Source organism: Rhinoraja longicauda, chromosome 7 (genome assembly GCF_053455715.1).
Source record: "Rhinoraja longicauda isolate Sanriku21f chromosome 7, sRhiLon1.1, whole genome shotgun sequence".
Classification (NCBI taxonomy): domain Eukaryota; kingdom Metazoa; phylum Chordata; class Chondrichthyes; order Rajiformes; family Arhynchobatidae; genus Rhinoraja; species Rhinoraja longicauda.
In genome coordinates this window covers 37998798-39152230 of record NC_135959.1, presented here as the reverse complement: position 1 = coordinate 39152230, position 1153433 = coordinate 37998798, and the positions used below count along the sequence as shown (strand labels likewise).

At 41.7% G+C, this 1153433-nt stretch overlaps 3 protein-coding genes and 2 long non-coding RNA genes across 7 annotated transcripts in view; 2 read left to right on the top strand and 3 right to left on the bottom strand.

Moving 5' to 3' along the window:
- gpc6a (glypican 6a) overlaps positions 1-379842 on the bottom strand; it is a 545671-nt gene extending 165829 nt beyond the window's left edge. The window contains exons 1-3 of the mRNA XM_078402332.1: positions 379345-379842; positions 207454-207612; positions 13477-13868 (exon numbers count right to left, since the gene is read on the bottom strand). Coding sequence (XP_078258458.1) covers positions 13477-13868; positions 207454-207612; positions 379345-379504 — 711 coding nt within the window. The 5' untranslated portion in view covers positions 379505-379842. The remainder of the gene's footprint in view (positions 1-13476; positions 13869-207453; positions 207613-379344) is intronic.
- A 74348-nt stretch (positions 379843-454190) lies between these two features.
- Positions 454191-941214, bottom strand: gpc5a (glypican 5a). 3 transcript variants are annotated; one of them, XM_078402329.1, is made up of 8 exons: positions 940874-941214; positions 937547-937708; positions 920448-921142; positions 907798-907931; positions 900857-900982; positions 776717-776837; positions 700308-700476; positions 454193-455376 (listed from the first exon to the last, which is right to left on the bottom strand). In XM_078402329.1, the coding sequence occupies exons 1-8, from the start codon at positions 941037-941039 to the stop codon at positions 455228-455230; spliced, it is 1722 nt and encodes a 573-aa protein (XP_078258455.1). In that variant the 5' UTR covers positions 941040-941214; the 3' UTR covers positions 454193-455227. The 3 variants fall into 3 exon arrangements, with proteins under 3 accessions (XP_078258457.1, XP_078258455.1, XP_078258456.1); XM_078402330.1 differs by lacking the exon at positions 454193-455376 and adding an exon at positions 532913-532970; XM_078402331.1 differs by lacking the exon at positions 937547-937708 and having other exon boundaries at positions 454191-455376.
- A 248-nt stretch (positions 941215-941462) lies between these two features.
- On the top strand, positions 941463-967687 carry LOC144595173 (uncharacterized). Its single transcript, XR_013547464.1, has 3 exons — positions 941463-941684; positions 948992-949126; positions 965919-967687. It is a non-coding gene; the product is annotated as an uncharacterized LOC144595173 (long non-coding RNA).
- A 5039-nt stretch (positions 967688-972726) lies between these two features.
- Positions 972727-974797, top strand: LOC144595618 (uncharacterized). Its single transcript, XM_078403200.1, has 7 exons — positions 972727-972821; positions 973242-973381; positions 973467-973646; positions 973727-973920; positions 974016-974201; positions 974324-974392; positions 974491-974797. The coding sequence occupies exons 1-6, from the start codon at positions 972727-972729 to the stop codon at positions 974345-974347; spliced, it is 819 nt and encodes a 272-aa protein (XP_078259326.1). The 3' UTR covers positions 974348-974392; positions 974491-974797.
- A 13866-nt stretch (positions 974798-988663) lies between these two features.
- Positions 988664-1005900, bottom strand: LOC144595511 (uncharacterized). The gene is made up of 3 exons (XR_013547507.1): positions 1005349-1005900; positions 1003614-1003737; positions 988664-988787 (listed from the first exon to the last, which is right to left on the bottom strand). It is a non-coding gene; the product is annotated as an uncharacterized LOC144595511 (long non-coding RNA).
- Positions 1005901-1153433: the final 147533 nt, after the last annotated feature.

Here is a 1153433-nt window from a genome sequence, read left to right as displayed (position 1 = left end):
TACTGATTGGGGATGATCAGCCATGATCACATTAAATGGCGGTGCTGGCTCGAAGGGCTGAATGGCCTAGTCCTGCATCTATTGTCTATTGTCTATTCATTAACACTGGAACTTTGACTGGCAATGAGCCTAGAGGCAGGTGTTCACAAGCTGTTAAAGCCATTCTGTGAGTGCAGCAAACTGCCTTTGCTAAGGCAGCCCTTGTGCTACCTCAGCATTGGCAACAGCAGTCTGTTTGGGTACCTCCTTAGCCTCTCACCTGCAGTCATATTCAGCCAGAACAATACCAAGCAGCACGTGGACCTCTAATTGAGGTGTGGAAGAGAAAACGGTGAAAATATAGACCCCTTATTCCTTGTCCACTTTAAGCAAATCCCCTGACCTACCTGTCTCCTTCCAGCAACAAGCCATTCATAGACAAAGGTATCATCCCCAAAAAGCTGCAATATCATGCCATTCACGTTTGTGACTGACACTTCTGATCCCGCGAGATGTGTGCAGTGAAACTGGAATGCCTGGCATCCTCAGCTATCTACACTCCCCCAGTAACTCATACTTAGTCCTGTTACATCTTAAAATTTTAACCCCTTTTAAAATTAAAAAAGAATCAAACCAGCTGGATTTGGCTTTACCTGGAAACATGTAATTCTTTTGATATGCAACCTGACCAGAACTCAAAGGAAATAATTGGAACCCTTTGGCCTGTTTGGGTAGCCAGGCTTTTCTTAAACAACCTTGGCAGCTGTTCACCCTCTGCCCCGGTGCTTGCCGGTTGTAAGATAAACTGGTCAGTGGGTGTGTGGATGACTTTGAGAATATCTGTTTTATCCCCCTCTCTTCTGCCCCTGCCCTGGGTAATACTTTCTTCACACACAACCCCCAGGAAACCAGAAGCACAAATCCGTGCTGGCACTGAACTTGTTTGCTGGTAATCTATGCCACTCTACCTGCTTTATCAAAAGGGCAGCACAGTGGCACAGCTGGAAGAGCCACTGCCTCACAGCATGAGAGACCTGGATTCGATCGTGATCTTGGATGCTGTCTTTGTGGAGCTTCCACATTCTCCATGTGACTGAGTGGGTGTCCTCCAGGTGCTCCGGTTTCCTTCCAAATCCCAAAGACGTGTAGGTTTGTAGATTAATGGGCCTATATAAATTGCCCCTAGTAATGTAGGGAATGGATGAGAAAGTGTGATAATATAGAATGGTCGGTGCAGACCCGGGGGGCCAAAGGGCCTGTTGCCGTGCTGCAGCTCTAAACTAAATGAAATTAAAAGCCTTCAACTGCAATCTTCTTGCAATACAAATTGCTGGTAAACCATTACATTTTTGTCCCAGAGTGGGGGTTTTTCTGAGAATGTTACAACCAGAGATTGTTGAGGAGAAATCAGTGAAGCTAGTATATCTCTTGACTGACTTACACTGTATATAGGAAGATGCAACCTAATTGTGATGGCTTCCTACCTCATAAGAGTGACAGACTGCTGAAAATGGGTTACTTAGTTCCAGGCTGGACACTGCCTTTGCTAAATGATGGGAAGTGGTGCTTTGAACAGTTGTGATATTCACATTGTTTATTTTTGAACAACATATCGATTGTTAAGCCACAGCAAAGATGACCAATCAATCACATTGATGTCAGAACCACAACTCAATCTGCCTGAAGCACTTTTCTCAGCTGGCTGACTTAATGTTTCAGCAGCTTTTGAGTTTGAACAGATGGCACTTCACTTCTCATTAACCAACCCTGTACTTGTGCCATTCTTTGGTTTTAGTAATAACATGCTACAGCTGAGTGACATTCTGTACGTGAAGTAAATTGTAACCAGTATAACCCATGTTATCAGAATGTATAAAATGGAGAAAAAAAATCAAGCTTGTGTCACTTGAACAAAGTTGAATTATGGAAGATACGTGCTTGCAACAAATACTCTTGTCTTTTTTCTTTTTATAATCTCTCATTCTGAACACTATCAGCTGCTCTGTAACTATATGTATCTCTCAAACCACTTTGTGTACAGCTGTGAAGATGTACTTAAAGCCTATTACAAAATCACAAACTCACAACTTGGACATGGTCTGATTCATCATACTGGCTCCTAGTTTGATAATGCTTCAGATTTAAACTTCGTCCCTTATTTTCGAATCTTCCAATGCCTTATTCTTCCCATAAAATCTCAGAGATTTCTACACACAAATTTTATTTTGTCCTAAGTGGGTGGCTGAATCTTCAGCTATCTTGGATCTGATCTTTGACATTCCCACACAACCTCCCTGCATCATACCATTTCTCAGTTTATCTTAGAGCTACAGCGCAGACACATAGGCCCCATGTCCCACTGAGTTCACACCGACCAGCGATCCCCAAACATTAACACTATCCTCCACACACTAGGGACAATTTTACATTTATACCAAGCCAATTAACCTACAAACCTGTACGTCTTTGGAGTGTGGGAGGAAACCGAAGATCACGGACAACACCCACGCGGTCATGAGGAGAACGCACAAACTCACGACAGACAAGCACCTGTGGTCACGATCGAACCCGGGTCCCTGGCGTTGTAAGGCAGTAGCTCTTCCGCTACGGCACTGTGACTGACGCCTGTTTCTCTCTAACTTACATTAAAATGTACCTCTGCAACAATACTTTTTTCCTATTTGCTCCTCGTGAGGGTCAGTTTCAGGTTTGTTTTTTATTGTTTCTGTGATGCACTCCTTGAAACATTTTACTATGTTATGGTCACTAAATAAAGCCAAGTTGTCATTGACTAATGACTTACTGTTTGGTTTGTAAACAGTAGAAAATATAATTAATTTTTGATATATAAATGAAAGGCCAGACCTCAAAGACATACTTCATGCCCCTTGCAAAATGATTACTGGACATTAATTTCTCATTAAAACTCGTAGTTTTAAACATTTTTAACAAGCATAAATTACGATAGTGACAGTACAGGCTAATAATAAACCAAAATTTAATTGTAATTAAAACTGAAAAGACATTAAACAAAAATATTATGACTAAATATTCTCTGATCCACCTTTGAACCCCGAGCTGAATGATAGCCACCAAGTTAAAGCTGCCTCTCTCAGCATCTCATTAAAAAATGAAGTACTGCAACTGGGCCAGTAGCTCAATTCTGTTCTTTCTCCACTCATCAAGTACATCTCTTCTTTCTTAGTTCAAGGTTTCAAAGTCAGTTTATTGTCACATGTACCAATTAAGGTACAGTGAAACTCGATTACCATGCAGTTGTACTAAAATAAGCAACAAGACACACAACTACATAAAAGTTAACATAAACATCCACCACAGCGGATTCCCCACTTTCCTCACTATGATGGAAGGTAATAAAGTCTAATCTTCCCTCTTTATTCTCCCGCGGTCGGGAGAGTCGAACCATCCGCAGTCGAAGCTCCCGCAGCCGGCGATCGAAGCTCCCATGTCGGGGCGGTCGAAGCTCCCGCAGCCGGCGATCGAAGCTCCCGCAGCCAGCGATCGAAGCTCCCACGTCGGGGCAATCGAAGCTCCCGCGTCGGGGCAATCGAAGCTCCCGCGTCGGGGTGGTCGAAGCTCCTGTGGCTTGGAGCTCCCGCAATCGGTACCTAACCAGGGACCACGAGCTCCGCGATGATAAGTCCACAGGCTCCCATAGTTGGAGCCCCCAAAGCCGGTCTCCAGCAGACGCTGCCAGCTCCACAAATTTAGGCCACAGTGTGGACGGAAATACGATACGCATCTCCATCAAGGTAAGGGATTAAAAACAGTTTCCCCCAACCCCCCCACTCCTCACAGAAATCTTCAACCTGTCCCTTTTAAAATCCACCATCCCTCCCTGCCTGAAGTCCGCCACAATCATTCCACTGCCGAAAAAGTCTGTCATCAGCGGCCTTAACGACTACCGTCCGGTAGCACTCACACCGGTCATCACAAAGTGCTTCGAGAGACTGGTCCTGCAGCACATCAAAGCCAGCCTCCCACCCACCTTCGACCCATACCAGTTTGCCTACAGAGCAAATAGGTCTACAGGGGATGCCATCGACACTGCTCTTCACACTGCACTGACCCACCTTGAACACCAGGGGAGCTATGTGAGGATGCTCTTCCTCGACTTCAGCTCTGCCTTTAACACGGTCATCCCGAGCAGACTGGTCACCAAACTTTCTGACCTTGGATTTTCCCAAACCATCTGCCAATGGATCAAGGACTTCCTGACCAACCGCCCCCAGACCGTCAAAATAGGCCCTCACCTCTCCTCCACCATTACACTGAGCACCGGCTCACCACAGGGCTGTGTGTTGAGCCCCATCCTTTACTCCCTCTACACTCACGACTGCGCCCCCACCCATCCCACCAACACCATCATCAAGTTCGCGGATGACACGACTGTGGTTGGACTCATCTCAGGAGGAGATGAGACAGCCTATAGGGATGAAATCCAAAGGCTGGCAGCATGGTGTTCAGTGAACAATCTTGTCCTGAACTCCTCCAAAACAAAGGAACTTATAATTGACTTCAGAAAAACCAGTGTAGAATACGACCCACTCTACATCAATGGGGTCTGTGTGGAAAGGGTACCCGCTTTCAGGTTCCTGGGTACGCACATAGCAGAGGATCTTACCTGGTCTACCAACACCATCACCACAGTAAAGAAGGCACAGCAGAGACTCCACTTCCTGAGGATCCTCAGGAAAACCAACCTGCAGGAGAAGCTCATGATGTCCTTCTATCGCTGCTCCATCGAGAGTGTGCTGACATACTGTATAACCACATGGTATGCCAGCTGCTCAGAAAAGGACAGGAAGGCCCTTCAGAGGGTCATCACAACGGCCCAGAAGATCATCGGCTGCTCACTGCCCTCCCTGGAGCACCTGTTCAGCCTACGCTGCCTCAGTAGAGCAGGCAAAATAATAAAAGATCCATCCCACCCCGGCCACCGTCAGTTTGTTCATCTGCCCTCTGGTCGACGTTTCAGGACGATCAAATCCCGAACAAACAGACTTAAGAACAGTTTTTACCCCAGGGCCATACGAGAACTGAACACTACCTTTGCACTAGGCAACACCGTTAAAAAATCTTGTACTTAATATAATTGTATTTATTTGTTTTTGCATTTATTGCATATATGTTTGTACACACCGTCAGGATTGGCTATTTTTTAATTTCGTTGTACTCGTTGCAATGACAATAAATGAATATTATTATTATTATTAAAACAAGCTAGAGAACACTAAAACATATTAAAAACAACAAAGAAGGAAAAGGACAAAACAGACTGTTAGCGAGGCAGCCATTGCTGGCGCCACCCGATGGAAGTGTTATTAATAGTTTTCGGTTTAGTAATTCCACTTATTGGCTTATTCAGATATGGACAACCATCAAATATAGTACAGGCTGTGCAGTGTATCTTACCTGGATCTGGAAACATTGACACAATTAGTCTTTGAGTTCTGTGCTTAAACGGCTAATGTTTTCACTAAATATAGTGTACTTGAGTGAAAATATGATGGGGGAAATTCTCCCATGATTACCATGACTAGTGTGAGATCAATGCCTGCCTAACTCCCAACATTTGGCTTTGTTGAGCACAACTATTGAGCCTTCCATATATATCCTTTCCAAAGGAAAAAAACTGTAAATCATAATATCTGAGCTTGAGGGATAAATCCAGAGACATAAATAAATCAAGAATTTGAAGATACTCTCTGCTGCTGGAAATTTTAAACTGAGCGTTTCATTTGCTTGTCTGTCAGAAACATTTGTGAGCTGCCAACTGAAAAATCTTTCAGCGGTATTAGGTGTAATAATCACGAAGAGCAGAAATTGGGGTGTTTTGTACTTTGAAAGCTATGAGAAGAGCATGCCACCAAGTCTACTGGGCAGCAATGAAAACGTTTCTCCACTCGATGTCCCAGCATCAAGGAGACTGAGTCTCTGCCTTCACTCATCACATTTGCAGGCTAAGGTCTCCCTACCTTCTGTGCATGCATCCCTCATAATGGTGATGAGTCGGCCAGGAACAGCTTGTCACTGATTGAGGCTTCTGAGGTGGTGCAGTCTGCTTCTCATCTGAGTTGCCCAATTTCTTTTCTCTCTTTAGATAATCCCTCAGGCTGAGGATAACTTGTTTCCACTCCAGTTCTATGAGTTCTCAGGTGTTCACTTAGTCTGACAATAGATGTGGATGATATTTCAAAAATTGTGCTGTTGGTACTTCTGCAGATCCTTTTAGGTACCTGCTGCAAGTAAACAAATATTGAAAGCATGCAGGAGCATTCACTGCATTCACTGCAGCTCTGGCTTTATATTTCACTCTTCCTTTCTTCTTACTTGACACCCTTTTGGCTCCTTTTAATCTCTACCCTTTATCCTCACATCTGATGAAAAACACCACCCCGTCACATGTATCCACCTATCACTTGCCAAGCTTTGACCTGCCTTAACCTCTTTCCCAGCTTGCTCCTTGAACTGAAATTGAGTCTGTGGTGGATCAGTTGATTAGAAACATTATGCAGACAAAGATTGGAAACAAATTTCTGCAAGCATCCAAATTTGAGAAGAATGCTCCACCATCCTTCTTCAACAGTTTCAAATGCAAATGGTGTTCCCTGCATATTTCATGGAGTTGTTGTGTAGTAATAATCACATCCATTATGCCTTACAATGGAGGGAAACCACATTGCAAATAGGAGATCAGCTCCTGGGCCACTGGGAGGAGGTAGTTGAGGAGGTGGTAAGGAGGTAGAAACAGGCAGAGAGAACCTGCTTGCATTGGTGGAAAGTGAAAAGAGAATGAAAATGATTATCAAAAAATCCAAAAGTGATATGAGGATGTTTTCTTTCCCTACACTGCAAGTGGTTAGGATCTGGAATGTGGTGACAAGAGTAGCAGTAGAGATACATTCGACTGTAGTATTAAAACGTGAACTGGCTATGTACATCCACGGAAAGAAGTTACAGCCTATGTAGAGAATGGGGTTACTTGGTTTGCTTTTACATAAAGCTTATAAGACTCGACAGGCTAAATGGCCTTTTTTTCTGTGGTGCATGCACATTGATATTTTTAATCATAGGCATGCTTTCAAAGTACATTAATTTTAACTTTCAGGTCTGATAGCGTATAATTACCACAGATTTGAATAACATGAGGCTTTATGCAAATGCAAAAACATTTAATATTCCAGATCATTAACATTCTTTGCTTAGATGAGCATACTTTTAATTACAACATATATTTTTTTTAAAGTTTGTCATTAGCTCAACTCATCACTACTCAATTAAGTCTACAATGGTACAATGAACGTCACTCTCTGCAAAAGATTGATTGAGTGAAGGCATCATAAAATATAATGTGCGATATATTATGACTGGCTATGAAGTCATGATTTAAAATGACTCACTTTAACATATGAGCAGCATTTTTCACTTTTTAGAATCTGACTGCTCATGCTGTGATAACAATGCATTAATTACTGGATACAAACAATAAGGTTCACTTTCTCAATGATTCCTTTGAATATAATATCTTGAATGCATTTGCCAGGCTTTGGAAACAGGCCAGGCAACAAATTCCTGGTGAAATTAATGGCTGTCAAAAGGCTATGTTATACTAGTTTGGTCCTCAATTATTTCCCATCTAAAAGTCTTCAATATGAGTTATAGTAATAGAAAGGAATAGCTGGTACTTTTAAATTGTCCAAGTTGCATTTGAACACCGCTTTGCCAAGTGAATCCACAAAGCAGATGAAAAAAACCTGCACATTTCTGCTTGTTATGGAGCTTCTTAATTGATATTTGCTTTGGAGTCCTTCTTGCATTAACAGCAATACCACTCTTTCCCCTCTCTCTTACGAATTACGGACTATCTATCCTGAAGTATTTCTTGCAACCTGTGCTCACATTGGTCTATATAGATTTCTTAATTATTGCAAATAACTAGCACACCTAATGAAAATTAGGAAGACTCGATGTTGACAAATAAATAGCTGAGGAACACAAGTACATAATATTCCAACTATACATATTGAAACACAATGGGCAGATTTTCAACTTGGTAGTCTGGAAGTTCTATTCGAATAGATAATCTGAGTTTCCAAACATTTCAAAACATACCAGACATTTTATGATAGCTTTGAAATTCATTGATGTGGGTGAACTAATGACCAGTCATTGAGCCATAGAGAGATATAGCATGCAAATAGGCTCTTCTGCCCTGCAAATTGGTGCTGATCATCAATCTCCCACTTGCACCAATCCTACCTTAATCCCATTTTTATTCTCTCCATATTCTCATCAATTTTTCCACGTTTCTACCTCTCACCTGCTTACTGTCAGACATCTTAAAGTGGCCAATTAACTTACCAACCCATATATCTTTTGGATGTAGGAGGAAACCATAGCACAGGGTATGAATCTGTGGAATTATTTGCCACAGAAGGCTGTGGAGGCCAAGTCAATGAATATTTTTAAGGCAGTGATAGATAGATTCTTGATCAGTATGGGTGTCAGGGGTTATGGAGAGAAGGCAGGAGAATGGGTTTAGGAGGGAGAGATAGATCAGCCCTAATTGAATGACGGAGTAGACATGATGGGCCGAAAGGCCTAATTCTACTCCTATCACTAATGACCTTATGACCACCCAAAGGACATGCACATGGTTACAGAGAAATTGTGCAAAACTCCAAACAGACAACACTCACTGTCAATATCAATGTCACTCAATGTCAATATCATGCTTCAGTCTCAGGAACTATGTAGCGGCAGCAGTGCTAATAGCTGCACCATAGTGGTGCACAAAACTACTGCAGTAAAATTCAGCATCATGCAAGGAGCAAGGAATTGGATATAAATGAATGACCTCGGTCACATATTTTGGCATTGCAGAAGATGCAAAGGAAATCTATGATGAGGCCCGTGTCCAGGTTTGAAGTGTCTTGAGGGCCAGTGGGCCAGCAATTGTGCTGGGGACTTGATCTCACCACTCTGTATCAGGGTTTTGACTTCGGCATTGCAGCACATGCTTGAGGGATAGATTGAGCATTTGAGAAGCTGGGAAGCCAAAAGTGGCGGCTATGGACAGGGATTGATGAGAGATTAGGTGAAGAAATCAAAGTCTAGCGTGAGGGCCAAAATTGATGGTGATCATGAGGTCAAGGGATGGCATTTTTGGATTTAGTGGAGGGCGTGTCCTTTTCCAAAAGGAAGAGTGTAAATGAGGGAACTTACTTGCATGGGGTTCCTAACTTTGGACTGAAACCTATTCAACAACCAGTGCTGTTGAAAAATAATGGTTCTGCGCAAGTAACAAGCACATCTCTTCATAGCATGAATGATGTCCTTCTATGCTGTTCTGATGTACAAATTATGCTTTTGGTGCAACAACAGCTATTTGCAATCATTAATGTCTGATCAAATTTCCAGAGCTGTGTGATTTAATCTTTCCATCATCATAATCATGTTGCACTCTATAATCAAGTAACTTTTTTTATACCTAAAAAAGTACAGGTATACAGATTACTTACAACATAGTGCAATTCCTACTGCCGGTGTGCACATCTTTTTGCCACTACCCCCATCACCCTGTTTCCTTCTCCTTTTGCTCATCTCCCAAGCCCGAGTACCCTACTTTCCTGTTATTCCCCCTCTTCCCCCTTCCTCCTATCCACTTCCACCGATATCAGACAACTGAACCGTCTTCTCACCATCCAGAGTGTGGTTCTGACCTCTCATCTACCTCATTAGAGACCTTTGAATTATCTTCAATCAGACTTTATCTTGCACTAAATGTTGTACCCTTTATCCCTTTTTTTGTGCACTATAGATGGCTTGATTGCAATCATGTATAGTATTTTCTTTGATTGGAAAGCATACACCAAAAGCTTTTCATTGTACCTCAGTACACATGACAGTAAATTAAACTAAACTATCTGTCCATCCGGCTTTATATTTCACTCCTCCTCTTCCTTCCACATTTGTCATTCTTTTGTCTCCATTTCATCTCTAGCCTTTGGCACTATCTCCACCCATCTGGCAATCACCCCTCCTCACCTGAATCCACCTATCACTTGGCAGGCTTTGCCCCATCCCTACCTCTCTTCACCAGCCTTCCATGGACCCCCATTCCATGAATCTGAAGAAGTGTCCCAACCCAAAAGTCTGTTAATTTCCCACCATGGATGCTGCTTAACCCGCTGGGTTTATTCAGCACAATATTTGTTGCTCCAGATTCCAGCATCTGCAGTCTCTTGTGTCCCCAGTGTAGGAATTGTGCCTGTCTGTGCCACTGATCCCATCAAAGGTGTACTGTGTGAGTCTAACCACTGTACACACCAGTAGACTTTACCCTATGGCAGAAACCAAAATATGCCACATTAAGCTTTAGGATTTCTTTCTTAGCAGAAATGTTGGAATCTGCCACATATATTTGTAAGGCTACTAATATAAAAGAATTTCAGTGCTCTATGCTACAGGTGGAATGTCAGGTTGGAAACTGAGAAACATAGTAAAATAGAAACAGAATGAGACAATTCAGCCCAGATAGTGCAAAACAAAGATGTAGATATAACCAGAGAGAATGTTGGAAACACATGGAAAGATGCATGAAACCAAAATAGTTTGTGAAGAAAGTTGCAAAACCATAGCTGAAGCAAAGATCAGTGTGTGATACTGAAGTCGAAAGGGGAGTATAGCATTAATCCAGCAACAGGGGAATGGAAAACATGGTCAGATTGTAGTTCTCTACATATTCTGTTTTTACGTAGCTACTACTTGCAATGATTACTACATCAATTGTATGAAAACACTTCAATGAAAACACAACTGTAGAATGAAAAGCACATTGTCAACCAGACTGTTTACATGGATGGTTATGTTCTACATTCAGAAGTGGAATTTTATGTCAACAATCTGTTTTTTAGTATCAAGTGAACAAGTTCCATATTGCTACATTCAAACTAATATTCAAGTTTATTTAACTAAACTTTAGCTACCAGTCCAAGGCTGACATCCAAAATTTAGGAATTGGCCTGATATAAATTAAAGCTACAAGTACTGTACAATGTTCCCTATGCTTTTATAAGAAACATATTGACAAACTGCCAGATGTTTATCATAGAATGAAATTATGTTAATTTAGTGAGAAGGTTATTATAAACTACAGAATGTGTTTAACAGTTGTTTTAATCATTCAAGAACTTTTCAGAAGACTAGATATTTCTCCAAAATGGTTCAACTCTGAGGTAGCTGGGCAGATGTAAATGTAACTTTCAAGTGACAAACTACAAAATTTCTCCTTGTGCACCAAGCAAGAGTTTCAACATTTAATGGTCCTTTATTCTGGCTATGACTGCCACATTTAGTGGAGGTTCATTCATTCTCCTTTAATGGGAAAGCCTAGGTGAGTTAATGTTTTTTTAACAAAAATATGAAGGTAATCTTTAATTGATTAACAGCAGTTTCGTGCGGATAGCCAATTTGGCGAGAATAATTTGGGGTGCATTGGGAAATAAAGATTGAATGGGATTGACGGGATTGCCCTACTATGAACATTCAAGGGGATGAATGGCCATAACATTTCCAGTTATATGGTTCCATGAAGCTTTTCATATCAGGTCTCTCGCCCTAGATTTTAAGTTTATTTGCTCTGAATCTGTTTAATCTACGGTAAGGTTACAGAAGAGAATTACCAACTGTGTCATCCAGTTGAGGCCACTAAGCAAATATTTAGCAGCAAAATTGACTTATTGCAAATTTCAATGCAATAACTGTGAATTAAAAAATAATAATGACTTTACATTAATGACTTGGACGAAGGGATTAAAAGTAATATTAGCAAATTTGCAGATGACACAAAGCTGGGTGGCATTGTGAACTGTGAGGAAGATGCTATGAGGTTGCAGGGTAACTTGGACAGGTTGTGTGAGTGGGCGGATGCATGGCAGATGCAGTTTAATGTGGATAAGTGTGAGGTTATCCACTTTGGTGGTAAGAATAGGAAGGCAGATTATTATCTGAATGGTGTCAAGTTAGGAAAAGGGAACGTACAACGAGATCTGGGTGTCCTAGTGCATCAGTCACTGAAAGGAAGCATGCAGGTACAGCAGACAGTGAAGAAAGCCAATGGAATGTTGGCCTTCATAACAAGAGGAGTTGAGTATAGGAGCAAAGAGGTCCTTCTGCAGTTGTACAGGGCCCTAGTGAGACCGCACCTGGAGTACTGTGTGCAGTTTTGGTCTCCAAATTTGAGGAAGGATATTCTTGTTATTGAGGGCGTGCAGCGTAGGTTCACTAGGTTAATTCCCAGAATGGCGGGACTGTCATATGTTGAAAGACTGGAGCGACTGGGCTTGTATACACTGGAATTTAGAAGGATGAGAGGGGATCTTATAAGATTATTAAAGGGTTGGACACGTTAGAGGCAGGAAACATGTTCCCAATGCTGATGGAGTCCAGAACCAGGGGCCACAGTTTAAGAATACGGGGTAGGCCATTTAGAACAGAGATGAGGAAAAGCTTTTTCAGTCAGAGTTGTAAATCTGTGGAATTCTCTGCCTCAGAAGGCAGTGGAGGCCAATTCTCTGAATGCTTTCAAGAGAGAGCTAGATAGAGCTCTTAAGAATAGCAGAGTCAGGGGGTATGGGGAGAAGGTAGGAATGGGCTAAACATAAAATGTTTCTGCAGTATTTTTACTTAAATCTCTCACTGTAAGCAATTCACATCATTCTTGACAAGGCAATCGAGTTAAAATTAATCTTTATATATATTATGCTGTTAATGATGATTCAATACTATCAGCCTCAACAAAAAAATGTAATATTGATCATTTAAAATTAAATACATAAAGTGAACATTGAGAAATATATATTGCTATATTATATTAAGCAGCACCTTCATTTAACTTTCAATAGATACTAGACCAAGTGGACCCGTTGGGCCCAAACCTCTCCTACATTGGTGCAGCACCCTCTCCTCTCCACCTCCCCTCCCCCCCTCACTCCTCCCCTCCCCTCCCTCCTCCCCCTCCTCTCCCCCCTCCCTCCCCCTCCCTCCCCTCCATCCTCCCTCCACCTCCCCCTCCCTAGGAGATAGATTTAAACTTTAAAACGTGAATAACTTGAAAAATATAACCGATTTCAATGAAACTTCTTCCATTAGCACCAAATGGATGACAGTGAGTAAGGTGGGCCTTAAATTGTCACGCTATCATGTACCGTTTAGGCTGTAGTTCAGGAACAAACAAACAAACAAGAGTTTTAGTATATAGATATCAGAACAGGATGAATAAATGTGATATCAGAAATCTGCTTATGAAGGATAATCAATGGATTATTTGGGCTCAATTCGTTGAACCACGATGCAACATTTCCAAATTTGGTGCTGAAAACAGTCATTTTAACTTTTCTTTCATCTGTACCAAAATGTGTACTCGAACCAAATAGCGTGTTCAATTTTAATTGAGTGGAATACATTTCTTACCTTTGATACTCCGTTGGCAACTTCTCTGCCAACAGTTAACCCCTGCACAAAGGTCCGAGCTGCAATGAAGGCCCTTGTCACCTGTATTTTTAGCTTTCGAGGCACGTCTCCAAATGGCTTGAGCTCTTCAGTGTATTTGCTGATGCATTCGAGGTAGTCCTCTGTGAAATGGTATTGGGGGTTTACCAGCTTGAACATTCGTTCCAGCAAATGGGCCCAAAAATCATTGAGCATTTCTTCCAGGTTTACATTGCCACCAGTGTAATACCGTTTTAGTTCTGTAAAGAGATCTTGGAACACCTCGGAATTCTTCATGTAGAGCTGGCCATAAGTCCGTATAAACATGTCATTCAAAGACTTCTCTGAATTTTCCAAGAGTTCTCTGAAAAACTCTGTAAAAATAAGAAAATAAGGAATTAGTTTTTAATATAAAGATCTATTACATACTAATAGTTGAAATTTTAAAATATCAATCATTTGAAAAACCGTCTTGTTGAATTGATGCAATATTCAAAACTGAAGGGTATCACTTAAAAAAAACTCTCTTCAACAGTGTCATGATGAGTATTTGTTTACCTATGGACATTGCAGACACAGGGAACTGCAGATGCTGGTTTACAACAACAAAAAAGACACAAAGTGCTGGAGTAACTCAGTGAGTCAACTAAATGCTGGATTAACTCAGCTTTGTTTGTAGAATAATATTCATGGTGTGAATCACCCATAAGATGTTGTAGTCATGTAATGTGAAGGATATTGTGGTGGCATACGAGAATGTAGTGAAACCTAAGATAGCTCACATTGATTCATATGTTTCTGGCAGTATCATTTTCTAATTAATAATAAGCGTGGTCATTGGTGAACTGCACATAGTCTAAATGGGCAAGTTTATCTGGATCATTTTATTGACTGTGGAGACACAAGAGAATACAGCTGCTGGAATTGGGAGCAAAAAGTATATTGTTGAAGGAACTGACCAGGTCATCGTCATCTGTGGAGGCAAGAGGATAGTTGACGTTTCAGGTCAAGATCCTGCATCAGGACTGAGAGTGTAAAGTGAAGAAAATCAGTATAAAGAAGTGAGAGGGAGGGGTGAGGTAGGAACTAGCAAACAACACAGGAATCCAGGTGAGGAGGGGTTGATGGGCAGATGGAAGCGGTAATGGGAGGTGGAGATAGTAATAAGTTGTTGGCAGTGCTTTGTACATTTGCATTAAATAGCACAATGTATCTCGCAGCTCTCATAGAGATCCAGGGGTAGACAAGACAATAGACAATAGGTGCAGGAGTAGGCCATTCGGCCCTTTGGGCCAGCACCACCATTCAATGTGATCAGGGTTGATATTGATTGCATGAATTTGCACATTCTCTCTGTGTCTACATGGTTTTCTAGATATACTTCAAATTCTTTCCATATCTCAAAGGCATTCTGGTAGTTTTATTGGTTACTACAACTTACTTTTTTGAATACATAAATGACAATTAAAATTAAAGGAGAGTTGTTGGGTATATGCGTGAGTAAGTAAATTAAAGGGAAACAAAGATAAGGGGAATAGGACAAATGGGATTGTTCACCCGGGATCTGGCTTTCTTTCATGTGCTTATATGTTTAATGTAAGGTTGTAGTTTTCCCTTCTTCCTGAGACATTCCTATGAGATTGAAGACGATGATTTGCTTTGAGTTCACTTCTGTCGGTACTGAGGTGACTATTGAGAACAAAGTGAGAACTGCAAACATTTTCACTGTTGGGGCAAGAGGTGGATACAAGATGGGTAGGAGATGAACGCTGGCTTTGGTTTATGTATGCTACTATGAGGTTTCAGGATTTTGCAGAGACAGCATATTGATGCCTTCACACGCCTGCGCACACAGTCTTGGTCTCAAAAGCAAACTGAGACCAAGGATCCCTGCTGTGAGGTACATCATGAATTTTGTGACAGCCTCCAATCAAATCACTATGGGTGTTTACAGACATCGTCCAGATTACAGAATTAACAATTCTATTATTCTGAACGTAAAGCAAGCAGTAAAATGTTGAACAGATCATTTGACAATACCTCACTAAGTGTTTTCTTAAGTACCATCAATAGACGACTGAGTGTGGTTTACATGGTCTAGCATGGTTCTTTCCTATGCATAGACACAACCTTTCCCTCATTCCATTTGGATCAAACAATGCAGGCCAAAAGTTACAAATAAAACATATGATTTGGAAGCAGTTGGTTTCTCAGAAAATGCTGAACAACAAATACTAGCAGATTTTCCAGGATAAAGTTTAACTTTCCATACTGCATTTTTACCATGTTGATTGATCTCTGAACCTAGATGGCTTGCATCATCTAAGTCCATTTGAAGTCCTGACTTTCTGATGAATGGGAATGTTATTGTAATCCAAAATACTGTTCTAAAAATCTTTTCTCTAATTATCCCTGTCACATGACCACATTTGATATAGCAATTACTCGCATAAAATCACATTAGAAAGATAAGCTACTTTGATCTTCACATTCCCCATTAACTTACTGAGAGCAGACAAGTTTGGATGGAATTCGATTCTCTACCTAAAGCACGAAGAATGATTCAGGTGCAGCTTGTTAGCACTTCCAGAAAGTGTTAATATCAATAATAAATAACAGGCTTGGTTCTAAGTTGTTAGAATAGATCAAATTGCCTCAATCAAAGCAGGCAAACAACTGCCAGCATTGCTATTCGAAGCAAGTCTCTTTTTCTGAAAATATTTTGCAGAAAATATTTGAAACACACAGGAATACTGCTATCCAATTCTATTTTGAATTTGATGTCATTTGTTTATTTTTTAGTTTCCTGTTCTCAGAATTTGTAACAGAATAGAAACTAATACATTTGACATATTCCAATACTTGTGATTAGAGCAGATTGAAAGGAATTTACAGTTCAATTATTTATATAACCATTGTAACATTTGTCAAGAGAGCATGGTTTCTCTAAAAGCTTAACTACCATGAGTCTATAATTGAACACTGCACAAACACTATCGACCAAGGTACAAAATGACTCTCAGCAATTTTCAACAAAATCTGTTCCATTACATGGGACTCAAAGGGAAACTGTTATACTTTGTTGTTGGGAGGTAATCTGGCAAGGCAGCTTGAGCCCTCCAATGCTCCCAATTATAGAACTCCACTAGATGTCAATGTATGGAATAAAATTCAGGTAGGTTCCACAAAGCTTGCGTGACCTGCTTTCTCATGTTGTTAGCTACACTGCAAAAAGCAAAACTGTCCTTATCCCCCCGAGTAATTTTGTCTTTATTCATCCTTTGGAATAGGGGCATTACTGGCAAGAAGAGCATTCATAGCTCATCTCTAATTCCACTTGAGAAGGAGCATGGTGAGCTGCTCTTTAATGATCTGGGTGGTGTAGTTGGAGTAGTTTTGGGGAGTAACTGGAATCCAGGTGCTCATCACCCTCTGTAGAAAATCTTGCCCCACACATTTTCTTTAAACTTTGCCCATCTCACCTTAAAGCTATGCCCTCTATTTATTGCCTTTTTTCCATCCTGGGAGAAAGGCACTGATTGTTTACCCTATATATGCCTCTCATACTTGTATAAACTATCAGATCTCCCTACAACCTCTGGCGTTTGAGAGAAAACAATCCAAGTCTATCCAACTTTGCCCTGAAGCTAATACCCTTTACTTCAGCCAATATCCTGGTAAACCTCCTCTGTACCCTTTCCAAAGCCTGCATATCCTTCCTGTAATGGGCTACCAGAACTGCACTCCAAATGCAATACTCCAAATGCAGCCTAACCAAAGTCTTACAAAAAGCTGCATCAATACCTCCTGGCTCTTATACTCAATGCCCTGACCTACAAAACCAAGCATACCATAAGTCTTCTTAGCCACTCTATCTACCCGTGGTGCCACTTTTAGCGAGTTATATGTACTTGAACCTCCAAGATCCCTCTATACGTGAATGCTCCTAAGGGTCACACCACTAATTGTATATTTTTCCTATAAAGTTGATCCTACAATCTTCATTCTCAGAGCACCAGTAATACCAGTTAAGTGACAGCTGAAGAAGGTACATCTGAATCCCTTATATACCTCAGGTCCCTCAGATTGACATATCTTGCTGACTTAACGTCTCAGAGTAGCATCTGTGGGCATTGGTTCTTACAACTTTGGAAACTGCGCCCAGTGATTTACCAAGATATATCAAGGGGCAGCATGGTGGCGCAGCGGTAGAGTGCTGCCTTACAGCGCCGGAGACCCGGCTTCGATCCTGACTATGATGCTGTCTGTACGGAGTTTGTACGTTCTCCCCTTGACAGCATGGTTTTCTCCGAGATCTTTGGTTTCCTCCCACACTCCAAAGATGTACAGGTTTGTAGGTTAATTGGCTTGGTATAACTGTAAATTGTCCCTTGTGTGTGTAGGATAGTGTTAATGCACGGGGGTTGCTCATCGGTGCGGACTCGGTGGGCCGAAGGGCCTGTTTTCATGCTGTATCTCTAAATTAACCTAAACTAAACTAAACTAAACTAAACTACCTCTCAGTGTTGTGAACACGTTCCTTTGGGATCCACTGGATTAAAAGGTTTCAAAGGTCTTTAATTGTCACATGTACCAATTAAGGTACAGTGATATACGAATTACCATACAGCCATATGAAAAAAAAAAGCAACAAGGCACACAAATACATAAAAGTTAACATAAACATCCACCACAGTGGATTCCCCACAGTCCTCACTGTGATGGAAGGCAAACAAGTCCAATCTTCCTTCTTTTTATTTCTCCCGTTGTCGGGGCAGTCGAACCATCCGTTGGGGCAATCAAAGCTCCCGCAGCCAGTGGTCGAAGCTCCCACGTCGGGGCGATCGAAACTCCCGTGTCGTTTTGAGAGAATGGGAAGTCCTGTTCCTCTATTTATCTGCTTTTAATAATGTTGGAAAATAGGGAAAATATATCCCCAAGATCCACAGCTTTTGTGTATCTAACATCCCTGAAAACCTTACAGATTTACCAATGCCTGACACCTTCTGAAATTGACTGTTATTTTTCTGTTTCTGTTTTGTATTCCACAAGCTCCTGTTTCCCATGTAATTGTTCTGTAGAGGCGTACTTTATCAAAGTATCTGAGCAATTTAGTTATTTCCATACTTGCTGTTCTTGCATGTGTATACACTCAGGAAAAGTGCCAAAAGAAAAGGACAATTTATTGAGAAAGATCAGCATTGTTCTTAAATAGCTTTGATCCTTTTCACAAATGGAAATTTATCTTCCCACAGACCCATAATATTGAAATTGTTCAAAAAAGGAATCTACATAATATATCTTTTGTTCAAGTTAATATGTTAATTCTCTGTGTTATAGATCAAGGCCCAAACCACCATAATTTACATTTAAATTGGCGACTGCCTCGCCAACAGTCTGTCTGTCCTTTACTCTGTTTTTGTTATTTTAAGTATGTGATAAAAGTATGTTTGTGTTTCTTGGTTTGTTTTATGTGGGGTTGGGGGTGGGGGGAATTGGGTGAATTTTTTTTTCAATCTCTTACCTCGACGGAGATGCGATTTTTCTCTATATCGGATCTTCGTCCCCTCTGCGGCCTAACATCGAGGAGTTGGCGGCCTTTCCTAGAGACCGGCCCAGCGCTTCATGCTGCGGGCGCGGCGCGGATTTTGACATTGGGAGCTGCGATCCTTTGCCGAGGATCAACTGTGGAGAGCTCCAACCACGGGGCCTGTGGACTTTAACATCGGGAAGCCCGTGGTCTCTGGTAAGAAGAGGCCGACTCGGGAGCTCCATGCTGCGGAGAGTTTGTCAACTGTCCCAACAAGGGGATTTGCTCATCCCGACGCGCAGGGGCCTTGGACAGCCGGCAGCGGCGACTTCGGATGGTTCAACAACCCGTGGGTGAACATAGAGAAAGATGATTGAACTTTATTACCTTCCATCACAGTGAGGAATGTGGAGTCCGCTGTGGTGGATGTTTATGTTAAATTTTATTTTATGCGGCTGTGTGTCTTGTTGCTTTTTACTTACTGTGGCTGTATGGTAACTCAAATTTCACTGTACCTTAATTGGTACATGTGACAATAAATTGAATCTTTAATCTTGCATTTAAAGATAAGTTACAATGTGATTGATCGGTGATTGATAACGTTTTGCAGCTTCACAATAGACCTGTTTATTTTGATTCTTTTCGGTAATCACAGAACCAAGTATTACAGATTTCATTCCTGAAGCTGAAGACATCACCCGAATACACACCACTGGTAATTCCATTTTCAATATGCCTTTGGACTTTTGGGGTGCAGCATTCCTTTCATTTTCCGCAGATATTCCTTGCATGATGGGATTTATTTAAATCATATGATGAAACATTAAGATTTTTTTTTATTTTGTTCAGTGCTTTCCTAGATTTTAACATTTATTTTCCACATTGTGGATGAGGTAAACAGGCTGTGCGAGTGCAGACATGACCAACAAAGAGAGTATCTAACTACTTCCAGGTGAACATGGCACCACCTTCAAGAGTTCCCAGCTGTTAACATCCAAGAGTTCATTATTAACTAGAAACTTAATAGGATTGCCTTCAATAGATAATTTGATTCAAAGAACAAGTTAGAGTTCAGCAAGATGACCCCTGAATTCCCAAAAATGTTTCATCATAAACAAGGCAGAAGTCATTATTGTGACGTATGTCTCCACTTGCTTGCAGGTTGCCATTCCAGCAAAGCTAAAAAAAGTCTTAAACCTTTCTGCAGCTCAGTTCTCTAACATGAAGTTCTCCAAACTAAACATTTACTCTCTAACATTGGCACATTATTGGTATAGTACCCACCATTTACAATAAAATCTCTTTCAGCAGACAAATTGATCCTTCTTTGAGAGCAATGCAAGTCAAATCAATCATGTTATATTCTGTGAAGTATGTTGTCACTTACTGGATTCTTTTTCCTCAGTATCCTTCATTAGCTCTATCATAACTAATGGTAGGCACAAGAATTTAGAAACTGTAGCAGCAAATTAACACAATCTATTCCATTTAGAGAAAATACAGAAACTTGATCCAAGGAATACCAGACATATTCAGAATGAGGCAGTTCATCAGAGATATGTTATTTAATTCAATATGTAACTTTGGAATGGGGTTATCTTGAGGTTACTTTTACAGCAGTTGAAACAATGATAATCTTGAAGGTGAACAATGCACCAATCTCTTCACCACTTCCAGTTTTTTGACAGGGATTTTAGGGATTAAAATTTAAGAAATTGGTTTAATCTTTAATTCAATAACTATTTGCAAACATGGATAATACTGTCATGTAGATGGGATGGCTCAAAGGGATCTATCATACAAGAAAAGCATGGTGACCTGCTTCAATGAACATGGTCCGGTAGTAATTGCATTACCGGACGGAACAAAGGGGCTTGTTATGGCACGCATCAACTCCTGCTTCCGAAATGACCTAGAGTCACTTCACTTTGCCTATCACCACAGCAGATTAACAGCAGATGCTATGTCACTGACTCAACACACTGTTCTGGACCATCTGGATAAAAGGAACACATATGCTTCGCTGATAGACACAAAAGGCTGGAGTAACTCAGCAGGACAGGCATCGTCTGAAGAAGGGTCTTGACCCGAAACATCACCCATACCTTCTATCCAGAGATGCTGCCTGTTACTCCAGCTTTTGGTATCTATCTTCGGTTTAAACCAGCATCAGCAGTTCCTTCTTGCACACACAAAACATTATGACCATTGACAGGTGAAGTGAATAAGATTGGTTATCTTGTTACAATGGCACCTGTCAAGGGGTGGGATGTTTTGGATGCAGTAGAAATGGGCAGGAATAAAGACCTGAGCGACTTTGACAAGATTGTTATGGCCAGATTGTTATGGCCAGACGACTGGGTCAGAGCATCTCTGAAACAGCAAGGGTTGTGGGGTGCTCCCAGTCAGCAGTGGTGAGTACCTACAGACAGTGATCCGAGGAGGAACAAACCACAAACAGGGTGTTGGGCGCCCAAGGCTCATCGATGCGCGAGGGCAACGAAGGCTATCCCGTCTGGTCTGAACCGACAGAAGGTCTACTGTGGCACAAGTCACAGAAAATCTTAATGGTAGTCACAGGAGGAATGTGTCACAATACACAGTGCATCGCACCCATCGTCCCCACAGAGGACCAACAGCATATTAGGCAGGTGGTCATAATGTTTTTGCTCATCAGGTCATAATGTTTTGGCTGATCAGTGTAGTCACACAGCACAGAAACAAACCTTTTATCTCACTCTGTCTATACTGTCTATCAATTACATGACTAATTCAATTTATCAGCATTTGGTTTGTTGCCTCCGTGTCTTGATGATTCAAATGCTGATCTGGATACTTCTCTGAATTCCAGACTCCAACCACCCTCTTCTTTCTTAGGTCCCTTCTAAACATTTCATTCCTTGCCCACAATCTTTGTTCTCAGGCAGCTGGCTGGACATTCAGATTTCACTTTGAGAACTGATGAGACTCCATTCCCAGACTCAAAGCTGTTGGTGTGCTATTTATAAATAAATATTCAACAAAGCTCAGCACAAGTAAAATAAATCTAGAAGAATTTAGAAATTATATTTTACATTTAAAAAGCTAAGGGCCACACCCATACACTAAAAATCAATTGAGATCATTAAAACTAAATGTAAAAAACCCCCAAACTGCTGTAATAACTCAGCAGTCCAGGCAGTATCTCTGGAGGGAATGGATAAGTGACATTTTGCATCAGGACCCTTCTTCAGAATGATTATAGTAGGGGTGGGAAAGGCCTGACAAGCATCTTTCTCGATATCCCGTCTCTCTTGAATGGAGTCATGGAGTTACACAGCATTGCCATGATTGTACAAGACTTAACCAATGGCAGATTTTCCAGCCTGAGAGCTGACCAAATTGTGAAAGATTACATGGATGATTTGACTGTTTTCTGCTCGGACTCATGGTCAGTCCACAGAGTGATCAGCATCAGCAATGGGCTTGAACTAGCTTCAGGAGTCATTATCAAATGCAACAAGTGTGAAGGAAGGAACTGCAACTGCTGGTTCATACCGAAGGTAGACACAAAATGCTGGAGTAAGTCACCGGGTGAGGCAGGATCTCTGGAGAAAAGAAATAGGCTATGTTTCGGGTCGGAACCGACCGTAGCAAGGATGGAGTCCATAATGGCCCATTGTTGGCTGGGGAAGATGTGCTGACGATGGGAACACAAGGTTGCAAACAGTCGAACTAGTGGAACGTCTAGGGTGGGGGAGGAGGGAAGAAGAAATGAAGAAGTATCCAGTTTGCAATAACCGGAACATATGTCAAGTGTTGGTTGGAGCAGATGGGCAAGCTGAAACAGAAATTGGGATCTAGGGGCAACGATTACTCAATGATAGGCACGAACCTATTCATCTCGGTGATGCTGTACATGGCACAAATGGTCCATGGGCTGCACTTGTACTATCGCAGTTATCCTGGTCATCTTCCGTTTCATCAGGAGATCCAGAGTAGATCTCGTCCATTGGATCCTTATGTACAGATCTCCAGAAAAATGTAACCAAAGTAGCCCTGTTCCTAATGGCCTCCATTGCATATGGCATCACCAAGCTGAGCGTAGACCGAGTATACAAATGCCAAACATTATTACACAACCCTTGCCACACTACCTGTATTTTATTAAAATTTCCTGCACTTTAGATGTTAGCAGAGTGTTGAGGCAGTTAAGGAAGAAAGCAACAGTACAATAATACATTATTCCTCTGATCATCCAACTGAGGTGGAATCCTTGGGGAAATAGCAGATTGTGGCTGACTTGCTATTTATTAAAAAAAATAAAAAATTCAATATGACAGATATTAACGTCAAAAAGAATATAAATCCTTGACTAAGAAGTCAATTTTTTAAAGTATTTGTTACCTGAGATCCTGTTATTTTATAAATATTTGTGCCGACTAAATTTCAGAACATTGATTTGAGCTTTAATGTTTCAAAATAAGCCATAAGCAGTGCAGAATGTTTGCTGGGATTTATAGATCTAGCTACATTCTTTCACAGATGTCACCATTTTCAACTTTTCTCAATTTTATTTAAGTGCGAATTTAACAAAGCATGGTCCCCGAAGTGAAACTAAAGTGAAAAAGTACACAGACATTCTGCAAATTAACTGAATTAGCTCCTTGGAAAATAATAAATATTGAAAATAAATTGTGTTTCTCACTTCAAGCACAGTGCAGTTTATAAGCACCAATGAATGAAGGATCGGTGAACAATTTTTCATGAAAGAAATTTGTTTCATTAAAGAAAGTCTGTATCAATAGTGTTACAGTGGAGATGCGAATGTTTGAAAGCACATACCACCAGATTCAAAAACAGCTTCCTCCCTCTGCGAGCAGGCTTTTCAAACGAACCTTTCATACATTTAGGATAAATTCACTAAGTTCCCATCTACTTTGTTGCCTGCCTTGCCCTTTTTGCTTAATCTACACTTTCTCCGTAGCTCGAACACTATATTCTGCACATTTGCACTACCCAATGCACTCATGTGTGATATGATTTGCCTGGAAAGCACACAAAACAAAAGTTTTCCGCTGTGTCTCGGTACATGTGAAAATAATCCACCAAACCAATGCAGTCAACTTACTGAATCGATTGCAAAATCATTAATTTTCCTTCAATGTCTCCATGTTCCGATGGTTAGAAGTGCCTGACATGTACAGTGGAGACAACAGCATGCAAAGCATGCCTTATGCTATCTACATGACCTATATTTACGCATGCAAGGAGCACATGAGCATGAGCCACTTACAAACACACTCAGCCCTTTGTCATACACGTGAGACCTAGTGATAATCCTGTGCCTTACACTGGTATCTCACTGCAGATGAAAACTCACTGACCTCACATTAACACTAACCGCCACCTTCTCACTTGTGACCCCACTTTTGCTTCAACCCAACTCTTGAAGCCCTTCTGGCCAGCCAGTCCCAATTCCTATTTGTTTCCTCCACCCCAATAGTGAAGAGTACAAAGGAATGGCCTCTGTCGAGAGGAATGAGTTTATCCATGCTTATCAAATTTGTAAGTATACTGTGTCAACTGTAATGAATAAACACCAAAAGTGAGTATTACACATTGTAAAACTGATCACTATGGTAAACAAAAGCTCCATCAGTAGTAATCTAGTATTCTCATGAAATATAGGAATTAACATGTTCAATTTTATTATGATCAAAAATTATACTTAAACAAATGCAGTTGAAGGTCATCAGTACCACTAACATTTGGGAGTAATTATTTAAAAAAGGATATACAATCAATTAACGTGTATCACAGCCGTGGAATATGCATTGTATTTGATCTCAGAGTCCTCCCCTTTCTTATATTTTAAATCATTTGGTTCAATTGGCCTGATACGGCAATTTCAATAGAATTTTTGCTGTTCCCCAAATGAATAAATCAATTATTATGCATACATCTGTCTTGCTACAAGCATGTCTTAGTTTTACTTTGCATCTGTGCTGAATCAATTGAGCTTGTTTTTGGCAAGGAAATTAATGTGACAAGATTCTTTCATCATGCAGTGATCGATGCTGGCAAACATCTGTGTGTGTATGCTTGAGTTGAAGAGAGGATCTGAGAATTGTGATGCTCTTATGATTAGACAACCTGTCAGCATTTACATCCAGGCTACGCAGAAGGATCTGCCAGGTAACATAGGTCAGCACCAACTTACAGAATTATACCCAACAAGAGAAAGCCTCTCAAAACTGAAGGGGTTGTTTGGGAATTTGACTCATTCGCCACAAAATGTTCTGAGCCTGGTCAGTCTAAATTGGAAGGGCTAACTCCATTCTATTACTGTAACCAATGCAGAGTTATATAGTGAACCATCTTAATACATGTAATGCTGATTGCAAAGATAGATCACGTTGTTAAGGTAAAATAAAGGGGAAGCTTGATTGATGCCACACACCGTACAATCTCTCTTCTTTCACTATACTGCTACTGAAAACATTTCCATTAGACCACCAGAAACGTAATTTTATCAAAGCAAGAAAATATTTTGTCAGAATGTCAATGTATCATGCAGACCGAAGATATTGATTTCTCTGGATATGAAACTAGATGGTGCAACTATCACTGTCAAGTATTAAGGACGGTTTACTTGTTTTTGTTCTTTCACGAACAGCAAGCTTCTAAAGCAAAAGTGGGCCAGGCACTCTCTCCGGCATTATCTGTTTTAATCTCTTTTTTCTTTTTTTTGACCTCCAAAAGAACTGAAATATGTTACTGCTTTTAAGTTGCATGTAATATTCTGCAGATTTTGGTTACTGCATTTGTTTTTAAAAAGCCATGGTTTTATTTTTTAAATAGAGAGAGGAAGAAAGGAAATTGCTCATAAATCTAGAAACTAGAGAGAAAAAGCATCAATTTGGATGGTGGTCAAATAACGTTGATTGCTAATATGGATTGCACAAAAGCTCTCTCAGATGGGTTTCACATATAGATTCAGATGGACTGATATGAAAAACTAAATTGAAAAACGATGCCTTCATTAATAATTTAATATGACTCAAGTTAATTAATATTGATTTGGATGATTATATGTTGTGTGGATTAGAAATGTATTGAATTATAGATGCCCATTGTGTAATCAGGCCACATGCCTTAAATTATATGTATCCAGTGTTTAATTAAAATATTGTTAATGAAGTAAATTGGTGATGGACCAATACATCTTTTAAACTGTACGTTTATTGAATTTTATTTTTGGACGATGAAAATCAATTAGCTATAAATTAGATGCCATTAGTCAAATAAAAATATTATGCAAATATAGGCTGCATTCTTCAACTTCAGTATTTTTCACTGGCATTACAGAATAAACCATGAAAGAGCCTGTCCCACTTCGGCGATTTTAAGGCGACTGCCGGCGACTAAGCTGTCGCCGACAGTTTTCCGGGGTGTCGCGGGCATGATCGTGAGGAGTCTTCCAAGGATCGTAGTGGATCTCAGCGCGTTGCTGAGAAATTAACCGGAGTGAAATTTCTCGGCGACAGCTGGCTTGTCGCCAGGTATCGTTGCTTATTGCGGGCGCTGTCGCAAGCTGTCCCCAGGTTTGCTAGGTTCTGTTAGATGCATTTAGAAGCACATAGTATTAAAATAAGTAAAGCCATTTGAAGACACCATAAAATACTTGTGTTTAACCAATTTATTTGCCGCCAGGACATTTGACAGGTAGATTGGAGGCGACAGTTTGACGGTCAGGTAAGTGTGGGAATTTTCATGATGTTTATGGCCATCAGCGATTACATTTAAAGTAGGATCCCAACCCAGATATGCAACCCAGAAACCAGATATGCATCTCCCGTACATTTTCAAAGAATCCCAACCCTCGGCACAAAAATCCATTTAACCACTTTTAAAATTAAATTTCTTAATACTGCTATTAGTAAACTGGAAGTAAATCCAGTTTATGCCTTGTTACCGTGAAGCTTGGTTTTCAAGTAACCCAGGCAAGATGTTATATTTCAAAACTCTCAAGTACTTATCGACTTGTTATTTCAGCGAAAATTAGGACGCCGGAGAAGCATTGACGGTGTGGGAATTTTCGCGATGTTTCCGAAGACGGTGTAATCTCGACCTGACTCAGCATTGTCGTGGTCATTGTCGTAGGGTAAAATAAAATTTTGGCGATCTGCTACGACTTTGATAGTCGCCGGCAGTCGCCTAAAAATGGACAAAGATATACATAGGACTGACATATGAAGATGCAGTGCAGAGGTGGTGCAAAACAGCAGAGTGAATATCAATTCAAATATTTTATTCTGCTGATCTATGTAACATTTTTGGACTTGATGTATGTACAAGTGACATAGCTGCAGAAATGCACAGAATGCATGTGGTCAGGTGAAGAGATAAGAAAAGCACATTTTGGATGTCTAAAATAAACCAACTTTCTCTTCCTTCCGATCTGACTGAAGATAAAGGATGACTTAATTTGCATAGTGGGAACTGGTTTCAGATTAGACAATTTTGGCAATATCGTAGTCCTGAGGTCATACAACATGGAAAAAGGCCCTTTGACCCAATTTGTCAATGTCCACCAGGTATTCAAGTTCCTTGGTGTGAATATCACCAACAATTTTTCTTGGTCCAATCACATTAATGCAAGGGCCAATAAAGCACAACAATGCCCCTACTTCCTTAGAAAGTTTACTAAATGCAACATGCCACCAATGACAGTTTAGTGTGGCAATTACTCTACTCAAGACTGCAAGAGATTGCAGAATTGCAAACACAACACAGCCCATTCCTTCATTTGTACTTTACACTGCCTTGAGAAAGCAGCTAACATAATTAAATATAACTCACATCCCAATCATTCCCAGTTCTCCCCTCTACCACTGGGCAGAAGGTGCAAATGACGGTAAATCTTGACCCTCAGAATCTTCTCCAGTAACTTACCTACCACTAATATCAGGCTCACCAGCCTATAGCTCCCTGACTTGTCCTTGCAACCCGTTTAAAATAAACATTAGCCACCCTCCAGTCTTTCCCCTGTGGCTAAAGATGATGCAAATGTCTCTGCCCAATAACTTCTTTCCTACCTTCCCATAATGTCAGAGAATAAGCTTGGTCAACCACTGGGGATTTATCCACATTCATATTGTTTAAGATTGCAAGCATCTATTTTGTAATCTGGATATAGTCCAACACGTCCCTTCTCAATTCTCTTAATTCCTTTGGTTCTATGGCCATTGCCCCAGTAAATACAGATGCGAGATATTCATTTATCTCTTATCTCTTAAGAGTACATGTCTTATCTCTTGACAGATATACAACCATGTTGATCCTTCAGGGGGCCCATTCTACCCTTGTTACGCCTTTGCCCTTAACATACCACTGGAATATTTTCGAATTTTCCGTTTTCTTTGTTTGCCAGAGCTATCTCATGGCCTCTTTTTGTTCATTAGATTTCTCCCTTGCGTATACTCCTACAATTCTTACATTCCTTAAGGAATTCATTGACATAAGGCTCCTCCTTCTTTCTGACTAGAGTTTTAGAACCCATCATCAACCAGGGATTCCCTAAAACTGCCAGCCTTACTCTTTACTCCAGAAAGAACTCCCTAAACTCTCCCAAACTCACCTTTGAGTATTGTGTACAGTTTTTGAGGAAGGACATCCTTGTAATTGAGGCAGTGCAGCATAGGTTCACGAGATTGATCCCTGGGATGGCGGGACTGTCATATGAGTAAAGATTGAAAAGCCTAGGCTTGTATTCACTGGAGTTTAGAAGGATGAGAGGGGATCTTATAGAGACATATAAAATTATTAAAGGACTGGACAAGCTAGATGCAGGAAAAATGTTCCCAATGTTGGGCGAATCCAGAACCAGGGGCCATAGTCTTATAATAAAGGGGAGGCCATTTAAAACTGAGGTGAGAAGGAATTTTTTCACCCAGAGAGTTGTGAATTTGTGGAATTCTCTGCCACAGAGGGCAGTGGAGGCCAAATCACTGGATGGATTTAAGAGAGAGTTAGATAGAGCTCTAGGGGCTAGTGGAATCAAGGGATATGGGGAGAAGGCAGGCACGGGTTATTGATTGTGGATGATCAGCCATGATCACAATGAATGGCGGTGCTGGCTCGAAGGGCCGAACGGCATCCTCCTGCACTTATTTTCTATGTTTCTATGTTTCTTTGAAAACAGGTCTGAAATCAGGCAGGTGGGACTGTTGTAGATGGTGCATGTTGGCCGGCGCAGACAAGTTGGGCCAAAGAGCCTGTTTCCACGCTGTATGACACTAATATTGCAAAGAATAGTGGAAAGCTAGAGAATTGTGAAGCTTCTATAAAACAAAAGAAGAAACTTGCTAATCATGTCATGTACGTTCTTACCCAAATCATCAGCAATGGGCCCAGCATCAAACCCTGAGGCACACCATGTCAGAGGCTTCTAGTCTGAAAAACAACCTTCCATCATCACCCTCGACTTCCTTCCATGAAGCCTATCCAAACCTCTCCTTTTATCCCATGCGATCTTCCAGAGCAGCCGACCATGAGCTTCCAGAAGAAGTGGTAGAACCAGGTACTATTACAATATTTTAAAGACATTCGGATTGATACATGGAAAGAGTGCTGAGAGGATTTAGGATGCTGCAGGACTGAAGTGGTTGAGCTATAGGGAAAGGATGGGTAGACTAGGCCTGTATCCCTTGGAGTATGGGAGGCTGAGGCGTGATTTTATTGAGCTATATAAAATAATGAGGTGAATAGATAGGGTGAACACACAGAGTCTTTGACTCACGGTAGGGGAAACAAGTAACAGGAAGGTAGACACAAAATGCTGGAGTAACTCAGCGGGTCAGCCAGCATCTCTGGTGAGAAGGAATGGGTGGCGATTCGGGTCGAGAGGGGCAAATTTAATAAGAAACTGAGGAGCAACTTTTTCACTCAGAGGGTGGTGGATATATGGAACGAGCTTCAAGAGGAGGTAATTGAGGAAGGTATTATAATGGTGTTTTAAAGACACTTGGACAGACACATGGCTAGGATAGTTTTGGAGGGATATGGGCCAAAGGCTGGCACATGGGACAAACTTCGATGGGATATCTCCGTCAGCATGGACAAGTTGGGCTGAAGGGCCTGTTTGCGTGCTGTATAACTTTGACTCTATGACTTCCCAATGTTAGTTGCCTTATTTCATCAAATATAGTTCTCTTTCACTGCCTTGCATAAACCATGTCACTCCCTGGCATTCCTCTTGCAGGGAAACATGGACCAGATTGCCTTGGAAGTCCTGAACATTGAGCACTCCTGCTTCAAAGTTGGCTGCCAGCAAGACGAGTGAATCCTTGCCCTCATCTGTGAGCCATTGCTATCTCACCTCCCTGCCACAGTGATCCCATCAACTCCCACAAAGTCTGATCTAGGTCACTCCTTCTCTGATCCTATGATCGCTGAAGCATAAATCCTACCTCTGAGTGCCCCAATGGTCAATTCCTTCCCATGCGACACTCCTGAATCCCAATCCCTGATGAATAATGAAGGGAATCGCCCCATCCCGATTATTACCAATCATTTATCCCATTTCTAATCCCTATGGAAAATACAACCCAATCCCTCCCCTTCCACAATGCTAACTCCAACCAATACTCCCACTCACAGGGCCAACTGGTCCAATTTGACCTGCAAAGATCCACACAAAAATGTCAAAAGGTGAGAAAGAGAGCAATAACTGAAGGCCTTCTGCAACTGTGTTATTCTTGTGCGCGTTAGCAGTTCTCAGCAAATGAATTTTGAACACACTGTTCTGAAAATACCAAGGGTTTCTCAATGGGTGTCTCCTATTGGGAACGTGTTCAACTTATTTTCCTTTTTTTCAACCTGACTTTAGAACCTCACCACAGAGAAGTTTGTTACAGTAGTTAAGAACAACCCTGCTCTAAAGCACAGATCCTTGGACTTCCAGGGCATTGTACAGGTCTTTCTGTGATATTCATGAATGCTGGAAGTTCAAAGAGAGAAAAGTACATCAGAGAAACCATGCAAAAATTCTGGAATTAAAATCCGCAGGATTCTTTCATACATTTGGTCTGCATACATAAGTGTTGTTCTCGGTGTGAAAAAGTGCTAGAGGATCAAACGAATGGTGGTGCAGTATTAAGCTGACTTGTTGCCAATGCATAAATCATCTACCACCAGTATCAGGTAACAATGATAGGAAATCTATTGAATAAGTCCTTTACTATAGTGTTTACTCTACTGATAACCAACCCATAGTACTGAGGAAAAAATATGGATTGGAGGGAGAAACAAATGGAGCCCTACTGCAAAGAAAGCTTAAAATTGATTGTATTTTGACTGGCTCAGAGTTTGCGGTTGCTTTAATGATGAAACCGTTATTGTTTACTGTTATTACTCTGTAAAAATGACAGTTACTCGCTGGAAACTCGCTGTGCAATTAATCACAGAAATTCAGAACTTACAGGTTCTGTGAACACTTGCTCCTTCACAGGATTTGCAAGTCCAGTCTTCATGTGTGCAATCACACTTGGTCAGTACCATTACAGAAACCACCTCCAATCAATTCAATAATCTCCCAGGATAGGGGAAAACAAGAACAAGGGGGCATAGCCTTAAGGTGATGAGGGAAAGATTTAATAGGAATCTGAGGAGCGACTTTTTCACACGGACGGTTATGCATTTATGGAACAAGCAGCCAGAAAAAGCAGCTGAAGCAAGGAAAGTACAACATTTAAAAAAACAATTGGACAGAAGCATGGTTATGAAAGGTTTAGAGCAATATGGTTCAAATGCAGGCAAGGGGGACATGTTGGTTCTCACAGATAAGTGGGGCCGAAGAGCCACTCTGTGTTGAATGAGTCAATGACTTCATATCAATGAATTGACATGAACTTGAACTTCCATGTAATAATCTCAATGTAAATTTTAACCCTCTGTTGACCAAGCAACATGAATCTCAATGGCATTCTCCATCAAAATCACTGCAAAACAACCTTTCTTGGTTGAGAATCTACTTTTAAGTATAAATATCTGTTCCTGACAATTAAAACACACCGACAAGTGAGATCAGGGCAGCATAGACGATAAAAAGGAATCTGGCCTTAAATTGGAAAACAGTATTATGCACAAATGCCTTTAAGTCGGTCCCATTTTCAGTCATTGTTTGTGTGTGAATCATATATTACATGTGTTTAGTGCTTGTTTGAACCATTTGTGCCATTTCCTTGGTTATTAGCAAATTAGATTCCTTATATATTTCATTCCCCACACATTGTATTCAGCGCACATTATGTGATTTGTTTTAACCACTTAGCAACAGAAATCAGGTCAAAAGTCATGACAAGACATTCTTTATTAAATCACCATGAAAAAAAGAGTGTAACACACTGAAAATTCTGACAGTGCTAATTAATTTGGGCACCAGGACATTCTATAAACATCCTCTGCAATTTTATATTCAAATAAAATGCATTGCCTGAAGCCCTTTGTAAAGAGGTCTAATTGCAGCTCATCAGCCACCACTGATCAGAAGGGCTTGGAACCACTCATGGATAACACCTCGCCATGAAAACCTGTGAACTTCTATTCCTCTCTCCTCCATTTTCCAGTTCTCCGTAAAAGTACCGACTCACTTCCCCTGCAATGAATGAAGTGGCAGCTCCAAATCTAGAAATCAGTGAAGAGTGCAGGTCAAGTATTAACACTCTTAAAGGATAGCAGCCCATTTGGAGAATTTTTTACAGGTGTGATATCCACATTTTTTTGTGATTTCATATTTGATATTGGTGTCACATATAACATTCACTTAGCGCACCAAAAATACCAAACCTCTGATTCAGAGGCAGATATGTGAATATTTCAAGTGCACAAGTTAGTCAATTCTTAATTTTAATTCTAAGTTTACTAGTTTTTTGTTAACCAAACGTAACAAACATTATAGCACAAACAAAAGTAAAAATAGAATTAATTAGCCATACCAGCAATGAACAAAGAGTCTAAATCGGTTACTCCTGTTTCTTTCCTAAAACTTGTTTGAAAAGAATAGAGCATGTTATTTTTTATGTTTTAAACTCTACTTATGATATTTCATATTCTGCCTTATCATATGTCTATAAACATTAGCACAATAAACCCTTGTTGTCCATTATTAGCCATTGTCCATTATGACCGGGCACAGTATAATCATTGCAAATAGAGTCAGAGGATCATACAGCATGGAAACTTGCCCAGGCCAACCAACATGCCCCATCTACACTGGTCCCACCTGCCTGCATTTGGTGCATATTCCTCTAAACCTGTCCTATCCATGTACCTGTCCAAATGTTTCATAAACGTTGCGATTGTACCTGCTTTAAGTACCTCCATCAGGAATTCGTTCCATGTATATGTTTCAACCATCAGCGTGTTCCTGGCACTCACCACCCTCTTACAAAACTTACCCCACACATTTCCTTTCAACTTTGCCCAACTCAGCTTAAAGCTATGCCCTCTAGTATTTGATTTTTCCATCCTTGGAAAAAGACTCTGACTGCCAACACTATCTATGCCTCATAATTTTTTATGCTTCTATCTGGCCTCCCTGCAACCTTCGGCATTACAGATAAAAGAATCCAAGTCTATTCAACTTCTCCCTCTCGCTAATACCCCCTAATTCAGGCATCATGTTGACAAAAAAAGAGCTTAAATGATGCAGCTTCTTCATTATGGACTGTTAAGCTACAACAAAATTTCTGCGGGAAACATTAGAAATTATTTTTAAAAATTGATTTCACATTCTATTTTGCAAAAATCTCCTCTAGACCTTTCTACAGGCTTCACATCCTTCTTGTAGTGGGACGACCAGAACTGCACACAATTCTTCAAATGCAGCCTAGCAAAAGTCCTATAAAGCTGCATCGTGACTTCGACTCTTATGAAAGTCCTATATCTTATGACTCCATAACTCCTGACCTATGAAAGCATGCATATTATATGCCTTCTTCACCACCCTATCTACTTGTGTTGTCACTTTCAGGGAGTTGTGAACTTTGACGCCAAGATCCTTCTCACATTTTCCTCATCATCGTACGTGTGTTTTTCACCACTGATGCTTACAGGAATATATGGCATTACAGGGGGGCTCACAATATGTATAGAGCCACAAGCCAGCATGCAGTCAAAGAGATTACAGAGAAGGAAAAGAAAGAAAGCTGGTATTAACAAGAACATGGTAGAAGATGATCCTATTAATAAGCTTCAGGAACATTTAGTTATTTAGAAGGCGCACATTAAAAAATGTGTTGGAAATTCTGGTTGGAAATTCCCTTTGGAAAGTCCAGCGTTTAGCTAACCCCATACACATTAGTTCCATGAGCCCACTATAAATGCAAAACTTAAAAATAACATAAAAGCAGATTACATGTGGCATTGGCGGGGTGAATCCAGGTCAGACCTGGTGCAGAATCATAGGTCCTATTCATTTCAATGGGAATTCTTGGCTTGAAATATGCAGAAGGCAAGTGCATTTGTTATATTTACTCAGCTTTATTTTGATTGCTCCAAATAGCTTTTTCCATATTATAATTTTGTTGAGATTCTGGATTATTTCTGGGGAAAATCTAATCAAATGTCTTGTTTCTACAGTTTTCCAAGTCAACTCAGCTGAAACCAAGGTTTGAATTTGTGATTTCTTTTGTCAAGAAATTTGGAACATTCCATTCTGAACAGCTGTCAGTGTTAGTTAAGTCATGAAGTGATCAACAATGTCTGCAAAACCCGCCAAATTCAAAAGCAGAGCATCGTACTGAGGCAGATTGTAACAACAGCCCTTTTTTCATGTTTAAATGATGCATCTTCAATATAGACTGCTGAGCTATAATGAAAGCTCTTGCAGGAAATATTTGAAACTATTTAAAAACATTGATGTCACATTCTTATCTGAAGCATTACTATCATCTATTTCTTTTCACAATCTATCCAATAAAATAGAGTATAATATATCCAATATCATCGCCTGAGAGTGAGATCAAGCTTTGCAGATTCCTGTCTTGTTTTTCAGATAGCTTTTGTCGAATGGGCTCAACATTCTGCTCTTTGTAATTTAGTTACAGACCTACATAAAGAATTCAAGGACACGCACATCAGGAACAGTCTTGGTTGAGAAGTTCTTCAATGCCTTTTACAGCAGACACTGATTGCCTTGAAATGATGGTATGAGACAATCAATTATTCCAAAAGTGATCTTAGTGAGATGCTAGGTTAGAATTTTTGATGGCAAAATGCACCCAATGAAGGTGGCATGTCTCTTTCAGTATGTCATTCCAAAAGGTATACCCATTACCTCATCCTCTGAACTAGCCATCACCTGCCCTTTGTATCTCACAGGGAATCGACATCAATGTAAATGTGTCTGATTGTTAAACAATGACAGCTAAGCAATATGCTTATAACATAAGAAAATTAATTCACTTTAATAGTGATGAAATAAGCTTGAAAAGCTTATTTGCAAGCTTGAAATAAAATTGACAAGAAACATAATGACCATTGGGTCTTCTATTTTTCAAATAATTAATTACCTGACATGAATTCCATTCCAGATGTTATTAACAAAGTCACAAAAACATCCATTTTACATTGGAATCCCTGATGAATGTCCCAACATAAATAACTAACGTATGCTTCCCGGAATGTGGATTTATCTTATGCTCACACCCATGAGGTTTCCATGGCCTTTCCAGGGTCATTCGCAAGCCAGGCCAAAAACCTCAGCTGAGCCAGAGTAGGCATGCATTGTTGCTTTGAGTAAATAAAAGTGCATATAGTAGTCCACAGCTGGAAATTTGTTTGAAGCTTTTCTTTTTTTTTTACTGTCGGGATGAAGGATCTGTGCTCTGAGAATGCTTGTACTGATATTTATTCTACTGGGACCCTCATGAGGTCACTGGACTCAAGGGCTCCACATGTGGTTCCTGCCTCCAATTTTCAGTTGAGCAAATTATAGGAAACATTCTTAACTCAAAAAAGATGCAATCCTCTCTCTCAGATACTGACATGCTTACTTTAAGCTACAAAACCCACTGGAGGGGAGGTGTCTGGTAAAGCACCAAATTGGGTTTGGTAATTTGAGGCTATTATATAAAAATGATCTATTGGAATTATTTTGGAGGAAATGGCCAGAAGACCACCTGTGTGAAGTGTGAAATAATGCACTGTCAAGATTTCCATGAAAAAAATTGCAGAATCATGGTAAACGTCAGTGTAAATAGACAGTTGGCATGTTCTTTGTGAGCTATTTAAGTGCTATTTGATTCTATGGCTGTGATCAATGACAAAAATATACAACTCAGGAGGAGGGCATTTAGCTCATTGTGCCTGTCCCAGACGAAAAAGACCTATCCAATCACCTTACAGCATGAGGTCCTTACAGAAGGCAGATCTTCAAGTACGCATCTATGTTCTGGTTGAATTCTGCTTTGTGCCATTTAGTTTAGAGCACGAAATGTTAATAATGCTTACTCGGCTGTAATATGCAGAATACAATAGAATGTGGATGCAGAATATCATGAGCTGTTCAAAGATCTAATGAAGTGAATGACACAACATAATAAGCCAGCAGAAAAGATAAGGAAGGGTCATTACCAATACGTGTTTTGAATATGGAACAGTCAACCACAGACAGAATTCAACCCAACTGAGAACAGAATAACCCATCTGCTTGAATCAAATAATGAGTTTGGATGCCATGGTGTCATGGGACTCTTACCAGAGAAAAAGGTTCAAGTCAATTGTACCTCAACCTCCATCGAATTACACAAAGCACTAACATTTAGATGCAAATAGCTTGCACTGGGAATAAAATTAACCTGCAGATAGAACACTTATTCTGTAAAAAAAACCTTGCACTCAAAGAAGCCACAGGTTAATTTACATCACAAGCAGATATACAATTTATTCCAAACATATTAACCAGAAAATATGTTTTGGAATTTATTTCTAACTGGGCTACAGGAGCAGTTTAACAACCAATCATCAACTATTAAGATTAACAAAGAAAACTTTGCTTTATTTTGACAGTAAAATTTATTTAACAAGAAAATGAAATCCTCTTTGAAATCAAGAAAATGAAAAGATCTGTCAATTTTTACGATTAACTCACACTGCACGGCTCATTGCTGAAGCAAGGATTTTAAGAATGGGAATTAAGCTGGCATGTCTTTATCCAGCAATATTTTCTTTGCAAAAATGCAGGTTTGAAATATATCAATTATATCACATCAGAAAAAAAGGAAATTTAATGATTATATAACCAACCAATTTTACTTACTAATTAATATGGTGTTGGTGGAAATTTTTAAATATAGTTTAGAGACACAGTGCGGAAACAGGCCCTTCGGCCCACTGGGTCCGTGCCGACCAGCAATCCCCGCACATTAACACTATCCTACACACATTAGGGACAATTTTTACCTTTACCAAGCCAATTAACATACATACCTGTCTGTCTTTGGAGTGTGGGAGGAAACCGAAGATTTCGGGGAAAACCCACGCAGGTCACGGGGAGAACGTACAAACTCCGTAGACAGCACCCGTAGTCGGGATCGAACCCGGGTCTCCGGCGCTGCATTCGCTGTAAGACAGCAACTCTACCGCTGCGCCATTGTGCCGCACGATAATAGATGTTAATTCTCTGTGTTATAGATCAAGCCCCAAACCACCATAATTTACATTTAAATTGGCGACTGCCTCGCCAACAGTCTGTCTGTCCTTCATTCTGTTTTTGGTATTTTAAGTATGTGATAAAAGTATGTTTTTGTGTTTTTTGGTTTGTTTCATTGGTGCATTGTTCACCTTCAAGATTATCATTGTTTCAACTGCTGTGAAAGAAACCTCAAGATAACGCCATTCCAAAGTTACATATTGAATTAAATAACATATCTCTGATGAACTGCCTCATTCTGAATATGTCTGGTATTCCTTGGAACAAGTTTCTGTATTTTCTCTAAATGGAATGGATTGTGTTAATTTGCTGCTACAGTTTCTAAATTCTTGTGCCTATCATTGGTTATGATAGAGCTAATGAAGGATACTGGGGAAAAAGAATCCAGTAAGTGACAATATACTTCACAGAATATAACATGATTGATTTGACTTGCATTGCTCTCAAAGAAGGATCAATCCCGAGTCAGCCTCGGGTGGGTGTGGGGGGAGTTGGGGGAATTATTTTTTCAATCTCTTACCTCGATGGGGATGCGATTTTTCTCTATATCGGATCGTCGTCCCTCTGCGGCCTAACATCGAGGAGTTGGCAGCCTTTCCTGGAGACCAGCCCAGCGCTTCATGCTGCGGGCGCGGTTCGGATTTTGACATCGGGAGCTGCGATCCTTGGCCGAGAATCGACTGTGGAGAGCTCCAACCGCGGGGCCTGTGGACTTTAACATCGGGAAGCCCGCGGTCTCTGGTAAGAAGAGGCTGACTCGGGATTGATCCTTCTTTGAGGGCAATGCAACTTTGGAATGGGGTTATCTTGAGGTTTCTTTCACAGCAGTTGAAACAATGATAATCTTGAAGGTGAACAATGCACCAATCTCTTCACCACTTCCAGTTTTTTGACAGGGATTTTAGGGATTAAAATTTAAGGATTGGTTTAATCCTTAGTTCAATAACTATTTGCAAACATGGATAATACTGTCATGTGGATGGGATGGCTCAAAGGGATCTATCATACAAGAAAAGCATGTTGACCTGCTTCAATGAACATGGTCCAGTAGTAATTACATTACCGTAACAAAGGGGCTTGTTATGGCACGCATCAACTCCTGCTTCAGAAATGACCTGGAGCCACTTCAATTTGCTTATCACCACAGATAAGCAAATTAACAGCAGATTAACAGCAGATAAGCAGATTAACAGCAGATAAGAAGATCAACAGCAGATGCTATGCCACTGACTCAACACACTGTTCTGAACCATCTGGATAAAAGGAACACATATGCTTCACTGATAGACACAAAAGGCTGGAGTAACTCAGCAGGACAGGCATCGTCTGAAGAAGGGCCTTGACCCGAAACGTCACCCATACCTTCTATCCAGAGATGCTGCCTGTTGCTCCAGCTTTTGGTATCTATCTTCGGTTTAAACCAGCATCTGCAGTTCCTTCTTGCACACACAAAACATTACGACCACTGACAGGTGAAATGAATAAGATTGGTTATCTTGTTACAATGGCACCTGTCAAGGGGTGGGATCTATTAGGCAGCAAATGAACAGTCAGTTCTTGAAGTTGATGTTTTGGATGCAGTAGAAATAGGCAGGAGTAAAGACCTGAGCGACTTTGACAAGACCCAAATTGTTATGGCCAGACGACTGGGTCAGAGCATCTCTGAAACGGCAAGGGTTGTGGGGTGCTCCCAGTGTGCAGTCAGCAGTGGTGAGTACCTACCGACAGTGGTCCGAGGAGGGACAAACCACAAACTGGCGACAGGCTATTGGGCGCCCAAGGCTCATCGATGCACGAGTGCAACGAAGGCTATCCAGTCTGGTCCAAACTGACTGTGGGAAGATGCCAAGCCAGTGAAGGGAGCGTGATGCTCTGGGCAATGTTCTGCTACGATACCCTGGGTCCGGCCATTCATGTGGATGTCAATTTGACATGTGTCACCTACCTTTAGGAACAAATTATAGAACAAAGTGCAAAAGTGCAAATTTCAAAATCAAGGTGTTTCTAGAACAATTTCTTCTCCATTAGGTGTCTGTTCATGCTAAAGATAGTTCCATGCAAAAAGATCTTGGGGTTCAAGTTCATAGCTCCCTGAAGATAGAAACACAAGTAGACCGATTGGTAAAGAAGGCAGATATTTTGCTTGCTTTCACCGGTAGGGGCAGCGAGTACAAGAGTCAGAAAATCGTGACAGTTTTATTAAACTTTGGTCAGGCAGTATTTGGAGTATTGTGTACAGTTCTGGTCTCCTGGTTACAAGGATGTGGAGATTTTGGCGAGCTTGCAGAAGAGGTTCATCGGGATGTTGCTTCAATCACGGCATATTAGCAAAAAGGTGAGGTTGGACAAACTTGCGTTGTTTTCTCTGGAGCGTCGGGAGATGAGGGAAGACGTGATTAAAGTTTCTAAAATTATCAAAGGGTAGACAGTCAGGACCATTTTCCCAGGGTGGAAATGTCAAATACTAGTGGCCATAGTTTTAAGATCAGAGGAGGAAAGTTAAAAAGAGATGTGCGGGGTAATTTTTTTTTTAACACAGAGAGTAGTAGGTGCCTGGAAGGCATTTTCAGGGGAGTAAGGGGTATTGGTGGAAGCAGATTCGATAGTGGCATTTAAAAAACATAGATAGGCATATCCATATGCAGGGTATGGAGCGATATGGACCACATGCAGGCGGAAGAGATCAATTTAATTTGGCATTACAAACATCGTTCCAATGCTGTACTATTCCATGTCAGATTTACAATATGAAACCTATGATTACATTTTAACCATTGATGGAATATATAAGATAAAGGTTTCTTATAAAAGAAATGCATTTGTAAAAGCATTCAGCCACATGTGAATATTTAATTTACCGTGAAATCAGTGCAGGATTTAAGAGGAAGATACCATTCTGCTCGTTGTTACAACAATCTAAATGTCAAAGACCTACATGAGGAAACAGGAGTTCAAGAGGTATATGCATTCATTCAATTATTCCCAATGGACATTTCTCCTAGCACATTACACCAAGCACTGGTTAGTATTCTATATTATATTTCAAAGTTGCCCTTTCTCTCTCTCTCTCTCTACAGCATTACTGAGGTGACTTTACTTCAGGAGATGTGATGCCTCTACCTCTCGTTTAGCACTGAAGAATTTGCAGAATAGATATCCCAAGCTATTTCAGATATCCAGCATCTTCAGGTTTTCGTTTTGAAATCAATTTCCTTCCAAATGAACCACCAACAAAATGTTCATTTTAATGCATATTCTTAATTATCACCGATTTGATGAAGTGCAGTGGACAGTGGTGAAAGCAAGGAGGAGTACAGCATATTTCTCAGCAGTATAAGAAAATAACTGCAGATGCTGGTACAAATCGATTTATTCACAAAATGCTGGAGTAACTCAGCAGGTCAGGCAGCATCTCGGGAGAGAAGGAAAGGAGAAAATATTTCTCAGCAGAATGTCTTTCAACTGACAAATGACGTGGTACCTGTGGCTACCACACACAATTTCAGCAGCCACAGCTTCTCCTCATGCCCACCACTCTCTGACAACCCAACAGGAAAACATAAACTGGTCCATAATACAGCAAAGGGAAGAGGTGCATGTATGAGAGCAATGAAAATACTTCCAAATTTCTAAGTCTCAGGCAAAATAATTTCAAAGGTAGAACAACCTCTGTTCCAGTTCATAGAAAAGTAGGTTGAGAACTTAGTCACCCATCAGTTCTATAATCATATGAGTGGGCAAGTATTCTCTATTGAGGATCCTTCTTATTTATTTGACGTTTTAAATGGAACCTATCCCAATGCTTTTCAATTTGTTATTTTTCTCCCTTTATCCGTAACTTGTGCATTCATTACCAACTTAGTGACTCTCTCTTTCATGTCTGAGGACCTCTTTCCAGACAACTGTGGGAATGGCCCATAGACACAGATATACCAAACGTTCGATCATTATTAACAGATTTTCTGAAATATTTCTGCCTTTTGGCCTCGTTATTAATCTCTGGAGGGTGGGGACTTATTTCATGTGGCACTTCATTCCATCAAACATCATTATTAATGACATACAGCTGAAAAATGTGGAATAGTTCAAGCTTCTCAGCAGCACCAATTCTAATGATGTCTCCAGGGACAGGAAAATTGGCTCAAGAAACAGTAAAGCTAGCCAGGACCTTGAATGTTTCTGAATAAAAAAAATTCAATCAACAAATTGTCAGTTTATTGTATGAGTTTTGTATATCATTTCTTGAGACTTAGGAAAATTGTGTATGCTGCACACGTGTATTTAAGGAATGTTGTCAATATATTGGAAACAATTCAGAGACGTTGAAAGGGATACCTGGAAAGGGCTTGTTATCTTCTGAGGAAAGAATGGACAGTAGGCTCATTTCTCCAGGAGTATAGATAAATAGGAGAAGACTTGATTAATACAAACCTACAAGGGAGGATGTAGCGAGTTTTCCTTTTATGAGACAATATAGAACTCGAGGTCACGGTTTTCTTGACAATAAGATGTTTTGCCATTTCATATAGAGATGAGACAATTGTCTCATGAGACTAATGTAGCCCTTTTCCTCATTGGTTGGTGGAGGTTAACGTCAGAGATTGAGAGATTCTTGATGATAAGGAGATGGGAATGGAAAGCTGTGGTTCTAATCAGATTAACCACAATGTTACCAATAAATTGAGTGTTCTGATTTGTTTGATGTGTCCCACATTAAAAGAGATTATGCTCAGGTAAATTTCGCTCAATTCATAATCTGGGACCTAGAAAGTCAGGGCTCTCTTGGAAAGTCCAAAATGTGACAGTTGCTGTCCTATCAGTGTGCATCACAGAGTTTCCACTGCACGCTCACTAAAGCATCCCCTCTCCCAAGCCTTAGGTCTGAGATGATTGCCATGGCAAACCTTAGCTAGCACAGGTGTTGCTTCTCAGAGGGTTTAGATGTGTAAAGCCTTGTTGATTCCTTTAGTAGCGAACCTTTCCACACCTGCTCCCTTGGAGTCAATGTTCATATCAGCTACCCCACTGACTGACACCTTTGTTCCAACTCCGAGCCTTCCAAGGGAAATGAGTGGCAGCACCACACAAGCGTCCATTGTAAGCAGTGTACAAACTCTGAAGTAAGAGTTGAGCAAACCCTTGTCTCAGTCGTGATTAGGAGCAGGTATCAGTTTGAGAGGCAGCCTTCAGATGAATGTACAGTAGACTGAAGAAGTCCTGGATTAAAGTGCGAGTGTCCCTTTAAATAACACAGCGGCATCTTGTTCCTGAGGGACTACCAAAAATGAACCTGAAAATGTAGTCACAGGGTGAGCACTAATATGAAGAACTGGGTAACTGGTTGCTGAGTAATTAATACATTCAGAACTCTGAAGGGGCTTGACAGCACAAATATGGGCTAGAACAGGGGTGTCAAACTACCAGCCCGCAGGCCGGATGCAGCCCGTGAAGGGGTCCAATAAAGCCCGCGGGATAATTTGGGGATAAAAGTATATTCACGACCATTTATTATGTATCTGTACGGCAGCCGCTCTCTCTCGCGGCTCTCTCTCCCACCGCTGTCTGTGCCGCCTGCTGCATGTATAGTGTGCTGCGTGTACGAGTGAGTGCGCGTGACCATATGAATGCGGGCGTGCATGTGTACGTGTCTGCGGGTAATATGAGTGTGCATATGCGTATGAGTGTATGAGTATATTTGTGTGCATGTGTGAGTGTGAATTTGTGTCTAAGAGTGTGTGCCTGTAAATGTATACATGTGAGTGTACGTGTATGCGTATGTGTCTATCCTGGAAATATATATACTGCACGGAAACAGGCTGTTCAACCCAACGCAGCCATGCCAACCAAGGTGGGTGCCTTGCTGAGTTAATCCCATTTGCCCAGATCCCTCGATACCGTTTTCTAGAGGAATATTCCGTCGGGAATATCTAAACCAACTGCATGAACATTGAATTCTCATTTCAGGTGATTGGCTCCCTTTCTGTCCTGTTTTCTCTCATGTTCTACCCAGCTCCTCTCTCACACACCCATTTCTCCTCAGCCCCCTCAGCACTCTACCACCTAGTTTCCTCCCATCGACCCGCTCCCACCCACACCATCTGCCCATCGCCCTCCTCCCCATGGATCACGCCCCAAGCGTTTCCAGCTGCCCTTGTTTGCTTCTGCTTTTCACCTGTTTTACCAGACTGCACAACATGCAACCCTTTGGTGAGTCCTTGTTCCCTTCCAACCGATTTAGCTATCTCTATCCTTCCCCTCCCCCACCTGATTGCTATCTGTCAATGTGTAGGAAGGAACTGCAGATGCTGGTTTAAACCGAAGATAGACACAAAAAGCTGGAGTAACTCAGCGGGACTCCATAAGAAACGAAATTAATAAAGTGAAACACTTTGTAGTTATGGCAGAGACTGAGACATGAGAGCAGGTTGAAAAAACGAAGGGAACAAAAGTTGTGGGAGCACGCACGCGTGCGTTCGTGCGTGCACAACTGACCATGAAGTAGCATTTTGCCCATTCCGGCCCGTGACCTAAAATGAGTTTGACACCCCTAGGCTAGAGGAATGTTTCCTATTGTGGAAGAATTTTGAATTTGGAATCATGGCTAAACAAAAAGAGTTGTCCACTTAAGGGAGATGGGGTAAATGTACACTGACAGTACACTGATTTTTGAAGGTAAGAAAATCAAAGGCCTTCTTCACCACCCTGTCGACCTGTGTTGCCACTTTCATGGAAGTATGTACCTGCACCCCTCGGAATCTCTGTTCTACAGCATTCCATGGGGCACCAACATTTACTGTGCAAGTTCTGCCTCGGTTAGTCTTACTAAAATGCAACGTATCACATTTATCTGAATTAAAATCCATCTGCTATACCTCTACCATTTAACAGTTAATAAATATTCTGTTTTCTTCTTAGATAACATTCTTCATTTCCAACCATCTAATCTAATTTAGTGTCATCGGTCCTGAAGTAAACCGATTTTAATTATTGTGACAATATCCATGTAATTTATGCACATGAGCTGTACTCAGTCTCGCACATGCTCAGACTTGCGCATATAATTATGTAAATCAGGCAGTGGCCTGGGGCTTGAAAAATAAAGATGGCACTGGTTTTGTTCCCAACACGAATGGACTCGAGCCATACCTCTCCAACTAAACCTCTCCAATAAACAAACTCCTCAGCCCCCTGGATACCATCTCCCAATCATTCACAGTTGACAAATGCACCACTTTCCTTTCATTCTTCCAAAGCAAAATAGACAACATCTACAGCACCTTAACCACCAACGCACCTGCTTCCCCTCAAACCACCTGCCCCCCCTTATCCTGTCAGCCCCTGCCTCAGTTCTCCCCAATCTCCACCACCGACCTCTCTGACCTCTTCACAGGAATAAAAACTGCCACCTGCTCTCTGGACCCCATCCCCTCCAGCTTTGTCAAGGCCTGCCTTCCTGCTCTCTCTCCACTTATCACTGCAACAATAAACTCCTCCCTGTCCACTGGCATCGTCCCGCCATCCCTCAAAATCGCTGCTGTCACCCCCATTCTGAAAAAACCTGGTCTAAACCCTGACACCCCAAACAACTTCAGACCAATCTCCAACCTACCCTTTCTGTCCAAAGTTTTGGAACGTGCTGTAGCTTCCCAACTCAAATACCACCTCTCTACCAATAACCTGTATGAAACTTTCCAATCCGGATTCCGCTCAAACCACTGTACTGAAACTGCACTCCTCAAAATCACAAACGACATTCTCCTCTCCTCCGACGCTGGCAACCTCAACATCCTCATCCTACTTGACCTCAGCGCCGCCTTTGACACCATAAATCACTCCATTCTCCTCACCCGACTTGAAACCTCCCTTAACATCACCGGCACAGCCCTATCCTGGTTCAAATCTTACCTCTCTGACAGACACCAGTTCATCTCCATTAACAACTGTAAATCCCCCACCGCTCCCCTCCCCCAAGGTGTCCCCCAAGGCTCAGTCCTTGGCCTCCTCCTCTTCATCCTCTACCTGTTGCCCCTTGGTCAATTAATCCGCCGTCATGGTCTCAACTTCCACTGCTTCGCCGATGATATCCAGCTCCTCATCTCCACCAAGTCAATCTCCCCCACCACACACTCTACACTGACAAACTGCATCACTGAAATAAAATCTTGGCTTCAATCAAACTTCCTCAAACTCAATTGCAACAAATCTGAAATCATCATCATTGGTCCAAAAACGCTCACCAAATCCACCCAAAACTTCATCCTCAACATTGATGGTCTCCCAGTATCCACCTCACCTCACATCCGGAATCTTGGAATCATCCTTGATCAAACCCTCTCCTTCGACAAACACATCAAACACATCACAAAGACAGCCTTCTTCCACCTCAAAAACATTGCCCGTCTCCGTCCATCCCTCTCCTCCACAGCTGCAGAAACCCTCATCCACACCTTCATCACCTCCCGTCTGGACTACTGCAACAGCCTCCTCTATGGCGCACCCTCAAAAATCATCAATAAACTTCAATACATTCAAAACTCCGCTGCCCGTCTACTCACACACACCTCGATCCGTGACCATATCACCCCCGTCCTTTATAAACTCCACTGGCTCCCCATCCCCCAGAGAATCCAGTACAAAATCCTCCTCATAACCTACAAAGCCCTCCATAACCTGGCCCCATCCTACCTGACCGACCTCCTCCACAGGCACACTCCCACCTGCACCCTCCGCTCTGCCGCTGCCAATCTCCTATCCCCCCACATCCGGACCAAACTCAGATCCTGGGGGGACAGGGCTTTCTCCATCGCTGCTCCCACCCTATGGAACTCACTACCCCAAACCGTTAGAGACTCCTCCACACTCACCACATTCAAAACATCGCTGAAGTCTCACCTGTTCAGTACTTCCTTCAACCACTGAAGGTCACCTCACCTTCTGTCTCCTTCCTCTGTTCATTTATTTATTTACTTATTTATCTATTTATTCATTTCCCTATGTTCTCAAAATCTCTGTAAAGCATCTTTGAGTATATGAAAAGCGCTATATAAATAAAATGCATTATTATTATTATTATTAATATGTGCTAAGTTTACCTTTATCGTAAGAGGGCACAAAACAAAACAATTATAAAGCAGTTTTGCATACGTATACAATAGTTCAAAAGTTTCAAAGGTCTTTTCTTGTCACGTGTACCAATTAGGGTACATTGATATTCAAATTACCATACAGCCATACTAAAAAAAGCAACAAGACACACAACTACATAAAAGTTAACATAAACATCCACCACAGTAAGCCCTTCTTGCTTAAGTCCATACTCCGCCACCTCCAGTTTAAATTCCATTTGGAATATTTTGGAGGACCAAGAACCAAGAACCAGTGAAATCCCCACATTCCTCACTGTGATGGAAGGCAATAAAGTCCAATCTACTTCCTCTTTATTCTCCCGCGGTTGGGGCAGACAAACCATCCATCGAGGCGATCGAAGCTCCCGCAGCCGGCGGTCGAAGCTCCCGCGTCGGGGCGATCGAAGCCCATCGCTTCGGTGCGATCAAAGCTCCCGCTTCGGGCCGGTTGATGCTCCTGCGGTTTGGAGCTCCCGAAGTCAGTCTCCAGCAAAGGCCGCCAACTCTTCGATGTTAGGCCGCAGTGTGAGTCGAGCATTGACGCCAACCGAGCAGAGATATGCTCAGATTGAGAAGGAGGCACTAGCAATAGTGATTGCCCTCGAGCACTTTCATCAGTACACCTACGGACAGAGAGTGATCGTGGAGAGTGACCACAAACCATTGGAAGTCATCGTCAAAAAGCCTCTGTGAGGCGAAATCGGAATGGCGGAAATGAAATAAGAAAGCGGAAACTTTCCGCCAAATTCGGAAGGGTTAGGAGGTCTGCATCCCGGACACCATAGGATCGACCAGATTCACTGATGTCGACGTAGTTCAGTCCTTGAGCATGGGGAGGACAAGGTCAAACACATCCAAACCCATACCAGGGAAGACGAAATACTACAGACCATTAAGACAGTAATCCAAAATGGATGGCCAGATCACAAATCAGAAACCCCAGAGGCAACACAACCGTACTTCAACATCAGAGATGAGTTGAGTGTGTATAAGACGGCCTAGTGTTCAGAGGAGAGAGAGTTGTAATCCCTATCACTCTTTGCAAAGAGATGAAGGAGACACTCCACACCTTTCACCTAGGAGTGGAAGGAACCCTCAGATGAGATAGTGTGCATTTTCTGGCTCGGAATGAACTCCGATGTGAAACAGTCCATTTCAACCTGTGAAGTTTGCAGGACATACGAACAACAGAATCAGAAAGAAACTCTGATGTCACATGACCTCCCAGATCGACCATGGGAGAAAGTGGGAACCAATCTGTTCGAACTTGAGGAAAAGAATTACTTAATCACAGTTGACTATTTATCAAACTTCTGGGAAATAGACAGACTATATGACCTGACCAGCAGGACAGTCATTGTCAAACTCAAGAACCACTTCGCAAGATATGGAATTCCCAGCACTATGGTAAGCGACAACAGGAAACAGTTCTCATCATAGTAGTTCGCCAAATTTGCCAGGAAATGGGAATTTGACCACTACACAATTTCTCCAAGACATAGCCAAGCTAACGGAAAGGTGGAATCGGCAGTCAAGGCAGCTAAGCGAGTACTGAAGAAAACCACTCACTCCAAGACAGATGTCTACTTGGCGATACTGGAACTGCACAACACCCCGGCGCAAGGAGTGAACAGTAGTCCATCACAAAGACTACATGGAGAAGAAGAACGACACTGCCGACCACATCAAACCTCCTCAAACCATGCGGTGCGATACTCACAGAAGGGAGAAAAAAGATGAAGGATTTGCAAGGAAAACAGTCAAAGATCTACAACCAGCATGCCAAGGATCTGCTAATCCTGGAAGAAGGTGATGTCGTAAGACTCAAACCCTAACGTACATTTAACACATACTATTGAAACAACAAAGAAGGAAGGGACAGACAGACTGACTGTTGGCGAGGCAGCCATTGCTCGTGCCACCAAATAGTTAATAAGAAACTGTAAATAATTTTATCTCTCACTGCAACTCTACAGCAACCAGCAGCTGATCTTAAAACATTTCTGCTTCAAGTTCAAATGCAGCTAATAATGAAAGAAAAAAAATGTGATTGATTCATTCTGACACCTTCTAGATTGGTTCTGACAGCTTCCCGCCTGTCTCTGATTTATCTCATTCTTTGAGACAAAGCACATCTAATACAGATGAACAAAATACGCATTTTGCTTTAATGAAATAGTTGAAAAGCTGATATTTGGCATACACATCTCCAAGTCTCTCTGGCATATTAGACAGTACTTAACACATCTTGATTATGTCATAGCTAAGCAAATTGATCAATTGTATTTTGTGAAAAAATCACAATTGCTCTAGAGTTGAAAATTATTGACAAATCCAAAACATATATTCCAAAGGTAGCAGATGAGGTGATGAGATAGTTATAGGAATATGATTTCAGGCAACTCAATTGATATTGATAAATCAGCTGCTTGAAGCAGTTTGCTTTAGCATTTTAACATTTTGAAAAGATCCTTGCCGCAGATCTACAAATAATAAATTTTAAAATGAAAGATTTGGTGCTACAATATTTATATTTTAAAGGAGAACATTGCAATATATAATCACTTAGATCAGCTTTAAAAAAAAATCTCATTACAGATTTTCTGTCATGTTATTTTCTAAAACACATATCCAACAGCACCAATTAGTTTATTTATGGGCAAGCATAAAATATATTTTGACTACACTATGGTATAAATCAACTAATTTTTGTTCACTTTTCACAGTCCCTTCAAATAGGTTAAATTGACTGTCATGGATCCAGAGCACCATCCTACTTTAAAATCCAATAATGGATTACATAGGTCTACGTTTTCAGCACTATGCAACTGAAAATCAATTTAATATGTGCAACCATTTTCAGATCAAATTACACCCATATGAGATCCAACTTCTTGTGGTGAAAATTAAAATGATGGAAATCTGAAATAAAAATAAAGCATCAGAAGCACTCTGCAGAGAGTAGTAAACAGAGTCCAGTCCATCGCAGGCTTGTGATTTCCTTACATCTAGTCTACCTTCATGGTGCTTTGAGCAGGAAGGCAAAAGGCTTGAAAACCCACATGTCCAGAACAGTTTCTTCCCCACTGCTATCTGACTCCTGAACCAGTCACTTCTTTCACATCCCTTTCCTGGTGATGTTGCCATGGACCCTTACTCTTAACTTTGGTTATTCATTTTTTATATGCAAGGATTTTTTTGGACTACTTCTGATTGCATTACAATCAATAAAACAATAAAGCAATCTAAATCTAAACTAATCTGAAACTGCAATTCTTTTATTCATGGGACATGGTTCGCATGGCAAAGTAACTATTTCAAAGAAACAATTTCAAGGCCAAGATTGGAGAAGAAGTCGTGATCTGCAGGGGATATAAGAGTTATGGAGAATCAAGAAAGTGGAGCTGTGGCCAAAATAAGATTAACCATGATCTCATTCAATGATAAAACAAGCTGTCGGGGTCAAATGCACTTGTCCTGCTCCACGTCTTATTTTTTAATGTTCTTATGGTCCTTCCTTAATCATCTTGAGAAGGAGGTATTGGACTGAATACTTGAATCAATACTCTTCTAGTGAGGATACCACTGCAGTGTTTATACAAACTAGGAATATTCAGGATTAGCCGCATTGCAATATAATTCCATATCAAAACAGTGCATGCTCAGCACCTTTGACTATTTTTTACATTTCCAAAGTACAGATTGTCTGAGACTAATTGTTGTAATTAATTCCATATGGCAAGCATCACAAATAGAAGCAGAGGAGGCTAAAGATGAGCGGCACACGTGTAGCATCCAAATCCTAAAACACTGAATGTATGGAGCCAATATACAGGGAAGGCAATTGGACGTGGTGACTGACATTTATACCTTTGAAAACATTTCTTTAAACGTGGGGAAATGTTGTGCACTAGATGTGCACCAATCCTAATGATGGTTATTCACTGCTAATTTGACAGAACCCATCTGCCAGCATAGGAGTTAAACAAACTCATATGTTAACTGTGGTTTTAAATAGATTTATTGTTTTTAATAATTTTAAAAGATGTTTTATTTTTTCTTCAACTGTTTCTAAATGTCTTGTCATTAGTTGCATTTAATCAAAGGCTTTAATCATAGGCTTTCTGAGTTGTCAGATGCTTGTCAGGCTGGACCCTCAGTTATCACCACTTTCCACTGAGTTACTTACTATTCACGGGCCACTCCGCCCTTCACAAGGCTACAGTCACCCTTTCACCAGCTGGAGAACTTTATGAATGACAGCAGCGTTGACTTATGCTTGGCCATATTTTCTCAGGTTCAACAGCATGAAACCCCTGGAAACTCACATGCCGCCTTCATTCTTAGGAAGCGCACATCATCTTTTGGGGTCAATCCTGTCTCTGAGAGATGGATCCTGGGAGATAAGGGTGGTTTCCCTTATCCCTCATTTCTGACTCCAATCCGTGTTTTATCAATTTTAGCATAGGTTCAATACAAACAAAAACTATGGTGTCACCAAAGCTGGTAGCAGACTGAAAGGGAAAATCAAATGCACAGGATTTCAAGAGGTTGCAGAGAGTGGTAGATTCAGCCCTCAAAAAACATGATCAAGTTACTAAGACATGACCTGCCGCATACAAAGCCATGCTGACTGTCCCTGAAAGGAACAAAATTAACAACTTTCCAAACCTCTGGGACATTGCCTGTGGCTAGAGAAGATGCAAAGTTCTTCTTCAAGGTTCCATTGCTCCATTGTATCTCAAGGCATCACAATGCTGTCTTCTCACTGCCATAATCAGGCAGGAGGTACAAATACCAGTTGTGCCATACCACCAGGTTCAACTACAGCTAGTTTCCTACAACCACTCGGTTACTAAACTAACCCGTGGAATCCTAATCCTACCTTGATAACGGAACACTACAGATAATTTCTTGCACTTTTATGGACTTTATTTTTCTCTAATTTTGTTTTACACTAATATTTCTTTTTTGCAGCCGTCTTTCTTTCAGAAATCAAAATGTATTTCCTCCACTTTAATCTACTCTCCCATGCAGTCAACCCTATCTATACCCCTCATAAATTTATATATCTAAATCATGTCTCCTCTTAACCTCCTCTGCTCCAGGGGGAACAATGCTAGCTTCTCCAGTGAACTTCATTTGACTGATCAGCTCTTTCCTAATACTTGTCATGACAAATGACTGGAATTTAGCAATCACAGAATTCCCCAAGGCCATGCTTGAGATTCATATAAAGTAATAGCTTTAGATAATGCTGACATAATATGCATCAGCAGACCCAGTTATTGTCCATCTCTGCATTTTATACATATATTAAACCAATTACGTGGAACTAAGAGTTGTAAAAAATGGCTCTCCACTCACTACTGGCCCCAGTTCTCAACATCATTCTAAGTCAATGAACAATTCAGGAGTAAGAAGAACTCACAGTGGCACAGCGGTAGAGTTACTGCCTTACAGTGCCAGAGACCTGGGTTTGATCCCGACTACGGGTGCTCTCTGTACAGAATTTGTACGTTCTCCCTGTGACCGCGTGGGTTTTCTCCCAGATCTTCGGTTTTCTCCGAGATCTTCGGTATCCTCACACACTCCAAAGATGTACAGGTATGTAGGTTAATTGGCTTGCTGTATGTGTACATTGTTCCTAGAGTGTGTAGGATATTGTTAATGTGCAGGGATCGCTGGTTGGTGCAGACTCAGTGGGCTGAAGGGCCTGTTTCTGCGCTGTCTCTAAAACTAAAACTAAAAAACCTATGCTCAACATACCCTTTACCATGTAAAATGTTTCCAGGTGCAATACTCGTAAAACATGGACGTCATCAGGATTTGACAATGACATCTGATATAAAATCATAATTGCCATTGCTGAAATATAAACCAGAGGGATTTCTAATTGTTTCTTGCATCTCTTAGCATCAGAAGTTACAGGAAATTCAAACTGGAAGGAGAACCTGCAAAATCTCTACAGCTCCCTTTTTTGGAAATCAACGTAAAGGTCAGAAACTGAATGGGAGTGCGTGAACATTGTTCAATATTTTAATGCTAGACTAATGGATTCAATGCACTTTGTTCCATGAATATATTTTGCAGTTTTAATAGAACAATTCATTTTAAAAGAGAGAGGCTTGATTGAGAAACTGAGAAATAACTATCTTCACTTTATTTATATTCAGTACACAATTAGCAGTTAAAATGTGAAAAGATAAAATAAACTAGCTATACTGGGATCACCAAATCAAGAGAATGTTGTTGAATAGTCTTTTAAAACCCTTCACCAACAGCATTTTGCTAAATTTGGCCTCGGGACACTGCTCACTGATGTACTGCAAAGAAAATTCTTTGAGATGGCTTTAAAGTTACTGTTTTCAAAAGCTATCAAGATGATATATGGTATCACTATTTTTGATCACTGCTTCCATATCGCTAATCAAATGGCTCAAATTAAAGAGATAAATTAATGCTAACTTTTGTAAAGCTACTCACTACAACACAACAGTAGGGTTCATGAGAAAAAAATAAACAGTGATCTTCTTTCCAAACATATATGTAGAAGAAAATAACTGCAGATGCTGGTACAAATCGAAAGTATTTATTCACAAAATGCTGGAGTAACTCAACAGTTTGTTCTTTCCAAACATAAATTTCCACAGAATTGCCGTGAAAAGGTTTATCATCAGCAGTAAACTCAACTACTACAAATTCTCTTTTTAATGCAAGTAAAATTCAATCAAGATTAAATATTTCAAATAAGTGGCAAAGATGAAATTTATCTCTAGTAATTAATTTTCTCTTTGCATACCTATCAACTGGAAGAAAGCTAGTCAGTTCTATTCCTCTATTCAAATCTAGTCCTGTGTTTGTTTCCCTTCAATGAATACTCAATTTCCTTTGGAAATTATTACCCCTCACTTCCAGTGGGTATAGCCAGGGATCCCCACATCTGTAGAAATGTCCTTTCTCACATTCCCCCTGCACCTTTAGCCAAAATTCTCAAATCTATATTTTTTGGATAAACTATACTTGTTTACTTTTGCCAAACCTATCATAATCTTGTCCTGAGATGTCAAATTTCCTATCAATCTTCTTTAGTCTAAAGTGGACTGACATAGGTTGGACAATCCAACCTAAGATTGCAGCTAAAATCTGTCAACAGTCAAAACATTCTTGTAAACCTCTCACAGATCTTCACATCTTTCCATGACAAGAACTGACTTCACTAGTTGTGAGGTAACCAGAGCACTTCTTGCTCTTGAGGGAGTGCAGCGTAGGTTCACCAGATTAATTCCCGGGATGGCGGGACTGACATATGATGAAAGAATGGATCGAATGGGCTGATATTCACTGAAATTTAGAAGGATGAGAGGGGATCTTACAGAAACATATAACATTCTTAAGGGATTGGACAGGCTAGATGCTGGAAAAATGTTCCCGATGTTAGGGGAGTCCAGAACCAGGGGTCACAATTTAAGAATAAGGGGTAGGCCATTTAAGATTGAGATGAGGAAAAGCTTTTTCACCCAGACAGTTGTGAATCTGTGGAATTCTCTGCCACAAAAGGCAGTGGAGGCCAATTCACTGGATGTATTCAAGAGAGAGTTAGAAATAGCTTAGGGCTAACGGAATCAAGGGATATGGGGAGAAAGCAGGAATGGGGTACTGATTCTAGATGATCAGCCATGATCGTATGAAATGGCGGTGCTGCCCTCACCAACGTCTTGTCCAATTGGAACTTAACATCCCAATCTCTACTTAATACAGTGATTGAAGAAGGCCAATGTGCCAAAAGCCTTCTTGACCACCCTATCTACCTGTGATGCCACTTTCAAGGAACTATGTACCTGGGCTCCTGGAGCCCTCTGATCTATAGCACTCCCCAGAGCCCTGCCAGTCACTGTGAGGGTCCTGACCTCGTTCAATTTCCCAAAATGCAACACCTTGCATTCATCTGCATTAAACTCCAGTAACCGTTCCTCAGCCTACTTGCCCAACTGATCAAGATCCAGCTCTAATCCTTGATAGCAACCTTTGCTATATACACCACCTTCGTTAACAACCCACTTTAGTGCCATCTGCAACCTTACTAATCCTGTTTTGTACATTCTCACTCAAATCATAGATATAAATCACAAGTAGGAATGGGCCCAGCACAGATTCCTGAGGCACATTTATTGTAAAATAAGCTAAAGCTAAAGCTTATTTTCACTCTTACCCTGGTATCCTTGCACAGCCACTTTACCCACTTGGCACAAACACAGGACTGCGGAAGCTTGAATCTTGAGCAAAAAACACAGTGTGTCAGCTGCTGCTCTGGAGAACATTAGTAGGCCGCTTTCAGGTCGGGTTCCTTCTTCTGAGGTCATTTCATGCTACTTCTGGTTGGAATTTATTGAGATGATGACACAGGCAGGTTCTGATGAAACCGACTTCTAGCATTTTTTCCTGCTTCCACAGATGCTGCCTGATCTGCCGAGTGTTATAAGTATCATTTAATTTCTAGCTTCTGCAGTATTTTGGATCTCATAGGATTCTCTCACCATTTTCATGGTTCTCCCTCAGAACGATCAGTTATGATGAACATTCCTTCATCATCCTTTTTCAACTGGCAACACCGCCATTTGTGCCATTCCATGTCTTAGATTTCAGAAAAACACAGACCTCGCAACTACACCATCACACCTTCTCTGCAAGATGTTTTCAACCTTTCAAAGTTCAGATGAAAGGTCTTGGATCTGAAATGTATCACGTGTTTTTCTTTTTACAGATTCACACCTTCTGTGTTTCCAGCACTTTCTGTATCTATTATTAATATTTAATTCGTTTGCAATTAATTGCAAGGAAGACACTATCTTAGAGTCATATCAAAATAGGAATTGCAGTGAAAATTCATCTTAGACATCAAATTTAACGTTCAGGAAACTAATACAGAAATACTCATAACTTACTTAGGTTGAGTGCAGGATAAGAGTTTGCAATTATTGGTATTGGAAGGCCTGCATTTCCCAAGACAATAATACCCATCCGCATTACTATTTCATCCAACTGAGGAAGCCTTTTTTCGATGATAATGCTTCCTTTCAACATTAGATATTATGGTTGTTTACATAAGACAGGATATTGCATATGCATTATAACTTTCTATTCTCTGCCAGATCAGTAAAGAAAGGAAGTAAGGACTTTAAATAGGACTTTAGATTGCATTATGCGGTTAAGAAGTTGGCTGGAAGTTGTTCTGCTTTTTGCCATTGCAACTCAATAGTCCGTGATGTGATTGGCATTTTTTAATGGAGCGGATCTTGTTGGCCTTGGCCTGCTGACCACAATTCCTGTCCACAGTTACTCATCCCAATCTATGATCTCTAATGAAGGGTCTTCCAACTGGAACATTAACTCTGTTTCTCTTTCCACAGATGCTGACTGTTTTCAGCATTCCTGTTATCACCTCATATTCTCAGCATCTGTTGGTTTTGGATTTTGATTTTGTTTCCCATACCTACTTGGTCTGGATATGGAGGACGTACCTTGGACTGATGCAAAACAAGCAGCAGTGGTGTGACTTAAGCAATCACCGGGCCTTAAGGAGTACAATGGAGGAACCCCTTCCACCAATTCGCCTCTGTCTAATACCCCCCACCAAAGTTCACTGACATCTTTAATTAGTGGTGAAGAACCCCCAACCCCAGCTTCATCAACCGTCCATGACAGTTTTAAATGAATTGAATAGCTCGTGTTTATTAACGCTTAAAAACTACTGATAGTAATTGCATCTCTTTTAACATTAAAAATTATTAAACTTTCAGAAAATATACTTAAAGAATGAGGAACATTAAAGAAAGCTGAAATTAAAAAGAATCTACCCTTCAGTCTTACATATCAATGGGCATCAATGGAGTTGCAGACCCTGCAGCAGGTCTAATCTGACGGAAGATTGAGCTCTGCTGCTGGGCTTCATGGGAAGTCCAGTGACAGACAGTGGTGAGACAGATGGTATCATCCACTGTTCAGAGAGTTCAGGATTTCTGCATTTGGTTATGCATATGTAGAATTTACAGATGCAATACATTTACCGACAACATCCAGGCCAATATTCTTACTTGCAACTATATAGAGCGAAAATGAAATAACAACTCAAAATTCAAAGTTTTATTTTCTTATCTTTACATGCGAGATCTTAAAATTGATTAATGATTTGTCAGAAAAAAGACATAGTTAACATTTTGAGGACTTTTAAATGGTTTATAATAATAATGAAGCAAATTAGTTCATAAGTTGTAGGCACAGAATTATGCCATTCTGCCCATCAAGTCTACTGCGCCACTCAATCATGGCTGATCTGTCTCTCCACCTCGACCCCATTCTCCTACCTTCTCCCCTTAGCCTCAAACATGTATACTAATCAAGAATCTATCAATCTCCACCTTAAAAATATCCATTGACTTGGCCTCCACGGTGTTCTGTGGCAATGAATTCCACAGATTCACCATCCTCTGACTAAAGAAATTCCTCCTCATCTCCTTTATAAAGATATGTCCTTTTATTCTGAGGCTATGGCCTCTAGTCCTAGACTCTCCCACTAGTGGAAACATCCTCCCCACTTCCATTTTATCCAATATTCAAATGTGCTTCTCCAACACTGAAAAGTGTTTCATCAGCATAAAGAGATATTGGTACTGTTCTGAAATAAGCACTTACTTTATCCATAGTATAGTACTAATATTTTGAACAGATATAGGGCTGAAGGGGACAGAGATAGTGTGCACGAAGGCCACAGAATATTTTGAAAATGGGGGTAAGAATTTCAAAATCAAAGTCTTCCTGGCCTGAGTGGCAACATACTTCAGCAAGTAATGAGTTGGTGGTGAAGCTTAAACATGAGTTTATCTGAAATAATAGTGCTTGTCTAATATTTGAATTCCAGATGAACTCATGTTTAAGGAAGATAGAATTCTAGCCATGAGCATTGGCACAGATTGACATAGATGTCTCTCTTATCCCGGTGTTCCAGGGCTGAGTGTAGGGCCAGGGAGATGGCCTCATCCATGGACCTGTTGAGGTGATAGGCGAACTGAAGTGGGTCAAAGCTGCTTGGTAGACTGTACTTAATGTGTTCCATAACTGCCTCTCAAAGCTCTCAACATTAGGGATAGTCAGTATGGTTTTGTACGTGGCAGGTCGCATCTCGCTAATTTAATTGAGTTTTATGAGGAGGTGACGAAGGAGATTGATGAAGGTAGGGCAGTGGATATTGTATACATGTATTTTAGTAAGGCTTTTGATAAGGTCCCTGGTAGGTTGATCGGAATATTTAGATGTACGTGATTCACGATACTTGGGTGTATGGATTCATAATTGGCTTATTCATCGAAGACAGAGGGTTGTGGTAGTAGGTAGATATTCTGGCTGGAGGTTTGTGACCAGTGGAGCTCCGCAGAGATCTGAGCTAGGACCTGTGCTGTTTGTGATATATATATAAATGACCTACACACAGTGAGGAATGCTGTCATCAGATACAGTGGGGCAGACCAGCTGCAAATCGTGAGGGGGATTGATAGGTTGAATGCACAAAGTCTTATCCAGGATAGGGGAATTAAGAGGCAGAGGATATAGGTTTAAGGTGAGAGGGGAAAGATTTACAAGGAACTGGAAGGGCAGCTTTTTTCACTTAGAGAGGTGGTGGGTATATGAAATGAGCTGCAAAATGAGGTAGTTGAGGCAGGTACAATAACCACATTTAAAAGACACTTGGAAAAGTACATGGGTAGGAAAGGTTTTGGGGTATATGGACCAAATCTGGGAAAAAAGGACTAGCGTAGATGGGGTATCTTGGTCAGCATGGACGACTCTATGACTTTATTCTTACCAAACTTCAGAGGTAACAGTGCAGAACCAGAAGATAAACCTTTGCAGGTTGTATTCTGAATAGAAGGACCAGGCGGCATGATGTGATAGTATCAGCCACAAGAAAGTAGAAGGGCAGATAAATAGATTTGGTTAAGATGGCATGTGCAGATTTGCAGTTCATTTTCAGTCACTGATGTGTGGACTATAGCATGAGCTGAGCTCAGACTAATTTCCTGTCATAAACCTAGATGACGCTGATTTAATGTAATTGCATGAGCAAATGGAAGTGTAATAGAGAAGGAATACCAATTTTTAAAAATAAATTAAGATATTTTGAGGAAAGGTGTAATAGAGGCAATTTGGAGGGAGAGGAAACAAGGTTACAGCAAAAGGTAGTCCCTGACTACCTGGTAGTGACCCCTGGGATGAGGAATCATAGTTGAGCAATCTTGAGGAGGGTCTCTGCTTGTTGAGAGAGAGATTTGTTTGAGTCAGAAACGTATCCTTATTTGAAGATATGTTGCCTGTAAACTTATTTTGGAAAATCCTCCCCTTTTGCAGCCTTGATTTTAATATCTGGAACCGCATTGCTTCTCTTTATCACATTTCCTTCAATAGAAACAGATTTATCAATTCATTATGGCTTAGTATTTTAAAGTTAGGTTTAATTATGCTATGGAGTTTAAACTATTCTGAGTTGCGCAGCAACAACAACAGTATATTTATATTACATCAATATTATAAAAGTCTGTTTTTTAAAAAAAAATTACAAAAATCTGATTCAAAGAAACTTGTTTTCCAAAGCAAAAACTCTACACCTGAAATTTGTGATCATTTTATTGTACCCATTCTGATCGGAGTATTTCAGTGAGTGGTACATCCTCGCTTGCTTTCTCAAATTGCCTCATAGCAGTTAAAGATTATTTAACCTAAATTACAGAAAAAAAAAAAAATCATTAGCCGATGCCCATTGCATTTTTACCATGATTTATATTTTGTATCTGAATTGAAGCCTGGACAGGTACTTTGCAATTCTGTGGTTTCCGCTAAGTAACAGCATGGGTCAATTGCCTATCGGGGCGGTTTTACCGGGGCACATCTCAGCTACTCATCTGCCGGATAGTGTCAACCAGTGCCTTTTTCTTATCCCAACTGACAGCTATGACAGATACAGGCAGAGGCTATATGATCCTGTACAGAACCAATTACGCCAATAACACTGAAGAATAATTCAGAATATGGCTTACTGTCACTCAGACGGCAGTGGCCTGTCAAAATAATAATCAGATGATTAGATAGGTACCACAATGTCAATGATCAGTGTGACAACGAGAAATTGGCCTGTCCACAGCTTGATATATTCAGTAATTACTAGGTTTTTTTTAAAGCTAATTTCTACATTGCCTCAATTCATCTCTATTATTTGCAGTAAGACACACAATGCTGCCACATTCATATTTAGCAATACTGTTGTGATTAGAATCACTGAGGGACCACACATTCCTAGTCACAAAATGCTGGAGTAACACAATGGGTCAGGCAGCATCTCGGGAGAAAATGGACAGATGACATTTCGGGTCAGGACCCTTCTTTAGACTGATTGTAGTGGGGGGAGAGGGGGCAGGTGAACTCGAAGCGAGAAAGAAACAGGACAAACCGTGGCCGACAACAGATGACCAAGGAGGTTCCCTGATAGGCGGTATGAATATTGACTTCTCTAACTTCAACTAAATGTTGCTTTCCCTCTTTCCATCCCTCCCCCTTGTTCTCTGACCAGTCTGACTGTCCCCCCGATTAAATTTTTATATCCATATGCTTCATTGTCATCTTCTCCTAGCTAACAATGACTATTCTACATTTTCCTTGATTTTAAGGATTACAAGGATTTTAGTAAGGCATTTGGTAAAGTCCTTCATGGTAACGTGATCCAGAAGATTAAAATGAACGGGATTAATAACGAAGAAACAAGGAACTGCAGATGCTGGTTTACCAAGGAAAGACACAAAATGCTGCAGTAACAGCGGGTCAGGCAGCACCCCGGGAGAACATGAATATCTATCTCTGGCTAGATGTCATGATACCTCTCCATGTTCAACAGGGATGCTGCCTGACTCACTGAGTTACTCTAGCATTTTGTGCCATTCCAAGATTATTAATGACTCTGTCGTATGGATTTGGAACCGGTTTACTGATAGAAGACAGAAAGGTTGTGGTGGAATGGCAATATACAGGCTGGAGGTCTGTAACCAGTGGAGTTCCACAGGAATCCGTACTGGAACTGCTCTTAGGGCTAAGGGAATCAAGGGATATGGGGGAAAAGCTGGAACGGGCTACTGATTTTGGATGATCAGCCATGATCCTATTGAACGGCAGCGCTGGCTCGAAGGGCCAAATGGCCTACTCCTGCACCCATTTTCTATGTTTCTATGCTGCTTGTGATATATATAAATGACTTGGACGGAAAGATAGACGGGTGATTACAAACTTTGCAGATGACACCAAGATTGTTGTGGTTGCGAGTATATAGTGGGATATAGATCAGCTACAGAAATGGGCAGAGAGATGGCAGATGGTGTTTAATCCAGGCAGCATTGAGGTGTTGCACTTTGGGAGGTCAAATGTAAGGAAAAAATAAACAATTAATGGCATGGTCCTTAACAGCATTGATGTACAGAGTCCACAACTCCCGAAAAGTGGAAAAACGAGTAGAGTGGTAAAGCAGGCTTATGATATGCTTGCTTTCATCGGTTGAACCATTGACTATAACGAATGAATACTTTATTGTCACATGTGACAAGTCACAGTGAAAAATTTTGCTTGCATACCCAAGGTATGCAAATAGTCACCACATAAAGGTGCTGACAAAGTTACAAAGTATTCACAGTATCCGCACCAGGTTCCCCTTTGTTCTCCCTCTCCCCCAGCCCCCCTCACTCACGGCAGCCCCCCCACTCTGCGTCCTCCTTTGTTCCTTCCCTCAGAAGCAGCATCCTCACTTCCATGTGGTCCGTCTTCGTTCGTCAGTCGGCACCATCATTGACCGCCGCACCGACCTTCCACTATCGATGCCGGGTCCTCTCCGGATGCCACCGTGGCGCCAACCCAGGCCCCAGCCGTGGGCTTCATCGACTCGCAGCGCGCAGGCTCTAACCTTGTCACAGGCTCTGCCAACCAAGGCTCCGTCACCCACGAGCTCCGATCTCGGCCAAGGACACAGCCGACTCTGTTGGCCGCTGGCTTCGACCCGTGGGGGCTCCGGCCTCAGCTACTCCGACGGCCGCAGGCTTCAACCCGTGGGGGCTCCAGCCTCAGCTACTCCGCCGGCCGCAGGCTTCGACCTCGCCGACTGTACCGGCCGCCGTCTTCGACCCACGGGGGTTCCGGCCTCGCCGACTCCAATGGCCGCAGGCTTCGACCAACGAGGGCTCCAGCCTCGCCGACTCCGCCTGCCGCGGGCTTCGACCCGCGGGGGCTCCGGCCTCGCCGACTCCGCCTGCCGTGGGCTTCGACCCGCGGGGGCTCCGGCCTCGCCGACTCCGCCTGCCGTGGGCTTTGACCCGCGGGGGCTCCGGCCTCGCCGACTCCGCCTGCCGCGGGCTTCGACCCGCGGGGGCTCCGGCCTCAGCTACTCCGCAGCTCGCCGGTAAGCATCTGCTGCAGCAGCTCGCCGGGTCAGGAGGTCACGATGCGGTTTTATTGGACTGTTGTTAGGTCGCATTTGGAGTATTGTGTGTGATTCTGGTCGCATTACAGGGAGTATTTGGAGGCTTTGAAAAGGGTGCAGAGGAGGTTCAGCAGAATGATACCTGGATTAGGGGGTATTAACTACAGGGAGAAGTTGGACAGTTGGATTGTTATCTCTGGAACGCCTGAGGTTGCGGGGAGATTTGATAAACGTAAATAAAATTATGAGAGACATATATCGGGTAGACAGTCACAATCTTTCTCCAGGATGGAGACATCAAACACTAGAGGTCATAGCATTAAGGTGAGAGGGACAAAGTTTAATGGAGATGTGCAGGGCATTTTTTATACAGATTGTGGTGAGGGCCTGGTTGAAGCAAATACGTTAGTGGCACTTAAGAAACCTTTGGATAAACATATGGATATGCAAGGAATAGAGGGATATGGGTATGTTTAGGTAGATAAATTATGGTCTTGGCATCATGATTGACACAGACATATTGGGCCAAAGGGCCTGTTCTTGTGCTGTACTGTTTGATGTTCCATGTATCTGTAAATGGGTGGTTTATGTGTTAGTACAGTCTCACTGCACTGAAGGAACTATTTCCATGGTGTATCTCTTTCCAATGCTCTGCAGCATCTTAATTAATTCTTTATTATTTCTTATTTGTTAAGTCTTTATTATTTATTATTTGCCATTGCTTTCTAAGAGGTAGAAGTAGTATTGACAACATAAATGCTGTCATATGAGAATGGAACCAGTGGTGTTCACATCCTACTCTTAAAAATCTTCATTCTTGACTTGAACCATAATATCTTAGAAGACTGGGAGAAAATAAAAATATTGCAGGCTTTCAGAAAGGGGGAAGTCCCCTGCCATCCCACCCTGTTCTGCCCCACCACCCAGGAAGCAGCGAACTACAGATTCCATTAATTGATTAATATAATCCAATGCTCTTTAGTGCACACTCTCCATTTTATTTCAGATTTCCAAAATCTGTGGTATTTCACTTTTGGATAAGAAAGAAGACTTTTTACACCAAGGTCCACCTGACAGACAAGAAAAGAAAAGACAAGAGAACTCCAAAAATAGTTGTGCAGTAATGTTAAATGCATACAATGCAAGCAAACCAGAACTTGGCAAGGAATGCAAATTTTCCGTTTTCTATACTTATGATAACATCATTGGACTTGAGCCACAACAGAGATTTGTTAGTGCCTGACTTACAAACAAAATGAAGAAACTGAGTTTCCTTGCAGGCTCTTCTTATTCATTGCAGTAAATTAAGCATAAGCATAGGTTTGGCAGACATTTCACAAAAAAACATCTTCTAAAGTTCAACAAAATAAAAAATGAAAGATTCCACAAGGAATGTTCTATTGACTATATTCATAAAATTAAAAAAATCTGTGGTGGAGGATGCTCGCCAAGAATTAGGCATGAAAATCCTGATAAAGATGTGGTGACAGAATGGGAATAACTGAAAAATCCCCAAGCCATTGAGAATGAGGGAGGAGGTCTTTGGTCACTGCATTTCATCTGCATTCAGTTTAGAAAATTAAAAAGTTATGCATTAGTGGTTTATTGGACTAAATGACCTCCTTTCCTGCTATAAGGTCTTTGATTTTATGAAAAAAATCCATGTAATCCTGCAAAATTTTATTGTGAAGTTAGAACAAAGAATGAGAGTTTTGTGTGAAAATGGTTTTCAGTTCCTGCAGAGAATTACGATTTACCTTTGAAATCTGGAATCTGTTTTGACTGATTATTTCCTCACAATTTCCCACAAGGGGGAAGGGTAAGAAAATTAAATCCAGAGCTCCATTGATGAAGAAAAAATAAAACACAGCATTTTAAAAAGCACATGATAAATGAGAACTAGGCTGATTACATAAACTTCCAAAAACAATGAAAAACGAAATAAAAGGGGCAAAGAGAGATCATGAGAAAATACAAGGAATGTAAGAATATTCTTCAGGCATGCAAACAGGAAAATAATTGTTACAGGATATATGGGGCCTCTATGAGAAAAAGGAAATATACTCATGGAGGGACAGAGCACCACTGAGGTATTAAATGAAATATATTAGTATTCAACAAGGAAGAAGACATAGCTGGACCTTAATTGAGATTGTAGCTAAGCTAAATATTTTATAAGGAGGTACTAAAAAGGGTTGCTGAAATTAAAGTGGGCTACACATGAAGCTCAGATCGAATACATCCTCAGGAACTATGGGAAGTAAGTAAGAAATAGTAGAGGCACCGGCCATGATCTTCCAATTATCTTTCGACTCAGAGGTGTTGACTGTGGGCTGGAAAATTGCAAACATTACAGCCTTGTTTGAAAATGAGGGTCAGTGTTACCTATTAATTACAAACCAGTTGGTTTGACCTTGGTTAAGGAGCATGTTCTAAAAGCATTCATCAGGGACAAAATTAGCACTCACATAGGGAATGATTGGAGAAAGTCAGCATGGATGTGTCAAAGACAAGCCATGCTTAAAGAAGTTTTTTGAAGAAATGGCAGATAATCTCCATGAGGGAGATGTAGATGATTTAATATATATTGCATTTTAAAAGGTGTGTTGCTAAGATTGAAGCCCTACAACAGGAACCAAACAATAGCAGTGGACAGTTACAGTGCCCTCCATAATGTTTGGAACAAAGACATTTATTTATTTATTTGTTTGCCTCTGTCCTCCACAATATGAGATTTGTAATAGAAAAAAATCACATGTGGTTAAAGTGCACATTGTCAGATTTTAATAAAGGCCATTTTTATACATTTTGGTTTCACCATGTAGAAATTACAGCAGTCGCTCCATTTCAGGGCACCATAATGTTTGGGACACAGCAATGTCATGTAAATAAAAGTAGTCATGTTTAGTATTTTGTTGCATATCCTTTGCATGCAATGACTGCTTGAAGTCCGGGATTCATGGACATCACCAGTTGCTGGGTGTCTTCTCTGGTGATGCTCTACCAGGCCAGTATTGCAGCCATCTTTGGCTTATGCTTGTTTTGAGGGCTAGTCCCCTTTAGTTTTCTCTTCAGCATATAAAAACCATGCTCAATTGGGTTTAGATCAGGTGATTGACTTGGCCACTCAAGAATTGACCATTTTTTAGCTTTGAAAAACTCCTTTGTTGCTTTAGCAGTATGTTTGGGATCATGGTCTTGCTGGAGAAAAGTCCTTCACACATGCACTCTATCTAGGCCTTTCATTATTTGGTGTTTAAATGAAATTCCCCCACATCTAAACTCAAGCGAGAACAGGCTTGTCATTGAAAGGATCTCGTTCAAATCATCTGAGAGCCTCAAGTTTCAATGCTATGTACAAATGAGACCTGTGACTGCTGTTCCATCACTGATTGCACCCTTTCTATACAGAGCATATCAGTTACGTATCATCATTCATCCCCTTGAACCTGATAATACAAGGAGGTAGTTATGACAAATGACTGAACCAGGCAATCTACCATTTGTGGAGGGAAAGCCACTCATCAAATTGTATGGCAGCTTTTTATGCAAGATTGGCACAGTGGCGCAGTGGTAGAATTGCTGCCTTACAACGCTAGAGACCCAGGTTCGATCCCGACTACGTCGGCTGTCTGTAAAATGTTTGTACGTTCTCCCTGTGACCGCATGGGCATTCTCCTGGTGCTCCAGTTTCCACCCACATTCCAAAGACATGCAGATTTGTAGGATAATTGGCTTCTGTAAATTGTCCCGAGTGTGCAGGATATGGTCGGCGCAGACTCGGTGGGCCAAGGGGCCTGTTTCCATGCTGTATCTCTAAACTAAACTAGTTGTCCTTCCCAGTGATCAAAGTCAGTGCAGTTGCAAGATTTTCAAGAAGTTCTGGCTACGGTCATGTTTAATACACGATTCTGGGCACAAACCACAACGGCACTATTTTAAAATATTTTTGGCCAATTTTATGATTTTTTGCAAATAGTTGGAGAGGACATTAGCATTCTAAGTAATCCAGATTTCACACATACAAAATAATTTCTTGGAAATAGGTACATTCAGTAAATGTTCAAAGTAACCTTTCGCTCTAATATTCATTTATAAAAACATATTGCTATAAGTTCATGTTGCAATTATATTTGGGTTTACAACAATAAGATTTTGTTAATTCAAGCCTAAATCTGGCCCTCGGATGCCATACAATTTCTGAAACACTGGAAGGATGAAATTCTCCGGGGGAACTTCACGGAACTATAAAACTGTAATTATTTTCAAAATGCAGTCACTTGGATAGGCAAACATGACAGTAAAACTATACAATGGGATGGCCCAGTCGTATAGCTGCCTCACAGCACAAGAGATTCAGGTTAAATCCTAACTTCAGGTGCTGTCTGTGTGATGTTTGTATATTCTATCTGTGACACGTGGGTTTCCTCCGGGTGCTCTGGTTTCCTCCCACTTTCCAAAGACATGGGGGTCTCAAGGTTAATTGGCCTCTGTAAAATTGCTCTTAATGTGTAGGGAGTGGATGAGAACAGAACTAGTATGAACAGGTGATCGATGGTCGGCGTGGACCTCATGGGCCAGTTTCTATGCTTTATCACTGCACTAAACAAACCGAAACTATGGACCTATGGACATCATTATTCAAACACATAAAATGTGTTTCAATAAGAATGCCAGCATTTATTGTCATTGGAGAAGGCAATGGTAAAGAGCATTTTGAAACTGTTAAACAGCGGTAAAGTGCCTTCCAAAACTGAAATACAGTGGTAATGGGCCTTCTGAAACTGCCGCTCCAGCTGCCTCGTATGGACTGATCTTTTGGGTCCTATTGCTCCACCCTTCCAACAGGGGAGCTCAATACTGATGTCACTGGGTCCTGCTTCCCTTATCCCTATGCCAACCTTAACTCTACTAACATTCCCCTCCGCTTGGCAGAACGTCCTCTCCTCAACAACTTCTCTTTTGATTCCTCACACTTTCTTCAATTTAAAGATGCAACCCTGGGAACTTGCCTGGGCCCCAACAATACCTGCTTTTTGTTGGTTGTGTTGAACAATCCTTGTTCCAAACATACACTGGCACCATCCCCTACCTCTTTCTCCACTGCATCAACACGTGCATCGGGACTGCCTCCTGCACCCGTGCAGAACTCATTAATTTCATTAACTTTACCACTAACTTCTATAATGCCCTCAAATTCACTTGGACTAGCTCTGTCGCATCTCACCCTTTTCTTCAACTCTCTGACTCCATCACAGGGAATCAATTATCGACTGATGTCTACTACAAACCCACCAATCCACAGCTATCTGGACTGCACATCCACCCACCGTGATTTTCGCGAAGACACAATCTCTTATTTTCAATTTCCCCGTCTCTGCCACATCTGCTCCCAAGATGAGACTTTCCATTCTTGGTTATCCGAGGTGTCCTCTTTCTTTAGCAAAGGTTGCTGTTATGGGTCCAGCACCTGCATCTCCTCTGTGTCCCTTAGTTCTGCTCTTGCTTCCCCCAAGATGCAACAAGGATAGAGTTCCCCTGGTCCTCACATTTCATCCCACCAGCCTCAGCATCCAACACAGTATTATCCAGCATTGCCGCCACCATCAACGCAACCCCACCAGTCACATTTTCCCATCCCCATAGCATTCTGCAAAGACCGCTCTCTCTACAACTTCTTATTTCACTCATCCCTTCCCAGTCATACCACCCCCTCCCCAGGTACTATCCCCTGCAACAGCAGGAAATGTAACACCTATCCCTATACATCCTCCTCACATCCATCTAGACTCCAGCAGTCCTTCCAGGTGAGGTAGAGGTTCAAATGCACCAAAATGGCGGCACTGCCCTAGCAGCTGCCGCTCACCTGCGGTCCATTTGTCTTTGTGTTTTTGTTGGTTTTTTTGGTCTTAATTGTAGTTGTGATGTGGTGTTTTTGTGTTTGTGTACTATGTGTGTATGTGGGGGGGAGGGGGAAACTGTAACACTGTAAATATGTGTCCCTTCAGAACGGAGACCCGACCTTTGTTTTCTGGGCCGTGTCTCCGTTCCTGCTGCGGCCTACCATCGGCCCAACTCCTGGAGCTGTCGGCCTCCATCGGACTTACCATCCAAGTCCGTGGATCGGACTTACCATCACCGGAGCCGGCCGTCTTCGGAGGCTGCGGGAGCGGCTGCGACTCGCCTTAGGTTCGGGCCGCGTGGATTCCGACATCGGGAGCTCCGGCAGCGGCAGCGTGTTCGCCCGCCCCGGATCGCGGGGCTTGGGGCACGGACATTTCACCGTCCGGCGCGGCCTAAGATGGCCGCGGGATATTTCTCTGCTGGGCGGGGGCTTCAATGTCGGGAGCCACGACCGCCCCGACGTGCAACAACAGCGGCAGCGACAGCGTGTTCGCCCGCCCCGGATCGGACTTATCATCAGCGGAGCCGGCCGTCTTCGGAGGCTGCGGGAGCGGCTGCGACGCGACGCGCCTTGGGCTTGGCCCGCTGTGGACCGTCCGGTGCGGCCTGCAACCACAACAACCTGACTGCGGGCGAGGACAGCGGGAGAAGGGAAAGACATTGTGGCCTTCCATCACAGTGAGGAGAGAGAGGACTGGAGGAGACTCACTGTGATGGATGTTTCTTTGATGGATGTTTCTTTTTTGTGTGTTTTTGGGGTTGGGTGGTTTGAGTGCCTGTTTGATGCTTTTATTGTTGGACTGTGTTTTTGGGGGTTTTGGGGTGTGTGATTTGAATGCCTATTTAATGCTTCTATTGTTGGACTGTGTTTTGGGGGGTTTTTGGGGTTGGGTAATTTGGGTGCCTGTTTAGTGCTTTTATTGTTGGACTGTGGGTGATTGAATTAACATTTTGTTCAAGATGGCCGCGCCGCTGTGTTTGGCTGCCTGCCACTGTATGTTTCTTTTTTTCCTAGTCAGATGTGCAGCACTTTGGTCAACGTGGGTTGTTTTTAAATGTGCTATACAAATAAATTGACTTGACTTGACTCCTCTTACCTCATCTATTGTATTTGGTGCTCCCGACATGTCCTCCTTTACAGCAGTGAGGCCAAGTGTAGACTTGGCAACCATTAAACGAACATGTGCTCGGACCGCCAATGCCTACTGGATCTCCCAGTTGCTAATCATTTAAACTCTTCTTCCCATTCCCATACTGACTTTTCTGTCCTGGGCCTCTTCCATTGCCAGAGAAAGGCCACACACTAATTGGACGAACATCACCTCATATTCTATTTGGGTAGCTTACAATCTAACTGTATGAACATTGATAGACACAAAGTGCTGGAGTAACTCAGCGGGATATTTCTGGATAGAAAGAATGGGTGACGTTTTGGGTCGAGACTCTTCTTCAGACTAAGATAGACACAAAATGCTGGAGTAATTCAGTGGGACAGGGAGCATCTCTGATGAAGGGTATCGACCCAAAACATCACCCACTCCTATTCAGAGATGCTGCCTGTCCCACCTAAGTAACTTCAGCATTTTGTATCGACTTAATCTCTGATCTGCCTTTGGTGTTCATTATTTTTTTTGTAGCTGGTCCCGCTGTTTTTCTGGTAAGCCCCAGTATGTTGATTGGTAAGAGATCCAGTGATTATGTTGGAGACAGTTGTAGTCTTGTTACTGTGAGGTACGAATGTTAAGTGCCACTAATCCTTATTAAAACATTGCAGGGGCCCCAGTGAATGCATACACAGGCTGTTTTATTTTGAATTCTTGTGAATAGCATTAAATATATTGATGAATATCATCACTCATAATCTTATGACAGAGAGAAAATGATTGAAGTTGTTTAGAGCTTGGACACTTGCCCTGAGGGACTCCTGCAGTTATGAACTGAGACTGAGATGAATCAACTACAGGAACAGCCATCTTCCTGTATGTGAAGTATGTCTTTTGCCTGTGGAGTTTCATTTCAATTAGATCTGACTTCAGTTTTAGTGAAGCTCTATGATGCTACACTTGCTAAAATACTGTCCTTGATGTCTAAAGCAGATATACTTGGATCAAAGATGAAAATTAATCCGGAATCAAGTAAAACTGGATGAACCTGAACTAAACACCTGTGAGTAGGTTTTAGGAGGAATAGATTAAATGAAAATATTTGTTGATAACATTTGTGGATCACTTTGTTGATTTTTAAAAGCAGACTGATTGGGAGGAACTTGCTGGATAGGATTTGTCCTGCTTCTAGTGGACTGGACATACTGGATATCATTGTGGCAGCTGTACATGAATATTTGGTCGGAGGCATGGCTACATTTGGAACATGGATCTTTAGTGCTACAAGAAAATAGACCCATTGGCCCACCTTGTCCATGTTGACCAAGATATCTATACAAGCTGGTGCCATTTGCTGGTGTTTGTCCCAGATCCCTCTAAACATTTCCTCTACATTTACCTATCAACACAGTGGCGCAGGGGTAGAGTTGCTGCCTTTACAGCGTCAATGACCCTGGATCAACCCTGACTATGGGTGCTAGATGCATGAAATATGTTCCCGATGTGCTAGATGTAGGAAATATACTCCCGATGTTGGGGGAGTCCAGAACCAGGGGTCACTGTTAAAGAATAAGGAGTAGGCCATTTAGGACTGAGAAGAGGAAAAACGTTTTCACCCAAAGTTGTGAATCTGTGGAATTCTCTGCCGCAGAAGGCAGTGGAGGTCAATTCACTGGATGTTTTCAAGAGAGAGTTACATAATAGCTCTTTGGGCTAAAAGAATCAAGGGATATGGGGAAAAAGTAGCAACAGGGTACTGATTTTAGATGATCAGCCATGATCATAGACAATAGACAATAGACAATAGGTGCAGGAGGAGGCCATTTGGCCCTTCGAGCCAGCACCGCCAATCAATGTGATCATGGCTGATCATTCTTAATCAGTACCCCGTTCCTGCCTTCTCCCCCATACCCCCTGACTCCGCTATCCTTAAGAGCTCTATCTAGCTCTCTTTTGAATGCATTCAGAGAATTGGCCTCCACTGCCTTCTGAGGCAGAGAATTCCACAGATTCACAACTCTCTGACTGAAAATGTTTTTCCTCATCTCCGTTCTAAATGGCCTACCCCTTATTCTTAAACTGTGGCCCCTTGTTCTGGACTCCCCCAACATTGGGAACATGTTTCCTGCCTCTAACGTGTCCAACCCCTTAATAATCTTATACGTTTTGATAAGATCTCCTCTCATCCTTCTAAATTCCAGTGTATACAAGCCTAGTCGCTCCAGTCTTTCAACATATGACAGTCCCGCCATTCCGGGAATTAACCTAGTAAACCTACGCTGCACGTCCTCAATAGCAAGAATATCCTCAAATTTGGAGACCAAAACTGCACACAGTACTCCAGGTGAGGTCTCACCAGGGCCCTGTACAACTGCAGAAGGACCTCTTTGCTCCTATACTCAACTCCTCTTGTTATGAAGGCCAACATTCCATTGGCTTTCTTCACTGCCTGCTGTACCTGCATGCTTCCTTTCAGTGACTGATGCACTAGGACACCCAGATCTCGTTGTACGTCCCCTGTTCCTAACTTGACACCATTCAGATAATACTCTGCCTTCCTATTCTTACCACCAAAGTGGATAACCTCACACTTATCCACATTAAACTGCATCTGCCATGCAACCGCCCACTCACACATCCTGTCCAAGTCACCCTGCAACCTCATAGCATCTTCCTCACAGTTCACACTACCACCCAGCTTTGTATCATCTTCAAATTTGCTAATGGTACTTTTAATCCCTTCATCCAAGTCATTAATGTATATTGTAAATAGCTGCGGTCCCAGCACCGAGCCTTGCTGTACCCAACTAGTTACTGCCTGCCATTCTGAAAGAGACCCATTTATCCCCACTCTTTGCTTTCTGTCTGTCAACCAATTTTCTATCCATGTCAGTACCCTACCTCCAATACCATGTGCTCTAATTTTGCCCACTAATCTCCTATGTGGAACCTTGTCAAAGGCTTTCTGAAAGTCAAGGTACACCACATCCACTGGCTCTCCCCTGTCCATTTTCCTAGTTACATCCTCAAAGAATTCCAGAAGATTAGTCAAGCATGATTTCCCCTTCGTAAATCCATGCTGACTCGGAACAATCCTGTTACTACTATCCAAATGCTCCGCAATTTCGTCTTTTATAATTGACTCCAGCATCTTCCCCACCATGGATGTCAAACTAACTGGTCTATAATTTCCCGTTTTGTCTCTCCCTCCTTTCTTAAAAAGTGGGACAACATTAGCTACCCTCCAATCCACAGGAACTGATCCTGAATCTATAGAACATTGGAAAATGATCACCAATGCGTCCACAATTTCTAGCGCCACCTCCTTAAGACCATCAGGCCCTGGGGATTTATCAGCCTTCAGTCCCATCAGTCTACCCAACACCATTTCGTGCCTAATGTGGATTTCCCTCAGTTCCTCCGTCACCCTAGGATCTCTGGCCACTAGAACATCTGGGAGATTGCTTGTATCTTCCTTAGTGAAGACAGATCCAAAGTACCGGTTCAACTCATCTGCCATTTCCTTGTTCCCCATAATAAATTCCCCCGCTTCTGTCTTCAAGGAACCCACATTTGCCTTGACTATTTTTTTCCTCTTTATATACCTAAAAAAGCTTTTACTATCCTCCTTTATATTATTGGCTAGTTTACCCTTGTACCTCATCTTTTCTCCCCGATCCCAATCCTCTGGCTTCCCACTCTTCTTTGCTTTGTTGTACTTCTTCTTATATTGAACGGTGCTGGCTCGAAGGGCCAAATGGACTACTCCTGCACCTATTTTCTATGTTTCTATGTTTGCATGGAGTTTGTATGCTCTTCCTGTGCGCATGGGTTTTCTCCGGGTGCTCGTGTTGTCTCCCAGGTCCTAAAGACGTGCAGGTTTGTATGTTAATTGACTTCTGTAAATTGGTTCTAGTGTGTAGGATTTGAAACTGGGATAACATAGAACATATGAATGGGTGATCATTGGTCAGCATGGACTCAGTGGGCTGAAGGGCCTGTTTCATGCTGTATCTCTAAATTAAACTAAACTCTCCAAATGTTTTTCAAAGATTGTAATTGTAGCCGTCTCTACAGCATCTTCTGGCAGGTCGTTCCTTATACCCCTGATAATCTGTGTGAAAATGTTGTCCTTTATATCGCTCTCTGATGCCATACACTCAACAATCTATTGATGTCATCTAAACAGCTGAACAGCATTGAAAACAGGCCCTTCAGCTCTTCAATTCCACATCAACCATTAAGCACCCACTTACACTAATTTCATTTTTTTTCTTACAATATTCCCATCAACTCTACCCAGATGTTATCTCTCTCCTACATAATAGGGGAATTTAGTAGTGGTCAATTAACTTACCAACCCATCTTTGAGTTGTGGGACGAAAACAGAGCAACTGGCGAAAACCAAGATGGTTACAAGGAGAACTCAACATTGACAGCACTGGAGGTAAGGATTGAATGCAGGTCACCAGAGCTATCACAGAGCAGCTCGACAAGTTGCATCACTTGAGTAAAGTAAGGAATGTTTCACAAATTTACATGTCGGCCTTGCGGAGTTGCGAAGATAACGTCTCCATTGTTTAAGAAAATAACTGCAGAAAATCGAAGGTATTTATTCACAAAATGCTGGAGTAACTCAGCAGGTCAGGCAGCATCTCGGGAGAGAAGGAATGGGCGACGTTTCGGGTCGAGACCCTTCTTCCATTGTTTAAGTCATATGTCACTTGATGAGAACTGAATTGTTGAAATTAGTTGCTTTGTGACAGTCTGTCTGTCCCTTCCTTCTTTGTTGTTTGATAATAATATGCAAAAATAACTAATAAATGCAAAATGGCTCCTACAGTATGTGTTAAATGTAAGTTTTAGTGTCCTTTAGTTTGTTTTTATGTGGGGGGGTGGGGGGAAACCTTTTAAAATCTCTTACCTCGACGGAGATGTGATTTTTTTCCTGTATCGTATCTCTGTCCGCACAGCGGCCTAACATTGCGTTGGAGGCCTTTGCTGGAGACCGACTTCGGGAGCTCCAAGCCGCAGGAGCTTCGACTGCCTCGACGCGGCAGCTTCGATTGCCCCGACGTGGGTGCTTTGATCACCAGCTGCGGGAGCTGCCAGAGCTTCTATTGCCCCGACTGCGGATGGTTCGACTGCCCCGACCACGGGAGAATAAAGAGGAAGAAGCTTGGACTTTATTGCCTTCCATCACAGTGAGGAATGTGGGGAATCCACTGTGGTGGATGTTTATGTCACCTTTTATGTAGTTGTGTGTCTTGTTGCTTTTTTTTTAGTATGGCTCTATAGTAAATCAAATTTCACTGTACCTTAATTGGTACAAGTGACAATAAACTGACCTTGACCTTGAAACAGCATCCCTTAGTTCTGTCTATCACATATTGACTGCACAGTTGTGTGCCACTTCATCAGGGTGGCACTTCGTTTTTAGGTGCATTCAATGCTGCTGCTGAAATAATTGTCTCTACCCCTCATTGAAACACGTTCCTTGGATTGATGGTAATGGTGGTGTGAAGTATATGTTCGTCCATGCGGTTACGAACATTGATGTAACTAAGGTCAACTGCTCTCAGAGGTCGACAGTACCAATGAAAATATATTTGTTTTGAATTTATTTCATATACTACTCAGCATGAAAATTGTCCTTATTGGGACCTTCCTAGCTATATGTGACATATTGGGCAACCAATAAAAAATGGGTTAACGAATGATGAGCATTTGACGGCACTGGGCCTGTACTCACTGCTGTTTAGAAGGATGAAACGGTACCTCAATGAAACTTTCCAAATAAATTAAATACTAACCATGGATAGAATGGATGTTGAGAGGATATTTCCACACGTGTGGCAGCAGGCAGTGGATAGGAATGTTTGATCAACTTTGCCGGTGCCAAAACATGACGATACTTGTGTACTGCCAAGGTGAGGTCTGCTGTATGATTTTACTGGGTTGTATGCAAAACAAAGCATTTCACTGTATCTAGCTACATGTGACAATAAAATGTCATTGGATTGGATCATTGGAGCACCACTAGACGAGGTGTGAGGGTTTGCAGGTTAACTGGGCCTCTGTAAATTGCCCCGAGTGTATAGGGTGTGGATGAGAAAATGGGATAACATAGAACCACTGTGAATGGGTGATCGATGGTCGACGTGGACCTGTTAGGCTGAATGGTCTGTTTCCCTGCTGTATCTCTGAATTAATTTGCAAAACCACTAATTCAATGAAATGTGTCACAATTTCAGAGGGGTCTGAAAAGTTCTTAAGGTTGTTTTACTTTACAAAAATATTGTATTTCAAATAATTGCCAATGAGTGTCCTGGAGTTTCTTCTGATTTCCAACCAAATGACAGCAACATGTGCTTTTACATCAAGGTATTGCCAAAGTTGCAGCGGGAGATCAAGGAACCACTTCTCTAAGTATTAGTGGTGATGATGGGCTTTTCAACTACACAGTCACCACTGCAGATAACTTTATTATTTTATATACCAGAGAATTCAACTGAATTTAAAGTTCTCATTTACAATTTTGGGATTTTAGATCAAGTATCTGGACCATTAATCCAGGCTTTTGGATTACAAGACCAATTACGTGACTGCCATGCTACTGTACTGCTTCTTTATTTCAATTTTTGGTTGTAATATTGGCAGTGAGTTGTTGGCCAAAACAGCAGGGGAATTCAGTACTTCTGCCAATAGTGAAGTGTGATCTTCTACACCTACCACAAAAGAGGTTTAATGTTAAGGGGTAAAATTTCCAAAGGGATTCTACAACTTTGCAAATGGTACAAGAGTGGAAGGTGCTGATGTTGATCTGGGCATCAGGAGAATTTCAATGAACGTCATCAGCATTCATCTGAAAAGCAGTTGCTTTGATAACATAGAACTCCTTTAAGAATTATTTTGTTAGCTTATGTGACAGGAAACAGACAAAATCTGATCAGATGGCTATTTCCACCCCAACTAATTATACTTTGAAATGAATTCAGTTGAAATATACTCACTGGAAGATTAAAAAACTCCCATGAAAAATTCAAAAGAGACACAAAAACTGATGCTGTCAGATTTTTGCAGGAAAAATAAGGTTTAAATAAATAAAACTGGCAGGAATGGCAAGGGAGAGGATACTGGGGCCCCAATAGTTATTTTTAAATAGTTATTTTTCCTAGTTATTTTTAAACCTTTGCTGGTAGCAGATGACTGGAGAAAAGCAAATGTGGGACCTTCATTTAAGAAAGCCGGCAGGAATAAGCCAGGTAATTACAAACTTGCGAGTCTAATGTCAGTGGTAGGGAAGTTATTGGGAAATATTTTAAGGAACCAAATTAATCTACACCTGGAAAGGCACAGATTATTCAAAATATTAGGGGGAACGTCTGACCAATTTGATTATATTTTTTGAAGAGGCAGTATATGTATTCATGAGGGCACTGCTGCTGATGTAGCCCAAATAGATTTTAGTAAAACTTTTAACGTTCCAATATGATAAAATGGTATGAGATGATGCACTTAGGAAAGACTACTAAGAGTAGAGTAGACACAGTGAATAGCAGGTGCATACAGTATTGAGAAACAAAGGGATTGTGGTAGACAAGTGTGAAGAGCCCTGAAGGTGCAGCACAGGTGGTGAAGAAGACATTGTTGATACTTGCCTTCCTAAGGCACGAAGTACAAGAAGAGGGTATAACTTTATAAAACATTGGTTTGGCCACAGCTACCATACTGCCTGCAGTTCTCGTTGGCAAACTATAGGAAGGACATGATAGCATTGGAGAAGGAGCAGTGGAGATTCGCCAGGATGTTGCTTGGGGATGGAGCATTTCAGTTAAGAGGAAGCAATGGATAGACTGGGTTTGCTTCGCATTGACAATAGACAATAGACAATAGGTGCAGGAGGAGGCCATTCGGCCCTTCGAGCCTGCACCGCCATTCAATGTGATCATGGCTGATCATTCTCAATCAGTACCCCGTTCCTGCCTTCTCCCCATACCCCCAGACTCCGCTATCCTTAAGAGCTCTATCTAGCTCTCTCTTGAATGCATTCAGAGAATTGGCCTCCACTGCCTTCTGAGGCAGAGAATTCCACAGATTCACAACTCTCTGACTAAAAATGTTTTTCCTCGTCTCAGTTCTAAATTGCCTCCCCTTTATTCTTAAACTGTGGCCCCTGGATCTGGAGTCCCCCAACATTGGGAACATTTTTCCTGCATCTAGCTTGTCCAGTCCTTTTATAATTTTATACGTTTCTATAAGATGCCCTCTCATCCTTCTAAATTCTAGTGAATACAAGCCCAGTCTTTCCAATCTTTCCTCATATGACAGTCCCACCATCCCAGGGATTAACCTCGTGAACCTGTGCTGCACTGTCTCAATAGCAAGGATGTCTTTCCTCAAATTAGGAATATATAGCAATATAATATATAGCAATATAAAATTGGTCCCTTGAAGTCATAGAGTTATGCAACACAGAAATGGGTCCTTCAGCCAACCACATCTATGCTTACATTTTTGCCCATCTCTACTATTCCGATTTGCCTCCGAAAACAGGTCCACATGCTTCCAATGCCTTGCCTATTTAAGTATTTGTCTAAATGGCTCTTAAATATAGTAATTATATCTGGTTCCACCATTCCACCATTCTTCGGATATGCGCTCCAAAAATCCTCTCTTGGTCTACATTCCTACTCCTCTACCATTTCTCTGAATTTCTGTAAAGCAACCTGTAGCCATGATACACGTGGATCACTGTTCCCACCAGAACTTGCAGACTTTGCATTCTGAATAGCATACTTACAGGTCAAAGCACCTGGATTCAACCGCAGCCATGCACAGTGCAATTCATATTCTTGTAACAGGAGGAGGTGACTCTCCAGCAATTCCAGGAGAGATTGGGTGTTGAAATACAAGTACTGTACTGTTATTTCCCTCTACAGACCTAAATGTGGGTAAATATTGAACAATGTTTCCTTTGAATCATGCCAGTTCCTTCAAATAATAGATGTTGCCAATGGAAGCATATGTGAGAAGTTGGCTTCGTGCCTCATCAGGAACACAGAACACAGAATAGTGCTGCTCAGGAACAGGGCCTTTGACCGAAGCCTCTTAAACATTACAATCATGTCTACTTCCTCCACCACCCCTGGCATCATGTTCCTGGCATCTAATGATAATAATAATGAATGAATGAATAATATACCATTCTGATTTTTTTTTAATTGCCCCGCCCATATCCTTTAAACTTTCCCTCCCTCACCTTAAAGTTATGGCCTCTAGTACATGATATTTCCTGGGGAATAGGTTCCAACTATCTACTTCATCTAAGCATCTCATACGTTAAAGACTTCTATCAGGTTTCTCTGTAATGGGGCAACCAGAACTGCACACAATATTCTAAATGCAGCTGAAACAAAGTTTTATAAAGCTGCAACATGATTTCCTGATTCATATACTCAATGCCCCCTCTGATGAAGACAGGTATACCATAGTCCTCCGGGTATGGCACATTGACACAGCGGCAGAGTTGCTGCCTTACAGCGCCAGAGACCCGGGACAATCCTGACTACAGGTGCTGTCTGTATAGAGTTTTTGTACTTTCTCCCTGTGACCCCGTGGGTTTTCTCCGGGTGCTCCAGTTTCCTCCCACACTCCAAAAACGTACAGATGTGTAGGTTAATTGGCTTAGGTAAGTTGTAAAATTGTCCCTAGTGCGTAGGATAGTGTTAATGTACTGGATGATCGCTGGTCAGTGCAGACTCTGTGGGCCGAAGGGCCTGGTTCCATGCTGTATCTTTAAAACCACTCTATCTATTTGGGATGCTACTTTCAGGGAGCTATGGACTTGGATTGCAGATCCTTCTCTGCATCACAGGTATTAAGGGTTTTGCCATATACAACATACTTTCTGCTAACATCCGACCTCCCAAAGTTTAACCTTTCCCTCTTGCCCACCTGCTATTTCTCCACCTATATTTATAACCAATCTATATTCTGCTGTACACTTTGACAGTGTTCTTCACCATGTGCAACTCCGGCAAATTTTGGGAAGTCTGTAAACTTACTAACCAAACCATCTATATTTCCGTTCAAGTCATTTATTAATATAAAAAATGAGAAAACATTGTTTGTTTCAATCATACTCAAGTCCTTTCTTTCATCCTTTTTAAACTGTACACTAATAACTACATCGAGCTCTGTTCCGTGTTGGAAAGCATCGTTCAATTTCAATTACCATTCTCTATTTACCTTTACATGGTCCACCTCTGACCACTCCCCTGCCTCATCATCTCCATCTCGAATTCTGAGGTTCAGCTATTGTCCAGTATCTACTGTAACCTTGCTACCTGGCACAGCTATCATGACTACAATTCTTCTCACTTCTCTTTGCGTTGCGAGCATGATCCTCAAAAACTGAATTGGATGTAATAAGACATTGGACATGCTACACCAATTCAGGTCAGTTCAGATCCTCCCCAAACATTCACTAAATTCATTAAAAGTACATCATCTCACCCCCTCCTTTCACAGAAGCACTACTGCACAAACATAAGATGCAGAAGTAGGTCATGCGACCTTTCAATAAAAGCCTGGTTGACCTGACTAACTTCAACTCCACATTGCTGTCTATCCCAGGAATCCTTCTCTCCCTTGATCATTAAGAATCTATCTACCTCTGCCTTAAAAACATCCAAAAGCCTCCCACTGGCCTTCACCAGGCTGCCAAGAAACGTCACTATAATCTTATTTGCCTTGGCCATTAAGTCCATTTACCAGATCACTAAAACATTCATTAAAACTATTTATACCCCACTGTATGGCCTCCTTATCACAACTTAGATTTCTATTTATCACTGTGCCATTAGCAAATATTTAGTTATTTTGATTCATCATAGTCATTCATAGAAACTGTAAAAAGTCACAGCAATGATCCCTATGGAACACTATTCATTGCATCTTGCCCAATAAAAAAGGCACATTTAGGCATTTTCCTAAAGCCAGCCAATTTCTATTCATGCCAATACCTTTTACACCATGACCCTTTACTTTCAATAATAACTTTTGATGAGACACCTTATCAAATACATTTTTGGAAATCTAAAGGTGGTACATAATTACGGAGGAATTGGGAATAGGGGATAGAGTTTTCCAGGAAACAGGGTGGGAAGAAGTGTAGTCAAGATAGCTATGGGAGCCAGTAGGTTTGTAGTAGATGTCGGTAGTTTATTAAAAGTGGTTTAATAAGGTTCACTGCGACTTTATTCTGACCTGCTTTACTTAAAAAGATCAGAAGTCCTTCTGATTTTCAAAAATAGTTTTCAATGATTTTCTGGACACCTCCATTCAGTCATGAACGAGCTTCTAGTTCTTTACTATTTTAATTCTGTGTCCCGCTTTCAAACAGCATTCTGATGTAAGGCCATCAACCCGGATTGTCAACATTTACTCTTCTCACAAATGCTGCTTGTCTCCAACATATTAATTCCAGCATTTTCTGTTTTCATTTCACTTTTTCAGCAGTAATATGTTTGTGCACCTGTAGGTACAGAGGCTTTCACATTGATGCAGACATTCTTCCATTTCTACCTCCATTCCCCTGGTGACCTTGCGGACCTGTACGCCCACACTTCAATTGGTGTCCTCTGTTGGAATAAGGGGGCCTAATTGACAGGCCCCCTTATTCTATCAGAAGACACCAATTTAATCCTGTTTACTGCATCCCATCTCTCTTCATTGGGACCATGAATGGAGTCACAATAACTGCTGTAAAATTCAGTGATGAGGGAAAAATTGTTACATTTTACTTCTGTAATCCACAAGAATTAATATGAAGAATTATACTACTAATTAAAAAGTGATAAACCATAGATTCTGGAAATCTGACCCCCAAAACAATCGGTAATATGAGCACTCAGAAGAGAAGACAGCATTTCGAGAGAGCGAAACTGTGTTAATATTTCCATAGAAAGCATTTTATCAGGATGCATTACAGCTTGTTTTGGGAACAGTTCCTTCCAAGGCAGCAAGAAATTGCAGTGAATTGTGGACGCAGGCCAGACCATCACGCAAACCAACCTCCCTTCTATTGACTACATTTATGCCTCACGCTGCCTCGGCAAGGCCAGCAGCATAATTAAGGACGAGTCTCTCCCTGACCACTCCCTCTTCTCCCCTCTCCCATCAGGCAAAGGTTATAGAAGTATGAAATCGCACACTACCAGATTCAGGGACAGTTTCTTCCCAGCTGTTATCAGGCAACTGAATCATCTTACCACAACCAGAAAACATTGCTAAACTACTATCTACCTCTGAAGACCCTCGGTCTATCCTTGATCGGACTTTGCTGGCGTTACCTTGCACTAAATGTTATTCCCTTATCATGTATCTATACACTGTAAATAGATTGATTATAATCACGCAACAAAAGCTTTTCAGAGGGAACATATGGAATACTGTGTTCAGTTTTGCTCACCTGCTAGAGGGAGGATGTTGTTAAACTAGAAATAGTGCAGAGACGATTTATAGAGTCACAGAGTCATAGAGTGATACAGTGTGGAAACAGGCCCTTCGCCCAACTCGCCCACACTGGCCAACAATGTCCCAGCTACACTAGTCCCACTTGCCTGCACTTGGTCCATATCCCTCCAAACCTGTCCTATCCATGTACCTGTCTGTTTCTTAAACGATGGGATAGTCCCAGCCTCAACTACCTCCTCTGGCAGCTTGTTCCATACACCCACCATCCTTTGTATGAAAAAGTCACAAAAGCCTCAGATTCCTATTAAATCTTTTCCCCTTCACCTTGAACGCATGTCCTCTCGTCCTCAATTCCCCAACTATGGAGAAAAGACTCTGTGCATCTACCCGATCTATTCCTCTCATGATTTTGTACACCTCTATAAGATCTTCCCTCATTCTCCTGCGCTTTATGGAATAGAGACCAAGAGTACTCAACCTCTCTCTATAGCTCACACCCTCTAGTCCTGGCAACATCCTCATAAATCTTTTCTGAACCCTTTCAAGCTTGACAATATCTTTCCTATAACATGGTGCCAGAACTGAACACAATATTCTAAATGCAGCCCACCAACATCTTATACAACTACAACATGACCTCCCAACTTCTATATTCAATACTGTTGAAGGCCAAAGTGCCAATAGCCTTTTTGACCACCTTAGTGCGACTCGACTTTCAAGGAACCATGCACTTGTATTCCTAGATCCCTCTGCTCTACTGCTCTACAACACTACCCAGAGGCCTACCATTTACTGTGTAGGTCATGCCCTTGTTCAATGTCCCAAAATCCAACACCTCACACTTCTCTGCATTAAATTCCACCAACCATTCCTCAGCCCACCTGGCCAATCGATCCAGATCCTGCTGCAATCGTTCACAACCATCTTCACTATCTGCAAAACCACTAAATTTGATATCAAGAGCAAACTTGTTAATCTTGCCCTGTATGTTCTTATCCAAATCATTGATGTAGATGACAAACTGTAACGTACCTGGCACTGAACCCTGAGGTGCACCACTAGTCACAGGCTGAGAAGCAATCTTCCACATTTACCCTCTGCTTCCTTCCATGGAGCTAATTTGCTATCCATTCAGCTATCTCTCCTTGGATCACATGCGATCTAAACTTCCAGAGCAGCCTACCATGCGGAACCTTGTCGAACACCTTACTGAAGTCCATGTACACATCTATAGCTCTTATCAACTACAGATGTTAAGTTTGCAGCCTATAGTCCCCAGCATTTTCCCTGCAGCCCTTTTTGAAAAGTGGTACAACATAACATAACATAACATAACAAAACTTTATTGTCATTCAGCACAACACCGAACGAAATTTCAGCAGTCACAGAAAAGAACACAGGACACACGACCCCAACACAAACATCCATCACAGTGACTCCAAACACCCCCTCACTGTGATGGAGGCAACAAAACTTCCCCTCTCCTCCCCCTGCACCCACGGACAGACAGCTCGACCCCTACCAGTCTTCCGGCACCTCTCCTGAATTTAAGGAAGACTCATAAATTTCAACCAGGGCTCCCGGAATTTCCTCTCTAGTTTCTAACTATTTAGGAGGATATTGCCAAGACTAGAGGGTTTGGGGAGGTTTCCACACCATTATGCCTTAGAATACAGGAGGCTGAGGTGGGATCATATAGAGGGGTATGAGATCATGAGGGGAATAGACAGGTGACAGGATTTTACCCTAGGTTGGGGAATCAAGAATGTTAGGAGGTTTATGGTGAGAGGGGAAAGATTTAATAGGAACCTGAGGTGCAACTTTTTATATAGAGGTTGGTGGGTAGATGGAACGAGCTGCCAAGGGAGTAGTTGAATCATGGTTGTAGGGGTGGGGGGAAAAGGTTGATGGAAATGTGGGAGAATAAAATGGATTTTGTAAAATGGTTTCTGGTTGATCGATGCAGATTTGGTGGGATGAGGAGCATGTTTGCTTGTTGTTTTATGCATTATTGATGAAATGTCATTGAATAAACCATTTTATCTGACTCTCTCTCCACAAAGGCTCAGTGACCTGTTAAGTGTTTCCACCATTTTTCACTTTCATCAGTTCTTCTGGTTTTTCATTTTGGAGAAACCAGTTTCAATTCAAACTAGATATTTTTGAATATTTTTAAAGTTTTTGAAATTTCTTGTTTGTTTGGGATAAAACATTGGTTAAAGCACATTTAGAGTATTCAGAACCCTAAGAACCGTGGGTTTACTGCAGCTAGACAACAATAAAACCCACTCAGCCAGGAAGGATGTGGTAATAATAGAGAGAGTAAAGAAGAGATTCATCAGGATGGTGTCAGGAATGGAGGATGCAGTCATAAAAATAGATTAGTAGGCTGGATTCTATTCTCATTGCAACACAGGCGGCAGATGGTATCACCATGGAATGGTTTATAAAATAATGAGGAGCGCAGACAGGGTAGATAGTCAGTTTTCTTTTCCAGGGAAAGGGAGTCTAGAACTAAAGGAAAAGGGGATAAATTTAAAGGAGATGTGAGAGTTAGGGTTTTCACACGGAACGTGGTGAATATTTGGAATGACCTGCCAGAGAAGGCAGCAGGAGCAGATGCAATTGCATTTGAAAGGCAGAACAGGTAATTGGATGAGGATGAATACGAGGATGTGGGCCACATTCAGGCAAATGGGATTACCATTGGTAGCCATTATGGTCGACATGGACAAGGTCTGCTGAAAAAGCATATTTCTGTGCTCTAATTTTCTATGTTCTATGAACTATTGACCTGTAATAAATGCACCAAATGAAAACAAAAAGAATAGCCTTGACTATATTCCACTGTATCAATATACAATTGTGGAAAAGCACAGACTAGTGAGAATTTGACGTATTGTTAAACATTAATTTTGATGTAAGGTTATACAAAAAACATCAGCCTATCACATTATTTTCTTCCTTTGCATGTGGTTTGAATTAAGATATGGTTCATTGATTATATCTGGTCACTTTACTACAAATAAATATTCTATTTCATCATTTTGTTTTAAATAGTTTATTCTCTGGTAGAAACTTAATAGAGCTCTTTGCAGTCCAATGAGCTCACCAAATATGCTGAAATCAGAACGTTCTGTGCCACCCTTTGATTCCAGTTATCAAAGAGAATCTCTGAGAGCAGCACAGTGGCACAGCGGTACAGTTGCTGCCTCACAGCCCCAGAGATCTGGCCTCGACCCGAAACGTCCCCCATTCCTTCTCTCCAGAGATGCTGCCTGTCCCACTGAGTTACTCCAGCTTTATGGGTCTATCTGGGTTCAATCCTGACTAAGGGTGCTGTCTTAACAAAGTTTGCACAATCTCCCTGTGACTGTGTGGGTTTTCTCCGGGTGCTGCGGTTTCCTCCCACATTCCACAGATGTACACGTTTGTAGGTTAAATGCCCCCAGTGTATAGGATATATAATTAAGATAACATAGAACTACGGTATGGGTCGGCATGGACTTGGTGGGTTGAAGGGTCTGTTTCCGCACAGTATCTCTAAACCAGTGGTGTCCAAACTTTTTTCAAAGAGGGCCAGATCTGACAATCCGTAGGTCGGGCAGCGCTGACCGCCGGGAGGTGTAGTCGCCATCGCCTCTCCCGCTGGGGGGATGCGGCACTCGCCCGACTGACGGGAGCGCCTGCCAATGAGCGTGCGGGGTGACGAGAGCTGTGCTGCTGCTCTCCCGTCCCCCCCCGCACGCCCTCAACCCCGCCGCCGGGAAGTGTAGTCGCCGTCGCCTCTCCCGCTCGGGGCGGTCGGGGGGGGAGGTCGGGCAGCGCTGACCGCCGGGAGGTGTAGTCCCCCTCTCCCCTCTCCCCCTACCTTCATTCTGTTAGACAGTGCTGGCGGGCCATAAATAATGATTTTTAAGACGGAAGCTGCGGGCCGTATAAAATCTGACCTCGGGCCGCGATTGGCCCCCGGGCCTGACTTTGGACATGTCTGCTCTAAACTATACTAATCTCTTCTGTAAGCCTGCAACTATTTTGCTTTAGGGAAATGCCCATTTTTGCAGCTGCACGGACACAATATGTCAATATGTCACATCTGCTTTATGACAAAAAGAGAGCTCATGAATGACAGACAAAAATAAATTGGCACATCACGGTGAAATATGAAAGCAGCGCGCTGCGGTGATATATTCTCACAGTACCAATTCATAATGGAGCACAGCGGTACTTCATCATCATAGGTCTCACACAATCAAAATAGCAACATCCTATGGTCAGCTAAAACTGCAGACACTGTAAATTTAAACCAACACCAGAAATTGCAGGAAGGCATCGGCAGGACAAGTAGCATCTGTGGAGACTGAAACAAAATTAATGTATCAGATTTTGATGATAAAATCTCAGGCCCTCTCACCACATGAGCTATCTGCCTTAAGAATGTACCACTTTCCTGTGCTCTTTGACAGTGGAAAGTGTAAGACAATCATTATAGGAGTTGGAATCTAAAGCGATGACAATGCCTCTATTTATCCAAAAATAAATGAACCATATCTTCCATTTAATTCCCTATCAAGAAGTTATCTCATATAGAACTTAGAACAGTCCAGCACACCCTGTGGCACACAATGTCTATGCTGAACATGATGCCAGGCCCAACTCTTATCTGCCTGCTCATAATCCATATTCCTCCATTCCCTGCATATCCATAAGCCTATCCACAAGTCCCTTAAATGCCACTATTGTATCTGCCTCAACCACCACCTCTGGCACATTTTCATTGCACTTACTACCACCCTCTGTGTAAAAGTCTTGCCCTGTGTATCTTCTTTAAACTTTGCCCCACTCACCTTGAAGCTATGACCTCTAGTTATTGATTTTTACATCCGGGAAAAGGGTTCTGATGGTCTACCCTATCTATGCTTCTCATAAATGTATGTAATTCTATCAGGTCTCCACGCAACCTCCGGCATTCCAGAAAAAATAATCCAAGTCTGTCCAATTTCTCTCTGTAGCTAATATCCCATAATCCAGGTATCACCCAAACCCTAACCCATGACGTAGGTGGTTTAAGTGTATTGTGCAACACACACACACCCCTTTTTGTACAATGTCAGATTTAAAAAAAATTAACACTTTTATTTTCAAGCAAGGAAAAGAAAAGCAAAAAATGCATATTAATCCTATCAAGAAATACTGCAGCAGTTGAGTGGATTGCTGGAGTATAATCAACTGAAGGGTCTGCAAACCATTAACCATCATACAACCTATTGTATTACAGGGAATGTCTGTTGCTGTGCAGATGGGAGAGAGCCACAACACACAAAAATAATAAATGATTGGAATCAGCTCCATGCAGGCATTTCTCTCACGGTAGAGCACCTGATCTCAATATTTTAGTTTTGGGACAATACAAATCAAACACAATGTAGAAATATAAACAAAGATGTGCATATCACACAGCCACAAGACCTGCTCCATCAATTATTAAGATCATGGCAAAACTGTCCAAGTCCCACTGCCTCTTGCCCTCTTGTTTTGTGAATATTTGCTTTGTTTCTAGACCCCTAAGAAAAAAATCTTACAAGAAATCACTCTGGTAAATCAGGGCTGTAACTAATACATAAGTTAATTAATTGTCTTTCAGGAAACTAAATTTCTCACTTCTGACCTTCAAACAACATCACCACTGCTGCTTGCCCGCTTGCCACAACACTGCTGATTGATAGGAGAAGCATGGCTTCTCCTAATCTAACTGATACCTCTTTGGACTGAGATAAATATTCCACTGCAATTCATCCCTAATGTATTAGTGGGAGTGGAGGATGTGAGAACTTGAGACTGAGACAAAATGTTGAAAATTATCATGGAGGATGTCACCTCTTATCACCGACTGTGGCCATTGGGTCAAGAAGTTGAACACCCAGTTGTAGAGAGGGCCAGGAGTTTGGAGATGAGTTTGGTTTAGATTATGGTGTAGAAGCTGGAAGTCAATAAATATGAGTCGCACGTCTGTGTTTTTATTATCCAGATGTTCCAGGGATGAGTGTAGGGCCACTCTACATGGGAGAGTGATGGCTGTCTTGGACCTGATGTGGTGGTAGGTGATTTGGAGGCTATCTGGGAGGCTGGAATTGGTGCCCCATGACCAACCTCTTGAAGGACTTCATGATAATGGATGTTTACAGCACACTACCTTGCTTTTCTTTGGCACCTTGATGATGGTGGTGTTCTTAAAGCAGATGGTGACCTCAGAATGGATTATCTGCATATCCTTGGGAAGATGGAAGAAAATGGAGCACCCGAAGGAAACCCATGCTTTTACAGGGAGAATAGCAAACTCTACATATAATACCCAAGGTTAGCACTGATACTGGGTTTCTAGCTTTCTTGGGCCATTTTGTTAAGTACGTTGACTTGTAAATTACTGGGTGCTGGGGATATATTGGTCTTTAATTCCTTGAATTTCCAAAACATCACTTCTTTATAATGAATAATTTTAGTGAGTTCCTTTCATTCAATCTTATATTTCCCGACATTTCTCAGAATTTATTTGTATCCTCCTTTGTTAAAACATAATCAATGTATGAATATAATTGGTCTGCAATGTCTTTGTTCTACATTATAAATTCTTCTCTTTCTGACTATAAGGAACATACATTGTCATTTTTTACTCTTCTTACAACTACAGATGTTCTCAGCAAACTCTCTTGTTCTCATGTTCTCTTACTCTTATACTCTTCTTCTTCCTGATCAATTCTTTCTTTTCCTTTACTCATTTATCAACTGCACCAAATCCTCGTTTGCAATTTTATCTATCGTTTTTATACTTTTCTAGCTTTGATCCAGTACTACTAATTCTTTTTGAAATACATGTTTCATTATGCATGCTATAATTCATTCATGCACTCTTTAAATGTTTGTCATTGCCTTTACACTGCCTATCCTTGAAGACCGCAACATCGGGAGCTCGCAGGTCCCTGGCTGGCGACCGGCTTTTGGGAGCTCCAGCCGTAGCAGCTTCAACCGCCCCGAAGTGCGAGGTATGATCGACCCGCTCGCAGGCCCTTCATCGCCCTGCGTGGCTCGGCCCTGGGACTTTCCATCGCCCGGTGGGGGCTCAGGACCTTCATCGGCCTGCTTGGCTCGGCCCTGGGACTTTCCATTGCCCGGTGGGGGTTCAGGACTTTCATCGGCCTGCTCGGCTCGGCCCTGGGACTTTCCATCGCCCGGTGGGGGCTTCAAAAAGTGGCACCACGGGAGAAGAAATCAGGAGGAGATAAGACTTTGCCTTCCATCACAGTGAGGGTGTGCTTAGAGCAATCACTGTGATGGCTGTTTGTGTAAAAATTGTGTAAAAATTGTGTAAAAATTGTATCTGTGTGTCCTGTGCTTTTTGTTGTCTACTGCCGGACCCTGACGTGAGAGGACGCTGGCGTTGTTTATTCGCCGCTTCTCCGTTAGGATAGTTTGTCTGTTTGTTTTTATGTTTGATTGTTTATGTAAAGCGCTTTGAGCACCTGATAAGGCGCTATATAAAATAAATGCTTATTATTATTATTATTATTATCCTTGAAGTAACATTCCACAACCTATCACAGTCAAACAATACCATTTCCCCACAGTGTCCTTGATTTAGATTTAGAATTAGAATCTCAGAATCAACTCTCTCCCTCTCCAACCTGATGAAGGTTTCTATCCACGTGATTGCTCTTCCCCATGAAACTCTGCACAACATGAATGTATTATTATTTTCTCATTATACTGCACTCAATTTGGGATGGTTCACTCGCTAAAAAGATGGCTTTGGAGATTGGCGACATTTCACATGAAGCTCCTCTAAAAAGTTAAAAGAGCATATCACGATCAATTGTCATATTCTTGCAGTCCAAAACTGAGAAAGGCATTGATCTCAGTGCTGAAAGTCTCTTATCAATCATAGCTATTCAAAGGAACTCGCATAGTCAAAGAGTCACAGTGAGGAAACAGGCCCTTCAGACCAACTTGCGCAGGCCGATCAACATGCCTCATCCACGCTGGCCTGCGTTTAGTTTAGTTTAGGGATACAGCACGGAATCAGGCCCTTCGGCCCATCGAGTCCGCACTGACCAGCAATCCCCGCACATTAACACTATCCTACACACACGTTCATACCAAGCCAATTAACCTACAAAACTGTACATCTTTGGAGTGTGGGAGAAAACCAAAGATCTCAGAAAAAACCCATGCGGTCACGGAGAGAACGTGCAAACGCCGTACAGACAATACCCGTAGTCAGATTCGAACCCACGTCTCTGGCACTGAAAGTGCTGTAAGGCAGCATCTCTACCGATCAGCCCGATCCTTCTGAACCTATTCTACCCATGTATCTGTCCAAATGTTTTTAAATGTTGTGATAGTACCTGCCCCAACTACCTCTTCCGCCAGGTTGTTCCATATACCTCGCACCCGTTGAGTAAAAAAAATTGCATCGCAGGTTCCGATTAAATCTTTCCCCCCCCCCCCCCCTCACTTTAAACCTCTGTCCTCTGGTTATTGATTCCCGAACACTGGATAAAAGATTGTGCATTTACCCTATCTATTCCTCTCATGATCTTATCTGAAGAAGGGTCTCGACCCAAAACGTCACCTATCACTTCTCTCCAGAGATGCTGCCTAACCCGCTGAGTTACTCCAGCATTTTGTGTCTATCTCTAAAAGATCACCCCTCATCCTCCTGTGCTTCACTTTAAGGAATAAAGTGTTAACCTGCTCAACCTTTCCCTATAGGTCAGGCCATTGAGTCCTGGCCACATCCTCGTAAATCTTCTCTGTACCCTTTCCAGCTTAACAACATCTTTCCTATTATCCTTCCTATAACAGGCTGATCATAACTGAAAACAATACTCCAAATATGGCCTCCCTAATGTCTTGTACAGCTGTAACATAACCTCCCAAATTCTCTACTCAATACTCTGACTAATGAAGGCTAATGTGCTGAAAGCCTTCTTGATCACCCTATCTAACTTTGACACCACTTTCAACTAACTGTGTACCTTCACTCCTAGATCCTTCTGCTCCACAACACTCCCCAGAGTCCTGCCATTCATAGTGCAGGTCCTGCCCTGGTTAGACTTCCCAAAATGGAACACCTCGCACATACCTGTATTAAACTAGGTAATACCACCATTCCACAGCCCACCTGCCCAAATGATCAAGATCCTGTTGCAGTTTTTGACAAATATTTTCCCTATTTACACTTTAGTGTCATCTGCAAATTTACTAATCATACCTTGTACATTCTCATCCAAATCATTGATATAGACGACAAACACTAATGTGCCCGGTATAGAACCATTTTGAGCACCACTAGTCCCAGGCCTCCAATCTGAAAAACAACCTTCCACCATCAGCCTCTGCTTACTTCCATGAAGTCCAATGTTCTATTCCAGTCAGCTAGCTCTCCATGTATCCTATGTGATCTAACCTTCTAGAGCAGCCTACCATGCAGAACCTTGTCAAATGCCTTGCTGAAATCTATATATACAATGCCTATAGCTCTGACCTCGTCAATGTTTTTGGCTACATCTTCAAAACATTTTATCAGATCAGTGAGACATGATCTCGCACACACAAAACCACATAAAATCACTAATCAGCCCTTGCTATCTAAATGCAAGTATATCCTATCCCTAAGAATGCTCTCTAATAACTTTCTAACCACAGATGTTAGACTCACTGGCCTATAGTTCCCAGACTTTTATGGAAACATTAGAAACAAGAAACTGCAGATGCTGGTAGACACAAATACTGGAATAACTCAGTGGGTCATGTAGCATCTCTAGAGAAAAATGGATATGTGACTTTTTGGGTTGGACCCTTCTTCAGATTGTTTGTCAGACTGTCTGAAGAAGGGTTCCGGTCCAAAAAGTCACCTACCTATGTTCTCCAATGTGTCTTTGTTTGTATGGAAACATTGGCATATTCACCATCCTAACCAAGTGATAAATTCCCATTCCTTCATCTTATCTTTAGTGAACTACATTCTGAGGTTGCGTGATGTGCTCTATACTTATTAAAGGTAATAAAGTACAATAATTGAGGAGTTTAAAAAAAATCAATCACACAAAGATGTCCTCAACTGTGGAAATTCAAAGGAGTTTGATCTAAATACTTGCAGGGGCTTGTTTCTGGTATATTAAAATTTCAACAGATGTTAATAACAGTAAAGGATCTCTTCATGCAATCATGAAGCTTCTGCCAACTCAAATGTCAATTGTAAATGGTTTAATATAGCAGTCAATGTCAATCAAGGGGGAATGGTGAAGCAAGACGTTCATCAACTATGCTAACAGTGCTGGTATCCCATTTCTACTGGTGCAGGGAGTTGAAGTTTATCCTACGAACAGAGACAAAATGAAGCAATGAGAGGCCCAAATCCTGATTGTCCCTCGCCTCAGGCCTTTCATGAAACCTAGCAAATGGCAAATGCCTTTCTTGACAGTAAGTTTAAAAAAAGTCTACTTAATTCATTGCTCCACAAATTTTCTGGCAAAACTTCATGAGGGAAATCTTAGCTCTCACTCTCCTTAATATAAACAGTGTGGAGTCTGTAAATGTTGAATGATCCTATTTGTTTTCATTATAACTATCTCATGCTGCTTGCCTTAATAAACACATATGAACAGCAACACCTTTCTGCTGCAGTTTCTTTCAACTTGTTTTTTCAATGTCATGTCCGATGAAAACTTTAACAATTTTACAGTTGTTGGAAATCATACTGTTACAGGTACTGGGCTTGAGGATTTATTTAAGCAGAGCATAAATGAATTCATGCAGCACACATGCCTTGATCCTTTCAGACATTTCACTGAACGCTCCTCTGCCCTTCCAACAAACCACATTTCAAGTGACAGAGATCACTTATGTATTTTCTGCAATTAAGTTTGCTCGTGAGCATTGTTCAAATTATGAGCAGATTTTCAGATGCATGAAGTATGTAAGTAATCTTTTTCAGATGTTTAATTGCAATTTGAGCCATTTAAAAAAAAATCACTGAGACCTGCACAGTATTTTCTTTGAATGGATTTTGATGGTATTAGTGTAAGTCAAATTAGAAAACTGGGTGGCTTATTTGTGGAACAGTTTCATTCAGACTGCAAGCAAGAGACAGAACTTCTAACCACTTGTTATTTGAATTCTCCCTCTGGATTGCATCGTGCTACTCCAAAGATTTGACTGGGTACTTGCAATGACCATATGCCCTTGCATGGCTATGCATTTTCTGTTGTGGAATATACATAGAGTGATGTTCATTGCTGCTTAAAATGCTGGCAGTAAAAATCAGATATCTGAACAACTGTAATTTGGCAAACTAAGCAGTATCAATAATGTTCTTCCTCTCCAGCACTCACAGAAAGATCAATTTTTTGTTGTCAGCTGCAGAACTCTCTACAGCCAGATTCCTCAAGCTGAAACTACTGCTGACAACAGACATTTCTACTAACCTCCACTGCCACTTCAAATGCTTCCATGTTGATCTCCCTGGCTGTATATTTGGGTCGGAGTGTCAGGTCAGGCATCTCAGGCATTACAGGTAAACTTGGGACCCCAAGAGAGGAAGCCAACAATTCAAAGACTCTTTCTTCAAAGTGTTTAGAAGGAACATTCCCTGACAGTGCATTCAGAAAGGATTCAGACCCCTTCACTTTTTCCACATTTTGCTACTTTACAGCCTTATTTTTAAATGGATTAAATTCTTTTTTTTAACCATCAATCTACACACATAATAAAAAAGTGAAAACAGGTGTTTAGAAATTTTTGCAAAGTAATTAAAAATAAATAACTGAAATATCACATTTCCACAAGTATTCAGACCCTTTACTCAGTACTTTGTTGAGGCACCTTTGGCAGTGCTTACAGCCTCAAATCTTCTTGGGTATGACGCTACAAGCTTGCCACACCTGTATTTGGGTAATTTCTACCATTTTTCTCTGCAGATCCTCTCAAGCTCTGTTAGGTTGGATGGGGAGCGTCGATGCACAGCTATTTTCAGGTCCCTCCCTCCAGAGATGTTCGATCGGGTTCAAGTCCAGGCTCTGGCTGGGCCTCTCAAGGACATTCACAGACTTGTCACAAAGCCACTCCTGCTTTGTCTTGGCTCTGTGCTTAGGGTCTTTGTCTTGTTGGAAGATAAACCTCCGCCCCAGTCTTAGGTCCAGAATGCTCTGGAGCAGGTTTTCATCAAAGATCTCTCTGTACTTTGCTCCATTTATCTTTCCCTCGATCCTGACTAGTTTCCCAGTTCCTGCCGCTGAAAAACATCCCCACAGCATGATGCTGCCACCACCATGCTTCACCGTAGGTACGGTATTGGCCAGGTGATGAGCGGTGCCGCTTGGAAGTCATGCCAAAGAGTTCAATCTTAGTTTCAACAGAGCAGAGAATCTTGTTTCTCATGGTCTGAGTTCTCTAGGTGCTTTTTGGCAAACTCCAAGCGAGCTGTCATGTGCCTTTTACTGAGGAGTGGCTTCCGTCTGGCCACTCTGCCATAAAGGCCTGGTTGGTAGAGTGCTGCAGATATAGTTGTCCTTCGGGAAGGTTCTCCCATCTTCACAGAGGAACTCTGGAGCTCTGTCAGAGTGACCATTGGTTTCTTGGTCACCTCCCTGACCAATTTCACAGTTTGGCCGGTCAACCAGCTCTATGAAGAGTCCTGGTGGTTCCAAAGTTCTTCCATTTATGAATGACAGAGGTCACTGTGCTCTTCGGGACCTGTAATGCTGCAGAAAGTGTGAAGAAAAAGTGAAGGGGTCTGAATACTTTCTGAATGCACTGTATATGGACACGTAGGGAGCAATATCTCCACAGGCTCAGATTTCCCATGCCTGTCTACACTGAAGCACATGACAACTTGTGGGAAAACGCCCAACTACAGGTAAGTAGTTGGAATGCTCTTCTGAAGAGGTCAAGGTCATTGTCACACTCAATTTCTTAATCTGAGGAACATTCTAGGTTGTCTTTTCTCTGCCATATATGACAGTTTGCCACTCACAGATAATTAAAGAGGTCCTTATTCACTACGAAACAGGATTCTCCAACTTTTCCTTTAGTGGGGAGGAAGAAGTTGTACAGGTGTTTGGATGTCCATAGTGTTGGCTTGCCCACGTTTCAGGGAATGATAGACGACACTCATGTACCACTTCAGAGCCCAGAGCTCTTCTTGAAAAGTATGTGCTTTACTTGCTTAATGTTTAAATCATTGTTGATTATGGGAGGAAATATGTTAAAGAGTGAATCCTCAATATCATAGAGCATCTATGTACAGCACTTTGCACAACACCTTTCAGGGTCGGCACTTTCTAAAGGTTGGATCGATGTCAGAGTCCATTCTAACTAACCTGCAAACTCCAAATAAATTATGAAATACAAATTGCCTTGGCTGCATTAAGGACTTTGGGTTTGTTTTGCAATCCAGGTTGAACACTGATTTTCCGGCACCCTCGATTCCAGAGTCTTTCTGGATTATCCATTTTTCTGGACCAACAGAGGTCAATGTCCAAAGACGTACAGGTATGTAGGTTAATTGGCTGGGTAAAAATGTTTTTAAAAAAATTGTCCCTAGTGGGTGTAGGATAGTGTTAATGTACGGGGATCGCTGGGCGGCACGGACTTGGTGGGCCGAAAAGGCCTGTTTCCGGCTGTATATATATGATATGATATGATATGATAGGTCACATGATAATGAAACGACAATCCTAAAGCACCACGAAGTGCCAGAAAATGAAATAAAACAAATATAAATTGTAAACTGAATGTGAATTGATTGACCTGCCGACCCATCCCTGGCTTGCATCTTGACACAGTGGTTCCTCCCACATTGCAAACCACATTATGAGAGTGTGTATTTCCCCTGGGCGCTCCCCGCGCTCCCCACCCTCCCTCCCTCCCTCCCTCCCTCCCAGCACAAAGACGTGAAGACCTGCAGCCAACTGGCCTCTGTGAGCTGCTACCCTACAGTGCCAAAAACCTGGGCCCGACCCCGAGCATTTTAATGGGCAGGGTTTGATTAGTGAAAGTCAACACAGTTTTGTATGTGGGAGACTGTGTCTCATGAATCTGAGAGTTTTGAAACTATCAAAAAATAGGATGATGAGGGCAGAGCAGTCGACATTGTATATATGGATTTGATCAAGGCATTTGACAAAGTTCCGCATGGTATAATGCTCTGGAATGTCAGATTGTATGGATTCCAAGGAGAGCTGGATAGAACATTGCCTTCGTGGAAGGAAATAGAGGGAAATGGTGAAAGGTTGTTTTTCTGACTGGAGACTTGTGACTAGTGGTGTATCTCAAGTTTTGGTGCTGCGCCCACTGCTGTTTGAGTGCCGCGCCCACTGCTGTTTTCAATGATTGAGAACATGCAAGGCACATTGACTAAGTTTGCAGATGACACTAAAGTGGGTGGTATTGTGGGTAGTGACGATAGTTGTCAAGAATTGCAGCAGGATCTTGATCAGTTGGGCAGATGGGCTGAGGAATGGTTAATTGAGTTTAATACAAAGAGTGAAGTGTTGCATTTTAGGAAATCAAACCAAGGCAGGACCGAGACAGTGAATGGCTGGGCTCTGGGGAGTGTATCAGAGCAGAGGGATCTAGGAGGGCAGGTACGTAGTTCCTTGAAAGTGGTGTCGCAGGTAGGTATGGTGGTCAAGAAGGCTTTCATCAGTCAGAAGTCATGTTACAGTTGTTGAAGACATTGATGAGGCCACATTTAGAGTATTGTGTTCAGTTTTGGTCATCCTGTTATAGGAAAGATATTGCTAAGCTGAAAAGAGTGCAATGAAGATTTACAAGGATGTTGCCAGGATTCGAGGACCTGGGCCATAAGGAGAAGTTGAGCAGTCTAGAAGTTTATTCCTTGGAATATAGGAGGATGAGGGGGATCCTACATGATAGATTGGGTAAATATGTAGTCTTTTACCCAGGGTCAGAGAATCAAGGACCAGATGATCTAGGTTAAAGGTGAGGGTGGGGGGGGGGGGGGGGGGGGGGGGTGGGAGAGATTTAACAGGAACCTGAGGGGCAACTTTTTTTTTACATGAAGGGTAGTGGGTATATGGAACAAGCTGCCAGAGGCGGTAGTTGAGATAGGTACTATCACAATGTTTTAAAAACACGGACAGGTACATGGATGATTAAGGTAAAGAAGATACAGGCCAAACTTAGGCAGATGGGACTAGTGCAGATGGTGCATGTTTGTCAGTGAGGGCAAGTTGAGCCGAAGGGCCTTTTTCCACGATGTATGACTCTATCACTTAATCCCCCTGCTTTCCATCATATCGCTCGTTCTTTCCTTCTGATCTTTTGTCATCAAAAACCTTTTTCAATATCTGTTGAAAAGTCATTTCAGGTACATAGTTCCTTGAAATTCAGCACTTTGGGCTTCATCAGTCAGGGTATTGGGTAGAGAAGTTGGATGTTTATGTGACAGTTGTACAGGATATTGGTGAGGTCACATTTGGAGTATTGGTTTCAGTTTGCTACCCTGCTATAGAAAAGATGTTAAGCTGGAAAGAGTGCAGGGAAGATTTACAAGGAAGTTGCCAGTACTTCAGGGTTGGAGCTATAGGGGGAGGTCGGGGAGGCTCGTACTTTATTGAGCACAGCAGGATGAGAGGTGATCTTATCAAGGTGTATAATATCATGAGGGGAATAGGTAGGGTAGATGCACAGAGTCTTTTAGGCAGAGTAGGAGATTCAAGAACCAGAGATCATAGGTTTAAGGTGAGAGGTGAAAGATTTAATAAGAAATTAAGGGGCAACTTTTTTAAAATAGATGATGGTCGGTAAATGGAACAAGTGGCCTGAGGAGGTTGTTGAGACGTGTACTTTAACGTCATTTAAAAGACATTAGGACCAGTACATGGATAGGAAAGGTTTAGAGGGTTATGGGCCAAACGCGGGCAGGTGTATCCAGGGTAGATGGGATATCTTGGTCGACATGGGCAAATTGGGCGCAAGGGTTTGTTTCCATGCTGCACGACTATGACATGAAGCATTAACTGTTTCTCTCTCCATGGATGCTGGCTGCCCTGCTGAGTATTTTCAATATTCTCCTTCTCATTATATTAAATACATGATTTCACATTGTTAAACTTGTAAAGTTAAACTTGATTCATGTCCTTAAGTTGACTACTTGTGCTGTTACTTTTTCTTTTGGAGTTAAGGAAGTAGATTTCAGAGGTCTAGTACATCACTTAGGACTGCTTGGCATGTTCTCATGAGACAGGAACATTTTAGTGCTTTGAACAAAGGAAGATTCGGCTGCTGTTGTGTCTGACATTTGGGTTATGCAATGTCAAATTTCCAGGGAGTAGAAATTATCCTCAGTCATCTGCAGTCAAGGCACTGCTCTGCTTCTGGAATTCATTTCATTAAATATGACCAAGGATACATTTTTACTCTTAAGCAATTAAATCTGCTGCTGCATAAAGGTCTTGGTGACTAAGAGGGCAGCAGTAAAAATGAGGGTTAGTCATTGAAGGATCTGAGTTCTCCGACACATAGATAAAACCCTTATTATTTAATTTGCCGAATATCCAAAAAGGGTGCTTTAAAATCTGGCAGTTTATTTCTTTTGAATCATGATAAGAATCATAGATAAAATTAGGAGAAAATGCCAATTTTAAAGAGCTAACATATGTTTGTATGTGAAATTTTTATGCAAACATTCCAACTAGTTTTTTAAAAAAAACATAGAAAACAGAAAATAGGTGCAGGAGGAGGCTATTTGGCCCTTCGAGCCAGCACCGCCATTCATTGTGATCATGGCTAAGCATCCACAATCAGTAACCTGTACCTGCCTTCTCCCCATATCCCTTGATTCTACTAGCCCCTATTTTAAAAGAATCAGAAAAGGTTTTTTTTCCATGTCGGTAATAGCATTGAAAATAATTTTGTTTCCTATTAGTTAGATTTGAAAATATTCGAGGTTGGATATGTGGAAAATTTTAATAGCATTTGAAAATCCCATCATTTCTATAGCAAGACATTTGCTGTTTGTTCGCCGCTTCTCCGTCAGGACAAATCTTTTGTTTGTTTGTTTGTTTTTATGTCTTGTTTGCTCCATAAAGCGTATTTGAGTATCTTGAAAAGTGCTATATAAAATAAATGTATTATTATTATCATTATTATTATCAATTCTATAGGTTTATGCATGATGTTCACCTATCCTTATTTATAAGTATAGAGAGAGAGAGACAGACAGTCAGAAAGGGAGAATAAACTTGCCTTTCTGTAAGTCACAGGCTTCCACACAAGTGCTTTGAACATTGCCCAGAACCTATTAGCTTTTGGATTTCTCTCTGAAATAAGCGAGGAGAACAAATGACTTAAAGATAAGCTGTCTACTTCACTGCTCTTGTCTCACATCTCGCTTTTGTTTCATAAAAAGATTTTCAGTTTTCAGGATCTGAGCATCAATAGCAAGATCAGCATCTATTGCCTATCCCTCATTGCTCCTGAACCTTGCTAGACCATTTTCAGTCAAATTTAAGACTTAGCATATTAACTAAATAAGTTTGACGAAGCATGGAATATTGAATTGCATGTTTTTTTTTGCAATGTCATCGGTATTTTAAATATCAGTGCTTTTGTTAAGACAGTTGTGAGTTAAATATTTGAAAAACCTGGCACAGTTGTAAAAATCCAAATCCAAATGTCATATTAATCAGGGGACCAGCCCAACATACAGAATTCCAGACTTGTATTTATTTCAGCACTAATTCACATCATTCCCTCTTTCCAAAAACAAATCAGCTGAATAAATAGTTTTTCAGTACCAGTTGGTGTGTGGGGAAAAGCTTCATTCAGATAAGTGACTGTTCTGTCAGAAAATTGGATGCAGTTCTGGGATCTGAACTGGGCGTTTCTCATCCTAAAAATTAAACAAAAATTCACATAGTTCTGCTGTCCAAATATATACATCAGGAGTTTTCCTAATTTCCTCCATATCCAGTGGATCAAATTAAAGAACAAATGTGCATTTCTACAGCACATTTCAACATTTCCCAAAAGCTTCTGTTAATTATTGTTGCTTTGTGGGGGGAAAAATGCTAGTCAAGCTCTGCACAATAAAATGCCACAAGAAAATTACTCCTTTTTTGTGTAGATCGGAGACATTGAGCGACCTGATTGCTGAGGTAACTTGCTTAAGTGAGACAACTTGCTTGATCCAAGGGAAAAGAGTGGTCCTCAAGTTAGCATGTCAGAAAAGATAAGAACCTAGAAACTGGTCCACACTTCCTGAATGATGCGTGCAGGGAGGAGACATGTCATTTGTGTAGAGTGCATTTCAGAAAGTATTCAGACCCCTTCACTTTTTCCACGTTTTGCTACGTTACAGCCTTATTTTAAAATGGATTAAATTCATTTTGTGTACCATCAATCTACACACAATACCCCATAATAAAAAAGTGAAAACAGGTGTTTAGTATTTTTGCAAAGTAATTAAAAAGAAATAACTGAAATATCACATTAACACAATTATTCAGACATTTTGCTATGACACTCAAAATTGAGCTTAGGTTCATCCTGTTTCCATTGATTATCCTTGAGATGTTTCTACAACTTGATTGGAGTCCACCAGCGGTAAATTAAATTGATTGGACATGATTTGGAAAGGCACACACCTGTCTATATAAGGTCCCACAGTTGACAGTGCATGTCAGAGCAAAAACCAAGCCATAAAGACAAAGGAATTATCCATAGACCTCCGAGACAGGATTGTGTCGAGACACAGATCTGGGGAAGGGTATAAAACAATTTCTGCAGCATTGCAGGGCCTGAAGAGCACAATGGCCTCCGTCATTCTTAAATGGAAGAACTTTGGAACCACCAGGACTCTTCATAGAACTGGCTGCCCGGCCAAACTGAGGAGAGAGAAGGGCCTTGGTCAGGGAGGTGACCAAGAACCCAATGGTCACACTGACAGAGCTCCAGAGTTCCTCTGTGAAGATGGGAGAACCTTCCAGAAGGACAACTATATCTGCGGGACTCCACCAATCAGGCCTTTATGGTAGAGTGGCCAGAGGGAAGCCAGTCCTCAGTAAAAGTCACATGACAGCCCGCTTGAATTTTCCCTAAAGGCACCTAAAGGACTCTCAGACCATAAGAAACAAGATTTTCTGCTCTGTTGAAACCAAGATTGAACTCTTTGGCCTGAATACCAAGTGGCACCGCTCATCACCTGGCAAAAACTATACCTACGGTGAAGCATGGTGGTGGCAGCATGCTGCCGATGTTTTTCAGCGGCAGGAACTGGGAGACTAGTCAGGATCGAGGGAAAGATGAACGGAACAAAGTACAGAGAGATCCTTGATGAAAACCTGATCCAGAGCGTTCTGGACCTTAGACTGGGGCGGAGGTTCACCTTCCAAGAGGACAACGACCCTAAGCACAGAGCCAAGACAACGCAGGAGTGGCTTTATGACAAGTCTGTGAATGTCCTTGAGTGGCCCAGCTGGAGCCCGGACTTGAACCCGATCGAACATTTCTGGAGGGACCTGAAAATAGCTGTGCATCGACGCTCCCCATCCAACCTGACAGAGCTTGAGAGGATCTGCAGAGAAGAATGGGAGAAAATACCCAAATACAGGTGTGCCACGCTTGTAGCATCATACCCAAGAAGACTTGAGGTTGTAATTGCTGCCAAAGGTGCCGCAACAAAGTACTGAGTAAAGAGTCTGAATACTTTTGTAAATGTGACATTTCAGTTATTTCTCTTTAATTACTTTGCAAAATTTTCTAAACACCTGTTTTCGATTTTTTTATTATGGGGTATTGCGTGTAGATTGATGATAAAAAAAAAGAATTTAATCCATTTTAAAATAAGGCTGTAACGTAACAAAATGTGGAAAAAGTGAAGTGGTCTGAATACTTTCTGAGTGCACTGCATATGAGGCCCCCGCAGCAGCATTCAGTTGTACATAAGGTCCAAAGTCGATTGAAATGTTGAGGAACAGACAAGGCTTCCAGTGGTTACAATCAAGGCTTGCAGGAGCTGAGGGCATTGTAAAAATGGTTTGAGTGGGGTATTGGGAGATAGGATCATAATCAGATGACAATTTAATTTATTAACAGGTGAATGTTGGGCATAAGGAGCAAGTGCAAATTAGAGAATGGCAGAGTTGCTGCCTTACAACACTTGCAGCGCCAGAGACCCGTGTTCGATCCCAATTATGGGTGTTGGTTGTACGTTCTCCCTGTGACCGTGTGTGTTTTCTCCAAGATCTTTGGTTTCCACTCACATTCCAAAAACGTACAGGTTTGTAGGTTAATTGGCTTGGTATAAGTGTAAATTGTCCTGAGTGTGTGTAGGATAATGTTACTATGCGGGGATCATTGGTTGGTGCGGACCCAATGGGCTGAAGGGCCTGTTTCCCCATTGTATCTCTAAACTACATCAAACTTCCATGGATCAGAAATCAGCCAAGCCAGACTGGGCCCTGAAGATTGCACAGATCCACTTCTATTATCAGTGGCCATGGATGTGCAAATGAATCTCATGTCATTTCATGTCACAGATGAATATAGAGCCACGGAGATATACATTGCAATTTCCTTTTGAGGAAATGCAAAACCATCAAATATAATACACACCAAATTTAAAAAAAGATACATCATGCATTTAGTTAAAATAAAATGAGAAATCTTATTGAAAACTGTTCACGGACACTAAACAAAGTTGTACATACATTAATGAAGGAAAGGTGTACATGAGTAATGTAATTTAGGTTTTATATTTCTTGAACTTCCCACTAACAATTTATCAATCATTTGCTATTATTGGCTAGGCGCTATGTGAGATGTTCACAGATGCATCTAACTTTGTGATTTGATTAATTAACATTTGGAAAAAGTGGAAAAAATATATAATCTGTTTATTTTCAAGAAAATCTAAAATATATCACTGTATCTGAGCAGAACACCTGAATACATCTTTCTTGTTCTCATCTTTGGACTTATGAAATGAGAAATTATTCCGCGTTATATGGATTAATTAACTCTTAGATCACCCAATCTCCATGGGATCCACAATGACTTGGTAGTTTGCATCAGTTAGTAACTTTGCACACAGCACAAATTGATGGAGTTGCAGATGGTGAGGAAGGCTGCCAAAGGATACAGCTGGATATAGATCAGTTACAGAGAAGGGCAGAGAAATGGCAGATGGTGTTTAATCCAAGCAAGTGTGTGCTGTTGCATGTGGGAGGTCAAATACATGGGGAAAGTATACAGTTAATGGCAGGTCAGACAATGGGATGGATGGCTTCCTTCTGTGTCCTAGATTTTCTGTGATTCTATTTTGTGGTTTCTGCCATATTTTACAACCTTCACATGTTGTATAATTTTTAACAACGAAGAATGTGCCTTGAAATTCACATTTGCTTGAAAATATGCACTGAAATGCCATCGTGGTGGATCTGTGTTGATTTATTCATTGATTTGCATTCACTTTAATCACACAATTTTGGAAGCTGATGATGAACCCTCACACTTGTATGCTTATGGGTGAAGCTCTCAACGCTCCAAATCTCAGCTGCAACAATGTGGAAAGCTGGGGAAATATCTGCGGTGAACATGTAGTGCTGGACATATGTAGAGAGAGCTTGAGTGTTCAGTGTCCTCCACGATATGAAGCCCTCATCTGAACATAGAGCAGAAATGAGGTGCATCAACAATTTCATCATGTCTACTATAAGATTTCCTAACATATTGCAGGTAAGATAAGATGCACTTGGAGAGACCGTCTGCTACCAATATGGGCATTCTTTCTGTGCATGACCTCCACTGCTTATTTTGCTGTGTGTGCACATGTCTGCTTGCATGTGGTCTGAAATTTCAATTTGAATTATGTATGGTCCAAGGTCCTAATGGGGTTAGTGATCAATTTCATATGACAGGGTTTTACTCTAAGGCATTTTTTTAGGCCACATGGAAAAAATGTAGTTAGCTTAAAAAATGAAGAGTAGTAATAATATATATGTACATTCAGTATTTCAATAAAGAAATGTGCAGAGATAAATTGAATTGTCAGTGTGGTCTTATTCGGGTACATTAAAGAACTCTGCTGACTAATCAACTGAGCAGTAAGGAAATGGTTTCTTGTAGGATTGTGATTACTCAATTAAGGAGCAGGTACGTAAAAAAAATCTAAAGACCTGTACTTGTTGACTTTATTGCACAGAATGAAACAATTTATTTCCATGTGTGTATCATTTTTCACTGCCATCTTATCAAGGTGTTCCAGCCTTTCCAGACTCTCACTGGTAATTGTTTTATTTGCTCTTGGCAAAGTTACTTCAATGTCAGTCTAAAAAGCAAATGACTACACGGATGCTTTGCATTGCAAATAGCAGGAAATTTGCACCAATTCTGCCTCTATTGTGTGTTCCATTCACCTGGGATCAATCGTTCAGTCCCAGCACACCAGGCTCCTGCTCCTGTCAAGGAGGACATTCAGTACTTTTTAAATGTGCAGGAGTACGAGCACTGAAGCTTTGTGTAGCCAACGCCAAGGCTCCGTGAGGGTGGGCGACAATCTAAGGTCCTTCCACTGCTGGACATGGGGGGCAGGGTGTGGTGGAGACGCACCTCAAAATGAGGAAAGGGATTTCACGCCAGTGGGCCACATGCGTGGCAAGGGTGTGGGGTAAAATTGTGATTTGGGTAAACAGTATTGAATGTATGTATAGCCTCCGAGAATGTTGGATGATTTTTTTGCATGGTTCTTGTATTGTATATATTCATTTTCTTGAATAAAGTCTATTTTGAAAAAAAAACTTTCTGAATGTGGGAAGTACACTCCTGGTCCTGTGGAGTTTCTCCTGCCTCTCCAATGTCCCCAGTTAAGAAAAGGGAAGAGCAGTAGTGAAAATTATTAATTGTAGTTTTCCTCAATTATATTCTCATGTGCGTCCAAATTCTGAATATGAAGTCAGCAGTTCACTGCTTCTCATCTCTTTTTAATTTTTTGTTGTTGATTTTCTGGGTTTTTTCCACTTCCCAAATAACTATTGCACTGCAACTTCAATCATTATTTATCATCTAGAAATTCCCCAGGTTACAACAGGGTTTTGTTCCGGAGTAGTATATGTAACCCAAACTTTTCCGAAGTAGGAAATGAACATCACCTAGTTGTGGGAGAGGATCACACAAACACCTGTGCTGGGCGAGCTAGCAGGTGCGCGGAGAGTGGGTGGCAGCAGCCTCACTGACTCAGTGAGTGAGTGAATTATTCTGCTGAGTATTCCCAGCTCTGCTCGGCTCGGGGGATGGGGGCTAGGAGAAGGCATGTTGAAATGTGCCATTGCCACATGGTTCCAGAAGGTACCCGTAGCCCTGCAACAGCTGGCAAATCCATCCCAGCCATCTCACCTGTCTCCAAAATGCTCATTCATATGACGTAAAGCTTGCCGGCCTATAATTTTCTGGAAAAGGATCAACATGGCATACTCTCCAATCCTTCAGGACATTGATTTAGATACAAAGATCTTCATCAAGGGTCAAGAAATCTCCTCTTTTGCCTCTGTCTATAACCTGGGATAGTTCCCATCATGCCCTGGGATTAATGATTTTATCTACATTTATCAACATTAATGTCTTTATCTACATTAAAAGACCCAACACCAGCTCCTTCATCTCAAAAGGGATCAGAACAACAAACTAGTCATTAATGTCAGCTCCATTGATAAAGACAGAATTGCTCACCTAAGAAAGCGCAGGAGGTGGGAGGTGGGATGTGAACACACAAGCCTGGCTTTGTGGCCAAGTATACAGATGATATGTAGATAGGTGATGGGGTAGGTAGTGTTTTGGAAGTAGGGAGGCTGCAGAAGGACTTGAACAGTTTGGGAAGAAGTGGCAGATGGAATACAGCATAGTAAACTGAGGAGTCATGCATTTTGGTAGGAGGAATAAAGATGTAGGCTGTTTTCTCAATGGGGAGAGAAGTTAGAAATCAGAGGTGTAGAGGGACTTGGGAGTGCTGGTGCAGGATTCCCAAAAGGTTAATTTGCATGTTGAATCAGTAATCAGGAAGGTAAATGCAGTGTTCGCATTTATTTTGAAAGGACTAGAGTATAACAACACGGATGTAATGCTGAGGCTTTATAAAGCATTGGTCATACTGCATTTGGAGTATTTTGTGCAGTTTTGGGCCCCATATCTGAGGAAGGATGTGCTGGCACTGGTGGGAATCCAGAGGAGGTTTATGAGAATGATCCTGGGGATGATTGGGTCAACGTATGATGAGCGTTTGACAGCACTCCGCCTGTACTCACTGGAGTTTAGAATTAGGAGGGGGACCTCATTGAAACTTACCTAGTAGTGAAAGGCCTTGATTGAGTGGATGTGGAAAGGATGTTTCCACGAGTGGGAGTCTAGGGCCAGAGTGCATAGCCTCAGAATAAAGAGCGTAGCTTTTGAAAGAAGATAATGAAGAGGGATTTCTTTATAACAGAGGATGGTCGCTCAATGCAACGAATGGCCTAATTCTGCTCCTATGATTTATAACTTATGACGTTATGAACCCTGTCCTCATCAACAGAGCTGATGTGGAGATAGTCTACAGCTTCAGCTTCCTTGGTATCCATATCACCAGCAACTTAATGTATTCCCTTCACACTGATGCAAGGGTTCAGAAAGCATCCGAGAAGATTAGGCTTCTGTTAAACCTCTAACATGATTTGGACGTAAATGTAGACGGGTTTGTGAATATTTTTGTTGACAACACTAACATTGAAGGAGTTGCAGACTGTACGGAAGGCTGTCAGAAGATCCTCTGAAATATAGAGCAGCTGGAGAAATAGGCGGTGAAGTAGCAGAGAGAGTTTAATCCGAGCAAGTTCAGGTGTTGCACTTTGGGATGTTGAATGTAAGGGGAGAACATACAGTTAATGGCGAAACCCTTAACAGCATTGATGTTGGACTTGAAGTCCAAGTTCACAACTCACTGAGGGCGGCAGCACGTAGATAGGGTGGTAAAGAAGGCATATGGTATACTTTAAAGATTTCATAGGAACCTGAGGGCTAACTTTCACTAAAAAGGGTGGTGGGTGTGTGGAACGAGCTGCCAGAGGTAGTTGAGGCAAGAAACATTTAGACAGGTACATGGATAGGACATGTTTAGAGGGATATGAGCCAAATACAGGCAGATGGGACTAGTGTAGATGGGAGATGTTGGTCAGTGTGGGCAAGTTGGGCTGAAGAACCTGTTTCCACACTGTATGACTCTTTGACTCCAACACAGATCCAGCACACTAATGTTACCAATCCTGGAAACTGTAGGTAAGGTTAAGAAGGATTTCAATTCTAAACTTGTCAAAAAACCCTGGCTAGCTCTTGTCTTAGAAAGAGACAAACTGATCCATCAGGGCAATTTCAGTGCCAGCATTAAAAAGGGTGCTGAACGGCCAAATGAAATTAGGGGCAGCCAGCTCCAACAGAGTTCTCCAACAAAAAAAAGTGCATGGAAAACTGTCCTGTGATATCTAACACCCATTTGATCAGAGAGAGACGCACACCACTTCATGGCAATATCCTATATTCTGGTACTGGCACCTATTAGATTCTGTCAACTGAAGGTCTGCAAGGTACATTTGAAAGTCTCCATGAATCAACAGTCTTAGTGTTATTCTTATGCATGTATAAAACATTCAACAGAGAATGTGTGTAATGACCAGCATATCAAAAGTAATCAATTTCAAGCATGCCATACAGCTGTTATCAGGTTACACATCAAAATGATTAGGCAGTTCAAATCTACAGTTAATCTTGTTCCTTTAACAATATGTCAACAGGTCACTGATTTGGTTTTGACACCAGTAACATTAGCATATTGAATCATGAAGCCACAGATAATGGGGAAATCAGATAATAATGCTCCTTACTAAGGATTTATTTAATACACCTCATTCAATGATTGGTGTTGCATTTGTCCCCCCACGCAGCATAAGTGCCAAAGAGCAAATATCTGTCAGGAAATTAGTTTCCAGTGAGTAGCAAAGACCCACAGTTAATAAATGCAAAATAAGTTGCTCAGAGGAAGAAAGCAGGTTCAATTCTCCTGTGCTGAAAATAAATCAAATGATATGGACATCTCTGGTAATTTGTACTATTCATTCCTAATTAGCCCTGAATTGAGGAGAGAATTTAAGAGCCAAATACATTGTGAGGTCTGGAGTCACATACAGGCAAGGCCAATTAGGATTTATTCCCCAGAGGATGTGAGTGAACTGGATAAATGTTACCATAATTCAGTAGTATCATGGTTACCACCAGTGAGACTTGCATTTTATTTGTAATTACAGATTTTCATTAAATGTTTGACTTTCAACTGTTCAACTGCATGATGGGGTTCAAATATGTCGCTGAATTGACAGTTCAGAGTTGTGGCTACTTGTACAATAACTTAATTATATGGCACCAATTTGAAGCAAAGTGATTTAGAAACCTGGCAAGACAAAAGCCAGGTGGCACGGTGAATCAGCACTAGAGTTGCTGCCTTACCGTGCCAGCGAGCCGGGTTCGATCCTGACAAAGGGTGCTGTCTGTATGGAGTTTGTATGTTCTCCCCGTGACCTGCGTGGGTTTTCGCCAGGATCTCCTGTTTCCTCCCACACTCCAAGGACGTACAGGTTGGTAGGTTAATTGGCTTGGTATAATTATAAATCGTCCCTAGTGTGTGTAGGGGATTGCTGGTCGGCTCAGTATCGGTGGACCGAAGGGCCTGTTTCTGTTCTGCATCTCTAAACTAAACTAAAACTAAAAGAACCATGGAGTGAAAGGAATGGGGTTTGGAAACAGGCTCCCACACTTCATAAAAGTTAGTTTCAGCATTTTATGAGATGAACAAACTGACCCGTCTCCAACCTTACACGAATACTCCTAGTCTTAAGCTCCGATCTAAGATATCCCCCCACTAAATGAATAAACTCAACCTAGTAGCCAAAGAAGCAAGAATAGGATTTAAAGGTGAAAGTAGGCATATTTCTTTTTGAAAAATACATATAAAATTACCCACAGTTGTATTTATAGTTCAAGAAAATTGGAGCTATCATCATTATCAAATAATGGGACTTATGATTTCCAGTAGAAATATTAATACAGCACTGTGTAAGAGAATTTGAATCAATAAAGTCCCTTTCCTTATTTTTGCTTCTCATTGGACATACTTTGAAGTATAAAATGCCTTTGCTGTGTGCAGGCAATGAAAGCACAATCTCAAGTTTAGTTTGGCCTTCCAATCTTCTGCACCAAGGTTCTGAACAAAACAGCAGGAGTAAGAATGAACACTGAGGCATTTGACTGCTGAATACCACCCTTGTGAGGTTTAAAAGTGGAAATATTTTTAGTGGAAGAAAACATATTCCATCATTTAACTGCACATTTGAATCCACTGCCAAGGTAATATCAAATAGAATTCCATTTGCTGAGTTTCAGGATGATTAAAGATGTGTCATTAACGCGTTGGCAAATTTTAGATGGGCTCATTTCCTGGAACAACGCAGATGAAAACCTTTGCTGCAATGCCACGTTTATATTGCAGCTGTACAAATGTTTTATTTGTTGAATGCCTGAAACCTCAGCACAGTGGAGCTACCAAAATCTGGGACTGAGAGTGCAATTTTCAATGTGCGGAGTTGTGAATTCAGCTGTATTTCTTTGAAAAAATGCACTAGTGGGGAAAAAAAAGAGCATCTGACAGTCCCTCCGAGGCTATGCCAATCCAATTCCAGATCAATTCCAATTTTTACCTCCATCAATTCTAATACACATTATGCTGTATGAAATACAGCAGTTTTCTCTTTAAAATAATTGAATAACTAAACTATTTTCCAAGAACAGGAACATTGCTATTCAATATGCTAATGAAATACAACCAGAAACCTGATTTATAAATGCGACTAAGTATTTTGTGTTAACTTATTTAACTCACTTATTTCTCAAAAGTATTTTGTGTTAACTTATTTAACTCACTTATTTCTCAGTGTCCCAACCCAAAACATTTTCTGTTTATTTCCCATCACAGATGCTACCTGACTTGCTGAGTTCCTCCAGCAGTTTTGGGGATAACATGTGCTTGCATGGAGACCCAAATCCTTTCCATAATTTTTTCCTCAGCTATTCCCTCTAATCACCTCCATTAGCCAACTCACCACCCGTCTTCTCCCACCAAAGTCCCCCTCCTTCGGAGCACGTGATTTTTAAGAAAGACATCATAAATCTCTCTTCATCTGACTCCAATTTCCCCTCTCTCCGCACCTCATCATTGATCTCCTCACCTTTGTCCCTCTCCCCTAAGCTCCATCCATTGATCTCACCTCACCTCTATGCCTTCCTCCAGAATCCATCATCAATCTCTCTTCACTCCACCCCCTTCCCCAATCCCACCCATTGATGTCTCCTCCCCACTATCCTCTCTTTTCCCAAACCTCACACATTAATCTCACCTTTATCCCTTCCTCCAAGCTCACCCACTGATCTCCTCCTACCTCTGTTCCTCTTCCAAACCCATCCATTGTTCTTTCACCATTATCCCTTCTTTACCAAGCCTCATCCATTGATCTCTCCCCACCCCGTGCCCTTTCCTAATTGCTACCTGTCAATCCCTCATCACCCCACTGCCCTCTGCTTTAGCACATCCATTCATTTCTGTTACCAAAACTGTATCCCACAAACAATAATTTTTACTCAAATCACATAATTTCCTACTATCTCCCTCCCTTGTCTTTCTTGGTCTCAGCCCCCTTCACCAGACTTATAACTCCAGCTTCTTGGGCTTACATCATGGCGGCGCGGTGGCACAGCGGTAGAGTCGCTGCTTTCCAGCGCTTTCAGCCCCAGAGGCCCGAGATCAATCCCGACCTCGGGTGCTGTCTGTATGGAGTTTGTACCATGTGGGTGTTCTCTGAGATATTCGGTTTCCTCCCACACTCCAAAGACGTACAGGTTTGTAGGTTAATTGGCCTGGTATAAATGTAAAAATCGTCCCTAGTGTGTGTAGGGTAGTGTTAATGTGCGGGGATCACTGGTCGGCACGGACTCGGTGGGCCGAAGGGCCCGTTTCCGTGCTGTATCTCTAAACTAAACTTTTAAAAAATCACCCCAGTACCTCAGAATTTGCAAAAGCCCACACCAATATTGTCTCTCGCTCCCCCTGACAACATTCCAAATCCTGCAACAACCTCTGACTGAGCACACATCCAAAATGTAATCTCCTGCAATCCTCTCCCCTGAATATCTCCCCTTAATCATTTCCAACCCCCAATCTCCCCAGCACCTGACCAATGTATCCTGTTTCCAATCTTTTATACCATCCGACATTTGACCAACATCCTCTCTGGCCTTCACTAATCTTCCACCAACCTCCTTCCTGTGCCTCTGTCATTTTTGCCTCAAATCATCTTCCTCTGGTAAATTGAAAGATTAGAAATAATTTAGTGGAAATAATGCTTTACTCACAGGGCTGTATTTTATTTAAGACACATTGAACTAATTACCACTGACGCTTCCTATTAGTTTATTTCGTCAACCATCATGGAAAAAGTAACAAAAGCATAGCATCTCATGCTCTGGGCTGGGGTTAAGGGACAATCTGTAACTTATTTTAAGTTGGCTTCTGAAGATATTATTACAGGAGATGAAGAAAGTTCTGAGTGCCGTGTGGATATGGTTTGTTATGGCCCGACTGGAGCTTTAACTTTTTATGGAGAGAAAGAAGTTTGCGGGATCTGCCCGGGTAATTGACCTATTAAGATTGAAAAATAGTCACTTAAAATAGAGGAATAAAGAAACAACCATTCTGAATAGAAAATGGTTAAAGTTGTTCTAAGCTTACTACTTTCCAGGAGAATACGAATAGTTTTCCGTCTCTTATTTCTGTAAAGCAGTCTGACATTACCCAGCGAAGCCTTTTAAAGCTATAATTAGTTACAGAGGTTGTTGCAATAATATGTATGTCACTTGACAAGCAGCAGGAGATAATTAGGTTGGGATATGCAGAGGTAATATATATCTATTTTAAAGATGAAATATTTTCATTTTGAGATAAAGCACGGATACAGGTACTTCGGCCCACCAAGTCCATGGGGACCATCGATCACTAGTTCTGTTATCCCACATTTGCACCCACTCCTTTCACACTAGGGACGATTTGCAGAGGCCAAAAACTTAGAAACCCACAAGTTTTTGGGATGTGGGAGGAAACCGGAGCACCCAGAGGAAACCCATGTGGTCACAGGAAGAATGTGCAAACTCCACGCAGTGAGCACCCAAGATCAGGTTTGAACCAGGGTCTCTGGCACTGTGAGACAGCTGTGCCACTGAGTCAATTTAAAATCTAATACCTACCATAATTGCTCACATATATTGTAAAATAGTCAGCAATCCAGGAAACTGAGAATTAGTCAGCAAAAGTATAGAAGTTTATTGCAAGTTCAGACAGAGGACAGAACCACAACAAACTAGTCCTTGACAACAACCCCAGTGGAAGGAGGCTATAATTACAATGCAGTGATTCTGCTGACAATTGTCTAAATTGGCACCTGCAGCAAACTTGTCTGACATTCAATGGGAACCATGGCTCAAACTTCCTCTGGTAGACAGCTCCCAGCTGATTAGCAGAACACCAATCTGCACAGGGGTTTCTGATGGAAAATAACAAGTTCCCACCGTAAATACACTTCAAGAACTGTTCAGAGCTAACCCCTGGTTTACCAGCTGTCAAACATTCATCACCTATTCATACTTTCACAGTCCCTTAATTTTTTTTAGACCAACTGAAACAGCTGAAAATAAAGCAAAATGTAATTCATTATGCTGAAAATTATACATGCTTTTCAATCTTGCACCATTCTTCCCCAATGAATGCATTCACCAGATTCCACAGGCTCGGTAGATACATTTCCTAGTGTTTTTGCTGGGAAATCTGTGGAATTTCATGGATTCCAAGAGTCAAATGTTGAAACATAATCAGGAATCACTGCCAACATGTTGTGCATAGGTTTGGTCATTTATAAGTTAAATTAGTCCAGATACGCCACATCCACTGGCTCTCCCTTATCCATACTACTTGTTATATCCTCAAAAGATTCCAAAAGATTAGTCAAACATGATTTCCCCTTCATAAATCCACGCTGACTGACCGATCCCAGCACTGTTTTCCAAATGTGCTGCTTGCTATAGCATCTTTAATAATCGACTCCAGCATCTTCCCTACTACCAATGTAAGGCTAACTGGTCTATAATTCCCTGTTTTCTCTCTCCCCCTTTCTTAAAAAGTGGCGTTACATTGGCTACCCTCCAGTCCACAGGAACTGATCCAGTCGAGAGAACATTGGAAAATGATCACCAATGCATCCACAATTTCTAGGGCCACCTCCTTGAGTACTCTGGGATGCAGACCATCAGGCCCTGGGGATTTATCTACCTTCAGTCCCAACAGTTTACCTAATATCATTTTCTGACTAATGTGGATTCCCTTCAGTTCCTCCCTCCCACGAGATCCTCGGTTCCCTAGTATTTCTGGGACATTTTTTGTGTCTTCCTCAACAAAGACAGAACCAAAGTACTTGTTTAACTGTTCTGCCATTTCTTTGTTTTCCATTATAAATTCACCTGTCTGACTATAAGCGACCTACATTCGTCTTCACTAATCTTTTCTATTTAACATAACCAAATAAACTTTTACAATCAGTTTTTATATTCCCCACAAGCTTTCTCTCATGCTCTTTTCCCCCCCTCTTAATTAACCCCTTTGTCCTCCTCTTTTGAGTTCTAAATTGTCATTTGTGTACAATTGTCAGTCTATCCAAGCCAATTCCCGTCTCATACCTTCAAAATCTCCTTCCTTCAAGTTCAGGACCCTAGTCTATGAATTAACAGTGCCACTCTCCATCTTAATGCAATTCCACCATATTATGGTCACTGTTGCCCAAGGGGCCTTGCACAACAAGATCGCTAACTAATCCTTCCTCATTACACAATACCTAGTCTAGGAAGGCCTGCCTTCTAGTCGGTTCCTCTATATATTGGTTTAAAAACCCATCCCTTATACATTCCAGGAAATCCTCCTCCTCAGCACTGTTATTAATTTGGTTGGCCCAATCTATATGTAGATTAAAGTCACCTATGATAACTGCTGTACCTTTGCTACACGCATTCCCAATTTCCTGTGTGATGCTATTCCCAAGCTCCCTACTGCTGTTTGGTGGTCTGTATACCACACCAACAAGCGTTTTCTGCCCTTGGCTATTTCGCAGTTCTACCCATAACGATTCTACAGCATCCAAGCTAATGTTTCTCAGTACTATTGCATTACTCTCCTCTTTAACCAGCAATGCCACTCCACCTCCTCTTCCTTTCTGTCTATTCTTCCTGAATATCGGATACCCCTGCATGTTTAGCTCCCAGCCTTGGTCACCCTGGAGCCATGTCTCGGTAATTCAAACTATTTCATATCCCTTAACTACTAACTGCGCATTCTATTCATCCACCTTATTCGAATGCTCCTCGCATTAAGACACAAAACTTTCAGATTGTTTTTTCTTATCTCCCTTCTACCTTTTGCTTCTGTCCTTTTATGGCTCTCTGTCTCCTTGCATTGGGTCCCACCCCCCTGTCCCGTTAGTTTAAACGTGACCTTTCCTACCCTGTCTTTCCTGTTAGATGCACGCATACGCTTCCTCATTGTTGATTCCACCCCACCCCCCCAGACACACTTTTTAGTTTAAACCCACCCGTGTACCACTAGCAAACCTGCCTGCCAGAATGTTGGTCCTAATTAATGTGTAACCTGTCCTTTTTGTACAGGTTGCCCCTGCCCCAGAAGAGATTCCATTGATCTAGAAATCTAAATCCTTGCCCCCTGCACCAACAGGGAGAAGGAAGGAGAATGGGGTTGAGAGTGAAAGATAGATCAGCGATGATTGAATGGCGGAGTAGCCTCAATGGGCTGAATCACCTAATTCCGCTCCTATTACTTGTAAACATGTATCTGCCCAAATGACTTTGAAAACTCTTGGATCTCATTCAAATATCCATCACCATCTGTGTGAAAAAGCTGCCCCCCCCCCCCCAGGTCCCTTTAAATCATTCCTCTCTCACCTTAAACCTGTGCCTTCTAATTTTAGACTGCTCGATCCTGGACAAAAGTCTATGGTCATTAACCTCGGCTTCCCATGGTCTTGGGAAAAAAACCTCAGTCTATCCAGTTTTTCCTTGTAATTTGAACCCTCCAAGTCCTGGTAACATGCTTGTGAATTTTTTTCTGCACCCTTCCCAGCTTAATAACACTCTTCCTTTTGCTAGGCAACCAAAACTGCACACAATTCGTATTTTCTGATTGCAGCCCATAAGCTAGCACTCAATCCATGCACCTTTCTTATCCAAGGCATGTCCAAATTATTTTCAAATGTTGTCATTGCTCAGTAACATGAATCAACCAGTGTCTAAGTGAGAAACTCATATTGAACAATTGCAATTGTATTTGTGTCTACCACGGCAGTGTCGCAATATTTCTACGCTGCACAATTCTCTACCTACATGACCTCATTTGGCAGCTTGTTTCAGATAAGGCAGCAACCTCACAAATCTATTTTACAATCTATATATCACATCTCCCTGTAGTACACAATGCTCCAAGTATGGCTAACCAATAGTTTGTACATCTGTAAAGATTTAAGACAAAGATTTTCTATCAGCCTCCAATGAATGAAGATATTATCATGTTGACAATGAGAGTATTCTTGGGTTGACGGAATTCACAGCGTTAGAGTTAAGAAAATGCTACATGAAGCAAAAGAGACAGAAGAGAAAAATCTGTGGGAAATAAGAGAAGGAGATATGTAGAGAATCCAAAGCACAGGGCTTCTTGGAAAACAAATGAGTTAGAGAATCCAACTAAGGATGGATGAAAGATACATATCCTTTTATTCGGTGAATAATTCAAGTGAGAAGCAGGCTGAATACATCATACTGAGAGGGGAGTTGTAAAAGAAAAATGAGACAAACAGTGAACATGAAAATAGCATGGCAGTTAAATTAAAATGGAACCCAAAACCAGGCTATATGCACGTGAAAAGCAAACATGGAGAAAGTGGCATAATGAAACTGATTCAGGAGTAGGAAAGTGATCTTCGCATAATGATGGAAGGATTGGCTGAGGGACATAATAAGACTTTATCAAGGAGGAGGATAATGCCAATATTTCAGTCGGCAGGTAGGTAGCAAGGATTTGGGGAGGATATGGTAAAATAAGTCAATTTATCCAAATTAATCTCAACTACTGATGAAATTGGGGGAATGTAGAAAGACAGAATCAAAACAGGCTCTTGAGAAATGTGGGAGACTAAAACACATGCCATGCCTAACATTTTCAAACGTGCAAGTACATGCCTTACAAATGCAGATTCGTTAGTTTAAACATTGCGGGGAAGCTTTTAGAAACATTTATCAAATAAATTAATAATAGACTTCCAAAGTTAATAAAGTTGAACCTGCGCAGTCAAATGATGGATAGCCAACCTGACTGAATTTGTTGATAAACTAGCAGGCAAAGTTAATGCAAGGAATGCAGCAGAAGTATGGGTTGGTATGGGTTTTCATTAAGTTTTCAATAAGTTCCATATAAAAGTCTGGGTAACAAAATTCAGCCACAAAAAATAAAACGTGTTGGTGGCAGCATCACGAGCAATTTGCCTGACAGAAGGGGAGAACTGAGCAAAATAGTTATTGTTCAGGTAGAGGATTATACATAGTGGTGTTGCTCAAGGATTAGTGCTACAAGTATCCCAGTTTTTTATATTTATTTATGATTTAGGAATGTAGAGCATTTTTTTAATTGCTCAAAACCTGGAGGCATGATTGACAGTGGGGAGCAGGCAGGCCGCACTGAGCAAGTAATGCATATGGTTCCCTGCCATTCTTTATTAAAGGCATTGAGCACAAAAGCAAGGAAATATTAATTGGCCTTCGATAAATAGTGGATAGACTACAAATGACAAATTGTATCCAATTCTGGTCAACTATTTTCAGTAAGGGTACGTAAATTATCTTGAAAATAAAAGATTTACTGGTCTGGGTCCCTGACAGGAATTTCAGGTAAGAGTGGAGATGTTGTGCTATTTCGCCTTCAGAGCAAAAAGTTTGAAGCAAGCTTATGCAGAGGTGTACAAAATCATGACGTATTTAAATAAGGTAAAGAGACTTGACTTGGTTCCACAATTTGGTAAATGATAAGGAGGAATGTGACAAAAAATTGTGATCATGATCTTGAAGTCACTGCCTCAAAAGGTGGTATAAATAGATTCGGAGTTTTCAAAAGTAATTGACGGAATATAATCTGCACACCACATGGTAAGAGTAGGGGCAATATAATAATTACATTGCGTAGGCAGGAACTGCCGATGCTGGTTTATGCCGAAGATAGACACAATAAGCTGGAGTAACTCAGCGGATCAGGCATAAAAGGAATAGGTGACATTTTGGGTCGAGATCCTTCTTCAGACTAATAATTGAATTATTCCATAAAGAAATAGCAGATACTCAATATGCTAAATGTCTTCCTATTTTGTAACAATTCTATGTAAGCGAGGGATACAAGCTAGTGATACAATTTAGGTAGCCCGTGACTCTTGAGGCAATATTCCAAGTTGAGCTTGATTAAATGCCTATTTCAACTGAAGTTCGTTCTCACAGTTTTTTTAATTGCACATGGCATTACACAGGAAATGAAAGACAATTTTAAATACATCACTATCCATTGTGCTCCATATATTGGAGTTCTTTATTGCTAAATCATTTTGTTTCATGATTTTGCTTGTTATATTTTAATGATTCTGGCAACTATCCCTTTCAGCATGAAAACCATGTGTTCATCTATCACCATACTGTTTACTGACCTATATTGTTTCTCTTCTGCCAAAACCACAACTATAAAATTCTCATCCTTGTTTCCAAATTCCTTCACAATCTCACCCCTCCCTGTTTCTGAGAGCTCCATTTGTCCCATGCCTCTCTGAGATCTGTGTACTCTCCAATTCCAGTCTCTTATGCATCCTCAATTTTAATCATTTCAACATTGGCAATTCTGCTGAGATCCCAGACTCTGAAACTCTCTTCCGGAAAGAACTTCCACACTTGCAGAAGAGAGTATCAAACAAGAAGTATGGATCCCACAGAAATAACAACAGGACAAAGTGTTGTTGTAAATATCATCATATCATCATATCATATATATACAGCCGGAAACAGGCCTTTTCGGCCCACCAAGTCCGTGCCGCCCAGCGATCCCCATACATTAACACTATCCTACACCCACTAGGGACAATTTTTACATTTACCCAGCCAATTAACCTACATACCTGTACGTCTTTGGAGTGTGGGAGGAAACCGAAGATCTCTTAGAAAACCCACGCAGGTCACGGGGAGAACGTACAAACTCCTTACAGTGCAGCACCCGTAGTCAGGATCGAACCTGAGTCTTCGGCGCTGCATTCGCTGTAAAGCAGCAACTCTACCGCTGCGCTACCGTGCAATCAATTTAAAAAAACTAGTTCAAATCTGTTTTCACAAATTACTTTCAGTTACTGCATTTGTTATATGCAAAATAAATGTAGTAACTGAAAGTAATGTGTGTCTCTAAAAGAAAACAGCAGAAATTAAGATTGTCAAAAGCACACTGCTCCTTGAACCATTCAGTCAGACATCAAACAAGACCCTTGAGGAATCTAAAAAAAACAGGAGAGAACTAACTAGAAATTAGGGCTAAAAGGGGCAAAAAAAGACTTTTGCAAATCAAATTAAGGATAATCTCAAAGGCTATTTCTCTGTATATTAGTGTAGCTATGGAAGGGGTAAATTTTTTTAAAAAGGAGGGTTTTATGGATGGAGTGAGAGGAAATGGGTGTGATGCTTAAATGAGTAGTTTGAATCAGTATTCACCATGGAGAAGGACATGGATGATGCTGTGATTCAGGTGAGGTACACTTTTATTTGAGGACATGCCAATATAAAGAAGAAACCATGGATGTCTTGAAAAACATTAAAGTAGATAAATCCCAAGTGTCCAATGGGATCTCTTCGATCATAGTCAAGATATCAAGGGAGGGAATTGGTGGGGACTTATCACAGATCTTTGTATCCACTTTAGCCACATGGGAGGTCCCAGAAGACTGGCGAAAAGCCGACATTATTCAATGAATTTCTAGGGTGGTGAGCCTTACATCAGTGGTAGGGAAATTATTGGTGAAAATTCTGAAGGCAGAACTTTCTTGCATTTGGGAAAACTTGTATTTGGGATAGTCTGCATGGCTTTGTGTGCAGGAGGTCCTGTCTAATAAGTTTGACAGAATTTTTTGAGGAAGCTATGGGGGTGATTGATGAAGTTAGAGGTGTAAATGTCTGTTCACATGGACTTTAGTAAAGCATTTGACAAGATCTCTCATGGTAGGCTGGTCCATAAGATTAAATCAAATGGGATCGAAAGAGAGTTGGTTCTAAAATTGGCTTTGTCATAGAAGATGGAGGGACGTGGTAGAGGTGTATTTTTTTGACTGAAGATCTGTGACACGTGGTGTTCCGTAAGGATCAGCGTTAAAACTCTGTATTTTGTAATCTATATAAATGATAAGAGTTAGACAGTCTGGAAACAGGCCCTTCGGCCCAACTTGCCCACACCGACCAACATGTCCCATTTACACTAGTTCCACCTGCCTACATTTGGCCCATTTCCCTCTAAACCAGTCCTATCCATGTACCTGTCCAAATGTTTCTTAAACATTATGATATTACCTGCCTCAACTACCTCCTCCGGCAGCTCATTCTATACACCCACCAACCTTTGTGTTAAAAAGTTACTCCTCAGGTTTCTATTAAATCACTCCCACCTCACCTTAAACTTTTGCCCTCTGGTTCTCGATTCCCCTACTCTGAGTAAGAGACTCTGTGTGTCTATCCAATCTATTCCTCTCACGGTTTTGTACACAACATTTTGATCGAGATGCAAATGTGCTAATCTGATCAGTAAGTTTGCAGTCGGTACAAAAACTGGTGGAGTTGTGGACAGCGAAGAAGGTTATCAAAGGAGATGGCTAGATATGGATCCATTGGAAATTTGGGCAGAGAAAAAAAAACCAGATGGAGCTTAATCTGACATGATGCATTTTTGGAAGTCAAATGCAAGACAAATGTATATAGCAAATGGCTGGAAAATTAGGAGAAGTGATGTACAGAGAGGTATAAGTGTCCAAATCTATAACTCTCTGAAAGTGGCAACACATATAGATAGAATGGTGACGGCAATCCTGCCATCACGAATCGGGGCATTGAGTATAAAAATTGAGAAATCATGTTGCAGCTGAATATGCATTTTGCTAGGCCTCATTTGGAACACCGTATGCAGATCGTCACCACACTATAGGAAGAATGTGGGGAATTTGCGGAAGGTGCAGAAGAGGTTGACCAGGATGTTGCCTGGAATGAAGTGTATTGGCTATAAAGAGAAGTCGGACAAATATGGATATTTTCTCTAATGTGTGGGGGTCAGAGGGGTGACCAGCTAGAAATATGTAAAATTATGAGAGGCATATTTGGAGGAGATAATCAATCCCTTTTTTAAAGCTTATTTGCAAGGCATAATTTTATAAACAGAGAGTGCTTAGTGCATGGAAAGCACTGCCAGGGGAGGTGATGGAAGCAGAAATAATACTAAAAATTAAGAAGCATTTAGACAGGCACATAAACAGGCAGGAATATGCAGGCATATGCAGGCAGATGAGTCTAGTTTAGACTCTAGTCTGGCATCATGTTCAACACAGACATGGCGGGCTGAGGGACCTGTTCCTGTGCAACACTGTTCAATGCTTTATGAAATCCAGGTTTCTAAAAGACTGTGATGAGGTGCAGGATTACTGTGATCTTTATGACTGCAGAAGTGGGGGTAATGGGCATTTCTGCTTTTGATTCATATCATCTTATTCAAGTTGTTATGGCTCATGACTAATGGAATGCATGTTTAATTTAATTTTAAACGTTAGTTTATTTTTTTAATTTGACAGTATCAGAACTATTCCATATTGACCAATACACAGAAGTGAGAATAGCAAGGGTACAGTGCACACTTTAGGTAGAGGGGTTGAATGTCCATCCGATAACATTGTTTCCTTGCACTAACACTGACAATGTCTGAGGGACCCAGTTACCAGACGGTGTCAGAGCCAACTGGTGAACAAAACACATGTTGACAATATATTTTCACATCACAGATGGTGCTCCACCTGCTGGATCCCACCACCAGCAGATTGATTGTTGCTCCAGCATCTGCATCTCTTGTGGCAATACGGGGAGAATAGATGAGGTACGTAGGTAAGCTGGCCAATAATATAAAGGATAGTAAAAGCTTCTTTAGGTATGTAAAGAGGAAAAAGATAGTTAAGGCAAATGTGGGTCCTTGAAGGCAGAAGCAGGGGAATTTATTACAGGGAACAAGGAAATGGTAGACGCGTTGAACCGGTACTTTGGATCTGTCTTCACTAAGGAAGGTACAAACAATCTCCCAGATGTTCTAGTGGCCAGAGATCCTAGGGTGATGGAGGAACGGAAGGAAATTCACATTAGGCAAGAAATGTTGTTGGGTAGACTGATGGGACTGAAGGCTGATAAATCCCCAGGGCATGCTGGTCTGCATCCCTGGGTACTTAAGGAGGTGGCTCTAGAAATCATGGATGCATTGGTGATCATTTTCCAATGTTCTATAGATTCAGGATCAGTTCCTGTGGATTGAAGGGTAGCTAATGTTATCCCACTTTTTACGAAAGGAGGGAGAGAGAAAACAGGAAATTATAGACCAGTTAGTCTGACATCCGTGGTGGGAAAGATGCTGGAGTCAATTATAAAATACGAAATTGCGGAGCATTTGGATAGCAGTAACAGGATCGTACCGAGTCAGCATGGATTTACGAAGGGGAAATCAGGCTTAACTAATCTTCTGGAATTTTTTGAGGATGTAACAAGGAAAATGGACAGGGGAGAACCGGTGGATGTAGTGTACCTTGACTTTCAGAAAGCCTTCAACAAGGTCCCACATAGGAGATTAGTGTGCAAAATTAGAGCACATGGTATTGGGGGGTAGGGTACTGACATGGATAGAAAATTGGTTGGCAGACAGAAAGCAAAGAGTGGAGATAAATGGGTCCCTTTCAGAGAGGCAGGCAGTGAATAGTGGGGTACTGCAAGGCTCGGTGCTGGGACCGCAGCTATTTACAATATACATTAATGACTTGGATGAAGGGATTAAAAGTAACATTAGCAAATTTGCAGATGACAAAAAGCTGGGTGGCAGTGTGAACTGTGGTGAAGATGCTATGAGGTTGCAGGGTGACTTGGACAGTCTGTGTGAGTGGGCGGATGCATGGCAGATGCAGTTTAATGTGGATAAGTGTGAGGTTATCCACTTTGGTGGTAAGAATAGGAAGGCAGATTATTATCTGAATGGCGGCAAGTTAGGAAAAGGGGACCTAGTGCACCAGTCACTGAAAGGAAGCATGCAGGTACAGCAGACAGTGAAGAAAGCCAATGGAATGTTGGCCTTCATAACAAGAGGAGTTGAGTATAGGAGCAAAGAGGTCCTTCTACAGTTGTACAGGGCCCTAGTGAGACGCACCTGGAGTACTGTGTGCAGTTTTGGTCTCCAAATTTGAGGAAGGATATTCTTGCTAATGAGGGCTTGCAGCGTAGGTTTACTAGGTTAATTCCCGGAATGGCAGGACTGTCGTATGTTGAAAGACTGGAGCGACTAGGCTTGTATACACTGGAATTTAGAAGGATGAGAGGGGATCTTATCGAAACATATAAGATTATTAAGGGGTTGGACATGTTAGAGGCAGGAAACATGTTCCCAATGTTGGGGGAGTCCAGAACCAGGGGCCACAGTTTAAGAATAAGGGGTAGGCCATTTAGAACAGAGATGAGGAAAAACCTTTTCAGTCAGAGAGTTGTAAATCTGTTGAATTCTCTGCCTCCAAAGGCAGTGGAGGCCAGTTCTTTGAATGCATTCAAGAGAGAGCTAGATAGAGCTCTTAAGGATAGTGGAGTCAGGGGGTATGGGGAGAAGGCCGGAACGGGGTACAGATTGAGAATGATCAGCCATGATCACATTGAATGGTGGTGTTGGCTCGAAGGGCCAAATGACCTACTCCTGCACCTATTGTCTATTGTCTACAAGGGAATAACATACCTGACAACCTGTCAGGTTCGATCCTGACTAGGGGCGCCGTCTGTACAGAGTTTGTACGTTCTCCCCGTGACCTGCGTGGGTTTTCTCCGAGATCTTCGGTTTCCTCCCACACTCCAAAAACGTACAGGTATGTAGGTTAATTGTCTATAAAAATTGTCCCTAGTGTGTGTAGGATAGTGTTAATGTGCGGGGATCGCTGGGCGGCACGGACCCGGTGGGCCGAAGGGCCTGTTTCTGCGCTGTATCTCTAAATCTAAATCTAAATCTAAAAAATCTAAATCTAAATCATCCTCACTCCTGCTCTAATCTTTCTATGCACATCTGCAGTATTTCATTTTTGACTATCCTCACCAAATAAATGTATCTGTCCATGGTAGTTATGGCATCACACAGTTGTGTAAAAAGTCCTGACGACATTTAAAAGACACTTGGACAGGTACATGGACGTGAACAGTTTAGAGGGATATGGGCCAAATGAGGGCAGGTGGGATGGGGCATCTTGGTCAGCATGGGCAAGTTGGGCAAAAGGCCTGTTTCCTTGCTGTATGACTCTATGACTCTTTACGTGTGCCATTGTGTGGTGTTGTATGGAACAAATGCCGCAGATACAGAACTGATCTGGCAGTCAAACCTTGCATTCATGAAGTGCTGTGTGCCAGTTGAAGCAGCAAAATAGAATTTCAAAGCTATAATCTGTGAAGTTGAATGATGGGCCAAATAATCCCTCACTCTACTAATATCAAGTAAGAGGACGAACACTAGGTTAATAATAAACGGCTAACAGTGGCTCCAGTGGCATTCTCTTTCTTGCAGGCAGAGCCCAGCATGGATGTGCGCAAATTATTTGTAACCAACATCAGCCAGAAGAGACGTGCCATTTCCGCCTCCTTCCAAGACTCCCTGCATTACAGAAAACAGTTTTCATCCGAGTTCATCCATGCTGAGAGCACAGAATGCAGTAAGAATAATACCTAGACCACATGCTGACAGTCATCATGGAATAGAAAACTAACTGCGTTTCTAGTTCTTCTAGCAGAGCTACATCATTTGATGAAATGGGAAATTGTCCTGATACATTGCCGCTAAAAAAGTAAGATAAATTCAGTCCAATTAATTAGAGCCCATTCTATTCTCAATCATCAGCAAAGGGATGGCAAGTGTCATTGATAATACTATCAACGGATGTTGCTTTTTATAATTTCTTCATTGATATTCAGTCTGAAGTTTGTCTGCACTTCATAACAACCTTGGCCAAACATGGACCAATGAGTTGAACTCTAAAGGCGAGGTTCCAGCAATTGGCCTTTATTGGCTCAGTGTGTTATTGTTGTGCGCAGTGTATAAAACTCAGTGTGCAGTGTATAAAACTGTTATTGGCTCAGTGTGGTATAAATGAATCCAAGTAAAAAACTCGATAGAAAAACAAGGGGGCAGCATTTCACTTGTAGGAGTCATACCTTGCACAAAGGATGATATTTTTTGGTTGTTACAGATCAAATATCCCAGCCTTGGGGTTTTTCTGCAGTTCCTTATGGTCATATCTTAAGCCTAATCTTCTTCAACAGCATACCTTTCATCATCAAGTCAGAAATTGTATTTTCATTAACCATTCCATTATATTCAATTTAATTTGCAATTCCTCAAATACTACAGTAATCCATGCCTGCATGCAACAAACCTGACACAACATTCAGCAATGGCCTAAAACATAGTATGAGTGTCAGAGGTTATGGGGAGAAGGCAGGAGAATGGGGTTAGGAGGGTGAGATAGATCTGCCATGATTGAATGGCGGAGTAGTCTTGATGGGCCGGATGGCCTAATTCTATGATGGGCCGGATGGCCTAATTCTACTCCTATTTCCTATGACCTTATGAACTTATGATATGGTAAGTCGCATTTGTGTCTCAGAAATATCTGGTAATTTCTCCATAGATGGGATCGATAGATTTTGCTTAACAATTATGTTCAATGTTTTAGTGAATACTGAGTGAATTGGATTAGCTGAAAATGGCAGAGAACTTAATGAGGGGCCAAGATGGATTATACTATTAATACTTCTTGCCGAAGATGGTTCCAGATGCTTTAGTGCCCATGCGCTGGGATTCAGCACAATTGAGATGACAATGGTTTCACAGGTACCTACTCTATAAGCTGGTTAATCAGCTATAACCTGATCTATTGATGAGAGATTGTCTTTTGTTCTTTAGGATACATTAGGATCGCATTACATTTTTAAGGAAGTTTGGTGCACCTTAATGATGATGAGCAGGAGATATTCTGTGCCATGAGGTTGCAGATTATGGAGGAATTCTACTGCTCTGCTACATGGATAGTATTTTTTAAGCAACTAGATCTATTTTGAATCTATCTCATTCAGTATGGTAATAATATCACAAAACACATTAATGAATGTCGTCATGGAAGAGATAGAACTTTACGGTTTTCATCTCCACCATACCTCCATTTAAAAGTTATATTGATGAGGATGATAATAACGAAGTTATTCCCTCGTGTGTGCGTGCTCTCACCGTCAGCCAAGTGCCCAGTCCTGCAATCTTTGTCCTTCAAATCTCCGGCAATGGAGGGCCTATTGAACCATTTATGATGAAGGTAATTAAAGTTCTCATTAAAAACTAGATTGATTAGGCTGAGATAAATTGAATTTTCCTTATGTTAAACATAGAACATTGAACAGTACAGCACAGGAATGGGCCCTTCGACCCACAATGTTGTCAAGTTAAACTGACCTCATCTGCCCGTATATGATCCAAATCCCTCTATTCCATGCACTTCCATGTGCCTATCTAAAAGCTTCTTAAACACCACTATCGTATCTGCCTCCGCAGTGCGTTTCAGACCCCCACTACACTGTGTAAAAAAACTTGCCCCACACATCTCCATTTATCTTTCCTTATTGCTCTGCCCTCTAGTGTTGGACAAATCCATTCTGGGAGAAAGGTTCTGACTGTCTACCTTATCTATGCCTCTCATAACTTTATATACTTTGATCAAGTCTCCCCTCAACCTCCGATGTTCCAGAGATAACAATCCAAGTCTTTCCAACCTCTCCTAAAAGCTGAAACCCTCTAATCCAGGCAGCATTCTGGTAAACCACCTTTGCACTCTCTCCATAGCCCCTACATCTTTTCTGTAATGGGGATGATCAGAACTGCATGCAATACTCCCAAATACATTCTCTTGATTCCAGCAGAGCCAGATTGGCAGCAACACCAGGATTTGGCCATCAGCTAGGCATGGTGCACTGAACCACTTTTAAAGATGTATAATGAAGTGGCCCATCCAGATTATATTCTATATTCTTGCTACCTTCTGTATTTTGTCCGATTTGAGTGTAAAATGACTGCCTCGCCAACAATCCGTCTGTCCCTTCCTTCTTTGTTGGACGTTTGTATGTGTTAAATGTATGTTTTTAGTGTTCTTTAGCTTGTTTTATGTGGGGGGTGGGGATTTCTAATCTCTTACCTCGACGGAGATGCGATTTTTCCCCGTAGCGTACCTCTGTTCGCTCTGTGGCCTAACAAGAAGGAGTTGGCGGCCTTTGCTGAAGACTGACCAAGAGCTCCACCGCAGGAGCCTGTGGACTTAACATCACGGAGCTCACGATCCCTATCGAGATCGATTTAGGGGCTCCACCGCAGGTGCCTGCGAACATTAATATCATGGAGCTCGCGGTCTCTGGTTAGAGACCGACTTGGGAACTCCAAGCCGCAGGAGCTTCGATCGCCTCGACACAGGAGCTTCAATCGTCCCGACGCGGGGTTTCAACCACCGGCTGCGGGAGCTTCGATCGCCCCGACTGCTGATGGTTTGACTGCCCCGACTCCGGGAGAATAAAAGAGGAAGTACATTAGACTTTATTGCCTTCCATCACAGTGAGGAACGTGGGGAATCCGTCGCGGTGGATGTTTATGTTAACTTTTATGCAGTTGTGCGTCTTGTTGACTTTTTTTAGTATGGCTGTATGGTAATTCGAATTTCACTGTACCTTAATTGGTACAAGTGACAATAAACTGACCTTGAAACCTTGAAATGGAAGTGGATTGATTCATCATTTGGAGGTGGACAATCGGTGATAATCAACATGAGATTTCCGGGTGTCTGTGTTTGACAGCATCGAGGACTTCCAGGACTATCATTTCAATGGGCTTTCCATTTTACACTAAATGATTGCAACATCAACACTGGTAGACAGACCTGCCTTGCCTGTGGGACAAGAAGTGGCCTGAGATAAAGATCAGGATTTTGGAATGTCTGTAAGTCCAATATCCAATTAACTAGTCAAACTGGTTTGACTTGATTATGGGTCAGCTCCCAATTTTGGCACCTTCCCTGGAAATTACTCAGGAGGACTTAATAGGTGTGGTATGCTTTGTAAAGTTTAGTTTACAGTTCGTGCTGGGTGGTCCATCTGAATTCATTATTATTGTTTTCCATAATAATTTACTGTAATATGGCAGTTTTCCCTCCCAATTATGTCAACTTCATTATTCTGGCTATGGAGTTAAAAAACAGACTAGATGAGGCGAAGACAGCAGATTTCCTTTCCACAAGGACATTTGTGAACTGATGGCACAGAAACACGCAATGAGCGGTAGTATTGTACAGACGATAGCCAAAACATCTTTAAGCTTTGGATGAGGATGTGTTAGCAATATTACAACCCCTCTGCTTTCGCTGATCTGCTGTTATGAACAATGAACAGCACCAACTCTGCACCTTGCAGCTAATCATGTCACTCAATCATACTCTGTCAAGGAATAACAGAGGTACAGATGCTGTGGGAGAATAAGAAAATAAATACAAGAAGAGTGCACTGGGTGAAATAGTGCACAGCTGAGCAAGAGCAGCTGGAGCTAGCATGAGAGAAGCAGGAAGCAGATGGCTGGAAAGTGAAATTGTATCCATCACCAGCTGATGAGGGCCAAGACCCAGGTCTCTGGTGCAGATTTTAAAGGCAACATACCTTCTGAACATGAAAGATTATTGGAATCAATGTGGAGTGTGCCTAAGAGCTTCTATTACATGGCAGTTAATGTGGAGGTGTTCATAACTTCCTTGCTTGTTTACTGATGTATGGAAGAGAAGTTCTAAGTCCAACATGGAAATGAGATTTCTAGGAATAGTTGATCTACTGAAATTAACTTCATGCTGGTACTGTTCACTTGTGCTTACACTACTCTATCGCAGTCCACTATTTGACATCAGATAAAGTATGAGCAAGAAAAGGTGTTGCCAATTACTGCTAATCCTCAAATTAATAAATTAGCAATTAGCCTTGCTGAACTCTAGTTGGAAGAAACACTGGGATTATAATTAGAATGTATTCTTATTGGAGAACTTCAATGCCTCCTACCGCAAATATCTCAGTAGCTATAAAAATGAATAAATCATAAGAGTCAAAGCTGAGACACTGGGTCCTGGGTCCACAGCAGAAGTGGTGAACCAACCCAAGGGGAAAATCTAATATCTATCCAACTCTGTCACCATGTTTTGAAGTCAACTATTTTCTGAAGTATAATTATTGCTTCCATATCAAAGATCTCACAAATAATTTATTAATAGCAACCCCTTTAACTTCATAACAATCAGTTTAGTAATATTGAGTGGAGGATGAATAGGAGTCACTATAGCAAAAGAAACATGGAGAACAAAACAGTGCAGGGTATTTGACATTTAGAAATTATAACATATTAGAACAAGGGGATATTGTATGAAGGGAGGATCAAAATTCAACCCAGATAATAAAAGATGATATAACGGCAGCAGTGAAGAGTGATTTTTTTTCTGAAGAACGCAAGTCATAGAATCAGTGAAACAAAAATAAAAAGACTAGTGGATATAGTTTATCCCCAAACAGCAACAGAATATCAGGGCAGCACAGTGGCGCAGCGGTAGAGTTGTTGCCTTACGGCACCACAGACCCAGGTTCGATCCTGACTACGAGTGATGTCTGTATGGAGATTGCTCATTCTCCCTGTGACCGCGTTGGTTTTCTCCGGGTGCTCCGGTTTCCTCCCACTTTCCAAAGACATGCAGGTTTGCAGGTTAATTAGCTTCTGTAAATTGTCCCTAGTGTGTAAGATAGAACTAGTGTACGCGTTGGTCGGCGTGGACTCAGTGGGCCAAAGTGCCTGTTTCCACGATGTATCTCTAAACTATACTTAAACCAAACTAAAATCAATCAAGAAGCAAGAACAATTTGTAGTAAAGGTAATTGTGGGGAATTTTATATTTATGCAATGAATCCAGGACAGATGTCTGTGGCAATACATCACAGAACTAAATAGAAACAGGTTATTTTAAAAAGTAAGTAAAGCTAAAGATGCTGGATCTCTGAAGTAAAAACAGAAAAAGCTAAGAATACCTTGGAATACTTAAGGTGAAGGCAGAAAGTAGATGGGTGACCACCAGGAAGGGTAAATTTAGTAGGCAGAGAGTACATGAATGTCCAATCTGTTGGGTGGAGTGACCGTGCAGCAGAAAGCAGTAGCACCTAAGACTAGTGCCAGAGCACCAGCTCTGACTCTGAGGCAGAGTGGGCTGGAGTGATGTCAATCAGGGCAATAGTGATAGGAGACTTACTGGGAGTAGAGTGCTTGAGTTATGAGAGGCTGGGTTGGCTGGGACATTTATCTTGAGTGACATTATAGAGATATATAAAATAATTAGGGGCATGGATAACGACGTGAATGGTCACTGCTTTTTACCAGAGTAGGAAAGTCTAAAACTAAGCGATTTAAAAGGGTGCTGACTTGCAACTTTTTCACATAGAGAAACAAGCTGCCAGAGGAAGTGGTGGTGGAGGGAACAATTACAAGGTGTAAAAGATATTTAAATGGGTACATGGATGGGAATGGTTTAGAGGGATATGGGCCAAAAGCACACAAATGGAAAGAGCTTAGGTAAACAACTTGGCCCGCATGCATGAGTACTGAAGGGCTTGTTTCTGTGTTGTGTAACTCAGATTCTCTGATAGAAAACTGTATGGCAGAAAGTTGTGAATCTGTGGAATTGTCTGCCTCAGGAGGCAGTGGTGGCCGATTCTCTGGATGCTTTCAAGAGAGAATTAGATAGAGCTCTTTAGATAGCAGAGTCAAGGGATATGGGGAGAAGGCAGGAACGGGGTACTAATTGTGGATGATCAGCCATGATCACAGTGAATAGCGGTGCTAGCTCAAAGGGCCGAATGGCCTAACCCTGCACCTATTGTCTACAAAGGGCTAGATATTCTAATTAGTTAGGTCCCATATTTCTATAATTGTCACATAATCATGATCGAGTTTGACTTTTAACTTCTAGTGAGCATAACCTTCACCATCATGTCATTTATTATTATTATTATCATTGTTATGGAGGAATTCAGCAGCTCTGGTGATATGCTGTGAAAACTTGAATGTTCATGGAATGTACAAGCATTACCATTACAGGATTGCACAGAATTTGTTTCCCTCTTGTAAGGTTTGTTCATTATGGAGAAATGTTGGTTTTATGCCAAAATAACATTACATCATGTGAATTTCCTCAATCACTTACATCATTCTTGCATGAAATTTACCAAAGCTCATATGCCTCGTTAACATACTTTTGTATTACATGAGAAAGAAAGTAGGTTTTCTTACAAAAGCAGAATACTGTGGAAGGTGGAAAATTGAAATTTAGCAAACAAAAAATTGTGGAAATACCAAGCAGTCAGGCTATGCAAACTCGTGAAGAGAGAAACAGTTAATATCTCAAAAGGATAGGGCAATTGATATTGTCTATATGGATTTTGGTAGGGGATTTAAGAGTTCCTCATGGCTGGTTGATCCAAAAGATTGAGATACATGGGATCTACAGTGACTTAGAATGCAGAGAGATCTTTGGGTTCAAGGCCATAACTCCTGAAAGTAGCATCACATAAATAGGATGGTAAAATAAGGTTATGGAGGAAACTTTAAAGGAGATGTTTGGGGCAGGGTTTTTTTACACAGAGTAAGTAATGGGTGCCTGGAACATACTGCCATGGTGATGGTTGAGGCAGATGTGATAGTGGTCTTTAAACAGCTTTTAGATTAGCACATGGATGTGCAGGGAATGAAAAAATATGTATCACATGCAGGCAAAAGTGATTAGTTTAACCTGGCATCATGTCGGCACAGACATTGTGGGCCAAAGGACCTGTTCTTCTGCTGTGCTGTTCTTAATCTTTTGTTCTATATTCCCTGGATTGAATTCTACTTCCTTTCCTCCCAACCTGCTTATTGGTACATTGATATCATTCTGCAACCTGCAGATTTCCTTCCAATGAACAACCACATGGCAGTCTGTGTATCATTTGCCAACTTCTTGCACGTGACCATTACATTTATCTATAATTCATGATGTATATCATGAAAAGCAAGCGACTGACTAGTAACTCGCTCCAGAAACCTCTCTACAGACATGCTAAATCTTAATCAACTCTGTGTTCCCACCTCGAAAAATTCATTGTTAGACATATATATTTCCCTTAACAAATGTACGCTGAGTGTCTTTGATTAACCTGCACCACTCCAACTACTAACAATTAGAAATTTTCTGACTACTTGGTCTATAATTATTCTGTCCATTCTCTCTTCTTTTGAAGCAACAGGACCAGTTCAGAATTCTTCCTGGCCTCCAGCACCATGTATACAGCCAGGGAGCATTAGAAACATAGAAAATGGGTGCAGGTGTAGGCCATTCGGCCCTTTGAGCCAGCACCGCCATTCAATGTGATCATGGCTGATCATCCACAATTAGTACCCTGTTCCTGCCTTCTCCCCATATTCCTTGATTCCGCTAGCCCTAAGAGCTCTATCTAACTCTTTTTTGAATGCATCCAGTGAATCGGCCTCCTCTGCCTGTTGAGGCAGAGAATTCCACAAATTCACAACTCTCTGGGTGGAAAGGTTTTTCCACAGCTCAGTTCTAAATGGCCTACCCCTTATTCTTAAACTGTGGCCCCTGGTTCTGGACTCCCCCAACATCGGGAACATGTTTCCTGCATCTAGCTTGTCCAAACCCTTAATAATTTTATATGTTTCTAACATAAATAATAACGACCAGAGCCTATATAAATGCCAGATTAAATGTGGACCCTGAAAAGTACAACAGAAAATTCAAGCATGGACTCCATAATAAAATTGATGCAAAAAGGGCAGGTACAGAGACAACCATGATAGTTTATTTTTCAAATCTGATTACAAACCAAAATTGGATGCACATTTCGAATTGAATATTTTCTTCAGAAAAATTGTAGTGCTGGCATAATAAGGGAAAGGGGACATTGTCTGAAAAAACACATAAATTGCTGGAGTATCTCAGCAGGTCGGGCAGGATCTCTGGATAAGGAGAAATCGGGAAGTTTGAAAGCACATAACACCAAACTCAAGAACAGCTTCTTCTCCTCTGCTACCAGGCTTCCGAACAGTTCTTCCATAAGCTAGGGCACTGTCTGATTCATCTCTAGCCCATTACAGGCATTGGACTGTCTATGGAACTGGTATGCTACAACGCTGAGAACTATAATCTGCACTTTGTATCTTTTTCTTTACTCTAGTTGAGTTTAACTTGATTGTATTAATGTACACATGAGGAACCACAGATCTTTTACAAAAAAGGATGCAAATTGCTGGAGTAACTCAGCGATGACATGGCATCTCTGGAGAACATGGATAAGATACATTTTGGATCGGGACCTTTCATCAAACTGATTGTAATGGGGAGGGGAAAGCTGGAAGAGAAATGGGGACAAAGATTGGCAAGTGAGAGATGGATTCAGATGAAGGAGGAGTTTGATTGGTAGATGGTTAGAAAAAGGACAGAGATGAAAAGACAAAAGGTGTAAGATAAGTATAGAAGAGGTATAAATTGTGAATCCAGAGAAAGGAGTGTAGGTGGAAGAGATGGGAAGAAATGGGTGATAATCCAAGTAGGCCACGGTGAAGCGAGGTACCCCAAAATAAACAATAAATGGAGGAGGAATCCTCCTAAATGTGCCTGTTCATTAAGGTGGTACATAGCACGTCAACAAATTTGAATCAATAAAACTATGGGACATCTTGATTGGCATGGGCAAGTTTTGGCCAAAGGGCTTGTTTCTGTGCTATCTGACTATAAAATAACTCCAGTCAAAAAAGGGAAGTGTATGATCCATCAATACACCCACCTGAAGATGCTGCAACACTGGAGTTGGCCTTCAGTCAATTTGATTCACTCCACACAATATCAAGAAATATCTCTCTGAGGGTACTGGGCACAACAAAAGCTTTAGGTTCTGACAACTTTGTAGATACTGTGCTGATTGGCTGTGCTGAATAACAGTAGTCCCTCTTACCAAGCATTTCTAGGACAGGTACACCATTTCCTATCCAGATTGCTGCCTGATCAGCGCTCTCTGGCCAAAGCAAGACAAATCCAAGTGGGCATCTATAATCCTACCGAATTGCTTTCAATACTCAACAAAATCTATGAAAGGTGCCGGCAGCACTACCAAGCAGTACTTACTCACCAATAACTTGCTCCATGTCACTTAAATTGGATCCTGCCAGGCCAAGGTGGTTTCAGATCAAAGGTGAAAGCAAGTAGATGCTGGCAGGTACAGTGTGGCAGAAAGAAAGTGGCTGATACAATCAGTACAACTGGCAATATTAAAAATATCACTATATCAGCAAAATATTTAAGTTACTTTAACCCCTTCTCTAGACTTCATTATGAATGTAGACAAAGACTGGATTTTGAAGATAAGATGAGCGCAGTAATGCCTGATACTGAAGTTATTTAATAATATATTTCTTTATTTGTCCCACACCGGGGAAATTTACATTTTTGACTGAATGGGACAAATATAATTTAAGTGAAATTTGATGGAAATCAGGGGCTAAACATATGATGCAGTTATACACAACACAAAGAAAGCGTGCTGTTGGATGTCAATCACCGCTGAACTTATAACTTAACACTGCAAGAATGTCCAAGGACAAACTATTTGGAGTCCTGCAACTCCTGGTGGAAGGATCTTGCATTCAGCATAAAGCACTGATGATGATGTTCATTTTAATTTGAAATTCTTCAGATTATGAAGCAACCCATATCTCATAAAACAGCACAGTAACAAAGATAGTAGAGCTGCTATCTCACAGCACCAATCACCTGATCCACAAAGCTGTCTGTGTCGACTTTTCACATTCTCCCTGTGACCATGTAGCTTTCTCCTCAGTGCTCTGCTTTACTCCCACGGATAAATTAGCACCTATAATTGCCCCTCGAATGTAGGTGAGTGGTAGAATCGGGAAGGAGTTGACACCAATGTGGAGAATAGGTTCAGGGCAAATTAGTAGACGAATAAAATTATTGTGATTGGCATGGACTTGATGGGCCGAATGACATTCTTCTATGTCATAGGGAAAATATAGAATTGCCTACCTGAACAAAAGCTATTCTAAGTCAATAGGTGAACAATTTTAAGAATCAATACACACCTGGGTATTGACTATGCCCAACAGAATGTCTAACCAGCATACTTTAACATTTTATGACAATCTTGTTGAAAGTTGCTGCTTACCAGAAAATTAACTTGTATACCATCCACACCATTTTGTGCAGAAACTCAATGTTTCAACAACCTTTCTAATTTTGTGACCACTCCCTCTTAGAAATATATAACTATTCTTTCATTGTCATCCTATCAAAATCTTGGAACTATATGTTTGATAGAAATTGGAGGGAATGTTTCAGAAAGGGGGTTCACCATTACTTTCTGAGGGCAATTTAAGAATACGCGATGAGCGCAGACCTTGCCAGTGACACCCAAGTCCTGTGAGTGAACGAAAAACAATGTGCATGATCACAGGCGAGTGGAATATCAGCAATTCATATCAATATTTTCTGTTATTGGCAAACCAATTTAAACCTGTTGAGTATGTGCCTGGAATATATTCAAACATTGATAAAAAGACAATTAAATATCAATAAAGTGGCATGTAGAGTTTAGTGTTTCTGTTGTGAGGTCAATATTTATTTGTGGCTTCAACATTATCATCAAAGATCTCATCAATTTTGGGAACAGGCATTCTTCAATATAATTACACATCTTTACTTCGCTTTACCATTTAAAAAAAAAACACACTCTGTTAATTTAATGCTAGGAATTAGCAGAGAATGCTACTTGATTGCCGGAAATAACACAGATTTTTTTTTAACTAGAAAGATCATTGCCAGCAAAGTAAATGGGGAATTCTATATGTTAATTTTCCAGTTTTTGATGAACTTAACAATGTTTGTACATTTTTAAAATATTTGGCAAATTATTCTCATTCTATCTTTTATCTCTCAATGGGTTTTTTTTGTTGCTTTCTTAATCCATTAGCTTTTTGACATTATAAACGACTGTGTTTAACTCGTAAAGAGCTGCAGGAGATGGGCAGTGACCAAAAAGACTATTTCTCCTCTGTTTTTACCGTGGAGAAAAACAGGAATGCTAGGGACAGATAATGGAAATGTCGTGAAGACATTCCATATTATAGTCAAAGAGATACTAGCCAGTCTAGGGCATATGAAGATTGATAACTTTCCCGGACCTAATCGGATATATTGAATTACGTTGTGGGAAGCTAAAGAAGAAATTACAGGAGCTCTGGGTGAGATATATGAATCATCGTTAGACATGGGTGAGGTGCCAGATGACTGTAGGATGGCTAATGTTGTGCCTCTATTTAAGAAGGGCTGTAAGGAAAAGCCTGAGAACGGTAGATTAGTGAAACTAACATCTGTGGAGACACGTTACTGCAGAAGATTAGGAGTGATAAGATATATATGCATTTGAAACAATAGGGGTTGATTAAAGATAGCCAGCATGGTTTAGTATTTGTGAGATTGTGTTTTACGATTGAGTTTTTTTGAAGAGGTAACCAAAAAGGTTGAAACGGGCAAGGCCATAGCCGTTGTTTATATGCACTTCGGCAGGGCCGTAGATGTTATCTATGTGAATTTCAACAAGGCCTTTGTTTAGGTTGGCGTCTTTGGAAGGTTAAATCACATGGGATGCAGGGAGAGCTAGCAGATTGAATGCAGAATTGGCTTCATGGAAGGAAGAAGTTTGTAGTGGATGGGTGTTTTTCGGATTGGAGGCCTGTGACAAGTGGAGTACCTCAGGCTGGGCTCATTGCTGTTTGTGGTTTGTATTACAACTTAAGATGGGAATGTTCAAGGCATTATTAGTAAATTTGTAGATGGCACTAAAGTGGGTGGTATCATAGATAATAAAGATGTTTATCAAAATTTATAGCAGGCTCTTAATCAGCTGGGAAAGTAGGCTGAAGAATGACTAGTAGAGTGTGAGATGTTGCATTCTGGAAAGTCAAACCAAGGCAGGGCCTTCACAATGAATGGTAGGGCCTTGGGAAGTGTTGTAGAGCAGAGTGATCCACGAGTGCAGGTACATAAATCCCAGAAAGTAGCATTCAGAGGTATAACAGGTGGTTACAAAGGCTTTTGTATATATAGACCTTCATCAGTTAGTGTATTGGGTATAGAAGTTGGGACATTATGTTGTAGTTGTACAAGATGTTGGTGTGGCCACACTTGGGAGTACTGTGTTCAGTGTTAGTCACCCTTCTATAGATATAATGTTATTAAGCCGGAAAGAGTGGAGGAGATTTATGAGGATATTACCAGGACTTAAGGTGCTGAGTTACAGGGAGTGGTCGGGTAGGCGACCTTGAAGCGCACGAGGCTGAGGGATGATCTTATAGAGTGTATAAAATCATGCGGGAAATAGATAAGGTGAATTTACGATCTTTTTCCCAGAGTTGGGGAATAAAAAACAAGAGGACCGATGTTTAAGATGAGGGGAAAAGATTTAATACAAACCTGAGGGACACCTTTTTCACTCAGAGGGTGGTGGGTATATTGAATAAGCTGCCCAAGGGCGTAGTTGAGGCAAGTACTATAACAGCTTTTAAAAGACATATGGACAGGTACATGGATAGGACATAAAAAAGGGATATGTGCCAAATACAGGCTTAGCTTAGATGGGGCATCTTGATTGATGTGGACATGTTGGCTGAAAGGCCAGTTTCCATGTTGTATGACTCGATGACTCATACTATTGAAGGTATCACAAAATGCTGGAGTAACTCAGCAGGTCAGGCAGCATCTAGGAGAGAGGGAATGGGTGATGTTTCGGGTCGAGATCCTTCTTCAGAAGAAAGAAGAAGGGTCTCGACCCGAAATGTCACCCATTCCCTCTCTCCTCGATGCTGCCTGACCTGCTGAGTTACTCCAGCATTTTGTGATACCTTCGATTTGTACCAGCATCTGCAGTTATTTTCCTACTCATTCTATTGATGCTTAGCCATGGTTTTATGGCTTCTTCTGTGATTTATTTTATTTTTATGGAATGAATATGTATGAATCTATGCCTTGTGAGTTTTCTCCAGCTGCTATGATATCCTCCCACATTCCATGACATTCCATGATGTGCCAGTTTGTAGGTTATTTTGCTTCTGTAAATTGTCCGTAATGTCTAGGATAGAACCAGTGTGCGGATGATCGGCGTGGACCCAGTGGGCCGAAAGGTCAGTTTCCACGCTATATCACTAAAACGAAACTAAAACTACAAGTTTGATTTTCTTGCATAAAAATGGGCACTTCCTGTAACGCAGCATAGATTCACTGAATTGGTGCCAGGAGTAAAGGGCTTGCAGTACGAGGAGAGATTGAGTAGACTGGAACTGTGTTCTTCAAAATTAAAAGAATGTGAGATCTCATTGAAACTTAACAAAATTATTAAACTGTTTGGAAAGCTCGATTCAGAGTTTTTTCCCCACTGAATGAGGGGTCTGGCATCTGAAAACACAATTGGGAAAAAAGGGTAGGCCATTTTGGGTCCAGATGAGAAGAACATTTTCACTCAGTGGGTGTGAGCCTTTTAAATTCTATATTCTTGGACAATTGTGGAGGCTCAATCACAAAGGGCGTGATAGTCAACTCTCGAACCTACTTCTTATATGTTCTTATAAAAGGTATTGTAAAGTACTTTACAATTGCATAAAAATCATGTTTTGTATATTTCTCTTGTATCAACATTGTTATTCTTCAACAAGTGGCTATTTTACACAGGAACGGTTTGTATTTTACTTTTAATATGATAAGAGTTTTTCTGGTAATGATGAATTGGGACTTATTATTTATCTTACATGATATAGTTTTGATTGTCATTCAAAAAAGTGGGAAGAAAGTAGGGAGCATTCTGATACGAGTACCATTGGTATTATATCCTTAAAATTTTCACATAGGTGATTCACCCAAGGAATAGCTCCAATTAGGCCAGCGCTTGTTCAGCATCCCTAAATTTGTTCAGTAAGTCACGATGGAAATTGAGCGCAATCAGAGGAGAACAGTAAAGTTTCTAAATCTCTCTGTGGGATTATCCCACACCACAGAAACACATTTTCTACTCTTTCTTTCCACACCCTTTTCAAAGGAGTCCTCTCTCTTTTCATTTGTTTTTGGCAACTGAGGTAAATTCATTCAATTGAACAAGTGAGGATTGCTTACCTACTAATAGTGAAATGAAATGTATTTCTTTCAAGCACAGCTGCCAAAAAATATAAAGAAATGATTGCTTCACTCTACTAAAATATAATACACTTTGACTTATTGTTGAATTCGCCAACTAAAACAGGGACGGGAATGTTTCTTCCACTTAAACATAAACAAGGTTATATATCACCGTATCTGCCAATCCAAATAAAGTAGGGAATGTTCTTCCTATTCAAATATTAGTCTTTATTTATATATGTTTAGGATAGGGGTCAAGGGAAAGTTTTCAGATGAAACAAAATTTTGTATGAGAAATGCCTCACCTTTGGTAAGTAATCCATCTCTCTTGATTTGTTCTTGCCAGATTATAACCTGAGGCAATACATTGTGGAGCAAAAGATCTAACCAGTTATGAATGTCAAAGCCACTCTGGCTCCTTCCATTTGTATTATACCAGTTGCTTGTATTTAATCAAACCTTTAACCATTGCTCCACTGGATTATTATTAAACCTGAAGAAGGGTCTCGACCCAAAACGTGACCCACTCTTTCTCTCCAGAGATGCTGCCTGTCCCGCTGAGTTACTCCAGCATTTTGTGTCTATCTTTGGTTTAAACCAGCATCTGCAGTTCCTTCCTACACAATATTATTAAGTTGTTGATGTTAGTAAAAGGCTGTGAAGTTGAGAAAAACTCAAAGGGTGTTGAATATACTGTATAGAACAAGCTGCCAGAGGAGGTAGTTGAGGCAGATACTATAAAAGCTTTTAAAAGACAATTGAACAGATATACAAATAGGAAGGTTTAAAGAGAGATGGGCCAAATGCAGGCAAATGGGACTAGCTTAGATGGCGCATCTTGGTCAGCATGGATGAGATTGGCTGTAGGACCTGTTTCCGTGTTGTATGACTCTATGACTATGAAACGCATGCCAAGCACAGGTGGAACCATTCGATAATTCTGAAAAAAGATCAATAGAGTCTCAAGCTTCCATTTTCCATAGCACCTGTTTATTCAATGTTCCAGAAAGACAAATAAATTGGCGTGGGAATCGGCCACCAGGCCCTCAATATTGCCATTCAATAATGTCATAGTTGATTTGATTTGGCCCTCAGATCCACTTCCCTGCCTGCAACCTGGACCATTCCTGCCAGCCCATCACCTGAAGAGACCTAGAATTCCTGCATCTCAGCCTTGAATAACTCAACCTCCTCAGCTCTGTAGAGTACGTATAAGATGCACAACTTCTAGAGAAAGTTGCATTTCTGTGCATTGGATTTGCATTGGAGGTCAGGGTTGAACCTGGGTATCTGGCACTGTGAGGTGACAACCCTATGAGCTGTGGATCTGGATTTGAATAGTTAATCTCTCAGTGTCCATCCTGCAGGACCCCAGCAATCAGACTCTAACATTTACTTTGAAGACATTATTTATTTAACGATTTTGTATCAGGTATATTAAAAACGAAATGTAGAATCTACAAATACATTATGTGGGATAGTTTGAATACCATCTTAAACTTTATGAGCAACTCGACTTTTACCTACTCAACAACATAATTGTTCGGACTCAACAGTATGTTATGTGTGATTACTTGTCAACACCCTATTTTAATTTATGTTCACCTGCATGTTAACTTTCAATTACTTGTTTTAATGAAAACCCTACAGTGACCTCCATAGATAAAACATTTCAACTGTTTTCAATTAGGAGTTTGTAATAAGAAGCAAGAGATAATGTCATCCGGTGGGAGTGCTCATATCACCCTGGTAACATGTTGTAATTAATATATTAATGAGCTGAATCATGCTCAACCTGGCTCACAACTCATTCTTTTCCCATGAGATGTTTACGGTTGCATTTGCTTTGAAAGCACACTTCTTCCAAAGTTTCGAAGGCCATACTACTGAGTGGCAACTCGCCCTCAGACCACGGTGCCACACGGCAGACTAAGGTGCCGGCCATATCCTCCTGCAAGAGTCCTGGCTCACCCGCCACCCCCAAGCGGCAAACTACTGAGCCTTGCCCTGCTCATCCCCCAGGCCCGGAGAAGTGGGTGAAAATATCCAAGATGGCAGTGGCAGTGGCAGTGGAGACAAGGAACAAGTAAGTGGACCGGCTGCTGGAGACAGTGCAGAGCACTTCGATGGTGGAGTGGGCCGCTGGAGGCCCTGTAGCAGCCTGGGGCTCAGCTGGATCAGACGCTGCCCCGAGGCTGAGCGTGCCGACCAAACACAACCTGCAGCGACACAGAGTGGAGCAGCAGCGGTTGACATCCACGACTACGCTTGGTCAGGCTGACCCCGCAATTCCGCCAGGAAAATTAGCCTACACGGCCAGGTTAAGAACTCTGCACTTGTAAAAACTTGGTCTTGAAAATGGCGCCATACCTGCCGACTCTTGAATACGGTCTCAGTGTATTATTCCCATACACTTGTACTGAATCTAAGATGTGCTAACGTATGGAAACTTTACTAAACTGTACGCAAAAAGGAATTTCACTGGGCCTCGGAAGATGTGACAATTAAGTAACATTGAACCATTGAGAGAGTATAAACAGAGGTTCTTCCCATGTACCTTCCACTGTTAGCAGCAGTACAAGTTAGCATGTTTGGGCTTTCATAGAACTCACTGCAGGTCAAATCTGACCTTTCTGATACAAAATCTGTTAAATAAATAATGTCTGCAAAGTAAATGTTATGATGTGACTGCTAGAATCTTGCAGGATAGACACTGAGAGAGCAATTACTCAAAACCAGATCAACAATTTGTCTACATCCGTGGACTCATCACTACTTTCATGGTTGACCCTGGATGTGGAGCTGAATAGCTGGATACAGACTATAACTAATTCACCTACTGTCACAACAGATCCACAACTGAAGTCAACTCCTTGGCTCTGCACTTATCCCTGCATTTACTGGACAATAAAGACACCCATGTCAGACTCCTGGGTTGACAGTATTCATGTATGGACGTTTTATTTCCATAGCATGCAAAACAATATTTTTTACTGTCTCTTGGTAAAGGTGACAATAATAAACCAATACCAAAGTCTTGCAGGTTATGGCTGCTCCAAGTAGTAATCCCGGTATTTTTTTTAATTGGATGAGGATTTCAGACCAGCAATTCCCAACCCACACTCTTATTGAGTGAAATGGTTCTTCTTGAACTGCATCTAATCATAATTTCAGCCTATGTATTTTATGGTAACTGAGCTGTTACCTGCATAAGTAATTTTAAAAGGCAAGTGGAATACTTATTTTTATTAGCCTTACTATAGAATGCATGAGCATGATCATCATGCTTGAACAATAAGAGCATGATGACACATGATGTAACATGGTCGCCACGGTACAGGGTGGATATTGTAGTACTAGGTTTAGGAGTCATCACAAGGTCCGAAGTAAAGTGAAAGGCTTTTTTGCCTGCTGTCCAAACAGATCAGATACACCATACATCGACACAATCTGTTCAAACTCAAGTAAAATAGAAAGAGCAAAAGGAAGGCACAGAGTGCAGAATATAGTTCACAGTGATGTAGCACATCAGTTCCATAAACAATGTCCAATGTCCTCAATGGGGTAAAGGTGAATTGAACAGCACTTAGTTTATAAAAGGACAACTCAGAAGTCTGATAATGGAGAAGAAGAAGCTATTCCAAAATCTAGTGGTGCGCAGGGCCAGAGGCCCGTAGTATCTATATACTAAAACTCTTGTTTGTTTGTTTGTTTGTTTGTTCCTGAACTACAGCCAAAACGGTACACGATAGCACAACAATTTTATGCCCACCTTACTCACCATCGTCCCTTTGGTGCTAATGGAAGGAGTTTCATTGAAATTGGTGTTATATTTTTTAAGTTATTCACATTTTAATGTTTAAGTCTATCTCCTAGGGAGGGAGGGAGGATGGAGGTGGGGAGGAGGGGGGAGGATAAGGGGGGTTGAGGTGGATGGAGTGGGTGGGAAGGTGAAAGGAGGGGGGAGGAAGGATAAGGGGGGTTGAGGGGGATGGAGTGGGGGGGAGAGGGGAGAGGGAACAGGGGGAAGGGGAGAGGGGAGGGGGAGGGGGGAGGGGGGAGAGGGGGAGGGGGATGGGAGGGGGATGGGAGGGGAGAGATGGGGAGGGGAGAGATGGGGAGGGGAGAGATGGGGAGGGGAGAGATGGGGAGGGGAGAGATGGGGAAGGGAGAGATGGGGAGGGGAGAGATGGGGAGGGGAGAGATGGGGAGGGGAGAGATGGGGAGGGGAGAGATGGGGAGGGGAGAGGTGGGGAGGGGAGAGGTGGGGAGGGGAGAGATGGGGAGGGGAGAGATGGGGAGGGGAGAGATGGGGAGGGGAGAGATGGGGAGGGGAGAGATGGGGAGGGGAGAGATGGGGAGGGGAGAGATGGGGAGGGGAGAGATGGGGAGGGGAGAGATGGGGAGGGGAGAGATGGGGAGGGGAGAGATGGGGAGGGGAGAGATGGGGAGGGGAGAGATGGGGAGGGGAGAGATGGGGAGGGGAGAGATGGGGAGGGGAGAGATGGGGAGGGGAGAGATGGGGAGGGGAGAGATGGGGAGGGGAGAGATGGGGAGGGGAGAGATGGGGAGGGGAGAGATGGGGAGGGGAGAGATGGGGAGGGGAGAGATGGGGAGGGGAGAGATGGGGAGGGGAGAGGGGGTGTGGAGGGAGGCAAGGGGAGGGGGAGTGGAGGGAGGAGAGAGAGGGGGGGAGTGGAGGGAGGAGAGAGAAGGGGGAGGGGTGAGGGTCTGTGTGTTGGGGTTGGCGGTTGGGCGGTGACGTGCCGGCTGCCCATTGGTCTGCGTAACCCCGCCGCCAACACATTCTAATTGCGGCGTTGGGGAGCGGCTCGCGCAACGTAGCGCAGGGCCCCCCGAAAGCACGGGGCCCATGGCAAATGCTACTTTTGCGTGGCAAAATTGCTTCATAGCCAGTCTATCCTCATAATTTGCTAGCCTTGGCATCATCGGAGTGAATCTCTTGTATCTCCTCTCTAACATACTGTCGGGCTGCATCACCGTGGCAAATGCTACTTTTGCTACTTTGTTAATGCGGCCCTGGCGGTGCGTGCTTTCAAGCTCCTGTACCTTCTGCCAGACAGGAGCAGGGAGAAGAAGTTTAGCTGAAGTCAACGGTGAGAAGTCTAGTCTTTGTGGTGGAATGGGCTATATCTACAACTCTCTGCAATTTCTTGGTCTTGAGCAGAGCTGTTTTCAAACCGAGATGTGATGCAGCCCGACAGTATGTTAGAGAGGAGATACAAGAGATTCACTCCGATGATGCCAAGGCTAGCAAATTATGAGGATAGACTGGCTATGAAGCAATTATTTCTTTAAGACTGAAGAGATGCAGAAGGGATTTAATTCAGATTACAAAATGAAAGACCGAGAAAGAATAAATAGGTGGGACCTATTTTCTTTGGGAGATCGAACAAATACCAGAAAGCACAGACTTAAGATAATTACTACAAAGATTTGAGGGACAATGCTGTTTGTATCAAGAAATGTTGAGGAACAATGATGTTTGCATCAAGAAAGTCTGTCTGAAAGAATGGGAGAAACGTAAACAGAATTAAAAAGAATCCCAATGTGCAAGATTGTGCACCAGAACTGGTGAGTGGGGATAAATGAAATTGCCTTTCTTTGAGCCTACTGTGTTGCAAATTCCTATGATTATATAAAGTATCACCACAAAAATGTGACAAATGTTTTGAAAGTATTAAGTATATCTAGAACTCATATACTAGACTGCATATATGCAAAGTAAATAAGAGTGGGAATAGCTAAGGTCGTTATACCAACATGGAAAGTCGACTCAGTGTCTGGAATTTGCCACTGTCATCACATCACTGAGGAATGAACTGAGGTAACCTAAATGGGAAATTCAAATGTAATCACACAATGTTCGAATTTATGGTTGGGTCAGGAAGGGCATGGGAATATGGGATACAATAATTAAGAAACATAGAACATAGCACAGGAACAGGGTCTTCAGCCCACAAAATCCATGCCGAACATGATGCCATGTTGGGGATAAAGCAAAGAGTGGGGATAAATGGGTCCCTTTCGGAATGGCAGGCAGTGACCAGTGGGGTACCGCAAGGTTCGGTGCTGGGACCCCAGCTATTTACGATATACATTAATGACTTAGACGAAGGGATTAAAAGTACCATTAGCAAATTTGCAGATGATACTAAGTTGGGGGGTAGTGTGAATTGTGAGGAAGATGCAATAAGGCTGCAGGGTGACCTGGACAGGTTGTGTGAGTGGGCGGATACATGGCAGATGCAGTTTAATGTAGATAAGTGTGAGGTTATTCACTTTGGAAGTAAGAATAGAAAGGCAGATTATTATCTGAATGGTGTCAAGTTAGGAGGAGGGGGAGTTCAACGAGATCTGGGTGTCCTAGTGCATCAGTCAATGAAAGGAAGCATGCAGGTTCAGCAGGCAGTGAAGAAAGCCAATGGAATGTTGGCCTTCGTAACAAGAGGAGTTGAGTATAGGAGCAAAGAGGTCCTTCTACAGTTGTACCGGGCCCTGGTGAGACCGCACCTGGAGTACTGTGTGCAGTTTTGGTCTCCAAATTTGAGGAAGGATATTCTTGCTATGGAGGGCGTGCAGCGTAGGTTCACTAGATTAATTCCCGGAATGGCGGGACTGTCGTATGTTGAAAGGCTGGAGCGATTGGGCTTGTATACACTGGAATTTAGAAGGATGAGGGGGGATCTTATTGAAACATATAAGATAATTAGTGGATTGGACACATTAGAGGCAGATAACATGTTCCCAATGTTGGGGGAGTCCAGAACAAGGGGCCACAGTTTGAGAATAAGGGGTAGGCCATTTAGAACGGAGATGAGGAAGAACTTTTTCAGTCAGAGGGTGGTGAAGGTGTGGAATTCTCTGCCTCAGAAGGCAGTGGAGGCCAGTTCGTTGGATGCTTTCAAGAGAGAGCTGGATAGAGCTCTTAAGGATAGCGGAGTGAGGGGGTATGGGGAGAAGGCAGGAACGGGGTACTGATTGATAGTGATCAGCCATGATCGCATTGAATGGCGGTGCTGGCTCGAAGGGCTGAATGGCCTACTCCTGCACCTATTGTCTATTGTCTATTGTCTATCTGTACGTGATCTATATCCCTCCATTTCCTGCATATCGATGTACCTATCTAAAAGCCTCTTTAATGTCCCTAATGCATCTGCCTCCACTGCCACTATCTGTGTAAAAGACTTGCATCACACATCACCTTTAAACTCTGTCCCTCTCAACTTAAATGTTTGACCATGTCCTTTCCACCCTGGGAAAAAGGTTAGACTGCTTATACTTTTTATCAACTTCTATCAGGTCTCACCTCAACCTCTGACATTCCAGAGAAAACAATCCAAGTCTGTCCAATCTCACCTTATAGGCTTTACTGGCCTTTTTTGGAATTGGATGAGTAGGTTCTGGAACAGGAAGCCCAGGAAGTTTTGGTCTTGGAAAAGAAAATGCATTCCTTACTCCAACCATTCATAAAAATGAACATTTTTGTTTTTGTTTTGCGGTTGTGAAGATTGAACTGTTGCAAGTACGTTGAACAAGCGGGGCAGGATTAGATCATTTTTACCACATACTTCAAACCAAGATAGTTTGACAGGGAGTTATTCCAACAAATTCCAGTAGGATTGACATTTATAGTGTTAAAGATACTATTTTAGGATTATGGTGCCAGCAAAGCCTGTTTTGTAATTTGAAACTTTTTTTGAGAAGATGAAAAGCTTTTATTCCCAGTGCTGAATGTTTTATTCATCTCCTGTATGAAATCACTTGCATTTGACACTAATCTTTTGTTTGGTGGAATAGCCCAAGCTGGAGGGCCTCTTTTACTCCAGAGACCAATTCCGCTCACACGAATTTGTTGAGATTTTGGAACTCAACCTTTTGAAGAGCCAAGATAGTCGGTGAAAAATCGTTATTTCCATCACTCTATGCAAGATTGCTATGTCTGGGGATTGGATCGTGCAATGCCACATCTGCGTATGACAACATTTAATATTTAATAATTATAAAGATGAATAAAAATGATACGACTCACTGAGTGGATTGTTGGGCCTTTGATTTCCATTCCAGGATCCTCCGTGCATCTGCAGTGCGTCAGACTGAAGAAGTCTGAAGGTTCTCGACCCAAAACGTCACCCATTCCTTCTCTCCAGAGATGCTGGCTGTCCCCGCTGAGTTACTACAGCTTTTTTGTCTATCTTCATGTGTCAGGCTTGTTCTGTTATATCCCAGGAGAGGCACAACAGGTCTGGATGCTGCTTCAATGAATTTCATTTGAATGATAGATACTGTCTACCATAAAGAGGTAGGATTTTAATGTGTTGGTAATTAAAACTAGATATCCCTAAACGGATTGCGAGAAACCAAGACACTCAATCCAATCCAACACGATTGACTACCAACAACCACCAAGACTGAAAATCACAGCTGAGGATTTAAGCACTTTATCCGTAATTCAACACGTTCAAGTTAGCTAATACCTGAACCCATTTGCTCATTGGCCAGATTTATGAACCTATCTCCCAAACTGGATCCAGCCTCAAACGCATTTAACTTACTTTAGTTTCATCTGGGCATTGTCACCTCATTCAGAATTGTTCAGTGGTGTACAAGAATTTGTTTACCATCGCAACAGGTCCATAGCAGATGCCATCACCCATTCCTGGTTGTAATATCACTAACAATTGGCCCTGGTCTAACCACATTGATGCTGCGGCTGAGAAAGCATACCAACACTTTAATTTCCTCAAAAGACTGAGGAAAATTGGCATGTCTTCAATTAATCTTATCAAGCTTGGGCAACTGTCCATATGCTCCCCCCCTCCACCCCACCACACCCCACCATGAAATCCACACTTACACCACACTGGCTCAGTAACGCAGCCAACATAATCAAGAACCATTCACACCCTGATCATTCAACCTCCTACCCTCTCCCATTGGACAGAAGGTACAGACGCTTGAAAGCACATATCACCAGATTCAGGAACAACTTCTTACCCCACTGTTATTAGACTACTGAAAGTATCCCTCATAAGCCTTTAATGTACTCACAATCTCCCAGCCAACTACATTGTGGCCTTTGATCTTTTTTCATCCTCCATTTCATTGTATCTGTAACAGTATATTCTTTACTTTGCTTATTTTTTTCTCTTTGTACTACCCGTTGTATGGTGGATGGCTTGATTGTACTGATCTATTGCATAATTCGACTGGACAGAAATCAAATCAAACATTTTCACTATATCTTGGTACGTGTGACAATAAGGTATTAGTACGAAACCAAAACTTTGGACATCGTGTGTCTTAAATATGTGAGCAGTAGGTTCATGAACCACTCATTCAGACACGTTGTGACTCCCAAATGAGTCTTTGCAGAAATTAATGAAATTCTGAGACCTAGATTATTATTTGGATTTTAGAAAAAGATTAAGCCCAAGCGATGTCTATTCCAATTCAAGTCGTATGAAAACTCACCTTTTGATTGTTTATATAGGTGGCATCCATCTACATAGAGGCTACAGGACATGTAGACTAAACCCAAGTAACATGCAATACTTTTTGGCATCAACTGTGCAAAATTATAGCCAGCTCCCTGAAAGTTATAGCTTCACAATCTGAGAGCTGAAGTCTGCTTTGGCATCGTTTAAAATGGGCTTGAACTTAATGGGGCTGCTGCCAGGAAACTCATCGCATTTCTTTTCAGGTTAAAGTGTTTCCTTCAGTAATCATAACTGCCATAAACCCTTTTATCAGTATATATGTTCCTTGATTTCTCCCTTTCACCAAACCACCCCCTGCAAACCCACTCTTCTCTCCCATGACCTCCAGCCAGTCTCTCCACACCCTCAATCAGCTGCCTTACCAATTTATTTCATCTCATTCAATTGACGTCCATGATAATTTGACATCAGTTTAACATGGAATCACGTTCAACACAACTTTTGTAGGCCGAAGGGCCCGTCCTGTGCTGTGCTGTTCTATGTTCTGGATCAACTGGGCTTATATTCACTGGAATTTAGAAGGATGAGAGGCTATCTTATAGAAACATATAAAATTCTTAAGGGATTGGACAGGCTAGATGCAGGTAAAATTTTCCCAAAGTTGGGGGAGTCCAGAACCAGGAATCAAATTTTAAGAATAAAGGGGTAGGCCATTTAGGACTGAGTTGAGGAAAAACTTTTACACCCAGAGAGTTGTGAATCTGTGGAATTCTCTGCCACAGAAGGCAGTGGAGGCTAATTCATTGGAAGTTTTCAAGAGAGAGTTAGATATAGCTCTTAGGACTAAAGGAATCAAGGGATGTGGGGAGAAAGCAGGAACGGGGTACCGATTTAGGATGATCAGCCATGATCACCGGGTGGCGCCAGCAATGGCTTCCTCGCCAACAGTCTGTCTGTCCCTTCCTTCTTTTGTTGTTTGTATGTGTTAAATGTATGTTTTTAATGTTCTTTAACTTGCTTTATGTTGGGAGTGTGGGGAGCAGGGAGTTGGGGGAAACTTTTTCTAATCTCCTACCTCGACGGAGATGCGATTATTTTTCGTATCGTATCTCCGTCCGCACTGTGACCTAACATCGAGGAGTTGGCGACCTTTGCTGGAGACTGACTTTGAAAGTTCCACCGCAGGTGCCTGCGGACTTCCCACCGTGGAGCCCGCGATCCCTTTGCCAGGGATTGGCTTCTGAGCTCCACCGTGGGAGTCTGCAGGATTTTAACATCATGGAGCTCGGAGTGTCTTGTCAGAGGCCGACTTCAGGAACTCCACCAGAAGCTTCGACCGCCCTGACACGGGAGCTTCGATCGCCCGACTGTGGATGGTCCAACTGCCCCAACCGCGGGAGAATAAAAGAGGAAGTGGAATTGGACTTTATTGCCTTCCATCACAGTGAGGAACGTGGGGAAACCGCTGTGGGGGATGTTTATGTCAACTTTTATGTAGTTGTTGCTTTTTTTTAGTATGGCTGTATGGTAATTCGAAATTCACTGTACCTTAATTGGTACATGTGACAATAAACTAACCTTGAAACCTTGGCTTGAAGGGGCGAACGGCCTACTCCTGCATCTATTTTCTATGTTTCTGTTTCTATGTTTCTCATCCTATGTTTTATTATTGCTGTCCCCAGCAATGCCCTTTCTCAGAACCGAAGTCGCTTTCCACCACAGTAACAAACTCACGAGCTTCCTTACACCATTTTTGCTGCCCTTAGCATAGACTTCCTGCGGACTTTCAATCTCTGCAATGGCAGGAGCTCAAGAACAAATGAGCCACAATGCACGTTTTGGCATGAGGTATATTCTATGTGCAAGACACCTTGGAGCTGTTGCAGGGAGTTTTCATTCGCAAAATATCTCTGCCAGGGGATCTGCCAGGAAATTTGCATGGCTCCTCCCAACCTCTCAAATTCCCATCTGCATCTTTCCTATGCACATTAACATTGCCTCTGCTTTGCAACTACATTTGAAATTATAAGGAGCCAGAATAATTTAAAAGACCACAAATTCCTTTTACTGTTCAAGAAACAAATACATGCATCGGAACCAATAGGTTATGAAGAAATAATCCGTTTAATTGTGCTCATTTTAATCTGTAGCTCAGAGTTACACCAAGTCTCAGGGGTTCCATCAAGACCCTGGAACATGCAGACTGGAGGCAAGGCTGGGAACAGAGCATCATTGCCTGTCCAAACCACAAGTTTTAAAAGTGTTTGTTATACAAAGATAATTATGCAGTCAAAGGTATTTATTCAACAAAATGCTGGAGTAACTCAGCAGGTCAGGCAGCATCTCGGGAGAGATGGAATGGGTGACGTTTCGGGTCTAGACCCTTCTTCAGACTGCAAATAAAATAGTTATAAATAAATTTAAAGAGTAAATTCATTTTTAATAAATTATCAAAAAATCGAATCTAACAAAACAGGTTTATAACAAGACTAGTAGCTTTTCTAACGTTCAAAAGAAGAACCTTTGTTCAATTGAATAGGGATTCCAATCCTGTGCTGGCTGGTGTAGAAATGCAGATTTCCAATACACATGGAAGCAGCAATGACAAAGATTGGCTGACACGTAATTACTCTTGCCCCACCACTGCCCCTCACCTCATTCTCCAAATTATCTCTGCTCTACTCCATCAATCTGAAGAAGTGTCCTGACACAAAATGTCAACCACACTTGCAGTAGTCTGCAATTCCGGTCGCCCAGCTACAAGGTATTACCTGGGCTTGAGTTACAGAGAGAGGTTGAATTGGCTGGAACTTTTTTCTGTGGAGCTCAGAAAGCTGACTTGCGGTGCGCAAGGTCATGAGGTAAAAGAATAAAGTGAATGCTCACAGTCGTTTTCCTAGCGTAGAAGATTCTAAAACTAGAGGCGATGGGGCATAGTTGAGAGAAGAGGTGATTTAAGAGTGCCACTTTTTTCACTCAGAGGATGGTCCATAGCTGTGAGAAAAAGCTATAGGTTGATATAATTATTACTTTTAAAAGACATTTGGGTTTAGAGGGCATGGGCAAGTAGGGCTGCTGTACAGCTCTATGACTAATACTATTCCCCCTTGGTCAATTAATCCGCCGTCATGGTCTCAACTTCCACTGCTTCGCCGATGATATCCAGCTCCTCATCTCCACCAAGTCAATCTCCACCACCACACACTCTACACTGACAAACTGCATCTCTGAAATAAAATCTTGGCTTCAATCAAATTTCCTCAAACTCAACTGCAACAAATTTGAAATCATCATCATTGGTCCAAAAACGCTCACCAAATCCACCCAAAACTTCATCCTCAATATTGATGGTCTCCCAGTATCCACCTCCCCTCACATCCGGAATCTTGGAATCATCTTTGATCAAACCCTCTCTTTCGACAAACACATCAAACACATCACAAAGACAGCCTTCTCCCACCTCAAAAACATTGCCCGTCTCCGTCCATCCCTCTCCTTCACAGCTGCAGAAACCCTCATCCACGCCTTCATCACCTCCCGTCTGGACTACTGCAACAGCCTCCCCTATGGCTCACCATCAAAAATCATCAGTAAACTTCAATACATTCAAAACTCCGCTGCCCGTCTACTCACCCACTCCCCGATCCGTGACCATATCACCCCCGTCCTTTACAAACTCCACTGGCTCCCCATCCCCCAGAGAATCCAATACAAAATCCTCCTCATGACCTACAAAGCCCTCCATAACCTGGCCCCATCCTACCTGACTGACCTCCTCCACAGGCACACTCCCACCTGCACCCTCCGCTCTGCTGCTGCCAATCTCCTGTCCCCCCCCATCCGGACCAAACTCAGATCCTGGGGGGACAGGGCTTTCTCCATCGCTGCTCCCACCCTATGGAACTCACTACCCCAAATCGTCAGAGACTCCTCCTCACTCACCACATTCAAAACATCACTGAAGTCTCACCTCTTCAGCACTGCCTTCAACCACTGAAGGTCACCTCACCTTCTGTCTCCTTTCTCTGTTCGTTTACTTATTTATCTATTTATTCACTTCTCTATGTTCTAGAAATCCCTGTAAAGCGTCTTTGAGTGTTTGAAAAGCGCTATATAAATGTAATGGATTATTATTATTATTATTATTTCCCCCACCCCAATCCTAACCCCCCCCCCCCCTTCTGCTACTCTTCCCAAACAGGCAACCACTGCAAAGTTATGTATTCAAATCACTCAAAGCATTTTACCATCTTGTTTACGATTGACCTTTTACCCACCTCTCTTGTACCCATTATCCCTCCCTCTGGTTCACCATTTCACTCCCCACTTCCTTTCTCTTCAGATTCCACAATTTGCACCACTTGCCTTCTCCTTTTATTACCTCCAGCATTGGTTACTATCTTCCTCCTTCTTTCTGCTGCCTGACACATCAGCCAATAAACCTCCTTACCTGGAACTATCTATCACTTGCCAGTTCTTGGCCCACTTAAATCCCTCACCTCTTTCAACCAGCTCTCTCTCCTCTACTCCATCAATCTGAAGAAGGAACCCAACCTGAAATGTCGTCTGTAGAAATTCTCCTTCGCAGATGCTGCCTGACTGCAGAGTTCCTCCACCACATTTTTTGAGTTTTTGGTTTCAGAGATGCAGCGTGGAAACAGGTCCCTGATGCTCACTGAGTCCATACTGACCATCAATCACCCGTACACCAGTTCCATGTTATCCCACTTTTCTCATCCTACGCAATAGGGACAATTTACAGAAGCCAATTAACTTACAAACCTGCACTCTTTGGAATGTGGAAGGAAACCAGAGCTCTCAGAGAAATCCCACGTGGTCACAGGAAGAAAGTTTAAATTCTGCACAGATAGCACCTGTGGTCAGGATTGAACCTGGGTCCCTGGTGCTGTCAGGCAGCAGCGCCACTGTGCCACTTTGTTTTTAAAGTTTTTACTAAAAAGGCTTATAATTTTATAATCTCCATTGCCACTTTCTAGCACCATCAAATAATCTTCAGCTATATTCTTCTGCTTGAGAAGCTCTTTCCTCAAAGTTCCATTGATGGCATGTTCATAATTCGAATCCTGCCAAAATTATTGAAACTCCTTTTCCAGCTCATAACAATTATAAGGATTTCAATTTATGCCTGGAAAGGAAGTGATATAGCCTGTCACTGACAGCTGAATGTTTGCTTAAACCTCTACTTTCAGAATAAGGAAATAATTGCTTATAAACATATGAATTAGGATCTGGTTTAAGCTCCTCAACTCGACTCTACAATGTAATTTCATAACATCATGGCTGATCTAACTTCTCAGCTCTTCTTTGTCGTCTACCAACTACGACATTTCACCTTCTTGTTTATGAAGATTTATTCAATTATAAAATTACTCAAAATACTGTTGGTATTACTATTGAGTAAAGGCAATTACAGAGGGAGGATCTGGCCAAAGTTGATTGGAAAGGGACCCTAGCAGGAATGGAGGTGGAACAGCAATGGCAGGAGTTTCTGGGAGTAATTCAGAAGACATGGGATCTTTTCATCCCAAAGACAAAGAAAGATTCTAAGGAAGAGGTCACCATGGCGAACAAAGGAAGTCAAAGAGAGCATAATTTTAAAAGGGAACACATATAATATTACAAAGATTAGTAGGACGTTAGAGGATTGTGAGGCTTTAAAAACCAACAAGGCAACTAAAAAGGCAATAAGGGGAGAAATATGAGGGTAAGCTAGCCAGCATTAAAAAAGATAGCAACATTTCTTCAGATATATAAAGAGTAAAAGAGAGGCAAGAGTTGACATTGAACATTTGGAAAAAGACCCTGGGGAATAAAGAAATGGCGAATGAATTGAATGTTTTTTCAAGAGTCTTTACAATGGAAGACACCAACAATATGCCAGAAATTCAAGAGAGGTGGGGGCAGAGTTGCTATTACTAAAGAGTGTGTGCTTGTGAATCATAAAGATCGGATGGTAGATAAGTCACCTGGACCAGTTGGACTACACCCCAGGGTTCTGAAAGAAGTAGCTTTAGAGTTTGTGGAGGCATTAGCAGTGATTGTTCAAGAATTAATAGAGTCAGGAGTGGTTCCTGACCACTGCAAAATTGCAAAAGTTTTACCGTTGTTCAAAAAGGGAGCAAGGCAAAAGTGCGGAAGCTATAGGTTAATTCCCGGAATGGCGGGGCTGTCGTATGTTGACAGGCTGGAGCAATTAGGCTTGTATACACTGGAATTTAGAAGGATGAGGGGGGATCTTATTGAAACATATAATTAGGGGATTGGACACATTAGAGGCAGGAAACATGTTCCCAATGTTGGGGGAGTCCAGAACAAGGGGCCACAGTTTAAGAAAAAGGGGTAGGCCATTTAGAACGGAGATGAGGAAGAACTTTTTCAGTCAGAGAGTGGTGAAGGGGTGGAATTCTCTGCCTCAGAAGGCAGTGGAGGCCAGTTCGTTGGATGCTTTCAAGAGAGAGCTGGATAGAGCTCTTAAGGATAGCGGAGTGAGGGGGTATGGGGAGAAGGCAGGAACGGGGTACTGATTGAGAGTGATCAGCCATGATCGCATTGAATGGCGGTGCTGGCTCGAAGGGCTGAATGGCCTACTCCTGCACCTATTGTCTATTGTCTATTGTCTATAGCTGACTTCAGTGGATGATGCGATTTTAGAGGTCATTGTTAAGAATCAGGTTTCCAAGTACTTGGATTTGACATGATAAAATAGGCTGACGTCAGCATGGTTTTATGAAGGGGAGATCTTGTCTGACAAACCTGTTGGAGTTCTTTGAGGAAGTACATGGCAGGATAGGCAAAGAGTCAGTGGATGCTGTTTACCTGAATTTTCAGAAGCCTTTTGATAAGGTGCTGCACATGAGGCTGCTGAAGGAAATGAGACCCCGTGGTATTAAAGGGGAGAAACAAGCATAGATAGCAGGTTGGCTGGATGGCAGAAGGCAAAGAGTGGGAATAAAGGGGGCTTTTTTTGGTTGGCTGCCAGTGACTAGTAGTGTGTCGCAGGGGTCGGTGTTGTGTCCGCTATTCTTCACGTTGTATATCAATGATTTGGATGATGGAATTGTTTCGCTTTGTGGCCAGATTTTCAGATGATATGAAGGTAGGTGAAGGGGCAGGTGCTGTCAAGGAAGCAGGGAGTCTGCAGAAGGATTTTGACAGGTTGGGAGAGTGGGCAAAGAGGTAACATGCGGAATATAGCGTGTGCAGTCAAGCACTTTGATAGTAGAAATAAAGGTGCAGACTATTTTCTAAATGGAGAGAGGATTCAGAAATTGGAGGTGCTGGTATAGGATTCCCAAAAGGTTCATTTCCAAGTTGAATCAGTAGTAAGGAATGCAAATACAAAGTTAGCATTCATTTTGAGAGGACCGGAATATATAAGCAGGGATGTAATGATGTAATGTTGAATATCAAATTATCAAATAGTGAAAGGCATTGATAAAATGTATGTGGAAAGGATGTTTTCAAGAGGGCACAGCCTCAGAGGAAAAGGATGTATGTCTAGAAAGGAGATGGAGGTATTTCTTTAGTCAGAAGGTGGTGAATCTGTGGAATTCATCACCACAGACGACTGTGGAGGCCAAGTTGCTGGGTATTTTTAAAGTGGAGATTGACAGGTTTTTAATTGGTAAGGGTGTCAAAGGTTACGAGGAGAAGGCAGGAAAATGGGGTTGAGAGGGAAAGATAGATCAGCCGTGATTGAATGGCAAAGCAGACTTGATGGGCCAAATGGCCTAATTCTGCTCCTATGATAGAGGTTTTTAAAATTTTAAGAGGGATGGACAGAGTTGACGTGGGTAGGCTTTTCCCTTTGAGAGTGGGGAAGATTCCAACAAGGGGACATAACTTCAGAATTAAGGGACAAAAGTTTAGGGGTAACATGAGGGGTAACTTCTTTACTCAGAGGGTGGTGGCTGTGTGGAATGAGCTTCCGGTGGAAGTGGTGGACGCAGGCTCGATTTTATTATTTAAGAGTAAATTGGATAGGTATATGGATGGGAGGGGATTGGAGGGTTATGGTCTGAGAGCAGGTAGATGAGACTAGGTCAGAGAAAGTGGTCAGCGTGGGCTGGTAGGGCTGAACGGGCCTGTTTCCGTGCTGTAATTGTTATATGACTTATGAACTTAGAAACACTGTTTCACTGTCCCTTTGAGGAAATGAGTTTCAAAAAATCACAACCTTTGACAGAAATGTTTTTGTCTCATCTAGGATTTAAATGGGCAGTCCCTTATTTTTAAGACAATTACTTGTAGTTCCATATTTTCCCACGGGCAAAACATGTTCTCAACATCCACCTTGCCAAGACCCCTCAGGATCTTATGCGTTCCAATCAAGCCAACACTCATCTAAACGTCAACAGGCACAACACTAACCTGTCCAACATTTCCTCATAAAACAACCTATCCTTTCTAAGTATTAGCATAGTGAACATTCTTGGGAATACTTCCAATAAATAAATAAAAAATAAAAAAAATAACGAAACCAATATTGTTCACTGTATTCAGCACATTTTCTCACAGATCTCCATTTAAATGAAGCATGACAGTGCCAAGAGAGGAGATGGCTGGGACCGTGATGAATATCTTTGTATCCTCGCTAGTCACGGGCAAGGTTCTGTAGGACTGGAGAGTAGCAAATCTTGTTCCTTTGTTTAAGAAGAGATACAAGGATAATCCAAGAAATTGTAGCTTGGTGGGCCCCCTCATCATGATAGGGAAGCTATTGGAAAGGGTTCTTAGGGATAGGATTTATTAGCATTTGGAAGAGAATAGGCTGAACAGCCTGGCAGCCTTTGCAGATACAAGGAGCTGCAGATACTGGCTTACGAAAAAAGACACAAAGTGCTGGAGTAACTTTGCGGTCAGGCAGCATTCCTGGAAAATTGTCCTAACCCAAAATGTCACTTGTCAATGTTCTCCAGGGTTGCTGCTTGACCAGCTGAGATACTCCAGCACTTTGTGCCAGGAAGGCTTTGTGTGGGGCAGGTCACGCCTTATCCACTAGATTTAGATTTTTGAGAAGGTGAAAAAGGTCACTGATGAGAATAGGCCAGTGGATGTTATCTACATGGACTTTAGTGAGGCATTTATGAAAGTCCCTCACGGTGGGCTGATCCAGTGATTAAGATGCATGGGGTCCACAGTGAGTTGGCAGTTTGGATGCAGAACTGCCTCACCCATTGAGAACAGAACAAACATGTGAAAGGTGGCTAGAGGTCAATGACCAGTGGTGTATTTCAGTGCTTGGACCTCTTTGTTTGTGATGTATTTAAATGACTTGGACAAATGTAGATAGGTCCTTTAGTAAGTTTGCATACAAAGGATGTTGGGTTTGTGGAGCGAGTTGCCATAAGAGGTGATTGAATCAGGTACTATGGGAACATTGGGGAGACATTTGGATAGGTACATGGATGGGAAAAGTTTAGAGGGATACAAGTCAAACGCAGGCAGGTGGGATAGCGTAGATGGGGCATCTTGGTCGGTATGGGCAAGTTGGACTAAAGGGCCTGTTTCTATGCTGCATGACTCTGCGGCTCTATGACACAAGAATTGGTGGTGCTATTGACAGGCTGTCAAAGGATAAAGCAGGAGATGATTTACAGATATGGGCTGAAAAATGGCAGATGGAGTTAAATCTATGCAATCTTGAGGTGTTGCATTTTGGGAGGTCAAATGTAAGTGAAAAATATACAGTTAACACCATGACCCTTGACAGCATTGATGTACCAAGGGATCTTGAGATTAAACTCCTTGAAAGTCATTTATTTCATGCCCCCATTTGCCCTCCTGATTTATTTCTTGTATACTTAAGTATCATACACAGGAGGAACGGATTAGTTTAATTTGGCACCGACATGTGCAGAGATTGTGGGGCAAAGGGCCTGGTCTTGTGCTGTATTCCATGTTCGATATTTATAACCTCCCTACATTATTATTCGACATTGAGCCACCAATTGACAATGTTTCTCAAATTAAATGATTTGGGTAGAGGTTACAATCATAGGCTATTAATTAAGTTCAAAGCTGGGCTGCTTCAGGGATTCTCCTAAGAAAAAAAGAGTCATTCGAGAGATTTATTTATTGAAGGAAGGAACAGCATATCATACCTCAGGGTCACTTTGATTGTTATGTTTAGGGTTTAAAAACACAATTGCAAAATGATAAAATTTGCAGGTGATACCAAACTAGTAAAATGGAATATGATATGGCAGCACAGAAATTCAGGAACAATCTAGATAAAATGTGTATCCAGTGAAAAACAATGATAAATTAGGTGTTAATCAAACCTTGTAAAATGCAAAAGAGGCACACAGAGAATAATGGGTAGTAATGTAATTGAGGATGAAGGTGAGGGAATAAAGGCAACTTAGGAAATTTGATGGACTAAATCCATTCTCATGGTTGACTATATACTTGCTCAAATACTGATCACCAAAAAACAACCGATATTTTTGTACTTGAAGCAATGAAGACAAGAGCCAGCGTGCTGCTCCTCAAATATCCAGTTAAACCAAATGGTCTGCTCCAAATACAATTCCGGTCAATCACTCAACCAAGGTGTTGTTTTTGGAGCATTCAACAAAGGTAATTATATCCAATGTAAAGGAGAGGTGATTAACCATTCTCCTTGAAGGTAACAAATCCTTCTCAAAAAATTGCTCATCACTGCAGGGGTTATTCATGATTCCAGCACTCATATTCCAGACCGGTTTCCATATTTTTCCATGTGACACAATTAACCGATTAGACCCCAAAACACGGCCTAAACAGCTTCAAATAAAAATCAATACTCAAGGGGAGGCGACTAAATTCTCTTCTGAAAGATGGCATATCCCTCCCAGGAATATTACTTGTCACTGAGTAGTTAATTGTGATTCTCGCATTCATTTTCCAGAACTATCCTATTTAATCCATGTTACATTATTAACATTAACATTATTAACAGTAGCCTCAAAAATATGGCCTGATAAATGTTTCCACTTTTGGGAATAGGACCTGAATGCTGTCAACCTTCTGAAAACTTCACATAAAATCTGTAAATGAGAATTAGTATGAAAGAACAACGAAAGGGATGGGTCGTCAAAGTATGAATCTTACCATTAAATCTTTGTGACTTTTCCTTGGGTTCAGTCCAGACATATGCAAGCAATTTAGCTGATGGCTGTGAAGGGTTTTAGGTGAAATAACTTTGACCAGCAACAACTAACTCCCACTGGACAAGAGAACACAGCTCAGAAGTGAACATAATTCAGCAACTTTTGGCATTGATTCAGAAAACTCCATTAGGGAGCATATCTTGATGAATGGTGGGAAAAATTAAATGGTGTATTGGAATGGGGTGGGGGTGTATGGTATGGCTGGTCTTCAACTGAGCTGAGTGTTGAAACTTATTCTTGGAACAATTTGAAAAGAGCTCTGAACTGTGCACCACACTGGATTTCTGACCTGTAAGTGCTAGCTGTTGGCAGCACATTCAAAGAGCCTAGAGCTATCACCTCCACATGTTTCTTGTTTACAATGAGACATGTTACTGGATATTTTGCAACATTTAGATATATTGGGCAAATTTCTTAAAGGAACTCCTATACTGAGAACAACTCTTTCGTTCCCAGTAAAGTAGAAAATAGTTTCCAGTCACAGGTTTATCCTGATATTTTGTCACTAAAAACAAGATTTTTCCATATTCTCTTTAAAGTAATTTCAGACTGATTGATTAACTAGTTTCAGATTTATTGTTGTTCAACTGGAAATTATTTTTGCAAGCCAAGTGTTGTAACTCATATCTGTACAAACATTGATATTGGTACATTCCACAGTAAATGCAAATGTGCCACTGAACCAATCTGGAATGCCAGCCGCACATTAAGCTAAGTATTTTGCCGCATTGCCATCCATTTTTCAGAAAGATTATTAAAAGGAAACTGTTGTACACTTTCCATCCAAAGCCTGAATTTGGTTCGCCTGCAGTTTCTCTTCTGTTTCACTTTACATTTCTCCACAATCTCATTGTATCTATGAAACATAAATTTTACGCATTACTCCTCTCAATGTGTGATCTGATCACCTAAACTCTCTTCTGAGCTTGCATTCAAAATGGTATTGCCTTTTCTGACACTTTCTCGCTTCTCCCAGAAGCCACATTCATCAGACATAACTTCAAAACAAGTCTTTGACTAATTTGTCATTCCATATCTGAGTTTACTTCCAACTCCTTACCTATGAACATTAATTCCCAGCTTCACGTGTATGCTTCCCACTATCACCTATTTGAATCCCGCTGGTCAGGTTTTTGTCCCCTCTGCAGCAACAAAACCAAACTTTAAAAAAAAAGAGATTCTTTATGTTGATGGTGCTTTGTTCCTCTGTTTTGAATGTGTGAAACAACTACCCTCTTCTAAGAAAAAGCTACAGCCATGTGTCCTATCTCAATATGTGTGTTGTCTCTTGTGTCACCTGCTTCTGAAATCTCTGTCATTGTTCATCACATCCCTATTGTGCTTTGTTTTAGTGTTGGCCACGGTCAAAATATCTCCAGTAACGGTCATGTCTACATCATCACCTCCCGGGATCCCAGGCATCCATCTGCATCCCAATTCTTCCTTAACTGCATGCAACACCTTGGCAACAACAGATCATCTTCCATATGTTTACAAAACAATACTTGATAACTTCACTACCTGTTGCCTGTTTGTTTGATATCTATTCTTAGATAACTCTCAACTTCATCTAATTAACATGGAAAAACTGTTTATATTGTCTTCATCCCTCTATGCTCTTTCTTCACAGATTCCACCCCTTTTCATGATCATTCCTCAGGTTGATCGCGACTTTGCAATCTCAAATTCCTGTTGAATCTGGAGTTAGTATTCTTGCATTCTCTTCATTTGTGTTTATTTCTATTTCCATAATGTACTTCCTTCACCTCTGTCTAATTGTTCTGTCAATAAAACACATACTTGGTACACAGGTATTTACATGACATACTTACATGACATCCTGACACAATGGGTTCTGTCCATGAACCTTCAGATACTCTCATCAAATTGAAGACTAATTCTGGCACAAACATTCAGTATACAGGTACAGTGGACACCATTCAGAGACAGACCAAGCATAATACACGCTTATACACTAGATGTACATTGTCACAAATTTAGGATTTCTCACCTTGTCTCTAATTTCCTCAGTGCATCTGATCTCTGGAACTTGACTCCCTTTCTTCATGGTGAAACCAATGATTACTCTCTTAACCATTCCTGCAGCAAGGTACCCATTTATCCCCACTCCTTTGAGCCACAGCAAATATAAATGTAAACTGCGGATATAGTGCACACCCTAGGAATACTTAGTTAATTGACTTATAGATTGTGTACACAAATCTTACGTGACTAATAATAATCTTATAAATTCCTTCTCTATCTTATTAATATTTAGTGGAGGAACATTGTCAAATATCCAAAGGTATCCTGGAAAATTATGACTAATGCATGAGCAGTTTCCTCTCTACTTCAATTAACTAAGCAGAATCTATAATGTCTAATGTCATTAAAATCAATGAAGAATAAATGAAACAAGTGATAAGGAATTCACAATTATTAAAATATAGAACATAAAAATATTAAACCATTTAAAGACAATTAAAACATTTAGCTATCCCAATTGATTAAAGGAATGCTTACCATAGGTGTTTCTCTATTTAAATAAATAGAGATGCACTGTTTACGATGTAGGTTCATGGGAGGTTCTGCCACTAAAGTGCCAAGGAAATGCAACGTTTATGCTTCTTCCCAATGTTGAAGCACAATTGAGAAATCATCATAAGGCATGGCCAACAAAGTTGGGAATGCATATTCTTTGGGAATCGCAAAGTGGGTAGCATTTGTGCAGAAACATGGTAGCAATTACAGAACTCCTGCCATTTCCCAGTATTGTATGGCCTCATCTTTTCAACTTTCATTTAATTACTTCCTACCATTGACTTATTTTTAGTTTTCTTTCTATGTCTAATACTTTATCTTCTCCTCTATAAGTAGATCTGCCGAGTCCCATTTTCTTAATACCAACAAATGTTTATTGACATCATCCCTGAACTGCATCATTCTAATTTTAAGATTATGTCTGAATATTCCAGATTCCTCAACGAAAAATATCAATCATTTCAATTGTTATAATTATATTAAATTATGTATATAAAGCACCTCAATTAGATCACTGTTTAATCTTTGTTCAGAACAGCATAACCCTTTTAGTATCTTCCAAGAGAATTTGTGCTGAGCCTTCATCAAGGTCATCTTATCATTCCCAGGACTGAACATAGTAAATTACTTGGAGATTAAATGGAGATTTATCTAACTGCAAGAGTCTTTGTGGAAACACATTCAATACCTAAAATACTGGCACTTGAGCACCTTTCATCTTGATTCTCAATAATTCTGGAAACAAAGAGATGGATGAAGAAATAAAACAAATGGTGTAGATTCAATCTTGGGTCCAGTTGTACTATTTTCAAAATTCAGTTTAGTTTAGAGATACAGCGCAGAAACAGACCGTTCGGCGCACTGGCTCCACGCTGACCATCGATCCTTATACACTAGCATTATCCTACACACCAGCGATAATTTACAATCATTACCAAGGCCAATTAACCTACAAACCCGTATGTCATTGGAGTGTGAGTGGAAACTGGAGCACCTGGTGAAACCCATGTGGTCACGGGAAGAACATACAAACTCCATACAGACGATACCCATAGTCAGGATCGAACCCGGGTCTTTGACGCGGTAAGGCAGCAACTCTGGGCTGTCGGGGCGGCACGGTGCCGCAGCCGTAGGGCAGCTGCCTTATGGCGCCAGGGACCCGGGTTCGATCCTGACTATGGGTGCTGTCTGTGCAGAATTTGTATGTTCTCCCCGTGGCCTGCATGGGTTTTCCCCGGGAGCTTGGGTTTCCTCCCACACTCCAAATACGTACAGGTTTGTTGGCAAATTGGCTTGGTAAAATAGAAAATTGTCCCTGGTGTAGGATAGTGTTAGTATGCAGGGATTGATGGTTGGCGCGGACTCGGTGGGCCAAAGGGCCTGTTTCTGCGCTGTATCTTTAAACTAAACTAAAATGTAAAAGATGGATTACTTTTTCAAAATATGGAATTCATTAGTACCCTCAGTTGATTATAATTGCAGCAGATAAACATTTTCACTGTCACCTTCTAAGCGCATATCAGCTGGGTTTTACCTGCAGTGTGGTTTAGTGCCACTGCAAAACATTTGACCTCCCTGTCATTGTTGGAGGAACTAATTGACTTGTTAATTACCCAAAGAGATCACATTAATCACCCGGTTCTGATAGTTGACACCAGACTCTAAAACTTTCACAATCTGTATGTGTGCAAATGACACATCCATTGGGATGCAATATGTGAAAGACTGTGGAACTATTTTTAGTTCTGATGACTACATGAATGATAGTGTTACAGACACTGTCCTAACTGTCAGTCTATTTACTTACAGAGCTCATTCGTGCAGTGTCAATGTACTTAATGCTGCAAATGCTATTTCAAAACATCACAACATTATTTTAAACTGGTAATATCCTAGATATTGTAACAAAATGGTCAAAAAGTCCGCCTTTCCATTATATCAAAGATATCAATGTTGACAAGTCAAATGAATTGCCAAGAAAACCTCTCGCATGTGGGTGAAGGGAACAAATAATTTTCTTCGAGGGGAGTTTCGCTGTTCACGCACCACAATCACTCTACAGCAATGTAATACTGAAATTTCGTTTCAAAAGCATGTGTGGTTAATGAGTTCTTAACCTTCAATGATGTAATTGAGTCATACACCATGGAGACAGGCGGTTTCACCCAACTGGTCAATGCTGACCAAGATGCTCCATCTAAGTTAATCCCACTTGCCTGCGTTTCGCCTACCCTGGCAGCTTGTTTCATATACCCACCACCCTCAGTTGCCCCTCTCACTTTAAACTTATGTCTTCACATTCTTGATTCCCCTACCCTGGGTAAAGGACTCTGTGCATTCACACTGTGTAAAGTCCTAGCCTACCCAACCTTTCCCAATAGTTCAGGCTTTCGAGTCCTGCCAACATTCTCTGTACACTTTCCGGCTTAATAACATCCTTCCTTTTGCCGGGTGACCAAAACTGACCACTGTACTCCATATGTGGCCTAAATTTCTAATGTCCTAAATTCTATATTCAATACTCTGACTGATGAAGGCCAATGTTTCCAAAGTATTCTTTACCATCCTCTCTGCCTGTAACACTACTTTCGAGGAACTATGAAACAGCATTCCTAGATCCCTCTGCTCTACCACACTCCCCAGGGCCCTACCATTCATCGTGAAGATCTTGCCCTGATTTGATTTCCCAAAATGCAACACCTCAAATTTATTTACATTAAACTCCATTAGCCATTACATGGCCCACTTGCCCAGCTGATGAAGACTCTGCTGTAATTTTTGATAATTACCCTTCACTTTCTACGATATATCTACTTTAGTGTCAACTGCAAACTTACTAATCATGCCATGTACATGCTCCTTCAGAATTTTTGATATATACCACAAAGAGCAATGGCGCCTATATTGATCCCTGAGGCATACCGCCAGTCACAGGCCTCCAGTCTGAAAACCAACCTTCGACAACCACCACCCTTTGCTTCTTTCCATGAAGCGAACTCTGTATCTGAAGAAGGGTCTCGACCCGAAACATTACCCATTCCTTCTCTCCAGAGATGCTGCCTGTCCCGCTGTGTTACTCCAGCATTTTGTGTCTATCTTCTGTATCCAGTTCACAGGCTTTCCTTGGACTCCCTTGCAATCTAACCTTCGCTAGCAGCCTACCATGTGGAAACTGATCAGCCTTGCTAAATTCTATTTAAACAACGTCTCCTGCCTTGCCCTCGTTAATGCTTTCAGTTACTGCAAAGTGCAGAGACCATTAGACATTGGGCATCACAAGGTTAAATATAGGTGTATACATTTAAGGACTGGTACATAGACAGGAAAGGATGAGAGGGATATGGGACAAATGCAGACTGGTGGGACTGTTGTAGATGGGATAGCTCGGTCGGCATGGGCAAGTTGGGCTGAAGGGCATGTTTCTGTTCTGTGACTATGACCAGCCACACATTGTTCCTGAACTTGCTATAAATGTTTTTGCCACACAGAGAGCAGTTAATCGCATAAAGTTATCCTTAAAAAGTTTGCGGTCTTAAAATAAATAATTATTATTCGGGGTCAATATTACGAACATTTGAACATTCCAATTGAAGACATATGTTGAGTGATTCTATGATTCAGTGTAATGTAAAATCATTGTAACATAAAAGAAGAGAACTAAAATGCTATGTGGTTACCTCTAAAAATACATTCATACAAGTTCTCATTAACATTTTCCCACTGTGCAAAAAGAATAGATACTTGAAATTCAAGAAACAGTTTAAACTGAATGGGGAATAAAGACCTTGAAGATTATAGAATAAGATCTCTTCAAAGAAAAGTAATCAGAGTTGTCAGATACATGAATGGAATGTGCTGCAAGAATCTAAAATGTACAGCTGCATTTCTTTGAGTCTGAGACTCACACCATCTACCAGCCTCAGAGACTCACACCATCTACCAGCCTCAGAGACTCACACCATCTACCAGCCTCAGAGACTCACACCATCTACCAGCCTCAGAGACTCATACCATCTTCCAGCATTAGAAGCAAATTATGTTAAACACAATACTTTCATACAAGATCAAACATTGGAACTTTATAATTTTTCATCTATTTTAGCACTACTGTGGACCAACACAACATACACCTCTGTTTCAAATATTTGGCAGTTCAGTTTTTATTTTAACTAAAGGTAAAAAATTTAAAACGAGCAAACCAAATATGCTATCTTAAATATGAATTACATTTTTGCACTTTGTGGCACATTTATTCCATTATACCAGAACTTCTGTCTATTTAAGGGAAATATTTCACAGGTACAATTTAAAGAGTATTAAAAGAAGATATTTTAAAAGCTAGTCAACTTGATCCTTTTAATCATTTTATTTGAAACATCTTGCACAGTGAAGTGGCTGGTAGAGCTACTGTGACAGTCCAGAGACCCAGATTCAATTCTGGGCTTGGGTGCTGTTTGTTTGGAGTTTGCATATTCTCCCTGTAACCACATGGATTTTCTCTGGGTGCTCTGGTTTTCCCCCACATCCCAAAAACATGTTAGTTTGCAGGTTAATTTACCTCTGTAAAGTGCACCTAGTATGTAGGGAGTGGAAAGGGAAGTGGGATAATAGAGAAACATAGAAAAGTAGGCCATTCGACCCTTCGAGCCAGCACCGCCATTCAATATGATCATGGCTGATCATCCAAAATCAGTACCCCTTTCCTGATTTTTCCCCATATCCCTTGATTCCTTTAGCCCTAAGAGCTAAATCTAACTCGTGTGAAAGGATGATCTTTGGTCAGTTTAGAATTGGTGGGTTGAATGGGACTGTTTTCAAGCTCCATCTTTCAATCAGATAATCAATCTCCCGGATGGAAAGAAATAAGGCTGGGATTGCAGAGGATATTTTCAATGATCAGATTGACCATTGATGAGGTTAGTTAGAAGGAGTGGAAACAAAGGTATATGGAGATCTGTGTAGTGCATGTCAGAGCTGTTATCTGCCAATGACACCACTTTCAAGGAAAACAAAGGAAATGCAGATTATTTAGTTACAAAAAAAGTAACATTACAAGCAAGACACAAGAGACTACAGATGCTGGACGTTTAAGACAAAGACAAACTACAGGTGGAACTCAGCAGGCCAGACAGGATTCCTTCAAAATGGCGGCAGTGGTGAATAGAGGAGAGCAATGGTGCCAGTGAGTGGGCTGGGGCTCACCTTCCACTCCTTGGAGGCGCTCTGGCTGTTCTGATGCCGGCTGTGGGAGATGCTGCAGTGCAGAGTGGTGGTCATGTGAGGCGAGGGACAGCATGTTCGCGGGTTGACAAGTTCGGATCAATGTATTGGGGAGTGGACTGCTAAAGGCCATGCAGTAGCCGCAGATCAAAATAATTAGGCGCTGCTGGAGGCGCCATTGAGTCCCAGTGCAGAGATTGGACACGGCCTGCAGTGGCATGAAGTGATGGAGCAGCGATAGAGGATACTGATAGCATTGCCAGGCCAGGCCAATGCGTGCAACACCGACCCAGTGCCACCGGACAATGGTCATTTAAGGACAAGTTCACACTACATTTTGAAGCTTGAAGGAAACATGGTGCCAGAAACATGGTGACTCTTGTGTACTGCCTCAGTGTAATCTATTATTCTTACACCCATGTACTCGGGTATAATTGTGCTTATGTCTAGTAAGAATTTTATTGAATTGTATGCGAAAAAGGAATTTCACTGCACTCAGCTACATGTGGCAATAGAGTACCATTGAACCTTTGAGCTTCAGTGCAGGAAAATGGATGGACAATGTTTTAGGTCAGGGCTTCTTCAGATTGGTAGAATCATACAACAGAATTATTAGTTCTGATACAAACAAAAAATAACCGAGACACTTAAAATGATCAATTATGATATTGAACCCAAAATCTGCAATATGCCCAGACAGAATTACTACACGTAATCTACAAGATGGTCGCCCAATCTATGATTGGTATCTCCATTACAAAGGAGACCACATTGAGAGCACCCAATGCATACCACCATCAACCTTCCTCAGTAAATATTTTTAGGGCAGAGATAGACAAATTTTTGAATAGGGGTGCCAAGGGTTATGGGGAGAGGGCAGGAAAATGGGATTAGGAGGCAGAGATCAGCCATGATTGAATGGCGGAGTAGACTCGATGGGCCGAATGGTTTAATTCAACTCCTATAACTTGTAATTTGTAAGTTGTAACTCTTTCAAAGCCAACAATCAGTTCCTTGGTTCTACTGAGTGCTGCACTGTAAGGAGTTTGTACGTTCTCCCCGTGACCTGCGTGGGTTTTCTCCGAGATCTTCGGTTTCCTCCCACACTCCAAAGACGTACAGGTATGTAGGTTAATTGGCTGGGTAAATGTAAAAATTGTCCCTAGTGGGTGTAGGATAGTGTTAATGTACGGGGATCGCTGGGCGGCACGGACTTGGAGGGCCGAAAAGGCCTGTTTCCGGCTGTATATATATGATATGATGAGAGCAAGGTTGTTATTCTGGCACCATTTGGTCATCAATCGAGTCATTGTCATCTGCAATTCCTCCAACAATGGCGTCGTCAGTGAACATTTTTTAGTTTAATTTAGTATAGTTTATTGTCATGTGTACTGATGTACAGTGAAAGATTTTTGTTGCATGCTAAACAGTATAAATATGCATGATTGCAATCAAGCCATCCATGGTGTCCAGATGATAAAGAGAATAATGTTTCCTGCAAGATAAAGTCCAGTAAAGACTAATTAAAGATAGTCCGCGTGTCTCCAATGAGGTAGATAGTAGCTCGGGCCCGCTCTCTAGTTGTTGATAGAATGGTTCAGTTGCCTAATAACAGCTGTGTAGAATACATTTCATGTTTCCATCTCCTTTTGTTGGTTTTCTCCCTTTCTATCAAACCTCATTAATCTATAAACCATATGGTACCGGAAGCATTGAAATCACCTCAGCAACCCTGCCCTCACCCAATCAGAGATATTTCTGTTATCCTATCCTTCCCTCCACCAGGCTTTCTGCAGCATAAAATAACTATTTTTCTCCCTCATTTGACAAGTTCATCCTGAAACATTCAGTTTCTCTTTCCACAGACCAGCTGAGTGTTTCCAATATTTTGTATTTTTATTCCATATTTTGTCTTTTTTATTTTCAAAGATAGCTAATCACTCTGATACAACACATTGATGTCCACCTGCGCTGTATATATTGTGAAATATAATATTTCAGTACAACAGTATAGAAAAGTATCAACTCCCAATTCTATTTTTCTCATTGAGACAAAGTGATATAACACTAAATATATCGGGACACAAGGGAATCATGAAATCATTTTGCTCATGGAATCATGAGCAGAAAAACAAACTGCTCGAGTAACTCAGTGGCTCAGACAGCACTGTGGAGGGAAATAGATAGGTACCATTTTGGTTGGGACTTTTCTTCAGACTGATATCCATCTGAAAAAGAGTCCCAACCAAAAATGGCTTCTCTCAATTTCCCTCCTCAGATGCTGCCTGACCCAAGTAGTTCCTCAAGCAGTTTGTTTTTTGCTCTCAATATAATCAAGATTTCTTTAGAATAATTGCACAAACAGGCAAGTTAAATGATTGACCTGGGCAGTGGAACTGTAGAATCCCATCTATACAAGTCCCACCTGTGTTTGGCCCATACCCCTCTAAACCTATCCAATCCATGTACTTGTCTAATTGCTTCATAAATGTTGTGATAATCCCAGCCTCAACTACCTCCTCCGGCAGCTCTTTCCATACACACACACACCACCCTTTATATGAAAAAGTTAAACCTCAAATTCCTATAAAGACTTTCCCCCTTCACCTTAAACCTACGCCCTCTGGTTCTCGATTCTTCCTCTCTGGGCAAGAGACTCTGAGTGTCCACCCGATCTATTCCTGTCATGATTTTATAAATAAGACCTCACGTGGAACTGGGAAATCATCAGTAATCAGCTGAACCTCTCCTCAATTAATCACTTAGAATTTCCCAGCTGTGCTCTGACATTTGAAGCCACGTGAGGTCCAATGGAGGAGCATAACCTTCTACAGATTAGTCAAGGGCCTGTCCCACTTAGGCGATTTTTCCGGAAACTGGAACCCCCCCCCCACGACAAAGTCTACGACAAGCTACAACAACCTACCACCTGGTCGACGTCAAGCTATAGCAAGTTACCGACAACCGGTGACCCAATCGTCGCGACGTAGGACGTCCACCTATGACCGCACCTACGACTACCTACGACCACGCAGGGGACAACCTACGACAACTGAAGTCAACCTACATCTACCCGTGACAAGCTACAACAAGCTACGACCCCGTCGGCGACAACTGAAGACAATTCACTTCAGTTTGGCCTCCGGTTTTGACGCTGGTACCTGTCGCTGGTTGATTAGGTTGGCCTAGGTAGTCGCCAATGGAATTCACCGAAGTCAGCACTGGCGACAACCTACGTCACCTGGCGACCACCTACGACAGCACCTACGTCAGGAGACGTCAAGCTACATTCATTGGCGTCAAACCTACAGTCGCCAAAACATTTTAGACATTTCAAAATCCAGCTGTGACCAGAAAAACGCTACGACTCTTTGGAGACTACTCACGACCATACAGGCAACACCCCAGCGACCGTGTGGCGACAGCCTAGTCGCCTAAAAAAATCGCCTAAATGGGACAGGGGCTTCACTCTCCACACTGAAAACTCTGTCTGTGCAAAGGAAGGACCTGATGCAGGAACAGCAGGCCCATTCTTTTTAACTGAAAGAGAATACAATTAAATGTATTTTTAAGATATAATTTACACTTACATTTAATATTAAGTTAATTTAAGATATTTGGTGCGTTTTAATTATTTATAATGTTTTAAAATGTTTCTTTTTTAATTAAAAAAATTAATAGTTTTGGAATTTCTTTAATGGTGGGGATTGATCAGAAACCCCTTTTGTTCTACTGTGTACTTCACTGATCAGTTAGGAGTCAGTTTAGTCGTGGACTTGCAACAGGCAATCAATAACTCCACAGGCTTGCTCTCGGGCAAAAATCAAGAAGAGTGATTATGAAAGAGTACTCCGACAGTAACCGCCCAACCAAGAGGTACAGTTTTTTTTCAAGGGTCAGAGGTCATCAATCATACATTTAAGCTTGCATCATTCTGCTGCACAAATTATGCTTTTTATTGTCGCATTTGAGTGAGCCACTTCAAGATTACACAGCAATTTGAGGATAGCTCATGCAGTAGATTCTCCATTTTGCAGTACAAAAAAGGGTCTGCTTTCAAATCTAAACAAGATTGTTGGAATTGTGCATTCTCTGTGCATTTCTGTGGTTTAAACCTATTGCGCACTGATGGGCAAAACAGAAGAGGAATGTTGAAAATCAAATAGCCAAATTATTACCACATTTCAGCACATTTTCAATTCACAAAATTGTCCTGAAGCCACTGTTTGATTCAATTCCTCAAATATTTTATTTTATTGAATTGATATATATATATAAACAAACATAAACGTATTAACAAAACACTACCATGAGCACAATGGGCCAATTGGTTTCCTCTATAAAGAAATAATGACAAGAAAATACCTAACAATCATGAATGGTCAAAATGTGAGAAGTAGGATTACTGTTATTGTCATGTTCGAACAATTTCAAAGATCAGCTGAACATAATAGTTATAAATTTAAATTGAAGAAATTAGAGCATGAAATAAGCCAAGTCAACAGCATAATGTTCTAAGTGCAGGGGACCAAACCAGGATTAAAACCAGTTAACAAGGGGCCACAGTTTAAGAATAAGGGGTAGGCCATTTAGAACGGAGATGAGGAAGAACTTTTTCAGTCAGAGAGTGGTGAAGGTGTGGAATTCTCTGCCTCAGAAGGCAGTGGAGGCCAGTTCGTTGGATGCTTTCAAGAGAGAGCTGGATAGAGCTCTTAAGGATAGCGGAGTGAGGGGGTATGGGGAGAAGGCAGGAACGGGGTACTGATTGAGAGTGATCAGCCATGATCGCATTGAATGGCAGTGCTGGCTCGAAGGGCTGAATGGCCTACTCCTGCACCTATTGTCCATTGTCTATTATCTATTATCTCCTAAGCAACATTTAGGAGATGCCAGGGATATTGAGTCAGCTGCAACTGCCCACTCCTCAATTTGAGAACTAAGGGTATTCTGGCGACCTGTTCTGGGGAATTACGGAAACAAAAACGATTGAAATTGGAATGAAACAAATGAAAAGAATGCTGCTAGTTCAAACAACACAGCAATGGAAAACAGAGCATAGCAACCAAAGTATCTCCCAAATGCACACAGAAAGAGTTGGAGGGAGAGTGCAAAAGAAGAATATGATAAAATTATAACTTGACATTCCAAGAATCTCACTGAAGAATTCAAAACTAGTGAAATAAGATATCACATTCGTGATCGGTCATTTTCTGTGCCAGAGAGACTGATCAAAAGGAATTGAGCTGCAGAATCTAACAGATAGTCCAATATTTATTAGGCTAAATCGTGAAATTTAATCTGGGACCCAGTCAATTAATGCAATCAGGAACTTTTGTTTGCACAGAGTGCAGTTCCCTACAAATGTTCCAGGTCCACCAAGCACATGTCTTGCATTTACACAAGGACAGCTGTGCAAATGCAATGAAATGACATCTCCTTTGTACAATAATCAATACTGTCACTTGTTTGGATCCTGGCATTTATATTACGTCTAATAAAGGTGTGGACTTCGTGCCATGAAACAGGTTCTTAACTGGAAAGCTGCGCCAGCAATATTTACAGGGGGCAACTCTAGCCTATCTTCCAAATCATTCTTTTCATCATCAGCATTCTCTTTCTTCTTACAACCACTTTCTCTATCAGGTTGTGGACCCTTTCACAATGATGATTTCCACACTCCTCCTATCTGTTACTTACTCCCATTTCCATTCTCAATGATGTTGGAACACAGTGAGTAAAATACCTTGATGCTCCTTTGAGTTTGTTCTAACGTGCACAAGATGTGGCCTTATGTGAAGATGGGTATCAATGCTTTCACTCAAACCGAATGTGCACCCTTACCCAACAACAACAGAATAAAGCCAAGCTGTATCTTTGAAATTAGGTTTTGACATGTTCAAGTAGAACAGCTCCTCTTATATCCTTGAAGAGAGCCCAGAATCACATATTATGAACATTCTCTGAACTGAGCCACTTGCACAATTTTGTTGATCCTTTAATATTCTCCTCAGGACACTTTTACACTCCAATGGTAAATCTTGGTATTAAATGTTGTTGCAGCTTAATATTAAAACCTTTCATATCAAAATTTTGCACAGAGTTTTTTAACTCTCTTGTGTGTTAATGCCATTTGTAGAATTCCCCTTTGAGGTGTCAGAAGTGCAAAGTTTGAAATGACGTGTAAATGCTTTAAAAATAAAAATGAAACAGTATCTCTAGGGCTGTACTTTAGCAAACTCTGTGGGGCAGCAATCAGTACAATGTTAAGCCATTCAATATTCGTAATAGATTATTCCTAACTTTGGCCAACTGATACTGGATATAACTGAATTATTTTTCTAAAACAACACCGTCTACTTTTTCATGCAGCCAGACTCTAAAATTCAACATTTGCATTCATTCGCAACAATGATCCTTATCTTAGTTAGACACAACTGCAAGACAAAAAGATTCTTTACACAGAATACATAATGAAATACAACCATAACTTGAAATATGTCAACTCATTTCCGATTGGAGTCCTTATAACATACAATACATTCCATTCCTACAGTAAGATGGCTTCTCTTGACCATCTGTGTATGATCCCAGGAGAAGATTCTCAAAAGAAAACATGTGAACTAACCATGGTCTCATTACAGTCAAAAGATGCTTTCAATTAACTTTAAAGCTATTATTCGTCCCCAGTTAGCAACTGGAGCATTCCAGATATAACTAGAATATATAAGTAATAGGATACTGGAAAATATGTAAACTTTTGAATGTAATGTGGTTGCATATCAAGCCAGCAATTTCCCCAAAGAGCAGAAAAATCCTGCAATATTTTTCACTTTGCAGCAAACAGTTTTGGCTTAATGTTTAACAATCTCTATGTGGCAATCTCTGTCTAAGTTGTGATTTAAACAAAATCAGTCTAAGTAAAATAGACATGAAGTTTGCTCTCAAGGTTTCAATGGTAGCCTCCCTCGCCAAAGTACCATTGTTCCAAAAACTTGTTGGTAACATATGCTGTTTGATCATTGCAGTCAAGGGTAAAATCTATCTCTTTACTTAATTTATTCTTGATAATTTTCAAGAGAGCTGCATTCTGAATCCTCCTGGAGAAGGGATTTCCTTTGTTTGGCAGGTAATTCCAAAATTTAGACCCAGAATGAAGGTAAAGTACATATTCAAATTGAAAAAGGCTGTAAACAGTTTTTCAAATATAGAATCATACAGCATGGAAACAGTCCCTTCAGCCCAACTTGCCCAGGTTGACCAAAATGCCCAATCTACCCTTGTCCCACCTGCCTGCCTTTGGTCCATATCCCTCCAAATCTTTCCTGTCCATGTACCTGCCCGAATATTTTTTAAATGTTGTTATTGTACCTACCTATACTATGTTGTAGTAACTATCTCCTCTGTTAGCTCCTTCCATTTAAGTTGCCCATCGAGTTCCTATTATTTTTTTATAGGTCTTAAACCTGTATCCTCTGGTTATTGATTCCCCTACTCTGGGTAAAAGATTCTATGCATCTACCCTATATATTCCTCTCATGATCTTATACAAATCTATAATATCACCCCTCATGATCCTTTGCTCTGAGGAATATAGTCCTCGCCGAACCAACCTCTCCCTGTAGTTCAGACCATCAGGACCTGGCAACATTCTTATAAATCTTCTTTGTACTCTTTTTAGCCTAACAAACGTCTTTCCTAGCACAGGGTGATCAAAACTGAACACAATACTCCAAATACAGCCTCATCAACATCTTGTACAACTGTAACATAACATCCCAATGTCTGTACTCTATACTTTGACTGATGAAGGCTAATGTACAGTAAGCCTTCTTAACCACCTGTGATGCCACTTTCAAGGCACCATGTACCTGCACTCCTAGACCCCTCTGCTCTCCAATACTCAGTGTCAGAGACCTTTATGTCTCTCTCCAAATGAGAAATATTTATTGAGGACCTTGCCCTTCTCCTGTGACTCCACACAGAGATGACCACTTTGGTTTCTGAGGGACCCTATTCTCTCTCTAGTTAGCCCCTTTCCAATAGACAATAGGCAATAGACAATAGGTGCAGGAGTAGGCCATTCGGCCCTTCGAGCCAGCACCGCCATTCAATGTGATCATGGCTGATCATTCTCAATCAGTACCCCGTTCCTGCCTTCTCCCCATACCCCCAGACTCCGCTCCCCTTAAGAGCTCTATCTAGCTCTCTCTCGAATGCATTCAGAGAATTGGCCTCCACTGCCTTCTGAGCAAAGAATTCCGATAGTGTACATAAAATATCTTTGGATTTTCCTTACAATTATCTGCCACAGCTATCTCATCCCATTTCTGCTCTCCTGATTTCCTTAAGTATGCTCCTCAGTTCTCGAAACGATTCCAGGGAAACATTTGATCCCAGTTGCCTGTACCTGACACATGCCCCCTTCTTTTTCCTGACCAGAGCCTCCATTTCTCTCATCATCCAAGCTTCCTTACTCCCAACTGCCTTACCCTTCGCTCTAACAGCATGCCCTGAACTCTTTTCATCACACTTTTGAAAGCATCCCACTCTCCAGATGTTCCTTTACCTACAAACACTCTACTCTAATCAGCTTTAGCAAGTTTGTGCCGAATACCATCAAAGTTGGCCTTGCCCCAATGCAGAATTTCAACTTGTGGTCCTGCTCTGCTCCGTCTAATGGAAAGTGTTCATGGCTCTTAAAAGTCACAACCACGGACACTGCTGCCTGACCCGCTGAGTTGCTCCAGCATTTTGTGTCTACCTTCGATTTAAACCAGCATCTGCAATTTTCTTTCCTACACCACGGACACTTCAGTCACTTGTCCTTCCCAGAGGTTGGGTAGGCTTGACATATGTTTCTTGGAGTGCAGGATGATGAGGGGTGATCTTATAGGGACTAGAGTCACAAGAGATACCAGATGCTTGAATCTGGAGCAAAAAAAAGAGCTGCTGTAGGAACGCAGCGATTCAGGCAGCATTCGTGGAGGGAAATGAATAGTCAATATTTCACATCAAGACCTTTCATCTGGTCTGAAATAGCAGATGGGAGATAGTCAGTATAAAGAGGTGAGGGAGACGGGTGGGGCAAGAGCTTGAATTCTTTCATCTTTTGCATGTTAGTTCTATTAACAGGGAGTATGGAAACTAGGGCCTCCATGAATGGAAAGGGAAAATGGCAAACGTCACCCGGTCAGCTGATGCAATACCATCACGATTTCCAATAGCAGGATAGTAAATTATTGCCATTTTACTGTACCCGCCTTGTTTCAACTCCCTCTTTGGGCTCGCACTACAAATTTTACTGTCTTCAAATCTCTGCATTCCTCCAATTCCTTCAGTTTATAAATTCATTTGTTTCTCTCCACTATCAGTGATTAATTACGTGGCCCATTTTAAAATGTTACACAGTACAGAGCTCACACAATAACAAGAGCTTCTTTGAATCAGATACTGTAAAAGTAAAGGAGCACAGGAGCATGGAGGCAGTAGAGATGAACAAAAAGCTTTATGACCAGCTGGGTCTGATAGTTGAGGGCAGGCACAGTGTGGGGAGAAAAGAGAGAGTGAAAGAGAAAGAGATAAAAGGGAGGGGGGGGTTAGAACATAAAGTAAAGGTGAAAAAAGAGGGAAGAGAACAAGTAAGGTGGGAGTAAGTGAGGGGTGGAGGAGTGAAAGGAAATGAGAGAAAGTGAAGGTAGAGGGATTTGAAGGATAAGATTAAAGAAGTTCACACCAAGAAGTTCATAAATATAATCGGGAAGAGTGGCCACGAGGAAACAAAGGTTAATGTGTGTGTGAGCCAGAGGATGCAGGTAAGGTCTTAAATGAGTACTTGTCTGTATTCACCACAACGAAGGATACTAAAGTTGTAGATTTTTTGGAGGGAGCAGTGAAATTCTGGAATATGTAATCATTAAAAGCACGGAAATATTCAATATCTTAGGTTAGAAAATGAGATGGTTCTGCAGTTGTCTACGGGAGGCAGGGAAGGAGATTGCTCGTGCCCAGTCAGAGATTTTTAAATAGCCACCGGAATCAATCTTCAAAACAGACAAACAAATTAGACATTATAACAGGGAAACTCGGGAACGAACCAAGTCGATACTTTGAAAAGCACAAATATCGTATTCGGCTGCTGTCTGAGGATTTGGGGAGAAGTGAGGTTTCAATTGGAATATGTAGGATGCTCTATGCCATAATTCAAAGAACAAAAGAGTCAGCAAAGACATAAAAAGAAAAAAGGGTACAGAAGAGATTCACCAAAATGTCACCTGGATTCAAAGACTTTAGTTGTGGAGTGAGATTGCATAGGCTAGACTTGTTTTCCCTGGAGTGAAGGAGACTATGGTATATAAACATACGAGAGGCTTAGATAGAGATAATCAGAATCTTTTTCCAATGTAGGGGTATCAAAGACAAAATGGCACAGTTTAGTATGTGAAAAATGTTTCAAAGAGGATTTGAGGGGCGAGTACACTGAGAATGGTTAATATCTGGAATTTGTGCCAGATGGAATTGTGGAATCAATTACCAATGAGGTTGTGATCAGAAATCAATGTTTAGGAGACATTTAAGGGGGCACTTGAAGAGGAAAGATGTAGATGGATATGGCAGGTGGGTAAAAAGATCAACATGAATGTGATGGGCAGAAGGACCTATTCCCGTGCTACAAAGGGAAAGATAAATCAGTGATGATTGAGAGGCAGAGTAGACTTGATGGGCTGAATGGCCTAATTCTGCTCCTATAACTTATGAACTTATAGCTAGTAGCGTTCCTGCCTCACAGCTCCAGCGACGTAGGTTTAATTTTGACCCCCAATGCTATGTTAAATTTGCATTTATTTCTGTGACTGTGTTGGTTTCCTTCAGGCTCTCTGGTTTCCTCCTACATCCTAAAGAAAATTGACCACTATAAGATGTTTTTCACAAGTAGGCTGAGTGTCAGAAACTGGGCAGGAATGGACAGCAACATAGGGAGAATAAAAAGTGAGACTAGTGTAACTGTTTGATATTTGGTATGGACACAGTATCTCTGGCAATACAAAACCATTATATGTGATGACCTAATATGAAGATCAACATAAGACTAGATGCTAGTAGGCTGTGGCAAATCAAAATTTAACATAGAATGGGGAAAGAGATAGGTGAATGAGAGAAGGGGAATACAATGAACAAGAGAAAAAGGAGGTTAAAAGAATAGCAGAGAGACGAGAACATGAAATAGGGGAGAGGGAGAAGATGAGTTGAGAGAACTAAGCAAAAGGGGGTGTGGTAACGATGTGGAAAGGAGTGAACGAGAGAAAAAGGAAGAAAATGGGCATAGAAAATGAACAGAGAAGAAAGCAAAGTGACACATGGAGAAACATGAAAGAAATGAAGTGGAAATAAATGAATGTCTGGAAAACAGGAGAAGGTATAGAGAGAAACGTGAGGCTAAAATGCAAGATTTTTTTTGTTGTTGAAATATCTTGTATGTAGTTAAGAATATTATTAAGTTAAATCAAACTACAAAATCATCTGGGTTACTTTGGGACTTTGAAAAAAAAATTAACATTGAATATTTAAAAACTCCCAGAAATCTGTGTAGAACCAGAGCCCACCACAAGGATGGGAAACAGAGTGGTCTGACATTTGGTCCCTGGATAGTGGATGCAGATGTAAATGGTATGTGCTGTTTGGAAGAGAAACAGTCAACTTGAAGCATTGATGGAAACATGCAGATACATATTTTAAAATATTAAACTTGAGCATATTTAAAGGAGACAGGCAATCTTTATACATGTATTTCAGATGCTTTGGAAAAAGTAAATTCTTACCAGCAGTCAAATTGACTGCATGTGACAGAAGACGGATGGTGTAATAAACTTTGAAAGAGAAAACTCAACACCCTTAAAACTGAAATAATCTGTTTGCAAATATGGGTAAAAGACTTTCGATAGGAACCAGCTTCACAGGGAAAACATTCATTTAAAAAATGTGCCTCATGCAGTCAATGTGATATATAATAAATTCAATTAATTTTGGTTACATTCAGCAGTCTTAACATTTTGCATATGCTTTCCTTCAAGCTTTCGTCAAAAACTTTAATTTTAAAATGACTATGAGAAAGTGGCATTTATACTTAAAATGTTAATTTAAATCCTGACAAATCTGCAATCAAACTCATTCAGGATCACAGTTCATGAAATGCTGGAAGTTAATTAGATGTGAAATTGTCATACAGTGCACTGATACAGAATATACTTTTCAAAATAAATAAAATTGTTTATTAATGTGCCTATTCATTCCCAAATAGAAGGGATGAAAATAGTAAGTAATTTTGTACCTTTTACAAGTTTGCAACAAAATTCATTGAATTTTACATTTTTAACTTTGGTTCAGTTAAACATAAGCTGCATGACATCATACCCATACCCAGAGTCACCATTGCATCATTATCATTGTTGCATTCCTAGTGTAGCAATAGTTATATAGTAATTAATTATATTATTGTCACAATTGTAAAGATTTAGATTTGTTTCTGAATAGCAATAATTAAAAATCTATAATGAATGAGGTTTAATCAGATCGGAAGGCATTCCCCCAAATAATAATACATATCAGGTGCAGATAGCACACTGCATTGTATGGTCTGAATATATTTTACAGAATAGTGTTACCAAATTTCCCAGAAATTAGCACCCTCAATAGTATTTCATTTGAAAAGATGAGTCCGCAGTGCAATACAGATGATCTGTAGACGGTGTTCTGGTGAATAGCATACTAAACCATAATCTTAGTTCAAGCATAGCCCAGCAGTCTACACCTCTGCCGAAAGATTTCGATGGAATATCATGTTTGTATACATTATCAACAATTATACAAGAATTGATTGTGACACTTCTACCTACATTAGATCACTGCATTGGTATATTTATGTTTGTTCCTAATTGGATTAAAACTAGATGTATTCAAAATAATTACCCATCTATTCACAAAAGCCACATAGCTGATGTCAGCTAATATTTCCTCCTGCCCACTGTTGATTTAATGATGTTCACCCAGTTGATACTGAACAAATGGGAGCCCACCTATTTAACAAAAACTCAATGTATTCTTGACATTGCATTGTTTACACCTTGAGTGGAAGATGGATGTCCAAAGTGTTAGGCATATGTATTCCAACACAGTAAAGAATTATACCTGGCACACCAGTCCTATGGTCACATCATGAAGATGGAATCAATCATCTTTGTTCTGCCTAATTTCAGGCACAAAATTGGCTGGACAGCCTTATTTAACAGTCATCACTGATTGGAAATATTTCACTGAAAATGAAGATAGACACAGAAAGCTGGAGTAACTCAGCGGGACAGGCAGCATCTCTGGAGAGAAGGAATGGGTGACATTTTTGGTCGGGATCCTTCTTCAGAACCTGAAACCTCACCCATTCCCTCTCTCCAGAGATGCTGCCTGTCCCGCGGAGTTACTCCAGCTTTTAATGTCTATCTTCAGTTTAAACCAGCACCTGCAGTTCCTTCCTACACATTTCATTGAAAATGAAAACAGCTAATGAATATGTCAACCCAAAGAAGGATGTGACTTTCAAATTGAATGATAATAGGACACTGTAGTTTGTTTACCTATAATTGTCTGAAAGGAATGTTGGACTCGGGTGATGGCAAGCTGTTACTGGTGGCTAGTATTACATGAATCTGGCGGGGATCAACTTTTACCATGCTAGTTTTTATATCATTGTTAAAATTTACGCTTTCCTGGTGAAGGGCTCACCACTTTGCTATTGCCAGCATTCCAGACCTGTGCATCAGAAGGATGTCTTTGTTGTCATATAGGAACTGTGCCAATTAAGATGATGTCACAAATCTGCTGGAGATTGTGGTGCAAAGACCTGACATGCTGATTTGATTTTACCCAAAGAAATTGGCAATATTAATGTCTCAGAGGTAACTGGAGGAAGAGGCAAGGCATCAAATCAGAAAAATCTTGTGAATTTTATTGAATACACATTTGATAAGAAGCTCCATGAGTGTGAGATTATATTTAAGTATAATTTGTCCTAATCAAATATAATTAGCAAAACACAATACAATGTCAAGAATGGCGTTTTATTGGCTTATAAATAAATTTACTGCGACATTGAGCAGGTAAAGTGGTTGTTTTGGTTGTAAAATGCTGAGATTAATGATATCTAACTGAGACAGTGGATGTGATAAAGAATAACAGGAGTAAAATTGGCAAAATACAAATGACTTTTTTTATCCATACGTCTTGGATAAGTGGTAGTTCATCTCGCTGATTTAGTTTGGATTTTTAGAGAACTGGTATCTATTTGTAAGCGGTTTCATATTTTCAATATTTAATAGACTGCTAAAAGTTTGGCAGCATCAAAGGCCCAATAAAATTTGGAACTTATCTGTTGCTCGGATAAGTGAGCCAAACTCTACTAAAAACAATAAAAGGGCACAGCCTTGAAATTCCTCCACTCTAAAGAAATAACTGTGTGGGAGAACCACGCCTATTTATTCAAGTCCTGAAAATCAACAAATTACAAATGCTGGCAATCTGAAATAAAAACTGAAAAATGCTGAAAACATTCAGCAGGTCTGACTGCATCTGTGTAATGAAGAAACACGAGTTAACATTTCAGGTTGAGATCACAGATGCTGCCTGCCTCATGCAATAACCTTTGGTCCTTTAAACTGTGTAGCCCACTGACTTTACAGTCAGCACTCGTCTCTGTGCCAATCCCATATACCTGTGAAACTAAATGGCTGTTGTGATGTCTAGACTTCAGCTCAAAGCATTATGTCATTGCCTCCTCATTACAAAAGCGATTTGTACGCTGATACTTTGGGGAATCTGGTGGGCACAACAGAGGCAACGATTTTCACTAATTATGAACCCAGCAATAGTGGACAGCAAACAGGCCATATCCTCATGTCCAGGAGGGTGAGATCACACACCAATTCTCCACCCGAGGACAAAGGTGGATAAGTTTAGGGAGTGCACAGAAATGCAAACTGGGAAATTTGACACAGATCAGAGATTGGATGCTAAGAGGTTCACTGTGACCTACAGGAGAGTAGACCAAGCACAAGAGCACAGCTGGACCTCAACCTGCAGGAGGAATCAGCTCTGCCTTTGGCTGCATTGTCCACAAATAGGTGGAGGTTAGAGTGCACCTCCCTGAAATTCTTGGAAGGCATTAGGATATCAGAACAAGAGTACATCTCCCCTTTCCCCAGGTTCCTCTGGCAAGTCTGCAATGCTTTTGGGCCTTTTACTTTTTTTATTGGTTAACTGGCATGTCCCACAGGATTACTACTGACACACACAATGTGGCTATTAAAATCTGCTTTTCTGAAAACATGATACAATTTCAAGATGTAGAGGAGGGGCAGGGGGGAGTTTTGGGAGGGCTCGAAAAGAATGCTACAAGGAGAGACATACTCCATGCACATTGTAAGTACATTATGTACGTAAGCCATACCTGCAGGTGTCCAGAGAAATTCCTCACATTCCTCCAAACCTCCCCTGTCCTTGGACATGTCCAGGCATCTTCTAAATGTCATAATTGTACTTTCCTCCACATGTTCCTCTGGCAGTTCATTCCAAACATACCACTCATTGCATAAATAAACAGCCTCTCTTTCCCCTTTCACCTTAGAACTATGTCTCCAGTTCATCTTATCTATCAATGTACCTCATGATTTTGTGTACATTTATAAGGTCACCTTTCAACCCCCTGTGCTCTGGGGAAAAAGGACCTAGCCTTTCCAACTAACTCAAACCCTCCTGACCTGCTAACATTTTGCAAGTCTTTTTGGCAGGTTGACCAGAACTTTACACAATACTCCCAAATGTGGCTTTACCAATGTCTGTGCAACTGTAACATGATGTCCAATCTCCTGTACTAAATACCCACCTGATGAAGTTAATCAGGCCAAATGCTTTCTTCACCACCCTGTCTACCAGCGTCACCATATCTGGTCTTTTTTTAACCTCATTTTTAAAAAATTCAGAGGGAGATAATTTACTGTTACAATGGTCAAGGCAAAACTTGAACACTCCATGCAAACCGAGGAAGTAAACAAATGTCCCTGTAAGTAACACCGTTATTAATGCTTGAATATGCAATAAAAAAATATACAATGCATTAAATGTTTCCTGGTTGACATGCTCTGAGAAAGCATGAAAGCTTATAAATGTTCTGTACAAACGCTGAGGTTATTACAGTCATCATGCGCAGATGTTAAACATTAAAATCATACGAGAAAATCCAAGTTCTTTATTCACTAACTAACTCTATAAAGAACGAAGGATTTCCATAATGAAGTCAATATGAAGTTCATACACAACCATAATTGCGAAGATAATGGTTAGTATTGTGCAGTATTTAAGAGGCTGAAAGTTGCTGTGAGGAAGCTGTATTTGAACCTGGAGGTCATTGTTTTCAGGCTCTTCTAGCTAATGGTATTGTGGGAGAGTGTGGGTCTCTGACATTATTGGCTGCCTTTAAGAGGTGGTGCCTCACATTTGACTGTGGGAGTTTTAGCACCCATGATGGACCAGGCAATGCATACCACTCTCAGGGGCCTCCTTTGATCCTTATCGAACCAGGCCATGATACAACAGTCAGTATGTTCTTTATCATACAGTGCCCTCCATAATGTTTGGGACAGACCCATCATTTATTTATTTGCCTCTGTACCCCACAATTTGAGATTTGTTATAGAAAAAATCTCATGTGGTTAAAGTGCACATTGTCAGATTTTATTAAAGGGTATTTTTATACATTTTGGTTTCACCATGCAGAAACTACAGCTGTGTTTATACATAGTCCCCCCATTTCAGGGCACCATAATGTTTGGGACACATGGCTTTACAGATGTTTGTAATTGCTCAGGTGTATTTAATTGCCTCCTTCAAGCAGGTATAAGAGAGCTCTCAGCAACTAGTCTTTCCTCCAGTCTTTCCATCACCTTTGGAAACGTTTATAGCTGGTTATCAACATGAGGACCAAAGTTGTGTCAATGAAAGTCAAAGAAGCAATTATGAGACTGAGAAACAAGAATAAAACTGTTAGAGACATCAGCCAAACCATAGGCTTACCAAAATCAACTGTTTGGAATATCATTAAGAAGAAAGAGAACACTGGTGAGCTTACTAATCGCAAAGGGACTGGCAGGCCAAGGAAGACCTCCATAGCTCATGACAGAAGAATTCTCTCTCATAAAGAAAAATCCCCAAACACCTGTCCGACAGATCAGACACACTCTTCTGGAGTCAGGTGTGGATTTGTCAATGATCACTGTCCGCAGAAGACTTCATGAACATAAATACAGAGGCTACAGTGCAAGATGCAAACCACTGGTTAGCTGCAAAAATAGGATGGCCGGGTTACAGTTTGCCAAGAAGTACTTAAAAGAGCACCACAGTAGTGGAAAAAGGTCTTGTGGACAAATGAGATGAAGATTAACTTTTATCAGAGTGATGGCAAGAGCAAAGTATGGGGGAGAGAAGAAACTGCCCAAGATCCAAAGCATACCACCTCATCTGTGAAACACAGTGGTGGGGGTGTTGAGGTCTGGACATGTATGGCTGAAGGTACTGGTTCACTTGTCTTCATTGATGATACAAATGCTGATGGTAGTAACATAATTAATTCTGAAGTGTATAGACACATCCTAGCTGCTCAAGTTAAAAAAAATGCTTCAAAACTCATTGGCCGGCGGTTCATTCTACAGCAAGACAATTATCCCAAACACACTGCTAAAGCAACAAAAGAGTTTTTCAAAGCTAAAAAATGGTCAATTCTTGAGTGGCCAAGTCAATCACCCGATCTGAACCCAATTGAACATGCCTTTTATATGCTGAAGATAAAACTGAAGGGGATTAGCCCCCAAAACAAGCATAAGCTAAAGATGGCTGCAATACAGGCCTGGCAGAGCATCATCAGAGAAGACACACAGCAACTGGTGATGTCCATGAATCGCAAACTTCAATAGTCATTGTATGCAAAGGATATGCAACAAAATACTAAACATGACTACTCATTTACATGACTTTGCTGTGTCCCAAACATTATGGTGCCCTGAAATGGGGGAACTATGTATAAACCCTGCTGTAATTTCTACATGGTGAAACCAAAATGTATAAAAATGACTTTTATTAAAATCTGACAATGTGCACTTAAACCACGTGATTTTTTTTTCTATTACAAATCTCAAATTGTGAAGTACAGAGGCAAATAAATAAATGATGGGTCTTTGTCCCAAACATTATGGAGGGCACTGTATACAAGAACTGTTACAATTTTGTTAACAGCATCAAATTACAGTGAACACTGAACATTTGTTTTCAATTTTAAATGAAAAACAACACATGATACAGAATTAAAATATGGTGAAAACAGGGATACACAGATTTTTGGTTATCTTACAGGCAGCCAACGCCCAATTGTTGTGAAATATGCATATCTTTTGCTTAGCCAAACATAATAATCACAAACTCAGTGGAAATTTGTCATGTGCTATGTTAGAATCTGCTTTGTTTTATTTCTCAAAGTATCCAGAGATTTAAGTCAAGTCTCCCATTCACATTTTGAGACAAAACCGTTTGATTAAGCATGAATATCAGTTTGGCTGGTACTGTACTGAGAGGGGTGTTGAGGAGGACAATGGTGCCAATAATCTGAACATTTGCTTTAATCATTGTCATTATCTATCTTTGAAATTAACAAAACCTGCTGTACAATGTTAATATTCTAATGCACTGATGTTCATTGCAGTGTGTAAACAAGATAACTGTATGTAAAATGACCAAATGCTTCTTGGTCCTTTGTAAAACACATCAAGATAGCCAATACACCAAAGACTCGAGGTTTGGTTAGGAGGAATTTCACTCCATTAAACAATCTGACATTAAAGGGGAAAGTTTGAGATCTCTGTGGGAGGGCTCAGTAGGGATTGGTTGGAACAATTTGTATCTTTCCAAAAAAGGAGCTAATGGGACACTTTGGGTCGACAGGAATCCACACTGTATGATTGTTTTGTATTAATATAATTGTAAAAGTACTATTGATCACTTGATAATTAACGTATGATTAAGACATGGGGGAAGAGTGATTACGCTCTGGTGTGCAGCGAGATGAGTTGAAGGGATCAGGACCTGTAATCAATAGTAGGAAGCAGGGCAGTGGTTCAAAAGTTTGGTAGGATTTGACAGTGTTGGGAAATTAGGGATACACGACTAGAACCCATTGCAAGGGGAGTGTGCCTGGAATGATCAGAACATTGTCATTGAGTGGACGGGGAGATTACCTGGAAACGTTAGAACTAAAGGTGAGGGAAAATGCAGGGGGAGTGAATTGCTTGAAATGATGGCGACCTGTGTTGTAGCAGGGAATCACCTAGAAAGATCAGGGCCTCTGATGAAAGGTTTGGGCGGGGATTGTCCAGAAGGACTGTGACGTGATCATGGCAGACAGAAGGTTCTGGATGGAATGAGGCTAGTGGTCATGGACATGGGCAGCATTTGGAAGTTTGGGATGAATAACGATTTAAGCTGTTGGAATGGGAATGAAAATCAGGCAGAGGGGCGGCCTCAGGTTCACACGGAAAATTGGAGGGCCCTTGGGAGATCAGAACATTCACTGACTTGGAGAATGAATCTGACTGAGTGTCATGAGCAAATTGATAGTACTTGGAATGAGTGAGCGAGGATAAGAAGTGGTGGTGGAAGAGGTTGGAGAATAAGTTGCAGCAATGTAGAAAGAGGGGAAACGAAAGGAACACGATATTACCTACACATGGTTGATATGGGAGTGACTAACAACATTTCCTCATGGGATAATTTAGTTCACATTCCCCTGATATGCACCAAAAATGGGGTTGCACAGAAATGATTCATGCAATGTGTAATAGATGAAGGAATTGTGTTGGAGCTTGGGGTCAACTAATGCCTGGAAGTGTCCGGATAAATATCTGGAGTAATATGAACCAAGCCAGGAATGACCTTTAGTTTTTGCATTTTGTTCCAGGAAAACATGACTTCCAATTACTTATAACTGAAATAAAGAATGTCATGCGATTGAAATTCTAACCAAGTGCGTCACTGCTGCTTCCGCTGTTCCGAATGTTTGAATTCATAGCCCAGATGTGATAGTTTGAGCAACACAAATCATAACAGACATCTTTTTCTTTTAATCTTTAGCTTAAAATGACTCAGAAAGAGGCCAGTCAACCCATTGGGTCATTGCCAGTTCCCAGCAGAGCAATTCCATTATTGCCACTCCTTATTTCCTCAAATCCCTGCAACTCTCACATAGCACCATAAATTCCCCGCTGATTTTTTTTTACACCATTAATTCACACTAAAGGGTAAGGTACTGTAGCTAATTATCCTGCAAGCATGACCGTAAGATTTGGGGTGGTGTGTGGGAATCAGAAAGTCCTGAAGAAAGTCCTGAAGAAAGTCATACACAATTGCAGAGAACATGCAAACGCCACGACACGCAGGAAACACCTGTGGTACTGATTTGGAGACTCATTTGGGAACTCAGGGGCTTACAGCCCTGGCACTGTGACATAACACCACTAACTGCTGCAGAGCCATGCCAACTTTCTGTTTAGGCAATTCCAGATGACAATTTGAGGCAAATAATCACCACATAGGTTCTCCAACTCTCTCTTCAATCTCTTCTTAAGACTTACCCATCCAAATACCCCTGTTTTTGGATCAGTTTCCATTTTCTCATCTTATTTCCCTGTGAGGCACACCAGGATTTTTTTCAACAATTAATTCATCGCCTAACATTAGAATGATTGGTTCATGCAGCGCAGAAGCAGGCCTTTGGTTCATTCAGTTAATGCGGACCATTAAGAATCCATCTGCACTAATCCCAATTACCAGCATTCTGTGCCTAATGATTCAAGTGCTCTTTGAGTTTTATTGTAGTCTCTGCCTCCACCATCTCCTCAGGCAGTGCATTCCAAATTACAACCATTATCTGCATGAAACAAAATGCTTGCGAATATCCCCTCTAAGCCTCTTGCTCTCCACTTTAATGTCTTCAGCATATATACACCTATGCAATGGGGAAATGAGTACAACTGTACTATCTATGCCTTTGATAAATTTGTATAACTCTATCGTCCCCCTGAGGCTTTTCTGCTCCAAGGAAAACAAACCCAGCTTATCCAGTCTCTTCTCATTACAAAGACATTCCATCTCAAGCAACTTCCTGGTGAATCTTCTCTGTATTCTCTCCAGTATACTCATATCCTTTATATACTGTGGTGACCAAAACTGTATGCAATATTCCAGATATGGCCTCACTAAACCATTTTCCCAGGGTGGACATATCCAACTCGAGGGCATAGCGATAAGGTGAGGGGGAAAGTTTAATGGAGATGTGCGGGGCTAGTTTTTCTTTCACAGAGTAGTGAGGGCCTGGAACACTTTGCCGGGGATGGTGGAGGCAAATATGATAGTGGCGTTCAAGAGGCTTTTAGATAGGCACATGGAAGTGCAGGGAATAGAGGGACATGGATTATGTACAGGCAGATGTGATTGGGGAATGCACAGTGGCGCAGCAGTGGAGTTGCTACCTTTCATCGCCAGAGACCCTGGTTCGATCCTGACTACGGGTGCTGCCTGTTCGGCGTTTCTATGTTCTTTCTGTGACCACGTGGGTTTTTCCCGGGTACTCCGGTTTCCTCCCACATATTAAAGATGTACAGGTTTGTGGGTTAATTGGCTTCAGTTAAATTGTAAATAATCCCTAGTGCGTACGATAGTGTTAGTGTATTGGGTGATCTCTGGTTGGCGTGGACTTGGTGGGTCAAAGGGCCCATTCCTGTGCTATACTGTTCTATATTCCAAAGCTTTATAAACCTACTCGACCTAGTGGACCCGTTAGGCCCAAACCTCTCCAGCATTGGTGCAGCATCCTCCCCTCCCCCACTTCCACCACCCCTCCCTCCACTCATCCACTCCACCCCCCTTTTCCCCCTCCTCCCCTCATCCACTCCATCCCCCCTTCAACCCCCTCTCTCCTCCCCCACTCTTAAGGGCTCTCCAGTACTCCCCTCCTCCCCTCTCCCCCCTCCCTCCCTCGCCTTCCCCCCTCCTCCTGAATCCCCCTTATCCTCCCTCCTTCACCCCCTCCCTCCCCCCCTAGGAGATGGATTTAAACTTTAAAATATGAATAACTAAAAATATAACACCGATTTCAGTGAAACTTCTTCCATTAGCACCAAAGGGATGACGGTGAGTAAGGTGGGTTTATAATTGTCACGCTATCGTGTACCGTTTTGGCTGTAGTTCAGGAACAAACAAACAAACAAGAGTTTTAGTATATAGATACCATAACTTCCCTTTTCGTATACTCATGCCTCAGCTAATAAACTCAAGCACTCCTTATGCCCTCTTTACCACCCTATCTCCCTGCACTGTGAAATTCAAGGATCTTTGAATTTGCACAGTAGTTATAGCAAAGTGACTATAAACAGTGCAATTTCTGTGAAGTTTGTGGGGGTCAATTAAAACATTGGTCACATGCAATAATGAAGAGTTGGTAATAAGGTGTCATCAATTTAAACCAGTACCTATTATTGTTTCATATTATAAGGTGCAATTAATTTCAGTCAGGATCTGAGAAAGCTTGTCTGTGAAGCGTACCTCCTGTAAAAGTCTGAAATACTGATTCTAGTTATCCCACTGGTATAAAAGCACTTCCTTAATGCTTACACAAGTCAGCAGACTGGAAAATAACGATTGGTGTGCAATACACGCACCATAGCCTTCTGTGATGACAATAGTTTTACCATGAAGGTTCAGTTGAATGCTAAAGACATGCATGTAGCTAGATTTGCTGGGATTCACATGCATCAAGGCCTTCTATTCATTACACACTATGCAAAATGGGAATGTAATAATTTTTCAGGATTTTTGCAGAAATTAAGTTTGATGGGTGATCTGACACAAATTATACATCTTTCTCAAATATGAAAACCTGCAATAAGTGATTTTCTTGCAATATTTGTCTAGCAGCTTTCACTTAAATAAAATGAATCACCAGCGATTAGCAAGCTAATAGATAAGGATTTAAAGGAAACGTGAAATCCAGTAATTTATAGTTACAGGAATATAATTGGAATAGAGAGTATTTTTTAATCGTATAACTGAATTACTGGATTAAACTCAAGTTAATATACCTTTCTGATATCCACAATAGAAAGAAATGCATGTTGGACAATTTTTAATTATAACTTTCATTGATTTTACCTAACATTGTAAAAAAAATCCACACATAATATAACCAGAAAAAAAATACTGCCGTTCTTGTGCCAGCAACTTAGCTATTGTGCCGACTGTCACATCAGCCTTATCAGTCTGAAGGGACCTGACCAAAAACCTAATTTGTACATTTTCTCCACAGATGCTGCCGAACCAGCTGAGTTCCTCCAGCATTTTGTGTTTTTAAGATTCCAGCATCTGTTGTTTTTGTGCCTCAAACCTATCAATTGTATTCCCTCATTTATTTCCCAATAATCTATTATTTTTCTCAAGAAAATATCAACTCCACCCTAATTCCCATACCATTCCTAGTCCAAATGCAAGCAAGAAATGTTGAACGAAAAAGAGAGCAATATCACATCAACTGACCTAGATGGCCCAAAGCTAAAACAAACTTAAAGTACAAATTTAAAATTCTGTATTAAATATAAAATGAAAAAAAGTGTATTGATTTAAAAAAAGCCAGTGTAAAATTTAAATGTTCCATCTTTGTCAAAAATTCCAAGGAGCACATCACAATAAATCCCAATATGATTAGGTTATTTGTGTTACAGTTAAGGCACTCCCAACAAGCCATAAACATACATAACACCACTTAATTTTAAATTTTAACATCCAACATTTTAACACTCAAAATGTTGGATGGCACAGAACTTCCTTCAGTTAAACGAGAGCAAGTCTGAGGTCATCCTATTCGAATCCCCCGACTCCATCAAAATGATAACAGGCAGCCTTGGAAGCCTATCCACCCTAGTGTCAAAAACCTTGGCTTGATAATTGACTCCGTTTTAAGTTTGACAAGCAAGTCAACTCTGTGGTAAAAGCCAATTTCTTCCTGCTTCGTACCATAGTGAAAATCAAACCATTTTTCCAATTTGACGATCTAGAAAAAAATCATCCACACATTTATTTCCTCCCACTGGACTGCTGCACCTCCCTATACACTGGGATCAGCCAATCATCCCCGTCCCGCCTACAATTGGTCCAAAACGCCGCAGCAAGACTCCTGATGGGTACCCTTAAAAGGGACCACATACCCCGATTCTGGCCTCTCTCCACTGGCTCCCAGTACTGTACAGAATTGATTTCAAGCTCCTCCTATTTGCATACAAACTCCAGGTCCCTCAGATCGGCCGATTTGGGGCTACTGACTGTACCGACTAGGCTTAAGCTCAGGGGTGACCACGCTTTTGCAGTTGCAGCTCTAGACTATGGAACAGCATCCCACTGCCCATCAGAACTGCCCCCTCCATCGACTCCTTTAAGTCCAAGCTCAAAACCTACTTCTATTCCCTAGCGTTTGAGGCCCTCTGAGGGGGCGCCGCTGTAAACTGTTTATGTCTGTCTTGTTAGGTTTGTGTGCTATTGTATGTTCTTTTTTAGTACCTGAACTAATGTACAGCACTTTGGTCAACATGGGTTGTGTTTAAATGTGCTATACAAATAAACTTGACTTGACTTGACTTAGTTTAGTATCTAACTGGTTGAATCATTACGAAACCTGTCCACTACCTGGACTCATTAGGTCTGCCCCCTGTTCACCCACTGCTTGTGTACTGAGCTAGAGAAACTCTCCTCCTGCAGGCATCGGAGAAGACAAACAGTATCCAAGAGGCAAGCAGGCACAAACAGCTTGTTTCAGTGTACCTGTTGGTCATGTTGAAAACTATTCAAATAGATTTAAAACAAATAAAAAATATCATTATAAAATGAAAACATTAATGAAAACATATTGCAACACAAAAAAATAATTGTCATGAAAATAAAGTAGAATAAATAAAGTGATCCTCTCAACTTCATGCTTGCTTACCCAACTTCACTTAACATCATGTTATAGTTTTACCTTATGTGCTTCTGGTAGAAGAAACACATAAGGCAAAGCCATAACGTGATGTGCTCATAATATATCCTTTTGTCAGTAAAGAAATGTTCACAGGCACTAAAACTTGGTATGTTTTAACTTTCTAGTGCAAATTTACAAATGGAAAATTGAATGGTTTAATATTAATAATCACCTGAGTTCACAAGTTTCACTCTTGTTCGAACATAATTAAACACTTCAGTAATGGTCTTTCCATATTATCTAATTTATAAGAATAGTTGTAGAGATCAGCATTGAAATAATTGTAATGCTTGCAATGGAGGATGATTACCAATGTCGACATAAAATAGATTGCTTCACAGCAATATAATTTCACCAAAGAATATTTAATTATTACAATTCTGAGAGATCTTGTGGCATGCCTTTATTTAATTAATCCGCAAGAGCCTTTGGCAGCAAATGTTTGTTATTATCAATCCGAATCCAGGAAATTTGAAATGTTATACATACTTTATATTCATTGGAGACTCAGACCGTAAGTGATAACCTGATAATCTTTCAACATGAGAAAAATGAAACTACATTACTTTAATTCCAATCTTTAAATTGCAATTTGAGCTTCAAAAGAATCAAACACATATTTAATGAATATCGATTATCACTCAATATTAATTGAAAGAAGCTCAATGCAATTATGGCATACCAATTCAGTTTGTTATAACTAATGGAGACTTCCAAATCAAACAGTTCTTTGTCGAGTATTGCATGTTAATCACCATTGTCTGCTATATGGTAAAGGCACACACAGTGTCCTCTATTATTAATGGATCTATTATGACTTATCAGCGAAGCTACAGAACATTAAAGTTTGCATTACCATCTATTTTCAGTATTACATGCAAAATAGGGACATTATATTCCAGTTATTGATACGGTTCATAACCCTTCTGTGCTACTTCAGTCTGGAAACAGTCTGGTAACGGTGCCACGCATTTAATTTCAAAGAATCACAAAATCAAAAGATGGTTATGGCATAGAACGAGGCAACTCAGCCCTTCGTGTCCCAATAAGCAATTTAACTAGTCCCATTCTACCACCTCAAGGCAGCGCTGCGAGTTCTTTCCTTTCAGATACTTACCTAGCTCCCTTTGGAATTTTGCAATTGAGACTGTTTCCTCTGCAGCCAGGGCAATCCGTACATTCAACATTCTAATCATTCACTTGGTAAAAATAATTTTCCTTGTGACACTTTTGATTCTTTTGACAATCATCTTCATTCGATTTTCCTCACCCTTATAGCAATCAACCCAACCTCAATGTGTCTGCATCACTCATGATTTAAATGCCTTGTTCAGATATTACACACTCTGCCCAAGGCCAGCTCACAAAGGGAGCCTGTGCACAATGTTCCATGGGCAATTCGTGAGAGTGCCAACAAAGGGCAAATTCCGTTTGTGATTTTCCTTCTCCAATATTAGGTAACCTCAAACTAACCCCTATTGTGCCCCACCTGGACTCCTACCTGTAACCCCCCCCCCCCCCCCACCCACTTTCCTCCCTCTGGCTTCACTATCTGCAATTCTTCAAACCTGTCTCACACTTACTGTTCTTACCTCTGACATTTGTTGCAACCATCTGCCTGTCAAGAAACCACCTCGCTTGTTTCAACCTATTTCCTGTAACGCTTTGTCCTGCCTCTCCCCTTTTCCAGCTTTCTTCTCTCAAGAATTTCCTACAAAAATTAGTCTGAAGAAGGATCTTGACCTGAAACGTCACCTTTCCATGTTCTCCAGAGATGCTGAGTTACTCCAGCTCTTTGTGTCCTTTTGTGTACTAATCAGCATCTGCAGTTTGCATATCGGGTCAAGGGGTTACCTAAAATTGGAGAATTCAACATGCATACCGTTGGGTTGTAAGCTAACCAGAAGGAATATCACAAAGAGAATTCCATATCTTGTGCCCCATCTGGACTCCCACCTATCTCTATTTTCCACCGCCCCCACCCCCTCCTGCTACTTTCCTGCTTCTGGCTTCACAATCTGCAACTCAGTCTCGTACTTAATGTTCTTATCTCTGGCCTTAGTTCTATCTACCTGTGATTAAAAAACCCTTGCCTGTGTCGACCTATTACGACACTGTGTCCTGTCACCCCTTTTCAAGCTTACTTCTCCTCCCCCTACATTCAGTCTGAACAAGAGTTTTGACCTGAAACGTCACATATCTATGTTCTTCAGAGGTGCTTCAGACCTGCTGAGTTACTCCACTTTGTGTCCTTTTTAGTCTGTTTGGTACTGCTTGAAGGATATAAAACCTGCCTTAAGAGCTTCACTGCTGTTCATCAAATTTGTGACATGGAGATGTTTTCATCTACCTGAAAGAAGTGGAGAGGCTGCACTTCAGCATCTTCTCACAAACAAGACAATTCTCCTCCTTACTGTTGTGTTTAGTTTAGTTTAGGGATACAGATTGGAAACAGGTCCTTTGGCCCATTGAGTCCGTGCCAACAAGCGATCCCCATACACGAACACTATCCTACACCCTAGGGACAATTTACAATTTTACCAAAGCCCATTAACCTACAAACCAGTGCGTCTTTGGAATGTGTACGGCACCCAGAGAAAACCGACACAGGTCACGGGGAGTGGGTGCTGCACCAATGCAGGAGGGGTTTGGGCCCAATGGGTCCACTTGGTCTAGTTGTAACTAAAGGAAACATAGCCAAAGGAATTCATTTGAAATATCTGAACAGAAATGTACACAAAAAATTGACAATATTTTGCATACACTCATTAAACTACATTTGAAGTTTATGCAACATTCACGGAGAGCGGATAACCTTTGGAGAGTGGCACCGGTAGTGGGAGAATAAAAGGAAAGAACAGTTGCTTTAATCAGAAACTCCTACTCACTGTTATTCCAGCAAACAACTATTTTCTCCAAACCTACCTTATTTCAATAGATCAATGGTTATGTGGATGTAGTGAAAAAAGTAACTTGACGCATGCCCATTGCTATGGTTTTGTAGGCAGGATTAAATTTGGTTACACCTAATCACTTATTTTCAAGTCTTCAGATTTCTTTTCTCTTCTCTTGCCACAGAGTCTGTTGTTAATTTGGCTGACATACTCGTGGGGAACTGAAAGATCGAAGTACAAGTTTTATTCAGCAGAATCCTAGATCAGGCTCCTGGGATTCTCTCCCCATCTGCAGATTTCCAAGAGTCAAGAGTATTTCATTGTCATATGCACTTGGACTGAAACAATGAAATTGTTACCTGCTGAAGTTTTACGTGCACATTAAAAGTACAAACACAACAAATAAACACACAACAGGACTTATTGTCCTTATTTTAGAAAGGCTCACAATATCGCTTGATCAAAATCTTGCAAGAACTCAGCAGATCAAACAGCAAATTTGAGGAAAACTAGTTAATATATTAAGAAATAAATTGAAAATTTTGAAATTACTCAGATCAGGCAGCGTCTATGGCAATAAACAAAATTATCATCGTCAATAAAGAATCATTAACCTGAAACTTTATCTAAATTTCTCTCTCCCCACATGTTGTCTGACCAGCTGAATACCTTTGACATTTTCTGCTTATATTTCAGGATACCAGCATCCGCAAAATGGTTTTTGAATTACAAATTAATATGTTAGGCATAGATCCTTCATCGGAAGTGTATTGAGCCACGGGTAAGTTTATTTAGGTTATATTTCTGGTAACACTTTTCTCAGACACTAGTTAATTACCACATTACCATATTTGGCGCCGGATAACGTCAAATCTCAACAGAAGATGTGCATGCAAATTAGTAAGCAGAATGAAGCGTTACAAGGAACAAACAAATGACAGATGCCATATTTCAGAATTAGACTGCCTTTTCAATCCTTACAAAGATAGACAGCTGGCCCACACACTCCCCATTATGGCCTGTCAATAGATCTAATCTTCTGCCACAGAAGCCCAAGAGACCTGAAATATAGATCAAAGCAAAACCTCTCCAGCAGACAAATCAGCAAATGGATGAAGACTGGCTGTTACTGTAATTGATAGTGCAGATGTGTCTCCTGTGACCTGGAAAGGACATTGTTTACATAAAAAGTTATTCTGACCCTTCCAACTTCCTGCAGATAGTTCACACCATGCTCACTCAAAATGCAATAAGATGTTACTTCAATCTAAACATCTAAACAAAGCAACACTGTCAGAAAAAATAGTTTGCATGCACCACACGATGCCAAGTACTCAGGAGCAAGCAAACTTGCTCAGGCAACATTAGAGTACAAGGACTGCCAGCTGCACAGGAACCTCTGAAGCTTTCCATCCCTTGGCCCAGTGCCAGCTCAGTTGCAATATTTCTAAACTAATGCAATGTGATTACAGTGTATCACTATCCTCTGCAAAAGATCACGCCAAGGTTCCAAAGCCACTTTCGGAAGATTTAAACAATTGCCTTGCAAATCAACTCGCTTTGACATTAGTCTCCAGCTGCTCTCCTAAACTGCTGTGAAAAACGCAAAGGAGGTTAAACTGATGACGCAAATACCAGCTGCAAAGAACTGCTGCTGAATGAAAGCATGAGGATTGCTGACTGGATACCAAACATTGACCTGCGAGATTCGCTGCACCATCTGGGTATTGAGGGAGTACAAAATGCCAGAGCTGCCACGTAGTGTCCACAAGTCCTGCAGTCAAAATATAGGTAAAGCCTGCAATTCTGGCAAAGGTACGCGTTTTTAAAATATGTTCATTATTGGTAAGAGGGAATTAAACCCAATTGGTTATCTTTAAACACCTAAGATGCCGGCCTTAAATGGATGGGTGACCTCCAGGTATGGAAAAGTCAGAGTGCAGGAATCCCCTGGGGCCATTCCCTTCAACAACAGGCATGCCCCTTTGGATCCCTTCCTACCCAAACCACCCTATCCTCAGGTACTTTCCCCTGCAACTGCAGGAGATGTAACACATCTCCCCCCTCCCCTTCCAGGAACCCCAACTGTCCTTCCAGGTGACACAGAGGTTCACACACACCTCCTCCAACCTCATCTACTGCATCCAGCATTCCTGATGAGGCCTCCTGTACATCGGTGAGACCAAGCGCAAACTCGGCGACCTGGTCGCCAAACATCTACTCAGTCTGCCGAGGCCTATTACATCTTCTGGGTTACTAATCATTTAACTCCTCTTCCCATTCCAATATTGACCTTTCAGTCCTGGACCTCCATCCATTGGCAGACTGAGCCCACAAGCAAACTGGAGGAACAGCACTTCATATTCCGCTTGGTACAACCCAATGGTATGAACATAGAATTCTCCAATTTTTGGTAACTACCATCCTCCCCCCCCCCCCCCCCCCAGATAAACAATGAGGTCCACTCCCAAAGCAAAGTGAAATCCAAGTCTGTAGCATTTGAATGAAATGATACCGAGCGGTACAAAAATCCATCTAGCCATTAAGGATGCCAGAAGGGAATTCCAGACCATGCTGGAGGCCGGAGGCATTGACACAGATACCTGTGGATTGAGGCAAGGCTTGCACACCATAACGAGCTGCAAAGAGAAGGTGGGCAGTATCACTAGCAACTGTGGGTCCGTCCCCAACGAACTCAATACATTCTCCACCTTCTTTGAACAGAAGGATTCTGGAGGAATACCACTTGCCCCACCAGTCTTGGGAGTGTCTGTACCAACAGTTACTGTGATAGGCATAGTAACGGGCTTCCTGAGAGTGAATCAGCGGAAAGCAACTGGTCCAATGGAGTTCCTGGCCGTGTCCACGGTTCAGCTGGCAGAGGTATTCACAGATATCTTCAATCTCTCACTACTTCATTCTGAGGCCCCCATTTGCTTCAAAAAGAGTACTATCATTCTGCTGCTAAAAAATTGTGTGCCTTAATGACGAGCATCCAGTTCTGACATCCACCATCATGAAGTGCTTTGAGAGGCTGGTGATCACCCACATTAACCCCAGGTTCCCAGCATCCTTGATCCACTGCAGTTTGCTTACCATCACAAAAGGTCCACATCAGATGCCATCTCCCTGACCCTAAACTCATCTCGAAAACCGAGACAAGGACTCCTATTTATTTTCTATAACTTTGCCTTCAACACCATAATCCCATCCAAACACATCTCCAAACTCCTAGATCTATGAATCAGCACTGGAATCACCCCTCTGCCACTGGATCTTTGACTTACTGGCCCACAGATGCCATCAGTGAGGATAGGTGACAACACCTCCTCCTTAATATTTATCCACACCAGTGCTCCACAAAGATGCGTTCTCAGTCCCCTACAATGCTCTCTAAACATTCACAAATGTTTATGGCATTTGTGGTGGTGGGTGTATGGAACAAGCTGCCAGAGGAGGCAGTTGAGGCTGGGACTAAGAAAAAGTTAGACAGGTAGATGGATAGGACAGGTTTGGAGGGATATGGACCAAACGCATGCAGGTGGGACTAGTGTAGATGGGACATGTTGGCCGGTGTGGGCAAATTGGACCAAAGGGCCTGTTTCCACTCTATGACTGTAAATGTATCACTCTATGACTTTAAATGTGTGGCCAAATTTGGCTCTAACTCCATCTACAAGTTTGCAGTTGACACCACTGTGGTGTCAGATCACAAACAATGATGATACGGAGTACAATAAGGAGATAGCGAATGTAATAACATGGTGTTAGGACAATAATCTCTTCTTCAATGTCAGCAAGGACAATGAGGTCCATGTTGCGAAAACAAGACTTCATCTTCACAAGGACTACATTGTGATCACTTCTCCCAATGCTATCTTGGACAATTGCATCTGCAACAACAGTTCAACATGGAGAAGCACTGATTCATCAGCTGTGGGAGGATGGTAGATGTTAATGAGAAAGAGGTTTCTTTCCCCATGTTTGACCTAATGCAATGAGATTTCATGGTGTCTAGACAACGTTGGAAAGGCCAAACGCTATTCTATCCTTCCTGTATACCCCTGTATGACCACATTGAGTCTATGGAGCAAGACATACCAAGCGATCGTGTAAAAGGAGTCTAGCATATTATTTATTAGATATGATTCTATGTCAGGCTGTTGTTGGACATGTCTGTGGGGCTGCTGGCTTTACCTGGAAGGTTGATCCAAAAAAATGACAGCACAATTAGACCAAATGTGGGTGAATGAAATTTGTGTAGATAATTCAGTGAGCCAAAAAGCCTGATTCTGTTCTGCACAACACCATGAGCAAACTGTAAAAAAACAGATCTTAGATGATCGTATGAAAAGCATCACACCATGGCATAGGTGTGACTAGGCGATGAGAGTTCAAGTAAGGTGGCAAAGTCTATACTTTCTTACATAGTCCTTGCACCAACATGCATTGCCCAGAGACAAATTGAAATGTCTCTTAATGGTGAAGGATTTTATCTGTATTTTTAAATAGAATTTGTAGTAGATAGCAATCCACAGTATACAAAAGTTGATGGGTTTCGCGTAAAATAATTATTAACTGTTCTAAAAATCTCAAGAGTATAGAAAAGGGTAAAGTTATTTTGGTATGGCAGAGAACATCATACTGCCATGAAACAGAAAAATCTGAAAAAACCTAGCATGTCAAGTAGCATGTCTGCAGAGCGAGAAACAAACTACATGCCGATTTATTCACAAAATGCTGGAGTAACTCAGCAGGTCAGGCAGCATCTTGGGAGAGAAGGAATGGGTGACGTTGTGGAGACAGGAAGATAGAGGGAGATCTGGGAAGGAGGAGGGGAAGGGAGGGACAGAGGAACTATCTAAAGTTGGAGAAGTCGATGTTCATACCACTGGGCTGCAAACTGCCCAGGCGAAATACGAGGTGCTGTTCCTCCAATTTCCGGTGGGCCTCACTATGGCACTGGAGGAGGCCCATGACAGAAAGGTCAGACTGGGAATGGGAGGGGGAGTTGAAGTGCTCGGCCACCGGGAGATCAGTTTGGTTAATGCGGACCGAGCGCAGGTGTTCAGCGAAGCGATCGTCGAGCCTGCGCCGATGTAAATAAGTTGACATCTAGAGCAGCGGATGCATTGTCCCACCAGAGTTAGGGAACTCTGTACTATACATCTGACGCTATGGCTTTGTATTATTACTGATTCCATTCCATTTCCTTTTGTCATCCTGGAATCAAAAGCAATTTACACATAACTTTAAAAAACAGACTCAACAAAGTCTGGTACTAGTTAGTGAAAGAATTTACAAATTGCAGTGTTTTCAAACACTGCAGTCACGTCAAATGATTTAAAAGTATCAGTAAGTAGATATTCTAATGGCATGGGAAATCTCAATACTGACAACAAATATCATACCCATTTTGGATGCTTTTATTGGATCAATCTCTAGCTCAGTTGGCTCCCCTTGCTCTGCTATCAATGGCACAAAAACTATGCTGATGAAATGCCTCAGAAGTGACTAAGATCTGGATCACACCTACAGATTTTCCTGTCACTCTCTGGTGTAATGGAGATCCTTCATCTGAGTTTTGAACTTAAGTTTTCGGGATTGATTGTGGAGAAGACAACTACAAGAGGTTTGCTTGGGCCAGGGTTGCTCTCCACAATTTTCCACCATCTTCTGGTCAGACACCAATTTTTTCTCTATAACTTAGGACTGTGTTTACATGTCATATTTTAATGCATTCTAAAAGTTTTTTTTAAAACTTTAAACAGAAAAGTATCTGAATGTTTATAGACTTAAGTTAATAAATTTTAGAGACAAGTGGCTATATATCTTTTTCCCTCTATACAAAATTCTGCTCTGAAGAAATCTTTAGATTTATTCACTGTAAGAATTATTCTCTTTGAGGCTACTATGAGTGATCACCATCAAGTATTACCTGGATCTACATATCACTTGCCATATCTTGCCTCATCCCTTTCCCTTGTCTCTTTTTATCAGCTAGTTCATAATTCCTTCAGTTTGAAAGGTCCCAAGCCAGAACTTGGCTATCCATTTATCCATTTCCTTCCACAGAAACAACCTGATCCACTGACTTCGTCCACTGTTTTTTTTTGCTCAACATTAAATAGTGCACTGATATTCCAAGGAAGTATTTTAGATTCTTTATGTTAAAACTTTCTTTGTCATCCTTGGTAATGGAAGTTATTGAAATTTAAAACAGTATCAAAGATTCAAACCACCATTAAAAGTATCATTGGCAACACATCAACATTTGAAGCCTGAGAACTTTCATTTCATTTTCTAGTAGCTTTTTACCCCAACCACAAAACCCTCTTTATTTGATTTAGAAAGCTGAACTTTACCACAACCATGCGAAGATCATTTGAAGACAAACGACTATGCTAGGGATTTTGTACTGGCTCAGTGACATTTACTAGGAAATGCTAACAAAGAGCAGCATTAATGTTAAAAGCAAAATACTGCAGAGGCTGAAAATCAAAAATAAAAACGATAATCAGCAGGTCAGGCAAATTTGCACAGAGAGGAACAAAATTAATGTTTCAAGTTAATGATATTCGTTACTTGTGCTACATACAACATAGTGCATGATATTTATGCTAAACATGATGCCAAGTGCAACTGATCTCATCTGCCTGTACATGATCCGTATCCCTCTATTCCTTACACTTCCATATGCCTATCTAAAAGTCCCTCAAATGGCAACTTCGTATCTGCCTCCACCACAACCCCTGGCAATGCGTTCCAGGCCCCCACCACTCTCTAGGTTAAAACCCTGCCTTGCACATCTATATTAAACTTTTTCCATCTCACCTTATAGCTATGCCCGCTAGTGTTGGACATTTCCACCCTGGGGAAAAAAGGTTCCGACTGTCTACCCTATCTACACCTCTCATAATTTTATATACCTCTATCAAGTCTCCCCCAACCACCGACGTTTCCAAGAAAACAATTCAAATCTATTCAACCTCTCCCTCTAATCCAGGTTGCATTCTAGTAAACCTCTCCAAAGCCTCCACATCTTTCCTACAATGGGGAGACCAGAACTGCATGCAATACTCTAAATGCTGCCTCACCAAAGTCCGACAGAGTTACATCAGTAGACACGCATAAAAAAAAAGAAAAATACACAAATTGATTGACCATGAATTAGCATTGTTGCATATATGATTCTTGAAATGTGTAATTTGTTGGGTGTACAGACCTAATTCCTGTTAAATTGTAACAGTAACTTCCAGAATGATGAATTGAATGTTCAGTGTAATTCACTGCAAAGGTGCATCAGTCAAAAGAAGACACAAAGTGTTGGAGTAACAGTGTCTCAGGCAGCATCTCTGGAGAACTTGGATAGGTGACATTTTGAGTCAGGATCCTTCTTCAGGCCCCCTTCTTTGTGCATCAGTCAAAGTTGTTTGAATGTCCGACAAGCATCAGCCACTTTATTCATGTCTTCATTAGCACCAAAAATTAGATAACTCACAAGTGACAAACATGAGTGGGAAATAAGCCCACATAAACATATTCCATAGTAGTCTGGTCGGATGCACACTATTTCCAGCACGTCATGGGTTTCAACATATTTGAAATATTTTCCTTTCTCTTTTCTCGTTTAAATAAAACTGTTGAATCACCATTTTGATTTGAATTTATCATTGTTCTACATATATTGAAAATATTAGTTTCATCTGTATTTCCTTATATTAATATTACAGGTTCAATGGTTACAGAATACCGATCAATAAGACGCAAAGCGTCCACTAGCCATCAATCCTGGAACTTTTCACACAGCACCATCTCCCTTTCAAAATACCCGCATGATTTCAAACTGTTTTATGGGACATGACTTTAGAAAGTTGTTGTTATTTTAAAGAGCATTCCTTTTATTTTTAAGAACCAAGTCGAAGAATCAATTTGGTGGTATTGCTATCTCTCAAGTCAGAAAACTGTAGGTTCAAAACATGCACTAGACAAATTAATTTAATTTAGGTTAATATTTGTACTGAGCACAATTGCACTGATGAACATGTTACCCAAGAAATTCAAATAAGTGTTTCATGTTTTATTTATCATATGCTATTTTACCAAAGGAACCACTGTATTATGCACTTCTCACAGGTCCTTTGTAGGCAGGGTGCATTTGTGCATGGCACCACTTGGACAAATGCCAAGGTACCTAGTATAGGTCATCGCATATTTAGATTCAACTCACTTAAACATTCTTTTGCAAGTACAGAACTCCCTAACTTACACTAAAAGGCTACTTAAGTACACTCACACTCATGTAAACAATTCTGTGCTTAGTCATTAGTGCAATCAAGGCTGTTTATAATTTCCACAACACTGCACAATCACTCAAGTTTACATCATAAACAAGCCAGCAATGGCACCGGTGTTTACCCAGAAGGTCATAGAAACATAGAAACATAGAAACTAGGTGCAGGAGTAGGCCATTCGGCCCTTCGAGCCTGCACCGCCATTCAATATGATCATGGCTGATCATCCAGCTCAGTAACCTGTACCTGCCTTCTCTCCATACCCCCGATCCCTTTAGCCACAAGGGCCACATCTAACTCCCTCTTAAATATAGCCAATGAACTGGCCTCAACTACCTTCTGTGGCAGAGAATTCCACAGACTCACCACTCTGTGTGAAGAAATGTTTTCTCATCTCGGTCCTAAAAGACTTCCCCCTTATCCTTAAGCTGTGACCCCTGGTTCTGGACTTCCCCAACATCGGGAACAATCTTCCCGCATCTAGCCTCTCCAAGCCCTTAAGAATTTTATATGTTTCAATAAGATCCCCCCTCAGTCTTCTAAATTCCAGCGAGTATAAGCCTAGTCTATCCAGTCTTTCTTCATATGAAAGTCCTGCCATCCCAGGGATCAATCTGGTGAACCTTCTCTGTACTCCCTCTAAGGCTAGGATGTCTTTCCTCAGATTAGGAGACCAAAACTGTACACAATACTCCAGGTGCGGTCTCACCAAGGCCCTGTACAACTGCAGCAGAACCTCCCTGCTCCTATACTCAAATCCTCTTGCTATGAATGCTAACATACCATTCGTTTTCTTCACTGCCTGCTGCACCTGCACGCTTGCTTTCAATGACTGGTGCACCATGACACCCAGGTCACGTTGCATCTCCCCTTTTCCTAATTGGCCACCATTCAGGTAATACTCTGCTTTCCTGTTCTTGCCGCCAAAGTGGATAACCTCACATTTATCCATATTATATTGCATCTGCCATGCATTTGTCCACTCTCCTAATCTATCCAAGTCACTCTGTAGCCTCCTAGCATCCTCCTCGCAGCTAACACTGCCACCCAGCTTCGTGTCATCCGCAAACTTAGAGATATTGCATTCAATTCCCTCGTCCAAATCATTAATATATATTGTAAATAACTGGGGTCCCAGCACTGAGCCTTGCGGTACCCCACTAGTCACTGCCTGCCATTCCGAAAAGGACCCGTTTATTCCTACTCTTTGCTTCCTGTCCGCCAACCAATTCTCTATCCACCTCAACACTGAACCCCCAATACCGTGTGCTTTAAGTTTGTACCCCAATCTCCTATGTGGGACCTTGTTGAAGGCCTTCTGAAAGTCCAGATATAACACATCGACTGGTTCTCCCTTATACACTCTACTAGTTACATGTGCCACAGAAAGTGCTTCGGACACGGCCGGACACCGCGAAGACAAGAAATACTGTCAGTGAGTTATTTGGACAGAGGATGGAAACAGACACAGAGTTAGTGATTCTGACTTAGCTAAGATTTGACTTACACAAAGGTTCACAGAACGTAAGCCTTATGAAAATCAGGGAGTGCTTGCTTGTACTTGGCCATGAGTTACAAAAACCACTCATGCAAATATTTTTTCACAAAGATAAGGCATATCACTTAAAGTGGAATTGTCAAATGTGTTTGACACTGTAGATATAAAGCATGTATCCTACTTCAGGTACATTATCTTTCAAAAAATTAACTTACCTTACATATATCAACACAGCCCTCCTTAATGCCCCACCACTGAGCCTCAACTCACGCTCATCTCCCCCTCCACCCAGCATCTGACTGCAATCACTTCCAGTCCCAACTAATAAATGCCAACACTGTGACCTGGCCCTACAAGTCCTAATCTCTCCCTCAGGTCCAAATGTCTTTACACACTGGTCCTCTTTTCACCTAGCCCCCTTTATCCATCATGTCCAACATAATTTGCAAGCTGACAATTAAAGTTACTTTGCAAGTTAGGTAATGACAGAGAAAAAGCCTTATTATCATGCTCACAGTTCTATCCTGCACGTAGTTTATACCTTATGTGCATAAAATACTGCAGGAGGAGCCTGATAAGGCATTACATGAAGGTACAGGAGGAGTATTACAGTTGAATGCACCCTTTGAGTCATGGGAATATTTCTAGCCATTTGTCCTTTGGATAAGGCATTACATGAAGGTACCTTGAACCTTTCAAACCTTTGAAATCAGATCTGGTAAGCCAACATCAAATATTATTGGTCCTTTCTCTTCTCTGTCCAAGCCAGTTCCATTTTATATATGAGGGCTTTGAGTTTATGTTACCATATCATTTTAATATCAGGTCAGATCCAGGATTCTTTCATTTTAATGGACAACATATAATGTCTTGAACAAAGGAAACAATGAAACCATTTGAAATAAGTTTTTGCTAATTCTTTGATTGCTGGAGTGAGATGGGGATCAGAGTATTGGCTGCCAATTGTAGGTGTCTTATGACATTTGATTTTGTTGACAGACATATTATCATTTCTCATGTTCTGCTGCAGTAAGTGGATATTTTGCTTCGCATGAATACCAGAATGAAAGACATATTGGCTGGTTATTGTGGTTACTAGCATGCTGAGCCTGATAGGACATCTAAAGCAATATTCCAGTTATCATTCCCTTAATTCCTCCTTTAATATTTTAATCCTTTAGTAAATCAATGCATGAGGAAGATTATAAAACACCCAGAAACTCATAAGAGATTAAAAAAACATACAATTCTGAATAAATGTTAGAAGGATTTTCTAACTTCAGAAAATAAGCAGTGTTGTCAATTAGTAACAAGTGAGCTAATTATAATTATCAGCTATTTAGCAATCTAAGTGGTCCCTGTTAATTAACTGTTCTCCACATAAACATTGCTCATGAATGAAACTTGATATACAGATGGCAATGTTTGTGGAAATGTTGTGGATTTTCCAGATCAGAGCTTTGAACAACCATGTATTTGCACTCTCCAAACTGAAGGGAATGAAATAAGGTTTCTCAGAAAATAATAAAATTGTTTTAGCTGTCATACCAGCAAGAAAGCTCTTTTGCTTGGACATCTGTTTCAGAACATTAAGCAGGCTCTCCATATTCAGATGGACCCACAAAAGTGGTTGTACATCTTAAAGCATTATCAAAACCCTATAGTATTTGTATATCAGTTAAACATTACAGGTCCAATTTTGTATTCTTGAAAATTATATTTAATACCTCTAGTTGGAGCAATTTGAGTGCACTGCTACCAAGATAAAATTTATTGGGATGCGTTAAGACTCGTTTCAGTATTTTTTGGGGGGCTTTGCTCCAAATGATGGCTAAGCAACCTTAGAAATCCAGGTTTGCTTGCACAAATAATTACAAGCTTCTGTTTGTGTTATAATTCTTATAGGTTCTATACATATGTATCATACGTATTTAGAAGCATACTTGCTTACTACTCTATATGCAGCTGGAGGATGATTTTAAGCACTTAATCCATAACTTGATTTCAGTGGGAATACAAATCACAAGACATTTAATATACAATGGGCTCTATCTTTCACACATTTTATAGTTTCACATAATGTCAAGATCTTAGTCGGTGTATTTTAGATGCAAATTGAGTTCATCAGAGACAGTATTTCTTTGCAGGTTAAAATATTGCCTTACCTCCTCAATTGCATTAACATTTGGCAATTCACAAGCAAACATTAATGTCTTTTGTAATGTGCAGAGTCTGCACCAAAGGTATATTTATACCACAATAGAAAATAACGACTTTGTGAAGAGCAAGGTTCCAGCAACAATGTCTACTCTCATCATAACAGTGAGTTAAATAGTTTGAAATAATCTTATGCCTGATAAAAGGTTATTGTTGACAGTTATGTCATGTTATGGGATAACACAGAAACATAGATTGAAAAACATTTCCAAATTCCATCTGATTCTTACACCAAAATAATATCTAAAATGTGCACGTATTCAATGATAAACATATGTGTGTCAAAAGAGGGTATCAAAATAAATCAATGCACTCACCATCAAACTTCTTATGTCTGGAAACAAATGTTGTGCGGAGAAAATGACTTGTTTCTTCCACCATATTTTCAAACTCCAGTTTGCTCTGCTGGCTCAACTTGTCCTCCATTTCCGAAGTGCAGCATGTATAACCTTGTGCACATATCTGCAGGTGCTCCCCTGAAGACATTGAAGAAAAAAATAGTTACTTCATGGCAAGAAAATTAGCCATCCAATGAGAATTTTAATGGGAATATGAAAAGTGCCTTGAAATAATATAATTGCTTGAAGGGTCTCGGCCTGAAACGTCACCCATTCCTTCTCTCCTGAGATGCTGCCTGACCCGCTGAGTTACTCCAGCATTTTGTGATACCTTCGTTTTGTTACAGCATCTGCAGTTATTTTCCAATACTAATTGCTTCTATGATCATTTGGATGTTACAACAATTCATTGTACTATATCCTCCAGTCTTGTTGAATGTTTTTTTTAAACTTAGTTAACAGTTCTTTTTCACTGGAATTTAGACATTCCCTCAAAAGAGACCATTTTTCCAGAGAAATTTTAAAGAGCAATGAGTATAACATGCCCTATTTATGCTCCCAAATGAAAAAAAGTGTGCAATGTTTGAAAGGATAGAATGCGTGTCAGGTCCATTTTGTTATTATGGTTCTTCTCAGTTTGTTGACAGTGTTAAACTTCTACAGATCAGCCCTCCCAGAGGGTCACTCTGATTTTTCGGTTTGAAACCTACGCCATTTCTATTCAAATACATGGTTTAAATTATTAAGTGAAATGACTGAGTTAGAAGCTACAAAAATAGTTGGAATTTTAACTGATCCAATTGCAGATTTGTCTTCGGAAGGCTGGAAAAGAGAGGCATGGCTGTGATAAGCGTTTTGTCAGTGATAGGTGGATACAGATGAGGGGCGTTTGGGTGGAGTAAGTGACAAACGTAAGAGGTGAAAAGGAGACAAAAGAGTGTCAAATAAGGAGAGGTGGTGAAATATAAGCCATGGGGTAAGGAAATTGAGCAGGTGGGAGTGGAAAGGGAGCAGGATAACTGGAGGATTGTGTCAAAATGTATGCACATCAGGCTGGGGAGGCGCATGGGAAAGAGAGGCAGGGTACTGCTTAAAATTGTAGAATCCAATGGTCTGAACAATAAATTTTAAGTAATCCCCCCATATTTTTGCTGTGCTCTCCATTCCCCCACCCCAGTGTGCAAACATTTCTCCCATCAGTTCCCACTCTCTCCTTAGAGTCACAGAGTCACACAGCATAGAAACAGGTACTTAGACTCAATTTGTCCATGCCGACCAAGATGCTCCATCAAAGCTAGTCCTATTTACCCATGTCAGACCCATATCCCATATAGATATTGTGACAGGAGAAGCTAGACCTGAAATTTGGTAATATAATTTGTCTCATCCACTCTGCCTACATTTTTAATTTCTACGACAAAAATGGTTACTGAAAAATTCACCTTTAAAACTTTAACTTCTTGCCTTCTTGACCCAATATATTATTTGTACCTGAGAAGGTCAACAGACACCTTGCTTAGATTTCTTAAGTCTCAGGTTGTCTGTTAATTTCTTGATTAAAGGGATACACTTTGTGCCTGGCATTTTCCTACAATGTGGCTTGCACCAGGAAATACAGCCACGTCTTGTCATTAAAGATACAAAAATTGCTGCATAGGCATCACAACCATGTTAAATTTATTCTCAAGTAAAATAATACATTGAATCATGACATTTTCACTGAATGCCAGGGATAAAGAAGCGGCCGCTAGCATTCCATTTTAGTCAACACTTATCACTTGTAAGGCATCAATAGAATCATTTAATCTTGAAGCTATCAATGCAATTGAACAGTAAAATTAATATAAGATAGTTTTCAAGGTTTTGTAGAGGGTTTGAATGCAGATAGGGGTGCAGTTAGCAGTTAGTACCGCCAAGAGTGCAGGGAAATTGTTGCATCTCTAAGGATCTGAAATATTCCAGATTCTTAATGGTAAACCAATAAGTAAGCTGCTCCAATAAACTTTAAACATATGTCAGAGAAAAAAACCCAAACATATAGTAGGGAACTGCAGATGCTAGTTTAAACCGAAGATAGACACAAAAAGCTGGAGTAACTCAGCAGGACAGGCAGCATCTCTGGAGAGAAGGAATCTGAAACGTCACCCATTGCTTCACTCCAGAGATGCTGCTTGTCCCGTTGAGTTACTCCAGCTTTTTGTGTCTATCTCTGAAAAAAACAAATGTGTTTTCCACATTTACTGAATAAAATAAATAGCTTTCTTGCAAAAGATGACAGAGAAAGCAAATACATCATGCTCAAGGGCACTTGAAACATTTGCAAGCTTCAGAGATTGAAATGAAAGTTTGTAAAATGCACCACATTTCATAAGCATAGTCATACATCCTCTGTAAATGCTCAACAGAACAAATTATGGCCTGCCATCCTCACTTTGCCATCCACAATAATTCATGGCAAAGACATACAATCAGCAGTTAATACCATAATTAAGTGTGTTAAATGCTGATGTGAGAGTTCCTGTTGTGAAATATTCCATTTTCCATTGAGTTATTACTAGCAGGAAAAGAGATACTCAATAATTTAGTGAGGCAAACAAGGACAGTCGTGCACATTTAATTCATTATTACTTCTCTTTCAATAAATCATTAATGTGCACATGCAAGCTTTTCCTTGCTAGTTGTGACTGAGTGGGGAGGAGAGTCCTTAGTGTGTCCTCAAAAATTCACTAAACTGGGTGAGAATATGAGCAAAGAACTGATTTATCTCTAATATGGTCTGTAGTTAAAACAACTTCACTAATGACTGAAAACCCACAAATCTCCCTTCCATACTGAAAACGCAATACAAATCTGGACATTTTCTTATTTGCTAATCCCCCCTCTTTGCCTTGGCTACAAGTGTTGCATCATTGCGAGATAATTATTTTGTAGATACCAATCATCCTCATGGCAACAGAAAGTGGCCCAGCATTGACAATATTGAAGGGTAAAGCTGGTCTGCCCCCATCTGACGTCCACATACACATCCAAGGGGAAAGGAATAGTGATTAGAAACAGAAGACCAGCCAATGCTTTGTTGCCAAATTCAGGGAGAAGAACCCCGGAGGACAGCACAGTGGTGTAGCTGGTTATCATCATACATCACTAAATGGGAGAGCTCAGCACAGCGTTAATCTGATCTGTTAGTTGGAGGATGGCTTAATTCTGCCAGAGCATGCTGTTTGAGTTGTATACCATACATGTTATTTTGTGTGTAGACACAAAATGCTAGAGTAACTCAGCAGGCCAGGCAGCATCTCTGGAGAGAAGGAATGAGTGACGTTTCGGGTTGAGACCCTTCTTCAGACATAGTCTGAAAAATGGTCTCGACCCGAACGTCACTCATTCCTTCTCTCCAGAGATGCTGCCTGTCCCAATAGACAACAGACAATAAGTGCAGGAGTAGGCCATTCGGCCCTTCGAGCCAGCACCGCCATTCAATGTGATCATGGCTGATCATTCACAATCAGTACCCCATTCATGCCTTCTCCCCATACCCCCTGACTCTGCTATCTTTAAGAGCTCTATCCAGCTCTCTCTTGAAAGCATCCAGAGAATTGGCCTCCACTGCCTTCTGAGGCAAAGAATTCCACAGATTTACAACTCTCTGACTGAAAAAGTTTTTCCTCATTTCCATTCTAAATGGCCTACCCCTTATTCTTAAACTGTGGCCTCTGGTTCTGGACTCCCCAAACATTAGGAACATGTTTCCTGCCTCCAATGTGTCCAATCCCTTAATAATCTTATATGTTTCAATAAGATCCCCTCTCATCCTTCTAAATTCCAGCGTAGCCAAACCTTGTTGCTCCAGTCTTTCAACATATGACATATGAATTCCCGCTCTAATGGGAATTAACCTAGTAAACCTACGCTGCAAGCCCTCAATAGCAAGAATGTCCTTCCTCAAATTTGGAGACCAAAACTGCACACAGTACTCCAGGTGCAGTCTCACTAGGGCCCTGTACAACTGCAGAAGGACCTCTTTGCTCCTATATTCAACTCCTCTTCTCGTAAAGGCCAACATGCCATTAGCTTTCTTCACTGCCTGCTGCACCTGCATGCTAACTTTAAGTGACTGATGAACAAGGACACCCAGATCTCTTTGTACTTCCCCATTTCCTAATTTGACACCATTCAGATAATAATCTGCCTTCCTGTTCTAACCACCAGGAAGGCAGATTATTATCTGAATGGTGTCAAATTAGGAAATGGGGAAGTACAAAGAGATCTTGGTGTCCTTGTTCATCAGTCCCGTTGAGTTACTCCAGCATTTTGTGTCTACCTTCGATTTAAATCAGCATTTGCAGTTCTTTCCTCCACATGTTATTTGGTGTTGTGGTTTTGCCAGAACTTCATTTTTTGGCACTGCTCTGGTCATTCCCTGACTAGTCTTTGAGACAGTTGCCCATTAACCAAAAGGCCCATTAGTCTACACCAGCTCTCAGAGCAATGCTAACATCTTTTTTTTGCTTGTGAACTATTACTCAATGTACACATGCTCAATAACACCTCCCAACTACGATTCCCCCACTGGCCATTAATGTTCAAGATGGCATAGTGATGTAGCTTGCAGAGCTCCTCTCTCACAGCTCCATTGATGTAATTCCCACCATTAGAGAGCCAATTTTCAGCCAATTCAATTCACTCCATATGACATCAAGAAACAGCTGAAGTCACAAGATTGAACAAAGCCTATGAAACCAGCCAAGAACGCAATAGCAGCGAAGGCTTGCAGCTGTTCCAGCATAGTTACAATGCTGCTATCTACACACAATATGGATAATTGCCCAGGTATGTCCTTTCCATTAAAAAAAACAAGATAATTTAAGTTTGGCTAATTTCCACTCAGTTAATATGCTCTCACTTATCAAAGTGATGAATATGCTATCATGACGCTATCAAGCAGCATATACTAACAATCTGCTCCCCAATGCCTATAACTCGCCAGTCATTAGCCTCGGGTGCAATAACAATGGGTGTGCCTGTGGCAGATGAAAGGTCGGCCTTCCTGAGTGAATCCGCAGAAAGCAAATGGAATCCCTGGTCGTGTCTTCCGGACCTGCACAGACCAGCTGTCAGAGTATTCGCAGACCACTTTAACTTCTCACTGCACCATTCTGAAGTCCCCACCTGCTTCAAAGAGATCAGTATCATCCCAGTGCCAAAGAAAGGCAAGGTAGTGTGCCTTAATGATCACTGTCCAGTGCCTTTGATTTCTACCAACACGAAGTGCTTTGAGAGACTGGTGATGTTGCATATTGATGTCTGCCTCCCAGACAGCCATGGTCCACTGCAGTTTGCCTACCATTGCAATAGATCCTCAGCATTTGCATTCGCCCCCACCCTACACTCATTTCTGGAACACATTGATAACAAGGAAACCTACATCAGACTCCTATTCATTGACTATAGTTCTACCTCAAACACCATAATCCCATCCAAACACATCTCCAGTATCCTGGAACTAAGAATCAGCACTCCCCTCTGTCATTGAGTCCACGACTTTCTGACCCATAGACCACAATCAGTGAGGATAGGTGACAATACATCCTCCACACTCATTCTCAAAACCAGTGCCCTACAAGGATGTGTTTTCAGCCCCCTATTTATACTCCCTCTACACTCAAGACTGAGATCAAATCCCGCTTAAACCGCAACTACATTTGCAGATGGCATCACAGTGGTGGGCCTGATCTCAAATAATAACAAAATGGGGTACAGGAAGGAGATAAATACCTTACAAACACGGTGTCAAGACAATAACCTGACACCATGTTAGTAAGCAGGGCAGCACAGTGGAGCTGGTAGTGCTGCTGGCCACGAGGGTTTCCTCTGGGTGCTCCAGTTTCCACTCACATCCCAAAGATGGCTGGGTTTGTAGGTTAATTGGCCTCTGTATATTGCCCCTGGTGTTAGGGAGTGGGTGCGAAAGTGGGATAACATAGAACTAGAGTTAATGGTTGGTGTGGACTTGGCAGCGGGGCTGCATGGACCAATGGGCAGCCGGCGCATCACCGCCCAATTGCCTTGTCTCCGGCCTCACCCACACACCTCAATCCTCCAGACCTCGCTGCTCAAATATTGGCCTTGACTCCCCACACATCCCGGCCCTCTCACTCCTCGCTCATCGGCTCTCTCCCCACTCCTCTGGCACTTGCTCCCCCGAATCCTCTGCTGCCCACTCTTCCGCATACCTCCCGCCTGTTCTTTCTCTACCCCTCGCCCCTCCCTGCTAGGGCCTTCTCTCTCTCTTCACTACTGCGGTTTTCTCTCTCTCCCCACTACTCCGGCTCTCTCCTTCTCCCCACTCCACTGGGCGTCTCTCTGCCCAATCCCCCTTCCCTCTCGCCTCCCAGACTTTCGTCCCTCCAAACAGCTACTGTTCCAGTCCTCCTTTCCGCCAATCTACCTCCCCCCTTTATTCCCAGTCTTCTGTCCCACTCTCCCTCCTCTTCTCTATCCCACTCTCCATTACCCTCTCCCCGTTTCCTCCGAACCTCTTTCCCCCACACCTCCCTCCATGCCCCACCCACTTCCAGCCTTTACTTTCCATTTCTAGAGGCGCTTTCCCTCACACTTTCGGCCTTTTCTCAGCCCCTACCTGTCCGTACCTCTCTCTCTCTCTCTACTCTTCTGGCCCATACTCCCAAAATTCTGCGACTCCCTCTCACCCATCCCAAAAGCTCGGCCCATCTTTCTCACCAATCCCCCGGCCTTCTCTCCTCACTTCCTGGGTCGTGTCTCTTCCTCCACTCTTCGACCACCTCCTCTACCCACACCTTGCAAGCCGCTCAGCCTCCACTGCTCCAGCACTCCCTACACCTACTCCATCCCTCTCCCCCCTGTACCTCCAGTCCCGCCTCTATTCACTCCTCTGGCCCTACCTTTTCCACATTCCTCCGGCCCTCCCTGTCTCTACATCTCTGGCACCCTTGGCTCCCACTCCTCTCGCCCTCTTCTCGCAATCCTCTGTCATTCTCCCCACGGTGGCGCAGCGGTAGAGTTGCTGCCTTACAGCGCTTGCAGCACCGGAGACCCGGGTTTCATCCCCACCACGGGTGCTGTCTGTACGTTCTCCCCGTGACTGCATAGGTTTTCTCTGAGATCTTCGGTTTCCTCCCACACTCCAAAGGCGTACAGGTTTGTAGGTTAATTGGCTTGGTGTATGTGTAAAATTGTCCTTAGTGTATGCCGGGATCGCTGGTCTGTACGGACGTTGGGCCGAAGGGCCTGTTTTCGCGCTGTATCTCTAAACTAAACCCCTCCATCACACACTCTCTGAGAGTCCCATATTAGGACCGCAGGCTGCTGTAGGCCCCGACATTGTAGGCCCGGACAATGTAAGCTAACAGAGCTTGTTAACGTTAACAGTTTGTTGTGCGGGGCCGTGTGTGTTCGGGGAGCGTGGCCGAGTGTGTTTGGGGAGCGGAGGTTGCAACCCGCCTCCCGGCAAGGGCGGCCGTCATTGGTGTAGCGGGAGCATGTGGCCGCTGGCTGGGTGAGGTCAAGTGGTACGCGGGTGGTGACGTCACCTTGTCCCGTATTTAAGGCCCCTTTATGACATATGCTACGGGCCCCGCACTAGCTTAATCCGGCCCTGATTAGGATGAATATTTATAAACCAATTCTGGTCATAGATCTGGAGGTCACAGCTAAGATTTACTAAAATAGTTACTGTGACGAGAATAGTTACCGTGATGAGATCCTGGATGAGGAACATTATGGGGATGAGGAACATTATGGGGAGTACTGTGTGCAGTTTTGGTCTCCAAATTTGAGGAAGGATATTCTTGCTATTGAGGACGTGCAGCGTAGGTTCACTAGGTTAATTCCCGGAATGGCGGGACTGTCGTATGTTGAAAGGCTGGAGCAATTAGGCTTGTATACACTGGAATTTAGAAGGATGAGGGGGGATCTTATTGAAACATATAAGATAATTAGGGGATTGGACACATTAGAGGCAGGAAACATGTTCCCAATGTTGGGGGAGTCCAGAACAAGGGGCCACAGTTTAAGAATAAGGGGTAGGCCATTTAGAACGGAGATGAGGAAGAACTTTTTCAGTCAGAGAGTGGTGAAGGTGTGGAATTCTCTGCCTCATAAGGCAGTGGAGGCCAGTTCGTTGGATGCTTTCAAGAGAGAGCTGATTAGAGCTCTTAAGGATAGCGGAGTGAGGGGGTATGGGGAGAAGGCAGGAACGGGGTACTGATTGAGAGTGATGAGCCATGATCGCATTGAATGGCGGTGCTGGCTCGAAGGGCTGAATGGCCTACTCCTGCACCTATTGTCTATTGTCTATTGAATCTGCAAAAGTCTTACGGATATTCCAAGAAAAAGGCTGGTGGGGACTAAACAGAACAGCTGGAAAGAAAACGTCTGTGATTTAAGATCCCATTTGGCTTTTTTTGCCTATCATAAATGATCAGCATCTGGGCTGCATTGCCTCACAGAATGATGGAGGCAGATTTAATTATAGTTTTCAAAAAGGAATTGACAAAAAAAAAATGCAGGTCTCATGAGAAAGAGAGGGAAATAAGTCTAGATGCATTGTTCTTGCAGAGAGCCAGCAAAGACTCAAAGGGACCAAATCACTTCCTCCTGTGCTATTACCATTCACGATTTAACTGAAACCATTAATAATACTAATCAACTGCTGATTTGTATCTTTATTGCATTTAATTCAAAGTCAAAATAGTTCATTTTAACTTTAAGTCGGTTACTTGTGAGGTCAATTTTGTAGTAGTACTACTACAAAATTGACCTCACAAGTAACCGAATTAAAGTTTTGGTCACTTTTACATTTCAAAATGACAACTGCCCATCAGGGAAGGTATTACAAGTGATAGGATTTAAATGAGAAAATTTCAGGTCCAATTAACTGAGAGATTCAGAACTAAACTGGTTTTAATTGAGGAAAATCAAAAAATGCAATGAGTTCAGATCTAAATGTCTAAAATGAACGGAAGGAATAGATACTGTAAATAAACCTTGAAAATAAATCAAAGTTGAAGATGCCGAGGAACACTGATGCATTTAATCAACAAACCTGAGGCGATACTTAAGATTAGCAAAAATTTAAGAAGCTGTGTGAAATATAATCTCTTGTGAAGTTGTAAGTATCATTTTGTTCACAAGATGTCCAAGCATCTACTTAAGACGGAATTGAGAGCTGGGCAGCAATAAAGATTTTGAAATGTTGACTTTATTTGATGCTTTTTAAGCTACCTACATCCTGGCAAAATCATTCTAAAGGGGTTCTGCTGAAGCTCACCCAGGTGGCATGAAAGTCCTAGGCAATGATGTGGGAGGTAAACCAAGAGTATCCTTATTCAATTATTTTCTCTAGTAATTAAATGCATTGACTAAAATCCATGATGGACTAAAGGACACAAAGTGCTCGAGTAGCTCAGTAATAAGAAGAACTTCGACCCGAAACGTCACCTATCCATGTTCTCCAGAGATGCTGCCTGACCTACTCAGTTACTCCAGCACTTTGTGTCCTTTTATGTATTAGCCAGCATCTCCAGTTCTTTGCATCAACATCCATGATGACTGTTTATCAAATCTATCCAGTGCCTGAGAACCTATTCTTTTTCCTTTTTAATTTGTCTTCTTACTAAAAAAAACCCAATGTTGGTGCATATGTATAAAGACACCTTTGGAACTGCAAGCATTCATCAACAGCGTCACAATCAAATCATCCTGCAATTTTAACTGGCATCTTCTGAAGTCTCCCAGGACTATATTTCAAACAAATATATACAATATTTATACATATTCTTGAAATCTGTCTGACTGAAAACACAATAAGCCATTTCAGCGAATTGTATGACTAAGATTGTGTCCAGGTACCAGTTTCACACCAGCAGATGCTTAAGATGCAGCAGTTACACTGACACGTCAGTAGTTGTTCATTTAATTAATGGTTCACCACTAGCTTCTGCATCTCAGCAAAATGTTAACATTTTGCAAACAGCTTCACTCAGCCTACTAATTAATGTCAATGACACACGAGTACTATTAAACCAATAAAATTTAAGAACATTAGTTTCAGACTATGATACTCCAGTCAATGAAAAGTTTTGTAAGTGTTAATGTGTATTTAACGTGGAAACATGAACATGAGTCGTTAAATAATTCTGTATTTGCTGTTTTCCTAAAGTGTTTTCAATTAATGTGAAGTGTGCAATACATTTTGCACAATCAAAATTAACAAGCTGTTTTAGGTTGGGTGTTGTGGAATGAGTAAACATGAATTAATAATCTTGTTGTTAAGGGGCCTTTTGATGATCACAGTATTATGGAATTCTACATTAAGATCAAGATTGATTTAGTTTAATCCAAAAACAGGGCCTTAAATCTAAACTAAATAAACTAAAGGTTTCAGACATGACTTGGATATAGTAAATTTGGAAACTATATTAAAAAGGCTTGACAGAAGATAAGCAATGGATGATATTTAAATACATAGTTTACACGAAAAATACTGCATGAAAAACCCAATGTGAACTGTAGTCCACCCACAAATAAAAAACAAGGATGGAATTCGATCAAAGAGGAGTATAAACTGATGCCTTCCAGAAATGAGTACGTAAATGGAATCAGCCTTAAAAGTAGCCATTATATACATGGAGGAATGCATGACTTAGAGTGCAGCTGTGCAAAAAACCTAGTGCAAACCACTGTCTTGCTGCAATGCTGGAAAATCCTTGCTGCAATGCTGGAAATCTGGTATGAATCCAGCAATCAAACTCCCCATGGATCTGTGCAGAGAGACTACCTGTGATAATATTATTTGGTGGGCCACGGCAAGCGATAGGGATGCCCCATATTGGAAGTACGGTGAGTGTGGACCATTGTTACGGATTAGGAACATGTGTTGGCAGAGTCCCAGGTTGCTGTGGTCTCCCTCACTATTTCCTGATGGATGTGATGGAAGCTTCTGTCTTGCCCTTTCTTGTTTGGCTGCGCTGCTCTTCCCAGCTTGGAGATATCTCTGCAGCATAAACTCACCAAGCTGAGGGGGGGAGATGCAGGTTTAGGACAGAAAATGTTAAGTTGTGGCAACTGGGCACATGGAAAATAAAGTATGATTGGGCAGTGTGAAGATGGACTCATGAAAGAGAAAGCACCTTTACCAAAACTATTAGTCTTGTGTGATTGTAACCAGAAAATAGATATGGGCAATGTGTCAGAACTCAGAAAAATCATTGGTACACAAGTCTGAAAGTTAACTTGCAGGCAATGCACACAACTAGGAATGAGAAATGTAATGTTGGTCTTTACTGCAAGAGGATTGGCATACAATAGTAAGGATACCTTACTGAAATTAGATGGGACTCTGAAATTACCACATCTGTAATATTGTTATCAGGTCTTAACCCTCTATTCTCGGGAGAATATAATTATTATAGAAGAAACATATGGATGAGCAAGAGAAAGTACAATGAAGGATTCCATTTATTCCAAGGAATGTTGAAACTACTTTGAGGAGAAACTAAGAAGATTGAGCCTAAATTCTCTAGCATGTGGAAAAATTATATATAATTTCATTGAAGCAAACAGAATTGACAGGGGAGATCCAGGGACAGCTTCCTTGGTTGGAATGTGAAAAACAAAAGATCATAGGGTTGGCTATTCAAAAATGGGTTGCACCCAGAATCTTTGGATAACTAGGGAGTCAAGACAGCTTTCCAGGTGAGACAGAGGTTCACCTGCACCTCCTCCAACCTCATCTAGTGCATCCGCTGCTCCAAATGTCAGCTTATTTACATCGGCGAGACCAAACGCAGGCTCGGCGATCGCTTCGCTCAACACCTGCGCTCGGTCCGCGTTGGCTAATCTGATCTCCCGGTGGCCGAGCACTTCAACTCCCCCTCCCATTCCCAGTCTGACCTTTCTGTCATGGGCCTCCTCCAGTGCCATAGTGAGGCCCACCAGAAATTGGAGGAGCAACACCTCATATTTCGCCTGGGCAGCTTGCAGGCCAGTGGTATGAACATTGACTTCTCCAACTTTAGATAGTTCCTCTGTCCCTCTCTTCCCCTCCCCCTTCCCAGTTCTCCCTCTATCTTCCTGTCTCCACCTATATCCTTCCTTTGTCCCGCCCCTCTGACATCAGTCTGAAGAAGGGTCTCGACCCGAAACGTTGTCCATTCCTTCTCTCCCGAGATGCTGCCTGACCTGCTGAGTTACTCCAGCATTTTGTGAATAAATACCTTTTCAATGGAAATCATTTGTGAGCTTGTATTCTGGGGCCTGTCATCAACTCCAGCCTTAGACCTTGCCATGGGTGCAGGTTTCTTCTGACCAGCAGTTGGAGATTCCACCTCCAAGATAACATTTACAATATCTACAGGATAGCTGGAATATGATGAGGGAGATGGAAGAAATAAATCTTGATATTTGAGAAAAAATTAAAATAGCAGGGTGAAGTGTAATACAAAACAGGATTTTGTGAGTAGATTCCATCGTGTCTATTGTTTCAGCTTAACCAATGGACTTGTCTGAGCAATGCCAACTTCCCTCTTTCACATTTCCCTTACCATGTTCAGATAAAAGGAACATACCATAATTCAAATCAAACTAAAAAATCAGACTCTGTCTTCAAATAGCTACAAAAATTAGATGGAGTTTTTAAAAAGGCAAATAAAACACAACAATATATATTAACATTTCTTACATTAATGGTACTCAGACTATTTCTCCACAATTTGTTGCACAGAACAAGCCAAAGGCAATAACCAGAGCAGTAAGTCATTCTGCTTTTCTCTCAGTAAATCAACATCCCAAGTCTTTTGCTCCCAATGTTTCAGGTCAATTAAAGAATGAATGTAATCCAAACACACAGATAATTAATTAAGTCTCTCCATTAAATGCACCTTCGGGAAAATCCATTTACTTCAAGTCATGACCTTGCAATCTTTGGGAGAACTAACATAGTAAGATACAGAAAAATTAGCAACTGAGAGCTCACTGTGTCTACTAAACTACTAAACGGGAAAGTCTCTAGAGATGTTCTTAATGAGATATGTGAAAGTCTCTACATTACTGCCAAGCCTCAGTCTATTTTTGCAGCTCCGTAACATTGAGTTCTACTTCTGACACCATAATGTGTGGGTAAAAAAAAAAAGTTTTCTTCTTCTCCAATAACATTTAACAGCACAGATCTGTTCAGCTCCAGCAACCAGCAGTATAGTTAAAACTTGAAGCTGGTAGGAAAGCAATATTCAAAACATCCTTCCCATTCATATGTTTTTATTTTTGTCAAAAGGTGTTGTGCTAAGATATACCTGCTGTGCCAAGATATACCTGTTACAAAGTCTGGATTCCAACAGTTGATTGCCGTAATTTGAATTTGTCAGGAATTGCAAATGAGATACCTGCAGGTTTTGCACTCAAGTGGTGATTAAATGCAATATTCATTAAGCAGAACATATGTGCTCCTTAATTCCACTGAATACATTGATTTTGCTGCCTGAAGCTAGCCACATAAGCATCAGCCACAAAAGGAACGTCTTGGTGTATTTTCTGAAGCAGCAGCAAAAGTCCAGGTGGAGGGCTGGCAGAACAGAAAGAATTTCCTGGACTTTGTAAGGAAGATAACTTGCTCAGCCTCCTGCTCTCACTCCTCCAGCAGCTTGTTTTGCTCCACCTGGCCTCACCCTCCTCTCGATCCTTATCCAGACGAAGATAACCATAGAAAAGCACCCATAACAAAGATCTACGAATCCGAAGAAGGATATTGCCCGAAACATCACCTAGGTTTCTCCAGAGATGCTGGAGAACCCGCAATGTTACTCCAGTGTTTCGTGTCTATTTTTGGTGTTAACCAGCATCTGCAACTCCTTCCTACACATTTTGTCTCCGTTTTTTCTTGTTGATTTCAGATAGACAGAGTTCATACAATAAATGCTACTAAACCAAAGTATCATGGTTTATGGTGTTGGTGATGGACTTTTGGATGATCTCATATTTTCGATAAGACCAAGGGAGAACATCTCGGGACATTTTGCTATCGTCATTTCTGCAAGTGATAAAAATCACAGGTGGAGCTTTAGTAACAAATAAACCGAGACAAGGGCAAATTTGAGGATTACAATGAAATAAGTATTCTTAAGAGATGTCGTGCACATGTGATCTAAATGCCAACTGGGAGTCAAACACAACACCAAACTTGAAAACCATAGGATTTATTTTCAGTGAATTTTCAGGAAGAGGGTTGAAGTCAGTGATTCAGAGGCAGCTTGTAGTTGTGGTGGAAGGTGATTCAATATTCATGGGTTCATAGGACATACGAGCAGAATTAGACCATTTGGGCCATCCAGTCTGCTCCGCCAAGGCTGATCTATTTTTTCCTCTCAACCCCATTCTCCTGCCTTCTCCCCATAACCTTTGACACCCATAATAATCAAGAATCTATCAACCTCTGCTTTAAAAACACCCAATGACTTGGCCTTCACTGCCATCTGTGGCAATGAATTTCACAGATTCAGATTCAGGAAATTTCTCATCATCTCCATTCAAAAGGTACATTATTTTATTCTGATGCTTTGCCCGCTGGTCCTAGATTCTCCCACTTCTGGAAACATCCTCTCCACATCCACTCTATCTAAGCCTTTCATTATTCGAATGGTTTTGATGAGATGTCACCTAATCCTTCCAAATCCCAGTGAGAACAGGCCTAGAGCCGTCAAACACTGCTCATACTTTAACCCAATCATAAGTTCATAAGTGATAGGAGCAGAATTAGGCCATTCGGCACCACCAAGTCTACTCCGCCATTCAATCATGGCTGACCTACCTCCAAACCCCATTCTCCTGCCTTCCCCCCAGTCACTGACACTTGTACTAATCAAGAATTTATCTACAGTGCCCTCCACAATGTTTAGGACAAAAACCCATCATTTATTTATTTGCCTCTGTACTCCACAATTTGAGATTTGTAATAGAGAAAAAAAAATCACATGTGGTTAAAGTGCACATTGTCAGATTTTAATAAAGGCCGTTTCTATATGTTTTGGTTTCACCATGTAGAAATTACAGCAATATTTATCAATAGTCCCCCCATTTCAGGGCACCATAATGTTTGGGACACAACAATGTCATATAAATGAAAGTAGTCATGTTTAGTATTTTGTTGCATATCCTTTGCATGCAATGACTGCTTGAAGTCTGTGATTCATGGACATCACCAGTTACTGGGTGTCTTCTCTGGTGATGCTCTACCAGGCCTGTGTTGCAGCCATCTTCAGCTTATGCTTGTTTTGGGGGCTAGTCCCCTTCAGTTTTCTCTTCAGCATATAAAAGGCATGCTCAATTGGGTTCAGATCAGATTATTGACTTGGCCACTCAAGAATTGATCATTTTTTAACTTTGAAAAACTCTTTTGTCGCTTTAGCAGTATGTTTGGGATCTTTGTCTTGCTGTAGAATGAACCGCCAGCCTACGAGTTTTGAGGCATTCGTTTGAACTTGAGCAGATAGGATGTGTCTATACACCAGAATTCATTATACTACTACCATCAGCAGTTGATTCATCAATGAAGATAAGTGCAGCCAGTGCCTTCAGCAGCCATACATGCCCAGGCCATAACACCCCCACCACTGTGCTTCACAGATGAGGTGGTATGCTTTGGATCTTGGGCAGTTCCTTCTCTCCCCCATACTTTGCTCTTGCTATCACTGATATAAGTTAATCTTCGTCTCATCTGTCCACAAGACCTTTTTCCAGAACTGTGGTTGCTCTCTTAAGTACTTCTTGGCAAACTGTAACCTGGCCATCCTATTTTTGCGGCTAACCAGTGGTTTGCATCTTGCAGTGTAGCCTCTGTATTTCTGTTCATGAAGTCTTCTGTGGACAGTGGTCATTGACAAATCCACACCTGACTCCTGAAGAGTGTTTCTGATTTGTCAGACAGGTGTTTGGGGATTTTTCTTTATTATAGAAAGAATTCTTCTGTCATCAGCTGTGGAGGTCTTCCTTGGTCTGCCAGTCGCTTTGCAATTAGTCAGCTCACCAGTGCTCTCTTTCTTCTTAATGATGTTCCAAACAGTTGATTTTGGTCAGCCTAAGGTTTGGCTGATGTCTCTAACAATTTTATTCTTGTTTCTCAGTCTCATAATGGCTTATTTGACTTTCATTTGCACAACTTTGGTCCTCATGTTGATAAACACCAATATAAGTTTCCAAAGGTGATGGAAAGACTGGAGGAATGACTAAGATGCTGAGAGCTCTCTTATACCTGCATTAAGGAGGCAATTAAACACACCTGAGTAATTAAAAACTCCTGTGAAGCCATGTGTCCTAAACATTATGGTGCCCTGAAATGGGGGGGGGGGGAACTATGTATAAACATAGTTGTAATGTCTACATGATGAAACCAAAATGTATGAAAATGGCCTTTATTAAAATCTGGCAATGTGCACTTTAACCACATGTGATTTTTTTTTTTCTATTACAGATCTCAAATTGTGGAGAACAGAGGCAAATAAATAAATGATGAGTCTTTGTCCCAAATATTATGGAGGGCACTGCATCTCTGCCTTCAGAATATCTCTTGACTTGGCCTGCACAACCTTCTGTGGCAACGAATTCCACAGATTCACCACCCTCTGACTAAATCATCTCCGGGATCATTCTCCTAAACTTCCTCTGGACCCTTTCCAACGCCATCACATCCTTCCTCAGATATGTTGCTCAAAACTGTTCACAATATATGGTCTGACCAGCACCTTATAATCCTCAGCATTTCATCCTTGCTTTTATATTCTAGTCCTCTCAAAATGAATGCTGCCATTGTATTTGCCTTTCACTAATCTGCAAGTTAAGTTCATAAGTTCATAAGTGATAGGAGCAGAAATATTAAATGGAGGAGATGTGCGTGCATCTAGCATGACATGTTGGACAATTGCCAGAAACAGCAGAGGGTCAACAAAGGTAATGGTAAGACAGAGCTAAGTGCTGCTAGTTTATATATGGAAATCAAATCCTATGTTTGTTGGATGATGTTACCAAGAGGCAGCACTGAGGTGCGAAATCAATGCTGTGTTTATTCCCAAACAGCTAATCAATGTTAGAAAAGGGCATTAGGTCAAATGCTAAACCAGTAAAATCCTGTGCAGCTTCTTGGAAGAGCAAGCGGGTATTTTATGTGGCAATCAGCGCATTATTAGGCCCGCAGGTGGGCAAAGCTCATGCTGACAAATTCATTTGTCATGGTATTGGCTTATATTAAAGCTATGTATGCTTCAGCTGAAGACCCCAGCTTGCCAATCTTAAAATAATATTTGTGTCCCAATACGATGTCAAAATTCATCTACAAATATTACTTTATTTCAACAAAACAGTTTTCTTCTTTTACTTACAATTTAAAGCAAATTGTTCCTTCGAAATTTTTGTGGAAAATGTGTATGTAATTAGAAAAAAGATTCTCACAAACATATGTCAAGTGACATCTCCAATCGTTTGGAAACACATATTTTATTTGTCAACAAACTAGCATAAAACAAACTATATGAACCATTTAAATTATTTTAGTGAAATTTAGATAAATATCCTAACCTCCTAGCTGCAACGTCCACATATGCAACACCACCAACATATACCTCAAAACGCCTTAATTAGACAACACAATAGCAGTCTGAAGAAGGATCTCGACCCGAAACATCACCTATTCCTTTTCTCCACAGATGCTGTCTGACCCGCTGAGTTACTCCAGCCTTTTATGTCTGTCTTTGGTTTAAACCAGCAGTTCCTCCCTGCACAATGCAATTTTAATCCACATTAAATGTTAATAAACTTGTGTGACTGAATACTTCACTCAGGACAGATATTATGGTAGGAAAAACTCAATTATTCTCAAATCCCATTGAGTTTGAGACACTAATAAGCTGACTGAAGGTGACCTACACTTGCAGATGTTTTCCTTCATCTAATTCTGATGTAAGAAAAGTAATGACTAATTAAATTTCAACCCCTCTAAAGGTTCAAAACAACTGAATTGAGATTTTGGCAGCAGATTCATCAAAAGAAAAATGTGCCAAAAGAAAGTAACATTGAATTAATTTTCAGCAGAGAAATTGTGTTCCCATATGCCTGTGTCACTCCAATAAATGTTGATGTGGTGAGCAGCTTGTAGCAGTGTTATCCCAAATATCTGGAAACCCAGTCATAGAGTCATACAGCACGGAGCCAGGCCCTTCAGCCAAGCTAGTCCCATTTCCACACGTTTGGCCCATATCCCAAATGGCATCAGGGATGACGCGGGATTCAGCAGTGAGCACACTGACACTCACAGTAGGGTGAACTCACGTGATATGTTATATTTGCAGTGACAAGGAAGTCCAGGACCACATCGGGGCACCATCCCTCGTCGTTAGGGCGCATGTATGGTGGAGCTGGCAGCTCAGTCCTCGTCTCGGCCACCCAACCCCTCCAAATAGCTCAGCCCTTGAAGTGCTGGCAAAACTCTCGTAAATCTTCTCTGCATTTTTTTCCAGCTTAATAACATCCTTCCTATCGCAGGGTGACCAAAAACTGAACATAGTACTCCAAGTATGACCTCGCCAATGTCTTGTACAGCTGTAACATTACCTCCCAACCTGTACACTCAAATATCCTGACTGATGAAGGCTAATGTTCCAAAAGCATCTAAGCATCTTGACCACACTACCGGTGATGACACTTTCATGGAACTATGTACCTGTACCTAGATCATTCTGCTCTACAACACTCCCCAGGGCTATACCTTTCACTGTGAAGGTCCTGCCTGATTTGACTTCCCAAAATGCAATACCTTGCACTTATCTGCATTAAACTCCATTAGCTATTCCTCAGCCCACTTGTCGAGCTGAACAAGAGCTTGGTATAATTTTTGAAAACCATCTTCACTATCTACGATACCACCCACTTTAGTGTCAACTGCCACCCACTTTAATGTCAACTGCAAAGTTACTAATCATGCCATGTACATTCTCATCCAAATCGTTGATATAAATCACAAGCAGCAATGGGCTCAGCACCAATCCATGAGGCACACCAATCATTAAAGGTCTCCTTTCAAATAACACGCTTCCACCAGCACCCTCTGCTTCCTTCCATGAAGTCAATTCTGTATCCACTTTGCTAGCTTTCCCTGGAGCCATGTTAGGGCAATGTGGAGATGCAAGAGACTGCAGATGCTGGAATCTTGAGCAAAATAAAAAATGCTGCAGGAATTCAGCGAATCAGGCAGCATCTGTGGAGGGAATGGACAAATGACATCTCAGGTCGAGCTCCTTCTTCAGACTGAAAAAGGAGCCCAACCCATCTGTCATCTCACCATTCTCTCCACAGTTGCTGCCTGACCCTCTGGGTTCCTCCAGCACTTTGTGTCTTGTGTGACAGATATAATGGTCTGAATGCCTTATCTTTTTCTGTAAGATTCTATGATGTGATAAAGCACTTGGAGCTCGGAATTCTAATTTCTGATCTCCAAGTAATCTAAAGATGAAACAAGCTGGTAAAGTAATGGACACATTCAAATTAAAACAACCTAGAATGTTTGATAAGAAAATAACTGCAGATGCTGGTACAAATCGAAGGTATTTATTCACAAAATGCTGGAGTAACTCAGCAGGTCAGGCAGCATCTCGGGAGAGAAGGAATGGGCGATGTTTCGGGTCGAGACCCTTCTGTTACAGGTCGGAGGGTAATCATACTGACAAGAACATTTGTCTTGTGTGCTTTGACATTTTAAAATGTCAATAAAATTAATTGAGCCAGACTTTGCTGAATATACCTTAATATTTGATCATAGACAGTGTATAATGTCGGTTTACTCGGCCATGGAGGCATTGAAATTGAATCAAACGTAGCACGTAACTGCAGGTTGCACATTTTTTCCAAAAGGTACTACTCCAGTGATAATATTTATTATTGCCGCTTATTATAATCAACTTTGCAGTGGATTATTCCTCAATCATTCTGATAATTCAGTTACAACTTGGCTGTTTCAAATAAATCATCAAACATTCTAAATTAGGTTGTTTTAATTTGAATGTGTCCATTACTTTACCAGTTTGGAATTGAAAGTTGATTACCCACCGACCTGTAACGTCTCAATCATATATTTACAAGACAGGCATTTACGATACGATATGATGCCATCAGTTTAAAATTCAAAAATCCACTGATTAATATGCTCAAATTTAATCCACAATAAATGTCACTAAATTGGCATATTTGAACACTTGGTTACACACAGTGATATCATGGTGGGAGAAACTCAGCATTGATTTCCGTGAGGTTGCAGACACCAACCAGTAAGTTAAAGGAGACTGACGGTTACCTACTTTCTCTAAATGCTTGCAGATGCTTCCCGCTTCACCAAATTCTTTACTGAATTTCAAGCATGTCATGATCACACAGGTTAAAGAATTAAAATGGAATTTGATGCCATTAAGAGAGTTGGGGAAAATAAAGAATGATGATGAAAATACTTGGAATAAGAATGAAGTGCAGATTACCATTTAATGACAAGTCGTGATTACAATCATTCATTCTTGTTTTCTTACTTTCTGTTGCCAATTATGTTTTTGTCATCTATCAACTGTAGAGAATACACTGGACATCTTTAATTAAGGCCAGCAGATGAAACAGAATCAATATAAAATAACAACTGCAAAAAAACATTGCACAGCAAGAATTGGTATTGTTATTGCCAAGTGTATGGCATTGTCAAATCATGCTACACATGAGTACAATCAAGTCGTACACAAGTACAACAGGGAGAGAAAAATACCAAAGTACAAAATACAGTGTTGCAGCATTACAGTTACAGTGAAAAACTCCAAAGTCCACAATGAGGTATGTTGGAAGATCAGGACTACGTGCTAGCTTATGCAAGGTCCATTTAGCAGTTTGATAACAGCATGCAATAAGCTGTTCCTGAATCTAGTGGTATGTGCGTTTAAGCTTTTGTATATTTTGTCTGACGGATCTTTTGCCTGTAGCCCCTTTGGCCTGCAATATCCATGCCAAAATATGATGCCAAGTTAAATGAATCACCTGCACGTGATCTATATCCCTTCATTCCCTACATATGCACATGCCTGTAAAAGTCTCTTAAATACCACTATTGTATATGCCTCCATCACCACCTGTTGCAACGCATTCCAGGCACCCACCAGTCTCTGTAAAACATTTGCCAAACACATCACTTTTTAATTTTGCCCTCTCACCTTAAAGGTATGCCCTTTCGATGGATTCAATGGCACGGAGGTCGGTCTGTGCAATGGACTGGGTTACATTCACAACTCTACAATTTCTTGTGGTCTTGTGCAGAGCTGTTGCCAAACCAAGCTACCTTGCATCCTGTGCATCTGTAGAAGCTGGTAAGAGTCATTGGCGACCTGCCAAACTTCCTTCATCTTCTGAGGAAATGGACGCTCTGGTGTGCATTCTTACCCATTGCTTCAGTGTGGGTCCAGGCAAATTGTTGGTTAATTTTGCCATGGGGATTGAAACTCCCGACCATCTGCACTTCAGCACCATTGATGCTGATTAGGGCAAGCTTCCTGAAATTAATCATTAGTGCTTGCTGACATTGAGGGAGAGGTTGTTTTGTTTGATTGAATGATTGATTGCAGCCCTTCTTAGGTAGAAGCACATTAACCACCCTCCAGTCTTCCAGCACTTCACCTGTTCCAACAATGATACCTATATCTCACTATAAACTCAACCAGGACTCCTGCAACTTCTTCCCACAACATCCATGGATACATCTGATCAGGTCATGGATTTTCATCTATTTTCATATATTTCAGGACATTCAGCACCTTCTTGACTGTTGTATGGACTGTCCTCAAGATAATCGTTGTTATATTTTCCAACTTCCCTTGTCTTCATTTCTTTCTCCATGGAATTATCTCATGTCCCTATTTTGCTTTCCTGATTTCCTTCTGAAGTATATTCAGCTATCCCCCTTTCTCCTTCAGGGATATGCCTGATCCCATTATACCTGGCCCATGCCTCCTTCTTTTTCCTTACCCAAGCCTCAATTTGTCTTATTCTCCAGTTTCTTACTCTGACCTGCTTTGCCCTTCACTCTAACAGGACATGCATACTTTGAACTGTCACTATCAAATTTTTAAAAGCATCCCAATTTCCATCCATCCTTCTGCCCACAAATAAATTATTCCAGTCAAATTTTGCAAGTTCCTTCCCAATACCTTCAAAGTTGGCCTTGCTCCAATTTAGAACTTTAACATTTGGACCAGCCCTGTCCTTAACCATAACCATTTAAAAACGAATAGAAACTGTAGTCCTTGTCCTGAAGTGTTCACCCACTGACACTTCCCCTGCCTAATTCTCTAAGAGTAGGTGTGAAAGAAGGAACTGCAGATGCTGATTTACACCAAAGATAGATATAAAATACTGGAGAACAATACAATACAATACAATATATCTTTATTGTCATTGTCCAGGGATACAACGGGATTGGGAATGCGCCTCCCATAAGATGCAATAAATTAATTAGCTAGTCAGTATTAATTTAAACAACCCAATTAAACAAATTAGAACAGTTTTAAAACAGAATAAAGTGCAAGTAGATCTGTGCTAGTTCATTGTGCGATGTGACCATCCGGCTCAGCAGGACTGGTTCATAGCAATAGACAATAGGTGCAGGAGTAGGCCATTCAGCCCTTTGAGCCAGCACCGCCATTCAATGCGATCATGGCTGATCACTCTCAATCAGTACCCCGTTCCTGCCTAGCAGCTATGACCCTGGGGATGAAGCTGTCCTGAGTCTGGAAGTGCGGGCGTAGAAGGCCTTGTATCGTCTGCCTGGTGGTAGAAGTTCAAACAGACTGTAGCTGGGGTGTGAAGAGTTTTTGTGGATGCCGGTGACTTTTCTGAGGCATCGTGTGTTGTAGATGCCCTCCAAGGCTGGTAGCTGTGTTCCGATGGTCCTCTGAGCTCTATGGACCAGTTTCCCTCTCCCCTGACTCTCAGTATGAAGAAGGGTCTCTACCCAAAACATCAACCATTCCTTCTCTCCAGAGATGCTGCCTGTCCTGCTGAATTTCACCAGAATTTTGTGTCTATCTTCAGTATAAACTAGCATCTGGAGTTCCTTCCTACAAAAAAAATACAAAGAACACAGCTGCTGTACATACTGAGCAGTCAAATAGCTTCTGTAAAGACAGAAACGATGTCAATGTTTCAAGTGATTGCTTTTCATCATAACTTGGAAATCAAACATGTTTTGAGTTTTCGAGAAAGGGGGAAATTGGAAAACAGAGGGACCAACAAAAGAACAAAGGGAGTTCAAGAATGGGAGAGAAGCTAATGCTGGCTGTAAAGTTGCTTAAGCTTTGTTAATTGGAAAGATTTGGTTGGAGGGTGAGTAAAAATAAATCAAAGGAAAGTAGAGACAGAGAGAGAAATCAAAAGGGAAAAATATAAATAAAAATGCTGGAATGATAAATGCACATTGGAGAAACAAAACATTGGAGAAGCAAAACATGTTGTTACTTGCGAGCAAAGCACCAAAAGGCAAGTTCCTTGTATGTATACATACTTGGCTATTAAAATTTATTCAATTCAATTCAATAATTCAATTCAGTTGCTGGAAATGCAAACAAAACAGATTTATGGAAATACTCAGCAACTCAACTACACTGCAGAAACTGACAGCAGATTGGATGACCACTGGTAAAGATAGAAATAGATACTGTTCCAGGTTGATGAAGATGATCTCTTGTTAGAACAATCTGATACAGACTGAAAGAGCTGATTCACTTAAATTGTTGTTTTCAATAATGAGCTCCTAAGCTGTAAAATGTACGGAATTGGAAATACTGTTACTTAAGCTTACATTAGGCTTCTTTGGTCAAAAATAGGTCAAACAAGGAATATAGTAAATAATTAAAGTGACAGGCTAATGGAAGGCCAAGGTTACCCTTTCTAACTGAATGGATATTCTCTTGCATTTGCATTTGGTTTCCCAAACATACCACATCACGAGGACCAAAAGCAGTATACAAAATTAAAAGATGATAAATGAATTGCTGCTTCACAAGGAAGACATGCTTGTGGTTTTGGAATGATGGGAAGGGGTTAAAGGGCAAGCATTGTCATCTCCGATTGACACCATTTTTGTTCAATATGTTTTAAGACTCATGCAGAGATAACATGGTTTTGCATCAAGGAAAATTGCAACACAGCCCATTCATTTTCTGGGAACACAGGTAATATTGGGATCCCTGTATGCTCAACTGTGCCCCACATTCATCCATTCAAACTGTTCCTTCAATTGATGTAATGCAGCAGGCTAAAGCCAGTCCATTAAGGGAAACAGTTCCTTATGCATCATCACAGGCATCTACGTTGTGTCAAAGGGAAAGAGAGTGGAATCCCTACAACCAAACTACAGCCACTGAAGGAACAAGGCAACATTCTGCTAAAAGCCCATGTACGTTAATAAAATGAAAAAGTATTCGGGCATTCAGATTCTGCCTCTAACATGATGATTTTTGATTATTGCATTCTTTGACTTTTTTGGTATAAACAATTTTGAATGCATTAGCATTGTTTAAAGGTGTATTCATTTAGATTAAATTACATCCTCAGCGATAAGTGACACCTATGTGACAGTTTCTGGCACCACTGCAGACCCTGCCATGCCTCAGACTGAATGGTTACTAATAGGTTGCTACCGGCAGTGTAAGCACTGAGACATCTATTGAATATCTTAACAACTGTTGAAATGGTTCAGCACACTCTGGGGATTTTGGAAGATGTTTGAGCAGCAGAGCTCTGAAGCTACTGGCTGTCTCCCATTTAGCAAAGCATCCCTTTCAAAGCAACCATAAAAAGCAGCACAGTTCCCCCCCCCCCTCCCCCCATTTTATTAAGACTGGTCCACCACAGGGATGTGTTGCACTTTTGAGCTCCAATTTAAACCGGTATGGGAGAAAGTTAACATTATGTGCATCATTAGAAAATGATGCCAAGAATATATCAAATGTAGCAATGTGAATAATACACGGATGTGGTTGGACCATTTTTGTAATGGGTGTAATTTCACCACAGTGATTTGTGCCTGACCACAGATGCAAATTGGTAGGTTATGTCATTTTTTGCACAATTTGTCTGTAAAACAGACACAAAACAATCCAATTTCTTCAATATAATGTTCATTTAGACAAACTTTCCTCTGGGTTTCCAATCAAATGTACTCACACACAGTTTAAAAAAAACAGAGTATGAATAAGTAAATAAAGTCGCATTGAAACATAAAGTTCTAATGGAGCATAGCAGGGTAGATGCAGGGTCGATTTTTTTTCTTAAACAGAGTGCTTAGTTCTTTTTTTGTCGAAAAAGATATAAACAATTTTAACCTCGGGTAGAATGACATTGAGACAATCTATAACCTCACAGCCTGGTAAGCAGTTTCCCCACTGAATTTGGTTATCTGCCCCCCCTTGCAACCTAAGGGCATTCTCATCTCAGAAACATTCCCACTCCACTCAGTTTCATGTCATGAGAAAAAGTTTAAATGTTGTACTTCGTTCCCTATGTAAAATTGTTTATATACAGTGATGAGCCAAAACATTATGACCACCTGCCTAATATGCTGTTGATCCTCCGTGTGCTGCCAAAACAGCGCTGACCCGCCGAGACATGGACTCTACAAGACCCCTGAAGGTGTCCTGTGGTACCTGGCACCAAAACATTAGCAGCAGATCCTTCAAGTCCTGTAAGTTGCGAGGTGGAGCTGCCATCGATCAGACTTGTCAATCCAGCACATCCCACAGATGCTCAATCGGATAGAGATCTGGAGAATTTGGAGGCCAGGGCAACACCGTGAACACTTCATCATGTTCCTCAAACCATCTCAAACAATGTGTGCTGTGTGGCAAGGCGCTTTATCTTGCTGAAAGAGGCCACTGCCATCAGGGAATACCATTGCCATGAAGGGGTGTACCAGGTCTGAAACAATGTTTAGGTAGGTGACACGTGTCAAATTGAAGTCCACATGAATGGCTGAGCCCAGGGTTCCCCAGCAGAACATGTTCCCAGCAGAACATTGCCCAGAGCATCGCACTCCCTCCACCGGCTTGTCGTCTTCCCACAGTGCATCCTGGTGCCATCACTTCCCCAGATAAACGGCACACACGTACACGGCCATCCACGTAATCTAAAAGAAAATGGGACTCATCGGACCAGGCGACCTTCTTCCACTGCTCCAAGGTCCAGTTCCGACACTCGCGTGCCCAATGTAGGCATTTTCGATGGTGGACAGGCGTCATCATGGCCTACTCAGCCCCATATGCAGCAGGGTGCGATGCACTGTGTATTGTAACACATTCCTCCAGTGACCACCATTAAAATTTTCTGTAACTTGTGCCACAGTAGACCTTCTGTCGGCTCGGACCAGATGGGATAGCCTTCGTTGCCCTCGCGTATCGATGAGCCTTGGGCGCCCAACTACCCTGTCGTTGGTTTGTGGTTTGTTCCTCCTCGGACCACTGTCGGTAGGTACTCACCACTGCTGACTGTGAGCACCCAACAAGCCATGCCGTTTCAGATATGGTCTGACCCAGTCGTCTGGCCATAACAATTTGGCCCTTGTCAAAGTCGCTCAGGTCTTTACTCCTGCCCATTTCTGCAGATGCTGGTTTAAAATCGAAGGTAGACACAAAATGCTGGAGTAACTCAGCGGGACAGACAGCGTCTCTGAAGAGAAGGAATGGGTGACTTTACGGGTCTCAAGAAGGGTCTTGACCCGAAATGCCACCGATTCCTTCTCTCCAGAGATGCTGCCTGTCCCGCTGAGTTACTCCAGCATTTTGTGTCTACCCGGGTTTGTAGGTTAATTAGCTTCTGCAAATTGTCCCTAGTGTGTAGGATAGAACTAGTGTGAGGGTGATCGGCGTGGTCTCAGTCCTGTTTTCAAGCTATATCTCTAAATTAAACTAAACTAAACTAATGCTTTATATAATCCTGTTCAGAAGTGGAAATGGATCCAAATATCTATTTGCAGCTGTAATATATAGACTCCTCCCAATTGGAAAATGCATTTAAACAAAAGTAATTTGTTGAAGAAGGACTTTGTCAGTTGTGATAAATTCTCTAACTGTACCTTTTGAAATGAACATGCATAATTCCTGAGGAACCAATCAAAAATAACTTCCACAAAGCACACAAGAAGGCCAGTTGTTGCTGTGATTTTTGATTATGTTGGCTGCATGATCACACCCTCATATCAATGTTGTGTAAGCATATCAAAAGCCCTTAAACATAGTTAAGTATAATAGGTGTATAATAGGTAGGCACAAGGAACTGCAGACGCTGGAATCTTGAGCAAAATAACACAAAGTGCAGGAGGAACTCAGGTTTGGGGTCAAGCAGCTGGAGAGGCATGGATAGGTGATGTTTCGGGTCGAGACCCCTCTTCAGAATGATTGTAGTTGGGAGGGAGAGAAAGCTGAAAGAGAGATGGGGGCAGATAAAGCCAGGCAAGTAATAGGTAGATCGAGGTGATGGGGAAGTGATCAGCAGATTGGGGGTGGGGGGGGAGGGGGCGTGATTGGCAGATGGGTGGACAAAGAATGGAGATGAAAAGGAGACAAAAGGCTGCAGGATAAGGAGAGAAGCGGTGTGAATTCTGAGGCATATGCGTACACATCTCTTACTGTAGAAAAGGTAATCATAAATTGTTAGAAACATATGGCCTATATAACCTTCCTCAAGCGAAAGGATTACTTTTAATATATTTTTGAATTGAACAGTTATGGCCGTTACTATTAAATGGTCTGAATATTTCACATTCATGATGCGATTCAGGCTGGCATTCCAGTTTGAACAATTGGCTCTTGAATTCTGTCCTGGATCAACTTCAGTAGAGACCAGAATATTATCTCACATTCCTAGACTTGGAGACAGTCTTGAAGAGCTGCCTGCCTTTGTCTGGACTTTCTATTATCTGCTCCTACAATAGTTTATGCCAATGTGTTTTGTAAAACATGACATGCCTTTCACATACCTGCCACGAAAATCTGCCGATACTGAATTCACCAATCCTCCATCACTCACTCACTCACCATCAATCATCAGACCGAGCAGGCACTTGAAATTTATATTCCACCATATTCTTAATACGTTTAGACAATTCTAATTTTCATAGGTTGTATTGAACACCAGTAATTCCAATGTGATATGAACACTGCAAAACACCACTTGGAACTCTTGCTCTAGATCTTGCAAATCAAAGTGGAGGTATATTAAGAATCATCAAGGGGCAGGCACAGCTGGAAGAGAGTGTGCTCACTGTAACTAGACTGGCCATTATAAATGCACGATTGTTCCTTCACAGCTATGCTGTCTTCTGATTTATTCATTTTTTAAATATTCCAATTTTTTTTACAGAAGGCCAAAAAGACCATCGTTTACGTTGGCTCTCAGAACATCCCCTCTTCGATGTACTTCCCTGTAACCAGTTCGATGTCACACACCACCTCCACTCCGACCAAATTACAGTGGTCAATTAACGTGTAAGATTTAACAAATAACAACAAGCGTGTCTTTGGGATGTAGAAGGAACGAGTGCACCAGAGGAAACATGAAGATAGGACTGGAGATCAGGATCAACCCAGTTTGTTGGGGTTGTAAGGCCTACTTGCATGTCCCTCTGCTATTATTTCTTCTGCTGATTGTGATAGTTAGCACCTCTTCTTTTACCCTTTCCCTGCATCACAAACCTACTGCTGTAACCTTTGTCTTTCAGACAGCCAAAATCTGATGGCTGGCCAGATGGTGGCAGCAGAGCAAGGAGAGATGATGATACATTGTCACTTAATTTAACATTCCTATTCAAGAAGTATTGATACTTAGCATATTTCAGATGTTAGTTTGGGGACCCATGAGCAACAGGCATGACAAGCCTTTGATGAAAGGAAATGAAGCTAAGATGCCATGATGCAAATATATTCCTGCAGAGAACTTTGAGGGGAAGTCAAATGGAGAAGCCTGAATGGGAAAAGCTTTCCTGCAATTTTAGCAATTATGCTGGTCTACCACCAACTTTGAAGAGCAAGGGACACATCTGCCCACCATAAGAATGGTGAACAACTCCATCAGCACACGTGCATATCTAAATATTAGCATCTGGCTGATAGCTAATCTTACAATGCAGCAGAAATGGCCACTCCATATTTTAAACTGGCAATAAAAGAGCCAGAATGGGTATGGTTACCAGGGTTTAACAGATTTGCAGGATGACACACTGGTACTACAATCTGTCCAAGATACATTCTAGCAACAGCAAGGATCAGCTTTTTTTCTCTCAGGATATTGCCATTCATGATCCCACCACACCTACTCCACCAGTGTCCAACTCCAACCAAAAGGTTGTCTCTCACACACACGCATATACACACACAGTTGCAACAATCCACTATTATAATATAGATCTAGTGTCTAAATGAAAAATTGGTGCCCTACACTAAATCGGTATAATATTACTTTTATCCCCTTAAACAATATTCTCAAATGTTATCATTATGCATTACTAATTTCATTTATATATTTTTATCCCATAATTATGTTGTTAAAATTAGATAACGAAGGAAGGCAAAGCCAGACCCATAATTTATTAAATCAATGTACCTATTTAGAACTATTACCTGGAGCCAAAATTGGCAACAGCACACTTACACGTGGAAAGTAAAATGTTCAATACAATTATGAGGGTGGCCACAGGAACCCCATCAATTCCTCCCTTCCACTTCTCCACCAGTAACAAGCTCCGGGTTTCCTCCAACATTCTAAAGACGTGCAAGTTTGTGGGTTAATTGGCTTTTGTAAATTCTCCTTCATATGCAGGATAGAGCTAGGGTACAGAGACCACTGGTTGGTGTGCACTCAATGGGCCGAAAGGCCTGTTTCCATGCTGTGTCTCTAACTTAAACTAAATCGCAGAGTTTTAGTTTTAGTTTTTAGTTTTAGAGATACAGCACGGAAACAGGCCCCTTGACTCACTGTGTCCGGCCCAACCAGCGATCCCCGCACGCTAACAGTATCCTACACACACTAGGGACAATTTACAAGTTACAATTTTTACCAAGCCAATTAGCCTATGGAAGTGTTGCTCTGTGTGCAGATTTATTGAAATTCTCAAATTGTAGCTGCAACATTTCCTGGGAGAGGCTCAGAAGTTTGCATTCAAGGGGTCAGCCTTGCTATTCTATGAGAACGAATTAACCATATTTTGTGGATTTAAAGACTTCAAGCTGCATTTCTCAAGCTACATTTTTCTGCATTCTTCTGTCTGTTCCTAGATCCTTTTTGACTGCATGAGAGGAGGGGCATGGTGAAATGGTGTGTGAGATTTACATGATGCCATGACAAGAAGTTTATTCAATGGATCAGCTGTTTTTTTAAACCTGCCTTTATAACTCAAATACCCCTTTGAACCATGCATCTTCACAGATTGCAGCTCATGGCCACTTTATTTGGACAAATGCAAATCTATTTTTACCTTAAAGCATAAGAAATACTAAATCTCAGCAGCAAAGAAAGAAAAATCAAACCTCTGAAAGATAACTGATGTAAATAAAATAATCTAATATTAATAAACATGAAGTTGCCACTCATTCACCAATTAATTCACTTTACTGTAAGTAACACCTGCAGTTACAAGTCTCTTTCATGGCTGAAAGAAAGCCATCTCCCCAGCTGCAAGCTTCTGGTCATTTTAATTGTGCTAGGTTAAAAATTAGTGGTAAGTGCAGAAACAAATAATATGTACACGTACATTTAAAAAATCTTGTATGGTGATCACTTGCCTTTAACAATTTACTTCAGCATTTTACATGTGAAATTACAACAATATCATTTGCATTATTTGTTCATTATTCATTCTTTCCTTTGTGTGTTGGTGGCAGTATTTAGCTGTGACCAGCAATGAGGTTTAGTTAAACTTGTGATATCTCCAGTGGAACCTGAAAGCTACATGTATTTTCATCATGGACAATCAACATATCCTGCTTGGAACACTTCTTCCTTCAATATTTCCTGACAGGTTGATTGGAGAAAAAAACCTACTCCTGTCCTCTACCAATTAAGCTGCTATTTCTGATGCAGGGACAACAGACAGGGCGGAATGGCTGTTTTTCTCCTGGATATAGTTTCAATGGTTTTCTGAACCATAAATCTTAAGATGTGATATTGCACAATCCACTCTCACATTCTAATACCAACAAGATTTTCAATTTTAAATACAGTTTCCAATAAAAAGGAACAAAGTTAAGAACATTGGTAAAATGTTAACCAAAAAATAATTGTAGTATGTTGCAAGGATGAGGTGTGACAAGGTTGCCACACTGAAAGAGTTTCAATGTCACAACTTTAGACATTCATATCATAGAATTACTGATTCATTTCCATTCTTTTGTTCTATGTTGATTCATGAAAATGATTCATAGAACATTTGTTGCTCTAGTGAAAGAATGATGAATAATTGTTGGTGGCACAGTGGTGCAGTGGTGGTGTTACTGCCATACAGTGCCAGAGACCCGAGTTCAATCCAGACTACGGGTGTTAACTGTATGGATTTTGTACGTTCTCCCTGTGACCACATAAGTTTTCTCTTGGTGCTCTGGTTTTCTCCCACATTCCAAAGACATACAGGTTTGTGGGTTAAGTGGCTTCTGAAAATTGTCCCTAGTTTGTAAAATAGAACTAGTGTACGAGTGATTGTTGGTCAGCATGGACTCGATGGGCCGAAGGGCCTGTTTTCCACGCTGTAGCAATAAAAATAAAACTAATATTGTGCAGGCTGTCAAGTAACATAAAAAACACATGTTCACTTTTGCAGGCAAGGGGAATTCCTTGGATAGAAATTAGGCCTTGAGAACTTGTGCTATATGTAATATCACAGAATCATTAAAAATTATGACGCAAAAAACAACCATTTGGTCATGTCTCCATGCTACATTAAAAAAGTTATTGACTAATTCCACTATCCAACACTCACTTCAAATTTTTGTAGATTATGACACATCAAGATGGAGCTTTTAATACCACTCTTTTAGACAGTAAGTTACAGGCGGCTACATTCATCACATGAAAACATATTTCCTTAATGTCGCTCTAAGTTTCCCACCATTACCTTGAATCTAGCTGCAAAGTAAATTATCTCTATAAAAGGGAAACTGGTCTTTCTTATTCATAGTTTTATTTTTATCTCATTTAAACCTCCCTTCACTCCCCTTTGTTACAGAGAATATAACTCTAGCCAAATCAATATTTGCTCATGACAAATGGCAAGATATATATTCAGTGCTAACGGTTTGCTCTCCTGGCAGAGAAAATGGTACAGGTAGAACGGCATCCATTTCTCCCCACCATTGGGATCATTGGGCCCAGGGAAGAAAGAGAATGGCTAGACTGGTCATAATCTTGTATTTTAGAAGCTGACTGAAAGTATCATAGGTTGGAGACTGACTTTATTCTTGGAAGAAGAGAAACGTAATCTTGATAGTCCAACCAAAGCAAAACCAAAGACCAATGAGAAAATATCTTTTAGTACAAAGTACAAATAAATTCCAGTTATAACTGAGCATTTACTCTGTAAATTTATTAAAATGATAAATTCTCAGAAAGTACATTAACATACTGAAGGTATTTGTTCATATGTGAGAATTTAGTAACAAATAATTATTCTAAATCATTAATACCTAATACGAAAAAGCTCTACCACATGGAATGAATTTGAAGGCATCTCCAAATCTTACTAATAGAATGTATTCCTTTTTTCTTTGAGACAGCACCTCTAAATAATGTTTCACCAGCTTTTGTAAGCCAAACAGGAAAACAAGGTAAAGTTGATCCAGATAATCAGAGGCCAAGAAATTGGATCTCTCATTCCAACTGACATTCTCACAGGAATGTGGTTGGTTGAGGTGACCTTAAAGAAGTTAACAAAAGTTCACAAATGTCAGAATCTTTTTCCTAAGGCAGTGGAGTCCAGAACTGGAGGGGCACAGGTTTCAAGGTGAAAGGGGAGAAATTTTAAGGAGATCTAAGGACAAGGTTTTTCCACACAGAGGGAGGTAGATACTTGGAATGAGCTGCCAGAGAACGAAGTGGAAGCAGGCGCTATTAAAATGTTGAAAAGGTGATCGGACAAGTTCTTGGAAGGGAAAAGTGGAGGAATATGTGCCTAATGCGGACAAATAGGATTAGTTTTGATAGGCATCATGGTAACTGTGGATGAGGTATGGGCCCGACCTCTCACCAGTGTCCATCTATTACTTGGCAGGATCTGTCCTGCCCCCACCTCTCTTTTCTAGCTTTCTTTCCGCTAATCCAATCAGTGTCAAGAAGGGTCATGATCCAAAACATCATCTGTTCATTCTCTCTGGAGAAACTGCATGGTCTGCTGAGTTACTCCAGCACTTTTTTTAATTCACTGTAGTATGTTGACAGTTCTATGGCAAAGGTGGTTTTGAAATAATTGAGTGATTTGTAAAACCATTCTAATTCTTATTAGAAGACATATTACTTGCTCTGAACAGCAAACATATGCCTGTATCACACTGCATCAATGTGACAAAATTATTTACACCAACAGCCATTTATTTTTATCAAAGGTTAATTTTATTAATTTACATTTACATGATGCTGACATTTAATAATATAAGAACCACAGGAAGTTTACTGAATTATATGGTGGCAAAGGGGATGGCATGCTGACATGATTTATTTATTAATAAAGAAGGAGCCATTTAATCATTTCACTGGCAAGATCGTAGGTACAATTTATCTTTTTAACACAACAGCATAGTATTATTTACCTTGTATTAAAGTGAGCATAGTAGATATAAGTAAGCAAAAATTTTGATTGGACCCCAATCACATTAATTGACATTTTTTAGATACATATTTAAAAGAGAATGACATAAGGAACTGCAGATGTTGGTGTACAACGCAAAATCACACACAAGATGCGAGAGTAAGCCAGCGGGTCAGGCAGTATCTCTGGAGATCATGGATAGGGGACATTTCGGCTCGGGAGCCTTCTTCAAACTAATTACAATTGGGAAGAAAATGTTGGAAAAGAGACGAGGATGGGACAAAACCTGGCAAGTGATAGGTTGATATAGGGGTTTTGATTGGCAGATGATTGGACAAAGGCAGAGATTAATAGAAGACAAAAGGCTGTAAGACAAGGAGTAAAATGTGAAGTCAGAGAAAAGGCTATAGGTGGAAGGAGACTGGGGGTGGGATAATGGGAGAAATGGTTGTGCATCCAGGTGGGATACAGGTAGGGTTGCCAACTGTCCCGTATTAGCCGAGACATCCCGTATTTTGGGCTAAATTGGTTTGTCCCATACGGGACCACGCTTGTCCCATATTAGGCCCGCAGGCCGCTGTAGGCCGGGACAGTGTCGGCTAACGGAGTGTGTTCGGGAAGCGGGGCCGAATGTGTTCGCCTAACTGAGGTTGCGTCACAACCCGCCTCCCGGCCCTGGCGGCCGCCATTGTTTGAGCGGGAGCATGTGGCCGCTGGCTGGGTGAGGTCACGTGGGGCGCGGGGCAGTGACGTCACCTTGTCCCGTATTTGGCATGAGATAGTTGGCACCCATAGATACAGGGAAAATACAGGGAGGTAAAGGAGGGGTTGGCTGTTACCTAAAATTGAAGAATTCAATGTTCATACCATTAGGTTGTAAGCTACCCAAGCTACCCCATATGAGGTGCTATTCCTCCAGTTTGTGAGTGGCCTCATTCCAGTAATAAAGGAGGCCCAGGATAGAAAGTTTAATACAGAATGGGAAGGGGATTTAAAATGGTTAGCAACAGGAAGATCCAGCAGGCCTAGACAGACTGAACATGTATTTGGCAAAACAGTACCTAGTTTACACTTGGTCTTGTTGATGTAAAGGAGGCCACATTAATACGCCAAATGCAGTAGATGAGGTTAGAGGTGGTACACGTCAACCTCTGTCTCACCTGGAAGTCCTTTTTGGAGATGAGGTAGGAGGTGTAGGGAAGAGTTGTAGGGGAGAGATGGAGAGAAGGAGGTTACATCTCTTGCTGTTGCAAGGGGAGGGGATGGTTTTGGCGGGAAGGCATGAGTAAACCAAGGAACTGCAGAGGGAGCGGTCTCCCTGGAAAGCAGAAAGGGGTGGAGATGGGAATTTGTGACTGATGATTCAATTACGTTGAAGATGGCAGAGACTGGTGGGGTGATGGATGAGGACCAGGGAACTATTGTGTCATACAGTGTGAAAACAGGCCATTCGGTCCAACGTGCCCACTCTGATGAACATGTCCCATCTACATTAGTCCCACCTGCCTACATTTGGCTCATATCCCTCTAAACCTGTCCTATTCACGTATCTGTCCAAATGTTTCTTAAACATTGTAATAATACCTGCCTCAACTACCTCCTCCAGCAACTCTTCCACACACCCACCACCCTCTGTGTGAATAAGTTACGCACTCAGGTTCCTATGAAATCCTTCCCCCTTCACCTTAAACCTATGTACTCTGGCCAAGATACTCTGTGCATCGATCTAATCTATTCCTCTCATGATTTTGTACACCTCCATAAGATCACCCATCATGCTCCTGCGCTCCAAAGAAGAGTCCTAGCCTGCTGAACCTCTCCCTCTAGCTCAGGCCCTTGAGTCCTGGCAACATCCTCATAAATTTTCTCTGCATCCTTTCCAGCTTGACAAAATGTTTCCGATAACATGGTGCCCACAAATGAACACAATACTAAATGCGGCTATACCAATGTCTTATATAACATGACCTCCCAACTTCTATACTCAATGCTCTGATGAAGGATAATGTGCCAAAAGCCTTTTTGACAAACCTATCTACCGGTGGTGCTACGGTCAATGAACTATGTACCTTCACCCCTGGATCCCTCTGTTCTACAACACTCCCCACAGCCCTATCATTCACTGTGTAGGTCTGAAGAAGGGTCTCGACCTGAAACGTCACCCATTCCTTCTCTTCCGAGATGCTGCCTGACCTGCTGAGTTACTCCAGCATTTTGTGAATAAATACGTTCACTGTGTAGGTCATGCCCAAGTTAGTCTTCCCAAAATGCAATATCTCACATTGCTCTGTACCTTGTGTAGGAAAATGACTGCAGAAGCTAGTACAAATTGAAGGTATCACAAAATGCTGGAGTAACTCAGCAGGTCAGGCAGCATCTAGGATTGACCTTGCTCTGTATCTTTGTTAGTCTGTAGCAGGGGCTTCCAAACATTTCAGCATGAGGGCCACATTACATATTTGGCACATTTTTGCGGGCCGTCGGAAAAAAAAAAAGTGTGAGTTTTATAATTGTAATTAACTCACAAAAGTTTAGACTAGGTTACGTTTAATTAGATTAGGAAAGGTTAAACTGGGTTAGGTTAGATTAGCTTAGTTTACATTAGATTTATATGGCAACAAATAAATAATAGTCAATTTTTAAAAAGAGCTTGAAATATTGGAACATATATACACCGTAGGTATACAATTATTTATAAAACAGAAAAAAAACAGTGACCACCACTGGGGGAGAGAGAGGGGAGAGGGGGGGGAAGCGAGGGGGGGGGGGGGGAGAGAGAGGGGGGAGAGAGGGGGGAGAGAGTGGGTGGGTGGGGGGAGAGTGGGGGGGGAGAGAGAGTCGGGGTAGAGGGAGCAGTGGGAGCAGCGGGTGAGAGCGGGAGGTGGAGGGTGTCAGAGCACCTGCGCTATGAATGAGCGCCACCACTTGCAGAGGCTGCTCCCTCCCTCTCTCTCTCCCCTCTCCCTCTCTCCCAGAGCCAACGAGATCTACGCCGCTGCTCCACTCTTGTCCCCGGCCCCGTCTCCATCTAACGCAACAGAATAAAGAACAAACACAAGTGTAGTTGTTGTTCAGAAGCCCTGCATCCCCGGGGTCAGCGGCAGTGGCGAGGAGGGAAGTTTCACTTGTGTATGCTCTTATTTCGCTGTGTTCGAGGTTCCACGGAGAGAGAGTGGAGGAGCGGCGCAGACCTCGCTGGCCCTGGGAGAGAGGGAGAGAGGGAGCAGCCTCCGCTGACACCCTCCCCCTCCCTGCTCTCCCGCTCTCACCCGCTGCTCCCTCTACCCCGACTTCCCCCCCCCCCCCTCGCTCTCTCTCTCTCCCCAGGTTGAGTGGCGGCGAGGAGGGAAGTTTTGAGGGGGCGCTGTGATCTCTTGCCTTGTCCCGGCTCTGGGTTCGGTGGCGATCCGCTGGCAGCTTCTGCCTCCAGTCCCCGCTCTCTAAGAACTTGCTGGGGGCCGGATAAAATCTCATGGCGGGCCGGATGTGGCCCGCGGGCCATAGTTTGGAGACCGCTGGTCTGGAGGGAGTGGAAGCCTTTCTTCCATGCCCCGCCCAGATGTGTGCCCATTTTGCCCACTATCCTGCCCCCCTTTCCCTTCCACCTATATCCCTTCCCCTGACCTCAGCTTTCATTCCACTTCTCTCCTTATGTTACAGCCTTTGTCTTCTTTTCAGCTCTGCCCTTTGTCTATCCATGTGCCAATCAACCCCCCCCCCCCCCCACCCCCACCCCCCTAACCTGCATCCACCTATCAATTGCTTGGCTTTGTCCCACCCCCATCTCTTTTCCAGCTTTCTCCCCCCCCCTCCCCCCTAGCACAATTAGCTGAAGAAGGGTCATGACCTGAAACGTCACCTTTCGTCCTCCAGAGATGCTGCCTGACTCGCTGAGTTGCTCCAGTATTTTGTGTGTTCATTTTATATGAGTCACAATAATCTGTTTGCAACCTCAAATGTGCATCCCAATTCATCCCAATTACCATTTTCCCCTTGTTTATCAAATATCTATCTACCTCTTATAAATTTTCAAAGACTGATTCCACAGACTTTTGATCAGTGGTGCAGCTGACAGAGTCATTATCTCACACCCAGCTTTATTCCTGCGCTCTAGAGTTTTGACTGTGTGGATCTTGCATGTTCCCTCTGTGACTGTGTGCAGGCTGCTCTTGTTTCCTTATGTATGGATTGGTAGGTTAATTGCTATCTCTTAATTTCTGCCAGTGTGTAGATCACAGGAGGTTTCAATAGGAACATGGCAAAAATAAAATGGGTTTGCGTTAGATCGTCCCCCATCCTCATGTATTTCTCCACAGTAAAAACAGATGACAAATGCTCATTGAGGACTTTGGCCATTTCCCCATAGAATTGACTGCTTTGATTTCTGAGGGACCCCATTTTTACTCTAGTTACCCGTTTAACCTTTATGTGCTTATAAAAGCTCGGGGTTATCCTTAATATTATCTGCCAGAGCTATCTCCTGCCCCCTTTTTGCCCCCCTCATTCCCTTTTTTAGCTAACTCCTCAGTTCGCGAAACTCCTCCAAAGATGCACTTGACACCAGCTGCCTATATCTGCCTGAAGCCTCCTTCTTCCTCTTGACCAGAGCAATTTCTCTCATCATCCAAGCTTCCTTACACCTCCCTGCCGTATCCTTCACTCTTATTTCGATCTACTTGGCTTAGGCCAAATATTTTAACTGCCATAACAGAGGATTTAGTTACTTAAAATTTGATCATTTGGTCGCTACATTTTGCAGAGAAAATAGTTCATTCAGGCTGTACTTAAGAAAAAGCTAGGTTTTTAAATTTCCACAGCAAATGACTCATTTGTATTCTGGCAACTGCAGCACTTCAATGTTATTAGCAGATTTTGCATGATCACCACAAGGATGGTTTACTTCTCAAGGACAGAGCATCATCACTGTGTATTTCCGAAAACCACAGCATTGAGTTCAGAGATGTTAAACATATGACCCATGAACAATTCCATTCTGCCTGAACTGCTGTTTTGAGTCTCCCAGGTAGTAAGCAGCAGCAACTGGGAGAACCGTGTCATTAAGCTTTGCATTGTTCAGTTCCTGACTGAACATTTCATTAACTCCAGGTTACACACTGCAAATTTTTGCTCGTTTCTTTTATTATTCCTGCTCTTGAACAAAAAAGCTTTTGGGAAGTTCTTTACATAGAAACATAGAAACATAGAAAGTAGGTGCAGGAGTAGGCCATTCGGCCCTTCGAGCCTGCACCGCCATTCAATATGATCATGGCTGATCATCCAACTTACATAAATGCAAGTGTATTAATATTAAATATTTCACAATGCTTTTACTTGCAGCACATCAAATTCAAATCCTAAAGTCTGATGTAGGAAAAATAAATATTTTTGTTTAGGCAATTGAATATTATTTTAAGTACCTCCACATAGCTTTAAATTTGACGTGCAAATTTAGTAGATGTTACATGATCATCATAGGGATAATATACCATATTTGAAATGCCACTTCACCCTGCTGTCGAAAGTGAGTTTCATAATTTTTGACATTATGATGGAAATTTTTATAAATTTCCATATATAAAATCTACATTTAAAATTTATACCATCTTCAAGAAATTAATATTCCCTTGTCTAATTTAGCTGAATGTATTATAGCTGTAAATTATAAAATGACAACAAATTGTGAAGGTGAAAGTCAAAGCACAAGATAATATGTTTACAGTTGATTCAAGTAAGTATAATGCCATTGGAATTGACTTACCATTGAGATATTGAATACATAAAACTAACATACAAGATCCAGGTAGAGAAATTGAATAGTTTCCATTTTGATCTTGTATGATATTTCACATCTGTGTATGCCAAATAGAAAACAACTGTTTTTGTCATAATGATGTCGATTCATTTGAACCACCATTTCATTTTAATCCTTCTGATGGGAGACAAGATAGGCAGGAATACTTGTTTGTTTGTTCCAACTTGCTTGAACTGCAACAGCCTGGAATACTGGAGGATGGATAAGAGGGGTTCAGCTACAGGGAGAGGTTGAATGGACGGATTACTTTCTCTGGGGTGCTGGTGGTTGAGTGGAGATTTGATAGAAGATGTGATAGATTTAGGCATAGATTTAGGTTAGACAGAACCATTTCCCAGGGTGGAATTGTCCAACACAAGAGGGCATAGCTATAAGGTGAGAAGGGGAAAGTTAAATGGAGATGTGCGAGGCAAGTCTTTTACACAGAAAGTACTGGGGGCCTGGAACGCATAGCCAGGATTGGTGCTGGAGGGAGATACGATAGTGGCGTTTAAGAGACTTTTGGACAGGCACATGGAAATGCAGGGAATAGAGGGATATGAATCATGTGCAGGCAGATGAGATCAGTTCAGCTGGGCATTATGTTCGGCACCAACTTTGTGGGACCAAGGCCCTGTTCCTGTGCTGTACTATGTTCAATGATGTTAATAATAAGAATAGTTCAATCCAAGGTTTGGAGCAGAGACCTTAGACATAATATCAAATGGTTGAGGATTCAACATGAAAATCAGCTTTTAAAAGAACATGGATCGTGGATGGGCGGCAGTAATCTGAAGCATCCCAAAGTTTATCTGCGACATTACACAAAATCCAACCAAATGGTGATTTCATGGAAATCATGCCAGTTTCACTCATCGGATACGTCTAGGGTGAGCCATGTGAAACAAAGAAAACAGCATTCCTTGAATTCCTTTTGAAACAGCAACCTTGTTCTAAACTTCTCAAGCTTGTTCTCAGGTTTATTTATAATTTTGTGTCATCACACAACTGTTTGCCAATAGCGAGCAAATTTTAGTGCCACGTCGTTGGCCTCTGCAAGATCCTTTATAGTGCAAGCGTCATGCAGCATGTCAATGTTCAGATGTTCCATAGTCTGGAGGCCCCGTCCGCACTCGCAGTCTGCCGCATCTTCAGTATATCCCCACTTCAGCATGATCGATTTGCTCCTCCCCATGTCTGTCCGCAGTCTGTTGAGACTGCGCCAGGTTATCCAGGGTTGGTCAGAACCTGGTGGGAGTTTCTCAGAGGGATCGATTGCCATGTGAATGTCTTCCGAAGATTTCTCTAGTCTCTCTTCCCAGATTTTGAGCCTTCTGGACGATGCACTGCAGTCCAGGGGATGGACAGAAGAGAGGAAACCTCTGCGTGATTTCAAACACTGAGGTAGCAAAGGGTGGTCATGTAGGGGATATCTTTCATGCTCTGATTGCCTGAAGCGTTCTTTTTGACTGGCTACAGCTCTTCTGACTCCAGGTGGTGCAATGCCAGAGAATAGGTAGATGTTGTCAGTCTTGGTAGGTTTCATGCATCCACTGATGCAGCGACAGCTTGTGTTTAGCACAGGATCAATCTTCCTTGCATGAGCTGAGCGCTCCCATACTGCTCAGGCATACTCGGCAGTGAAGAAGCAGAGAGCCAGAGCTGTTGATCAAACGGTTTTAGAATTTGCTCCCCATTTTGAGGTACTCAGCTTGCCAAGAAAAGCATTTCTGGAACTGACTTTTCCTTTAAGCTTGATGATATGTGCTTTGTAAGTCAGAGATCGATCAAGAGTCACACCGAGATAGACTGGATTGTCACAGTGCTTCAATCTGACTCCTTTCTCAGATGATTTAACATTAGCTTAAAGTGTGAATGTTGTCGATTCAGTGCAGCTGAACAACCTGTATTTTGCTTTATCAAAGAATTCTATCAACCTGATGAAACACATGCCAGTGTTGAACCGTGTGTATTAATGTAATTTCCTCCAGGTGATTTTTGTTCCTGTCCTAGAACAATGACAACGGTTACTCCTGAGACAGTGCTCCAGGTTTTCTTCCAAAGCTCCAAAAGCAATAATGCATGAGAAAACACAGCATTGCATTGAGCCCTGACACTGCTGCACAGAACTAAAGTTCAATGAACTACTCAGGGAAGAAAATTGTATGTTATATGTACTTAAAATTAAAAATAGTGTTATCCAACAGAATTTCTAAGCTTGTTATTTTGAAAGCTGTTCTTCCAGAGGAACCTACTGAGTTTTCTTAAATGCTTGTTTGCCAAAACGACTTGAGGGATTTTGGGTTTATGTTCAGCTGCAACTGGTGAGCTTCATTCAGCAGGAGACTCCTTTTCAGCTGTTAACACATTTATCTCTGTCACTGCTTTACCTGAGGGAACACACAGTCTTAAACCTCTGAATGGACGAGTGAATGTTGGTGGAAATACTGTGTGTGTACGAGGCTAAGTGCAGTTCAGGAAGAGAGTTTGTCACCTAATCCCTCAGTCCAGGCATTGAAAATGTCCTTTCCCCGTGCAAGGTATGTGCTGGCCAAACTCATGACACTATTGGCAATATCACACTAATGCACTATCTGTCCTGTCCATAAAAATTAAACCAAAACTGCAATATAGGACAAGACACGATAGCAATTACATAGTTTAGCAGAGTTCTCATCAATACTTTATTAAACAGATTAAGATGTAAAAATCCCAGAATGCTGCCCACACCAACATAAGGATTATCTTCTGAGAATATTGTTGCATTGTTTAATTACAGACAGCTCACATAAAACCAGCACTAAATACAAAGTTAATGTAATTGGTTTATGAACACATAGCAATTAGATATGTGCACACAAGCTAAGTGTAACCAGAGAAGACAACAAAAAAACATTTATGACTTATATAAAACAATGACTCAGCAAAGGTAAGCATTTCCAAATGTTGAATTAAGTGACAAGTAGTAATTGAGATGTGCTTTAAATGGTGATTGATAAATTCCTGATTGGTGAAAATAATAACAAAAGGATTATAGAGTTGATTCTAACCTAATTCGCCTGGTGGAAATCACTTAACTTACACAATAGTCTCCAACTTGGATTCCACTAACTTGCTGACTTTGCAATTTGTTTCTTATATAAGCTGATATTGTTAATGCTTCAAACTCTTCAGGGACTGCCCCGCTCATTCCAATCTGCGGTTCCTCTCACATGGCTTGCCATCAAACATTGGCTTAATTTTAAAATGTTCTTTCCTGTTTTCTAATTCATCCATAATCTTGCTGCTGCTTATTTCTCTACTTTCTTCCAAGCAATTGGCAACATGTCAAGATCTGGAATATCCTCCCATAATCTCTCCTCCCCTCTTTCCTTGAAGCCTGCATCTATAACCTAACAATCTAAAAACATTCCTTTTCATTGTTCTGTTTCAAACACTCTGATAATGCAGATATATTCTGCTGCATTAAAGGCATTAACATATCCACCATGTGCACTAAACTTTAACCTTTCCTAAAATTCAACTGTTTTTAAGTTACTTTGATTATGAGAGACATGTGGAGAAAGGTGCAAATATTTTTGACAGTGCAATCTGTCCAAAATCCAGAAGGATGTGTGACTGGAGGCCTGGCCACCAATCACAAACAGCTCCATTTGATGCAACAGTCACTGCTGTGTGCCCCCCCCCCCCCCCCCCCCACTCAACAGGACCCATGTGGCTGCGAAAGATTACTATGGGCTTGGGAATTTCAGGGGGGCATGTACGAGGTGCAAGCTGAATCAAGCACAACCTGTCCCATTGTCCACATGTTTCTCATCATTAAAGTCCTTGAAAAACTGTCAATGATTACAGTTTACTGCACATCGTGGATTGGTCAATGCCTTTAACACAACAGAATATTACTGCGTTATCAGAGTGTTTGAAACTGAAGAATGAAAAAGAATGTTTTTGGACCGTTACATTATTTTATTTAAATAAGCTTTCTGGTGCCTAGAATTAAAATTGGGCATTGTAACTTTAAAGTGGACTCATGGGGGACCTGCTACAACCTGCCTACCAGGTAAATTCATAAGAAAATATTGTAGAAACAATAGAGATCATTCAGTGTAAATTTCTTAGTATTGTCTTCACCCTCCCAAATCTACATTTAGCCAGCTGTTATCCAAGTTTCTGCAAGCTATTTATTGCAGGAGCAAACCTGTACACTCATTAAGTTACGTGTCCTTTTGCAAAGATCTACTAATAAAATAACTAACCTGATAAGTTTCATGCCAGCGATATGGTGGCAGTTATAGAACACCCTCTCGCTATGCTCTCAAATGGCTAACTGGGAATTTTTCACAAAGCAGTTAATTAATTGAGACACTTATGAAATATCACACCAGAGATAAACGCGCAAGTCATTTTTTGCAACTACTCTCCATTACAATACAAGTGATACATACAGCAAATTCATATAATGTTCAATCCCCAGCCATTCAAAGGTGCTTGTGAATTACTTCTTAAGTATGGTCACAGATGTTCTGTAAAATATGTGGCAGCCAATTTATGCCTGGCAAGCTCCCACAAACACAATATGAAAATGACCAGGTAATTTGCTTTTGTGGCTAAGGGATAAATATTGTCCAATACACCAGAGACAATACCTCTCAGACAATAACAAGGAACATTTTAGTTTCATCTGCCTCAGTTTAAAATTTCACTCCAAAGAATAATCCATCTGCATGGTGGCGCAGCGGTAGAGTTGCTGTCTTACAACGCTTGCAGCGCCGGAGACCCGGGTTCAATCCCAGCTACGGGTGCTGTCTGTACAGGGTTTGTACGTTTTGTACGTTCTCCCCGTGATCATGTGGGTTTTCTCCAAGATCTTCGGTTTCCTCCGACACTCCAAAGACGTACAGGTTTGTAGGTTAATTGCCTTGGTATAAGTGTAAATTGTCCCTAGTGTGGGTCGGGTAATGTTAATGTGCGGGGATCGCTGGTCGTTGCGGACTCAGTGGGCCGAAGGGTCTGTTTCCACGCTGTATCTCCAAACTAAACTAAATAGTAAAGCATCAATAAAAACATTAACTAAATTGTGTGTCTTTCCATTATTTTCTATTAAAATCTGACAGAGCAACTTTCTATGTTGCACCTTCATAAATGCCCTTTGCAAATCCAAACTCTCTAATTCCACTGGATCTCTTTATCCACCCTATTGTAATCCAATAAATTTATCAAACAAGATTATCCTTATATGCTCACTCTTCCAAACTGTATTATGGTTTTCAAAATGTTCTGTTAGTACTTTCATTAATTATGAATTTTAGCAGTATCCCAACAATAGGTCTTGGGTCACCTTACTTTATGAATAGCAACACTTGAGGTTTTCCTGTCCACAGGGATCATTCTAGAATCTACCATATATTGAATGCAAAAAATCAATCCATCCTCACTGTCTGTAGCCATTTCTTTTACAATCATTGGATGCATGCCATCAAGCTTACTAGTACTTTTTCTTTCACTTGTTTTAACTTTACCCTAGCCTTTGTCACGTTGTGGGAAATGACCCTTCATCTCACCAAGTCTGTATCGACCATCGCCTGTTTTTAGAATACCTTGGCTAACAAATTTTATTTTCCCAACATTCCCATCAGCTCCTTCAATGTTCTACCTCTAACCTGCAACCTCGGGTTAATTTACAGCGACGTACTAACCGAACAATCTGCAATTTACTTGGAAACCAGAGAAACCAAAGAAAACCTATGAATTCACGGGGAAAACATTTCCACAAAGACTGCACTGCAGGTCAGAATTGAGCCAGGTCATTAGAGCAATGAGGAATCAGCTGGGCCATTGTGCCACTCAATGTCATAATTGGATGCATCTTCATTGAGAATTATGACGTTTTTAAAAAAATTCCTTGAAGAAATATTTATTTAACTATTATTTGTCTAACTTACAATTTGCAGTCCTCTTTTCCCAATTCTTCCTTCATACAAATGTAATTAACTTTAAGGATAACATCGTACAAGATGAATACAATGATAAAAGAGCTGAACATGATCAGTCAAGTCCACTGAAATATCATGGATGTACTCACTGACCAGCTATCACTATCATGTGTAGGAAAGAACTGCAGATGCTGGTTTCAATCGAAGGTAGATCACAAAAGGCTGGAGTAACTCAGCGGGACAGGCAGCATCTCTGGAGAGAACGAATGGGTGACGTTTTGGGTTGAGACCCTTCTTCAGACTGATGTCAGGGGAGTGGGCGGGACAGAGATAGAATGGAGTCGGAGACACTCATCACTATCATCCTCATTTGTTTCAGGCATAATTTCAGGTTTTCCCTTTGCCTCCCAGCTGGCCAGACAGTGCCTGGATATCAAGCGGGGAGGGCGATGGGGTGCTCTATTTGCTTTCCAAGGCATTTACATTCTGCATATTTGTTGTTATCAAAGCCTTGATGAGCTTGGGCAACAAACATTTCTGCAGAGGTCTGATCAGACTATTTATTAACAGGGCATTGAGAGATGCTTGATATTCATGACATCTGTTATTTTGCTGAAGATTGGGAGTAGATAAGAAAGCAATTGAGTGTAATAGACATATCGATTTTTTTTCAAAGGTCACATCTAGGTATTCTTCCACATTATAGACACAAAAAGCTGGAGTAACTCAGGCAGCATCTCTGGAGAGAAGGAATGGGTGACTTTTGGGTCGAGATCCTTCCTCAGGCTGGTTAGGGATAAGGGAAACGAGAGATATAGACGGTGATGTGGAGAGATAAAGAACAATGAATGAAAGATATGCAAAAAAGTAACGATGATAAAGGAAACAGACCATTGCAAGCTGTTTGTAGGGTGAAAATGAGAAGCTAGTGCGACCTGGTTGGAGGAGAAATAGAAAGAGAGGGAATGCCGGGGCTGCCTGAAGTGAGAGAAATCAATATTCATACCACTGGGCTGTAAGCTGCCCAAGCAAAATATGAGATGCTGTTCCTCCAATTTTCGTTTAGCCTCACTCTGACAATGGAGGAGACCGAGGACAGAAAGGTCTGTGTAGGAATGGGAAGGCGAATTAAAGGGTCCAGCAACCAGGAGATCAGGTTGGCTCACGCGGGCTGAGCGAAGGTGTTCCGCGAACCGATCGCCCAGTCTGCGTTTGGTCTCGCCGATGTATAAGAGGCCACATCTTGAACAACGGATACATTAGATGAGGTTGGAGGAGGTGCAAGTGAACCTCTGCCAAACCTGAAAGGACAGTCGGGGTCCCTGGACAGAGTCAAGGGAGGTATAGCGACAGGTGTTGCATCTTCTGCGGTTGCAGGGGACGGTACCTGGGGAGGGGGTGGTTTGGGTGGGAAGGGATTAGTTAACCAGGGAGTTGTGGAGGGAACGGTCTCTGCGGAAGGCAGAAAGGGGTGGAGATGGGAAAATGTGGCTAATGGTGGGATCCCGTTGGAGGAGGTGAAAATTTTTGGAGGATTATGTGTTGTATGTGACGGCTGATGGGGTGGAAGGTAAGGACTTGGGGGACTCTGTCTCTGTTGCAACTAGGGGAAGAGGAAGCAAGGGCGGAGCTGTGGGGTACCGAGGAGACACGAGTGAGGACCTCATCTATGATGGGAGAGGGGAACCCCCGTTCCTTAAAGAATGAGGACATCTCGGATGTTCTAGTATGGAACACCTCATCTTGGCCGCAGATGTGGCGTAGACAGAGGAATTGGAAGTAGGAGATAGAGTCGCTGCAGGAAGCAGGGTGGGAAGAAGTGTAGTTGAGATAGTTGTGGGACTCAGTGGGTTTGTAATAGACGTCAGTCAATAGTCTATTTCTTATGATAGAGACTGTGAGATCAAGAAAAGGGAGGGAAGTGTTGGAGATGATCCAAGTAAATTTGAGTGCAGGATGAAAATTGGCAGTGAAGTTGATGAAGTCCATGAGTTCTGCATGGGTGCTGGAGGTAGCACTGATATAGTCATTAATGTAACAGAGATAGCATTCGGGGATAGGGCCATTGTACACCTGGAACAGGGATTGTTCAATGTACCCTACAAAGAGGCAGGCATAGCTGGGGCCCAAGCGGGCACCCAGAGCTATGCCCTGGAATTGGTGGAAGTGGGAGGAGTCAAAGGATAAGTTGTTGAGGGTGAGGACCAGCTCCGCTAGGCAGAGTAGCATGTTAAAAAAAAGAAATTGGATGGTTCTGCAGTCGAGGAAAAAAAAGAGGGTTTTAAGGCCCTGAAGGGGGATGGAGAGTGACTGAACGTCCATAGTAAAGATGAGGGAGTGGGGGCTCAGAAAGCGGAAGTCATTAAAGAGACGAAGGGCATGTGAGATATCTTGGACACAGGTCGGGGGAGATTGGACCAGGGGGGATAGGGTAGAGTTGAGGTACGTGGAAATCATTTCCGTGGGACAGGAGTAGGCAGAAACAATGGGTCTGCCGGGCAGTTTGTGGATTTTGGGGAGAAGGTAAAAATGGGCTGTACGGGGATGGGAAACAATAAGGTTCGAGGCTGTGGATGGCAGACAGCCAGAAGTGATGAAATCAGTAATGGTGTTTGAGATTAAGGCCTGGTGCTCACCTGTGGGATTATGGTCCAAGGATAAGTAGGAGGAGGTGTCTGAAAGTTGTCGCCTGGCCTCAGCCCAGTAGAGGTCAGTGTGCCAGACAACCACAGCACCTCCCTTGTCAACGGGTTTGATTATAATATCAGGGTTGCTGCAGGGTGAGCTGTATGTTCAGAGGGGGTGAGGTTGGAGTAGGTAAGGGAAGTGGAAAAGTTGAGACGGTTGATGTTACGCCTGCAGTTAGAAATAAAGAGGTCTAGAGAGGATAGAAGGCCGATCTGGGGAGTCCAAGAGGAGGGGGAATGGTGGAGACGGGAGAAGAGGTCTTCACTAGGTGGTGAGGACTTCTTCCCAAAGAAAAAGGCACGGAGGTGGAGGCGATGGAAGAAAAGTTCTACATCGTGGCAGACCCGAAACTTGTTGAGGTGGGGGCGGAGGGGAACGAAGGTGAGGCTTCTGTTGAGGACAAACCATTCCATATCAGAAAGGGGGAGGTCTGGGGGGATGGTGAAGACATGATAAGGGTGGGGGTTGGGGTCAGAGGAGGGCCGGGGAGTAGACAAAGGCTGAGGCGAGATCTGTTTGGGGGATGGTGGGTGTTCAGAGAGGAGGGGGGGCGTGGGGACTATTGTATGGGTGGGGTGTGGACGGGGTAACCTGGTTAAAAGAGGGGGAAGGAGAAGACCCATCACTACTGAGGTTCCCTGGAGGATGGAGGGAAGCAGTAGGATCCAGCAGAGTCAGGCCACGTGCTGTCGGAGTCTGCATCGTGGAGGTTGTGGGTCTGGTGCTGAGCCTGGAACTCAGGTGAGGCGTAGACTCCGGCCCGCTGGTGGGCGTTGGAGAGGTGAAAGTTGGCGGAGTGGCATTGTCTGGCAGATACCAACACCATAATGTGCATCGTGATCAAAAAACACAACCTTTTCAATGCATGTCTGTTTGCAGGAGTGTATGATATTTTTTAAAAACTGAAATAAAAACATTATTCCCTCACCGACATTTTATGTTTAACGGTGACAGTTAGCCTCCTTGGGAGATTTGGAATTTATCATGAAACAAATTAAATCACATGCGGAGTACAAGTAATAGCACAGTCAAACCATATTGGAGAATAAATAAGCTGAAGCCATATTTAGCTGCAGTCAAACCAGTTTATTTATGGCTTCTTTATATTCCTGTTCAATCACACATTCCTACATTAATTAGAGTAATAGATTCAGATCTGTATTTGTTGCAGAAGCTCATTCAGATTTAGCTTGTGCCCAATATCCCTTTACATTCTTAAAATAGAAGATTAATGCTTTACTTAACTAGGTATAAGGAAAATTTAGCATTGATATTTTTAGTAAAAAAAAGTGTTGTTAAAACAAAATTACAAATATCTCTTCATGCTTAGCATAAGATTAGTGCTAAAATTATCATCATGAATAATGTCAATACCATAGTTCTCTGTTGAGTGGTTTACATATTTACCTGAAAGTTTTTGTTCAAAATTGGATGACACTTAGTAAATTTGCAGATGACACCCAAGTGGACAAGGAGGAGGGACATCTAAATTAGGTGTTTTACATTGGTATGTCATACTCTGGCAGGACTTACACAGTAAATGGAAGAGCCCTGGTCATATTGTCAATTCTATAAATGGTCATTGGGCTCGTTTTAATTCCTTACATCACTATTTTTAAAATTATCATTCTATTTATGATAAGTGATCAAACATTCAAGTAATGTAAGAAAATAACTGTAGATGCTGGTACAAATCAAAGGTATTTATTCACAAAATGCTGGAGTAACTCAGCAGGTCAGGCAGCATCTCAGGACAGAAGGAATGGGTGACGTTTCGGGTCGAGACCCTTCTTCAGACTGATGTCAGGGAGGCGGGACAAAGGAAGGATATAGGTGGAGACAGGAAGACAGAGGGAGAACTGGGAAGGGGGAGGGGAAGAGAGGGACAGAGGAACTATCTAAAGTTGGAGAAGTCAATGTTCATACCGCTGGGCTGCAACGTGCACCTCCTCCAACCTCATCTTTGCATCCGCTGCTCTAGATGTCAAATTCTTTACATCGGCGAAACCAAACGCAGGCTCGACGATCGTTTCGCTCAACCCCTTTGCTCAGTCCGCCTTAACCAACCTGATCTCCCGGTGGCTGGGCACTTCAACTCCCCCTCCCACTCCCAGTCTGACCTTTCTGTCATGGGACTCCTCCAGTGCCATAGTGCGGCCACCATTATGGCCACCATTTTTCCACAACACATGACCTTAAAATTACTGGCTGTATTATTGACTAATTTTCTCCAAAGTACTAAGGAGTTTTCAATCCCATTGCAGCCTAAAATGCTTCCTCCCCTTTAGTGACACATAACTAGCTAAAATGCTTTTACGTCCAACCACTAAAGTGGGCCTCAAATGACCAAATGATCCATATACTCACCAGGTTTGGAGAATACAAATTACCACATTTCCCTGCCTTTAAAATAACTTCAATTTCAATTCCAAGCACTGTAGATGAAAGTGCTCATGTAGCTACTGCAAACATTGGTGAATAAAGATAGACAGATGAATAAAGAAGCTGAGTTAAAAGAAAGGAGACCATTTCCATTACCCAACCATCAAAAACTGGGATAGCTGGCTGAGTCACTATGTCAAATTAACCTCTAAGTGTCATATTGAACTAGACTCGCTGACGAATGAAACTGATGTTCAAATATTGCTGTTACTTTCCTTTTCATACAAAAGCAGTTGACTCTGCTGTAAAATCAAGAGGTTACTGTGAAATTGGATCCGAAAAAAAATGTTCGGACAATATTTTGGTTAGCGGACAGCTTTTCTCATGTAAGAATACAAAGTGTTAGAGTAACTCAGCAGGAGGGGAAGCATCTCTGGATAGCATGGATAGGTGACATTTTGGGAAGAGACCCTTCCTCAAAGCGTTTCTCATGTGTTCTGCATCAGGTTTTCTGAGTTTAACAGCTGGAGTGTGCTTTTTTTTCCCCAATCCTCTTTTCCACAGGCTTAAGTTAGGTGCACACCTGTTTCAGAATTTCTGCACCAACAGATTTTTTTCATTTCATCCTGCTTCATTAGGATACTTGCATGCATCACCTCACCTTCTGTCTCCTCTCTCTGTTCATTTATTTATTTACTTATTTATCTATTTATTCATTTCCCTATGTTCTCAAAATCTCTGTAAAGCGTCTTTGAGTATATGAAAAGCTCTATATAAATAAAATGCATTATTATTATTATTATTATTGCCAAGCACAGGTGCCAACAACAGCCACACACTGAAATTCTCTGGATCTCAGATAGGACTTCTGACCAAGTCCGCAATAAGGCAGAAATTCAACTGGTTACAAAACAAAATCTTAAATTTCTATCCCATAAAGGTGGGGAACTTTCTAGCTTTTGATGGCAAACTTTACTTTTTTTTGTTGTTGGTAATATCCTGTTAGTAGAGTAATATCACTTTTAAAAACATACAGGGGTTGCTCATTTAAGGCAGAGACATTTTACTTTTAAAAGTTTGAAAGTCTTTCGAATTCTTCCTCAAAGAGCAGTGCCCTCTAACGCTGAAGTAGTTAGATCCTAGTAGTTAGATACTGTGGGTTAGCCGGAATACACCATTGAGGTTATGTGTGGGAAGGAACTGCACATGCTAGTTTACACCGAAGACAGACACAAAATGCTGGAGTAATTCAGCGGAACAGGCAGCTTCTTCAGACTGAGAGTCAGGGGAGAGGGAGAGGGAGACACAGAGATAAGGACGTGTTACAATCAGGTTAGCCATTACCTGGTTAAGTAGCAGAGCAGAGTCGTGGAGCCAAGTGGCCTACTGCCGCTCCCAGTGTCTATGTTCATGGGTCGTACGTACATTTAATAAAATAAAGGAAAATACTCTAATTGAAGAATAGATTTGGAAACTTGCAGAAAGTTTGAAGGAGGTTTTCAGAAATGATCTAAATTAAAATTGAAGAGGCTTTCTGTCCAATGAAATAGATGAAGGATAATGTTTTAAAGGAAGAAGAAACATAATTGTACGTGGAAAGACCCTGTCCCTGTGAAAAATAAGAAAAGACCAGGATTTGAGAGGAAAAAGCTAATATTGAAATAAGGTCTAGAAAACAGCCACACCACTTCAAAATGCATCCTGGGTCTACAGGAATCAGACTGTTGTGATCCTAAACTGTTAAATCCAGCACACACTGACGGTGAACAAGTTAGCATTGCCTAAATTCCAGCTATCCCACTGAATAAAGTCGCAGAGATAAATACATAGGACAGAGGGCAGACGAGCTTATACCATTAGGCCTTCAAAGCAAACATAATAATAAAATAGTTTTGCTACTGCAATTTCCCAAATGAGTCACTATCCCAAACTGGACAGCTCATTGAACTATCTCTAATACACCTGATAATCCAATCTGCCCGGCACAGTGACACTTTCCCAGGAGAGCTGAAAAAATGTAACCTTCACCAGAGGAGGTCACAGGCAGGATTATCGTTGCAGGCTGGCTGCTTCCTTAATGATTTCAGCTCAGCTGGAAATGCTGAAAGATTATTCTACTATCCTTCTAATATGTTGAAAGAAAGAAAGACTTGCATTCATATAGCACCCTTCATCACCTTGCAGCCAATGTAACAATCGTGAAGTGTTCTTGATGTTGCACTGCAGAAACATGGCAGGCAATTTGTTCACAACAGTGGCACAGACAACAAATTGATAGTGACCTGTTTTCAGTGTTGGTGACTGAGGGGTAAACATTATCCTATTGGCTACGGCACTAGGATAATTAATGCCTTGGGATCTTATGTATTGATCGGAGAAGGCATCTTATCCAAAAGATGGTACTTCGATAAGACACTGTTTAGGTCGATAAGACATTTTACATTCAAATTTCTTGTGGAATTTAGACTAACAACATATCTGACTCAGGGACAAAATTGTTACCTAATGAATTTGTTGATCCACTAAATGCTCAACAAAACTTTGGCACATGAATAATTGTTACTTTCTGCAGAATTAAGGCTTATACTTGCTTGTTATTTAGTTAATGATAGAGACACATATCTACACTGTAAACATTTTCACAAAATGTTACTAGCCAACAAAAAATTAATTTACTTATTTTCCTGCACATTCATTCTGAGATGGCCTTTTGAGAAAATTGATAAGAGAACACCCTTCTTATGCCCACAGTGCATTCAGAAAGTATTCAGACCCCTTCACTTTTTCCACATTTTGTTACGTTACAGCCTTATATTAAAATGGATTAAATTCATTTTTTTATCATCAATCTACACACAGTACCCCATAATAAAAAAGCGAAAACAGGTGTTTGAAGTCTGAAGAGGTCTGAATACTTTCCGAATGCACTGCAGAAATGCAATAATATCCATAGGTCTATTTGCAGCTATTGGAAAGGAATGGTTTGGAATGATTTTATAAACAAGCAACAAAAGTATGAAGAGGTGACGGGTCAGGGAGGAAATGTCTCTTTGCCATAAATGTTTTTTGCATCTGTAGCCAAAACCTTTACATTTTCCTCCATCATTGTATATTTTCAACTCAAGGCTTTACCTCGGTTCCTGTAATGACCCCATTGTTTGATTCAAACTATCCTCCTTTAATGTTCTGGGCCAAATTTGAGCCTTGGCTATTTTCAATAATGTTCATAACAATAGATTTAAAAATATGTGAATTTAAAAATGTCAACGGTTAGAAATATCCATGTCTTACAAACGCCAGTCTCAAGAGGCAGATAATCAATTTTAATCACCTTCCACGTGTCTGTCAGTTTTATAATATAGTTTCACATAACATTTGCAAAATCAGATTTTCCTATAAATATCTAATCTGACCAGAATTTGGTTTCCTGCACATCAAAATCTGGACAAAGCTTTTGAAAAGCTTTAAATGATCTTCTTAGTCCCTAATCTGGGGCAAATCCTGCTAGATCCATTTTTACAGATGTTTGGCTTATCAGAAAAGCTTGGACAATTAAAATGTTGCAATTTCTGCACCCTATTATGAAGAAATGTTTTGTGAGTACATAGCAGGACAAAAATTACAAGAACATAAAATCATTCAAAATAAAGATAGGGTAAGAGACATAGAGAGAGGGACTCAGAAACCATCATGCTTTTATCACTCCCCTTACCCACTCCAATCTCGCTCTTTCTACATGCACAGTCTTCCACTCACTCAACAACAATCCCAACATTGCTATGAAACTCGATGACAAGGGAGGTATTGTTGTAATCTGGCAGGCTGACCTCTACCGTGCTGCAACCAGGCACCATCTCTCGGACATCTCCTCATACCAACCCTTTGATCGTGACCCCACAGACAAACACCAGACCATCATCTTAAAGACTGTTTCCGATCTCAACACCACCGGCCATCTCCCCCTCCACAGCTTCCAATCTTGTTCTCCAGCACCACACTGCCCGCTTCTATCTCCTTCTCAAAACCCACAAATAGGACTGCCTTGGCAGACCCATTGTTTCCCACTGAACCCATCTCCAAATACCTTAGTTCCATCCTATCCCCCCTTGTCCAGTCCCTTCCAACCTACACCCAAGACACCTTAGACACCTTTCAAATCTTCATTAATTTCCAGTTTCCAGGTCCCCATTGCCTCATCTTTACCATGAACATCCAGTCCATTTACACCTTTATCCCCACCAGAAAGCTCTCAAGGCCCTCCACTTTTTCCTTGAACACTCTATTCCGCCTGGCATCACTTGTCTTCACTCTTAACAACCTCCTTGGACTTCCCTCACTTTCTCCAAGTTAAAGGTATAGCTATGGGCACTTGAATGGGCCCCATCTATGCCTGCCTTTTTATTGGTTACATTGAACAATCCTTGTTCCAAATGGACACTGGCACCATCCCCCACATACACCTCCTCTACCACATCTACTGCATCCAGTGTTCTCGACATAGCCTCTGGTACATTGGCAAGACCAAGTGTAGACTAGGCGACCGTTTCAACAGACACTTACACTCGGACTGCCAGGGGCTACCAAATCTCTCGGTTGCTAATCATTTTAACTCCTAACTTTTCTGTCCAGGGTGTCCTCCATTGCCAGAGTGATGCCATATGCAAACTGGAGGAACAACATCTCATATTCCGCTTGCATTATTTACATCTAAACAGTATGAACATTGCACTCTCCGTTTTAAGGTAACCACAAAACGCTCCCCTCCTCTTTCTTCCCCCCTAATGCCTCCCCCCTTCTCCCCCACCCTGTGCCCCAACTGGAAGGTATTTCCACCTTCATTCTTTCCTCTAGCTTCGCAATTTGCAATGAATCCTTTTGCCTCACACCTTCTGACTTTTCATCTCTGGCCTTTGTCCATCATTTACCTGTCAAAAGTCCCTCCTGTGTCCACTGAATACCTGCCAGGCTTTATCCTTCTCCCCTCCACCCCATATTCAGTCTGAAGAAGGTCCTGACCCAAAGGACCTGACCTGAGGTCCATGTCCTCCAAAGATATTGCCTGAACTGCTGAGTTACTCCAGCACTTTGTATCTTTTTTGTAAACCAGCATCTGCAGTTCCTTACAACCAACCTTTGGATGTGCATGCTTCCACTAGTGGGAGAGTCTTGGACTAGAGGTCATAGCCTCGGAATCAAAGGACGTTATTTTTAGGAAGGAGATAAGGAGAAATTTCTTTAGTCAGAGAGTGGTGAATCTGTGGAATTCTTTGCTACAGAAGGATGTAGTGGCCAAGTCAATGGATACTTTTTACAGCATAGATAGATTCTTGATTAGTACAGGTGTCAGAGGTTATGGGGAGAAGGCAGGAGAATGGGGTTAGGAGGGAGAGATAGATCAGCCATGAATGGCGAAGTAGATTTGATGGGCAGAATGGCCTAATTCTATTCCTATTCCTAATGACCCTAAGATATTTTCCTCCTATTTTCCTGCATCATCATTCAGTTAGATTAAGTCGGATCTCTTACTAAGATGCTACATTCCTATATCAATTCCACATCCTTTAATTGCCATAATGTCTATAATATCTATTGCCATTTGTCTTTGTTGTACTTAATGAGTGAGCCCCCACACAGCCCTCGCTGGTGAAGAATTCCAAAAATTCATTATCTTATAGGTAAAGACATTTCTCATTTCCGTCCTGAATGGCCAAGGTTATTTTAAGACAGTTGCATCTGGTTTTAATGCCTGGGAAGGGAAAACATCCCCGCGTCTACAATGTCCCATAAGAATATTGTATATTTCAATGAGATCACTCCTCATCCGTCTAAACTTGGGAATGTATGCACAGTCTGTTTAATCTCTCTACATGTGGCAATCTCACCCCTATTCCAATAATTAATCTACTGAACTCCCATAAGTAACAACAGTCCCTATCAGTCATGACACACAACATTTGTATTGCACATCGTACCTCATATACTACTCTGCAGACATCTCACAGCTTTCTCACATTATTCCAGCCATTCATCATGTATATCATAGTCTAATTAGTCTTTCCAAAATGCACCACCATGCAGTTTTCTGAATTAAATTTCATCTGCCATGGCTTTGTCCTCTTTGCCAATTAGGCAATGTCATGGTGTTAAAAAGGACACGCAGTGGTTCATTTTGTAAATGAAGGTCATTGACTCGCTAAGTTTGTGTCTTTTCTTGTAAACCAGCATCTGCAGTTCTTTATGTCTTCACTATCGTCTTCATGATTAACACCACCTCTAATGTCATCTGAAAATGTACTAATTAGTCTACATTCGCATCCAGTTCATATCCCAGTGACAATTCCTTCAAATCACTGCTAATCACAGGTTTTCAATTACAGAAACAACTCACGACTATCAAATCCCAACCTCAGGCATGACCTTGTACTCTCACATTAAAGTTAGATTTTACCAGGTGCCAATAATACCCAAATCCCTTGCTGATATCAAGTAGAAAGCATAAGTACGAATTAAGCATCAAAAGCATGAACACCATTCAATCCATTCAATCATCCTAGGACATGAGGTGATGCAACAACAATCTGAGTACCCAGTGACTTTTGAGATATCAGCAAATGTAGGACAGATAGTTGAAAATAGGCTTTGCAAATTTTTAGCTTTTGAAACAAAAAATGTGATCAGTTTTATCAATCCTGAGGTTGGGACTTGATAGTCATGAGTTATTTTGGTATCAATCAATGTCCTTATTTTTATATTTTTTTATTACTGTGTTCCAAGCAGTAAAGCAGACCATTTTGTAACATCAGAAAACGATGATGAAATGTGAACGAACAGATCTTGCTATTCTATGTTTATTACACCACCTAGCTGTATCATTGAAACTCAACCTATATTTCCTTAATGAATTCTGCATCACAGGAATTCACAGAGTTGGAACAAATACAAAAATTTACAAATTCGCAGATGACACCACAATTGACAAATAATAATGAGATGGAGTACAGGAAGGAGACTGAGAACCTTGTGACCTGGTATCAAGACAATAACCTTTCCCTTAGTGACAGCAAAACAAAGGAGATAGTGATCGACGTCAGGAAGCAAAGTTTCCCCGGTATGCACTGATGGTGCCAAAGTAGAGATGGTTGAAACCTTCAAAGTCACAGGAGTAAATATTGCCAGCATCTTGTCCTGGACCACCCACACCGAAACAATGGTAAAAAAAGTACACCAATGCCTCTACTTCCTTAGAAGGCTAAGAAAGTTCAGCATGTCCCCAACAACTCTCACCAAATTCTACAGAACTTCTACTAGAAAGCATTTTATCAGGATGCATCACAGCATGGTTTAGGAACGGCTCCATTGAAGACAGTAAGAAATTGTAGAGAATTGTGGACGCAGACCAGACCATCACACAAACCAACATCCCCTTGATAGACACCATTTATACCTCATGCTGCCTCGGCAAGGCCACCAACATAATCAAAGATGAGTCTCACCTTGGTCACTCTCTCTTCTACCCTCTCCCATCAGGTAAGAGTTATAGAAGTGTGAATAGGCACACCACTTTCAGGGACAGTTTATTCCCAGCTGTTATCATGCAACTGAACCATCCTTACCAACAATAAACTAAACTAAACTATTTTCTATAGTATATGTTCACAATCTGACAGCATTAAATTAAGAACTTATGACAAAGTTTATGCCTCAAAACTCCTCAAAAAGTACAATCCTAATAAATAAAACATCCAAATTAGAGATTTTAGAAAAAGAGTTAAGATGTAAATATTCATCCAATGAGAATAATTCATCTCAGCAAAATTTTTAAAGGCTAACATAGACTTGCACACTATGCAAGATCTCACACATTATGGATTATATTACTATATATATGAAAATAAACAGTTCACATACAACAGCAAAAATATTTATTACACACTCAGCAGGAGGATAAATGGGTAACTAGAATCAATGACATCAACAAATCATCTTGCAAGTCTGCTGAACCCCATTTCCTGTCAAAATGGTCTATTGCTAAGACTACAAAAGGAAGAAAAGAAGTCTGCAAGTGATGTATTTTATTTTACCACAAGTTGGAAATCAAGTCAGTATGTTGTAACATTCTCATATATTGCCACTGGAAAAGTAATGACCTTGTCTAAGTGGCCAGAGTGCAATCAAAAGAGAACGTGCGGTTACAAAGGTAACACACAGCTTTTAATGATTTGTCAAAAGGTACCCTAGAGACAAGATCTTTTCCTTCCGTCTGTTTCCCACAGCACCTAAGCTGATCTCAAACAGACCATTTGGTTCTGCATCACTAACTCAAGAATAAGAGAGGAAGAATTTCATTTGTGGAATTCCTGCAGGGTAGTAAAGAAAAACGTACAGGATTTATTTTCTTCACAATACATTTGGAGGAAGCAGAATCCTTCGAATAAACCCAAGTGAAGTATCTTGTTTGTTTTTGCTTTTAGTCAACAAAATTTGTAAATAATTTATATCCTGAAGCAAGTACTTTTCCAAGTAGAGTATTTCCATAACCCAGTCCCTCTGGGTCCAGAAAAATGTATTCTCATCTCTATGAGCAATATTCCAGTTCAAATGTGCAAATTGATGAACAAAAAGAAAAAAGTAAGAGCCGTACATATATAAGAAAAATGTGCAAATTGAGAAAAGCTACATAGAACGTTGGTGGCAATGAGTACCTGCAAATGAGAAAAATCTGTAACTTATTCGAGTTTTAGTGTGTGATAGTCTTTTAAACACAGGGAATCTACATCTGTCAATGAAATATTGGTTAAATATCAGGAGTAAGATGTGTCAGTTTTGCAATAACTTAAAATCTATTTTGACTTTTGAGGTATAATTATAAATGACCCTAGGTGAGATTTTCTAATTACAATTTAACAGATCAGTGTCCCCAGGTGGATGTTAACCTCTGAAACTTGAAACTGTGTGAGAAATGCAAATGCCCAAAGGAGATAATTTGCAATGTTCTTGCTTAAACTCAATCTAATGTTATAAATCATTAACAAAAATGTTGCTGCGGGATATGAATTTTCATGCAGCTGAATTAGATATGTGTGCCTGCAAAGACAACAGAGCCAGCAATATGTGTACAACGCATAAGCAATCACTTGGTGTTTGCCAGGGTCACTAGAACCCAGAATTCATGAGCTAGAATTCATGACAGCCTTAATCCAAACATAAACTAACCAAAGAGCTGAACTCCAAAGCTGAAGTAAGAGTGATTGTTCTTGATATCATAATAGTGCTATTTGACCCAAGCCATGACCCAGGCCTTCTTGGTGAGCTTATCTACCTACCTGTGTTGTCACTTTCAGGGAGCTATGTACCTGCACTCCTAGATCCCTTTGCTCTCCAATACTAATCAGGGCCCTGCCCTTCACTGTGAAAGACCTATCCCTGGATTGACTTGCCAAAATGCAATACTTGGCACCTATCTGCATTAAACTCCATTAAACATTCCTCAGCCTATTTACCCAGCTGACCAAGATCCTGCAGTAATGTTTGATAACCATCTTCCCCATCTACGATACCATCCATCTTGTAGAAAAATGCAGAAGAAAGATTCTTGCCATGAGGAATTTTAATGATGAGGAGAGATTCAAAAATCTGCAATTTTTCTCTGAGGGTTAAGAACAACAGCTGCTGAAATGGCAGAGAAGTGGCAAATGGAATCTAATCCGAATAGGTGTTGCACTTTCAGAGGTCGATAATGCAGCTTTATCGTACATTAGATAGGCCACATTTGGAGTACTGCATGCATTATTGGATTAGAGGGTATTAACTAAAGGGACAGGCTGGACAGATTTGGATCTTTTTCACTGGAACGCCAGAGGTTGTGGGGAGACCTAATAGAAGTATATATTATGAGAGGCCTAGATAAAATTGACAGTAAGAATTTTTTTACCAGGGTGTAAATGTCAAAGACTAGATGGCAGAGCTTTAAGGTGAAAAATGCAAAGTTTAAAGGAGATGTGCAGGGCAATTCTTTCTTTGCACCTGGTGAGAGCCTGGAATGCACTGCCAAAGGTGGCGATGGAGGGAGTTACGACAGTTGCATTTAAGAGGCTTTTAGATAGGCAAATAGGATTAAGGAAATGCAGGGATTTTTTTTTTAGATTTTTAGATTTAGAGATACAGCGCGGAAACAGGCCCTTCGGCCCACCGAGCCCGCGGCGCCCAGCGATCCCCGCACATTAACACTATCCTACACACACTAGGGACAATTTTTTTACATTTACCCAGTCAATTAACCTACATACCTGTACGTCTTTGAAGTGTGGGAGGAAACCGAAGATCTCGGAGAAAACCCACGCATGTCACAGGAGAACGTACAAACCGTACAGACGGCGCCCGTAGTCAGGATCGGACCTGAGTCTCCGGCGCTGCATTCGCTGTAAGGCAGCAACTCTACCGCTGCGCAGCTAATAGGATTAGTTTATCGTGGCAACATGTTCGGCATAGGTATTTTGGGGCAACGGGTCAGTTCCTGTGCTATACTTTTCGACGTTCGATGTTTTATCGTTAATCATTCCAAATCATCAAGAATCTGGGCAAACTGAATAAGAAAGAAACATCTTCTATCAGTGGAATGGTCAAGATTCAAAAGGCAGAGATTTAGGGTGAATTTAGGTGAAATGAGGAAAAAACGTCTCCATGCACCAAGTAGTCTGATCAGAAATTCACACCCTGGAAGAAAGGTAAAAATAGGTTCAATCTTACCAAACATTTGAGATTAAAACACTTGACAAACACTTGACCAAAACCATTTCTCAAACACTTGAGATTAAAAATAATACAGGATTATACGGAAAGGGCCACTGAATGGGATTGACTGCATTGCTGCCTCATAGTCATTATCCACTTGACAGGCGACTTCACTGGCTTCTTTAAGTGCTGCAGAGATTCAATGATTCTGTCTTTTGTTATGTTCCCAAATCTTAGGATTGATACTAACAACATCAACGACAATACTTCACCTTCCTCCTGCATTAACTAAGGAGTTGCAGTACAATGGCTGCTTTATACTTGTAACAGCACAGGTTCTGCACTGTCTCTATTATTTCCACCGGTGATGCAACATTTGGTGAAAGGCACTGCAATCTTGGTTTGCATAATCCATAATATGCCTATATCATTAAGCTCTACCACTTTGCCTCCACCTTTAAAGCAAGCTTGTTAATGTACTCTCTAACCCGACGACCTGACTGGAAGATTGCTAATTTTGTGCCTCTGTTTAAAAAGGTCTGCAAAGAAAAAATTGGGAACTATAGACCAGAAAAGGAGTAGGCCATTTAGAACTGAGATGAGGGGAAACTTTTTCACCCAGAGAGTTGTAAATTTGTGGAATTCTCTGCCTCAGAAGGCAGTGGAGGCTGATTCACTGGATGCATTCAAAAGAGAGTTAGATGGAGCTCTTAGGGGTAGCGGAATCAAGGGATATGGGGAGAAGGCAGGAACGGGATACTGATTGTGGACAATCAGCCATGATCACATTGAATGGCGGTGCTGGCTCAAAGAGCCAAATGGCCTACTCCTGCATCAATTGTCTATGTATCAATAAAATCTGTGATTGGAAAGTTACTGGAGAGGATTCTGAAGGATAAGATTTACATGCATTTGGAAAGACCATGGTTGATAGGATGGTTTTGTGCATGGGATATCGTGACCCAGGAGTCGTGACCCCTGATTGAGTTTTTTAAAGGAGTAATCAAGAAGGTCAACAAGGGCAAGGCTTAAGCCATAGTCTCTATGGACTTCAGCCTTTAATATGATTCCGCATGGTAGGCGCTTTGGAAGATTAGATCATATGGGATCCAGAGAGAGTGAGCCACCTGGGTACAGAATTGGCTTCATGATAGGAGAGAGAGAATGGATGTGAAAGGTTGTTTTCAGACAGGAGACCTGTGACTATTGGCATGCCTCAGGAAACAGTGCTGGGCTTGTAGCAGCGGGCACCTGCTTGTAGGCAGGTAAAATAACAGCATTTATAAGATATTCGGACAGATACATGGATAGAATGGTTAGAAGAACATGGGCCAAATGCTGGTAAATGGGACTAGCTTTGATGGGCCATGTTAGTTGGCATGGATGAGTAGGGCCAAAGGACCCATGTATGACTATGCACCTGAGTCATTCTGACCCCCTTGACCTTGTGGCACTAAGGAAGACTGAGCAGGTGATCCAGAAGATATTAGCTGACAAGAACCTTATATTAGATGCTGAGGACAAAAATGATCAAAAAAATGTAAACATCTTCAACCAAAGCTGTTCCCTCCATGTACATATTACTAACAGAAGTCTACTGGGGACTGAAGCTGAATCTGAGCCTGCAGCAAGGTTGATAGACTCTGATTACATCAAGTTTAATCCATTGTTAAACACACGGCTGATACAATGTGGAAATGCTGCACTTCTGTTTGGGAAGATTTAAGATAGAGGTAAAAAAATTGAGCAATTGCAGTATGCAATGTACATCCTGACATTCCAGAAGTTGACACTGGGGAGAGTGAGATAATTTAATCCTAAATGTGTGTATAAATGCTGCAACAGCCTCCAATATCAGTCAAATGACGACTGAATTGAAATCTACACCAGATTTCAATAGCTACTTAGAAGGCAGAAACCCTGAACTCCTGCACTCCTCAGCACAATGTCCAGGATACAGCTCTCCTCTCTGGTAACTTTCCATAGATTCCCCGCTCTCAGGCCAGGAAAGCTGCTGCTGAACTCACTCCTCATTGCTGTGGTGAAGGTCCAGTAAGTGCATTCCTCCTAATGGGAAGAAATAGCTTTCAACCACAGCATTAGTGCAAGCCAATGACTTCCTCTTCAATTTAATTGGGTTGATTTAAATACATTTAATTATTGGGCCCCTCAGCCCAACATGCCTATGCTGACCAACATGTCCGAACTACACTAGTCCCACCCACCTGTGTTTGACCCATATCTTTCTAAGCCTTTCCTATCCATGTACCTGTCCAAATGGCTTTTAAACGTTGTGATAGTACCTGCCTCAACTACCTCCTCTGGCATCTTGTTCCGTACACCCACTACCATTTGTGTAAAAAAGTCATCCCTCAGGTTCCTATTTAATCTTTCCTGCCTCATCTCAAACCTATGTCTAGTTCTTGATTCCCCTACTCTAGGTAAAAGATTCTGTGCACTTACCCTATCTAATCCCTTCATAATCTTATACACCTCTTTCAGATCACGCCTCATCCTCCTTCACTCCAACGAATAAAGTCTTAGCCTGCTTAATTTCTTCCTTGCATCTAAGTGTTTCGGAATGCTTTTAAAAATATATCTTCATTTTCATTCAAAGGATATGGGCTGTGCAAGATGAGTCAACATTTAATTGCATATACCTATTTACCCTTGAGAAGGTGGTGGTGAGTTGCCTTCTTGAACTGCAGCAGTCCCTGATGCAAGTGTACACCCACAAATCTTGTTCCAAGATTCTGAACAAACGACAATATGTTTCCCTTGCCCTTTTAACTGGTAGAGGTCATGAGTTTGGAAGGTGCTGTCTAAGGAGTCTTGGTGAGTTGCTTAAGTGCATTCTGTAGATGCGATAAACTGCTGCTAATGTGTGTAGAGTGGAGAGAGTGAATTATAGCGGATGAGGTGTCTATCAAGTGTGTTTTTAATAATTTTAAAACTTTTTTTTCAAATTTTAATGTGTTTGTTTTAGAACGTTTGCAAATGTTTGTGAAAAACTCGGACCTTCTCCAGATGGATTTTGTCCATTGATCTGGTCTACGCCAAAGCTGACATTAAGAACAGGAACTCGGTGAGCTCACCAGTCACTAGAAGATAGGGGTCATTGTCTTTTCTCCCCATGAACATGAATTGTAATCATTGAACAATGGTCGAATGTTAGAAATGCTCTGCCTCATGATGTATCACATCTTGACTTAATTCCATCATGGGTTTCCAATTCTTTTCCATTTTCAATGAATGACTTTGTTCAATACTTAGAACTGAACAACCATAGTTAAGGCAGGTCATCTGATCCAGAAGGGAATAGTAACAAATTAATTCAGCACAGCTCATCTTTTTCTTGGGTATATAATGTTATTTGTTTTCAAGTGTCCTTATTTCTGCTTTCATCCAAAGATCATCAATGAAAAACATCTTGATTTGTTTTTATCCTGAGGTCAACAATTGCAAAAGAGCATTTGATCAATTTAATATCAAAAGCTTTTCACATCAGCATTATCCACTGTCTGATTCATTCTGAGAGGGAATTTGCTCATCTACCCAAGGTCAGAAGACCTTTTTAAAACCACACTGAGATAGATAACATCATAAATCTCTCTCCCATGTGAACCATGTGCTTATTGCTAGTTTGTTTTTAACTGGGGACTCATGATATCACGAAAAATAACTTCGGTCAAATAAGTTAAAAGTTGTATTACAATTGATGGAATGCTTTGCAGAAATAAACGAAATAATCAAAATCAAAACTTTCACTAGATTGCCAAGGCATCAGGCTGAGGTCTTAATGTCAGCTGTAATGATCGTGTGTTAAAATTACACCATCACTGCATTATTTTGCATTATTTGGCTCATCACTGCCAACTCTACTGTGCTTGGTGACATGGTGCTTGACTCTGTCCAAGGATTGAACGCCAAATCATGGAATGCTCTGGACTGGAAACAAGATAGGATGACACCAGAAACATCATCTTTCATGGTCCTTATTATGAAGTTTAAATGACTATGCTGAACCATAATGGTTGTGAAATTAGTTTGGAGAGCTTAGTTTTGAGTTGGAGCTTGGAAACAGGCCCTTCGGCCCAGCAAGTCCACACTGACCAGCAGTCACCCATACACTAGTTCTCTCCAACACATAACGAACAATTTAACAAGGCCAATTATCCTACAAATCTGCAATGTCTTTCAACCATAAGGTTGAATTCTCCAATTTGAAGTAATACTGCACTGCTCTTTCCTGTGACCTCTCCTCGCAGGAAAGGTGCACAATCATTCCTCCCACTGTCTGCAACCCCCCCCCCCCCCCACACACACACACACACACACACACAATCAGTCTGAAGAAGGGCCCTGACTGGAAACGTCACCTATCCATTTTCTCCAAAGATGCTGATTGACCTACTGAATTATTCCAGCATTTTGTGTCTACTTTTAAGAATCTATTAATTTCTGCTTCAGAAATACCCAACGACATGGCCTCCACAACCTTCTGTGACAATGAATTCCACAGATCATCACACTCTGACGATAGAACTTCCTCCTCATTTGAAGGTACAGTATGTCCTTTTATTCTGAGGCTGTGCGCTCAGGTTGTCGACTCTCCTATTACTGGAAAAAAAATCAAGATCCATGTTATCTGGGCTTTTCATTATTGGGTAGGTTTCAATGAGATCCCCACTCAAAATTTTGAGTGCTTGATACAGTCACAGCATCACATCCATTTGTTAAACCTTGTCCGTCCGTCCCCCCCCCCCCCCCCCCCCGCCTCTTTCTCCCCCCCCCCCCACTCTTTTTCATCTTTCTCCCCCCCTCCCCACTCTTTTTCATCTTTCTCCCCCCCCATCCCCTCCCCAACCCCCCCTCACCCAATACAATCAGTCTGCAGAAGGCTCACAAAGCCTGTTCAAGCTGTACAAAGCGCTGCTGAGGCCACAGTTGGTGTATTGTGTATTTGGTCACCCAGCTATAGGAAAGACGTTAAACTGGAAAGAGTGCAGAGAAGATTTAAGTGGATGCTGCCAGGACTTGAGGGCCTGAGCCATAGGGAGAGGTTGGGCAGGCTAGGACGGTATTCCTAGGAGCGTGGGAGAAGAGGTGAACCTATGGAGGTGTATAAAATCATGAGGGAAATAGGAGAGTAGATGCACAGAATCTTTTATCCAGTGTAGGGGAATCAAGAACCAAGTGAGAGGGGAAATAATTAATAGGAATCTGAGACCTTTTTACACAGAGGGAGTGGGTATTTGTAATGAGATGCCAGAGGAGGTAGTTGAGGCAGAAACTACAAAAGCAGTTAAAACACATTTGGACAGATACATTGATGCAATGGGCAAGCTGACCCAAAGGTCCTTTTTCCGTGCTGCATGACTCTACGGCATTTGGTGCTCTCAATGTGGCCTCCTCTATATTGGTGAGACCAAGTATACACTAGGCGACCGTTTTACACAGCGCTTGTACTCTGTCTGCAATGGCCATCTTGACTGCATGCCCATCTGTGTTCAGCCTTCTTCATGCTTCGGAAAAGGCCTAATGCAAACTTGAAGAACACCATCTTATATTCTGCCTTGGCAGTCTACAACGCAACAGTGTGAACATATATATCTGGGTTCAATCAGAACTTGAGAGCTGACACTTAATGTTCCTCTCTGGACAATTGTACTGTAGAACACATTCATGACATTGACAAACAATCTGATGTTGATAGTGTGCTTAAATAGAGATAGGATTTAACTAAAAATAACGTAAATTTGCCCACGCCTTTCACAAATTCAGGATCAAAGTACCTTCCAGGCAATGGCACTTGCTTTTAAAATTCACTCATGCTGTGCTGCGGGAAACTAGAAATTGAGATCTACATCTCTATTTTTGGTTAAACCAAATGGAAAATGGTAAAGATCCCGAGTCAGCACTTGACCAGCTTGTTGCTTTCTGGTTGTCAGCCTACATTTTTCCTTCAACAAATGCCACAAAAAGCACTACTCATTTATTTATCTTATTACCATTTACCAAAAATATGTAGCCTCATTTCCCTTGTTGGCTAGCTTTTGGATTGAGTCATCGAGTCACAGAGTAATACAGCGTGGAAACAGGCCCTTCAGCCCAACTTGTCCACACTGGCCATCATGTCCCAGCTACACTAGTCCCACCTGCCTCAACTACCTCCTCTGGCAGCTTGCTCCAAACACCCACCATCCTTTGTGTGAAAAAGTTTCCCCTCAGATTCCTATTAAATCTTTTCCCCTTCACCTTAAACCTATATCCTCTGATCCTCGATTCACCTACTCTGGGCAAGAGACTGATTCTGTCTCTACCTGATCTATTCCCCTCATTATTTTATGCACCTCTTTAAGATGCATGGCAAAACCTAACTTTCTTTAAGTTTAAAGAAAATCTGAAAGCACACTGCCATAAGAAACACCATGTCCTTCCATAGTTATCCAGAGTAAGGCAGAGTGGGAATCAATGGTATTCAATACAATTAATGTTGAAATACTTTGTCTAATTTACTGTATCATGTAGGAGATTTTTTTCTATATCTGAACCAACAATTAATTTTAGTTGTGCAATTGTGGGCAAACCATGCTCAAATTTCAGAAAGATGTATTTGAAGATCTCTCTCCAGTTATACAGACTTAGCTCTTAATTATTTTCAATTCAATGCTAGTTTGAGAACTGCCTGGTGAATATTACTACTCTGATATAATGTAGCTTGGTTACAAAAGTGATTATATAATTATTTCATGTGGGGTGGAAATTGCTGACAGAACTCAGTCTATCCCTTAATTACCCTGAACTGAGAAGGCAGTTAAAAGTCAACTACATTTGTGAATAAATATGGGCCAGAATGGCAGATATCCTTCCCTGAGAACATTAATGAATCAGATGGGCTTTTATAACAATATAGTAGCTTCATGGTTCTCATTACTAATGTTTTTTTAAATTCAGGTTTAGTTAATCACATACATTTAAATTACCCAGAAAAAGGCACAGAGTAACTCAGCGGGTTAGGCAGCTTCTCTGGAGAACATGGATCAGTGACATTTTCGGCCAGGGCCCTTCTTCAGTTTTCAAAACCTCTGCAGTTTTGATACTATCTTGTGTTTTGGAATAGTAGTTCAGCAAATCATAACATTATAAGTGATAGGAGTAGAATTAGGCCAATCGGCTCATCAAGTCTACTCCATCATTCAATCATGGCTGATCTATCTCTCCCTCCATTCTCCTGCCTTCTCCCCAGAAACCACTGACACCCAAACATATGGAAGCATCCTACTTAATTAATCACTAATTAATCACTAACTGCAATATTTTTGTTTAATGTCCTGTTGAAAAATAGGTGCATTATCAAAAGACTAGTTTAGTCCAATGGCTTGTCGCAACTCTCACACTAAACTGTTAAATAAAATCTCCAGAAGAAATTTGAATTGATTTTTTAAATCTTTTCAAACAAATGTCACATTTATGTTAATAATAACACTGAAAATTGAAGTTTCAAGCTGATATTTTTAGCATATTCTCATCCCAGCAAACAAGAGAAATCTGACGTCAAGACTGAGACATCTAAACTTTAGAATTCACTTAGAATGAACTTTAAATTGTTTGTGCTCATTTTAGGCTGTCTGACAAACATTTGGTTTTATTTAGTTTTAGTGGCTGCTTAAATATTTACAGTCATAAAACCATGCAGCTCCAAAAGAGACATCTTATTGGTCCCAATTCCCAATTCCTTCAGTATAGCCCTCCTTTCTTTCCTTTTAAAGTCTACTCCTAATTGAAAGTTACAAGTGAATGTGTTCCACAATTCTTTCAAGCACTGAATCATGGATCAGATCAGCTTAGTAGTTAAAAATAAATCTCCTCGTTTCCCCACCAGTTCTTTCTTTTGTTTATTGTCTTAGATTTGCCTCCTCTGCTTAATGATCCCCCTGACAGGAAGAACAATTTCTCCTTATTTGCTCAATCCAATCTTGAGAAATCTTCTTAAAGGCTGCAAACTGAGAATAAATAAATCTGGAGCACAGCTTGGAGGATTAGTTTGTCACACCCATTTGGGAACCATCTGAGGGTGTCACGGGTCAGAGACGGAGACGGAGACATTCCAGTCTTAAGTGGTATTGAAGTAAAGAAATTGGAAGCTGGCAATAACTTCAACTGAACATTTATAGTTTCAATAAAACCCTTTAATAAATAATGAAAACCTTAAACCAGTGCTACGCCTAGTTTGTACAAAAATATCGTCAAGCTTCCCCAAACTTCTGTGTTAAAAAAACATAAAAAATGAAATGAGACAGTTGTCATATATTAAAACATTGCAGATTCCCACACAGCCCACAATCCTCATTCTCAGCTCTGAGAACTATAGGTTCATTATCCCATTTCATAATCTGAAAACAAATATTTTGCCTGACAGTCCAGTGAAATACAAAGAGGGGAGTGCTGCACTGTTATTGATACAGCCTTCGGAATAAAATATCAAACTGAATCTATGCCTATTCTCTCAGTTACAAAGAATCCTACAGCGTTATTTTTTTAAAACAGAGAATTCGTCTCTGGTTTCCTAGCCAAAATTCATTCTCTCAGTTATCATTACTGAAACAAATATCTGATCATCAACACCTTACTGTTTCTGAAATTGTACATTTACAAACTGGCTGTTGCATTTTGTACATTGCAACAACAAGTTGTCAAAAATTGCAGCAGAATCTTGATCGGTTGGCCAGGTGGGCTGAGGAATGGTTGATGGAATTTAATACAGAGAAATGCGAGATTTTACATTTTGGGAAGTCTAACATGGGCAGGCCCAACACAGTGAATGGGAAGGCTCTGTGGAGTGTTGGAGAGCAGAGGGATCTAGGAATGCAGGTACATAGTTCCCTGAAAATGGCGTCACAGGTAGATAGGGTAGTCAAAAAGGCTTTCCTTTATGAGTCAGAGTATTGGGTACAAATGTTGGGAGGTTAAAAACTGAAACACACAGCAGGTCAGGCAATATCTGTGGAAGGATAAGTTGAGTCATATTCACTGTGGTACTTCTGAATTTGATGCCTCCAATGCACATCAGTAACTACGGGGCACACCTACACTTACTCGTAATTCAATCATTTATAGGACCAAAACAAAATGGGATTTGGAGACAGCAGACTTCTGAAGAGATAGCAAATATATAGCATAGGCTCAGAATGATTTAAGACTGCACATTGCATAAATATCGCTTTGCCTACCATACTGGTGGGTGTAGAGTAGGTTGATAATAACCTATGTAGCAAAAAACATGCCCATCACTAAAAAAAGATATAGTTAAAGGTAACAGAGGAATCAGCAACAACATCGAGTTTTGTATCCCAAACCAGTGCCTTTGATCTAACCAACTGAGGAAAGGAAAAACAATCGCACAAAACTGGCAGCTGGAAAATCATAGGAGTGGGTCATGTGGATCAATAGAATTTCTAATTCTGTGAGAACTGTAGACAGACTCGAATTTTGCAGCTGACTGAGGACAAAAATAAATATCTCCCATATCTCTTAAAAGCCTCAGATTTGATTTCACCATCCAGTGATGTATGAACAACTTCATTATACAAAGCATAGCCGAGAAATTTGAGTATTCTCCAGTTTTCCTTTGATTAATGACCAGCCACCAATTTTAGGCACCGCCCTCCTGCTTCATCTTTCCTAGACCACAATCAGGCATCATCGCCAGCCATTACCACATCCAGCCCTTTGATCAATCTGGCAAATGTTCTTAATAGGATTCTATTAGTCATAAATGTTTACCTGAAAATTACCCATTTATTCCTCCCCTCTGATATCTGAAATCAAAATTAAAACAGGCCAAGCTGAGAACTGAGTGCCCATATAACAGAAGATTCCTGCAGCCCACCAGACTCCCAAATGCTCATATGTATGGACTGTTCATAAGTTAGACTACAGTTCATAACCTTGGAGGAGCTAAAATGATATCCAGCGTTTCTTTGATAACTGAAACCACGTAAATAGGACTGTCAGTTCCGCAACTTATTTTCCTATCTTCACGAATGACTGCATTACATTTTGACTTTTCCATTCTATTTGGGAATAAAGGAAATATTGACAGCTAGTGCAGCCATCTCTTTTAGAGATTTTAGACATGGCAGTCAATTCAAAGGAGATATTTTTGCCTTTTAGTCCTGTTATTTTAAACCAAGTGTTTTCATCATATTAAAGACAAAGTTTAGTTTAGTTTAGAGATACAGCATGGAAACAGGCCCTTCAGTCCATCGAGTCCACGCCAACCATCAATCATCCATTCACACTAGTTCTATGTTATTTCATTTTTCCGTCCACTCCTTACATATTAGTGGTCATTTTTACAAATGACACTTAACCTACAAACCCACACTTCTTTGGGATGTGGGAGGAATCCAGAGCACCCAGAGTAAATCCAGGCTGTCACAGGGAGAACATGCAAACTCCACACAGATGGCACACAAGGTTAGGATCGAACTTTGAAGTGGAGACCACATCGAGAGCCCAGAACGCTGCAGACGAGGGTGGATGAGGTGCACATGAATCTCCACCACATATGGAATAGCTGCCTGTCTCTCTGGCTCTGTGAAGCAGCAGCGTTACTGGTTGCACTACTGCACAGCTCCAACACGGTAGGGTGGGGAGATGTGAATAGTAGGGGGGGGGAGGAGGGAGGAGTGGACCTTGTGAGGGAATAAATGGATAATGGCTAATTGGATAGGAAAAAAACCTGAGTGATAGATGGTAGGGGGGAAATTGTTGGGATGAAAGTGTGTGTGAAGGGACCAGGATAGGTCAGAATGAAAGGGAAAGGGTCAGAGGGGGAGTATATTCATGCCTCAGGTTTTAGACGCAATATGAGACACTTGTTCCTCTACTTTGCATTTGGTCTCACCTTGGCAGTGGGTGAGTCCAAGAACTGACATGTTCTGTATATAAATAGGAAGAGGAACTAACATAATTTGCAACCAGGAGTTCTATATGGCCATGGCAGACAGAGCACAGGGTGCTCGGCCAAGCAGTCACATAGTCTGCGCTTGGCATCCATGATGTAGAGGAAACCACATCAAGAGCATAGAATGTTGCAGACAAGGATGGAGGAGGTGCACATGAATCTCCACCACACTTGGAATGGCTGTTTAAGTCTCTGAATTGTGATGAGGGAGGAGGTGTAGCAAAAAGTATTGTTCCTCCTATGGTTGCAGAGGAAATTGCTTCGAGATGGAGAGGAATGAGCAAACTAGGGACTCACCAGAGAGTGGTCCCTGCTGAAAGCTGAAAGGACGAGGAGAGGAAGAGGTGATGGGATCACATTGCAGCTGACAGAATTGACTAGGACCAAGGGAACACTACTTCTGTCTGGGGGAGGCGGGGGATGAGAGCAGAAGAATGGGAAATGGAGGAGATGCAGGTGAGGATTTTATCAACCACAGTAGAGTGGAAGCCATGTTTCCTGAAAAAAGAGAACTTTTCAGATGTCCTGAGCAGAAAAACTCATTTCAAAAAGATACAGTGGAGATGGGGCAACAGGAGGAGTATGCTGTTACAGTAACATTAGCAACACTGGTGAATAATCGGTTAGAAGGAGGGATGTTCTGTTACTTGAGGTCTGTGGAAAATAGAGTAGAAGAGAAAGCCACAATGAAGGAAAATGTATTTAATAAAACAAATGAAAGAGCATTGAGTGGAAAATAAATCCTTAAGGCAACCAGTCTTTACTTTAGAAATACAACGTGGGAACAGACCTTTTAGTGCACCAAGCCCAACGTGGCCAGCAATAACCCCGTACACTATCCTACACACTAGGGACAATTTATAATTTACAGAAGCCAATTAACCTACAATTAACCTGTACGTCTTTGGAGAGTGGGAGGAAACTAGGACACTTGGAGAAAACCCACGCAGTCACAGGGAGAACCTACAAACTCAGTACAGACAACACCAGGTAGAATCAAACACGGGTCTCTGGCGCTGTAAGGTAGCCACTCTACCATGACCACTGTGTTGCCCTCAGTTTTAGGAAGACAAACTAATTAAAAGGACCAGGAAAAAAAAATTTGATCATGACATTATAGATGAAAATTGGCACATAAAAATTGCTGTAGTGCAACTGAAACTTCCTTTAATCTGCATATAAACAGAGTTTGGTTTAATTTGTATAATTTTAATCATTGAAGGAACATGTAATGTACCAGAATACATAATTAACATGGCATCAAGTGTACGATTCAACACAAAAGTAGAGTTTCTTTACATGGACGGAGAACACAACTACATTTGCTGTGCAAAGAGTGAAAGACTTGTATATTCCAATAAAGCACTTATCATTTAAACCATAGTAAGTTGAGCATGATGAAAATTTGTCCTCTTGAGCTTTATACCTAAGCACATAAATAACTATAAACTTCCATTCATTGAATTCTTTTCTGTATTTATTTAAGATTGAAAGATATATTTAGGTAAACACATGGAGAATAAAACAGATCGACTATGTGAGCCACAAGCACACAGCAATTACTGTGACATACAACTTTTCAAGAACTGAATGAATCAATCTTACTGTAACATTTATTCCAAACATTCACTGCATCACATATTTCTGAAAGTGAGAATTTTAAAGTTCAGCAGGCCCTTCAATGCCTTCTCAGTGCTTTTCTTTTTTTTTTTACAGAATCTCAAACTTTCAACCCTCTTGGTAAATGTAGAAATTATAAATGATTTTCTATAAAAAATCTTTCTGAAAAGTCAGCAAAGGGAACTAAGTAAAACCTGATTGCCAGGAATGTAAACCACACTCCGACAGGCTCACCATATTAAATCCAAAGTTACATTAGTTTTTTTTCCAAAAACAAATTATCTGATTTATTTACTGTTGTTGGAACTGTTAGTGCGCACCAAATAAGCGGTATCACCTCAGAAAATTCCAATCCCTTTATTTTTGGCATGTTAAAATAGGATTTGTACATAATTTAATTTACTTTACATTTCAATTCTGCTCAGCGACATGGCTGCTAATTACATTCTCCTGGGCTACAGCCTCAGTCCTAAAGTAGGGTTTCAACCCAAATTAACAATTCCTCTCTCCCTCCCCCACCCCCACAGACACTGCTCAACACACTAAATTCCTCCAACAGATTATTTGTTGGTCCAGATTCCAGCATCTGCAGTCTCTTGGATTGCATATCTCAATCACTAAACCTTTAGGGCAGTGGAACTGCTATTTTTCCATCATTCTGCTTTAAACGTGACACTGTAGTTGCAGCACTGAAGTTGATTTTAACTGCCCTCTGAAATTGTCATTAGGCTTTATCACAACTGTTATGTCCAACAGGAAAAGGATAAAACCAGTGGGACTAATTGTCACTGGCCAAGGCATTGAATTCTGACAAAACAAAATCCCCCAAATACTCCTCATAAACATCGGGGGACTGAGGTATAAATTGAGAAAAAGGTTCCATAGGTCAATGAAGCAACAGCCTGAAATAGCCACAATCACAGAATTAAACCTTACAATGTGACAAACTCCTTCACAACAATCCTTGGGTAAATCTAATCTCACTAATAGGACAGACCTACCAGAAGTGATGGTACAAGAGCATATATGTTGGACAGCACAGCCCGGGTAGTTCCCAACATCATCTCAAGACCCATGAAATATCATGGTATCAGGATCAACCAGAGCCAAGGGAAATCTCCTCTTCATCTCTTACCATTCTTCTTTGTTAAACCAATTTTTGGGAGAAGCCTCTGAAATTATCAAGAACACAGAATGTCCAACAACTTCCAGGTTACCTTTTAAATTGTACATATCTCTATTAGAGATATATTACCTTTTCCCCTTCACCACTGGATCTAAAAGCTAAAAATCCATGACCAATTGCTTTAGTTTAATTTTAGTTTAGGAACTAGACCAAGTGGACCCGTTGGGCCCAAACCATTCCTGCATTGATGCAGCACAACTCATCTCCCCCACTCCCCTCACCCCCCCCCCATGCCGCCTTCACCCCTCCCCCCCCCTCCCCCTCCCCTCCCCCTCCTTAAATGCCACTCATATCTGCCTCCACCACCACTCCAGACACCCATCTCTGTAAAAAAATTGTCCCACGCAATATATGTTCTGCTCACCATCAGAGTTCCTTTACAAGATAAAAGGTTTGTAGATTAGACTTGAAGCAGAACCTTGTACGATTAACTAACATTAAAAATTACAAATTAAATGTATTTTGCTTTTAACTAGTATACTTTTGGAATCCAAATTAACTGGTACAAGGGTAATACAATGAAAGTTTGTGCATTTTTCTGTTATAAGTAGTGTGCTTGACTTTATTATTTCTACGGTGAACATTTATCCAAATATTTTTGTAGTCACTGTGGTGGAGGGAATGAAGGGTAGTTGATTGGGTGCCAATCAGACATGATGCAATGTTCTAGATGTCAAGCCTCTTAACTGAGTTGATGTTTTTGCATTCAGCCAAGAAAGTGGAGAGTTGGTGTTGGCAAGACCATGGATATCAGGTGATGAATCACTTGTTGCAGGATACAGTCTCAATATTATTATTTACAGTATGTGTCTGTTAAATCTGTGTCTGGTTAATAATCACTCCCACAAAATTGATGGTGAGAGGTTCTACAATGAATGTCAAAGATAGGTGATGGTCATTGCCTGGCACTTCTACATTGTGAATCTCATCACGTATCAGCCCATGCCTGAATATGCTATGGAGATTAGCATTGAGAATTCATCATCAGATATCTCCACATCTGATTTTGTGAGAGAAGGAAGGCAATTGATAAAATAACTAAAGCATTTTATCAGTATAATGTAAAATTGCCAACTATGTTATCAGATAATGTTGCCAACAGCAACAATTACATGAAAAAGCATGATGTTTGAGGATGCACAAGGCTTGGTCCAATGCTGATGCTCTTTAATGATTCCCAAGTGAATATTTTGGAGTTTCCGAGCTAAAATTATTGTTGGAGCATGGATATTGAAAGGCTAAGGCTGTGCCATCTTAATGGGCGGCACAGAGTTACAGTAGTAGAGTTGCTGCCTTACAGCGCCAGAGACTCGGGTTCGATCCTGACTATGGATGCTGTCTGTACGATGTTTGCATGTTCTTCCTGTGACTGCGTGGGTTTTCTCCAGATGCTCCAGTTTCCTTCCACAATCCAAAGACATACAGGTTTGTAGATAAATTGACTTCGGTAAAAATTGTAAATTGTCCCTCGTGTGTAGAATCCTGCTAGTGTACAGGGGTGATGGCTGGTCGGCAGGGACTCGGTGGGTTGAAGGGCCTGTTTCCACGGTGTATCTCTCAACTCCAAACACATTCTTTACAGTGTAATTTGGAAATTATTTTAATGTGCAGCCATTACTGTTGTGGGGTATCCACCCCACCTTCCACTGGCTCTGGAGAAGACTAATAATAATAATAATAATGCATTACATTTATATAGCGCTTTTCAAACACTCAAAGACGCTTTACAGGGATTTCTAGAACATAGAGAAGTGAATAAATAGATAAATAAGTAAACGAACAGAGAAAGGAGACAGAAGGTGAGGTGACCTTCAGTGGTTGAAGGCAGTGCTGAAGAGGTGAGACCAGTGATGTTTTGAATGTGGTGAGTGTGGAGGAGTCTCTGACGGTTTGGGGTAGTGAGTTCCATAGGGTGGGAGCAGCGATGGAGAAAGCCCTGTCCCCCCAGGATCTGAGTTTGGTCCGGATGGGGGGACTAGCATTAAGATTAGGCACAGAAAGATCAAATGTGCTGGATTTTAAGTCAAGTCAATTTTATTTGTATAGCACATTTAAAAACAACCCACGTTGACCAAAGTGCTGTACATCTGATTAGGTTCCAATGGAAAAAAAATGAAACATACAGTAGCACGCAAACAGTTCACAGCGCCTCCTCAATGAGCCTCAAACGCTAGGGAGTAGAAATAGGTTTTGAGCCTGGACTTAAAGGAGTCGATGGAGGGGGCAGTTCTGATGGGGAGAGGGATGCTGTTCCACAGTCTAGGAGCTGCAACCGCAAAAGCGCGGTCACCCCTGAGCTTAAGCCTAGACCGCGGGATAGTGAGTAGCCCCAGGTCGGCCGACCTGAGGGACCTGGAGGTAGAGAGGGGGGTTAGAAGATTTTTGATGTAGGGGGGGAGAGTGTCCATTTAGGGCTTTATACGTGAATAGGAGGAGCTTGAAGTTGATTCTGTACCATACAGGGAGCCAGTGGAGAGAGGCCAGAATTGGGGTGATGTGGTCCCTTTTACGGGTACCCGTCAGGAGTCTCGCTGCAGCGTTTTGGACCAGTTGCAGGCGGGACAGGGAAGATTGGCTGATCCCAGTGTATAGGGAGTTGCAGTAGTCTAGGCGGGAGGAAATGAAAGCGTGAATGATTTTTTCTGTGTCGTCGAATTGGAGGAAAGGTTTGATTTTAGCTATGGTTCGAAGTTGGAAGCTGGCTTTTACCACAGCGTTGACTTGCTTATCAAATTTTAATGCAGAGTCAAATATCATGCCGAGGTTTTTGACATGCGGTTTGACTAGGCAGGATAGACTTCCAAGACTGCCTGTTATCAATTTGATGGAGTCGGGGGGGGGGGGGGGGGGGGGGGGGGGGCCGAATAGGATGACCTCAGACTTGCTCTCATTTAATTGGAGGAAGTTCTGTGCCATCCAACATTTTATGTCCTCAAGGCAGTGTGAGAGGCTGTTTAAATTTGACTGGTTGTTGGGTTTCAGGGGGAGGTAAAGCTGAGTGTCATCGGCATAGCAGTGGAAAGAAATGCCGTGCTTTTGAATGATTTGGCCAAGGGGGAGCATGTATAGAGAGAAGAGAATGGGGCCTAGGATGGAGCCTTGTGGAACTCCGCAGGAGAGGCTAGCTGGAGCAGAGGAATAACTGCCTATGTTGATGGCGAAACTCCTATCTTTGAGGTACGAAGCGAACCAGCTCAGGGCAGTGCCATCAATGCCAACCGCGTACCGGAGACGGTCAATAAGGATGGTGTGGTCCACTGTATCGAACGCTGCGCTGAGGTCGAGAAGGAGCAGGATTGCACAGTCGCCGGTGTCGATGGCGAGAAGCAGGTCGTTGTGTACCTTCAACAAGGCAGACTCTGTGCTGTGGTGGGCTCTGAAACCTGACTGGAAACTTTCCAGGATGGTGTTTTGGTGCAGGTAGGGCACTAATTGGTTTAGAATTGCCTTTTCAAGGACTTTTGACAGGAATGGCAGTTTGGAAATGGGTCTGTAGTTGCTAGGCAAGGTGGGGTCTAGGTTAGGTTTTTTCAGTAGGGGCTGGTAAGGAAATTATTACAAGTATTATTACAAGGAAAGTAAGGAAATTATTACAAAGGCATCATAACCATGGGCATGGCTGGGAGAAGAAAACAGAATTTTAATACGGGGGTGAGACCAGTGATTCAAAAATGGGATTATAAAACAGAGGATAAAAGTAGTTGAGAGAAGAGACAGTTTCCTTTTTTAGAAATGGAAAAATGAACCCTATCCTATTGAACAAACATACAGCAGTTTAAATGAGGCTGACTGAATAATTGGGCAAGTGGTTGCAAGAGGATAGTCACAAATCATAATATTTAAATTAAATTGAATGTCTTACATTTGTGGAGTTAGTTAAGTCATGTGGAATCAAGTGTTGGTAAACTCAGAATAAAGACATTCAGCAGGTCAGGTAGCATCAAATAACATTTTGGATCTGGGATCCTTCACTGGAAGAAAAATGGATATGCAGTGATGCTGCAAGCAGAGCTACTCCCTCACAGTTCTAGCAACCTGGGATCAATCATGATCTCCAGTACTTTGTTTGTGAAGTTTGCATATTCTCCCTGGGATGGAGTGTGTATTAGAAAAACTGTATTTGATTCCATATTGTGTTCAGTTTTTGGCACCATGTTTGTAGGAAAGATATTGTCAAGCTGGAAAGGGTGCAGAGAAGATTTACAAGGATGTTGCCCGGATTCGATGGCCGGAGCTATAGAGAGTGGTTGAGCAAGCTAGGACTCTATTCCTTGGAGCACAGGAGGATGAGGGGTGATCTTACAGTGTACAAAATCATGAGTGGAATAGATCAGATAGACGCACAGTATCTTGCCCAGAATAGGGGAATCAAAAACCAGAGGACATAGGTTTAAAGTGAGGGGGAAAGATTTAATAGGAATCTGAGCATTATCTTTTTCACACAAAGGGTGGTGGGTGTTTGGAATGAGCTGCCGGAGGAAGTCATTGAGGCAGGTACAGGTACTATCATAACATTTAAGAAACATTTAGATAAGTACATGAATAGGACAGGTGTAGTGGGATATGGGCGAAAAACAGGCAGGTGGGACTAATGAAGATGGTACCTGTTGGCCGGTGTAAGAAAGTTGGGCCGAAGGGCCTGTTTCCATGCTGTAAGATTCTATGATGCACTGATTATGTGCAAGACAGGTGAGGTGGGAAACTGGGAACGTCATAGTGCAATAATATGCCTGCATCAAATATGTAGGCTTGAAATTTTCAGGGTGTAGTTTGATTTATTTTGGGGCTTTTGATTTCATTCATCTAGTCAATAAGACATATATTTTCCATTTGTCACTCTTTCCATGACTACATTGAAAAGAAAGCAAACTATGCTACTGTGATAAAGTGCTAATTATCCAAGCCATGTTTTGAATCTATTTCACAATTTCAAATCCCCATTCCGACTTCACAGGAATCACCATGTGGGGTCACTGCCAATAATTATATGGTGATAAAAGCTGGCTTTAATTCTGCTTCATTTAAAAGGGTGTAATGGATTCCATGAAGGTCGGAGAGAAGAGGCAGCGAGAGTGAGTATTGGCTGGAAGCAGGTGAGTCAGAGGGAAAGAAGATTTTAAAAAGAACCAAAGGCCCAGGTTACAAATTAACCCTAAAATAGTTGATTAGGGAACAGATAAAGAAGTGCAGCTGTAGCGGAACGACCTTGTTGAGGTGAGGTGCCTTGGGAGGTAATTGGTAAGTTAGCTAATTAGTCAATTTAGCAACTAATATAAACAAGGCTTGCTCTAGGGGAGTGGCCTGTCAGGGTGCGGCCTTGTTGGGGGAAGTACTTGTGAGAAAAGTGTGAGTGTTTGGGACGAGATTATGCCCGGTATGGGACGGTGTGGGACGTAAGCTGAGTCAGTGTGATGTTTGCAGGGTGTGAGGGGTCAGGGACACTTGGTGCCTCTGGCTACTACAAATGTGGAAAGTTTGCCCAGGTTCAGCTCCTGAAGGACCATGTTGGGGAACAGGAGAGGCAACTGGATGACCACAGGATCATCCGAGAAAATGAGACATTCCTGGACAAGACCTACAGCGAGATCGTTACACCGAAGATACCGGAAGAGAGAAGGTGGGTGATGGTGAGGAAGGGAAGGAAGCTTGGAGTACAAGAGACCCCGGGGATTGTACCTCTTGAAAACAGGTTCACACTCTTAGAAGCTGTTGGGACAGAAGACACTGCCAGACTGAGCGGCGGACAAGTTTGCGAGGCAAAACGAAATAGACCGACGTCAGGCAGAGCCATGGTTAGGGGACTCCATAGGGAGAGGTACAGACAGGGGTTTCTGCGGCAACAGGCAGGATTCAAGGATGGTGTGTTGCCTCCCTGGTGCCAGGATCCAGGACGTCACAGATTGAGTGCAGAGCATCCTCAAGGATGAAGTCGGAAGTGGTAGTGCGTGTCGGCACAAATGACGTCGGGAAGAAGGGGAAAGATATTATGCAATGTGATTTTAGAGAGCTTGGAAGAAGGCTGAAAAGCAGGACATCCAGGGTGGTTATCTCCGGTTTGCTTCCAGTTCTGCGTGCTGGTGAGGGCAGGAACAGGGAGAGAGGGGATTTGAATGTGTGGCTCAGGAGCTGGTGCAGGGGGCAGGGATTTAAATTCATAGACCACTGGGATCAGGTTTGGGATAAGGGTGAATTGTACAAAAGGGACAGGTTGCACTTCAACAGGCAGGGACCAGCATTCTGGCAGGCAGGTTTGCCACTGCTACACGGGTGGTTTTAAACTAGTAGTGCAAATGGGATAGACAAGGATAGAGTTAAAGGGAAAGAGAGTATAGGAAAAGTTAAGAAAGACCCTAGAATTAACAGGGCAGAAAGCTCATGAAGGGATAGGAGAGTATGGCCAAGTGTAATAGGAATCGATGTGAAAGGTGAGATGAGTAATGGATTAATAGTATTATATATGAATGCACGAAGTATAAGAAGTAAAGTGGATGAGCTTGAGGCTCAGTTAGAGATTGGTAGATATGACATTGTGGGGATTACAGAGACAAGGCTGCAGGAGGATCAGGATTGGCAACTGAATATTCAGGGTTATACGTCCTATAGAAAGGACAGGCAGGTGGGCAGAGGAGGTGGGGGATGAAATTCAGTCCCTTGTGAGGGGTGACATAGGGACTGATGATGTAGAGTCACTGCAGATCGAGTTCAGGAATTGTAAAGGTAAGAAGACACTAATGGGAGTTATCTACAGGCTGCAAAACAGTAGCTTGGATAGAGGGTGTAAGTTGAGGCAGGAGTTAAAACAGGCATGTTACAAAGGTAATGCCACTGTGATTATGGGGGATTTAATATACAGGCAGACTGGGAAAATCAGGTTGGTTCTGGACCCCAAGAAAGAGAGTTTGTGGAGTGCCTCCGAGATATATTCTTAGGGCAGTTTGTACTGGAGCCTACCAGAGAGAAGGCAATTCTGGATTTAGTATTGTCCAATGAACCAGATTTTATAAGGGAACTCGAGGTAAAGGAACCGCTTGGAGGTAGTGACCATAATGATTCATTTTAATTTGCAATTTGAGAGGGAGACTGTTAAATCAGACGTGTCAGTGTTGTAGTTGAACAAAGGGGATTATGAAGGCATGAGAGAGGAGCTGGCCAAGATCGACTGGAAAAGGATCCTAGCAGGAATGATAGTGGAACAGCAATGGCAAGAATTTCTGGGCATAATCCAGAAGATGCAGGATCATTTCATTCCAAAGAGGAAGAAAGATTCTAAGGGGAGTAAGAGGCAACAATGACTGACAAGGGAGGTTAGGGATGGAATAGAACTAAAAGAGTATACCATAGTAAAAAGTAGCAGGACGCCAGAGGATTGGGCAACTTTTAAAGGACAACAGAAGGTAACAAAAAGGCCAATACGAGCTGAAAAGATAAAGTACGAGGGGAAGCTGGCCAAGAATATGAAGAAGGACAGTAAAAGCTTCTTTAAGTATGTTAAGAGAAAAAGATTAGTAAAGCCAAATGTGGGTCCCTCGAAGGCAGAAACGGATGAAATTATTATGGGTAACAAGGAAATGACAGAAGAGTTAACCAGGTACTTCGGATCTGTCTTCACTAAGGAAGACACAAACAATCTCCCAGATGTTTGGAATTATAGACCAGTTAGCCTGGCATCGGTGGTGGGGAAGATGCTGGAGCCGATTATTAAAGAGGTAATAACGGCGCATTTGGATAGCGGTAACAGGATTGGTCCAAGTCAGCATGGATTTATGAAGGGGAAATCCTGCTTGACTAATCTTCTGGAATTTTTTGAGGATGTGACAAGTAAAATGGATGAAGGAGATCCAGTGGATGTAGTGTATCTAGACTTTCACAAAGCCTTTGATAAGGTCCAACACGGGAGGTTGGTGAGCAAAATTAGAGCACATGGTATTGGGGGTAGGGTATTGACATGGATAGAGAATTGATTGGCAGACAGGAAACAAAGAGTAGGAATAAACGGGTCCTTTTCAGAATGGCAGGCAGTGGGGAGTGGAGCGCAGCAAGGCTTGGTGCTGGGGCCGCAACTATTTACCATATATATTAATAATTTGGATGATGGAATTAGAAGAAACACTAGCAAGTTTGCAGATGACATGAAGCTGGGTGGCAGTGTGAACTGCGAAGAGGATGTTTGGAGGTTTAGGGCTTTGTATGCGAATAGGAGGAACTTGAAGTTGATTCTGTACCGTACTGGGAGCCAGTGGAGAGAGGCCAGAATCAGGGTGATGTGGTCCCTTTTACGGGTACCCGTCAGGAGTCTTGCTACAGCGTTTTGGACCAATTGCAGGCGGGACAGAGATGATTGGCTGAATCAGGGGAACACGGGTTACTGATTGTAGATGATCAGCCATGATCACAATAAATGGCAGTGCTGGCTCGTAGGGCCAAATAGCCTCCTCCTGCACCTATTTTTATGTTTCCTATGTTTTCTATGATTTTATCATTCATGCTAATATTGTTTTCAGACGTGCATGGGATTTAAAGCAAGCCCACTAGAATCCTGGAACTTTAAGGGGAGCAGCAGGGAAGGGTTCCTCCCATTCCTCTTGTAAATGGGCTTTTAGATACTACATTATACTTTGGGGAAGTCTCTCCCTTGACTTCTTTCTCTAAAATGGGATATTGATATCCCCACTCGCAGCGTGTTTCTGATGGGTCATCCTTGTTCGGCTCCTGCCCAAAATCACTGGTTTACAAACAGGATGCATGCCAGTCGATCCTGTATCACTGCAATAGTCCCTGTTTTATAAACATAGCACAAAAAGTAAGGACATTTGTGTCTGGTAGATTATTTCTTTGTTGTAACAATGCTTCTTGGCAATAAATCTTATACCGTTGGAAAGCCTGTTTATTTCCCTTTTAAATGGTGCCACATTTGTAAGGAACATGCATTTGTGGGATGAGCAGCAAAGCTGAGTATATGGGTTGCGCCCATGAAAAATTTGCCAAATCTCTGCCAATGCCAAACAGCTTATTCTGCTGTTGCTATTGACTCTTGTTTTGAGCTTCTGGTACCCCCAGGTGCTGACAATCAGGTGCCTGATTGGCACCTGATTGGCAGCATCTGTGAGCATGGGCCCTGCTACAGTGGTCAGTAGGTGTCTGCTCCAAGAATCGGCATGCCACGTTTGACTGATCTGGATAGGGCCCGTGCGATAGGGCAACTTCAAGCTGGTGTTCCGCAAAACCAAGTTGCGGCATTATTTGGAGTGAGCCCTAGTACCATCTCCAAAGTGAAGGCCAAGTTCCATATAACGGGGGATGTCAGAGACAGGCCGCGAAGTAGGCGTCCCAAGAAGACGACACCCGAAGAAGACCGTTTCCTCACCCTGTCAGCACTTAGGAACCGTAGGCTGTCTTCTACAGATTTGCAGTCAAGGTTTGCAGGACGATATGGCCGACGGCTCTCTGCCCAGACAATTCGGAACAGACTGCACGCGGCCGATCTCCGGTCTCATAGGGCTGCCAGGAGGCCTGCCATGACTGCCCTTCACCGTCAGGCCCATTTGCGCTGGTGTCGGCAACACGTGCACTGGAACCTGAACATGTGGAGGAACGTTATGTTCAGCGATGAGTCCAGATTCTGCCTACGGCAGTTGGATCATAGGGTCAAAGTGTGGAGAAGACGTGGAGAATGCTATGCTGATTGCTGCACCGATAGAGTAACATCTTTTGGTGGAGGCAGTATGATGGTGTGGGGCGGCATCTCCCTCACTGGAAAAACGAGGCTTGTCATCATTGGAGGCAATCTCAATGCAGAGAGATATCGAGATGAGATTCTGCAACCAGTGGCAATCCCATATCTCCACAGTCTGGGACCGAAATCTATCCTCCAAGATGACAATGCTCGCCCCCACAGAGCAGGGTTTCTCAGAGACTACCTCCAGAATTTGGGAGTGGAGATGATGGAATGGCCTGCCAGCAGTCCTGACCTCAACCCCATTGAACACTTGTGGGATCAGCTTGGGCGTGCTGTTTGTGCCAGAGTGACGAACACAACCACGTTGGCTGACTTGCGACAAATGCTGGTTGAAGAATGGGATGCCATCCCACAAGTGTGTGACCATGCTGGTGACCAGCATGAGGAGGAGGTGCCAGGCTGTTGTGGCTGTGTATGGTTCTTCCACACGCTACTGAGGCTCCTGTTTATTAAATGAATAAATTGTTAAATTGCCAATATGTCTTGTTTCTTCAGACTTCAATCATCCAATCCACCAAACAACACCGAACAAGAGTCAATGGCAGAATAAGCTGTTTGGCATTGGCAGAGAAGATTTGGCAGATTTTTCATGGGCGCAACCCACATACTCAGTTCTGCTGCTCATCCCACAAATGCGGCACCATTTAAAAGGGAAATGAACAGGCTTTCCAACGGTATAAGATTTATTGCCAAGAAGCATTGTTACAACAAAGAAATAATCTACCAAACACAAATTTCCTTACTTTTTGTGCTATGTTTACATATGTACACCCCCATTGTGTAGCCAAATACATTGAGGTTGAAGTACCATCACTTAAAAATCTACCCAAATCAAGCAGTAGGCTTGGAAGATAAGTTACAGGAACCATCACTGGATGCCATCAACAAAGCTTAAATGAATAATAGCTGAATTGTGTAGAAAATTTATAGACTATGGGTTTCGTGAGTACTAGTGGATAAACATCAGCCAACAAATTCCTGTAGAGGGGTTCTGTTATTTGGTGAGGGCAGTGAGTATTTCTCACAAAGGTCCACTGCATTGCCAAATGTCCCTATGGAATCTGCAAAGTAAATACATTTAAGTTGTTGAAAGAATAGAAATGAAATTTATTTTCTTTATCCAATGCAGATAAATAAGTCGAATGAATGGACACTGTAGTTATATAAATAACATACATAAAAGAATAATAGGTACTTTCATATTTTAAATGTTATAGAAATGCAGATACTATTTTAAATGATTTACAAAGTATAATTTTTTATCTGGTGCTGCAAAGAAAAAAATTATTTGGATAAATTGAAGAACATTTTCCATCAAATCCTGCTCTTTACACCTTTTTAATAAATTTACTGGTTACTTATAAATTCCAGATGTATTTTGAAAATGTAAAATGTATTTTGAAATGTAAAAGTCTTTGTTCTTTTTGCAACGTTCATCATTCAAGAAGTGGTTGTGATTGACTTGCTAAATAGCACATTCCTTTGCGGTCTGTGGAAGTCCTATATCAATCTCTTGTAACAATTGTTTTCTCTCCCCGCCCCTAAAAATATGCCAAAGCTTTATTATATGCTTCATGCTTTTAATACAAAAAAAACCCATTTCACATACTTCTGAGAATTTTCATTTTATTAGAAAAATCCATAAACAAAAACTGGCAGAACACTCGGAGAACGTTGCTCAGGTTTAGAGGAAGGCACAACTGTTCCTTTGATGCCATTAATCATCAACCAATTAATATTTAAGATTGTCAGGAAAAACAATATGATAACAAAACCCAATTTAATCATTCCAGTTTAAAACAATACCAGGAGTAAAAATCATTCAAATATTGAACATGTACCAATTATTTCTTTCACCTCTAAATCACCAATCGAGGTGATTTATCACTTTAGTGTATTGGATTTCCTGGTTTTGATTGTCCATTTTTAGTCAGTTTTTTGATCCCCAGGCTACTTCGATGTGATAACGATGCCAGCTTGTCATTGAATTATTTCTGTTTGCCAACACAACTTCGATTGAATTGTTTGCAATAAATGTGAGGTAATGTGATCAATAAAGAATTGCACGTTAAGCTTTGTCGAGGTCATGAAACAAAACATGCTCAGATAAACAGACTCTTAAATAATACTATAGCAGATTTGCACATCAGAACACATCAGTACGTTTTGCAATGATGGAGGAAAGTATCAAATGCAAACTATTTTTGTAGGCAAGTGGAAATATCAATGTCATTGCTCAAGGAAGTTACAGATATGTTGAATTCTTTGCGATCGGGTCCCATTTCAAGATTCATCACATGGCACGTTATTCTTGGATTGCAAGGAAGAGTGAAGACTTTGGATCAAGGATCCACAGAATGGCCTAGACAACCGATAACTGAAGGATAATCATTTAGGAATTTGATCAGGCATGTTAAAGTTATAACAACAGCACAAAAAGGTGGGCACAGTTGAGGAAAAAATGATTGGCTACTAAACAAATTGATTTACTAATCCCATCAATTTTGGAATAGGAGTACAAAGTCCTTTTTAGTATCACTGTCCATGGATGAATTTCTCAGCATGTATGTTGTATGATAGAAGAACATCCTCTCTGGCATCTGAGAAGGTGTAATTTGACGAAGCGAGGGAATATCGTTTTTTTTCCAGGAAATTACAGCAGGTACAAACCAGGCCAATGAGTCTAGCATTAGTAGTATGGCAATTATTGGGGAGGAAAAATACAAGGAATGGGATTATTCTGCATTTGCAGAGTCAACGATTGGTCAGAGAAAGTCAACATAGCTTTGTTATGGGAAGATCATGTCTGACAAGTTTGACCAATTTGTATTGGTATTAATGTGAGTAGTGTGGTGGATGGAGTTTATTGACTTCAATAAGGTCTGTGACAAGATCCCACAAGAGAAACTGGTCTAAAAGATCTGGGGCAATTTGGCAAACTAGTCCCAAAATTGACTCCAAAAACAATCAAATCTGATGCATTGTTGTTACACTGCAGAGGACATTCGCCAGGATTTCGCCTGGGATGGGGCGTTTCAACTGTGAGGAAAGACACTAAAGGCTATTTCTGCTTTCTTTGGAATAGAGATATGGAGGGTCCTAAAAGAAATATAAAGCATTGAGGGGCATATATAGGATAGACGATGAATGTTTTCCATTAACTAAGTGAATCTAATCAGATGGCATTGGTTTTAAGATAAGGGTTGGAGAAATAGAGGGAATTTGAGGGAGGACTTCATCGCGAGTGATTAAACTTGGAATGCAGTGCCCAAAAGGGTGATGGAAACGTACTCTCACCTGAGAAAAAAATTGTTTCAAACCTGGTGCCACAATGGCTATTATTCTTAATGGTGCCGAAATTCTCACAAATGGGGCTAAAAGAACAGTGATCAGAAAAGACTGAAAAAAGAGCAGGAAGGCACAGCTGTTGTCTCACAGCTCCAGTGACACAAGTTCATTCCTGACACCCAGTGCTATCTCTGTAGTGTTTGCATATTCTCCCCATGACAAACTGTGTTTCACTGGGTGCTCTGGTTTCCTTCATCCCAAAGACATGCTAATTAGTAGATACGGGTGCTGTCTGTACGGAGTTTGTATGTTCTCCCTGTGTTTTCTCCGAGATCTTCGGTTTCCTCCCACGCTCCAAAGATGTACAGGTTTGCAGGTTAATTGGCTTAGTGTGAATGTAAAATTTGGATTAGTGTGTGTAGGGTAGTGTTAATGTGCGGGGATCACTGGTCGGTGTGGACAGTGGGCCGAAGGGCCTGTTTCCATGCTGTATCTCTAAACTAGACTAAATTAATTGGTTACTGTAAATGGTTCTACTATAAATTAAGGTGGGTGGTAAAACCTGAGTGAATAGAACAAAATAGTGGGAGAATGAGTTTCAGGGGAAAAATGGTCAGGGAATTGGAAGACTGTGAGCAAGCATAGGCTCAATGGGCTGAATGACTGCCTTCCACGCCATACAGCCATGATGCCAAAGGATCGAGTGCAAGAGAATTCACAGTAAGTAATGCAAAGGAGATACAAAACACAAAACTACAAAATGGAACGTCATCTCTTGATTTTTTTCACCAAACAAGAACATTTGAATATAAATTGTTCCTACAAACCGTACATCATTGGTACAGTTATGAACTGATGCTTGTATTGTATCCAGGTAAAATAAGAAAAGCAAGCATCAATTAGCCACACAAAAGATGAGGTACTGAATAAAAAGCACCAATGCACTGGGAAATGGAATGTATTGGTGATTTTTTTCAGATCAGCACTGGAAGTTAAAGTAAAAATTCTCCACTTCTCCTCAGTCTTTGGAAATATGACCAAAATAAAGTGCTGCACTTTCATTAAGGAAGTGAGGAGACCCTAAGATTAATAACCAATTCGAAAACCTGTGTGAAAATCTTCTGTGCCAGAATAATAGGCGGCTAATGCAACCCAGTAATCCGAGTCAATTCCTGGCATTAGGAGCCATCTGTGTGGAGTTTGTACACACTCCACAATCCAGGTTTCCCCCTTTCATTGCGCAGGCCTCCCAAGTGCTCTGGATTCCGCCCAAATCCGAAGGTGTGCTGGTAGTTTAATTGGTTACTGTAAATAGTCAATCGTCCAAGGGCATGGCAGGAGAATCAGTTTATTGACAAAAGAGAGAATGAGTACCAGGAAAATAAGATGGGTGAAAGTCCTTTGGGCATAGGCTAAATGAATAAAATGGCCTTCTGTGCATTTAGAAAACAGTAGAAATCTAGCGTGAGAAATGCAAGAATCCCAATAAAGGCAAATAAAATATTTTACTTATCAACTCTCCAATTGTAAATTTCCCCGGTGTGGGACGAATAAAGGAATATATTCATATTCATTATTCATGTTGAGCACAATACAGTGAAATATGGTAGACACAAAATGCTGGAGTAACTCAGCGGGTCAGGCAGCATCTCTGGAGAAAAGGAATGGGTGATGTTTCGAGGCGAGACAATATGGGTTAGACATTTGACAAGTAAAATATACACAGTGCCACTGATGGTTAAATCAGTTAAATCATTTCATTGGTTCAACCAAGAAACGCTTAGCACTGAAGAACAAGTTTAAGTTTACGGTCATTGATTATGCTATTGTAAATTAAGCTGCATCAACAAAACAAGGACTGATTATTTGATCCTAAATTCTAGAAATCTTTTAGAGGGATGATAATTTCAGAACCTTTTGCAATGCCATTCTAACATTTATTTGTGTGTTTCTGTGGAGTTTCTAGAGAATTGCTTGGTATTTCTACGAGCAGCTATTCATGCAACAGTTAGTATTTAGGTAACAATTGAGCTCAGGTACAGTGGGCTTGCATAGGCTTAATAAAGCAATCTTCAATGGTTAAGGAAAGCAGGTACTAATGATACAGGCTGTACCCAGGTTATGAATGACCCCAAGTTATGATCTGTTATTTATTTGTGCAACCAACCAGCAACTGTAAAATCTCCAGAAAAAGTGTCCTCATTTTTGCTGTGAAAGATTGACTGGCTGCTGCTGCCTGGTGTTGCCGCATGTGTATTGGTGAATTATTTGGAACTCCATGTTGTGCAAATTCACCAGCAATTGCTTATCTCTTAATAGTTTTGAACTGGGGATCAACCTTCTTGGAATAGTCACTTCAGTGAAGCTATTCCCAGAATGATACTGGGTTGGGAGTTCCACGTTGTAGACCAAATAATAAGGACTGCCATCATATTTCACATTCAGGATGGTATGAGACTTTGCAAGGCATATGTTGATAGTCTTGTGATGGATGGAAAGGGTCTAGGCATTAGCTTGTGTCACTTGCTTGAAGATACCCAACCACTGTCCTGCATTTGAGACCATATGCGACATTCGGTTCTAGCCAGCGGAAATCCTCAGCTTAATGGTGAGTGACTCAGCCTGGTCAATGTTGCGTGGTTATTCTCTATCTTGTTGGAGATGATCTCCAAAGTGGCACAAATAGCACTTGGCACATCAGCCTACCCTGAATGTTGTCCAGGTCTTGCTGCAGGCAGGAATAGATTGGCTCCGTTTCCCAAGCACTTGCAAGACTATTGAATACTGTGTAATTATTAGCAAAAATCTCCACTCCGGCATCATTTCAGAAAAAACCCATCTTCAATTAAGCACCAAAGGCAGTTAGGGTGGTTAACTCCCCTTAAGAATATTTTTTTATCTGGTCACATTTTCACGAGCCAAATTGTATTAACCCAGTTCCTAAGCTCTGCCCTCACTCACAGTTATCAAGGCCTGATGAGGGTGGCTCATTTTGTAGGTCTTCAAAATACTGATGTCCATCTGTAAAATGTGGATGGTGACCGGCCCTCAGCTGGTACAGCGGGGAACCAATTCCCCAGGACAGACTTTGACAACTGGCAAAGTTGGGAGGGAGGATTTACGGCTGTGAAAGTTGGCACTGATTTATTAACTGTTTAAATGGCACTGACATTGAGGGAAATGTATAAACAAAATAAAGAAACTATTTAAGAAAATTTAATTAAATACATTAAAACACTTATAAAGATAGAGAAAAATCATTTTAAATAACTTATCTTTTCTTATGTCTCCTAAATCTTTACCCTGTAATTCTCTGACAATGGAGTCAGCAACAGGACCAGGGAGCAGGAAGCACATCCCAAGGATAAAGCTGGGGCATCCCAGCAAGACTGCACCCACCGCTGGATTCTCTGGGGAGTTCAGCAGCAGAGTGAAGTGACAAATTCAGTCCTCCAAATCTGTCAGTAAATCGTGGACGTACTTTTAACAGCATGAGCATGAAGTCAAAGGTTTATTTCACCCTCAACAACTGAATATCCCATTGGAACTATCAGCAAAACTCAGCATGATCCTGCCTGTGCAATAACTTAAGGAAAGGTCAAATAACAGAATATACTGCCGGTGAAATGCTGCACTACATCAGTCACAAACCTTCTTCACACTGTTATGGAGGCTCTTTCCAATGCCAGTATTGACTCAAATGATTAGTTAGTGACCATGCATCAATTAAGAATTTTAGCAGTTATCTGCCTGATAATTAACTTGTGATCTGAATATCCAACCTGAAAATAGAGTTCTTCTACCTGTCAGAAGAATGTCCACTTTATTTACCAGTTTATCTAGCTCACAATCAGTCCAACAGCTCAACATGAAATTGACAGTGATGTTTATAAGTGGCTGTTCATTTGCAAGATGGCTGAAGGTGGTTTTGTCTTATGTAATTGTGCTGTTCCTTCCCGAAGGATGCATAAATCTATGCAGTATTTTCCAAATGTAGTACAATCTAATCCATAAGTTGGACAATGTTTACGAGAATAGCCTCAAAATTGGATGCTAAACTAATTCCCAAGGTATGATATTTGCAAATTATTCCTGAACAAGCCAAAGTCAGAAATAGAAAAATCATAATGTCTTCTCAGTTTGATCTATTTTGGCAAGATCTGACTGACTTAACTTGATTTAGGGTTTGAATACTGGACTTCTATGTTCATTTAATGAAATACACAACGTTAGCATATACTGAATTATGGAAAGTTATGTGGTTAAAAAGCAAACCGAATGGCTGATCACAATACAGAACTCAATCCTCACTTAACTAATGTAACAGATGACATTTGTCCATCCAGTTACATTGATCCATATTGTTACTGAGCAGTACAAGCCATAAGAAAGCAACAGTTAAGAGGATAGAACATTATAAATATATCATATTTACACCTTATGCAAGGAATCAACACTGCTGAAGTTAAAAAAAAAAGTTTTTTTCTTTGTGATCATTACACAAAAGATGCCATCTATGAAGCAAAAGCCTGCCATCAGCAGCAAGCCACCAGTCCTGAAGCAAGTATGACTTTTTGGATCTACCAGAGCAAACATGCTGACAGTGAATCTACCTCAACCCTAAATGGAAAGACCCTGCAGAGTGCCATCTTAGTAGTGTCATCACCAGAGAACACACCCAGCAACTGGTGATGTCATAAATCGCAGACTTCAAGCTGTCATTGCATGCAAAGGATATGCAACAAAATACCAAACATGACTACTTTCATTTACATGACATTGCTGTGTCCCAAACATTTTGTTACCCTGAAATGGGGGGGACCATGTATAAACCATGCTGTAATTTCTACATGGTGAAACTAAAATGTATAAAAATGGCCTTTATTAAAATCTGATAATGTGCACTTTAACCACATGTGATTTTTTTCTATTACAAATCTCAAATTGTGGAGTACAGAGGCAAATAAATAAATGATGGGTCTTTGTCCCAAACATTATGGAGGGCACTGTATAATTAATATCTGATTGGCAATTGCTTTCTTTATTTTTAATTTCAGGAGGAAAGGTGAAAGTGTGTTGAGGACAATGTTGAATCAGTTATGGACAGTAAACGGGTAGGGTAAGCATTTGGGGCTGATTGTCCTGTTCCTGCTCCTTATATACATAGATTCTATCACACATCCCACACATGCAATGTGCTGAATTACAAGATTTTCAGCTGCTGCTAAACCCATTGTTCACAAAATTCTCTTGTGCTCCTTTCTCCCCTCATGCCAATATCAGCTTGAACATTCAGCATACTAAACTGGAAATTATATTCATGCTGAAAGATGAAGCTCAACTCAGAGAGAGTGGTGCAACGCACCCTGTTCTAGCAAGATTTGACTCATAGATTTTATACCATGATGAATTAAGCATAGTCATACAATCAGAATTGCGCATGACTGAAATAGATTTATGCATCGATCTTCTGTTTTGATGGGTATGCACACTGTGAAACACTGGTGTTCAATGGATTAATATTTCCTCAAAATAACATGGGCATATAGATATGAAGAACATTTAAAGACTGATAAGATGATGAAATGCATTTTTATTTCATTATGAACCTATATGTCTCAAATCTCACAAGATTCCTTCAGCATACCCCAAGATTCTACCAATCCAGTATTTGTTTTACATTACTTTGGGAAAAGCAAAAATAAAACTGTTGCAATTGTATGAGGCCACATTTAGAGTATTGTGTTCAGTTTTGAGCACCATGTTATAGGAAAGATGTTGTCAAGCTGGAGAGGGTGCAGAAAAGATTTGTGAGGTTGTTACCAGGACGAGGGCCTGAGCTATAGGGAGAGGTTGAGCCGGCTGGGACGATATTCCTTGGAGCACAAGAGGATGAGGGGTGATCATGTAGAGGTGTTCTAAATCATGAGAGGAATAGATTGGATAGATGCACAGAGTTTCTTGCCCAGAGTAGGGGAAGCAAGAACCAGAGGACAAAGGTTTAAAGTGAGGAGGGGAAAGAGCCCAAGAGTTTACTTTTTACACAAAGGGTGGTGGGTGTATGGAATGAGCTGCCTTAGGAGGTAGTTGGGGCAGGTACTAATACAACATTTAAGAAACATTTAGACGGATACATGGATAGGACAGGTTTAGAGGAATCTGGGCCAAATGCAGGCAGGTGGGACAAGTGTGGAAGGGACATGTTGGTCGGTGTGGGCACGTTGGGCCGACAGGACTGTTTCCATGCCGTATGACTCTCACTATTATATAGCATCATGGAATTACTATGGCACAGATCGTGATGTGGTTGAAAGGATACCTCTAACTTCTAAAAGAGAAATCCTATCTCCCAACAAAATGCCATTTGAGAGCATCGTGTCTACTCTGTTACAGACAATAAATTCCAGATCATTAAAACTCCTAATGTACTTATATATACAGAGATACACCATGCAAAAAGGCCTTTCAGCCCAACGAGTCCATGTCAACCACTGATCACACGTTCACACTAGTTCTACGTTATCTAATTTCCGCGTCTCTCGGGGCAATTTACAGCAGCCAACAGATCTACAAACCCTTATGTCTTTGGAATGCAAGAACAAATCAGAGCATCCGGAAGAAACCCACACAGTCATAGGGAGAACGCACAAACTCCACGCAGACAGCATCTGAGGTAAGAATTGAACCCAGGTCTCTGGCACAGTGAGGCAACAACTCTACCAGCTGCGATTCTGTGCAAACGACTTTTCTCAACCCCTCTTGTATCTTTTGTCCAAAATTGCAATTTTTTATCTCTACAAGCCCTTGAACAATTTGCGAGCAAAAATAGTGCCCCTCTAATCTACCATTTATGATCTTATACATCTCTACAAAGTCTCCCTTCAATCTTCTTTGCTCCAATGAGCAAACAACTCCAGTTCTTCCATTTTAATCTTCTTGTCGAACGCTCTGATTTATGGAATCATTCTGGCAAATTTTTCTGTTCTTTATCTTCACATCTTTCCCAAAGTTGGGTGACCATAATTGGACACAATACTCTCGTTGTAGACCAACCAATGTTTTATAGAGATGCTACAGATATAATTTCCCTGATTTTGAATTTTAATTAAAAGTGGGGTTTTTTCTGTATTTCCTCTGGTTACCTTATCTTTTGTCATTAATGTAGCATACGTTCTCAGCCATTAGCATTTGGGGAGATTGAGGAATACCATTGGCGTGAGAATTGGCGTAACATTTTACGTATAAACCTTTCAATAAATTACCAACAATTTATCATCTCCTTATACTTTTAAATAACATAGATTTTTGGCGTGAAACTGTGTTAAGTCTAAACTGTAATGTAAAATGTAGCAAAAATATATGAAATGAATGACTGTACACAGCATCAAAAGAAGTCCCAAATATTTAAGAGGATGGTGTTGCTGATTAGCCTAAAACTGCACTGCCCTTATGTATAAACATAAATAAATGAAAAATGTGTTGCCATGCTTATTTTACACTATTCAGCTTATTTTCTGCTGGTTCCATGAGAATTTCAGATGCATAAATATCAGTTAAATGAGAGTTTACCATGCTTGGTATAAACACCCTACCATAAGTACAAGTTTCCATTTATATCTTTAGATACACATGGCACTAACCACTATTTATTTTTAAAATTATTGTTTTACAGTGGAATATATTTTCCTGAACTCTATTAATCAGTTTAGCCTCTATTAACCCATTACTTTTCAACTCACTGTCTGCAAGTATGTTGTTTATTTGATTTACCGGGTTCCATTCTGGTGTCCTCAAAAATAGTCTTACTTCAATGCATAACCCTGTTTATTTTCATACTAAGTTCTTCTGAATCATTATCCTTATGCCACCAGATTTTGCTTCGGATGCCTACCCACTTTTATTTCTCATTTCTACTCTGGTTCATTCCCACTAACAAACCCAGAAGTACATTTTCCCTTGCAGAGTTAGAAAGCTGTTCTGTGTATAATATAGTAACTTCATTACCTTTTATCCACATCTGCAGGCGAGTTAATTTTGGTGGAGATGAAATATCTATGATTGATGTGCTTTGTTTGCCAGGTATTTCCCTAATTCCTTTCTATCTTTTCCCTCCATCTTTCTTCCATTATAGCACCCATAGTTTTAGCATTGTATGAAGCAACTAGTAACATTCTCAAAACAGAAAGAGTAAACAAACATAGTTATATTAGCGTAAACTGAATCCCTGCTCAGGAATGCTCTGTGCTGACAGCTCATTTGCTGCCTAGTCTAGACCATTAAATTGCATGAAAGGCTGAAACTGCTCATCCATATTAATGGCAGAATCTATTGGTCTAAACAACTCCCTACAGCCAGGCCACAATTTATTTTTAGCTTACCAAGAGCAAACAACATTTTGTCTATTTCTTGATTAAAGGTGCGATAAAGAGGGATTTACATCCGCAAATTTGGTCTGTTTTTCAATGAGAAATGACAAAAGTCATAGCTGAAGCATCAGAAAGGTTCAAATGTTAGGAAAAGCTCATGATTGATGAAGAGAAGTACTGTTACATGACCGAGCAGAACATACAGACCAATGTTAAAACTGGATTTATGGCAAATTAACGACAGGCAAACCTATGGCCGGGAAAAGGCATATGAAGGTATAATCAATGGAAAAATTGTCATGTTCACTTACAAATCATTTTAACTCCTCTAGCCTTAGGTTTATTATTGCATGTGTACTGAGATTGTATGAAAAGCTTTGTTCTACATGCTATCCAAACAAATCAGACAATACTATCCATAAATACAATCTAGCAAAACTCAAGAACCATTAACAAATGTAATCCCATAGTTACCAGGATCATTCTACTGAAACCACATTAGTACCTCCGGTAGAACGACACAGTGGTGCAGGGGTAAAGTTGCTGCCTTACAGTACCAGAGATCTTGGTTCGATCCTGACCACGGGTGCTATCTGTAGGAGTCACCCTGTGACCACGTGGGTTTTCTCCGGGTGCTCCAGTTTCCTCCCACATTCCAAAGACGTGCAGGCTTGTAGTTAAATTGGCTTTGGTAAATTGTCTCTAGTGTTAGATAGAACTAATGTATGGGGAACACTGGTAAGTGTGGAGTCTATGGGACAAATGACCTGTTTCCACACTATATCTCTAAACATGATCTTATATTGAATAACAAGTATTACTGGTAAAAACTACTCCTTAAGGTGTTGAAAATTCATATGAGCGACAACTAACACCTGCCATTTAATCTTGACACCACAACACACCAAAACTAGAAAATCTGACCACCAGAATCCTTGGATCATTCAAAATATTCTCTATTTTTAAGCAGATGAAATTGTGCATATTTCAAAATGGTTTAAAATATGATAAGCATAGATTTCGCAATAATTTAATATTATTTCAATGAGTCATCCATTGTATTCACCAACATTATTAACGGAAGCCCTCGAGCCCTCCAAAAACGTTGGATTTGAGTAGAGGTGCAAAGTATTAGGAGGACAATGTGTGATATCAGAGGACTTCAAAGATTTCAAAATGTGAAGAAGAACAGGAACCTAGTTCAGGAGGGGAAGAGAAATAGAGCGCGAGAAAAGAAGAAGGAAGAGTGATAAGCATTAAAGTCAAAGTCTTTCTGCCTGCCAGAAACTGCTGCAAGAGAGCTGAAATAAAGTGAAGATAGACACAAAATGCTGGAGTAACTCAGCAGGACAGGCTGCATCTCTGGAGAGAAGGAATAGGTGATATTTCGGGTCGAGACCCTTCATCAGACTGCCTGAAGAAACTCTGAAGAAGGGTCTTGACCAGAAACGTCACCCATTCCTTCTCTCCAGAGATGCTGCCTGTCCAACTGAGTTACTCCAGCATTTTGTATCTATCTTCAGTTTAAACTAGCATCTGCAGTTCCTTCCTGCACAGCTGAAATAAAGTGGTATATTTACAGCTCAGTTCCCATCTGCTACAGTTTTAACATTGATATTTATTCCACTCATTGACGTTCCAATGTGCCTTAGCCTGGAACCTTATAAATATATGGAAATCATAATTTAATTTTAACTGTACTGCACATCAAAATTTGGCAGGTAACCCATGGAGATCTTAAAAGATAAAAGTAAAACATATTGTTACGTGCAGACAAAGAAAGTTCTAGACATATCTGTGTCAGATTTTCCTCTTCATCCCTGAAAATCCTTCCAAAACACTCCCTCTTCAATCAATGTGACTAGCAGGCTGGTAGTTTTCTGATCAGCTGATTTTCCAAGTTCCAAAGTCAATCAACTCATTCTGATGTGCTGCCTGCCAATTGAACATCAATATGACTGTTCCAGCAGCAAATTGCTCAAAGCAGCTCAAGACTTTGTCGTTCAAAGTCCAATCAATTTCTTCTCAAGAATTCCTTCTAGACACAGGGAGGGAGGAAGAAGACATACTGGGAAAGAATAAAAAGCACCTTTTTCCCCCACTCTTTTTTTCCTCCTTTTTTTCAAATCACCTTTAAGGGAAAGAGATAGGAAGATAAAGGAGTAAACTCATTGATCATGAAAGGACTTTAGCCAGTCAACATTAAGGAGGGCCAATGTTGAGTGGATGGAGGTTGGAGTATGAACTACCTATCGAGCAAGTGAGTGGAAAAGCCAAAGTGATTGAGTGAATCATTCAAAGGAGAAAAAAAATCACAACTGATACGTAGTGGGAAGGCCAACATAAGGGGGAAATGAGGGGATAGTGAGATAAAGGGAATTCTTACCTCAGATGTAGCTTGTGTGACATGGTAATGACCAAAACACTTGTTTATGGCAATGTTGGGATAAAATAAAATATTAACATTTGAGACTGACTTGTGATTGGCTACTAATTCCTGGTAAATAGAACTGGAATAAAGAGGAAAACGTCCGATTTTTAAGGGAATCAGAAATAATTAAGGATGTACATTTAAATAATGTATATATATTTGAATAATGAATCAAAATTTTTCTTTGGGAAAGAAAGAAATTCACAAGAAGCTTTATTTATTTAACTGGAGCACCTACGTATTTGTATATCGAGTAAATGATTTAGTAGAATTAAGTTTCTAACTGGAGCAGGAGGTATATTTCCCAGGCCTACTCTAGTCCACAATCTGCAGGAACATTTAGTATTAACTAAGTATTATGATCACATCTGGAAAAGAACTGGCTTGATTACGATGGAAAGGTTTAATTTCAAAGATAATCCCTTTGGTTGATCCCACCATTTCAAAATAAAAAGTCAAAATAGTTTATCTGTTGCACTAAAAAGGTAGATTAGGCTACATTGGCACCTGAGAAGATCTGCAATGCAGCAACCGTAATCACCTACTAAGAGTTCTGCCCACCATGAACTCCACATTTGATACAAAAATACTTTAACATGCTGCCTACTATTAACTGTTACTTATGGCTGAAAATCCTTTGAACTAATATGACCCAAGCAAAATGGAGCACTTGGATATTGCCCGATGCTTTAATCAATCCCCTGGCTCCAACCCAAATATATTATTAATCCATTAAACAGAAATGCAGAAAGAAATCAAACTCATTTGCAATGTCACAAGTAGTAGAGTGCAGTGTCAAATACAATATCCTGCTTTCTCAATATTATTCAAACAGAGACTCGATGGACTGGATGACGTGCCCAGCTCTCAAACATTTCAAAATGGACGTTATGGGATATTGAGGGTTGGGTTAAAAAAATAAAGCAGACAACAGGTATAGGGAACTATTGATGGGGGAAGCCAGACAAGAGTGCTATTAGTGTGATGAGGCATGTAGGAAGGATAAATGGAGTCACAAAATAAATGAAATTAGGAAGGATAAATGGAGTCACAAAATAAATTACTGACAGGCAGGGTCAAGTGAAATCCGTAGGCAATTTGTAAGTAGATTATGAGCAAGAGGAAAAACTAGAGAGAATGTAGGGCACTAGAACAACTGGACCAATATAGTCAGTCCTAAGGTGAGGTCTGAAAATAATACTTTTCATATAATTCACAAAGGAAATAGAATTTGCAGTTGGAGTGTTCAGAGAAGGAAGAGGTGAAAGGACAATATAGGTCACCATAAAGAACATCTTACTCAATGCCTTGGCAGTCTTCAATGTGGATGAATACTCAGGATCAGATGGGATTTATCCTTGGCTGCTTTGGGAGGCAAGTAAAAACATTGCTGACATTCCGGTAAGATTTTCAGATCTTTGCTGGACACAAACAAGGCACCAGATGAATGGAGGTAATAAATGTAATTCCCCTTTTCAAAAAAGGCAGTAGGGAATTATCTGCTAACTGCAGACTTGTGAGCCTAACATCAATGGTAGGCAAGATATGGTAGGAAGACGGAGATGATTAATGATTACTTGGAAGGGCAGAGACAAATCAGCAACATGACTTTGTCAAGGGCATATCCTCTCAGACCAATTTGATTGAATCCTTTGAGGAGGATAAAAATCAGTATCAATGAGAACAGTGCAGTAGATATGATTTACATGGATTTTAATAAACCCTTTGATAAGGTCCCGCATGTTTTCGGCCCACTGGGTGGCAAAATGGATAGCATGCATACAAAAAAAGCTTTTCATTGTATCTCGGTACATGTGACAATAATAAAATTAGCTTGACAACTGAAGACTGTGGGTGATGGTTGAGAGTTGTTCTTGTGTTTGAATGCCTGTAACTAGTAGTATTTCACAAGGAACAATGTTGGAACCAATGTTGTTTGAAATGTACATGAATGACTTGGCAGTGAAAGCAAGATCAGGTAGTTCATATATGGCATGAAGATTGGTGGAGCTATTCATAGTGTGGAAGATAGTCTTAGTTTGCAAAGAGATATTGAAGTTTTGATTAAATGGGATGAAAAGTGACAGATGGAGTTTAATCCTTCCTACATGTGATATTGGCCTTCTTTAGACGGGGCACTGGGCACAAAATAAGGGAGGTTATGCTCCAACTTGATAAAAACTGGTTCAGAACAGAGTATTGTCATAAGGTCATAAATAATAGGACCAGAATTAGGCATTTGGCTCATCATGTCTACTCCACCATTCTATCATGGCTAACCCCATTCTACTGCCTACTCCCCATAATCCCTGACACCGTACTAATCAAGAATCTATCTATCTCTGCCTTAAAAATAACAATTGACGGCCCCCACAGCCTTCGATGGCAAAGAATTCCACAGATTTACCATCATCTGACTAAAGAAATTCCACCTCACCTCTTTCTTAAATGAACATTCCTTAATTCTGAGGCTATGACCTCTGGTCCTGGACTCTTCCACTAGTGGAAACATCCTCTCAACATCTACTCTCTCCAAGCCTTTCACTATTCGGTAAGTTTCAATGAGGTCCCCCCTCATCCTTCTAAACTCCAGCAAGTACAAACCTAGTGCCGTCAAATGCTCGTCATATGTTAACCCACTCATTCCTGGGATCATTCTTGTAAACCTCCTCTGGACTCTCTTCAGAGTTAGCACATCCTTCCTCAGATATGGTGTCCAAAATTACTCACAATACTGTGTGCAGATCTGGTCACCAAGGTATATGAAGGATGTGATATTACTTGAGTGGGTGCAGATGAGATTCACCAGGATGCTGCCTGGGATGGAACAGTTCAGTTATGAGGAAATACTGGAGACGTAAAGATCTGTTCTCCCTGGAGTGGAGAGGTTAAGAGCTAACATGATGGAGGTATATACAATTATGTGGGGCACAGAAAGGATAGATTGCAGGAAACTTTCCCCCATATCAGCTAGGTAAATCTATACAGATTTTTAGGGTAAATTGAGGTGAGGGTAGTGATTTAGAAGGGATATGAAGGAGGATCCGTTCACCCTGACAGTATTAAGTACCTGGAATCCACTCCTGAATGGATGAAGTTGGGTTGCTGACAGCATTTAAGAAGTGTTCAGATGAGCACTCAAATCACTTAGGCATAAAGGACTATGGATCAAGGGCTGGTGATGGGATTAATACATCAGGGCCCCCAATGGCCAGCATGGATGATTGGACCACATAGCCTGTTTCCATATTGTATGATTCTGTGATATGGAGACAGTACAGATAAACTAGAAATTTTTCCAGGATGAGGGACAAGGATAAATATGTAGGAATGAGATTGTTTTCTTTACAGAAAAGCTTGAACACAGATTTGATTAACAAGATGAAGGCCCAGGACTGTGTGAATAGTGGAAGGATCTCCCCTTTAATAGAGGCACATAAGGACTTGAGGTCACGGGTATAATCGAAAGGGGAAGAAATTTAATAGCGACATGGGGAAAAAAGTACTGTTTAGATGAGTTCATAGTTGCATAAAGGCAATAGTGAGGTCTGCATTGCCCTCATGAACCCCAAATTGAGAATGAAAATAAAAAATATTTTAAAATTCCAGCAAATCCTATAGGTGCACAAATTACTGTAAAATCTCAGCATGGTAGCCAGCACCAGTGGAAAGAGAAACTGGCTTAATGGTTCGAGTCCAAAACCAGCCTTGCCTTTGGTCAACTGAAGGAAAGGACATTTGAAGATCACAACTTCATATTCTACCAGGAAGCAAATTCCCTTCCCTCCTATATACTTTTAAAATGTGAACTACCTGCAACAGACACTTCAAGACATTGAAGAAATAACACCAACACTCCAAAAAATCCTCCAAATTTATACAAATGGAAAGTGAACCAATATCATTATCAGCTCAGAGGTCACACCCTTATTAACATGTAGGAGGTGACTGCAGATGCTGGTTTAATCCGGATAGACACAAAAAGCTGGAGTAACTCAGCAGGTCAGGCAGCATCTCAGGAAAAAAGAATAGGTGATGTTTCGGGTCCTCATTAATGTACCACTGATTACATTTGGCTGGCTATATTGGGCAGGCTATATCTTTTGCAAGCTCACATCAGATTCCCGAAACAGATTCTCTTTTCTGAGCTGTCATGGGAAGAGGTTACCAAGTGAATCGCCGAAAGTTTCATGAATGTGCTTGAAATTTCCTTGAAAAATTGCAATATCCCCACTGACTCTTGGGAATTCTTGGACTATTACTGCTCAACCTGAAGAAAAAAGCATTTGGTCTGGTACACAGAACCTCAAGCCCATCTCCTGGTTACTGGACAGGACGTGTGCATCACTTCACAACCGACTCACTCGACCTGACAGCTGCCTCCAGGAGAGTCTGCAGTTCTCAATTTGTCATCCTGTGTCACCTCAGATCTCACATAATCAGAATGGAAGCAAGTATCCGTGGCTGTGTTCTGCAGCTGCAGCTCACCGGCAGTCTCTCCGTTTTTTCTCTCGTTTTTTTTGTCATTGTCGTTGTTAAATGTACGTTTTGTTTTATTTTTAATTCTGTGTATGTAGGGGGGTGGTGGGGGGGTTGGGGGAAACCTTTTTTTTCAAATCTCCTCCTCAACGGAGATGCGACCTTTACCGTGTCGTATCTCCGTTCGCGCTACGGCCTAACATCGTGGAGTCGGCGGCCTCCAGCTGGGATCGACCTCAAAGACTCCGGTCGCAGGGCCTGGACTTACCATCTCGGAGGCTTCGGCCGTGGGCCCTGCAGACCGCAACATCGGGAGCTCGCAGGTCCCTGGCTGGCGACCGGCTTTTGGGAGCTCCAGCCGTAGCAGCTTCGACCGCCCCGAAGCGCGAGGTACGATCAACCCGCCCGCAGGCCCTTCATCGCCCTGCGTGGCTCGGCCGCAGCACTTTACATCGCCCGGTGGGGGCTCAGGACTTTCATCGCCCTGCGTGGCTCGGCCGCAGCACTTTCCATCGCCCGGTGGGGGCTCAGGACTTTCATCGGCCTGCTCGGCTCGGCCCTGGGACTTTCCATCGCCCGGTGGGGGCTTCAAAAAGTTGGGAGCCTCGATCACCTCGTGGCACCACGGGAGAAGAATGAGGAGGAGATAAGACTTTGCCTTCCATCACAGTGAGGGTATGCCTAGAGCAATCACTGTGATGGCTGTTTTGTGTAAAAAATTATATCTGTGTGTCTTGTGCTTTTTAATGTCTACTGCCGGACCCTGACGTGAGAGGACGCTGGCGTTGAGTATTCGCCGCTTTTCCGTCAGGATAGTTTGTCTGTTTGTTTCTATGTTAATTGTTTTTGTAAAGCGCTTTGAGCATGTGATAAGGCGCTATATAAAATAAATGGATTATTATTATTATTATTATCTCAAGAGATCACCCAAGATGACGCATTCCTTTCCCAGTGACTACAAACATGCTGGTGGGTGTTTGGCTGCTTACCTGGAGATGTAGGAAACTATAAAGAATAATTTTCAGCAGATCTGAGTCGATATGGCCCACCTTTTTGGGTTGGCATTGAATACTATTATTTTGGGAGATGACAATCAATTTGTACACAAAAGCATTGCTGCTTCTCCCCTGGCAAAAGTGAAGAGTATCTGTAATTCAAAGGCCTGCTATAATTGAGATGCTATCAGTATGTGTACGTTGTAAAAAACATATATGAATTCTGAAGATCATGTGCAGGTTTAGTGGAGCACATGAGCGTTAATTTGGAAATGTGGTTAATGGAGTTCCTTCTTAAGTGAATTATGGAGGTATACAGCATGGAGTAATTTGTAAACTTCATGGCCAGTTGATGGGAGATTGGATTTGCTGATCATTTATTTGACCTTGGCACATGCAAGATCACTAACCTTTAGACTACTGCATTCATATCTTTGGTGCCTCACTGATCATTGCCCAATTAAGTTGTCTGGGCCTGAACAATCAGCAGTCGTTTGCTTCAGATGGTGCCACTGACTCAAAATTACATCTGTGAATGTATACTAATGCACTAAACATCTCTGTTGTCACTGTCAGAATGTCACATTTGTATAAAGGATGAGGCAAAAAAATTGCAGTTGCAAACAGCACTGTGTTAAACTGATATATATTTCTCTCTGATGTGCATCATGTTTCTTGCACATAATTTTCCAGCACAAAGTTCCAGAGCAACCTGCTTCAAGTTTTAAAAGGAGAGTGTAAGACCATTCCCAGCATGTAACTTTCACATTTTTTTGGTGGCTTACTAATGAGCAGGAGTGTTAGCTTGCGAGCCTTTTAAGTGCCATTACCATGCTTCTTCCTTACTCTTGCAACTCCGGAGAAAGATAATAAGTCTAATTCATCATTCTCAGAGATTTTGCACATCTAAGCAAAATGTTAATGAAGATACACCGAATTCCATTCATGGGCAAGTTTTATGTCATTTTATTTCCAACTATGTTATAAATCTTATATTCTACATTTTGTAGTGACCCAGATGCTTTTTTGTTAATACCCAATTGAAATAAGAGAAACTATTTTGTATCATGTGATTGCTTTAATTTTGGGAGGAATAGTCCTTACAGTTCTTCATGACAAATTTGTTACTAACTGTTGTTTTATGGTGTATTTATTTCAGGACAATGCCATCATACATGTCTATTGTTTACCATGGTCATTTTATGCATGTAGTAATAGTAATTTCCTGATATTAATATTGATAAAGATAATTAAATGAAACTAGAGTCTTATTCAGCAATTAAAATTAAAAATCTCACTTGTGTCCCTTAGAAACATCTGGGTTTCTCTTGTCTGATTTATGCTTCAAATTAATCACCATTTCTCACTTAAACAGTCATAAGTGTACTATGCACACTTTCACATGGTCAGTCATCCTGCATATCTACAGTCCTTTCAAACATCATGAAATAAATTCTCACATTGACAACCTGACAAGGAATAGAGAAGAGCAGGAAATAGTAGTGGGGTTGATGTACAAATGCAGCCAAGATTTTATTGAATACAATAGCAGACTCAGGGGCCACAATGCCAAATCATGCTCTGATTTCCTAGGCACTCATGTTCTTACCACAATGCCTGTAAATGATATAGAGGATCAGCTTACAAATGGAAGTGCACATTAATCCATTGTATAAAACAAATATGTATGCAAGTTTCAGAAATTGATTTAAGAATTTGGCTCTTCATATTTTGTCGTATATTTTTTTGAGCTGCAAAATTGTGTTTGTTACAGCACCTGAGTATATTTGGGATTGTAGCCAAATATCAGGCTCAGCAAGAATGGATAGATGTATGGTGACAGTACATTTAAGGAAAGATAAACAATAACATTGCCTTTTACACTGCACAACTTTCCAAACTGGCACCTTTATACTATACGTGTGGCAAGAAGGCAACGAGGATTATCAACAAGGTGATTCGTTTTATATGTAGGAAGGATCTGCAGATGCTGGTTTAAACCGAAGATAGAGACAAAAAGCTGGAGTAACTCAGCGGGTCAGATAGAATCTCTGGAGAAAAGGAATAGGTGACATTTTGGGTCGAGACCCTTCCTCAGACCTAAAGAAGGGCTGAAGAAGGGTCTCGTCCCAAAACATTGCCTATTCCTTTTTTCCAGAGATGCTCTCTGACCCACTGAGTTACTCCACCTTTTTTTTTTGTTTACTTTTGATTCATTTTACTTATTCCTAACAGTTTTTGTCACCTTAATGCCATACCAGGTGGAAACTAAATATTTATCCATAAAAGACTGGGAGGTAAGAAACTTCAAGTAAGCTGAACTGGATGAAATAATCAGAGAAAAGATTTACTAGGGTCAGGATATTATGCATGTAGTTGAAAAAGTAGTGCACAAATTGACAGTTACTGAAGCTCTTGATAAAGAGAGGTCTAAACATTTGCAAGTTGTGAATCCAGATGGGTTTTCAAGGAACAAATGTAGAAACAACTGTGGCTGGAAGTGTGAGGTTATTTATGGAACTGATCAGAGATGGGCATATCTCTGATTGGAACAAGATGTTAAAGAGAACATATTCGTGCTTTGAATTTAAACACGAATGCCATAAAGGTAGAAACATTCTTACTTCGGAAACACAGATTTGAGTTAGGCTAATTAAATCAGATTTCATTTATGAAAGAGTGGTCAGTCTAGAATAAAGTGCAATACCTAACTTATATGATTTGCAGCTATCATGAGCATTCCTTGATATTTTGTAATGGAGTACATGGGGCATCACTAGAGCTCTTTCAGAGCTGCATCTGCAATGTTGAAACCCCCCCCCCCCATTGTGAAACTTTCAGTGACCTCAGTGGAGCAGCTGCCTTACAGCTTTAGTGACTCATGTTCAATCCTGACTTCCTTTGATGTCCTTGCAGAGTTTCCATATTCTCCATGACCACAGCCATTTCCTCTGAGATCTGCTTTCTTCCCATTTCCCAAAGACATGTGGGTTAGTAGGTTAATTGGTACCTGTAAATTGCCTCTAATGTAGATAGGTGGCAAACTCTGAGAGGGTCACATGAAACTTGGGAGAGGAGGTTAAAGAGAAAATTAGTGGGGGAATGGGGACTGCTCTGTGACCCAGTGTGCACGTGATAGGTTAAATGATCTCCTTCTGTACCGAAGGAAAGGATAGAAAAATGAAAAATTGCAGTGTTCATCTGAAAGAAGAACACATTGATTCCCAGATTAATCTGATATTAAACACGAAATAAGTTCACATATTTTGTCTAATCTTTTCTATTTTTGTTTCAGATTTCCAGTACCTGCAGACTTTTTGCTACAAGTAACTTAAATTTTAGACAGCAATTTTTGAATATACAGTTACGTTCCAATAAACCCATTGTAAACCGAAAATATCGTAAGTCGAAAATGCATTTAATACACCTGATCACGTGACCGGAAGCGAACAGCGGCTCGCTGCCATTGCCCAGCATTTGCAAAATTGTAAAGTCGAAAAATCATAAGTCGAAGTATCGTAAGTTGAGGAGCATCTATACTTAAAATTAATACATCTTAAGATTTCAGAGTTATATAGTTTTGTTCCATTCCAGTTTTCCCATGAATCCAACAAACTCAAAGTCCCAATTTGTTAATGACTTCTAAGTTTCAACATGTCACTTCCTTCCATCCAGTCTGCCATCTTCATGGTGCTTTGCATCATGAAGATTGGATGTATCATCAAGAATTTCTGCCATCCTGGCTATTCCTTTTTCTCTCTCCTACCTTCTGGAAGAAGTTACCAGAACGTAAAAGTCCAGATGCAAGAACAGCATCTTCCTCATTTCTTTCTGACTCTTGATCCAATCACCTCTTTCACCCCTATTTCGTGAGATGCTGCCACTTACTGTTAACAAAATAACTAAGTGAGATAAAGTTATTGTATTTTAATATTCTTTTGTTCTATTCAGATTTTGTACAATCTTTGCACTATTCTGGAGTGTTGCACTTGTCATTGTATTTATTGTTGTAACTATTATTACTGTAGGCATACTGTTTACTATGTGAGCTTCGTGTGAACAAGGTATTTTATTGCACTTTGGTGTATATGACAAACTAAGCTGAATCTAAATTACATTACAGCACATTTAAAATTGTGCAGCATTGATAGGCTCTTGGCTGATAGCGCTGTATGCAAGTATTTACTCAGACAGCATGTTCAAAGTGCTTTTGTTGCAAATAATAGCTATTTATTTAAGGTGGCACTGCAAAGTAAACTCCCTACAAAATGTAGCTAATGATGAAATACATTTTTCAGAAAAAAATGCAGAAAAGTACAGCTTGAAACTTTACTAGACCTTGAAGTGTGTGGGTCTGTTTTGTCATAAGCAGCTCCCAACGTGAAGGCTGGGATAAACTGAAGCCACATTAATTCAGCAGACAAGAAAAATATCCACAGGAACAATCAACTCTGGCCCATGTGAGGTGATAACAATGGTGCAATGGTAGAGTTGCTGCCTTAGAGCACCAGAAACCCTGATTCAATCCCAACTACTAGTGCTGTGTGTATGGAGTTTGTATGTTCTCCCTGTGACCGTGTGGGTTTTCTCCGGGTCGTCCGGTTTCCTCCCACATTTGAGACGTGCAGGTTTGTAGGATATTTGATTTATGCAAATTGTCCCTGGTGTACGGGATGATCCTCAGTCAGCCAGGTCTCAGTGGGCTGAAGTGCCTGGTTCCAGGCTTTACCTCTAAATTAATCTAAGCTTACTAACTAAACTAACTTAAAATGCCAGACGAGTGGGGCCTTGATTGCTTAGGGAGTCAGCTTTGTGCAGCACAGATCTTGTGTTATAGACTTGATTTAATTTTTTGAGGTGTTGTTAAAGGTTATTGGTGCAAATAGGCCAGCGGATGTTGTCTGCATGAGCTTCAGTAAAGCATTTGACAAGGTCCCTTATGGTAGGTTGATACAGAAGATTAAAATGCATGGGATCCATGATGACTTGGTAGTTTGGATTCAGAACTGTCTGATCCATGTAATTTTGATACCTGTGTGGACTAATTAGCTAGTTTTAGTGCACATTTTCAATCTTTCATTAATGAGGTCTGAGCCCCCCCCCCCCAGCTTTAAAAGGGCATTAATAATATTGGTGCCCAAGAAGAGCAAGAAAATAAGAGAAACATTTGTCTGTGGGAAAGAAGTATTTTGAGAGGTTAGTTATGGTACATATCAACTCCCACCTCAGCAAGAAACTGTACCCATAACAATTTGCCTGCTGCTATGATAGATCGACAGGAGATGCAATCTTGCCAGCTCCCCACTTTGCACTGGACCACTTGAACAATAAAAACACATATAGACTACAGTTCAGCATTCAACACCATCAACCACTCCAAACTGGCTGCCTAACTCAGAGACCTGGGTCTCTGTGCATCCCTTTGCAACTGGATCCTCGACTTCCTCATCAATAGAACAAAATCAGTGCAAATTAGCAATAACATCTCCTCCTCAAAAAACTATCAGCACAGGGGCACTTCAAACCTGTGCGCTCAGCCCCAGCTCTACTTACTCTATACCCATGACTTTGCAGCCAAACACAGGTCCAACTCCAACTTTAAATTTGGTAATGACATGACTGTCGTTGGACAATTTGCAGATAATGAAGAGTCAGGGTATAGGAGGGAGATCGATTGTATAATCGAACGATGCCAGAACAGCAACCTTGCTCTCAACATCAGTAAAACCAAGGAACTGAAGGCAAGCTAAAGATCCATAAACCAGTCTTCATCGATGGGTAGGTGTGGAGAAAGTCAACAACTTCAAGTTACTGAGCGTGCATATCTCTGAGGATCTGTCCTGGACCCAGAAAATTGATGCAATCATAAAAATAGCCCATCAGTGCCTCTAATACCTTGGAAGATTGAGGAGAATCAGTATGTCGATGAATAAACTTTTGAACTTCTACAGGTGTACAATAGAGAGATATTGACTTGTTGCATCACAGTCTGCTTCTGCAACTTGAACACCTAGGAATGAATGGGATTGCAGAGAGTGGTAGACACTACCAGGCGTGACATCGGCCGCCTCAAATTTTCCACTCCCCTGACTAACTCTAACCTCTCCCCTCCTGAACGTGCAGCCCTCAACTCACTCCGCAACAACCCGGACTTAATAATCAAACCCGCTGACAAGGGAGGGGCTGTGGTAGTCTGGCGTGCTGACCTCTACTGCACCGAGGCCAAACGACAACTATCAGACACCTCTTCCTACCTATCCCTGGACCATGACCCCACCGATAAACACCAGACCTTCATCAGCAGCACCATCACCGACCTCACCAACTCCGGCGAACTACCCCTCAGTGCCTCCAATCTCATAGTTTCCCAGCCCCGCACAGCCCGATTCTACCTCCTACCCAAAATCCACAAACACAATTGTCCCGGCAGACCCATTGTCTCTGCCTGCTCATGCCCCACCGAACTTATCTCTACCTACCTCGACTCCATCCTATCCCCCCTGGTCAAATCCCTCCCCACCTACGTCCAAGACACCTCACACGCTCTCCATCACCTGGATAACTTCCGGTTCCCAGGCCCCCACTCCCTCATTTTCACCATGGATGTCCAGTCACTCTACACTTCCATCCCCCACAAGGATGGTCTCGAAGCCCTCCGTTTCTTCCTCGACCGTAGAACCAGCCAATCCCCATCGACCAACACTCTCCTCCGCCTAGCAGAGCTGGTTCTTACCCTCAACAACTTCTCCTTTGACTCCTCCCACTTCCTCCAAACCAGAGGCGTAGCTATGGGCACTCGCATGGGCCCTAGCTACGCCTGCCTCTTTGTCGGGTACGTCGAACAATCCCTGTTCCAGACGTACACTGGCCCCATCCCCGAACTCTACCTCCGCTACATCGACGACTGCATTGGTGCTACCTCTTGCACCCATGCAGAACTCACTGACTTTATACACTTCACCTCCAATTTCCATCCTGCCCTTAAATATACCTGGACTATCTCTGACATCTCCCTCCCGTTTCTGGACCTCACCATCTCCATCACAGGAGAAAAACTAGTGACTGACATTTATTACAAGCCCACCGACTCGCACAGCTATCTGGACTACACTTCTTCCCACCCGGTCCCCTGCAAAAAGTCTATCCCCTACTCCCAATTCCTCCGTCTACGCCGCATCTGCGCCCGGGATGAAGTGTTTCAGACTAGGGCTTCCGAGATGTCCTCGTTTTTCAGAAAACGGGGCTTCCCCTCCTCCATTATAGATGAGGCTCTCACTAGGGTCTCTTCTACATCCCGCAGCTCCGCTCTTGCTCCCCATCCCCCCACTCGCAACAAGGACAGGATCCCCCTCGTTCTCACCTTCCACCCCACCAGCCAGCGGATCCAACATATCATCCACCAACATTTCCGTCACCTACAACAGGACCCCACCACTGGCCATATCTTCCCATCCCCTCCCCTCTCTGCATTCCGCAGAGACCGTTCCCTCCGCAACTCCCTGGTCCACTCGTCCCTTCCTACCCAAACCACCCTAACCCCGGGCACTTTCCCTTGCAACCGCACGAGATAATAATAATAATAATAATACATTTTATTTATATAGCGCTTTTCATATACTCAAAGACGCCTTACAGAGATTTTGAGAACATAGGGAAATTAATAAATAGATAAATAAGTAAATAAATAAATGAACAGTAGGTGAGGTGACCTTCAGTGGTTGAAGGCAGTACTGAACAGGTGAGACTTCAGCGATGTTTTGAATGTGGTGAGTGTGGGGGAGTCTCTAACGGTTTGGGGTAGTGAGTTCCATAGGGTGGGAGCAGCGATGGAGAAAGCCCTGTCCCCCCAGGATCTGAGTTTAGTCCGGATGTGGGGGGATAGGAGATTGGCAGCGGCAGAGCGGAGGGTGCAGGTGGGAGTGTGCCTGTGGAGGAGGTCGGTCAGGTAGGATGGGGCCAGGTTATGGAGGGCTTTGTAGGTTATGAGGAGGATTTTGTACTGGATTCTCTGGGGGATGGGGAGCCAGTGGAGTTTATAAAGGACGGGGGTGATATGGTCACGGATCGAGGTGTGTGTGAGTAGACGGGCAGCGGAGTTTTGAATGTATTGAAGTTTATTGATGATTTTTGAGGGTGCGCCATAGAGGAGGCTGTTGCAGTAGTCCAGACGGGAGGTGATGAAGGCGTGGATGAGGGTTTCTGCAGCTGTGGAGGAGAGGGATGGACGGAGACGGGCAATGTTTTTGAGGTGGAAGAAGGCTGTCTTTGTGATGTGTTTGATGTGTTTGTCGAAGGAGAGGGTTTGATCAAGGATGATTCCAAGATTCCGGATGTGAGGTGAGGTGGATACTGGGAGACCATCAATGTTGAGGATGAAGTTTTGGGTGGATTTGGTGAGCATTTTTGGACCAATGATGATGATTTCAGATTTGTTGCAATTGAGTTTGAGGAAGTTTGATTGAAGCCAAGATTTTATTTCAGTAATGCAGTTTGTCAGTGTAGAGTGTGTGGTGGAGGAGATTGACTTGGTGGAGATGAGGAGCTGGATATCATCGGCGAAGCAGTGGAAGTTGAGACCATGACGGCGGATTAATTGACCAAGGGGGAACAGGTAGAGGATGAAGAGGAGGGGGCCAAGGACTGAGCCTTGGGGGACACCTTGGGGGAGGGGAGCGGTGGGGGATTTACAGTTGTTAATGGAGATGAACTGGTGTCTGTCAGAGAGGTAAGATTTAAACCAGGATAGGGCTGTGCCGGTGATGTTAAGGGAGGTTTCAAGTCGGGTGAGGAGAATGGAGTGATTTATGGTGTCAAAGGCGGCGCTGAGGTCAAGTAGGATGAGGATGTTGAGGTTGCCAGCGTCGGAGGAGAGGAGATGCAACACCTGTCCCTTTACCTCCCCCCTCAACTCCATCAAAGGACCCAAACATTCTTTCCAGGTGAGACAGAGGTTCACCTGCACCTCCTCCAACCTCATCTATTGCATCCGCTGCTCTAGATGTCAACTCATCTATATCGGCGAAACCAAGCGCAGGCTCGGCGATCGCTTCGCTGAACACCTGCGCTCGGTCCGCATTAACGCAACTGATCTCCCGGTGGCCCAGCACTTTAACTCCCCCTCCCATTCCCTGTCTGACCTCTCTGTCATGGGCCTCCTCCAGTGCCATAGTGAGGCCCGCCGGAAATTGGAGGAGCAGCACCTCATATTTCGCCTGGGCAGTTTGCGGCCCGGTGGTATGAACGTCGACTTCTCCAACTTCAGATAGCTCCTCTGTCCCTCCCTTCTCCTCCTCCTTCCCAGATCTCCCTCTATCTTCCTGTCTCCACCTATATCCTTCCTTTGTCCCACCCCCGACATCAGTCTGAAGAAGGGTCTCGACCCGAAACGTCACCCATTCCTTCTCTCCCGAGATGCTGCCTGACCTGCTGAGTTACTCCAGCATTTTGTGAATAAATCGATTTGTACCAGCATCTGCAGTTATTTTCTTATACTACCAGGTCCATCACAGGTACTGACATCCCCCACTTTGAAGGGATCTATAGGAGGTACTGCATCAAAAAGTCAGCCAACATCATATACCCAGATCTCCCTGGCTACGTCATCAAGAATATATGAGTCTAAAAATAGTGACCACCTGGTTCAAGAGTAGCCTCTTCCCAATATCCATCAGGCTCCATCAAATGCCTACCGCTCCATTCCCTGGCCACATTCCGGGAAGTCTGATCATCCAGCTGTGCTTTTACTTACTGCCTATAAATAAAAACTGAAGCGGAAAGATCCAGTAGCGGCCATCCGTGCTGATCTGCAGAAACAGATGACATCCTATGTGACTGCTTTGAGTCAGTGGACTGGTCAATATTCAGGGAATCTGCAGTTTGCCTACCACAACAGGTCCACGGCTGATGTCAACTTGCTGGCCTTACATTCAGCCCTGAACTACCTGGATTAGGAGACCTATATCAGACATCTAAACATGGACTCCAGCTCTGCTTTCATTATCCCAACCAAGCTCATCTCCAAACTCGTAGAACTTGGAGTCAGCACTCATCCCTGCAACTGGATCCTCGACTTCCTGACTAACAGACCACAATAAAAGTGAAGATAGGTTATAAATCATTCTCTACAATAATCCACAACATTGGTTCCCCACAAGGATAAATTCTCAGCCGCCGATTATTCTCCTTATATACTCATGACTGTACAGGCAAATACCAAACCACCTCAATTTATAAGTTCACAGATGATACCACCGTAGTGGGCTGGATATCAAATAATGATGTCGGAGTACAGAAAGAAGATTGAGAATCTCATAACATTTCCCTTAATGTCAGCAGGACATAGGAGATTGTAATTGACTTCAGGAATAGAAGCAGTACACACACATACATTGATGGCATCAAAGTAGAGATGATCGAACACTTCAAGTACCTAGGAATAAGTATCACCAGCAATTTGTTCTGGACCAGCCACATAGAAGCTATGGCCAAGAAGGCACACCAACACTTCTATTTCCTCAGTACCTAAGGAAGTTCGGCATGTCCCCAACAACCTTCACCAAATTCTGCGGATGTGTTGTAGAAAGCATTTTATTGGGATGCATCACAGCATGGTTTGGGAACAGCTCCATCCAAGACCACAAGAAATTGCAGAGTTGTGGACGTAGGCCAGACCATCATACAAACCATCCTCCCTTCTATTGACTCCATCTACATTTCATGTTGCCTCGGCAAGGCCACCAGCATAATTAAGGACCAGTCTCACCCTAATCACTCCCTGTTCTCCCCTCCCCATCAAGAAAGAGCTACAAAGCTTTGAAAAAGCATACCCAATGATTCAATTATACTTTATTGTCATGTGTACCTACGTACAGTGAAATTCTTTGCTTTTGCATACAATCCAGTAAAATCCTACAGCAGACTTCACCTACACAGTACACATTTCTGGCGCCGCCGATGTTTTAAATGTTGTTGTACAGTCTGATCTTCTCGCAGCGGTGAACTAGGATTGCAGTTGCATGTGGCTCTTGGAGGCCCTCCGCTGGGTCCCTCAACTCTCAGCCCGCGAGTCGTTCGGCTCTGCAGTGCATCGCGGGAGTAAAGGGTACCTCTAGGTTCAGGGACTGTTTCTTCCCAGCTGTTAACAGGCAACTGTACGGTCCTCTCACCAGTTATAGAGTGCAATCCTGACCTCTCATCTCCCTCAGTAGGGACCTCTGAACCATCTTTAATCAGACACTATCAGACTTTATCTTGCACTGCATGTTGTACCCTTTGTCTGTACACTGTGGACAGCTTGATTGTAATCATGTGTGGTCTTTTCTTTGTCTGGATACCATGCATAGAGCTTTTCACTATACCTCGGTACACATGACAATAATAATAAACTAAACTAAACTCTTGAACATTACATGTTAAGTTATGAACTATCTTTGGTTGAACAAAGGACTTTGGGGTATTATTTTGCACTACTAGTGCTGTTATCAATTTATTGAATTTCTGCTTATTATATATTATCTATGTGCATCTTTTTTACAGGTCTGTTATGCTGCTGTAGGAAGAATTTCATTGCTCTGTTTTCAGTAAATATGACTATTGACTACGATGGCTAACCTCTTACTTTGGGACTATGTCCCTAGTATCTAAGCACCCCAGCTAGGGTAAACATTAACTCTACCTCTTGCCTGTCAAACCCTGCATGTATTTTGGCTTTTTCACACAGATCATATTTCATTCTTGTGAACTCAAGAAAATACAGGCTAAGTCTGTTTAATCTCATCTTACAGGAAAAACACTGTCCGCAAAAATGAAATAGTGAACCTTTGACGCATTCCATCTATCACGTATATCCTTCCTTCGGTAGGAAGACCAGATCTGTGCACAATATTCCAGATGTGATCTTACCAGCACCCAATATAATTGCAAAAGGATGCGTTTGTTAATAAGAGTGAAATATTTAATCACTGCAGAGATCAGGGTGACTCACGGGTTCAGGTTTTCTCGAGGATTTTCACCCTTAGAAGTGTTGGTTTTCACCCTTATGCCTGCTTTCACCCCACTCATCTTGCTAAGTTTATTCAGCTCAAACAAATAATAAGCAGCAATCTGAAAGGCAGCACTTCTACTGAACTATTCTTAGCTGCTGGCTAGTGTGCCCACTTTACATTCTTGTGCGAACCTTTCAAACAAAGTCATTAATCACTTATTTTAAGTCAGACAGTGAATGAATGACACCGTTGAACTGCCGTACACAAGTATTTGAAACACATGTCCTAATCAATTAAATTATTTTTAAAGGCATCACAAATAAAATGTTTTTAGTACTTTGTTCTCTTTACAGGGTGATAGATTGCATTGCGATGAAAATCTGTTTTTTAAAATATGTACTACATCAATTCAAGCCCAAAAATATCCATTGTTCAAAACTATTTGTATATTGTTGCAGTGTTTATTTATCAATCATTCTTTAAAGATTGTGATATTATCTGGAGCTAGATAGCCAACCAACAACAGGGACTCGTCAAATAAATATTGGGGGCGCTGAGGTAGTGATGGGTATTGAGAATGTCAGATGGTCATGTGGGGATGGAAGGGGGAATGAAATAAAATTAGGATTGGGTTAGGATTCAGGTCCATTGGAATAAATGCAGAAAAATGGGTCTTGAATGATGTGTGACAGCACCAGATGGGCATCACAGGGGTGGGGGTGGAAAACATCAGTGTTGGGACTGCTACTGTGTGGGATTGTAATGAAGAATGAAGCCACATAATTAGCTTACTGATGGGTGTCCTTGTCCGGCACTGCAGTAAAATCTGGTGTGATTAACGATGGGTGATGCCAGAAGAGCATGGTCCAATTTACCCTGCAATGATCTGCATACCAATGCAAAGGGAATAATATCATCCCACATGCCATGACACAAACTATTTTGGGGTATAAGGACCAGTTTTAACCTGGAAAAAATCAAATTCTCTGAGTGTAATAAATCGAGGTAGTTGAAAAAAAATCATGTTTCATTAGGAAGGAGAAAAAGCTGTTCAATTGCATAATGATGTCAAAGAGTAAGCTATAGAATTTCCAGACAAACTCTCAAAATGATTTCTCCACTTATTAGAAATACAATTATTTTAGTTAAGTAAATTTTGCAACTGATACCTCGGAAGTAATTCTTTCAGAAATTATATATAGCAAAATCAGAGAAGTAAAGCAGCAGAAAAAAATGTTTAAATGTTTGTTCAACATAATGCAATAAACATTCTTTGTATGTATACATCTCACGGAGCTCTTCAGTTGACAGAAATGTATATAATCAGTTCAATCTGCAAGAGACATTATTCTATTAACCTCTGATATCATAAAGTGTATGTATATAGACATGACATTGCTGCAATGTTTCTTTCTCGTGACCTTTCTACCTATCAGATCTCTACAATATTTGCTGTATTGCACAAGTTGAATTTGCAGTGTAGATAGTATAAAATAATTACTAATGTTTATATGGCTCTTTTATGTAAAAAGATATAGAATTATAAACACATTTAAAATGGTGTGAGGGGCATTGTTGCACAATATTTGTAAAAAAAAATAGATGCAGATAGATCCAATTTCTAGGCATGAGATTCATCTAGGCTGAGGCTGAAACATTCAAAGCATCTCACATTTTAACATTTCCTTTTGAGTAAAGGATGTCACTGAATCTGCACTTCTTTGCTGCAAATGGACTGCAAAGATCAACAGATAGAGAGGCAGAGAACATAGCTAAGTTAAGATTGGTGTAAATATATTACATATCCACTGCACAGCAAGAAAGAAAAATAAGCAAGGTGTACATTTTTTCCCAGTTCTCCACGTTTGTTAGAGATTCATTATTTTCCCAGCAATACGTATTATTAGATTACCATGAATACTGCATAAGGAGCTTGCTGGAGTAAAAAGGAAAGAATTGTTTCCCTTAGTTGAAGTGTCAAAATCCAAGGGACAAATAAAGTAACATAGGTGACCCTAAAGGGGATAACAATTAATTTTCATTCAGGAGGAACTGCTTCCCAAAAGGGAAGGAGAGCTAACCATCACTCTACTACTGCCACACCAATCAAAGTCTCACCTGACCCACATTTCCACCCTTCTCCCCTCCTGACCCAGAACATAAAAACAGGCTGTAAGTACAACACAGGAACAGGCCTCTGACAGACAGACTCTGACCATCTACCCTCTCTGTGCCTCTAATCCAAATACTGAAACTCTTGTTTGTTTGTTTGTTTGTTTGTTAGTTCCCAAACTACAGCCAAAACGGTACGTGATAGCGTGACAATTTTAGGCCCACCTTACTCACCGTCGTCCCTTTGGTGCTAATGGAAGAAGTTTAATTGAAATCAGTGTTACATTTTTCACGTTATTCACATTTTTAAGTTTAAATCTATCTCCTAAGGAGGGAGGGTGGAAGGAGGATAAAGGGGGGTTGAGGGGGATGGAGTGGGGGGAGGGGGAGGGGGTGTGGAGGGAGGGGGTGGAGGGAGGGGGGAGGAGGAGCGTGGAGGGGAAGGGAGGGGAAGGGAGGGGAGGGGAGGAGGGGGATGGGAGTGGGGGGAGGGAGGGAGGGGGGAGGAGAGGGTGCTGCACCAATGCAGGGGAGGTTTGGGCCCAACTTGGTCTAGTGATTTTATATATATCTATCAGGTTGCTCCTCCGCATCCTACACTCTAGTCTAGGCAACATTCAGGTATACCCCTTCATTACCCAACCAAAACCTTCACATCCTTTCTGCAATGTGGCCACTAGAACTGCATGCAACCCTCTAAACTCTAAAGTTTTAGACAGCTGCAGTATGATCTCTGACCTTTATACTCAAAACCCAGACCAATGAAGTATACTTGTTCAACAGACTCCTCCGCTAACTGCCTTCACCTCCTGCCATTCACTAATCTATCTGACTGAAGCGCATACATGAGGATCCCATCATTAACATTTTTGCCTCCTGCACACTACTCAACCAAGTCCAACTGCAGTTCCAACTGATCCATATGGTCTGGACACACCTTCTCACACCACCAGTGCCAACTCTGGCCAAATGCCAGTCCTTTCCTCCTGAATCCAGTCAATATTCCACCCCTTTCCCACGCTGATCCACCCCCAACAAGCTGCAAACTCCAAATGCCAGCTCTTCTCCATCAATTCCCTGAAGTCCAAATATGTCCTTTCCATCAACCACGCCCGACCCTTTCCCAATTCCAACCCTACCACAGGCTCCGAAGTACCCCCGTTCCATACTGGTCACAGCACAAGCTGACCAGTGGCCATTCAGCTTCCGAACCTAGCAGGATCAGGAAAGAAGGAACAGGTAGCACATATACACCAACATAAATGAAACTGATAATAAAAATCAAAACAGCTCAGAAATATTTTGCATTTGAAGTTTACTGTAGAGGAAAGTAAACTAAACCATCTATGGCAGTGCAGCATGCTCAGCAGACATGCTGTGGCTTTTTCTTCAACACAATCATATAAATATTGGAAATATTCATTTCTCCAAAGAGAGTTTCCATTTACTTCATTCCTGCAATGTAATTAAAACAGCATTTGTAAGATTCAGGGCAACAAATTCACTTGAATTATGTTCTGATTTTGTTTTGTTCATATATCAAAAGTAGCTGAATTGGTGGAACTCTCACTTGAAAAAGATTATAGATTCTAGTCCCACTATAGCGACGTTAACACAACAACCTAAGCTGACACTCCTAAGTCAAGGATAGAGGGAGAGAGGGCAGCTGTGTTCGAGTTGTCATCTTTCGGCTGACATATCAAAATTAACGCCCTGCAGAATGACTTTGGATGTAAAGCATTTTAGGATGTTCTGCACAGTAGGAGAAAAAGTACAATATAAATCAAATTCCCTTCTGCATTCCCACTTCTTAAATTTCCACAAATATCAATTCACTACATTCCATTTAGTTTCCTTTGAATTGATTTTCTTTTGTTTTGCAGGCTATCAGTAATGTGAAATAATGCACCAAGATATGACATAAATTTAGCTCACTGAACTGTAAACACCCACTCTTCCACCCGCCAGTCCATGTGACGTGATCATGACTGTTGTTTTAGCTCTGTAAATAATATTGCATTGGAAGAAAAGGCACTTTTTCATGCCTTCAGTTACAGGATGGTGCACTTCGAAGATAAAATGAAACAATCCTGGAAACACGGGTCAAACTATTTAAGAATGTAAAGTTATAAACAACATAGAACAGTACAGCACAAAAACAGGCTCTTCATCTCTACAAAACATAGTACAGAAACAGTCTATTCATCCTCAGCAGTCCATGTTCGCATTTGTGCTCCAATCAACCCCCCTTTCATCTTTCCTCAATCAACTAACAATCAGCCTTAAGCTTAGTTTCTTTGTATGCTAAGGAGATGCAAGGAACTACAGATGCTGATTAACAAAAAAGAACACAAAGTGCTGGAGTAACACAGTGAGTCAGCCAGCACCTTTGGAGAACATGGATAGATGACATTCCGATCAGGATCCTTTTGAAAAAAGGTCCCAACTTGAAGCGTCACCTATCCGTGTTCTCCAGAGATGCAGCCTGACCTACTAAGTTACTCCAGCAATTTGGTCTCCCTCTATATGCTATTCTGGCTTCCCATTAATTAGATCTCTATTATTTACCTCAATTGCTTCTGTGGTTCTTAGCCACATGTTTGGCTTTGTTTGCACTTGGGAGAATAGGATTCTGGAATACACCACAGTAACCAGAGGTGGGGCAGAAAGAACTCTGTTTGCAGGGAGTTGTAAAACCTGACAGAAAATACTTCTGTTTTTCTGGGCTACAAGGAGTGCTGCAAAGACACACAATCATTCCTCTAAATTGTCCTCATCTATTCATAGCTATTGGGTTTCCTGAGACCCAAAGAACTCAGTTGCCCACGTTAAAACAAGAATCTGTCAGCTGAATTTCTTACACCTCCAACTATCACTTGCCAGGCCTTGCCCCAGCCCTCACCGCTCTTTTCAAGCCTTCGTCCCTATACTTCATCAGTCTGAAGAAGGGTCTCAGCCTGAAACATCTTCTGCCCCTTCCCTCGACAGATGCTGCATGATCCATTGAGTTTCTCAAGCACTTTGTTTTTTGCTCAAAACTCCAGCATCTCTAGTTTTTTGTGTCTCCATTAAAACAAGAAAAACAAAATTAGAAATACCTTAGAAACATAGAAAGATAGAAAATAGGTGCAGGAAGAGGCCATTTGGCCCTTCGAGCCAGCACCGCTATTCATTGTGATCATGGCTGATCATCCACAATCAGTAACCTGTGCCTGCCTTCTCCCCATATCCTTTGATTCCAGTAGCCCCTAGAGTTCTATTTAACTCTCTTTTAAATTCATCCAGTGAATTGGCCTCCACTGCCTTCTGTGGCAGAGAATTACACAAATTCACAACTCTCTGGGTGAAAAAGTTTCTTCTCACCTCAGTTTTAAATGGTGTCCCCTTTATTCTTAGACTGTGTCTCCTGGTTCTGGACTTCTCCCAACATTGGGAACATTTTTCCAGCATCTAGCTTGTTTAGTCCTTTTATAATTTTATACGTCTCTATAAGATCCCCTCTCATCCTAAACTCCAGTGAATACAAGCCCAGTCTTTCCAACCTTTCCTCATATGACAGTCCCTCCTTCCCAGGGAATAACCTTGGGAACCTACACTGCACTGCCTCAAGCACTTCCTTAAATTAGGAGACCAAAATTGCACACAATACTCCAGATGTGTTCTCACCAGGGCCCTACACAACTGCAGAAGGACCTCTGCTCCTGTACTAAAATCCTCTCGTTATAAAGGCCAACATGCTATTAGCTTCCTTCACTGCCTGCAGTACCTGCACGCTAACTTTCAGTGACTGATGTACAAGGACACCAAGGTCTCGTTGCATTTCCCCTTTACATAATCTGACACCATTGAGATAATAATCTGCCTCCTTGTTTTTTGCCGCCAAAGTGGATCACCTCACATTTATCCACATTATACTGCATCTGCCATACATCTGCCCACTCACTCAACCTGTCCAAGTCACCCTGCAACCTCCTAACATCCTCTTCGCAGTTCACACTGCCGCCCAGCTATGCGTCATCAGCAAACTTGCTAGTATTTCTTCCAATTCCATCATCCAAATCATTAATATATATGGTAAATAGTTGCGGCCCCAGCACCAAGCCTTGCTGCGCTCCACTCCCCACTGCCTGCCATTCTGAAAAGGACCCGTTTATTCCTACTCTTTGCTTCCTGTCTGCCAACCAATTCTCTATCCATGTCAATACCCTACCCCCAATACCATGTGCTCTAATTTTGCTCACCAACCTCCCGTGTGGGACCTTATCAAAGGCTTTCTGAAAGTCTAGATACACTACATCCACTGGCTCTCCTTCGTCCATTTTACTTGTCACATCCTCAAACAATTCCAAAAGATTAGTCAAACAGGATTTCCCCTTCATAAATCCATGCTGACTTGGACCAATCCTTTTACCGCGATCCAAATGTGCCGTTATTACCTCTTTAATAATTGACTCCAGCATCTTCCCTCAAGTTAAAGGAACCGCTTAGAGGTAGTGACTATAATATGATCAGTGTTAATCTGCAATTTGAGAGGGAGAAGGTTAAACCAGGAATGTCAGGATTGGACTTTATCTAATGAGAGGATGGTTCAGTTGTCTGAAATAAGTTTGAAAGAAACTGTCCTTGAACCTGGAGGTGTGCATTTTCAAGCTTCTGTACCTCTTGCCTGATGGGAGAGGGGAGAACAGGGAGTGACCGGGGTGAGACTGGTCCTTAATAATGCTGGTGGCTTTGCCGAGGCAACGTGAAGTGCAGATGCAGTCAATGGAAGGGAGGTTGCTTTGCGTGATGGTCTGGGCCATGTCCACAACTCTCTGCAATTTCTTGCGGTCATTGATGGAGCTGTTCCCAATTAAATGCTTTCTAACACGCATCTGTAGAAGTTGGTGAGGGGTGTTGGGGACATGCCAAGCTTCCATTGTTGTGTTTGCTTGCCCATTACTTTGGTGTTTTTGTGCCCCAGGACAAATTGGAGTTGGATTGGTATTTGGCTGCACAATAATAAGTGCATAAGAAATATAGCAGTGGTCTCTGAATGCATCCTTGCACCAGTGTTGATGGTTATTGGAGAAGATGATTTATCATCTATCTTTGCCGGTTGGTCAGGAATTCAAAGGTTCAGTTGCAGAGGGGAATGCTGACTCCAAGTTCCAGGAGTTTGGAGATGAGCTTGGTTGGGATAATGATATTGAAACCAGAGCTGCAGCCTATGAATAGGAGTCTGAGGTAGGTTTCCTTTTTATTCATTAGTGAAACAGCTTCACCAATATTCTGTTTTAATTATTAAAGCATAAGTTGGATTGTAAAGTAAATGTTAACTTTTTATCATATTTTCAGTGAGGTAATACTATTTGCAGGCTGAAGCTTGGCTCATGAAATCAGCACAGCCTTCTGCATGATTTATGTTACTTCAAGAATTTACTTACTTCCGCTTTGACAGTCAGAAGGAAACTTCAGTTCAGTTTAGTTTTAAATATTTAGCAAAAGTAAATTACTTCATTGCTTAAATTAAAAGTAAATGGAACCCAGTTAGTTTTCCCTGCAAGGCAAAATTAGGAAGGCAAAGGGGAATTATAAAATTAAAATTAACAAGGAACATAAAATGGAAGACTAAATTTGTGTACAGGTTCTTTGAAGTCAGGAAGGGAATACAGACACCAAGCAGCACTGAAGGTTAAATCACAGGCAGTTAGAAATGAAATGGCAGATATTACATCATAATTTAGTTTCAATATTTTCCAATTAGATGGATCAAATAGAAAGGACCTTGAAGAAAGATTGGAAATTATAAAACTCTATTTCTAATAAAATTAGAAATATTGTATAAAATAAACTAATCAAACATTAAGTAAACTAATAAAATTGAAAAAAGATGTAACCTTGAGACCTGATGGATTGAATTACCCATTTTAAAAATCATGGGAATATTTAATAATTGACTAAAATAAGATGTGGTGTCAAAGGACTAGTGGATGACTAATGCAAAAAATTGTATTTATAAAGTGAGGTGGCACATATTTGGGAACGCCAGGCACTGTAAGAAAATCATTGAAACCAGACTCAAAGCCAAAGTGAAGACACATCAAGAAAACAGAAGTGGTTTTTGAAAGGGTTGTGCTTGACTGCTTGAATTGATTTCTTTGGAAAGACAACCGATTAAGTACAAAACCAGTGTAATATGTCAGTACTAGCTTCAAAATGGTAGCCTTTAATGGAATAATTATTAAAGTCTTGAGTATCTGGAAAAATTGGTAATCTGGATGGTAATCTGGCTAGTTGGAAATAATGTTGAAATAAATGTTAGGTACTGAAAGTGGCATAAGATCGAAAGTTGGGTTCCCTGAGAATCAACATTATGAACTCATACTTTACAACGTTTAATAATCCTAATTTTCTAAAACATTTTCTGAATTAAAGGAATAACCAATACAGAGGAGGACAGAAACAAACTCTTAAGAACATATTAGTGATCTTACAGAATGAGCACATCTTGGACAAATGGACGTCCATATATACACATTCGAGGTATTACAAGTGTGTAAGCATAGGTGGTCACATATTAAGAAAATAAGAAACTGAATTTATTGAGCAAGAGGATATGAGATCAGAAGTATAAAACTCACTTGGAATATGGATCAATACAGCTATAAAAACCTCTGGAGGGACAACACTGATAAGACATTAGGCTAAACCTTTATTGAACCTTGATCAGAAAGCATCTTATTTGTCACTTATAAATAAAATATCAAGACTGATTAAGTCATAAAAAAGATTTGTAGGGATGATATAACAACTAAACCAAAGCATAAAACTGAAGATTTGATCTCTTGAGCATGGAAGGTTGAGAGATGACATGATAATAATCCATAAATTAAGGGGATTGCCTCTGTTTTGCCCTCCCACTTGACCCCATGAGGAATCCACTGCTAGAATTCTATTTGTGATAAATACCAGGAAATGTTGACTACAACTTATAGGGCTCATTTTTTCCCCCATAAAAATCATGGTTGTCCATAATGATGTCTGTTTTGCAGTTAACTGCTGTTGGTTGTCCACAAATTCCAGGCCATCGTAACAAGGTATTTCTAATTGAGTTTTTCTTGGTTTAATGGAGACACAAGAAACTACAGATGCTGTAGCTTTGAGCAAAAAAACAAAGTGCTTGAGAAACCCAATAGGTCATGCAGCATCTGTTTAGGGAATGGGCAGAAGATGTTTCAGGCTGAGACCCTTCTTCAGACTGATGAAGTAGAGGGACGCAAGTTTGAAAAGAGCGGTGAGGGCTGGGGCAAAGCCTAGCAAGTGATAGTTGGAGGTGTAAAAAATTCAGCTGACAGATTCTTGTTTTAATGTGTGCAGCTGAGTTCTTTGGGTCTCAGGAAACCCAATAGCTATGAATAGATGAGGACAATTTAGAAGAATGATTGTGTGTCTTTGCAGCACTCCTTGTAGCCCAGAAAAACAGGAGTATTTCCTGTCGGGTTTTTCAACTCCCTGCAAACAGATTTCTTTCTGCCCCACCTCTGGTTACTGTGGTGTATTCCAGAATCCTATCCTCCCAAGTGCAAACAAAGCCAAACATCTGGTTAAGAACCACGGAAGCAATTGAGATAAATAATAGAGATTTAATTAATGGGAAGCCAGAATAGCATATAGAGGAAGACTATATTTGCTGGAGTAATTGCAAATTACTGGAGTAACTTTGCAGGTCAGGCTGCATCTCTGGAGAACATAGATAGGTGACGCTTCAATTTGGGACCGTTTTTCAAAAGGATCCTGATTGGAACGTCACCTATCCATGTTTTCCAAAGATGCTGTCTGATTTAGAGTTACTCCAGCACTTCGTGACCTTTTTGTTTAACCAGCATCTGCAGTTCCGTGTGTCTCCTTAGCATATAAAGAAACAAAGAGTAAGGCTGATTGTTAGTTGTTTGAGGAAAGATGAAAGGGTGGTTGAGTGGAGCACAAATGCGAACATGGACTGCTGAGGAGGAATAGACTGTTTCTGCACTATGTTTTGTAGAGACGAAGAGCCTGTTTCTGTGCTGTACTGTTCTATGTTGTTTATAACTTTATATTCTTAAATAGTTTGCGCAGTATTTCCAGGGTTGTCACATCATGATTCATTTTATCTTGGAAGTGCACCATCCTGTAACTAAAGGCATGAAAAAGAGCCTTTTATTCCAATGCAATATTATTTACAGAGCTAAAATAACAGTCATGATCACGTGACATGGACTGGCGGGTGGAAGAGTGGGTGTTTACAGTTCAGAGAGCTAAATTTATGTCATATCATGGTGCATTATTTCACATTACTGATAGCCTGCAAAACAAAACAAAAAATCAATTCAAAAGAAACAAAATGGAATGTAGTGAATTGATATTTGTGGAGTACATTATAACATGCTGTCATAAAATTTAAGACAGTGCAAGGCACAGTACACGTGACAAGGTAAACTGAACTAAACTTATTTGTCAGTTACTGACTGTAACATTTCAGTATTTTTAAAATCAATTTCTCTACAACTGATTCATCAAAATCAATTATATTTATGTGAGTAAAGATACACAAAAGTGTTATTTTTATGAATATATATTCACATTTGTCATTATAAAAGCAACAAAATCACAGACAGTTAAATGGACAATATTTTTCAGCATAAATCTTTCAACATCATAGAATAAGTAATTGATCATCCTGAAGAAGTGTTTCGACACAAAACGTCATCCATTCCTTCTCTCCTGAGGTGCTGCCTGAGCCGCTGAGTTACTCCAGCATTTTGTGTCTACCTTCGATTTAAACCAACATCTGCAGTTTCTTTCCTACACATAAGTAATTGAATAGCCTGTTTGTGTGGATTAATTGGCAGGAAATCCAGAGGTTAGGATCACTTTACATGTTTGAATGCATACATTCTCAATTGAATCACCATGCACTTTTTCTCTCAGTATGTGATCATGGGAAATTTTAATTAGAAGGGATCCCTCCCTGCATTCAGTATTCTGATACAAGCATGGTATTCAATTTCCTTAAATTTAGCAAATCCCTCCCCGATACCATGACTCAGCATCTCCATTATTCACTTGATGATACATGAAATAGTTGAAACCACTTGGTACTCAATATTGATTTTAATATTTTGGAATATCGAACATCGAACAGTACATCACAGGAACAGACTCTACACAATGTCCATGCTGAACATGGTATCTGTTAAAATAATCTCCTCTGCTTGTATGTGATCCATAATCCTTCCATATTTGCATATCCATGTGCCTATCTAAAAATAACTTAAATGCCACCTTTGTATCTGCCTCCACCTCACGCGCACCATAGTCCGTGTAAAAAAAAGGCACACTTCTTCTTTATACTTTGCCCCTTTTATTATTCTATTAAAACTATATTAAGGCTCTATTAAAGCTATGCCCTCTGGTCTTTGATATGTCCTCCCTGGGAAATAGGTTTTGACTGTCAACCCTATTTATGCCTCTCATAATCATCTCTACTTCCATCGGGTCTCCCCTCAGCTTCCATCGCAGCAGAGAAAACAATCCAAGTTTGTCCAACCTCTCCTTATAGCTAACACCCTCCAATTAGGCAGCATTCTGGTAAACCTCTTCTGCACCTACTCCAAAGCCTTCCTGTAATGGGGTGACCAGGACTGCACATCATACTCCAAATGTTGCCAAGCTAAAGTATACATTTGATGTAACCACTCATTTTTTTCCACAATCTCTATAGATGTGATTATAGTTATCTGCCACATATGACCTTTTTATTTGGATTGACCAGGTGAATGTTAACAGGATTTTCTAATTTTATTTCATCCTTTCTAATTACTGGAATATCATTCAACCCTATAATTCTCCAAAAAGTACCTGTTGTGTTCCAATCACTTTATTCAGTTGTCAACATAAAAAGCAAGCAGACTTCCTTCAGTTATTTTCTTGCCAATAGCCTCCACCTCAAAATTATTTCTTCAACACACTTGCAGCACTAGAAATGGTTTGTCGCATACAATAACTCCTGAATTGGTAACATCATTGAAGGAACAATTGATGGACCAATATTACATATGATGGATTGTCAAATAAAATCTAATAATGAGCCACTTAAAGAGATATATGAGCAGATGGCCCAAAGCTTGATCAAATAATGTTTTTAAAAGTGAATTATATGATGAAAAAGGGATAGAGAAGTGAAGAAAATACAGCACTAGTGAAGAAATAGGCACATCTGCAAAACATGGGATCAATTAAATACAAACATGATTAAAAGGCGAGAATTGGAAAGAGAAGTGGGTACAATTATGACTTTTAAAAGACATTTGGATAGATTTATGGTTAGGAATGGTTTCGAGGGATATAGGCCAAATGCAGAACAAAGGGATGAGCCTAATATACCAACTTGGTTGGCATGGAAAAGGTGGCCGAGGGACCTGTTTCTGTGCCATATAGTTTTGTGATTCTATGACTCTATGAGACATCTTAGAAAATTATAGGGTTGAATGATTTTCTAGTGATAAGAATGAGACCTGGGAAAGATTTAGAAACAAATGTGAGAATTTTATAAACCGAAGCACTGCTTATCAGGTAGATATGAAAGAATAGGTTACAAGAATAATCAAGACCTTAAATAAACTTAAAACAGCATAACAGGTATTTAGATTGAAGGATGTATACAAGAGAATAAAACTGACTTTAGACCAAAACAAGGATTGTTTCCAAATATTGACATCAGGATCTTCATCAAAGGAATTGTTCATGCAATGCAATCAATTTACCAACATATACACCGATCAGCCAAAACATTATGACCACTGCAGGCAAGGTGAATAACATTGATTATCTGGTTACAATGGCACCTTTCAAAGGGTGGGATATATTAGGCAGCCAGTGAACAGTCAGTTCTTGAAGTTGATGTGTTGGATGCAGGAGAAATGGGCAGGAGGAAAGACCTGAGCCATTTTGACAAGGGCCAAATTGTTATGGCCAGATGACTGGGTGAGAGCATCTCTGAAACAGCAAGGCTTGTGGGGTGCTCCCAGTCAGCAGTGGTGAGTACCAACCGACAGTGGTGTGAGGAGGGACAAACCACAAACCGGCGACAGGGTGTTGGGCGCCCAAGGCTCATCAATGCGCGAGGGCAACGAAGGCTATCCCGTCTGGTCCGAACCGACAGAAGGTCTACTGTGGCACAAGTCACAGAAAATTTTAATGGTGGTCATGGGAGGAATGTGTCACAATACACAGTGCATCGCACCCTGCTGCATATGAGGCTGCACACGGAGGACCGACAGCATATTGGGCAGGTGGTCATAATGTTTTGGCTCATCAGGTCATAATGTTTTGGCTGATCGGCGTATGTATAATGCAGAATTGTCAATCACACGATGCCATCTATTGCTCTGCCAAGCTTCATGGGCGATCATATCAGAACGGTAATAATCACAGTTCACTAGCTTTATAAAATAGAAGTGAAGCTTTTTATCTGTTGGAAAGGCAGAGTTGAAATTCCGTTCATATGATCTGCTTAGAAAATTCTGAGTTACTCTCTAAAAATTGTCATGGAAAGATATTAACACAGAGATAATATCGTACATACATTGTATTGAAGCAATAACCATATTTCACCTGCATTGAAAACAAGCTCAAGTAGGCATCACCATTCAATTCAAAGCAACAACAATCATACACAAGACTCTGGTCGGAGATCTCAAAGCCCTCAGTTATCTGAGTTTTGGGGTGAGGTAGCTGGGGGATGAAGAACACAGCGGAATGAAAAATTTACCGGTGACAAAAATAAAGTTTCAAGGGTAAACGTGGTGAAGATGTTGCAACACATAACTAAACTGATCCAAAACAGTGGTTTAGTGTACATCTTTTGAATGTAACTTACTCCTCCAGTGGTTGAACTCCAATCAAACCGTTTTGGTGAAAAGAAAACTTGCCAGTGTGGGCGTGATGAGGAGGAGAGTGCTGAATTCACAGAGTCAAAGTGATAAAGCACAGAAGCTAAGATGCAACATGCTGGAGAAGTTCAATGGGAAAAAGGGTTAAAGGACCCAAAACGTCACCTATCCAGACTGAAGAATAGTCCAGACCCAAAATGTTACCTATCCCTGTCACCACGCCAGATGCTGCCTGACCAGCTGAGTTATACCAACACACCTTGGTCTACACAAGATTCCAGCAAGGACCAATGTGCAACTAATAAAATAATGTGCCGGATATAATGGCTTGAAGGTGAAGTACATAAAGTTCACAATAGGTTCAGACAGCAATCACATAAAGCAAACTCTGAAGTCATTTAATTCATCTTCACCTTGGGCTTTCTTGTCTGATGGATTTTTTACCCAGTGAATTATTGTTAAAACTGGAAAAACAGAAGCAAATGGTTTCTTATAATGGACATTTAGCGGTCATAACCAAGCAAATATTACATGTCAATGTGTAATTTTCTGATTTCATGGTAGAGTCGGAACTTGTTTAATGACCACATTGTCAAGATCAGTGACTACATCGGAGTGTCACATCTTACCAACTGATCCACAAGCACAAATCATACCCATTAATACCTCCCAACCTTGTCTCCGTCAAACATTTGTATTCAATTCATTTGTATTTAACATTCATTTGCTTCATCTTATCCTCGCACATTCAGCATGGTTGCAAAGATCTTTACCATTTCACAGTCCATACCTTGCACACACCACCTGCTATTCAACCAGGACAGCCGAATCACCAACACTGTAAATCGCACAGTGGGAAGCCAGCCAAAACACTTCAATTTGATATCAGTGTTCACGGAGAAATCAGACACAATTCAGTGTTCCAAACTTAATTATAGAACATCTATTAGCAACACAGTTTCTGGGTGCCACCTAGAAGTCTCAATTGCTGCCATCTTGTCAGAGGTTTATTGCCAGGATTTCAATCGTAATATGGATTTACTCCCAGAATTAAGATTATTGATATTGGTCTTAATTTACTGTTCATAGATTTCATCTTGCAGACAGACCAGAGGAACAGAATTAGGCCATTCGGCCCAACAAGTCTACTCTGCCACTCATTCATGGCTGATCAAAATTTTCCCTCTCAACCCCATTCTCCTGCCTTTTCTGCTTAACCTTTGATGTCCTTACTAATCAAGAACCTATCAAACTCTGCTTTAAACATACCCAATGTCGGCCTCCAGGGCCATCGGTGGCAATGAATTCCACAGATTTACAATCTTCTGGTTAAAGAAATTCCTCCTCATCTCCATTAAAAAAAGTATGTCCTTTTACTCTGTGGCTGCGCCCCCTGATTCTAGACTCTCCCATTACTGGAAACATCTTTTCCATGTCCACTGTATTTAGGCCATTCATGAGCTAGGTTTCAATGAGATCCCGCCACATCCTTGTAAACTCCAGTGAGAACAGGCACAGGCCCATCAAATGCTCCTCGTCTGTTTACCCAATCATCCCCCGTATCATTCTCATAAACCACCTTTGGACCCCTGCCAACGCCAGCAGATCCTTCCTCAGATATGGGGCCCAAAACTGCTCACAATATTCCAAATAAAGAAAGGGCTCTCTCGTCGTGTCTCTCGCAAAAGGGAATAAAATTAAGTTATCTCCCTTTGCAGAGAAAGCTTCACATGCCTCGCATATGCAGCAGTATGTTGCTAATATCTCCAGCAGAAACTTACAAGAAAAGCCTGATGCTTATAAATCCACAACCACAATCACCTTGACAGCCACTGACAATGCAGGCTTTGTACAGTTCTGTGGTTGAGATTTTGATCGCAGCAGTTGACAGATTTCAATGACAGCCTCCTTAGTCATGTGCAAATATCTCAAATACTGGTCAAGTCAAGTCAAGAGTCAAGAGTGTTTTATTGTCATATGTCCCAGAGAGAACAATGAAATTCTTACTTGCTGCAGCACAACAGAATATATAAACATAGTACACTGTAAACAAGATGATAAATGAGAGAGAACAAAAAGTTCAGTGTGTGTGTATATATATACACATACTCACAAGTACACACACACACACTCACACACATATAATATATATATATATATATATACACACATACGCACATACTCAAAAAACAAACAACAAACAATAGTAGTGCTGAAACATTGTTGTAGCTCAGGAAAAAGGACTCTGGAGAGCGAATTGAGATCTTCACACTATTACAGTTTGAAAGAGTGCAAGAGCCTGCATTTGTGGATTAATTAAATGAAAACAAACACCCCACCAGCGTGTCGAAAGGATGAAATATGCTCCCAACTATTTACTCTGCTGCAAACAGAGGCCTAGTGTATGCAGGATGGACAAAAAGCACAGTGTTTAGTGTTACCAACAATGAATGAATTTCAAAGCATTCATAATTCTATACGCAGATAAATTGTTGATGTCAGTGCACTAAAACCAAGAAATGTACAACAGTGTAACTCTTGTTCCCCAAATTAGATCTGTTAAGATCAGTTGCTGTGTTTTGCTAAAACTCAAATTGAAAATCAATCATTTAAAAAAATTGTAACTCACATCATTAATTTAATTTCATTGCTCTAATGCCCTACTTGAAATTTCACCTTTAGCCCTATTAAAGGGCACAGTGATATAAATTATACCAAAGTTCAATCAGTGAGATACCTCACAGTAATTAAAAACTACTGACCCTCAAGTACTGAGTCTTAGATATTAACAAGCACAATAGGAAATGGGCAAGAAGATAGATGAATGACACTTCAATGATCACTTCAGTCAGATGCATGCAACAACACAAAAAAAAAAGTAAATTCTCAGCCAACAATGTTGACTGCTCATGTGTGGCACAGATCATGGGAGCAAGGCCTCAGTGAGTATGGGTGTATATGTGTACCGTCCTCCTACATTTATAATAAGCCAATGATTACATTTGCTGGCTGTGCAAAAGTGCTAATCAAGACCAGAATTGTTTACTCTGTGGTGAAATTCCTTTACTTAAGGTAGACAGATTATCCAAGCCTGACACAAAGATACACATTCTTTCCTCTCTTTCCCTCTATGCCAGACACTGAATCTTGCATGTACACACAACTGGCCAATCTGCTGTCAATTCACTGAAGTTTGACTTGTGGTGCTGCACCTGACCACCTTTGCATGACTGCAGCGCCTGTCTCAGTATCCATCTGCTGATTGAACAGGTAATCTTCATTGACTGCATTATATTTGGTGACTGAGAGGATTTAGTTTTAAGATAAAACCCCGCTGCATTAACAATGGTAATTTCTGCTTTTTCTTCTAACTCGAATCATGCTTCACGCTGTCCATTCCCAGGTGGCCTGTGTGTGCATAATGCTGAGCTCTCTTCCCATCTCCTGTCTGTAGTTGTATACAATGTTACAAAGTAATACATTCAAAAGTGCATTCCAGGTGACCAAACGCATACCTTGCATGGTTTAACCACAAGTGGAGAAAGCAGCTTCAATGGAATGACACATTCAAAACGAGCCACATTTCACACGGAGATAAAAAAAAATCTTCCCAGCACCTGTTCTTTTTGTTCAAGGCATTTCATTTTATCAGCTCCTAGTTCAACTGTGTTGATTATTTGGAGCACATCTTATGACTGGATTGTGATCATTGTCGCTCGCTAAACCTTTTAACTGTCTCAACTAAAGGGTGTCAGACAGCTTTTCTCTATCTCTCTGTTTTTACAGCCTGTAGATTTACAGAGTGTCCTCTCAAGGCACGATGGAATACGAGATGTTGATTGGTAGGAGAAGGGCGTCAAGGGGCGGGAGGGGAAACTATGGCACTATTAAAGCTTGCTTTGATACTCACCGATGACAACAACGGAAATATAAGATGTTCAATCAACAGTCTTGATTGTCCATTTAGAAACATTTTAAATCCAATAAAATTATATGAAACCATTTAAACAAATATTAATCAAAACAAAAAATATTACAAAGCACTTTTACACAATGAAAACAGTAAACGAGCATTGTTACTTCCAACAATGTAAATTACCCTTACTTATCTCTGATTTTCCTCCCTCCAGGGTCTTCTATCCATCAAGTGAATGAGCTTGTTTCTCCTGTTCCAACTCCAACTTGGCACATGCTGAGCAATAGATTTTCCAGCGTAACCACCAGAGTCCAATGTTGGAGCACAGCTGGAAATTACCTCTGGAGCTCAGCCAGCAAGCCTGGGATCTCTGAATTCACACAATGACCCCAAACCTCCTGAGAGTTTTGGGAGTAAAACCTGTATATTTGACATTTTACTGCGTGCATTTCCTACAATTTGTTGCCCAGTGCGGTACAAATTATAACTGTTCATTTAACATCCCTTTTCATGCTATTCAATGCTAAATATTATTCCTTTCCAAACAATGAGATAAATTTATACCTGGACACCTATATTAAACATGTACAATAATAGATGAATATTAACCTTGTTTCCAACATTCAGTTCCACTAACTTAAAAGTGGCTGGACTTGGAAGCTTAGTTTGCTACAATTTCAGAATTTAGTGCTGGAAATCATAAATTAATTTCTGGCATTTAGGTAATGACCTCTATCCAGGGAACCACCCAGTAGCAGACTAACACCATGGTTCAACTAGCAGATCTGCTGCCTTAGAGCTCTAGAGAGTGAAGTTCAACCTTGACCTCAGGTGCTTTCTGTGTGCAGTTTGCATTCTCTGTGATCACACAGGTTTCCTTTAGGTGCTCTGGTTTCCTCCCACATCCCTAATATGTGCAGTTTGGTAGGTTAAATGGCCACTGTAAATTGACTCTAGTGTGCAGATGACTAGTAGAATCTGGGTAGGGTGAAGGAAAATGGAATTGTTGTGAACGCAGGGAGAATAAAAGAAAATGAGTTCATATAAGTTTTGTGTAAATTGGTGTTTGGTGGTCAGCACACAGAAACATAGAAAATAGGTGTAGGCCATTCGGCCCTTCGAGCCTGCACCGCCATTCAATATGATCATGGCTGATCATCCAACTCAGTATCCCGTACCTGCCTTCTCTCCATATCCCCTGATCCCTTTAGCCACAAGGGCCACATCTAACTCACTATTAAATATAGCCAATGAACTGGCCTCAACTATCTTCTGTGGCAGAGAATTCCACAGATTCATCACTCTCTGTGTGAAATAAAAATTCTCATCTCGGTCCTAAAAGACTTCCCCCTTATCCTTAAACTGTGACCCCTTGTTCTCGACTTCCCCAACATCGGGAACAATCTTCCTGCATCTAGCCTGTCCAACCCCTTAAGAATTTTGTAAATTTCTATAAGATCCCCCCTCAATCTTCTAAATTCCAGCAAGTGCAAGCCGAGTCTATCCAGTCTTTCTTCATATGAAAGTCCTGCCATCCCAGGAATCAATCTGGTGAACCTTCTCTGTACTCCCTCTATGGCAAGAATGTCTTTCCTCAGATTAGGAGACCAAAACTGTACGCAATACTCCAGGTGTGGTCTCACCAATGCCCTGTACAACTGCAGCAGAACCTCCCTGCTCCTATACTCAAATCCCCTTGCTATGAATGCCAACATACCATTCGCTTTCTTCACTGCCTGCTGCACCTGCATGCCTACTTTCAATGACTGGTGTACCACGACACCCAGGTCTCGTTGCATCTCCCCTTCTCCTAATCGGCCACCATTCAGATAATAGTCTGCTTTCCTGTTCTTGCCACCAAAGTGGATAACCTCACATTTATCCACATTATACTGCATCTGCCATGCATTTGCCCACTCACCTAACCTATCCAAGTCACGTTGCAGCCTCCTAGCATCCTCCTCACAGCTAACACTCCCCCCCACTTTCATGTCATCCACAAACTTGGAGATGTTGCATTCAATTCCCTCGTCCAAATCATTAATATATATTGTAAATAGCTGGGGTCCCAGCACTGAGTCTTGCAGTACCCCACTAGTCACTGCCTGTCATTCTGAAAAGGACCCGTTTATTCCTACTCTTTGCTTCCTGTCTGCCAGCCAGTTCTCTATCCACATCAATACTGAACCCACAATACCGTGTGCTTTAAGTTTGCATACTAATCTTTTATGTGGGACCTTGTCGAAAGCCTTCTGGAAGTCCAGATATAACACATCCACTGGTTCTCCCTTATCCACTCTACTAGTTACATCCTCGAAAAATTCTATAAGATTTGTCAGACATGATTTACCTTTCATAAATCCATGCTGACTTTGTCCAATGATTTCACCACTTTCCAAATGTGCTGCTATCCCATCTTTAATAACTGACTCTAGCATTTTCCCCACTACCGATGTTAGGCTAACTGGTCTGTAATTCCCCGTTTTCTCTCTCCCTCCCTTTTTGAAAAGTGGGGTTACATTAGCTACCCTCCAATCCTCAGGAACTACTCCAGAATCTAAAGAGTTTTGAAAAATTATCACTATGCATCCACTATTTCTGGGGCTACCTCCTTAAGCACTCTGGGGTGCAGTCTATCTGGTCCTGGGGATTTATCGGCCTTTAATCCATTCAATCGGCCTTTAATCCGCACACACTCGTTGGGCCGAAGGATCCATATCTATGCTGTATATTTCTATGACTCTAAATATTTAAACAACCAATATAATAATTACAGATGTCAACAGTTAAACCATCCAGAGGTTAGGTTAACAAAACAAACTTGATGAAGCAATTTAAACCCATAATATATTAGCTACTTCATAGAAAAGCTTGAGGAAATAGGGAAGTGTCACCAAAACTAATCTATTTAAATCAGCCATAAACTACATGAAATAATCCCAATATTAACACTGCAACCCATTCAATACATTTGGGAGAATGGCTCTGAAATGGTATTTTATTTGTACATGTACTTAATAAGGGTCAGTTAGATTCAGTTACCAACCCAAAGAATCACTTTATTCAGGTTATAAAATAAATATCTCCTTCTTAGTGCAGTCTGATACGCTATTGCTTCTCTGTCATGACACAAAAATCGATCAATACCATTGTGCACTGACGTTTCTCATGTCAGAGCTCACTACCGAACATAAATCATCTGAATTGTATACAACTCTGATTTTGCACCCATTTCTTCTGCCACAATAGTCTCCAACATCCTTTCTTGTGAGTTTGGGAACATGCAATAAACTGAAAACCCCTCATTGAGGGGCAGCATCGGAATTGGAGACCCAGTAAATTTGGGAGGCACAGGCAAGGGTGGAGGACGGATGTAGGAGACAGAGTGCCAGGGGTTTAGTGACAAGCCGCATTTTCAACTCCTCTCATTGTCCAGATCCCTCGACATTCTTCCCAAATTCTGCACTTCAGCTCAATGACTTCAAATAATCAGTATTATCAGCATTCCTCCAAACTCATTTAGTAGCTTCAGTTAACTGGTGTACATTTTCACTTCTAGGATTTTATTACCTTACTTACTCATCACTACCTGGCACTAATCAGTCCTGTTGTCATTTAATCTCTCTACCACTCTACCACAGGCATTTCCTTTTGTTCACTGTAGATACTTTAACAATCTGCATATTCTATTTTGTAACCCAAGGTAGGAACATTTATTAATGTAAAGATGATGTTCATTAACTACCCAAGCTTTGCATTTCTGGTTTAGAGCATAAATTTCAATCCCTTTGCTTTGAAATGATCTGAAGATTTTTTATTATTCTGGCTGTTACAGTAGAATTTCAAATGTTTGCACTGTAACTATGTATTCAGAGCAAAATGTCCAGAGTCATTTAATCAAACAATCACACAACACAGATCAGTACTACTAGCTAACCCTCACAACCCAAAGAAGAAACTCAATAATTATAGGTCACAAGATCATCAGTGTAAGATATATCAAGTTACAACTCAGAAAATGATTTCCACTTACTGTGCTTTTGTGGGTTAGCTTTTTAAAATCTTCATCTCAGGTGCTGAGACAAACACATTTCCCTTTCCTGTTGATGTGTCTGAAGAAATGTGAAATAACCTCAGAGAAATGCATAATTGCCATATAGATGGAATTCTGACTTATTTAATCTACCTTGACTTCATCTATGCCTCGGAAAAGCAACCAACATAATCAAGGACCACTCACACCCCAGTCATTCTCTCTGCTTCCCTCTCCTGTTGGGCAAAAGTTTGAAACCAGGTACCACCAGATTCAAGAACAGCTTTTTCCCCATTGTTATGACTGAGACTATGGAGGTAATATTACCAATGATTTGTCATGGATCAACCACACCGATGTGACAGCCAAGAAGGTATATCAACGCCTCTACTCCTTGAGGAGACTGAGGAAATTTAGCATATCTCCAATGATTCTTACAAACACCCTGAGAGGTGCTGAACCAAAATGTTGACAAATCATTTTACCCACAGATTTTGCTCGAGCCATTGAGTTTCCCCAGCGGTTTGTTAGTTCCTAGAAAATTTCAAATATTTGTAATACTCAGAAGAAAAATATCTCCACCCATAAAGGTGGAAATTCTTTATTCTGAAACAATGCCAGAGTTCAAGATACCTTCACAAGGGGAAACATTCACTCAGCATCCACCCTGACAATTCCTCACAAAATGTTTAATATGATCATCTGTCATTCTTCCATATTCAGAGTATTGTGCACCCTACTCAAACTTCCTTTGTACGTTAATGTCTTCATCCTGAAGAACTTTCTCTGTTCTGTCTCCATTGCAAAGACATCCTTCCTATAAAAGAGATCATAACTGTGCGCACTACTCCAGGTTCGGTCTCATTGATGATATGCATTAAAATGTTGCTACTGGGATATACCAAAACCCTTAAAATAAAGGCCAATATTTCAGTAGATTTCAGGGTGGTGCACGGTGGCACAGCAGGAGAGATGCCACCTTACAGTGCCAGAGATCCACATGAGATCCTGACTATGGGTGCTGTTTGTACAGAGTTTGTACGTTCTCCCAGTGACCGCATGAGATTTCCCCGGGTGCTCGGGTTTCCTCGCACACTCCAAAGATGTACAGGTTTGTAGGTGAATTGGTTGCGATATTGTAAATTGTTCCTAGTGTGTAGGATAGTGTTAGTGTACGGGGATCGCTGGTCGCCGCGGACTTGGTGGGCCAAAGGGCCTGTTTCCATGCTGTATCTCTACACTAAACTAAATTACGCTAAATTGCTAATTACTTGCTGTATTTGATTCTAACATTGTGTTTCAAGTACTAGAATGCCTTTGAACCACAATATTCCATCATCTCACTCCATTATTACAAAATTAATAACCACAAATGTGTCCACATTATAGTCAATTTGCTGACTTCATGCTCACTCAATTAACCTACCTATATTCCTTTGCATGCTTTGTATATTCCTCACAACTTGCCAATGCGTCTATTTTTGTCTCGTCAGCAAATGCGGCTACTATACTCTGTCCCTACATTCAAATATTCAATATAGATTATAAATAATTGAGTTATAAAACCTGATCTCCCGGTTGCTGGACACTTCCTCCCATTCTTACACAGACCTTTCTGTCCTTTAAGTCTCCTCCATTGTCAGAGTGAGGCTAAATGCAAATTGGAGGAACATCATCTCATATTTCGCTTGGGCAGCTTAAATGAATACTGATTTCCCTCACTTCAGGTAGCCCTGGCATTCCCACTCTCTCGATCTCTCCCTCAACCAACTCGCACTGGCTTCAGATTTTCACCGTACAAACAGCTAACAATGGCCCGTTTCCTTTATCATTGTCACTTTTTTGCATATCTTTCATTCATTGTTCTTTACCTCTCCACATCACCTGTCTCTCTCTCTTGCTTCCCTTTTCCCTAACCAGTCTGAAGAAGGGTCTCAACCGAAAACATCACCCATTCCTTCTCTCCAGAGATGCCGCCTGTCCGGCTGAGTTACTCCAGCTTTTTGTGTCTATCTTTGGTTTAAACTAGCATTTGCAGTTCCTTCTTACATAAATAGTTGAGTCCCCAGACATGATCTTTGTCCATCTGAAAATAAGCCATTTCTCCCAACTTTCTATTTTCTATTTATCAGCCATTCCTTATCCATGCCGATATATTAGTCCCAACCCCACAGAATCCTTGTGCAGTGAACGCTAATTGTCAAATGCCTTCTGAAAATCTCAATCCACCATGTTTTTTAGTATGTCTTCAAAGAATTCACACAAATCTTTCAGACATGATTTCCCTATCATAGTCCACACTGACTCTACTTGATTGTCTCAACCTTGAAATGTTTGGTTATTATCACCGTAATACAGATTCCTGCATTTTCCCAATGAATCATGTGCTGGCTTTATTGAGCAAATAGGTGGATTACAGTCGTGATCACATTGAATGGTGGTGCTGGCTCGAAGGGCCAAATGGCCTACTCCTTGAATTAGGTATATTTACTTGCAAGATTTACCAAAATCCAGGGATTTGCAGTGCTGACAATTCGAGAGACTGCTTACAAGAGTTTATTTCACTACAGAGAGCGAGTGGCACAAAAGCAATGACAGTGATAGATGATGTCCCTTGTGGAAACGACTGCAGAGGCCACCAAAAAAGGAATGGAAAGGGGATGGTAAGGGTAACAGCCTCAAGGTGACAAGGATTGCAGAGTAGTTTATGTTTGGAGCACTGAACAATCCTGCTTTTTTTTTTATTTACGGGAGTTTTCAAATTCTTCAGAAACAACCAGCTTGGATGTGGGCTTAGTATTTCATTTTGATGATATGAGATAATAATGTACAGGAGTGTTAGAGCCACCTTTGCTGGAATTTATTAGAATAACGAAGGGGAGAAGGGCAAAAGGGTACCATGAGCAGACATGAGTATCAAACCCAGGGCACTAGACAGAAGACAGCTGTATAATCAGCAGCACCAATGTGCCATCCTTGTGGTGCATTGGTCTATGAAAAGGCTCAGAAGTCAAGATGGTCAAGGGGGTTATATTGTCATATGTCCTGAAACAGAAAAATGAAATTCTTACTTGCTGCAGCACAACAAACAACAAATAAAGTTCAGCAAAGAACATAAACAAACAATAATAGTGAAAAGACAAAAACAATGCACACAAATCTATTCAGTTTGGAGTTTATTTGAAAGTTGCAGTGTTTCATAGCCTGAAGATTGTTGGGAAGAAGCTGCTTCTAAACCTGTACATTACAGTTTTCAGGCCTTCTTTCCGATGGCAGGAATGAAATGAGAGTGTGGTCAGGGTGGTGTGGTCTCTGATGATGCTGGCTGCCTTTTGATGCAGTGATTCCTGTCGATCCCATTGATGATGGGATTACAACTTACCCTTACAAGTCACAACTTCAAAGTTACAAATTATTTTGAGAAAAGTGTGTGACATTTTATTCACAGCCATGAATGGTTAGATTTAAAGCTGTTTGTTGGATTGGTTATACAGTACATTCAGAAAGTATTCAGACCCCTTCACTTTTTCCACATTTTGCTACATTACAGCCTTATTTTAAAATTGATTAAATTCATTTTTTTAAATCGTCAATCTACACACAATACCCCATTTAAAAAAAAGCGAAAAAAGGTGTTTAGAAATTTTTGCAAAGTAATTAAAAAGAAATAACTGAAATATCACATTTATAATATAAGTTTTCAGACCCTTTGCTATGACACTCAAAATTGAGCTTGTGTTCATCCTGTTTCCATTGATTATCCTTGAGATGTTTCTACAACTTGACTGGAGTCCACCAGTGGTAAATTAAATTGATTGGACATGATTTGGAAAGGCATAAACCTGTCTATATAAGGTCCCACAGTTGACAGTGCATGTCTGAGCAAAAACTAAGCCATGAAGATGAAGGAATTGTCCGTAGACCTCCGAGACAGGATTGTGTCGGGACATAGATCTGGGGAAGGTTAGAAAACAAGTTCTGCAGTATTGCAGGTCCCGAACACAGTGGCCTCCGTCATTCTTAAAAGGAAGAACTTTGGAACCACCAGAACTCTTCATAGAGCTGGCCGCCCGGCCAAACTGAGCAATCGGGGGAGAAGGGAGGTGACCAAGAACCCAATGGTCACTCTGACAGAGCTCCAGAGTGCCTCTGTGGAGATGGGAGAATTTTCCAGAAGGACAACTATATCTGCAGCACTCCACCAATCAGGCCTTTAAGGTAGAGTGGCCAGATGGAGCCACTCCTCAGTAAAAGGCACATGACAGCCCACTTGAAGTTTGCCAAAAGGCACCTAAAGAACTCTCAGACCATGAGAAACAAGATTCTCTGGTCTGATGAAACCAAGATTGAAATCTTTGGCCTGAATGCCAAGCGGCACCGCTCATCACCTGGCCAATACCATACCTTGGGTGAAGCATGGTGGTGGCAGCATCATGCTGTGGGGATGTTTTTCAGCAGCAGGAACTGGGAGACTAGTCAGGATCGAGGGAAAGATGAACGGAGCAAAGTACAGAGATCCTTGATGAAAACCTGCTCCAGAGCATTCTGGACCTCAGACTGGGGCGGAGGTTCACCTTCCAACAGGACAACGACCCTAAGCACAGAGCCAAGACAATGCAGGAGTGGCTTCGTGACAAGTCCGTGAATGTCCTTGAGTGGCCCAGCCAGAGCCCGGACTTGAACCCGATCGAACACCTCTGGAGGATCTGAAAATAGCTGTGCATCGACGTTCCCCATCCAACCTGACAGAGCTTGAGTGGATCTGCAAAGAAGAATGGGAGAAAATACCCAAATACAGGTGTGCCAAGCTTGTAGCGTCATACCCAAGAAGACTTGAGGCTGTAATCGCTGCCAAAGGTGCCTCAACAAAGTACTGAGTAAAGGGTCTGAATACATGTAAATGTGATATTTTAGTTATTTCTTTTAAATTACTTTGCAAAAATTTCAAAACACCTGTTTTCGCTTTTTTATTATGGGGTATTGTGTGTAGATTGATGATAAAAATAAAAATAATTGAATCCATTTAAAAATAAGACTGTAATGTAGCAAAATGGGGAAAAGTGAAGGGGTCTGAATACTTTCTGAATGCACTGTATATAAAAGGTATTGTAGGTCATTTATTGGGTTGACCTGTGCCAGGGACACTGTTACATTTATGGTTTTGGTTTATACTGCAACATTATAGTTGCGAGGATTTGAAAAAGTAGATCCATGTTTAGCTAAATTTATAATCATTGACTATATATATATATATATATATATGGTTTGGTAAATAATGAATGACATTTTTTTAATTCATTCAACGTTAGGGCTATGCTAGCTGAGCCAGCATTTAATTACCCATGCTTGACTACCCTTGAGAAGGTGGTGGAGAGCTGACTTTGTGAATTGCTTCAGTCCTTGAGGTGTGTGTATATCCAAAATGCTGTTGGTGATAAAACTGTATAGCTTTATATTACATGTAAATAGCAAATTGATAGCAATAATTCAAAACACCTTGCTCATTATTATTTGGATCTTAGTTTTTAAACAAGGAATGCAAAGTACACAGTGTACAAAGTGTAAAGTGTGTATATATATCTTTAGAAATTATGCACATTTTGTGGTACGACTTTGAATATGTTGCATCATGGGTGGGTGTTGCTTATCAAATATTGAAGAGGGTTTGGCACAAATATCTTCCTTGATCTCTTGCCTGACTAAAACTTGCAGGAAGAATTAGTGGATTGCACAAATTACATCCAAGTGTATTGCAATGCTAAAATCACTTTTTGCCCTTGGTAGATTTAAACACCGTGGCTACACCTATCAAGCACAAGAAACATTGTGATTGTGAAAAAAATTGTTTGACTGGTGATATATTTTCATAGCAGTAATGTAGGTTATTGTGTGACTGTTATCCTGAAATACTGGATATCAAAAATGATCCGGGAACTGCAGCTCTTCCTAGATTGCTAACAAAAAGCTGTTAATTGTGTTTAATTAGTATTGCATTTGGACACAAACCAGGTATTTTATTGTTTTTTTTAAGGCTAAGATTAAATCACGAATATGAATATTTATACTGAACACTAAACATGGAGCACTGATTTTCATCTCCGCAGTTTAAGGTACTTAAGATTAATTCGGCAGAAATAATTAATTTACGCTTTGATATCCATAAATTAATCCTCACTGGTAATTACAGCAAACTGTTGAAATTGCAGAAACCTTTCAGCAGACGCTGAGAAATATTCAGGTTTTTAACGTCTTCTTAGGTTTTCCCTCAGGATCACGGATGACTTACTTCCACTCCAGTTTTGAGAAGTGGAATATGCCTGTGTGCAAATCTTTCTCATGTGGCTGCAGCTGCACATCAGCTGTCACATGGTTTTGACAGAGCAAGGTCCTGATCCAACAGTAAGGTAGTCCGAAATGGAAGAGATCAGCATAGAATTAACGTGCTCACATGCGTGTCCTCCAAACACCCCCACCGCCAAAGTATGCACACATCTCAGGTTCCACCCTGATTCTCTCTCTCCTTCAATCCTCCCAACCCTTAAAGGATCAGGCAGCATCTTTGGAGGCAAGTGGCTGGTCAACATTAGAGTTGAGACCATGCATCAGGCCAGAGTATAGAGGAAAGACACCCAGTAAAAATAAAGCAACAAGAGCAGGATAGGGATTGGTGGGTTATGGATGGCTCACTGGCCTATGATTTCCTGGATTATCCTCATTTCCATTATTCAAGGAAAGGACAACATTGGCTATTCTCCAGGACCTTGCCCATGGCTAGAAAACATACAAAGTTCTTCGTCAATGCCCCTGCAATCTCTCAATAACCTGGGATAGATCCCATCAGGCCCTGGGATCCTATCCAATTTAATGCTTTTCAAGAGACCCAGCAAGGGACATTGGAGGCAGAATATCAGTGGCTTTCGATGCAACTTCAGAGACATTTGTTCCATGGGTATAGAGGTTATGTCCATGTACCGGTCGAAATGTCTTTTAAACATCACATTTAAAAGATATTTGGACAGGTACAAGGATAGGAAAAGTTTAGAAGGATATGGGCCAGACGCAGGCAGGTGGGACTAGTGTAAACTTGGCATCTTCGTCCCATGGGCAAGTTGGACTAAAGTGCTCGTTTCCATACTGTATGACTCTATGACTCCATAAAAGCTGCTGTAATAACCATCTCAAATACCTTCTTTGGAAGTTCATACCATATACCCACCACCTGCTGTATGAATTGGTTGCCCCTCAGGTTTCCTATTAAATCCTTCCCCTCTCAGCTTAAAGCTATGACCTTTGGTTCTTGATTCCCATAATGTGTGACCAAGGTGTGTTATACATCCCTGCATGCATCTGTGTGAACATTGTCAGTGCAGCATATCCTGGTCTCGGATGGCGTTGGACCTCGTCATTAGGCCAAGACCTTGCTCTTGTCCCTGTTCAATGGCTGCCTCACATTAAAAGTATTCATATTCAGACTCCTGCCACTCTTCAAATCAGTGCAGGGACAATTCATCCTCAATGATGAAGACTGCATATAAAGAAGATGACAACTACAAAGAATTTGTCATATTCCAACCAAATTTTGCTTGGTACCTCCAGGCCCCACTTCTTCCCTGCCACCTGAATAAACAATTCATTATAAACATGTAAATATTCATGGTGATCAAAGTTAGTAGAAAGCTTTTTTTATCTTTACGTACAGTATATGACACGATGAAGTTCACTGATTGTGCAAGGTCATAGGAAATGTCAGTATTTCTCGCTGGGAAAGCTGAGCGTATTTCTCATTTGTGTCTCTAAGATTAAATACAAATATTTGAGAGTTAATAGCTTCAAGTTTCTGGGCATGCTTACCTATGATGATAACATCAATGACCCACACCACCTTGGCCATGCTCTCATTTCGCTCCTACCATCAGGAAAAAAAGGTACAGGAGCCCGAAAACTGTAACCACCAGGTTTAACAATATTTACAGTCACATCTCATAGTCACATCTTCATAGTCACATCTGTGGAGTCATTTAAGTTCCTTGGAACCATCATCTCCAGGGACCTTAAATGGGGGGCCACCATCGACTCCACAGTTAAAAAGGCCCAACAGAGGATGTACTTCCTGCGGCAACTGAGGAAACACAATCTGCCACAGTCAATGATGGTCCAATTCTATACTGCTATAATTGAGTCCGTCCTCACCTTCTTCATCATGGTCTGGTTTGGCTCAGCCACCAAGCACGACATCCAGAGGCTGCAACGGATCGTTCGCACAGCTGAGAAGGTTGTTGGCTGCAACCTTCCCCCCATTGACGAACTGTACACTGCAAGGGCCAGGAAGCAAGCGGGCAAGATCATCTCTGACCCCTCTCACCCTGGCCACAAACTCTTTGAAGCACTTCCCTCTGGAAGGTGACTCCGGACTGTCAAAGCAGCCACAGCCAGACATAAAAACAGCTTTTTTCCACAAGTGCTAGTTTACTCAATAACCAAAGTCTGTAGTCTCTTTTTCGCTCTGGTTTATTTTCACCCACATGTTGAGACCATAATGGTCTATCCTTATTATTTTGATGTGTTTATGCTTTATTTTTAATTGTTAACTGTATGTTTGTGTTGTCATTTGTGAGCGGAGCACCAAGGCACATTCCTTATATATGCACACTTGGCCAATAAACTCATTCATTCATTCATTCATTCATTCATTCATTCATTCATTCATTCATCAGGCTCTCAGAACACTGCATAACACGAACTTCAACAACTATTAATTTCTATGGACTGTGTCTTTGGTTGCACTAAGGACTTTTCTTTGCAATATTATGGCTACCCAGTATTACAGTGTTTAATTTTATTAAACGTTGATGATTGTTATATTTTATCTGTGCATTTGCATTAATGAGCTTGTTCAGCTGTTTATTAAACACCCGGCTCTTGACCTGTCAAAATACCAGAGAAGCAGTGAAGGAGATGGGTTTTTAGAACAATGATCAGGTCGCCTATTTTTCAAAGCAGCCTTTTCATTAAAATTCCAGCTTATTATTTAATTAACTGAAATAAATCACAGAGCTGCCATTGTGAGAAGTGAACTCATTGGTTTGTCATTCCAAGCCTCTGAATTAACAGTTCAATAATTTAAGCACACTGCCACTCTGCATCATCCTCTTCATTCTCAATTGCTGATGTCATATCTCTCGACAGGAAACTAAAGATTCATTTCTTCTGCTATAGTTGTGAATGTCATAAAATACAATTTATCATCACAATTTCAACTTCTGTCAAAATTATGTTAGTCGATCAATTCTATCCAAGCCTCAGCTGACTGCTGCATACCTGTGCAATTCATACTCCAAATGAAAGCATCTGAATTTCTCCACGTGCAGTGGCAGGCAGTGTGAGTAATTTTATTCCACAAAGACAGCAAAATACTTTGATTTTATAAAGTAGATATGAATAAGTTTCTCATTTATTATGTTTCCCTAATATTGCTCTCTCATACTTCCAGAGCAGATCCATTTGCAGCACACGGTTATTCTGCTTATTATGCAAGGTTCAAAATCTAGAATTTTTTACTGTTCTACAAAGTGCAGCAGTATGTCCCAGCTCAGTTGATTCCCCTTGAAAAGACAATCTAATCTTTAGTCCTGGACTATGGAAGATGTCTAATGCCCTCCAGATACACATGCAGTGAACAGATTCTGATCATAATTCATAAGTGACTGTTATCCCTCTGCATAATTTGGTGCATGAAGCATGATTCACAATTGTTGCCACTAGTATCTAAAACCAGACCTCTCAACATTTGATTTTACAAATTCATAATTTTGACATCCAAAATTCATAATTTTCATCAAAATTCATAATATGGCGTGTAATGCAACTTTTCAGCAAAGAAAACGTATGCACGCCAAATGCGCATACGCGATGCGCTACATTCATGTGTGACAAACGGCTATTATTTCCAACAGTCGGTAGTTCTTGGACTACATGTACAATGTCAGACCTATCATGAGTATATTCTGCTATTTATAGAAAGGTTATTGAACAGAGATACACAAAGAAAAAATTGTTTTGTTTTGTATTTTCTATTTTGCTTTTTCCTTACACATCCCAATTCTTTTGGTATTGAATAAAAGAACAATGGTCATAAAATGTATGCCTGTTATGAAGAAAGAGTTGATAAATACGACTCAACTAAGCGTACGGAAATACTTGTTGAAGTAAATTTGCACATTAATTGATAATCAGCCCATAAAGGTGGTAATTGGCTTTTCTGCTGTGTTTTATATTTTAACCCCATCTTAATTAATTTAGTTATATAATCTTGCACTTAAATTTAATATTTACTCATTACAGTTCCACCACAGATTTTCTGGCACTCTTGGTTCCAGAGCTTGGCTGGTTTATCCAGCCGACCAAGGCAGTCGGCTATGGGGATAGATGTGCTGGCTCCAGCTGAGCTGGAGTTCCAGAGCCCCAGCCGCAGGTTGCAAATTCAACCCACCGATCGGCCATGGAAGTCCCAATGAGGTCAAGATTGGCTGCTTTGCCCAGCCTAGGTGCCGCATTTTCGGGGAGACTTCCAGGGCAGAGGGATTTCTCATGGAACCCCTAGCAACCTCTAGCGGCCGAATTGACAAATTGCAATTACCAACTGATTTGCGGAAAAATGTGGGGCAAAATCAGAATGGTGGAAATGAAATAGAGAAAGCGGAAACTTTCCACCAAATTCAGAAGGGTTGTGAGGGGTGTAAAACTATAATCCATGATTCAGCCTTTAAACTGCCATGTCTGCCTCCTTCACTAGTATTATTCATTGAATACTTGGCTAATAAATTAATTACAATTACAATCACAATTACAATATAGGCACCTCTCGTTTTACGCGCGCTTGATTTACATCTTTTTTTAAAAATAATGCGCTTGTCTAATTACTACCAAAATATAATTTACACACTCCTATTTTCGGAATACCTAAATTTATGCCTAGCACAGTATGGAAGCATAGTTGTGAGCGGTGCCTGATGTGTTTGATCTACAAGCTTTTTGATTTAAGGGCTGCTTTTCAAGCGTGTAACCCCTGCTTAAAATGCCTGTAGATTGTTTCCATTGACACTAACTGAAAACATCACAGCCAAAACTACCGCCGAAGAATGGAGGTGTAATTTGGACTAGAATGTTGCTGCTATAAGAGATATTTTAGTTGGTGAGGCATTTAATCAGATGTTAATTGTCAAATACACCAGAGTCCAACAAAATTCCTTGTTTGCATGAAGCCCACAGAGTAAATAGTATACATAGTAATGATAGATACATCAATAAATCCAAAGACAAATGCAAAATAGCAGATCTGTGCAAAGATTATAGTGCAATCTGCAGTCGCGCATATTAAAACCTAAGCGTAGTAACAGAATGAAATAGAGTTAAGATTAACAGTATGTGGCAGTACCTCCAGGAAGGAGGTGTAAAGTACATAACTATTTTAGGAGTCTGATTGCAGTGGGGAAGAAACTGATCTTAAGCCTGGACATCGAACTTTCAAGCTCCTTCATCTTCTCCCAGAAAATAGAACAAAGGAAATGGCCAGGGTGGCAGAGATCACCACCAGAGGGTGGAGGCCCAGAACAGAAAGATCAGCGTGAGAATGGGAAGGAGAGTTAAAATGGTTAGCAAACAAGAGATCCAACAGGCCTTGGCAGAACAAGCGCAAGTTGCCGAGTCTACACTTGGTTTTGCCAATGTGAATGAGGCCACATTGGGAACACCAAATGCAGTAGATCAGGTTTGAGGTACCTCTGTCCACCTGAAAGGACTACTGGGGTCCCTGGATGGAGGGAGGAGGTAGAGGGACAGGTGTTACATTTGCTGCAGTTGCACAGTAATGTACCTGGGGGGGCGGGGTGGTCTGTATGGATGAGAAAACCAAGGAATTGCGGAAGGAGCAGTCTTTGCAGAAGGCGGAGAAAGGTGGGGATGGGGAAAATACGACTGGGAAAACTTTGGAGGTGGCAGTAATGTAGGAAAATAATGTGTTGGAGGCAGAGGCCGGTGGGGTGAAAGGTGAGAATTCGGAGAACTCTATCCTTGTTCTGTTTGGGGGGGGGGGGGAGGGGGAGTGAGAGCAGAATTACAGGACACAGAGATGTGGCTGATGGATCCATCCATGGCAGCAGGGAGGGGGAACCATGTTTACTGAAAAAATATAACATTTCAAATCCAAGACATATTGCACAAGGTACATAGATACATAGAAAATAGGGGCAGGAGTAGGCCATTTGGCCCTTTCAGCCAGCATCGCCATTCAATGTGATCATGGCTGATCATCCACAATCAGTACCCAGTTCCTGCTTTCTCCCCATATCCCTTGATTCCGCTAGTCCTAAGAGCTCGATCTAACTCTCTTTTGAATGCATCCAGTGAATCGGCCTCCACTGCCTTCTGAGGCAGAGAATTCCACAATTTCACAACTCTCTGGGTGAAAAAGGTTTTCCTCATCTCAGTCCTAAATGGCCTACCCCTTATTCTTAAATTGTGGCCCCTGGTTCTGGACTCCCCCAACTTCGGGAACATGTTTCCTGCATCTAGCGTGTCCAATCCTTGAATAATTTTATGTGTGGCCATCCGATGTGCTCCAACATAAAAGCGGTATCAGTCCTACAAGGCTGACCAGAAGTGGTCAGTTAAACTTCCAGAGTGATGCAAAATGAACCAGAGATTGTGTAATTACATTGCACTCTGGAAAGAATAAAATTTTTGAATTGCATTAATGAAAAAAAAACAATATTGTGAAATTGAATTTCCATCCACATGCATGAACACTTCATTCCAATTTACCTTTTAAAAAAAAACTCCACTTCATTAAAGATAACATTTTGTTTACTGCATGCATGTAATACCTCATCTGAGTGACTTATTTGTGTATCGTTGTGTTGAAATAAGACCAAAGAGACCATGTAAAAAATTATGGATCTTTGCCTCACTCAAGAACTTTAATCCTCTTCTGCACCCTCCCTGATACTCCGATCCTCTCCACCACCCTCAGAATTATTCCTTCAGGTTTAGTTGGACATCTACATATATATGCAGATATATATATACACATCCATAAAAAGTGAAACGTTACTGTTGCTTATATGTTTATATATGGTGGTGAAACAGCTGTGTTTAATTTATATTGGGCATGGATCCGTAATAAAGCACATAAGTGAAATATTGAATAAAACTAATTTAAGAGCTGTAAGATCAGCAAATTCTGCCACTAAATGTTGGACTGAATATAGTTACTGCGTTTAAGCAAAATAAAATCTTCTGGTTACATAAAGTATTTTGCAGACATATTCAAGAAAGACGAAAGATGCAAAAAGTTTCATAATTCCTAAAACAGTATCAAAAGAGATTAAACTATCTTCCCATTTCACATTAAAGTCAACGACAAAGTATGACAAGCCTCTGGATGAGAATATTTGAATGGAAAATATATATTTTTGATATTCAAGGTTTTGATATCACAAACCATGAAGGAAACATGATAGGCAAAATATTATTGTTTGAAGTTTTATTTGAATGTGACAATAATATAGATGGCCCAAGCATGACATTTTAATAAAGTGTTCTTTCCATAGTTTTGTATTGCAGATGAGATTGCATAGAACTTTTAGCTTATCCATGACTTGTTGTTTCCTGAGAAAAAGGTTATTCTCCGAAAATGACAATCTATTCATCTAGTATTCTAATTGGCAGTCAAGGTTTGGCCTTGATAAACATGAATAATGCAAGTCTCATAATCATGCCCAGCGGCCATCTTCTGAAATTATTACATACAAACACAAATAAAATATCCAACAGTTTTCAGCCACTGCCTACTGCAATTGTACAGAAGGTGTTCTCACAAACTTTAAAAAAAAATCCAATTCAAATTCAAAACAGTTCAAATGCAATTGTGCTAATGAAACACTGGAGGTCATGATAAACACTTATAAAATGATGGAGGTACATTTTTAATGAGGGAGGCCAGGTCCAGAGTACACAGGAACCAACACAACAAAATCTCCTCCAGTGCCATAGTGAGAATGACCTTTCTGTCATGGGCCTCCTCTAGTGCCATAGTGAAGCCCACCGGAAATTGGAGGAACAGCACCTCATATTTCGCATGGGCAGCTTGTAGCCCAGCGGTATGAACATTGACTTCTCCAACTTTAGATAGTTCCTCTGTCCCTCTCTTCCCCTCCCCTTCCCAGTTCTCCCTCTATCTTCCTGTCTCCACCTATATCCTTCCTTTGTCCCGCCCCCCAGACATCAGTCTGAAGAAGGGTCTCGACCCGAAATGACACCCATTCCTTCTCTCCTGAGATGCTGCCTGACCTGCTGAGTTATTCCAGCATTTGGTGATACCTTCGATTTGTACCAGCATCTGCAGTTATTTTCCAACACAACAAGGCATTACTTCAAGAGTATGTAGGCCTTGAGGACTGTGTCAAACCTCCAGGGAACTGTACTGCTAAAGTAAGTTATTCCTATGTTACAGCAGAGTTCCGTTCCTATGAATTGTTCACAACTCGAACAGTTCGTAAGTCATAAATCTGGTCACAAACTGAGTTTCCAAAAGGCAGCAGATGCCTGCAGTCTCATTACATCTAGCAAATCAATCCTGCTGGTCTCCCAAACACTCATTTGTTTGTATGGAGTGTACGTAAAATTGAACACTCATAAGCTGGAAAGGACACGCATATGCAAAAAATCCTCAGTATTCATTTAATGATTTTGCACAGTGCACCTTATATGCCATGACAGGAGAGTTTACATACTGCAGCAATGAACGTCAGTGAATCAAACAAATGTATCTCAATTCCCATAGATTGAATACTCAAAGTCATAATTGCATGTATTAAAAAGACAAAGCATGTTAAAATGGCCAAGCCTGAAAATATTAACACATGTGAAATCATTTCTAAGCACCACAAAACTGTCAGCAGATCTTCTGTGATTTTTAGTCATGTTCCATGTTTACTTATTGTGAACATATGCCTAATATGCAGACAATGCAAGACCCAAATATGTAAGTACCTTAATACACCATCTGCTTTTTTCATAGAATAAGTAAACTAAACTAAAATCTGAGATAAAACAGCAATACCAAAAAGTAAAACAACTTTAAATTCAACCATCATTGGGCTACTAAAAGTAGTTGGAGACAATGGTACTTTATTGTCACATATATCTACGGACAATGAAATTCTTTCTTTGTATGCAATTCAACAAAATCTTACTATACATATGCTTAATTATACCCAAGGACAAAAGTATAAGAATAGTAGATACATTGAGAGATTACGCAAGAGTCACCATGTTTCCGGCACCATGTGCATCCTTCAGATTCAACGGTCTTAAAAATGTAGAGCCTTAACTTGGCTATAAAGGCCCATTGCCCTGAGGGCGTTACAGGGGTGGACTGGCCTGGCGATGATGTTGGTGTCCTCCACCGCCAAATATGTTGAGTGGGCTCTCACAAAATGACGACCATGTAGACACTGATACTTCTGTACATTACCATATCATGGACTTCCTATAACAGATACATCCAAGCACACTGGCGAGGAAGCACAAATGGTGTCTTCACAAAACCCCACCACTCTACTGGCAGGACATGCAAATCGATGTCAGCATCATCCACCAGGTCAATATCTCCATCACCAACACCTAGCCGGTGGGTGGGTAACTTAATTTGAACTGCCGGAACCTAGATTCCCAAAACAGACTCCAAACTCCAGTCATCCTTTCTATTTTTCACACATCACGCTTAGTACAGAAAATAAAATAACAGATCAATGCTGAAGGCATTCAAATGTCATTGAACCAAACAAATGCATTTCAATTCCCATAGATTCCCGAGACAAATATTAGTGAGCAAACAGAAGAATAAGAAACACTATGCAATATTACTAACTAAAAAGGTCCCAACTTGTACATGACTGTCAGCGTGCTGCATGCCAGTTTGATTGTACAATATGAGAACGTAAATCTCTGAGAATATTAATGAAAGTAGCAGTATATTGTTAACCAGTTGCTTTCTTTGCATTTAACTTCAAAAAATAATTTGATGATTCAAAACAGTCTGACATCGAAGTATGTTTCACCATTTCCCATGGGAACAGGATGTGCAGCATAGATTTTGTACACGTTGGCAACTATCACACATACAATGTAGATGTCCAACAGCTGCAATGAAAGCTCTATTCATGTCTTGCTTCAATTGGTCTAAGCAGGGATTCAGAAACACATCAAGATATGCAGAGTCCTTAAACTGCTTTCTTAGGAAGTTCAGTGTCATTTAAATGCATTAAAATTTAATTTGTAAACATTATATCCATTATATTATTGTTCAACATTCTGCCATTATTTAGATTGTCTCCTCCTGTCCTCGTGTTCTTCCCAATTTTGTAGCATTTTCAAATTTGATTAATGTACTGAATTTCTGACGACAAGAAACTCGATTCCAAGGACATGCAGGTTTGTAGGTTAATTGGCCACTGTAAATTGTTCCTCGTGTTTAACGATTAGATGAGAAAGTGGGATAACATAGAACTGGTGTGAATGTGTGATCAATGGTTGATGTGGACTCGGGCTAAAGGGCCTGTTTCCATGCTGTACCTCAAAAACTAATCAGCAAGCAGCCATGATCTGGTAATCAGGATTGTTTCAACCAATATCTAACTGAGACTAGAATCAGAAGCTTCAGAGGATTTAGATTTATTGGTGAAGACTGGAAGCAAGTAGAAGTGGAAGAGAGGAAAATGACATTGGAAACAAACAAAAGTTTTATTAAAAATTTAAAGGAATGGAAAAAAGAACAAACAAATTACTTGCATAATTACTATCATAGAAATACCCTGGGGAAGAATGAAAAGAGAGACTTATACTGAATCTGACTGCATTTTAGTCTGAAGAAGGGTCTCGACCCAAAACATCACCTATTCCTATTCTCCAGAGATGCTGCCTGACCCACTGAGTTACTCCAGCATTTTATGTCTATCTTCGGTATAAGCCAGGTCGGCAGTTCCTTCCTTTTCATCCAATGCATTTTGTGGTGCACCGACCGATGTGACAGTCTTGGCTCATTTCAGATCTACCTGACCTGAAATGCCTGATCATAAAAAGCTGTCAATTTTATCTACGGAGGGAATTCACCTCTACCATATTGTTGGCAATCCACATACGACTACAAGTCAATGCCAAGCTGACATGAACAAATTACATTTGATCCTCAACTCTCCTGGGTCAGCCAGTTACTTCAATCAAGCCAACTTCTGGAACGTACTTGTCAAACACCTTTAGCATATCTCCTCTGCCCCTTGCAGGATGTTAACACTGCTCCACCACCTTTAAGTATACCTATAGCTCCATCCCTTACCCTCATTTTGACCTGTCTGATTATCTGGTGGTGCCGCTCTTGCCAGTTTAGAGACACAGGCTAAAACGCAATGACCAACTAAAAGAGTAAATCAGCAGTGGTCTGAGATAGTTGATGGTCTACCTCAGGACCGTCGGAGTCGGAGGATAGGAATACGTTCAAGCCCATTTCATCCAGCCTGAGTGAGTATACCTCAGTCATCAGTGGTTTAATTGAGAAATGTGATGGTGACTTTGTTCCAACAAAGACAATTAGGGGCTATCCTAACTAGACATTGGATGAACTGAGAGACTCACTCTGTGCTAAAGTCCATAATAAAGGTTTTCAAGAAGGATGATTCCACACTGCATAAGGCAGCCAAATATGAAATCAACAAGACCATCAGGGATACCAAGGGAATTTTCCGAAACATGCTGGAGGTTCCATTTAATAAGGAAACCATCATTGTAGTCCTTAAGAAAAATAAAGTGACCTGTCTCAATGACGACTGCCAAATAGCACTAGCAGAGACCATAATTAAGTATTTCTTAAAAGACTGGTAATGCACCAGTCTTCCAGACAATCTCATCCCCTGCAATTCACATGTAGGAACACCTGTGTCAGATGCTGTTCACTGACTACAGCTCAGCCTTCAACACCAAGTAAACTTATCTCTAAACTTTTGATTCTTGGATTTGTGGCCTTCATCTGCAACCAGCTTCTGGACATCTTGACTTTCTGACCTCAGTCGATTAGAATTGATCATAGCATTTCTTCATCCCTGACCCTTGCCCCTCAGGATTGTGTGCTCAATCCCTTGCTCTACTCCCTGTACATCTCTGACTTTGTGGCCAAGTACCATGCGATCTTAATATTTCAGTTAATCAATACCATTGCAGTTGGCGATATCTACAACAACAATGAGACGAAGTACAGGAAAGAAAGAGTGATGGAGAACTTGATGTTTCGGTGTCATGACAATAACCTAGCCCTTGATATCAGCATGGCACAAATGTTGGTTGAATCATTGCATTTACTTTCTAAGACAGCTGAAAAGATTTAGCAGAAGCATTTAGAAAGTATTTTGACAGGGTGTATCTCAGCCTGGTACAGCAACTTCCCTGCTCATGACCGTTTGAACTAGAGAGTGTGGGAATACAACCCAGTCCATTACAGGCTCATCACTGCTTTCCATCCTATCTTCCCGGTGCGTTCCATCATGGAAGTATCGTCAAGGATGATGATTCTCTCTAATACCTTCTGAGACAAGAAATAGGAACTTAAAATCTTAGACATCTATACCTAAGAATAACTTCTTTCTCACTGCTAGCTGACTCCTAAACTAATCACCTCTTTCACACCTCATTCCACTAGTTATTGCAATGTACTCTTAACTATTTATTTCAGTAATATTCCTTTATAATATTTTAATGGTTCTTTTGCACCACTCAGCTTTTGCACTTTTGCATATGTCACTGTAATTATTGTTGCATTTATCATTAATGTATACTGTTTACTCTGTGAGTTTCATGTGAACAAAAAATTCCATTGCACCCTGGTGCACATGACAAAAAACATCTAATCTGAACTCATCTAATCCAATAGCTACGCTTCAGTGATAGATCATGATTCATGCAAGATACCTGTGAGACTCAGTGGTACTGGGATAAATTTTAATTAAATAGTTGATAGTTTAATCAATTAGAAATCAACTTTTTAAATCTTGATTTGCTAACTTAGTTTGCAGTTTCAGTTTGTTAAATGTGCCAACAAAGATTTCTTCAGCTGACAATCTAAGAATTTCTAGAAACAAGGAATTATGGATGCTGATCTACAAGGGAAGACATAAAGTGGTGGAATAACTCAGCTGGTCAGACGTCATCTCTAGAGAACTTGGATAGGTGACGTTTCAGATTGGGACCCTTCATCAGACTGACTGTGTGGGATTTCGGAGGGGGGGTGTGACGAAAGCTGGAAGAGAGGATGGCCAGGGCAAAGCCTGGCAAGTGATAGGTTGACACAAGCGAGGAAAAGACAGAAGGCACGAGACAAAAGGATTGAAACGTTGCAAATTGTGAAGCTATAGGAAAGAAGGAATGTAGGTGGGAGGAGAGGGGTAGGGGAGAAATAGGTGCAAGTCCAGTTGGGGCACAGGGAGGGGGAGAGTGGGGGGGGGGAGAAGCAGGGGTTTGTATGGGGAAGAAGGGAGAGGGAGGATTATATAGTTAACTAAAATTGGCAAATTCACAGTAACGCAGCGGTAGAGTTGCTGCTTTACAGCGAATGCAGCGCCGGAGACTCAGGTTCGATCTTGACTACGGGTGCTGCACTGTAAGGAGTTTGTACGTTCTCCCCGTGACCTGCGTGGGTTTTCTCCGAGATCTTCGGTTTCCTCCCACACTCCAAAGACGTACAGGTATGTAGGTTAATTGACTGGGTAGATGTAAAAATTGTCCCTAGTGGGTGTAGGATAGTGTTAATGTGCGGGGATCGCTGGGCGGCGCGGACTTGGTGGGCCGAAAAGGCCTGTTTCCGCGCTGTATATATATGATATGATATGATACTGTTCGGTTGTAAGCTGCCCAAGCAGAATGAGGTTTTGTTGCTCCAGTTTGCTGGGACTGCTGGGGTTCCTGGGCAGAGGTAGGGGAGGAGACATAAGGATGGGTGCTACATCTCTGCAGTTGCAGGGCAAAGTCCTGGCGAGGGGGTTTAGTTTAGTTTAGTTTATTGTCACGTGTACCGTGGTACAGTGAAAAGCTTTAGTTGCTTGCATATCCAGTCAGTACATGATTACGATCGAGAATATAAGATTACAACCGAGAGGTGATTTGGGTGGGAAGAGGAGACTAAACCAAGGAGTTGCGGAGGGAGTGATCTCTGCAGAAGGCTGAAAGGGGCGAGGATGGGAATATGTGACTAATGATGAGATCACTTTGCAGGTGACAGGAATGGTGGAGAATGATGTGTTACATGCCGAGGCTGATGGGGTGAAAGGTGAGGACAAGGGGAACTCTATCCTTGTTCCATCTAGTGGGGGGGGGGGGGGGAGGGTGAGAACAAAAGTAGAACAATGAGATGCAAAGGAGACATGGGCGAGGGATCCATCTATAACAGCAGGGTAGAAACCATGTGTACTAAAGAATGAGGACATCTCGGATGACCTAGAAGGAAAAGCTTTTTCTTGGGAGCAGATGCAGTGGAGAAGGAGAAAATAAGTGTCAGGGATAACATCTTTGCAAGCAGGGTTGCAGGAGATATAGTCCAGATAACTGTGGGAATCGGCAGGTTTGTAGTGGACACAGGCGATTTCTGTCCCCTGTGATAGACAGAACAAGAAAGGGTCAGAGAGAGTCAGTGAATTTGAGAGCAGGGTGTTAGTGGTAAAGTTAATGAAATCAACAAGTTCCGCACATGTGCAAAGAGGCAGCCCAGATCAAGTCGCCAATGAAGCGGAGAAAGAGTTGAAGTACGGTGCCCATGTACATTTGGAACAAGGACTATTTGATGTAACCGACAAAAAGGCAGGGGTAGCTGGGGCCCATGCAAGTGCCCATGGCTACACCTTTAACCTGAGAAATTGCTACGGGTGAGGACATGTTCTTCCAGGTTGAAGAGGACGTTAATAGAGGGAAATTGATTGGATTTCTGTTCAAGGAAGAAACAGATGGCATTGAGACCTTCCAGGTGGGGGATGGAGGTGTAAACAGACTTACCCTTGATTGGGTAAAGGATTTCTTTTTTGATTATTACAATTTCGGAAATTAAAGTAAGGCTTGAATTGAGGAGACTTTTAGATATAAAGGTTGATGTGTCAATTAACATTTTTACTAAAGCTGAATGAAAATCTTTGTACAACAGAATTGTTGTAATTTATAGATAGCTGTATTTCAATACTGTGTAACACCATTATTTGTCTTCACAAAGAAGGAAACTGATGAAGAATACGTAATAGATGTATATTGTGCAGTCTGATGACTTATTTCTAAATAAAGAAATGGTTCCGTTTAAAAACAGTCTCCTCAAAAGGTTAAATGTATTGAGGGACAGAAAGATTGGAAATGCGTCAACCTAATAATCAGAAAATGGACACAGAGGAAAAAAAGTCTCTCCAAAATAAAGTGTGATTTCACAACCTCCACTTTACTTATTCAGCACAGCCAATTTACACCAGGCAGATAATAACAATGGGAAATGGATTATTTACAAAAAAACCTGCCAATGAAATTTGAGTTGTTTTCTGTACTGCTGTCCCTTTTCTTCCAGTAAATAAATAACTTTGCCATACTAGCTACCTCAACTACATCCTATCCCCCCTGATCCGATCCCTCCCTACCTATGTCCAAGACACCTCACATGCTCTCCGTCTCCTCAATAACTTCCGTTTTCCAGGCCCCCATTCCCTCATCTTTACTATGGATATCCAGTCACTCTGCACCTCCATCCCCCACCCAGAGGGGTTTAAAGCCCTCTGTTTCTTCCTCGACCGCAGAACCAACCAATTTCCATCTACCAATATTCTCCTCCGCCTATCAGAGCTGGTCCTTACCCTCAACAACTTCTCCTTTGACTCCTCCCACTTCCTCCAAAACGAAGGCGAAGCTATGGGCACTCGCATGGGCCCCAGCTATGCCTGCCACTTTGTAGGGTACATCGAACAATCTCTGTTCCAGGCGTACACTGCCACTATCCCCGAACTCTACCTCCGCTACATTGACGACTGCATTGGTGCTACCTCTTGTACCCATGCAGAACTCACTGACTTCATCAATTTCACCACTAATTTCCATTCTGCTCTTAAATATACTTGGACCATCTCCGACATCTCCCTACCATTTCTGGATCTCACCATCTCCATCACAGGAGACTAGTGACCGACATCTACTTCAAACCCACTGACTCCCATAGCTATCTTGACTACACTTCTTCCCACCCTGTGTCCTCTAAAAACTCTATCCCCTCCTCCCAATTCCTCCGTCTACGCCACATCTGTGCCCAGGATGTAGTCTTCCATACTGGGGCATCGGAGATGTCCTCATTCTTTAGGAAACGGGGGTTCCCCACTTCCATTATAGATGAGGCTCTCACTGAGGTCTCCTCAATATCCTGCAGCTCTGCTCTTGCTCCCTCTCCCCCTATTCGTAACAAGGATAGAGTCCCCCTTGTCCTCACCTTCCACCCCATCGGCCGTCGCATACAACAAATTATCCTCCAACATTTCCGTTACCTCCAACGAATCCCACCACTGGCCACATCTTCCCATCTCCACCCCTTTCTGCTTTCTGCAGAGACCATTCCCTCCGAAACTCCCGGGTCCACTCGGCCCTTCCCACCCAAACTGCCCCCTCCCCAGGTACTTTCCCCTGCAACCCCAGGAGATGCAACACCTGTCCTTTTACCTCCCCCCTCGATTCCGTCCAAGGACCCAAACAGTCTTTCCAGGTTAGGCAGAGGTTCACCTGCACATCCTCCAACCTCATCTATTGTTTCCTCTGGTCCAGATGTCAACTTCTCTACATCGGCGAGACCAAGCACAGGCTCATCGAACGTGTCGTTGAACACCTTTGCACAGTCCGTCTCAACCAACCTGATCTCCCGGTGGCTCAGCACTTCAACTCCCCCTCCAATTCCCAATCTGTCCTTTCTGTCCTGGGCCTCCTGCATTGTCATAGTGAGGCCCAGCGCAAATTGGAGGAACAGCACCTCATATTTCCCTTGCACAGTTTACACCCCAGCGGTTTGAACAATGACTTCTTCCACTTCAGGTAGTCCTTGCTTCCCCTCTCTATCCCCTCCCCCTTCCCCGTTCTCCTACTAGTCTTCCTGTCTCCGACTACATCCTATCTTTGTCCCGCCCCCTCCCCTGTCATCAGTTTGAAGAAGGGTCTCGACCCGAAACGTCACCCATTCCTTCTCTCCTGAGATGCTGCCTGACCCGCTGAGTTACTCCAACATTTTGTGTCTACCTTCGATTTAAACCAACATCTGCAGTTTTTTTTTCTAAATAACTGTGCCAATTTAATTTATAAGCAAATCCCACTTCCTGTAAAAAAACATCCTGGTCCTCCCTGCGTGAACCTTTCCGCATTTGAAAATGTTCAATTCTTTTGACAACTGGGACATAGAAGCTGCAATGCATCAAATTGTTACTGAGGTGCTATATATTAACAATTGCATGCTTGTAGATTGTGAGAAGCATGCACAACTAAAAGCCCAATCTTTCATTCATGAAATATGAACACATTTAAGTTTTTCGCAGTACTAAACTTAAACAAAACTTTTTGTATGTATTATATTTATACTAAACCACAGGCCACTAATCATCAACAGTTCAGATAACAAAACATCTTGGATATGCCCCATTTAACGATTAGTATTTAATTTCCAGTTTGACCTGCTGAATGAATGGAAGGCAAGGAAATGATTGCATAGCATGATAGCAGTGAATAAGGAAGAAACAAGGAACTACAGATGCTGGTTTACAAAAAAAAGATACATCATGCTGAAGTAACTTGTGGATCAGGCAGCATCTCTAGAGAACATTGCAGGTGACATTTTGGATCATGACCCTTCTTCAGTCTCGGAAGAAGGGTCCTGACCTGAAATGTCACCCATCCAGGTTCTCCAGAGATGCTGTCTGACCCGTTGATACTCCAGCACTGTGCGTCTTTCTCAGCAGTGAACATTGAAGGTTTCAATGAAAATGACCATGTTTTAAGCAAGCACATTGAAGGAGAAGCAGTCCACGGGGCTTGCTTGTGAATTTCAGTACATTTAATACAGAAGAATCAATCGATGAGACAAAAAAAATGATTAGGGATCTTACTTTTACTATGGAATTTACGTCATTATAGGACTTTGTTAAAACAAGGAAGGCAGCAACATGAATGGAAGGTTCACCGCCACATATTTTATTCAGACAGGGTGGGAAATAATTCTTATTGGCAATGCTTGCATCCCAAGAACAAATATCCACAAATATGTTTGGCCATTTGGAACATACAACTCTGCAGCATGTAAACAGGCCCTTTGATCCTACTTGTCCCCGCCAACTAAGTTGGCCTTCTACACTAGTCCCATTTGCCTGAATTTGGCCCGTGTTCCCTTAGAACCCTTCTGTAGATCCCTTCTGAGGTCACTCAAAGGCTAAAGGGGCGTAACTACAAAAGCATGATGCATAACATGAGTGACACCTTCCTACCCAAATCTTTGTCCAAGTATCCTTTGAAATTGCATTCACTTCTGTAGTTTCCACTGACAGCTCATTCCAGGTGCGTACTACCCTCTGAGAGAAAAAGTTGCAACTAAGGTTCCTCTTAACATTCTCCCTTCTCACCTTAACCCTATGCCCTCTAGTTTTAGAATGTTCTGTTGTGATATTGCTAGGACTACTTTGTTGGTCCTTCCAGAGTCACAACAAAGGTACAACAGGTACCGGACCACGAAGTACAACATGTTCTACCCTGGGAAAAAGACTGTGTTCATTTTATCCATGCCACTCATTATTTTGTATCCTTCACTAAGATCACTCTTCAGCCTTCTACATCCCAAGAAAAAAGTCTCAGCCTATCCAATCCCTCTCTATAACTCAAGCTGGCAAGGCCATGTAACATCCTGATGAATCTCTTCTACACCCTTTGCAACTTAATGACATACTTCCTATACCTGGGTGACAAGAATTGCACACAGTCCTCCAAGTGTAATCTCACCAATGACTTGATGTCCCAACTTTATTCAATAGCCTTTCCAATGAAGGCAAGTACTTGCATGGTAAATGATAGAGCCCTGTTGTGAAACAGAGTGTTGTGAAACAGAGAGATCTAGGAGTACCGGCACATATTCCCAGAAAGTAGCAAATACCCTCTTCAACTGAATTGCCATTTTCTGGGAATATGTCCTGGTATTCCTAGATCTCCCTGTTTCACAGCATCCTGTTTCACGAAAGGGCTCGACCATTTACCATGCAAGTACTGGCCTGGTTTGACATGCCAAAGTGTAACACCTCACACTTGTCAGAATTAAAATTCCATTTGACATTGCTTGGCCAAACTTCCCATCTGATCTAGATACTGTTGTAAATTTAGATGTCCTTCCACACTGTTTAACCTATCACCAATGTTGGTGTAATCTGCAAATTTACTGTGTGAAGGAAAGCACTGCAGATGTTGGTTTAAATCAAAGATAGACGCAAAATGCTGGAGTAACTCAGCGAGACAGGCAGCATTTGTGTCCATCTGCAAATTTACTAACAAGGTTAACATTAAATGTCACCCAAATCATTAATTTAAATAACAAACAGCAGTGGACCCAGCACAGATTCTGTGGCACACCACTAGTCATGGGTCCCCAAACAGAAAACCAAACTTCCACAATTACACTTTGGACCCTTTCCACCAACCCAATTTTGAATCCAAATAACTACCTCCCTTTGGATATCACCTAATATCCTTCCAGACTAGCCAACCATGTGGGACCCCATCATAGGCCTTACTGCCTGGCTCTCATCAATTCACTTAGCTCTGGGTGGTACCAAGCTTCTTGAAAATTGCTCGAGCTACACTTGCCAGGCAAGTGAAGAGTATTTCTTCACACTCCTGACATTTCTGATAGAAAAGCTTTGAAGAATCAATACAAAGTACTTATGCAACTGGTCCAAATTAATTTCAGATCAATGGTAATCCCCAGGATAGTGGAGAATTGAGCGATAGAAATATTACTGAATGTCAAGAGTAGGTGGTTAGACTATGCTCGCAGTGTTTTAGTCTAGCACTTGCATGGGAAATTTTACTTGCAACTTAAGAGTCAATGGCTCCATGCAACAAGGCCGAGACATTCCATAAGAAAGTGTGAATGGGATTGAACACTGAGCAATCATTACCAAACATTCTGACCCATTCAACAGGCCACGTACCACACTTATATTAGTGAAACTAAAATGTTTAACCTATTACAACCAAGAAAAGAGATTTTCTCATGCTGATCTTCACACTTCTCAGTTTTTCAAGTATTCTACAAATTAAGCCAGGTATTGCCATTTCACAGGAAAATCTTCAAGAAGTTTGCACAGAATCTCCATTTACAGTTTGTTTAAAGTCTATATAAAGTGGAAAATATATAGGTATGCTTATTAGTGTATTTGAATTTACTTTTATCAACCTCCTGTTGTTTGTGAAATTAGATGCCACAATCTCTATACTCATTGATACCAGGAGAAATAACAATTCTCACCTTGCAGAAATATAAAGTGGCACAGTGGCAAAGCAGTAGAGTTGCTCCAGTACTTTGTGTCTTTCTTCAATTATCGTCTTGTTTGACTAAATTGTCAGAAGCCCTAAATGACAATTTTAAACTGGGCATCCTCTGTTCAATTTACAACTACATTCCAAGTATTTATAGTTTCATTAACATAAGCAAAGGATTATTTGGATTTTAAAGTTTCCTCCCAGTCCTTCTCATCTTGTTTTTGCAATCAATACTATTAAACTAACATTCAAAAGATTGAACATAATTTCTGTAACCTTGCATCTATTACTTAAAATAACTTTAAGAAATATTACCTATCTTATTATAAATGGCAAAATTATCAACTGAATATCTCCATAAAACAGACATTCACGTTAACATTCACTACTCTGTATTATGGCCACCATTATATGTAGGTATGTAGGTTAATTGGCTGGGTAAATGTAAAAATTGTCCCTAGTGGGTGTAGGATAGTGTTAATGTGCGGGGATCGCTGGGCGGCACGGACTTGGTGGGCCGAAAAGGCCTGTTTCCAGCTGTATATATATGATATGATATGATATGATATTATGTACAAAAATATTTAATGCTAATAGTGAAAGTAATCTTTGTATAATAAAAATGTGATTCCTAATGTTTCGATCAACAATAATCATCAAAATATCAAGACTTCTGATATTTGGAACAACAACATTCTCAGCATATTCACTATAAATTTGTTCTGGTTTGAAATTATTTCCCATAGACTGACACAGTAGCTCAGTTGCCAGCTACACAACAGGGCCTCCTTCTGGCCCAGCAGCAGATTAGCCAATGACTTTTTAACCACATTCTCAAGATATTAAAAAATAAATGCCCCCTAAAACTGGAAAATTGTGAACTTCATTATTTTATATAGGTATTCTATACAATGCTGTTATTTAGTGGTTCATTTCTACAAATCCTTTTAAATTCTCTCTATCTTCCCAATTTTACATTGCAAAATCTAGATTGCCACTGGATTTACATTGATAATTTTACAGAATTCTTAAATTATTGCTTTTTTACAAGACAACCTTCATTGTACATTCTGTTTTATTTCAATACATGAAATAGATTCACTATCAAACTTAATAGATTTTAATAGGTGGAATTTGAATTAATGTAACTTTAGAGAAACCAACTGTTGGAAAAATAATGTACTCAAGACTCCAGGTAAACAAAAGGGTGACCCAAATTAAGACTGAATATTAGTAAAAATATTCTCATTTTTTATTGTTCTGCACATATACAATTTTTTGCCTTATTATACAAAGATAGATACTGTTAGCAAACTTCTCGCATTTCACCATATTTTAAGAATGAATATTACATCTACTGGAATTTGGGCATGTTCTAATATTTGGCCACAATTCTGGAATTAATAATTAATTAGTCCAGAAATCTGCTAATTAGTATTTGTAATTTGATTTATTTTTGCCAAGTTTACCAAGATATATTGAAAAAAATTGTTTTGCATGATATCCAGACAAATCATTCAATGTACAAGTACAGTCATCTCATGCACAAGTACAACAGGTATTGCGACAAGAGAAAAATAAACAGTGCGTGTACAGTCCATGTACAATGCAGAAGACAGGTCTATTGTTACAACTGCAGAGAAAGTTCAGACAATGGGCTGCAACAGAGTAGATTGGGAGAGCAAGAATACATTCTTTGTTTACAAGAAGTCTGCTGAAGAGTCTGATAAACAGCAGATAAGAAGCTGTTCCTGAATCTGGTGGTATGTAGTTTCAGGTTTTTGTATCTTCTGCCCGTTTGGAGAGGAGAGAAGAGAGGCTGACTGGAATGTGAGTGCTTTTGATTATGTCAGTATCTGTAGATTTTAGCAATTCTATCTCAGTCTATGCTGACCCCAAGATGATTCGCTTTAAAAAAAAAATCATTTACATTCAAATAGTTCTCAATAAAACTCAAAACAGGGTCACGAGAGACTGCAAGTGCTGGAATCCAGAACAAAGAAAAAACTGCTGGAGGAATTAGGCAGAACCTATGGAGGGAAATGAACAGATCAACAATAGAATCAACCATTCCTCAGCTGGATCCACCCATCACTTCCCAGCTCTTGCCCTGCAACTTCCCCTCACCTCTTTCAATCTATCTTCCAGTTTTGAAGATTGCACCCAAGTTGTCGATGCATTTCTCTCCACTGATGCTGCCTGACCTGCTAAGTTACTCCAGTACTACTGTACAGGAAGGTTGTGAATGAGTCAGTTTGATTTGAAGTAAACTGACTCTACGTATTCTTTACATGCTAATTGTTTCTCATAGGCATAGTTTGTGAATACAAATGAAACCAATGTTTAATATGTTTGATTTTTAATACCGGTTCTATGTTTTTATAATATCCACTGACCAATGAAGACCAGCATGTACTTTAAGGGAATACCTGTGTTCTTTCATGAGTAAATTATAATACCTTTCTAGAAAATCCAAATTCAATAAAATTGTTGGAAGTCATTTTAACATAAAAAGGAAATTCTGGGTCTTAAAAGTTTTTTTTAAAAGGAAAATCTCTCTAAATGTTTTATTCAGCTAAAAAGGCAAAGATCCCATTGATGCTCCTTACTGATTTGCTACCACAAGCAATATTACAATAGATGATTATAAATCAAAAACCTTAATGGACTCAAACTGTGCTGTTGCTTTTTTAAAAATGTTTTAGACTGCACTGACATATCATTGACAGAAACATTGTGTGGATTGATTATTCGCCTGAGGGGGTGGGAGAGGGGCTATGGAAATAATGACAGTGGGTTTTAGCACACAGTTCATGGGAGGTGCAAAAAAAAAACCAGACGACAAAATATGCCATTTGTTGCTAATCTCTACAATTTGCTGATTGATTTTAAGTGTCTCATCTACTTGCCTTCATGCAAAAGGCATCTATCTCATCCTCAGTCTCTCCATTAATTTCAGAAACTTGTTCTGTTTACATTTTAATTGACCATTAAACTCACCACATAAAACCAAGGCTCATAATTAATAGTGTAAGCATCCTTTTAATGATGTGATCATTGTTAATACAATGCCAATCAATCTCTGTGGCTAATTCAAAATATAATAAATTGGTTGAAGTGTATGAAATATTAATTTTTACAGAGTTTTCCTTGTTTCAGTTCTATTTCCTGTTTCTTTCCATGCTTACTCTTTGGGTACCTGAGTTTAATACACCACCATTCAGTTGAAACTTTATTTCTTTTCCAATCCTTGTACATCATTGGTTAAAAGGAGAGTTTGTTTGCCAAGGACCCAGTTGCCCTGCTGTCCTTTCTGTGGTATTATTAGCTCACAATACAAGGCGGCTTTGAGGATAGAGGGTGCAAGTAAATGTTTTACCAATCATCTAAGGAAAGAGAATGGAAGAAGACATATTAATCCATTCTGGCCCCATAGCAGAAGTGTCCATGTCGTGGGGTTGGAAACTTTGAAGAGTCCTGAGCTAATTCTGTTACCAATTCTGCAGTTCTGATTATGATAACTGCTCAGTTCTCTATTTACCACCAGGAAACAGCTGCTTAATGGAAATAATTACACAGCCTGGATTAGCATGGGGAATTGTGATGTTTAAGGCATTCCAGTGATACTTATGGCCTATATTTTATCTGCCACTTTCATCACACAGATTGAAGGTCAAATTGTGTTCTCGTAAAAAATCTCATGTACAGGTTTATGAATGTTACCTGTAATGAACAAGAAAATGAATCTATTAAAGTCCTAAGAAGTGTGGATATTTTTTCATCAAATGGATGTTTATGAGGTAAGATGGATTTCTTTAGGATTATTCCAAAGATACAGTAGATGATTGTCTGTTAACTGGAAGCATGTGTCTATCCTTTTGATGCATAAGTTGTCCCATAGTGCAGCTAACGTTGTCATATGTGCATGCACTATTTCTGCAATTACCAAATAAAACTGGTGTATAAAAGGTACAATATGACCTTTGTTTATTGAGCACTGTGAAAAAAGAAACAAACTACGGCAGATCAAACGAAAAGATGCAAATTAAACGATATCTGATGTGACCTTGATCTTTCACTTTTGGCCTCCCCAAGCCTCCTTTTTCCATGTTCAATCCACATGCTCAAGCATTGTTGAATGTTATCTCGATGATCGCAGCATATAGCTGTGGAGAAACTCCAGACACAGAACTCAGTGGATTGGAGATGGCCATGCACATTGGCTGCTTCTCCTTTCATGTTTTCCCTCACCTTCATGCAGGATTTTCTGCAGCTGGTTTGTGGCTGCTATGGAAAGGAGTTCTTTAAAATTCTTGCACTTACTTGTTGTTCAGCAAGAGCTTTGCAAAATGTTCCTGACAGGAAATGCACAGATCCAGCTTTCATGCATGAATCAGTGTGAAAAATGCCTTTGTACTACTGTTAGTATGTTTCTGGTCAATTTTTATATCAAAGTGGTTATCAGCACATTCAGCACACAAAAAGATGATGAACTCCAATATCTACACACAAGCCCCAACCAAAATTAGGAACATTTGACATTACTCAAGATTTCATAAACATCCACCACAGCAGATTCCACATTCCTCACTGTAATACTCACTACAACTATAAAAATCAAGAGCAGATCAGACAGAGTGAATGCACAGATTCTTTTTCCAAGGGTATGGGAAACAAAAACTAAAGAACATAGGTTTAAGTTGAGAGGGGAAAGATTTAATAGGAACCGGAGGGCAACATTTTCACATGAGGGTGGTGAGTATATGGAGCAAGCTGTCATAGGAACTAGTTTAGGCAGGTGCAATAACAACTTTTAAAAGACATTTGGACATGTATATGGATATGAATTGTTTAAAGGGATATGGGCCAATCGCAGGCAAATGGGACCATTTGGATAGGGCATCTAAGTCAGCATGGATGAATTGGGCTGTGAGGTATGTTTCCTTGTTGTATGTCTATGGTTAAGTTTTCTGTATTTCCATTATTTTTTTAAATATTATAAAATGAACTCATATTGTCTGTCTTCCATCCAAATAGGTATATAAAACAAGCATTGCTTAGATTTTCACAAATACTGTCCAAAATGTCCAAGCAGCAAAAAGTAAATGTAACAGCAAAAAGAGAAGGTGCTGTGGATCCTCAAGCCTCCTCTACCTTTCAGTAAGATCATAGCTCATCTGATCTTTGACAGAAACACTTTCCTGCCTGATCCCCATAAACCTCAATCACCCTTGACTATAAATAATAATTATTCCACCTACAACAGTTGGATATAATTTGTTTTCTGAGCTCATATTTGGGAAGCTATCAACATGATGAATAAACATCTTCAGTGACAACATTTTAATAGTCTGAATACATGATGAATGAAACCGATGGAAAGGGAAAGCAGCTTCACAACCATGAAGAACATTCTGCCTCTGGAAATATGAATGGCACAGAACCACAGACATTCTAAGAAAATTTAACAACGTTGCATTTTCACAAGATTCTAATAAAACTATTACAAAGAAATTCTGATCAAAACCAAAAAATAAGCTTGGGAAGTAAAAATAAACAAACCTTAAGAGTACAACTTCATTTATGCAATATATTAAGAAGGCAATTGAGAACTTTATTGTGTGATACTTGTATCATACTAGATAATTGGGTTTGTAGTACAATGACTAAAGTTAAAAACACAAATTGTTTTCGATATAAAAAAGTTATTGATCAAAATGTAAGGCATTCGGGTTTGATTTATAATATTTAACTTCTATAGCAATGCTCATTAAATTAGATAATTTACTTCCCTTCCAAATCCAGCTCTAATCGTAGAAGCATCGCTTCTAATTTAAGACAGACTTGTGTTAAACCTTTGAACTGTAATCAGGTTTAAATACAAGAGGAAATTCAATTCTCAGCAAGTGTAAATACAAATTTCCTGCTTTGCATTTGTGCATTAAGCATGTTGGATGCAAGTTCAGACTCCTCAGAGACAACCAACCAACATCATATCTACATATGCGCTTATGAATTTCACTGTGACAATTATGTATTTATTTGCTAAGCCTCTGACCATTGGACAAAGTTGCACATTTAGTACTTTGTGTAACTCTACTACTCTTTTTTGCTGAACAATAAAGAACGGGGAGGGGGGATATTTGTTCTCGGAGAATGAGTTACCTTTGGTACTTTCTGATCAGCTCATAATGACTAAACTCTATGACGGCACATTATACATCCCAAACTACAACATAAAAATATGTGCAGTGGTCAATTTTTTTGTGTAATAATATCCTGCGGACCTTTTCAATAAAACTAATTCCAGTTAATCACTAAGTAGCAAGGTTGTATGCGTTTTGAAGTATTAGATTACAGCAACGATGCCCTCCAGTCATGGCAAAAAATGCTCTTTATTACATATGCTCTGCTTTGGTTTTGAGATCTAATTTTGAGATTAAAGGATGATTCTTTCCTTGATCTAATAAATTGAAAAATAAAAGTTGTCGACTGGGAAATGTTTTTTTTGTAACCACGCCGTGATCTGGAAAAGCATTCCTAGCGCTGTAAAAAATGTATGTTTTTTTTTTCCATTTTGTAATTCAGATTTTTAAACGAGTCTTTTCAGTTAACATGGGTCATTCGAACCTTCGTGGGACCCCAGGTAGTGAAAGCGGATGCCTTACACCTCCTGCATTATTCAACAATGATTAACCTCGGCTAAACACTGAACAAAGCTCCAACTTGCAATGCACCTTAAGAAGGGAGCAGCCTGGACCATTCATTCCGAGTGCGCTCTCGTGGAGCTGCTACTGTTGAGGTTTAAAGTATCCTTACCCGAGATCTCTTGGTAGGGGATGTTACCGAGGCTGAATCCCTTCGCACCGTACGCTTGTCTCACCTCAGAACAGGTCTGACCCTTCGCATCAGCCACAACCGAATCATAAAGCACAGTCAAGCTGAAAAGCCCCGCCACAACAGCAATAATCCAGGACATGGTGTGTGCAGATAAATCTCTTTTTTTTTTGCCCAGCCCAAACCCTGAAGAACTAACTCCCTGGCAAAGTCCAAACAGTTCGGAGAGGCGAAGGCGAAGGCGAAGGCGAAGGCGATGTCTCCAGGCAGCGCTCGCTGGTCCCACTATGTTCCCCCCGGCCGCTGGTTACGGTGCATGTACATATTATAATGTCTGAGAACGGTTTGTTTAGGGAAAAAAAGGCACGAAGTCCTCTATATTTCCTCCACCGATAGAGTCTGGATCTTGCAGAACTGCGACCAGAGGCCACCCCTCATGGATCCTGTGTGTGCATGAAATCCCAATGTGCGCTCGGTCTGTGAAGTTCACTCGGACAGGCTGAGACTCAGAGCTCAGAGTAATAGAGAGATCCCGGAATGAAAACCCCCTCCGTCTCAGACCAAAGGAGCACGGTGCAAGGCAAAGCCCGGACTGGATCGCCGTGTGTGATTCGCCGGGGAAGGAAATCAGAAGCACGTCAAATCCCTAATCATATCTTGTACACACCATGTATTCCTGTCAGGTAAATCTGGCCCGCACCAATGTTTCCCTGCAAACAGTTTCGCTCGCTATCTAGATTTAAAGTGACATTTACGAACTACATATTTAAGGGGTCGGCAGAGGAACTGGCAGCAAGTGAGTAAACGCAGTTCATGGAACTGCTAAAGACCTGCTGCGCTATTTAATGCATGACTGCCCAGCAGCAGTGGCCTGTGAATACAGAGCTAGTTCTCTCCACCCCACCCCCACTCCAGAACTACTGTGGAAGATAATTACAATGTTTATTTTAAAATGTCACCCATTTCTCAAAAGTAAACTGGCAGTGGTTTAGTGCCTTTCCACATCTCATTTCACATGTAATGAATTTGTTTGAAGTGCAAAATCTACTGCTGTGCAGACACAGTCAGCAGTCACTTTGCCTATTGCAGGATCCCACTAAAAGCATTTGAATGAATGATTGGTGTTAGCTTAGAAAAGTTACCACATCAGAGGGATGTGTCCTTTTACATCTGCTATGGAATCTTTTTAAAAATCTTTTGGACTATCAGCAAGAATGAATGGCTATTCCAAAACTGCGACTCTAAAATTACTGCGTGGACATTATTCAATTATAACATTTGACTTTTTGTCTCAGAATTGAGACTGTGACCAAAGGAGTCTTGTTGACACGAGGGAGGATTAGGCAAACTGGAGGGTATAGAAAACTAGGGAGAGAAGGGGGGAGGAGAGGATAAGACGATGTGGGAAAATGTGAGGCAAAGGAATGTGGATGTTAAAAGGGTTAGGTGTGACAATGTGTTGAAGTGAAGAAAAAGCAGAAGTTGATGCAAAGACAGAGGAAGGGGAAGTGAATGTTACCAGGGAGAGTGAATGGAAGGTTAGGGTGAAAAATGTGCTGTGGGGAAAATTAAGAGATGGGGAGGATGAAATAGAGATGGTGGTGGGTGAGAAAGGGATAAGGATGAAGTAAGGGAGGTAGAGTGTTGAAAAGGATAGGTCATAAGAAGGAAACAGGGAAATAGGTTGGAGAATGAGGAGAAGAGGGAAGCAAGAGATGAAAGGAGATCATAAGGGTAGGAGAAAAACTTTTGCTGTCTGTTACATGGCCCTGGATGAGGGCAGCAATTCCCTGGAGGGGAATTGCTGCCCTCATCCAGGGCCATGTAACAGAGAGCAAAACCAGCCTCAGTCCAGGTTTTCAAGCAAAGGGGCTCATTGCCATGGAGATTTTAAATTTTCCATGCATTTGCCTCTCTCAGTTTATCTCTCATCTGTATCCTGCATTCTCCTTCTGTTTTCCCTTTCTCTTTTTCAGTTCCCTTTTCCCCTTTCTCTCTTCCTTTTCTCATTTCATCGCTCTTGTCTGCCTCTGCTTATTCCTGCTTCCTCTTCCTTAGTGGTCAACCGTGGAAATTGTTGAAAGAGTTGATCTTTGGGGAGCTAAGACAGAATGGTTCCAACAGGGAGTCCCATGGAGGCCAACATCCGAGACAATGCAATAAAAAATAACTTTTTAATATTTTCTTTATAACAATTCAGCCACAAAACGCTGGAGTAACTCAACGAGTCAGGCAGCATCTCTGGAGAAAATGGATATGTGATGTTTTGGGTAGGGACCCTTCTTCAGACTTTCATTTTCTCCAGAGATGCTGCCTGACCTGCATTTTGTGTCTATCTGAGACAATATCTCAGATTCCATACGGTACTGACTGACATTGTTTCTGAAAACTCCAATACTTCCATTAACTTGCTGCCCTTCTCACACCACACACACACACAGCAACATATCACTCCATGTTGCTCTACATTGGACACATTGTTGTCCAGCACCAGTCTGCATATCTGCTCCACTACATGAATGCTCTCCCTGGCTTGCACTGCCTCTGCACATGTGGCACCATCCAGAAATGTACCCCGCACTGCCACAGTTTCTTTGGAGTTTTTCATCTGACAGCCACAAGATTCCAAAAATAACCTGCAAATTAAAATATATCCAGCTTGTAATTTTTGATACGTAATGCAATATTATCTCAAGTGTTCTCCTTAGATCTACCATTGGCTACTTTCTATTTCTTGTTTACATGCTCTTCTTCGGCAACACCATCCATAAGTTGTATAAGTTCACTGGTAATGCCAGGTCATCCTTGGCAGTGTCTCACATAAATATGTCCAGCTTTAATTGTGATACACATGATAACATTAGAGAAAGTGTTTTTCTACTTTTGCCACTGCCTCCCATAAACCTCCACATACCCTGATATGTCAAACTGCTTGTAGTACTGGATGAGTAGAAATTTTCTCCAACTGAATAATGGGAAGACTGAAGCAATTGCTTAAAATCTATATTCTGCATTTCCTGTCTTCGAGCTGTTCTTTGGCAACTGTCTGAAACTGAACCAGACTGCTCAGAACTGATGTAATACATGAACCCGAGCGGAGATTCAAAGCACATAGCTGTGCCATCTCTAGGAACCCCTAGGTTCGACCTATGTAACCTCACCAACTCAGTCCTTACTTCAGCTACTCAACCATCATCCAAGTCTTGTTGCCACCAGACTTGACTGTTTCATCATAAGGGATTAGCTCCCTTACTCTATGTAAAGTGATATTATCACAACATTCTGATGCCTCTTTCCTAACGTGGACAGAGCCTACGCAAACACATCCCATGCTTCCTGACCAACACAGAATTTCTCCAAAATTCATTTGTCTCTCTTCCTCACTTTCCTCGTTTGAAGACATTCCTCAAAAACTGTCTTTGATGAAACATCTGCTCCCTTCCCATAATATTTCCTTATGTGGTTAGGTGATCATTCATCTTGAACTATACTCTTAGTGGATTAGTGGATTTTGATAGATTAAATCTGGTCTGCAAATGGAAAACAAATCGTTTCATACAATGATCAATCCTATCAGTCCCATTCTCCTCTTTTCTTCTGTATCACTGCAACTTATTGTCTCTCAAATGTGAATCAACTGCTCTTTAATCCTCTTGCCCTTTTACCAGTACGAGGGGTAGGTCATTGTAGTTAATTAACCTACCAGCATATCTTTGAGATGTGGAAGGAAAACCTGGAGCATCTGGTGGAAAATCATGCACTCACAGGGAAATATGCATATTCCACACAGACAAGATCAGGATTAAACCTTTGCCTTTGGAGCTGAGAACATGTTTTTAATTTTATTTTTAATTATATTTTTAATTATTTCAACGATAAAAGACTAGAAAATCTGTGAATATCAGAGAAATTAAAAACTATAAAATGAGTGATATTTTCAACAGACGGCAAAGCTCCCTCTCCAGCTGTCCGCTGTTACACCCAGAAAGGGATATTCGTGAAGCAATCTTCTACTATACTGTGCACAGCCCAGTCAGCATTCAGAACTTTCTGCTTGGCTCGAATGTAGTGACACTGATTAGCTCTTTGCATTCAGCTCGGATGTGCTGCTGTGTGGGGACGACATATGCTGAATCTGGACATTGGGCTGGGACTAACAATATCTGGTCCATTACTCGAAAATGTATAACTTGAAGAAACAAGGAACTACAAATGCTGATTTACAAAAAAAAGATGGAAAGTGCTGCAGTAACTCAGCAGGTCAGGCAGCATCCCGAGAAAACATCAATAGGTGACATTTCGGGTTGGGATCCTTCTTCAGACCCATATAACTTGATGTTAAATCTGAATGCCGTGGCTGAAAAGGAGTTGCCTTTCCTGATGCTTACAAGAATATAGGAGGTGAAGCACAGAGATATAGAGTTGGAGTGGGACAGAAAAATAATGTGATGCTGTAATGTCCCCTGCTATTAGGAATGTACAAATTATCTAGAATGGTGTGGTTTTAAAATGGTACCGACATGGCTTGGCCTTGCAAAAATAATAGCTCTCTCAATCATACAGTAATCTTCAATTGTCATTGCAATGCACATTAATTGTCATTAAACATTCCACAGAAAGTTAAAGCTGAAACTTAACCTAGTACGTTTTAATGCAAAATCAATGTTTCCGAAAATAAACTCGATCTCTTTGGCCCAGAACGTGAACAATTGAAGCAATTGTCTTATTCTTATAGCTAGCAATTTGTTGTTAGAGATTTTAAAAAAATAAAACATGAATTTGGTCACTTTCTTTTTCTTTCTCCTTTTTATTCTACTCCTTTTTCCAATTTTGCAAACCAATGGAATTGTTCTTGATTCATCAGGAATTGAGCCAGTGCTATGACCAACCCAGGAGAAAAATCAAGGTGATTTTAAAAAGTATATGTTTTTCACTTCTGATTAATTGTGGTCTACTTAACAAAGTATGGTAGCTGGAAGTAGTAGATCATATGAGGTTTAAGTATACCTGGACATAGCGCCCCACAGATATTGGGATGACTAGAAATGGAAGAATGATTGAGGCTTATGAGCACAATTTTGACCTTAAGAGATTAGTGGTAAAGCAGATATAAAACAGGCTTCCCCATGTTATGAAAAAGACCTATGCTTTGCAGCTAAAAGATTTATCACTATTCTAAACATAGCATGTCACAAAGAATTGTCAACAACCAGTCACTTTTGAGAAATCAACATTGCCATTTTTTTAAAGGAAGAATTTGCAGTGTTTCTTTCACATTCCCCAATTTTCCAAAATAATTCACAGCTGGGCATTTTTTTAAATATGCAGTGCCTGTCAATTCGTAGGTAAACATCATATGAAAGTTACACAGATAGCAATGAAAAATATATTTTCTTTTGGGGGGAAGGGAATGTATTCTTACATGGCACTAAATAGTGGGTGCATAGAAAGGGTTAAATTGTTTGATAAGGGGATATGAGAGTATTCATATTCACTTTACAAAGACGGTTCAGTTAAAATTTTCATCCAAAAGATCGCACCTCACACCAAAATGGTCCATAAGTTTCAGCCTAAATAATCTGTCCATTTCTTGGAGTGTGGCTTGAACCAGCAAACCTTCGACTGTGTCTGCACATGCTTACAAACTGTTCATAAGCAACATCTTCCCATTTTGAATGAAAAAGTATCGACCCAAAATAAGTATATCTGTTAATGTTGCCTGATATACTGAGTGATTCAAACATTTTTGATCGGATTAGGCTAATTATGCTCTTGTTTGACACAACACAAGCTTTTTCTCGTAGGGATCACTAAATAGCATTGAGGAACTTTGCTTTTTTGTCCCATAAATCAATGAAAGGAACTGTTAAACTATAGATAGACACAGAAAGCTGGAGTAACTCAGTGGGACAGGCAGCATCTCTGGAGAGAAGGAATGGGTGAGGTTTCGGGTCGAGACCCTTTTAAACTATATATTTCACACATGTACAATTTTTAATGTTAGGAAGGAACTGCAGATGCTGGTTTAAACCAAAGATAGACACAAAAAGCTGGAGTAACTTAGAGGGACAGGCAGCATCTCTGGAGGGAAGGAATGGGTGACGTTTTGGGTCAAGACATAAAACGTCACCCATTCCTTCTCTCCAGAGATGCTGCCGGTCCCGCTGAGTTACTCCAGCTATTTGTGCCTATTTACACTTTAATGTGATTGATTCGCAGCTCTTTAAACACCATAAATTGTGTGTCTTCTCTAAAATATATTAGAACTCTTTTGTATGGAGTGTGCCATCACCCACTTCCTGCAATACCTTTATATCATTTGTGGCGATGTGCAATTTTATTCTAACCTGGGTAAATTTATTCTAACAGTTGAAGTAAAGTTCTTGCTAATAATAATAATATAATAATAATAATAATAATAATAATAATAATAATAATAATAATAATAATAATATTCATTTATTGTCATTGCAACGAGTACAACGAAATTAAAAAATAGCCAATCCTGACGGTGCGTACAAACATATATGCAATAAATGCAAAAACAAATAAATACATAAATACAATTAAATACAATTATATTAAGTACAAGATTTTTTAACGGTGTTGCCTAGTGCAAAGGTAGTGTTCAGTTCTCGTATGGCCCTGGGGTAAAAACTGTTCTTAAGTCTGTTTGTTCGGGATTTGATCGACCTGAAACGTCGACCAGAGGGCAGATGAACAAACAGACGGTGGCCGGGGTGGGATGGATCTTTTATTATTTTGCCTGCTCTACTGAGGCAGCGTAGGCTGAACAGGTGCTCCAGGGAGGGCAGTGAGCAGCCGATGATCTTCTGGGCCGTCGTGATGACCCTCTGAAGGGCCTTCCTGTCCTTTTCTGAGCAGCTGGCATACCATGTGGTTATACAGTATGCCAGCACACTCTCGATGGAGCAGCGATAGAAGGACAACATGAGCTTCTCCTGCAGGTTGGTTTTCCGGAGTAAAGGATGGGGCTCAACACACAGCCCTGTGGTGAGCCGGTGCTCAGTGTAATGGTGGAGGAGAGGTGAGGGCCTATTTTGACGGTCTGGGGGCGGTTGGTCAGGAAGTCCTTGATCCATTGGCAGATGGTTTGGGAAAATCCAAGGTCGGAAAGTTTGGTGACCAGTCTGCTCGGGATGACCGTGTTAAAGGCAGAGCTGAAGTCGAGGAAGAGCATCCTCACATAGCTCCCCTGGTGTTCAAGGTGGGTCAGTGCAGTGTGAAATTAGACTCTCAACCTTGGCATCTACTTACTCTAGAGGTCACAATTAAGAAGGTTAAAACAAATTACAGTAAATGTTTAGTTATCTCACAAACCAGAACATTTCAATAATTGACATTTAAGAGGGAGTGGAAGGCCAGCAATAGAACCTTGTCAAGGAAGTACCAGGGCTGACTCTTGATTAACTGGTACAGTATATTGATTTAGCAGCATCTGTCGTTGCTGGCACCTACCAAGCTTTAATTATAAATGCTGGTTGAGTTCAAGCTATTTCAAAAGATTTTTTTCCTTGGAAATATTGGATCTAAATGGGCAGAACAATATTGATTTGGATTATATTAAAAGCAAAGGACAAAAGTGGAAGGATTTCTGAAATGTGTTCGGGGAGCTTCATTGACATGTATGCTTTTCGTCCATTAAGCAGAAGTCCATTCTTAGATCTGGCTCTGAGGAGTGAGATCGGCCAAGTAGACCTAATAAATCAAGTGACAGTGGATGAACAATTGGTGCATAAAACTGTTATGGCTCAAGGGATGATTTTTAAAGAGGAAATTCTTGAGGTCCAAGCTAGGTAGGTACTCACCAGTGGGAAAGGGATTGAATGCCAGAGCTCCATGGATGTCCAAGGAGATTTGGGAATATGATGAACAAAACCACAGCAATATTTAGGCAATTATTGCAATGGCACTAAGATATTACATAAATAAAAACAAGTAACACTGGAGATACTCAGCAGATTCAGCAGCAATTGTGGAGAGATGAGTAGAGAGACCACTTCAGTTTGGTGAACTGGGAGAAAGCAAGTGAATTGAATAATTCAAGTGAAATCCAGGATGACTCTGGTAAACTGAGGGAAGAGGGCAATGAGAGAATATGATAATAGAATACCAGCTAATGTAACAGAGAGCAAGGTCTTCTATAGAGATGTGAATTGTAAGAAAATTACAGCGGGCTAGTAAGGACCAAGAAGTAATCTAGGTATAAATGTGGAAATTAACTCTGGAATTATTGATGAATACTTTGTATTGTATTGATTCCTTGTAAGGAAGACAATTTGTCAAATTTTGAATGGAAGCCAAGATAGCAAAGATAATGGTAAGTGAAAATTGATAAGGAGGAGCTACTGAAGAGGCTGGTTATGCTTTAAGTAAATAACTCACATTAGACAACAGGAAAGGATCCTACGTTGTTGATGGAAGTGGGATTGGAAATTTCTATTCTCCCTTCCCAAAAACAGGGGATGTGCCAAAGGTTTAGAAAATGTTAAATGAGAAAACCTCATTCAAAAATGTGCATAAGGACACCAGGTAATGACTAGGCAGTTAGGTTCCATAAATAATAGGGGGGTGGGGAGATAGCTTACAGGTTTGAATTAGCAAAGGTTAACAATTATATATTTGTTAAAAAAACAAATTATGTTTGACACACATGGTTAAATCTTTGAGTTAATAGAAAAAGTCAATAAATGCAGTAGATATAACATACATGATTTTTCAGAAGACATTTAACAAATCCTACAAAAGAAAAGTGAATGGCAGAATTATCCCCCGTGTAAAAAATGAGATCACGGGCAGCTTGGAAATAAAATTGGAATAAAGATATCATTTGGACTGAAGGATGGTTAACTGGCAGTCGTGCTAGGATCATGATTTCTTTTAATTGTATAATAAAGACATGGAAATGGGCAGGTGTAAAATTCTAGAATTTATAGATGATACTAAATTTGATGAATTGGTGAAAAATGATTCTACTAATGGATTGCAAGAGAACATAGATAGACTAGAAGAATGGGAAAACAAGTAGCAGGTGAAATCTCTGTTCCTGAAAGGCCAATTTCTTATTTTGAGACAGTGTCCACTGCTCTAAACATCCCAGCCAGGGAAAATATTATTTTTGCATTTATCCTGTCCAGCTGCATACAAATTTTTGTATGTTTCAATGAGATCTAATATTTAGAGAATACATACTCGGTCTGCTTAATCTCTCTTTATAGGATTATCCCTTTATCCCAGGAATTAGTGTGGTGAATCTTTTTTTACTGCTTTATTGCAAATATATCCTTTCTTAAGTAGGAAGACCAGACCTATACAGTATAGGACATCCAGATGTAGTCTCACCAGTGCCCTATATAATTTCATAAAATATCTTTATTCTTTACACAAATCTGTTTGTAAAAAATATACAAAACAAAAGCATAATGCTGGAAGGATAAGCAGGCTATTCAGCATCAGCAGAGAGAGAGAAATAGGGCGAACATTTAACACCAAGTACCCCACAATGGAACTGGAAAAGTAGGAAGACTTTTCTTTGTGGATTGTAGAATCTACTACTCAAACCCTTCCCCCCTATGTGGTCTATGTTGCAGCTCCAGCTTGCCCGCTTTGTTGCACGTGCAGCTAGTGCTGCTGACTCTTTTGCTTATACCTCCCCCTTTTCCTGCAGTGAGCTCCATTCTGCCACTCCTCATTCCTCCTCTCAAAAAGGAAAGAATTCCAGCAATACCTAACTCAAAACAGAACAGCTCTACATTTAAGTATGTGGTCAATGAGAAATGAAGGAGTGAACTCAGGAGTTGCAGAGGGAACAATTCACTCAGAATGGGATTATGTTCCACAAACGGGATTATACCCTTATTGTTTTGATCTGTTTATGCTTTATTCTTAATTGTTAACTGTATGCTTGTGTTCTCATTTGTGAGCAGAGCACCAAGGTACATTCCTTGTATATGCACATACTTGGCTAATAAACTTATTCATTCATTCATTCATTCATTCATTCATTCATTCATTCATTCATTCAAAGGGCAGTCAAAACTCCAACAGATGCACTCACCATATCCCTCTGCTTGACCCAATAATTGCTGATCCTAGCTTTTGCTGCTCAGTAGAGACAGTGCCATCTCACTTCTCACACAACGTCTATATGCCTGCAAGAAATCCAATAGATTGTTTTTAGCAATGATTTTCCTGTTGTTGTATGTGACTTTTTAATTCTCCTTGTAGAAAGGAATTTTTTTAATTTACTTCTCTCCCCTTTCCCCAGTGGTGCAGATTAATTCTGTTCTTTATATTGTGACCAAAAATCATGCACTTGTGATTGCCTGGGATGCTCACTGAGTAAGCGTCATCCTGCTGAAAGCATTGGTGATAGAATTGCACCTTTAAGCTGCAATGATTAGCTTGTGTATCATTGCTTGTCATGTAGGCTATCAAATCTACATGGCAACATGACCTCATTAGTTTGCATTGATTGCTTACAGAAGTTACCATTAAGGTATTTCTATACCTCTCCTATAGGCCTGCAAGGTAATTTAATGTATCATTTCTATCAAAGGAGCATTGCTTTACTCTTAATGTAACTTACATATGATGTTAATGAGATTTTAAGCAGGGGAGTGCAAAATGCTAATTGTATTACTACATCAACTGTTAATATCCAGCATCAGAAATTTTAGCAAAAAAAGCAGCAATCAAACCTTCCAGCTATTTTAGGTCTTTGCACTCCTCAGAAGCTTCTTATTTTTGCTCAACTGAGCTGTACTTCTCTCTTATTCTAATTTTCAATCCCCACCTGAAAGCTTGTTAGAGATAATTTATATGAATGATTATGAAAATGTTAAAAATGCTTTGCAATATTTCACATTGGGCATATATTTGCAATCTCATGCCTCACATGGTCCAAAATGAAATCTAGATTTAAATTTATAGTGTATGGAGTTTCTGGGATTGGAAGAGTTGCCCTGCAGTTCAGAGAAATAGGAAATATCCATGATGAATGAGCACAAGGAACATTTGCCTGAGTAAATTTAGCATTTGTGGACTCCACAGTCCAATGGCAATTGCCCTAGGCCAAAGTATGACCCAGATGGCACAACTGCTGTTAAAGCCACTGAACCTCTATGCTAACTCCTGGCCTGCTCACTAGGGTCAACAATGTTCTTCTTGTTACTTTCAGTATACTTAGGGGGGAAATCTACTCCCAAGTCCCAACTGTCTATTCCTGGGGGATATTCACCTTATTCCCAAAGAGGAGCGACTACCCTAGTGAGTAGTCCCTATTCTCTCACAATAGCAAAGTACAGAGATCCATGAAAACAGCAGCACAGTTAGACAGGGTGGCGAAGAAGGCAAATAGCACACTTGCCTTTATCAATCAGGGTACTGAATGTAAGACTGTCATTGTACAGCTGTAAAATATGTTGGTGAGACCACATTTAAGTATTGTGTACAGTTCTGGCCACCATAGTGTAGGAAGGATATGATTCAGTCAAAGAGGGTGCAGAAAAGATTCACAAGGACTGGAGGGCTTGACAGAAACTGGATAGGCTGGAACAGTTTTCCCCGGAGTGAAAGAGGATGAGGGATGACCTGAAATTGTGATGGGCATTGATAAGATGGATGGCCACAGTCTTTTTTCCAAGAGAAGTGAGTTAAAACTATAGGGAATAGGTTTAAGATGAAAGGGGACAACAAAGTCCTTTTTCACTCTCACACAAAGTGGTGGTATATGGACCCTGCTCCGGAGAAAATGGTAGAGGCGGGTACAATTACGATGCTTAAAAGACATTTGGACAGGTGTATTCGGATAGTGAAAGGGGTATAAAGCAAATGGGCTATTAAAGGACTATGAAACAGAAACAAACAAATGGGACTAGTCTAGTGGGTACATTGGTTGGCATTGACATGTTCGCCAAATAGCTCGTTTTCATGCTGTGTAACTCTATGACTGTGACAATTTGCTCAGGTTACAGGAAACAGAATTCTTATTCAATTAATGAAAACATGATGGAGGCATGAAAATGTTGAATAACTTGTTTATGAACCACATGGAAACAGAAACCAGCTCAATCTATGAATGCATGAACTCTGGCTGGCAGAGGTATGAATAGCATTTCCAGAGTGGAAATAAAGATCTGCATGATTGCCTGTTGGAGATGAAGTATTCTGTGCTCCTTCAAATCTCTTGCAATCTGTCAGCATGCCAGATGTTATGCCCAGCATTACCTTCATGAAATATAAAGTAACTGCTGAAGGAAATCGGGCCACAATGAGCTGCAGATAGTGGAATCTTGAGTGAAACACAGTGCCTTCCCGAGGTGCTGCACAGTATCATATCATATCATATCATATCATATCATATCATATCATATATATACAGCCGGAAACAGGCCTTTTCGGCCCTCCAAGTCCGTGCCGCCCAGCGATCCCCGTACATTAACACTATCCTACACCCACTAGGGACATTTTTTACATTTACCCAGCCAATTAACCTACATACCTAAGAAGCCTTCCAAGATGCCTTTGCTGTGGAAATGGGAACTCAGGTCGGAGGACCCGAACGCTTCATCTACTGGAGCGCCGTTGAGGGAAGCAGCCAGGTCCGGACCTTGCTCATCCCTCAAAGATCGGACAATCGATGAGGAGGGAGCCCCTTTTGATGTCGGGCGTGAGGAGCAAGGGCCGGTAGAAGGGTGAACTGGGATAATGCCTCCAGCGCCTTCAAGGCTGGCTGCAGGAGGCACTCATTGGACACAAAGGTGGCCAGGTGAGGAGAGGGATGTTGGTTTGTGGGCTGATCTGTTCGAAGGCAACGGAGAAAGGGCCTGCATGAGCCTGGGGCTTACCTGGATTGGGAGCCGCTCCAGTAGATGAAGCCCGTGAGCAGCCTGGACTTTGGACTTTGGAAATGAGACCCAAACATGGTGGCATCTGCATGTGTAAATATGCAGTTGCACATGTGACAGGTAAAGCACCATTGAACAGTTGAAGAACTGGATTCAGCAGGTTAGGCAACATCTACGGAGGTGATGGATTGAACCATTTTGAGTCGGGATCCTTCTTCAGACTGAGATAAATGGACAGATGACATTGCAAGTTGGGACGCTGAAGGGCCTGTCCATTTCCCTCCATAGGTGCTACTTGACCCACTAATTTCCTTCAACAGTTTGTTTGTTTCTGGCGATTCCAGCATCTCCATTCTCTTGTTTCTCTAATATTTCAATGAATCTTCCTCAGCCCTCAATATATGATCCCTTTTCATATTCCCCATATGAAACCTCTGTGATAGTGCTGATGCACTTCCTCTCCCATTGTAACGCCAGCACAGCAGCTTCACATTACTCTGGTTTGAAGACAGCTTCTTGTGCCAGATGTCTCTCCACATGTAATATGCCCCTATAAGGCAGCTGCTTCATAATGACCGTGTTTGTTTTGGTGCTTATTGGAGTCAGGTGCAACAAAGTGGTCGAACCTCATTCCTCTTCCAGCAGATTGTCCTGTTCTCCATCTCTTCTGCTGAAGTGCATTGGTCAGAAAATGTCTGTCATGCATGAAATCTGGGAACAAATAGATTGTGTTAAAAGCATAAATGTTCTCCAAACTTTGCCGCACTGATTATTTACACTTCAATAAGATCTCCTTTCTTCTAAACTCCAGTGCAAATTGGCCTAACCTGTTGAGCCTCACTATACTCTATACAAAAACATGTGGGAAAGTAAGTTGTGAGGTGTCATGACACATCTGCAAATGGATGTGAATAGGTTAATAGACAACTGGCAAACAAATTGGCAGACGCAGTCTATTATAGAGGAACTCCAATGTAGTGGAAAGAACAGTTTGACTGGGAAAGGACTATAGAACAAAACACAAAGTATTGGAGAAACTCAACGGGTCCGGTTACTTCTGAGGAAGGAATGAACAGGCAGCATTGCGCGGTGAGATCCTTCTTCAGAATGATTTTTAAAATGGCACAAGATTCCAGAATCTGCAGTTTCTTTTGTCGCTAAAGAATTATAGAAAATATTTCATTGAGGGATCTGAGAGTCCTTATAGATGAAACGCTGAAAGTCAGCATGTAGTTATACATAGTAAATAAGGAGGAAGTGGAGTTTTGGCTTTTATTAAAAGGGAATGAAGTATAAAATCCAGGCAAATCTTACTTCAAGTGCTCAGAGCATTGGTAAGACCACATCTTGAATAATGCATACAGCTTTAGTCTTCCTGTTTTGGGACTAATATAGCTGCATGGGAGGCTGTTCAAAGAAGATTCACTAGATTAGTTCACCGAACGATGAGGTTGTCTTTTAATTGGTTTGGGAAATAAAGTTCAAAGGGACATGTATAAGTTTCTGAAAACTATCATGCAAGTACAGGAGGCAATTAGGAAGACATGGTATATTGGTCTTTATAGCAATATAATTTGAATACAATAGTAAAGATAGATTTGTGTAAGAAGGAACTGCAGATGAGGGTTTAAACCGAAGATAGACACAAAAAGCTGGAGTAACTTAGCGGGACAGGTAGCATCTCTGGAGTGTACAGAACTTTGATGATACTGCATCTGGAATGTTCTGCACAATTTTACTCTCCTTTCCTAAAGAAGATAAACAAGCGATAGGGATTATAAGAAATGTTTACCAGACTGATTATTTATATGGTAGATTGTCACATGAGACGAGATTGAAAAGATTCTATTTCTAGACTTTATGAGATGCAAAGGTAAATGGAATATGGGAGATGTAGTAAGAATGTTACCCTTTATTAAGAAGTTGAAACTTTATATCACATTCTCAAAATAAATCGTACATTTAACATTTAACATTTAAATGAGGATATTTTTTTCACACAGCACATGGTGTATCTTTGGAACTTTATCCGATATTGCTGTGGAGACTTAGTCATTGATTGCATTCTGAACTAAGATCAGTAGATTAATAGATATTTGAGGAATCAATAAATGTGGGACTAAGGCAGGAAGATAGTCTTGAGGTAGAAAATCAGCTGTGATATTGTTAATTGGGAAAGTATGCTTGAGTGGCTAAAAGGGTTATTCTGCTCCTATTCTTTAAGCTTTATGTTATGAATAGTGAATGACTTCAGGAAACGGTACACATACCACAGTTTGCATTGATGGCACCGAAGTAGAGATGGTTGAAAACAATGAGCAATGATCAAGAAAGCACACCAACACCTCTACTTCCTTAGAAGTCTGAGGAAGTTTGTCATGACACCAACAACGCTCACCACCTGCTACAGATGTGCTGCAGAAAGCATTTTATCAGGATGCATCACAGCTTGGTTTGGGAACAGCTCCATCCATGACCGCAAGAAATTGCAGCGAATTGTGGATGCAGCCCAGACCATCATCCATACCAACCTCCCTTCCATTGATTCCATTTATACCTTGTGCTGTCTCGGCAAGGCCAGCAGCAGGATCAAGGATGAATCACACCCTTGCCACTCCCTCTTCTCCCCTCTGGCAAAAGATATAGAAGTATGGAAGCGCAAACCTCCAGATTATGGGACAGTTTTTCCCAGCTGTTATCAGACAACTGAACCATCCAACTGCAAGTAGAGAGCAGTCCTGAACTATTATCTACCTCAATGGTGACCCTTGGACTATCTTTGATCAGACTTTACTGGCTTTATCTTGTACTAAACGTTATTCCTTTATCATGTACCTGTACATTTGGGAATGGCTCGATTGTAATCATTTATTGTCTTTCCGCTGACTGGGTAGCATGCAACAAAAGCTTTTCACTGTACCTCAGTGCACGTGACAATAAATTAAAACTGAACTGATGAGTAAAAGTTGAAAAATTGGCCCAAAACTCATAGGAGGTAAAAGGTAATCTTATTTAAAAAATTAAGATTTTGATCATCTTGATGCAGAGTGAATATTTACTAATGTGGAGAAAGCTATAATGAAGGTGGATGTCATAATAAAATGGAGACAAGAAGGAACTTCTCTCAGAATGTCATGAATGTTTTGAATTCTGTAGTTCGAAGAAATTAAGAGGATATACTCCAGGTTGTGGATCTGGTGTGAGTGGGAATGGGGGATGATTCAAGTTTCAAGAATCCAAAGCATCCAATGTGAACAACATACATCAGTCTGAAGAAGGGTCCGGACCCGAAACGTCACCCATTCCTTTTCTCCCGAGATGCTGCCTGACCCGCTGAGTTACTCCAGCATTTTGTGTCTACCTTCGATTTAAACCAGCATCTGCAGTTTTTTCCCCACACATACACCCTTTGGCTTAAGGGTAAATTCCCTCTTACTACTCTGAGGAGGTACATTCTGAACCTCATTCATCCTGACCTCTACCCATTGTTATGGATAATTATTATATGGACACCCATAGAAAGCCAAGCTCAGTGCTAACTTAATTCATTACTTCAGCAGGTAATTCAAACTTTTGCTTGGTTTATAAATTGTTGAAATCCTTTAATGTAAAGCCCTATCATTGAAATTCTTTGTTCATCAAGACATCCTAATGATTAAGCACAGAGGGTCATAATCAAGTTCAAAGTGAGATAATCCGTGTAATAGTTGTTCTTCCTTTTCTACCTCCTCTTAAGTCTTTGTCATGTGATGATCTGGAGAGCATCCCAAATCTGTATGTGGTCTGCATTAATGAGGTCTTTTGTAAAGATGGATGAGTGTTTCCAGGGATCTTGATGTGCATAATTTCTGAAATGTTGCCTGACATAATCCCTGGCTGAAACGTAGTGCCAGTATTGCAAATGCCACCATAAATATCAAAAGATTCAGACAGAAAAAATGCAACATCACCTCCCATTCTTGAAAATATTAATTTTCAGAATAGTAGCACAGAGAAAGATAGCGGTATGCAAAAGATTTTTGAGACAAATGTGTATGCTCTTATGTGCGTATAGATTGTTATATAATTTTCAATATAACATACAGTACTTTTGTGTTCTGGTGGGTTTGTTTTCTTTGGAGTGAAGGAGGCTGAGAGGTAAACTGATGGGAGTAAATAAGATTGTGAGAGGCATAACTAGAGTAGATAGTCAAAACCTTTTCTCCCATGTGAGGAGTATCAAATAAATAAGAGGGCAGTGGTGTAAATTAAGGGAAATAAGTTTTAAAGGGAATCTGAGGGATAAGATTTAACACAGAGTGCTTGATATCAGAAATGTGCTGTCAAAGGAGATGGTGAAATCAGATATAATGACAATGTTTAAGAGGGCATGTAACATTCCAAAGATGTACAGGTTTGGAGGTTAATTGACTTGGTGTCAATGTAAAATCGTCCCTAATGTGTGTAGGAGAGTGTTAATGTGCGGGGATCGCTGGTCAGTGCGGACCTGGTGGGCCGAATGGCCTGTTTCCGCGCAGTATCTCTAAACTAAACTACTAAGATGCTTAAATAGGCAAAGCTACACAGTACTCATGCGGACAAATAGGGTTATCATGGGTTGACCAAAGGTTCGGCATGGTTTTAGTGAATGAAAGGGTCAGTTTCTGTGCCATTTCTTCATGTCTGGCATTAGTTTATGATTGTCACATGTACCAAGATACAGGAAAATCTTTCTTTTGTGTGCTATCCAGGTAAATGATAATGAAGGAATAATAATGAATTTCTAAGTCTGTGACTTGGCAGAAAGTTGAGGTTATGGTACAAATACATCTGCTGTTCTAGTGCTTCTATTGGGTAAAGATTATAGACCTGGGGGAGGCGCGATCCAGGAAACTTGAGTGATCTGCTGTGATCGATCATATTGATGGTATACACTGCAAATGGTATTCGTGGTGGGAGTGGATATTTATTGTAAGTGGATATTTATTGTATTGTGATAATTTGATGGGTTGCTTGGTCCTTGATGTGAAGTAGCTTGGGTGTTATTAGAGCCTAAGTGCCTTCAGACTTATGGGAAGGTTTTGGTCTAGAGGTGAATCACATATTACAGGGTAGTTAGTCACTTACCTGCTTACATAGCCGTGGTATTATTCGGCAGTTACAGTTATTTTCGGATCAATTGAGACTTGAGGGGTGTGCTTTTTATGGGATTCAACAGTGATATCATCATTGAATGTGAGAGGGAAGTCATTAGAATCTCTTGTTGAAAATTATTAATGTCTATAGTGCAAATGTTAATTGCCACTTATTATTTATGCCTGAACATTGTCTAGATTATTCTGCTTGAGGGAAGAGGTTGTTTATTATCTCTAGAGTGGAACTGAACATGGTGTCATCATCAGCAAAAATTGAGTTCTTTCTTTAGGAACATTGGCCACCAATAAAAGAGTTGAAGATCACTGGGCTTCCAAATTTGTTGTAAGAAACTCCTGCATTGGTTTACTTGGGTTGAATTGATTGCCCCCATTGTTGAAATGTTGAAGATCGGTGTGGATACAATGGGCTCAAAGACTTGTTTCTGTATTGTAGCTCTAAAAGTCAGGATGCTTAGGGATAAGGTTCACCCTGATTTCCATTGACTTTAATTTTACTAGGTCTCCCTGAAGCCACAGTTATGCTGATTTTTTTCCTCTTTTATGGCTCTAGAATTCAGTTCTTCTGTGTATAATTTGGCATGGTCTATGCCAGGCCTGATGCTTGGTGGCCCTGACAAAACCCTTCAGCTGTTGGTCTGAAGAAGGATCCCGACCCGAAACGTCACCTATCTATTCCCAGCACAGATGCTGCCTGACCAGCTGACTTACTCCAATACTTAGTGTTTTGCTCAAGAACTGTTCAGCTTTTAGGGATGAAATCTTTCTCATTGGAACCATTCTAAATATATCTTGGCTACACCATCCCTAGCCTCCATATCCTTCCAAAAGTGTGCTGACCCAATTTGAATGCAAGACTTTAGATGTGGCTAACCAGTCTTTATAAAGTTTCAGGATTCCTTCTGTTGTACTTTATCATTAACGATGATTATATTCATAGAGCCTTCCCATGCCATTTATTGATTAATTATTTATAACTATTCATGACTAGGATTACAGTTTTGATCTGATTGGTTATTGTGTTAACGGTACACGGCCTTTGTTATTTGGAATCCAACTAACCATATTTATTAGCTTTGTTAGTTAACCCCTCATATTCAGGTATCCTCAGTGCTGTATGCTCTTTTACACTCTTCGCTGAAGCTGAATTCATCCCAAACATCGATGTTGATAATAAAGTGAAGACTATGCCAGGCCATTAAATTAATGGCATTTTTGTAGTGTTTTTGCTGATAAATTGGAGGAAATGCCATTTTATAACAAGGGTTTAAACGATGTTAATTATGATAATTAGAGCCATTAATTTATGGTAACGATGATTCCAATTATTTTCTTATTGCAGCTGTATACTGTTGTGCCCCTGTAACTTTTGAACTTTACAAAATGTGCACAAGCTCTAAGAAAAATGTAAATAAATGACTTATAAATAAATAAATACTTTGTACTTCTATCTGTTAACCTCTTTAAAGATAGAATAAAAAGTACGCACAAGCTCCATGAAAAATGTAAATAAATGACTTATTGTTATACTTTGTACATTGTTTCTATCTTTTAACCTCTTTAAATATAGCATAAACAGCAAGTAGTTGTGCGTTATCTGATTTTTAGCAGTGGTATGGAATGATGGGGAGACACAGTCTATAGTAATGTAGGTAAAGAGTTTTAAACTCTGATAGTACTGATAGATTAACTAAGGATAATTGAAAATTTGAATTTAGCTCCCAGAATGTCAGTTATTTTGAGGAACATAGGATATTTTCTTGGGAATTGCTACTAATGATGATGGAGACCTTAATGGTATATAAAATCTTGAGATAAGGTGATTGGTCATAGTCTTTCCCCCAGGATAATAGAGTCTAAGACAGGAGGGCAGCGGTTTAAGTGATAGGAGAAAGATTTAAAGAGGACTTGAGGAGCAACTTCTTCACACAGACAGTGGTGGGTATATGGAATGAGCTGTCAGGGGAAGCTGTGGAGGTGGGTATAATTATAATGTTTAAAATAAATTTATGCAGGTATATGGATAAGAAAGATTTAGAGGGATATTGGCCAAACACAGGTGTATGGGATTAGTTCAAGTAGAACATTTGATCAATGTGGATGTTGGGCCAAAGAGCCTGTTTCTGTACTATATAACTACATGACTATGACTCTCAGATCCCAGTTTTGGCAATTATTGATTAAAGTGTTTGTTTCCCACTATTTCCAGATAACCCACTTGCAAATCTCCTATAGGATATTCCATGGAAAAATAATTAATCATCGCTTAGAAACATTCTACTGAGGTAGGATGGCCAATGTTATTGAGTTAAATTCTAACAGTAACCTTTTTCACACTCATAGAGAGCTAGGATTTTCCTCTATCCACATGGATATGTGTTCTCTGAATTTATGATTGAAGAATGCTCCTATAATTAGAGAGTTAACAAGAGTTTCCCATGAGAAAAGGAAGTGCTACCATTCTAGATTTCTCAGTAGTTTGGTCTCTAAATTCAAAGATACAAAATTAAGTTTCCAATGTGCCATCTACACAACTGCTTAAAAAACCCATTTAAAGCATATATGTAACCAGCTTAAGTTGATAACATTAAGCCCTTCAAATACCTGCATTATTTGATGCAGAGTTTCCCTCAGGACTTGTGTAAGAAGGAACTGCAGATGCTGGTTTGAACCAAAGATAAACACAAAAAGCTGGAGTAACTCAGCATCTCTGATGAGAAGGAATGGGTGACATTTTGGGTCAAGACTCTTCTTCAGACTCCTCCCTCGACTCTGTCCAAGGATCCTGACAATCCTTTCAGGCCAGGCAGAGGTTCACTTGCACCTCCTCCAACCTCAACTACTGTATCCATTGTTCAAGATGTGGACTCATATACATTGGCGAGATCAAACGCAGACTGGGCGATCGTTTTGCGGAACACCTTCGCTCAGCCCACTTGAACCTACTTGATCTCACCGATGTACAAGAGTCCACATCTTGAACAACGGATACAGTAGATGAGGTTGGAGGAGATGCAAGCGAACCTCTGCCTGGCCTGAAAGGACTTTCGGGGTCCCTGGACAGAGTGGAGGGTGGAGTCTGAAGAAGGGTCTCGACCCGAAATGTCACCCATTCCTTCTCTTCAGTGTTGTACCCAGAACTTTATTTTTATTGCTGTTGTGGAGATGGGGTGTGAAATAGTTCCAAGGAGAAACATGAATGAAGAATATCTGGATATGGTGGGTAAACAAACCTTCATAAAGTCCGGTTACTTCAGTGTGAGAGAATGGAAGACTTTAATTTCACTCCCATTTGTTACTGACAGAGATGGTCTTGGATAGTTTTCAGCTGTTCATAGACACACCACCAGATGGAGCACACTTTGACTGGTAAATTGATCGAGAAATTAAATTTCTTTGAAATCAGAATCTTACAATTATGTTAAGCAAAGTGCTGGCCTTAAAATTTGCTGAGGAGTTGTAATCTATTAAGATTCTTATGCAATGGCAGAGAAACATTTAGTTTTAAAATAACGCCTTATTTGGTTACAGATATGCCTGAAAAACATCCTATCTATGTTTGTGCAGCTCCTAACATTTAGGTGAACAGCTGCAACCTCAGGGTTCAACACTCTTTTGTGTTGCGCACAAAACAGGTAGAATTTGTTTAATTATTCAGTGGCTTTTGTTGGAAAAGGCATGTTTGAAAGAGAAGTTGGAAAGGAAGATGTGTGGTAATATGTATTATGCACCCAAATTTACAGATTAGGATCTTAAAACTCACTGATGAGAGCCACAAGAAGCGAGGAGCCCTGCGCACTTTCGGAGCTCTGACAGAATTCAGGGCATGTCTGACAGCATGTGGTATCAAAGTTGATAACAAGAAGCAACATTGCAAAGACTATGCAACATCACAGGAAGAACTAGAGAACCCGCCCCCCCGACATCGGTCTGAAGAAGGGTCTTGACCCGAAACGTCACCCATTCCTTCTTTCCAGAGATGCTGTCTAACCTGCTGAGTTACTCCAGCATTTTGTGATACCTTCGATTTGTACCAGCATCTGCAGTTATTTTCCTACACATATTAAAGACAGAATGGATCCATTTTTGAAACATCGTGGAAATAAGAGTTATTATAATTTTGGTTCCATCCACCCATTAGGTCTCACTTACTGACAGACACACTGCTAACCACTTCTTTCTTCCCTTGCACACAAGCTCACAGCCACAGAATTACAGTTATTGGCTTTCTATCCCAAGCTCTACCACCTCAGTCCCTGACAACACACGGTGATATACATATTAATCAATAAAAACAACCGTAATATGTAGATTTAACCCATTTTTTAGTTGCAGAGAATAGGCATTCTTTCCAGGAATTGGAATGGTGCCCCCTTGGGATGGTAGCCCGACTAGCCAGGAGGAGAGAACAGTGAGGGTTGGTACGTGTGAAATATACATTAGTTCAACATAATGAGATGGGTCAAATAAGTACAGCTGCTTTGATGGAAAGTAATTCCTGAGAAATTAACTAATTAAGCCATATGGACTCCACTGGGGAAAGAAGAAGGCAAGTAGACTCCTCAAGCATTCACAGCGAGAGAACTTGCAAGGGATTTCTTAAAGATCAAAACAAAACTCAAGGCAATAATAGTATGCAATTTCAATACACACACATTAAGCAGAAACAAGTTTATCACAGATCAAGATATCTTGAAACGCATTATTACATGGCAAGCCCAACAAGACCAAGGGGCAACTATAAAAGGGGAGCTGATAACAAACATCATGGCCCTATCATGGTAGAAACCCATAAGAAGGGTACAGTAAGGTTGGATAACTGAAATTAGAAGGTAAAGACAATGCACAACAAAACATTGGCAGGTAAGACAAATGAGCATTAAAGATTTTTATCAGCATATATATTGTACGAGAGAGGTGTTGATTGACCGACGATCAAAATGATGTGCAGATGCTGGTTTAAACCGAAGATAGGCACAAAATGCTAGAGTAACTCAGCAGGACAGACAGCATCTCTGGAGAGAAGGAATGGGTTACGTTTCGGGTCGAGACCCTTCTTCAGATGAAATCTGTGTATGGAGATGGAATCAATGTGCAGAGTTAGAAATGAACACTTGATGTCACAGTGTAAGGGGGAGGCTGGCTTTGGGCTCCTGTTGATGAGGTGTGGAATGAATATTCCCCATCCTTATCTTCTTTCTCCTCCTCCGCCAGTCAAAAGTGACCACCTCTGCACTGCAGCCATTCTGCAACCAGAAAATAATCTCAAAAATATTAAATGGATACAGACATTCCATCTGATAAATAGGATGATGAAGTTTCAATTCATTTCCCAATCAATATTAGTTAAACAAGACATCAAGGGTTTACCTGGAACAGAATAGTTAATTCTATGAGTGAAGCTGGTGAGAAAAAGTGAAAATTGCTCTGAGATGTGGAGCAATCCATGTTTCCGAAGAACCTGATTCACAAAAGGTTAATATGCAGGACTGAAAGTAATTGGGATAGCTAATAGAATGTTATCATTAATTGCTAGGTTAATTGAATACAAAGTAAGTAGGCTATGCTATGGTTACATAGGACATTTGCAGGATCACATTGTTGTTTGTGCAGTATCAATCCCCTTATTTAAAGAAGGATGTTGTTTAGAAAGTGGGCGAAGGTGAAGCTGCCTTGCTCCGTCTCTGTCTCATACTGTCTTTCTCAGAGTTGTGGAAGCAAAGCTTTAACGCTGAGGCAAACAGATACTTGAATGCCGTTACAATCAGAGTAGCAATTATCTTATTAATAAGTAGAACAGAATTGAGAGACCTGATATGAATGTTTGCAAGTTCATCATTGTGAAGCTTGTCATTCCTCATTGTCCATACTCTGCTATTAGTTTTAATGTCCAACACGTGCTGTATATTGAATAATCTCATCAATTGAATGCTGCTTTAACCAACAGCCCCTTCCCATTTACCGAGCCTGTTGGTACTCCTTCAATGGCCCAAATAAGGACAAATAGAGTCAAGTACATCCATAGATATCAGAACAATACAACCAGGAAGGCTATTCAGTGACGACACAATGGTGATTAACAGTCTACTTGCGTTGCATTGAATACTTATCCTGCTATTGCGAATTGTCTTTGTTTTATTTGATCAAGAAAAAGATTCCATAATGTCATGGTCTCATTAGAAATTGTAGCCAAACTGGTAACATGGCAGCCCATTTGGCATAACAATCTTTAGAGTAATAGATCTAAGATCATGCTTTGACAGCCACATTCACCTCCAAGTGTTTCCTTTAAGTCTCTGCAAAGAGAAAATATTGGAGCAGTGATACAACATGCTTCAAATAGGCCTCTCCCCATTGTGTTCTTCAAGATTGTTCTTCCAACACTGACTTAAATGATAGATATTCCTTGAACAGCCAAACCAAAAGCATGGATGATGCTTCTGATGTTTGCATGATCTTTGCAACAGTGTGACCAATCACAATTTATTGGCTACTGGCTCTGGATTGGAGTTATCTTGTCACCATTCTATACTATTGGATTTCTGAGGAAAACTCAACTTCTACATAAAGTCATCATTATAAACCTTTGAGCTGTTTGCAAAAGTCCACTATTTTTTTTCATGTTAAATCATTGTGCTACAAGAGAGGTTAGCTATAAAACTATAAGTAGGTAGCAGATGGGTCTTGACCCGAAATGTTGTCTGCCCATTTTTCTCTGCAGATGCTGCCTGGTTGTTGAGTTCCTCCAGCAGTTTGGTTACTGTTCATTGATTGCTTTTTGAAGTCAGACCCCAGATAGTGTAGCTAACTCTATTTGGCCACATCACATCGAAACTCTCTCATATGGTGTGGTTCATTTTCCTCTGTTTTGAATAACCCTGTTGGCTTAATTGAGGATTGATAAATTATCAGACAAGAACAAGACTTTATTATCTTGAAGAAATTACTACAAGCTGCACCCTGCATCCGTCTGTTCATCTTGTGCTTTGAAACGACAGCTGTACAACCTCCAATCCGTAAATGGAAATCAATGACTCGGCAGGTGCTGGAAGTCTGAGACAAATGTTCCGCAGATGCTGTCTGACTTATTGAGTTTTCCCAGCTTTAAGCTCTCCTGTCTTGGTGATATCTTGGTGAATCTTTTCTGCACTTTCTCTAGCTTAATCAGATCCTTTCCATAGTATGGCAAAACAAACTGCTCACAATACTCCAGTTGTTGTCTTGTACAGCTGTAACACATTGCCCCAACTCTTGTATTTAATGCACTGATTGATAAAGGCAAGCATGCTCCACACCATCTTCATCACCTTGTCACCACTTTCGGAGGAATGTTAACTTGTATCTCTCAATCTCCCTCCAAAGCTCTGCCATTCACTGCATGTTCTGCTCTTGCTTAACTTCCCAAAATGCAAGACTTTGTACTTGCCTGAGTTAAAGTCTATCCATCATTCATTGGCTCACTTTCCCAGTTGATCTTGACCCTATTCTAATCTTAAAGGCTTTCATCACTGTCCATGAACCATGATTTTTGGTTTCATTTGCAAACTGACTAAATGTGCCACTTACATTCTTATCCAAATACATTATTAACCAAATCATTGATATATATGATGAACAGCAGGACACCCAGCACAGGCCCTAGCAACACACCACTGGTCACAGGCCACCAATCTGAAAAACAATTCTCTATTATCACCCTGTGACTTCTACCACTTAGCCAATTTATATCCAATTGTCCACCTCACCCAGGATACCATGTGATTTAATGTTTTAGACCAGCTTACTATAAGGGACAAAGTCTGCCCGGCCTTCCTCAATCCTCTTGGTCACCTCTTCAAAAACTCAATCAAATTAGTGAAACTATCTGCAATCATTCCTTCTTTTCCCAGTATTCCTCTCTGTTAATTTTCCCACCATGGAGCATCAATGAAACAAAACTCATAATTTTACTGAAACACAGAATCCAAATCTGTTCCTGTGACTTTGTTTCCATGTAAATTGCCGACTGCACTATTGTGTTCAGGTGGTCACCCATGATTGTTGCCTAGCTGCTGAAAGGCTGAGTGTCTTCTTGGTTCTGAGACACATATGTACTTTCAGGGTGCCCTTGGTTTGACAACTCCAGACCACAAAGTACCAACTGGTGTGGGAAGCAGATTTGGTGTACTGGTGATGACAATGTGAGGCAAAGACTGCTGGAGAGATCCAGATATCCTGAGAGCATGGAAACTCAGTTCCCAGACTGGAAACTGTACTTTCTCAATACTGGATGAATTGCAAGGAATCCATCACAGCCTCCAGAATCCACAAAGCCTGGTAAACTGTTCTTGGAACAATTGTTTGCTCCCCGTTAGCAGCACTCCTGTGGAGCAGCAATCATTTTTTTCCTCATGGAATCAGCCTGCTGTTGTTTCAGGATTAACTAAGCTCTGCAAGACTATGACTGTGCCTCAAAGGAGACAAATACCTCTGCCTTCAACTGCTATGTTTCCGCGGCTTTGCCTGAGTTTAGCACAGAATCACTTCTAAAATGCAAGTGAGATTCTTCTTGGTTTGCACCAGTTAGCTGGAGAACGTAGGCCTGGAAACCTGCACACTTGTACTCAATTTTCAGACCGACTGACAGACTGGACAGTCTATCTATGACAGCCTGGACATTGCTGCAAGTGCTTTAGAATCCCTACCCAAAAGCTTTCACCTTAATGTCTCGCTTTTGATGTGATGTAGTGTTTGCGGTTGTGTGTTATGTGGTGGGGGGGGGGGGGGGGTGGGAGGGGGGTGGGGGGGGGGAGGGGGGGGTTGGAGGGGGTGGGGGGGTGGGAGGGGTATGCACATACCTGTCCAAGTGTTTTTTAAACATTTTGATAGTACCTCAACTACCTAGTCTGGCAGCTTATTCCATATACCTACCACCCTTTGTGTAAAAAAAAAAGTTGCCTGTCAGGTTCCTATTAAATCTTCCCCCTCACCTTAAACAGTGCATCTGCCTGTTTTCAGTGATCCTCGTCTGCAATACATAACAAGTGCAGGAGATGGCTGACAGTGCATCATTTGTGGGTGGTTGTGTGAAATGGTCATGAGGTGAATTAGAGTCATAGAGAGAGTCATGGAGTGATACAGTGTGGAAACAGGCCCTTCAGCCTAACTCGCCCACACCGGCCAACAATGTCCCAGCTACATAGTTGCTCTTGGTCCATATCCCTCCAAATCTGTCCTATCCATGTACCTGTCTATGTAGTCCATGTAGTCCCAGCCTCAACTACCTCCTCTGGCAGCTTGTCCCATGCACCCACCACCCTTTGTGTGAAAAAGCTACCCCTCAGATTCCTATTAAATCTTTTCCCCTTCACCTTGAACCTATGTTCTCTGGTCCTTGATTCCCCTACTCTGGGCAAAAGACTGTGCATCTACCCGTCTATTCCTCTCATGATCTTATACACCTCGATAAGATCATCCCTTATCTTGCACTCCATGTAATAGAGACCCAGCCTACTCAACCTCTCCCTATAGGTCACACCCTCTAGTCCTGACAACATCCTCATAAATCTTTTCTGAACCCTTTCAAGCTTGACAATATTTTTCCTGTAACATGGTGCCCAGAACTGAACACAATATCCTAAATGCGGTCTCACCAACGTCTTATACAACTGCAACATGACCTCCCAACTTCTATACTCATTAGTCTGACTGATCACCTTATCAACCTGTGACTCAACCTTCAAGGAACCATGCACCTGTTCTCCTAGATCCCTCTACTCTACAACATTACCCAGAGGCCTACCATTTACTATATAAGTCTTGCCATTGTTCGACATCAAAAATGCAACACCTCACACTTCTCTGTGTGATTCCATCAACCATTCCTCAGCCCACCTGGCCAATCGATCCAGATCCTGCTGCAATCGTTAACAACCATCTTCACTATCTGCAAAACCACTTGCTTTTGTAACATCAGCAAACTTGCTAATCTTGCCCTGCGTGTTCTCATCTGAATCATTGATGTAGATGATAAACAGTAACGGACCCAGCACCGAACCCTGAGGCACACCACTAGTCACAGGCATCCAGTCTGAGAAGCAACCTTCCACTATTACCCTCTGCTTCCTTCCATGGAGCCAATTTGCTATCCATTCAGCTATCTCTCCTTGGATCCCTTGTGATCTAACCTTCCAGATCAGCCTACCATGTGGAACCTTGTCGAATGCCTTACTGAAGTCCATGCACACAACATCTACAGCTCTGCCTTCATCAACCTTTTTGGTCACGTCTTCAAAAAAATCAATCAGATCTGTGAGACACGACCTCCCACTACAAAACCATGCTGACTATCCCGAATCAGCCCTTGCCTATTCAAATGCCTGTATATCCTATCCCCCAGAATACTCTCCAGTAACTTACCAACTACAGATGTTAAGCTCACTGGCCTGTAGTTCCCAGCATTTTCCCTGCAGCCCTCCTTGAAAAGAGGTACAACATTTGGCACCTTCCAGTCTTCCTCTCCTGTATTTAAGGACGACTCGTAAATTTCAACCGGGCTCCCGCAATTTCCTCTCTAGTTTCCCACAATGTCCTTGGATATATCAGACCAGGCCCTGGAGATTTGTCCACCTTCAAACACTACAGTACCTTCAGTACTTCTTCGACAATAACCCTGACTGCTGTCAAGACACTTCCAGTGACTGCTCCAATTTCCTTCATCCTACTGCTTTTCCCCTCGGTAAATACAGAAGAGAAATACTCATTTAGGACCTTGCCCATTTCCTGTGCTCCACACAGAGGTGACCGCTTTGAGGTCCTGCTCTCTCTCTAGTGACCCTTTTCCCCCTTTTGTATTTGTAAAATCGTTTGGGATTGTCCTTAATGCTACCTGCCAGAGCTATCTCCTGGTCCCTTTTTGCCCTTCTGATTTCCTTTATTAATGTACTCCTTAGCTCCCGAAACTCCTCCAGGGATGCACTTGACCCCACCTGCCTACACCTGCCCCATGCATCCTTCTTGTTATTGACTAATGTCTCAATTTCCCTTGTCAGCCAAGCTTCCTTACATTTGCCTGCTTTGCCCTTCACTCTAACGAGGACGTACACATCCTGAGATTTCTTCAGTACACTTTTAAAAGCATCCCACTTGGCCGATGTTCCTTTCCCATCTAATAACCTACTCTAGTCAACGAGCGAAACCTTCTCTCATACCCTCAAAGTTGGCCTTACCCCAGTTGAGCATTTTAACACATGGTCCCTCTCCGTCCCTATAAATAACTATCTTAAACCTAATCGAACTGTGGTCACTGGTCCCAAAAGGCTTCTCCACACACACTTCATTAACTTTCCCTTCCCAATTTCCCAATACTAGATCCAGCATTGCCCTCACACGTGCGGAGGCCTCCACATACTGCTTAAGAAAACTCTCCTGAACACTTTTGAGGAATTGCACCCCATCTGAACTCTTCACGCTATGATTTTCCCAGTCTATATTGGGAAAGTTAAAACCCCCTACCATAACAACCTTATTTGACCTGCAGCTGTCTGCAATCTCCCGGCACATTTGTTCTTCTAATTCCCGTTGACTATTCGGGGGTCTGTAGTACCACAAAGTACAGCTACAGGTCTGTAGTCCAACAAAGTGATCATCCCTTTCTTGTTCCTCAGCTCCACCCATATAGCCTAATTAGGCGAACCATCCATAATGTCACCTCTGAACACACCTGTGACATCCTCCTTAACCAATAATGCTATGGAACCACAAACTATGGAGCACCTATTGAGAGGTCTTCTATTGGAGCATGAATGAGTTCACTTATGTCACGTGTGGCTGCGCCTAACGGCTGCGGCTCACTGGCAGTCTGTTTGTCTTTTTTCCTTTTTTTTTTGTTTGTGCGTCGGTGTTGGGATGGTTTTTTTTTTTTTTTGGCTGTGTATGTGTGGGGGGTGGGGTGGGGCGGGGGGTGGTGGGGTGGGGTGGGGTGGGGGAAACCTTTCTTTTTTTAGGTCCCTTCCCCGGGGCGCGGCTCGGCCGCAGGGCCTTCCATCGCCCGGCGCGGCTCGGCCACTGGACTTAACATCGCTGGCGCGGCTCGGCCGCGGGGCCTTCCATCGCCGGTACGGCCGCGGGATGTTTCAGCGCTCGGTGCGGCTCGGCCGCGGGGCCTTCCATCGCCCGGCGCGGCTTGGTCGCGGAACGGTATAGCGCCCGGCGCAGCCACGGGGCCTTCCATCGCTCGGTACGGCTGCGGGATGTTTCAGCGCTCGGTGCGGCTCGGCCGCGGGGCCTTCCATCGCCCGGTGCGGCTCGGTCGCGGAACGGTTTAGCGCCTGGCCCGGCGCGGCCGCGGGGCCTTCCATCGCTCGGTGCGGCTCGGCCGCGGGACGGTTCAGCGCTCGGTGCAGCTCAGCCGAGGGGCCTTCCATCGCCCGCGGGGCCTTTCATCGCCCGGCGCGGCTCGGTACGGCTGCGGGATGTTTCATCGCCCGGCACGGCTCGGCCGCTGGACTTAACATTGCCGACGCGGCTCGGCCGCGGGACTTAGCAGTGCCCGGTGCGGCTCGGCCGCGGGGCCTTCCATCGCCCAGCGCGGCTCGGCCGCTGGACTTAACATCGCCGGCGCGGCTCAGCCGCGGGACGCTTCAGTGCCCGGTGCGGCTCGGCCGCGGGGCCTTCCATCGCTCGGTGTGGCTCGGCCGCGGGACGGTTCAGCGCTCGGTGCAGCTCGGCCGCGGGGCCTTCCATCGCCCGTGGGGCCTTTCATCGCCCGGCGTGGCTCGGCCGCTGGACTTAACATCGCCGACGCGGCTCTGCCGCGGGACGCTTCAGTGTCCGGTGCGGCTCGACCGCGGGGCCTTCCATCCCCTTGCGGGGGCTGTGCCTGTCGGTCGCCTCGGTAGGGGTCGAGCTGCCTGTCCGTGGGCGGGGGGGGGGGAAGAGAGTGGAAATTTTGTTGCCTTCCATCACAGTGAGGGGGTGTTTGGAGTCACTGTGATGGATGTTTGTGTTGAGGTCGTGTGTCCTGTGTTCTTTTCTTTTTTGTTGTGTTCTGTGACTGCTGGAAATGTAATTTCGTTCGGTACCTCGGTACCGAATGACAATAAAGTTCTGTATGCAAAGCTGAGGACGTCACAGTGAACAATGATATTGCGGAGAGTTGTATTCAGTTTTGGCTGAAACACAACATCTAGCATGTGTGGACACGATAAGAAGAAGACCAACAATCCCCCTCCTCTTTTTCCCTCCCCCCTGTCTCTCCTGAAGCTCCTGTACCCCGGAACATTGAGCTGCCAGTTCTGTTGCTCCCTTAACTAGGTTTCAGTCATGGCTAAAAACGTCCCAGTCGCTCGTACCCATCCATGGCCTAAGCTCATCTGCCTTACCCATCAGGCCCTTGCATTAAAATACATGCAGTTTAAACCAACCCTCCTTCCTCGCTCACCACCTTTCACCTACCTATTTTGTCCACCAACCTTTCCCACACCATCCTCCACACCAACTTCTAGCCTCTCACATGGCTCTGTCCTGCATGAGATCCCACTCCCCTGCCAATCTAGTTTAAACCCTCCCGTGTAGCATTAGCAAACCTTCTCACTAGGTCGTTGGTCTCCCTTCAGTTAATGTGCAACCCATCCCTTTTATACAGGTCACCCCTGCCCCGGATGATATCCCAAGTATCCAGAAATCTGAATCCCTGCCCCCTAACCAACTCCTCAGCCACACATTCATTTCCCCTATCTTCCTATTCTTACCTTTACTAGCACGAGGTACTGGAAGCAATTCTGTGATCGCTACCCTGTAGGTCCTGCTTTTCAGTCTTCTACCCAATTCCATAAATTCTTGTTGCAGAACCTCCTTCCCCTTCCAACCTATATCATTTGTGCCAACATGCACAATAACCTCCGGCTGCTCCCCCTCACTCTTGAGGATGCCGTGCAGCCGCTCCGAGACGTCCTGGACCCTGGCATCAGGGAGGCAACACACCATCCTGGAGTCTCGCCTTGAAGAACATTCATCTGGATAGACCGACAAAAGGGTTGTTAACCTGGAATATTGACCTTCTTCTCTTTTAACAGATGCTGCCTGACTTTCTGAGTGTTTCCAGCATTCTCTCCTTTTATTTCTTTTTCCAGTTTTTTTTCATTTACAATGTCCATCCAGATTCATTCAAAATCTGTTTCTTTCAATCTTCATCGCACATTATCTTTCATCAACAGTGATTGGTGTAGCATTTCCCAAGAGCAAATTAGATTAACTTACTCACTTATAATGCCTTCGAAGAAGCAAAACCACATGTAGAGTTGATATAAAATCATATCACTTTCTGACACCACATTGTACAATGCTGTCACCAGTAACTGGTTTTTATTTTTACGAAAGCATTCCTTGTCAAATTCTGTAGGTTTTTGGTGAGTCATTACATGATTTCTTTGAGCTACTTACAAACCTGTGATGTTGATTTCAGTGCAGTATTCTCATTTGGTGTCTTATCAAGTTCTTGCAGTTGTGGCATTTGGATGTGATCTTTCATATATATCTCTGCTGCCATTGTTTAAGGAGGCATATGGCAAAACAAATACAGGTATCCCTCATCCATTTCAAGGGAATGTTACTGTTCAATGGCTCAATGCATGGGTTGGGCGGCACAGTGGCGCAGCGGTATTGTTGCTGCCTCACAGCGCCCGAGACCTGGGTTCGATCCTGACTACAGGTGCGGTCTGTGTGGTGTTTGTACGTTCTCTCTGTGACCGTGTATGTTTCCTCTGGCTGCTCTGGTTTTCTCCCACACTCCAAAGATGTACAGGTTTATAGGTTAATTAGCTTCTGTAGATTGTAAATTGTGCCTAGTATGTGGGATAGTGTTAGTGTATGGGGTGATAGCTGGTCGACATTGACTCGGTGGACCGAAGGGCCTGTTTCCGCGCTGTATCTCTAAAGTCTAAAGTATAGTCAAATTAATGTTTTGTACAACTGCAACATACAACACTATACTCAATGCCTCAAGCTATGAAGGCAAGCATGCTAAATGTATTTTTCACTCACCTCACACCTTTTGTAGTGTAAGAAAATAACTGCAGATGCTGGTACAAATCGAAGGTATTTATTTCACAAAATGCTGGAGTAACTCAGCAGGTCAGGCAGCATCTCAGGAGAATCACACCTTTTGTATCTTCATCTCTGGCCTTTGTCCAACCAACTACCTATCAAAGTCCCCCTTCAGTTGTATCCACATGTAACTTGCCAAACTTTGGCCTGCCCTTCCTTTTCAATTTTCTCTCCCCATGTCCCCCGCACCGCAATCGGTCTGAAGAAGATACGTCACCTATCAACGTTCTCCAGAGATGCTACCTGACATGCTGAGTCACTTTAGTACTGTGTGCACTGTTCACTACCTTGTCCTTCTGCATTGCCACTTTCAGGATGCTATAGATTTCAACTTCACGATCTCTCTGTGCTCCTAAGGCTCTAGCCATTTACTCGGTATGTTCTAACAGTATATCATATCCCAAATTGCATTATCTGATGCCTGTCTGGATCAAATTCTATCTGCCACAGCTCAATCCATCTTTCCAGTTGATCTTTGTCCCATTGTATCTTTAAACAATTTTCCGTGTCATCAACCATAATTTTTTTTGCCACACTGGAGGGGGGGGGGGGGGTCTAACGGGCAGATGAATGGACAAAGGCAAGAGATGAAATGACAAAACAATAGGCAATAGACAATAGGTGCAGGAAGAGGCCATTCGGCCCTTCGAGCCAGCACCACCATTCAATGTGATCATGGCTGATCATTCACAATCAGTACCCTGTTCCTGCCTTCTCCCCATACCCCCTGACTCCGCTATCTTTAGGAGCTCTATCTAGCTCTTTCTTGAAAGCATCTAGAGAATTGGCCTCCACTGCCTTCTGAGGCAGAGAATTCCACAGATTTACAGCTCTCTGACTGAAAAAGTTTTTCCTCATCTCCGTTCTAAATGGCCTACCCCTTATTCTTAAACTGTGGCCCCTGGTTCTGGAATTCTTAAACTGTGGCCCCTGGTTCTGGAAACGTGTGAGGTAAGAACAGAAGAGCTGTGAATTGTGAAGCCACAGGAAGGAAAATAGGTGGAAGAGGAGAAATGGGTACGACACATTAGTTCAGGTATCTATAGTCCTCTTTCCCAATGTTAATGGTAATCAACCAGAGAGTTAAGTGAGATCTATTTTAATAATTTTACATAAAAAACTTTACAACATACTGCATAAAAATGTAATTTAAAATTCACACAAAGAAATTATGATTCTAAACTATGAAACTAAATTTACGAGTTGTCCTTAAAAAAATTTACGAGTCATCCATAAATTTTTTTACGAGTCATCCTTAAAAACAGGAGAGGTGCCAGAAGACTGGAGGGTGGCAAATGTGCCTCTATTCAAGAAGGGCTGCAGGGAAAATATTGGGAATTATAGGCCAGTGAGCTTAACATCTGCAGTTGGAAAGTTATTAGAGAGTATTCTGAGGGATAAGATACACAGGCATTTGCATGGGCAAGGGCTGATTTGGGATAGTCAGCATCGTTTTGTACCTGGGAGATCATGTCACACAAATCTGATTGTTTTTTGAAGACCTGACCAAAAAGGTCGATGAGGGCAGAGCTGTAGATATCGTATACATGTCTTTCAGTAAGGCATTCGACAAGGTTCCGCATGGTAGGTTGCTCTGGAAGGTTAGATCGCATGGGATCCAAGGAGAGATTGCTGAATGGATAGCAAATTGGCCTCAAGGAAGGAAGTAGAGGATGATGGTGGAAGGTTGCTTCTCGGACTGGACTAATGGTGTGCCTCAGGGTTCGGTGCTGGGCCCATTAATAATTTGGATAAGAACATACAGGGCAAGATTAGCAAGTTTGCTGATGATACAAAAGTTAGTAGTTTTGCAGATAGTGAAGATGGTTGTGAAAGACTGCAGCAGGATCTGGATCGATCAGCCAGGTAGGCTGAGGAATGGTTGATGGAATTTAATACAGAGAAGTGTGAAGTGTTGCATTTTGGGATGTTTAACAAAGGCAGGACCTGCACGGTGAATGGTAGGCCTCTGGGTAGTGTTGTAGAGCTATAGAAGTTGGGAGGTCATGTTGCAGTTGGATAAGACGCTCATGAGACAGCATTTAGAGTATTATGTTCAGTTCTGGGCACCATGTTATAGGAAAGATATTGTCAAGCTTGAAAGAGTCATAGAAGATTTATGAGGATGTTGCCAGGACTAGCGGGTCTGAGTTGTAGGGAGAAGTTGAGTAGGCTGGGTCTCTATTCTTTGGCGTGCAGGAGGATGAGGGGTGATCTAACATGTGTGCATGAGAGGAATAGATCTGGTAAATGCACAGAATCTGTTGCCGAGAGTAGGGTAATCGAGGACCAGATGACATAGATTCAATGTGAAGGGGGAAAGATTTAATAGGAATCTGAGGGGTAACTTTTTCACACAAGGGGTGATGTGTGTATGGAACAAGCTGCCAGAGGAGGTAGCTGATGCTGGGACTATCCCAACGTTTAAGAAACAGTTAGACAGGTACAGGGATAGGACAACTTTGGAATGATATGGACCATGCGCAGGCAGGTGGGACTAATGTAGCTGGGATGTTGGCCAGTGTGGGCAAGTTGGGCCGAAGGGCATGTTTCCACACTGTATCACTCTATGACTCTATTTCAACAACATTTTGTTGAAGTAAATGCAGTATTAATAACCAATGTTACATTGAATTAGCAGATCTAATGAAAAAAATACTGCTTTTGACCTTGATGCACTGAACTGTTTCTGAGTTATAAAATCTAGATCAGTGAATTATATGGAATAAAAATGCGAGTTATTTGGAAATAAAACGGTTGTAATATTTTTGCATGGTGGATTCAGCATTGTGAGTAACAAGAGATTCAAAGGCTTTTAAACTTGAGTGATTATGGTGTTAAAATTGCTTGTGTTTTCTATTGTTATTTATAATGAAGAAAGTAATTATTGTTCCAATAATTTTGTGCAGATTCAGTGCAGCAATGATGAAAATAAAATTGTAGAATGAATGGCCTGAACATCATTTGAATTGAATTGGCTGAAGACTGACTTCTGTAACAGTGGAGATTTCAGGAGGAATCTGAGATGGATTTCAACACTTGTAACTTAAAGTGTTGCAGGTGCTTGAGCAATCATGCACTTGAGCAATCATGCGCTTGATTTACACAGTCTTGGAGCCTCTCCTTACGTTAGCTGTTTCATTGTGCCCCATTATTATTAAGTAGATAGAGCAGAGCTCTGATCTGATTGGTTGGATGTGTGCTTATTTATTCTATCACGCTGTGATATTGGCTGTTTTGCTGAGTTTACCCCAATATTACTATAAAACAGCACAATGACATCTGTCCTCAGCATGCAGATAGAACTTTATCAACACAAACTTGTGCAGTGGTCACTCCTACCAATGTGCAATGGACAGTTGCAATGTTAAAATATGGATTAGTGAGGATGAAGTCAAGCGAGCTGCCACAGGTCCAATCCAGCAATTATGTTCTTCAGGGCACAGCCATCTTGGCCATTTCCAGTACCCCGGAACCATACTTTGAAGTGCCCTACCTAGAATTTGTTCTATCTTTGTTACATGAAGTAGGGACTTCATTTAACATGAAGTGGGGACTCGCATGTTGAGAACGGATGCCTATGTTTGACCCATACCATGAGACTGCAGTAAACGTGGATATGAAACATGCTCAAAATCATTTTCTTTCATTTGTATATCATTGTGCCACTGTCTCTGGTTGTTCTACCTTCATGCGGAGATGTTACCTGTCTAGGTTTTATGTTCAAACTATTTACAACATTAGGCACAAGGTTTATCAGCCTAATTCTTGATTGTTTAGGTTAAAATTCTGTGTCAGGATTAATATGGAGGGTTGAGACCATGAAAGGATTTAAACATAAGCATGAGCATTTTTAACAGGATCGGGTGGGAACCATGAAACCAAACTAGGATGGTAGTGAATGGAATCAGGTTTCAAGTACGATATTGGACATTGTGGTGTTGGAAAAGAAAAGATCCATGCTCAGATAACATTCATTAAATCAAACAACCCTTTTTGTCTAAGCCCTGGCCTTTTTTAAATAGATGTCACTGTTCAAAAAAAGGACACATCAGTATAGTAAAAAGTATTTGCAAGCTGTGTTGCTTAACGCTGTTCCTAACAGTCCTGCTACATTGACAGATGTGGCTAATCATGCTGTAAAGATAAACTGTTCACTTTCAACAGTCAAAGTTGAATACACATGATCTTCACCCCGCACCTTTTACAAAATAAACAGAAATATTTTCATTTAATTGTTGTTAAGTGTCTATTCCTGGGAATTCTCCCAGGGACTAAAGTATGTCAGCATTAAATAGGCATTCATCAGCAATAAATTATCAATACAATAAATTAATATTCAAAGGAAAATGTAGAAAAAGAAAAAGTAAATTAATTTAGCTAAATTCATAATATAATACTCATTTATTCCTGGGAGAACTATCAAAATTTGGAACCTACCAGGTGGTAATATTCATTGTATTTCTCTTGGCAATATTCCATTTACACCATGCATGATACATTATAGCAGATGAACTGCTCCCAAGTGGAAATCTAGACATGAATTTCAGTTTGCATGTCAGTAATTCCCAATGAGAATGTCACTTACAATACACTCAGTGCTGGTCATATTTATTATCATAATTTAATTTTTAATATGATGCGTCAGTCAGAATTTTCAGCAAGGTGTCAACCAGGCAATATCATATTCATTGCCTATTATAAATACCATTTGATTATGAACATGAAAAATGAGAGGGGTGTAAGATATTTAGGCTTATTAGAACTGAAAAATCCCTGGGTGCAGATGGTCAATGATGGGGCAGATAAACAACTTCCATCACATCCTGCAGGGTTAGTTTCAGTTTAGAGATACAGCACGGAAACAGAACATTCGGCCCACCAAGTCTGCGCCGACCAGCAATCCCCGCACATTAACACTATCCTACACACATTAGGGACAATTTACAATTATATCAAGCCAATTAACCTACAAACCTGTACGTCTTTGCAGTGTGGGAGGAAACCGGAGATCCCAGAGAAAACCAACGCAGGTCACAGGAAGAGCATATAAACTCCGTGCAGACAAGCAACCGGAGTCAGGATTGAACCTGGGTCCCTGAAGCTATAAGGCAGCAACTCTACCTCTGCGCCACCGTGCTGCCCTAAAGGTGATGATGAGAGACTGCAGTAGCCCAGTGTTTGTTTTGTCTATACATGGAGCAACTGTTGCCAGTTTCCAGCAATGACTTGCACTTCTCATGGTGGCTATGTGCAGCCACAAGTGCCACAGTAATGGTTCTCCTGGGCCTCAAGCACAATTAAGAGCACTGAGTCCACACCGACCAGCGATCCCCGCACAGTAACATTATCTTACACACACTAGAGACAAGCCAATGAGTCTTGTCAAAATAAGCTATGATGCAACCCAATAGTATGCTTTCTACAGTGGATCTGTAGATTTTGGTGAAAGTCTTTGGAAACATGCTGAACTTCCTTTGTCTCCCGAGGAACTAGAGGTGTTGGTGTGCTTTTTTGGACATAGCTGCAGTTATCCAAATAGAAAATGGTTGTACCAAGTGGAGTTAATCCAATAGTGAAGTAGTTAAATTATTTGGCAGAGTCGTTTTTCGACAGTGTTTCTGAAACTCAGCTGTTTCAAGTGACTCTCATGTACAAAGAAAGCACTCATGAACCATGAATGACTGAGCCTCTTTTTGTAACATACACATTGAACAAAGTGACCTACTCGATAGCCAAAGTGATAATTTCTATCTGTTTACATTATGACCAGAAATCTAAGTGGCTTTTTCAAAAAGGTCATTAGGGATAAGGCTGAAACCTACTTGCAGGTGAATCTTGACTGGAAATCTGTAACAAGTTGTAAGAAAGTTGATGAAGGTTCTCAGAGACAGGATACATGACCACTTGGCAAGGCAGGAACTTACTCGGAAGACTTAGCTTGGATAAGTTTTTTGAGGAGGTAACTAAGAAAATTGATGAAGACAGGGCAGTGGATATGGACATGGACCAGTAGACCAAGTACAAGTACATGTTCCCCCTATCACCACATGGGTTTCCTCTGGGAACTCCAGTTTCTTCCCACATCCCAAAGACGTGCAGGTTTGTAGGTTAATTGGCTGCTGTAAAATTGCCCCTGGTGTGTGGGGAGTGGATGAGAAGGTAGGATAGCATAGAACTCGAGTGAATGCTTGAAATCACTTTGGTTGGCCCCAATCGATTTCACGAGTTACAAGCTGAGAAAAACTGATTTGTCAAATGTTTTCAATTCACACATTCATGTTGATTCTGACCAATCCTATTATCGCCAAGTGGCCTGTTGCAACTACCTGAATAATTGATTCCAGTGTTTTTACTATACAACTGTCAGATTCACTGATGTACAGTTTCCTATTTTCTTTCTCCCTCTTTTAAATGTGGAATTAAGTATGCTACCCTAAATCCATGGAAATATTCTAGAATGTATGGATTTTTTGAAGATGGCAATTTCTTTCAAAACCCAAGTATGTAGGTCATTAGGGGGGTTATTGCCTTTCAGTCCCATTAATTTCTCTAATACTAATTTTTCACTAATATGAATTTCCTTCATGTCCTTTTTTATTCTAGACATTTATCTGCACTATTGCCACAGGATTTTCTATGGATTCATACATATATAAAGATAGATACAAAATATGTGCTTAATTTCTCTGCGATTTCCTTATCCTTCTCTGTAAATTGTCCTCTCAATCAGGGTTCATGTTAACTTTAGCTAATCTTTTAATTTCTACAAATCTATCAACGCTTGTACAGTTTGTTCTTATGTTTCTCCCAGCCCAGACTATTCTAATTTCCCTATCCTCATCAATGCCTTCATCATCTTTTTGCTGAATTCTGATATTTTCCCTATCGTTGGGCTTCCAGTTCTTATCAGTAGCAGTTAAAGTATTTTCCTTGAATCTAATGGCGCTTTTAACTTCTCTTGGTAATCACGCTTCCTGTTGGGTTTTTGTTAAATATTAAAAAGGAATATACATAACATGTAAACTTTGTTTTATTTCTTTAGATGTTAATCATTGCTTGTTTAGAGCACGGAAATAGGCCCTTTAGACCTTGCTAATGCCAACCAGGATGCCCCATCTACACGCGTCCCACCTACCCGTATTTGACCCATAACCCTCTAAACATTTCCTACCATATTTCTGTCCAAATGCATTTAAAATATTCTTATAGTACCTGCCGCAACTATCTCCTCTGGCAGCCCCTTCCATATACCCACCACCCTCTGTGTGGAAAAGGTTTCCCATCAAGTTCTTATTTAATCTTTCCCGCCTCAACTTAAACCTTTGTCCTGTGGTTCTTGATTCCCCTACGCTGGGTGAAAGACTCTGTGCATTCACCCTATCTATTCCCCTCATGATCTTTTACACCTCTGTAAGATCACTTCTATGCACTGCAAAGAATAAAGTTAAAGCCTACCCAACATCTCCCCTGTAGCTCAGAAGTTGAGAGATGACAGGTGGTGCATGATAGATAGAGACAAAAGGAGAGAGAGAAGAAATGATTGGGAAGGGTAAGATGAAGTCAGGCCACCATGGATGCTGCTGGAGCTGATGAGTTCCTCCAGCAGTTTATCTTTTGTCTAGATTAGAGCATCGCGTTCTTGTCTCCTGATGAAAGATTGTTGACATGAAACCTTAATTCTGTTTCTCTCTCCATAGCTGTTCCTTGACCCAAGCATTTGCAGCATTTTTCTTTATCTCTTGTAGCTTTCCATGGCATCTAAAAAAAATAATTGCATTATGCTACCCATTAGCTATTCACTGTGTGGTTGTCGTGGCATGTTGCAATCTTGCTTGCTTCACCGCCGTCCGTGCATCACTAACAATAGACTTTCCTTCTAACCTAATTTTATTAGTTTCAGTATACCCTAAAGTTATATTCTGAGCATCATTTATTTCTTGATTTACATTATACTGCTTGGCAATATTATCTATAAATATACCAATGGTTTCTCCAGAAATCTTGCTGGCAGTCTGTTCTAAACCTCTGCCCTGATTTCACAAACATCACTCTTCATATAAAACCTACATTGATTATTAATATTGACCCAATTCTGAACAAATGTAATCATCACATCCCTATTTACTACCACATTATCCACTCAGGCATATCATTTATATTATAGCCAAAGTTTAATTTCAAACGTTTCACATGGTTCCTATATTTTGTCCTCCATAAACACCGATCTAGTTGAAATTCTGGAACTCACACAAAGGTCCCCTCATCCTTCACTTCAATTCTTGCAAACTTGCTTTGTCTCCCAGTCTCCAGCACGTTAACGTTGAAATCTTTGTCCTAACACTACATTCCTCCAGTGCCCGACTCTATCTGCTGTAAATCATTTGTATATCATTCACATCCCAAACTTTTTACACAAGTAAATTTATTCTTCATGAACCAGATTCTCTTTTTCAAAAATAAACCAATATTTGCACAAATCAAAATTGCAAACAAAACATTCACAGTGGCATACTTTGGTTCATTGATTTTATCATATGGCCATAATTGACATTTCTCAGCTTACTTAATGTTAGAAAACATATTCATCAATATATGTATCATGTATTGTAAAATTATAAACATATTCATTGAACCGCAGATTTGAATAATTGTAATGATAGTCTGCAGATTTCCAATAGTTACAAGCTGAATTCCTCAATCATAAGAAGCGATTGAGTCTGCTCTTGTAAATTTCAATATGAGGTTCCTGACAATGATAATGAATCGCTCTGATCTATTTAATCTTTGATGCTCCAGGCTGATTGGCTAAGTAGAAGAAACCTGCCTGAGATTGTTATACAAAATTGCACCGAGGCAAAAGCAATTTAATATGGACCCTTTAACTTCAAATTGCACCAAAGTTCAAACATCCTATTTGCCCATCTTAAAATGCCTTCCCAAACTCTATGAATCTAGTCATCGATTCATTTTAAATGTGTGTCAATTTTCATTCCTTTGTGAAGCACCTTAGGGTATTTTTTCTCATTTGAATGCACCGTATAAATGGCAAGTGCTTATTGCCACAGAACATTCAATCTTTGACCAAAACAAGAATGCATTAAAAAAAATGTTATTAAGTCCAAAAGCAAGGTATGCTGAACATTTATGAAGCTCGGGTCAGGCCACTAATATTATGTACAGTTCTGTTCTCCAGTCTTGAGAAAGGATGTCAAGATCCTTGATAAGATGCTGCAGAGAGTTACAGAATGTCAGACTGGAGAAGTTGTTTTCTTTGGAGCAAAAGAGTTGAAGCAGAGAACACAGAACAATACACCACAGACCTAAACCCTTCAGTACTGAACATGATGCCATATGAAACAGATTCCATCTGCCTGCATGTGCTCCGTACTCCCTCCAATCTCTGCATAGTCATGTGCTAATGCAAAACTATCATATTTGCCTCTATCACTACCCCTGACAACCTGATTCAGGCACTTACAACTCTTTAGTTTAGTATGGTTTAGAGATACATTGTGGAAACAGGCCCTTTGGCCCACCGAGGCCGTGGCGATCAGTGATTACCCATATACTAATTCTTTCCTACACATGAGAGACAATTTACGGAAGCCAGTTAACTTACATATCTGTACGTCTTTGGAGTGTGGGAGGAAACCAGAGCACCTGGAAAAACCCCAAGAAAACCAAAGAAAACAATCCAGGTTTGTCCATCCTCTTTTTCTAGGTAATACCCTCCAATCCAGGCAACATCTTGGTAAAGCACCCTGTCCAAAGCCTACACATTTTCCGTAGTAGGCTACGGAATCAGAACTGCATACAACACTCCAAATGTGAACTAACCAAAGTCTTATAAAGCTGCAACATGACTTCCTACCTCTTATGCTCAATGTCCCGATGATGAAGGCAAGTACACCATATGTTTTCTTTGCCACTAACTGTGTTGCTTCTTTCATGCAGCAATGGACTTGGCATCCAGATTCTTTTGTACATCGACCTGAATGGTGCAGAAGGTACAGTAAACCCTCAATTTTATAGACCTCTTTATTACAGATTTCACTGCCATGCTGGGCTGCCAACGCCTCCCCAGCTGCTCCCGCCACCACCGCTGCCACCATTACCACCACAGTTGATGCCACATGGCTGCCCCCACCATTACCATCACAGTCACTGCCACTACTGCTGCCACCTCCATTATCACCGCAGTCACTGCCACTACTGCTGCCACCACCATTACCACCACAGTCACTGCCATGGCGGCTGCCGCTATCATCACCACTGCCGCCACCACCACCACCGCAGGTGCTGCCACCATTACCTCCACAGTCACTGCCACCACTGCTGCCGCCACCATTACCACCACAGGTGCTGCCACCACTGCTGCCGCCACCATTGCCACCACAGTCACTGCCACCACTGCTGCCGCCACCATTACCATCACAGTCACTGCCACCACTGCTGCCGCCACCATTACCACCAGTCACTGCCACCACTGCTGCTGCTACCATTACCACCACAGTTGATGCCACCACTGCTGCTGCTACCATTACCACCACAGTTGATGCCACCTTGGCTGTCGCCAACATTACCTCTGCGGCTGCTGCATTTTAAGGCATTGAAGGCATTTTCTAATTATTGATTGGAAGATGGGGTAAGGTTAGGTGTGCTAAAACCAAACACTGCACCATTACCCAGCCTAACCTTTCTACTTGCCCTCCCAATCAAGAATCTCCACTCTTTACCAACCCAGAACCACACCCACCTCCAAAGCTCAATCCATGAGCTGAAATTACTGTGAAATTAATTGTAGTTAGTTTAACCAGTTAATATTTTTATTGTTTTGCCTGAAATTGCCCCTCAGGCCCTTTTATATTGGTCCCTTCTTACGTTAAACCCTCTAATTTTTGATTCCCCTTCCTTGGGGGAAAAACAACCGCGGGCATTTACTTTGTCTCTGCGCCTCATGATTTTCGTAAGTTGTAGGGGCAGAATTAGGCCATTCGGCCCTCAAGTCTACTTGCCATTCAATCTTGGCTGATCTATCTTTCTCCCTCAACCCCATTCTCCTGCCTTCTCCCCATAACCCCTAACCTAACACCCATACTAATCAAAATTCTATCAATCTCCAACTTAAAAATAAACGCCTCCACAGCCTTCTGTGTCAATGAATTCCACAGATTCACCTATGACTAAAGAGATTCCTACTCATCTCCTTTCTAAGGGTACATCCTTTTATTCTGAGGCTATGACTGGTCCTAGACTCTCCCACTAGTGGAAACATCCTCTCCACATCCACAATATCCAGGCCTTTCACAATTTGGTAGGTTTTAATGAAGTCCTCCTCATCCTTCTAAACTCCAGCAAGTACAGGCTCAGTGCCGTCAAACACTGATTATATGTTAACCCAATCATCCCTGGGATCATTCTTGTGAACCTCCTCTGGACCCTCTCCAATGCCAACACATTCTTCATTGGATACGGGGCTCAAAACAGCTCACAATTTTTGTACGTATCTATAAGGTCAGTCTCCTGAGCTCCAAGGAATAAAGAAATAAAGTAGTTTATATTTTATTACCTGACTGCTAAAATGTAATGGTAAACATTTGTTCAGCGAGCACACTGATTTCAGAACAAGGAGAGAATTTCTTGGCCTCACCTCATCTCACCTCACCTACATTCTGCATTTAAACCTCCAATCCCCAGAAACTGATGTTACTGCTCACCTCACACTTCTGAGGCCTTTAAATTGATATTGATTTCCTTCCACCATCCAACTGCTACCATGAACCCCACAATCTCCCCTACTACACAAGTGCCTGGATGTTGACCCCCCCCCACCACCCCCCACCACCCACCCCCAACCTGCCCAGCACACAAGTTCTGTAACACCTTTTCCCCACCCTTCACAAAGATGAACATTTTTCTCATAAGTATATCCAATCCCAGTGGGCAACCTTCCTTGAGGGGAAGGAACAGGAAACACCTTTTTGAATATGAACATTTGCAATCCTGAAAGTTTTGGACAGCTCAGTGATGCAGCTCGTATATTTTGCTGTTTGGCAGTGCCAGAGACCCCTGTTTGAGCCTGACCACACGGGTGCTGTCTGTGCAGTTTGCACGTTGTCCCTGTGACCACATAGGTTTCCTCCAGGCACTCCCAAAGGGGTTGTAGGATAATTGGTATCTGTAAAATTCTCCCTAGTGTGTCAGGAGAAGGTGGGATATTATAGAAACAATGCAAATGGATGACCAGTGGTTGGTGTGGACTCAATGGACCAAGGGGCCTGTTTCCATGCCACATCGCTATACTAAAATCCCACTAACTTGTATCTGAGGCATTAGGCCACACATGTAAATACATTTTCATTCTGTGGTACATGATGAATAATGACAAAAATAATCTACACCACTCCAGTGCCCATCAGAGATACAGCTATTTGAAAGTGGTCCAGATGAAGTGCTTTCTGGATAGAACAAAATTAATTTTAACAGTGTATCAGCAAATGCTTAGCTGTTGAATGACAATTGCGGTAGAATGTGGTAAATTGTGAATTCATGAAATTGGCAAAGAATAATAAATGTAAGATATGCATGTTAGAAGATGCACATGCACATGAGTATTTTGCTCCTCACAAGGTGAAGAACTAAAGTGGGAATGCCTTCATCATAGCATGTGGTAGCAATTCAATTGTAGATGGTGTAAAAGTGATCCAGTTTGATATTGCTGTGCACAGCATGGATTTCAATAATAAGAAAGGCACTGGAGATGGGACTGCTCAGGACGATTAAATCAATAAGTGGGATTAAGCATATAAATTATGAGAAGAGGCTGCAGAAACTGAACCTATTAAATTTGAAGGAATTGCTTGGGAGAGTTTTAACTGCGGTTCCCACATTCTTAATGGAATAAACAAGAGGAACATAAATGTATAAAATAATCATGTTATACAACAGGAGGGAACAGCTGGAAATGGGGAGGACACAAGATATTTTGTATTTAACTACTTTATGAAGAAAATGAATAAAGGGATTGTTGAGAGACATGATGTGAGCTGATTCCTAAATCCTCTGAAGAAGAGAACTGGATATGTGCCTATTGCTAAGAAAGACAGCTTGTACAGTTTTGAGTGACACAGTGTGGAAACAGACCCTTCAGCCCAACTTGCCTACACCAACCAACATGTCCCATCCAAACTAATCCCACTTGCCTACTTTTGGCTCATATCCCTCTAAACCTATCCTATCCATGTACTTGTCTAAGTGCTTCTTAAACATTGCAATAATCCCTGCCTCAACTACCTCCTCCGGCAGCTCATTCCTCACACCCACCACCCTTTGCATGAAAAGGCTACCCCTCAGAGTCCTATACAATCTTTCCCCCTTCACCTAAAACCAATGCCCTCTGGTTTACCCCACTCTGGGCAAGAGGCTCTGTGTATCCACCCAATCTATTCCTATCATGATTTTACACACATCTTTCAGATCACCCCTCATCTTCCTGCACGCCAGGGAATACAGTCTCAGCCTGCTCAACCTCTCCCTACAGTTCAGACCCACGAATCCTGGCAACATCCTTGTAAATCTTCTCTGCACCCTTTCCAACTTAGCAACATCTTTCCTATAATATGGTGCCCAGCACTGAACACAATACTCTTAATGTGGCCTCATCAACGTTTTATATGACTGCAACATGACCTCCCAACTTCTATATTCAATGCTCTGACTGATGAACGCCAATGTGTCAAAAGCCTTTTGGCCCATCCTATCTACCTTTTTAAGTGTAAGAAAATAACTGCAGATGCTGGTACAAATCAAAGGTATTTATTTCATAAAATGCTGGAGTAACTCAGCGGGTCAAGCAGCATCTCAGGAGAGAAGGAATGAGTGACGTTTCGGGTCGAGATCCTTCTTCAGACTGATGTCAGGTGGGCGGGACAAAGGAAGGATATAGGTGGAGACAGGAAGATAGAGGGAGAACTGGGAAGGGGGAGGGGAAGAGAGGGAAAGAGGAACTATCTAAAGTTGGAGAAGTCAATGTTCATACCGCTGGGCTGTAAGCTGCCCAAGCAAAATATGAGGTGCTGTTCCTCCAATTTCCGGTGGGCCTCACTATGGCACTGGCGGGGGCCCATGACAGAAAGGTCAGACTGGGAGTGGGAGGGGGAGCTGAAGTGCTCAGCCACCGGGAGATCAGGTTGGTTGAGGCGGACTGAGCGAAGGTGTTGAGCGAAACGATCGCCAAGCTTGCGTTTGGTTTCGCTGATGTAAATAAGTTGACATCTAGAGCAACGGATACAATAGATGAGGTTGACATCTAGAGCAGCAGATACAATAGATAAGGTTGACATCTAGAGCAGCGGATATAATAGATGAGGTTGACATCTACCTTTAATGCCACCTTCAAGGAACTATGTACCTGCACTCCTTGATCCCTCTGCTCTACAACACTTTGCAGAGCTCTACCATTCACTGTGTAGGTCATGGCCATGTTAGACTTTCCAAAATGCAACACCTCACATTTCTCTGTATTAAATTCCATCAACCATTCCTCAGCCCGCCTGGCAAACCAATCAAGATGCTGCTTCAATTTTTGACATCCAACTTCACTACCACCACTTTTGTATCATCTGCAAACTTACTAATCTTACCATGTGCATTCTCATCCAAATCATTTCGATGACAAACAGTAATGGGCCTAGCACCGAACCCTGAGGTACACCACTAGTCACAATCCTCCAGTCCGAGAGATAACCTTCCACAATCGCCCTCTGCTTCCTACCATGAAGCTAGTTTTCTATCCATTCAGCTATCTCTCCTTGGATCCCCATGCAATCTAACCGTCCATAGCAGCGAACCGTGTTGAATGCTTTGCTGAAATCCGCATATATAACATCTACAGCTCCGCCTTCCTCAACCTTTTTGGTCACATCTGAAGAAGGGTGCCAACCTGAAACATTACCCATTCATGTTCTGCAGGGATGCTGCCTGACCCGCTGAGTTGGTCCAACAATTTGAGTGTTTTTTTCAATCTATTTTATGTGTTTGTTGTTTATCACAAGCAATTCTACATTCGAATTGGCGCATCATTCATAGCATGTCCTTCTGCACTCCTCACTGAACCAGGTCTGACCCCCTACTTGATAGTAATGGTGGAGTGAGGGGTAGCTTGATAGTAAGGGTGGAGTGCCGGTATATTGTGGTGCTGAATGTTTTTGCTGCTGTTAATTGAAACCAGTGTCTCCACACTGCCCAATTTTGTGTTTTTCGGATCTCCTCTGGCTCCATCCGAGAAGGATACCACACATTTTTAGGAAAATCCACAGCCATTCTATTTCAGGAGCCAACGTTTTTTAATTGATTACATCTTCATGACTATGTTTGGAGTCTATCCTTTGTGTTAATTGTGTAAAACATTGCCTGGATTTATGAACCATCCATTTTAGGTCCTCAATAAAGACAGTAAAGAAGTTCAGACACACAGCATACAGTTAACTCTTTCTGCAAGTCTCTGTTATTGTTTTATTTCCAAGGCATGTAATTATTTGTGTTAATAATTGCACAGATAAGAATATATGTTAGATGATGTGTTGCAAGATTAAGTCAAACACCAAGAAACGCAAATGCAGAAGTAGTAATGCTGTTCCATTGCTATGTATAACAAAATATGGCTAATAGCTTGCAAGCCAGACTTTTCTAGATGCAAACTTAATGACTACGTAAGAGTTGTCACATGGTTAACGTCTCTGAGCTTCTGAACACTTATTAATTTTATCAAATGTTGCTAGCTATAAAGCTAGCTAAGATAGATCGAGCTGATGGTATCCATATGGAACCTATGAATTGCTACAGTATGTGCATCAGCAAATTCTGTTGCATCACATCCATCACTATGTTGGACGTCAGATGTGGGCGCATCTGATCTCGTGTCCTACCTCTGGACCTGCCATTGATATAGGGTCATTTCAGTGTCCTGTGCTGATGTGCCAGATATGAAGTCTATGCCAGCCATAGCTAACATATCTAATGAGATCCATTTATTTGAATGGGGTTGTTGACTTTCACTAAAAGCTAAGTAAATGTAAGTGGATTGTTTTTATATGTTTAGTGTGGTTTTGTGGATGCGCTATTATTTCAGTCTTTCTTAATAATTGTAATTCTTTAATCTCTGATCATCTGAGGCATATGATGATATAAGCTTTGGTGAGGATGCAGAAGAAATTTATCAGAATGATTCCTGGATTAGAGGTTACTAGAGGAGAGATTGGACAAACTTGGATCTTGTTTTTAGAGCTTTGGAAGTTGAGGGGAGACCTGATAGAACTATATACAATTATGAGAGGCACAGATAAGGTACACAGTAAGACCATTTTCACAGTGTGAAAATGTCAAGGACTAGAGGGCACAGCTTTAAGGTCAGAGGGAGAACATTTAAAGGAGATGTGTGGGATTATTTATTTGCACAACTTAGTATCAATATTATTCAATAGAATACATTTTTTCTGTGTCATAATATCCAGAGCACTCAAAATAGCGATAATTCATTTAAAATTAGACAAAAGGAAATAAAAAATACACGGAAAGGGGTCAAAAGAGCAGGACGACAACTCCCGATGCAGCTTGTAAATAAAATATAATTAACAGCAAATAAAAAGAAAAATAGTGTAATTATGCTTTCAAATTAACATGCATGATTTATGAACTTTAACATGGCATATTTTATATGTTCTGAGTGGCTTATTTGTTTAGTTATTCTGGGGAACAACGCAGAAACATGTAATCTTTCCAGCAATATTTCTCCTGCAAATGAAAATAATAAAAGCTGGAAATAAAACCAGAAAATGCTAGAGACACTCAGCAGGTGAAGCAACATTTGTGGAAAAAGAGATGGAGATAACACTTCAGGTCAAAGACTCCTTCTGAGAACTGGAAAGTGAGATTAAAAAGATGGCTTTAAGTTGCAGACAAGGTTGTGGGAAGAGAAGGATGGACAATGAAAATATTTGTGAAAGGTGAGGTTAGGACAAATGGGTTAAATCAATGAGACAAATAAGTTAGAGGGTAATTATATTTATTTGTCTGTGTGTTTCTAATAGCAGGATAGAGTGACATGTCCAATAGAGAGAGGAAAACTGAGTCACAAGATCACAGATGATTGACTTGCAGCAGAAATGTTTCATTAATTGCTGGATAATAGCCTTCCATGACCCAAATGGGGAAGATATAGTAGAGTGGTAGGCATGCAGTGGCAGGAGGTAGTCAAACAGTAAGATAATGTCTAAAGTAGATAGTTGATGCTTCCATCATTGATGTCAAAGAATCATATATCACCGAAACAGGCCATCAGCCCAACTCATCCACCATGCCAACAAGCAAGTACCATATGCCAGCATTTGGCCCATATCCTCTATACCTTTCCTGGAATGTTTGCAAATGACTTTCGAATGGTTTCAAATTACTTTAATTACACTTAAACCTTATTCAACTGTGGCTCCCAAGCAGGGTGTACAAACCCCAGATCTACAAAATGGTATAGAAATCATAAAATAAACTTACCAACAATGGTTGTTTGTGAGGATTAAAGACTTTCTCTATCTACCAGCTTCAGCCAGCAAGTGACTCAGTTCACGTCACAACAGACTGATTCTATTTAATAATGTTCTAAATCAGGATAATTCCTTACCAGCACTCATATCATTCTTTATTTTTAGGTTACTCTTACCTTTTCTATTTTATCTGGGCTTTCTAAACATCCTGAAGTATTTATTTCCCAGCCCTGGTCACCATGCAACCATGTCTTTGTAATGATTATTAAACCAAATCCATTTGTCTCTGTTTGTGTCATTGATTTATGCAACTTTTTATGAATGTTTCATGCCTCGCACATTCAGACAAGGGATCTCTAAATTTAACTTGTCATCATTTTTCACTGTAACTTTATTATCAATAAAAACACTATTGGTGGAATTTGGCTTTGGTGCCAAAGGAGTGTGAGAACCTTAGATGTTGGTTATGTTCATCTCCAATCATTCTGATTTCCTTGATGTTAGTGGAATCGAATTTGCAGAGGTGAGCGCAATTGGCAACAGCCACATTCTCATGCATTTTTTGGTGGTGAATGAAGACTTATTTCTGGTTGGAAGGAGTTCACTTATTTCCAGCAAATCAGTTGATTTTCATTGTGTTGCTCAATCGATTTCAATATTCTCTACATACTTTCCCCTCAGTTGAGCATTAATCCAAGCTTTGTTCGTTGAAAGCCCTTGGCAGGAAACTGAGCCTGGCTTGGTTTAAGTGGCCCTCATACAAAAATAATGAGTTCCTCTTGCTTTAGTAATGGTGATAGTGTCATTAATCAACTGCACCCCCCCCCCCCCTCCCCTCCATGTTCTAGACCAGTTTTAGAGTCATCTCTAATATCCCCACAGTATTGTATGGTAATTTGAACTCTGAATCCACAAACCCTCAGCAGATTTTTTGCCTGTTTGCATCAATGGAGTCAGTTCACATGTGGGCATGACAATTGGTTCCACCCTCTTAGTTCTTTTCCAGCAGCCTCATGATCTGAACTCTAACAAAGTTTTCAGGACTCCTGGTCATGCCTGCAGTGAATATTATTTATCTCATGATGAATATAATATTAACAGTAGAAAACCAACAAACGTAGATTTCCAAGCAGGAAATTCTAAAGCTTTAGCTCAAGGAACACACAATACACAAATACTGCAAGTAACAGATGTAGACTGGTCCATTAGGGAATTGCACTCTCTGTTTGGACTGACAGGGAAAACAGATGTACAGCAGACTAGTAATGAAAGGATACACCCATACTGGACTGCTAAAAAATAACAATTGGACAGTAGGCCACCGATGAATTTGCACTGCCAAGAAAAAGAGTTGTACATTGCGCAAAAGGGAATGGACCCACCCTCAGTAGTCTCCAAGGAAATCTTAATGGACATGTCTAAGAAGGCTTTTCCACTGGAAAATAGCACATGCTGGAAATCTGCAATTTTAAAAGAAACGGTAAAATTGAAATAACAGCACATTTTGAAAATATCAGAGATAAGACAACATGGATTTCGGAGAAAGAAATGGTGTTTGAAAAAAACTACTTGAGTTTTGTGTTTGAAGCCAGTGAAACAGAAAACAAAAGGACATATATTCCACTCATGTATTGTACAATTTCACAGGACATCAGGCAAACATTGCTCCCCCTCTGTGATTCCTTTCACTGTATCTTGGAACGCATTACAATAATAAACAAATTACAATACCCAATGAAGTACTTATATTTTTAGAGAGACTTTAGTGATGTTCTACATGCAAATTCAATGTGTAGCTTTGCAGAGCATGGTATTGGGGGACAGGTAATTAGCATATACTGAAAACTGGCTGACAGATAGGAAACAGTCAGAATAAACAGCAAAAATCAAAGCACTGGAGAAAATTAATGAATCAGGCAGCATCTGTGGATGGAATAGAGTGAAGACATTTTGGGTCAGGACCCTTCTTCAGTCCTAACCGTAAAGGCACCTATCCTTTCCCTCCACAGATGCTGTTTGGACTGCTGAGTTCGTCCAGCGATTTGTTTTTTGCTCAATCTTCCAGCATCTACTTTCTTGTGTCTCCGGGAGGAATGAAGAGATCTTTGTCTTTGGATGGTAGATAATAACTCATGGAGTACTGCAGGGATCAGTGCTTGCACTTCAGTTATTTTACATTATGTATTAGTAATTTGGATAAGCAAATAAAATATAACATATTGAAGTTTGTCAATGCCATTAAACTAGATGGGAGTGTGAATTGTGACGAGAATCCAAAGAGGCTTCAAGGTGACATGGATAGATTGAGCGAGAGGCAGAACTCTGGAAGATCCAGTATTAGATGGATAAATGTGAAATTAATCAACTTTGGTAGGAAAAATACAAGATAATGCTTTATGTAAGCATTGTTAAACTGGGAAGTGATGATGTACAAAACAGATTTGCATAATTTTGTACACCAATCACGAAGGGCAAATATGCAGATGTGGCAGGCAAACACAGAAGAAGGCAGATGGTACGTTGATCATCATCGCAAGACAATTTGAGCTCAGGAGCAAAGATCTCTCCTCATGTGGGAGTCCTGTTATCCCAATAATCAGTCATTGCACTCCCTCTTTGGCAAATATATCCTTTTCTAAATAAGGAAACCAAATCAAAACATAGTGCTCCATCTATTGTGAACCGAATACAATTTCAAATGTTTCAAAGGTCTGTTTATTGTCATATGTATCAATTAAGGTACAGTGAAATTCGATTACCATACAGCCATACTAAAAAAAAGCAACAAGACACACAACTACATAAAAGTTAACAGAAACATCACCACAGCAGATTCCCCACATTCTTCACTGTGATGGAAGGCAATAAAGTTAAATCTTCTTCCCTCTTTATTCTCCTGCGGTCGGGGCAGTTGAACCATCCGCAGTCGGGGCGATCGAAGCTCCTGCAGCCGGTGATCGAAACTCCCACGTCGGGGGGTTCGAAGCTCCTGCACTCGGGGCGGTCGAACCTCCTGCGGTTGGAGCTCCCGAAGTTGGTCCCTAACCAGAAACCGTGAGCTCCACGATGTTAAAGTCCACAGGCTCCCACGGTTGGAACTTCCGAGATCGAACTCCGACACGGACTGCCAGCTCCACGATGTTAAGTCTGCTGGCTCCCATGGTTAAAGATTCTAAAGTCGGTCCCCAGCAGAGGCCGCCAGCTCCACGATATTAGGCCGCAGTGAGGACGGAGTAACGGTATGGAAACAAATCGCATTTCCGTCGAGGTAAGAGATTAAGAAAGGTTTCCCCCACCCCCCACATAAAACAAGCTAAAGAACACTAAAACAAACAGTTAACACATACTAAAAAACAACAAAGAAGGAAAAGGACGTGACAGACTGTTGGCGAGGCAGCCGAGGTAGTCAATTTGCTACAAAATCCATTTTATTGCACATTTCTCAATTGCAAGGGAGAGTTGTTGGGGTATAGTGTGTGGGATATGTTTACGTGGATGTTGGCAGGACTTAATCGAGGAAGTTGCCAGGACTCAAGGGCCCTGAGCTATAGGAAGAGGTTAAGCAGGCTAGGACTCCATTCCTTCGAGCGCAGGAGGATGAAGGGTGATCTTATAGAGGTGTACAGAATCATGAAAGGAATAGATCAGGTAGATGCACAGAGTCTCTTGCCCAGTGTAGGGGAATCGAGAATCAGTGGACATGGGTTTAAGGTGAGCGGGCAAATATTTAATAGGAACATGAGGGGTAATTTTTTCACACAGAGAGTAGTGGGTGTATGGAACAAGCAGCCAGAGGAAGTACTTGAGGTAGGTTGTATCATAATGTTTAAGAAACATTTGAACAGATACATGGATAGAACGGGTTTAGAGGGATACGGGCAAAACACTGGCAGGTGTGACTAGTGTAGATGGGACATGTTTGTCGGTGTGAGCAAGTTGAGCCGAAGTGCCTGTTTCCACACTGTATGACTCTATGACTCTATATGGAGGATGGGGCGTCAGGAGGTTGTCTGGGCCGAGTAGGTAGAAAGTTGAAGGCCCAACATTAGGTTAGTGAAGGGGTTAGGGAAGTTAGCAGATTCGTTGGGATGATAGTTGGCAGTAAGATCAAGATGAGGTCAGTGAATAACAGGGGGGTGTTAATTGGGAGAGAAGATCAACCAGTAGATGGGAGTATTGATCATTAATATTCTGGGTGATCAATGGCCAGATGACAACATTCTAATCAGGGGTGTATTTGCAGCAAGGGCTGATTTGAGTTGGGTCAGTCGATTAGTTGTTGGTGAGAGGTGGCCAGTGGTGCATTAGTACATTAAGTGCCTGGAACACACTGCCAGGAGTGGTGGTGGACGCAGATACGTGAGTATCATTTAAAAGACGTTTGGATAGGCATATATGGATATGCAGGAAATGTAGGGATATGTGTTATTTGAAGGTAGATAAGTGATAGACAGCATCATGGTCAACACAGACATTGTGGGCTGAAGGGCCTATTCTTGTGTTGTATTGTTCTATGTTCTATGTCTCAGGATTGATATGGTCTTTGTGTCATGGCCTGCTTCCAGGCAAATTTGGACAGAAATGTTCAGTATATCTTCCAGCAGAAACACCAGTTTCACTTTAGATATCCTTAAACGCATAAAATGTGCAAAATATGCAATGTCTGGTTAAATTGTCCACCCATTACGGATTATGGAAAAAAATAGTAAGAGAAATTACAAAGAGAACAGATTAAGATGATGATCCCGACCCTAACTCTGAATTCAAAATGCATTGTGATGAAAATACCTGCAATAAATTTCCCCTTTCACAGATGTAGCAAACCGACATAACATTAAAAAATGTTCCCGATATTGGGAGAGTCCAGAACCAGGGGTCACAGTTTATGAATAAGGGGTAGGCTATTTAGGAAAAACTTTTTCACCCAGAGAGTTGTGAATCTGTGGAATTCTCTGCCACAGAAGGCAGTGGAGGCCAATTCACTGGATGTTTTCAAGAGAGAGTTAGATGTAGCTCTTGGGGCTAACGGACTCAAGGAATATGAGGAAAAAGGTAGGAACGAGGTACTGATTTTGGATGATCAGCCATGATCATATTGAATGGCGGTGCTGGCTCGAAGGGCCGAATGGCCTCCTCCTGCACCTACTTTCTATGTGTCTATGCTTCTATGAATGTCCTCCATTTTTTATTTTACTTTTTTCTTAGATCTGATCCAAAATTAGCTGCACTATCTCAGTCAATTGCTGCACAAGACAGATTGCTCAGGTGCCCACAGGCAGAGTTGCTTTGCAGGTGTCTGCTCCAGACGGTCAGTGGAATGTCTGTGTCCGTGGGGAGGATATTACAGAAATATTCGAGGTAATAAAATAATTAAATGCATTTGGGTTTGAATTCCTGAAATGAAGGATGGGATATTAAAAGAATGCATAGTTATAAAAATAAAATGGGAAGGAAAAAGTCAGTTAGACCACACACATGAAGTCTTGAAGAAAATACTGAGCAACAAAGCCATGGAATCTCCATGAATAAGCATGAGAGAAATTAAGTCACTGAGGGGGAAAATAAAAGTAATATTCAATAAAATATGTCACCATTAGACTTCTGGTAATTTTCTAAGGAAGTATGTGAAATATGACACTGAATTTGGTTCTCCTGACCTTACTTCAGGCTTTACATTATGGTAGCTGGAATTTATTTAATCCTTTATACCTTCCTCACATTTAATTGCAGGTCATTTATGTGCTTTTATTTTTAATTCTGTAAATACATTTGCTTAATGGGTGTATTTCTATATGAATTACTGGTCTTCTCACCCCAAAAAAACCTCTGCCATAAATCTTGGTTCTGACACAGCCCAGAAGAATCAATATTCTGTCCAATTTGATTACTAAAAATTTAATAAGCACCACAGTGTTTGAGGTATCCACATTTACTGAAAGCTAGACTACTTGATTGGAAGGCTATCATCCAACAATTTTGTTGCAGAATATCCCTTTTTGGGAAAAAAAAAAAAGCAGAAAGAGAAGATGTTGTTTCACAAGCAATATCTGCTCAGCTGGTCACTGCAGCTAGGAAGCAAAGTACTTTAAACAAAGAAAATTTCAAACACTTGCCCTCTTCATCCCCTCTGAAATTGATAGGACCTTGGATCCTGTGCCAGGTCTGATGAAGCAGGATCAATGAGGTCAATCCACAGATACCACAGCATGATGCTAAGAATCCTGGCCAAACTGGGCTCTGCTGTTGGAATTGGTGTTAATAATCTGACAGTTTCACCTTCCAAATTAGTCCTTAAGTCTTCATTTTTTAATTTTCAACAGAATATTTTTTTAACTGCAGTTTAAATATCTGGTTTTGTCACCACCACCAATAGCCAACAACATATGGCCTACGATAATGAAGTCCCAACACAAATTTAGCATGTCACCTAGGACCATGCCAGTACAATGAGTCCTTAGATATTTATTAATGATAATAAATTGGAAAAAATGCTTCAGTAACAACTTTCGTCATCAAGTTGGAACCTAATTTTTCTGATTATTATGACTACACCAAAATTGATGCAAAGGCATGCTGTTATGTTACATTAAAGGCGGTGAAATGTACGGAAAGATGAGACTAAATGTCATTTCCATTAATCTTCGAATGCACCCTACATCTTACAAGTTAAAATAAATAACATTTATTTTATGAGTCATCATTACTTGAAAGACTCTCTTTTCACTTCTTCCTCATCTGTTCTTTCACACTTTTGGAAAAAATGTCAAGTCTGCCTTGACTTTGACCTGGTATCGAAAGGTGTTGACACATTGCACAGTGTTCTTCACACTGCACACGTTTAAAGATGCCAGTTTTACCTTTTGAAGTTCACAGTCCTTTGCCCTGACCCCTCATGCCCACTTGGTGAATTGCAGCACTGTTTCTAGGCTCAGAAAATGGATGCAGTCTCTCTCAGGGGGAGGGATCTCCTCTGGCAAAGCTGGTGGTGTTGCTGGGGGGAGATCCCCCCTTGTTCCTCTCTCCTTTGGCAGCTCGGGAGCTATGGTGGCCTGGGAAGGCACATCAGCAATCTCCCTCTTGAAGCCGGCGTAAAATGCATTGAGGTTATCTGCGAGTGATACTTCACTGTTGCTTGAGCTGCCCCCTGATTTCTCCTTGTAGGAAGTGATGACATGCAAGCCCTGCCTCAGCTATCGAACATCCGCCTCATCCTCCAGATTAGAACGAAAGTCCCTTTTATCCTTTTTGATGGCCTTATTGTACCTGGACTTCATGTATGACTTTGCATCGCCAGACTAGAATGCCCAAGATCTGGTTCTCAGAAGAATGCAGACCTCCTGGGTCATCCAAGGCTTCTGGTTGGGGAACACTCAGATGGTTTTGCAGGAACACACTCCTCCACATATTTTCTTATGAAGTCACCATGTTATAGTTCTATATGACGATTTGTGCCTTTAATGTAACATTACAGCATGTCTTTGCATCAATTTTGGTGTAGTCATAATAATCAGAAAAATTCAGTTCCAACTTGATGAAGAAAGTTGTTACTGAAGCATTTTTTTCCAATTTATTATCATTAATAAATATCTAAGGACTCTTTGTACTGGCATGGTCCTAGGTGACATGCTAAATTTGTGTTGGGACCTAATTATCGTAGGCCATATGTTGTTGGCTATTGGTGGTGGTGACAAAACCAGATATTTAAACTGCAGTTAAAAAAATATACTGTCAAAAACAAAAGTCAAAGACTTAAGGACTAATTTGGAAGCCTAAAACTGGCAGATTATTATAGCTCACAAACATTTCGCAAGACATTTAGTGCATTTATACACATGCAATCTAAACTATCTTTGTCTTCCTTGCTGTCTTCTTCAGTCTGTTTCCACCTAATGTTTTTTTGCTTATATCTAAGAAGTATCCAATGTTCTCACACCTTTTCAATGCCTTTTCAACTACTCATGTGAATTTCCTCAAAAAGACATTGATTCCAGTTCTATTATTGTTCAACATCCATCCTGCACAGGTCCCTCCAATCCAGCCAGAGAATTTTGGTAACTGTCTTGAACACGTCATGATTTTACAAAGCTCTCCTTTTCTAGACGCGTCTGCCTGGGATCTAATCGCAAGCTCCTGCATTTCTCTGATGACATGTTTAACTGTGAGAAAATAGAATGAAAATATTCTTTATGCAATAAATTGTCAACTGTCTACTCTCCACAATAAAGAAGAATGGGAACATTCCACCACACAACTGCAAGAAGTATTAAAATGAATGATCTCTTAAATATGTGTTCATTTTGCCTCATCCCTTCCTGGGTTGAAACTCAGCTTAGATTTTACTTATAACAGCTGCTACACTGGGTTAAAAACAGCAGAAATTCTGAATTGCAATTTGTCAAAAATCATATTAAATTTCACCCACTTTCCATTTTGAACAAAACTATTTTTGTTAGTGCTCCTATACATCTGTTTCTTTCATAACAAGTTCCCCACATATTTGTGTTATTAGAGAAGCCAGGAGAAGAGAAAGTTAGTGAGCAGGTCAACTCTGATTAGAGTCATGGAGTCATAGAGTGATACAGTGTTGAAACAGGCCCTTCAGCCCAACTTACCAACATGTCCCAGCTACACGAGTCCCACCTGCCTGCACTTGGTCCATATCCCTACAAACCTGTCCTATTGCTGCAATATATATCGGAAAGTTAACTCAGAAGTAACACTGGAAAAAGTTTGGTCATTAACTCCCTTTAGATCACTTTTAGTTCAATGATCCCAGTTTCTTTGGTTGTTTCTTCAACTCTCACTCTAACACCCAGTGTTACATGTTTTGTTACCTGCTTTCTGAGTCGGAGATTACAGACCACTTGTCTACTGGAAGACAATACTACTGGCAAGAAAACTTGTAAATAAGTTTTGTTAAATTTATCAAAGGGATTTTAGTAGGACTGCATATTGCTTCCCTATTTCAGAAGTGCAGGGGTAGTTGGATCTTAGTCTTATTTATGAATCTGATGTATAAGTAATATTATGCTAGTTTGAAAGGGAGTTGAATGATTGATAGGTGGAACCTTTGTTCTGACCCATCCATCATCAACCAACCATTGCTCAATTTGGTTAGACAGTGCTCATCCATGTGTCCATTAGTGGGTAAATAATTTACAAATGTGAAGCCATTTCAATGCCTTCATCATTCAAAAGAGGAGGAAAACAAAACCAGTTTTCAATCCAGTGAAGTATTATCTGCCTTGCATCAGAGTACATGCTCAATAAATTGTGTTTGGGAGCAATTTGACAGTAATAAAAAGCACACAAAATAATCTGATTACTTGTTACGTCCTGCTGTAGAGAGCGAGGTGCTGCAGGGAATTAAGGTCTATTAAAACTGTGGCAGAATTGTCAGCTTTACTGTTCATTCAATATATTTTGTGAGAAATGTGAAAAATCTTATTATATAGATATGGATGATTGATTTTATCACCATTCACTCGATTAACTGTCTTTTCTTTCACAATGTGGTAGATTCAGTCTTTATTAATTGATTTCTTTTTTGGATATGCACATTTCAAGTGCCGGACTGCACTAAATTCTATACATTATGGCAAAGTGTAAAAGAGGTCCATTCTTGTGGGAAATATTAAATAATTCCTCCCAGAGACAAAATGAAAGATGTCAGCTGTCTTTGTTTAAAGTGTTGTACAAGGCTATAAAGAGGTCACATCACTTGGAAGAAATCACGTATTATGATTCTCTTGACTTTTCATTTGATTGATTTTTAATTCTCTGATGCTTTTACTAGGTGTACAAAAGAAAAATATTTATACTTCTGGGGCCCAAATAACCCATTTGTTAGTTAAGGCTCAATCGCAGCTTTTACACCATAAGCGTGTAAATTCTACAGTTCCATAATATAATAATAAAAATAATGTTTTTTTTACCTGAAACAGGAATAAATCCTTTACCCTTTGCAAATAGCGACTCTAGCATTTATTTGAGTTCATCTAGTTCATTTATTTTGTATGATTGTAATTTTTATTCAGAGGACTTTGTCCACTTCAGTCCACTTTGTGGACTCCTGTTCTACCCTGTGTTCACAACTGGATCGGACAAGTATTCTGGACATTTTTTCTCCATATTTGCATTCAGGTATTTCCACATGAGCATTATATACTTTGATCATCAGGGATTGTCCTGTGAAGTAGTGGCAACCCATTATTTCACTGGATGGAGAAGTCTTGGAGTTTTGCAGCTGAGATTTGGTGGAGAGTAGGGGAAGATACAAATTAGTTACAGAATGATTCCAGGCCAATGTCTCTTTGATTACTTGGTTGGGTTACCATAGAATATCAGCAGTTTGTGAGTCACTTCCCCAATAAGTGGTGAGCACTGGATAAGGTTTTTGTTTAGCACACACGAATACAGGGATTGAAGTCCATATTTAAGATTCAGCACTCGTTTGTTGTGTTCCGAAGAATTGGCCAAAAAGCCACCTATAGTTATAGGAAAGTATAATTATACATAACTTAAATGTACCCGTCAGAGGGATACTGGAAAAGATACTGAGGTTGGAGCAGAGGTCATTACTGTCCTCCATTAGGCCTCTTCATTTGTCTTGAACACATTCTCCGCCCCTCCCAATTAATTCTCATCTTCCAACTGTAACCCCCACTCACCCCATCACATTTCCAACCCTTCCTCTCCCAGGATATCTACCTGCTCCCCAGTTTAAATCCTTAAACTACAGACTCTTTTGCCATATTCAGCAGGTATCTGCAACTTATTGGTCAGTTATAAACAAAACATGAAGACAAATATCAGAAGTGCCTCTGTCACGATCATTCTGAGATTCCTTCCTGTATCCTTGCTGCACCTGCTGTCAGGTCTAGGTTTCCGATTCTCAACACTAATGAAAGGCTTTAAGAAAACTATCTGTATTTTTGTGAGGATGTGGTTGATTTACAAGTATGAAACTTTTGACAGAAAGTTGTATATTTGTTTTGGTTAGAGCATTACTGAACTTGTCTCATGGGAAATCCAAATGCTAAAGATTTCAGCACTTCACTAAAACCATTTAATACATGCATCATTATGTATCAATTTTCTGTATCAATTTTCCTTTTATTGGAAAAAACTGTTCTGTCTTAGATAGCAGTATGGTTTTAGCACATTGCTTATCCCATGAGAATTCTGTTTATGATTGAGTGCAATCTAGTTATACTTTTTGTTTATGTGATTCTTCTTCTTGTATATATGGAACCATAAAATAAAGATTTAATGCTGTAAATCAAAGCTGAGATCAACTCCATGTGCATCTGTTCCTGCTCAGGGAATGCCATATGAACAGAAAATGAATGCACTCTCGAGATAATAATCTTACACATATGCTCGCTAAATTCTAAAGATGGAAAATAACTTCCTTTTTCCTTGCTTTGAGCAGAAATGTATTTTTTAAGGGATTTATAACCACTGTTTCGTCTCAATGCATAAAAGTTATATGGGCTACGATTTTCACAGTTACTCATCTAGAAGTTAACACAAGAGTAGAACCCTGTGCCCCTGAAGGATTTGGATACTTGGCAAGTTTACAGGCATTACATAACTATTCATTAAAATTTTACACCCCAGCAGTATGAACATTGACCTCTAACTTCAGATAGTTCCTCTGTCCCTCTCTTTCCCCTCCCTATTCCCAGCTCTCCCACTGTCTTCCTGTCTCCAACTACATCCTATCTTTGTTCCGCCCCCCTCCCCTGACATCAGTCTGAAGAAGGGTCTCGACCCGAAGCGTCATCCATTCCTTCTCTCCTGAGATGCTGCCTGACCTGCTGAGTTACTCCAACATTTTGTGTCTACCTTCGATTTGAACCAGCATCTGCTGTTGTATTCCGACACATTAAAATTAAGCGGTCTGGCAGCATTGTTATTGACGAAGAGAAGACAGGGTAGGAGTACATGATCCAGTTCCAAAAAATTCTGGTTGGATCAAAAATGTAGGTGGAATCAGATCTTTTAATTCTATTGTTCACAAAGGACCAAAGAGTGTGTTATAATGAGCAAATTCACATGCTTTAAGTAATGTTGATTATCGGAAAATTATTTTCTGAGAAACTTTGGAAATTATTTCCACAAAAAACAATTGTTAATATGTCAATCGCTTTACTCAGCACGTTCCTGGTGAATATTTCAGTAGGACTGGATTTACAATTTGTCAGAATAGGTAAAGTCAGAGATACTTCTCTGTGGAACATGACGATTGCTTGGCATGCTGACCAAGAAACTGAGAAAAATATCCTGGAATGTTGCTGTTTCACAGGTCACCAATCTAAGAGAAATTAAATGGGGAATCCAAAAGAAAATTTGTCATCCAGATATAGTGAAAATGTGGAAAGTGAATAAAATTGTTAATCGGGAATAGGTTGGACAAGCCTCTGTGAGACCGAACGGGACAGAGGACTTGCTGATGTTAAGATTGCGGAATAAATATGACACTTACCATTTCTTATTGGCCTGAAATGTAAATTTGGTTTCTCATTCCATTCTTGGCATTTGTTACGTTGCATGTGATCAATATGTTTTAACCATTTTATTCATTTTAACCAGTTTGAAAAGAAGAATATGGAGAATGTAGGAGCAAGAATGGTCTTCAGTCTGCTTTGGCATTCATTAATATCATGGTTGATCCTGACCTTGTCCTTTGTTTTACTTTCTTGCTTGTTCCATTGCAATCTTTCAGATCCCTCTAAATACCAAAGTCCTGTGCTTCAATTGTATTCATTAACATAATTAAGAGATTTTGTAAAATCCACCATACTTCAAGATTGCACATCTAGTTGTGCAAATTCTCCATAAGTGTTAAATACTCTATTAGGCCAGTTAGGTCACAGATGAATTCGAGCTATAACTCAGAGATAATTTTAGTCAGATAAATATGTTTTATATTATCAACAATTCATATTTTTAATACCGGCCTTTGTCCTTAGCTTTGTCCTTGGTTCATTCAGAAAATAGCTTTAAAAATGTTCCGAAGACCCATAATTTAATTATGATAAACATGACATTCTTATGATATATCAGACATCAAGATATGTTTTCATAATTAACTAGAACTAATTTCACAGCAGAATCAGCCCTTTTTGCGCTCTGCACATCTCTTTGTACAAAAGCAAATTGTATCAACGCTCTTAAGCATCCTGAGCAATCCTTAATGTTTGTTTCTTGGATATTGTTATCACTCAATGGTAGAAAACTGCATCACATCAAAAACACAGTTTCCATTCTCCACACTAGAAGTTATTTGCTGGAACATTATGATTAAAGGAGTTAACGGCACATATGGCATAGTTATGGCCAGGTAACTGTAGCTTCCAAACGTTATGGTATATTCTGTCAATCTGGTTCAATATATGACTACACTATTGACTTTTTATTCAGAATAAACAATTTTTTTTTGTTGGATTGTTACAGCTGTCAAATCAATTAATCACACAACAAGAAAGTGTTATTTAACATATTATGGTAACTGTGTCATTGCACATTTAATAATGGTTAATTGTAAAACAGGAAATTTCAGCTTCAGTGTTGCAGAAAATAGTTTGTTTAGCAGGTGAAATAATATTTTATATTTACAGGGTGTCATTTAATTACTTAATGTTATTAGCAGTTTAGAATTGTTAATTCTATAAGTATATAAATGTGCACGTTTCCTGCATCATGATCACAAACAATAATATAATTCAACGCTCCATTTATAGTGGTAATGAAAGTATATTAGCATAGAAAAAACAACATATTGTATATGAATTAAGTCCCCAAATATTTAATCTTGATTACAATTTAGTCAAATATGAAAGTGAGAAAATCACATCAATAATATTTAATTGCACATCATTAGTAACTATATTTTACTTCTTGTATAAATGATATTAAAATAATGCTTTTCTGTCACAACATCTATAATTCATTTAAAAAAACATAATTTCAATCCTCCTATAATAATACTACTTCAAACATTATTGATTCTATGCAAGGACATCATTATTTCTGGCCAAAGTGGGGAAGATTGCATATTCCTTTATCAAATCAGGCCAAGCGATGACATTGCTATCAGTAACTCATTGATTTTATGCACATCATTTGGAGATAATATATCTATATATTATAGGAGAAAAAATATCTGCATTATGTAACTATTCATCTCTCACTGCATTTTTCTGAACGTATCACTCTGCTTTGACTGACAGTCTTTAGACTTTAGAGATACAGCACGGAAACAGGCCTTTCAGCCCACCGAGTCTGCACCAACCAGTGATCACCCTGTACACTAACACTATCCTACACAGTACAGACAACTTAACAATTTTACTGAAGCCAATTAACCTACAAACTTGTACGTCTTTGGAATGTGGGTGGAAACCGAGCACCCATGCAGTCACAGGCAGAACGTATAAACTCTGTACAGCTAAGCACCCGTAGTCAGGATTGAGCTTGGGTCCTTGGCACTGTAAGGCAGGAACTCTATTCCAGTGGCACTATGCCACCCCTTAATGAAATGTTAATATACTTTCAGTTATGCATGCTGTTAATTGCAGATGGAGAGGACTATTCTGAAATAAAATCCATTTGCAGAGTGAATGGTATGCTTGCTGTGTTGATTATTTTTTAGGAGTCCTGTTCCTGCAACCAATTTATTTGTTGATCAGTTGGGTGTGAATAAATCTCATACATCTGCAGGAAGAACCTCAATCCAGTAAATTAAAGGAAAATTGTAAATATTTCATAGGGTGAAAACCCATGCATTAAAAATTCAGATAAAACGTTTTATTTTAGAATCCAACAAATGTTGGTCTTTCATGAGGGTGGCACAGTGGCGCAGTGGTAGAGTTGCGGCCTTACAGCGCCTGGGTTCGGTTCTGACTATGAATCTTGTCTGTACGAACTTTGTGGGTTTTCTCTAGGTGTTCCAGCTTCCTTCCACATTCCAAAGACATGCAGATTTGTAGGTTAATTGGTTTGTGTAAAAATTGTCCCTAGTGTGTAGGATAGAATTGATGTGCTGGTAATCACTGGTCGGCGCAGCCTCATTAGGCCGAAAGGCCAGTTTCCAGGGTGTAACTCTAAACTAAGCTAAACTAAAGTAATTTTTATGGATAATTATGGTAATCTTTGTGTTAAATTACAATATTTATTTTAAAGGTAGGATAGATGAATGAAAGTATTTATTCACAAAATGCTGGAGTAACAGCAGGTCAGGCAGCATCTCAGGAGAGAAGGAATGGGTGATGTTTCGGGTCGAGACCCTTCTTCAGACTGATGTCAGGGGGGCGGGACAAAGGAAGGATATAGGTGGAGACAGGAAGATAGAGGACGAACAGGGAAAGGGGAGGGGAAGAGAGGGACAGAGGAACTATCTAAAGTTGGAGAAGTCAATGTTCATACCGCTGTGCTGCAGGCTGCCCAAGCAAAATATGAGGTGCTGTTCCTCCATTTTCCGGTGCGCCTCACTATGGCACTGGCGGAGGCCCATGACAGAAAGGTCAGACTGGGAGTGGGAGGGGGAGTTGAAGTGCTCAGCCGCCGGGAGATCAGGTTGGTTAAGGCGGACTGAGCGAAGGTGTTGAGCGAAACGATCGCCGAGCCTGCGTTTGGTTTCGCCGATGTAAAGAAGTTGACATCTAGAGCAGCGGATGCAATAGATGAGGTTGGAGGAGGTGCAGGTGAACCTCTGTCTCACCTGGAAAGACTGTTTGGGTCCTTGGATGGAGTTGAGGGGGGAGGTAAAAGGACAGGTGTTGCATCTCCTGCGGTTGCAGGGGAAAGTTCCCGGGGATGGGGTGGTTTGGGTAGGAAGGGACGAGTGGAACAGGGAGTTGCGGAGGCAGCGGTCTCTGCGGAACGCAAAAAGGGGAGGGGATGGGAAGATGTGGCCCGTGGTGGGGGTCCCGTTGTAGGTGACGGAAATGTTGGCGGATGATTTGTTGGATACGCTAGCTGGTGGGGTGGAAGGTGAGAACGAGAGGGATTCTGTGGAAGGTGAGAACAAGGGGGATTCTGTGGAAGGTGAGAACGAGGGTGAGAACGTAACTCCCTGTTCCACTCGTCCCTTCCTACCCAAACCACCCCATCCCCGGGAACTTTCCCCTGCAACCGCAGGAGATGCAACACCTGTCCCTTTACCTCCCCTCTCAATTCCATCCAAGGACCCAAACAGTCTTTCCAGGTTCACCTGCACCTCCTCCAACCTCATCTATTGCATCCGCTGCTCTAGATGTCAACTTCTTTACATCGGCGAAACCAAACGCAGGCTCGGCGATCGTTTCGCTCAACACCTTCGCTCAGGTCTGCCTTAACCAACCTGATCTCCCGGTTGCTGAGCACTTCAACTCCCCCTCCCACTCCCAGTCTGACCTTTCTGTCATAGGCCTCCTCCAGTGCCATAGTGAGGCCCACCGGCCCAAGGAGCAGCACCTCATATTTTGCTTGGGCAGCCTGCAGCACAGCGGTATGAACATTGACTTCTTCAACTTTAGATAGTTCCTCTGTCCCTCTCTTCCCCTCCCCCTTCCCAGTTCTCCCTCTATCTTCCTGTCTCCACCTATATCCTTACTTTGTCTCGCCCCCTGACATCAATCTGAAGAAGGGTCTCGACCCGAAACGTCACCCATTCCTTCTCTCCAATTTGAAAAGTCCGGGAGCAGAGCAAGGACGCCCGTTGGCTGAGCAGAAAAGTAAGTGCTAATTACAGTTGAACAGGCAGTTTAAAAAGAGCGCCAAAAGGAAGCTAGTAGTCAATTTGAAAAGTCCGGGAGCAGAGCAAGGACGCCCGTTGGCTGAGCAGAAAAGTAAGTGCTAATTACAGTTGAACAGGCAGTTTAAAAAGAGCGCCAAAAGGAAGCTAGTAGTCAATTTGAAAAGTCCGGGAGCAGAGCAAGGACGCCCGTTGGCTGAGCAGAAGAGGATACAATTGTTTTAAGCCAGAGCTGGTTATAGGCACAAGGTGATGGCGGAAAAGTTGGTGCAGTGTGTTTCCTGCAGGATGTGGGAAGACAGGGACATCGCTGGAGCTTCTGGGAGCTACACCTGCAAGAACTGTGTCCAGGTGCAGCTCCTGAAGGGACGTGTGGTGGTGTTGGAGAGGCAGTTGGATGACCTCAGGGCCATCCGGGAATGCGAGAGTTTCCTCGACAGGACCTATTGTGAGGCTGTCACGCCCAGGGTCCAGGTCGAGCAAAGGTGGGAGACTGTTTCAGGGGGGAGTGGACATGGACGTGGACTACAGGAGACCCCAGTGGCTGTGCCTATTGCAAATAGGTATACCCTCTTGGGAACTGTCGGGGCAGAAGACGTTTCCAGTCCGAGTGGCGGACCTGTTGGCAAGGATACTCGACAGGGGAGACCGAAGTCTGGAAGAGCCGTAGTGGTCGGTGACTCCATAGTCCGAGGGACGGACAGAAGATTCTGTGGCAGCAGGAGGGACTTGAGGATGGTCTGTTGCCTCCCTGGTGCCAGGGTTCAACACATCACAGACCGGCTTCAGAAAATAGTAGTGAAGGAAGGCGATCAACCTGAAGTCGTTGTGCACGTGGGCACGAATAACGTCGGGCGGAAGAGGAAGGAGGTGCTACAGCGGGAGTTTAGAGAGTTGGGAAAAACACTGAGAAGTAGGACGTCGAAGGTGGTTATCTCTGGACTGCTACCGGTACCTCGTGCTGGTGAGGCCAGGAACAGAGAGATAGAGGGTATGAATTTATGGCTGAGGGACTGGTGCAGAGAGCAGGGATTTAAATTTCTGGACCACTGGGATCTCTTCTGGGCTCGGGGTGACTTGTACAAAAGGGACGGGTTGCATCTAAACAGCAGGGGGACAAACATTCTGGCAGGCAGGTTTGCTAGTGCGACACCTGTGGCTTTAAACTAAGTAGTGGGGGGGAGGGGTTAACAAATTGTGAATATGAAGATGAGGTAAAAGGGAATACAGGAGATATTGCAAAAGACTCTCGGAAAAATGGGAACAGAAGTTCTAGAGGGGAAAAGAAATTAAGGGCAGGGCCAATTGTGAACGATGTGAGAGGGGAGGTAAATACAGAAGTTAAAGTGTTGTACTTAAATGCGCGTAGTATAAAAAATAAAGTGGATGAGCTTGAGGCTCAGTTAGTCATGGGCAAGTATGATGTTGTAGGGATCACTGAGACATGGCTACAAGAGGACCAGGGCTGGGAACTGAATATTCAGGGGTACACAACGTATAGAAAAGACAGACAGGTGGGCAGAGGGGGTGGGGTTGCTCTGATGGTAAGGAATGATATTCATTCCCTTGCAAGGGGTGACATAGAATCAGGAGATGTTGAATCAGTATGGATAGAAATGAGAAATTGTAAGGGTAAAAATACCCTAATGGGAGTTATCTATAGGCCCCCAAACAGTAGCCTCGACATAGGGTGCAAGTTGAATCAGGAGATAAAATTGGCGTGTCAAAAATGTAATGCTACGGTGATTATGGGAGATTTCAACATGCAGGTAGACTGGGAAAATCAGGTTGGAAATGGACCCCAGGAAAGAGAGTTTGTAGAGTGCCTTCGGAATGGATTCTTAGAACAGCTTGTACTGGAGCCTACCAGGGAGAAGGCAATTCTGGATTTAGTGTTGTGTAATGATCCTGATCTGATAAGGGGACTAGAGGTAAAAGAGCCATTAGGAGGCAGTGATCACAACATGATAAGTTTTACTCTGCAAATGGAAAGGCAGAAGGGAAAATCGGAAGTGTCGGTATTACAGTATAGCAAAGGGGATTACAGAGGCATGAGGCGGGAGCTGGCCAAAATTGATTGGAAGGAGGCCCTAGCAGGGAAGACGGTAGAACAGCAATGGCAGGTATTCCTGGGAATAATGCAGAGGTTGCAGGATCAATTTATTCCAAAGAGGTGGAAAGACTCTAAGGGGAGTAAGAGACACCTGTGGCTGACAAGGGAAGTCAGGGACAGCATAAAAATTAAGGAGAGGAAGTATAACATAGCAAAGAAGAGTGGGAAGACAGAGGATTGGGACTCTTTTAAAGAGCAACAAAAGTTAACTAAAGAGGCAATACGGGGAGAAAAGATGAGGTACGAGGGTAAACTAGCCAATAATATAAAGGAGGATAGAAAAAGTTTTTTTAGGTACGTGAAGAGGAAAAAAATAGTCAAGGCAAATGTGGGTCCCTTGAAGACAGAAGCAGGGGAATTTATTATGGGGAACAAAGAAATGGCAGACGAGTTAAACCGTTACTTTGGATCTGTCTTCACTGAGGAAGATACACACAATCTCCCAAATGTTCTAGGGGCTGGAGAACCTAGGGTGATGGAGGAACTGAAGGAAATCCACATTAGGCAGGAAATGGTTTTGGGTAGACTGATGGGACTGAAGGCTGATAAATCCCCAGGGCCTGATGGTCTGCATCCCAGAGTACTTAAGGAGGTGGCTCTAGAAATAGTGGAAGCATTGGAGATCATTTTTCAATGTTCTATAGATTCAGGATCAGTTCCTGTGGATTGGAGGATAGCAAATGTTATCCCACTTTTTAAGAAAGGAGGGAGAGAGAAAACGGGTAATTATAGACCAGTTAGTCTGACATCAGTGGTGGGGAAGATGCTGGAGTCAATTATAAAAGACGAAATTGCTGAGCATTTGGATAGCAGTAACGGGATCATTCCGAGTCAGCATGGATTTACGAAGGGGAAATCATGCTTGACAAATCTACTGGAATTTTTTGAGGATGTAACTAGGAAAATTGACAAGGGAGAGTCAGTGGATGTGGTGTACCTCGACTTTCAGAAAGCCTTCGACAAGGTCCCACATAGGAGATTAGTGGGCAAAATTAGGGCACATGGTATTGGGGGTAGGGTACTGACATGGATAGAAAATTGGTTGACAGACAGAAAACAAAGAGTGGGGATAAATGGGTCCCTTTCGGAATGGCAGGCAGTGACCAGTGGGGTACTGCAAGGTTCGGTGCTGGGACCCCAGCTATTTACCATATACATTAATGACTTAGACGAAGGGATTAAAAGTACCATTAGCAAATTTGCAGATGATACTAAGTTGGGGGGTAGTGTGAATTGTGAGGAAGATGCAATAAGGCTGCAGGGTGACTTGGACAGGTTGTGTGAGTGGGCGGATACATGGCAGATGCAGTTTAATGTAGATAAGTGTGAGGTTATTCACTTTGGAAGTAAGAATAGAAAGGCAGATTATTATCTGAATGGTGTCAAGTTTGGAGGAGGGGGAGTTCAACGAGATCTGGGTGTCCTAGTGCATCAGTCAATGAAAGGAAGCATGCAGGTACAGCAGGCAGTGAAGAAAGCCAATTGAATGTTGGCCTTCGTAACAAGAGGAGTTGAGTATAGGAGCAAAGAGGTCCTTCTACAGTTGTACCGGGCCCTGGTGAGACCGCACCTGGAGTACTGTGTGCAGTTTTGGTCTCCAAATTTGAGGAAGGATATTCTTGCTATGGAGGGCGTGCAGCGTAGGTTCACTAGGTTAATTCCCGGAATGGCGGGACTGTCGTATGTTGAAAGGCTGGAGCGATTGGGCTTGTATACACTGGAATTTAGAAGGATGAGGGGGGATCTTATTGAAACATATAAGATAATTAGGGGATTGGACACATTAGAGGCAGATAACATGTTCCCAATGTTGGGGGAGTCCAGAACAAGGGGCCACAGTTTAAGAATAAGGGGTAGGCCATTTAGAACGGAGATGAGGAAGAACTTTTTCAGTCAGAGGGTGGTGAAGGTGTGGAATTCTCTGCCTCAGAAGGCAGTGGAGGCCAGTTCGCTGGATGCTTTCAAGAGAGAGCTGGATAGAGCTCTTAAGGATAGCGGAGTGAGGGGGTATGGGGAGAAGGCAGGAACGGGGTACTGATTGAGAGTGATCAGCCATGATCGCATTGAATGGCGGTGCTGGCTCGAAGGGCTGAATGGCCTACTCCTGCACCTATTGTCTATTGTCTATTGTCCTGAGATGCTGCCTGACCTGCTGAGTTACTCCAGCATTTTGTGAATAAATACCTTCGATTTGTACCAGCATCTGCAATTATTTTCTTACAATAAATGAATGAAAAATATGCTTCCGAAAGATAAATCTTATATTGGGGTTTATGGTGAACGAAAAGGGATTTTGCTCCATTTAATGTTATTTCACAGATTTTAAGAAATGTGTTAATTATGCGCATACTTCAAATTGTTTCATTCATAGACAGCACTAAAATCAGGATTGGCTAAGAATGTCTCGAAGATTGAAGTGTTTTCATGCTCTGCACAACAAATATATGTATTGTCATATTAGTTTCTAGGGCTTTGTTAGGTGTTATTTGGCTGCTATGTTGAATGCTAATTGTGCTTCAAAAAATACTGATCTAAGGTCACCTGAATAATTAACTGTCTCTATCTTCACAGATGCTGCCTGGCCTGCTGAGCATTTGCAGCATCTTCATTTTGCTTCTAATCTCTAGTATCTTTCAAAATATGTTTTTTAATTCAGTCCTTTGGGGGGGTCATATGATATTTTTGAATCATGTGTATTCCATTCTCTCTACATCCTTTAAGTAATGGTTTCTTGCAAGTCATAGAATCATAGAATTGTGCAGCATGGTCGACCACATCTATACTGACCATTATGTCCATACTAATCCCACTCATCAGCAATAATTTCATATCCCTCTATGCCATGCTCATTCAAGTACCTATCGATATGTCTCATAAATATGTCCATGGAATGTCAATAAGAGCAAACAGAGGTAATGCTGTAGACGAATTCAACTAATTAAAGTAGGCCTAGCCTACCCCCTCTTAATTGTTCTTGTGTATCGCCCACCAAAAATGCATAAGGACTTCATCACCCAATTTGCTGATCTGATTTCTAGCATTTTGCCCAAATTTGACCGGATCATGATTCTTGGTGACTTTAATATTCATGTTTGCTGTCCCACTAAGCCTCTTGTGAGTGAATTTATGCACCTGGTTGAGTCCTTCAATCTGACTCTTCACACCACGGGACCCACTCACAAGTTAGGCCATACTCTCGACCTAGTGTTATCGTCCGGATTCCCAATCAACAACATTGAAACTACTGAAGCCTGTCTATCGGACCACAGCGCTATCATTTTTGACGCATCTCTGCCTTTATCTCCCGCAAAATCTCATCTCCCTGTTCGCTACTCCCGCGACATAAATTCATTGACTGCCAGTAAATTCTCCGAGGCTCTCACAGCTGCCCCCAACATCTGCACTATTGAGGCCTCTCCCCCCCATCTCAGCACTGAGGATCTCGCCTCTTTATTTAATATCACTTGCTCTTCCATCCTGGATTCTATCGCTCCCCTTAAAATGAAAAAGCCTAAGCCCAAAGGTCGGCCGTGGCTCAATGACACCACCAAAGCCCTAAGAAGGGAGTGCAGAAAATCAGAAAGGAGATGGAAATGTGACAAGCTTCAAATTTCCTTCGAAATTCTGAGAAACAATCTTCTCAAATACCAGGAAGCAGTAAAGTCTGCTAGAGCACAATACTTCTCCGACCTTATTTCCAAAAACTCTCATAACTCCAAGGTCCTATTTAGAACAATTACCTCTGTCATATGTCCCGCCCCCAGTACCAGCTTAGTTGGGTCCCCTGCTAAGTGCGAAGAATTCGCTAAATTTTTCACCAACAAAGTTGAGAATATTAGAATGAACATTTCCCCTCCCACCCGTGACCTAGCTGTCTCACTAGTCTGTTCATCTAAATTGGACTGCTTCCAACCCGTCACTCTATCCTCCCTTGCAAAGCTTATCTCCGCTATGAAACCTGCAACCTGCCCCCTTGATCCTGCCCCCACTGCCCTTCTGAAGGATGTCATTGCAATAGCTGGTCCCAGCATCCTCTCTATTATCAACAGTTCTCTGGCCACTGGCACTGTTCCAACCAGTTTCAAGCACGCGGTGGTCCAGCCCCTACTGAAAAAACCTAACCTAGACCCCACCTTGCCTAGCAACTACAGACCCATTTCCAAACTGCCATTCCTGTCAAAAGTCCTTGAAAAGGCAATCCTTAACCAATTAGTGCCCTACCTGCACCAAAACACCATCCTGGAAAGTTTCCAGTCAGGTTTCAGAGCCCACCACAGCACAGAGTCTGCCTTGTTGAAGGTACACAACGACCTGCTTCTCGCCATCGACACCGGCGACTGTGCAATCCTGCTCCTTCTCGACCTCAGCGCAGCATTCGATACAGTGGACCACACCATCCTTATTGACCGTCTCCGGTACGCGGTTGGCATTGATGGCACTGCCCTGAGCTGGTTCGCTTCGTACCTCAAAGATAGGAGTTTCGCCATCAACATAGGCAGTTATTCCTCTGCTCCAGCTAGCCTCTCCTGCGGAGTTCCACAAGGCTCAATCCTAGGCCCCATTCTCTTTTCTCTATACATGCTCCCCCTTGGCCAAATCATTCAAAGGCACGGCATTTCTTTCCACTGCTATGCCGATGACACTCAGCTTTACCTCCCCCTGAAACCCAACAACCAGTCAAATTTAAACAGCCTCTCACACTGCCTTGAGGACATAAAATGTTGGATGGCACAGAACTTCCTCCAATTAAATGAGAGCAAGTCTGAGGTCATCCTATTCGGCCCCCCCGACTCCATCAAATTGATAACAGGCAGTCTTGGAAGCCTATCCTGCCTAGTCAAACCGCATGTCAAAAACCTCGGCATGATATTTGACTCTGCATTAAAATTTGATAAGCAAGTCAACGCTGTGGTAAAAGCCAGCTTCTTCCAACTTCGAACCATAGCTAAAATCAAACCTTTCCTCAAATTCGACGACACAGAAAAAATCATTCACGCTTTCATTTCCTCCCGCCTAGACTACTGCAACTCCCTATACACTGGGATCAGCCAATCTTCCCTGTCCCGCCTGCAACTGGTCCAAAACGCCGCAGCGAGACTCCTGACGGGTACCCGTAAAAGGGACCACATCACCCCGATTCTGGCCTCTCTCCACTGGCTCCCTGTACGGTACAGAATCAACTTCAAGCTCCTCCTATTCACGTATAAAGCCATAAATGGACACTCCCCCCCTACATCAAAAATCTTCTAACCCCCCTCTCTAACTCCAGGTCCCTCAGATCGGCCGACTTGGGGCTATTCACTATCCCACGGTCTAGGCTTAAACTCAGGGGTGACCGCGCTTTTGCGGTTGCAGCTCCTAGACTGTGGAACAGCATCCCTCTCCCGATCAGAACTGCCCCCTCCATCGACTCCTTTAAGTCCAGGCTCAAAACATATTTCTACTCCCTAGCGTTTGAGGCTCATTGAGGAGGCGCTGTGAACTGTTTGCGTGCTACTGTATGTTTTCATTTTTTTTTCTATTGGAACCTAATCAAATGTACAGCACTTTGGTCAACGTGGGTTGTTTTTAAATGTGCTATACAAATAAAATTGACTTGACTTGACTTGACTTGACTAAAAAGAGTTTTGGAATTAAAGCTAGATTAACCACACTCACAACCAATAATGTGCTACATTCCAATTTAATTGATCCTGGCAGTTGCACTCTGGTGAAGAAGACAGTGATGTGAAATCTTACGCATTAAGTTTAATTTGTTTTTTAAGCAGGAATGGGTCCTTCATTTTTCATCCACTCCAGCAAAAATTATGAAAAGAAGCTTTGTAAAGATCAATATTTTAAAACACTGTAATAAAATTACATAGTGCTAACATATCTGTAGGGAGAGGTTGAGTAGGCTGGGACTCTATTCCTAGGAGCGCAGGAGGATGAGGGGTGATCATATAGTGGTGTAAAAAATGATGAGAAGAAAGATCAGGTAGATGCCAGAGTTGGGGAATCGAGGACCAGAGGACATAGGTTTAAGGTGAAGGGGAAAATAATTAATAAGAATCTGAGGGGTAACTTTTTGCACAAAGGGTGGTGGAAGAACAGAATGGAATGAGCTGCCAGTGGAGGTAGTTGAGGCAGGGACTATCCTAACATTTAAGAAACAGTTGGACAGATACATGAATCGGACAGGTTTGGAGGGTTATGGGACAAACGCAGGCAGGTGGGACTAGTGTAGCTGGGACATGTTGGCCGGTGTGGGCAAGTTGGACCAAAGGGCCTGTTTTCACACTGTATGACTATGAGGCTATGACTGTATAAACTGTTAAACTATTTTGTGTTACTATGGTTCCAGAATTGAGCTACAAGGTATACAGCAGAAATGGAGTGCAATTAAGTTACCATAAAAGGATCAAAATGGCTACAATCAGAGTAACTTGTATATTTCCACATGACAGCATGGCTCCTGCACCAGGTTTCTTTGTCCAAGAGGTTGTATTGGCATTATCCAGAGTGAAGCCATGCCTATTTTTCTTGTCAGGCAACCCTGTGAAGCAAATAAAAAAAGAAAGTGATGTATGATCAGTTAAACCAAATAAAGAGAAGCTAAATCAGCTAAAATTCGGTCTAAATAAAGAGAAAAAATCAAACTGTTGGAGGAACTCAGCAAGTCAAGCAGCATCTGTGGAGGGAAATGAACAAATGACTTTTTCAGGTTCTTCAAACTTATGTCTGTCTGAATATACAGATTTCAGTGAATGCCACACCTTGTCCCTCATTGATTATTTAGATTAGTTTCTAAATTCTAATCAATATTACATAAATTAAAATCTCATCTTGCAAACTGGAACGTAGTCATGGCCAAATAAGGAGCTTTATAATAGAATAGAAAACAATAATCCAGGCAACGGCATTAAGTGAGAAATATCATTAACTAATATAAAACTTATTTCCTGCCAAAATAACCAGTGTACAGTATGAAATTATCATTCATAATAAATAACTACACAAAGTGAATACACTGATTAAATTACATGAATATTGACATAACAATTATATCATGCCAGCTCAAAAAAAGTTTCCTATAAGTCAATACAAGAATAATTAAATCAGCCAGCTATACAGATAACAAAAGAGCAAGGCCATAATTAATGCCACTCACTGTCTCTTTCCTTCTGCAGGAAATTAAGATCATTGCAATGATGCAGAAAGGTCTGATAAAGGGCACATGGAATTTCCATGTTTAAGTTTTGTTGTTGGAATTATAATGTCCTGTGCACGCACATCTCCGAAACATACTTAAAAATCAAAAAACTACAGATGCCGGAGATCTGAAATAATAAACAAAAAAAGCTGGAAATACTCAGCAGGTTAGGCTGCATCTGTGGAAAGAAAATATTCACTTGTTTTCTCACTTTCACAGTTCTGAAGAAAGGTCTTCAACCGGAAATGTTAACACTGTTTCTCTTGTTACAAAAAATTGCCTTCCCTGTTGAATGTTTCCAGCATTTTCGGCTTTCATTACTAAATACTCTTTATTCTGTCATCCTTAGGAGTCATGCTTAGGAGTTCTCAGTTTTTCTATGTTTCTGTTAACGTATAACTGTATTAACTTGAAAACCAAGATAAAATATGGAAAAATTAAGAAAAATTACATCCGAGGAAATAAATTCCTTCAAAAAGTACAGGTTGTCACAGTTATCTGTTTGTTTGGTTACTATAATTACAAGAAATTGTAGGGAGTGTGGTTTGTCAATTTGCTTCGGAGGGATAAATGCATATTCTTATGATTTACAAATAATGAACTCTTTGCGCGCATTACATCTGAATCAAAAGCTGACTTTATTTTACTTTGAGCGATCAAAAGTGCCCTGCAGATTTTCCTTATTAGCTTCAGCTCCTTTTAAGGTTCAGAATAATTATTGAACTTCAGAGTGGGCAAAGCATGGAGGCACAATTGAAACCACAATTTAAGGCTCATTAGCATTTTTCTGGTAACGGTGTGATGATCAAATGTTTAAAAGCATTGCACAAGCTCCAGGAGCCCAATTTGCACAGGCTACCTCACTGAAAGTGGTGTCAAATGAACTGAGAACAGGTCTGACACTTATTTTGCTCAGTGCTGGCAAACCTCCAAAGACAATACTTAAATATGCACTACACTCCTTATTAACATGCAAAAATTGTCTGTTTTAACCATTAGGGATGTCTGAATAACATCAATAATGCTCTGCATTTATTTCAGCCGGGCCTAGCCATGGGAGTCAGTATCAGGATTTTAATGTAAGATCCTGTTGTGCTTGTAATAGAACAAACATTTTATTAACCAATCTTTCTCTGTGAAGCAAATAATAAACACGCCACTGGTATTTGAAAATATATTTGTTTCACTAAAAGTTAATTCTTATAACATGCTTAAGATGCTTTTAAGATGCATTCTAAGATAATGAACTGTGATTGTGTTTGTTTCTTCCTAATGTCACAATTGTATTTTCATGTTGGATATTTGTTTGAATTCAATGTCATTGACGACAAGTGGAAATAGACGCTGCAGATTACATGGCCTAAAGTGTTGATATTTCTGACCACTACCCAATTAAACCTATCTTTAGAATCTTAATAGAAATACTTGCTCTACATTTCATCTATTGAAATAGAATTTTGATGAATGAAATTTCAAATGCCCTAATGGCTTATTAATATAAGTAAGAGGAATAAAGGATGCCAGTTTTGCAGTGCAAATAAGTGATTTTCTACACTGCCTTGTTTATAAAAAATGGGAAGCATGTAAGTTATGGACTTTATTAACAGAGGGTTATGTTTGCAACTTAACCTGCCAAAGTTAGGCTGGTTCAGAGATCTATGCAAAATCAGATGACCTTGTACCTTAGTAACTAAGAAGGCATGTATTGCTTTAAGTCTGTTGAACAGATCTGAAAATGTTGCTTGGCTCTCTAACATATCAAGCCTATAGTTATACTGTAAAGGGCCTGCCCCAGTTAGGCGATTTTAAGGTGACTGCCGGCAACTAGGCTGTCGCCGCATGTTTGTCGGGGTGTCGCGGGCATGATCGTGAGTAGTCTTCACTGAGTCGTAGCGGATCTTAGTTCGTCGTGGAAAAAGATACCTTTTCAAAAAATTTCGGTGACAGCTGGCTTGTCGCCAATGATCGTAGCTTGTCGTGGGCGCTGTCGCAGGTTGGCTTGTCGTGGGCGCTGTCGCAGGTTGTCGCCAGGTGTGGTAGGTTATCGCCTACTGTCAAAACTGACAGAACTGTCAAAACCCATCCACAGAAGTTCAGCTGCAACAGCCAGCTGTGGAATGGGGGCAGAGAACGCGATGCTGTCAAAGGGGGGGGGCGGACACCTGACCTGGAGATAAACTCAAGAAATGTACCCGAGGAAAACGGCCTTTGATGTTAGGGAAGAACAGAAGATCATTTGAAGATAGACACGAAATGCTGGAGTAACTCAGCAGGGCAGGCAATATCCCTGGAGAGCAGGAATGGGTGATGTTTCGGGTCTGAAGAAGGGTCTCAACCAGGTCGTTCTTGTTTGAGGGCGATTTTACACTCCTGTTTGCGAATTTCTCCCTTGTTTTAAGTTGCAAGGGTGAAGGCAAAGCACTATTGAGTGCAGCAGATGGCCCTTGACGTCAGCAGCTTTTAGGGAATCCCAAAATTGTGAACATAAGCCGAGCACAGCATGGCACGGCCACCGCTGAACCACGCTCGTTCACATGGGAGACTGGAGAGCTATGGCTAATTGATGGACTTCAGTTACAGTCCACCGAGAGGAATATGTGTGCTTCTAAAGAGAGATTACAAGAAGATGTTCCCACTGCCCGCCACCCACCTAAAGTCACAGTATCGCGCTTGCTCCATGTATAAAGCCTGGTGCTTGCAGAGTATCATATCATATCATATCATATCATATCATATACATACAGCCGGAAACAGGCCTTTTCGGCCCTCCAAGTCCGTGCCGCCCAGCGATCCCCGTACATTAACACTATCCTACACCCACTAGGGACAATTTTTACATTTTTACATTTTTACATTTAGCCAGCCAATTAACCTACAAACCTGTACGTCTTTGGAGTATTGTGCATGGTACTCACAACGTTTAGAAGCATGCAATACTAAAACTTAAAAAAGGGCATTTGAAGATACCAGAAGATAGTTTTGTTTAACCAATTTATTTACCGTCAGGACATTTAACAGGTAGATTGGAGGCGACAGTTTGACAGTCAGGTAAGCGTGCTTTAATTTTGTGATGTTTCCGAAGACAGTGTAAACTCTCAGCCAGGTGCTAGTTTCACAAAAAAAGCAACTTGTATCGACCTGACTCTGCTCGCTTGAGTGTTTGATATAAATTCGATTGCTGAGTTATTTCCTGGAAAAAGTTGTTCAGTACGATTTGTTTGAACACCAGAACGAGGTAAGAACATTTGGTTTCTTCATTTGCATGGAGAAAATGCACCTTGTTTCTTTCATTCAACAAATGTAAACATCCCAAAATGACTTGGCGATTTTATGTCTAAATTCGGCGTTGCTTCTGCATTGCGTTCTAACTCCGCAAAACTCCCCAGCCTGCTAAGTGAAGGCAGTGAGTGATGTGTGCAAAGTGGATCTGAACTAAAGCCTGGCTTGTAATACCTTTCCTAATCCATGTCTATAATATGACCTAACGAGATATTACGTCTAGAAAGAAATATGCATTAAGGGAAGGGTTATAACATGGTCAAATTATGTAAAACGGGTTAAAACTCAGGAATGTGGAGACTGAGTCGTGCTTGTGACACCTCCACATAAGTGCAGGTTGTCTTCGGTTGTCATAGCTTGTCGTGGTCCCTGTCGTAGTGGACGTCATAGGTCGCGAAGACTGGGTCGCCGGTTGTCGGCAGCTTGCCGTTGCCTAGGTGGTAGTTTGTCGTAGCTTGTCGCGTGCATTGTCGTGGTTATTGTCGTAGGGTAAAAAAAAATTAAGTTTTTTAGCGATCTGCTACGACTTTGACAGTTGCCGGCAGTCGCCTTAAAAATCGCATAACTGGGACAGGCCCTTTAGTAATCAGCTTTATGAAACTACATGGATAAATATGCAACAGTGAAATTATTAACAGATAAGCACAAATGCTACATTTCAGCTAAAAATTCAGCTAACTTGCTGAGTGGCTTCCCAGCAGCTTTAACTGTTCTCTGTGGCAGTAGTACATCAACCTGGTTACATTGATATCTTGGCACCTGTAGCAAGATTTGTCTTGGATCTTAAGTATCAACTCACTCAGTTCTAATGTACGTATCTCGTCCTCCTCCTGAGCTAAATGGCAATTGGAATTGGTTTTGGCCAACAATAAAAGGGATGTACCAGGACAGATTTATGGATTCACGCTCTCCCCACAATACGCCCCACACTCACTCTCTGCTATTTCCATCTGCCACCACCCCATGTTCAGTTCCATTCTTCACCTTCCTTTTCAATCAGACTCCATTACTTGCAACTTTTTGTTCTCCGCTTATCACATAAACCTCTGTTGTCATCTCCTCTTCCTCTCCCCACCCGATTGATGCCTGCCAATTAACCCCATCTCACCTGTACCAACATATCACTTGGTAACTCTTTCCCTGCCTCTTTAGACTGGCTACTCCCCTTAATAAAGGGCAAGAATTTGCAACTAAACAGCGGATAAAACAATGGTACAATGTCATACTTTGTGATCAAGGTCCCTTAGAATTATAAATGTTGCACAAGTAATTCCTACTTCTCAATGTGAGAGCAGGATTATCTTCCACTCCACCTCACCCATTGGCTTTGAGGGGTCGGTTTATCAAGCCCTCAGCCCACATCCAGAACAGAGGATTACGGATAGTTGTATCACAAAAATTATATCTGGTAATATAGAAATTCATCACAGGTAATCCAGCCGAGACATTTATAACACTGTGAATGGAATGAAACCTCGTATCCCATGACTGAAAGCAAAGTAGGGAAGAGCATTTAATCTGGTATTCTGGTTAAAATTCCTCCCACAACAAACATACCAAAAGCTGACTACCTGGTTATTTGCCTCACAGAATCATAGCAATGTAAAGCAGAGAAATGGTCCATCTGGCCCATCTTGTTCATGCCGCCAGTGATGCCAAGCTACACTAATCCCATTTGCCCACATTAGGCGCATATCCCACTACTTTCCTCGACATCTTTGTCAATTTGTCAATTTGTCAAATTTGTCAAATATCATTGTAATTGTTTGTGTGCTTCAAAGAAAAGAAAAAATTCTTATGGTATTTACACATTCCCATTTTTCTTTTTTATAAATAATAAGGAATCGCAAGGGAAAAAAAGGACAAACATTCACTCCCACCTTCACAGGAGAGGCTTGGATGACGGGATAAGAACTTTCAATTCGTGTAATGTGACCTCATTCTGTCATGTACATGTTTGCCATCATTTTCTGGGGGTAGTTTATGTAACACATCTCTGCTTTTGAGTGGAGTGATACCTCATTAAAGTATTTAAATTATGGTCCAAAACTGCATTCGAGTCCCTGATTTATTCTTAATACTGGCTATCTTGGTTTTCAGAGTTCAGAATAGCTGCAGCTAAACGAGGAAGCGAACAAATGTATTAGGCTGAACTTCGACTGAGTTTCTGTAATGCTGTTTCTGAGTTAGTAATAGGAAGACTGTTTCCCCATCATACAAACCTTCTGCTACTATCAGCTGACAATTTCTCCTCCCCAACTCCAACCACATCCCAAACCTTTTGCTGTATATTCTCTCTGATCCAATTTCCTCTTTTTAATATTTTTGCTCCTTAATCATTTATAATCATACATTGGCTGGGTAAATGTAAAAATTGTCCCTAGTGGGTGTAGGATAGTGTTAATGTACGGGGATCGCTGGGCGGCACGGACTTGGAGGGCCGAAAAGGCCTGTTTCCGGCTGTATATATATGATATGATATGATATGATAACTCCTAACTGCTGGCCCATTCTCTATTTAAGCCCCATGGTCTCTCTCATCTATTCTTAAAGGGTCTAACAACCCCCTTCTAGCTTTGATCTTTCAATTGGCACCCTAACTGAAGTTGACAGCAATGTTTCGGTTTTTTTTCTTTGTAGCCTCTCTTCATCATTTAAACTCTCTCTTGATAGCTGGTCTAAACAATTACATCTTTCAGTCCTGCATTCTGTCCTTCCCATTCTCCATTGATTGGTAATCTGTACCCTGCTATGGTCCTTTGATCTCCTTATCATATTTTCATTTAAGATTAGAAACATAGAAACATGGAAAGTAGGTGCAGGAGTAGGCCATTTGACCCTTCGAGCCAGCACCACCATTCAATATGTCATGGCTGATCATCCAGAATCAGTACCCTGTTCCTGCTTTTTCCCCATATCCCTTGATTCCATTAGCCCTAAGAGCTATATCAAACTCTCTCTTGAATACATCCAGTGAATTGGCCTCCACTGCCTTCTGTGGCAGAGAATTCCACAGGTTCACAACTCTCTGGGTGAAAAAAACATTGTCCCCCTACCTACAATACCATACCACCTTCTGTTGCTTTACCTCTCCACACCACCCACCACTCCCATACCTGCCGTGTTTGCAAATCTTTCCTGCATGCTTGGTGGGAGGTGGGGGAGGGGGAGAGGTGGCATCTCAATACTGCCATCTGCTGCTGGCTGCAAAGATTAATGATACTTGGAATTTCTTGACCGACAGGCTCAAAACCTATTTCTACTCCCTAGCGTTTGAGGCCCATTGAGGAGGCGCTGTGAACTGTTTTGTATGTGCTGTTATGTTTGTGTGCTACTGTATGTTTCATTTTTTCCTTAGTACCTAAACAGATGTACAGCACTTTGGTCAACGTGGGTTGTTTTTAAATGTGCTATACAAATAAAATTGACTTGACTTGACTTGACAGTACACGGAGTTGCTTGAATCAAATGATTAAATGAAGCATGGATTTCACATTTACCATGAGACTGCAGTCTCATTCAATATTCCTTAATTTGTTTTTATTAACTATGCCAACATTTCATTGTGTTGTCCTGCCTTTCCAAATAATTTTGCTCATGTAGGCAAATTCATTATTGGGAAAATGACAGACATTGATGTGTTATTGATTGTATTACCATGTATCAAGCTTTAGTCTGTGATGGATAAACCAATAACAATTGGAAAGAAGCAGGGGGGGGTTTCGTTCAGTGGCAGCTTTGCTGTGACAGAAAAAAAATCAGGAGAACATTAAAAACTCACAGAAATTATGATGTTGGCTTGAATAGAATTGACAACCTACAATACCAGGGGGTATGGGGAGAAGGCAGGAACGGGGTGCTGATTGAGAATGATCAGCCATGATCACATTGAATGGTGGTGCTGGCTCGAAGGGCCGAATGGCCTACTCCTGCACCTATTGTCTATTGTCTAATTTACGTGGAATATTGGTCAATGGGAAACATTAGAAGATTTGTATGAAACTGAATTTTCTTCACTTTAAAGTCACAATCAACAAAACTTCAAATAACATTAATAAGAACAGTAAGTGCTGGAATAGTTCAATGGTTCAATGGTTCAAGGCAACATTTTGTGGAGAGAAAAATGTCAGGCCGAATCAAAGATCCTTTTTCAGAATCCCATAAGTTGATTGATCTTCACAATTGTGATTGATTTTCACAATTAGTGTTAAGGATTATTCAGGGGTTATAAAACTATGTGGAAGTAGCAGCCATTATTTCAAAACAAGAAAAGTCTTCAGAATATCTGCTCTAATATACATTGAAAGCAGTGATCAGTTTGAATTTAAAAGAACAGCTTTGCAAACAGATTCTGCATTTTTTTGTGCAGATAGGCTGTCTACTCACATGACTATGACTCATTTTCATATGCAAGACAATGAAGTATGTTAAAGATAGACTCAAAATGCAGGAGTAATTCAGCGGGTCAGCACCATCTCTGGAGAGAAAGGATAGGTGACTTTCGAATTTAGACTCTAGATATTAGAGATAGAGTGGAAACGGGCCCTTTGGCCCACAGTGTCTGTGCCGACCAGCAATCACCCCACACGCTAGCACTATTCTACACACTGGGGACAATTTCCAAATTTACACCCCTGCCTCCACGGCCGGCTTCTCCTTATCCTCCTCCCCCCACCAGAGTCACCGGCATACTCCACCTTGGAAGCAGCGGCAGGCGAGAGGGGAGGGAGCCCCATGATGACCGAGCACGTACTGTCATTGGCAGTAGCTGAAGAAAGAGCTGACTGCCAGGGACTATAATGTGAGCCGCACCAACAGCCAGTGTCAACTGATGAAGAAGAGCTTGCTGGTGCAGACCAGCGGTATAATGCCTAGTTGTAAGATGAAATGACACAAAGTGCTGAAGTAACTCAGCAGACTGAATCAATCTGAAGATGGGTCCTGATGTCATCTATCCATGTTCGCCAGTTATGCTGCCTGACCCGCTGAATTACTCCATCACTTTGTGTCCTTTTATGCATTAACCATCATCTGCTATTCTGTTTCAACTACATACAATGACAATACCTTGCTTGGTTATAATGTATAATTGGCAATGACAGACACCATTCACCCCCACCCCCCACACCCGAATGGTCCATTACAATGAGGGTTTACTGTATTTATTTTAAAACATGTTTTTTTTCTAGACTCACAGTGGCTAAATAACAATAGCCATATGACAAATCTGGGTTTGCTCATTCAACTCATTTTACTTCGGATTATCATCAGTCTGAACTCATAACTAAACAAATCTTGGCAGCAACAACAGCTGTTGTTGGAAAGTCAGAATCACTTAAAAATGCAGGTCAAATGGAAGGAATAAGGAAGAACCAAAAATGCTTGTCATAACGAAAAATTCAAATGAAAATTAAGTAAATGGTTTGAAATAAGCCTCTCAGTAGACCACAAATATATTTGTGATTCTTCATGAAATAAGTTGAGCTAATTGGTGATTTGTTAAGTGTTCATGCAGAGTTTGGATTAGCCATATGAACCAAGAGATTTGCAGATCAAATCTGGTCTCTCTGGGCAGCTGCAGCAGTTCAACAATTGGTCTCAGTGTCTTCTTCATGACTGGGGAATTCACATAGATTCCTGCTTTTGATGGCTTCCAAGTAACACCACTGAATGTCTGGTTTTCAAATATAAATGAACTTGGGCCCTGTCAAATGTTGTCAAAGTATTAATATCTTTGAATGATGAACTAGAAGGAATGGGGCAGTTTTGTGATATACTGTATCAAAATGTCAAAATGTGAGGCGGGATAGGGAGGATAAAATAGTAGATTTTGACAACGTGTGCAATCAGATGGGACTATTCACTTTAATTGCCTAAGCTTAACACAAAGAAATAGAATGTAAATATACGAACTGTCGATTGTTGAATTGTTACAACTGTTTGACACCTAACACCTGGTGGGTGATTAAACTATCTGGGATGCCCATGTAGTCCTGTCATGTGCCCAATTAGCAGGAATCATTTAAGAGTGAGATATTGCAATCGATGAAAGCCTGGTGAGGTTCCTCCAATGGAGGATGTTCCACCAGAAAGAGTTGTGTCATTTGAAAACTGAGTATATCACATGACATTAATGCCTGATGTTTTATGACATTTTAATACCATGTGCAATGCTAAATTGTTAAGGATTACTTTAGTCAATTGGGACATGGAATTAGAAGAGTGTGACTTTCTTTGGCAGCTGCTGCTTGGGGCCATGAATCACTGGATTATCTGAATTCCTACATTCTTTCCTATTAATGCATTTCAGATGTTTGGCATTTAGGTCAAGATGAAGCCAAATTCTTGACAATTTGTGTACTGTTACCTTTCAACCAGATAATGGTCATGTGCTCTTTTATTCAATTAATAACTTTGGGATATAATCAAACCTTCAATAACCCATGTTGCAGCTTCAAAGGATTGTAATTGGGGGGCAAAGTTCATGCTCAAAGCTGTGGAAATTGTTGATTGATCGATTCAGGAATAAGTAGCCTCTAATCATAATCATACTTTATTAACCAAGTATGTTTTGCCACATATGAGGAATTTGATTTGCCATACAGTCATACCAATAAAAAGCAACAAAACACACAAAATATCATAACATAATATTTTAACATAAACATCCACCACAGTGACTCCTCCACATTCCTCACTGTGATGGAAGGCAAAACAAAAGTTCAATCTTTTTAATTCTTTGTTCTCCCGGGGTCGGGGTCCTCGAATCTTCCATTGTCGGGGCAATCTTGGTTCCCGCAGCTGGCAGTTGGGCCCTCCGCATCGGGGCGATTAAGCTTTCGCATCAGGGGGATCTCAGCTCCCCCACGCCGAATGATCAGACCCCGGGTCGGGGCTGGTCGAACCTCCTGCGACTTTGGAGCTTCCCGACATCAGCCTCTACCCGAGACTGTGAGCTCCTCGATGGTGAAATCAATAGACAATAGACAATAGGTGCAGGAAGAGGTCATTCGGCCCTTCGAGCCAGCACCGCCATTCAATGTGATCATGGCTGATCATTCTCAATCAGTACCCCATTCCTGCCTTCTCCCCATACCCCCTGACTCCGCTATCCTTAAGAGCTCTATCTAGCTCTCTCTTGAATGCATTCAGGGAATTGGCCTCCACTGCCTTCTGAGGCAGAGAATTCCACAGATTCACAACTCTCTGATTGAAAAAGTTTTTCCTCATCTCAGTTCTAAATGGCCTACCCCTTATTCTTAAACTGTGGCCCCTTGTTCTGGACTCCCCCAACATTGGGAACATGTTTCCTGCCTCTAACGTGTCCAACCCCTTAATAATCTTATACTTTTCGATAAGATCTCCTCTCATCCTTCTAAATTCCAGTGTATACAAATCCACAGGCCGCGGTTGGAGCATCGATCCCAGGCAAGGGATCGCAGGCTCCGACAGTAAGTCCATGGCCCCGTGGTGGGGCTCAGTCAGTCTCAAGCAAAGGCCGCCAGCTCCATGATGTTAGGCCGCAGAGTGACCGGAGATATGATCCAGAAAACAATTGTATCTCTGGCAAGGTAAGAGATTGAAAAATCATTTCCTCCGACCCCCTCCCCCACCCCGCACATAAATCAAACCAGAGAACATTAACACAGTTTTTAAAACACACTAAAAATAACAAAAAAGACGAAAAGACAGACAGACCGTTGGCGAGGCTGCCATCGCTGACGGCGCCACCTGGTGGAATCTATGTGGCCTATCCAATGTTAAACACGTACACTATCCGGAAAAGCATTGTTTTTAATTTAAGAAACCAAGCTACCACAGTCTTCAACTTATTCCATGATGAGAAATGGGTAATTGAATAGTTTGTTGAATCCAATGGGTCCTTAATAATGGCGTTCACTAAGATGTGTTGCTTGATCTCTGGATCATTAGCAGAGATTTCAGTTTCCAGGTTAAACTTTGGCCATTCTCGGTCTGGTTTACAGAGAATCTCTGGCCCATTGATCCATCCCTTACTGCTTAAGAAGTGGTCTGCTGTTAATCCTCTAGAGGGTTCATCTGCAGGATTTTCCTTGGCATTAATATACTTCCACTGTGATACATTAGTAGCATCCCTTACAAAAGAGATCCTGTTTGCGACAAATGTTAGGAAGCGTTTATTTTCATTGTTGAAGTACCTAAGCACTGTCATGCTATCAGTCTAGAAGGTAGATTAAGCTGCAGTTCTTTTTGCAGCAATATTTTGCAGCAATATGTCAATTCTGACAGCTAAGACTGCGGCTGTAAGCTCCATTCTGGGAATCATCATTTGCTTCAATGGTGCCACTCTGGCATTTCCCATTAAGAAATGCAGCATGTACATCATTGTTATTATTTTCCAGTCTCAGATATGAAACAGTACCGTAACCACTTTCACTTGCGTCAGAAAAGTGATGCAGCTGTGCAAATTTGATTCAACCAAAGTTTGCAGGCTTCATACACCGGCCCACTCTGAACTCCGAGATCTTGTCGAGATCTTCTAACCACTCTGTCCATCGCTGAGAGAAGATTTGCGTTATACTCTCATCCCATCCAAGTTTCTTCTTACAGAAATCCTGCAAAATTAACTTGGCTGGTAGTGTAAATGGTGCAAGAAATCCCAAAGGGTCGTAAACAGAACCAATCACGACAGTCTTGTACATGGTCGCTCCTGAATCAAGATTCTGAACTTGAACACATCCGTTTCAATGCACCAGTGCAATCCCAGTGCTCTCTCCATGGGCAGATTGTCTTTGTCCAAATCCAACTCCCAGGTCTCCTTGGCTCTGTTATCTAGTGGGATGGTTTCCAATACAGCACGGCTGTTGCTAATCCATTTCGATAGCATGAATCCTCCCTTGTTGCAGAGGGAAGTCAAATGTTTTACCATTTGAATTGCTTCTTGTTCCGTAAACATGGATTTTAAACAATCGTCCACATAGAAATTGCTCTTTACCGAGTTTGTCACTTCTTCTGGAAAGTGAGCTTTATTGTCCTCAGCGGTTTTCCTCAATGCAAAGTTTGCACAACTTGGTGATGACACTGCTAAAGAGAGAAGTACCTTCATCCGATATTCAACGAGATCTTGTTGTGCATCACCATCCGGCCACCATAGGAATCGCAAGTAGTCGACATGTTTTTCCGATACCTTGACCTGATGAAACATTGCCTTGATATCCGTCATCAAAGCTACCGGCTCTTTGTCTGAATCTGATGAGAACTCCGATGAGTGAGTTCGTTAGGTCTTGACCCTGCAGCAGTTGACAGTTAAGTGATTTATCCTTAAAAACTGCAGCAAAGTCGAAGACCACTCTTAATGTTCCTTTCTTTGAGTGATACACCCCATGGTGTGGGATGTACCAAAGCTCTCCATCACTTCGATTCAGCTGGTCTTCTGGCACCCTTTCGGCATAACCATTATCAATCATCTCTGTGAGGAAAGATGTATATTCATCATGAAATTTCGTATTCTTGCCAAACTTGCGTTTCAGATTCTGAATGCGTTGTTCTGCAATGCAACGGTTATTCGACAGACTAACACGTTTTTGCTTAAAAGGTAAGTCTAGGCAATAGTGTCCTTCTATCATCTTTACTGAGTGATTCATAATTTCCAAAAATTTTACTTCTTCCCTGGACATTTCTTCTGATTCCTTGCTGGTTCTTTCATTGAAGTTGTGATTATATCGCTTGGTCAACAACTCCTCTAGATTTACAACAGATATTCGATTGATAGCAGCAGCAGTATAGTTATTCCTTTTCCTGCCTTTGTTGTTCCTTCTCAAGGAGCCATAGATAACCCATCCGAGTATGGTTGTCACAGCAAACGGTCCATCTCCTTGACTGGTAATAACCTTTCTAGGTTCTAATGCCTGTAAAGCATTCTTTCCGATAAGTAGGTCGATATCAGAATTTATTTTAGGGTATCTTGACATCCTTCAAGTAAGGCCATTTTTCCAAGTCTTCTTGCTTAGGTATATTTGGATGAGAGACGGGCATAGTCTCTTGTGTAAACACATTGGATATTTGTATAAAATTGTCTTCCTCCAGACTAGATATTTCCATACTTGTGATATGATAACTATCGTAGCATTTCTGACCATTCATGGTGTTCCAGAGAAGCTTAACCTTTTCTCCTGTAATGTCCAGCCCTCTCATCAAGCTTTCTGTGCATAAGGTAGCTGAACTTCCACTGTCCAAAAATGCATATGCTTGTAACACTGTACTGGTAAGATGGAGAAAGTACAGGTTTCTACCCCGGCCCCAATATGTGCATTTAACTGAGGTGAGGCAACAACATCACTCGTAGCTGGATTCTCCTTTTATTCCATTTGCTCCGGCTTCTCGTCCGTATTCCTCTGTTCAATGTGAAGCAATTCAGGATGATCTTGTTTACATATATTACAAGTTATCCGATTCCTGCAGTCTTTAACCATGTGTCCTTTCTTCAGACATCCATAATAGATTCCTTTCTCCTTCAAGAAGTTAATCTTATCTTTATATTCCTTTTTCTTGAATTTTCGACACCATCTTATAGTGTGACCAACTTCATTACATGAAAAACAAAACCCTTGTGACTTAATGGTAGATACATCCTTTTTCATTCCGTCCTTCGTCTCTACGGGTATTACGGCAGCAGCAAAACTGCTTTCCTTAGGTCCTGATCTTCCCTTGGTTTTAGTAAAGGTAGAGCCTTTGACAGTTGCTGATTTAAGATCTTGAATATTCCCATAGCATAGGTTTGACATTAACCGTACTTCTCTTTCCATGAAATTCACCAGGTCAGGAAGCGTGGCCTCTATCGTCAACCTCCTGTATCAGGCCTGCTTTATCTCTCCACTTTTCTCTAAGCCTATAGGGCAGTTTTAGAACGATAGCCTTCATATTACTAACGACATTCATTTCTTCCATGTGGATGCTATTTCTCATTGAATTACAACAACCCCTAAGAAATATCGCAAACTCATGTGACAATGCCACTGTGAAGGAAACATTGAGATAGTTTCTTAAGGAACCAGACTGGAAGGATCATGGAGACAAAGAGACTGCAGATCCTGGAAACTTGAGCAATAAACAAACGGCTGCAGGTCAGGTAGCATCTATGGACAAGATGATGCTTCAGATCACCTCTGAGTTTCTCCAGCTATTTGATTTTTACTGGAAGAATCATGTTCTGATTGCTCCATTACCGCAGACTAAACCAATACTTCTCTAAAGCCATTTTACCAGCACATATTTTTAAAGTAGTCATGTGGAGTTCATCCAGTAACTTTTGTGTTTTTTACTTCGGTATCATATTATAAGTTTAATATATGGTCACATAATGCATTTAAATATTATTGTTTGCATCAGTTTTTAAATTGCTTTTTACTTATCAAGTTCTAAAGCAATTTATTTCTGTTTATTTTCATTTGTTATACTTAAAATCAAAAAAAGAAAAATAGTTCAGCAGTCGGATTCACCCAAAGCTCATCCCCAACTGGGTTAATCAAAATGCTCCTGCTGAGAAATATTAAACCAGTTCTGGCTTCTAAGTGTAATCATCTGTGAACTTAGATCAGCTTTATATCACTTTAACTTCCAAACTGCCATTGGTTTCACACCCTGACACTTGCATAGTGTTTGTTCTCCGAGAGAGTAATTTTGTTTAAAGACATTTGTATTGATTAAAGATGATTTAGAGATTAAATGGATATCAAGGTTTCTTTTGTACTGAAGCTTTCATTCCTGCTTTGATTTCCCTAGGCATATACTAAACACTAGTTTGTGTATGTTAAAAAGCAGCAAACCAAGCTTATTACTGATCAATTCTTTGTTAACTAAATCAAAATGCAAAAGAAAAAAAACATGTCATGAAATTTATGCATTGTAAGTTAGAACCATAAATTCTTCATTTTCTGCTGGAAAATTGAAGAAGAAATCTTGCCTTTCTATTGCTCCAACCCTTTGGTAGTCCTTGGAAAATCTATATATTTTTTAATGCAGTAAAAGTTGTCCACCTGTCTAACTGTTTCTTAAACGTTGGGATAGTCCCAGCCTCAACTACCTGCTCAGGCAGTATATTCCATACTCCCCCCCCCCCCCCCCCCCACCCTTTGTGTGAAAAAGCTACCCCTCAGATTCCTATTAAATCTTTTCCCCTTCTCCTTGAACCTATGCCCTCTAGTCCTCACACTCTCTCCTCTTTGGCCTCTCTTCCCTCCATGGCAACCATAATAGATATCACAATTTCCTGATTGATTTCTGAAAGAGATGAGAAAAGAAAAATTAAGAGAAAGAATATCTATAATACTAAAACTCGTTTGTTTGTTAGTTTGTTCCTGAACTACAGCCTAAAGTACACAATAGCGTGACAATTTTAGGCCCACCTTACTCACTGTCGTCCCTTTGGTGCTAATGGAAGAAGTTTCATTGAAATTGGTGTTATATTTTTAAAGTTATTCACATTTTAAAGTTTAAATCTTTCTCCTAGGGAGGGAGGGGTGGGATGGGGGAAGGGAGGGGGAAGAGGAAAGGGGGAGGAGGGAGGGGGATAAGAGGAGTTCAGGGGGATGCACTGGGGGGAGGGGAAGGGAAAGGGGAGGGAAGGGTGGGGAGGGGGAGGGAGGAGTGGAGGCGGGGGTTAAGGGGGGTTGAGGGGGATGGAGGAGGAAGGGAAGAGGGGGAGGGTGAGGGGGGTGAGGGGAGGAGGGGGGTGAGGGGAGAGGGGTGAGGGATTAGGGGTGAGGGGAGAGGAGAGAGGGGAGAGGGGAAGGGGAGAGAGGGGAGGGGAGAGGGAGAGAGGGGAGGGGAAAGGGGAGGGGGAGGGGGCAGGGAGGGGGCAGGGGGAGGGGGCATGGGGACGGAGGGGGGTGTGGACGGAGGGGGGAGGGAGGGAGGGAGGGGAAGAGAGGGGAGGGGGAGTGAGGGAGGAAGAGGGGAGGGGGGAGTGGGGGAGGAGAACCAATGTGGGAGAGGTTTGGGCCTGACGGGTCAATTTGGTCTAATATGTTTTAGAACTAGAATTGGGTCAAGGCTCTCGCGCATGGTCCTCCATTTAATCAGATTGTTGCTGATCTTTCACCTCAGCATGACTTTCCTGCACTAACCCAACATCCACTTGATTCACTTAAGATCTAAAAATCTTCTGATAACAAAGCTTTCCCATCCAGAGTAGAATGCAGTCTCCATTTTACTCCATGTGTGCTCAGAAGTTTGGCACTGCAGACGTTGACAGACTCTGAAAATGAAAAAAGAATGAAAAGAATGGACCCATGCAGATTTAAAAGAATGAGAAATGATTTATTTGAAATACAAAACTCTCAGATTTGAGAGTCTGTTTACCTTGGATGCAGCCTCTAGAACTATGTCATGCTGTCTAGATTAGTGGTTGGCTCTTTCATGCAGAATGAGAATTTCTTCACACAGTGGGGGCATGAGTATTTGGAATTCTTTACCCCTAAGGCTATGGATGTTCAATCATTCAGCATGTTCAAGACAGACATCAATAGATTTTGAGCAGCAAGTATATAAGGGATACGGGGTTAAGGACACTAAGTGGAATTAAAATTAAATCATTGCTTTATTGATAGATTGAGCAGGCAATGGGACTGATAGCCTTCTCTCGACCTTTCTTCGTGAGGGTGGGAGGTCAATAAACCTCAAGGTTGCAAATGATGTAAAGATAGATGCAGGAGAGTGTTCCTACTAGTAGTTTATTTTGAATATGCTGGAGAATCAATCTATTTACATTGAAAAATGTACTGTGATATGAAAATTAAATGCTCAAATCACTGTGCAGTGAAATAACTAAATGATGTGGTGAAAGAAAGAAATATGTTTCTTACAAAATAATGACTAATAATGAAAACAAATATCATAAACTTTTTTTTTAGTGCAAATATTTTTGTCACTGTACAAGATTATGGGTAGCCCATGGTTAGTATGTTGCCTCAACTTTGCACTCCATACATGTGCCTAAAAGGCCAAGAAAGCACACCAATGCCTCTACTTCTTCTAACAACCCTCACCAACTTCTATGGATGTGCTGTGGAGAGCATCTTATTGGGATGCATCACAGCCTAGTTTTGGAACAGCTCCATCCAAGACTGCATGAAATTGTAGAGTTGTGGACGTAGCCCAGACCATCACTCAAACCAGCCTTTCTTCCATCGACTCCATCTACACTTCATGCTGACTCAGCAAGGCCGCCAGCATAATCAAGGACCAGTCTCACCCAAGACACTCCCTCATCTCCCCTCTCCCATCAGGCAGGGGATGCAGAAGTTTGAAAACACATATCTCCAGAGTCTGGAACAGTTTCTTCTCAGCTGTTATCAGGCAACTGAGCGGTTCTCGCATTAGCTTGAGTGTGGTATTGACCTCCCATTGGAGACCTGTAAACCTTTTTTAATCAGACTTCAATGTTACATCTTTGCACTAAATGTTGTATCCTTTATCTGTGTATTGTGGACGGCTTGATTGTATTCATGTGTGGCCTTTTCATTGACTGGATAGCATGCAAACAAAAACTTGATATGACAAGCAAAAAGAAGAATAAGAACCAGTTAACAAAACTACTTAACACTACCTGTGAAGAAATTGGTTTTCTTGATGTCTGGAGGAATTTTCACCCTCCAGAAAGAGACTATACGAATTACTCAAATACCGCACTCAGTTTACTCCAGAATAGACTATTTTTTAATGCAGAGAGAAGACTGCTATAAGGTAACGGATTGCAGAATTGGCGTGGCAGATGTATCAGACCATAATGCCATATACCTAACAATTCAAATGGACAGTAGAAGGAAAACACAGAGTGGCGATTAAATGTTGGAATACTGAATGATAAAACAACTGTTAATGACATTAAATTGGAAATCAAAAGATATCTAGAGGAGAATGACAATGGGGAGGTGAACCCATCCATACTATGGGACTCATTGAAGGCTGTAATACGAGGTAGGTTAATAGCTAGGGCATCACATATTAAAAAGACCTAACATGGTCCAATAACACTGCTGCGCTGGTCAAGAAGGCACAACAAGGACTGTTCTACTTAAGAACACTGAAAAAGTCTGGTCTACCCCAACAGCTGCTGACGACCTTCTACCACTGCACCATAGAGAGCATCCTAATGCATGGCATCCCTGTGTGGTACCTCAGCTGCACGGAGGCAGAAAGGAAAGCTCTACAGCGGGTAGTCCATAGAGCTCAGAGGGCCATCGGAACACAGCTACCAGACTTGGAGGGCATCTACAACACACGATGCCTCAGAAAAGCCACCAGCATCCACAAAGACTCTTCACACCCCTGCAACAGTCTGTTCGAACTCCTTCCATCGGGCAGACGATACAAGGCCTTCTATGCCCGCACCTCCAGACTCAGGAACAGCTTCATCCCCAGGGCCATAGCTGCTATGAACCAGTCCTGCTGAGCCGGATGGCCACAACGCATAGATCAACTTGCACTTTACCCTGTCCAAAACTGTTACAACTGTTTCGTTTCGTTGGGTTGCTGCTGTCTAAATTACCTAAATTATTGCATCGTATGGGAGGCGCATTCCCAATCTCGTTGTACCCTTGGGTACAATGACAATAAAGATATATTGTATTGTATTGTATTGTATGAAAACATATAATAAGTTGATATTAGACCTGAAGGATTTAGAACAGAAGTACAAAAATAATAAGGACCAGAGAACTTATAAACAAATAGAAGATTTGAGGGGACAAATGGTAGGATGAAAACAAACAAGGCCCCAGGCAGCGACGGTTTCCCTATAGAATGGTATAAAATATTTCGGAATGAGCTGAACCCACATCTTCTGAGAACCTTTAACTGGATCATCAAAGGCAAGACACCCCCGTCATGGAAAGAGGCAATTATAACATTAATCCCCAAAGAGAACAAAGACAAGGAAAATTGTACCAACTACAGACCAATATCAATATATATTGATAGTGGACTATAAAATATATTCTTCAATTATCTTCAAACGATTTGAAAAGTTCATGCCAGATTTAATTGATGAAGACCAGACTAGTTTTACAATAGGCAAACAAACCCAGGACAGTATTAGAAGAACCCTACATATAATACACAAGATTCAAAAGGAAAGTACACGCGCTGTCCTGATAAGCCTAGATGCGGAAAAGGCTTTCGATAGGGTTAATTGGGAATTCTTATATCAAACACTAGAAAGATTTGGCTTTACTGAAGATTTAATTCAAGTTATTAAAGCAATTTACCAGCAACCTACTGCGAGATTAAAGGTGAATGGGTCCTTAACTGAAAGATTTGTGTTAGGAAGAAGAACGAGACAGGAATGTTGTCTTAGCCCTACCCTGTTTGCTATATATATTGAACCATTGGCTCAAGTAATCCGTCAAGATAGGGAACTGAGGGGAGTAACTATAAGAGACAGAGAACATAAAATTGGCCTTTTTGCAGATGACGTAATAATATATCTCACGGATGTAAACACCTCCTTTCCAAGGATGATGGGGATCATAGAGAAATTTAATTTCTGTGCAGGATATAAATTGAATATTTCAAAAACTTAAATCCTCCTATTTAATTGTGCTCCTCCAGAAGAAATCAAGCAAAAGTATAATATTAAATGGGATTCAAAATCAATCAAATACCTTGGGGTATATATAAAGAAAAATATATCAATGTTGTATGGGACCAATTATAATCACATCAACCAAAACATAAGAAAGTATATAGAAAGATGGTCCACCTACCCAATGGATTTTAGTAGTAAGATAAATTTGGTGAAAATGAATATTTTGCCACGGCTATTGTACTTGTTTCAATCTCTGCCAATAGAGGTACCACTAAAACAATTCACAGAATGGGATAAATTAATATCTAGATTTATTTGGGGAGGAAAGAAGGCCAGAGTTCGATACACTACACTCCAGTTGCCAAAGGACAAAGGTGCAATGGCACTTCCAAATTTTAGGATATATTTCTATGGATATATTTCAACTTTGACCACTAATTAATTGATGTGAGTTTAGCTACATAGCTAGGTGGAAAGAGATTGAGACATATATCCCTGACTTCCACATCCAAACACTCTTGGGAAAAAAAGCGCTTCCTGGATATATCAGGAGTATAATCGATCCAATAACGATATTTACTTTAGAAACCTGGTTCACTCTTACCAGACAACTTAAATTGAATAAAGGACAAAAAGTGTTAAGATGGATAGCTTTAGATAGTGAATTTAAACCAGGGATGTATGACTCAACATTTAAAGAGTGGATGAAAAGAGGAATGACTGCATTTTGTACTGTTACTGAAAATGGAGACCTAAGAAGTTTTCAAGATTTGAAGGACAGATTTGCATTTCGGAACCAAGACTTGTTTAGATACCTCCAACTGAGAGAATATTACAACAAAAAAGTAAAAAGGGAGGCATCAGAAATTAATCCAGTGGCAGAAGTGATAGTCAATGCGTATCATCAAAAAACATCAAGGATTATTTCTAAACTTTATCATAGTTTAATGGAATGTCAAGCTAAAACTACATTTATGTAAAATTTAAGTGGGAAAAGGAATTGAACATCACAATCTCAGAAGAAGAATGGCATCATATGTGTGTAACACTATAGACATCCACTAATTCACAAAAATTGAGAGAATTTAATTGGAAAATTTTGATTAGTTTCTTTATCAGAATCAGAATCAGAATAACCTTTATTGTCATCCAAAAAACCCCAAGTCTTTTGGACGAGATTTCGTCACCCACAGTCCAACAATAAGAGCAATAAAAATAAGCAATTACACACACAATCACAAACCAACATAAAAAAAACATAAAAAGCAAGCAAATTCTAAGGCAACAAACATGCTGGAGGCAATGTGGCCATACAGACGCAAATCATGCACATATCTTCTGGAGTTGCCCAAAAATAGAACCATTTTGGGACAGTGAATTCAGTATTAAAGGAGGTATTAGGATATATAGTCTCCAAGAAGTGTTCCATTTTATACGTGAGTAATAAATACAGTGGTGCTGAAGGAAGATCATTACTTGGTTAAAATCCTACTTACAGCTGGCAGAAAGGCCATGACAAGAAACTGGCTTGTAGCGGAAACACCCAAACTTAGACAATGGTTAGACATAGTACGGAAATATTTGTAATGGAGAAAATGACATATTCTCTAAGAGTGAAAGAAGACGAGTTTAACAGAAAATGGGAAAAATGGCTTAGGTATAGAAATAAAGACATAAACACTGTATAATTTTATTGACAATAATGTAAGTTATTGGAAAATGTTTAAATAAAAAAATAGTTCTGTATACTGCATCATTAATTGTAAACTGACCCCCCCCCCCCCCCCCCCCGCTGCACTGTTGTAAGTTTCGTTGTTATGTGTGTGTTTTAATTGTGTATGTATAAAAGCAATAAAGATTAAAGTGTAAAAAAAGACTTTATCAGACTTCAATGTTACATCTTTGCACTAAATGTTGTATCCTTTATCTGTGTATTGTGGACGGCTTGATTGTATTCATGTGTGGTCTTTTCATTGACTGGATAGCATGCAAACGAAAACTTCTCACTGTATCTTGGTATACGTTACAACTATAAACTAAATTAAACTAAAGAAGGATCCCGACCCAAAACATTGCCTCTCCATGTCAGAGATGCTCCATGACCCACTGAGTTACTCGTGCACTTTGTGAGGTTTTCTTTGGGTTTTTTTCATAGCACATTAGTATTTGAAGAAGATTACAGTTATTGAGTGTTTGATTCATTTTAGTTTTGGTATTGTGATATTGAAACTGAAGCGATATTTACATTGCAGCTTTGTGAAAATGCTTAATGTTCATGATTTGTTTGACCTACCCATGTTGACTTAAGAGTACATTGAAGGGATTAATATTACATACCATGTAATAATTGTGTGAATGTTAACATATTTATGAAGCAGAGTTTGATGATCATATACTACTTCTTCCAGCTCATAAAAAACTCATCCATCAGATTTGAAATTTGTCTCACAGCATCTAAAACTATGTATCAAAACACTTCTTGGAGAACCGATATAGGGCTTCATGTGCATTGATATTGTCATGTCATGTGGACAAGATGTTGCACTGTTGCTTTTTATGGTGTTTTGAATTGAATTCATTGAACTTAACGTCGTAGCCCTGAGGAAATCTGTTAGCAGGGACCTATACTCAGTTTAGCTGCCTGTCGTGTGACCATCATGCATTTTTAATGAGTAATTTGGCCAGGCCATTTTATCAGTGACACTCCTTGGCAATTCTAAATTATGGCCTTAAAATTCATAACAAAAACTCGAAAGGGCTTGTAAATAAAACAAATTTGCACTTGAACTTTAAACGGGCATTATTGCATAACCACAAGCTCACTAAAACAAAATATTCATCAGGAAAATTAAAGGATGGGATGTCAGCAATGTTACAAACACTGCAGTGTGCGGCAAACTGTCAGAGGTGGCAAAGGACAGCTGTGGATGCCAGGAATAATTCTACATCTAAGAAGATGAGCAAGATGGAACCATAAAAGACTGTAATCTTGAGTAAATTATAAACTGCTGAAGAAACACAGCAAGTCAGGCAGCATCAATGGAGAGAAGTGGACAACATTTGGGGTTGGGACCAGCAGTCTAAAGGAGGGTCGCAACCGAAAACATCACTCCACAGATATTGCCTGCCCCAACAACCTCCACCAGCTGTTAATATTTTCCTCAGGATAAACAAATTCCACGAGTAGATCATCAAGTCAATGGGCTGGAAGTCTCTCCATTGAATGACACATACTTCATCAAGACAGCATTGGTCAATCTGATTGTGTGTATATATTGCTCTCAGAGGGGTTAAAAGATAAGTATTGGTGATGGTAACCAGAGCACCCAGGGGAAACTCACAGTCACAGGAGCGGCACGGTGGCACAGCGGTAGTGTTACTGCCTTACAGTCAGAGACCTGAGTTTGATACTGACTTTGGATGCTGTCTGTATGGAGTTTATACGTTCTCCCTGTGACTTGCGTGGGTTTTCTCCAAGATCTTTGGTTCCCTTCCACATTCCAAAGCCGTACAGGTTTGGAGGTTAGCTGACTTGGTATATTGTCCCTAGAGCTAACCTCTTTTTAAATGGTAGCTATCCTGTTGCATAAACCTGAGCCCCTATATGTGACCTCCAAGATGAACATCAATTACTGTACATAAATGACTGGAGAACATCTAATTTCTACAATTGGCTTGAGGTTTTGTTTTTTTCATTTCCACAGGGGATGACATAGTCACATAAAATAGGGAAGATCTGTCACTGGCAAAGTTCAGGCATTGTTTATGCTCTTACTTATGTCACGTGTCCAAACTCCAGCTACTTGAGTATGAAATTTAAAATGAGAATCAAGAGACAAAGAGGTTAGAGCACTGCCTGCATTGCTCTGAATAACATAAAAGTTAGGCACAAGGAATATAGGAGCAGGAGAAATCTATTTGGATCTAGGGCCTGATCTGCCATTCAATATGATAATAGTTAACACTCTCTCAATATAACAGTCCTGCTCTTTTGCCATTCTGTTCAATGCCTTATTTGTCTAGAATTTTATCTACCTTCCACAGTTTCATAATTCTCTGGGACAACCAATTTTCCTTCCTTTCCATTTTAAATGTTAAGTATGTTTTCTCTCTTCATTCTGTTTTTAATTTTCCATAATGTTATCTGCAGGAACTGTTTTATAATCTGTAGAATTAAAGAAAATGACAATGCATCCAAAACCACTTATTTTAGTACTATTTGTTTAATTCATTTCCCTTACTTGTTCCATATGATATTTTTTCCCCCATTTTTGACTATAAGGGATTTTAATTTGTCTTCACTAATCATATTCTTTTCGCAAAACTGTGAAAGATTTTAAAGTGTAGTTTTATTATCTTGTAAATTTAACTCTCAGATTCTAATTTGTCTTGGCTGAAGGACACAGAAAGACGTCAACAACATAAAGAGTTCCCTTACAGTAATGAATGAGTGTGGGGAGAATATTCCCAGATTTGTCTCTCATTTCTTGGATGAACTGCCACCAGTGCCATTTACCAACATGGATGTCTCGAGCCTACTTGGGAGAATGGAGCAGCTGTACAGTGAGGTCTGTTCTATGAAGCACGCCATGCAGGTACAGGCTGATGTAAGCGAAGATTTTCCTGCCATCACAGTGGAAATTAATCGCCGAGTGTTTACATTGGAGAGCCCCACTGACCTGACTCAGGGCAGTGGTCAGGGTGCATCGGCGGCGATGGATGGAGCCCCTGGCATAGACGGCACGGCGCTGGGGGCTGCACCGGCGGGAACCTCGGACTTGGTCGCCGGAGTGAGGGCTGCGGAGGTGGCCTTCGCTCTAAATCTGGAGAGGGCTACATCAACGGGTAGTCCCAGTGGATTAACGTCTTTGCCAGGGTCTCCAAAGTGGAGTCATGTTGTGAAAAAGGGCCGACGTCATGTTCCAGGGAACACTGCAGGTAAGCCAAGATTGCGCACTATTACCCCCGGACAGAAAAATAAATCCGGTAATGTTATGCCTATTGTTGGCATGGAGCTGCGGGTAACATCAAAATGGTCAAGACTAAGCTGGTGAGTGTTTTTGCCTCCAAGTTTTCACCAGACCTAGACGCCAAAACTTTATCTGTGTATCTTAAAGAAAAACCTGGCCCTGAGGTTACCTGTGAAAAGATTGACACGGTACACGGTAGATACTGTTCATTTAAAGTATCTGCTGAATGCAATGAGGTTGGCGAAATGTACAATCCGGAGCTCTGGCCAGAAGGGGCATTTGTGCGACGTTATTATGAGCCGCGCAGGGTTGGAGTCATCGGATCAAACACTGCGTCTGCTGCGGGGGGAATGAGTGTGCCTGCCTGTGCTATGGGCACCCATTAGTCTCGCTAAATGACCATTCGGGTTTTGTCGTACAACAGTCGTGGTCTGCGATTGGGCCAGAACGCAGGGGATAAAGCTCGCCGCATAGTTGTTGACAACCTTCTGGAGAACTGTGACATACTATTTATGCAAGAAACATTCTTAGGAAAGCAAGATTTGGGCAAACTAAACTCTCTCAATGATAACTTTCATGGGGCTGGGGAGTCTACAACTGACATTGGCATGGGAATAGTCGGAGGTGGGAGATCAGAGGGAGTGGCTATTCTATGGAACAAGAAGTTTGACTCATCAATAAATGTGGTTAGGCTTGATGCTTACTGGTGTATTGCAATACACTTTGCTCACAACGAAAAGGGATTTGTTATCCTAAACGTGTACACACCCTATGAATGCCATCAGAATGAGGATGAATATTTAAATAGGCTTGCCTTCATCAATTCCTTTATTCAAAACAATAATTATTCTAGTGTTTACGTCATTGGGGATATGAATGCAGATATCTCAGGCGGGAACTCATTATTTGCCAATCATATGGCTCAGTTCTGTCAAAATAATAATTTTATATTGTCAAGCAAAGTGCTTTTACCTACAGATACTTATACATATTAGTGAGGCCTGACATCCTACATCATGGCTGGATCATTGTATTAGTACAGCTGATGCACATGCCTCATTGGGGTGTATGAGCATTCTGTATGGGGCAGCAATGACTGATCATATACCTGTGGCTATTCAATAAATGTTGAACACCTACCTGTGGTATCCAGAGATGCAAATAGTGTTAACACAGAAAAACTGGATTGGTCGACCTTCACAAAGGAAGACATCTTAGACTATTATGCTCATACAGATAAATACTTAAGCAATATTCATCTACCTACAAATGCAATTATGTGTAGTAATGTTAATTGTAAGGGCGTGAAGCATAGGAGAGATACAGTATCTGCTCCATGTATAATGATATAGTAAGCGCTTTATATGTAGGCAGTAAGCCCTACTACAAACATAAAAATAAGACACATAACATCAGGCCTGGCTGGAATAAGTATGTTGCAGAGTACCTTGCTGAAGCCCGTGTAGCCACTAAATCATGAGCTATGGCAGGTAGACCCAGACAAGGGTCTGTGCTTGAGCACAAGAAGCTCACTAATGCATGATATAAGTATGCTGTTCACTTCATCTGTAAAAATGAGCAAGCCATGAGGGCTGAGTCCATGGCTAAGAAGCTGCTGAGTAACAATGCTACTGATTTTTGGAAAGAAGTGAGAGTTCTTAACAACTGCAAAACATCTCTACCATGCACTGTAGATGGGATCTCCGGAACAGACCATATTGCGGAGTTATGGCGACAGCATTATAGTACTTTATTCAACTGTGTCCAAAGTGATTTGTATAGGGTGGACAATATTGAGAGTAATGATTCAATGGTGATTATGTCACATGAGATGTTACCCAAGCTGTTAACAAGCTGTTGGACAACAAAGCAAGTGGTTTAGATCATATTTCTGTCGAACATCTTAAATACGCCAGTATGAGGATAGCTCCTCTCCTTGCTATGTGTTTTACTGGCTTTATGATTCAAGGCTTGTTACCAGACTCAGTGTTGTCTGTTCTGTTAGTGCTGGTCATTAAGGACAAAGCTGGTAAGGTAGACAGACTAGATAACTACAGGCCCATAGCTTTTGTCAGCATACTGTCAAAAGTCCTAAAAAGAATTCTGCTGGATAGATTAAATGAGTTTGTTAACTCCACAGACAACCAGTTGGTTTTAAAGGGAAACATGGCACTGATGTGTATAAATGCCTTAAAGGGAATTGTAAAAAAATATAGAGGTAAAAAATCATAAGTTCTTATGTGCTTTATTGATGTACATGTATAGAAGGTCGAGACTTCAATCGCTAAAAGTATCAGTTAAGATTGGAACTACAGCCAGAAAGATAAACCCCAGAAATGTATTCAATGATTGAAATGTGCAAACTAAAAGGAACTTGTAAATAACCGAGTATTTGACTGGAATTTAAAGTTCTTAGCCTGCTGATTCATGTAATAGCCAGCTGAAAGTTGATAATGCTAGCACTGCACTTTTCACTTAGTCTAATTTAGGACAGCGTCCAGTTGTCTCTGGTTATTGGCCTATCCAACTGATGTTTAATATATATATATATATATAATATACAGATGCACACAAACACATCAACACATCTGCAAAGGCCTTACGATTACTTTTAGAAAATATTCATTCCATTCATTCAGATGCATAATATTTTCTTTATTTTTCTACTGTCGCTGATCATATTAGATGACAGATTGAAAAATATCAGTTTTATTGCTCCACCAATGGTTGCTTTGGTGCTGGCGCAGGAATTAATGAGGGCGTGAGTTTTACAATTAGGATTGTTATATCACTTTTATACAAAATGCGTTAATAGATTTGTTTACGTTATTCTTGAAAAATGACCATCTATTAATATGTTTATAATTGATTTACGAAGTGTTATTTTACCTGGAAATAATTTGTTATGAGAGAAAGAAGCATGAGTATTTTTGAATCAAAGCAAAAATTTTCTTTGAAGTAGTTTAATGCAATTTTAATTTGTAATTTCATTATAATTTATTCATTAAATTAAGTTAATTGGTTAAAAAAAATTGTTTGCAATCATTGAAACAGAAAAAATAAGAGCAGAATAAAGACATGTGCTCCTTCACTTCCCCTCTGTCATTTCCGATCCTTTACCTCAGTACCATATCCTGCTCTCTTTGATGCCTTGTGTTTAGAAGTCTATATATCTAACCCTTCTCAAATGTATTCAGTGCCCTGGCCTCCTTCTGTGATAACATATTTCCATATTCCACAAGTTCACAATCCTCTGATTGGAGATGTTTTCCCTCGTCTCAGTACCAATCGACTTACCCATTACCCTGATACTGTGACCCACGAGTTCTGAATTTCCAAGCCAGGGCAAATATCCACCCTTCATCTGGCCTACCAACAATGACAGGTTTTTGTATATTCCTAAATATCAGGGACATTCAGAAACCTTCATGGCCCTTTGACAGCTTAGACATCTAGCAAAATATTGGTATATATCACCAGTTTCTTCGTGGAATGGATTTATCATTCCTGCATTCTCTTCTCTCCAGAATGTGCTTTTGTTTCCTGGTACCAAAACCCCCATTCCCAAGCCATTGAGTCGATCCTTTACTGAAAACGAAATAGGCTGTTTTCACCCCGTGTGATGCTTGATATCAAAATGGTTGCCTATTTCTAACTCAGTAACAGAATTTTTCACTGTTCTTTGATCAGTTAATTTGTTACTGAAGTCTTTGAGCTCTAAAGCTAACCATTCCAATACATTCCTAGTAGAACCTCTCATCTTTCTTCATCCCACCCTCCCATTAAACCAAATGAAGTCTGGTGCCATACTTTGTCCAGTACAACCAAATCCCCAAATCCTTTTTTCATTATTATTCATTAATGATAGGAGCAGAATTAGGCCATTCGGCCCATCAAGTCTACTCCGCCATTCAATCATGGCTGATTAATCTCTCCCTCCTAACCCCATTCTCCTGCCTTCTCGCCATAACCTCCCTCCTAACATCCATTTGTCCCCTTTTCATCTCTGGTTTTCGCCCACCCCTCTGGCAATCAACACCCCCCCCCCTCACCTGCATCCACCTATCACTTGTCAAGGATTGCGCAGAAACAGACCCTTCAGCCCACCGAGTCTGCGCCAACCAGTGATCACCCCATACACTAGCACTATTCTGCATACTAGGGACAGTTTTACAACTCACCAAAGCCAATTAATCTCCAAACCTAGGATGGACACAAAAAGCTGGAGTAACTCAACAGAACATCCTGCATTGGGCACTGCTACTATAATCTGTGTTCAGAAACTTTCTATTGACTTGTTTTTATATTCTCTGTAACCTCCTTCAGCTCAACAATGCCCGAAGACAACTGCCCTCTTTAATTCTGGCCTCTGGTGCATCTTTGATATTAATTGCCTTCAGACACAAGAAACAAATTTGTTTTAGTTTCCTTTCCTAAACTTTACACTTCTCAATTCTCTTTCTTTTCTTAATGACCTAGAATTTGTACTGACTGGCTTCATTCCTACTCCGACTTCTTTCACCTGCAGTAGGTGACAGATAAACCTCCATGGTGAAGTTGACACTGAGCTGATCACCTGGCATGACAGAGGGAGCCAACAAACAAAGAGATTGGCTGTTTCTGACATTCAAAAACAATTGATCCATTCAGTGCCATTATTAAAAATAGTAAATTATAAAAAACCAACACTTCTAACTACTTGAATATATATTTTTAAACTTTCCCTGGCAGCATGTTCCATACACCCACCACCCTTTGTGTGAAAAAGTTACCCCTCAGATTCCTATTAAATCTTTTCCCCTTCACCTTAAACCTATGTTCTCCAGTCCTCGATTCCTCTATTCTGGGCAAGAAACTCTGCGTCTACCCGATCTATTCCACTTATGATTTTATACATCTCTATAAGATCACCGCTCATACGCCTGCATTTCAAGGAATAGAGTCCCAGCCTACTCAACCTCTTCCTATAGTTCAGACCCTCAAGTCCAGGCAACATCCTTGTAAATCATCTCTGTACCCTTTCCAGCTTGACAACATATTTCCCGTAACATGGTGTCCAGAACTAAACACCATACTATAAATGCGGCCTCACCAATGTCTTTTGTACCTGCAACATGACCTCCCAACTTCTCTACAATACTCTGACTGATGAAGGCCAATGTGTCAAAAGCCTTTTTGACCACCCTATCTACCTGCGACTTCACCTTCAAGGAACTTTGTACATGCAATCCTAGATCCCTCTGCTCTACAACACTCCCCAGAACACTACCGTTCACTGTGTAAGTCGTGCCCATGTTAGACCTCCCAAAATGCAACACCTCACATTTCTCTGTATTAAATTCCATCAACCATTCCTCAGCCCATCTTCACTATCTGCAATACCACCCACTTTTGTTTCATCTGTTCACTTGCTAATCTTGCCATGTACGTTATATAATTCTGTTCATAACCTTAACCAGTTTAAACCAAATGTGAGGTTGACCCTTCTTCCTCAGATTTACTGACCTCGAGGCTGACAATGAATCCGTCCGCCTGATTTGATTAACTGATAATACAAGGCACCCCCAACTACAGGCCTCTCTCCCAACCCTTCAAGACAGTTGCTTCCACGTTATTTGCCCCCTCCATCCTCACTATCCCATTCCTGATGGGTCTCAACCTGAAATGTCGACTATCCATTTCTCTCCACAAATGCTGCCTGAACCGCTGAGTTCCTCCTTTATTTGCTTTGACCAACATCTGCTGTTTTACACACTTTATGAAATTGTGTCCCAAGCAGAGGAAAGGATTTTGTGCATATCTCTAGTGCAAGTGTGATTGCACTGGTGGGCTAGTGACAAAAACATTCATTATTCTTATGAGCACACCTGTTTAATGGTCTTTTTCAGATATTATAAAAATTGTAATTTATAAATTTATAAAGGTTGTCTTTTCCTTGTCAAAATGATCTTTCATTAAAATCTTGTTTTCATGCTTTGTGATAACGTACAAAAATTATGGTTGCAGGAATTTAACATTTTCCTAGTGTTTGCAATATATTTCATAGAAACATAGAAACTTGAAAATACGTGCAGGAGTAGGCCATTCGGCCCTTCGAGCCAGTATATTCAATATGATCATGGTTGATCATCCAAAATCAGTACCCCATTCCTGCTTTCTTCCCATATCCTTAATTCCGTTAGCCCTAAGAGCTATATCTAACTCTCTCTTGAAACCATCCAGTGAATTGGCCTCCACTGCCTTCTGTGACAGAAAATTCCACAGATTCTCAACTCTCTAGCTGAAAAAGTGTTTCCTCATCTCAGTCCTAAATGGCCTACACCTTATTCTTAAACTGTGACCCCTGGTTCTGGACTCCCCCCACCTCAGGACCATTTTTCCTGGATCTAGCCTGTCCAATCCCTTAAGAATTTGATATGATAAGAATTAAGATCCCCTCTCATCTTTCTAAATTCCAGTGAATATAAGCCCAGTCGATCCGTTCTCTCATCATATGTCAATCCCACCATCCTGGGAATCGCCTATGTAGCAAGAATGTCCTTCCTCCAATTAGGAGACTAAAACTGCACACAATATTCCAGGTGTGGTCTCACCAGGGCCCTGTATAACAACTGCATTAGTACCTCCTTGCCCCTATACTCAAATCCTCTCGCTATGAAGGCCAACATGCTATTTGCTTTCTTCACTGCCTGCTGTACCTGCATGCTTACTTTCAGTGACTGATGTACAAGGACACCCAGGTCTCATTGCACCTCCCCTTTTCCTAATCTGACACTATTCAGATAATAATCTGCCTTCTTGTTCTTGCCACCAAAGTGGATAATCTCACATTTATCCACATTATACTGCATCTGCCATGCATCTGCCCACTCACCCAACCTATCCAAGTCACCCTGCAGCCTCATAGCATCCTCCTCGCAGTTCACACTACCACCCCTTTGTGTCATTCGCAAACTTTGAGATGCTACATTTAATTCCTTTGTCTAAATTGTTAATATATATTGTAAATAAACGGGGTCCCATCACTGAGCCTTGTGGCACCCCACTAGTCACTGCATTTCAGGCTTTGTTGTCAATAATTTCCAATTTCTAGCTAAGTTGAGTGTACATAAGTTATAATCAGCACGTCTTGGCACATTTTGCCGTGAGTACGACTGTTAAAAAAGCGGGCCTGTTATACGATGTTCCAACCTCATACCATTTCCCAAATATTAATTTATTTTGTACTGAATTGGAGGAAGCTTTACTATATTCTTCTTACTTATATCGATAATTCTCAGTTAGTAGTCTGAGTTTGTGGTCTTACTTTTCTACATTGATGGAATCTAATTTAGCCATCCAATGAGTCAAATTTTCATCATTTTATATTAGTTTGAACTACTTCAATTTGAAACATATTTCTGTTTAGGTTCATTCCTATTATTGTAGTTCAGTTATGTACTTCAGAGTTTTACAAACTAATTCTCTGATAGGTGTCTGTCTAAAACTGAATAAATGAGATATTTATTAATCGATGTACAACTTAATTGCTGCCTTTGTAGACCTTATTTATTTGTTTATACTAAATATATGGCACAACCTAGTTAGCCATATATTCCCCACCAGGGAGAGGAAGGAATTGAATCTTGGAGGCAGAGTACAACACACCCACACAACCAATATTGTGCTACTAGCCATGGATACATTTCCAAGCGTTTCATTAGTGATATCATATGTTTATACAGCATCAATGCTGACAACGTTTAATGAATTACAAATAGAGTTATGCAAACACAATTTTAACATGTTCCAAAGAAAAATAATTGAAACTTGACTGCTGAAAATATGCTTGGATTATTATCCACTGGGAACTTTAATCCTACAACAAAACTCCACTTGGTTTTAATTAAAGTTATGCTCTATTTCAATCCGTTATTTAATTACAAAAATAATGGCACAATTTTTTGATCTCATATCTTCATCAACAGTGTTACTTATTTCCTCATGAATTTACACATTGTAAACGTGTGAACTGGGATCTGTAGCAGAATGTTGACTTCTCTGATATTACACCATTACTGTGACCCTGAAAATCTGGTGTCAAATTAATTAAACATTTAATTTCAAACGATTGTTTCAGCAAATAACTGTCAGCAGTCACAATTTGTGAAGTGAGGAGCAACTTCATAATTAATATTTAGGGAGAACAAAGATGAACAAGATGCTAAATTAAAGATAAAAAAATAATTCTCATTCTAAATTGCTCCTTTTTCTTTGTTGGCTCCTTTGTTGGCTGCTTTGCCAACAGTCTGACTGTCCTTTCTTCTGTTTTGTTATTTTAAGTATGTGTTAAAAGTATGTTTTAGTGTTCTTGGTTTGTTTTATGGGGGGTGGGGGGGGGGAGGATGGGAGTTGGGGGAAACTTTTTTCAATCTCTTACCTTGATGGAGATGTGGTTTTTCTCCGTATCTTATCTCCGTCCCCACTGTGGCCTAACATCGAGGAGTTGGTGGCGTTTCCTGGAGACCGGCCCGGCGCTTCATGCCATGGGCATGGAGTGGACGTTAAGATCGCAGAGCTTGTGATCCTTTGCCGATCCACAGCTCCAACCGCTGTCCTGTGGACTTTAACATCGTGAAGCCCACGGTCTCTGGTAAGAAGAGGCCGACTCGGGAACTCCATGCCGCAGAGAGTGTTTCAACCGTCCCGACGCGGGAGTTTCGATCATCCCAATGCAAGGGCTTCGGACTCGGCAGCAGCAACTGCGGATGGTTCAACAGCCCCGACCGCGGGTGAACAAAGAAGAAGGTGATTGAACCTTATTACCTTCCATCACTGTGGTGGATGTTTATGTTAAATTTTATTTTATGTGGCTGTGTGTCATGTTGCTTTTCACTTAGTATGGCTGTATGGTAACTCAAATTTCACTGTACCTTAATTGGTACATGTGACAATAAATTGATCTTGAATCTTGAATCTTTTTCAGGATAATGGGACTAAACCGAAAGGAAGGTTGAAGATCTTCGGGCACAAATACTAATTAAAAGACTGACTGAAGAACAGCATAACAAGTACACTCTTCTGCAGTTCACTTGATGGATTTTAATGACTGCACATATTAAAATAAACAATGTGCACTAATGGTGATAACACCAATTTTTATTGGATCTCCATAGGCTATTTAATTTGTATAAGAAGGAACTGCAGATGCTGGTTCCCTATCCTTCCCCCACCCAAGTCACACTAGCTTCTCATTTTCACCCTAGAAACAGCTAACAATGGGCTGTGTCCTTTATCATCATTACTTTTTTGCATATCTTTCATTCATTGTTCTTTATCTCTCCACATCATCATCTATATCTTTCGTTTCCCTTACCCCTAACCAGTCTGAAGAATGGTCTCGACCCAAAACGACACCTATTCCTTCCCTCCAGAGATGCTGCCTGTCCTGCTGAGTTACTCCAGCTTTTTGTGTCTATCTTAGGCTATTTAATTTGTTGTCTGTGACTGACTGACCAACTACAAAACACAACGAGGAGAAAAGAGATTGTCAAGAATGAATACTTTCTCTTTAAAGTTACATAACCTGAAAGGGATATTGTGTAAGAAAGAACTGCAGATGCTGGTTTAAACCAAGGATAGACACAAAAAGCGGGACAGGCAGCATCTCCGGAGAGAAGGAATGGGTGATGTTTCACGTCGAGACCCTTCTTCAGACTGGTTAGGGATAAGGGAAACGAGCATTCGAATGTTCCTGCATTCGACACCAACACCATTGTCAAGTTTGCAGACGACACAACGGTGATCGGGCTGATCACCAACGGTGATGAAACAAAATACAGAGCGGAGGTGCAGAACCTGGGGGACTGGTGCTCTGATAACAACCTGTCCCTAAATACCTCCAAGACCAAGGAGCTGATCATCAACTTCCGTAGGTCACACAAAGGGGAATACGCCCCAATCTTTATCAACAGGTCAGTGTGGAGAGAGTGTCCAGCTTCAGGTTTCTGGGCACTCACATTTCAGAGGACCTAACATGGTCCAATGTATTGTATATAGATGATGATGTGGAGAGATAAAGAACAATGAATGAAAGATATGCAAAAGTAACAATAATAAAGGAAACAGGCCATTGTGAGCTGTTTGTAGGGTGAAAATGAGAAGCTAGTATGACTTGGGTGGGGGAGAGAAAGAGAGGGAATACCGGGGCTACCTGAAGTGAGAGAAATCAATATTCATACCGCTGGGCTGTAAGCTGCCCAAGCAAAATATGAGATGCTGTTCCTCCAATTTGCATTTAGCCTCACTCTGACAATGGTGGAGACCGAGGACAGAAAGGGATATTGATCCTAAACATGGATAGAAACTATTTCTCGTAAGTTCCTAGTGGGAGCAGACAGTTAAGTGTCTTTTTAATCCTATCTGTATATATCATTGAAGAATAATGGATGCAGGCTGATTATTTAACTAGCAGGACATCTACTAATATTTGTATTGAGAATCAGTATGTTCCATGCAGCCTCTCCAAAGAAGAATATTAGCATTAACTGACCCTGCAGCATACATTTAGGGAAATGTTCAGACTCTACCAAGCCGTAGGCACTTATTTACTTAGCTTAGAAGGTCAACCAGTTGTATTAATAATAACCTGTGAGATTTCAGAGACAGGAAGAGCACACTGAATAATCATCCGAAGAACTACAGAAAATGCTCTTGCCAACAAATACTGTAAGTGGAGCTTATTGACTGGAATTGTTGGTTTTGATTGGAACTGGCACATCTACAACACCATGGTGCTCCATTCCACAAACTGTCACAGCTATCTGGGATTCTCCCACATTTAGAAAGCCAAGGATATCTGAGTTGACATTCTTAATTCTCTGGTATCACAAAATGCTGAAGTAACTCAGCGGGTCAGGCAGCATCTCTGGAGAGAAGGAATGGGTGATGTTTCGGGTCGAGACCCTTTTTCAGACTTAATTCTCTGTATGAGTTGAGAGACTTAGTAAAATCTGAATATGTTCATAATTATCAGTTGGAAACAAAATACACTGGAGATACCCAGCAGTTGAGGCAGCTTCTGTGGTGAGAGAAGAAGAGTTCAGATCATATCATTGACCTTTCATCACTTCTCTAACTAAATTTATCAACCTAAAATACTGATTCTGTTTCTCTATCCACAGGCTGTTGCCACGAGCACCATTTTCTGCTTTTTGTTTTTTGTCAGCTTTACCTTGGGTATTACCCTCCCTCATTCTACATCAATCAGACCTGGCTTCCGACTAAAGCTCTCATTGAACAGAGACATATTGAAACCTTCAACTTTAACAGTGAGTTCCATTTTAAAAAGAGACAACGACAGGTAAGGCAGAAGGAAATGTGGGAGTATGGTGTGCGTGTGCTTGCGCGTGTGCGCATGTGTGCATGTGTGCGTGCGTGTGCATTTGTAGGGGTGTTGGGGTGGAACGTCTGCAGTATGCACCTCGAGGTCGTGTGGCCAAAGGCTTGCTATACTGTGCCACCCTGATATATAGGTCATTGACATCAGCCCTCCACATCCAGACTGAGCAAATGTGGCCAGATACCCACTTTGAGTGATAGGCTTGGTGAAGTGAGATAGAACATAGAACATTACAGCACATATATAGGTCCTTTGGCCCACGATGTCCTTGGCGGACATGATGCCAAGTTAAATTAATTTCCTCTACAGGCACGTGATCCATATTCTTCCGTTCTCTGCATATCTATGTGCCTGTCCAAAGCCTTTTAAACGCTACTATCGTAACTGCCTACACCACCACCACCCTGTCAGCTCATTCCAGGCACCCACCACTCTCTGTGTACAGAAATCTCCTTCAAACTTTAACCCTCTCACCCTAAATCAATGCCCCTTAGTTTTTGGCATTTCCACCCTGGGAAAAAGGTTCTGACTTTCCACCCTGTCTGTGCTTCTCATAATCGTATACTTTTATCTTGTCTCCACTCAGCCTCTGACATTCCAGAGAAAACAATCCAAGTTTGGCCAATCTTTCCTTATAGTTAATCCATGCAGCATTCTGCTAAACCTACACTCTCTCCAAAGCCTCCACATCCGCCCTGTAACAGAACTGCGCACAATACTCCAAATGCTGCCAAACCAAAGTTTTATAAAGCTGCAACATGACTTTCTGACATCTATACACAATGCCCTGACTGATGAAGTCATGCATATCATACAGCTGCTTTAACACTCTATCTACTTTTGTTGTTACTTTCAGAGCTTATGAACCTGAATATCTAGGGGTCCACATAACAAGGATCAACTTTCAGGACTTGAGAACTGAGTTATAGGGAGTGTTTGAGCAGGCTAGAACTTTATTCTTTGTGCCTATCCATGTACCTATCTAAAAAGTTCTTAAATATCATTGTTGTATTTGTCTTCACCACCACCCTTGGCAGCATGTTCCAGGCACCCACAACTCTCTGTGTAAACAAATTGTCCCTGAACATTTCCTTCACATTTTGCTTAAACTTTGAGCTACTTGAAGTCATGGATAAAGCTGCATGGATAAAGTGTGTATCAAGGGACAGGGGGCAACGGATTGGGGAAAGAGATCTAAAAAAATCATCTAAACAAGAATTTTATTTCTTGGACGATGGGAGACACGGGTGACCTTATAGAGGTGTGTAAAATCAAGTCAAGTCAAGTTTATTTGTCACATACACATACACGATGTGCAGTGATATGAAAGTGGCAATGCCTGCGGATTGTGCACAAAAAAGAATTACAGTTACAGCATATAAATAAAGTTAATAAAGTTAATATAGAGAAGACAAAATTTAGTCCCTGGAGTTATAAAAGTTGACAGTCCTGATGGCCCGTGGGAAGAAACTCCGTCTCATCCTCTCCGTTTTCACAGCGTGACAGCGGAGGCACTTGCCTGACCGTAGCATCTGGAACAGTCCGTTGCTGGGGTGGCAGGGGTCCCTCATAATCTTGCTTGCTCTGGATCTTATAGAGGCACGGGTGACCTTATAGAGGTGTGTAAAATCATGAAGACATAGATAGGTTGAATGTACACAATCTTTCTCCCAGGGTTGGAAAATCAAGAACTGGACAGCAGGAGTTTAAGGTGAGAGGGGAAAGATTGAATAGGAACCTGAGGGTTAACTTTTTCACACAGAAGGTGGTGGGTTTATGGAATGAGCTGCCAGAGGAAATGGTTGAGGCAGGCACAATAACAACATTTAAAAGTTATTTGGACAATTACATGAATAGGAAATATTTGGAGGGTTATGACTCAAATGAGGGCAATTGACAGTAAAGAAAATATGTATGTTTTGCAAAACAACAGAAATAAGCTATCCAAAGTCACAGGTAAAGTGCGCCTCAAGGCAAATGGGTCAAGGAACAGGGGAAAAGAGCCTAAAAATGCCTTATACCCATTAACTAGGTGCACTAAAGGAGGATCAGACATCTAATCTGGGCTTGGACAGTTGAAATGTCATATTTAATTGCAATTTTAGTCAAAATGTCTGTGTATTTTGAGTGTACAATGTGTTGTTTTATTTATTGTGCAAGGTTAATGCTGATTATTGTTCAGGCATGGCATGCCTCTTCATCCATTCAAGTGCTAGTAAACATCAGTTCTCCAGACCTTAAAGGTGACCCGTCCACTGATGCACAACATTGCTCAAAGTATCTGTGGTACACACAAATCACGTGGTTGTGAAGAGAAAATATAGAGCATGCCCTATATTTAACTGACTTGGACCTTCAAGTTATTGTGAGTGAAACTGATAGGGTTAAGATATTCTATAATCTCAGCTATTTTGCAAAGTTGATAGCTCTGACCTGAATTTTCGCTTCTGGGTATAGTCTCATGGAACACTCTGCACAAAGCAATGCATACAGATGCACTCACACATTTATACGTGCTCTAATGACATTCAATAATTCCTCCGTCTACGCTGCATCTGCGCCTAGGATGGGATGTTTCACACTAGGGCATCAGAGATGTCCTCATTCTTCAGGAAATGGAACTTCTCCTCTTCCATTATAGACGAGGTTCTCACTAGGGTCTCCTCTGTATCCCACAGCTCCGCTCTTGCTCCCCCTCCCCCCATTCGTAACAAGGACAGAATCCCCCTCGTTCTCACCTTCCACCCCACCAGCCAGCGTATCCAACAAATCATCCTCCAACATTTCTGTCACCGCCAACGGGACCCCACTACTGGCCACATCTTCCCATCTCCTCCCCTTTCTGTGTTCCGCAGAGACCGTTCCCTCCGTAACTCCCTGATCCACTTGGTCCTTCTTACCCAAACCACCACTCCCCAGGCACTTCCCCCTGCAACCGCAGGAGATGCAACACCTGACCGCTTTACCTCCTTCCTCGACTCCATCCAAGGACCCAAACAGTCTTTCCAGGTGAGACAGAGGTTCACCTCCACCTCCTCCAACCTCATCTATTGTATCTGCTGCTCCAGATGTCAACTTCTCTACATCGGTGAGACCAAACGCAGGCTCGGCGATCGTTTCGATTCCCTTGTGCATTTAAGCCATCTATTCCCCTCTTGATTTCATATACTTCTATTAGATCACCCCTCAGCCTCCTGTGCTTGATGGAATAAAGTCCTAGCTTGCCCCGCCTTTCCCTATAGTTAAGGTGCTTGAGTCCAGGCAGTATCCTCATTAATCATCTTTGCATTCTTTCCAGCTGAATGGCATCCTTCCAATGGCAGGGTGAACAAAACTGCACACAATACTGCAAATACGACCTCACCAACATATTCTACAATTGTAACATAACATCCTAATCTTTATACTGAATACCCTCACTGTTGAAGACCAGTGCATCACCCTATCTGCTTGTGATGCTAATTTCAGGGAACAATGTATCTATACTCCTGGATCCCTCTGCTCTGTAACATTCCCCAACCATTCACTGTGAAGGTCTTGCCCTGGTTTGACTTTCCAAAATACAACACCTCATACTTATCTGCACTAAACCTCATTAACCATTCCTCACTCCACTTGCCATAAGTCAATAGTCAATAGTCAAGTTTATTTGTCACATACACATAAATGAACGATTACCCACAGTCCAACAATAAGACCAATAAAAATAAGCAATAACACACACAATCACAAACCAACACAAAACAAAAAGAAACATCCATCAAAGTGAGTCTCCTCCAGTCACCTCACTGTGATGGAAGGCCAGAATGTCTTTTCTCTTCCCCTGCCGTCTTCTCCCGCGGTCAGGCTGTTGAATTTGTCACGTTCCAGGCCGCGCCGGATGGTGAAAAGTCCGCAGCGGGCTGATCCAAGCCCCGCGATCCGGGGCGGGCAATGATGCCGCCGCTGCACGTCGGGGCGGTCGGGGCGGTCGTGGCTCCCAACATTGAAGCCCCCGCTGGGCAGAGAAAATCCTGCGGCCTATTCCAGGCCGCGCCGGATGGTGAAATATCCGCGGCGGGCCGACCCAAGCCCTGCGATTCGGGGCGGGCGAACATGCTGCCGCTGCCCGAGCTCCCGATGTCGTACCCCACCCAGGGGGCTGCGAGCTTCCGATGTCCACGCGGTCGGAGCCTCCACAGGCGAGTCCCAGGCCGACCCGAAACATCACCCATTCCTTCTCTCCAGAGATGCTGCCTGTCCTGCTGAGTTAATCCAGCTTTTTTTGTTTAAACCCACAACTGCAGATAGGATATTCCTTCCTATCTATATGGATCTGTTAGTAGGATCTTGGTTAATCAGTTTGCTATCACCAGGATTGCTGGGGTCATGGACTGTGAGGTAGGCTATCAAAGTATACAATAGGTTATAAATCAACTAAAGAAATGGGTGGAGAAATGACAGATGGAGTTTAATCCAAGCAAGTGTGACTTGTTGCACTTTGGGAGGTCAAACGGAAGGGGAAAATGTATAATAAATGGCATGACCCTTAACACCATTGATGTACAGAGGGATCTTGGGGTCCAAGTCTATAACTCACTGAAAGTGAAAACACAAATTGATAGAGTGGGAAAGAAGGCATTCGCTTTGCTTGCTTTCAAAGGTCGGGACATGGAGCACAAGAGTCGTGATGCAGCTTGATAACTTTTGTTAGGCCACATTTGGAGTATTGCATGCAGCTCTAGATGCTTCATTACAGGATGCGGAGGCTCTGGAAAGGGTGCAGACGTGGTTTATGCCTGGATTAGTTATTAGCTACAGGAGAGGTTGGACAGTCTAAGATTCTTTTCTCTGGAATGCCGGAGGTTGCAGGGAGACCTGATAGAAGAATATAAAATGATGAGAGGCATAGATATGGTAGGTAGTTTGGATCTTTTTCCCAATATGGAAAAATCAAATACTACGGGTCATAGTTTTAGGTGAGAGGGGCAAAGTTTAAAGGAGGTGTGCGTGGCAACTCTTTTTACACAGTGCATGGTGAGTGCCTGGAACACTCAGCTGGAGGTGGTGGTTGAGGCAGATATAATAGTGGCATTTAAGAAACATTTCGACAGGCTCCCAATTAGTAAAACAACCTCCATAACTATCCTTTCACTCCTTCCTCCAAGCCAATTTTGAATCTAATTAGCTAATTCCCAGTGTGATCTAATCTTCCATATAAATGCGTTGCCAGATTCTACAAAGAAAATATCCGCTGCCCTGCCATCATCAATCCTCTTGCTGACCTCTTAAAAAAACAATATGACTCCATGAAAGGTCTTAAGTATTGCAATAAGTGAATAAGTGCCAAGTAACTGCAAGAGTAGGGAGAAAGGCATGGGTGGGATACAAAGTGAGCACTTCATGTCACCAAGTAGGACACTGCTGCTGCTGCTGAGATCTTCTGTCTCAGAAGATGTTATTGAGATTCTGTAAGGGCTAAAAATTGATACTGAGGTACAACAAATACAGGCTGCACTTAAAGTGGATAAATCATTTGGCGGCGCTGCCTTAGCAGCTGCGGCTTATCTGCGGTCCGTTTGTCTTTTGTGTTTTTTGTTGTTTTTGTCTTAATTGTGGTGTTTAGATGTGATGTAGTGTTTTTTGTGGTTGTGTACTATGTGTGGGGGGGACTGTAAAATTGTAAAATTGTCTCTTCCGAACAGAGACCCGACCTTTGTTTTCTGGGTCATGTCTCCGTTCCCGCTGCGACCTACCATCGGCCAAACACCTGGAGCTGGCGGCCTCCAGCTGGGACCACCTGGGCTCTGGTTCGCAAAGCCCGCGGACCGGACTTACCATCTGCGGAGCTGGCTGCCTTCGGAGGCTGCGGGAGCGGCTGCAACTCGCCTTCGGAGGCTTCTCTGGCCGCGGGACGCGTGGATGTCGGAAGCTCGCAGGCCCTGCCCTGGGTGGGGGCCGACATCGGGAGCTCCGGCAGCGGCAGCGTCTTCGCCTGCCCAGGATCGTGGGGCTTGGGTCGGTCCGCCGCGGACCTTTCACCGTCCAGTGCGGCCTGAAATAGGCCGCGGGATTTTTCTCCGCTCTGTGGGGGCTTCAATGTCAGGAGCCCCGACCGCCCCAACGTGCAGCGGCGGCGGCAGCGTCTTCGTCCGCCCCGGATATCGCGGGGCTTGGTTCGGCCCGCTGCGGACCTTTCACCGGACGGCGCGGCCTGGAACGTGGCAATTTCAACAGCCTGACCGCGGGCGAAGACGGCAGGGGAAGAGCAAAGACATTCTGGCCTTCCATCACAGTGAGGAGGTGACTGGAGGAGACTCACTGTGATGGATGTTTATTTTTTTTTGGTTTTGTGTTGGTTTGTGGTTGTGTGTGTAATTGCTTAATTTATTGGTTTTACTGTTGGACTGTGGGTGACGAAATCTCGTCCAAAAGACTTGTTTTTTTTGGATGACAATAAAGGTAATTCTGATTCCGATTCTGATTTAGTTCAAATAGGACACACACGAGAATGCTGAGGAGGATGGTGATAATTGCAAAGGTCCTGACCACAGTTTTCTAAGCAGCTATCAATTCAGGGGAACAGGAGGAGTGTGCCTAAAGGTTGAACATTTACAAATGTTACATATTGTTCAAAGGGGATTGAAACAGCTGAAAAATGACGTTGACTTTTATGCTCAATGCTCCAACTGATGAGGGCAAGCATGCTTTATACCTTCTCTACCACCTTATCTATGGGCTTGCATCCCAAGATTCCTCATTGCTCCTCAGGACTATGCCATTGAACAGTAGATTTTCCTCTTATATTTGACTTTCCAAAAAGCATCATCACATATACAGTCAGCCAAACATTCTGACCTGATGAGTCAAAACATTATGACCACCTGCCTAATATGCTATGGTCCTCTGTGTGCAGCCCCATATGCAGCAGGGTGCGATGCACTGTGTATTGTGACACATTCCTCTTGTGACCACCTTTAAAATTTTCTGTGGCTTGTGGCACAGTAGACCTTCTGTTGGTTCGGACCAGACGGGATAGCCTTCGTTGCCCTCGCGCATCGATGAACCTTGGGCGCCCGGTTTGTGGTTTGTCCCGCCTCGGACCACTGTCGGTAGGTACTCACCACTGCTGACCAGGAGCACCCCACAAGCCTTGTCATTTCACAGATGCTCTGACCCAGTCGTCTGGCCATCACAATTTGGCCCTTGTCAAAGTCGCTCAGGTCTTTACTCCTGCCCATTTCTCCTGCATCCAACACATCAACTTCAAGAACTGACTGTTCACTTGCTGCCTAATATATCCCACTCCTTGACAGGTGCCATTGTAACAAGATAATCAATGTTATTCACCGCCTCTCAGTGGTCCTAATGTTTTGGCTGATCGGTGTATGTACAGATTAAACTCCATCTGCCATGTCTCCTGACTGCATCCTGACTGTATTTCCAACTGATCCATACCCTGCTACATTCTGGGACAATCTTCCTTTCTATCCACAACTCTACAATTTCTGTGCTGTCTGCAAACTTGCTGATCAGTCCACTCATATTTTGATCCAAACAATTCATATATTTCTCAAACAACAAATGTCTCAGTAATGGTTAGAAACCTCTGGTGAAAACAACCCTCCTCCTCCTCCACTCCCCTCCATGTTTGCAACATTCATTGCCTGATCTATCATCTTCGTCATCTCCTCTAAAAGCTCAATTATGTTGAAAGACACAACTTCCTCTGCACAAAGTAATACTGACCATCCCTAACAAGTTTATGCTTTTCCAGATTAGAGTTAATCCTCTCCCTTCAACTGATGAAAAACTCATTGATTTATAATTTAGTGGATTATCTCTTATCACACTTCTTAAACAAAGGAACCATGGTTATGTCTATGTATTAAAGCATTGTACTCAGAAATGTTTTATGGCTTCTTGAACTTCATCGACTTGCCTTCGAATTACTGAATGTGGAGTGATGCCCGGAAGGTATAGTCGTGTATAGAGGGCATGCATTTTCCAAAAAGCTTCTCACAACTTTGCATTCCACATAATTGATTTTAAATATATTCTGTGAAGAGCCTGGATATATAATTAGATTAATTATGATCCATTATGTTTATAGCTGTCATTTAATCAAACAATTATATAAAAGTATCCTATGACCACCTTATTAGCAATAACCTGCAACTGCTCAGAGAACTATTAGGGAGGTGCTTTCAAGAGCTGATTATTTAACACAATTGATGGGAATGGTAAAGTATTCTTGATGACAACCTTGTTATTTTATGACGCAATGCTCACCTTTGTTGAATGGTGCCTATAATTAGAAAGGTGTTTCTCAACAATGATGTTTGATGAGCATAAATGCCTCTTGCCCTTGTATTAATTGATCTTGAGTGGTGCCCTGAGAAATCTTTTAAAGGAACATCCTCAGCTAAAGTAATTGCAATCTAAAACATACCTGAGATTAAAACTCACTTCCTTTTTTATCATCTATTCGTCAGAAATTATTTATAAACAAAAGCTCAATAATTCTAACTCTGCAGCAGAATCCCTGTTGGTACATTTATTCTCTTACAATAATGCAGAATTTCATTTGGCTCAGAATATGATGTCCACTGTTGACGAGAACAGTGCCCATGTTCTGGTAACGTTTTGATCCTTTGTCCATTCGGACAATGGAGTCTCAACTGGAAATTGTTTCTACGTTGTGGAATGGCAGCTAAATTCAGTGGCAGGGTCTGTGGTGAATAGGATCAGTTTACAAAACGAAGAAAGAGCTTCTTGAAGTTTCAGCAGCATACTGCAGAAATAGGAGAATTCAGTACGAGTAAACCTTTCAAATAAGCAGAATAATGAATTATAGGAGAAGCAAGATTGTGACTGGCCCTCAGCAGTTACACTTTGAACCAATGTGATCTAATTTCTATCTTTAAACTCTATTACAGTGCCCTCCAAAATATTTGGGACAAAGACTCATCATTTATTTATTTGCCTCTGTACTCCACAATTTGAGATTTGTAGAAGAAAAAAATTACATGTGGTTAAAGTGCACATTGTCAAATTTTAATAAAAGTCATATTTTCCATTTTGGTTTCACCATGTAGAAATTACAGCAGTGTTTATACGTAGTCCATAAGAGAGCTCTCCGCAACTAGTCTTTCCTCCAGTCTTTCCGTCACCTTTGGAAACTTATTTTCCTGTTTATCAACATGAGGACCAAAGTTGTGCAAATGAAAGTCAAGGAAGCCATTATGAGACTGAGAAACAAGAATAAACCTGTTAAGAGACATCAGCCAAACCTTAGGCTCACCAAAATCAGCTGTTTGGAACATCATTAGGAAGAAAGAGAGCACTGGTGAGCTTAGTAATAGCAAAGGGACTGGCAGGCCAAGGAAGACCTCCACAGCTGATGACAGAAGAATTCTCTCAAAAATAAAGAAAAATCCCCAAACACCTGACCGATAGATAAGAAACACTCTTCAGGAGCCAGGTGTGGATTTGTCAATGACCACTATCCGCAGAAGACTTCATGAACAGAAATATAAAGGCTACACTGCAAGATGCAAACCACTGGTTAGCCACAAAAATAGGATGGCCAGGTTACAATTTGCCAAGAAGTACTTAAAAGAGCAACCACAGTTCTGGAAAAAGGTCTTGTGGACAGATGATACAATGATTAACATATCAGAGTGATGGCAAGAGCAAAGTATGGAGGAGAGAAGGAACTGCCCAAGTTCCAAAGCATACCACCTCATCTCCATGAAGTTTTCCCTCATCTCCGTTCTAAATGGACTACCCCTTATTCTTAAACTGTGGCCCCTGGTTCTGGACTCCCCAACATTGGGAACATGTTTCCTGCCTCTAACGTGTCCAACCCCTTAATAATCTTATAAGTAAATCTGTGGAATTCTCTGCCTCAGAAGGCAGTGGAGGCCAATTCTCTGAATGCATTCAAGAGAGAGCTAGAGAGAGCTCTTAAGGATAACGGAGGCAGGGGGTATGGGGAGAAGGCAGGAATGGGGTACTGATTGAGAATGATCAGCCATGATCACATTGAATGACGGTGCTGCCTCGAAGGGCCGAATGGCCTACTCCTGCACCTATTGACTATTATCTATTGTCTATCTGTGAAACATGGTGGTGGGGTGTTATGGCCTGGGCATGTATGGCTGCTGAAGGTACTGGCTCACTTATCTTCATTGATGATACAACTGCTGATGGTAGTAGCATAATGAATTCTGAAGTGTATCGTCACATCCTATCTGCTCAAGTTCAAGCAAATGCCTCAAAACACATTGGCCGACAGCAAAGCAATGATCCCAAACATACTGCTAAAGCAACAAAGGAGTTTTTCAAAGCTAAAAAATAGTAAATTCTTGAGTGGCCAAGTCAATCTCCTGATCTGAACAAATTGAGCATGCCTTTTATATGCTGAAGAGAAAACTGAAGGGTACTAGCCCCCAAAACAAGCATAAGCTAAAAATGGCAGAGCAACACTAGAGAAGACACCCAGCAACTGGTGATGTCCATCAATCGCAGACTTCAAGCAGTCACTGCATGCATAGGATATGCAACAAATTACTAAACATGACTACTTTCATTTACATGACATTGTCCCAAACATTATGGTGCCCTGAAATGGGGGGACTATGTATCAACACTGCTGGAATTTCTACATGGTGAAACCAAAATGTATAAAAATGGCCTTTATTAAAATCTGACAATGTTGTAATTTTTTTTATTACAAATCTCAAATTGTGGAGTACAGTGGCAAATAAATAAATGATGGGTCTTTGTCCCAAACATTGTGGAGGGCACTCTAGGCCAAGGACAGAAAGGTCAGTATGGGAATAGGAAGAGAAGTTAAAATGGTTAGCAACCCAGAGATCCAATAGGCCTTGGCGGAACATTAGCAAATTTGCAGATGACACTGCCTGGCAGTGTGAACACTGCTGTAATTTTTACATGGTGAAACCAAAATGTATAAAAATACCCTTTAATAAAATCTGATAATGTGCACTATAACCACATGTGATTTTTTTCTATTACAAATCTCCAATTGTGGAGTACAGAAACAAATAAATAAATGATGGGTCTTTGTCCCAAACATTATGGAGGGCATTGTATATGAAGATCGATGTAACTGAAGGGAAAATACAACATCACTGCAGAGCAAATTCCTGAAGTGATTTCTAGAATGGTGGAATTCAACTAAGAATCCACATTCTATTTGAAAAATAGATGAGTTTTGCTTACATATTATTGAAAAAACAATTCACAAAATGCTGGAGTAACTCAGCAGGTCAGGCAGCATCTCAGGAGAGAAGGAATGGGTGACGTTTCGGGTCGAGACCCTTCTTCAGACTGAAGAAGAGTCTCGACCCGAAACGTCACCCATTCCTTCTCTCCTGAGATGCTGCCTGACCTGCTGAGTTACTCCAGCATTTTGTGAATAAATACCTTTGATTTGTACCAGCATCTGCAGTTATTTTCTTACACTGAAAAAACAATGGTACCCAATTGAATTCCAAGGCAGGATTTCTCTCTCAACATCATCAATGAAAACAGTTGATTGCCTGAAATGATTCCACTGGGTATGCTTAGAAATTCTTCAGGTGCACAGCTACTAAAGATAAAACTACTTCCATTACGATTTCTGTGAATTGGAAACCATTGTGCTTGTTTGATTGGTTAATGAAGACAATCCTTTTCAAATTAGTTTATCTGTCGTTTTATCACTGTTACATAGCAGCCCAGGAGTGATCTGTCCTGTTTGCTTGCCATGGTTGATGTAATGCAGGTTAGTTGCTGCTTTTACTGGAAATTTTGATTATGGCTTCTGGCTCTGATTATGCAGAGTTCAAGTCGACCGGAATATTTTACCACGGAAATGTAGCTATTGTATACCAGTCAGGTGTGGAAGCAAACCCTTCATTTTGACAGTTATTGCTGAAGAAAATGCATTACTTCTCACCTAAAGCCATTGAGACAGGCTTTCCTGACATCCTGATTCCCTTGGTTGCCTCCAAAAACACAATGCACTTGGTAGATGCAAATGTCAAATGGTTGAGTAGCCTTTAAAATTCTATAGCTGCAATAAATTATGCACAGTTGACCTGGGTCCAATCCTCATCTTTGGTGCTATCTATGTGGAATATGTACATTCTCTCTATGACCTTATGAGTTTCCCTCAGGTGCTCAGGTCTCTTCCCATATTCCAAGAAATGCTGGGAGACTAATTTGCTACTGTAGGTTGTCTCAGTTTAGGTCTATGGCAGGTGTTAATGGGTATGGAAAGGAAATTGCTGAGGCTGGCAATGATGGGATTGGTCTGCAAAATGGTGTTGACTTGATGGACCAAATGGCTTCCTTCTAGATTGTGTGAAAATTTGAAAATTATGAATGTTAGTGAGCACCAAGGTCTAATAATGGTCAAGATATGTGTTGCAGGACAAATAGCAATATGCTTTGAGCATCCTGGGCATCGATGTCCACTCATATGCCTGGAATTGTCAGATTGCATTTACTGAAATGTATAATTCATGCAGAATGAAAGCAACTATCAAAACAGCGCTACATGATTCAGTTTCTTGACCAGGGTGTTACCAAATAAAGTATTCACAAACATGTTACAAAGAATTAAAATAGATTTTATGATATTATTATAAAATTGGCCTTGGACATTTGTAGAAACAGATTTTGAAATGGCAATGATCTTTTGAACTATTGACAAACAATTGTCTAGCTTTGATGGTCAATTTATGGATTTTAGCAGGGTACTTTGTAAGAGAAACTCATCCACAAAATAAGACAGCCTTGCTTTACAAATTCTATATTGTGTTTCTTTCCACTGTTAATAGCATTATACCTGACTGAGATGCTTCATCCAGCAGCTACTTGCCATATACACAACTGCCACATTGTTCACATGCCGACTCATGAAAAAAGTGTCAACATCCTGGCAGCTTTGGTACATGGGCCTTTCTGGGGAAATCCACTAAGCACAGGGTGACAGGGGTATTGGGTCCACAAATTGAGGTGTTTATGATCTCCACTTCTTCGGCAGTCTCTCAGGATTGAGAGACGACTTCACTTCAGCTCCCTCTCTACTATGAGCAGCCCTGTGACAGGAATTTGTAGGATTCAGTGGGATTTGGACTTTTTTTTAGAGGTTTTCAAAACAGCACCAGATAGACCCTTTGGCTTGCAAAGTCTGTACTGATCATGATGCCAAATTAAACTAATCCATCTACCTGCACATGGTCCAAAGAACTCCATTTCCTTTACCTATCTAAAGGGCTTTTAAACATTTCTATCATACCTGCTTCCATCATTTCCCCTGCAACGTGTTCTGTGGACCTATCATTCTATGTACAAAAACATGCTGGCACATCTCCTTCAAACTTTTCCCCTCTCACATTAAAACTATGCAATTTGACATTTTGACATTTTGACCCTGGGAATAAAAGATTCTGGCTATCTACTTTACCCGTGTCTCTCATAAATTGAAATACATCTATCAGGTCTCCCCTCAGCTTCTGACGCTTCAGAAGAAAGTAATCTGTATGTCCACCTTCTTCTTATAGCAAATGCTCTCTAATCCAGGCAACAGCCTCGTGAGACTCTTCTACACTCTCTCTTAAACCTCCACATCCTCCTTGATGTGGCCAAATATGCACACAATACTCCAGATGTGGCCTAACAGAAGTTGTGTCAACATTCTTGAGACTTTTCCTCTCTATATCTTGAATTCCTTTTTCATGACAAAATGTGGAATAGAGTGCTTCAGACGTCTGAAGGTGGGCAGGAGAATGACATGGCTTACCCATTGGAGCTGGTTCAGAGTAATTGTGGCATCAATGCTGAAATGTTGGCATGGGAGAGTACAATGTAGTTGATTCACATCATGTCAGTGGATTGGGAGGAACTTGTGAAGACTGTGATTTGAGATGCCTAACCAATTTACAGAAGCTTTGATCTTTAGGGAAGATCTGATATTTTTTTTTAATAGAAAATGACAAGGGTTGCATTTTTATGCATAAAACCATTTTCTAAATTTGCATTTTGGTATTGATATTGGTTTATTATTGTCATGTGTACCAACAAGGACTGAAACATTTTGTTTTGTGTTCTGTCCACAAAAATCATCCATGCATGATTATAATCAAACCATACATGAGTAGCTCACTGTTTTCAGAGTGATTTATTCTTCATTTTATTGTGACTTGATCACAAAGGTTGTAAGTTGCAACCTTTTTATTTGTTTTCATTGACAACCTCATCATGTAAGTAAAATATGACAGAAAATCGAAAGCTGCAAATACCAACATGGAGCACTTGGCCCAGTTTCCCACTGAGTGACGTTTCAACAGTAAATATGTGCCAACATTTCAAAGTAAACAAAGAATATATTTTATAGGTGACAAATGCAACAAAAAAAATCAGGTCTAAAAGATCCTATTTTGTGGCACATCTTTTAATTTCTACATCTTGCTATCTGGAGAATGGGTATTGTGGAAATGGGTTAGTGAACTGTGCTATGGGGAATGTGGGGAGAATAAAATGGTAATAGTGGTAAAATGAGTGTAAATGGGTGCTTCGTGTTCAGCACAGACCCGTGGGCTGATGAGTCTGTTTCTGTCCCATCTAACTCTATTACTTCATTGTCACTGTAACTTATCCTTCAGATGGATAATAAGGATTTAGCTTCAGTTTTAGGTGGTTCCGGCAAATGTCTGCGTTTATATTAGACTGCTCAGTTTAATATTACACTCCATACCAGTAAAATGTAGCACGAGGTTGGAAGACAGTTGGAAAAAGCAGATCAAACATTCTTCACTACTGACTATTACACAAAAAAACTCTCAGAATTCTAAAAAAATACTCTTAAAAAGAATCATGTTTATAAAAACATATTTAACAATCCAATTTTGCAAATTTGAGAATCTCACAAAAGGAGACAGAAGTCCCCTTTTATAATCATCTGACATAGCTAGGAAAGATTGTTGAAATTATATGGAATTTTTCATATGAGGGGAAATTCTTGGGGAACTCTATAAAATGCAGACATACTGTTTAACTCCGTACAGATGCTATTTTGTACTCCAATTAGCTGGGAAAGTATTATTAAGTGTTTCACAAAAAATGTTATTTTTTCAATTGAGACTTCTGTTATGGTGTCAAACTATTTTGATCTTGACAATTGACAACATTTATATTACTTGTTAGAGGCTTAAGTGTGAAGAATTAAAATGCTGTTAAATATTTCAGCAACTGTAATAGGGATTTTAAACCCAATAGATAAATGCTTTCTATGATTCTGAATTACTGGTTAGGGAGTGATTTGCTAATCAGTAATGGCAGGTAACTATGCAGGGAGATTTGAAGTAAAATAGAGATAATTTTTTATGCACTAAATAGTCCCTCAATTTCAGAACCAATTGCAGGTTCTAAAGATCAATATCCCCTCAGAATATCAGTGTATCCTTGCATCTCGCATACTTGCTACTTTATCTGGGAAAAGACAAATTTTCTCAGGTTTAATGCTGTTTTACCTACCTCGTCAGTCAATAAATGTTCTACTCACTTGTTGTTACATTTCATTTCACTTGATGACGTGTGAGATGTGTGCATTGCTATTAATTTAATCAGACCAGAGATCAGTGGATGACTGAGAGGTTACAGCTTTGAAGGAAACCATTGGGCTCCATCAAATCTATGCCAGCTCTTTGTAAGCAAAGTCCAGCTGGTCTCATTCCTGCCTCTTCCCAGACCCCTGCAACCTCCTTTCATAATCATACAACTCTAATGTCATAAACAAAGCTTTTACATCAGATTGCCTCCCAGACCCTGATCACTTGCGGTGTTAAAATAGTTTCTTGTTCTTTAGCCAATCATTTTAATTCTATATCCATTAGTTCTTGACCCTCTGTTAATGGGAACAGTATTTCTCCATCAACCCTGTCCACACCCTTTACGATTGTATATACTTCTATCAAGTATTTTCAGAACCTCTTCAATTCCAAGGAAAAGTATTCCAGTATGTCCAAGGTAACCAAAATTCACAGTCCTGCATGATTCTGGGAAATCACTTCTGCTCCCTCTTTTAAGATTTTACGTCTTTTCTAAAATGTAACAGAACTGAGCATGGTATTCCGGCTATAGTTTTATAAAAGATCATTGTGACATTTTTGTTCTTGCACACAATTAGTCCACCTCATACAGTCGAATTATAAATACAGTGCCCTCCATAATGTTTGGGACAAAGACCCATCATTTATTTATTTGCCTCTGTACTTCACAATTTGAGATTTGTAATAGAAAAAATCACATGTGGTTAAAGTGCACATTGTCAGATTTTATTAAAGGATATTTTTTATTCATTTTGGTTTCACCATGTAGAAATTACAGCTGTGTGTATATATAGTCCCCCCCCCCCCCCCATTTCAAGGCACCATAATGTTTGGGATACATGGCTTCATAGGTGTTTATAATTGCTCAGGTGTGTTTAATTGCCTCCTTAATGCATGTATAAGAGAGCTCTCAGCACCTAGTCTTTCCTCCAGTCTTTCCATCACCTTTGGAAACTTTTTTTTGCTGTTTAACAACATGAGGACCAAAGTTGTGCAAATGAAAGTCGAAGAAGCCATTATGAGACTGAGAAACAAGAATAAAACTGTTGGAGACATCAGCCAAACCTTAGGTTCACCAAAATCAACTGTTTGGAACATCATGAAGAAGAAAGAGAGCACTGGTGAGCCTACTCATGGCAAAGGGACTGGCAGGCCAAGGAAGACCTCCACAGCTGATGACAGAAGAATTCTCTCTATAATAAAGAAAAATCCCCAAATGCCTGTCCGATAGATCAGAAACACTCTTCAGAAGTCAGGTGTGGATTTGTCAATGACCACTATCTGCAGAAGACCTCATGAACAGAAATATAGAGGCTACACTGCAAGATGCAAACCACTGGTTAGCCGCAGAAATAGGATGGCCAGGTCACAATTTGCCAAGAAATACTTAAAGGAGCAACCACAGTTCTGGAAAAAGGTCTTGTGGACAGATGAGATGAAGATGAACTTATATCAGAGTGATGGTAAGAGCAAAGTATGGAGGAGAGAAGGAACTGCCCAAGATCCAAACCGTACCACCTCGACTATGAAACACAGTGGTGGGGGTGTTATGGCCTAGGCATGTATGGTTGCTGAAGGTACTGGCTCACATATCTTCATTGATGATACAACTGCTGATGGTAGTACCATATTGAATTCTGAAGTGTATCGACACATCCTATCTGCTCAAGTTCAAACAAATGCCTCAAAACTCATTGGCCGGCAGTTCATTTTAAAGCAAGACAATGATCCCAAACATACTGCTAAAACAACAAAGGAGTTTTTCAAAGCTAAAAAATTGTCGATTCTTCAGTGGCCAAGTCAATCACCCGATCTGAACCCAATTGAGCATGCCTTTTATATGCTGAAGAGAAAACTGAAGGGAACGATCCCCCAAAAGAAGCATAAGCTGAAGATGGCTGAAATACAGGCCTAGCAGAACATCACCAGAGAATACAACCAGCAACTGGTGATGTCCATGAATCGCAGACTTCAAGCAGACATTGCATGCAAAGGATATGCAACAAAATACTAAACATGACTATTTTCATTTTCATGCCATTGGTGTGTCCCAAACATTATGGTGCCCTGAAATGGGGGGAATATGTATGAACACTGCTGTAATTTCTAAATGGTGAAACCAAAATGTATAAAAATGGCCTTTATTAAAATCTGACAATATGCACTTCAACCACATGTGATTTTTTTCTATTACAAATCTCAAATTGTGGAGTACAGAGGCAAATAAATAAATGATTGGTCTTTATCCCAAACATTATGGAGGGCACTGTAAAGGCCAAGAAGCAGGTCTTTAACCATTTTCTTAAATTGCACTGCCACATTCAATGTACCATACTGATATACCCCTGAGATTGAGAAATTGAAAGTAGGGGATAACGTCTTTGCATCTTGCATTGCTAATTTTTAGGCAGTTTATAAAGTGCCAGGTTATAAGTCATTTCCCACGCCACATTCATGATCAGGAGTGTGATAGGTCTCTTAAAATCAGCTGAGATCAGACTCATCCTGACGTGGATAGTTCTCCTTCTTTGATTTGACACTCTTATAGTTATCAACTATGAGATTTATAGATGTTTTATATTTCAAAGTGTCCGGTGCAGCCTACTGGGAATCTTTTGTAAATTATTATGTAATTATTTTTTTAATCTCATGTCATATAATTGAAATGATACAAATGCTGAGATATGGAAATTCCTTCATAAACTTCTGTATTTACTTAATTCTGTCTCCAAGAAACATCCAGAAGTACTTCACATACAAGTTACTGTAGTTGCTGCTGTTTTAATTAATAAACACAGAAGCACTTTTGCAAGCAGCAGGTTTCCAAAAATAGAATTGGAATGAATGAGCAACTAATTCTATTTGGTTTTGATGTTGATTCATGTAAGAATATTAGGCAGGTCATAATCAAATGATTATAATCATTATTTCAGATAATGCCTTGGAATCTTTATCAGTCTCACAAACTACTAAAGCAGACATGCCAACAAATTGAAAAATCTTGACTCGAAAATGCCCTGCACAGCATAGGCACTTTTTTTTTTTAACAAACACTGCTATATTTGGCAACTGGCACATTTGAAAAGATGTTTCAAAGTAATTTTGCACAACTGACTACAGATTATCTATATTGTCGTGGCCTTGTGACTCTAGCCTTTAAAGGGACCTGCGTAGCTATGAATTGCACTAAACGGTGCTGTGTGTTCGTGATAACACGATAGGCAAGACAGGCGAAAGAGCATGCTCTCGGATTCAGAAAGTCTACATGAGATTGAGGGGAGGTGATCCTGAAGGAGAGAAGGGTTGCGTTGATCAATGTTCCAATTAACTTGGCAGAAGGTAACACTAGTTTCACTTCAAAATGCTATACACTTCGAAATACGATGCAATGGAGAAAGGAGTGCCACACCATCATTAGCTATGTGACAGTGAGAACCAAATTCCCAAATTATTGCTTTAATTTTATGGCCACAAATACACCAGCACTCCTTTCTGACATTCAGTAACAGCCATTGCTCATTCCTCTCCCTCCTATTTAAAGAGACCCTTGCAGCCAAAGAGTAACACAAACATTCATCAGGTAGGACAGTAGTATCATGGGCACACCTCATTAATCTGACTCCTTTGCCTGCCAAGTACAAAAGTCACTTGGCCCATCAGACAGAATGGCTGATCTCGCTTCCTCAGTGGCTGTCAGGTTCAGATTTACAGAGCGTGAAATTATTTTCTGTTTATCCATTATTGTTCCTTAGCAAAGTGGCATCTTTATCTGAAATGTGGGATCTACACTTTCTTGTTGTTTTGTCATTGCTGGTTGTTTAGCCACAACATCATTGTGACTCTGTGGATTCTGAGACTGATCCCATCAGAGTTCTGTCAATTGTGAGTCTGTAGCCAGTTGATTTCAACAGAAGACAATTGGTTATCTGCAGGAGCAGAGAGGTGCTTCACTAAACTCTACAGGAACCGTAAAGGAGTGAACTGTTTTTTTTCAGGGGCTGATGGGGGGGGGGGGGGGGGCGCTGGTATTTATACAAGGCAATATCATCTATGTCCAACAGATCTCAACATCTTTATCTGTCAGGTACCGTGCGAATCCCAATAGGCTTTACAGTGATTGGAAGTCCCATCCTCTCTCAGGATGTCAGGATTTCTCCTCTCACCATTAATTCACAGGCAGAACTTTCATCCACTACCACAGTCTGCTTTTCCAGACTGTAGCTATTCTTTTTGGAGATCAGTATTTTAAATCTGCACTTTCTTGGGTGTGAGCTCTTTGTGGACTTACGGCTCAAGCATCTGCCTCCCCCATTGCTGTGATCAGCACAAAGGGAGCACCTTTGTGCTTTGTGTACAGCATGTTAAAATAATATGGAAAGCTAGCACATTGAGAAAACACTAATGTTCAATATTTTGTTTGTATTTAAGATTTTGGAAAGTATAGATGAAATTGGTCATTTATAATCAGTAATTTTATGTTTTATGTTGAGAAAAGTACTTTCCTTTAATCTTTAAATTCAGTATGAAGAGAAGATATTTATAAAGCACTGAGTGGAAATACTCAAAAGAGATGGACTAATGCTTTTATCCAGAAAATTTTAGAAATACTTAGCATGTCAGGCTGCAAAGAAAGCAGGAGAGATAATATTCCAGGTTAGGTCCACATTATAATTCAAAGCACAGTGGTGCAGCTTGTAGAGCAGCTGCCTGACAGTATTGTCTGGGGAATTTACACGATCTCCTCATAACTGCCTAAATTTCCCCTGGGTGCTTCGGGTTTCTCCGACAGCCCCAAAAAAAGGAGGATTGGGAGGTAATTCAGATTGTAAATTTTCCCCAACTGTGTCGGTGAGTGGGAATCAGAAGGAAGTTTACAGGATGTAGGTGGAGTAAAATAGGATTAGTGCAGTGCTTGATGGATGACACTGACTTGATGGGCCAAAGCTCCTCTTTTCTTGCTGTCTCTTTATGACTCTGTTAAACCCTTGCTACATGAAAGCTGATGACAACTCATTGAATATTTGCCATTACTAGAATTTTAATAAAGATGGTTTTTCAACATTGAAGGTACTCCAGTGGCTGCTTGTCTGCATTGTGGAATCAAAGAGCAAAGGCACTATTTTATCTAATTGTTTCAGGGTTTAAACTATTAACCTCATTTGGAGGAGACGCAAGCTTTTGAAAAATGAATATGACCTTGACCTCTCTTCATTCATGAGGCTCCCATAATTGGAACAATTGGAACTCAATATTTGCATGAAATGGGAAATGTATGTACCCGTTCCCATTAAATCCATTCTAAACCTCCTGCCTCTCACCTGAAACCTGTGCTCTCCAGTTTTAGACACCCCACCATAAGAAACAAATAATGGTTATCCTATTTATTTCAAATTTTTTATGTGCCATATCATTGCATAGCCTCCTTCTCTCAGGGGAAACAGATCTAGCCTATCCAGGCTCTCATAGCTCATGCCCTCCAAACCAAATAACATTCCTGTGAATTTTTCAGGACCTTCTTTTTATCCTAAGCACATCTTCCCTGTAGTATGGTGACCAGAACAGCACGCAGTATTCCAAGTGCAGTGTATCTAACATTTTGTGCAACTGTAACATTACATCTCAACACTTGTACACAATACCTTGACAATTCAGGCAAATGTGCCACATGATTTATTCACAACCATACCCATCTGTGTTGCCACTTTCAAGGAACAATATTACTCGAATCGCAGGAACTCTTTGTTGAACAACACATGGAAAATTCATTGCCATTCATTGTATATGTCCTGCCTTGGTTTAACTTTGCAAAGCGCAAAACTTCCCACTTGTCCAAGTTAAAGAGTCAGGTCTAAGTTTATTTACAGGTTTGCAGATGATACCACCATAGTGGACAAGAGCTCAAACAACGACAAGACAAATACAGGAAGGAGGTAGATCTCAATGTCGGCAAAATGTAGGTGCTGGTCATCGACTTCAGGAGGTGGGGTGGAATACATGCTCCATCTGCATCAATAATGCTGCAGTGGAGATGATTGAGCTGCAAGTTCCTGGGTGCAATTATCATCAACAATGTGTCCTGTGCCCCACAAGGATGCATTTTCACTTCCTTATGACATTCGCTATACACTCATAACTGTGTGGCCATATTCTGCTCTGACTCTATTTACATGGTTGCAGAAGACACCACTGTGGCAAGCCAAACCATGAATAATGATGAGACAAAGTACAGGAAGGAAATGGAGAGCTTATTGGCATGGTGTCAAAACAATAACCTCTCCCACAATGTCAGCAAAATGAACAAGCTGAGTAAATGCCTCATTCTACAACATAAAATCCATTTAAAAGCACCCAAATGTTTAGAGATAAACTAAAATTACGATACTTAATCCCTCGCAGCTGTGTTCCCATTTGAATTCAGAGGAGGGGAACTCCATTTTTATTCAAGAAGAATCCCCCCCTCCCAGTTTCAGCGTTGATGAATTGCTGCATTTTCACAACCAGCTGTCAGGATGTTTGGGAATACAGCATTCCATCCATGTGTGTAGGGAGAGCCCAAACTTCCTGGTACTTATACAGGGAATTAATGATAGTTGCACACGGTGTTCTTTATAGGAAAGGTGCTTGAAGAATTATTTGTAGGCGGAAATTTTTATAAATCTTCACCATGATAGCCAAAACTATAGTTCTTCAATATTCTTAGATGGAAGGTGTTTCTGAAGATAGGGCAGTATAGTCGTAACTTAAAGAGGTAGCATGAAGCATCTTAAATAAACAAGCTTACGTAGACATATTTCTGATAAATGATAGTCTGAAGAAGAGTCTTGACCCGAAACGTCACCCATTCCTCTCCAGAGATTCTGCCTGTCCCACTGAATTACTCCAGCATTTTGTGTCTACCTTTGATTTAAACCAGCATCTGCTGTTCTTTCCTACATATTTCTGATATATATCAGTTTAAATTTTTAATGACATAACATTTCAAAAGAGTGTTAAAGCATATGTAAAGTGTATTGACATGGTGTAGGGTAAAGGAGCAAGAATGATTGTCAACAAAATCAAAAGTATGTTAACTACAAAGAATGTGCTGAAGCAGAAATATGGTCAAAATAGGCAGACGGGAAAGATCAGAGTGCAGAATATGGAATGCTGGAACAGTATTAATTAAATCTGCAAGGAATATACCGTAAGAAATGGTTCTTGATGTTAGAGAAAAAAATTGGAGAATTAAATTTCTTATTATGAATTCAAAGTTACTTATGGCAAAGTACAAAACCCAGATCAGTTTAAAATGTAAAGATGAACAATTGATTGAAGGGATACAACAGCTCAATTGTCAGAAAAACAGAATGCAGCAGGGGGAGAAAGACCACTCCACAGTCATTCAAAGGGCAAGTCTCTGAGGTATCGAGGAACAGAGTTTGACTCATCTTTATTATGTTTTCCTTCTTTGTCCAGTATCTAGGTTATTAAAAAAATCGGTTGCACTTATAACTTATGTATCTTCAGCCATAAAAGTGTATTATTGTTACCAATAAGTCCTCTCACTTACATTAAAATATTATTTTGGAAAAAAAATAGAACTACAAATGGAAAAGTGGTGACCCAGGTGGGGGCTGAGTAACAAGTGGAGCCATGTTGTCGTGTTTGTAGAACAACAAAGAACAGAGTTGTCACTGTTGAGGGGGGTTGAAGGGGATGGAGTGGGTGAGGGGGTGAGTGTTTGAGTGGGTGAGGGGGGATAAGGGGGATTGAGGTTTGGGCACAACGGGTCCGTTGTGCCCAAACCTCTCCTGCATTGGTCCAGCACATTCTCCTGCCCCTACTCCCCCCTTCACCCCCCACTTAACCCATTCACCCATTCCATTCCCCCTCAACCCCCCTTATTCCCCCCTCCTCCCTTCCCCCTCACCCACTCCAACCCCCCTCAACCCCCCTTAAAACCCCCAAACCTCTCCTGCATTGGTCTAGCACCCTCCCCCTCACCCCTTCCTCTCCCTCCCACTCACCGACTCCATCCCCCTTCAATCCCCCTTATCCCCCTCACCCACTCACCCCCTGACCACCTCACCCACTCCATCCCCCTCAACCCCCCTTAAAACCCCCAAACCTCTCCTGCATTGGTCTAGCACCCTCCCCTCCCCCACTTCTCCCCCCTGCCCCCTCCCCTTCCTTTTCCCCCTCCCCCCTCCCCCCCCCCCCATCTCCCCCTCCCCCTTCTCCCTTCCCCTCCCTTTAAGGGACAATAATCTTTCAGAGCACAGGGGCATTCACTGGATAACAGGTTAAGGCGAAGAAGTAACAGCCAGATATGACAATGTTTGGAGATGCATGCTGCTGTGTTTTACACAGAGCAGGTTTATGAGGCCATTCTGTCTTGAGATGGTAATTCCACTATCAGGCTAGGTTTCTGTTATGCCAAGTGGCCCAAAATGCATGGAGATTTCAGTGAAGAAATGAATTAATCTGGTAGAAGTTTACATCTTTTACATAGAAAATAGGTGCAGGAGGAGGTCATTTGGCCCTTTGAGCCAGCACCGCCATTCATTGCGATCATGGCTGATCATCCACAATCAGTAACCTGTGCCTGCCTTCTCCCCATATCCCCTGATTCCACTAGCCCCTAGAGCTCTATCTAACTCTCTTTTAAATTCATCCAGTGAATTGGCCTCCACTGCCTTCTGTGGCAGAGAATTCCACAAATTCACAACTCTGGATGAAAAAGTTTCTTCTCACCTCAGTTTTAAATGGCCTCCCCTTTATTCTTAGACTGGGGCCCCTAGTTCTGGACTCCCCCAACATTCCTTCACCTTTCTTTGCATTAAATTCTCCTAGTTTTTCTACATGTCAAAAAAGGGAAATTCTCAAAGGCAAGAAAAACCCATGTCTATAAATAAACTAATACTTTGGGATTGGGAGGAGGAAATGCAGACCACGTGCAGCGGCAGGATTCACGCTGCATGGAGATGCCATTGCAATCGGAGCACACGGAGGAGGCCCACACAGTCACAGGAAAAATGTGCAATCTCCGCAGACCATGCCTGGGGTCAGGATCGAACCCAGGTGTCTTGGCGCTGTGAGTAGATTGGATATTGAACTTTGAAGGCAGCAGGAATGTATGTAAACTTCCAGCACCCTTAGCGGCACGGTGGCGCAGTGGTAGAGTTGCTGCCTTACAGCGAATGCAGCGCCGGAGACTCAGGTTCGATCCTGACTATGGGCACCGTCTGTACGGAGTTTGTACGTTCTCCCCGTGACCTGCGTGGGTTTTCTCCGAGATCTTCGGTTTCTTCCCACATTCCAAAGACGTACAGGTATGTAGATTAATTGACTGGGTAAATGTAAAAATTGTCCCTAGTGTGTGTAGGATAGTGTTAATGTGCGGGGATCGCTGGGCGGCGCGGACTCGGTGGGCCGAAGGGCCTGTTTCCACGCTGTATCTCTAAATCTAAAAAAAAATCTAAATCTTTGAAGCCTTTAAATTTAAAGGTTTCCTTAAACTATTGAGAGGGAAAGCCAAGGGTCCATAAACCTGTCCAGATTGACAGAAGGGCAGTGGAGGGAGGTTACTGGGCCCAGCTCATTGAAGCCATCACAAAGAAAGCTCATCAAAGCCTCTATTTTCTCAGAAGTTTGAGGAAATTTGGCGTGTTGCCGAATACGCTATAAAACACAGTGGATAGCATATTGACTTGTTATATCACAGCCGGGTTCAGTAATCCAAAAGCCCAAGAATGAAAGAGACTGCAGAAAGTGGTGGACAATGCCTGGTCCATCATTGGTATTGACCTCCCCACCATTAAAGGCATCTACAGGAAGTCAGCTAATATCAAAGACATCTCACTGCTATCATCATCGAGAGAAGGAATGGGTGACGTTTCAGTCTGAAGAAGGGTCTCCACCCGAAACGTCACCCATTCCTTCTCTCCCCAGATGCTGCCTGATCCGCTGAGTTGCTCCAGCATTTTGTGTCCAACTTTGTTTATTATTGAATATCGGGCACTGTTAACCCTTTCAGGCTTGACTTTGTTGATAGAAATGTTCATTTTTGAATGAGTATGTTTTACCCTTTTTGAGAGCTTTGTGTCATGTTTTTGGTTTTAAACTGATTTGAACAATATGAATATTTAATAGCCTTGCTACCTCAGATATTCCTCAAAAGCCTACTAATTTTTAGTCTCTTAATCTATTATATGTGTCAATATTTCTAAATTGCACGTGAAGTTTTTTCCCCATTGTTTTTTATCAGTACATCCAGCTTTAGGAGGAATTTGAAACTAAAGATGAAAAATTAATGTTTTAATTGCAAACACATACATGTTTTCTTGTAATGTATGGATTTCTTGATGGCCAAGGGAAATTAAAGACAAAACGTGGCCTTGAAGTCAAAATTCAAAGTTACAGTGTCTGGTTTTAAATCAATCGAGCATTAACAGAAGGAGTTTTAATTCTGCAACAGTTAAGAATTTTTTTCTCGATCACACAACATGAATTAAACTGAGTGGTATTGTTTAGTGGTAATTCAAAATTCATTAAAGTACAGTTTAATTCAAATGCTACAGGTCTGAAAGTTATTTTATTTTAATTATATTAATTCCTCTCATAATTCCTCTCAAAGATTTTTTTCAAAAAAAGGAATCATAAACCATTAGAGGACAAAAAAAAAAGAAATCACTAATAATCCAGAAGTTAAGAAAAAAACATCCTTTTCCCAACTTCAAGTTACTAAAAGGAGTCAAATAATTCAATTTATAATTTAGGGAGAAGTCTTTCTAAAATGTTTTCAGTTTTTCCAAAGAGACTACAAGCTGTGTGAAATTCCACCTATTTTTTAATTTCTTGTGCAAGAATGCTGAAAGTTTTGTGAATGTGTTTATTAATTTTCCACAAAAAGAAACAAGACTAAAGGTAGATTTCCTACCGGTAGAGAAAGGGGAATTTATAATAGAGAATAATGAAATTGCAGTGAAATTTAACAACTACTTTGTATCTCCACAAAGCGTCTCCAAAATATACCAGAAAACTATGTATTTTGTGAAAGTCAGGAACTAAAAAGTATATATTTGTTAAACAAAATAATAAAGGAGTTGGTGAAACCAGAAACTGATGAAAGTTTCCTTCTGTTTAATTACAAGGCCCCATTGAAGCACAGCGATTTTTGAAAAAGGTGGTAATAGAGATAATGAATAAGTTAACAACTTCCAAAAAATCCATTGAACTGGAGTTGTTCCTCTGTACTGGAGTGACCATGCTGTTTAAGAAAGAGCTACAAATGGCAGATGTAGGGAAATTGCTAGAATCTATAATGAGACTTAATAACAGAAGACATTGAAAAGAATAATGAAAGAATGTTTTACCTGGTTGAGGACTCCAGAAACATAATCCTGGGTCTCCAAATTATTTGAAGATCACCTCAAAGCTCAAGCTCAAAGCTCAAATGGCGAGCATTAAATAACCCATTCAGCATAAGACTAGGATAGTGCAGTGAGTGTAAATGTAAATGTAAGTGAGGCAACAAGCAAATGGAAATGCATAGCAAATTTGTGCTGAGGTTTCAGACATATAGTTAAGTGACAACAGCTTACCATGAAATTATAAATGAGACTGTGGAGAAAGTGAACTATTTAAATTATTAAGGCATTGACACATTGTCCATTGAGAAAAATGATTTTTAAGCAAACATGCAGAAGCCAAAAGATCATGGGTACATTTGTGGCAAATCAATGACAAATTAGTGCATGAATTTTAGATGGGTATAATTGAAGGTAAGGTAATAATTTTGAATTTATTCACAAAATGCTGGAGTAACTCAGCAGGTCAGGCAGCATCTCAGGAGAGAAGGAATGGATGACGTTTAGGGTCGAGACCCTTCTTCAGACTGATGTCAGGGGGGAGGGACAAAGGAAGGATATAGGTGGAGACAGGACGATAGAGGGAGAACTGGGAAGGGGGAGGGGAAGATTTGGAATGATCACCTACAACCAGTGACAATAGGTGACAAATCACCCTCCATGATAATCTTCAACACTGGTGCCCCCAAAATGTATTTTGAATATTGCTCTAGTACTCCTAACTTCTATACTCTGACTGATGAAGGCCAATGTGCTGAAACCCTTCTTGACCACACAGTCTACTTGTGACACCACTTTCAAGGAACTATGTATCTGCACTCCTTGGTCCCTCTGCTCCACAACACTCCCCAGAGCCCTGCCATTAGAAACATTAAAACATAGAAAATAGGTACAGGAGCAGGCCATTCAGCCCTTCGAGCCAGCACCGCCATTCACTATGATCAAGGCTGATCATCCAAAATCAGTACCTCGTTCCTGTTTTTTCCCCATATCCCTTAATTCCTTTAGCCCTGAGAGCTAAATCAAACCCTCACTGTGAAAGTCCTGTCGTGGTTTGACTCCCAAAAAACAGCACTTTGCGCTTATCCGTAAGCTTTAACAATAGTTAACCAGGCAGACCAGACCTGTCAAAGATCTCAAGGAGAATACATTATCGGAATAGTGATTGCACACTTTATAATATATAACAACTACAGCATGGAAACAGGCCTGTCCGGCCCTACCAGTCCACGCCGACCATTCTCCCTGACCTAGTCTCATCTACCTGCACTCAGACCATAACCCTCCAATCCCCTCCTATCCATATACCTATCCAATTTACTCTTAAATAATAAAATCGAGCCAGCCTCCACCACTTCCACCGGAAGCCCATTCCATACAGCCACAACCCTCTGAGTAAAGAAGTTCCCCCTCATGTTACCCCTAAACCTTTGTCCCTCAATTCTGAAGCTATGTCCCCTTGTTGGAATCTTCCCCACTCTCAAAGGGAAAAGCCTACCCACGTCAACTCTGTCCGTCCCTCTCAAAATTTTAAAAACCTCTATCAAGTCCCCCCTCAACCTTCTACGCTCCAAAGAATAAAGACCCAACCTGTTCAACCTCTCTCTGTAGCCTAAGTGCTGAAACCCAGGCAACATTCTAGTAAATCTCCTCTGTACCCTCTCCATTTTGTCGACATCCTTCCTATAATTTGGCGACCAGAACTGCACACCATACTCCAGATTCGGCCTCACCAATGCCCTGTACAATTTCAACATTACATCCCAACTTCTATACTCGATGCTCTGATTTATAAAGGCAAGCATACCAAACGCCTTCTTCACCACCCTATCCACATGAGATTCCACCTTCAGGGAACAATGCACAGTTATTCCCAGATCCCTCTGTTCCACTGCATTCCTCAATTCCCTACCATTTACCCTGTACGTCCTATTTTGATTTGTCCTACCAAAATGCAGCACCTCACACTTATCAGCATTAAACTCCATCTGCCATCTTTCAGCCCACCCTTCCAAAAGGCCCAAGTCTCTCTGTAGACTTTGAAAATCTACCTCACTATCAACTACTCCACCTATCTTAGTATCATCTGCATATTTACTAATCCAATTTGCCACACCATCATCCAGATCATTAATGTAAATGACAAACAACAGTGGACCCAACACAGATCCTTGGGGCACTCCACTAGACACTGGCCTCCAACCTGACATACAATTGTCAACCGTTACCCTCTGGTATCTCCCATTCAGCCATTGTTGAATCCATCTTGCAACCTCATTATTAATACCCAACGATTTAACCTTCTTAATCAACCTTCCATGTGGAACCTTGTCAAATGCCTTACTGAAGTCCATATAGACAACATCCACAGCCTTGCCCTTATCAATTTCCCTGGTAACCTCTTCAAAAAATTCAAGAAGATTAGTCAAACATGACCTTCCAGGCACAAATCCATGTTGACTGTTTCTAATCAGGCCTTGATTATCCAAATAATTATATATATTGTCCCTAAGTATCTTTTCCATTAATTTTCCCACCACAGACGTCAAACTAATAGGTCTATAATTGCTAGGTTTACTTTTAGAACATTTTTTTAAACAAAGGCACAACATGCGCAATGCGCCAATCTTCCGGCACCATCCCTGTTTCTAATGACGTTTGAAATATTTCCGTCATAGCCCCTGCTATTTCTGCACTAACTTCCCTCAATGTCCTAGGGAATATCCTATCAGGACCTGGAGACTTATCCACTTTTATATTCTTCAAAAGTGTCCGTACCTCCTCTTCTTTAATCCTCCTAATTTCCATCACTACTCTACTTGTTTCGCTTACCTCACATAATTCAATATCCTTCTCCTCGGTAAATACCGAAGAAAAGAAATTGTTTAATATCTCCCCCATTTCTTCCGGCTCAGCACATAGCTGTCCACTCTGACTCTCTAATGGACCAATTTTATCCCTCACTATCCTTTTGCTATTGACATATCTGTAGAACCCCTTGGGGTTTACTTTTACATTACTTGCCAAAGCAGCCTCATATCTTTTTTTCGCTTTTCTAATTTCCTTTTTAAGATTCCTTTAACATTCTTTATATTCCTCAAGAACCTCATTTACTCCCTGCCGCTTATATTTATTGTATATCTCCCTCTTTTTCCGAACCGTGTCCAATTTCCCTGGAAAACCACGGCTCTTTCAAATTATTATTCTTTCCTTTCCACCGAACAGGGACATAAAGACTCTATACTCTCAAAATTTCACCTTTAAATATCCTCCATTTCTCTATTATATCCTTTTCATAAAACAACAATTTCCATTTCACTCCTTTTAAATCCTTTCTCATCTCCTCAAAATTAGCCTTTCTCCAATCCAAAATCTCAACCCTTGGTCCAGATTTGACCTTCTCCATAATGATATTGAAACTAATGGCATTGTGATCACTAGACCCAAAGTGCTCCTCAACACATACCTCCGTCACCTGACCCATCTCATTTCCTAACAGGAGGTCCAACACTGCCCCTTCTCTGGTAGGCACCTCTACGTATTGCTGCAAAAAACTATCCTGCACACATTTTACAAACTCCAAACCATCCAGCCCTTTAACAGAATGTGATTCCCAGTCTATATACGGAAAATTGAAATCACCCACAATCACCACTCTGTGCTTACTACTAATATCTGCTATCTCCTTACATATTTGCTCTTCCAATTCTCGTTCCCTATTTGGCGGTCTATAATACACCCCTATAAGAGTTGCTAAACCTTTCTCATTTCTGAGTTCCACCCAAACAGCCTCCTTAATCGAGCCTTCTAGTCTGTCCTGCCAAAGCACTGCTGTGATATCCTCCCTGACAAGCAATGCAACACCCCCACCTCTTGCCCCTCCGATTCTATCACATCTGAAACAATGAAATCCTGGAATATTTAATTGCCAATCGCAACCCTCCTGCAACCATGTTTCACTGATCGCCACAACATCATACTTCCAGATGTCAATCCAGGCTCTAAGCTCATCCACCTTTCTTACAATGCTCCTAGCATTAAAATATACACATTTAAGGGACCCATCATTTCTTATTCTCAGTTTATTTCTTTTCCCTTCTTTCTCTCCTACATATTGGGTCTGAGTGTTTCCCTTTTCTGCCTCCTGCCTCACACACTGCCTATTAGCTATCTGTGTTTGAGTCCCTCCCCCCAACCGTACTAGTTTAAAGTCTCCGCAGTTATTTTAGCAAATCTCCCCGCCAGGATATTGGTTCCCCTCGGGTTCAGACTGTTGATTTATGGTGGATATGAAAACTAATGCCTCTTTCACCAGCATTGCATTATCATAAGGCAAATATTATGTGGCAACATCAGCCCAGTGATGTTGTACCCTGAACTGAATTGTACCTGGCCAGGAATTGTACCCTGCCGGGACACAATTTGAACAGTCCATTGAGATTGGCCATGTGAGAAGGGCGCACATGGCCAATCTCAATCGAAAGACAGACACCAACCATTCCAAGGGAAGAAATGACTGGAAAGATCGACCTAACAATCAGGAAGAGTGACAGCGACGATGTTTTAATGCAGTATTGGGGTTACAGAACTACTTATTATTCCACCACTGCATACTGGTTGAAGGGCAATAATAAAAGAAGGCTAAGACATAATCCATGAATGGTCAGTGGAAGAGGTATTACATTAAAAGACTCTATTAGAAAAAGCCTGGAACTGGGCATTAAATGTTAACATCCATCCATGGGTTAGAATTATATCCCATATTTTAGTAGTAGTTCAGTTAAGGGTATTAATAACTCTCGTGGTTATATTTTGTTGCCATGGGTATAGGCACTGTAGGTTAGAATCATTGGTATTGATAAGAAAATAAATGAAGATTAAAAGCAAGTGTTGACTCAGCAACCTTTTCGCCGAACATTTGCACACGGTCCGCCAAGGTTGCTGGATCTCCTGGTTGCTAACCATTTTAACTCCCCTTCCCATTCCCATACTGACTTCTCAGTCCTAGGCCTCATCCATTGCCAGAGACCACAGGTCAACAGTATGAACATGGTAACCCCCACATTTCCCTCCTTCCCCTTTGTCCCTCACCCCCTCCCTGCCTTTATTCCCCTCCCCATGCCCACCTGGACTCACACCTATTTCTCTGCTCAGTCTCAAACTTCTCCTACTTTCCTTCCTCTGGCCTTCCACAATTCACAACTCTTTAAACTGTCTTTCTCACACTGTCTCTCTCTATTGATCTAATCTCTGGCCTTTGTTCCAATCATCATCCTATCAAAAACCTCATTGTTTGCGTCCACCTATTACCTGCTATGCTTTGTCTTGCCTCTTCTCTCTTCCAGGTTTCCTTCCCCTCCCTCCGCAATTAGTTAGAAGAAGGGTCTCAAACCGAAACATCATCAACCTATGTTCACCAGAGATGCTGCCTGACCCATTGAGTTACTCCAACACTTTATGTACTTTTCTACCTGTGTAAAAGTCTGTGGCTCCTGTATTGGCCTCATCTACTATCTCATGACCTAAGTGGAAGTGGAAGTAACTCACCCTTGTTAATAATATACTCCCAAGGAAAGGAAGGAATTTTCTCTGATACCTCCAAAGTCTCCATAGAAGCCATCAAAACTCAAAACTCAGAGCTCAAAACTCCCTCCACCTTTGACCCAGAACAGATGGGGACCATAGCTGGCAGAGGGACAGATCCAGCTCGATTTGGCCCAGTAACATGTCATTTCCAGTGTGATTTGGTCTGTGATTAAGGAGATAAAAAGCGGTTTATGTGTAAAGCCAGGAAGAATAAATGACAGCTCAATGGTGAATATGATCATACAATGGTCTGCCCTATTCTATTTTAATGCAAAATTAAAACATGGATTTTCAACCATAGATTGAAACCTTCTAAGCAACCACAATAGTAAATTGGGAAGTAAAAGCCTGACTTGGTATGACTAATTGTTGCCACTGTTTATTGTCCGTGGTTTGTTTAGAAATATTTATCTGAGCACTTTAATTTAATTTTCTCAAGGTTCTGCATTGATTTTTACAGTACAGTTAAGAATGTATATTGAGCAATTTGGGCAAGATACATTACTTATGTAATTCATCAGCAAGTTAATTACTTTACTGGACTGCTTAAAAGTGATTGCTTGTATGTTGGTACATGCTCTGTAATGGGTTGTTCCACTTTATCGTTATTCATTAACTTTCACATGTTATTTCTAAAGTAGACCAGCATGAGGTACTCCTCTTCCTACATCGTTAATTTCATTCAAGTTGTGTGTCTTAATAAATGGATTCTTCCAAATGACTTCTCTAAAAACATGCCAATAATTGCGATGCATGCAACATGGTAACCGAAAGTGATAAAATAATCAAAAATGAACAAAGTGGGAATCGAAAAATTCATCTCCAAAAATAAATTTTAAACATAAAGAAAACAAGTTTTCTACCCCAACATTGACAAATGTATTATTGCTGTATATGTTCGCACAAGTGAATTCTATTTGTTGCAGTAATTTAAAGTGCTGAAACCAAATTCCAAAAATTCTCTAATTTGATATACATATGAACAGTGCAGCACAGGAACTTCAGCTCCAAATGTTTGTGCAACTCATAATCATATGTATTTCTATTAAGTCTCCCCTCAACCTCCAATATTTTAGAGAAAACAATTCAAGTCTATCCAACCTCTTCCTGTAGCTGAAACCCTCTGATCCAGTAAGCGTTTTGGCAAACCTCTGCGCCCTATCTAAAGCTTCCACATCTCTCCTATAATGGGGCAATCGGACATGCATGCAATATTCCACATGCAGCCTAACCAAAGTTCTATAGAGCTGTGAAGAAATTCTTCATTCACTTCCTTATATTGACTGGGAAAGTTCTAGTCCATTGAACAGCATCTTGATTTCATGTATTACACAAAAAAATGGATATGAACCTCAATCAGTAAATGTGTTTGGGTATCTGTGTGTGCACAGCTTGCTCCTGCCTGTTCTATTCTCATTCTCCATGTGCTTGAGGCAACTGCACATGTAGCAACATCAAACAGCAGGCAATGCAGGACTCAGGACACCTGTGGAGACACTGGAGACTGCTGATGCTGGAATCTCGAGCAAAATAAGTAAAGTGCTAGACAAACTCAGCAGGCCAGGCAGCATCTGTGGAAGATAAAGCACAGATGAAGTTTTGGGTCAGGACCCTTCTTAGTTTGAAAAGAATATTGGCTATTCTCCAGTCTTTTGGCACCTCATCCATGGTAAAGAAAACACAAACATCTCCCCCCTTTCCTCCCTCTGTATTGTGTGATTCTGTTAGGCCATGGAGATTTAACCACCTTATTGGTTTTAAGTGACACAACACCTCCTCCTTCTTCATATCAACATGCTCTAGAATGTTACCATACCTCTCCCGAATCTCACTATTATCCATGTCCTTCTCCTTGGTGAAAGCCAATGTGAAGCACTTTTTCAGGATTTTGCCCTCTGGCTCCACACATAAATCCCCAACTTCGTCTTTGAATGAACCTATCCTTTTTCTCGCTACCCTCTTGCTCCTCATAAACATATAAAATGCCTTGGGATTCTCCTTAATCTCATTTGCCAAGAACATTTTATGGCCTCTTTTAGATCTTGATATTCTTCATTTAAGGTCTTTCCTGCTTACTTTATATTCTTCAAGGGGTTTGCCCAATTTCAGCTTCCCAAATATTAATATTCTTCCTTTTCCTTTAAGAATACATTTTGCAATATCTTCTTTCATCCAATGTTCCTGATCTTTGCTATCCTTTCTTTCATCCTTATTGGAACATGCTGGCCCTGAACTCTAACCAGCTGGCCTGTAAATTCTCTCCCCTAAGAGCTGTTCCCAATCTACTTTCTGCATTTCTATTTAATGCTGTTGTACTGATCCGTCCTCTAATTTAGCACTTACACTCGAGGACCAATCCTATCATCATCCACAACTATCTTCATCAGAAATTCAAAATATCTTCCTCTATAAAAAATAGATAAAGTAAAACATAATTTTTTTCCTGCATTTTGTTTTTGCTGAAGCACGTTATCATGACCATATTCTCACATCAAGCAATTCCTTGTTGACATAGCCGTTCCACAATTGGATCCAGAACTACACTTAATATTTAATGTATATAGTATTCTGATTCAAGACAGGCAAAAAATGCACTGGTGAGAAAAAAAAAGATTTTAACAATGTGTAATGTATTGCAGTGCTTTCAATGCAGTAAGACGGTTTAGAAATGTCAAACAAAATTTGACAAAAGCCAGATTCGGAGTGAACCAAGAACTTGGCCAAAGATGTAGGATTTCAGAAATGGTACAATGCCAGCTCAAGTATAGAAGTTGGGAAGTTATGTTTCAGTTGTGCAAGACATTGGTGAAGCCACATTTGTAATATTGTGTTTAGTTTTGGTCACCCTGTTTGAGGAAAGATGGTGTTAAGCTGGAAAAGGTGCAGAGAAGATTTACAAGGATATTGCCAGGACTCGAAGGTCTGAGCAATAGGGAGAGGTTGACAGGCCAGGTCTTTATTCCTTAAGTGCAGGAGGTTGCGGGGTGGTTTTATAGAGGTATATAAGATCATGATGAGAATAGATGGAGTAAATGCACAGAATCTTTTACCCAGAGTAAGAGAATCAAGAACCAGAGGACATACGTATAAGGTGAAGGGGGAGAGATTTAACAACAACCTCAGGGGCAACTTTTTTTTTACACAAAGAGTGGTGGGTATATGTTACGAACTGCCAGAGGAGGTAGTTGTGGCAGGTGCAATCACAATGTTTAGTTTACTTCAGTTTATTATTGTCAAGTGTACCTAGGTACATTAAAAACTTTTGGTTTGGTATTATCCTGTCAATGAAAAGACTATACCTGATTACAATCAAGCCGTCCACAATGTACTGAAACAGGATAAAGGTATATGGTTTAGTGCAAGGTAAAGTCTCATAAAATCCAATTAAAGATAGTTTAAAGGTCTTCAAGATGGGAGGCCAGGACCACACTCTAACTGGTGAGAGGATGGTGTAGTTGCCAGATAACAACTGGGAAGAAACTGTCCCTGAATCTGGAGGTATGAGTTTTTAAACTTCTGCACCTCTTGCCTGATGAGGGGAGAAGAGGGAGTGACCAGGGGTAGACTGATTCTTGATTATGCTAGTGGCCTTGCCAAGGCAGTGTGAAGTGCAGACAGAGACATTTGGACAGGTACATGGGTTTAGAAGGATATGGGCCAAATGCTGGTAGGTGGGACTAGTGAGATAGGGCAAGTTGGTTGTGTGGGCAAGTGGGCTGAAGGGTCTGTTTCCATGCTGTTTGACTGACTCTCTAAATAGTTTTGAAATACATTTTAATTATATTTTATTTTCAAGGGGACAGAGCATTCTCCATGCAACCTATAAATGTTACCTTTTTTGCACCAGTGTTATTCTGATAAATTTGCACCATATTCACTCTAAGGCTAATATTTTATCAGGCTTTCTGAGGTGGTTGCCGAATCATTGCTTCCTTTCACAAATGTCGAGGAAACGACATGGTGAACACCGAATGCGGTCAACCAGGTTTGAAGTGGTGTCGGTGACCTCTGCCTCACTTGAAAGGCCAGGTGACTGTTTTGTAGAGAAACTCCGATTACTCTCATTTCCATTTCCACAAAAATCTGCCCCGTTGTTATGGACAGGCCAAACGCAAATTAGAAGAATAACAGGTCATATTCTGCTTTAGAATTAGAATTCTTCAATTTCAGGTATTCCCCACTTCTAATTCTCTCCTCCCATATACATTAATCCATCTACATAGTGCTCTTCTCCCTTTGTTCATCCCTCCCATTACAGGCATCCTTCCCCACTTCTCACCAACACCCCCTCCCCCCAAGCACATGCACACCTGGTTCCATATGCCTGTCATTCCTATCCGCTGGGCCTTTGAGCAGGAGCTGGCTCGGCGGCTTTCCCCTTCCAGGCTGTGGTCCGCTGGGCCCTATGAACAGGGGCTAGCTCGGCAGCATTCCCTATAACCTTCTAAACTATCAGTGCTTCAACAACTCCATCCTCCTAAACGTGCAAATTTAATTGTTCCATCACTGGCAAGATCCTAATCTCTTCTGTTAATCTTTCTGCCACAACTCCTCTTTTTACTTTTTTAAGACTCTCCTTAAAAATACACACTTGAATGAGCTTTTCCTAATTTGATTTCAAACCATTTAAATGACATTCATTTTTGTTTGGTAATGCTCGTGTAAAGCATGCGAGGATTATAGTATTTACCACTTTAACAACATTAAATAAATGGAAGTGTAGCTGCTCCAACTATACTAATTGTTGTCCATCATCATATACATGGTAAAAAGCCTTCCAAAAATAAAATGTTGACAAATAAATTTGAAGAAGAATGCACATCAACTTGACGTGTTTATATATTTTGCAAAAGCACAGATATCCCCATGTTTCTGGATTACTGCAGCATTAATGCATTTGTTCTGTGGCCCATGAAATGCAGAAAAACAACTAAAACAAAAGTTGGACAGGCCACTTGGGCAAATGCAATACATTATACTACTACTCCATCATATGTTTGTCAGAGAAAGCTGCGTATAATACAAGACATGTTAAAACAAATAGAGATTGGAGAGTGAAAAAGAATGGATTGTGGAAATTCTGATCTTGAGGCAAAAGGCAAGAAGTCAGAAGTTTTCTTCTGGTGCAGAATGGTCTGCATCAGCAGGTTATAACATTTCAAGAGTCAAGAGTCAAGAGTGTTTTATTGTCATATGTCCCAGATAGAACAATGAAATCCTTACTTGCTGCAGCACAACAGAATATGTGAACATAGTACACTGTAAACAATATAATAAACGAGAGAAAAAAAAGTTCAGTGTTTCTACACACACACACAAACACACACACACACATAATATATATATATATATATACACACACACATATATATATATACACACACACACACACACACACACACACATATATATATATATATATATATATATATATACACATACACATGCGCACACACAAAAAACAAATAATAGTAGTGCAATAACAATAGTTTATTGTAGTTCAGAACTTATTTGAGGTTGTAGTGTTTTATTCTGATGATTATAGGAAGCATTTTTCATTGATAGTGGAATGTGAAATGGTGGTTCATTTTGGATGAAAACACGATGATAGGATTGAGCGAAACTTCATGTTTTGATCTAAACCTGTATGTGGGTTGAGTTGATTGCTTTTATTACGAAGGTTTTAGATCATGTGCTGATCGGTGTTGTGCATTGTTTTTTAGGCATTTTAAGTTCATGTTTTAGCCTTCTAATGAATTAATAATTGGCTGCATAGACAACTAACTGGGTGTGGTTGGCAGCATTCTCTGCTTCTTACTCTTCTCATCATTTTCTGTGCCCTTTTGTGTGTCTTGGCAGCTGGGTACTTTAATCAAGGATACACAAAAATAATAATTTTAATTACCAAAAAATGAACACAAAGTAATTCAGCGGGTCAGCCAGAATCTCTATAGGATATGGATAGCTGATGTTTTGGGTCAGTTCCCTTCTTCATCTAGAATACCTTGCCTAATTTGTACTGCAAAAAGTGACTGATCGGTAAATTAAACTAAAACTTTGTTTTGTCATGCTGGCATTCTGTTGGTGGCAAGCATCTTGCACTATTTTAATTTTGAATTTAGAGGTCATGTTAGGGAGCTCACATTTCCCAGTTAAGCAGTTTCCCAGTTATTTTTTCAATGGCATGTAAAATAATATAAACAAAACAACTATAGAAGCACCAGCAGTAATGTGTGGAATCCTATATCTATATTTACTGTGCAGCTGCAGTTTCATGGAATTAAATTGCTTTCTTTTGTTGAAGGAAGTGGCATTAGGAGCAGGAATATGTATGTGTCGGCAGCAACCCACTTTGGGGATTTCAAACAGATTACAACATTCTCTCACAATGCTGTCGTTTATAATGGAAAAGATAGATCATTGCTTATGAGAGTTAACAGATGTGTCTGTAGTTGTTTAGATGTACATGATGGAATAGAAATTCAAGATATAGTCACTTTGATGGCCACTAACATAGAAGGGAATTCATTCTTAAGTTGATCTGTTGAAATGAACACTGTTATGTCGTGGCTGTGTGGAGCTGTCATCTCCATGTGTAGATATCCTCAGAGATAGTTAGATGTAATGCCCTGCCTTTTATACATAAGTAATCTGATATGCACTGCTCCCCTTTCAAGATTAGCCTGCAATCATACCTGTCTACTATATTGTGTCTGATCTCTTCTTTATTCTCCCGAATCTGTATAAAAAAGAAACATTTTGATCGAAGCCGAAAGAGCTTTTTTAGACAGAACATAATGATAAACCCTTGAGAAATAGCCCCTATTGAGAAATGCTTACAGCCTTGATGTCTGAATAACTTCCAATCTGTCATCAAGCAAATTTATATATATTTATTAGGAAAGGGCCCATCATGCAGTGTTTGTTTTTCATAAGCATTTGTGTTAAATTTGACGGGCTGACATTGTAAATGCATTATGAAGTTGGTAGATATTTTGCTGTGAAAATTGTTTATTTATCTGAAATTTTATAAGTAGTCAATGCTGGATGAAATGCATTACATGCAAGTCAGTAAAGTATATTCTACAACAGAGAGTGGCACTGAGAGTAAAAAATAGCTCTGTGAATTAAAGATATGCTTCAAAGAATGAATGGCATGGCAGTGAAGATTTGTATACTGAACATTGATAAATTTACTGCATAATATTCAATACACTCAGTATCACTTGGCTCTGTAGTGCATTATGACACACGATACTCTGTTAACATACAACATACATACAAAGATCTTGCTAAAATGTGGAATAGCTTACAGGCAACTGATATAAACCAATGACAATTTAAATAGTGGTTTGACGTAGCAAAAGACATAACACCAACCATAAGCCACTATAGTATATATATGTGCATAGACTAAATGACTTCTACGTAAATGCAGTATAGTTTTAAAATTATCATATTTTTCAAATTCCTCCATAGTATCACCTTTCCATTTCTTTGCAACCTCCACAATCTCAACAATGCTCTGAAATTTTGACACTGTTCAAGTTGGGTTTTTTTCTCAATGGTGCTTTTTATTGTTCCATGTACAAAGTGCAAATGCATAGTGAAATTCTTTACTTACAAACAATCCAGTAGAGTATTGTCATCCCCAATTAGCAAAATGTACAGAAATGGTCTACTGATTCCACGTGCAAGAGGCACCATGTTTTGGTGCCATTTTCAAGTCCAGTCCACACTTTAGGTATTATATGAGCGGTGTCTATTCCAGGCGAACCCGAGGCTGAAGCAGGTCTCCAACCATCACCTTCCTTGGATGTGCGGTCGACCTGCGAACTGATGCCCCTCTCCTCACCCCAGGGTGAGGAGTCTTTGTACCCCAGGGGCTCCTTCCCAAGCCGACCTCAAGGGCACAGTAGTCCTCTACGTAACAGGACCCCTGTTCCCTTCCTCTGCTCCTCGCCTGGTTGCGCCTGTCATCGATGCTGGCTCCATCCTCCCTGTTGTGACCACGGATCGCTCGGCAGGCTCCACCCTTCCAGGCCACGGTCTACCAGGTTTGGCGTTTGGCCCACGGGTGTCCATCCCGGTGGACACACCGAGGGCCGCAGTGTTCTGTGAGCTTCTGCCGCTGTTAGGCGCTCTGGTCTCTTGTCCATTACTGATGGTCATTTATTCAGCTCCATGGCTCCAAGATCCTGGGTTCTTCAACAAATCCACTCATATTTTACTAAAACTATTCTTTAAAACTACAGAGACACAAAAATCTACAGATGCTGAAATCTTGAGCCAAAAAAACCCAAACTGCAATCAGCTCAAGCAGCATCTATGGAGGGAAATGAACAGACACTATTTGGGGTCAGGACCTTGTCTGAAAATCAGTCTGAAGAAAGATCCTGACCTGAAACAATGTCTGCCCATTTCCCTCTGCAAATGCTGCCTCACCCACTGAGCTCCTGCAGAGGATTGTTTTATCCCTGTAAAAAACAGAAAATAACTATAATGCACTGTTCCCTTGTGTGGATCAGTATCAAATTTTGCGTGATGACATATATCTGAAGCACCTTGGGATATTTTACCATGTAAAATATTTACCATGTAAAATATACTGTATAAATGAAGTTATCTTTTTATGACACGGATTGAAATACATTCAAGCAAACACACATATGATCGCACAAATACATAGATCTGACATACAGCAATTCAAACTTGCAGTTCCACCTAATTGGGCACTATGGATTTGTGTGCTGGGCCTGGATTAAGGCACTGGGCTCTGCATGAAGGCAGTTAGATGATACTGCTCAAGCGTAGGCTTCACAGAAAGAAAAACTAATATTGAATTACTTCTGCCAGTGACTTAAATTTCTATGCTAAAAGAAAAACTGTATAAAAAAATACTATTTAAGAACAGAAATTCCTTCTTCGTCTATTTTTATTAAATATTGATTATTTGATATTATGAAGAGCAAGCTCATCTTTAAATAATGTGCAGGGAATGAGGGAATTGCTTGTTAAATAGCATTGGAAATTTAATGTGGCAGAATTACATCGAGAACAAATGAATGCCAAATAACTTTGGTTACTTTATATCACATCACAACTACATTCATCTGGGATTCAACCACCTAATTCAGAATGAAGATACAATATACTCTGGTTTTCAGTTGCAACAGCTGTGACGGCTGCAGATTAAAATTTACAGGATACTTGTGAGATTTATGGTCACTTGCTGATGAAGATGCTGCCACACTGAAGTCATGCAACAGCAGTAATGCTGGCGACATATAGACATAGTGCACTCTCTGAAGTTTTTTATTTCAGCGTGTTTTCCCAAAAATATTGGCCTGGAAAAATCATTTGTACAATGCACAGTGGCACAACTGGTAGAGCTGCTGCCTCACGGAGCCGGAGATCCGGGTTTGATTCTGACCTCGGGTGCTATCTGCTATCTGAGTTTGCATGTTCTCCTTGTGCTGCATGGGTTTCTCCCAGATGCTCCAGTTTCCTCCCACATTCCAGAGACATGTGTGTCTGTAAGTTAATTAGCCTTTGTCAAATTGCCCCTAGTGTGTAGGGAGTGGATGAGAAAGGGAAATTGTAACATAGAATTAGTGGGAATGGGTAATCAATGATCAGCGTGGACTTGGTGGGCTGAAGGGCCTGTTTCCATGCTGTATCTCTAAAAATAAAAAATAAAAATAAAACACAAAAGATAAATCATCAGTTACCCACTGTCTTAGTCTAACATGACAAACAGCTATAGCATTGTCATTTAGAAAAAAACTAGTTGGTGAAATGACTCTCCCAACACTTGAGTAAAATATGTGAGTTGAATGCATTCATTTAGAAATTTTCGTGATACCTGATTTAACTCTTAGTCTGAAGAAACGTCCCAACATGCCACCCATTCATGTTCTCCAGAAATTCATGTTCATAAGTTCATAAGTTCTAGCAGCAGAATAAGGCCATTCAGCCCATCAAGTTTACTCCACCATTCAATCATAGCTGATTATCTTTCCCTCAACCCCATTCTCCTTCCTTCTCCCCATAACTGCTGACACGTGTACTAATCAAGAATCTATCAATCTCCGCCTTAAAAATATTCATTGACTTGTCCTCTACAGCCACCTGTGGCAATGAATTCCACACCCTCTGACTAAAGAAATTCCTTCACATCTCCTTTCTAAAGGTATGTCCTTTTATTCTGAGGCCAGGGCCTCTAGTCCTGGACTCTCCCACTAGTGGAAAGATCCTCTCCACATTCACTCTATCATATCATATCATATCATATATATCATATCATATATATACAGCGCGGAAACAGGCCTTTTCGGCCCACCAAGTCCGCGCCGCCCAGCGATCCCCATACATTAACATTATCCTACACCCACTAGGGACAATTTTTACATTTACCCAGCCAATTAACCTACATACCTAGGTTATACCTATCTAGGCTTTTCACTATTTGGTAAGTTTCAATAAGGTGCCTCCTTCATCCTTCTGAACTGCAGCGAGTACAGGCCCATTACCTTTAAACACTCAACATATGTTAACCCTATCATTGCTGAGATCATTCTCATAAACCTCCTCTGGACCCTCTCCGATGCCAGCACATCCTTCCTCAGATATGGGGCCCAAAACTGCTCACAAAACTCCAAATGTAGTCTGACCAGTGCCTTATAGAGCCTCAGCATTACATCCCTGTTTTGGTATTGCATCCCTATCAAAATAAATGCCAGCAATACATTTGCCTACAATTCACTACAGCTATCCTGTTGCTTTTACATTTTTCCATGCTCTGCCTACGTATCTGTTCCTCTATCTGAAGGCTAATGGAAGGCCTTTTGTATAATCCCATAATAATGATTACATGTCTCTTATTCATGAGCTCTAGCTATATTGCTTCAGTGGATTACCTCTCGAAAATGTCTCTCTAAGGTCGACTATGGCATTCTCCTTGATCAGTAGTGCAGCTCCTCCATTTCCTTTACATCCCTTTCCATCACATTGGAACGTTGAGCTTCGAGCCCTGAACCTCTCACAAGCAAGTCTCTCCAATGGTTATATTATACTTCCATGCACGAATCAAAGCTCTAAATTCATCTGCCTAACCGTTAATATTCCTTGCATTGAAATAAACACACTTCAGCCTATCAGTCTTGCTGGTTAATTCCCGGAATGGCGGGACTGTCATATGTTGAAAGACTGGAGCGACTAGGCGTGTATACACTGGAATTTAGAAGGATGAGAGGGGATCTTATCGAAACGTATAAGATTATTAAGGGGTTGGACACATTTAGAGGCAGGAAACATGTTCCCAATGTTGGGGGAGTCCAGAACCAGGGGCCACAGTTTAAGAATAACGGGTAGGCCATTTAGAACAGAGATGAGGAAAAACTTTTTCAGTCAGAGAGTTGTGAATCTGTGGAATTCTCTGCCTCAGAGGGCAGTGGAGGCCAATTCTCTGAATACATTCAAGAGAGCGCTAGATAGAGCTCAGGATAGCGGAGTCAGGGGGTATGGGGAGAAAGCAGGAACGGGGTACTGAGTGAGAATGATCAGCCATGATCACATTGAATGGTGGTGCTGGCTCGAAGGGCCGAATGGCCTACTCCTGCACCTATTGTCTATTGTCTATTGTATTCATGAACCAGGGATAGGAAGGGAGTTTCAGAGCTCGGGGTCCAGGCAACTGAAGGTGGAGAGAGAGAGGCCAGGAAGGGTAGAGAAGGAGTTCCAGAGCTCAGAGCCCAGGCAAATTAAAGTCAATGCTGCCTAGCCCGCTGAGGCACCACTGCACTTTGTGACTTTTATCAAAACTCTAGCCCCATTGTTTTACATAATATTTTCTGTTTATTGAAAGGGGAATGTTTGGCATAAAATATATTGTCACCTGCAAGTTTACATCACAGTCACACACAGGGATATATGTGTCACATACTCCTGACATTCTGCAAAGCTTACTGGCTAGAAATTGCCCAGAATAATCCTGACTTCAGCAGGTAGAGTTAAATAACTAAGCAACTAATCTTAAAACCACTTGAAACTTTCTTCTTAACATATCACTTAAACCCCAAAACTACTATCAGAATGATACTCAGTGTTCACATTCACTAACAGTGCGATCTTAAAACTAGTGGTAGTCGATAGGCAAATCATTGTACTTTGCGCCTAATTTTCCCATCTTCTCAGGTCACAAATAAAGAAATTCAGGTGGATATATAATGAGATTGTTGGTCCATGTCCTTCCACCAAACAGAACGTCAATATATTGTTGAAAGTTTAAAGTAATCAGATCAAATATTTCATTACAATTTTTCTGCTTTCTGTCTGTGCTCATAAACAAACAAAAAATTATATATCACCACTATGATTTGTATCAAAATATATTATTATATATCATCACCATCTGCCAAAACTGTAGAAATGGACAGAGAAATGGCAGATGGAGTTTAATCCAATCAAGTGTGAGGTGCTAGGAGGCTGCAGAGTGACTTGGATAGATTAGGCGAGTGGGCAAATGCATGGCAGATGCAATATAATGTAGATAAATGTGTGGTTATCCACTTTGGCGGCAAGAACAGGAAAGCAGAGTATTACCTGAATGGTGACCGATTAGGAGAAGGGGAGATGCAACGTGACCTGGGTGTCATGGTGCACCAGTCATTGAAAGCAAGCGTGCAGGTGCAGCAGGCAGTGAAGAAAGCGAATGGTATGTTGGCATTCATAGCAAGAGGATTTGAGTTTAGGAGCAGGGAGGTTCTACTGCAGTTGTACAGGGCATTGGTGAGACCGCACCTGGAGTATTGTGTGCAGTTTTGGTCTCCTAATCTGAGGAAAGACGTTCTTGCCTTAGAGGGAGTACAGAGAAGGTTCACCAGATTGATCCCTGGGATGGCGGGACTTTCATATGAAGAAAGACTGGATAGACTAGGCTTGTACTCGCTGGAATTTAGAAGACTGAGGGAGGATCTTATAGAAACATATAAAATTCTTAAGGGGTTGGATAGGCTAGATGCAGGAAGATTGTTCCCGATGTTGGGGGAGTCCAGAACCAGGGGTCACAGCTTAAGGATAAGGGGGAAGTCTTTTAGGACCGAGATGAGAAAACATTTCTTCACACAGAGAGTGGTGAGTCTGTGGAATTCTCTGCCACAGAAGGTAGTTGAGGCCAGTTCATTGGCTATATTTAAGAGGGAGTTAGATGTGGCCCATGTGGCTAAAGGGATCAGGGGGTATGGAGAGAAGGCAGGTACAGGTTACTGAGCTGGATGATCAGCCATGATCATATTGAATGGCGGTGCAGGCTCGAAGGGCCGAATGGCCTACTCCTGCACCTATTTTCTATGTTTCTATGTTTCTATGTGTTACACATTGCTACATTTGAATGTAATAATGGGATGTTACATTCCCCTTCGAATGTAAGGGGGAAGTATACCGTTAATGGTAAGACTCTTAACAGCATTGACATACAAAGCGATCTTGGGGTCCGTCCATCGTATCTTGAAAATGGCAGTAAAACACAAATTAAAGTGGTAAAGAAGGCTTATGGTCTGCTTGCCTTCAACAGTCAAGGCACGGAGTGTAACAGTCAGGATGTCATGTTGCAGTTTTATAAAACTTTGGTTTTGTCTATTGTCTATTGTTATGTAGAATTTAGAGTATTGTATGCTGTTTTGATTGCCCCATTGCAGCAAGAAATAAAAAGAGATCACAAATGGCTTTAGAGAGGGTGCAGAAGAAACTTACCAGAAACAGCCCAGATTAGAGGGTATTAGCGATAAAAAGAGGTTGGACAAACTTGGATTATTTTCTCTAGAGCATCAGAAGTTGAGTTGTGAGCTGATAGAAGAATAGAAAATTATAAGAGGAATAGATATGGTACATCGTCAGAACCTTTTTTTCAGGGTGGAGATGTCAAAGAATAGAGGGCGAGACTTTGAGGTCAGAGGGAAAAAGTTTAATGAAGATGTGACAGGCAAGACTTTTACACAGAGAATGCTGGTTGCCAGGAGCTTCAGGGGTAACGGTGGAAGCAGATACAACAATGCCATTTAATAGGGTGTTAGATAAGTGGATGGAACTGTTGGGAATGGTGTGATACGGATCATGTGCGGGCATAGGAGATTAATTATCATCTTGTCTCACGTAGCCATTTTCTGCCAAAGGGCCTGCGCCAATGTTGTATTTTTCTATGTATATGTTCTATAGGTCAATTAATGAAATAAAAGAAGCATCTAAAATATTGATTTAGCCAAATTGCTTTTGAATTGGTCTTCACAGGAAGATGAAATTCATTGTTATCATATAGCACCACAGGCTGTGGTAAAGAAAAGAGATATAAGAAATAAATACCCTATCCAGAGATTAGTGCATCAGATATGGAAAGAAAGGAACTGTAAGCTATACATCCTCTTGTGAGTTTTTGAGTGAAGCGTTAAGTATACAGAGTAATACCTGGAAATGCAGGGAGTTCTAACAGGTAAATCGGTTTATTCATAATTCCAAGTATGTGCACGTGCATGTAAATACATACATGATTAAATATCTCACACAGTAAAGTCACTGTTATTTTCCCCTAAAAGAAAAAAATGAATTAAAATACTGTACTTGAACAATATTTAGAAATTTAACTAACGAACTGGGTTTCAAATTCGCTTCTGGCTTTTTAACTGCAGCACGGTTGTTTATGTTAATCTTGGAGACTAAACAGATGTTGTTGATGTGGTATCTATCTCTGGAGATTGAAGGGTATCACTTGGCTCTCTTCCAGTCGTGATCTCGATCAAAACTTCTTCAACTGAGGTTAGAGGGATCAGAGTCATTTCACAAGTATAATCAAATCACAGAATTCTTCACTACTTTCTTGTTATCTGATGCTGAGAACAAATGGTCTATGGTAATGTCTTGATTCTCACCAAGTGTGAGATTATTACAAGATCATTGCTAGAATTAAATATTTCCAGAGTCTCTGGGAAAGTGCTTCTTCTTATCTCAATCTACCAGAAAGATCCAGGACATGCACTGACACTTGCTTTTTCAGCTGTCTTTTTTCTACTTTCTTTCCACATTCAGCACAACTAGAGTGGGATGTGTGCCAAGTCTTCTATAATTATTTCCACAAGAGTACTTCCTGTAGTGGAATATGACATCAGTCTATGTCTCTGAAGAAACTGTCAATTGATGCTTTACAGTGATACCTGACCTCCTTCTTCTTCAGAGCCTCTTTCACTAGCTGTATCGATTGCTCAGTTTCTCTATTTAAAACTGAATAGCAGGAATATGTGAAATGTGATCCATTTTTATTTCAAAAACAATTCAAATTGGTCAAAAGAAATGACCAATGTCTGGTACAATCGTGTCACGAACATCATGGGTCACAAAACTAGATGTGACCTCTTCAACCTCACATTTTGTGGAGATACGAGTTCTTCAATACCACATTTTATGATGATGTTGAGTTGTAAGCTAAAAAAATGGAATACGAGGTGCTGTCCCTGTAGTTTGCATATGGACTCACTTTGGCAATGGAAGAGATATGGGCAGCACTGCTGTTTTAGGTTCTTATACTGCATACAAATGCACAATGATAGACACAACACAAATAATTGAAAATGCCACACATTGACATTTTTATTATATTTACAATGGGGGGCAAAATTCATGGAATAATGAATGTTTGAAATTTTGTGACACAAAAGGAGGCTATTTAATCCACCATGTTTCTGCTTGTTGAAAAAGTGCTGCCCAAACTAATTCCACCTTCCAGCTCTAGGTTCATGGATCTGCAGACCACACCCTTCAAATATACTTCTAAGTGCTATCTAAATGTGCCAAAGGTTGCATATCTACCAGCTTTCAGAGGAGTTCCAGACTCCACCATGCTCATGATGATTAATCTCCTTTAGAAGAGACAGGGTACATGATTAATCCATAACTTTTGACAGTGATGCCACAAGAACACCAACTTTCTGCCAACTGCTTCTTTCAATAACATCAGTATCTAGACTGTCCTAACTACTAATTTTATTTTTTAAGAGAATCAGCGATGGATTAGTGGAACAAGGATATGGAAATAATTTGGGAAGGTACTTCTTGTTCAAGGTAGACAAGATGTAAAGCAGTCAGCACCCCTTAAACACAAAATACATTCTACCTGCAACTGTCACTTGGCAGTTATGAAGCTCAGAGAAACAAAAGACTGCAGATAGTGGAATATGAAACAACAACTATCTCCAGTATATTCTAAGCTGTTATAAAAGAAACTCACCTGAGAGGCATTGTAGAATGTCACAGTTTATGACGGAGCAGGTTCAAAGCTTTCAGAGACTGAGAGCTCACCTCCTTATCACCCCAATGCCAGTCTACCATCATTATCAATGATTTGTACTTTTACACAGAGGATTGTTGAAACGTGGAATTTTTTGTTACAAGGAGGAGCAGAAGAGGGAAAAGTGAACAAAAACATTAAGCAGAGGTAAAGTAAATGTGAGAAGAGAGCAAGGAGTAGATTTGTACAGGGCCCTAGTGAGACACCTGGAGTACTGTGTGCAGTTTTGGTCTCCAAATTTGAGGAAGGATATTATTGTTATTGAGGGCGTGCAGCGAAGGTTCACTAGGTTAATTCCCGGAATGGCGGGACTGTCATATGTTGAAAGACTGGAGCGACTAGGCTTGTATACACTGGAATTTAAAAGGATGAGAGGAGATCTTATCGAAACGTATAAGATTATTAAGGGGTTGGACACGTTAGAGGCAGGAAACATGTTCCCAATGTTGGGGGAGTCCAGAACAAGGGGCCACAGTTTAAGAATAAGGGGTAGGCCATTTAGAACTGAGATGAGTAAAAACTTTTTCAGTCAGAGAGTTGTGAATCTGTGGAATTCTCTGCCTCAGAAGGCAGTGGAGGCCAATTCTCTGAATGCATTCAAGAGAGAGCTAGATAGAGCTCTTAAGGATAGCGGAGGCAGGGGGTATGGGGAAAAGGCAGGAATGGGGTACTGATTGAGAATGATCAGCCATGATCACATTGAATGTCGGTGCTGGCTCGAAGGGCCGAATGGCCTCCTCCTGCACCTATTGTCTATTGCCTTTGGTTTGCTCCAACGTAAATCTGGTACATTGATAATGGCCAAAAAACAGAAACATACAAAATAGCAGGTAGTTCTTTTCAGGTTGGGACCCCTTTTCAGACTGATTCAGTCTGAAGAACGTCCTGACCCAAAATGTCACCTGTTCACGGTTCTCCAGAAATACTGCCTGCCCCATTGACTTACTTCAGCACTTTGTGTCTTTTTTTGTAAACCAGCAGTTCCTTGTATCCGAATTCAGTGCCCTGTTTCTCCTTTCTCCCAATATTCCTCAATCTAATTAGCCTTAAAAATGATAAATTTGAGTATATTTGGCTTCAACTACTTTCTGTGGTAGAAAAAAAACGATCTTCACCACTCTCTAGGAGATCTTTTCCTCAGCTTAGATTTTGACCCAAGGTTCTAATCTCCTTGGACATCAGAAGCATTCTTCCTGCATTCCTTCTGATGCAGGGTATCGACCCAATTCATTGACTATCCCTCTGTCTCCACAGATGCCGCCTGACCTGCTGAGTTCCTACAACAGTTTGTTTTTTGCTCCAGATTACAACTGCAGTCCCTTATCTAGATCCTTCCTGATCTAGTTCTGTAAAATTATAGATATATCTTTTTCTTGTAAATTCTTTTTCTTGTAATCTCTTGACAATCTCTTCATACAATAATATTCCATCCCTGGAATTAGTCAAATGACCCTTCATAACAAGAATCTCTGCACCCAGATAATGAAACCAAAAGAGACCAAAACTGCACACATTACTCAAGATTGATCTTACCAAGGGCTGCAGTGCAGCAAGTTGTCCCTACTTCTGCACTCAAGTCGCCTTGCTATGAAGCCTTGTTAATTGCCTGCTACAACTGCATGTTTATTGATATTGGCATCGGTTTATTATTATCATGTGTACCAAGATAAAATGAAAAACTTTGCTTTGCGTGTTATCGAGGCAAATCATACAAAACATGAGAACATCAGATCATGCAAAAGAGATAATAAACAAATTAATGTCCACTCAGCTCATGATCTACCTTCCTGTTATTGGTACCAAAGAGCATAACTTCGCATTTATCCACATTATACTGCATGTGTTCTGACTTGCCCACTCACTCCCTCAATGCTCACACATCTGCCTACCTTTATGCTTTCTGCAAACTTGAAGATATTATATTTAATTCCCTTATCCAAATCATTAGTATACATCATGAATGGTTTGTGTCACAGCCTCCTTTATCGCTCTATTGATGTGATGGCACTTTCAGTGAGCTATGGACTTGATCCATAGTCTGGTCTGAAGAAGGGTCTCGACCCGAAGCGTCATCCATTCCTTCTCTCCTAGATGCTGCCTGACCTACTGAGTTACTCCAGCATTTTGTGATACCTTCGATTTGTACCAGCGTCTGCAGTTATTTTCCTATGGACTTGATCTATGTCAGTATCTTTTCCTCAATCAAATGTGCTTTCATTTTATATGCTAATATCTAACATGAGACCTTATCAAAAGAAATTTGAAAGTCTATCTCTCTCTCCCACCACCTTCTCAATTGGGATGAGGTCTCATTGTAAATATGTTATTCTGAAAAGTTAGCTGTCGATATATTGAATATGTTAAAGTTAAGTAGGTAATTATATCCATTGAAACTGTACTTGTTTATTGATATCTTTGTATTTTAAAAGTATAAAACCTCACTCTACTGCAGTGTCAAGGAAGGGAAAAGAGAGGAAAAATAGATTCTCCAGAAGACCTTCTTGAGCTGAATAAAATATGAGCTTCAGTTTTCAGTGGCCTATTCACAGCCACAACACAATTCATTACAAAATTGTGGAGGTATGGTTTGAGTGATTTTGTGTGTTTTCTAACTTATGGACAAAATTGACTTGTGAACATCTGTAAAAATGGGACCTGTTCATAACCCAGGGAGTGCCTCTAAATCCATCAGGTCACCCCACCCAGCCTCCTTCCAGAGAAAAAAAATACATCTCCTTTCTGTCCTCATGACTTTATTCATCCAATCCAAACAACATCCTGGTGAATTTCCTCTGCCCTCTGTCTGGTGCAATCATATCTTCCGACAGTGTGACAATCAGAGCTGCACATAACCCTCCCAGTGCAATCTAACCAGTGTTTTGTCAAATCGCAACAGAACGTCCCAACTCTTTATCCTATGCCCCAAGCTATGAATGCAAACATACTCTATGTCTTCTGCACCACCCTATCAAACAAATGTTGTCACCTTCTGGGAACGACGGACGTAAAACCCTAGGTCTCTCTGTTCATGAACTTACCAAACTGCCATTTGCACTGTATGTCCTATCCCTATTTGGCTTCTCAAAATGCATCAGTTTGCATTTGTCAGGATCAAATTCCATCTCCCATTGCTCCACTCAACTTTCCATCTGAGTTATATCCTGCTGTAGCCTTCATTCTTTCCTATCAACAGCATCATTAATTTTTGTGTCATATTTACTGATTCTCATCCAAATAATTAATATGTCATGTGATATGAGCAGAATTAGGCCATTCGGCCCATCAACTCTACTCCACCATTCCATCATGGCTGATCTAATATATATCTAATATATATATAACAACAATAAAAGTCCCAGCAATGATCCTTGCGGTACCACACTGGTCACAGACTTCCAATCAGAAAAGCATCCTTCCATTCCTACTCTGCTATTACCAAGGCTACACTCTTATTTATTTTCCTTGGGCAATATGTAACACAATATGATTTCCCATTTAGTCACTATATCAAGCCCTTGTTCGAAACTTTAAAATCACAATTTTAGAGGAAGGATTAATGTTTAATAACCAAAAATACAACATTATAAATTCTGAATAAATAATTCAGTATCAGAAGACAGAGAGCTATACATAAACAGAGATGGGCAAGAGTACATGCAAGGATGTAAATAATGCTTTTTCTAATCAGAATTAGTAATGGGCATGCTAAGTCTGAAAATATATTCTGCTAAATTTGAAGGAGTCTGGATCAATAAAATTGCATGCTTCAGGGACTGGTCCCATGGTAACCATAGAACTCTTTTGAGATGATATTACAGTAGTATATGCTATTGATTGACATATTTATTGAATTGAGATGCAAAATCAGTGACCTGATGGTTTCATTGTTTCCATTGTTTCATATTTATTTTTATTTTTCAAGAATTATTAAATATTAATTGAGAATCCTATAAAATAGCAAGCACAGCAGCAAATGTAACATAACCTTTTTGCTACTTCTAACCTAGTCTGGTGTAAATTGAATCTTTCTAAGTTTTCTGCTGTTTTGATATCAAAGTTTCTGAGAGATACTGAAATAATGACCTGGGCTGCTTGATGTTGCGAAGATCAATGATTTCTTAAGTGTGAATTTGCCTCAACTATAAATTCATTTTATATTGGTAATTGGACTTGATGTTAAATACTTTACTTGAGAATGATGTGTTCATCTCATCAAAATATTAATCCAATGGGCATTCTCCACAATGTAAGCCTTTGATTTTGGATGTATATATTTAATTTTCCACCCACAAAGAAATAAAATGATTAAGAGTTCTGCATACCGTAAACATACCAGAGGTTTTAACTTTCTTTTTCACGTGTTATCATATGTATAAATGCTAATATAGTCATAAAATCATAATAAAACCAAATATCCTGATAAATACATGAGATTTGCAGGACACTTTGTAATGACACGAGACGAGAGTTGGGGAGTGCAAGTTTCTAATTGTGAAATTCTCAATGACTTCATCATGCAGGCAACAGATCAATTCTACATCTTAAACTACAGTAAACAAATAATTCAAGTTTATAATTTACTTGACAATGATTTACAATTACTCACAGCAACCTCTCACAAACAGCAACATGATAATAGAGAAATAGCTACTCTTTTCATATACTAAATGGAGCACACCAGAAATAAACCCACTGCTCTTCATTAAGATAGTGTAATGAAATCCTTTACATAAACCTGCAAGGGCAAATCGGGCAACATTTCTTTGGTACTGCATTGAAGCAGTGACCTGGTCAGCTTAAAACTCTTAAATCTGATCTTTAAACTTGTTGCATTACAGTTCTCAAGACTCAAAACTGAATTCCACAACTTCATTCTATCACAGATATTCCCTTTATTCTCTCCAACCCTCCCTTATGTCCAACCTGAAACAAGGTTGATTTCAAACTTTACTTAGTTCTGATAAATATCACAAACCAGTTTGTCTCATCATGAATGCCATCAATAGATACCAATTAACCAAGATGGAAAAGAGAAGAAATAACAATATACAGAGAGTAACTACGAAGTGGAACTTGTCACCACTGAAAGGATTGGGAGAAAAAAGTGAAGATGAGTTTGCATTGCAAAAGGGACCAGAAATTTTCTTTTGACCTTCTTCAACATGGCGGCTGGACAAATGCTCCAACTATTCTACTAGTTATTCCACTGTGGTCAGCTGTCAGTTTTGGTTAATTAAATTCCACTTGCATGGTGTACATATTTGTTTGTTTCTTACTGCTCTGTTAACTAATATGTAAACTGCACTTAGCAGTAACAAAAACTGAAAACCCTGGAAATGCTCAGTTGGTCAGGTGACATTTGTGAAGAAATAATCAGATTCGATGTTTGAGATCGATTCGGTTCTCTATGAACCTGAAATATTAACTCTGTTTCGCTCTCACACACACATATTGCTTTACTCTATAAGGAGAGAGAGATATAGAGGATAGGGGTTTAGCCCTTTGTGCTACACTGACCATCAACCACCCATTTATTTAATCTTACATTAATCCTATTTTTTTATTCTCCCCATATTCTCACCATTTCCACCCAAATTCTTCAATACTTTTACACTATGGGTAATATACAGTGGCCAATTAATCTCAAGACGTGTAGATCTTTGAGATGTGGGAGGAAATTAGAGCTGTTGGAGAATGCACATAGTCAAATTCACAGAGAATATGTAAACTACATGCTCATAGAACACAAGCTCAAGACTGAACCCAGGTCCCTAACACTGTGAGGCAGCAGCACCATGGCGCAGCGGCACCGTGGCTCAGCAGTAGAGACCCGGGTTCGATCCTAACTATGGGTGCTGTCTGAACAGAGTTTGTACGTTCTCCATAGGTTTTCCTGGAGTGCTCCAGTTTCCTCCCACACTCCAAAGACGTACAGGTTTGCAGGTTAATTGGCTTCGGTAAAAATTGTAAATTGTCCCTAGTGTTTAGAATAGTGCTTGTGTACGGGGATCACTGGTCGGTGCGGACTAGGTGGGCCAAAGGGCGGGTTTCCCTGCTGCATCTCTAAATTAAACTAAACTATTAACTGTGCTGCTGCACTACTCTGTTGTATCTTTTCAGCATTCTCTGTTTTTAATTCAGATTTCCAGGATCCACAGTATTTTGCTTTTGTATTTTTGCCAAGGAGTTGAATTTCCCCTAATTTAATGTCAAATCAGGTTTATGGAAAATAAAAGACTTTGATACATGCTCATTTTAAAAGAGTGCTTTTGTTGATGTTTTACCTATTAAATGTGGTAGAACAGAACCTGTGCATTCACAGTTGGCAGCTATTTGGCAAGTGAACAACTGTTACATCATGTGCTCACTGTTTGCTGGAGAGCAGATTCATATTGTTTAAGTTCTTCTGCCATGGCAACCACACAGGTTGCTATGAAGATGAAGGAAACCTGAAGCAGGGTTGAAGTGGGGCAGGAAAACAAATGGTCAGTGGGGAATTGTGCTCTGGTGTCCCGAGAGGCAACAAATACCATGGAAGTAGGAAGCAGGTTGGTTGTAGTGCATGCACCTGCAATCAAAATGAGCACAGGTCACACAATCTTGCATTGATATGATCCATGTATAATTGATTTGATCATTGGCAATAACATACGCACTCAATTACAGGAGAACATTTGTTTCCAAAAAAAATCTCTGATTCATGACACACTGCATATTGAGATTGCAAGGTCCTTGATGAAGATCTTTGTATCCTATGCCATCCTAGCCATGGGTGAGGTCTTGGAGAACTGGAGAATAGCCAAAGTTGTTGCATTGTTTAAAAGGGAAGTGGAGATAATACAGGAAATTAAATAGATGAGTGAATGAAGCTATTGAAGAGGATTCTTCAGGATAGGCTTTACTGGCATTTGGAAGAGAATGGATAATTAGGAACAGACAGACAGCATGGCTTTATCTTGACAGGGCATGTCTTATGAACCTATCAGCCTTATGAATCTCACTCTCCCTCTCACTTCAATATATTGGCTATCCTCCTGGTCCCGATGCAGGCACTTCACCAGAAATGCTGCCAAACCTTTGTCTCCACAGATCTGCCTCCACAGATCATGTTTGACTGGCAATTCTTTTTTAATCCTGATTGCAGCACCTGCAATTGCTGTGTCTTGCTATATTATTTTTAATAGTCTGTCAACTTTTTTTCCACTGCAGTCTCATGTTGCATACTAGAGTTGGACTATCAAACTGTACATCTCCACCAAATACTGTCACAATGAAAGTACAATGTACATTATCAGTGTGGATTTCAGCCTCCTCGTGACCAGTTCAAGTGCACAGAAAATTTGGCTTAAATGATTAAAAAAATGCACTGAGAATTTTTCAGCTAATACCTGAAGCTGCATTTCTATAATTTATTTTATGATTTACTGCGAACAACTGTTTCATCTTTCAGACTTTAAACAAGGCATTGGCGATTTAAACCTTAATTTGAACCCTACTGCCACAACACCTTGATGTTCTCAATACTGTGCAAATCCACATTAAAAAAATTTTAAAAAAATCTTGAACTAAGCAGAACTAATTAGTTTAAACACTCCTGACTTGGGAATAGACACAAAAAGCTGGAGTAACTCAGTGGGTCAGACAGCAACTCTTGAGAAAAAGAATACGTGACGTGTTGGGTCCAGACCCTTCTTCAGGCTTAAACCAGCATCTGCAGTTTCTTCCTACACACTCCTGAATTGGGCTTCAGAAGGAGCACATTGTTGAAAAGTCCCACAAAATGCTGACAGCAATTTCAGGAAATTTGTGGTATCTGCCAATTTTTCCTTGGAATATTTCATCTTCATCCATCATCCTACCTCAAGTATTTAACTATGGGTGTTATTTTTAATTGTAGCGTTGATAGCACAATCAGGTGAAGGTGTTTCAATTGGCTGTGAGCAAGGATCCCAATCCATATTCTGGCTAATCTACCATAAATTGATTGATATTTTGCTGCAATGGAACAATAGAAATTGAAACATGATAAATAAAGCAAACACATTTAATATGAAATTCTCTTGTGAAGGATTTTGAGAATCTGTGATGGATAATTAGCATGCAATTTTGTGTAATAGCCAACTGAGATTTGTTGAAATAATGATCTACTTGAACAAAATGTTCTCAGAAATAAATTATGCAGGAAAATATTGACAGTTACTGCTGAGGCTTGAAGTTGCTGACAGCACTTTATGGTACTTTTCAAGAGTGTTTCTTTGGAGCAAAATGTAGGAGCACATAGCTTTAGGAATTCCTTACCATTGATCGTGTGGAGTAAGTTTCAATTTGCTGCAAGAATAGAATCTTCATATATTTCAGGAAATAAAGTAAGTTTCATTTATCTTAAAATCAAAAAATACTGCAGACTCTTGAAATCTAAAATAAAAAGAGAAACTGCTGGAAACACTTAGCAGGCAGCATCTGTGGAAAGAGGAGCAGAATTAATGTTTCAGTTTATTCAGACAGACAGATGAATGGATAGGGATAGGGATACAGATTATGCGCAGATAGGATTAGATTAAATTGGCGTCATGGTCAGCAGAGCGGAGGTGCAGAACCTGGCGGACTGGTGCTCGGAGAACAACCTGTCCCTAAATACCACCAAGACCAAGGAGCTGATCATCAACTTCCGTAGGTCACACAACGGGGAATATGCCCCGATCTCTATCAACGGGGACACTGTGGAGAGAGTGTCCAGCTTCAAGTCTCTGGGCACTCACATTTCGGAGGACCTAACATGGTCCAATAACACTGCTGCGCTGGTCAAGAAGGCACAGCAAAGACTGTTCTACCTAAGAACACTGAAAAAGTCTGGTCTACCCCAACAGCTGCTGACGACCTTCTACCGCTGCACCATAGAGAGCATCCTAAAGCATGGCATCCCTGTGTGGTATCTCAGCTGCACAGAGGCAGAAAGGAAAGCTCTACAGCGGGTAGTCCATAGAGCTCAGAGGGCCATCGGAACACAGCTACCAGACTTGGAGGGCATCTACAACACACGATGCCTCAGAAAAGCCACCAGCATCCACAAAGACTCTTCACACCCCTGCAACAGTCTGTTCGAACTCCTTCCATCGGGCCGACGATACAAGGCCTTCTACGCCCGCACCTCCAGACTCAGGAACAGCTTCATCCCCAGGGCCATAGCTGCTATGAACCGGTCCTGCTGAGCCGGATGGTCACAACGCATAGATCAACTTGCACTTTACCCTGTCTAAAACTGTTACAATTGTTTCATTGGGTTGCTGTTGTCTAAATTACTTAAATTATTACATCGTATGGGAGGCGCATTCCCAATCTCGTTGTACCCCTGGGTACAATGACAATAAAGATATATTGTATTGTATAGACATGATGGGTTGAAGGGCCTGTTCCTGAGCAGTACTTTTCTATGTTCTTTGTTCATTGAAGCAAAGGAGTAATTGGGACTATATGTAGAATAAAATGGGATTTTCACCTCGGCATACGTGACAATAAACTAAACCAAAGGAAAAGGATTAGTGTACGACTAGTGTAAACGCATGCTTGATGGTTGTTGTGGACATGATAGGCCAAATGGCCTGTTTCTGTGCAACATTATGACCTTGATTCCTATTAGGAAAATAACTATAACAACCATAAAAAATTACATATCTATTCAGAATTCAGTACAGATTCCTACAAATCTAAACACTGTTTGTACATTCACAGGCCTTTCAGAAAAAAAGCATCAGAATTTCAATTTCTATTTACATTGATATGATATTTCTCAGATTCTGCTAAAGACTGAAAATACAGTTGGTTCGTCAGATATTGCCCTGACAATTTGAGTAACTATGAGCCAATATATAAACATGAAAGTAATGATTTTAATAATGGGTTCAATGTTATTTGCTGATCTAAAATGTTTCAAAAATCAAAAGTGCATATGCTTGGATATTTAATCTTCCATTTTATTGGTTGAAGTAGTAGCCAGAAATATGATACAAACCTAGTTTGTGATATTTATTGTTGTTGATGATGATAAACCTATGACTCATCTTAAATTTAACACAAGTTGTGGGTTCTCTATAAAGTATTTAAGGATAAATTAAGTATAAATTATTAAGTGAGCAATATAGACAAAGCTGAGACATTTGCAATCATGTGCAGCCAGAAATGCCAAATGGATGATTTCCTCCTGGGATTCTGACATAACAGAAACTGACTTCAGCCAATTTGATTCAATATCAATGAACAGTTGGGAACACTAGATAGAGCAAGGCTATAACACGAGCCAATAGCCCGCTTTAACTCTGTTCCAGGACAGTCAAAACACTACCACTGACCCTGCGATGTGGAAAATTGCCCAGGTGTTCCCTGCCTCATATGGTGGGGCAAATCCAATCCAACTGACTAGCAGCCGGACAATATGCTCTCAGTCAGACATTGTTTCGAACTAGGTTCAAACACAACGACAGGTACATGGATAGAACTGGTTTGGAGGGATATGGACCAAATGCGGGTAGGTGGGACTAGCGTAGCTGGGACATGTTGGCCGGTGTGGGCAGGTTGGGCCAAAGGGCCTGTTTCCACACTGTATCACTCTATGATCTATGACAACGAGCTAAATTTGTTGATTTATGATGGCAGTAATTGCCTATTATATCATTTGATGGAGAATTACCTGAAGGAGTCCTGATAAAACTGCAATAAATGGGGATCGAGGAGAAAGTGCATTGTTGAGTTGCAATAAAAACATAAACAAGGTAGTTGGGATTGATGGACTGATGAACATCAATGATTCAGGCCTAGAAAATTGTTGTTCATTGGGTTAATTACCCAGGCTTAATTGTTTTATCAATACTTTTTTCTTCCATAGAAAAGATAGAATTTTGGATATTCCCAGATGATTGTGCAAATCACCAAAAAATCAAGCAAAGAGGAGGTTGCAGATGCTGGAATGATGAGCAAAAATCAAAGTGCTGGAGGAACTCATTGGGTCAGACAGCATCTGTGGAGGGAAAGTGCAGACAACATTTTGAGTTAGAATGCTTCTTCAGAGTGGGGGGTCCTAACCCGAAACATTGCCTGTGCATTTCCTTCCACAGATACTGCCTGGCCTACCAAGTTCCTCCAGCACTTTTTCTTTTGTTCAAGATACCAGCATTTGAAATCTCCTGTGTCTCCATTTTAGGAGTCAGTCTGGTGAATCTTTGCTGAACTTGATTCATAGCAAGACCATTCATCCTCAGATCAGAAACCAGTTAAATACTCAAGCTGCTAAAATTCTGTACAATTGTAGCAAAACATCCCTGCCGCTCGACTCTAATGATTTTGCTAAGAAGACCAACATATAATTTGCGTTCAGAATCCCCTGCTGCATCTGCATTCTTAATTTCTATGACTGGTGTACAGGGACACTCAACTCTTATTGCACCTTCCACGTGTTTTAAATAACCATTCAATTCACCATCAGCCTTCCGTTTATTGCCACCAAAGTGGATAACCTAACATAACCTTATTATACTGCATCTGCCATGTATTTCCCATTCCCTTAAATAGTTCAAATCAACCTGGAGCTTCTCTGTATTCCCCTCCACTCTCACTCAGTTTTGCGTCATCTCAAATTTGCAGATATATTATATTTAATTCCCACATCCAAATCATTTATATACAGAATAGCTGGAATCCCAGGACTGATTTCTTGTCACTGCCTGCCACTCAGAACAATAACCTTTTATTCCTATTCCTGTTTCCTTTCCACCATACATTTCTCTCTCCATATCATCATCCTATTCATAATCCCATGTGTTTTCATTTAGCACACTACATGCATGTAGCAGAGGCAAAAGGCATACATCATATGAGGGCTTCACTGGTAGTTCTGTCTTCTGCTGTTTAAGCACAGCAGTATTTTTGTTATTGCCATCATGACTGTGGATTTCAACAGGGTCTTTGAGAGTATTAAAACAATACAACAATCTGCCCTCTAGCAGATTGCATGTTCCATGGAAATACTGACAGCTGAGTGTATACTGGCGTTCCCTTGATCTATGAATCAGATGTCCTTTCTCAGGTTGAAAGCAGTTGTGCTCTCTTCACTGCTACCTTGGCATTCCTCTTGCAGCCAGGGTTCAAAAGTGTCAACAAAGGGATGCAGAAGATAGATATTACAACATCATGGTGATGCATGGCTTTGGTCTTGATTAGATATATAACTACATTTGGAACATTTGAGTGTTTGGTAATAGCCTTCATGATTTGTGCTGAAGGGGACACTGAGGTGATCAGTAATGGAGACATAGCAACATTGAAACTACTGTTTGTGCCAATGAGGATGTTAGTTTATCTCTATTTGATATCATTGGTGGGCCTTGGGCACAACAGGGGGCCCTGTAATTCTTCCGCATCCAAACTCTCTTTGAAGGTTGTGAGGTGCTGGTGTAAGTGGTGATGGGAACTTTGACAATGCTGTTAGAGGAACAGTCCCAACATCATCAATGAGCCAACACACAAAATGGAAAATGCACCTCCAAGTTGGGATAATACATGACTCAGAATCCAGCTTGAAGTGTTACTGTGCTAAAAGGTAGGTGGTTCAGCTTAAGACTATGTATTATGATAATGAGAAAGCTGTGATAAATTGTCATCATTCAATTTGGATGAAGTGCACACAACAGGCATTGTGTCCGTTCTGAGCTACCTCATGTCTTCGTTCTGATTTTAAGATTAAATGATTAAGATAAAAGGTTAACTTTCAATACACACGCACACACAACTGCCTGCTGTTATATACATGACTTTCCAAGCCACCTAGTCTAGTGTAAAATTTCCATTTCCCACACCTATTATCCTTTATAATGGGCATAAGACTGCTGGTTGATGCTGAAGTGCAGGCTGTGTTAACTTTCATGAAAAGTAAATTATAAAATTAATTTGATTCACATTCCATGTTGAAATTCTGTACTGTAAAAGCAAATAAATGAAATATGCAAACTCACATTTTCAAGAAAAAAATTGAAATATTCTTCATTTGGAATGTTTATTACAGAAATAATATCTGCATATCTTTCTGAATCCAGAGATTGGACATGGAAGGTGTCATTTGAAAAGGAGAATTAAAATCTCTTCTGGTGGATATGCTGAAGGCACAATATTGTAATATGTGCACATTGACATCTGCTTTAAAAAAATAGATTCCTTTGAAGTGAATGAAGCAAATATCAGAAAAAAATATTAAAAGCAAGTTCAAAGTATGAAGCTGACTATCGTGAGTATTAAGTACTTAAAAGAAAGGATGAATTTCTCCATGTAAAATATCTTTGTGCATTATTTGATAGTGCAGCCTTGGCCTTAGAGTGTAAAGTGAAATCCATAAATTACTTACTATTTAGTTCTTAAGTTTTCTCAATGTTTTGTACACACGTGGAAGATTTCATGATAATATATAACTATAAAAGGACATAAAATGCTGCAGTTTTAACACTTTTCCATATTTTACACTTAATTCATTTGCAGAAGAGCATTGGCCCCTGTTAAACTTTACTAGACATTCATGAACTAAAATGGTGCTAATCTGTGCTAGAATAAAGACAGTTTGTGTTGCTCACTTGGAATTTGCCTGAGACTGCTCAAATGTATATTATTTTTGGACTCATGTGACTGCTGCAGATGGGGGGGATTATATTTTCTCAATCTGCATCATATTTAAACCTGATTGCAAATGAAATGAAACAAGACCTCAAAAACACATGTTTACTAATCTCAAAGCCAATCTGCCCTTGCTAAGATGAACTGGAAAATAAAATTTAAAATGGTATTTTGGGCCCCCGGAGTGGTACAAGTATATATTTAAATTAAATGGGTTTAGTTAGGTAGAACAGACAACTTAAACTGATATACATGTTTTTCCCCAACAATTTTGCTGTTCAGATTTTTGTTTACACATTCCAGTTTTCCAATGGATTCTGTGTACTGTGTATGAATAGGTCCAGTCAATGTAATATTTCACAGAATCCTTCAAGCCTGGAAAAGATTTGAAAACATTCATGTTTTTGTGGAATAATTTCTGTTTTGTTGGAGTATCTCTGCTGGTTCAAAATCGGTTAAATTAGTACCCAAGGCTGTGTTAAATTTGGAACAGTAAAATATAAATAAAATATATTGCAAGAATCATTTTCCTGTATCATCAAGAAATGCAAAACAATCCTTGAAATTGTTTATGGATAACTGTACCAATTTCAGAGTTAATTTGCTTTAACCTATGGCTCATGTCAGTTGGTTACATAGCCTTTATATGCCTTCATTCAATTGCTCTCAAGAAACAGATTTTCAAGGACTTAGTGATTATGCATTATAAAAAGTGCAGGAAGGAACTGCAGATGCTGGTTTAAACCAAAGATAGACACAAAAAGCTGGAGTAACTCAGCAGGACAAGCAGGATCTCTGCAGTGAAGAAATGGGTAATGTTTCCGGTCGAAACCCAGTCTGAAAAAGGGTCCCGACCCGGAACGTCACCCATTCCTTCTCTCCAGAGATCTTGCCTGTCCCACTGAGTTATTCCAGCTTTTGGTGTCTATCTATGCATTATAAAAAGACTTATTTAGGACCATGTCTGTTTAAATCATAATCACTGAATGCTGTATTTTTTTTTTTTAAAGGATATTGATAAAATTAATATTGAAGAATTATTCCAACATTATATTAATATTAATAGAATTACAGTAAGATTGTCTAGTATATGAGCAAAACTTTAGACAAAATATTACGTACAACTGATGTTCCCTTAGGCCTTTTTGAGATATTATTGCATAAAAGATAGGTTTTAGCATCAGATTATTTCCAGATTCAGATTTCCTACTCACTTGTTCAAGGAACAGGACAAGGCAAGATTACCTGGTACACCCTGTCTCAAAAGGCATGGTCTCCAAGGAAGTTATGATTGTTGGAGCCATGTTGAAAACTTTATTAAAATGCAAACCTGCTTGCAAAGCAGCCTGGAACAAATACATACTCGAGGATAAGGGCTGTGCTTACAGTTAAACAAGTTCAGTGCATTCAGATATTGCACTATTTGCAAACCTTAATAACATCGCTAAATCCAGGTTAAAATTAAACTTTCAAACTTTGGAAGCAATTTGAGCTTGAAGAAAATATTGAACAGAGAAAGAAAACCTATTTCTTTGAAATTTGATAAATGAAAAATGAATATTATTATATGATTAAAAAATATTTGAATACAGCCAAAGGATAATAACTTAGATTGTTGTAATATGTGCCAATATTTGAACAAATATTTATGCACAGTTAAATCCCAGAACCAGTGATCATTTCATTCTGTTAGTTTCAAGATAAATGGGAGCTCACCATGAGCTTCTCCAGAGAAATTATAGATGCACCCTCAATGCTGGTCTTTCTAGAAACACTCATATGCTATGAATAATTTAAGAAGTCAGACCACACTATGAAAATTCTGTGCTGTTCTATGAGTAATGTTGGTCCTTTAACAAATTACTAGAAATGGCAGTCAGTTGACTTCTCAAGGATAGTACTAATGACAATACAAGTTGGTCACTGAGTGGTGTAAGACAGAGAACATATGGATAACATAAATGATATCCAGAGGTAGGATAAAACAAACATATAGTGGGAAAAAGGATAGGTCATGAAATTTAAGGAAGGATGGGAATAGAGATTAAAGCAAAACCAATATTGACATTACACTCCAAAATCTCAACACTTCAAACACTAGAAATCAGAAGAACACAGGAAATACTAGAAATAATAGGTCAATCTGCATCTGTGGAAGTAATATATCAACTCAATAAAGATCACTGATCTGAAACTTAATCTGCTTCTCTCTTTATTGATACTGCTTGACCTATGGGTACTTGCAACATTTTCTGTTTGAATGTTATTAATGTTATGTGATAAACATTTAACACACCCAAATTACTTGTGTTGAGTTGTTACTCATTCAATACGGCGGTGCAGCTATATGAGTCGCTGCCTTACAGCACCAGAGACATTGCCTTTCAGCGCCAGAAACCCAGGTTTCATCCGGACTATGGGTGCTGTCTGTACGGAGTTTGTACATTTGTACATTGTGACCGCATGAGTTTTCCCCAGGTGCTCCAGTTTCCTCCCACACTCCATCAACGTACAGGTTTGTAGGTTAATTGACTTCATTGAAAATTGTAAATTGTCTCTAGTGTGCAGTGTGTGTGAATGTAACGGGGATCACTGGTTGGCTCAGAAACGGTGGGCCGAACGGCTTGTCTCCACGCTGTATCTCTAAACTAAACTAAAAACTAAACTTTGTTTCATAATTTAACCTGTTGGAATAACCTGATTATGGCTGATGTCTACACGTATCAAGTTGACCATAACAAGCCTGATCTTCTTTGAGCTTATTATGTCAGAAAGTCAACCTCACAATTATAGCAATAAGGACAAGTAAGGTGTCATGACAGAGAAATAGCAACAGAGTAGAAGTGAAACCCAATGGTTTGAATATTTGAATTGAATATTGTATGTCTGCCTCTACAAAAAAAATCTTGAAAATTTTGGATAAATTTAAGGACCAGTGCAAAACAGAAAGTTAAAGAAACCATTATGAGTAACAAAGTGTTATTAGAGAAATTACTGAACCTGAAAACTGATAAATCCCAAAGATTTGATGATCTACATCCCAGACTTGTGAAAGAGGTGGCTATGTTTTAGTTATCAACTTCCAAAATTCTGTTAATTCTGCAATGATTTCTGCAGTCTGGTAATGAATTAAGTCACCATTTAAGAAAGAGAGATAACAGGGAGAGAGAAAATATGGAGCTACAGACCTGTTAACGTACATTAGTAGTAAAGAAAATGTTGTAAATCATAACAAAGGGTGTGATATCAAGACACTTTGTACTCAATAAGGCAATTGAGTACACACAACAAAACCTTATGAAAAGGACATTGCATTTGAATAATCTACTATGCATTTGAATAATTCTGCCTAATCTTCAGAAGGTGTGGTCTATTTGAATTTTCAAGTTTTCGATCTAGTCCTATGCAGGAGGCTGGCAAACAAGCTCAGAGCATGTGGGGTTGAGAGCAATATGTTAGCATCTTGGTTTATATATAGAAAACAAAGAATAGGAATAAATTAGATCTTCTTGGAATGGCAAACTGTGACTGGTGAGGTATGGCCGGAATGAGTGCTTGGGTCCAAACTAATCAAAACTTACCTCAACGATTTTGCCTAGGACATCAAATGTAACATTTCCAAGTTTGCGTGACAAAAAACTAAGTGGAAATCTGAGTAATGATGAGGATTCAGAGGCTAGAATGAGATCTGAACAAGCTGAATAATTAGATAACAACGTGGCAAATGGAGTATAATGAGGTAGGAAAAAACAGAAATTAAGAATAATTTTTAAACAATGGGAGATTAAATATGTTCATATTAAAAAAGACCAATGTATCTTTTTACACAAGTCAATGAAAACTAACATAGAGGTACATATGATGATGAGAAAACAAATTATATATTGGATTTCTTGCAAAAGGAATGGGGTACAAAAATAAGGATGACATACGAGTTCAGAGGGACTTGATGAGACCACACCAGAGTATCATGTACAATTTTGGTTTCCTTAAAAAGCGCAGTGAAGATTCACCAGACTAGTTCCTGTGATGGTGCGTCTGCCACATGCGAAAAGCAGGCTAGGTCTCTATTCACTAGAGGTTGGAAGAATGAGAAGTAACCTCAATGAATACATTAATGAATTGGATGAAGGGATTAAAAGTACCATTAGCAAATTTGCAGATGATACAAAGCTGGGTGGTAGTGTGAGCTGTGAGGAAGATGCTATGAGGTTGCAGGGTGACTTGGACAGGTTGTGTGAGTGGGCGGATGCATTGCAGATGCAGTTTAATGTGGATAAGTGTGAGGTTATCCACTTTGGTGGTAAGAATAAGAAGGCAGATTATTATCTGAATAGTGTCAAATTGGGAAAAGGGGAGGTACAACGAGATCTGGGTGTCCTAGTGCATCTGTCACTGAAAGGAAGCATGCAGGTACAGCAGGCAGTGAAGAAAGCCAATGGAATGTTGGCCTTCATTTCAAGAGGAGTTGAGTATAGGAGCAAAGAGGTCCTTTTGCAGTTGTATAGGGCCCTAGTGAGACTGGACTGGAGTACTGGAGTACTGTGTGCAGTTTTGGTCTCCAAATTTGAGCAAGGATATTCTTGCTATTGAGGGTTTACTAGGTTAATTCCCGGAATGGCGGGACTGTCATATGTTGAAAGACTGGAGCGGCTAGGCTTGTATACACTGGAATTTAGAAGGATGAGAGGGGATCTTATCGAAGCATAAGATTATTAAGGGGTTGGATAAGTTAGAGGCAGGAAACATGTTCCCAATGTTGGGGGAGTCCAGAACCAGGGGCCACAGTTTAAGAATAAGGGGTAGGCCATTTAGAACTGAGATGAGGAAAAACTTTTTCAGTCAGAGAGTTGTGAATCTGTGGAATTCACTGCCTCAGAAGGCAGTGGAGGCCAATTCTCTGAATGCATTCAAGAGAGAGCTAGATAGAGCTCTTAAGGATAGCGGAGTCAGGGGGTATGGGGAGAAGGCAGGAACGGGGTACTGAGAATGATCAGCCATAATCGCATTGAATGGTGGTGCTGGCTCGAAGGGCTGAATGGCCTACTCCTGCACCCATTGTCTATTGTCTATTGAAGCAAAGAGCAATTTTTGAAGGGTTCAATAGGATATATGTCAGGATGAGGTTTTCTCATGACTAAGGAGTCTAGAAAAGGGGACGCAGTATCAAATTATAAAGTAAGTTGGTTAGGACTGGAATGAGGAGATTCTTTGGAATTATTTACCCTGGAGGACTGTACATGTTCAGACATTGATTGCATTAAAATCAGAGATCCATAGATTTCCGTATGGTATAGGAATCAAGGTATATTGGAATAGAAATGAAAATAGTGTTTGATGTTGAAATGGCCACGATGGCCAACTGCTTACACAATGGACGATATCTGCTTTTAACCAAATGTTTATTCATGAGTTGAATGTCAGAACATAGTCTTGTATATCGATGTTTCAGATCATACTAAAAGACAATTTTTTTTAGATATGGATGAAGATAGATTACCTGACTTTGGTAGATGGAAATCAAAGTAGCAAATCATGAAAACCATCCTCTTTAAACCGAAGAAAATCAAATCGGCATATTTCATAATGGTGAGAGACAAGGAGACCAAAAGCCAGGAAGGACAAGAGAATTTGATATGCATTTGCATGAAGAATTATAGTTAGTACATAATAGTGTAATGGAGTGTTGAGCTCTATTTGTACAGGGCTAGAACACAAATAAGTTACACTTCAGCAAAGTGAAGCTCTGTTCATACCTGATCCTACCTCAAAAATAGGAGTTTCCCCATAAACATAGGCAATTATTCCTCTTCCCCAGCTAGCCTCTCCTGCGGGGTTCCACAAGGCTCCATCCTAGGCCCCATTCTCTTCTCTCTATACATGCTCCCCTTCGGCCAAATCATTCAAAGGCACGACATTTCTTTCCACTGCTATGCGGATGACACACAACTTTATCTCCCCCTGAAACCCAACAACCGGTCAAATCTGCCTCATGCACTGCCTTGAGGACATAAAATGTTGGATGGCACAGAACTTCCTTCAACTAAACAAGAGCAAGTCTGAGGTCATCCTATTCGCCCCCCCCCCCCCCCCCCCCCGACTCCATCAAAACGATAACAGGCAGCCTTGGAAGCCTATCCCCCCTGGTCAAACCGCACGTCAAAAACCTGGGCGTGATATTTGACTCGGCATTAAAATTTGACAGGCAAGTCAACGCTGTGGTAAAGGCCAGCTTCTTCCAGCTTCATATCATAGCGAAAATCAAACCATTCCTCAAATCTGACGACACTGAAAAAATCATTCATGCATTCATTTCCTCCCGCTTAGACTACTGCAACTCCCTATACACTGGGATCAGTCAATCATCCCTGTCCCACCTACAATTGGTCCAAAACGCCGCAGCGAGACTCCTGACGCGTACTCTTAAAAGGGAGCACATCACCCCGATCCTGGCCTCTCTCCACTGGCTCCCAGTAAGGTACAGAATCAATTTCAAGCTCCTCCTAATCACATATAAAGCCCTAAACGGGCTTGCCCCCCCCTTATATCAAAAATCATCTATCCCACCACTCTATCTCCAGGTTCCTCAGGTCGGCCGATATGGGGCTACTCACTATCCCGCGGTCTAGGCTTAAGCTCAGGGGTGACCGCGCTTTTGCGGTTGCAGCTCCTAGACTGTGGAACAGCATCCCTCTCCCCATCAGAACTGCCCCCTCCATCGACTCCTTTAAGTCCAGGCTCAAAACCTATTTCTACTCGCTAGCGTTTGAGGCCCTCTGAGGGGGCGCTGTGAACTGTTTATGTATGTGCTGTTATGTTTATGTGCCATTTAATTGTTCGTTTATTAGTACCTGAACTGATGTACAGCACTTTGGTCAACGTGGGTTGTGTTTAAATGTGCTATACAAATAAAATTGACTTGACTTGGCTTGACTTGACTAAAGTATGGTGTTCAGTACTGTACAGCAGATCTTTGTATAGCCTGCTCAACAAAACCCGGCTTGCAAGAGAACATATGCTGAACTTTGCAGTGCGAGACTGAATGTAAAGTTGCTGTCTGCTCAAATGTTTCACTCCTTTTCTCATCCAGTTTTACTTATTATCTCTAGGTTTATGATGACAGAGAAAATATTACTTATTGAAAAAGAAAATATGATGAAAATCATATATTTTAGCTGCTCTCTGTTGAATGTGTAAACAGGCAAAATAAGAATCTGTTCCACAAATTTTAAGCAGCAGGAAATGTTGCATTTTGACTTGCCTGCTGTTGTTGTTGTCACTTGTTCTTGATTAAGACAATGACATCAAGACTATGGTGATGTTATGTGCACAGAGGTAGCTGATGAGACCAATCTGAACTCAAAAGTTCCTTCCACAATGGTGGTAGAGGTGAAGGGCTGCTTTAGAATTTGTGGTTCTTAATCTTTGAGATTCTCATTTCCTCTTTGGTTCCTCCATTTTAGCTCCCTCATATGTGCAAGCACTACTTTTTGTGCGGGTATGCTAAACAGGATGATCCAATGCTTGCTGTTCACAGTGGTGTGTGTCAAGATTGAAACTGTTCACGGATGTTCTAAGAGAGTCTTTTGAATCACTTTTCATCTACCACATGATCAACTGCCCTCAGTTAGCTGTCCATAAAGTTGATATTTTGGTATTCAGTCATCAGACATTCTTCTGATACGTCCTGCCTACCCGATCTGTGATTCTTTCACCAAAATGTAAATGCTGTTGTCATGCCCACCTACCTCAATGCTTGCGAGACATGGACAGTGTACAGCAGACATTCCACACAGCTTAACCACTTCCTCATGACCTGTCTGCACAGGATACTTCACATCAAGTGGCAATACACGATTCCAGACACACAGTTTCTGTCCCAAATAAACAAATAAACCTCCTCAGCATTTGCCTTGCATACTGAAGCGTAAATGTGACCTGGAGTTTGAATTCTCCCTACCAAAATGTTGCCTTTACATTTACATTTTGAGAAGAAACACCATTTCTTTCCTTGCAGAATGTACTATTCTGACCATGGGCTTCTGATTCCCAATAGTCAAATGTGTTCATGATAAAAAAGATTCACAAGAGGTTAACAAACACTTGAGGGTGGCCTGACATTGGCGCTTCATCTGATTATCATTTCTCTCAAGAAAGAAAACTAACTCCAAAGTTCTTCCTTCTGTCCTGAAGCAAATTAAAAGTATTAGCACAAGATACTCTGTAGAAAATTGGCCATCATCATCTTTTATTCCCACCCCACCCAACTTTAATTTTCCATTTCTTAATCCTAAAAAGATTATGAATGGCCCAAGGCAATCTTGCCCACTACAGTAAATCCTTGGTATTACAGACCTCTTTATAACGGATTTCAGTTATAGCAGACAGAGCATCCCGACTGTTATCAGATACCACTGTGGACAACCGAAGCTGCCACTGATCCATGCCCCGACCCCAACCACTACCAGAACAGTCCTACCGACCTAACTGCACTGTCAGGCCGGTCTGCCAATGCCAACCCTGGCCTGCCTTATCAGCTGCATCCAGGCTGGACCTACTGACCTTCATGCCATTAAGTCATAAGTAATCAGAGCAGATTAAGCCATTCGGAGCATCAAATCGATTCAGCCATTCAATCATGGCTGATCTATCTCTGCCTCCCAACCCCATTCTCCTGCCTTCTCCCCATAACCCCTGACACTTGTACTAATCAAGAATCTATCTATCTGCCTTAAAAATATCCATTGACTTGGTCTCCACAGCCTCCTGTGGCAGAATTCTACAGATTCACCACCCTCTGACTAAAGAAATTCCTTCTCTTCTCCTTCCTAAAGGAACATCCTTTAATTCTGAGTCTATGACCTCTAGTCCTAGATTCTCCCACTACTGGAAACATCCTCTCCACATCCACTCTACCCAAGCCTTTCACTATTTGGTATCTTTTAATGCGGTCCCCCTCATTCTTCAAAACTCCAGTGAGTACACGGCCAGTGCTGTCAAAAGCTCATTGGAAGTTAACCCACTCATTCCTGGGATCATTCTTGTAAACCTCCTCTGGACCCTCTCCAATGGCAGCACATCCTTCCTCAGATATGATGCCTAAAATTGCTCACAATACTCCAAAATGCGGCCTGACCAGTGCCCCCCTTATAAAGCCTCGGCATTACTTTCCTGTTTTTGTATTCCAGCCCTTTTGAAATAAATGCTAGAATTGCATTTGCCTTCTTTACTACCAGATTACTTCTCAACTTGCAGATTAACTTTTGGGGAATCCTGCACCAGCACTCCCAAGTCCCTTTGCACCTCTGATTTCTGGATTCTCTCCCCATTTAGAAAATAGTCTACGCATTTATTTCGACTACCAAAATGCATGACTCCACACTTTGCTACACTATATTCCATCTGCCACTTTTCTGCCCACTCTCCCAACCAGTCCAAATCCTTCTGCAGAGTCCCTGCTTTCTCTGCACTGCTTGCCCTTCCATCTATTTTCATATCATCCGCAAAGTTGGGTACAAACCCTTCAATCCCCTCATTCAAATCATGAACTTCGAAGTACTCCGTAACCTCATCCTTTATAATGGACTCTAAAATCTTACCAACCACTAAAGTCAGACAAAGCCTGCAGTCCCCACTATTCTGCTTTGCTCCCTTCTTGTACAGCGGAGTAATATTGGCAATTTTCCAATCATCTGGAACCACTCCTGACTCTGGTGATTCTTGAAACATCACTATTCATGCCTCCACAATCTCTAAAGCCACCTCTTTCAGAACCTTGGGTGCAGTCCATCCGATCCAGGTGACATCCACATTCTCAGCTTCCCAAGCACCTTCTTCTTCGTAATAGCCACGCCACTAACTTCCACCCCTTGACTCTCTTGGAGGTCATTGCTGGTGTCTTCCACTGTGAAGACTGATGCAAAAGAGTTATTCAACTCCTCTGCCATTTGTTTATTCGCCATTATCACTTCTCCTGCATCATTTTCCAGCGGTCCAACATCCATTCTTGCATGGTGATGCATGCAGATATAATAGTGGCATTTAAGGGGGTTTTCAATCGGTGCATGGTTATTCAGGGAATGATATGGATCATTTGCAGGCAGATGAGATTAGTTTATCTTGGCATCATGTTCAGCACAGACATTGTGGGCCAGAGGGTCTGTTTCTGTGTTGTACTGTTCTTTGATCGGTTCCTTATCTGCTCGGGTGATTCTGAGATTCCAGTTGCGTGTAATCTCACACAATCCCATTCTGATGGTCTTTGGCTTCTTAACTTATTCCAACAAAACCAAATTATGCATGTGGAGCTGCATCTCATCCTTCAACTTGACACATTGCAGGCCTCAGGACTTTACACACCAATTTTAACAACTTTCAGATAACTAACCTTTCCAGTTTTATCAGAAGTGTCAATTAAGATTAAAGGTTATCAATCAGAAATACGAACTCTGTTTCTCAATTCAATTGACCTGTTCTCGATTCAATTGAAGTTAGGAAGAGGGGATGTTCAACGAAATCTGGGTGTCCTAGTGCATCAGTCACTGAAAGGAAGCATGCAGGTACAGCAGGCAGTGAAGAAAGCCAATGGAATGTTGGCCTTCATAACAAGAGGAGTTGAGTATAGGAGCAAAGAGGTCCTTCTACGGTTGTACCGGGCCCTGGTGAGACCGCACCTGGAGTACTGTGTGCAGTTTTGGTCTCCAAATTTGAGGAAGGATATTCTTGCTATTGAGGGCATGCAGCGTAGGTTCACTAGGTTAATTCCCGGAATGGCGGGACTGTCGTATGTTGAAAGGCTGGAGCAATTAGGCTTGTATGCACTGGAATTTAGAAGGATGAGGGGGGATCTTATTGAAACATATAAGATAATTAGGGGATTGGACACATTAGAGGCAGGAAACATGTTCCCAATGTTGGGGGAGTCCAGAACAAGGGGCCACCGTTTAAGAATAAGGGGTAGGCCATTTAGAACGGAGATGAGGAAGAACTTTTTCAGTCAGAGAGTGGTGAAGGTGTGGAATTCTCTGCCTCAGAAGGCAGTGGAGGCCAGTTCGTTGGATGCTTTCAAGAGAGAGCTGGATAGAGCTCTTAAGGATAGCGGAGTGAGGGGGTATGGGGAGAAGGCAGGAACGGGGTACTGATTGAGAGTGATCAGCCATGATCTCATTGAATGGCGGTGCTGGCTCGAAGGGCTGAATGGCCTACTCCTGCACCTATTGTCTATTGTCTATTGTCTATTGACATGTTGAGATTTTTCAGCATTTTCTGTATTAATTCAGATTTACACCATTAGGAATTTTGTATTATTTTATGGACAGTTGAGGAAATATCTGGTGAAATGTTATGCAAGCTAAGGTGGCCTTCTTAAGTTGCGTCCGGATAGAAAGTTGGTAAATTTATTGTTAACTTCATGAACGTAATTTAGTTAAAGGACATCAAAGTGTGTCAGGGGTTATGGGGAGGACAGGAGAATGGGGTTAGGAAGGAGAGATAGATTAGCCACGATTGAATTGTGGAGTAGACATCAAGTCAAGTCAAGTCAAGTCAATTTTATTTGTCACATACACATACACGATGTGCAGTAAAATGAAAGTGGCAATGCCTGCGGATTGTGCACAGATGCACATAATGGGCCAAATGGCCTAATTCTGCTCCTATCACTTATGACATGATCTTATGACATAGATTGATAACTGTGAAGAAAAATTCAGGTATCACTGCAATGTACAGTAAGAGGCAAATAAATATAGCTGACTTTCACGAGTACATCATGTATGCTCTGTCCCCACCCCCTAATAATTTCTGAGTGGTTCAAATATTCCACACTGGACTTGGGCATTGAAATGTTCACCTGTATGGCTGGCCTGAGAAGGAACAATAAAAACTCTCTTGCTGCTTGCACATTTATCCCAGATTTTATTACCTCTGAATAATTCTACGTATATACCTTCCAGAGAGCTAGCACTAATGTGCATCATTTTGTGATATTGACTAAAAGTCCTTCCTTTTTTTGATTTCCTATAGAGGAGATAGAAATGACTATAATTTTAAATTCACTTACATCCTTCATGAACATTACTAATGCCTTTACTTTCTCTACCCTGGCATGTACTGAATTGAATAGAATGGGGCATCAAGGCTTCAATTCCTCATCTCTTGAATAGTTCACAGGAACATAACTGACTTGAGTATGGTGGATTCTTGAAAGGTTCCTAATAAATAAAAGTTGATTGAACTGGTGAACTTCATGGATATGATTCTGAACAAGATATATTTTGGATGCCACTGTGTACCAGGGTAGGTCACTTTGGCTAAAATCTACCCAGGTAACTGGAGCCTCTATGTGTCTAGATAGATGCCTCTGAGCGATGCATCCTCCACCCTCCTAAATCAACCTTCTTTGATGCATGATGAGATTCAGTATTATTGTGATAAATATAAGCAGCTCCACGTTAAACCTGTTCGGGTTACAGAAATTCACCCTTACAGAATTCACAAATCACTGACCAAAAATTTGATATATGGAATAAAATTAATTTTCACGGAATTTATGTGTAAAAAAGACAATAAATCAACATAAATCAACATGAAATTTATTAATGCATGCACAGAAGATGTTGACTTGCAGGAAAGATGTCAATTCTGACCTGTTACCTGGAATCCAACCTCGCTCCTCTGCTACCCCCCCATAATGCAAGAGTTGCCTGTTTATTCTCCTTTCTCTTTGTTCATTTTATCCATTCTGAGTTTAAGCATATGGAATTTGTATGATATTTTATCTATGGTGTAATTCTGTGCGGATTTATCAAGTTTTAACAGTCATAGGATGTTCATTTCTCATTTCAGAATTGGCGATGGGAACAGGAGTCGAGATATTTGCTATGAATGTAAGAAATTACTATTTTTTTCTGGCAGTGCTCTGTTCAGGCATAACTGCTTCGCCATGAACATAAAACAAAGAAACTATGAGCTTTTGAGTTTATTTTCTCCTCTTCCTCTGGTTCATTCCATTCATGTCATGAAGTATTCAGTAGAAAAAATCTCAAGGTTAGATCGTTTCCAAACCTATATTGGTTCCGTTCAGAAATAGAAATATACTGACAAAACGTGGCAGACCTGAGAGAGACCTATGAGTAAATTTTCTCTTTTGCAACTTCAAAAAAATAACAGGGGTGCTTAATTGAGTTTCATTCCTCCTTTTTGACAGTTTTGATTATGAACAATTTAAACACTATTTTGGAGGCATCTTGAATGACTTGCAGATTAGTTGCAAGATCTCATTAATTTTATCACCTTAATTATGAACGTCCGCCCTGACCACAAATTCATGTGGACCATTTCTCACAACTCAATCTATTTTCTGGATCTCTCTGCCTCCATCTCAGGAAACAAACTATCTACTGACATCTATATACTAAAACTCATTTGCTTGTTTGTTCCTGAACTCCAGCCAAAACGGTACACGATAGCGCGACAATTTTAGGCTCACCTTACTCACCGTCGTCCTATGGAATAAGTTTCATTGAAATTGGTGTTATATTTTTTAAGATATTCGCATTTTTAAGTTTAAAAAAACGTGCATGCGCATTTGGGGCCTGTTGATCTGATACATGAGATGGGCGAGACACAAGAGTCTCACGCACAGAGATTGTGGGTGGATGGGTTTGTTATTTGTAGCTTTGGTTGTCAATCATGTAAACGTTTAAAGGGAATCGGGAAGTGAGTGAGCACTGCTGTGAGTTAAACTGCTGGCCGTATCAATTAACGCATGCTGCCCAGAAGTGGAATGGACGGGGGAGGGAGGAGAGGGGTGTTGTCAAGTTTGCTGATGACACTGTGGTGGTGGGCCGGATCTCCAACAACGATGAGAAGGCCTACCGGGAGGAGGTGGCTGATCTGGCACTCTGGTGTCAGGACAATAGCCTCCTCTTGAATGTCACTAAAACAAAGGAGCTGATTGTGGACTTCAGAAGGGCTAAACATCCAAGGACGTACACGCCACTGGAGATAAATGGGTCTATTGTGGATAGGGTGAGCAGTTTCAAATACTTGGGAGTCCGCATCGCAGAGGATCTGACGTGGGCAACGCACATTGCCGCACTGGTGGGTAAGGCTAAGCAGCGCCTTTACCACCTTAGACAACTGAGGAAATTCAGAGTGTCGCTGAGGATCCTTCATTGCTTCTACTCTGGGGCTGTAGAGAGCATCTGGTTTGGGAACAGCTCTGCCCAGGACAGGATGGCCCTGCAGAGAGTAGTGCGTTCGGCAGAACGCACCATGGGAACTACACTTGTCCCCCTGCAGGACCTATACATCAGGAGGTGCAGATCCAGAGCAAGCAAGATCATGAGGGACCCCTGCCACCCCAGTAACGGACTGTTCCAGATGCTACGGTCAGGCAAACGCCTCCGCTGTCACGCTGTGAAAACGGAGAGGATGAGACGGAGCTTCTTCCCACAGGCCATCAGGACTGTCAACTTTGATAACCCCAGAGACTAAATTTTTGTCGACACTTTTTGTGCTATGTTTAGTAACTTATTAACTTTATTTATATGCTGTAACTGTAATTATTTTTGTGCACAACCCGCAGGCATTGCCACTTTCATTTCACTGCACATCGAGTATGTGTATGTGACAAATAAATTTGACTTGACTTGACTTGACTTGCTGTGTTGGTGAGATATGACTTGAGAGCATGGGTGAGCCAGGATGCTGTGTGCGCAGAGCGTGGAATGCCACCAGGTTGTTGCTCCGTGACAGCGCTCAGTCAGTCACATGGGCACTGTCTGTGGGTGTGGGGACGGTGAAGTGCGGGTGGGCGGCGCCGCGAGCTGAGCCATGGGGAACCATGCCCACCCGTGGTGTGTTTCCGTCGGCTGCTCTTTCACTCTGTGGTGTGGGGTGGGGGGGTGACCTCCCACTGAAACTGGGACAGAAGCAGACCCGGGGAGGGAGGGGGGGGAGAGGAGAGGAGAGGAGGAGGGGAGGGTGGAGTGTGGAGGGGAGTGGGAGGGGGGGAGTGGTGGGGGGGGGGGGGGGGGAGAGGGGAGGGGGGAGTGGGGGAGGAGAGGGTGCTGCACCATTACAGGAGAGGTTTGGGTCCATGGTCTAGTTTACTATAAAAAAACACTGTTTCTCACAACTATCTTGAATACACCTCCTCCCATGCAGTCTCTTGGAAGGACACCATCACTTTATTTTATTTTCCCAATTTCAGTCACATCTGTTCTCAAGATGAGGTTTTCTGTACAAGGACATCTGAAATGTCATTGTTTTTCAGGAAATGTGGCTTCCCTTCTACTGTGGAGGATTCACATTTCCTAAATTTTCCAGTGCTCTTACCCCGCCCTCTCCCCCCCATCCAAAAGCCAAAGATAGAGTTCCCTGGGTTTTCATCTTTCACCACCATGCTTCACAACCAGCACATCATCCTTTGTCATTTCCGCCAGCTACATCATGATCCCATCACAGTGCTCATTTTCCAGTCACCACCCCTTTCTGCCTTCCATAGGAACCCCTCTCTCCATGGGTCCTGGTTCACTCCAACCTATCCCTCCTCATCGCCGGCACTTTTTACTGCAACAGGAGGAGGTACAGCACTCATCCTTACACGTCCTCACTCACCAGCATCCAACAGCATAAACAGCCCATCCAGATCAGTCAAAGTTTCACATGCACCTCCTCCAACCTCATCTATGGTATTTGGTGGTCTCACCGTGGTCTCACTGTGGCCTCTTCATCTGTGTGACTGGGCATCCTTTTTGTGTAACACCTGTACTCAGTCTGCAATGGCCGAGAACTCCCAGTTGTATGCCATTTCAACTCCTCTTTCCATTCGGACACTGACCTGTCTAAGCTTAGCATTCATCACCGGCGATATGAGCCAAGTGCAAACTGGAAGAGCCACAGCTCTTATTCAACCTGGGTAGATAACTATTTAATGGTATGAAATTGAATTTCCAAGTTCAGGTAATCTGCACTCGTGTTTCATCCTCTCTCTTTCAGATCCAGACAGGTTCTCCCAATGGCCTCACCCCTTGTCATGCAGTTTTTTTCACCTCCCCTATCTGGTTCCATCTGCCTTCACTCACACATTTTACCAGCTGGGTCTCCTTCACTTCTCCCAACTGGTTTAATCAGCCAATCATCCTTTCCTTATCTAATTCCACTTATCACCTTCCTTACTTATCAAATTGCACCTGAAGTCTCTTGCATCACTATTTACCACCTTCCAGCCTCTACCCTTAACCACCCTTTATCTGTCTCCACCTAATATCCACCTAATATCCACCATTTGCTGCCTTGCAAATCCCCCCCTTCTCTTCCCCCACTTGGCTTTATCAACCCGTCATCTTCCTTATCACCTTATTCCGCCTATCGCCAAATAGTCCCTGTCTGTCCACTCCTTCTTACCCCTTTCTGCTCTCGGCTATCCACTATCCATTCTCAGTTCTGATACTGGGTCTCAACCTGAAAAGTCGATTATTCTTTGCCTTCACTGAGTTTCTCCAATAGTTTATTTTTTTGCTCCAGATTACAGCATCTTCAGTATCTTGTGTCTTCACAGCTTTAACTGAAGCTAGGACATGGAGAATATGCACATATACAATGAACACAATGGTTAACTTCAGACATGATGATGAGGAAAAAGAGCATAAATGTAATGCACTAGGTCAAACGGTTACATGGTAACTAGATGTTGCATTCCACCACACGGTTTTCTGGAATTATCTACTTTAGTTGCCTTGGATTGAGATGTGCACTTTTCCATAGTGCCACAAAAAAAATCAATGTGACAAATGGAGGACAAATAACTTCTGAACTGCATCATGGTCTTGTCAGTTCAGAGTGATTCTTGCCAGTTTGAATTTGAATTTGACAGTTATGTGCAGTAGACTCACTTTTTATATTTATGGTATTATCCCGACCTGTCTATATAAGGCACTGAAGATATATGATGCAACCCATTTTAATCCAATTGACTATTAAAGAAGATCTGGTCATTAATGAAAAATTATGTAGAAATATGAGCACTTCTACACATTCAGATTTCTTGATCAATAAATCATCTTCTGCCGACTTCCAAATCACAATGTAAAAAAACACCTGCTCTAATGTGACAGAATAAGCTAAACATCACAGTGGCAACATTTAGGTTGGAGATATCATTTGTTTTATGCTTAATGGATTGTGCTCTTTTCCCTTGGTTAGGGTTGAGAATAATTTGTTTTCACTCTGATATTTGGGGTTTTAATAGTAATATTCATTTATTGTCATTGCAACGAGTACAACGAAATTAAAAAATAGCCAATCCTGACGGTGCGTACAAACATGTATGCAATAAATGCAAAAACAAATAAATACATAAATACAATTATATTAAGTACAAGATTTTTTAACGGTGTTGCCTAGTGCAAAGGTAGTGTTCAGTTCTCGTATGGCCCTGGGGTAAAAACTGTTCTTAAGTCTGTTTGTTCGGGATTTGATTGACCTGAAACGTCGACCAGAGGGCAGATGAACAAACAGACGGTGGCCGGGGTGGGATGGATCTTTTATTATTTTGCCTGCTCTACTGAGGCAGCGTAGGCTGAACAGGTGCTCCAGGGAGGGCAGTGAGCAGCCGATGATCTTCTGGGCCGTCGTGATGACCCTCTGAAGGGCCTTCCTGTCCTTTTCTGAGCAGCTGGCATACCATGTGGTTATACAGTATGCCAGCACACTCTCGATGGAGCAGCGATAGAAGGACAACATGAGCTTCTCCTGCAGGTTGGTTTTCCTGAGGATCCTCAGGAAGTGGAGTCTCTGCTGTGCCTTCTTTACTGTGGTGATGGTGTTGGTAGACCAGGTAAGATCCTCTGCGATGTGCGTACCCAGGAACCTGAAAGCGGGTACCCTTTCCACACAGACCCCATTGATGTAGAGTGGGTCGTATTCTACACTGGTTTTTCTAAAGTCAATTATAAGTTCCTTTGTTTTGGAGGAGTTCAGGACCAGATTGTTCACTGAACATCATGCTGCCAGCCTTTGGATTTCATCCCTATAGGCTGTCTCATCTCCTCCTGAGATGAGTCCAACCACAGTCGTGTCATCCGCGAACTTGATGATGGTGTTGGTGGGATGGGTGGGGGCGCAGTCGTGAGTGTAGAGGGAGTAAAGGATGGGGCTCAACACACAGCCCTGTGGTGAGCCGGTGCTCAGTGTAATGGTGGAGGAGAGGTGAGGGCCTATTTTGACGGTCTGGGGGCGGTTGGTCAGGAAGTCCTTGATCCATTGGCAGATGGTTTGGGAAAATCCAAGGTCGGAAAGTTTGGTGACCAGTCTGCTCGGGATGACCGTGTTAAAGGCAGAGCTGAAGTCGAGGAAGAGCATCCTCACATAGCTCCCCTGGTGTTCAAGGTGGGTCAGTGCAGTGTGAAGAGCAGTGTCGATGGCATCCCCTGTAGACCTATTTGCTCTGTAGGCAAACTGGTGTGGGTCGAAGGTGGGTGGGAGGCTGGCTTTGATGTGCTGCAGGACCAGTCTCTCGAAGCACTTTGTGATGACCGGTGTGAGTGCTACCGGACGGTAGTCGTTAAGGCCGCTGATGACAGACTTTTTCGGCAGTGGGATGATTGTGGCGGACTTCAGGCAGGGAGGGATGGTGGATTTTAAAAGGGACAGGTTGAAGATTTTTGTGAAGACCTCAGATAATTGGTCTGCACATTCCCTCAGCACTCTGCCCGTCACACCATCGGGGCCTGCAGCTTTCCTGGGATTCACTGCTCTGAGCACGCGCTTAACATCATACTCCTGCACAGTGAAGGTGTTGCTGTCAGGTGCTGGAGAGGGTGTTATGTCTGCCACTGTAGCTTTCACCTCGAAACGAGCAAAGAAACAGTTAAGTTCCTCTGCCAGCGAGGCGTCGCCGTCGGCAGTCGTGCGGTTGCTGGTCTTGTAGTTGGTGATGTGCTGGATGCCTTGCCATACCCGCCGTGGGTCATTGTTGGTAAAGTGGTCCTCAATCTTCCTCTTGTAGGACGCTTTGGCATCCTTGATGCCTCTCTTCAGGTTGGTTCTAGCAGCACTGTATAGAGCTCTATCACTAGACCTGAAGGCGGTGTTACGGTCCTTGAGGAGAGACCTGACATCCTTTGTCATCCAGGGTTTCTGATTGGGATACAACCGGATGCGTTTGTCGACGGTGACATTGTCAACACAGTTTTGGATGTAGCAAAGTACAGTTGATGTGTACTCCTCCAAGTCCTGATCCTCAAAAATATCCCAGTTGGTCCTTTCGAAGCAATCCTGCAGCTGCGAGGAAGCTCCTTCAGGCCATGTCTTAACAGTCTTTATGGTGACTGGAGCTTTCCTCCTGAGTGGGGTGTATGCTGGAGTTAGGAATATGGACAGGTGATCTGACTGCCCCAGGTGTGGTAGTGGTGCTGACCTGAAACCCTTCTTAATATTTGAATAAACCTTGTCTAGTGTGTTTTTCCCCCTGGTAGCACATCTTATGTGTTGTTCAAGTTTCGGGAGAACTGACTTTAGGTCTGCATGATTGAAGTCCCCGGCTATGATGTGGGCTGCTTCTGGATATGTGCTCTGTTGTGAGTTTATTGCACCGAGCAGGTAGCCTAAAGCTGTGTTAGCGTTAGCATTCGGTGGGATGTAGACTGCTGTTACTATAACCCCTGTAAATTCGCGAGGAAGGTAAAAAGGCCTGCATTTAACTGTTAGGGACTCCAGATCAGGAGAACAGTGGCTATCTATGATTTGGATGTTAGTGCACCAGTTGTTGTGCACGTAAATGCATAACCCCCCCCCCCCTTGCTCTTACCGGAGTCGATGTTTCTGTCCTAACGAAACGCTGTACGCCCGGCTAGCTCAATGGCTCCGTCTGGGATAAGTGGATGAAGCCATGTCTCTGTTACTAAGAGAATGCAACAGTCCTCCACGAGTTTGTTTGCTGATATCTGTAGTTTTAGTTCGTCCATTTTGTTGATGATGGATCTGGCGTTGGTGAGAAACATGCTGGGTAGCGGTGGTTTGTGTGGCTGTCTCTTTAGCTTGGCAAGTATACCGGACCGGCATCCTCGCTTTTGCTTCCTGTTTCTCCTCCGCCTGCGACGCCTGTTCGCGCCGACAACTATCCACGGAGAGTCTGGTGTCCTGGCTATCTCTTCCGGTATATTTTGCGGGTGTGGAAATTCGCGCATAAGGTCCCGATTGCACTGGAATCCTATGATCAGAAGATCCTTGCGGTTGAAGAGTTGTTTCCAGTGCGTGCTATAGATGGGAGGGACAGTGTTTCTTTTACCATTTTTGCTCCATCTCCTGATGGAGAAATTTAAGATTACGGCCTGCAGAATATTGTACAACAGAGAGACATAGGTACATTGTTCCTGCGTACCCACGACTGTTACACTGCTGACCCACGATTGTGCCGCCATACACCAGGCCAACCACATCATCAAATACGCGGATGGCACCACAGTCGTGGGGCTCATCACCAACGGCGATGAATCCACCTACAGGGACGAGGTGAGGCAGCTTGAGCTGCAGAGACAACAACCTCTCTCTGAATGTCGACAAGACGAAGGAGATGATTGTCGACTTCAGAAGGGCTGGAGCAACTCGCTCCCCCCTGCAGGTCGACGGCAGGACTGTGGAGACAGTGCACAGTTTCAAGTTCCTGGGAGTGCACATCACAGACAATCTCTCCTGGAGTCAGAACACCTCCTTAGTGAAGAAGGCTCAACAACGCCTGTACTTCCTAAGGAGGCTAAAGAGAGTTGGTCTGGGTACATCCATTCTCTCCAGGTTCTACAGATGCACCATCGAGTCCATTCTAACCTGCTGCATCACTGTCTGGCATGGGACCTGTTCAGCTGCAGACAGGAAGGCCCTGCAGCGTGTTGTGAAGACAGCCCAGCACATCACTGGGACCAAATTCCCTGCCATCTGTGACATTTACCGAGAAAGGTGCAAAAGTAAAGCCTGCAGGGGGGAGCGAGTTGCTCCAGCCCTTCTGAAGTCAACAATCATCTCCTTCATCTTGTCAACATCATGAGGGACTCCTCTCACCCCTTCCAAGGTTTATTTGATCCGCTGCCTTCCAGAAGAAGGCTGAGGAGCATTAGCTGCAGAACCACCAGGTTCAGGTACAGCTTTTTCTGGCTGTTCGTCCACTGAACTGCCCCACCTAACACGGGGGGGGGAGGGGGATCTTTTGCCACAACTATTTTGAAACCAGTAGAATTATACTCTCCATTGACACACCAACCACTTGCCCAGCTCATTTCCTAAGAGGATGTCATGTGTCTCCTCTTCTCAATTAGGGCCATCTATATATTGCTTCAAGAAACTTTCTTGGACACACTTTAATCCTGCCCCATTTAAATCTCTTAACACTTAGGCAGTCCCAGTCAATATGAGGGAAATCGCAATCACAATAAAACTTTATTAGACAAGTATGTTTTGCAACATACGAGGAACTTCATTTGCCATACAGTCATAACAATAAAAAGCAACAGGACACACAAAATACATTATAACATGAACATCCACCACAGTGACTCCTCCACATTCCTCACTGCGATGGAAGGCGAGAAAAAGTTCAATCTCTCCCTTCTTTGTCCTCCAGCGGTCGGGGACTCTAACCTTCCGTTGACGGGGTGATCTTGACTCCCGTAGCCGGCGGCGAGCCTTCCTCGTCGGGGTGATCAACTCCTTCATCGGGTGGGGGAATGGGGGGGACCTCAGCTCCCCCGCGCCGGCCATCTACCCCGGGTCGGGACCAGTCGAACCTCGTGCAGCTTTTGGAGCTCCCGACCGGTCTCAACCCGAGACTGCGAGCTCCTGATGTTAAAGTCCGCAGGCTGCATTGGAGCATCGATCCCAGGCAAGGGATCGCAGGCTCAGATAAGTCCACGCCCCCGCGGGGGCTCAAGGTCAGTCCCAGGCAAGACCTCCAGCTCCGTGATGTTCGGCCACAGGGCGACCAGAGATACGATCCAGAAAACAATCGCATCTCCGGCAAGGTAAGAGATTGAAAAAAAGTTTCCCCCGACCCCCTCTCCCATCCCCCACATAAAACAAACCAGAGAACATTTACACAAACTTTTAAAACTTACCAAAAATAACAAAAAGAGTTTGAAAAGGACAGAGACTGTAGGCGAGGCAGCCATCATGTAGGCGAGGCAGCCATCATGTAGGCGAGGCAGCCAAATCACCTACTACCACGAGCCTATTATTTCTATACCTATCTGTGATTTCCCTACATTTTACTCCTCTAGTTCTCACTGACTGTTGGGGGCTGATAGGACAATCCCATCAAAATGTTCACCCCTGGATGGGAGGGTGAGTCTCAAGGGAAGCTCAGGTTGATTGGGACAAGATAAAGCATTGGGGAGATGCAGTATAATATGAATAAATGTAAAGTTATTCACTTTGGTGAGAATACTGTAGCATGAAGATTAACTGAATGGTGATAAAAGGAGAAGATGGGGAGGTGCAATAAGACCTGAATGTACACCAGTTTCTGAAGGTAAGTATGGAGGTAGATAAATAAGAAGTGGAATTGTATGTTGGCCTTTACAGAAAGAACATTAGAGTGCAGGAATGCTCACAATTTTACAGAGCTTTGTTTCCATTGCACCTTAACTATTATGTGCAGTTTTGGTCTCATTATCTGAGGAAGGCATCTGTATAATGGAGGGGATTGCAGTAAAAATTCACTGGATTGATTCTTAGTATGGCAGGACTGAAGTGTGAGGAGATAATGGGGTGATTGTATTTGCATTTACACGAATTCAGAAGAATACAAGAGGACCACATTTTCTGATGGAACTGGACAAACTAGATGCAGGGAGGATCTTCCCAATGGCTGGGTTGCTTCAAATATTGGATGCAGTAAAGTTGATCCAAACTGAGGAATAGAGAGCAGAGAACCATGGACAGGACATATTTAGTTAACAAAAAAACATACGATATGTCCAAGAACCAGCCTTCAAATGACTTCTATTGAATATGTTGATATGTCCAAGTGGTAATAGGTTCTGAAATCACAAGGTGCAGCTGTCGTACCGAATCCATTCTCCATTAAATTAGACTGCTTTCTATTAAAGCTACTGTAAACCCTCGTTATAACTGACCATGGGGGGAGAGTGGTGTCCATTATTGCTGATTGCCCACTATAACCGAGTAAGAAATTTACAAGTAGATGATAAACAAGCAATTACTGATGCTGGTTAATACACAAAAAGACATAAAGTGCTGGAGTAACTCAGCAGGTCCGGCAGCATCTCTAGAGAACATGGATAGATAATGTTCTAGGTTGAGACCCTTTTTCAGACCCTCATTTTCGAATTGGGCCTGGAATCCAGGTAGGTTGATGGCTCTGGCCTGTTGGCGGTCGGGGAGAGGCGAAGATTGGCAGTGTCATTGGTCACGGCCCGCGGGGAGTGCAGGTAAGGGTTAGCAGTGGTGGTGGCGGCAGTGGTGGCAGGCATGATCTTGAAGCAGCCGAGGAAGCTGTGTAGTCGGTGGAGGCAGTAGGTCTGCCTGGAAGCAGCCGGGGCGGGTGGTGTAAGCCAGCATTGGCAGCCCGGCCTGGTGGTGAAGGTTAGTAGGACGGTCTAGAAGCCGCCAAAGGAGGCTGTGCAGGCCTAGGATGGCGTGAGCAGCCCAGCCTTGCGGCGAAGGTATGCTATTATAACCAAATTCTGTTATAAAGAGGTCCATAGTAACAAGGGTTTACTGTACAGGTATAATTTCACGCATCGACATTCAGAAATTTATTAACACATTTTCACAAAAGAATTATTGCTACCTCGGAGAACATATAGCATGACCATGAGGCAGTTTGTCAAAGACACCACAAATATAATAAGGCCACCTTGAAACTATTGAATCAAATGACAATTGCAATGGGATTTCAACCAACTACTTAAGAAAAGCACTGAGACTGCAAGCTGCCACAGAACAATGAGATCATGATAAGGGAGATCAATGTCTGATAGACAAATGAGAAATGTACTAAGTAGTGAGGATAGCCTGTGAAGCAGGAAAATAATAGATGGGCACTTTAGAGTTAGGTAGCTGCCAGCAATTAAACATAATAAAACAGAGCTGTCTGCCTCTGTCTTGTGCATAAGGCCATGCCAGGTCTTTGATGGTTACCTGGCCACACAGCCTCATCAAAAACGGTCATGTCAAGACTAGTGAGCTATCAATCTGATAAAGGGTCTCGACTCGAAACGTCACCCATTCCTTCTCTCAAGAGATGGTGCCTGTCCCGCCGAGTTACTCCAGCATTTTGTGTCTACCTTCAATATAAACCAGCATCTGCAGTTCTTTCCTACAAATCATTTGTCATATATTGTCATTGTATCAGAGATGCACATTGGCTGAGATGACTTGTTTGCTGCTGCCCTGTAAGTTAGTGATATCACCCACCCTTCAGTCGAAAATCTCTACAATAATGTTGGGAGTTCCATATGGAAACCAGAAATCCCAAAGTCCACAATGATAATCATTACTGTGCTCACAAAGTCCAACATTAAATGATTTCCTATATTTAATTGTTTTCTGGTATCTGTGCTTTGCTTCTTTTCCTCCTTAGATAATTTAATAGCTTTACTTTATATATTTGTTTTAATACCTTATAACCATTTATGAATATTTGTAAATGCTAGAGACACACAAATACAGCTTTGAAAGCCTGTTGGGCTTGGGTGGGGCAGCAGGGCCTAATGTTATTTGGCCTGGAAAAACTGTTGTTGCCAGGAATCAAAGGTGCGTTCCATAAGAAATTTCTGAGGCATGATTTCTGATTTGGGGGCTAGGACAGTTTTTGATGAAGTGGAAAAGATAATTTGATGTTGCACGAGGAGTTAAACATGATCTTGCCATTCTTGTCAACATGTGGTTCCCATTTAACGCATATCTTCTTGAACCTTTTTCCACACATGCAAGCCTGCCACATGCATATTGATATTCATCTCCCATCTCAGTTCTCTACAAGACAAAATGTAATAAATGTCTTTCATATTCGTGTACTGTCAGCAGAGCTTTGTGTCATTAAGTATAATCAAACTACCACACTTTGGGGATGAAACTGGCCTTCGGTAGTTTTCAAAACAACCAAAAATATAGTTGAGGTGATATCAGAAGGAAACAAAATGGAGTGAGTTGTGAAAAGGGCAGCTGATTTTCATTGTGTACATTCACCTACCTTCAAATACCAGAATAAATATTGCAGAAACTGTTGATTATATTTGTCCATTGAGCACTGCTAATATAATTGGATCACACAGTGCTCTCTTTTCACTGCTCCCTGATCTAAATTAGATGCAACCTGAAGGAAATTGCTTTAAAAATTATTACTTTCAGTCACAAAATTGGTTGGGCGTGAAAGATGGACATTTTCCCATCAATACATGTTTAAAGCACGACTGATGTAAATTGGAGCTTCGTGGTGCAGAAATAATTATTGCTTGGTAGTCACAAAAGAACAAATGGCACAAATTCTTCTCTACATTTAGACATCATTTAAAAAACATGATTTATAATTTCACAAGACAACCCCATACTCATGGAGGACTGCTCATACAACTTTGATAGTGTTTAAAAATGTTATTTAGTGAGAAAATTAGTTTAGTTTATTATCCTCATGTGTACTGAGGTATAGTGAAAAGCTTTTGTTTGTATGTCAAAGAAAAGATAATCCTCGTTGATCAATTGGGTCTTAAACTCAACATCTGCATGGCAAAGGCCATTTACCAACCTACCCGATGCATTGCACTTCCCTGTGATACTAAGAAGCCCCTGGAAACATGAGCCACCATCCATATGGTAAATCAAATATCGCTGTACCTTAATTGGTACATGTGACAATAAAAGACCTTGAATCTTGATATCTTGGCAGCCACATCTTGGTGAAGACAGGCCAATTCACCTGGACTACCCATGGCACTGGAATAATACCACCAACACTCTATCTACAAAACCCTGCAACAAGTTTCTTCTTACATCCCCAGGCTAACATCCCCAGCACTGATGCCTTAGCTCAGTCGGCTGCATTGACCTTACCAAATGTCTTTGGCTATGCATTATACAAACCAAGGAGTGTAACATTCAATGGCTACATCATTTCAACTGATTGCAGACTTTCTCTTTGTTCTCCCACTTTCTTTGCCACTTAGACAATCCTGCTTTCGATCTTTCTTCATTCTGATTAAGAGGGTTTGACCTTGAACATTAATTGCATTTATTTCCACACATGAATCCTAATCTGCTGAGCCTTTTCACCATTTTCTGATTTTATTACAAATTCTGACCCTGATTAGTGTTTACAACATAGAACAGTACAGTTTAGGAACAAACCTTTCAGCTCACAATGTCCATGCTGAACATGATGCCAATTCTTATCTGCCTGCAAATTATCCATTTCCCTCCATTCCCTGCATATCCATGTGCCTATGCAAAAGACTTCTAAATGCTATTATTGTATCTCCCTCTACTAGCATCCCCAGCAGCATTTTCCACGCACTCACCATTCCCTGTACAAACAACTTAGCTACACATCTCCTTTAAATTTTGCCCCTCTCAACTTGAAGCTGTGCACGGTGGTGTTTAGTATTTACATTCTGGGAAAAGATTCTAACAGTCTACCCAATCTATGTATATGAAAATGTTATATACTTCTATTAGTCTCCCTTTTATCTCCACAGTTGCAGAGAAAATAACACGTCTGTCCAACTTTTCCTTGCAGCTAATACCCCCCCAATCCAGGCATCAATCTAGTAAACCTCCTCTGCACGCTTTCCAAAGTCTCCACATCCTTCCTGGATTGGGACTACCAGACTTACACATGATACTCCAAATGCAACCTAACCAAAGTCCTATGAAGCTGCATCGTGACTTCCTGACTCTTGTACGCAATGCCCCGACCAATGAAGAGAAGCATACCAAGATAGATTCTTGACTAGTACGGGTGTCAGGGGTTAGGGGAGTAGGCAGGAGAATGGGGTTAGGAGGGAGAGATAGATTAGCCATGATTGAATGGCGGAGTAGACTTGGTGGGCCGAATAGCCTAATTCTGCTTCTATCACTTATGACCTTGTGACCAGACCACTCTATCTACTTGTGCTGCCATGGACTTGGACCTCAAGATCTCGCTGTACATCAATTATGTTTCAGGGTCTTACCTTTAATTGTATATTTTCTCTCACATTTAACTTCCCAAAGGGCAACACCTCATACTTACTCGAATTAAATTCCATCAGCCATTTATCCAACCATTTGTGCAGCCGATCTATACCCGCTGTATACTGTGACAGCTTTCCTTACAGTTCGTGACCTCAACAATCTTGGTGTCAGCTGATCAACCCATCTACATTTATGTCCAAATCATTTATAAATTTCTCACAAACAACAGATTCCAGCACATATACCTGCTGAACTCCACTGTTCAGACATCCAGCCTGAATATTGTCCTTCCAGCACAACCCCGTCTTTTATCAGTAAGCCAGTTATGAATCCATACGACCATTCAATATTAATCCCAAGCATCTTAATTTACTCGATCAACCTTCCTTGGGGACTTTATTAAATAACTTACTAAAATCTATGTAGACAACTCCCACTGCCCTACCCTCATCGATCACCTTCAAAACTCAATCAAGTTAGTAAGACACGATCTGCCATGTACAAAGCCATATTGACTGTCCCTAATTAACCTATTCTCTTAGAAATGGGAGTAAATCCTATTCTGAAGCATCCTCTTGAACAGCTTCCCTGCCACTAACCTGAAGTGCACCGGCCTATAATTCCCTGGATTCTCTCTACTTCCCTTCTTGAACAAAAGAACACATTATCTACTCTCCACTCCTCCAGGACCTTGCCTGTGCTAGAGAAGACATAAAGATCTTTGTCAAGGTTCCCGCAATCTACTTTCTTGCCTCTCTCAATAAGGTGAGATGGATTCCATCAGGCCCTGGAGATTTATCCACCTTACTGCTCTTCAAGAGCTGATACACCTCCTCCTCCTTAATTCCAAACTGCACTTGCAAATTAGTATTCTCTATGCTGTTCTCACTGTCCATCTTGCCCTTCTCCTTGGTGAAAACTAATGCAAAGTACTCGTTTGGTACCTCACCTACATTCCCTGACCGTGCAAATTCCCTTCTAGGGTTGGGTTATCCACGGGCAGCACGGTGCCGCAGCGGTAGAGTTGCTGCCTTACATCGAATGCAGCGCCGGAGACTCAGGTTCGATCCTGACTACGGGCGCCGTCTGTACGGAGTTTGTACCTTCTCCCCGTAACCTGCGTAGGTTTTCTCCGAGATCTTCGGCTTCCTCCCACACTCCAAAGACGTACAGGCAAGTAGGTTAATTGACTGGGTAAATGTTTAAAAAAATTGTCCCTAGTGTGGGTAGGATAGTGTTAATGTGCAGGGATCGCTGGGCGGCGTGGACTCGGTGGGCCAAAGGGCCTGTTTCTGCGCTGTATCTCTAAATCTAAAAAAAATCTAAATCTAAATCTAATAATAATGCATTATTATTATTATTATTAAATCTATCCAAACGTTATTTCAAGAAACCTTCTTCGATACGTCTAACAAGTTTTACCCCGTCTAAGCCTTTGATCCTGAGTAAGTTCCAGTCAATATTGGGAAAGTTAAAGTAACCTACAAAGACATCCCTGTTACTTTGACATTATTAGCAATCGATTTATTTACCTGTTCCTCTATCTTCCACTTGCTATTTAGGAGCCTACAGTACAATCCCATAAGGGTGCTTGCACCTTTCCTATTTTTAAGCCCTACCCAGATTACCTCAGTGGACAAACCCTCCAGTATGTCCTCTCTGACTGCTGTTGTGATAGTGTCCCGGACCCTTTTAGTTTAGTTTTGAGATAACAATAGACAATAGACAATAGGTGCAGGAGTAGGCCATTCAGCCCTTCGAGCCAGCACCGCCATTCAATGCGATCATGGCTGATCACTCTCAATCAGTACCCCGTTCCTGCCTTCTCCCCATACCCCCTCACTCCGCTATCCTTAAGAGCTCTATCCAGCTCTCTCTTGAAAGCATCCAACGAACTGGCCTCCACTGCCATCTGAGGCAGAGAATTCCACACCTTCACCACTCTCTGAATGAAAAAGTTCTTCCTCATCTCCGTTCTAAATGGCCTACCCCTTATTCTTAAACGGTGGCCCCTTGTTCTGGACTCCCCCAACATTGGGAACATGTTTCCTGCCTCTAATGTGTCCAATCCCCTAATTATCTTATATGTTTCAATAAGATCCCCCCTCATCCTTCTAAATTCCAGTGCATACAAGCCTAATTGCTCCAGCCTTTCAACATACGACAGTCCCGCCATTCCGGGAATTAACCTAGTGAACCTACGCTGCACGCCCTCAATAGCAAGAATATCCTTCCTCAAATTTGGAGACCAAAACTGCACACAGTACTCCAGGTGCGGTCTCACCAGGGCCCGGTACAACTGTAGAAGGACCTCTTTGCTCCTATACTCAACTCCTCTTGTTACGAAGGCCAACATTCCATTGGCTTTCTTCACTGCCTGCTGTACCTGCATGCTTCCTTTCATTGAGATACAGCATGGAAACAGGTCCTTTGGTCCACCGAGTCCACAATGACCAGCAATCACCCGTACACTAGTTCTATGTTATTCCAGTTTCTCATCATACATTCAATTTTTTGCTTTGGTTTTTACCCCCCCCCCCCCCCCCACTCCACCCCCAACAGATGATCCTGCGTGCCTGGCAACCCGCTCCAACAAATGAAGCCCGTTACTGGGCAGGGAGTGTTTCCCGGTGGCAGCAACCCTACCGTTCCGTGGCGGTGAAAGCCACTAACCTGTGCCCCATGCGTGCATCACTGATCAGCGGTGAGCGGCGGGGAACAGCGAACGGCGACTGCGAATGGCGGCGGCAGAGAACGGCGGCGACGACTATCTTGTTAGATCCTCTGCCGCCGCCTCTGGCGCTGCACGACACCATGGGAGTCAGTCAGAAAAGGTCGGGAGCAGAGCAAGGACGACCGTTGGCTGAGAGCAAAGTAAGTGGTAATTGCAGTGTGAAAAGGCAGTTTAAAAAGAGCGCCAAAGGGACGCTAGTAGCCAGTCAGAAAAGCGCATAACTCCAAGCTCGTCAGGAAGGCAGGAGAGAAGTGAGTTCGTGGATTGGTTGATCAATTAAAGTAGAAGCTTGGTAAATTGGCCAATTAGGCAATTTAGTGACTGATATAAACAAGACTTGCACAAAGGGTGCAGCCCTATTGAGGGAAGTGCCCTGTGATAAAAGTGGGAGTCTTTGGCTGCGAGTCTTTGGCGAGGAGGCTATCTTTGTTTTTGAGCCTGATTTGTTTTTAGACAATAAAGTAATGGCCAATCAGTTGGTGCAGTGTGTTTCCTGCAGGATGTGGGAAAGTAGGGACACAGCTGGAGCTTCTGGGAGCTACACCTGCAAGAACTGTGTCCAGGTGCAGCTCCTGAATGGATGTGTGGCGGAGTTGGAGAAGCAGCTGGATGACCTCAGGGCTATCCGGGAATGCGAGAGTTTCCTGGACAGGACCTACTGTGAGGCTGTCACGCCAAGGGTCCAGGTCGAGCGAAGGTGGGAGACTGTTTCAGGGGGGAGTGAACGTGGACTACAGGAGACTCTGGTGGCTGTGCCTATTGCAAACAGGTACACCCTATTGGGAACTGTTGGGGCAGAAGACGCTTCTAGTCCGAGCGACAGACGTGTTGGTGGCTCTAATCCAGGCAAGAAAACTCGACCGGGGAGACCGAAGTCAGGAAGAGCCATACTAGTGGGTGACTCCATTGTCCATAGGGACTTGAGAATGGTCTGTTGCCTCCCTGGTGCTAGGGTTCAAGACATCACGGACCGGCTTCAGAACATCCTAGCGAGGGAAGGTGATCAACCGGAAGTAGTTGTGTACGTGGGCACGAACGACGTCGGGAGGAAGAGGAAGGAGATACTGCAACGTGAGTTTAGAGAGTTAGGAAGAAGACTGAGAAGTAGGACGTCGAAGGTGGTTGTCTCTGGACTGCTACCTGTACCTTGTGCTGGTGAGGGCAGGAACAGAGAGATCGGGGATATGATTGTATGGCTGAGGGGCTGATGCAGGGATTTCGTTTTCTAGACCACTGGGATCTCTTCTGGGGTAGGGGTGACCTGTACAAAAGGGACGGGTTACACCTTAACAGCAGGGGGACCAACATTCTGGCAGGCAGGTTTGCTAGTGCTACAAGTGTGGCTTTAAACTAAGTAGTGGGGGGAAGGGTTGACAAATTGGAAATATGAAGATGGAGTTAAAGGGGAAGCGAATACAGGAGATATTGCAAAGGACTCTTGAATAAATGGGAAGAGAAGTTCTAGAAGGGATAAGAGAGCAAGGTCAGCGCCAATTGTGAGAGGGGAGGTGAATACCGAAGTTAAAGTGTTGTATTTGAATTCGCGAAGTATAAAAAATAAAGTGGATGAGCTTGAGGCTCAGTTAGACATTGGCAGGTATGTGGGAATCACTGAGACATGGCTACAAGAGAACCAGGACTGGGAACTGAATATTCAGGGATATACAACGTATAGAAAAGACAGACAGGTGGGCAGAGGGGGTGGGGTCGCTCTGTTGGTAAGGAATGATATTCATTCCCTTGCAAGGGGTGACATAGAATCAGGAGATGTAGAATCTGTATGGTTAGAAATGAGGAATTGTAAGGGTAAAAAGTCATCTACAGGCCCCCAAACAGTAGCCTCGACATAGGGTGCAAGTTGAATGAGGAGCTAAAATTGGCATGTCGCAAATGTAATGCTACGGTGGTTATGGGAGATTTCAACATGCAGGTAGACTGGGAAAATCAGGTTGGTAATGGACCCCAGGAAAGAGAGTTTGTGGAGTGCCTCTGAGATGGATTCTTAGAACAGCTTGTACTGGAGCCTACCAGGAAGAAGGCAATTCTGGGTTTAGTGTTGTGTAATTAACCTGATCTGATAAGGGGACTCGAGGTAAAAGAGCCATTAAGAGGCAGTGACCACAATATGATAAGTTTTACTCTACAAATTGAGATGGAGAAGGGAAAATCGGAAGTGTCAGTATTACAGTATAGCAAAGGGGATTACAGAGGCATGAGGCAGGAGCTGGCCAGAATTGACTGGAAGGAGGCCCTAGCAGGGAAGACGGTGGAACAGCATTGGCAGGTATTCCTGGGAATAATACAGAAGCTGCAGGATCAATTTATCCCAAAGAGGAGGAAAGATTCTAAGGGGAGTAAGAGGCACCCATGGCTGACAAGGGAAGTCAAGGACAGCATAAAAATAAAAGTGAAGAAGTATAACATAGCAAAGAAGAGTGGGAAGCCAGAGGATTGGGACTCTTTTAAAGAGCAATAGAAGATAACTAAAAAGGCAATACGGGGAGAAAAGATGAGGTACGAGGGTAAACTAGCCAATAATATAAAGGAAGATAGTAAAAGCTTTTTTAGGTATGAGGAAAAAAATAGTCAAGGCAAATGTGGGTCCCTTGAAGACAGAAGCCGGTGAATTTATTATGGGGAACAAGGAAATGACAGACGAGTTGAACCGGTACTTTGGATCTGTCTTCACAAGGGAAGATACAAACAATCTCCCAGATGTTCTAGTGGCCTGAGATCCTAGGGTGACGGAAGAACTGGAAGAAATCCACAATAGGCAGGAAAATATTTTGGGTAGACTGATGGGACTGAAGGCTGATAAATCCCCAGGGCCTAATGGTCTGCATCCCAGGGTACTTAAGGAGGTGGCTCTAGAAATTATGGATGCAATGGTGATCATTTTCCAATGTTCTATAGATTCAGGCTCAGTTCCTGTGGATTGGAGGGTAGCTAATGTTATCTCACTTTTTACGAAAGGAGGGAGAGAGAAAACAGGACATTATAGACCAGTTAGTCTGACATCAGTGGTGGGGAAGATGCTGGCGTCAATTATAAAAAACGAAATTGCGGAGCATTTGGATAGCAGTAACAGGGTCGTTCCGAGTCAGCATGGATTTACGAAGGGGAAATCATGCTTGACTAATCTTCTGGAATTTTTTGAGGATGTAACTAGGAAAATTGACAGGGGAGAGCCGGTGGATGTGGTGTACCTCGACTTTCAGAAAGACTTCGACAAGGTCCCACATAGGAGATTGGTGGGGAAAATTAGAGCGCATGGTATTGGAGGTAGGGTACTGACATGGATAGAAAATTGGTTGACAGACAGAAAGCAAAGAGTGAGGATAAATGGGTCCCTTTCAGAATGGCAGGCAGTGACTAGTGGGGTACCTCAATGCTCGGTGCTGGGACCACAGCTATTTACAATATACATTAATGACTTGGATGAAGGGATTAAAAGTACCATTAGCAAATTTGCAGATGATACAAAGCTGGGTGGCAGTGTGAACTGTGAGGAAGATGCTATGAGGTTGCAGGATGACTTGGACAGGTTGTGTGAGTGGGCGGATGCATGGCAGATGCAGTTTAATGTGGATAAGTGTGATGTTATCCACTTTGGTGGTGAGAATAGGAAGGCAGATTATTATCTGAATGGTGTCAAGTTAGGAAAAGGGGATGTACAATGAGATCTGGGTGTCCTAGTGCATCAGTCACTGAAAGGAAGCATGCAGGTACAGCAGGCAGTGAAGAAAGCCAATGGAATGTTGGCCTTCATAACAAGAGGAGTTGAGTATAGGAGCAAAGAGGTCCTTCTGCAGTTATACAGGGCCCTAGTGAGACCACACCTGGAGTACTGTGTGCAGTTTTGGTCTCCAAATTTGAGGAAGGATATTCTTGCTATTGAGGGAGTGCAGCGTAGGTTTACTAGGTTAATTCCCGGAATGGCGGGACTGTCATATGTTGAAAGACTGGAGCGACTAGGCTTGTATACACTGGAATTTAGAAGGATGAGAGGGGATCTTATCGAAACGTATAAGATTATTAAGGGGTTGGACACATTAGAGGCAGGAAACATGTTCCCAATGTTGGGGCAGTCCAGAACCAGGGGCCACAGTTTAAGAATAAGGGGTAGGCCATTTAGAACTGTGATGAGGAAAAACTTTTTTAGTCAGAGCATTGTGAATCTGTGGAATTCTCTGCCTCAGAACGCAATGGAGGCCAATTCTCTGAATGCATTCAACAGAGAGCTAGATAGAGCTCTTAAGGATAGCGGAGTCAGGGGGTATGGGGAGAAGGCAGGAACGGGGTACTGATTGAGAATGATCAGCCATGATCACATTGAATGGCGGTGCTGGCTCGAAGGGCCGAATGGTCTACTCCTGCATCTATTGTCTATTGTCTATTAAAGGTCAGATTCGAGGCATGCTGGGACAGGCAGCGGTCGTCCTGCTTGTCCTCCGTGGGGGGGGGGGGGGGGAGAGGGGTGGGGAAGCACATTTTTAAAGTCAGTCTCCCCTCTCATTGGGCGCGACTCGCTGGCCCCCCTCCCTCGTTGGCTAGCACTCGTGCGAGTCCCATTGTGACGTCACACGCTGAAGATCGTAATTAAATCGGTTTAAAAGGAAATTTTTAAACTTTATAATCTTTCTAACTTTAAAAATATAACACCCAATTTGAATGAAACTTATTGTTAACGGTCGCCAGGACAAAGGTGATTAAGGTGGTGCTATATCGTGTGACGGGGCACAAATACATGGCTGATAACAAATATATATACATCATAACATTTATATGCACATCATAACAAATAACAAATAAATAACTAACAAACACAGAATTTAAGTAATGTATAGATGTGCTTTATGTAGCATGTTAAAAAGTGGAGCACTTAGTGGAAAACAAACAATGAATTCTTCTTTGGCTTGAATTCTTAAAATATAAAACACTCAGTGAAAATGATGTATCTTTTGCAGGTGCATATGATCAGATGGACACATTTCAGACAGAAATTCAGAATGTGCAATTTGGCTGTACTTTAAAGAATATCTCTGGCTACTTAAAGCAATATATTTTTTTCGCAGTTAGATTTTACAGGCATTGCTTAAAGTTCTTTTTGAATTATTATAGGGCATAAATGATTCCATTATTCATTGAATTAGTATGTTCTATGCAACAATCTTTAAAACTGCCACCTTGGTGCGCACATCTCATAAATTTATAAAATGAAAGATCCTTACTGTCCTTGCAATTTGTGATACTTTAATAATGTTCCCGTCCTTTCCACTTTCAAACTTTTGGGTCAGAACTTTATAGTTTTAAATATACATAATCTGTTTAAACTTGGCCCATAATATCAGAAGTGACATAAATGACCTTCCTTACCCGTTTCCACAACTGTAGCTTCTCTTTTTGATAAAAGAATAAACTGATTATCTGCCCCATGGATCCTTTCCAAAACCATAGCTCTTAAACGTGCTCAACCTGCAAAATAAATGTGCCCAACTTTCCTTACACCCTCTGGCTCGTCACAACTAACTTAACACAATTAAAAATGTTGGTACAAAACGAGAAGCTGAAGTTTAATCTGCAGGCATGTCTCAGTTTGGACGAAGAAGGACGGGTTAAACCTTATAGCTGATGACACATCAGGAAGCCTGTCTTCAACCTGCTGAGTTTTGCATTCAAGTGAAGCAAACTAGACTGTGTGTGAGTAACCTCCATAGAAGAGGCATATTGCCAGTTTCAAATATCTTAATTATTGAACTACAGCAATTTTAGCCAGGTTTTGCAAGTTAAACATTGGTCATGGGTTTCTTGGACTTCCTCAAATGTGCAGATGAAAGCAGAGAGAGAACACTGTGGCAATTGAAGGGGGCATAAGATTTGATAGGGAAATGTGCCAATGAGTACTGAAACCTCACAGGGGCTTTTTTGTCTTGTGTGAAAGGCGTCGTTCAAAGCACTGGTGCTGGGAAGTTACTTAAAAAAGTTAGGAATTTGCTATACCTAATATGTACTTTAGAGTTGTGATGTGTTTGAGATACACAGGTGCTGAGTTATTTTGGGTTATGATACCACCGGCAGCAACAGCCAAAACACCAGCAACACCACCATTGGCATCGGCATCTGGAACAGCACCCCTGCTAGCACCATCCCCAGCTGGAAATACACCAGTCATCTGCACCTCTACAATCAGTCGCAGGTGAGGGCAAGTCTTTCCAACCTGTAGACAGGAAGCCAAATGGAAACTGTTGGCCAAGCTCCAGACAGTGACATTATGCCTTGAATTCCTCAACCTCTGTTGGAGGCAATCACAGGATCTTGTCGTTAGTGGGCTGTAGATGAAGAACATGGCAGCTTGTTTGCCAAGGCAGGCCAACATCTACACTACCTGTCAGAATGTTAACTCCACAGATGTTGTTATTTTAGCATGTAAAGCGGGTTGTGAAATCTGCCAGTACCTTGTATATTACGCCTACTTCGCCACGGTGACAGTGGTATTCTGTTTGTCTATGTCTGTCATGTTACTCGTTTGTAACCAGTGAGCAGAGATTAGAGAACCCCAAAACCTGCAATGAAGACTAAACTGTTGCTAACCTTAGTTCACGAGACTTATCAGCCATAACCCAAACTTGTCAAAATGAAGTGTGAGTACTAGAATTGATGCATGGTCTGCATGGGTCCCTTGTCAGTAAACACTCAAAGAACTTATCTCCTCTGGGTTATCGTAGTATTTCTCCTTAACTACAACATGGTTACACAAAAGCATTTTATCGGGATGCATCACTGCATGGTTTGGGAACAGATCCATCCAAGACTGCAAGAAATTACAGAGAATTGTGGATGCAGCCCACACCATCACACAAACCAACCTCCCTTCCATTTATACGTCACGCTGCCTCGGCAAGGCCACCAGCATAATCAAGGATGAGTCACAACCTGGTCACTCCCTCTTCTCCCCTCTCCCCTCTCCCATCAGGCAAAAGGTATAGAAGTGTGAAAACGGCATGGATAGTTTCTTCCCAGCTGTATTAGTCAACTGAACCATCCCACCAGCAACTAGAGATCAGTCCCGGTTTACAATACAATACAATATATCTTTATTGTCCTTGTACAGGGGTACAACGAGATTGGGAATGCGCCTTCCATACGATGCAATAAATTAATTAGCTAATCAATATAAATTTAGACAACCCAGTGAAACAAAATTAGAAACAGTTTTAAAACAGAATAAAGTTCAAGTAGGTCTGTGCTGGTTCGCTGTGCAATGTGACCATCCGACTCAATAGACAATAGACAATAGGTGCAGGAGTAGGCCATTCAGCCCTTCGAGCCAGCACCGCCATTCAATGCGATCATGGCTGATCACTCTCAATCAGTACGCCGTTCCTGCCTTCTCCCCATACCCCCTCACTCCGCTATCCTTAAGAGCTCTATCCAGCTCTCTCTTGAAAGCATCCAACGAACTGGCCTCCACTGCCTTCTGAGGCAGAGAATTCCACACCTTCACCACTCTCTGACTGAAAAAGTTCTTCCTCATCTCCGTTCTAAATGGCCTACCCCTTATTCTTAAACTGTGGCCCCTTGTTCTGGACTCCCCTAACATTGGGAACATGTTTCCTGCCTCTAATGTGTCCAATCCCCTAATTATCTTATATGTTTCAATAAGATCCCCCCTCATCCTTCTAAATTCCAGTGTATACAAGCCTAATTGCTCCAGCCTTTCAACATACGACAGTCCCGCCATTCCGGGAATTAACCTAGTGAACCTACGCTGCACGCCCTCAATAGCAAGAATATCCTTCCTCAAATTTGGAGACCAAAACTGCACACAGTACTCCAGGTGCGGTCTCACCAGGGCCCGGTACAACTGTAGAAGAACCTCTTTGCTCCTATACTCAACTCCTCTTGTTATGAAGGCCAACATTCCATTGGCTTTCTTCACTGCCTGCTGTACCTGCATGCTTCCTTTCAGTGACTGATGCACTAGGACACCCAGATCTCGTTGAACATCCCCTCTTCCTAACTTGACACCATTCAGATAATAATCTGCCTTTCTATTCTTACTTCCAAAGTGAATAACCTCACACTTATCTACATTAAACTGCATCTGCCATGTATCTGCCCACTCACACAACCTGTCCAAGTCACCCTGCAGCCTTATTGCATCTTCCTCACAATTCACACTACCCCCCAGCTTAGTATCATCTGCAAATTTGCTAATGGTACTTTTAATCCCTTCATCTAAGTCATTAATGTATATCGTAAATAGCTGGGGTCCCAGCACCGAACCTTGCGGTACCCCACTGGTCACTGCCTGCCATTCCGAAAGGGACCCATTTATCCCCACTCTTTGCTTTCTGTCTGTCAACCAATTTTCTATCCATGTCAGTACCCTACCCCCAATACCATGTGCTCTAATTTTGCCCACTAATCTCCTATGTGGGACCTTGTCGAAGGCTTTCTGAAAGTCGAGGTACACCACATCCACCGACTCTCCCCTGTCAATTTTCCTAGTTACATCCTCAAAAAATTCCAGTAGATTTGTCAAGCATGATTTCCCCTTCGTAAATCCATGCTGACTCGGAATGATCCTGTTACTGCTATCCAAATGCTCAGCAATTTCGTCTTTTATAATTGACTCCAGCATCTTCCCCACCACTGATGTCAGACTAACTGGTCTATAATTACCCGTTTTCTCTCTTCCCTCCTTTCTTAACTCAGCAGGACCGGTTCATATCAGCAATGTCCCGGGGGATGAAGCTGTTCCTGAGTCTGGAGTTGCGGGCATAGAAGGCGTCTACCCGATGGTAGAATTTCGAACAGACTATTGTAGGAGTGTGAGGAATCTTTGTGAATGCTGGTGGCTTTTCTGAGGCATCGAGTGTTGTAGATGCCCACGAAGGCTGGTTGCTGTGTTCCGATAGTCTTCTGAGCTCTATGGACTACCCGCTGAAGAGCTCTCCTTTCAGCCTCCGTGCAGCTGAGATACCACACAGGGATGCCATGCTTTAGGATGCTCTCTGTGGTGCAGCGGTAGAAGGTTGTCAGCAGCTGTTGGGGCAGACCAGACTTTTTCAGTGTTCTTGGGTAGAACAGTCGATGCTGCGCCTTCTTGACCAGCGCAGCGGTGTTAATGGACCATGTTAGGTCCTCCGAAATGTGAGTGCCCAGAAACTTGAAGCTGGACACTCTCTCCACACTGTCCCCGGTGATAAAGATCGGAGCGTTGTGTGATCTACAGAATTTGATGATCAGCTCCTTGGTCTTGGTGGTATTTAGGGACAGGTTGTTATCAGAGCACCAGTCCGCCAGGTTCTGCACCTCCGCTCTATAGTTTGTTTCATCCTCGTTGGTGATCAGCCCGAACACCGTTGTGTCGTCGGCAAAGTTGACAATGGTGTTGGTGTCGAATGCAGGAACACAATCGTGTGTGAATAGGGAGTAGAGCATGGGGTTCAAACACAGCCCTGTGGTGTGCCGGTACTCAGGATGATAGTGGAGGACAGATGCGGGCCCATTCTCACTGCCTGCGGTCGCTCCATCAAGAAGTCCAGGATCCAGTCGCATAATGACGAGCTGAGGCCTAGCTGGTGGAGTTTGGTGATGAGCTTGGTGGGGATGACCGTGTTGAAGGCAGAGCTATAGTCAATGAATAACATCCTTGCGTACATGCCCTGTCTCTCCAGGTGAGTCTGGACAGTGTTAAGAGCTAGAGAGATGGCATCCTCTGTGGATCTGTTTGCCCTATATGCAAATTGATGCGAGTCCAGTGAGGCATGCTGGATTTGATGTGTGAGAGACCAGCCTTTCAAAGCACTTCATGATTGTAGGAGTTAGGGCAACCGGATGGTAGTCGTTCAGGTTGGTGATTTTTGCTTTTTTCGGCACCGGGACTATGGTAGCCGACTTCAGGCATTTGGGGACTGTAGCCAGAGATAACGACAGGTTAAAGATCCTGGTGAATACCTCAGCCAACTGTTCAGCAAAGTCCCTAAGTACCCTTCCTTGAACTCCATCCGGGCTTGCAGCCTTGCGTGGGTTGACCCTTCTCAGAGGGCATTGTACATTCTTGTGTGTTCAATGTTAAGATCTGTCCCTCCGCCTTGGCTGGGGTTCTTCCACTCATGGTGGTGTTGCCAGTTTTGAAGCGGGCAAAGGAGGTGTTCAGCTCGTTGATTAGTGAGACATCACTGTGGGGGCAGGCAGGGCTGCTCTTGTAGTCAGTGATGTCCCTGACACATGCTTCTGGTGTCTGTGGTATTGAAGTGGTCTTCCACCCGTTCGTTGCCTGTGGGTGTCTTTGGCCCTTTTTATACCTTTGTTCAGGTTTGACCTGGCAACACTGTATGCTGAAGTGTCGTCAGATTTAAGGGCATTGTTGCGTGCCCTCAACAGATTCTGTACCTCCTTGTTCATCCTTGAGGTCTTAATCTTCAAATATACTCTTTCTCAGTCAATCAAACTTGCTTAAGGTAATGCTGAATTTCGTAAATGTCTGCCTCCATCAAGGGGCAGCTCACAAGATATAGGAAGTATTGAACATTTTCCATGGTCCCACTGGGAACTTTCATCATCAAAATATGATGCAGCAGGGGATAATTGGTAGAAGATCTTTTTGTTGCGAATGATGAGGGCAGGGCTCATTCTCTCACTTACGTTAGGGTTGATGATAGCTTGGAGTTCATTGTCTGAATATGTAGACATACTATAACTCAACTATCTGGGTTCTGAAATGTAGCCACCAAGTTTGAACAGCTTCCCATTATAGTGAAGATTACTCCACTCCCGTGAAAAGTTTGTTGGTGGTGAGTTGCATATGTGCAACAAGAAAGATTGAGAAAGTCACTGGGGTAAAGATACAGTCTTCTTTGACACCAGTTTTTGTTGAGACTGATTCTCTGGTTATCATTGGTTAATATCATGGCTTGCACACCATCATGGAACAAGCATATGATGGATTTACATTTCTGCAGGTGACCAAATTTGAGGAGTTCCACAATCTTTCCTGACTGATGGTGTCAAAGGGTTCAGTAAGGTTGAAGAATGCCATGGAGTGTGGTTGGCGCTGCTCCCTTCACTTCCCTTGTAATTGTCATTGGTAAAGATCATATCTACTGTGCATCTGGATGGACAGAATCCTCACTGTGAGTTGGGGAACAGCTCTTCATCCATTGGAAGGAGATGGTTAAAGTGGACCTGACAGTGATTTTCACTGTGGCCCAGCACACAGAGATCTCTCGTAGTTATCAATGTTGGACTTATCTTCTTTCTGCAAGATGTTCATAATTACATGAGATCCCCTGGAATATCCTCTCTTTATCCATGATTGATGCTATTCATTTCACTGTCAAGTTTTAGAATTTCAGTATCAGCTCCCGATGTTTTGTTATTTTAAAATTGGAATTTGACCTCCTTTACTCCCTCCCTGTGGGATGAAGACAAGTGTATCCACATCAATGATAGAATCAAAGTTGAGGCGTTTGAAATGTTTCCTCCCTGATGAGTTCATCCATTCCTTGCTTTCAGTGATATGTCCCTGAATGTTTGGTCCATAGGTGACTTTTATACTGCTAAAGGTCCCACCTATTTTCTGGATGTCAGCAAGTGCTGAGTTTCAGGCCCTCCTTTTGACCACCAACTATGTATCTGTATTTTGTGTCTGCCTTTAGGTCCTGTGTTTTCTGTTGGACTTGTGCCTTCAGCTGCATGTATAGTTGTTTCTTTACCTTTGACAAAAGGTAAAGCTTCCAATGTAGGAAGGCCTTTGCTCACTGAAAATTAGATCCTCAATATCCTGGTCATTCTCATCAAACTAGTCCAGTTTTTGGTTGCTACAGAAGTCAAGACTCTTCACTTTATTAATTTTCTTCATGCATTTAAACGACACTTATTCAACCAGGGTGAAACCCGGTTGAGAAAGAAAATCATTTATTTTGTTAAACCAGCATCTACAATTCCTCGTGTCTAAATAATGTCTGATCTTTGTCACTGAATTAGTAACAAAGAGAACTTGAGAACTTGTGGGAAATGCTTCAAAAACAGAACTTGGCAAGTATAAAGTTCTTTTTTAATTTTGAAATGTACTAGTCACGAATTGTGTTCAGTATGTGATGCATGATAATCATGAGATACTTTCCCTGAGAGCCCTGCCTCTGCAAAATTCTACTGCGGAGCCCAGAAGGTTTTGGGTGTCAGTTGTGGGAAGGGATGCATTGGTATATCAATCAGTTACTCGGTCAAGCATTCGGGATACACAATCCAAATGGGAAGATTGGGAGTCAAATTGGAAGAGTTGGAATGTGTAATAAGGGGTTGTTGTGTGGCCTGACAGAGAGCCATTGTGAGGGATTGATTAGACCAGAAAAACTGAAACCAGTTCCCAGCTCTGGAATCAGTGCACTGGAACCTGCTCAAACATTGTACCACTGTGCTTTCTAGTTCGCTCCATGCTTAAGCAGATCATCTATACAATGGACTGAGAAGGAAAGTAGCAAACCTCATTAACCAAGCAGGAAGTCTCTGATTTCCTTTCCTAATTGTTCTTAGAAATTCAATTGGGGAGCAGGCACAAATGTTCCACTTTATTTTATAATTCTTAGTCAATGTCATTTTGAGAACAAACTAACTATTAGTCACGTGCATAGCGAAAATTACCATTACCTTAAAAAAACAGATTACTTTACATTGAATCATTTTTTCATAGACTGATGCCTTTGTGAACAAAGTCCATGATCATTAAGCATTGAGAACTGCATCATTATTTTTTTTAACAGTAAAGATAATTTAGTTTGGGATTTATGTGAATAAAATGGAATACAGAACCAAAGTTGCTCAATTTATCGCAAAACAATTCAATGAGTGGGGATGAGTTCATATAAATTCTCAATTGACAAACATAAACACACTCAGAACCTACAGCATGTTTCAATCAATGGTGAACTCTGTCTCAACTACATTTCCTGACCTTTGCTCCACATTCATTGAAATTGAGTTGTTTTGAAAAAATTCATTGACCAGTATCTTGTTTTTTTTGGACAAAGTATTACCAGATTCCAAATAATAGTTACTTAAACAAATACTTCCTAATTTCACTTCCAAGTGTCTTCACTCCCCATATAAGAAACTGTTATGGATTTTAAAAAAAATTAAATTCAATCTATATTAAGACGTTATTGTATTAAAGTTGAATACTGAGGAACCGAATATATTAGCTTACTCTGGAATAAATAACAAGTCATTCAACATTTTTAACTGATACAAATAAATAGAACCATTATCCCATTAGAGTCCATTATTAAGGATGAGTTTTCTGAGTACTTAGAGCACATGATAAAATAGGCTGAAGTCAGCATGGTTTTGTGAAGGCAAGGTTCACAAAACCTTATTATCAGGAATTTATCATTCCTGATAAATCTGTTGGAATTATTTGAAGAAGTAAATAGCAGGATAGGCAAAGGAGAATCAGTGGATGTTATTTACCTGGATTTCCAGAAGGTTTGGAACATCAGTGGATATTGTTTATCTGGATTTTCTGAGGCTGCTAAACCAGTTGAGATCCCATGGTATTAGACGGAAGATACTTGCATGGATAGATGTTGGCTGAATGGCAGATGGCAAAACGTGGGAATAAAGGGGACTTTATCTGGTTGGTTACCAGTGACAAGTGGAGTTCTATGGAAGTCAATGTTGGGGTCACTACTCTTCACATTGGAAATTAATGTTTTGAAGGAGAGAATTGATGGCTTTGTGGCAAAGTTAGCAGATGATACAAAGATAGGTGGAGGGCAGGTAGAGTAGAAGCAGGGATTCTGCAGAAGGACTTGGACAGGTTGGGCAAAGTAATAGCAGATGGAATACTGCAAAGCGAAGTGTGTGGTCATGCAAATTGGTAGTTGGAATAAAGACATGGACTATTTTCTAAATGGGAAGAGGATTCAGAAATTGGAGGTGCAAAGGGCGTTGGGAGTGCTGGTGCAGGGCTCCGAAAAGGTTAATTTGCAACTTAAATCAGTAGTAAGGAAGGCAAATGCAAAGTTAGCATTTATTTTGAGAGAACCAGAATATAAAAACAGGGATGTAATGCTTTTTGAGGCACTGGTCAGACTGAATTTGGAGTATTTTGAGCAGCTTGGAGCCCATATCTGAAGAAGGATGTGCTGCCATTGGAGAGAGTCATGAGGAGGTTGACGAGAATGATCCCGGAGATGATTGAGTTAACGCAAGATGAGTGTTTGATTGCTTTGGGTCTGTACTTTCTGGAGTTTAGAGGGATAAGAGGGAGGGGGAGACCTATTGAATCTTACGGGATATTGAAAGGCCTAGATAAAGTGGAGACAGAGAGGATGTTTGCACTTGTGGGAAAATATAGGACCAGAATGCACAGGCTCAGAATAAAAGGACATACCTTCAGAAAGGAGAGGAAGGAGGAATTCCTTTAGTCAGAGGGTGGTGAATCTGTAGAATTCATTGCCACAGACAGCTGTGGAGGCCAAGTTATTGGATATTTTTAAAGGGGATATGGACTTATTCTTGAATAGCAATGGTGTTAACGGTTAGGGGGAGCAAGCAGGAGAATGGGGAAAGATAGATCATCCGTGATTGAATGGTGGAGAGATTCGAGGGGCCGAATGGCCTGATTCTAATTCTGACTTGTGAACTTATGAAGATCCCAGTCAATGTTTCGGATGGAATGCTAACTGCACACATCTAGAAATTAATTTGCTCCTTTCGTTCAGCAATCAGAATTTTTATTGAGATGTACCTGCACTGAGTTAGGTTCTTGCAAAACCCTCCATTATTTTGGATATCCATGAGTGTGCAAGAGTACAAATGTTACATAAACCAGATACTTCAAAGTTTTAAGCCTAAAATTAGACTATATTGTGCTGCTCAATTTTAATTGATTTTACCAGAAGTGCCAATCAGCAGTCTTCTCCGTTTACAAAATTAAAACTCAGCCAAACTGAACTGTCACAGCTAATCTCAACAAGTCTGAGAATTTGTCATTTATTTAAAACTTGACCCTACTCCACCCAAATTGATCTGGAGAAATTGGCAGAAAAATTAAAATAAAGATTTTGTATAAAAACATTTACCAAGACAGGACAGAAAATATAAGAGCAGGGAGGTTATGGTGCAAATTTGTAGGCTACAGCTGGAGTACTCTATATATTTCTGGTCACCACACTATAAAAAGACCATGATCGTGCTGTAGAAAGTGCAGAAAATATTCACCAGGATGTTGTTTAGGATGGAGGTCTCAGAGAGAGTGGGTCGGCCGAGTTTAATTTTCTTAGAGTGGAGAAGGATGAGAGAATACTTGAGGTTATACAGAATTTGAGGCGCTTGGGTACAGTAGATAGTGGGAAACATTTTCCTGCAGCGAATGTATCAGAAACAAAAGGGGATAAGTAGGTAGTAACAGATGTAAAAGAGATCTGGGGAAGACTTTTTTCACCCACAAGGTAGTTGGAATCTGGACTACACTGCCTGAGTGGGAGGTGGAGACAGGTATTCAAACAATATTTACTATCTGCTTTTTGTTTAGCCACTTTCTCAAATTGCCTTGCCATGCCTAATGATCTGTGCAGATTTCTCTTTTCTTCTCCCCATTTTAAAATGGCATCCTCAAGTTTATATTGTCTCTGCATCAAAGTGTAAAACTACATTTCACAGAATTGAATTTCATCTTCCACCTGTTTGTCTTATCCATCAGCATGTCTGTACCTTCTTGAAGTCTTATTATGTACTATCAAAAATACTTTAACCTAAATTAATATATATGTAACAATAAAAATCCAAATATACAAAGTTATATTTTTTAGGACCAAAGACTCTGCTCAACAATGTTTATGGCTCAGTCTGATATTAGAAATTTGCCGACGCCTGATGCAGAATAGCACAATATTTCACATTAGCTTGTTGAAACTAGTTTGAAATTATTTCCAGTCACACTGACATCATTTGATTCTGCTGAGGAATGTCGAAAAACAGAGCTTCAAAGAATTGAGTTGAATCAATGGCAGCAATCAGAGCGTTTCTGCATTAAATTAATGGGAAATCATGAAATAGCTTATTTTTTAATGACGTAATGACATCTAATGCGAACTCTGTCAATTGAAAAATCCTAGTTAGTAAATGTACTTTTGGTGATAATTATGTGAGGCAGAAGACAGAGATGCAATTTAAAAGGTTAGAACAGCCAACCACGTGAATCAATCAAGTGTAATTGTGGCAGCATAGTATTGCAGCTACTAAAGCTGCTGCCTCACAGCTTCACTGAATCAGGTACAATGCTCGCTGTGAGGAGTTTGCTTCCCAGAAACTGCAAGACTTTCCTCCAGGTGCTCCAGTTTCCTTCCACATCCTAAAGACATGCCAATTGGTCACTGTAAATTCCCTTTAATGTGTACGTAAAATCCAGGCAGAGTTGATAGGCACTTGGGAGGAACACACACGTGTTCCATATCCCTCCATTCCATGCATATGTATGTGCCTATATAAAAGCTACTGAAATGCCACTATCGTATCTGCTTCCACCGCCACCCCTGGCAATGCATTCCACTCTCTGTGTAAAAAACCTACCAGGCCTATATCCTTCATACTTTTTTTCCTCAGGCCTTAAAGCCATGCCCTCGAGTCTTTTGCATTTTCAATGTGGGAAAAAAAACCTGATTGTCTACCCTACTTGATGATTTGCTGAGGATCTTTCTTTGCTGTATGCCTCTATATCAAGGGTTCATGTAAAAGTCACAGAACCAATGCATTGTCTGATTACTACTTACTGATTATTGTCTGAACCCAACTTTCAATATCTGCTGTTTATCCATGCAGACAGGACATAACTGCTTCTAAGATTTTCTACAACAAATTGTGCTACTGAAAACAATTAATCAATGAAGCTCTTCATCATATGGTACATAGTTATGACAGAAATAATGACAAGAATAAATGATAACTGTATAAGGTCAGGCACTAAAATTTCAAGTCACAAATATCTACTTTTAAAAACACTTATTTTTCAAGAACTATAGCTTGCAGAACTGTTAACTGGGAAGTGATGTGTATTTTTGTTGATATTTTTGTTGAAGTCACCATGCAAGAAACTTCATAACAAATTGTGATTACAGACATGAACTTTATGCAATCATCCGGATGTTTTTTCCAATGCTCAACCAAATATATTCTCTCCATCGGGTATATAAACTGAGGAAATTACATCTTAACAATATTTCAACAATTTGAAAATGTGTTGATTTGACAGAATGACAGAAAGAAATCAACACACAACAGAAATAGGAGGCATTGAAGTAGTTGACGAGTGGCATGAATTCATGTCTTAGATGGCTTTTGAAAAGGGTATGAAGGCCACAATCGGAAATGTGTACAGCATATTGAACTGGTAGAATAGTGATATGGATTTGTAAATAAGAATGGCAGAGTCGTTCAGGCAGTAGAGCAGCTGCCTCACAGCTCCAATGACCTGGTTCAATCCTGACCTCTGCTGACTGTAAAATCAATGTGGAACAGCTCCAGCTTCCTCTCATGCCACAAAAACAAACAGGTTTGTGGATTAATTGGTCCTCTGCAAATTGCTCCTAAAGTGTACACGAGTGGGAATGTCAGTGGAATAAAATGGATTCGGATAAGATTCGTGAAGCAGCAGATGCTTGATGGTTGATATTGCCTTGATGGAATGAAGGGCCATGTGTCCATCTCTTACGACAACATTTCCATCTCTATGAAAAATCAACTTGAGAGTTCTTGGTTCCATTGAGGATAAGTATTAAAGGTCAAAGCAAGGTATGAGAAGTGTTTTGAATGAGTCAGACTTTACATAAAGACGAGCTGCGTAATATGGCAAGAACATTTGAGATGACACTGAAATGGCTAGTATAGTAAATAGTGAAGATGCTTATCAAACAGCGGGACATAGAATCAGGAGATGTAGAATCAGTATGGATAGAAATGAGGAATTCTAAGGGTAAAAAGACCCTAATGGGAGTTATCTACAGGCCCCCAAACAGTAGCCTCGACATAGGGTGCAAGTTGAATCAGGAGCTGTATTTACGGTTTCAAGCTTGTTGCTGCTGTTTGCCATGAAAAATTCGGCATTGCTACTTACTTGAGTTATGACCTACATGATTTCTGTGTTCTTGAGGAATCTTGCTCCAATGACATCTTCATTGCTACTGTGAGGATTTGGGATATCACTGTCACAAATGTATATATAAACCCCCTAGAATCACATGGCCTGCCTCCGCGCTACCCACTTTCCACCACCCAGAAGTACATGCAGGGGATTTTAATAGCCACCACTTATCCTGGGGCTACTCAACCAACGCTGAGAATGGGGAATTACAGGATACGTGGGCATCCAACAATGACCGCTACCTCCTCCATGATATCAAGCAACCAGGCACATTCCACTCAAGCAGATGGAGGAGAGACGATGCAATCAGTATGAATTGGCAGCAACACTTCCTGCTTGATAATCATCAGTGCAGGAGCACCTCGAGGCTCTCTGCTCAGCCCCCCTGCACCACTCCCATGATTGTGCCAGACACGGTTTCAATCCATCTTCAAATTCACTGATGACACCACTATTGTTGGACAACTTATGGATGATGATGAGTCGGAGGATAGGAGGGAGATCTATCGACTGACTGAATATTGCCAACAACAACCTTGCTCTCAATGTCATCTAAACCAAGGAACTGATTGTTGACTTCAGCAGAGGAAGGCCATGGATCCACAAACCTGTTTTCATTGACGGGATTGAGGAGGAGAGAGTCAAAACTTTCAAATACCTGAGCTTGGATATCTCTGAAGATCTGTCCTGGACCCAGCACATTGATGCACTCATCAAGAAAGCCCATCAACACCTCTACTTCCTTAGAATATTGAGGACAATTGGCATGTCAAAGGATACTCTCTTGAACTTTTGAAGGTGTACGATATAGAGCATAATGTCTGGTTACATCATGGCCTATTTTGGCAACTCAAATGCCCAGGAACAAAGAAGATTGCACAATGTGGTGAACACTGTCGAATCCATCACGGGTACTGATCTCCCCACCATCGAAGTGATCTTCAGGAGTTGTTGCCTCGAAAAGGCAACCAACATCATCAGGGATCCACAACACCCTGGCCACACACTCATTTCACTCCTGCCATCGGGAGGAGAAAAGGTATAGGAGCCTGTCAGCTGTAACTTCCTGGTTCAGTAGCAGCTTCTTCCAAACAAATGTCAGACTATTAAACACTACAACTATGGCAATAAAATGCTCTTGACGACCTATATACCTCTTAAATGCTTTCAGCGACACAACTTCAACCATGCTCTCAGGCAATGCATTGCAGGTGAAGGCAGTCCCCAATTTAGATAAGGATTCTGTTCCCAAGAAAGGCCCATAAACAATATTTTCCATAAATCAGAAAGGAATAATTTAATTGAGGATCAATATGTAAACATTTATTTATTGTACACATTACATGTGTAGTTACGATAGTAGAGAAACAAAATGTCCTGCAGCCAATGGTTAGTATTGATGGTCTTAAAGTATCATCAGAATTCAGTTTGATAAAGTATCTTGCAAGTGTAAATGGAAAAGATTGCTTTATTACTTTCCAAAAAAAAACCCTAGGTGGTCTCTCACCATGAACTGCAGATATGTTTGTTAAAAACAATGTACTTGTTTGAATACCGTGGAGAGATATGAACAATTATTAATAAATACCAGTTCTTGTGAATTAACTCGCTGCTGGCTCAATCCTATAACTAGAATGGTTGCATTTACTGATCAAGCCTTCCACATCTACATCATTTACATATATAACAAACAATAAGAATCCCAGCACTGATCCCCATAGGATACCACAGGTTAGACACTAAATACAAAAACAACTCTCCACGGTTACTCTCTTTCTCCATTGGACAGGCCAATTTTGGATCCACTTTGCCAATCTCTAAGTTGCTGCTCTGAAGAATTTGTTGTTTTCATTCTGCTAGCTCATCCACTCTGCCAGTCGCCTTTTCGTTATCTATAACCCAGTCTGCTGCTACAGATGCTATGAAGATGGAGTCTGGAGATTCTTGAAGTTAGCCTCCAAAGCCTCCTGTAGACTTTTCCTAATATGACACTACATGGGATCGCTGGGGAATGCACCGTTTCATAGTGATAGGTAGTTAAAAAAAATTTTTAACGTCTCTTTGAAATTTTTTGTTTTGTGGTTGTTTTTTATTTTTGCACTATTATGAAGTGAATTCTGTGATGGGATTGACAATGAGAATGCAGGGCTCAGGAGTTCTACTTTGTAGCAGAACTTCCATGCTCTGTAAATTCACCCTTGGGCTGCATAGCACATGGATGGAGGATGTTGGACTTGTGCAATGGCGCGCGATTATACTGTCGGGCATATGTTTGTGCCACAGGTAAACAGCTAGTGATTGTCATAGCCTTGAACACTTCAGCAGTTGAGGACTGAGTCTGATAAATAAGGATGCAAGCAACATTTGGAAGTGAAAGTGAGAAACTCCTAAGAGCAGAGAAATTTAGAATTCTTTTCAGCAGAAGGGAATAAATGCTAGGTCAAGGGTTACTTTTAACTGTAAGATTGATAGAGTTTTCTTAACCAAACATTTAAATGGGAAATGGGACAAAGAAGCATGTAGAGTTGAATTCTAGATCAGCCACAATCCCATGGAATAACTGAACATGCTTGTAATATCCCTCACCAACTCCTATATTCTTCCTTCTCACCCTTTCCCTCACTTCATTCCACTCTTTAGATTCACCCCAAGTGCCACTTTTACTTTAATTCTGCTAAGCATTGAAATATTCTGGATGCCTCTTTTTTTTGGATGAAAATTCTTACCACAGTATGGAGCAGCTGTAATTACTTTAGAGTTGCAGCAGGGCCATGGCAGAAATAGCTTTGCAAGTAGAAAGGGCCAGTTCCATGTTGATTTTTGTATCCAATGCAAACATGTAAAACAGACCAGTGTCAAACACAGATGGTGGACAGATATGTCAGTAGAGCTTCACTTAAGTGCTCAATACCATTTCCTGAGGAATGATTGTGAGAAAAAAAAAGAGTTTACAATAACTGCCTTTATGACTAACAGCTGTTGTGATGCAGTCATTTTAATAACGACCTTGCAGAATGTGAAGCTGGATATATCACACTGTGTTTGTCAGTTCACCCAGCATTCATAAGCAAGAGGAATACAATTTATTCTGATTTCCTGTGAATTTAGAGTTTTTATTTTTCTCAGTCAATGGGAGAGGACATGGTTCTCTGACAGCAGTGCAGTCGTAAATTTAAACCATAATAAGTCCAAATATTCTCCTTTGTATTTCATACTTAAAATTAACCACAATTTCCATGATGCAGTCATCGGACATAAATTCTTAAACAAATGGTTACTAATCTCAGATGGTCTGCAAAGGAAAATAAAGAAAACATAAAGACACTTAAAAGTTTTCTCAGAATGTGTTGGTGTTGAGAGTCAGCACCAGCAGATGTTTGAAATGTTAGGTTGAGAGCTCCACTTTGAGGAATGACAGAACAGCATTGCCCCTCATTTGGTGGGAAGATTCAGTCTGTTAAAATGTTTTTTTTCCTCTTTAACTAAAAATATTGCCAGATTTTGCCTATGTTGATAACACAGGACAGTGGCAAAGCAACCATCTTTTCAACTCTCAATTTTAAGGTCAGCATTAAAGGAATCTTTGAGTGGTATTGAACTGTTTAACTGTCATCTTTATTTCACTACGATCCCACACTATTGACACACAAAATTATAAAGGTCAATGTGATGAGAATACTGTCGGCACGGTAGCGCAGCGGTAGAGTTGCTGCTTTACAGCGAATGCAGCACCGGAGACTCGGGTTCGATCCTGACTACGGGTGCTGCACTGTAAGGAGTTTGTACGTTCTCCCCGTGACCTGCGTGGGTTTTCTCCGAGATCTTCGGTTTCCTCCCACACTCCAAAGACGTACAGGTATGTAGGTTAATTGGCTGGGTAAATGTAAAAATTGTCCCTAGTGTGTGTAGGATAGTGTTAATGTACGAGGATCATTGGGCGGCACGGACTTGGAGGGCCGAAAAGGCCTGTTTCCGGCTGTATATATATGATATGATATGTCTTTATCATCATCAGTCATTTTTACCTCTCTTCAGTAATCTCTGATTTTCCCCTTTCTAATCATATTTTCACCTTTTGCTTTTGATTTCATGAAATTTTGCGCCAAATGATAATGAAAAGCTTTTTTCAGAGACCGCCTCCAAGGCAGTCCCTCACTTATCCTATGAAAATAACAGGCCAGGTCACACTGGGGTTCAATTGTTAAAAATGCTGTAATCTCCCAACTTCTGCACACAAACTGCGAAATGCAGATGTCCAGGGTTCAATGGGTTGTGGAGTTCAATGGAACCCATTGCTTTCAGTGGGGATTGTTGGCAAAAGATTTAGGAGGCAGGAAGAAAGGTTACTTACTTACTCTCAAATAATTTGCTTTGATTTAACATTTTAATTGTTAAAAAAATTATACATTGTCAATATTATTTTATTAAAAATATTAATGGACAATGTATAAATTAATACACATTGGTTTATATTAATATACAGCAATATTGCTTTGCTGGCTCTCAAAGGCAGTTTGGATAATTTGTGGGCTCAGCTCACTGAGTCTCGGCTCACTTGACGTCCAGAGTCTCACCATGGTCATTCACTCTCAGATCAGGCACGAGGTACAGAACCTTCAGATTCAGGGACAGTTTCAATTGCCTGATAACAACTGAGAAGAAACTGTCCCCGAATCTGAAGGTGTTGGTTTTCACTCTTCTGTACAACTGGAGACTCTCAGATTACCTTTAAAATTGACTTTATTGAACTATATATTGCACTAAACGTTATTCCCTTTATCATGTATCTGGACTCTGTGGATGGCTCGATCGCAATCATTTATAGTTTTCCACTGACTGGTTAGTATGCAACAAAAACTTTTCACTGTACCTTGCTACACCTGACAATAAACTAAACTAAACTAAGCTAAATCAAAGCATGAGGTGGGTCAGGAAAATTGTCCCACTTCATTTGAATAAGCTAAATGCAGGCATGGGTGGACCATGGGTGATAAATTAGTTCAGTTTAGAGCAGGGGCCTCCAAACTTTTCAGCACGAGGGCCACATTATATATTTGGCACATTTTTGCGGGCCGTGGGAAAAAAAAAAAGAAATGTCAGTTTTATAAATTTAATGAACTAAAAAAATAACTTAAGTAAAACAAATGGAAGAAATTCAAGCCATCTGGAGTACATGGCAGCTTCCGGCATACACTAGTAACACATGCAACAGGTACGTTCTAACCTTGGAAAAAAAAGCAAAAATGGTCAATTTTTGTGCTGTAAAAAAAGGGGAAGAAGCTGGAGGATCCAGCGGAGGAAGAGGATACGGGGGAAATGCTGCAAAGCTCGCGGAAGCAAGAAGCAGCTGGGAAGACGTCCGGCCACCTGGCGGGAGAAGGGAAAACACGACCTGGTAGGGAGGCAGAAGAGCAAGGCCGAGAAGCAGGGGGCCGCCGACCAGGGGGAGAAGAAGATGAGGAGGAGGAGGAAAGGACAGGGTTGAGCGAGCTGGGGGAGGAGCAGCGGGAAGAACCCGTGCCGAGCGGCCTGGAGGTCTTCAGAGGCAGAAGCAGCGAGCGCTGGAGGTCGGCGACCCGCTGGGGCCTGAGGGCGAAGGGCCCAGGCCGTGCTCGACAGCCTTGGAGGAGGAGGCGGTGGAAGAGGAGGAGGAGTGGAATGACGAGCCCCAGGAGGTGGAGGAAGAGGGGCCGAGAAGAGGCCGATCGGCAGCGGAGGCCGAGCAGCAGCGAGATCTGGGCCGTGCGCTGGGAGCAGGGCACATCTCTGCTCTGCGGCCAGGACACGGCTCTGCTCTGCGGCCCCAACCTCGAGATGTTGAGCGCGGGCCAAGTGGAAACGGAGCCCGGCAGCCCGGCTGATGGAGAGGGCGATTGGGGAGAAGGGCTGGAGGGCCAGCAGGAGGGGCGAGGGGCCAATGAGCCGCAGGAAGCGAGGCGCAGAGCAGGGATGCCAAGTCTTGAGAAGCGAAGAGCGGGCGAGTGGTGTCGGGACACTCGGAGAACTGGGAGGGAGCCGGAGACGCGCTGATTGGATCTTATCGAAACATATAAGATTATTAAGGGGTTGGACACATTAGAGGCAGGAAACATGTTCCCAATGTTGGGGGAGTCCAGAACCAAGGGCCACAGTTTAAGAATAAGGGGTGGGCCATTTAGAACGGAGATGAGGAAAAACGTTTTCACTCAGAGAGTTGTAAAGTGGAGGCCAATTCTCTGAATGCTCTAGATAGAGCTCTTAAGGATAGCGGAGTCAGGGGGTATGGGGAGAAGGCAGGAACGGGGTACTGATTGAGAATGATCAGCCATTATCACATTGAATGGTGGTGCTGGCTCGAAGGGCCAAATGGCCTACTCCTGCATCTATTGTCTATTGACTATTGTAAGATGAGGGAAGCAAACTGCAGCATGGAACGTGTTAAAATCTCTTGGCGGGCTGGATAAAAGCTCTTGGCCGTCCAGATGTGGCCCGCGGGGACCCCTGGTTTAGGGATACAGCAATGAAACAGGCCCTTATTCACAAAATGCTGGAGTAACTCAGCAGGTCAGGCAGCATCTCGGGAGAGAAGGGAAGAAACAGGCCCTTCCGTCAACAATTCACACTAGTTTAATGTTATCCCACTTTCTCAACCACTCCTAACACATTAGGGGCAACATTACAGTGCCCAATTAACCTACCAAACCGCACGTGTTTGGGACGTGGGAGGAAAACAGAGGACACCTATGTAATCACAGAGAGAATGTGCAAACTCCACACAGATAGCACCCAAGGTCAGGATCAAACACGGGTGTCTGGTGCTGTGAGGCAGCTGCTCTATCGGCTGCACCACTGTGTTGCGTAATTCAGGTCAAAAAGACTAGGCCAGTCTGATCCAGCCCTACATCCACCACTCTCTGTATTTCAATCACTCCAGGAATATTTCCAAAGTACATTGCAGTGCCGCTTATTGGGTTGAATTTCACAATCTAATAATCTTACTCTCTCCCCTTGCTAATTGTATATCAGATTTCCTTTAAAGTAATTTCATGGGTCGCCTGTGCCATAAATTATCAGATATTCTCTGAATCCTCTGAGGTAGCCTCTGAATAATTAATGTTTTAGAAAATTATTTATTTTGCTACTTTAATGGTTAATCCATTAATCTATTGAAATAAATGTGTCAGAATCTGATAAATTTGTCGAAAAATACATTTTGTATCAATACCCATTATGGCTGAATTATGGCTGAATTTCCAGGCCAGTGAGATATAATTACAATTCACATTACTAATAGGTAACAAAAAAATTCTGCACTCAGAACAAAATAAAAATGTGGAACATAGAACATAGACAGCACAGGGCCTTCAGCCCACCATATCTGTGTCAAACATGATGTCAATACCATCACTTATCTCCCTGTATGTAACCCCATATCACTCCATTCTCTGCATATCTATACACTTATCCAACAGATTCTCAAATGACACCATCGGTTCAGCCTCAGCCAACACTCCAGACAGCACGTTCCAGGGACACCTCTGTGTAAAAGACTTGCCCTGCACATCTCCTTTAAACTTTGCCTTTCACCTTAGAGTTATGCCCTCTGGTATTTGATTTTTCCATCTTGGGAAAAAGGTTCTGACTGTCTACCCTATCTATGCCTCTCATAATTTTATATACTTATACCAGGTCTCCCCAGAACCTCCAGCGTTCCAGAGAAAACAATTCGCGTCTGTCCAACCTCCACCTGTAGCTAACACCCCCAAATCCAGCCATCATACTGGTAAACCTCTTCTGCACCCTTTCCAAAGCCTCCACAAGCTTTCTGCAATGGGAGGACCAAAACTTTATAAATGTGGCCTAACCAAAATCCTATAAAGCTGCATATAAAGTGGTCACGTGTGGCTACGCCTAACGGCTGCGGCTCTCTGGCAGTCTGTTTGTCTTTTTGTGTGTGTCGGTGTTGGGATGGTTTTTGTTTCTGTTTTTGGCTGTGTATGTGTGGGGGGTGTGGGGGGTGTGGGGTGGGGGAAACCTTTCTTTTATTAGGTCTCTTCCCCGGGGCGCAGCTCGGCCGCGGGGCCTTCCATTGCCCGCGGGGCCTTCCAGCTCGGCCGCTGGACTTAACATCGTCGGCGCGGCTCGGCCGCGGGACCTAACAGTGCCCGGCGCGGCTCGGCCGCGGGGCCTTCCATCGCCCGGTATGGCCGCGGGACGGTTCAGTGCTCGGTGCGGCTTGGCCGCGGGGCCTTCCATCGCCCGGTGCGGCTCGGTCGCGGAACAGCCTCTAATGTGTCCAACCCCTTAATAATCTTATATGTTTCGATAAGATCCAATCAGCACGTCTCCGGCTCCCTCCCAGTTCTCCGAGTGTCCCGACACCACTCGCCCGCTCTTCGCTTCTCAAGACTTGGCATCCCTGCTCTGCGCCTCGCTTCCTGCGGCTCATTGGCCCCTCGCCCCTCCTGCTGGCCCTCCAGCCCTTCTCCCCACTCGCCCTCTCCATCAGCCGGGCTGCCGGGCTCCGTTTCCACTTGGCCCGCGCTCAACATCTCGAGGTTGGGGCCGCAGAGCAGAGCCGTGTCCTGGCCGCAGAGCAGAGATGTGCCCTGCTCCCAGCGCATGGCCCAGATCTCGCTGCTGCTCGGCCTCCGCTGCCGATCGGCCTCTTCTCGGCCCCTCTTCCTCCACCTCCTGGGGCTCGTCATTCCACTCCTCCTCCTCTTCCACCGCCTCCTCCTCCAAGGCTGTCGAGCACGGCCTGGGCCCTTCGCCCTCAGGCCCTAGCGGGTCGCCGACCTCCAGCGCTCGCTGCTTCTGCCTCGGAAGACCTCCAGGCCGGTGCGGCTCGGCTGCGGGACTTAACATCGCCGGCGCGGCTCGGCTGCGGGACGTTTCAGTGCCCGGTGCGGCTCGGCCGCGGGACTTAACATCGCCGGCGCGGCTTGGCCGCGGGACGTTTCAGTGCCCGGCGCGGCTCGGCAGCGGGACTTAGCAGCGGCCGCGGTGCCTTCCATCACCCGGCGCAGCTCGGCCGCTGGACTTAACATCGCCGGCGCGGCTCGGCCGCGGGACGTTTCAGTGCCCGGTGCGGCTCGGCCGCGGGGCCTTCCTTCCCCTTGCGGGGGCTGTGCGTGTCGGTTGCCTCGGTAGGGGTCGAGCTGCCTGTCCGTGGGCGCGGGGGGGGGGGAAGAGAGTGGAAGTTTTGTTGCCTTCCATCACAGTGAGGGGGTGTTTGGAGTCACTGTGATGGATGTTGGTGTTGGGATCGTGTGTCCTGTGTTCTTTTCTTTTTTGCTGTATCTTGTGACTGCTGAAATTTTGTTCGGTATTTATACCGAATGACAATAAAGTTCTGTTATACTGTTATACTGTTATCATGACTCCCTTATTCTTATACCATATACCTTATTCACCAATCTATCTACTCGTGTTGCCATGGGTGTAGTTGGTCTTTATCCTGCTATATATCTTAACAGCCTTCCTCACAATCCATGAACCCAGCGATTTTGGTTTCATCTGCAAATTTACTAATCAATCCTTCAACATTTACGTCCACGAAATGTATCTAAATCACAAACAGCAGAGGTCCTCGCACTGATCCCTGCAGAACTCCACTGGTCACGGACCTCTAGCCTGAATATTGTCCTTCCATCACAACCTTCTGTCTTCTATCAGTGAGCCAGTTCTGAATCCATAACCTAAGCACTGTTAATCTTGTGCATCTTAATTTTCTGTATCAGTTTACCCTGGGGAATTTATCAAACGCCTTAAGAAAATCTATGTATACAAAATCAACCACCATCATTGATCATCTTCATCACCTCCTCAAAAAACGCAATCAGGTTAATAAGGCATGACCTGCCATGTACAAAGCCATGCTGACAGTCCCTAATTAAGACACAGGAGTACATGAGAGTAAATCCTATCCCGAAGAGTCCTATCCAATAGATTCCCTACCACCGATGTGAGGCTCACTGGCCTATAATTCCCTGGAGTTTTTCTACTTCCTTTCTTAAATAAAGGATCAACATTAGCTACTGTCCAGTCCTCTGGCTAGAGAAGACTCAAAGATCTGTCAAGGCTCCTGCAATCTCTTCTCTTACCTCTATCAGTAACCTGGGATAAATCCCATCAGGTCCTGGGGAGTTAGCCATCTTAATGTCTTCAAGAGCCCCAACAGCTTCCTCCTTCTCACTCTCAAACAGCCCTTATGTATTGATATTCTCCACACAGATCTCACTGTCCTCCAGATCCTTCTCCTTAGTAGTCCTGCTGTATCTGCTAGTTATAATTTAGAGCACCATTGATAGTGACAATTAATCTGTAAATCAAAGTGTCCGAGTGGACATATACCAGTCACAAGGAGTTGTGCAGTGTGTATTATTGGTTTGAAGATTTGCACCGAAGATAAACACAAAATGCTAGAGTAACTCAGAAGGTCCGGCAGCATAGCCGGAGAAAAGGAATAGGTGACATTTCGGGTCGGAACTCTTCACCCAAGATTTGCATGACAGGATTAAAAGCAGTTGGTCAAAGAATAGCAAAAAAGCTTCCTCCTGCCTGTTACTGAAATCTTGTATCTGAATACTTTAAATTAGTAATGAGCTGACAATGGGGCAATTTTATTTATCAAGTTTTTTTGACAAGCTCAATTCAATAAAGCACATCATAACTTACATCTGATCATCTTTATGGATGAATATGACAGAACAGATAGACAAAGTGCAGAAAATGGTATTTGACATTCTGGGAGTTTTAAGCTTCAGGTTAGAGTGAAAAAGCAAGATTGTACCATAAGCAAACATTGAGTTGGATGGAGCCAGATGATTACAACTACTTCTGACTTTTGTGAGATTGATGTCGTGATAACTGAATTTTTAAAGGTACTTGAAGTAATGTTCATTATTCTATGTCAGAATCAGAAGTGCTTTTTGTGATTTAAATGCCAAGTTTCAAAGGAAAGGAATAATACTATTTAAATTTGCTAAATGCTGAATCAAAGTAATTCCACACTTTTATTCAGTTTAGATATTGGCTAATTCGCTGATGCATGAATTATGTCAGGTGCTTCCAAGGGTCTTTAGCTATGACATCTGATTGAATTTCTAAAGCCTGCTTAATAAAAAGAATTAAATAATATGAATCAATGCTTGGAGAAATTATGCTTATATGCACAGATGTATTGGACTCAAGGGTGAAGTACTATAATAATGAATAATTTGAGAAGCTACCAGCAAATGACCATGAAGTATTGTTCAAGGAATGATGCGGTTTCATTTGCATCCAACCCAAGATTGTCTAATCAGTATAAACAATGTCCCTATGTCCAATGTCCCAGTGTGAGTTAGTAGTTTAATTGGCAAATGTAATTTCTCTCTTGTGTGCAGGTAAGGGATAGAATCTGTGGGGGCATTTAGTTGATGGGATTATGAAGGAATTAGATTATATGGAAAATTAGAAGGAGAATGGAATTAATCTCTGAGCCAGTATAAACCTAATGGGTAAAATGGTCCCCTTCTATATCACAAGGCAATATGGAGAGATGATCATATCTAGAGTGATGAAAGGACATTGTGCTCTGTCTTAGAAAAGTGCAACACAGAAACAGGCCCCCTCGGCCCACTGTATCATATTGACCACAAACCACCCATTTGCGCCAATTTTATATTAATCCGTTCTCCACATTCTTATCAACTCCCCAGATTTTACCACTCATCTACACACGGGGCAATTTACAGAGTCAAAATAACCAACCAACCTGCACGACTTTGGGACATGAGAGAAAACTAAAGCATCCAAAGGAAGCCCATGTCGTGACATGGAGAATGTGTAAACTTCACATGGACAGCATCCAAGGCCAGGATTGAACCCAGGTTACTGGTGCTGTGAGGCAGCAACTCTACCATTTTTTTGCACATTGTGTGCAGAAACAACTTGCATTTGCACTTTTACTGCAGTAAAATGCCAAAGGCATTTCACAGTATTGTTATCAAATGAAATGTGACACCCAGCCACAAAAAGAAGAATTTGAATGCGTGATTTAAAAACTAGCTTTTTTTTGGTATGGCATTAGTGGTAAACAAATTAGAAGATTGCAGGGGAAACCTCAACGCTTTGTATTCAACAATGTGTAAGTTCCACTAAATATGGGTTTCCTGGTGGAACAGCCTTGATAATAACAGATGGGCAGGAACCACGCTGCAGGGCTTGGCTGTAGACAGTGAACTTGGCAAGACTGCAGATGTACTGCTGATTTTAAAGAAAATGCATTATTTTAATAACTTTGTGGATTCTCAGCCAGACGCCGTGGGCGGCACGGTGGCGCAGCGGTAGAGTTGCTGCCTTACAGCGAATGCAGCGCCGGAGACTCAGGTTCGATCCTGACTACGGGCGCCGTCTGTATGGAGTTTGTACGTTCTCCCTGTGACCTGCGTGGGTTTTCTCCGAGATCTTCGGTTTCCTCCCACACTCCAAAGACGCACAGGTGTGTAGGTTAATTGACTGCGTAAATGTAAAAATTGTCCCTAGTGTGTGTAGGATAGTGTTAATGTGCGGGATCGCTGGGCAGCGCGGACTCGGTGGGCCGAAGGGCCTGTTTCCGCGCTGTATCTCTAAATCTAAAAAAAAATCTAAATCTAAATTAATTGGCTCAACTGTAATCAGTGAAGAAATACCACAAGAAATTGCCAAAACCAGTCAACTTGGGTTGGTACTTGGATAGGAGAGGCATAGAAGGATATGGGGTTAATACAGGCCAGTGGGATTAACATCAGCAGGCATCATGGTGGCATGGAAAGGGTAAGCCAAAAGGGCCTGTTTCTGTGCTGTACAATACTCTGATTCTATGAAAATCAACTTGCCTTTTGACAAAGGGAAGAAAGAACATTTTCTTTTCTGTTCGGACTGTTGATGAACAGTAGAAAATGAAAGGCTTTCTTGGGGAACCCCACATTTTTATTTAAAATGTTGAATAGTGGATGGAATAGGCTTACTAACCAATGCTTTTTCCTTTCCACTGGCATTAGTTATCTGGGCTACCTTGTTAATACAAAATTAATCTATTCCCAATGGAATAATAAAGAAAAGAAAATGTAACGACATGAAAGATGGATTGAGTATCAGAAATGCAACTGCCTTGCATGGCACAATGTTACTTGTACTGTGTGAAAACATTTTATCCAAAACCCAAATGCAAACTGCATGCTGACCTTTAATGTACCAGAACATTTTTACAGGCCTTTGATCTTGGGTCTCCACAACCAAATGTATTAGGTGCAGAGGTTGCTGGACATGTGGAGTGAAACCAATTACATGATGCAAAAATTATCTTCCTTGTGTAAAATTCTGCTGCACATACATTACTTGGAAACAGCAATGGTCCTGAGCAATGAAACAGTTCTTTATAGAAATTTGTGTCCCAATCTGGCCCTAGTTATAGAGACTATCTGGGACACTACCAGGAAGTACAAAACATTAATTTGTCTCAAGATTTGTTCTTTGTTTTTCCTCTAAGCGATTGTCCCCACATGACTCTTCCCCAAAATGCCCTCATGACTCATTGTGTATCTCCTCAACCTCAACTTTCATCCTGAATCCACCAGGATCTTCTCCCCCTGCTTTCTACCCTTCACAAGTTGATCCTCTCCTCATGCAGCAATTCTCTCCCTAATGATACCTAAAAGATGTCAAGTAAAATTGGAAATCTTTAACAATGAATGTAGAATTAGAAAGGCATTTTGCACAATGAAAAATTACCATATGAACACTCAATGAGAAAAAAAATGCACTGAACCAGGAATATAGCTCTAAAATGTTAATTTCTTTCCTTGGTTCACACTCCCCACTACATTATTTTGTTCCCACATGGTGAGTCAGAGTAAATTCCACTACATAAAATGCCGTTGTTAAACCACACTAAACACAATGCTGGAAACTACATTACCATAAAAAGGAGGAGGTATTGGTTGATTTAGCAGTCTTCAAGGTAGATAGAATCCCTAGGAACTGATGAATAAGGCAGAGTATGCTAGGGGGAGGCAAAGGGAGAGATAATTAAGGCTATGACAGAAATTTTCAAACCTTCTCTGGCCACAGGTGAAGTGCCACATAAGAGGAAAGTGAATGTACTGTCTTTATTCAAGAAGGATAGCAAGGATAAACCAGATAATTACAGGTCTGTCATCTAACATCAGTTTACGGAAGTTATTAGAAAAATAAATCTGAGGGACAGGGTTAATCTGCATTTGGAGATGCAAGGATGAATCAAAGGTAGTCAGCAAGGCAAAAATTATAAATTGCATCATAAGGTAAATAATGAGAAACTTTCCCCTTTGCCAGAGACGCCTTTAATCAAAGGGCAAAGGTTTAGGTAAGATATGGAAAGGAACAATTTTTTCACACATAGGGTGGTTGAAATTTGGTATGATAAAAAAAGATAACTAAACGAGTTGGGCAGCATCTCTGGAGAACATGGAAAGATGACGTGCCCGGCCGGGTCTCTTCTTTAGGCTCACTGTGGCGGGGGAGGGTGCAAGAAGGGCTGAAAAGAAGAGCGACAGGATGAAGCTCGGCAAGTGATGTCAATGCATGTGAGGGGATTTTGAATAGTCCAAACAAAGGCCCGGGATGAAAACACTAAAGGAGTAAAAAGAACATAAGAGTGCGAATCGTGAAGCTCGAGGAAAGATGGTAGGTGGAATAGGAGGAGCAGCAGAGAAATGGGCTCGAGTCCAGGTGGGGCACAGGGAAGAAAGGGGGAGAGGGGATCATAAGGGGGGTTGTTTGGTAAGTAACCTAAAATTGGAGAATTCAATGTACATACCATTGGGTTGTAAGCTACCCAAGTGGAATATGAGGTGATGTTACTCGAGTTTGTGTGTGGCCTCACACTGGCAATGTATAGTGCCCTCCATAATGTTTGGGACAAAGATCCATCATTTATTTATTTGCCTCTGTACTTTACAATTTGAGATTTGTAATAGAAAAAAATCACATGTGGTTAAAGTGCACATTGTCATATTTTATTAAAGGCCATTTTTATACATTTTGGTTTCACCATGTAGAAATTACATAGTCCCCCCATTTCAGGGCACCATAATGTTTGGGACACATGGCTTCACAGGCATTTGTAATTGCTCAGGTATGTTTAATTGCCTCCTTAACGCAGGTATAAGAGAGCCTTCAGCACCTAGTCTTTCCATCACCTTTAGAAACTTTTATTGCTGTTTATCAACATGAGGATCAAAGTTGTGCCAATGAAAGAAAGTCAAAGAAGCCATTATGAGACTGGGAAATAAGAATAAAACTGTTAGAGACGACTTCCGGTTGAACGAGCCACGAGATGGCAGATTAGGGTAAGAGCTCCCGACATTTTGAGTTAATATTTACCCACTACAACTCGAATATTTCCAAAACTTTTGTTGCAGTTTAGTAAATATTGTGGGTCAGGATTATGCCTAGAGGAAAAAGTAAAAAGTCGACGCAGATGGAGTTTTTCGATGGTGAGGGGGAAGGGGCTAGCCGAGCCTCCTCAGCTAGCAGTGCAAGGGAGGACGATGGTAAGCAAATGCACCCAGATAAGGAACGAGAGAGAGCGGACCTCAGCCTCATATTGAAAGAATTGAGAGAGTTTAGAAAGGACAATAGTGAGCAGCTGAACGGAATACGGGAAGAAATTACTAAGACGAACACCAGAATCGGGGAGGCGGAAGAGAGGATTGACGCGGCTGAAAACAAGCTACAGGTGGCAGAGGACGTGGTGACGGAGCTGCTGCAACTCCAAATATACCTAGATGCCAAATTGACGGATATAGATAGCCGCTCCAGACGTGAAAATATCCAAATTCATGGAGTTAAAGAGGGAGCAGAGGAGAACTCCCCGTCAATGGTGGATTTTGTGGAAAGTTTGTTGCGGGAAGGACTGGGGCTCCCGGCCGCCTTTAAACTACGGGTAGAGAGAACGCACCGAGCTCTGATGTCGGAGCCGCCCGGGGATGCCCGACCGAGGTCCATGGTGGCCAAGTTGTCAAGTTACAGGATGAAAGAGGAGCTGCTTAGACTGGCCTGGCAGAATACAGGATTTCAATACCTCGAGAAGAGAGTTAACCTGGATCACGATTATGCGCCAGATGTGTTAGAAAAACGGAGGGAATAAACCGAAGCGAAAAGAATCCTGAAGGAGAAGAAAATCAGATTTCAAACTCCATTTCCGGCCAAGTTAAGAGTTTTCAACCAGGAGGGAACAGTGGTATATGGATCGGCGGAGGAGGCGACGGAGGATATGGCGGAGAGGGGACTCCCGGTGTCGGTCATCAAACACCCGGAGTCCCTTTTGGAGCGGATCCAGCATCTCACTTGGCGTAGTGCCGGGAGACCGGGGAACCGGGAGAGAACGGTCAGGAAAGTGGATTTCAAGGAAAAGTTACAGGCTTTTAGACGCCAGGACTTGGGATAATGACTGAACCGAAAGGTTCGAACGGCAGAGGTGACCAAAGGAAGCGAGTGAGTCGAGTTTTGATGTTGGGGAGTTTCAGGACCCGTCTCCCATCGGAGGACAGACTTTAAGGCCTTGTTTTTACTCGTTACATTAAACGAGCATGGTATAGGCTATGAACACGGATATTACGTATATGTCGGGTGGACTCTTCTAACCGGGTAGCCGGATAGATGGACAGCTTTGGAACGGAAGAGCCACCGTTAGAAGACGGCCCTCTCCCACCTGTCAAGGGGAGAGGCAACACCTCAAAGCCCTCTCACCATCAGGGCTTTAATAGGGTCAAAATCAGGACCCCACAGTTGGAAGTCCGTTTATTTACTTTAGTGTCATTATTGTGTTTTTGTTTTGTAGTTGTTTTTTGGAGGCTGTTTCGTGCATGGATACTGGAGCTGGTATGGTTTATATACTTTTATTTCTTCTACTTATTGGACACTAAATGCAAGCAGTTAAAATAGTAACTTATAATGTGAATGGCCTTATCAATCCTATTAAGATAAGCAAGATATTAACCAAAATAAAGAGAGATAGAGTCGAGGTGGCCTTTCTACAAGAAACACACCTGTCTGAAACAGAGCATGCTAAACTAAAACGACTGGGCTTTAAACATCAGTACTCCTCATCATATAGTGCTGGTCATAGGAGAGGGGTGGCAATATTAATCTCTAGCAATATAAGTTTTGATCCCACCTTTGAAAAGAGAGATCCAGAGGGGAGATATATCTTCATGAGAGGTAATTTAGGCAGCTCATTGGTTACTCTGTTAAATATTTACGCTCCTCCCAACTCGGATTGGAAATTTTTTAAACAAGTGTTTGATTTGATAATATCTGAAACCCAGGGAGTATTAATCTGTGGGGGGGATCTTAATGTTAGATTAAATCCTAAACTGGACTCTTCAAATGTTCATATAGCTCAGCCGAAATTGATAAATAAAAAAATTAATTTGGCAATGAATGATATTGGATTAATTGATGTATGGAGAGAACTAAATTTGTCAAAACGAGACTACACATATTTTTCTAATCCACATTTGGCATATTCTCGGATTGATTATTTTCTTACCTTTGGAAAAGACCTTCATCGGGTTGTAAGCTGCGAGGTGGGTAGCATGGACCTTTCAGATCATAGTCCTGTGTATTTAAAACTACTTCTTGATCGGTATCAAAGAGACACTTTATGGAGATTAAATACATATGTACTGACTCATATGAAAGAACAGATTAAGAACGATATTACAGAGTATCTGGAACTAAATGACAATGACGAAGTTTCACCTCTGATACTGTGGGATGCATGTAAAGCGGTGCTTCGGGGCAAGATAATAGGATACAGTGCTCACATAAAGAAAGCTAGACATGAAAAGTTAGAGCGGCTGCAAGTGGAACTGAAACAACTGGAACAAAACCATAAGGATACAAATGATCAAAAAATCCGAGAACTACTTGTGAAGAAGAAGAATGAAATAAATGATATTTATACAAAAGATATAGAAAAAAAGTTGATTTTTGTAAAACAGAAATATTATGATGGGGAGGAAAAGCCAGTAAATTATTAGCCTATAAACTAAAAAAACAACAGGCAGAGAATACAATTCATAAAATAAAACACCCTGTAACTAATTTTACACACTATAAATTGAAGAAATACAAAATTGTTTTGATATATATTTCAAAAGATTATATTTACAACCTCAAATCAGTGGGGAGAAATTGGAGGATTTCTTTAAGGAGATTCATTTGCCAAAAATGACCAGTGAACAGAGTAAGTCCCTTGTAGCTGAAATAACAGAGAAAGAAGTTAGGTCTGCTATAGTACATCTTAAACCAAATAAGGCCCCGGGCCCAGACGGGTTCCCTTCAGAATGGTACCGGGTAATGGTGGACTCATTGGTCCCTACATTACAAAGTACTTTCAATTGGGTTCTCAAAGAGAACGTAATACCCCCCTCCTGGAAGGAGGCAGTAATCTCATTGATTCCGAAAGAGGGAAAAGATAAATCTGTATGCAGTAATTTTAGGCCAGTGAGCGTACTCAACCATGATTACAAAATTTTTACTCACATACTAGCCAAACGATTAGAGTGTTTGCTACCACAAATTATTAGTCTGGATCAGACAGGGTTTATTCGAGGGAGACAAACCCAAGACAACATTAGAAGGACATTGCACATAATTGACCACATAACAAAATTTAACTTAAAAGCAGTCCTAGTGGGGTTAGATGCTGAAAAAGCTTTTGATTGTGTAAATTGTTTTTTTTTGCTTAGAGCTTTAGATAGATTTGGATTTCACAATACTTTTATTAAAACAATACAGGCTCTTTATGATAGCCCAAGTGCAAGAATTAAAATTAACGAAGTAGTTTCAAAACCATTTTTGCTAGAAAGAGGAACAAGACAGGGATGTCCAATCAGCCCCCTTTCATTGGCGGTTTTTATCGAACCTTTGAGTCAGTGGATTATTCAGAATAATAATATCAAAGGAATAGTAATGAAAGGAGGGGAACAAAAGATTTCCTTATTTGCCGATGACGTATTGGTGTATTTGTCAGACCCTGAACAGTCTTTGTTACAGTTATTTTATGTTTTGGAACAATATGGATCCTTCTCTGGCTATGTTAAATGTTATAAAAACACAAATTCTTAGTTTCAAATATAGCCCCTCAGTAAAAGTAAGGGGAAAGTTTAACTTGAGGTGGGATGCTGAATCCATGAGATATCTGGGAATAAACATTCCAATAGATCTGACTAAACTGCACTTGCTTAACTACCTCCCATTGAACAATAAGATCAGGGAAGACATTAGGAGGTGGGACCTAATACCTTATCTTAATTTTGGATCTCGTATTGAATCGGTCAAAATGGTTATGTTACCGAGGCTGTTGTATCTCTGTCAATCACTTCCACTAGAGATATCAGACCAACAATTTCAAGAATGGGATAAACATATCTCGAGGTATATTTGGCAGGGACAAAGACCAAGAATCAGATACCAGGGGTTACAACTGACCAAAAATAAAGGTGGGGTTGCACTCCCGTGCTTGAAAGACTATTATGCAGCTGCTCAGCTGAGAACATTAATTTATTGGTGCAACCCCGACTATTGTGCTAGATGGAAGGAGATTGAGATTGCTATATCAGATCATATATATATCATATATATATACGGCCATCATTCGTTTAAAGTGGATCTTTGTATCCTACTTCCGTGTCCTATCTCATTTTCCTTGATTTCATACCGCTCCAGAAGTAGTGATGAAATATTATAGAGGTATACCCCAAATGTTGGTTTTAGTTGTTTTTGTTTTTGTTTTTGTGTGTAGTTAAGTTTTGGATATGATCAAATGTCCAGTAAGTCATTACCCATCCTTGTAGTGCTTCCAATACCTGTGGTATGCTTTATTTTGGGATATGCAGTATTTGTTAACTAAGGAGGGTTTAAGGTGAATGAGAATGTGTATCATTGCGGAATGTATAGAACTGGAAAATCAAAATCAAAATAGAATTATTTTTTTTTAAAACCTGTTAGAGACATCAGCCAAACCTTAGCCTTACCAAAATCAACTGTTTGGAACATCATTAAGAAGAAATCGCAAAGGGAATGGCAGGACGAGGAAGACCTCCACAGCTGATGACAGAAGAATTCTCTCTATAATTTTAAAAATCCCCAAACACCTGTTCAACAGATCAGAAACAGTCTTCAGGAGTCAGGTGTGGATTTGTCAATGACCACTGTCCGCAGAAGAATTCATGAACAGAAATACAGAGGCTACACTGCAAGATACAAACTACTGGTTAGCTGCAAAAACAGGATGGCCAGGTTACAGTTTGGCAAGAAGTACTTAAAAGAGCAGCCTCTTTGGCGGCAAGAACGGGAAGGCAGATTATTATCGGAATGGTGTCAGGTTAGGAAAAGGGGAAGTACAACGAGACCTGGGTGTCCTAGAACAACAGTCACTGAAAGTAAGCATGCAGGTACAACAGGCAGTGAAGAAAGCTAATGGCATGTTGGCCTTCATGACGAGAGGAGTTGAGTGTCGGAGCAAAAAGGTCCTTCTGCAGTTGTACAGGGTGCTGGTGAGACCACACCTGGGGTATTATGTGCAGTTTTGGTCTCCTAATATGAGGAAGTCCATTCTTGCTATTGAGGGAGTGCAGCGGAGGTTCACGAGGTTAATTCCCGGGAAGATGGGACTGTCATATGATGAAAGAATAGAGCAACTGGGCTTGTATTCACTGGAGTTTAGAAGGATGAGAGGGAATGTTATAGAAACATATAAAATTATTAAGGGATTGGACACACTAGATGCAGGAAACATGTTCCCGATGTTGGGGGAGTCCAGAACCAGGGCCATAGTTTAAAAATAAGGGGTAGGCCATTTAGAACTGAGAGGAAAAAAAACTTTTTCACACAGAGAGTTGTGAATTTGTGGAATTCTCTGCCACTGAAGGCAAAGGAGGCCGCTTCACTGGATGCACTCAAAAGAGAGTTAGATAGTGCTCTTTGGGCTAGCGGAATCAGGGGTATGGGGAGAAGGCAGGAACGGGTACTGATTGTGGATGATCAGCCATGATCAATTTGAATGGTGGTGCTGGCTCGAAGGGCCGAATGGCCTGCTCCTGCACCTATTGTTTATGTATCTATGTATCTGTGAAACGTTTACCAAGTCTACGCTTGGTTCTGCCAATGAAAAGAGACCACATCCGGAAGGGGAAAGTACCTGGGGAGTGGGTGGTTTGGTTGGTAGGGGATGAATGAACCAAGGAGTTGTGGAGGGAGTGGTCTCTGTGGAAGGGGGAAAGGGGTAGAGATGGGAAGATTTAACTGGCAGTGGGATCACGTGGAAGTGGTGGAAATGTTGGATAATGATGTGTTGGATGTGGAAGCTGGTGGGGAGAAAGTCAAGTCAAGTCAAGTTTATTTGTCACATACAAGATGTGAAGTGAAATGAAAGTGAAATGAAACACTATCTTTGATCCATCTGGGGGGAGGTCGTGAAAGCAGAATTTGGGATCACAGAGGAGGCACGGAGGAGGGATGACAACAAGGAGGAAAACATGTTCACTAAAGGTCATGGAAAACCTCACCTTGGGAGCAGATCTGGTGGAGAGGGGGATGGCACTTATGCTAGAGGCAGGATGGGAAGATTGTGAATTTCAAAAAAATGTACGAGTTGGTGTGTTTGTAATAAACGTCAGTCGATAGTCTGTCCCCTGTGATGGAGACAGAGAGATCAAGAAGGAGGAAAGAGGTGTCAGAGATAGTCCATGTGAATCTGAGTGCAGGGTGGAAGTTATTGGTAAAGTTAATGAAATCAATGAATTCTGCACATGTGTTAAGTTAATAAAATCAACGGGTTCTGCACGGGTGCAAGAGGCAGCCCCAATGCAGTCATCGATAGAGCCAAGGAAGAGACTCCTGTGTTCCATAGTTCTGTTCACACTCCCCTCCCCCCAGACAGAACAAGGATTGAGTTTCTCTGCTCCTCACCTTTCACCCCACCAGCCATTACATCCAACACAGAATTTTCCGACATTTCCGCCATCTCCAAAGAGATCCCACCATGAACCACATCTTCCCATCTCCATCCCTTTCTACTTCTGCAGGGACTGCTCCATCTGCAAATCCTTGGTTCAGTCATCCCTGCCCACCTAACCACCCCCTCCCCAGGTACTTTCCCCTGCAACCACAGGAGATGTAACACCTGTTCCTATACCTCATCCCTCGCACCCAACCAGGGACCCCAGCTGTCCTACCAGGTTCACAGATGTTTGCAAGCACATCCTCTACCTCATCAACACAAACTGAAGGAACAGCACCTCAGATTTTGCTTGGGTAGCTTACAACCCAATTTTATGAACATTCTTCAACCCGAAAGTTTGACCCAATCTGAAGAAGGGTTCCGACCCAAAAACATCACCTATCCGAGTTTGCCAGAAATTCTGTAACTGCAGCACTTTGTGTCTTTCTTTTTGTAACCTAACATCTACTGTTTCCTGTTTCTCTCTAAATTAACTGGGCCCTGGTTTTGCCTCCAAATTAGTGTATGAGAATAGTGTATGGCAGCTCAGAACTAATTAATAGTAACTCCAGAGGAAAGCAATAGGTTGGAGAAAACATAATGGAAGGGCTATGACTGGACGGAATAGGGAAGAGATTAAATTACAAAAGAGGTGAGAAGGCCAGGTGACAGGATGGCAAAAGGATTAAGACAGAGGGAAAAAAAATCAGTCCGGAGGTGGTGCAATTTGGAGAAAGTCAATTAAATATCTGAATCTCCTTTAATTAAAAACTGGAAAAGCTGTAAATGTGAAATGAAAAAACTGAGAAATCTGATTATCTAAAATTAAGTTTGGAGGATTGTAAGGTATGCATTTCAAGAATGCAGAGCTGGCACTTGAGTTTATGGAGATATTTTTTTGGATAAGTGTAGGATACCAAGAATGGTAAGCTCAGAGTAAAAGTGGGATGGATAGAGAAATGGCAGACAATTGGAAGCTCAGGGTTAACTTGCAGCCTGAAAAAAGGTATTTCCCACAGCAAAAGGATACAAATAGCTGGAGTAATTCAACAAGTTAAGCAATATTTATTTTAGTTTAAGATAGACACAAAATGCTGGTGTAACTCAGCGAGGCAGGCAGCATCTCCGGAGAGAAGGAATAGGTGACGTTTCGGGTCGAGATCCTTCTTTAGTTTAGTTTAGTTTAGAGATACAGCACGGAAACAGGCCCTAGAGCTCACTATGTCCGCGCTAACCAGTGATCCCTGCACACTTACACTATCCTACACACATTAGGGCCAATTTACAATCATACCAAGCCAATTATCCAACAAAACTGCACGTCTTTGGAGGGTGGGAGGAAACTGGAGATCCCAAAGAAAACCCACGCAGGTCACGGGGAGAATGTACAAACTCCATCCAGACAGCACCTGTGGTCAGGATCAAACCCAGGTCTCTGGCACAGTAAGGCTGATGGTTGGAACAAAGGCCAGAGATTAAAGCAGAAGATGTGAGACAGACAGATTGAGGGATTGCAAATTGTGAAGCCAGGTGAAGGATTGTAGGAGGGGGAAGAGAGACGGGAGCAATGTGTGAATCCAGGTGGAGCACAGGAGAGAGGGGAGGGGAGAAGGAAGGGGTGTGGGGCAAAAAGGGGAGGGGGTGGTTTAAGTGGCTTCCTAAAATTGGAGAATTCAATGTTTATTTCATTGGGTTGTAAATTCCTCCAGTTTCCATGTGGCCTCACTCTGGCAATAGAGAAGGCCTAGGATAGAAAGGTCAGCATGTGAATGAGAAGGGGAATTTAAATGGTTAGCCGCCAGGAGATCCAGCAGGCCTTGGCAAACTGAGCGCAAGTGATCAGCAGTTAGAGTGTCAGAGAAGGTGCACGTGAACCTCTGTAACACTTGGAAGGACTGCTAGGATCCCTGGATGGAAGTGTGGCAGGAGGTATAGGGACAATGTTTGATTAGTAAAGGTGTCAGAGGTTATGGGGAGACGGCAGGAGAATGGCGTTAGGAGGGAGAGATAGATTAGCCATGATTGAATGGTGGAATAGACTTGATGGGCCGAATGGCCTAATTCTGCTCCTGTCAATTATGATCTTATGAATGTGCCAAAAGCATTCTTGCCATCACATCTATCTGTGACGCCACTTTGAAGGACCGATGTACCTGCACTCCTCAATTCCTCTGCTCTACAACACTCCCCAGCGCCCTGCCATTTACTGTTTAAATCCGGCCCTTGTTTGGCTTCCCAAAATGCAACACCTTGCACTTCTCTGCTTTAAATTCCATTAACCATTCCTCAGCCCATCTGCCCAACCCATCAAGATGCCACTGCAATTTTTGGCAACCATCTTCGCTATCTGCAATACTGCCACTTTAACGTTATCTGCATATTTCTCTATGTGTGGGGTGGTGATTCCATTTTATGTTATTAATTTAAACAATCATTTATTGCTACCCTTTCTTGAAATTTTACTTTTTGTTTCGTCCGTTGTTCAATGACTGTTCTTTGGACAGTCCACATTGGTGAGGATGTAAAAGGGTAGAAACACGATTCGTGTCAATTTTCTGATAGCGAGTGAGGTTAAAATGATTTACTATGATTTATGCAGACTGTAAATTTCCCCAGTGTGGGACGAATAAAGGAATATATTATAAAATATGTGTAAGGATGAAAGGCATTGTTCTCTTCCAATTAGCAAGACTTAATATGAATATTTATGGGAATCAATAAGCAGCACTGCAAGGTGAAACTGAATTAACAAACCTGAAATGCTGAAAAGCAATGAATTGTATTGTCTATTAAATTTAATATCTATGGTATTAATCAATTCTATATAGTATATAAATCTACTCAATATATTCTCCAATTTTTTATTGGAGAAAATCTGGAAGATTTATATGTTGCGTTTAAAATGAATGAAAAATTGATGTACAATCTATGGTCTACAGACAGCTCTAGTTAGAGGTACAAAAAAGAGTTTAGAAGAGACACGAGAATAAAACATTTAGAACATGGACTGGAAGGAAATATTGGAAAGATAAAGTTAGTTGAGCGGAGAAAGCAGAGCTCAACATCAATCTTCCAGTGAACTATGTGGAAACAGAATATAATTGAATTTATTAAAACTAAAATAAAGAAGATATTGGTATGGAACAAGCTGTTAGAGGAGGTAGTTGAGGCAGGAACTATCTCAATGTTTAAGAAGCAATTCGACAGGTACATGGATAGGACAGGTTTAGAGGGGTATGGGCCAAACGCAGGCAAGTGGGGCTAGTGTAGATGGGACATGTTAGTCTGTGTGGGCAAGTTGAGCCGAAGGGCCTGTTTCCACACTGTATGACTATGAGATGCTTATTTAGAGTCATATAGCATTGAAAATAATCTTTCAGCCCAACACATCCATGATGTCCTAACCAAACTAGTTGGTTGAGAGTGAGGAGGATGGTCATATGCTACAGAAATAAATTAATTATTTAGTAAGAAGGGGGGAACAATGATAGACAGAATTTAATGCTGATAAATGCAGTAGCAAGACTAAAAATGGTAGGACATATGCAATGAATGGTATGGGATTTGGAAACATTGAGGAAAAGAATACTGGAGTACAAATTCAAGGATCCCTGAAGGTGGCAGTGTAGATAGATAAACTGGTTAATAAGGTATATGAAACTCTTGTTTTCATTAGCTGGATCATAAATTATAAGAGAAGGGAGGTTATGGCACAATTTTACTTAGAGCAGAGGGGGCTGAAGAATGACATGATAGATGTAAACAAAATGATGAGGAGCATTGTAGGAATAGATAGTAGTAATCATTGTGAGGTTGCTGTTCACAGACCAAGCTCAGGGACTGAGTCTCTTTGCAACTGGATCCCTTTGCAACTGGATCCTCAACTTCCTCATCAATGGAACACAGTCGGTATGAATAGGCAACAATATTTCCTCCTCCATAACCTTCAGTACAAAGGCACCTCAAGTGTGCTCAGTCCCCAACTCTACTCGTAGGAGTCTGAAAACTGTAACGTCCCGCTTTCAGAACAGCTTCTTCCCAACAACCATCAGCCTGTTGAACACTATGAACTCCAATGAAATTCTAACTGTGAACTGGTTTGGTTGCACTGGGGACTTTGGGCTTTATTTTGTCTGCACTATATCATTTTTTTAAATTTATTGAACTTTTAAAATTTGTTTATAAATTGTATAATCAATTGAGTTCTGGATGTACAAACCTGTTTTTCTGCTGCAAGTAAGCACTCCATTGTTCTGTTTTGGCACATATGACAATAAAACACTCTCTTGACTCTTGAAGTACATTAAACTAGAGAGTACAGGCTTTAGATCAGGAATATGAGCTTTAGAGGGGAATTACGGATAATTTGTTTTCTGCAGAGTTAGGCAAGAATCTGGAAAGGAAAGCCAGTGTTGAAAGTGTTTAAGAAGTATCTAAATGACCAACTAATTTGTCAAGGCATTGAAGACTGTGGATTAGGATTGACAAATGGGATTGCTATAAATGGATTGCATGGAATCCAAGGAGAGATAGCCGAATGGATAGAAAACTGGTTTCATGGAAGGAAGCTGAGGGTGATGGTGGAAGGATGTTTTTTGCACTGAAGGGCTGTGACTCGTGGTGTGCCTCAGGGTTCCATGCTGGGCCCATTGCCGTTTGTCATCTATACCAATGATCTGGATGATATGATTAGCAAGTTTGCAGGTGACACTAAAGTGGGTGGTTTGTCAATAGTGAAGATGGTTGTCAAAGATTACAGCAGGATTTTGATTGGTTGGGCAGTTGAGTTGAGGAACGGTTAATGAAATTGAATACTGAGAAAAGTGAGATGTTGCATTTTGGGACCAAACATAGGTAGGACATACACAGTGACTGATAGGGTTCTGGGGAGTGTTGTGGAGCAGAGGGATCTAGGAGTGCAGGTGCATGGTTCCTTGAAAGTGGCATCACAGGTGGATTGGGTGGTCAAGAGGGCTTTCGGCACATTGGCTTTCATCAGCCAGTCTTGGATATAGGAGTTGGAAGGTCATGTTACAGTTATATAAGATTTGGTGAGGCCGCACTTAGATTATTGTGTTCAGTTTTTGTGCAAGTGACCAGTGAAAGTTAGTTTTGAATAAATTCTGACCTTGCCATCCTTGAACATAAACCACAGAATAGCATAGCACAGGAACGTGCCCCTGTGGTCCACAATGTTTGTGCCGAACATGATGCCAAGTTAACTGATCTCATCTGACTGTACAGGAACTGTATCCTTCTATTCCCTGCACTTCCATGTGCCTAATCCATCCACCACCCCTAACAAAGCGTTCCAGGCCTGTGTAACAAACTTGCCTCGCACATCCTCATTAAACCTTCCCCCTCTCAACTTATAGTTATGCCCTCTAATGTTGGACAATTCCACCCTGGGAAGAAGGTTTTGATTGTCTACCCCTAAAACTGAATAAATTAAAAATGAAGTTGGTTAATTAGAATTCATTATCTGAATGGGCATCAATCAAATTAATGCCAGCAGAGGCTAAGGTAGAGTGGGGAGTCATTGTGTGTTCATAAAAGTAAATAGATGTTGTTGTTACACTGAGCTCAGCTCAAGCAACATGCCAACTTCAAGATGGAAACTGAGGGAAAAGATATTAAAAATAAACACAAAATTTAGAGTTAAAGTGAAAAAAACAGCTATTATTTAATTAAATGCACGTAAAAATAGCCAGATGTAACTGAGAGTGGGATTTTCTGTTCTTGTTTGGTTAATAGAGGCATGGGAGGTCTTCTTGGTCTCAATGAATGACCATCCTGAACTGTGAGAAAACCCATGATGATTCAAATGTCCTGGGCAACTGTACAACAGGTGTTGACAATTGAAAGAGCTCAAGATCTGGTTTAAGGCCCAAAACAGTGGCTTTGTTACTGCAGCACACCTGAGAAGCAGAGTGATTCAGGGAAGTGGTCAACCCTGCTAGAATGATTCAGGGAAGTGGTCAACCCACAGCTTATTCATCCACAATTAAATAGAATGACTGCTAGGCACCCACTTTCTGACCCATAGACCACAATCAGTGAGGTTAGGTGGCAACACATCTTCCACAATAATTCTCAACACCAGAGCCTGCAAGGATGTGTTCTCAGTCCCCTACAATGCTCTCTATGTACTCACAGTCGTGAGTACAATTTCAGTTCTAACTCCATCTACAAGTTTCTAAATGACACGAGTGGGGTTGGCCGGATCACAAACAATGTCGAGACAGAGTACAGGAAGGTGATAGAGAACTTATTATCACGGTGTCAGAAAAAAACAACCTCTCTCTCAATGCCAGCAAGATGGACCTAATTATCAACTACAGGAAATATGATGGGTACTTGCCCCAATCAGCATCAATGGTGCCAAAGTGGAAATGGTTGAGAGCTTCACATTGGAGTCAATAATACCAATGATCTGTTATGGACCAACCATCTGAAGCGACAGCCAAGAACCCACACCATGGCGATTCAGGCAGATAATACAAGTGTCCCTTAGGTGAAGCATGCACTCTAACTGGTAATTATTTATGAAGAAAGTATTGTAGAAAGTTACTCATCCAGAACTTATTCTGGGAGAAAGTTAGCTGTGCAGTTTGGAAATAGAAAGGATGGGAGAATTGCATTAAAGAGAATTCAAAAGATAGGATGGCAAAGGATGCTTCAGTGACCGTGTCACAGGAGATGTGCAGCATGGAGGACTTCAGATTCCAGAACCATTCCCAGAGTCCTGAGGTCCAGAATATCCATCTGCCATTACATTCCCCAGCTTGCTCTTTCTGCGCAATGATTTCTGAGCTGAAGAATGTACCAAAAAAAACTAATTATCACAGTTAATCTGCCAATCTGTGGACTAATTTTTCTTGGTCACATACAATGACTGACTATAGTCAAGATGTCCAAAGGGCCCATTTCCGTGAATCTATGACTAACATTAGCCTTTTTTACAGACTTACAGTACCTACTTTATTGCAGTGCAATCAACAAAATAGTCATGAATGGTCTGATGAAGGGTCTCGACCCAAAACATCACCTATTCCTTTTCCTTTTCTCTAGAGATGCTGTCTGACATGCTGAGTTACTCCAGCATTTTGTGTCTCTCTTCTAAATAGTCATCAAATCAGCTTACTGCTTACAGCATTTTGACAACAATTTGGCATATAATCTTGGACATTTATATATTATCACTTACATTTTTTATTTCACAGGTGACAAAGGTGGTGTTAAGAGGGATTCTGCATCTTCTTCTGAGACAGTCCCTTGTGATTAGAAATTATTTGCTTTGCTCCAGTTATGCGAGTTCTGAGTCAGCTGATGAGGCTAATATTTGATTTACAAACTCTTCCACAGGTTAGGTTAGCGTTGTTTGATGCGACAGGAGGCGATGTGCTCTTCTAACTATTGTTAGATACCCAGAAAGGTCTCTGAGCAAGAAACATGAGATTCCCAATACCAACCTAGATGCTTCAGTTCCACTTTGGACAGAAATGGACCAGGGATTCCTGTGAGTCATCGAGGATATTACAGTTTTGTGAAGGAGGCTTTGAGAACATCTTTAAAGCATTTCTTGCCACAAGGGAATTTGGAGTAAATGCTTGTTTTAGGAGGCTAGTGACAGGCATGTCCGGATTCTGTGTAAACTTTAAAAAGCTCTGCACAGTTGGGAGGTTGGGGATTGCTTTCTGACGTCAGTCTGCAAATGAATAATAATCTTCCCTTTGGCTCATTTTTCACTCAGCCACGTGTAGTGTTCAGATGATTTCACTGTGAAAATTGCTGTATGTGAAATGACACAGAAATAAGACAATGCCCCATATCAACTGATCTCCACTACCCACCTGAGCCTGTAATTCTGCAGAATCGAACAAGTTTCACCTTTGGAAATAAGATCTTTGATTTCAAAAATTGGTGATCCTTAATAAAATAACAGACTTGGTCAATTCTTTTAGATCCAAAAATGTAATTTGTGCAAGTGTTTCTCAACCAAAATCAGGAGGTAAGTTGCCAGGTTTCAACAGGATGTAACCGAGATTGTTGAGGAAAATAAGGATATAATGATAGAAAGCAGAGATGTCGTGAACATTATCTTCCAGGCTGGAGGAAGGTAAATGGTGCTGCCAGGCATAGGTAAGTTCTGAGACTGCCGCTTGCCCTAATGTATAGAAATTAATTTAATTTAAAAGCAGGGAACAATTTCCTAATTTATAGATGATACAAAATTTGGAAATAGAATGAACAGTGAGGAGAGCAATAATAAACTTGAAGATGATGTAGACTGGCTGGTGCAAAAGCCAGACAAAGGCAGGAGAAATTTAATACAGAAAATACAAATACCAATCCATACACATTTGAAGGAAAAAGAAGAGAGGAAGTAAACTCTAAAGGCTAGAATTTTAAAGAGGTCACAAGAACAAAACAGACCTCCGTAATATGCTGCTGGTCATATTGAGCCAAAGCATTATGACCACTGACAGGTGAAGTGAATAACATTGATTATCTTGTTACAATGGCACCTGTCAAGGGGTGAGATATATTAGGCAGCAAGTGAATCGTCAGTTCTTGAAGTACTGTGTTGGATGCAGGAGAAATGGGCAGGAGTAAAGACCTGAGCGACTTTGAAAAGGGCCAAATTGTTATGGCCAGACGACTAGGTCAGAGGATCTCTGAAATGGCAAGGCTTGTGGGGTGCTCCCAGTCAGCAGTGGTGAGTACCTACCGACAATGGTCCGAGGAGGGATAAACCACAAACCGGCGACAGGGTGTTGGGCGCCAAAGGCTCATCGATGTGCGAGGGCAACGAAGGCTATCCCATCTGGTCTGAACCGACAGACAGTCTACTGTGGCACAAGTCACAGAAAATGTTAATGGTGGTCACGGGAGGAATGTGTCACAATACACAGTGCATCGCACCCTACTGCGTATGGGGCTGCACACGGAGGATGAACAGCATATTAGGCAGTTGGTCATAATATTTTGGCTCATCCGGTCATAATGTTTGGGCTCATCGGTGTATACGTGCACATACAGTATCTTTGAATAAAGCAGAACAGCCTGAGAAAGTGATTCCACGATATATCGTATTGCAGGCTTTATATATAGATGTAAAGACTGCAAAAGCAAGGAAGTTATGATAAAATTTACAAAAGACATCCTCTGCCCCATCTACGTATTGAGTCCAATTCTGGTCACTGTGCTTCAGGAAGGAGATGAAGACATAGGAGAGGGCATGGGAAAATTTATTAAAATGTTTTCAAAGATGAATGACTTTGTCGTCGTTGAAGGGCTAACCAATATGGGATTGTTTTCTTTATAACAGAATAGGCTGAGAACAGATGTGATATAGGTGTTCAATGTAATGTATAGTTTAGACCAAGGAGCTGGAGAGAAATTGTTTTTATTGGAGAACCCAAATTGAAATGCATCTAAGCTATTGATAAAATAATCAAAATTGTTAGCATCTGGAATGCATTTTTTGGCAGGGTGAATGGCACATATTCAACTGTGTGGTTTTGTATTAATGCTTGGAGGAAAAATAATCGAGGCTTTGGGAAAGGTAGACATTTGGACTGCCTGCATTACTCTTGCAATATCTTTTGTTTTTGTAAATGATTTACACAAGATATGTCAAATATTCCATAAAGAATCATTACATTTAAGGCATTGGATACAAAAAATAATTAATGTTTTCCTTTCTACTATTTCATTCAATCAGTTTGTGTTAAACACAAAAAAACAAGCTAAAGAGATACCAGATGAAATATTTCAAAATAAACATTAAGTATATTAAATATGAATATAATATTTATAATTATCACCTATTTTAATAGAAGGATTGCTTTTGAGCACTCAAGTGCCTTGGGATTAAACCCACAAAGTTAATAAACAGTGTCAGTGCCTTACTTTGGAAGTAAATTCCTGGTTGTCTCTAAACAATTCTGCCAAAAGATCAAATGCTAAATAATAATTTTTGATAGGTTTAGATCCTTCATATAAAATACCTGCCTTCTGTTCAAACGTACATGAAATTTAGGAAAAGAGGATTTATATGAAGGCATTTTCTTTTCTTCAACCTCTAAATAACCAACAAGATGAAAAAAAATTAAGTACCCGTTTTGTCCCACATGATTGTGTTGTTTGATTGAATAATTTGACATAGAATGGGTGCATTTATTCCTAGATGGCTTTAACATCCATGATAAAAATATAATGCCAGTGCACATTCTACAATGTTACAATAAAGTCAATGATCAGTAGGAGTTAACTTGTTCCTTTTCTAATGTGCTTTTCTTTTGAGGCTGCATACATCTTCTATTCTACTACTGCTACAAGGTTGGCCAACTTTCTTTATTAAAAGTTAATAGGACTGGAGTAGTCATCCTCTCATTGCAACTATTCTTGGAAGCCACTGACTGCATCACTGGAACTTGTTCCACATCAGCCAGCAGTCACATGTTCCCTTGATGTGGTGGTTTCAATGGGAAAGCCAAGGTTTGGCATATTTAATTTCCCTTGGAGATCACAGTATGAGTCATGGCCACGATGGTTTACAACCTTCTATATGAGAGTCTACCAAACCACATCCTACTGCCCGATGTTGCCATGGAGGCAGAGAAATTAACTGGTCTCTGGCTGTTTGTCAAGTGGATTCTAAATTAACTACCACAACCTCCATTTTTATTTGTAGCAAAGCTTTCTAACATTGCTGCAAATAATAACCAGAAACTTGAAGTTTCTAATTGCTGTAAGTCCTTGGAGACTGCCTCCAGGGAAAGTATATGGATCATCTTCATCCTCCTGTGTTTAAAATGACAGAGGAGGAGTGAGAAACTTGGCTGTGTGCAGCTTCACAGGGTGTGAAGAGATCCTTGTGCTGTTCTAGGCCTCATGCCAATACTATCCGCTACAAGTTTTTCTAACTCATGCAGCAGAAATACACAATTTTCCCAGATATTCGATGGCTTTACATGGAGTTTCACCCCTCATGATCCAAGGTGACATCAAAGCCAGGAGACTCTTTGTGTACTGGTCCCAGAATTGGATCTGCCATCATTCATTACAATCGGTCCACTGTTTTAATTCTTTATTTCAACAGCAGCATTTCTTACACTAACGATGCTCTTCTAAATTTTCTCTCAGATCTGATGATTCTCCAAGTCTTGGGACCTGCCAGACCGAAAGACATCCCAAAATGACTCTTGGTGCCGCAAGGCCTCAAACTACGAGGTCTACCACAACTGTCGAGACTTGTGGCCGACCGACCTCCCAGAGACTACAACCAACTCTACCGTTGCCCCCCTGGAGCTGCCGACACGCAAATTTCATTTTACACACTAATAATGCTCCCTTTAATTTCTCCTCAGGCCTACCATGACCAACGAGACCTGCAGCCTACCGACCTCCCTCAGCTTCCAGCCGACTCGACTGTTATTCCGATGCTGCTGCCGAATCTCTGAGCTGAATTCCAGCCCAACCAGGAACGGGGCCCTACCTGGAGGCAGTGGACTATTCCACTGCCTGACCTCAATGCCCAAGGATAGTCAAGAGTTATGACTCAAGGCTCTCCTAGCTTCCTTGACAAGCCATGTTTCAATAAAATATTTCCATGAAGTTTGGAGTATTTATTTACCTTATTTTACAGATACAGCATGGAAACCGGCCCTTCAGCCCATTGAGTCCATACTAGATCTCTGTTATCACACTTTCTTATCCACTCCCTATGCACCACAGGTCACAGAAAGAACATGCAAACTCCACGCAGACTGTACCCAAAGTCAGGATTAAACCCAGGTCGCTGGCGCTGTGAGGCGGCAGCTCTACCAACTGCGCCCCTGTGCTATAGTAGGTACTTCGCTCTGTTGGGTGCCAGTGCTATGGTACAGCAGGTAGTGCAGCTGTATCATCGTTCTTTCCTTATTCTCAATTGTTTCCATGTCTTTATTCTTTATGGAGTCTCATGGGGGGCGTGGCTGTGTTCTGCAGCTGCGGCTCACCGGCAGTCTCTCTGTTTTTTTGTTGTTTTTTTGTCATTGTCGTCGGTGGGGGCTCAGGACTTTCATGCGACCTTTACCGTGTCGTATCTCCGTTCGCGCTACGGCCTAACACCGTGGAGTCGGCGGCCTCCAGCTGGGATCGACCTCGAAGACTTCGGTCGCAGGGCCTGGACTTACCATCTCGGAGGCTTCGGCCGTGGGCCCTGCAGACCGCAACATCGGGAGTTCGCAGGTCCCTGGCTGGCGACCGGCTTTCGGGAGCTCCAGCCGTAGCAGCTTCGACCGCCCCGAAGCGCAAGGTACGATCGACCCGCCCGCAGGCCCTTCATCGCCCTGCGTGGCCTGGCCGCGGCACTTTCCATCGCCCGGTGGGGGCTCAGGACCTTCATCGGCCTGCCCGGCTCGGCTCGGCCCTGGGACTTCCCATCGCCCGGTGGGGGCTCAGGACTTTCATCGGCCTGCTCGGCTCGGCCCTGGGACTTCCCATCGCCCGGTGGGGGCTTCAAAAAGTTGGGAGCCTCGATCACCTCGTGGCACCACGGGAGAAGAATGAGGAGGAGATAAGACTTTGCCTTCCATCACAGTGAGGGTGTGCCTGGAGCAATCACTGTGATGGCTGTTTGTGTAAAAATTATATCTGTGTGTCTTGTGCTTTTTGATGTCTACTGCCGGACCCTGACGTGAGAGGACGCTGGCGTTGTTTATTCGCCGCTTTTCCGTCAGGATAGTTTGTCTGTTTGTTTCTATGTTAATTGTTTTTGTAAAGCGCTTTGAGCACCCGATAAGGCGCTATATAAAATAAATGAATTATTATTATTATTATTATTAGTGTTTAGTTTGTACTTTCTTTCAGGCAGAATATATTTAAAAAATATTTCCCACTGTCACTATTACCCTGAGACATTCTCGAGCAAATGGTAGTGAATCATCTTCTTGAACTATTGCTGTTTCCATAGTGCTGTTGAAAATGAAGTTCCAGGATCTAAATTCAGTGCTATTGAAGGAAATATTATACATTTCTAAGTCAGGATGTGTCCGAATTAGAGGGCAATGTACAGGTTGTGGTGATCCTTTACGTCTAGAGCCCTTGACTTTGTGGTGGAAGTTACTGTATGTATTTCAGAGGAGCTCTCAGAGTAGCCTCAATGAATAATTGCAGTATGGAGTGAATCCAATGGCCATTGAATACCACCAATCAGTGAACCACTTTGTTCTATTTGATGTTGAGAGGCTTTGGGATAAAATGATCTCAGTGACATTGCAGGATATCTAGACTCTGATTTGCTCTTGTCTTGTACTTATATGACTGACACAATTGATTTTTAGATCATTTGTGACTCCTCGGATGACCTTAAAAGACATCATAAATGTCATGAAAGCTGGTAAGGAAAGAAGGTCATTGATCAAGGCGCTAAGGGCTGTTGCGTTTAGGATACTACCCCTTCGAATTCCTGCTGTGATATCCAGGAGCTGGGATGATAGCCTCCAATAACCACAATCTCTGTGCCAGGTACGACATAGATTATTGGAATGTTATCCAATTGATGAATATTGACCAGTTTTATTAGGACTCCTTGATGGTACACACATCACATTTTGTCTTGATGTTAAATAATGTTAATTTTAGCTTTGTCTTATATATGCTCTCCTCCTGTAGTATTATAAAGCATATCATACAATGATTATAATTGTATAGATAGTCCCATTGCTTTACTTTTGTTACCTTCTCTGATTTGTTCCCCAGTACCCAGATCAAATTATAAACGAGAAGCTCCAAACTTCCCACTACTTCGCCATTTCCATTTGTTTGCTTATGACATTGCTTTTGAAGGGTGTTTTTTTCTATCCTAAATGCTTTGCTGGACAGCTGTAAGACAAGCAATTGTTCCATCTAAATGTTATATTATTTAATTATTCCACATGGAACTGTAAGGTGCCTCCATCTGCTCGAATGTGCTGTAAAATTTGTACAACTATACTTGCATGTAGCACGTTTCACTCTATGCAACCAAAACATTTAGTTCAGCCCATTGCAACCTTTTTGCAGCAAAGTACAACATCATCCTTATAATTCTGTGAGTAGAATTTATTTTCAAGCACACCTGCCAAGAATCTGGCTGAACACAGTGCAAAGCTTTACTCGCTCTGTGTCAATGTGGGAGTTCTTGGCGGTGGCCTTAGACTTTCCAACAGTCAGGATTAATTGGATTTCTAGTACTTATTGCAAATTCCTGCAAGCCCAATTAAATCCTGCAATGCATGTTGTCACCTAACTTCTGAAATCTGCAAAAATCTGCACCCATCCAATGGTTATTATATTGACTAATATTGTTCCTCCAGATTAAATCAAAGTAACTGCAGGAACTGGAGTTTTGAATAAGACATAATATTTTGGAAACACTCAGCAGATCAGGCAATATCCATGGAATGGAAAACAGAGCTAACACCAGGTCTGAAGCCCTTGATCAAAACTGGGTAGCAGATACAAACTAAAAGGTGGTGAAAGGAATGGATAGGCAAAGAAAATATGTGATGAGGTGAAACCAGGTCAAAAGAATTAATGGAACATTTAGGGGCTGATTATGCTTCTTTGTCTGTGCTAGCTGTGGCTCATGAATGTCTATGGGAAATGCCCAGCAGGTCAAACTATACCTGAAGAAAGGCAGACCTGGAGAAAGAAAAACTGATCACACGTAGATTTCTGGCAGAAATGGTCAGTTCTGACACAGTTAGAAACAGTGCATTACCTAAAGTTGGAACATTCTGAAAGACTGCAATGTGCCCCAAAGGAAATTTGAGGTATTGCTCCTCAAGCAGCAAGATTGTGACTGTTTCTCTTTCCACAGACTTTTCCTCATCTGTTGAGTATTCTCAGCATTTTCTGTTTTTTTGTTCCTTCAGATATTCAATATGGCAAAGCTAAATTCAGAGATTGGCAGTGTGAATGACAGCCCAAAGCACCCCATTGACAGAGATTTAACAACTCTCTCAATTCAACAGAAACCTTTGTGAATTAATGCCCAATCCCTTGTCGGAATAATTTGTCAACTGTTTGGACAAAACATGGGATGCAACTGCTCTTCAGAATAAATATAAAATATTGAATTTAAAATCATTAAAAATATTTCATCCTTCAGTCACTCAATGTACAAATGTTTCATTAGAATTCTGCGGAATGTGACTCTGGCAAACTGGATCAACATAAGATGACACTGGATCAGAAAGGTGACACTAACATTGTAGAACTGCACATCCTTCCCTTAGAACCATTGGAATGATTCTTCAATTGGATTTATAATTGTTGCTCCCTCTAAGCCATATGAAGACAAAGTAAAATCAACACAAAGCAGAATATTAATGTTTGGTGCTGTGTTCCATACGAGCAATGACCAACATGTAGTTGTACATTGAGATCAGTATAGTTGAATTGTTTAATATGCATTAATGTCATTTTGGATTAAGTACTATAGCGCTTCAAATAATTGCATGTTTGTTAATTGTGGTAGTACCCACATGCCAAAATTGTTTTCTTATGTGAATCGCCTTATCGTTTAAGATTATTATGATATTTTTTCTGTATATTTTGTGAGAACATTTACTGAAGTAATTCAAATCGGAAACAGGACTGTTAAATATAGAGTTGAGGAGAGTTTAGTTGCACAATTTATCCTGTGACCTTATTGAAGTATGTAACAAGATTTTATGTGGATAATCCATTTCAGCTGACAATGTGGGAAACATACAGAAATAGAAAATTGGTCATCGTTGTTTTCTCTCTAAAAAAATACTTTGTGTTCCAATTGACCTAATAACAATTCTGTGATCCACAAAAATACAGAACAGTTTTAAAATGGATACCAAATGTTCTTCTTAAAGAGAATGAAAATGTTTTATGTATGAACAGATGCAAAAAATGCTTTATTTCTTAAAGTATGCACAATTTCCAATATGACCTGTGCAATTTAAATTTCTAATTTTAACTTCCTAGAATGATTCCAAAGGGAGACAGTATCGAGTCATAAGTAAAAGTCTTGTTTAAAATAGTCTTCTCAAACAAGTTATTTGCAAGTTATTTCTCAAACAAGAATTTGCAATACGGATCCACAAAAGTATTTAACTACCTTGGCGCAGGGTGGCCTGAAGCAAGAAAAGGCAATTCAATAATTACTGGGAGCAGAAAGCCTTAAATTTCAAGAAGACCAATACAAGGAGATTGCCAAAGTTTCTACAGTACTAGGTATGGCTTCACATACTTGGATGTAGTGTCAGAGGTTTAATGGTCAAACTTTTCAAAGTAACACAAATCTTTTTATGGTTCTAACAGGTTCACTACTAACCTCTCGAGACTCGAGACACATTTATTAGCCATCTCTGTCAATCAGGATTGATCATCTCCATTACAATACTTTCCATCGCTGTCATGCATCCAACATTATCCATGGCAACCATATCACATGGATACAACACAAACACTCACATTTTTCACCTTCATTATGTAATTCATTTACAGTCCAATGCATCACAAATCATTAGCCTCAATTCCTTAATTTCTATGATCTTCTCCAGCTGGCGTTCCTGAAGCTTGCCAGCCTCGCCCTTTAGTCTAAGAGGAACATGATGCCCTGAACTCTTGAAATTGCACTTTTCAAAGCTTTGCACTTGCTAAATGGCCTTTTAAGGGCATTACAGTGGCACAGTGGCACACACTGCCTCACAGCACCAGAGGCCTGAGTTTGATCCTGACCAGGTGGTGTCTGTGTGGAGTTTGCATGTTCTCCCTGTCACCGTGTGAGTTTCTTCAGGGTGTTCCGGTTTCCTACCACATTCCAAAGACGTGGGTTAGTAGGTTAATTGGCCTCTGGAAATTGCCTCCAATGTGTAGGGAGAGAATGCAAAAGTGGGATAACATAGAACTAGTGTGAATGGGTGATCAATGTTCAACGTGGATTTGGTGGGCTGAAGGGCATGCGGTATTTCTAAACTAAACTAAACTGCAACTGGAGTCTCTTAATTGACCTCTGCAAGTTCCTGCTTAGTGCCTCCAAAAATTGCCTTCCCACAGTTTTGGATTCTACCTTGTGGACTAGTCCCATTTTTCTCCCTGACTATTTTATAACCAGTAGAACTATGGTCTTTGGTCCTAAATTAGTTTAAATTAGTTTAACTTAAATTATTATTGTAACGTGTATCGAGGTGCAGTGAAAAGATTTTGGTTGCATGCTTTCCAGTCAGCGAAAATACTATATATGATTACAATCAGTGTCCACAGTGTACAGATACCGGATAAAGGGTATAACATTTAGTGCAAGATAAAGTCCAGTAAAGTCCGATTAAAGATAGTTCAAATGTCTTCAATGGGGTAGATGGGTGGTCAGGACCGCTCTCTAGTTAGTGATAGCACAGTTCAGTTGCCAGATAATAGTTGGGAAGAGACTGTCCCTGAATTTGGAGGTGTGTATTTTCACTCTTCTGTACCTCTTGCCTGATGGGAGAGAGGAGAAGAGGGAGTGACCGAGATGAGACTGCTCCTTGATTTTGCTGGTGTCCTTGCTATTGTTAAGTCTTCCCTCATCAAAAAGACTGTAACCCCTTTCTCTCCTACCTGTCCCATTATCAAGCCAGTAACATCTGTACCATAGAATGTTGAGTTGCCAGAACTGCTCCTCTCAGCCAAATTCTGTTATAGCTATAATATCCCAGTCCCCTGAGCCAATCCACACCCTGAGATTGTCTACCTTACTTGTTAAGCCTCTTGTATTGAAATAATTGCAATTTATAGCACCTGTTTTTCCTCTCACTTTGCTGGCTGTCCTGTGTGCTTAGGTTGCTCTCTTACTGACCACACTATTTGGGTCCTACTTCTAATCTGTCTATTTCTGTTCAGCGACTCATCCCCTGCCAATTTAGTTTAAACTCTACTGAATAACCCCACTAAAAAAAGACATAAAGTGCTGGACAGTGGGTCAGCCAACATGGTTAGATAAATTTACCCGAGTGAATCTCCCTCCCAGGATGTTGATCAGTTTATGTGGAACCTGCTCCTCTTGCAAAGATCAACTCTGCCCAAAAGAGATCCCAATTACCCATAGACTTGAAGCTCTGTCCCTGCACCAATTCCTCAACCACACATTCTTATGGCCTATCTTTCTATTTCTGCCTTGACAAGTACTGGGAGTAATTCAGGTAATACTGCCCTTGAGGTCCTGTTTTTTAACCTCTTTCCTGACTCCCTACATTCACTCCACAGAAAGCCTGTATCTTCTTCTTCTAACCTTCTTCTACCTGTATCATTAGTACCAATGTGCACAATGACATTTGGCTACTCACCCTCCTGTTCCCCCTTGAGAATGTTTCCTGACCACTCACATCTTTGACCCTGGCACCCATGAGGCAACACACCATCTTGGTGTCTTGTTTGCAGCCACAGAATCTCCTGCCTGTTTCCCAACCTGTTGAATCTTAGAATCTGCATGTGAATAATACCTTTTCAGTTGGTGTTCACACAAACTGAACTGGTTGTACAAATCTTAATGGCAAATGTTGTGGATTTAGTTTTTTTTTAAACTGGCACAGTAATATCTACCCTTGTATGGCAGAAATTGGAAATTTGATCAGTTGCATGGGTTTATGAACAAATGTTCCTATTTACCGAGAGATTTAAAACATTTCCCTTCCTGGTTCCTGATCAGTGGCATTCTGTTTGAAACTGTGTAGTTAATTGTGCAAAATATTACTTCTCAAAACATTGACTGGCACAAGGTAGTGTACATTTCTGACATGGCAACAGAGACTGGTGTTAAAATAGCTCAAAGATGTTTGGGACGTTTCAATATTGTGAAAGATTCCAGTGTTTGAATCATGGACAGTAAGATGGCTCTTCTCACTTGAGTGAGGCAATTTTGGAAATTACCCAAATCGTTGAGTCGCTCATTTACGTAAAGAGCAAACAATTTTAGATGTAACTTGCAGTTTAACCCAAGCCATCCAAATGTTCTGTAAAATGGAAGTACATTGAATGTTGTTAATGAAACAAAAACTCGGTGATTACAGTCATCACAGTTTAAAATAAATCCTAATTTCGCAGTTCAGCTTTTACTTCGACTTATTCCTGTTTTGTTGTTTATTCCTTTATAAACCCCATCCCTAATCCAGTTGGTGAAATTAGAAAGGTATTTACTGAGCAGTCCACACATTGTTGCTGAAATCCATATATACATCTATAGCTCTGCCCTCATCAACCTTTTCAGTACATCTTCAAAAAACTCAATCAGATTTGTGAGATGCGATCTCTCACATTAACTATGCTAACTATCCCTAATCAGCCCCTCTCCAGCTGAATGCACGTCTTTCTTACCCCTTAGTCCATTCTCTAGTAACTTTATGACCACACATGTTAGACGTACCGGCCTTTAGTTTACAGGCTTTTACCTAGAGGTAAAACATTTTAAATAGAGGCACAACATTTAACACCCTTCAGCCTTCCGCCACCTTACCCCAATTTAATGATGACTTATAAATTGCAGTCGGAGAATGTGCAATTTCCTCCCTAGCTTCCCAATGTCCTCAGATGTATCTGATCAGGCCTGGGAGATTTGTCTATATGCATTAGGATCTTCAGCACCTCCTTGACCATAATACTGACTGCCCCCAAAACACTTCCATTGACTATCCCAATTTTCCCGGTCCTCATGTCTGTTTCCTCATCAAAGGTAAACAAAACATAGATTTAGGTAGCGGGTGAGAGATTCAGAGGAGTTTTAACGGGTAACTTTTTCATCAGGAGATTAGAGTATGCCTAGAATACGCTGCCTGAGAAAGTGCAAGCAGACTTGTTGATCGCATTTAAGTGTCTAGACAAGCACTTAAATCAACTAAGCAAAGAAGACAGTTATAAATCTTTGTCCAGTTATGTAATCTACAGTTAGAGTTCAATGACCCAAAGCCAATTTAAAGAGACATGTTTCATTGATAATTTTCAACAAGCTTTTTTGAAGTACAAGAAAGATGTTGAATATTTGTAAAGCACAGAGCATCCTAATTCAGTTGGACAATAATAAAGTGAATTGATTTTAAAAGTGACTAAATTACTAAAAAATATATTAATTGGGTCATAGAGTTATGTAGCATGGAAATAGGCACTTACGGCACAATTCATCCATGCTACCAAGATGCCCTATCTTAGCCAGTCCCTTCTGCCTGTGTTCATTCAGTCCATACTCCTCTAAACCTTTCCTACCCATGTAGCTGTCCAAATGACTTTTAAATGTGATTATTGTGCCTGTCTCAACTACCTCTTCTGGCAGCTCATTCTAATTACCCACCATCTTCTGAGACAAAATGTTGGCCCTCAGGTTCCTATTAAATCTTTGACCTTTCACCTAATACCTGTCCTCTGGTTCTTGAATCCGCTATCCTGGGTAAAAGACTGTGTATTTACCCTATCAATTCCCTCATGATTTTACACAAATCTATAAAATCACCCTTAGCTTCCTGTGTTCCAAGGAATAAGTCTTAGCTTACCCTATCTCTCCATATCACAGGCTCTTGAGTCCTGGCAACATCCTCATAAATCTTCCAGCTTATCCATCCTATAGCATGGTGACCAAAACTGAACACCATCCTCCAAATGTGGTCTCACCAATGTCTTGTACAACTGTAACATAATGTTCCAACTTCTATACTCAATGGGAGATACAAACAACTGCAGATGCTGCTTTACAAAAAAAAATACAAAGTGCTGGAGTAACTCAACAGGTCAGGCATCATCTTTGGAGAGCATGGATTGGGTCGGGACCCTTCTTCAGACTCATATGGTGTTCATCTGTGGGGTCATAGGCAAAGGGTGGGTATGAGGAAATATCTGAGAGCAAGGGCCTGGCAACAACATGGTAGAGGTCAGCCTGCCAGACTACAACTGCACCTCCCTTGTTGGCAGGTTTGATAACAATGTTGAGATTGATGTTGAGATTGATGCTGAGTGACCGGAGGGCAGTGCATGGGGTGAGATTCGAGTGGGTAAGGTGTGTGCAGAAGTCAAGAAGGTTGAAGTTGCGATGACAGTTGAAACTAAAAAAGTTCCAGAGAGAGTAAAATGGCGGTAGGGGGAGGAATGTTGAAGACTCGTGAAAGGGTCATCATTGGCAGGCAAGGAATCCTTGCCAGAGGAAAAGACCCAGAGGAGGAAACGATGGAAGAACAGCTCAACATCATGATGAGCTCAGAATTCATCGGTGTGTAGGCATCGGGGTGTAAAGGTAAGGCCTCAGCTGAGGACTGACCATTCTGTAGCCCACTGACCATGATCTGCAATGTGACAGAAAGATCCTTCATTTCAATTCAATGATGCTTTATTGTCACAAGAACCTAGTACAGTGAAATCTGTTCCTTCCAATTTATTTTTTAATTATATATTATAGATTCTTTTCCAAGTAATGCTAGATGGTGTCAGTAACTGTTCATTCTGAAGATGTCTAATATGGGTCTCATGGTTTCAATAGACAATAGACAATAGACAATAGGTGCAGGAGTAGGCCATTCAGCCCTTCGAGCCAGCACCGCCATTCAATGCGATCATGGCTGATCACTCTCAATCAGTACCCCGTTCCTGCCTTCTCCCCATACCCCCTCACTCCGCTATCCTTAAGAGCTCTATCCAGCTCTCTCTTGAAAGCATCCAACGAACTGGCCTCCACTGTCTTCTGAGGCAGAGAATTCCACACCTTCACCACTCTCTGACTGAAAAAGTTCTTCCTCATCTCTGTTCTAAATGGCCTACCCCTTATTCTTAAACTGTGGCCCCTTGTTCTGGACTCCCCCAACATTGGGAACATGTTTCCTGCCTCTAATGTGTCCAATCCCCTAATTATCTTATATGTTTCAATAAGATCCCCCCTCATCCTTTTCCAGGATGAACCTTCAGCAAACCACAAATATTTTTATTGCCATCCTTTCAAGCATCATTTAGTGAAATAATTTTATTAACAGAAGGTTCAGAAATGCGTGTTTCTGAATAAATACTTCAGATGTTTTCCAATTATATCAGAGATGGAAGAGGTGAATTTTATTATTTCAAGAACTATCTTCTGAAGCGGGAAAGTGGGTTATAATTGTTCTGGCCAACCCAGGCCTATGAGCATATTTCCAGTGGACACTTCAGCCACAAGACTCCAAACAATTGTAACTCACCATTTTCAAAACTCATCAAAATATAAACCAAAATGGAAATTTGATACAAAGGTGGCTAATAATATGGTATCTTACTCCATTTAACTGACCAAAATTAAAACATAGTCTTCTGCACGTGTATTTAGAATTTTAAAGCAAACTCTCTAAATTACTCCCAATGCCCTAAAAATATAAATCTTTGATTGGGCTATTATAAGAAGTAAATTGGTTTCCCTTTGCAGAATCCAGATCATTATATTGCTGACATACGTGCCTCAGTTCAATAACCATATAACCATATAACAACTACAGCACGGAAACAGGCCCGTTCGGCCCTACCAGTCAACGCCGACCACTCTCCCTGACCTAGTCTCATCTACCTGCTCTCAGACCATAACCCTCCAATCCCCTCTCATCCATATACCTATCCAATTTACTCTTAAATAATAAAATCGAGCCTGCCTCCACCACTTCCACCGGAAGCCCATTCCATACAGCCACCACCCTCTGAGTAAAGAAGTTACCCCTCATGTTACCCCTAAACTTTTGTCCCTCAATTCTAAAGTTATGTCCCCTTGTTGGAATCTTCCCCACTCTCAAGGGGAAAAGCCTACCCACGTCAACTCTGTCCGTCCCTCTTAAAATTTTAAAAACCTCTATCAAGTCCCCCCTCAACCTTCTACGCTCCAAAGAATAAAGACCCAACCTGTTCAACCTCTCTCTGTAGCTTAAGTGCTGAAACCCAGGCAACATTCTAGTAAAGCTCCTCTGTACCCTCTCCATTTTGTCGACATCCTTCCTATAATTTGGCGACCAGAACTGCACACCATACTCCAGATTTGGCCTCACCAACGCCCTGTACAATTTTAACATTACATCCCAACTTCTATATTCGATGCTCTGATTTATAAAGGCAAGCATACCAAACGCCTTCTTCACCACCCTATCCACATGAGATTCCACCTTCAGGGAACAATGCACAGTTATTCCCAGATCGCTCTGTTCCACTGCATTCCTCAATTCCCTACCATTTACCCTGTACGTCCTATTTTGATTTGTCCTACCAAAATGCAGCACCTCACACTTATAAGCATTAAAATCCATCTGCCATCTTTCAGCCCACCCTTCCAAAAGGCCCAAGTCTCTCTGTAGACTTTGAAACTCTACTTCATTATTAACTACACCACCTATCTTAGTATCATCTGCATATTTACTAATCCAATTTGCCACACCATCATCCAGATCATTAATGTAAATGACAAACAACAGTGGACCCAACACAGATCCTTGGGGTACTCCACTAGACACTGGCCTCCAACCTGACATACAGTTGTCAACCATTACCCTCTGGTATCTCCCATTCAGCCATTGTTAAATCCATCTTGCAACCTCACTATTAATACCCAACGATTTAACCTTCTTAATCAACCTTCCATGTGGAACCTTGTCAAATGCCTTACTGAGGTCCATATAGACAACATCCACAGCCTTGCCCTTATCAATTTCCCTGGTAACCTCTTCAAAAAATTCAAGAAGATTAGTCAAACATGACCTTCCAGGCACAAATCCATGTTGACTGTTTCTAATCAGGCCTTATTTATCCATATAATTATATATATTGTCCCTAAGTATCTTTTCCATTAATTTTCCCACCACAGACGTCAAACTAACAGGTCTATAATTGCTAGGTTTACTTTTAGAACCTTTTTTAAACAAAGGCACAACATGCGCAATGCGCCAATCTTCCGGCACCATCCCCGTTTCTAATGACGTTTGAAATATTTCCGTCATAGCCCCTGCTATTTCTGCACTAACTTCCCTCAATGTCCTAGGGAATATCCTATCAGGACCTGGAGACTTATCCACTTTTATATTTTTCAAAAGTGTCCGTACCTCCTCTTCTTTAATCCTCATAATTTCCATCACTACTCTACTTGTTTCGCTTACCTCACATAATTCAATATCCTTCTCCTCGGTGAATACCGAAGAAAAGAAATAGTTTAATATCTCCCCCATTTCTTCCGGCTCAGCACATAGCTGTCCACTCTGACTCTCTAATGGACCAATTTTATCCCTCGCTATCCTTTTGCTATTGACATATCTGTAGAACCCCTTGGGGTTTACTTTTACATTACTTGCCAAAGCAACCTCATATCTTTTTTTCGCTTTTCTAATTTCCTTCTTAAGATTCCTTTTACATTCTTTATGTTCCTCAAGAACCTCATTTACTCCCTGCCGCTTATATTTATTGTATATCTCCCTCTTTTTCCGAACCAAGTGTCCAATTTCCCTGGAAAACCACGGCTCTTTCAAATTATTATTCTTTCCTTTCCACCGAACAGGGACATAAAGACTGTACTCTCAAAATTTTACCTTTAAATATCCTCCATTTCTCTATTATATCCTTTTCATAAAACAAAATGTCCCATTTCACTCCTTTTAAATCCTTTCTCATCTCCTCAAAATTAGCCTTTCTCCAATCCAAAATCTCAACCCTTGGTCCAGATTTGACCTTCTCCATAATTATATTGAAACTAATGGCATTGTGATCACTAGACCCTAAGTGCTCCTCAACACATACCTCCATCACCTGACCCGTCTCATTTTCCAACAGGAGGTCCAACACTGCCCCTTCTCTGGTAGGTACCTCGACATATTGCTGCAAAAAACTATCCTGCACACATTTTACAAACTCCAAACCATCCAGCCCTTTAATAGAATGTGATTCCCAGTCTATGTACGGAATATTGAAATCACCCACAATCACTACTCTGTGCTTACTACTAATATCTGCTATCTCCTTACATATTTGCTCTTCCAATTCTCGTTCCCTATTTGGCGGTCTATAATACACCCCTATAAGTGTTGCTAAACCTTTCTCATTTCCGAGTTCCACCCAAACAGCCTCCCTTATCGAGCCTTCTAGTCTGTCCTGCCAAAGCACTGCTGTGATATCCTCCCTGACAAGCAATGCAACACCCCCACCTCTTGCCCCTCCGATTCTATCACATCTGAAACAATGAAATCCTGGAATATTTCATTGCCAATCGCAACCCTCCTGCAACCATGTTTCACTGATCGCCACAACATCATACTTCCAGATGTCAATCCAGGCTCTAAGCTCATCCACCTTTCTTACAATGCTCCTAGCATTAAAATATACACATTTGCACAGTCAAGAGATGAATTGCACCACTTTAATGAAAAATGTAATGATTTTGATTTCAAGGCTGTCGTGGTTGCTTTAAGCCATCATAATGACTCTCGTGTTGCCACTTTTTTTCCTATTATTATGTGCCTTTTACTTTAACCTTGCAGCTGGTTTAAATCCTACAATTCTAACCATGCGCAATGTGACCTCTGGTGTAATTGCAATAGCACAATCAGTGACCAAACACTGGCATTGTTTGTCTTCCAATGTATCAGGTCATAAAAAAAAATACTATATAGCTTTATATCACTGCAAAATATATAAAAAAACATTAAGTGAGTCCCATGATATTTAAGGTCCATTAATGCAATGGTTGGTTTCATGAAAGCATGTTATACAAATCAGAAAACGCAAGGGGATGATGCACTTGCTAAAAACACCAGCAGAACGTGTAACTACTTCTATTACAAAGTCCATGCACAATGATTTGTAATATGTACCAATTGTAAGGTTTTAGAAAAGCACATCGATTATTTATTAATAACCATGTTACATTGATGAGATAAATGTTATTTTATTACCACAAAGCCACTCTCTGTGAAGAATATGGAGCACGTTAATGTAAATCATGTTGACCAACAAGGATTAGCATTAAAAAAGTAATCAAAATAAAATTCCACAAAATTGAAATGTGGTTATATTACACATCATAAAGTAACAACTATCAGTCATTTCAAAGCTGTTAACCTATTTCTGATTTTCAAATTATGGTATCCTTCATTCTGTACTTCAATTTTATTTTCACATATTGATTGGTACTGTTATTTGTAGCATGACTCTCTGACACTTCCTACAGACACAGAATTGTTTTATTAATAGGCTGGATCTTCTGCATACATCAGGCTGTTGTTCATAGACTACAGCTCGGCAGTCAATGCCATCATCCCCTCCAAACTGGTTACCAAGCTCACAGAATTGGCAGTAACACATCCTCCTCAATAACCATCAGCACAGGAGCACCTCGAGGCTGCCAGCTCAGACCCCTGCTCTACTCACTCTATACTCATAACTGTGTAACCGGATATAGTTCTAACTCCATATTAAAATTCACCGATGACACCTCCATTGTTGGACAAATTACAGATGATGATGCGTCAGAGTATATGAGGGTGATCAATCGAATGACCGAATGGTGCCGGAACAATAACCTTGCTCTCATCATCAAAGAAACCAAGGAATCGATTGTTGAGTTTCGGAGATGAAGGTCAGATCCACAAACCTTTCTCCATTAACGGGACATGGGTGGAGGAAGACAAAAATCTCAAAATTCCTGGGCATGCATATCTCCGAAAACCTGTCCTGGACTCAGCACATTGATGCAATCATAAAGAAACCCCATCAATGCCTCTATTTCATGAGAAGATTGATGAGATTCAATATGTCAACGAAAACTCCTTGGAACTTTTACCGCATACTGCAGTTAGCATATTGACTGGTTGCAATAAGGCCTGGATCAGCAACTCGAATGCCCAGGAATGAAGAAGATTGAAGTAGGTTGCTCTGGAAGTGACATTGCAGGTGACCCAGCGAGAGCAAACTAATTCAATACATAATTGGCTTGATCACAGCAGGAAGTGGGGATGTGGAAATTATTGGGATTTCAAATCTGGCACGACTATGACCCCCCCCCAAACAAAGGCCTGACCGGATTGTAGGACAGAGAGAAATGTACAGAGCTGTTAGTTTGCTTATTCCTTATTTTTGCAATATTTTAGTAGAGAGTAAATTAGGTACAACCTCAATAAGGCCACCAGAAAAGCAGAGACTTACAGTCAAAACTGGATGATGAGACAGACATTTGGCAACTGTGGCAGGGCTTGCATAGTATCACTTCTGACAAGGCAAAACCAAGTGGTAGCTCAAGTGACAGTGCCACATCACTCCCATAAGAGCTGAATGCTTTCTATGGTTGCTTTGAAAGGGAAAAAAATTGGTGTACCTTCTCAGTCCCCAAGAACCCCTGATGACACAATAATCTCAGCTACTGACACTGATGTCAGAAAATCCTTCCCGAGGGAGAACCTTTAGAAAACATCCAGATGGTGTACCTGGCCACATTCTTAAAACTCACTTGATATTTTGCAGAATCCCCATCCTCTCATTAGGAAAGTAAGAGGTATCCAAGAAAAGTAAGGTGACATGCCTCAATGACTACCAACCATTGGCACCAACATCTGTGGTGATGAAGTGCTTTGAGAGATTGTTTATAACGCATAACCAACTCTTGCCTTGGTAAGAACCCACTGCAAGTCACCTACCGGCAAAGTAGAACAACAGGAGATATCATCTTGCTAGCTCTCCATTCCACACTGGACCATACGAACGATAAAAACGCATATTAATTGATGATAGATGTGCGTGGAAACAAGCCCTTTTGCCTACCGATTCCACGCCGACCATCGATCACCGATTCACACTGATTCTATGTTACCTCACTTTCTCTTTAGTTTGCAGGGAATGAAAGAGAATTTATAGAGCCCAATGAACCTGTAAACCCACACATCTTGTGGATGTAGAAGGAAACTGTATGAGGCCCACAGTGCATTGGATTATAGCGCAGCACATAATGGTTCAATTACAAATTTTTTGTTCACCTGCAGACTATACATGTCAATGGTCAATTTAGGAAAGTGTAAAACACGTCACATAGAACATTGAGTTCTGGTTTGGCTCAGCTACCAAGCACGACATCCGGAGGCTGCAACGAATCATTCGATCAGCTGAGAAGGTTGTTGGCTGCAACCTTCCCCCCATTGACGAACTGTACACTGCAAGGGCCAGGAAGCGAACGGGCAAGATCATCTCTGACCCCTCTCACCCTGGCCACAAACTCTTTGAAGCACTTCCCTCTGGAATGCGACTCAAGACTGTCAAAGCAGCCACAGCCAGACATTAAAAACAGCTTTTTTCCGCGAGTAGTAGCTCTACTCAATAACCAAAGTCTGTAGTCTCTTTTTGCTCTGGTTTATTTCACTCACATGTTTAAACCGTAATGATGTATTCTTACTGTTTTAATGTTTTATGCTTATTCTTAATTGTTTACTGTGTGTTCATGTTGTTACTTGCCAGCGGAGCACCAAGGCACATTCGTTGCATGTGTACATACTTGGCCAATAAACTTATTCATTCATTCATTTACTCATTCATTCATTCGAGTGGCACCCGCAGGACCCTTTGACCCACAATGTCAGTGTAAAATATGATGCCAATTTAAACTAATCTCCTCTGCCTGCACCTGAACCATATCACTCAATTTGCCTATATAAAAGCCTCTTCAATGCCATAAATTGTAGCTGCTTCCTCCACCACCGAAGGCAGTGCAATCCAGGCATCTACTACTCTCTCTGTAAACCAATTGCCAATCCCCAGTCGAATCTCAGAGAACTTCCTGTGCCTCATGCTACTGAAAGTAGAAATGCAAGGATAGGACAGATGCCACATGGCTAAAGAGCTATTGCTTTATGTAGTTGGATTACTTCTGGGGTGGGCGTCACCTGTATAAGAAGGATGGGTTGCATTTAATCTGAAAGGAGATCCCTGGAGGGAAATTTGCTCATGCTGTTGAGGAGGGTTTAAACTAATTTGGCAGGGGGCATGGGAAGCAGAATCGCAATGCAGCAGGTGGGGAGTAAAATGCAGAAGATAAATCAAGCAATTCCAGTGGGCAGAGCAAACAGAGGTAGGTAAGGAAGCATAAGAATACTTGAGGTTCAGCTGCATTTATTTCAGTCCAAGGAGTCTCATAGGTAAATCAGCTGAGCGGTCCCCTGCCGTGAACTATCAGCTGCGAAACTCATCATGACTGCTGAGAGAAAAATATCCTACAGGAACAGACTTCCACATATAACATGGGATTCAATGAGAAATAGGATTTCAGATTCTGAAAAATCGCAGTACAGATGGTTTTCCAGGAACATAACCCCTCCATCATAGGGGTTGCCTGCATCTGGATGTCGGGTTATTTTAATGATCTTAACCTCCAGACTGTGCTAACCATGCTGTTAAACCAATGGCTCAAGTTCAATGTTTAAAGTCAAAATGCATTTCTTAAAAGGGCAGTGCATTGCAGTTTACAGCAACACTAGAAAGGGTGGACCCGTTGGGCCCAAACCTCCTGCATTGGTCTAGCATCCCTCCCCTCCTCCACTCCCCACCTCTCCTTCTCCTCCCTCCCCCACTCCCCCATCCCCTCCCCCCCCCTCACCCACTCAATACCTCCTCAACACCCTTTATCCCCCCTCCTCCCCTCATCCCCCCACCCACTCACACACTCACCCACTCCATGCCCCCTCAATCCCCCCCTCACTCACCCATTCCATCCCCCCTCAACCGTAAATCGTAAGTCGGGGAGCACCTGTCTGCGCAATTGCGGACCCGTTGGGTCCCCATTGTGGCATTGAGCATGGTGGTATTACTGCGCAGGCACGGCTGACAGGCAGGGCAAGTGGAAAAGGGATTTATTAAAGTTTAAAAAGTGATTTTTAAAGTTTAAAAAGTGAGTAAGGTGGGCCTAAAATTGTTGCCCTATCGTGTACCTTTTTGGCTGTATTTCGGGTATAAATTTATTTACGAACGAACAAACACACAAACAAACAAGATGTGAATTTTAGTAATATACTAGACCAAGTGGACCCGTTGGGCCCATTCCTCGTTGGGTTCCCATCGTGACATGGGAAAATCGCGTTTGTTCTTTAAAATAAATGGCATATTTTTCTTAAAAATAAAATAAATCTCATCTGGAATGTTTTTGCTTTTTATGGTTCAAATCCTCTCTTGGAGATGCTCATGACTGTGCCCTCATTCAGCAGCAGCGTCAGCTCCACTGCGACGGCAGTTGCTTTGAGAGGAAAGAAACCGCTCCCTCCACGTAGGACCCGGACCAATCGGGCATCGAGCGGGAGGTCGGAGCCAATCATTTGACCCGACGTGGGGACCCAGGCCAATCGGGCGCCGAATGGGAGGTTGTAGCCAATCAATGGACTCCACGTGGGGGTGAACGGCAGGAGCAAATCAGGACTTGCTGGCGATCAATCTGAGCAGGAAGCGTCGGTGCTCCCCCCTTGTGGGTGCCGGACCAATCGGGCGTCGAGCAGGAGGTCGGAGCCAATCAATGGACCCCACGTGGGGGTGAGCGGCAGGCGCAAATCAGGACGCGGCGGCGACCAATCAGAGCGGGGGGTGCCGCATCTGGCCGGAGCTGAAGACAACATGGCAACCCTTCCCCAACTGCGGACGCACCGGAGCTGAACACAAAATGGTAACCCAATCGTGCACGCGCGGATCCGACGGCCAACCGTTGGGCCCAAAGCTCTCCTCATTGGTGTAGCACCCTCCCCTCCCCGATTCCCCCCCCTTCTCCTGCCCCCCACTCACCCACTCCATCCCCCCTCAACCCCCCTTTTCACCCTATACCCTCCCTCACCTGCCAACCGCCTTAACACCCCTTATCCCCCCTCCTCCTCTCACCCTCCCTCCAGTCTTAGGGTCTCTCCGGCACTTCCCCCGTTCACCCACTCCATCCCCCCTCCCCCCCACTCACCCACTCCATCCCCCCTCCCCCTCCATCCCCCCTTCCCACTCACCCACTCCATCTCACCCACTCCACCCTCCTACCCCCCACCTTACCCACCCCACCCCCTCTGACTCCCCCACCCACGCACCCACTCAATCTCCCCTTCCCTCAGCCACTCCACCCCCCTCCTCTGCCACCTCACCCACTCCATTCCCCCCTTCCCCCCATTCTCCCCACTCCATCCCCCCTGCCCCCTCACCCACTCCATCCCCCCCACTCACACACAGCATCCCCCTCCCTCACCCACTCCATCACCACCTCCCCCACCCCCCCTCCCCGCCCCCACTCACCCACTACACCCCCCACTCACCCATTCAACCCGCCCTCCCTCCCCCACTCCTTCCCTCCCTCACCCTTCCATCCCTTCCACTCCATCCCCCCTCCCCTCACCACTCCATCCCACCTCCCTCCCCCCACTCACCCACTCCATCCCCCCTCTCTCACCCATTCCACCCCCTCCCTTCTCCCCACTCACCCACTCCATCCCCCCACTCATCCATTCCTTCCCCCCTTCACCCCTCCATCCCTCCTCTCCCCCCTCATCCACTCCATCGCCCCCCCCCCAACTCATCCACTCCATCCCCCTCCCCCCTGATTTTTTTTTGTGTCTTTTAACTTATTTTAATGGCCTTTTTTTAAAAAGTCTACTCTGTGAAACAAACGGGTTTTCTTAGCTTTTTCTTAAATGGAAAGGGTTTTTTCGGTCTTTTACCTTTTTTTAACGGCTTTTTAAAAAAGTCTACTCTGTGAAACAAACGGATTTTTAAAACTTTTTTTTAAATGGAATGTTTTTTTCAATAGCGCTCATGTGGGGTGAGTGCTAGCTGTCAATCATGAACAAAGTGAACCTGTCTTAAGAAGCATGACATGGGAGAATAGTTTTTGACACCACACAGATGACCCCTGTGGAGTAAATGAGAAATAGAAGATCTATTCTGCATCTACAATCGTCCAGAGGTCATCCACACTTATGGAAGCACATGATGCTTGTCAAGTCCAGTGATCAATTCCTAATGCAAAACAATAATACCCAACTGCACATCATTGACTTCACAAGTGATCACAGTCACTGAATACATCCTCAAAAATACCATATCCAATGGTACATCATGATTGATGTAAGTCCCTTTTCAATTCACCACGCCATAGTGACCGACATCTACTACAAACCTACTGACTCCCATAGCTATCTTGAATACACTTCCTACCCTGTTTCCTGTAAAAACTCTATCCGCTACTCCCAATTCCTCCATCTATGCCGCATCTGCGCCTTAGATGAGGTGTTTCATACTGGGGCATCGGAGATGACCTCATTCTTTAGGAAACGGAGGTTCCCCTCTTCCATTATAGATGAGGCTCTCACTAGGGTCTCCTCCATATTCCACAGCTCCGCTGTTGCTCCCCCTCTCCCCATTCGTCCCTCACGTTCCTCTCCCCCTTGTCCTCACCTTCCACCCCATCAGCCGTTGCATACAACAAATTATCCTCCAACATTTCTGCCACCTCCAACGGGATCCCACTACTGGCCACATCTTCCCATCTCCACCCTTTTCTGCTTTCCGCAGAGACCATTCCCTCTGCAACTCCCTAGTCAACACGTCCTTTCCCACCCAAATCACCCCTTCCCCAGGTACTTTCCCCTGCAACCGCAGGAGATGCAACACCTGTCCCTTTACCTCCCCCCTCGACTCCATCCAAGGACCCCGACAGTCTTTCCAGGTGAGGCAGAGGTTCACTTGCACCTCCTCCAACCTCATCTACTATATCCGCTGTTCCTGGTGTCAACTCCTGTACATCGGCGAGACCAAGCGCAGGCTCGGCAATCGTTTCGTTGAACACTTCCGCCCAGTCCACCTTAACCTACCTGATCTCCCGGTGGCTCAGCACTTCAACTCTCCTTCCCATTCCCAATCTGACCTTTCTATCCTGGGCCTCCTCCATTGTCAGAGTGAGGCCCAGCACAAATTGGAGGAACAGCACCTCATAGCATTTTGCTTGGGTAGCTCACACCCCAGCGGTTTGAATATTGACTTCTCTAATTTCAAATAGCCCTTGCTTTCCCCTCCTCTCCATCCCCTCACCCTTCCCAGTTCTCCCACCAGTCTTACTGTCTCCGACTACATTCTATCTCTGTCCCGCCTACTCCCCTGACATCAGTCTGAATAAGGGTCTCGTCCCGAAACGTCACCCATTCCTTCTCTCCAGAGATGCTGCCTGACCCCCTGATTTACTCCAGCATTTTGTGTCTACGCTATAGTCACTCATCTCCAACAATCTCTTTCCCTTAATTTGCACTCACAGAAAACAATCACATGCTCGACTGCCACTTCACAGGTTTGACATATCTGCAAACTTTTTATCCACACCTCCAACACTGCCACTCATTCAATCAGATTGGATTGGATAATATTCATCTTTCTTGGAGAAGAAAGTGATATAACAGCTGCTGCACGAGCTTTGCAGAGCAGAGAGATGCCGCTGTGCAACCTGAGGTGGTGGAGTGGAGATTACATCAGGAAGACAATTGCTGAGGTGAGGGGTACAGCTGAGTCTATTGAAGAGGACCGATTTTCTATACTCAATCTTATTTGAACACGCTATCTTCCCGTCAACCTTCACATGGTTTTTATTTTTGTGCACGACCAAGTCATATGATGTGAAAGTTTGTGATAGTAGATGGATGGGATTTCAAGAACACATTTGCAGAAATGGTCTTTTTAAATTACACACACAGTCCCATCCTCCTTCATTTTCCTCACATCTACTTATTTTTCTCCTTTTCTGCTATACCACTCCATTCTGTATATGAATGGTAAGTGCTGCTCCACATGCAGGTAAATCTGCGCCCCATCACCAATCTTGACATTTGCTCCCCAGAGCAGAGGCTGGTCACCATGGAGCTGCATGACCTTTAAATATTCTGTCAGATTTTGTACGGCAGCATGATTTACATTCATGTTGTATAAATGTGACTGTTCAGCGCACCAGTGGATAGTCCTTGTTAATTGGTACTAAAAGTGCAAATATGAAAAGACAAGAAAAAAATGAATGTGCCCTGTCTACTGCCTGCCTATCTGATAATGACATGCATGATTTTCTCACGAGAAGTCCCAAGGGAAGGGAATCTTTTACAGATTTGACAAATAGAGCATGCAGTGACTACCATGCGTCAATGGAGACTGTACCATGGAAGAGCCAACTCTCTCTGCCCAATAGTTTCTGGCAAGAGAAAAATAAATGTAAGTTTATATTTTAAACAAAGTTCAATGGCATCCTATGCACAATAGTAGATAACTGAAGGCTTCAAATATCTTCAACTCAAGACTGGAAGAAGCCATTTACATAGAAGCTCCATGTAACAATCATATTGGTAATGCAAACCTCATCCTTAGTTTGGTTTAGTTTATAGATATAGTGTGGCAACAGGCCCTTTGGCCCACCGAGCCCAAGCTAATGAACGCTCATCCGTATATTAGTTCTATCCTACACCCTTTGGAATGTGGGAGGAAACCAGAGCACCTGGAGAAAACCCACACGATTACAAGGAGAATGTACAAACTCTGTACAGCCTGCACCCATAGTCAGGATTGAACCCGAATCTCTGCCGCTGTGAGGCAGTAGCTTAACCACTGCACCACTGTGCCACCCTGTTCTGAATCTGATGGTAAAGAATTAGTAAACCGCAGATTTCACTGAGGTGCATAGGCATCTCAAATATTTTTTGAAGGGCCGCAACCCAAAATGTCTCTTATTCATGTACTTCAGAGATGCAACCTGATCCGCTGAGTTACTCCATCACTTTGTCACTTTTTTTGTGAACAAGCATCTGCATTTCATTACATTTTCAAATATTGTTTCCTGTTATTACGCAGAAAGATTAGTTATTTCCTGACCACTCTGGGATAGTCTGTGGACCCTTTACATTTCCTCTACATCCACTCCCTGACTTTCAAATTAATTTCAGTTTTACTTTTTTAATTTTAGAGGTACAGCATGGAAACAGGCTCTTTGGCTGACCGAGTCCGCACTGACCAGCGATCCCCCTGATCCTACATACACTGGGGGCAAATTACAGAAGCCAATTAATCTATAAATATGCATATCTTTGGAACGTGGGAGGAAAACGGAGCGCCAGGTGAAATTCTAAGTGGTCACAGGGAGAACGTGCAAACACCATACAGATAGCACTCGTCATCAGGATTGAACCTGGATCTCTGGCATTGCAATGCCGCAAATCTACCTCCGCACCACTGTGCTGCACTATGAATGGGCTTCCCTTCGTTCTCTTTGTTCTTTCATTTTCCTGTACTATTCTGCATTTCCGTTCCCTTTTTCCCCTCTCATACTGTCTTCCATGGGGAATATCAAGAGGCAAGTGTGTTTAATTGTCATATACACCGGGACCATTACAATAAAATTCATACTTGCTGCAGCTTTACAGGCACATTAAACGCAATAACAGCAGCAGCAGCAGCAGCAGCAGCAAGCAGCAGCAAGCAAGCAGCAGCAAGCAGCAGTAGCAGCAGCAAGCAGCAGCAGTAGCAAGCAGCAGCAAGCAGCACCAAGCTGTGTTGCTTGGGAAGTAGTGTGTGGGGATTGTGTGGGGATAGTAAGGAGTAAGACCTGTGTGATCTCCCGGACTAGTTTCGATCGCCTAGCTTGGGGTCAGAGAGGAATTTCCCGGATTTTTTCCAAAATTGGCCTGGGTTTTTTATCCGGTTTTTCGCCTCTCCCAGGAGATCACTCAGTTCTTTTGGGTGGGCGGTTGGAGCGGTTGGAGTAGCGGCCGGGCGGTAGGTTTAGTAACCGAGCGCGGGGCTTTGTTTGGAGAGTATGACTGCCAGGGCAGTTTTTTGTTCTGGGTGTCGGATGTGGGGAATCTGGGAGTCTGATAGTCTTCCAGACATCCACATCTGCGCCAGGTGTGACGAGATGGGGCTCTTAAGGGACCGTATTAGGAACCTGGAGCGGCAGATTGATGACCTCCGTCTGATCAGGGAGAGTGAGGAGGTTATAGATAGGAGTTACAGGGAGGTGGTCACTCCTAGACCACGGGAGGTAGACAAGTGGGTCACTGTTAGGGGGGGCAAGGAACAGAGGCAGGGACTAGGGAGTACCCCGGTGGCTGTACCCCTTGGAAATAAGTACTCCTGTTTAAGTACTGTTGGGGGGGACAGCCTACCTGGGGGCAACGACGGTGCCCGGGCCTCTGGCAAGGAGTCCGGCCCTGTTGCTCAGAAGGGTAGGGAAAGGAAGAGGAGAGCAGTAGTAATAGGGGACTCTATAGTGAGGGGGTCAGATAGGCGTTTCTGTGGACGCAGTCGGGAGACCCGGATGGTGGTTTGCCTCCCTGGTGCCGGTGTCCGGGATGTGTCTGAGCGTGTCCAGGATATCCTGAAAGGGGAGGGAGAGGAGCCAGAGGTCGTGGTACATATAGGTACCAACAATATAGGTAGGATAAGGGAAGAGGTCCTGAAAGGAGAATTCAGGGGGCTAGGAAGAGAGTTAAAAAAAAGGACTTTCAAAGTAATAATCTCAGGCTTACTGCCTGTGCCACGTGATAGTGAGAATAGGAATGGAGTGAGGTGGAGGATAAATACGTGGCTGAGGAACTGGTGCAGGGAGCAGGGTTTCAAGTTTCTGGATCATTGGGACCTCTTCTGGGGGAAGTATGACCTGTACAAAAAGGACGGGTTGCATCTGAACCCGAGGGGAACCAATATCCTGGCGGGGAGATTTGCTAAAATAACTGCGGAGACTTTAAACTAGTACGGTTGGGGGGAGGGACTCAAACACAGATAGCTAATAGGCAGTGTGTAAGGCAGGAGGCAGAAAAGGGAAACACTCAGACCCAATATGTAGGAGAGAAAGAAGGGTAAAGAAATAAACTGAGAATAAGAAATGATGGGTCCCTTAAATGTGTATATTTTAATGCTAGGAGCATTGTAAGAAAGGTGGATGAGCTTAGAGCCTGGATTGACATCTGGAAGTATGATGTTGTGGCGATCAGTGAAACATGGTTGCAGGAGGGTTGCGATTGGCAATTAAATATTCCAGGATTTCATTGTTTCAGATGTGATAGAATCGGAGGGGCAAGAGGTGGGGGTGTTGCATTGCTTGTCAGGGAGGATATCACAGCAGTGCTTTGGCAGGACAGACTAGAAGGCTCGATTAAGGAGGCTGTTTGGGTGGAACTCAGAAATGAGAAAGGTTTAGCAACACTTATAGGGGTGTATTATAGACCGCCAAATAGGGAACGAGAATTGGAAGAGCAAATATGTAAGGAGATAGCAGATATTAGTAGTAAGCACAGAGTGGTGATTGTGGGTGATTTCAATTTTCCGTATATAGACTGGGAATCACATTCTGTTAAAGGGCTGGATGGTTTGGAGTTTGTAAAATGTGTGCAGGATAGTTTTTTGCAGCAATACGTAGAGGTGCCTACCAGAGAAGGGGCAGTGTTGGACCTCCTGTTAGGAAATGAGATGGGTCAGGTGACGGAGGTATGTGTTGAGGAGCACTTTGGGTCTAGTGATCATAATGCCATTAGTTTCAATATCATTATGGAGAAGGTCAAATCTGGACCAAGGGTTGAGATTTTGGATTGGAGAAAGGCTAATTTTGAGGAGATGAGAAAGGATTTAAAAGGAGTGAAATGGAAATTGTTGTTTTATGAAAAGGATATAATAGAGAAATGGAGGATATTTAAAGGTGAAATTTTGAGAGTACAGAGTCTTTATGTCCCTGTTCGGTGGAAAGGAAAGAATAATAATTTGAAAGAGCCGTGGTTTTCCAGGGAAATTGGACACTTGGTTCGGAAAAAGAGGGAGATATACAATAAATATAAGCGGCAGGGAATAAATGAGGTTCTTGAGGAATATAAAGAATGTAAAAGGAATCTTAAAAAGGAAATTAGAAAAGCGAAAAAAAGATATGAGGCTGCTTTGGCAAGTAATGTAAAAGTAAACCCCAAGGGGTTCTACAGATATGTCAATAGCAAAAGGATAGTGAGGGATAAAATTGGTCCATTAGAGAGTCAGAGTGGACAGCTATGTGCTGAGCCGGAAGAAATGGGGGAGATATTAAACAATTTCTTTTCTTCGGTATTTACCGAGGAGAAGGATATTGAATTATGTGAGGTAAGCGAAACAAGTAGAGTAGTGATGGAAATTAGGAGGATTAAAGAAGAGGAGGTACGGACACTTTTGAAGAATATAAAAGTGGATAAGTCTCCAGGTCCTGATAGGATATTCCCTAGGACATTGAGGGAAGTTAGTGCAGAAATAGCAGGGGCTATGACGGAAATATTTCAAACGTCATTAGAAACAGGGATGGTGCCGGAAGATTGGCGCATTGCGCATGTTGTGCCTTTGTTTAAAAAAGGTTCTAAAAGTAAACCTAGCAATTATAGACCTATCAGTTTGACGTCTGTGGTGGGAAAATTAATGGAAAAGATACTTAGGGACAATATATATAATTATTTGGATAATCAAGGCCTGATTAGAAACAGTCAACATGGATTTGTGCCTGGAAGGTCATGTTTGACTAATCTTCTTGAATTTTTTGAAGAGGTTACCAGGGAAATTGATAAGGGCAAGGCTGTGGATGTTGTCTATATGGACTTCAGTAAGGCATTTGACAAGGTTCCACATGGAAGGTTGATTAAGAAGGTTAAATCGTTGGGTATTAATAGTGAGGTTGCAAGATGGATTCAACAATGGCTGAATGGGAGATACCAGAGGGTAACGGTTGACAATTGTATGTCAGGTTGGAGGCCAGTGTCTAGTGGAGTGCCCCAAGGATCTGTGTTGGGTCCACTGTTGTTTGTCATTTACATTAATGATCTGGATGATGGTGTGGCAAATTGGATTAGTAAATATGCAGATGATACTAAGATAGGTGGAGTAGTTGATAGTGAGGTAGATTTTCAAAGTCTACAGAGAGACTTGGGCCTTTTGGAAGGGTGGGCTGAAAGATGGCAGATGGAGTTTAATGCTGATAAGTGTGAGGTGCTGCATTTTGGTAGGACAAATCAAAATAGGACGTACAGGGTAAATGGTAGGGAATTGAGGAATGCAGTGGAACAGAGGGATCTGGGAATAACTGTGCATTGTTCCCTGAAGGTGGAATCTCATGTGGATAGGGTGGTGAAGAAGGCGTTTGGTATGCTTGCCTTTATAAATCAGAGCATCGAGTATAGAAGTTGGGATGTAATGTTGAAATTGTACAGGGCATTGGTGAGGCCGAATCTGGAGTATGGTGTGCAGTTCTGGTCGCCAAATTATAGGAAGGATGTCGACAAAATGGAGAGGGTACAGAGGAGATTTACTGGAATGTTGCCTGGGTTTCAGCACTTAGGCTACAGAGAGAGGTTGAACAGGTTGGGTCTTTATTCTTTGGAGCGTAGAAGGTTGAGGGGGGACTTGATAGAGGTTTTTAAAATTTTGAGAGGGACGGACAGAGTTGACGTGGGTAGGCTTTTCCCTTTGAGAGTGGGGAAGATTCCAACAAGGGGACATAGCTTCAGAATTGAGGGACAAAGGTTTAGGGGTAACATGAGGGGGAACTTCTTTACTCAGAGGGTTGTGGCTGTATGGAATGGGCTTCCGGTGGAAGTGGTGGAGGCTGGCTCGATTTTATTATTTAAGAGTAAATTGGATAGGTATATGGATAAGAGGGGATTAGAGGGTTATGGTCTGAGTGCAGGTAGATGAGACTAGGTCAGGGAGAATGGTCGGCGTGGACTGGTAGGGCCGGACAGGCCTGTTTCCATGCTGTAGTTGTTATATTATATTGTTATATTAACACAACATGGTTGCCAATTTACTTATGTACACAAATTACATGTTTGTGCAGAGCTCTTGGAGTTAGCAAAAAATGTCTTCAAAATCTTCCATTCTGATCCCTTTAGACTTCTAGAAGCTGAAGTATTCAAAGTAAAAATATATATATGTCAAATTATTCAGCTTAAAAGAAAAAAAGGTATAGCTATATGTGGTCCACAATCAATGGCATGCATCCTTTTTCGACAGCCAGATTGATTTTCCAAAATATTTTTGAAGGCCTCTCACATGAACCTGGACTTCTCAAACTACCCGAGGGGGTCACTGTCACCATTAATCTCATGGCAGATTGCCAATTTTATCCAGTTCCCAATGGATATGCCAGAAAAATGCCAATTGCAAACACTATGCTTGTTCGCAATAGACTGACTGAAGGTTTAGTGTTTGAATTCATTCCAGTGGAGAGGGGCAGTTCTAAAAAAGATAGGCAAGTTTAAGGGAATTTAGCTTCTTTTATTTAAATCAGTTTACATGTATTAATTTGCTAGTTTGAATGTATTTAATATTTTATATGTTTTAACTATTTTTGTAATCACTCCAAATCCTTTAACTAGCTATTGTATTGATATTGATTGGTATGTTACGTTAACTTTACCAACACACAGTAAATCCTCGTTTTAACAAACCCCTTTATAATGGATTTTGGTTAAAACGGACGGACCCCCAACTCACACCGCCTCAGCCACAGAGTGCAGGCTTCCAAGGGCCCCCGCCCGACTCGCAACGTGCACCAGAGAACCCTTCTTCACCCGCATGGTCCAGTTGAAGCATATATTATTGCGGCTTACTCTGTAGCCCCTGGGGACAGCGCTTTCTTCCGGTCACCGCCACCGACCAGATGCCCTTGGTCACCGTGGGGATCTCTCCCCTCTCACCAGCTACCACTTCATCCTTTCTCTTTGTCCACCCGACTGCCGCCACCTCCTCTTCCCTTCAAACTGTCCACTCGGCCTCCCCGCCTCTCCCTCCACTGCTATCGTCTCCCCCTTCTCCCCCAGAGTCGCCGACAGACTCCACCTTGGAAGTGGCAGCAGGTGAGAGGGGACGGAGCTCCATTCTGACTGAGCACATCCTATCGTTGGCAGTGGCCTGAAGAAATTGCTGTACCCAGGGCTACAGAGTGAGCTGCAACAACAGCCACATCAATCGGTGAAGGGCTCTCGGAGGAGGTGCAGAGCAGCAGCATCAGTGCCCAGTTGTAAGGTGAAAACATACAAAGTGTTGGAGTAACTCAGCGGATTGAATCAGTCTGAAGAAGGGTCCCAACATCACCTATTTATGTTCTCCAATGATGCTACCTGACCCGCTGTGTTACTCCAGCACTTTGTGTCCTTTTGTGTATTTTGTGTGGGGGAGTCACTGTGGTGGATGTTCATGTTAAAAAATTATTTGGGTGTCTTGTTGCTCTTTATTGGTATGACTGTATGGCAAATCAAATTCCTTGTATGTTGCAAACCATACTTGGCTAATAAATTACAATAAATGATAATGATTATAGTATACTGTATCTCAAATTAGAATCAGAACAGGAAAATTATATAAAGAAAAATTGAAGGCTTTTTAATGGAATTCATGCAGCATTCATAACAGAACTGGTGGCACAAATGGAAATAAATGTTTACCATCCAATGGCCATTAAGGATACATGGTTACAAAGTGACCAAGATTGATATTTAGATATTTCAGGATAATTAATCCTGATATAGGAAAATGGAGAAAGAGAAGGGACAGCTCTGAAAATATATGATGGGATAATGACCATAGAAAGCAAAGAACATTCACTCAGAAAAATCAAGATGTAGGTAGATAACAGCAGTAGGAATTGTTTATAAGTCTCTAAAAAAAACAATGTGGACAATAGTATAGATCATGAAACTGGAGACACAACTGGTAAAACGATAGTCAAAACATTACTTGGATTTTCTTTTGCCTTTTCTGTCTATCTCATATCTCCATTTTGCTGTCCTGATTTCCCTCTTACGTGTATTTCTACTCCTCCTCTGGAACATAAAACAGTATGAAGACAGTACGGAAGATAAAACAGTATAGCACAGAAATATGCCCTTTGTTCCACCATGTCTGCATAGATCATGATGCTAATTTAAACAAATTCCACCTGGCTGCACATGGTTTGTATGATTCTATTTCCTGTCTGTTCATCTGTCTGTCTAAATGTCTCTTCAATGTTGCTTTGTATCTGCTTCTACCACTTCATCAGCAGTTCATTCAAGGCACCAGCATTCTTTGCATAAAAACTTGCCTCACAAATCTCTTTTAAACTTTTATTAGTATTTCAGATTCACATCCTAAGAAAATGACTCTGGCTATCTTCCCTGTCCATGTTTCCAATAGTTTTATATAATTCTATAAGGTCACCCTTCCGCATCTGATGTTCAAGAAAAAAGAACCTGTGTTTGTACAAATTTATAGCTAGTACACTTCAAACCAGGAATCATACTGATAAACCTCTTCTGTACTCTCTCCAATGCCTCTACATCCTTCCGAGAGTTTGAAGACAGAACTGCATACAATTCTCCAAATGTGGCCTTACCAAAATTTTATACAGCTCCATCATGACTTCCCAACCTTTGTACCCAATGCCCCTACCGATGAAGGTATGCTGCATATTTTCTTTACCACCCTATTGGTGTACTTCGTGGTCCGGTACCTGTTGTACCTTTGTTGTGACTCTGGAAGGACCACGAGTACACATGTTTAAGATGTTATCATGGTGGAGCTTAACTCCAGGCTGTTTATTCCAAGGCCGCCTGGATCCAGAGTGGCCGCCTAATCACACCAATCACTTATATACACAGGCATACAAAGTAGTCCTTGTGACCAACAAAGTAGTCCTAACAATATCACAACATCCCCCTTGTCTTATATATTACAACACCTATCACTTATGTTGCCAGTTTCAGGTAGCTATGGATTTGCACCACAATATCCCTCTGCCCATCAGTGCTCCTGAAGATCCTGCCATTTACTGTACACATTCCTCTTGCATTTTATATCCCAAGGGGTGGGGTGTCTGTGTCCCTGTGTGCCTTTGTACCTGTATGCTTGTCACCTTCTTTCCTTATTCTTATCTGGCATATGGAGTAGCCTGCTTTTTCATTTACTTCCCGCTTGTCTCTGCAACAACCTCTTTAGAGCTCTAGATCTCGGCCAGCTAACACACACACACCTCTTCATTCTCATATCATTAAATTAAATTCTCATTACATTCCCTTATATTCTGTGATTTAAATGTGTGTGCCCGTGTAAGTGCACATGTATGTATATAGGTGTGGTGCCAGGTTGTGTTAATACAGAAAAGATTCAAAATTGAATGTTATTCCTTCAGAAGGCAAGACAGGAGAATCATGATGGAGAATACGGAAGTGGAAGAGAAATTTAGTTTGATCTGTTTTCACGGTAGAAGGCACACAAAAAAGCATACCAAGAATAGCAGGTAACCAAGTGACAAAAGAGAATGTAGAACCTAAATCAATTGATGTTAATGGAGTTCTGAAGAACATTCAATGAGACAAATGTCCAATAAATCATCAGAATCCGATGTCCTAGATCTAGAGCTCTAGAGATTGTTGCAGCGATAAGTGGGAATTGAATGAAAAAGCAGGCTACTATAAATGTCATATAAGAATAAGGAAATGGCAGAGAAGTTAAGTTATATCTTTCCTTATTGGCAACATCAGTTGCTGGAAAAATACAGGAATTCACTGTTAAATAAGTGATAATAGAGCATTTATAAATGCAGAGTATAAGAAGACAGAATCCATGCATCTTTATGGAAGAGAGTAATTGTGTTGAACAAACCTATTAGAATTTGTTGCAGTAGGGAACAGATAAAAGTGCGTCAGTGGACAGAGTGTACATGGACATCCAAAAGACTTTTTAAGTTGCACATAAAAGGGCTTCTGGGGCAGAAGTTAACATATTGATATGGGGAAAGGATTGATTAACATTGAGTGATTACAGAAAACAAAGCACAAGGATATTTTCAATTTTGCAAGCTATAACTTGTGGGGTACCTCAAGGATGGGTGATGGCTCCTTATTTATTTATATTCTTATTTATGACTTCGATGAAGGGAGTGTGTTATATTCAGATTTGTTTAGAATTCAAAGATAGGTGAAAGAGTAAGTTGTGTGGAGGCTGCAAAGTGTGTTTAAGTATTATAAGCAGGTAGCATGTTTGGACAAGAAGCTGGCAAGTTATCTGTTTTGGTTGAAAGAACAGATAAACACAGTATTAGTTAATTTGTGTGAGTTGATTGACGTGGGTCGGAGAGACCAAAGTGTCTTCACAGGCGAAACAAAGGAAATGATCATACACAGGTACAGCAACCAGCTAGGGAGTAAATAGAGTGTCGACGTTTTTCGACAAGGAGATGGGATGCAATAGTAAAAAAGTCTTGCTATAACTGTAAAGAGCTTCATTCTGTTTTTTTAAAGAAGGATACACATATCTCAGATGCAATGCAGCAATTGTTCAATTGGTTAATTCCTGACCTGAAGCAGCTTTCTTAAACAGAAAGACTGAGCAGAATGGGCTTACACTGCCTTTATTTACTTAAATTCACTTCTATCACAATTTGATGAATTCCTGCAAACTAATTTTCACTTTGATTATGTAGACCTTGTATTAAACTTTGAATAAAATTTAAGATAGACACAAAATGCTGGAGTCAACGGGACAGGCAGCATCTCTGGAGAGAAGGATGGGTGATGTTTCGGGTCGAGACCCATCTTCAGACGGTTATAATTATATCTCTAATTAACACAAAATTTTAAATCACGGAATGAAAGGGAATGAAATTTGGTTAATTTAATGTGAGAATTAAGTAGATAGATGTGGATTTCAAGTACATTTTATCCATCCTAATACAACAATTCTGAAGTGGAATCATTCTTAGCTAAATAGATAGGTAACATGATGAGTTTCGTCCAGTGGGAGAAATTTTCAAACAATAAGCAAAAAGGCATGCACACAAGAGATGTTAATCCCAGGCTTCAAGTATTATTCCAGGTTTTATGAATATAACACACTTCCTTCATCAAAGTCATAAATAAGAATAGAAATAAATAAGGAGCCATCACCCATCATTGAGGCACCACACTAGTTATAGCTTGCAAAATTGAAAATATCCTTGTGCTTTGTTTCCTGTAATCAATCAATGTTAATCAATCCTTTCCCCATATCAATATGTTAACTTCTGCCCCAGAAGCCCTTTTATGTGCAACTTAAAAAGTCTTTTGGATGTCCATGTACACTCTGTCCACTTACTCACTTTTATCTGTTCCCAACTGCAACAAATTCTAATAGGTTTGTTCAACACAATTACTCTCTTCCATAAGCTCTGGTGAAGAACTTTACTATTTGGGAAGCTGGCACCCAGGTTTCCTGTGCAGAATATTATACGATACGATACGATAAAACTTTATTCATCCCCGGAGGGAAATTGGTCTGCTAACAGTCACAACTCACAACAAAGTAAACAAAAAACTTGAAATTAAAAGTGAAAATAAAAAGAAAACGCCAAGCGACTGTTGGCTGACTGCCGTGTGCACAGCGCTTTCACCGGAACAAATGAACAAACAAACAAACACAGAGTTATCCCCTGGGCAGTGGATTCTAAACTAGAATGCCCCCCTCCCCACACCGGGTCCCCCTTTGTTCTCCCACTATCGCTCATGGCAGTCCCCCCACGCTGGCTCCCCATTGTTCTTCCTGACGGTCCCCCCACGCCTGGTCCCCATTGTCGTCCCCTCCCCCCCTCACGCTCATTGATCGTTGATCGCGGGTCGATTGCGAGGTTCCCGCTGCCGCTGAAGCTCCTGTTGCCGCTGAGGCCCCCGATGTGGCCGAGGCTCCTGTTGCCACCAAGGCCCCTGCTTCTGCCAAGGCTCTGGCTGCCGCCGAGGCCCCACCACTGCTGGAGCTCCTGTTGCCATCGAGGCTTACGCTGCCACCGAGGCACCCGCTGTCGCCGCCAAGGCTCCAATCGTCACCTCCGCTGAGGCTCCTTCGGCCCAGGCAGGCCTCAGCAGCTGGTCACATAACTCTGGTGTTCCCACACTATACTATCTGCTACAATCTAAACTCTGACGAAGGGTCTCGACCTGTCACCCATTCCCTCTCTCCTAGATGCCACCTGACCTGCTGAGTTACTCCAGCATTTTGTGATACCTACAATCTAAACTGGTTACAGTTTATCCAGTGTCATCTTTCAGAAATCCCACCACTTACATAAGGTAGTTGTTTTAAGCTACAAGGATGAAAAATGGCTAAGTCACAATGAAAAAGGTTTAGTCACGTTGAAAAGACAGAGTAAGTTAAACTGCGTGGTTCCACCATGGTATATGCTTAAGTAATCCATACATGAAAAGGTATTATATTATCCCATTTTCAGCTCTGCAGCACCACTGATTATTTATTCTTTGATAGCCATTCTGTCCACTGCTAGAATTCACTCCTCCAGATTACTGAGTCAAGTGGCATATGTTTGTTACTTAGTATTCTGATACTTTTAAGGTTAATTATGAGTTATCTTTTCTGGTAGACTCAAAGATGCATTAACAAATGTTTTGCAATGACCCTTGTAAATCCAGGAGTCATACAGGAGGATAAGAAATTTCCAAATATTCTGCTTTGTTCACAAAGGAATATTAGATAGATCCAATAACGACTCCCTGGTTAATTTAACCTGGTGGTGGGTAATGTTATTAAAAACAGGAATTAAACATAGAATTAACAGTCAATGGGATAATTATGGACTGATGAAAGACAGCCAACATTGCTGAATTTTAACTAACCACATAATTTTTTGATGAGGAATAAGATAATGGAGAGGGTTGAAGAGAGAAATGAAGTTGAATTGAAGTTAAATGTCTGGACTTCTAATGTAATCTTAGTATGGTACCACATAACAGGTTTGTTACTAAGGTTGAAGGCTATGTAATGAATGGAACTATAATAGTATTCGTAGATAATTGACTGTAACTGGAAATAAAGAGTTTAAGTGAAAAGTTGTTTTACTAACTCGAGAGAGCCATACATTGCAGTTACCCTGATACTAGGATGGTTGCTTTTCTTAATATATATTAATAAAATAGACATTGAAATACATGGCATTATTTCCAAATTAGCATGTAAGACAGAACTTCTTGCCCTTTGCAGTTTGTGAAGAGAATAGTAATAGTAGTAAAAGCCTTCAAGAAGGTACGGGTGCTTGGTGAAATAGACAGATAGTTAACAGATTAAAGTTAATGCTGGAAATCTTTAGTGTTAAATATCTGTATAACAGGAGAGGTAATGCATGCTGAAGTTATAATTCTGAAAAGCACCCAGAGAGATCCTGAGGTGTATGAGCATGGCTTACATTAGGGCAAGTTGAGAAAGCAGTTAACAGAGCATAAGGTCTAAGGTTTATAAACAGGCATAAAGTACCAAAGTAAGAAAATTATGTTGAATCTTTATAAGATGCAGTTGGAACAGAAGAGGTTGCATGGACATCTGATAGAACTGTTCAAAATCATGAAGGATATGGACAGAGTAGACAACGATAAACTGTTCCCATTGGCGTAGAGGTCAAGAACTGAGGCAAAAAAGAATTAAACAAAATAACTAAAAATGAGACAAGAAAAATATGTTTTATATATCTGGTGGTTATGGTTTAGAATGCATAACAAGGGTTAGTGGAGGGGGAGCACATATTGTAGTGTACAAAGGAGAGTTGCTAAATATCTGAAAGGAAAGAGTAGGCAGAGCTTTGAAGAGGTGTGGTGCCAGGTGGTTCCTCTTATTGAAGAGGCAGTACATACAAACCAAATGTTTAAACATAGAAACAAAGAACTGCAGATGCTGTTTTACACAAAAAAAGTGTTGGAGTAACCAAATGTTTGTTTGTCAAACCAAATGTTTTTTTGTCTTCCTGATTTAACCATTCTGTAGATGTGTCTGCCATGGTGGAATGGGTTCTAATAATTGGCTGTAATTTAGGCTAACTTGCATTTCTTTACAAAGTAATTTGATGATATTTCAATTAACCTTGATAATATGTATGAGACCATAATGTTTCCTGTAAACATATATACATGAGCTTACATATTTAAAGGTGTATTTTCTGGGCTTGACATACAGGATAAATTAATTCATTGAGGTGTGGAGTCTAGGTCCACATGTCTTGATTTCTTGCGAAGACTATCATAGAAATCTGTTCCTACTGTTGTCTGTTGATCTCCTGCAAATTAAGACCATCTTTCTCCCTTACTTTTAAAGCCCTTGTCTTTCCATTGCTCAAGGAATCACAGCTTGATTCTTATTGCTTCTTTTTATCCTACCCTGCACTTTCCAATGAAGAAGTCCAGGAAAACTCTAAAATTGCAAGTTTGCTTGAAATGATGGTAGGACCCTCAATATTGGCACTCAGTTTAGAACCATGACAAAAATGTGAATGCAGGAATCATGCAAATGAGGTTGACAGACAACTTACAAAGGAAGCAATCAGAATTTGGGTTAATCACACTCCCCATGGCTTTGCATGAACTTTTGAAATTAGCTAAGATACATAAAAAATATAGAACATAGAAAATAGGTGCAGGAGGAGGCTATTCGGCCCTTCGAGTCAGCACCGCCATTCATTGTGATCATGGCTGATCGTCCCCAATCAATACCCCGTGCCTGCCTTCTCCCCGTATCCCTTGATTCCACTAACCCCTAGAGCTCTATCTAACTCCTTTTGTGTTCACAAGGATCTTACTTTAAATTTTCCAGGATCAAAACTACTTGAAGTCATATCATAAATTGTAAATTATTTGTTACAGAGCATAATATTCAAAGGCCAAGTCACTTGCTGCTGACTTCAAACTGTAATTTAGAAATTGTCTATAACTTTTTAACTACCCCAGGAGGGCAGAATCTAAAATGTACCTGTAATCATTTTCCATCATGATCATCCACTTCAGTTGTTAACTGTGGTCTTAGTAGCTGCTATCTTATTTGAGAAACTATTCTTTAACATCTTGAAGCCCATAAGATAATTATTTCTGTTAGAGCAAAAATCAAAGATATTATCTTATTCATTTATCAAGAAATTATATTTATATAATATTTATATATATAAATTATATTTATATAAAATTATATTTATATAATTTCATAACATAATGCTTTAGAGAAAACCAATCAAGAAAATGTTAATTACATGCAAGGGTGAAAGTAACTTAAATTTCTTATTGGTATTGCTAATATTGCCAATTAACCCATTGTGCGTTTATTGTGTTGCCTACCCTCTTATCTGTATGCTGTAGCAATCCGTGCTATTTTACTTCCACCTGTTTATTCTGTTTGATTAGAAGTATAAAAAATGTCAGTGAAATGTATACATTATATTTTAACATGGTATAATTTTGTACAGATGCTATTCATTTAATAATTGATTTTGCTATTTCTTGGAGTCTCTTACAAAATCACATGAATTGTTGTGAATCCCATTGTGAGCAAAGAGATTGGGTAAGCAGCAAACGCTCCTCCGCGGGCGGGACAATTAATTCTGTAATGTGAAATACCTGTGTGAACTAACAGGGTATATTAATTTCCATCAAGAGCTGAATTAATTTTAAAAAGAAAATTCCTTAGCAATTCACTACAGGTCAAACCAAAGGTATGATCACATTGCTAATGTAAACTGTCAGGAAAGGACATTAGGATGCATCAATTTATTCCATCAGTGGTAATAACAATCTTCAGCTCTGAAGGAGAATATTAAACATAAATGAGAATAACTGTTCTTGCCATATCATGTATATTTTGTCCTACCATAGACACTATAAAATGTATGCTTATATCATGGGGTGAAAAAAAGAGGGAAAACATTCATGAAAATACCATGGCATGCACTTTTAACACAACCTCCAAAAGATAATCAAGCACATCTCTGGCACATTAATCCATCTTTACAACCAATCATTTAAGCTCTGACCTTTCCTGCAAATAAAATATCAATGAAGCCAGCAGGAGCCAGTCCATTGTGTTCTGTAGAATATCCGCTGATCTATATTTGTAACCTTCAACGGAATTCTTAAAAGTTCTGATCTTATCTTCTTTGACAAATTACTTGTTCAATATTGGAATCTATTACAGATAACACTAAAGAATGCATGAATGACAACAACTAAAATAGTATAATTTGTGGTTCGTGTGTCAATGTGATAACATCTCAATACTTCAATCATATTGATGTTTACAATTTAAGTAACATATTGTGATTTATCACTTGAAATATCTTCAAACATGCATAGCCATAAAAAGCAATTCAGTGAACACCAAACAGAAACAGGAGTCAAAGGGACGAATAGTTAAACATATAACAAACATCATAAACGTGCAGTTGGTCCATAAAACAGCAAAATATTTATGAATCAACATAAATCCTTGCATGTAAAAATTTTGCTTTGAGACAAATAAGATTTCAAGATTTCAAGATCAATTTATTGTCACATGTACCAATTAAGGTATAGTGAAATTTGAGTTACCAAACAGCCATACTAAGTGAAAAGCAACAAGACACACAACCACATAAAATAAAATTTAACATAAACATCCACCACAGCAGATTCCAGATTCCTCACTGTGACGGAAGGTAATAAAGTTCAATCATCTTCCTCTTTGTTCTTCCGCGGTCGGGGCTGTTGAACCATCTGCAGTCGCTCTTCCGACTGTCCGAAGCCCTTGCGTCGGGATAATCAAAACTCCCGCGTCAGGACGGTTGAAACACTCTCTGCGGCATGGAGCTCCCGAGTCAGCCTCTTCTTGCCAGAGACTGCGGGCTTCACAATGTTAAGGTCCATAGGCCCTGCAGTTGGAGCTCTCCACAGTCGATCCTCGGCAAAGGATCGCAAGGTCCACAATGCATCACGCCCGCACCACGCCCGCGGCATGAAGCACCAGGCCGGTCTCCAGGAAAGGCCGCCAACTCCTCGATGTTAGGCCGCAGTGGGGACAGAGATACGACACAGAGAAAAATTGCATCTCCGTCAAGGTAAGAGATTGAAAAAAGTTTCCCCCAACTTCCCCCCACCCCCCACATAAAACAAACCAAGGAACACTACAACATACTTTTTAACACAGTATGTGCTAATAATCTATATTCACACATTTCCCATGATGTACTTTCCAAAAACAATCACCTTTGATATTTTTGATGTATTTCAGGATTGTTTGATATCATATCATATCATATCATATCATATCATATATATACAGCCGGAAACAGGCCTTTTCGGCCCACCAAGTCCGTGCCGCCCAGTGATCCCCGTACATTAACACTATCCTACACCCACTAGGGACAATTTTTACATTTACCCAGCCAATTAACCTACATACCTCTTTACCATGTTCTGAATTATGCACTTAGACCTCAAATTTGTTAAGTTAAGCATCATGTTTGATCATGTATACTTCAAGATGATCATGTCTCATGCTTCCAAAATCCAAAGAAAACAGATTTATTTTAGCCACTCTTGATTGGATAACTCTCTTATCCCTAGAATCAGGTTAGTCAATCTCTTTTGGACTGCCTTTGATAACAGCAAACCCTTTCTTAAATTAGAGGACCAAAGCTATGTACTCCAGATGTGGCCTCACCAGCACCCTGTATGAATGTAACAACATTTTCCTATTCCTACACTTCAACTCCCTTGCACTAAAGTTCATTAGGCCGTTTGGCTTGCAAACGACTTGCAACACCAGCCGCCTAGCTGTGTGCTTCATGCTCAGAAGACCTGGATCTGAAAAAGCTTAATTTACACTGATGTTGTCTTCTATGTGACAATCAATCTTCAATCTACACTAATAGACTTCCCAATACTGTGATGAATGAAAGAGATCCTGAAGAAATCTGAAGAAGGGTCTTGATCCGAAATGTCACCCTTTTCTGCAGAGATGCTGCCTGACCCACTGAGTTACTCAATCTTTTTGTGTCTATCTCCAGAAATATTCATGTTCATGAAGCTCAAAATAACTCTACTGCTCCTTACCTCTCCACGAATAAAAGTTTTAAAACGTACATCTGGTCTTTCATTGCTCTAGATTGCAAACTGACACCAGATTGAGAATCTATAGTACCTTCCCTTTTAAGTTGAAAGCAAACTAGAATCGCAAGATTGCATCCACAAATTTTATTAATTGTGCATTAAACGGGTCTATTATGCAATTTAGGCAAACCGACACAATGGGCCAAATGTCTTCCTTCTTTGTTGTACATTAATCGACAATTCCATGAACATTCCAGGCAGACACAAAATGGTGGAGTAACTCAGCGGGACAGGCAGCATCTCTGGAGAGAAGGAATGGGTGACGTTTTGGGTCGAGACCCTTCTTTAGACACATATTCCTATACATTCCTGGCACCTAGGATTAAATCTTTGGATAGGTGATATTGGCCAGAAACCAACAATATTTGGCTATCAAGTTATGGTGTGCCATTTTCTTATCTCATTTACCTCATTTATTCCTGACAAGCAATCGGAAATTCACCCAACTCTCTTGAAATGTCACTCATAGTCACCATAATATCCAATAATGATGGTACTAAACTACCATCCTCGTGGAACTTGAAACAAAACTAGAGTAACCAAATTCACTTGACCTCTTAAAAATATAATCAGCTGCCCTTCAAAATCTAAGTTTTGCATTAATAGTTCAATTAATGAAGGTAAAAGTGTTCCCGCTGTAATAACTTGATTTACACCTGGAGGACATGAGCCACAGTTATCTAGATTTTATTTAATATCCAAATAGCTTTTGGATTAATCTATGTTCTAATATTTTTAAAAATAGACCTGCAAAGTCAAACTAAAATACTTATTTATTTTCTGTGGTTTTGGTGTTAAATGCCAGAATAGTATATTGCATTTCACTTCATTGGTCTTGCACTAATTTAGTAAAAGCTTGCCATCAGGATTCATTACCATCTTCATCAAAGATATATTATCCAAGCCTAGTATCACTTTTTCCCTGAGGGTGAAGCTATTAATTAATGACGAATTCATCAGAAAGGATGTGCATTCTGAGAAGCTACTTCCTCTTATTGTATCCCATTACATCAAATCAATATAGTGCCCTCCATAATGTTTGGGACAAAGACCCATCATTTATTTATTTGCCTCTGTGCTCCACAATTTGAGATTTGTAATAGAAAAAAAATCACATGTGGTTAAAGTGCACATTGTCACATTTTAATAAAGGCCATTTTTATACATTTTGGTTTCACCATGTAGAAATTACAGCAGTGTTTATATATAGTCCCCCCATTTCAGGGCACCACAATGTTTGGGATACAGCAATGTCATGTAAATGAAAGTAGTCATGTTTAGTATTTTGTTGCATATCCTTTGCATGCAGTGACTGCTTGAAGTCTGCGATTCATGGGCATCATGGGTGTCTTCTCTGGTGATGTTCTGCCAGGCCTGTATTTCAGCCATCTTTAGCTTTTGCTTATTTTGGGGGCTAGTCCCCTTCAGTTTTCTGTTCAGCATATAAAAGGCGTGCTCAATTGGGTTCAGATCGGGTGATTGACTTGGCCACTCAAGAATTGACCATTTTTTAGCTTTGAAAAACTACTTTGTAGCGTTTGCAGTATGTTTGGGATCCAGCCAATGTTTGGGAACTGCCAGCCAATGTGTTTTGAGGCATTTGTTTGAACTTGAGCAGATAGGATGTGTCTATACACTTCAGAATTCATGATGCTACCACCATCAACAGTTGTATTATCAATGAAGATAAGTGAGCCAGTACCTTCAGCAGCCATACATGCCCAGGCCCTAACACCCCCACCACTGTGTTTCACAGACGAGGTGGTATGCTTTGGATCTTGGGTAGTTCCTTCTCTCCTCCATACTTTGTTCTTGCCATCACTCTGATACAAGTTAATCTTCTGGAGTAGTTCCTGAGGACTGGAGGGTAGCTAATGTAACCCCACTTTTTAAAAAGGGAGGGAGAGAGAAAACGGGGAATTATAGACCAGTTAGCCTAACATCGGTAGTGGGGAAAATGCTAGAGTCAGTTATTAAAGATGTGATAGCATCACATTTGGAAAGTGGAGAAATCATCGGACAAAGTCAGCATGGATTTACCAAAGGCAAATCATGTCTGACGAATCTTACAGAATTTTTCGAGGATGTAACTAGTAGCGTGGATAAGGGAGAACCAGTCGATGTGTTATATCTGGACTTTCAGAAGGCCTTCGACAAGGTCCCACATAGGAGATTGGTGTACAAACTTAAAGCACACGGTATTGAGGGTTCAGTGTTGAGGTGGATAGAAAATTGGTTGGCGGACAGGATGCAAAGAGTAGGAATAAACGGGTCCTTTTCGGAATGGCAGGCAATGACTAGTGGGGTACCGCAAGGCTCAGTGCTGGGACCCCAGTTATTTACAGTGTATATTAATGATTTGGACGAGGGAATTGAATGCAACATCTCTAAGTTTGCGGATGACACGAAGCTGGGTGGCAGTGTTAGCTGCGAGGAGGATGCTAGGAGGCTGCAGAGTGACTTGGATAGATTAGGCGAGTGGGCAAATGCATGGCAGATGCAATATAATGTGGATAAATGTGAGGTTATCCACTTTGTCGGCAAGAACAGGAAAGCAGAGTATTACCTGAATGGTGACCGATTGGGAGAAGGGGAGATGCAACGTGACCTGGGTGTCATGGTGCACCAGTCATTGAAAGCAAGCATGCAGGTGTAGCAGGCAGTGAAGAAAGTGAATGGTATGTTGGCATTCATAGCAAGAGGATTTGAGTTTAGGAGCAGGGAGGTTCTGCTGCAGTTGTACAGGGCCTTGGTGAGACCGCACCTGGAGTATTGTGTGCAGTTTTGGTCTCCTAACCTGAGGAAAGACGTTCTTGCCTTAGAGGGAGTACAGAGAAGGTTCACCAGATTGATCCCTGGGATGGCGGGACTCATATGAGGAAAGACTGGATAGACTGGGCTTGTACTCGCTGGAATTTAGAAGACTGAGGGGGGATCTTATAGAAACATATAAAATTCTTAAGGGGTTGGAGAGGCTTGATGCGGGAAGATTGTTCCCGATGTTGGGGGAGTCCAGAACCAGGGGTCACAGCTTAAGGATAAGGGGGAAGTCTTTTAGGACCGAGATGAGAAAACATTTCTTCACACAGAGAGTGGTGAGTCTGTGGAATTCTCTGCCACAGAAGGTAGTTGAGGCCAGTTCATTGGCTATATTTAAGAGGGAGTTGGATGTGGCCCTTTTTGCTAAAGGGTCAGGGGGTATGGAGAGAAGGCAGGTACAGGTTACTGAGCTGGATGATCAGCCATGATCATATTGAATGGCGGTGCAGGCTCGAAGGGCCGAATGGCCTACGCCTGCACCTATTTTCTATGTTTCTATGTTTCTATCTTTGTCTCATATTTCGCAAGACCTTTTTCCAGAACTGTGGTTGCTCTTTTAAGTACTTGACAAACTGTAACCTGGCCATCTTATTTTTGTGGCTAACCAGTGGTTTGTATCTTGCAGTGTAGCCTATGTATTTCTGTTCATGAAGTCTTCTGCGGACAGTGGTCATTGACAAATCCACACCTAATTCCTGACGAGTGTTTCTGATCTGTCGGACCGGTGTTTGGGAATTTTTCGTTAATATAGAGAGAATTCTTCTGTCATGAGCTATGGAGGTCTTCCTTGGCCTGCCAGTCCCTTTGTGATTAGTAAGCTCACCAATGCTCTCTTTCTTCTTCATGATATTCCAAACAGTTGATTTTGGTAATCCAAAGGGTTGGCTGATGCCTCTAACAGTTTTATTCTTGTTTCTCATTCTCATAATGGCTTCTTTGACTTTCATTGGCACAACTTTGGTCCTCATTTTGATAAACAGCAATAAAAGTTTCCAATAGTGATGGAAAGACTGGAGGAAAGACTAGGTGCGGAGAGCTCTCTTTTTCCTGCATTAAAGAGGCAATTAAACACACCTGAACAATTACAAAGCCATGTGCCCCAAACATTATGGTGCCCTGAAATGGGAGGACTATGTATAAACACAGCTGTAATTTCTACATGGTGAAACCTAAATGTATAAAAAAGGTCTTTAATAAATTCTGACAACGTGCATATGATTTTTTTTCTATTACAAATCTCAAATTATGGAGTACAGAGGCAAATAAATAAATGATGGGTCTTTGTCCCAAACATTATGGAGGGCGCTGTGTATGTCGATAAAGCTGCCAAAAATATCACAGACAAAATGCCTTACTTAAACTCATGGTAAATTTTGTCGTTGCTTTCAAAGGTACAATGTGTGAAAATGCTTTCTGGTTAGAGTAAACATGAACTATCCATTCATGTGCAAACAGTATATACCCACAGCTCTTTATTACCTAGAGGCAAATTAATCCACATTTTTTACAGCCTCTTTCTATGCAAAATAGCTGATGTACGATAACATTCTTAGGCAGGTGTGATTGCTCAAAAAAAGAGTTCCCCATTGCTGTTCATGCAGTTATTAACAGATATATATACATCCAAATATTATAAAATCATAAATCTCACGCACTTGCTAATGCCTTTTAAAAGTGCTCTACATACTTTGTTTTTTGCACTATTATGATCTAGTTTACTTAGAATAGCTGATAATTGTGAATATTTATTTTTGTTGTTGTATTAAATGTGCTTATACAACTGCAGCAATAAGGATGTCCATGTTCTGGCTCATATGCAGTGAATATAATTTTCCTCTCTCCCTTGTTCTCCTTTCCCCCACCTCTCCTCCTCTCTCTTTCCCCCTCCTGACTCTTTCCCTATCTCCCTTTCCTCTCTTTCCCCTTCTCCCTCTCATTCATTTGCTCTGAAATTAACAATTTAAAACAGTTGCATGTAGTGCTATCACTATTCCCAGCTGCAATAAAAATCCAAATTGTCAATTTGTGTATTTTTTCACAAATGCTATGTTAGAACACGTAAGACATTCTATTAAATCAACATATGGCAATTTCATTCTGCCATTGGCACTCAGTTGTATATCTATAGCTTAAAAGATCACGTACAGACAACAACAGCAATCTGCTTAAATTTGTCTGGTGCAAAAATTAGCAAGGTGCAGGAGAATAGAGAATCTATGCTCTGGTATTCAAGGCAGAGATCTAGAGATTCAACTAGAAATCATTATTTTATGTGAGGGAGCCCTGGAGGATACTCAAGCATGCCTGGCAGCAGTTGATGGAGGAATGCAGTTCCTGCAGGTTGCAGGGTGACTTGGACAGGTTGTGTGAGTGGGCGGATGCATGGCAGATGCAGTTTAATGTGGATAAGTGTGAGGTTATCCACTTTTGTGGTAAGAATAGGAAGGCAGATTATTATCTGAATGGTATCAAGTTAGGAAAAGGGGACATACAACGAGGTCCGGGTGTCCTAGTGCACTAGTCACTGAAAGGAAGCATGCAGGTACAGCAGGCAGTGAAGAAAGCCAATGGAATGTTGGCCTTCATAACAAGAGGAGTTGAATATAGGAGCAAAGAGGTCCTTCTGCAGTTGTAGAGGGCCCTAGTGAGACCGTACCTGGAGTACTGTGTGCAGTTTTGGTTTCCAAATTTGAGGAAGGATATTCTTGCTATTGAGGGCGTGCAGCGTAGGTTTACTAGGTTAATTCCCGGAATGGCGGGACTGTCATATGTTGAAAGACTGGAGCGACTAGGCTTGTATACACTGGAATTTAGAAGGATGAGAGGGGATCTTATCGAAACTTATAAGATTATTAAGGGGTTGGACATGTTAGAGCTAGGAAACATGTTCCCAATGTTGGGGGTGTCCAGAACCAGGGGCCACAGTTTAAGAATAATGGGTTGGCCATTTAGAATGGAAATGAGGGTTGTGAGAGTTATGAATCTGTGGAATTCTCTGCCTCAGAAGGCAGTGGAGGCCAATTCTCTGAATGCATTCAAGAGAGAGCTAGATAGAGCTCTTAAGGATAGCGGAGCCAGGGGGTATTGGGAGAAGGCAGGAATGGGATACTGATTGAGAATGATCAGCCATGATCACATTGAATGGCGGTGCTGGCCCGAAGGGCCGAATGGCCTACTCCTGCACCTATTGTCTATTGTCTATTGCAGTTGAAGAAATATGGAAAATTGCAGGAAGTAATGCCCTGATCCAATATGGTACATGTGAATGAAACTGTACCTTTTTCAATACTGGCAAGAAAGCTACCAATCCAAACCCAATAGAACGAGCTTCCAAGCCGCAAAAATCACCGAATTTCCACTAACCAAGCCCAAAGCTTACTGGCAGACACTGATTAAGAAAGACAAACCTCAGATATTTTTTTTCTCCAGAGATGCTACCTGAACTGCTGTTACTCCAGCTTTTTTTGTGTCTATCTCAGATATATAGCTCCAAGTCGAACAAGCAATCCAAAGTCCAAAGCTTGCAAGCAATCTTTGTTTGTCAGGATGGACAGGAGGGACTTTCAAGACAGGAGGGACTTATAAGACTGACCAATCAGGTGGAGATGGTGCTCCTCTTCATGAACAATGGGATAGCTAAGCTCCATGCAATAATGTCAGCAGAGAAGTTAACAATCCTTCTGGTCGAATTGGGACTGATTGGGTTGGGAGAGGCTGTATGTTGAGGTGAATTTAAGGGTAAAAAAAGTGTTGAGCTGCATTTAAGGGTAAAAAAAATGTTGTAGAGTGTTCAAGCCTCAGTAACCTACTATTATGGAACATTGTTTACTATTATGTGTAAGCAGCTGATTAGTTCCACATTGGTACTAGAGTACTTTGTAAACTCATGGAATATGGTCTTCTCAGAGTCTGTTGCCAACTAGTTGACTGCATATTCATCACACCTTCCTCATATGCCACCTGCCTTAATCATCCTGTGGCTGCCCTTCCTGCAGCTCCACCTTCTCCCTCTTCTTATGCATGCTTTCTTTTGTTCCTTCTGCTTTTTCTCATCTTAATGGAAATATTCAGGCAAGCATTCTGCTCTTCTATTGTCAAAATGTGCAGGAGATAATGATGAATTGTGAAATTCTGTTTGGTGAGCATTCGTAGGCAGCTCCAGATTGGTGCAGGCAGCTGAATTGCTTTTGAATAGGCCAAAGGCCTAAGCTTCTTGTGCTCTTGTGGCTTTCATGCTGTTAGATCTGAGATGCAGAGGGCACTGGAGTTTGAAACCATAAAATGATACAATAATTTATCTCACAAGATCAATCTCTCAGCACAATGGTGCCCCTGAAATATGTTAGGCAACATAGAGTATCAAAGGATGCACATGTCAACCAATTTCCTGAGTTTACACAGATCATTCCCTTCAAACATTGTGGTTTATCTTTTCACAGATGTTGCTAGACTGCTAGTTTATCAGTTTAATGCAACTCCAGATAATGCCCACACTGCATGAAACCAGTTAAACCATTCACAGAAAATGCACATGACACTGTAGAAATTTGTGTGGTTTCAGTCCTATTAGGAAATTAATGGTTGCATTCCACAGACAGACTGATGGCACACTCTACAAATATGTGGTAAATAAGTCATCATGATGAAATGTGGATATGAACTGCATTATTTATATTGAATATAAACTGAATAAATAATCTGGGTAGATCAATAATAATTACCAATGAACTCTGGCGAGAACTTCATAATTTATTTTAAACTCAATTTCAAAAAATTCCTGGTAATATTGGCTGGTGCTTCCACCAGGCAATTTTAATAAGAAATTAAGGGGATAGCCATTAATACAAATAAAAAGTCTTCGAACTGTTTATATGTAATTATAATCAGTAATCAAATTGACACCATTGTCTGTGGAGAAAATTGGCTGCTGCCCCACAGTGGAAGACCAGTTAAGTTAAATAAGAAGGCTAACGAAGATAATAACATTTGGAAATTAACATTGCCATGATATATTCTGCAATGTACTGGATAAATATATACAATAGAACCATGTAAATTGGCCTACATCAAACCAACCATCAGACTTCCATCTCTTTAATGACTTCCGCTTTCCGAACCCCCACTCCCTCATCTTTACTACGGATGTTCAGTCACTCTACACCTGCAACCCCCACCAGGAGGGCCTTAAAGCCCTCCATGTCTTCTTCGACTGCAGAACCATCCAATTTCCCTCTCCGAACACTCTCCTCCGCTTAGCGGAGCTGATCCTCACCCTCAACAACTTCTCCTTTGATTCCTCCCACTTCCTGCAAGTCCAAGGCGTAGCTATTGGCACCCGCATGGGTCCCAGCTATGCCTGCCTCTTTGTAGGGTACATTGAACAATCCCTGTTCCAGGCGTAGACTGGCCCTATCTCCAAACCCTATCTCTGTTACATTGATCGGTGCTACCTCATGCACCCATGCAGAACTCATGGACTTCACCACCAATTTTCATCCTGCACTCAAATTTACTTAGACCATCTCCGACAAACTGTTCTTATGTAATTATCATCAGTAATCAAATTGACACCATTGACTGTGGAGAAAGTTGGCTGCTGCCCCACAGTGGAAGACCAGCTAAAATAAATAAGCTCCCTCCCCTTTCTTGATTTCACAGCCTCCATCACAAGATATAGACTATTGACTGACGTCTATTACAAACCCACTGGCTCCCACAACTATCTCGACTATACTTCTTCCCACCCGGATTCCTGCAAAGACTATCCCCTACTCCCAATTCCTCCGTCTATGCCGCATCTGAGCCCAAGATGAGGTGTTCCATACCAGAACATTCGAGATGTCCTCATTTTTTAGGGAACGGGGGTTCCCCTCTCCCATCATAGATGAGGCCCTCACTCATGGCTCCTTGGGACCCCGCAACTTTGCCCTTGCTCCCCCTCTCCCTAGTCGCAATAGAGACAGTCCCCTTAGTCCTTACCTTGCACCCCATCAGCCGTCGCATACAACACATAATCCCCCGAAATTTCCGCCACCTCCAAAGGGATCCCACCACTAGCCACATTTTTCCATCTCCACCCCTTTCCGCCTTCCGCAGAGACAATTCCCCCCGCAACTCTCTGGTTAACTCATCCCTTCCCATCCAAACCACTCCCTACCCAGGTACCTTCCCCTGCAACCGCAGTAGATGCAACACCTGTCGCTACACCTCCTTCCTCAACTCTTTCCGGGTCACATCGACAGTCCTTTCAGGTTAGGCTGAGGTTCACTTGCACCTCCTCCAACTTCATCTACTGAGTCCTTTGTTCGAGATGTGGACTCTTATACATCGGCGAGACCAAATGCAGACTGGGCGATCGTTTCGCGGAACACCTTCGTTCAGCCTGCATGAACCAACCTGATCTCCTGGTTGCTGGACCCTTTAATTCTCCTTCCCATTCCGACACAGACCTTTCTGTCCTCGGTCTCCTCCATTGTCAGAGTGAGGCTAAACGAAAATTGGAGGAACAGCATCTCATATTTCGCTTGGGCAGCTGACAACCCAGTGGTATTAATATTGATTTCTCTCACTTCAGGTAGCCCCATCATTCCATCTCTCTATCCTTCCCCCACCCAAGTCACACTAGCTTCTCATTTTCACCCAACAAACAGTTTACAATGGCCTGTTTCCTATATCATCTTTACTTTTTTGCATATCTTTAATTCATTGTTCTTTATCTCTCCACATCACCGTCTATATCTCTCGTTTCCCTTATCCCTAACCAGTCTGAAGAAGGGTCTAGACCCGAAACGTCACCCATTCCTTCTCTCCAGAGATGCTGCCTGTCCGGCTGAGTTACTCCAGGTTTTTGGTTACATCTTTGCTTCAGCTATAAATTTTGCACCATTATGACAGAGCTCAAGAAACAACTGAGACTGGTTATTTTGACACTTAACACATGAAATATGGTCATAAGCATATCTGTTCTGTCAAATGATGTTTTGGATACTTGTGTAGAAACTACAGATGCTGATTTACACCAAAGATAGACACAAAATGCTGGAGTAACAATGAATTCGTCCACAATGGACCATTGTGGGCTCCACCTTTCCTTAGTCATCGATGCCAGCTCTGATTTGTTCTGTGCCCTTTTATACATCTAGTTTCCCTCTCCCCTGTCTTTCAATCTGAAGAAGGGTCTCGACCTAAAGCATCATCAATTCCATTTTGTGTAGGAAGGAACTGCAGATGCTGGTTTAAACCGAAGATAGACACAAAAAGCTGGAAGAACTCAGTGGGACAGGCAGCATCTCTGGAGAGAAGGAAGGGGTGACGATTCAGGTCGAGACCCTTCTTCAGACTATTCCTTTTCTCCAGAGATGCTGCCTGACCCACTGAGAATTTTATGTCTCTCTTTGGGATATTTATGTACCCAGAGGATCAGCCTTCACACTACTTTGCAGTACCTGCGTTTTCTTTGTCGTTAGAATCATAAGATCCAATTTTGCAGACATAAGCATAGAAACTTCATAAAACATGAAACTTGACTGAACAGTACACCACATGAACAGGGCCTTCAGACCACGATTTCTGTGCTGAGCTTGATACTAAATTAAATTCCTTCCATATTTATGTGCCTATCAGAGAGCAATGGATTTGGACCCCAAGATCACCCTGCACCTCAGCACTGTTAAAGATTTTGCCATTAACTGTATACTATTCCCCCTTACATTCCTAATTTTATTTGCTCTATGGCTCTGGATTCCATTCCTCAACATCTGTTTATCTATTTCTCCTTCCTCCTTTAATCCAGACTGTTAAAAAATGTTCTTTTTATTGAATGCTAGTCATTTGCTCTAATGTATTGTTTCGCTCGGTGTCATTTTTTATATAACATTATGCATTTTTAAAGTATCTTTTACATCCCTTTCAGAATGCCCCACATGGTTTTAAAACCAACAAACTGCAACTGCAAAAATGGACGAAATGAGCCAGCCAACTTGCATACAGCAAATTCCCAAAAGTACAAATGTGACTCAGACCAGATAATCTGATGTAAAAATACCAGCACCTCCCCCCTTAAGCTGGGTCAGAAGCTTTTCCTCAAAATCATGTCTGACATATGGGTGTGAGATTACTAAACAGTGCCCACTGAAGCTATAGTAAAACAATTGCAGAGTGAACATTTGGGCTGGTAAATATGGTGCTCATCCTTTGCCCAGGGTGGCGTCTAGTTTCATCAGCAATGTGGAAGCTCTGCTCTGCTCATCTCAGCAAGCAAGAGTATTGTACCACCCTCATTAATCTTGAGTTTCACTGAAGATAATCATCCTTTGGCATACTATTTTAACCACAGTTCGTACATAGCTGATCCACAAGTTGTGAGTCAATCCTCTGGATATTAATGGTGTTATTATGTTGAAAGTCAAGGGAAGCACTTACTGTAGATATCCTCTTGTTAGAGACTAAAGACTTGCCTGATGTTTTTTAAATATTAATTGGCACTTATCTGTCCATGTCTGCATTTAATCCAAGTCTTATTGCATGCAAGTATGTATTGTTTTATTATTTGAACTGCAGCATTATGCATAGATGACTTTTGTACAAAGTACGTAAGCATAGAGTGAAAGCACAGCCAGTGTCGGCGGAGAGGAAACAGCGAGTCTGAAGAAGGGTCTTGTTCCAAAATGTCACCCATTCAGCCTGTCCTGCTGAGTTACTCCAGCATTTTGTGTCTATCTTAGACTGAGAGCAAGATACAAAAATGTGATGTAATACACCTCATATGTAAAAATAAAAATGTGGAGTTTTTTTTCTTCAAATATTGAGGGAATGATTATTGTTGGTGTTCAGGGAGCTTGAGTTTCATTGTGAAGAAATTGCTGAAAGTTAGTCAGTCTGAAGAAGGGTCTCAGCCCAAAACGTCACCCATTCCTTCTCTCCAGAGACGCTTCCTGGCCCACTGAGTTACTCCAGCACTATGTGTCTATCTTTGATTTAAATCAGCATCTGCCGTTCCTTCCTACACTGAAAGCTAATTGTAGATGCTGGTTTACAGAAAGTATGCAAAGTGCTGGAATAATTCACACAGCATCTCTGGCGATCATGGATAATAGAAACATAGAATGTTGGTGCAGGAGTAAGCCATTCAGCTGCTTGAGCCAGCGTTTTCAATATGATCACGGCTGATCATCCAGAATCAGTCCCCTGTTCCAACTTTTTCCCCATATCTCTTGATTCCATTAGCCCTAAGAGCTATATCTAACTCTCTCTTGAATACATACAGTGAATTGGCCTCCACTGCCTTCTGTGGCAGAAAATCCCACAGATTCACAACTCTCTGGCTGAAAAAGCTTTTTCTCATCTCAGTTCTAAATGGCCTACCCTTTATTCTTAAATAGTGACCCCTGGTTCTGGACTCCCCCAACATCGGGAACATTTTTCCTGCATCTAGCCTGTCCAATCGCTTAAGAATTTTATATGTTTCTAAGATCCCCTCTCATCCTTCTAAATTCCAGTGAATACAAGCCCAGTCGATCCATTCTTTCATCATATGTCAGTCCTGCCATCCTGGGAATTAACCTGGTGAACCTACTCTGCACTCCCTCAATAGCAAGAACATCCTTCCTCAAATAAGAAGACCAAAACTGCACACAATACTCCAGATGTGGTCTCACCAGGGCCATGAACAACTGCAGTAGGACCTTCTTGCTCCTATACTCAAACCCTCTCACTATGAAGGCCAATATGCCATTTGCTAGAGGAAATGGCATATTGGCATACCCGCTGTCCACGGGTACCCTGGGAGATTTCCGGGACCGTTGGGCACCGCTGGGCAACTGTTGGGGGGTTGGATGCATCCTGGATAGGGATTGTAATATAGTTATATAATAGTTTCATTTGGTATATTTGTTTGTATTGTATTCTGATGGTGGGTTCTGTTTTGTTTTATTGCATTGTAAATATTATTTTTAAATAATTGAATAAATTTTTTGATTAAAAAAAACATGCCATTTGCTTTCTTCACTGCCTGCTGCACCTGCATGCTTACTTTCAGTGACTGATATACAAGCACACCCAGGTCTCGTTACATCTCCTCTTTTCCTAATCTGACACCATTCAGATAATAATCTGCCTTCTTGTTCTTGCCGCCAAAGTGGATAACCTCACATTTATCCACATTATACTGCATCTGCCATGCATCTGCCCACCCACCCAACCTATCCAAGTCACCCTGCGGTCTCAAAGCATCCTCCTCGCAGCTCACACTGCCACCCAGCTGTGTGTCATCCACAGACTTGGAGATTTTACACTTAATTGCTTTGTCTAAATCGTTAATATATATTGTAAATAACTGGGGTCCCGACTAGTCACTGCCTGCCGTTCTGAAAAGGACCCGTTAATTCCTACTCTTTGCGGTTGGAGGTTTTAGAGAGCAGAGAGCCGGAAGTAATGAAATCAGAAATGGTGTGTGATATTGAGGTCTGGTGCTCGTATGTGCTCCATTGTTAGAGTGAAGCCCAGCACAAATTGGAGGAACAACACCTCATATTTTGCTTGGGTAGCTTACACCCCAGCGGTGTGAACATTGACTTCTCAAACTTCAAATAGCCATCTCTAGCTATCCATAGCCATCAATAGCTATCCATCTCTCTCCATCACCTCCCCCTTCCCTGTTGTCCCACCAGTCTCCAACTACATTCTATCGCTGTCCTGCCCACTCCCCTGACATCAGTCTGAAGAAGGGTCTCGACCCGAAACTTCACCCATTCCTTCTCTCCAGAGGTGCTGCCTGTCCTGCTGAGTTACTCCAGCGTTTTGTGTCTACCTTCGATTTAAACCAACATCTGCAGTCCATTCCTACACATTGTTGTTAAGTATATGGTTGATGGAAACATGGGCTAAATATTGGTTGTATAAAGGGAGCTGGTTTTACAGTTAAACCTATTGCATTGACAAAGACCTAAAATGTTACATTCCTCAATTAAAGTGGGGATCCCTATTTAGATACGACTTACAGTGCACTGTGACAACAAATCATGACAGATAACTGTTGACATTTTAATATGATAAATTCAAAAGAAAATGGTTACTGCTCAGTTATCCATATAAATATTGTAATTAATTTTGGATGTACATGTTTCAACAGTACCCGACACATTTCAGAATGTAACAATGTGTGTAAAATTATAGACAAAAAAGCTGTCAATTCATGCTTGTTTTCCCAGCCAGGAAACAAAAATGCTTCTATCTACAACCTGTAAACTATCCCCCGTACCAATTAAACAAGAAATTGATGTTAGGATACACACAAATTAGACTTTGCCAATTTAAGAGTCCAATTTGAATGGAGTTCAACTTCATGCCGGAACATTTCCCATCAGGTTCAAGAGCATTAGGTGCTCTCAGAAGGGAGGAAAGTAAGAATATGCATATTAGTACTACATAATTGTTTAAATGTTATATTATCTTCAGTGTTCAAGTAGGAACTGTTTAACAGGGCACTATGATCAATTCTGAGGTGGACTAATAGAAGGAAGAAAGTGTAGATTAGTGTAATGGTGTCAACACAACAGAAAGCAGTTGTTTTTCTCCACTGATGAAGATGAGCTGACATTCATAGCCTTGAGAGCCTTAATTCCAATTGTCCCCTCTATCAAATGGTGATGAAAATGGTTGTAAAGAAAAAAAAGTGAAATCTAAAATGTCCTGGCTTGAAACAAACATCAGAAGCCAAATGAGTTACCAATGGAGGAAAAGGAGTAAAATGAGATATGGAGCAGAGGAAAGCTAATTTTCAGAAATGTCTCAACAATTTTTAATTTCATGCAATTAATTAATGTTAAAAAGTTTCACATCGACCTGAATCATTGTAGAAAATCAGTGAGAATGAAGTACTAAGTGGGAGGCTTCACCAACGCAGCGAAGAAGTGGTAAAATTTACCCAGTGAACAGCAGACAGAAAACATCATAGACAACAGCTCAGCGTTCAACACAATCATCACCACCAAACTGGTTACCAAGTTCATAGAAGCTCATCAAGGTCCCAACTACACTAGGGATAATTTACAGTAAACAATAAACCTACCCAGTGTATTTCCAACATTGTTTTATTTTAGATTTCCAGCTTCTGCAATTTTCCACTTCAGTTAAAAGATTATGGACACAAGAAGCTGCAGATGCTGGAATCTTGAGCAAAAAATACTGCGTAGCCTGCTGATTTCCTCCACTGCTGATTATTTTACTGTTCAAAATTAAAGATCTGATGGCCGCAAGATCATGAGTAATTTTAGTCATACAGAAGGGAAACAGACACTTCAGCCCAACTTGTCTATACTGACCAAGATGCCCCATCTAAGCTAGTCCCATTTTGCCTGCATTTGACCCATATATCCCTCTAAAGCTTTCCTATCTATGTACCTGCCCATGTCTTTTAAATGTTGTTATTGTACCTGCATCATCTAGCTTATCTGGCAGCTCATTTGATGTACCCACCAGTCTCTGAGTGAAAAAGCTACCCCTCAGGTTCCTATTCAATCATTTCCATCTCACCCTAAACCTTTGCCCACTGGGTAAAAGACCCTGTACATTCATTCTATCAATTTCGGTCATGATTTTATAAACCGATAAACCGATAAAATCACCCCTTAGCCTCCTGCACTCCAAGAAATAAAGTACTAACTGCCCAATCTCTCACTGTAGATCAGGTCATTGAGTCCTGGCAACATCCTCGTAAATCATCTCTGCATTCCTTTTTGCTTTATGGCATCTTTACTATAACAGGGTGACCAAAACTAAACACAAGTGCGGCCTCACCAACATCTTGTACAACTGTAACATAACATCCCAACTGCTGTACACTTTTTTTTCCTTATGTTATTTGCCAGATTTGAAATTTGTTTTTATGTCAATGAGTTAAATTACATCCAAATCTTCTCTTCATGCTTTGGCATTTTGGATCTCTGGGCCTGCTGAGGTTGAAGTTCAAAACCAGAAGTTTATGAACATCGTTTCATTTGATGTTTTGTTATTGTTCCGTTCTGTTTTGTTGGGTGGCTCTGGAAAGTGTGTTTGACAAATACTTTTTACATCCAGTTCTGCAAGGCATTCAGCTGTCCAGATGACATGCTGTTGCAATGGAATTCATGCCACCAGACAGCAAATAATATACAGAGAGCTGCTAGATCAAAGGAAAAAAAGACTCCTGGAATTTATGAATTGTGTACTTTCTCTAAAAAGACAGTTCTGCCGAGAGCAATGAATTGAATAACTGAATAATTGAACAGAAAAATATATTTTAGAGCAGGAAATTGAAAATACATTCAGTTTCAGAGCAATTCTTATATTGTTGTTGAGAACAGCTTTTTAATAAGATTTTTTTGTCTATTCAGCACATAATGATTATTGAATACAAGTTTCAAAGACGTTAGAATTCTCTGCACTTTATTGGCTAAGTTTCTATAATTAAGCTGACAAAGTTATTATGGATAGATTTTGATGTATTTGAGACTGAGGACATCCATTTTGGACAACAAAAAGATAGCTTACCAAGTATTTTATAAAGAGCGAAAAAACTATCAGTGAATGTAATGGAGGTTTGAGAGCCGATGTAAAAAGATCGCAAAATAATATGAACAAATGAAGGCCAATGGAACACTAACCCTGAGGGTACAGGGCCAACTTACAAAAGTCTAGAAATTGAATTATCTTTCAATGGTGACAAAACATCATTGACAGTCATTCTAATGCTGCTTCTCGAAGTCCCATAAAGACAGTGTCCATCTCACTGTGGAATCCATACTGATTTATTTCAAGTTCTTGCTACTGCCAATATTTTATCTTTGGTGTTTCAATCTCTGCAGTTGAGGCAAAAAGGTTATCAACAAAACAGGCAGCAGTCTGCTAGATACAAAAGAATGTTGTCAATAAATGAGCAGAAACTGAAATGAATGAATATACAGTGATGAGAGAGGATGAGAGCGTGCTCTCAAGTGTTATAGGGAACCTGGTCAGGCTCACGATGAACACTGTAAGCCTGCTATTTGGAAAGACCCACTGAAGACCCCTGCAATTTTTTTTGTACTATCCAGCCATCGTGGCGAGGCCAACATTTACTGCCCTTTCCTGATTATCTTTGAGAAGTTGTGGTGAGTCATCTTCTTAAAATGCTGCAAACATTCTGTTGAATGCACTCCCACAAATGCCAAATGCATAATCCCATCCTCTGGATTATTCCTTCCTCTTGCTGTTTGGGGGATCACCCAAGCTACATTCTCAAGAAAAAAAGGTGCCATTTTGCTTTTTCTTCAACCCATGAAGATAGGCAGGCGTTCCCAAAGTTTACATCAAAGTCAAAGAGACATCTGCCTGGCAACATACTGTATGTCAGGAGTACCGAAGCTAAGACATTAATGGCATTACCATCAGTGGGTCCCCACCATGATCATCCTTGGACTCACTGTTGATCAGAAACTCAAATGAACCTGCCGCATAAATACTGTGGTTATAATTGCAGATCTGAGGCCCAGCATCCAGAAGGTGTCAACTAACCTGCTGTTGTGGAGGAAGTTCCAGAATTCAGATTCTGTAATTTATTTCCCAGTCAGTATGGTGTAAGGTTTGAAGGGGAATCTGCAGGTGGTGGTGCAGGTGCATCTGCTGCCCTCGTCGTTCTTGGTGGTAGAGGTCACAGGTTTGAAAGATGCTGTCAGAAAAGCTACATGAGTACTGCAATGTATTTTGTCGATGAACACACTGCACCATTAGTGAAGCCAATGAAGACTTAGGATGGCAGATGGGGTGCCAATCAAACAGGCAGCTTTGAGTTGGATGTTGTCAACCTCCTTGAGAGTTGTTTGAGCTGCAAACATCCCAGCAAGTCAAGACTATTCCAGAATATTTCTGACATATACGTAGAGATGGTGGAAATTCCTTGAGGTGTCAAGAGATTAGTTGGCACCTCCAAGATGCTGGGCCTGGAATCTGCTACTTTTGCCACAGTATTTGCATCAGGTTCATTTGAGTTTACACCTGGCATTTATGAGATGCATAGACAGGATAGACAGTCGGATATTTTTTCCCCAAGATGGAAAAATTAAATACTAGAAACATAGAAAATAGGTGCAGGAGTAGGCCATTCGGCCCTTCGAGCCTGCACCGCCATTCAATATGATCATGGCTGATCATCTAACTCAGTATCCTGTACCTGCCTTCTCTCCATACCCCCTGATCTCTTTAGCCACAAGGGCCACATCTAACTCCCTCTTAAATATAGCCAAATGAACTGGCTTCAACTACCTTCTGTGGCAGAGAATTCCACAGATTCACCACTCTCTGTGTGAAAAAAAATGTTCTCATCTCGGTCCTAAAAGACTTCCCCCTTATCCTTGAACTGTGACCCCTTGTTCTGGACTTCCCCAACATCGGGAACAATCTTCCTGCAACTAGCCTGTCCAACCCCTTAAGAATTTTGTACGTTTCTATAAGATCCCCCCTCAATCTTCAAAATTCCAGCGAGTACAAGCCGAGTCTATCCAGTCTTTCATCATATGAAAGTCCTGCCATCCCAGGAATCAATCTGGTGAACCTTCTCTGTACTCCCTCTATGGCAAGAATGTCTTTCCTCAGATTAGGAGACCAAAACTGTACGCAATACTCCAGGTGTGGTCTCACCAATGCCCTGTACAACTGCAGCAGAACCTCCCTGCTCCTATACTCAAATCCGTTCGCTATGAATGCCAACATACCATTCGCTTTCTTCACTGCCTGCTGCACCTGCATGCCTACTTTCAATGACTGGTGTACCACGACACCCAGGTCTCGTTGCATCTCCCCTTTTCCTAATCGGCCACCATTCAGATAATAGTCTGCTTTCCTGTTCTTGCCACCAAAGTGGATAACCTCACATTTATCCACATTATACTGCATCTGCCATGCATCTGCCCACTTACCCAACCTATCCAAGTCACCCTGCAGCCTCCTAGCATCCTCCTCACAGCTAACACTGCCCCCCAGCTTCGTGTCATTCGCAAACTTGGAGAAGGCATAGTTTTAAGGTGGGAGGGACAAAGTTTAAAGGAGATGCGTAGAGCAGGGTTTTTTTCACATAAGGAGTTGTGAGTGCCTGGAATGCACTGCTGGGGATGGTGGTTGAGACAGATATGATGGTGGCATTTAAGAGACTTTAGGATAGGCATGTGGAGGGATATAGATTATATGCAGCCAGATAAGAGTTGGTCTTGGCTTTATGTTTAGCACAGACATTTTAGACCGAAGGGTCTGTTCTTGTTCTGTTCTTTGCTCTATGATGGCATTATGAAGCACTGTGTAGAGATCTGGATGCCACACACTAGATACAAAAAACAGAAAATGCCAGATATATCAGCAAGTCAGCTAGCATCTGTGAAAATAGCAAACAGTTCACATGTCAGATTGATGGACTCTTAAGTTTTGCATGGAATATAAAGTGTCTAAGCGACATAAGTGTAAGGTGCTTCCAAGGTTTACCTTTTTTTAATTTTTGAAGTGCAGTGCTCAGAAATATACACTGTGCTTACTCATCCAGGGCTTTGTATGACTTGACATAGAAATTCCTTTGCAAAACTCCATTCAAAAGCAAAGAGCATTATTACACCATTTTCAGGCATCTTAAAACCTTTAGACAACAGAACTGAATTTTCAGTGAGATTGTCATTTGCCACACTGCTTTGCTATTTCAACTGTTCTTATAAGGCTTGAGATTGGTTTTGGTTTATAGAATTTTGAAAGGAAGTGGAAGAATAGATAGAAGCTTTTTCTATGGTTAGGGAAGTTGATAACAAAATAAATCTTTAAGTGAAATCAAATCCATTCAGAACAATATCAGGAACATATATACATGCAATTTGAAATGTAACATGCAATATGCAATATACATACATTTGAAGAAGGGTCTCGACCCAAAACGTCACCCATTCCCTCTCTCCAAGATGCTGCCTGACCTGCTGAGTTACTCCAGCATTTTGATATACCGATTTGTACCAGCATCTGCAGTTATTTTCCTACATATACATGCAAAGTATGATTGGGCATCTACAAAAATAGTAAATACTAGCTCAATTAATAAATGCAAACCAATGGATGTCCATGGTTTTTGGAGGTGATTAAATGGAATTAGAATATATATTTGCCAGAATCTCGCTGAATGATGAAGCAATACCTAAAGCTGCCCTTGGAATATTGTGAGCAGTTTTGGACTGCATATCCAAGGAAGAATGAACTGGCCTTGGAGAGTGTCCAGAGGAGGTTTAGGAGAAAGATACTGGGGATAATTGGGTCACTGTATGAGGAGTGTTCAATGCCTCTGGGCATGTAGTCACTGGAGTTTAGAAAAATGAGGGGGGGATCTCATTGAAACCTACCGAGTAGTGAAAGGACTAGGTAGAGTGGACAGGGAGAGGATGTTTCCATTAGTGGGAGTGTCAATGACCAGAAGGCACAGCCTCATAATGAATGGACAGACCTTAAGAATGGAGATGAGGAGAAATTTCTTCAGCCGGAGGGTAGTGAATCTGTGGAATATGTTGCCACAAACAAACACAAAAAAATCATAAAGAAAGCACATCAACATCTCTAATTTCACAGAGGTTTGAGGAGATTTAGCATAATTAATGGATTCATCTTGGATTCGTTCAGTAATTTGAATGCCCAAGAACGAAGGATGCTGTAGAAATTGGGGGACATTACCTGGTCCATCACTAGTATTGACCTCCCCACCATCGAAGGGATCAATAGGAAGCCAGATTTATTATGGCAATTAATATCTTCAAAGAGCTACATCATCCAGGAAACTGCTCACTGCTACCATCTGGTAGGTACAGGACCCCGAGAACCATTACCTCCAGGTTCAAGGACAACTTCTTCCCAATAACCCATCAGTCTCTTGAACCACAGTGGTTATAACCCAAACCATAACCCAACTTTCCAACCCCATTTTTCTCTTTCAATATTTCTTTGCAGCAAATAAACAAATATACTCAAAGAAACTTTAACATACACTATTTAAACCATATCTTCCTTCTAAATTTTTAACAGGATCGTCAACTGCTGACTGTTAACTCACAGAGACTATAGGATATTTCTGGAGTGTTAGCATTCCTATTAAAATCTCTGGGTTTTTCACATTCATGTACAAATTCCAAAATGATAACCAACCAAGGCAGAGATATTCATAGACTGTTCAATACAACAAAATATTTGTAGAAAGTGGCCTTGTGACTCAGAACTTTGATGTGATAAAGACATGCACAGATCGCTGGCAACTGAATTCAATATACCACAGGGTAAAACAATAGATCAGTCACTTGCAACTCAGTTCAGGCAACTTGGCTCAAAATCAATGCTTCTGTGACTGGAAACGTTAGCTCAAGATAATTAATTTACAGCTGTATCGCCAGAGTGAGAAGGTAGATGAATTACTGTTGCTGCATATTACACAGAATCCCAATATTTTAAATACAAAAGCATATCAATCACATTAAAATAAAATTGAATTCCAGGCAAGTATTGTAGTTAAAAAAAATTCATGGCTAAAAATGCTTCCAGGTTTTGTCTTTTAGACTGGTAACATCCTTGCAAACTATCTAGTGAAATAACATTGTTCCCATAGCAAGGCAACCAGGAATGTACACAATACTCCACACGTGGCCTTATCAACAACTTATATTGCTGTAACATGACATTCAACCTTCGTACTTAATGCCTTGCGCAACAAAGGAAAAAGCCAAATTCCTTCTTCATTAAGCAGTCCACATGTATCGCCACATTTATTGAAGTATGTACCAGCACCCCTTGGTCTCTCTGTTCTCCAACACTCCCCAGGGCTTTACCATTTACTCTATGTCCTACCTTGGTTTGTACTATAAAAAAATCAACATTTCATATTTATCTGAATTAAATTCCATCTGCCCATTAGCTCAGTTCATCAAGATCTTGTTGCAATCGTAGATAAATACCTTCACTGCCCAGTTTTAGTGTCACCTGCAAACTTGCTAATCATGCCAAGTACATTCACATACAAATTGTTAATAAATAAAGAACAACGATGGAATCGGCTTCGATCCCAGTGGTATACCATTTGTTATTGGCCTCTGAAAGCAACTCTCTACTGCCACCCTCTGTTACCAACCTTCAAGCAATTTTGTATCTAATTGGCTGGCTCACTGGATCCTACATGATCTAACCTTCCGGACAAGCCTATCATTTGGTACTTGGTCAAAGGCCTTGCTGAAGTCCATAAGGACAATGCCTACCAGACTGCCTGCTTCAATCTTCTTGGTCACCTCTTGAAAATACTCAGTCAAATTGGTGAGACAAGATTCCCATGCACAAAGTCATATTGACTATCCCTACTCAGTCCTTGCCTTTCCAAATGTATGTAAATCCTAACTCTCAGAATCCCCTTGTTAAATCAAGTTCTTTACCTTCAGTCTGAATAATCACACGTGATACTGGATTAGCACATCAGATTTATTCCACCATGGGGTTCTTCCCCAAGAGGATCTCCAGACACAACACTAGTGTCTGAAGAGATCTCAACTCAGGGCAGGGGAAGAAGAACAACTTCTCCACCATATGTGTAATTGGTCCTTGATTTCTTTTTGTCACACCTCTCTTTTTCTGTATAAAAAAGTAAACAATGGTGGAGAAGTTGTTGTTCTTCCCCTGCCCTGAGTTGAGGTCTCTTCAGACACTTGTGTTGTGTCTGGAGATCTTCTCGGGAACAACCCCATGGTGGAATAAATCTGATGTGCTAATCCAGTATCACGTGTGATTATTCAGACTGAAGGTAAAGAATTTGATTTAACACCCTCCTTAACTTACCTTCCACTGTAAGCTTTACTGATTTGTAATTCCCAGGCTTTTCCTTATAGCCTTTTTTTAAATAGAGGCACAACATTAGCCTTCTTCCAGACATCAGATACCTTACTTGTTGCTATTCATGATACCAATATCTCTGCTAATGGCCCCACAATTTCTTCAATAGCTTCCCATAATGTACTTAGATACACTTGATCATGTCCTGGGCATTTATCAGACATAATGCGTTTTATCTTCTTTTCTTTAATGTGGACTCTCTTCAAGACACCACTGTTAGACTCATCAATTTCCCTAGGATCCATGTCTTTCCCTAAAGTAAATACCGACAATAAATATTAATTTAACAGCTTCCCCATCTCCTGTGTTTCCACACATAGATTACCTCATTGATCTTTAAGTGCCCTAATCCCTCCAAAATTACTCTTTTGCCTTCAATATTTCTGTAGAATCTCTTGGAGATTTAAAAAAATCTTATCTGCCAATGCTATCTCATGCTCCATTTTTGCTCTCCTGATTTCCCTCTTTAGTAAACTCTTACACCCTTATAGAACATAGAACAGTAGAGAAACAGACTCTTCAGCCCGCAATGTCTGTGCCGAACATGATGCTAAGTTAAACTATTCTCTTCTGCCTGCACATGATCCACATCCTTCCATGTCCTGCATATCCACGTGCCTATCTAAAAGCATCTGAAACACCATGAACGTATCCGCCTTCACCATCACCCGTGGCACCCACTGGTCTCTGTGTCAAAATCTTGCCCTACACATTTCCTTTTAAACCTTTCCCCACTGACCTTAAAACTATGCTCGCTAGTATTTGACCATTTTGGGGATCTCAGAAAATAATAACAAAAATACCATTTTTGAGCTTTCTTGCAAACTTAGTTTTGACAATGCATTGATTTGGCCAGACAGAAGAGTGACATTATTGAAGACTCACATTCAGTGAGCTTGAAAGCTGTTTTTACTGCTCCATTTGCTGAGCCAATGCAGCCGTCCTCATCATCACAGTCTCCACTGATCTGGACATCATCAGTATCCATTTGTCTGCTGGCCTTTTCTGCCAGTTGCCCCTTCTCGTACACAGAGATCACTTTTCCTTGTAGCAGCTGCAAACAGAATGGATTAAACAATTAGATGGATATTTCACTTTTTCCACACTTTTTCATTTTGAAAGATGTGAGAATTTTCAACATTTCAAAGGAAACTATAAAGGGTAGAAATCACAATACTGAATGGAGGCAATGTCACAAAAGAGAGAAAATGGGCAAAAATTCAAGACTGTCACCAAACATGTGAAAATTTCTGGTTAATATTTCATGTGAAACTAAGAATTTATTTAGTTGCTGTAAACTTCAAGCATTTTGGTTTTAATTTTAAACAATTTAACTTCATCTCTTCAAGATTAGTGGTGTCATTACAAACTATATAATTACTTTAATAAAATTTGATATTCAATGAAATGAAGTGATATTGGGAAATTAAACTAATGTACCATGAGATGAAAGATTGCCAATAAATTGTGATTTATTAAAAATATCGTCATAATGTGGCATTGTACTTTAAATGCATTGTAATGTCACATTCATTTTAATTCCTATAAGGAACTATTTGAAACTGAAATGATTATTAATCTTTACATGATATCAGTCTTAGCTTAGTAATCCATCCATATTACCAGAGTCCTTGTACTACTATTAACCGAACCACTTTGTATAGTATACATGAACAAAAAGGATATTCCAACTAGTTTAAGTCAGCAGCAGTTTGCTTTGCTACATTTACTTCCATAGCACCCCAGCAGAATATCCTTCTGTAAAATCAGTCTTTTGAGCAACCTTAACCACATGCTTTTACCTCACTTTGAAAATGCAACCCCCCATTAAGGCAAAGGATATAAAATTACACAGCATGCTCCCTTTTACTATTAATTTATTGTGATGTTGTTCAAAATTTTAGAAATATTGCCTTGTTTAACTCCTAAAAAAAATTGGGAGTTTGTAAGTACTCATTACCACACAATTAGGGTTGAGGTTATTCCAATTCCTGAAATTTCTTGAAATCGTACAAGCAAATCTTCAATTCATAATACCAAATTCCTCGAAACAAGTGGATGACAATAGAAAACACAATGTCATAGGGAAATCATTTTCCTAAGGCATGCCTGGAGATTATTTTATATGTGGTCACTGGAAGCAGGAAAAGTTCAAAACATCATGACCATCACTCTTGGAGAGAAATCACAGAGATTGTCAATCTCAACAGTACTGACTGTAACTCATAGACACAGTGTGACAAATCCATCAGTAGTATTAAGAGAAGCAAGAGTGGACAAAGCAGCACGTTTCTCCATTGCTCACAATGTAAGGTATTAGTCCTTCAGCTTTTCCTTCAATCATATCCTTCACCACCCAACACAACTCAGCAATGAAGAGTACAATGCACACCCACCTCATTCTCCTTTGTGTCTCTCTCACAAATCAGAGATTGCTGTATTTTAATCGATCTTATTAATTATTAAGCATGAATGTAGGTCTAACTGCTGTGATAGCAGTTTTCAGGGATTACTGAATGTGTAATAGCAGTCTTTTATTTATAATTTCTTGAACTGTTTATTTTTAGGATATACTAGATCAAGTGGACCCGTTGGGCCCAAACCTCTCCTGCATTGGTGCAGCACCCTGTCATCCCCCCTCCCCTTCTCCCCCTTCCTTCCCCCTCCCCTCCCATCCTTTAAAACTTTAAAATGCGAATAACTTTAAAAATATAAGACTGATTTCAATAAAACTACTTGCATTATCACTAAAGTGACAATGGTGAGTAAGGTGGGCATAAAATCGTCGCACTATCGTGTACTATTTTGGCTGAAGTTCAGTCACAAACAAGATAACAAACGAGAGTTTTAGTAATATAGATGAGAAAAATGGGTCTTCATTTTCTATTCAATGCGCCTGGAATCTGAGATTCTCAGGAGAAAAATAATTCCTGCATGTCTACAGATCCTTCCACAAAACACGCAATCATAAAGCTTGAATATTTAAATCTGTATTTGGATACCTGACATCTACATCTACTCTCCAGCCGTTCAGTGAAGTACCCAACATTTGTATCATTGTTTCCTCTCTTCATTTCCTCTGTATCAGCGTGCCCGCATTGAAGACACTTCATAAGAGAATAAATCTCTGGTGTCATCACAATGCACTTCATCAAGTTAAAGATTAACATTCCAGATAGATTATAACATAATATAAAATATATTGCATTGATAAAATGTACTGTAATAGTGAAAGTGAGCTCCGCCACTGGCAGCAGGATTGGCTGGTGGGAAATCATGGAACTACTGAGGTGAACCTCAAGTGCACCACAATGAGAAGATTACTTGTGGATACAGCAAGGCCTTCCATTCAGTACCATCCCCTGACTGAAGATAAGGTGAAAAATATTTTTAACTTATATGAAGTGACCTTCCAGGGCATCAGCAATATGTTGTTCATCTATATGCTCATCTGTTTACTTACATCTAACCTCTCTTCCTCCCTTGCAAGTAGGTTCATGCGTATCTCCGCTAACCTCATGCACTGCATCTGGCATTCCCGTTGTGGCCTCCTGTACATCAGTGAGATCAAGTGTAGACTCAGCGACCATTTTGCCAAACAGTTGTACTCGGTCTGCGAAGGCCAACTGGATCTCCAGGTTGCTAACCATTTTAATTCCTCATCCCATTCCCATACTGACCTTTCTGTCCTGGGCCATTTCAATTGTCAGAGTAAGGTCACAAGCAAAATGGAAGAACAACACCTCATATTCGCATGGGTAGCAAACATTGAATTTGCCAATTTTAAGTAACGACCCCCCTTCCCTTTCCCCTTCCCTTTCCCCTTCTTCTCCCACTCCCCCCTTTATTAACCTTCCCCCTCTTTCCCTTGTGGCCAACTGGACTTGCACCTATTACTCCCCTTTCCCTTCTCTTCCACCCACATTCCTTCCTCAATCCTACAAATCTGTGAGTCCTCCTGGTCTTGGGCCTCAAGTAGGTGGATTTACCCAAATTGTCATTTCATTCAATTATAAATGGCTTGCTCTGTTCACAGACACTGGCAGTATTTGGCTGGGTTCTTCTTCATTGAAAGTGAGTCAAAATATGATAGAACATGGGATATGGGGAGAAGGCAGGCACAGGTTACTGATTGTGGATGATCAGTCATGATCGCAATGAATGGCGGTGTTGGCTCAAAGGGCCAAATGGCCTCCTCCTGCACCTATTTTCTAATGTTTTTATGCGACTCGCAATTTTCAAATCTTCAATCCTTTTGTCTCACACCTTCTGCATTTCGTCTCTAGCATTTGTCCATCCATCTGCCTATCCAAAACCTCCTTCACCTACATCCACCCATTATTTGTCAGGCTTTATTCTCCCTCTCCTCTCTTCCAGCTTTCTTACCCTCCCCCTCCCCAAATCAGTTTGAACAAAGGTCCTGACCCAAAACGTCACCTGCCCAGGTTATTCAGATATATTACCTGATCTACTGAGTTACTGCAGCACTTTGTGAATTTGTTTGGAGATTTTGATTTGATTGGTCCCAACTTTCATTGTCTGTAATGTGCACAGTGGGCTAATCTGGAATAACGGAAGGCAACAAGGGAACTATTTCTCTGGAGCTTCAAGTTTTCTTTATTCTTCACTCTTTCTCAAACGTTGGGCATTCCTGCATGAGGTGCAGCATATTTGTATATTCATCCCTAATTTTCATGACATACTGAACATTTATAGGAACTAATTATGAGACATTTCTGCATTTCTCCAAAATTTCTACATTCTTGTAGTAGAAAAGCCATAGCCTAACAATCCTCCTTCAATCTACTATGATCACCCTTCGCAAGTCTATTCTGTTCCTCTTTTATCAGCAATCCAAAAAGCAATCTCGTGTGTTCTAATACTTTGGTCGGTGAAATGTCAGAACCCAGCTAACCTAAATGTCACCTCCAGCATCTTTGGCATCAAAGCCATCACTAATTCAAAGTAGCTCTCATGAGGTTCCAAACCAAAACTAAAAAAGTGATTGAAATATAGGTGGAATTCTTTTAAAATATCATTGCTTCACACTCCTTCCGGAGGAATTCTAAAACGTACAAATCAAATATTTTTAAGAATCCCAAAAGGACCTCTTTAAGTATGTTTAATTCCATATAGATTTAGGGATATTTTTTTTAATCAATTCAGTGGTTATCATTTGTGAACATTGCCACCAAAAATATTATACCTGAATGGGTTTAACATCTAAAACAGGCAAAAAATCAGTTTATTTTTATTTCTCATGATTATCTCAACTTCAAACACAAAGAGAAAAATATATAGACGTATATATTATTAAAAAAATATTAAGGAACACAGAAATACATGGATAAAAATGCAAAACATATGCAAAGTCTTCAATCACATTACATTTGAAGAACTATTCCAGATTCTAATATCTTTCTGTGTTATTATACACACTTTGCTTTAGATAAAGAATGCATTTCAAATCTTTGGACAAATCTCCCAGGTGGCTGTCTCACTTTCCAAGTAGTATTTTTTTAAATAAAAACATAACATCTGGTCAATGACTAATGAATACCAAAAATATTCAAGAGATAATTGCTCAAAGACCCACACGGGAAAATTTAGGATATCTCCATTTCTACAACTTTTGTGTGCATAAAGTTATTTACAACATTCTAAGTTATGTTTACTTCAAAACAAAGAAAAGTTTCTACAGATTTAAATTTTTCTGATTAAAGTCTAAAGGTATTAGCACTTCCAATATTTCCTTTAAAACCAAATTTTCCTTTGCGGGCCCCTTCCTTCCTGCAGTCTTTTAAATTGAAAGTTTCAGAAAAAGCTGAATAATGTCATCATTCAGTCTCAAAACAATTTACATCATGCTGATGTGGATTTAAGTCAATTAAAACAAAATCAACTAAAGGTCACATGTCTAGTGACATTAAGGTACAGGAAGTATATCACTAAGCCATAGATAAATTAAAAGTCTGCCTGAAAACGAACAGATGTTATTTTCAACCCTCCGTACATTCTCTCATTGATACTAGCTGTTTACGTTAACATTAATTTAACACATCTTGTAAGTATCAGTTTAGATTATTACAAAACAAAATGTATGTGGGGTTGGGAGACCTCAAAATGCTCATCTGGTGGAAACACGGTGTTGATGTGGTTGAGGTTGAGGGAATAGAGCGTTTAAATGACCTTGGTAACTTCCTGCACATGTGGTGCACTGATGCTGCCGATGGTATTTTAATCTGCCTCTTTCAGCAGACAGCAAGGACTCTTGGTTACAATCACCACATTCTTCAAAAATGCATTTTATGGCCTCATTACTCATTTGGTCCAAGCTGTAATTCAACTAGTGGGTTGAGGTGTAGAAACCATGTGCTTTACTGAATGATGCAGACTATGGGAAGAGGATCTACAGCTGGAAGAAGGCTAAATCATAAGTTGTTTAGCTTTATTTTTAATGCTACTGCTGTTCTGGGAGAAAAGGGGCTCCTTTGGCACCCTGCATCTCCCCTGCCTGTGCTTTAAATTTTCCAAGCACAAAACTTTTTCCCACCAGTTGCCTTGTCAACTATTAAAGTGGTGCTGACCAGCAGCCAACTACCAGCCAGAATGGAGTCCCTTTCCATTAGCCAGATGCTGACTTGGACTTGAATTACACCAAAATGTTGGCCAGTTATCAGGGAAGAGACTCAGGAGTTAAACATTTCTTGGCCTCTTACATATAAATTGATAAATAAGGTGTTGTGGGAGTTAAGCAATAGAGATAGCCATTCACACAGAACTGCCAAGTGCCAATCCATTAAAATACTATCTCAGGAACCTGGTGGAGTCATTGAATCACAAATGCACAGCATGGAAACGGGTCTTTTAGCCCGGCATATCAATGCCAACCATTTTGTCCATCTGCACTAATTTGTCAGTAGTGCGAAGGATGCGAAAGTGGGTTAACATATAACTAGTTGATCGATGGTCGGCGTGCACTCGGTGAGGCGAGCTGTTTAAAATCAACAGCTTGAGTACAGACAATATAAAAAGTAATAAACAAAATATTCAATACAAAATGTAGTCACAATTTTATCTTTAACCAGGAGTCTAAGATAAAACTAGTAAGCCTTTAATTAGACATATGCATTGATGCACTATGTGGAACAATGATTGTTTTCTTTATTACCAGCCAACAACTAGACAACGTTTCCTGGGTTGTAATGATTTTATTTTCATTTTTTGATACACATTGAAGGCTGCTTGCCAGACCAAGTTTATGCTAGCTCTCAGGGTAATCAGATCCATTACAACTATTTTCTCCTATAATTTATTCTTGCCCACATGCCCTTCAATATACCTTCCCCAACCCCCATACTTGATAGTCCCACCATTCAACTAAACTGGAAGCAATTTTTGGTAGTCGATTAAACTACCAACCAGGTACGTATGTGGGAGGAAATTGAAGTAACCAATGGAAATCTACATTATTAATGGAGCTTTATTATCATGTGCACACTGCACTGTGAAATTATTTCCGCATAGATCACACATACACGTCCCATATTTTGGCGCCATTTACTAAAGGTCCAAAGTCCATCAACACGCTCGATGTACTCAAGTGGGTTCCGATCCTAGTACGTCCCAGGCTGCTGCAGGGCCTCCATTGCCCTCAACCAGCTGGACCCACAAACCAATGTCCCGCTCCTCACCCAACCACCTGTGTCCTGGTGGCACTTCCTGCAGCTGATCTTTAAGGCGCTGGAGGCAATACCCCAGTTCCTCCCCTATCGGCCCACACTTTGCATCTATTGTCGCAAACGGCTCCCTCCTCCGCGATTTCTCGTTTTCGGGATTGAGCTTGGCAGCTTCCAAGTTTGCCCCCTGCAAGCCACAGCCCGCTGGGTCTTTCTTTGCAGTAGCGAGCCAAGCCTACCACCACGCATGGCCGCTGGTGGCTTGCTGGGTCTTCCTTCATCTGGCTCCGTGGCACATCCCGGGAGTCTTGCGCTGCTGCGTGGCACATGTTGGGAGCCTTCTGTCACCGCGTGGTGCATCACGGGAGCCTTCTGCCTTATCACAGGAAGAATGTTCAAACTCCACACAGGCAACACCGGAGGCGAGGACTAAAATACCAGGGTGAAGGAGCAGTAAGCTAGCAGCACTACCTAGCATATTACTGACCACAACCATTTTCGTTTCTGTTAGGAATGAGCAGTTTGTGAAAATTCCTTACCCCAGACCCTACCCTACCAGACCCCATCCCCAAGCACATGTCATGCTTCTCTCTATCAATTCTCTCACTAATTAATTCCAATTTTATTTGGGCTTATTCTTGCCATCCTACTTTATTATCCATCTTCAAGAATGACTGGACGTGATTGGACTCGAAAGCTCTGGCTAAACCCGTTGCATATGGGATCATTTAGTTCTTTCTCGCTCAATAATGAACCAAAGTATGTCCATGTGGTCCTTCATGCGCTGTCATCGCAAATCTTCTGATGATTTAAATGCTCTAGTGAGTTCAATAATGGGTAACGCTGAGTCAAAGTACACGAGTGAGATTGAAAATCTGATTGAATGGTGGCACAATAATAATCTTGCTCTCATTATCAGTAAGACCAAAGTGATAATTATTCACTTCAGGAGGAGAAGCCCAGACATCCATGAGCCTGTCCTCATTCACAGGATGGTGGTTGAGAAAGTCAAAATCTTCAAGTTCTCAGACATGTATATCTCTGAAGATCTGCCATCGGCCCAATACCAAACAAACACAAAATTCACTTTATCTGTGTTCACTTATTACCTGCCATGCTTTGTCATGCCTCTCCTCTCTATTGCAGCTTTCTTCCCCCCACCCCTCCTCCCCACAATAAGTCTGAAGGGACCTAATTTTGAAATGTCACCTATCCATTTTTTCCAGGGATGCTGTCTGACCTGCTGAGTTACTCCAGCTCTGTCAAAAGACTCTCAGAAGACAGAAGCAGGTGAATTTATTATGGGGAACAAGGAAATGGTAGATGAGTTGAACCGGTACTTTGGATCTGTCTTCACTAAGAAAGACACAAACAATCTCCCAGATGTTTAGTGGCCAGAGATCCTAGGGTGACGGAAGAACTGAAGGAAATTCACATTAGGCAGGAAATGGTGTTGGGTACACTGATGGGACTGAAGGCTGATAAATCCCCAGGGCCTGATGGTCTGCATCCCTGTGACTTAAGGAGCTGGCTCTAGAAATCGTGGATGCATTGGTGATCATTTTCCAATGTTCTATAGATTCAGGATCAGTTCCTGCGGATTGGAGGGTAGCTAATGTTATCTCACTTTTTAAGAAAGGAGGGAGAGAGAAAACGGGAAATTATAGGCCAGTTAGTCTGACATCGGTGGTGGAGTCAATTATAAAAGACGAAATTGCAGAGCATTTGGATAGCAGTAACAGGATCGTTCTGAGTCAGCATTGATTTACGAAGGGGAAATCATGCTTGACTAATCTTCTGGAATTTTTTGAGGATGTCACTAGGAAAATGGACTGGGGAGAGCCGGTGGATGTAGTGTACCTTGACTTTCAGAAAGCCTTTGACAAGGTCCCATATGGGAGATTAGTTGCCAAAATTAGAGCACATGGTATTGGGGGTAGGGTACTGACATGGATAGAAAATTGGTTAGCAGACAGAAAGCAAAGAGTGGGGATAAATGGGTCCCTTTCAGAATGGCAGGCAGTGACTAGTGGGATACCGCAAGGCTCGGTGTTGGGACCGCAGCTATTTACAATATACATTAATAACTTTGATGAAGGGATTAAAAGTAACATTAGCAAATTTGCAGATGATACAAAGCTGAATGGCAGTGTGAACTGTGAGGAAGATGCTATGAGGTTGCAGGGTTACTTGGACAGGTTGTGTGAGTGGGCGGATGCATGGCAGATGCAGTTTAATGTGGATAAATGTGAGGTTATCTACTTTGGTGGTAAGAACAGGAAGGCAGATTATTATCAGAATGGTACCAAGTTAGGAAAAGGGGAAGTACAACGAGATCTGGGTGTCCTAGTGCATCAGTCACTGAAAGGAAGCATGCAGGTACAGCAGGCAGTGAAGAAAGCCAATGGAATGTTGGCCTTCATAACAAAGGGAGTTGAGTATAGGAACAAAGGTCCTTCTGCAGTTGTACAGGCCCTAGTGAGACCACACCTGGAGTATTGTGTGCAGTTTTGGTCTCCAAACTTAAGGACATTCTTGATATTGAAGGAGTGCAGCGTAGGTTCACGAGGTTAATTCCCGGAATGGCGGGACTGTCGTACGTTGAAAGACTGGAGCGACTGGGCTTGTATACTCTGGAATTTAGAAGGATAAGAGGGGATCTTATTGAAACATAAGGTCGTTAAGGGATTGGACAGGCTAGAGGCAGGAAACATGTTCCCGATGTTGGGGGAGTTCGGAACCAGGGGCCACAGTTTAAGAATAAGGGGTAGGCCATTTAGAACGGAGATGAGGAAGAACATTTTTACTCAGAGTTGTGAAGCTGTGGAATTCTCTGCCTCAGAAGATAGCGGATTCAGGGGATATGGGGAGAAGGCAGGAACGGGGTACTGATTGTGCATGATCAGCCATTATCATGGCGAATGGCGGTGCTGACTCAAAGGGCCGAATGGCCTACTCCTGCACCTATTGTCTATTGTCTTTTTTTGTAAACCAGCATTTGCCGATCCTTGTTTCTACATCATCGCTAAAGGACCTGTTCTTGTGCTGCACTAATCTATGTTCTATGTTCATAAATGGGGTGACGTTCGTGTCTTTTTCCCCAGACTAGAAAGGTTAAATATTAGAGGGCATAGGTTGAAAATGTAATAGGCACATGAACAGGCATGGAATAGCAAGATGCAGACCATGAACAAGCAGATGGAATGAGTTAAATTAACATCATGGTCATCATGCAGACATGGTGAGCTGAAGAGCCTATTCATGCACTAAATATAACCTGCAAGTTGTCAGGATCAGGGTTGACTGGTTATGGGCAGAGGATGCAGCGTACATCACCCTAGATAAACAAACATTTTCGAAAGATCTTTGACTTGATTATGAAACACTTAAAACGGAGTCCAGTGGACATTAAAGCAAATGAAAATTAAATATGCTGAAAAACAAATTACTGCAGATGTTGTCAATATGAAATAAAACAAAACATACTGTAAGTACTCAGTTGGTCATGTAGCTGCATTGAAAAAATAAACAGTTTCTTTGGGTCAAGGACCCTTCAGAGGCGGTTTCTGAGTTTCTCAAAGTCTACAAATGATTTAAACAAATTATATTGTCAGATTCTTAAAATCGCGAACCACAGGCATTTTGAATAAGAAACCCATTGTTGGCTTGCAGTATAAGAGCAGTATGAATAGAAACTAGGCTGTTAATAAATTCCAGAATTTCTGTTTTCATATGCGTGACTAACATATCAATCTCGTTATGTATGATTGAATTATAGCATGCTTTATGTCAGTGACTCTCAGAAGTAATTTGGATTAGAAGCTATGTACTATTAGATTACGGTATACTATGCTATTATAGTTGTATTTGCTCTTTTGTGTATGTGTTGTATGGCTTCAGAGATTGAAAATTAATTTGAGACCACTCCTGAATGCGCTTCTACATTCTTCATTGAAAGAAATGTTCAGAGTACAGGTGAAAACAAATGTTATTTATATCCATGCTGTTCTTTTTCATGTTATGATTTTCTACATGACACATCACAATTTAATTTTGCCAGCACCAGGATGATTGTTTTGAATCCTCTGATTATCACACTGGTTCATACACTGCAGCTCAAAGTCATGATAAAAAGGATAAAGGAATCCCTTCGTCTGGGAGAAATGTAACTGGAGGTTAACAACCAAACATAAAATCTGTCATCAACTTTCTTCCTACTAAATTTGATTATCAATTTTTCCTTTGGTTTTTATCTATTTGAACCATAAAATGTCTGAATAATTTCATTAGCCAATCTACCTTCATCCATGTCAATAAAATCTCACAAATCACCCAATAACTACGAATGCTTTGTAGTAAGTGGCAAAAAGATTTTTTTGCGACTGATTAACCCATCCACAGTTTATGACAACTGATAACATCACTTTGATTTAATGAAGTAAATCCTTCTTGAAACATTTGCTTAACACATTCGATGGCCAAAAGTTCAATGAATGTGTCAATGTTCATTAAAAATATTAATCTTTAATGTTTTAGATTTATATATTACATTTTATCTTAATATTCAATGTTGAAGACAGGGTTTGCATAAATGTATTCTTGGAGTCCTTGGAGACTCCATAAATGTTAGTCCTTGGAGATAGATGATTAAAAAAGATATAGAATTTGTCAAGACCAATGAAAGAAATAGAACAGATGTAACAATATAAGTTATAGACTGTGAACCGAAATTTATTGTCAGTCCTGGCGAATTTGTACATATTTATCTGTCAATGTAAAGCAGATTCACGTTCTGCAAAACAAACATTGTAACTCAATTACTTTGTGTTTGGATAATAACCAACATTTATTGGTCTGTTGTAGCTGACTTGCACTTTTTTTTTAAGTTGATATAATGGATTCATGCAAAAACGATAAATCTAATCTTCTGGATTGCAACAAGGCTGATTCGAATGGAAACTCATTTAAACAGTTTGTAAATATAATAATATTCTGAATGGATGCCTTCCTGCTAAAATTCTGCCTGCAGTGACAGAATTTTTTTAATGGAATGCTCACTCGCTTTCTTGAATATTACTCTGTATTACTTAGATTTAGCATCATCAAATCATAATGCTTGCTGGTAATGATTTCCATAAATAATTAAAACACAAATGTGATTGTGGAAATAACAGGAAGATTTGAAATTCCTCACAAAGTTGTAAACTAAACAGAACGATTGCAACAGGATGATGGAAAGAAAATCGATTTTGTTATAGGCACCTACAGAATTTTGCAAGATTTTAACATTTCCTGATTGCAATATAAATTACATTGCTCGTTACTATATTTTAAAATTTGTAATAAGTTGGTGATTATTTTTTGCTTTATTTCCTAGCAATTTGAATATCACAAATAAAGTCATTTTCAATATAACAGAACATAAATCAAAACATTGCAAAGTGATATAACTCTAACGAGACTTACCTGAAACACCTCTCTATTAAAAAACTGAAGAATTTACAATAAATGCAAGAGGTCATATGCAACAAAATTCCGATAATATGGCACACTCAGGACTTATGTGGCTGGATTAGCAAGTTTCCCAGATTTTTATTTAAATTAATACCCCAATCTTCATTTACTCATTTCTTGAAATATATTACATAATATAAAATAAAATGTCCAGTGAATTTCCAGCCAAGTTGAAAGGGAGCATGAGAGCCAGGCCCCGATGAATGAAAAGGAGCAGAGGAACTGGAGTCACAGTAACATAAGAGTTCATAAGAAAAATAACCTGATGAGCCAAATGCAGAATCATGGAGATTTCTGAATACCATAGAACTCTAATAATCCATAACCCGACCTTTCCAAAATCCCAATGGTTCGATATCTGGTTTACCAGATAAAGTTTGCCATGTACCCTTCCATTCACCGGACCCCATTTCCACACTCCCTTCCATTCACTGAGGCCCTGGTCGCTGCACTCCCTTTCATTTCACTGAAGCCCTGCTTTGCATGCTCCTTCTTGAGTTGTTGGGGCCCTGTTTTGTACCTTTCACTTTCACTCACTGGGGCCCAATTCTTGCATTTGATTATCTGATGACCAGCAAGCTCCACATTCTTGAAATTGTTTCTTCCAGCTTGTTCCCAGATAGAGGAATCTAAAACTGCTTTCCTTGGAATGAGGTTGCGAGGAGAACAGGCTTTGGTATTTAATATCATGAATGGTGTGCACAGAGCAGATTGAAAGAAACTGTACCTAATTATGTAATTACTTTGGAAAAGGTGCAAAAAAAGTTTTACCAAGAAGTGATCTTGACTTGCAGGCTTAAGTTTTAGGGAGCAGGACTTTTTTCTTGGGAGCTTAAGAAGCTCACCTAACTGAGGTGTACAAGATCATGGGGGGCATGAATAAATGAATGAGCAGTCTTTTTCCCATTGTAGAGTATTCTAAAACTAGAGGATATTGACTGAATGTGAGACTGGAGAGATTTAAGAGGGACCTCAGGGGCAACTTTTCCACTCAGAAGATAGTACGTGTCTGGAATGAGCTGCCAGAAGAACCTAAGGAAGCTGATACAATTATGATTTTTAAAAGAGACTTGGACAGATATATGGATAGGAAGTGCTGAAAGGAACATGGGCTGCCCAACACTGTTATTTTGCGAGAGTCATCACTGAGAGGGATTAGGCAGATTAATTAAGACAATGAAGTTGATTGCCAAAAGAAAATGATAACTTTTAATGCGGTGAGCAGTTAGGTTCTTGAAAGTACTGCCAAAGAGGCTAGTGGAAACGCAGTTGATGGTATCATTGAAAAGGTAGATGGACAGTTAACTGAAAGAATTTGCTTGGCCATGGAAAACATGCAGCAGAGCTGGAATTCTCTTACATAGAGTTGACATGGATTTGACAAGCAAATGACGTTCTTTCATGGTGTAAACATTCAATAATTCAAATTCTGTAAAATGTTTGTTAAGTTCATTCCTTATGTTATAAAGGTAAAAGCAATGATTCTCTAAATCAGATTTTTCAGTGATGACTCTAAAAAGATAGCAGTGTAGCTTCTGGTGAAACAGAGTAATTTAGAAAGCTACTTCCCAGATTGATATTGAGAGAAGATTGCTCTGTGTCTTGCAGCTTCAAAAGGTGGAATGTTGTTAGCCTCGCTGCTCTAACTCCACGAATACCTAACACAGTTTTAGAAATGATTTTACAGATGCATGTTAAAGCTGCAATATCTGGGAGCCCCCCCTTGTCTGATGCACAGCTGTGGGGAAACAGCATTCATTCATGCCATGTGAAACATGTTCTGCACAGTAGAATTACAAAAGCTAGGTCTTTGGAAATTAAACTTTGCATAAAAGGTGTAAGAGGTAAGTACCGCATCCAATACAAACTTTGTTGCCTGTTTACCAAGGGTAGGGATAATGGCGGGCAGGGAACCCTGGGCAAAGAAATGAATACAGAAATTGCAAAGATAGACAATGTTAGAACCTTCATGCTTTATTAAAGTTTGCTCCAGCAAATCAACATCAGCCATAAAAGGACAAAATGTTCTGGAGTAATTCAGGTCAGGCAGCATCTCCGGAGTTCATGAATAGGTGATGTTTCCGGTCATGACCCTTCTTCAGGTCTTCATCATCTGAGGTCTGTGCTGCTCATCAAATATTCATATTCATTTACACACATTCGTGATGTTAATTCTGTACTGTATGTCCAGTAACCTTTATTATGAAGGAAATTATAATATATTCGATGTATAAAACAGAGCAAATCCAACCTACAAAATTTGTGACCCACCTGTCTTCTCCTAAATGATTGGAAGGATCTTCAGCAATACTATCCAGTATGATGTGAATGTGGACAACATCCAAGCATGCACTAACATGCTGTATGCATTATTCACATCATAAAAATACCAGATAATGAACCACTCCTGACAGCTATTGTAAAATCCATTTGAAATTCAATGGTCTTACTCTTGTTAAGTCACACATTGTCATTTTCCTGAGACTACCATTGATGAGATACCCAAAAAGTCATTCACATAAGCACCCATGTTTTCAAAGCAGGCCAGAAGCTAGGTATCCTTGGGAAGTGATTGACCTCCTGGCATTCCCACGGCTCTTGCACTTCAGGAATGCAATGTAATTCTTTCCATTTACCTGCATGAATGCATTCCAGAATGGATCAAGAAGGTTTTCAACATCCAGGTCAAGGCTGGGCAAGTGATTACCCCTCAACTAATTGCATTAGGCCTGTACTCCCACAACCATCAGAAGTGCAATGCAGCTGCACTGTGTACAATCGACAACACGGCAACTGAGCAAAACTTTGTCAAAGAAACTTCCCAGAGCAGTAAGCACAACCAACTGCAGGTACCATCCTCATTTGGAAACGTATTCACAATCCTTGACCGCTGCAGAAAATCCTGGTACTATCCCGCAGCTCTGTATATGTACTTCAAGACATAGATTCAGTAACTCTTCTATTTCTCACTACTATTTGGGCTGGGAAATAAATGTTAGTAATACAATGCTTTACTGAAAGAGACTCACCCTTGCTCAACAAAGTCAAGATTAAAATAACGAGGTTCAATGATATGTCAAACCAAAAAATAAACTTACCCTGATCTAATTAGTTCCCTACTATTAATGTATCCCATCAATTCAAATGATGTGCGAACCTCCACTCAAAGCATCCTACGCACATTTTTAGAACCCGAGGCACTGCAGCAACAAAAGTTAAATGCTAAAGCACAACTCATTAGCAGCTCGGACAAGGGAATTTCCTTTATAATAGTTCGCTTACTTACTTTCAGAGAGAAAGTAGTTTTGAAATAGTGGTTCCGATGCTTGGACATGTCAAAATCAACTATTGTAAGAACTAAACTCATTGTACTGTATATAACGAAATCATCAGTAAAGCAGAGGCATGAAGAAGCACCTACAACACTCTTAGTGAAAGATGGGCACTGAGAAGAAAACCATACCACCTTTAATGTGCTGCTACATCCATTTGCTTCTTTAAATATTCCCATGAAATGTCCTAAAAATATTCCCCTAACTTGGCTCTAGTTATCCACACCTCAAACATTCACATTTATATAAAGAATAAAAGGAATAGTAGCATGCGCTGGCCATGTAAACCATCCAATAATATTATTTGATCTATACATCAGCATGGCTTGTAATCCCCTTTATAAACCAAAACATTTTCAGACTTGGCATTGAAAATATTCAATGATTCAGCTGCTGTAGCTTTTTGAGATCATGGAGTCATATAGCGTGGAAAGCAGCCCTTCTATCCAACTCATTCATGCTGACCAAGATGCCTCTTTCTGATGGACCCACTTATCTGAATTTGACTCATATTCCTCAAAACCCTTCTTCTCCATGCACCTGGTATTATTGTATCTGCCTCAACCACTTCCTCTGGCAGCATGTTCCATATATACAGCACTCTCTTTCTGAACAAATTACCCCTCGGGTTCCTGGTAAATCTTTTCCCTCTCATTTCAAACCTGCATCCTCTTGTACTTGATTCCCTTACCCTGGGAAAACAACTATGTGCATTCATTCTATCTATTCCCCTCATGATTTCATACACCTCTACAAAATCACCTGTCAGTTTCCAATGCTTCAAGGAATACATCCTAGCCATCTCAATCTCTCCCCATAACTCGGACCTTGGTGTCCCTTAAATGAGAGAAATCACTTTCCATTATTTTTTGGGGGAGTTGGACTATGCTGAAGGAGCATGCAACAGATTATTCCCATGATCAACGAACCATGAACCAGAAAAACTGTATGTGTACTATTAATGAGGCTTCTGCTAAATGGGATAATATTTTTTTGTAATGATAGTCAAAGACAATAGACAATAGACAATAGACAATAGGTGCAGGAGTAGGCCATTCAGCCCTTCGAGCCAGCACCGCCATTCAATGCGATCATGGCTGATCACTCTCAATCAGTACCCCGTTCCTGCCTTCTCCCCATACCCCCTCACTCCGCTATCCTTAAGAACTCTATCCAGCTCTCTCTTGAAAGCATCCAACGAACTGGCCTCCACTGCCTTCTGAGGCAGAGAATTCCACACCTTCACCACTCTCTGACTGAAAAAGTTCTTCCTCATCTCCGTTCTAAATGGCCTACCCCTTATTCTTAAACTGTGGCCCCTTGTTCTGGACTCCCCCAGAAGACTGCCTCTTCACTTTACATTTTTGAATGTGTTGGCCTAGAAATTCAATTTGACATCTCAAATGCCCAGCACTGGTAACTCAAACACAGGTTAACCTAGAGTAGAGAAATTCTGCCCAACTTTCTGGATTCTCTGACATTTGGAGAAAAATATTTTTCTTACTCCCATTTTTTTTCCTAATGTACAATTCTGACAAATTATACTGAACATAGTGCAATATACAAAAGTTGACTGGTGAATATTTCTGCATATTGGTCTACAAAATGTAATTTCTTAACAAACAGATTGGTCAGGTTTCAGCAGACAATTTCTCCAGGTAACTGTGCTACTTAAAAGGTCAACATTCAGATATTGTCACTGAAATAAGTGACGTCTGTGCCTAAAAACATAATGTCATGTGTGACTTAAATGCTTCACCAATGGAAGTAGGATCACAGTCAAACTCAGTTGCCTGGCCTCAGGATCTGTCCAGACTGTTGCTGCTGTTCTCTGCCAGGTCTCACAGTTTGCTGCTCACTGCTGTATTATGGAGGTTACCAAACTCCACTTAAGAAGATGAGACTTCATCTACTTTCCTTCCAGCAGAGGGGCATGAGTGTTAGGAAAAATAACTGCAGATGCTGGTTCAAATCAAAGGTAGACACAAAATGCTGGAGTAACTCAGCGGGTCAGACAGCATCTCTGGAGAGAAGGAATGGGTGATGTTTGGGTCAAGACCCTTCTTCAGACTGATGTCAGGGGAGGGGGCGGGACAGAGATAGGATGTAGTCAAGAGACAGGAAGACTAGTGGGAGAACTGTGAAGGGGGAGGGGACAGAGAGAGAAAGCAGGGACTATCTGAAGTTAGAGAAGTTAATATTCATACTGCTGGGATGTAAACTACCCAAGCGAAATATGAGGTGCTGTTCCTCCAATTTACGCTGGGCCTCACTCTGGCAATGGAGGAGGCCCAGGACAGAAAGGTCAGATTGGGAATGGGAGGGGGAGTTGAAGTGCTGAGCTACCGAGAGATCAGGTTGGTTAAGACAGACTGAGTGGAGATGTTCAGCAAAACGAGCTCCGAGCCTGCGATTGATCTCGTCTAAGTCGTTAATATATATTGTAAATAACTGGGGTCCCAACACTGTGCCTTGCGGCACCCCACTAGTCACTGCCTGCCATTCTGAAAAGGACCCATTAACTCCTACTCTTAGCTTCCTGTCTGCCAACCAGTTTTCCATCTATGTCAATACCCTGTCCTCAATATCATGTGGTCTAATTTTGCTCACAAATCTCTTGTGGATGGGACCTTGTCAAAGCCTTTTTGAAAGTCCAGATACACCACATCCACTGGCTCCCCCTCATCCATTCTTCTTGTTACATCCTCCAAAAAATCTAGAAGATTAGTCAAGCATGATTTCCCCCTCATAAATCCATGCTGACTTTGACCGATCCCGTTACTGCTTTCCAAATGCGCTGCTATTACATGTCACTGCTTTCCAAATGCGCTGCTATTCCAACCCTATAGCAACCCTCTGTTGTTTTGCAGTCTTAGAGAATCTCTGTGTTCTCCCTGTATGAATAATAGGCCTTCTACAGGAACTATTCCCCGGCATGCTCTCTCAGTTTCTCTGGCTTTCTTGGAGCTACTCTCACAAAATTTCCATATAATGTGAAAACCCATTCGTTCATGAGCAACATTCTCCTACCAATTGAAGAGTGATTTTAAGAATATTTTTGAAAGAGGTCAGCCGTAATCTTCCAAACATAAATAGAAATGGAGCTGGTGTATGAGGATGGGAAAATTGTGAATGTTGCACCCCTGCACAATAAATGGTATTAAGATACAGCCAGCAACAACAGGTAAGCCTCTTTAACCTCAGTCATGGTGAAAGTTGTAGAAATAATAATCAGAAGAAATTATTAACAGTGTGAATTGATGAAATTCAAATGTAATATTCAGAGGGAGTTGGACAAGTACGACAGAAAAGATTTTCCATGTCTAACAGAAGTGGGACTAGCTAGATTACTGTTTCACAAAAGCAGTACTGACAAAAGACTGAATGGCCTTCTGCTATGTAACCATTGTGTCATTTTGCAACAAGAATTGGTTTCACGTCAATAATAAGAAACCCATTAAAATGTCAGTGTCAATATGGAACATTCATAAAAAGCTTGAAGTGAAGTCAAAATGTTGCTCAAACACTTAAAATGGTGCAACCTATTTTTGAAGCCATAATTTACAATATGTCTGTTACTTCAGCAGCATTGGAAAATTCTACAAAAGAAAATAAAGGTATGGGATGATATTACTCTCAGAAAACATGTTTTTGTTCAAAGTGTGAAGGAATCAACAATGAACCAAGGCCAATGGCAGCAAATTAATGACTGGAATTAATTTAGTAGCCTCACAGCATTGGGAAGCAGTTCATAAGGGAGATAAAGAGATGTCAGAGTTTAAGGGGATTGAACAGTGTAAAGTATGTGTTCTTTATGGGTTGTTAACCTCTGACAGAATCCATTGCACAATTTATAAACTGATGCACAAGAGATTTGAGGAAGTAGGTTATTTAAGTGCTCCTCGCATACTGGCTTCTGGAACTTTCTGCTCATTTTGCGATATGAATCACATGACTTAAAGATATAAGAATCTTAATGCAACAATTATAGTATACCACCAATATTATAAAAGCGACAATTTTCTGCTTTAAACTAAATTAACTTTTAAATAATTATTTATTACAATGTTTCACAGCTTTCTATGATGCTGTATTTTCATAGAGGTACTGTTATTACTTTTGTTTGACTTGCAAGTTCATGGGCTGTCATTAGAGAATCATCCATCTCTGGACTCAATGATATTAGTTCCCTTTGACAGCAATGAGAACTATTACATGCTGGTTGTTTTTAAACTAAAGTGAGATTCACTTCAGGAACATCTTCAATCTCAGTATTCTTCACTGTTTTCTTTGGGTTGTCTGCACTAGGATCAAGTGAGCTTTACAAATGATTTTTTGAATTTCACACCAACCTTCATGAAATAACTCTTAGAACCTTATACTTCCAATACTTCCTTGATATCCCACCTTCTCAGCTTTGAACTGTCAAGTGGTGCCACTACATAAACTCCATTAGGTTGGTTCAATCTTATCTTTGTGCAAACTGTGTCGATCGCTTCAATGTTTCTCATTTGCCTTTCTTCCACTTTTTAATCCAAATTGAGGTGACTGAAATGTAAACACATTCTGAATATCCTAGAAACATAGAAACATAGAAAATAGGTGCAGGAGTAAGCCATTCGGCCCTTCGAGCCTGCACCGCCATTCAATATGATCATGGCTGATCATCCAGCTCAGTAACCTGTACCTGCCTTCTCTCCATACCCTCTGATTCCTTTAGCAAAAAGGGCCACATCTAACTCCCTCTTAAATATAGCCAATGAACTGGCCTCAACTACCTTCTGTGGCAGAGAATTCCACAGACTCACCACTCTCTGTGTGAAGAAATGTTTTCTCATCTCGGTCCTAAAAGACTTCCCCCTTATCCTTAAGCTGTGACCCCTGGTTCTGGACTCCCCCAACATCGGGAACAATCTTCCCGCATCTAGCCTCTCCAACCCCTTAAGAATTTTATATGTTTCTATAAGATTCCCCCTAGTCTTCTAAATTCCAGCGAGTACAAGCCTAGTCTATCCAGTCTTTCTTCATATGAAAGTCCCGCCATCCCAGGGATCAATCTAGTGAACCTTCTCTATACTCCCTCTAAGGCAAGAACGTCTTTCCTCAGATTAGGAGACCAAAACTGCACACAATACTTCAGGTGCGGTCTCACCCAGGCCCTGTACAACTGCAGTAGAACCTCCCTGCTCCTAAACTCAAATCCTCTTGCTATGAATGCCAACATACCATTCGCTTTCTTCACTGCCTGCTGCACCTGCACGCTTGCTTTCAATGACTGGTGCACCATGACACCCAGGTCACGTTGCATCTCCCCTTCTCCTAATCGTTCACCATTCAGGTAATACTCTGCTTTCCTGTTCTTGCCGCCAAAGTGGATAACCTCACATTTATCCACGTTATATTGCATCTGCCATGCATTTGCCCACTCGCCTAATCTATCCAAGTCACTCTGCAGCCTCCTAGCATCCTCCTCGCAGCTAACACTGCCACCCAGCTTCGTGTCATCCGCAAACTTAGAGATGTTGCATTCAATTCCCTCGTCCAAATCATTAATATACACTGTAAATAACTGGGGTCCCAGCACTGAGCCTTGCGGTACCCCACTAGTCACTGCCTGCCATTCCAAAATGGACCCGTTTATTCCTACTCTTTGCTTCCTGTCCGCCAACCAATTTTCTATCCACCTTAACACTGAACCCTCAATACCGTGTGCTTTAAGTTTGTACACCAATCTCCTATGTGGGACCTTGTCGAAGGCCTTCTGAAAGTCCAGATATAACACATCGACAGGTTCTCCCTTATCCACTCTACTAGTTACATCCTCGAAAAATTCTATAAGATTCGTCAGACATGATTTGCCTTTTGTAAATCCATGCTGACTTTGTCCGATGATTTCACCACTTTCCAAATGTGATGCTATCACATCTTTAATAACTGACTCTAGCATTTTCCCCACTACCGATGTTAGGCCTGTGGATTAGTATCTCTGCAACAGTGTCCTACAGTGGACTGTGGCACTGTTTTATTGCTTGGAAGAAATGTAGCAAATCAAAGTTTTGTGGCACTGATTCAAATGACCTCCTGTGACCTACTTGTTCAAAGCCTCCTTCACGGAGTGAACTGACCTCTCCACATCAATTAACACAAATTCTTCAAATGAAAATAATCTAAATCATTATCTAATTTGACTTCTTCAGAAATAATTCCTCCATCATTATCCAAATGATAAGGCTGCTGACTAACACTACAATGTTGACCAACCCAACTGTACCTGGGTATGGGGTGGTTTGGGTGGGATGAGTTAATCAGGGAGTTGCGGAGGGAACGGTCTCCACAAAAGGCGGAAAGGGGTGGAGATGGGAGAATGTGGCTAGTGGTGGGATCCCATTGGAGGTGAAGATATTTCGGAGGATTATGGGTTATATGTGATGGCCAATGGGGTGGAACGTAAGGACTAGGGGGAGTGGGAGCAAGGGTGGAGCTGCAAGGTACCGAGGAGACACGAGTGGGAGATGATGGGAGATGGGAACGGCCGTTCCCTAAAGAATGAGGACATCTCGAAAGTATTGAGGAAATTCTCACGGTTTTAGAACTGGGGAAAAAAGCAATTGGCAATTGGCTAATAATTGCTTATATCAGCGGTCTCCAAACTGTGGCCCATGGGCTACATCCGACCCGCCACGAGATTGTATCCGGCCCACAGCAAGCACGTTCAGTGCTGCAGGTTCTGTGGTAGCTTGGAAACTTTTTTTTTTCTAGCAGCCGATATGAATGGTGGTTTATTGTCACATGTGTACTGCACAGTGGAATTATTTTAGAATAGATCACACATGCACGAGTCGCCACCATATTTTGGCACCGTTCACAAAAAGCCCAAGTCAGGTCCGCGCGCTGGATGTACTGGAGTCGCTCCCAATCCAGGCGAGCCCCAGGCTGCTGCAGGGCCTCCTCCGTCGCCCTCGACTGGCCTGGCCCGTCGATCGACGTCCCTCTCCTCGCCCGACCGACCGACCACCTGTGTGTCCTGGGGGAAACACCTTCTGTAGCCGACATTGCAGGCGCTGGAGGCACTACCCCTCTCCTACAGCCCCACTCATCGTGTCCATCGTCGCCAGCGGCTCCCTCCTCCTCGGTTCTCCGGTCTTCAGGGCTGATCTCGGCAGTTTCCAAACTTACACGTCAGGTAGGCTATCAAGTTGAGCGTATTTTCTATAACTGTCGACTTAATAATAATTTTTAATTTTACTGATTTCTTAGCGGAGTGCCCACCTGTGAGTCACTGCGACAGTGACACACATGTGGTCACTCCGCCATTATATCATATGATATTTCTATACTGTCTGCATGCCCACTGGCAGTCACAGTATTTTTTCTGTTTCTTAAATAATTGTATACCTACAGTATATATATATTCCAATATCTCAAGCTCTTTTAAAAATTGACTATTATTTACTTGTTGCCATATAAACCTCATTAAATTTATAAAACTGACATTTCTTTATTTTCTCCCACGGTCCGCAGAAATGTGCCAAATATATAATGTGGCCCCCATGCTGAAATGTTTGGCGGCCCTGGCCTATATGAATGATTTGAATGAGAATGTACAAGGCATGATTGATAAGTTTAAAGACGACACTAAAATGAGTGGTATTGTAGATATCGAAGATGATTGTCAGAAATTGCGGCACAATCATGATCAGTTGGGGAGGTGGGCTTTATGGTTGATGGAGTTTAATACAGAGATGTGTGAGGTTTGCATTTTGAGAACTCTAACGAGGGCAGAGCCTTCGCAGTAAATGGTAGGAGTCGAGGGAATTGAATGCAACATCTCTAAGTTTGCGGATGACACGAAGCTGGGTGGCAGTGTTAGCTGCGAGGAGGATGCTAGGAGGCTGCAGAGTGACTTGGATAGATTAGGCGAGTGGGCAAATGCATGGCAGATGCAATATAATGTGGATAAATGTGAGGTTATCCACTTTGGCGGCAAGAACAGGAAAGCAGAGTATTACCTGAATGGTGACCGATTGGGAGAAGGGGAGATGCAACGTGACCTGGGTGTTATGGTACACCAGTCATTGAAAGCAAGCATGCAGGTGCAGCAGGCAGTGAAGAAAGCGAATGGTATGTTGGCATTCATAGCAAGAGGATTTGAGTTTAGGAGCAGGGAGGTTCTGCTGCAGTTGTACAGGGCCTTGGTGAAACCGCACCTGGAGTATTGTGTGCAGTTTTGGTCTCCTAACCTGAGGAAAGACGTTCTTGCCTTAGAGGGAGTACAGAGAAGGTTCACCAGATTAATCCCTGGGATGGTGGGACTTGCATACGAGGAAAGACTGGATAGACTGGGCTTGTACTCGCTGGAATTTAGAAGACTGAGGGGGGATCTTATAGAAACATATAAAATTCTTAAGGGGTTGGAGAGGCTAGATGCGGGAAGATTGTTCCCGATGTTGGGGGAGTCCAGAACCAGGGGTCACAGCTTAAGGATAAGGGGGAAGTCTTTTAGGACCGAGATGAGAAAACATTTCTTCACTCAGAGAGTGGTGAGTCTGTGGAATTCTCTGCCACAGAAGGTAGTTGAGGCCAGTTCATTGGCTATATTTAAGAGGGAGTTAGATGTGGCCCTTTTTGCTAAAGGGATCAGGGGGTTTGGAGAGAAGGCAGGTACAGGCTACTGAGCTGGATGATCAGCCATGATCATATTGAATGGCGGTGCAGGCTCGAAGGGCCGAATGGCCTACTCCTGCACCTATTTTCTATGTTTCTATGAGTCTGAGGAGTGTAATAGAGCAGAGGGATCTAGGAGTGCAGATACTTCGATTCTGGAAAGTGACATCACAGGTAGATAGGGTGGTCAAGTTGACTTTCGGCACATTGCCCTTTATCAGTCAGAATGTTGAGTGTGGAAGTTGGGAGGTCATGTTACAGTTGTACAAAACATTGGTGAGTATTTATTCAGTTTTGGTCACCCTGTTATAGGAAAGATGTTGTTAAGCTGGAAAGGGTACAGAGATGATTTATGAGGATGTTGCCACGACTCGAGGACCTGAGTTATAGGTTGAGCTGACTAGGACTTTATTCATTGGCGCGTAGGAGGAGGACGATGGGTGATCTTAGAGGTTTATATGATCATGAGAGGAATAGATAGAGTAAATGCACAGTCATTTATGCAGAGTAGGGGAGTCAAGAATCAGAAAACATAGCTTTAATTTGAGGGGGAAAATATTAACCTGAGGGGCAACTTTTTCTTTTATACATAAAGGGTGGGTGGGTATGTGGAATGAGCTGCTGGAGGCGGTTACTATCACAGAGATTAAAAAACATTTGGACAAGTACATGTGTAAGAAGGAACTGCATGCGGATGCTGGTTTATACCGAGGATAGACACAAAATGCTGGAGTAACTCAGTGAGATAGGCAGTATGTCTGGAGAAAAGGAATAGGTGATGTTCAGAACCCTTCCTTGTTTCCTTTGGGAAGAAGGGTTCCGACCCGAAACATCACCTATTCCTATTCTCCAGAGATGCGGTCTGACTCGCTGAGTTACTCCAGTATTTTGTGTCTATGGACAGATGCATGGATAGGATAGGTTTAGAGGGATATGGGACAAATACAGGCACGACTACTGTAGATGGAACATGCTGGTCGGCATGGGCATGTTAGGCCAAAGGGCCCGTTCCCATGCTGTAGGACTCCATGATTCGTGCTCTTATCAGTTATTTAATTGCACTGAGCTGAAAATATTTATTCAATATCAAACTGCCAATACTCATTTGGGATTTATTTTTTGCAGCATTATGAATCATGTGATTATAAATAACAGAATGTAGTTATAGTCAACAAGAAACAATTGCCAATTGTATAGAATTCTACCTAATGAATGCTAAAGAGTGGCTAGCACATGAGCAGCATATTTGAAATATGACAACATATTTAACAAAGGAAATACACTGAGAAAGAAAGCATTTGAACATTTGAATCATCAATATATATTCAACGCACATTATAATTTCAGATACATTTTAGGTTACAAAGGAAATATCAAATTGGGGTTATTCTTTACAGTAAAATATTCTTTAAAACAGTTTTTCACATCAACATTATTTTTGTTGCTTGTTACAAATTTAAAATGATCTTAAAGTAAATTAAATTGTACTTGTGTTGTGCTACCTCGACTCCATCCTATCCCCCCTGGTCAAATACCTCCACACCTACATCCAAGACACCTCACACGCTCTCCATCTCCTCGATAACTTCTGGGTTCCAGGCCCCCACTCCCTCATCTTTACCATGGATGTCCAGTCACTCTACACTTCCATCCCCCACAAGGATGGTCTCGAAGCCCTCCGTTTCTTCCTCGACCGTAGAACCAGCCAATCCCCATCTAACACTCTCCTCCGCCTAGCGGAGCTGGTTCTTACCTGTAACAACTTCTCCTTTGACTCCTCCCACTGCCTCCAAACCAGAGGCGAAGCTATGGGCACTCGCATGGGCCCTAGCTATGCCTGCCTCCGTGTCAGGTACATCGAACAATCCCTGTTCCGGGCGTACACTGGCCCCATCCCCGAACTCTACCTCTGCTACATTGACGACTGCATTGGTGCTACCTCTTATACCCATGCAGAACTCACTGACTTCATACACTTCACTTCCAATTTCCATCCTGCCCTTAAATATACCTGGACTATCTCCGACATCTCCAGTTATTTTCTTACACCTTCAGTTATAACCTGCAGTTATTTTCTTACACCTTCTTCAGCAAAATGATTGCTGCAGCAATTTAAATTTGTAAAGAAATATGCACTTGACAATGTACTGTGAAAGACATGGACACTCGAGATGTCAATCCTCTCACTAAGCTCATTCAGTGCAGGAAGGACATTTAATCAACATAACAATATGATTGCCCAAGGTACATTTTTAGCATTAAAAAAAAGTTCAAATTCAAAAAACAACCCAAACAACCTCCTCTAAACCACCAACAATTTCAGAGAAGTTTAAGAATGTACAATGAATGATTAGTAAGACTGCAGATGACACTAAAATAGATAATATCATGAAGATGGTTATCAACAACAACATGGTGATGCAACAGTAGGGTTGCCGCCTTACAGCGCCAGAGACCCGGGTTAGATCCTGTCCATGGGTGGGGTCTGTGGGGCGTTTGTACGTTCTACCCATGACTGCATGGGTTTTTCCCGGTTGCTCCCCACACTCCCAAGATGTACAGGTTTGTAGGTAAATTTGCTTCAGTAAAGATTGTAAATTGTCCCTCGTGTGTACGATAGTGCTAATGTGTGGGGATCGCTGCTCGGCACAGACTCTGTGGGCCGAAGGGCCTGTTTCCTCGCTGTTTCTCTAAACAAAACTAGAGGAATCCTGATCAGCTGGGCATGTGGATTGAAGAATGAGTTTAAGTCAGACAAGTATGAGTATGCCAGAAGGAACTGCAGATGCTGATTTAAACCAAAGATAGACATAAAAAGCTGGAGTAACTCAGCGGGACTGGCAGAATCTCTGGAGAGACTCTTCTTCAGACTGGTTAAGGGTAAGGGGGGCGGGGGGGGGGGAGAATGCTGGGGTTACCCGAAGTGAGAGAAATCAAAATCACACCACTGGGCTGTAAGCTGCTCGAGCGAAATATGAGATGCTGTTCCTCCAATTCGCGGTTAGCCTCACTCTGACAATAGAGACCGAGGACAGAAAAGTCTGTGTAGGAATGGGTAGGATAATTAATGTGTCCAGCAACCGGGAGATCAGGGTTGGTTCATGCGAAGGTGTTCCGCGAAACAGTCTACGTTTGGTCTCGCCGATATATACGAGTCCACATCTTGAACAACGGATACAGTAGATGTGGTTGGAGGATGTGGAAGTGAACCTCTGCCTAACCTGAAAGGACTGTCAGGGTCCCAGGACAGAGTCGAGGGAGGAGGTATAGCGACAGGTGTTGCATCTTCTGCGGTTGCAGCAGAAGGTACCTGGGGAGGGGGTGGTTTGGGTGGGAAGGGATGAGTTAACCAAGGAGTAGTGGAGGGAATGGTCTCTGCGGAAGGCGGAAAGGGATGGAGATGGGAAAATGTGGCTAGTGGTGGGATCCCGTTGGAGGTGGTGGAAACTTCGGAGGATTATGTGTTGTATGTGACAGCTGATGGGGTAGAAGGTAAGGACTAGGGGGGACTCTGTATCTGTTGCGACTAGGGGGAGAGGGAGCAAGGGCAGAACTGCAGGGTACTGAGACATGAGTGAGGACCTCATCTATGATGGGAGAGGGGTTCCCTAAAGAATGAGGACATCTCGGATGTTCTAGTATGGAACACCTCATCTTGGGCACAGATGCGGCATAGATGGAGGAATTGGGAGTAGGGGATAGAGTCGTTGCAGGAAGCAGGGTGGGAAGAAGTGTTGTCAAGATAGTTGTGGGAGTCAGTGGGTTTGTAATAGACGTCAGTCAACAGTCTATTTCTTGTGATGGAGACTGTGAGATCAAGAAAGGAGAGGGAGGTGTCGGAAATGTCCAAGTAAATTTGAATGCAGGATGAAAATTGGTGGTGAAGTTGATTAAGTCCGTGAGTTCTGCATGGGTGCAGGAGGTAGCACTGATGCAGTCATCAATGTAATGGAGATCGAGTTCAGGGATCGGGCCAGTGTACGCCTGGAACAGAGATTGCTCAACGTACCCAAAAAGAAGCAAGCATAGCTGGTGCCCCTGCGGGTGCCCATAGCTACGCCTTGGACTTGGAGGAAGTGAGAGGAGTCAAAGGAGAAGTTGTTGAGGGTGAGGACCAACTCCACTGGTCAGAGTACAGTGCTAGTAGAGGGAAATTGGATGGTTTTGTGGTCGGGGAAGAAACAGAGGGCTTTAAGGCCTTCCTGGTGAGGGAATGCAGGTATAGAGTGACAGAACATCCATTGTAAAGATGATGGAGTGGGGGCTCTGAAAGCAGAAGTCATTAAGGAGACAATGGGCATGTGAGGTATCTTGGACATAGGTTGGGAGAGATTGGACCAGGGGGATAGGATGGAGTCGAGGTACGTGGAAATCATTTCCGTGGGACAGGAGCAGGCAGAAACAATGGGTCTGCCAGAGCAGTTTTGTTTGTGGATTTTGGGGAGAAGGTTAAAACGGGCTGAGCGGGGCTGGGAAACAATAAGGTTCGAGGCTGTGGATGGCAGACAGCCAGAAGTGATGAAATCGGTAATAGTGTTTGAGATTAAGGCCTGGTGCTCACCTGTGGGATCATGGTCCAAGGATAAGTAGTAGGAGGTGTTTGAGAGTTGTCGCCTGGCCTCAGCCCGGTAGAGGTTAGTGCGCCAGACTTCCTTATTGGCAGGTTTGATTATAATGTCAGGGTTGCTGCAGAGTGAGCGGAGGGCTATACGTTCAGAGGGGTTGAGGTTGGAGTAAGTAAGGGGAATGGAAAAGTTGAGACCGTTAATGTCACGCTGGCAGTTAGAAATAAAGAGGTCTAGAGAGGGTAGAAGGCCAATCTGGGGGAGTCCAAGAGGAGGGGGACTGGTGGAAATGGGAGAAGAGGTCAACACTGGGTGGCGAGGAATCCTTCCCATAGAAAAAGGCATGGAGGTGGCGACGGAAGAAAAGCTCTATGTCGTGACGGACCCGGAACTTGTTGAGGTGGGGGTAGAAGGGAACGAAAGCGAGGCCTCCATTGAGGACAGACTGTTCCGTATAAGTAAGGGGGAGGTCTGGGAGATGGTGATAACACGACAAGGGTGGGGGTTGGGGTCAGAGGAGGGCTGGGGAGTGGACAAAATCCGAGGCGAGATCTGGTGGGGGGGATGGTGGGTGTTTAGAGAGGAGGGAGGGCATGAGGACTATTGTATGGGTGGGGTGTGGTCGGGGTAACCTGTTTAAAAGAGGGGGCAGGGGATGTCCCATCACAACTGAGGTTCCCTGTAGGAGGGGGGGGGGGGGAGCTGTAGGACCCAGCAGAGTCAGGCCACGTGCTGTCAGAGTCTGCATTGTGGAAGTTATGGGTCTGGTGCTGATCCTGGAACTCAGGTGAGGCAATGGCTCTGGCCCGCTGGTGGGCAATGGAAAGGCAAGGGTCGCCAGAATCGCTGGTGGATGCCCATGGGGGCTGGAGCAGAGATGGCAGCAGTATTAGTGGCCCCAGGAAGACAGTGAAGGTCAGTGACAGCGGCAGCCCCAGGAAGGTGGTGAGAGTCAGCAACAACAGCGGTGGCTCCAGGGAGGCGGTGATAGTCGGCGGCCGTGGCAGTTTCAGTGGTCCGGGCCTGGGTTTGGCCGGGAAGGCAGTGAAGGTTGGAGAGACGGTGGATGTTGGTGCTGCTCCTTGTGCTCCTCATCTCAGCCTCGTGGTGTTCGGGCAGACAGCGCGGTCTAGTGGTGGAGCCCCGGGCCTGCGCGTGGTCGAGTCGAGGAGTGTCGGTGGAGGGACCGGTCTGGTGGCAGGCAAGCTTATAATCCTTGGTAGAGTCCAGGTAGGCGAGGAAGTGTTGGTGAGGGTGTGGATCTGGCGTTGAATGAAGTACAGTTGGGGTCCATTGCAGGTGTGGGTGAGTGAGGCCCGGAGCTGCGGGAGAGTCAGAGCAAGGGCCTGCTGGGTCCGGCGCATCGCAGCCAGTATAGAACGCAGGGCACGGAAGGAGAACTGTTGCAAAAAACAGCAGATCGACTGTCGGTTGGGTCTGAACTGGGATGTCTGGAACTGGAGCTGGAATCCATGAGGTAGAAGATGGAGACGCAGGCCAGCACCAAGAAAACACATGTGACTGTGGTAGCGAGTCTGGGTTAAAATGTGGTCATAGAGTCGAAGAGCAGGAGGAATCACAGAGGGGGAGCAGCGAGAGGGGATGTTGCAGAACTCTCGTCGGAGGAGGAGAATTTCTTCAAAGCAGACATACCTTGAGGAGATTCGCAGTGGAGCAGACAAAATGTGTAAGAAGGAACTGCAGATGCTGGTTTAAACCAAAGATTGCATTTTGGTATGTTGAACCAGGGCAGGACCTTCACGGAGATCAATAGGGCCCTGACGAGTGTTATAGAGGAGAGGGATCTATGAGTAAAAGTACCTAATTCCCTAAAAGGGGCATTACAGGTCGATAGGATGGTGAAGACTTTTGACATATTAGCCTTCATCAGTCCAGAAATTGAGTATAGAAGTTGGAATATTATGTTACAGCCGTACCAGTCATTGGTGAGGCTGCACTTGGAGTATGGTGTTCAGTTTTAATCATCCTGCTATAGGAAAGATGTATTAAGCTGGAATGAGAGAAGGGAAGCTTAATGAGGATGTTGCCTGAAGGGCTGAGCTACAACAAGCGTTTGGGCAGGATAGGACTTTATTCCTTGGAGTGGAAGAGGATGAAGAGTGATATTAAAGAGGTGTATAAAATCATGAGGGGGATAGATCGGGTGAATGAAAATAGCATTTTTCCCAGGGTAGTGGGAACTAGAAGCCATAAGTTTAAGATAAGAGAGGAAAGATTTAAGCAGGACTTGAAGAAAGTAGGTGGTAGATATTTGGAATGTGCTGCTGGTTGAAGTAGTGAGGCAAATATAATAAAACCATTTAAAAGTAATTTCCACAGGTAAATATATAGGTTCAGAGCTATCAGGGCCAAATGCAGGCAAATGGAGCTTGGTGAGATGAGGCATCATGGGTGGCATGGATATGTTGAGCCAAAGGGCTTGTTTCCATAAGTAGTCATCAACAAAGGAATCAGGCGACAATCAATGACTAACAACCAGTGCCCATTAATGGGGGGCACTGTGGCACAGCTGGTAGAGTTCATAATGTCAGAGACCCTGACTCAATTGTGACCTCGAGTGCTGACTGTGTGGAGTTTGCACGTTCTTCCTATGATCTCATGACTTTCCCCCAGGTGCTGTGGATTCCTCCTACATTCCAAAGACATGTGGGTTTGTGGGTTAATTAGCATCTAAAAATTCCCCTATTGTGTAGAGAATGGATGAGAAAGTGGGATAACATAGAACGAGTGTGAACACATGATTCAGTCGGAATTAACTCAATGGATCGAAGGGCCCATTTTCATGCTGTATCACAAAACCAAACAATGAACAATTCAGATTTCCACACAGCCTAGATCTATCTAGGCATGCCAATGATCAAAGTAAAGAAATTGATTTTGAAACATAGCAGCATTTGATAATGAAACCCAGAAAAACTGAGAACATTAGAGCTCAAAGGGGAAATTCTGCAGGGGGAGACAAAAGTAATGTTTCTGAATGTCAGAAGCAAATCAGCACAGTCCTACCAAATTGCTGCAGAGTTTCCTATTAATGGCCTAATTAATCTTCACACCTACATCAATGACCTTCACTCCTCAGGTCAGGAGAGGAGCTCCATACTAATGTTTTCACAATGTTTAGTTTCATTAAGAACTCCTCTGATACTGCAGTAATCTATAAAGTGTGCAGATAACATCTAGGCTTGAACTGACAAGTGGAAAGTAAATATATAATGACCTTGCTGATAAAGGGAAATCACAGCTCTCTGCTTTGGATTTTCTACCCCACCAGAACCATCCAAGCCACGCTTTGGCATTTTATGAGTCAACACTGCCAGAATGCTTACCATGCTAACATGGAGACCAACACAGCAGGATCATAACTCCATGAAAACAGTAACTAATCAGAAAAGGGAGATGTGAGGTTACTGGCAAAAAATGAATCATTAAAAAAATTAGCATGCAACTTCATGCATATGAATGCTACGATGTTCTCTCTTGTAAAGAGTTTGAGATTTAAGAGGAGGGAAGTCTAGCTGCAGTTATATTGAAACAAAAACATAAAATACTGGAGATATTCAGCAGGTAAAGCAACAATTATGGATTGAGCCTGAGAGCTAATCTTTCAGAATGATGACCATTTCCTAAATTCATAATTCCATTTTTTTTCTCACAAATCTTCCTGACCTCAGCATTTTTAGATTTTCAATATTACAAAAAAAAAACAATATTTTTGTTTTTTAAAATTATTGTATTTACATTGGGATTTGCTGAGACCCCACCTGGAACACTGTGTGCATTCTTCCTCACATGGAAAAATGCATTGGCTTCGGAGTGGGTGCAAAGTACACTAGTTTCAATTATACTTTATTGTCACACGTACCTTGGTCTAGTTAAATCCTTTGTTTTGCATACAACCCAGTAAATCATAAAGCAGACCTCACCTCGGTAATATACAAAGACGTTTCTGGCATGGCAAAGTTACAAAAAGTTTATCGTACAGTCCTTTGATTCCTCGGGTGAGAGAACATGTTTAAGGTGAGGGGGGAAACCTAGAATAGTAATGTGCCAAAAGAGAACAAAGAACAGTACAGCACAGCACAGTAACAGGCCCTTCAGCACACAATATGAGTGCCAATCATAATGCCAAGTTAATCTAATCCCCTCTGCCTGCATGCAATCCATATTCCTGCTTGTTACTTCCAGTGGTGCAGTGCCAATTTTTTAGGTGCCGGAGCTGTCACTGGTGCCAGAGCAGCCACTGTTAAATTCCCCACTAGTTAAAATTCCCCGTTGTTTATTTTGGCTTTTTTTTAAAACAGAAGTGCCGGAGTTGCTCCGGCAGCACTGCACCCCTGGTTACTTTCTCAAAGAATTCCAACTGATTTGTCAGGCAACATCTCACTTTAACAAAATCATGCTGACTTTGGCCTATTTTACCAAGTCCTTCCAAGTACCCCAAAAACTCATCCCTAATAATGGACAATAATAAAACTTACCAACAACTGAAATCAGGTCAACAAGCCTATAATTTCTTTCCTTTCCCTCGCTCCCTTCTTAAACAGTGGAGTTACCTTCATGATTTTTTACAGTCCTCACTCAAGTGATTCTTGAAAGATCACTGCTGAGACCTCCACAATTTCTACAGCTGTCTCTAGCAGAACCCTAGTATGCAGTTCATCTGGTCCAGGTGACTGATCCACTATCAGGAGCAGGATGACGAGGTTCAGGTGGGTTCATCCAATGTCAGGTATTTGGACCCAGCTGTTGCCAATGATACTGAGGATTGGCCTCCCCTGACCTGTCTGCCAGTGATGGGGATAGGGGTGGGGTGGGGTGGGGCAGGGCGGGGCGGGGTAGGGCATGGCAGGGAAGGGGCGGGGAGGGGCAGGGAAGGGACGGGGAGGGGCAGGGAAGGGGAGGGGAGGGGCTGTTCCAACACAGAAATGTGAATAAATCTTCAAACCTAACCATGTACCTTAGGATTTTAGTTAAGTTAAGTTTAGTTTAGGGATACAGCATGGAAACAGCCCCTTCGACAAACCAAGTTCACACTGACCACTGATCCCATTCACGTCAGTTCTACGTTATCCTACTTTCTCATCAACTTGCTCTACACTAGGGGGAATATTACAGAGCCAATTAACCTACAAACCCACATGTCTTTAGAATGTGGGAGGAAACTGGAGCACGCAGAGGAAACCCACATGGAGAACATGCAAACTCTGCATAGACAGCACCCAAGGTCAGATCGAACCTGGGTCTCTGGTGCTGTAAGACAGCATCTCTACCAGTTGTGCCACCGTACCAATGTTGAAGGATGGAGGATGTTGGGGGAAACTAGAGAAGAAATTGCTGGGACTCTGACAGGACTTATATCTCCTTAGCATGGGCGGCAGAAGACTGGAAGTTGGTTAACGTTGTAAATTTATTTAAGAAGGATTGTAAGGCCAATTCAGGGAATGTTGGGCCGGTGAGCCCAGCATCAGTGGTGGTTTTGTTAATGGAGGTGATTCTGAGAGGCAGAATCGATCTGCATTTGGAGAGGCAAAGACTCTGGAGAGGATAGCTCCTGAAAGTTGCAATACAAGTAGATAGATCGGTGAAGAAGAGTCAGGTATGCGTTCATTCATCAGTTGGGACACTGAGTCTAAGAGTCAGAATGTCATGCTGCAGCATTGTAGGGTTTTAGTAAGGATGCATTTGGAGTACTGTGTGCTGTTCTGGTCATTCCATTACAGGAAGAATGCAGAGGTTGCATGGATTAGAGGGCATTAGCTATCATGAGAGATTGGACAAATTTGGATTGTTTTCTCTGGAATGTCAGAGGCTGAGGGGAGATCAGATAGAAGGATATAAAATGATGAGAGGCATAGATAGGATACATAATCAGAACCCTTTTCCCAGCATGGAAATGTCAAAGACTAAAGGGCAGAGCTTTAAGGTGAGAGGGGGAATGTTTAAAGGAGATGTTTAGGGCAAGTTTATTTTATACACAGAGAGTAGTGCGTGCCTGGAATGCGCTGCCAGGGTGATGGTGGAGGCAGATACGATTGTGGCATTTACGAGGCTTTTAGAGAGGTACATTGATTTGCAGGTGAGCGAGGGATATGGATCAGGTGCAGGCAGAAAAGATTAGTTTAACATAAGGACATAAGTTTAAGGTGAGAGGCAGTTCCAGGATTAACGTAGTAGCAAAAGTAGCATTTGCTACCGTCCCCGCACTTTCGAGGGCCCTGCAGTAAATGCTTGAAATCGGCATCCCACTGAGGGACGCTGTGTTGCGCATGCCACTCCCCAACCGCTGTGGTTTGAATGTGTTGGCAGGGCTGCGCGGACCAATGGGCAGCCGGTGCATCACCGGCCAGCATTGTGGGATTTTACAAAGGTCAGTGTTGCCCGGTGTGGGGCGTGAGGGTCAGTGTTGACGGGTGTGTGTGTGTGTGGGGGGGGGGGGGTGAGGGTCAGTGTTGCCCGGTGTGTGTGTGGGGCGTGATGGTCAGTGTTGCCCGGTGTGTGTGTGGGGGGGGGGTCAGTGTTGACGGGTGTGTGTGTGTGTGGGTTGGTCAGTGTTGCCGGGTGTGTGTGTGTGGGGGGTGAGGGTCAGTGTTGCCCGGTGTGTGTGTGGGGGGGTGAGGGTCAGTGTTGCCTGGTGTGTGTGTGGGGGGTGAGGGTCAGTGTTGCCCGGTGTGTGTGTGGGGCGTGAGGGTCAGTGTTGCCCGGTGTGTGTGTGTGTTGGTCAGTGTTGCTGGGTGTGTGTGTGGGGGGGGGGGGGGGTGAGGGTCAGTGTTGCCTGGTGTGTGTGTGGGGGGGGGGTGAGGGTCAGTGTTGCTGGGTGTGTGTGTGTGGGGGTGAGGGTCAGTGTTGATGGGTGTGTGTGGGGGGGTGAGGGTCAGTGTTGCCCGGTGTGTGTGTGGGGGGGGGGGGTGAGGGTCAGTGTTGCTGGGTGTGTGTGTGGGGGTGAGGGTCAGTGTTGCCCGGCGTGTGTGGGGGGGGGGGGTGAGGGTCAGTGTTGCCGGGTGTGTGTGTGTGGGGGGTGAGGGTCAGTGTTGCCCGGTGTGTGTGTGGGGGGGTGAGGGTCAGTGTTGCCTGGTGTGTGTGTGGGGGGTGAGGGTCAGTGTTGCCCGGTGTGTGTGTGGGGCGTGAGGGTCAGTGTTGCCCGGTGTGTGTGTGTGTTGGTCAGTGTTGCTGGGTGTGTGTGTGGGGGGGGGGGGGGTGAGGGTCAGTGTTGCCTGGTGTGTGTGTGGGGGGGGGTGAGGGTCAGTGTTGCTGGGTGTGTGTGTGTGGGGGTGAGGGTCAGTGTTGATGGGTGTGTGTGGGGGGGTGAGGGTCAGTGTTGCCCGGTGTGTGTGTGGGGGGGGGGGTGAGGGTCAGTGTTGCTGGGTGTGTGTGTGGGGGTGAGGGTCAGTGTTGCCCGGCGTGTGTGGGGGGGGGGGTGAGGGTCAGTGTTGCTGGGTGTGTGTGTGTGGGGCGTGAGGGTCAGTGTTGCCGGGTGTGTGTGAGGGGGTGAGGGTCAGTGTTGCTGGGTGTGTGTGGGGGGGTGAGGGTCAGTGTTGACGGGTGTATGTGTGGGGGGGGTGAGGGTCAGTGTTGACGGGTGTGTGTGTGTGGGTTGGTCAGTGTTGCCGGGTGTGTGTGTGGGGGGTGAGGGTCAGTGTTGCCCGGTGTGTGTGTGGGGGGGTGAGGGTCAGTGTTGCCTGGTGTGTGTGTGGGGGGTGAGGGTCAGTGTTGCCCGGTGTGTGTGTGGGGCGTGAGGGTCAGTGTTGCCCGGTGTGTGTGTGTGTTGGTCAGTGTTGCTGGGTGTGTGTGTGGGGGGGGGGGGTGAGGGTCAGTGTTGCCTGGTGTGTGTGTGGGGGGGGGGGGTGAGGGTCAGTGTGGCTGGGTGTGTGTGTGTGGGGGTGAGGGTCAGTGTTGATGGGTGTGTGTGGGGGGGTGAGGGTCAGTGTTGCCCGGTGTGTGTGTGGGGGGGGGGGGTGAGGGTCAGTGTTGCTGGGTGTGTGTGTGGGGGTGAGGGTCAGTGTTGCCCGGCGTGTGTGGGGGGGGGGTGAGGGTCAGTGTTGCTGGGTGTGTGTGTGGGGCGTGAGGGTCAGTGTTGCCGGGTGTGTGTGAGGGGGTGAGGGTCAGTGTTGCTGGGTGTGTGTGGGGGGGTGAGGGTCAGTGTTGACGGGTGTATGTGTGGGGGGGGTGAGGGTCAGTGTTGATGGGGTGTGTGTGGGGGGTGAGGGTCAGTGTTGCCCGGTGTGTGTGTGGGGGGGTGAGGGTCAGTGTTAACGGGTGTGTGTTTGGGGGGGTGAGGGTCAGTGTTGTCCTGTGTGTGTGGGGGGGGGTGAGGGTCAATGTTGCCGGGGTGTGAGGGGTTTGCGGGGGGGGTGAGGGTCAGTGTTGCTGGGGTGTGAGGGGTTTGCGGGGGGGGGGGGGGTGAGGGTCAGTGTTGCCGGGGTGCGGGGTGTGTTTATGGGTGAGGGTCAGTGTTGCCGGGGTGTGAGGGGTTTGCGGGGGGGGGGGTTGAGGGTCAGTGTTGCCGGGGTGTGAGGGGGTTGCGGGGGGGGGGGTGAGGGTCAGTGTTGCCGGGGTGTGAGGGGGTGAGGGTCAGTGTTGCTGGGTGTGAGGGGGTGAGGGTCTGTCGCCGGGTTGCCGGGTGAGATGGTATGGTCGATTCGCTCTTCTTGCTAGCTTTGGTATTGTTACTACTTTATTTCTTCTACGTGGTTGTATTATTAGTTCTTGTACAAATAAAGTTAATTTTAATATATTCTGTGTGTTACATCAGCTCGGCACCTGAAAACACGACATAACTTTTTATTTCCTGACGTTCACATGTTTATTTACATAAACCATTTCTTTTTAAATGCATATTTCATTGATTTTTTTTCTCCCATTGCAGACATCAATGAGCAAAAGAGCCAGAGTTAAAATGTGACTTTTAAATTGTAGTTTTGTTACTATTGATATTTGAAATTGAAAAAGTAAATAATTTATGTTTTAATATTTATGTGTATTTTTTAAATTTAAGGCCCCTTTATAACATATTATTTAATTTAAGGCCCCGCACTCGTTTAATGCAGCCCTGGTGAGAGGGGAAAGATCTAGTTTAGTTTAGAGATGCAGCGTGGAAACAGGCCCTTCAGCCCACCAAGTCCGCACTGACCAGCGATTCCCACACATTCACATTATCCTACACACGTTAGGGACAATTTACCTTTATACCAAGCCAATTAACCTACAAACCTGTACATCTTTGGAGTGTGGGAGGAAACCGAAGATCTCGGAGAAAACCCACATGGCTTGGGGGAGAAGGTACAAACTCCGTACAGACAGCACCCGCAGTCAGGATTGGACCCTGGTCTCTGGCGGTGAAAGGGCTGTAAGGCAGCAACTCTACAGCTACGCCACCGTGCTGCCCTGGGATTTAATAGGAACCTGATGGGAAACTTTTTCACACAAAGGATGGTGGAAATATGGAACGAGCTGCCAGAGGAGATAGCTGAGGCAGGTACTATAACAACATTTAAAAGATATTTGGACGAATATATAGATGAGTAAGATTTAGAGCGATATGAGCCTTATGCAGGCAGGTCAGACTAGCATAGATGGGGCATCATGGTAAGCATAGGCAAGTTGAGCCGGAGGGCCTGTTTCCATGCTGCATGGCTCTATGTGATCCATTGCAGAGTGGAGAGCCAATGAGATCACATCCTCTGTTGAACTATTGTGGCAGTAGGCAAATTGTAATGGGCCCAGGTCCTTACTAAGGCAGAAGTTGACATGTGTCAGGATCAACCTCTCAAAGCACTTCATCGCACAAATAGTTACTGCTACCGGTCAGTTGGCATTGAGGCATGTCACTTTTTTCTTCTTGGGTACAGGTATTATTGATGTCCTTTTAAAGCATGTAGGAACCGCAGACCTTAGCAATGAGAGGTTGAAAATTTCCAATAAAACTCCAGCCAGTTGGTCCGTGCAAGTTCTAAGAATATGGCCAGGCACACCATCTGGGCCAGATGCTATCTGAGGGTTCATCCTCATGAAGGATCTTCTGACATCAACCTGGGTTACTGTGATTACAGCATTGTCGTGGTCTATGGGGGCCTGAGAAGGTACATAAATGTTCTCCCTTTTAAAATGAGCGGGTCATTCAATCATCCAGGGGTCATTCATCGCCAGGAGAATGGGGAGAAGGCAGGAACGGGGTACTGATTGAGAATGATCAGCCATGATCATATTGAATGGCGGTGCTGGCTCGAAGGGCCGAATGGCCTCCTCCTGCACCTATTGTCTATTGAGTGACGGTGGGCAAGCCATGCCACAACTGCTGATGGTCCATTTCATCCTTCAATTTAGACTGAAAGTATCTCTTCACTTTCCTGAGGTCATACCTGGACTTCCTATATAACCCTGCATTGCCAGACATGAATGCCCGGGTGTGGTCCTCAGTAGATTGTGGACTGGGCTTCTGGTTAGGGAACACCTTGGTGGTGGGATCTTGGTGGGAACACATTCCTAACACATTTCCTTATGAAGTCAGAAGGATTTTTCTGCTTTGGAGGGCAATATAGATTCATACAATTGATTCCTGAGATGAAGGGGTTGACGTAGGAAGAATGTTTCAGTTGATTGGCCGTGTGGTCCTTGGAGCAGAGATGAATGAGAAATGATCTTATCAAAACATTTAAGATCCTCAGCGGGATTTACAGGGCAGACGCTGAGAATATATTTCCCATAATTGGGGTATTTAGAAGTAGAGTTTCAGAATTAGGGGTCAGCCTATTCAGAGAGAGATGGAGGATGAATTTCTTCTTTTAGTGGGCTGTGAATCTTTGGAATTCCCTATTCTCTGAAGCAGTATGTATTTGAGATGTAGACTGAGAAACATTTTAAATGTGAAGGAGTTAAGGGCCTGTCCCAGTTACACGATTTGTAATGCGACTGCCGGCGTAGCAGCAGATCGCCGAAAAACTTAATTTTTTTTTACCCCACGACAATGTCTACGACAATGACCATGACAATGCCCACGACAAACTACCACCTAGGCTACGGCAAGCTGCCAACAACCGGCAACCCAGTCTTCGTGACCTAGGACGTCCACTACGACAGGGACTGCGACAAGCTACGACAACCGACGTCAACCTGCGCTTACTACAACTCCGAAATAGGCAGCTTACCATGGCAGGATGACATTATCTGAAGACCAGCAGCAAACAGCCCACTCCACAAGCAGAGGTCCACCACTCCAGGAAGAGAACCCCCAAAACACCACAACCCAAGCCCCTTTTCAGTGCTCCCCCACACCCTCCCAAAGGAGTTTATTTTTCGATGCAGTGCATTGGTTGTGTTGGTTTTGTTTCAACGATCGAAATAAATTAAAAGACTTTGCCTTTCAATTCAGTGAATTGCTTGGCTTTGTGTTTGCTTCATTGATCTAAATAAATGAAAAGAGTTCACTTTTAAATGCAGTGCAATGCCTGTGTCAGTGTTTATTTCATTGGTCAAAATAAATGAAACTAGAATATTTGAAAGAGATACCATGAGAAAGTACTTAGAAATGCAATAACTTCAGACTCCAATTTTTTTTAAATGTACAAAATCTACTTTATTCAAACAAACTATATTCCTATGAAAGGTGGATAACTACATCCAAAAATCTTTTAAAAAAAACAAGACTTCAAACAATTACAAAATATACCTAAAAAGTGGTCTTGCTGTCGGTATGGTCAGGTGTCCGCCCCCCTTTGACAGTATCACGGTCTCCGCCCCCATTCCACAGCTGGCTGTTGCAGCTGAACTTCTGTGGACAGGTTTTGACAGTTCCTGTCGCAACTTGTCTTCTCCTGATCCCGGTACCTGTCACCGGTTGACGTTGGTAGTCGCCAATGAAATTCATCCATCCTCAGTACTGGCGACAACCTACCATACCTGGTGACAACTTGCGATAGCGCCCACGACAAGCTACAATCATTGGCGTCAAGCCAGCTGTCGCCAAAAGATCTGCTACGACTCATTGGAGACTACTCACGATCATGCCCGCGACACCCCGGCGATCGTGCGGCGACAGCCTAGTCGCAGGCAGTGACCTTAAAAATCGCCTAACTGGGACAGGCCCTTTAAGGTGTGTGGAGGAGAGCAGAGGAGTGGAGTTCAAAGCCAAGAGTGAATTATTCATGGTCTTGCTGAATGATGTAGCTGGCTGGAGGTGCTGATTGACCTGCCCCGATTCAAACTGCTGATCTCTGCAGTGAAAAGATTTGCAGGTAATCAGATACAAAGAAATGATCTTCAGCACCAGCAGTGCGATTAGTCAGGCAGGGAAATCAAAGAGCAAAACACCAGTATGCCAGTGAGAATACTAGAATTTGTGTATGGTTGGAGTCTTGGTGGAGTCAGGCTATTAAACACTACAACCTCCAATCAGCTCTGAACTACATAGACTTGGGGACATTGATTTGTCTTTTTGTACTATTATTGTTTGTTTGTTTTTTATGTGTATGTATGTGTGTGTGTATGTGTATATATGTGTATATAAACACACTGAACTTTGTTTTCTCGTTTATAATATTGTTTACAGTGTTTACTGTGTTTACATATGTTGTTGTGCTGCTGCAAGTAACAATTTAATTGTACTATCTGGGACATATGACGATAAAACACTCTTCACTGGACATCTACACCCTTTTGTCTCCCCTTCACTTCATGTCTTTGTTACTATCTCCATCATCTGAGATTCATCCCAATTCATGATAAACCTTACTTACAAGACCCAATTATTTCTTGATTTATACACTACCCTACAGCATAGCGCATATACTACACTCGTAATTCTTAACCTTGATATTTTTTATCCCCACCCAAACTTGTCCTCATCTTGAGCTTCTGAGCAGTGGAGAGGAATGATGACAGTTTTTATTTATGTAGCTGGCATTTATTAATAGAGCGACTCCACCTCCTCCTCCTCTCTGTCGAACCTTCCAAAATGCCAAATGCATGAATATTCAGTTCCCAGCCTAAATCACTTTGCAGTGACATCTCTGTAATGGCTCTCAGATCATACCTATATATTTCTATTTGTGCTGTCAATTTTTTACAAATGCTGTGTGCATCTAGATAAAGAGCCTTCAATGTTTTCTTATCATTTCTCCTTCCACTGACTGTTGTTGCTTTCATATGCTTGTACACTCTGCCCTTCCTCATATTTCACTAGAACCTCTAACTTTGAGATTCCCATTTCCCTGCTAAGTTTAAACCCTCCCAAAAGATATTCATGACCCCCTATGAAACACTAAAAGGTGCTTTATTGATCTTTGGGGTCTATTTGAGCATATGGAGAAAACTGGGAAAGAGTGTGTGGGAGGGAGGGGGGGGGGGGGGGGGGTGAGGGAGGGAGGGCTGTGAAGCAGGGGAGGGGGGGAGGGGATTGCCCACCAAAATAAAACTGAGAAGATTGGAACAACCAACAAAGGGACAAAGACAATGTGAGGTTGACAAGCTAATGTCATTTGAAATACAGGAAGCTTTTCTTGTGCACTTAAAACAAGATTTCATATGCCAGAAGACCTTGATAAAGTGGAGATGAATGTAGATGAGGAGACCAGGAAGAAATGGTGTCAAGTGACAACAAACTCTGAACAGTGCAGTGAATCATGTTTAAGGTTACAGATGAAAGGGAAAGTAAAAATCAGATGAGACCTGAATAAAAATGTTTGGGATATAAAATATCAGATGTTAAAGAGCAGTACAAAGACACGTTGAAATAATTAACTGAAAATACTGGAAACATTCAGTAGGTTCGGTTGTATCTGTCCTGAGATAAACACAATTATCAATACAGTTGACTTCTCATCCGATCGTGGAGCTTAAATATTAATTCAGTTTCTCTCTCTGCAGATGCTCCCTCACCTGCTGAATATTTCCAGCATTTAATTTCAGATTTGCAGTGTCTACATCTTGTTCACTTTTCATTTGTATTGATAATCTGACAAATAAAAGCAGAGGACGTAGTTGCATGTGAAGAACAAGGAATCATCTATGAAATTACATAGCTTATCAGAAACAAACAGTAGAAATCAACTTATATACTCACTGAAAGCAAACACGGCCACCCTTTGACAAAAGAACAAGAAACGGAATAGACTAAGCACTTCAAAGAACTGCTGACTGTTGCCATCCAAGGAGGCAGAAAATCTTGATATTAACACAGGCACTCTAACAAAGAACCTGATCATCTCAGTCATCAAATCCTTAAGCACAATGAAAGCTTCCGTCAAGGGCAATTAAAATGCACAATTGCTCAAAGTTCTTTGCACAGGTGTAGCCAAATCTGCTGAGTATTTCCAACGTTTTCTGATTTTCTGTTAGCAGCATCAATTCGAGTCTTTCAATCCACATCATTTTGGAAAAGGAAGTAAATACCAGATGAATAGACCACTCGGATTAAAGCAGATACCCAAGAAAGAGGCACCCAATGATTGTATCAGATTACAAAGTATTACACTTTTACAGCTCTTCTTCCCAATGAGTCAACACCACCATATTAAGCATATTAATTCTCATCAAATCATTATTTTCATGCACAATTTAATCACACAGGTGTCTCGGAGATGTCTTCTTTCTCCGTGACTTTCCACTATCATTGAGGACAGAGGCCTTGAACGTATCGATCTACTTCCAGCATCATTTGCTTTCATCCCCTTTCCTCCTAGACAAAGTGAGGATAGAGTTTTCCTGGATCTAATTTTCCAACCAACAACCCTCTGCATTCAACAGAACATCCTTTCCAATTTTTCACCAGCTTCAACAAGATTCATCATTGACATATTTAGTTTATTATTGTCCGTACCGAGGTACAGTGAAAAACTTGTTTGCATGCTATCCAGTCCGAGAAATGATTCCCACTTTTCCCATCATCTCGTGTTTCAGCATTATAAACGGACTGTTCCTTTTGACATTCCCTTCACTCTTCTGTTGCCATCAGCCACAATTCTTTTAATGGCACTTTCCATTGCACCTGCAAGAAATGCAACAGCTTTCCTTTCAAACCTTCCCTTCACACAAATACCCATTCCAGGTGCAGCAAATGTATACATGCATTTCTTCCAAAGCAGTCCACTCCATCCACAAATGCTTCATGACCAATTTTGTGTTTCCAGCAATTTCTGTTTTATTTCAGATTTGCAGCTTCTGCAGTATTCAATTTTGAGATCTTTCCCTCCCCTGAAGTAACTCTCTACCTTTCCCAAGGGCATCAGCAAGGCGCCAGGTGCAGTGTTCGGCTGGCAGTCTGGCTCCTGGGACTTGGACCGCTGTAAAACAATGTTGGGGCTGCTGCAGTGTCTGCACTTGTGGCACTGACAGAATGACTTTGACATTCAATCAAGATTTGCCCCAGGCTTGTGCTAGCATACGTATCACTGTTACTGAATGCGAGTATCTTTGACATTCACAAGTATTCAAAATCAATAGAAATCTATTAAGAACTCAAAGTACTATTCAAATAATTAAAAAGAATGCACATACATAAAATTAAATAAATTATATTCTTTCTTCTGGCAGGCAAATTCTCACTTTTATTGAAAAGGAAAATCTATCGCTGCCCTTGATTTATCCAGGCCAGCTGCTTCTGAAATGCCAAACTTGAAATTGGAAAGACTTGCAGAAGCACACATGACATCAGTGAAATCTATGAGAAACATGGGCTGGAATATCATTGTTTTTGATAACTTGGTGAGTTGATGCACGAGATATACAACTGGAACCTATGCATCCAGGATATATACTTTTGTGACATTATTGAGCTAAAGGATGCCCTGGCCATGGAAATAATTTTTGAAATTAAAGACATTCATTAACATGAGAATTAATTCCACAATATTTTATGATGAAACTTACAAATAATTTCCATTATTATTGCTATAGTATTTCCATTTCTCTATGTTTTTGATTCAGTCTGACTCAAATTCTATTTGCTTTTGGGTTTTGCATATTTTCATTTAACTACCAGTTTGAAAAACTAGTAATAGTTCAATTGAAAGCCAGCAAAGAGTCTGCAGAAATCCTGATTTGCAAATTTGGTAAATGTTGGGACACGGTTGCCTTTGACATCAGGGAAGACTGATTGAATAAGACTCCCTCCTGCGCAGTGAACAGTCTGGCAAAATAATCATGATTCAGATATTATTAGTCAGGTATTATTTCAAAGTTTACAGATTACACCATTTTTCAGAATCAGAATCAGAATAACCTTTATTGTCATCCAAAAAAACAAGTCTTTTGGACGAGATTTTGTCACCCACAGTCCAACAATAAGAGCAATAAAAATAAGCAATTCATTACACACACAATCACAAACCAACACAAAACAAAAAAAAGAAACATCCATCACAGTGAGTCTCCTCCAGTCACCTCCTCACTGTGATGGAAGGCCAGAATGTCTTTTCTCTTCCCCTGCCGTCTTCTCCCGCGGTCAGGCTGTTGAAGTTGCCACGTTCCAGGCCGCGCCGGAAGGTGAAAGGTCCGCAGCGGTCCAACCCAGCCCCGTGACTCGGGGAAGACGAAGACGCTGCCGCTGCACATCGGGGCGGTCATGGCTCCCAACAGTGAAGCCTCCGCCGGGCAGAGAAAATCCCGCGGCATATTCCAGGACGCACCGGATGGTAAAAGGTCTGCGGCGGGCCAACCCAAGCCCCGCGATTCGGGGCGGTTGAAGGGGAGGAGGGGAGGGGGAGGGGGAGGGGGAGGGGACGGGGAGGGGAGGGAGAGGGAGGAGAGGGTGCTGCACCAATGCAGGAGAGCTTTGGGCCCAACGGGTCCATTTGGTCTAGTAATCTTATAAACTTCGAATGGGTCTCTCCTCCGCCTCCAACACTCCAGAGAAATCAATCCAAGTTCATCCAATCTCCCTATAACCAAAGCAGCTATATCTTTAGGAGATGAAGTTTTTGATGAGGGTAGGGCGGTGGATGTTGTCGATATGGATTTTAATAAGGCATTTGATAAAGTCCCCCATGGTAGGCTGATCCAGAAAATTACAGGATTAACAGTGACCTGGTTGTATTGATTCAATACTGACTTACTGATAGAAGATAGAGGGTTGTGGTGGTAGAACAATATTCAGGCTAGAGTTCTGCAGGGATCTGTGGTGGGACCGCTGCTGTTTGTGATATATACAAATAACTTTATTTTTTAAATGTAATTTAATTGATTCAAAATGTACATTTTTATACCATTCCCTTATCTCACTCTTCCTCTGATTCCACATTATATTCTCCAATTGAAAGAGATAATTAAATGTAAGCTGGACATGGCGTGAAAGGCTTGCCTGTTCACTGTACTTAAATTTCCGAACAATCATTCTGCACACTTGTCAGAACCATAGTTTTTGCCCTATGACTAAATTCTTGGCTACATTTATTTGTCGCAAAGATTGAGTTCTGGGGAATTAAAACAAAACAAAATCTCTCCTACCTGTATAATTATTGAACCACCTTTTTACATTACAATTCACTTTTCTCACCCGAGTGTCCTCAACGATAACCTTACATTATTCACCTTAAAATAAATATTGTCATCAATAAGAAAAATACAGAACTGCTGGTGCCTCGAAATGTTAAGAGTGTGTTATGATCTCTATTAATTAACTTTGGCTGCCATTGTATAAATCCCAAGTAATTTTGAAAACAGTGGGGAAAATGTTAAGCAGGATGACAAGTAGATTTGCAAGAGGATTGGAGAACTAAAACCAATGAAGATGTTAATATGTCAGCAAGCCATCCTTAACCTGACAACTTGCGAATTTGACAGTGGTCAATAAACAACCACTTGGGAGTGGTGGCTTATCAGTTTTAATATGTTAATAGATATTAAAATGATATTGATATTGTTCTCCCAATTTAAATGTAGGTCCATGGATTTCCCAGACTTCAAAGAATCCATCAGTGAAATTAACAAGTGGGATAATAGGTTACTGAACATCTGACAGGGTAATCAAGTAATAGGTAGTGCAAAGTCTCAGCTGATGCTTGAGCACTTCTATTAAAGATTCTTTTCCCATGGAAAGGGCAGAGGTAATGGTGCAATATTTTATAGGTTAATTGAGGTTACTACCCGAGTTCTCCACTTGGGAGACTTGATCTTTCTCATTAGCACTGGTGCTGCTTGCACTGTGTTAATTGGATATAAGGATTGACATGAATAGCAGCAGGAACAGCATCAATGGGGCCAGAACTAGAAGGCACAAGACCAGCCAGCAGGTATCAGGGTCATAGAAAAAATACATCACGCCTCTCACAGTGCTGTGATTTCTCAGGAGTGACGGTGGAGAAGTGCACCTCACAGCAGACCAAAAACAGTACGTGGCGTGTACAGTGAACAAATTCCTTCAAAATGTGCATAAGCCTACAGATTCTCCAGAGATTTAAAAAGGCAATTTAGGTGTTGGCAGCCATGTGTAGCCCACTGGAACATGATGTAAATAGAGCTGGCACCCTCATTTTATCAGGTTTATAAATATTATTAGTCTCTTGAACATGTTTTCCTCAGGGTCCTTCCTGTACTTTTTTTGAAGACATTTCAGGATCTTGCAGCCCACTTAATGGAGTATTTTTAAGGCCCTATGTCTGATCTTATTTGGCTAAGTCAGCAATTAAGTGAACTTTACCTGCAAAGAAACCAGCCGAATAGATTGGTTCAAATGCCTATTACTCCAGCTATGTGCTTACAGGTCCAACTCCATGTGGGTGGAATGTATGCAGAAATTAAAGTACCCTGGAAAACTAAGAAGAGTTTGAAGAAGGGTGTTGACCCGAAATGTCACCCATTCCTTTTCTCCAGAGATGCTGCCTGTCCCGTTGAGTTATTCTCCGGTGTAAACCAGCATCTGCAGTTATCGGAGCTACCTCCTGTACCCATGCAGAACACATGGACTTCATCAATTTCACCATCAATTTCCATCCTGCACTCAAATTTACTTGGACCATCTCCAACACCTCCCTCCCCTTTCTTGTTCTCACAGAATCCATCACAGGAAACAATCGACTGACATCTATTACAAACCCGCTGACTCCCACAACTATCTCAACTACACTTCTTCCCACCCTGCTTCCTGCAAAGACTCTATTATGGCGAGTCCGGAAACTTGTTGGTTGTAGAAGAAGTTTATTGCAGCCGCAATATTCGAATACAGAGTTAATCAACAAGGTAAAGGACAACCATCAAAAACTTACTGTCTTCTTCGAAGACTTCGCCGAACTACTATTTCGGGCGCCAAACGCGCACATGACATCGCTGGCCAATCAGCGATGTCGCTCCCTGGACCAATCCCCATGGTCGCGTTCACACGTGACCTCGCTGGCCAATCCGAGGGTTCGACGACCTGGACCATTCTCTATGGTCGCTACACTATCCCCTACTCCCAATTCCTCCGTCCACGCTACATCTGCGCCAAGATGAGATGTCCTCATTCTTTAGGGAATGGGGATTCCCCTCTCCCATCATAGATGAGGTCCTCACTCGTGTCTCCTCGGTACCCCACAGCTCCGCCCTTGCTTACCCTCCCCCTCCGAAATTTCCGCCATCTCCAATGGGATCCCACCACTAGCCACATTTTCCCATCTCCACCCCTTTCCCCTTCCGCAGAGACCATTCCCTCCGCATCTCCCTGGTTATCTCATCCCTTCCCACCCAAACCACCCCCTCACCAGGTACCTTCTCCTGCAACTGCAGAAGATGCAACACCTGTCGCGATACCTCCTCCCTCGACTCTGTCCAGGGACCCCAACAGTTCTTTCAGGTTAGGCAGAGGTTCCCTTGCACCTTCTCCAACCTCATCTACTGTATCCGTTGTTCCAGATGTGGACTCTTATACATCGGCAAGACCAAACGTAGACTGGGCGATCGTTTCACTGAACATCTTCTCTCAGTCCGCCTGAACCTACCTGATCTCCCGGTTGCTAAATACTTTAATTCTCCTTCCCTTTCCCACACAGACCTTTCCGTCGTAGGTGTCCTCCATTGTTAGAGGCTAAACGCAAATTGGTGGAACAGCATCTCATATTTTGCTTGGTGTTATACGAGAATTTTCCCGAACAGTCTGTGACCCATAGCGCTGTGGCCACAGCTCTATGTTTAAAGCTCATAGTGCTGCAGCCGATAGCGCTATATTTAGAACCCATAGCGCTGCAGCCAACAGCTCTTTGTTTAAATTTCCACACGTTAAGCCGACATTGCCCCGTTTAAACATTTGCGCGCCAAACCGGCAGCGCTGTGTGTATTAATTTGCACACCGTCTGTGGCACTGTGTGTTTGATTTGCACGCCAAGTCTGCGGCGCTGTGTGTATTGATTTGCACACCATGTCTGTGGTGCTGTGTGTATTGATTTGCACAACAAGACTGTGGCGCTGTGTGTATTGATTTGCACAACAAGTCTGTGGCGCTGTGTGTATTGATTTGCACACCAAGTCTGTGGCGCTGTGTGTATTGATTTGCACAACAAGTCTGTGGCGCTGTGTGTATTGATTTATGCTCCAGTCTGTGATTTGTGCCCAAAGGAGGCGGGGGGGAGGGGGTGGTGTCTGGGATGCAGTCCCCTGCCATTGGTTATAGTTTGAATGTGGGAGCAGTGCTATTGGCCAGGACTTACTGGTGGTTATTTCTTACCTGTATAAAGGCAGGCGCCAGTGAGCCAGAAGGGAGTTCAAGTCCGTGTACGAGAGGAGTTCACCGACAGAGATAGAGAGTTGTGGATTCAAGGCCGGGGACATCTTCTGCCTCCAGGACTTCCCAGGTAATGGATATTTTGACGTTACCTTCCAGAACCCGGCGGGATGGCAGAAGATGCTGCAGGACTTCCGGGAGAAGGGGGACGAAGCCCCGCTGTCGCTCCTGAAGGTGCAGCCGCTCTTCACCCTCCCCACCCAGAGGGAACGGATGATCACGGTGCACATGTTCAACCCACATGTGCCCGTCGTGGATGTCCTCACCTTCCTTGCTCGCTACGTCGAAGGGGCAGGGAACTGTGTGGACATAAAGGACTTGTTCGGGATCTGGACGAGCAAGAGGCAAGTGAAGGTGAAGCTGAGGGTGGACGGGAAGGGATTCATCATCCACCCTCCCTCGGTGTTCGCCATCGGAGGGAACCGGGGCTACATGACGTACGCGGGGCAGCCCAGGGTGTGCAGGAAATGCAACAAACCTGGGCACGTGGCGGCAGAATGCAGGACAGTCGTCTGCAGAAACTGCAAGTTAGAAGGCCACGAGACAAGGGACTGTAAAGAAAGTAAGAGCTGCAACCTGTGTGGGGAGGGAGGCCACCTTTACAGGGCCTGCCCTAAAAGAGCTAGCACTTACGCACAGGCGATAAGAGGGGCCGCTGCCAGCACCCCCAGGGTGGTCGAGACGTCTCCTACCACGGCAAAAGCCCAAATAGGAAATGAGAGCAGGGGCGATGACAGCTCGACTACCTCGAGCCCCCAACCGCCCGACAGAGCCCCACAGGCCCCTGCCCAGGAGGGCGAGTCAATGGAAGAGGGGGAACAGGAAGAGGAGGATTGGAAGTTGGTACAGTCGAGGAAAACCCTGAAGGCTCTGCGCACCGAGAAAAAGCCGGAGGGAGCAAGCAAGCCTCAAAAAAGAGTCCTCTCCCAGGACGAGGCCAGCAACCTCTCCGCGTCGGAGGATGAGGCGACCGGGAGGAGCCGACAACGGAGGAAGAAAACGGGGGAGGAGGAAGGTAAGAGGAAGAACATGTCTGTTGTCCCCCAGCCCCAGGAGACTGGGAGCAATGCAGTGGCCGATGGGCCCCTGCTCCGGGAGACCGTGAGCGGCACAACGGCCAATGGACCCCAGCTCCAGGAGACCGGGAGCATTGCAGTGGCCAATGGGCCCCAGCTCCGGGAGACCGGGAGCATTGCAGTGGCCGATGGGCCCCAGCTCCGGTAACCGGGAGCGGCACAACGGCCAATGGGCCCCAGCTCCGGGAGACCGGGAGCAGTGCGGTGGCCAATGGGCCCCAGCTCCGGGAGACCGGGAGCATCGCAGGGGCCACGCCAGAAAATTCACCCTGTGTTGAGGAAGCCAACACCCAGTATCAGTACCTGTGCCACAAAAAGGTGCTGGAATTCAGCCAGACGATGTTCATGCGGGAGGAGAAGGACGGCCTGGAACTCTAAAGGACAATGGAGCTGAAACTGGCATCCCTAAACGTGCGCAGTGTGAAGAACACTGCGCGATGTGTCAACGCCTTGCAGTACCTGGCCAAGGTAAAGGCGGATGTGACTTTTTTTTACAAGAGTGTGGGCTACCACACCTTCGCTGCTATCAGAGGTGGTCGCGATGGTGGCCCCACGGACTGTCGGTATGGTCGGGGGGCAATGATTGTCGTGCGTCCGGTCTGGGGATCTTGCTGCGGGGAGGGGGCTTCACCATCACTGAGGTAAGGGAGGTGGTGGGGGGGCGTCTCTTGGTGGTGGATGTTATGTACCGTGGTTCTCCGCTCCGGCTGATAAATGTGTATGCCTCACCCAGGCGGAGCGAGCAGTTGGCCGTCCTCCAGCAGCTCCCACCGCTGCTGGCCACGTCTAGACCGCTCGTTCTGGCCGGTGACTTCAACTGCATCATCGATGCGGCTGGACGATCCGGCAGCGCCAACCACAGACTGGACGGCACCTCCAAACTACTGGTGGAGACGGTCAAAGATGCAAAGCTACGCGACGCCTTCAGTGACCCTGCAGGCGGGGCCCAGCCGCGGTTCACTTGGTCAGGACCGAACGGTTCAGCCCGGTCCCGGATAGACTTCCTCTTCACATCGAGGGCCGTCACGGTCAGACACACCGACCTCGCGCCGGTGTTCTTCTCTGACCACTGCCTCCTTCAGGCCACCTGTCACCTACAGCAGGACCGGAAGGCGGGCAGAGGGACGTGGAAGTTAAATGTGGAGCTGTTGACCCCGGAGAACGTTGAGGAGCTAAAGAGGGACTACGCATGTTGGAGAACTGTGAGGCCCCTCTTTGACTCCCCGACACTCTGGTGGGAGGCAACAAAGGAGAACATCAAGAAGTTCTTCGTCTCCAAAGGTGTTCAGAGAGCAAGACAGGGTAAGAGGGAATTGTGTCAACTCCAGACAGATTTGCAGCAACTGCTCCTTCTGCAGAGGAGAGGGGTGGATGTGAGGGAGGAACTGAGAGAGTTGAAGGGCCGGCAAGCTCGGCTCTTTACCTCTGAATCCTCCAAGATCATCTTCCGGTCCAGGGTCCACCACGTTGAGCAGGATGAGACGTGCTCATGTTTCTTATTCCATAAGGTTCACAGGGGGAGCTCTGTGATCAAAAGCCTTAGGGAGGAGGACGGCTCGGTAACATCCTCGCAGACAGACATGCTAAAGATCTGCAGATCCTTTTATAAGGATCTGTACGATAAAAAGACCACAGACAGCACCGCCTCCCAGAACCTCCTGTCCTCCATCACGGAAGTCATGGACGACAGCAAGCGGGAGAGTCTGGACCAACCACTGACCCTGGAGGAGCTGACTGGCTCCATCCGTTCCTTTGACTCGAGTAAAACTCCCGGAGGCGATGGCTTACCGGCAGAGTTGTACTCGGCTCTGTGGGACTGGGTGGGCCCAGACCCGCTGGAAGTGTACAGACATACTTCTAGCCGGCAGCATGTCAGACTCTATGAGGAAGGGCAGCATCACCCTGATCTACAAGCAGAAGGGGGAGATGAATGACATAAGGAATTGGAGACCCATCATATTGTTAAATGTAGACTACAAGATCCTGTCTAAGGCCATCGCCAACCGGGTCAAGTCTGCTCTGGGACGGGTGATCCACCCAGACCAAACCTGTGCTGTACCTGGCAGGAAAATCTCAGACAGCCTGGTGCTGCTGAGAGATACCATTGCCTACGTGCAGGACAGACGGGTGGATGCCTGCCTGGTCAGCTTGGACCAGGAGAAGGCCTTCGACAGGATATCGCACACGTACATGAGGGACGTGCTCTACAAAATGGGCTTTGGGGAAGGAATCAGGAAGTGGATACAACTGCTCTACACCGATATCTGTAGTGCAGTCCAAATTAATGGGTGGGAATCAGACAGCTTCCCCGTCAGGTCTGGAGTCAGGCAGGGTTGCCCTCTCTCCCCTGTCTTGTTCGTCTGTTGCATTGAACCCTTTGCCGAATCCATCAGGAAGGATGCGAGCATAAGAGGAGTGACATTGCCAGGCAGTGGGGGCACTCAGGTCAAGGCCTCCCTGTACATGGACGATGTCGCCGTCTTCTGCTCGGATCCAGGGTCGGTCCGCAGACTGATCAGCGTCTGCGACCAGTTTGAGTCGGCCACGGGGGCCAGGGTAAACCGCAGGAAGAGCGAGGCCATGCTCTTTGGCAACTGGCCCGACGGATCGCCCATCCCCTTCACCAGCAAGCCTGACTTCCTGAAGGTGCTGGGGATCTGGTTCGGGAAGGCTTAGGCATGTAACAAAAATTGGCTGGAGCGGATAGCCAAGGTGGGGAAGAAGCTGGAGCTGTGGAAGCAGCGCTCCCTCTCCATCACGGGGAAAAACCTGGTCATCAGGTGTGAGGTGCTCTCGGGGCTGCTGCACTTGGCGCAAGTGTGGCCCGTCCCTCCCTCCTACGCCAAGGGGATCACCCGGGCCGTCTTCCGCTTCATCTGGGGGTCGGCGATGGACCGGGTGCGACGAGCCACGATGCACAAGTCGGCAGACAACGGGGGTAAAAGCGTGCCCAACGTCGCCCTCATTCTGATGGCCACCTTCGTGTGTGGCTGCATCAGGCGGAGCATAAAGCCAAGGCACGTGGGCACCAAATGCCACTACCTGCTGAGGTTCTACCTGTCCCCGGTGTTGCGAAGGATGGGCCTGGCGCAGATGCCACGCAATGTGCCAGTCAGCTGGACATTGCCGAACCATCTGTCGTTTGTGGAAAGGTTCTTCCGGACCAACACCTTTGACCACAAGTCCATCGGGCAGTGGTCAGCACGGAACGTCCTGCAGGCACTGCAGGGGAATGACTCCATGGATCCTGTGGCGTGGTTCCCAGAGCAGACTGCCCAGCTTGTCTGGCAAAATGCCTCATCGCCAGAACTAACCAACAAGCACCAAGACCTGGCTTGGCTGGCGGTGAGGGGAGCCCTCTCAGTCAGATCCTTCCTGCACCGCCGGAACCTCACTACCAGCGCACGCTGCCTCCGGGACGGCTGCTACGGAGAGGAGACGGTGGCCCACCTCTTCACAGAGTGTGGATTTGCCAAGAGAGTCTGGAGAGGTCTGCAGGGGTCCCTGTCACGATTCATTCCGAGCAGCTCCGTCACAGAGGACTCTGTGATCTACGGACTGTTCCCAGGAACGCATTCCGAGACTGACATTGAGTGCTGCTGGAAGGTCATCAACTCGGTGAAAGACGCTCTTTGGTCTGCCCGAGCTTTGTTGGCCTCCCAGCGGAGCGAGCTGTCCGTCAAGGAATGTTGCCGTCTGGCCCGCTGCAGACTGCAGGAGTACGTGCTGAGGGACGCACTGAAGCTTGGTGCAGCCAACGCTAAGGCCCTGTGGGGGAGGAGCACAGTCTAGGGTCCTTCCGCTGCTGGACATGGGGGGGCAGGGTGTGGTGGAGAGAGACGCCCCTCCAAATAAGGGATACTGGGTAAATGTATGTAAATGTCTAAATGAATGCCTGTATCAAGAGGTAGAGAGATAGATGGAGATAGAGATGGAGAGAAAGAGTTGCTGTAAAACGGACCCCGCACATACCGTATTCTTTTTGTTCTCTCTCTTGCCAATAAATCTGATGTGTTCATTTACGAGATGGGTTCACCGATGGGGGGGGGGAGGAGGGAGAGAGAGGGAGAGAAAGGGAGAGAGAGGGAGAGAGAGGGAGAGAGAGGGAGAGAGAGGGAGAGAGAGGGAGAGAGAGGGAGAGAGAGGGAGAGAGAGGGAGAGAGAGGGAGAGAGAGGGAGAGAGAGGGAGAGAGAGGGAGAGAGAGGGAGAGAGAGGGAGAGGGAGGGAGAGGGAGGGAGAGGGAGAGAGAGAGAACAATTGCAAGAACGAGTAGCAATCGATAAAAGGCTATAAATGTATTGCATGAATATATATATATATATATATGTACATGTACAGGGCCAATCGACCCATGCATTGTATACTTGTCTTTATATTCATGCATTTTAAATATGTATGATGCAATGTTCTATACTTTGGCAATATAATGCCAATAAAGTCTTAAAATTGAAAAATTGAATTGAATTGAGAGAGAGAGGGAGGTGTGCTGCTGTAAAACTGGACCCCGCGCATACTGAGACAAGTATTGTTTTTGTCCTTTCTTGCCAATAAAACTGATCTGCAACTAAATGGATGAGAGTGCCTTTTTTTTCTGTTCCACAAGTCAGATCCTTGAACCTGTTCCCTTGCAACATTTGGTGTCGTCGGCAGAATCTGATGAATAGAATTGAAAATGATTGGTAAAAAGAAATAGCAAACGAGATGGCGCTGGTGCAGGCCAAGCACCCCCGCAACAAGCTGCTGCCCTCAGTGCAGGGGGGCCCGCAGCAGGCCATGCTGTAGGCGGGACCAAGAACCTTGAGCTTTAAAGTTCCTCTACTGCTTTTAACGGGTCACGAGGGAGTTTATTGTTGTAAATTTCACCTGAATGGATCAACACTGGCATCTGCAGGATTGATCGACTCGTATTGTTTTGGAATGTACATGGCGACTGCAATAATTATGCTACAATGAAAGGTCACAGTGGAGCAGTGATGGAATTGGATTATAACACAGATGGCAGCACGCTTTTTACAGCATCAACAGACAAAACTGTAGCATTGCGACAGTGTGGACACAGTAAGCTCGAGTGGTCAGTGTGATAGACGGTGTGGACACAGTGAGCTCAGAGTGGTCAGTGCGATGGACAGTGTGGACATAGTTAGATCAAGTGGTCAGTGGTCAGTGTGATGGACAGTATGGACACAGTAAGCTTGGAGTGGTCAGTGTGACAGTATGGACACTGAGTTCGGAGTGGTCAGTGTGACGGTGTGGACGCATGTGAGCTTGAGTGGTCAGTGCGACGGTGTGGACACAGTGAGCTTGAGTAGTCTGGTGGACAGGTGGACAGGTGGTGCACTGAGGACTAACCATTACGACAATCTCGTTGGCCATAATATTACTGCGTTGTATGTGCGGATTGGCATCACAAACGCATGGACTTTACTACAGCCTGTGGGCTGGATGTGACAGTAACCAGACTTTCCCCGACCAGTCTGTGACCCATAGCACTGTGGCCAGTAGCGCTATATTTAAAACCCATACTGTTGAAACCTTTGCGCGCCAAACCGGTAGCGCTGTATGCATAGATTTGCGCATCACGTCTGTAACGCTGTGTGTATTGCTTTATGCGCCAGTCTGCGGCTGATAGTGCATTGTTCCCGGGGGGGTTGAATTTGAATTTGGGAGCCAGATGAATGGAAAAGTGATTCTTTCAACTTTAAATGTCAATAACGTAAAAAATATAACACCAATTTGAACGAAACTTGCTCCAGTCCACCCCAGGGCAATGGTGAGTAAAGTGGGCCTAAAATCGTCGCGCTTTTGTGTACCGTTTCGGGATCAAGCAAACTGACAAACCAACAAACTAGTAATATATATATAGATGATTGATTTTCTGACTATCTGATATGTTCAATAATATTCAAAGACCTACAAAATCATTTAAAAAATGAAAATGAAAATACTAAGGAACTCAAAATTGAAAAATATTTTAAACAATTTAAAACAACTTTGATCAAAAAATCTAAATTAACATTGCAGAGATTTGAATTATCTTTTAACTTCACAAACTACACAGAAATCTTTTATAATTACCGTACCTTTACTCAAGTCCCTTGCGGCCATGCTTTTCTAAGTAAGATCTATGTGGAAACACTTTATTCCTATTTATTCACTACTAGACGACCTGTGAACTCGTTCGGTCCCCGTTGTGGGGCCGAGGGAGGAGTGAAAAGGGGCGAGGGAGCCACTTACCCCAGCCCCAGGCGGCCATCACGGTGGCCAGCAGCAGGAGAGCAGCCGCAAGGTGCACCACTGGAGGAAGTTCAGGCGCAGGGCACGCCAGGACGGGCACGGGGGGGGGGGGGGGGGGGGAGGAAGCGCATTTATCAAAAGTTTATTAAGTTAATTACTTTTAAAATGTAACAAAACTTGATCAATGCACACCACAGGCGAATGGTCAATAAAATTGTTGTGCTATCATGTACCGTTTTGGCTGAACTTCGGGAACACGCGTACATGCATACAGACATACATACAAGATGAGAGTTTTAGTTATGTATACTGGACCAAGTGGACCCGTTGGGCCTATTCCTCATAGAGAGGGGAACAGGGAAGGGGAGAGGGTGCCACTCATCTCGGCCCCGTGGCGCCAGCGCTGCAGCCAGAGCGAGCCGTGGACCCAAAGCCTCTCCTGTATTGGTCTAGCACCTTCACCTCCCCTCACTCAATCCCCCTTATCCCCCCCTCCTCGCCCCCACTCACCCACTCCATCCACCCCACCCCCACTTCCCCCTCCCCTCCCCCACCCTTCTCCACTCCCCCTCCCCCCCACTCCCTCTCAACTCCTCCTTCCCCCTCCACACCCCGTCCCCCCCCAAACCCCCATCCCCCCACTCCACCCCCCTCCTCCTCCCCCCCATCCTACCCCCTCCCCTGATGCACTCGTCACCCCCCCCTCATCGGCCGCCACTGCCGTCACTCGGGCGGGTTGCGGCCCCCCCCACCCCCAAGCTGCGGACGGGTCTTTTCAATGTTTTTTTAATGGAAATGTCTTTTCTTCGGGTTTGTTAACTTTTTTTAACAGCTTTTTAATAAAGTCTAATCTGTGAAGCAAGCGGGATTTTAAAAGTTTTTTTGAATGGATTTTTTTCCCCCCACTCACCCACCCCATTCCCTTTCAACAACTGCGGAGGCGTGGTCCCATTGGCGATCCACCGGCTCGCGGGCTAAGGCCTATCAATACTACCGATGCGTGCAACCGTTTGCAGGCGGGGAGCATTACCGGATCCTGACCCGTGCGCTGAGCGCTGTTCGTCGGCGAGCTGTGGGAAACAACGGAGAGCGGAGAGGCAGCGCTGTTTGGTGGCGGGGAACAGTGGCGACGGCCATCTTGTTAGACTTTCTGCCGCCGTCTCTGGTGCCACGCTGCACCATGGGAGGAAGGTCAGGTGCGAAGCATGCCGGGATGGGCGGCGATCCTCCCGCTGGTCCTCCAGGGAGAGGGGGGGGGAGCGCATTTCTTAAAGTCGTGCGGGTCCCATTGTGACATCACACGCTGAAATTCTGGGGGGTGGGTGAGAGGGAGAGCTCATCTCTTAAAGTCGTGCGGGTCCTATTGTGACGTCACACGCTGAAGACCTGGGGGGGGGGGGGTGAGAAGGAGAGCTCATCTCTTAAAGTCGTGTGGGTCCCATTGTGACATCACACGCTGAAATTCTGGGGGGTGGGTGAGAGGGAGAGCTCATCTCTTAAAGTCGTGCGGGTCCTATTGTGACGTCACACGCTGAAGACCTGGGGGGTGGGGGTTGAGAGGGAGACCTCATCTCTTAAAGTCGTGTGGGTCCCATTGTGACATCACACGCTGAAGTTCTGGGGGTTGGGTGGGGGGTGAGAGGGAGAGCTCATCTCTTAAAGTCGTGCGGGTCCCATTGTGACGTCACACGCTGAAGACCTGGGGGGGGGGGGGGGGGGTGAGAAGGAGAGCTCATCTCTTAAAGTCGTGTGGGTCCCATTGTGACATCACACGCTGAAGACCTTTAAGAAATCGGTTTGAAAGGTAACTTTTAAACTTTAAAATCTCTCTAATTTTAAAAATAAAAGACCAGTTTAAATTAAATTTTTCATTAACAATGATAATGAGCACTTATCATTTCACCATTATCTGCAAACTGCAGCCCAATACTTCAAAGAATATTTTTCAAAGAAACATAAACACAGTCCATGATTGCAATGGTTCAGGACAAATTGTGTGTTTGGTCATTAAAAACATTATTAAGTCGAAAAACACAGGGCTGGTTTTAGGGAGGAGGTACCTATCAATACAACTGTAATTTGGCCACAACGTCTGCTGAATGTTTTCAGAACAAAGGCACTGCAACTAAATGTTTGATGTTCAGCATGAATCCAAATGCATGCCTTAATTAAGTGGCATTTCCTTTGAATAAATGTCCAATTCTTCTGGTCTACCTATTTTCTAGTTTCAGAGATACACATGGAAACAGGCCCTGTGGTCCATTGAGTCCATGTCAACCAGCATTCACCCATACATTAGTTCTATTCTCCCTTCACACTAGGGACAATTTCACCAAAGCTAATTAACCTCCAAACCTGCACGTCATTGGAATGAGGGAGGAAACCGGTGCACCAAAGGAAAACACACTCAATCACAGTGAGAACGTACCAACTCCGTACAGATAGCACCCCTGTCAGCATCAAACCTGTCTCTCCACTGCACCACTGTGCCGCCCAAATGTTTTTACATAAGTTTGTACTTTTGTACAATCGAGATAATTATACATATTTTGGTAAAATCTGCAGACCTGATGATCACAAAGAGGTTATCAAAGATAGACACAAAATGCTGGAGTAACTCAGAAGGACAGGCAGCATTTCTGGATAGAAGGAATGGGTTATCAGGTAGAGTGGCAGTATTTATACATAGTACTCCAAAAATTTAATATAGGAGATAATTTTATTAGATGGGTAAAATTATTATACGATAAACCAACAGCAAGAATATTAACTAATAATACGTTGTCTCAAAAATTCCAATTATCACGGGGCAATAGGCAGGGATGTGTTTTATCACCCCTGCTATTTGCCCTTATGATAGAGCCACTGGCGGAAAGGATAAGAACTCATCCGAATATTCATGGATACAATACTAAGGACTCTAATAATAAAATTTCATTATACGCGGATGATATACTTTTATATATTACAAATTCAAAAACGAGTATCCCGAACGTATTAAATGTAATAGAGGAATTTGGCTCCTTTTCTGGATATAGAATAAATTGGAATAAAAGTGAAATTATGTCATTACATCCTCAGAAAGCGAATCATCTATTAAAATTTCCATTTAAAATTGCAACGGAAAAATTTAAGTATTTAGGTATTCAAGTTACCAGAAGATATAAATCATTATTTAACGCTAATTTTAGTCCTCTGTTAAATAAATTGAACGCTTTGATTATATTTTGGAAAACGCTCCCACTATCATTAATTGGCAGAATAAACGCTATCAAAATGATAGTGCTACCACAAATATTATATTTATTTCAATCCATACCAATATATATACCAAAATATTTTTTTTTAAAACTAGAGTCTAATATTACTAATTTTATATGGGACTACAAAGCACATAGAATTAAAAGAAATCATTTGTGTAAACCTAAAGATGTAGGGGGACTTGCACTGCCTAATTTTTTATATTATTATTGGGCAGTGCATATTAAGAATATTATTTATTGGTTGGAGTGTCCTTCTCAACAGATGGAATGGATAAGAATGGAAAAAGAGGATTGTCTGCCTTATGATTTAGGAGCGATCCTCTTCTCCCCGATAAAATTGAATAATATATTATATAAGAAGAATCCAATTATACACAATATAATTCGAATTTGGAAACAAATAAAATTAAATTTAAAATTAAGAAACTTATCTTCATTAACACCAATAGTGAATAACCCGGTATTTAAACCAGCTATTATGGATAAAACATATAGACAATGGGAAAGACAGGGAATTAAAAAGTTGGGTGACATGTATGAAACGGGAAATTTATTATCATTTCAACAATTAAAATCAAAATTTAATCTCAATAATAACCAATACTTTAAATATTTACAGATATGTGACTTTATAAAAAAATATATACCAAGATCACAGAATATAACGATAGACCCACTGGAAGAAGCAATGAATATTAAGGCGGACTCACAAAAATTAATATCATATCTATATAACAGTATTCTTAATAGAGAATTGCCTTCAACAGAGGCAATTAGAGAAGACTGGGAAAAAGAATTACTGATAAAAATTTCTAAAGAAACATGGGAGAGGTATTTGATATACATACATAAATGTTCGATTAACTCTAGACATAATTTAATTCAATTTAAAATATTACACAGACTATATTACTCAAAAGTTAGGTTGAATAAATTTTATTCAAATATCTCACCCATTTGTGATAAATGTCTTTCACAAAATGCCAATCTTACACACTCTTTCGTTTCGTGCATAAAACTTCAAAGTTTTTGGGGTGATATATTTGATATATTTACTAGTTTATTTAAGACAAAAATGGAACCTAGCATGGAAATGATTATCTTTGGAGATGTAAATAAATTAAATATATCCCAAATCTCATTTTTTAATTATGGTTTAATAATAGCGAAAAAACTCATACTTAAATTGTGGAAAAAGTCTATTCCACCAACACTTAAAATGTGGATTGGTAATATGTTGGAAACAGCACATTTGGAAGAAATGAGACTCCTCCTAATAGAAAAAAAAGACCAATTCTTATCGAGTTGGTCTCCATTTATTGACCTTGTGGAATCATGCGGTGTAATATCAGCATAAAATTAAAATTCGGGGTTTGACTGAAAATTGATTAAGAAAACATCGATTGGTTGCGTGGGAGAATCTCCTCTCTGCATTTACTTTCGCACAATTTTTTTTTTTTTTTTTTTTTTTTTTTTTTTCACTCGATACTCACTAATTTATTCTTTACTCTTCACTACTTCTTTCTTTCTCATTTCTTTTTAAAAAGGAAGTTGTACAAAGAATGTTTTAATAATTCTTGGCACCTGTAAAAAGGAACCATTAAAATGTAATGTGCTTACTTCCAAAAAAAAAAAAAAATAAAAAAAAAAATAAAAAAAAAAATAAAAAAAAAAAAAATAATTACACACGACAATTTGAATACCAATCCTGTAGGCCGAGTTGGTCTGCAGCCATTGTTTTAAGCCACGAGGAATGCAGCCAATATCAGATGTAGGATAACAACTTCTCATCATTACCAGATAATAACTAGTATACAGCTCAGCCATTTAGCAATCCAAGGATTAATATAATATTAATTATATTCCCCTCATACAATAGTTTACAAACAATTTATTTTTAAATCAAACAAATTGGCAAGATGAGATTCATCTGCTTTAAAACTCAACTTTATCACTAATTAACTGAAATATTTTTCAGTGATTATAACAAGTACTCCACGAGGGTGTCTGCAAGTGTCTTCCTTGTGATTATTCAGTCCATATATTTATCTTTCCTTGATTCTGATTTGTCCCTTTCATGAATATTGCAGCTGCATACTACACCCGACAGTTTCAGGACCAGTCCCTGACACATCAAATTGTTGCATATATCAGCAGGGAATTTACAATATATCTGCCCATCTCTTTAATCATCTTCAGTGAATGTTGTTTGCACTTAGTGCCCAATCTATTTTGTGATCTTCTCTTATTTCCATGATGACATTCAATACATTTCAATAGTTATTATCTTTATTCAGTAGTGGAAGCTGAGTATCATCTATGGAAGTATGTAAACATTGAATCTGCTTAGTCAAGCATTTTTGGTCTTTTACACATCTAGTTGGAATAGGAGAGAGAGAGAGAGAGAGAGAGAGAGAGAGAGAGAGAGAGAGGGAGAGAGAGGGAGAGAGAGGGAGAGAGAGGGAGAGAGAGGGAGAGAGAGGGAGAGGGAGGGAGAGGGAGGGAGAGGGAGGGAGAGGGAGGGAGAGGGAGGGGGAGGGAGGGGGAGGGAGGGGGAGGGAGGGGGAGGGAGGGGGAGGGAGGGGGAGGGAGGGGGAGGGAGGGGGAGGGAGGGGGAGGGAGGGGGAGGGGGAGGGAGGAGAGGGAGGGGGAGGGAGGGGGAGGGAGGGGGAGGGAGGGGGGGGGAGGGGGGGGAGGGGGGGGGAGGGGGGGAGGGGGGGGGGAGGGGGGGGGAGGGGGAGGGGAGGGGGGGGGAGGGGGGGGGAGGGGGGGGGGGGGGGGGAGGGGGGGGGAGGGGGAGGGAGGGGGAGGGAGGGGGAGGGAGGGGGAGGGGGGGGGAGGGGGGGGGAGGGGGGGGGGGGGGAGGGGGGGGGAGGGGAGGGAGGGGGAGGGGGGGGGGAGGGGGAGGGGGAGGGAGGGGGAGAGAGGGAGAGAGAGGGAGAGAGAGAGAGAGAGAGAGAGAGAGAGAGAGAGAGAGAGAGAGAAGAGAGAGAGAGAGAGAGAGAAGAGAGAGAGAGAGAGAGAGAGAGAGAGAGAGAGAGAGAGAGAGAGAGAGAGAGAGAGAGAGAGAGAGAGAGAGAGAGAGAGAGACTCAAAACTTCAAAACAGCAAGTGAAGATTTAGAGATAGATGAAGTGCAAGTTGGTGGGGGAGGGGGAGAGGGGGGTGGATTAGTTTTTAGAGATACAGCGCGGAAACTATCCTTTCGGCCACCAAGTCCATGCCAATTAGCCTACAAACCTGTATGCCTTTGGAGTGTGGGGGGAAACCGTAGTACCCAGAGAAAACCCACGTTGGTCACGGGGAGAACGTACAAACTCCACACAGACAGCACGTGTAGTCAGGATCAAACCCAGGTCTCTGGCCCTGTAAGACCGCAGCTCTACCACTGAGCCACCATGCTGCCTTCTTAAATAAAAGTAAAACATTAGCCACTTTCTAGTCTTCTGGCATCTCCCCTAGGGCTAAATTTGATGTAATATCTCTGCTGGGATTCCACCAATTTCTTCGCAAGCTTCCCACAATGTCCGAGAACATATTTGGTCAGGCCCTGGTGATTTATCCAACTTAATATTCTACAAGACTGTCGCACCTCCTTTTTCGTAAATTAGATATAATCCAACACATCACTAGTCTTTTCCCTCAATTCTTTTTGCGTTCTGAAGAAGGATCTCGATTCGAAACATCACCCATTCCTTCTTTTCAGAGATGCTGCTTGTCCCACTGAGTTACTCCAGCTTTTTGTGTCAATCTTTTTGCTTTCATGATCTTCTCCTCAATAAAATATAACAGTATTCATTTAACACCTGAACAACTGGACCATCTCCTATAGTTGATTCTTAACATAGAAACATAGAAAATAGGTGCAGGAGCTGGCCATTTAGCCCTTCGAGCAAGCACTGCCATTCATTGTGATCATGGCTGATCATCCACAATCAGTAACTTGTGCCTGCCTTCTCCCCATATTCCTTGATTCCACTAGCCCCTAGAGCTCTATCTAACTCTCTTTTACATTCATCCAGTGAATTGGCTTCTATTGCCTTCTGTAGCAGAAAATTCCACAAATTCACAATTCTCTGGGTGAAAAAGTTTTTTTCTCATCTCAGTTTTAAATGGCCTCCTCTTTATTCTTAGACTGTGGCCCCTGGTTCTGGACTCCCCCAACATTGGGAACATTTTTCCTGCATCTAACTTGTCCAGTCCTTTTATAATTTTATACGTTTCTATAAGATCCCCTCTCATCCTTCTAAATTCCAGTGAATACAAGCCCAGTCTTTCCAATCTTTCCTCATATGACCGTCCCGCCATCCCGGGGATTAACCTTGTGAACCTATGCTGCACTGCCTCAATAGCAAGGACGCCCTCCTCAAATTAGGAGACCAACACTGCACAAAATACTCCGGATGTGGTCTCACCAGGGCCCTGGACAACTGCAGAAGGACCTCTTTACTCCTATACTCAAATCTTCTTGTTATGAAGGCCAACATGCCATTAGCTTTCTTCACTGCCTGCTGTACCTGCATGCTTACTTTCAGTGACTGGTGTACAAGGACACCCAGGTCTCGTTGCACTTCCCTTTTTCCTAATCTGACACCATTGAGATAATAATCTGCCTCCTTGTTGTTGCCGCCAACCAGAGATAACCTCACATTTATCTACATTATACTGTATCTGCCATGCATCTGCCCACTCACTCAATCTGTCCAAGTTATCCTGCAACCTCCTAGCATCCTCTTTGCAGTTCACACTGCTACACAGCTTTGTGTCATCTGCAAACTTGCAAGTGTTACTTTTAATTCCATCATCCAAATCATTAATATATATTGTATAGTTCCAGCCCCAGCACCGAGCCTTGCGGTACTCCACTAGCCACTGCCTGCCATTCTACCTGTTTATTCCTACTCTTTGTTTCCTGTTTGCCAACTAGTTTTCTATCCATGTCAATACCCTACCCCCAATATCATGTGCTCTAATTTTGCACACTAATCTCCTGTGTGGGACCTTATCAAAGGTTTTCTGAAAGTCCAGATACACTACGTCCACTGGCTCTCCTTCATCCATTTTACTTGTCACATCCTCAAAAAAATCCAGAAGATTAGTCAAGCAGGATTTCCCCTTCATAAATCCATGCTGACTTGGACCAATCATTTTATTGCTATCCAAATGCACTGTTATTACTTCTTTAATAATTGACTCTTAAGGGGTGTATTATGTTGTCAGAGCTATCTCATATCATCTTTCTGCCCTCCTAATTCACCTATTAAGTGTATTCCTATATTTCTTATATGTCTCAAGGGATTTGCTTGATTCCAGATGCCTATAACTGACATATGTCCGTTTATTTTTCCTGACAAGTCTCAATATTCCTCATCCCTGAATCATCTCCCCAATCTCAACACAGTTAAGATCTAAATTCATCAGAAAGTTAATTAGACCAATCGCATAATGTCTAGAGTAACATATAGTTGAATTCCGTCAATAAACATTAATAAAAAAAACATTTACACAGAAGCATGAATATTGTAATAAGGTGAGTTTCTGTTGTTTCCAACAGCCGAAGACTGATGCTGGAGGAAAATATTACTGTGAAATTGAGCGGTCAGAATCTGCAGAAACAATGCATGCATTACCACATCTTAAGATTTGTGGCTTTCTCTACATTACAAACTGATAGGAAAAATACTCAAAGGAGAGATAAGCAATTGTGCTCATGCAGAAACTGATTGTCAGGGAGTATCAGGATAAGGATGCAAGAAAGTGAATGTGCTGCCAGGCAATATAAAAGACGCAGTTTTAATCAATATATATTTTTGTAAGGCTGTGGTATTTCAAGTTTCTCAAATTATTTTCAGCCCCCAAGCAGGATAAAACAGAAAATATGGGAAGCACTCAGCTGATTAGGCAGCATCTGCTGAAAGATCCAACCATTCAGGTCAAAGATGTTTCTTCAAAACAGAATACCCTTAAATAAACAGCCACTAGCAAGGATAAGGATCAGCAGGCAGCGTAGAACGAAACAGCAAAGAGGATTATTGTACACTTTGTTATTGTGCCAACTCAATTTATTGAAACAAAAGGATTTTGATGAAATGGTTTCCAGCAACTGTGGCCGTAAGAGGTGGGTTTTGTGCTTGTTTCATATCCTCACCGCTCAAAGCCTTTCTTGTATCCATAAGGAAGAATTATGGATGGAATAGAATGATACCTACATACTTGAATAAGAGGAGCATAAAACATATGAAGAAGGTCAAGAAGAGATACCATCCAGGACAAACAGCCCAATGATGAACATCCCATAAGCAACTTTCACCATTGATTCCTTGGATCACTTCAGGGACCATAATCACAGCCTGTACTATCTTCAAGATATAATGCCATTATATTCTAAGGTTTCTTCCAACAATACTCCCTCCGAATGGCCTACTCCTGCACCTATTTTCTATGTTTCTATTTTCTATGTTTCTAATCCGCCTTAACCAACCTGATCTCCCGGTGGCTGAGCACTTCAACTCCCCCTCCCACGCCCAGTCTGACCTTTCTGTCATGGGCCTCCTCCAGTGCCATAGTGAGGCCCACTGGAAATTGGAGGAACAGCACCTCATATTTCCCTTGGGCAGCTTGCAGCCTAGCGGTATGAACATTGGCTTCTCCAACTTTAGATAGTTCCTCTGTCCCTCTCTTCCCCTCCCCCTTCCAAGTTCTCCCTCTACCTTCCTGTCTCCACCTATATCCTTCCTTTGTCCGCCCCCCTGACATCAGTCTGAAGAAGGGTCTCAACCCGAAACGTCACCCATTCCTTCTCTCCTGAGATGCTGCCTGACCTGCTGAGTTACTCCAACATTTTGTGAATAATTACAATATGTTGTTTTCCGAGAAAGATAATTAAAAATATAGGCTGCAACCACAAAGTGACCACCAATCACTTTTTTTGCCAGCTTTGACATACTTGCCTGACAGAAATATACAGTTCCCTATAATTACTATGTCAGCAAAAAAACAAAGTACTGAAGCCACTGAACGGGCCAGGCAGTCTTTGTGGAGGGAATGGACAGCTAACATTTTGGGTCAGGATGCTTCTTCAGACCGATTGGATTCACAGAGAGAAAGCTGAAAAATAAATATAGGAGCGGGACAAAGCCTGCAAATGATATGTGGATTTTGCTCAAAATCCCAGGCTCTGCAGTTTCTTGTTTTAAAAAAAAAAAAATTGTTTTTCGAGATACAGAGTAGAAACAGGCCCTTTGGCCCACTGAGTCTGTGATGACCAATGATGGCCCGTACATTAGTTCTATCCTACACACTAGGGACAATTTACAGAAGCCAATTAACCCACACAGTCACAGGGACATCGTGCAAATTCTGTACAGAAAGCACCTGTAGTCAGGATCAAACCTGTGTCTCTGGCACTGTCAGGCAGCAACTCTGCCGCTGCACCACAGTGCTGCCCGTGTCTCCGTTTTCTGTGTATGAGTCACTACCAAAGATTTAAGAATTCTGTCAATAGCTAAAAGGTCTAAAAGTTATTTGAATTTACAGTGCTATAACACTAAACATTCAGTGACAGTGATAACTGTTTATGTTAGACAATAGACAATAGACAATAGACAATAGACAATAGGTGCAGGAGTAGGTCATTCGGCCCTTCGAGCCAGCACCACCATTCAATGTGATCATGGCTGATCATTCTCAATCAGTACCCCGTTCCTGCCTTCTCCCCATACCCCCTGACTCCACTATCTTTAAGAGCTCTATCTAGCTCTCTCTTGAAAGCATTCAGAGAATTGGCCTCCACTGCCTTCTGAGGCAGAGAATTCCATAGATTTACAACTCTCTGACTGAAAAAAGTTTTTTTTCTCATCTCCGTTCTAAATGGCCTACCCCTTATTCTTAAACTGTGGCCCCTGGTTCTGGACTCCCCCAACATTGGGAACATGTTTCCTGCCTCTAGCGTGTCCAATCCCTTAATAATCTTATATGTTCCTCAAGTGTGTATTGGGTCTCATTATGTCAGTGTAGGAGCCACAGACTGACTGGGAGAGTTAAAGGGGCAGGCAGCAACTGGATGCTCAGGGACACCACTGCAGGCTGAATGCAAGTGTTCCACAGTGGTCACCCAATCGCCATTTTGTTTCTCTAATATGGAATTCTACAACTTCAGGTAATTCGATTTCTCAGGCAGAAACAGATGTCCAACTGTGATACAGGCCCAGCATTTGTCTCTCTGAGAGATATTCCCTCGACCACCCTTCCTGCAGGTTAACAAGCTTCTTTCCCCTCCCCAGTTCTGGTGAGGGGTTTAATCAAGGTAAATTACAAATTCAACACGGTGAATTGCTTTTTGGAGGCCTGAGCTGTGTTATCCACTAACTACAGCAACAAAGGCTGATGCTTAAGGTCTGTTAGCTTGAAGTCTTTAGATTGTGCTCCCAGCATGTGACCATCCATTCATTATGTGTCTGAGATGAGGAAAATAAAATGCAGTTTCCATGTTTCTGTATCCAGCTCCTTAACATTTAACTACATTAAAATTCAAATAGTGTTGCTGCTCTGCTTTCACACAATTTAGAAGATACTTTAAAAGAAAAATATGATGCAATTAATGTGTGCAAGGTTACAAATGAAACCTACAAAGCAAATTGTTAACAAAGTAACAGATTTATGTATTGGTAGTGCTTTGAAAACAAAATGAATTTCATTGATTTGAAAGCAAACCCAGATACATATGATGGTAATAGACTTCTGACTGATTTAGTCCAGTTAAACTTTAATCATAAAAATAGGAATTAATCAGCAGATACTCATTTAAGGTAATGTAATAGATTGCCTTTTTTTTCTTCATTGTTCAGTTATTAGGGTGGCAATAGATTATGTTGGAGGTTATGAATGATAGCAAAGATGATTCAGTGTCATTTTCAGGATTGCAGCACATTCTTTATTTTCAATTTGAATTATGATGGTGTAGTGGCCTGGCGGTGTAGTGGCCTGATCCGCCACAATGGCTTAGATTTTACATATCATGGCATTTTACATATCATGATTTTACATATCATGGCATGCTCGTATTTCAATCTCTGGCTGGTGCTACATACTTATAATTCCTGTATTGTGAAGCAGGTGTAACAGTTCTTTTACATAACTAACCATTTGAAAATCATTTAGTATCTATAATAAAAAAATTAAATGCTCAAATGCATTATTTTACTGCCCTATTTGTCACATTTCCCATGTCATATTTTATCAGTCACAATTTTGTAGATAAAATTCTTTCAGTACAAGATTATACGCTCTTGCAAATTTCTCCCAACAATATTATAATGGGAAAGAAACCCAATCATGTAGGATATAATTGGATATTTCCCACTTGTGGAAAATTCCCGACCAACAGATTGCTTAGAAATGAAGATAACCAACCTTCTGTGAACAACATTTTAAAATCAAAATGAACAAAATATATGACAAATGCTAAATGCATTGAAAGGTAATTGAATAAATTGATGTGTAATATGTCGGCATTGTCTTCTAAGGTTTGTGTTTAGCCAAAATATATGCCTCTTAGAGAGTATTTTCCTTATGAATAAAACATGAGAAAAAGCAACTCAACTTTCTGAAGCTCCTTCTTGTTCATCTGATCTTCAAATCTCTGGTCCAACCACAACTTGAATCAATCAATCATATCTCCCCTCCACTGCTGCAATCTTTTCTCATCAATCAACACATTGTATGTTTGTATTTCCTGGCTGTTGCATGGCATCAAGGAATGAATATAGCAGCTTGTATATATTGCTTTACAAACCACAAGACAAACCAGAATACAATACAAGACAAAGCCTGAGCTTTTGCTATCCACTTTGCAAATTACACACTTGGAAGTAGTTTCCACGAATATTCAGACAGAAACAATTACTTTCCCTTTGATTAATGTCATGAGGAAGAGACCTTTTCCAAAGTTCAGAGATCCAATCTTATCAAAATTTAAAGCTCAAATAAATCACAATCAGGGATACAAAGCAGACAGTCTTAATGTGCAAGCAACAGAAAGAAAAATGGTTAAGAATTACCTCAGAATCACATTTATATTGTATCATAGAGCAACTTCATAACGTTCATCTTGTATTCTGTATATAGGCCATTGAAGTCAAAATAGGCTTTCACAGTGCCTGCTTCAAAAGGCATCTACATGAATGGATAGGTCCCAGGCAATGGATCTGACATAAATAAGTCTTTAAAGTCAGTACTTTACTCATGCAACTTGCATCACCCATAAAGTATTAACATCACAGCTCAAACTCATGATCTTCATTCGGCCCTAGCCATCATCCAATGCATCATTATATCTTTCTCACCAGAACCTTTACTTCAACCAGCTCCCATCCCTAATACCAAACACGAGCTACTGCTTAGTTTCCATCTGGTGAAAAATTAAGAGTCAAAATTGTTTAATTGTCAGTTCACTATGAACAATTTTGGTCTCCAAGTGTGAGAGTCAAGAGTGTTTAATTGTCATATGTACTGACAACAGAACATTGACATTCTTACTTGCTGAGCTTTAGGCCCATAAATGGAAACAATGCAGATAAATATTTCACAATCAATAATACAATAAATCAATAACCATAATGCGAGGTAACTGTAATAGTGCAAAATCAAACACCACAGTCCAGAGAAAATCATTGTTGTTGTTGTACAGGTTAGTGTTGTGTAGTTCAAGAGCCCGATGGTTGTTGGTGAGAAACTCTTCCTGAACATAATGGTTACAGTTTTCAAGCTCCTGTACCTTCTTCCCCATGATAGAAGCAAAATTAGTGCATGGCCAGGGTGGTGTGGGTGTTTGATGAAGTGGCTGCCTTTTAGAGGTTGCGCCTCATACAGATTCCTTTGAGGTTCAGCACGTGTGATGGACTGGGCAATGTCTATAACTCTCTGCAGTCTTCTTCGATCATGGGTTTTTGAGGCCATGATGCAACCAGTCAATAGACAATAGATAATAGGTGCAGGAGTAGGCCATTTGGCCCTTTGAGCCAGCACCGCCATTCAATGTGATCATGGCTGATCATTCACAATCAGTACCCCATTCCTGCCTTTTCCCCATACCCCCTGCCTCCGCTATCCTTAAGAGTTCTATCTATCTCTCTCTTGAAAGCATCCAGAGACGGCCTCCACTGCCTTCTGAGGCAGAGAATTCCACAGATTTACAACTCTCTGACTGAAAAAGTTTTTCCTCATCTCTGTTCTAAGTCAGTATGTTCTCTACCACACACTTGTAGTGGTTCAATTACAATGAGTATTTGTTGACATACTGATTCTCCTCAGCCTTGTAAGGAAGTAGAGGTGTTGATGAGCTTTCTTTATGATTGCATTGATGTGCTGGGCCCAGGAGAGATCTTCAGAGATGTGTGCACCCAGAAACTCCAAGCTGTTGACTCTCTCCACTGCTATCCTCTTGTTGTAGAGCTTTGTGGTTCCCTGGCTCCCCCCTCCAGAAGTCAACAATCAACTACTTGGTCTTTCTAATGTTGAGAGCAAGATTGTTGTTCAAGCATCATTCAATCAGATATTCAATCCACCAAATCAACTCAGGTGAAAGTGGTGAAGCAAATGCTGAACACATCTTTGCATGCAACAACGTTAATGATCCCTGCAAGACTTTTTCTCTTTTATCCATCTCATTTGTCTTTCTTGTTTGGGTTAAATTCTGCTTAGAGTCTGCTGCTCTGTCACTTTTCCTTAGCAACTTTTATAGAATATGACTACACAACTGCAGTGAAACAGGGCTCCACATTCACATACTTTTTGTACTTCCCCCAATCACATGAATTACTGCATTGGAAAAAAAATGTAGCAGGATGCAGAACTCTGGGATGAAAGATAATGCAGACATGTGCAAACAAGTACATTGAGGAAAGAAAAAATAATGGTGTAATACTTTGTATATGATATGGAAATAGTTCAGGATGAAGTTGAAGCTAAGAGACTTAAGCGGAGATTTAATAATAGTGCCAAGTTTGGTCAACTAAGACAAAGCTGCTTTTAATATAGGAAAGGGAACAAACACAAAATGAAGAAATATTCAGCAGTTCAGACCGTCAATTTTCATTAATATGTACCGCAATGGGAGTCATTAATGTGCACTGCATATGTACCGCAATGGGACAATGAATTTCTTATTGCTGTAACTTAACAGACTTGTAAACGCAATAACACAGATAAAGAAATGATAATCGATGTTACAATAAATTAGTCATAGCAAAACAACAGCAATTGTGAAGAGAGAAACAGTCAGTCATGGGGAGTAAGAAAAAAGAATAGATGCTGGTATATCTTTACACTAAACTTAGGCACAAAATACTGGCGTAACTTAGCAACTCTGGAGAAAATAGATAGGTGACGGTTCAGCTCGAGACCCTCTTCAGATGGATTGTTGCAGGGTGAGTAAGAGAAAAAATTGGAAGTGAAGAAAAAAACAGGACAAATCAGGGCTGGCAACAGATGACCTCAAGCAAGTGGGTCCCCTGATAGGCTGACTGTTGGCTAGAGACAGATGTGATCCCAAGAGGGATACATAGTTGTGAACAGTGGAACAAATTACCCAGCTTTTAGTTTTACTTTTAGTTTTTTTAAGAGGTAGAGCGCAGAAACAGGCGCTCCAGGTCTGTGCTGAAGAACACAACATACACAACACACCACACCCTATACACTAGTTCTATCCTACGCACTAGCAACAATTTATAGAAGCCAATTAACCTACAAACCTGTACGTCTTTGGAATGTCGGAGAAAACTAAAGCACGCCGGGAAAACCCACATTGTCACAGGGAGAATGTACAAACTCCATACAGACAGCACCCATAATCAGGATCGAACCAAGGTCTCTGGCACTGTAAGGCAGTAACTCTCCCTCTGCACCAACTTGCAACCCAGTGGAGGAAGAGGGAAGGAGAAAAGTGTGTGTGTGTGTGTGTGTGTGTGTGTGGGGGGGGGGGGGGGGGGGGGGGGGAAGGGGGGAGTGGGTGGGGGGAAAAAGCGGGAGGTGTTTGTAGAGGTTCCTAAAATTGGAGATTGCAATGTTCGTACTGTTGAGTTGTAAGCCACCCAACCAAAATATGAGGTGCTATTCCTCCAATTTGCTTGTTGCCTTATTCTGGCAATGAAGGAGGCCCAGGATAGAAAGGTCAATATGGGAATGGGAGTTAGTGGTTAGCTACAGGGAGATCAGTAGGCCTTTGCAGAAGGAGAGCAAATGTTCAGTGAAATGGTCACAAATCTACGCAGAGTCTACGTTTGGTCTCGCAATGTACAGGACACCACATTGAGAACACCCGATGAGGTAGATGAGGTTAGAGGAGGTACATGTGAAACCTCTGTTTCACCTGGAAGGACTGCTGGGGTCTCCGGATGGAGTAAAGGGAGGAGGTGTAGGGGCGGCTGCAGGGGAAGGTACCTGGAGAGAGGGTGGTTTCAGTGGGAAAAGATGAGTGAAGCAAAGAGTTGCGGAGGAAGTGATTTCTCCGGAAGGTGGAAAGGGAAGGAAATGGAAAGATGTGATTAGTGGTGGGATCATATTGGAGGTGATGGAAATGTCGGAAGATGATGTGTTGGATGCGCAGGCTGGTGGGTGAAAGCCGAGGACCTGGGGAACTCTGTCCTTGTTGCAACGAGGGGGGGGGATTGAGAGCAGAACTACGGGACACAGAAGAAATGCGTGTGAAGGGCCCATCAATGACAAAACTGGGGAAACCACATTCACTGAAGAATGAGGACATCTTGGATCTCATCTTGGGAGCAGATGTGGCGGAGACGGAGGAATTGAGTATTGGAAATAGCATCTTTGCAAGAGAGGGTGGAAAGAAGTGTAGCCCAGATAACTGTGGGAGTCGGTAGGTTTGTAGTTGGAAAAAGTGCGATGAAAGAGTTGTTGAGAGTATGGAGAAGTTCTACAAGGCGGAAGAGAATGTTCGCAAATGAACATTGGTTGGGTCTCTGTTCCAGGAAGAAACGGAGGGCCATGAGATATTCCTGATGGGGGGATGGAGATGTTGATGTACTGAACGTCCATGGTAAAGATGAGTGATCGGGGGCCTAGAAGCAAAGTTATTAAAGAGTTGAAGGGTGTATCGGGTGTCTTGGATGTGGGTGGGAAGGGATTGGACAAGTGGGGATAGGATTAAATCAACGTTTGTTCAGTGAGGCAGGAACAGGCAGAAACAATAGGCATGCCAGGGCATTATTCACAAAATGCTGGAGTAACTCAGCAGGTCAGGCAGCATCTCGGGAGAGAAGGAAATAGGTGACGTTTCGGGTCGAGACCCTTCTTCAGACTGATGTCAGGGGGGCGGGACAAAGGAAGGATATAGGTGGAGACAGGAAGATAGAGGGAGATCTAGGAAGGGGGAGGGGACGGGAGGGACAGAGGAACTATCTAAAGTTGGAGAAGTCGATGTTCATACCACTGGGCTGCAAACTGCCCAGGCGAAATATGAGGGCAGTTCTATTTGTGGATTTTGGGGACAAGGTAGAAGCCGGTTATGGGGAGCCTCCTTCACACCAGGGAAAATAGACCGAGCCTATCCAATCTCAACTGTTAATCAAGCCCTCCAAACCAAGTTACATCCATAAGAATCGTTACTAGGTTAACCATTTCCTTCCAAGTACAGTCTAGCCAATGTGTTGTACAACTGTAACATGATGCCTCATTTTTCTATTCAATTCATTAGCTAATGAAGGAAATTATGTGATATGCTTTCCTCATCATTCTGTTTTCCTTTGTTTCTTCTTTGGGGGAACCATGTAATGTACCCCAAGGACTCTCTGTGCAGCAACACTTCCCAGGGTTCTGCCTCTCACTGTATATGCAATGGTTTAGCATCCCAAAATCCATAATTTAACAGTTATCCAGGTTAAATTTCATCTACCATTCCTTGTCCCACTTTCCCAGTTGATCTACATCTTGTTGTAACTTAAACAACCTTATTTACAGTCCACTATACCACCAAATTTGATATAATCTGCAAATGTTCGCCACTCATATTCTCAACTAAATCATTGATATAAACAAGAAAGAACAGAGGACCCAATACTGATCCCTCTGGCACATCACAGGTCTCTAATCTAATAAAAACATCCCTCCACTACTACCTCTGATTCTACCACCAAGCCAATTTTGTATCCAATTTACTAACTCACCCTTGATCTCTTGATTCTAACCTCCTGGACCAGTTTACCATGTGATACTCTGACAAGCAAGACTTGTCAAAGGTCTTGCTAAAGTCCATATAGAAAACATGTAGCAACCTGCCCTTGTCAAGCCTCTCGGTGATCTCTTCAAAAAACTCAAATTTGTGAAACGTGATTTTCCCCATGCATAAATCCATGCTAACAATGTCTATTTAGTCTTTGTTTTTCCAAATGCAAACAAATCCTGTCCCTCAGAATCCCTTCCAATAACTTTCCCACCACTGGTATAAGGCTCATTGGTCTGTAGTTTCCTGGCATTGAATGCAAAATTTGTTAGGACCCTTCTTAATCTTATCTGCCAGGGATTTCTAATGGCCTCTTTCTGCTCTCCAAATTTCCTCCAAAGCATACTCCTACATCCCTTAAACTCCAAAAATCAATTTGATCCCAGCTGCCCATACCTGACATATGCCACCTTCTTTTTTGGGAACAGAGCCGTAGAATCCCTTGTCAACCAAGATTCCTAAATCTTGCCAGCCTTCCTCTTCATTGTAACAGGAACATGCTAGCCTGAATTCTTATTATCTCAAGCGTGAAAGCCTCCTACTAGTCAGATGTCTCTTTAAAATATAGCCTCTTCCACTCAACTTTTGAAAGTTCCTGCTGATACCATCAAAATTAGCCTTCCCCCAATTTAGGACTTGAAGACTATTTTAAAATCAATAGAACCATGGTCACTGGTCCCGAAGTGACCATATGAACTGCTTATCTTACATCTTGCTTCAGAAAACTTTCCTGGGTATAACTAGTATTCTGTCCCATTTAATCCCAAACACTAAGGTGGTCCCAGTCAACATTACGTGATAGAATTCAGGTCCCATGAAATTAAAAAGAAATAACTCGATTGAATCTTTAATTTTTGACAAGCATTTGTGGCTGCAGAAAATACATGAAACGTGCCAAAAATTAGATTTTGAAAATAATATATTTTTTTCTTTATTTCATGCATTCATTAAGCTTTCTACAGTAGTAAAGTAGATGAATATAATACCTCTCCCATAGGGTGTCCAGGCATATTGGAATGATATTGCTTACCTGATTGATGTGCTTCAGTTTATCAATGATCTGATTTATGACTGGGTTAGTTCCTTTAACTTTTACTTCTGGGTTATTTGACTGGGCTTTGACACCATTGCCAACTACTTGTTTTGTGTAACTGAAATTAAAAATTGTTAATTTTAAAAGCAATATTTAACAATCAAACCGTTCAATAGAGAATTAGAAATAGTGATGTGAAAATACATTAATTTTACATATCAAATGAAGTCTTGTTTGCACCTTTATTAAACTCTGAAATTAACTACTACATTGTATCAGGATCTATAATTTTGGCCATTTTGAACTATAAAAAAAAAGATGATCCCAACTAATTGATTAATACCTAAAACAATGATGTCATATCATATCATATCATATATATACAGCCGGAAACAGGCCTTTTCGGCCCACCAAGTCCGTGCCGCCCAGCGATCCCCGTACATTAACACTATCCTACACCCACTAGGGACAATTTTTTTAAATTAAAAAAAAACAAACATTTTACCCAGCCAATTAACCTACATACCTGTACGTCTTTGGAGTGTGGGTCTAACTGTTTAGCTAATCTTTTCATCATGAAGATAGATTTGTCCTGGTAATGAAATTGAGAAAGACTAAACAAAATGTCTTCATCAGCTATAAAAGGAGACCTGAATTTTTTAGCAATTTGATCATTTAGCAACAGGTTTCCAAGAGCACTTGATCCAATTTCACTAAAGAGTTCAGCTTAATTGAAAATTGCAGACTGTGTGCATTATAGATCTTAGATTTTCTCTTACTGATGTGCTAACAAATGCCCACCAATTCCACCTGCCTTCACTTTGAAATAAGGGTGTTTGAAATGTGGGCATATTCAGAAGCACAAAGTACCCGAGGCCTTATATTGAACTGTATTTTGCAGAAGCAGGCCATCAACCATTCTAAGCATTGGAATACAAACAGAAAATGCTGGTAAATCTCAGCAGTTTGAGTAGAATCAATGGAAGTGAAATAGTTAACATTTCAAGTCAAGGACCCTTCATCAAAATGATGGAACTGAATATGAATCTATTCATTGTTTTTATTTCTGTTTTTCAGCATCTAGTCCTTTTGATTCAAAGCAAATTATTTTAATTAGTTCACATTAAACATTACAAACAAAACCAAAGATCAAACCTTTAACTGTGTGATAATAGTCACAGGAAGACATTGAATCTATGGTATCTTACATAAATGGATGTCTTTAATTAGTAGTTTGCCAGCTAATGCTGTCAAATTTTAATTTCTGCGCTCTCACTGTGCCAATTGATTCAACGTATGGATACAAGTTTAATTGTTTTCCACTTGCCATCTGGCACCTATCTTGAGAAGGTGCAAATTCTCCCACCAAGGTCTTTAACAAAAACATAATGGTGATTACCACAATGCTCTAGTAGTATCAGGGACTATAATTCTACATTGATTTTTCAAAGGAACATTCTCATTATGTGCTATTCAAAAGCCATTGTCACTTTGCTGTGCTTTAATGCTTAGCAAGGTGAGCTAATAGAATACTCACTTCCTCAGCAGAACCATTTTGTTAAAAGCTCAACAACTTCAAAACAATGCAATTCAAGCAACTGTGGAGATTGACCTCTAATAGTTTTTAGATCAGCTTGAAATGATTAATCTATTTTCTTTACAGGAATAATGGAGTCACCATCTGTCCACGTTTTCCCTTTGCAATGACTATCATGCATCACATCAGCTTAATGGAAAGAACAGGTCTGGGGTGAGAACTCATTTTCTTCACATTGTGTATTAAGGGCCAACGTGTGTGTTAAGATGGAAGTACAGAAAATAATTAGAAAACAAATTAAACTGCTGAAAAAAGAGACTATAATTGTCTTTTCAACTTGAGTGAACCTTGACTTGCTGTGTCCCTCAGATGGGTCCAAGGATAGGAACTGGAGATGTGGGTCATTACCGTTTTTTTGAACATTTAAATGTATATTTGAATAGAAACTAAATCCAAAATGCAAAAGGAAAGTTATTGAAGTTTCTCGTTCTGACTTGAAGCAACTTAATTTTCAGTTTTCATTTCATGTGAACTCATCATATAAAAATAAATTGAACTGATGAAAATATTATTGGGAATTATTTAGACATCTCCTCTTGTTCTGTCTACATTCATTGCAGTCAATAAGCCCTCACCACTCACAAACCAGACAAGGATTCACAGAATGCTACAAAGCAAAATTACTGTACATCTATTATTCCTCATTAAGCCAGCGTGGCTGATGTGTTCATACAAGTGAATGGTCAAATCTTTTTTCTTTCTTGTTCCCAATAACTTTTCATTATTCTCTTTATAAAACAAGTCAAATGCCATGATGAAGAATTAAATATTCAAAACTTTTTGGCCTGGATACCCATCTGCATTTGAAACTGAGTACCAAAATCATGCTCGGAGTGGGAACCCAGCTTGTTTCACTCAGGGTAGTAAGCAAGTGATAAATATTGGAAATGCTAAACCTTCTACATGAATATGTGCAGTGCCTTTATGTTACTTGCAAAATCAAATTGTGATCTGCCCCTTGGGTGGGAGTTCTTAGAGCATTCGTTCCCACAAGTTGTTGGTTTTTTTTTGTACTGTCATGCCTTTGTGTGGCTGATGGCAAATTGAAATTTGTTGTTGACACCTCCATTTGTCGTTGACACCTCCATCAGAAGTAGATACCCAAGATAATTTGACACTGGGTCAGGTGAGGTGGGGTGGGCCCTCTGGGAGGTTGAATGTGAGGAAAGAGTATACTGGCAAGATCCTTAACAGCATTGAAGAGCAGAGGGATTTTGGAGTCCAAATTCATTGCTCACTAAATGTGGCAGCACAAGTGGAAAGGGTGGTAAAGAAGGCTTATGCTATGCTTGCCTTCATTGCTAGGGGCATTGAATATAAATGTCAGGAAGTCATGATGCAGTTCTATAGGGCTTTGGTTAGGCCACATTTGGAGTATTGCATACAATTCTGGTCGCCCCAGTACAGGAACGGAGGTGGAAGTTTTAGAGAGGTTGCAGAGAAGGTTACCAGAATGTTGCCTGGATTGGAGAGTTCCAGCTACAGAGAAAGGTTGGATACACTTGGATTGTTTTATCTGGAAGGTCGGAGGTTGAGTTGAGACTTGATAGAATTATATAAAATAATGAGAGGCATACATAGGGTAGACAGTCAGGGTGCATATTTCCGACACTAGAGGGCATAGCTATAAGGTGAGAGAGAAAGTTTAATGAAGGTATGCAGGGATGGATTTTTGACATGGAGAGTGGTGAGAGCATGGAATGCATCGCATGGAGGTGGTGGAAGCAGATATGATAGAGGCATCTAAGATGCTTTTAGATAGGCACATGGAAGTGTGGGAAATAGAGGAATATGCATCATGTACAGGCAGATGAGATCAGTTTAGCTGGGCAATATGTTCGGCACAAACATTGTTGGCCAAAAGGCCGATTCCTTTGCTTTACTGTTCTAAGTTCTATGTTCTAGACTGTGGAATAACTCTCTTAATTTAGACACCAATCTCCAAATATTCAAGGAACAGCTTGACAAAGTAAATGATTATGGAATAACTATGCTGTGTCTGAATCAGTGCCTTGATCAATGTTTTGTGGTCCAACCACTTTCATTTCTGTTAGAAAGCTTTGAGGTCTGCTGGCTGCAGTCACTGTTTCTGAAGATAACAGCCATAAACCAGTCAAATAGAAGAAAGAACTTAGAGACACAAGAGACTGCACATGTTGGCATATGGAGCAACAAACAATCTGCTGGAGGTACCTCATGGGTCAAGCTGCATCTGCATACAGGCAGCGCCCATTGTTAGGATCAAACCCGGGTCTTTGCCGCTGTAAGGTAGCAACTCTATCGCTGCCCCACTGTGCTACCTCTGGAAGAAGGTGAGAGACAGAAAGATTGATGAGTTGCAAATTGTGAAGACAGAGAAATAAATGTAGGGGGGGGGGGAGAGAAATAAGTGCAAGTCCAGATGAGGCACACGGGAGAGGTGGGGAGAAAGGGGGTGTGGACGGGGGAAGGGCGTGGAGAAAGGTGAGGGGGAAGGTGGTTGCTGGAGGTTACCTAAAATTGGAGGATTCAATGTTTAATTTATTTAGGAAGTAGTTCAGTCAGTGTGGTGCTGGGAAACAATATCGTTAGAGGCAGTGGAGGGGAGATCACCCGAGGTGCTGAGATCAGAAACAGTCTGGGAGATGATGGCCTGGTGTTCATCTGTGGTCTGTCATGGTCAAAGGGTAGGTACGAGGAGATGTCCGAGAGTTGGCATCTGGCCTCAACACGGTAGAGGTCAGCTTTTACAGAAACCAGCTATGCTGTCTTTGAAAATCTGCCAGAGTGTTCTGAGCCAGAAAACCACCTAATTAATTTATCGACTATTCCATTTGGAGACATTGATTATAGCCAGCAAATTCCACAGTTCCACACTTGGCCTCCTTATAGTTAATCACTCCCTAAACTTCATTGCACCATCCCAGGGGCTGGATGGCTGGTGAAATCAGCTCTCTGCAACTATGCAGCTTCGTGCAACGGGTAGAAACCACAGGATTAGACAGAAGCCCAGGAAGAATAAGCACAATTTATTGTTTTCAGGCACACATCAACTCCAATCTCCCAGACATCCTTGATCCAATGCAATTTGCCAGCCTTCGCAACAGGTCTATGGCAGACGCCCTCTCCCTGGCCCTACACTCATGCCTGTAACATCTGGATAACAAGGACACCTACATCAGACTCCTATTTATGATTGTACCTCTGCCTTCAACACCATTATCCCAACCACAATCATTTTCAAACGCCTGGACCTCAGACTCACCACCCTCTCTACAACCAGATCCTTGACATCCTGACCTATAGATCGCAATGCAAGGATAGGCAACATGCAAGGATATGTGCTCAGCCCCTTACTATACACCCAGTACACTAATACTGTGTGTTAAAAATTCTGCTCTAACTTCTTTTACAAGCTTTTAATGCATTTTGAACAATGACGAGACGGAGTACAGAATGAAGATAGTGAGCAAGGTAGCATGGTAGCAAGACAACAATCTCTTCCCCAATATCAGCAAGACAAAGGAGGTAATGTACATGCACTAGTCAGCATCAATGGTCTGAAGGGGAGATGATCGAGAGCTTCATAGTCCTCGGCTTGAACATCACCAACAATTTGTTGGTGTCCAACCATATCAATGATCTGATGTAGAATGCCTCTTCTTCCTCTGAAGACTAAGGAAATTCAGCACGTCTCCAATGACGTACCAATTTCTACAGCTCTGCCCAAGACTACAAGAAATTGCAGAGTTGTGGTTGTAACCCAGTCCATCACACAAACCAGATCCCTCCCCCCATCAACCTCATCTACATTTCATGTTGTCATGGGAAAAGTTGACTTTTATGCTCTGTCAAACATTATGTCAGTATGTCAGAAGCACCTTGCTGTCAGTTTAAAGTCATTAGAAGAACAATCAGAATGATTTAGGTAATTAGCACCTGAAAAAAATACTGATGTTAATGCGATTCCATATAATGTGGATTCTAACTAGATAACTTAAACACGCCATTAGCAAAACTAAAGTGTGTAATTACACTTCAAATGTAATATAAATTAAAACATATTTAACAATATTATCTGAAATTTACAAAATCCCTGGATACCACAAATCTATGCTAGTATCTTACCAATTTCCACATCAGTAGAATTTGCAAATCATATAAATTATCTAGAATAAAACTGAAAGAATTGAAGATGTTGATTTTACAAATATGCATCATGCAAATCTACATGGACCATTGTGTGACAGAAGTGCACTTGAACAAATCAGAGATAAATAGGAATAAATTAGCAAAATGGCAAATTGACAATAATGCATTCCGAGCATGTCAAAAAGCTCACCAATTTTTTTTCTTTTATTGACAATAATGGAATGGGTAAGCACGCTGTGAATCATTTGGAGCTAATTGGGAGCTAATCTACTGCTTTTAATTTCCTCATCTCCTTTGGAAGTGAACATTACCCCACAATTCTTAAAATCTTTTGCCCAACATGGCAATGTTTATCCCCACCCCAAAGTACATTCTTTTAGTAAATTCACTGCACAGATTTATAGTTGTGGCCTTTTAGCTCTTATTGATACACTGTATGTCTTATCTCATGTCCTCTGACTGGTATTATTGATCTAAAAAAAATTAAGGTTAAGGTGAATATGTCACATCGAACATTAATGGATACATGGAGTGCAGTATTGGATATTTTAAATTTCTTCACAAGCTTTTGGGTGTTTATGCTTCATATGCTGACTAATCAAAAATTGTGCACATATTTAAAAAATAGCAGACGATGTGGTCAATGACATAAGTTAGACTATAACAAATGTATCTACATGCATTTCAAAAAACCAATGACAGCTATTTATCAAAGGTAGAAAAAGTGGTGTTTTGATTTTACAAGTGGTTGTTTCTGCTGAGAAATTCAGCACTTCTGTATGGATTATTTATGTACTATATATTCATAAAAGTCCATTTGTGCAAGTTATATTGCATCTGTAATCATATCTGGGTGCAATAGCAATGTTTGGGAAATTAGTCAGGGCATGGTTCACCTTAGCATTTCTGATGTTTCTCCAGCATCACGTATACATCAAATGATATCATTCAGTGCAGGGCAGCCATTTCATTATTTACTGACAGGAATCAACTTTTAAAACGTGCAATCAAACACCTGCATTTTTCATTCAGCTTAGAACAAGGAACAAACTCTACATCAAGCCAGAAAAGAATCACAAATTAACAGATTTCCACTGGGGCATTAATACTTTGTCCAGTTACTGCCAGACTAATTTTGTACTTCACTTATGTCCACAAAATTTGATTATTTCACCATTATGCATCTCAGTTGCCAAGCAATCATGTGCTCTGGGGGAAGGAGGGTGTCCAAACACACCAGAGAATGCTGTGTTCACCCTTTTTTCATGTTGTCATCTTCCCTCATCTCCACGGCTCCTTTTTTGTCTGGCTGTGCCATGAACAGCATTTTTAAGAGGTGACTGGCTGCCCTTGACCAACATCACAGAACAACTGTCATCAGGAAAAGTGTAAGGAAAGTTTGCAGCATGATTCAGAGTGAAAACCACATAAATCAATTCTTTGAATCAGATATTTCATTAATTTCTGAATCCGACATACAGTACCTGCTTTGTGTATCAAAAAAATGTCAACTCCATTTTCTGGGCTTTCATGTCTAAACAACCATTTAAAGTGATGGACTCAAATGTTCAACATCATTATTTGCATTTGAAAAAAGAGAAGAATCATCAGATTTGACTATGTAAAAGGGCATCAGAATAAAAAAAGGTCAACAGCAGGATAAATGTGAAAAGTAAGTCTTTCACTTACTTTTGGTCTTTTAATCAATTTCCAATCTGCATTGCTCGAAATATCATACCACCTAATCAAAATAAATGAGTTTTCTGATATTCTGCAACAGACAGTAAGTGTCAATGCTTGTCAAAACCTATTTGTTAGTATCAGGAAGCATGTCAAATCAAAATCACTGTGATGTGCCACTGTGTGTTTACCCATTGAGACATAAAAAGGTCTCAGTCTGATTGTTGTCTCAAGTTGCCTCTTCTCCGAGTCTTTAAAATACATCTTCTGTTTACTTCCAAGACAGAGGAATCAAAATCATACTTCCCCTTCCCGTGCGCAGCAAATCTACGTTGAATGGCTCGATCATAATCATGTATTGTCTTTCTGCTGGCTGGTTAACATGCAACAAAAGCTTTTCACTTTTCACTGTGGCAATAAACTAAATAAACTAAACATTCATATCTCACCAAATGAGTTTGCAGTTCGGGTAAGTGGACTTGCACCTCTTTCACACCCCTACCAAAATCTCTAAGATTTGCCCAACTTCATGGAACTTGGTCCTGGAATATGATTGCTTACATGAATTAATGGCAGAAGACAGATACCTGGCAAGAAATGCTGACCGGAGAAATGGCATATTCTCTCCTGGTTTTCTGTGATAGGTTGAGGCTCATGTTACCATCAGGAAGAGTTGTAAAAGGCTTCAAATCAAATAGCTTGGTGGGGCTACAAGAGGCTGATATCACATGTAATAGCAGGGTTGTGGCACAAGCGCAGCAGGTCAGGTATTGGAAAATTGAACTAATATCATTCATGTCAGTTATCATACATGGATAACTTACAGTAGCAGAGGCCAGTTCTGTTGCAGGCACAGAAAGCACATTTTAATGATGCAACTTAAGGAGATGTAACATATTTCACCTCGTCTCTTCATCCAGGGACATAAAACAGTTTTTTCCAGGTGAAACAGCAATTCACTTGCAATCTGCTCGAGTGTGTAGCAGTAGTATACTGTATTCAGTGTTCACAGTGTGTTCGCCTCTACACTGGAGATATTAAATGCAGATTCCGCAATCACTTAACACTCCATCCCATTTTGATTCATCTATCTGTGGGTGGCGCCAGCAAGTGGCAGCCTCGCCAACAGTCTGTCTGTCCTTTCTTCTGTTTTTATTATTATAAGTACGTGTAAAAGAGTATGTTTTAGTGTTCCTTGGTTTGTTTTATGTGGGGGGGGGGGGGGGGGGGGCTGGGGGAAACTGTTTTCAATCTCTTACCTCGACAGAAAAGCGATCTTTTTTTCCGTATCGTATCTCCGTCCCCACTGCGGCCTAACATCGTGTTGTGGAGCGACCTTTCCTGGAGACCGACCGGCGCTTCAACCGCGGGCACGGTGTGGATCGTGGAGCTTGCGGATCTCTTTGCCGGGGATCGACTGTGGGGAGCTCCAATGCGGACCTGTGGACTTTAACATCGTGGAGCCCGCGGTCCCTGGTTAGAGGCCGATTCAGGAGTTCCAAGCCGCGGAGATTTTCAACCGTCTCGACGCGGGAGTTTTAATCACCTCGACATGAGGGCTTCGGATCGCTGGCTGAGGGAGCTTTGATGGCCCCTTACTGCGGACGGTTCGACAGCCCCGACCACGGGAGAATAAAGAGGGAGAAGGTTGGACTGTATTACCTTCCATCGCAGTGAGGAATGTGAGGAGGATGTTTATGTTAACATTTATTTTATGTGGCTGTGTGTCTTGTTGCTTTTCACTTAGTATGGCTGTATGATAACTCAAATTTCACTGTACCTTAATTGGTACATGTGACAATAAACTGGCCTTGAAATCATGAAACCCTTGCGCCTCTGCACTGTTACAATGAGCCCCAATGCAGCTTGAGGAACACTGCCTCATCTTCCTTTGCAACCTTCCGGAATCAGTATTGAATACTCCAACATCTGGTAAGTCTCTATTTTTGTCAGGATCAGAACTGCCCATTTCTGCTGTAAGTCATCCATCAGTGTTAATGACTCCGTTTTTCTCTTTCCATTAGTGCAGCCTGACCTACTGGGCATGTAGCACAGCACAGCTATTAGCAATACATTACACATCTTGTCTGTGTTATTATCCTCTAACTGCACTCATAAACGTTCAGTCAACTCCTACAACTCATACTCAAGGCAACCCTGAGCTCATTCCACAACATTCTTTAACCCTTTGTTCTAATCATCCTTCATGCCATCTCAGTGAAACTTAAAATTACCTTTTGTGCCACCATTTCCAAGTTCTGAGAAAGGGTGTTCCACCTGAAAGGTGCATTCTATTTCTCTTTCTTTTTTTTTTTTTTTTTTAAATAAAATTTTATTGGGGATAGGTACATAACCTGTTTACATCTTTACAGTCATACATTTTTGAATTGATAATATTGTCAATTATTATTATATACCTTTTACCCCTTTTTTTAAATTTATTTTATATAAACTAAATAAAGCTAACGAAGTAGATGAAGTGAAGAAAGAAAAGAGAGAGAAGAAAACTAAAAACAAAAACCAATTTAAAAGAAAAAATAACTAAAAACAAAAAAAAAAAAATAAAAAAATAAAAATAAGGAAAAAATTAGTTAAAGAAGAATGGAAAAATTTATTAAAATAACAAAAACTTCATTCGAGATATATTCGTACATTCCAAATTATAGCATTTCATTCATTCTTTAGTCCGAGTGCTAGTCAGGTTCCTGTGCTGAACTATTCTGACCCTTTAAGTAATCAATAAAAGGAGACCATGTTTCAATGAATACTTCCTGTTTGTCCAACAGGGAAAATCTGATTCTTTCCACGTTTAAGGTCTCCGTCATTTCTATAATCCACATTTTAATTGTGGGGGCCGTAGGGCCTTTCCAAAATTTTAGAATTAATTTTTTTCCTGTTATTAAACTATAATCAATAAAGTTTTTTTGTGTTGTTCTGAATGTTTTATTTAATTCTAATTCTAATATTCCGAGTATAATTAATTTTGGATCTGGGTCCAATTGTGTGCTGGTTATTTTAGATATTATACTAAAAATATTTACCCAAAATTTTTTAATTTTTATACAGTTTGCAAACATATGAGATAATGTAGCTTCTAAATGTTGACATTTATCACATTTAGGTGAAATATGTTGGAAAATTTTATGTAGTTTTGTTTTGGAATAATGTAACCTATGTAATACTTTAAATTGTATTAGAGAATGTCTGGCGTTTAGTGAACACTGATCTATATGTTGCAAACTTTCTTCCCAAGTATCTTTCGTTATTACTTGATTTAATTCTTTTTCCCATTTTTGTCTATATAAATCCGTAGAAGGCATGTCACTGTCTAATAAAATATTATATATATAAGATATTAATTTTTCTGTATTAGGATGTTTGTTCCAACATTCGTCAAGAATTTCTGAATTTCTAATTTGAAAATTTTGGGAGTTCGACTTTACGTAATCTCTAAGTTGAAGATATCTGAAATAATCATTTCCACGAAGACCATAAATCTGTTGCAACTCCTGAAATGTCAGAAAGGTGCCTTCCTTATAAAGTTGTCCCATATTTTTAATTCCATAATTCTTCCACTGTGTAAAACCCCGGTCTAACCATGAAGGCTTAAACAAAGGATTATTCACAATTGGAAGAAAAAGCGATAAATTATCTAGTTTTAATGTCTTTTTTAATTGTTTCCAAATTCGTATAGCACTAAATATTATAGGGTTTTCCCTATAAATTTTTTTGTTTAATTTAGACGTGGCAAATAATATCGAACCAATATCAAAAGGCAAACAATCTTCCTTTTCCATTTTTAACCAGTCTGGTTGAAGATCTATTTCTTCCAACCAGAAATTCATATTTTTAATATTAACTGCCCAGAAATAAAACAAAAAATTGGGTAAAGCCAGGCCTCCATTTATTTTTGATTTACACAAGTGTCTTTTATTTATCCTATGATTCTTATAATCCCAGATGAAATCATTAACAATAGAGTCCAATTTTTTAAAAAAGTTTTTTGTCAAATATATCGGAATTGTCTGAAAAAGGTATAATATTTGCGGTAAAAAAATCATTTTTATGGCATTAATTTTGCCTACCATTGAGATGGGGAGTGTTTTCCAGTATTGAATATTCTTATGTAGTTTGTTCAGTAACGGGGGGAAGTTTGCTTTAAATAATGATGTATATATCTTAGTTACATAGATACCTAGATATTTAAATTTTTCATTTACTATTTTAAATGGAAATTGTTGTATTATCTGTTTGTTATGTTCCCTTATTGGCATAATTTCGCTTTTATTCCAATTTATTCTGTATCCTGAAAGTGATCCAAATTGGGTTATTAGCTTTAATAAGTTTGGAATACTAATTTCTGGTTTTGTGATGTAAATTAATACGTCATCAGCATATAGAGAAATTTTGTTCTCTGTGTCCTTTGTGTTATATCCATGTATTTCCGGATGCCCCCTAACTCTTTCTGCCAGTGGCTCAATAGCAAGCGCAAATAATAATGGGGATAACGGGCATCCTTGTCTACAACCTCTAGCTAGGCTAAATTTCGATGACAACCTTTGGTTTGTAAATATTCTAGCCGTGGGATTTGTATATAACAGTTTTATCCATGTACAGAATTTCTCCCCTAGCTGCATATTTTCCATCACCAAAAATAAATAAGACCATTCAACCTGATCAAATGCTTTTTCCGCATCTAGTGAGATTATTGCTAGATCTTCATTAATAATTCTCTTGGAATATATAATATTAAATAATCTTCTTAGATTATAGTATGAGTATCGTTTCTGAATGAAGCCTGTTTGGTCAGGGTGTATTAATTTATTCATCACCGTACTTAATCTATTCGCTAGTATTTTAGTTAAAATTTTTTGATCTGTATTTAAAAGTGCAATTGCTCTGTATGATCCCGGGTCTTCCGGATCTTTATCAGCTTTAGGAATCAGTATTATTATAGATTCATTTAAAGTATCTGGAAGTTTCTGTTGAGTATATATATACTCATACAGTCTATGTAAACGTGGGCTAAGCAAATCATAGAATTTTTTATAAAATTCGGAGCCTAAACCATCTGGTCCTACTGCTTTACCGTTTTTTAAAGAACCAATAGACTCCTCAATATCCTTTATCGTAATCTCCCTTTCTAATAATTCTCTATCGTTTGAATCTAAACCTTTTAAATTACATTTTTTTAAAAAGTCTGCTATTCCTTCTGATTGTGCTACGGTTTTAGTTGAATAAAGGTTCTGATAATATTGAAGAAATCTATCATTTATGTCCTTGGGCATTTTTAATAATTCTCCTGTCTCTGTTCTAATTTTATGAATTATTTTTTCCCCTTCCATTTTTCGTAATTGACGTGCTAATAGTTTTTGTGGTTTGTCTCCAAATTCAAAATGTAATTGTTTTGTTTTTTGATAAAGTTTTATTACTTGTTCTGAATACATTTTATTTAATTTATATTTCAATACAGCAATTTTATTATGTTTTAAAGTAGATGGCATTCTCGCATTTTCTATATCTAGTTGTTTAATTTCACTTTCCAATGTATGTTGCTTAATCCTGTTCTCTTTATTATAAAATGCTTGAGCAGAAATTAATGTACCTCGAACATACGCTTTAAACGTTTCCCACATAAGAGAAATAGGTGTGTCAGGGTTGTCATTTACCTCCAAAAATATTTGAATCTGTTTAATAATATATTCCTGGGATGACTTTTCGTTCAAAATTTGTGGGTTAAATCTCCAATATGCTTGTTTCTCGGACATTCCATTTAATTTAATCATGAATGTTACAGGTGCATGATCCGAAATTATAATGTTATGGTATTTTGAATTATAAATAAATGGAATAAACGTAGAGTCAACTAAAAAATAATCTATTCTTGAGTATGTTTTGTGTACTGGTGAGTAAAATGAATATTCCCGTCCAGTTGGGTTTTCTATTCTCCAGACATCCTTAATATTAGTGGTATTAATAAATGAATTTAAAAATACACTTGATTGAGATTTTATTTTTTTTTGCATTGATGATCTATCTAAGTATGGATCTAATGTACAATTGAAGTCTCCTCCAATTATTAATTTATATTGTGTGAATTCAGGAATTTTATTAAATGTTTTATTAAAGAACATAGGGTTATCAAAATTAGGCCCGTAAACATTAAGAAGAATCACTTTTTCTCCATTTAATTCTCCAACTAATATAATATATCTGCCATCAATATCCACTATTGTTGAGGAGTTCTTAAAAGGTATTCCTTTACGAATTAGTATTGCAACTCCTCTAGACTTGTGGGAAAAGGAGGAGTGATATGATTCAGCAATCCACTTAGCTTTAAGTCTATGTTGAGATTCCTTCTTGAGATGTGTTTCTTGAAGAAATATTATATCAGTTTTGATTAAATTTAGATGTGCCAAAACTTTACCTCTCTTAATTGGTTCATTGATTCCCTTGACATTCCAACTACAAAATGTTATTCCCTGACCCCCACTTGTCATATTAATGTCTTGCATATTGTTTCTAAGGTGGTCTATAACCGATCAGAAGGTACAACACACAGAACCTGACCCTGCTCCCGAACCTCAAATAGATGAATTTAAAATCATATACAACGCTCTTCCGAACACATCTCCTTGTATTTGTCTTATTTTCCCATTCTAACATTAAGTTACAAAAATATTTAAAAAGAGAAAAGTGATAGAGTTGGTTAATATAGGGTGAAAGAAAAGAAACTACCTCTACAATTAGTGTAGTTAGTGATAGCCACACTAACGTGGCTAGAATTCTAAAGACTTCCGTAGCCTTTGTAAAAAAAAAAAATTCTAGCTCCGTGCGCAAAGAAAATAAAGGGTTATTTCTAACATTCATATATCTTCTTTGGGAGTAACAAACTTATTTACATACCCATACATACACACACACGATATACCCCTATATATATATATACATACCCGTATGTATGCATACATAAGCACATAACCTCTACATATCTCTACATATCATATTAATTTTTCCACTAAATCTATCATAAATTTAATTTTAAATTGAAAAGTAAAGAGAAAAACGGTCAAACTTTATTATGACTTAGGCTAATTTACCTCTTGCATATCTTCCTAAATAATATAATTGTGTAATTCATTTCTATGTTAATCGAAGACTATTGATTATTCATCATTGTTATCAATCATATACAGTATTAAATTTATATGATTTATGTTAATGTTAATAATTTTATTAATAATTTTTAGTGGTAATATAGATATTTAATAAATATTGGTTATTACATATATAGTTATATATGAGTATACAGATAATAATAATGATTAGTAAACAGAAAAAACAGAAAAGATCACGGTTTTCTCCAATGTCCTCCATCCATTTCGGTTTCCGGATCTCCTCAAAGCTCTTGAACAAACTTTAAAGGTCTTTTTAGATCTGGCGGGACTCCTAAAGGGTAATGTAAATTCTTCAGTCTGTCATGTTTCCGACTTCTTTAGCGTATTCCATTGCTTTTTCATGGTCTGTAAAAAAGTGTACCTTGGACTTGTAGGAGACTCTTAGTCTTGCGGGATAAAGCAAGCTGTATCTCAGATCAGGTACCTTCTTCAAAATTCTCTTTGTCTCAATGAACTGCACTCTTTTCTTGTGAACTTCTACCGGATAATCGCGGTAAATACTGAATCTCGCACCTTCAAAAAGGAGCTGTCCGCCTCGAACCATTTTCCTCATTATATCATCCAATTCATGATCCAATTGCACCTTTACAATAATTTGTCTTGGGTGGGCATCATCCTGTATACGTTTTTGCTGCACTCTATGGGCTCGACCGAGTAAAGGTTTATGATCCAATTTTAAGGCTTTATGTAAAAGGTCTGCCACAAAATCCCGAGTACCCATTTCTTTCTCACCTCCTTCTTTCACCCCTACAATCCTTAGATTCTTACGTCTTTGCCGCCCCTCCAAATCGGTACATTTCTCATTTAATTTGATCACCATATCTGAGAGGCGTTGGTTTTCAGTAAGGAGTCGACTTGCCATTCCCTCATTTGACGTCGCCCATTTCTCCAGTTCGGTTAACGCTATTTGATGTTGACCAAGTTCATAATGAACGGGGTCCATCTCCGTTTTAACCTTCGTTTCCACCAAAACCAGCCTGGCTTCCAGTACTTCCATTTGCGCTTTGACCTCTTCCTCCCTCGTCCTCTTCCAACTTTCCAGCATGAGCTGAACGGTAGAAAGCATTTCTGTTTTAAATTCCGACCTAAAAGAGTCAAGTTTCTCACCAAAGGTTTTTAATTCGGCAGCAAGAAAAGTTTTAAAATCCTCCATTTCGGACTTTTTCATTCTCTTCGAAGGGTCTTCCTGGGCCCTCGTTGTAATTGAGGCCGAGGCCTCTAAAGGGCCTTCCTCTTCCATCTGCGGTTTTTTACCGGTTTTTTTTTGTGCCCCACGGGGGGGGGGGCTGCGTTGTAACGACATATCTTAAAGTCGCGCGCCTGATGACGTCACGCAGGCAGCCGTTCAGATTGCGATCGCTGCAGGTAAAACCCAATTTTCTCCCGTTTTTTTTTCCCTCGGCACGGAGCTAGTTGGCGCTGGACTCAAGCCTCCATAGCGCCACCGGAAGTCCATCTATTTCTCTTTCTGCAGATGCTGCCTGATCTGCTGAATGTTTGCAGCACTTTATATTTATTTTAGCCATTTTGAAAGTAGCTACCAGACTTTAGGTTTAAGTTTAGTTTTACTATTGTTATGTATACCGAGGTCATTGATGGACCACTTTTATCGGGCTTGCAAGGACTTTGGGCTGACCATCAGCCTGATGAAGACGAAAGTCCTGGGACAGGATACAGAGGCACCGCCTGTCATCACCATTGACGACTACGAACTCGATGCCGTCCATCAGTTCACGTACCTCGGCTCCACCATCACCGACAACCTCTCCTTGGACACAGAGATTGACAAGAGGATTGGGAAGGCAGCTACAACTCTCGCTCGCCTCACAACTCGAGTGTGGACCAATCCAAAGCTGACAGTGAAGACAAAGATAGCAGTCTACAATGCCTGTGTCAACAGCACGCTGCTGTACGGCAGTGAGACATGGACTACATATGCCAGACTGGAGAGAAAACTCAAACCTTAAAATGAATGAGTTACTTTGAAAATTACAAAGCTTTTCCATCTGACACAGGATAAACTTGTTTTATCAACTGGATCTCACTCAAAGCAACATAATTGTTTTTAGTTTAAAAAGGCTGTTGTCTTTATAAACAGATCGTACTTGAGCATTAATGTACCCATTTGAATCAGTATTTCTGACATTTGCATTACAATTACACTACTCTCTTAGCAATCCTCAGTTCTGTTATTTTATTTATTTTGCTTCATGTACTGTACAATATATAGACATACATTTGCCTTTTCAAATGAGCTCTAATGTCTGCTTGTATTGGTCGTTGGTTTATGCACGTTTCTTCACACTGATTCGAGATCAGCTTATTGACTATCCAATACCAGACAATTTATCTTTTCTGACATCCTCTTTTCTCTCCCCCTCCACATCTGTCTCGTTTAAGTGATTAAGTACCTGGTTGTCTCTTGCAAATCTATTAGTCTTTGCTTGCTTTCAGAATAGACTCTCCTGTAATTTTTATGAAGGTTGTACTCACATAATGTTGCCAACCATTTAAAGAAGTTTACCCACCAGAGCCCCTTTATCAGTTCAAAGCTGCTCAGCTAAATATTATTAAAATATTTATATTAATTCTCCACATGTCAAGACCCTACAGAGTCCAATACCAGTTTTTTTTAAATTTGCAAAGCTAAAGATAGAATTAAGATTCAAATTCGGGTTTGTTTCTGTCAAATACACCAGGTGCAAAGAAAATCCTTGTTCATATGAAGCTCACAGAATAAACTGTATCACACAATAATTATAACTACAACAATGAGTACAATGATGAGCACAAAACAGTGATATGGGGCAAAATTGTTCTGAAAAAAATTAAAAATACAATAGAATAACCAAATGAGGTAGAATTAAGAGCAGAAATATATGGCAGCACCTTCAGGAGGAGGATGAAAAAGAGGTGATTGGTTCAAGATTCTGATAGCAATGGGGGAGAAGTTGTTCTTAAGTATGGAGGTCTGAGCTTTCAAGCTGTCTCCTCTCCTAGAGGATTGAAGAATGAAAAGGGAATGGCTAGGCATCCCTGACAATACTTCCAGCCTTCCTGTTGCAAAGTACAGTGAGGATCGACTGGGTAGAAGGAAGTGACATGCCTGTGATGGACTGGGCTGTGTTCACCACTCTCTGCAGGTACAGACAGTCGAGAGTAGACTAGGATATGATTATAACCATAGTAGAATCCTGACCAGGAGTGATGCAACTTAATGAATAAAAACAATGGTAATAAAATCCTATTGAATAGAATCTTTTTTTGTGGAGTTCTGTGAAGAGGATGTTAGGAGGTTGCAGGGTGACCTGGAAGGTTGAGTGAGTGGGCAGATGCTTGGCTGATGCAGTATAATATAGATAAATGTGAGGTTATCCACTTTGGCGGCAAAAACAAGGAGGCAGATTATTATCTCAATGGTGTTAGGTTAGGTAAGGGGGAGGTGCAGCGAGACCTGGGTGTCCTTGTACACCAGTCACTGAAAGTTGGCGTGCAGGTACAGCAGGCAGTGAAGAAAGCTAATGGCTTGTTGGCCTTCATAACAAGAGGATTTTAGTATAGAAGTAAAGAGGTTTTTCTGCAGTTGTATTGGGCCCTGGTAAGACCACATTGGAGTATTGTGTACAGTTTTGATCTCCTAATTTGAGGAAGGACATCCTTGTAATTGAGGCAGTGCAGCATAGGTTCACGAGATTGATCCCTAGGATGGCGGGACTGTCATATGAGGAAAGTTTGAAAAGACTAGGCTTGTATTCACTGGAGTTTAGAAGGATGAGAGGGGACCTTACAGAAACATATAAAATTATAAAAGGAATGGACAAGCTAGATACAGGAAAAATGTTCCCAATGTTCGGCGAGTCCAGAACCAGGGGCCACAGTCTTAGAATAAAGGAGAGGCCATTTAAAACTGAGGTGAGAAGAACTTTTTTCACCCAGAGAGTTGTGAATTTGTGGAATTCTCTGCCACAGAGGGCAGTGGAAGCCAAATCACTGGATGGAGTTAGATAGAGCTCTAGGGGCTAGTGGAATCAAGGAATATGGGGAGAAAGCAGGCACGGGTTATTGATTGTGGACGATCAGCCATGATCACAATGAATGGCGGTGCTGGCTCGAAGGGCCGAATGGCCTCCTCCTGCACCTATTTTCTATGTTTCTATGTTTCTATCCTACCACAACTAGAGAGCAGCCCTGAACTACTAAATAACTCATTGGTGAGCCTCAGACTATTTTTGATCAGACTTTACTAGCTTTACCTTGCACTAAACGTTATTCCCTTATCATGTATCTATGCACAATAAATGGCTCGCTTGTAATCATGTATTGTCCTTCCGCTGACTAGTTAGAACGAACAAAAGCATTTCATTGTACCTTGGTACATGTGACAATAAAATAAACTGAAATGAAACTGAAACTGAAAATGCACATATATAATAAACAAAAAATAAATTAATTAATAACCTTAATGTTTTGAAATATTGACACATGCTGCTCATACAGTATGTGTGCCCTAATCATGCAGCGCTTTCTACATTTAAGCAGCATATCCACATCTCAGCCCTGCAGCACTGGACTTTATGATACTGAAATGTAAATATTTATTTTTGTAAATTCCTGCCTCTACCCCTCTTTTAAACATTAAGTGACAGTCCCAGACTATCCTCAATGAAGGAAAAATTCAATTCTACTGTTTCAATCAATCAACTTAAGTCCACATCCCCCACTTACAAACATTACTGCTAAGAGAACTGGGTCTTCCTTGACCAACTTCTATAATTCAGCACACCTCAACTAATCTCTTTTGTTGCAAGAGAGCCAACTCTGCCCATGCATACTTATTTGTGGCTTAAGCTTTTGGAGCCATGCCGACATCCTTATACATTTCCTCTGCACTCAACAATCGTATCCTACCTATAGAATGGTTGCCATTGCTGTACAGGTTACTCTGTGATCTAACCAGTTCATTCTGTATTTACCTGCCTACTTGTAGACTCCATGGCTTGACTAATTAAGGCATATGTAGCAAATGGAAAAAAGGAACTGCAGATCTGATTTTTTTTTAAAGGCAGATAGTGCTGAGGTAACTCAGTGGAGTTAATCCAGCACTTCACGGATACCAGATGCCTTCTTAACCGGCTTAACAGCCACTCTGCTAACTGGAAGGATCTCAGAAGATGAACTCCAAGAGCCCTCTGTTCCAATACATTGTTTGCTTTCAAAGGTAGACTCAAAATGCTGGAGTAACTCAGTGGGACCGGCAACATCTCTGGAGAGAAGGAATGCGTGACCGTTTCCGGTCGAGACCCTTCTTCAGAATGTCTGAAGAAGTCTGAAGAAGGGTCTCAACTTGAAACGTCACACATTCCTTCTCTCCAGAGATGCTGCCTGTCCCGCTGAGTTACTCCAGCAGTTTGTGTCTACCTTCGATTTAAACCAGCATCTGCAGTTCTTTCCTACGCATTTTGTTCACTTTCCAAATATTTGTTGTGTATTCCCTTGTCTTGTTTTACCTCTTTTTAAAATCTATTTCTTAATATTGAATTTCCTTATTGAATCCATTAGTGAATCTTTACTTGCCTGAGCAGCCTATTGAAATATTCTTCTCCTTGCTTTTAACCATGGCCAATTTTAATATAATCAATAAATGGCTTAATTATGTCCCTGCGGGTTCAAATCATTGACAATATATCACTAGAAAAGGAAGAAGCCAACATTAAACTCTGCAAAACTACACCATGTACATTCTTTCAGTCACTAAAACTCAGTCTGAATTAATTACACAAGCATCCCCATGAAGCTCTTCTAACACCGGTCGCACAGTACAGTACCTATACTTGTACAGGGAATAATGATCTTTCTTTATTGAATACAGCTCAAGGTTCACACGCATGCAATTTACCACTGCCTGTGCCCGAGAGTGTTCAGTAATTAAAATAAATCCATATGTGCACTCTGTTCACTGTTGTCTACTCAGACCATCAGGGCATAAATACCCATATCCTTGGCAAGAGAACCTTTATCATAATATGGACATTTCCTCTGCACTCAACAATCGTATCCTACCTATAGAATGATTGCCATTGCTGTACAGGTTACTCTGTGATCTAACCTGTTCATTCTGCATTTACCTGCCTACTTGTAGACTCCATGGCTTGACTAATAAAGGAATATGTAGCAAATGGAAAAAAGGAACTGCAGATCTGATTTTTATGAAAAGGTAGATAGTGCTGAGGTAACTCAGTGGAGTTAATCCAGCGCTTCATGTATACCAGATGCCTTCTTAACTGGCTTAACAGCCACTCTGCTAACTGGAAGGAGTCAGGGGGTATGGGGAGAAGGCAGGAACGGGGTACTGATTGAGAATGATCACATTGAATGGCGGTGCTGGCTCGAAGGGCCGAATGGCCTCCTCCTGCACCTATTGTCTATTGTCTATTGTCTATAACATAGCTGCAAATGTTAAATTGTGGGACATCATGCAGCCAGCCTGCTACCATGTTTCCTGGCATCCATGTGGACTAAATTAGTGCCAAGCATTGGGCAGAAGGTTTTTCCTGGGGACCATCAACTTCCTGGGCATATCACATCAGGTTGCAGTTCTCCCACAGCTGCACAGTGCTGCTAAAAAGCAAACATTACAATTGTAATGGAAAATGCCGTTGTCTTCTTGAAAATTTAATTCCAATGCTTGCAACAGTTCAAGGGATTCAGCTGCACTGATATTACTCTATTCCGTGAGCAGCACAATCTCACTGTATAGTTCAAGGAGCTCAAGGGATCTGTACATCTGTGAGGAGAGTGACAATGACTATTTGGCAGTCCCTACTGAACTCCAATTGGTTCTTCTACCAAAAAATCAAGGGAGGCAGTAACATCAATAGCAAAATTCCCTCGTGGAGAAATAATTCTTGTTATATCTAAGATAGACACAGAATGCTGGAGTAACTCAGAGGGACAGGCAGCATCTCTGAAGAGAAGGAATGGGTGACATTTCGTGTCAAGAACCTTATTCAGACTATATCCATAAGACCAATGGCAGCAAAAATAAACTTCTCTCTGCAGGCTCCTGACCACCACCATCATTCAGCCAAAATCAGACAAGAGGTCGCAGATTGTGTTGTAATCTTTCACATCCTATTTTGCAGATCTACATTGGTTGAAGAATTAGTGGATCCCTGACCAAATGCCAAAAGGGATTATTGAAGAGTATGTATAGCCGGTTATGAAACACTGACCTCCACATAAAATGTCAGATCATCTTTTCATAATCAAAATCCAAATCCTGATCCCTTTCGACAGCTGCTCAAGATCTAGAGGATTTTTAGTATTATAAATACAGCAGCAGTGAATAATACACATAACAACAATTAAATCAGATTGGAATTCGCTGAGTAGTGATCTGCAGTGAGGCACTATCATTTCAAGCCAATCGAGTCCACAATTATTCAGAAATAAGATATCCCTGCAGAGACTCCAATAGAGGCTCATTTTCACCCAATGGACTGATTAACTACTTTAAGAGGCACAATGGAGCAACAACTATTGATCATTAGCAGTAGAAACACTGAGTTTCACTTGGCTCTCAACATTTGATCTGATCAATGTCACGTCACACTTCCCTGCATAAACTGTAATGTTTCATGAAAACTTTCTCACCTAACCCTGTTGCTTACATTTCTCTGAATAATGTAAGGTTTCCTGAAAAGAGGACCAAGGGAAGCAGTATCTCTATCTCATCAGCCAACCTGCCTCATATTCAAAATAGATAGACACAAAATGCTGGAGTAACTCAGCGGGATGGGCAACTTCTCTGGAGAGGAATGGGTGACGTTTCAGGTCGAGACATTTCTTCAGTCTGAAACGTCACCCATTACTTCTCTCCAGACATGCTGCCTGTCCCGCTGAGCGACTCCAGCATTTTGAGATCCAAATGTGTTTTCCTGCTTTCCAAGAACTGCCTACCGTCCTGACAATATGTAATAGTATAAAATCAGATAATTCTGTGGAGAGTCTGCTATATCCAATTGAAGAAAAAAGATTTGTGAATTAGAGGTGGTAAGAACACCATCATTAAATAGACAATAGACAATAGGTGCAAGAGTAGGCCATTCGGCCCTTTGAGCCAGCACCGCCATTCAATGTGATCATGGCTGATCATTCTCAATCAGTACCCCGTTCCTGCTTTCTCCCCATACCCCCTGACTCCGCTATCCTTAAGAGCTCTATCTAGCTCTCTCTTGAATGTATGGGAGTATGTGCTTTTGGGACTACAAATTTTAATTTCCAAGTTGGCAAATGTTAAATATTTTGGTCAATATCCTGTCCTATGCAATGTGATAAGTTATAATGGTAGACTCACACGTTTGTTCCTAATGCATGCTTATTTTGAGGATCCAATCGGAATGTCAACAATTCTCCTAGTAGCATCAAGCCTATGGTTGTAATTGCACTCTCCAGTATTTCCAAGAGTTCAGTCCGGAGGGAGGAACCATGGATGCAATGGGTGGTGCATCTGAACAAAATATTGCAGGATCAGCTGACTTCCTCAGAATTAAGTTACACAAGCTTCCTGGGGTCAATCATAATAATGAGGATGCGTTGGAGGCCATCACATATGATCTGCATTTTCAGTGACTGATTTCTACTTTTACTGAAACAGATTTCTGGATTCATAAATTAAGCCCTGGATGGCAGATACACCGATTAGTCAAAACATTATGACCACTGACAGGTGAAGTGAATAACATTGATTATCTTGTTACAATGCCACCTGTCAAGGGGTGGGATATATTAGGCAGCAAGTAAACAGTCAGTTCTTGATGTTGATGTGTTGGATGCAGGAGAAATGGGCAGGAGTAAAGACATGGGCGACTTTGACAAGGGCCAAATTGTTATGACCAGACGACTGGGTCAGAGCATTTCTGAAACGGCAAGGCTTGTGGGGTGTTCCCGGTCAGCAGTGGCGAGTACCTACTGACAGTGGTCCGAGGAGGGACAAACCACAAACAGGCAACATGGTGTTGGGTGCCCAAGGCTCATCGATGCACAAGGGCAACGAAGGCTATCCCATCTGGTCCGAACCGACAGAAGTCACAGAAAATTTCAATGGTGGTCACAGAAGGAATGTGTCACAATACACAGTGCATCACACCCTGCTGCGTATGGGGCTGTACACAGAGGACCAACAGCATATTGAGCAGGTGGTCATAATGCTTTGGCTCATCAGGTCATAATGTTTTGGCTCATCAGGTCATAATGTTTTGGCTGATCGGTGTATATCTCGTGTATTGTGTAGCAAGGAACTGCAGATGCTGGTTCATACTGAAGATCAAGACAAAGTGCTCGAGTAACTCAGTGGGTCAGACAGCATCTGTGGAGAAAACGTATGGGTGATGGTTCAGGTAGGAACCATAGAAACATAGAAAATAGGTGCAGGAATAGGCCATTCGACCCTTTGAGCCACCACCACCATTCAATATGATCATGGCAGATCATCCAAAATCAGTATCCTGTTCTGGCTTTTTCTCCATATCCTTTGATTCCCTTAGCCCTGAGAGCTAAATCTAACTCTCTCTTGAAAACATCCAGTGAATTGGCTTCCACTGCCTTCTGTGGCAGAGAATTCCAGAGATTCACAACTCTCTGGGTGAAAAGGTTTTTCCTCATCTCCGTCCAAAATGGCCTACCCCTTATTCTTAAATTGTGACGCCTGGTTCTGGACTCCCCCAACATCAGGAACATTTGTCCTGCATCCACCCTGTCCAATCCTCTAAGAATGTTATATGAATCTCTTAGATAGAAACATAGAAACATAGAAAATAGGTGCAGGAGTAGGCCATTCGGCCCTTCGAGCCTGCACCGCCATTTAATATGATCATGGCTGATCATTCAGCTCAGTAGCCTGTACCTGCCTTCTCTCCATACCCCCTGATCCCTTTAGCAAAAAGGGCCACATCTAACTCCCTCTTAAATATTGCCAATGAACTGGCCTCAACTACCTTCTGTGGGAGAGAATTCCACAGACTCACCACTCTCTGTGTGAAGAAATGTTTTCTCATCTCGGTCCTAAAAGACTTCCCCCTTATCCTTAAGCTGTGACCCCTGGTTCTGGACTCCCCCAACATCGGGAACAATCTTCCCGCATCTAGCCTCTCCAACCCCTTAAGAATTTTATATGTTTCTATAAGATCCCCCCTCAGTCTTCTAAATTACAGCGAGTACAAGCCCAGTCTATCTAGTCTTTCCTCATATGTAAGTCCCGCCATCCCAGGGATCAATCTGGTGAACCTTCTCTGTACTCCCTCTAAGGCAAGAACGTCTTTCCTCAGGTTAGGAGACCAAAACTGCACACAATACTCCAGGTGCGGTCTCACCAAGGCCCTGTACAACTGCAGCAGAACCTCCCTGCTCCTAAACTCAAATCCTCTTGCTATGAATGCCAACATACCATTCGCTTTCTTCACTGCCTGCTGCACCTGCATGCTTGCTTTCAATGACTGGTGCACCATGACACCCAGGTCACGTTGCATCTCCCCTTCTCCCAATCGGTCACCATTCAGGTAATACTCTGCTTTCCTGTTCTTGCCGCCAAAGTGGATAACCTCACATTTATCCACATTATATTGCATCTGCCATGCATTTGCCCACTCGCCTAATCTATCCAAGTCACTCTGCAGCCTCCTAGCATCCTCCTCGCATCCTTCTAAATTCCAACAAATACAAACCCAGTCGACGCATTCTTTCATCATATGTCAGTCCCGCCAACCCGGGAATTAACCTGGTGAACATATGCTGCACTCCCTCAATAGCAAGAATGTCCTTCCTCAAATTAGGAGACCAAAATTGCACACAATACTCCAGATGCAGTCTCACCAGGGCCCTGTACAACTGCAGTAGAACCTCCTTGCTCCTATTCTCAAATCCTCTCGCAATGAAGGCCAACATCCCATTAGCTTTCTTCACTGCCTGCTGTACCTGCATGCCAACTTTCAGTGACTGATGTACAAGCACACCCATGTCTCATTGCACTTCCCCTTCTCCTAATCTGACACCATTCAGATAATAATCTGCCTTCCTGTTCTTGCCATCAAAGTGGATAACCTCACATTTATCCACATTATACTGCTTCTGACATGCATCTGCCCACTCACCCAATCTATCCAAGTCACTCTGCAGGCTCATAGCATCCTCCTCGCAGCTCTCACTGCCACCCAGCTTTGTGTCATCTGCAAACTTAGTGATGTTACATATAATTCCCTCGTCTAAATCGTTAATATATATTGTGAATAACTGGGGTCCCAGCACCAGCCTTGTGGCACCCCACTAGTCACTGTCTGCCATTCTGAAAAGGACCTGTTAATTCCTACACTGCTTCCTGTCTGCCAACCAGTTCTCTATCCATGTCAATACCCTACCCCCAATACCATGTGCTCTAATCTCTTGTGTGGGACCTTGTCAAAGGCTTTTTGAAAGTCCACATACACCACATCCACTGGCTCATCCTTATCTATTCTACTTATTACATCCTCAAAAAATTCCAGAAGATTAGTCAAGCATGATTCCTCCTTCATAAATCCATGCTGACCCTGCTTCTGACTGACTAGGGAATTGGAGGTAGGGAAAGGTCAGAACAAATGAGGGCCAGCAACACATGACCAAGGAAGGGTGGAGTCCATAATGGCCCATGATTGGCTGGAGAAGAGGTGATAATGAGGGGATACAAGGATGCAAACAGTAGAACTAATTGGACGACTAGGATAGGGGAGGTGGAGAGAGGGGAAATGCAGGGGTTGCTTGAAGTGAGAGAAATCAATGTTCAAGTGAAATATGAGCTGTTGTTCCTACAATTTGCATGTAGCCTCACTCTGACAGTGGGGGCGGCAGTCCAGGACAGAATGGCCAGTAGGAGAAGGGGAGTTAAAATGACTGGCAACCGTGAGATTTCGTAGGCCAGGGCAGACTGAACATAAGTTTATTATTCCCTGAAGCTTCCAGATGCTTACATCCTAGTCGTGTGTAGGTGCAAGTCTGGTCTTCTCTCCTCAATGAGGTGATGAAATCAATTTCATTGAGCAGAGAACCTCGGGGACATCATGAACACAAGAATGCAACCATAGACTGCAAATTACAATAATGCACACCTGTCAGTTGATGCTGCAGACTGGAATAATTGGGGAACTGTTCAGAATAACTTTACCCTTCACTTCCATATGCAGAGCATACTAGAGCCAGGTGCATTGCAGATCTCTGTCACGTACTTTTACCATTTGAAGCCTCGAGATGCATTATCCCTTGAGGTGGTAAAGGTGGGAACTTCGTTCCCAATAAACTCATGGTTCTAAGCACTCTTGAGCAGAGACCTTTCTCTCGAGTTCTCTCTCTGGAGCAAGATGCCTCCAGCCCTGACGGGCTCGAATCCTAATGGAATGAGTTGATATATCAACCTTTTGGGTAATGAATTTTAGTTTCCCCGACCCCAGATAATGGTGGAGAGTTGACCATAGAGATATTTAAAGGGAAATCTTTCATTTGTAAATGATCAGGATATAACTGCATTGTGGTAGAGCTACTGCCTTACAGCACCAGAAACCTGGGTTCGATCCTGACTACGGATGCTTGTGTGTACGGAGTTTGTACGGTCTCCCTGTGATTTGCGTGGGTTTTCTCCAAGATCTTCGGTTTCCTCCCACACTCCAAAGATGTACAGGTTTGTAGGTTAATTTGCTTGGTATAAATGTAAATTTTCCCTAGTGTGTGGGGTAGTGTTAATGTGCGGGGATCGTTGATCGGTGTGGACTCGGTGGGCCGAAGGGCCTTTTTCCGTGCTGCATCACTAAACTAAACTTAACCAAAGTAAACTAAACTAAACTATAATGGCTATAGAGAAGTGCCACAGAGGAGAAAATGAGGCCTGGGGTTGATCATCCATGATAGTGAACAATAAAAACAAACTGCTGGAGGAACTCAGCAGGCACGGCAGCCGATGTACAGCAAAATGGATAGATAACATATCAGGTCAGGACCCTTTTCCAATCTAAAGTTCCTCTAGCAGTTTGTTTTGATTTTGCTCAAGATTTCAGCATCTACAGTCTCTTGTGTGCCCTCATCCATGATCATATTGAATGGGAGAGCAAGCTTGAGGGACCATATGGCCTACTCCTGTGCTAATTGCATCTGTAGCACTTAGCTTCAATGGTAATTGTAAAATGTAGGATACTCATATTTGCGATCAATTTTTGAGCCATAACATTTGCAGATAAAATCACATACTATTATCGTAATAAAAATGGCCCAGCATCCCACAGAGACGGCAGCAAGAGAATTCTGTAACAATCTCTGTCCCTGTTTGCATTTGAATGTATCCAGCTTGAAAATGTACATCTACAGTAAACGAAAAAGAGCAGGATCAGGTATAATTGTGATAGCTCCACAAGTAGCCTGCTGTTATTCAACAATCAGCTGGATCGGTATGGATGGATCGGTAATAGTATTTCAGTTACTGAACCAATGGCCTTGGAGAAACAAGGAACTGCAGATGTTGGCTTGCAAAGAAAAGACACACTGTGCTGGAGTAACTCCGCAGATCAGGCAGCACCTTTACAGAACATGGATAGGTGAAGTTTTGGGTCGGGACCCTTCCTCAGACTGATTCTGTTGGGGGGGCAGCAAGAAAGCTGTAAGAGAGGCGAGACAGGACAAAACCTGGCAAGTGATAGGTGGATACAGATGGTTGGACAAAGGCCAAAGAAGGAGAGAAATATGTGGAGGGGAAACGGGAGGGAAACACGGGAGAGAGGAAGAGGGGGGAAGAAAGAACAAGGGGGTGGGTAAATGAAGGGGATGTGTGGGTTTTGTAGTTACCTAAAATAGCAGAATTTTATGTTAATACCACTGGGTTGCAAGCGACCCAAGGGGACTATGAGCTGCGGTTCCTCAAATTTGCCTGTGGTCTCCCTCTGGCAATGGAGGAGGCCCAAGTCAGAAAGGTCAGCAGGGGAATGGGAAGAGGAGTTAAAATGGTTAGCAACCGGGAGATACAATAGACCTTGGTGGACCGAACACGTGTTCAGCTAATAACAATGTTGGGATTGTCACGGAGTAGAGGGCTGTGCGTTCAGAGGGAGTGAGATTTGAATGCTTATGGGGATGAAGGAGTCAAGATGGTTGATGTTGTGCTGGCAGTTGGAAATAAAAAGGTCCAAAGAGCATAGATGGCGGGCAGGGGGGGACAATGATGAGAAGGAATGTTGTAGATGGGTGAAGGGGTCCTAACTGGGAGATGAAGACTCCTTACCAGAGAAAAAGACCCAAAGGCACTAATCACAATGTTGCGATTTTTGCCGAGTGGGTGGAGGGTTGTGTATTCAGAGGGGGTGAGGGGGTTAGGGGAGTGGAGAAGTCAAGAACTGTGCCGTTGTCGTCTGGCAGGCTGATCTCTGCTATGCTGAAGCAAGGCGTCAGCTCTCGTACACTTCCTCATACCTGATCTTGACACCACAGATGGACATCAGGCCATCATCTCCCAGTCTGTTTCTGATTTCATCACCTCTGGCAATCTGCCCTCCAGAGCCTCCAACCAACCTTATGGTTCCACAGCCCCGCACTGCCCGTTTCTAACTCCTTCCCAAAATCCACAAACATGACTGCCCTGGCAGACCCATTGTTTCTGCCTGCTCCTGCTCCACAGAACTCATCTCCAAATATCTTGATTCCATCCTATTCCTCTTGTCAAATCCCTTCCGACCAACATATGAAACATCTCACACGCCCTTCAATTCTTCAATGACTTTTAATTTCTCGGCCCCTGTTGCCTCATCTTCATCATGGATGTCCAGTCCCTTTACATCTCCACCTCCCACTCGGAAGGTCTCAAGGCCCTTGAACAGAGACCCAATTAATTTCCCACTACTCTGTGTCCCCTAGTTCTGCTCTTGCTCCCCCTCCCACCAGACGGAACAAGTATAGAATTCTCTTGGTCCTCACTTTTCACCCCACCAGCCTTCGCATGCAACACATCATTCTCCAAATTTTCATCACCTCCAATGTGATCCCACCACTGGTCACATCTGCACCCCTTTCTGCCTTCAGCAGAGACCAGTCGTAGTGCAACACCTTATTTATCTCATCCCTTCCCACCCAACCCACCCCCTCCCCAGGCCCTTTCCCCTGCAAGCACAGGAGATGCAACACCTGTCCCAAGACTTCCTCCCTCACCTCCAACCAGGGACCCAGCAGTCCTTTCGGTGATACAGAGGATCATGTGTACCTCCTCTAACCTCATCTACTGAATCTGGTGTTCCCGATGTGGCCAAGCTTAGATTCACCGACCATTTCACTGAACACTTGCACTTGTCCGCCAAAACATGCTGGATCTCCTGGTTCCTAACTATTTTAACTCCTCCTCCCATTTCCATACTAACCTTTTTGTCCTGGGCCTCCACCATTGGCAGCGTGAAGTCACATGCAAAATGGAAAAACAGTACCTCATATTTTCACTTGGGTACCTTACAACCCAATGGTATGAACATTGAATTCTCCAATTTTAGGTAACTACTAAAAAGCCTCAACCCCTTTCTCACCCCCCTCACCCCCAGTTATTTTCCCTCCCTCTCTGCCCTATGTCCCCCTTGACTCACACCTATTTCTCCCCTCTCCCTCCACCTACATTTCTTCCCCTAGCTTCACAATTCACAACTTTTCAAACCTTTTGTCTCACACCTTCTGTCTTTTCATCCCTAGCCTTTGTCCAACCATTTGCCTAACAAACCTCCCCTCACCTATATTGACCAGTTGTCAGGCTTTATCTTGCCCCTTCTCTCGTCCAGCTTTCTCTACCCGCTTCTCCAATCACTGAAAAAGAGTCCTGACTCGAAACATCACCTATCCATGTTCTGCAGAGATGCTGCCTGACCAGCGAAGTTACTCCAGCATTTTGTGTCTTTTTTTTCCAATGCCGTTGGAATATGAGTTAAGATCTCTCTATAGCAGAGCCTTAAAATGTAATTAAAAAGTTAGCAATAATAAAAAGAAACAATTTTCAACAATAATAAAACATGACATTTAATCTAATTGATTGTTTTAAATAACCCATATGATTCAGTTCCAATCACTAAACTAGAGATATCACGCGATGATTTTAATCAGATATGGTTGGAATGCTTAGAAATTCCGCCGCTTCTATATAACACTGGGAAATAAAAACAGGATAATTCTCTGCTTCTTATTTAGGGAGAAGATGATTCAGAGATCATTCTAATTTTAAAGAAATGAAACTATGCTGCTCAGTTAATTCTTTCACAAATTATATTATGATAAATATCACTGATCTAAAAACGCAAAAAGAAAACATTTTCCCGGTCATAACATCTTATTGTGGACAGCCAAGTAATGCAAGTACTGGCAAAATCTATGCTGGCTTTGAAAATTATTGTTCTCATAGTAGGTTCCAATCAATGAGAATCTTTCAGCTATGAACTCTTCCAGACTTTTATTCCTTGGGGCTTTATTTGTTGGTCTTTTTGTGAATGTTCTTTTTTTTCCATGAAAGACTTTGAGAATATCACTAAGAGTAAGCAGATTTGTATGCATGACTGCATTTGGTATTTGACAACACCATCTCCACAGTCAATTTAAATAAAGTGTCTAATGATGCTTTGTAATAAACCCTGAATAGAGCCAAAGAAAATGGCAAACCTCCCGCTGAGGAAAAAGATTTTCTTTCATTTAAAAAAATGTTTATCTAGAGTCAACTGTTGGATATTTCGCATAAACAACAAATGTATGCATTAAGCATATATCTCCAGTCAAGAGAAAAAGCAACAACATGATGTTTAAATATCCTATGTATATGTTCCATTCAATGAGAGGTCACAATTTGTACCTGATTCAGTCCAAGGCTTATTACATTATATGCTTCAGGTATATACTGATTTTTTATTAAAATATTTCAGGATATACAACATTAGGTAATTTAGTTAAACAAATTCAAAAACCTCATTTGGTAATAGCTGTTACAACTAAACCTGAGAAGGCAACATTGCTCCACCCCTCATGAGATTGGAACAGAGTGTGAGATTTAAGTGTATTTGATGTATTTACACCATGCTATTTGAACACTAGGGTCTGGGAAACTGAAGGTATTTGCAACAGGCTCACGGTGAGTATGTTAATAAGTAAAAGTTGGAATCTGAAATTGCATCTGAGAGCTTGAAATTCACTTTGTAACTGTGTTGAAGGAATCAGTGACACCCAGTGGAAAATAAGGGCCATATGTAAAATTGCTCAATTAATGTTATTATTAAAATAATTTGTCATTACAAAGTTTGGTATTTTCTCTGGTGTGTGTCCTTACTGAGTCCCTGCAATCATCCAAATTCAAGGTAGTTGTGGTAATATAACATATAGATGAGGTCTGACCTACTGTACATTCAGCCAATTTGAAAGGAGCTTTTACTCATCTTGAGGAAATATTTAATACAGTGTTGTGAATGTGCTGAAAGGGGCAAGGAATTCAGGCAGCTATTGGAAGTCACCAATAGACAATAGGTGCAGGAGTAGGCCATTCGGCCCTTCAAGCCAGCACCACCATTCAATGTGATCATGGCTGATCATTCTCAATCAGTACCCCGTTCCTGCCTTCTCCCCATGCCCCCTGACTCCACTATCCTTAAGAGCTCGATCTAGCTGTCTCTTGAATGCATTCGGAGAATTGGCCTCCACTGCTTTCTGAGGCAGAGAATTCCACAGATTCACAACTCTCTGACTGAAAAGGTTTTTCCTCATCTCCGTTCTAAATGGCCTACCCCTTATTCTTAAACTGTGACCCCTGGTTCTGGACTCCACCAACATTGGGAACATGTTACCTGCCTCTAACGTGTCCAACCCCTTAATAATCTTATACGTTTCGATAAGATCCCCTCTCATCCTTCTAAATTCCAGTGTATACAAGCCTAGTCGCTCCAGTCTTTCAACATATGACAGTCCCGCCATTCCGGGAATTAACCTAGTAAACCTATGCTGCACGCCCTCAATAGCAAGAATATCCTTCCTCAAATTTGGAGACCAAAACGGCACACAGTACTCCAGGTGCGGTCTCACTAGCGCCCTGTACAACTGCAGAAGGACCTCGTTGCTCCTAAACTCAACTCCTCTCGTTATGAAGGCCAACATTCCATTGGCTTTCTTCACTGCCTGCTGTACCTGCATGCTTCCTTTCAGTGACTGATGCACTAGGACACCCAGATCTCGTTGTACGTCCCCTTTTCCTAACTTGACACCATTCAGATAATACTCTGCCTTCCTATTCTTACCACCAAAATGGATAACCTCATACTTATCCACATTAAACTGCATCTGCCATGCATCCGCCCACTCACACAACCTGTCTAAGTCACCCTACAACCTCATAGCGTCTTCCTCACAGTTCACACTACCACCCAGCTTTGTATCATCTGCAAATTTGCTAAAGGTACTTTTAATCCCTTCATCCAAGTCATTAATGTATATTGTAAATTGCTGCGGTCCCAGCATCGAGCCTTGCGGTACCCCACTAGTTACTGCCTGCCATTCTGAAGAGGACCCATTTATCCCCACTCTTTGCTTTCTGTCTGTCAACCAATTTTCTCTCCATGCCAGTACCCTACCTCCTATACCATGTGCTCTAATTTTGCCCACTAATCTCCTATGTGGATCCTTGTCGAAGGCTTTCTGAAAGTCGAGGTACACCACATCCACCGTCTCTCCCCTGTCAATTTTCCTAGTTACATCCTCAAAGAATTCCAGAAGATTAGTCAAGCATGATTTCCCCTTCGTAAATCCATGCTGACTCGGAACGATCTTGTTACTACTATCCAAATGCTCCGCAATTTCGTCTTTTATAATTGACTCCAGCATCTTCCCACAACTGATGTCAGACTAACTGGTCTATAATTTCCCGTTTTCTCTCTCCCTCCTTTCTTAAAAAGTGGGATAGCATTAGCTACCCTCCAATCCACAGGAACTGATCCTGAATCTATAGAACATTGGAAAATGATCACCAATGCATCCACAATTTCTAGAGCCACCTCCTTAGACATCCCTGGGATGCAGACCATCAAGCCCTGGGGATTTATCAGCCTTCAGTCTCATCAGTCTACCCAACACCATTTCCTGCCTAATGTGGATTTCCTTCAGTTCCTCCGTCACCCTAGGATCTCTTGCCACTAAAACATCTGGGAGATTGCTTGTATCTTCCTTAGTGAAGACAGATCCAAAGTACCGGTTCAACTCGTCTGCCATTTCCTTGTTCCCCATAATAAATTCCCCTGCTTCTGTCTTCAAGGGACCCACATTTGCCTTGACTAATTTTTCCTCTTTACATACCTAAAAAAGCTTTTACTATCCTCCTTTATATTATTGGCTAGTTTACCCTCGTACCTCATCTTTTCTCCCCTGATTGCCTTTTTAGTTATATTCTTTTGTTCTTTAAAAGAGTCCCAATCCTCTGGCTTCACACTCTTCTTTGCTTTGTTGTACTTCTTCTCTTTTATTTTTATGCTGTCCTTGACTTTCCATGTCAGCCACGGGTGCCTCTTACTCCCCTTAGAATCTTTCCTCCTCTTTGGGATAAATTGATCCTGCAGCTTCTGCATTATTCCCAGGAATACCTGCCATTGCTGTTCCACCGTCCTCCCTGCTAGGGCCTCCTTCCAGTCAATTCTGGCCAGCTCCTGCCTCATGCCTCTGTAATCCCCTTTGCTATACTGTAATACTGGTAGGCTCCAGGGAGAAACTAAGAGAACAAAGAGAAAATATCATGCTATCAGAACTCACTGTTTTGAAAGAGTTCTAGTGACAAATTCTGGTGACAATATATGCACAGTTCAGTATGGAAACCTGGAAATTACTGCTTGATATGAATTTCTAGACAAAGTAGAGAGTAAGGAATGGGGTATAGTTAATTTAGTGCCTACACCTGGGGATGGAGTCAGAGAGTCATGCAGTACAAAAGCAGGACTTTCAGCTCACCTAGTCCATGCCAACCATGTCAAATCTTTGATATAACTGATATCTGAGTCTTCAAAAAAACAAAAACTCTCTACGTTAACAGTTCTTCTCACTCCCAACTGCATAAACAATCAAACATTTCCGATAGAAGATAGACAGAAAAAGCTGGAGTAACTCAATGAGTCAGACAACCTCCCCGGAGAAAAGGAATAGGTGATGTTTCGGATCAAGACCCTTCTTCAGACTGGGAGTTAGGGGAAAGGGAAACAAGAGATATAGATGGTGATGTAGAGAGATATAGAACAAATGAATGAAATATGTGAAAGATGTCTTGTTGAGTCTCATTGTAGTCATTCTCACCTAGCACACAGCTAACAAAAAGTATCATCGGTACCTTTTTGCTTATCTTGTCTCTTTCATTCATTGTTCTTTATCTCTCTACATCATTGTCTATATCCCTCATTTCCCTTTCCGCTAACTAGTCTGAAGAAGGGTCTCGACCCGAAACGTCACAGTCACCCATTCCTTCTCTCCAGAGATGCTGCTTGTCCCGTGGAGTTACTCCAGCTTTTTGTGTCTTTCTTTTGTCTCATATCATGTCTGACTGACCCACTGGGTCACTGCAGCTTTTTGTGTCTACCTTTGGTTTAAACCTAAACATTTTCTAAACATTTCAGACACCTTCTTTATCAATGGTGTTCTGACAATTTAAATTTGGAAACTGCCATTAACAGCGCAGATCAAAGTTTAATGACAAAATTTATAGTTGATCATCATTCATTTCACACCAATGACGAATCCATATCACTTTACCTAATGAAAGATTTACTAACAATGTTAGTCCAGATTGTCAATGATGCTCACTTTGGGACTCATTAGATGCTAATAGCCAAGGATTTTGTGTTTTCAAGCACATAGATGCTTGTCTATAAACTGTACATCCTGATTGCTGTCACTGCAGTTTTGCCCAACAAAACTTGCTGGAAATATGGTTGGTATAGGTGGAATAAATGAGCAAGTATTAGACATGCTAACATCCTGAGAAATAAATGTATTTACTTTTTCCATTGTGCAGTAATTGCTGACATGGAGCCAAGGCCCCTCACAAACAATGACTTGTGCGAGAAAAGATTGCATATGGATGATTTCTTCACAGGCATAAACTGTTTCATTGATCTCTGTGCTTTATGGTAGCAGTCTCAATATCCTATACAATTCAAATGACAGGTGACATTGAATCACTGTGAGAACTTGATGACAGTGTCTCTGGGGAATATGGTACATTCCACAGCAGAATGAATATTGCAAAACGACACCACAGTCCCTGAAAGCAGACGACTCCGCAAAAGTGGGAATATCATGGCAATGACCTATGAAGAAGCAGTGTTGAAAATCCTATTTCAGATCTCATTAACATAAAACAAGCAACAATATTAAATTATTCAACTTTTGTTCAGATAATAAAAATCAATTGTCAGTTACCAGGTTATGAATGGCAAGAGGACTTTACTGGAAGAAAGGAATAAAAACATAATATGTTTAGAGTTGGCCTTAAGTCTTGATAAAACTAGCGCACAATTTGAAAATATAATTACCATTTTTATATTCATACATGGGATATGGTGTGCACAGCATCTACACTTTGAATCCAATTGGCTCTCCCTCTGTGATTCCTGCTGCTCTCCGACCATCTTCTGCCCCAGACTTGCTACACAGTCATGTGTTTTTAAAATTTTATCCTTATCTCACAGTCTGAAGGTTACCGACCTGAAACGCCACCTATCCATGCTCTCCAGAGAAACTGCCTGCCCACTGAATTACTGTAGAACGTTGTCTCCTTCATAAACCAACATCTATAGCTTCTTGTGTCTTCGACAATTACAACCCAAGTATTCTTACACCTTTCTTCACCGTCCAACTATTTTCATGCACATGACTCTGGCAGGCAGGCAATAGACAATAGACAAAAGGTGCAGGAGTAGGCGTAGGCCATTCGGCCCTTCGACCCAGCACCACCATTCAATGTGATCATGGCTGATCATTCTCAATCAGTACCCCGTTCCTGCCTTCTCCCCATGCCCCCTGACTCCACTATCCTTAAGAGCTCGATCTAGCTCTCTCTTGAATGCATTCGGAGAATTGGCCTCCACTGCTTTCTGAGGCAGAGAATTCCACAGATTCACAACTCTCTGACTGAAAAAGTTTTTCCTCATCTCCGTTCTAAATGGCCTACCCCTTATTCTTAAACTGTGGCCCCTGGTGCTGGACTCCCCCAACATTGGGAACATGTTTCCTGCCTCTAACGTGTCCAACCCCTTAATAATCTTATATGTTTCGATAAGATCCCCTCTCATCCTTCTAACTTCCAGTGTATACAAGCCTAGCCGCTCCAGTCTTTCAACATACGACAGTCCCGCCATTCCGGGAATTAACCTAGTAAACCTATGCTGCACGCCCTCAGTAGCAAGAATATCCTTCCTCAAATTTGGAGACCAAAACTGCACACAGTACTCCAGGTGCGGTCTCACTAGGGCCCTATACAACTGCAGAGGGACCTCTTTGCTCCTATACTCAACTCCTCTTGTTATGAACACCAACATTCCAATGGCTTTCTTCACTGCCTGCTGTACCTGCATGCTTCCTTTCAGTGACTGATGCACTAGGACACCCAGATCTCGTTGTACGTCCCCTTTTCCTAACTTGACACCATTCAGATAATAATCTGCCTTCTTATTCTTACCACCAAAGTGGATAACCTCACACTTATCCACATTAAACTGCATCTGCCATGCATCTGCCCACTCACACAATCTGTCCAAGTCACCCTGCAACCTCATAGCATCTTCCTCACAGCTCACACTACCACCCAGCTTTGTATCATCTGCAAATTTCCTAATGTTACTTTTAATCCCTTCATCCAAGTCATTAAAATATATTGTAAATAGCTGCGGTCCCAGCACCGAGCCTTGCAGTACCCCACTAAACATTGCCTGCCATTCAGAAGGGGACCCATTTATCCCCACTCTTTGCTTTCTGTCTGTCAACCAATTTTCTATCCATGTCAGTCCCCTACCCCCAATACCATGTGCTCTAATTTTGCACACAAATCTCCTATGTGGGACCTTGTCGAAGGCTTTCTGAAAGTCGAGGTACACCACATCCACCGGCTCTCCCCAGTCAATCTTCCTAGTTACATCCTCAAAAGATTCCAGAAAATTATTCAAGCATGATTTCCCCTTCGTAAATCCATGCTGGCTCGGAACGATCCTGTTACTGCTATCCAAATGCCACGCAATTTTGTCTTTTATAATTGACTCCAGCATCTTCCCCACCGCTGATGTCAGACTAACTGGTCTATAATTTCCCATTTTCTCTCTCCCTACTTTCTTAAAAAGTGGGATAACATTAGCTACCCTCCAATCCACAGGAACTGATCCTGAATCTATAGAACATTGGAAAATGTTCACCAATGCGTGCACAATTTCTTGAGCCACCTCCTTAAGTACCCTGGGATGCAGACCATCAGGCCCTGGGGATTTATCAGCCTTCAGTCCCATCAGTCTACCCAACACCATTTCCTGCCTAATGTGAATCTCCTTCAGTTCCTCCGTCACCTTAGGATCTCTGGCCACTAGAACATCTGGGAGATTGTTTGTATATTCCTTAGTGAAGACAGATTCAAAGTACCGGTTCAACTCGTCTGCCATTTCCTTGTTCCCCATAATAAATACCCCTGCTTCTGACTTCAAGGGACCCACATTTGCATTGACTATTTTTTTCCTCTTCACATACCCAAAAAAGCTTTTACTATCCTCCTTTATATTATTGGCTAGCTTACCCTCGGTACCTTATCTTTTCTCCCCGTATTGCCTTTATAGTTATCTTCTGTCCTTCTCCCTCTCAATTTGTAGAGTGACACTTATCATATTGTGATCACTGCATCCTTATGGCTCTTTTACCTCTAGTCCCCTTATCAGATCAGGTTGATTGCACAACACTAAATCCAGAATTGCCTTCTCCCTGGTAGGCTCCAGCACAGGCTGTTCTAAGAATCCATCTTGGAGGCACTCCACAAACTCTCTTTTCTGGGGTCCATTACCAACCTGATTTTCCCAGTCTACCTGCATGTTGAAATCTCCCATAACCACCGTAGCATTACATTTGCAACATGCCAATTTTATCTCCTGATTCAACTTGCACCCTATGTCGAGGCTACTGTTTGGGGGCCTGTAGATAACTCCCATTATGATTTTTTTACCCTTACAATTCCTCATTTCTATCCATACTGATTCTACATCTCCTGATTCTATGTCCCCCCTTGCAAGGGAGTGAATATCATTCCTTACCAACAGAGCGACCCCACCCCCTCTGCCCACCTGTCTGTCTTTTCCATATGTTGTGTACCCCTGAATATTCAGTTCCCAGCCCTGGTCCTCTTGTAGCCATGTCTCTGTGATTCCCACAACATCATACTTGCCAATGTCTAACTGAGCCTCAAGCTTATCCACTTTATTTTTCATACTTCGCGCATTTAAATACAACACTTTAACTTCGGTATTCACCTCCCCTCTCACACCGGTCACAATTGGCCATGACCTTACTCTCTTATCCCATCCAGAACGGCCCTTCCCATTTATTCGAGAGTCCTTTGCAATTTCTCCTGTATTCGCTTCCCCTTTAACTCCATCTTCATATTCCCAATTTGTCAACCCTTCCCCCCCACTACTTAGTTTAAACCCATACGTGTAGCACTAGCAAACCTGCCTGCTAGAATGTTGGTCCCCCAGCTGTTAAGGTGTAACTTGTCCCTTTTGTACAGGTTACCCCTACCCCAGAAGAGATCCCAATGGGCTAGAAATCTAAATCCCTGCTCCCTGCACAAGCCCCTCAGCCATACATTCATATCCCCGATCTCCCTGTTCCTGCCCTCACCAGCACGAGGTACAGATAACAGTCCAGAAATAGCCACCCTCGATGTCCCACTTCTCAGTCTTCTTCCCAACTCTCTAAACTCACGTTGCAGTATCTCCTTCCTCTTCCTCCGGACGTTGTTCGTGCCCACGTACACAACTACTTCCGGTTGATCGCCTTCCCTCGCTAGGATGTTCTAAAGCCGGTCCGTGATGTCTTGAACCCTGGCACCAGGGAGGCAACAGACCATCCTCAAGTCCCGCCTTCCGCCACAGAATCTACTGTCCGCACCTTGGACAATGGAGTCACCTACTACTATGGCTCTTCCTGACTTCGGTCTCCCCGGTCGAGTCTCCTTGCCTGGATTAGAGCCGCCAACCTGTCTGCCGCTCGGACTGGAAGCCTCTTCTGCCCCGACAGCTCCCACGAAGGTGTCTGTTGGCAATAGGCACAGCCACCGGGGTCTCCTGGAGTCAATGTTCACTCCCCCCTGAAACAGTCTCCCACCTTCGCTCGACCTGAACCCTTGGCGTGACAGCCTCACAGTAGGTCCTATCCAGGAAACTCTCGCATTCCCGGATGGCCCTGAGGTCATCCAGCTACTTTTCCAACTCCACCACACGTCCATTCAGGAGCTGCACCTGGACACAGTTCTTGCAGGTGTAGCTCCCAGAAGCTCCAGCGGTATCCCTACCTTCCCATATCCTGCAGGAAATACAATGCACCAACTTATCTGCCATTACTTTATTGTCTAAAAACAAATCAGGCTCAAAAACAACTGTAACCTTCTCACCTCAGCCTCCTCGCCAAAGACTCGCAGCCAAAGATTCGCACTTTTCTCACAGGGCACGTCCCTCGACAGGGCTGCACCCCTTCTGCAAGCCATGTTAATATCAGTCACTAAATTGCCTAATTGGCCAATTTACCAAACTTCTAATTTAATTGATCAGCCAATCCACGTACTCACTTCTATCCTGCCTTCCTGACAAGCTTGGAGGTATGCACTTTACTGACTGACTGACTGCTTTCAACCAATAGTCGTCCTTGCTCCTTCTCTCCCGACATTTACTGACTGACTACTAGCATCCCTTTGACGCTCTTTTTAAACTGCGATTAACACTCACTTACTTGCTTGCTTTCAGTCCTTGCTCCTTCTCTCTTGCTCCTTCTCTACTGGCCTTTACTGACTGACAGGCAGCATTTACAAAGTGGGGAAATTTTCTCAAGAGAACATTAGTGTGATATTTGGAGCATTGGAGGTTGAGGGGAGACCTGATAAAGTATATAAAAGTATGAGAGGCATAGATAGGGTACACAATCAGAACCTTTATCACAGGAAAAAATGTCAAAGGCTAGTGGGCATAGCTTTAAGGTGAGAGGGACAAAGTTTAAAGGAGATGTGCAGGGCAGACTTTTATACACAGAGAATGGTGGGTGCCCAGAATGAGTTGCTACGGGTGGTGGTGGAAACAGGTACAATAGTGGTGTTTAACAAGCATTCAGAAAGGCGCATTGATATGCCAGGAATAGAATGAAATGGATCACGTGCAGGCAGAGGAGATTAAATTGGCATCATGATCAGCACAGACATTGTGGGCTAAAGGGTCTGTTCCTATGGTGTATTGTTCTATGTTGTAGCAAAACCCTAGCACATTGCTGTCAAACCATTACAGTAAAAGATCATGAAGCACGGACTTCAAGAAACAGAACATGCATTTTGGGCAGCACTGGTCGAGCCATTGCCTCAGTGCCAGAGACCCAGGTTTGATCCTGACCTTTGGTGTTGTCTGTGTGGAGTTTGCATGTTCTCCATGTGATTGCATGGGTTTCCTCTGGGTGCTTCGATTTCCTCGCACATCCCAAAGATGTGCTGGTTTGTAGGTTAATGGACCTCTGTAATGTATCGGGAGTGGAGGCGACCATGGGAGGACATAGAACTGGTGTGAGTGGTGATTGATGGTCAGTATGGACGGAGTGGGCCGCAGGGCCTGTTTTTGTTATATATCTCTAAACTAAACACTTAGTCCTGTTCATTAAATATATATTTTCAAATGTTCAACATACATTTGCAATCCTACTGTGACAAGCATAGATATCAATTTCGCTAATTTGCTCAGATACCTGATACCCTTTGCTGTTCACCCACATAAATCTACAGAAATCTAGACGACATAAATAGTGCCTTGCTCCAGTATAATTTAATTTACTGCTTCTGATCACAGTCTTTTATCTTTATAAGGGTTTAGGCTCCGAAGAACACACTGACTACTGCTCGCATCTCCCTTTGCACTCCTGGCTTTAGAATCCTTTTACAAAATATACACACCTAAAGGCAGCGCAGCAGACTTGTACAGTTTTGCCAAAAATCCTCACTACCACCTTTATGCTCTGCCATTGTCTTTCAGGGCCTAGCAAGAGATTAGGTTGCATGCAAATTGATCCATTGACAAGCTGATGGTGCATTCCAGACCATTATTCCCTGTGGAATTTAACAGTGCTCCTGTCTCTGCAGAGAAAGCCACAGTGAAAATAATACTGTCCTAACACTGAGTGTTTCTTTTACATACTAAAATATCCTGCTTGTCAGTTTGAATTACTAAATTCTTTTCAGTCCTGGAGAAATACTGAAAAATGTCAGAAATGTTGCTTGATTGCATTTTGAGATTTAGATGCTATGCCGAATTGGGACACCAAATCCCGTGTGGATTTTTTTTGCATTAAGAGAAAACATCGATATTTACAAGAGAAAGCAAGCTGCAAGATATAACTGAGAACATGTACAATTATTGCAGCAGCTTACCTGGCTGTGTAATGGAGAACATGGAAAGAAGAGTTTACATTGGTTACTGAGATGGCAATTGGTGTGCGGACTAAAGTAAGGATGTTATTGTATCCCATTGGTCACCCCTTCCTCAATGTCAGCAAGACGAAGGAGCTATTTATCGACTTCAGGAAGCATGCTGGATTACATGCCCCAATCAGCAAGTGTGAAAGTGGAAATAGTTGACAGCTTCAAGTTCCTTGGCATTAACATCCTCTACATCCTGAGAAGACTGGGAAAATTTTGGCATGTCTTCAATGATTCTTCAAACATCTACAGGTGCACTATAGAAAGCATTCTGTCAGGTTGCATCACAGCTTGGTTTGGTAACAACTCTCCAAGACCACCAGAAATTGTGGAGAGTTGCAGATGTGGCCCAGTCCATCACACAGACCAGGCATTAACTCCATCGATACTTCATGATGCCTTCTTCTCCTTGCTTGATCAGTTTAGATAGCATGCAAAACAAAGTATTACTTTGTACTTCAGTACACGTGACAATAGTTAGCATAAACCTAAGTAAGGGGATAACATTGTACTATAATATAACGCCTTCAAATGAGACCCTGGAAACTGCATTAAATGCATAACAAGGACCTTGTAGCCGGATTAAAAATGAATTTGTTGATAATTACTGGATTTTACATGTAGTCTGGAGCAGAGAGAATCCTTTGATACTTTCTTACCAGACCAAGACTTGAATTAACAAATGCAATTTACTTTTTGAAGATTTCATTCCTCAGAGATTGGATGATTTATGAAATCCAAAAGGTAATCAAGAGGAAGCACAACACTGAATCAACTCCAGAAAAGTATATGAAGCTATCAAATGACAGATTCAAAATTTTGGATAACAAGGAAAATAAAGTACATGCAGTGATGTGTGAAACCAAAGATAGAAAAATAAAACATAAGATTGGCAGTATTGTGAATGCCAACATTAAGTATATGAAAAAATACTCTGGTTTTGTGAACTATTGGGAACAACAATGAGTGGAAAATCAAGTCAATGGATATTTTAAAAGCAGATAGATTCTTGATTTGTACGGGTGTCAGGGGTTATGGGAAGAAGGCAGGAGAATGCGGTTAGGAGGGAGAGATAGATCAGCCATGATTGAATGGCAAAGTAGACTTAACATAGAAACATAGAAAATAGGTGCAAGAGTTGGCCATTCGGCCCTTCGAGCAGGCAACGCCATTCAATACCCCGCTCCTGATTTTTACCCATATCCCTTGATTCCGTTACCCCTAAGAGCTATATCTAACTCTCTCTTGAAAACATCTACTGAATTGGCCTCCACTGTCTTCTGTGGCAGAGAATTCCACAGATTCATAACTCTCTGGGTGAAAACGTTTTTCCTCATCTTAGTCCTAAATGACCTACTCCTTATTCTTAAACCGTGACCCCTGGTTCTGGAATTCCCCAACATCGGGAACATTTTTCCTGCATCTAGCCTGTCCAATCTTTTAAGAATTTTATATGTTTCTATAAGATCCCCTCTTATCCTTCTAAATTCCAGCGAATACAAGCTCTGTCGACCCATTCTTTCATCATATGTCAGTCCCGCCATCCCGGGAATTAACCTGGTGAACCTACGTTGCACGCCCTCAATAGCAATAATGTCCTTCTTCAAATTAGATAGTGAAGATGGGTTTTCAAAAATGACAGCAGGATCTTGAACTGCTGAGCAAGTGGGCTGAGGAATAGCTAAGGAGTTTAAGCGCAAGGAGGTGCATTTTGGGTAATCTAACCAGGGCAGGTCATTCACAGTGAATGGTAGAGCCCTGTGAAGTGAACAGAGGGATCAAGGAGTAAAGGTACATAGTTCCCTGAAAGTGCATCACAGGTAGATAGGGTCGTAAAGAAGACTTTTGATACATTGGTCAACAATTTTGCTTCCACTTTCCTTTGAAGACCCAGAACCCTTTGGGAGAAAACAATTGACTCATCTCTTCCTTAAATGGGCAACTCCTAAATCTAGATTCATCCACAAGAGGAAACATCTTTTTCACATTCACTCTGTCAAGATCCCTCAACATCTTATGCATTTCAATCAAGTAACTTCTATTCTGTACTTCACCAGAGACAAGCCTATCTGTCCAACCTTTTCTCATAAGTCAAAACCCATTCCAGATATCAGTCTCCTAAGCCTCTTTTTCTCCAGATCATTATAATTTCTATATCTGTAATTAGCTCTAGCTTCCAAAACATTTTTATTCCCCCTTGAATAAATTAACTGAAATCTGGCTTGATTTTGGTGACTGGAATTATAATCCTCTACTTAAATTTAATGTCTCTTGAAAGACAAAATGTAAACAAAGTTAGTAATGTCAGTGCATGTTTGCAAATTGAATATTTTTATGTGTTTATGTTTATTGTGATTGGGAAGAACTCTTGTATACCTTTAAACCATTCCCCGGTTAACTACAGCTGAATAAACAGTAAATGAGAGATTCAATGCCATAACTGTGCCATGATATTTATTATTTCGTAATTCGGATGTTAGGAATATGAGGTTGTTAGGAATCTTAAGAAAATCTTATAAGAGGAGGGTTTTACCTCTCAAGTGTAGCCCTTTAATGAAGGCATAGGAATGCTCAAAGCTTCTATACAAAGTTTTGACAGAGACCACAAGTTCAATTATTGTCAAAATGCTCAATATCTCATTTGCAGATGCAGCTTTCTCTGGTGATTTTGCAAGGAATGACCACCACCGGGTCCTTTTATGGATAAAGTCTCACCTTCACACCAAGGACTTCCATTATCAGTGGGTTGAATTATCATTGTGTTAAATTGGATGTGTGTAGAACAGATCTATCAATGATAACTGGAGATTCATAAGATGCTGTGGAATATTATCATCAGAATTATATCACACCTCACCCAAGTGTGCCAAAACAATCAAGCCAGAGAATCAAAGATAGACACAATGTGTTGAAGTAACTCAGCGGGTCAGGCAACATCTCTGGAGTAAAAGGATGGGGTAACATTTCGGGTCAGGGCCCTTCTACAGACTGAAAGTAGATGGGAGGGTACTGAAGGTAAGAAAAGGCAAGAACAATGCAGGGCTGGCAGCATATGACTAGAATGGATTAGTTTAATTTGACATCATGATTGATACAGGCATCCTGAGCTGAAGGGCCTGTTCCTGTTTTATACTGTTCTATGTTCAAACAATTCTAAATCCAACTGTTTTGGTTTAGGTTAAGTCCTGTATTCTGAGGTACAATGAAAAGCTTTGTTTTGTTTGCTATCCAATCAGATTTGATCTACAGTATAATACATTAATACAATCAAGTCAAACCCAAATGCAAAGGAAGAAGAAAGGCAAAGAAACAAAGTGCAGAATATAGTTCTCAGCCTTCTAGCACATCAGTTCCATACACAGAGTCCAATGTCCACAATGGGGTAGAAGTGAATCAGCCAGTACCCTAGCTTACGGAAGGACCATTCATAAGCCTGATAACAGAGAGGGAAACGCTGTTCCTGAGTCTGATGGTGCAAGCATTCAAGCTTGTGAGCTTGTGAGCTGTTTGGGAGCAGGGAGAAAAAGGAAAGACCAGGGTGGGACTAGTCGGTCTTTATGTTGGCTGCTTTTCCACAGTAGCATGGATTGTGGATGGAGTCAATGGTGGGAAGTATGATCTATGTGATGGACTGGGCTACATCTACAACTTTCTGCAATTTCTTGCCGTTGATCCCAAACCAAACTATGATGCAACCTGACAGTGTACCTTCTATGATGCATCTGTTGAAGTTTGCAAGTCATTGGTTCTTGTGTTTATGATTATTATATGCTCAATGTTGTTCACAATATAGACAGTAGATGCTTTTCTCACGGCCAAACCTAATTCCAAAATCCAACAAAACAAATATAATCTTTAAAAAGTGCTCTTCAAACAAAATATAACTTTGCAACCCTGCAAACTGTGGTCAAAAACTTAATTCTGGCTCCAACTATTGGGTAGCTTCCATCAACGTTCTAAGCTCTAATGCCATCTTCAGCACACCACTCCATTTATTTTGTCTACCGCAAGTGCACAATGACTGTACGCCATCCACAATATGCACAACATTTATTCAACCACGGCACCTCCCCACCATGGGACATGAGCATGTGAATATTGTCATCTGCAGAATTCCCTTCAGATCTCAAATTGTCCTTCATGGTCATTGGTTTAAATCCCAATATTATCATGCATTTACCTTGAAGCTTAAGTCAGCTGGCTCTGACAGGCAGGCTACCTGGTGGTATCTTGCTGTGATGGAGTTTGAAGTACTGTGCCTGTTTTGGGAGTCTTTTTGGGCAGGCAAATAATCTGGCTTCTTCATCGGAGCCAGCCGAATGTAATTGGAGCTTCATTTTTGCTTACATTGACTCTGGGAAGGATGCTAATGCTTGTTCATTTATCCTGCCAATGGATTTGGAGGATTTTTTGGAGACATCAGGGAAGCCAAAATATTAGTGTGAATAGAAAATTGGCTGCCAAACTGTTAAGAGATTTAATGAATGGTATTCCACAGGAATTGAATCTTGGGTCTCATCCCAAATATAATTTCTCCATTTTGAGTAGTCATGGTCAGAGTCTCCAAGGAGTCAATGGAGATGTTGCCTATTTTTCAAGGAGACTTTAAGAACATCTTTAAATGGTATTTTAGTGGATGCGGATGGTGCAGTACAATTTTTAGATACTTAAGTATTCATCAGTTCACTGATATCTGGAAATTAAGCTGGAGAAAGCTATGTTTGGAGTAGAAGGAAAATAAAGACAATGACGTGTGGATTTTGGCACTGAGATTCACATGTGTATTTCACATTGCTGTTTGTTTCACTGTGCAATGATTGTAAAGTCTAACAGATGTTTCCAGATTACAATTACAAATCTTACCCAAGATCAAGGCTTATCTGTATCTAGGCATCATAGAGCTGTAATTTCTCACTCTTCCTTCAAAGATAAAATTAACAACTTATCTAGCATCCATTACCAATTGTGAAAAGAATACGTACAGAATACTTTTTCACCTTAATCCTCAAAGGACTGTCTGATTGCTAGACTATTATGGCCCAGAGTCTCAGACTATCCATACAATCAAATTACTTTCTTTCCATCCTCTCAGTTCCCATTAATATCTTGAAAACTTTGATCAAATTATCTTTCAATTTTTTAGGCCACTGTTGTGTATATATCAAAGTCCTGATAAATGCATGCTATCTTCATTGGCTTGTGGATAATTTTGCATCAGCAGTTTGTTTTGTACTTTTCCTCAAGTCATTCATCCTCCAAATTTCATTCAAAACTATCAAATATTCTGAAAGATCTCTCTGTTGTCAAGTCTGACACTTCAGTACTCAGGTAATGTTGCATTATTGGCGTTCCTGACTGTCAGATGACAAATAAAACTCTAATATGTAATATATGTAAAATAACTCCCCATCTATATTAAAAGCAGTGTCCTGGCCAACATTAATAAAACAAACTATCCAATCAACACCAAAATGATGAGAATCAGAATCAGAATAACATTTTATTGGCCAAGTATGCATACATACAAGGAATTTGGCTTGATGCTTTGCTCGCACATGGTAAAAACACGATATGCACCAGACAATTAAAAATAATGATTAATGTGAGAGCTTGCTGCTTCGTTGCCTGCTTTGCACTGGTGACTATACTTCACTTGCAATCTGGTTTGACTCAAGGCTGTGAAACAATTTTGATCTAAATGCCAGAGAATAAAATCATAGTTTGCCATAGAGTCTTACACAAAGAAAACAAGCTGTTCATCCCACCATGTCCAGGCTGGTTATCAATGATCTGTTTTCTAGCTCTACGTCCATGCTTTTCAATACATGGGCATTTCAAGTATTCATCTAGGTATTATCTAAATGTTGTGAGAATACCTTCCACCATCTTCTTCCATGGCAGAGTATTCCAGCTTTTAACTACCCTCTGGCAAAAAAATCTTCTTAAAATTCCCTCATCTTAAATCTATGTCCTTTGTTTACAAATACCTCTGCTATTTATTTCCCTTTTAATTTAGTACCATTCCTCATAGAGGACGGACAGGGAAGGGGAGCGGGTGTCGTCACTGAGTGAGCCCTATTCCCCCCTCTCCTGACCCTCATCTCCCTCCCTCCCCCCACCCCCACTTTCCCCTCCCTCCTCCCCACCCCCACTCTCTCCTGCCCCCCCACTGTCCCCGTTCCCCCCCACCCCTACTGTTCCCCCCACTCCCTCCTCCCCCTCCCCCCACCCCCTCCTCCCCCCACCCCCTCCTCCCCCACCCTCATTCTCCCCGACCTCCACCCTCCCCTTCTCACCCCACCCCCTCTCCCCCTCCTCCCCCCAGCCTCCCCCTCCTGCCTCCACCCCCACTCCCCCCCTACCCCCACAGTCCCCTGCCACTGTATGTTTCTTTTTTTCCCTAGTCAGATGTGCAGCACTTTGGTCAACGTGGGTTGTTTTTAAATGTGCTATACAAATAAATTGACTTGACTTGACTTGACCCACGGCTGCCACACACTCTCCCCTCAGTGGAGCCGTTGGCTGCGAAAAGCACTTACCAGTGCCCGTGCGTTCAACGCTGACTGTCGATGTGCGAGTCTCTGCCGGGGCGGGGCCGGGCGAGAGGCGAGGGGAGACGGGCAAGGGAAGGACTGAGGTCGGGGCCAGGCGAGGGGTGAGGGAAGGAGTGAGCGCGGGCGGGAGGCGGCGCTGCTGGCGGCCATCTTGTTTTGGTGAGTGAGGAGCAAATGAAGTGGAAGGTGCGGCATTGTGACGTCACACGCTGAGGAGTCTGAGGAAATGGGTTATGACGTGAATTCTCAAACTTTAAAATCTCTGTAGCTTTAAAAATGTAGCTTCAATTTGAATGAGAGTTGTTACATATTATGGGCAAGATAATGGTGAGTAAGGTGGTGCAGAAATTGTGGCGCTATGGTGTACCGTTTTGGCTGTGCAAACCATAATAGTTATGCTGTGGTCAAACACACATAAACACAAAAAATCGTACAGAGAATTTTGGTAATATATAGATAGATGCTCCATCAGATTTCCCCTCAATCTTCTTTGCTGCAAGGAAAACAAAGCCAACCTATCCTCATAACTGAGGCGCTCCGTTTCAGGCAAAATAATGGTGAATCTCCTCTGCATTTCTCCAGTGCAATCATGTTCGTCCTATTGTATGACAACCACAAATGCACAGAGTACCTGAGTTGTGGCCTAACATGTTTTACATCACTTGCAGCACAACCTTTTTGCTGTTATATTCTACATCCTAACAACTGAAAGAATATGTGCTGTTTGCCTTCTCAACCAAGTTATTAATTTGTGGTGTTATCTCCGGGGATCTACACTGTCCCTTGTGTCCTCAGTTTGCGTTTTAATAACTCAACCCTTGTATCCAGGTATTATTCTGATAAATCTATACTGCAATCCCTCTTAGGCCAATATATCATTTGTAAGGTATGGTGTGCTTCACTGCACAAATCATTCAAGTGTGGAATAGCAAGTGTTGTGCACAGCTTGTAATAACGTCCAACCAACATTTCATTAATCTCTTTGATTATTTTGTGTACGAATCTGTGACATTTCATTGTTCATTGTGCAAAAACTTATTGGACCTCCATTGTTCATAGATTTTCACCATTTCGAAAATACTCTTGTTGACTAGCCATTTTTCAGTGTTGAAATTTATGTTCTCTTTGTTCCCATTTGCTTAACACATCAATATTCCTTTGTAATTTACTGCTTCTTTCCACACTAAAATCGTGCCCTTTTCACTCTTATTCCTGTAAAGGATGGGGTGAAGAGAGTAGCACGTGTTTGTGGGAATGCATAGATGCATCCCATTGTTGATTATGTGCTATATATTTAAATACACTCTGTGAACATCATCAGGTCATTGACAATATATATATTTTTATTTCCAGCTTGTTTTATGGTTATCTAGCCTTTCTAATTTTTTTATCTTCCAGAATTTTTGCAAACTAATCATAGATTCTAAAGCATCACCCTCATTTAAAATGTTCCTGAGCTTGATTGGACTTCATAATTACGTTTACTCTCTGAACTGCTTGTGTATTATGGAAATTAAATTGTGTCATTAAAATAACATTTTTTAACACAGGCAGCATATTTGTTCAGCAGCTCTTCCCCCTCTGAGGAAACATCATTTATGAATACAGTTAATGGGGCTTGAGGATGAAATAACCCCTTTCAATTTCACTGATAATTGAATTAAAACAAAATGCAGGGCAGCTATTATACAGAAAGAAAATAGTTATTGGTCTTAGGGCAGAGAAATAGCACTTTTCCTATGTTAAGGGAATTGCATGTACAAAAAACATTCAACAGATGAGTTGAATGAGTGTGGAAATAAATTAAAGAACTGCAGTGGAATGGAATTGGATAGTGCCTTGGAAAAATGCTCAGGGTTCATGAAAACATATGAATTTGTGAGCCTTGCTTCTGATGGGAACAGAATATATTAAGATTTTTCACTGCAGCATGGGAGGCCTTGGTGGAAGAGGAGATGAAGCTATGCCGTTCAATATCAAAGGGTCACATATCCATGCCAGACAAATTCAGAGAAGATAGCGGGATCCAATACCTATGGTATTCAATATCAGAAGTTAAGACTCCAGGATCTGGATACAGTGCCGCGAAAAGTTCAATAATCTCCGCATTTAGTATAAGAAATTAACTGCAGATGCTGGTACAAATCGAAGGTTTTTATTTCACAAAATGCTGGAGTAACTCAGCAGGTCAGGCAGCATCTCAGGAGAGAAGGAATGGGTGATGTTTCGGGTCGAGACCCTTCTTCAGACTGATGTCAGGGGGGGCGGGACAAAGGAAGGATATAGGTGGAGACAGGAAGATAGAGGGAGAACTGGGAAGGGGGAGGGGGGGGGAGAGAAGGACAGAGGAACTATCTAAAGTTGGAGAAGTCAATGTTCATACCGCTGGGCTGCAAGCTGCCCAAGCGAAATTTGAGGTGCTGTTCCTCCAATTTCTGGTGGGCCTCACTGTGGCACTGGAGGAGGCCCATGACAGAAAGGTCAGACTGGGAGTGGGAGGGGGAGTTGAAGTGCTCAGCCACCGGGAGATCAGGTTGGTTAAGGCAGACTGAGCGAAGGTGTTGAGCGAAACGATCGTCGAGCCTGCGTTTGGTTTCGCCGAAGTAAAGAAGTTGACATCGAGAGCAGCGGATACAATAGATTAGGTTGGAGGAGGTGCAGGTGAACCTCTGTCACACCTGGAAAGACTGTTTGGGTCCTTGGATGGAGTTAAGGGGGGAGGTAATGGGACAGGTGTTGCATCTCCTGCGGTTGCAGGGGAAAGTGCCTGGGGATGGGCTGGTTAGGGAAGGAATGGACGAGTGGACCAGGGAGTTATGGAGGGAACGATCTCTGCGGAACGCAGAAAGGGGAGGGGATGGGAAGATGTGGCCAGTTGTGGGGTCCCGTTGTTGGTGACGGAAATGTTGGAGGATGATTTGTTGGATACGCTGGCTGATGGGGTGGAAGGTGAGAATGAGGGGGATTCTGTCCTCGTTACGAATGGGGGGAGGGGGAGCAAGAGCGGAGCTGCGGGATGTAGAAGAGGCCCTAGTGAGAGCCTCATCTATAATGGAAGAGGGGAAGACCCGTTTCCTGAAGAATGAGGACATTTCTGATGCCCTAGTGTGAAGCACCTCATCCCGGGCGCAGATGCGGCATAGACGGAGGAATTGGGAGTAGGGGATAGACATTTTGCAGGAGACAGGGTGGGAAGAAGTGTAGCCCAGATAGCTGTGCGAGTCAGTGGGTTTATAGTAGATGTCAGTCACTAGATGTCAGTCACGCATTTAGTATGGTCAGGGATTAGTTTTCAAATGTCCCATTCCATTATTGCACCACTCATCTCTGCGATGACTCATCACACACTCACTCACTCACCTATAATCTCCATGCACCACGGTTCATACTAACATCCACGATACTACTTCACCTTCATGCTTTATCATCGAATCAAGCCTCACACCTACATTTCAGAGTCTGAACGCACACAGTCAATTTTGGCAATCCAAACACATTGTGTGACTTTAATTGACACACTTTTATGATGCTGCAAAGCAAATTCAACAAAAAATTAGCAGAGGACATTTGCGACTATGCAATCTTGCATCCTGCAGGAGGTGGCCTTTGCCACCACTGGATCAACTATTGCCTTAACCACAGCTAGAGTTGTGGGCAAAACAATACCAAGTGATAGTATCTCCCGACAAACTCCATACAGACAGTACCCATAGTCAGGATCAAACCGGGTCTCTGGCACTCCATCGCTGCGTCACTGTGCTGAATTGAATGTAGGTAATTGATGAAGCAGCTGAAAATGTTTGGGACTCAGAAACTACCCTGAGGGACTCCTGCAGAAATATCCTGTCACTGAGATTATTGATCTCTAACTTTCATTATTCTCCCCACATTGCAAACAATTTCCATCATATTGTTAACACTCACTTACACCAGGGAGAATTTTCAGTGGCCCATTACCTATGCATCTGAACATCTTTGCGACATGGGAATCTGGAGCACCCAGAGGAAACCCACTTGTTCACCGGAAGAACATAGCTGCGGCACAGTGGCACAGCGGTAGAGTTACTGCCTTACAGTGCTGGAGACCTGGCTTTGATCCTGACTACGGGTGCCGTCTGTACAGAGTTTGTATGTTTTCCCTGTGACTGCATGGATTTTATCTTGGTGATCCAGTTTCCTCCCACATTCAAAAGACGTGCAGGTACGTTGGTTAATTGGCTTTTCTAAATTGTCCCTAGCGTGTAGGATGCAAAACTGGAATAACATAGAACTAGTATACGGTGAACACTGGTCAATGTGGACTTGATGGGCCGAAGGGCCTGTTTCCATGCTGCATCTCTAAATTAAACTTGCAAACTCCACAGATAGCAATAAGTATCAGAATTGAACACAGGTGGTTGAAGCTGCACCACTGGACTCAAGTGAAGCTGAGAACAGAGAAAAATATATACGTTGAAGTGCATTTTACCTGTTGCAAGCCTGTGTGATATATCAAAGAAATTAAAGGATTACAACAAATTTATGTTAAAAAAAGTCACAAAAACACACAAAAAAATGTAAAAATAATTAAATCCATCACTGCTCACACAGACAATATTAAACAATGTAAATTACCTTATTTCTATTTGTCAGAAAAATGTGAATTTCTGCGTTTAGATATGTATGCAGCAAAGTCTCAAGATTTCTGACATTTATCTAAGCAAGCATTGGCATTTCACTACAGAAATGCTGACAACACCCAGCAAAATCCAAATCAATATTCCATTGCAGGATGCCATTACTTTTAACAAATCATAATAATATTCAGATTTGTACTCTAAATAATAGAGATTACCTTCAGAACAAACTGGATTTATTTGCTGTGTAATAAACTCACATTTCCTAGACTGTCAATACTACAATGAGGCTAAACAAGTCAACCTAACACTACAAATAGCTTCAAAGTCTATGAAGGCACAAAATGTTTGCTGAGCAAGAATATAGGGAAATGAGTTATGAAAAATATCTGCAAATAAGCAAATTTCACATTTTTCCCTTGTCATGTAATTTGGTTTCTCTTTCACCAAAAACTAACGATGCATTATTGGCAAGGAATCCCAAGTGAAACATTATTCCCCCACTGTGTAAGAAGGAACTGCAGATGCTGGTTTAAACCGAAGATAGACACAAAATGCTGCAGTAACTAAACGGGACAGGCAGCATATCTGGAGAGAAGGAACGGGTGACGTTTTGACTGCAGAAGTCTCTACAATCTGAGGAAGGGTCTCGACCCGAAACGTCACCCATTTCTTCTCCACAGAGATGTTGCCAGTCTCACTGAGTTACTCCAGCACTTTGTGTCTATTATTCTCCCACTCCCTGTTCATTCCTCATCACACTCAGAAGTAGAATACAGAGAATTCCAGAACTTCTCATCAATGAGTGGGTCAAATTTGTCTATGTGTCTCATCATTTTGCTGACCATTTTTCCAAACATCTGCTCCCGGTCCACTCGGGGTGGGATCTCTCAGTTGCTAACCATTTTAAATCCCCTTCCAATTCCCATACTGTCCTTTTTGTCCAAGGCCTCCTCCATTGCCAGAGAGGCCACATGCAAACTGGAGGAACGCCACCTCATATTCCACATTGAATTCTCCAATTTTAGGTAACTGTAACCCCCCTCCTCCGATGCCCAACTTGACTCGCACCGATTTATCCCCTCCCCCTACATTCCTTCATCTACCATCACATTTCACAACTCTTCAATCCTTTTTTCTCATACCTTCTGCCTTTTCATCTCTGGCTGTTGTCCAACCATCTTCCCATCAAATCTCCCCGTCACCCAATCTACCTATTACTTGCTATGCTTTGTACCACCCAACCTCTTTTCCAGCTTTCCTTCTCCCCTCCCCCCCCCCCCCCCCCCCAACAATCAGTCTGAAGAAACATCCTGACATAAAACACACCTCACCATATTCTCCAGAGATGCTGCCTGACTCGCTGAGTTACTCCAGCACTTTGTGTCTACAGGTCCATGTTTGTTATGAGGTTTCTGAATGGTCCTTCCATAAGCTAAGGAACTCTCCGATTAGCCTCTGTCCCATTGCTGACATTGGATGTTGTCTGTGGAACTGTTGCGCTACAATGCTGAGAATTATATTCTGCACTCTATCTTTCCCTTTGCTCTACCTATTGTACTTGAGTTTGACTTGATTGTATTTATGTAGAGCATTATCTGATCCAATTGGACAGAATGCAAAAACAAAGCTTTTCACTGTACCGCAGTACACATGACAATAATAAACCAAAACCTATATCTTGTATCTAACAATCCCTGTGAAGAAATCTTTGTGAATGTCATCATATTTGGACAACAGTGCCTACAAATGCGACTCTGGCATATGCATGTGAAGGCCAAATACTTATTTCCAATTGAGATTCAATCTCACAATCAGCCCTTGCCCAACAGAGTTTGACATTTGGTACAGTCTGCCAATTGTTGATATATCAGCCATTATAACAGACCATGCATTACATATGAGGGAAAACCTTCAGAATTTTTCTTGAATACGTCGTGTTTCTCAACTCGGATAGTTGATTGAACTGCTTGTCACGGGTATCTATCCCCATAATGGAATAATCTACAGGTGTCGATCTGCAACTCTAATGACTTGTCATCAATCAATGCCTTATAGTTTTGATGTCTTACCCTGTGGTTACTTGTAGTATAGCTGTTATTTAAAAAAAATCTGTGTCAGAAACAGTTGTAATATTGTGCAGATCACATCTTTGTGCTTGACTGTGAGAAAGCAGTCTTCTTTGTATTGTGTTGTATTAGAAACGATGCTTTCTGATAAGATTTTCAAGTTATTGGTGGGTAATCTGGTGTGAGTGGCAATATGGCCATTCTAATCTGGGAATAATAATGGGGAGGCTATATGTGGATGAAACATGGATGCATTAAAACACATTAGATCATATATTTAGAACTCCGTGAAAAATATCAACCTGTCATCAACAAAATTAGGTATTTTCGCCCTTTACCTTAATTTATTTCTGCTGAAAAATACAAATCTTTTGAAATATTCAGAAGAAAGATTACATTTTGAAACAGATTGAACCAGCGGGGGCTTCAATGTCGGGAGCCACGACCGCCCCGACGTGGCAACGACAACAGCTTGACCGCGGCACAAGACGGCAGGGGAAGAGAAAAGACATTGTGGCCTTCCATCACAGTGAGAAGGGACTGGAGGAGACTCACTGTGATGGATGTTTCTTTTTGTTTGGTGTTAGTTTGTGATTGTATGTGTTATTGCATTTTTATTGATTATTCTTATTGGTCTTATTGTTCAACTGCGGGTAATGTTTCATTTCACTACACATTTATGTGTATGTGACAAATAAACGACTAGACTATTGAGATTCATCATCAGATTGTAATTGTTAACAATACTCTTCAATTAGTGTTGTTTATCACTCACGAAAGAGAGTGGCAGAGTGACACAGCTAATGGAGCTATTGCCCCATTGCTACTGTATCTCTGTGAAGTACAGGCATTCTCCCTGCGACTACTTTGGTTTCTTTGGGTGCACTGGATTCTTCCCACATCTCAAAGAGATGCAGATAGGTAGATTAGCCAGTGTAAATTGTCCCATGTCCCAGGTGAGTTGGGGAATCTTGATGGAGTTGAAAGGGCGATGGGGAGAGTAAAACTGGATTACGATAGTATTGGTGTAAAGGGGTGGCTGCTGGTCGGTGCGGACTCAGTGGGCCAAAGGGCCTGCAGCACAAGGCTTAGATAAGCAAAAAGGACCTGGTGGGCTGAAGGCCCCATTTTTATGCCCTACAACTTCATGACCCTATGGACAAACCAAACATGTTAACCCCGAGGGAGAATTCAGGGAGTGTACTTAAAATTATTTTGTCGAACGACAGGAAACAACTTGGGTTTATTTTTAAAGAAAATCAAAAAAGAAATTACAGATGCAGGAAGTCTGAAATAAAAACCAAAAATGCTGGTGGCACTCAACATATCAGCCAATAACTGTAGAATACTTGAGGTCAGGGGTCCTTTGTCTAAATAGAGAAAGAGAGTTAGGCATGCCGGTTGTCAGTCGGAGTGGCAAGGGTCTGGGATGCCAAGTCAAGAGCTCAGCGTAAAGATCTCTGCTGCCCTCACTTCAAAAAGTGGGTAAACTTCCAGGAACTCAGACGCAACAGCGGGGTGTGCACTACAGAGTCAGGCCGTACAGAATGCAAGTATGATAGAGAAGCTCAAAATTGTTTTATATGTTGTCTATATGGATGATTTGGATGAGAAATAGTCTTGAAATCGTATTTCTCGGAGAAATGTTCCAGTCGAGCTGGTTAGATGTCATGACACCAAACCTCTTGAGGTAATATCATGATGAAATGTCAATGAACAAATATCAAATCGAGCTGCACATGTTTAGTGGCAAAGTAAGCATATGGTGCACTTGCCTTTATCGGGGAAAGTATTGAGTATAAGACTTAGTTAGTCAGATTGCAGCTTTATAGGACTTTAGTTAGGCCATATTTGGAGTATTGTGCGCAATTCTGGACTCCTCATTGCAGAAAGGATGTGGAGGCTTTGGAGAGGGTGCGGATGAGATTTACCAGAACACTGCCTGGATTCGAGGGTATTAGGAGATGTTGGACAAACGCGTTATTTTTCTGGAACGCCAACGGTTGAGGGGACCAGATATATTCTATACTCTGTCACTGTACTTGAGTTTTCTTGATTGTATTTATGTATAGTGTTATCTGATTTGATTAAAGAGCATGCAAAACAAAGCTTTTCACCCTACCTCAGAACAATAAAAAAAGTAAACCTACAAATATATAAAATTATGCAAGCCCCAAATACTGTAGTGTGGACAGTCAGATCCCTTTTCCAAGGGTGCAAATGTCAAAGACGAGAGGGCATAGTTTTAAGGTGAGAGTGGCATATTTTAAGAGTTTTGTGGTTCATGTTTATACATAGAGAATGGTGGGTACCTGAAACGCGCTGCCAGGGATGGTGGTGGAGGCACATATTAAAGTAATATTTAAAAAGCTTTTAAATAGGCACGTGGGTATGCAGGGAATGGGGGATATGGATCATGTGCAGACAGAGGAGATTAGTTTATCTTGGCATGTTTGACATGGACATTGTGGGCCGAAGGGCCTGTGGCTGTGTTGTCCTGTTCTATGTTCCCTGATCATTGCAAAATAAAACAACATCTACTGATATGGAACTGGGTTTAGTATTCCATGCTAAAATATTTCATTTCATTTTCCACAGATGCTCAAGGTGAAATAATTTCAGCGTAGGTATTAGTTCAAATAAATATCTTCAAAAAGTAAATGTTTAAGAGCTTTTTGGAAAACCATTGCCTGCACACATTTACATTCATCAAAGACTGCAGCCAGCGATAGCTGTCACTACAGTCACATAGATGACCCATCAAAGAACATTCAGCTTCAACAGCTATGCCCTTTATCTGACAGCAAAGATAAATCACTGTGATTGTGCAGAAAAGCATACACAGAAATTCTCTCATTATCAATCTGTTCTATTTGGCTAATGGAATGTAGAAAGCTACATTATTTTCTTCTGTTGCCACCTAAAATGGACAGTTATGCCTATGAATGCAAGTATGTTTCTACCTTGTATTCAGGGTCTATTAATCCTCAGCCTTCCATTCCAGAGATGTTTTCCCCCCCTCTGATAAGATAAGCAGATCTGTCAAAGTAAACAGTTTAACGCTTTCTTTTCCTTTTGTAACTTCCATCTTATCAACCAAACACAGTATGCTGAAAAGGCATACATTCAGCAGGACCACCAATGTATAAAGTGCCTCACATACATAACCTGACTTTAAAATGATCACATAACCCATTTAATTCAGGTGACAATTTAATTGAGGATCTTAAGGCAATGTTGTCACCACATGAAAATTGTCCCTAAAATTGTGTAGGATAGTGTTAATGTACGGGGATCGCTGGGCGGCACGGACTTGGAGGGCCGAAAAGGCCTGTTTCCGGCTGTATTATATATGATATGATATGATATGAACATACAGGCATAACATGTTTCCTTCATCCAGCTTCAGCATTCCTCTTGATAACTGTAATAACGATAATTCAGAGTAAAGCTTTTTGCTCCATTAACAATGTGCTTTGAATCTTAATGTTGAATGTTTTTTTCCTCTTCCATGTTAATGTTTCCATTGAAGGCCATGAACCTTTGGGAACTTTAAAATCAGTGGCAGACCCCAGGGCTCTACGGTTTTCATGGTCCAGGAGCAATGATTTCCTTGGACTTTGTGCTCATATATTTTAAGCAATATAGTATATAGTTTGGTAACACTTGGAATTTTTTTTTTACATCAAGCAACAAGAAACTACAGGAAATAGACTGGAGTGAATGAATCCAATATTCCACCCACTGGTAGCATTGCAGAATTTTCCTCATGGACAGTTCGAGGGTGAGGAGAAGGGTGAAAGCCAGAAAAAGATTCCCCTACCTCCAACTTCAAATACTGAGGTTGATTCTGCTGATCGATTTACTCAATGTGCAAAATGTTACAAGAGGACCAGATTGAGCACAGTACAGAGTTCAATAACTAGGAGGTATAGATTAAGGTAACAGATATAAGGTTGAGAGGATTTTTGAAAAACTTCCTCCTCTTCCCAAAGGTTAGCGAGAATCATTGTCAAATGAGCAGAAACATATTCTCACCACATTTTAGATGTGTCAAAAATAAACTAATATCCTCTTTTCCCTGCCATGGTTGCAGATTATTCAATTTCTGTGACTGAACACATTACCTCACACAAAATGCTGGAGTAACTCAGCAGGTCAGGCAGCATTTCAGGAGAGAAGGAATGGGTGACGTTTCGGGTCGAGACCCTTCTTCAGACTGATGTCAGGGGGGCGGGACAAAGGAAGGATAACGGTGGAGATAGGAAGATAGAGGGAGATCTGGGAAGGGGGAGGGGAAGGGAGGGACAGAGGAACTATCTAAAGTTGGAAAACTGTAGCAACGATACGAAACGTCACCCATTCCTTCTCTCCTGAGATGCTGCCTGACCTGCTGAGTTACTCCAGCATTTTGTGAATAAATACCTTCGATTTGTACCAGCATCTGCAGTTATTTTCTTATACTTCTCTTACATTACCTCGCACTATCATCTTCGATGTTTCCATCATCTTTAAATTTTTCCACCATCAGTCACATCTCATCCCACCCCTTTCCACATTCTGCAGAGACCGCTCCCTCCGCAACTCCTTAGTTCACTTATCCAATCCACCCATCCAAACCACCCGCTCCCCCAGGTACTTGCCCCAGCAACCGCAGGAGATTTAACCAGGGCCGTCTTTACAGCATTATGGGCCCTGGGCAATGCAGTGTACTGGGGCCCCTACGACAACTACTCACAGGAATAAAAATGTGCTGTCCCCCTCCCCAGTCCCACTCTGCCTCCTCCCACCCCCACTCTCTCCTCCTTCCCACCCTCCGTTACTCTCCCCCACCCCCCTTTCCCTACCAGCCCCCCCCTGTCGTGCCGGCGAAAAGCACTTACCGAAAAGCACTTAGCGATGGACTTAGGGTGCTACATTGTTGCGAAAAGCACTTACAGATTGCTGTGAGAAGCACTTAGGGATGGAAAATGTTGCGAAAAAAACACTGGGACCGAAAATGTTGCGAAAAAAACACTTATTGAATCTACATTTTTAAAGTAGTATTTATTTATTGCAAGTCACTTAACATACACAGATCAGCATTGGGCCCCTATGCTCGTGGGGCCCCGGGCAAGTGCCCATCAGGCCCATGCGTTAAGACGGCCCTGGATTTAACACCTGTCCCAATACCTCCTCCCTCATATCCATCCTGGGCCCCCAACAGCCCTTCCAGGTGAGGCAAAGGTTCACATGCACCTCCCCTAATCTCATCTACTGCATTTGGTGCTCCTGATGTGGCCTCCTTTATATCAATGAGACAAACCATGGACTCAGCGACCATATAACAGTCCCGCCATTCTGGGAATTAACCTAGTGAACCTACGCTGCATGCCCTCAATAGCAAGAATATCCTTCCTCAAATTTGGAGACCAAAACTGCACACAGTACTCCAGGTGCGGTCTCACTAGGGCCCTGTACAACTGCAGAAGGACCTCTGTGCTCCTATACTCAAAACCTCTTGTCATAAAGGCCAACAGGACATTAGCTTTCTTCACTGTCTGCTGTACCTGCATGCTAACTTTAAGTGACTGATGAACAAGGACACCGAGACACTTTGTACTTCCCCATTTCCTAACTTGACACCATTCGGATAATAATCAGCCTTCCTGTTCTTTCCACCAAAGTGGATAACCTCACATTTATCCACATTAAACTGCATCTGCCATGCATCTGCCCACTCACTCAACCTGTCCAAGTCACCCTGCATCCTCATAGCATCCTCCTCACAGTTCACACTGCCACCCAGCTTTGTGCCATCCGCAAATTTGCTAATGTTACTTTTAATCCCTTCATCTAAGTCATTAATGTGCATTGTGAATAGCTGCGGTCCCAGCACCAAGCCTTGCGGTACCCCACTAGTCACTGCCTGCCATTCTGAAAGGGACCCATTAATCCCTACTCTTTGTTTCCTGTCTGCCAACCAATTTTCTATCCATGTCAGTACCCTACCCTCAATACCATGTGCTCTAATCTTGCCCACTAATTTCCTATGTGGGACCTTATCAAAGGCTTTCTGAAAGTCCAGGTACACTACATCCACTGGCTCTATTACATCTTCAAAAATTCCAGAAGATTGTCAAGCAAGATTTCCCCTTCGTAAATCCATGTTGACTCGTACCGATCCTGTTACCGCTATCCAAATGTTCCACAATTTCTTCTTTTATAATTGACTCCAGCATCTTCCCTTCCACTGATGTCAGGCTAATTGGGTCTATAATTTCCCGTTTTTTCTCTCTCTCTCCTTTCTTAAAAAGTGGGATAACATTAGCTACCCTCCAATCCACAGGAACTGATCCTGAATCTATAGAACATTGGAAAATGATCACCAATGCATCCACGATTTCCAGAGCCACTTCCTTAAGTACCCTGGGATGCAGACCATCAGGCCCTGGGGATTTATCAGTCTTCAGTCCCATCAGTCTACCCAACACCATTTCCTACCTAATGTGAATTTCCTTCAGTTCCTCCGTCACCCCAGGACCTCTGTCCACTAGTACATCTGGGAGATTTTTGGTGTCTTCCTTAGTGAAGACAGATCCAAAGTACCGGTTCAACTCGTCTGCCATTTCCTTGTTCCCCATAATAAATTCACCTGCTTCTGGCTTCAAGAGACCCACATTTATCTTGACTATTTTTTTCCTCTTCACGTACCTAAAGAAGCTTTTACTATCCTCCTTTATATTCTAGGCTACCTTATCTTACCTTTGTACCTCATACAGGACATACAGACGGCGGACAGGACATACAGTCAGGTCATCACTCCAAGGGTACAGCAGGTGAGACGGTTAGAGACGGAAAGGAAGGGGATGAAACGAGTACAGGAGACCTTGGTGGAAGTGCCTCTTGAAAATAGGCTTTCGGGGCAGACAACACTTCCAGTCCGAGCGGCGGATAGGCCTGTGACAAGAATCCAAGGCACTGAGGCTCGACTGGCGAGACCGACGTCAGGCAGAGCCCAAGTGATGGTAAACATTCAGGGGTATTCGATATTCAGGAAGGATAGACAGAAAGGGAGAGGAGGTGGGGTGGCGTTGCTGGTTAAAAAGGAGACTAATGCAATAGCAAGGAGAGGCATTAGCTTGGATGCTGTAGAATCGGTATGGGTAGAACTGAGAAATAGCCAAGGGCAGAAAACGCTTGTTGGAGTTGTAAACAGAACACCAAACAGCAGTAGGGAGGTTGACATCCTAGACTGGGTATTGTGTAACGAGGAAGGATTAGTTAGCGATCTTGTTGTGGAAGGCCCCTTGGGCAACAGTGACCATAATATGGTGGAATTCTGCATTGGGATGGAGAGTGACACAGTTAATTCAGAGACTAGGATCCTGAACTTAAAGAAAGGAGACTTTGAAGTTATGAGACGGGAATATGCTAGGATAGACTGGCAAACTTTCTTAAAGGGTTGACAGTGGAGATGCAATGGTGAAGATTTAAAGACCGCATGGATGAACTCCAAAAATTGTTCATCCCTGTCTGGCGAAAAAATAAAACGGGGAAGTTGTGTAGGAAAATAACTGCAGATGCTGGTAGAAATCGAAGGTATCACAAAAAGCTGGAGTAACTCAGCGGGTCAGGCAGCATCTCAGGAGAGAAGGAATGGGTGACATTTCGGGTCGAGACCCTTCTTCAGACTGATGTCAGGGGAGGGGGCGAGACAAAGAAAGGATGTAGTTGGAGACAGGAAGGCAGTGGGAGGGGAAAGAGAGGGACAGATGAGCTATCTAAAGTTAGAGATATCAATGTTCATACCGCTGGGGTGTAAGCTGCCCAAGCGAAATATGAGGTGCTGTTCCTCCAATTTGCGGTGGGCCTCACTATGACAATGTAGGAGGCCCATGACAGAAAGGTCAGACTGGGAGTGGGAGGGGGAGTTGAAGTGCTGAGCCACCGGGAGATCAGCTTGGTTAAGGCGGACTGAGCGAAGGTGTTGAGCGAAACGATCACCGAGCCTGCGTTTAGTCTCGCCAATGTAGAGAAGTTGACATCTGGAACGATAAATGAGGTTGGAGGAGGTGCAGGTGAACCTCTGCCTCACCTTGAAGGACGGTTTGGGTCCTTGGATGGAGTCGAGGGGGGAGGTAATGGGACAGGTGTTGCATCTCCTGCGGTTGCAGGGGAAAGTACCTGGGGATGGGGTGGTTTGGGTGGGAAGGGACAACCAGGGAGTTACGGAGGGAACAGAAAGGAGAGCAGAAAGGAGAGGAGATGGGAAGATGTGGCCAGTATTGGGTCCCCGTTGGAGGTGACGGAAATGTTGGAGGATAATTTGTTGTATACGCTGGCTGATGGGGTGGAAGGTGAGGACAAGGGGGACTCTATCCTTGTTACGAATGGGGAGAGGGGGAAGCAAGAGCGGAGCTGCGGGATATGAAGGAGGCCCCAGTGAGAGCCTCATCTATAAAGGAAGAGGGGAAGGCCTGTTTCCTAAACAATGAGGTCATCTCTGATGCCCTAGTGTGAAACACCTCATCCTGGGTGCAGATGTGGCGTAGACAGAGGAATTGGGAGTAGGGGATAGACTTTTCACAGGAGACAGGGTGGGAAGAAGCGTAGTAAAGATAGCTGTGGAAAACAGAGAAGACGGCTCAACCGTGGCTAACGAGGTAAATCAAGGATAGTGCTAAATTCAAGGAAGAGGCATATAAATTGGGCAGAGGAAGCAGCAAACCGGAGGACTGGGAGAGATTTAGAACTCAGAGGGGAATAAACTGGTTAATTAAGAGGGGGATAAAAGAGCATGAAAGAAAGCTAGCGGGGAACATAAAAACTAACTCTAAAAGCTTCTATAGATATGCAAGGAGGAAAAGATTAGGTCCCTTACAATCAGAGACAGATGAATTTATAATGGGAAACAAAGAAATGGCAGAACAGTTAAACGAGTACTTTGGTTCTGCCTTCACTAAGGAAGACACAAACAATCTCCCAGAAATACTGGGGGACCGAGGATCTGGTGGGAGGGATGAACTGAAGGGAATCCACATTAGTCAGGAAATGGTGTTAGATAAACTGTTGGGACTGCAGGCAGATAAATCCCCAGGGCCTGATGGTCTGTATCGCAGAGTACTCAAGGCAGTGGCCCTAGAAATCGTGGATGCATTGGTGATCATTTTTTAATGTTCTCTCAACTCTGGATCAGTTCCTGTGGACTGGAGGGTAGCCAATGTAACCTCACTTTGTAAGAAAGGAGGGAGAGGAAAAAAGGGGAATTATAGACCAGTTAGCCTTGCATCGGTAGTGGGGAAGTTGCTTGAGTTGATTATTAAAGATGTTATTGCAGCGCATTTGGAAAGCAGTGAAAGGATCAGTCAAAGTCAGTATGGATTTATGAAGGGGAAATCATGCTTGACTAATCTTCTGGAATGTTTTGAGGATGTAACAAGTAGAATGGATAAGGGAGAGCCAGTGGATGTGGTGTATCTGGACTTTCAAAAAGCCTTTGACAAAGTCCCACACAAGAGATAAGTGTGCAAATTTGGGCACATGGTATTGGGGGTAGGGTATTGACATGGATAGAGAACTGGTTGGCAGACAGGAAGCAAAGAGTAAGAATTAACAGTTCCTTTTCGGAATGGCAGACAATGAGTAGTGGGGTGCCACTTATTGGGCAGAGGAAGCAGCAAACCGAAGGACTGGGAGAGATTTAGAACTGGGAGAACAAACAGGTTAATTAAGAGGGGGATAAAAGAGCATGAAAGAAAGCTTGCGGGGAATATAAAAACTAACTCTAAAAGCTTCTATAGATATGCAAGAAGGAAAAGATTAGGTCCCTTACAATCAGAGACAGATGAATGAGGACCCAGTTATTTACAATATATATTAACAATTTAGACGAGGGAATTAAACGTGACATTTCCAAGTTTGCAGATGACACAAAGCTGGGTGGTAGTGTGAGCAGCGATGAGGATACTAGGAGGCTGCAGGGTGACTTGGACAGGTTGGGTGAGTGGGCATGGCAGATGCAGTATAATGTGGATAAATGTGAGATTATCCACTTTGAGCAAGGCACGGGGACCTTAGGTCGGGCGAAAGCTCGGCGCAGAAACCCCTTACACATTGAATTCTCCAATTTCAAGCAACACCCCCCCCTCCCCCCCCCCCCAACGTTTCCCACCCCTCTTCCCAAATCCAATGAACACCTATTTCTCCCACCAAGTTTGGTCTCCTAATTTGAGGAAGAACATTATTGCTATTGAGGGTGGGCAGAGTAGGTTCACCAGGTTACTTCCCAGGATGGCAGGACTGACATATGATGAAAGAATGGGTCGACTGAGCTTGTATTCGTTGGAATTTAGAAGGATGAGAGGGGATCTTATAGAAACACATAAAACTCTCATAGCATTGGACAGGCTAGATGCAGGAAAAATGTTCCCGATGTTGGGGGAGTCCAGAACCAGCATCACAGTTTAAGAATAAGGGGTAGGCCGTTTAGGACTGAGATGAGGAAAAATGTCTTCACCCAGAGAGTTGTGAATCTGTGGAATTGTCTGCCAATTCATAGGACGCTTTCAAAAGAGAGTGTTAGATTTAGCTGTTAGGGCTAAAAGAATCAAGGGATATGGGGGAAAAAGCAGGAACGGGGTACTGATTTTAGATGATCAGCCATGATCATATTGAATGGTGGTGCTGGCTCGAAGGACGGAATGGCCTACTCCTACATCTATGTTTCTATGTTTCTAATAGGAACCTAAGGGCAACTTATTCACACAGAAGGTGGTGGGTATATGGAACAAGCTGCCAGAGGAGGTAGTTGAGGCAGGTACTATAACAATATTTAAAAGACATTTGGACAGGCACATGGATATGAAAGGTTTTGAGCAATATGTATCAAATGTGGGAAGGTGGGTTTGATGTAGATGAGGCATCTTGGTCGGCATGGGCAAGATGGGCTGAAGGGCCTGTTTCTGTGCTGCATGATTCTAATAGGCAATTCAACAACTGGACATAACTAAATCTAATGAAAAATACAACAGAACGTATTTACTTGGAGAATAATTAGGATGAAGAGCACCATTCTGCAGACTAATTGAGGCAAATAATATAGATGTATTTAAAGGGAAGCCATTTGAGAATATAGATGGAAAGAAATCTATGCCTGTAGATGGAAATTCTCGTGGAGTCTAGGGTTTACTTTCAGAACAACCTTTCTTTATTACAAATTGGCTAATTTGGGAGACGTGTCCGAGGACAGATGCTCTCCTGTCCCAGGGCAGATGCTCCCAGATACAAAGCAAACATCTTTTTTTTCCTACCCCTTATCTATATTTTCCCTCTCCTGAGTCTCTGGAGTGATTGCAAGGCAGTATCCAGGCATGTGCTTATTTAAAGTCACTTTATTTGTAATCGGTCACTGAGACGGGTATAATCCAGTTTCAACGGGATTTCAGTGAGGCCCCTCATCCAGATCATCTTACTTCTTGGGCATCTGCCTTATCCCACTATTCATTAACCCACTGTCTGCCTTGAGCCATTGTATCAGTTTACAATGCCTGTTAGCTCAGTTGAAATAGAATGAGAGTTGCCTTGTGGAGCGTAAATGAACTGGACTGAATACTGTCGATGTGCAACACAGTCATTGCAATTATTTAATATTAATACATTAAAATATTGGTACAATATACATTATGTCTTCATGGAAAGATGATTCTATCAGTCATTTGGCTGAAATCTGTTCTGAGCTTTCAATACAAAGCATAGGATAAGTATCAATTTCCCGTGATCGCGAGGCTTTTCTCGGGGTGCCTCCTACAGTCCAAAGACTTACAGGTTTGTAGGTTAATTGGCTTTGGTAAAAATTGTAAATTGTCCCTAATGTGTAGGATAGTGCTAGTGAATGGGGATCACTAGTCGGCGTGGACTCAGTGGATCGAAGGGCCTGTTTCTGCGCTGTATCTCTCAACCAGTACTGACCAAGCTGGCTGAGAAAGGAGCTGTCATAAGTGTTCTTGCAGAAGCAAACCAAGAGTTAAATCTACTCAACATCAACCTCACCTATCTGCCTGCTACGAATATGACCATGATAGTATTTGTGGAAATGATTGCCACACAATTATGGTGGTGATGCATAAATGAAAGAAATGCTCAAGATTTGTCCTGTTCACAAAGAACAGGAAAAATTAAATTAAATCAACCACTATCCAAAGGGGTGAATGGAATCATCAAAAATGCTATTGCTGACTCTCCAGTAATCCACTTGCTGATGACGAGTTTAGGTTATACTAGGATCATGTAGGTTCAGATCTCATCGCAGCTTTAGTCCAAACAAGGAGCAAATAATTGAATTCCAAAGCTGATGTGATGGTGATAGCTTATGTGTTCAAGATAACATCTAACTAAAAATAGCTTGGGATTCAATGATTAAACCATAAGTTACAACATGGCTGCGTTTCTGCCGTCTATATCAGCCCAAGACATTCCTGCAGGTGTTCCTAAGTGCGCTATCCTATATCCTCATTGTCAATGAGTATCCTTCCATTACTGGGTCACTTGTAGGTATTCCCTGCACAAGTCCTCAGAAAATGATACAGTTCATACCTTCATGCAAAAAGACTCAGACAACATTCAAGTTGTTCAGTGCCAATTATTGTTCATGCACAAAAGTGCAATAACAATATTTAACAATAGTTGCAATTCATTGCCACTCCAACAACCTATCTTGAAATTCCATTGCATTACTACTGCTGAGACCCACACTGTCAACATCCTCTGAGTCACCATTGAATCGAAAACCAACTAGACACGGAAATATTATGGTAGAAAAGAACAGCTCAAACTCTGGGTATGCTGCGGCTCACCTCCTGACTCCCCAAAGCCTTGGGTATCACTACCAATCACAAGTGAAAAGCTTAATGGAATAATCACCATTTGGCTGGACAAATATAACTGCAAATACACTCAGGAAACGTAAACATTTAGGACAAAATGGCAGACTTGATTGGCACTCCATTAATGTAAAATTAATTTTCTCATCAAGGTGGTTGCATTGTGCACTATCACAACATGCACAGTAGTTGCCCAACAACTCTGAAAGACTGTCAATCTCCATCAAGAAGCACAAAATCAGTCGACTCGGAGATACACCACCCAGACATACTATTCCAAAGCATATAAAATAGCTTGATTTTGCAATTTATTGCCACTCCATCAATGAATTTAAATTCTGAAAGTTCATGTCTGAAGAATCTGTATCTAAAAGATCAGTAATAAAAGACTATTCAAGAAGAAATTATAAGGATTGAGAACAGAGAAAAGTGGAGCTTTGTTTCTGAGGAAATCACAATGAAGGTTAGAGATTAGTGCTGAAATGTTGTCAACATTTAAGATGGCGAATGAAAAGCTAAAAGGCAAATGAGTAATTGATATATCCGATTAATGGTCTGTATCCATGCTGGAACTTCTCTGTGGTCCTTTACAAATGCAAAGTGGAAATATTCAGTTTAATTCAGTTATTGAACAGCAAAAACATTACTCATATTGGAAATCTGAAATGAAATGTTTGGAAAACAGTTAAGTATCATTGACCTGAAACATTAATTCTGTTTCTCTTTTTGCAGATGTAGCTTAACCTGTGGAGCGCATTTGCAACATTTTCTGTGTTTAATCTCAGTTCAACTCCAACCTGACTTGAGTGGTCCTATTTTGTCCTGTCCACAACTATTTTTGTCCTATTACGGCATAATTGTAACCAACCCCATGAAATCAATCAACAATCTTTTCCTTTCAGAGAGAAAAGGACAAGTTTAACTCATTCACTTTATAAAAACTCTTTTTTTTATTTTTTTATTTTTTTAAAATTTTTATTTAAGTTTTAACAGAACTCATACATGTTACATTTCATAGTAAGCAATAATAACTATATTATAAATTCGATTATACATGTATTGTTCTGTATTATATCCCCTCTCATACCCCCCCCCCCCCTTCCCCCCACCCCCCAGTTAAAAAGAAGGAAAAAGAAAAAGAAAAAGAAAGAGAGAAAGAAAGAAACCTGGAGTCCAGAAGGAGACACTTCCGGGTAATTTCTTATTAAATTCTTATTAAAGGTATCAAAACAATCCTGAATTTAAATATTTCCAATTCTTAATCCTAGCTTTAAAATGAATGGGTTCCACACCTTCAAGAAGAAGTCATATCCATTTCTCAGATTATACTCTTATTGTCACCTTTATTATTACATTAAAAATCTTCCAATTGTTTGCAGCCTACAATATTACACAGTCGTCCAATGATTCCACTATTTTACATAGATTCAACTTCACGTCTCAACAATATTTTATATTCTGCTACTTGTAATTATTTTCTTTTCATGCATGTACCTAATTTTTTCACTTAAATTAAAGCTTCCAAAATTTCAAGGTGCCACAAATAAGTGTGCATTTTGGCTGTGGAAGGAAATACCATATATGCGGCTCTATGTACAATAGGGGGGGAAGGGAGAGGGAAAGACTAGATGGACAGAGTAAAACTGAAAGACAAGGAGAGACAGACAGAGATAGGCGAGTGAGAAAGAGAGTGAGAGAAATAAATGGTAGAAATGCACCAGAATCTGCAATTTCAATATGGCTTTACGACATATGTAAAGTTGCACAAACATTTGGGAGTAATGAAGTTGTGAAATCAGAAGTTGTTGTGAAATGAAAGGATTCAAGGGATATAATGGAATTGCACACTACTGCAAACTATTTTTAAGGAAATTACAACCCAAGTCAAAACTGAAAACACCTACATAGCATCCACTAAAAACAAAAGGAGAAGTAGACAAGTCGAACAAGAAGTAGACAAGACAGTAGAAGTAAACCTCATCACTGAAGAGATGAGAAAGTATGTGCAAACAAAAAGGTCACACTAATCAGGGAACTTAACTATCCTGACATTAACTGAAAATGCCAAACAATCGTGAATCTGAGCTGGTGAATGTAATGCATGACTGATTTATGATCCAGTGTATTAGCAATGTCAAGAGAGCCTCTGCATTTCAAATCTAGTAATCACATTGACTCAGATACGAAGCCAGGAAAGTGACACTCAAACAGTTGTCCCTTTAACATGATTAAGGTTGACAAAATCTGCAATAAACGCCAATACATATATAACATTATTTTAAAAGACCACCTGTAAGAGGAGTGAATATGCAAGGAATTTGCCTGATGGACAATACTGGCATATCAGTTAATGATAAATGGACAATTTTAAGTGCATCTAGTTGAGGACGCATTAAAAAAAAATAAGCACAGATTAAAAAAGAAGATCACTGAAAATAAAGTAATGGTTTTTATTTATTAACTTCTTTATTGATCTATGGTGTTTAAACCAACAGTGCATTCTTCCACACTCATGTTTTGAGCAAGTTTTTCAATAATTCTGCAGGTTTGTCAGCTTGGCTTCCACAGTTTTTTAATAGATAATAGACAATAGGTGCAGGAGGAGGCCATTCGGCCCTTCGAGCCAGCACCACCATTCAATGTGATCATGGCTGATCATTCACAATCAGTACGCCGTTCCTGTTTCAACCATGTTTTCATTTCACATTTCAAGTATCCAACACACTATTATTCCAGCATTAAAATAATATTCCATCTGATGTGCACAGCCAATCCATCCCCTGTTAATAATGGTAATTATATTTACTCATAAGTCATGGTTTGAGATCTTTGAGCCAAAAGATAGAGAATCTTTGAGGCAAGATGGAAATGGTTTGAACATGTCATTTGCCAGCATTCCACATTATCAAGAAGTGTTAAAATATGCAACCCTGAAAAATCTTGAGTTTGGTCTTGGTGTTTTATTGTGATAATTTCTAGACTATATTTAAGCTGCTGAAGATGTACGTGGCTTTAATTATTCTGTTCCTGATGGTAACTTGTTCATCATCCTTCTTGATGGCGTAGCTGAAGGATACAAATGCTTTGGATTACTGTGAACCTGAATGTCTGTCAGGTTGTGTTAAAAGTCATGATATTTGCTATTAACTTTCATCTGGCTGCATGTGTTGAGTCTTTTTTTTGTTCTCGTATGATGTGTTAGGAATGTGTTTGGGGAAGAATGAACAGAGTCCTAGAGCTGGAAGTTCAGGGAAATTGGATCCAGAAGTCAAGAAATCACAAGGTTGGTCACAAGAGAGTGGTGGGGCTTGGGATCTGTAGGGCTGGAGGGGTGTGAATCAGTACAGAGAAAATATGGGTAGCTGAAGGGTGAAAGATAAATAATTAAGTCATCTGATTGGTGTCCCAATAAGCAAAGTGCCGGGAACAATAGTTGTCTCAGAAGGTCTACCTCATTGGTGATTCTCGGACTAGCTTTGATAGGACTTTACTGGCTTTATCTTGCACTAAATGTTAATCCATTATCATGTATCTGTACACTGTGAATGGCTCGATTGTAATCATTTATCGTCTTTTCACTGACTGGTTAGCACACAACTAAAGCTTTTCACTGTACCTTGATACACGTGACAATAAACTAAACTGAAACTGAAGTGGTCAACCAAAGACACTCATGGAACAAGATCCTTTGCAATGTCCTAAAGGGAGCATTACATTGCAAGTGACATCATCACTTGAGTTCAACACAGAATTAATTTCATGGGCACAAAGGATGCATTATTTCCTGGTGAACTCAAAATGATCCAGAAGTGATCTACATCATGATTCACTCTGGAAAATAAAATGTTTTTCAACTGCTTAATACTAAAAACTAAAACAGCATTATGAGTCTGAATTTCTCAGTACTGTTGTTTACAGTTCAGTTGCTCATCGAGAAAACTAGTCCTTGAGATATTGCCCCAGAGGATTTTAAGGCTGTTAGTGAAATAACACCATGAACAGTGGAACCTTTTTAAGCACATATGAAATCACAGAAACAGCTGGGCAAAGGCTGAGCCAACCCAAAGAAAAATTGCCAATCACTCACAGGCTGTATTTATCTGACTTAAAGAGCTAAACATTTTTCAGAATTTTTTAAAACACAGGACAATCCTTTGCTACTTCCAAAAACACTGAATAAATTCCTGTGTGTTTTGATGTCAGCGTCAACTATATTACAATGTGTGCCCTATTTCATATTAATCACTCTTTTGTAAGGAAAATTATTCTGTTCCTTATATTTGGAGCTTGATCTGTTTTGGGGTTTATCTAATAAAGGTGTTAGAATGTCTATTGAGAACAGTTTTTTTCCCAATCAACAAAACAGTGATATCAAAAGAGAGAATACTGGTTTTGTCGCACATGTGGTATTGATGGGAAAAGCCGGAAGAGAATAATGTAGAATAGCACAAAAAATTACAATATATAAAAGAAAATCTTCAAATAAAATTTGAAAAATTCAAGCTCTATTTACATACCAATCGCCCTACAATTCTGCTAACATGACATCCTCAATTATACAATTTAATTTAATTTGAAAACATTTCCAAGGCAAGAACTTTCTTTTAGGCTTTATTCTAATTATTTCAAATATCTCCCATCTCATTTTCATACAGATAATTTCTGATGCATCTAAAGCATAGCCATGTTTTTAAAAATGGCTTACATATGAATTGAAAACGAAGTTGCTGCCAAAAATGTTGACTTCACCTGCATAATTACAATTTATGGAAAGTTAGGTACATTTGAGTGTTTCCTATCAACAAATGTGCACTAAAAGACTCACAGCTCCACACAGTGGATACATTTGATGTTTACATGACAACCTGGAATACAGTGCACAATGTTACCATTTAGATATTTAATGTTAAAGAATTTGCAGACAACCCGGAGCTACCAGCATTTGCTACTGAACACGGAAGAAAGTTTGTCTGAAGCTGAGTGTAGTTTCCCACATGTGATTGGAGCCAATTTTATCCCTCAATGCAAAGGCCTGCATATCAGATGGAGACAAATGTGAACACAATGCACAAAAATGCTGCAAACAAGTATAGGCAGATGGCTGAACCATGATTCGTGATTCATTTGGCCGTACATGATATATAAACTGAATGCCGCTCTATTCCTTTGAAAAATTCAAAGTATTGGGATAATGTATAGTGTCATTACATGATGTGATCTGGGTTAAGTGTTCCCCACAGCATGTGAGGAAACGTCAACAACAAAAAGTAAAGAAATCTGGGATAACCTTTTCAAAAAGAGTTGCTATTTTGAAGAGGAGCCACTGATCATTTTGTTAAATCCCCTTCTTATTTAGCAAAGGAAAAATGGAAATTTATAACCACTAGAGAAGAACTTTATGGGATGGCTATGTACCAATAATTATCTTGGTGCAAACATCACCACTGCCCGAGGGCAAGACATCGAATGCTACTTAATAACACCAACATGTTTTCCTTCATGCAATGCACAATTGCACATCATACAATGGAAAGTATCAGATAAGTCCTGGACTATAGCCAGGACCACAATTAACAGGCTGGAGTGTTTTGGCACTCAGGAGTTCAGGTGGGACCTCTATCGCAGTCAGAATGAGGCAGGAATCAGGGAGGGAATTTCAGCAAGAGTTGATGAGAATAGGGAAGCTGTGGTCAGCAAGTTTTGGCCAAGGGGAAAGACGATTGAGGAATTGGCCCAGAATCATGAAGTCAGGCTGGAGTCCAGAGACAATCAGAGAATAAGAGAGCAATTAGAGTAATCAGTGCCAAATTTTATCTGCTGAGGGGATTCAGGTCCTTTGGAGTGCAGGGAGCACTCCTCAGGACCTTCTAAAAATTGTAAAAAACCTTTATTGTCACTACACAAAGTACAGCGAAATTAAAGCAGTCCAGATGATGCAATCACACACAGCAGACAGTACAAAGGATAAACCTTTATCCATAACAAGCTATACCTAATCTACTGAATTAAACAAACTGACCTCTAATACAATATAGACAAAACAATTACAATACGGTCGAGGCAGTGTACAGTGCAATCAAGACAGCAAGTTATTGCACAGCAATGAGAGCTAACATATTGCAAGTGCCGTTTAAAAAAAAAAAATAATAAAAGAAATAATGTAATTAAATATAAGGTGCGGTCGGTTGTAACATGTAATAAGTTTAGCAAATGTTAACAATATAAGTGCAGTAGAATGTAAACTTGTATTAAATTGAGGCTTATGTTTTCTGACAAGTAACTGACAGTGTTCCGATCAGTTCCGTTCCTTCCCTTAAGTTTTATGTGAGTGTCTGGCAGTGTTCAGCTCACGTATGACACTGGGGTAGAAACTGTTCTTGAGTCTATTAGTCCGTGATGTAATGGACCTGAACCGTCTACCAGAGGGCAGCAGTTGGAGCAGCTGATGACCAGGGTGGGAAGGATCCCTCAGGATGTTGGCTGCTCTGCTGAGGCAGTGGAGGGAATAAAGTTCCTCTAGAGAGGGCAGTGGGCAACCAATGATTTTCTTTGCAGAGTTGATGACCCTCTGAAGGGCTTTCTTGTTTGCCTCTGAGCTGCTGGTGTACCACATAGAAATACAGTATGTCAGCACACTCTCGATGGTGCAACGGTAGAAAGTCACTAGCAGCTGCTCTTGCAGGTTGTTCTTCCTGAGGATCCTCAGAAAGTAGAGCCGCTGCTGTGCCTTTTTGATTGCCGCTATGGTGTTTGTGGTCCAGGAGAGATACTCAGCAATATGCGTGCCCAGGAACTTGAAGGCAGGGACCCTTTCCACACAAACCCCGCTGATATGCAGTGGTGTGTAGCCCATATTGTGTCTTCGGAAGTCTATTATGAGTTCTTTTGTCTTGGAAGGATTCAGAGCCAGATTGTTTTCCGCACACCATCCTATCAGTTTTTGGACTTCATCTCTGTAGGCTGTCTCGTCATCTCCTGAGACGAGTCCAACCGTCTACAACACTGTGGTTCTGTGTGAGTCAGTGTTCTACAACACTGTGGTTGCATCAGCCATTTTCTATGGAGTGTCAGCATCTCAGCAGCGGAGGGGAAGAGACTTGACAAGCTGGTCAGGAAGGCCAGCTCTGTCCTGGGTTGCCCCCTTGACTCAGTACAGGTGGGGGGAGAGAGGAGGATGATGGAAAAGTTGACATCGCTGCTGGACAACGACTCCCACCCCATGCAGGACACTGGCACTGCACTGAGTAGCTCCTTCAGTGACAGACTCCTTCACCCCAAGTGTGTGAAGGAGAGATATAGGAGGTCCTTCCTTCCCGCTGCTGTGAGACTGCACAACCAGCACTACTCCCAGCAGACGAGTCAACAGTAACAGTTAAGGAATACACAGTAAATTGATGATGATTTATCTTTGTCTTTACTTTTATTTATAACTAGACCACGTGGACCCGTTGGGCCCAAAGCTCTCCTGTCCTCCCCCCCTCCCCTCTCTCCTCAACCCCCCCCCCCTTCTCCCTTCTCGCCCACTCCCCCCTTCCCCCCTCCCTCCCTCCGCCCCTCCCCCTCCCCTCCTTTTAAATTGAAAAATGTGAATAACTTTAAAAATATAACACCAATTTCAATAAAACTACTTGCATTATCACTAAACTGACATGGTGAGTAAGGTGGGCTTAAAATTGTCGCGCTATCGTGTACCGTTTTGGCTGAAGTTCAGTCACAAACAAGATAACAAACGAGAGTTTTAGTATATAGATGAAGGATCTCTTACTATCCACTTTGCTGCTGTAACACTGTAAATTTCCCCGGGACAAATAAAGGAATATATTATATATATATATATATATATATATATATATAAATACAGATGGCAATCAAAGATGGCAAGCATTTGGAGTGCCACAAAGCAAATAGGTTAGAGAATGATAGACAATAGACAATAGATGCAGGAGTAGGCCATTCGGCCCTCCGAGCCAGCACCGCCATTCAATGTAATCATGGCTGATCATTCACAATCAGTAACCTGTTCCTGCCCTCTCCCTATACTGGTGGGTGGGAAATGTGTTCAAGTGCTAGAAGAGGTGCCCAAAGGAGAGAAATGAAGAGCTTCACATCAGGGGCTTCCCAGCATCAAAGCGGCAATTTTCTCAAGGAACACCAATGATAGCATACCTCAAAAAGATTTGACCTAATTTTCTGTGAAAGGTCTAAAGTTATCTGAAGTGGAAATCATTATGCAGATTAATACCCACGCTGATGTGCACAAAAATCCAAAAGGACTTTTTAATGCGGTTATAAAAGAGTGATGTAATGTCAGAAGTTGTATCTTTAAATGAGACTTCAGACATGGGATACCCACGTACATGTAAATGATCCTGTGGCACTACTTGGCAGTAAAGAGAACTTTAACCCCTCATCCAACTTCATTATCAGTTTCCTGCCTGTTGACATCTGTTTCCTACATTGTAAACCTTCAAAAGTATTTGGCTTTGCTGCTTTACTGCAACCCAAAGCCATTCAAGGATTGTGTAGTTAAGGTCGACACAAAATGCTGGAGTAACTCAGCAGGTCAGGCAGCATCTCTGGAGAGAAAGAATGGGTGACGTTTTGGGCCGAGACCCTTCATCAGACTGATGTCAGGGGAGGGGGTGGCACAAAGATAGGATGTAGTCGGAGACAGGAAGACTATTGGGAGAACTGGGAAGGGGGACGGGATAGAGAGGGAAAGCAGGGGCTATCTGAAGTTAGAGAAGTCAATGTTCATACCGCTGGGGTGTAAGCTACCCAAGCGAAATATGAGGTGTTGTCCTCCAATTCACGCTGGGCCTCACTCTGATGATGGGGGAGGCACAGGACAGAAAGGTCAGATTGGGAATGGGAGGGGGAGTTGAAGTGCTGAGCCACCGGGAGATCATGTTGGTTAAGACGGACTGAGTGGAGGTGTTCAGCGAAACGATTGCCGAGCCTGCGCTTGGTCTCGTCGATGCTCGTTTATGTTTGATAGCATTCATTCTTTCCAGGATATTTCATTCATTTTTGGATTTTCAATGGTCTTTCACCAGCTCACAGATTATTTCAGCCAATGCAGATATGAATTCATACAGATACAAATTAAGAGCAGGAAGAAGCCAATAATATAAAGGAGGATAGCAAAAGTTTTTTTAGGTACGTGAAGAGGAAAAAAATAGTCAAGGCAAATGTGGGTCCCTTGAAGATAGAAGCAGGGGAATTTATTATGGGGATCAAAGAAATGGCAGACGAGTTAAACCGTTACTTTGGATTTGTCTTTACTGAGGAAGATACACACAATCTTCCAAATGTTCTAGGGGCCGGAGAACCTAGGGTGATGGAGGAACTGAAGGAAATCCACATTAGGCAGGAAATGGTTTTGGGTAGACTGATGGGACTGAAGGCTGATAAATCCCCAGGGCCTGATGGTCTGCATCCCAGTGTACTTAAGGAGGTGGCTCTAGAAATAGTGGAAGCATTGGAGATCATTTTTCAATGTTCTATAGATTCAGGATCAGTTCCTGTGGATTGGAGGATAGCAAATGTTATCCCACTTTTTAAGAAAGGAGGGAGAGAGAAAACGGGTAATTATAGACCAGTTAGTCTGACATCAGTGGTGGGGAAGATGCTGGAGTCAATTATAAAAGATGAAATTGCTGAGCATTTGGATAGCAGTAACAGGATCATTCCGAGTCAGCATGGATTTACGAAGGGGAAATCATGCTTAACAAATCTACTGGAATTTTTTGAGGATGTAACTAGGAAAATTGACTGGGGAGAGTCAGTGGATGTGGTGTACCTCGACTTTCAGAAAGCCTTCGACAAGGTCCCACATAGGAGATTAGTGGGCAAAATTAGAGCACATGGTATTGTAGGTAGGGTACTGACATGGATAGAAAATTGGTTGACAGACAGAAAGCAAAGAGTGGGGATAAATGGGTCCCTTTCGGAATGGCAGGCAGTGACCAGTGGGGTACCGCAAGGTTCGGTGCTGGGACCCCAGCTATTTACGATATACATTAATGACTTAGATGAAGGGATTAAAAGTACCATTAGCAAATTTGCAGATGATACTAAGCTGGGGGGTAGTGTGAATTGTGTGGAAGATGCAATAAGGCTGCAGGGTGACTTGGACAGGTTGTGTGAGTGGGCGGATACATGGCAGATGCAGTTTAATGTAGATAAGTGTGAGGTTATTCACTTTGGAAGTAAGAATAGAAAGGCAGATTATTATCTGAATGGTGTCAAGTTAGGAAGAGGGGATGTTCAACGAGATCTGGGTGTCCTAGTGCATCAGTCACTGAAAGGAAGCATGCAGGTACAGCAGGCAGTGAAGAAAGCCAATGGAATGTTGGTCTTCATAACAAGAGGAGTTGAGTATAGGAGCAAAGAGGTCCTTCTACAGTTGTACCGGGTGCTGGTGAGACCGCACCTGGAGTACTGTGTGCAGTTTTGGTCTCCAAATTTGAGGAAGGATATTCTTGCTATTGAGGGCGTGCAGCGTAGGTTCACTAGGTTAATTCCCGGAATGGTGGGACTGTCGTATGTTGAAAGGCTGGAGCAATTAGGCTTGTATACACTGGAATTTAGAAGGATGAGGGGGGATCTTATTGAAACATATAAGATAATTAGGGGATTGGACACATTAGAGGCAGGAAACATGTTCCCAATGTTGGGGGAGTCCAGAACAAGGGGCCACAGTTTAAGAATAAGGGGTAGGCCATTTAGAACGGAGATGAGGAAGAACTTTTTCAGTCAGAGAGTGGTGAAGGTGTGGAATTCTCTGCCTCAGAAGGCAGTGGAGGCCAGTTCGTTGGATGCTTTCAAGAGAGAGCTGGATAGAGCTCTAAAGGATAGCGGAGTGAGGGGGTATGGGGAGAAGGCAGGAACGGGGTACTGATTGAGAGTGATCAGCCATGATCGCATTGAATGGCGGTGCTGGCTCGAAGGGCTGAATGGCCTACTCCTGCACCTATTGTCTATTGTCTATTCTCTATTGAAATATTACAGCATTTTGGATCTTATCTTGCTGTAACTACTTTACTTCCTAACACATGCCAATATAATCTTCTAAAAGGTGGAATTTGCAAAGAATTAAAATAAAGTAACACAGTAAATATACAGCTACGTCAACATTTTTTGGACACATTGGTTGAAAACTCTTCAGCATTTAAAAATTACATGGCACAGGATTTTATAGTGCCTGCTCTGTTCAAGGCTGTAGAGAATGCATAATTTCATATTACGATGTATGTATGAAATTACAATGGATATTTATATTGAAAAACATTTTTAGGCTTAATCGTCTCCTACTGACTTTAAAAGCTTAAGCCTCAGAAAACTAAAGATTTTACTTAATAGACTATTTTGTAAACAGATGAAAACGCACGATTTCTGTTGCTAGTCTGCAAACAACCTGACTACGAGCAGTGCAGCCTATGGAAGTTCACTAATTTGCACATTAAGGAACACAAGCAAAAATCCAGGATTTCCAATCAGTTTGCGGAGCAATTGAAGCAAACAGTGATAGTTTTGCAGTCATAACCACCACTCAGTGAAATCCTTTTTTGTGTGAGATTTGCTTTCCGAAAGCTTACAAAACATTTATTTTATGTACAATATCTAAATTAAATTGAATTCTATGGGAATGGAAGTGATTATTCAGCACAATGCATTGATCCACATCACATGTGAAATAGAAGTAGGATTTTGCCTTCTTGCCACTTCTGCTTGGCCTGTCATTCAAGATCACTGCTAATCCCAATATTCCAAACTCCTTTCTCTTGGATAGAAGATTCAAAATATACATCACACTCTGAGTGCAGAGATTTTTGTAGTTACTTTCAAACCATGATCTCTCAGTCTACAAACCCCTACCTGTGGGAAACACCAACTGCGCATCTACCATGTTAAGCCCTGTTAAGTGAGAATGTTATAATTTCAGTAAGATCTCCTGATTCTTCAACTTAAGGTTTGATTAATATCTCCTCAGTAATCATTAGACTGCTTTGTTCAAACTTCATCTTAATCAATAGCATATACATTTTTTTTCCTTCCTGGCTGACATATTTATCCTATTTTCCCTTAAATTAATTCATCTCAATCACTCAATGTTATTGTTATATACTTTATTAGAATAAACTGTTTTGAATTCCACTTTGAATTTATTACCAATTTTGTGAATTCCAAAAGATGAAAATGCCTCCTCCATTTTTTAATCATATATACAAACCCCTTCACAATTTTGAAGACTTTGCATAATCTCCCCCCCCCCCCCCCCCCCCCCACCACTGCACTAGAGTTGAAGAACTGCAACCTAGATGTCTTTTCTGATAGTTGTATGAGCTAAATAATATATTTTCAAGGGAATGCCATACTTTAGTTGAATACGAAGTCCAGAATCATGGGGATTAATGGAGGGCAGAACTCTACAATGAATAAATGATTCAATTCAATCATACTTTATTGTCACATGTACCAATGAAATGCTTTGTTTTGCATACAATCCGCCTTGGGCAGTGCACAAGTGTCGCCATGCTTTGGTGCCGACAAAGTTACAAATGTTCACCAGACATTCGGATCTACTGCCTGCCGCCGCACATACCGAAATAATCAAAATTATACAATCAATGTTTTATCAAGGTCAGTAATAAGGTGTGCAAAAAGACACAAGAGAAACAGTTGAAGAGTATTTGGATAGGCATCCGAACTCCAGATAATCAGGCAATCTAAAAACGTGACTGACATGAATACAGCTCCTCCGTGACCCTGGGTTTGCAGGCAGTTGCTTCGCAGCTCATGGCGACTATGAGAAGAATAGGCCTGATAACAGCGAGGCCCAGCCACCACCGCCAGCCATCATCACCAATACCACTACCACATGCCAGCTATTAAACCTATTATTTTAACTGTACATTTATAAGCATCTTTATGATTCACTAACATTAACAATTGCCGAGGATCTGTCAAAAAATAAAACATGTCAAATAAGTTTTTAAAACAATGTTTTAAAATGAAAACATATCAGCGAGTGAATTTTCCATTTGGAAGGCCAGGAAAGCTATGGCAATTTGCATCAACCCTTTGACTGCACAAGAGGAGTCCAAGTAAGCAGTGCACAGTCTGTGTCCGGCACTCCGCTAAGTAGAAGGCTATACTAATGCCTCCACTCAGCAACTGACCATTTGCGGGCAGGTCCAACATGCACGTCATTAGATGAGTACCCAAAGTGAGAAAGACAAAATGGGTTGTGCAATCTCCTAGTTATAGAGTCAGTCATGACTGCATAGAAACAGGCCCTTCAGCCTAATTTGTTCATCCCGACCAAGATATCCCATTTAAGCTCATCCCATTTGTCCATGTTGAGATGATATATTCCTCTAAACCTTTCCTATTCATGGTATGGAGGGGAATCTAAAAATGCTTTTACCCAAGAAATTTGCTCTTAATGGGTGGCAAAATGCACACATGTATGGGCATTCCACATCTACGTGTTCAAACTTTGAGGCAGTGGATTTGGACTGGACAAGGATCAAAATAGGGGGTCACATTGGCATCTTCCTCAAACGAATGTTAAAAGGTTTAACTGCAAGATATAGGTAAATCTCGCTCATTTGCACAGGAGGAAAATCCATTGTTATCTTTCACTGATGCCTTCAAACAATTTACAAACGACTAGGCATTCTTACAAATACTAAGATCTTGTTTTTCTCCTTAATGCTTCTGTAGGATGCCAAGTTGCAGCAATTACGTCAAACATATTAATATTAATTGGCACCACTGCTACATGCCCAGGTTTGTCTTACTTTACGCTATGTGTATTTTTTATTTAATTAAATTTACACTTCAACACACAATTGAATGTTGAGGACTTTTGCTCATCTACATTAACAATTCTTCAAGTCATTCTGAATTCATTAAAAATTCTGCTAATCAGCACTGAAATGAAGAATGCAAGGTTCAACATTCATTCCTAACCCACAGACAATATTATTGGTACCAATAGTTAAAAATAGCATCCCCTTTGGTAACTGTAGAATAGATTCCTCATGTTTCAATTACAGTTTATATAATTTCAGTTTCGATTCAATTCCAGTAAGGTCAAATTTGGCGGTTTTTACATACAAATCTCTGATTGACCATAGAATAGAAATAATTTAGTTTAAAATCCCACTTATGCAAGGATTTCTATAACAGATAATACTTATTTAGCTCTAACTTTTAACCTGGAAAATTTGTTCCAATTTTTAAAAACAGCTGTGAATGATTATGTAGAACAGAAGACTTGGGGATTTCTATTTTTCCTGATATACTAGTTAATGGGTTCAGAAGCATTCCCTGTACACCATTTCAACTCAGCCAGTAATCTGTTTGAAATAAACTGCCAGGTTATTATTTTACATATTTTAGAATAAACAGGTGAATGACTGTTAGAATAAGTTATAAGGAAATATTCTGTTGCAATGTTAACTAGTACCTTACCAGAAAATATTAAACATTGTTATTATTTTGTTCTCAGCAGTGAAAATGCATATGTTGGAATATTTATTGATGAAGGGATAAAATGTCACCAAACTCCTCTGAACCGGTGAAATGGCTTGAAATGAAACTTCACACATGATAAATAATCTTCCAGTTACATTGTCCATAATAAGCAAAATGCTTTAGAACATTCCAGAAACTGGAAGAGTGATATAAAGCATAAAAATAAAGTGTTGATGCAATTTACTTTCTTCGCCTGTTTAGGGAACCCTTTTGTCAGGAACTGCAATAATTCCAATATTAAAAATGGAAACATTTTAAACACATCATTATTCAATGTCCACGTGAATGGTTTCTTGCTGGGATCAATGGATGGTAATTAAAAGCAGGAGCAATCTCCTCTCAATGGATCACGGTAGTGAAATAGTGCTTCACGTCAGCTAAAATCAGTTCAACCACCAGTTTGCTGGACTGGCAGTTATATACAATTAACCCCATATGAAAACACACATGAACAACAAAGTGAGCTATAGAGTAAAGCCATAGGAAGATCTTAAAGGGTGAGAGTGGGTGTTAATTTTGCAACCAATTAGATTCACGAGGTTCTTAAGTTCTAAAAGTCACATGGCACAGGAACTTTTGTAATGGCTTTTAAAACTAACAAACCCAAAATGGAACTGGAGACCTAAAAGGATATTACTGCAAACCTTCCTTATGAAATTATTCTCGATATAATTATCCTCAATTGTTTTGATGAACATTAATTTATAAATTCAAGAGTGTGGAAGTTTGCTGATGAATATGCAATGTTCAATTCCACCCACACCTCCTCAAATTAAGCAGTCCATGTCCATATTAGGCAAAACTGAACACAATTCAGATCTGGTCTAGTCAACTCAAGGTCATGAATATTCCCAACTAAAGAGATTAACTAAGCCCCACAACCAAAGGAGAAGGCACTCAAAAGCATATCAACACCTGAAGGTTTTCCTCCAAGTCATACACAATCCTGTTTTAAAAATACTTCACCATTGTCATTGAATCTAAATCTTGTAATTCCCTAACCAAACAGCATTGTGTATTCCCACCACCAGGAAAACAGCAGCATTTGAAGGAGTCTCATCACCATCTTGGGGCAATAAACTCAGACTCTCCAGCAACAGGTAAGCCTGCAACATGGTAACATTTGCAGCAACATGGTAACATTTTGCATATGATTTAAATGAGCAATGGGTATCATTTGTGCAATTACATTTGCCTGGTAAAATACATATGCACACCATTTTGCTGCCTTTGTCCAATGACTGTGCAATTAAGTTTTCAAACATGTAACTGCTTAAGAAGTATCAATAGAAAAATACCAACAGTTTTTATTGCTATTTTAACTGGGAAAAATACTCTATGTATCCATACAAATAAGTGATCACTATCTAAATAGAGTTTAGAGTAATATCCTTCCTGAACGCGATATGGGTTTCTGAATCAAGTAAGCCGTTGAACCATATGGCATTCAGAATCACATTTTCAGTCTCTGCAAGTATCGTGGTTTCAGCTATAATTACAGTATCTATATTGTTTAGTTGGAAATACAGCATGGATATACAGTAGGCCCTTGGCCAACCAAGTCCATGCCAAACATTGATTATCCATTCACATTAGTTATATGTTATCCCACTTTTTCTTCACACAGAGAGTGGTGAGTCTGTGGAATTCTCTGCCACAGAAGGTAGTTGAGGCCAGTTCATTGGCTATATTTAAGAGGGAGTTAGATGTGGCCCTTTTTGCTAAAGGGATCAGGGGGTATGGAGAGAAGGCAGGTACAGGCTACTGAGCTGGATGATCAGCCATGATCATATTGAATGGCGGTGCAGGCTCGAAGGGCCGAATGGCCTACTCCTGCACCTATTTTCTATGTTTCTATTTTCTATGTTTCCACTTGCTACACATTAGGGCCAATTAAAACAAACCTGCGCATCTTTGGTATGACATTTTCTACAAAATTTTGATATGAAGGAACAATAGCAGAATAATGGGTGACCTTATTCAAACATACAAAATCTAAAATTGACTTGACAGAGTAGTGTTAAGATGTTATCACTCGTGGGTAAAACTTAAGTGGGATGGGGTGGGGGGGGGGGGGGCAGTCATTTAAAACGGATGTAGAAGGAAATATCTTCTCATGGCGTAGTGAATCTCAGGAATTCGCTACCGCTGTTAGTAGTGGATGCCAGACAAATGGATATATTTAAGGTGGAGGCAGATAAATATTTGAAAGAAAAAGGAATTGGGGATTATGGGGAACTGGCATAGAAGGAGTGGAGAGAAGCATAGATCAGCCATAATCATGCTAAATGGTGAAGCAGGCTGGAGGGATCTGGTGGCCTACACTTAGCTCTATTTTCTTGTCCCCTTGTAATGAGAAATTGGCTAGAACGTAATCTACAGCTCCACAGAAGGACACACTGTGTAGGCCTACAGAGAATTACTTCCGAAAAATGATTAGGTTCAGTTTCAGGTTGTTTATTACTGCTGTGAACACTAGGGTCCAATGAAATTCCTCGTTTGTAAGAAGATCATTGAGCAAACATAGTACTTGATAATGACAGATGCATTTGATGATAGAACTAATGATAAATAACCTAGAAATTGTACAAATTAATATCTCTTAGCATTATAGTATGGTGTCAAAATTATCTCACTTCTATTTCAAAAGGAACATTAAACTACTGTAGTATAGCAAAAGATATGTGCAAAAAAAAAAGATTCTGATGACTATTGCCTGCAGCAGGCTCTGTGGTTGGGTATTGCTTCAATGTCATATTCTGAAGGACAGCGCAAATCGAATCTATTCTTTTTTCTGTAATATCATACATCATTTTTTGAAAGCTGATGGTACATAGCATCTCCGTTGAGTTGACCAGTTAATTGTTTGTTCCATTTTCCCAAGGAGATCCGATATTGGCATAACAGTTGCACTGCAGCAATGCCAATATGTTTAACTTTCATGAAGGTGTCAACCTATCCTTTGTTCAAAGCACCTTGTGCACATTGATTTTTAGGTGCGCTAACATTGACAAAGTTTTATGAGAGTACCCATTGCCATCTCATATTCCAGGTAGTTAATTTTTTTAAATTTTTAATCCCCCTAAGACTTCAAGTTGCATTAGATCTATCAAGCCCTAAACAGAGAACCAATCTGTAGAATTAGGCTTCTAGAGCTGGATTCCAGTTTCTTTCTTGTGCTGGCCCAGTCAGAGCATGGTTGCTCTGAGTACTTTTCTCTGTTGAGTCCATTAATCTTAATGCAATAGCCCCGAGGAAATCTTGTTCCCAGGGAACACTGCTCAGAAGCAAGATCAATAGGTGCTCATCATGCTGAAACTAACAGAAGCAATTACTTCAAGGGGTTCTAATGACTCTCCTTACAATGCAATGACTGTTTTTAAATAGATGGTTATTTGTGAGAATGCTTTCATTGTTTAATGAGCAGCTGTACTGGTGCAAGTTGTTCAGAATCCCTGACAGCAGCACCTTTGTGCCTCCAGGTATTAATGTGTCCATAAGCCATACCTGCTCAGGGTCTACAACCATCTGTTCTTCATGAATGTTGACATCTGATGGAAGTTCTTAAAATCATGAAGAGACCAAGCCGAATACAAGTGAAGAAATTGTTCCTGTCGTCAGCAAGGTTAAGAACCAGAGGAAACAGAATATAAAACTACATGGCTAAAAGAATAATCAGGGCAGTGGGGCTAGTTGAAATGTTCTGCCGAGAACGGCACAGCTACAATCTGTGATCTGTGAAACAACTCATCTGTGGCTCTCTAGAGTCTAGTCCAGTTACAAAATTCATATCCAATGCATGAATGTGCTTGGGTCATAAGGTTGATGAGAGCATGACTGGGATCTTGTTCTGCTTTACTCGTTCTTCCCCCTTAATTTCATATATTTCCACGACAATGTCCTACATCCAGATAATTACTTACTTAATCATTGTCATGCTAAAACAGCACATTGCAATTAGTAATGGATTACACCACATTCACTCTGTGAAAGAGTAACTATACCATGATTAACTATCAGTAGTGGATTCTACATTAAATGTAGTTGGAGAAAGTAAAAATTGGAAATATTATAAGGAAGCAGAATTTATTAAAAACGTCACAAAAATAAAATCACTTATTTAATATCCCATAACTTCTAAAGGAACAATTTTATCAATTCTATAGTTTCCATAGAATGAGTGAATAAAATAACGATCAGTTCCCCTGTTTATCCTTCTAATCCAGGCTATGTTAGCAAGGAGATTGGCATATTTATAAATGTGAGTGTATGACAGCCATCAGAATTTCCCCATAAAGCATGTGAGGATGCAAATAATTCCTTCCTCAGACTCTCAATGATCCCGAAATAACTTTTTTTTCAGTGAACAGAATTATAGAGTGCATTGCCTAGAAATAGGGTTAATCCCTCTTTTTGTGTGCCAAATCAGCATCAGATATGGAGCCAAATATCCACTGAGTTTTCCCTACAAAATTTGTGATTTTTTTTAAACAGGACATTTTAAACAGTATTCCTTCTCTCCCGAGATGCTGCCTGACCTGCTGAGTTACTCCAGCATTTTGTGAATAAATCGATTTGTACCAGCATCTGCAGTTATTTTCTTAAACAGTATTAAGCTCATTTATTTTCAGAAAATGGAAATTGGACCTGCAAGATTCTTGACAATCAACATCAAATTTAGGCCATCTTCTGTTATTTTCCTCTAATCGGAGAAAGGCATCACACCACATGAAAGAGACCAACAACATAATTGTGGCTGCCATGGAGGAGACAGCATCTGCAGGTTAGATGGGCAGGATCCCTGGAGTTAGTGAAAAAGACAGGCCATTCACATCACATACTTCCTGAGTGCAAGGAAAGGAAGGAGAGAGAACAGCTTGACTATACAGCACGGAAACAGGGGCTTGTCCATGCCAGTCAAGTTGGCATTCTGGCTAGCCCCACTTGGCCCATTGTACTCTAACCCTTCCTAAATATATATCTCTGAAAAAGTGTTTTTAATGTCTAATTGTATCTGGTTCAATAGCTTCCTTTGACAGTTTGATCCAGACATGGACCTCAAGAGCAACTTTTCCCCTTGAGTGAAAAGTTGCTCTTGAGGTCCCTCTTAAATCTCTCTCCATATATCTTAGCCTATGCCATCTTGTTTTACAATTTTCTATCCTGGGAAAAAGAATGTTCAATTTATTGACACCTCTTGTAATTTTGTACACTTCAATAAGAAGATACAAAAGCTTGAAAACATGTACCACCAGACTCAGAAACAGCTTTTTCCCTGGAGTTATCAGAATACCTTTGTACTGAACGATCCTCTAAGGGTGCAGTCCCGATCTCCCAACCTAACTAATCACGGCTCTTTGCATTTTTATTTATCTGCACTTTGCTGCAACTATAATGCGACAATGCTGTAACACAACATTCTGCAGACTGGTACTTTTCTCTATGCTTTACCTCTTGTACTTGTGTCATGGCTTGATGTACTCCTGTGCAGTATGATTTGAGTGCATTACAAGCAAAAAGTTTTTACACTCCATTTTGGTACATGTGCCAATAATAAATTAATATCAATAGATCACTCCTGAGCCTCCAATGCTCAAGAGAAAAAAATCCCAACCTATCTAGCCTCTCCCTATAATTCAAGCCTGCAAGTCTAGGTAACATCTTGTGAATCTTTTCAGCACCATTTCTAACTTAATGCCATCCTTCCTTTTGCTAGGTGACCAGATCGGCATACATTTATCCCACTGGGGTCATGCCAATGATTTGTACAGCTTTAGGTTTTGTTTTAGAGATGCAGTATGGAAACAGGCCCTTCAGCCCACCAGGTCCACGCCGACCAATGATCACCTGTACATTAGTTCTTCGTTATCTTACTTTTGCGATCTACATACTAGGGCGATTATTGAAGCCAATTAACCTACAAACCTGCATGTCTTTGGAATGTGGGATGAAACCGGAGCACCCGGTGAAAACCCACACGGTCATGGGGAAAAGGTACAAACTCCACACAGACAGCACCCGGAGTCAGGAACGAACCTGCATCTCTGGACCCATGAGGCAGCACCTCCATGTCACTGTCACCCTTATATCATGTGCTGTCCTTATATCATATGTCCCAATTTTCGTTTTCTGTACCCTTCCCAATGAAGGCAGAGGTGTCAAATGCTGCCTTCGACACCTGTCCACCTGAGCCATCGCTTTCAGGGAACAATGCACTAGTACACCAGGATCCCTCTGTCAAACTCTCTAGGGCCCTCTCTGGTTTTACATACCAAAGTGCAATATCTTACGCTTGTGAGAGTTCAATTCTTAAATTCCATTTGCCATTCCTTGGCCCACGTTTCCAAATTATATCAATCCTGTTGTAAACTTATATATTTTTTCTTACTGTCCACCATACTAGCAGATTTGGTGTCATCTGCAAATTTACCACCTCAATGTGAAAAAGGCAGGAAGTGGCTCATCTTCCATCTGTCCTCACTCATTCAAATAATGAAGAAATATAGTCGGCCAGGAAATATCAGGGTGGGTGAAAGCAGTGCCCAAGTGACCTCCAAGATGCTACAATGAGCAGCATGCTGTAGCAACAATCTCCAATAGCCATTTCAAAAGATTCTGTTGAGAGATAGTTCAGAGTCTTGACCTTCATAGGGAGAGCAGCTGAGGTGGGAGAATGTAGAATGTAGCGTATTCTAAGTGGTAGCTTTGAAAAACTGCAACATGCAATTTAATTGCTGATCAAAGATATAGAGGTGGTCTGTGGTGTCTCTAAAGGCTCCATGGGAGTAGACTCCATGCACAATGGTATATCTTTGAAACCACCTTTTATGACCAGCCATTGTCATAACCATATCTGCCAATTGTATAATTTCAGAAGCAGCCATTAAATCAGCATGTTCACAGCTAAATGCTGAAGAAAACACTCCTTGTTAGTTCCTGCAAATTCTGCTCACTTTTGGTGCTGGTGCCATCAGGGTACCAAATTAAATAGTTCAAAGAAAACAATGCAATACAACACATTGATACATCACAACACTAACTGTTCAATGAGAATTGCCACAAAAGCTTCCATTTAGATAGTGGGTGATAGAAACAAGGCATTGGGAGGGGGGCAAGAGGGGGGGGGGGGCAGGAGGGGGGCAGGAGGGGGGGGGGGGGCAGGGGGGGGGCAGGAGGGGGTGCTGCACCAATGCAGGTTTAGGCCCAACGGGTCCACTTGGTCTAGTTAACTCCTAAAATTGCTACCATCATGAATAAACCGTCACAATTAAAATCATAAACATTGTATTCATGTTCTATTTAAGCACTGAAACTATTATGATATTCCTTCTTGTCAGTCTTCTCACAGGGATTTGGCTACATATTGCCACAGGAAAATAAAGACGGCTTTGCTTGAATGCCGTTTCCTGGATTTCAGTAACTGTATTAAAATATCTTTTGATATGTTCTTCACAATATTCTAGAATCATGCCAGATGATGTTTGGAAGATAATTCTTTTAAGCTGAAACACTGAGATTTAATTTACTTGATGGAGAGAGGCAAGTCCAACAGCTATTTGAAAAACATCTTGAAGATTGCCAAACAATCTGTAAATTTTTGCAAATGGTTCAAATTTTGTTTAATTCAGATTCCTTGTCAGTATTTTGCAATTATTTAACTAACAGTCCTCTGATCAAATGGAGGCACAACAAGTGAAAACTCCAGAGTGCATCAAATGTGTCTGCGTTTGAGACCAATTAAAACATCTCCTGGCAGCTAATCAGATTCCTAGTGTAGCATCAGAAGAATGACTAAAGTACGGTGCTGTTGCAACTCTTCCCTTCCCTCGACCCCTGGTTCATTACTAAAGCAAAACTACTCTGACAACAAAGAACATGTAATGAGGGGAGAGAAAGAAAACATCTGAAGTAAATCATTAATACTGTTTTTTTGATAATGGAATTGTTTTTGTAATATAACACAAGCCACCCAATTGTACTGTGACATGGGTCAAAGATAATTAAACACCTGCTTACAAATCTCCACATATACAGATCATCAAAAGTTACATGAACTTGGTCAGTACGATCAATATTAATTTGAGAAGAAAGGGCCAGAAAATGCCAGCAATAATAAGTGAATAGTTGTTCTAAATGAGCTGGGTAATGAGCATTATTTGAAGTCATATGAAAGATCATGAAAATGGGATAGATATTTTACTTTGTAAATTTTCTTTTGCAATAATGTTACCATTCTAAATTAAGTCTATAAGTTACAAAGGAGTTGTAATTTGCAGTATTTCATTTCATGGGATCAATTCAATATAAGTATATTTACTTTGACAAAACTGAATTAGGGAAGCAGTAATGTTCCTCAGAGGTACGAGAGGCAGCAAATGCTGGAATCCAACTGGAAAGGAAGGTGAAGAATGGAACCGGATGAGGCATTGACAGATGGAAATATCAGATAGAGGGGAGGCTGAGCAATCGTGGGGCAAAGGGATTTCAGTCTAGATGAAGAGTCTTGATTGAAAACAGACTCTTCAGTTACTTCCACAGATGCTACTTGACGCGCTGAGTTCCTCCAACTGTTCTACTTTTCTACTGCTATTCCCATATCTGCTCTGTACCATTTACAGAATCCCTACTCATTTTGCACATTTTTGCAGCTAATTACAATTGAACAGCGCCTGTTGCCCAGAAATTGTGCTTCAACTGTTTTTTTGTGCTGTAAACTGCTGTTACTGCTGAAGCCTGTTCAGATTAAATTGCATTCAAAAATATTCTGGAATGGGATCTGTATGATTTCCCAAAGGTTTCCACACTCAGATGAATGAGGCTGTAGTAAAACAAATTGAGGAAAGCTTTGGCCTAAAATGCACAGACCGATGACAGGTAGCCATTACAGCTGCCAAGGAGGAAATAAGAGATTGGAAGAGACAACAAGTGTTTCGAAATTCAATGAGGGAAACCTCAGTCATGGCTAATGAAATTTATACCAGGACAGAAGTGATCTGTGTGCTTTTTAGCTACGGGGGTTTGAGGGGGGCATACTTAATGAAGTCCCTTTGGCATATATCTACAAATATGTCAAGGTGATCCAACACACTGAATATCATTTGGGATTTTTGCATTGACAGTGAGTTGTTTGCTCATTGCTTCTGTTTTTATCATTGTAGCATATCGTGAAGAACAGACTGTCCCTCCCCAAAATATAGGAGGGAAGGCAGATAATTAAACAAATAAAAGGGAGGGATGTTGAGGGAGGTGGTTGACAGGGCTGACAATGAGGACAAACATTGTCTCTGATACGCTAATACATCACCAGGGACAGGCACAGTGGGGACTCAAATGTGGACCATATTTGGGATAATTTTGTGATAAAGCAGATATGAATACACAGCACAAGGCACAAAGTGCTGGAGTAACTCAGCAGGACAGGCAGCATCTCCTGAGAACACAGGTAATCCCTCCGCAACTCCTTGATTCACTTATTCACATGCACTTCCTCAAACCACATCTATGACATTCGGTGCTCCCGACACGTCTTCCTTTACATCAGCAAAACCAGGCATGGATACAATGACCGTTTGCCGAACACTTGCGCTCGGTCCATCAAGGCCTGCTGGATCGCTCAGTTGCTAAGCATTTTAACTCTCCTTCCCATACTGGACTCTGTCCTGGACCTCCTAAGGAGCTACACTGAGGCCACACACAAACTGGAGCACAGCACCTCAAAATGTGCTTGGGAAGCTGGCAGACTAACATGGGTATGAACAGTGAATGCTCCAATTTTAGATAACTGGCTTGCATACACCATCCCCCCTCCCATCCTTTTCCCCTCTCCCCCTCGTCCCCCATTTTTCTATATTCCTTTCTCCGGCCACATTTTGCACCCTTCTATCCTTATCTCCCCATCTCACTTGTTTTCCTCTCTGGCCATCATCTGTCAATCAAAAACCTATTTCACCTGTATCCACCTATCACTTGCTACACTTTGTTCCGTTCCCACCTCTTCCAACTTTCTATGTCCCTACTACAACCAATCTGAAGAAGGATCCTGACCAGAAAAATCACCTATCCATGTTCTTGAGAGATGCTGCCAAACCCCCCTTATTCTTAAACTATGACCCCTGGTTCTGGACACCCCCAACATCGGGAACATTTCCCCTGCATCTAGCCTGTCCAATCTTTTAAGAATTTTATATGTTTCTATAAGATCCCCTCTCATCCTTCTAAATTCCAGCGAATACAAGCTCTGTTGACCATTCTTTCATCATATGTCAGTCCCGCCATCCCGGGAATTAACCTGGTGAACTTACGCTGCACTCCCTCAATAGCAATAATGTTCTTCCTCAAATTAGGAGACCATAATTGCGCACAATACTCCAGCACTGTGTCTTTTTTGTAAACCAGCATCTCCAATTCCTTGTGTCTACTGAATACACAGCAAGAAGGTTTTCAGGCTGTCATGACTGCCTCAGCAAATGTAGATTACGAAGAGAGTGGAGGAGTCAGAAGATCATGACCTCAACTCTGGAGATCATGCCCACCACCTTGCTGGAGATGAGCAACAATTCTGTCACACAGCACCTGACTTGGTCAGGCAACAGCTCCTCTCCAGTCCAGAGAAGGGCATTGCAATCCTTTTATACAGTTTCACTGTGATTCAGCTAGAGACCTACACTCTGCTACATGGGAACAGCTTAAAACTCATCAAGAAGAGTGATTTACCACCAGAGAAAACCCCTTTGTCCAACTTGGACAGAAAAATGCCACTCATGAACGCATAGAATATGCATAGGATGTTGTTCACGGGCTAACTGCTGCTCTCAGTGGACAAAATTGCTGCAGCACATAAGGAGTTTGCGTGACTACTAAATCATGTGGGCGCTGCAAATGACCAGCTATTGTGCACAAAAGGAGAAGTAGCACATTGGCCAACAGTGTTTACACAGGAGCAGAGATACAGCGAGCAAGTACTGGTCTCTCTGCTATAGAAGTAGCAACGATTCCTCCCGATCCTCACCTCACAGACCCCTCCACTGTCAGCAGTGTTCTGTTCAGATTGGGTAGAGAGGTCTCTCCAGGGAACAGAATAAAGATCACAGGAACAGAATAAAGACAAACTGTGATTCAGGGTTGCCAAGGTCTGCAGGGTTATACAGTGGTGGACCTGTCTAAGAGCTGGAAGATCACTGCACCAGCATCTACCCAGTCTTGTCAGGTATACATGTTCAGGACACTAATGCCCCCTCCTCATGAAGCTACAATTCCTTCCCACTGTGGCCTCTCAGACATCACATGCACCCTCGCATACAGCGACCAATCCCATTCTACCATTTGGACTGAAGTTACACAAGAGCATATTGTGATTAACCCTAGGACATGGAGGCCCACGTATAAAAGTTGTCAAATGAGAAAGGAATGTGAAAAGATTGATGCAACGATTTATGATCTTTGGTTTAAGTCACTTTCAACGCAGAGATCACTAACACTGGTGTTACAGCTACTGACATTGCTGTAGAGCTTCCATTTCCACCTAGATTGGTGCCTAATGTTATGCATATTAATATTGCACAATGTGCTTCGGCAAAGTCCTGATTATCAACATAAAAATTAGGACCAGGAGAACATTTCAGCTGCTCAAGCCTGCTCTACCATTTAACAAGTTCAAAGCTGATCTGACTGTAATCTCAACTTTGCATTTCTGTATATCTGGTTACTTTCACTTTACTACTTAAATATCTACTTACCTCTGCCTTAAAAATAGTCCAAGAATCAGTTTCCACCACATTTGAGGAAAAGGTCCTTTGGAACTAGAGGCTACTATTTAAGACAAGGTTTCACCAATTTAACTTGGGGCAAAAATATTTTTTTTCACCCTGTGATTCCATGACAGCAAAATAATTGTTTTACATCTTTTCCAAGTTAAATGGGCGACACCTTATTTTTAATTACGGTAGTAACCTCCAGTTCCAACTTACCCCACACGAGGAAACATCCTCTCTATACCTACCCATTTCAAAAGTCCTCTGGATCTTAAAATGCTTCAATTGAAATCCATCTCGTTGTTCTAAACTCCAGCAGATTCAAGTCGAGCATGTACCACTTTTCCTCATAAAATAACCACCCTCCCAATATATTGATCTAAAACTTTATTCCGAGCTGTTTTCAATGCAATTAAAATCTTTCATTGAGAGAAAAATGCTACACATAGCATTCCAGGAATGGTTTCATAAATTCCCTCAATATCTGGATCAAAATCTCTCTATTTTTGCATTTCATTTGTCTCACAAAGAATCATAATATTCTGCAAGCTTTCAGATTACTTGCCATTCTTGTATACTAGTCTGTGATTACCAGAGGTCAGCCAGTTATACTTTCTTATTAAAAATTAAAGTCTCACAGCAATGAACCAATGATTAGACTCCTAGTTATCTATTTTTCTCTGACAATGATTGCATATGAGCCACAGTGGGTGGCACCATGATATAGCTGCCAAAGCTGTTGCTTTACCTCTATGGACTTTCGAACATGTTTAAAGCTGTCTGCAGTCAAATCCAAAGCTCTCCCATCAAGTTTTCTAAGGGCTTTAGTTTAGTTTACATTTGAGATAGTGTTGAAACCAGCCCTTCGGCCCACCGAGTCCGCACTGACCAGCAATCTCTGCACATTAACACTATCCTACACACAGACACACACTATGGACAATTTACATTTACATCTACAAACCTGCAGGTCTTTGGAATGTGGGAGAAAACCGAAGATCTCAGAGAAAACCTAAGTGGTTACAGGGAGATTGAACAAACTCTATACAGACAGCACTCATAGTCAGGATTGAATCCGGCGCAGCAAGCACTGTAAGGCAGCAAATCTACCGCTGCACCACTGTGCCGCCCTTCTTTAAAAAATGGAAATAAAACGATCTAACTAACACATGGGGAGGCTTGAGTGTAGCATAAACATAGAAATGGACTAGTTGCGCTGAATAGCTTGATCCTGTCTTTTACATGCTTCCATTTTATTCAATAGACACAAATTGTTCAAAGTTGAAACCTATGTCATGGAGGCCACAAGCAACTACTTCACAAATGGCAACGTCATTACACATCCTCAGGAAAAGAAAGATATAATGACGTTACAGCAAGAAGCTAATACAGATGCTCCCTGACTTACGATGCTTCGACTTATAATATTTCGACTTTGCTATGGTGCAAACGGCAGCGACCCAAAGAGAGCCGCAGCTCGTTTCCAGCCACATGATCAGGTGTATTAAATGCATTTCGACTTACGATATTTTTGGTTTCTGATGGGTTTCTCGGACTGTAACCCCATCGTAAGTGGAGGAGCACCTGTACAGCTATGGCTCTTTTTCCTCAGGAAATTTTACATGTCCCACCAACTTCTACACATATCACGTAGAAAGTATCCTATTCAGTCACATCACAGCTTAGTATGGCAACTGCCATCAACTCCATCTATACTTTGTGATGCCTTTGGAAATCCATCAACATTATCGAGGACATTCACATCCCAGTCATTCTGTCCCCCATTAGGCAGAAGATACAAAACCTTGAAAGTATATGACAATAGACAATAGACAATAGGTGCAGGAGTAGGCCATTCGGCCCTTCGAGCCAGCACCACCATTCAATGTGATCATGGCTGATCATTCTCAATCAGTACCCCGTTCCTGCCTTCTCCCCATACCTCCTGACTCCGCTATCCTTAAGAGCTCTATCTAGCTCTCTCTTGAATACATTCAGAGAATTGGCCTCCACTGCCTTCTGAGGCAGAGAATTCCACAGATTTACAACTCTCTGACTGAAAAGGTTTTTCCTCATCTCCGTTCGAAATGGCCTACCCCTTATTCTTAAACTGTGGCCCCTGGTTCTGGACTCCCCCAACATTGGGAACATGTTTCCTGCCTCTAACATGTCCAACCCCTTAATAATCTTATATGTTTTGATAAGATCCCCTCTCATCCTTCTAAATTCCAGTGTATACAATCCTAATCGCTCCAGTCTTTCAACATATGATAGTCCCGCCATTCCGGGAATTAACGTAGTAAACCTACGCTGCACGCCCTCAATAGCAAGAATATCCTTACTTTTCTTACTTTATATTTTACTTACTTATCTTACTTTTGAAAGCCTGCCACTTGCCTACCTCATGCTTATCTACAAATAGACTCTCCCAATCGACCTCTGCAAGTTCCCATGTAATGTTACAAAGATCGGACTAGTGCCAATTGGGAACTTTAACTAGGGGCTAGTCCTATCCTTCTTCATAACTACTATAAAATAATTAGAATTATGATCACTGCGACCAATTACTCCCTCACTGACACTTTTCTCATGTGTTCTACATTGTTCACTATGAAGAGCTCCAGTGTTGTGGCCACTCTAGTAGGACCCTCTATATATTGATTAAGGAAGCTTTCTTGTTCATGTTTAACAAATCTAATGTGTCCAACCCCTTAATAATTTTATATGTTTCGATAAGATCCCCTCTCATCCTTCTAAATTCCAGTGTATAGAAGTCTAGTCGCTCCAGTCTTTCAACATATGACAGTCCCGCCATTCCAGGAATTAACTTAGTAAACCTACGCTACACGCCCTCAATAGCAAGAATATCCTTCCTCAAATTTGGAGACCAAAACTGCACACAGTACTCCAGGTGCGGTCTCACTAGGGCCCTGTACAACTACAGAAGGACCTCTTTGCTCCTATACTCAACTCCTCTTGTTATGAAGGCCAACATTCCATAGGCTTTCTTCACTGCCTGCTGTACCTGCATGCTTCCTTTCAGTGAATGATGCACTAGGATACCCAGATCTCGTTGTACGTCCCCTTTGCCTTCCTATTCTTACCACCAACGTGGATAACCTCACACTTATCCACATTAAACTGCATCTGCCAGTAGGAGTAGAATCTTTCCTTCTCTTTGGGATAAATTGATCCTCCAACTTCTGCATTATTCCCAGGAATACCTGCCATTGCTGTTCCATCGTCTTCCCTGCTAAGGCCTCCTTCCAGTCAAATCTGGCCAGCTCCTGCCTCATGCCTCTGTAATCCCCTTTGCTATACTGTAATACTGACACTTCCGATTTTCCCTTCTCCCTCTCAATTTGTAGAGTAAAACTTATCATATTAATGCCATCAGATTAAAGAACAGCGTCTTCCCCACTGTTATCTAAATCTTCAGCGAACCTCTCGTATGATAAGGATGCATTCTCTAACCAACTCATGGCAGCATTTTTTTAATCTATGTTTTCAGTGCTGTAATATTCCACAGTGCTGTAATATTCTATTTCCTCTTTCACACTATCTGATGTATTCACGGATGGTATGATATGCCTGAATGGCATGCAAAACAAAGTCTCAGCACACGTGACAATAATAAATCAATACCAACAGAATGGATCTTGCATGAAAGTGCCCTGTCCAATTTCATGACGCTGCAATTTCATCCTGAAATGATCACAAGTCAGATCTACGCAACATAAAATAATTTATTTGCATGATTAACACCCATAAGATGATCACTGATTGGTTTTAACGTGAATACGTTTTTTAAGTACAAAATATTTATGCTTGACTCCATTGAAAAAACCCACAAATGACAATTACATAAAATGCATGATTTAGGAGGCCATCAGTGCACTGTGTCTTTACACCTGCAGATGAAGGTCTTCATGGCACCACAAAACATTGCTCAAGTGAGAAGTAAAATATCATGCCAATCTGAATATTACAATCCAGGAATCATGTCACCGGGTGGCGCCAGCAATGGCTGCATCACCAACAGTCTGTCTGTCCCCTCCTTCTCTGTTGTTTCATTAGTATGTGTTCCACTAACCTGCACTGGGTCTCTGACATTGAAAGAAGCCACAGAATAGAGTGGATAAAGAATTTAAGTCCCAATGTCGGGTGAGTCCAGAGCCAGGGGCCACAGTCTTAGAATAAGGGGGAGGCCATTTAAAACTGAGGTGAGAAGGAACTTTTTCACCCAGAGAGTTGTGAATTTGTGGAATTCTCTGCCACAAAGGGCAGTGGAGGCCAAATCACTGGATGGATTTAAGAGAGAGTTAGATAGAGCTCTAGGGGCTAGTGGAATCAAGGGATATGGGGAGAAGGCAGGCATGAGTTACTGATTGTGGATGATCAGGCATGATCACAATGAATGGCGATGCTGGCTCAAAGGGCTGAATGGCCACCTCCTGCACTTATTTTCTATGTTTCTAATTCTCTGATTGATGAAGGCCAATGTGCCTAAAGCCTTCTTCACCACCCCATCTCTGTGATGACACATTTAAGGAATAATGTACTTATACTCCGAGGTTCCACTGCTTTACAACAATCCCCAGGGCCCATCATTCATTGTGAAGGCTCTGTCATGGTTTGATTTCGCAAAAGACAATACCTCTCACTCATCTGAATTAAAGTCTGTTTGCATCTGCCCAGCTGATCAAGATCCCACTAATTTTTGATAATCATCTTTAATACCACCTATTTTAGTGTCATCAGCAAACTTAATCATGTCTTGTCTACAAACAACAATGAGCCCAACACCAACCCCTGAGGCACACTACTAGCTGCAGGTTTCCAATCTTCCACAGGAGTAAGATCACATTATCCCAGGACAATTCAACAATAAACTCTCTCAGCACAACATGATCCACGTTCCCTGAAAAGTTGAGGGAATTATTCCACCCCTGGGTCACTGGCAGGAAATCAACAAGAGTGACTCACAACACAACTGATCTGATTGAATTTTCTGAGCAATGCAATACAATTTGGAAACAATTTTAATTGTGATCATTCATAGAATATTCAATTTTCAATCACAACATTCTGGAAATAAAATTGCTTTACACAATTGAATTTTCAGATAATTAGATTTCATAAAACTGCACAATATCCTCATGCTGATGAACTACTTAATTTGATTAGATTGTTTGGCACAGACATTAGTGGATTGGCATCATGAATTGAGTACTTTTCATTACTTTCTTCAGTTCATACTTTTTGTGCACCATGAAGGAAAGATGTTAATGACTATTTCCAGTAAGAGAAGTGGAAAGATCAGAAAGCAATTTGGTTGCGAGGGGAAAACATACAGAAATTAAAATAAGGTATTGTTTATATAAATAAAGAACAAAGAACAGTTTACAACAGCACGTTTTTAAACTTTTCTTCCATCACTCTAACATAGAACGGCAATGTAAGTAACATATCATTTAATTAACAGTGTCCTTATTAATGAAGCACCAACCTTAAACAACTGCGACAATCTGATTCATATTTCATAACTAGTATGCAAATCCTGCAATTCCATAGCACTCTGGGGAAAGCTTATATTTTTATGTGGCTAACAACTGTAATAGAAATTGCCGTGAGGTTTGTGGTACTTCCCCACTGATGGGGAATCTCTTCCTCACCACGAATTGCTGTTTTTAATCCACTAACAATGACATACACTGTAAACACAATTATTTTCTAATAATTTCTGGGCCAATATTGCTCAGACATTTACTGAACAATAAATCATTTGCATTGTGTGAGAGACTTCAATTATACCTTGAAGTTATTATAAAATAGAATGAGCGTAATATTCTGTGCATTATATTTCATACATGCTACTAACGTCTAGAATAAAGAAACCATTCTGTTGTACTCTTAATGGACAAAGGAGCAGAAAATCCTCGCTAAACTCTGGAAGAAATGGTGTTGTGCTGTTGAAAATGAGCTTAACCTGAATTAGAGCAATGTTGGGGGAGTCCAGAACAAGGGGCCACAGTTTAAGAATAAGGAGTAGGCCATTTAGAACAGAGATGAGGAAGAACTTTTTCAGTCAGAGAGTGGTGAAGGTGTGGAATTCTCTGCCTCAGAAGGCAGTGGAGGCCAGTTCGTTGGATGCTTTCAAGAGAGAGCTGGATAGAGCTCTTAAAGATAGCGGAGTGAGGGGGTATGGGGAGAAGGCAGGAACGGGGTACTGATTGAGAGTGATCAGCCATGATCGCATTGAATGGCGGTGCTGGCTCGAAGGGCTGAATGGCCTACTCCTGCACCTATTTTCTATTGTCTATTGTCTATTATCTCTGCCTATTTTCTTAGAGAATTTTTATTCACTCTGGTGCAGTAAAATTTGAATCATCCACTATCCGAATAGTTAGTGGTTTCAACAGTTCATCATTGGTATCACCAGATAATGTTTACTACACTTGCTTCCATTCAATGGGGCCTCGATGCCTGCTCTCCTTATCACCCATTAAAGCACTAGTTCCTGCATTTCCTCTGAGACAACAGGCCTTGGTTCTAATGCTCACTTTCAACCCACTGGGCCCCAGTTCTTGCACTCTCTTCCAACTTGCAGGATCCCAGTTCTTGCACTCTCCTTTAACGTACTTGGGTCAGTGGAAAATCTATCACACTGTATCACATCTTAATAAAATAATTAAAAGAATAGTTAGTTATTAGTAAAAATGACATCCTGCAGTCCATAAGATTTGCAAGCCTGGCAACAATTTCTGGATTATTGGAGTTCTACTCCAAAGACGTACAGGTATGTAGGTTAATTGGCTGGGTAAATGTGAAAATTGTCCCTAGTGGGTGTAGGATAGTATTAATGTGCGGGGATCACTGGGCGGCACGGACTTGGAGGGCCGAAAAGGCCTGTTTCCGGCTGTATATATATGATATGATATGATATACTGTGCTTATTTGTGCATTAAACTCCCCGTAATGAGACCACATTAATTATCTGTCCATTTTCCTTCTCCATTAAAAGTGGCGAGTTAGGCTTTTTATATTTACCTCACTGGTCTGAAAAATGGGAGTCCTCATTTTCACACAGAGTAACCAGGCTTTACTAACTGTTTCTTCAATACTATGCAATTTAAACATTCAAACTGCATTATTTCTCAACACAAATCTGCGACTGTTTGAACTTGAGCAGATAGGATGTGTCAATAAACTTCAGAATTCATTATGCTACTACCATCAGCAGATGTATCATCAATGAAGATAAGTGAGCCAGTACCTTCAGCAGCCATACATGCCCAGGCCATAACACCCCCACCATTGTGTTTCATAGATGAAGTGGTATGCTTCGGATCTTGAGCAGTTCCTTCTCTCCTCCAAACTTTGCTCTTCCATCATTCTGACATGTTAATTTTCGTCTCATCTGTCCACAAGACCTTTTTTCCAGAACTGTAGTTGCTCTTTTAAGTACTTCTTGGCAAACTGTAACACGGCCATCCTATTTTTGCGGCTAACGGTGCAAGCGGTGGTTTGCATCTTGCAGTTTAGCCTCCGTTTCTGAATTTCTGTTCATGAAGTCTACTGCGGACAGTGATCATTGACAAATCCACACCTGACTCCTGAAGAGTGTTTCTGATCTGTAGGACAGGTGTTTGGGGATTTTTCTTTATTATAGAGAGGATTCTTCTGTCATCAGCTGTGGAAGTCTTCCTTGGTCTGCCAGTCCCTTTGCGATTAGTAAGCTCACCAGTGCTCTCTTCTTCTTAATGATGTTCCAAACCGTTGATTTTGGTAAGCCTAAGGTTTGGCTGATGTCTTTAACAGTTTTATTCTTGTTTCTCAGTCTCATAATGGCTCATTTGACTTTCATTGGCACAGCTTTGGTCCTCATGTTGATAACCGCAAAAAAGTTGCCAAAGGTGATGGAAAGACTGGAAGAAAGACTGGGTGCTGGGAGCTCTCTTATACTTGCATTAAGGATGCAATTAAACACACCTGAGCAATTACAAACGCCTGTGAACCCATGTGCCCCAAACATTATGGTGCCCCGAAAAGGGGGACGATGTATAAACACAGCTGTAATTTCTACATGGTTAAACCAAAATGTAAAAAATACCCTTTAATAAAATCTGCCAATGTGCACTTTAACCACGTGATTTTTTTCTATTACAAATCTCAAATTGTTGAGTACAGAGGCAAATAAATAAATGATGGATAGGTCTTTGTCCCAAACATTATGGAGGGCACTGTATCTTTTCTGTTTCTTCTTCATGAAGGACAGATGCACAATATATTTATTTTCATGATGTAGTCCTGTCTCAAACTGTAACTTTGAACATCCCTTTGGCATAACAATTGCAACTCAACTTTCCGAGTTCTTCCACCAGATGATACTCTGCTTCAGATTCTCGCATCAGCAGTGTCTTGTGCCTCCATATTTGTTTAATGTCCTCAAATATAAATTCACATGATGGACATGTTTGTACAGGCATGGGAAATGTATTTTCTATAGTTGATCATTTTTAGCCTTGGGCCATTATAATATGAATCCAACATCTGTCAACATCTGTCAACTATTTGCCTGGTGTTTGGGTTTTATGCAATCTTGATTAAAAGAAATTCTAAGATGGTAGAGATTAATGGTAGAAATCATTTCAAAAATCTGAAAATATTGTTTGATTAAAAATGTCATGCTTACTTTAGTATAAAAGGCAGTCGGATATGAAAACTGCTATCATTCTTTAGTTTTATTTCTTCCTTATCTTACTGTTTTTGTCAAAGCATTAATGTATTTGAATTATTGCTATCATTGCAATGAAGCATGTTTTAAATAACTGCAGTGCGTGTCCATTAGTCAAATTCAGAGGCGACTTTGCATAAAAAATTCTTGGCAAATATGAAATATCATAACTTCCTTTTGGGCAGAATAGCTAGTTAATTTGTTGTTTATATTTATCAATTATTGCATATGTTAAATTGCAATCTTATGAAAGGCTCAGCCTTTGATGAAATTATCAATCAACAAGTTAATTAATGTATTTTCAGAACAATCTCTGAAAAAGACGAATAGAAAAATATGCTTTTACAAGATTTATTCAGTTTTGCTTTACAAATTTTATCATACTTCAGGTATTCTAAAGTTTGTCTTTTCCTATACAACAATATCACGACATACCATATTACAATTTTCAACGCATATCAATTTGAATATCAACATTAGACTATATTCTAAAAGGAACATGGGAACCAGATTTCTATTGTGGGTAAAACACAAAGTGCTGTAGTACTTCATTGTCACTTTGATATTACTTGAAAAGCATTTACCTAGAATGTTAAATGCCAATCAAATACAAAGGTCAAGAATTCATTACATTTTTAAAAAATCAGGAAGCTAATGTTCATCCCCTTATTTAAGTGTAAATAACCCAGAGCACAATCCAGTATTTTCCTAGTAATTAAATGATATTTCATGAGTTTCAAATTGCCAAAACACTTATGGATGTCATTTCACCATCTACCTGATGGAAATTATGATGATTGCTTTTAACCTCCCAATGTATTTCAAGTAATTCCTGCATTTGTGCTATTAAATTAAAATTAAAACTCCCACAGAAAGTGGTTTAGATTTACCAGCAAAACAAATTCTCAGTGCTGAAATTTATGATTCTGCAATGTCATTCAAGCCAGAATAGAAACAAACACACACAAACAGGAGGAGGTTAGTTAACTTTTCAAGAGTGTTCTGCCATCCAATAAGACCTGTTACCTAACTCCAGATATGCATCTTGTCGGTGATCAAAAATCCATTTAGAATCTATTACATTCAGATTAAAAATCAGCAATTTACAAAGTGTCAATTTCAGCAGAAAGGTTCAAAGCGTTCCTAACCTCACTCCTCATTGCCCTGGCTCTAATTTTTGATTCCTGAAAGAGAAGGAACACATTTTCTCTTTCTGGCTAATGATTTTATACTTAATCCCTTAACAACCTAATCAAATCACCACTACCTTCTCCAGGGAAAACTACCCAGATCTCTCCTAGTAATGTAGTAATCCGGTCCAAGCATAATTCTGGTACATCTCAGGTGCATTTTCTTCAAGACCAAAATATCATTCCTCTGGAATGATTTCCCTGCATACTCTTTACCACTTCTCCAATGGAAATAATGCTGAATGTTCAATTTCATGCTCCTGTCTTTGTTATGAAAACCTTTCAAAGCCTCAACATTTTTATTCTCCCTCATACAATAAATCATTAATTTGTACATTATCATTTTTCCATACACTACTGCTCATATAAAAGATCAAAAACGCAGAACCTCGGATCTTTTGTTAGCAATGCCAACTGTGGGATTAAATAATTGTTCCCTCCCTGAAATGTCTCCCCATTTCTGAAAGAGAATGCACTATCGTTCTAATAGCTGAATTATAACATTTTTGCATTTTGCTTTGATTTATCTGTGAAAGGTGCAGGGTTATTTTTACCGACCAACATCCTTGTGGAAGAAGGAAAGCATAATGCAAAGTTGTATGTGGAAATTTGAACACCACTATATTTGGATTTATTGTACATTGTCTGTGGTAACATCTAGTAAATTGTTGATACATTCCAAAAATCCCTTCACTTCTTACTAGGAAAGAGTGAAACTCGAAAACCATGGCTTCTGTAATACAACAATCAAATGACTGTGGCTTACATTTCTGTTGTTGTAGAATTCAATCAATAATTATGGAAAGAACAAAAAGGAAAATTCCCATGATACAGTATACAAACTATAATTTTATGGAAAACTTCTCGGGCAACAAACTGAAATGTTTTCTTTATACCTTTTGCCAAAGCTGTAAATTGCTGAACAGTCTCATGTTGATTGTATCAGAATGGAAAGGCGACTGTGTTGTAATTATGCAAGTGTTTCATTTCCTACAAGGTGTTAAATTGTCCAAATTGTCAGACTCGTTATTTACAATTCCTCTATTATGTGAATTATTAAAACATTTCCATCATCTATTGAGATGTTAAAATTTATGACATTAGTAATTGTAAAGTTAGAATAATTCTTTTCATCCATAACAAAGTCTTTTTGCAATCTGAAGTATTTAAATCCACTGAAAGTGGATATAGAAGTAATGCTAGCTGCAATTATTTATACACATGAATATTTAGAATTGCAAACTAATAGATTTTTATATATTCTTTTCTACAAATTAGAATATGGCATAAAATAAAAAAGGCATATAAATTGAAAAGATTTAGCTAGGAAGCTAGTGAATTGGATGTTAAATTGTCAGACTTGTTATTTACAATTCCTCTATTATGTGGATTATTAAAACATTTGCACCTTCTATTAAGATGTTAAAATTTATGACATCAGTAATTGTAAAGTTAGAACATTTTTTTCATCCATAACAAAATCTTATAGCAATCTGAAGTATTTATATCTGCAGAACGTGGATATAGAAGTTAAACCAGCTGCAATTATTTATACTCATTGTAATTGCAGACTAACACATTTTTTTAATACTCTTTTCTACAAATTAGAATATAATATCAAGTAAAAGAGAAGGCAGATAATATTGCAAAGATTAGCAGGAAGCTAGAAGATTGGGAAGCTTTTAAAAGCCAACAGAAGGCAACTAAACTAAACTAAGGGGAGAAAAGATGAAATATGAAGGTAAGCTCGTCAATAATATAAAAGAGGATACTAAAAGTTTCTTCAGGTATATTAAGAGTAAAAGAGAGGCAAGAGTGCACATTGGATCACTGGAAAATTATGCTCGAGAGGTCATAATAGAGAATAAAGAAATGGCGGACAAATTTAATACGTTTTTTGCATCAGTCTTCACAGCTGAAGACACCTGTAACATGACAGAAATTCAAGAGAGTCAGGGTACAGAAGCTAGTGATGTCGCTATCACAAAGGAAAATGTGCTTGGGAAGCTGAAAGGACTGAAGGTGGATAAGTCAGCAGAACCAGATCGAATACACCCACAGTTGCAGAGAACTAGAAAATTGCAAATGTTACTCCATTGTTCAAGAAGGGAATTAGGCAAAAGAGGGCAAAGTATAGGTCGGTTAGCTTGACTTCAGTGGTTGGTAAGATGTTATAGTCCATTATTAAAGATAAGGTTTCCAAATATTTTGAAGCACATGATAAAATAGGCCGAAGTCAGTATGGCTTTGTGAAGGACACAGGTTGTCTGACAAATCTGTTAGAATTCTTTGAGGAAGTACATATCAGGATAGACAAGGGGAATTAGTGGATGCTGTTCACTTGTATTTTCAGAAGGCCTTTGATAAACCAATGGGTTTGATGCTGCCAAACAAGATGAGAGCCCATGGTATTAGAGGGAAGATACTAGCTTGGATAGAAGGTTGGCTGAATGGGAGCAGGAAAAGAGTGGGAATAAAGGGGGGCTTTTTCTATTTTGCTGTTGGTTACTAGTGGTGTTCTGGAGGAGTTGGTGCTAGGTCCACTACTTTTCATGTTGTATATTAATGATTTGGATGATGGAATTGATGGCTTTGTGACTAAGTTTGCAAATGATACGGAGAGGTGGAGGGATGGGTCTTGTAGAGGAAGCAGGGAGTCTGCAATAAGCCTTGGGCATGTTGGGAGAGTGGGCAAAGGAGTGACAGATGGAATGGCAGCAGTCATGCACTTTGGTAGTACCAATAATGGCAGACTATTTTCTACATACTGAGAGAATTTTGAAATCAGAGGTGCAAATGGACTTGGGAGCACTGGTTCAGGATTTCCAAAAGGTTATTTTCCAGGTTGAATCCGTAATAAGGAAAGCAAATACAATGTTAGGATTCATCTCGAGAGGACTAATATATAAATGCAGGGATGTAATAAATGAGGCTTTAAAAAGGCCCAGGTTACACTGCATTTGGAGTATTGCAAGTAATTTAGGACCCATATCTGAGGAGGGATGTGCTGGCATTTGCGAGGATCCAGAGGAGGTTTACGAGAATGATCCCAGGGATGATTGGGTTAATGTATGAAGAGCGTTCAAATGGCTCTGGGCCTGTACTTGTTGTAGTTGAGAAGGATGAGGGGGGAATCTCATACAAACTTACCGAATAATAAAAAGCCTGGATATATTTGATGTGGAGATGTCGTTTGCACGAATGGGAGAGTCTAGGACCAGAGGGCACACCCTCAGAATAAAAGGATATACCTTTAGAAAGGGTATATAGGAGGACTTTCTTTAGCCAGAGGGTGGTGAATTTGGCCTCCACAGACGGCTGTGGAGGCCAAATCCTTGGGTATTTTTAAAGCCGAGATTGACACTTACTTGATTAGTAAGGTGTCAAAGGCCACGGGGAGAAGGCAAGAGAATGGGGATGTCAGGGAAAGACATGATTAAATGGGGGAATAGTCCCGATGGGTCGAATGGCCCAATTCAATTCCTAGGATTTATCAGGTCGAGACCCTTCTTCAGACTGAAATGTCACCCATTCCTTCTCTCCAGACAATTGTTATATAATGGAAGAAATGAGGCAAAGAATTAAAGAGTCATGTTAGCAATGCATAATTCAGAGAGATCTTGAAAAATTACACTTCTGGTTGCAGGAGGTCAATATAATCAATTTTTTTAAAATGTGGTGTGGAGAACAATTCCACACTACTTAGCTTGTGAGTGCTAAGTAGACATGAATTACACCATTACAATCAATTGCACTGAATGTGCGATTATTTTTGCTGGGCAAGAATTTAGAAGATGTGGCAAAAAAAAGGATGTCCCCAAAGAGAACATTGGAAACAAATAAAAAAAATAAAACAAAGCAGACGCAAATTGGATTGCACCCTTGTTACCCATGCAGGGTGCAACTCACCCATCCTGAATTGTGCCAGGAGTAATCGACTATTTGATTTTGCTTCTGCTCTCGGAATCTAGCTGCATTCTAGCAAGAAATTAAATTACTTGAATAAAGAGCTGTCATGATAACACATTAATCATACTCATCCTGTCACCTTTGATAATACAGAGCAGCAACTACCACAAACTACCTTTCTTAAACAACATTGGCATTCCTAAATTAAGCATCAATGATACTACTAAATGTAGTAAATGGAGAAACTGAATATGTGCTCAGAAAGTAATGAATCCAAGAGTTTGCTATTGTTTTCTCCGTAAATGTTTGTTTGGAATAAGCTCCACGATTACCCTGTACTTTGTAAACTCAGGTCAAGAAAGGGAGCACTACATATACTACGTGTAGAATGGATTGCATCTGCTGTGGATAGGAGGTTGTATGGGTGAGATGTGGCTGCACTCAATCAATCAATGAAAGTATCCTGGTACCCCTTGCAATGGCATGTGAGCACATGGTCTGGTTTGCATCATACACAAGCTAAAGGTCCTGGGAATGGAACCCCTTCCTATTAAAACATCAGCAGCTGTTCATTTCAGCTGCACTGCTCTCTGGGGAATCCAACTACTTTGTAAAAGTCTGCGAGTCTGCAGCATTGTTGTGAAGCCCATGGAATTCAGCTAATTTATTTTCTAAAAGTCCGTCACCTGGATGATACACAGCAAATTAATCTTGACAGACGCCCCATGGGAGGTGGGAAGAACACAGCACTATAAAAGTTAAGACTAGTGTCATTTTGTTTACGCAGACAGTGTAGCTGTGGGAGCTAAGTCTGCAAATTCTTGAAATGTTGGAATTCCTGGAGAGGCTTAGCTACTAGATATACAACTCCTTGGAGAGGTATGTGTGGGACTAATGTGGCCCAAACATACATACTGGTTACAAAAGTGCTGCAATACCTGTTCAAGCTAAAATATTCAAAATAATTGGATTAAATTAAACACACACTTTTCTTTCTCTTTCTTTTACTTTCTTCTTGATTGTTAAATTGCAGTGGATAACATTAATTAATATTGTAGCTTTAAAAAAGTAAATATTCCAAGACACTTTATATGATTGTTTGCAAAAATATATATTGCTGCATCATGTCAGGAACATAAGAAAAGGTGAGAAAAACTCAGTGAGGAAGTTTCAAGGAATATCAGATGCAGAGGAGATAGACAGCTTGGTTCTTCTTATCGTGTCCACACATGCTAGATATTGTGTTTCAGCCAAAACTGAACACAACTCTTAGCAATATCATTGTTCTCTGCGAGGTCCTCAGCTTTACATTTGTGCTATAATAGAGGACATCTCAATAGGTGTTCCATAGTTTGTGGTTCAGTGCCACATGTGCAGATGACGTCTTCAGTGTCTATATAACCCCCACTTCTTGAGAGTCGCTTTACAACGACCAGTACCAGCTCTCAGTCTGTTGAAGCATTTCCATTCAGCCCAGCTTGATTTGGCCCCAGGAGGAAGTTCTTCTTTGGCACTTATGGACATGGATGTCGTTGATGGGAGATTGGCTAGTCTCTCTTCCCATAATGCAACTCTAGTACCATCAGCATTTGGTTCAACTTCGTTGAGGAAGCTTTTCCTGGACTTTAGCCGACTCTTTGCGGGTTCATGGGCGAATCGGGGACGTCGTACATCTGTGGTCTGGCGATGGCATTTTCTACTGCTTGCTGCACTGCGATGAATCTCTGGTGGCGCTATACCAGATAATATGTATAGGATGTCAGTTGATGTTGGTCCAAGACATCCAGTGATAAGGTGGCATGTTGTACTGATGGCTGGATCAGTCTTCTTAGCATGGGCTGATCTTTCCCGGACTGGGCATGCATACTCTGCTGTTGAGTAGCAAAAGGCCAAGGCAGTAGATCGTAGAGTGCCAGGAATTGTGCCCCATCTTGTTCCAGTCAGTTTGCTGCCAATGTTGTTTCTTGCACAAACTTTAGCTTTTCTCTTCTCAATATGGGTCTTGAAGGAGAGACAATGATCTAAGGTGACTCCTAGATATACTGGGTGATCACAGTTTTCAAGAGGGGTACCAGAACAGGTGATGTTCAGTTGGCATTTGGCTTTTCGGTTGCGCAGATGGAATGCACACACCTGTGTCTTTGATGGATTTGCACGGAGGTGGTTCTCTTCGTGGTAAGGTGTTAGTTTGTTGAGGGCATTTGAGAGTTGTTCTTCAACAGCACTGAAGTCACTGTCTTGGACAGCTACACCAAGGTCGTCTGCATAGATAAAGCGACATGTACTTTCACTTCTCGGTTGGTCGTAATTGCAGATGTTGAAGAGTATTGGTGCAAGCACACTTCCCTGTGGTAGTCCATTCTTGAGTTTCCACCATCTGCTCTTCTTACTAACCAGTTTGACAAAGAAGTACCTGTTCTCGAGCATCCTTTCAATCAATTCTGTTAGACAGATGTCCTTGGTAAGCTCCAGAATCTCATGGAGAAGGCATCTCTGGTTAACAGTGTCGTAAGCAGCTGAGAGGTCGACAAACACAACACCGGTTACTTTTCCTTCCTCAAAACCATCTTCAATGTGCTGAGTGAGGTTGAGTACTTGGCTCGTCGTGGACATGCCGGGTTGGAAACCAGCTTGCTCTGGGATGAGCAGATCATCAACAACAGGTCCAACTCTGTCAAGTATCAAGCATTCAGAGCTTGTATGTATGGCTCAGAAGTGAGATTGGCCTATAGCTCTTAGGAATAGATGGATCTTTCCCGGGTTTCAGGAGTGCCAGTGCATGTGCTTTCTTCCAGATCTTATGAAGCTTGTGGGTAGACAAGCAGTGGTTGTACAGCTGTACCAGCCATTTCTTAACAACAGGTCCAGTTCTTAATCTGCTCTGTAGAGATGTTATCCCAGCCAATTGCTCTTCCTGGCTTCAGTGAAGAGATGCCCTTTTCCAGCTCTTCCATCATCATGGGTCGAGTGTGACCAGGGTCTTTGCTGTACTTCTTGCAGTCAAGTTTGATCTTGTTCTTCATCTTTCCACTTTTGCTGTTCTGTGGCAGTTGGTTGGCAATTTGATTTGCAGTGACTTTGGGCGGTTGAGGTAGTGCTTTTGGATGGTTGACCATGCTTTCTTGCTGCTTTTCAATAAATCGGGAGACACTATCAAGGCTTGTCAGGTCTTACTACGCTCCTGAGATATGCATTCCATCACTTTCTCACCCATTTTGGTTGTTTCATCAGATAAAGGATCTTCTTCAAACATGGCAACGTACTCTTTATATAATTCCAAGCTTTGCATCTTACAGCCCTGTGGGATATGCCTTCTCGCCATCTTCACAAGTCAACAAAGCAGTCATAATTGCTTGATATTGGTGCAAAATGCTTGATTTTCTGCTCCATCTCATCAGAGAACCCTTTCCAGTTCGCTTTCTTGTAATTAAAGCGCCTCTTGAAAGGAACACTGGTTGGTCTTACAGCTGCATTGATTTGGATGCCAATAGGCCAATGTTGGCTCGCTGGGATATCGTCCAACACGATCTTCTGACGCAGACCTGCGAAGTTATCGGTGACAGTGGCTAGATCTGGGTTGTAACCACATCTCCAACGGGCACTGTGGAATGACGATGGTAACTTGGGGAATTGAATGAGACTAAGTTGATTGGTGTTCATCCATTCCTCTACTGCTTCTCCATCTTTGTTAGATTCTTGAACCCCCATTGGGTGCTATGGCTGTTGAAATCACCAATCGAAGGTATCACAAAATGCTGGAGTAACTCAGCAGGTCAGGCAGCATCTAGGAGAGAGGGAATGGGTGACGTTTCGGGTCGAGACCCTTCTTCAGACTGATGTCAGGGGGACGGGACAAAGATAGGATGTAGGTGGAGACAGATAGACAGAGGGAGAACTGGGAAGGGGGAGGGGAAGAGAGGGACAGAGGTACTATCTAAAGTTGGAGAAGTTAATGTTCATTCTGCTGGGCTGCAAGCTGCCCAAGCGAAATATGAGGTGCTGTTCCTCCAATTTCCAGTGGGCCTCACTATGGCACTGGAGGAGGACCATGACAGAAAGGTCAGACTGGGAGTGGGAGGGGGAGTTGAAGTGTTCAGCCACCGGGAGATCAGGTTGGTTAAGGCGGACTGAGCGAAGGTGTTGAGCAAAACGATCGCCGAGCCTGCGTTTGGTCTCGCCGATGTAGAGAAGTTGACATCTAGAGCAGCGGATACAATATATGAGGTTGGAGGAGCTCCACCTTGAAATCACCAATCTGTGGTTGCTGTGCACTTGTTGAACAGTGTGCGGGAACTATTGGTGGTTTGTAGACAGATGTTACTATGACACCACTCAACAGAGCTTACTAATCTCAAGCCTATGTCGGTGAAGACACAGATGCCATTGAAAGGTCAATAAAAATTGAGCTTACATTGAATGCTGGAATTAGAAGAGGCAAAATATTTCAGAGTGGTGTAGAGACGTGTACAGAGTGGCTCAGATTTATGCAGGAATTTGTAAATATAGATGAGAAATGTAAAATGTGACTTACTAAAGCACGAACCACAACAGGTTAGCAAGCACAAGCGAAAACACACATTTATGTGGATATGTGAAGCTAAAGGCAGAAGTGAACGTGGTTCCAGTTTTCCTCACTATATGCTCCCGCTCCCATTTCTAAACCAAAATACAAATAGCCCAATACTTTCTAATAGGATAGAAATAGGAGCCATGTTCATTTGTGTGAGGCACTGAGAATGACCAGTAACTGTGCAACTGTATCTGCAAATTCAGAAGTGGAAAATAACAATGAAGAATAGAATCACTAAAAGAAACAAAATCAAACTTCTGGTGGAACTCAGTAAATGAAGCAGCATTGTAGAGCAAAGATGTAGTCCACATTTTGAGCTATGATCCTGCATCAGGACCAAGGACACAGACGAAAAACAAATAATCAGTATAAAGAGACAAAAGGGACTGATGAGTGACATCAGACACGAGGTGAGCTTCCTTTTTGGCAACTATTTTGTGGAGGACTGGCAAAGACCATCGAAAGCTTCCAGTGGCATACCACTTCTAGTGCCTTCCCATTAACATAATTGTCTGGGCTTGGTTTACTCCATTGCCACTGAGGCCAAATGCAAACTGGAAGAAAAATATCATATTTTTCTTCTGTAGCCTACGACACAAATGGTATGAACATTGACATTTCCAACTTCAGTTAACGACACCAGTGTTCTTTTCCTACTCCTATTAGTCCATCTATGGTCTGCCTTCCTTTGTACATTTTTCCTCATCTGCATATGTCAATCACACGCACACACCTATCCATCTGAGTTTCTTCACTAATGACCTACCCTCCCTCTCCCTTCCCCTCTCCCATCTGCCCATCATCCCACCCTATCTGGGTCCACTTATGACCTTTCAGCCTCTGTCTCCCCGTTCCCCCTCCCCTCTTCTAACTCAATATTTGTTTTACCTTCTCCATTTGCACTGATCACCCACTACCCTTTATCTTAACTTCCCCTCCTCACTACTCCTCCTGCTCATCATTCCTCATGTCACCCACTAATCACCTACCAAATCTTGTCTCAACCCTTTCTTATATCTATTTATACTGGCTATCATCCCTCTACACTACGTCCTGATGCAAGGTCACAACCAGATATGTTGACTATTTCCTTTGCCCTCCACAGGAGCTGTTTGACCCTGTTGAGTTCCTCCAACAGTTTGCTTTTCATCCCATATTCCAGCATCTGCAGTCTCTTGTCTCCAAAACCAAAAATGGTGATTATCAAATCACAATGGTCATGAGGTTCAATTATTGCAGAATAAACTACGAAAAGAAAAACCACGTCCTTCTAATTCAGTTTCATTGGTCATTATTTACTAATCCATTTTTGAAAGCTAGATGAACTTATCAGTAAGATACTCTTCCCGAGTAAGAAATCTATGTCGTATCTATTTTATATTCTAGTATTTCACTATGAACGTTCCCTCACTGTTGTATAGTTATTGTTTAACTGTAGAGGTAGCTGCAGTAAGACCAAGCCAAACTAAACATGTTAAACAGAGTACCTTGCAAGAAGTATGCCATCATACTTAACTTGTGGAATAAATAATGCGGAGAATCAATATTCAATGCAATTCAATCTTTGGTTTATAAATAGAGGTCATGCAAGTTATCATAGAAAATGTGGCTCTTGGCATCAAGATAATCAGAGGAGCGATCAAATTGGCAGAAAATCCACAAAAGGATTTCAATCTAGTGAAGTTTGAAGTTATAGATTTAGGGAGGCCATCAAATCAAAGTACAATAAACAATGCAATATGATAAGTGTTGGGGACAAATGGATCTTGCCATGCATGTACCGAATCCCGGAAGATGGCAAAGGTGCTTAAGCTGCATTCAGGATATTTTCATTTATTGCCTGAGGCTTAGATTACAAGAGCAGGGGGGTCATGTTGGAACTGAGCTGGATACTAGTTGAACAACAAGTCAGATATTATTTCAGTTCTGGACACCACATTGCTGGAAAAATATGACAATGCTAGAAAGTGTCTAGAACAGAGTAGCAACGGAAGAATTTTAATAAAAGCTGGGTTGGCTAATGGCTTTTTCTTGAGAACAGAGGGACCATACAATCAAGGGGATAAAATAATTCAAGAAAATATTAATGGGAAGGATTAGCTTCTCTTTGAAAGTTAATAACTACAGGATGGAAGGATTACAGAGCAGAGAAGGGAATTTATTTTCATGGAGTGGTAAGTGGATGGAAAATCATTGGACGGTGAAGGCAAAATGGCAGCTTAACATGTACCAGGATGAGCACCTGATATGCCATAACAAATCTCCAGAATAACAGCTGAAAAGTGGAATGATTCTAAATTGCTTGCCATTTATATGGTGAATATATAGTGAATATATGACTTGCCATTTGTCAGCCGATGCCTGGAGATTGCTTAGATAATGCAACACATAGACTACAGTTGCTTCACATTTTGAGGAGTTGTGAATAAAATTTATTATTATGTTATAATCAGTAAGCCTTTTACCTTCTGACAATTCAAAAGACAATAGATAATAGGTGCAAGAGTAGGCCATTCGCCCTTCGAGCCAGCACCACCATTCAATGTGATTATGGCTGATCATTCTCAATCAGTACCCCATTCCTGCCTTCTCCCCATACCCCCTGACTCCACTATCTTTAAGAGATCTATCTAGCTCTCTCTTGAATGCATTCAGAGAATTGGCCTCCACTGCCTTCTGAGGCATTGAATTCCACAGATTTACAACTCTCTGACTGAAAAAGTTTTTCCTCATCTCCGTTCTAAATGGCCTACCCCTTATTCTGAAACTGTGGCCCCTGGTTCTGGACTACCACAACATTGGGAACATGTTTCCTGCCTCCAACATGTCCAACCCCTTAATAATCTTATATATTTCGATAAGATCCCCTCTCATCCTTCTAAATTCCAGTGTATACAAGCCTAGCCGCTCCAGTCTTTCAACATATGATAGTCCCGCCATTCCTGGAATTAACCTTGCAAACCTACGCTGCACACCCTCAATAGCAAGAATATCCTTCCTCAAATTTGTAGACCAAAACTGCACACAGTACTCCAGGTGCGGTCTCACTAGGGCCCTATACAACTGCAGAAGGACCTCTTTGCTCCTATACTCAACTCCTCTTGTTATGAAGGCCAACATTTCATTAGCTCTCTTCACTGCCTGCTGTACCTACATGCTTCCTTTCAGTGACTGATACACTGGGACACCCAGATCTCGTTGTACGTCCCCTTTTCCTAACTTGACACCATTCAGATAATAATCTGCCTTCTTATTCTTACCACCAAAGTGGATAACCTCACACTTATCCACATTAAACTGCATCTGCCATGCATCCGCCCACTCACATAACCTGTCCAAGTCACCCTGCAACCTCATAGCATCTGCCTCACAGCTCACACTACCACCCAGCTTTGTACCATCTGCAAATTTGCTAATGGTACTTTTAATCCCTTCATCCAAGTCATTAATGTATATTGTAAATAGCTGCGGTCCCAGCACCGAGCCTTGCGGTACCCCACTAGTCACTGCCTGCCATTCTGAAAGGGACCCATTTATCTCCACTCTTTGCTTTCTGTCTGTCAAACAATTTTCTATCCATGTCAGTACCCTACCCCCAATACCATGTAGGAACCCCCATACCATGTACAATACCATGTACCTCCAATTCGATTCAAGGAAGACCATTCCTGAAGCAGCCAAAGATGGTTAGGACGAAGGTACTGACCTAAGGAATAGCTGTGGTGATTGGCTGGAGCAGAGATAGTTAATTCACATTAATCAAAACCGTCATCCTTTGTGCAAATTTGAATCCAACCTTGAGTATTTTGACCAATGACTCGCAGGAGGGACTTAGTCAAGATCATAAGATCAGAAGTGATAGCAGCAGAATTAGGCCATTCAGCCCATCAAGTCTACTCTGCCATCCAATAATGGCTGATCTATCTCTCCCTCTTAACTCCACTCTCTTGTCTTCTCCCCATAACCTCTGACCCCCATCTAATTCTTCTAATCAAGAACCTATCTATCTCAGTCTTAAATACTGTATATCCACTAATTTTGCCTCCAGTCTTCTGTGGCAAAGAATTCCACTGAATTACCTCCAATCAAGTGCTGCCTTAATGTCAAGGTTCTCACTCTCACCTTACTGATGGAATTCAGCCCTTTGGGCCAGGATTATAATGGAGTCCAAAATTAAATGATCCTACCCAATATGTTATTGGTGACTAAAAGCTATGATCACTGATAGCACTATCAGTGATTATGAGCTTATGATCACTTCAGTTCCTATCTGAGCTGGGGGCCCAGAGGATCCCTACTAAGTATCCCACTTTTGGAGCAATAAAATGGCATCATTGGCTTTAAGTACCCAGCTAACCCTGGCCCAAGACTTCCATCTGCAGTTCTCAGTTTTATAAATGCAATGAGCTCTGCTTCAGCTAAACCCCCAGCAAACATGTTTTAATGATCTATTTAATTAGCACTGCTGCAGGGACTTGTCCCTGCTGTTCACACACGTTGCCCTCTGAGTTTTTCAGCCAGGAGATTAATTGCCATTAATGAATCAATTTCAGAGATGATCATCAATGGATGTTGCAAATAGACTCATGTCATCTATGTACAATATTTATGCTTTATGTGTAATCATGCCTTATGCACAGAAACATTTTGTTCAATTCACATTGCATTCAATGCAAACAAATCAACTGAAATTATGGGGCATTATTTATTTAAGGCTATGTTTAATGAAAAATGGAATCTTATTTTAAATGAACATGGTTCAAGAATTTCTTAATTTTGTTTTCTTTAATTGTATTAAAATATCCTGCAAGTTGTTTCATAATGGCAAACAGCTTTCACTTGTAATTAAAATAACCTCCCAGTATATAAGCTGATGCAGTAACCAGAAACAAAACACTAAGCAGTTGTGCTAGCACCAAGGGCAACAGTTCATATTAAAATATTTATTCCTCTTTAAATAATGGAATTTTTACTTCTGCATTTTATTTTCTTTGATTTTTAATATTTAAATGAATTTAATAATTAAATGATTTAAATAATTTTGTCAATAATTTGGCATACATCAAATGAGTGAGATATGTCCCTGAACATTGACAAGTAAATGTTTAGTACCACAGTGCAGAGACAAACAGGCTTGATCCTGTTTCTGTTCCTTTCTGATTTGCATCAAACTGACCACGGTTGCATTGAGTGAAGACAGAACTCTGTCAGCAGATTTTGAATGCCTTTGGAAATTTTGAAAGGCACTCTTAATGAGGTGACCAGGCAGTCCGTCAGGGAATGTTGCCGACTGGCCCGCTGCAGACTGCAGGAGTACGTGCTGAGGGACACACCGAAGCTTGGTGCAGCCAACGGCAAGGCTCTGTGGGGGAGGACCACAATCTAGGGTCCTTCCGCTGCTGGACAGGGGGGGCAGGGTGTGGTGGAGATGCCCCTCCAAATAAGGGAAGGGATTCTGTATAAATTTTGCAATGAATATCTGTATTGAATGTATAACATCCGGGAATGTCGGATGGAGTTTTGAAAAGAAAATGGTTTGTAAATATTTATTTCTGGAATAAACTATTTTTTGATATTAAAAATAAATCAAATTACATGCTCGATCTAGATTCTTGCAGTAGATGGCAGCACGCACTGCCATGCACCCCTGATGAAATGCAGATCTCCACTTAAGTGGCGTAAACCCAGACTATACAATAGCTGTGAGAAGCAACTTGATCATCCTTTTATGTTTTCTTTTTAGCATCATTACTGCAAGTTAGATAAACTGATTGGTAATTTTGAAGAAACATTCAATCTTTCCAAAAACTTAGCAAGTGCGCTGTGGGTCTGTTGTTGCAGCAAACTTACTTCAATCAACAACATCAAAGTCAAAGTCATTTTAATCACTTTGTATTAAAGCATTGTTTCCATAACTTATCATCCACAAATCCCAAATCCCATTATATATATATGCTTTGTACCTGTAATTCTCTGCACCAGAAATGCAGGAAATGACATGCGAGACATGCATTTCAACACGATATGCCCATCTGTTTAATATGAGTACTTCTTCAATTAGGAACTATCATTTGGAAGGTACATTAAGTCAGGAACTTTGCATATGTTTGACAGAACCGTGTGTATTCTCCTAACATTTAACAGTTTTAAATTAATTACCAATGGACAGGAAGTAGAGATTTTATTTAAATCTTGTTTTTTTTTTCAAATTCCAGAATTCACAAGATCACAAAATGTGCCCAACGAATCTAACCAAAGATGTCTCATTCTTTATGCTTTATTTGCTATCATGTCTTGTGTACCTTTGTTTTCAAGAGAGAGTTAGATTTAGCTCTTAGGGCTAAAGGAATCAAGGGATATGGGGGAAACGCAGGAACGGGATACTGATTTTAGATGATCAGCCATGAGCACATTGAATGGTGGTGCTGGCTCAAAGGACTGAATGGCCTACCCATGCACCTATTTTTCTATGTTTCTATGAAAGACATTCTGCACAACAAATCAGAAATATATATTGTAACATATTTCTGTATAAATCAGAACACATATTGGTTGTACAGATATTATTATGGCATTAACGAAAGGAACTGCACAATTATTTTCCAAATAAGCATCATTAATTTATTTTTCAAGATAATCAGGTTAATCAGGTTAATCCAACAGGCCAGTAGTTGCTGAACTCTTGGTTACTCGTTTTAACGAGGGAACATATTTTCCATTCCCCAGTCATGAGGCATCACCCTGGACCTAGAGAGCATTGAAAGATTATGATCAGTGCTCTGCATTTTTTCTCCCATGTATCCTTAATATTGTCAACTTTTAATGCTTCTGCTTTCCCCATTATCTCGTGCTTCACCATTACTTTGAAAGTAGCTTAGTCCCTGCAACCGGCGTACCAGAGAAAGCAATTTAAGTCTGTCCCTCTCAATTGAATCTCCATCTTCTATTTCCAGCTTAACTTTTATCCCTCTGTTTCCACATCAGATTACCAATCTCCAGCCAAACTAGGTGAAACTCTCCCCAAGAGCACTGGCAAACTTCCAGTGAGGATATTATTCCTGTTTCTGCTGAGGTGCAAAGTATTTGACTTATAAAGATCTTATCTCCCATGGAAAGCATCCCAATTCCTCAGGAATCTGAAACGTTGCCATCCACTGCCATCTCTCCATCCACCACTTCATCTGCTTTGTCTTTCTATTGATGTATTCCCTAACAAATGGCACTAGTAGTAACCTGGAGTATACTTTGGCGCTCCTAATTTATTACCTCTTTCATAACTTCTGACATTTTGCTTGTAGGACTTCATCCCACTTTCAACCAAAACAATGCTGGCACCAATATGGACAATGGCCTCTGACCATTCACCCTTCTACTTTAAGAAGTAGCCAGTGTCAACCTTGACTAGACATGAGTGTGGAAACATAAATCTGGAGCTGTTTGCAACCACAGAAATGACTGTCTGTGCCCCTAACTATTGAATCCCCAACACCATTGTTCTCTCATTTATTTTCCCACCTGAATAGCTGAGGTGTGCGTGATGACATACTCCATGGTCAGGCTTTAATTTTTTGAGGAACCATCACCCTTAGTGAGAGAACGTTGGAGGATATCCACACTACTTCCGTGTACCTCCTGGTCCACCAGGCACTCTGTCTGCTCATGATGAAGATGCAGTGCAACCATCTCCCTAATGTGCTATCCTACGGATTTTCCAGCAGCATGGAAGCACCATAATAACTCCACCCATTGCTCCACCTTTGAAGTAGTCAAAGCTGCTACTGGAGAGTGTTCCTGCATAATGGTTGTTATGGTCATCATTCTGCTATCTATTATATCGTTTTATCACAAGACTTCCCTCACGTTCATCATTCTTTCCAACCTGCATGATAATACTTTGTGTTTTGCACTTGTTTTAAACCAGTTGATCTAGAAATTCTTCAATCCATGAATGTACTCAATTATACAGTTTTCTTTCTTCAAGACCCAAGGACAGATATTCTCATGCTCATGATGTTGAAATATTGTGCTGTCAGAAATTGCCCATAAATCAAGAGTTACATTTTCTTCCATGATCTCTAATCAGGACAGGAAAAAGATCAGGGAAAAATCAGGATGGGAAAAAGATCAGAATGGGAAAAAAAGATCAGTAAAAGTCAGATCAGGGAATGGGGAGATTGTAGGTAAAGAGCAGTGGAAACAAATAGCAGGTTAGAGGTTATTGTGGGGTGATCGGACGAATAGATAAGGTTACAGGGAAACATTTTTGAACATTAAATCTGTGATACTTTACTGTTCCGATGGTAACCATCGATCTGAAATGTCTACTGATTTCTTCTGTACAAATTTTGCCTGCTGCACTGATTATTTCTCACACTTTTTTTTTCTTTTTCGAGCACTGTCCCTTTAAGTCCTTTGAAATTTGTCCTTTGAGTTGTCAACAGCTGAAACCTTTCGATTAAGGTTTCCATCCAGGGCAGCACAGTGACACAGTGGTACAGCTGGTAGAGCTTCTTTCCCACAGTGCCAGGGATCCGGGTTCCTTCCTGACCTCGAGTGCTCTCTGTGTGGAGTTTACACATCCCAAAGATATATAGATTTGTCGGTTAATTGGCCTCTGTGAATTACACTTAGCATGTAGGGAGTTGATGGGAAAGTGCAATAACGTAGAGCCAATGTGAACGAGTGATCGATGGTCGGCATGGACTCGTAGGCTGAAGGTCCTGTTTGCATCTCTAAATTAAACTACTGATGATTATCTTGCAAATATTTCACCTTCATTCTTGCTGTATTTAAGGGCCTGTCCCAGTTACGCAATTTTTAAGGTGACTGCCGGTGACTGTCAAAGTCATAGCAGATCGGCAAAATTTTATTTTACCCTACGACAATGACCACTACAATGCCGAGTCAGGTCGATACAAGTTACCTTTTTTATGAAACTAGCACCTGGCTAAGAGATTACACCGTCTTTGGAAACATCGCGAAATTCCCATGCTTACCTGAGCGTCAAACTGTGGCCTCCAATCTACCTGTCAAATGTCCTGACGGTAAATAAATTGGTTAAACAAAACTATCTTCTGGTATCTTCAAATGCCTTTTCTTAATTTAATATTACATGCTTCCAAATGCATCTGCGACAACCTAGCAAACCTGGGGACAGCATGCGACAGAGCCCGCCATAAGCTATGATACTTGGCGACAAGCCAGCTGTCGGCGAGAAATTTCTAGCAGGTAAATTTTTCCGCGACACGCCGAGATCTGTTACGATTCTTTGAAGACTCCTCACGATCATGCCCATGACACCCCGGCAAAAGTTCGGCGACAGCCTAGTCACCGGCAGTTGCCATAAAATCACCTAAAGGGCCTGTCCCACTTAGGCGATTTTAAGGCGACTGCCGGCGACTAGGCTGTCGCCGACAGTTCGCCGGGGTGTCGCGGGCATGATCGTGAGGAGTCTTCCAAAAATCGTAGTGGATCTCAGCGCGTCGTTGAGAAATCATCCGGTTTGAAATTTCTTGGCGACAGCTGGCTTGTCGGCAGCTATCGTTGCTTATTGCGGGCGCTGTCGCATGCTGTCCCCAGGTTTGTTAGGTTCTCTTAGATGCAGTTAGAAGCACATAATATTAAAATTAGTAAAGTCATTTCCAAATACTATAAAATGCTTGTGTTTAACCAATTTATTTACCGTCAGGACATTTGACAGGTAGATTGGAGGCGACAGTTTGACAGTCAGGTAAGCGTGGGAATCTTCGCGATGTTTATGGCCATCAGCCATTACATTTAAAGTGAGCTACCAACCCAGATATGCAACCCAGAAACCAGATATGCATCTCCCGTACATTTTCAAAGAATGCCCACACACATTTCACAAAAATCCACTTAACCACTTTTTAAATTATTTTTTTAATACTGCTATTAGTAAACTGGAAGTAATTCCAGTTTATGCCTTGTTACAGTGAAGCTTGGTTTTTAAGTAACCCATACAAGATGTTATAGTTCAAAACTCTCAAGTACTTACCGACTTGTCAGTGATTTCAGCGAACATTAGGACGCCGGAGAAGCATTAACAGCGTGGGAATTTTCGCGATGTTTATGGCCATCAGCCATTATATTTAAAGTGGGCTCCCAACCTAGATATGCAACCCAGAAACCAGATATGCATCTCCCGTACATTTTCAAAGAATGTCCACACACTTTTCACAAAAATCCACTTAACCACTTTCAAAATTATTTTTTTAATACTGCTATTAGTAAACTGGAAGTAAATCCAGTTTATGCCTTGTTACCGTGAAGCTTGGTTTTTAAGTAACCCATACAAGATGTTATAGTTCAAAACTCTCAAGTACTTACCGACTTGTCAGTGATTTCAGCGAAAATTAGGATGCCGGAGAAGCATTGACAGCGTGGGAATTTTGCGATGTTTCCGAAGACGGTGTAATCTCGACCTGGCTCGGCATTGTCGTCGGGAAAAGAAAATTTTGGCCATCTGCTACGACTTTGACAGTCGCCGGGAGTCGCCAAAAAAATTGCCTAAGTGGGACAGGCCCTTTACTGGGACAGGGCCCTTTAGTCAGTTTAAAAGATCTGCTTATTTTAGTGACCAAACCATTCTAATCACACCTTTTAAAAATATTTAATTACACAGAAGTGAGAAATTGGCAGACTCAACATTCAAATTGGGGGAAGAATAGAGCTGTCCCTTTCAGTAGTCTCTCTTGCTATAGATGCTTTTTTATTTAAATATAACATTTTTAGTTTTAACTTTTTATCTTTTATCTCTGTATACAGCACAGAAGAAAAAATGACTATCCAACTCATTGTCCCTTTCATTCTTACATGAATCTCATAACTGTTGAAAAAATCCAAACATCTTAATGGTGGAGACAATACATCATTATAAATGGATAGAATAAAAATGAACAGCAGGTAATCTCAATAAAATATTAGAGCACTGATTTATTAAATTTGAGAATAGCTTCTGGATGAAAATCTTATATGTGGAATAACACTCACCTCTTTACGACATCTTTTCCATTCCAACATTTTAATCCATCAGAAGCTGCTAAATCATTGACACACAGCTGATCAGCCAGTCCACCGTACAAAGTCCTATATGACCGCAGACTACTGATAAATTCCCTGGAACATATAGACAGTACTTTCATTGAGAAAAATACACAGCAATCCAAACTATGTGTGATTTATTTGACAAATTAGCAAACATGCAGTGAAAAACCTTCTTTTCAAAGTGTCATCTGGAGTCATGAGGAGTTTATCTTAGCAGATAACCTATGCACTAGTTTAGTCAAGATAAATTTCAAAATGAATGCAATTATCTACTGCCTCCCCTGGCACCTGGTTATGTCTATCAGATTTATAGTTTTGACAAATTTTACATGATGCAAAGTTGAAGAATATCTTTAACTTTTTTTGGCCAGTCCATCAAAAGAATATTAAATGCATGGTTCAGAGTAGTTAACTGGTTTTCATATGCATCCAAACCCATTTTTACTAATAATCTGGCTTTCATTTGCTCGTGTTTATGCTTATCTATTAACTCAGCTTGACTGCATCCTCTTGAAGAGTTTTTACATCTTCCTCCCTACTCACAATACTATCTTATTTTATATCTTCAATGATACTAAATCTTGAATCTTCAATGATATTTGGTCCCCTCGGTGAAATCATAGGGTCATGCAATATGGAGCAGGTCCCAAAGAGTCCACAACAACCATCAAACACCGATTTACAATAATCCTTCACTAATTTCAATTCATTCCCCCCTCATTCTCATTAACTATCCCCAGATTCAATTGCACTCTAGGCACATTTTATAACAGCCAATTAATCTACCAACCCACATCACTGGAAAGAGGGAAGAAACTAGAGCACCCAGAAGAAACTAATACAGAGAATGTGCACAATCCATGCAGCATGAAGTCAGGATTGAACATGTTGCTGGAACTGTGCAGCAACAGGTCTACTTGCAATGTTACAGTGACATCCCAATTTGTTCAGGTTGTTTCAATAGCTGTGGCTCAAGCACATTTGTGGAGTATTGCAGTACTGCAATATTCACAGGCTGTCAGTCTCAATAGACAATAGACAATAGGTGCAGGAGTAGGCCATTCAGCCCTTCGAGCCAGCACCGCCATTCAATGCGATCATGGCTGATCACTCTCAATCAGTACCCCGTTCCTGCCTTCTCCCCATACCCACTCACTCCGCTATCCTTAAGAGCTCTATCCAGCTCTCTCTTGAAAGCATCCAACGAACTGGCCTCCACTGCCTTCTGAGGCAGAGAATTCCACACCTTCACCACCCTCTGACTGAAAAAGTTCTTCCTCATCTCCGTTCTAAATGGCCTACCCCTTATTCTCAAACTGTGGCCCCTTGTTCTGGACTCCCCCAACATTGGGAACATGTTATCTGCCTCTAATGTGTCCAATCCCCTAATTATCTTATATGTTTCAATAAGATCCCCCCTCATCCTTCTAAATTCCAGTGTATACAAGCCCAATCGCTCCAGCCTTTCAACATACGACAGTCCCGCCATTCCGGGAATTAACCTAGTGAACCTACGCTGCACGCCCTCCATAGCAAGAATATCCTTCCTCAAATTTGGAGACCAAAACTGCACACAGTACTCCAGGTGCGGTCTCACCAGGGCCCGGTACAACTGTAGAAGGACCTCTTTGCTCCTATACTCAACTCCTCTTGTTACGAAGGCCAACATTCCATTGGCTTTCTTCACTGCCTGCTGAACCTGCATGCTTCCTTTCATTGACTGATGCACTAGGACACCCAGATCTCGTTGAACTCCCCCTCCTCCTAACTTGACACCATTCAGATAATAATCTGCCTTTCTATTCTTACTTCCAAAGTGAATAACCTCACACTTACCTACATTAAACTGCATCTGCCATGTATCCGCCCACTCACACGACCTGTCCAAGTCACCCTGCAGCCTTATTGCATCTTCCTCACAATTCACACTACCCCCCAACTTAGTATCATCTGCAAATTTGCTAATGGTACTTTTAATCCCTTCGTCTAAGTCATTAATGTATATCGTAAATAGCTGGGGTCCCAGCACCGAACCTTGCGGTACCCCACTGGTCACTGCCTGCCATTCCGAAAGGGACCCATTTATCCCCACTCTTTGCTTTCTGTCTGTCAACCAATTTTCTATCCATGTCAGTACCCTACCCCCAATACCATGTGCCCTAATTTTGCCCACTAATCTCCTATGTGGGACCTTGTCGAAGGCTTTCTGAAAGTCGAGGTACACCACATCCACTGACTCTCCCTTGTCAATTTTCCTAGTTACATCCTCAAAAAATTCAGTAAGGTCCCTTTGTTCACACTCTTAAGCAATTCTCTGAGACAATAGAACGTTTGAGCAGGGCTTGGTCCTTTGGGTGTGCTCCATATATATCCCAGAACATTGTTGATGCCCACTTCAGTACCCTGTTCCCACCTTCCCCCCATATACCTTGATTACTTGAACATTAACAATTATATCTACCTCCTTCTTGAACATATTTAAAGACTTGCATCAACCCCTGCCACTTGCCCTGCCTTCAGTGATAAAAAGTTCTATAGGTTCTCCACTTACTCGGCAAAGATATTTGTCCTGATTGCAGTTCTAAATGGAATATTTCACATCTTGATGCTGTGACCACTAGTTCTGGACTCTCCAGTCATGAAGAACATCCTCCCCCCTGCATCAAATTTGCCTAGCCCTGTTAGAAATGTATAGGTTTCCACTAAATCCCTTCTCATTTAAAAAAAATTCAGTGAATATAATCTTCATCAATCTAATCTCCCATATCAGTCCTGCCATCCCAGAAAGAGTCTAGTAAACCTTGCACAATGTCCTTGGCAAAAACATCTTTCCTCAGATAAGGAGACCAAAACTCTGCACAAAGCTCCAAATGCGATATTACCAAGCCCTGTACAGTATTCCATAAGCTTTGGGAAGGGTGTAGAGGAGGTTTACCAGGACGATGCCTGGATTAGGGGGCATTATCCTTGGATTGTTTTCTCTGGAACGCCAGAGGTTACAGGGACACCTGATAGAAGTATATAAAATTATGGGGCATAGATAGGGTAGACAGTCAGTACCTTTTACGCACAATGGAAAACTCAAATACTAAAGGGCATACCTTTAAAGTGAAAGGGACAAAGTTTAAAGCAGATGTGCGGGGCACATTTCATGTTTTTACAGTGAGAGTGATGGGTGCCTGGAGCATAGTGCAGGGATGGTGGTTGAAGCAGATACATTAGTGACATTAAAGAGACTTTAGGATAGGCATATGGATATGCAGGGAACGTAGGTATATGGATTATGTGCAGGCAGATAGGAGCTGGTCTTGGAATCATGTTCGGCATAGAAACTGTTGGCTGTATTGCCTATTCTTCTGCTGTACTGTTCTATGTTCTACCACCTTCTTATTCCTTAATCCCCTTGCAATTAAGGCTAATATATCATTTGCTTCCCTAACTGCTTGCTGCACTTGTACATTTGCTTTCAGTGCTTGGTGTACAAGGCCACCCAGATCTCATTGCAGCTTTTCTTTTCACAACCTCCTATCAAAGGTCAAGAGAGAGTCCAGAGTATTTTATTGTCATATGTACAGAAACGTCAGTATTTTGCACTCAATTCTCAATCATACCAGTCCATACCGCTCAGCAGCATATGAATGAATGAATGAATGAATAAGTTTATTGGCCAAGTATGCATATAGAAGGAATGTGCCTTGGTGCTCCGCTCATAAATGACAACACAAACATACAGTTAACATTTAAGAATAAAGCATAAACACATCAAAACAATAAGGATACGCCATTACGGTCTAAACATGTGGGTGAAAATAAACCAGAGCAAAAAAGAGACTACAGACTTTGGTTATTGAGTAGAATTATCACTCGTGGAAAAAAGCTGTTTTTATGTCTGGCTGTGGCTGCTTTGACAATCCGGAGTCGCCTTCCAGAGGGAAGTGCTTTGAAGAGTTTGTGGCCAGGGTGAGAGGGGTCAGAGATGATCTTGCCCGCTCGCTTCCTGGCCCTTGCAGTGTACAGTTCGTCAATGGGGGGAAGGTTGCAGCCAACAACCTTCTCAGCTGTGCGAACGATCCGTTGCAGCCTCCAGATGTCGTGCTTGGTGGCTGAGTCAAACCAGATCATGATGGAGAAGGTGAGGACGGACTCAATGATAGCAGTATAGAATTGGACCATCATTGTCTGTGGCAGGTTGTGTTTCTTCAGTTGCCGCAGGAAGTACATCCTCTGTTGGACCCTTTTGACTGTGGAGTCGATGGTGGTCCCCCATTTAAGGTCCCTGGAGATGATGGTTCCAAGGAACATAAATGACTCCACAGATGTGATTATGGTGTGTTGATGGTGAGTGGGGGGAGGGGAGGGGGATCTCTTCGAAAGTCTACAATTAGTTCCACTGTCATGAGAGCTTTGAGCTCCAGGTTGTTGGTTTGGCACCAGGACGCCAGCTGTGTCACTTCCCATCTGTAAGCAGATTCCTCCCCACCCTGGATCAGTCCAATCAGGATAGTGTCATCCGCGAACTTGAGGAGCTTGACAGAGGAGTCTGTGGAGGTGCAGTCGTTGGCGTAGAGAGAGTAAAGGAGAGGGGAGAGTACGCAGCCTTGCGGAGCTCTTATGCTGAGGGTCTGCGGGTATGAGATGTGCTTTCCCAGCCTCACATGCTGCTTTCTGTCCGTCAGGAAGTTGATGATCCACTGACAGAGGGGTTCAGGCACAGTCAACTGGGAGAGTTTGTAGTGTAGTAGCTCTGGCACAATGGTGTTAAAAGCAGAGCTAATATCCACAAACAGAATCCTAGCATAGGTCCCCTTGTGGTCTAGGTGCTGGAGGATGAAGTGCAGGCCTAGATTGACTGCGTCATCCACCGATCTATTGGCCCTGTATGCAAACTGCAGGGGGTCCAGCAGGGGGTTTGTGATGTTTTTCAGCTGGGCCAGTACAAGTCTTTCAAAGGTCTTCATGACTACAGAGGTAAGTGCGACAGGTCTGTAGTCATTAAGACCAGTGATCCTTGTTTTTTTGGGTACAGGGACAACAGTGGAGACCTTGAAGCAGGCAGGGACAGTGCAGGTTTGCAGGGACTGGTTGAAAATGTCTGTGTAGATCGGTGCCAATTGTTCGGCACAGAGCTTGAGGGTAGAGGAGGAAACATTGGCGGCGAACCAAAATGGTGGCGCTGCCATAGCAGCTGCGGCTTACCTGCGGTCCATTTGTCTTTGTGTTTTTGTTGTTTTTTTGTCTTAATTGTAGTTGTGATGTGGTGTTTTTATGTTTGTGTACTATGTGTGTATGTGGGGGGGAGGGGGGGAACTGAAAAATTGTAAATAGGTGTCCCTTCCGAACGGAGACCCGACCTTTGTTTTCTGGGTCGGGTCTCCATTCCTGCTGCGGCCTACCATCGGCCCAACTCCTGGAGCTGGCGGCCTCCAGGGCTCCGGTTCGCAGAGTCCGCAGACCGGACTAACCATCAGCGGAGCCGGCCGTCCTCTGAGGCTGCGGGAGCGGCTGCGACTCGCCTTAGGCTCGGGCCGCGTGGATGCCGACATCGGGAGCTCCGGCAGCGGCAGCGTGTTCGCCCGCCCCGGATCGCGGGGCTTGGGTCGTGGACATTTCACCGTCCGGCGTGGGGGCTTCAATGTCGGGAGCCACGACCGCCCCGACGTGCAGCAACAGCAGCAGCGTGTTCGCCCGCCCCGGATCAGACTTATCATCGGCGGAGCCGGCCGTCTTCGGAGGCTGCGGGAGCGGCTGCGACTCGCCTTAGGCTCGGCCCGCTGTGGACCGTCCGGCGCGGCCTGCAACCACAACAGCCTGACTGCGGGAGAAGACGGCAGGAGAAGGGAAAGACATTGTGGCCTTCCATCACAGTGAGGAGAGGACTGGAGGAGACTCACTGTGATGGATGTTTCTTTGATGGATGTTTCTTTTTTTGTGTGTTTTTGGAGTTGTGTAATTTTAATGCCTATTTAATGCTTTTATTGTTGGACTGTGGGTGACTGAATTTCGTCCAATTTGGATGACAAATAAAGCTATCTTGAATCTTGAATCTTGAATTGTCCGGTCCTGGAGATTTCCAGCTTTTCTGTTTTCTGAATAGCCTCTCCACCTCCACAATGTCTACTGTGCTCCTTATTGGCCAATCTCCTGCATTGATGCTTCTTAATTCAAAACAATAAATGTCTTCTGAAAGTGCAAAAACAGCACAACTTTCATATATCTATCTCAGTAGTCAGATCCTCGAAAAGACGCGATCAGTCAAACATGATTTTCCTTTCAGAAATCCAACCTGATTCCACTAAGTCCTATTATTGTTCTCAAGGTATTACTGCGTTATTCACTAGAGACCCACTGCTTGCCCACCACAGGTCAGCAATTTGTATTTGTGTCTTCTCCTTCCTTCTTAAATAGTATGGTCATATTTGTCACCTCCCAATGTATAGGAACTGTTCTAAAATCTTTAGAATTTTGGAAGATGATAACCAAAGCTTTTACTAAAGCTACCTCTCATTAAACTCTGGTTTGTTGATTAGAGGTATCCTTCCTGTTTATCAACCTTTGGTCTCACTAGCCTATCTAGTATTTTTTTCTAATGATTATTTCCTTAAATTCATCATTCTTGGTCTGCTGGTATATCTGGCAGGCTTTGTGTGTCCTCCTCCAAATAAACAGAAAGAAAACAGTTGTTTAATTCCTCTGCCATTTTCTATTGCTTCAAGAGATTAGAATTTTGTGTCAAAGTTTTGTGCCTAGCCATGAAAACATTTGCTATTTTGTGCCTACTAATAAATGAGCTTAAATATTGTGATCATATTATTTCAGTGATTTCAATAATCTTCATTTTTAGTTTGCATAAAAGAAAACAAAATTCAAATTTCAGTACCGAATCTTACTTTCGCCTGCTGGATAATGTTTCCTCATTTTCTTTGCGAATGATTTTCAGCCCATGTTTATTGTTGTAAAGATCTGGTTGATAATCTAAAGACTGCATAGGTTTTCTAACGGTATGTCCACAAACTCTAGTTACCTGTAAAGAAAGTAAAGGTGACCAACTTGAAACTAATAAAACATGGTCTGAAAGTTAAAAGCAATTCTTAAAATTAAATACTGATTAACAATGTATATTGCTTTGTTTTATATCCAGATCATTTCAGTTCAGCTCAGCTCCTGAAACTTGTATAATTGTGAACGTACGGCAGAGGTAATGCCCCAGGCTAACTTAATGAATGATAAACAAATTGGTGGTTACTTCAGAAAGCACATTTACAATGCTTTAGTAACATGATTAAAACCATCTGCTGCGACCAATTTGTCTATGACTGCTCAAGGAAATAAAGGAATGTGTAACCAAAGACTACTATATCATAACACCATACAACCAATGAAGCATTACTGCCATCAATATTTCTATTTCTCTCAAATTAGATCAATGCTGTACTTTGCAATTTTGCAGCACATATAAATAACATCTCAGTGGTGAAATGTTCAGCTTATTAACTTCCAATCAGTATCCTGCAAGTCTTTTGGAAATTCATACTTCAGTTTGACAACGATATTTTTGTGCACAAAAGAAAACTTTGAATTATACAAATGACTGTTGACCTAAAGTGTTCAAATAAGAGGCTGTTACTTGCTACCAGCAAGGAGCACCTTCTTAAACTCCTGTTAAATTGAGTAAAAGCTGAGCTTTTTCAGATTCACTAATGTCAATTTGGTTTCCAAGCCATCCGATCCCAAAATAGCAAGGCCATTCACTATGGCAAGGGTTTAACGGTGCCATTTGCATAGCTAACAAAAGGTGAATAAACTTTGACAGCTGACTTTGCTCCTGTCAAACCTAACAAGAACACAGAATGTTTCTAAATATCCCTTACAATTCAAAAATATTGAAGAATATTGAAAGAAAGGAATTACGAACATTGTAATTTTAAAATTCAACACAAACTCAATTAATTCAAAGAATGTAAATTATCCCTTGCATCCTTTCAGACATCTGGTGTTATGTGGCATGAGATCGTCAGGCAAATTACGCAGCATAATTGCTGGACAACTGAAGGAAGTCTGAACTTCATTGTTGACGTCCATGAGTCTTATCTTGAGCAGAGTCAAAGAAATGCTGACATAACTTAATGAGCAGGTTTTGGGACTTCCATGTACATGCAACAACTATTTTAAAGCAAATATCTTTCAAAATTAATCTTAACAGTAGGTTCCATCTGCCCCAGTGTTACCTATCGCCATGGTGACCAGTAATCGTGGTGAGATATTAACAGAAATCCTGGAGATTTGTCTCATCTTTCCAACACAATTTAACAAGTGCACACACACACCCGAACAGAAACTGTAGAACTGTAGTGAATTAATAACTTTATAACTTTATACTATATATCAATCTTCAGCAATTCCTGTTATTCAGAGAATGTCAACAAAGCCAAAAAATTACAGATGCTTATCATCTTCTTGCTTTCAATCTGAATGGAGCCATACACTTGTAAATGCATATGAAATTCAGGCAAGAGAGTTGAATGATATAATTCACAAGTTACTGTTGGTACAATAAAACACCTAAATTACTGTACATGGAGGAATGTTCATCTGGTCTGGAAATAAGTATTGAAAATTGTCCGAATCGCGGGGCTTGGGTCGGCCCGCCGCGGACCTTCAACCGTCCGGCGCGGCCTGAAATATGCCGCAAGATTTTTCTCTGCCCGGCGGGGGCTTCAATGTCGGGAGCCACGACCGCCCGGACGTGCAGCGGCAGCGTCTTCGCCCGCCCCAGATCGCGGGGCTTGGGTCGGCCCACTGCGGACCTTTCACCGTCCGGCGCGTCCTGGAATGTGGCAACTTCAACAGCCTGACCGCGGGAGAAGACGGCAGGGGAAGAGAAAAGACATTCTGGCCTTCCATCACAGTGAGGAGGTGACTGGAGGAGACACTCTAATGGATGTTTCTTTTTTTTTTTGTGTTGGTTGTGATTGTGTGTGAAATTGTTTATTTTTATTGCTCTATTGCTGGACTGTGGGTGACCTTTCATTTCACTGCACATCTTGTATGTGTATGTGACAAATAAACTTGACTTGACAAATAAACTTGACTTGTAAATAAGAGGGAAAATGTTTGAAAAAATCTGCTAAATAGCAAAATGAACCTGCTATCACCACATTTATTTTCGTGTAGTCATCTAGAAATTCGAGTTGAAGGACAAAATATGTTGTTTTTTTTAGATTTTGTTTCTTGATTTGATTTTTCCTATATAGATTCTGTAAGAGCAAATGTTATCCTGTACCTTGGCTATATGGTGAGCAAATTTTATCCTGTACCTTGGATATTTGGTTAGCAATTGGTTAGCAACAGTAAAATTCCTTAGCCTGGGCATCTATCCTGTCAGATCAAATAATTAACTGATCAATAATAATTCTAAACAGTAGATTTATACAGCCATAGGATTCACCTGTAATTTTAAATGTTGCCAGCAGAGTAGCCATCAAAGGTTTGTCTTCAGACGAAAATGGAGAAGAATTTAATTTTCTTTTCCTTTCATGGGTTTCTCATCTGCAATCCATCCCCCTTGAAACACAAGATACTAGCAAAACCACCTTTCTATGATTATTAGCATCAATTGCCCCTGATCAAGATGCTCTGGATGATCTTCTGATCCTTCTTGACCTATGGAACAAGTTCACCATGCCATTGTATTCCAATGTTTATCTATTACCGTGGGACTTCTCTCACCTGGTTTCAATCTCATTACGGTAACCCAATGTGGCCTTCACAAGGCAAGTGTGCCAAACACCTTCTTCACTATCCTATCTACCGAGGTGTCTGTGCTACTCCCCAGGGCCCTACCATTTACTGTGCAACTCCTGCCTTAGTATGTCTTAACAAAATGAGACACCTCCCATTTATCTGAATTAAATTCCATCTGCCATTCTTTGGTTCCTTGTCCCAGTTTAGTTTAGAGATACAGCGTGGAAACAGGCCCTTCAGACACTGATTTCATGCTGACCCTCAATCATCCATACACTAGTTCTATGTTATTATCCCACTTTTGGATCCTACGCACTGGAGGTAATTTATAGAAGCAAATTAACCTATAAATCTGCATGTCTTCTGGATGTGGGCTGAAACTGGAACACAAGGGAGAAGGTACAATATCTGTACAGACAGCACCCTTAGTCAGGATCGAATCCAGTTCTCTGGCACTGTAAGGCAGCAACTCTGCTGTTATGCCACTGTGCCACCATTGATCAAGATCACATTGTAATCTTAGATAACCTTCTTCACTGTCCACTATACCACCAATTTTAATGTAATCTTCAAACCTACTTATCATGTCATGTACATTCACAACTAAATCATTAATATAAATAATAAACAACAGTGAACCCAACACCAATCCCTGTGGCACACAACTTATTACAGGCATCCAATCGGAAAATAACAACTCCGTACCACCACCAACCTCTGACTCCTACTATCAAGCTAATTTTGCATCCAGTTGGCTAGCTTGTCCCACGTGACCCAACCTTCCAGACCAGCCTACCATGGGACACTTTAGCGTGCATATAAACAACACCCACGGCACTGCCCTCAATCATCTTAGTCACCTGTTCAAAAACTCAAATCAAATTTGTGAGACACGATTTCCCATGCACAGACCTTTGATAACTATCCCAAATCAGATATGACGCTATGGGTCACAGACTGTTTGGGAAAATTCTCGTATAACAACTGTGGGCACTGTGAATATAATCTCACATCGAAATGGTGTCCATCACATCATAACACATCTTATATGAAACATGGTGCAAGATATTTTAGTAAAGGCACAAGCACATGCAGTTAACATCTAGCACAGGTAAGCAGGGCTGGAAGCTTAATATGTTAGTCTATACTAGCATTGTAATTTTATAGTTCGACATTCCAGCTGACATCCTCAATTTAGCTCACATAGCTGATGCTATATTAAGTACCATGAAGGCTTCACCATCCAACATAATTCAAGTTAGTAGCTTGAGTTATTTTGGTTTATGCTCCAATTCCAGAATTCTTCTCATTTGCTTTCCTGAATTTATTTAAGTATCAAATTCTACAGAGCTGTGCGATGTGTAGAAAAAACACCGCTGACTCCAAAGAGAATGCATAATCCAGTTATTCCCAGACACACATCAGTGAACCTTTTCCTTGGAATGTGAAAATGAAATAGCAACCAGATGCAGCTACAATAAAAGTTTTTGGAAGAGATGGAGAGTAGGGGGGAATGAATGATTTGAGGAAGTCACATCAATCCATGGTGTATAGGAAGAAATTCCCCTACATGAAGCTAGTGTTGACTGAAGTCTGAAGTGTCCGTTTCATTTGTCAGTATTTGTCAGAGGTAATCTGTCAGAGGTTGCAACCATAATGCCATTGCCAGAGAGACTCGACCACTGGTCACAAAAATAGACATCGATATGAAATGAAATTGACATGATTAGCAAAATGGTTCACAGCTGCCCAAACTGGTTACTGATATTTTCTTATCAAAGAGAAATAGCTTCATTTTATTCCCCACTGCCAAAGAGAAGCAGATGCTGCAAGTACAAATATTTGCAAGGTTCCATATGGCAGTCTGTTGCGCCAAGTGTGCCATATGTTAACTCTGCAAAGTATCAAAATCAAAGAGATTCCATTCCATCGGGTGCAACATGACTGAGTGGGCCAGCACATCATGCAGTTTAATGCCCAGGATTTTCATACAGGTCATGATGTCTTCATTCTGAAACAGTCCGCTGTGCCAGCTGTATTTCAACTAATGAGACAAACAAATGGGTGGATGACAAGGACCATCCACTTTTGCTGATATGCATAAATCTGCTTCACAAACCATGCAGGAATAAGTTGCATGCAAACAATGAACACCATGTTGCTATATGAAATCTGCCTGAGCAGACTAGTGGCGTACTGAGCAACAACAATGGCCCTGTAACTCGCTGGTGGAACTCAGCATTAATTGGGTAAAATGATTTGTCAAGATTTGTAATGCTCTTCTGCATTAGGGTTAAGGTTAGTATTTGTACAATAATGTTATTATAAGGGACCAGGTTTGGCCAAAAGAACCTGAGATTCGAGAGTACAAAGAGAAACAGGAGGAAGAAATGGAATGAAAATTGCAAGTTATACTGCACCTTTCTGCATGTTCTTACAAAAAAAATAATTTAAGTGGGATACTGGCAAGCTCAGTTCCAATGTCAACATCTCATTCACCAACACACCCACCTACTGATCTTCCCCATGCCATGCATTAGCCAAAACAAAATAAAAATGTGCACGAATTTATTAATTAAAACATACTTTTTTTCACTGGAAAAATAGTTGTACCCAGCTTGTCGGCACCACTGCTATCCTAAGGACTGCAGTGTAGATAGTGGGACAAAGAAGGCTTCTAGTGGGAGAATGCCAAGCTTTCAGAGATTGATCTCAAGTAGCTCACAAAGCTTAGCATCTGCCAATATCATCTAGAAACATAGAAAATAGGTGCAGGAGGAGGCCATTTGGTCCTTCGAGCCAGGAACATCTACAGGAAACATCTAAAGGAAACATTTTTTTTCAGTGCGGGATAAAAGTACATGTGGTGTCTTCCGCAAGTGCCTTTGTGTTCCCAGAGCTCAAATTTCAGCTTCTTAGCATTTGAATTTTGATCCTACAATCTGGAATCAGCAGATCAGATAAATCTTTCTCCAAAATGTCCAGCTGTTTGTTTTTATTGTTTCACCAATCCTTCCGTCTTAATTATAGAAACTAGGTCTGCCCATTTCATAGGATAGGAACATTGGTACTATCACATTGGGTTTTTACCAGCTGCATCAAACTTCCTGTGCACCAAAAGATATACCATGGACATTTGATGCAGTTGATATAATACCCTTTCACTTGCAGGATCCCAGTCTCTCTGTGCTACTTCTGGAGTCCAGCTTTATTGGCCGTTGACTCTTCCACTGAGCTTTAGAAAGGTCTTGAAGAAATGTAGGACAAATGTTATTCAAGAGTCATAGTGCTCAAGACTAGGACTAGACCTTTGCCAGTCGGAACTGTTCCTACCAAGCAAGGATGGATGATCACCCTAAACAACTATGATTCCCTGAAATCCCCTTTACTTTCTGTTTACAAGACACAACATTTAACTGACCTTCAGGTTGGGGTCTGACCTTCCATGCAGCCCCATTGGTGAGCTGCATATTGATATTCCATGAGCAACTCCACGATGAGCCATCAGATGCTGCACCTTTGTTGCATCTCCAAACATTCCATTAGTTAACCATCACATCCATGCTGGAAAAATGGGCTTCAAAATATGTACAAGGTCCTGGCCCAGACTCTTCCATTATCCTTGAGATTAGTTGATGGATTTCTAATGCAACTAATATTTCTTATTTTTATACTGTTCTTATACATCTCATACTCGCTCCTTAATGTCAACCTCTGCATCATTTCTCTTGTCAGAGTGGAGCAAAGTATTTATTTTGAACCATCTCCATAACACCTACCTCCATATTCAGTTACTGTTTCATCTCAAAATTAGTCATCCAATTGTCACCTTCTTTTGCCATATGTATTTCAAATAGGAAATAGAAAAGTGCAGCACCGGAGAAGGTCCTTTGGCCCATAATGTCTGTGCTGAACATGATGCCAAGCTAAACTATTCTCATCTGCCTAAACATGATCCATACCTCTCCATTCCCTGCACATCCATGTGCCCAGTTAAAATCCTCAAATACCACTATCATATCTGCCCCAGCAGCAGGTTCCAGGCACCCACCACCCACTGTGTAAAAAAAAACTTGCCCTACACATCTCTTTTAAATATTGGTATGTTGACCTTAAAGCTATGGTCTCCAGACTCTAACAATTTCAACATGGGGAAAAATATTCTGATTGTCTACCCTATCTATGCCTCGCATACTTTTATATGGGCGGCACGGTGGCGCAACGGTAGAGTTGCTGCCTTACAGCGAATGCAGCGCCGGAGACTCAGGTTCGATCCTGACTAAGGGGGCTGTACTGTACGGAGTTTGTACGTTCTCCCCGTGACCTGCGTGGGTTTTCTCCGAGATCTTCGGTTTCCTCCCACACTCCAAAGACGTACAGGTTTGTAGGTCAATTGGCTGGGCAAATGTAAAAATGGTCCCTAGTGGGTGTAGGATAGTGTTAATGTGCGGGGATCGCTGGGCGGCACGGACCCGGTGGGCCGAAGGGCCTGTTTCTGCACTGTATCTCTAAATCTAAAAATCTAAATCTAAATATGCTTTGATCGTCTCCTCTCAGCCTCCAATGCTCCAGAGAAAACAATCCTTCTTTGTTAGTAGTTAACACTCTATAATCCAGGAAGCTTCCTGCTACACCTTTTCTGCACCCTCTTCAAAGCCTCCACATCCTTCCTGTAATGGGACCACCAGAATTGTATGCAATACTCCAAATGTGGCCCAACGAAAGTCCCACTCTACTGCATTTCATTACCACGTGATCTACTTGTGTTGCCACTTTCAGGGAGCTATAGATTTAGACCCCAAGATCCACCTGTGCAATCACAATCACAATCACAATAATACTTCATTAGCCAAGTATGTTTTGCAACATACGAGGAACTTCATTTGCCATACAGTCATACCAATAAAAAGCAACAGGACACGTAAAATATATTTTAACATGAACATTCACCACAGTGACTCCTCCACATTCCTCACTGTGATGGAAGGTGAACAAAAGTTCAACCTTCTTTGTCCTCCAGTGGTCGGGGGCCTCTAACCTTCCGTTGACGGGACGATCTTGACTCCTGTAGCCAGTGGCAGGCCTTCCTCGTCGGGGCGATCCAGCTCCTGAATCGGGGGGGGGGGGGGGAATTTCAGCTCCCCCGCGTCAGGCGATCTTGCCCGGGTCAGGACCAGTCGAACATTGTGCGGCTTTTGGACTTCCCAATCGGTCTCAACCCGAGACTGCGAGCTCTGCGATGTTAAAGTCCGCAGGCCTTAGAGCGCCGATCCAGGCAAGGAATTGCACGCTCAGATGTTAAGCCCACGGCCCCGCGGGGGCTCAAAGTCAGTCAGAGGCAAGGCATCTAGCTCCACGATGTTACGCCGTAGAGCGACTTGAGATACAACTCGCAAAACAATCACATCTCCGACAATTAGTATATTAATACATTAATTCATTAATGCTGCTAAAGGTCTTTCCATTAATTTTATACTTGCCCGAATATTGGACCTCCCAAAGTGCAACAATCTGCATTTCACTGTACCTTAATTGGTACATGTGACAATAAACAAACCTTGAACTTTGAACCTTGAATGTTCAACCACACGGGTGTTTAAATTTTGAAGATACTTTTTCTCACACTGGAAATATATTTGGGTTGAGCCTTTAACATTGCCTCCTTGAATTCCTCCCACTGCATTGATGCTGATTTACTTGTTAGTTGCTTTTTCCACCTTTGTAAATCATATCATAACCTAGTAATGTTGAACCTGTTTAGAAATTTTACTCCTGAACCATCATTGTATTTTTCCATAAATATGCTAATCTATCTGTATTACGATCAGTGCTCTCCTACCAACAGCCTTTTCATATATAAAATTTGAAAGTGTGCTTACAAGAGTCCAGGACCTGCATGTTCTAATTGGAGCAAAGGCCAAAGGGCGTAAGGATGCTTGGATGATGAGAGAAGTTGAGGCTCTGGTCAAGAATAAGGAGGAGGCATTGGGCAGGTATCGGCAGCTGCAATAAAGTGTATCCCTGAAGGATTTTTGGGAACTGAGCAGCAAGCTGAAAAAGGAAATCAAGAGGATAAAATGAGACAGAGAGCTCCGGCAGATAATATTAAAGATCATCCCAAGAGTTTTTATAAGTATATTAAGGGAAAAAGGGTAACCAGATACAGAATCTCAGGGCATCTCAGGAATCGAAACGGTCAACTCTGTGTGGAGCCGCAGGAGATGGGCAAGGTCCTCAATGAGTATTTATCGTCTGTTTTTACTGTAGAAAAAGACATGAGGACCGGGAACTTGGGGTAGTCATTGGAACAGTCTTGAGGGCAGTCAGTATTACCATTGAGGAGGTGCTGAAGGTCCTAAAGCACATGAAGGTAGTCAAATCTCCTGGCCCTGTTCAGATATATCCGAGAGCACTGTGGGAAGCTAGAGAGTAATTTGCCATTGCCCTGACTGAGATTTTTGAGTCATCATTAAATACGGGTGAGGTACCGAATGACTGGAGGGTGGCAAATGTTTTGCCTCCATTTAAGAAGGGCTGCAGGGAAAAGCCTAGCAATTACAGGCCAGTGAGTCTAACATCTGTGGTCGGAAAGTTACGAGAGAGTATTCTGACGGATAAAAGATGGACAGGGGCTGATTAGTGATAATCAGCAGGGTTTTGTATGTGAGACATTGTGTCTCACAAATCTGATTGAGTTTTTTGAAGACGTGACAAAAAATATTGATGAGGGCAGAGCTCTAGAGATTATATATGTGGATTTCCGCAAGGCATTTGACAAGGATCCATACGGTAGGCTGCTCTAGAAGGTTAGATTGGATGGGATACAAGAAAAGATGGCCGATTGGATAGAAAATTGGTTTCATGGAAGGAAGCAGAGGGTGATGGTGGATGGTTGTTTTTCAGACTGGAGGTTTGAGACTAGTGGTGTTCTTCAGGGTTCGGTGCTGGGCCCATTAGTGTTTGTCATCTATATAAATTATTTGGATGAGAACGTGCAAAGGTTTCAAAGGTTTCAAAGTTCTTTTATTGTCACGTGTACCAATTAAGGTACAGTGATATTCGTATTAGCATACAGCCATACTAAAAAAAGCAACAAGACACACAACTACATAAATGTTAACATAAACATCCACCACAGCGGATTCCACATTCCTCACTGTGATGGAAGGTAATAAAGTCTAATCTGCTTCCTTCATTTTTCTCCCGCGGTCAGGCCATTCAAACCATCCGTCGGGACAATTGAAGCTCCTGCAGCCGGCGTTTGAAGCTCCCGTGTCGGGGAGATCGAAGCACCCGTGTCTGGGCGAACGACGTTCCTGGGGCCTGGAGCTCCCGAAGTCAGTCTCTAACCAGGGACCGCGAGCTCCATGATGTTAAAGTCCGCAGGCTCCCGCTGTTGGAGCTCAAAGGTCAATCCCTGGCAAAGGGATCGCGAGCTCAACGATGTTGAAGTCCCACAGGCTCCTGCAGTTGGAGCTCCCGAAGTCGGTCTCAAGCAAAGGCCTCCAGTTCCTCGATGTTCGGCCTCAGTGCGGATACACATACAATATGGGAAAAAATTGCATCTCTGTCGAGGTAAGAGATTTTAAAAAAGGTTTCCCCAACCTCCACCCCCCACATAAAACAAGCTAAAGAACATTAAAAACATACATTTAACACATACTAAAGAAACAACAGCAACAGAAGGGACAGACAGACTGTTGGCGAGGCGTGATTAGTAAGTTTGCAGATGACACTAAAGTGAGTGGTATTGTAGATAGCGAAAATGGCTGTCAAAAAGTGCAGCAGGATCTTGATCAGTTCGGCACGTGAGCTGAGGAATTGTTAATGGAATTTAATACTGATAAATACGAGGTGTTGCATTTTGGGATGTCATGCCAAGGCAGGACCTCCACAGGGAATGGTTGGGGTCTGGAGAGTATTGTGGAGCAGAGGGAACTAGGGGTGCAGGTACATAGTTCATTGAAAGTGGCATCACAGGTAGATAGGATGGTCAAGGAGGTCAATTGGCCCTCATCAGACAGAGTACTAAGTATAAAAGTTGAGAGGTCATGTTACAGTTGTACAAGACATTGGTGAGGCTGCATTTAGAATATTGCATTCAAATTTGATCACCCTGTTATAGAAAATATATTGTTAATCTGGAAATGGTGCAGAAAAGATTTATGAGGATGTTGCCAGGACTCAAGGGCCTGAGCCACAGGGAGAGGTTGAATTAGGCTAGGAGTTTATTCATTGGAACACAGGAGGATGAGGGGTACAGAGGTGTATAAGATCATGAAAGAAATAGATTGGGTAAATACACAAAGTCTTTTACACAGAGTTGGGGAATCAAGAGCTGGAAGACATAGGTTTAAGGTGAGGGGGGAAGATTTAATAGGAACCTGAGGGGCAGCTTTTTTAAGACAAAGAGTGATGGGTATGTGGAATGAACTGCCAGAGGAGCTAGTTGAGGCAGGCACTGTCACAATGTTTAAGAAACATTTTAACAGATGCATGGAAAGGATAGGTTGAGTGGGATATGGGCCAAATGCAGGCAGGTAGGACTAGTGTAGATGAGACATGTTAGTCGGCATGGGCAAAGAGTTGGGCCAAAGGCCTGTTTCCATGCTGCATGACTCTATGACTCTAATTTAAGACATATTAATTGAACTCGACAACTAAGGTGATATCAGTGAAATTCATGCAACACTGTATCAAGGTTTATGAAGCTTGACCAGAGATCTCCATGACTATTGGTTCCACTTTCTTCTATACATATGCTTGTCATAAACTATGGCCTCCCAAGAATACATGGCAGGTTGTGCTTTTTATTTATTTCACAAAGGCTTCCGTGCCATATGCAATTCCTTGGATCCTGGAATAATGAACAAACTTCATCTCCTGCTGAGGCACAAATCAAGCCTCAAAGAAGGGGTTCCCTCTCGGTGTGCTAATCACAATTGTTTTGAACTAGAAGCCACAACTTCCTTTGAGACCAGCAGATGACATCAACAGCATTTCTTTGTCAATGTATCAGCAATACTTTCTACAACTGGAGAAATGTCTCATTTTGCAAAATACTTGTTCTTTGCAGTAATGTACCCAGAACAATGGTTTTTGAATCAGGATGAAATGATCTATCCCCCTGCAATCAGTTGTATGTTTATTGTTTAAATGCAAACTGTAATTTTTTTATATTAAATGTTTAATGGTGTGTTATACACATTTGCTTAGCTGACAATTTCCACCAATTTCAGCAATGATATCTGTGCTTTGCATTTTTAGGAAAAAACACATGGTGCATTTAAGTAAGGAAGTAACATCATTTATCAGAAGCAATGCTTCTACAAATATTTTTGATTATCAAAGGCAAAAAACTGCCTTGAATGGAAGATGAACAAAACCACAATTAAAGTTATGAAAAAATACAGTGAAGGTAGAAGTTATACATGAATTATAGATTATTAGATTAAACTTGTAGATATGTTAAGTTTCTTAAAACTGTAAGACAATGTTTAAATACAGTGCAATGGATTTGGAAAATATGACACTGAATAGATCTTCCCTTTTAGTTATCACTAGACCAAGTGGACCCATTGGGCCCAAACCTCTCCTGCATTGGTGCAGCACCCTCTCCTCTCCTCTCCCCCTCCCTCCAACATACATTTTTTCTTCACTGATTTTGGAATTTATTACTTCTAGGGAAAAGGAGAGAATTGTTTGGGATATAATTCAAAATATCATTCACATAACTCCATAACAAATAACTTTATAGTTTAAATTGATAAAAATGAAAATGTAATGAGAAACTCACCATTGCTGACAATTCTGGACCATTAATTTGTGCATTCATAATTGCATCATTCAGTAATGAATGGAGATTCAGAAAAACTTGTTCTAAATCATAGGTTGCCAGTATTCCAGATGACAGTTCCTCAAGCGATCTGATGTATTCCCTCCAGTGTGGGTCAATTTCTGCCATATGAGCAAGGCATCCTCTAATCACATTCAGGCAATATCCCGTGCATGGTTTATGATTAGTCCAGCCTTGGCAATGAGAACAGTACTGCATCTTCAGCAAAGCTCTGCTACACTCTTTGGTATACTGTAAGTGATCTGTTGTGTTAATTATTTCAATCCCTAAGTTTAGGGCCTGCAGGAATATGTGCCCAGCCATTAGAGAATTTGACATTTGACTTGTTATTAACTTTGGAAGATAGCCAAATGGGTTTAGGGTTTTCCTTGTCTTTCGTATGCACATTGTGAAGTCCAGAGAGATGTCTGTAAGGCTAGGATTGATTAGATGTTTATAGACCAATGGAAAGAGACTGTCAAAAAATCTGTTAACAAATTCATCAGCATTTATCTCTGAGCCAAAAATGAAGAGTGCGGCACTGGCAAAGAGTTCTTGAATTGGTGCAGCTGTCTGAAAGGCCATGCTTCGATATGTAGTTCTTATCAGCATCTTTGTGTTGTTTTCAGCTTGGCAAATGATATTCTGGAATGTCTCTGTAATAAAAATGAAAATAAATTAGTATTCCAATTATATAAACTCCAACAACACAGAGATGAATATTTGTCTGAAGAAGGGTCTCGACCCGAAACGTCACCTATTCCTTCTCTCCCGAGATGCTGCCTGACCTGCTGAGTTACTCCAGCATTTTGTGAATAGATTAATATTTGTTCATTACTTGGAAAATATGGATTATTTTCCATAACTTGAAGCCACCTCTCAGCAAATGCAGGCATCTTTGATGGAATTCATTAGATCAAATGCTCAGATGCTGCTTCAGAACCTCAAATACAGCACTAAGCTCATGATTTGCCAGGCAGCTGTGAATCCATCTTCCTGTACCCATCAGACACTTGCAACAGGCACCACAACCCACTGCAGCACCACTCTGCAAATCCTCCAAATAAGTGGTAGGGTAAGCAAACCACCATCAACAACCTCTCCGAAGCACTAAAGCCCTAGCATTAATACTGTACTTACATTGTGATCAGCAGACCACATCATCCACATGTCCAACACAGACGCCTGAAGCAGTTGCTCTGTTTTAATTTTGAAATAGCAAGACATCGTAGAAAATATATTTCGGGGATTTTCTTAAAACTTCCTTGAAAAAATGTATCTCAATTTGGGTCCTACTTTGGCTTCAATAGCCAATCCAGAGAACTGGAACAGAAATAACTTACCTTTTACTCCTGAGGGACTGCCTGATAAGGAGGAAAGGAAGGTTTTTGTTTTCAAAATAACTTCTACTCAGACAAAAATCTAAATTCAAAAGTATTTAAAAAGCATTTTGAAACTCACCGTCTTTTTCAGTGGACTTAGAATACTGATTTAGTATAGTTTAGTTTAGAGATACAGTGAGGAAACTGGCCCTTCAGCCCACCGTCCGCACCAACAAGCGATCCCCACAAATTCACACTATCTTACACACACTAGGGACAATTTGCATTTATACCAAGCCAATTAACCTACAAACATGTACATCTTTGGAGTGTGGGAGGAAATCGAAAATCTCGGAGAAAACCCACGCGGTCACGGGGAGAACGTACAAACTACGTACAGACAACACCCATAGTCAGGATTGAACCCAGGTCTCTGGCTCTGTAAGGCAGCAACTCTACCGCTGCGCCACCGAGCTAAGGATGCTATGCTAAGGATCCATAGGATAGAGTCAGATGTTAATGCAGCATCACATGCTTTACCGTCTTGAGTACTGATTCAACATGCTTATGTCATTAAGTTCAGAATAACCAAGAAATTTAATAAATACATACAGGGACTCCCCAGGTTACATAAGGGATCTGTTCCTGAAAATTATCCACAAAAAAAGATTTTTCTGTAAGTCAGAAATGAATAAATTCCCTCTAAATAAAGATAAAAACCCATTGCCGAAAATAGTTGTTCATCCCTCTCTTGATTTAGTAGTGTACTTCTTTCCTTGGCAGATTTACCCACTGGCTTGTGGGATGATAATGAAACCAAACAATATACTTCATTCACTTACCAAAAAGCTCCGTTTGTATGGATAAGGATTAAAAACGCTATAGAAAATTAATTGAGGATTTGATTGATTATTTAGGGGTGGGAACAACTAAAGGTAAGTTTCCAACTTCTGTATAAATATTGCAGCATAAACTGGAAAATATTTGTACATATTACGCCATTTTATCGGTGATGCAAAATGACCCACGACCATCATTTACCAGCTGAGGCCAACATTAGACTGCAACTATGGAAAAGTATTTAATCTCACAATGATCTATGTTTAATTTGGATTGTCATTGCTTACTGTCTGTGAGATATTACAGAATGTCACAAGAAATATAAATCATCAATTTAGTCCAGGTTCACTTGATTCGCTGACCAATCCAATTTTCTGCCATCTGCAAGATCTGTCAATGAGGTCTGCTAAATATCAGTCTTTGATTGCTCTATAAGACAAAGACCAGCTTTGATCCACCCAGCTTTCAATGTGACATTTAACAGCAGACATTTAACAGTTGCCCAGCATAGACTATTCATTCGTGGGACCTATGGTTATGTTTCTTTGAGGGCAGTGCTTGTTGATGCGCTTGTGTTGTCCCAATGTTTTGTCATGTACAAGATGTAATGGAGTGGAATCTGAAGCAGGCTACATAGAATTTTTCCTGCTAATTTACTGTTGATCGGTCCCATCTTGGCAAACACTGCATTATGTTCTTTGGTCACCTAGAAATTTGTTTTCTTTGTTTCTGGAGAATAACAAACATTGTTTTGCTGTGTGCTTACACTGATTCAGGTCGCTCCAAAGAGATAACAGCATTAGTTTCCAACCACTACTTATACATTTTCATTTTGAAAAGCTTTCTTACATTTAACTGGTCTCATTGAATACAAAATTCTTGATTAAGTGGACTGGTAATCATATTTCTACTTACTTGGGTGGCTGGAACCAAGATTTTCAGTATTGTTGTTCTCATATTTTTAAACAACAGAGAAGGCTATTCAACATATTGAGTCTGTGCTTGCTCTCAGAGCAATCATAATCTCATTCTGCAGCTTATTTCCCTTGAGGGGGGGACTAATCAGAGACAGCAATGTGGTGTCAAGGACGGATTTTGTCAAACCAATTTGACTGATTTCAAGTTTAATCTTTGCATATGCAGTACAGTGATTAGGAGTATAATGAAAACTCTTGTTTGTAGGAGTAGCATGGCCACATGAACTCAGACAAATGTACCAAAATAAATTATCCATAAATTATAAATTACACATAAAATTCTAAAAGAAAGACTGTCCACAAAAAACAAGACATTAGTGTAAATACATCATTAGAAAAAAAACCCATCCATGTAAGTGCAAGAAGAAGGCCATAATGCTCTATTGTCAAAGTAGGATTAGGGTTGTCTCTGTGCCTCATGTAGATGCTTTCGATGGTGGGGAGGGCTGCACTCATGATTGACTGGACTGAGTACACCACTCTCTGAAGCCTCTTGTGCTCCTGTGTGTTGGAATTGCCTTGACAGAACATAATGCAACCTGTCAGGATAACTTCTACAATACATCTGTAAACGTTTAAGTGTTCGGAGACATACTGAATCGCTTTAATCTTCTAAGAAAATAGTGGCTCTAGTGTGCCTTCTTTGTGAGTGCATCACTGTGTTTAACCCAGGACAGGTCATCTGAGGGGTTAATGCCCAAGAATTTGAAGTAGCTAATTCTCTCCACCACCGATCCACCAATAAAACTGGCATGTGGTTTCATGACTTCCCCTTTCTGAAATCAACAATTGGTTCTTTGGGCTTGATGACATTGAGCAAGCGGTTGACTATCCATGCTCTCTATGCGTCTCATAAATTTATCTACTTCTATTAGGACTCACTGCAACCTCTGGCATTCTAGACAAAACAATCCAAGCCTGTCCAACCCATCCTTGTAGCGCTAATCATTAGCCCCTAATAATTCGCCCCTCCCTAATACCCTTAATCATGACATAATTCTGCTAAACCTCCTCTGTATGCTTTCCTTAGACCTACACATCCTTTCAGTAATGGGGCAACCAGAAGTGCACATAACACTCCAAATGTGGCCTAACTGAAGACCTATAAAGCTGCATCGTGATTCTCTGACTCTTACACTCAATGCCCCACCCGATGAAAGCAACCATGCCATATGTCTTCTTTGCCACTCTATCCTTCACCTCTCCCTACCTGTCCTTCCTTTCCTGGTCCTCACCTTTACCTTCCCTTCACCCCTTCCAATTTCTGACCTACCACTCTGATTCCCACCCCCTTGCCTCTCTAGATTAAACTCTCCCGAGTAGCATTAGTGAACCTCCCTGCATGATACTGGTCCCCCTCCAGTATAGATACAACCCATCCCTTCAGTACAGGTCACCTCTGTCCCAGAAGAGATCCCAATGGTCTAAAAGTCTGAATCCCTGTCCCGTGCACCAACTCCTGACGCACGCTTTCATTGGTCCTATCTTTCTATTTCTACCCTCACAAGCACGTGGCACTGTGAATAATCCATTCTGCTTCCTGACAGATCTAACCAATCTTGGTGCTGCAATATAATAGTTTCAATCTCTGAAGAATGTGGCAATTAGGCACTTCTTAATATTTTGCACTCAACAGGCTAAAAGATCCAACGCATCAAAAGAAAACCCACGCTGTTGCAGGGTGAATGTACAAACTCCGAACTGACAGCCCCGTACAGTCACAATCGAACCTGGGTCTCTGATGCTGTAAGGCAGCAACTCTACCGCTGTGCCACTGTGCCAACCTGTGCTTCTGAATGGCTAGGTAGCGCAGGGCTAGGTAGCACAGTATTTGAGTTTAGACACAAAATGGTGGTCACTCAGCAGGACAGGCAGCATCTTGTAGAGAAGGAATGGGTGACGTTTCAGGTCAAGACTCTTCTTCAGAGTTTTACTGTATATTGGAAATAAATGCAGGTTAAGAATCTAGGCACTAGGCAGCCCCTGTACTCAATACCAAAGTCTACAACTGGATAACTCGCGTCCTCGGTCTGTATCGGTCTACATTTGATATTGATTTCTTTCCCCATTCACACAGTTTGATGTGCCCAGAATATCTTTGGCAACTTATACATTTGCTTCTGTCCTCAGCCTCGAACAGCCCACATTTCATAGCTCTAATACTTTGTTCTGATGCGCTCTATTTGCCTCGATTGACCTAATCTCATTTACAGCTAAAAAGAACATCATAAGATGATCGGAAGAACATCAGTCTGAAGAAGGGTCTCGACCCAAAACATCACCTATTCCTTCTCTCTAGAGATGCTGCCTGTCCCGCTGAGTTACTCCAGAATTTTGTGTCTATCTTCAGTTTAAACCAGCATCTGCAGTTCCTTACTACACAAGATCAGAGCTCTTTTACAATGTATCCCTGTGGCAACTCTGGCCTTATTTTATCGGAGATACTCCTTTTATCTACAATTTGAGAGGGAGAAGAGAAAATCGGACGTGTCAGTATTGCAGTTGAGCAATGGGAACTATGGAGGCATGAGGGAGGAGCTGGCCAGAGTTGACTGGAAAGAGACCCTAGCAGGGAAGACGGTAGAACAATGGCAGGTATTTCTGGGAATAATACAGAAGGTGCAGGATCAGTTCATTCCAAAGAGGAAGAAAGATTCTAAGGGGAGTAAGAGCCAACCGTGGCTGACAAGGGAAGTCAAGGACCGTATAAAAATAAAAGAGAAGAAGTATAACATAGCAAAGATGAGCGGGAAACCAGAGGATTGTGACTCTTTTAAAGAGCAACAGAAGATAACTAAAAAGGCAATACGGGGAGAAAAGAAGAGGTATGAAGGTAAGCTAGCCAAGAATATAAAGGAGGATAGTAAAAACTTCTTTAGGTATGTGAAGAGGAAAAAAATAGTTAAGACAAATGTGGGTCGCTTGAAGACAGAAGCAGGTGACAATGCAGAATGCCAATAAAACAATAAACTTTTATGGCTGCATGCTATTTCAACTCTCCTATCCACATTGACCTGGTAGTACTCAGCCTATTCCATTGTCATGTGAGGCTAATCACAAACTAGAAGCTTCATATTCCCCCTGGGGAGTTTAAAACACAATGGTAAGAACATTAATTTTTCCAATTTCATGTAGCCCACTCACCCTGTGCTTCTTTCTCCCATTCCCACCACTTTAATTCTTCTTCCCCAGCCGATTACATCTGGCCATCGTCCTCCCTTATCACCTTTGTTACCTATCAGGTTCCAGCATATGCAGGTTCTAGTGTCTCCATTTATCACCTTCCTGCTTCTGTTTCTACCTCCATCCATCAGCCTCCCTCACAGGTTCATTTGACCATTATCTCCCTTCTCATCCGGTTCCATCTATCACATGCCAACCCCAGCCTCATCCCTCCCCATCATCTCTTTAAAAATGGCTATTTCCCCTCCACACTCTCAATCTTGATGCAGTGTCTCAATTTGAAGTATTATCTATGCCTCCATAGATGCTGCTCAGCCCACTGTTTCTCTCATTGAGCAGATTGTTTTTTGCTCCAGATTATTGCATCTGTAGACTTGTGTCTTCAGAGAAGCTCGTGACCTCCCTGGACATCGAGCACAGATCATGAGAATCACAAATGGCTAAGGCTTTTTTTATTAAGAATCACAAACACCTGTGATCAATGTAGTCCTGAGGACCCTGAAGCAGAAACCAAAGCATTAACCTTTTAATCTTGGGCAAGGTCACAATGCTAACAAATCTTCATGCTGGTTTAGCCTAACTTCTACACTAAAGAAAAACCAAATGTCATTCTCTTGACTGGAGTCAGTAACTCCCCCCCAAAGAATTGATGAACAGCAAATCATGAAAATGACATAGAGTGGCAGGGTTTAGCTGGAAAAACTACACTATCTCATTCTACTCCCAACCAAACAAATTTCAAAAACAAAGTTCAGAACAGAAATGGCATACAATAGAATTTTTTGACATTTTTTTAACCTTCACAGATTCTTTCTGTAGAGATGCAATTGCCACTGCCATTGCCAGCATTTATTTCCCTACCCCCAATGTCCTTGAGAAATTATGATCAACCACACCTTTTAATCACTGCATTCTGTAGACCCATATTTATGTTGCATAGCTGATTCCAGGATTTTATCCCAGCAACAATGAAGGAATAGGATGATTTTCCAAATTTGGTATGGGGACTTGTGCTTACAGATCACAACAGTCATAGATATGGAAGATGTTATCTCAACATCCGTGACAAGTTACTGCTGTGTCTTATTCTTCCTGTCCAGACCTTCAGAATGACCTGTTTCCACTCCATATTTGTATGCTTGCGATAACAATCAATGGCTGAAACACAATTGACTCCGCTACCATCATTATACTACAAATCACCATGGACTAGAAACAGAAATTCTAAATTGTACCATTGCTACAAAAGCACATCCCAGGTGTCCTGTGGCATGTGGTTCATGGCCGATATTCCAGTTTCCAGTTTATCACATAGAGTGATACGCATGGAAACGGACTCTTCAGTTCAGCTCGCCCATGCCACTGATGGTGAGCTTCCTAAGCTAGTCCTATTTCAAATCAAAGCCTCCCTGTACATGTACAACATTACCATCTTCTGCTCGGATCTACAGTTGGTCTGCAGATTGATCAGATCTGCAACCAGTTTGAGTTGGCAGTGAGAGTGAGAGTAAACTGTAGGAAGAGCAAGGCCAGCCTCACTGATCTTAGTCCCCTTCACCATCAGGTTACTACCTGTAGGTGCTGACAAACAGGTTGGGTGGGGCCGAGGTGTGCAACAACAATTGAGTGGAGGGGTTAGCCAAGGTCAAACAAAAATTCCATCTGTGGAACCAGTGCTTCCTCTCAATCCTTCGCAGCACCTAATTTACTTCACATATCCTCTGCCCAGATTTGGCAGAACAGGACTGGAATGTTATGTTTTACTTGAGATTTCAAGCTTGACAAGAGTTCTGAAATATGGAAAGATGAGAGACGATGCCATTGTTCTCCTTGAAAAATATAAAGACTAAAAGTGAATTTTACAGAGTTCAAAATCAAAAACAACATTTAAAAAGGAGAACAATCTTTAGAGATGGAAGAGTGATTTCCCTGACCCCCCATTTTAAAGATTTACACAAAAAACTAGAGAAGATATTTGGATTTTTTTCAAAACACAGTGAGTTGATGTGAGCAGAATGCACATCTTGAAAGCATGGTGAAGCAGGTTAAATCATTGTAAATGTACTTGAAGAAGTGGGAGGGACAGGAGTGGAGTAAATTCAAAGCTCTGTTCAAATGACAAGGAATTGACTGACTGAATGGTTCTTTAAAAGAAGCAGGTTATTTGTTAGATTTCCATTAGCAGCTTCAGCAAACTGGTTATCGTGTGCGTGCTCATTTTCACACCTTCACATTTCAGCATGTAGAGACATGCACTATTCACAAAATGTTTGTCAGTGCTCCAGTGTTGCTATTATATTTGAATGAGGATCTGTCAAACAAGTCTTTCAAACTGTTTACCATAGAATACTGGATCAATTGTACTGTTCAAGACATTTATTTAACTAGGAACTACTGGAAAGTGTACAGAAACAATGATTGCAATCTCCATGATAAAATCATATATAACGTGAAAGCTTCCTATTATATTTCCACTAAGACATGTTGGCATTTTTTACCAAACAAGAAGTGATTATATTCCACCAACCAATGCGTTAAAAGCAGACATGCTTTATGATTTTAATAATTTTGTTGGGATCATCCATTGATCCATTATGAAAGATGTACAGTATAACAGTATAACAGTATAACAGAGCTTTATTTATCACTCGGTACCGAGGTACCGAACGAAACTACATAGCAGTCATAAAAAAAAGAACACAAGACACATAACCCCAACACAAACGTCCATCACAGTGACTCCAAACACCCCCTCACTGTGATGGAGGCAACAAAACTTCCACTATCTTCCCCACGCCCACGGACAGACAGCTCGTCCCCGACCGACCCGCACAGTCCCCGTAAGGGGATGGAAGTCCCCGCGGCCGAATCGCACCGGGCGCTGAAAAAACTCCAGGAATGAAAGTAGTTAAACAACCTCCTGAAGTGAAAATTTACTGTGTGTCTGATTGTTAACTCTGAGCCAATAGAATATCAGAAATTCAGTCAGAAAGAATGGAGAGGTGCCGCAGATCGAGATCAGTGAACAGTAGTATAAGAAAATAACTGCAGATGCTGGTACAAATCGATTTATTCACAAAATGCTGGAGTAACTCAGCAGGTCAGGCAGCATCTCGGGAGAGAAGGAATAGGTGACGTTTCGGGTCGAGACCCTTCTTCAGACTGATGTCAGGGGGGCGGGACAAAGGAAGGATATAGGTGGAGACAGGAAGGTAGAGGGAGATCTGGGAAGGAGGGGAAGGGAGGGACAGAGGAACTATCTAAAGTTGGAGAAGTCGATGTTCATACCACTGGGCTGCAAACTGCCCAGGCGAAATATGAGGTGCTGTTCCTCCAATTTCCGGTGGGCCTCACTATGGCACTGGAGGAGGCCCATGACAGAAAGGTCAGACTGGGAATGGGAGGGGGAGTTGAAGTGCTTGGCTACCGGGAGATCAGTGAACAGGTCAGTACTTGAGGGGGGGTTGGGGGAGGGGGTAGAGAGAATAAAGATGGGCCAAAAAGATTCCCTAACTGATGGAACCATCACTTGGCTTGAACACCCTATTCATGTTTAGAAACAATAAATATTTTGGGCTTCCAGTTTGAAGAACGAGTTGGCTGATCATCTTTTAATGTTAACAATAGCAGGCAGCCTCTCTTGCCTGGAGTAGGGAGTGATGAGAATTGCCATTAATCCTAGGATCTGGAGTTTGAGAAGTCAAAAGGTTAGTCCATCTATGTGGCTGTACAGTGGCACAAATGGTGGGGCCTGTTTCCATGCAGCATCTCTAAACCAAGCCAAATCTAAGAACCCAACTTTATCCAATTTGAGTTTCTTTCCCTTTTCTGCCACGACTACTGGTTTTGAGGAGCTTCGCTGACCTTCCAAAACGACCTCTTGGACTATTCAGTTATAGCAGATAATTGGCAATAATGGACACTAATCCCCCTCCTCACCCCCCCCCCCCCCCCCCAACGCCGTTATAGCAAGAGTTTATTGTATGATTAAACAAATGCTGTAACTTGCATAGTTTAAATGCTTATTCATAATCTGATGTCTTATTGTCAGAGCTATCTACCTTCAATCAAAAATGAGGAAATCATATGATGGAACATTATTGTCGAGAAATTCAAATAGACAACTTGTTTTGCAACATGATGCAATTGAAAACTGATTTAGTTATGGGATTGGCATTATAGAACAACTACCTCTTGGTAATTCCTGATGCAGTGCCCCTTTAGAACATTGCAAGATCATGTTGTTTTACGGGTACCAATTGTTGAGCATTCCCTAGAAAGGATGGGGTTTTTTCCAGCAAAGTGCCAGACTGGGACACGTACAAGCAAATTACTTGCTTTGAAAAAGACAGTACTGCAAAATGAAGGGGAAGAAATCCTTTCTCTGCTGTCCTCAATATGCAACACATTGTAGCTGGTATGTGTTACCAACATTCAAAATTAAAGTATCCTGAAACAATGTGTATGACTTTTATTTAGACGTACATATTTTTTAATTAGTTGTTTAAAAAATGACGACTGAATCAATCAAAATACAAATATGTTAAATAGTCTGTACACCTGAAGGACAACTTTTAAGATATAAAGTTAAATTACTAGATTTAATCTAAAAGAAGTTACATTTAATTCTATGTAAATTTGTCTTAATGGGATTGCAAACTTATTTGACCTACTGTGCCCAGAAAATCAACAAATGTTTGATGCCCAATGCGCTGCTCTGAATTACAATAGACTAAACTCTTTTGCCTAGATCACTGCTTGAACAGTTTTGTTTTTAACACAAAGAAGTTAGAAGTAGAGTGATGGAGACACACAGTTCCTTTCAATGGTGCAGCAACATGATTTATTTATTTAATCTTGTGGGAACACAAGAGAAAAAGCATCCTACTTACCTGTGATCAGAATAACAAAGAGCTAGGTTATATAAACAATACCAGGCCATGTCTTTATGTTTAAATTTGCATTTGGGCACAAAATCATAAAAAATAATTCAATGAATGAATTTAATTATTGTAAAGTCGAAAAATCCTTTTGTATAATTTGTTTAAGTCACTATTTTGCATTAAAAAAATTATAATTACACACAATGAAATGATGCTGAATATTTTTTCATGTGGTGTATAGTTGATGTGAACTCAGCCACCAGATTGCAGGAACCTCAGGGAGTTAAGGCCCTGTCCCAATTAGGCGTTTTTTAAGGCGACTGCCGGCGATTATCATAGTCGTAGCAGGTCACCGAGAAACATAGAAACATAGAAAATAGGTGCAGGAGTAGGCCATTCGGCCCATCGAGCCTGCACCGCCATTCAATATGATCATGGTTGATCATCCAACTCAGTATCCCGTACCTGCCTTCTCTCCATACCCCCTGATCCCTTTAGCCACAAGGGCCACATCTAACTCCCTCTTAAATATAGTCAATGAACTGGCGACTGGACCCCCCTATGACAATATCTACGACTAGCTACAACAACCTACCACCCAGTCGATGTCAAGCTACGGCAAGCTACCGAAAACCGGCGACCCAATCGTTGCAAGTAGAACGTCCACCTACGACCGCACCTACGACAACCTACCACCACAGAGACGACAACCTACAACAACTGAAGTCAACCTATGTCCACCCGCGACAAACTACGACAAGCTATGACTCTGAACACTGAAGACAACTGAAGACAATTCACGTTTCACCCACTTTCCCTATAAATGGGGGTGTACGATAGGGTTTCCAATCATTCTGCATCATGAATATTTGAAAGTGATGCCAAGAGAAACTACTCTGAAATACAATAACTTCATACATCAATTTTCCGTCGAAATGTCAAGAATTTCCTTTATTGATATTCAAACAATTTTTTTTAAAAGGTTGATAAGAACATACAACAGTGCATACAAAAATATTGTAATAAACTTCAATAAACTTCAAACATTAAAATTCAAACTTTAAACAGAATACAAGCCATCATAAAATCCAACGGTGACCAGAAAAACGCTACGACTCTTTGGAGACTACTCATGACCATGCAGGCGACCGTGTGGCGACAGCCTAGTCGCCTGTAGTCACCTAAAAAATCGGGGAACTGGGACAGGGGCTTTATACTCTGAACAATCACATTACAATGGTACATGTCATTACGATGAAACAAACCCTGTTAAAACCAGTTCAATAATTATTACAGTGCCACCTACAGGGTTAACAGCTACCATGGGTGTTTCAACTCGTATCAAATATATTCCAGACAAAGATATGTAGTGATTGAAAAAGATTGGTGAAGATAGAATATGGAAAGCTCAAATTGTGTTCTGATTAAACTTAGATTTTTAGTATACCCTAAAGATTTTTGTCATCTTCCAAAAATGACAATGATTTTTATTATTTTTAAAGATCATTTTTCATAACTAAAGGTTAGTATTTTATGTTTTACAAGCCATTTACATTTGAACAATATATATCAAAATTACAATTTTGTGTGACATATTTACATATTGACATCATGGTGTAAATGTGCTCTCTACCGTAAAGTGCTTGGACTGGGTAGGATTTGTTAAACATGAACAAGAAAGCTTCCTTAATCAATATATAGAGGGTCCTACTAGAGAGGCCACAACACTGAAGCTCTTCATAGCAAACAAGGTAGAACACGAGCAAAGTGTCAGTGGGGGAGTAATTGGTCGCAGTGACCATAATTCTAATTATTTTAAAGTAGTTATGAAGAAGGATAGGATTAGCCCCTAGTTAAAGTTTCCAATTGGCCCAATTGGAATGGACTGGGCGGCACAGTGGCGCAGTGGTAGAGTTGCTGCCTTACATCGCCAGAGCCCTGGGTCCCAGGTTCGCTCCAGACAATGGGTGCTGTCTGTACGGAGTTTGTACATTCTCCCCATGACCTGTGTGAGTTTTCTCCAAGATCTTTGGTTTCCTCCCACACTCCAAAGACATAAAGGTTTGTAGGTTAATTGGCTTGGTATAAATGTAAATTGTCCCTAGTGTGAAAGGTAGTGTTAATGTGCAGGGATCGCTGGTCGATGCGGACTCTGTGGGCTGAAGGGCCTATTTCTGCTCTGTATCTCTAAACTAAACTAAACCAAACTAAACTAAACTAATGTAAAACACAATTCAATAATTTAGAGAATTATCTGCATAACCAATTTACCAGATTGAGTCAGACAACTACGTAGAATTCAGCATTTCAAAAGTATAGAGTCAAAAGTACAGCGTGGAAACAGGTCCTTCGGCCTAATTTGCCCACACCAACCAATTTGTCCTATGTACGCTTGTTCCACCCATGGTATGTATGTGATAATATTTTCCAGCTTACAGAGGTCATCGTAAATATGATTTTTTTTCCCCCATTACAAGGTACATTAACCTAAACAATTATTTTCTTTAAAAGGAAGCTGTCTCTTTGGAATGGCAAAATAATTGAGTATCAAATCATAATGCATTTGACAAATTGTAGAATCAGTACCGTGGCCCTACTCACCTTAAGCAGAGAAACCCGGCACCAGACTCTGCATGACTTTGAATTGTATTTACGACTAATGTTCATATTGTTCAGACAAAAAATCTATACCAATGTAAAGTATTGCAACACTTCAACAATTCAGATATCCAAGCAGATTGTCAAGCTTCTACACCAACGTGAATGATGAAGTACAAAAGTTATTGCAAGAGTTAACAGTTATGGTCACATCAAACCAAACATCACCATTCTTCACACTTGTAGAAAGCCTGCACTGAACGGCCCAGTACAGCAAATCCATGTGTATGGATGAACTATATGGATCCTTATCCACAGGTATAAACACAAAATTCTTCACTTATTGAACTTGAGTTTCTGAATTAAGCTTCAAAAATATGCACTTTTGCTCATTTCTAAAAGTTCATCAAGAGTTAAAATTGGCATGTCGCAAAGGTAATGCTACAGCGGTTATGGGAGATTTCAACATGCAGTAGACTTGGAAAATCAGCTTGATAATGGACCCCAAGAAAGGGAGTTTGTGGAGTGCCTCTGAGATGGATTCGTAGAGCAGCTTGTACTGGAGCCTACCAGGGAGAAGGCAATTCTGGATTTAGTGTTGTGTAATGAACTGGATTTGATAAAGGAACTCAAGGTAAAAGAATCAATAGGAGGTAGTGATCATAATAGGATCAGTTTTAATCTACAATTTGAGAGGGAGAAGGGAAAATCGGAAGTGTCAGTATTGCAGTTGAGCAAGGGGGACTATGGAGGCATGAGAGAGGAGCTGGCCAGAGTTGACTGGAAAGAGACCCTAGCAGGGAAGACGGTGGAACAACAATGGCAGGTATTTATGGGAATAATACAGAAGGTGCAGGATCAGTTCATTCCAAAGAGGAAGAAAGATTCCAAGGGGAGTAAGAGCCAACCGTGGCTGACAAGGGAAGTCAAGAACAGTATAAAAATAAAGGAGAAGAAGTATAGCATAGCAAAGATGAGCAGGAAGCCAGAGGATTGGGACTCTTTGAAAGAGCAACAGAAGATAACTAAGGCAATACGGGGAGAAAAGATGAGGTACGAAAGTAAGCTAGACAAGAATATAAAGGAGGATAGTAAAAGCTTCTTTAGAATCGTGAAGAGGAAAAAAATAGTTAAGACAAATGTGGGTCCCTTGAAGACAGAAGCAGGTGAATTTATTATCATATCATATCATATCATATATATACAGCCGGAAACAGGCCTTTTCGGCCCTCCAAGTCCGTGCCGCCCAGCGATCCCCGCACATTAACACTATCCTACACCCACTAGGGACAATTTTTACATTTACCCAGCCAATTAACCTATTATGGGGAACAAGGAAATGGCAGACGAGTTAAACAGGTACTTTGGATCTGTCTTCACTAAGGAAGACACCAAAAATCTCCCAGATGTACTAGTGGACAGAGGTCCAAGAGTGCCGGAGGAACTGAAGGAAATTCACATTAGACAGGAAATGGTGTTGGGTAGACTGATGGGACTGAAGGCTGATAAATCCCCAGGGCCTGATGGTCTGCATCCCAGGGTACTTAAGGAAGTGGCTCTGGAAATTGTGGACGCATTGGTGATCATTTTCCAATGTTCTATAGATTCAGGATCAGTTTCTGTTGATTGGAGGGTAGCTAATATTATCCCACTTTTTAAGAAAGGAGGGAGAGAAAAAATGGGAAATTATAAAGCAGTTAGCCTGACATCAGTGGTGGGGAAGATGCTGGAGTCAATTATAAAAGAAGAAATTGCGGAACATTTGGATAGCAGTAACAGGATCGTTCCGAGTCAGCATGGATTTACGAAGGGGAAATCATGCTTGACTAATCTTCTGGAATCTTTTGAGGATGTAACTGGGAAAATGGACAAGGGTGAGCCAGTGGATGTAGTGTACCTGGAATTTCAGAAAGCTTTTGATAAGGTCCCACATAGGAGATTAGTGGGCAAGATTAGAGCACATGGTATTGGGGGTAGGGTGCTGACATGGATAGAAAATTGGTTGGCAGACAGAAAACAAAGAGTAGGGATTACCAGGTCCCTTTAAGAATGGCAGGCAGTGACTAGTGGGGTACCGCAAGGCTCGGTGCTGGGACCGTAGCTATTTACAATATACATTAATGACTTAGATGAAGGGATTAAAAGTGACATTAGCAAATTTGCGGATGACACAAAGCTGGATGGCAGTGTGAACTGTGAGGAGGATGCTATGAGGATGCAGGGTGACTTGGACAGGTTGTGTGAGTGGGCAGATGCATGGCAGATGAAGTTTAATGTGGATAAATGTGAGGTTATCCACTTTGGTGGAAAGAACAGGAAGGCAGATTATTATCTGAATTGTATCAAGTTATGAAATGGGGAAGTACAAAGAGATATGGGTGTCCTTGTTCATCAGTCCCTTAAAGTTAGCATGCAGGTACAGCAGGCAGTGAAGAAAGCTAATGGCATGTTGGCCTTTATGACAAGAGAAGTTGAGTATAGGAGCAAAGAGGTCCTTCTGCAGTTGTACAGGCCCCGAGTGAGACCGCACCTGGAGTACTGTGTGCAGTTTTGGTCTCCAGATTTGAGGAAGGATATTCTTGCTATTGAGGGCGTGCAACATAGGTTCACTAGGTTAATTCCCGGAATGGCGGGACTGTTGTATGTTGAAAGACTGTAGCGACTACGCTTGTATACGCTGGAAGTTAGAAGGATGAGAGGGGATCTTATTGAAACAAATAAGATTATTAAGGGATTGGACACGTTAGAGGCAGGAAACATGTTTCCAATGTTCTGGGAGTCCGAACCAGGGGCCACAGTTTAAGAATAAGGGGTAGGCCATTTAGAACAGAGATGAGGAAAATCTTTTTCAATCAGAGAGTTGTAAATCTGTGGAATTCTCTTCCTCAGAAGGCAGTGGAGGCCAATTCTCTGGATGCTTTCAAGAGAGAGTTAGATAGAGCTCTCAAGATAGCAGAGTCAAGGGATATGGGGAGAAGGCAGGGCATCAGTATGGGGGTACTGATTGTGAATGATCAGCCATGATCACAATGAATGGCGGTGCTGGCTCGAAGGGCCGAATGGCCTACTCCTGTACCTATTGTCTATTGTCATCTGCATTTCCAATATTATTCCATTTCCAGCCTATTTCTCTGTTATACATTTCAAAACTTTTGTTCTCACCATACACATTGCCATGTTGCTAGATCGTAATGAAAAGAATGCAGGACAAAATACAAATACTTGGAGGACTGCATTTGTCACAAATCACTGGTTACCTTGAAAAGCAGCTGCATTCTGTGAAATTAAAGTTTTCAAAGTTGAGCTGGACATTTGAAGCAATTTTTGAATATCTTGATGAGCTGCTGACTGGTATCGTTCTTCCATTTTTCTTGTGCAGCACGTTGTGTTCGTCAATGTGCATACCTGAACACGAGACCCTATCGGCAAAATTGAAAAGCATAAAATTACCTTTCCTCAAAGTTGCTTTGCTAAAATTATCTGACAATGAGGTCTGTAACTATACACCTCCATCCCAATTTTCATGACATTGATAAATATGGACTCTGTTGGCATGTCAAATCAACTGTACCTGATGGACAAAGTTTAAAATATAGATTCAAAATTACTAGGTATAATCAAAAAAGTTTCACAGACACTTAACAAACTTACATTGGTACTGCATGTGGCACTATGCCAAAGAACGCTGATTCACTGGAGCACTCTTCGAATTAGAGTCTAAATACTCATACCCTTTACTTTGAAAAAGTACATTTGTTCAAGTGGTCTGCTCTTGTGCTATAAACCCAGGGTGAATCCCTGCCCTCCCCACTGGTGGTCCTGGAGCAATGCATCGCCCACAACTCCGTGTAGCTGGGGCAAGGAGATTGAGGGCAGAATTTAGCATTTTCCAAACATCTAAGACACATGCAGTGCGTTACTGAAAAGAAACAACCAATCCTAAATAAACCATTGGACAATGTGTAGTACATTGGAAATTTATACACAAAAGTAGGTCAACACATCAATCATAAACTTAGAAAATGACAAACATCTTTTGTGAATTTGCTGTCGTGCAAATTCACCTTACATCTTCCAGCACTTTGTGTTTTCAATTCATGTCACATTACAGCTGGCTGACAACTGAGCAGAAATGCTCACTTTATCCCTTTGGACATCTTTAGAGGAACTAGCACACTCATTTCAAACATCATAACCATCCTGTCTCATGAAAATCGTCTATTCACTTTGATGTGTCCTTGATTCCCCAATTACTTTTATTTCTCTGCTTCTATTGACCCTTTAAGTCCTTACCCTCTTCCCCTTCAGAGACCTTTGTTTTGACCTCTGACTTCAACAAAGCGTTCTGAAACCAGTTAAACCATTCTTGAGGAATGACATAGTGACAGCACCAGGGTCCCAATTGTTATCTGGAGTCAGTTCTCCCATTGGCCCATTTATGAAAATGTTCAGCCTTAGTTTTGCTTAGTGTTTCTTATTTCATGAACATGCAATTTCCCAAGCACGTCCGATCAAGGAAGTCTTGAAATGAATGCCCAAAGTAACTACTTCTTAAAACACAAAATCCACGTAATTGATACAGAGCTTCATATTCTGAGTAATGACCCTAGTATAATTCAGACAATTCTACATCTTTAAGAATTGACCTTTTAATTTCATCCTAGATTTATTCCAAAAGTCTTTTATTTTAACAACTGATATGTCATTAAATGAGATGTAAACTGTACAAAATATATTGTGCATCCATTCTTTGCATGCATAGTAAAGGACAAATAATATGCATGTTTCTCGATTATCAAAAGATTTGGAAGATGTTTGTTTATTTACTAACCAGTTGCTTACTTTGTTTTGGTTGCACAATGGATTTTGGTTTTACACTATGATGATATAATTACCTGGCATAACTGATTATTAATTGATTGTATTATTGATTATTGTATATATGTTTGTGTGTTTTGCATTAGTGGCCTGTAAAGCTGCAGTAAGTATGAAATTCATTATTCCATTGCCAGTACATATGACAATTAAACATTATTGATCTTGCCTCAACCTCCTTTGGTCCCAATTGGTATCTCAGTCTAGTATTTCCAGTCTCAATACAATGGATCTATCATCCCTGCTACTTGATGAGCAGGGTCGATAGACCAATTATATTGAGACTGGAGATATACTTGAAATACACCCCTGCACCACATAAGATCTTGACATATTTCCTCAACTCAAAAGATGTACCTGGGTAGGGTGCAGGTTGAGTGAGAAGAAATGAGTGAACCAAGATGTTGAAGATGGCAGAAATGTCAGAGAATGATGTATTGGATGCAGAGGCTGGAGGGGTGCAAGATATAGACCAAGGAAACTATCCTTGTTCCTTCGAGGGGGAGGGGGTGCGAGAGCAGAACTGGGGGACACAGTGGAGAGAAAAGTGAGGGCTCTATCCACAAATGATGGGTGGATGCCATGTTTACTGAAGAAAGAGAAATAGGCACAGAGGTGGAGGAGGAGCAAAAAGAGCTCAACATCATGGCAGGCTCTGAACTCCATGAGGTATTGACATAGGGTTACAATGGTAAGGCCTCTCCTGAGGACAGACTGTTCAGCATCGGTGAGGGTGAGGTCAAAGAGAATAGTGACAACATAACAGGATTTGGGGCAAGGGGTCAGACACCACTGTCTTCACCAAATCAAACCCTGTGGCACTCTTTGTCTCCTTTTCACACCCAACTGTATCCACCTGTCATTTACCAGGAAAAGACACAAAGTGCTGGAGCATCTCCACCCCTAGCCCTCTTTTCCAGCTTTTTCCCTCACACCACTTATTCCATCAGTCTGAAGAAGGATTCCGACCTGGAACTTCGCTTGTCCATTACCTCTACGGATGCTGCCTGGCCCGCTGGATTACTCCAGCACTTTGTTTTTTTACTCAAGATTCCAGCATCTGCAGTTTCGTGTCTAAAATTTTAATCTACGTTCCTCGTCGTTTGCATCATACTGCATATACTGTACGTTGATATTTTTAGGAAGGTATTGATCCCGAAAACTGATGAAACGAAAACAAGAGATCACTTGATCTTTGCAAACACATTCAAGATAAAACTACAACAGAAAAGTACGGAACAGCTGTGAATTGATATGCATATAGTATATAGCATATAATATATGCATACAGTATATAGCATATCAATTAGCTGGAATAATTGGTTGCAAGAAATAAATTTAAAAAAGGGTTGTTCGGAGTACTGCCCAAGACGTCGATGGGCTAAATGGCCTGCCGAAAGATTAAATTAAAATATGAAATTCGCTCGGCCTATACCCCACTGAGTGGTCAGCACCTTTTTGGAAACTATTTCCGTAAGTTGCAGCAGCACAGGAATAAGGAAAGATCACCTCGTGTATTTCAAACACTGTCCGCGCATCTTGACAACTCTTGTTCCCGAATCATCAAAGGTAGCATTTACAGTGTCGCTGTTTTAAGGACCGCACATAAATGATGATCATTTTCCATCGGTAGTTGGCACAAAATGTGGAGCTGCTTGCGGACAATTTAGACTGCGTACCGGTTTTACCTAAAGTGCGTGAGTGCTCACCAGGTCTGGGAGTCTCCGGCAGCCACTTGGATGGATGTCCGATTTGACGCAGTTGGAAAACTTTCTTCACCTCATCACAGTTGAGCCGAGACTCCAAAGTGACCCCGAGCAAGCAAAGCAACACTGCCGCACTCACACACGGCGTGCTGTGCATCTTCATGCCCATCTCCCCAAAACCAATACAGTGGGTCGAACCCAGGGAAACGACAAACTTTAATGCACTAAATCCTGCCTCGATTTCTCTCCTTGCGACTAACGGTCAAAACATAATCTCGAACTTCATGAACTCGAAGCACAGTCCAGCCAGCTGCCCACTGAAACACCCACTACTTGTTTTCCTGGCGGCTTCTCTTAACTTTAATGCTGTTAAAACAATGTCGATGTGAGGTGGGGGTGGCAGAGAGAATGAAAATCAAAAGAGGTCAAAGCACAAAAGCAGGAGTAAACGTGTGTACACTCACATCGTTCAGGAAGGGGCGCACAAATGAATAGCATCAGCAGTTCTGACGCGGTTCTCCAGGAACCCTCCCACCCCAAGCTCGCCGTATCGTCTGGGTCTCTCTCCACAGAGCGAGCAGAGCAAGAGCAGAGCAGAGCAGAGCGAGAGCCCCAGCAAGCTGCAGCCGTGATACGCACAAGCCGTGTCGCGGAAGGAAATGTAAGTGAAAGAGAGAAAATGTGCAAACATCCAGCGAGATGGACAGCATCCACGAAGAGGGAAATTGTTCATGTTTCAGGTCAATTCCCTTTATCGGAACCATGGGTGATGGAAATAATTTCCGGGATTCAATATCAAATTTTACAACTTCAGGTAACTCGTTCTCTGTTAACCATCAGTGATATCGCTTACATTTCCTCTCTTCATTCACGTAGCCTGAAAGCGTGCATCTCACGCCATTGAATGCACTTTTCTCGTTATCATCATTTTCTGTTTTTGTAAACCCATCCACCACAATTATACCCACGGCAACTCGAGCCCCACCGGTACACAGATACCCCTTGTTGTCATATCCATTGATGCTTCCGCTTTCGCTGCAATTTAAAATCAACCTTCTCTTGTTCTCTTGTTTCTTGTTTCCAGTTCTCTTGTTTCCAGTTCTGACTCAGGATCTTCAACGTGAAACATTAATTATTCTGTTTCTCTCCCCACATCTTCAGATGCTGGCTGACCTGCTGAATATTTTCAGATTTTTCCGTTTTTAATTTAAATCGGAAAAATATGTGCATTGAAGCTAAAATACATTTTAACATAAGAAAAAATATTTTTGCAATGGTTAAATAACTGTTTGTTGACATCAAGAATTTCGAGTGAGCTCAATGAATGCATTAGAAAGGTACAAAAGTGGCGCGGTAGCCAATTGTTTAATTGGAGACACAAGATGAAATCTTGAGCAAAACATAAAATATTGGAGGAATTCAGTGGTTCAGGCAGTATCTGTGGATGGGATGTTCAGACGACATTTTGGGTCAGACCCTTCTTCAGACTGATTGGGGTTGGAGGAGAAAACTGGAAAAGAGAGGTGGGGGTGGGACAATGCCTGGCAAATGATAGATGGATGGAGATGAGATGGTGGGGGATTGATTGGCAAATGAGTAAGTGACAAAGGAGTGAAAGGATATCAGATAAGTAGATGTGAGTGAAATGTCAAGCCAAAGAGAGGGAAATGGATGAAATGGGATAGGGATGGAGAGAAGGTGGATGAAGGGAAATTAGGACAGGAACGCAAAATGAGCATATGAAGGAGGGAAAAGGAGTAGGGTGACTTGGTGGAGGGGTGGTCGGTGGGTGAAATATGTATGCTTTGGGGGTGAGGTGGGGCCATGAGAGAGAAAGAGGTATTGGGGGATATTACTTGAAATTAGAGAATTCAACGTTCACACCATCAGTTTGTAAGCTACCCGTGTAATATGAGGTGCAATTCCAGTTTGAATGTGGCCTCACTTTGGCAACGTTGGAGGCCAAGGACAGAAAGATCAGTATGGAATGGAAAGAGGAATTAAAATGGTTAGCAACTGGGAGATCCAGACGATCGTGGTGGAGAGAGCACTTGTTTGGCAAAACTATCCCCAGTCTACTCTTGGTTTCATCGATGTAAAGGAGGCCACATCAGGAGCGTGAATGCAGTAAGATAATGATGAAAGAGGTGCATGTGAACATCTGTATTCCCTGGAAGGGCTGTTGGGCCCCCGGATGAAGTGAGAGAGGAAGTGTAGGGACAGGTGTTACATCTCTTGTGATATCTAGGGGAGAAATAGGTGGGAATCCAGGGGAGAGAAGGGGGAGGGGGAATAGCGTTGTGGGGGTGAAAGGTAGTTGCATGGTGGGGGAGAGGGATTAGTTAGAGGTTACCTAAAATTGGAGAATTCAATGTTCACTCCATTGGGTTGTAAGCTATCCAAGCAGAATTTGAGGTTCCTCCAGTTTGCAACCCAACGGTATGGACATTGAATTCTACAATTTTAGGTAATCACTAACTAACACCCCCAACCCCTACCTTTCGGCCAGACATTCTCTTCTCCCCCCCCCCCCCCACTTTCTTCTCACCCCCTCTTTCCCTCCCCTGTGCTCCAACTGGACCCATGCATTTCTCCCCTCCACCAACCCACCAATTCTTCAATCCTGTCTCGCAATTTCTTCTTTTATCGATAGCCTTTGTTCCAATAATCTGCCTATCAAAAACCTCCTGCACCTGTAATCATCTATTACCTTCCATGCTTTTTCCTTCCTCTCCTCTTTTCTACTATCTTCGTCCCCCTACAATCAGACTGAAGAATGGTCTCGATCCAAACATTACCTATCCATGTTTTCCAGGGATACTGCCTGACCTGTTGAGCTACTTCAGCACTTTGTGTCCTGAGAAGATCATTGTTGCTGAGGTTAGTATTATGCAATGGTCACAGTTTTTAGGCTCTTCTACCTTCATCCAGGTGGTAGTAATGAAATTAGAGCATGTTCAGAGTGGTCTTTGATTGTAGTGGCTGCCTTTTTAAGGCAGCGTCTCCTATGGATCTCAGTTGGTGGGGAGGTCAGTACCTGTGATGGATCGGGCGGTGTCTACCATCCTCTGTAATTTCCTTTGTTCCTGGACATTTGAGTTACCGAACCAGGCTGTGATGCATCCAGTCCATATGGTCCCCACCATACTCCTGTAGAAGTTCGATGGAGTATACATCTACATACTTGTGGACCTGGCCTTATGGGGAGTAATCCTAATAATTTTGGACCTTCTTTAATTCTTTGGACGACTGAAGATTCTATACCACGCACACCCATTAGCTCACCTTTGATTTTTAAGATATTAATTTACATTGCGTAAATTACAATGGCCAATTAATGTATCAGCACAACAGCACATCTTTAAGATGTGGAAGACCACGGTCACAGAGGCAAAATGCAAACTCCCCTACAGACAATATCTGACATCACATTCAAACTCATGACCTTGGAATTAAGAGGCAACAATGTTAACTGATCTGCCACCATGTTGCCCATTTATTCCATTCTCTTTTGAATTATATCAAATTCTCAAATTTCAGTTCTAAATATATGAAAATAAGTTCCAGTTAAGCACCACCACTGCCATATTTGTGCCACACATGCAATATAATTCATTTATTTTATATAATTGATTTCTTTTTTAAAATTTTAAAACCCAAGGAACAAGTGCACACTGAAATGTTAATGGTTTGATGGAGAGATAAATTTTCAAAACATAAAAATAACGTTCACCAAAAGTTTTGCAATTTATGAATGTTAGACCATATGGCGGGCATTTGAAAACTATAATATTTAATGCTCTTATCCTGTGCACTAAGCCCCTGAAGTTCAAATTTTCCAGTTAGGCACAACATACAGTATGACTGGAGCAGGGAGTGGAGTTAGTGTTGGAGTTAATGGTAACGATCACAAACAATAGCTTAAGTTTTTTTTTGTATTGAGTTTTATAAGAGACTAGATGACCCGTGGACCCGTTGGGTCCAAACCTCTCCTGTATTGGTCTAGCACCCTCCTCTCCCCCACTCCAAAAGCGCACAACTAGATCCCCGGGTATATCCGAGGTTGTGGCAGTCGGGAAGTCTCCCCCAGGGCCGGGGGTGGACGAGGGGCGAGAGGAAAGGGGAGAGGGAGCCACTTACCCCAGCCCCGGGCGGCCAGCAGCAGGAGAGCGGCCACAAGGCGCTGCGCCATGTTCGTCCTGCCGGCGGCCATCTTATTTGACCTCTCTTCCGCCGTGCTGCACCATGAGAGGAAGATCAGGAGGGATGGGCGCCAGTCCTCCCGCCGCTGCTTGGTCCGGCAACCCTCTCCCGTTGTGATGCCGTATTAGATCAAAATGGCGATCACAAAATGGCGATCTCATATATGACCCGTTGGGTTCCCATTGATATGCCGAACATGGAAGTATTAGATCAAAATGACTTGTTCCATTCACAGTATAAAGTTTATTAAAGTTTATAAAGTGAATTACTTTTAAAATATAATGAAACCTGATACTGCACACCGCAGGCGAATGGTGAGTAAGTTGGCCCTAAAATGGTTGCGCAATCGTGTACCATTTTGGCTACATTTCGGGAACATACATACAAATATATATCAAGATGAGACTTTTAGTTATAAACTAGACCAAGTGGACCCTTTGGGCCCAAACCTCTCCTGCATTGGTGCAGCACCCACTCCTCCCCCACTCCCCCCAGCCCCCTCCCTCCTCCCTTCCGCCCTCCCCTCCCTTCCCTTCCCCCTTCCCCCCTACTCCATCTCCCACAACCCCCCCTTATACCCGTCCTCCCCCTCGCCCCTCTCCCTCCATCTCCCCCTCCCTCCCTCCCTCCCCCTCCCTCCCTCCCCCTCCCCCCCTAGGAGATAGATTTAAACTTTAAAATGTGAATAACTTAAAAAATATAACACCAATTTCAATTAAACCTTCCGTTCGCACCATTTTGGCTACATTTCGGGAACATACATACAAATATATATCAAGATGAGACTTTTAGTTATAAACTAGACCAAGTGGACCCATTGGGCCCAAACCTCTCCTGCATTGGTCCAGCACCCTCTCCTCCCCCCATCCCCCTCACCCACTCCCCCACTCCATCCCTCCTCAACCCCCCTTATCCCCTCCTCCCCTCCCCATCCACTCGATCCCCACTGAACGCCCCTTATGCCCCCTCCTCCCCTCCCCCCAACTCACCACTCCATCCCCCCAACCCCCCTCCTCCCCTCCCTCCCTAACACACTCACCCACTCCATCCCTCCCCAACCCCCATTATCCCCCTCCTGCCCTCATCCCCCCATCGTCCACTCACCCACTCCACCCCCCCCCCCAACCCCCCAAAGCTCTCCTGCATTGGTCTAGCACCCCCTTCCCTCACACACCCCTTCCCCTCCCCCAACTCACCCACTCCATCCCCCTCAACCTCCCTTATCTCCCCCTCCTCCCCCCACTCACCCATTCCATCCCCCCTCAACCCCCTTATTCCCCCCTCGCCTCCTCCCCCCCACTCACCCATTCCATCCCCCCTCAACCTCCTTATCCCCCCCTCCCCTCCTCCCCCCCACTCATCCACTCCATCCCCCCTCAACTCCCCTCCCCCCCTCAAGCACTCAACCCTACGGGCTTCCTGGGGCAACCCTCCCCCAACAGACGAAGCCTGTTGCTGGGCAGGGGCCGCAGGAAGCAACAGCGAAGGGTGGCGAACGGCGGCGACGGCCATCTTGGTGGACCTTCTGCCGCCGCGCTGCACCACGGGAGAAAGGTCAGGCGCGGGGCACGCCGGGATGGGTACTGGTCCTCCCAGCAGGGGGGGAGGGGGGAAGGGCATGTATTAAAGTCAGCGGCAGCTCTTCGGCTCAGAAACCACCCCCCCCAATCATTGGCCGCCACTCCCGTCACTCTGGCGGGTCCAGCCCCCGTCGGTCATCGTGGCCCCCCCTCCCTCATTGGCCGCCACTCCCGTCACTCGGCCAGGTCCCATTGTGACGTGAACACTCAACACGGGCAAGGTAAGTGGAAAAGTGAATTTTTAAACTTTATTTTTATACTTTAAAATGTCAATACTTCAATAAGACCAATTTGAATGAAACTTGTATTGAACACTCCCCAGGACAATAGTGAGTAAGGTAGGCCTAAAATTGTTGTGCTATTGTACCGCTTTTTTCTGGATGAAAACCGCACAAACAAACGGAATAGGCGGACAAAAATACAGGGAGTGGGGAACAAACAAGATGAGAGATTTAGTAATATACTGGACCAAGTGGACCCGTTGGGCCCACAACTCGTTGGGTTGCCATTGTGATGTGGGGAGAAAAAATCGCACTTTTTTCTTTAAAATAAATGGCTTTAAAAAATAAATAAATAAACCTCAATGAAAATCGTGATTTCTCTTTAAAATTGTGTTTTTTTCTGCATTGATCTAGCACCCTCCCTCACTCCATCCCCTCAACCCCTCTTCTTCCCCACCCACTCCGCCCCTTCCCCTCCCAACCCCCAGTCACCCACTCCATCCGCCCTTATCTCCTCCCCCTCCATTCTTAGGGGCTCTCCGGCGGTGCCGCCATTCCCGCCCGTCGGGTTTCCATTGTGACGTCGAACATGAAGGTATTACTGCGCATGGACGGCTGATGCTCACAGCAAATGGAAAAGGGATTTATTAAAGTTTAAATTGTGAATAACAAAATATAACAATTTGAACATTAATAGGATTTCTTGATGTAGGAATTTTCAACATCAGCATCATTTCCCCTTTTCACAACAGGAAGGAGCTGGCGAAAATCGCCACAACAAAAGGTAAGAATGCCGCCAAATGGCTAATTGTTCTTTTTGCATAGATATCGAAGAGTTCTGCCAACCGCTTCAAAGCTCTCCTTCCTAAAAATCGTGCACTCATTCCAAACAATCAGTCTCACACTTCTGATCAAATGAACCATGTTGTTCTTCTCAATGTTGCACATTGTATTATCGGTCACTTCGATGGGTATCTTGAATCAAGAATGTGCAATTCTTCCACCAGGCATCAATGTAGCTGCTATACCAGAGGATACTACAGCAAAAGCAACATCAACTTGACCTCGAACTTTGGAGAGGATTAAATTGGTGAGAATTGTTTTGCCCATTCCTGCTGGTGTATCAATGAAAAACATTGAAGGAACATTCCTTTCCAAGCAGCTGCACACATGGTCATACATTGCTCTTTGCTCAGCATTCAGCAGAGGCTCCTTCTCTTCAACAAATCACTGTTGTTCAGGTCTATTGTACTGCAGTTCACTCAGCAATTCTGGATTGTCACCATCAAGGTTCATCCTTCCATGTCTTGGTAGTGGCACATGAAAGTATCCCAGTGTCTTGTTGTAATTCACAAGCTTGTCTTGAATATACAACAGAGCCTGATCATGATGCCTCTCATCTATCATGATATTTGGATCATTGATTTTTCTCCGTTCGCTTTGAAGGTAATCTTCAGACATTGAATTCTTGAAGTGATCCCATAATTGTTGAGAAGAGTTGATCTCAGCAATCATCAGCAAAACAAACAAATCTCTCATTGCTTCGGGGAGTCTTGTCCGCTCAAACCTCTTTCTATGCAGACGTCTTTGAAGGAAGGAAGAATATGTCCATCATGCGTCCTCGATTAATCGAAGGATACTGGCCCTTTTATGTGATGGAGAAGCAGTCTCAAGTAGTAGAGGTCACATCTTGGAGAAACGGTATACACTCGTCCCAGAACGTTGGCTTCAAAAATACCTGGAAGATGTTCCACTATCTTCCCAAACTTCCTTCTTTGCCATTTCTTATTGTTCCATGTGTAAAATCGGGGTACATCAGCGTAGTACAGTCTTCTTGCAAATTGATCTCGAGAACACAATTCCATGAATTCAGTTAAAGTTGTTCTCGTGATATCCTCATTTCTCACCAGCCGACCAGCATCGACTCTGATGACGACTTGTTGTTCTTGTGGTAGATGTACCTGGAGTCGAATGACATTGGGGCGTCTCTCATGAGTTTAAAATCCAAGGATTTTAATCCCATTGCTTCCAACTGACCAATGTATCTGCCAGTAAAGTGCTATGCAATTTTGTCATCCCTGTTAACTCCAAAAACTGCTTGCTCACTCCCCTTCAAGGTGTACTTGAATACGAGCGGTGAGGCCCAGGCCCGGCAAGCGGCGAGGCAAGTCCCGGCAAGCGGTAAGGCGAGACCCGGCGAGCGGCGAGGTGAGGCCCGGTGAGCGGCGAGGCAAGGCCCGGCAAGCGATGAGGTGAGGCCCACTGAGCGGAGAGTCCTGGTGCATGGCAAGGCGAGGCAAGCGGAGTGGCCCGGCTGACGGCAAGGCCCAGCGGACGGCAAGGCAAGGCCCGGCGAGCGGCGAGGCAAGGCCCGGCGAGCGGAGAGGCGAGGCCTGGTAAGCGGAGAGGCGAGGCGAGGCGAGCGATGAGGCGAGGCCCGTCGAGTGGTGAGTCCTGGCCGTCGGTGAGGCGAGGCCCGGCGAGCTGAGGTAAGGCCCGCTGAACGGAGAGTCCTGGCGCGTGGCGAGGCAAGGCCCGGCGAGCGGCGAGGCGAGGCCCGGCGAGCGGAGAGGTGAGGCGAGGCCTGGCGAGGGGAGAAGGGAGACCCGGCAAGCGGTGAGGCCCGGAGCGCGGCGAGGCGAGGCCCAGCGAGCCAAGGTAAGGCCCGCTGAGCGGAGAGGCCTGGCGCGTGGCGAGGCGAGCGGCGAGGCCCGGCGGATGGCAAGGCCCAGAGGGCGGCAAGGCAAGGCCCGGCGAGCGGCAAGGTGAGTTGAGGCCCGGCCCAGCGAGCGTAGTGGCGAGGGGAGGCCCGGTGAACGGCGAGGCCCGGCCTGGACTGGCGATGCCGGGCAAGCGGCGAGGCCAGGCAAGAGGCGCAGCGAAGTGGGGCGGGGCGGACGGTGGGGCAAGTGTCAAGGCATGTGTTTTCCGGAAAAATGTGAGGCAAAATCGGAATGGCAGAAATTAAATAAGAAGGCGGAAGATTTCTGCCAAATTCGGAAGGGTTCGGAGGTCTGCATGACCTCGGAGGTCTTCCTCCCTCTTGGCATGATGTTAAAAGAGATAGGTATTGATCAGGTGAAGGGAGGGGGGATAAAGGGGTTGGAGGGGGGATGAGTGTGTGAGGGGGGGATAAAGTTGGTGGAGGGAGGATGGAGTGGGTGAGTGGGGTTCTTTAAAACAACTTAAACTCAATTTCAGTTAATGCAGGGGAGGTTTGGGGGAGTTTTTAAGGGGGGTTATCTTTAGCAGCTCAGCAGCAAATAAAATCTTTATAGAAAAACTTGTTTGTTTGTTTGTTCCTGAACTACAGCCAAAACGGTACACGATAGCGCAACAATTTTAGGTCCACCTTACCGTCGCCTCGTGGTCTTATTGCAAGAAGTTTCATTGAAATAGGTGTTATATTTTTTTAAGTTATTCACATTTTAAAGATTAAATCTACCTCCTAAGGAGGGGAGAGGGGTGCAGGGGGAGGGGGAGGGGAGAGGAGGGAGGGAGGGTGGAGGCGAGAGGGGGGAGGGGAGAGGAGGGAGGGAGGGGGGAGAGGAGGGAGGGAGGGGGAGAGGAGGGAGGGGAGAGGAGGGAGGGGGATAGGAGGGAGGGAGGGAGGGGAGGAGGGAGGGAGGTGGGGAGAGAAGGGAGGGGAGAGGAGGGAGGGAGGGGGGAGAAGAGGGAGGGGGGAGAGGAGGGAGGGGGGAGAGGAGGGAGGGGAGAGACGAGAAATATCCCAGAAATTTCCCAGAAATATTGAAAGCAAGTAGCAATTTCCCTTTAGATTCAGTTTTGAGATTCCTGTGATTCCTTTGAGATGCCTTTACCGTGCATGTCAATTATTTCTGAAATAGGGCCAGAGAAAATAGTTATAGTCATAGAGATACTGAAGGAAAACATTTCCTTTCGCTGACTGAGTCTGTGCCGACTCTTAACCAGCTATTTTAATCAAATCCTAGCCTTTATACTCCCCACATTTTTAACGTCTCTCCTGCCCTCCACACCCCCCTCCCCTCGCCCACCCCCATGCAGACACTCACAGATTTACGACTCAGAAATACTCATGAGCAATTCACAATGGCAAATTAACCTACCAAACTGCATGTCTTTGGGATATCAGAGGAAAGGTGGATGAGTTGATAGTTATTAATGAATATGATATAGTTGAGATTACGGAGACATGGCTCCAGGGTAACCAAGGTTGGGAGCTGAACATCCAGGGATATTCAATATTCAGGAGGGATAGACAGAAAGGAAAAGGAGGTGGGGTAGCGTTGCTGGTTAGAGAGGAGATTAACGCCATAGAATGGAAGGACTTTAGCTTGGAGGATGTGGAATCGATATGGGTAGAGCTGCGAAACACTAAGGGGCAGAAAACGCTAGTGGGAGTTGTGTACAGGCCACCTAACAGTAGTAGTAGAGTTGGGGATGGCATCAAACAGGAAATTAGAAATGCTTGCAACAAAGGTAAAACAGTTATAATGGGTGACCAATCTACATATAAATTGGGTGAATCAAATTGGCAGAGGTGCTGAGGAAGAGGATTTCTTGGAATGTATGCGGGATAGTTTTCTAAACCAACATGTAGAGGAACCAACGAGAGAGCAGGCTATTCTAGAATGGGTATTGAGTAATGAGGAAGGGTTAGTTAGCAGTCTTGATGTGCGTGGCCCCTTGGGCAAGAGTGACCATAATATGGTTGAGTTCTTCATTAGGATGGAGAGTGACATAGTTAATTCAGAAACAACGGTTCTGAACTTAAAGAAAGGTAACTTTGAGGGTATGAGACGTGAATTGGCCAAGATAGACTGGCAATTGATTCTTAAAGGGTTGACGGTGGATATGCAATGGAAGGCATTTAAAGACCGCATGGATGAACTACAACAATTGTTCATCCCAGTTTGGCAAAAGAATAAATCAGGGAAGGTAGTGCATCCGTGGCTAACAAGGGAAATTAGGGATAGTATCAAAACAAAAGATGAAGCATACAAATTGGCAAGAAAAAGCAGCCCACCAGAGGACTGGGAGAAATTCAAAGTCCAGCAGAGAAGGACAAAGGGCTTAATTAGGAAAGGGAAAATAGATTATGAAAGAAAACTGGCAGGGAACATAAAAACTGACTGCAAAAGCTTTTATAGATATGTGAAGAGAAAAAGATTAGTTAAGACAAATGTAGGTCCCTTGCAGTCAAAAACAGGTGAATTGATCATGGGGAACAAGGCCATGGCAGACCAATTGAATAACTACTTTGGTTCTGTCTTCACTAAGGAAGACATAAATAATCTGCCGGAAATAGCAGGGGACCGGGGGTCAAATGAGATGGAGGAACTGAGTGAAATCCAGGTTAGTGGGGAAGCGGTGTTAGGTAAATTGAATGGATTAAAGGCCGATAAATCCCCAGGGCCAGATAGGCTGCATCCCAGAGTGCTTAAAGAGGTAGCCCCAGAAATAGTGGATGCATTAGTGATAATTTTTCAAAGCTCTTTAGATTCTGGAGTAGTTCCTGAGGATTGGAGGATAGCTAATGAGAATTACAAACCAGTTAGTCTAACATCGGTAGTGGGGAAAATGCTAGAGTCAGTTATTAAAGATGGGATAGCAGCACATTTGGAAAGTGGTGAAATCATTGGACAAAGTCAGCATGGATTTATGAAAGGTAAATCATGTCTGATGAATCTTATAGAATTTTTCGAGGATGTAACTAGTAGAGTGGATAAGGGAGAACCAGTGGATGTGTTATATCTGGACTTCCAGAAGGCTTTCGACAAGGTCCCACATAAGAGATTAGTATGCAAACTTAAAGCACACGGTATTGTGGGTTCAGTATTGATGTGGATAGAGAACTGGCTGGCAGACAGGAAGCAAAGAGTAGGAATAAACGGGTCCTTTTCAGAATGGCAGGCAGTGTCTAGTGGGGTACCGCAAGGCTCAGTGCTGGGACCCCAGCTATTTATAATATATATTAATGATTTGGATGAGGGAATTGAATGTAACATCTCCAAGTTTGCAGATGACACGAAGCTGGGGGGGCAGTGTTAGCTGTGAGGAGGATGCTAGGAGGCTGCAACGTGACTTGGATAGGTTAGGTGAGTGGGCAAATGCATGGCAGATGCAGTATAATGTGGATAAATGTGAGGTAATCCACTTTGGTGGCAAGAACAGGAAAGCAGACTATTATCTGAATGGTGGCCGATTAGGAAAAGGGGAGATGCAACGAGACCTGGGTGTCGTGGTACACCAGTCATTGAAAGTAAGCATGCAGGTGCAGCAGGCAATGAAGAAAGCGAATGGTATGTTAGCATTCATAGCAAAATGATTTGAGTATAGGAGCAGGGAGGTTCTACTGCAGTTGTACAGGGCATTGGTGAGACCACACCTGGAGTATTGCGTACAGTTTTGGTCTCCTAATCTAAGAAAAGACATCCTTGCCATAGAGGGAGTACAGAGAAGGTTCACCAGATTGATTCCTGGGATGGCAGGACTTTCATATGAAGAAAGACTGGATAGACTCGGCTTGTACTCGCTGGAATTTAGAAGATTGAGGGGGGATCTTATAGAAACTTACAAAATTCTTAAGGGGTTGGACAGGCTAGATGCAGGAAGATTGTTCCCGATGTTGGGGAATTCCAGAACAAGGGGTCACAGTTTAAGGATAAGGGGGAAGACTTTTAGGACTGAGATGAGAAAGTTTTTTTTCACACAGAGAGTGGTGAATCTGTGGAATTCTCTGCCACAGAAGGTAGTTGAGGCCAGTTCATTGGCTATATTTAAGAGGGAGTTAGATGTGGCCCTTGTGGCTAAAGGGATCAGGGGGTATGGAGAGAAGGCAGGTACAGGATACTGAGTTGGATGATCAGCCATGATCATATTGAATGGCGGTGCAGGCTCGAAGGGCCGAATGGCCTACTCCTGCACCTACTTTCTATGTTTCTATGTTAAACCAGAGCACATGAAAGAAACATGCACTAACAAAGGGAGAATATGCAAACTGCGCACACTCAGCTCCCTGAAGTCAGGATTGAATCCAGGCCACTAGAGCTGTGAGGCAGCAATTCTACCTGCTGTGCTTCCCATCCTTCCAAACGTTGTGCACAGGATCTCCCCCTCTAAATCTCCCATTTGACCAAACATTTTAATTATCCCACCTAATATCTCCTTTGGCTGGTGAAAAGGTTTGGCTTGTGCTCCTGAGAAACAATGGAATACCATTCTGTATTAAGTTGTTTATTTCTAAAAGCTCGTTATCTCCAACAATCCCACCAAAAGCAGCATCTTTCCCTCCTTTGCAGTGATCTTGCTTTATGCTTTTTCTCGCAACACACTTTCCTAATCAAGCAGAGCAAATGTTCATTAATTTAATCCATCCCCTGTTATCTAGGTCCCTAACGCCATGTGTATGATTGGCACCAATTTCCATGGTTTCCTTTGAACACAAGATGTGCCCATTCGGCATATCAAGTTTGTCATCTCATAGAGCACTCCCATTCCCCACTAATTTTCCCAGAAACCTATCCGCCCCAGATGCTCTCACGTACACTAGTGGTGATTTAGAGTGGTTAATTAACCTGCCAACTTGCATGACGTTGTGATATGAGAGGAAATTCACTCTGTCATAGAGGGATTTTGCAACCTCCACCCAGACAGTACCAGATGTTAAAACCAGATTGCTACAAGACACCAGATCTACCAGTTGTGCCATTAAGCCACCATTTAAAAAGTACTTTGTCAAATCTTGGATACTGAATTTACCCTGTAAAGTAAGAACAAATGCAGGCTGGTGAAATGCAATGGCTAAATTCAAGACTTTTTGATCTCGAAATACAGCCAAAACGGTACACGATAGCGCGTCAATTTTAGGCCTACCTCACCATTGTCCTGGGGTTCAAATGATTGTTATATTTTAAAAGTTTTTCACTTTTTAAACTTTAAAAATCACTTTTTAAACTTTAATAAATCCCTTTAACTCTCCCTGCCCGTCAGTCGCGCCTGCCTCCGTTTTCGACGTCACAATGAGAGAAGGTGAGAAGCGCAGTTGGGAGCTCGGAGGGGCAGGTCCCGTCCGAGTGACGGGAGTGACGACCGAATGGGGGGGGGGGGGGGGTGAGGAGAGCTCTCCTGCAGCTGGCCGCCGGGGCTGGGGTGAGTGGCTCCCTCTCCCCCCTCGCCCGCCCACGGCCCTGTGGGGACACTCCCCGGCCGGCACCGGTTCACGGATCGTCAGTTGGGGGAGGGTTGCCGGGCCCACAGGCTTGCACCCAACAGGGGTTGACGTGCCCGCAGGAGACGTTTGCACGGTGGGTTGCTGGGCCCACAGGAGAGATTTATAAATCACTAAGATGGCCGCCGCATCCGCGCGTGCGCAGTTGGGGGGAGGGTTGCCGCTCAGAGGGGGGCGGGACCTGCCCAAGTGATGGGAGTGGCGGCCAATGAGGGGGGTAAGGAGAGCTCTCCTGCTGCTGGCCGCAGGAGAGGTTTGCACGGAGGGTTGCCAGGCCCGCAGGAGAGATTTGGACCCAACTGGTCCACTCCCGTCTAGTATATTACTAAAAGTCTCATCTTGTATGTATATATATGTATCTATGTATGTTCCCGAAATACAGCCAAAATGGTATACCGATAGCGCAACAATTTTAGGGGCACCTTACTCACCATTTGCCTGCAGTGTGCAGTATCAAGTTTCGTTCAAATTGTTGCACTCTTGTGTACTGTTTTGGCTGTATTTCGGACACATCCCCCATAAAATAAACATCGCCATTTTGATCAAATACTTCCGTGTTCATCTTGCATCACAACGGGAACCCAACGAGTATCCGCGCATGCGCAGTTGGGGGAGGGTTGCCGGGTTCGGCAGCGGCACGCCTGTGCAGCAGTGCCGGGAGGACCAGCGCCCGTCCCGGCATGCCTCGCACCTGACCTTCCTCCCATGGTGCAGCGCGGTGGCAAAGAGGTCAAAGAAGATGGCCACCGGCAGGACGGACATGGGGCAACGCCTTGCGGCCGCTCTCCTGCTGCTGACCACCGTGATGGCCACCCAGGGCCGGGAAGTGGCTCTACTTTCTCCCCAATTTTCCCCTTTCCTCTGCCCCCTCGCCTGCCCCTGGCCCCGGGGCTGTCACAACGGGAACCCAACGGGTCCATGGGTCGTGTTTTGCTCAAATTGTTGCGTTATTGTGTACCATTTTGGCTGCTTTCTACCCAACCAATAGTTCAAGCAATTTTGATTGCAATATGCGCCTTAATTTAGTTCCACATGAAACTGACAAGTTAGTAAAGAACCTTTAGTAACAACGGGAACCCAACGGGTCCACAGATCGTCTAGGTAATTATAAAATCTGTTTTTGCTACTCTAAATTTTCAAAGAAAACTGAAATATAAACCATGGGTCTAAAAATCATCAGCACTTAAAGTAGCAGATTAAACCAATTTGGTGTATGAAATTAGTTTTGCAGGAAGCTATCAGCACCATTACACTATTGTACACAAGGCTCAGTTCCCACTGTGGAGCAAACAAAGGAAGAGAGATAAATGGAAGTCGGGTGGGTGATGTGAGGACACCAAGTGTGGGGGACATAATCAATTATGGGTATAGTTCAAAAACCCAATTAATGATGGTGCCAGGATATTGATGTTGGAGATTCATTTAGTGTCCATTGGTAGAAAAGGTGTTTTGAAGTGGGTGGAAAGTATTAGGTGTGAACATTGAAGAAATTAAAACATTTGTTAAAACAGATACTTATAGAGGCAAATTGACACCACAGACTCAATAGTTTTAGGTCATACTAGACGACTGGGTCCCGTTGTGACGCAAGAGATGTTCAGTTACTTCAAATTCCATCTCTTCATTCTTTCTGGGTGCGCCGTCGCCGGGCCCGGCAACACTCCCCCAACTCCGCAGGCGCGGTTGACAGGCCCGGCAAGTGGGAGCGCACTGCGTAGGTGCGACTGCCATGTTGAAACTTGTCCCATTCACAGTGTAAAGTTTATTAAAGTTTATAAAGTTAATTACTTTTAAAACATAACGAAACTTGATACTGCACATCACAGGCGAATGGTGAGTAAGGTGCCCCTAAAATTGTTGCACTATTGTGTACCGTTTTGGCTGTATTTCGGGAACATACATACAGGATGAGAGTTTTAGTTATATAATAATATAGATAGGCTGGCCACCTTTAAGTAATCTTTAAGTAACACAGAAACAAGTCTCATGATGTGCAATTGTGTGAGTAGCCTATGTCCTTCACAAGTGTCAGAAGTGCAAATTAAATTGTTATTTTTAATAATTAAGTTTTAACTTATATGAAAAAACTAAATTAGTACTGTTTTAATTGAAATCTATTTACATTAAAATGTTTACAGTTATGAAAGGAGAGAAACTTCAGCTTCTGGCAAATGCTTTACTATTTCAAGTGGTGATCATGAATTCTGGCATCAAATGGTTCCCTCTGCCTTGCTTGTTTGGTATACAAAGTAGACAGAAGTACATGATGTCCAGTGGTGAGGGAGACAATGAGATAGTTATGAGACACATTGTCTCTGGTGAGAACGAAGATTTATTTCCATGAGTACCTATACAAATTGGTTTCTGCTGCAATTTCCATTTGGTTCTAGTAAATTAATGCAATAATTCGTAAGGTACTAAAAAATTGTCATTAATATTTAGCTGCATACTTTACTGTTCAATATTTCTATTTCATCCTATCGTTTAATAAACAAACACTTTAAGCAGCTATTTTCCTGTTGCAATGTTAAAATTTAGTCATCTTACTCCATCTGGTGTTCATTGTGTGAGAAGCAGTTGCAATTCAATCAAAAAATTCCAATGAAATATTTTCAATTTTCATGTCTAATTGATATGAAAACAAAGTCAACCACAAAACTAAATTAGAATAAATGTGTTTTAAACCTATACATCTAGTTTTAAACCTATACATTTCTGAATAAATGCGTTTTAAACCTATACATTTAGTTATTCCAACAATAAATGTCAACCAGGGAAATGTTGCATTGTATTTATGAAAGCTGCACTTGATTTTCAAAGCTAATGTGGGTATCACTGACCAATTCCATTCATCTGTGGTATATATTCATCAGTGGCCAGATGGTGGTGAAAAATGTGAGAAACAATTTAAAAGCAATAGAAATGATGCTCAATGCAAAAGGTTCTGTTTTAGTGCTATATGATTCTGTGACCATGACAATAACTTTACATGCCACTTTCTCATTTGCACAAAACTTAATAGATAAGATAATGTTAAAAAATGTAACAAATTTTTAACTTAAAATGGAAATAACATGCTGATCCTTGTGTCTTACCTGATATAGATTTAAATAGGAGTAAATTCAGTAGAGGACAACAAGGAAAAGTCGGAGAGTGAGGAAGTTCCAGTAAACTAAACTGCATTAATTTAAATGCAAGAAGCCTGAAGAATTACTCAGAACTCAGAATGTGGATTTGTACTTGGGACTGGGATATTTTGGCAATAACTGATAGAGTTGGAATTCCAGATAAGACTGTAGGCGTGATTGAATTTTTGGTTGGGAGGACATCATAAGAGTACTCAGAATGGATTTTCTTCTGGATTCAACTCATGAGGATAAATGAGTGGAACTTATTTCTGAGAAAGAAAAGATCACTTTGATAGGGATGTAATATAGCCCCACCCCCTTGCCCCCCCCCCCCCCCCCATTAGCAGAAATTAAAGCATTTAGGAAGATTGCAGAATGCTGTAAGAAGAACAATAGGTGATACTGTTTCAGAATTGAAACTGTAAAGAGGGAGATCATGTTGATATTAGACAGCAGTTCCCTACGCATTGTTGTGCATTGGATTTCCCTGCCCATTAACGACACAACGTAAATACAAAATTCATTAAAAAAAATCATAAATATGTAATGCAGAATATTCAGGTCAACATTTTCATAGTAATTCATGTTACTCCCATTACCAAATATTAGCAGAATGTCATTTTATGGCACCCATTTGCTAAATAAGTGGGAGAATGGTTTTCTAAACAACAGGAAGTAGAAGGGTAAAGGTAACTCCAGCAGAGAGAAAACAAGGACGAAAGACTACAGAGAAACATTGTTCACTGATTAATTATTTCAAAGATGTAAAATCCACATGTAACCATTGTGTTGGGAGCTACAAAAGGCTGTAAGTGCTGTGCATCAGTGAAACATGTTGGTTCCTCTCAGAGTGTTTCCCAGTATATACTGTTAAGGCCTTGGGTAAACTAAGTTGGAAACTCACCACTGCTCCACGTGTGCTGTCCCGATCTGAGCCATAATTAGGAGGGCAACTAAACTCCACGTGAAAGCCATATACTTGTCAAACACAGAATTCACTGGATCAAATCATATTCCACAGGACGACCGTCAACGATGTGGTTCCTAATCGAGTGAGTATGTTTACATTTACCACCCGTAGTTAGAGGATTAGATCCCACATTGTTGTCAGGCGATCGTAGGTTGTGGTTCTAATAGAACAAATCGGAGGAAAAAGAAAGCATTTTGACTTTGCTGGATAAGATCAATGGAGGATCAAGGCATTATGTACAGACGCAGTGATGTAAGAGATCAGATACTGTTGACAAAAAGTACTGACACAGGGAAACATACAAGACACCTAGTACTGTTGCAATGATATACACTGTACAAGGCGAACGTCACCAGTGCGGTGAAATTGGACAGCTTGTGTTGGAAAGTAACCTGAAGGTGATTTAAAATAACATAAAAATATTAATAGGGCATTCAATGTACTGTTGATGGCTGCCAATGAGAAAAGGGATCCCAAGGCATCCATAGTACAATCAATAGAGGATCATAATAAATTAATTTAAAAAATGATAGAGAAAGGATAAGATTTGGAAGGACCCCTCATTAAGCAGGAAACTTGGTGGCATCAACAAGGAAAATGTAGATATGGGTAATTGTAGTCGCAACCATGGCAAAGAACCAACAAGAAAAGGGAAAAATAGCAGAAGTAGAGAATACACAGGATGAGGATCATAAGAAACCTTGAGGGAGAATTGTGGTGACTGTGTCACCTACTGCCCTGCCAGTGGACGGAGACGACATTGATTGAGGAAATTTATACGATGAGACGTATAGATATAGAATGATGGGGGCTATGGGCTAACCAGGCCCTATGAAAATGATATGAAACAATTAGCAGCAGTCTCACCAGCTCTGATTTGGACAGTAGTTTGGACTTGAGGGGATGAACTGCACAGATAGACTTATACCTGGACTATCTCTGACATCTCCCTCCCGTTTCTGGACCTCACCATCTCCATCACAGGAGAAAAACTAGTGACGGACATTTATTACAAGCCCACCGACTCGCACAGCTATCTGGACTACACTTCTTCCCACCCGGTCCCCTGCAAAAAGTCTATCCCCTACTCCCAATTCCTCCGTCTACGCCGCATCTGCGCCCGGGATGAGGTGTTTCACACTAGGGCTTCCGAGATGTCCTCGTTTTTCAGAAAACGGGGCTTCCCCTCCTCCATTATAGATGAGGCTCTCACTAGGGTCTCTTCTACATCCCGCAGCTCCGCTCTTGCTCCCCATCCCCACACTCGCAACAAGGACAGGATCCCCCTCGTTCTCACCTTCCACCCCACCAGCCAGCGGATCCAACATATTATCCACCAACATTTCCGTCACCTACAACAGGACCCCACCACTGGCCATATCTTCCCATCCCCTCCCCTCTCTGCGTTCCGCAGAGACCGTTCCCTCCGCAACTCCCTGGTCCACTCGTCCCTTCCTACCCAAACCACCCTAACCCCGGGCACTTTCCCTTGCAACCGCACGAGATGCAACACCTGTCCCTTTACCTCCCCCCTCAACTCCATCAAAGGACCCAAACATTCTTTCCAGGTGAGACGGAGGTTCACCTGCACCTCCTCCAACCTCATCTATTGCATCCGCTGCTCTAGATGTCAACTTATCTATATCGGCGAAACCAAGCGCAGGCTCGGCGATCGCTTCGCTGAACACCTGCGCTCGGTCCGCATTAACGCAACTGATCTCCCGGTGGCCCAGCACTTTAACTCCCCCTCCCATTCCCAGTCTGACCTCTCTGTCATGGGCCTCCTCCAGTGCCATAGTGAGGCCCGCCGGAAATTGGAGGAGCAGCACCTCATATTTCGCCTGGGCAGTTTGCGGCCCGGTGGTATGAACGTCGACTTCTCCAACTTCAGATAGCTCCTCTGTCCCTCCCTTCCCCTCCTCCTTCCCAGATCTCCCTCTATCTTCCTGTCTCCACCTATATCCTTCCTTTGTCCCACCCCCGACATCAGTCTGAAGAAGGGTCTCGACCCGAAACGTCACCCATTCCTTCTCTCCCGAGATGCTGCCTGACCTGCTGAGTTACTCTAGCATTTTGTGAATAAATTGATAGCCTCAGAGACAGATGATTTAAAATTGTGTTTTACATAGTTTGTACTATGTTTTAAAGAGGGACAATGGGAATCAGGTATCTTGGGGTAAAATTAGTATAGCTAAAGAAGGCTCAGGTGACAGCGGTGGTATGGTGGAATGAGGGAACAGCGAAACAAGAAAAAACAGAGTGTATGTGTTTTAGTTGTGGGAAACCAAGTCACTTTACTCTGGAATCTTGGTCACTCTGACAGCAACCAATGAAGGGTTCAGGATGTTTCATAATTTTTACTCACAAATGTTAATTGGTAGCTGATAGGAGTCTGTTAATGTGGGGATGTTTAAATGTATGTCTTTGCATGAACAATGCCTTCCAGCATTCTTATGAATCAAAGCCTTTAAGGTCAGGATGATCTTTCTCAGGTGTTTGTGATTGTATTTTAATCTTGCTTGGATTTTTGAGTAAAAATTGTATTGTGTTTGAAGTGTGTGAATGGTCTGTGAGATTTAGCATGAGGTGGGGCAACTTGTGAGTTCATTTTGATTTGTATGACAAGAAGTATGTCCAGAGGACATAGGTTTAAGGTGAGGGGGGAAAGATTTAATAGTAACCTGAGGGGTAACTTTTTCATGCAAAGTGTGCCAGAGGAGGCGGTTGAGGCAGGTACTATTGCAACGTTTAAGAAACATTTAGACAGGTTAATGGATAGGACAGGTTTAGCAGGATATGGGCCAAGTGCAGGCAGGTGGGACTAGTGTGGATGGGACATGTTGGCCGGTAGGGGCAACTTGGGCCAAAGGGCCTGTTTGCAAAGGGCCTGTTTGTAAGACTCTATGACTCTATAAGTGAAAATGCATGAAGTAAGTTAGTGCAAAGGTTATTACTTGTTTGGTAAATCAGTTCTGGGAAAATGTTGAATTAATTCTATGGTCCAGATGGAATAAGATGTGACTGGGTCATTTTGCTCCTCTCTGTGAAATATATTTGCGGTATCTCTTGTATCTTAAGAGGCAATGTTTCTTTAAAAAGTTGTGTGAGAGGGGTCCTCCAACCCATTAATCTTTTATTCTTTAAGTTAAGTGTGAGAAGCTTTCACTCTGGAAATTAACTTTTTATTCTTTGTTTTTTAGTTACTTGCGAAGCTGCAAGAATGCAGTTTCCTTTTGTGTTATCTGTGTTTTAAGCCTGTTTGTTTTCTTTTCCTACTTTTTTCCTTGAGAATCAATTTCAAAGAGAGATCGAATTCCACACTTGCCATGTGGAATCCAGGTTAAAGTGTAAGAAATCTCTGAGTGTCTCCATTTCAGATGTGAGATGCCAACATTTCAGAAATAAATTGACATTTGGGAAAATTGGGATTTGTATATATTAACACTGAAGTTGGGAATTTGAAGTTGGTGTTTTGGGTGTTAGATTGGTACATTTGGGGAGTAATCTTAATTTGTTGTTGTTCTTGTTTTTCTTAATAACAATGTATTTCCGAAAGGTTTATAGATATTACTCAAGACGTTTGAATGACTGATTTTGAGATTTTGGGTTCTTTCAGGAACGCTTGTTTCGATGTAATCACAATGTTTGTCTAAAATGCAATTGCCAGCCAGGATTCCTGTCTTGGAGAATGCAGATGTGTAATGTGCTTGTCGTTCAGCATGTCCCTGGAAAAATCCAAATGAGTGCCCAAGAAATACTTTGCTGATTGATTACATCAGACCTAACCTTACATAAAGGGGGTTTGAGAGAATTGTATTTTTATATATGAAATAAGTAAAAAATGGAAACTGAAAGAGTTCCAAGAGTGTATACCAGATGATCCCACTGCTAAATGTAAGACAAGTACTGCACAATTTGCCCATCAGCTACAGCAAAAGTGAATAAAATATTCTTTATTTAAGCAGTAAGCAACAAGAGGTAGGAAATATTTAATGGACACTGTATCAGGAAATGTTGTAAAGGATTGAAGCCACCTGTCCACCACAGTGGCACAGCAGTAGAGTTGCTGCCTTACAGCGCTTGCAGCGCCGGAGACCTGGATTCGATCCTGACTACGGGGGTGCTTTCTGTACAGAGTTTGTACATTCTCCCCGTGACTGCGTGGGTTTTCTCCAAGATCTTCGGTTTCCTCCCACACTCCAAAGACTTATAGGTTTGTAGGTTAATTGGCTTGGTGAACGTGTAAATTGTCCCTAATAGTAGGATAGTGTTAATGTGCAGGGATCGCTGGTTGGTGCGGACTCGGTGGGCCGAAGGGCCTGTTTCCACGCTGTATCTCTAAACTAATCTGAACTAAAACTAAACCTGAAAGTGGAAATGGCAAGTAATTGGGAAAGAAAACAAGCTATTTTGAATATATCCCCAACATAACAGTGAAAAGTGTAGACGTATTTTAGAAGTTTTGTGCAAAATTATTCAGAATTGAACGAACCTCTGCAGGAACTCACAGGGGGAGAGGGGAGGTGCAAGCAGGGGCCTTTCTTCAGTTAAGCTCCATGGGAAAAGTAATGAAGAAGGATTATGCATTGTAGGAGTGAAACAGCGTATTCACCACCCACAAACAGAAAATGAATCAGAATCAGAATAACCTTTATTGTCATCCAAAAAAACAAGTCTTTTGGACGAGATTTTGTCACCCACAGTCCAACAATAAGAGCAATAAAAATAAGCAATTACACACACAATCACGAACCAACACAAAACAAAAAAAAAGAGAAACATCCATCACACTCCTCCAGTCACCTCCTCACTGTGATGTAAGGCCAGAATGTCTTTTCTCTTCCCCTGCCGTCTTCACACGCGGTCAGGCTGCTGAAGTTGCCACGTTCCAGGCCGCGCCGAACGGTGAAAGGTCCGTAGCGGGCCGACCCAAGCCAAGCCAGGGGGAAGAACATGGTGGTGTTGCAGTAGAGCTACTGCCTACAGCATCAGAGACACAGGTTCAATCCTGCCTATGGGTGCTTGTCTGTATGTAGTTTGTACGTGCTGCGAAGGGTTTCCTCCAAGATCTTTGGTTTCCTCCCGTACTCCAAAGACATACAGGTTTGTAGGTTAATTGTCTTGGTATTAATGCAAATTGTCTCTAGTGTGTGTAGGATAGTGTTAGTGTGTGGTGATCACTAGTCGGTGCGGACTCGGTGGACCGAAGGGCCTGGTTCTGCGCTGTATCTCTAAACTAAACTAAACAAACTCGGCATTAGCAAAAATCTAACAACCCCTAACCTCCTCTTCAGCTCTGGAACTCCCAGATTGAGACTAAACTCTTCTTCTGGTACTGTGGTAATGCGAGAGGTTAGTAAACAGCAGTTGGAACACAAAAGCATGGAGAAAGAATTGCATACTATTCAACTAAGCAAAGTTCAGGTGTAGGCTGATGTGTCCAAGCACTCAACTGTGTGACATGGGAAGTGGAAGTCTCTGAACACATCACACTGAGGGGGACAATAGTTCTTCATTTTTCCCACAGTATAGTACAACTCCTAGAAGGGGGAAGTTAAGTGTAGTATTAGATAGTTGACGAGTGAAATGGGAGAGTGTGTTATTGCCTGCTGACAAATACAGATAGAATTTTCTGGATCCTTGCCCTAGATAAAAGATGCTGTTTAGCACTGATTAACCACTTTATCCAATGGGTAGAGTCATTCCCATGCCGAGATTGTAAGGCTGGAACCATACAATATGCACAGTGGTCATTCTTCAGGTAAACACTAATCAGAGAACATATTCCACAGGGAAGGTAATGAAGGAGGCTTGTGCCTTGTTGGAGTGAAATAACGACTTCACATCCCCCACCACCCACAAAGTTCTGGACATAGAGCAGGTCACTGAAGAACAGTCTAACTAAAGCCTTGACCAAGACTGGACATGGATGGGTAAGGATACTCCCAACCATTCTGATGAAGTCCAGAGCAACCCCAGCCAGAGGGCTGATGACCCTTTGACCTGATGACAGGAGGAGTGATGATACCACCGAATATGTGATAATCAGAGGAGCAGAGGTTTGTAAAAGAAGGAAAAGGGTTTTCCGGTACATCTAGAAGTTAGTAAACCTATTGCACAAACTTAAGAATGAGGAAATTAATCAACAACGGATCAAGGGTTGGAAAAAGGAGAAAATAAGCATTGAAATAAGCATTGAATAAGTAGGGATGGCATGGTGGTGCAGCGGTAGAGTTGCTGCCTTACAGCGCCAAAGACCCGGGTTCAATCCTGACTACGGACGCTGTCTGTACGGATTTTGTACGTTCTCCCCGTGACCGCGTGGGTTTTCCCCAGGTGCTCCAGTGTCCTCCCACACTCCAAAGACATGCAGGTTTGCAGGCTAATTGGCTTCGGTAAAGATTATAAATTATCCCTAGTGTGTAGGATAATACTAGTGTAAAGAGATCACTGGTCGGTGCAAACTCGGTGGGCCGAAGGACTGTATCTCTAAACTAAACTAAAACCTAAATGCCAAAGGACGGAAATCAGGTAACGGTTAAAATCCTCCCAGAAAGGGCTGATCTCCAGCCCTGATGTGTGAGCGACACAGTTATAGTGGCAGGAGAAACATGTGCCCTAGTGGACATGAAGGGGACTGCTGGGTGGAAACATTGAAATCAATTGTAGCAATATATAAACCATAAAGGAAAAAAAAACTGCAATTAGCTGAATTTGTTTCTGTCTCTTTGCAGGTTTCTAATATAGATGCATCATGCTGGAATTATGACCACTCCAATGAGATCACATTTAAGCATCAGATAAACAAATTAGAATTTGGAATAAAACTGAGGACTGGATATCGTTGTACATAATGGTAGTAATACCACTACCTGCATCGACGGAGCTACACTAATGATAGGAGAAATAGTGCAGCATGAGAAGAGAATGTTTTTTGGAATTTTGGAATTACCGTGTTTGATTCCCCAGAGATCAAAGGGGGAAGACACAAATGTAGTTTATTAAGCCTCGTGGTAGACCGGAGGCCCCGTAGCAGTAATATGTGGAGATCAGCATTGTATAATTTGGTTAAATGGTGTCTTAACTTATTTACATCAACCCACCCCTACCCAGAGCCCAACCCTCTGTGATGTGGAAATTAAGGTCGTGGATGGTCATGTAATGACCCTGACAGAAGAAAAAGTAACTCTTGTTCCCCCACCACAGTCACATTCAGGTGATGCTTCACCTTATGGGGTTGGACATCTTGTAATGGTGCTCTACACCTACAAAAGGAATAATTCTAATATTTGTTAAGGGAGCAGTTATTGGGAAAAGGAATAAAGTCACAAAGAACCCGATGAAGACACCTAAGAGATAGTGGGAGCAAGATATGTAGCAGGGATATTCACAGTTAATATGATAGCTGCAGCAAGAATTAACAGCTGAGAGAGAAGGTGCAGAGAATAGCAGCAGTGTGATTTAATCATGCCAAAACACTCGAAGGAAGGGGACGAAGCAGCACAAGTATTTCTTAAGGAAGTTAAAATACTCAAGCCATGAAGGGGACAATATACGGAATTATAGACAGAGTGAGTAATATTTCTCAGTTAGAACATTGGGAACATGTGCGTGGTGTGTACTCCAACTGGTTAATGTCCCAGGTATTGGGCGGCATTCTACAATTAGCCAACCACCAAGTCCCCATTCGGATATCGACTCAACAACTGAAGCAGTCCAGTCGGTGCAGACGCAAGGAACCACAGATGCTGGTTTACAAAATGAGACACAAAGTGCTAGAGAATTGAGCAAGTCAGGAAGCATAGAAACATAGAAACATAGAAAATAGGTGCAGGAGTAGGCCATTCGGCCCTTCGAGCCTGCACCGCCATTCAATATGATCATGGCTGATCATCCAGCTCAGTAGCCTGTACCATACCCCCTGATCCCTTTAGCAAAAAGGGCCACATCTAACTCCCTCTTAAATATAGCCAATGAACTGGCCTCAACTACCTTCTGTGGCAGAGAATTCCACAGACTCACCACTCTGTGTGAAGAAATGTTTTCTCATCTCGGTCCTAAAAGACTTCCCCCTTATCCTTAAGCTGTGACCCCTGGTTCTGGAGTCCCCCAACATCGGGAACAATCTTCCCGCATCTAACCTCTCCAACCCCTTAAGAATTTTATATGTTTCTATAAGATCCCCCCTCAGTCTTCTAAATTCCAGCGAGTACAAGCCCAGTCTATCCAGTCTTTCCTCATATGCAAGTCCCGCCATCCCAGGGATTCATCTGGTGAACCTTCTCTGTACTCCCTCTAAGGCAAGAACGTCTTTCCTCAGGTTAGGAGACCAAAACTGCACACAATACTCCAGGTGCGGTCTCACCAAGGCCCTGTAAAACTGCAGCAGAACCTCCCTGCTCCTAAACTCAAATCCTCTTGCTATGAATGCCAACATACCATTCGCTTTCTTCACTGCCTGCTGCACCTGCATGCTTGCTTTCAATGACTGGTGCACCATGACACCCAGGTCACGTTGCATCTCCCCTTCTCCCAATCGGTCACCATTCAGGTAATACTCTGCTTTCCTGTTCTTGCCGCCAAAGTGGATAACCTCACATTTATCCACATTATATTGCATCTGCCATGCATTTGCCCACTCGCCTAATCTATCCAAGTCACTCTGCAGCCTCCTAGCATCCTCCTCGCAGCTAACACTGCCACCCAGCTTCGTGTCATCCGCAAACTTAGAGACGTTGCATTCAATTCCCTCGTCCAAATCATTAATATACACTGTAAATAACTGGGGTCCCAGCACTGAGCCTTGCGGTACCCCACTAGTCACTGCTTGCCATCTCTGGCAAACATGAATATGTGACGTTTTGGGTCAGGACCATTCTTCAGACTTAGTGAACAGATAGAACAACTGAGAGAAAAGACACAGTGGGTGGCAGCAATGTGATTTAAAGATGCCGAACACTTAGTAAGGTAGGGGAGGAAGCAACACATCTACTTCTTAGGGAAGTTAAAATGCTCAAGTCAAGATCAGATCTGAAGAAGGATCTCGACCCTTCTCCAGTGCTTGACCCGCTGAGTTATTCTAGCACTTTGTGCTGAGTCAGGATTTCCAACCTGACTGCTATCTACAATCGGATATGCCAGGATGCTCGGAAAACATATACTTTAGGCGTTGTTCTCCATGTCCCACACCAGCTGAAGAATAAGACTATTGTCCTATAACAGATGCATGGAAGAGATAATAGAAAATAGGTGTAGGAGTAGGCTATTCGGCCCTTCGAGCCAACACCACCATTCACTGTGATCATGGCTGATCATCCACAATCAGTACCCCGTTCCTGCCTTCTCCCCATATCCCTTGACTCCGCTATCTTTAAAAGCTCTATCTAATAAATGCAATAAAACCTGGTTGTGGATTTACACATTGTAATAACTGTAAGCTTGCAATTAATGCCTCCTTTGTGAATGTTGCTCTTTTGCAGGGGAAACATGTTGTTGCCTCTGCTAAACAATATGAAAAGAATGGCCCGTATTGTATTCTGCCCAATCATAATGTTATAATCCAGGGTCTCGTGAGACAGCACCTTCAGACACAAGGAATTGACGGTATCTTTGAATGATAATAGTAAACTTTGTAATGCAATGAAGTGACCCGGATGAGACATTAAGGAGTTTTATTACAACCAAACTTGTGTCAGTACCACACCTTCATGTTGTTTGGAAGGCAATGATGAAGGATGATTGTTCATGAATGATGTGAGAGCTCTAAGATGATTCCGAAGTTTCACAGCAAAGTAAAGGACATTTTGAAGAAAATAACTTGGTGGGAAAAGGCTGGAACTGGGGAATGTACACCTATGAATTAGGATTATATCACATGCATCATTGTTTGCACAGTTATTGATTTATTTTGACATAATAGAAAACAATAGAATAAGTTAAAGACTATGATATTAGTCAAGCAGGCAGTAAGGGAGATAAACAAACAGCAATTACTTCCAGAAGGTCTATTAAATGGTGTTATTTTGTATGGTTTACTTGCCTGTGGCCAAGAACCATGAGAGGGATTTGATATAGTAAATTCTGGAAATTATAAGAAAATTGGGCAAGTTTATAGTGTGTTTATTGCAAGAGTTCACAGACTGGAGAAGCATGATTAGAAAAGAGGCCAACATACTGAATGTTACTTTCAGATTATGTTAGGAGAGGCAGAAAATAGATTTAGGAACAGTTTAAATTGCAAGACATAGCTAACTGGAGTAAAGGTAAACAGAGAATGTTGTAAAGCAGGCGAATGGCAGTAAAATAGTTCATGTGACAAGATAAATCACATCATGGCAGCCATTTGACAGACAATGTAAACAATAGGAAAAAGTAGGTTAACACTAACTCCAGTAGAGAGAAAGGAAGATAAAAGACTACCAATAAACATTGATTAATGATGAATTATTTCAAAAATGGAAAATCCACGTGTAACCATTGTGTTGCATGGCAGTACGTCTGTGAATAAGTGAGCCACTTTGGGTCCTTTCAGAGTGTTTCCCGGCATAAACCCTTAAGCCCACGAATAACCCGACTTGTTGGAGAAATTCTGCTCTGCGAGAGTTTCTTTGTATACACTCCCAATAAGAACCGTAATTAAGAAGCCAACGAGGCCCACATGATCCAGGGTACAGGTCAAATACACAATTCCCTAAAACATTTTTTTTGAATAATACTTGAAATTAATTTACTTTTAGGAATGTTTATTTAAATACAACATTTTGTTAAATCTTAAGACTCATTTACTTCAACAATTTTTAAATATCTCCGGTAATCAGAGACAGCAATAAAGATTAGCCAATACAAGCTGTGAAAGGTGATCTTGACAGAGCATTGGCAAGGCTCCGGAATCTGGTATCTGGAAGCTATCTGTTGCTCATGACAGATGGGACTGCAACAGTGAGACCACCAGAATGTTGTGAACTACATTGCTATAAAAGAATAATGGATCCCAAAGGAGGTGGTCGTGAGCCACAGGGCATATTAAGCATGATCCCATCGATTAAAACATCGTCAGCATAGATTTCAAAGGGGAGAGAATATTGAGGCAGTCTTTTGAATTCTTTGATGTTACAGACAAAGCAGACAAGGACAATTATGTAGATGTGATATATTTGGATAGTGTCATAGGCATACAGCACAGAGGAGGCCCATCGGCCTAGTTTAACCATACCAACCAAGGTGCCCTATCTAAGCCAGTCCATTTGGCCCATATCCCTCTAAACTTTCTTATTAAACTTTTTAAACTTCAAAAAGACCATTTTCATCCGGGTGCTGAAGAAAGATAAGATAGTGTGCCTTAATGATTACCATCCAGTGACTATGACATCCATCATCATTAAGTGCTTTGAGCGACTGGAGATGGCACACATAACTCCAGCCTTTCAGCCTGTTATCATCGCAACAGGTGCACAGTAGAAGCCATCCTGTGTGGTTACTCCCCGGCACTAAACTCATCTCTGGAAAATACCAAGAACTCCTTTGATAACCTTCTATTCATCGACTACAGCTGAGTTCAACACCATAATTCCATCTAAACTAATTTCCAAATTCCTGAACCTGTGAATCAGCTGCTGCCTTTGGATCCTCCACTTTCTGACTCACATACCACAATCAAGGTTTCAAAGTTTTAAGGTCAGTTTATTGTCACATGTACCAGTTAAGGTACAGTGAAATTTGAGTTACCATACAGCCATACTAAGTGAAAAGCAACAAGACACACAACCACATAAAAGTTAACATAAACATCCACCACAGTGGATTCCACATTCCTCACTGTGATGGAAGGCAATAAAGTTCAATCTACTTCCTCTTTGTTCTCCCGTGGTCGGGGCAGTTAAACCATCCGCAGTCGGGCGATCAATGCCCCCGCAGCCGATGATCGAAGCCCCCGTCGGGGTGATCGAAACCCCCGCGTCGGGGCGGTTGAAACTCTCTCCGTGGCATGGAACTCCCAAGTCAGCCTCTTCTTACCAGAGACCATGGGCTTCACCATGTTAAAGTCCACAGGCTTCATTGTTGGAGCTTCGATCTCCGGCAAAGGGATCGCAAGCTCCGCGATGTTAAAGTCCCACAGACTCCCGCGGCTTGGAGCGCCCTTCGGTCTCCAGGAAAGGCCGCCAACTTCATGATGTTAGGCCGCAGTGTGGACGGAGATACGATATGGAAAAAAATCGTATCTCCGTCGAGGTAAGAGATTGAAAAAAAGTTTCCCCCACCCCCCCCCCCCACCCCCCCTCACATAAAACAAACCAAAGTACACTAAAACATTATTTTAACACTTACTAAAAATAACAAAAAAGAAGAAAAGACAGACAGACTGTTGGTGAACACCTTCTCCACAATAACTCTCAAGACTCCAAAACATTTGCGTTACCAGTACTATGCAAAACTCCCTATACACTCACAACTATACAACCAAATTCAACTTTGCAGATGACAGCATTGTGATTGGCCAAATAACTAACAATGAAGAGACGGAATTCATGAAGGAGATAGGGATCTTAGCAAGATGGTATCAGTACAATAATCTCTCCCAAATGTCAGCAGAAGTCTGGGAAATGGAGGAAATGCAAGAGGTCTCCATCAACCACCATAGAAATGAAGGCATATTTCCTAATAAAGGACATTTCAGATGCCCTGGAATGGCAGGCATAGTCTGGGAGCTGTTTAGAGTTTAGTTTAGAGTTTAGAGAAACATCGCAGAAACAGGCCCTTCGGCCCACCGGGTCCGCGCCAACCAGCGATCCCCACACATTAACACTATCCTACACCCACTCGGGACAATTTTTTTTACATTTACCAAGCTAATTAACCTAATTAACCTGAAACTACATGTCTGTGGTTTCAGAGATAGAGAAATGGCAGAAAGGGATGACATCCATACAAAAAACAGGGGGGGAAGAAATGTAATCTCGGAAGCTGTGGAAGTTAGTGGTCTATAGTAAAAGTCAGTGAATACGGTCTTTTTGGATGGAGGCAGTGCAATCCAGAAATGGGATTGAAGCATCAGAAATGTTTCAAGTGAATTTGAGAATGTGTGGAAGTAAGTAGTGAAGGTGATAAAATTGATGAGTTCTGCATAGGTGCAAGAACTCATCAATGCACCAATGCACTTGTTGATGTAACAGGAGAGAGATGGGGAGTGGTTGCAGAGAAGGTCTGGAACAAGCATTCAATGCTGCCAATAAAAAGGCTGGTGTGGCAGGTGCCCATGCAAGTGGTTGATGATGGCAAGGCCGTAGATATTGCCTATATGCCTGGATACAAAATGTGCTCCATGGAAGGAAGCACAGGGTGGTGGTGGAAGGTTGTTTATCAGACTGGAGGCCTGTGATGAGTGGTGTGCCTCAAGGATCGGTTCTGGGTTCCTTGCTGTTTGTGTTTATATTAACGATTGAGATGAAAGGCATAATTCGTAAGTTTGCAGATGACACTAAAGGAGGTGGTATCATAGACAGTGTAGGGGGTTATCAAGAATTACTGCAGGATCTTATTTACGGCATGCACTGGGAAAACCCGTCCACAGAAGTCCAGCTACAACAGCCAGCCGCGATGCTGTTGAATGAGGGCGGCAACCTGACCATACTGACAGCAAGGTTCACCCATACCTACTACTACGTCACTGGCGCCTCCGTGGCTAACACCCGTGGTCACGGGACTTTGGGCGTTTCCTTGAGAACTTGTCATTCTGCGTTTGGCGACTGATCTGATCAGATCTCATCTTTTACTTCAACTTTAAAAACTTCAACTTCAGCTTTAAAACATGGCATCAAGGAGAAGGAAAGGGCAGACCAAGGGCACAGTCCGACCCCCATACTCACCCACCAGGCAGCTGGAGACTGAGGTGACCCAGGAGGAGGAGGCCCAGGTGGAGGAGGCCCATGGGTAGAAGGCCCAGGAGGAAGTCCAGGAGGAGGAGGCCCAGGAGGAGAACTAGGAGGCTGCCATTATCCCCACCAACACCCCAGCCCTGATGAGCACTGGTGAGGACTCCAAGAGACTATATATATATTCAGTGACCAACAAGAGAGTGATCTGGTTGAGTGGTATGAATCGCACCCTCAACTGTACGATAAAAACCACCGGCAGTACCACAACAAGGCCGGGAAGACAGCTCTCCTTGAAGTCAAGGCCAAGGAGTTCCCTGATTGCACCTGTAAGGACAAACTTCATGTTGTGTGGTAGCTGTGGTCTCCATTCTTTAGCGATCTGCACTGATATTTATATTTTTATTTATACAGATGAACAACAGGGTGTTTTTTTTAAAAGTCAGAAGACAAGATTTGGAAAGCTGTCCCAGAGGGCGAATGTCCGGGTCTGGTGCCAAGAGCCTGACGCAGAGGCAGGAGTGGATCTTGCAGAAGTGGTCCTGTCTGAGGTCACACATTGTGCGAGTGGAGGCCCAACAAAGCCAGAATACAGTAATTATCATAACATAGTCATTGTGAAACTGATTATTTGATTTTCATCTTGCTTGCCATGTCCTGATATGTCTTGAAAGTCTGTAACTTCACATTTGACAGGGGTGTACCACATTCCAGGACCTCGAGTGAGGACGAATGTGATCCTATTGAGGGACCCTATGGATCCACCATTCATCCGCACAGCAAACGGAGCAAGACCACTGGCGGCTCCAGTGCATGCTCCACCACAGGGGAGGAAAGAGAGGCAGGTCTGCGGGAGCAGGTCAGCAATGTAAGCACGAACGAAGAGTTCTCTTCTCATCCATCCATTCATCTTTCTTTTTGAAAAAAAATTAATTGCCTGTGTCTTACTCATTTATGTTTCAGCTCATGCAACAGGTGGAAGAATCCCGCAATGTCGTGCAGATCATGGCACAGCCGCAGACAACACATGAGATGGCTGTGGACACCTTTCTTGGATTTTTGAAAACCCAGATTCTCAAAATTCCACACGAGGCGTGGTTTTCGTACACCATTGATGCCTTGATGATGGCCCGTGACTTCTCCCACCAGGTTAATATCTTCAGTGAATCTTGTGCGGTTTTGAGGAAAATTGACCTCAATATTAGCCCTTAATTTTTATATTTTTTGAAATATTCACAATTATTTCATGTGTGTTGCACAATCTGCTGCAGATGGGAAACATGGGACAGCAATAGATCAGACAGGCTATGATGGGACCACCACAGCAGCACGCGCACCAGGTATCTAATTTTATTTAAAAAATTATGAATTGGACTTGACATTCTTTGTTTTTATTTCTTTGCCTTTCACTTATTCTCAATATGTTTCTGTGTTGCAGCCACAGTCACTGATGAGACCCCCACTGATGCCATTTTATCGGCATGCAACACCTTTCCCATCGCAGCAGGCATATTCAATCCCAGATTACCATTGGCTGGAGACACCCCCACTTGCGCCAGTGACAACAGTGGGGCCCCCCAGAACAGAGAGCTCGGCCTCAAGTTCAGACAGCAGTTCTCATGGGCCATTGCATAACCGGCCACATTAAAAATGAGTACATATATAATTCTGTTTAATGTTAAAAGTTTGAATTTTGCCAGTTTTTGTGATTATTTGAAGTTTATATTTTTTCACGGATTTTTGCATGTAGTTATCCACCTTTTATAGGTATTTAGTTTGTTTTAATAAAGTAAATTTTGGACATTTTGACAAAAGATTGATGTCTGAAGTTATTGTATTTCAGTACTTTCTCATGGCATCTCTTTCAAATATTTTAATTTCATTTATTTTGACCAATAAAATAAACACAGACACAAGCATTGCACTGCATTGAAAAGCGAACTCTTTTCATTTATTTTGATCAATGAAACAAACACAAACATTTCACTGCATTGAAAGGCGAACTCTTATCATTTATTTCAATCAATGAAACAAACACAATCACAACCATTGCACTACATTGAAAAGGAAAGCACTTATCATTTATTTCGATCAATGAAACAAACACAAACGCAAGCATTTCACTGCATTGAAAAGCGAACTCTTATCATTTAATTCGATCAATTAGACAAACACAAACACAACCATTGCACTGCATCGAAAAAGAAACTCCTTTGGGAGGGTGTGGGTGGCCCTGAAAAGGGGCTTGTCTTGTGGTCTGTTGTGGGCTCCCTTCCTGGAGTGGTGGACCTCTGCTTGTGATGTGGGCTGTTTGCTGCTGGTCTTCAGATCATGTCATTCTGCCATGGTACACTGCCTAGTTTGGAGTTGTAGTAAGTGCAGAGATGGTCTCTCTGCTCCTTGGCTCTCTTGGCGGAGGTGTTTCCTGGCAATATACCCAGTCCCAGCATCGGTGCAGCGTGTCCTCCAGTTCTCCATGAGCCTGGTGTGATGTTGCCTGTCTGGTTGTCCACTCGGTCACCCTCCACCATGGCTGCTGCTGCTGCACCTCTGCAACGGATCAGGTTGTGGAGGACACATGCTGCGTAGACAATAGTCTGCACATTCTTGGGCTCATGCTGCATCGTAGTCAGCAAACATCTGCTGGCGAGGATGCCAAAGGCATTTTCCACCACCCTCCTAGCCTTGGACAGCCTGTAGTTGAAGATCCTCTGCTCCCTTGACATCCGCCTGTGAGAGTATGGCTTCAACATCCATGACCTGAGCGGGAAGGTGTCATCACCAACCACTATGTAATGGATGTCAGGGTTGTCTTCTGGCAGAGGTTCTGGATCAGGAAAGCCTGCTCTTCGTTCTTCCAGTGCTTCCCCAAAGGAGGTCTCTCTCCAGATCCCACCATCTGCGACACTGCCAGGTGTGCCCACATGCACATACAGGAAGTTGTAGTTTGCATGCACCACAGCCATGAGTACGATGGAATGGAACTTCTTGTAGTTGGAACCTCCATTGGGTGGACACCTGATGGCCACATGCTTGCTGTCCACTGCCCCACATGTGTTCTGAAAGTTCCATCTGGTATCAAAGCCCTGCGCCACTCTCTTCCACCCATCTGGTGTACTAGGGCAGTGCATGACTTCATCTTCATAAACATTGATGATGGCCTCACAGGTGACTCGGACAACGTTGCTGATGGTGCTGTGGGCCACAAGAAAGCTGTAGGAGAGGCTCTTGTAGGAGTCTCCTGATGCAAGATAGCGGTGGGTGATGGCTAGGCGCAGGCCTGGTTCCATTGGCTTCCTCAGGAAGGTCTCCCTTTTCTCCAGGAGAGGACCCACCCATGACCTCAGTTCCTGAAACAGCTCAGGAGGTAGCCTAGTGAAGTTTCTGAAGGCAGCCTCATCTTCTTGCTGGAGCTCAGTAATCAGGTTGTCATACTGCCCCAACCTGGGTCTCTTCGCGGACAAGGGTTTCAACCACACAGACCTCTTCTTGGGCTCCTTTTCCCCATTCTTTTTTATCGTTTTACAAATAGAGGACATTGTATTGTGTTAATTAGGATAATGGATCTCGTGCCAAGAAAACCATGTTTAGATTGGATTGCAAAAAAATATAGTATAAGCATAGTTCGGGAGGAAATTGCAGAGGCCCTTGCAAAGATATTTGCACATCTTTAACCACAGGTGAAGTTCCAAAAGATTTGAGTGTGGCTAGTGTTGTACCATTATTTAAGAAAGGCAGAAAGGACAAGCCAGAAAACTGCAGGCCTGTAAGCATGACATCAGTGGTGGGGAAATTATTACAGGGAACGGATCCCCGTCCTGGGGACAGGATCCACCAGCATTTGGATAAGCATGGGATGATTAGAGATAGTCAGCATGGCTTTATATGTGACAAATTGTTTCTCACAAATCCTTTAGAGTTTTTTGATGAGGTCACCAATGCTGATTGTATGTCTTTGCCATGTATGGTAGCTAGTCTGGCAAGTTAGAATGCATGGAATCCAAGGTGAGCTAGACAATTAGATTCAAAAATGGCTTTGAGGGAGAAGTCAAAGGGTAGATGTGAAGAGTTGTGTTTTTCTGATTGGAGGCAACGACCAGTGGAATGCTACAGATGTTTGTTCTGGGTCCATGGTTATTTGTTATCTACGTTAATAATTTGGGTGACAATGTAGTTGACATTGTTAGTAAATTTGCAGATGACACCAAAATTGATGGTGTAATCGACAGTCAGGAAGGATATTAAAGTTTACAACAGGATATTGATCAATTGGGAAGGTGGAAAATGACACATGTTGTGGCGGCTCCCAGGGGTCAGGCCATTCCATTATCGAATCCCTCGGCACGGGAATGGACTAGTCTGGGGACAGCCCCTAGCTACAGGGATAAATAGCAGGGGTTTAGGCGCGATCACTCTCTTGCAGACTTGTCTGGTTAAGAGAACCACAGTGATTAAAACTCTTCCCGAAACACCTTGGGGGTGCTGGTGGACATCTCCTCGGACTGAGGGCCACAGTTTACCTCTGAGCTGTGATCAGCCATGGCTCACCTGTTGGGTGTGCGGCTGCACCACACAACGGCCTATCACCCGCAGGCAAACGGCCTAGTGGAGAGGTTCTACTGGCAACTCAAGGCAGCACTGAAGGTGCGATTCTCTGGCCCGGACTGGCTGGACGCACTGTCGTGGGTCTTGCTGGGCATCCGAATGACCCCATAGGAGGACTTGGCCTCGTCTTCGGTGGAGCTCGTTTACGGGTCGCCGCTCATGGTGCCCAGGGAGTTCGTGCCGTCGGCGCTGGAGCAACAGAGACCGCCCTCGTCCACCCTACAGTGCCTTCGCGAGCGAGTTGGCAGGCTCGCGCCTGTGCCGATGTCCCGCCATGGGACATTCCACCCGCATGTGCCATCGGCCTTCCGGGACTGCCCCTATGTTTTCCTGGGCCGTGACGCCCACCGGATGCTGCTCCAGAGGCCCTACGAGAGCCCGTTCCGGGTGCTGGAACACGGACAGACGACCGTTGTGCTGGACATGGGGGGCCGGCCGGAAGCCGTGTCGGTTGACCGGTTGAAGCCGGCACATTTAGACATCGATCAGCCGGTGCTGGTTACCCAGCCTCGGCCGCGAGGTCGCTCTCCTTCGCGGCTCCCTCCACCTGTGCCTCTGTTGGCCGACTTCCGAACGCGGTCCGGTCGGGTTGTGCGCCCGCTGGTCTGTTTCGTGCCTCCGATTCTGGTGGGGGGGGGGGTCCTGTGGCGGCTCCCAAGGGTCGGGCCATTCCATTATCGAACCCCTTGGCACGGGAATGGATAGTCCGGGGACGGCCCCTAGCTACAGTGATAAATAGCTGGGGTTTAGCGGCAATCACTCTCTTGCAGACTCGTCTGGTCAAGAGAACCACAGCGATTAAAACTCTTCCTGAAACACCTGGCTCCTCGCCTTCATTTCGAGCCTAATCACTGCGCTACAATGTGAGGTATTGCACTTTGGTAGATCAAACGGAGGCAGGACTTCCACAATCTTGCCGAAGAACAGAAAGATTTTGTATTACAGGTACATAGTTCCCTGAAAGTTGCAGTTTAGGCGGAAGAATGCATTTGGCGTGCACACCTTAAATGGGAAGGGTATTGAGTACAAACATGCAGCTGGACAAGTCATTGGTGTCACTTTGGGTACTGGCTGCAGTTTTGGTCGCCCAGCTATTGGACAGATGTCATTAAATTGGAATGTTACCTTTCTGTCCTGGGCCTCCTCCATTGCCAGAGTGAGGCCACAGGCAAATTGGTGGAACAGCATCTCATATTTTGCTTGGGTAGCTTACAACCCAAAGGTATGAACATTGACGTACAACCCAAAGGTATGAACATTGAATTTTAGGTAACTTCTACAAACACCTACCCCCCCCCCCCTTCTCTTCGTCTCTCTCCCCCCCCACCTCAACGAAAAGAACATTAACCAGTTCCACAGTTCACAACAATGTATTCCTCTTGGGCCTACACCATCTCTAGCTAATGAGGGAATCTCTTTGCCCGAGGTCACTTGTTGCCGGCCCCCTTTTGTCCTTTCACTCTTGCTTCCAGTTCCTCCCCACAACCCACACCCACCCCTACTACAATCAGTATGAAGAAGGATCCCGACGCGAAACATCACCTATCCATTTTCGTCAGAGATGCTGCCTGACCCGCTGAGTTACTCCAGCATTTTGTATCTACCTGAGATTGTGGGTCTGAGTTCTAGGTGGATGTTGAATTTTTTTTTCTTTGGAGCATAGGAAGCTGAGGGTTGACCTCATTGAAGTGTACAAGATCATGAGGGGCATAATAAAGTGGATTCCCACAATCTTTGTCCAGGGTAGGGGATTCTAAAACTAGAGGCTTCAGGTGAGAAAGAAAAGATTTAAGGGAGACCTCAAAGGGCAATTTTTTCACAGAGGGTAATCTGCATCTGGAATGAACTGCCAGAGGAAGCTATAGAAGCAGGAATAATTACAACATTTAGAAGACATTTGGACAGATATATGGATAGTTTGGAGAGATATGGGCCAAATTCAAGCAAATGACACGAGCCCAGTATCGAAACATAGTCAGAATTGATTGATTGATTCATTGATTGATTGATTGATTCTTTATTGTTACATGTACTTGGTACAGTGAAAGTCTTTGTTTTGCATTCAATACACAAATATGCAAAGAGTAACCACATATAGGACGCCAACGAAGTTAGAAAAGTATTCAATATAATCCCGATGGTTGCTCTTCCTCCCTCCACCCCCCCCCCCTCCGCCGCCATCCCTCTTTGTTCTCGGCAGTCCTCCCACACCATGTCCCTCTTTATTCTCTTGGTGCTCCTCCCCCCCCCCCTCCAGGTCCCTCTTGTTCTCTCGGCCAGATCCCCACGCCACCCCCCCCCCCCATGCCAGGTCCGTCTTTGTTCTCGGCAGTGCGTCCTCGACCGACAGCCGGGTCTCCCGCAGCCCGACCATGGCCGACAGCCGGCACTCACACAGGTGACGTCTCTCCGATGGCCCTCCACTCTCATCGACGTCCCTCCACTCGCCAATGTCCCTTTTCGCTCGCTGACGTCACCCCTTGTTCGCCGATGATCCTCCTTGTTCGGTCGGCGGCCTGCCTTGTTCTCGGCGGCCGCCCGCCAAGTCCTGTCTCGGTCAGCTCCACATGGGCGGCTGATTTCGGTCTTAGTCAGCTCTGTGTTGGCAGCCGGGTCCACTCCAGCACGACTGCATAGGACTAGGTGAGCCAACATTTTGGCCTGTTTTCATGCTGCATATGACTATCACTCGAATTGTGAAATTCATTGTCTCCATCGTCAGTACCATCTTCCAAACACAATCCTTACCTATAACATGCCCCGCTGATCTCACCATCATTTCCTCCCCAAATATCTGTGCAAATTATCATCATATGATTTTTGTCCTATCTATTTCACATTCTTTCCCCAAACACTGCCCCTTCCACAAACTTCTTAACAAACATTCTGTCCCTGATTTCCTCAAACGTTAATCGTTATCTCTCCCAATCTTTCAGTCAATAATGTTAGACATGTGCCCCCAAATCATATATTCATGTGGTCCTTTCTTCCTGATTCTACAAACGCTGGACGAACCAACTTTGGAAAGTCCAGAACATTATGCAATTTAATCATTGTTCGTGTCCATCATCCACCAGTCGAGCATTAGAAGAACCCAAACTGAATTTTCATACCTTCATGTTTTAATCTGTTTTGATAGTTTACAACATCCATCATAATGATTCAAATATTGTATGCTATGGGATAATTTTCTATCAGAAGAGATAAGTGCAGAATTGACAGAACTGACAGGCAGGCAGTTTTACTGTCAATCATTAATAATCTATGTTACGAAAAGCCACAACCTTGTCAGTTTTTCACTTGGTGGCTAAGTGAAAGTTTTTAAACTCCAGGCTGAGGCTTTTTACATAAACAGGAGCTTTTGGAGAAAACACTGCAAGAATCTCAGAAAACAAATTGCGATTGTACAAAAAAGATTTTTCTTTTTGTAAATCTTATACTTTTATCGTCATGTCTGAGACATTATAATTTTTCAACTTAGTGAACTTGGCAACTGAAAGAGTTTTTGAAACATTTAAGCAACATAATTGATATATATCATATGATTAATTACGGAAACACGTAACTCCAACTAGATAGAGCAGCTAAATTGGAGTGAAATACGTATCCATTCTCTCCTTAATCACTGAATATGCTTTTGAATTTCAGATGGCAAGGACTTCCTTTCATCAAGATGAAGATTGGATTCTGATGTCTTCATTAGCAACAGTAACTCTCCTGCCAGCCTGAAGATGGTCAAAGAATAATAAATTAGAGAAAATGTATCTTAAGGAAAGTGCATTAATTTATTTTGTGAGGCGTTGATGGGATGAAAGATTCAGATATTGCATGCATTTTTCACGCCTACTGATCTTCACATTTTTTTGGGTCGAGTGAACTATAATTTTACTTTGCAGCAGACTGTAGGAGTAAATCTCCCAAAACAAAAGTCTGTGCATACAATAAATTCCAGCATAAACTTAACCACATCAGGAAGTGATCAGGAAATTCTGAAGAAGAACCATGGTTACAATTTAAACACATGAATTTCTCATTAAAAGTATGGTTAATAGCAGTTTGCTAATTTAATTCAAAATGCACCTGTTTCCCAAACTGCTTTATGCTCATTAGCAAAACCATGCACCGAACAAAGATGTAAGGAATGAAAGCTGAAGGCTGACAGGCTATTCTTACACTGTTTCAAATTTCTGTCAGCTTGTGTTTCACCATTTTCATAGAAGCGTTGTGCTCTATGTCCCCTCGGCCTAACTCATCCATGCCAACCAAGTTGCTGAATGGACCTAGTCCCACTTGCCTGAGTCTAGCTCAATCCCTCCAAACCTTACCTATCCATGTACCTACCTGTGTCTTTTAAATGTCATATTTGTACCAAACCCTGCCACCTACTCTGGCAGCTCATTCTATAAAAACACCACCCTTTGTATGAAATAGTTCAAGATCAAGATCCCAATGCAATCTCAGATATCCTTTTCTCTGTCCACCAGACCACTAATTTTGATGTCATCTGCAAATTTACAAACATGTTGCCTACATTCATATCCTAGTTGTTAATTTAAATAATGAAGTACAGTGTACCCATCACCAATTTCTGTGGTACATCATTTGTTGCAGGTTGTCCAGTCTAAAAAAACAATCCACCATCCTCTCCTACCTTGAAGCCAATTATGTATCCAATTGGCTAGCTCATCCTGAATCCCATGGTCCTCGAGGACCAGACGACATAGGTTCAAGGTGAAGGGAAAAAGATTCAATAGGAATCCGAGGAGTAACTTTTTCTCACAAAAGATGGTGGGTGTATGGAACAAACTGCCAGAGGAGGTAGTTGAGGCTGGGACTATCCCATTGTTTAAGAAACAGTTAGACAAGTACATGGATAGGACAAGTTTGGAGGGATATGGCAAGTGGGACTAGTGTAGCTGGGACATTGTTGGCTGGTGTGGGCAAGTTGGGCCGAAGGGCTTGTTTCCACACTGTATCACTCTATGACTCTCTATAACTATGATCTAACCTTCTGGACAAGCCTACCATGTGGGATCATGTATACAATGGTCACCATGCTGCCCTCATCAATCTTCTTGCTCATCTCTTCAAAAAACAGCAAATTTATGAGACGATTTCCCATGCACAAAGCCAAACTGACTATCCCTAATCAGTCCTTGCTTTTAGAATGCATGTAGATCCTTTCTCTCAGATCCCTGCCAATAACCTACCCACCACTGATGTTAGGCTCACTGGTCTGTAGTTCCCAGTGTTTCTTAAATAGAGGCACAACATTCACCACCTTCCAGTCTTCTGGCACCTCAGCCATGACTTTTGATGATTTCAAATATCTCTGCCGGGGATCATGTATTTTACCCCTACCTTCCCACATCTGAGGGTATCTTAAAAGGGACCTGCGAGGCAACCTTTGCGCACGGAAAGTTGTGCGTATAGGGTTCAGCATCCCAGAGAAAGTGATAAGTACAATTACAACATGTAAAAGACACAGACACGTACATAGATAGGAAATGTTTAGAGGTGCAGGGAAATGGGAATAGCTCAATAAGGCAACTTGGTTGACATGGATGAGTTCATGCATTTCAAGACCTCCAGTAACTTCTCTTCTGTAATATGGGACTCTCTTCAGAACATCACTATTAACTTTCCAGGGTTCACTTGCATCCATATCTTTATGATAAATATGGGAGAATTTTCATATAACATATTTTGTCTGTCCTGTATCTTATGGAAGCAGAATCCTGCTCTATCAGCCGCTGGAATTTCCCTGTGAACACGGAGGATTCTGAAGGTCTTGCGAACAGCTGAAGAAGAACTTCCCCAAGTAAATAACTCCTCATGTAAAATCTCGGCCAGGCCAAACAATGCAGTAAGCAAATTAATGTGCATCCCCATTTCACCCCCCTGTTGAAAAGAGCAACTGCTTATGAGCTCTGCCTCCAGTGAGCAAGCATGCAGCATCTGTGACTTCCAGCTGAATAGTTGCAGTTGGATCCACATTTATGTCCTCATACTTTTCATAACTGTCTTCCTTCTCAGAGTATAAATGGGTTTATTACATGTGCAAACACACTTAATTCCACTATGGAAAAGACAGAAAAAACGATGATTTGGACTAATACTCTTCGGATGAAATATGAGAGATACCTAATCTCATGGTTCGACTTTTCACACCAGTGTCTCTAAAATGTCTTCCTTTCTCTTTGACCTTGATTTCCTTTCTCCAATAGTTGATAGGGCACACAACTGTCACTCCTCTACATCCTGCACATTCCTTCACTTCATTTCCTTCCAACCACAACAGGAATAGGATTCCCTTTGCCCCACCCTCTCCCCCACCTCCATCAATACTGCCACCTCCATTGGGTTTCCATTACTAGACGCATCATTCCTTCCCCTCCCCATTTAGCATTCTAGAGGGACTGTTCCCTACACGAATCCCAGGTCCACCTAAAGCTACACCCCATCACAATGATTTTCTTTGTTCCTTACACCCTGCCCTTTTTGCAATTAAAAAATAAACATATTTTTTCACTTTCCCAGTTATTATGAAGGTTCTTGAATCAAAGTACACTGGTTTTTCTCTCACAGATGTTGATTGATTGAAGCAATTTTTGTTTTTAGCTGAGAATAGCTATGTGACTGGAAGAAATTGTCCTATTAATCCATGTGCTCCCAGTTTCTTGGAATCCTAAGACGTACAGGTATGTAGGTTAATTGGCTGGGTAAATGTAAAAATTGTCCCTAGTGGGTGTAGGATAGTGTTAATGTACGGGGATCGCTGGGGGCGGCACGGACTTGGTGGGCCGAAAAGGCCTGTTTCCGGCTGTATATATATGATATATAATCCAAAGCAAAAGTAATTATCAATGTTTTCTAACAAAATGGCAAGTTGTATGTTGACGTGTGAGTCGTGCAACAGTGCTGAGAATTTGAACCATTTGACAGTAACTGAGGAGATGGCTGACATGGTTGGTTGGATCATGCTGACCTTCAGCTGACAGTTCCATTGGGAACTGCTGGCCATCTGTCAATCACGGCCTTGTATGCATGACCACACATGAAAATCTGAAATGAATCTAAGGTCACGTGCCAGTGTAGTTTGACTATCCACTTGACCACAAAATCACTAACGTGTTCAGTGGCAGGGTGAGTTGAGGAGAGAAATTGTAGGGCCATCATAGCTGGCTCCTTGGCTTTACATTAGGATTGTTCGGAAAAGCACTATAACCCTATTCATTTGAAAGGGTTCGCCATCTCTGTGAAATAAGGCAAGTCTGTTTTGTGAATGACTTATTCTTACTTTATTGTTTTTAATTTCTACTGTCATCGTTAAATAGTTTTAATGAAATTTAATTTTAAGATAATAAATCTGCAATTATATAACTCTATTTTAATAGTTCTTAAATGCTTCCAACATTTTTTAGAGCATCGGGAAAGGGCCTCAGAAATTAGGAATAAGCCTTCTCACTGGACGTCCTATTCATTTTGCAGGGTCCCAATCAGATATGAAGGGTCAGCTGAGTGAGCCATTTGTATCTTTGACAGGTTAGAGTGGGCAGGCAGGGACTGTGGGGCATTGAGTCCAACTGTAGGGCAGCAGTCCCGACCCAAAATGATTTGGCCTACTTTGGATACACAAGTAATGGTGTTTGCATATGTTTGTGTATATGTGCATGTTTATATATCTACTGCAAGGTTGCACTCAGTTACACTTACAAAAGTTAGAGCTATGACTTGTGAGACATGCAAATGTTTGGAGGTATTGCTCCTCCATCCCTTGTGATGCACTCCTGGCAATTATTTCTCAGGTGCCTGCCTACCAGTGCCATTTAATTTCATTGGGGAGGCCACCTCACAGCAGTGGTTTGAAGAGATTCCTCCTTCCCTTGATCTCTTCAATAAAGAAGCAGTCAGTATCTGTAAATATGGGACCCTGCTACTTGCCAAGCTGCGGTACCGCCATTGTAGAAGAATAATTCAGAACCACTTCCTGCAGAGAGTCATCGAGATTTACAACATGGAAACATGCCCCTCGCCCCAATTCATCCATGCTCACCAAGGTGTTTCCCTGAGCATTTGTCTGCATTTGGCCCATATCTCTAAACATTTTTATACATATACCTAATTGTCTTTTAAATACTGTATTTGTACCCACCTCTAGTTTCCTCTGGCAATTTATTCCATATACACGCCATCCTCTTTTATGAAAATCTTGCCCCTTGGGTTTCTTTGAAATCCTTCCCCTCTCACTTTAAACCTCTGAACTCTAGTTGGGGTGGCATAGTGGCGCAATGGCAGAGCTGCTGTTTCACAGCACCAGAGACCTGGGTTCAATCCTGACCTTGGGTGATGTCTGTGTAGAGTTTGTATATTCTCCCTGTGACTGCATGGGTTTTCTCTGGGTGCTCTGGTTTCCTCCCACATCCCAAAAATGTGCGGGTTTGCAGGTTAATTGGCTTCTGTAAAGATTGTCCCTAGTGTGTAGGATAGAACTAGTGTGTATGGATGATCATTGATCAGCATGGGCTCAGTGGCCAGAGGGACTGTTTCTGTGCTGTATCTCTTAAACTAAAACTAGAAAACTAAAACTAGTTTTAGACTCCCCTATCCAAGGAAACGACTGTTACCATTCACCATATCTATACTCCTTATAATTTCAGAAACTTTGACATGATCATTCCTCAACCTCTGAAACTCTTGGAAAAACATTCCAGCCTATCCAAACTCTGCTCATAACTCAAACCATCCAGTCCCTGACACATCCTCATGAGTCTTCTCCTTATCCATTAAAACTTAAAGACATCCTTCCTGTAGCAAGGCAACTAACTATAATGGCTCACACTATTCCAACCTGTACAATTGTAACATAACATCCGAACTCCAGTGCTCAGTGCCTGATCAATGAAAGCTAGGGTGCCATATGCCTTCTTCTCTACCTCCAAGGAAATATGGCCCTCTATCCTTTGGCCTTTCTGATCTACTACAGACAACATCTACAGCACCTTAACCACCAACGCACCTGCTCCCCCTCAAAACACCTGCCCCCCCCCCTTATCCTGTCAACCCCTGCCTCAGTTCTCCCCAGTCTCCACCACCGACCTCTCTGACCTCTTCACAGGAATAAAAACTGCCACCTGCTCTCTGGACCCCATCCCCTCCAGCTTTGTCAAGGCCTGCCTTCCTGCTCTCTCTCCACTTATCACTGCAACAATAAACTCCTCCCTGTCCACTGGCATCGTCCCGCCATCCCTCAAAATCGCTGCTGTCACCCCCATTCTGAAAAAACCTGGTCTCAACCCTGACACCCCAAACAACTTCAGACCAATCTCCAACCTACCCTTTCTGTCCAAAGTTTTGGAACGTGCTGTAGCTTCCCAACTCAAATACCACCTCTCTACCAATAACCTGTATGAAACTTTCCAATCCGGATTCCGCTCCAACCACTGTACTGAAACTGCGCTCCTCAAAATCACAAACGACCTTTTCCTCTCCTCCGACGCTGGCAACCTCAACATCCTCATCCTACTTGACCTCAGCGCCGCCTTTGACACCATAAATCACTCCATTCTCCTCACCCGACTTGAAACCTCCTTTAACATCACCGGCACAGCCCTATCCTGGTTCAAATCTTACCTCTCTGACAGGCACCAGTTCATCTCCATTAACAACTGTAAATCCCCCACCGCTCCCCTCCCCCAAGGTGTCCCCCAAGGCTCAATCCTTGGCCCCCTCCTCTTCATCCTCTACCTGTTCCCCCTTGGTCAATTAATCCGCCGTCATGGTCTCAACTTCCACTGCTTCGCCGATGATATCCAGCTCCTCATCTCCACCAAGTCAATCTCCACCACCACACACTCTACACTGACAAACTGCATCACTGAAATAAAATCTTGGCTTCAATCAAATTTCCTCAAACTCAACTGCAACAAATCTGAAATCATCATCATTGGTCCAAAAACGCTCACCAAATCCACCCAAAACTTCATCCTCAATATTGATGGTCTCCCAGTATCCACCTCCCCTCACATCCGGAATCTTGGAATCATCTTTGATCAAACCCTCTCCTTCGACAAACACATCAAACACATCACAAAGACAGCCTTCTTCCACCTCAAAAACATTGCCCGTCTCCGTCCATCCCTCTCCTCCACAGCTGCAGAAACCCTCATCCACGCCTTCATCACCTCCCGTCTGGACTACTGCAACAGCCTCCTCTATGGCGTACCCTCAAAAATCATCAGTAAACTTCAATACATTCAAAACTCCGCTGCCCGTCTACTCACCCACACCCCGATCCGTGACCATATCACCCCCGTCCTTTACAAACTCCACTGGCTCCCCATCCCCCAGAGAATCCAGTACAAAATCCTCCTCATGACCTACAAAGCCCTCCATAACCTGGCCCCATCCTACCTGACCGACCTCCTCCACAGGCACACTCCCACCTGCACCCTCCACTCTGCTGCTGCCAATCTCCTATCCCCCCACATCCGGACCAAACTCAGATTCTGGGGGGACAGGGCTTTCTCCATCGCTGCTCCCACCCTATGGAACTCACTACCCCAAACCGTCAGAGACTCCTCCACACTCACCACATTCAAAACATCACTGAAGTCTCACCTGTTCAGTACTGCCTTCAACCACTGAAGGTCACCTCACCTTCTGTCTCCTTTCTCTGTTCGTTTACTTATTTATCTATTTATTCACTTCCCTATGTTCTCTAAATCCCTGTAAAGCGTCTTTGAGTATATGAAAAGCACTATATAAATGTAATGCATTATTATTATTATTATTACTATACTCTTTGCGGCCCTACCATGCATTGTGCGTGCCCTGCCCCAGTTTAACTTATGAAAATCCAACACTTCATAATTGCAAGAGTAAAATTACATGTACTATTTGTTGGCCCACTTCCCCAGATCATCAGAATCTTGTTGTTAATTTTCAATAACCTTTATTGTTTACTATATCACCAATTTTGGCATAATTCACAAACATTAACAATGCCAACTATGTTCTCATCTACATACTAAAACTCTTGTTTGTTCGCTTGTTCCTGAACAACAGCCAAAACGGTACACGATAGTGCGACAAATTTAGGGCCGCCTTACTCATCGTCATCCCATGGTCCTATGGAAGAAGTTTCATTGAAATCGGTTATATTTTAAAAGTTATTCACATTTTAAAGTTTAAAAAACCGCGTATGCGCAGTTGGGGCTCCGTTGATTTGGTACTTACGTAAGATAGCCGCCGCATTCACGTGTGCGCAAAACAAATGCATCCGTGCCTGCGCAGTTGGGGCCCGTTAAGCAGGGGCCTGTCTCTTGGGGGCGGGAGAAACAGGCCTGGTGCAGGGGGAAGCAGCCGGAGCCTGGGCCTGGGCCTAGATGTGACTGGTAACTGCGAGGCTGAGGTGGGCCAAGGGGAAAGGCAGCAGCAGCAGTAGCGGCGGTGAGGCCGGGCATTGGTGAAGGTGGAGGCCGAGGTGGGTGGGGGGGGGCGAGGGAGGGAGGGGGAGAAGGAGGGTGGAGAGGAGAGGAGGAGTGGGGGAGGAGAGAGTGCTGCACCAATGCAGGAGTAGTTTGGGCCCAATGGGTCAATGAACAATAGACAATAGGTGCAGGAGGAGGCCATTCGGCCCTTCGAGCCAGCACCGCAATGTGATCATGGCTGATCATTCACAATCAGTACCCCATTCCTGCCTTCTCCCCATACCCCATGACTCCGCTATCTTTAAGAGCTCTATCTAGCTCTCTCTTGAAAACATCCAGAGAATTGGCCTCCACTGCCTTCCACAGAATTACAACTCTCTGTTCTAAATGGCCTACCCCTTATTCTTAAACTGTGGCCTCTGGTTCTGGACTCCCCCAAAATAGGGAACATGTTTCTTGCCTCTAATGTGTCCAATCCCTTAATAATCTTATACGTTTCAATAAGATCCCCTCTCATCCTTCTAAATTCCAGCGTATACAAGCGTAGTCGCTCCAGTCTTTCAACATACGACAGTCCCGCCATTCCGGGAATTAACCTAGTGAACCTACGCTGCACGCCCTCAATAGCAAGAATATCCTTCCTCAAATTTGGAGACCAAAACTGCACACAGTACTCCAGGTGCGGTCTCACTCGGGGCCTGTACAACTGCAGAAGGACCTCTTTGCTCCTATACTCAACTCCTCTTGTCATAAAGGCCAACATGCCATTAGCTTTCTTCACTGCCTGCTGTACCTGCATGCTAACTTTAAGTGACTGATGAACAAGGACACTCAGATCTCTCTGTACTTCCCCATTTCCTAACTTGACACCATTCAGATAATAATCTGCCTTCCTGTTCTTTCCACCAAAGTGGATAACCTCACATTTATCCACATTAAACTTCATCTGCCATGCATCTGCCCACTCACACAACCTGTCCAAGTCACCCTGCATCCTCATAGCATCCTCCTCACAGTTCACACTGCCATCCAGCTTTGTGTCATCCGCAAATTTGCTAATGTTACTTTTAATCCCTTCATCTAAGTCATTAATGTATATTGTAAATAGCTGCGGTCCCAGCACCGAGCCTTGCGGTACCCCACTATTCACTGCCTGCCATTCTGAAAGGGACCCTTTAATCCCTACTCTTTGTTTCCTGTCTGCCAACCAATTTTCTATCCATGTCAGTAACCGAACCCCAATACCATGTGCTCTAATCTTGCCCACTAATCTCCTATGTGAGACCTTATCAAATGCTTTCTGAAAGTCCAGGTACACTACATCCACTGGCTCTCCCTTGTCCATTTTCGTAATTACATCCTCAATAAATTCCAGAAGATTAGTCAAGCATGATTTCCCCATCGTAAATCCATGCTGACTCGTACCGATCCTGTTACCGCTATCCAAATGTTCCGCAATTACTTCTTTTATAATTGACTCCAGCATCTTCCCACCACTGATGTCAGGCTAACTGGCCTATAATTTCCCGTTTTCTCTCTCCCTCCTTTCTTAAAAAGTGCAATAACATTAGGCACCCTCCAATCCACAGGAACTGATCCTGAATCTATAGAACATTGGGAAATGATCACCAATGAGTCCACGATTTCTAGAGCCACTTCCTTAAGTAACCTGGGATGTCGACCATCAGGCCCTGGGGATTTATCAGCCTTCAGTCCCATCAGTCTACCCAACACCATTTCCTGCCTAATGTGAATTTACTTCAGTTCCTCCGTCACCCTAGGACTTCTGTCCACTAGTACATCTGGGAGATTGTTGGTGTCTTCCTTAGTGAAGACAGATCCAAAGTACCTGTTCAACCCGTTTGCCATTTCCTTGTTCCCCATAATAAATTCACCTGCTTCTGTCTTCAAGAGACCCTTATTTGTCTTAACTATTTTTTTCCTCTTCACGTACCTAAGGAAGCCTTTACTATCCTCCTTTATATTCTTGGCTCACTTACCTTCGTCCACTAGGTCCACTTCGTCCAGTCCTAAATAAGTCTGAAAAGGGCCCGATTCATTTGTCCATTCCCTGCACAGAAAGGTTTAGAGGGATATGACCCGGCCCTCTGAGTTCCTCCAGCACTTTAATTTTAGCTCAAGGTTCCAGCATCTGCAGTCTCTTGCAGCTATATTCTCATTCAAATTGTGAATGCAGATGGCAGTGAGCCCAGCATTGAATCCTGCCACATAATGCAGATTACACAAATCCAATCTGAATAACTTTGTTTGATTCTGCTGCTGCTTCAGTTTGTGTGATGCCAAAACCCTCATCCATTTACGTTTCTTCTGGGCTTAATGTTTTCAAAAAATACCTTGCACATACCACCCTCTGTAAATCTGTTATCAGAAGTTTTCCTGCCTATAGTAAGTCAGATTATGCTTCATTCACTCAATGAGTTAAATTTACATTGTTAATATTTTTACGACGTGCCTGGGATGTTAATAGTTTAATGATACAATACAAATGCTACGAACTGTTCTTGGTGTTGATATTGCTAAATATCAAAGTGGCACATACACTAGGTTTTTCTTGGTGGAAGCAAGAAGAAATAATAACGGAGGCAGATATTTAGCAGAGCTGGAAAAATAAAGTTCTCGGAATAAGAGCAGGGAACATGTTGCACTTACGGTTGAGCAGGATGAAGTTCATGCTTTGATTGTGATATGTTCCCAGAGGAATTGTGGCTAGTAGCATCTTAATTTAATTTTTTATGCTTGGTTTGCAATTAAATCAGATCTTTATGTTCAATCATCAGAGAGCATAGTAGTGGACTTTTATGTAATTCGGGAGGTGGAGTTATTCATTGGTTGCTCAGAAGGAGAAGTAGGTCTGATGATTTTTAAGTATGTTGCTGAACTGCTTTTTGCAATTCACGAAAATAAATAATCCAAAGATGGAATTCTGGGGTGATCTGAAGCTGTGATGTGAACAGAAATGTTAATAAACTTGAAAGGGTTGGCAAGGAACTGATTGTTGGCAATCATAGCATTATGCCATTTCAGTTTCCATTAAATGAAGTCAAATGCCATGCTTCTCAAATAGATGTCCACAGATTTAAACTTTTAGAGAGGTGTCAAGAATTTCCTCGGCACTTTTGTCCTCTATGTAACTTTGGCTAAAATTGAGCACAAGCCCTACTTGCATGCTTAAAAGTCTGAAGAATAATCCTGACCTAAAATGTTCTATATTCGACATCCCATATTCTCCAGAGATGCTGCCTGGCCCGCTGAGTTACTCCAGTACTTTGTTGTTGTGATATTGCAGGGACTACTTTGTTTGCCTGTGTAGTAACATGTATATAAGAGAATGAGTGGATTAGGTGGGCACTCTGGTTCCAGGTGGCCGTGGAATAAACAGCCTGGATTTAAGCTCCAGCATTATAACCTTTTTAAACACGTGTACTTGTGGTCCGTCCAGAGTCATAATAAAGGTATAACAGATATGTCCAAAGACCTACAGGTATGTAGGTTAATTGGCTGGGTAAATGTAAAAATTGTCCCTAGTGGGTGTAGGATAGTGTTAATGTGCGGGGATCGCTGGGCGGCACGGACTTGGTGGGCCGAAAAGGCCTGTTTCCGGCTGTTTATATATGATATGATATGATATGATACCGGACCACGAAGTACAACATGGTGGCAGCGGTTTGGTGATTAGCCTAGAAAGGTAAAGAAAAAACCCAAGCAAAATGGTTAACAAGTTAAAAAAAATTTTTTTTTAAATAGAGCCCTAAAGAAGATTAAAAGTTTCCAGCTCGGTAAGGGATGGTTGGATTGCAATTCGACAGGGCCATTATATGTAGGTATAGTTACCTGATCGGAGGTCAGCGCCAAGCTGCCGACGTGACGCTGCAAGCTGCTGAGGGAGGTGTGTGAAGGCCCACATCGCGCCCCAGCACCTATGCAGGCCCGCGTTCGGAAACCTGAGACTGCTTCTCGGAGAGACCCGGCACCCACGGAGGAGTTCGGCGACCGGAGGGACTGACCACCCACGGCGGCGTGACGACTGGTAAGGTCGAGAGACTGCGTACTCACCCAGGCGCGGCGACTGAAGAGTCGGGACGGCCCTGGGCCCGAGGCAACGGCAGCGCGTACCGACATTGAGCGGCAGCGGCCGGGAGCACCTGTGGGCAGGGCCAGCCGAGGTCCGATCGCACCGCGGTTACAGTTGCTGGGAGCTGCATAGTGCGAGCCCAGCAGTGCGAGCCCAGCGTTGCAAGACACATCATCGCGGTGGAGCAACAACCTTCACTCATCTAGAGCCTACACTACACTGATCTACACAGCAAGTCTGCTTCTTGAAGGGAAGATATGGACTAAAAATGAATAATTTGTGTAATTATCCGTGTAATATTCTGTGTGTATTACTAAAAGCTTAATGTTTTGCATTGGAAGCTCTGATATATATATGTACATATATGTGGATTGCATATAATTTATACATGTAAGTACCTGATAAGAAGTCAGCGCCGACGGGATACTGCAAGCAGCTGAGGGTGGTGAGTGAAGGCCCACATCGCGCCCCAGCCCTGTGCAGGTCCAAGTTCGGAAACTGGAGGGACTGGCCACACACGGAGGCGCGGTGACCGGAGAGACCGGCCACACACAGAGGCGCGGCGACCGGAGAGACCGGCCACGCACAGAGGCGCGGCGACCGGAGAGACCGGCCACGCACAGGGGCGCGGCGACCGGTAAGACCGAACGAGAGACTGAGCACTCACCAAGGCGCGACGCGGTGACCGGAGAGTCGGGATAGCCCTAGGCCTGAGGCAGTCGATAGCCGCCGCCAGTCTGGATGCGGCCGCCGCTTCACTAGGAGGAGGCTAGGCAGACCGGCCGGAGGGAGGGCGGATCATCCCGGTTCATGCCCGGGGAGATGAGTGACCACCCGGAGAGTGAGTGACCATCCGGAGATGAGTGACCACCCAGAGATGAGTGACCACCTGGAGATGAGTGACCACCCAGAGATGAGTGACCACCCGGAGATGAGTGACCACCCGGAGATGAGTGACCACCCAGAGATGAGTGACCACCAGCCAATGAGTGACCACCCGGAGATGAGTGACCACCATGAAGGCACAAAAAGCAATTGTGTTTTAGTTTTGTTTGTTAAATATATTTTTGCCCCAGAAAGGTAAAGAAAAAAAAGCAAACAAAAAAAAGTAGACAAAACAAAGATTTTATATAAGTCAAGGGGGATATTGTGATATTGCAGGGACTACTTTGTTGTATCACAAGGACTACTTTGTTTGCCTGTGTAGTAACATGTATATAAGAGAATGAGTGGATTAGGTGGGCACTCTGGTTCCAGGTGGCCGTGGAATAAACAGCCTGGATTTAAGCTGCAGCATTATAACCTTTTAAACTCGTGTACTTGTGGTCCGTCCAGGGTCATAACAAAGGTATAACAGATACCGGACCACGAAGTACAACATTTGTGTCTTTCGTTATAAACCAATATCTGCAGTTCCTTGTTTCTGCTCCAAAAAGTATAGTAACAATTTCTGGTCGAAGTTATATTTCCCTTCATTTTTTAATGTGGGTTAGCAGTTGCACAACAACTACAATGTGATCTTGACAGAGCAATGGCTAAGAGCTCCTAGATGATTGGTGATCTGATTCTACTCCACAAACTGAGCCCACAAACAGTATGTGCATGGACAAATACACACAACACAGGCACTTAACCTAAACACACATGGGCACTGACGTATGATTTGTTTTCTTCGAGTCCCAATTGCCAAGATTCACTGAGTACATTCTGAAGAATGTAGCTTAGATTAGGTCTTCTGCCCAGACATAGAAACATAGAAACATAGAAAATAGGTGCAGGAGTAGGCCATTCGGCCCTTCGAGCCTGCACCGCCATTCAATATGATCATGGCTGATCATCCAACTCAGTATCCCGTAACTGCCTTCTCTCCATACCCCCTGATCCCTTTAGCCCCAAGGGCCACATCTAACTCCCTCTTAAACATAGCCAATGAACTGGCCTCAACTACCTTCTGTGGCAGAGAATTCCACAGATTCACCACTCTCTGTGTGAAAAAAAACTTTCTCATCTCGGTCCTAAAAGACTTCCCCCCTTATCCTTAAACTGTGACCCCTTGTTCTGGACTTCATATTCGTATCCGTGCAGTGAAAAGTAAATGGGTGTACTGCTGCATATTTAAAAAACAAATTCTCTCTTTTCTTTGTGATACCATAAACTTCCAAAGCAGCACACATTTGGAGGCTGAAAGTTTGAGCAGTACGGTCATGCTGTTGATGAGAAATTATTTTCCACAACCACAATCTGATTTTCATTGGAAGGTTGCACATCATAATGCTTCACTAGTCCATTCAAAGAGAAGCATCATCCTGAATTAAATAGTACAATTAAGAGACGTATAAATCAATACTGCGTAGCGAGAGCGATCGGTTCAGCCCGAAATAAGGCTAGAAGCCAGGTTAGTTCAGTTGGGATGGCTTTATTAACACAAGCTGCCAGCACACATGTTCACTCTCCTCTCTCTCCACAACCCCTGGTGAGAAACACCGTGGACTGGGCATTGTCTAGACCTTGTCAGTCTCAGTGCCGAGGGTTCGGCCAAGGAGTGGCCTAACTCTCAGGAGTTGCCACAGGACCCCCCCCCCCCCCCACCCAGAACCGGAGGCACGAAACGAACAGGCAGACAAACGAGGTAGATGGACCTCGTACGCACATCCACTCTCTCAGGGGCCAGTGTAGGCACAGTCGGGAGCGGCCAGGACTGAGGACTCCCCCAACGACGAGGCTGGGCCACCTGCACGGGTTGACTGATGTCCAAATGGGCCGGCTTAAGGTGAGCCACCGACACAGTCTCACGTCGGCCTCCTATATCCAAAACGAACGTGGTAGGCCCAGTCTGCAGCACCCGGAAAGGGCCCTCCGATGAGGCGTCTGATAAGCATCACGATGAGCGTCACGACCCAGCGGCGTCCAATGAGTGTCACGACCCAGGAACACGTACGGACAGTCCTGGAGAGCAGATGGGATGTGGGGACGAATCACCCCATGGCAAGACGAAGGGACAGGAGAGAGCACGCCCACCTTCTCACGGAGGTGCTGCAGCATGGACGAGGGTGGCTCCTGTTGTCCGTAATCCCCACAAGGCCTCCAGCCTCCGGACACCTTGGGCACCATGTGCAATGGGGACGCCCATGGGCTGTCGGAGCGCTGGACAATCTCCGTGGCCTCCATCTGCTGGAACTCCTCCCTGGCGATACGGTGCTTGTCAGGGCGAAGTCTGCGCGCACGTGCGTGGAGCAGCGGTCCGGAGGTGAGGATACGGTGCACCACTCTGTGCTTGGGCTAGCTGACTGAAATTGGGGGTCAATATATCGGGAAAGTCCGACAATATCTGGGCAGAGACATTGTTCACGGAAGACACCGGGTAGCAGCGTGGTGCAGCCGATGCAGCTGGGCGTAAGGAGATCGACTCCATCGTTGCAGCATGAACCAGGCGCTGCCCCCTCACATCCACCCACAGGGATTGAGCCCGGAGGAAATCGGCGCCCAACAACGGCTGGAAGACGTCGGCAACTGTAAAGGTCCAGGTGAAATGACAGAGACCAAAAATAAGCCGGACCGTGCGAACCCCATACGTCTGGATGGGGCTGCCATTCACAGTGGTGAGCGATGGCCCCTGCTTATCTGAACGAGTATGGACTCCCGACGGGGGCAAAACGCTCACCTCCGCCCCGGTGTCAACGAGGAACCGGCGTCCCGAATGTCAGTCCCAAGCGTAGAGGTGGTGTATCTGGCCGGCTGCCACAGCGACTACTGGCGGCCGGCCCTGGCGTTTCCCGGGTACGAGCAGGGCTGGCGGCACTGTCGAACTGCGGAACCCCGGTGCTGGTGGTAGTAACACCAGCTCCCTCTACCGGCGAGGCCGGGACCAACTGGCTTGGGGCTGGTGCAGCCGAACCCCCGGTGAATGCAGGGGACAGTCACTGGGTCCTCCGGAAAGCTGCCGACACCCGATCGATAGACGCGCCGCCCTGCTGCGATGTCCCTGGCACTGCAGGCCCTCGATCCAGCATGCCCATCTCCCACCGATAGGTCAGCCACAGGTCATCGGCCCCAGAGAGGAGCAGGCGGATGTCGTCCGGCAACTGCTGCAGGATTGCGAACTCAAACAGAAGGCAGGGCTTGTGGCTGTCCATGAGGGTAAGCACCCCGCTCATGAGGGCCAACGGCTTCCGATCACCGAGCCCGCCTATGTTGAGGATCCACGCCGCTCGCTCCATGTGGCCGAGCCTGAAGCAGCGCTTTGAGGCCTTCATATTTAGCGGCCGCCGGGGGATCGCGCAGGTGTGGCCGTTTCCTGGTGAAGCGTGCTGACGATGTAGTAGAAACGGGTCTCGTCGACTGTGATCCCGCGGAATTGGAACTGGGCCTCAGCCTGCTGAAACCAAACATGCGGCTGGGAGGTTCAGAAGGTCGGTAGCTTCAGGGCGACCGCGTTCATCTGGGCCTGGTCGGCCAGAGTAGCGGGAAGCTGGTTGCCGTCTTGCATGTTGTGCTCCAAAATGACGAGTTTGGAGCATCAGGGTCACCAATGTAGTGAGAGCGATCGGTTCAGCCCGAAATAAGGCTAGACCCCAGGTTAGTTCAGTCGGGATGGCTTTATTAACACAACAAGCTGCCAGCACACATGTTCATTCTCCTCTCTCTCCCCAACCCTGGTGAGAAACACCGTGGACTGGGCAGTGCCCAGACCCTGTCAGTCTCAGTGCCGAGGGTTCGGCCAAGGAGTGGCCTAACTCTCAGGAGTCGCCACAACTGCCCATTTCAAATGATTACCCAAAGTCAAAATTACCCCCATCAACCAATTTACATCCTTGAATTTAGGGTATCTAAAACTGTTCACATAGAAAATTATTTTGCCAGTCACTTCGCAGCATGATTTTCTTCACTATTTTCCCAAATGGGTTCGAAAGCAAAGAACTGAAGAACAGCACAAGTCCAACCCAAGCAATTATTGCCCCATTATTTCTCTTGTTCATCAGTAAAGCAAGGAGGGGATTATCGATGGTGTTATCAAACAGCAATTACTTAGCAATAGCATACTCAGAGAAGCTCAACTCAGTTCCTGACCTTATTGCAGCCTTGGTCTAAAATTGACCAAAGAGCTGAATTCTAGAGGTGGTGAAAGTAACTGTCATTGACATCAATGCACCATTTGATCAAATACAACAGTGGAGTCAATGGGAAACAAGAGGAAAACTCTCCCCTGGTTGGATTCATAACTAGCACAAAGGAAGATGGTTATGGTGGTTGGAGATCAACTATCTGTTACAGGAGTCCTTCAGGAAAGTGTCCTAAGCTCAAGCATATTAAGCTGCTTCATCAATGACTTTCCTTTGTCATAAGTCAGAAGTATGGATCTTTGCTGATGATTCTATGAAGTCCAGCACCATTCTGACTCCACAGATAATATTAAAGTCCACATCCAAATACTGCAAGACTTGGAGAAAATCCAGACATAGGAATCACTCCGAGATTCAACGGCAGCGGGATCCTGTAGTAGCAATATTCTAGGTGTTACCACTGAGCAGAAACTCTCCTCCGGGTGCTCATTTCCTCCCACATCCCAAAGACGTGTCGGTTTTTTGGATTAATTGGCCTCTGTAAGATTGCTCCAGTGAGTGGATGTGAAAGTGGGATAACGTGGCACTAGTGTGGATGGGTGATCGATGATCAGCATGAACTTGGTGGGTCCAAGGGCCTGTTTCCATGTTGTATCTCTAAAACTAAAACTAATTCAGCAGGTTAGGCAGCATTTTTGGGGAACAAGGACAGGAAATGTTTTGGGTCAGGATCCTTCTTCAGACTGATGGTAGTAGGGGGGAGACAGCTTTCTCCCCCCTACAGTCTGAAGAAGGGTCCAAACCGAAACATTACCTATCTATGTTCTCCAGAGATGCTGTCTGACCCATTGAGTTTTTGCCTTTTAAATTATGTTATTATACCTGCCTCAACCACTTTCTCTGGCAACTCGTTTCATAGAGAGGTAACCACCCTGTGTGTGAAGAAATTACCTCTCAGATTTTATATACTTCTATAAGGTCACTCCTTAGTCTCTCACACTTCAAGAAATAAAGTCCTAGCATGTTCAACCTTTCCCTTTGATTCGGCCTCTCGAGTCCTGGCAACATCCTCGTAAATCTTCTTGGCATTTTTTTCAGCTTAATAATGTTTTTCCTACAGCAGGAAAACCAAAGCTGTACAAAGCATGATACTCCATGCGGCATAACAAACGTTTGTACAACTGCAACATAACGTTTCAACTTCTAGACTCAGTGACTTGATTGATTAAGGCCAACGTGCCAAATGTCATTACCCTGTCTACCTGTGACACCTCTTTCAGGGAAATAGATATTTGTACTCCAAGGTCCCTCTGTTTTATAACGCACCCCAGGCCCTACTGCTGACTGTGAAAGTCCTACCCTAGCTTGACTTCAGTAAATGCTATACGTCATACTTATCTGAATTGAACACCATTTTCCATTCCTCAGCCCACTTGCCTAGCTGATCATGATCATAGTAATCTATAACAGATAGGTGAGACATGATTTCCTACGCACAAATCTGTGCTGACTTTCTCTAATCAGTTCCTGTCCATCCAAATGGTGGAAGATCCTGTCCCTCCAGTAATTTACCCACCACCAATGTCAGTCTCACCTGTAGTTCAATGGCTTCTCCTTGCTGTCCTTCTTAAATAACGGTACAACATCAATCACACTATTGTCTTCCAGAAATTCGGCTGTGGTTAAAGATGATGAAAATATCTTTGTAAGGGCCTCCTTACTTTCTTCCCTAACTGCCCACATGTTCCGAGGATACACTTGATCATGCCATTGTAAATTGCCTTTTGCATGAAGAAGAGTCGGCGAATTGTGGGAATGTGAAGAGAATTAAATGGGTTAGGGAAGGATTTGTGTAAAAATAGCTGCTTAGTGATTGGTGTGGACTTGGTGAGCTGACGAACCTGTTTCTTGCTGCATGACTTTATGGTTTTGTTTGAATTTATCTGAACAAATTCTAACCCATTATTGTTGCGCTCCCAAAGAGTCCCAGGACCTGTTTAGATAAGAGTTAAAATAAGCACAAAGCTAAATATGAGCTATTCAGTGTTTATCGGAATTATGTGTAATTAAGGTCATGAGACAACATCAAATTTTGACATGTAGCATCCTAGTTCAACAAATTGCAAAAAAAAGACAGCGTTATAAGTGTATTTTTATAATTATTTTCTTGTGAATATACTTAGATAAGAATATTAAATTTGTGGTTGTTAAATAGGTGTAATGTGAAAACACCTTGTTGAGAAGACTTGAATTTTGGTTTTTACTTTCAATTCGAATTAACCGCATTTCAGTGGATTCATTTTACTGAATTTAGTTTGCATTAACAACTTAGTTACACAATGATAAAGCTTTTCAAATGTCTATATACAAATGTCAACAACATATCTTGTTTTCCATAACTGCTAGAAATCACAGTTTCGTCATAAGATCCCAATCAGTGAGGGTTGGGGGACAAATCATCCTCTACAATAACCCTCCACTGGTGCTCCAGAAGGATGCATTCTCAGCCCCCTTCTTTACTCCTTGTACACCCACGACTCTGCAGCCAAGTAAAAATCCACTTCAATTCACAAATTTGCAGAAGACACCACCATTGTAGGCCGGATTTCAATAATGATGAGACCGGATACAGGAAAGAGATTGAGAACCTCGTGACCTGGTGTGGGGACAACAACCTTTCACTCAAAGTCAGCAAGAAAAGGGAGATAGACACAAAATGCTGGAGTAACTCAACGGGTCAGGCAGCATCTCTGGAGCGAAGGAATGGGTGACGTTTCGGGTCGAGACCCTTCTTCAGACTGATGTCAGGGGAGGGGGCGGGACAAAGATAGGATGTAGTAGGAGACAGGAAGACTAGTGGGAGAACTGGGAAGGGGGAGGGGGAAGAGAGGGACAGAGGAACTATCTGAAGAAAAGGGAGATAGTTATTGACTTCAGGATGCAAAGCGGTACACATACCAAGGTTTGCATTGAACGCGCCGAAGTAGAGATGGTTGAAAGCTTCAAATTTCTAGAAGTAAATATCACCAACAACTTGTCCTGGACCACCCATATTGAAGCAATGGCCAAAAAAGCATACCACGCCTCTACTTCCGAAGAAGGCTTAGGAAGTTTGGCAATCCCCAATAACTCTCACAAACTTCTACAGATATGCCGTATTTTAACGGGATGCATCACAGCATGGTTTGGGAACAGCTCCATCCAAGACCGCAAGAAATTGCAGAGAATTCTACATGCAGAAAAGACCATCACAAAGACTCTATCCCCTACAGCCAATTCCTCCGTCTACACCGCATCTGTGCCCAGGATGAGGTGTTCCATACCAGGGCATTTGACATGTCCTCATTCTTTAGGAAACGGGGGTTCCCCTCTTCCATTATAGTTGAGGCTCTCACTAGGGTCTCCTCGATATCTTACAATTCCGCTCTTGCTCCCTCTCCCCGCATTAGTGCAAGGACAGAGCCCCCTTGTCCTCACCTTTCACCCTATTAGCCATTGCATACAACATATAATCCTCCAACATTTTTGCCACCTCCAACGAGATCCACTACTGGCCACATCTTCCCATCTCCATCCATTTCTGCTTTCCGCAGAGACCGTTCCCTTCAAACCCCCCTGAACAACTCGTCCCTTCCCACCCAAACCACTCCCTCCCCAGGTACTTTCCCCTGCAACCGCATGAAGTGGAACACCTGTCCCTATACCTACCCCCTCGACTCCATCCAAGGGCCCAAACAGTATTTCCAAGTGAGGCAGAGGTTCACCTGCACCTCCTCCAACCTCATCTACTGTAACCGCTGTTCCAGGTGTCAACTTCTCTACATCGGCGACACCAAGCGCAGGCTCGGCGACAGTTTCGCTGAACACCTCCGCCTTAACCTACTTGATCTCCCGGTGGCCCAGCACTTCAACTCCCCCTCCCATTCCCAATCTGACCTTTCTGTCCTGGGCCTCCTTCATTGTCAGAGTGAGGCCCAGCGCAAATTGGAGGAACAGCTCATATTTCGCTTGGGCAGTTTACACCCCAGATAGTCCCTGCTTTCCCTCTCTATCCCCTCCCCTTCCCAGTTATCTCACTAGTCTTCCTGTCTCTGACTACATTCTATCTTTGTCCCGCCCCCTCCCCTGACATCAGTCTGAAGAAGAGTCTCGATCTGAAACGTCACCCATTCCTTCTCTCCTGAGATGCTACCTGACCTGCTGAGTTACTCCAGCATTTTGTGTCTACCATCACACAAACCAACTTCCCTTCTGTTGACTCCTTTTACACCTCATGCTGCCTCGGCAAGCCCACCAGCATCATCAAGGATGAATCGCACCCTGCCCACTCCCTCTTCTCCCCTCTCCATGCAGGCAAAAGTTATAGAAGTGTGAAATTGCACACCTCCAGATTCAGGGACAGTTTCTTCCCAGCTGTTATCAGGCAACTGAACCATCCTACCAATAACTAGAGAGCAGTATTGAGCTACTGCCTAAATAATTGGTGACCATCAGATTATCTTTGATTGGACTTTACTGGACTTTGTCTTGCACTAAACGTTAATCACGTTATTCCCTTTATCATGTATCTGTACACTGTGGATGGGTCGATTGTAATCATGTATTGTCTTTCCGCTGAATGGTTACCACGCAACAAAAGCTTTTCACTGTACTTCGGTACACATGACAATAAACTAAACTCAAACTCATAATTCTTATTATTACTAATTACTACAAGGTCTTATTTAAATTTGGAGATATTTGGGTATAAATTCATGAATAAAAGAATCAGTAATGCCAAGTACTGATAGCTTACTGAAAATATGTATATACTATGATCCAAATAACATTTCTACTAAAAAAAGTCACAGACAATACCAATGTCTATTTGTATTGTTATACCAACATAATAAAGGGCTCAAAGGGGTTCAACAGGAGTATGATGAAACAAAGAGCAGATACAACTTGAGATTGTGCTGTAGAAAATGATATCAGAATAGATTGGAAATGGTGGTCACTCATTTTGAGAATCATCTTACATGCAAAAAGGCATTTTGAGAGAGTTTGGAACCAGTACAACCAGTAAAATGGATTGATTAAAAATGATGTGATGAAAAATCTTGAATGCACAACAAATCAGAAATCTTGTGGAGTTCGATGAGGTCGCAGACATTGGGAATTGGGCAAACTTAAAAAACACCAATGAAGATTTTAATATGGGTCATTGTAGACTGGCAGACAATCCGCCTGAGCTTAGTGTTAATTCTAAATGAACATAATGTGACAGATTACAAAATTCTTTCATTATTTACAAATAATTATATGGAGTACTGGTCTTTAACATGAAAAGAGACCTATTTTGAACATTTACCCCAGTGTTTTGCTTACTTACATGTCATTTTATTGTCTGTGTTAATATTCAATTCGTTAATTTGTACTATTATACACCTTTATTCCACCACCTTGGTTATTTTGAAGGCTTGGTGGTTTCCTTTAATTTCCAATCTTCGCATCATCTAAACAAAAATTCAAAAGCAATTATAAATTAATTTTGTAAATGTATAATTTATTTTATTTTGCTATTGTTTTCTTGTGGAACATCATTGAACAACCTTTGTAAATCTAGCTAACTAGCCTTAAGACCAATTTTGTTTCCTGTTTTGTTTAAGATTGCATTTTCTTTTGCTTCATATTCCCTGATTTGATATATGTTTAGTCATGAGTTCTTTGTGGTGACTTCTTGAAGGTCCAAATACTTTACATTTACTGCCTTACTTTCGCCAATTCTATAAATTTTCAGAGTCCAAGCATAAACTTGTATTTTGATAGATATGCTGACTAATATTCATATTTTCATTTTACAGACACTTTTTCCTATTGCATATTTAAGTAAATATTCATATTTCTTTTTGTCATTGTTCTCATATTAGGATGTTTCATTTTGATACTTATCAAGGAAAGCTCAAAGTCATTGCGATTCTTTGAATTTTTTTTTTAGATATGCAGTTATTAACTATTGGGATCAAAAATATGTTATGTTGATGTCAAACATGATAAACAGTCTATGTTATTGCATACTAACAGGCATCCAAAGGTGGCCTGTTATTAATACTACAACTAAGCGGATGGCATGGGAATTCAAATTCTACAAATTTAAATCATTCCAAACTGCTGAATTGTTTCTCAGTGTAATGATAAATAAATTCAAAATATAAAGAATTAATAATTTGGGCAACTGATTGACTTAAAGCATCTGCCTTAAAATGATTTTTGTTCATATCTTGAAACTTCATTTTGGTTAATTAATATATAAAATTTATAAACAGTCCTGTTGTAGGATACATGCTGCATACATGCAAATCATAACAATGTGCAAATTTCAATAAACCTTAGGATCTCGATGATCTTGGATTAATACTAATTCTGCGCTAATACAACCATTATATTCTCCGTGTTACATTTATGACTACATTCGTTTTATTGAAAAGTATGCTTTAGAATTACAATGTCTTCTTACTGAGTTGTGTCCTTCCTAAAGAACGGGGACTTGTAAATTTATGTTTGTTTGTATGGACGGTTTAAAAAAACCAAGTGAAATCTTAAGTTATGCCTTCGCTCTTACACGTGGTTCGTACTTCTGTGATTTAAATGAAAACAAAAAAAGCAGAAAATGAGCACAAGTGAATTGTTCCGAGTCAATCGAGCCCCAGCACTTTCTTTGATAACTGTAAATAGCTAAACCTCATTTATTAAGGAAAGTTTAAGGACTATTTCAAAGAAATAAAGTACATGTACAATCTGATTTAAAGCAAACTTAATTTGCAGCTGTTTGTGCTGCAATGTGGGTTGCTGCTTGCTTGCATGCACGCAGTTTTTTTCCAGGGTTGCTGTGGCAGCGGCTCTGATCGACACCCCGACGCATGCTAATGAGTCCGGGTGTAGTATATTTACGTTGGGTCGGGAACCGCCCTTCATTCACCCACATGGTGCTGCATTCGCGCCACTTTCGAGAAACTGCAGCAGTTCAACTGTCTGCGCTCTCGGTCCCTCGAGGAGGAGGTTTTTTTTCCTCCCCCCTCTCAAGAAAGGGGAGAAACGCACCGAGTTGAGTGTGAGCGGGGACTCACCGATGCGCTCGTCGATGGACGCACTTCCCCCGGCCGAGGGGGAGCCGCTGGTCGGTCGGGAGTGAAGCAGGAGGCCGCTGCTCCGATCGGCACCGTGTGTGAGTGACTCTGGGCCGGATGGCGGCGGGCGCTCTCTTGCCCTCTGCCGCCTACTATTGCGGGCTGTAGCTTCTCTGGGACCCTCGGTTTGCCGCTTCAGGCCCCGGCGCCCGGTTGCGGCCTGCTACCCGGGTTATGTGCGCGGGCGTTGGAAGCAGAGCCTTGTGGTGGTCGGCGCTGCCTCCTCCACCGAGGTGGCGCGGCGGCCGCCGCTCGCCCGAGTGCGGGGACAGCGTGTGGAGGGAGGGGAGGATTGTTTTATGCGCTCTGTTCGCTCCACCAGCCTTGCTGGGTCCAATCTCTTCCGGAGAGCGGGGGCCTAGTGGCGGCCCTCGGGTCGTCCCTAACAACCTCCTGAAACTAAAAAGTTGGTCAGAACAAAGCCACATGGTGGCCGGGCGGCGCGGTGCAAGTCTGCTGCCCGGCCTGGCCGCCGCCTCCTGCCGCGGCACCGCTTTCCCCGCCCCGCGCTCCCCTCCCCCCGCGCCCGGGGCTGGCGGCCGCGTGTTGTCCGATTCGTAAAATAAACGGCCGCAGCGCATGGTGCCGCCAGCGGGCGTCCGTTGGAGGATCGGCCTCTTCCCGCCACGGTCTGTAGTTTTGGGGCCGGGGTCGGGCCAGGCGAGCGCGGATTGCTCGAGTGTATCTCCGCTGCCTGTTATTTTTTTTCAGGGAGGTTTAGTTTTTTTCCAGGGTTCTGGCCTCGGCGGCGCCATGTTGTTGGGGGGGGGGAGGGGGGAGAGGAGGAGGGTCGTATACGCATGCGCAGTGTATCACGCGTACAGGCCGCGGGCCTGCGCCTTCATGCGGTTTTCTTTTGAGAGTGAAGCATTAAATCGGACCGAGCTCGGCCCCGCGCGCGCTCTCTCCCCTTTGTCCGCTTTGGCTATGCCGGTGGTTGATTAGTTTTAGCCAAGCACCGTTTGGTGCTTGGACAGGGAGGGAGTGGAGAGAGGGTTTGGCAGATGCGTCATTTCTGACCGACCGTTGACCCGCGACGTCGAGTGGCGGCTCGTGCAAACATGTGGCGCGGGCCGGAGAGCGAGCCCACATGGCGGAGCCTGTCCGCCCGCCTGCCCCGACCGGGCCAGCCATACAGCAGCTCGGCCCCCTCCCCGTAATGGCCGCCTCCCCGTCTCGAGTACCCATGTTGCAACCACGCGTGGTGTGAGCAGATCAGCACAGCGTGCGATCGGTCTCGTTCAGGCGCTATTTACACAGAAGGAACGTGCAGGAGTGGCGCGAGCTCTTGTTCTTTAAGCATTACTTTATTTCGCAGCCAGTGGCCCTCTTTGTACGATAGGACATGTTTGGAGATGGATTTTTTTTTAATACAAGTATTAGTCGTTTTTTTACGGTGAAATAATACTGATTAATGTCGATTTCCTCAATTGCCCATAATCACACAAAAGCAGTAAACGACATTCTTTGTATCATGGCTTCTTCCCTCGTTTGTTTGCATCTACTACATTTTGTTTTTTCTTGAGGTAAAATGAACCTTTTGTTCAAGATAAAGTATTAACTTGCAGTAAAACCTGTACAAGACGGGGTCCTGGATCAGAAGGGAAACAACTAGCTTGTAACATTGATTTTAATGTTGTGAATAGTCGTTTTTAACTTCAATGTGCACTTTTAAACAATTAGCAGAGCTGATATTAATTTCCAGTTTGTTGGTCATCTCCCCCCCCCCCCCCCCCAGACAATCTGGCATACATTGGTCATTCAGTAGGGCGTGAAAACTAGACCTGCAGTTACATTAACAACTGCAGTGTTTTTATGGCAAAATGAAGTTTTAGGTTACCTGCACTTTTGGAGGTATTTATGATACTTTATTATACAATAAATATCAGCAAAATGTCAATTTGCTGTTTGCCATTTATCCAGAGTTGCATTTAGTGGGTAAATTTTGTATTTAGCACCAAAGCCTTATACGAGCATTAATGGACACTTGGTATTTCTTGTTATGTTTTACATTTTTATCTCAAGACTACATGCCAGATTTAGAATATTGTCAGAATGGGTTTCCAGTGATATTTAATGAAAGTGTGTCCTTTTGGATTTACAAATCAGCTATGTGCTGAAATCTTTACAATATATTTTCACGTCCAGTAAGCCACTTCAAATCATGTGATTTGTACTTATCTGATGCCTATTTGGTCATCCACATCAAGTCTTGAATTGTGTTTAATCATCTTCAGATGATTTATGCCATGCCTTCTGTTGTCTGAACTCTGACCTGCATGTTGAAGACTTAAAGTTGTGTGATGAAATGTGAAACCTGTTGGATCCAGCCCAATTTGAATTTTGTGGTTTGTGCTATTAAAGTAAAATTGGTGTAGTCCCAAATTCATCTTTTTACTATTCTACCAAGTGCATTCAAATATTAGAAAGAATGCTTTCACCATCCATGTTTGCTGAATCGTCATCTTGAATCCCTACAAAAGTCTAACCTAGTCGGAAAGATGCAAAAGAAGTATACCCAGATCTCTGCTTGAGCCATTTTTGTTTAAAAGTTAGATTGTTTTGTGCCTGTTATAAATTAACAATAAACTAAACAATACAATGTGGTTTTTTTTTGCAGGTCAATTTGCTGGAACAAACAAGAAGTTTCCTTTGTCAGAAGTAATGTCAAAGTGCTTACAGTGCAGGTAGTGTCTAAAATCTACTGCAGTGGAGGCACTTCAAGCATTATAGTGACAGTAACTCCTCCTCGCTGAAGCTGAGGGTTCTGGAATACAGTAATTAATTCATCTGAATCATCGGTAAAGTCTCTTGTGTTAAGGTGCATCTAGTGCAGATAGTGAAGTAGAGTAGAATCTACTGCCCTAAGTGCTCCTTCTGGCATAAGTAACTGATCAGCTTGAGTTCCTGTTTCCAGGTTTGAGTATCCATAGAGGTTCCAGTGATAGTACTGCAGTTCCCTGCCAGTTTTGCATGGTTGCACCACAAGAAGTAATTAGTTGTGCAAATCTATGCAAAACTGCTGGTGGATTGGGTTGACTGCTAATGGTGTGAAGATGTGCTCACTAGCTTGAGCAGTATTAAAGTGCTTATAGTGCAGGTAGTGTTATTATAATCTACTGCAATATCAGCACTTGAGTACTGCTAGCTAACAAACGGTAATATGAACTTTTGCATTTAAAGCTTCTCTAGTTAGTTTTGCAGGTTTGCATCCAGCTGTCAATAATTATTGCTGTGCAAATCCATGCAAAACTGACTATAGTGGTAAAATACAACCAATATTGTGTATTTGCTTTTCTACAAGTAACCCTATCCGGCACTGGTTGGGATTTGTTGCAATGCTGATACGTATGCATAGTATTGCACTTGTCCCGGCCTGTTAAAGATGGAGGACAAAGCTGGAAAGTTTTAGTAGAAAAAATTGGATTGGCAGTCAATGTAATAACTTTTTATGTGTGGTGTGTTAGTTTGGATAGCAACATTTGGTGCAATGAAGTACACCATTTATTTATGTTGAGTTGAGCAATGCTTCCCAACTTTTTTGGATGAACTTTTATTTTTTTGCAGTTAATTTCATCAAAAAAGCACTGGAATTGCCTAATCTCTGGTTCAAGGACTGGGTTCTTGGAATTTCTGTGGCTAGGTCACGCAGGATATATTTATTTCGCATTTCCGCTTAAATTATCTCATATTAATGTTGCACTTTTTTCTTAAAGAAACTTTTTGTGCTATATAGGGAACTGCTGTACAATTTGGGTAAGGTTTTGTGCAATGAAATTGGATTTGTGGGGCTGCTTATTGGTCGGTTTGTCTTAATTTTGTAGAAATGCACGGGACCTTGTATTTTATTGCCATCATGTCAATTGTTTTTTTGAATATAGTTTACAGCTGTGACATTGTATGAAAGCAGTTAATTCCAATGTTAAATATTTGACAGTAGTCCTTTGGGCTGAATGTTTCAGTGCTGGGATGAGTCATTAAAGGTAAGGTTCCACTTGGTGGATTATAACATTTGTAGAATAGTTATTTATTTCTTCATTGCATTTTAATATAGTGGTACAGTTTCTTAACATTTGGTATTCGGCCAGTTGGTCTTAATTATTTAGACGAACAAAACCAATAAGCACCTAAAAAAATAAGAAATTATGACTTAACTTTTTTTGCCTCAAGGCCAGCACCAATACCTATCCCTAATGTCCCTGGCATGTCCTGAACTGCTGTCATTTGATATTTTGTGAAGTTGGCTGGTTGTTAAATTGCACCACTTTATCTGTGAACAACTTCTGTTAACAAAGGGCCAAATTGGAGATGATTGGGGTATGTCTCCAATCAAATCTGAACCTTCAATGCTGTAAAATCATCTAAACGTGCAGTGGACATGTAACAAGCTGTTCAATTGTAAGTTTCTCTCAAAACCTGGATTGTTTTAAACACTACATGCAATAAAACGAGTTGCTTGAATCTTGTCCCTGTTGTCTTCTGAAATTTTTGAGTGTTAACCGCATTGACACTGTTGCAGTTGATTGGTACAATCGATTCAAAACTGAGCTGGGAAAGTGATCTATGTTTAAATGGAAATGGTAATCATGGCAAAGGTTGCACAACTTGTCCTGGAATTCTATTATGCATTCCAAGCAATAAAACTTTCTTGAAAGCATGCAGTTACTGATCAGTAAATTACTTGAATCTTAAATTCTTTGTTTATGTTCTTGAAACGTTGCCTGTCTATTACCTCCACAGCTGCCCCAGCACTTTGTTTTGCTCAAGAATCCAGCAATTGTCGTTCCTTGCCTTCTAATATTCATGTTTGTGTTTGGCTGGGACAGTTTCATTGTTTTTATTCATCTCTTTGTAGAAAAAAAGTAGGAAGACAACTCTTGAGAGTTGCAGAGAATGGGATGACAAATATCATCAGAGGCAGATGAAAAGACATCTATTTGCTTTTAACATCTGCATTGCTGTTTAGTGATTCAGCGAGGAAGCAGGCACTTCGGCCCACCGAGTATGCAGTGATCCCTGCACATTAACATTCCCACACGAGGGACAATTTGTATTTATACCCAGCCAATTGGCCTAAATAATATTTAAGCTAAAGGTGAAGAAAGGTCTTTGTGGACAAAGTCATATCACTTGTTTGTTTTTAAGGTTTGATTGCAACAAGAGTATAGAAACAGAAAATAGGTGCAGGAGTGGACTATTCAGCCCTTTTAACCATTCAGTATGATAATCCAATATCAAAACCCCGTTCCTGCTTTTTCCCTATATCCCTTGATTCCAAGAGCCCCAAGAGCAATAATGTTTCCAGGCCTAGTGATCTGGTATGTCTTTAACCAGAATGTGATATGTGGAACTCTGCTACAGGCAAATGGTATAGTGAAGGTAAGAAAAATGTTGACTGAGTCTGCAGACTGGTGTGTGTAAAGCAGTTATCCTAACTACTTGACAGTCTTGGGTACCAATGGAGGCATGTTTCTGTTGGGTGACCTGTATGAACAACGGTAGTAATGGGTTGAAGGGAGATTTAATTGTACGTTCATGAATTGGATATCCACAACAAAAAAATTTAAATGAATCAAAGCCACTACTTTCTATGGGTCAGTGTTAAAGAGAAACTTTAAAGAACATCTCCCCCCCCTTACCTCCACAGGAAGACTTTGTTATGTAAAGAAAGATAATATCTTTGGTCAGCAATTGCTTTTGTAATGTTGCCATATGTCCCACAAGGCTTGTTTTCTTGCCTCTTCAAATGCTGGCTATACTTCATTCCAAGCAATGTTTATGCAACAAAGTATTCAAAGCATGGAGCTATTGTAAATCTTAAGTATTCTTAGAGATGATCTCGGATAGATCTTTTGCTATTTCAATGACTAATGAATATAGTTGACACAAAATGCTGGAGAAGGGTCTTGACCTGAAACGTCACCCATTTCCTCTCCAGAGCTGCCTGTCCTGAGTTACTCCAACATTTTGTTTCTACCTTCGATTTAACCCAGCATCTGCAGTTCTTTCCTACACACTGTAATAAGTATGCTCTACAGATTATCCAGGTAGGCAGTATGTTGATGAAACAATGTTACTTGACCACTTCACCTGAGAGTCTACTTGTTATAGCTGTTACATACACCCACCATTCTGTGTGGAAACAGTTACCTCGGGTTCCTGTTAAATCTTTTCCTTCATAATTAGCTTCTGCAACATCTTGTACAACTGCAACATGACCTCCCAACTTCTATATTCTTCTCACAAGGAACTGTACCTGCAATCCCTCTGCTAGATAACATTCATAGAAAATAGGTGCCAGAATAGGCTATTCGGCCCTTCGAGCCAGCACTACCATTCAATATGATCACGGCTGATCATCTAAAATCAGTATCCTGTTCTGCAGGTAAACTTATAAAATCACTTCAAGTCCTTGTGTTACTCTGCAGAGCAGTAGAGGGCCATGTGTATTTGTGAACTCAATTCATTATAGATTCAAAGTATATACTGCCAATCTGCTAGTTAGGAAACAATGTTTTAAGTCAATGACTTAATTGACTTATGAAAAGGTATAAATCAAGTTTGTTTTAAATTGGAGGGGATTAAGAGAATGTTTTTGTAAGAAAATAACCAGATGCTGGTACAAATCGAAGGTATTTATTTCATAAAATGCTGGAGTAACTTAGCAGGCCAGGCAGCATCTCAGGAGAGAAGGAATGGTTGACGTTCCGGATCGAGACCCTTCTTCAGACTGAACAAATACCTTCGAAGAGAACTTGATTAGGTGGTGATGAGACTGGCTGTGTTGGTACCAGTTGAGGGTAATGAGATAAAGGAGAACCTTGGGATCTGAGGTACTAAACAGTAATTGTTGGAAATTTTAATACCTTGGTTTAAATAGATACCTTGATGTAAAATTGTTTGGTGCTTGCTTGGATCCGTTTTTGACCATTCCTATACCACCCTCGCCATTTACTACCCTGACTACAACTGATTTGCAAACCATGTTCTTTCCCAACAAAAAAATATTTTTACAGCACAGGAACAGGTACTTTGGCATAATGTTGGTGGCAAACATGATGGAAAGGGGTGGGATGGTGAACATATTGCCAATTCCGTCTGCTGTCTTCCTCCAACACTTTGTCATTTCACTTTAAAACTACCAATGCTGCTGGTCTGCACCAGCAAACCCTGCACCAGTGGCTGTACGGTCCGATTGACACGGCTGTCGTGGCTCATGTGGTCCCTGCTGACAGCTTTCTTCAGACCGCCACCGCTGACAAGATTTTGCTTGGCAGCTTACAACCCAACGTCATGAATATTGAAGATAGACGCAAAAAGCTGGAGTAACTCAGCGGGACAGGCAGCATCTCTGGAGGGAAGGAATGGGTGATGATTCAGGTCGAGACTTCTTCAGACTTTAATATTGATTTCTCTTTAGGTGACCTCTTTCTCTGTCCCTCCCCCTCCATTGCCTTCTTGCTAATTTCACTGTATTCCTTCGTTATTGCTTTGTCCCCCAGCCAGCAATTGACCATTGTGGGCTCCACCGTTAGTGTATCACTGATGCAGGCTCTTTTGTTCTGTACCTTTCCACCCCCTCCCCCCAACTCGATTTATTCACAAAATGCTGGAGTAACTCAGGTCAGGCAGCATCTCGGGAGAGAAGGAATGGGTGACGTTTCGAGACTGAAGAAGGGTCTCGACCCGAAACATCACCCATTCCTTCTCTCCCGAGATGCTGCCTGACCTGCTGAGTTACTCCAGCATTTTGTGAATAAATCGATTTGTACCAGCATCTGCAGTTATTTTCTTATACCCCCCCTAACTCGGTTGGATTAAAGTTCTTGATCCAAAATGTCACCTACTCCTTTTCTCCAGGGATACTGCCTGACAAGCTGAGTTACTCCAGCATTTTGTCCATCACTGACAGTATTCACTTGGTCACTGTGGGACTTGCTCTCATCTTGTCAGCTGGTGCTTTGTCTGTTTTTCCTGCTGCCACTGTTTCCTGTCGCTTTATCAACTCTGCTTCCTCCTCCCCCACAGTTGGCAACATCTTCCAAGGTGGAGTAAATGGGAGACACTGGGGGCAAATCGGGAATGGTCAAAGCAACAGCTGATCGAAAGAAGAGGCAGCTGGTGAAAGGAAGCCCCACAGTGACTGTCCTGTCAGCAGTGGCCTTGTGAAGTGCTGCTGGCTGAGGCTGCAACGCAAGTCATTACAACAACCAAGTAAACCGAACCGTGCTCAAGTCCAGGTTATATCACAAGCAACACTGCTCAAATCTGGAACTCCACTGGTCGCACCTCCAGCCAGAATACCATCCAATGCCAGTTACTCAATGAGCTGGTGCCACTTAGAGGAATTCTAGTTGTGGGAGCAGCGAGACTGAGCAGGGTGAAGGCAGTGTCAGTACCGGACCCGTCCCTGGCACCTCACATGTGGCCCCGGGGCCCTGTGAATTCCTGTTCGTTTAACTGCTGGTAAACTTGGAATTTTATCCTGCTAATTGTATGATCAATCAAAAAGCCTATTGCAATTTGTAATTTCTCCGTTCAGGCAGGAACATGCCTGAGAAACAGCTGTCTATTATCAAGCTTCTGAATGGACCTGCCGTAGGTTAGGATACTGTTTGATTTTCCTCCACCACAATGTAGATATTGGACTTTGTCTCTGGGGATCTGCTGTGCTGCAATGCTGAAAACTATATTCTGCACCTAATTGTATTTATTTGATTTAATTGGTTAACATGTAAAACTAAAATTTTCCCAACCTCTGCACAATAACAGTAAGCTTGCACCTGCTGGGATTGGAGGGTATTGGCTATTATGAGAGATTGAACAGACTTGGATTGTTTCTTCCGGAGCTTCGAAGCTGAGGGGAGACCTGATAAAAGTAGGTAAAATTTCAAGAGGAATTACTAGAGATAGTTGATAGGGTTCATTTGGGAATATTATTGATGTGGAATAAATGGGTAGATGACCAAGAAGGGGACTGGATATGAGATTGTGGGGGGACCTTGATGAATGAAGGGTTGTTGGGTTGGGATCATCAGTAATAATTATAAGTTTAAAAAAACTACTTGAAAGAAGCTCAAATCTTTACTCACAACGGTTTGTAACAGCCCTTGAACATCTGGTAGACAATGAAGGCATGTAATTTGCTGGCTTTGTTCTGTTGAAGCCATTCCATGCAAGTGACAAAAATATTTGATATTGGTTCGTGTGCACATTATTGGAACGGAGAACCCAAATAAAAAAACTTCTGTATGTTCCTGACTGATGTATATGCTTTAAGAACTTATTTTTTTAAATATCACTAAGAACTTATTTTTGAAGTGCACAAACATGTGTTATGTGATAGAATTTATAAGGATTTAATTGAATATGATTATTCTGCTCTGAAGCATGATGCTTAACTTCATTGGGCATTGCATGTTATTAATCCCTAATCCATTTAATATTTTGTTAAAGATCCATACCAGTTACTGATTATTTTGAAGTTGCCCCTAGATGGCAGCAACCTACAGTGGGATAAAGCAGCTGAGGTTAATTGGCTTTAATTATCAAAGAAAAAACATCCTTGCTATGATTTTATAAAGTCTAATCTCCAAAAGTGAGTCCTGTCCTGCATGAGAGAATTTTGTTCCTTGAATCTGGCATTCACGTGGAGACCTTTACGACAGATAGGACAGGCACAAAGAATATCTTGCCGAATAATAGAGAACTAAATGTTTCAAAGATTCAGTGCCCACTGCAATCTTTATATTCTCATGCCATATGGTTACATGTGGATTCTACATTTTAAAAATAATTCATCAATCAATGTTTGTGACCATTCATCTGTCTTTCCACTGAGTTGTCTAACCTTATTTCCTAATTTTTAGGAAGAACATTCTCATTTGTTTGACAAATGGGCACAATAATAGTCATGTTGTATGATCTTGGGTCGCACAGTTTAAAAGTTGCTCATCTTCCTTATAATTTTCAGAATTTCCTACGTTGTGGCCGCACACTCATGCATCATTTTCTGTACTCTTTCCAGTTTAAAGGCATCTTACCAACAGCAGAGTGACCAAAACTGAGCACATTATAACTACGACATAACATCCAAACCTTTATATTCAACCATGACGTCCATTCTTGTCCAAATTGTTTTTGAATTGAATAAATTTTATTAGCCAAGTAAGTATACATACAAGGAATTTGCCTTGGTGCTTTGCTCGCAAGTAACAACGTGACATACTGTAAACAATTAAGAATAAAACATAATTTACACGTGAGGAATTAAATAAAATACCAGAGCAAAAGGTGGCTACAGACTTTTGTTTGAGCAGAACTATGGCTCGTGGAAAAAAAGCTGGTTTTATGTCTTAAATTTTTTTAATAGATCTATTTTAAATCTATTTTAAACAATCTATTACAATTTCAGTCAGAGCTTGGCCACTGAATATAGTCATCCAATCGCATATAAATTTAGCTTAGTAGGGGTAGACACCAGTTTCACAGCAATTTCATGAAAACACCAGCTCCAAGTATCTCCAATTCACACTGATCTGGAGGTACATTGTTCATCATTGCTGTGTTGCATTTCTTCTCTGACTGGAATGCTGTTAATACCTTCATCCTATACGTGGATTTAAAAAGTTGTTGCATAAAAAAATCATTGGAGGAAGGATTTAACAACGTAATCAAAAGAATTAATGGAAAGCAGATTTATGGAAGATATTAATGATCATCCCAATAGTTACCTGGAAGATTGAGTGAGATAATTTGAACTAACCAGGAAGTTTAAGAAAGAATTTTTAATAATCATGAGCCTAGAAATTGACTTAATTGGCACAGCTTTTTAATGTGCCTATCGTGCAGGAAAAAATACATTATCTTGGGGAGAATTTACACCATCAGGAAACTGAAAAAGACACATTATTAACAATAGGTAGACACAAAATGCTGGAGTAATTCAGCCGGTCAGGCAGCATCTCTGGAGAGAAGGATTCTGAAGACATCCTTCAGAAGGGTCTCGACCTGAAACGTCACCCATTCCTTCTCTCCAGAGATGCTGCCTGACCCGCTGAGTTATTCCAGCATTTTGTGTCTACCTTTGATTTAAACCAGCATCTGCAGTTCTTTTCTACACATTATTAACAATGTCTGGCACAGTTGTGCCCCTAATGACATTACAAGTGGTGCAGTGCACAAGCTTCCCATCTCAAAATAAATTGGAGCTTTTGAGTAATTTACAACCTTTGTTGATCATCCATAAAAAAAAAGTAGAACATTGTGCTGGAATCGTCAATGAGAAGACAATTAAAAGGTCTGCATTTTGCATCAGTGACTTGCACACAGTACTTATCAGCTTTATTTCTCAGTGGTCTGAGTAATGAAGACTTCTTTATATGTCCACAGTAAGATGTTGCGATCATAAGCTTCTTGATCAGTGAAGTGCAACGTGACCAAGCAGACCATTGCCCTGACATTGTCCCCACTCTTCCATATTTCCCAATTCTGTTTAGCAGTCTTCCATGTAGCTGTTCCATGGCCAGCAAGGTGATAGTATTTTCTGGCCGGAGGCACTTGCCAGTGATAAGCAGTGCAATGTTACGGAATTGCAAACACTTTGTATAATTTTGGATAAGATCTTAACAGCCAGTGGTTTCTATGCAACAAGCATTGCATTGCTTATGTATCTTTTGTCTAAATGCAAAAATTGACATGGATCAATGGACATAATGCAATGTACATCACACCATTGAAGTTCCAAGTGAAGATGAAATTCATTTTAAGTATCATACCAAAATGGCAGTATTTAATAGCTAGATACAAACAGTAGGTTGGTTAATTATGAAATTAGATATTTAAATTAAAGGTAAATGAGTATTACATATAGGAGATCCAGTGCGATGGTCACACCTATGATATAGGCAGAAACTCGATGGGAGACCATGAGGAAATGGAGTAGGCAGAGTTGGTAGTGTTGTAATAGTAAGATATTTTATCTTTCCCAATATAGACTGGGATTGCCATGGTATCAAAGGCTTAGCTGGGATGAAATTTATCACATATATTCACAAAAGTTTCCTCGGGTAAGATGTAAAGGGCCCTACAAAGGAGTGGACAACATTTTTAAGGGCAAGTGACTAAGTTGTAAGTAGGTGAACCTTTTGGGACAAGTGACTACAGTCCTATTAGTTTTAAACTAGTATGATTAAGGACAGGGCTGGTCCAAAAGTTCTAAACTGAGGCAATCACAAGTTTGATGATATGAGTCAGGAACTTGCAAAAGTTGATTGGAGTAAATTGTTGTGGGAAAAGGGACATTCTGAAAGTGGGATTTAAAAAAAAAAGTGATTATGAGAGTTCAAGGTTCTTATGAGATAAAATCCGCAAGACACACAACTACATAAAAGTTACCATAAACATCCATTACAGCAGATTCGCCACATTCCTCACTGATGGAAGGCAATAAAGTCTAATCTTCTTCCCTTGTTTTTCTCCCACGGTCAGGGCAGTCAAACCATCCGCAGTCGGGGCGATCGAAGATCGTGCAGCCGGCAGTTGAAGCCCCGTCGTCGGGGCGGTTGAAGCCCCCACATCGGGGCGTTCGAAGCTCCTGCGGCTTGGAGCTTCCGAGGTCGGTCTAAACCAGGGACCTCGAGCTCCACGATGTTAAAGTCCGCAGGCTCCCACGGTTGGAACTCCGAGGTCAATCCCTGGCAAAGGAATGCCCCCTCCACGATGTTAAGTCCCGCAGGCTCCTGCGGTTAGAGCTCCCAAATCGATCTCCAGCAAGAAGCCGCCAACTCCTCGTTGTTGGGCCGCAATGCGGACGGAGATACGATACAGAAAAAAAGTCGTATCTCCGTCAAGGTAAGAGATTAAAAAAGTTTCTCTCAAACCCCCACCCCCCACATAAAACAAGCAAAGGAACTCTTAAAACATACATACTATAAAAACAACAAAGAAGGAAGGGACAGACAGACTGTTGGTGAGGCAGCCATTGCTGGCACAACCCAGTGGTTTAATGATAGGAAGCAGAGGGTGGTGGTGGAAGGTATTTTTTGGACTCTAGGCCCGTGACCTGGGATTCAGAGGAATTTGGGCCAAACATGGGTAAATGGGATATCTTGGTCAGCATGGTGAGTAAGACCGAAGGGCTTGTTTCCATGCTGTATGATTGTATGACTAAATGCAGCTTGTCTTATAAATATTTGAATTGACAAGCTGTGTAATAGCAAATAGAAACATAACCTTCCAGGGTAACTGTATAGTTGTCATAGTGCTGTATTCAATCAGAGAAAAGGGCTAATTTGATTCACTGGTGAAGTCATATGAATTATAAAATATTAATTATCATAAATTATATACCTATTTGTGAATAGAGCAGTAGTTATTCTGAGCCCATGGTTGAGTAGAACTGTGGATACAGAGATGCTGGGGATCGTTGGTCGGTACGGACTCGATGGGCTGAAGGGCCTGTTTACGCGCTGCATCTCTAACCTAAACTAAATGCTGAATAAGCCCGCAATTTTTGACCATTTGGAAATGTCAGATTATTTTTTGTCTTATGGCACTTGAAATCGAATATGGCAGTTACATTGGAAACAAAGAATTAAATAAGTTTGTTTCGGATCAACCTGATTAAAGTATTTTTCAGCTTGATGTCGGCAATTCTAAGTATGTTTAACTGGATGTATACAAAGTAAACATTGGAAAAATAGGAAAAACATGCATTTATTTGTAACTAGACCTAGTGGACCCATTGGGCGCAAACCACTCCTGCATTGGTGCAGCACCCTCTCCTCCCCAACTCCCCTCTCCCCCCCAACTCCCCTCTCCCCCCCACTTCTCCCTCCCCTCCCCCTCCTCCCGCCCCCTTCCCCACTCCCTCCTCTCCCCCTTCTCCCCATCCCCTCTCCACCCTCCTTCCACCCCCCTCCATTCTCTCCCCCTTCCCTTCCCACCCCCCTTCCCCTCCCCCCCACTCACCCACTCCATCCCCCTCTCCCTCCCCCCAACGGAGGTTGTTCAGCAACCTGCCTCCCAGCCCGGACGGCCGCGATTGGTGGAGGGGGGGGGGGGGGGTCCTGTCCCATCTCGGTGCAAGGATGTTCAGTGCGGTGCGGCGGCGGCTCTCCCACTTTTGCTGCGCCGATGGCGCTAGACTCTGGGCAGCGTGGGGAAGGTGCTGAGCCGGCCGGGGAGGGGGGGACGGACGGAGAAGCCTTGGGCAAGCCCAGCGCCAGGCTCGGCCTCCACTTCTACCAACGTCCGGCCTCACCACTGCTACTGCCACCTTTCCCCTTGGTCCACAGGCTCGCGGATACCCGGTCACATCCAGGCCCAAGCTCTCCCGCTGCTACGGAGCCGGCAAACCCGCCCCCAAGAGACAGGCGGCCGAGCCCTGCTCATAGCCGATATTAACAGGCCCCAACTGCAGGCGCAGATGTGTTCTGCGCAAGCACGGATGCGGCGGCCATCTTACCTATGTACCAGATCAACGGGGCCCCAATTGCGCATGCGTGGTTTTTAAAACTTTAAAATGTGAATAACTTAATAAATATAACCAATTTGAATGAAACTTCATCCATAGATCCACAAGACGATGGTGAGTAAGGTGGGCCTAAAATTTTCACCCCTCACCGTTTTGGCTGCAGTTCAGGAACAAACAAACAAACAAGAGTTTTAGTATATAGATAAATAAGGGAGGGGCGTCAGAAAGCAAAGTGGTATATCGGAGAGCGAGGCCATTAGAGAGCGAGGAGGACGATTTTCCTGGAGACACCATTGGTCTATACCTCACTTCTACCTTTTCCACATCTATCTGCTGTCCTTTGGTCGCATCATGAAGACAACATATAGAAATTACCAATCCCGATACATTGTGATAAGTATTAGTAAACAATAGAGACTACATACTATTGCATTTAATCTGATTGAAGGGGGCCAACTATATCTTAATTTTTGGAAAGAGAAACTCCCAAGTTTATTATTCCTGTGCAGTTGCAGCTAGCTGCACTCTATCTTAACCCTTGCAATGCTGCAGGTCCCACAATTCCCCCCTTCTGTCCTGGAAAGAACAACTTAAGTTTTTTTGCCAAAGTTCAACAGCATAGAGTTTCAAGAATTCTGCAGTGATTATGTCAGGGTTGGTTGGTTTTTTGATCACAATGGAGGTGGCTGTTCCTTCATCTATCGCTCCACAGAGTGATTTTAAGCATGAAATAAAAACAAATACTACAACCAGCAGAAATGAAGCCCCCAATGTCCACTGTACAATAGAGCGGTCGAACCCCCTATCACAACTAAAGGTTCCCCAGAATAAAGAAGGGCTACTGTGCAGTTCCTACCCAATCTTTCTGATCCTTGTCAGCCTCCATTTGAATATGTGTTTCCAAGTCACTAATGTTTTCGAATGAATCAGGAATGTACACGCAGCATTCCAGACCAATAATGGCACAAATACCGCCTTCCTGGGCCAACAGGAAGTCTAAAGTTCTGGTTCTGAAGTGCCACTGTAAATCGCTACCATCTCAGCCATAATGCCCTTAATTGCCTGGCTTGCATCCTGTAATGCCTGGCTCATCTCATTAACCAACTTTTCTATTGCTGAGGCTATATTGATATTCTCGCGAGCAAGTCTTGCAGGCCCCCAATTATCCAGAAGCATTCAACCTCTGTGATCGCCCTTTGGGGGATGCCTTGTACAGGTGGATGTGGAGAGAACGATTGCAGGTGGTACATATATATGGTATCACATAGGGCAAGTAGCAGCAACCCATTCACTCAGTAGGTAACTATGAATATGCCTTAATGTCGCACACCTACTACGTTCCATTGAGGGTTAGGGGCAATACAATAAACTGTATAATTAAATCTACACTCACTACTTCCCCTCCAGGGTTATGCTTTTCCTCTGGCAGATATCCTCTTTGGCCTCCCTCCGTTTAGCATATGATGCATGGACTCAAGTTGGCTTTCCTTGGACCTTCACAGCAGTATGCGTGGTCAGCAACACATGATATGGACCTTCCCACCAGTGCTCGAGGCAATTTTTCTATCAGTTGGGTTTCATGAGTTTGTCGTCCTGACTTCTGAACTTCAATTACCTGTTGTTAGAAACTTTTAAGAGTTTGGTTTAGTGCAACATGCTTTCACTCACCCATGGTATGGATGCCCATCTGTTTGACAGAGAGGGGAGGAGCGACTGATAGCATGGGATGTCCCAATACTACCTCATGTGGAGATAGGCCCATTACGCAGTTTGATGTGCAGCGCATTGTCATAAGGGCTAGAGGAAGCAATTCTGGCCACTTCAGTCCTGTTTCCTCACACAATTTAGGCAATTTATTTTCCAGGACTCCATTCTGGCACTCAACCACTCCATTTTATCGCAGGTGGTACTCACAAGTGATGTGATGTTTGTACTGCAAAGCTTTTGTCAATTCAAGCACCACCATGCCTGTACTATGTGGCATTAGGTAAATTCTCGTAAGAAAAGGTTTAGCAAGTTACAACATCATTTATATGAGTCGGATAGGCGTCTATCCATTGCGAAAACAAATACACAATAAGTTCATAATTATAACCCATAGAGGACAGTGAACAGAGTTGTCTCTTAATTGTGCACTTTCCTTACAGGCTGGAGCATAAATTCACTAGCATACTTTCTTGCACAAAGAACTTACCTTTTGAGGAGAATTTGAGTAAGATGAAATTTAAATTAGCAGTGATCTCATTGCAATGTTTAAAATTCTGAGACTGTTTACAAGGCAGATGCTGAGTGGCTGCTTCTTCAGGCTGAAGAGTCAAAAACCAGGCCAGTCTCAGCATAGTTTTACTATTTAGGATCTATATGGAAAGATTTATTTTTCTGAAAGGATATCTATATACCAAAACTCTTGTTTGTTTTTCCTGAACTACAGCCAAAACGGGACACGATGGCACAACAATTTTAGGCCCACCTTACTCACCGACACCCTCTGGTGCTAATGGAAGAAGTTTCATTGAAATCGGTGTTATATTTTTTGTTATTCACATTTTAAAGTTTAAATCTATCTCTTAGGGAGGGAGGGGGGGAAGGAGGGAGGAAAAGAGGGGTTGAGGGTGATGGAGTGTGGGGAGGGGAAGGAGGGAGAGGGGAGTGGGAGGGGGAAGGAGAGGGTACTGCACCAATGCAGGAGAGGTTTAGTGACTGAAATTCTCTTCAGTGGGCAGTGAATGCCTAACCATTGCTTAACCTTTAAGGGAACTAAATAGTAGGAAGATTGATAGAGACTGCTCATGAGGTTACTCATTGGCAGAGCTATTCAAAGGGTCGTATGGGTTATTTAAAAAAAAATTACATCCTTAAGTGAAGCAAATCCATTTCCACCAATTAGGAGGTCTAAGACATGGTCATAGAGCTGAACAGCATGGAAACAGGTCCTTCAGACAAAGACTGAGAATTAATTTTATTGTTGCTTTTTATGCCACTGTATAGCTCAATTAATTCTCCCCTGAGCCTCCTATGCTCCAAAGAGAAAAGTCTCAGCCAATCCTATCTCTCCTAACTGAAGCCCACAAGACTAGGTAATATTCTGGTGAATCTCTTCTGCACCCATTCCAACTTAGTGACATCCTTCCTGTAGCAGTGCAACTAGAACAGCACATAGTACTCCAAGTGTGGTCTCACCAATGACTTGTACAGCTGCATCATGATGTCCCAACTTTTACACTCAATATCCTTCCCATTAAAGATTGGCATTCAAAATGCCTCTCTCACCATACTGTCCATCTGACTTGTCCCTTTTAGGGAAATGTGCACGTGCACATCCAGGACTCTCTGTTCTGCAACACTCTCCAGAGTGTTACTGTTTACTGTGTAAGTCCTGCCCTAGGTAGCGTCAGCAATGGCTGCCTCGCCAACAGTCTGTCCCTTTATGTTCTAATAGTATGTGTTAAATGTATGTTTTTAGTGTTCTTTAACTTGTTTTATGTGGGGCGGGGTTGGGGGGAAACCTTTTCTTATCCCTTACCTCGACGGAGGCGCAATTTTTTTTCCCGTATCGTATCTCCATCCGCACTGCGGCCTTTGCTGGAGATCGACTTTTGAGAGCTCCGCTGCGGGTGCCTAGAGGACTTTAACATCGCGGAGCCTGCAATCCCTTTGCCAGGGATTGACCTTGGAGCTCCAACCGTGAATGCTTGCGGCCTTAACATCACGGAGCCTGTGGTCTCTGGTCAGAGACCAACATCAGGATCTCCAAGCCACGGGAGTTTCGACCGTCCTGACGTGGGAGCTTCGACCGCCAGCTGCAGGAGCTTTGATCGCCCCGATGAATGGTTCGACTGCCCCGATTGCGGGAGAAATAAAGAGGAAGAAAACTGGACTTTTTTGCCCTCCATCACTGTGAGGAATCTGCTGTGGTGGATGTTTATGTTAAATTTTATGTATTTGTGTGTCTTGTTGCTTTTTTTAATCGTATGGCTTTATGGTAATTTGCATATCACTGTACCTTAAATGGCGCATGTGACAATAAAAGACCGTTGAAATACCAGAGTCAATACTTCACAGTTGTCAGAGTCTAATTCCATTTATCATTCCTTAGCCTTCCCCAACTGATTTAGATCTTGTAAACTTAAGCCCCTGTTCCTCTTAGGCGATTTTTTAGGCGACCACAGGCGACTAGGCTATCACCACACGGTCGCCGGGGTGTCGCCTGTATGGGCGTGAGTAGTCTCCAAAGAGTCGTAGCGTTTTTCTGGATTTTGAAATGTTTAAAAAATTTCGGCGACTGTTGGTATGTCGCCAATGATCGTAGCTTGACGTCTCCTGACGTAGGTGCTGTCGTACATTGTCGCCAGGTGATGTAGGTTGTCACCGGTGCTGACTTCGGTGAATTCCATTGGCGACTACCTACGTCAACCGGCGACAGGTACCGGCGTCAAAACCGAAGGCGAAAATGACGTGAATTGTCTTCAGTTGTCGCCAACAGGGTCGTAGCTTGTCGCGGTTAGACATAGGTTGACTTCAGTTGTCGTAGGCTGTCGCCTATGTGGTCGTAGGTTGTCGTAGGCGTGATCATGATCATAGGTGGACATCCTAAGTTGCGACGATTGGGTCGCCAGTTGTCGGTAGCTTGCCATAACTTGACGTCGACTAGGTGGTAAGTTGTTGTAGCTTGTCGTAGATATTGTCGTAGGGGGGGTCCAGTCACCGGTTTTTCACCGAACATATACATCAATGTTCATTGAATACTAGACATTCCTTAATACAATATTTTAATACAATTTAAAATAATACATAGATTACATTATTCGAAGACGAAATTAAATAGGATTTTTCCTAGTATCTCTCCTATGTGTGATAAATGTCAATTTCAAGAAGCTAATTTAACTCATATTTTCGTAACTTGTATAAAAATGCAAAACTTCTGGTTGGAGATTTTTAAAATAGTTTCTAAAGTTATTAATAAAAAATTAGATATGGACCCAAAATTAATTATATTAGGATTATCAGAACATACTACAAATTTTACAGTAAGTCAGGTACATTTTCTTGATTACAGTCTAATAACTGCGAAAAAACTAATACTTAAATTTTGGAAAAAACCAATAACCCCCACAATTAAAATGTGGACTATGGAAATGACAGAGACCCTGCATTTGGAAAAAATAAGGTTTGCCTTAATCGACAAACCTGAGTTATTCTTAAAAATATGGTCTCCATTTATTGAATTTTTAGAAAAGTAAATGGGTTTGGCACAGGACTAAAATTAAAAAAAAATAAAAAAATTTAAATAAAAAGTTGAAACTTGAGTTGGGGGTTGGATGTACAGCTGTGGTTTTTGTCTCCCGGATCTACTCCCGTTAATTTTTATTGTTAGATCTTTTTTTTTTTTTTAACCCTCTTACTCTCTCTCCAAGTTTATAGTTTTATATTTTTATTTTTACTTTCTCTCTTCAAAAATTTAAAAATTGAAGCTATGTAAGAACTTTGTAACAAATGTGTTTTTTTTAAAATTTCGATTTGTACATATGCTTTTCAAAAATAAAAAAAATAAAAAATAAAAAGACATAGGTTGACTTCAGTTGTCGTAGGCTGTCGCCTATGTGGTCGTAGGTTGTCGTAGGCGTGATCATGATCATAGGTGGACATCCTAAGTTGCGACGATTGGGTCGCCAGTTGTCGGTAGCTTGCCATAACTTGACGTCGACTAGGTGGTAAGTTGTTGTAGCTTGTCGTAGATATTGTCGTAGGGGGGGTCCAGTCACCGGTTTTTCGGTGACCTGCTACAATGATGACAGTCGCCGGCAGCCGCCTACAAAATCGCCTACATGGAACAGGCCCTTTAGATATCCTTCCTCACTGTCTACTATACCACCAATTTTGGTGTCATCTACATGGGGTCATTGTCTTTAAATTAGAACTAGACCTTTGAGTGATGTTAGGAAACACTTCCTAAAGCAAAAGGTTGTAGAAATTTAGAGTTTCACGTGAAATATTGTGCCCTTTTTCAGTTTATTTACCTTAGAAAGAGTGTACTTGATGTAGAGAGAGTGCAGTGAGGATTGAGTGGAATTGTTTCAGAGATGGCGTGCTCTATTTCAGAAGAACATGATGTGACCTTATTAAAATAAAGTATATCTCTGACGCCGATTTCTCATGTTAAATGCAATTGATACAAGGTCAGAGATAGATGTATTTATGATTATCTGAAATATTAAGTGATATAGCATACATGAAGATACATAGAATTGGTTTATTGAGAGGCCAATAGATGTGAAAAAGGAAGAACTAGATTGAGGAGCCAATTTACCTATTTCTATTACAAACTTCCTTTGTTTCTTTCTGTGTCTATGTCAGACATATTGTAAATGAACATTAGATGGCACTCTTTGCTAAGTAAGTGCAGTGGACTTTTCACAGAGCAAATGGTAGTTTTAGTTTAGTTTAGTTTAGAGATACAGTGTGGAAATAGGCCCTTTGACCCACCGAGTCTGCGCCAACCAGCAATCAGCCCTACACCAGATCTATGTTATCCCAGTTTTGTATTGTATACACTTAGGGCAATTTACAGAAGTCAATTAACCTACAATCCTGCACTTCTTTGGAGTGTGGGAAGAAACCTGAGCATCCAGAGAAAACCCACGCAGTCACAGGGAGAACTTACAAACTCCATACAGACAGCACCTGTAGTCAGGATTAAACCCGGGTCTCTGGTGCTGTGAGGCAACAACTCTACCACTGCACTAATGTGCTGTGAGCTATTTTAGTGCTCTTCACATAGACTGAAAAATGCCTTTAAAAGCACAATGGTAGATGATTTTTAAAAACAAATCACAAAGTCAATTTTTAGTTCAACACATTTTGCTCTGTAAACTGAAACAGTGAAAAACTTGAAAAGTGAAACATTGCATGTGCATCAGACATGCAACCTTGAGATAGCTAGTTATTTGGTAATGTCAATCCTGGCACATTAGATTGTCAATCCTGGCACACTGGATTGACTGCCGAATTACGAGATGATCTAGCTGACTCCATGTATTAATCATATACAGAGAACAGTTATCTAGCTGCAGGAAGGATTTTCACATCTGTAGTACTAACAGGGATTCCCAGTTACTTTAGGTTTGCTGTTAAATGCAGATGCTGGAGGTCTGAAAGAAAACAGAAAATGCTGGAAACACTTATTAGTCATAAGGTCATGAGTAATAGGAGCAGAATTAGGCCATTCGACATATCAAGTCTACCCCACCATTCAATCATGGCTGATCTATGTCTCCCTCCTAACCCCATTCTCCTGGCTTCTCCCCATAACCTCAGACACCAGTACTAATCAAGAATCTATCTCTGCCTGAAATATATCCACTGACTTGGCCTCCAAAGTTTTCTGTGGCAAAGAATTCCACGGTTTCACCACCCTCAGACTAAGGAAATTTTTCTCATCTCCTTCCTAAAGGAACGTCCTTTAATTCTGAGCCTACGACTTCTAGTCCTTTGACTCTCCCAATAGTGGAAACATCCTCTCCATATCCATTCTATTCAAGCCTTTCACTATTTGGTACGTTTCAATGAGGTCTCCCCTCATTCTCCTAAACTCCAGCGAGTACAGGCCAAGTGCCACCAAACGCTCATCATAAGTTAACCCACTCATTCCTGGGATCATTCTTGTAAACCTCCTCTAGACCCTCTCCAGGGCCAGCACGTCCTTCCTCAGATATGGTGCCCAAAATTGTTCACAATACTCCAAATGCAGCCGGACCTGCGCCTTATAGAGCCTCCGCATTACATCCCTGTTTTTGTACTTTTTGGGAATCCTGCACCAGCACTCCCAAGTCTTTGCACCTCCAATTTCTGGATTATTTCCCCATTTAGAAAATCGTCTACGCCTTTATTCCTATTACCAAAATGCACGAGTCCACACTTTGCTACACTATATTCGATCTGCCACTTCTCTGCCCACTCTCCCAACCTGTCCAGGTCCTTCTGTAGAGTCCCTGATTTCTCTGCACTAACTGCCCTTCCACCTATTTTTGTATCATCCGCAAACTTGGTCACAAAGCCTTCAATCCCCTCATCCACATCATTAATATACAACATGAAGAGTAGCGGCCCCAGCACCGACCCCTGCGGAACTCAACACACCAGGCAGCATCTGTGGAAAGATAATTAGTTGCTATTAGTTCTGATGAAGGGTCTTGAACCTGGAATGTTAGTTATTTCACTTTTCGCTGATACTGCATGATCTGCTGGTGGTTTAAAACATTTTTTTGTTTTTATTGCTGATGATTGAGTTAAAGTTCAGTTTATATGAGGACATTATTTGCATCCAGTGGAGTGTGGAGGCAAAATTGTTTTTTTGCTATGGAATGTGCTATAGCTGGGATGTGTTTGATAACTCCATTTATCCCTGTAGTTATTTCCTTTCGTTGGCATATATGGGTAATGATTTATCATGGATATGATAGAAAGGTGGAAGAGAAGACCCGCATAGCAGTCAACTTGCCAGATGGGATATAATGAGGTGAGTAGGAAGAAGGCTTTCAGCTTGAATGTCTATCCAGCTAGAATGTTCAGGGAGATCTCACTGAAGGATATTCTTTTGGATTTGAACGGTGCCCTCTTCCCATGCAGTCTAAGCTACAGGCAGAATAACAATGCTGGAATTACAGAAGCTATTGTTCTGAGAGACGAGTAGCTGATTTACACTATATGCAGTAATCAGATAATGTGTTTATTGCTATAAGGCATAAGACATCATCTACTGAAACTTTATGTTTGAGCTTGCCGCTTTTTGAAATGGAGCAGGTCAACATAATGGTAAGATTGGGACCTAGATTTCTGCCCAAAACCATATCTTAGTTAAGTGTTGAACACCCTTTTGCACCTGGATATATCATTCAAGCTTTCTCAGAGGGCAGTCCATGTCCCAAATACTTTGATGTGTTTGCATATTGGCCTTCCAGCTGTACATTGCCCCATATGTCTTCTCAGCTAAATCAGTTGTGCAACATCAGCTTTCATTAAGCCTGCATTTAGATTAATCTTGTGTTGGAAGGAACTGCAGATGCTGGTTTAAACTGAAGATGGACACAAAAACCTGGAGCAACTTAGTAACTAAGCCTGGGAGAAGAAATGGGTGGCATTTCAGGACGATGCCCTTTAGACTTGATTATGCCTTGACTGTGGGCTGCTTGTACCCAGTGACTCACCAATTGCCTACTCTAACCACATTGATATGAGTTGATATCTGGAACTGTCAAAAATACCTTCTTCATTTATGATGCAGCTGTAGAGGACTTTGATTAGGCTGCATTTAGAGTATTACATGAAATTCTGATTGGCCCATTACAGGAAAGATGGGGAGGCTTTGGAAAGGGTGCAGAAGAGGTTTGCCTGAACAATACCTGGAATTTTAAACAGAGGGTGATAAGTGCCTGACCACGCGGATGATTGAAGCAGATGCAATAGTGATATTTCAAGGGACTTTTGAATAAGCATTTGGTACGCAGTGAATGATGGGATATGGATTGGATTATGTGGCAGTAGGTAAGAGATGGTCTTGCCATCATGTTTGGCATAGACATTGTGGGCCATTGTAAGCCCATCACTTGCTGGGCTTCGTCCCGCCCCACAATCCACCCCAACTACAATAAGCCTGAAGTAGGGTCTCAACCCAAAACATTGTCTATCTATTCCCTCTACTGATGCTTCCTGACCAGCTAACTGACTCCAGTATGTAGTGTTTTGCTCAAGATTCCAGCATCTGGTTCCTTGTGACTTTTTTTTGGTTTACCAAAGAAGATCTTGCACAACTGTTGGACACGGAGTCCATGGAGGTGCATTAATAATGTTCAGCATTCTCTGCTTTAGGACAATGAGGTAATAATGCCCCAGATTCTTCAATAAAGAGTTGAAGAGTTGGACAGCATGAAAAGAGACACCATCCAATTTGTCTATATTGACTAAGTTGCCTAGCTGGGTTAGTTGCATTTGTCTGAATTTGGCCTACATCTGACTAAACTATCCCTCTTCATATATCTGTCTAAATGGTTTTTAAATTGTATCTGCCTCTACAGCTTCCTCTGTCTACTTGTTCCGTATAACTACCACTTTCTGTGGGAAATAGTTGCCCCCTCAGGTCCCCATTAAATCTTTCCCCTATGCTTCAGGATTGGTGCTGACCCATTGATGTTTACTGTTTAATTCAACGGGAATGTGCAAGGCATTGTTTGTAACTTTGCAGATGATAATAAAATAGATGGACAGCGAAGAAGGTTATCAAATATTACAGCAGGATCTTGATCAGCTGGGCATGTGCAGCTTATGCAGATAAGTGAGTGGTGTTGCAGTTTGGGAAGTCAAACCAGGGTAGGACCTTTACAGTAAATAATAGGGCCTAAAGAGTGTTGTATAGCAGCGGGATATAGGAGTGCTGATACATAGATCCTTAAAGGTGGCTTTGCAATAGATAGGATGGTAATGAAGACTTTTGGCACATTGGCCTTCATCAGTTAGGATATTATGAAGTTGGCGTGTTATGTTACAGTTTATTTTTTCTATTACAAATCTCAAATTGTGGAGTACAGAGGCAAATAAATAAATGATGGGTCTTTGTCCCAAACATTATGGAGGGCACTGTAGATGTAGCATCTTTGTTGGCATGGATGAGTTGGGTCGAAAGCCCTGTTCATGTGCTTTTTGACTCTAAGCCGGTAATTATTATATCTCTTTCAAAATGTGAAAGCATTCCTTTGGTCTGTGCTAGTAGCCTGCAGCCACCTTGAGCCACTCGTCGTATTAAATCCATGCACATGCACTAAATCAGTGGTGCTGATCAATGTTGCTTGAAATTATGGTAATGAGTTGGAAGCAAAAGTTTTGTACATATTCTGAACCTGGTCAAACAGATACAGTTTAATTGTTCATTTTGGTAACTGTCCTTTTTTTTTTTAGCATTATCCAATTTGGCTGTTTGGTGTTTTTATGGCACTCTAATTGTAATTTGGTTATGAATGGCAGTTGAGCATTCCATAAGTAGTTAAAACGTATGATAGGATCTATTTAGCAACACACTCCTCTATGTTTTGGTGTGTGTATATAGATTATTTGTATATATACACATGTACATATAAAGTTCTGCATTGAAAATAAATATCAAAAAACATTTGTTATCCACATATATTATCTTCTTGCAAATTTAAGGGAGCCAGTTGCCATCTTGATCCACATATAACATTTCTGATTAATTATGCTGAGCAATAGCAATAGCAAGTTTCACAGCTCCAAATATTTGCATTGAAGAATTGGAAAACCAGATTTTTTAATAACTTGCTATTGTTACATGTTGATCATTGTATGTTCATCAAAATAATGACAAGAAGGTTAGACCAGTGATACTCAAGACAGCAGCTCCTAAGGCACACACAGCTCTTTGATATGCAATTTATGGTGTATCGACAGTTCTAATTTCTGTATTAGAGTATGAAATGTTATTATACTGGATGAGAATAATTAAACCACGTTTTTTGTTATAAATTGCTAATATCTGCATGCAAGTTAAAATCCATTAGAATTCTTTGAACAATCTAGTGCATTGCTGTTGTGGATGAAAATGAAAGAAGACAAATACAGACCATTTAAGGAGCTTTGGCAAGTGGTAGAAGTAGATGTGTAGATGCATGTGACAATTTTATTGGCCATTTTTTTAAAAAGTCAAATATTTAAGAGTGAATTTAACTTATTCTCGAATATCAGAGATCTTTTGAATGTCAGTCTCTTACATATAACTCAACTTCATGGAGCCTGTATCTTAAAGGGATAGCATGACATCAAACTGTCAATCAATAAATATATGTAATAAATACATTAGTGAAAAGTTGTTTTTATTCCACTGAATTTTCTTGATTAAAATGTTAAGGAATTCAATTTTAGATAACTTTATATTGACCATGATTACATGCGTGTTTGGTGAGGAGTCCTCAGGGCCTTCAGTAGTCATTATGGCTCTTTTGGTTAATGATGGTTTTGCAGTTGGCTCGAGAGTCACAGCTGTAAATGCCACTACTTGTTTTTAAAAGAAAGATAGGGATGGGGCAAAGCCTGCAGAGTGATAGGGCAAAACAGGTGAGGAGGGGGTGGGGGGGGGGGGGGATGATTGGCAGATGGATGGAGATATTGACAAAGACTAGAGGTGAAATGGAGGCAAAAAGGTGTTGGATGAGGAAAGAAGAGGAGGAGTGAAATGTAAAGGAGGAACAAGGAGTATGGATGGAAGAAGAGGGGGGATAAAAAGGAAATGGGAGACTTGATGTAGGGAGACATGGGAAATGAACAGAAGGAAAAGGGGAAAGGAGCAGGATGAAAGGGATGGTGGGAGAAATGTGTGCGCACCGGGGGGGGGGGGATAGAAGAAGATGGGTTGGCAGGGTTCACATTTACCGAAGAAAGAGGACATCTCGTGTATTCTTGAGTGGAAAGTTTCATACTAGGAGCAGATGAGGTGGAGATAGAAAATCTCAAGGTAAGAGATAGTGGGAGGAGATGTAGTCAAGGTAGCTGTGGAGTCAGTGGTTTGTCGTAAACCTAAGCCGATAGTCTGAACCTTGTGATCGAGTAAGGAGAGAGAGGTGTCAGAGATAATCCAATGGAATGTGTGGGCAGGGTGGAAATTAGTGGTGAAGTTGATGAAATTGACGAGTTCTACATGGGTGCAGCAGGGAGCCCCAATGTAGTTGTTGATATAGTGGAGAAAGAGTTGGGAAACAGTGCAGGGATATGTTTGGAATAAGGAGTGTTCAATGTAACCAATAAAAGACAGACATTGCTTGGGCCCATGCGTGTGCCCATGGCTACACCTTTGACTTGAAAAAAGTGAGAGGAGGTCAAAATAAAAGTTGAAAGTTCAGCAAATGCAGTCCCTTGTATCGCCAGGTAGAAATTATTTTTTGTTCTCCCTCTGCTTAATGTTTATGGAGTTCAGTTTCCTCGGGACTCTTGCTAATCCATAAGAACTTCAGTAGAAGAGGTTTGGAAACACTGGAATGATTGCTTCTCATGCTATTTTGAAATATTCTGTGGCTCAGCTTATAAAATTCTAGTACGTGTGCAGAAAAACCTCTGGAAATTCAACCTACCATGTGAATTTTAAATGTACTTTATGGTATAAAAAGTTAAACTCTAGGCTTTTTTAAAGATTAAATTTGCCTTTGCATGATTTATTTCTGCGCTACATGACAGATAATAACAGTAAGTTATTACTTCCACTATAAAGTATGCTGTACATGGCAGTGCTGATCATTGCAGGCTGTTTAATGTTACTATAGTTATTAACAATGCTCTTATTGAAGCGCATCACCAATCACTCATTTAAATAAGTGATTTCAATGTAACACTTTTACATGAATAACAATTAGGTTTTTTGGGATACTGTTTCACAGTAGCCTACTGGTCAGCTTATGGCAGATTTTGTAATAAAACATAACAAACAGCAGAATAACAGGATTAATTGTACTAAAGATGGCTGCAGATAAATGTATGGATGTCATTTCAGCTCACATATTCATGAAATATGCAATAGATTTGTTAGAAAAGCATAAAGATGATTCTTCATTTCAAATCGAGAAGCCTGTGGAATATACTGCATGATATTGGTAACTTTGATGTTTACATCCACTCTTTCCTGTATTTCTTATTGATATTATTTTGGTAGTTGATCTTACCAGCTAGAGCATTGCAATAAATAAAGGAATACCCACATCTGTTAGCATGGTTAAAATCCATACGTAGGTTCAGATTTTAATATTTTCAGTTTTATTGACAGTAGGATCATTGAAAAAAGATTAGAAATTATCCTTAAGAAAACTATTGTATAATATATATTATTGAGTGTAAGGAGACATATACACTCAATAATATGATCTGGCCACAGATACAGAATATATGAGGTTTGACTGACAAATACCTTATATATGAATATATCTTATATATTAATATATCTTTTATCCAATCATTTTCTACAGGTAATTTCTACTCTTTTCTCGGTGAAACTCTCAATAAAACCAAGGGGCTTGATGACCGAATATATTTTGCCGCACATAAAAGAATAATTAATAATCTACCTTCGCCAACAATGTTATGGCTATACTGAACATTGGTTTCTTATGCTGAAATGCCAAATTTAAAAAAATTGTCAAAAAAGCAAAATGGATTTTGATTTATTTATTTTCATTCTCGTCTATGATCGTCACCTTGAAATACAGAATTATTTCCATCGGCCTTAATTCTAAAAAATACTCGAATGCATGATTTAATGTAAGTGTGTCTGGATATAATTCTGAATATTTTTCTGTGTTGGAGAAATTAGAAACAGGTAGGGGAGGATAAAGCAAGCTGTGTGCAGTAGATTAGTGTAATTGTAATGAACTACTCTCATGCATGGCCAAGAGGAGTTTTGTTCTTGCCCAATGATAGTTGTTCTTACAAAATTAATTTCATTAACAAGGCAATAACTAGAATGTTGGTTCTCTTGGAACTTGAGGTGAAAATAGTGCTGAACACAGAGTAATCATCGCTGGTGTCACTGATAATCTATTAAGTGTTTTTCTCCTTACACATTAATTCAGACGAAACCATTTGTGTCAACTTATTTGCACTGTACAGATTGATCAAGAGGTAACTTGACAATCTGAGCAGATGGTTGTTTACCAGGGTGTTTACCTACATCAGCTTTTAATGGAAATCTTGCAGGAAGTTCTTGGCAATTGAATTTTCAAGTTTTTCGAAAGTCCAAAATGTTATTGGTCACAGTATAGGATCATTAGGTTTTATTATTACTAGGCCATTATTATTATTATTATTAGATCATTCGGCCACTCCCTCTTCTCCCCTCTCCCATTAGGCAATAGATATAGAAGTATGAAAATGTATACCACCAGATTCTGGGACAGTTTCTTCCCAGCTATTATCAGGCAAGTGAATCTCCTATGACAACCAGTGCTGAGCTACTATCTACCTTTTTGATGACCCTCGGACTCTCCTTGATCGGACTTTGCTGGCTTTACCTTGCACTAAACATCATTCCCTTATCAGGTATTTATACACTGTAAATGGATCGATTATAATCATGTATTGTCTTTCTGGTGACTGGTTAGCACGCTAACTGGCCTATAATTCCCCGTTTTCTCTCTCGCTCCTTTCTTGAAAAGTGGGATAACATTAGCTCCCCTCCAAACCGCAGGAACTGATCCTGAATCTATTGAACATTTGAAAATGATCACCAATGCGTCCATGATTTCTAGAGCCACCTCCTTGAGTACCCTGGGATGCAGACCATCAGGCCCTGGGGATTTATCAGCCTTCAGCCCCATCAGTCTACCCAATACTATTTCTCGCCTAAAGTAAATTTCTTTCAGTTCTCTGTCTCCCTAGATCCTCCGTCTTCTAGTACATCTGGGAGATTGTTTGTGTCTTCCTTAATGAAGACTGATCTGAAGTACCTGTTCAACTCTTCTGCCATTTGCTTGTTACCCATAATAATTTCACCAGTTTCTGCCTTCAAGGGATCCACATTTGCCTTTACTAATCTTTTTCTCCTGACATACCTAAAGAAGCTTTTACTGTCCTTCTTTATATTCTTGGCCAGCTTCCCCTCGTACTTCATCTTTTCAGCCCGTATTGCCCTTTTTATTACGTTCTGTCGTCCTTTGAAAGTTACCCAATCCTCTGGCTTCCTGCTACTCTTTGCTCTGCTATACATCTTTTCTTTTAGTTTTATTCTATCCCTAACTTCTCTTTTCAGCCAAGGTTGCCTCTTACTCCCCTTAGAATCTTTCTTCCTCTTTGGAATGAAATGATCCTGCATCTTCTGGATTATGCCCAGAAATCCCCGCCATTGCTGTTCCACTGTCATTCCTGCTACGATCCTTTTCCAGTCGACCTTGGCCAACTCCTCTCTCATGCCTTCATAGTGCCCTTTGTTGACACTACTGATTTAACCTTCTCCCTCTCAAATTGCAGATTAAAACTAATCAATGTAATCATATTATGGTCACTACCTCCAAGCGGTTCCTTTACGTTGAGTTCCCTTATTAAATCTGGTTCATTGGACAACACTACTGGTAGGTACCAGTACAAGCTGGTCTAAGAATTCATCTCAGACGCATTCTACAAACTCCCTTTCTTGGAGTCCAGAAACAATCTGATTTTCCCAGTCAACCTGCACATTGAAATCCCGCAGAACCACAGTGGCATAACCTTTGCCAGTTTTAACTCCTGCTGCAACTTACACCCTACATCCGGGCTACTGTCTGTGGGCCTGTAGATAACTCCCATTAGTGTCTTGAATGTTCTAATTTTATAATGGAGATTCAATTTTCTGATTATATTGGAACAGCATTGGCACTAAAACCTTCCTTCAGGAGTGACAAATCTCTGCAATCCAGTAGAACAAGACTTATTACCTGCTACGTTGAATGTTTGTGCTGTGCTCCCAGCTGTCAGTGACCACAACATGGGGATCATTTCTATGAACGGCCAGAACGATCTCCAGGACCTTTCAGTCTGGATAATACATGTACTTGTGATCAGAGGGAGCAAGCTGTGAGTTCAATTGGAATAATACACATCTGAACAAATTTAGCTACTGAAACCACTGGAGCTCTTGGCAACAGGCTATTTCATAGATTTGGACAGTGAAGAAAGTAATTTATGGTTCCAATTGATCTGGAATTGGCAAATGCAGAGTAGATGAAAGTAACAATGTTGTATTTCATTGATTATAAGGAGTGAGTTGTACCATACTATTAAGCACTCAATAAGTGATCCTGAACAATTTATTAGATTCTCAACAGACAAATTACAACCTGTCCAAAAATTGAACAGTTGACCATTAACATTTCTTTGCCTGGACCCAGGAGCAGGAAGAATCCTTTGATACCTTATTAATTGAGCTAAGATTATAATTTTGTGGATTTCATCAGATGTTTAATTATTTGTGAAATCAGGAGTTTAGTCTGAGGGACATGAGACTGCAGATGACATAACCTATAGAAAAACAAAAACTATTGGAGGAACTGAACAGGTCAGGGAGCAATTGTGGAGGCAAAGAGATTTTAGGTTGAGGTCTTGCATCAGGATTTAATATAGAGGGCCTCGACTCAGTAGTGTTTTATTGACAAATGTCCCAACACGGTACAAGACATTCTTACTTGCAGCATCTCAACAGATATGTAAACATAGTACTCTGTCAACACAATAATAAACAACAGAAAGTTCTTCATATTCATATATGTACATATATATGAAAAAAAAATCGAACAATAATAGTGCAAAGACAAAAACAATGCCCTCCAAGTCTATATAGTTGGAGATTAGTTGGAGGTTGTAGTGTTTAATAGCCTGATGGTTGGTGGGAAGAAGCTGCTCCTGAATCTGCTTTTTTCACTTTTCAGACTCCTATACTTTTTTCCCGATGGCAGGAGTGAAATGAGAGTTTGGCCATGGTGGTGTGTGTCCCTAATGATGCTCCCTGAATCCTGTAGATCCCTTTGATGGTGGTGAGGTTAATACCTGTGATGGATTGGGCAGCGTTCACCACTTTTTGCAATCTTCTTAATTCCTGGGTATTTGAGTTACTGAACCAGGCCTTGATCCTACCAGTCAATATACTCTCCACTGTACTTCTGCAAAGTTTTAAGAGTATTCGTAAACATGCCGAATCTCCTCAATCTTCTAATGAAATAGACGTGTGGATGGGCTTTCTTTATGATTACATCAATTTGCTGGGTCCACGACAGATGTTCAGCGATATGCACACCCAGGAATTTGATGTTTCTAACTCTTCCCACCACTGTCCCATTGATGAAGACAGGTTGGCCTTGGCCTTTCCCTTCTAAAGTCAACAATCAGTTCCTTGTCTTTACTGATCCAGTGGCAGTGAGGGTAGCTGCTTCTTAGGTTCTGGTTTGGAGCTGAGTTTGATTATGGTGTTGGAAGCAAACTATTGTCGAAAAATTGAAGTCTAACATAAGAGTCTGTGTTGTCTAGGTATTCCAGAGTAACTCTTCATTCTAATTAATTAAATTATACTAGGATTATAGTTTCATTTCTCCACATAATGTCTTCATTATTTTTGTACGGAACATTTTACTAAATAAAACAAATGTTTTCTACTCATCTTTCTAAAATCAAGTAATTCTCCAGAGAAACATTATAATTGCTTTGAAAATTGACTGTTTACATCAGTGAATTTAAGTACAACTTCAGTTAGTGGCAGAGTTATACATGTATGTTGTACGATGCACAAGTGTGATTGATTTGCAATGCAATTTAAAGATGAATCATATCATATATATACAGCTGGAAACAGGCCTTTTCGGCCCACCAAGTCCGTGCCGCCCAGCGATCCCCGTACATTAACACTATCCTACACCCACTAGGGACAATTTTTACATTTACCCAGCCAATTAACCTACATACCTGTACGTCTGTACGTCTATCCAATTTACCAAGGTAGATTGGATTGGAATGCAAGACCACTCTCTAAACTAGTAATAAAATTAGAGCATGTTTGTTTCAAAATGCTGCTTCAACTATTCATGATATAAAAACGTTTTTTTCCTAAATAAAGACAAATTCAGTGTTTTCTGTGGCTCAGTTTTCAAATGAATGGCATGTTACAGCAATGGATGGAGATAGTCTCAGAATCGATTCTTGGTTTAGTTTCTTTCAACTAATCTCAGCCCATAGATCAAACTTTATCAGAATTAGGAAATGATATTAATTTAATCCAATCAACTGCAAAATATCTAGATATATTTTCTGCTTTATAACTGCAATCTAATTTTATTTTCATGAAGGGTAAAGATGAGGGCAATTTGATCCTGTCAACAATCGGGGGGTGCGTTGGCGCAGCTTTCGAGCTGCTTCCTTACAGTGCCAGAGACCCAGGTTCGATTCTGACTACGGGTGCTGTCCACATGGAGTTTGTACGTTCTCCCCGTGACCTGCCTGCGTTTTCTCGGAGATCTTCGGTTTCCTCCCACTCTCCAGACATACAGGTTTGTAGGTTAGTTGGCTTGGTATAAATGTAAATTGTCCCTAATGTGTGTAGGATAATGTGTGGGGACTGCTGGTCGGTGCAGACTCGGTGGGCCAAAGGGCCTGTTTCTGCACTGTATCTCTAACCTCCAGTGTGGTTATCTCCGGTTTTCTTCCAGTTCCTCATGCTGGTGAGGGCAGGAACAGAGAGATAGGGGATCTGAATGTGTGGCTGATGAGCTGGTGCAGGGGGCAGGGATTTAGATTCTTAGACCACTGGGATTTGTTTTGGGGTAAGAGTGAATTGTACAAAAGGGACGGGTTGCACCTCAACAGGCGGGGGACCAGCATTCTGGCAGGCAGGTTTGCCACTGCAACACGGGTGGGTTTAAATTAAATAGTGGGGGGGGGGGGGGGGGGGGGGGCAAATGGGAGAGACCAGGATGGAGTTAAAGGGAAAGAGAGTCCAGAAAAAGTTAAGAAAGACCCCAGAATTAATGGGGCAGAAAGCTCACGAAGGGATAGGAGGGTATGGCCAAGTGTAATAGGAATCGAAGTGAAAGGTGAGGTGACTAATGGATTAAAAGTAGTACATATGAATGCACGAAGTATAAGAAGTAAAGTGGATGACCTTGAGGCTCAGTTAGAGATTGGTAGATATGACATTGTGGGGATTACAGAGACATGGCTGCAGGAGGATCGGGACTGGGAACTGAATATTCAGGGTTATACGTCCTATAGAAAGGACAGGCAGGTGGGCAGAGGAAGTGGAGTAGCTCTGTTGGTGAGGGATGAAATTCAGCCCCTTGCGAGGGGTGACATAGGGACTAAAGATGTAGAGTCACTGTGGATAGAATTAAGGAATTGTAAAGGTAAGAAGACACTAATGTGAGTTATCTACAGGCCCCCAAACAGTAGCGTGGGTAAAGGGTGTAAATTAAAGCAGGAGTTAAAACTGGCATGTAACAAAGGTAATGCCACTCTGGTTATGGGGGATTTCAATATGCAGGTAGACTGGGAAAATCAGGTTGGTTCTGGACCCCAAAAAAGGGATTTTGTAGAGTGCCTCCGAGCTGGATTCTTAGAACAGCTTGCACTGGAGCCTACCAGAGAGAAGGCAATTCTGGATTTAAAGTGTTGTCCAATTAACCAAGGGAAATCAAGGTAAAGGAACCGCTTGGAGGTAGTGACCATAATATGATTAGTTTTAATCTGCAATTTGAGAGGGAGAAGATTAAATCAGAAGTGTCAGTGTTGCAGTTGAACAAAGGGGACTATGAAGGCATGAGAGAGGAGCTGGCCAAGGTCGATTGGAAAAGGATCCTAGCAGGAATGACAGTGGAACAACAATGGCAGGAATTTCTGGGCATAATCCAGAAGATGCAGGATCATTTCATTCCAAAGAGGAAGAAAAATTCTAAGAGACAACCATGGCTGACAAGGGAAGTTAGGGATGGAATAAAACTAAAAGAAAAGATGTATAACACAACAAAGAGCAGCGGGAAGCCAGAGGATTGGGTAACTTTCAAAGGACAACATAAGGTAACAAAAAGGGCTGAAAAGATGAAGTACGATGGGAAGCTGGCCAAGAATATAACGAAGGTTAGTAAAAGTTTCTTTTTTTGTATGTTAAGAGAAAAAGATTAGTAAAGACAAATGTGGGTCCCTTGAAGGCAGAAACGGGTGAAATTATTATGGGTAACAATGAAATGGCAGAAGAGTTGAACAGGTACTTTGGATCTGTCTTCACTAAGGAAGACACAAATAATCTCCCAGATGTACTAGAGGACAGAGGATCTAGGGAGACAGAGGAACTGAAAGAAATTTGCATTAGGCGAGAAATAGTATTGCATAGACTGATGGGACTGAAGGCTGATAAATCCCCAGGACATGATGGACTGTATCACAGGGTACTCAAGGAGTGTAAGAAAATAACTGCAGATGCTGGTACAAATCAAGGAGGTGGCTCTAGAAATCGTGGATGGATTGGTGATCATTTTCCAATGTTCTTTAGATTCAGGATCAGTTCCTGTGGATTGGAGGATAGCTAATGTTTTCCCACTTTTCAAGAAAGGAGCAAGAGAGAAAACGGGGAATTATAGACCAGTTAGCCTGAAGATGCTGGAGTCAGTTAATAAAGAGGTAATAACGGCACATTTGAAGAGCAGTAAAAGGATTGGCCCAAGACAGCATGGATTTATGAAGGGGAAATCCTGCCTGACTAATCTTCTGGAATTTTTTGAGGATATGACAAGTAAAATGGATGAAAGCGAGCCAGTGGATTTAGTGTATCTCGACTTTCAGAAAGCCTTTGATAAGGTGCCACATGGGACATTGGTGAGCAAAATTAGAGCACATAGTATTGGGGGTAGGGTATTGACATGGATAGAGAATTGGTTGGCTGACAGGAAGCAAAGAGTAGGAATAAATGCGTCCCTTTCAGAATGGCAGGCAGTGGCGAGTGGAGTGCCGCAATGCTCGGTGCTGGGGCCGCAACTATTTACAATATATATTAATAATTTGGATGATGGAATTAGAAGTAACACTAGCAAGTTTGCAGATGACACAAAGCTGGGTGGCAGTGTGAACTGCGAAGAGAATATTAGGAGGTTGCAGGGTGACTTGGACAGGTTGAGTGAGTGGGCAGATGCATGGCAGATGCAATATAATGTAGATAAATGTGAGGTTATCCATTTTGGTGGCAAAAACAAGGAGGCAGATTATCATCTCAATGATTAGGTGTCAGATTAGGTAAAGGGGAAGAGCAACGAGACCTGGGTGTCCTTGTACACCTGTCACTGAAAGTAAGCGTGCAGGTACAACAGGCAGTGAAGAAAGCTAATGGCATGTTAGCCTTCATAATGAGAGGATTTGAGTATAGGAATAAAGAGGTCCTTCTGCAGTTGTGTAGGGCCCTGGTGAGACAACATCTGGAGTATTATGTCCAGTTTTGGTCTCCTAATTTGAGGAAGGTCATCCTTGCTATTGAGGCAGTGTAGCATATGTTCACGAGGTTAATCCCTGGGATGGCGGGACTGTCATATGAGGACAGATTGGAAAGACTGGGCTTGTATTCACTGGAGTTTAGAAGGATGAGAGGAGATCTGACAGAGTCATATAAAATTATAAAAGGACTGGACAGCTAGATGCAGGAAAAATGTTCCCAATGTTGGGGGAGTCCAGAACCAGGGGCCACAGTCTAAGAATAAAGGGGAGGCCATTTAAAACTGAGATGAGAAGAAAATTTTTCACCCAGAGAGTTGAATTTGTGGAATTCTCTGCCACAGAAGGCCAATTCACTGGATGAATTTAAAATGAGTTAGATAGAGCTCTAGGGGCTAGTGGAATCAAGGGATATGGGGAGAAGGCAGGCACAGGTTACTGATTGTGGATGTTCGGCCATGATCACAATGAATGGTAGTGCTGGCTTGAAGGGCCAAATGGCTTCCTCCTGCACCTATTTTCTATGTTTCTATGTAAACTAAACTATACTTTCAGTCAGGAGAACCTATTGAAATAAAAATCCATTCTTACTATCCTTTCTCACTTTGTGGTCTGCACATGGGACATCCACTGAAACAATTGCTTATGTCGGGGTGAGACAAAACAGATTTTCAGAAAGGTGGCAGGTATAATCTCATTTATTTGTATCAGAACTACATAATAAACAATAATGTTACTCGATTTGGTCTGAGTAGAATAGGGTGACACCAAGTTCTACAAAAAAGAAGTGCGGGAGTAACTCAGAAGGTCAGGCAGCATCTCTGGAGAACATGGATAGATGATATTTTTGTTTGGAATCCTTCTCTAGATGATTGTCATAGGGGGAGGAGAACAGGAGAGCGGTGGAGGCAGGACAGAACCTGGCAAGTGATAGGCGGATACAGGTGAAAGGGGTTTTCAATTGGCAGATTGTTGGATAGAGGCTAGAGATGAAAAGGTAAAAGGTGTGAGATGAGTATAGAAGAGGCATTAAACGTAAAGATAGAGAATGGAATGTAGGTGGAAGGGGATGGGAGGAAGAGGAAAGGGAGAAATGTACAGGTGGGAGACAGAGAAGAGAGGGGGAAAAAAGGGGGAGAAAAGAGGAGGGGGTTGTTTACCCAATCTTTGGAGAATTTAATTTTCATACTATTGAGTTCTAAGTAAGTGGAATCTGCTGTTCCTCGGATTACGTGTAGCTTCACTCTGGCAATGGAGGTGATCCAAGACACAAAGGTCAGTATGGGAAGGGGAGTTAAAACGGCTCTCAACCGGGAGGTCTGGCAGGAATTGGCGGACAGAGTGCAAGTGTTAAACGAAACAGTCAACTAACTTATACTTGGTCTCACCGATGTAAAGGAGGCTACATCAGATGCACCGAATGTAGCAGATGAGGTTAGAGGAGGTGCACATGAACCTATGCCTCACCTGGAAGGCCTGCTGGAATCCCTGGAGGAGGTGAAGGGACAAATATTAGGTGAAGGGACAAATCTAATGTGAAGAGAGGTGAAGGGACAAATATTACATGGCGGTTTGGGTGGGATGGGATGAGTGAACCAAGGAGTTGTAGAATAAATAGTTTACTGCAGAAAGTGGAAAGGGATGGGGATGAGAAGATGTGATTGATGGTGGAATCACATTGAAGGTGGCAAAAATGTTAGACAATGAAGTGTTGGATGCGGATGCTTGCTGAGTGAAAGTATGGACTATGGAAACTGTATCCTCGTTCCGTCTGGGGGAAGGGGGAGTGAGAGCACACCTACCGGATACAGAGGAGACTTGGATGTGGGATCTATCTACCACAGCAGGGGGGAACCGCATTTACTAAAGAAAGAGGACATTTTGGACGTCCTATAATGGGAAGTTTCATCATGGGAGCAGCTGAGGCAGAGAGAGAGAAATTGAGAATAGGGATGGCATCTGTGCAAGAGACAGGGTGGGCGGAGGTGTAGTCCAGATAATTATGGGAGTCAGTGGGTTTATAGTAGATGTCCGTTGTCCCCTGTGATGGAGATGGAGAGATCCATAAGGGATAGATGTATCAGAGATGGTCCAAGTGAATCTGAAGGCAGGGTGGAAGTTAATGGTAAAGCTAATGAAATCAATGAGTTCTGCCTGAATGCAGGATGCAGCCCTGATGCCGTCAATGATGTTGCGGAGAAGGATGTGGGGGATGGTGCCAGCATATGTTTGTAACAAGGACTGTTCGATGTAACCAAAAAAGCAGGCACAGCTGAGGCCTATATGAGTGCTTTTACTTGAAGAAAGTGAAATAAGTCAAAAGAAAAGTTGTTGAGGGTGTAGACAAGTTCCACCAGGTGGAGGAGAGTGTTAATAAAGAGGAACTGATTAGGTTTCCATTCATGGAAGAACCAGTTCATTGAGACCTTCGTGGTGGGGAATGAAGGTACAAAGGGACTGGACATCCAAGGTAAAGATGAGGCAATGGGATTGAACATTTATTGAAGAGTTGAAGGGCATGTGAGGGTTCTCAGATGGGGATTGGAAGGGACTGGACAAGGGGGGATAAGATGGAATCAAGGTATTTGGAGATGAGTTCTGTGGGGCAGAAGCATGCAGAAACAATGGGTCTGCCAGGGCAGTCCTGGTTGTGGAGTTTGGAAGGAGATACAAGTGAGCAGTGCGGGGCTGGAGAGCTATAATGTTGGAGGTTATTGAGGTGAGATCGCCAGAAGTGATGAGATTGATAATGATCAGGGAGATGGTTGCCTCATGACCAGACTCTTCAGTATGCTTCAGCCTAATGATACATCCCTGTGCATGTAAGTAACATTTCAAGTTGAATTCATTCAAGAAGTTGATTACTCTAAAGAATGCTGCTTTAGAGATCATACACTTAATTTTAAATTAAGTAATAAATATCCACTAGAAACAAAATCATCTTGTTATTTGTGTGACAAAAATATTCATGCACTAAACTGAAGCATAGAAAGTCCATTGAACAATATATCTGACCTGGAAATTGCTCGTCTGATTGACAGAGAGACAATTATTAATAACATTCCTTTGCTGCTGACTGGTATCTAATAACAAATGGGATCATTCCCAGATGGGCTCAATGTGTTCTCCGCACGCTTTGATAGGGAAAATACTGAAGTGCCTTCTTGGGCCCCCAAAGCATCTGGTGGTATTGTGATCTTAGTCACTGAGATCGATATTATATGGTCCTTCAGGAGGGTGAACCCTCGGAAAACATCTGGACCTGTGGTACACCTGCTGTTCTCAAATCCTGTGCCGTCCAACTGACTGAGCTTTAACAGACATCTTCATCCTCTCATTACTGAGGTCTGAGTTTCCCACCTTCTTTGTAAGGACATTAATAATATTGGTGCCCAAGAAGAGCAAGGTGACATGCCTCAATGACGATAGACCAGTGACACAAACATCCATGGTGATGAAGTGCTTTTAGAAGTTATGGCATATATTATCTCCTACCTCAGCATGAACTTGGACCCACTACAATTTGCCTATCACCACAATAGATCCACAAGGGATGCAATCTCACTGGCTCTCCACTGCACTGAACCACTTGGCCAATAAAAACACATACTTCGGGCTGTTGTGCATAGACTGCAGTTTGGGGTTCAACACCATCATAGTCTCCAAACTTGTTACCATGCTCACAGAACTGGGTCTCTGTGCATCCCTTTGCAACTGGATCCTCGACAGCTATATTACAAAATCTATCAGAGATCAGATGTTAAAGGACATAAAATAGAGTTGGAATCAATGAATGATTATCAGGTTGGCAGGCTATTCTACTAAAGGGTACTGCAGAAATACAGCTGCATATACTGTTCCAGTGTGTCTCAGATGAAAATACTGAAGGCAAGAAATCTTTTTTTTTTAATGAGAGTGTTAGATGAGTTTAGAAGCTGTGAACAGGAATCATAGAATATGTAAAGAGATATTGACTGGCTAACTGAATGAACGAAAAGGTGGAAGATGGAATGCATTGTGAGGTTATTCATTTTGATATATAAATGGAAAAGCAGATTAATTTTAAAAGCTGTAAACATAGTAATATTGGTGTTTAGAGGGTGTATGTTTGCTCGAAAATAAAACAAAAGTGAACATTTCACTAGTGAATGTTACATTAACTTTTATTCTACACAGGTTAGGGGCCAAGGGAAATCAAGTTGTATAATTATGTAAAGCTGTCTTGATAACATATAAAGGATGCTATGCATTTTTTGGTCTCTTTTCATAAAAACAGGCATGGTGGCCCTGAAGTGATGGCTATAAACAAGGCCACCATGTTTATGAGAATAATTCCTGGAATGAGGGGTTTGACCTCTAATGATATTTGGAGGAGAATGGACTTGTACTGTCAGGAGTTTATGGGAATTGAGGTGATCTAATTGAAACATGCAAGTGAGGTTTTTACTGATAAGATGTTGACAGGTTGTTCCCCTGGCTGGAGAATTTAGAGAAGGATTGACCATTTAGGATTGAGATGGGGAGAAATTCATTCACTCAGAGGATAATAGATCTTTGTAATTGTCTTCTCATCTAAACTACAGATGCTCAGTAAATGCTAGACTGAGATCAATAGACGTTTACGCTCTAATGCAATTGAGAGATAAGAGATGTAGCAGGAAAGTGGAGTTGAGGCTGTGTCAGTCTTGATCTTATTGATTGGCAGAGCAAACTGAAGGGTTGCTCTGCACTAATTTGTTACTTTCTTATATTCAGTTACTTGTGACCAAGTCAAATCATTAATGTAGGTTACGAATAATAATAGCTTGGCAGTGATCTTATGGAATACCAAATGTGATATAAGGCAATCAGTAAATAAGGTTGGAGTTCAGATAAAAATTATAAAAAGACAAACTTAAAGGCATCTTCAACAATGAGGACGAATTAATGGTACAAATAGTTGGAAGTTGATTATAGGCCTCCAGAAAGCTATTGTGCTGTAGAGCATAGCATAAATAAGGAAATTGGAGATACATGTAAAAGTACTCATGGGGTACTTTAATCTACATGTAGAATGGATAAATCAAATGACTCCAGCCAAAGTAGAGGATGAAAGCCTTGAATATATATTAGATGGATTTTGAGTATTGTACCTTTAAGGACAGACAAGGGTCCAGAGTATTTTAGATCTGTTATTGTGCAAAGGGTAAGATTTACTTCACAACTTTGTTGTTGAGTGCCCCATAGAAAAAGGGACCATAATGTAGCAGAGTTTTGCATTAAGTTATTAAAGTGATATACATTCATCGGAAATCAAGGTTTTCAATATAAGTAAAGGAAACTTGAAGAGGTGGGATGGTTGTGGTAGGTTGCGAAATTACATGGGTTTGGCAGAGGACAGAGAATGGCTAGCATTTAAATAAATATTGCATGGTATGCAACAAATATATATTCCTTTCAGGCACAAACAATGCAGCACAAATGGGCGCAATGAGAGGTTACAGAAGAGAAAAACTCATTATTAAATCTAAGGAAAATCCTTGAGATGCCAGCGAAGGCAGCAAGCCAATTGATTGGGAGCATTTCAGAATTCAGAAAAGAATAATGAAGAAATTAATAAAGTAACATAAAATAGAATGTGAGAATAAACTTGAAGAAAATATAAAAAGAGGCCATAAGAACATTTATAGGTTGGCAATAAACAAAAGATATGCGCGGGCAAATGTGTATCTCTTTTGCAAGATAATTAATAATGGTATCCAAGTGTATTGTCAAATGATTTCCAAATTGACTTGGTCATAGGAGGCAAGGGGTAATGATGAATGGTTATTTTTCTGACTAGACATCTGAAATGAATGATGTACCTTAGGGATCAGTGCTTGGACCATTGATGTTTGCCATATACACAATTGAGATGGATGAGAATGTGGGTGGACTGATTTGTAAGTTTGCTGACAACACAAAAATTGGTTGTGGAGAACAACAAAGGTTGTGAAAGGATACAGAAGGACATAGATCATTTGGAAATTTGAACGGAGTGCTGTCCAATTGAATTTATCCAGACATGCGTGAAGTAATGCATTTTGGGATGACAAATACTAACAGGATGTGGAAACAAGGAACTGCAGATGCAGGTTCAGATCAAAGAAAGACACAAAGTGCTGGATTAATTTAGGGGGTCAGGCAGATGTGTCTTCACCACATCTGCTCCCAAGATGAGGTGTTCCATACCAGGACATCCGAGATGTCCTCATTCTTCAAGGATTATGGGTTCCCCCCTTCTGTCATAGCTGAGGCCATTACACATGCCTCCTCTTTGACCAGTAGTTCTGCTCTTGCTTCCCCTCCCCCCAGACGCAACATGGACAGAGTTCCTCAAGTTCTCACCTTTCACCCTATCAGCCTCCGCATCCAACACATTATCCTCTGACATTCTCGCCACTTCCTTAGGGATCCCACCACTAATCACATCCTCCCATCTCCTCCTTTTTCAGCCTTCCACAGGGACTTCTCCCTCTGCAACTCCTTGGTTCATTCATCCCTTCCCACCCAAATGACACCTCCTCTCGTACTTTCCCCTGTAACCACAGGAGATGTTACACCTGACATTATACCTCATCTCTTCACTCCATCCAGAGATGCCGACAGTCCTTTCTGGTTAGACGGGGGTTCACATGTACCTTCTCTAACCTCATCTACTGCATTTAGTGTTCTAGATGTGGGCTCTTGTACATCTACGAGGCAAAATGTAAACTTCCATTCATCATATTGTTGTCTTTACTCCTGGTCCTGCATACAGTGCTGCCCATCCTCCACACAGCCCACTCTACCTCATCACATATCACTCCACAGCCCACACTCAACTCCTGAGGTTCCTTTATCCCACAGCTAGGCCCAATCACAGAGTTTCCATTTATCTTTTCTCTCTTTGACCAAGGTCAAATATCTGAACAATTATTTCCTGGTCTTCTTCTCCACTTCCACCTGAACTTCTTTGTTTGACTTCCCTGTCCACTATTGTGAATTTGTAATGAAAACTCAGATCTAACAAATCCAAATAATCCTTCATGTGGTATTAACTAAAGCAGTATACTGGCCAATATGTATGGATGTAGTTCATTTCAACCTCGGCAGAATTTGGTGAAAATATGGAGAAAGAGGATTGAAAATGCGGAACCTGAGACCTTTCAGCTCACACAGTGTCTTTCCAGAGCAGTTAACCCTTTCTTTAATCTTTTAATTTTCATTATTCACTATTCACTACTCCGTGCAGTAGCAAATATCCATCCCATTTTTCGGTAGACCTCTTTCTTTTTGTGAAAACCCACTCTCTCCAAACATCTGGTAATCATGTACGGTAGTTTTGCTGGCTTATCCTTTAACTCTCCCTCCAAACACTTAATAGGTCCCCCATTCACTCAACACATTAGCCAAACTACCATAAGCTTCAGAGTTATCTACCCATCCCGAGACCCAAAAGATCTCGGGTTCCGCATCTTCAATCCCCTTTCTCTACATTTTCACTGAATCCTGCTGACTATGCCAAAATGTAACAAATTGTATGCAGGATTCAAGGATTCGGATCAATGAAGGGAGAAAGCACATCCTTAACAGCACAAATAACTATTAGAGCAAAATGCACGTAAAACACAGAGAAGCTATCAATAAAGAAGCAATACAAAATAACATATTGGAGTCTCCTTTCTCCACTGGCTAGCACCTGCACACATGGTTCAAGCTCTCTCTCTCTCTCTCTCTCTCTTCTCTCTCTCTCTCTCTCTCTCTCTCTCTCTCTCTCTCTCTCTCTCTCTCTCTCTCTCTCTCTCTCTCTCTCTCTCTCTCTCTCTCTCTCTCTCTCTCTCTCTCTCTCTCTCTCTCTCTCTCTCTCTCTCTCTCTCTCTCTCTCTCTCTCTCTCTCTCTCTCTCTCTCTCTCTCTCTCTCTCTCTCTCTCTCCCTCTCTTCTCTTCTCTTCTCTTCTCTTCTCTTCTCTCTCTCCTCCCCCCCCCCTTTCTAGGTGACGTCCTCTCTCTCCCCATAGATGAAGCTCTCCTCTAACGGTGGAAGCATGCACTTATATAATAACTCTATCTCTAAAAAGAACAGGTGACTATGTGTCAAAACCAGCTATCCTCTGACTATGTATCCTATCTATGCCTCTTATAAATTTATATACTTCAATCAAATGTTCCTCAACCTCCATCATGCTAGAAAAAACAATCTAAGTTTGTCCAACCTCTCCTTGTAGCTAGTACCCTCTAATCCAGACAGGTTCAGGTCCTGATTCCCATACTCTGGATAAAAGACTTGGCATTTACCCTTTCTAATCCCCTCATGATCTTATACAACTCTATATGATCACCCCTCAGTCTCCTGTGCTCAACCTCTCCCTATAGCTTAGGCTCGAGTCCTGTGCTAATAAGGCACTAAGTGACAACAAACCACTCTTTTGAAAAGTAATTTAATCATTGGCTTGAGGGAATCCTGCAAATTGTTCAGTTTAAGGCTGCCAATGAGGGACACCAAGAGATATTTCTTGCTGGCACATTCAGATGATTGTAACTACTTCACAAGATTTGTAGGACTTGAAGACATTCCAACTAATTAAAGTTGGAAATAGGGAAATAGAGAAAAATGAATGGTTTAGAGTCTATGGCTATGATTTCCCTGCCCATTTCAATGGCTGATCTATATCCCGCTGTATATTTGACAACCTTCCTCACAGTCTGCGATCCCAGCAATCTTGGTGTTATATCTCTCCATTCCTTGCATAACCATGTGCCAATCTAAAAGGCTCTTAAATTCTACTATCATCTGTTTCCACCATCACTCATGACAGCATGTTCTAGGGACACACCATTCTGGGTAAAAAAACATGCCCTGCCCAACTCTTTGAAACTTTCCTCCTCTGACCTTAATGCTCAGTCCTCAAGTTCTTAACATTGTCATCCTGGGAAAAAGATTCTGACTGTCCACCCTATCTATGTCTCCCATATTTTTAAATACTTCCATCAACCTCCCTCATCCTCTGACTCCCAACTTTTGAAGCCCCCACCGGGCGATGGAAAGTCCGAGGGCCGAGCCGAGCCGAGCAGGCCGATGAAGGTCCTGAGCCCCCACTGGGCGATGGAAAGTGCCGCAGCCAGGCCACGCAGGGCGATGAGGGGCCTGCGAGCGGGTCGATCATACCTCGCGCTCCGGGGCGGTCGAAGCTGCTACGGCTGGAGCTCCTGAAAGCCGGTCGCCAGCCAGGGACCTGCGAGCTCCCGATGTTGCGGTCTGCAGGGCCCACGGCCGAAGCCTCCGAGACGGTAAGTCCAGGCCCTGCGACCGGAGTCTTCGAGGTCGATCCCAGCTGGAGGCCGGCGACTCCACGATGTTAGGCCGTAGCGCGAACGGAGATACGACACGGTAAAGGTCGCATCTCCGTTGAGGAGGAGATTAGAAAAAAATGTTTCCCCCACCCCCCCACATAAACAGAGTTAAAAATAGAACAAAACGTACATTAAACGATGACAATAGACAAAAAAAAAAAAAAGACAGAGAGACTGCCGGTGAGCAGCAGCTGCAGAACACAGCCACGCCCCCCCAATGCAAATATATTCTAATATTAGCATGCATGGTCTCTCCTTGGAGGATTCTAGTTATCAATACCCGTTTTGCTAACCTGCCCTATCATTTTATCATTTCTCTTCAGCTTTCTTAACTTCTCATCATCAGACTTCTAAATTAACTTATATATCAGTGTTCAGCATTTAATATAACGAATTCAAAATATTGTGCAACAGAATTCACCAGAAATCCACGTTAAATTTGAAAGGCTCTGAACATTGCAAAAGCGCTGTTCAATGGCAGAGGTTTCAGAACCAATTCACCACCAATTTCTCAAGGTCAATTTAGCAATTAGGTTAGGTTAATGAATATTGGTATTTCCTGTGACACAAGTATGCTGTGAATGAATTAAACAAAGCAGAGATTTGGCATAGCTCCTTATCTCACTTTTTTTTGACAGATACAGGACATCTAGTGATGTATTGAACATCTCACTTGCTGAAAAACTGTTTAAATCTGCGGGTTTATTACCTGGAGCTAGTCTGCTTACCCATGACTGACATTTCTGAGCTAACAAGCACAGAATTTTTCCGCAATAAAAGCAAAAGGAATCTATGTGGTGATTTAACTGATAAAGTAACAATAATACAGTCATAGAGTCATCGAGTCATACAGCATGGAAACAGGCCCTTCGACCCAAATTGCCCATACTGACCTATATGTCCCATCTACACCAGTCCCACTTGCCTACATGGGCTCAGATTTCTCTAAATCTGTCCTATCCATGTACCTGTCTAATTGCTTCTTGTACATTGCGATAGGCCCTGCCTCAATTTCCTCCTCCGGCAGCTCATTCCATACACCATTGCATGAAAAAGCCACCCCTCAGATTCCTGTAAAAACTTTCCCCTTTTACCTTAAACATATGTCCTCCGGTTCTTGATTCCCCTAATCTGGGCAAGAGACTTTGTGCGTCTACCTGATCTATTCCTCTCATGATTTTATACACCTTTATAGGATCACCCCTCAATCACCTGCTCTCCAGGGAATAGAGTGTAGCATGTCAACGTATATTCTTAACAAAGTTCTACAGATGTCCTAATATGTAGGTATATAAATCTCATGGGTCTGATCAGATATATCCAAAGACACTGTTGGAAGATAGAGAAGAAATTACAGGAGCCCTTTCTGAGATATATGAATTATCGTTTGAGATAGGGGAGGTGCCAGAAGACTGGAGGGTGGCTAATATTGTGCCTCTACTTAAGAATGGCTGCAAAGAAAAACCTGGGAACGATGGAGCATCAAGCCGAACATCTGTGGTAGTAAAGTTACTGGAGAGGATTCTGGGGTATGATAGTCATTCCTTTGGAATTAAGGAGGTTAAATAGGGATAGTCAGCATGTTTCTTGTGTGTAGGAGGTTGTGCCTCATGATTTTGATTATATTTTTTGAAGAAATAGCCAAGAAGATTGAAGAGGGCAGGCCATAGACATAGTGCATATGGATGTTAGCAAGGCCTTTGATAAGTTTCCACATGGTAGGCTGTTCTGGAAGGTTAGATTGCATTGGTTCCAGAGAGAGTTAGCTAACTAGTTACATAATTGCTTCATGGTAGGAAGCAGAGAGTGACGGTGGAAGAATGTTTTTTGGACTGGGCGCCTGTGACTAGTAGTATGCCTCATTTGCTCTTGTTATCTATATCAACAATTTAGATGAGAATGTGCAGGGCATGTTTAGTACGTTTGCAGATGACACTAAAATAGGTTTTCATGATAGTCAAGATGGTTATCAGGAATTATAGTTGGATCTTGATCAGCTGGATGATTTAGGCTGAAGGACCTGTTTCCATGCTGTATGACTATGTACTGTGGAAACTATTCTGGCTGGTTGTATCATGGTCTGTTATGACAATTTCAACGCACAGGAAAGCAAAAGGCTGCAGAGAGTGGTAGACTCACCCATATCAACCACAGGGAAATATAAATTTTGTTTAATGGAATTGTGTTATTGTTTTATAAGCCATTCAGTAACTTAGTCTACAGTGCAGTACCGTTCTTCTGCAAATTATCTGCTGTTTGTCTCACTGTGCCGGCATCTTAGTTTATGATATCTGCTTTCTCTGTGTGTTATGGTGAAACTTGGAAAACTAATTAGAGTTGATTTAGGACCTGTTACAATCTTACATAACCTTCTTCACTGTCTAACATATCATTAATTTTGGTGTAATCTGCAAACTTATTAACCATATGATTGTTAATGTACAAGACAAACAACAGTGGACCCAGCATTGATCGGTGTGGCGTGCCATTGTTTGCAGGCCTGTAATCTGAATAATAGGTCTCTACTATTACTCTCTGACGTCTTCCACCAAGTCAATTTTATATCCAATAGGCTTGTTCAATCTGGATCCTGATCTATCTTTCCAGACTAGCGTACCGTACCATCTTGTCATAGGCTTTGCTAACGTTTATGTAAACTCTATCACTTTTTCAAAAATCTCAATCGATTAGTGAGACATGCGTTTGCACACTCAAAGTCATACTGACTATCTGAGTCAGTGAGTGAGCACCTACAGCTCCCCAGGGTAGAGAGCTCTAAAGATTCACAACTTCTTGAGTGGTAAATAAATAATCACTGATTAGTCTTGAGTAACCATTTGCTGTTCTGTAGATGCCATAGAACTCTATGGTTCATAGAAAAGAGAAATAAACTTCCATACAGCACAATATTAGGAGTAGACAAGGTGCAAAATACTTCTATTATTAAAACTCAGTTGTTTGTTTTGTGGACGAATTTGTTCAAATAACCCAGAAAATCACAACATTTATTTCCTATGTAATCAGGATTGATCTAAAAAAACTATGGCATTGCATCATAAATTTTGTTTAGACTCAGTCTGAGGAACAAATAAATAACTTGATCTAACAATTTCACTGGCACCTTGATATTGCTTTCTGCAGATGTTTGTGCTTCTGCATATTTCACGTATCTCATTGATTTTTCTCTGTTTATTTTTCAAACCGTCAAAATTGGCATTATTTTGGCATGGGGGAAAATACAGTAATTCTATCTAGAAGTATAAAATTCAGATTTAGTGAAAACTGTGAAAACAATTCAGTTTTATTTCTTATGGTGGTCTTGAAATCAAAGAAAGAATGAAGATAATGGAAATCTGAAATAAAATCATTAAGTAGTAATCATCAGCATCTGTGGAAAGAGAAATAGAGGTAATGTTGGGGAAGAGAGAAAACAAGTTCGTTTTCATTTGTAGAGAGGGTTGAGGTGGGATAGATAAAACAAAGCAAATATCTCGGAAAGGAAGAGGCCAGAGGTGATCCTGATGTTTACAGCTCTGCCTAGTAAAAGATTAATTGGAGTAAAAAAAAGGGACATGTTAACGCAGTAAAATGCATATCAGAACTGTTGCTAAAATCTGAAACTAAACAGTGAAACCTGGAAATGCCTAATGTATGGAGTGTGTATGGAGAGGAACAAAACCGTTAATATCATAGATTAATAATCTTACAATAGAAATGGTCAGAAAATTACTTTTCTGAAACTTTTACATTCAATATAGAATGCAAAAAGGTTCAATGTGCTTAGATGGAAGAAGAATTGCTGTTCCTCAAGCTTGCGTTGACATTTGTTGCCCCACGCTGAGAGATCAGAGTGGAATGAGAATAGAGAATTAAAGTTACAGGTTACTGGAAGCTCAAGATCACTTTTGCAAACTTGCAGTTTCACTTTTTTCTTGTTGTTTCCTTCTCCTTGATATTTATTGCTTTGGACATTTTCCAAACTTTCTTCTGCGTATGGTTGCTCGTTGGCTAATAAATCTTAAAACATAAATTGAATACGTATATCCACAATTCCAGATATACAAAAGTAATTTGTACAAATTTTTTAATTCTGCGAGGTAGCTTCATTTTTGGTTGCTGATGCTAAATTAGTTCAGTAATATCTGGTTGATGTTCCTATTTCTATTTTGCTAATATTGACTTAAGTGGAACTGAATAATGGAAGGAAATAAAGGGAACATATATTCCAGTATCTGGTTAATGCGCTATACTAAAAATAAAATCTTAACATGGCACATGAGAACATGTTGTATTATATGGACACTGCTATGAAAATAAAATACATGTGATTCTCCATCGACCAAAATATTAATTAGATAATGGCATGAATCTCAGTCTTCTGTGTATATTAACCTTTCAAACCAGGCATGGGATAGCCCTGCTTGTGTGGTATAATAAGATTAGAATGGAGGCACATTGTAGCAATAATTTGTATTCATTATTTAGAATTTGAGTGAAGAATGGTTGGGAAGAAGGGGTAAATATATATTAAAACATTTGGGAACATCTGTCATTAATGTTAACATTCTCACAATTTCTTTCTGATCATAAATTAAGTTGCATGAATTGCCCAGCAGATGGCACTCCCATCATCTAATTTCTCTACGTATTTGGAGAAAGAAACCAGTTAAAACATCTACAAAATGACAACTCTGAACGGATTACAAATATCACATGCACATTGGTGAGATTGTATTTGGCATATTGTGGTCAGTTTTGTCACCCTTCTATAAGAAGGATGTCATTAAGTTGGAAAGAATGCAGAAAAGATTGATGAGGGTGTTGCCAGGACTCGAGGGCCTGAGCTATAGGGTGTAATGGAACAAACTGGGACTTTATTTCTTGTGGGAAGCTGAGGGGTGATCTTATAAAAGTGGAAAAAAATCATGAGGAAATCATGATGCATCGAGTCTTTTACCCAGTGTAAAGGAATCAAGAACCAGAGAACATATGTTTAAGGTGAGAGGGGAAAAATTTAATAGGAACCTGAGGAGCTACTTTTTCACTCAGAGGATGGTGGGTATACAGAATGAGCTGCCAGAGGAGGGAGTTGAGGCAGGTACAATAACAACATTTAAAAGTCACTTGGACAGGTACATGGATAAGAAAGGTTCAGAGGGATATGGACCAAAAGAAAGCAAATGGAACCAGTTTAGATGGAGCATCTTGTTTCAACATGGTCTGTTGAAGGGTCCCGACCCTGAAATGTCACCCATCCTTTTTCTCCAGAGATGCTGCCGGACCCGCTGAGTTACTCCAGAACTTTGTTTATGTCTTCAGCATGGACAAGTTGGCCCAAAGGGCCTGTTTCTGTGTTTTAGGACACTGTACACCTTTTAAAATTACACACTTCATGCTTTCATCATTATCCTTAAAACCTTCTGCAAAACCTTTACATGAATTGCATTAATGAGACAGAAGTTGAAAGAGAAAATTGTATACATTCACTTTAATTTGATTGTAGTGGTGCAGAAGACACAGAGGTACTCGTACAAAAGGTGCAGATGATGCAGTGGGTGAAACTACATGGATAATAGACATTAATTCAAAGGAAATCCAATTAAAAAAAGAAGCCTGTTACAATTTAGCTTCCGCGGACACTTTCAGGCCATCAAAACTAGTCATTGAGTGAGGGGCATTCTGATTTTGTACCATTGGGGAGGACACTAACAAATGTTAATGTTAATCGGCCCTCATTGAAAGTACCGTGATGAGATCAGGGAAGGCATTTAAGACGCCATCTCCAATATTAACTTATTAAAGGCATATCCCTGCCACTAAATAAACAGTTTAGACATGTTTTGTCACAATATTGTGGCAGTTAGTATATTCAAGAAAACATCCCTGAAAACTCACAAAAGTAGTATATTTTGGGTGTTTGGCGTTTTGTGCTCAGAACCACTCAGACCAGCCACCAGAGTTTGAATATTCAAAAGTGTTCTGCCAGTTGAGCTACGCTCCCAGTATAAACATGTCATTTTGCAAAGTTACGTGTCTACACTCACATTTTAAAGTTAAGTAGTTAGTCATAATTAGTCATTTATTGTTGTCTTTGTGTTTAAACACAATAGGACAATACTGTACTGTTGAGTGTTGAGCATTGGGAGAGGAGAAATAGATTCTCCAGAGGATTTGTTCTATGATGCCTAAAGATCTTTCACATTTAGCAAGTTCATTTAACTTAGTCTCAGTCATAAGATGGTCACCACATTACCAATACCACAGAAAGCAGTGAGATCAAAGAGAAGAGCACTTTGCCATTGGGGCTCAAGAAGATGCCAAAGTGGAAAAGTGCCAGTTGGTGGAGAAGGCCAGAGCAGTCAGTATCATGAATTTCCATGATCTAATTCTAGTATAAAAAAAGTTTAATGATCTCACACTTATGGCCATGGTCAGCAGAATTTAACAACAAATTCCAGCTATCAGCAGCATAGTTCTCATTATCATCTATGTATCATATCTCTACCATTTAACAGGCCATTGATATATCAACCACTTACTAGATAATCTCTGAGGAAATAAGAGGCAGTGTCCGCAAATGGTTTTGTAGAGCTTTGAAAATAATGCAGTAACCCTATAAGATGGGCACAATGATTAAAATAATGATTCTCTTACAATTAAACATACTGAATGAAAAAAACAATCATATTAAATCACCTATTTACATGCATTATGGTATATGCCAAAATACTCTGCAGAGCATATGGGATAGGTTTATTAACACTCTGTGGCATTGTTTCAAAAATAAGTTTGGAGGAATTTTTTATTGTCACATTTGAATCATGTTTTCCACATCAAAGAAAGGAATATGGCCAATGTATGCATTCTGGCATATAAACAATATAGGCAGTGGCAATATTGAAACATAGATGCTGGTTTACACAAAAGGACACAAAGTGCTGGAATATCTCAGAGGGTCAAGCAGCATCTCTGGAGAACATGTATAGGTGACATTTCTGGTTGAGATCCTTCTTCAGATGTCTGAAGAAGGGTCCCGGCCCAAAACGTCAGCTATCCATGGTCTCCAGAGATGCTGCTTGACTCACATAATTATGTCAGCACTGTGACTTTTTCTAGTCAGTGGTAATTATTTTTGTAAAAATATGAAGAGGTAACAATTTTTGTTTCATGTTGTACTCGTTTTTTAAAAAGTCAATATTATTTTTTTACATTTGTAGAAGAGCTATAGAAATTTTGAAGTCAAGTTTTGTGTCCAAGGATTCTTCATACAATTTAATGTCTCAAACCATGTACAAATAAGATTAATATAGGGAAAATTAAATGAATATCATCTTACAACAGGAATTGTCCATTAATAGCACTTCCGCAGTTAATTTAGAAACACTAGTATGCAGATGCAATGGCTGGAGTCAGTCTACACAGTATCTAAGAGTTAAAATATTTAAGACATTAATCCGCAGCAGATCATGTTTGTGGCAACAAACCCAACTTGGGTTGCGGATATGACTCTTCACTTCTTTGTGTTTGGATATGACCTCATTCATGAACTATTGATATCCAAAAGCTAGAATGTATCCTTGATGCAGGAAATTCTGAAAATTATAAGGAGGATGAGTAGTTTGTAATATGTTTAACCCAAGAGCTTACATACTGGGGAAGCATGTAGAAAAAGTGGCCAACTTACGTTTGGCGAGGCAATAACTAGATTTATCATGGTACTTAGTTAGATTGCATAGTTAAAATAAGTTAAGTTAAAATAAGTAAATAAGTTGACATAAACATAACGGGCTGTAAACTAATCAGAAATAAAACTCATCAGGGAGTAGTGACTTCTATTGTGCTCATTTGTTTGACAAATGAAAGAGTGGTTTTATAAATAGCAAGGAACATAAAGATAAAGATCACTTTAGGAAAAGACAAAAATAAAAGGCTAGAGACATTGATCAATGATGAATTATTTCAAATCCACATGTAACTATTGCGTCGTGAGACTATACAAATGCAATGGATGCTGTGAATATTTCAAACACTTTGGGTTCTCTCAGAGTGTTTCCTGGTGCATACTGTAAAAGGACTTAAATAAACCACCTTATTTGAGAAACTCACCACTGCTCTATGAGAAATTCTTTGTATCTGTTCCTATCTGAGCCGTAATTAAGAGGGCAACTGAGCCCCATGTGAATGCCAGGTTCAGGATACAGGTTAAACACAAAATTCTCTCCTCACAATCCTATTACTTTCCCCTTCAATCTCACAACTAAGAATAGTAACTAATCATCTTTCTCCATTTCCTTAACTTAAAATTTTAAAACTTAAAACTTAACTTAAAATGTATCAGATTCTGCTCCAAATCACAGATTGAACCTGTGACAGAAAATATGACAGTAAATCATTGATCTTGTGCATTGCATTATGGAATTACATTTTAATAAATGGCAGTATAGGGCTCAAGTCCTAATTTTAATGTGTATGATCCTTTTAACTTGTGCAAAATTGCAACCAGGAAGCTTCATATATCACGTTGGTGCTCCAGTGGATGTTGCTGGTTAGTCAAATCAGGAAATTTGTTTCACAAGACCAACTGACCATCCAGGAATAAAAACCGAAAATGCTAGAAATACTCAGCTGTTGCACTTACTTTCAATGCTATGCAAATTAAAATAATTATTTTTTGATGTGAACTTGATTGCAACCAGTTTCTTGTCAAATTGCTGCCTCTCTGCTAATTTAAAGTGCATTTCCAGATGTCAGACCCGTGAGGGTTTCAATGTTTTCTCATAAGGCAACTCTGCTCTGGCAGAACAGCAGCTTCCTCCAGAGAAAGTTCAATGTAGCACTTCTCGGATGACAATAGACAATAGACAATAGGTGCAGGAGTAGGCCATTCAGCCCTTCGAGCCAGCACCGCCATTCAATGCGATCATGGCTGATCACTCTCAATCAGTACCCCGTTCCTGCCTTCTCCCCATACCCCCTCACTCCGCTATCCCTGGATTCAATGGCATGCATTAAATCAGCTATTCCAATGGCTTGTTCACATGAAGAGGAAGACATCACAGTTTAGTACCTCATCTTGCATATGCGATGGGATGCCTGGAGCTAGAAGATAGACACAAAATGCTGGGGTAATTCAGTGGAACAGGCAACATCTCTAGATAGAAAGAATGAGTGACCTTTCGGGTCAAGACCCTTCAGACTGGAGCAAGATGCATAACTCAGGTGAACCAAAAACTGATTGAAAGGTTGCTGTACAAGAATTTTGCCCGAACAGTCTGTGACCCATAGGGAGGGGTTGGGAGGGGGGAGGGAGGGGAGGAGGGGAGGGGGGGGGCGGGGGTGAGAGGGTGAGAGGGGGGGGAGGGGGAGGGGGTAGGGGGGAAGGGGGGAAGGGGGGAAGGGGAGGGGGAGGTGAGGTTTGGGCCCAACGGGTCCACTTGGTCTAGTTGCTTCTAAATATGTTTGGTTTACCATTGAAACATTGTTGCATGGTATTAATTCATACTAATTCACCTCAGTACATCAGAATTCCAGTTATAGATTTCAATCACAGAACAACAGTGATTTTTTTAATGACAATGCTTCCATATAAATAAAACAGCTTGGGTTTCATTATTCCTGCTTTCATTTTGTGAAATTGTTGATATTTAATTTTGCTCTGTAAGCGGATAGTTCCTCCTACAGCTATTTTATTTTCTGAGTTCTGTCTGCGCCCGCCTGGATGGAGAACATTAAACAAGGCTCATAGAGCAACACCACTCAGAATACAATGAACAATTTATTGAAACCTGACCAGAGGCTACGAATAAAATAACAAAATGCAAGCAAATAAATAATATTACTTGCAATTTTAAGTGAAATTATGGAAGGTATGAAATCAAATGTTGAAAACTCTTATATTCCTAAAGATGTCTGCAAGCTGTACCTCACTTGCTTAATCTTTAAATGGTCATAAGGTCATAAGTGATAGGAGCAGAATTAGGCCATTCGGCCCATCAAGTCTCCACCATTCAATCATGGCTGATCAACCTCTCCCTCCTAACCCCATTCTCCTGCCTTCTCACCATAACCCCTGACACCCATACTAATCAAGAATCTATCTGTCTCTGCCTTAAAAATATCCATTGACTTGGCATGTCATTCCACTGGTGTTTGTTGCTGCTCTGGACCATCTGAATATCAGGAGCAGATACATCAGACGGCTATTTGACCACAGCTTGGCATTCAAAATGGTGCCAAGTTAAGGAGAAATGTCATTGTGAGGATGTAAGGTAGTCCCAATTTATGGACTGGCATAAGGAGATAAAGAAGATAACAGAAGAGTTTAGATGGAAGAGTAAAGAAAATGTGCAGAAACATACAGCAGAAGGACATCAGAATAACAGCCTTAAACTGAAACCGTGGAATTTAGAATCTCGAGACAAATTACAAATCCACATCTTTATTTGTCAAAACTATACAAAAAAAACAGGTTTTATAATCCGAAGGCCAGTCTCTATCCAAAATGGTTATTCAGAATCGGATGGCTCTAGACTTTCAGACTGACTGAAGAAGGGTCTTGATCCAAAATGTTGCCCATTCCTTCTCTCCAGAGATGCTGCCTGTCCTGCTGAGTTATTCCAGCATTTTGTGTCTATCTGTGACTCTTCTCTTTTGTCTGACAAGCTATTGCAAATAAAGAAGGTAACTGTCACTTACGTCATGTGCAAATTATTCTGACAGTTCTTAAACTTTTTCTGTATGCATGTACAACTTTTGCTCTTTGAGTTAAAGATGCTAATTAAGATGGATTTTGATTCTTTGTTTCACTGACAACAGCTGAAAGAAAAAAAACTGCCCTAGAAATGTAATTACAAAATGGTAAATTACAGGTTGCTTTGTAATATTCCAAGATTTTAATCAATACTTCTAGGAGTGATTCACCCTTTTGCAGCGGATATTATTTCCTATCAGTCAGGAATATTTAGTTTTGCCCATGCAGCAGTACCATCAAAGCATGAGGGTGAAATTAGACTAAGTTGTCGTAGGAGTGGCTTCTGTTGGCCTCTATCTCCACTAATCCTGCTCATATTCTTCTTGCTTTAACCCTTGCATGAGGGGTATGGGGGGGTTTGTCAAATGGGATAGACAAGGATGGAATTAAACGGAAAGAGGGTATAGAAAAAGTTACAGAAAGCTCACGAAGGGATAGGTGAGTATGGCCAAGCGTAATAGGAATGGATGTGAAAGGTGATGTGAGTAATGGATGTATTCTATATGAATGTGCAAAGTATAATAAATAAAGTGGATGAGCTTGTGGCTCAGTTAGAGATTGGTAGCTATCACATTGTGGGGATTACAGAGACATGACTGCAGGAGGATCAGGACTGGGAACGGAATATTCAGGGTTATACGTCCTTTGGAAAGGACAGGCAGGTGGGCAGAGGAGGTGGGGTTGCTCTGTTGGTGAGGGATGAAATTCAGTCCCTTGCGAGGGGTGACATAGGGACTGATGATGTAGAGTCACTGTGGATAGAGTTGAGGAATTGTAAAGGTAAGAAGACACTAATTGGAGTTATCTACAGACCCCCAAATAGTAGCCCGGACATAGGATGTAAGTTGCAGCAGGAGTTAAAACTGGCATGTAACAAAGGTCTGTAACAAACTGGCATGTAACAAATCCTGCTTGACTAATCTTCTGGAATTGTTTTGAGGATGTGACAGGTAAAATGGATGAAGGAGAGCCAGTGGATGTAGTGTATCTAGATTTTCAGAAAACCTTTGATAAGTTCCCACACAGGAGGTTGGTGAGGAAAACTAGAGCACATGGTATTGGGGTAGGGTATTGACATGGATAGAGAATTGGTTGGCAGACAGGAAGCAAAGAGTTGGAATAAACGGGTCCTTTTCAGAATGGCAGGCAATGGCGAGTGGAATGCCGCAAGGCTTGGTGCTGGGGCCGCAACTATTTACAATATATATGAATGATTTAGAGTTTGGCCAGGGTGGTGTGGGTCTCTGATGATATTAGCTGCCTTTTTGAGACAGTGCCTTCAATGGATCCCTTTGATGGTGGGCAGGTCAGATACTGTGATTGACTGACTAATGTTTACCATTCTCTGCAGCCTCCTTAGTTCTTGTGTGTTTGCGTGAGTGATCCAGGCCATGATGCAACCTTTCCAGTCTACTCTCTACTATACTTTCAATAGAGTATTCGGCAACATACTGTATCTCCTTACTCTTCTTGTGAAGTCATTGAGTCTCGAGTTGATGATTATTGAGAAGCAATAATGTAATTCTGTCTAATTTCCGTCATGGGCCTCCTCCAGTGCCATAGTGAGGCCCACCGGAACAGCACCTCATATTTCGCTTGAGCAGTTTGCAGCCCAGCGGTATGAACATTGACTTCTTCAACTTTAGATAGTTCCTCTGTCCCTCTCTTCCCTTCCCCCTTCCCAGTTCTCTCTCTATCTTCCTGTCTCCACCTATATCCTTCCTTTGTCTTGCCCCCCCTGACGAAGGGTCTCGACCCGAAACGTCACCCATTCCTTCTCTCCTGAGATGCTGCCTGACCTGCTGAGTTACCTTCGATTTGTACCAGCATCTGCAGTTATTTTCTTACACTATTATTGAGAAGCAAGTATTTTTGTTACTTTGAACGATGGTCTGCCGACGAGGAAGTCGAGGTTTGAATTACATAGGGACAAACAGAGATCCAGTTCGCTGAGTTTGCTGATATTTAGAGGGGATGATTGTGTTTCACGCAGAGAAACAGTCAATGAACAGCAGCAGCCTGACGTATGTGTTCTTATTGTTCGAGTGACTCAGGAAGAGTGTGAGTCAGCGAGATCACATCCCCGATAAGAAATAATTCATGTTGAACCAAGGATTGAACTGGTTTAAATTCCGAAGGTGCTGTGCGTATCCCTGTGTCAAAAAAGTTAACAAGCACTTTATTGGGTTCATGACTAACGTAGTATCAACAAAAAATAGAAGAAAAGAGAGCATATTGATTCCGCAATTTTCCGAAAATGGCATCATAATACACAAATACATTTTGTGTAACGGTTGTCGCGAGGTGTCCACCAGGGACCTGGTTGGCACAGTAAGTGCACTTATTTCTTATTCCTTTCTATGTTTATGAATACCACATGGAACAATAAAATTGCAAACACCGTTTCCACTTCATTCACCTGATCATGTAGTAGAATACTGCATCCATCTGAGTGGACACCGCGACGCGCGTTACGTAAGAAAACCAAACGTTACAGTACATTGTATCTTTGGCTTCATTTGTGAGTAAAGGCAAATTAATTGTGATGATGGAGTCTGTTCTTCAGCAAAATGGGAAAGATTTTGAAAGGCGTTTTCTAATCTTTGACATGTCTTCTGCTAAAAAGCAAAATTGCTTGGATATCTGACTTTACAAAGGATAGAAGTTGTGGGTTCCCAAGAAGAATCTTCAATAGATGGCCAGATATATAGATCACCAACAGACCTCTTCATATACTTCAGATGCACATCTTGGTCAGCAATGTCAATGACTTACATATTAGAGAAGAAAGAGAAAAAAAAACAATGAAACAAATTAGAACAGTTTAAAAACAGAATAAAGTGCAAGTAGATCTGTGCCGGTTCACTGTGCGATGTGACCATCTGGCTCAGCAGGATCGGTTCATCGCAGCTATGGCCCTGGGGATGGAGCTGTTCCTGAGTCTGCAGGTGCGGGCGTAGAAGGCCTTGTATCGTCTGCCCGATGGTAGTAGTTCGAACAGACTGTTGCAGGGGTGTGAAGAATCTTTGTGGATGCTGGTGGCTTTTCTGAGGCATCGTGTGTTGTAGATGCCTTCCAAGGCTGGTAGCTGTGTTCCGATAGTCCTCTGAGCTCTATGGACTACCCGCTGAAGAGCTTTCCTCTCTGCCTCCATGCAGCTGAGGTACCACACAGGGATGCCATGTGTTAGGATGCTCTCTATGGTGCAGCAGTAGAAGGTCATCAGCAGCTGTTGGGGTAGACCAGACTTTTTCAGTGTTCTTAGGTAGAACAGTCGTTGCTGTGCCTTCTTGACAAGTGCAGCAGTGTTATTGGATCATGTTAGGTCCTCCGAAATGTGAGTGCCCAGAAACCTGAAGCTGGACACTCTCTCCACACTGTCCCCGTTGATAAAGATCGGGTATTCCCCTTTGTGTGACCTGCAGAAGTTGATGATCAGCTCCTTGGTCTTGGTGGTATTTAGGGACAGGTTGTTATCAGAGCACCAGTCCGCCAGGTTCTGCAACTCTGCTCTGTAGTTTGTTTCATCACCGTTGGTGACCAGCCCGATAACCGTTGGTGACCAGCCCGATCACCGTTGTGTCATCTGATTATAGTTCTCGCTGAAATCAAGGCAGAGAACAACAGTGATGTTGTGGAAATGCTTCCCTTGCCATCTTGCATTGAAGAGATGTTTTGTAAAGGGACCAATCTTATCTTCAAGTTTGCTAATGAGCTCCTGAAGGGTGCCATGTCTCTCAACAAGGGCCATCCGACATGTATCACTGTGGTCCTTAGTTTCCACCTCAGTTGATCTGAGCCATGATTCTGGAGAAGTGTGTGGAATTTCTGTCGGAGATTCTTGGATCCACACACTTCACACTTCTGTTGGTACATGATATGGTTGGCAATGTCCTGGAGTGATCACATAGTGTTGCATTTACTGTGTCATAATGGTTCTTCAGACTGTTGTTGTGACTTTCTTGAAGGCATTTCATGTTCAGGGACTGCAGGAGAAAGTTTATATTCACACAGTATTCACACAGACACTGTAACAGCTTTGTAGCTGACATGGGTCTGATGTTTTTTGGTTTAAGCTTGTAGAAAGCACTGAAGCTGATCATCACAAGCGCAAACACAATTGCGGTTATTCATCTCAATATCACAGTTTGAGAGGAAAATCGAACATTTCACAGAGAAATATATCCATATCCATAGATAGAAAAAATGGTATGTTACCTTATGCCATTTGAGCTATATCGTTGGCTGATGGTTCGTCAGAAGGTTTGATTTGGGATGATTTTTTTATTAAGTAAAATTTCTCCGTCACGGTCGTAATGGAGCTTCCAGAAGTTGACACTAAGGAATTAAGTCAGCAACTTGGTCCATACGAAATATAAACAAGAGACCATGTGTTGCCAATTTAAAGATTGGCTCAGTTTCTTAGTTTTTATGACCAATTTAGGCCCCCCCCCAATTGTTTTATTAACTTTAAAAAGTCAGAAAATATATCATAAACAGTTGTTGTGTCTTTGACACCACGATGTTTTTGATCATTTAAATTTGAATATAAGAAAAAATAATTAACACCCCAAAACCACTACTACCATAGGATACCTCATTGGGGTTTGTGAAAAGCAGTAAAGATTTGGAACCTGCGTGGTTTAACTTACGGAGGTACCGACCCCGATAACGGTCGTTGTGACAATGGACTCCAAGCACAACGACCGTTACCGGATCTTTGCTAGATGGAATACCAGACATGTTTCTGGTTTTTTCTCCTGGTATTGATGAAGATATTTCCCTAGATTATTATTAAAACGTATATGTATGAGGGGCCCTATAAAGTTTATTTATGAAGTAAATATTCATGACTAAATGTGGCAGCTTTTATGTCACATTTTTGGCGCCCAAAATGGTGGTGAAACGATGAATATTTGTCTGTCATGAAAAATATTTTTGACTTTCGGTCTTGAAGTTATCTAATTTATATCTGTTATTTATCAGGTTTCACACGATGGGTAGATTTTTGTTAAGAACAGCTTATTGGTGTAAAAACCTGAATATTAATCTTGTTCCTCAAAATCTCTCCAGTATTGTAAAAATACACATATCATAGTTCAGGAGAAAGAGAGCAGATCCAATGAGGCATATAAGATTCCACAGAGGGTTGACAGTGCAGATGCTGAAAAGATTTGTCCCCTAAAAGCAAAGAGCAGAGATGTGGATGGAGAAATCACCCATTTAAGACAAAGATGAAGAGCATTTATTTCAAAGAATCATGAATTTGTTACCAAAGATTAAGAAGACAGTGTCATGGCTTATTCCTGCTTCTGTTTTTTTTATACCATTACTGATAATCTGTTCTTTTTTATATGCAGCTTGCACCTGGATTGTCAATTTGTGTTAAAAAGAAGAAACTCCACTGGGTTCTATGTTTGTTTGAGAAAGTAGGATCACTCCTACTATGCTGACCTTTCTTCAATTAATTCTTCTTCTTTCGTGTCCATCATCTATGTTTCAAATGTTACATCACTGTCATCGTCCGTTCTGAAAAGGGAAAAAGCTTCAGGCGACAATCAAATGGGAGGCATCACTTGTACAATAGATGATGGTGGTAGCAGAATTAGCTCGGGACACTTCCAGTTTCCAGCCCCGCGACGTGGACACTTCTGCTAAGTAGAAAAAGGGCTGAAACAATTAAATAAGGTAATGTGGATGTGAGGATGTCAGCTTTAGAAACATAGAAACATAGAAAATAGGTGCAGGTGGAGGTGGAGGCCATTCGGCCCTTCGAGCCAGCACCGCCATTCATTGTGATCATGGCTGATCGTCCCCAATCAATAACCCATGCCTGCCTTCTCCCCATATCATCATATCATATCATATCATCATATATATACAGCCGGAAACAGGCCTTTTCGGCCCTCCAAGTCCGTGCCGCCCAGCGATCCCCGTACATTAACACTATCCTACACCCACTAGGGACAATTTTTACATTTACCCAGCCAATTAACCTACATACCTGTACGTCTTTGGAGTGTGGGAGGAAACCGAAGATCTCGGAGAAAACCCACGCAGGTCACGGGGAGAACGTACAAACTCCTTACAGTGCAGCACCCGTAGTCAGGATCGAACCTGAGTCTCCGGCGCTGCATTCGCTGTAAAGCAGCAACTCTACCGCTGCGCTACCGTGCCGCCCTACCCTTGATTCCACTACCCCCTAGAGCTCTATCTAACTCTCTCTTAAATCCATCCAGTGATTTGGCTTCCACTGCCCTCTGTGGCAGAGAATTACACAAATTCACAACTCTCTGGGTGAAAAAGTTTTTTCTCACCTCAGTTTTAAATGGCCTCCCCTTTATTCTAAGACTGTGGCCCCTGGTTCTGGACTCGCCCAACATTGGGAACATTTTCCCTGCATCTAGCTTGTCCAGTCCTTTTATAATTTTATATGTTTCTATAAGATCCCCTCTCATCCTTCTAAACTCCAGTGAATACAAGACTAGCCTTTTCAATCTTTCCTCATATGTCAGTCCCGCCATTTCTTGGATCAATCTCGTGAACCTACGCTGCACTGCCTCAATTACAAGTATGTCCTTCCTCAAATTAGGAGACCAAAACTGTACACAATACTCCAGATGTGGTCTCACCAGGGCCCTATACAACTGCAGAAGAACCTCTTTACTCCTATACTGAAATCCTATTGTTATGAAGGCCAACATTCCATTAGCTTTCTTCACTGCCTGCTGTATCTGCACACCAACTTTCAGTGACTGGTGTATAAGGACACCGAGGTCTCGCTGCTCCTCCCCTTACCTAACCTAACTCCATTGAGATAATAATCTGCCTCCTTGTTTCTGTGTTGGGGCTATGTGTCTTGTGTTCTTTTTTTCTATGACTGCTATGTAGTTTCGTTCGGTACTTCGGTACCGAATGACAAATAAAGCTCTGTTATACTGTTATACTGTTATATGTAAATTCTCTGAAGATTAAAAGATTTTAAAAAATGATATTGAGCTTGCAAGAATTTCCTTTCACCAGGCTGCTGAGAATTTATCGTCTCTTTTCAAACACATTATGAATTGAGAATCTTGTTGACTATCGACTGAAATATGTTCATGTTAATTCCCGTCACTTAATGCTGAGGTTTCTTTGCTACCTTTCATTAAAAGGAACTTTGAACACGAGTCAAGAATATAACAATGGGAAAAGCATAAAATCATGCAGCGTATAAATAGTGCGAAGACAAGATTTATTTATAGTGAAAGTAATATCACAGTGAGATTATTGACGAAACTTTGAAAGAAGTTCAAATTAACAATCACATTAAGATGCAATGTTTTGGTGTGTAAATTGGAAGAGATACTCACACCGTTAATCATAAGTAAGATTACAGTATTTGACCAGTTGCTCAGTCAATTGAGGTCTCTGTATATACATGTCTCTTGCCTCCCTACTTCTCCTACTGTGAACAGCTGCTCAGTTTAATTTGCTAAGAGATTAGAGTCCTTTGCAAAACAAAATGAAGTGGATAAATAATATTGTTCATGTAATTGATTTAAGTTATACAACTCTAATCTGCCATAATTGTGAAAATATTAGGAAAAGAACCCTCTGGATAATAGTTATGTAGCTGTCCCAGAAAGCGGAACGGGTAGGGTGATCGATTTCTGGAGATGCTTTGTACATCTCAAAATATCCATTAGACATTTTCCCCACAGTGATGGAATCCAAAGTGCAGTTGCATGGCTGCAAGAAACTTATGCAAATGAATTGAATTTTTTAGATCCATGACATTTGATTATAAACTAAGTTGCAAACCTGTGAAGGATAGTCAGTGTAAAAGGGTTAATAGGAGCTTCAAACAAGAAGGCGAAGCAATTGATATTAAACACTTTATGCACATTTAATTCAAAATGGTCCAAAGAATGCTTACCTGCTAAGTATTCACTGGTGAAAAAACTATTTACATTTCAGTTTGTTTCAGATTTCCATGTCCAGATATTACTGGCTCATTACTGGATCTATCCAGAGTACAAATGAGCTGAATGTAGCTTTTGGCTTTTCTACTTTATGCCTGTTGCTTTCTGATAACAATAGCACAGGCTCAGACATTTGAATGGGGTTGTCGACCTTGATTGAAAAGTGCAGTGTCTTACTAAATTGTATTTTTTTAATTAATCCCAAACTTTTGTGATTTTAACTTTACGAAAATATTTAAATTAAATTAGCAGTTTAATCATATGATTTAATTTTATTTAAATGTTTAAGTAATTTTAATCTTCAGTGTTTCCGATCATATTCAAAGGGCTATAATGGCAGTGAGCTCTCAAGAGACTATCAGGCTATTTCAGGCCAAGATCTGATGCTGCCGAGGACAGTTCATGGACTGCTCCACTTCATGGGATGAAGTAAGTGCCTTCCCAAGAAAAGTAATGGGGTTGAGTGTGAAGAGTTGACTAAATCAATGAGAAATCAGCCTAAAATAGTTGCCAGTGAATTGTGCACTGCTTTCACCTTTTCAAATGGCTTGAATGAGGAAACTCAATTTAGTTCCTCATGGACAACAAAGTTAGTAATAATTCAAAGCGATTGCCCATTCCACTCAGAAAAAAAAGAGGTATAATGTTGGATATTGAAACATGGAAAGGATCAGGCCGGGAATAATTTTCCCAAATATGATGACATTATAAAGGTGTTGCTAGCATTTTGTAGACCATTTTAGTGTTATTGCCATGGAAGTGAAAAATGGCAAATATTGCATAGAAATTAGTTGAAAGAACTAACATTACTGATAAAATTATAAATTATAAATTATAAATTATAAAATTATAATTTATTAGGTTTCATTATTTGTAGAATAAGTGATGTTTCCTCATGAAAGTTAGCACGGAGACGTTAACATTTTAATGCGTTTCAAATAACTTTAAATTTTCCTTTCATTGACAGCAACTAACAATAAAACAGCTTTATAGCTTGTTTCAAAATATGAAAACGCCCTTACACATACCATCGTTGTGTGCTATTGTTATATCATTGTTATCCCGAGTCAAGGCTATCTTCAATCTGGTCTGAATCAAATGTAATTATTTTAATATGATAATTCTATAAAGAAGCTTTTTGCCTTGAGATATTTGAAAACATGGAGAAAAAAAATGGGAATGTATTCATTTGAGGTGCACAAATTTAAAAAGGAATATTTATCAAGAGGCTATATATCACCTGATGCAATATTGAGCAGAAACAATTACATACAACATAAAATTAATCTGCAGACAAAGGTTTATTCTATGATCTATGAAAGTAATCCCGATCCTCAATGGTGAAGCCTAGCAGGTGCTTACGAATGACAAGGCTTGACATCCATCTTGAAGTCACCAAGTCTTTTCTTGATATCAAGTAGAGTTAATCAAAGACAGAAGAGTCATCATTCCAGCTGTAATGCCATTCACTCCAGACTATAAGTTTTAAATTCACCCAGGAATGGGTGGCAAACACAAAAAATAAATTGTACCTCTCCACTAGAATATTTATAAAATCCTTGCAGCTTCAATTTGCTTCCCGTTTCTATCATGGAGCAGCAGTTCTACTTTTTTTGTCTGCTGCCAATAATGTATTTAATATCAATTTCTGTTTTTTCAATGGTTCATGATTTATGATCAGTGTTGGGCTTCTTTCTGGAAATCCCATGTGATCATGGGGAGAATGTACAAACTTCACAGAAACAACATGGAGGGGGGGGAGGGGGGGGAAGGGTGGGGGAGAGTCCTTTCCTGACCCGGTGCGGGGATGTTCAGTGGTGGACGGCGGTGGCTCTCCCACTGTTGCTGAGCCGCTGGACTCTGGGCGGCATGGGGAAGGCGCTGAACCAGCCGGAGAGAGGAGGGGGGATGGGGGAGCTGAGGGCAGGGGGAGCCAAGGGCAGGCCCTTTCCCCTTGGCCCACCTCAGGCTTGCGGTTACCCGGTCACGTCCAGGCCTAGGCCCAGGCTCCGGCTTCTTCCTCCAGCACCAGGCCTGGCTCTCCCACCCCCATTGCTCAACGGGCCCCAACTGCGCAGGCATGGACACATTTGTTCTGCGCACGCGCGTATGCGGCGGCCATCTTACGTAAATACCAGATCAACGGAGCCCCAACTGAGCATGCTTTAAATAACTTTTAAAATATAACACCGATTTCAATGAAACGTCTTCCATAGGACCACGGGATGACAGTGAGTAAGGTGGGCCTAAAATTGTTGTGCTATCGTGTTTCGTTTTGGCTGCAGTTCAGGAACAAGTGAACAAACGAGAGTTTTAGTATATAGATAAGAGGCAGAGTGGTGTAAATAGACAGAACCTGTTGCTCATGGTAAAGATGTCTTAAACTAGAGGACATAGTTTAAGGTGAGTGGGAGGAAGTTCAAAGAGCACCTGAAGGGTAAATGTTCCACACAGAGTAGTTGGCATCTGGAACAAATTGCCAGAGGAGGTGGTGAAGGTAGAACGGTAACATCATTTAAGAGACATTGACGACAGAGAGAGGCAGGTATTTGAATGAACAAGGCGTGAAGGGATATGGAAGTGGGATAAATATAGATAGGCATGATGGTTGGCTGCAGAGCTTGTTTCTATGCTATTCATCCATCATTCATTGACTTTATTGAGTCTTTATTGAGTCAGATCAGAGATTCCCTCTTGCATGTTCTTATTGATAGAATAAGGATGGTACATCTGCATCTCCAGGCACATCTGTTTAATTAAATATTCCATGATAAAAAATGCACAATGTGCTTCGAAACGACTTTCATTTTTCATAACTTTAATGCCGACTTGCCGGAGCAATTCTTCCCTTAGGAATTGGACTAAATGTGATACTTTCCTTCATTATCAAACTATCTGTGTGCTTGAACAAAGAAGCCCAAGGCTGTTCTAAAATGCAGACATCATTTACTGCTACATATTCAGAGAGTGGCTGAACCTACAGCCACTCCACGCACAATACACATTAAAAGATTAATTAAACAACCCTCCAATATGAGGCGGAAGAAAGGTCCTGACCTTAACCATTGTTTGTCATTTCCTTCTACGAATGCTGGACCCATCTAATATTTAAATATGTTTCCACAACAGGGACATGCATGACACCCTCAGTATGGTCCATGTGTTAACTGGGCCTCCTATGCCATTAGGCACAATGTCACCCAAAAAATCACCGAAAATAAAAATCACCCATAAATAAAATGAAAAAATGTTTTTGGCATTGCTGAGCCATGTCCTCAGCTTGGCCAGATGGCAAGGCAAAAGCACAAAGACCTAAAACTTGCAAAGGAATGTCATTCAGTCAATATGTGGCATGTTGATGATTGTTTTGATTGTGTACCTGTCATTTGCAAATTTGGCATCAGGATCGACTGAATGAGCCTTCACACGGGGCCAAATGAAAGTAGTTAAATCCAGGATGGACACAAAATGCTGGAGTAACTCAGTGGGACAGAGTGAGAGAAGGAATGGATGACTTTTTCTGTTGAGACCTTTTTTAGACGGAAAGTCACGGAAAAGGGAAAGGGAAAGGAAAAGGGAAAATCCAGGCACAGAGCAGGATGATTTATGTGGATGAGAAGCTTGGGTCGGGGTGAGAGTTGTCGATTGGAAACGGGGTCAGATGAAGGTAGATGCTAGGGAGTGCTGACATGGAGCCCTGTGATAAGAAGTGAAATAAATGAGAGCATTGAGGTTGGAAGAAGGATATTATTAACCTGACTTTGCAATAAAGTATTTGGTAAAGTTCTCCATGGAAGGCCGATCCAGAAGATTAAGATGCATGAGATTCACAGTGACTTGGTTGCAAGGATTCAAATATGACTTACTCATGTAAGGCAGAGGGTTGTGGTGGAAAGGCATTATTCTGAGGAGGTCTGTGACCAGTCTGTGACCACAAGGATCTGTGCTGGGACCTCTGTTGTTAGTAATGTATGTAAATAACTTGGGCATAAACGTACATGGGTTAGTTGGCATGTTTGCAGCCAATACCAAGATTGCTGGAGTTGCAGGCAGTGAGGAAAGCTGTGAAAATATACAGTGGGATATAGATACAAGATACCAAAATGGAGAGAAATGGCAGATGGAGTTTAATCCAAGCAAGTGCACAATGTTGTACTCTATGAGGTTGAATGTATGGGAAAGTTATAAGGGTGTTTGCTAAATCTATAATAGAATTGATGTGCGGAGTGATCTTGGGGTCCAGTTCATAACTCCCTGAAAGTGGCAACACAAGAAGACAAATTGATAAAGAGGGCATATGGTATGCTTCCCTTCATTGTTCAGGGTGTTGAGTATAAGAGTCAGGAAGTCATGATATAACTCAATAAGACTTTGGTTAGGCCACATATGGAGTACTGCATGCAGTTCCGCTTGTCCTATTACAGGTAGGATGTGAAGGCAAGAAGAGGTTTACCAGAATGCTGCCTGGTTTAGGGAGTATTAGCTACAGGGAGATTTTGAACAAACTTGGATTGTTTTCTCTGGAATGCCAGAAGTTAAGCTGTGATCTGTCAGAACCTTCCTCCCAGGGTGGAAATTTTAAAGACTAGAAGGCATAGCTTTGTGAGAGGGGCATACTTTAAAGCAGGTGTGTGGGGTACGTTTGTTACACAGCAAGTTATGGGTGCTTGAAACATGCTGTCAAGACAGGTGGTGGAGGCATATATGAAAGTGGAGTTTTAGAGACTTTTAGATAGGCACATGGATATATTGGGATTGGAAGGAAATAGATTATGTGTAGGAAGATGAGATTGGTTTATCTTGGCATTATGTTCAGCACGGCAGAATTGACATCATGAAATTTCTAGAGTGGCATGAAATAATTTGTTGAAATAAAATTCCACTCGGGCAACATTGACTCTTGAGTATCCAGCTTTGAATAATTCAGCACTATTTTGGGGGGTTTGTACGTTTCCTGATTTTCTGATATTCAGAGATATTCAGAAACTATTGAAAAATATCAAGAATATTTTCTAAGCCTTTTAAAATTGAAACATTTGTCAGTGAAAAAAACTAATATACTTAAGAACATTTTGATAAACTAAAATATGTTAAAAAATTAATCATTGTTGTTTAAATTCCTCTCAGCCCATAGTCCTTGCACCAATTCCATTTGCTCATACCGATTGCCCATTCAAAGCAGTAAGGATTTATCAATATTTCATGTCACTTTGCTGGAAAATGCATTGAGGAAAAGAACAGAAAAAAAATAAGTGATGCCCAATCTTCAAAGCTCTAGTTGCAATATAATATTGGGATTTACAGGGAGATTGTCAGAATTTATATGGATAAACATTATTCCAGCATTGTATATGGCACTAGAATTTGGAAATAGCTTCAAAATTTGGTAGAAAGTAATATCTTAGATGAAAATCCATCAATAGCACGCAGCAGAGATCCTGAATGAGATTTCGGTGCCAGTAAAAAAAAGTGTGGAAGCTAAGCAAGATGTTTTAACTTTTTTTTTGATCAGTCGCCCATATAATATATATCAACTGAGAGAACCACTTAGAAATCTTCTCTACTGTTTTGATTTGGACGTTCGATTAGAATCCACTTAAATTGAATTATAAATTCAGAAAATATCTTCATGGCTATCAAAAAATACTCAGTACTTTAGACATGTTTAGGGAAATCAAATCAATTTGGACTTATTTGCATATTTATTTTCGTGAAAATCCTTTACTGTTATATCCTAAGGGTTAAAGTTATGACTTTGCTGTCACATCTTCCATATTATGCCAGTGATTTCAATGCAGTGGTTAAAATGTCAGTATTTCACTAAAGTTAGCAATCAGCAGTTGTAGCATGAAAGTTAATTAAAGTCTAACTGCTTCACACTTCATGACTGATTACAACACTGCAATATGTTGATGAGGTGTGTAACGGCTGTACATTGTGAAATAGCATTCATAATTTTAAATGTACACAGCACATCAAAGGTAATTTGAATTAGAATCATTTCTATGAAAGGAAACACGGAAGTCAAAACATAAACCATGAACACAAAAATTATATTTGAAAATACATGAACACATAAATTATATTTTCATTACATGGCTGATTATTTCCTCTAATGAAACCTCCTGAAACATTGGATCAAGTCAATTTTTCATGAACCTTTATTGAGAATGTTAAAAATATATTGAAAGCTTAGTTTTATGAAGAACAAGCTGGATGAACTTAAAACCAAACTGATCACCCTTAGAGAACTAAGAGACTGCTGTGTGCTCAGTTTCATGGAGACATAGCTCACCCCTGATGTATCTGACTGTGCCATCCAGCCAGAGGGCTTCTCCCTTCATCGAATGGTGTCTTCAGGCAAGGTTAGAGGCGGTGGGGTCTTCTTCCTAATCAATACCTTGTTGTGCTCAGACGTGGCGGTCCTGGCAAGCTCATGGTCCCCGAACTGGAAAGATTTATCTATGAAGTGCCGTCCCTATTACATGCCAGGGGAATTGCCCCCAGCTATTCCGACAGTAGCCTAAATCCCTCCCCACACAGATGTCAAGCTTGCTCTGAATGAACTGTATGTATCCTGCTACTGATACCCTTGAGAAAAAAACACGCTGATGCCCTGGTCATAGAGTCATAGAGTGATACAGTGTGGAAACAGGCCCTTCGGCCCAACTTGCCCACACCGGCCATCATGTCCCAGCTACACTAGTCTCACCTGCCTGCGTTTGGTCCATATCCCTCCAAATTTGTCCTATCCATGTACCTGTCTAGCCTTTTCTTAAACATTGGGATAGTCCCAGCCTCAGCTATCTCCTCTGGCAGCTTGTTCCATACACACACCACCCTTTGTGTGAAAAAGTTGTCCCTCAGCTTCCCCTCTCATCTTAGACCTATGCGCTCTGGTTCACCGGGTAACACCGGGGGGTGGCGACACTAGTCAATAGTATAGTCAATTTATTTGTCACATACACATAATCTAACTTTTTCTCCCAACTGAGCTTTCTTTGTTGGGATTCTGCAATTGCTGATAGAATAGTTTCTTCTTTATAGATAAGTGCAGCCTACCTTTGCACTAAATGACAAATTATTTCAACAAAGTTTGAGATCCATGGATTTGATCTATTTTGAGATTATTCAGTAAATATTTTATTGCCATTGGCGATTTTCACATTTCTACATTTTATCCAACACAGTGTCAGGTACCTGTATGTTTTTTGTTGCTTTCAGTTGTCAGCTTTGTTTATATGAACATCTGAAATGCAGTGGCCAGAGATCATCATTTCCTGATATGAAGGTAGTTGCAATAAATTAAATTCCAAATTTTGTCACGTCATTCTTTTTAATCAATCCTGCCTTTTTCACATTCTTGGATTCTTCTAAAAATATTACTCATGTGGAAAGTTTCAAAATAAGAATAGGAGGTGGAAAAGCTGGGAAAATTGAATGGAGAACATTCTGGAAATACAAGTTTGGAGGGCTCATAGACTTCAAGAATGTTCAAGAGTAATATCCATTGTTGGAAGTAAAGAAACCCAAAACTCTGGAAATGTGAAACAAAAACAGAAAATAATGGAAACACTCAGCAGGTCCAGTACCATCTGTGGAAAGAGAAGTAACGTCAATGTTTCAGCTCAATGACCCTTCATCATTTCTGATGAATGGTCTGATGAAGTTCTGATGCTCTGGTGAACGGCCATGAATCCAAAATGTTGACTTTGATTCTCTCTCCATAGATGCTACCTGGCCCACTTAAATCTTGTTTTGTCCATTGCACTACATTACAATTTTGCACTAATATTTGTAAAACGGAAGAGATTAGGCTTTCAGCCTCTTGCACACAGCAAACGATACATGGTAGAAACAGCTCGAGCATATGTATCAGCTCATTACTGAACATTCTGTGGCAGTAAACAATCCACATCTTAATGTGCTGGTTGTCAATCAATGTCTTCACTCACAGGTCTGTCTGCTTACTATCACTGCGGCTTTTGGGCATAGTTAGTGTACAAACCCATTTCCTCATTGTTTTAATGAACTTCCAAAGTATGAAGTTTTCTTTTCAATTGTCCTTTTGAATTGCTACTGCAATGGCATTTATAGCTTGTCCTGGTTTTGGGCATTCAGCCAGTCAACTAAGTATATAGCTGCACTAAATGAATATGATTAAGGTGAATGATAACTATTGCAATGATAGCAACTAACTGAAATAATCTCATCAATACACTGTGGACTTTGTTTCATTGCCTTAGTTATGGCTTTTGACTGAACTGTAAGTGTACAGTCACATGTGGTGGCCAGAATTCTCCAGTTTTCTTGGATGGCATTCTACTATCAGGTATTATATACTCAACAGCCTTGATTGAATTTGTTCATTCAATAAATCACACACAAACCAATTGTATAAGGCATGATCCAATTGCCTCACTATGCTCCTGGTTCTGTCCAAAATTTGCAGCTTTAATTTGTTTCTAATGGCTTCAGATTAAAGTAATCTTTCAGTTTCTAGGCAAGACATATTTCACTCTCCATGGCATACCAGTATTTGTCAGTGTGTTATATGATTTTAAATCAATCTCAGCTAGGAGTATTGATTTTTATGTTCACGTATTACATTCCTTTGGGCTTATATGATTCCAGCATTTCCTGCAACCTCCAGGATAATGTTCCCATTAAAGAACATGTCCATTCGCTCAATTTACCAGCTGAATGATTCTTAAGGTTGGTCCTGCCTGCCTAGACTCCTGATGAAAGCGGTTGGTCTGGCATCTTGCCTGAATTCTATTCAACAAAAACACATCTCAATCTGCTGTACTTGAAACTTGAAACACCCATTGCTGTTGTCCCTTGCTACTGTAGTTTGCTTTGCATTGCACTCTTGTCAGAACAAGTGGGAGGTCTTCAACAAATGAGATTTTATGCAAGTAGTCCTGGAAAATGCTGCACAAACATGATTTTGGTGCTGCCAATTCAGCTAACACTTGCCACATGACTACCAGGTGGCGCCGACGATGGCTGCCTCGCCAATGGTCTGTCTTGTCTTTTTCCTTCTTTGTTGTTTTTAGTTTGTTGTAAAATATATGTTTTAGTGTACTTTTAGTTTTGTATTATGTGGGGGTGGAGGGGGAGGGGGGGGGGGGGGGGACTTTTAAAATCTCTTTCCTCGAACGAGAAGCAACTTTTTCCATGTTGTATCTCCGTCCACACTGTGACCTAACATCATGGAGCTGGCGGCCACTTACTGGAGACCAACTTTGGGACCTTCGTCAGGGATCGACTTTGGAAGCTTTGTCAGGGATCGACTTCGGGAGCTCCAACTGCGGGAGCCTGTGGACTTTAACATTGTTAACATTGGTTAGGGACCGACTTTGGGAGCACCAAGCTGCAGGAGCTTCGACCGCCCCGATCACAGGAGCTTCGATCGCCCTGACACTGGAGCTTTGATTGCCCCGGCAAGGGAGCTTCGATCGCCGGCTGCAGGAGCTTCGATCACCCCGACTGCGGATGGTTTTACTCCCCCAACCGCGGGAGAAAAGAAGATAAGACTTTATTGCCTTCCATCACAGTGAGGAATGTGGAGGAGCCGCTGTGGTGGATGTTTATGTCAAATTTTATGTAGTTGTGTGTCCTGTTGCTTTTTTGGTATTACTGTATGGCAAATCAAATTCCTCGTATGTTGCAAAACATACTTGGCTAATAAATTACGATTATGATTATTATGATTATGATTATGATGAGTGTCATCAATATGCTTCAACAATCTCAATAAAAAACTAGATGAGACTCATACGGTGTCGAAACATGCCTTTCAGTCACTATGTCTTCACTGACCATCAAGTTCCCATTTACAGTGCCCTCCATAATGTTTGGGACAAAGATCCATCATTTACTTATTTGCCTCTGTACTCCACAATTTGAGATTTGTAATAGAAAAGATCACATGTGGTTAAAGTGCACATTGTCAGATTTTAATAAAGGGTATTTTTATACATTTTGGTTTCACCATGTAGAAATTACAGCAGTGTTTATACATAGTCCCCTCATTTTAGGGCACCATAATGTTTGGGACACAGCAATGTCATGTAAATGATAGTAGTCATGTTTCGTATTTTGTTGCATATCCTTCGCAAGCAATGATTGCTTGACGTCAACAGTTGCTGGGTGTCTTCTCTGGTGATGCTCTGCCAGGCCTGTATTGTAGCTATCTTTAGCTTATGCTTGTTTTGGGGGCTAGTCCCCTTCAGTTTTCTCTTCGGCATATAAAAGGCATGCTCAATTGGGTTCAGATCGGGTAATTGATTTGGCCACTCAAGAATTGACCATTTTTCAGCTTTGAAAAACTCCTTTGTTGCTTTAGCAGTATGTTTGGGATCATTGTCTTGCTGTAAAATGAACTGCCACCAATGGGTTTTGAGGCATTTGTTTGAACTTGAGCAGATAGGATGTGTCGATACACTTCAGAATTCATTATGCTACTACCATCAGCAGTTGTATCATCAATGAAGATAAGTGAGCCAGTACCTTCAGCAGCCATACATGACAAGGCCCTAACACCTCCATCACCATGTTTCACAGATGAGGTGGTATGCTTTGGATCTTGGGCAGTTCCTTCTCTCCTCCATACTTTGCTCTTGCTATCACTCTGATATAAGTTAATCTTCGTCTCATCTGTCCACAAGATCTTTTTCCAGAACTGTGGTTGCTCTTTTAAGTACTTCTTGGCAAACTGTAACCTGGCCATCCTATTTTTGCAGCTAACCAGTGGCTTGCATCTTGCAGTGTAGCGTCTGTATTTCAGTTCATGAAGTCTTCTGCAGACAGTGGTCATTGACAAATCCACACCTGACTCCTGAAGAGTGTTTCTGATCTGTCGGACAGGTGTTTGAAGTTTTTTCTTTATTATAGAGAGAATTCTTCTGTCATGAGCTGTGGAGGTCTTCCTTGGTCTGCCAGTCCCTTTGCGATGAGTGAGCTCACCAGTGCTCTCTTTCATTTTAATGAGGTTCCAAACAGTTGATTTTGGTGAGCCTAAGGTTTGGCTGATGTCTCTAACAGTTTTATTCTTGTTTCTCAATCTCATAATAGCTTCTTTGACTTTCATTGGCACAACTTTGGTCCTCATGGTGATAAACAGCAATAAAAGTTTCCAAAGGTGATGGAAAGACTGGAGGAAAGATTAATTGCTGAGAGCTCTCTTATACCTGGATTAAAGAGGCAATTAAACACACCTGAGCAATTACCGACACCTGTGAAGCCATGTGTCCCAAACATTATGGTGCCCTGAAATGGGGGAACTATGTATAAACACAGCTGTAATTTCTCCATGGTGAAACTAAAATGTGTAGTTATTTCTGACAATGTGCACTTTAACCACATGTGATTTTTTAATTACAAATCTCAAATTGTGGAGTACAAAGGCAAATAAATAAATGATGGGTCTTTGTCCCAAAGATTATGGAAGGCACTGTATGTGATCCCATTTTATTTTCCCCATATTCCCCTTAACTCTTTTGAAATTCTACCACTCACCTGCACACTTGGGGGAATTTACAGGAGCTAATCACCCTACAAAAATGTACATCTTTGGGAAGTGAGAGGAAACCAGACAACCCAAAGCAAATCTATTTGGTGACAGGGTGAATTATGACAAATCCATTCAGGCGGCACTGTAAGTAAGGATTGAACTCTGGTCATTGGGCCTGTTAGGTAGCAGCTCCATTGCGCCACAATACCACCTAATTCTTGCTACCAATTTGCAAAGTAATCATAAATAAATTGATACCCAATATTTCAATGAGAAGAGGTAGCACACATTCTATATACACGTTGAGACTCTTAAATGTTGCTGTGGACTAAATTCCACAACTTGTCTATGAAATTATTAGATTGTTGAGATGTAATGATTAGCATGACCTTCCATCCAATATGACAGTACTCGAGGTCAAATAGTACAGCATGCTTTATGTTTAATAATCCATTGTATAAATAGCCATAGTCATAGAGTTATACTGCATAGAAACAGGACCTCACTTTTTATACCGCACTTTTTACATTGGATCTCTCAAGATCAGCTGGGCAAGTGGGCTGAGGAATTGCTATTGGAGTTTAATGCAGTTAAGTGCAAGTTATATTTTGGGAAGTCAAACTAGGACTCAACCTACACAGTGAATGGTAGAGTGAATAGGGAGTCTACAAATTTGCCCTTCACAATATCAGCAAAATCGCCTCACTTGGAAAAGCCATATCTTGAGTTTGCATGTTCCTCCCTCATGCATTACCAATTGCTATGGAGAAGCATTTGTCAGTTATGGGAATTCATTGTATGGATATCGAAGGATGAAGTCAGTGTTAATGGTGGATGTGAACCCATTAAAGCAAGATGATGAATAAATTGCTTAGTGTAATAACTGTCCTTACTCACATAAAATCACTGCTGAATCTAGAGAATTAATTATTTGTTTCACACAATTTATAAGAATAATGGCTTAAGACCAAGTGAGATGACTTACTGAAATGTGCTTCCTTCGTAATCTGTCTATTCTTCGTGTCTTTGTTGTGTTATGATGCACACTGACTCATAAACCTGATTATCAAATATCATCAAATATGGCTGCATATCTCAGACCATCTTATGCTCATATTTTCTAAAACACAAGTGGTCTGGTGTCTAATATAGTTGGTCTTAGCAATGCCTCCGTATGCAATTGAAAGATGCAAATTATGTTCTCTGTCTTCTTGTATAGTTATGAAGTACCTCCAGTAGACATCTCAAGGCATAGAAAATGTCCACCGATGTTGTCTATGCTAAATCCTCAAATCACTAAAAGAATAAGTGAATGAACATCAACATCCTCTCTCATGTCAACATCCTTTGCGCTGAAGGCCGATTTACTCTCACGGGCTGGCCATATCATTCACATGCCCAATACCAGACTCCAGAAACAGACTCACTATTTTGAGCTTTGTTGTGGAAGTCGCTGATGGACTGAGAAAATATATTCAAGGACATGTTCAAGGCTTCCTTGAAAGGTGACATCTGCACTCATTTTTGGGAATTTGGTACATGACTGCTCAAAGTGGAGAAGGGACTTTGGTTTTAATATTGAAAACCTCAAGTACATGTATTGGTGGCACACAGAGTGCAGTGAAAGGAGTACACAATCTCACAAAACGCCCTTGCACCTAGGCTGTCATCATCTACTGCCCCGTCTGTGGGAGAGTCTGCAGCTCCCACACTTGTCTCATTCTGTGAGAATCTACAACAGGAAGCAGGCCATTCGATCCCATGGGACTGCTAGAGCAGAGAAAGAAGCAGCAGTGATATAAACAGGGTGGGAGAAAGCACTCCAAAGGATCAGAAGAAACTTGACAGGCTTGAAAAGTACAGTAATGAACAGAAAATTCTGCAAACATTCAGCAGGTCAAGCAACATTTATGAGAAAATGTAGTGAACAATTGAGGTCAAAGACCTTTCATATGCAAGCATGTACAAAATTGTAGACAGGTTTTGTTTCCACAATCTAAAAATACTAAGTACTGAAGGATGTATATGGTTTAAAGTATCGTTGTCTGCAAAATTAAATTCTTGGGATAAAAGAAGCATTGGCAGTATGAATATTCAATGGCTGAATATTCAGCAAGGAAGGAAGGTATACGCTGATATTCCTCAAGGGTCAGTTTGAGGACCTACAATGTTTCTTGATGTATATTAATAATAGCTGTAAAGAGCACAATTTCAATATCTGCTGTTGATATAAATATTAATATAGATGTCTGAAGAAGGGTCTCGACCCGAAACGTCACCCATTCCTTCTCTCCAGAGATGCTGCCTGACCCGCTGAGTTACTCCAGCATTTTGTGTCTACCTCCGATTTAAACTAGCAACTGCAGTTTTCTTTCCTACCATATTAGTTATGTTGAAAATCTGAAGAAACTGGGATAGTCTTCTTAGTAGTTGATAACGGATTTAATAGAAACATTCATGAAGGCTCTGGATGAGAAACTGAGAGTAACTTTTCGAGTTGATGGTAGGATTTTGAAATATAGTTTGCAGATGCTCATGGAATCTAAAAATTAAGGGAAATGCATAGTAATGTCTTGGAACATACCTCATTACTACAGAAGACATTCTGGCAGTCCTGAGGTATATTAAGGCAGACTAATCTATGCGACTGGTTCAAGAGTATCCGAGGTCGTTATGGGAAGCAAGTGAAGAAATTGTCGTGGCCCTGGCAGACATATTTGCATTAGCCATTGATGAGGTATTGGAAAACTGGAGGATGGGTAAAGTTGAATGGTGACCTTAACGAGGTATATAAAATCATGAGGAGTATAGACAAGGTGGATGGTTACAGTTTTTTTCCAGGGTAGGGAAATCCAAAATGTGAGGATGTAGATGAAGGTAAATATTTAGAGCAAATCTGAGCGGCACTTTTTTCACACAGAGGGTGCTGCCTAAATTGAACGAGCTGTCAGAGGAAGCTGTGAAGGCAGGTACAATTGCAATGTTTAAAAGGCATTTGGACAGGTACATGGATAGAAAAGGTTTAGAGGGATAGTAGACCAAGTGGACCCATTGGGCCCAAACCTCTCCTGCATTGGTGCAGCACCCTTCCCCCTCCCCTCCTCCCCCCTCCCCCTCCCCACCCCAACCTCCCTTCATGAATCCATCCATCCCTCCCTCCCTCCCCACTCCTCCTTCCCCCACTCTCCACTCCCTCCCCCTCCCCCACTCTCTCCCCCTAAAATATATTTTCCATTCCTTCTCTTGTTTCTTATCTCTCATTTGCCTGACAACTGGACCTGAGTTGTACTTTATCTAATTTCCTAATATTTACAACTGTATATTTGTTTCTCTCCTATGTTTTAGGCTAAGATTATCTTGTTAGTATTTCAGTCTATCAAACTTTGGCTGAAAACAGTTGGAGTCATACTTACCTCAGATTGGCAGCTACATAGACCCTAGCAGCTGTGGCGTACATGCAGTCCGTCTGTCTTTGTGTTTTTATGTTGTTTTTTTGTCTTTATTGTACTGTAAATGTGATGTAGTTTTTTTTGGGTTGTGTACTATGAGGGGGGGGAGGGGAGGGGGGGGGACTGTAAATGTAAATGTAAAGATGTCTCTTCCGAACGGAGACACAACCTTTTGTTTCTGGGCCGTGTCTCCGTTCCCGCTGCGGCCTACCATCGGCCATACACCTGGAGCTGGCGGCCTCTACCTGGGACTCGTCTGTGGAGGCTCCGGCCGCGTGGACGTCGGAAGCTCGCAGCCCCTGCCCCGGGTGGGGGCTGACATCGGGAGCTCCGGCAGCGGCAGCGTCTTCACCCGCCCCGAGTTACGGGGCTTGGGTCGGCCCCCCGCGGACTTTTCCATCCTGAAATAGGCCGCAGGATTTTTTTCTGCCCAGCGGGGGCTTCAATGTTGGGAGCCCCGACCGCCCCGACGTGCAGTAGCAGCGGCAGCGGCAGCAGCAGCGGCGGCGGCAGCGGCGTCTTTGCTCGCCCCGGATCGCGGGGTTTGGGTCGGCTTGCTGCGGACCTTTCACCGTCCGACGCGGCCTGGAACATGGCAACTACAACAGCCTGACCGCGGGAGAAGGCGGCAGGGGGAGCGAAAAAACATTCTGGCCTTCCATCACAGTGAGGAGGTGACTGGAGGTGACTCACTGCGATGGATGTTTCTTTTTGTTTGATTGCGTGTGTTATTGCTTATTTTTATTGCTCTTGCTGTTGGACTGTGGGTAATCTTTCATTTCACTGCACATTTATGTGTATGTGACAAATAAATGACTTGACTTGAACCCTTTATTGGTCTGTTTATCTCCAGTTTCCTTATTCATCAAAATATGGAAATTTGCATCATCCCACAGCTTTACACTGGAGGTGCCTGGTGAAAGTAATACAACATTATTTATTTGAATGGGATCATGACATTGCATGAAAAATAGTGCAGCAAAGTGGTTTGTTTATTTATCTTTATTTTCCTATCTCAATGAGTTTAAAATAATGCAAAAGGCCTTTAACATTAGTGAGCCATCAGGTGTTCTGAGAAAGGGGTCTGAGGATCCAATACCAGAAGCCACATTGCTATTTGCAACATGTAACAGTTTGCAGGAATACACCCTGGCTATGGAAGATCAGCTGACTCTGCCCACTTTACTTATAGAGGATTACTTGGCCTACTCACACTGGATATGACTTTATTAAGTTTGGGTTAGAGCAGGCTAGTGGGCCTTGGAGCAGTAAATTTGGGCAATATCAGATCCAGTGTGATCATGCCAAATAATTCCAATTCACCTGTTCCTAGCCTGATAAACATTAGTAATCATCATGTTTTGTCACTTTTGTATTGACTGTAAGGTGACTGTATTTTGTGGTTCATTGAATACAATTGTATAGAAACAATTGCTGGTGACAAGGGAAGGCCATGAACTGTCCTTGCTGTAGGGAAGGGCTCCTGGTCAGATCCCTCCTGTACATTCAGCACCTCACCTAATACACACTCTGGCCTGAAGATGACTGAGATTAGGAGGAGACGATCATCCACCTTTTTGTGGTTTGTGGATTTGCAAAGAAGATCTGACAAAGGATGAAAGGGACTTGTTGATGTTCATCCTAAGTAGTTGTGTAACTGAGAACGCTCTGATCTACAGGCTTTCCCAGGGATCAGTACTGAGATAAATATCAAGTATTGCTGGAAGATCATCAACTTGATGAAAGGAGGACTTTAGCCTGCATGAAACCTATTGGTCTTCTAGTACAACAAGACATTGATCTATTACTGGATATAGGTGTAAGTTTATATAACTTAGAGCCATACAGCAGGGAAATAGGTCATTCAGCCCAACATGCCCATGTCAACCAAGATGTCCCATCTACACCTCTATTGACCTGCTACTGAGGTCTCTCAAGAAAAATATGTGATAGCAGAAGCAGGATTTTAAAGAGATGTCTTTAAGGGGGTATAAATCTTTTGGGTGACATCAAATCAGTTGCCTTTGGGAGTGCTGGGAGACTGAATGTGTGGCCATTTCAGTGGGAACATAGACCACTACTGTAAAAGGCCTGCTGATCTATAGAAGGGAGCAGAAGATTACAACAAAAGCATACATTCACAGAAGTTGGCAAATCATTTGGATAATAGTTACCTGCACAAATAATGCCTCCCTTTTGTTTTTAGTGGCCAGCTGATCTAGTAGCCATTGAGTTCATCAACAACGAGACAATACCAACTGTCCTGGAGAAGCCTGTCAAAAGCCTCAGGCGATGGTACACCGCACACCTCAAGGACGCAGAGCAGGTGGAACAACTCAGGCAGATGGAACAACTCAGGCATACAATCAGTGGCCTCAAGCAAATCAACAACACTGCTCTACCAGGGAAGCTGAAGCTTTGGTGCCTTCAATTCAGTCTGCTGCCCCGACTCATGTGGCCAATTACCATCTACGAGGTCACTTTATCCCATATCAACCAGCTGGAGAGACTGGTGAACTCACAAGTGAGGAAGTGGCTTGGGCTACCGAGATGCCTCAGCAGCATAGGACTCTATGGGAATGGAGCCCTCTCACTGCCAGTCTCAAGCCTGGTGGAGGAATTCAAATGCGCCAAAGCAAGGCTGGACATGACACTAACTGAATCCCGGGACCCGATAGTTAGAGGTGTCGTTCCAATCCTAGCAACAGGGAAGAAATGGACTCCAGCAGCAGTGGTGCAGGACGCAAAATCCGCCCTCCGACACCGGGACATAGTGGGCCACGTCCAACAAGGCCGAGGGGGCTTTGGCCTGGGAGTAATGAAACCTACCTGGGAAAAGGCTACTCCAGCTGAACGTCGGCACCTGGTGGTGGAGGAGGTGCGCCACCAAGAAGAAGCAGCCAGGTGTGCCAAAGCTATATCTCAAGCCAAGCAAGGCCGCTGGATGAGGTGGGATGGCATTGAGAGGAGGAAGATCACATGGAGTGAGCTGTGGAACATGGAGTCAAGTATGTTGAGCTTTATTATCAGAGCCACATATGACGTCCTACCCTCTCCCACAAACTTAAATCTTTGGCTGGGAGAGGATCCAGCCTGCCCCCTGTGTGTAGTTCCAGCAAACCTCAAGCACATCCTGGTCGGTTGTAAGACCAGCCTAACACAAGGCAGATACACCTGGCGACACAACCAGGTGCTGAGGTGTTTGGCAGCTGCACTCGAGTGCAAGAGAGTTACCACCAACGCCATGCCTATCAATGCCCAGCTAACATTCCCGCAAATTCCATCCTTCATCCGGGAAGGAGAGAAACGGAAGAATACCACCTCGCCTTTCAACTCATGCCCACTGAGCGCAGCCAGAGACTGGGAAATGCGGGTTGACCTAGGCCAGAGGCTTTCCTTCCCAGTTGAAATTGCAGCTACCAACCTGCGACCAGACCTTGTCCTATGGTCCAACTCCTGTCGGCGTGTTTTCATCATTGAGCTGACGGTGCCCTGGGAGGAGGCTGTGGACGAGGCATATGAAAGGAAAAGGCTGAGATATTCCAACCTTGCAGTAGAGGCAGAGGAGCGAGGTTGGAGTGTAAGAGTGCGTCCAGTGGAGGTGGGGTGCAGGGGTTTTGTAGCCAGTTCCACCGCAAGGCTCCTGGGGGAAGTGGGAGTCAGAGGGCAGGCCCAAAGGAGGGCAATCAAAGAACTTGCAAATGCCGCCGAACGGAGCAGTCACTGGCTGTGGCTGAAAAGTAAAGATACTGTCTGGGCTGCCACGTGACCATCTAGAGGCTAACCATAAGACACAAACCCAGGTCTGATCACGCTGCGGTGGGCCTGCCTTGACTGAGGGTGTCTTGTGATAAAAGTGCCGAAACACCCAGTGACGTTGAGGTACACAACTGAAGATGTGTCTGAATGGTAGCAACATTACCTAGTGGTCACCCCCAAGAACACCAGTCAATTGTAGTGCAAACCTTAGGAATTGTAACATCTAGTCCTACTAATCAATATGCAGTTTAAGATTTGTGCCTGACAGGCTTGATCTTTGAGATGTTGTTTAAGTACATTTAAAGAACCTTTCATTGATTTTACACCACAGGCACCGAGAGAGTATCTTACTTTGCCCAGCCAAGTCTGTTAGCCATGTTTCATCGAAACTGTCACAGGGAGGTTCAGTGACATTCCTCTGCTGTTCATGTCTGCTCAAACGGTGAGTGATGTCATATTTTTAGTTTAGTTTAGAGATACAGCACGGAAACAGGCCCTTCGGCCCATCGAGCCCGCGCCGGCCAGCGATCCCCGCACATTAACTATCCTGCACACACTAAAGACAATTTACACTTATACCAAGCCAATTAACCTACAAACCTGTACGTCTTTGGAGTGAGGGAGGAAACTAAAGACCTTGGAGAAAACCCATGTGGCCACGGGGAGAAAGTACAAACTTCGTACAGACAGCACCCATAGTCAGGATCGAACCCGGGTCCCTGGCACTGTAAGGCAGCAACTCTACCGTTGCGCCACCATGCCGCCCTGATTTGCGTATCAAACTATTTTATTCTTTGTCCTAAATTCATTGGAACTTTGATGCTCTGGAATTGTTATAATATACACAGATTACCAAGTTTCTTCCAAGTTCAACTTTGGACTAGCAGAATGATCTAGCAATTGGCAGTGGAGGCCAATTCTCTGAATGCTTTCAAGAGAGAGCTAGATAGACCTCTTAAGGATAGCGGAGTCAGGGGGTATGGGGAGAAGGCAGGAACGGGTTACTGATTGAGAATGATCAGCCATGATCACATTGAATGGCGGTGCTGGCTCGAAGGGCCGAATGGCCTACTCCTGCACCTATTGTCTATTGATCACGCAGCAGAATTAAACAAACCAGGTTCATCTGTGGCAGCATCATAATTAAAGCAATTGTTTGGTGCAACATTCCTACAGTTACAGCCTGGTTCTCAAGTTTAAAATATTGATCTTTAGATAGATTTGACTCAGAAGAAATCACTTGACCTGACCATAGTCTGGGCTACTAAATTCTAAACTTTCAAGAAATCTTCATAGTTATGTAATTAGTGGAAAATGTACAACGGTTGCAACAGTTCATTCCCCCTCAATGAGACACAAGAGACCACAAATGTTGGAACTGAAGCAAAAAACAACCAGGTGGAAGAACGCAAGAGGGCAGCATGGTGGCGCAGCGGTAGTTGCTGCCTTATAATGCCGGAGACCCAGGTATGATCCTGATTATGGGTGCCGTCTGTACAGAGTTTGTACGTTCTCCCTGTGACTGCATGGGTTTTCTCCGAGCCCTCCGGTTTCCTCCCACATTCTAAAGACATACAGATTTGTAGATTAATTGTAAATTGTCCTCAGTGTGTAGGATAGTGCCAGTGTACGGTGTGATCATTGGTCAGCAAGGACCCAGTGGGCCAAAAGGGCCTGTTTCCGCACTGTATCTCTAAAGTTTAAAGTCTAAAGTCTAAAGGTCAAGCAACATCTGCGGGGACAAAGAGATGATCATCATTTCAGGTTGAGTCCCTGCATCAGGATTTAATGTGTCCCAATACAAGGTCTCAATCTGAAACACTGACTATCCCTTTGGCTCCGCAGATGCTGTTTAACGTGCTGAGTTCTTCCAGTAGTTTGTTTATTCCTCCTCCAGCATTAATCTATCTCTAATGCATCTTAATTACAAACATGATGAACAATTTTGCAAGTGATTCTGGACTGTGACAGTAGTTGTCTCTTATCACCCTTCATCTGTATTTTTAATAGGGGTTTTTGAAGTAAGCTGCTGTTTGGTAACAGCTGCAATTAAAACTAAGTTAATTGTAATGATAATCTGGATGATAATTTTCTCATGGAAACTAATGATGCAGTATAGACAATATACCTTGTGATTTATTAAATTCTTAGTCATATGCAATAATTGCTCTTTAGAGTCATTTGGCAAAACTGTACAGATTATCATGATGTGAGCACGGGAAAGCGATGGGTTTGCAAACCAGCAGAATTTACTATTCTCCTGAAAGTACCTATGTTTATTTTAGGAGGCTGAATCAATAAGAGACTCCCGCCTCAAGGAGATTTTACGTATATTTGTGAGTGGATGCGAATGCAGAATCTGTACGACTGCATATTAACACTTCAAATGATTTAGTTTTTCTAGTTATACACCCGATATTTCTGGCTTGATCTTTTATTTTCATCCTCCCGTCGACCATAATGGTGTTCCTATTTATCTTGGTTTTTATGTTCCTGGAAATTCAATATTGTTTGAACCAAAGATGCCTTTCAAAGGTTCCCTTGGAAATTCTTCCCTGTTATTGGTTCTCACTTGATAATTGTTTTAGCAGCTTCATTACTTTTACTCATTACTCAGCTCATAGCACGCGGGTTGGCAACTGGCAAAACAAGCTGATTACTGGAACAAACACCAACCAAAGATTACATGCTGGGTTTCTTGCAGGAATCTGCTTTATTTTGTTGTTGCCAATCCATGTCTTATGTTAAACAGTTCTGGTTTGTTTTGCTTTGAAAATTAAACCAGTTTGTTTAAACCATAGAACAATACTGTTTAAATTATCAACCAGCTTTCCATTTATAATTGTTTTAATTTTGGCTTTAATTTTGTATGTTGATCTTAGTTTATTCTGTAGGTAGCTTTACAACCAACTCAAATTAATTATTAAATAAAATAGATTGATTTTTATTAAATAGTTTTAAAGGTATACTGAAATATGCTTTTATCTCTTATTGACCAAATATTTCAGGTTGTGTGGAAGAATGCTAAAATAATGAATTTTATTTCACTGACCTATAACATGGTCATGATTCCATCTCACTGCTTGAACCATTTATTTGGATAATCCATTCATCTTCCGTCCTTCAGGACCATTTAATGTTTCAGTGTTAAAATCCTTTATAAGTTTCAAAACATTTTTTCTCAGATCCCATCGTTAATGTCTATTAATGTCATGAATGGAAGTAAATTTGCAGTCCATACCCAGTCTGGCGTGAGTATGACTCCCGACCCATCCATATAATCGACTCATAACTCTTCAGTTTATAGGCAATCAGTCTTTGATAATAAAATTGTCACCGATGTCCTTACTTAGTGAATGTACAAAATAAAACAAAATAACGTAATATCAAAGAATATTGTTGCTCATACCCCAATGTATTTTTATTGATCATTCCCATTCAATAGGTTCCTCCTGTTTATTAATACAGGTATCTGTGCATCGACTAGTAACTGTCAGTTTTCTTTCCTTTCTACTGGCTTGTCCATCTATATCAATCTTCCTTATTGTTCACTGAACTCTAATTTTCTGTTGACACGTTCTGACATTGGGTCTCCCTAAATCATGTACTGCAATTTCCATTGCAAGACTTTTTCCAGAGATGCTCAATTGATACACAGCTAGTTCAGTTTGACTGTGTATATGTTGTTGTGTTTGATTGCTCCATGTCAGATTTGAGGATCAGAATTCTACAATAGAAAAACATTCAGCAATTGGTTGCTAAATCTAGTCTGCCTTTGCAATAATTCAGCAAATTTGCATATTTTGGTATGCTACAGCTTGTTAAACTGTTTTGACATAGATCCACGCCACCTATCCATGTTCTCCAGAGATACTGCCTGACCCACTGAGTTACTCCAGCACATTGTGTCTTTTTTTGTGAGCCAGCATCCGCAGTTCCTTGTTTCAACTTGGCAAAGATCTTATTTGGTTGTTCAGATGCATTGAATTTGCTTCATGTTCTTTTTTAGTTATTACTTTCAGTTTAGCAGGAAATAAAACTTTTTAAAAGGAAAGTTTTGCCCAGTTTTTTCATTCCATTCTTTTGTTTCTACTTTTAAACAAAGAGTCAGAGAGACATGGAGAGATAGAACACAGTAAAAAATCCTTTGGAACAATGTTGACGATGACCCAGAGAGGTGATTTCTTCCTTACGCATATGTGAAAATAATATTGTTAGATGTCAACTGAGCAGAGGCTCACTCGATCTGCATATATGTTTATTCAGGGCTGGGTGGGGCAGTATGGTAAAGATAGTTTGACCAAAAAACAATGTGCTGGAGGAACTCAGTGGGTCAGGCAATATTTGTAGAGGAAAATAGGCAGACGTTTTGGGTTGGGACCCATCTACTTTAGGCCCCAGCATAACCACTGGTACTTCAATTACTGGTCTATTGCAATTGTGGATAGGGAGGGGGGAAAGTTAATGAGTGAAATACAAGTGGATTCATCAACAGCCCATCATTTATAGGAACACTGGCTTCATCCTATAACTCTGTCACCTTTTAGCAGCCCCTTTCCACTGATGCTTTCTGACCTGCCAAGTATTTGTAAATTTTCTGGGGGGTTTTCAGATTTCCAGCATGCGCAGTTTAAAACAAAAAAATCATGATTTCAAGGATGCTTGAAAAAGGTGTGTGTTCTTGCCAGATGAATTGATACATTCTACTATATTGAGGCCTTGTTATCCCGGGTGAGAGTTAATGAGCTAAATGAAGGATTCATCAATTGCCTATCACTACAGCAACTGCCATCATCCTATGACTCTACCTTCCATGTCACCTTCTAACTGCCTTATTAACATATGATCCCCACAATAACTTTGCCTAGGGAGAGCTAAGTTACACATATGCCTAAAATACTGCACACACGTATGCTTTGATATGTCCAAAACACCTAAAAACCCAGCATTAATGGTGGAAGGAATGCACCACCATCCAAACTATCAGTTCACCCACCCTGAAATGCCCCTGCCTGTCTAATCTGTGGCAAAATCTTTGATTCCTGCATGATCCCATCTGCCAACGCAGAACTCTCAAAACAGGACTGGAAGCACCTCATCCTTATTTCTGAGGATTGCCTCAATAGATATTTCAAATAAAGATTCCTTTACAAAGGATCAATTTAAAAGGGGGAAAAAAGCAGACATAATTTAATCTGGTCATTTTATTCTATGGCTTTTGTGTCAGGTAAAGGATGAGTTTTCATATGAGAAAGCTGCCTAAATGAGCAAGACCAACCACTCACGGAGGTATTCTCTCAATACACACAAGGAGAATGGCTTAGGATGCCTTTATTTTGCATGTTTATTAGAGATTGAAAACTATACTACTGTTTAAAACCAAATATGAACAAGACAAGACTGAGGTTTGAGGAAGATGGTGCAGTCATACCATGCTGGTACAGAGAGTGATAACGAAAGCAACAACCCCACTCCTTCTACCTCACTGCCATGTTGTAAGTGGGATCCTGTGTATATGCAGACTAGATAACTTCATCTACAACTGTAGTTTGAGACCTGAACAGAGCAGACATTATGGCTGGTACCAGAAATTCTAAATCGTTAGTTCAAGGCTTCTTGAGCAATAAGTGACATTTTCTTCAGACTCCCCAGGAAACCTTAGCCCTTCCTCATTATGGACTTCACTTTCTTCTTTAATTACTTTTGTAGCCCTCCTTATAATTTAAATGACTGCTGGTATTATTCCAACAATACCTACCACTCCTCATCTTCTGGCCAGATACATTTCTTGGCTTCATTTCTGCAAAACCTTATGGAAATCAGACCTGAAACCCATTGGTGCACCACTTGGTTTGAGAGTTAGTGCAAAATGTACCATATACCTTTAAAATAGAGCCAATAATTCAGATATTTTCATTCTTTCAAATGCTTCCAACTGAAATTTATCAAAACATAGAATAGGTATGCTTCAGGTTATGCTTAATAATCCAATAACAGGAAAGATTCATTATAGCTTTCAGCTGTATCAATCTAGTAATATCCACATGGAATAGTGGGAAGGCAGGAATAAATAATTTGAACAAATAAATTACAAAATACAATAGGATGAAAGCATTTTCTCATGAATTTGTGTGGAAAAATGCCTTTTGTAAATACATCACATTTTATCATGTATGGAAGGAAGGCAAGTACATTACAGATGATGGAATATAGCGTGAGACCTCCAGCAACATTTAGGACCAAGAGGAATATGTATATATCCCGTATATAAAGCTATATATTTATATTCACCCAGAGAGTTTGTGGATCTGTGGAATTCTTTGCCACAGAAAGCAGTGGAGGCCAATTCACTGGATGTTTTCAGGAGAGAGTTAGATATAGCTCTTAGGGCTCAAGGGATATAGGGGGAAAGCAAGAATGGGATACTGATTTTTAATGATCTGCAATGATCATATTGAATGGTGCTGCTGGCTCAAAGGGCTGAATGGCCTTCTCCTGCACCTATTTTCTATGTTTCTATTTTCCAATATATTTATATACACCGATCAGCCAAAACATGATGACCTGATGAGCCAAAACATTATGACCACCTGCCTAATATGCTGATAGCGGCGCTGCCCTAGCAGCTGCGGCTTACCTGCAGTCCATTTGTCTTTGTGTTTTTGTTGTTTTTGTTGTCTTAATTGTAGTTGTGATGTGGTGTTTTTGTGTTTGTGTACTATGTGTGTATGTGGGGGGGAGGGGGGGAACTGTAAAATTGTAATATGTGTCCCTTCCGAACGGAGACCCGACCTTTGTTTTCTGGGCCGTGTCTCCGTTCCTGCTGCGGCCTACCATCGGCCCAACTCCTGGAGCTGTCAGCCTCCAGGGCTCTGGTTCGCAGAGCCCGCGGACCGGACTCACCATCAGCGGAGCCGGCCGTCCTCGGAGGCTGCGGGAGCGGCTGCGACTCGCCTTAGGCTCGGGCCGCGTGGATGTCGACATCGGGAGCTCCGGCAGCGGCAGCGTGTTCGCCCGCCCCGGATCGCGGGGCTTGGGTCGGCCCGCCGCGGATATTTCACCGTCCGGCGCGGCCTGAAATAGGCCACGGAATTTTCTCTGCTCGGCGGGGGCTTCAATGTCGGGAGCCACGACCGCCCCGACTTGCAGCGGGGCTTGGGTCGGCCCGTTGCGGACATTTCACCGTCCGGCGCAGCCTGGAACATGGCAACGACAACAGCCTGACCGCAGGAGAAGACGGCAGGGGAAGAGAAAAAGACATTCTGGCCTTCCATCACAGTGAGGAGGGGACTGGAGGAGACTCACTGTGATGGATGTTTCTTTTTGGGGGGTTTTGTGTTGGTTGGGGTTGTGTAATTTGCTTATTTTATTGCTCTTATTGTTGGACTGTGGGTGACGAAATTTCGTCCAAAAAACTTGATTTTTGGATGACAAATAAAGATATCTTGAATCTTGAATCTTGAATCTTGAATAGTCCTTAGTGTGCAGCCCCATATGCAGCAGGATGCAATGCACTGTGTATTGTGACACACTCCTCCCGTGACCGCCATTAAAATTTTCTGTGACTTGTGCCATAGTAGACCTTCTGTTGGTTCAGACCAAATGGGATAGCCTTCGTTGTTCTCATGCATCGATGAGCCTTGGGTGCCCAATACACTGTCGTTGTTGTGTGGTTTGTCCCTCCTCAGACCACTGTCGGTAGGTACTCACCACTGCTGGCCGGGAACACCCCACAAGCCTTGCCGTTTCAGAAATGCTCTGACCCAGTCGTCTGGCCATGACAATTTGGCCCTTGTCAAAGTCACTCAGGTCTTTACTGCTGCCCATTTCTCCTGCATCCAACACATCAACTCCAAGATCTGAGTGTTCACTTGCTGCCTAATATATCCCACCCCTTGACAGGTGCCATTGTAACAAGCTAATCAATGTTAGTCACTTTGCCTGTCAGTGGTTTGGCTGATCAGTGTATATAGCCAAGTAATCCACCTGAGAAGAAACTACGGCAAAGATTGCTCATTGGCAGATCTCAAATAGAATAGAAAAGCACCTCTTTATCTTCTCAAATTTTTCCTGTGGCAGTGACATCCATTTTCAATACAACTGATATGTGGCAGAGTTTGAGGATTTTGTGATTCATTCCTGATGCCCACATTCCTTACGCTGGAAGGGATTTATTTATTTTTATATACGTACTATTTATCAATTCCTTTTTAAAAACATTTTCTCCAATTCAAGACCACCCAATTTGACACTTTGCAGTTGGGATATAACATTCTATATATCAAAATAATACAGCAGTCTTTTCCTTAATTAATGTGAAAGAATAAATGCCTGTCCCAGGCATAAAGGGCCTGTCCCACTTAGGCGATTTTTTAGGCGACTGCCGGCGACTGTCAAAGCCGTAGCAGATCGCCAAAATTTTCTTTTACCCTATGACAATGACCACAGCAATGCCGAGTCAGGTCGATACAAGTTACTTTTTTTGTGAAACTGGCACCTGGCTAAGAGATTACACCGTCTTCGGAAACATTGTGAAATTCCCACGCTTATCAATGCTTCTCCGGCATCCTAATTTTCGCTGAAATCACTGACAAGTCTGTAATTACTTGAGAGTTTTGAAATATAACATCTTGCCCGGGTTACTTGAAAACCAAGTTTCATGGTAAAAAGGCACAAACTGGATTGATTTCCAGTTTACTAATAGCAGTATTAAGAAATTTAATTTTAAACGTGGTTAAATGGATTTTTGTGCGAGTGTGGGCATTCTATGAAAATGTACGGGAGATGCATATTTGGTTTCTGGGTTGCATATCTGGGTTGGGAGCCTACTTTAAAAGTAATCGTCGATGGCCATAAACATTGCGAAATTCCCATGCTTACCTGACTGTTAAACTGTCGCCTCCAATCTACCTGTCAAATGTCCTGACGGTAAATAACTTGGTTAAACACACGTATTTTATCGTATCTTTATATTACTTTACTTAATTTAATATTACGTGCTTCTAAAAGCATCTGTGACAACCTAGCAAACCTGGGGACAGCATGCGACAGCGCCCGCAATAAACAACGATACCTGGTGACAAGCCAGCTGTCGCCGAGAAATTTTAATCCGGTTAATTTCTCAGCAACGCGCCAAGATTGACTACGATTCTTTGAAGACTCCTCACGATCATGCCCGCGACACCACGGCGAATTGTTGGCGACAGCCTAGTCGCCGGCAGTCGTCTAAAAATCGCCTAAGTGGAAGCCAATGGTTAATCTAATGATTTATGAATCTATGCCTTCATTTGCAGTTCAAAATATTTTATTGGGATGATCTGTAAAATTCTGCCACAATCACAAATTTGTAATTTCTTGCAGATTCTGTCCCCATCCAGTTGTCAAATTCAATTTACTTAATTAACAACATTCTCAGCAAACAGTAAAATTAAAGCCTAGAATCTTCTGCTTGAGCTCTAGAGATACTGTCAGACTTACTGTTATTTTCACAGCAGTCCTGAAGTCCAACACTGGCCTAAGCAGGCGGTTTCTGCTATGTCACCTGGAATGCTGACATAGGGAGATCAAAGACCGTGTAACATCTGCATATTAACTAATTTGCAGGTTAAAAGACCGCAGGAGAAGACGGCAGGGGAAGAGAAAAAGACATTCTGGCCTTCCATCACAGTGAGGAGGGGACTGGAGGAGACTCACTGTGATGGATGTTTCTTTTTGGGGGGTTTTGTGTTGGTTGGGGTTGTGTAATTTGCTTATTTTATTGCTCTTATTGTTGGACTGTGGGTGACGAAATTTCGTCCAAAAAACTTGATTTTTGGATGACAAATAAAGATATCTTGAATCTTGAATCTTGAATCTTGAATAGTCCTTAGTGTGCAGCCCCATATGCAGCAGGATGCAATGCACTGTGTATTGTGACACACTCCTCCCGTGACCGCCATTAAAATTTTCTGTGACTTGTGCCATAGTAGACCTTCTGTTGGTTCAGACCAAATGGGATAGCCTTCGTTGTTCTCATGCATCGATGAGCCTTGGGTGCCCAATACACTGTCGTTGTTGTGTGGTTTGTCCCTCCTCAGACCACTGTCGGTAGGTACTCACCACTGCTGGCCGGGAACACCCCACAAGCCTTGCCGTTTCAGAAATGCTCTGACCCAGTCGTCTGGCCATGACAATTTGGCCCTTGTCAAAGTCACTCAGGTCTTTACTGCTGCCCATTTCTCCTGCATCCAACACATCAACTCCAAGATCTGAGTGTTCACTTGCTGCCTAATATATCCCACCCCTTGACAGGTGCCATTGTAACAAGCTAATCAATGTTAGTCACTTTGCCTGTCAGTGGTTTGGCTGATCAGTGTATATAGCCAAGTAATCCACCTGAGAAGAAACTACGGCAAAGATTGCTCATTGGCAGATCTCAAATAGAATAGAAAAGCACCTCTTTATCTTCTCAAATTTTTCCTGTGGCAGTGACATCCATTTTCAATACAACTGATATGTGGCAGAGTTTGAGGATTTTGTGATTCATTCCTGATGCCCACATTCCTTACGCTGGAAGGGATTTATTTATTTTTATATACGTACTATTTATCAATTCCTTTTTAAAAACATTTTCTCCAATTCAAGACCACCCAATTTGACACTTTGCAGTTGGGATATAACATTCTATATATCAAAATAATACAGCAGTCTTTTCCTTAATTAATGTGAAAGAATAAATGCCTGTCCCAGGCATAAAGGGCCTGTCCCACTTAGGCGATTTTTTAGGCGACTGCCGGCGACTGTCAAAGCCGTAGCAGATCGCCAAAATTTTCTTTTACCCTATGACAATGACCACAGCAATGCCGAGTCAGGTCGATACAAGTTACTTTTTTTGTGAAACTGGCACCTGGCTAAGAGATTACACCGTCTTCGGAAACATTGTGAAATTCCCACGCTTATCAATGCTTCTCCGGCATCCTAATTTTCGCTGAAATCACTGACAAGTCTGTAATTACTTGAGAGTTTTGAAATATAACATCTTGCCCGGGTTACTTGAAAACCAAGTTTCATGGTAAAAAGGCACAAACTGGATTGATTTCCAGTTTACTAATAGCAGTATTAAGAAATTTAATTTTAAACGTGGTTAAATGGATTTTTGTGCGAGTGTGGGCATTCTATGAAAATGTACGGGAGATGCATATTTGGTTTCTGGGTTGCATATCTGGGTTGGGAGCCTACTTTAAAAGTAATCGTCGATGGCCATAAACATTGCGAAATTCCCATGCTTACCTGACTGTTAAACTGTCGCCTCCAATCTACCTGTCAAATGTCCTGACGGTAAATAACTTGGTTAAACACACGTATTTTATCGTATCTTTATATTACTTTACTTAATTTAATATTACGTGCTTCTAAAAGCATCTGTGACAACCTAGCAAACCTGGGGACAGCATGCGACAGCGCCCGCAATAAACAACGATACCTGGTGACAAGCCAGCTGTCGCCGAGAAATTTTAATCCGGTTAATTTCTCAGCAACGCGCCAAGATTGACTACGATTCTTTGAAGACTCCTCACGATCATGCCCGCGACACCACGGCGAATTGTTGGCGACAGCCTAGTCGCCGGCAGTCATCTAAAAATCGCCTAAGTGGAAGCCAATGGTTAATCTAATGATTTATGAATCTATGCCTTCATTTGCAGTTCAAAATATTTTATTGGGATGATCTGTAAAATTCTGCCACAATCACAAATTTGTAATTTCTTGCAGATTCTGTCCCCATCCAGTTGTCAAATTCAATTTACTTAATTAACAACATTCTCAACAAACAGTAAAATTAAAGCCTAGAATCTTCTGCTTGAGCTCTAGAGATACTGTCAGACTTACTGTTATTTTCACAGCAGTCCTGAAGTCCAACACTGGCCTAAGCAGGCGGTTTCTGCTATGTCACCTGGAATGCTGACATAGGGAGATCAAAGACCGTGTAACATCTGCATATTAACTAATTTGCAGGTTAAAAGACCCTTTGCAATCAAGACTCAAGAGTCAAATGAGTTTAATTGTCAAATGCACAAGGGACAGAACAATGAAATTCTTACTTGCTGCAGCTTTACAAGCCCATTAATATAATAACACAATAAATAAATGTACAATAATTGATAATACAATAAATTAATAATTATTTGTGCAAAACCAAGGTACCTATTGTAACTAAATCAAAATTAATGTTAGATCGTTGCTGAAATAGGGTTGTGGTTCGTGTTGTACAGAGTGGTTCTGTTTGCTGGAAAGATGTTCTTGAACCTAAAGGTCATAGTTCTCAGGCCCTTTGACCTTCTTTCTAATAGCAAGATGAGAGCATGGCCAAGGTGGTACGGGTCTTTAATAATATGAACTGCCTTTTTAAGACAGCATGAAGAACGCTTTAATGGAGGGAAGGCTAGCATCCATGAAGGACTGAGCTGTGTCTACCTTTTTCTTTAGCTTCCATCATTCCTGGGTATTCGAATTACCAAAATAGACCATAATGCAACCAGCCAGAGAGCTCTCTACTGTGCACTGGTGGAAGTTTGATCGAGCATTTGGCAATATACCAAATCTCCTCAATTTTCTGAGGGGCAGAGGCATTAATGAGCATTCTCTGTGATTGTATCAATGTGCTGGCTCAAGACAAGTCTTGAGAGATATGCATGTCCAGGAACTTCAAGGTGTTGACTCTTTCCACTGCTGTCCCCACAATGAAGATAGGTTCCTGGATTCTCTGCTTTCCCTTCCTGAAATCAACAATCTGCTCCTTGGTCTTGCTGACGCTGAGAGCAAGATTATTGTTCTGGTACCATGCAATCAGATTATCAGACTCCCTCCTATACTAACTCATCATTACCCGTTATTCATCCAATAACGATGGTATCGCTGCCAAATTTAAAGATGGTGTTGGAGCTATGTCTGGCTACAGTCATGGGTATAGAGAGAGTACGTTAGGGGACTGAGCACACAGCTTTGAGGTGCTCCTGTGTTGATGGTCATCAAGGAGAAAGCGTTGTTGCCAATTTGTACTGATGTGGTCTGTCGTTGGGGAAATCAAGGATCTAATGGCCTTGGGACATCCAGAGTCCCAATTCGTTAAGTTTTATAAATTTAGAGGGGGTGATGCTGTTGAACACTGAGCTGCAGTCGATGAACAACAACCTGATGTAAATGTTCTTATTATCGAAATGGACCAGTGCAGAGAAAGATTGCATCCACTGTTCATCTGTTGTGGCAGTAGGTAAATTGTAGTGGGTCCAGGTCCTTACTAAGGCAGCAGTTGAAATGTAACATAACCAACTTCTCAAAGCACTTCATCACCATTGATGTGAGCAGCCATTACTTGTCTCTTCTCAGCTTTTATTTGTTGTTTTCTGGAATTGCTGGTCGTATATTCATTGAAATCAACTGAATTAAATCACCTTGCTTTTCTTAGGCACTGGGAATCAATGCGTAGAAGTGGTCACAGAGAGAAATTTAAATAATAATTTTATTTGATTTCATTCAGTTGTTTTTAAGTGTAATAATTGCTTTGAAGTGTGTATGGAAGTTTTTAAAATGTTTTAATATTTTTATTCTTTTCATAATCTTGTTTTTTTATATTACAAAGATTCCATCCAAGTAACCTTGACAGCTGGTGAGTCTGTAGACAAGAGCTCATCAGTTATATTTCTGGCAGCTGGCCATCTTTACTTGGTACACTCTGCCCTGTTACACAGTGATGTGCCATGCTGATGAATTAAGATCCTCTTTCCCAGTGGAAGTCTACAGCTGAAGCAAAACTTTGTAAAACATTATGGTTAAAGGCAAGTGACTGGCAAACTTGGGTTCAGTGAAATTATTGGGAAACATTTGATTGGAACAAATCACACATTTAAAAAAATTAATTCATTTCATTATAAACTGACATATAACAAATTATAAATATGTGCTTGGGATAATATGTCTGATAATTACTAACAATTCGTTGTTTTTAGCAATTGGTTATCAAGATATCACCTTTGGCAATATGCACATCGAGTAAACTACACAGTCTTCATTGACTCACCTGAAATTTACAGCTCAAATGAAGGCCACTTGGCCCATCACACTTCTGCTGGATTTCCAACTGTCACTGGATATTAACTCAAAGCAAGCAGAGAAGCCATAATTTGCTTTATTGAAAATGACACTGCTTGCCTTAAAGAGCAGTTATTGAAAAACAAAACTTCAGTTTTCCAATTTGTTTCCATTCTTGCACGGCAGGTGAGAACTCAGGAAAAGCAGCAGAATTAAAATTGATGGTACTTGAATCTTGCATGTCTGCATTCATTTTTCCTTACAATAAGTATCATAAAATATTAATTTGATTTATTTATGACATATATGCCCCAGAGGGATTTTTACTGGTCTCTTCACAGTTTTTATTTGTTGTTTTCTGGAAATGCTGATTATGTGTCTCATATTAATTGAAATCCAAACCATGCCTTTTTCTTTCCTGCAGTGACAGAACACCGTACCTTCATTTATTTACACTTAAAATTAAAGCCAGGCATCTGACAAATAAAAGCTTAGATTCTCCCTTGTGTTGATAACAGAAGTCCAGCATTGAGATGTTAGAACAGGGCTGCCAGACCTCTAAGCATCCATCTGTTCCAGGTAAGGTTCCAGATATAGAGATTTCAGTGGAATTTTTCACAAGATTGTTTTATGTTCATGAGATAAAAAGACTACCGTTGAAAATGCTACCATTGCAAGTTTACATGAAATGCTAAACGTGTGAATTCAAAAGATAATATACAGAAGCATATTGGGCCCTGGTGAGACCGCACCTGGAGTACTGTGTGCAGTTTTGGTCTCCAAATTTGAGGAAGGATATTCTTGCTATTGAGGGCGTGCAGCGTAGGTTGATTCCCGGAATGGCGGGACTGTCGTATGTTGAAAGGCTGGAGCAATTAGGCTTGTATACACTGGAATTTAGAAGGATGAGGGGGGATCTTATTGAAACGTATAAGATAATTAGGGGATTGGACACATTAGAGGCAGGAAACATGTTCCCAATGTTGGGGGAGTCCAGAACAAGGGGCCACAGTTTAAGAATAAGGGGTAGGCCATTTAGAACGGAGATGAAGAAGAACTTTTTCAGTCAGAGAGTGGTGAAGGTGTGGAATTCTCTGCCTCAGAAGGCAGTGGGGGCCAGTTCGTTGGATGCTTTCAAGAGAGAGCTGGATAGAGCTCTTAAGGATAGCGGAGTGAGGGGGTATGGGGAGAAGGCAGGAACGGGGTACTGATTGAGAGTGATCAGCCATGATCGCATTGAATGGCGGTGCTGGCTCGAAGGGCTGAATGGCCTACTCCTGCACCTATTGTCTATTGTCTATTGACATTTGGGAGATCTTCTTGGAGAACAGAATGTAGCGATTTACAAAAGAATCTGAAAAAAATCCTTGATTTCTGTGATGTTTGAGGTTGTTGTGGTGCGTTGGAAACAGGGCAGGACCTTACTGAAATTTTACCCAATTTATATGTCAGCATAACATGAATTGTGAGGCACCATTGATAGTGAAAGCAGAGAGTAAGCATGTCCCTAATTTCACTTGAATGAGAGAATGTGTTCCATGGCTTTCTCTTTACCTCATGAAGACCAATTTAGGTCTTTGACCAGGAATTTAGGAATGAAAGACATAGGAAAGTGTACTGATGACCATGGGAAGTTAAACCATTACAACAAAATTAGCTTGTTATTCATTTTGTAACTATTTTTTGTTAATTTTATTTTGGATGTTTTATACCTATAGTTGAACCTGGGAGATGAATGGAAGTGTTGAGAGTTGTGGAGAGAAGAAAATGGCCGAATACCAATTTATGTCGATCAGGAGGAACAGGAACCCTTGCATCCATTTCCCGCAAGATATTTATCTCTCATTCCATCCCTTATCACTGCTTCCTGGGTTGGGGGAATTGGAACATTGCAATGTGTAAGGAGCCCGAGTATTTGGGATTGGAACCTATCCTGAGGTTTGGGACAGAATCCCTCCATCAGTCAATCCCTCGACAAAGGGTAGGTGTTTGCTTCTGTTCTCCAGAAAAAAACCATCCCTTTCAAGATTGCCAATAAATTTTGGGCCCTTCATACATGCAGCTGCACCAGGGCGGCACGGTAGCGCAGCAGTAGAGTTGCTGCTTTACAGCGAATGCAGCGCCGGAGACTCAGGTTCGATCCTGACTACGGGTGCTGCACTGTAAGGAGTTTGTACGTTCTCCCCGTGACCTGCGTGGGTTTTCTCCGAGATCTTCGGTTTCCTCCCACACTCCAAAGATGTACAGGTATGTAGGTTAATTGGCTGGGTAAATGTAAAAATTGTCCCTAGTGGGTGTAGGATAGTGTTAATGTACGGGGATCACTGGGCGGCACGGACTTGGAGGGCCGAAAAGGCCTGTTTCCGGCTGTAGATATATGATGATGATATGATGATGGAGGTGCTTTTTAAAAAATCAATTTCTCATTATTTGAAGATATTAGTATAATCTGCACACTTAGAAACAAATGTATTAATATAGAGAAAGATACATAGTGTTGGAGCAACTCAGTGGGTCAGGCAACATCCTAGGAGAACATGGATAGGTGACGTTTCAGGTTGGAACTCTTCTTTAGACTGATTGTAGGGGAGGAGTGAACTGTAGGGGGAGGAATGGAAGAAAGTTGGAAGAGAGGTGGGGTGGGACATCACATGGCAGGTAATAGGTGAACACAAACGAGAGGGGGGGGTGGGATTTGGATAGACTGATGATCTGATAGAAGTGTCAAAATTGTGCGAGGAATAGATTGGGTAAATGCCCAGTCTCTTGCCCAGAGTAGGGGAATTGAGAACCAGAGGACATAGGTTTAAGGTGAGGGGGGAAAGATTTAGTAGGAACCTGAGGGACAACTTTTTTGGTGGGCATGGTGGGTGTATGGAACGAGCTGCCAGGGGAGGGGTTGAGGCAGGTACTATAACAAGAGACATTTGGACAGGTGCATGGATAGGATAGCTTCAAAAGGATTTGGGTCAAATGCAGACAGGTGGGACTAGTTTAGATGGGCATGTTGGTCGGTGTGGGCAAGTTGGGCTGAAGTGCCAATTTTCACCCTGTATAACTATGACCCTGCTGGGAAAGGTTGAAATGTATTCATAAGAAGAAGACTGGAGGGTTATATTGAACAGATTAAATATTGGGTAGAAGCTTGAAGAACCCTAAATGCATGACGAATAGATGCATAAAGCACAGATGCATAAAGCATGAAGCATAAATGCATGCCTGGATAGAAGCTTGGATCACCTTGCTGGGACTGGATTTAAAATAAATAGGTACAATGTACCTATTGGTCATTTTTTCATTATACTATGTAAACCACATCATGAAAGCATTTATTCCTGGTGTGGTTGTGATATATTTAAATTGCTGTCAGGGTAGTGGCAAATGTATTTTGAAAAATCCAGCTCCTGGTTTTAGTCCAGATCTACTGCAAGTTTTATCTGAGGATCTATGACTTTGGCAGAATAAGGCTGGTCACCGGCATACATACAAATCATTAGCATGGCAAATGTATTGTAATCTGGACTCATGTCGAATTACACTCTGCAGTTGAAGGTTTGCCCACCCACACTAAATATCAGGAGCACTGGAAGCAGGCTTGCTCAAAGTGAGCATGTAGTCTGAGATGCTACTGAAAGTATATTGTATACACTGTAATACATTTTATTTCAAAAGTTGACAGGCTTTGCCATTACTGTCATTTGTGTAATTTCTGCCTTCATCCCTTCATTTTTCTTAGTTACTGTTGTCAGTTAAATAGCACCATTTAAGTAACAAAGGTCTTTAGATATTTCTTTTAGCAATGTATAATTTAGATAAAGGAGCAATGACGTACAGAAAAACCCCAGAAACATTGTGTCGACCATCCCCTTGTTTCAGTCCTTTGAGCAGAAAGTAGGTGGATTTTTCAAAGATACTAAAAGATATCAGAACAATGCATCTTTGTAACAAGATACAGGATGAAATGTCAAAGAACAAAGGAAGGCACAATAGGAAAACAGATATTGGAAAAGTGAGGATGGGAAAACATTGACCTGAGGGATGATCAACAGGAGAGGGACGTATAGAGCAAATAAATGAACTGCTGGAGGAACTCAGCGAGTCAAGCAGCATCACTGAAGGAAAATGGTCAGGGGAAGTTTCTGGTTAGGGCTGAAAGAATAGAGGGGAAGTAGCCAGAGATAGTATATTCAGCACAAATTCCCACCGAATATGTTCAGAACTAATTTACACAGGGCACATGTTCAGCATCTATATACTAAAACTCTCGTTTGTTTGTTCTTGAACTACAGCCAAAACAGTATACGATAGCTTGACAATTTTAGGCACATCTTACTCACCGTCATCCCTTTGGTGCTAATGGAAGAAGTTACATTGAAACCGGTGTTATATTTTTAAAGTTATTCACATTTTAAAGTTTAAATCTATCTCCTAGGGAGGGAGAGGGGAGGGAGGGAGGGAGGGAGGGAGGGAGAGGGGAGGAAGGAGGATAACGGGGGTTGAGGGGGATGGAGTGGGGGGCAGGGGAAGGGAGGAAGGGGAGGGGAGGGGGGAGGGGAGTGGGGGAGGGGAGGGGTAGGGGAGGGTGAGGGGGAGGGGGTGGAGGGGGAGGGGAGGGGGAGGGGAGGGGGGAGGGAGGGGGAGGAAGAGGGGAAAGGGGATGCAAAATTGAAGTTATGTCTTGGACGAATTCAATCAATATATAGGCAGTGTTGTTCAGTCTAGGTATCAATTTGTGCTTGACTAGCTGTTATTGTGGCACATCATCAAAGGCCGCCTGACAATCCAGGAAAATGACATCCACTGACTCTTCATTATCTATCTTGCTATTTACCTCCTCAAATTCCAACAGATTCATCAGGCAAGATCTCTTCTTCACAAACCCATGCTAACTTCGGCCTATTTTATCGTGCTTCTAAGTACTCAGAAATCTCATCCTTAATAATGGACTCTAAAATCATAGTAGCCACTGAAATCAGACTAACCTATGGATAGTTTCCCCTCTTTTGCTTTGCTCCCTTTTTGAACAGCGGAGTAACATTTGCACCCAGACTTTTACATTCATGCCCCATTTATCAAAACCTTCTTATCTCTGGCAACACGAGTATTTGCTCGGCAGTATCATTTTCCTGTTCCTGATGTCATACCATACAGGGTTCCTTGAGAAGATAATAGATCCCGGCAGCATGTTTTGATGGTCATAAGGTCATAAATGATAGGAGTAGAATTATGCCATTTGGGTCATCAAATCTACTCCGCCGTTCAATCATGGCTGATCTATCTCTCTCTCCTAACCCCATCCTCCTGCCTTCTCCCCATAATCTCTGACACCTGTACGAATCAAGAATCTGTCTATCTCTGCCTTAAAAATATCTACTGTCTTGACCTTCACAGCCTTCTGTTGCAAAGAATTCCACAGATTCACCACCTTCAGACTAAATAGATTTCTCCTCATCTCCTTCCTAAAAGAACGTCCTTTAATTCTGAGGTATGACCTCTAGTACTAGACTCTCCCACTAGTGGAAACATCCTCTCTGCATCCATTCTATCCAAGCCTTTGACTGTTCTATATGTTTCAATGTGGTCCCCCCTCATTCGTCTAAACTGCGAGTACAGGCCCAGTGCCGACAAATGCTCACCATAATGTTAACCTACTCATTCCTGGAATGAGTGATGGGGTGGGTGGGGAGGTAAAAAATGCCCTTATACTTCAAGTTCAAGCCCGGCTGTGCCTTTTTTAATAATGTCTTGGATATTCTGTGAATTAAAAGGGAACAGTTATTGCAATAAGAAAGGCTATCTAATGTCAATAACAATCATTTTTTTCTGATTCACAGTGAACTGTTACATGGAAAATTTGTTAATCAGTTCTAAATGCCTGGAAATGGCTGTTTCTATTCTTATCAAAAGCGTGAATGCTTATGACAGGCTTATCAAATCTCTCTCTAGCAGTTCATTTGTGACAATAACCTGTTTATATAGGATACTTACAAATTTGACATGGGAATTTGACAGGCTCATGTGTGAAACAATAACAGAATTAATTCAAGATACACTTCTCATGGCAATTGATTCTGGGCAAGAGATTGAAATTTGAAATAAAGAGAGGTCTGGTCTAAAAAGGGGATGAAAATAGTTTATAATAATGTGTGACAGGACCAATGTTAAACCAATAATCAAAGGAACTGTATTTGCAGAGTTATTTGCATTAATCCTCCCTGGTGCAGCGCGATGGCAGAGGACCCTGCACCGGACTACAACCCACAGCAGGCAGAGCGGCACACGCACACACACACACACACACACACACACACACACACACACACACACACACACACACACACACACACACACACACACACACACACTACGGCCGCTCTCCTTCTTCTCCTCCTCCTCCCTCTCTGCCATCTTGTGCGCTCTTCCCGCAGCCCTGCTGCCCGCCGGGAGGTGTAGTTCCCACTCCCGCCCAGCCCCAGCGCCCAGGATCATCATCGGACTACAACCCCCAGCAGGCAGCACGGCACACACACACACACACACACACACACACACACACACACACACACACACACACACACACACACACACACACACACACACACACACACACACACACACACACACATGCGCACACACACACACACACACACACACACACACACACACACACACACACACACACACACACACACACTCCTCCAGGGTAATAATAAAAATAATAATGATATAATATAATAATAATATTAATAATACTTAAATTATAGTAATGTAAGAATATAAAATGTTATATTGTATATCTATTAATATATATTAATCTCTTGCAGGGGAGGGGGTATGGGGGGTCTGACTGATGCCCGGGTTGAGGGGGGATGAGTGGGTGAGTGGGGTGGGGGAGGGGTAGGGGGGGAGTGGGGGAGGGGAGGGTGCTAGACCAATGCAGGAGAGCTTTGGGCCCAACGGGTCCACCCTTTTCTAGTAATAAATAATTTCAGATGAATAACAATTTGATCTTGAGATGGGAGGTAATACAATACCTGGCTTCCAGACTTTACAGCTTTAAAAATGTATTTTGTATATAAAAGTGCTTTCAGGCTAATAATATGTATTTTTAGAATTAGATTGGTTGCGATGCATGCCAGGCCAAAATCCTATTAATGCTGATTCCCGAATGGAAATTTGAAGGAATATATTATTAATGATAAATCATTAATATAAAGGACAGAAAACAGTAAATTTTATTTTCCTGCTTTCGCAAAAAATTAGCTACAATAAATGTTCTGTATTTATTCACAAAATGCTGGAGTAACTCAGCAGGTCAGGCAGCATCTCGGGAGAGAAGGAATGGGTGACGATTCAGGTCGAGACCCTTCTTCAGACTGATGTCATGGGGCGGGACAAAGGAAGGATATAGGTGGAGACAGGAAGATAGAGGGAGAAGGAGGAGGGGAAGAGAGGGACAGAGGAACTATCTAAAGTTGGAGAAGTCGATGTTCATACCACTGGGCTGCAAGCTGCCCAGGCGAAATATGAGGTGCTGTTCCTCCAATTTCCAGTGGGCCTCATTATGGCACTGGAGGAGGCCCATGACAGAAAAGTCAGCCTGGGAATGGGAGGGGGAGTTGAAGTGCTCGGCCACCGGGAGATCAGTTTGGTCAATGCGGACCGAGCGCAGGTATTGAGCGAAGCGATCGCCGAGCCTGCGCTTGGTTTCGCCGATGTAAATAAGTTGACATCTAGAGCAGCGGATGCAATAGATGAGGTTGGAGGAGGTGCAGGTGAACCTTTGTCTCACCTGGAAAGGCTGCAGCTTGCAGCCCAGTGGTATGAACATCGACGCAGCTTGCAGCCCAGTGGTATGAACATCGACTTCTCCAACTTTAGATAGTTCCTCTGTCCCTCTCTTCCTCTCCTCCTTCCCAGATCTCCCTCTATCTTCCTGTCTCCACCTATATCCTTCCTTTGTCCCGCCCCCCTGACATCAGTCTGAAGAAGGGTCTCGACCCGAAACGTCACTCATTCCTTCTCTCCCGAGATGCTGCCTGACCTGCTGAGTTACTCCAGCATTTTGTGAATAAATACCTTCGATTTGTACCAGCATCTGCAGTTATTTTCTTATAATAAATGTTCTGTAAATGGCTTCACATCTCGAAGCTTTCAATATAGTTTAATATTACAAGTTATCAAATAAATGTCAAGTTAAATTGCCAATGAACCATTGTAATTGCAAATTTGAGACCTGTTCAATTTGCACATGTTACTACTGGTGATTTTTCTAAACATATCATGATAGGATGAGCTGAGTCTCACAGTATCTGGAATATCACTGAAATATAACGGAAGCTACTTTCTCATGATGGTTTTTGTTGAAACAGCAATATTCTATGTCTCCAAAATTGAGTGATGCAGTATCAAACTTTTACTATTTAGCTTGGTTGATCTAGAACTGTTTTAAAATACAGATGCTCACCATGTTCTCAAGGGGACAATCATTAAATGCTGGCCAGCCAAGAACAGCCTCATTCCATGCATGAATCAAAATAAAGAAAGCCAATATTCGCAAATCCTTTACTGTCCCAAATTACCTCATCTTGTTGGATCTGGTTTAGAATGAAAGTAAATCATCATTGCAATCAAGGCCTAAAATATACAAATCACTCTTGTACAAATTTTTAAGCTTCTCTTTCAAGTGCCTTTGCCCCTCCTTCTACTTTTCTGCCAATGGCTGGTGGGTGACTACACATTAAACTGAAGGAAGCTGCTAGCTTGAATGAGTAAATCTGGGTCTAGATGGCCAGGAAATAAATCGTTATTTTGACATAAATGGCAGCAGGTTGGATTAGACAGTTGACAAGCAAAAGCAACGGTGTCAACAGCATGAGAGTGGTAAGACCGTAAATCCTGTCAACCTGAAAGAGGCCAGCTGATTTATATTGAGTGATTCCATTGTACTAAATCTTGGTGTGCACTTCTCAACGCAGCAACTTTGTATATTTATTTATTCTTCTGAGATGTTGGCATTATTGGCAAGTCCAGCACCATTGTTTATTCTTAATTGTCCATGAGAAGGTGGTTCTGAACCATATTTTTGAATTGCTACAGTCCTTCTGATGAAGGTCGTCTCAAAATCCTAAGAGGTAATGAATTCCAAGATTTACACATAGCACCAATGAAGAGCCAAGAGAGTTAAGAGTGTTTAATTGTCATATGCATCGGGAACAGAACAAATAAATTCTTACTCGCTGCAGGTTTACAGGCACATTAACATAACAACACAACTAATAAATATACAATAACTAATAATACAATAAATCCATCAGTAATACTTGGTAGCCAGATCATAATAGTCCAACATATACAAAGTCCATAGCAGTTCATTGCTGGGGTATGCTTGTGGTTAGACTTGTGTGATTCAAAATCCTGATGGTTGATAGGATGGTGTTGTTCTTCAGCATTGAGGTGATGGTTCTCAGACCTTTTCACAATGGTGACAGCAGGATAAGACTGTGGACAGGGTGGCATAGGTTTTTGATGATATGAGTTGCCTTCTTGAGGCAGTGCCACCTGTAGATCCCTTGAGATCCCTGTGATGGATTGAGCAATGTCCACACTTTCTGCAGCCTCCATCTTTCTTGGGCATACAAGTTACCGAAACAGGCCGTGATGCAAACAGGTGGTATGCTCTCTACCTTTCAGTGAGTACAGGCTCAGAGTCATTAAACACATCATAAGTTTACCCACTCATCCCAAGGATCACTCTTGTACACCTCCTCTGGACCCTCTCCAATGCCCTCCTCAGATATGGGGCCTAAAACTGCTCCTAATACTCCAAATGTGGTCTGACCAGTGCCTTATAAAGCCTCAACATTACATCTCTGCTTTTATACTCTAGTCCTCCAGAAATGAATGCTAACATTGCATGTGGCTTCCTTACTACTGATTCAACTTGCAAATTAACCTTCTGGAATCGTGCACCAGCACTCCCAAGTCCCTTTGCACCTCCAATTCCTGAATCCTCTCCCTATTTAGAAAATTGTCTAAGCCTTTATTCCTACTACCAAAGTGCATGCCAACACACTTTTCTATGCTGTATTTCATCTGCCACTTCTTTTCCACTTTCCCAACCTGTCTAAGTCCTTCTGCAGAGTCCTGGCTTCCTAAACATTACCTGCCCCTTCAATCATCCACAACCTCGGCCACAAAGCTGTCAATTCCATCATCCAAATCATTAATATGAAATATAACAGACCAAGCACAAACCACTGTGGAACACCACTAGTCACTGGCAGCCAAAGCTCCTTTTATTCCCACACTTTGCCTTCTGCCATTCAGTCACTCTTCCTTCCCTGCTAGTATCATCCCTCGAATAACATGGGCTCTTATCTTGTTAGCAGCCTCAAGTGTGGAACTTCATCAAAGGTCTTGTGAAAATCCAAGTAAACCACATTCACTGACTCTCCTTTGTTATCCTGCTATTGACCTCCTCAGCCTGTTAGTCCCCAACACTACCTCAACACAAAAAGCTGGAGTAACTCAGCGGGACAGGAAGCATCTCTGGAGAGAAGGAATGGGTGACATTTTGGGTCGAGACACTTCTTCAACCCTCAACAACCTCCTTTGAACACACCCACAACAACTTCTTCTTGGAGAGCTGGTCCTCACCCTCAACAACTTCTCCTTTGAGAGCTGGTCCTCACCCTCAACAACTTCTCCTTTGACTCCTCCCACTTAAACACTCCGACTCCAACAACACCTCCCTCGTCAGCAGGTTTGATAACAATATTTGGATTGTTGCTGATTGAGGATTGAGGCTGTGCATTTAGAGTGGGCAAGAATGGAATCTGTAAGAGGAGTAGTAAAGTCAAGGCAGTTGATGTCGCGCTGGGAGTTTGAAATAAAAAGATTGAGAGAGCATCGAATGCCAGCAGGGGGAATCCATGAAGAGGAGGAATGTTGAAGATAGCAGAAGAGGTCTTCACTGGGAAGCGAGGACTCTTTGCCAGCAAAAAAAGGCTTAGAGGAGGGGACACCAGAAGAAGAGCTCAACATCATGATGGGCTTAGAACTTGTTGAGATGTTGGCGTAGGGGTACAAAGGGAAGGCCTCTGTTGAGGACCAACCACTCTCCATTTGATAGGGAGTGGTGGGGGAGCGGTAGGGGTTATGCTGAAAACCCGACAGGGTTAAAGCTGGTGTCAGACATAGGAAATTGTGTAGGGATGAGCAGAAATTCCCAGAGTTACACCAAGCAGTAATCGACAAGCTGTAATCTGACATTATGTTCTATTGTCAAATTGGACCAGTGCTGAGTGGAGGGCCAGCAAGATCACATCTGCTGTTGATCTGTTGTGGAAGAACAACGATACATTTCAAAAAATGGATGGAGTGGAAATTGTCGGGGAACATTCAGTCGGAGATGTTCCTATGCACTTGTTCTCCATGATTGTCTTGGCAGTAGAGTGTTATTTCAGGTCACTAATGATCTATGCTCTGACAGAAGCAACTTCATTCTATTTCCCTTTAGCACAGAATATGCAGCTAAGTGAGAAAATTGTTTTGACAGCATTACTGGCATCCTCAAGGTTCAAACTATAATAGACTTATTGAAGTGCATTTTATGATTTTTTCAGAACTCAAAGCTCTTCATGACTCTCAAGGAATGGTGTGTTTGTTGAATGGTGTGATTTGTGAACTGAGCCACTCAGAAACTGAAGCCAGTTGATACAGAAATCACAGTCATGCAGCATGGAAAAAAGCCCAGTGTGGAAAGAGTCTTTATTCATGAGGAGAAATAGATATTCTCTTGGAGAATCTCTTGGTGGAATGTCCAAACTCAAAGTATATCACGCTTTTATATTTTTATAAATTTCAATACAAGAATAAATAATTAACTTTAGTTTTAAAGGCGATAATTACCGACTTTGTTCTTTGAGTGCAGGCAAGATACTTTGCTGAATTACATGTTTATAATGGGTGCACATGGCAGCTGACAAGACAGGTCAGAATACTCAAACACCTTTGCTGGGACAAACTAATTCAAATGGATGATCGAGAGCTTTTGAGGAGAGAATCCAAGCACCCAAGATTCACCTTGTTGCTGTGTTGTGGGATGGGTCCCTAGATGCACAAACAGCAGAATATTAAGTGACAAGATAGTGCATTGAGTGGTAGGGTGCACCTTTAATTTATGTTAGTTCAGGAAATGACAATTTAATGTCTTCCCTGATTTTATGGATGTTTCAATGAGTGTCGATTAACATGCATATTCACTTAACCCTTGTGATCAGAATGTCCCATACCCAATGGCTGGTTTCATTCTTGTCATAGAGTCATAGATTCAAAGAGTCATGAAAAGGTTGTGAACAGGTTGCTTTGCTATTTTGAAGACTGGTTCTTATATTAATAAATATATTTTATGTACATAATTCTACAACTCCTGAATATTCCCTAACATGATGATGATTATAGTTGATGCCAAATTTGGAAGTTTGAATAACTTATTGGTTCTTGCCTGTCATATTCCACAGATCCCTGTCTTATGACCTGGCTCTTGAGAAATAAGGGCTATCCCACTTCATGACTTCTGACTGATCACCATCTACTGCAGCTCAACACTGCTTCAATATAGGCCCTGGACCCTTAGGAGCTGAACAGAGACCCCTGCTATACTGGTTAAGATGAAATCTTGCTATTTGTACTATGCCGGGGATCATGTCTAAAGCACAACAGAGAGCATGTCATATATTGTCAACCTAGCCAACAGGGAACCTTATCATGCCTAAGGACCTCCAGGAAGAAGAGAATCAGGAGACACTGGAGGTGAAAGATAGCGAGAACTAAGATAATGAAGGCGGGGGCTGCAGAAACAAAAGCACAACAGATGCCACAGGAAGAGGCCCATAGCAAGTAGAATAGATGAAAGACCTCTCCGAATGTGCAGCCAGAAATAATTTAATGGCCATTCTTCCCATGTACAGTTGATGAGTTGCAATCATTTTCATGCACATCTGCCGTAATAATGTCATAAGTGATAGGAGTAGAATTAGGCCATTCGGCCTATCAAGTCTATTCTGCCATTCAATTATGGTTGATCTATCTCTCCCTCTTAACCCCATTCTCCTGCCTTCTCTCCATAACCTCTGACATCTGTACAAATCAAAAATCTATCAATCTCTACCTTAAAAATATCCACTGACTTGGCCTCTACAGCCGTCTCTGGCAAAGAATTCCACAGATTCGCAACCCTCTGGCTAAAGAAATTTCTCATCTCCTTCCTAAAAGAATGTCCTTTAATTCTGAGGCTATGACCTCTAGTCCTCGACTCTCCCACTAGAGGAAACATCCTCTCCAAATCCACTATATCCAAGCCTTTCACTATTCTGTATGTTTCAATGAGGTCCCCCCTCAATCTTCGAAACTCCAGTGAGTATAGGCCCAGTGCCGACAAACACTCATCATAGGTTAACCTACTCATATCATATCATATCATATCATATATATACAGCCGGAAACAGGCCTTTTCGGCCCACCAAGTCCGTGCCGCCCAGCGATCCCCGTACATTAACACTATCCTACACCCACTAGGGTCAATTTTTACATTTGACCCAGCCAATTAACCTACATTCCTGGGATCATTCTTGTAAACCTCCTCTGGACCCTCTCCATAGCCAACACATCCTTCCTTAGATAAGGTGCAAAATTCCAAATGAGGCCCTACCAGCGCCTTATAGAGCCTCAGGTTTACATCCTTGTTTTTGTATACAAGAACACGTGAAATAAATGCCAGCTTTCTGAGTGAGAGAAAGAGAGCAAACGCTCAATAATAGCTACTTGTCAGTTGATCAGGTCCATGGTGAGACCCAAGCACTCCAGCGCACATCACCCACAGAAAGTTTGTGTTCAATGATGAATTTTAGTGCAACCCACAAAGGTAGACTTGACCAGTGGGAAATAACTGCTCATGGCTGTAGCATTACTATCTAGTTGTCCATTGATAACTGCATTATAGGCTCTGCATGCAGAGCTTTCTTCCCTCATATTTGCTCAATGTTTCAAGGAACCTATCAATGATGGTTCTTCAACATAATTCAGCAACACTGCACATTGGCTACAACCAATTTACACAGATCATTGTCTCACATAAATTAGTTTATTTCATAAAGCTGCCTTTAAGAATTCAATGAAATAGTTAGGGGTACCTGCTGTAGCTGGTTAGCACCAGACAAATAATTGGCAATATAGTGGATCATAAAGTTTCTTTAAAATGGTTGTTTGAATTAATGCCAGCTCTATTAACAAAGGGAAATAGGCATTTTGTTTTATAGCCAATAACTGTACTGAATATTCGTGTGGGCTCAATTAGATCCAGCTCAGATATGAGAAAATTTAGCTAAATAACCTTCTCTTTCAAACTTACCATTTGAATATCTGGTAGTAACTTCGAGCCCATTGCAGCAAATGAGCTACACATCAGGCTAAGGGAATGAAAGTAACTCCTTGAATTCATCACGGCTGCACAAAAATAAAATCAGCTGCAACTGTAGATGAACTCACAACAAATACAATGCATTACAGGTAATGCAGCCTTTCATTATAGTCAAATGATAAAGGCTGGTTAAAGGATATGTGTGATGAAAAACTATTAAGATAGTTTATCTTTGAGGATGAGGTATTGTGATCTCTCCACAGACTCTGCATGATAATGCCTCACCCTAGTATAGAATTAATTATTGAGCAAACAAACTTCAGGTTACCATCTCCTGTAGTCATGGAGGCTGAATATGCATAAACTTTACTACATTAATCTTCATTTACATCAACACTACAGAGCCAGTGATGCTCGCTTTATTTCCCTAGAGTTAGCGGGTTATATGATTATGCTGCTACAAAAGCTAGTAGTGCCTGCTCTGGATAATGTTACTCTTGGGTACACAGTGGAAGCTGCTTGCTTCCTTTGAAGATGGCACTCATTGACTCATTGACAGATACAGGGTATTAAGTAGTGAGAATATGTCTTTAAATACAGGAGAAAGCCACTTAATACCTTCCCTGATCTCATCCTGAGAGTTTCAATGAGGGCTGATTTACATAAAGATGCATTTATTGTCTGTTACAATCATGAAGAATCAGATTGTTTCACATCCAATGGTTAGTTTCAATGTCCTTAAAGTATCAGTGGATGTTTCACAGCGGACAGGTTTTAACAAAAAAAGGTTCCCGTTTGATGTCCCGTGTCTAACAGTCCCTAACTCAACCATCATGCAGTGTCTGATGGAGACACATTAGTCAACAAAGGCTGGAATCTTAAGCAAGAAACAAAGTGCTGGAGGAACTCAGCAGGTCAGGCAGCATCTGTGGAGGGAATGGACATATGTTGTTTCGGGTGGGGACCCTTCTTCAGTCTGACTCGAAAGATCATCTGTTTGCCTTTTGCAGTGTCTGATAACTTGTGAGGCAGCAGCTCTACAGGTTGTTGCCTCAGAATCAGAGACCCGGGTTTGATTATGACCTGGGGTGTTGTCTGTGTGGAGTTTACACTTTATGCCCTGTGACAGCATGGGTTTCCATCAAGTGCTCTGGTTTTGCTCTCCAAACGCAAAGATGTGGGTTTGTGAACAGGTTGTGGATGTGAAAGTGGAATAACATAGAATCAGTATCCCCATTGTGAATGGGTGATCAATGTTGATAGATGGTTAGTGTGGTGAGTCAAAGAGTCTGGTCCTGCATGTATCTGCCATTCAAACTTCTAGTTGATATTCATGAATTACCTAAAATCTGGGTTGCTGTGGCACATTTACAATTGTCATTCAGCAGACTCCAAGGAGTTCTGAGATTCATTAGTTCATAAGTTTACATGCTGTAGGAGGAGAATTAGGCCATTCGGCCCATCAAGGCTACTCCGCCAATCAACCATGATTGATCTACCTTTCCCTCTCAATCCTATTCTCTTGCCTTCTCCCTATAACCCTTGATACCCTTACTAATCTTGGACTTTAGGAGGAGAGGAACACCTCTGTCCCCTGTCTCCATCAATGGTGTGGATTTGCAGTTTACCAGGGAGTACAAATAAATTGGAGGGTACCTGGACAATAAACTGGACTGGTCCAGGAACGCTGAGGCCCTGTACAAGAAGGGACATAGCCAGCTGTGCTTTTTGAGAAGGCTCCGCTCCTTCAATGTCTGCAGTAAGATGCTGCAGGTATTCGACCAATTGGTGGTAGCCGGTGCCATCTTCTTCATTGTCGTGTGCTGGGGCAGCAGGGCAAAGACCGCGGGCGCCAATAGGATTAACAAACTCATCAGGAAGGCTGGCTCTGTCCTGGGGGCGGAGTTGGATTCACGGAAGGTGGTCTTGGAGGGGAGGATGCTCCTCAAGCTGTGGAGCACCTTGAACAATACAGCTCACCCCCTCCATGACACATTAGTCAACCTGAGGAGTACCTTCTGCAACAGACTGGTTCCTCCAAGATGCAGCACAGAACGCCACAGGAGATCCTTCTTCTCTGTGGCTATCAAACTGTACAACTCCCCCTTCTGTCATGGGGTAGACTGACTCCCCTCCCCCACCCCCTCCCCAATCTTTGCACATCCCCAATCCTTTCCACTCGTCTCTTTAATTTCATGTTTCTTGTATTTTGTGTTTTATGATTATTGGCAGGTCAATTTCCCTCCTGGGATAAATAAAGTTCAATTGTATCATATTGTATCGCATCGTGATCAATAACCTATCAATCTCCACCTTAAAAATATCCATTGACCTGGTCTCCACTGCATTATGTGTCAATGAATTCCACAGATTCACCACATTCTGACTAAAAGAATTCCTCCTCATTTCCTTTCTAAAGGTACATCCTTTTATTCCGTGGCTTTGGCATCTGGTCCTAGACTCTCCCACTAGTGGAAACATCCTTTAGAGTTTAGAGTTTAGAGTTTAGAGTTTAGAGTTTAGAGTTTAGAGATACAGCGCAGAAACAGGCACTTCGGCCCACCGGGTCTGCGCCGCCCAGCGATCCCCGCACACTAACACTATCCTACACCCACCAGGGACAATTTTTACATTTGCCCAGCCAATTAACCTACATACCTGTACATCTTTGGAGTGTGGGAGGAAACCGAAGATCTCGGAGAAAACCCACGCAGGTCACGGGGAGAACGTACAAACTCCGTACAGATGGCGCCCATAGTCAGGATCGAACCTGAGTCTCCGGCGCTGCATTCGCTGTAAGGCAGCAACTCTATTGCTGCGCCACTGTGCCGCTGGTACACATCCAGTCTATCCAGGCCTTTAACTATTCAGTAAGTTTCAATGACATCCCTCCTCATCCTTCTAAACTCTAGTGAGTACAGGCCCAGTGCCGTCAAATGCTCATCATCTGTTAACCAAATCATCCCTAGGATCATTCTTGTAAACCTCCTCTGGACCCTCTCCAATGCCAACCCATCCTTCCTCAGATATGGGGCCCAAAACTGCTCACAATATTCCAAATGCGGTCTGACAGTGCCTTATAAAGCCTCAGCATTACATCCTTCTTTACGTATTCTAGCACTTCCTTACTATCGATTCGACTTGCAAATTAACATTTTGGGAATCCTGCATCAGCACATCCAAGTCCCTTTGCACCTCAATTTAATGAATTCTCTCTCCATTTAGAAAATAGTCTACGACTTTATTCCGACTACCAAAATGCATGACTCTGTACTTTGCTACACAGTATTCCATCTGCCAGTTCTCAGCACACTGTCTCAACCTGTCCAAGTCCTTCTGCAGAGTCCCTCCTATCTCAACACTACCTGCCCCGCTACCTATCTTCAATGTTGCTGCATGTGAGTGGCATTCTCATGGGGCAAAATTCATCCTGCTCCAATTTGTTCATGATTTTTCCCAGCCACCACCCATTTGGTGACCAACCCGCATCATATTCAGATTTATTTGTTACCCAATAACTTCATCAAAACATTTGGTATCTGCAAACATTTGATCTGAAGCTGGTATATGAATTCCTATTCACAATAATTATTTTGTCCTTTGATAGATCATTTCTTCAGTCCATTGCAGAGTTTTCTTTTGGAAATCAGAGTTCCATTACCACCTGTAGACATCACTTGGTCTTAATTCTTCTTTTCATGCCTCAGTTAACTGCTAAATATTTTATTAGCATTTCGTCATCTCAAAGACACCAGACTTAACATTATCATATTTGACTTTATTCACAGCCAAATACAGAACAACTATTAACTTAACAACCTCAACTCTTCCATCCTTCTCTTCTCACTCAACCCTATTTGACCTCAAGAAGATGAGGGTAGGGGTTGGGGAGTCAGGTGAGGGGGTTGAACCATCTCCTTGAATCAATGTGTGGCGGGAGTACCCGGCAAGCCGCGGACAGACCCACCAGCAGGGCCGGCTCACACGCCGCCAATCAGGGACTTGCCTGCCACGGACGGAGAACTGAGGATCCTCTCAGACGTTCCGGTTCACCTGCTGTGAACCGTGGACGGAGGATCCGCCCAGAAGGCCTGGCTCACCCGGGTGAACAAAGGACCCGCTCCACGGACCAGGAACCCACATAAAAGGCCCGGCTTGCCTGCCAAGAGTGTTGGGAGTCGGACTGAGGACCATTCTAGAGCCTACTTATATCCTCCAGCCAGATGTGTAGGACAAAGGGCCATTTTCAAGATAGCGGCGGACAGGGGAGAGGATCGGCCGCTAGGGGCCAAGATAAGGCTGCAATCTTAAGAATTTTGAAACTTTGTGGGCACCAAAAACATCACAACACTTTGTGCATTGTCTCAGTGAAGTCGCTATTACACAGCATTCATTGCACCTTTGTACCTATCCATGATGTTGCTTAAATATTGTACGATTTTACTGGATTGTTTGCTAGATTTGCACTGTGCAAAGGTTCATGGGTACATGTGACAATAAAGTATCATCGCCATCATCATTATCTATTGGTTTAAGGCAATTTACCCAGGCGATAACTGTATTTGTGTTTGAATGGGTGGGCTGTGACCATGTTGACTATCCCGAATCAACCACTGCTTTCCAAATGCATGTACATCCTCTTACTTAAAATCCTCTTCAGTAACTTTCCAACCACAGATGTAAGGCTTACTGATCTATAGTTTCCAAGTTTTTCTTTGTAACCCTTTTTTAAATACAGGTGCAACGTTAGCCTGTGTGTCTTCATGTGTTTCTCCATGGTAAAACAGCGGAGAAATATTCATTGCAGACCTTCCCCCTCTCCTCTGGCTCTACATGTAAATGGCCACTTTGTTTTCTGAGGGTTCCGAGAGATGATTAAAAAATATAGAAAATGAATGAATGCAATGAAATGAAGGCAGTTAGACATTTCTCAGGTTTTGGCTTTTGGCCATTTCAAGATAGCCATAGGTTGCTATCAGTACATTGGAAACAGTAATGTAAATGGTTGTTGGGTGGGTTGAAATGGATCATAGAATTATATTATTGCTAATCTGCTAATTTCAGTAATTTGGCCAATGTCTTGCTCCATGCCATCTTTTAGTCATTAAGACAGCATTTTAGATCCAAAACTGCAGATGCCCCATAAATATTGAGATCTCCAATTGCAAAAATCAGGTGTAAAACACTTTCAACCAGCTTTTGCTCCTAATGTATACTAAATTCTCACAGTCTTAATCTGTAGCACCAAAAGAATGATCACTGGAGCCAGCATCTAACGAGATAAATGTGAAAACAACAATTGCACTATTGTTGATATTATTTGGTGGTGATATGTGAGAAATCAGGTGACAGGTGCTACAAAAGTCTGTTGCAAGACCAAGGGACGTAAATCTAGACAATATTGCTGTGTTGCTTAACACAACTTTCAGCTGCACAGCAGCTATATTACGAATAATTTTCTAGCCTGTAAATGAGAACAATCATAAATTTGCAATTATAGGTAACATTATTATTCCACATTGCTCTTTGTTTAATATTTCAAATTCCATTAAATGTTATTAAATCTATTTCGTGCCTTGCAGACTCTTCTGCCCTAGCTATCCTAGCTTCAAGCTTGGCCTGACTATTTACAACCGCATGGTCCCAGTACACTGTAACAGCCCTTTCACAACATGAAGCGCATCATTAACTTGATTGTGCTGCTGGTTGCGGACCACCTGGAAGACCTTTTGACAGGTTATACCATCAGAAGACTCTTTCCGATCATGATGATAAACATTTTAAAATATCTGAAACCATTTAACAGAATGAAAAAAATATTGCATTAATTTCAAGATATATTTAACTGATGTAAATTGATAACAATAGTTTTATTAATTCAAATAAAGTGAAACTAAACAAACCGCTCCCCTGCACTTACAAAATTCACGGAGCCTGCACGCTTTTCAAATGGGGCAGCATGGTGGTATAGCAGTGGAGCTCCTGCCTTACAGCGTCAAAGACCCGGGTTCAATCCTGACTACGGGTGCTTGTCTTTACGGAGTTTGTATGTTCTCTCTGTGACCTCCATGGGTTTTCTCTGAGATGTTCGGTTTCCTCCCACACTCCAAAGACGTACAGGTTTGTAGGTTAATTGGCTTGGTATGAATGTAAAAAAAATGTCCCAAATATGTGTAGGGTTGCATTAATGTGCAGAGAACTGTGTCTGATGTTTCATCTATGGCTGTGGAAAATATGCAGGGTCAGGTATGAAGTGTATCCAGACACTTGCCTGAGGAAATTATGGTTTGGTTCTGCCCCCAAAAGCAATAACCGAAGAAGACAATCCGAGTGTTCTCCAACGGGAAGCCATGGGTGAACCATGAGGTCCATACACATGTGAAGGTCAAGACCATTGTGTACAAGTCAAATGAACTTGAGTGGTACAAGAAATCTTGCTACAATCTTTGCACAGCCATCAGGAATGCCAAGAGACAATACCAGGACAAACGTGAGTCCCAGTATATCAATCAGACACCCACCATCTGTGACATTGCACCATTCTATCTGCCATCACTACTACACAAAAAAAAGCACAACAATCACACACAAACAGCAGCAGACTGTACCTATTACCTCCTGCCCCCCTCTGCTCAGCCTTTGCTCAGCCTCCTTACCAAAGCCTCAAGCTAAATCCTCACACTCACCCTCCACAAAGCACTTGTCCCTCTTCACAATACTTCCCCTCCGTATCGCACTTCCCCTCAATGTAGCCTCTCTCTGAACACGGCTACTTCCAATACGCCATTCCACTACACCCTGCCTTTTTATTTAGCCAATTTTGATTACTCAACCAATCCAACTGCCGCCTTTTGAAATCTCTCACTGCTGCTCTGACACTGAAATAGACTGACTCAAATCAGTCTCATGCGTTGTTGTAATAATAATAATAATCCTACTCATTATGAGAGAAACCATATTTTCATTCGTTTGGTGCATAAAGTCGGCTGAGATTATGACTGAATACCTCCAAGTCAGAGAATCCCATCCAAACGTTATGGAGCTTCAGCTGCTTACAATCTATATTAATAGCTGTGACTGTGATTCTGTGTATTGTAATTACATTTGCTGATGATATAAAGGCAGATGTAAAAGCAAGTTGTCACATGAATACAAAGAGATAGATAGATAGATAGATAGATAGATAGATAGATAGATAGATAGATAGATAGATAGATAGATAGATAGATAGATAGATAGATAGATAGATAGATAGATAGATAGATAGATAGATAGATAGATAGATAGATAGATAAAGTAGCCAACAATTTGGGAACAATGTGTGAGTTTTCGTATTAGTCGGAAAAATAACAGAAAATAATTGGTGTGGAACTACAGAATGCTGCTGTACAGAGGAAACTGGCTTACGCATACATGAAATGCAAGAAAGTTGGCATATGGGTAGAGGGCCTAATTAGAAAGGCTAATGTACAGAGCTTTACTAAGGAAGGGAAGATTTCCCCTCTTAAAAAAAGAGTCACCTATTTAAGATAGAGATGAAGAGGGATTTCTTCTTTCAAGAGTGTCATGAATCTTTGCAATTATGTGCCCTGTAGAGTTGTGGTAACAATAGACAATAGACAATAGGTGCAGGAGTAGGCCATTCAGCCCTTCGAGCCAGCACCGCCATTCAATGCGATCATGGCTGATCACTCTCAATCAGTACCCCGTTCCTGCCTTCTCCCCATACCCCCTCACTCCGCTATCCTTAAGAGCTCTATCCAGCTCTCTCTTGAAAGCATCCAACGAACTGGCCTCCACTGCCCTCTGAGGCAGAGAATTCCACACCTTCACCACTCTCTGACTGAAAAAGTTCCTCCTCATCTCCGTTCTAAATGGCCTACCCCTTATTCTTAAACTGTAGCCCCTTGTTCTGGACTCCCCCAACATCGGGAACATGTTTCCTGCCTCTAATGTGTCCAATCCCCCAATTATCTTATATGTTTCAATAAGATCCCCCCTCATCCTTCTAAATTCCAGTGTATACAAGCCTAATTGCTCCAGCCTTTCAACATACGACAGTCCCGCCATTCCGGGAATTAACCTAGTGAACCTACGCTGCACAGTTATTGAATATATTCAAAGCCACAAAAGATAAAAGTTTGGTCTGATAAGAAAGGGCAAGTAGGATCATATGAATAATAGACAATAGGGAACAGTGGATGGGGTGAGATAGGACATGGGAGGAATGGTGAGTGATGGGCAGATGGCATTGGTGGAGGGAAAATAAACTGTGTGATAGAGAGCTGGGGAGGGTGGGAAAGAAGGGACTGAAGAGAGGGTCTGGGTAGAAGATGAAAAGGGCAGAGTATGGGGGTATGGGGTATGAGTTTCGTGAAATTGGAAATATCAATTTTCATGCCTTTGGGTTGTAGATTACATGCAGAATATGTGATGCTGTTCATTTAGGTTGTGTTTGGCCTGATCCTGACAGTGAAGAAGGCTGAGGACAGACAGGCCAATGTGGGAATGAGGAGAAATTAAAATAGCTTGCAAATCCAGGTGGCCATGGTGTACATGAGCGTAGATGCTTTGCAAAGCAGTGGCCTAGTCTACGCATGGTCTCACTGATGTAGAGGAGGCCACATCAACAGCACTGAATGCAATAGACAAGGAGGAGGTGCATGTAAATCTCTGTCTCACCTGGAGGGGTCCCATGGTTTACATTAGCTTCTGCTGCTTATATTATATTCATTTCATAAAGCTTCGCCTGTGCTAGACTAATTACATTAATGATCATTTATCAGAATTTACCTTTATGTTAATTGTCAATTAATTTTATTAAATTAACAATGATTTAATAGCACCTAATTCTGTTGGATCTGAGTATCTGCCCCTTGGACAGCAATAGTTGCAGACTAGCTCTCATAAATTTAGCTTAATATTCCAGTGCTAATGTTGCTCATAAAGAGAATTCAAAACAACAGTTACCTAAATATTTTTAATGATTTATTCTCAAGATGGGAATGAATAAATTAAGTTGAGATGCAACTAGATGTTACAATTTTCCTCTTTGATGCGGTAACCCATCCCATTCTCACGTTGCAGAAATATTTGGTAGTTAAGTACTGACATCAACAGTGTTTGCATCCTTAGAGAACAGAAGACTTAGAGAATGAGTAATAATCGTTAAAGCATGCCATGCCATCTCTATTGATTCAAAGTATATAACTGAACATTGATGTTATTTCATAATGAAAATTTGCTAATTATTTATTCTATTTTTTAACTTATGTGAACACCTAGAAGTGTAGTCTTGTATTATCTTTTTTTGCAGAAAATGTAATAACTATGAAGAGATATTTAATAACTTTAATATTATTTACATATTTATATATATATAATTAAAAATTGTTTATTTAAAATGATAAAATAGACAATAGGCAATAGGTGCAGGAGTAGGCCATTCGGTCCTTCGAGCCAGCACCACCATTCAATGTGATCATCGCTGATCATTCTCAATCAGTACCCCGTTCCTGCCTTCTCCCCATACACCCTGACTCCGCTATCCTTTAGAGCTCTATCTAGGTCTCTCTTGAATGCATTCAGAGAATTGGCCTCCACTGCCTTCTGAGGCAGAGAATTCCACAGATTTACAACTCTCTGACTGAAAAGATATTTCCTCATCTCCGTTCTAAATGGCCTATCCCTTATTCTTAAACTGTGGCTCCTGGTTCTGGACTCCCCCAACATTGGGAATATGTTTCCTGCCTCTAACGTGTCCAACCCATTAATAATCTTAGATGTTTCGATAAGATCCCCTGTCATCCTTCTAAATTCAAGTGTATACAAGCCTAGTCGCTCCAGTCTTTCAACATACGACAGTCCCGCCATTCCGGAAATTAACCTAGTAAACCTACGCTGCACACCCTCAACATCAAGAATATCCTTCCTCAAATTTGGAGACCAAACTGCACTCAGTACTCCAGGTGTGGTCTCACTAGGGCCCTGTTCAATTGCAGAAGGACTTCTTTGCTCCTATACTCAACTCCTCTTGTTATGAAGGCCAACATTCCATTGGCTTTCTTCACTGCCTGCTGTACCTGCATGCTTTCTTTCAGTGACGGATGCACTAGGACACCCAGATCTTGTTGTACATCCCCTTTTCCTAACTTGACACCATTCAGATAATAATCTGCCTTCCTATTCTTACCACCAAAGTGGATAACCTCACACTTATCCACATTAAACTGCATCTGCCATGCATCCGCCCACTCACACAATCTGTCCAAGTCACCCTGCAACCTCATAGCATCTTCCTCAAAGTTCGCACTACCACCCAGCTTTGTATCATCTGCAAATTTGCTAATGGTTCTTTTAATCCCTTCATCCAAGTCATTAAGGTATATTGTAAATAGCTGTGGTCCCAGCACCGAGCCTTGTGGTACCCCACAAGTCACTGCCTGCCATTCTGAAAGGGACCCATTTATCCCCACTCTTTGCTTTCTGTCTGTCAACCAATTTTCTATCCATGTCAGTACCCTACCTCCAATACCATGTGCTCTAATTTTGCCCACTAATCTCCTATGTGGGACCTTGTCGAAGGCTTTCTGAAAGTCGAGGTACACCATATCCACCGGCTCTCCCCTGTCAATATTCTTAGTTACATCCTCAAAAAATTCCAGAAGATTAGTCAAGCATGATTTCCCCTTCGTAAATCCATGCTGACTCAGAACGATCCTTTTACTGCTATCCAAATGCTCCGCAATTTCGTCTTTTATAATTGACTCCAGCATCTTCCCCACCACTGATGTCAGACTAACTGGTCTATAATTTCCCGTTTTCTCTTTCCCTCCTTTCTCAAAAAGTGGGATAACATTAGCTACCCTCCAATCCACAGGAACTGATCCTGAATCTATAGAACATTGGAAAATGATCACCAATGCATCCACAATTTCTAGAGCCACCTCCTTAAGTACCCTGGGATGCAGACCATCAGGCCCTGGGGATTTATCAGCCAACAAAATATGTTGTGACAGTGCTCCCCTTCTCAGATACCGCTCTGATCCCTATCACTGGCTGACAGGCGAGGAGAAACCGTCCAATCCCCAGCATCAATGGTATCAGCTGGGTCTTAATAGCTAATATTGGTTAGCGACCTGAACCTTGTCTACCTACTCCCTGTAAAATGCAGGTGAGGTGTATTGCAGGGAGGAGCCTGAGATCACCACGCCTACTCCTAAAGACAAAGCTGCTGGCCAAGCCCAGGATTGCCACTGCTAGTGCACATGCACCTTGATGACAAGGGTCGACCCCAGCATGTGGTTCTGGACATTCTTGGCACTGTAAATAAAACATATCACACGAGTTCACGCCACTGTGAATGTCAGTGTGGTCACTGCAGAACCCGGTTGTCTTCACTGATACTATATATATAAATAAATAAATATAATAAATTAATAAATAAATTAATAAATAAATAAATAAACAAATATATATATATATATATTCACAAAATGCTGGAGTAACTCAGCAGGTCAGGCAGCATCTCGGGAGAGAAGGAATGGGTGACGTTTCGGGTCGAGACCCTTCTTCAGACAGGCGATATATATATATATACATATTACATACAAATTTCATATCCTTTATTGAATAGATTGTGAGCACTAAATGTTTTGCGTTCAGAATGCCTCATTAACCTCATTAACCAGGTCTGATGTTGATGGACCCAGTAGTGAAGTGATAAAATTGATTTTATTTTGAAATAAATACATATGGAGGAGACCAAGCTGATTTGAAAAAAAACCCAGTCTCCAACCAAATTGGAGAATTACTAATGATGATTTTAATAGAAATGTTTTCAATTACACAGAGTGGTTCGAAGTTTACTTGAATTTTTCAGAAAATATCCTACAGTGCATAAGACACTAATGTAATTTGGTTACCATCTTTAAGGTGATGCAGATTACATTCAGGATGCACAGAACAGGGAATAATCCAAATGTTATTCATTTTAGTGAGATCCTGACAGAATGGTATAAATTTAGTAATATGCTTTTCTCTGCAGCATTGTAGCTTGATTGGAAACTAAAGTGGCTTTCTCTGTCATTATCACCCCTTATATTTAGAGTTTCATCAAAGCCATAGATTTAGATATTATTCATAATAATATATCCAATAAAACAATTTTATTGCCTGGAGAAGAAAATATTTCTATTTTTCAAATCTTTCATTAATAAATTTTGGAAAACCTAAAACATTTTTTGTGCTCTACTTTACATTTTTATTCCAATTTAATATCCAACATCAGAGAACTAAGTTTTCTCATCACAGCTCATGAAACCGCTTGTTTCCAGTATACACTGGAATTTACAAGGATGAGGGGGGATCTTATTGAAACATATAAAATAATTAGGGGATTGGACACATTAGAGGCAGGAAACATGTTCCCAATGTTGGGGGAGTCCAGAACAAGGGGCCACAGTTTAAGAATAAGGGGTAGGCCATTTAGAACAGAGATGAGGAAGAACTTTTTCAGTCAGAGAGTGGTGAAGGTGTGGAATTCTCTGCCTCAGAAGGCAGTAGAGGCCAGTTCGTTGGATGCTTTCAAGAGAGAGCTGGATAGAGCTCTTAAGGATAGCGGAGTGAGGGGGTATGGGGAGAAGGCAGGAACGGGGTACTGATTGCGAGTGATCAGCCATGATCGCATTGAATGGCGGTGCTGGCTCGAAGGGCTGAATGGCCTACTCCTGCACCTATTGTCTATTGTCTATTGCCTATTGAAATAAAGATACCATACAGTTGGTCTTTACCTCCACTATGTACAAACAAGAAACTGCAGATGCTGGTTTATAAAAAAAGACACAGAGTGCTGGAATAACTCAACAGGTCAGGCAGTATCTCCGGAGAACATAGAAACATAGAAAAATAGGTGCAGGAGTAGGGCATTCCACCCTTCGAACCAGCACCGCCATTCAATATTATCATGGCTGATCATTTAAAATCAGTACCCCGTTCCTGCTTTTCCCCCATATCCCTTGATTCCTTTAGCCCTCAGAGCTAAATCTAACTCTCTCTTAAAAACATCCAGTGAATTGGCCTCCAGTGCCTTCTGTGGCAGAGAATTCCACAGATTCACAACTGTGGAATGGTTATGTGCATGGTTATGTGACGTTTACGGTAGGAACCCATCTTCAGATTGATTGTGTCGGGATGGAACAGACGAAAGCTGGAAGAGAGAGGGCCAGGACAAATCTTGGCAAATAATATGTTGATAGTGGTGAGATGGCTATTTGGCTATGGTTTGCCTACCATATTTCTGCCTAAGGCCTGACAGACATCTGGGGACAAAGTTATCCACTTTAGCTTCTTACTTTAGCCAAGGCTCCTGGTTGCAGTGAAGAGCACAATTGTAACTACGGCTTTGTGGCCATAAGGAGCAGTGTTGATTCCGCTACTGGAGATCTTTGAGATCGATTCCATAATCTGGACTCTGCGGCGATTCTTATCCTTCCTCACTGTTGCATGCTACAAATTCTTACATAATGAAAGCATCACCTTTACTTCCTGTGCAACAAGAAGATGAGAGCGGGAGGATCAGGAGGAGAGGAGAAGGATGTATAGAAGGATGAAGGCGGCCGTGAGTGACGGAAAAAGGCTCACCATGAGCAGAAACAGTCTGGTTCGACCAATTGAAAAACAGAAGTAATCGTCATGAGACAGGACTTCCAAGTTGTACTTCAGAGCTGTTTCTAGTCTCCTGGGGTAGAGCGTCAGTAGTTCCATTAAACTGATGGAAGACAGGTTTCTGAAATGCCATAATATTTTATTATTCCCTTTAAGTATTGGAAAGTATCCATTATAACAGCAACCTAATATTGTAGAAACCTGAGCTACACTATGAGCCAAGACCTCTATCATTAAACACTGTATCATGAAGTGGTTTATAATTGCTGACATGAAACTGGACATAATTCCTATGTTTCAATCAGGCTTTTAGGCTGGGCAGTAGAGCCGTAGGCATCTTACCAATTCATGTGTGGTCTGCCTCATTCTAATTGTGACCAACTTAATTTCTGCTGTCATATTCAGCTGGTGTCTTGACTTTACTCTCACATGATTGTGTGCTATTGTTGGAAGCTGTGCTGTTGATATTGAGTAAATACTCCCATTATTCAATTCTCCAATTCCTGTGTGAATGAGTTTGAGATGGAAATGCCACAGGAACAAACTGCATAATTTCCAGGTATTGCTATTGTTACGTACAATTTCCACCATGCTCAGATTTCTTGCCTTTGTTTTCTTTTCTGTGTGTCTATGCACCAATTTTGCTAGCCAAATACCATAAGAGCATAAGAAATGGGCACAGTAGAAAATCAAATAGTCATCAAATAATGAGCTGCTTTTCTCATCAATAAAATCAGGGCTGATCCAATCATTAATCTTGATTTCCCAGTGGCCCACAAATTTTTAATATAGTTAATAATTCAACATTCACAGAACTCAGGGTATAGAATTCCAAATGTTCTTCCTGGCATAGACATTTGTTCTCATCTCATTGTTAAATGCATACGCCATTATCCTGAGGCTGAGGACCAGATTCTGCCCCAGGAGATATTTCCTGACAACATTTTCCTCCGCAAAAGCTCTCACAATATGTTCTCCATGAACGCATATTGTGTTAGATATATTTAATGAATGAGTAAAGTAAATTGGAGAGCTCAATAGATGTAATTTTCTCTTCATTTGGAAATGCACAATTCAACCCAATTCTGCGATATCTACAGATGAAAGTTGTCCTGCTGAGGTTTTGCAGTTCTACATTTGAAACCATTAAAAAATATATCTTCCCGGTTATTTGAGCCTGTGTATTTCAATATCCAACTGAATGCTTGATGATTTGGAGACATTCAAAGGTTTTATTTTTCTCTTTCAATCAATTTTTTCATCAACGTTGCTCCCAGTTGACATTTTGATTAAATAAACATAGATTTCATGTCAGAATGACTTTTAGTTGCATTTTTCTGCATTATTGATCATTGAAAATATATGCCTTTTAATGCTTAGAAGTTTTAAACTGCTTAATTTGTGTTACTATTAGTTTTCCATTGTCATGGGGGGGGTGTGGAGGTGAAGGCATAACAGCATAAGAGACCAATTAGATTTGAATGCAAGGAATTATAATAAACTATTCTAATGGTGCAATAGTAACTTTTTCGTAAATTTAATGATGGAAATGCCTATGGGGCCCAATAGCTTCTGTGAGTATATTCCTAAAAAGGATTTTTCTCATCCACAGAGTTCCTATGTATAAAAGTTACTCTCTGTATTGGAACTACATTACCAACAATGTATCCTTCAAGTTTTCTGAAAATGTAGTTATGTTTTATTTTACCACTTTCAAGCATGATTGATGAATAATTTAAAATTATACTCTCTGAATTGGAGTAGAATAAAGCCAATGTTAAACAAGTTCAGAAGAAATAAGCTAAAATCTTAATTTTTTAAAAACTGTTACCCATTGACAATGCAATAAGATGTTTCTAATTTTGGGGGTATTTTTATATTTGGGGGTATATGTATTCTAGAATATATTGTGTGTGTAAAGGAGTATATATAATAGACTTGGAAACATAGAAACATAGAAAATAGGTGCAGGAGTAGGCCATTCGGCCCTTCGAGCCTGCACCGCCATTCAACATGATCATGGCTGATCATCCAACTCAGTATCCTGTACCTGCCTTCTCTCCATACCCCCTGATCCCTTTATCCACAAGGGCCACATCTAACTCCCTCTTAAATATAGCCAATGAACTGGCCTCAACTACCCTCTGTGGCCGAGAATTCCACAGATTCACCACTCTCTGTGTGAAAAAAAACATTCTCATCTCGGTCCTAAAAGACTTCCCCCTTATCCTTAAACTGTGACCCCTTGTTCTGGACTTCCCCAACATCGGGAACAATCTTCCTGCATCTAGCCTGTCCAACCACTTTAGAATTTTGTAAGTTTCTATAAGATCCCCCCTCAATCTTCTAAATTCCAGCGAGTACAAGCCGAGTCTATCCAGTCTTTCTTCATATGAAAGTCCTGCCATCCCAGGAATCAATCTGTTGAACCTTCTCTGTACTCCCTCTATGGCAAGAATGTCTTTCCTCAGATTAGGAGACCAAAACTGTATGCAATATTCCAGGTGTGATCTCACCAATGCCCTGTACAACTGCAGCAGAACCTCCCTGCTCCTATACTCAAATCCCCTCGCTATGAATGCCAACATACCATTCGCTTTCTTCACTGCCTGCTGCACCTGCATGCCTACTTTCAATGACTGATGTACCACGACACCCAGGTCTCGTTGCATCTCCCCTTTTCCTAATCGGCCACCATTCAGATAATAGTCTGCTTTCCTGTTCTTGCCACCAAAGTGGATAACCTCACATTTATCCACATTATACTGCATCTGCCATGCATTTGCCCACTCACCTAACCTATCCAAGTCACGTTGCAGCCTCCTAGCATCCACCTCACAGCTAACACTGCCCCCCAGCTTCGTGTCATCCGCAAACGTGGAGATGTTGCATTCAATTCCCTCGTCCAAATCATTAATATATATTGTAAATAGCTGGGGTCCCAGCACTGAGCCTTGCGGTACCCCACTAGACACTGCCTGCCATTCTGAAAAGGACCCGTTTATTCCTACTCTTTGCTTCCTGTCTGCCAGCCAGTTCTCTATCCACATCAATACTGAACCCACAATACCATGTGCTTTAAGTTTGCATACTAATCTCTTATGTGGGGCCTTGTCGAAAGCCTTCTGGAAGTCTAGATATAACACATCCACTGGTTCTCCCTTATCCACTCTACTAGTTACATCCTCGAAAAATTCTATAAGATTCGTCAGACATGCTGACTTTGTCCAATAATTTCACCACTTTCCAAATGTGCTGCTATCCCATCTTTAATAACTGACTCTAGCATTTTCCCCACTACCGATGTTAGACTAATTGGTCTGTAAATCCCCATTTTCTCTCTCCCTCCCTTTTTGAAAAATGGGGTCACATTAGCTACCCTCCAATCCTCAGGAACTACTCCAGAATCTAAAGAGTTTTGAAAAATTATCACTAATGCATCCACTTTTTCTGGGGCTACCTCCTTAAGCACTCTGGGATGCAGCCTATCTGGCCCTGGGGATTTATTGGCCTTTAATCCATTCAATTTACCTAACACCACTTCCCGACTAACCTGGATTTCACTCAGTTCCTCCATCTCATTTGACCGCCGGTCCCATGCTATTTCCGGCAGATTATTTATGTCTTCCTTAGTGAAGACAGAACCAAAGTAGTTATTCAATTGGTCTGCCATGTCCTTGTTCCCCATGATCAATTCATCTGTTTCTGACTGCAAGGGACCTACATTTGTTTTAACTAATCTTTTTCTCTTCACATATCTATAAAAGCTTTTGCAGTCAGTTTTTATGTTCCCTGCCATTTTTATTTCATAATCTATTTTCCCTTTCCTAATTAAGCCCTTTGTCCTCCTCTGCTGGACTCTGAAATTCTCCCAGTCCTCTGGTAGGCCGCTTGTTCTTGCTAATTTGTATGCTTCATCTTTTGTTTTGATACTATCCCTAATTTCCCTTGTTAGACAGATCTATAATGCATTTGTGAAGCATCACCTGGAATATTGAGTATCCAGTTTTGGTCCTAAGAAAGGAGGTATTACCATAAAGGGTGTGCAATAAAGATTTATCAGACTTATGCCAGGCTTGCCATACAAGGAGAGGTTCAATTGACTGGGATTATGTTCATAAGTGATAGGAGAAGAATTAGGCCATTCGGCACATCAAGAATATTCCACCAATCAATCATGGCTGATCTATCTTTCCCACTTAGCCCCATTCTCCTGCCTTTTTTCCCATAATCCCTGACATCCATATTGGAACAATGAGAGGAGATTTTATCACAGAATCTTACAGCATTGCATAGAAACATAGAAACATAGAAAATAGGTGCAGGAGTAGGCCATTCGGCCCATCGAGCCTGTATCGCCATTCAATATGATCATGGTTGATCATCCAAAATCAGTGCCCCATTCCAGGTTTTTCCCCATATCCCTTGATTCCCTTAGCCCTAAGTGCTAAATCTAACTCTGTCTTGAAAACATCCAGTGAATTGGCCTCCACTGCCTTCTGTAGCACAGAATTCCACAGCTTTACAACTCTCTGAGTGAAAAAGTTTTTCCGCCTCTCAGTCCTAAATGGCCTACCCATTATTCTTAAACTGTGACCCCTGGTTCTGGACTCCCCCAACATCGGGAACATTTTTCCTGCATCTACCCTGTCCAATCCTCTAAGAATTTTATATGTTTCTATAAGATCCCCTTTCATCCTTCTAAATTCTAATGAATACAAGCCCAGTCAACCCATTCTTTCATCATATGTCAGTCCTGCCATCCCGGGAATTAACCTGGGCTTATGCCAGGCTTGGCATAACCTACACTACAGTCCCTCAATAGCAATAATGTCCTTCCATAAATTAGGAAACCAAAATTGCTCACCATACACCAGGTGCGGTCTCACCAGAGCCCTGTACAACTGCATTAGGACCTCCTTGCTCCTAAACTCAAATCCTCTCACAATGAAGGCCAACATGCCATTAGCTTTCTTCATTGCCTGCTGTACCTTCATGCTAACTTTCAGTGACTGATGCACAAGCACACCCAGGTCTCATTGCACTTCCCCTTCGAATCTGACACCATTCAGATAATAATCTGCCTGTTCTTACCATCAAAGTGGATAACCTCACATTTATCCACATTGCAGGTAGACTGCATCTGCCATGTTTCTGCCCACTCACCCAACCTTTCCAAGTCAACCTGCAGCCTCATAGCATCCTCCTCACAGCTCACAGTGCCACTCAACTTTGTGTCATCCGCAAACTTAGAGATATTACATTTAATTCCCTCTTCTAAATCGTTAATATATATTGAAAACAATTGGGGTCCCAGCACCATGCCTTGCGGCACCCCACTAGTCACTGCCTGCCATCCTGGAAAGGACCTGTTAATTCCTACTCTTTGCTTCCTGTCTGCCCACCAGTTCTCTACCCATGTTAATACCCTACCCCCAATACCATGTGCTCTAATTTTGCACACTAATCTCTTGTGTGGGACCTTGTCAAAGGCTTTTTGAAAGTCCAGATACACCACATCCACTGGCTCTCCCTTACCCATTCTACTTGTTACATCCTCAAAAAATTCCAAAAGATGAGTCAAGCATGATTCCCCTTCATAAATGCATGCTGACTTTGACCAATCCTGTCACTGCTTTCCAAATGCGCTGCTATAACATCTTTAATAATCGACTCAAGCATCTTCCCCACTACCCAAGGATAACTGGTCTATGATTCCCCGTTTTCTCTCTCCCTCCTTCCTTAAAAACTGGAGTTACATTGGCTACCCTCCAGTCCACAGGAACTGATCCAGAGTCGAGAGAACATTGGAAAATGATCACCAATGCATCCACGATTTCTAGGGCCACCTCCTTGATCACTCGGATGCAGACCATCAGGCCCTGGGGATTTATCTGCCTTCAGTCCCAACAGTTTACCTGTCCAATTTCTGACTAATGTGGATTCCCTTCAGTTCCTCCCTCCCACTAGACCCTCGGTCCCCTAGTATTTCCGGGAGATTGTTTGTGTCTTCCTTAGGGAATACAGAACCAAAGTACTCGTTTAACTGTTCTATTTCCTTGTTTTCCATTATAAATTCAGGCAGATGAGTTACAGGGAGAATATTTCCCCTGGCTCGTGGATTCTCGGATCCGGGGGCATGGTTTGAGAATAAGATGTAGGCTGTTTAAGATTGAGATGAGGTGACATTTCTTCTGTCAGTGGGTGGTGATCTTTTGCAATTATTTATCCTGGATAGCTCGGTCATTAGGTTTAATTGAAAAAAAAGTTTTTAAAATCGTGTGTGTGCGCGTGCGTTTGTGTGTGTTGTTTATCTTTGTATTAAATTGATATACTTCATTACATATTATATTTTGCAAATAGCATAATTTAACATGTTTATGCATTTAATATATATGGATCTCCATCTACAAAGAAAATAAGCATTACTGGAATGAAAATGAGGTAATTCCCTTTTCAGGAGGCTATGATATTCATTTGTTATTTACTAGTAATAGCTCGAAGCAGATATTATGCTAAATAAAGATAACGTTTCTGTGGAAATGGATTTCTTAACCTATTTCCTTAATTCCTTCGCAATTCAGTATACAAATGCTATCATAATGCTCCCACCCTGCCTCTTGCAAAAATGCTATTCCTGACTCTTATTTTATTTGTCTCTGCCGCGTCTGCTCCCAAGATCAGACTTTCCATTCTAGGACATCCCCCCTGGATAGTTCCCCTGGTCCTCATATTTCACTCCACCAGTCTCCACATCCACCACATTATCCTCCGACATTTCTATCACCTCCAATGTGATCTCACCACCAGGCATGTCTTGTCAAAACCAGCCCTTTCCACCTTCTGCAGAGACAACTTCTTCCGCAACTCCTTGGTTCACTCATCCCTTCCCATCCAAACTACCCCCTCCCCGTGTACTTTTCCCTACAACTGCAGGAGATGTAATACCTGTCCCTATACCACCTCCCTCACATCCATTCAGGTACCCCAGCAGTCCATCGAGGTGAAACAGAGTTTACGTACACCTCCTATAATGTCTTCTACTGTATTCAGTGCGCCCAATGTGGCCTCCCGTTCATCAGCAAGATCAAGAGTAGATTCAGTGACCGTTTCGCTGAACAATAGCGCTCAGTCCACCAAGGCATGCTGGATTTCCTGGTATTCCACTCTTCTTCCCATTCCCACACTGACCTTTCTATCCTGGGCCTATTCCATTTCCAGAGTGAGGTCACACACAAATTGAGCAATCAAAACCTCATATTCTGCTTCGGTAGCTTACAACCCAATGGCCTCTTCCACCTAATTCCTCCTCTAGCTTCACAGTTTGCATTTCCTTAATCCTTTTGTCTCACACCTTTTGTTTTTTTATCTCTGGTCTTTGTCCAATCATCTGCCTCTTGAAAAGTCCTCCTTACCTGTATCAACCTATTATCTGCCAGGCTTTATACCGTCCCTCCTCTCTTCTTGTTTTCTTTCCCCCCCTGCAATCAGTCTGAAGAAGGGTCCTGACTCAAAATGTCACCTATTTCATGTTCTCCGTAGATGATGCCTGACCCGCTGAGTTACTCCAGCTCTGTCTTTTTTTGTAAATCAGTATCTACAGTTCCAATTTCTGCTGTCATAAATCTCTATATAACAAGGAAATCCCTGGACTACTGTTTCAGCTTCAATTGCACATTAATTCTTGGGCTGTGACTGTAAATTTTACTCAAGCAGCAGTTTCAGCTTTAACATAAATCAGAGCATACGACTGGCAACTAGCGCCACCAAACATAACTACATTTGTATAAATTAATTTAATGGCTTTATCGATACACTGCTCAACATTCAATATTTCCTGTGTATTGAAAGTCAGAAGATGCTCCCATTCTTTTATTTTTCAGAGCTAGGATTTATATGATGGATGTAAAATATTTTTTTAGCAATGGTTAATCACCTCATACCTTAACCCTTTCGTTCCTTTAATTATTCAAGCTTGTAGTTTATTCTCACATTGCTGAATGACCACTTTAGTCATGGAATCTTGTACATTAAGGTAAATCAAATATTCCCTTAGTCAGTCAGATTGTTTAACTATAGCTCATACTTGCAGAATGAATTTCATAATGGCTACCTTAAAAAAAAGGCAAGATCTAATATGAACTGGGGAGGCATAGTTCTGCTCATGAGACTTTGCCAGATCAACCTGTCACATTGTTTAAGCCTCACACCACCAAAAGCTAATCCAATCATGCTGTTGTTGGTCATGGATGGGAGGAAGCTGTGGCTGATAACTGATGGGAATAGATTTGAGGAATTAAGTAAATGGTGGATGGAATGATGATAAATGGCTGCAGTCAAGATGGAAAGCCCGGGACCCTGAATTTACTTTTGGGATCTGGACAAGCGGGTAATCGTTTACATAGATTTAAGTTTTCAAATCCCATCTATTCCTTTTGGCTTTTTACAGACAGCATTCCCGAATAAACTAACAGAGTCACTTTTTGGAGCTGGGGTGGGTAGAATTAAGGTACACCTGAGATTTGAAAGATATTGTTAAATCTGTTTAGTGAATATCAGTGGAATCCTTGCTTACCTTTCCAGTGGCTGGATATCCCAGCATGGAATGAGTAGTGATTTGTAACAAATTTAATCTCCTGCATGCTTCATGATGGATAGTGGTAGTGGTTTTGATGGTGGAAGGGAATGGTTGACATTGGAAATATATTTTCACAGAAATTGATCGATTGACTGGGTGGCATGGTGGCCTAGTGGTACAGCACCAGAGACCCGGGTTAGATCCTGACTACAGGTGACTGTCTGTATGGAGTTTGTACGTTCTCCCCGTGACTACGTGGGTTTTCTCTGAGATAATAGATCTTTGACCTTCCTCCCACATTCCAAAGACATTCAGGTTTGTAGTATAATTGGCTTGGTATAAATGTAAGTTGTCCCTAGTGTGTGTAGGATAGTATTAGTATGCGGGGATCGCTGGTTGGCGTGGACTTGGTGGGTCGAAGGGCCTGTTTTTGCACTGTATCTCTAAACTAATCTCAACTAATATTGTCTTTTCTGCTTGTTATATATATTTACTCATTTTTCTTTTTAAAGTAATACTGAAGTCAATTCACTTTCACAGAATTTTGTTGAATTATTAATTGCAAATGGCATTGTCAATGGATATGACTGCAAAAAAATTACTGACAGTTTAAAGGAGCTGAAACAACATATTCATATCCCTTCGAAGCAACTTAAGTGAATGACTGGAGCATATACATTTCTGTTGTTGACATTAGGGGCTGATATTTAAAGCCTACTTATAACAGTCCTCTCCATGTTTTTTTTTTTGCAGCTGTTTGCTATCAGCAACCAAGAGCAAGACAGTCTCCATTCTTTTGTTGAAATATGTATCTGCATACTGCTCATACCACCAAAGCACCATAGGTTAATGACTACAGCATATAAAACTCTATTGATGAAATTGGAAGCAGATGTTTAATGATTTCTAATCACTTTGCTCTGTCTTCGAGAAAGATCTGTGGTTCTGAAATTTCCTTAGTTTGTAAACACATGCACCTACAAGTTAAGAATAGGAGATTATGCCTATTTGATTGTGTAGGCATTTTCTTTTAGCAAGGCTTTTCTTTAGATCAATTATGAAATTAATTTAGTCAGAAAAAATATATTTATTTTAAGAAGCAAGCATTTATTTAGTGGCAAGAAAAGAAAATTCTGAATGATTTCCTTGAGCAGAATGTGTCCTCCAGTATTTATTTTGTCATATACTGCTTCGGGTTTTGTGAAGGGCTTATTTTTCTGCATCAGGGAGAATGTTTCCATTTTAATGGTTGGTTTGGTAAGAGGTTTATCTAACCTCCAGTGATATGCCATGGGTGAAATCAGTTAAGAAAGACATCATTTTGTCAATGATTTAACTTTCATTTGAGTATCAGACTGGACTCTAAAGGAAAAGATAAGGATTTAAGATTAAGATTCCATGACATTGATTGCACAGGTTTCTTGATGATCAGGCGCAATACTTTATGATACTTATATCTAATTGTGAGGTACCATAATGTAACTACATCCTAGTACAGCAATTGTTATGTGGTGTTTTGATAGGCACGGTGGTGCAGCAGTAAATTTGCTGCCTTACAGCGCCAGAGACTTGGGTTCGATCCTGTGACCTGCATGGGTTTTCTCCGGGAAGCTCCGGTTTCCTCCCACACTCCAAAGACGTACGTTTGGAGGTCAATTGGATTGGCATAAATGTAAATTGTCCCTAGGATAGGTATGATAGTGTTAGTGTACAGAGTGATCGCTGGTCAGCATCGACACGGTGGGGGGCAGCAGCTCTACTGCTGTGGCTCTGTGCCACCATGTGCCTTCTGGGTGTGGGGGAATTTGTTCTTCTGCTTCACTTGCCCAGGTAGGTGAAGGTGGCCAGGGACTGATGTAGCAAGTTTGGATATTGGGACAAAATCAAGGTTGATCCAGCACATTAACCTGTTGCTACTTGAGCTATTCGTGATCTGTATCAAGATCTTTTACCCCTCTGCCATTTAGATTCTTATTTTCCAAGGAGCAAACAAAATGAACAATGGTGCAATTGGTGAGTAAATTTCATGCCATGCTGAAATTTACTCACCAATTTCATCCTAAATTGATAAATTAATTAATCCCATTATATATTTTATCAATACTAGTTCATTTCCCTAATTTGTGAGAAGCTCGTTTTTCTAGTAGGCTTATTCTTTATTCTTATATCTAAGGAAATGAAAGCTGTGAAGTGAAAAACATCATCTGTAGGAGACCATTCAGCCTATTATTTCTGTGCCAGCTGAAAATCAGCTTTAATATGGATCTCAGCACCCAACATACCCCCCAAAAGCCTACTATTTCTAGGTGCTGAGATCTGTATTAAAGCTGATTTTGAGCTGGCACAGAAATGAAAGGCTGAATGGTCTCCTTCAGGTGATGTTTAAATGGTTTCAATGATTGTCATTTAAATGATTGTCATTTTGTGGTGCAATAACACTTTGTAAGCAGATCTTGCTTTTATTTATTCTCTCCACTCTCTGAATAACAACTTCACCTTTATAATTGTACAACTTAATATCCTCAATCCTAGGGAAAAATCTTTTGTCATTTACCCTTATGAATTTCTCAGCAGTTCAAAAATCATTATTAAATCACCTTTTTAATACGTTCTGCTCCAATGTATAGAGCCTCGGCATCTTAAATCTTTCTCCATTTTGAAGATATTTCTATTTATGACACAAAGTGGAATTAGCTTTCTTTAAGGTTTTATCACCAGCATTTCCACTTTCTTGAAATTATGAGGCTAAACCTGATAACATGGAAAAGATATGCTGGCAGTGTGATGCAAATTAACCCATGCCCATTTGATACAAAACAGAACAGAAATAAAATTCAAGTTCCCATCTTAGGATAATGATTTCCACGAGCTGGCCCAGCTAATTACGCTTTTTCAAACTCTGTTACATAAGTGTGGAGTCCAAAATTATGTTATGTTGGCTGTAAACCTCCTTCCAGGTCCTATCAGATCCTCAGAGATCCTGCAAAATACATAGATGGAGAATAAAAAGTGTTTCAAAAGATAAAGTAACACATACATTAAAAAAAACAGTTCATTAGACATAGGTATTACATTATATAGCACATTGACAGTTGGTTGGTGGGAAATTTAGGTTTTTGTTTAATAAAAATAGACTTTGATTTACGTGTTGATTTTCCTGCATAGAGCATAATTAAGTGAAAAACCAAGAACAACAAATTCTACCCAAGATGCAGGGCCAGTTAAACTATTACATCTCCCTTCAGTCTCCAATGCTCCAGAAAAAAACAACCAAGTCACTCCTTACAGTTAATACCTTCTAATCCAGGTGGCTTCCTGACAAACCTCTTCTACACACTCTCCAAGAACTCCACATCGTTCCTTCAAAAGAATGTCCTAGAATTTGAATAAATGCTGGATAATAACTGGATGGGTGAAAAGTCGCAATATTCATCACATAGTTCCATCAGATGCAATAAACTAAGCCTCATCAACACTGTGTAAAACATGCAGAGCGTATGTCAGCAAACCGCGATGGAAGCGCTAAAATGTAATCTTTATTGTATTCTGTAATGAAGGCTGATTTTGGGAGTTAGGTATTCAGTAGGATGGATTAGATTAGAAAGGTATTTGGAAACAGATGGGAACAGAATCCGATTTATGGCAAAATACACTGTTCATAAGATAAGATCATAAGTGATAGGAGCAGAATTAGGCCATTTGGCCCATCAAGTCTACTCCGCCATTCAAGCATGGCTGATCTATCTATCCCTCCTAACCCCTCTCCTGCCTTCTCCCCATAACCTATTAATCAAGAATCTATCTATGTCTGCCTTAATTATATCCATTAACTTGGGCTCCACAGCCTTCTGTGGCAAAGAATTTCACAGATTCACTACGCTCTGACTAAAGAAATTCCTCATCTCCTTCCTAAAAGAACATCCTTTAATTCTTAGGCTATGACCTCCAGTCCTAGACTCTCCCACTAGTGGAAACATCCTCTCCACATCCACTCCATCCAAGCCTTTCACTATTCTGTATGTTTCAGTGAGGTCCCCCCTTATTCTTCTAAACTCCAGTGAGTACAGGCCCAGTGCCATCAAACATTTAGCATATGTTAACCTACTCATTCCTGGGTTCTAAAACCTTGAAGATCAGGAAGACCAAGCTGAGAGAGAGGAAGAAAAAATATGCACAAATAATTGGAAATCAGTCACTGTCACCTGGATGGAAGAGTGACACATCTGGGCCCTTTCAGTGATAAAGCCAGCCAGTGAAAGAACACATCAGGAGGGGGAGCCATTGGAGTGAGAATAACAGAGCCATTCAATTATAGACCAGTCTCAATCCTTTTGTAGATGGATCAAAGGAACCTACCAAAAGAGTTGTGTTTATTCTGATCTAGACAATCCTCTGTCATGGCAGTACATGAGCTGTGGCCTGTGATCCTCAACCTGAGATAAATTAAGTTACCCAGCTGGTGCCCTTGTCCACACAGTAACCACTGGCAGCCATGTCTGATAGTTTCAAAGTTGTACAGAGACCAAATGAGCAAAGAAAAGGATGAAATGGGCTACCAGAGGAGTTGATAGCACAGTGTCATGACTGACCTAGTACCTGTCTTCAACACAGGCATGTGGGTAGTCAATAGCATGGATTTGGCAAGGTTAAATCATGAGCTGAAACATATCTACAACAGGGTGGTTGAAATCATGGAGAAGATGAACCATTTTCCATGAAGGTGATCTAGAATAGGTCAGGTTATGACTGTACACTTACAAGAAGTGATCAGGCATCCAGAACTACATGCTGTCATAGACAAAACCAGAATACTTATCCTGGATAAGTTCCCAAATATTGTTACTGAGACCAAGCCACTGGAGATTGAAGCAGGTAAAAGTAAAAGGCCTTTATTTATCAGAAGCAGGTCTTAGAGTCATAGAGTCATACAGCAAGGAAATAGGCCCTTCGGCCCAGTTTGCCCATGCTGACCAAGGTGCCCTATCAACACTCATCACACCTGCTCACATTTGGCCCATATCACTCTAAACCTTTCCTATCCATGTACCTGTTCAAATATCTTTTACAATACGTTATGATACGATAAACTTTATTCATCCCCGGAGGGAAATTGGTTTGCCGACAGTCACATCACACAAGGTACACAAAAACTTCAAATTAAAAGTGAAAACAAAAAAAAAGACAAACGACTGTTGGCTGGCTGCCGTGTGCACAGTGCCTTAACCGGAACAAACGAGCAAACAAACAAACAAACACCAACATCCCCAAGGCAGAGGATTCTAAACTAGAGAGCCCCCCCCCTCCCCCACACCGGGTACCCCTTTGTTCTCCCACTATCTCTCTCACTGGGTCCCCCCAAGCTGGGTCCCCATTGATCTTCATGGCAGTCCCCCTATGCCAAGTCCTCCATTGTCTTCCTCTCCCCCTTCATGCTCATCGACTGCGAGGCCCCACCGCCACCAAGGCTCCCGCCGCCACCAAGGCTCTTGCCGCCACCGAGGCCCACGTTGCCGCCAAGGCCCACATTGCCGCCGAGGCATCTGCTGCCACCACCGAGTCTCCTGCTACTGCCGCTGAGGCTCCCATCGCCGCCACCGCTGAGACTCCTTCGGCCCAGACAGGCCTTGTCACCTGGCTTCACCACAGTCCCCTGGGAGGCCTGTGGGACACGTCGGGCTTACTAGGGCATGTTCCGGTCTTCTGTTGTCGTTAAATATTGTTATAGTTTCTATGTCAACTTCCTCCTCTAGTAGCTCATTCCATATACCCACCACCCTCTCTGTGAAAAAGTTGCCCCTCAGCTTCCTATTAAATCTTTCCCCTCTCACCTTAAACCTATGTCCTCTGGTTCTTGGTTCCCCTATTTTGGGGAAAAGACTGTGCATCTACTTCTGAGGAATCTATTTCTCATCTCATGACACACAAAAGTACAATGATATTTCATACATTTCAAACAGAAATATAAAATGTAATTAAGTCAGTATTGTTGGTCATGATTACCTTGTTATAATCACCTACTTTAACACTTTGAATTTAGACACATAACATTGCAGCATTACATATTTTCACTGGAAGCACATCGTAAATGGCACAATCTCTGGATATTCAAATCTCGGTCGTTTGTCCATGGGATTCTGAGCAAGAAGCACCAGACCCAAAATATATTACTTTTGTTATAGTGTTGAAGGATGGCTTGCTGGATATACAACCAGTAATTGTCAAGAAGGCACAAGATGCTGGAATTTAGCAAAATAAGGAGAACAGCTGGAGAAGGCCGAAGACAGACAAGGTGTGAGAGGGGAAAGGGGAATTAATCTGGCTGGTAACTGGAGATTTAGATGGCCACAGCATGAGTGCAGGCATTCGGCAATGTGAGCATGGTTGCTTATGACAGCTTTGCCGAGCATCTGCACTATGTCCACTGTGGCCATCTGAATCTCCAGGTTGCCAGCCATTTTAACTCAATAGATGAGGCCTGCAGTGTTCATAAGTCTTTTGAATGAATTTTGTGGGATTGATTTGAATCACGCTCTATTCCAAAAGGATGTCACTATTCTTCCAAAGAAGGGTCCATGCCTATGTTCAAGCTTGGAGGATCTGGACACAAGTACCTTTAACGATTAGGCATTTAAACAAAATGTGCTCATGTGGAACATAAAAATGTGTTACACAAGGGAATTTATACTTCCATTCTGTTAATTGGCCAAACACTCTGAAGAAATTTGTTAAGGCTGTAATTGCATAGAAAACAGTCTGACATTCAAGTGCAGAAGGATTTGCCTCAATTGTTTGATGGTGCCCCATCACCTTCTGTTGAACCTTTTTATCTTTCCTAGTCAGTTCATTTGATAACATATCTTCCTTTATATTCTGCCTGTTACATTGCTCAGAAATGTGAGATTATGAATGTGTACACTTGTTTATTCTAACAATAAATTACTTTATTATTGAACATTGCTGAACTACTGATGTTGGAGTAAACAATCCATGAGTAGGAACTGATTAAAGAGGATAAGTAATGTATAGTAGGCACAGAAAAGAAGTTTATTACAATATATTAGAATTTTTATACTCCCTCAGCATAATTTTGCATCCGCAAGGGCATAACGATACAATTACTATAAAGCTAGAAAGGTTTTTACACATAAATATTTGTTTCAGAATAAATGATGGTGGGGGGTATCTTTGGTTGAAGAGAGCAACGAATAGTTGCTTGAACGATGCAGTCGGAAGAGTGTGCCACCAGTAACTGCTGATTAAACACATTTTTTTGCTATTGTTCAGCATGACATCCTAATTAACACCGAAGAATACCCACTACTTGAAGTTCAGTTGTTTATCCAAATCTACTGGAGACACAAGACTGCAGATGCTGTAATTTGGAACACAAATCAAACTGGTGGAGGAACTCAACAGGTAAAGAAACCTCTGTGGGGAGAAAGAGATGGTCAATATTTTGCATTGGGGCACTGGATTAGGACGAAGAGCCTAGAGGTGAGAATGGCAGTATATGGAGGTGGGAGATTTAGATTTAGATTTAGAGATACAGCGCGGAAACAGGCCCTTCGGCCCAACGGGTCCGCGCCGCCCAGCGATCCCCGCACATTAACACTATCCTACACACCCTAGGGACAAATTTTTATTATTTTACATTTGCCCAGCCAATTAACCTACATATCCGTACGTCTTTGGAGTGTGGGAGGAAACCGAAGATCTCGGAGAAAACCCACACAGGTCACGGGGAGAACGTACAAACTCCATGCAGACGGCCCCCTTAGTCAGGATCGAACCTGAGTCTCCGGCGCTGCATTCGCTGTAAGGCAGCAACTCTACCACTGCGCCACGGGGCTGAAGCAGGGACTGGCTGGGGTAGGTGGCAGCAGGTGAGGAAGGAGATAATGGGAAGATAGAACCAGGTGAAGGGAATGGAATGGAGCTGGGAGACAGCAGCTGGTGGGTATAGGTAGAAACCGGCAAGGAGAGAGATAAAAAAAAGGGGTGGATGGAGCCAGGTTGTGGATCATAAGGTCATAAGTGATAGGAGTAGAATTAGGCCATTTGGCACATCAAGTCTACTCCACCATTCAATCATGGCTGATTTATCTCAGCCTCGTAAACGCATTCTCCTGCCTTCCCATAGCCTCTGATGCCTGTACTCATCAAAATGTAATCAATAATTAAAGAAGTGGGAGGGGTGGGTGGAGGTAGAGATGCTGGGAATGGTTCAGTAAAGAAGATGATAAGAGGAAACAGATTAGTACAGATGATGAACAGTTGGAGCCAATAAAAGGATTACAAGACCCAGCAGATTACGTGTATGGAATTGGGCATTGAAAATAGGTGACACTGTGCCATGAATGTAGAGGGGAGTGGATGGAAACAAAGTGATGAAAGAACCTGGGAGGATCAAAAGAGGAGAGAAGTAAACACACAGAGTTTCAGTTATTAAACTTGGGTGGTCTACAACTCAATGTTACCCTCGCCACCCCCCTAGGAGCTATTGATGAAACCTCAACTGTCCCTCTACCTCAACAATTGCTACCTGACTCATTGAGTTTCTCCATCAGTTAGTTTTTTTTGTATTAAAATCTACTAACTGATCATTTAATTCCAAATACATGCTTACATGAGTTCTTTAGAGGAATTGAAAGAACAAGCTTCTTATATGAACCTCGAAGAGTTTGTGAATTGTTATGTTCAAGTAAGGATCTTCCCGGCCTCATCAGCACCTACAGAGCAGCAGGAAGAGTGCATTGTCAATCATGCTAAAATAACTGGCCCGTGAACTTTGATGTTGGATAACGAACATTAACTTGGACTTTTCCAAGAATGGATTAGGATATCATTGCTACATCTTGTACCTTGCTAGTCTCTATTGTATTGTTTCAAAGACAATGAATCCATCTCCTCCACAGTGCAGTGACATTCAGCTCCACCTGTCACCATCAGTTAGCTACTACTCTGTATGGCTGAGCACTGGGTTACTAACTCAATGTCAGTAGGACCAAGGAACTGATTGTGGACTTTGGAAGAGGAAGGATAAGGACCCATAAACCTGTCTATATCGATGGGACAATGGTGGAGAGAGTTGAAAGCTTCAAATTCCTGGGCGTGCATATTTCTGAAGATCTTTCCTGGACCCAGCACACTGATACAATTATAAAGAAAGCCCATCAATGCCTCTACTTTCTGAGAAGATCACAGAGATCCGGTATGTCAGAGAGGATTCTCTTGAGCTTCTACAGGTGGACAGTAGAGAGCATATTGAATGGTTGCATCACGGCCTGGTTCGGCAACATGAATGCTCAGGATCGACAAAGACAGCAAAGATTTGTGAACACTGCCCAGTCCATCACTGGCTCTGATCTCCCCACCATCAAAGTGAATTACCAGAGTCGCTGCCTCAAAAAGGCAGCCAGTATCTTCAGAGACCCACCCCACCCTGGCCACATATTCATTTCACCCCTGCCATCGTAAAGAAGGCAAATGAACCTGAAAATTGTAATGTTCAGGTTCAGGAATATATGTGAATAATATATGTTCAGGTTATATATATACACACACACTGAATTTTTAAAAATTGTTTATTATATTAGTTACAGTGTACTATGTTTACATATTCTGTGGTGCTGCTGCAAGTAAGAATTTAGAGAGCTTTTAGCCGCGCTATCGTGTACCGTTTTGGCTGTATTTCAGGATCAAACAAACAAACAAATGAGAGTTTTAGTATATAGATTTCCAGCATCCAGAATATTTTCTGTTGATAATTTAAATGAATGATTCTGCCTCCACCACATATCCTCCAGAATAATTATTTGTTTCTTTATTTATCCCATCACAATTCGTTTTCATTTTGCATTGTCATCCATTTAAAACAACATTTACACTCCAGCTTCCTGCCCTAACACAAAACCACCTTTTTCAATCTCCCCCACCCACCTTTAGTCTCAGCATCTTTCAAACCTGTTTATCTCTATCTATTCCCAAATCTGATGTAAGAATGTTAACCTGAAATGTTAACTTTGTTTCTTGATTTATAAATGCTACCTGATATGTCGTCCAATGTTTTGTTATAGATTTGTTGTATTAATTGCACTCTTAATTCATTGCTTTCTGTAAATCTTGAAATGTTACTGCTGGTTATTGAGTCCATGCTGTTTTTATAAATTGTGATCCATAATGGACCTGTAACTTGTCCTTGGGGAAAATACTAGCTCCCACTTATAGAAACATAGAAACATAGAAACATAGAAAATAGGTGCAGGAGGAGGCCATTTGGCCCTTCGAACCAGCACCGCCATTCATTGTGCTCATGGCTGATCATCTACAATCAGTAACCTGTGCCTGCGTTCTCCCCATATCCCTTGATTCCACTAGCCCCTAGAGCTCTATCTAACTCTCTTTTAAATTCATCCAGGGAATTCTCTGCCTTCTGTGACAGAGAATTCCACAAATTCACAACTCTCTGGGTGAAAAAGGTTCCTTCTCACCTCAGTTCTAAATGGCCTCATCTTTATTCTTCGACTGTGTCCCTTGGTTCTGGACTCCCCCACCATTGGGAACATTTTTCCTGCATCCTTTTATAATTTTATACGTCTCAAAAAGATCCCCTCTCATCCTTCTAAACTCCAGTGAATACAAGCCTAGACTTTCCAATCTTTCCTCAGAAGACAATCCCTCCATCCCAGGGATAAACCTCGTGAACCTATGCTGCACAGCCTCAACAGCAAAAACGTCCTTCTTCAAATTAGGAGACCAAAACTACACACAATACTCCAGATGTGGTCTCACCAGGGCCCTACACAACGGCAGAAGGACTTCTTTGCTCCTGTACTCAAATCCTCTCGTTATGAAGGCCAACATGCCATTAGCTTTCTTCACTGCCTGCTGTACCTGCACGCTTACTTTCAGTGACTGGTGTACAAGGACATCAAGGTCTCGTTGCACTTCCCCTTTATCTGACACCATTGAGATAATAATCTTTCTCCTTATTTTTGCTGCCAAAGCGAATAACCTCACATTTATCTACATTATACTGAATCTGCCATGCATCTGCCCACTCACTCAACCTGTCCAAGTCACCCTGCAACCTCCTAACATCATCTTTGCAGTTCACACTGCCACCCAGCTTTGTGTCATCCGCAAACTTGCTAGTGTTACTTCTAATTCCATCATCCAAATAATTAATATATATTGTATATAGTTGCGGCCCCAGCACCGAACCTTGCTGCACTCCACTCGCCACTGCCTGCCATTTTGAAAAGGACCCATTTATTCCTACTCTTTGCTTCCTGTCTGCCAACCAATTCTCTATCCTTGTCAATACCCTACCCCCAAATACCATGTGCTCTAATTTTGCTCACCAACCTCCCGTGTGGTACGTTATCAAAGGCTTTCTGAAAGTCTAGATACACTACATCCACTGGCTCTCCTTCATCCATTTTACTTGTCACATCCTCAAAAATTTCCAGAAGGTTAGTCAAGCAGGATTTCCTCTTCATAAATCCATGCTGATTTGGACCAATCTCTTTACCACTATACAAATGCGCCGTTATTACCTCTTTAATAATTGACTCCAGCATCTTCCCCACCACCGATGCCAGGCTAACTGGTCTATAATTCCCCGTTTTCTCTCTCGCTCCTTTCTTGAAAAGTGGGATAACATTAGCTACCCAGCAAGCCACAGGAACTGATCCTGAATCTATTGAACATTGCAAAATGATCACCAATACATCCACGATTTCTAGAGCCACCTCCTTGAGTACCCTGGGATGCAGACCATGAGGCCCTGGGGATTTATCAGCCTTCAGTCCCATCAGTCTACCCAACACTATTTCTCGCCTAATGCTAATTTCTTTCAGTTCCTCTGTCTCCCTTGACCCTCTGTCCACTAGTACATCTGGGAGATTGTTTGTGTCTTCCTTAGTGAAGACAGATCCGAAGTACCTGTTCAACTCTTCCGCCATTTCCTTGTTACCCATAATGATTTCACCCATTTCTGCCTTCAAGGGACCCACATTTGTCTTTACTAATCGTTTTCTCTTAACATACCTAAAGAAGCTTTTACCGTCCTTCTTTATATTCGTGGCCAGCTTCCCTTCATGCCTCATCTTTTCAGCCCATATTTCCCTTTTTGCTATCTTCTGTTGTTCTTTGAAAGTCGCCCACTCCTTTTCTTTTAGTTTTCTTTTCTTTTAGTTTTATTCCATCTCTAACTTCCCTTATCAGCCATGGTTGCCATTTGCTCCCCTTAGAATCTTTCTTCCTCTTTGGAATGAAATGATCCTGCATCTTCTTGATTATGCCCAGAAATTCTCTTTCCATTTGACCTTGGCCAGCTCCTCTCTCATGCCTTCATAGTGCCCTTTGTTCAACTACAAAATTCCTGGTTTAACTTTCTCCCTCTCAAATTGCAGATTAAAACTAATTATATTATGGTCACTACCTCCAAGCAGTTCCTTTACCTTGAGTTCCCTTATTAAATCTGGTTCATTGGACAACACTAAATCCAGAGACGCCTTCTCTCTGGTTGGATCCAGTACAAGCTGCCCCAAGAATCCATCTCGGATGCATTCTACAAACTCCCTTTCTTGGGGTCCAGAACAAACCTGATTTTCCCAGCTTACCTGCATATTGAAATCTCCCTTAACCACAGTGGCATTACCTTTGTTACATGCCAGTTTTAACTACTGCTGTAACTTACACCATACATCCAGGCCACTCTTTGGGGGGTCTGTAGATAATTCCCTTTAGTGTCCTCTTACCTTTACAATTCCTCAACTCTATCCACAGTGACTCTACATCATCAGTCCCAATGTCACCCCTCGCAAGGGACTGAATTCCATCTCTCACCAACAGCGCTACCCCACCTCCTCTGCCCACCTGCCTGTTCTTTCTATGGGACGTATAACCCTGAATATTCAGTTCCCAGTCCTGATCCTTCTGCAGGCATATATCTGTAATACCCACAATGTCATACCTACCAATCTCTAACTGAGCCTCAAGCTCATCCACTTTACTTCTTATACTTTGCGTATTCATATATAGCACTTTTAATCCTTTGCTCATCTCAGCTTCCACATCGATTTCTATTACACTTGGCCATTCTTTCCTATTGCTTCGTGAGCTTTCTGTCCCGTTAATTCTGGGGTGTTTCTTAATTATTCCTATACTCCTATACTTACATGTCTGATTTGATGTTTTCTCTTTTTGCAGCTGCTTTAAAATCTATTCTTTGACCTAAGTTCTGAGTTTAGAAGTGATTTTTTTTACTGTCAATTATTTTACTGAAGGCTTTTAATATCTATATATGTTTTGCCTGCTATGATAAATTTGTATAATCTTTCATGCACTTTCTAAAGGATTCAGCAGGCTAGCTTAATCATAATAACACCTTTTGAAATCTATGACTATTTCTATTACGTTTCAGCTTTTGGATAATGGTCTATTATCTTTTTGAGTAAGAGTTTTGTTATCTTTCATATCACCAATATCACAAAGGTACAGTAGATTCAATCAAAAAGTTCTACGACTAATTCCGGACATTTTAAAGCTATTTAAATTTTATAAATTGATTTCTTTTAAAAAACTTTTCCTTATTCGATGTTGGTTTTAATCAACTTTGAATGAATTAGTTTGAAAATTTTGTAGCTAAAATTGAAGATGATTTTCATACATGCTGCCTTTAATGAATAAGACATAGTTTTATTATTAGCTATGTCCTCCAGCAAAGTGTGTGAGCCATTTCTTCCAATGGGACTGAGATTATTTTTGCTTAAATTATTACATAAAAATGCTAGGGGTGTTAGATTTAATGTGCACTTTTTTCTTAAGAAATTGATGGATATAATAGTATCCCAATGCCTGAAGCAAGGGTAGATATTGATGCTTGCAAAATTAATAAGGGGAGATAAATATAACTATTTATTTCATGATATTGCTGGACAGAATGAGGGCACTGGAATAGAACTGGTTGGCCAAAAATATTTATTGTGGCTTTAGGAACAACTCTATTCTGCTCATCAAATTTTAGGAAGAATCATTGTTGTTTATTTAGA

Bases quoted from the DNA above. Each gene is read 5' to 3' on its own strand.
- gpc5a (XM_078402329.1), bottom strand. From the start codon at position 941,039: ATGGGCATGAAGATGCACAGCACGCCGTGTGTGAGTGCGGCAGTGTTG. The intron at 900,983-907,797 runs GTAAGATTCGGT...TATATGTTCCAG, and splicing joins ACATTATCCAGCAGGCGAAA to GGAATTTATCAGTAGTCTGC. The intron at 776,838-900,856 runs GTGAGTGTTATT...TTTTAATTTCAG, and splicing joins GGAAAAGATGTCGTAAAGAG to TTACACAAAACAAGTAGTTG.
- LOC144595618 (XM_078403200.1), top strand. From the start codon at position 972,727: ATGCACTGGGAAAACCCGTCCACAGAAGTCCAGCTACAACAGCCAGCC. The intron at 973,921-974,015 runs GTAAGCACGAAC...TTTATGTTTCAG, and splicing joins TGCGGGAGCAGGTCAGCAAT to CTCATGCAACAGGTGGAAGA. The intron at 974,202-974,323 runs GTTAATATCTTC...AATCTGCTGCAG, and splicing joins CCCGTGACTTCTCCCACCAG to ATGGGAAACATGGGACAGCA.